We start from the raw sequence: 1,135,040 nt of genomic DNA, 5'->3' as shown, positions 1-1,135,040 counted from the left end.
TGCATAGATACTTGAACTTTCATTCTCCAGATCTGCATTTTCATATCTTTAGTGGTGGTAAGGCCACTCATTAGAGAATGTCCCTTCGCGGGTATTAAATACTTCCTATATGCTGAATATAGCTTCCACATTTATAGGGAATAGAATACTATTCCCAGCTCATGCCTGATGACACACATGGATAAGCTCTGAGGTAAATTAAGTACTGATCTCCAAAAGAGGCTTTCAAGTCTTAACCAGAAGATTTCAGGGCGTCATGCGTGTGCTTCAGTCACTTTTTATTTATAGAATGTGATAGTGGCTATGACTGAACATTTACCATATTTCCCCTGAAGAATTCTTGCCTGAGCTATGTCAGTTCTAAGTTATCTTTGCAGATCTTGGAGATCGGGGATATCGGAATCATGGTTATTAATATTCAGTCCTGGGTATTTATACTCTTCAACGATTTGAATCTGTTTCCCTTGAATAATCCACTTCAATATCGGGCAGTTTTTCTGTCATTTACCTTGATTAATCATGATCTCAGATTTTGATTGATTGATAGTAAGAATATTATTTTTGACATAAACACCTAATTGATTTAGGAGCGCCTGCAGACCCCTAGGAGTTTTTGCCAAGAGCACCAAGTCATCGGCATAAAACAACCAGGGAACAGCAGAGCCATCAAACTTCGGCGAATCAGACACTACTTCTACAAAACAATATCTTATGTCAGCAATGAAGAAGTTAAAAAGCGTAGACGCCAGGATGCACCCTTGTGTCAGTCCCCTGTAGGTGGCTATCTGGGATGATAGAGTCCCGTCGGAAGAAAGACAAATCTGTATGGTAGTATCCGAATGAAGTTCTATCAATATCGTAGTGAGTTAGGACAGGCGTCGCTGAATAAGTTTGTCAAATAATAACTCCCTAGAGACCGAGTAAAAAGCAACCCAAGTCTATAAAGATCGTTTAAAATGGTTGTTTTCTCTGTTGTTCATGTAATTTAACAGCGTGTAGGGTGTGAAGATTTATAGACGTGCCCAAGTCTGAAACAAAACCTGTTTGATGTGGGTCTTGGAGATTTGTGGTTGCAATCCAGGAGTTAAATGTCTTTAGGATGACTCTAACGCATCAGAAATGAAAGGACACAATGAAGGGCATTCTTTGACTTCACCTTACTTTTCGTGCAAAGACCACACATACAAAACAAACAAAAAATGACGGCTTTCAAACAAAGCTATACAGTAAAGCTTTTTTGTAACGAAACATGTTTTTTTAAAAAGTTTTAGATAAGTCTAAAATGTATGGAAATAGGGATGTTCGGGTACCAATGTTTGTCATTACCTAAAATCACTTTATTAAAGTCAAACTAGCTCTCAAATGTTCTGCCAATACATACTTGTAACTCACACTGAATGATTACTGACCATCTCAGGCGTGGTTGTGTGTGTACATGTGAATGAAAGCAAAGCAAGCCTAGGTGTCTTCAGCTGCGATCATGCAGGCACTCGGCTGCATGCATCCCATGTGCCTGCTTAGTCGCAGGGAAAATATGTCGTCCAACAATACTTTCCACTCTCATTGCTTGGGTCACAATATTTTATTAGGAGAAAACCAACGTTTAACCGCTACAGTAGCTTAGTCATGGTTTGTGCATGGTTAAACATAGAAACAAGACTAACTTTTATAGGATTACAACATTAAAGCCAGCATACTCCATTATACCGTGGGTATCTCGGAGCTAGCACTGGACTGGCTGACCTCCTTCCTAACCAACCATTCGTCCCAGCTTATTCTGGGCACCTTCTCCTCACCTACCTCTTTCTCCACCTGTGGGATCCTCCAGGGATCAAACCTCTCCCCCTGGCTCTTTAACACTTAGCTTGCTCAGCTGGCACTCCTCATGTCCTCCTCTGCCAACTTCCAGTGCTACGCAGATGACACACAACTCTTTTTCAAACTTCCTGCTGACCTGACCCTCTTGCATCTTCCATCATCCCGGACTGCCTATCTGCCATCCAGTCCTGGCGCACTTCCAGCGATTTCTTCCCCAATGTCAGCAAGACTGATATGCTTCCAGTTGGGACCCCTGCTCCCTCTTTCTTCCCCTCACTCTAGCCATCCTCTATGAGCTCTCTCCCTTCTCCTTCATCTGAAACCAGAAACCTTGGAGTCATCTTCGACTCTTTCCTTCCTCCCTCACATTCAGGACATTGCCAAGAAGTCCAACTTTCAACTCTTCCTTCTCAAAGGAATTCTCCCTTTTCTCACTTTCCCCCAGAAGCTCAATGTTACCAGAGTTCTGGTTCTCGCTAGGCTAGACTACTGCAATAGCCTTCTCTTGTATCTACCCTCTTCCTCTCTACAACCCAGCCAGCTAATCCAGAATAGGGAAGCAAAACATATCCCCTGACAAAGAAGGGAAAATACTTTATGCCCTGGGTAAAAGGGTTACCACATCGGCAGCATACTCCATGCGCATCACCAATAACACTACTCTATCGGCCTGCAAGAGGCTCCAGAACCTCTACGGAACCGCCTACTTACTACAGTCTCTGAAGGTAGGCAAGTCAACCAAAGTATTTTAAAGAACACTTCGGATTCTGCCGAGACAGCCAGCCGAGCTCTTGCTCAGGGCATTCTCATCAAGAGACACGTGTGGCTTCGAAATTCAGGGTTTAAACCTGAAACGCAAGCGTCTCTTATAAACAAACCTGTGGAGGAATCCAACTTGTTTGGAAAGGCGGTTGCTGAGGCCTTAGACACCGCGAAAAAAGAACACGAAACCTTAAAGAGTTTGGACCAAATTACTCAGTGACCTTCCACAAGGCGAGGATTTGGAAACAGAAGGTTTTTTCATGGCCAAAGCTCCACTCACCAACAATACCCTTCAGGAAAAAACTGGAACTCTCCACAGGGAACCAATACTTACAATACCCCGTACCCCCAAAGGGGACAGCGGCTGGCAAGGGAAGAGGCAGGAACCCGACCCCCAGAGGTTCCCCTGCCTCAGGCTCCAAATGACTCAAAGATTCGGGTCCCCTCCCAAGCCAGTCGGGGGCTGGCTGACATTGTTCCTGAAAGCATGGGAGGGAATAACCACAGACCAGTGGGTGCTAAAAACCATAGCTCACGGGTACTGTGTAGAGTTCAACCAATCCCCAAAATACAGACCTCCACGTCAACGAAGACTAACACCCGAACATCTTTGCATTCTTTTTCAAGAAGTCGAGATACTGGAACAAAAAGGAGCCATAGAGATGGTACCTCTATCACAGGTAAAGGAGGGTATTCAGTGTACTTCCTTGTACCCAAAAAGGATCTAACCATGCGTCCTGTTCTAGATCTGCGCCCAGCGAACAAGTTTGTAAAACCACAGAAATTTTGCATGGTCACCCTGCAGAAAGCCATTCCTCTGCTCACACAGGGGGATTACATGGTAACTCTGGATATGAAAGATGCATACTATCATATTTCAATGTTGCCAGCGCACAGAAAGTACCTCAGGTTTATGATAGAAAACAAACATTATCAGTTCAAGGTACTACCCTTCAGCATAGCATCTTCATCAAGGGTATTTACAAAGGTACTAGCAGTAGCGGCAGCACACCTGTGCAGGCAATCCATTCCAGTATATCCTTACCTCGACGACTGGCTCATAACAGGAGACTCCTACGAAACATGTCTGTCAAACACCCAAAAACAATAGGTCTTTTATTCAGTCTAGGATTCTCTATCAACGAGAAGAAATCCAGCTTAGACTCCAGCCAAGTCAAACAATTCCTAGGGGCTCTAATTCGAACAAAGGATGGCTTTATCTTCTCCAACGAGAGGGTTCAAAACATGTTGTTTCAAATCCCTCACTATGTAGCCAGTTGAGAGGTAACAGTACGCAAGGCTATGCGTCTGCTAGGAATGATGGTGTCATGTATCTACTTAGTTCTTTACGTGCGCCTGCGTCCAATGCAAGAGTGGCTAAGCAACCAGTGGTGTCAGGCCAACGGACAGTGGGACGATTTAGTAGTGGTCTCGCCGGCCCTAATTCTCTCGCTGCAGTGGTCGAGGGAGAACCTCTTGAAAGGGAAATCCTTCACCACCCCCGCAGTAGAAGCCACTCTACCACTCTAACTACGGATGCCTCCCTTACAGGGTGGGGAGCCCACCTGCTCCAGCAGACAGCAAGCAGAGTTTGGTCGCCAGACATAGCGTTCAACCACATAAACCTGCTGGAACTGCTAGCAGTGTTCAAAGCACTGAAAGCTTTTGAAACACAACTGCAGGGAAAGATGATCCTAATCCTCACAGACCGCACCACGTCCATGTACTATCTGAACAAGCAGCGAGGCACTCATTCTCCAGGGCTGTCCAAACTGTCTCAGAACATTTGGAAGTGGGCTCTCGAACGCAGCATGTTCCTGTTATCAAAACATGTTCCAGGGGAACTCAATCTTCTGGCAGACGTACTCGGCAGAGACTTTCCGTTGCCCAGGGAGTATGAATGGTGATTACACTGAGACATTGTCGCCAACGTTATTTTCGCACAATGCGGTTTTCCAGAGATCGATCTGTTTGCGACCCTGGAAAACGCCCAATGCCAAGATTACGCCTCCAGGTACCCCCAAAACCGATCCAGGGGGAATGGACTATGGATAACATGGTCAGGGAAATTTGTCTACGCTTAACCCCCTGCGCCCCCCGACTCCCCTTCTCAACAAGACCATGCACAAGATGCACCGGGAACCAGTAACGGTGATATTGGTGGCCCCCATGTGGGCCTGCCAACCTGTCATGATGCCTACCCCCGGGCATCAGGACCAAGCCCATCAGCTCTGGGAGCAGGTATCCAGATACTTATTAAAACCCCAACAGGCGCCAGACTCATCATGGAAATCAGTCCTGGCGCCAGGCTCATAGACTTTACTTACCTGATGCAGACCATGCTGCTAGTGAGTCCAAGCCAACGTGAGGCCTGGATGGGACTATTTTTCTACAGGGACTATTTTTTTACTCGGGCGTTGTTCTAGGGAGCTTCTTACCTGGAACTACTTTGGAGGCTATTTAAACCACGCCCGAACAACAGTACACGCTTCGCGTTATTCTGCATACAGCAGCGTAACACTCACCGTGCCTGCAGTCTGCATCCAGTCTTCTGCCACGCCCGCCTCGAATCTGGAGCTCCTAAAACCAAGAGGAAAGAAAAGGACAAGATTAGAAAACGAACTATTTCGAATTCCTCACCTGATTTCGGATCCATCTCGCCTCCCGACCTGGAAATAACATCATTTCTGTACAAGTCGCATCTCCAGCTGCAGCGCCGCGCCATACTCACCAGTCCTCGCAGCATCTTTCGATTCGGCGCTGCCTCCATCATTTCTTCGCCGAACTCCGGCACCTGAGGGACAAAAGAAAACAAGGTGAGCTGAGAAAACCAACAAATAAAACACTTATCATAGACTTACCTGATTACCACCAGAGGCATTAGTCTATAACTCTCCACATCTTCATGTGCCGCACCTGCAAAGGGAGAGAAAACAACACGTTAAACACCGGCAACATTTACCGGACGGCGTCGGGTAATACAGACTCTTACCCCTCGTGGCAGTTGGTGGCGCTCAGGTATCTTCTCACAATCTTAGTTGCAAGACAAGGAAGGAAGGGGGGGGGGCAAGAGTGAATCATCGGACATATTGAACTCTATGAACTTGATACTTACCGAACCTTGCCAGGAACCTCGGAGTCCATACTCTCTGGAACTCTCCCACGCCTTCAAACCAGTGAAGTAACTGGCATCAACGCGCCCCTGCAATCCACGCAGGATGGAGAGTTCATCATTTAAATACATAAGGTGAGGTTCCTTAAAGGGGATATCGGAGGTGACAAGAAGGTAGAACGAGAACAGTGGGAGGGAGCTATCACTCATATCCACGGGTGGCTAAATCCCTTTCTCCACTTGCAGGAGGATACTTCTATGGATCAAGCAGATGAGATTAGGCGGGCCAGTCCAGACAGTGGTGAGCGTAACATAACCCTGGTTCGCACATCTGATGGAGATGTCCCTATCCCCTACAGTCAAACTGCCTTGCCCGTACAACATGTTGTGGCAAGACAAAGGGGAGACACTTCACCCATGCCCGCAGGCATTGAACTTAGCGGCCTGGCTCCTGAGGTCATGGAATTTGGAAACCTGCAGCTCCCTCAAAGAGGTATGGGCATCCTCAGGGAGGCAAGGAAACCTAACACTAGATGTTGCTATTCTAGTAAATGGAAATGTTTGTCATCTGGTGTAACTCAAAGAGCATCAACCCAGTCTACTGCTCTCACACTCACATTTTCCTATACCTAACTCATCTACTTGACTCGGGCCTAGTATTCAACTCAATAAAGGTGCACCTAGCAGCACTTTCAGCATATACAACATCTCAACAAAAGGTGTTGTGGTGGAAGATATCAGTGATTAAGGCTTTCATGGAAGGGGTAAAAAGAATTCACCCTCCCATTTCTAACACAGCTCCCGGATGTGACCTAAATGTGGTGTTAACTAGGCTTATGGGAGCTCCTTTCGAGCCCATGCACAAAGAAAGCGTTAAGAACCTAACCCTCAAGACTGCTTTTTTAATAGCAATCACCTCCATTTGGAGGGTAAGTGAACTGCAAGCACTCTCTATTCTAGATCCCTTTGTAACAGTTCACAAAGACAAGATGGTTTTGCGCACTCAGCCTAGATTTGCGCCTAAATTAATTTCTAAGTTCCATGTGAACCAGTCAATAGAGCTACCAACGTTCTTTGAAAATCCCTCAAGCCTGGGGGAAAGAACCCTGCACACACTGGATGTATGCAGAGCTGTCATGTTCTACATGGAAAGAACTCGTCCACTAAGGAAGACTAATCTGTTTTTCGTGTCTGGCCACAGGAAAAGGAGATGCAGTCTCTAAATCCACTATTTCTAGATGGCTTGTCAATTGCATTACACTCTGCTACTATCTTGCTATGAGAGAACTGCCCTTCAAGCCTAGAGCACATTCCACTCGAGGCACTGGGGAGTCCATAGCATTCATTGCAAATGTTCCCCTTGAGTCCTTTTGCAAAGCGGCAACCTGGAGTTCTGTACACACCTTTACAAAACACTATTGCCTAGACACTCATTCTAGGTCTGATTCTCAGGTGGGACAGGCAGTACTAAGACATCTTTTCACTACTGTTCCTACTCACAACCCACCTCCAACTCCGGGAACTGCTTGCTAGTCTATGCACACCATGTGATTCTAAGCAGATTGACAAACATTAGAAGACATGCATTACTTACCGTAAAAGCTTTTCTGATGGTTGTATCTGCTTAGATTCACATGTGCCCTTTCTCCCCGCTCGGATGGAAGGAACATAGATGTCTTACTACTTTCTCTCTTTTCTGTACTCACTCACAATAGTCATAAGGCACTCTCTTGGCAGTAAAAATACAATCTGAGGGACCTCCATGCATGAGGGATCTTGGGTACACTACATGTCACGTAGGGATAGTGTTACAGGCACGCCCATGACGACATCCCCTTTCGATTCTTGAAATACAAGATGCAATACTCTGCGCTTACCACTGGATGTCTGACTATGCACAGCATGTGAATCTAAGCAGATACAACCATCAGAAATGCTTTTACGGTAAGTAATGCATGTCATACTCTGGGCTTATATAGTTCATTCTAGTCTGTGTTGCATAGCATGCTGAATCTGCTGATCAGTTGTGCAGGCTGCTTTGAGGCACGCCAGCTCTCTGCTGTCTCTCTTCCAGTCAGGTTGCACGTTCATTCTTCAACTGCGAGGCATGCTGGATGTTGATGTCCTACGGGACAAAATAGACTGGCCAGCCTTGTGCACTACAGGCATGGGCATGAAAAGGTGGTTCTCAATTCATGCAAGCAGACATATGTAGAAGGGACAGGGACTGCGGCTAGACTGGCTCTGGTGAACACATTCTTAGGCCTCCCATCCCAGGTTGAGAGGGGTTCCTTACCCTGTCATACTTACTAACCTGGGCCTTGGCCAGGAACATCCCCTAAACACCAAGGATGTCTCCAATCCCAGAATGTTCATCAATGGTTTTCAGAAGACCGAAAGAACCTTAGCGCCAAAGTGGGATCTGTGGAAATAAGTTGGAGAAAAGGACCAGAAGGCTTTTTGCAGAGAATCCTTGCAGCTCTGTAAGGGATAGAAATTGACCGTCCTGAGCATTAAAAGAGCGTTCAATAATAAGCAGATGAAGATTGCTGATAATGCCACAAACACCTTCTTTAATATTTTGAAATGACTCAGTCACCCTGCTGCGAGTAGAATAGGTGCCACTTGAATGGAGGAATGGTGTAGTAAACGGTGTAGTAAATTGCAATTATTCTTTTTGGATAAGAATAATAATATTTGAACATCTATAACATCCAAGTCTAATGTGAACGAAGTCACCCTAAGCAACAAACTGCTGAACTAGAGAACATCTGCCTGCACAGCCGTTTTCATTTTTTGTATGCACAGGATTACGAATCCAAATTGATACAAAAAAGCCCGACATGTATATGTAGTAGCAGATGGGTCCACCATGATTGAAGCTTAGCACAAACTTGAGTAAGCAACACATGAATACAGCTGATCATAACCTATGCCCACTATTCATGATTAATGCATTGACAGAATTTCCTGGCAATGAGTAAGCCTTAAAATCGGCCCATGCTTCTTTTGGTCTAGAGACCTTTGGTAAAAACGTTACCGACACTTCCTCATTGTAATTCATTCAGATGAGGTCTCCCATCCACATCTGTCGGGTGCTATGTTGTGACCGTTTATGAAGAATGCACCTTTTAGCTAATAAGAACACAGAAGAAGAAATACACGTTTAAGGGTAGGTAGTTTACCACCTTCTCCAAACAACCACCTGAATGTGCTGTTGTGGATGGGGGCGGCAATTCCATTTCCAGGCACAAGGCACCTACATACCTCACTCCAGAATTTCTGCTGGTGTGGGCAAACACCACGACCAACAGAACAAATGTCATGAGGAGAAAAATCCCTATATCGAACACTAACTTGCAATTGTCTCCACACAGCAAGACCGCAATGCCACCAGCAGTTCTACGCAGACAAAAAACCTATTGGAACCTCACAGGAAAAGAAGAGAAGGTCTGAGAAGAGAAACGTACAAAATCATTGCCATCACTCCCTAGATCACAAAAATACAAAGGCAGTGTCAACAACTAAATCAAAACATGAGAAGATGAAGAAGTAGAAGATGCTATCAATCTAACGGAACGATTCAGAGCCCACGGAGCTCCAATCAATTTGTGTAAGCAAAACGGAAGCAACCCAACAGAGCTACTGCAAGACAAAAAGAACAAAAAATAAACCTAACACAGTTGAAAAGATCCATTGTAACCTAATCAACGCAAGATCAATGTCCACACATGCCACAGAGATTTTGGACCTCCTGTGCGACAGTTGTATCGACATCTTATTCATAACCGAAACTTGGCTAGACGAAAACTACAAAATCACACCACAACTGCCACCCTGAGAACTTCAAGTGCTCACAAGCAAACGGAAAAAACAAAAGAGTAGGAGGACTGGCAGTAGCTTACAAGGAACACCTGAACATTAAAACAGATGTACCACTAAGCACTGAGAACCGCAAATCCCTAATCATTCACCTAAAAGCAAACCCCAAAACAAACCTCAAATGTGTTCTAGTTTACAGACCACCGACATGATGCAACCTTCGTGGACGCCTTCACAGAAGCCATTACCAACATAGCCATCGAGCCGGAACACCTGATAATCCTGGGAGACTTCATCTGGTTTAAAGAAGAAACCGCTAACTCACAAAAATCACTGGCAAAACAATTGAAGACAATGAAACTACATCAGCTAGTCAAAGGAGCAACTCACACGCCTGGTCATACAATAGGCGCAATCTTCGCCAACAAAAACCTCATCACCACGGCACCACCAATACAGATCCTCTGGAGTGACCATCATCCCTCTCGTAATCACACTACCCATGGCAACAGCCAAACAGACAAATTGACCACCATCATTTGTATTTGTTTATTTATAAAGCGCCTTATGCCAAAGCGCTGTACATGGAACAACAATACATAAAACATGAACGAAATAAGTGAAGCAATTACAATATGAATCGATCAAGCAATAAAACAGTGAGAAGAGCAATTAACTGAGAGGGATAGGGAGGAAGGGGAGAGGGACAGGGAAGGGGGGGGAGTAGAAGAAGAGGGAAGGAGGAGGGTGAAGGAGGGAAGGTAGGAGAAAGTTGGGGAAAAGAGTGAGGAGGGGGGAGAAGTAGAAGGGGGAAGGGTTTTCAAGGCGGAGAATGGAGAAGGAGAGATTTAAGGGAAGTGCGGAATGAAGTGAAGGTGGGAGAAGAACGGATATCAAGAGGAAGGGAGTTCCAGTGTAGAGGTGCTAAGAGTTGGAAGGAGCGAAAACGGGAGGAGGCACGGGGGTTGGGGTGAAGTGAGGAGGAAATGGTCAGCGGAACAAAGGGAACGGGAGGGGGAGTAGGAGGAGAGATAGGGGGGGCAAGACCACGGAGAGATTTGAAGACAAGGCAGAGAAATTGGAATTTAAGTTGGGAGTGGAAGGGAAGCCAGCCAAGGTAGGAGAGAGAGGTAGAGATGGAGTCACGGGAGGTGAGGAGACAGAGGGTGCGAACAGCAGAGTGGTAGATGGATTTAAGAGGGGTGAGGTGAGAAGTAGGAAGTCCGAAGAGCAAGGAAGAGCAGTAGAAGAGGCGGGAGAAGATAATGGAGGAGATTAAGAGTTTAGTGGTGTGGAAAGTGAGAGAGGGACGGATTTTGCGAATGTTGAAGAGGTGGAAACGGGAGGTGAGAGAGATGTGCTGGGAAAAGGAGAGAGAGGAGTCTAAGAGGACGCCTAAGTTACGAGCTTGAAGAGAGATAGGAAGGTTGGAGGGAGGGAAGTGAATGAAAGGGGGAGGAGAGGGAGGTTGAAGAGAGTTAGAGGGAAAGAATAGCACTTCTGTCTTGTCTGTATTGAGAGAGAGAAAGCGAGAAGCCATCCAGTTCTTAATGGCAGTAAGGAAGGAAGAGAGTTGTAGGTCAGTAGAGAAGGAGGAGAAAGAGAGGAAGAGTTGAGTGTCGTCAGCGTAGAAGGGGTGGGAGATGTCAAACGAGGAGATAATAGGAGCAATGAGGGTGGTGTTTAGAGATAAGAGGAAAGGGCCTAGTACAGAGCCTTGGGGCATGCCATATTCAAGAGGATAGTTGGGAGAGGACCGGCCACCCCAGGAGACAGTGAAGGAGTGGGATGAGAGGTAGGAGGATAACCAGTTGAGTATGGTGCCTTTGAAGCCAAAAGAGGAGAGAGTATGAAGGAGAAGGGGGTGATCGACGGTGTCAAAGGTTGCAGAGAGATCAAGGAGAATAAGGATAGAGGATTGTTTGGCATTGCGAGCAGTAAGAAGAGAGTTAAGAATAGAAGTGAGAGCAGTTTCAGTTGAGTGTTTAGGATGAAAGCCTGATTGGAAGGGTGGTAGGAGAGAGGAATTAGTGACAAAAGAGGAAAGTTGAGAGTAGGCAAGGCGTTCGGAGAGGAATGGGAGAAGAGAGATAGGTCTGAAATTAGAGGTGAGACGAGGGTCAGCAGAAGGTTTCTTAAGAATGGGGATGATGGTGGCATGTTTAAAGGCAGTGGGAAAGGTAGCTGAAGAGAGACAGATGTTGAAGAAGGAGGTGAGGTAGGGGATAAGAAGAGATAAATCTTAGGGATGAGAACGGAAAGGAGAGGGTCAGTAGGGGCAGATGTTGGGTGGGCTTTGGATAAGAGGGTGGAAACCTCAGATGGGGAAACGGGAGAGAAGATGGACAAGCAGGAAGGGGGGATGGGGGAGGAGAAGAAGGGAGATCAGAGGGAGGGGTGTGTATTTTTTGCTGAAGGGAAACAATATTAGAGGACAAGAAGTTAGCAAAGTCAGAGGGAGGGAGCGAGAGAAGAATTGGAGGAGGGATTAGGAGTAGGGGGAGCGAGGAGTCGAGAGAGAGTTTGGAAGATACGGCGGGGATGAGTGGCTTGAGACTGAAGTAGATTAGAGTAGTAGGAGGATTTAGCTGAGGTTAGACAAGAGTCGTAGATGGTGTGATAAGAGAAGTAGGAGGTTTTGTTAGAAAGCGAGGGAGTTTTGAGCCATAGTCTCTCGAGACGTCCGAGTAGGCGCCTCATAGAAAGGAGTTGAGGAATGAGCCAAGGTTGAGAGGGTTTCCAGATTGGGCGGATGAAAGTAAGGGGATAGAGTTGATCAAGGGAGGATGAAATAGCAGAGGAAAGGGAGGAAAGAGCATCATTCGCCGATAATGAGGAAAAGTCATGGAGAGATGAAAGAAGAGAAGAGCAGGTGTCAATAAAGACGAGGGGGTCAAAGTTGTGTAAGTCTCGCTGTGAGTAAATTGGAGGGGAGAGGTTAGAAGGGGAGGAGTGCGGGAGAGGAGAAAGAGAAAATGAGAGTAATGCATGATCAGAGAGATAGACAGGAAGGGTAGAGACAGGGGAAGGGGAGTAGGAAGAGTTGAAGATGAGGTCAAGGGTGGAGCCAGAGGAGTGTGTGGGAGAGGAGAGGAGAGGGGAAAGGAGGTAGGAATCAAGGATAGAGAAAAGGGGAGAGGATTGAGGGGATGAAGGAAGATGAAGATTAAAATCGCCAAGCACAGATAGAGGAGAGGGGGAAGGAGAGATTAGCGAGAGGAGGTGATCCAGGTCTTCGTAGAAGGAGGAGAGAGGGCCAGGGGGTCGGTAGATAATCAGGAGAGAGATAGGGTAGGGAGAGGAGAAAGATTTGTAGAGGAATTCAAAGGAAAAGAAAGAAGGGAGAGGAGGAGATGAACATGGGGTGGAAGAGGAGACCAACTCCGCCACCACGGGCGGTAGTGCGGGGGGTATGAGAAAAGGAGGAGGAGGGTGTGGTTAAGGAAGCAGGGACAGAAGTGTTGTGGGGAGGGATCCAGGTTTCAGTTAGGCATAGAATGTGGAGGTTAAGGCGAAAGAATAAGTCAAGAACTGCTGCGGTTTTGTTGCAGATGGATCTGGCGTTTCAGAGTGCCATGTTCATGTGATTGGAATGATGGGCGGTAGGGGGGTAAAGAAGATTAGGGCGGTGAGAGAGTGCGGGAATGCGGCAAGAGGAGTGGTGGGGGATAAGAGAGAGGACTGGGCATTAGGAGGGAAAGGAGAAGGTAGAAATCATGAAAAGAAACTGGAGGACTGTCAAAGCTAGCAACCTAATAAAACAACTGGAAATCAACAAACCACCGACAATGGCTCTGGACGAAGCTGACCTCGACAAAAAAAAACAGAACTACTACACAAGTGGATCGCTGAAAACAATCAATGACATCTCCAAGGAAAAACCTTTCACCCCATCACGCAAAAGAGCAACAACAAAATGGTTTAACCCGCTTCTCAGTGACATGAAAAGACAAAATAAGACGCTTGAACTAGAGTGAAGGAAAAAATACGACCAGGCAAAGTAATTACAATTCCCACAACAAATCCGCTCATACAAAAAGGAAATCCGCAAGGCCAATAATAAATTCTACGACAACCGAATCTCCAAAGCTGCCAACACTCAAAAAGAACTGTTAAAACATCATAAACGAAATGAGAAACGCCCTGGCTGCACCAACACGCTCATGCCCTCACTGAAACTATGCAACAACCTCGCAGATCACTTCAAGAACAAAATCGGCACCATCCACCAAACCATACAAAGCAGACCAATCGACCACAACACGTAACCGACCTTGCCAGCCGAGGACTGTTGGAACAAACTACAAAACATTCCCCAAATATCATCTGAGACATTTGTCCAGCTGGTAATAAACGACAACAAAGCCAGCTCCCCCATGGATGCCTTCCCCCAAGACGTACACAAATCAAGCCTCACAAAAGGACCACCCATGGAACACTACAGAAACCTTTTCACCCAATCACAATTAACAAGGAAAGAATTGCGATCATTCACATTGGCATACGTCAAGCCGCTCCTCAAAGACACAGCAGGCAGTGTGGAAGACCTCGACAACTACAGACTCATCTCAAACATCCCCTGTCCAGCAAAACTGCTTGAAGCCTTCGAATATAGAACCATAAAAGATTACATAGCAGAACACATTCTTCTGGACAAGGCACAAGTAGGCGTCAGAACGATGGGAGGAACAAAAACAGCACTACTGTCAATCTGGGATGACCTAAAGGCTAATGCAGACTTGGACAAAAGCACAGCTCTAATACTTCTAGATTTCTCAGCAGCATTCAACACAGTCAACCATGACAACCTCATCAGGAGATTGGAAGAAATAGGAATCACTGACCTAGCCTTATGCTGGATTAAATCTTTCCTAACAGATAGAACAGAATCCATCTGGATCAAACCCTTCAAACCCAGGAATCCACCTGTAGAGTACCACAAGGGTCCTCCCCATCTCTTGCTCTTCAAAATATACCTGTCTCCACTAATCAAGCTCATTAAAAGACATGGCTTCACATGCTACAACTACACTGATGACACACAGATTGTCTACAAAGTACAAAACACGTGAAGAAAACACAAACCTGCACGAATGCCTACAAGAACTCTATAGCTGGATGAACACAAACAAACTAAAACTCAACCCTGGCAAAAATATCCATAAACAGCCACTACATACCATGGCCAACAGAACTAGGAACAGCACCAACACCATCAATAACAGTAAAGAACCTCAGAGTCCTGATGGACAACGAAATAACACTTGTGCCACAAGTAAAATGCTATAATGAAGAAATGCTTCACCCACAAAACACTCACCATCATCGCACGCTTTTCCAGAGTAGACTACGCCAACAGCCTATACCTAGGAATGCCGCAACGCCTATTAAAGAAACTTCAGCGTATCCAAAACACAGTGGACAGACTCCTGCTCAAACTACCACAAAGAGAACACATTAGCCCAGCACTGAAAATACTACACTGGCTACCGATAAAACAGCGAATAAGGTTCAAAACAATGTGCATCACGCACAGAGCAACCAAAAAAACAAATAGAGACATGGTGAAGCTTAATGGCAATTGGATTCGTCCCCAAAACAAGCTAGTGTGCATGCATCTATACTAAGGAACCCCACTGCCTTTGTTTCATCTCTTCTTATTATGACCAAGAACACCTCCTTGACACAGTCGCGAAACAAATAGACTGTGCAGTTAAAACCTACAAATTTAGAATATAATCGATTTTTAATTAATAAACATACATCATAAAATCTAGTAAACATTACACATTATTAGAACAAAGTGACAAGTGCAAATCCCAATGTGGAAAGCTACACAGAGATTATTTTTTTTTCTTTATAATCATAGACTCAAATGAGCCCATTAAAGTGCATTACTATCAAACTGCATTGGATCTTTAACAGAGAACACATAATATTGGTAGTTGCTCTCTTTATTCTTGTTCAACAATAGATGGGCGAATCCTTCTCACATACAGAAAAAAGGTTCTAGCAAAATTAATGTCTTATTCGCAGGCGCTGTTCATCAGTACAGCGTCATGTAAACCCATCATGTCTCGTTCTTTTATCGTTCACTCAAACACTACAAGAACTTCTTCAGGGGAACCCAACGTCTAAGTGCAAATGTACGCACTCTTCTTCATCAATACTTAAAATGTATATCCAGTAATACTAAAGACTCCTTGTCCACTAGTCGATTGATTACTTAATCTACTAGAACATTACATGCCTAGGATCATAACCCATTTAAACTCTTCAAAGCCACTTAGCCTTAGTGCCTCCTACACGTTCATACTCATGTCTTATCACTTAAAACTGCCAGTTTATTTGGTAAGAGCAGTCGTGCAGTGATAGTCAGAACACTGAGACTTTAGTACTTCTCACGTACTATAAAACGACACTAACCATTCTGAACGCATGGATAGTCAGGACTCGTTAACACACGACTCTCTTTTTTGCCTTCAAACTCGCTAACACAAACCGTTAATAATTCATGTCATGTTGTGTTCTAAAAGTCTGCTACTGACGTTCTAACTTGTAGTAATACTCGCGGGCATGCACTGAAAAGCAGAGCGTACTGCGTCAATGTCTTGTCTACTCAAGTGTTGCCCTCTAATGCTTAAAAATCTAATACTGTCAATCAGTTATTCGAGAGAGGGCTACAATTTTTAAATTCAAGAATTTGTATGAAACTAGTAGTACCTTGTTGTATGTCAATCCAGGTTGACGATAACTTGTTTTTTGAATCTTCGTTTACACCTGTGATGACCTGCTCTACAGCCTTGACTCCAACACCTGTTGTGTCCTCATCTTACTTGATCTCTCTTCTGCCTTTGATATGGTCAACCATGCCATCCTGCTCAATCGTCTCCGTGATAACCTGGGCATCACCGGTCAGGCCCTGGCGTGGCTGACTTCTTTCCTCTCTGACCGACCCTCCCAGGTTCAACTCGGATCCTTCCTCTCCTCTATCTCTACCTGTGGTGTTCCCCAGGGGTCTAACCTCTCTCCCTGGCTGTTTAACCAATACCAGACAATTCTTGGCCACTGCATTGCAGCGCTTGCCTCAACTTCCAGTGCTATGCGGATGACACTCAGCTCATTTTCAGGCTACCCTCAGCCACCTCTCCTCCTTCTCTCATCTTACTGTCCTCCATCCAGGAGTGGTGTGCTGCCAATGATCTCTGCCTTAATGCCAGTAAGACTGAGATTCTCCTCCTTGGCACACCTGCTCCCTCCTTTCCTTTAACTCTTTGGCCGGCCTCTCTTGTCCCTCTTCCTGCGCCCACCTGTGAGGCCAAGAACCTTGGGGTCATCTTCGACTCCACACTCTTCTTCTCTCCTCACATCTCTGATGTCTCAAAGAAGTGACACTACCAGCTACACCTCCTCAGAGGTATTCTTCCTTTCCTCCCCTTCCCCCAGAAGCTCACTGTCTCCAGAGCCCTGGTTCTCTTTAGGCTGGACTACTGCAACATCCTCTTTATAAATCTGCCTGCCTCTACTCTCCGCCCTCTGCAACTTATTCAGAACAGGACTGCGAGACTTGTTCTTGGCCTCAAGCCTAGGGATTGTATCTTTCCAGGACTGAAATCCCTGCACTGGCTTCAAGTGGCTGCGAAGATTTAGTTCAAAACCCTCTGCATTGTCCACAAGGCCTTCTGGGGCCTCGATACCTTCAACTCTCTCTTCCTAAATATCTTCATTCTCAAGCCCTTTGCTCGTCCACCTCCAACTCTCTCAGGGTCAGTCGCTTCTCCAAGCAAAGAGTTGGCCATAGATCCCTCTCTTTGGCTGGCACTGCCCTCTGGAACTTTAGGATAACCATTTCCGGATGCGGGAGCACCTCAAAACCTTTCTCTTTGCTTTTCGTTCACAGAGAAGTCTTTTGTTCCTCTCTGTCTCGCACAGAGTGCGTTGGAATCCTAACACACAAAGCACAAGCATTAGTGCTATTAACTCTGCCTTTGCTTTCTGCGCGTTCAAATAAACTCGAGCATAACATTCTTAATACGTCTACCGCTAGCACCTCCAGCTATTAAGGACTTACTTTGTTCCAAGTTTGCTGGCTCTTCCTTCCTCGGACATCTCAGTAACGTGCTGGAGATAACCTCATCGATGTTAAACTCTGATGTTACACGTATACTCTTAAAGGCCACTTGCTATTTACCCTAATTAGAGTTGCAATTACAACCAGTTGTGATATACTGAGATCAAACTGGGAATACACCTCACAATAATCTAGGGCTACATTGTTCTTCTATTACTCAAAGAATTGTAAACCTATTCTGCGTTTAGAGCAATTTCAAAATAAGCTTCATAATTCTGTAGCATTACACAGTGTTGTGGAACCGACGTGCCCGAACTTGAGCCTTACTAAAAAGGCTAGTTTTCAGAATAAATGTACGTCAACAACAGTGTGTGAGCAGTGTATGATACAGACTGTCTTTAAATGGAATGGTAGCCTATCGTTACAAATTCTGCCATTCTACTGCTCATTCAACCCTATAACAGATGAGTTGCATAAAGAAATCAACCATTGCTCTTTCGCATACAGCCTCTTGACCATCGGTTCACCATTCTGCAATGGTGTCATATGTAAAAGAACTGTCCACTTAAGTTCATCACTCTTGTGATCCATTATCTGTGTTCTGAAATCCTTGTTTGAATTTTACGTTCGGTCATGCCGATATAGATCTTCGAACAAGAACACCAGATTGCATGCACCACGTTCCATGTGTTGCAATTAGTGAATTGCTGTTGGATCCAAGGTTTATCTAGACCTAAGTCAACTTCAGTGGTCCTGCTTGTGAAACTACAATTGACGCAGAGTCCATAGGGGGAGTGCCCAGACAAACGTGAGATACCCCACATTTCTCTTACTCTTCTCTGTGACTGATTTGATCTGGAAACATTTTTCGTCAAGAGGTCTTTAAGATTGGCACCTCTCAAATGCAAAACAGATTCAATTTCTTTATAAAATCCTGTTGGATTCTTCCTAATATCTGAAATTGTTTGTCTGATAGTATTCACTTCCTGTCTAGAAAATGAGACATGAACAAACTGTGAGACATAATGTGCTTCAATAGTAGTGGCAGATGTTCCTGCCGCAGCATTAGCTGGAATTTCTACTTTCGGAACAAAGGTCGGAGGAACTTCCCTCATCGGCAATTGTAAAGTAGGAAAATCTGAGCGTCTATTAAGCAATAAGGCTAAATCAAGTGACAAAGTAGTCAAAGCAGTATCAGGCGAAAATGCTCTCTTATAAATGACCATTAAATCTGCGGGACAACAAACCTTTCTCTTCATAAATTCATCTTGTAGATACTCCACCATCACCCATAACACTTTCCTTTGCATTGCCGGAGCATACTGACTAAACGTGTCATGCACTTCAATGGGAGAAATTGCAACATCCGAAATCCATCTAAGAGCGTCTCTTGTGCAAATGCGCGTTTCTTCACTCATTGGTTTCAATGGAGGAAGAAATTGTTTCTGTACATATGAAGCTTACCATCCATTTCTTCTTTCTGTAACTGATCTAGCTCCCTCTTAAACTCAAATACCTTCTCTACATGCTCATGTACTTTCCCCGAAGTGTCCCTTGAGCGGGCAAGGACATTCAAATCCCTCAACCACTGTTGGACATTCATGTTCGTCAAATCACTCCATATATCAGATAAATGATTTCCCATCCGTTCTATCAAAATAGTCTGTTCAGGAATATTCTCTTGGACAGAAATCACAACTAAAACAGCCGGTTCATCACCCTTTTCTATGTACTTTTTAGCCCATGTATATAATTCTCTTTTTCTAGCTTTAGATACTGTACCACGAGTCACTATTCTTGAATCAGTTCCCGCCCCTTCAACCACTACAGGTGGAGCAGAACTACTCGGTAAAGAGAGTTCAGAAAAATCTTGTTCAATGGGTAGCAGAAACAATACTGCTGGCGGTGCAGACAGAATCAAGGGGACGCCAACTGTCTGTAAGGGTGGAGGTGCAGGAGGAGGAACGACAACAGGAAGAGGAACAACAACGGGAAGAGGAGGAACTACAACGGGAGGTGTCACACCAACGGAAGGAGGCACATAAGGAGGTGGGGCAGTGGAAACAGTTCTACTTTCATTCAAAAATGTATTAATTAACTCATCTGATGTATGAAAATCCTGAGACGGATATATTTTTTTGCACATCAAGTTGGAAAGCCCTATCCATACCTCTAATAGATTCTGACTGTTTCTGCTAGTCATACAATAGTGCTTTCTCAGCATTTATCATGTGTCTACGTGCATGCTTTTTTTTACTTTTAAGTTGCTGCATAGCTTCCTTTCTCCAATCTTTAAGTGCATCAAATGCTGCAGGCCTAGCCTTTTTCTCAACAATATGGATTCTAAATGCTCTAGGCGGGCAATTTCACAACTACCATAAACTGGGCACTGAAGTTCAGAAACCTGTCTAGTCTGTGCCAAATATCATTAAATACAATAACTCCTAGGCCGTACTTACAATTACATTAAATAAGCCGGCGACCCATCGGGTGGCGCCGGTTGGCCTTGTCTCAAAGATTGTCTATCTCTGCAGAATAATACCCTGAAACAGGATGACACTTTCCCAGGCATATCAGATCACTGGTGTTACCTGCCGCCGTTTGTATTTGCAAATCCAAAGCTGCAACCAATATCAGGATTCTTAGGAATCGGGGCACGACTCACCTGATTTAAAAAAAAAAGGGGTCTGATCGGATTTAAAAGGATCGTCGTGGCTGGCAATTTTGATAAACAGGCCTCTATATGGGGACCCGTGTCGTGATGTCTCGCTAAACGCTGCTCACCGCCCAGGGATCGGGTGTGCAGTACTGCGGAGGAATCGCTTCTCACTTTGCAGGGGCCCCTTCACTCTCCGGTCCCGGTCCGGCAGCCTCCTCCTTGTCTTAGCGATGTGACATCAATCCTGAGGGTCCCTATTCGGGCGCCATCTGACAGATTAAAGAAATAGAGGCTTAATACCACCAAAGATGAAATACGCCCGTCACGAGTTCAAAAGTACATGTACAGTTTATTGGTCAGATAGCTATCTGGCTCTCAACGTCTCACAGTGTGTACCAGCAGACACTGTGAGGGGAGGGGGTAGTGCTGGACATTACAAAGACACAGGCTTACATACATTTTCCTCAGTCCCGGTTACATCGTCCAGCCCATCTTCGAGTTACATATTAATTTAGGGTTTGTAGCCAGTTCACATAACTAATACAAGTTTAAACATTATTAATAGCTAGTTGTTTTCTATTAAACACTTCACATGTTTTTCAAACATTGAACACAACGGCAACAGTCCTTGTTTCGTTTACTCATATTTGTCTACCATTTGTTCTGAAGTTTAATGTCCGCTTAGTTTCAAGGAGCGAAAACACAGATTTCTGCAAAAACACTGATTCAGTTCTCCAGCATGGGGTCTGGCATGGATTCACATGCTCATGAATATTCCCCGTCGTCAGGCTAGGAATCCTCGGTAAAGAAAAAATCAGTATCAGTTTCGTTTCTGATCCGTCTTTCATAGTAGTAACCAATCACTGATCTCTGCGTCATACTGACCACAGCCAATGACTGCTATCTCCCTAAGCCCCGCCTCTGGCAGCCATCTTCAGATTTTTACCGCACGTTCAAGTGTTGGGATCCTCGTGCTATTGCTCACGAGCGTTAGTGCTATTTTTTCACGTTTTTTCTCAAAAAACTTCTATTTTTCGGTCAAAAGAGCCTCAAGCTCCACCGTTTCTTCATCCGATCAACGGGGACCCGTGTCGGATTCGTCTACGCCCCACAAGTGTGAAGATTTCGTCGAGCCACGCTTTTGGAGGACTCCAGAAGTTTCTCAGGCCCATCTCGGACATGGCCCAGGAGAAGGGAAGCTCGACGCCCGGAAAGCTGTTCAGGGTCTGCCCTGGATGCCAGCTTCAGAATGTCTTTAAGGAGGACGAACACTCCCTTTGTCTTTACTGCCTACATGAGGACAAGACGCACGTGGAGAAGGACTGTGTGTTTTGCGGCAATATGTCGGAGCAGACCATGAAGGACCGCCATCAATGTCTCGCCAACTGGCTGGAAGGGAAGAGCCCGTCAGGCAAGAAGAAGAAGAAGAAGTCAGAGCGGTCTTCTAAGACCTTTGAGGACGCCCCGGCGACGGGGGTCCAACACAAGGCCAAGCACCGCGAGTCCCCTGGCACCGGGAGCGCCGAACGGTCGGGCTCTACGGGCGCCAGGCAGGGCGCATCCTCCCCGGCGCCATCAACCACGAGCCAACGCTCTGGTTCGGGTAAGAGGAAGGCCGAGCACCCGGCGAAGCTCCTGGAGAGACCCCGGTCGAGATCGAAGGCCCCATCGGAGGGGGAGCGAGGCAGTGACCCTCCCCCCAAGGAGAAGGTGGTGAGCGCACCTAGGGTGGTGAAAGCCTTAATCCATCCTGCCAAGGCCTCTATCGAGACAGTTGCGGCGGCCCTGGCTCAGCCTGTGGAGGCTACACCAGTGGTGGTGACCTCGGGGCTCAGAGTCTCCCTGCCACCGCAGAGGGAGTCCTCTTTTATGCCCATCGACAGGACCCCCGTGAAACCTCCGACGGAGAAGAAAAAGGGGGGGCAGGAGGTCGTCGTGGATTCGGCCTCAACCTCTGAGGAAGAGCTGATCGAAGCCTTAAGCCACAGCGTTGGCGTGGAAGAAGACCAGCCCGTCGGGAGGGACCCCGACATAGGAGACGACGATAACGTCGAGGGTGCCGACGGGGCCCCTGACCGCCCGTCGGACTCCCCTCAACCAGTGCCGCAAGACAACTCGGCGGCCATTTTGTTGGCTATACAGTCCTTATGCTCGGAGATAAGGACGAGACTGCCGTTACCACCAGCGGAGGAACCGCTCCCGACGGGAGACCCGGAGCCAGGCCCTTCTGGGAGCCCTCCCCCTAAGAGAAGAAGGATTCATCCTCCACCTCCTTTTCAGCCATCGCGCCCTGTTCAGCCCTCCTCCCCGTCCACGACTCATGGGGATGATACGGGGACTGACACGGCCGCGACGGGTACGGACGACGAGGTTTACGACGAGGATCTGCCGTCGTCACCTCCCACCCGGGCTTCCCCGCCCGACGAGATTGGATCGTTTCACTCCATGATCGCCAGGGCATCCGAGCTTTTCCAGCTCTGCCCGGAAGAGAAGAAGGAAGGTTTCCTTTATCAACGGCGCGAGGCCAAGAGGAAGACGGTCCTCTCTGTACCTCTACAGGACGATATTTGGGATGAGGGCCTCGCCCTCCTCAAGAACCCATCCACGACGCCGGCTAGAAGGGATCGGTACGAGAAGAAGTACCGGGTCCCGGACGCGGCCCCCTTGTGCCTTTGGGCACAGCCGACCCCGGACTCGGTCGTCTCCGCGGCGGCCAGGAAGAAAGTGGGGGGGGGCGCGGCCTCTACGTCGACCTCCCCGCCGGACGGCTAGGGAAAGAAATTAGATACGATGGGACGCAGAGTCATCTCATCTGCAGCAACGACGATTAAGGCGGCCAACGCCTTGGCTATCGTAGCCCGCTACGAAAGGGAGTTGTGGTACAAACTGGCACCCCTGCTGGACTTCCTACCGGACGACAAGAGGGCTGAAGCCCTAGAGATCTTGCAGGAAGGAGAGGTGGCGTCGGACCACGCCATTACGATTGCGACGGACATCGCTGACACTGGATTTCGCCAGTTGGGCAACGGCGTGTGCCTTAGGCGGCGTGGATGGCTCAAGGCTACTGACTTCCGTCAGGACGTGCAGACCAGAGTCTTGGACATGCCGTTTGACGGAAACAACCTGTTTGGGAAAACAGTGGACGATTCCCTTCAAGCCATCAAGGCAGACACAGAGACGGCCCGGGCTCTTGGGGTTCTCCAGCAACGGCGGCCGCCCTTTCGGAGCGGCGGAGGCAAACAGGGTGCTTCAAAGGTTCCGGCGGCGGATTTTCCACCTACCGTCAAGCGGCCCGTTCGTCGTCGCAGGAAGCTTACAGGGGACGAGGCAAGTCAGGCGGACCCCGCCGTCGTCGCCAAGGAGGACAAGGCGGCAAAGCCTCGTCGAAGCAGGACTGAACCGGCCGTGGGGTCGGGCCCCCACCGAAGCACCCCAGTGGGAGGCCAGCTGGCGAGCTTCGTCAGCGTGTGGGAGTCCATTTCCACCGACCGTTGGGTGCTGGACGCCCTAGCTCAGGGTCACGCGCTCGAGTTTCTAAAGAGGTGCCCACGCGTCCCCCCTGTGGCCAGGAAAGAACATCACGTCCCTCAACTTCTCTTGGAGGTAAAGGCGATGCTCAAGAAGGGCGCCATCAAGCTCGTCCCAAAGAGGCTTCGGGGCTCCGGAGTTACTCAAGATACTTCCCCGTGAAGAAGAAGACGGGAGGTTGGCGTCCCATCCTGGACCTACGACGACTGAACAAATTCATCAAGGCAGAGAAGTTCCGGATGGTCACCCTCCAACACGTCCTGGGTCAGCTGGAGGAGGGCGATTTCCTGTCGTCGTTGGATTTGGAGGATGCCTACTTCCATATTCCCATCCTAAAGGGACACCGAAAGTTTCTCAGATTCGTGGTCCAAGGACGTCACTACCAGTTCAGAGCCCTTCCCTTCGGACTGAGGTAGGCACCCAGGGTGTTCACCAAGTGCCTCGCACCGGTGGCGGCGCAGCTGCGCCGAGAGGGGATCCACATCTACCCCTACCTGGACGACTGGCTCATCCGAGCGAAGATGAAGGAGCTCGCCGTGGAGCACACGGCAAGGACCGTCCAACTTCTCACGGACCTGGGATTCTCCATAAACTACGCCAAGTCCCACCTGGTGCCCGCGCAAGACGCACTGTTTCTGGGAGCGAAGCTCGACACAGTGTCGCTTCTGGCCTCTCCGTCGGAGGAAAGGACGAGGGCCATCTTGGGCAAGGTGCAGCGGATGCTGGTTGCGGACGCGGCCAGAGTGAGGTCCATCAAGTCCCTCCTCGGAATTATGTCTTCTTGCATTTACCTCATCCGCCTGTGCAGACTCCGGATGCGCCCGTTGCAGGAGTTCCTGGACGCGCGCTGGATCCAGACGACAGGCAGCTTCGAGGAGAGGATCACACTCGATGAGAGTTTCCGACGAGCGATCCGGTGGTGGGGCACCCGCGCGCATCTGACGGCTGGCATGGACTTCCAGACCCCCGGCCACCAGGAGACAGTGACCACGGATGCCTCCCTGGAAGGGTGGGGAGCGCACACCGAAAATCTGCACGCGAGAGGCCTTTGGCTCCCGACGGAGAAGTCCCTCCATATCAACATCCTGGAGCTCCGTGCAGTGTTTTGGGCCCTCAGGTCCTTTCTTCCGTCCCACAAGGGCAAGGTGGTGAGGATCTTCACCGACAACACCACCACCATGTTCTACATCAGGAAACAGGGCGGAACCAGGTCCCCAGCCCTGTCCATGGAGGCGCAGGATCTGTGGCATTGGGCCGTCGCCCAAGGGATGTTTCTGGTGCCGTTTCATCTGGCAGGGATAAAAAACACCATCGCTGACTCACTCAGCAGGGAGCTGCGCTCGTGCCACGAGTGGGAACTACGACAGGATCTAGTGGACCGCCTTTTCTCCGACGGTGGGGCACACCCCAGATCGATCTGTTCGCGACGGCGACGAACTCCAAGTGCCGGAGGTTCGCCAGCAGGTTTCCCCAGCCGAGGAGCATGGGCAATGCTTTCTCGTTCCCCTGGGAGGGCATGGCTCTATACGCGTTCCCTCCATTGCCATTGCTGATCCGGCTCATCAACCAGCTCAAGAGGTCACGGTGCAGGATGATCCTCGTCGCACCTGCGTGGCCGAGGCAGATATGGTTCCCGGACCTTCTGGACTTGTCAGCGTCCCCGTCAATCAAGCTGCCAGTGGACGCGGATCTTCTCTCCAGGGAAGGAGGCGCCATCCTCCATCACGACCCGAAGTCGCTGAGCTTGCAGGCCTGGCTCCTGCAGCGTTAGAGTTTGGAGGATACGACATACCGGCCGACTGCAGAGAGGTTCTTGCAAAGGCCAGGGCGTCCTCAACTCTTAAATGCTACGGACACAAATGGAAGAGGTTCTCTGTCTGGTGCCACGCAAAGAAGATTAACCCTCTACGGATTACGGCACCCCAAATACTGCCGTACCTACTGACGCTGGCCAAAGCTGGACTGGCGCAGGCGTCCATCAAGATTCATCTTGCTGCAATCTCCCGATACACCAGAACCACGGGGCGGACGTCTTTGTGGTCTCATCGTCTGGTGAAAGAGTTCATGAAGGGACTGTTCAGATCGTTCCCGCCGGTGAAGGCTCCGGCCCCGGCGTGGGAGCTTACATCAAACTCAACATTAAGCAATTCTTACCTCCTCACCAGGCTCACCTTAGGTGACCAAGCTGGTGAGGTGCTGACCAAGCTCATGGGACCTCCGTTCGAGCCTCTGCACTCGGCTCCGTTGAAGTTCTTGTCGTGGAAAACAGCGTTTCTTGTGGCCATCACCTCCGCACGACAGGTGGGAGAGATCCAGGCCCTTTCCTGCAAGGCCCCGTACTTGACTTTTCACGACACGAGGGTAGTGCTCAGGACGCACCCCTCCTTCATGCCCAAGGTGCTGTCGGACTTCCACCTCAACGAACCCTTGGTGTTGCCTGTTTTCTTCCCGCCGCCTTCGTCGCCGGCTGAAAGGACTTTGCACTCGCTGGATGTGGCTAGAGCGCTGAAGTTCTACGTGGACCGCACGAAGTGTTTTCGGAAGACGTCACAACTCTTTGTGAACTTTGGACCTGTCAATCAGGGGAAGGCTCTCTCGAAGGCTTCCATTTCCAGATGGCTCTCCGGCTGTATCATGTACTGTCATCGGTTGGCAAACCGACCGCTGCCTGGCCGTCCGAGAGCCCATTCCACCAGAGCGATCGCAGCTACCACAGCGTTCCTATCTGGTGTGCCCTTGCTGGACATCTGCAGGGCTGCTACGTGGAGGTCGACGCACACCTTCACGAAATTCTACTGCGTCGATCGGGATTCCAGGGAGGAGTCCAGGGTCGGCCAAGCAGTGCTGCGCAACCTCTTCGCCTAAGGTGAGCCTTGTGAGGAGGTAAGAATTGCTTAATGTTGAGTTTGATGTAATGCTTAATGTTGAGCCTTTGCCACCTCCTGTGGTTGTGCATGTGTGTACTGCTATGTATTCTTTATTCATGAGCATGTGAATCCATGCCAGACCCCATGCTGGAGAAGGAACAAGTTACTTACCTGTAACTGTTGTTCTCCAGCATGGGTCTGGCATGGATTCACATGCGAACACTCCCGCCTACCCCTCTGCGGCTCTTGACTTGGTCATACTGCCACTTCACGTGCTACCAAATCTGAAGATGGCTGCCAGAGGCGGGGCTTAGGGAGATGGCAGTCATTGGCTGTGGTCAGTATGACGCAGAGATCAGTGATTGGTTACTACTATGAAAGACAGATCAGAAACAAAACTGATACTGATTTTTTCTTTACCGAGGATTCCCAGCCTGACGACGGGGAATATTCATGAGCATGTGAATCCATGCCAGACCCATGCTGGAGAACAACAGTTACAGGTAAGTAACGTGTTCCCTATTCAACATTCTGTTTTGCTGTTTGAACGGAGAAGACACTATTGATAAGATGGTCTGTAGATTACTGTTTAAATACGGCTCTTGTTTAGCTTCAAGGTTTCTTAGTGCAGGACAAACAATTGTACAAAGTTCATTTTTCTCTGCTGGAGCCAAAAACACAAAGTTTAACATGAGACAGAAAGCAGGAGTTAATCAAAATGGCAGATTACTTTAAAATGGTGGCGTAGTCAGCCTTATTCAGGTTCATTCAAATGTGTTTTTCAATGCGATGCGAATGTGCTTAGGCCATTGTTCGTTTCTAGGCAGTATTATGTGAAATATACTTTAACAATGGGCTGCGGAGTCTCCACCATAACGTGGGGCAGGGAGAGGCATCAGACTTTGTCACAATTTACAGTTTGTCCAAACTCAGTGCTTTCCCAGTTGAAAAGTTCCAGTACATTCCCATTTTCACAATCTCAGTTTAACAGTTTCATTCAGCTCCCAGATTTACAAACCCGATCTACCTATAAATTGACAACCTCAGCATGTACTCGGGTTAAACAATAACTATGTATTAACACTTTGGCAATCTAGTATCGTGGCAAGTCAGACATAGGAGGCAGACAGAAAGACATGGTTCAAAAAGGTGTATTTAAGCAATAAGCCCTGAGTCGCGGGGGCATTACAGAGTCAGTAATTCTCCTGCAGTGACAGGCTTATTTCTATTAGTACCCCGGGCCGCAAGACTGGGGTACTAATAGTATTGTTTTTGTGTTCCGAAATGCTGCGAAATGACAGAAGTGTTCTCAGCGCGTTTGCTCTAGGAAAAGGATGAAAAAGAAGGTAAGTGGGGTTGGGAGCGGATTGTTTGGAGGGTGGGGTGGGGGAGAGGGACAAAACACTTACCTGAATCCCCGGCGGTGGAGGATGGCAGCCTCCAGCCGTGTGGAGGCTCAGAGCAGGGATTGCCCCGTTTCAAGCCTCATCATTGGCTGAGGGGCTGCCACGCCCTCCGCCGGGAACAAAGGAAAGGAATCCCGGGCGAGATTGTTTGTTACATTCTGATTGACCCTCAGCGGGTACTAATAAAGAATAAGGAGACCTCAACGAACCCTACAGCTACGATGATGGCTCCCTAACGTCAGAGAAAACACAAGTGGTGCTCGTCAGGAGTTCTCGCATATATTCTGTCCTCTGTCCAAAACCTGATCTATGCTATGCTCCCCCTACCACTAAAACTATACAATATGAGTTGGCCTAAGTTGGTTTTCCTCCCACTATACTTGGGATTTTGGTGGCTGGTTTCTGAACCCCACCCAAAAGAGTTCTCAATGTATTTTCTTGTGTCAAAAGGGTCTCTTTAGTAAGTTCAAACCGTTTGTGACCTGTCCTGTCCCTCAGGATGTATTCCGCTTGGTGTAAATGATATATCCTCATGGCCCATGTTGGTCGATATTCAGAATATGTGCTAATGTTCCCACATCCTTTGGCAATATTTTCTGTCATGGCGTAACTTACTTGCAAACTCTTACTCGAGTTGTGGAATGTGAATTGTTATTGCCCGCTCTGGGCCCGTCAGCTCTTCCGTGTCACTCAGTAAAGTGCTTTTCCCCATCCCCTCATGGGGTATTTGGACTGTCAACCAGGCCGAAAAGCGTATCTGGGGTTGCTGTTGGTACTCTTGTTCAGAAGAGAATTGCCATGCATTTCGGTGCTCGACTGCCCTTGGGCAGGACAAAGACTGATGTGTAGTGGAAATTTCTCTTCTGTGAAAGGATGGTGAGCTAAATACTCTGGTTGAGACTCTAACCCGGGATATAGGCCGGTAGTAGAGAAACTCCCAGAACCCCCCTTGTTTTTGCATATTAAGTAGCTTTTGGTTTTCTCCCCAAGTTACTAGGGTAATCCAGACGTGGAACCCTTGCTCACTGTTCTTAGAGAGGCACAGCTCCACCTCACTGACGAGGCCCAACCATGCCGAAACACTTGTACGGAGTGGCTATTGCTACTCTTGTTCAGAAGAGAATTGCCAGGCATTTCAGTGCTGGACTGCCCTCTGGCAGGACAAAGACTGATGTGTAGTGGAAATATCTCTTCTGTGAAAGGATGGTGAGCTAAAGACTCTGGTTGAGACTCTAACCCGGGATATAGGCTGTTATTAGAGAAACTCCCAGAACCCCCCTTGTTTTTGGCTTTCTTAGCCTTCCTTTTATCAGTTTCTTCACCCCCTAGTGGGGGACATTTTGGAAGGATTGCCAAACTGAGAAACGGGTCTGATTGTACACACTGGATATATACTGGAGCTGTCCAATTTGGAGTATAATTCTATCAAACTGGGATCATACTGGGTTTGTCCAAAGGGAAATAGCATGCTGAGTTTTGTGGTCCGGAAGACAATCTAAGAACCAATACATCAATTAGCCAATATCAGGCAGCACCACCCACACCTGCCTGATATTGGCTTGCAGGCTGGATGATGAGGGATGGGCCTGGGAGAGCATCCGAACGCCAGCCAGTGTGAACTTATGGCAGGCACTGCACTGTCAGTTGTAGACTATAGCAGCGTGAAGAGAGCTTCATGATTCATGGCCAGTCATTCCTGGTGAATATCTTGAGTCAAGGGTCCTAAATATTTCCTCAAATTAACAGGAGCCAATGAGCAAAGCAGGGGGCATGGGGGTGGGGGGGGCGGAAGTAATGGTGCTGCGAGAATAGTTAAGTGTGGAACCATTTTTTAAATAATGTGCTGAAATTATGCATTTTGCAGCACAATATTTTATCAAAAATGAGGTAAAAAGCTGTAACATTTACAGATGGTTCTCTAGGGTGACACATGAACAAATCTAGTAAATGCCATGTCATCAATAGGACTACATAGGAGCACTTTACACCATTTTCATGAGGCTGCAGCCACAACTAATCTATGTCAGTAATGGTCAGTGCAAATGGCTTGCATGAGGTAGCTGCTACAACCTATCTATGCCAGTAATAGTCACCTTAAATCACATGCATGAAACACTTCATGCATGTGATTTCAAGTAACCATTACTGGCACATAGGATAACCTATCTATTCCAGTAATGGTTACTTAAAATCACATGCATGAAGGCTGACACACTTCATGCAAAATGTAACCATTACTGGTATAGAGAGGACAATCGATCTATGCCAGTAATGGTCATTTTACATCACATGGATGAAGTTGTTGCCACAACATATCTATGCTAGTAATGGTCCCTTTAAATAATTTCCATGAAGCACTTCAGCCTTAAAGTGTCTGGTACTGTGCACACATGAAGGCTGAAGCTTCATACATGCAAATGTTTTAAAGTGACCATTAATGGCATAGATAGGCTGTGGCCCACAATCTATCTATGCCAGTAATGGGCACTGTAAATCACATGCATGTGGCTACTGACACACAACCTATCTATTCCAGCAGCATCTGCAAAGAATTTACAGTGCCCAACAATAATAATTGTATTGAAAACACATGCACACACACACCCATGACCAGAAAAATGTGCAGACACATTCTGATCCCAACACATTCATGCACGTCTACACACTCACTCAACTAGTTTTGCACACGCACGCAGAATGCATTACATTCAAAGGGCCTCATCACGAGTTGGGTGGTAGCCCTTAGATGCGGCGGCAACGGGGTTACCGTCGCATTTACTGCTCCGCCCAATCTCGAGTCCGGCGTGTTTACCCCCAGCTCAGAGCCAGGGATAAACTAAAGGTTAAAGGTTAGCGCCCAACACATGATCTAGCTGTAAGAGAGCCGATGGGTGGGCGTTAATGCAAATAAAGTTGGGCAGTATCCCAGTCAGGATACCGCCAAACTTGTGATGAGGCCCAAAACACATGCAAGAATACATACACATTACACAATCACAAAACACACACCCACTTACTTAACGTCCCATCTTCAGGGGGGCAGGGGCATTGCCAGGCAGCACACTAGACCAAATTCAGACACGCGGCACTGGCGTGCCCTGGAAGGACTTGAATCCCCAGGGTAGATTCAACTCGGCATGGTGCAAGCTGAAAACAACGGCTAAACGGGCATGATGGAATTTATACACTGGTCATACTGTAAACTGGTAATGATGTGGTAAGTGGGAAGACTAAAAACTAACAATGACGTGCCAAATAAGTGTAACGTGAACTGGCGATTATGTGCGATTTCAGAAATAATAATATGTATTCATCAATGTATTTGGTGCATTAAAGTGGCATTATTACTTTAATTTAAGCTTTATTTTCCAGGCAACGTTTGGTGTGAAATCGGAATTATTTAAAATATATTCGATTTGAGATGAGAAATCGGGATGGTATAAAGCTACATTAATTTGAACAAATATGTACTGCACTTGACCACACGGTGGCGCCCTGAGATTGAAATGGCAAAAAGCGATAATTTCATTGTAGGCAGACCCAATGGGGGTTCCTCTTCGAAAACACAGCGGACACTGACATTTTATGTGAATGGAAACAAAAAGCATTTGAACTATACACAAGGAACTCTATTGCTTGTATTGACGGGGTTTCCACTTTATTACAAGATAGCAAACATGTGAATGGAAACTTAAAAGTTCCTGAGTTATGTACAAGGAACTCTATTGCCTTCTTGATTTTGTTTTTTTCACTTTATTATAAGACTGAAAAAGTGGTGTTAAATACTCACATTGCAAAATGGAAATTCACAATCCTTTCTGCTTATGACAAAATCTACAAGAGTATAACTTTGTGATTACAATTGTTGAATTGATTCATTTTGGATTTAGTTGTAGATAATTGTTTGATAAAATAAGGTTTATGCTACCTGTTTTCTATGCCTTTTTTCTTCTCTATATTCTATGTGACCAACTTGGAATTATTAATTTTATCTCCACACTGGGTTTTGTCTGTTTTTGAACCTACACTACTCTTCTGTTTAATTGTATCTTTTTCACTTTTGTCTATAGAGATTCTAAATCTGGTAAACGTGATAAATGGTCAATAGTGCTTCTACTTTTTTCCTTTATTTGAAATTGAGAATGATCAAGCTTTTGTTTTTTTGCTTTTTCTGTATGGACCTCTTAGAAAAAATAATTTCTATTTTTTTAAGCTGTGTTGGGGTGGTTTATTGGCGCAGAAGATAGATTCAGATTGGGATTTGGTGCTCTCCAAACCCACAGGTTGATACTTCGCAAACATTGTACTACAAAAGTATTCGAGGTATCAAAAAGAAGCAGCACGTTCTCTTTATTGTCACAACTTGAAGATTCGAGTCATCTTTCTTGCAGATGACATTGGGTGTCACTGTTTCCCATTTTATTAGGTGGCCACGCATGAGACTTAAAATGAAGACTCGGCTGTCTTTGTTTCATTGATCACATAAATAAGTTCCATCTAAAAGAATGAGACTCACTGCTGCCACACCCTTCTCGTGATTGGTAATAATAATATCACGTTTTCATACTGCACTTCATTATGGACCCCTCCTGCTTCTCAACGTTTTTATAATAGTTCTTTTCAGTTGCACGCAATCTTTTGAATTTGGTATAAGTCACTCCGTGCCGGCATTTGAATCTGCATTCCACAGGTTGAACACAGGTGTCCGGGGGAAGCGCTTTTTAACTCATTGAGTTATCTTGCTGACCTGCAAACCACCCTCTTGAGCCAGGGGAGATGGTAATGTAGCCTGTGGCCCAAAACAGGGCCCGGCTAGTAGGGGCAGTATGCTTTCACCCTAAGGGACAACCTAGAAAGAAAGACGCAGACAACAGGGAGAAGTCAATATTTTATTTAATGTTTTGTGTGTGTTTTTGGGGCTGGATGGAATGTTGAGAAAAAGAAAAGAACAAAGGAGCAGAACTCCCCTGTCCAAGAACGTGCTGGGCAGGGGAGAAAAGAATCGCTTTGAGCGCTTTGAAACGTGCGTTCTTGATGTGCAAGCGCCTTACAAATGCACAATAAATAAAGGAGATTTGAAAGAAGAGTGACGGTTGAAAAAGGTTATTTGATGAAAAGGAGAGACGGAAAAAGGAGAAAGGGGAGAAGAAAAAGAAAACTTTCTGAGGGGAGCCGCAGCCTTGAGCCCCCCAACAAGATATCTGTGGTGCCGGGCTGTGTGGCAGGTGCAGCCATGATGACCACAGGCCCATGGTGGCTGTTGGTCGGCCACCTGGGGGCCAGACTGGACGGGCTCAGACCACTAAAGGGCCCGGGCAGCGTGTGCGGGGCTTCCCGGGCCAAAAATGAGCTGCCCAGTCTGGGCTGTATGAGGGGGCGGCCAGAAGCAGGCTGCCCGGCAGTGCCCTCAGTTAGCCCGCCTTGTGGCCAGCGAGGCAGGCCTTTCTGAAAGCCCTACTGTGCTGCGCAAGCCAGGAGGCAGCCTGGGAGGTGAAGAGAGCAGAATTCTGCTCTGCACTCCTGGGCAAAAGGTATGAAAGTAAAGTCCCGGGTAAAGCGCTTGATAAGTCAGAACTCTTGCGCTCTTATGCAGAGGAGAAGGCCAGAAAGGGTCTCTTGCAATGCAGTCTTGGGACTTACATGATATATGGCGTGAATTTAACCCTGATAAGAGACAGTATAGTTTTTGTTTGATTCCGCATTGTCCCTCGTTCAGGATTGATTCTTTTTTAGTTAGCAGAGATCTCTATAGTGCCGTAAAGGTATCTGATATCGGAGATATTCTGATTTCCAATCATGCTTGTGTGTTCCTGGAGCTGGATCAGTCCTTGGGAGGGGAAAGCGGCAATAGGCAATGGAGACTAAATACTCGCTTATTGTTGGATGGGGATTTAGTTAAACAAATCAGTATTGACATTTCACATTTCCTCAGAGATAATATGGGCTTGGTTAATAGTTTGTCATCTGGGATGTGCTGAAGGCTTACCTGCGTGGTCAAATAATTTGTTATGCATCTTACAAGAAAAAGACGGCTGAAGCAGATTTTGTGTATCTAGAATATAATTACAAGCTTTGTTTGGACGACCTTACTACTTCCCCTTTTGATGTTACCTTATCAGCTATGCTAAGGGCTAGATACTTGTTTGATAACATAGTTCATGCAAAGGCAGAGAGAGATATTTTTTACACCATGCAGGTGTTCTGGGAACGCAGGGAAAAATCTGGTAATTTGCTAGCCAATACACTAAGAGACAGAGAGCAAGGTAGGCAGGTTCTGTCCTTATCAGAAGGTAACGTGTCTTTTCTTTGGAAAAATAAGGATATATGTGGTTATCAGGATATTCACCCCAATCAGACAGGAATTCACGTTCCTCACCTGGTTCGTCCTGACTTGGTGAGGATTCCTTTCTTCGTCCTTTCTTCTTCTTTTGAGAAGGCTTCTTTTTCTTGAAGAGATACGGCCTGCTTCGAAGGGAAGCCACTATGTCTGCCGAGGGGTACCAGCGTGCTAGGGGCCCCTTCTCCGAGACAACCGATCAGGGGGAAAGCCTGTGTGGCAGAAAAACCCCTGATAGTCTTTGGCGTGGTATGAGTCCAAACCGGGAGTCCAGATAAGATATGCTTGATCCGGAGTGAAGGATCTGTGAGTCCAGGTAAGATATGAGTGGTCCTAAGGTGAGGGATGGCTTGCCCTAGGGTTATTGAGTGAGGAGAGCTCTGTAATGATATAGGATGAGATACCAGAAGAGAACACAGGGGCACAAGGAGACCGAGGATGCAGGCACAAGATAGGCGCAGAATGCGCAAAGCCCAGGAGAAGGCAAGGTAGACCCTGGAAAGGGGGAACAGCAAGAGACCAGGAGAAGCCCAGGGCACCGGCAGAGGAGCCAGCGATCACAGGAGAAACCAGCGGGGGCGGGCACAGCACGAGAAGCGTAGAGCCTGAGAGCCCCGAGAAGTATGTGGCAGCAAGCGAAAGGGAAAGAGCAGGGAGGTAAATTCAGGAGCAGGGAGCACCTAAACTAGCGCGTAACCCGTACAGAATCCAAGTGGGTTGTTGCATCCGCTTTATTGGATGCGGCGGCCATGATGAAAAACTACTAAACCGCTACTGCATGTTACGCTGGAACGTAACGGGCAGTTCAATGGCAGAACCTCCATCTCTCCCAGATTTGCCATGATTGACCGCACGTGACAGTGGTGCAGTCAAGAAATTGAATGCGTCGCTATACTGTGAGGATGGTTATATAGGGATGATGAGGTGACGGAATATCTGGACCAATTCCTTATCCATAAGTTAAATGATGGTGATAAACTTTGTCTGGAAAACGAAATTACAGCGCAGGAAATTATAGACGTTATGGGGCTATTAGCACCTGGTAAATGTCCAGTCCCAGATGTGTTTCCAGTTGAATTTTATGTAACGTTCAGTTGCTTACTTGCAACCTTCCTAGTTGAACTTTTTTAAAGAGATCATTGAATCTGAAGGTGTAAGTTGATTCCATGAAAAATGCAGTCAAATTGGTGATCCTGAAACCTGAATCATTCAATTTGCAGTAATTATAGACCCATTTCACAGTTAAATGCTGATGTTAAACTATTAGCCACAATCTATGCGGTGAGGATTAACCACCTGCTTCCAAAATGGATCCACCAAAATCAAACCGACTTCATCATTGGTAGGAATAGTTATGATAATTTGAGGGCACTATTGAATGTTATACATTTAAAGAGAGCTCAATGGTGCCCTACGCTGCGGTCAGTATCGATGCAGAAAAAGTGTTCATCAGGGTTAGCTGGGTTTTTCTCTGACTGGTTTTAATAAGTGTGAATTGTGTCCCTCGTTTCTTGAAGCTCTTTTCTGCCCTCTATAATGATGCAGAGGCTAGAGTCCTAGTAAATGGTTGTCTATCGGATTGTTTCCCAATCCATCGGGGTACAAGGCAGGAATGTCCCTTATCTTCTCTATTATTTGCTCTTTTTATAGATCCTCTGGCTATCTCGATTAGGGAAAATGTTGGTATAAAGGGTATTTTGATGGGTAACTGCATCTCTAAAGTCCTACTTTACACGAACAACCTTTTGGTTCTACTTTCTAATCCTGAAGCTTCGTTTAAGGAATTAATTTTGGCACAGACTAGATTTGGTCAAGTGTCGGGTTATAAAATCAGTCTATCTAAAACATCGATCTTCCCAATTTCAGTCTCGTGTCATCGAGGTATATTTGGGGTTTAGCGGAAAAGTTGGGCTGAGAATAATTTTGTATATATGGGAATACACAATTCTAGGTGTGTCAATTTCTTATTAGCCTCCAATATTTGAATCAAGCTTACAAAGATAGCGATGCTATGTTTAAAATGGAAAAGGTTAAACCTAACGTTGTGGTTATAATCAATGTGATAAAGATGACCTTGCTTTCAAAACTACTTTATGTGTTTAGTATGCTTCCTCTTCCCCTGACGGGAGACTTGCTTCATGACATTAATTGAGTTTTATGAAACTTTTTATGAGGGAAGGGAGGTAGATCCAGAATCCCAATTGATGTACTTATGAAATCAGTATGTTTGGGTGGTTTTTGTTTTTCCCGGATATAGTCTCACATCATAGGGCCTTTACCCTTCGAACTTTGCTTTTCTGGTTAAGAGAAGATGCAGCCAATTGTCCGAACTGGGTTAATATAGAGAAGAACGTTGTGCACCTAGTCCCTTTTGGACTGCCTTCTTAGTATGGAAAAAAAGATGGCTGTGGACAAATCCACGCCGTTTATTAAACATATCCAAAACGATTGGAAGAAATGTTGTGAAAGCTCAAGGGCTAAATAGCTTCTAAGTTCAGAATCTTCCATCTGGAGGAAAGCTGCAATATGTTCTAATAATCGCACCCTCTCGTGGCCCTCATGGCAGTCTGCAGGTATCTGGTGTTTGGGACAGATACACAATGGAGATTTGATGCTCTCTTTTGAATTCCTCAGGTTTAAATATAAGTTACATATGTCAGAGGATTGCCAATATCGTGTACTCATCGATGTTAATGAGAATTTACTTGCAGCTGGGTAGCAGGTGTAAGTGGATCTAGGTCACCTGGCTTAAGTCCCGTCCACCTGGTGCCTTCCTGGTTGCTGCTCTTTTTCACCACTTAGCAAGCCCCGCCCACTTGGTGCCTTCCTGCTTGCCGCTCTTTTCCCTACGTAAGGATTCCTCCAGCCTCTTTTCCTTTGCAGCTGGGGAGCAGGTGTAAGTGGATCTGGGTCCCCTGGCCTAAGCCCCACCCACCTGGTGCCTTCCTGGTTGCCGCTCTTTTTCACCACTTAGCAAGCCCCGCCCACCTGGCGCCTCCTGCTTGCCGCTCTTTTCCCTACTTAAGGAGCCCTCCAGCCTCTTTTCCTTTGCAGCTGGGGAGCAGGTGTAAGTGGATCTAGGTCACCTGGCCTAAGCCCCGCCCCACCTGGTGCCTTCCTGGTTGCTGTTCTTTTTCACCACTTAGCAAGCCCCGCCCACCTGGTGCCTTCCTGCTTGCCGCTCTTTTCCCTACTTAAGGAGCCTTCCAGCCGCTTTTCCTTTGCAGCTGGGGAGCAGGTGTAACTGGATCTAGGTCACCTGGCCTAAGACCACCCACCTTCTTAGCTCTGCCTCTTCCTTCCTGCTCTTAACTCTTAGATCAAGGGCGTCTCTCGCCCGGGCTTCCAAAGAGAAGGGCAATTCCTGTTTGGACCTGTTCGGACCAGGAGGATCCAGGGTCCGACCCCCTGCTAAGACCGCAGGTAAGCATGCACCAACATGGGTTTACACCCTCTGTCCCCACAGGCCATCCCCACCCTCTCTGGTCCCCCCGTGTTGTTCTCTTGTGCCCCCCACACCCTTCCTGCACACAGGAGTCTGTCCTGATACATTCTGGTTTCACCATCACCGTCTTGTAGCCAATGCTGGATTTTACTTTTATGGACTTCATTGATTCACGGTGCGTCACCCTTTCTCAACTCTCATGCTGGACTTCCTTTGCATATTTGCACTCATGGTGGCCCTGAATCATGCTGTTCCCATCTTCATCTTGTATCCTGGCTTGCAACATTATGTGTTACTACTGACGTCTGCAATTGTATTCGCTCTCCCATCTTGCTTCTCCACTCTTTTTGAATGCTTACTCTCTGTTCTCTCCCCCCCCCCTTTTCCTATCTCCTCCCTTCCTCCCCTTACTTTCTTCTATGCACTTACTCTATCAGAATTGTCCCTGGACCTAGTATGATAGCAACCTCGTCTGTCGCTCCTCCATCACCTTAGTGCCCCCCCCCCTCCAGCACTATCTGAAACATTGTCACACCTAGTACGATAATCGCTTGTTTTGTTCCTCCCCTCCCTTTCTGCACCCCTCTCCCGCACCTCTCGTTTTTCTCCGGCTCTACCAGAAATGTCGTCAGGCCTAGTATGGTATTCGCCCGTCTGTTTCCATTTCCTTCCCACTCTCCCCCTCCCTTCCTTATCTATGTCTTAGCACTTGCCCTATCTGAAATGTCATCAGGCCGAGTACGATAGTTAATTTCACGTCCTTACTGTTCACGGCCTGTAAGAATGTTGTTGTATTTTCCCTTGTTTCCTCCCTTGCCTTGAAGCGCTTTGAAACACATGGTGTATAGGTGCTATATAAATAAACATTGCATAGTGTCCCTCCTATGTTGCATTTATCCAAATGTACGGCTCTGTCAGCTTCAACTCTGTATACGTTTCTTATTCAGGTGGGTAATGATGTTCCTTCTGAGCATGGTAGGGCTATCTGAACCGTGGAATTGGGTTTTGACCTATCTGAGGGAGTTTGGAATTGTATTTGTACAGGAACTTGCAGATACAAAGTTGATTTGGATTTGAGATTTACCCAGCAACGGGTTGTACATTGCATTTACTGGACACCTTAAAAAATGAAGCGTTGTAAGCTTGTGCAAGATGATACATGTTGCAACTGTAAATCTGATATTGGTACTGTTTCGCACACGTTCTGGTCTTGTGTGAAAATCACCAGCTTTTGGGACGATGTCCTGCAACGTATGGAACTTTCCTTAGGTTTGTCACTCCCCCACACTCCTTTGCTATGTGTGCTGGGTTTGTTCCTGGCAGGTATCCGGCTTTCTGTTGGCCAGCTCTTTTGGCCTTTTAGAGCTCTATTGGTAGCTAAGAAACAGAGCTTGAAATGCTGGAAGAGTGATGCAGAGCCTTCGGTTGATGGCTGGTTACAGGATTTAGCCATTCTTTCAAGTAGAGAGAAGGTTTTTTATCAGAGATTGAAAAAAACGGATAAATATGTGTCGATATGGAATCTCTTAAAAGAATTATATATCGGAAAAGAAATTCCCTTTAGTTGATCTCCTTATTATATTTATATTTGTTTTTTTGTTTTATTTTCTACTCTTTTTCTCTTTAATTCTCTCTGTCCTTTCTTTTCTCTCCTTTTTCTCTGACTCTAACTTCTCTTTTCTTGCTCTTTATATTTACTGTAATAGTTGTGTAAATATACGGTTACGTTTCTAAAGGTTGTTTAGTTATTATAATATGATGTCGTTTTTTATCTATTATTTGTTATGAAAATGTCAAAGCGATTAAAAAAAAAAGTAAATTCCCAGGCTGCCTTGCAGGGCATCCCAGGTGAAAAGCGGGATGGTGTAAGCCCCGGGCTGCCTCGTCGTGGTGTCCCAGGTGACCCAGGTGAAGAGAAGCCCCAGAGCTACTGCTGCAAGGCAGCCTGGGTGAAGCCCCTGTAACCCACCCTCTGCCTCTGATGCAATGGAGAGGGGGTACGCCAGGAAGACAGGAAGCCACCAGGCACGGCAGTGATCAGTGGAGGCATCCATGTTACCATGGGGGGACTGCCTGAACTTAAAATGGCGGCCAGGGCACAGCGGTGAGTGCAGCAGGGTTCTCAGGTCAACAGGACGATGCCTGTAGTAGAAATGGCAGCCGCGGCACAGTGGAGAAGCGGGCTGCAACTATGCTAACAGGGTGGTTCTAAGGACAATTGGCCACATGGTGCGGCAGTGATTGTGGGTGGGCACACCAGCCTATGAGGCCCACCCAGATTATCAATGGCAGTGGGGTGCGGCAGTGATTACGGGTGTGCTCACACTCAGGGCGGGGGGACACCCGAGGACTGCAAAAGGCGTGGGCCGTGTGGTGGGCGTGGGCCACCCAGAAGGAAAAAAAAGCAGTGGGGCCAGGGCCCAGGACATTAGGGCCAGGTCCCCACCAGAGTTACTGGTAAGGGGTGGCTGACTGCAAGCAGTCACCCCCATTGTGATATAAAATACTATGGGCCTCATCAGGGGTTGGGCGGAGTGGTAACAATGCAGCGGTAACGCTGTTACTGCCACATTACCACTCTGCTCGGGCCTGGGCGGAAAGTGGGAGATTTACCTCCAGCTTTTTGCTGGAGGTAAAAACCTCCCCTTTCCGCCCATTTTTGGCACTATTAGCGTGGCGTCTTATGGACTCTACAAGAAATGGGGAGTAACAGCCTTACCGCTACTCGGGATCTGACGCTAAAAGCACTGCGTTGGCAGTATCCCAGGGCAATTATAGTCGGGATACCGCCAAGGCTGTGATGAGGCCCTATGTGTTTATATGCTGTATGTCATTGTTAGTGTTTATGTATGATTATGCGTTATGTGATGAATCCTGAGGTATCATCACTACTTTGGATGGATAAGCCCCTTCCCATGAGGCTGTGTTGATGAGACCGCTACCCAATAGTGCCCTTGGGGGTGGAACTCAGCAGGTGGATTTCATGGGAGGAAGGACCCTATTGAGAGCAGTGATCCCATAGGGAGAACGCAGTATCCCTTTGACTCTCTCACCTTCCCTCAAACCCCTTTTCCTACACATCTACCACTTGCTACAGTGTACTATTGTGATACATCTCTACTAGAGAACACTGAGGAGAAAGACACTCACAGGGTATCCAATGGCAGTACTGGGACTACGAAGTGACCAAGAGCAATGAGAATCAGTACCAAGAAGCAAGACGTGTAGCCTAGTCCTTCACATCAGTGGATATGACACCTGTCATAAAACAGGAGAGGGAACAGAGAAATGGCATTCTCTACCTCTCGGCACGGACCGAGAATTTGGCACGCTCTGCAAGGGAGGTCCATGCAGGGAAGCAGACGGAGATAGCGAAAGGTGCACACCCGCATGTGTCCCAGGAAGCTGAAGGCTTCCTGCAGACAGAGACATTCTCTCGGCAAGAGCGTAGACTGCCGGCGTGAAACAAAAGCACCATCAGGTTGTTCGGGAGTCTCGCGAGAGACCGGACGAAGCACTGAGTAGCTGGAGGAGCCAGAGAAAAGACTAGGAGACCCAAACGTAACTCGAGAGCGGTCACTCTCGCCCTGCAGGTACTAGTGTGGCTGAGACCGGGGTTGAGGAGACACAGAGAGCGCCAAAGATACTGAGTCAAGTCAAAATTAATGCAGATGAATACATGCCAAAACATAGCAGCAAGGTGAAGGGGGTCTGGAACCCGTGTCGGGGATACATATCCCAATATATGAAAGAAACAAATACGAACTTTGCATTTACAAATTATCTGCATAGACCTTGGCAGGGGAGTAAACCAAGGTTGTGGGAGAAGGTAAAGTCAGGTACAAAGAACTGTGGAAGTGATCAACTAGTACAGAGGAGTACAAAGTTGATGTGCACAAGTGACACTCAGAGACCTTGGCAAAAGAGTAATCCAAGGCTGTGGGTGGGAGTGAAGTCAATTGGTGAGAACTAGATTGTGGAATACCCTAATTGGCAGGACAGTGGACCAAGGAGGGTGTACTAGGAAAAGGGGTCAAGGACCCTGAGCATGGCTTGGCAAGAGGAACCAAACCATTCTTCCTCGTCTCAGTACCAGGGAGCTGGGCCTGCTCACAAGGGATCCGGGACCGTCAGCACGGCTTGGGAAAAAAGTGTCCAGGCCATTCTTCTCTTTCATGAGGCGCCTGGTAGTCTGGCAAACCAACTGAAGATAAGGAGATATTCCCGACCATTGAAGCTACTGAAATCACGTTGTGTAACACTGGAGGGGCTCTGGGGAAAGGGAATCAACCCCTAAGCCTTTTGGAACCTTTGTTTGCTTTTCTACACTGCGTTTGAACTTTCATTTGGAAGTGCAAAGCTGGGCTACATGGCAGCCAAAAGACATTTCCCTTTTCACCGTGGCTGGGGTGCTCTGTGCCTCTGTCCCAACCATATAGAGTGCAGAAGTACAGATAACCCCCTCTAATCTTTACAACTACCCAAGTAAATGGGGTGGTCAGGCATGGTACTGTGGTGTACCCGAGGAAGAGGGGTCATTGGGAGGGGGTGCTACCACATGCCATGGTCTCCCGAGACGTCTGCCCTTCCCCCAGAGGGGGCGTGTCTCCCCATGAGATCCTTCTACTGTGTACCACCCGCAGCGGAACTATCGGGTAGCGGCCTCACCTCCCTGGCCTCATGGGAAGGGGCACCCCCTTCTGGAGAAGTGACGACATCTATGGATTTGTCACAGTACTCTCTGTGAGAATCAGGAGAAGGGATGTGGCCACTACTCCCTCCAGAGGTGAGAGTGGGGTGCAAGTTGGGTTGGGCATCTCATTGGGAACTCAGGCATGATGTAAGATAAGCTGGTGATATTATACTCTCTTTTTCCGAAGGTTTCTCGTCAAGAACAGTTCTCCCTTCATCCTTTTTTTGTGATTTCCCCGCCTTCCTCCAGGGTTCTGGTTTTTCCAGGGTCCGGGACAGTGGGACTTGGCAAAGGGGCATTTGAGAAGAAGGTGAGGTTTGGTGTCTGGTGCTCATTGCAGCTAGTGTCACAACACAACCTTGTGGCTCAACTTGACACTTTGATGTTTGTCCCAGACCATTGCGGTACCCTCTGCGTCTGTCATTTTCTCCCATGCTATTCACTGCTTATGCATGAAGTTACATCTCTGTTGCCTCTTAGTTTCAGTTCTGTAGTGTCCAGCACCCGTTTTGACTGAGACACATGGTTGTGATGATTGCCTTTACTGCCAGGGACGTCATTTAGGGGTCGCCAGAGGTCGCACTTGCCTCCGATGTCTCCCTTGCGCCCTCTAAAAAAAAAAGGGGGGGGTGGAGGGGTTTGTAATGCAAGCTCCTGGGCTGTGGCCAGCACCATTGTGGCTCTTTACTTCTGGAGTGGCTGGCTTTCTTGTTCAGGCCCTTAAAAAAAAGAAGAAACATAAGAACAGGAGTGCCACAAGTCTAACACTTTCAGCACTGACCATAAATAAGAAAGAATAAGAATACCAAATAATGTGTCTTTCTGGAATTCTATGCAACACAGGTTGGGTGATATTGGGTGTATATTTTTTCTATATAAAGCACTTAAGCATAAGTGCTATATAATAACACATAATTACCATTTGGTCATGGACGTCTGCTTGCATTCACAGTAATTTGGTAATATGGGCCTATACACACTGATCTTAACGATACATATGGCGATCCATTCTTATATGAAATGTACATCACATTATAGTAATATCGTTACCATATTTTTCGTAGTGTACAATGCTATGTGACGCCACTTCCTGTTTTGTCAACGGGTGAAAGGTTGTGTTGCATCGCTTCCAGAGATATCACTTCGGGGTGGGGTCAAATTACATCACTTCCTGTTATGTCATCAGGGGGTCAAGGGTCGTATGATGTCACTTCCACTACCCCTGGCATTTTGGGGAAATGACGTCCCTATTTATTGCTCAGCCAAAGTGTGCTGGCCCACTGCCCACAAGAAGTATGTTGTAGTATCTATAGTATCTATCTGCACCGGGTGCATGCTCTGCAGATAGAATGTATTGATGTAATCTGGAATTATAGGGGACATCAGTGTTCCAATTGTTACAGTTGGGATTACAGGATGGGAGAGCCTAACTGAGAGGATGTTATCTGTTTAGCTCCTGCCTCTCCTAACTAGCTTGCCCTGTAACTTGGAATAAACTTAAATTAAATATGTATTACTCTGTTGAGTGTTTAACACATTTTGCAGGATTTCCAGGGTGAATATATGGACTGCAACTATGGACATATAATGCTATGATTCCGCATAATAATATGATTTTGTTTCATGAATTGTTATTTTGCTTTGTATTGTTTAGTATTTGAAGAGCAATGATGATGATGATGTTATGACATGATATAGTAATGGCATGGGCATGGTCATAAGTTCAATTTTACTGACACTGAATCGTGCAGTTGTCATGTCACTGCATCGTTCAGTTGTCATGTTCATAAGATCAATTTTACTAACACTGCATTGTTCGGTTGTCATGTTCATAAGTTCAATTTTACTGACGCTGCATTGTTCAGTTGTCAAGTGGTATGAGTCTGTGTGTGAGCAGATGTGAAGTATGACTGGAATATTTATTATGAGTAGTGACACTGCATGCTTGGTATAAAGTGTGGTAGTGTCATGAAGTGTTTTAATGAGCCCCATGCGAATGTGTTATCTATGATGAATAATTGCCCATATGTGTTGACCGTATGCAAGAGATGTTATTGCATGGGAGTAGGGCATATATGTGAGCAAAACAGGTGGGGGGGAGATCTGGGAAACTCTCTACCAGCACAAACGCAGCCCATTGACTTGTTCTTGGGTGGATGGCCCCTGGGAGAGTCTCAACCAAGTCTTTAGCTCACTGTTCTTTTCACAGAGAAGAAATGTCCCCACATATCAGTCTTTGTCCTGCCAAGGGTCAGTCCAGCACTGAAATGCTAGGCAATTCTCCTCCGAACAAGAGCACCACAGCAACCCCATACACGTGTTTCAGCCTAGTTGGGCATCATCAGTGAGGTGAAGCTGTGTCTCTCTAAGAGCAGTGAGCAAGGGGTCCATGTCTGGAGTCCCCTGGTAACTTAGGGTGAGACCCAAAGTTACTTGGTATGCAAAACAGGGGGGGTCTGGAAAACTCTCTACCAGCACGAACACAGCCGATTGACTTGTCCTTGGGTGGATGGTCCCCGTATATGTGAGCATGCTATGAACGCAGGATGTTGCGTATTACTATTATGATCTTTTTATTACCTGTACATGTAGGCCATTACTGTCTTGTAAGTTTGAATGCATTCAGTTGTTTGTTTGAGACCTGTTTGCACTTGGACGTGTGAAAACAAAATCAAAATATCGAGGCCGAGTACCCCAAACGGAAATACACCGAACAAGGGTTACAAAGGAACATACAAAGAACTTTATTTTATACTGAACAGTTTTCCAAGAAAAGTAACAGATAGCTATCGGCCCTCAGTACAACACAACGAACTCCAGCGTGGTTCAGTGTGTTCAGTGAGAGACGCTCTACATTAGAATGTGTCGCTCTTTTATACCATTTGCAAACATGATGTCCAACCCTACTTATTCCTCCAATATATTACTAATCTAGGGTTCATGCTGATTTCGCATATCCACATGCAACTAGTTTGCCTTTAATACATACGTCAACAAGCCTACACGGCAACTGTGTATTCTGGGTTTTCTCATACAGGTCTTCTCAAACATTAATACAATGTAGTTAAACAAGTGTTCTCAGTTCAGTATTTGAATACATTGTTCTTAACATATGCTTGCGGATTAGTTTCATTGACGCGAGTAATCCTTTACACACAGGTCAACGAAGGACAAGGTCTCAGTTCACGACCTCAACAAGTGGCCTGCAGGCAAGTTACATATTAATTACACACAGAGGTCAAGACGGCCATGTTGTATTTCAGAATGACATCGTCCACCATTTTAACTCACAGGGTGACTTTACAGAACGACACTAAAATGGCGGATTGACCTAAAATGGCGGCTTACATTGATTTTAAGGTCAGGACCTTGCAACACGGATTTCTTCGCAAGGGGCTTACAAGCAGATTGACGTAGGCCAATATACATATGTTCATTGCAATAGGAGGTACGATATAATTTCCCGTTTGACAGACGGACCTCCTGATCAGTTGTCTGTCGCAGTGTTCCTTTTCACGCACTGTTTTCCTTTCCAGTTGCATCGATTACATGTGATCTTTGTCTTGTTAGTACCTTTTCTATTTTTCCCACTTTTATATGTTTTTCTTCGAGGCAGAGGGAGACGGTACAAATGGAAGATGTAAATGATGGGTGTTTCTTTGGAGAGAATGGTGGTGTGATTGGTTATGATTGTGATGTGGTTGGATGTGTTGATGTATAGTTGATGGTTTATCTGGATGTTAGTCAGTTTTTTCTCATGGGTGCGTGAGCACGCGGATGTGCTGAGGGTGTGGCGGACCCCAGTCTTCATGTGGCAGATGAGGAGGAAGGTGATACATGATGGACAGAGTGTAGTAATGAGTGGTTGCATTTGCAGGTGGGAGCTGTAAGGCCCGGGAGTGGCAGTCCCAGGCAGGTAGTGTTTAGTGTATTTGGTGGTTTTGGATGTTAGATACGGGAATGTGGTATACGCTATTAGGGTTGTTATTGTGGTATGGTTCTGGCAGATGTGTATGAGTGTTGTACGTCAGGTGGTTTGCTGATTCTTTTTGGTGCGTTTCATTCTGAAGAAAGGGAGATGTGTAGTATCTGAGGTATCTATCTGCACTGGGTGCACACTGTGTAGATAGTAGAATGTATTGATGTAATCTGGAATTATAGGGGACATCAGTGTTCCAATTGTTACAGTTGGGATTACAGGATGGGAGAGCCTAACTGAGGGGATGTTATCTGTTTAGCTCCTGCCTCTCCTAACTAACTTGCCCTGTAACTTGGAATAAACATGCTCACTTTTATATATGAAAGTCTCCAGCGTCTTACCTACTTCCTGATGACTCTCCAGTGTTCCCCAATACTACATATGTGTGTTTCAGCCAGGTGAGGCGGTATATCGTTGGTTCCCCATCATGCTTCTAATGTTGGATCATTCTTAGTACTTTATTCAATGTCCACCTTAAGTGTTCAGCTTTCAACGACCTGGGGTGAGCAGCAAAATATAGCAAGGTGCTGCAGATACATAGAGTGTGAGAGTGAGCATGAGAAAGAGGGCGACGAGAGAGAAGGTGCTCTAGATCGTTTTATGATACACCGGGTAAACCGAGAAGATGCATATTTTGATACCAAATGACAAGTTGTGAAGCAGTGATTGGCCATCAACTTCTATTTCTCATATTCAGCCTGGAACGTAAAGGCGATCTGTGCTGTAATCACTGCCTCCTAACTTTAGACAATAGACCTCAGTACGTCCCCTTTGTACAGTTTTTCGTTGCTTTCCAACTAGGTTTGCGCTTTATAAATCCAATACATATATAGGTACTTGCCAATACCATACAGATAGCGACAAACTACATTTGGTGTTCACAACTAAGGATGAGCCTGTTCTCTTTCTTGGGTAATCTGGAGCGGTTATGCCCTTTGGTGAAGTCTCCTCTGCAGAGGAAACAAAGTGGTGAATTTAAAAGTCTGTTCATAATCCCTTTATGAGCTCTGTTGTGCACATAAAAAGGGGCAGAGACGAAATCACAGAAAAACGTTGAGCTGAGGATGCCGTGGAAGACCACTGTGTTGCCTCCTGTCTTGAGGGAAGTAGATGTCCTGCTAGAACCTTGCTCTGAAGCCAAGTCTCTATTATTTGTTACAAAATTAGCAACACTCTGGGAGCCCCTCTATGAAGAATGAACACAGTTCAAATAACTGGTTCTATGGAATATCTTCCACCAAGGAGGGTCTACAACCATGTTTTAGCTCACTGACCCTTCACAGAGGGGAAATATCCATTTGCATATCAGTCTGGTCATACCACCCATATCGGTCGAGTTACACTTATCCTTTGACACGTGTTGCACAGATTTTCAGTTTAAATTTAATTTAAAAATCTTAATGATGACACTGAAAAATCAGTGAAACAAGTTTCGAGGCATCACAGCAACAAATGTAATAAAGAAAACAAAGATTGCACTTGATTGGACATAAAAAACAATATAAATAAATCTGAATTTCATCATTTCAACTGGCAAAACTATGAACTAAATACAATATCATCAATAACTTTATTCGGCCATAAGGCCATCAAAGCACATCTTAACATATACATTTACTAAACATACAAAATAAAGTCACATCATGGCAAAACGTAAACAAAGGGAGCAAAAGAGTGGCAGGCATTAGCAGTTTGAAGATATTGAGAAGGAGCCTACCCTATTCAGTATTGCCCCAGTCAAACAACTTCACTACAGTGAGCCCCCCAGTTCTCTTTATCCCAAAGGAATTAAGTTCCCCCTAACTGTGAAATGCACAAAACAGCCAACTGCAGCTTGTTGGGGGTACTGGCTGGATGAGATCCCACCCTGTGTCAACCCACCATCCCACCCAGTGCTTTCCAAAATCCTGTTGGCCACTCTGCCATCCCAAAGAACCATCTTCACAGTGTCTTGGGGGTTCAGGCCCTTGCCTCGAATTCTAGAGCATTCCACCATAGAGTCTCTTGAAACAAACGTGCAACCTCTTACGGACCGCAGCCAGTGCAAGCACTTATTCAATAAAGCGTCTCTTGGTTCGGACTTGGATTCTAACTGTTTTGGCACCCCATGTAGATAAACTGTGGTAGGGCCGGGCCCATCCTTGATAGATTTATTCCCTCTATGGTGTCGGATGTATGGTCCCAGGACGTTTGGCCTGTGGCCTGGTGCCGGTCGTGGAGCTTGTTTTGCAACTGGGGCGAGCAGTGGCTTGGCGAGAGGCGCAATTATACGGTTCTGGGGCCTGATTCTGACTTCCATAGAGCCAGGGCTGGAGGACAGTCTCTTGTGTGCCCTACAATGAGGTGCAGCCTGATCTTTAGTGGAAACTGGGTTTGTGAGGGTCTGAGCCTTAGTACTCTCCAGGAATGGGTCGGTCGAACCCTTAACCACATAGGAAGTAGTGACAATATCCTCCTGTGCCCTTTTGCCTGCATTCCCTGATCATTTACTAGAACCAGGAGTACATTCCTAATGGCTGTCAACTCGCCCAACACCTCGACGAGCACCCGGTTGCACCTACACATACAACAGGCGTCCTCAGCTGACAAGTTGGGACTGTGCCCCACAGCAGGACATGTGTGGTTCTGGGCTCTGAGCAAAGATAGGCAGAGAAAAGAGTTTCCCCCAGCACTAATAGAGGGGAATAGCTCACTCCAAGCTCGACTTGATGAGCCGAAGGCCCCTGATGGGCTAGAAGCAGAATCAGCAGCATCCGTGGCACAAACCAAAGGGTCCATAGGGGGTGGAGGATCAGTGCACATAGGATGGTCGACCAGTGTGCCAGTAGCCGATGCAATGTCCGGGGCCAGGGAATGGGGCTCAGAGGTGGAGTCAGATGGTTGGGAACACCCCACAAGCCTTTCCAGAGGCAAATTCCCCAACACTGAGGCTAGCGATTGTGCAAGACCGCGGCAGACTGAGGCAAAAGGCGAGTTCAGGGTGGGCACTATCAGAGGCTTCAGGGGGGCAGGGTCGGAGTGGCATATGGCAGCAGATGAGGTTAAAGGCTAGGGGAATACAGCAGTTCCCTTGTCCTTGCCAACGACAAGCCCAGTGAATATATTTGCAGCGGCGTCTTTTTTGGCCTCCTTCAAAAGGCCAGCCTGGAGGGCAGGGCAAAAAAAGGAATGGAGGAAAGGAGAGACGAGGGGGAACTCCATGAGCTCCTAGAATAGGGACAGAGTGAGTTCCTATGAGTTTCACAGATGGTCCTGGGAAAACAAAACTGCAAGGAGCACTGATGAACCACAAAACAGGCTTCAGGGGATAGTCTCTATGCTTGCAAGCATACTCTCACCTCTCTCCTCAGGCAGGTTTCTATGTCGTCCAAAGGGTCCTCTCACCACTGCACTGAACACCTGCGGTGCCAAACACTGCGCCCTTGCCCCGCCGTGGGATTCACCGCTGCGGGGTCGGTGCTAAGAGTTCCAGGGGGCGTGGCCACAGCAAACTGCAAGGGAGGTCTGTATACCGCCAAACACTGCACCCTTGCCCCGCCGCAATCATTGTTCATAGATTGCAAGCCACCAGAGTCTGGCTATTAAGGCTACTACCAGCAAGCACCATCTTATTACCTGTGCAATACACTACAGCGCAGGTGATGGGCATTAATCAGCAACTAAAAGAAAAGGTTTCCCGAAAGTTGTATTTCTGGCGGTGAAGTGTGTGGACCTGGGAAGGAGCAAGAGTTGCAGGCTGATCAATTCCCAATGCATTGCAAGAGGTGCTGAGATACAGAGAGCAAGAGACGATTGTATTGAAAGTTGTGGTTCTGGCAGCAAAGCTTGTGATACTCGGAGACTTCACGAGAACCAAAGTGAACTGTATCCTGGGAGTTGAAGCCTGGTCACTCCCCAGTGTGGCGAAAGAGGCACACACAGAGAGAAAACCAATGTGAGTGGTTTATTGGCAGGTGTGGTTCTTACACTTGAATGTAAAGTGTGTGAGGCGCACAAGCATAAAGAGAACCAAAGTCTTAAGATAGCTTGAGCCCATCAGCCCAGTCACTCCACAACGTGGTGAAACAGGTGCAAAGAAAGAGAAGGGTAAGAGCTGCAGGAAGTTGTGGATCTAGCACTGCACAAGGGAGAGGCCGTGACATTGAGAAAGCGGAAGCAAACCAAAGTGAAAGCTCCTCTGGAAGTAGAAGTCCTGTCACTCTAATGTGACGCCAGAGGCACAGAACAAGAGTGAGAGAGGAGAGCAGGTTAGCCTAGTTATTCCAAGATGGGGACTCGGGGTATATTCAGAGCAATGTGAACAATGAGACATGGTGATCGCTAGTCCCAGTGAGGGCCAGCTGAAGGAAAGACGCAAGAGGAAAAACACAACTGTTGTCTTACACATAGTGACTATCCCCCATCGCGTGTGGCTGGATAAGAGTAGGTTGCACCACCATGTGTTTTACAATCCATACCAAAGGAGTTCAAGCTTAACATTACTCAAATAAATATGCAGAGTGTGCAGCTGAATCTGTCCCAGAAAAGGACCCGAGGCTAAAACACTGAAATGACATCAGGGCCGTCACGAGGGAGGTGCAGGGGGGGCAAACTGCCCCGGGCCTCGCACTTGCAGGGGGCCTCGCAGCCCCCTCTCCTTAGTGGAAGGCAGCACAGTCTCCGGTTCCATTATTTACACGGGGGACTGTGCTGTCTGCTCTCTGCCCCTGCAATGATTCTGCTTTTTTGTTGCAAAGCCGTTTGGCTCCGCAACAAACAGCAAAATAAGGGGAGACAGCAGGGCTCAGAAGTGAGCTCAGCTGCCTCCCGTTATTCAGCTGACAACGTGGACATGCTGAATGACAAGAGAGGGCTCCTCTTCTGTCCGTCAGCGTGACCACGCTGACTGATGGGAGAGGAGTTCTCTCTTGTCAGTCAGTTTGTTCACGTTGCTCAGCATTACCACGCTGACTGATAGGAGAGGACTCCTCTCCTGTCAGTCAGTGTGTTCACGTTGCTCAGCGTGACCACGCTGACTGATGGGAGAGGACTCCTCTCCTGTCAGTCAGTGTGTTCATGTTGTCAGTGTGATCACGCTAACTGATGGGAAATGAGTTCTCTCTCGTCAGTCAGTGTGTTCACGTTGCTCAGCATGACCAGGCTGACTGTCAGTGTGTTCCCGTTGCTCAGCGTGACCACGCTGACTGATGGGAGAGGAGCTCTCTCTTGTCAGTCCGTGTGTTCATGTTGCTCAGCGTGACCACGCTAACTGATGGGAGAGGAGTTCTCTCTTGTCAGTCAGTGTGTTCACGTTGCTCAGCATGATCACGCTGACTGACAGGAGAGGGGTCATCTCCTGTCAGTCAGTGTGTTCATGTTGTCAGCGTGATCACGCTGACAGGAGAGGAGTTCTCTCTTGTCAATCATTGTGTTCATGTTGTCAGTGTGATCACGCTAACTGATGGGAGAGGAGTTCTCTCTTGTCAGTGTGTTCATGTTGCTCAGCATGACCACGCTGACTGATGTGAGAGGAGTTCTCTCTTGTCAGGCAGTGTGTTCACGTTGCTCAGCATGACCATGCTGACTGACAGGAGAGGGCTCCTCCCCTGTCAGTCAGTGTGTTCATGTTGTCAGCGTGATCATGCTGACTGATGGGAGAGGAGTTCTCTCTTGTCAGTCAGTGTGTTCATGTTGCTCAGCGTGACCACACTGACTGATGAGAGAGGAGTTCTCTCTTGTCAGGCAGTGTGTTCACGTTGCTCAGCATGACCACGCTGACTGACAGGAGAGGAGTTCTCTCTTGTCAGTCAGTGTGTTCATGTTGTCAGCGTGATCATGCTGACTGATGGGAGAGAAGTTCTCTTGTCAATCAGTGTGTTCACGTTGCTCAGCGTGACCACGCTGACTGATGGGAGAGGAGTTCTCTCTTGTCAGTTCGTGTGTTCACGTTGCTCAGCATGACCACGCTGATTGATAGGAGAGAAGTCCTCTCCTGTCAGCCAGTGTGTTCATGTTGTCAGCGTGATCACGCTGACTGATGGGAGAGGAGTTCTCTCTTGTCAGGCAGCATGTCTACGTGTCGGCTGCGTGGTTGCTTTTTAAGGGTGCATGGAGGTAAGGTAAGTTTTTTTATTTTAAACTAAAAGTGTATATGTGTATTTAAATTAAATTAGTATGTATATGTGTATGTATGAATGCATGCATGCATGTTGGTGTTTGTGTCAATGCTGTGTCTGGTTTTATGTATGCATGCATGCATGCATGCATGTATGGAGTTGTGTAACTGATGGATGAAGGCATGGGTGAAAGTGTTTTTGTGAGTGAGTGTTCAGCACCACGCCTAAATGTAGCCGCCCTGGGGGCCACTTCATTAAGTGGTGGGTTCATGGCATCAGAGGTGCACCTAGGCTAAAATGTCAGGGGGGAGAGGGGACTAAAACTTCAAATGTTGGGAGAGGCGCTAACGTCAGAGGCTGTGAGGAAGGGGCAAATTTCCTTGTGTGGGGGCACCTAACATCTTTCCACATTTCGAATGAGACTATTCTGGTGAAGCTTCAATGTTACAAGCAGCTACCTCTTGCCTTCATTTCTGAAAGGACTGCTATGAGAATGAGATGTCTCATGTCACCACTTCCCTTCTAATCACTCCCCTAGCATGCAAGTGCTAACCCCACATAACGATTTCAATTACCTGAAAATGTATGGATATGAATGCAGGTGCTAACAGTGAAATGACTTCTCATGGCCATGCTAATCCATATGGCAATTCTCATCCAGTTCCTGCCCTCCCCACTCAAAACACCTCCTTACTAGAACTCTTTGAGCTAGCTTTAAACATGCCTTGCCATCAAACTTTGCCCTCAATGTGCCTGCAAGTGTTTCCTCAAAGGAGTCTTCTGAGAGTTCATGACTTCATTGGAGTTGTAAACACGCAAAAATGTCTTAATCAGGTCTGCCTGTGGCCACTCAATTTAAAAACACCCTGCGTGTGTTTCGCTGAAGTTTTAAAAAAAATACGTTTTGGGCTGTTGTATACGTTTTAGGCATTTACCATGCACTGCTATTAGATGCTCAGGTACTGAAACCAGTTTGCACTGGCACTATCAATGGCCAGTTAATACCACTACACAGGACTATGCATCAAGGTTAAAGCAAACATACTACTTGGCTAAATTGGCCCACACTGAATGTAGGCCAATATAGCCAGTAATAACACTTATGGTACACAGTCAGCCTGGATATACTTTCTGTGGCATGGCATTTTTACTGGGTGGGAGTCCGTACATGGTAATAATGGCATATATTGATGCAGCCTGCATCGACATAATTAGAACAACCAGCATGAATATATTTTTATACTAGCATATCTCGCGTGGAAAGGCGGCATGAAATGTATTGGAAAATGTTCCTATGCACAATGTGTGATTTGCAACTATTGGGAATTTCCATGTGCTTCCATAAAAAAACAATTGCAAATTGTATGGATTTCTACCCAATTTTTCAAAGAAAGTGCTCTAAAATGCATACTTTTAACCCAATGTTTCAAACATTTTCTTGGGAGTGAGAACCCCCCTCAAGCAACCCGTGTTTGGCTTGGGCTCCCTCATTGTGCTCTGTTGATCCTGCCTAATTGGCACAAATATTTAAGCCTCTTAAGTTTAGAAATGTACCAGCCTCCACTGTACATCATTTGTCACTGTGTATGACGTGTGTTTTAATGTGCACACAGGGGCAGATTGCTCCTTAATGATATGATATGGCATTTAAAACGTGCCTGTCTACAAGTGTTTCTAGGCACGATAAGGCAAGGAGCGAGAAACAAAAGAGTAGGACAAAACACAGATCTTACTAGGCCTTGTGTCATTCAGATCGCGCAAGAGCAGGGAAGGGGTGAGGGGAGAAGTGCCGAGGGTGTGGCAGGATGCAGAAGTGCAGTAATAAAGGAGAAACAAGAGTGCAGCCAACAGGTGGCAAGTGTGGGTACTCATAAGTGCAGCCAACTGGTGGAGAATAAGAGCAAGAGCGGGGACAGTAGGGTTACAGATACAGACCACAAGTGCAGGGGAGCCAAGAGGCAGTGCGTGATTGCAACAGGTCAGGCAGGGACCTGGGCCCGAATTCAGAGCTTGACCAGGTGACCAGTGCATGGATCAGACAAGTGATCAGCAAGGGAGAGAAAGAGAGAAGGCAGAAGCAAAGAGACAGGTCTTGGGGTGCTTCCAGAACCAGAGATGGTTCTCCTCAAGTTTCAGCGAGGCCGGGAGGCTGTTTCCAGGGGGAGGCCCCAGCCGAAGAAAGAGATCTGCCTTCAACTCTTTGCTTGGAAAAGTGACTGACTCTCAGAGAATTGGAGGTGGTGCAGTGGAGAGCTCATGCCATCTTATATATATTTATTCATATGATAAAAAAAGTTAGTCTTGCATGAACCTTTCTTCAGTAGAGAAATCTAACTTTGCTGTAGTTGATTTGGAGTTGTAGTAATAAACCATATTTGGGATCCTGCACACAAACTCAAGGGTAGATTTCTCAAGTCTCCTGTTTGCGGATGTGCCACCGCTGGCCGAGTGCAAAAAATTGTAAGGGGGCCTCACCAAATGTTTTGTCCCGGGCCTCACCACAGCTTCTGACAGCCCAAGGTTTCTCAACGTTCAGTTGGGGAAAGGTTTTACTTAACCTTGATCAAGATATTAAAGGGGCACCGTGCAGTGAAGACGATTACAATTTGTTGGACTAAATTTGCTGTTTCATTACCGCCTTCATGCTGCCACTTCTATGCGCTTTAAAGCTGCTCTTACTATCCAATGTATTGACTCTCAGGAGGATGAAGTGCTGTGTCAGCCCTGCTGGGATTCAAACTTGCAAGTCAGAGGCAAGCATTTGACTAATGAGATAAATGCGCGCATAGTTTCTAGAAATGGATATTCTACATGCACCCTCCAATTTTGAAGTTACCCATCTACATCACATCAGTTAGCCTCTTTCTTCTCACACACAACCACATGCCTTGCTCTAGCCAGAAAGGGCCTTGAAAGTCAGACCTTCAACCTGATCACCTGTGGATCAGCTCACCCCAGGCAGTTCCTGCTCACAGCATCTACTCTGCATGCGGGCCTATCCTATATTTATTTTATAGCACTGCTTTGCATTCGGACCATGAAATGGTGGGGGTCATTCGCAAACTCTTAACCATTTCCTCGAATGTGGCTCACTTAAAGAAGGAGCCACAGAGAAGATAAACAGAGTTTCCTCCAGCTTTATTTATGAACAAGGAACCTTATAGGTTGTCTCAGGAATCTTGTTTACAAAAGGTGTAGTGGTTTGAGTCACCTGGGGCCCAGCATTGATTGTGGGTTCTCTTAGATCCAACCCGAAGAAGTAGCTCCTTGCCCACAATACCCAGGCATCCACCAGGTTGTCCACCCCGGTTCTTTATGACGCTCCAATTAATCTAGTTCTCCGGCCACACACAACTCTGGTGCAAAGCAGCGAGTGGTCAGGCTTCTGTCATGCTCCGAGACAATCTAGCAGCCAGAAGACTTCTTCCAGCTCTTCTGGGCACTCTTGGTGGAAGTGTTGCCAGTATGGTCAAGCCCTCAGATGACCTTCCCTCCTGGATGGTTGTGAACTCATAGATGGGTCCGGAGGTACCATAAGTGCCAGCAGTTACCAATTCATAGTGCTTTCCGAAATACCATCATGGCGTATCCAAAGTGGAAATCCTAGAACCTGGAGCTGGTCTTAGTGGACCAGCGTGGGAAATCGCTAATCTTGTTTAGACCTGCTGAGGAAGGCGGTACAGTACTGCTTTGCGCCTTTTCCACAAACTTTGTACCCGACAGATGTTATCGAGATAACACTATTTAACTTTATACTCACAGACATCAGTTTAGCAATAACCAGACATCTACTGAATATGAATGATAGGGTGAGCTCACACTTGTTAGGGCGCGCAGGATTCTCATAAAAAGAGAGAAGTCTTGAAAAGTGTTTGAGATTACTTTATTTGAAAATGTCTGTAGCCTTTAGTGGATGACACGTGTTTCGGCAAACATGACTTGCCTGACCTGCATTATGCTTCTATTCACGGAAGTGAGCAAGGCCTGGATTTGAGAAAGGCAAGTCATGTTTGCCGAAACACGCGTCATCCACTTAAGGCTACAGACATTTTCAAATTAAGTAATCTCAAATACTTTTCAAGACTTCTCTCTTTTTATGAGAATCCTGCGGCGCCCTAACAAGTGTGAGCTCACCCTATCATTGATAATTTGAACAACGGAGTTGAGGGTCTCTTTGTCTCCGTAGACGCTTATATTGGTGCGACCAAGAGTTAATTACGCAGCTCCCATAATCAAGATCTCTTAAGTTCCAAGTACCAAACACATAACAAGGTCGCGAGGTATTACCACAAAAGGTGTCAAACAAAAGGTCCCTCATCATTAGTTAAATCCACTGAATATGACTACTTTATTTCTACACTGCAAAACTGCCTTGGAGTCCCTAATGCGTATAATAATTCTGTGCATACCATTCTGGTCGCCTTTCTCTCGCACCCATACTAATAAAAACATCCTGTCCTGCCCAAGTCCCTCACTGCTTCTGCAAACCCCTTTCCTGCTTTCCCTCCCTCTTACTTCAACCTTGCTCCTGCGTTTCTTCCCTGCAGAATGAGGTCTGGTTACTGAAGGCAGGGGGGCAGGAGTCAATACGCTCCACACAAGGCTTCAGCGCTTTGAAACTACTATGGTGGTGATTCAGCACTTTACAAAAGCATAGTAACATAACATAAGTTATATTCTTACGGCCTATGATCAACAGCAAACTCTTCAATGACAGCTGGAGATTTTCAAGAGATCTCCCCGGAACGGTAAAGCAATCTGCTACTTCCTTTAGAGAGCAGGTAATAGTGTTGCTTACATTGAGCAACTTCAGGAAATTCTCACAGAGAATGTAAGTCCTTCTGTGTAGCACTTTGGACATTTGCCAGAGGATCTTTTCGTACAGCTGAGTTATTATTATGAAGATGTTTATATTGCAATGGAGTGGAGGAGTCTGGTACGCCAGTATATAAAGCAAATGAGAAGTACTATGTTGAATGCATTACAGAGGGCTGCTTTCATCAAGCTAACAAGATGTATGTAACCTTTCCCTGTTCGTGTCCATACATGCTCTGATTACTTACTGGCAATCTTCATTACTCCTAGTCCTACTCTTCCTCTTCACAACACTTACCTCTGAGGCCTTGCCTCCACTTCGGAACCCGTCTTCACTTTCTTTTCTTCTGACGTATAATACCCCCCACTTACCAATAAGCCCAAGTTAACAATATCCAAGCCAGAGCATTGGACTCTCCCTGCAGTGAGGGACAGGAGGGTCATCAGTACGGTGACGAAGAAGAACATGACTAGGAGTAATGATGATTATCGGTAAGTAATAAGTAATCAGAGCATTACTTCCACGTCTCTCTTCCTCATCCCAGTACTTACCTCTGAGATATACCAAAGCATAGACAATGGGGAGAAGTCCAAATGAGACACAGAGAGACCAAAGAGCTGCAACACCATAAACACCACTTTATTCCCCCAGAACAATCCACCCGTGCATACAGACAAAACCCCAACTCCAAAGCACCCATCTCTGGGGTGACACACGTTAAGCCTGTAATTGTTGATAAACGTGCTCTGATCAGCCCAAGTAGCAGCCCTGCAAATATCCTGCAGAGACACCCTTGGGTGTCCGCCCAGGAAGCCGCCATCCCCCTAGTGGAACGACCCTGGACATGTTCCGGGACAGGCAACCCAGTAGACACATAAACCATGGAAATGACAGTCCTGATCCAATGGCTGATGGACATCACCAAGGCCTTCCAACCCGCCCCAGAAGTTCCAAACCTAACCAAAACACAGTCAATCCGACAGAACTGCTCCTTCCGATAAAGGTATTCCAGAACAGACCGTCAGACATTAATGGCGTGCCAGGCTACTTCTTCAGGACTCTGGGTATTCTGAAAGAAAGCCTGGAGAACCAGGTCATAGGACATGTGAAACACCACCACCTTTGGAAGAAACTTGGGGTCATGGCGCAAAATAATGGAATCTGAGAGCACCCGCAGAAGCGGACGGTAACACAAAAAAGCCCACACTTCCCCCAATCAATGAGCCAAAGTGATAGCAATGAGGAACGTCATCTTGAGCGTGAGGTGCCAGATGTTGATTGTATTGAATTGTATTGTTTATTTATACAGCGCCTATACAAAGGCAAGTGTTTAAAAGCACTGATGTCCACAATAGGTTCAAAAGGAGGGTCCTGGAAAAACGTCAAGACCAGGGGCAGATTCCAAGGAGGAATACGCTTATAGGTACAGGGACGAAAAGAAGCCAGAACCTTAAGGGACTGCCCTACCAAGGCCTCCCCTTCCATAGGGCACTCATAGGCCCCTTTCAGAATTTTAATGGAGGCCCATTGGGAGTGAAGCGTGGACACCGCCAGCCCTTTGTCGAAACGCTCCTGGAGAAACTGAAGTACAGAAGGAAGCCCCCGCTGAAGGGGGTACCCCAGACCGCCCACACCATTCTAGAAAAGGTTCCCATTGCCGCTCATAGGCCTTCAAGGTAGAAGGGCACGTGGCCCTGAGAACAGAATCAACCACTGGACCAGAAACACCCAGAGAAATCAACTTGAGGCTGCGCAAGATCCAGACTGCCCATTGAAACTTCCGGACCCCTCACCCCAGACCGGCCTGCAGAGTGCAAGGCCACCTCAGTATCAACCATGGCTCCCAACACTGGAGCTCGAGAAAAGTAGGGAACAAATCCGATCTGTGCCAGAAAGGGGTCAGTAAAAGAACTATGGCCCTGCACACCTTGATCCGTTGCACCCCCCGGGGGAGAAGAGGGAGAGGATGGAAGGTATAGAGAAGAACTTGCGGTTACTCCAGATTCAGGGCGTCCACCCACCAGGCTCCCACTGTGGGAAACTGGGAGCAGAAGAGGGGGACCTTCACCGATGATGGGGAGGCAGAGAGATCCAGAAACGGACACCCAAACCTGCAGAAGATCTTTGCAAAAACCCTGTCTGAAAGGACAAGATTCTGCGAGGATGGAAACACCTACTGAGGTGATCCACCCAAACGTTGTCCACCGCCCTGATATGCGCGGCCTCCAGAGAGCCCAGATGCTTCTCGCCCCAGGCAGCTATCTACGAGGCACCGAGTCCCCTAGTCCCCCTGTCGATTCACATAAACTAAGACAATCATGTTGTCCGTCCTGACCACCAAAGCCCAGCACTCCAGGGACATGCTGAAGACTAACATGGCCCAATAAATGGCACACAACTCGTTCCAGTTGGGATGAGGAGCGAAGACGCTCCTCTGGTGCCCACAACCCTTGCGTCGACCGGGTGCCCAGGGTGGCCCCCGACCGCTGGCATCAGTGTTAAAAGTGGTCTTCATGTGTCAAAACACGTCCACCGTCCCCCTAGGTTTCCCCTGGAGATAGCAGACCTGCAACCACCACTGCAGCTCCTTCTTCATATCCCCAGAGACCAGGACCCAAGCCTTGTAGGCCTGAGAAGCAGGGAGCCAGTGGTCCAGAAGATAGGAGGCCAGGGGGCACAGATGAAGGCGGGCCCACAGGACTAGAAACACAGGAAGCCATGTGCCCCTGCAGAGTAAGCAGCAGATGTGTCAGGACCCATGGCCACCGGAGAACCCTGCCAAGAACAGATTGAAGCCGTTGGACCATCTCGAGAGGCAATAAGACTCTCCCCACCCGGGTGCAAAACTGGGCTCCAATAACTACCAGATCCTAGGAGGGCTGCAAGTGGGACTTTTGCCAGTTTATCAGAAACCCCCAGTCCTGAAGGGCTTACCAGGCCAGCCGCAGATGAGCGAGAACCATCCCCCGAAGATCCACCTTGCCAGCCAGTCATCTAGATAGGGGGAAAGCTGCACCCCCCCGCAGGTACCACCTGGGGAGCCACCAACTTGGTGAAAACCCAGGCGGCTGAGCACAACACAAAAGGAAGGACCTGGAATTGGAAAAGCTATTTCCCCACATCAAATCGGAAGACTTTTCTCTGGGAAGGGAGCAGTATCGCATGGTAATACGTATTCTGGAGATCCATAGACTAACCAATCCCATTTCCGAATCAGAAGGAGTATGTTTTGCAGAGTCTCCATCTTGAACCTCTCCTTCTTCACGAAATAGTCCAGGGATTTGAGATAGAGGATGAGGTGGTGCTTACCAGAGGGCTTTGGAACCAGAAAGACCCTGGAGTAAAACTGCAGACCCTGTTAGGCCTGATGAACCAGTACAATAGCGTTCCTCATCAACAACTCCGCCGGGTCTGTAGACATCGATGATGTCTTAGGTTAAGTGCGTGGAGTAGGAGTCCTGAACAACACAGACTGAACTGGGCAAGACAGAAAGTCCACTTGATAACTATCCCTGACTGTGCAGAGAGCCCATGAATTCGAACGCCACTGGGCCCACATGGGAAAATACTTCTGAGGACGACAGCCCACCAGTCCGCTGGAACCGTCAGGGTTTCTGCACCGGTTCCAAGGGGCGAGCAGTATGAGGAGGAGCATGCAACCCTTGTGGTGTCTGATAGGAGCAGGTTCTAACCTTTGAAAAGGACTTGGTAGAGGATTTTTTGGTCGCAGAGGAGAAGGGTTTCCGCCTCAACTTGTCTGCATCTTGGTCAGCACGGAAAACATTGTAAACATTGTCCTCTAAGGAATCCCCAAACAGTTTATCCCCCTCAAAAGGAAGCTTAAGAGCTGCCACCTTCTGGGAATCCTCAGTCCTCGAATTCCGAAGAAGGGCCTGCCTCTGAGCCAAAACACTGGCACCCATGGCCATGGTAGAGCCCTGCACACAATCATAGGCCAAGTCAAAGTGTAACTCCACTTGTTTCTGCATATCAGAGAGAAGAGGAGCACAATCGGAGGCTCCGCCAGAGCCCGACGTAACTTCTTAAAGCCCCCTAGCCCATTCTCTGCTGTGTAGGACTCGTAGATATTAGCTCTGAGGGCCAGATGAGCACCACAGTGCACTTTTTTCAGTCCCGAGTTCACCTTGTGATCCACCTGGTCTCAGACTGATACCTCTTCTGCCGATATGCCCACTAGGCTGGTGAGGATATCATCCACCTCCACAGAGTCCAAGAGAAAACCATTCAATGGATAGAGTTTTGCCATAAACCAGGGCATGGCAATCCTCTCTGGGTCTTTCCACTCTTTGAGTATCTTCTTCCGAATGTCCGCTATCATGCTTGAGCAAGTTCGTATTCTCTTTTTGGGATAAAGAGAACTGCAGAGCCTTTTTCTTAAAAAACACGTTTCTGCCTAGGCCGATCCGCGGACTCGGAGGAAGAAGCCGAGGACTCCAGGTGCTTACGCTTAGTGGCATGTTTCCCTATAGTGACAAGAACCACAAGGAGTAGAAGACCAGCTGGGGAGAGAAAACAGAACAACTGAGAACCCCGCCAGCGGCCCTTAATATGGAGTGTGAAAGCCTGCTCTACCAATCCTAGCCCTAGCAGCCGGCGCGTTGCCCCTAGTAATGGCAACAGCAATCAAAGCGGTCCCTCCCTGAGGGGCTGCACCCCCGACAGCCGCCAGTGCACCTAACGGGGTCGCCGGTAGTCATGAAGACGGCAACATGCAGACTGGCGCCCAACCAAGCTATCCCCAATGGTATAGTACAAATAGTGGGACTAAAAAATGTTGCCTATCCCGAAAAAGGCACCTGTGCGCTGTACTAAAATCCTGATCACCATTACTCCGACAAATGAGAGCACGGGTTGCAGGGGGGGGTCCCATGCTCACCTTAGTTGGAGTAATGGGGGTTTACAGTTGCGGGGGTGTCCCCCCGCTTCCACTAGATGGTAGTGGGGGACAAGAAAGACAAAAAAGAAGAAAAAAAAGGAAAAAAGAACCCTATGGTGCCAGTTCAGACCGAGTGGGAGTGGACTGACGCTGCAGGGATGTAAGAAAGAAGGCGGCATGCAGAGAAGTGTGCCGCTGAAAAGGTAAGTCACTAGGGGGGAGACGGGTAGGGGGATGCAGGGCACAGTGATCTATGGGAACATTGCGCCGCGCCATAGCGGAAGTCTGCTTTTTGAAAGTCGACATTATAGGCGGCGCAGTGATCACATAGATCCTCCCCAATGAGGGCTGGCACTCAGCGCCTGGACAATGATGTTGGCATGCCAACCATACTGTTCCCAAACTGATGGGCAGCCCGAACTGGGACCGCCACCACCCGCACATGGTGCAGCGATCCACAGCACTCACTTAGGAGCCCTGGCCCGAAAGACCAGGGGTCAGCGGTCCCCACCGCCACCTTCAAGCCTGTACCCCACAGGGACCCCGAGAAGAGCAGAAATCCCTCGCTGCTTAACCGGAGCCTGGGAGGAGGTGACCCGTTGCCCTGCCAAGAGACCCTCAAGTGGGCCAGCAGACGGTGCTCCCCGGTGCCCCGAAAGATGAATTCTGGCCATAGGACAGGGAATTTTTTTACTTGGGATTATGGGTAAGCAGGACGTATTATACCTCAGAAGAAAAGAAAGTGAAGAGGGGTTCCTGGGGTGGAGGCGGGGACTCAGAGGTAAGTACTGGGGCGAGGAAGAGGGACATGGAGCTACGTCCTTTAGCAGTAAGTGACCATTCAAAATCATGGGTCATAAGGTGATTATTACGCATAGTTTCTTATTATTCTATAAGGGCATAGTTCTATTTTAGCACTCGGGTGCTTATTCGACATATATGGACACGTGGAGCAGTCGGCTATGACTACAGTGGATAAGACGTGCCGGGGAAGTATTTACACCAGTCTGGCCTCCTTAGTGAAACCGAGGGTGCGTAGCACGACAGGAAATCCCGCTTCTTCCACCTGCTTTTCATCAAGCTCGAGTTTCAAACAAAGATATCGCCGAGGCCTGCGCCGCTTTCTTGCAGTTTGCAATAGTTCATCTGCTTTTTCTCATTTCTGCCTTCCGTCATGGATTATTTTTCACATTATTCCGCCGATTTAGAAAGAGGTGGATCTCTTCACAGCAGTTGAGAAATCCTTTGGGATTCTCCAAACGTGTATTTTGTACTAAATGGAAGAAAATATAAGCGTATGTTAAACGGTTTGTGGCCATGACAATAATTTGTCATAAGTGAAAAAACGGACACAGAATTATTATATTTCAAATGTGCCTGGTTGTATATTAAATGTGAAAGCAGACCAAACGACGATACTTTAACAAGTGTGAGTGTGTGAAGATACTCTTCCAAATTGCACTCATGAACGCAGCAGCAAAGCTATCTTGCTCTTTCCCTATATCTCCACCAACCTTACCCATCCCCCTCTCTTTCAGATCCAAGTAAATAGCAGCGGTGTGCAGTGCAAATCCCAGTAGCAAAACATACCAGTATCTTTCATCATGTGTTGCCCTTTGAGGACAATGGGCCTCATTCTGAGTCGGCCGGTCGGATAAAAAAGTACTGTTATCCACGAATACTGACACTTTTTTTACCAGACCGGATGACTCAGATATCCCCATTTTATGGATTGCATAGGACTCCTTTGGGTATGTTTGCCAGTATTACATCTGTTGGTATTACCGGACGGTAATATCGGCAATATTTAGAGGTCAAAGTGGAGGAGTTACCTCCAGCTTCAGTAAGAGGTAATGCCGGTAAAAATCCCCAATGGAGTCCTATGAAATCCATAAAATGGGGATTTAAACAGCCAAACCACAATTTCTAATCTGGTGGTATTGCTGCAGTAGGTATTACTTCCAGTGGTAATACTACCTGACCAAGTGGCGATATCAGTAATTCTGTTTGCGGGTATTGCGGGGGATTTACTGCAGAAATACCGGTAAACTCGTAATGAGACCCATGTGTGCATGCTTGCATCAGTTATCGATACTACAGCACTTTCGCCCCACAAATAAGTGCCCGTTTCTGGCTTTGGGGAGCGGGGGGCATTCAGGATAGGCACTCAGCTTGGCGCTCAGCTTGTTTAATCTGCCATCCGGGTATGTATTGTATTGTACTGTATTCTATTTGTTATTTATATAGTGCTCTTACCCCATTTGTATAGCCTCAATGTGCTTTGTAGTTGGAACGCCCTCGGTGACCGCAGTCAATGTGTAGGAGGATCTAAGAGTTTAGATTACGAGATGCTTGTGGCCGTTTTCACCAGTTTAGGACTTGGGTGGCTGGCTAGGCTCCAGTAAGCAGCCCAGAGGTTTGGCACGTGGGTGGGCGCTGTTGGCGCTTTAGGATAGAGAGCTATTGCTGAAGATTCGATGTGTGCCCAGCTAGACCCAATTATATTTCTTTTGGTTGTCACTGTATACAAGTAGCAGAGATGTTGAGGTCCATCAGGAGTTTCAGTGTGGACGGCTATGTGTGCTGCTGGACCAGAATGGCATAGCCATAACTGCATTCTATGGTGCATGGATGGCCGTGCCTGCGGCCTGTGTCCACAGAGGTGGTGTAAGGTATACGTACCGTATGCTTTGATGTAGTTGGGCTGCAGTTTTCATTTTCTTTGTCCAATGTAGATGGCATGGTCTTGTTATTCATGATCTCTTCGTGAGGGCGAAAGTTTGTTGTGGAGTGCCTTTGCGAAAGCTGCCAGCATTCGTGAGATATTTAGTGGGTAGAAGTATTGTTTTTCTATAGAGGAGTAAGGTTTATTGTGGTGAGCCTCAACGAAGGCTGCCGGCTTCCCTGCGGTATCGATAGATAGGAGTGTTGTTGTGCATGGGGGGGATATTTTATCATGGTGAGCTGCTGCAAACAATGCCGGCATCTGTGCTGTTATAGGTGGATAGGAATATTGTTGTGTTTGGGTTCAGCGATATAGTTTTGAGAGGGGGAGGGGTTCAAGAGGATGTTGGGGATAAGCCAGGTTTTGAGGGCCTTTCTGAATTTCAGGTGATTTTCAGTATTGCAAATGTGTAGGGGTAGGGAGTGCCAGATCAGTGCTTGGACAGAGAACAAGGATCTGCCCACTGTGGAGGAGGTGTAAAGTGGGACCACTAGGCGATATGCTGTGCGAGATATGAGTCTCCTTGGGGGCTGGTAGCGCAGGATTTTCTCCAGAAGGAATTCCGGGCCAGTGTGGTGGATGGCCCGGTGGGTGAGGCACATGGCTTTAAAGATAGTGTGGTAGCTCAATGGTGTTGTTGTACTTGGGTATGGAAGGAGCTAGGCAAAGCTCATGTTTGTTTCCCTCTGCTTCACCAATGGTTTGCAATCAGTCCATAATTTGACATTTCTGGCCCACAAGTTTGTCCTGAAGTGAGACACTGCCCAAGTGCAAGTGAGCATCTCTTTTTCGATGAGAGAACAGTGTTGGTTAGGCTTCAGGGAGAGCCTTCAAGGCAAACGCGACTTTGCACAACTCATGTTTTGAATAAGTGTAGCTCCGGGCCTAAACCGTAAGCGCTTGCATTGCATCTAACACCCGCGTGCTTATGTTGCATGTTGAAAGGGCATAGACTGGGTGATGTCACCACGTCATGACGTCAGTCTTGATTTTGGAAAAGGCATTCTTCATCCCACGTGACAGAGAATAGGTTTCTTCAGTCATGTCCTCAAGTACCTTAAGGTCACACATTAATCGCACATTGGGCCTCATTACAACCCTGGCGTTAAGGGGTTAACGGCGCCGTAAAAGGCTGCGGCGCCGTTAAACCCTTAACACCAGATTCACACTTTAACGCCTGCTTTTTGCAGGCGTTAAAGTCCAACCCGCTAAGGGACCTTGGTGCTAATTACGGCACCGTAATTCGGCGAGCGAAGCTGGAAGGACAGCTGCAGGCTGGCCTGCACAGCGGTTCAGGGTTGTTGTTGCAGTGCTGGTCAGCAGTTCTGTATGTGAGGGGTGAGTAATGCGAGGTGAGCAACTACTTGTAGTTTTCTCAAAGTAAGACAATTTATTAAAGTAAATGTTTGCAAATAAAGCCTTGCTTGCCCTACTCTATCGAGGAATTTCCTACCTATTCTAAATGCTAAGGGAACCATCTCTAGGATGGGTAAGCTGTCACTTCACTCTAAACAACAAACATTTAAAGTAAATGATAAAGCAACACAATATAATAAACAATAATGAAACAATATTTGGATGACCTTCACCTGTCCTAAGTAAAATCCTTTCACCAGGTTTTAAAAGTCAGCTTCAAAAATGTTCCAAGGAAAAGGAAAGTCTTGAACTAGTTCTCAACAGTTCCAAGTCAAAACAAAAGTTTATCAAAACAATAATCTACTGGTAACAATTCTCTAGTTTGATTTAAAAGACCCCCTTACAATCTCCATCAAAGAAAATAGCACCAATGGTAATCCTGGTTATCTTCTCTTCAAGATTATTTGCCACAGTTCAAAAGAATAGGTATATGACTTCTCCAACTACACCTTTACAATGGGTTAAGACATCTGCAGTACATGTGGTATATTTGTCAGGATGCTTCTTCTTTGGGTTTCTACTTCCTTTTAACTACCACTCTTCTACTGTTGTTACTATGAATACAGTTACTTTTGTTTTACAATATGCCACCACTTCAAAACCACTCCAATGTGACATCCACTGACGACTTTGTATACCACCACAGTTCAAGTATTTCTGCCTCTCGTTTATACATCAGAATTATCAACAGAGTCCCGACACAACACTTCAACCTCTTCAGGTAGGCAAGGCACTCTTCTTCTCTTTAATTACTTTCTTAAAGGGGCAGCCTCTTCACATCTTCCGTCTGTCTAACTGCTGCAAGGATAACCTGCCTCTTCCCACAAGACTTACTTCCTTTCAACTCCAGCAGTCTTTTAGCATTACAGGTTATCTTCTGGAAATTCTTTACAAGCACCCGGCACCCCTTCGCCAGCTTTCTCACACCTCTTCTGCCCTAATAATTACCCAGAACCTGTAATGCCACTCTTTTGGCTTCAGGTAACAATGCCACACCTTGAGCTTAGGCCTCTGGAAGGTTGACAACTTCACAGATTAGGTGGAGGGGTTTAAACAGGTTTTGTTTCACTATGCAAAGGGATCGCCTCTTGACTTGGGTATTGCTTGTTCTCTTCAGTATAATAACTTCTTGAAATAAAGAATGTACATTTTGTATTACACAAGATTCAGTCCTCAAAGTGAAAGCATAATTAGGCACATGCCACCACTCTTTAAGGTAGATTTGTAAACTTAAAGTATTTACTGAAATTGTATTCCCATGTAGGATCAAGGAGGCACCTTCTAACTTCCCTCGGAAACACTATTGGTCACACACGACCGTTCCTTGATGTAGTTTCACTTGTAACTCTTTGAAAATGTTAATGTCAGGTGTTCGGCTGGAGTCGGTAAGTGTTCCTACTATACAATTAAGGACATGCCACCATTCTGTTAATGTGAAAGAGGTCAACAATTGATGTAATGGATTTTACTTTCACGCCAACACTGCAGCCTTCAGAATAACCACGCGTGTTACATTTCCATTGTTAATAGTCAGTTTAGAGTTAACAAACAACTTCTATTCGCTTTCAACTCTACGCGTGCCATTTAGGAGCTGGTTACAGTTACCGGTAAGGCTTGTTGAGTGAATCTGAACGCTGTGCTTCACTCACCGGCTTCTGGGACACTGCAGTTGTGGGTTGCTCTGCTTCTCGGACTTCCTCGACCTCTGCTACTACTTCTTCAGCACAGGTGTCTCCGGTCCGGTCACCTTAATCGGGGGTCTCATTCACTCCCTAAACCCTCGGCTTGCTATCTACCTCTGGCCTTGGGTTGCTGCACGTTCACGGGTCTGTAATCACAGCGACTCGGTTCACATGGGGAAAACTTTACTTCCAGCATGTCTTCCTTTGCAGCCTCTACAATACAGGTTTTGAGAACACAGGACCCTCTCAAAACTTTCAGATGAAAGCTGCTGTCTCCACGTTCCGGCGTTTCTTCTGTGCTCCCACTTCCTCGTGAATTGCCAGCCTTGTGCTTCTCCCCTTCTACTACTACTGCCATCCTTCCAACTCCTGCTTCTTCCCTCTCTCCTTTCCTGCTGGGGCCTTTTATGCCCCACTTGTTTGACAATTGGCTTTAGGTGTGAGCCATCAGTCTCAATTGCCTGACTCCTACAATGGCTATTAGGCTTAATTGCCTGACTATTACATATACATGCCTCGTCAGCCCTCTTCCTCGTCTCAGTCCCTCTAGGATTCCGGGACATGTAGTTTGTTTCATCAAAGTTAGTTTTTTCCTGCTTTCTGATTACTTGTAAAGGTAGATGTAATTCCTATTTTTAACACAGTGGCTGTGGGTTTTAACTTTTATAGAGGATGATGGTTTAAATAAAACATTTCCACAATCCTTTGTAGTTCCCCTTTGGAATTGAGGAGAGCATTTAGTTTTAACAACCAAAAAGTGTCTTTCTTTTGGCATAGTATGCTTTGATGTTACAACCTAAGGGTTCAGAACTTTAGATAAAAGGATGAGAAACATTAAAATGACAATAAGCCATAACCTCTTTTGGCACAGGGGTAATAATCTCCCTGCCAGAGGCAAAATACTGTGCCTCATCCCACAGAATCTCCTCACTACCCTCAGCCCTGTCTCCAGCCAGGTGACCCTCCCACAGTACACCATCCCTAGGTTTGGGATCAGGGAGCGTTTGCCTTCCCCTGGCCACCTGGTAGGAGAATTTAGGCAGGTTTTCAGTGAGGGATCTGCAGGATTTTTCACATGAAGCACTGGTTGAGGCATCTCGGATGGCTTTAGCGACTGTGACGTAACAATAGTCAGCGAGGCTCGACTGGCTCGAAAATGCCCTTTAAGGTGGACGTCTGTAGATGCTTGTTGATGCACTCCTCCTAGCTTCTTCACTGGACTCGTGTCATCCTTTAAGGCAGCAGCCCAGCAAAGAGTGTTGCAGGCAGCTGCCTTGTCCTTGGTTTGGACTCTCTGGCTGCTGCAGATCCTAGCAGGGCATTCTGTGTGCTGGCTGGGTACTGGTTCTGGAGCTGCTGGAGGGTTCTCTGGATTCAGTATCTCCCTCTGTTCCCTGGGAGATGTTTAGGGGAGGGGTCTTGCTTCCCTCCTGGAGGTCCTGGCCTTCCTTCAGTGGTGGAAGATGGAAGGCAGACTGTACCTTCTGCCCGGGTCCAATGATGAGTTCTTCCTTCTGCTTCTGGTGAAGCCTTCAGATGATCTGCCAAAAGAGGGGCTTGGACCACAGGGATTGGTGGAGGCTAAGCCTACCTTGATGAACCAATCCTGGGTCCCCACCAACAATCTCCTCTATATGTCAGATCATAACCAAAGTGCTTTGAAATAGAAAAGATAAAGGGGTGAATACATGTAACACTAAGTCCCACCCATCTTCCTATCTGTGATGGATCAAAGGGTCCCTCTTGTTATTAGAGCTCTCTCTGGTTCCTTATTAAAGCAGCAGGTCTCCCTTGAACCTGCCGGCGAGACCAGAGTTTCTAGCTCCGTCAAACCACATATTCGCACCTTCTGAATGGGGAGGACTACTGTAAACATGCAGTCCCAGACATGAAATTTCACTGTGAATCGATACTGAGGGCGGGAGCTGCCATCAGGTTGACTCAGTGCATATGATAGTGTGTTGGGGTTTCCTGTCTCCTTTGTTAGTCTATGCAGCCAGGCTGCATGTGGGCCTGTTTGAATTAAACTCTGATTAGTATGTGAATGTTGCCAGCAGCTACAGGGCTCAACAAATGGACAAGGCAGATTCATGGAGCAGGTTAGTTAATTAGGCTGGCCATGGCATGGGGAAGGTTTGGCCCTCCCCCTTCTGGCAATGTATTGTGTACTCCACCTGTCAGATCTCAACTAAATATGGCATGGGGACTGTGCCTGTATGCTGTGTCCACCCAGAGTACACTGGTCTATGTGTATGTCGTGCGGTGGGTATAGGAAAATGCATGCAGATTATCTCCACACATTTTCCAGAGGTTGATCTACCATCATTCAATTTAATTTCAAAATTTTTAAAAAAGTCCAGGCATGGTTGAATTCATCACTGTCCCACGTGGTTGTTTTGAGGGTCGAAGAATACAGATTTGGTGAACCAGCAGCTGATAAAACACTGGCATTCTGTGTAAGGGAAACCCAGCCTTTATTTCATATTCTTTCTTTAATCATCATCTTCAACTCATAAATTGATATATTCGTATTTGAATTTCAAATTGTTCCATAGACTTACTCAGACCGGGGAACTACTGACTGTTAGCTATGCTAGACGCAGCGAGAGAACTATATGCAAATTTACTGCTTAAAGACATAAGAATCTGGGAATTCAGTAAACAAATATTATATAAATTCCAAACCGGATTTAGACCTGGCTATGAAACACTTCACAATATTAACATATTACAACAATTGATTGAAAGCGCCAGGAGAAATAGTGACTTCAATCTACACACAGCCCTGGTGGACTTTAATGCAGCATTTGATACTACTATACACCGAAACAAACTGTGGATGAAGCTCACTAAATGGGAAATGCCCAATGGATTGCTTAAGATGATTAAAGATGTATATACGGACACTGCTGTGCAGGTCAGGTTGGATATAGAAGGCACACTTACAAAACCTGTTAGCACAAATCGTAGCCTTAAACAAGTCAGTGTGCTTGCACCTGTACTTAGCTGATCTAAATGATGTATTAAGCAAGACCCTGATTTTCCATTTAAACTAGGATCAGAACATATTATTTGGCTTAGCTATGACAAATGACTTGGTGACACTTGATCGGACACCTATCGGGCTGCAAAACACTTTAAAGGTGTTGGCAAACTATTCTAGAGACAACAACCTATTCATTAACCAGACAAAACCGAAAAATATTGACCTTTGGTAAGCAAAGATGAAAAGGACCTATTCCTGGTTTATAGAAAATAGGAAAGTTGAGCAAGTCTCATGTTTTAAATAGTTGGGGAAAACCAATGCCTAGTATAAAAAAAGAACTTAATGAAGTGCTGTGTGTACATTTCCAGCCATAAAGCATTTAACACCCAAGGAGTCAACTCCATAGAAGGGCTGTTAAAAATATATAAGGAGCGTATCACTCAAGGACTATTGTATGGTTTAGCATAATATATGAATTTTACAGACAGGATGGTTGAGCATGCTCGAAGGCAAACTGTGCTGCCCTGTTTCTTGGGTTCCCGTACAAGAAATTAGATTGGAATTAGGTATTCCTTCCCTAAATATACTGCTGGAAATCAGGGAAAGTAGTTTATATTTTAAAATGTTATACTGTGAAGGAGACCCCATTATGCTATTGTTCCATAAGTCAATTAAGACACAAACCACACTGTGTAGCTGAGTGCATTTGTGAAGGAACAGGAAAAATTCCATGCAACGATAGTGTGACTCCATACTCGAGTCTACGTAGATTTATTACTCATCTGCGCCTGAACCAGCAACCGGCATTGAAGTCACAAGGCTCAAGACTTGATATTTCCAAAGATAAGCAGAATTCTAGATTATGCCATTCAGTGCCCGAAGCCACCAGGCACTTGCTCACTTTATTTATTTATTTTACTATGTATAAAGCGGCTCAGGCTCACAGGAAAACGGGCACTATTGCAAACCGAAAAAACAACTCAACTGACAAAACACAAACAAAAAACAAACATAAACAAACAACATGCAACAATAAAGGTAAGGCCATAAAATATAAAATACAGAATATAAAAGGTCCAAAATAAAATAAGTTACCTAACAAATGAATGAAACAACACCCCTATTAAATACATCAAGCCAACAGAGGATCATCCACCACAATTTTCAGTTTAGAATCAACAGACCCCATTAGCCAAAATCACACAGATGCTAAGACTGCTAGGAAGGTTGCTTTTCCCACAACCAAGGACAATGCAGTATTTGACACTATCAAGGATCCACTCATCAATTCGAGCTCTAAGAACAAGTTTCAAGTCTTGCAGTCTTACACACCCGCGCCCAACTTTGCGATGTTACCATGATAGTACTTTATTCCTAATGGCATCCCTGGGTTCTTGCCTCACAGGTTTCTTAACGTTGATTATGACATTTCTCCTGTCCTGGATCGGATCACATGTTTCCTTGCTGGTAACCAGTGGCATTTGGCTTTTTTTCAGACGAATGTCAATGGGCATGTCAGATGACATAAAGGTACTCTGTTTTAAAACGGCCATTTTGGTACCATCTTGCAAAGACTGCTGACACCTGCCCAACGGACCTGAAGAATCTGCTATTCTTGCCTGTGTTTCTGACGAACAGGCCTGAAATTAGGCCCGATTAATAACTGGGATTGAGGCAACGTGTTTTCCTAGCCCATCCCTTCCAAATTTACCAGCTTCGCCATCCAACTCAGGACCAGTTCTCAAAGATATTGACGTGGTCTGGCTGTGTTTATCTGCTGACGTCTTGAATGGCACATTCACACCATCTCCAAACCTGTCGTGCCATTGCTTAAACTCTTTTAGATTGCCATTTAATTGAGTATAGTAATAATTCGATTTTTAACAATATGCCGGTCTGTGAAAACAGATACCCGCCCCAGATTTTCCCCTTGACACAAGTGGTGCGGATGAGGATACTGAGACTGGGATAAGTCATTTCAACATAAGGTTGTGCTCGATTCTATTTGGCTGCTATTTTAAAGGCTACAAAAAGTTTGTGTCTGATATGGAGAATATGGGGGCCAAAGCCTTTTGGGCCTATTGGATGCATGCCGCGCCTGAAACACTTGTGTATAGGCGTGTTATAAATTACATATCATATCATGTCACTCCAAGATATTATCCACAACTTTAAGAGATATTTGGAAGGAGGCAGTGAAACTGATTAATGCTTTAAATAATAAATCAGTATCCATACGTGGATGGGATAGGGAAAATCAGATTAACAGACTGAGCAAATTATGAGTGCTTTTTCAGAGTTAGTTGATATTGTATAGAGAGGTAATACTAATGCAGATTATGGATTCTAATGAATTTAAGTCTTTGTAAATGTATTGGGGTAATAGTTTTATTATCGCTCTAAATATAAAGCAGAAAATCTGTTAGTTTGTTCCTTATGCAATTCCGCATGGTTCCACCAATCTGCACTGGGATTTGCATAGTTATATTTATTACTGGCTACATGACATTTGGACACCCCACCCCTTTCCTCAGATTTTGGCCCCTTCACATATGAAACGGTTGCCTCAAATCAGTGAAACATCAATGTGGTCACAGAAGGACTAGACAAACCTATTTTTAAGCATCTCGACACAAGGAACACAACTCAGGTCCCTATATGACCTTGAAAACCACGTTTGAAGGCTCTAGGATGCACTGTTTCCGAGAAATTAGCACTGCAACACACTGCACCGGGCCAGGGTAAGGCAACAGGGGGGGGGGGAGCGCACAGAAAGTCCCACTATGCTGCCGCGTGCCAACACTTGCCACCCCTCCGCGTCTGCTCCGAGTATGTAAGCCAGCCACACGCGCCCATTCTCAGTGCAGTTAACTTCAGAATACAAAGCACATCAAGTGATAAGTGACTCAGAACAGCAACCTACTGGATCATTGATTTTCAACAATTGTTATCATATCTGTCTACAGAACCTGTGCGCAGAACGGGTACTTTTAGCAAGTAATGGGTAAACAGTAATGTGACATGATTGTTTTTTTAAAAGCTTTTAAGATTCAAATGAATTGTGTTAATCGTGCTAAATGTTTTATGCTGAAACACACTAAATAAATAAACATATTCTCAATAGGAGGAGAACCAGTTGTTCCTCAATTTGTTTTGATCCAACAAGAGATCATGACCAGGAGGCCATTGGGCTTTTGCTTTCCTCGCTGCAAGCACCAGATTCCTGGCACGGGCGTCCCTTTAGTTTAGTTTAGTTTAATGTTTATAACGTGCTAAATCGCCAAGAGCCTCATAGCGCACAATGAACAATACATATAATACAAACAAAGAGAGATCCAGAATCTGAGGTAGACGGGAGGAGATTAAAGTTTAATCGGGGTCGAAACTGAAGAGATGAACTCGACGATGGAATTAGCCTGCCTTAGATGAATGGGGAGCTTATTTCAGGCCAAAGCAGCTAGAGTCAGTACACTCACCTGCCAAGCTCGTCCATGGAGCTCTCACGGGTAGTAACAAAATCCTCTTTTTTTACCCAGCTTTACAACTCAAAAGTTCAATTGTCATGTGATTAATCTTGTGAGAACTGAGAAGGAAAAGCGTATTTTAAAAAAAAACAATTATTAAATGTTTACGTTTTCAAAAAACCTTTACATAGAATACAGAAAAAAAATCATATTAATACATATTCTTAAAAGATACAAAAGAAGTCTACACATCAGTCCTTATTACATATTTCAGTAAAAACAAACGTTATATATTTAAAAAATACTAAACAAGCTAGTATTAAATTAGTACATGCATTAATAAATACATTGCAATTCATCAACCAGACCATTTACAGGAATTCACGTAAGCCGGAACTGCTAACCTATCATAGTTCATTGCTCCACCAAGACAAAATCTTCATACATTTTTATCATTTAACCATTTTATATTAGTAAACATTGGGGCCAAATACTTCATTCTTATACTTTCCAATGCTCGACAATACAAAAGTAGATGTTTTGTTGTTTGGATACAATCGTCAATATTACCAAATCTACATCATGCAGCCTCTCTTGTAATCATTCCCATTCTTAGTAGGACACTTCTAGTCAGTGTAAGAGCCCATCGAAAGCGTAAGTACATGGAGCGGTAGTATCAATTGGGAAACAGAATTAGATAAGGTGTTACAACTCCTCTTTTCTCATGTTCGTGGACCAAATGTCAAAGAGAGGATTAACTATGGAAGTTTTCCACCATGATTATCCAATCAGCGTCATACAGTTATGCCTTTACTTTAGATCAGAGGTATTCAAACTGTGGGGGGGTGGCGCACCCAGAGGGGGGTGCGGTCGCATCCAAGGAGGTTGGAGGGGGGCAAGAGCCCAGCATAAAATGTAAAAAAAAAGATTTTATTTTTTATTGGAGGCAATGGGTAGGGGCGGTTCACATGGTCAGACTGGAGCATAAAACTGTCTCAGGCAACAATGAAAAAGTGGCCCGCAGATGCAAATGGATATTCATTCCTTTAGTCACTGACAGTTTGAATAGTAGCCAAAGGGGTGTTTTTTGTTTAAATGTAAGCAGATTGTGATATTTAAAGAACATTTATTCAGCAACAGTGGTCAAAACTACTAGCTGCATAGTGAAGTGATTCATCAAACTGGCCCATATTCGCCAAAAAAGTGGCCCATTTTGTCTGGCCCACACTAGCATTTTGCATTTTTGGTATGGGCATTGCCCTATAGGCCAGTCTGAGCCTGGCGCTCATCCCTAATGGGCAAGGGGGCCGCCGCCCAGTGGCCCCTTCAGCCATTATGGGAGGAGCGGAGGAGCCAGCCCAGTGAAACACTGGAGCACATCCTCAGCTGCTTTTTCCAGCGTAGGGAGTGCTTGTGGGCTGGCTAAACTTTCAAAGGGAAATACTGTTTTCCTTTGACAGTTTAGTTCAGTTCCCCAGCCGCACATGCTCACTGAGCCATGCAAGGATGGGGGCGTTTTGATTTGCCAGCCTTGCATAGCTCATTGGGAATGTTGGTTGGGGCACTGCATGTCTGTATGTGCGTGGGGGAGCTCCTGCGCCTCCTCACACATACGGGCAGAGCAGTCTGGAGCAGGACATTTCAGCACCCACATGCAGGCCCCTGCAGAAGGTATATTTATGTTCATTTATTTTTTATATAAATATGTGTATGGATGCCTGTATGCTTGTGTTATGAGTGAGTGTATGGTGATGGGTGCTCGTGTGAATGATATAGTGATTTCTGTGTGAGGGTGTGTGTGTTTCTTTTGGTCCATTGAGCTGATTTTGACGAGTGGGGGGTAGACAGGGGAAGGAGGGTTGTACAACAAAGGCATTTTAAAAATGCCTTTATTGCACAATCCCCCTACCCACCTGCCCAAATTAGCTCTCCTTCTGAGGCGCTGTGGAGCTCAGGGGACAGGGGTGGTATTATTTTACTGGCTATCTATCATAGATGTCCAGTCAAAAATACCATGCTTTCTCCCTTGTCCCCCCAGCGCCTTGCATACACACATAATCATGTTGATTGTGTTAGGCACTGTGGGGCCCAGAGGACAGGAATGGTATCTTTTTACTGGACATCTATCATAGATGTCCATTAAAAAATATCATGCCTGCCCCTCTGCAACCTGCCAACGCCAATTGCAAACTGTTTGGCTTTTTACCCATTTTTTTAAAGTATGCTCTAAAATGCAACATTGTAACCCATTATTTTAAAAAGATTCACGGGTTGAAACCCCCCGAACCACACTTTATTGGTTCGGGCTATCTCACAGCGCTTGGTCGCTATCACATATCTGGTGGAAAAATGTAAGCCCACCCACTTAAAAAGTTCACCAGCCACCACTGGCTTTTGGACTGTGCTGGGAGCAGGGCGGGGGAAGCAGGATGGACAGGAGCCATGGGATAGTGGTTTGGAGAGCCCAGGGTCTGTGGTGGGATGGGGTGGGGAGAGCACAAGGACTGGGCTAGGAGTGGGATGAGGGAGTCCAGAGACTGTGATGGGCGCAGGTGGGGGAGCCCAACGACTATACTGGGAGTAGGGTGCGGTGACGGCACGCGATAGTCCAAGCCATTTGGACTTACTGTCCATTTGGCATTTTTGGGGGGCCGTCCTGCCCACATTTTGATGGGGGGGCGGGCCTAAATGGTTTGAAGACCACTGCTTTAGATGGTCTGTTAACCAAGTCTTCAATGTCATAATTAAACTCATTCAGAATTGCTATACACTTCTCCTTAAGTAGGGTCACACACTTTCTGGGCCCTACTAGGGGAAGGCTATCCATATTTTTGCACAATTCTGAATATAGTGTATCCTTTATTGGAGAAACAATACTTCTGAACAAGGAAAGCAATCTCCATAGTATTATCACACGTAATGACAGTAGTCCCAATTCAAACCGTATGGCTGCCAACGGCACTCGGGCCCTCTAGAGTATGTCTCCATATCATGGCTTCAATACAATCTAAATTGAATAGATCATCATCAAACCATAATTCCATGTCATATATAATCTTCGGCACAACCTTTCCTTCATAGAAAGCAATGGCAGACTTAAGTGAGAACCTTCAAAATTTACGATCGCCATTTAGAAGTTGGTTATTAAGGCTATTAGCCTTCTGCCATAGGGCTGTACGAATATCAGTGACCGAAGGCCGAGCTGAAATATGGAATCCTAAATACACCATGTTCGAGCTACATTTTACCACTGTCTTCTCAAACAACCATGAGTAATTTACTGGTTCTCTACCTTTGGAAAACATGAAGAATCTCGTCTTTGTTCGATTTATTTTTAGGCCATTCTCCAACGCATAGCATGAAAAGGATGTGAAAAGCCTCTGCAGCCCAATGTTGGAATTATCCAACAGTTCAAAAAAATGTTGGCATAAGCTATCATCAGGATAAAAAACTGGCCTACTTTTGGGGGCACACAAGAACTGGGAGATAGGTAGTCTAAGATATCTGATACATACACGGGCAAGCACACACCCTGTTTCAAACCAGAACTTGTTTCAACACGTTCTGACATATCCCCTTCCTTATTAGGTCTAATTCTTATTCCAGAATCTTCATAAAGACCCCTAATTAGTAGCAGCAGACCTTTAGGCACGCCCCATGATTCTAGTTTGGACAAAAGTCTCTTGCGATCTACCAGATCAAAAGCAGTAGTTAAATCAATGGATGCCACGTATGTACATCTAGTGGAGTCAGACCAAACATACTCCTGAATAATCCTAATAATCAAACCGTTCAGATTCGTAGAATGTCCACATCTAAATCCTGTTTGTAATTTGGAAATCCTTCCTGTAGATTATGGCCAATTTTCCAAATGCATCAATAAAAGAGATGCAAACACCCTACTATCAGCATCAGTTAATGATATTGGACGGTAGCTAATTGCTTCAATCCTGGAACCCTTCTTATAAATTGGAACGACATAGGCCTTACGCCAAGCAGATGGAAATTGGAGATTTCGAGCAATGCTATCATACAGAATTGACAATACAGTTGCCCAATGTTTTGCATCCCCTTTTAAAGTATTATTAGTGAGGACATTAGGTCCTGCAGCTCTGGAGGCATTATATTTCATAATGATCTCATAAAATTCCCCCACAACAATATTAAACCTCCAATTTTCACACACAAATATTGGAAAGGCGGAATTAGTTACCAATCGAATACTTTTGTTTGGAGAGTTGACATTTTTAAAGTGTTTAATCCATAGGTGCTCCGGGACCCGGTTTAACTGGACTTTAGCACTGCAGACATCTTGTCTATTAACTAAAACCCAAAAGGAAGAAACACCCCTTTTAATAAGAGTATATAGCATATTTTCTGCGTCCAGCTGCATCAAGCATTACGTAATTTACAGCAATTGGTATAATTTTGCTTAACCTTTTTGCTTATTTTCATTTTAATTTCGAGATCTTCATTTGTAAACTTTCTGTCTGATCGGTTTCCTTGTTGTTTTTTTCCGAGATGCCAAGGATTCATCAAAAATATGCCTATATGCTTTCCCCAATTTCCTAATGCGCATAGCACCATTACCAAGCATTTTACTCATTAGATCATGGATTGCAGACTCATACGGAACTACATTAAATTGTTCCATTTTCCAATCTAGACTGGAGGTATTCATCATATGGCCTAGGCCAGCATTAAATAACGCAATTGTATAAGGGCTCCCGCAAACATGATTTCTTCCGCCATTAACTTGCATTCCGGTAGGACCACCCGTATTCTGAGCACACAATTCCATTTTGAAAAACACTTTTAAAATACAGTGATCACTTCATTTATTATCTAAAATGGTAAATTCAGAGCGAAATGCATAGTTCACAAAAAAATAATCCAGTGTGGACTTACTCTGTCCTCGATGCCAGGTACTCTATCCCTTTGGTGCCCCAATAACTTGTCCATTATGCGTATTTAAGCCAACAGAGGCTAAAGAAGTCCCCCACTTATGACCACCCAACATTTTTGAATCAGAAGTACTTATATCTGCGAGAGGGTGCAACATTTTCCCCCTCCAGATCCCAAAATCGTGCAAGTCGCATTCAAATCTCCTACCAAAAGTATTAGGCCATTGGGAGCCTTTGTACGCCAAGACATAATACAATCAGTAATGCTGTGCAAGAAATCATTTAGATTCCCCACTTCTTTATGCCAGTATACACATTAATGATTAACACATTAATGTCAAGTGACAGCCTAGATATGGCCACGGCTAACAGACCATATGGAAGTGCTGGTATCATATCGAAGACCAAGCATGAACCAGAGCGAATAGTTGTAACCAGACCTCCCACTGGCCGTCCCTGTCCACTAAACTTTGCTGCTTGACAAAAAAAACTGAAAACCATCCAAAATAGGGGCAAAGCACAGCCAGGTCTCCTGTAATAGAATGCACATACAGTCCCTAATTTTAACCATAACCTCTGGGCTAGTTTGAAGCTTACGATTACCCAGTGAGTTCCATGATATTATTGAAAAGAATTGGTTCTCTTTTACACTCATTCCATTGTTGATAATAACTTTAATCTCTTGGTTGAACAATGCCCCTCTATTCTCAGTGTCACCAATTTGCTGTTTTCCACAAGGTGACAGCGGACCAGTCAACTTTCTTTGTATCAGATCTAGGCAAGTAATGACCTGCCTCACCCCCACAAGCCCTAGCCGGGGCATGCAAATACTTTTCCCCATTACCACTCTCGCTCCTCAGATCTTTCACCATTGCTGGATCGATCAAGTCGCATTAAAGGTTGCATAGTTTTTGCCTTTCAGAGTAGAGTAATTCAAACGCCAATTTTGAGTTAAAATGGAGTATACAACAATGTGTGTCTTTCCTATAAGGAAATGGAACTCTATATCCACTGTAGAGAGAGCCCTAAAATATTTCAGCAAACATCAAAGGAACATTGCTTCTGTTCAGACACAAATTGTATCAGTTTCCCAACATGTTTGTAAACATAAGTTGATACCCTTTCATTTTGTTTTGAGTGGTGACCTACTTCCTGCCAGGTTGATATCCAGGAATTGTACACATCATTTTTACCCCATCCATTCAGTCAGAACTGTTTGCATTTCTTAATATACTAAAAGGGCATATTGTTTCCAATCCACTTTGATTTCTCGCTTCAAATTGAGTTGTTCTCTCTATCTGAAGTACTAGGATGTTGCACATCGAATTGCCCAGTTAGGTATTGGGTATTATGAACCACCACAGGTGGTTTATACATACGTTGTAAAAAATAGTTAGAATGTACACTTACATTGGTGCCTTGCACATAGTTCTGACCATTCTGTGGGGAGAAGTTCTCTCTAAAACTATCAGTTACAGTAATTAATTTAGCATCCACTTCTAACTGTGGAGGACAATTAATGCAACCCTCCTTCCTACTAAGATGGGATGATACCAGAAAAGGGTCCTGCAAGGCATAAAATAAGCAGTGTCGCATAGCAATTTGCTATGCAATTCTATAGGTTTGCTAATCAAATTGACACGTGTGTAGCAAAGCTAGCTATTTATTTTGCCTTGTTCAATGAAGTACAGCTTGCCCTGCATTCCTCTCTTGCCGTCTGTGCCCCCTTTACCCTCTTTTCTCTGTTTACTTCAAGTGCAGATGAAGGGAAAGTGCAGCAGTAATCATCTCCCCCAATCTTAAGTGCCAAGGGCCTGTGTGGAATTGCTAGGCAAAATGTATTTTTCTTCAAATAATTGCAAATCAGAAGAAATATGGATGATACTTTTAGTTCTACTTTTATTACGCTTTCTATATCCTTTTCTGGCAAAGACATGTGTTAACTTTATATCTTTTTTTTAAAAGACAGTCATGGAATTCCATTCCCAAAATGTAAGTTACTACATATTGCATAATGACAGTATTGATACTGTAAAACACTGCATCATCTCCATGATTTACAGTAAAGATAATGATGTTGTATCTAAATCTCATAGCATCACACTGACGAGTGAACATGTGAAAATGTACGTGATAACACGTTCAAATGCTTTTGATGGCAAACCTAGTTCTGTAACTTGCTGATTGCATACATTTGTGCAACAGGTGCTCAACCCATGAGCGATCCCATACTCCCTAGCATAATATATTATCACCCTGTTGGTTTATACCAGCTACCCTGAAAGCGAGATGACCACAAACTACAATATTCCACCTAGTTTGCCAAGTTCTCTGCTTCGTCTCTTTCTTTCCTCTAGCATAATGAATACACAAAGCTAACAAGATGTTTATAGTGATCAATAGTTCCATCCAGTGTGTACATCTACAGATCTACTGCATTACCATACACTGCAGTTAGCCCCCAGAGCTCACTTTGCTTTAGAATTACAATTGAATTATATATTAGCACCTGCAGGAGACAGTTGGCCAAACTGTTTCCAGAGCCTTTTTATCATATCTATTTATTTGTGTCCATTCATGCAGCTATCCTTTTACCTTTTACATTTTACAAACACTCATCCAGGGCTCACAAAGTCTTTGCGCCCACTCGCATAGTCGACTTGATTTTATGAAGGAGATTACCATTTGCAAGGGATGTATGAAACTTTTATTTAACATTTACTTTTTTGCAGTGTCAAATAAAAATGTCACTGGGCATGGCTGGCCTCTTGGTGGCAGCAGTGTGCCAAACATAAAGAGTGTTTTAGTGACATGCAGCATTTTACAGAAATCGCATTTAAATTTGTTGTCATCCGTTGCTATGGGTCGAGTGCATTTCTCTCGAATAGATAAACTAGGTTACCTACCTGCAGTTCTAGCTGAATTTTAAGGAATTTGCAAGGCCTGACACCTCTCACTAATGCCTTAATTCGGCGGTATACAAAACTGCTGTATCGTTGCTCTTTTCATGTCTTAAATAACTTCTGGTGACATTAACAATATTAGTACAACATTACTAATCAAATGGGTATGTTTGCTAATAAAGAATATTTTAATTAGCAAACTCTGGTAATCAATTTTTGAAAACTAATTTATGCCTTGTACTGTATTGGATTATCTCTTTGCCTTATTTCTTCCATCCTTAGCTCACCATAGCAAATGTTTGATTTGCAACCCATATTGTATTGTAGTGAAGGGGAATTTTTACCATCCTCCTGACAATCAGTAGCCATAATTCCTTTAGTCATCCTAATACAACATTCAGAGTCTACAGCTAATTCTTTAACCTCCTGACAACCGAGTTGTTAGCGGGATCTCCTATATCAGCAGTCTGTAAACACTAAAAGGTCTTGATATCAGAAGTAATTGTCTGTGTTTATGAACATTTTGAACCTGGCAACTCTAAACCTGCCTGAGTTGCCATACACAGAGGATTGATTTGTCCCATCCTTCTGTATTTCAGAAGTAATATCAATGTCATTTATATAGGGGTGATTATTGGATTCCACAGTTACCTACCAGATCAGTTTGAACTGCACATGAGGCACCGCCTGTGCTGTTATTAAGTGGGATCTGATGAACACAACGGCTGAGGCCCAGATAACCAACAGGCGCACCCACTTTCCCCTCAATCAACTGTGATAACTGTCCAACCACAAGCATATTATGAGGATCCTGTTTTCTATCCTTTAATGACTGCATTATGGTTAAATGTACGAGAAGAGGATTTTTTTCTTTTTTATTGATGACATAGTTTATTACAAACTTTTATCAAGCCTCTGAAAACTGTACAAAATAGACCCCTCACAATTTCATCCAAACTGCATTAGTCCCCACGACTCCCTCCCAACACACAGAAGAAAAAAAACAAGTAGAAAGAGGAAAACATACAGCTATCTTGATCCACCCCAATTTTACATATGAAACACTTCCTTCAGAAACTGTATCGAAGCAAGGATCATAGGAAAGTCTTCACCACCCAAAAGGCTCGACCAGAAGCGTTCAACATTGTCGCATTGCCTTTTTTTTAATGCAATCTCCCAAGTACTTTGCTCTAATTTCTGTCAGCCCCCTACAGCAAATCAGAACATGCTGCAGTGTTTCAACTTGGCCCCCACATCTACAAAACCTACAATTCTTCACGTTCGATTTGCCATAGATCATCAGGACTTCGTTAGTGGGGAACAGGTTAAATCTTAATCTCATGAACTGGGACCTATACCACGGGGACAAGAAGAGCTTTAGATATCGCTGCTGTGTGCCATAGGCCTTGGTGTCTTTGCCCAGGGCTGTTTGCAGCCGATGGGTGTTTCTATCCTGTAGGGGGTTTAATCCAGTCTTGTGCCCAGATTTTCCCTTTTATTTTGTTGGGATTGGTCAATAAGACCTCGATGTTAGAGTCTAGCGATTCCATCAAAGCTCTACAGCGGCCCTCCCATTGTCCTAGAATGACTGGCTCCGTCCTACCCACCTCTTTGCTAGGAATGGGGAAGCTGGGAGCTCCAGTAAACATTTGTGAAATAAAGATAACTTCCAGGCTGTTTCTGCATACAGTAAAATGCGGCCTAGCTTGTATCTAATAACTGAAGTCGTTATCAAGTTCAGCAATTTTAGTAGCTTTCTCCAAAAGGTTCCTTCTAGCATTGCCCATACCTTATAGAATGTAAAGAGAAACACCTCAGCCCCTAAAATCAAGACCTTAGTCACCTTAGCCTCAAAAAAAGTAATTGCTGGTTCTAGTGAACATTTTCCAAATCTCCTGTGAAGCAATATTGCTTGGGATGTCAGCATAGAGAGCTGCTTTTTTAGGGCCAAGAGCCTACGGCCATCATCCTTCCTGTTGTTAACATGGGCCCGTAAATATGTCAACGACTGGGTTCCTATTAAGGGGGTCCCTTCCAAAAACCATTTATGTCCGGACCAGCCTTTCTTGTTTCTAATGCCGAATGCCATAATTTTGGTTTTCTTTGGATTGATTTCTACGCCATTTGCCCCCATGTATGCCAGTAATGAACTCAAGCTTCGCTGGATTCCGATAGGGGTCTGGTCCAAAGGGATTAGGTGATCAGAAAATAACCTGCCAATTTTCTGTGGGAAGGCATTCACCCATCCAGAGTAACTGGTAGATCCGACAAACACAGATTAAAAAGAGTCAGGGCAAGCAGACAACCTTGTTTCATCCCCCTTTGCATAGTAATGGAATCAGATAGGAGACCTTGCGCATTGAGCCTAATTTTGACATTTGTGTCTGTCTATACTAATCTAGTGGCGGCTAACAGGGGCTCTGAACACCTCCACTTCTCCATTTTTCTCAAGAACAATTCCCTGTTTACACTGTCAAACGCCTTTTTAAGGTCTATAAAGACCATGTAAATGTGCGTCTCTTTTTCCGATTGATTGTCCCTTAAGGATTTTTAACAGAAACAAGTTCAGGTCTGTCCCCACACCTTTTGTAAATCCTGTTTGTCTAGGGTCGGATCTACCCAAAACCACTATCAATTTTTTCTGGTGGGTTAGCAGGACTCCCCCAAAGATCTTCCCCATAACATGTAGAAGGGCGCTCGGGCGATGTTTTCAGTATCAACCCTATCGCCTCCTTCATGGATTGCGACAATCACTGCTGTCTGCCTGTCAGAATGTACCAAAGTATTAACTGAAAAGGATACAATACTCAAAAGGATACAGGAGGTAGGGTCTTCCGGATCCCTGTTCACACGATTTGATAGTTGTAAAGTCAAATGAAGACCTTCCAAATGATACAACCCTCTGGCTGATAAAACAGGCAGAGCGATGGATCACTGGAAAGGGCGTGGGTAAGGTATAGAAAGCCAGCCTAGGACAAATTAAAGTATCATGAATAACTGCTCCAACCTGAGTATGATGAATTAGATAATGACAGGAATGTTCACACTGACCTTTAGTTTAGGGTAGAAGAATCCAGAAGTCTCTTGATGGATTTGAATGAAGAACAAACGACAAGGAAGGGAAAATTAGTAAGGGAGACTTATCCCGAACGGAACGAGGCTCACGCTAGATACGGGTTGAATTCACCACAGGATAGCGTCCAAAAGTTCAGTTCAATGTCACCTTCCAATAATCCTTGAAAAGCTTCCTTCCCACTATAGGGATCAATCCTTCTGTTAATTCCACAGATGCAGGAGTTAGAAATAGCGCTCTTTTTAAGGAAAAACAAAGTACACGCGGTTATAAACAGCCGCGAAGAAAATAACGTTTGAAGACAACGTGCGCGTGTGGATTTTACACGCGGGCAGGATTTGCGCAGTCTGGTCCAGCCGCGTGTGAAGACAACGTGCGCGTGTGGATTTTACACGCGGGCAGGATTTACGCAGTCTTGGCCAGCCGCACTTGAAGACAGAGAGCGCGTGTGATATTACACGCGGGCAGGATTCACGCAGTCTGGGCCAGCCGCGAGTGAAGACAACGTGCGCGTGTGGATTTTACACGCGGGCAGGATTTACGCAGCCATGGCCAGCCGCACTTGAAGACAGAGAGCGCGTGTGGATTTTACACGCGGGCAGGATTTACGCAGCCTTGGCCAGCCGCACTTGAAGACAGAGAGCGCGTGTGGATTTTACACGCGGGCAGGATTTACGCAGCCTTGGCCAGGCGCGCTTGAAGACAGAGAGCGCGTGTGGAATTACACGCGGGCGGTGTTCCCGCAGTCCGGAACAGCCGCGTTTAGAGACAACGTGCGCGTGTGGAATTACACGCGGGCAGGATTTACGCAGTCCGGGCCAGCCGCGTATGAAGACAGAGTGTACGTGTGGATGTACACGCGGGCAGGATTCCCGCAGTCCGGACCAGCCACGCTTGAAGACAGAGAACGCGTGTGAATTATCACGCGAAGGAATAGCTCCAGGAATCAGCGTGTGGCGGAACACACGCTATTGAAGGCCCAAAAGTAGCTGTAGAAATATGCAGGATGCAGATCAGAGGTTCAGCTACACAACGCCAATAGATTCGATCAGAAGCAGCGAGTGAAGTTTCTACGCTGCTTAAATACGTAATACCGTAGTTCACGTGACGAAGCAAAAGTCACGTGAAGTTAGCGACGTGAAAAGTGCAAACGTCGTTTTCCCGGTAACGTATCGAATAACCTCCATTTGGAATAGAACGGTCTAGCTGTTCTACGAGCGTAGCGTCCAGCATGCATGACACTGCCGCGATTTCAGAGTTGTCTCAGTACTAATGATCTTTTTAAAAAGGGAGCACATAAGGGGTGCCCATTTTTTCGAGCGCTTCTTTCAGCATCATGTTTGTGATGCCGCCTGGGCTTGGGGCTATGAATCTACTTGCCTTCTTGATTAATGTCACAAGTCGTCCTCGTAAAAGGTTAGGACCCATCCCCCCCCTTGCTCTGGGTTGGTCCTGCTGTACCCTATCTTTTTTAGCTAATAATTTCTCATAACGGGCTAGCCATTTGCTCTCTGACATCATGTTTGACACTGGTATGATTTTCCCATTGCCCTGTTGATTAAGCAGTTCCCATATGGCTCGAGTGTCTCTTCTCATTATCGTTACAAGCATAGCCTCTGCGTCTGACTGCAGCATTTTGGCCCTACCTGTTGCTGCCCAGTTTCTACATTTTTGTTTTCTCTTAGCTATTGAATTGCTTATGGTCTCTCCCTTTTTACATTTCAGATGTCCTATGTCTCTTCTCAACTTATTGTTTTCTCTGGCCATTTCAGAGTCGTAGCTATGGGCGTGGCGCATACCCAAAAGTTTCGAGGTGGTGTTTGTAACTCTAAATTCTACTAAAAGTGGTACATAATCCACCCCCACCCCCTTTGCTCCAGTCCCTGGACATACATGGTTGGAATTTAGAGCTCTAACATCTTCCCTCTTGAGTCTCAGCCGGTTGGCCCATTAGAGGCTTCCAGAGGGAACTGCCATAGCTCATTTTCGCAAAAAGGTCTCTCTCTTTCGTATTGACAACCTCAAAAAGGAGTGGTCACTATATTTTTTGGGATAGATTCTTAAAGAGATGACATGTTTATTTAATTTAGGGGAGATGAGCACATAGTCCAAAATAGAGGAATACACCCCGTTTGACCAGGTTACTGCCGGGGGAGCAGTCAACCTCGCCGTAACTATTTACCATGTGCAAGTCGTTGGCTTCCATTAACTCTAACCAAGCCAAGGTCCTCTTATTTCTAGATCCCTTTTGTCCCACCATCTCATTGGTCCTCCCCCCCCCCCTCTGGACAAACAAGGCGCATTAAGGTCACCAACCACATAGATTAAGTCGACTTGCTATGGAATGTATCTATAACGTCAGTGAATCCATGCAGGAACTGGCTCAATTCAATACCCTTGGGGTTCCAGTAGATGTTTATGATAAGTAGCCAGGTATGGCTGCCCAATGATAACCCTCCTGTTCTTACACAAATGGCCTCGATGAATCGGTTGGGGCATATGGAATTGTTTTTTAAATGTACGAGAAGAGGCATTTTTCTTTTTCATCATTCTCTGTTTTTTTGCTTTCTTTAAAGTCATACCTGCAGAATCTTTGCCAGTCGTCTTTCTCCCCTTCTTAGGTTCTGTGTTATGTGCATCTGCACTATTCGCAACAGTACATAAGTCCTTATCATTGCCAGATGTTTTTAGTCTTTTGCTTACCCAAATCTTTGGCAGTGGTTCTTCTGTGATGAAGATATGGTCTCTCCTCACCCGATGCCAGGGCTGTCTTGATGGAAAAGACAGGCCTGGCAAATGGAAAGGAAAAAACCCAAGGAAAAACTCCAATTGAGTAATAAAACCTTGGTGCAGAGTTGTTGTCCGGACATGGTGTAGAATCCAGTACTGGTAAGAATTCAGTTGTACCAATCTAGGCTAAAGACCTAGGAGCCCACAAATTATGGTAGGTAAACAAAGGCTGGTGAACAGCACATGAGCAGAAGCAAGGCACAGGAACAGAACCAAGGGGCAGGAAGGAGATAGCAGACTGGGAACTGCTAAGGAAGGAAGTCACAGAGAGGATGAAAGGTGCTGGAGCAGGAGCAAGGAGTAGAGCGGAGCGGCACAGGAAGAGAAAGGAGTGTTGCCGGCAATAGAAAAGTTGCAACACAATGCATTGTTTTCCTTCAATTGTTTTCATAGTCGGGTGTGAGAGAGCTCCTCCCCCGAGCGTGATGCTGAGTGAGGTACGCTGCTTTCTGTCTTGGTTGGCAAAAACAAGTTGCTTGGCCTGATGCGGGAGGCGCCATGTCTTAGTTGGCAAGAGTGCGTGATGTATGGAGTGCGATGTTGTGGTAGGCGCAATGATCGCCATCGGTCATACAGAGACCAGGAGCGGTATTGTGCTCCGACATCATGCCCACTGGCAAGCCAAGTCATGCCTGGTTTCCACGGTGAAAGCGATAGATCAAAGTAGGAGCATGGACGTGATGAGCAGGTTCCCAGGTACGTTCTGAAGGGAGATTCCCCTTCCAGTGAATCAGGTATTGTAGGGTACAACGATGGAAACGGGAGTTACAGATCTGTTCCACTTCAAATTCCTGGTTAAGGATAATGGGAGGTGAAGGAAGAACTTTGTGATAGGGTGAAGTATCTGGGGAAACTGGTTTGAGCAAGGATGAGTGGAATACTGAATGGATGCGATGCCAAATCTGAGGTAATTGAAATCTGAAGGCCACAGGATTTATTCTCTTCTTTACTTTGAGAGGACCAAGATACCTGGGTGCAAACTTGCCTTTATGGAGATGAGCTGGTAAGTACTTACTGGATAACCAGACTTGGTCACCAACCTGGTACGGAGGGTTAGAATTGCGATGAAGATCAGCGTAGCGGTTGGCATCTTTTTGAGCAGCAGTAAGGTTGGATAGAGCTTGTTTCTGAGTTTCAAGCAAAAGAGATAAGGCTTTTTTTACTGTGGGTACCTAAGTGCTATGATTGGGCAAGATTTAATCCATGTAGGGTGATACCCATGATTGCAAGAAAACAGTCATACCAATCGAAGAATGAAGAGAATTATTGCATGAAAACTCAGCAGCGGGTAACAATTCTACCCAGTCGTCTTGCGCTGCGGAGATGAAGCCCTGAAGGTATTGTTCGAGAGTCTGAGTTGTGCGTTCTGTAATCCCATTACATTGGGGTGGTAACCAGAAGACATACATGTTTGGATATCCAAGTACTTGCAAAGAGACATGCAAAAAGCAGAGGTGTATTGGGTTCCGTGATCTGAAATGATTGCTTTGGGTAAACCGTGGAGTTTGAAGATTTCCTTAAAAAAGAGAGTGCTCATTTTGGCTGCAAAAGGGATTTTGGAACACAGAGTGAAATGGGCCATCTTGGAGAAGGTATCCACTGTTACCATAATCACTGTGCAATATTTTGAAGGAGGCAGGTCCACAATAAAATCCGTGGCGATCTTTTCCCACCCTCTTGAGGACATCGTCGGCTGAAGAAGTTTACCTGATGATTTCTGTCGAGGTGTCTTAACCTGTGCACATACCAGACAGGATCGATAGAACTGCTCTAGTTGGTTATGCATATGTGGCCACCAGAAATGTCTTCTGTCTAGATGTAAGGTAGAATTAATTCCTCTATGTCCTGCTATTCTGGAACTATGGGCCTGATCACGAGTTGGGCAGTATCCCGGCTGGGATACCACCCAACTTTATTTGCGTTAACGCCCACCCATATGGCGGTATTACCGCCGGAACACAGGTTGTGGGCTGTTACTCCCAATTCCCCATTGGACCCAATTGGGAATTTTCAGTGCAATTATTGCACAGTAATACCACCGGCGGTGATTGCGTCGACAATTGGCATTTTTCTGGCGTGTTTACCCCCAGATTTAGTTGGGGTAAACACGCCACACTCCAGAAACACCATTATCGTCCACATTTAAGGGCTACTGCCCAACTCGATGAGGGTCTATGACACATTTGCATGACCCTTCTTCTTAATTCTTCCATAGGTACATATGGTTTAGAACCTGAAAACCAAAATCCATCTTGGGTTTCCAGAGTAGACAAGGATGGATCGGTAGTAGAATAAGCTTGGCAGACTTCGCCTAAGGACGTCTGCACTAGACATATGTATGTGGATTCTGGAAACAACTTTTCACAGGGCGCCTGTCCCTTATCAAAAGGGTACCTCCATTCAGGATAGTGCGTCCACTATGACGTTATCTGAACCAGGAATGAAAATAAGATGAAACTGGAATTGAGAAAAAAATAGGCCCAGCGGGCTTGGCGGCTAATTCTGCATTCAAAATATTGCAAAAGAACCAGATCGTGGTGGTCATTCCTCAACTCTGTTTCTTGTTCGGCTCCTAAAAGGTGAAATCACCATTCTTTACAAGCCATTTTAAGGGCTAATAGTTCCTTCTCCAGAACTGAATAGTTTCTCTCTGAGGTATTTACGGTCTTAGAAAACTAAGCCAAAGGATGTTCTTATTTGTCTGATGTTTCTTGTTTCAGTACTGCCCCCATTGCTCGCTCTGTCAGAGCGGCGGCTTCTACTATGAACATCTTGTGGGGATCTGGAGGTATTAAGACAGGCGCTGAAGTGAATTTGTGTTTGAGTAGTTGAAAGGCATTCTCGGCTTCTTGGTTCCAAAGGAAAATGGTCTTCTTTTTTAGGAGGGATGTTATTGGGAGGACCTTGTGAGAAAAGGAAGGGACGAATTTCCTGTAAAAATGTGCTAGTCCCAGGAATCTTTGGATGTCTTTCACGTTATGGGGACTTTTCCAATGCAGAATTGCAGATACTTTATGTGGATCCATAGAAATGCCGTCCTGAGATAATATGTGCCCTGAATAGGGTACGGTAGAAGAATCAAAAATAAATGTCTCTGGTTTCACCTGTAGTTGATTGTATTGGAGACTTTGTAGGACTGTTCTTACATGGGAGATGTGTTCTTTCAGTGTCTCTGAAAAAAATCAAACTATCGTCTAAATAAACAATAACAGTATGGAAAAGAATATCAGCAAAGAGATGGTCCATGTAGCGCTGAAAAACAGCTGGTGCGCTTGCCAGACCAAATGGTAACACAGCATACTCAAAGTGTCCATAGAGACCTAAAGGCGGTCTTCCACTCGACTGCGCTCTTTATGCAGATTAAATGATACACTCCTCTGGGATCAGGTTTAGTGACAATTTAGCGGACTGTATCACGTCTATTATACAAGGGATTAAGGGAAGCGGGTACTTGTCCATCAATGTTACTGCGTTAAAACCCTTGTAATCCAAGCATGATCGTACTTTTCATCGGGTTTCTTTTTGGGATAAAAACAGTGAGGCATCTGCAGGTGAAACTGGTTCTCTGATGAGACCATTAGCCAGATTGTGGCATAAATAGTCCTTCAAGGCTTCTTTTTCCAATGGGGTTAAACGAAACATCTGATTAAAAGGCACTGAGATGTTGGGAAGGAGAGAGTTAGCACAATCCTGGGGTCTATGTGGAGGTAAGCACTGAACAAGGTCTTTAAGAACGACTTTATCAAAGTCCTGGGTAATGCGTTGGTATGGTGGTGAGTACCGCCTGGGTGACATTCTCCAGTAGCATGGTAGGTCCTGCAATAATGGAGATTGTTTTGTTATCTTTGGTACAAAGTGTCATACAGTGTTCGGACCCAAGGAATACGGTGTGTGCCCTCCAGTCTATATACGGGTTGTGTAGAGTAAGCCAAGGTATTCCCAGTATGAGAAGAAAGTGTGCAGGTTGTATCATGTCACAAATAAGGGTCTCAGAATGATGATTTACCCACATGATAATGGGACCAGTTTTGTGGATGATGGGACCACTTGCCAATTCTCTGCCACCGACACCTTCTACAGGTACAGGCGTTGGTTTGGTAGACAAAGGTAGTCGATTCTGTGAAGCCCAAGTAGCGTCCATAAAGAGACCTGATGTGCCTGGATCTATAAGAGCCGGAACCTGGATGAAACAGTTTTTCGACAGTTGTAAAGACATTGTAAAAACCAACAATGGGTTTAGGTCAGTTTTAGTTGTATAGAAGTGAAGTCTGGGTGTTTGGGACTGGTCGATTTCTCCCGGCTCCGAGTCCCACCTAGGGCCGGGAAGTGAAGTTTTACTTCTTTCTAGGAGGAGCAATATGACAGTTTCTCAGAAGTTGTGATGGCGAACCACAGTACATAAATAAACCTTGTGTACATCAACAAGTTCTTTCCTCGGGACTCAAAGGACCCCTGGCAGCACCTATTTGCATGGGTTGTGTGGACTCGCGGATAGGTTCATGGGTTGATGGTGGTGGTAGAGTAGGCTGGGAGCTTCCTGTTCGAGCTTTCCTCCTTTTGGCCTTGCGTTCTTGCAGGCGGAAGTCGATTTGAATGACCCTCGGAATCAGAGCTTCTAGGGTGGGGGGTCTTGGAACCCTTGACACCTCAACTTTCAATTCATCCGAAAGGCCACGAGGATAGAGCGTCATACAGGCTTCGTTAGACCAGGTAGCCTGATGAGGCAGATGGCGTCATTTGGTAGTGTAAGCCAGGATGTCCATACTTCCTTGGTGGAAATCCAAAAGGTCTTCCTGTACAGTATAAACAAGATCAGGTCTGTCAAACATTTGTCTTGAAAGCTTGTATAAAAGCATCCAGAGTTAAGGACTGGTTCGTCATTGACCACGAGATTAGTGGTCCAGGCTAATGCGCTTCCGGAGTGGTGTGTTACCACGAAGCCCATTCTGGCCCTATCCGTTTGAAATGAATCCGGACAGAAAGTGAACTGAATGGTAAAGGCGTCCAAAAATGCCTTCAACCTTTCAGGGTCGCCATAAAATGTGTCCACCATAGGAGCAATACCCGAGATGGAAGGAACAGCATCCCGTAACTGCTTCAACACAAGACTCATCTTTTAATGTCTGCACATCGACAGAGAGGTCTGGACTGCTGCCACTAATCGCTGGAGTTGTGCCATATTAGGCTCAGTAGGTGGGCGTTGCAAGCTATTAGTCTTTTGCTTACCCAAATCTTTGGCAGCAGTTCTTCTCTGATGAAGATAAGGTCTTTCCTCACCCGATGCCAGGGCTGTCTTGATGGAAAAGTCTGGCAAAAGGGAAGGAATAACCCAAGGAAAAACTCCAATTGGGGTAAAAAAATCCTTGGTGCAGAGTTGCTATCCGGACAAGGTGAAGAATCCAGTACTGGTAGCAATTCAGTTGTACCAACGTAGGCTCAAGACCTAGGAGCCCACAAATTATGGTAGGTAAACAAAGGCTGGTGAACGTCACACAAGCAGAAGCAAGGGACAGGAACAGAACCAAGGGTCAGGAAGGAGATGGCAGACTGGGAACGGAACTGAGAGGAAGAAAGTTGCTGGAGCAGGAACAAGGAGTAGCGCAGAGCGGCACAGGAAGAGAAAGGAGCATTAGTGGCAACTGAAAAGTTGCAACGTGATGCATTGTTTTCCTCCGGTTGTTTTCATGGCCAGGTGTGAGAGAGCTCCTCCCCCAGAGCGTAACGATGCATGTGGTACGCCACTTCCTGTCTTGGTTGGCAAAAACAAGTTGGTTGGCCTCATGCATGAGACTCCATGTCTTGGTTGGCAAGAGTGCGCGATGTATGGAGCGTCATGTTGTGGTTGGCGGGATGTATGCCATCGGTCATACAGAGACCAGGAGCGGTATCGTGGTCTGACAGATGTATGAGGATCTTTATTCACGACTATATTGTTAACTTCATTTTTAGCAATAGTCGGTTCGACTTCTTTGTGAGAGCCAATTGAAAGTAAAATCGGCAAATGATTTAAGCTTTGCATGTTAGACCTCATAGGTGATTCTTCTACATGAGCATGACAGTTAGAAACTAAAGGACGATGAATAATTGAGAGTTCTTCTATCTTGACATTAATATTGGCGAGCATGATCGAATACACTCTTACCTCATCCCATATGTTGTTGTAGACGGTAACAAAGGAACTTAAGACCATATTAAGTGCAGAGAGAGTTGGTGAAGTAAGGCTTATACGATAGTCTACCTCTTTAATGGTATGGTGAATATTGTTTTCCCAATAAAAACCATCATACTTCATGGAATTAGTTGTTAAATCATCCTCAACCGCATTTTGTATCAAATGTGTGAGCTCCGTTGGGGAACCTTGATGGGATGGGTCGCAGGTATGGTGTACCACGCTATAACCAATGCGCCTTACATCTTCCAAAATTATGGAATCTACATGATTGATTAAACTGAGATAATTCAGATCATTCATGTGAGTGCAGTCCATAGTGGCAGTTGCTTTAACGCAAGCAGACTTGTTCACTGTATTTGCATCTGATACTCAGTAATGGGCTGCCCTGCTATTGGATGCATAAATGAATGCAGTGACTAGCTATATCCATGAAACCTTTTCAAAGACTTCGTTATTATTATTATTATTATTTCTTTCTCCTTATGCGTCACATGCGTGTAGGCCTCAGGGCGCACACAAAACAGACAACACATACAAACAAACAAATCAGGACCGGGAGGGGCAACCAGGAGTTCTAGACAGGATTAACCTGGCTTGAGGTTAAATAGATAGGTTTGAACTGCCTCCTTAAATAATGACAGGGAGTTGGACATCCTCATTGCCAGTGAGAGGGCATTCCATTCTCTAGGAACCAGCACAGAAAAGCTGGCACCTCCAAATTTAGCTAATCTGAACTGTGGCTGTTTAAATTTGTGTTTGTCACTGGAGCGAAGATGTCTGGAGGGGTGATCAACAACCAGTCGCTCTCTGAGATACACAGGGGCAATAAGGTTCAACAGTTGTAGGAAAAGGCTAGACGTTTGTGAATAATCCTTTGCCTGACAGGCAGCCAGTGCAATGTCCTACAAGAGTCTGAGATGTGCTCCTGTTGATGAAGTCCAAACACTTCTCTCACAGCGCTATTCTGGGTGATCGGCAATGACTGAAGATTCCCCTGTGTTGTCCCAATTAAAAGACTGTTATAGTAGTCAAATCTCGAGTTCCCTAGAGCCGAAGCCAGGATGGATCTGTTAGTGACTGAGATAAACAGCCTAATTTGGTTGAGAAGTCTGATTACTTAACCACATGATGATCGAGTGTGTGACATATGGTAGGTACTCCCTACTCAGTTCAGCGTCCAGATGGACGCCCAGAGTTTTCACACAGTCCATAGCCATGATTTAGTTTATTTGCGATGTCAAAGCCTTTGTATGCAATGTCCAGTTTCTTCAGCCCTCGTCCATTGGCCACAATGAGGAGCTCGGTCTTGTCAGTAAGCGTCAAAGAGTTTGCGGCAATCCAGGACTGGATTGCAGCATACACACGATTAATGGTTAGAGTCATGTGCATAGTTTCCTGATAGCTCAATGACCACCTGGGTTTCATCTGCATAATTGGTGTACCGGACACCCAGGCGGTCAAGTATATCCAGTAATGGTCTAATATAGACATTGATGGGGGAAGGTGATATACAAGAACCCTGGGTGTGAGGGAGAGACTGGGCTTCTTCAAATGCTACTCTAGAGACCAGAGGGCCAAGAAAAGAGGCAATCCAGTCAGAGGCCAAATGGAGCAGCCCACTAAGTCCTTCAACCTGTTGACAAGAATGACAAGGTCAACCAGGTCGAAAGCAGCAGAAAGATCAAGTAGCATCAGCAATGCTGGATGTCCTCTTTCTACTATATCCATCAGGGAGGTTTTTAGATACAATAAGGCTTTTTCTGTCCTGTGTCGTGCTCTAAATCCGGATTGATGAGTGCCTAAGATGTTATTCTTCTCCAGGAAATCCTGGAACTGAAGATAGGATACTTTATCCAGGATATTGAGCAGGAACGGGAAGTTAGTTATTGGATGATAGTTTCTGGATAGAGAAGGATCAAGGGAGCTTTTCTTCACACCCTCGCTAAAGCACAAATTCACCATTCTAGTTATCCATGGTAGCAGTAAACCAAGAGATTCTTGAATGATATTTGCAGTGCAAATATCCGCTTTAGATGATGTAGGTTTGAGACTTGTAATTATCTTCAAGATCTCTGCTTCGGTGTTGGTTTAAAATTGAATTCAGGTGTCAAAAGATCAGAGTCAGTAGCAATAGGCGTGGGCTTTTTTCCAGCAGGCCAATTACTGCCCCTCCTCATTTTGGACAGGCACCAGTGCGCACAGCCTACCCATTTTGTACTTCAGTATAATTTAAAGCGATCATCCCCCAAATTGTTGATCGATACTGCAACTATTTCTGCTTCCTTATGGGGTGGACCAGCTGAAGTAAGACGATGTTCAATAAAGTTAGAAACTTCACTTATCTGTACCTGGTTATCTTCAATATTTACCAGGGTAATAGCAGAGCCAGGCACAGAGGCCCCAATCTGGCTTCTCAGCCCTGATCGCAAGGCCATAATTCACTACACAGGAGATTTCCTACGTAATCGATTCCCACGCTCAAAGGGTAAAAAAAGACAGTCTGTGGTTAAAATATCTCACAGTTCACAATAGTTCACAATAGTCTATCCTGGTTACGAGATTTACAGTAGTTCAATAGTTTGCTTCCACTACTCAAAGAACAAATAAGCCTAGCAGTCACTGTGGTTAAAATATCTCAGAGTTCACAATGATTCACAATAGTCTTTACTAGTTATGAGATTTACAGTAGTTCAATAGTTCAAAGGTTTACTTCACGGCTCAAAAAGTAAATATGCCCAACAGTCACCGTGGCGCAAAAGTCACCCAGGTCAAAAAGTCTTTCCAGGCGAATGTGCAGGAACACAAGTACAGATTTACCGCGGCTCAAAGAGGGGAAACTCTGCTGTCACTGCGATAAATAAATATCTGTGTTTAAACAGTTTTAGCACAGAGCGTTCTCCAAATACAATAAAATTCACATTTAATGTACTCAGTCAAAGAAGGCAAAATATTTACCAACAGTGAAGTCTTAAACTTTAGACGAGTGCCGCTACTCCTCATGGCCCCCACGGTTCTGCGCGGACCACCACAGACAACTTGCACACACTTACGTGTGTACTTCGTGTTGGGACAGGTTTTTATGTTGGTGAGCGTCCTCTTCCTGGTCACGTCGTCAGGCCGGCCCAACATTTTAAGTAACACCACCACAAAACGAGTGCAGTCAATAACATAACGTATTTCCTCTCAAGCAAAATATCCTTATCAGGGAGCGCATGGAGCCTCCACAGACCCCTTGCACACACTTCCGCAAATGCGTATTGATCCTGTGCACTTCCGTCAATTGGGAAAGATCACAGAGTTCTAATAAAAAAGGAGAGGGTCAACATTCCATGCTTCAAGAGAGCAAAAAGTGAGGCAGACGTTTGCCGTTCAGTTGACAGCCCTGGCCGCCGCGCTGGTGGTATAGGAACCACAGGACGCAATAGAAAGTGATGTGTTTTTTCCACCCACCAGGCGTCCAGTTTCTGGTGGAATGTTGGCCCTCCAGTTCTTGATTAGTATTTTTTGGGAAAGACCAATTGAGTGAAATTTGCATATTTCAGTGTAATATCTGTTCACTTCCTGTGACGTTGCTGTCATTACATATGTTAGTCAACCCAAATTTGTTGGTTTTTTTTGGACTTGCGCTCTGTTCTCAAAGTAACTGGTCGCCTCATTCCTATCTCCACTATTACTTTTGTCCTTACTATTACTCTTTTCCGTAAACTAGTTTGAGTATTGTGAGCTTCTTTTTGATGGCGGCAAGAGCATGACCGTGCCACAATCTATCCCTCCAGGGGGGAGCATTTTTTTTTTCACATCTCGGCAGCGCTGATCCCTCTCCCCCAGGCAGAAGAAACGTTGTTTTTTCCCTATAGCGGCTACAGTTGAGTATGCGCTCTCTCGCAGGCAGATTTATCTGTCGCTGCGGTGGCGGTCCTCCACTCACTGCTTCTCTCCTGTGAGGCAGGAGTAGCTTTCACTGTGCGGCTGCTGTGTTCGCCACACCTTTTCTCCCCTGGGCGGAGACTTTTTTATCCTTAGCAGAGGCAGTCCCGCCAGTCAGCATGCATGCCAACCCTCCCGATTTGGGCGGGAGACTCCCGATTTTTTCATTAAAAATGTTGCTCATTTTTACTTTCTCCCTCTTAACATATTTGTAACCTCAATTCAATCCAATGAGAAAATTCCCTTCTCCCGATTTCTGTCACAAAATCTGCCTCCCATCTGTGGCAAAATGTTGGCATGTATGATGAGTCCGCCACTCTCTTCCAGGAGAGTATTTTTAATATCTGCTGCATCCAGCTGGCGGCAAGCTGCTTCTTCGCAACCCCCAGAAGGAGCCTTGCCTCCAGACCAGCAATGCCGCAGAATCCCGGGGCAGATCACTGCGCTCTGGCAGCAGTTCTCGGGCCGCGCTGGCCAACGTGACATGTTTTTTTTTTCTCTCTGCAACGTTTGGGACAAGAGACCTTGTTGACATTTGTTACAGGCGACTGGGGTCTCTGGTCCCCGCCACTGTGGTAATGCCCCTCTTGGTGGGGCGGCAAAATGGGCCCATGCTGGGTTCAGCACGGCAAGGAGGACACTGGCACAGCTTCTGTGGATAACTAATTGCCCTCTTTTATTACAGCGGGTCACGTGTCTACACACGTGGCCCCAACATGTGACTTGACATTAGCCACATGGTGCTCGTGCTGACGTCACAACAGGTATCACTGGTCAAGTCTTGGAGCAGTTGGCCCAGTACAGACTAGTGGTGATTTGCGCGATATAGAAGTCTCTATAACATTCCATTTGTATTATACTTTATTGCTGCGGGACACGCCACTGTTGCTCAATGCTTTTATAGCATACGCTGGCCCAAAATGTGCTCATGTCCAATATGATTTGTGTTTTCTTTTTAAGGAATAATAATGCATGTATACTCACACGTGTTACATCGGGGAACTGTCCGTTTTCAGTCAGTCGTGCGTTTCCGTCGTCCTAACGGCAGCACCTCGTTCGCGCGCTTTCGTCCCGCCTTTGCTTCTATGCCCTGCGCTCCTTCCAATGGTCTGCAGGTGGCACTGTGCTTCCGCCGCTGTGAAGGAAGGGGCGGGGTCGAGGGCCGGAAGGCGGAAGAAAGAGAAGAAAGGAGGCGGGTCTACGTGCGAGGCGAGGGTTGCTACTGGGTTTCACCATTACCCGCCAAAAGAGATGTAACCGAGTCTTGACTCACTAGCTGACGTCACGGACACTTAAAGTCTACAGGACTGTCGTTCGTTGGCACCCATGATGTGCCTACCCTGGTGCTAGTGTGCTAGCAAGCACGCCTCTCAGGGATGACACTATTGCCACAAATTATTTCCATTCAGTCACGGCTAAACCCACCAGCATTCCCGTCACCAAGCACCTTGAAGCAAAGTCACCACATTACCTCCCCACAAGGCACTGATACGCCATCGGTTCCCACAGCACTTGTAACCCCCTCCCAGTAGCACACATGTTAGCAGCACGGCCACTGAACCTGCGCCAGCAGAGCTGCTACCTGACATCATGCTGAAAGTACCCTAATGTCACATACCCCGGCTCAAAGCAGCAATGTTCCACCCTCTCCCTCATCATTGTCACTGCAACTCTCTGCCAACAGTACTGATACCAAACAATGAAATGCAGGCCCGGCTGACGATGCTTGCTGGCCCATTTTAACATTATGGTTGGTCCGCGCCCCCCATGCCCTGCGGAGGAGGGGGGCATACATCCTAATGGAGATAAAGATAAGGTTAATAGCTGCCAGTTATCACAAGGCAGCCAGCAGGGAGCAGAAACACTGAATGCCCGCTGAATAAGAATGAATCCTTCTTTGTAAGCAAGTGGAGGAACAAGTGTTTAAAGGCAACGAGGTGAAAACACTTCTGGTTTCCCCAATGGAAGTGACGGTCTGACGGGCTCCAGCTAACACAGCTTGTGAGGCGAGCGCTGCAAAGCATACACTGTAAGGCCCAGAACGTAAGTGATAAATAAATTAATATAGTTATGTGTTATTAGACTGGCAATGTGGGGATAGTTGCTGGAGGCCGCCCTGAGGCTCGTGGCCCCCTTTTTTTGAAAGAGTTGAAAGGCCCTGATACCGTAGCATTCCCACATCAGGTCAGCTTCCAAGAGAATTGCCAGTTGCCACCATCACATCTCCATCGAACTGCCATCAAACAACCCGAAGCAGATACACTGTCACCATAGGCTTCTGCCCACAGCTCCCCTCCAATAACCTAAACTCTGAAGCAAACCAACTGCCACCAAATATAGCTTCCCACAGGTTAGCCACTCTCCCACAGTGGTCATCACACCCCTGCTTCCATTGCGTCAAACTACTGCTGTGTCAGCAGCAACAGCACTGGACTCCTGCCCAAGGGACTGCCATCACCTACTCTGCATACAGCACAACCCCGCTACCACCACCTCTTCTGCTTATAGCCACCTATCCACAGAGCATTGTTTCCATCACGCACACCTTTACCTACATCAACTGCCACAACCCGCCTTCCCTGTAAATCGCCGCAGCGCAAACCCTCTACCCACAATAATGTGTCTCCACAATCACACAACGCCCACTACTAAAAATACTGCTGCCTTACCCCCTCTGCAAAGCACACCAATCACATTCCATCACCACATGGCTATGTTTTCCAAACCTCTGCCAATAGCTCTGTTACTACCTCCTCTGGCTATTGCATGCCACTGCTTCATGTTCCCATGCAATTCCCACTATTACCGCACACCCAACCACCAACATTGCCACAACACCCCTTGCCATAGCAGCACAACCACATGTCCTTAAAATACACTGGCACCTCACCTTGTTTATGGCAGTGCCATTACGCCACCCACATCGCTGACACCAAATAGCACTGTACCACAATCTTTCTGGCATAGTGGTGCCCTAAACTGCTGCTGTACAACACCACTGCACACAATTCTGTTCCCTACAATCGCCACCCTTCTCTAGATGTCCGATGATGTATTGTTGGGAAGCTGGTAGTGCTTTGAGCCAAGTAACAGAAGCCTAAGGTAGATGATGATTCCTCTATTGAAGGGATAATAGGCAGAAGGGTAGCGAGGACCAGGAGTCTTCTGTACAGCACACGAGGTAATGGAAGTAGATGGGATCAGTCTGCCTGTTCCTTGTTTTACCACTTCTATCTTGCCCAGGGAGATAGAAAAAACATGCCAGTCTTGATTGACAGAACAACACTGAGTTTTTAATAACTGTAGAGAGGATTGAGGCAGAGCTACAGTGGACTGTATAACATGCCTCTAGTGCTGGAAATGGAAATCACTTACACTGGGAACCCCGCGTTGGTGTTCGTGCACAGGAGTGTACTGGCCTATTGGGAACTCTGGAGATTTCCCAGTAGGCCTCTACACCCTGGGCCACTTTTGTGTTTTATTTCCAAATGTTCTCATCGGAAAAGGGTTGGATTTGCTGTAAATGGGTAATATGGGGCCACTTTGACAATTATTTCCAGGGCCTCTAGTGGTTCCCAGTCCACCCCTGTTCGTGCAGGGGTTATGTGGGGGCGGGTGACGGGCAGAGCTCTAGTCCAAGCCGAGCAGTATCTGGTCTCTTCAAGGAACCCAATCCTGGCTATTTGCCTAAAAGCAAAGAACATTTTTCATTATGAAACCCTTCTGATTAAGATGCAAATTGGGCTCTCTACGCTTTTCATTTCTCTCACTACTCACCCTAACAGAACCATGTCTTTAAATTACAAGACATATATATCCATTTGGAGAGCTTGTCGACAGAATGTGAGGCTTGAGCTGCTTCTGCACAAACCTCGTATGGTAAACATTCTCATGAGCGCTCGTCTCTTGAAGCCTGTTTGTGGGCGAGAGCTCTCGACCTCCAGGCTCAGGAGCAGATATTGGGGACAGCTGAGCTAGATGGGGGTTTGGGCCTAGGGACAGAACCACCCTCCCCCAAGACAAATGTTGCCAGAGCGCAGCTCCGTCTTGTTCCAGCCCATACCCCAGCAATTGAAAATTGCTGTTAGGGTTGGCTGTGTCCATATTAAGGAAACAAGGAGGTGGCTTCCTACCACATATATTTGGTAACTTTACATATACATTTACTGTAAAGATTTAGTCATATGACATGCTTAGTATATGTAGAGCTGTATTATGAAGTTAACTCTCATATATTAAGGGTGAGCAAAGACACTTGCAAAGTCCACATTAGCTTTTTATTTAGCTGATGATCAAAGAAGCAGACTTTTTTTGGATTTCTTTACACAAAGATAAAAAATATTTTATGCATTGCATTTGTTTTCAATTTATATTGACACAAGGAGGAAACGTGCATAACATCAACAAATGCATAGGTAAATCATCACATAAAATATAGTCCAACATATGTACACACACGTACAGAACAATTTCAGAGCCGTCTAGACAATTGATGGTTAGCCTCAGTATACAACACATAAACGAAGAGTTTTAAAACATTTCAGAGGGCAACCAACATAACATATGTGAAGGAATTCAGTCAGAATCTTCTTGGTATTAAATGTTTGAAGTTGACTGATGAGGGAAAGACCTAGTAGTTGGTCAACGTCTGGGTGTGGATCAAATGATGGTGCAGGATGTGGGGCAGTTAGTCCTCTAGATGGAGTATTCCTGTGACGTTTCGGCAAAAAAAGCCATCTTCATGGGCCTCGACCTGGTATCCCTGCAACAGGGAACAGAACGGGGAATTAGTGTTGAGCTCACCTAAAATGGGGCCTTGTGACTCCCATACTACCACATATTCAAATTAAATAAATAAAGACCGTAGGGCTAGACAGTGTGGTAGCACTGTCCAGGAGCATATGCACACTAGTAACTGACCTGGATTCCTATGGGGGAGAAGCGAGGGAGTAGGACCCCGTGTTGTTGAGGAGACAACTCTTGATAACCCACTTGTCCAGTCAAGTTCTTGAAGGGCTGGAGAGTTGGGAGAAAAAAGGAAAATAAAACGGTATTAAGGGATGGTGACAGCGGAAATGGCTGTTCCTCGGAGGTCAAGTAGCTGTGCATAAGCTGAAAGAAGTTACCTGTGCTGTTGTTTGTTGGAGCCAGTAGAGAGGCTGATCTGGTCTGGGCTAGCTGTTGTCTAGAGGCTGGTGTCTGTTTAAGAAGGAAGGTAACATGAGGGGAATGCAGGCTTATCATGACTTGTGCAAATGGGTCAATGCATAAAGAACAGAGTGCTATAAGGCAATTAAGGAGGAGGGGGGGAAGCAAAAGCCATACCTGGGAGATGGAGGTTATGGGAGGCTTCCCTGATGTGCAGGCAACGCAGTGTGTGGCAAGGGTGGCTGGCCGGGTGCAGACATTGCGGCCAGTAATCCCAGTGGCAAGAATCCTGTGAAGTGATTAGATCGAGATTAGAGCGGGTTTGAACACTGTCACCGTGCGCGCTCTGGAACGGGCTGTCCAGGCGGCAGTCTAGCTGTGTAAAGGAGCTCACACTGGGGCTGGCCCTAGTTGGAGACCCCCTTAATGGGGGTGAGACAGAGAGGCTCACCTGAGGTGTGTAGACTGGTGCGTGTAAATCACATCGCGGTGATCGCGAAGACCTCTGTGGGAGCAGCTCTCGAGTCAGGCGGCATCTGGTGAGCTGTGCCTTGGGGACTGTCTGCGCATGCGTGAAAGATTGAGTTTGGAGCGCATGCATGTGAAGTTGTGTGGGTATGTCGTTATGGCAACCCAGACTGTCTGGTTGCAGGCGAGAGGCAGTGTACCCATACAACATGAAGCATCCTACTGGATGGGAGAATGGCGTCAGCAACGGTGGTGCTTACCGTAGGTGATTGCTTAGAGTGGTACTGGGATCTGTGTGTTAAGCGCCCGTATGTTCACAGAAAAGAAAATAAATAAGTAAGTGGGCCCTGTTGGTGGGGGCCGATGCTGGGTGAAAATGCTGTATGTTAGGGATCTATTGGTTAGACGCCCCTGTGGCCACAGGGTGAAGAGAAATGAGCGAGCGGTCCCTGTCAGTGGGGGCCGGGGCTGAGTGGTAATCCTGTGTGTTACAGGCTGGAACCTGGTGGGGCCCAAGTTCTAATGTGGGCAGGCGGCCAATTGGTACCAGAGGGCCGGAGGTCCAATGGTCCTGTTGCCTGGGTACTGAATGTACATGAGGTGCAGAGTGGCTGGGTGCTGAGAGGCTTGTCGTGGGACATCGTATCCCTTAAATATGTCAGTGTATCCTGGCTGAGCGGTTTGAGAAAGTGATCCACAAACTTGCAGATGGGTTCAAGTATAGATCCACAGCCAGATACTATGGGTCTCCCTGGGGGGTGGAATAGGTTTTTGTGAACCTTGGGGAGGGCGTAGAATGCAGGGGTTCTTCCTTCCGAGGTGGTCAGGAAGGCCTCTTCCTTGTCAGATATCCAACCATGTTCGAAAGCAAATTTGGTTGTTTCCTGGATTCTTGTTTTGATTTCCATAGTGGGTCTTTTTGCAGCTTTTTGTAGTTAGTTGTTTCATTGAGAAGACATCGAACCATGTCTTTGTATTGGTTTAAGCTTTGTACAACTATACCTCCACCTTTGTCCGCCATCTTAATGACTATCTGTTTGTTGGTGATGAGATTTTTAAGTGCTTTATGTTCTTCAGAGGACAGGTTAGACCTTGGTTTTTCTGGTGTTTCTTGAAGTTTGGACATTTCCTTCTTACAACATTTTTCGAAGGTTATGATGGCGGAGCGGACCTCGTTTTCTCTTGGGTTAAAACTCGAGGGTACCCTTAGGCCCGTATCCTCCTCTTGTTCTGTTGGTTCTTTGTCCTTAAAGAATACTTTTCAGCGTATTGTTCTGAAAAAGGTTGATAACTCTTGGTCCAATTTGAACCAGTTGGTCGTATTTGAAGGAAGAAAGGAAAGTCCTTTTGTGAGGACCGATAATTCGGCTTTGGTGAGTTCAATCCCGGATAGATTGAAAATTGCGATTTCTTCTACTGTCTCCACTGGTTGCGGCGTCCTCTTGATGGTTGCCTCCACTGTTGGTAATTGTATGGGTACATTGGCATAGGCATTGGTGGTGGCGGGCCCCAGTAACATTCTCTGGGGCCCACTCTTTCTAAAAAAGGTACATGGGGAGGTGGTGGTTGAAAATAACCCACATGTTGTTGTCTTCCTTGAGTCTGTGATTGGTCATCTGAGGATCCTGAGCTGGAAGTATCAGAAAAGGTGACCCACTTTCTTCGGCCTCTGTTGGGTCCAGTCTGGTTGGCTGCTCTTTCTTTTTCCTTTCTTATGCCTGATCTGAAGAGGTCCACATGTATCTTTTTAATGTGCATGAATAACTTGGTGCAAAGAAATATTTATTACAGCACGGCCATTTTACTGTTAAAACATATTTTTGCTCGCTTATAAAAATACTCCCGTTCTCGAAGGGAAATTGCTTATCTACTCCCTAAAAATCATTTAAAACCCAAGTAGCGAGTAAAATACTCTCACCTCAAAAACGTATCTGGTGCACTGGCTAAGGACATAGCAGTGGAGAGGGGCTCTTGCAATTGGGCTCTGGCGATAACAGTGGCACCTAGAGTGGAGTTTGGCTATGCCTCAGCTTTGTGGAGAACAGGAGGGATATATGCCACATCTTCTGCGATAGAGAAGGCTGTTGGTGTGTTGTGTTAGGGAGATACTAGTTGTTCCTCTGCTCCAACAAAAAGAACACAGGTAGAAGGGTCTCGAGGATGACTAGAAATGGATGGGCCTAATTGTTATGAAGACATCCCTACAGATAAAAGGTGCACCATCCACGTGTAGTCCCTCAAAAACGGGCAACTCCACTCAACCAAAAAAACTGCAAGTAATAATACTCAAAGGAAACCATGCGTGCATTCCACCCATGCAGCACTAGGGAGATATGCAGATAAGTGGTACCAGTAGAGCAGTGCCACAGGAAGGAGCTATAATGATACTGTCTGATCTGCAGGGGAACTTTCATGGGTTTAACACACTCAGTCTAACAATGTTGTTGAAGGCTTATACACCTGACTGCCTCTAAACCAAATACATACACCATCATTTCCCAGGAACGGATGCCAGGCTGTCACTGCATACGGGGGCACAGGCATCTGACCTTTCTCTCCCTTCCTAAGCTGTTTATTGTATACCCACATCTGCCTTTCATATAGTCTAAAGAACACAGTCTGCATGGGGGAACATAGAGCAGAGGCATGCATATTACTGTGCTTTGATAGCCCACCCCCAAGACACCAGTCTTCACTGTGTGCTAAAATAAAGTCAAGCATAATATGGCTCTGAACAAACTCTTAATAGTAACCTTTTTGACATCAAGGTGAGAGGCATTTTCAACTGTACTGCATTAGTTTGAACACTCCACCCCTTACCTTCTGTTAGTAACCACATTCTGGACTACACCACTCTTGGCTCAGACTTGACAGTCCCTAAAAGTAACATTCAGGAGTCTGACCTCAGGTACAACATATAGCCCCGCCAAACTTGCAGGATTGTCTGAGCGCACACAAGCCCCTCATGCACCCAACAGTAAATTGCTTACTAACTGGCAATTTTCCAAATCTCCCTTGAAGACACAATTCAATTACGACATCACTTGGCAGAAGGATGGTCCGCCTAACAGGACTTCCTTGCACACATGCTACCACAAAACATTTCCCCTGCTGCATCCCTCAGTCTCATTGTAGCATCTATTTTCTGCTTTCCCATCCTATGGCATTCCCCCTTTACATTTGCTTCCCTTTCGGCAGGCTTCCGTCTATATAGCAGTGGCGGGGGCACAGTACCACAACCCACGGACAATTCTAGGTGTTCTGAAACAAATAACATGGTGGTTTGGTGCAGTATAAAAGCCTTTACCATAGTATAACAATGCATCTATTGATTTACATGGATTTCTAGGTAGGCAGAAGTATGGATTATAAAAATAAATGTTTTACATGCCTAAGGATGACCCCAGTTGGGAATGGAAGCACTGTTTTACTCAATACAAAATTGTTTTGCCTAAAACTTAAAAAGAATAGTGAGTACAATACTAGTACTACAAAATCTTATCTGGAGCCTTGTATAAAGCAGTTATTTCTGCTGATTTGGCCTCAGAATGAGTTATGCTGCTAGAGTTGCCTACTGATATGGATTAGCCCGGTCAGTCCATGCTTCCAGGTCTCCGTCCCTGGTAATTACCAGAGTGTTCTGATCTTGATGGTCGTGCCGATTATTGAATACCTCCGTCCCCAAGTACCACACAGACAGAATGACCAAATACTGTCTGTGCAATCTTTGAGGCCACAGGTGTGGTGAGCCGTCAACTGGAATCAGGAAACGCCGGAAGAACCCCTTTGACCGCTGTAAGGCAATAGACGGTTATCAACTAATGCAATATGGACACAGCAATACGGAACTGATTGTAGCAAGGCTTACCTAGATGAGCTGTGGGTCAGGTCGTAATGCACTAGGGGCAACCAGCAGGGACAGTGGGCCGGGTTTCAGAGAGGCTTGGGTAGTAGTTCCACACCTGGGCAAGTTGGCACAAGAGGAGTCCAAAGAGGAGTCCAAAAACACGTAATGGGGTCAAAAACCAGTTCAAAGCATAAGGTCCAAGCAAAGGGATATTCCGTTTAAGCAATCCGTGGAGGAGGTGCAGGGTCGGATATCTTTAGAAGTAAGCAAGAAGAGTTCCAGGGCAAAGGTAACGGATGAGGCCAAGAAGAAGTACAATATCCAAAAAACAGTCCGTGGTCGTAGAGCCAATGAATCCTTGATGAAAACGATGACGCCAAACATTCCTTACGAGAAGCAGCTGAGAAGCGCTGCCACCGTGGTTTCCGGCGCTTTTGACTGTTAGTTGTAGTCACATGATGCAAAAACGCGGCAGCGTGAGAAAATCACGTGATGGCAGAGGATGAACGTGATTGGCAGCAGTTCACCTCACGTGACGCGTGAATCGCCGTGTTCCTCGGCGGTGCTGCAAAGCATACAAGAGTTTCCACGGGAGTTGCCAGGACAATGAAGGTCGGAAAACACCTGGAAAACCAGTCATCTTTCTCCAGTGTCGAGCAGAAGGTCGTGTTCTTGTGCCCCGATGTGCAGCGAAAGATGTGCCAGGTAAATGCGGGCTGATCGTGGGTTGCCTAGTGGGTTGTCTAGTAGTGGGCACACTGGGAGACGTGACACAGAGGCAGGTTGATGTGTCCCGGTTTGCCTCCTGTTCTGACACCTTTTATATGGCTCCTGCCTCTTACACTGCCACCCCTGGCCCATCTCCCCAGCTCTCGCACACCAGAATAGAGGATGTCAGAGCATGGGACAGTAGATGAATGGCTGTGATGAAAGGACTTCTGCCCTGCAGGAGTACAACGATGAGAAGAGGCTAAAACGCTCACTATGCACTCTCACTTCTACAAACCAAGAGCCAACACAATCATATAGGTATAACATGCACAGTCAAGAGTTAAACCTCCTTCGTCTTTTGTGTTAATGAGGCCTGAGGGAAGGCTAAAGTCTTAAGAGGGTTGTAAATGTGTTTCAGTAGCAACCCAAACAACGAAGTATTACAGTCCAAAATAAAGGAATGTCCAATCAAGGTTCTACAAAAAATATATACACTTTAATTAAACACACCATGTACAATAATAACTAACTAGAAAAACACTACACAAAACCCACCACCGAGGAAAGAATACAGAATATGCAAAATTACTACATACACAACTATGGGTAATGAATCAGGGGTGAAAGGCAAGCAAAAGCCTATGGGTAATGAATCAGGCAAGCAAAAGCCACAGTGTTCTAGAAAAAACTATATTTACTTGTAAGCAAAAAGGGTTCAAAGTGACCTAACCCGCCTATAGCACCCAGAAATGGACTAAGGGGGCAGTTAGCAGTCAATAGTAACTTCTTTGCCGTTCTTGGTGGTTTGGCACGCCGAATCAGACTGCTTGGCGCTGTGCCAAGATCAGGGCAGAGCAAAAGGCAGCAATGGAGGGTCCTGCTGGTTCAAATGTGTTGAACAGTTCTTGAAACATGCTCCATGCAGTTCAATGGTGAAACACTAGGATCCCGGCTGTCTTGGCTGCCAGGAGGCTGTGAGCCCCAATTCAGAGGCTCAGGGACAAGATGATTCAATTTCCATGCTTCCAAACCTGGAGGAGGGTTGCACACAACTGCAGGGGTCCTCCAACATGGTGAGGCCCTGAGTACCTCTGTGGCTTCAGACAGCAGTCTTGCTCCAGCAGCAGGTCATTTTGTAGGTTGCTGTGAATTCCACTCCAGGGACTTTGGGACAAGACGGGTCCTTGTTCTCTAGCTCCGAAACACTGGGGAGGCTGGCACACAACTGCAGAGGTCCTCCAACACGGTGAGGTCTTGGGTACAGCTGTGGCTGGCGGACAGGCAGGTCCTGTTCAATCAGATCATCACCCCCCAGTGGCCCCTGGGGAGCACCTGCCTTCACCTCTGTCATGCCCTTGAGGCAGTGGCAAGTATGGGATAGATGGAAACGGGTCCGCCATTGTTAGTCCCTCCACGCTTCTCACGCTTTGCTTCACGCAGTCTAGTTGTTTTGTGTTGCGCAGCCGCCGCCGGAACTGTATCATCCAGGCAGTTCCGGCAGCGAATGCGTTGCAACGTTCCTGGAATTCTCCTGTGTTGTTACACTCCTCTTTGTGTTCCCTTAGCGGTGCTCCGCTCGCTCTTCTGCCTTCTGTGCTTATCTGTTCTCTGTTAGCTTTTTCTTTTCCTTTCGTCCTCCTCCGGCTTTCTTTTTTCCCTCGCGTGCATCCGCACCGCATCTGATTGCTTCCAGCCATTTCTCCCTTGTTCGCTCCGGCTTCTCGTAGCCTGCCTCTCCTGCTCTTACCTTCTGTCTCCTCTTTCCTGTTTTTTGCCTTCTAGGTCCTCTACAGCCTGCTCCTTTGCGTTTCTGCTTGTTGCTTACCTGCCTCTGTGTCCGGCTCCCTCCTTGGTCTTGTTACTGGCCTCCCAGCCGAGTACTTTCCTCCAAGATTTTGTTACTTCCGCTCATACCCTCGTATCCTCGAGGGTCCGCCTCATTCTGGTCCCGCTCCTCACTTCGACCACCATATTCCTGCTGGGTTTATTTTATGCCAAGCGGCTGTTTCCCCATTCACAGGCGGTCTCGGGAGAGGGGTCACCAATCCACTTATTATAGTGATCACAGTGGCTTCCTTCTGCGACAGGCCATTTCTTTGTAAAAAAAAAAAAAGGAACTACCAGTGCGGAAAAGGACAAAGAAGCCGGTCTCACGCGTGATAAAACCTCAGGTGAGGAGGAAGGGGTGGAAGGGAAGACGGATACCTCAGAAGTAGAGGAAGATATTTCCGACCCTACTGACAACCTCACAACTGGAGGTCTTTAGAAAGGACTACTCCCTCAGCAGGTTCCAGTGAAATCTTCTCAAGTGATGATCCAAAGATGCTTCAAGGTAATTCCCAAGACGATTCAAAGAAGTGGTGGGAGACCCCTTTTTTCATAGGCAACATTTCAAAGGTGATTGCACTAAAGCTAGCCTGCTTTACGGGTCCAATCTCTGCTCTTAAAAATGTTTGAACTTTGCCTTTATGATATCACACCCAAAGTGCTTTGTTCCAGAGGAAGGTGAGGGGACAAGAAAGAGAGGCAGAGAGAATTAAGATGGCATAACCCTTGCAGAACTGTACCGATCCCTCACTACACCAACCCTCCCCTATACTTCTCAATAAAATCATAGGCCTTTAGAAATGCAGCACTGTGATTTGAGGCCTGGCTCTCTGCGAATCTCCCAAGGTTACAGTCCTATCAGTAGACAGGGGTGGGCCTTATCTGAGAGGACTGCACAGAATCCTTGTACAGTTGAACGGGGCTCACGTGGCTGGCACATGTGCACAAGCAATATAATGTGGCTGGGATAACAAAGATTTTGGCCACCATAATCAGGCACGGATTATGCTTACAGGTTTGTTTTGCCACCAGGACAGGATCTCTAGAGTTATGGAGTTTTTGGAACGGGGTGCATATTTTCAATGCAGACTGTGCGCTGCAGGGACTTGTGGGCACATGTAACCTCCGAAACATTCTCTGTGCCACTGGCAGAGAAGGCACTGCATTCAGGATACTGGTGCAGCAGGACACGTGAGATGCGCGTCTGCTGCTGAGTTTTTTGGTTATCCTCTAAGTTGGCCCATCCAGCCCGAATTTTATTTGATATTGAGACTTGCCTAAGTTATCCGACCATGGTGAATTCTACATATAATGGTAATGTAGGGGGTTTATCTCTGCAGCCTTCACGGGCACTGGCCGCTGCCCGAATGATGCCTGGTAACTGTTGCATAATTAATATTATGGCAATAAGTTCTCAAAGAAGACAACGCATACAAGACGAAGACAGGGAACTGCAGAGGCATGTATCTCCGGTATCACCTAATATTATCCCCACCAATAATATTGCCATTTATGTAGTCATCAGGAAACGGCATAGGAAATATTATTGATGGTGTTAATATTAGGTTTAAATGGGAGCGGGGGCTAAGGGGTTGTTCCCCGCTCCCTTTAAAAAAATATGAGGATCGGAGGGTGTCCCCCGCAGGTTCCATGGGTTAATATCGTTGCAGAGAATTGCGCCATTCTTGTATGCCGATATTTTTGTGTGGATATTAACACATGGAACCGTCTCTCATCAATTATCAGACTTGTTGATTTTTAGCCAAGTTGTTATGAAAGACTGTATGGCAGCTATAAGACAAGGTAGTGACAACATAGGTGTCTACCGGGACCCGTCAACTGGATCTTCCCAGCCAGAGTGCAGAGGGTATATCTGAACAGCAAATGAGAAAACCTGACAGTCTATTCTCAGCATTAAGAACTGCACTGTAATCCAAATTGTATGGGTAGTGTTATTACTGAAGCTGCCGGTATTTCCAATCTGTCAATGAATGATATTTGCAGTTGGCAGATTGTTAAAGAGAGAAAATTATGTGACTTAGTCAAAAGTGAGAATGTTGCTGATTTTAATGCATGGGGTGACTCCTTTGATAAGTTAATTCCTCATTTAGTTAGCGGTAACAGAGAATGCCAGACAGATCCCTGTACAGCGCAGGAAGTTGTCAGGAAAATGGAGGCAAGTAGCCAAACTGACTTGAAGTTGGCCACTAGTTCAGTTGTGGCAAATAATGTATCCCCAGTGGGCAAAATCGAGTCGCAGTGCCTAATCAATGACCTGGGGGTTATTCCAGATGGCCATACTCCGTTAACGCGTAATGAAACCTTACACCCTTCAAAACTGCTGACTTCTGAACTTTCTTTGACTAACCCATTATGCCCTTTACTGAGGAGAGATTTACTTGTTAGAAAGAACTCAATGCCAGAGATTCTGGATTCCCATTTAAAAGGACTGGTCAATGACAAAAGAAATGTGGTTATTGTGAACGTTGGAAAATCTAAAAGACCAGAGCCGAGAGATGCACTCCAGAATAAAGTACTTGCCTGGTTATGGTCCAAAGCCGGAGAGAGCTGTATTAGGACTCAGGACTTTAGACCTTTGCGGAGGATCCAAATTTAGGAATGGTCCTCCAAGAATGATTTGGACTGTATCGTGAGTGGTTGTGGTCGTAGTAATCTTCCCTCTTTATTGAGCTGTTGCAATAATCTAGAAAAACTGGCTTCCACTAAGAGTATGAGAATTGTCACTGACTGAATTGTTTTGTATTTCTGATGTTTCATTATAAGTGATTTGTTCATTGTTTGTTGTGCATGTTGTAGTGGTCTGAGGCCTATGGGTGAGTTGGCGCTTAATACAAATGTATCTAAACTAAACTAAATTTTATGTATATTGTTTGAATACTATTATCTATGCCCTATCAATACTGTACTATTGTCTTTTACCTGTAACCTGATGTTCAAAGCGCATATATACCCCCGGGTCAAGAGCGCTATATAAATAAATAAACAAACAAACAAATAAACACAGATACACAGTATGCATTTGGCATGGAGATTTTCAAAGGGGAATCTGATCAGCAGTTTGCCCTTTCAGAGATGGAATTCTGCATTTTTTTATTATTTAGTAAAAGTCAAAAAGCCAGGGCATTCACATGTTACATTCAGTTGGAGACACATACGCACCCCTACTCTGCCCCGACTTTAACAACAATATTCATTTGAACACTTCAATGTATAATTAATGAAATGATGTGGCCCAGGAAAGGCTGTCTAATGTTCAGTGTCATATTAAGAAAGAAAACATTTTAGTTGAAAACTGTATGTAATCAGTTATATAGAAGACCAAATTATCCTTGAATCGGGAACACTCCAGAACTATTGCTAGAAGCAGAAATATCTTCCTTTGTCATCGCTCAGTGAAATTGATGCGGCAATTGAAGTCTTTTGGGGGTAATAATTTCCATTGCCATCTCTCATTAAAAGTAATGCTGCCATTGAAAACTATTTGATGGAATTTTGTTCTGGTTGATGGAGATTTTAGGGAGCTATGTATGACACGTGAAGGGCTAAACATGGCAGTCTGGTAGAAGTCCTTTGATGCCAAGACTGCTCAAAATCAATAAATTAGACAGGATTTGGGAAGGAATTAAGAGGTGCTGCAGACCACTTAGTGTGCCTCGGGAGCAGGGCTGGAATGGATGGGGCCCTCAGACCAGCTGAGCAGATGAGCCAGCAAGATGCATTTCATCCTCACCCTGGCTTTATAGTTTAGTGATTTTTCAAGTTTTTTATTTCAATCCTTGCTCCTAGAATTTGGGAATTTGAATTTCTGCATACAGACTTTTAAACGATCTTTTTTCTGTTTCACATGGTCTTGTATAGAGTGACCATGGGCCTCATTACAAGTCAACCGGTATGGAAAGAACGGTGGCGGTAAACCCGCAGCCACCGTTGTTTCCATACCGGGTGATCACGAGTCCTGCAGGCAGAGGTGTCATTCCCGCCAGGTCTGACCTGGTAGGGTTTAACATCGCCCGCCTGCAGGCGAACGTTGAAACACCGGCACCATCACGAGATGGTGCCGGTGTTTCCATGGTCCCCATTCCCATTGAGTCCTATGACTCAATAGGAATGGGGATTTACCGAATTCCGCCTCCGGAATTCCCGGGTCCCCTGGGTTGTAATGCCCCGGTAATTCCGGGAATCACGGAGGCGGAGTGGTAATACGAGTCTGGCGGTAATCGAGCCGGAAAAACCGGCAGGTTACCGCCGGACTCGTAATGAGGCCCCATGTTTGTGTTAGGCTAGACCTTTAACTGTTCACTGTTATTTGGGATACACTGATGCAAATCGTGATACAGGTTTAGGCAAAGCACACAGTAAAACTTTTGCTCTCCCTTGTATTTCTTCCAGACATACAGGGATCTCGTATTTATCTGGAGAGCGGGAGAGAGGAGTTCAGCTGGTGTCATTTTTCACCATGACCTTAGATTGCTTTTTCAATTTTATTCTATGGTAGTCATGTGTTTATTATAGGTTTGCAGTTGTTGGAACAGCATCGGGTGACTACTGGCCCGCCTTTCCAAACAGCACTAATGTGAGCCTATAATTTAGTTGGACCATGTTACAATATAGATTGCTAGCATATTGATGATTGCTTGGGAGGCTTTAGAATTTAGGAGAGGCTATGATTTGGTCAAACATACGTTTGTATATATTGGGAATGGCTAATTATTTGGCTTTAATATGTTTAAAAGTCATATTATCTCTGTATACTGATAACTATATTTAAATGCTAAGTAGAAGAGTTAGAGCATTTTTATATGTTCTTATATTTTCTTAGTATTAGAGGCACTTTAGTGCAGGTAGGTGTAAATGCCTGCTTTTATGTGAGTATATTGTGTAGGGCATCTATTATTCATTTACACAGAGGTAGCAAGATTGGGTTCTCACAAATTCTCGTGGTAGGCCCAAGGCATTTTTTCTGACTGATAGCAAGCCTGTCCAGTGCTCCAGAATATAGGGTTTGCTTGTAATAGGTGCAGAGACTCTAACTCTCTGAACCCCTTCACCAGATATAGCACTATTCTCTGCCACAAAACCTGCCACACTCCCGGGGCGCAACCTGGTAAACTGCCTCTGAGGCAGAGGTTAGACTCTAGTTCATCGTTGCAAACCTACATCAGAGTCTGGGATCGGAGAGGTGGCGGAGCACTCGGACACCAATGGTGTCCTGTTAGTGATTGGAGCAGGTATATTGCTTGGACATGCTCAAATGTGGATTTTCCCTGGGCCGAGGAGTACACTAAGAATTCCATGATTTTTCCACCTGTACTCTGTTCTGGGAAGCAGTTGCCATTGTATCTTGACTGCTTTGTAGCCTCCTTTATTGTATTATATGGATCGATTACCCCATTTCCGAATAAGGGCAACCAGATTGTTTTTGGAATTACGGTCGCAAAGAGCTGCTAAATCGCTTATCAAGAGATGGCAGGCTGTAATTTATTCTATTTGAAATAACCAAAGGTTTTTGAATCTATCAGAAACAGTGGGGAATTCCTTTGGGTAGCTTTCAGTTTTATCCTGTTTATGACATCACAGAAGGGGAAGCAAATACATTGAAATGAGGCTTGACCCATCCACAAAAGGGACAGTCCATCCCTTAGAGTCTGCTTGTTACCTCATGTAGCCACAGCTCTTAGTGTTGGTAATTAATAGCATGTATTGTACCCTGTACACCAGACGTCTGCAACCTTTGGCTCTTTAGATGTTTTGGACTACAACCCTGATCAGCCCTAGCCAGCATAGTCAAGAGTGGGGGACATAGGTCATTGAAGTGCAAAACATATGGAGAGCCACAGGTTGCAGACCCCTGCTCTTCACCCTCTCCCTTGACCTTTGCGATTAAATGCACCCCATCACAGAGTTCCAGTTAAACGTGTAAAGTGGGAGCCTTTTATCAGTAGTTTCTGATGTTGGGAGTAAAAGCGTAACTCCCATTCCACTTGGGGTATTTTGAGGCAATGAAAAATATATTTGAAACGTAAAATAATGACCTTTTTGTATTTCATGCTTCTTTTCATCTAGAAATTCATGCACATTGAAAGAAGTATTGTTACTATAAAGTTACCTTTGATATGTATTCCATTCATACATGATTCTATTTTTCTCGAATTCAAAGGTATACATCACTTTTGATTCATTCTGGTAGTTGCTTGAATATGTATTCCATTCATACATTTTCAATTTTTTCTCAAACAAAATTTTACAGTATTTCCTTTTCGCCCCCTTTTCTCCCTCTATATGTGTTTCCCCATCCTTTCAGGTGGTTCCTCAGGATCAATATTTCAGTTATATTCCATTAGAGCCGCCTGTTTAAATTCAAATATTTCTTTTGATGTTCAGACTGTTGCTGAAAATATTAACAATAATACCATGCGGTATGACTCAAATGGTTCCCGTGGTGTTGATCATCTATTCTGGAGAAAAAGGTAAAGTATTTTAGTCCTTTCCTCATGCTTGACTGACTTAGCCTATCATTTCCATCTATTTAGATGCATTATTTACCTTTTCTCACCTCATTGTAGTCTGTATCTTGGTATTTCTTTATAGCTCTCGAACCACATGGAGAATCTGATCGTGTTTCCTGATTCCGATTCTGAAAATGGCCGTCTTTTTATATACGTCATTACGCAAAAAGCTTAATGATGTCATAGCGTACTAGACATAATTACCGCACTGCGCATCATAGCGTACTGGACGTCGGTAAACGTCGTGGTTGCCCTTTTTGATTAGGAAATGTATCCACGGGCCCAGTTTTAAATATATTGTGCTAATATGGAGAATTCTTGTTGTCGGTTAATGTGTTATTAACACATTGTATGTGAGGCATATTTGTGAATTGGTTTTTACAATATATGTATGGCAAAATCATGTATTTTGCAGATATGGTGTAAATTATTGATGTTTTATATTATCAATTTTGAATTTGCAATAAAAGTGATGCCTATTTTTCATGCAGCTTACCTTATAATATTGAAAACGATGCACATGTATTTCCTTCATGCTTCTTACCTTTGCCTGTTACTATGCATTTCTACTATGCATCTGATCTGTTTATTAACATGTGTCTCTTTTCAAATATCCTTCTATTATAGATATCACTCATGTAGTTAAGATACCCTCTATCTAAGAATGTTTGACATTATCATAAACATTCAACATAGTTCGTAACATGAATTTCATTTCACATTTTATAAAAAGTGGCCCATTTCCCTATCAAAGTTCAAACCATTATTACAACAATCTAAATTGCAGATCCAAATTGCGTCCCTTTGACGTAGTACTTTTTCTCTGCTGCCTCCCCTGGGTGGGCTTTTGACTAGTTGCAGTCCATAATATCTTATGCCTTCTATGTTGGCTTTCGCGTGTGCAGATTCAAAATGTTTTCCTAAAGGATAGCTCATGTCTTTATTTTTGATTGTTCTTAAGTGTTCTGAGAGCCTTGTTTTCAATGTTCTGATTGTGTTGCCCACATACAACTTGTTGCAGATACGTTCTATCACATATACAACATAATTATAATTGTAGTTGATGAAGTCTTGTATTTCATATTTCTTGCCATTTGGTAGTGTTATTTCTTTTTTCCCATTTTCTGCGTATTTACATTAGTTACACATTCCACATTTGTAGTTGCCTTTTAACTTTTCTGCTGACCATAATTTGCTTTAGTCTTTATTCCCCTTTTCATGTACAAAATGTGAGGGACATAGTATCTGCTTCAGATTCTTAGCTTTTCTGTATGTAATACTTGGATTATCTTCAATATGGTCTGTTAGGTCGTTGTCGAGTTTTAGTAAAAACCAATGTTTTTTTAAGAATTTTTCTCAAAATCATCTGCTCTGTGCTCTATGATGTAATGAATCTTGTTACATTACTCGAGTGTTTCCTTGTATCTCCAGATTTATTTTGTAATAGTTCATTTCTAGTCAATACCTTTGTTTTCTTGTATGCTTTGATTAATTGTGATTTGCCATATCCTCTTGCTTGAAATTTGTGAAAGGCTGTTTCTACATGTTTCATCATTTCTTCTTGCTGACTGCAATTTCTTTTGATTCTCAAGAATTCTCCATATGGTATGTTTTGAATGATGTGTTGTGGATGATTACTTCTGGCATGCAGAATACTGTTTCCTGATGTTGGTTTTTGATTTCCTCTCCAGATTAAAACATGCATGGACATATCAGGCATTCACTAAAGATAACAATATTGTATTTTGGGGGAGAGATATAGATGACATTTTGGTAATCTGGAGAAGAAATCAACAATCTTTAAAAGAATATCATAGCTTTCTGAATACCAATGAATACAACTTAAAACTAACAAAGGAGGAAAGCACTGACAAAATCCACTTTCTAGATCTGGAACTCTATATAGATAACAATAAAATACAATCCACACTATATACCAAACCTACATCAGGAAACAGTATTCTGTATGCCAGAAGTAATCATCCACAACACATCATTCAAAACATACCATATGGAGAATTCTTGAGAATCAAAAGAAATTGCACTCAGCAAGAAGAAATGATGAAACATGTAGAAACAGCCTTTCACAAATTTCAAACAAGAGGATATGGCAAATCACAATTAATCAAAGCATACAGGGAAACAAAGGCATTGACTAGAAATGAACTATTACAAAATAAATCTGGAGATACAAGGAAACACTCGAGTAACGTAACAAGATTAATTACATCATACAGCACAGATCACATGATTTTGAGAAAAATTCTTTAAAAACATTGGTTTTTACTAAAACTCGACAACGACCTAATAGACCATATTGAAGATAATCCAAGTATTACATACAGAAAAGCTAAGAATCTGAAGCAGATACTATGTCCCTCACACTTTGTACATGAAAAGGTGATTAATGGCAAACGCAAATTATGGTCAGCAGAAAAGTTAAAAGGCAACTACAAATGTGGAATGTGTAACTAATGTAAATACGCAGAAAATGGGAAAAAAGAAATAACACTACCAAATGGCAAGAAATATGAAATACAAGACTTTATCAACTGCAATTCAAATTATGCTGTATATGTGATGGAATGTATCTGCAACAAGTTGTATGTGGGCAACACAATCAGAACATTGAAAACAAGGTTCTCAGAACATTTAAGAACAATCAAAAATAAAGACATCAGATATCCTTTAGGAAAACAGTTTGAATCTGCACACGCGAAAGCCAACATAGAAGGCATAAGATATTATGGACTGCAACTAGTCAAAACCCCGCCCAGGGGAGGCAGCAGAGAAAAAGTACTACGTCAAAGGGACGCAATTTGGATCTGCAATTTAGATTGTTGTAATAATGGTTTGAACTTTGATAGGGAAATGGGCCACTTTTTATGAAATGTGAAATGAAATTCATGTTACGAACTATGTTGAATGTTTATGATAATGTCAATCATTCTTAGATAGAAGGTATCTTATCTACATGAGTGATATCTATAATAGAAGGATATTTGAAAAGAGACACATGCAAATAAACAGATCAGATGCATAGTAGACATGCATAGTAACAGGCAAAGGTAAGAAGCATGAAGGAAATAAATGTGCATCGTTTTCAATATTCTAAGGTAAGCTGCATGAAAAATAGGCATCACTTTTATTGCAAATTCAAAATTGATAATATAAAACATCAATAATTTACACCATATCTGCAAAATACATGATTTTGCCATACATATAATAACACATTAACCGACAACAAGAATTCTCCATATTAGCACAATATATTTCAAACTGGGCCCGTGGATAAATGTCCTAATCAAAAAGGGCGACCACGACGTTTACCGACGTCCAGTACGCCATGACGCGCACTGCGGAAATTATGTCTAGTACGCTATGACGTCATTACGCTTTTTGCGTAATGACGTATATAAAAAGACGGCCATTTTCAGAATCGGAATCGGGAAACACGATCAGATTCACCATGCGGTTCGGGAGCTAAAAAGAAATACCAAGATACAGACTACAATGAGGTGAGAAAAAGGTAAATAATGCATCTAAATAGATGGAAATGATAGGCTAAGTCAGTCAAGCATGAGGAAAGGACTAAAATACTTTACCGTTTTCTCCAGAATAGATGATCAACACCATCGGAACCATTTGGGTCATACCGCATGGTATTATTGTGAATATTTTCAGCAACAGTCTGAACATCAAAAGAAATATTTGAATTTAAACAGGCGGCTCTAATGGAATATAGTTGAAATATTGAACCATCATGTAAAGTAAGTACATATGACCAATTAGAATTGTACGCTTAGTGTAAATTACAAACTACTATATAAACACGGACCCAATTTGTTTTTTAGCCACTTACATGTCAACTCTTGTTCCCACGCCTAGCAGAAAAACAATTTCAAGGCAAAATTACCTAAAAGGCATAATAATATCCCTCCTGGGGAACCACCTGAAAGGATGGGGAAACACGTGTAGAGGGAGAAAAGGGGGAGAAAAAGAAATACTGGATAATTCAGTTTCAGAAAAAAATTGAAAATTTATTAATGGAATACATATTCAAGGCAACTACCAGAATGAATCAAAAGCGATGTATACCTTTTGAATTCGAGAAAAAATAGAATCATGCATGAATGGAATACATATCAAAGGCAACAACCAGAATGCATCAAAAGTAATGTATAACTTTGAATATAACTTCAAGAAAATAAACTTTAATTTTGGAGCGCACCAAAAAGGAGTCCTTGTGGTTATTCATATCAATTAAGTTCTAGCACTGGGCAGTCGCAGTGTTTCAAGGCCTAGGTGCTGCAGACAAAAACTCTTACTTTAGTCAAACCATCTAGGAAACTCGCCATGGTTGTAACAGGCTGAATTGAACCCATACCGCATTTACTATAAAGTTACTTTTTAGATCAGACAGTAATAATACTAAAGCTCCTTCTTGTGGCACTGCTCTGCTGGTAATACTTATCCAAACATACCTATGTGGGCGGAAGCAGTGGGCAGGCTTCTATATTATATTATGTCAGTCTGCGTATACTGTGCCAATCATCAGTTAATGACCCTGCAGCACTGAGCTCTATCCAAAGTGTGCCTTATTGTGCCACTTCCAGAGGTGACCAGACCATGATTGGAGGGGTGAATGAAAAAGGAAAGAGGACAAGTGAAGCAGACGTAGGTTGAAACAACTTGGTAAAGTAGGAAGGGTTTCACGCGGAGACTTAGTCATGTTATGTTAAAAGCATGGTCTATTCTGCCAAATCACGCTCATTGTCGCCTATTTTTTTATGGTGTATACTTACTCTCTACTTGTTGGTCAGAGCATTTGCCCACATTTAGAGATTGTATGTTGGTGGCCGGGTACTTATGTGTAGGGCTTCTACAGTTCAGGAAGTAGCTCAAGATCCTTCTCTTCAAGGAATTGCTCCTCCTTCACACATACATCCAAGCACCCTCAACTCCCTACCCTACCTGAGACTGGTTGATCTGATCCCCACTATTTCCTCCCCTGGTACGTGTAGATCCCTTGCCGCTCTTTGTAAATCAATAAATACAAAATGGCTGTAAAGGTCACTGTGAGGAATTCGACCATTCGCACAGTGGTTGTGGGCTCGCCTAGGCTTTTTGGACACTTGATGATGGTAGAATCACCTCAGGAAAATTTGTGGTGCTAATCCACACACATTTTCCTATGCTCACACCACATCAAAGGCATAGACCTGCATACTCTGCCATGGACAGAGCCTACAGCCACAGCCCATCCTGTTACCTTTAGTTGGAATGTGACAGCAGAGGAGGGCACAATGTTATCTCAAGGAGGGGAGGAAAATCTTCCCCTTGCCAAGGATAGCCTGTTTAACATACACAGGCTCCATAGAACCACCCTGCTCTTTTGTTAGGCACTGCAGCTGGTGGCAGCGATTAACATACCAATAGAGGGTACTTTGCTGCAGAGAATGACAAAGGAGGCAGGAAACCCAAAGGCCTTTCATATGTAACTGTGTCAAATTGAAGACAGCTTCCGCCCTCAGTATCAATGACTATTGTTGCAGTAGGCCACGCGCACTAGGGACCTCATTCATAAGATAGAAGAATGTGGTTTGCAGAAGCCAGAGAGTCTGGTCTCTTAGCATCTTTATGGGTGACCTGTCGCTTCAAAGGGGACCGCACAGAGAGCACCAGTAACCAGAGGGACTATTTGATCCTGGCAGACAAAAAAATGTGTGGCACCTAGTATCATAAGGGAGTGAGCCCAGAGCTCTTTCTTTTAAGAGGAGGGTTCCAGCATATTGGTTCCGTCACCCCATGTTCCTATTTCACCCCTTTACCTTTTCCTGTTACAAGGCACTTTGGTTATGGCCTCACACATACAGAATATTGTTGGTAGGGGCCCTGGGATTGGTTCACCAAGGTAGGCTCAGCCTACACCAATCACTTTGCCCCGCTTGGCTTTAAAAGAGGGCTGGAGCCCCTCTTTAGGTAGATCATCTTAAGACTTCACAGTAAGCAGTAGGAATAACTCATCCTTGGACCCTGGCTAAAAGTACAGTCTGCCTTAAAGCTTCCACCAGTGAAGGAAGGCCAGGAACATCCAAAAAGGGAAGCAAGATCCTCCCTGTTAACTTCTCCCAGGGAACCGAGGGAGAAATGAACACATAAGACCATCCAGCCGCTTCAGAACCAGTCCCCAGCCAGCACACAGCATGCCCTGCTAGGCTCTGTAGCAAGCTCCCTGGACAGGGAGTGCCAGGAGGTCTCTGAACCAGAAACTGATATTCACCCCTGGACCACTGGTACTCCGGAGTTTGATTCATCACATTGGTGGCAGACAGTCAGATCTAATTGGAGACTTGTGCACAGCTTAGTCACCCAGTTATAAAGGTATTTGTGCAGTCAATGTTTAGACACTGTCAGGTATATAATCATGGTTCTTGACATACAGACTGTGAAAGGCATGAGGAAAGATGTCCTGCGCATCCTATGCCAAGAGAGGGGACTTCCCCAAATCACCAGGATTAATAAACCTGAGCTGCTGATCAGCCATCAAATATGGGTAGACGATAGGGCAGCTGGGGAAGAGACCCCAGTGGGCATGCCAGGCCTGTGTACCCGAATGGAGAACACCTTCCAGAAGGGGTGGTGGAAGATGGCGATAAAGACAACCTGAGTAGTGTTTCTCACCAACTACCCCTCAGGGAGGCGAGTCTGGTTTCTCAACACTCCAGAGAGTCAGCAAGGTCAGGTGCTAGTGCGGCATCCCGTCGATCCCAGGTCTTGGCACAACCTCTAAGTGGCCCAGTAATTGTTCCTAGTATAAGCGATGTAGCGGCTAGAAAGCTCCTGATGGAGTAGAGGAGACTAGCGCTAGCGAAACAACAAGAGAGGGAAATGATCTCCATAGAGTTGCCCAACCTGGCACTCAAAGAGAACAAGGAGGCCAACAGATCCACCTCTAGCGAGGGCAGCAGTAGTGGTTCAAATCAAGCTGCTCGGGACAAGCCCAGGCACTACATGCCCCCAAAGATTTAGTACAGTAGGGAAGGACATTTTTGATTGGTTTGAAGCACTCAAGCATGCTTTCCAGCTACAGGAGGTGGAGGAGGTACTGTGGGAGTGCAGCCCTGTTGAGTCACTTACTGACAAAGGGGACTGATGCAATTCTTCTGTTAGCTCCTGAAGAAAGGTACATTTATGGGAGCATGAAGGTGGCCCTTCTCAGGACGTTCTGTAAAACCCCAGAACAGTATCATAAGAGCTTTAGAGAGCTCGGAAAGAAACATGGGCAGACATTTGAGGTTTTCACACACTTGTCATTGAAATATCTGAGCGGGTGGGTGTCTGGTAACAAAGTTGACACATTTAAAGGGATGTACAATTTGATTGCGTGTGAGCATGCCTTGAAGAACTGTGAGGTCGACCTACACCAGAATCTTGTTGCCAAGACCATTACAGACCCTAGGGAGCTTGCCAAAGCCGCCGACAGGTTTGTGAGTACTCGAGTTTAGAAAAAGGCTCATGTGAGCACACCCAAACCAGAAGAGACATCCTCTGACAATAAAGGTAAATAGGACGAAAGGAGGAGAAGGACAAAGGTCCCCAAAAGCATGAAGGGAAACCTCACAACTTTAGTTCAGCCGGGCACCCAGAAAAGAGCGGAGGCACACCTAGCACTGACACACATGCATTCTCACAGCCCAAAGGTTGTTTCATGTCTAAGGAGCTGGGCCATAGGAAAGGGGATCCTGCTTGCAAGGGCTTACCCAAGCAAGCCATAGTGAATGTTGGACTCGTGGAGGAGGCCATCATTAGTGTGGGCTTCCTAGAGGAGGGCATTCAACTAGGCCAAGGAGTGGCTGATTGTGGACTGATTGTCAGACAGGTACTGCATCTCCATTAGAGGTCCCAGTTCCCAACAATACTCAACTGTTCTTAGAACAAGTGTATATCAATGGACACAGAACTCCTGCGTTCAGAGACACCAATGGCTAGTATCGCTGCTGTCACCAGGCAGTGGGTTCAGCCAGAACAGCATGTTGCTGGGCCTCATTGTATTGTCAATGGGTTTAGTGCCGCATGGCAATAGTAGAGTTTAGTTGACAGAGTGAAACTACCCAGCGCTGTGTACCAGTGAAATACTCACTCCCTGTCCCATGTCTGTTGGGTAATGATCTTCCTGACCCCGAGATAGTCGCAGAAGTCACCAGATCGAAGGCCAAAGAGGCCACCTGATTGAACACTCTCAGAGCCTTAGGGCCTAGAATGCTTCCAGAGGGCTTGTGTGAGGGATCGGCGTGGCCGATATCTCCTGGTCCAGTTCCACAGACTGCTGGGTCACCTACCCCTGCGGGAGACGGGCCACTAGCCAATGACAACTGTACTTTGGTAGCAGAGGACTCTGTGACTTCAGCGTTGCTTGGTGCAGCACAGGAACCTGAGGTGGAGGACCAGGTAATTTCAGACCTGAAGGGCCTTGCCAAGCTGGATAAGGTTACATCAGCTGGGGGCCAAGATCAGACAGACTTCTTTAAAGCACAGAAAGAGTGTCCCACTCTGGCAGGCCTGTGGAAGCAGGCAGAGGATCAGGCGAATGGTGAGGCCCCTGGACTGTTCAAAGTGTACTGGGAGGCCAGTGAGCAAAAACACAAGGGTGTGGGCATCAGAAGGTTGGTGATTACCCAATGCCACAGAAGTTTCCTTTTGGATTTGGCTCACCACATTCCTTTAGCGGGTCACTTAGGAGTGACTAAGAAATCAGACCAGTTGTCTGCGCAATTTTACTGGCCACAGTTTTTTCGTAAAAGTTAAGGAATTTGTCCAGTTCTGCTCGACTTGTCAAGCTTCTGGCAAGTCAGGCGGTGCCACGAAGTCCCCTTTAATTCCACTACCCATGGTTGGGCGGCCTTTCAAGAGAATAGGCATGGACACTGTGGGTCCTTTGGATCCCTAAACCAGCACAGGGAAGAGATACATATTGGTGGTGCTAGACCACGCCACTAGGAACCCTGAGGCTGTCCCATTGAGGAGCATCAAGGCCCCCATGGGTGTGAAGGCTCCAATTGGGATATTCTCCTGTGTTGGTTTCCCCAAGGAAGTCGTTTCTGACAGGGGAACAAACTTCATATCAGCGTATATAGAATATATTCCGAACCGGCCCTCAGCCTGCTCACAGCGTGCCCTGCTAGGCTCTGCAGCAAGCTCCCTGGACAGGGAGTGCCTGAAGGTCTCTGAACCCGAAACCGATTTTCACCCCTGCTACCCCGGAATTTGATTTGTCACAGTCACAACACCATGGGTGAAGCAATGGAAATGTCAGGGTACAGGAGGATGAGGGTAACACCTGCTGAAAAGGGGAGGTGGCGCTACCGCCACAAGCATCATTAGCAAATTACATCTGCTGATGTACGTTTCCCATAAACACCTCATTTAGTTGACAGTCTCGGTGGAGCCTCCGTCTGCACGCTCTGGCTCTCCATATGTTTTGTACTAAAGATACCACCAATCCTAGCCAACATAGTCAATGGTGAGGGATCATAGGTGTCATAGTCCAAAGCATATGTAGAGCCGCGGGTTGCATATGCCTGCTGTGGAGAGAACATTTCTTTGCAAAGGGAATTCTGGTCTAAGCTGCAGCCTACCACCTGATCTCCCTCCGGAGCAGGTTTGAGGCGCAGAAAAGTCCTGCAAGGGAGTTTGCACCGCAGCACATTGGCATTCGTGTCCAGCACCTTTCCCAAGCACCAAATCAATATCCGAAAATAATCCTCCCACCTAGAGGCAATTAAGTGTCATCTATGGGCCCTACAACGAAAATGAGTGCGGGGATAGAGGCGGCTACGAGGCTGGGTGGTGGGGTTTAATTTTAAGAAGGGGAGCATGGTTCGTGCAATTTCAGGTAATCGAGTGGGTGGGGCTTGATGTGTCGATTGCAAGGATATCGACAAGATCCTGGAATACCCCATTTGGGGTGCAAGTTCTTCATATGATTATGGGGGGCTGCATCTCTCGTTTGATGGGATGGACGGTGTGGAAAAGCGGGCATGACAGCTTGGGTTGCAGGGAGGCCTGTGTCTCAGCTGACAGGAATTAGAAGAGAGGAGCAGGAGGCATCTCCTGTTAGATAGATGTAAGGGCGAGGGGATCACCCTGAGGTTGGTAACAGCACCCGTAGCCGTTCACTCTTGTTTTCAGAGGCAGCGGCCTATCCTATTCTCCAGGCATGGGGTTCTCCATTGTTCACAGGCAGCAGCATTTCCTCTGCTCGTGATACAAGAGCTGCGGCCCTTTCCCTGTCCTTCAGAAACAGCAGCTGGCCTGTCCTTTGTTCTTCACAAACAGTGTCAGGTATGCGCTGTGTTCTTCGTGGGTGCTGCACTTTCCCTGCTCTTCACAGACAGCAACATCTCTTACCTCTTCCGGATACAGAATCTGCCTTTTCCCTGCGCTTCACAGACAGCAGCATCTCTTACCTCTTCCGGATGCAGAATCTGCCTTTTCCCTGCGCTTCACAGACAGCAGCATCTCTTGCCTCATCCGGATACAGAATCTGCCCTTTCCCTGCTCTTCACTGACAGCAGCATCTCTTACCTCTTCCGGATACAGAATCTGCCCTTTCACTGCGCTTCACAGACAGCAGCATCTCTTACCTCTTCCGGATACAGAATCTGCCCTTTCCCTGCTCTTCACTGACAGCAGCATCTCTTACCTCTTCCGGATACAGAATCTGCCCTTTCCCTGCGCTTCACAGACAGCAGCATCTCTTACCTGTTTTGGATACAGAATCTGCCCTTTCCCTGCACTTCACAGACGGCAGCATCTCTTGTTCAGATGCAGAATCTACCCTTTGCATGCTCTTCACAGACAGCAGCATCTCTTACCTGTTCCGGATGCAGAATCTGCCCTTTCCCTGCGCTTCACAGACAGCAGCATCTCTTAACTGTTCCGGATGCAGAATCTACCCTTTCCCTGCTCTTCACAGACAGCAGCATCTCGTACCTGTTCCGGATGCAGAATCTGCCCTTCCCTGCTCTTCACAGACAGCAGCATCTCTTAGCTCTTCCGGATACAGAATCTGCCCTTTCCCTGCTCTTCACTGACAGCAGCATCTCTTACCTCTTCTGGATACAGAATCTGCCCTTACACTGCGCTTCACAGACAGCAGCATCTCTTACCTTTTCCGGATACAGAATCTGCCCTTTCACTGCGCTTCACAGACAGCAGCATCTCTTAACTCTTCCGGATACCGAATCTGCCCTTTCACTGTTCTTCATGGACAGCAGCATCTCTTACCTGTTCTGGATACAAAATCTGCCCTTTCCCTGCACTTCACAGACAGCAGCATCTCTTACCTGTTCCGGATGCAGAATCTGCCTTTTCCCTGCTCTTCACAGACAGCAGCATCTCTTACCTGTTCCGGGTGCAGAATCTGCCCTTTCCCTGCTCTTCACAGACAGCAATATCTCTTACCTGTTCCGGATGCAGAATCTGCCCTTTCCCTGCGCTTCACAGACAGCAGCATCTCTTACCTCTTCCGGATACAGAATCTGCCCTTTCACTGCGCTTCACAGACAGCAGCATCTCTTACCTCTTCCGGATACAGAATCTGCCCTTTCACTGCTCTTCATGGACAGCAGCATCTCTTACCTGTTCCGGATACCGAATCTGCCCTTTGCCTGCTCTTCACAAACAGCAGCATATCTTACCTCTTTCGGATGAAGAATCTGCCCTTTCCCTGCGCTTCACAGACAGCAGCATCTCTTACCTGTTCCGGATACAGAATCTGCACTTTCACTGCTCTTCAATGACAGCAGCATCTCTTACCTGTTCCGGATACAGAATCTGCCCTTTCCCTGCGCTTCACAGACAGCAGCATCTCTTAACTGTTCCGGATGCAGAATCTACCCTTTCCCTGCTCTTCACAGACAGCAGCATCTTGTACCTGTTCCGGATACAGAATCTGCCTTCCCCTGCGCTTCACCGACAGCAGCATCTCCTACCTCTTCCGGAGGCAGAATCTGCCCTTTCCCTGCTCTTCACAGAAATCTGCATCATCTCTTACCTCTTCCGGATAAAGAATCTGCCCTTTCCCTGCGCTTCACAGACAGCAGCATCTCTTACCTCTTCCGGATACAGAATCTGCCCTTTCCCTTTGCTTCACAGACAGCAGCATCTCTTACCTCTTCCGGATACAGAATCTGCCCTTTCCCTGTGCTTCACAGACAGCAGCATCTCTTACCTCTTCCGGATAAAGAATCTGCCCTTTCCCTGCGCTTCACAGACAGCAGCATCTCTTAACTGTTCCGGATGCAGAATCTACCCTTTCCCTGCTCTTCACAGACAGCAGCATCTCGTACCTGTTCCGGATACAGAATCTGCCTTCCCCTGCGCTTCACAGACAGCAGCATCTCTTACCTCTTCCGGAGGCAGAATCTGCCCTTTCCCTGCTCTTCACAGAAATCTGCATCATCTCTTACCTCTTCCGGATAGAGAATCTGCCCTTTCCCTGCGCTTCACAGACAGCAGCATCTCTTACCTCTTCTGGATACAGAATCTGCCCTTTCCCTGTGCTTCACAGACAGCAGCATCTCTTACCTCTTCCGGATACAGAATCTGCCCTTTCCCTGCGCTTCACAGACAGCATCATCTCTTACCTCTTCCGGATAAAAAATCTGCCCTTTCCCTGCGCTTCACAGACAGCAGCATCTGTTACCTCTTCCGGATACAGAATCTGCCCTTTCCCTGCGCTTCACAGACAGCAGCATCTGATACCTCTTCTGGATAAAGAATCTGCCCTTCCCCTGCGCTTCACAGATAGCAGCATCTCTAACGTCATCCGGATACAGAATCTGCCCTTTCCCTGCTCTTCACTGACAGCAGCATCTCTTACCTTTTCCGGATACAAAATCTGCACTTTCCCTGTGCATCACTGACAGCAGCATCTCTTACCTGTCCCCGATAGATACAGAATCTGCCCTTTCCCTGCTCTTCACTGACAGCAGCATCTCTTACCTGTTCCTTATACAGAATCTGAACTTTCCCTGCCCTTTACAGACAGCAGCATCTCTTACCTGTTCCAGATACAGAATCTGCCAGTTTCCTGCGCTTCACAGACAGCAGCATCTCTTAACTGTCCCGGATGCAGAATCTGCCCTTTCCCTGCGCTTCACAGACAGCAGCATCTCTTACCTGTTCCGGATACAGAATCTGCCCTTTCCCTGCGCTTCACAGACAGCAGCATCTCTTACCTGTTCCGGATGCAGAATCTGCCCTTTCCCTGCGCTTCACAGACAGCAGCATCTCTTACCTGTTCCGGATGCAGAATCTGCCCTTTCACTGCTCTTCATAGACAGCAGCATCTCTTACCTCTTCTGGATACAGAATCTGCCCTTTGCCTGCGCTTCACAGACAGCAGCATCTCTTACCTGTTCGGATGCAGAATCTACCCTTTCCCTGCGCTTCACAGACAGCAGCATCTCTTAACTGTTCCAGATGCAGAATCTACCCTTTCCCCGCTCTTCACAGACAGCAGCATCTCTTGTTCAGATGCAGAATCTACCCTTTCCCTGCTCTTCACAGACAGCAGCATCTCTTACCTGTTCCGGATACAGAATCTGCACTTTCACTGCTCTTCACTGACAGCAGCATCTCTTACCTGTTCCGGATACAGAATCTGCCCTTTCCCTGCGCTTCACAGACAGCAGCATCTCTTAACTGATCCGGATGCAGAATCTACCCTTTCCCTGCTTTTCACAGACAGCAGCATCTCGTACCTGTTCCGGATACAGAATCTGCCTTCCCCTGCGCTTCACAGACAGCAGCATCTCTTACCTCTTCCGGAGGCAGAATCTGCCCTTTCCCTGCTCTTCACAGAAATCTGCATCATCTCTTACCTCTTCCGGATACAGAATCTGCCCTTTCCCTGCGCTTCACAGACAGCAGCATCTCTTACCTCTTCCGGATACAGAATCTGCCCTTTCCCTTTGCTTCACAGACAGCAGCATCTCTTACATCTTCCGGATACAGAATCTGCCCTTTCCCTGCGCTTCACAGACAGCAGCATCTCTTACCTCTTCCGGATAAAGAATCTGCCCTTTCCCTGCGCTTCACAGACAGCAGCATCTCTTAACTGTTCCGGATGCAGAATCTACCCTTTCCCTGCTCTTCACAGACAGCAGCATCTCGTACCTGTTCCGGATACAGAATCTGCCTTCCCCTGCGCTTCACAGACAGCAGCATCTCTTACTTCTTCCGGGGGAAGAATCTGCCCTTTCCCTGCTCTTCACAGAAATCTGCATCATCTCTCACCTCTTCCGCATACAGAATCTGCCCTTTCCCTGCGCTTCACAGACAGCAGCATCTCTTACCTCTTCTGGATACAGAATCTGCCCTTTCCCTGTGCTTCACAGACAGCAGCATCTCTTACCTCTTCCGGATACAGAATCTGCCCTTTCCCTGCGCTTCACAGACAGCAGCATCTCTTACCTCTTCCGGATAAAAAATCTGCCCTTTCCCTGTGCTTCATAGACAGCAGCATCTGTTACCTCTTCCGGATACAGAATCTGCCCTTTCCCTGTGCTTCACAGACAGCAGCATCTCTTACCTCTTCCGGATACAGAATCTGCCCTTTCCCTGCGCTTCACAGACAGCATCATCTCTTACCTCTTCCGGATACAAAATCTGCACTTTCCCTGTGCATCACTGACAGCAGCATCTCTTACCTGTCCCCGATAGATACAGAATCTGCCCTTTCCCTGCTCTTCACTGACAGCAGCATCTCTTACCTGTTCCTTATACAGAATCTGCCCTTTCCCTGCGCTTTACAGACAGCAGCATCTCTTACCTGTTCCAGATACAGAATCTGCCCTTTTCCTGCGCTTCACAGACAGCAGCATCTCTTAACTGTCCCGGATGCAGAATCTGCCCTTTCCCTGCGCTTCACAGACAGCAGCATCTCTTACCTGTTCCGGATACAGAATCTGCCCTTTCCCTGCACTTCACAGACAGCAGCATCTCTTACCTGTTCCGGATGCAGAATCTGCCCTTTCCCTGCGCTTCACAGACAGCAGCATCTCTTACCTGTTCCGGATGCAGAATCTGCCCTTTCACTGCTCTTAATAGACAGCAGCATCTCTTACCTCTTCTGGATACAGAATCTGCCCTTTGCCTGCGCTTCACAGACAGCAGCATCTCTTACCTGTTCGGATGCAGAATCTACCCTTTCCCTGCTCTTCACAGACAGCAGCATCTCTTAACTGTTCCAGATGCAGAATCTACCCTTTCCCCGCTCTTCACAGACAGCAGCATCTCTTGTTCAGATGCAGAATCTACCCTTTCCCTGCTCTTCACAGACAGCAGCATCTCTTACCTGTTCCGGATACAGAATCTGCCCTTTCCCTGCGCTTCACAGACAGCAGCATCTCTTAACTGTTCCGGATGCAGAATCTACCCTTTCCCTGCTCTTCACAGACAGCAGCATCTCGTACCTGTTCCGGATACAGAATCTGCCTTCCCCTGCGCTTCACAGACAGCAGCATCTCTTACCTCTTCCGGAGGCAGAATCTGCCCTTTCCCTGCTCTTCACAGAAATCTGCATCATCTCTTACCTCTTCCGGATACAGAATCTGCCCTTTCCCTGCGCTTCACAGACAGCAGCATCTCTTACCTCTTCCGGATACAGAATCTGCCCTTTCCCTTTGCTTCACAGACAGCAGCATCTCTTACATCTTCCGGATACACAATCTGCCCTTTCCCTGCGCTTCACAGACAGCAGCATCTCTTACCTCTTCTGGATAAAGAATCTGCCCTTTCCCTGCTCTTCACAGACAGCAGCATCTCGTACCTGTTCTGGATACAGAATCTGCCTTCCCCTGCGCTTCACAGACAGCAGCATCTCTTACTTCTTCCGGAGGCCGAATCTGCCCTTTCCCTGCTCTTCACAGAAATCTGCATCATCTCTCACCTCTTCCGCATACAGAAACTGCCCTTTCCCTGCGCTTCACAGACAGCAGCATCCTTACCTCTTCCGGATACAGAATCTGCCCTTTCCCTGCGCTTCACAGACAGCAGCATCTCTTACCTCTTCCGGATAAAGAATCAACCCTTCCCCTGCGCTTCACAGATAGCAGCATCTCTAACGTCATCCGGATACACAATCTGCCCTTTCCCTGCTCTTCAATGACAGCAGCATCTCTTACCTCTTCCGGATACAAAATCTGCACTTTACCTGTGCATCACTGACAGCAGCATCTCTTACCTGTCCCCGATAGATACAGAATCTGCCCTTTCCCTGCTCTTCACTGACAGCAGCATCTCTTACCTGTTCCTTATACAGAATCTGCCCTTTCCCTGCGCTTTACAGACAGCAGCATCTCTTACCTGTTCCAGATACAGAATCTGCCCTTTCCCTGTGCTTCACAAACAGCAGCATCTCTTACCTGTTCCGGATACAGAATCTGCCCTTTCACTGCTCTATACAGACAGCAGCATCTCTTACCTCTTCCGGATGCAGAATCTGCCCTTTCCCTGCTCTTCACAGACAGCAGCATCTCTTACCTGTTCTGGATGCAGAATCTGCCCTTTCGCTGCACTTCACAGACAGCAGCATCTCTTAACTGTCCCGGATGCAGAATCTGCCCTTTCCCTGCGCTTCACAGACAGCAGCATCTCTTACCTGTTCCGGATACAGAATCTGCCCTTTCCCTGCGCTTCACAGACAGCAGCATCTCTTACCTGTTCCGGATGCAGAATCTGCCCTTTCCCTGCGTTTCACAGACAGCAGCATCTCTTACCTGTTCCGGATGCAGAATCTGCCCTTTCACTGCTCTTCATAGACAGCAGCATCTCTTACCTCTTCTGGATACAGAATCTGCCCTTTGCCTGCGCTTCACAGACAGCAGCATCTCTTACCTGTTTGGATGCAGAATCTACCCTTTCCCTGCGCTTCACAGACAGCAGCATCTCTTAACTGTTCCAGATGCAGAATCTACCCTTTCCCCGCTCTTCACAGACAGCAGCATCTCTTGTTCAGATGCAGAATCTACCCTTTCCCTGCTCTTCACAGACAGCAGCATCTCTTACCTGTTCCGGATACAGAATCTGCACTTTCACTGCTCTTCACTGACAGCAGCATCTTTTACCTGTTCCGGATACAGAATCTGCCCTTTCCCTGCGCTTCACAGACAGCAGCATCTCTTAACTGATCCGGATGCAGAATCTACCCTTTCCCTGCTCTTCACAGACAGCAGCATCTCGTACCTGTTCCGGATACAGAATCTGCCTTCCCCTGCGCTTCACAGACAGCAGCATCTCTTACATCTTCCGGATACAGAATCTGCCCTTTCCCTGCGCTTCACAGACAGCAGCATCTCTTACCTCTTCCGGATACAGAATCTGCCCTTTCCCTTTGCTTCACAGACAGCAGCATCTCTTACATCTTCCGGATACAGAATCTGCCCTTTCCCTGCTCTTCACAGAAATCTGCATCATCTCTTACCTCTTCCGGATACAGAATCTGCCCTTTCCCTGCGCTTCACAGACAGAAGCATCTCTTACCTCTTCCGGATACAGAATCTGCCCTTTCCCTTTGCTTCACAGACAGCAGCATCTCTTACATCTTCCGGATACAGAATCTGCCCTTTCCCTGCGCTTCACAGACAGCAGCATCTCTTACCTCTTCCGGATAAAGAATCTGCCCTTTCCCTGCGCTTCACAGACAGCAGCATCTCTTAACTGTTCCGGATGCAGAATCTACCCTTTCCCTGCTCTTCACAGACAGCAGCATCTCGTACCTGTTCCGGATACAGAATCTGCCTTCCCCTGCGCTTCACAGACAGCAGCATCTCTTACTTCTTCCGGGGGCAGAATCTGCCCTTTCCCTGCTCTTCACAGAAATCTGCATCATCTCTCACCTCTTCCGCATACAGAATCTGCCCTTTCCCTGCGCTTCACAGACAGCAGCATCTCTTACCTCTTCTGGATACAGAATCTGCCCTTTCCCTGTGCTTCACAGACAGCAGCATCTCTTACCTCTTCCGGATACAGAATCTGCCCTTTCCCTGCGCTTCACAGACAGCAGCATCTCTTACCTCTTCCGGATAAAAAATCTGCCCTTTCCCTGCGCTTCATAGACAGCAGCATCTGTTACCTCTTCCGGATACAGAATCTGCCCTTTCCCTGTGCTTCACAGACAGCAGCATCTCTTACCTCTTCCGGATACAGAATCTGCCCTTTCCCTGCGCTTCACAGACAGCATCATCTCTTACCTCTTCCGGATACAAAATCTGCACTTTCCCTGTGCATCACTGACAGCAGCATCTCTTACCTGTCCCCGATAGATACAGAATCTGCCCTTTCCCTGCTCTTCACTGACAGCAGCATCTCTTACCTGTTCCTTATACAGAATCTGCCCTTTCCCTGCGCTTTACAGACAGCAGCATCTCTTACCTGTTCCAGATACAGAATCTGCCCTTTTCCTGCGCTTCACAGACAGCAGCATCTCTTAACTGTCCCGGATGCAGAATCTGCCCTTTCCCTGCGCTTCACAGACAGCAGCATCTCTTACCTGTTCCGGATACAGAATCTGCCCTTTCCCTGCACTTCACAGACAGCAGCATCTCTTACCTGTTCCGGATGCAGAATCTGCCCTTTCCCTGCGCTTCACAGACAGCAGCATCTCTTACCTGTTCCGGATGCAGAATCTGCCCTTTCACTGCTCTTAATATACAGCAGCATCTCTTACCTCTTCTGGATACAGAATCTGCCCTTTGCCTGCGCTTCACAGACAGCAGCATCTCTTACCTGTTCGGATGCAGAATCTACCCTTTCCCTGCTCTTCACAGACAGCAGCATCTCTTAACTGTTCCAGATGCAGAATCTACCCTTTCCCCGCTCTTCACAGACAGCAGCATCTCTTGTTCAGATGCAGAATCTACCCTTTCCCTGCTCTTCACAGACAGCAGCATCTCTTACCTGTTCCGGATACAGAATCTGCCCTTTCCCTGCGCTTCACAGACAGCAGCATCTCTTAACTGTTCCGGATGCAGAATCTACCCTTTCCCTGCTCTTCACAGACAGCAGCATCTCGTACCTGTTCCGGATACAGAATCTGCCTTCCCCTGCGCTTCACAGACAGCAGCATCTCTTACCTCTTCCGGAGGCAGAATCTGCCCTTTCCCTGCTCTTCACAGAAATCTGCATCATCTCTTACCTCTTCCGGATACAGAATCTGCCCTTTCCCTGCGCTTCACAGACAGCAGCATCTCTTACCTCTTCCGGATACAGAATCTGCCCTTTCCCTTTGCTTCACAGACAGCAGCATCTCTTACATCTTCCGGATACACAATCTGCCCTTTCCCTGCGCTTCACAGACAGCAGCATCTCTTACCTCTTCTGGATAAAGAATCTGCCCTTTCCCTGCGCTTCACAGACAGCAGCATCTCTTAACTGTTCCGGATGCAGAATCTACCCTTTCCCTGCTCTTCACAGACAGCAGCATCTCGTACCTGTTCTGGATACAGAATCTGCCTTCCCCTGCGCTTCACAGACAGCAGCATCTCTTACTTCTTCCGGAGGCAGAATCTGCCCTTTCCCTGCTCTTCACAGAAATCTGCATCATCTCTCACCTCTTCCGCATACAGAATCTGCCCTTTCCCTGCGCTTCACAGACAGCAGCATCCTTACCTCTTCCGGATACAGAATCTGCCCTTTCCCTGCGCTTCACAGACAGCAGCATCTCTTACCTCTTCCGGATAAAGAATCAACCCTTCCCCTGCGCTTCACAGATAGCAGCATCTCTAACGTCATCCGGATACAGAATCTGCCCTTTCCCTGCTCTTCAATGACAGCAGCATCTCTTACCTCTTCCGGATACAAAATCTGCACTTTACCTGTGCATCACTGACAGCAGCATCTCTTACCTGTCCCCGATAGATAGAGAATCTGCCCTTTCCCTGCTCTTCACTGACAGCAGCATCTCTTACCTGTTCCTTATACAGAATCTGCCCTTTCCCTGCGCTTTACAGACAGCAGCATCTCTTACCTGTTCCAGATACAGAATCTGCCCTTTCCCTGTGCTTCACAAACAGCAGCATCTCTTACCTGTTCCGGATACAGAATCTGCCCTTTCACTGCTCTATACAGACAGCAGCATCTCTTACCTCTTCCGGATGCAGAATCTGCCCTTTCCCTGCTCTTCACAGACAGCAGCATCTCTTACCTGTTCTGGATGCAGAATCTGCCCTTTCGCTGCACTTCACAGACAGCAGCATCTCTTACCTGTTCCGGATACAGAATCTGCCCTTTCCCTGCGCTTCACAGACAGCAGCATCTCTTTCCTGTTCCGGATACAGAATCTGCCCTTTCACTGCGTTTCACAGACAGCAGCATCTCTTACCTCTTCCGGATGCAGAATCTGACCTTTCCCTGCTCTTCACAGAAATCCGCATCATCTCTTACCTCTTCCGGATACAGAATCTGCCCTTTTCCTGCGCTTCACAGACAGCAGCATCTCTTAACTGTTCCGGATGCAGAATCTGCCCTTTCTCTGCGCTTCACAGACAGCAGCATCTCTTACCTGTTCCGGATACAGAATCTGCCCTTTCCCTGCGCTTCACAGACAGCAGCATCTCTTACCTGTTCCGGATGCAGAATCTGCCCTTTCACTGCTCTTCATAGACAGCAGCATCTCTTACCTGTTCTGGATACAGAATCTGCCCTTTCACTGCTCTTCACAGAAAGCAGCATCTCTTACCTCTTCTGGATACAGAATCTGTCCTTTGCCTGCGCTTCACAGACAGCAGCATCTCTTACCTGTTCGGATGCAGAATCTACCCTTTCCCTGCCCTTCACAGACAGCAGCATCTCTTACCTGTTCCCGATGCAGAATCTGCCCTTTCCCTGCGCTTCACTGACAGCAGCATCTCATACCTCTTCCGGATGCAGAATCTGCCCTCTCGCTGCTCTTCACATAAATCCACATCTGTTACCTTTTCCGGATACAGAATCTGTCCTTTCCCTGCGCTTCACAGACTGCAGCATCTCTTACCTCTTCTGGATACAGAATCTGCCCTTTCCCTGCGCTTCACAGACAGCAGCATCTCTTACCTCTTCCGGATACAGAATCTGCCCTTTCCCTGCGCTTCACAGACAGCAGCATCTCTTACCTCTTCCGGATACAGAATCTGCCCTTTCCCTGCGCTTCACAGACAGCAGACTCTCTTACCTGTTCCGGATACAGAATCTTCCCTTTCACTGCGCTTCACAGACAGCAGCATCTCTTACTAGTTCCAGATGCAGAATCTACCCTTTCCCTGCGCTTCACAGACAGCAGCATCTCTTACCACTTCCGGATACAGAATCTGCCCTTTCACTGCTCTATACAGACAGCAGCATCTCTTACCTCTTCCGGATGCAGAATCTGCCCTTTCACTGCTCTTCACAGACAGCAGCATCTCTTACCTGTTCTGGATGCAGAATCTGCCCTTTCCCTGCGCTTCACAGACAGCAGCATCTCTTTCCTGTTCTGGATGCAGAATCTGCCCTTTCCCTGCGCTTCGCAGACAGCAGCATCTCTTACCTGTTCCGGATACAGAATCTGCCCTTTCCCTGCGCTTCGCAGACAGCAGCATCTCTTACCTGTTCTGGATGCATAATCTGCCCTTTCCCTGCGCTTCGCAGACAGCAGCATCTCTTACTTGTTCCGGATGCAGAATCTACCCTTTCCCTGCGCTTCACAGACAGCAGCATCTCTTACCACTTCCGGATACAGAATCTGCCCTTTCACTGCTCTATACAGACAGCAGCATCTCTTACCTGTTCCGGATGCATAATCTGCCCTTTCCCTGCTCTTCACAGAAATCTGCATCATCTCTTACCTCTTCTGGATACAGAATCTGCCCTTTCCCTGCGCTTCACAGACAGCAGCATCTCTTACCTCTTCGGGATACAGAATCTGCCCTTTCCCTGTGCTTCACAGACAGCAGCATCTCTTACCTCTTCCGGATAAAGAATCTGCCCTTCTCCTGCGCTTCACAGATAGCAGCATCTCTAACGTCATCCGGATACAGAATCTGCCCTTTCCCTGCTCTTCACTGACAGCAGCATCTCTTACCTCTTCCGGATACAAAATCTGCACTTTCCCTGTGCATCACTGACAGCAGCATCTCTTACCTGTCCCCGATAGATACAGAATCTGCCCTTTCCCTGCACTTCACTGACAGCAACATCTCTTACCTGTTCCTTATACAGAATCTGCCCTTTCCCTGCGCTTTACAGACAGCAGCATCTCTTACCTGTTCCAGATACAGAATCTGCCCTTTCCCTGTGCTTCACAAACAGCAGCATCTCTTACCTGTTCCGGATACAGAATCTGCCCTTTCACTGCTCTATACAGACAGCAGCATCTCTTACCTCTTCCGGATGCAGAATCTGCCCTTTCCCTGCTCTTCACAGACAGCAGCATCTCTTACCTGTTCTGGATGCAGAATCTGCCCTTTCCCTGCACTTCACAGACAGCAGCATCTCTTACCTGTTCCGGATACAGAATCTGCCCTTTCCCTGCGCTTCACAGACAGCAGCATCTCTTTCCTGTTCCGGATACAGAATCTGCCCTTTCACTGCGTTTCACAGACAGCAGCATCTCTTACCTCTTCCGGATGCAGAATCTGGCCTTTCCCTGCTCTTCACAGAAATCTGCATCATCTCTTACCTCTTCCGGATACAGAATCTGCCCTTTTCCTGCGCTTCACAGACAGCACCATCTCTTAACTGTTCCGGATGCAGAATCTGCCCTTTCCCTGCGCTTCACAGACAGCAGCATCTCTTACCTGTTCCGGATACAGAATCTGCCCTTTCCCTGCGCTTCACAGACAGCAGCATCTCTTACCTGTTCCGGATGCAGAATCTGCCCTTTCACTGCTCTTCATAGACAGCAGCATCTCTTACCTGTTCCGGATGCAGAATCTGCCCTTTCACTGCTCTTCACAGAAAGCAGCATCTCTTACCTCTTCTGGATACAGAATCTGTCCTTTGCCTCCGCTTCACAGACAGCAGCATCTCTTACCTGTTCGGATGCAGAATCTACCCTTTCCCTGCGCTTCACAGACAGCAGCATCTCTTAATTGTTCCGGATGCAGAATCTACCCTTTCCCCGCTCTTCACAGACAGCAGCATCTCTTACCTGTTCCGGATACAGAATCTGCCCTTTCCCTGCGCTTCACAGACAGCAGCATCTCTTACCTCTTCCCGATGCAGAATCTGCCCTTTCCCTGCGCTTCACAGACAGCAGCATCTCATACCTCTTCCAGATACAGAATCTGCCCTTTCGCTGCTCTTCACAGAAATCCATATCTGTTACCTTTTCTGGATACAGAATCTGTCCTTTCCCTGCGCTTCACAGACTGCAGCATCTCTTACCTCTTCTGGATACAGAATCTGCCCTTTCCCTGCGCTTCACAGACAGCAGCATCTCTTACCTCTTCCGGATACAGAATCTGCCCTTTCCCTGTGCTTCACAGACAGCAGCATCTCTTACCTCTTCCGGATACAGAATCTGCCCTTTCCCTGTGCTTCACAGACAGCAGCATCTCTTACCTCTTCCGGATACAGAATCTGCCCTTTCCCTGTGCTTCACAGACAGCAGCATCTCTTACCTGTTCCGGATACAGAATCTGCCCTTTCCCTGCGCTTCACAGACAGCAGTATCTCTTACCTGTTCCGGATACAGAATCTGCCCTTTCCCTGCGCTTCACAGACAGCAGCATCTCTTACCTGTTCTGGATACAGAATCTGCCCTTTCCATGCGCTTCACAGACAGCAGCATCTCTTAGCTGTTCCGGATACAGAATCTTCCCTTTCACTGCGCTTCACAGACAGCAGCATCTCTTACTTGTTCCGGATGCATAATCTACCCTTTCCCTGCGCTTCACAGACAGCAGCTTCTCTTACCTGTTCTGGATGCAGAATCTGCCCTTTCCCTGCGCTTCACAGACAGCAGCATCTCTTTCCTGTTCTGGATGCAGAATCTGCCCTTTCCCTGCGCTTCACAGACAGCAGCATCTCTTACCTGTTCTGGATACAGAATCTTCCCTTTCACTGCTCTATAAAGACAGCAGCATCTCTTACCTGTTCCGGATACAGAATCTGCCCTTTCCCTGCGCTTCGCAGACAGCAGCATCTCTTACCTATTCCGGATACAGAATCTGCCCTTTCCCTGCGCTTCACAGACAGCAGCATCTCTTACCTGTTCCGGATACAGAATCTTCCCTTTCACTGCGCTTCACAGACAGCAGCATCTCTTACTTGTTCCGGATGCAGAATCTACCCTTTCCCTGCGCTTCACAGACAGCAGCATCTCTTACTTGTTCCGGATGCAGAATCTACCCTTTCCCTGCGCTTCACAGACAGCAGCATCTCTTACCTGTTCTGGATGCAGAATCTGCCCTTTCCCTGCACTTCACAGACAGCAGCATCTCTTACCTGTTCCCGATGCAGAATCTGCCCTTTCCCTGCGCTTCACAGACAGCAGCATCTCATACCTCTTCCGGATGCAGAATCTGCCCTTTCGCTGCTCTTCACAGAAATCCACATCTGTTACCTTTTCTGGATACAGAATCTGTCCTTTCCCTGCGCTTCACAGACTGCAGCATCTCTTACCTCTTCTGGATACAGAATCTGCCCTTTCGCTGCGCTTCACAGACAGCAGCATCTCTTACCTCTTCCGGATAATGAATCTGCCCTTTCCCTGTGCTTCACAGACAGCAGCATCTCTTACCTCTTCCGGATACGAAATCTGCCCTTTCCCTGTGCTTCACAGACAGCAGCATCTCTTACCTGTTCTGGATACAGAATCTGCCCTTTCCCTGCACTTCACAGACAGCAGTATCTCTTACCTGTTCCGGATACAGAATCTGCCCTTTCCCTGCGCTTCACAGACAGCAGCATCTCTTACCTGTTCTGGATACGAAATCTGCCCTTTCCCTGTGCTTCACAGACAGCAGCATCTCTTACCTGTTCCGGATACAGAATCTGCCCTTTCCCTGCACTTCACAGACAGCAGTATCTCTTACCTGTTCCGGATACAGAATCTGCCCTTTCCCTGCGCTTCACAGACAGCAGCATCTCTTAGCTGTTCCGGATACAGAATCTTCCCTTTCACTGCGCTTCACAGACAGCAGCATCTCTTACTTGTTCCGGATGCATAATCTACCCTTTCCCTGCGCTTCACAGACAGCAGCATCTCTTACCTGTTCTGGATGCAGAATCTGCCCTTTCCCTGCGCTTCACAGACAGCAGCATCTCTTTCCTGTTCTGGATGCAGAATCTGCCCTTTCCCTGCGCTTCACAGACAGCAGCATCTCTTACCTGTTCTGTATACAGAATCTTCCCTTTCAATGCTCTATAAAGACAGCAGCATCTCTTACCTTTTTTCCGGATACAGAATCTGCCCTTTCCCTGCGCTTCGCAGACAGCAGCATCTCTTACCTGTTCCGGATACAGAATCTGCCCTTTCCCTGCGCTTCACAGACAGCAGCATCTCTTACCTGTTCCGGATACAGAATCTTCCCTTTCACTGCGCTTCACAGACAGCAGCATCTCTTACTTGTTCCGGATGCAGAATCTACCCTTTCCCTGCGCTTCACAGACAGCAGCATCTCTTACCTGTTCTGGATGCAGAATCTGCCCTTTCCCTGCGCTTCACAGACAGCAGCATCTCTTTCCTGTTCTGGATGCAGAATCTACCCTTTCCCTGCGCTTCACAGACAGCAGCATCTCTTACCTGTTCTGGATGCAGAATCTGCCCTTTCCCTGCGCTTCACAGACAGCAGCATCTCTTTCCTGTTCCGGATACAGAATCTGCCCTATCACTGCTCTATACAGACAGCAGCATCTCTTACCTCTTCCGGATGCAGAATCTGCCCTTTCCCTGCTCTTCACAGACAGCAGCATCTCTTACCTGTTCCGGATGCAGAATCTGCCCTTTCCCTGCGCTTCACAGACAGCAGCATCTCTTTCCTGTTCTGGATGCAGAATCTGCCCTTTCCCTGCGCTTCACAGACAGCAGCATCTCTTACCTGTTCCGGATACAGAATCTTCCCTTTCACTGCTCTATAAAGACAGCAGCATCTCTTACCTGTTCCGGATACAGAATCTGCCCTTTCCCTGCGCTTCACAGACAGCAACATCTCTTTCCTGTTCCGGATACAGAATCTGCCCTTTCACTGCTCTATACAGAAAGCAGCATCTCTTACCTCTTCCGGATGCAGAATCTGCCCTTTCCCTGCTCTTCACAGACAGCAGCATCTCTTACCTGTTCTGGATGCAGAATCTGCCCTTTCCCTGCGCTTCACAGACAGCAGCATCTCTTTCCTGTTCTGGATGCAGAATCTGCCCTTTCCCTGCGCTTCACAGACAGCAGCATCTCTTACCTGTTCCGGATACAGAATCTTCCCTTTCACTGCTCTATAAAGACAGCAGCATCTCTTACCTGTTCCGGATACAGAATCTGCCCTTTCCCTGCGCTTCGCAGACAGCAGCATCTCTTACCTGTTCTGGATGCATAATCTGCCCTTTCCCTGCGCTTCGCAGACAGCAGCATCTCTTACTTGTTCCAGATGCAGAATCTACCCTTTCCCTGCGCTTCACCGACAGCAGCATCTCTTACCACTTCCAGATACAGAATCTGCCCTTTCACTGCTCTATACAGACAGCAGCATCTCTTACCTCTTCCGGATGCAGAATCTGCCCTTTCACTACTCTTCACAGACAGCAGCATCTCTTACCTGTTCCGGATGCATAATCTGCCCTTTCCCTGCTCTTCACAGAAATCTGCATCATCTCTTACCTCTTCCGCATACAGAATCTGCCCTTTCCCTGCGCTTCACAGACAGCAGCATCTCTTTCCTGTTCCGGATACAGAATCTGCCCTTTCACTGCGTTTCACCGACAGCAGCATCTCTTACCTCTTCCAGATACAGAATCTGGCCTTTCCCTGCGCTTCACAGACAGCAGCATCTCTTACCTCATCCGGATAGAGAATCTGCCCTTTCCCTGCTCTTCACTAACAGCAGCATCTCTTACCTCTTCCGGATACAGAATCTGGCCTTTCCCTGCGCTTCACAGACAGCAGCATCTCTTACCTCATCCGGATACAGAATCTGTCCTTTCCCTGCTCTTCACAGACAGAAGCATCTCTTACCTGTTCCGGATGCAGAATCTGCCCTTTCCCTGCTCTATACAGACAGCAGCATCTCTTACCTCTTCCGGATACAGAATCTGCCCTTTTCCTGCTCTTCACAGACAGAAGCATCTCTTACCTGTTCCGGATGCAGAATCTGCCCTTTCCCTGCACTTCACAGACAGCAGCATCTCTTACCTGCAGAATCTTCCCTTTCACTGCTCTTCATGGACAGCAGCATCTCTTACTTTTTCCGGATACAGAATCTGCCCTTTCCCTGCGCTTCACAGACAGCAACATCTCTTACCTGTTCCGGATGCAGAATCTTCCCTTTCACTGCTCTTCATAGACAGCAGCATCTCTTACCTGTTCCGGATACAGAATCTGCCCTTTCACTGCTCTTCACAGACAGCAGCATCTCTTACCTCTTCCGGATACAGAATCTGCCCTTTTCCTGCTCTTCACAGACAGACGCATCTCTTACCTGTTCCGGATGCAGAATCTGCCCTTTCCCTGCACTTCACAGACAGCAGCATCTCTTACCTGCAGAATCTTCCCTTTCACTGCTCTTCATGGACAGCAGCATCTCTTACTTTTTCCGGATACAGAATCTGCCCTTTCCCTGCGCTTCACAGACAGCAACATCTCTTACCTGTTCCGGATGCAGAATCTGCCCTTTCCCTGCACTTCACAGACAGCAGTATCTCTTACCTGTTCCGGATACAGAATCTGCCCTTTCCCAGCGCTTCACAGACAGCAGCATCTCTTACCTGTTCTGGATACAGAATCTGCCCTTTCCCTGCGCTTCACAGACAGCAACATCTCTTACCTGTTCCGGATGCAGAATCTGCCCTTTCCCTGCACTTCACAGACAGCAGTATCTCTTACCTGTTCCGGATACAGAATCTGCCCTTTCCCTGCGCTTCACAGACAGCAGCATCTCTTACCTGTTCTGGATACAGAATTTGCTCTTTCCCTGCGCTTCACAGACAGCAGCATCTCTTACCTGTCCCCGATAGATACAGAATCTGCCCTTTCCCTGCTCTTCACTGACAGCAGCATCTCTTACCTGTTCCTTATACAGAATCTGCCCTTTCCCTGCGCTTTACAGACAGCAGCATCTCTTACCTGTTCCAGATACAGAATCTGCCCTTTCCCTGTGCTTCACAAACAGCAGCATCTCTTACCTGTTCCGGATACAGAATCTGCCCTTTCACTGCTCTATACAGACAGCAGCATCTCTTACCTCTTCCGGATGCAGAATCTGCCCTTTCCCTGCTCTTCACAGACAGCAGCATCTCTTACCTGTTCTGGATGCAGAATCTGCCCTTTCGCTGCACTTCACAGACAGCAGCATCTCTTACCTGTTCCGGATACAGAATCTGCCCTTTCCCTGCGCTTCACAGACAGCAGCATCTCTTTCCTGTTCCGGATACAGAATCTGCCCTTTCACTGCGTTTCACTGCGTTTTACATCTCTTACCTCTTCCGGATGCAGAATCTGGCCTTTCCCTGCTCTTCACAGAAATCCGCATCATCTCTTACCTCTTCCGGATACAGAATCTGCCCTTTTCCTGCGCTTCACAGACAGCAGCATCTCTTAACTGTTCCGGATGCAGAATCTGCCCTTTCTCTGCGCTTCACAGACAGCAGCATCTCTTACCTGTTCCGGATACAGAATCTGCCCTTTCCCTGCGCTTCACAGACAGCAGCATCTCTTACCTGTTCCGGATGCAGAATCTGCCCTTTCACTGCTCTTCATAGACAGCAGCATCTCTTACCTGTTCCGGATACAGAATCTGCCCTTTCACTGCTCTTCACAGAAAGCAGCATCTCTTACCTCTTCTGGATACAGAATCTGTCCTTTGCCTGCGCTTCACAGACAGCAGCATCTCTTACCTGTTCGGATGCAGAATCTACCCTTTCCCTGCCCTTCACAGACAGCAGCATCTCTTACCTGTTCCCGATGCAGAATCTGCCCTTTCCCTGCGCTTCACAGACAGCAGCATCTCATACCTCTTCCGGATGCAGAATCTGCCCTCTCGCTGCTCTTCACATAAATCCACATCTGTTACCTTTTCCGGATACAGAATCTGTCCTTTCCCTGCGCTTCACAGACTGCAGCATCTCTTACCTCTTCTGGATACAGAATCTGCCCTTTCCCTGCGCTTCACAGACAGCAGCATCTCTTACCTCTTCCGGATACAGAATCTGCCCTTTCCCTGTGCTTCACAGACAGCAGCATCTCTTACCTGTTCTGGATACAGAATCTGCCCTTTCCCTGCGCTTCACAGACAGCAGACTCTCTTACCTGTTCCGGATACAGAATCTTCCCTTTCACTGCGCTTCACAGACAGCAGCATCTCTTACTAGTTCCAGATGCAGAATCTACCCTTTCCCTGCGCTTCACAGACAGCAGCATCTCTTACCACTTCCGGATACAGAATCTGCCCTTTCACTGCTCTATACAGACAGCAGCATCTCTTACCTCTTCCGGATGCAGAATCTGCCCTTTCACTGCTCTTCACAGACAGCAGCATCTCTTACCTGTTCTGGATGCAGAATCTGCCCTTTCCCTGCGCTTCACAGACAGCAGCATCTCTTTCCTGTTCTGGATGCAGAATCTGCCCTTTCCCTGCGTTTCGCAGACAGCAGCATCTCTTACCTGTTCCGGATACAGAATCTTCCCTTTCACTGCTCTATAAAGACAGCAGCATCTCTTACCTGTTCCGGATACAGAATCTGCCCTTTCCCTGCGCTTCGCAGACAGCAGCATCTCTTACCTGTTCTGGATGCATAATCTGCCCTTTCCCTGCGCTTCGCAGACAGCAGCATCTCTTACTTGTTCCGGATGCAGAATCTACCCTTTCCCTGCGCTTCACAGACAGCAGCATCTCTTACCACTTCCGGATACAGAATCTGCCCTTTCACTGCTCTATACAGACAGCAGCATCTCTTACCTGTTCCGGATGCATAATCTGCCCTTTCCCTGCTCTTCACAGAAATCTGCATCATCTCTTACCTCTTCTGGATACAGAATCTGCCCTTTCCCTGCGCTTCACAGACAGCAGCATCTCTTACCTCTTCCGGATACAGAATCTGCCCTTTCCCTGTGCTTCACAGACAGCAGCATCTCTTAACTCTTCCGGATAAAAAATCTGCCCTTTCCCTGCGCTTCACAGACAGCAGCATCTCTTACCTCTTCGGGATACAGAATCTGCCCTTTCCCTGCGCTTCACAGACAGCAGCATCTCTTACCTCTTCCGGATAAAGAATCTGCCCTTCTCCTGCGCTTCACAGATAGCAGCATCTCTAACGTCATCCGGATACAGAATCTGCCCTTTCCCTGCTCTTCACTGACAGCAGCATCTCTTACCTCTTCCGGATACAAAATCTGCACTTTCCCTGTGCATCACTGACAGCAGCATCTCTTACCTGTCCCCGATAGATACAGAATCTGCCCTTTCCCTGCACTTCACTGACAGCAACATCTCTTACCTGTTCCTTATACAGAATCTGCCCTTTCCCTGCGCTTTACAGACAGCAGCATCTCTTACCTGTTCCAGATACAGAATCTGCCCTTTCCCTGTGCTTCACAAACAGCAGCATCTCTTACCTGTTCCGGATACAGAATCCGCCCTTTCACTGCTCTATACAGACAGCAGCATCTCTTACCTCTTCCGGATGCAGAATCTGCCCTTTCCCTGCTCTTCACAGACAGCAGCATCTCTTACCTGTTCTGGATGCAGAATCTGCCCTTTCCCTGCACTTCACAGACAGCAGCATCTCTTACCTGTTCCGGATACAGAATCTGCCCTTTCCCTGCGCTTCACAGACAGCAGCATCTCTTTCCTGTTCCGGATACAGAATCTGCCCTTTCACTGCGTTTCACAGACAGCAGCATCTCTTACCTCTTCCGGATGCAGAATCTGGCCTTTCCCTGCTCTTCACAGAAATCTGCATCATCTCTTACCTCTTCCGGATACAGAATCTGCCCTTTTCCTGCGCTTCACAGACAGCACCATCTCTTAACTGTTCCGGATGCAGAATCTGCCCTTTCCCTGCGCTTCACAGACAGCAGCATCTCTTACCTGTTCCGGATACAGAATCTGCCCTTTCCCTGCGCTTCACAGACAGCAGCATCTCTTACCTGTTCCGGATGCAGAATCTGCCCTTTCACTGCTCTTCATAGACAGCAGCATCTCTTACCTGTTCCGGATACAGAATCTGCCCTTTCACTGCTCTTCACAGAAAGCAGCATCTCTTACCTCTTCTGGATACAGAATCTGTCCTTTGCCTGCGCTTCACAGACAGCAGCATCTCTTACCTGTTCGGATGCAGAATCTACCCTTTCCCTGCGCTTCACAGACAGCAGCATCTCTTAACTGTTCCGGATGCAGAATCTACCCTTTCCCCGCTCTTCACAGACAGCAGCATCTCTTACCTGTTCCGGATACAGAATCTGCCCTTTCCCTGCGTTTCACAGACAGCAGCATCTCTTACCTGTTCCCGATGCAGAATCTGCCCTTTCCCTGCGCTTCACAGACAGCAGCATCTCATACCTCTTTCAGATACAGAATCTGCCCTTTCGCTGCTCTTCACAGAAATCCACATCTGTTACCTTTTCTGGATACAGAATCTGTCCTTTCCCTGCGCTTCACAGACTGCAGCATCTCTTACCTCTTCTGGATACAGAATCTGCCCTTTCCCTGCGCTTCACAGACAGCAGCATCTCTTACCTCTTCCGGATACAGAATCTGCCCTTTCCCTGTGCTTCACAGACAGCAGCATCTCTTACCTGTTCTGGATACAGAATCTGCCCTTTCCATGCGCTTCACAGACAGCAGCATCTCTTAGCTGTTCCGGATACAGAATCTTCCCTTTCACTGCGCTTCACAGACAGCAGCATCTCTTACTTGTTCCGGATGCATAATCTACCCTTTCCCTGCGCTTCACAGACAGCAGCTTCTCTTACCTGTTCTGGATGCAGAATCTGCCCTTTCCCTGCGCTTCACAGACAGCAGCATCTCTTTCCTGTTCTGGATGCAGAATCTGCCCTTTCCCTGCGCTTCACAGACAGCAGCATCTCTTACCTGTTCTGGATACAGAATCTTCCCTTTCACTGCTCTATAAAGACAGCAGCATCTCTTACCTGTTCCGGATACAGAATCTGCCCTTTCCCTGCGCTTCGCAGACAGCAGCATCTCTTACCTGTTCCGGATACAGAATCTGCCCTTTCCCTGCGCTTCACAGACAGCAGCATCTCTTACCTGTTCCGGATACAGAATCTTCCCTTTCACTGCGCTTCACAGACAGCAGCATCTCTTACTTGTTCCGGATGCAGAATCTACCCTTTCCCTGCGCTTCACAGACAGCAGCATCTCTTACTTGTTCCGGATGCAGAATCTACCCTTTCCCTGCGCTTCACAGACAGCAGCATCTCTTACCTGTTCTGGATGCAGAATCTGCCCTTTCCCTGCGCTTCACAGACAGCAGCATCTCTTACCTGTTCCCGATGCAGAATCTGCCCTTTCCCTGCGCTTCACAGACAGCAGCATCTCATACCTCTTCCGGATGCAGAATCTGCCCTTTCGCTGCTCTTCACAGAAATCCACATCTGTTACCTTTTCTGTATACAGAATCTGTCCTTTCCCTGCGCTTCACAGACTGCAGCATCTCTTACCTCTTCTGGATACAGAATCTGCCCTTTCCCTGCGCTTCACAGACAGCAGCATCTCTTACCTCTTCCGGATAATGAATCTGCCCTTTCCCTGTGCTTCACAGACAGCAGCATCTCTTACCTCTTCCGGATACGAAATCTGCCCTTTCCCTGTGCTTCACAGACAGCAGCATCTCTTACCTGTTCTGGATACAGAATCTGCCCTTTCCCTGCACTTCACAGACAGCAGTATCTCTTACCTGTTCCGGATACAGAATCTGCCCTTTCCCTGCGCTTCACAGACAGCAGCATCTCTTACCTGTTCCGGATACGAAATCTGCCCTTTCCCTGTGCTTCACAGACAGCAGCATCTCTTACCTGTTTCGGATACAGAATCTGCCCTTTCCCTGCACTTCACAGACAGCAGTATCTCTTACCTGTTCCGGATACAGAATCTGCCCTTTCCCTGCGCTTCACAGACAGCAGCATCTCTTAGCTGTTCCGGATACAGAATCTTCCCTTTCACTGCGCTTCACAGACAGCAGCATCTCTTACTTGTTCCGGATGCATAATCTACCCTTTCCCTGCGCTTCACAGACAGCAGCATCTCTTACCTGTTCTGGATGCAGAATCTGCCCTTTCCCTGCGCTTCACAGACAGCAGCATCTCTTTCCTGTTCTGGATGCAGAATCTGCCCTTTCCCTGCGCTTCACAGACAGCAGCATCTCTTATCTGTTCTGGATACAGAATCTTCCCTTTCACTGCTCTATAAAGACAGCAGCATCTCTTACCTTTTTTCCGGATACAGAATCTGCCCTTTCCCTGCGCTTCGCAGACAGCAGCATCTCTTACCTGTTCCGGATACAGAATCTGCCCTTTCCCTGCGCTTCACAGACAGCAGCATCTCTTACCTGTTCCGGATACAGAATCTTCCCTTTCACTGCGCTTCACAGACAGCAGCATCTCTTGTTCCGGATGCAGAATCTACCCTTTCCCTGCGCTTCACAGACAGCAGCATCTCTTACCTGTTCTGGATGCAGAATCTGCCCTTTCCCTGCGCTTCACAGACAGCAGCATCTCTTTCCTGTTCTGGATGCAGAATCTACCCTTTCCCTGCGCTTCACAGACAGCAGCATCTCTTACCTGTTCTGGATGCAGAATCTGCCCTTTCCCTGCGCTTCACAGACAGCAGCATCTCTTTCCTGTTCCGGATACAGAATCTGCCCTATCACTGCTCTATACAGACAGCAGCATCTCTTATCTCTTCCGGATGCAGAATCTGCCCTTTCCCTGCTCTTCACAGACAGCAGCATCTCTTACCTGTTCTGGATGCAGAATCTGCCCTTTCCCTGCGCTTCACAGACAGCAGCATCTCTTACCTGTTCCGGATACAGAATCTTCCCTTTCACTGCTCTATAAAGACAGCAGCATCTCTTACCTGTTCCGGATACAGAATCTGCCCTTTCCCTGCGCTTCACAGACAGCAAAATCTCTTTCCTGTTCCGGATACAGAATCTGCCCTTTCACTGCTCTATACAGAAAGCAGCATCTCTTACCTCTTCCGGATGCAGAATCTGCCCTTTCCCTGATCTTCACAGACAGCAGCATCTCTTACCTGTTCTGGATGCAGAATCTGCCCTTTCCCTGCGCTTCACAGACAGCAGCATCTCTTTCCTGTTCTGGATGCAGAATCTGCCCTTTCCCTGCGCTTCACAGACAGCAGCATCTCTTACCTGTTCCGGATACAGAATCTTCCCTTTCACTGCTCTATAAAGACAGCAGCATCTCTTACCTGTTCCGGATACAGAATCTGCCCTTTCCCTGCGCTTCGCAGACAGCAGCATCTCTTACCTGTTCTGGATGCATAATCTGCCCTTTCCCTGCGCTTCGCAGACAGCAGCATCTCTTGTTCCAGATGCAGAATCTACCCTTTCCCTGCGCTTCACCGACAGCAGCATCTCTTACCTCTTCCGGATGCAGAATCTGCCCTTTCACTACTCTTCACAGACAGCAGCATCTCTTACCTGTTCCGGATGCATAATCTGCCCTTTCCCTGCTCTTCACAGAAATCTGCATCATCTCTTACCTCTTCCGCATACAGAATCTGCCCTTTCCCTGCGCTTCACAGACAGCAGCATCTCTTTCCTGTTCCGGATACAGAATCTGCCCTTTCACTGCGTTTCACCGACAGCAGCATCTCTTACCTCTTCCAGATACAGAATCTGGCCTTTCCCTGCGCTTCACAGACAGCAGCATCTCTTACCTCATCCGGATAGAGAATCTGCCCTTTCCCTGCTCTTCACTGACAGCAGCATCTCTTACCTCTTCCGGATACAGAATCTGGCCTTTCCCTGCGCTTCACAGACAGCAGCATCTCTTACCTCATCCGGATACAGAATCTGTCCTTTCCCTGCTCTTCACTGACAGCAGCATCTCTTACCACTTCCGGATACAGAATCTGCCCTTTCACTGCTCTATACAGACAGCAGCATCTCTTACCTCTTCCGGATACAGAATCTGCCCTTTTCCTGCTCTTCACAGACAGAAGCATCTCTTACCTGTTCCGGATGCAGAATCTGCCCTTTCCCTGCACTTCACAGACAGCAGCATCTCTTACCTGCAGAATCTTCCCTTTCACTGCTCTTCATGGACAGCAGCATCTCTTACTTTTTCCGGATACAGAATCTGCCCTTTCCCTGCGCTTCACAGACAGCAACATCTCTTACCTGTTCCGGATGCAGAATCTTCCCTTTTACTGCTCTTCATAGACAGCAGCATCTCTTACCTGTTCCGGATACAGAATCTGCCCTTTCACTGCTCTTCACAGACAGCAGCATCTCTTACCTCTTCCGGATACAGAATCTGCCCTTTTCCTGCTCTTCACAGACAGACGCATCTCTTACCTGTTCCGGATGCAGAATCTGCCCTTTCCCTGCACTTTACAGACAGCAGCATCTCTTACCTGCAGAATCTTCCCTTTCACTGCTCTTCATGGACAGCAGCATCTCTTACTTTTTCCGGATACAGAATCTGCCCTTTCCCTGCGCTTCACAGACAGCAACATCTCTTACCTGTTCCGGATGCAGAATCTGCCCTTTCCCTGCACTTCACAGACAGCAGTATCTCTTACCTGTTCCGGATACAGAATCTGCCCTTTCCCAGCGCTTCACAGACAGCAGCATCTCTTACCTGTTCTGGATACAGAATCTGCCCTTTCCCTGCACTTCACAGACAGCAACATCTCTTACCTGTTCCGGATGCAGAATCTGCCCTTTCCCTGCACTTCACAGACAGCAGTATCTCTTACCTGTTCCGGATACAGAATCTGCCCTTTCCCTGCGCTTCACAGACAGCAGCATCTCTTACCTGTTCTGGATACAGAATTTGCTCTTTCCCTGCGCTTCACAGACAGCAGCATCTCTTACCTGTCCCCGATAGATACAGAATCTGCCCTTTCCCTGCTCTTCACTGACAGCAGCATCTCTTACCTGTTCCTTATACAGAATCTGCCCTTTCCCTGCGCTTTACAGACAGCAGCATCTCTTACCTGTTCCAGATACAGAATCTGCCCTTTCCCTGTGCTTCACAAACAGCAGCATCTCTTACCTGTTCCGGATACAGAATCTGCCCTTTCACTGCTCTATACAGACAGCAGCATCTCTTACCTCTTCCGGATGCAGAATCTGCCCTTTCCCTGCTCTTCTCAGACAGCAGCATCTCTTACCTGTTCTGGATGCAGAATCTGCCCTTTCGCTGCACTTCACAGACAGCAGCATCTCTTACCTGTTCCGGATACAGAATCTGCCCTTTCCCTGCGCTTCACAGACAGCAGCATCTCTTTCCTGTTCCGGATACAGAATCTGCCCTTTCACTGCGTTTCACAGACAGCAGCATCTCTTACCTCTTCCGGATGCAGAATCTGGCCTTTCCCTGCTCTTCACAGAAATCCGCATCATCTCTTACCTCTTCCGGATACAGAATCTGCCCTTTTCCTGCGCTTCACAGACAGCAGCATCTCTTAACTGTTCCGGATGCAGAATCTGCCCTTTCTCTGCGCTTCACAGACAGCAGCATCTCTTACCTGTTCCGGATACAGAATCTGCCCTTTCCCTGCGCTTCACAGACAGCAGCATCTCTTACCTGTTCCGGATGCAGAATCTGCCCTTTCACTGCTCTTCATAGACAGCAGCATCTCTTACCTGTTCCGGATACAGAATCTGCCCTTTCACTGCTCTTCACAGAAAGCAGCATCTCTTACCTCTTCTGGATACAGAATCTGTCCTTTGCCTGCGCTTCACAGACAGCAGCATCTCTTACCTGTTCGGATGCAGAATCTACCCTTTCCCTGCCCTTCACAGACAGCAGCATCTCTTACCTGTTCCCGATGCAGAATCTGCCCTTTCCCTGCGCTTCACAGACAGCAGCATCTCATACCTCTTCCGGATGCAGAATCTGCCCTCTCGCTGCTCTTCACATAAATCCACATCTGTTACCTTTTCCGGATACAGAATCTGTCCTTTCCCTGCGCTTCACAGACTGCAGCATCTCTTACCTCTTCTGGATACAGAATCTGCCCTTTCCCTGCGCTTCACAGACAGCAGCATCTCTTACCTCTTCCGGATACAGAATCTGCCCTTTCCCTGTGCTTCACAGACAGCAGCATCTCTTACCTGTTCTGGATACAGAATCTGCCCTTTCCCTGCGCTTCACAGACAGCAGACTCTCTTACCTGTTCCGGATACAGAATCTTCCCTTTCACTGCGCTTCACAGACAGCAGCATCTCTTACTAGTTCCAGATGCAGAATCTACCCTTTCCCTGCGCTTCACAGACAGCAGCATCTCTTACCACTTCCGGATACAGAATCTGCCCTTTCACTGCTCTATACAGACAGCAGCATCTCTTACCTCTTCCGGATGCAGAATCTGCCCTTTCACTGCTCTTCACAGACAGCAGCATCTCTTACCTGTTCTGGATGCAGAATCTGCCCTTTCCCTGCGCTTCACAGACAGCAGCATCTCTTTCCTGTTCTGGATGCAGAATCTGCCCTTTCCCTGCGCTTCGCAGACAGCAGCATCTCTTACCTGTTCCGGATACAGAATCTTCCCTTTCACTGCTCTATAAAGACAGCATTATCTCTTACCTGTTCCGGATACAGAATCTGCCCTTTCCCTGCGCTTCGCAGACAGCAGCATCTCTTACCTGTTCTGGATGCATAATCTGCCCTTTCCCTGCGCTTCGCAGACAGCAGCATCTCTTACTTGTTCCGGATGCAGAATCTACCCTTTCCCTGCGCTTCACAGACAGCAGCATCTCTTACCACTTCCGGATACAGAATCTGCCCTTTCACTGCTCTATACAGACAGCAGCATCTCTTACCTGTTCCGGATGCATAATCTGCCCTTTCCCTGCTCTTCACAGAAATCTGCATCATCTCTTACCTCTTCTGGATACAGAATCTGCCCTTTCCCTGCGCTTCACAGACAGCAGCATCTCTTACCTCTTCCGGATACAGAATCTGCCCTTTCCCTGTGCTTCACAGACAGCAGCATCTCTTAACTCTTCCGGATAAAAAATCTGCCCTTTCCCTGCGCTTCACAGACAGCAGCATCTCTTACCTCTTCGGGATACAGAATCTGCCCTTTCCCTGCGCTTCACAGACAGCAGCATCTCTTACCTCTTCCGGATAAAGAATCTGCCCTTCTCCTGCGCTTCACAGATAGCAGCATCTCTAACGTCATCCGGATACAGAATCTGCCCTTTCCCTGCTCTTCACTGACAGCAGCATCTCTTACCTCTTCCGGATACAAAATCTGCACTTTCCCTGTGCATCACTGACAGCAGCATCTCTTACCTGTCCCCGATAGATACAGAATCTGCCCTTTCCCTGCACTTCACTGACAGCAACATCTCTTACCTGTTCCTTATACAGAATCTGCCCTTTCCCTGCGCTTTACAGACAGCAGCATCTCTTACCTGTTCCAGATACAGAATCTGCCCTTTCCCTGTGCTTCACAAACAGCAGCATCTCTTACCTGTTCCGGATACAGAATCTGCCCTTTCACTGCTCTATACAGACAGCAGCATCTCTTACCTCTTCCGGATGCAGAATCTGCCCTTTCCCTGCTCTTCACAGACAGCAGCATCTCTTACCTGTTCTGGATGCAGAATCTGCCCTTTCCCTGCACTTCACAGACAGCAGCATCTCTTACCTGTTCCGGATACAGAATCTGCCCTTTCCCTGCGCTTCACAGACAGCAGCATCTCTTTCCTGTTCCGGATACAGAATCTGCCCTTTCACTGCGTTTCACAGACAGCAGCATCTCTTACCTCTTCCGGATGCAGAATCTGGCCTTTCCCTGCTCTTCACAGAAATCTGCATCATCTCTTACCTCTTCCGGATACAGAATCTGCCCTTTTCCTGCGCTTCACAGACAGCACCATCTCTTAACTGTTCCGGATGCAGAATCTGCCCTTTCCCTGCGCTTCACAGACAGCAGCATCTCTTACCTGTTCCGGATACAGAATCTGCCCTTTCCCTGCGCTTCACAGACAGCAGCATCTCTTACCTGTTCCGGATGCAGAATCTGCCCTTTCACTGCTCTTCATAGACAGCAGCATCTCTTACCTGTTCCGGATACAGAATCTGCCCTTTCACTGCTCTTCACAGAAAGCAGCATCTCTTACCTCTTCTGGATACAGAATCTGTCCTTTGCCTGCGCTTCACAGACAGCAGCATCTCTTACCTGTTCGGATGCAGAATCTACCCTTTCCCTGCGCTTCACAGACAGCAGCATCTCTTAACTGTTCTGGATGCAGAATCTACCCTTTCCCCGCTCTTCACAGACAGCAGCATCTCTTACCTGTTCCGGATACAGAATCTGCCCTTTCCCTGCGCTTCACAGACAGCAGCATCTCTTACCTGTTCCCGATGCAGAATCTGCCCTTTCCCTGCGCTTCACAGTGTCAAATATCAATAATTGAGACAAATTATATGCATTATCCAATCAAACAATTGGCAGGTTATCCCAAGGACTCACCGTTACCTCTTCCTCTGACAGACCCCCTTTCGGTAGTGGAAAGCTCTTCTTGTTCCAAATGGAGAGAAGATAATGAAAGCCTCCCAAGTACCTCTTCCCCCTCCCGGATAAACCAGGTAGAAGAAGAAGTCCCAGGGAAACCCTCTGGGGAAGAAAACCCTGTACCGAAGGTAGCGGTGTGTTGTCCTCTGTTGCAGTCGGGGATTCCGGCGAAGTCAGGAGGGCGTTCGTCTTTGAGAAGAAGAAAGAGACTGGTAAGTATCAGAGTGAAACTGAGGTATAGAATGTAAGGTAAAGAGGAATGTGGATTACCCTTAAACCGGAACAATGGGGGGAAGAAGGTGGTAGTCAGAATCTTCAGAAAACCTCTGAGAGGCAATAGAGGCGGAGCTAAGATCTGTTTTGATGGTGCAGAGTCTTGCCAGTGTGTTCGAAATGCCATTGTGTGATGTGCCTGTAACTATACGAAGGAGAGGAAAATAGTAAGTTGTGAGTGTTAGAAAAAACGGGATGGGAGGTTATTGGATATACGGAATTTGGATGAAGCTTACCACGGTCCGGAATGAGACCGGAAGGCAAACTTGGTTGATGAGGAGGGGGAGTTCGTGAAATCGGAAGACAAAGAGGTAGTTGGAGAGACACTAGAATTGAAAACAGGAAGCTTAGAATGCTGAAGACAGTATTTCGCAAGTCAGATTCTAAGACCTAGGAACGAACTTACGTAGCGTTGTTAATGAGGAGTAGCAACGCAACTCTGTGCTGATCTCCGGGACTGATATACCCACACTCGGGTAGGGAGGCAGTACTTCCGGGAAATCAAGGTGTGCTGAGGCTAGACCCGCAACTCCAGTTACGGCGGCCATCTTGGTAGTAGAAATGGCTGACACCCGCCGTCCTATGGTCCATCGATGCCACAAAGCCCAGCGTCCCCGAAGGGGCGTGACAGTATGCCCCCTCAAAGGTCCCGGGCCTCCCGGTTTGGACGGATGGGACAAAAAGAATCGGCGGACCAAAGTAGGAGCATGAACAGCCGATGCCGGTTCCCAAGAGCGTTCTGCCGGAGAATAACCCTTCCAGTCAATCAAGAACTGTAGACGACCCCGGAAAAGGCGTGAATCACAAATACCCGCCACTTCATACTCGGGACCTGTCGGGGTGATGACAGGAGGGGGTACTCCTTTCCGTGCACGGGAGAAACGATCCGCCACGTCTTTCTTCAACTGCGAGACATGAAAAACAGGATGAATCCTGGACCAGGATGAAGGGAGTTTGAGCTTGAAAGCTGACGACCCTATACGCTTCAAAACGTGAAAAGGGCCGAAATATTTCGGGGACAATTTGGACGGTACCAGATGACGAGGTAGAAATCGAGATGCCAACCAAACCAAGTCTCCTGGTACCAACCGCGGAGCTGGAGTGCGATGTCTGTCAGCAGAGCGTTTGACCCGGATCTGGGCCTCCCGAAGAGAGGTCTTGGCTGTTCGATGTCCCATCTGGATGGCATCAATGAGAAGATCCACATCAGGAAATTTTGAAGTGGAGACCGGACCGCTGGGAAAACACTGAGGATGGTATCCGTAGGAGCAAAAAAAAGGGCTGAACCCCAAGGCTGAATGTCGAGAGTTATTATAAGCGAATTCAGCCAAAGGCAACAAGGAACACCAGTTATCTTGTGAGGAGGAGATGTAACAACGCAAATATCCCTCAAGGGTCTGATTTAGGCGTTCCGTCTGACCATTTGTCTGCGGATGGAAACCTGAACTCAATGCCCAGGAGATATGCAAACTCTTGCAGACTTGCTGCCAATACCGAGATGTATATTGTGAACCCCGATCAGAAACAATGGTCTCAGGTAATCCGTGAAGGGGAAAAAATCCGTGAAAGAAAAACTCTTGCCATCTGAGCTGCGGTGGGAATCCGCGGAAGTGGAACGAAATGTGCCAATTTTGTGAAGTAATCGATTGTGACAATGATTACTGTACAACCGTCTGATGGTGGCAAATCGACTATGAAATCTGTGGAAATCATTTGCCAAGGACGGTCAGGGATTGGCATTACTGAGAGGAGTCCCGAAGGGGCGTTTCGAGGGCATTTTGACTGCAAACAGATGACACAAGCGGACACGTAGTCTATGATGTCTCAAGTCATTTCCGGCCACCAGAAGTTACGTTGGATCAACTCTTTAGTATTAGCCACACCTCTGTGACCCGCTAGATATGAGTCGTGACAAAGATTTAGAACTGTTTTTTGTAGTTCACTCGAAGGGAGGAAGAGCTTCTTGTCCTTATAAGCACATCCTTGGACCATGTTGAGTTTCCAGGTCGCCAGAAACTGTGGATTCAACTGGATAAATTGCAAAGTGGAGTAAGCCACGTTCTGTAAAAACGTGGTAACTACCTGCACGAATGTGGCTCTGGGAAACAGAGGTTCCGAACGAAAAGGCGTAGAAGAGGTATAATCCTTTCTGGACAATGCATCAGCCTTGAGATTGACTCTCCCAGGAATGAAGGTGAAAACAATCTCATACGGTGAAAAGAAGTGTGCCCAACGTGCCTGCCTGCTATTTCGGGTCTGAGCATACTGTAGGACGCGTAAATTACTGTGATCAGTCCTGACCTCAACTGGGTGTCTTGCCCCCAGGAGAAGATGTCTCCACTCTTCGAATGCCTTTTTTTATAGCTAACAGTTCTTTTTCTAGCACTGAATAATTTATTTCAGAGGGAGACAGTGTCTTAGAAAGATAGGCTATAGGACATTCTATTCCTTGATCATTTTCTTGAAGCAGAACGGCCCCAAGGGCCTGATGAGACGCATCCGATTCCACAATGAACTTCTTGGTTTGATCTGGAGTAATCAGTATGGGTCCTGTGAGAAAATGTTTCTTCAGGTTTGCAAAGGCAATTTGTGCCTCCCCGGACCAAAGGAATTTTACATTCTTCTTAAGAAGTGTCGTCAGCGGAAGTATCTCTTGCGAATAGTGTGGGATGAAACGTCTGTAGAAATTGGAAAATCCCAGAAATCTCTGCAGATCCTTAATGCAGGATGGTATAGGCCAATCTGTAATAGCTGAAACTTTTTTAGGGTCCATGGATACCCCATTTGCAGAGATTATGTACCCTAGGTAGGCAACCTGGTTTCTGTGAAACTCACATTTCTCTAGTTTGCAATAAAGGTGGTTGTTTAATAGTCTCCGTAATACCTCTTTCACGTGCTGACAGTGTTCTGATGGTGATGAAGAAAATACCAGAATATCATCTAAATAGACAATAACTGTGTGAAGAAGAATGTCTGAAAAGAGGTGGTCCATAAAGCGTTGGAAGACTGCGGGGGCGTTGGATAGGCCGAAAGGCATTACTTTATATTCATAGTGTCCCAAAGGAGTACGGAAAGCTGTCTTCCATTCATCGCCAGCTCGTATACGAATGAGATGATAAGCCCCGCGGAGGTCCAGTTTTGTAAAGATGGTAGCTCCTTTAACGGCTTCTAGTATGTCTGGGATGAGAGGCATAGGATAGCGATCCGGGATGGTGATCTTATTTAAGCCTCGGTAATCTATACACGGTCTGAGTTCCGTAGAGTCTTTCTTCGGGATGAAGAACAAAGAAGCCCCAGCTGGTGAGGTGGATTCTTGAATAAGTCCATTGCAAAGATTCTTTTGAAGATATTCTTTAAGAACCTCCCGTTCCCGTCCTGATAGGACATACATGCGACCGAAAGGAATCGGTGCATCTGGAACCAGTTCCAGGGCACAGTCATCTCTCCGATGTGGGGGTAGTTCAGCATATTGAGATTCGGAGAACACTGTCTGATACTGTCTGTATTCAAAGGGCAATTCCTGGATATGGTTCAATACAGAGATGGAACCCGGATTTTCCGACATGGAGATAGTGGGACGAAACCCAACTGCTCCGTCCGAAAGACAGTGCGTCAAACAATGTTCAGATCCCAGAAAAACAGTGCCCGCCTTCCAATTGATATATGGATTATGAGCACGAAGCCAGGGTAGTCCTAGAATAACTGGATAGTGGGCTGTACGGATTACATCAAAGATAATGGATTCTTGATGGGAGGAGATATTCATCCGCAAAGGTATAGTTTGTTCCTTTATGGGACCTGATGTTAACGGACTACCATCCACAGACTCAACTGGGATTGCCAAGGTCTTAACTGAACATGGTATATTGTGAGTGGTCTTCCAGAGGGTATCAACAAAGTTCCCTGCGGCCCCACAATCTATTAAGGCCGTGACCGGAATGGGGTCTGTATCTCCCCATTTGATCTGGACATGTAAGGCCAACATAGTAAGATCGGGAATCTCCGTAACTTGGGATGGTATCATATAAGATGAGGAACCGTTTACTGACTCCCTAGCCGCGGTTCCCCTGGCGGTTGGGAGATGGCGTTTCCCTGTCTTTTGGCTGGGATCAGAGGACAATCTTGAATTGCGTGTTCTTTGGAACCACAATACATACACAGGCCCTTGACTCGACGTTTATGACGCTCCTCTGGAGTAAGGCGACCTCTGGTAGTCCCTATCTGCATAGGTTCTTCTGTTTGTGATCTTCCTAAACTAGGAGGGTATGTCATAGGTGGTCTCACGGAGCGGCCACGACGACGTTCCTTCACTCTTTCTTGCAGTCGGTAATCTATCTGCATAACTATGGTGATCATCTCTGCCAAATTTGGAGGTCTGGGTAGTCGGGAGATCTCATCTTTTAGCTCTTCGTTTAATCCTCTGCGGAATATTGTGATTAGAGCATCGTCCGCCCATGACGTACCAGCTGCTAACTGCTTGAAATTGGTGATATAAGACAATAGATCTTGAGATCCTTGTTTGAAATCTAATAACTGCTCTTGGGCTGAAATCGTGATTTCCTGACGGCTGAACATGGCTCGAAGACTATTCAAAAAGGCAGGGTAAGAATCTAATAAGACATTATTGGTAGTAACAAGAGGCGTGGCCCATGCTAAAGCGGGACCTGTCAAGTTTGCAATCATGTGTCCTACCTTATCACGGTCGCTTTGAAAAAAGGCTGTCTTGAAAGAGAACTGAACGGTACAAGCCTCGATAAAAGCCTTGAGTTTATGAGGATTACCATCGTATAAACCTCCTGGGATAGGGCCAGGAGGCACTTCGGACCAGCTAGGGACTCTACCTGCCTGTTGTCGGAGGTAAGCATTCTCTTGTTTTAAAGACTGCACTTCAGCTGTCAGAGCCTGTACTGCAGTGACTAATTGCTGTTGTTGTGAGGCGTCCATTTTCTTAGTAACCCTGAATCCCTGAGACAACCTGCACAGATATTATTTATCTTTTTTGGGCGTTGCTAACTGTCAAATATCAATAATTGAGACAAATTATATGCATTATCCAATCAAACAATTGGCAGGTTATCCCAAGGACTCACCGTTACCTCTTCCTCTGACAGACCCCCTTTCGGTAGTGGAAAGCTCTTCTTGTTCCAAATGGAGAGAAGATAATGAAAGCCTCCCAAGTACCTCTTCCCCCTCCCGGATAAACCAGGTAGAAGAAGAAGTCCCAGGGAAACCCTCTGGGGAAGAAAACCCTGTACCGAAGGTAGCGGTGTGTTGTCCTCTGTTGCAGTCGGGGATTCCGGCGAAGTCAGGAGGGCGTTCGTCTTTGAGAAGAAGAAAGAGACTGGTAAGTATCAGAGTGAAACTGAGGTATAGAATGTAAGGTAAAGAGGAATGTGGATTACCCTTAAACCGGAACAACGGGGGGAAGAAGGTGGTAGTCAGAATCTTCAGAAAACCTCTGAGAGGCAATAGAGGCGGAGCTAAGATCTGTTTTGATGGTGCAGAGTCTTGCCAGTGTGTTCGAAATGCCGTTGTGTGATGTGCCTGTAACTATACGAAGGAGAGGAAAATAGTAAGTTGTGAGTGTTAGAAAAAACGGGATTGGAGGTTATTGGATATACGGAATTTGGATGAAGCTTACCACGGTCCGGAATGAGACCGGAAGGCAAACTTGGTTGATGAGGAGGGGGAGTCCGTGAAATCGGAAGACAAAGAGGTAGTTGGAGAGACACTAGAATTGAAAACAGGAAGCTTAGAATGCTGAAGACAGTATTTCGCAAGTCAGATTCTAAGACCTAGGAACGAACTTACGTAGCGTTGTTAATGAGGAGTAGCAACGCAACTCCGTGCTGATCTCCGGGACTGATATACCCACACTCGGGTAGGGAGGCAGTACTTCCGGGAAATCAAGGTGTGCTGAGGCTAGACCCGCAACTCCAGTTACGGCGGCCATCTTGGTAGTAGAAATGGCTGACACCCGCCGTCCTATGGTCCATCGATGCCACAAAGCCCAACGTCTCCGAAGGGGCGTGACACACAGACGGCAGCATCTCATACCTCTTCCAGATACAGAATCTGCCCTTTCGCTGCTCTTCACAGAAATCCACATCTGTTACCTTTTCTGGATACAGAATCTGTCCTTTCCCTGCGCTTCACAGACTACAGCATCTCTTACCTCTTCTGGATACAGAATCTGCCCTTTCCCTGCGCTTCACAGACAGCAGCATCTCTTACCTCTTCCGGATACAGAATCTGCCCTTTCCCTGTGCTTCACAGACAGCAGCATCTCTTACCTGTTCCGGATACAGAATCTGCCCTTTCCCTGCGCTTCACAGACAGCAGTATCTCTTACCTGTTCCGGATACAGAATCTGCCCTTTCCCTGCGCTTCACAGACAGCAGCATCTCTTACCTGTTCTGGATACAGAATCTGCCCTTTTCATGCGCTTCACAGACAGCAGCATCTCTTAGCTGTTCCGGATACAGAATCTTCCCTTTCACTGCGCTTCACAGACAGCAGCATCTCTTACTTGTTCCGGATGCATAATCTACCCTTTCCCTGCGCTTCACAGACAGCAGCTTCTCTTACCTGTTCTGGATGCAGAATCTGCCCTTTCCCTGCGCTTCACAGACAGCAGCATCTCTTTCCTGTTCTGGATGCAGAATCTGCCCTTTCCCTGCGCTTCACAGACAGCAGCATCTCTTACCTGTTCTGGATACAGAATCTTCCCTTTCACTGCTCTATAAAGACAGCAGCATCTCTTACCTGTTCCGGATACAGAATCTGCCCTTTCCCTGTGCTTCGCAGACAGCAGCATCTCTTACCTGTTCCGGATACAGAATCTGCCCTTTCCCTGCGCTTCACAGACAGCAGCATCTCTTACCTGTTCCGGATACAGAATCTTCCCTTTCACTGCGCTTCACAGACAGCAGCATCTCTTACTTGTTCCGGATGCAGAATCTACCCTTTCCCTGCGCTTCACAGACAGCAGCATCTCTTACTTGTTCCGGATGCAGAATCTACCCTTTCCCTGCGCTTCACAGACAGCAGCATCTCTTACCTGTTCTGGATGCAGAATCTGCCCTTTCCCTGCGCTTCACAGACAGCAGCATCTCTTACCTGTTCCCGATGCAGAATCTGCCCTTTCCCTGCGCTTCACAGACAGCAGCATCTCATACCTCTTCCGGATGCAGAATCTGCCCTTTCGCTGCTCTTCACAGAAATCCACATCTGTTACCTTTTCTGGATACAGAATCTGTCCTTTCCCTGCGCTTCACAGACTGCAGCATCTCTTACCTCTTCTGGATACAGAATATGCCCTTTCCCTGCGCTTCACAGACAGCAGCATCTCTTACCTCTTCCGGATAATGAATCTGCCCTTTCCCTGTGCTTCACAGACAGCAGCATCTCTTACCTCTTCCGGATACGAAATCTGCCCTTTCCCTGTGCTTCACAGACAGCAGCATCTCTTACCTGTTCTGGATACAGAATCTGCCCTTTCCCTGCACTTCACAGACAGCAGTATCTCTTACCTGTTCCGGATACAGAATCTGCCCTTTCCCTGCGCTTCACAGACAGCAGCATCTCTTACCTGTTCTGGATACGAAATCTGCCCTTTCCCTGTGCTTCACAGACAGCAGCATCTCTTACCTGTTCCGGATACAGAATCTGCCCTTTCCATGCACTTCACAGACAGCAGTATCTCTTACCTGTTCCGGATACAGAATCTGCCCTTTCCCTGCGCTTCACAGACAGCAGCATCTCTTAGCTGTTCCGGATACAGAATCTTCCCTTTCACTGCGCTTCACAGACAGCAGCATCTCTTACTTGTTCCGGATGCATAATCTACCCTTTCCCTGCGCTTCACAGACAGCAGCATCTCATACCTGTTCTGGATGCAGAATCTGCCCTTTCCCTGCGCTTCACAGACAGCAGCATCTCTTTCCTGTTCTGGATGCAGAATCTGCCCTTTCCCTGCGCTTCACAGACAGCAGCATCTCTTACCTCTTCTGGATACAGAATCTTCCCTTTCACTGCTCTATAAAGACAGCAGCATCTCTTACCTTTTTTCCGGATACAGAATCTGCCCTTTCCCTGCGCTTCGCAGACAGCAGCATCTCTTACCTGTTCCGGATACAGAATCTGCCCTTTCCCTGCGCTTCACAGACAGCAGCATCTCTTACCTGTTCCGGATACAGAATCTTCCCTTTCACTGCGCTTCACAGACAGCAGCATCTCTTACTTGTTCCGGATGCAGAATCTACCCTTTCCCTGCGCTTCACAGACAGCAGCATCTCTTACCTGTTCTGGATGCAGAATCTGCCCTTTCCCTGCGCTTCACAGACAGCAGCATCTCTTTCCTGTTCTGGATGCAGAATCTACCCTTTCCCTGCGCTTCACAGACAGCAGCATCTCTTACCTGTTCTGGATGCAGAATCTGCCCTTTCCCTGCGCTTCACAGACAGCAGCATCTCTTTCCTGTTCCGGATACAGAATCTGCCCTATCACTGCTCTATACAGACAGCAGCATCTCTTACCTCTTCCGGATGCAGAATCTGCCCTTTCCCTGCTCTATAAAGACAGCAGCATCTCTTACCTGTTCCGGATACAGAATCTGCCCTTTCCCTGCGCTTCGCAGACAGCAACATCTCTTTCCTGTTCCGGATACAGAATCTGCCCTTTCACTGCTCTATACAGACAGCAGCATCTCTTACCTCTTCCGGATGCAGAATCTGCCCTTTCCCTGCTCTTCACAGACAGCAGCATCTCTTACCTGTTCTGGATGCAGAATCTGCCCTTTCCCTGCGCTTCACAGACAGCAGCATCTCTTTCCTGTTCTGGATGCAGAATCTGCCCTTTCCCTGCGCTTCACAGACAGCAGCATCTCTTACCTGTTCCGGATACAGAATCTTCCCTTTCACTGCTCTATAAAGACAGCAGCATCTCTTACCTGTTCCAGATACAGAATCTGCCCTTTCCCTGCGCTTCGCAGACAGCAGCATCTCTTACCTGTTCTGGATGCATAATCTGCCCTTTCCCTGCGCTTCGCAGACAGCAGCATCTCTTACTTGTTCCAGATGCAGAATCTACCCTTTCCCTGCGCTTCACCGACAGCAGCATCTCTTACCACTTCCGGATACAGAATCTGCCCTTTCACTGCTCTATACAGACAGCAGCATCTCTTACCTCTTCTGGATGCAGAATCTGCCCTTTCACTACTCTTCACAGACAGCAGCATCTCTTACCTGTTCCGGATGCATAATCTGCCCTTTCCCTGCTCTTCACAGAAATCTGCATCATCTCTTACCTCTTCCGCATACAGAATCTGCCCTTTCCCTGCGCTTCACAGACAGCAGCATCTCTTTCCTGTTCCGGATACAGAATCTGCCCTTTCACTGCGTTTCACCGACAGCAGCATCTCTTACCTCTTCCAGATACAGAATCTGGCCTTTCCCTGCGCTTCACAGACAGCAGCATCTCTTACCTCATCCGGATAGAGAATCTGCCCTTTCCCTGCTCTTCACTGACAGCAGCATCTCTTACCTCTTCCGGATACAGAATCTGGCCTTTCCCTGCGCTTCACAGACAGCAGCATCTCTTACCTCATCCGGATACAGAATCTGTCCTTTCCCTGCTCTTCACTGACAGCAGCATCTCTTACCACTTCCGGATACAGAATCTGCCCTTTCACTGCTCTATACAGACAGCAGCATCTCTTACCTCTTCCGGATACAGAATCTGCCCTTTTCCTGCTCTTCACAGACAGAAGCATCTCTTACCTGTTCCGGATGCCGAATCTGCCCTTTCCCTGCACTTCACAGACAGCAACATCTCTTACCTGCAGAATCTTCCCTTTCACTGCTCTTCATGGACAGCAGCATCTCTTACTTTTTCCGGATACAGAATCTGCCCTTTCCCTGCGCTTCACAGACAGCAACATCTCTTACCTGTTCCGGATGCAGAATCTTCCCTTTCACTGCTCTTCATAGACAGCAGCATCTCTTACCTGTTCCGGATACAGAATCTGCCCTTTCACTGCTCTTCAATGACAGCAGCATCTCTTACCTCTTCCGGATACAGAATCTGCCCTTTCCCTGCGCTTCACAGACAGCAGCATCTCTTACCTGTTTTGGATACAGAATCTCCCCTTTCCCTGCACTTCACAGACGGCAGCATCTCTTGTTCAGATGCAGAATCTACCCTTTGCATGCTCTTCACAGACAGCAGCATCTCTTACCTGTTCCGGATGCAGAATCTGCCCTTTCCCTGCGCTTCACAGACAGCAGCATCTCTTAACTGTTCCGGATGCAGAATCTACCCTTTCCCTGCTCTTCACAGACAGCAGCATCTCGTACCTGTTCCGGATGCAGAATCTGCCCTTCCCTGCTCTTCACAGACAGCAGCATCTCTTACCTCTTCCGGATACAGAATCTGCCCTTTCCCTGCTCTTCACTGACAGCAGCATCTCTTACCTCTTCTGGATACAGAATCTGCCCTTACACTGCGCTTCACAGACAGCAGCATCTCTTACCTTTTCCGGATACAGAATCTGCCCTTTCACTGCGCTTCACAGACAGCAGCATCTCTTAACTCTTCCGGATACCGAATCTGCCCTTTCACTGTTCTTCATGGACAGCAGCATCTCTTACCTGTTCTGGATACAAAATCTGCCCTTTCCCTGCACTTCACAGACAGCAGCATCTCTTACCTGTTCCGGATGCAGAATCTGCCTTTTCCCTGCTCTTCACAGACAGCAGCATCTCTTACCTGTTCCGGGTGCAGAATCTGCCCTTTCCCTGCTCTTCACAGACAGCAATATCTCTTACCTGTTCCGAATGCAGAATCTGCCCTTTCCCTGCGCTTCACAGACAGCAGCATCTCTTACCTCTTCCGGATACAGAATCTGCCCTTTCACTGCGCTTCACAGACAGCAGCATCTCTTACCTCTTCCGGATACAGAATCTGCCCTTTCACTGCTCTTCATGGACAGCAGCATCTCTTACCTGTTCCGGATACCGAATCTGCCCTTTCCCTGCTCTTCACAAACAGCAGCATATCTTACCTCTTTCGGATGAAGAATCTGCCCTTTCCCTGCTCTTCACAGACAGCAGCATCTCTTACCTCTTCCGGATACAGAATCTGCCCTTTCACTGCTCTTCACAGACAACAGCATCTCTTACCTCTTCTGGATACAGAATCTGCCCTTTCCCTGCGCTTCACAGACAGCAGCATCTCTTACCTGTTCCGGATACAGAATCTGCACTTTCACTGCTCTTCACTGACAGCAGCATCTCTTACCTGTTCCGGATACAGAATCTGCCCTTTCCCTGCGCTTCACAGACAGCAGCATCTCTTAACTGTTCCGGATGCAGAATCTACCCTTTCCCTGCTCTTCACAGACAGCAGCATCTCGTACCTGTTCCGGATACAGAATCTGCCTTCCCCTGCGCTTCACCGACAGCAGCATCTCCTACCTCTTCCGGAGGCAGAATCTGCCCTTTCCCTGCTCTTCACAGAAATCTGCATCATCTCTTACCTCTTCCGGATAAAGAATCTGCCCTTTCCCTGCGCTTCACAGACAGCAGCATCTCTTACCTCTTCCGGATACAGAATCTGCCCTTTCCCTTTGCTTCACAGACAGCAGCATCTCTTACCTCTTCCGGATACAGAATCTGCCCTTTCCCTGTGCTTCACAGACAGCAGCATCTCTTACCTCTTCCGGATAAAGAATCTGCCCTTTCCCTGCGCTTCACAGACAGCAGCATCTCTTAACTGTTCCGGATGCAGAATCTACCCTTTCCCTGCTCTTCACAGACAGCAGCATCTCGTACCTGTTCCGGATACAGAATCTGCCTTCCCCTGCGCTTCACAGACAGCAGCATCTCTTACCTCTTCCGGAGGCAGAATCTGCCCTTTCCCTGCTCTTCACAGAAATCTGCATCATCTCTTACCTCTTCCGGATAGAGAATCTGCCCTTTCCCTGCGCTTCACAGACAGCAGCATCTCTTACCTCTTCTGGATACAGAATCTGCCCTTTCCCTGTGCTTCACAGACAGCAGCATCTCTTACCTCTTCCGGATACAGAATCTGCCCTTTCCCTGCGCTTCACAGACAGCATCATCTCTTACCTCTTCCGGATAAAAAATCTGCCCTTTCCCTGCGCTTCACAGACAGCAGCATCTGTTACCTCTTCCGGATACAGAATCTGCCCTTTCCCTGCCCTTCACAGACAGCAGCATCTGATACCTCTTCTGGATAAAGAATCTGCCCTTCCCCTGCGCTTCACAGATAGCAGCATCTCTAACGTCATCCGGATACAGAATCTGCCCTTTCCCTGCTCTTCACTGACGGCAGCATCTCTTACCTCTTCCGGATACAAAATCTGCACTTTCCCTGTGCATCGCTGACAGCAGCATCTCTTACCTGTCCCCGATAGATACAGAATCTGCCCTTTCCCTGCTCTTCACTGACAGCAGCATCTCTTACCTGTTCGGATGCAGAATCTACCCTTTCCCTGCGCTTCACAGACAGCAGCATCTCTTAACTGTTCCAGATGCAGAATCTACCCTTTCCCCGCTCTTCACAGACAGCAGCATCTCTTGTTCAGATGCAGAATCTACCCTTTCCCTGCTCTTCACAGACAGCAGCATCTCTTACCTGTTCCGGATACAGAATCTGCACTTTCACTGCTCTTCACTGACAGCAGCATCTCTTACCTGTTCCGGATACAGAATCTGCCCTTTCCCTGCGCTTCACAGACAGCAGCATCTCTTAACTGATCCGGATGCAGAATCTACCCTTTCCCTGCTCTTCACAGACAGCAGCATCTCGTACCTGTTCCGGATACAGAATCTGCCTTCCCCTGCGCTTCACAGACAGCAGCATCTCTTACCTCTTCCGGAGGCAGAATCTGCCCTTTCCCTGCTCTTCACAGAAATCTGCATCATCTCTTACCTCTTCCGGATACAGAATCTGCCCTTTCCCTGCGCTTCACAGACAGCAGCATCTCTTACCTCTTCCGGATACAGAATCTGCCCTTTCCCTTTGCTTCACAGACAGCAGCATCTCTTACATCTTCCGGATACAGAATCTGCCCTTTCCCTGCGCTTCACAGACAGCAGCATCTCTTACCTCTTCCGGATAAAGAATCTGCCCTTTCCCTGCGCTTCACAGACAGCAGCATCTCTTAACTGTTCCGGATGCAGAATCTACCCTTTCCCTGCTCTTCACAGACAGCAGCATCTCGTACCTGTTCCGGATACAGAATCTGCCTTCCCCTGCGCTTCACAGACAGCAGCATCTCTTACTTCTTCCGGGGGCAGAATCTGCCCTTTCCCTGCTCTTCACAGAAATCTGCATCATCTCTCACCTCTTCCGCATACAGAATCTGCCCTTTCCCTGCACTTCACAGACAGCAGCATCTCTTACCTCTTCTGGATACAGAATCTGCCCTTTCCCTGTGCTTCACAGACAGCAGCATCTCTTACCTCTTCCGGATACAGAATCTGCCCTTTCCCTGTGCTTCACAGACAGCAGCATCTCTTACCTCTTCCGGATAAAAAATCTGCCCTTTCCCTGCGCTTCATAGACAGCAGCATCTGTTACCTCTTCCGGATACAGAATCTGCCCTTTCCCTGTGCTTCACAGACAGCAGCATCTCTTACCTCTTCCGGATACAGAATCTGCCCTTTCCCTGCGCTTCACAGACAGCATCATCTCTTACCTCTTCCGGATACAAAATCTGCACTTTCCCTGTGCATCACTGACAGCAGCATCTCTTACCTGTCCCCGATAGATACAGAATCTGCCCTTTCCCTGCTCTTCACTGACAGCAGCATCTCTTACCTGTTCCTTATACAGAATCTGCCCTTTCCCTGCGCTTTACAGACAGCAGCATCTCTTACCTGTTCCAGATACAGAATCTGCCCTTTTCCTGCGCTTCACAGACAGCAGCATCTCTTAACTGTCCCGGATGCAGAATCTGCCCTTTCCCTGCGCTTCACAGACAGCAGCATCTCTTACCTGTTCCGGATACAGAATCTGCCCTTTCCCTGCACTTCACAGACAGCAGCATCTCTTACCTGTTCCGGATGCAGAATCTGCCCTTTCCCTGCGCTTCACAGACAGCAGCATCTCTTACCTGTTCCGGATGCAGAATCTGCCCTTTCACTGCTCTTAATAGACAGCAGCATCTCTTACCTCTTCTGGATACAGAATCTGCCCTTTGCCTGCGCTTCACAGACAGCAGCATCTCTTACCTGTTCGGATGCAGAATCTACCCTTTCCCTGCTCTTCACAGACAGCAGCATCTCTTAACTGTTCCAGATGCAGAATCTACCCTTTCCCCGCTCTTCACAGACAGCAGCATCTCTTGTTCAGATGCAGAATCTACCCTTTCCCCGCTCTTCACAGACAGCAGCATCTCTTACCTGTTCCGGATACAGAATCTGCCCTTTCCCTGCGCTTCACAGACAGCAGCATCTCTTAACTGTTCCGGATGCAGAATCTACCCTTTCGCTGCTCTTCACAGACAGCAGCATCTCGTACCTGTTCTGGATACAGAATCTGCCTTCCCCTGCACTTCACAGACAGCAGCATCTCTTACCTCTTCCGGAGGCAGAATCTGCCCTTTCCCTGCTCTTCACAGAAATCTGCATCATCTCTTACCTCTTCCGGATACAGAATCTGCCCTTTCCCTGCGCTTCACAGACAGCAGCATCTCTTACCTCTTCCGGATACAGAATCTGCCCTTTCCCTTTGCTTCACAGACAGCAGCATCTCTTACATCTTCCGGATACACAATCTGCCCTTTCCCTGCTCTTCACAGACAGCAGCATCTCTTACCTCTTCTGGATAAAGAATCTGCCCTTTCCCTGCGCTTCACAGACAGCAGCATCACTTAACTGTTCCGGATGCAGAATCTACCCTTTCCCTGCTCTTCACAGACAGCAGCATCTCGTACCTGTTCTGGATACAGAATCTGCCTTCCCCTGCGCTTCACAGACAGCAGCATCTCTTACTTCTTCCGGAGGCAGAATCTGCCCTTTCCCTGCTCTTCACAGAAATCTGCATCATCTCTCACCTCTTCCGCATACAGAAACTGCCCTTTCCCTGCGCTTCACAGACAGCAGCATCCTTACCTCTTCCGGATACAGAATCTGCCCTTTCCCTGCGCTTCACAGACAGCAGCATCTCTTACCTCTTCCGGATAAAGAATCAACCCTTCCCCTGCGCTTCACAGATAGCAGCATCTCTAACGTCATCCGGATACAGAATCTGCCCTTTCCCTGCTCTTCAATGACAGCAGCATCTCTTACCTCTTCCGGATACAAAATCTGCACTTTACCTGTGCATCACTGACAGCAGCATCTCTTACCTGTCCCCGATAGATACAGAATCTGCCCTTTCCCTGCTCTTCACTGACAGCAGCATCTCTTACCTGTTCCTTATACAGAATCTGCCCTTTCCCTGCGCTTTACAGACAGCAGCATCTCTTACCTGTTCCAGATACAGAATCTGCCCTTTCCCTGTGCTTCACAAACAGCAGCATCTCTTACCTGTTCCGGATACAGAATCTGCCCTTTCACTGCTCTATACAGACAGCAGCATCTCTTACCTCTTCCGGATGCAGAATCTGCCCTTTCCCTGCTCTTCACAGACAGCAGCATCTCTTACCTGTTCTGGATGCAGAATCTGCCCTTTCGCTGCACTTCACAGACAGCAGCATCTCTTAACTGTCCCGGATGCAGAATCTGCCCTTTCCCTGCGCTTCACAGACAGCAGCATCTCTTACCTGTTCCGGATACAGAATCTGCCCTTTCCCTGCGCTTCACAGACAGCAGCATCTCTTACCTGTTCCGGATGCAGAATCTGCCCTTTCCCTGCGCTTCACAGACAGCAGCATCTCTTACCTGTTCCGGATGCAGAATCTGCCCTTTCACTGCTCTTCATAGACAGCAGCATCTCTTACCTCTTCTGGATACAGAATCTGCCCTTTGCCTGCGCTTCACAGACAGCAGCATCTCTTACCTGTTCGGATGCAGAATCTACCCTTTCCCTGCGCTTCACAGACAGCAGCATCTCTTAACTGTTCCAGATGCAGAATCTACCCTTTCCCCGCTCTTCACAGACAGCAGCATCTCTTGTTCAGATGCAGAATCTACCCTTTCCCTGCTCTTCACAGACAGCAGCATCTCTTACCTGTTCCGGATACAGAATCTGCACTTTCACTGCTCTTCACTGACAGCAGCATCTCTTACCTGTTCCGGATACAGAATCTGCCCTTTCCCTGCGCTTCACAGACAGCAGCATCTCTTAACTGATCCGGATGCAGAATCTACCCTTTCCCTGCTCTTCACAGACAGCAGCATCTCGTACCTGTTCCGGATACAGAATCTGCCTTCCCCTGCGCTTCACAGACAGCAGCATCTCTTACCTCTTCCGGAGGCAGAATCTGCCCTTTCCCTGCTCTTCACAGAAATCTGCATCATCTCTTACCTCTTCCGGATACAGAATCTGCCCTTTCCCTGTGCTTCACAGACAGCAGCATCTCTTACCTCTTCCGGATACAGAATCTGCCCTTTCCCTTTGCTTCACAGACAGCAGCATCTCTTACATCTTCCGGATACAGAATCTGCCCTTTCCCTGCGCTTCACAGACAGCAGCATCTCTTACCTCTTCCGGATAAAGAATCTGCCCTTTCCCTGCGCTTCACAGACAGCAGCATCTCTTAACTGTTCCGGATGCAGAATCTACCCTTTCCCTGCTCTTCACAGACAGCAGCATCTCGTACCTGTTCCGGATACAGAATCTGCCTTCCCCTGCGCTTCACAGACAGCAGCATCTCTTACTTCTTCCGGGGGCAGAATCTGCCCTTTCCCTGCTCTTCACAGAAATCTGCATCATCTCTCACCTCTTCCGCATACAGAATCTGCCCTTTCCCTGCGCTTCACAGACAGCAGCATCTCTTACCTCTTCTGGATACAGAATCTGCCCTTTCCCTGTGCTTCACAGACAGCAGCATCTCTTACCTCTTCCGGATACAGAATCTGCCCTTTCCCTGCGCTTCACAGACAGCAGCATCCCTTACCTCTTCCGGATAAAAAATCTGCCCTTTCCCTGCGCTTCATAGACAGCAGCATCTGTTACCTCTTCCGGATACAGAATCTGCCCTTTCCCTGCGCTTCACAGACAGCATCATCTCTTACCTCTTCCGGATACAAAATCTGCACTTTCCCTGTGCATCACTGACAGCAGCATCTCTTACCTGTCCCCGATAGATACAGAATCTGCCCTTTCCCTGCTCTTCACTGACAGCAGCATCTCTTACCTGTTCCTTATACAGAATCTGCCCTTTCCCTGCGCTTTACAGACAGCAGCATCTCTTACCTGTTCCAGATACAGAATCTGCCCTTTTCCTGCGCTTCACAGACAGCAGCATCTCGTACCTGTTCCGGATACAGAATCTGCCTTCCCCTGCGCTTCACAGACAGCAGCATCTCTTACTTCTTCCGGGGGCAGAATCTGCCCTTTCCCTGCTCTTCACAGAAATCTGCATCATCTCTCACCTCTTCCGCATACAGAATCTGCCCTTTCCCTGCGCTTCACAGACAGCAGCATCTCTTACCTCTTCTGGATACAGAATCTGCCCTTTCCCTGTGCTTCACAGACAGCAGCATCTCTTACCTCTTCCGGATACAGAATCTGCCCTTTCCCTTTGCTTCACAGACAGCAGCATCTCTTACATCTTCCGGATACAGAATCTGCCCTTTCCCTGCGCTTCACAGACAGCAGCATCTCTTACCTCTTCCGGATAAAGAATCTGCCCTTTCCCTGCGCTTCACAGACAGCAGCATCTCTTAACTGTTCCGGATGCAGAATCTACCCTTTCCCTGCTCTTCACAGACAGCAGCATCTCGTACCTGTTCCGGATACAGAATCTGCCTTCCCCTGCGCTTCACAGACAGCAGCATCTCTTACTTCTTCCGGGGGCAGAATCTGCCCTTTCCCTGCTCTTCACAGAAATCTGCATCATCTCTCACCTCTTCCGCATACAGAATCTGCCCTTTCCCTGCGCTTCACAGACAGCAGCATCTCTTACCTCTTCTGGATACAGAATCTGCCCTTTGCCTGCGCTTCACAGACAGCAGCATCTCTTACCTGTTCGGATGCAGAATCTACCCTTTCCCTGCTCTTCACAGACAGCAGCATCTCTTAACTGTTCCAGATGCAGAATCTACCCTTTCCCCGCTCTTCACAGACAGCAGCATCTCTTGTTCAGATGCAGAATCTACCCTTTCCCTGCTCTTCACAGACAGCAGCATCTCTTACCTGTTCCGGATACAGAATCTGCCCTTTCCCTGCGCTTCACAGACAGCAGCATCTCTTAACTGTTCCGGATGCAGAATCTACCCTTTCCCTGCTCTTCACAGACAGCAGCATCTCGTACCTGTTCCGGATACAGAATCTGCCTTCCCCTGCGCTTCACAGACAGCAGCATCTCTTACCTCTTCCGGAGGCAGAATCTGCCCTTTCCCTGCTCTTCACAGAAATCTGCATCATCTCTTACCTCTTCCGGATACAGAATCTGCCCTTTCCCTGTGCTTCACAGACAGCAGCATCTCTTACCTCTTCCGGATACAGAATCTGCCCTTTCCCTTTGCTTCACAGACAGCAGCATCTCTTACATCTTCCGGATACAGAATCTGCCCTTTCCCTGCGCTTCACAGACAGCAGCATCTCTTACCTCTTCCGGATAAAGAATCTGCCCTTTCCCTGCGCTTCACAGACAGCAGCATCTCTTAACTGTTCCGGATGCAGAATCTACCCTTTCCCTGCTCTTCACAGACAGCAGCATCTCTTAACTGTTCCGGATGCAGAATCTACCCTTTCCCTGCTCTTCACAGACAGCAGCATCTCGTACCTGTTCCGGATACAGAATCTGCCTTCCCCTGCGCTTCACAGACAGCAGCATCTCTTACTTCTTCCGGGGGCAGAATCTGCCCTTTCCCTGCTCTTCACAGAAATCTGCATCATCTCTCACCTCTTCCGCATACAGAATCTGTCCTTTCACTGCTCTTAATAGACAGCAGCATCTCTTACCTCTTCTGGATACAGAATCTGCCCTTTGCCTGCGCTTCACAGACAGCAGCATCTCTTACCTGTTCGGATGCAGAATCTACCCTTTCCCTGCTCTTCACAGACAGCAGCATCTCTTAACTGTTCCAGATGCAGAATCTACCCTTTCCCCGCTCTTCACAGACAGCAGCATCTCTTGTTCAGATGCAGAATCTACCCTTTCCCTGCTCTTCACAGACAGCAGCATCTCTTACCTGTTCCGGATACAGAATCTGCCCTTTCCCTGCGCTTCACAGACAGCAGCATCTCTTAACTGTTCCGGATGCAGAATCTACCCTTTCCCTGCTCTTCACAGACAGCAGCATCTCGTACCTGTTCCGGATACAGAATCTGCCTTCCCCTGCGCTTCACAGACAGCAGCATCTCTTACCTCTTCCGGAGGCAGAATCTGCCCTTTCCCTGCTCTTCACAGAAATCTGCATCATCTCTTACCTCTTCCGGATACAGAATCTGCCCTTTCCCTGTGCTTCACAGACAGCAGCATCTCTTACCTCTTCCGGATACAGAATCTGCCCTTTCCCTTTGCTTCACAGACAGCAGCATCTCTTACATCTTCCGGATACAGAATCTGCCCTTTCCCTGCGCTTCACAGACAGCAGCATCTCTTACCTCTTCCGGATAAAGAATCTGCCCTTTCCCTGCGCTTCACAGACAGCAGCATCTCTTAACTGTTCCGGATGCAGAATCTACCCTTTCCCTGCTCTTCACAGACAGCAGCATCTCGTACCTGTTCCGGATACAGAATCTGCCTTCCCCTGCGCTTCACAGACAGCAGCATCTCTTACTTCTTCCGGGGGCAGAATCTGCCCTTTCCCTGCTCTTCACAGAAATCTGCATCATCTCTCACCTCTTCCGCATACAGAATCTGCCCTTTCCCTGCGCTTCACAGACAGCAGCATCTCTTACCTCTTCTGGATACAGAATCTGCCCTTTCCCTGTGCTTCACAGAAAGCAGCATCTCTTACCTCTTCCGGATACAGAATCTGCCCTTTCCCTGCGCTTCACAGACAGCAGCATCTCTTACCTCTTCCGGATAAAAAATCTGCCCTTTCCCTGCGCTTCATAGACAGCAGCATCTGTTACCTCTTCCGGATACAGAATCTGCCCTTTCCCTGTGCTTCACAGACAGCAGCATCTCTTACCTCTTCCGGATACAGAATCTGCCCTTTCCCTGCGCTTCACAGACAGCATCATCTCTTACCTCTTCCGGATACAAAATCTGCACTTTCCCTGTGCATCACTGACAGCAGCATCTCTTACCTGTCCCCGATAGATACAGAATCTGCCCTTTCCCTGCTCTTCACTGACAGCAGCATCTCTTACCTGTTCCTTATACAGAATCTGCCCTTTCCCTGCGCTTTACAGACAGCAGCATCTCTTACCTGTTCCAGATACAGAATCTGCCCTTTTCCTGCGCTTCACAGACAGCAGCATCTCTTAACTGTCCCGGATGCAGAATCTGCCCTTTCCCTGCGCTTCACAGACAGCAGCATCTCTTACCTGTTCCGGATACAGAATCTGCCCTTTCCCTGCACTTCACAGACAGCAGCATCTCTTACCTGTTCCGGATGCAGAATCTGCCCTTTCCCTGCGCTTCACAGACAGCAGCATCTCTTACCTGTTCCGGATGCAGAATCTGCCCTTTCACTGCTCTTAATAGACAGCAGCATCTCTTACCTCTTCTGGATACAGAATCTGCCCTTTGCCTGCGCTTCACAGACAGCAGCATCTCTTACCTGTTCGGATGCAGAATCTACCCTTTCCCTGCTCTTCACAGACAGCAGCATCTCTTAACTGTTCCAGATGCAGAATCTACCCTTTCCCCGCTCTTCACAGACAGCAGCATCTCTTGTTCAGATGCAGAATCTACCCTTTCCCTGCTCTTCACAGACAGCAGCATCTCTTACCTGTTCCGGATACAGAATCTGCCCTTTCCCTGCGCTTCACAGACAGCAGCATCTCTTAACTGTTCCGGATGCAGAATCTACCCTTTCCCTGCTCTTCACAGAAATCTCTATCATCTCTTACCTCTTCCGGATACAGAATCTGCCCTTTCCCTGCGCTTCACAGACAGCAGCATCTCTTACCTCTTCCGGATACAGAATCTGCCCTTTCCCTTTGCTTCACAGACAGCAGCATCTCTTACATCTTCCGGATACACAATCTGCCCTTTCCCTGCGCTTCACAGACAGCAGCATCTCTTACCTCTTCTGGATAAAGAATCTGCCCTTTCCCTGCGCTTCACAGACAGCAGCATCTCTTAACTGTTCCGGATGCAGAATCTACCCTTTCCCTGCTCTTCACAGACAGCAGCATCTCGTACCTGTTCTGGATACAGAATCTGCCTTCCCCTGCGCTTCACAGACAGCAGCATCTCTTACTTCTTCCGGAGGCAGAATCTGCCCTTTCCCTGCTCTTCACAGAAATCTGCATCATCTCTCACCTCTTCCGCATACAGAAACTGCCCTTTCCCTGCGCTTCACAGACAGCAGCATCCTTACCTCTTCCGGATACAGAATCTGCCCTTTCCCTGCGCTTCATAGACAGCAGCATCTGTTACCTCTTCCGGATACAGAATCTGCCCTTTCCCTGTGCTTCACAGACAGCAGCATCTCTTACCTCTTCCGGATACAGAATCTGCCCTTTCCCTGCACTTCACAGACAGCATCATCTCTTACCTCTTCCGGATACAAAATCTGCACTTTCCCTGTGCATCACTGACAGCAGCATCTCTTACCTGTCCCCGATAGATACAGAATCTGCCCTTTCCCTGCTCTTCACTGACAGCAGCATCTCTTACCTGTTCCTTATACAGAATCTGCCCTTTCCCTGCGCTTTACAGACAGCAGCATCTCTTACCTGTTCCAGATACAGAATCTGCCCTTTTCCTGCGCTTCACAGAAAGCAGCATCTCTTACCTCTTCCGGATACAGAATCTGCCCTTTCCCTGCGCTTCACAGACAGCAGCATCTCTTACCTCTTCCGGATAAAAAATCTGCCCTTTCCCTGCGCTTCATAGACAGCAGCATCTGTTACCTCTTCCGGATACAGAATCTGCCCTTTCCCTGTGCTTCACAGACAGCAGCATCTCTTACCTCTTCCGGATACAGAATCTGCCCTTTCCCTGCGCTTCACAGACAGCATCATCTCTTACCTCTTCCGGATACAAAATCTGCACTTTCCCTGTGCATCACTGACAGCAGCATCTCTTACCTGTCCCCGATAGATACAGAATCTGCCCTTTCCCTGCTCTTCACTGACAGCAGCATCTCTTACCTGTTCCTTATACAGAATCTGCCCTTTCCCTGCGCTTTACAGACAGCAGCATCTCTTACCTGTTCCAGATACAGAATCTGCCCTTTTCCTGCGCTTCACAGACAGCAGCATCTCTTAACTGTCCCGGATGCAGAATCTGCCCTTTCCCTGCGCTTCACAGACAGCAGCATCTCTTACCTGTTCCGGATACAGAATCTGCCCTTTCCCTGCACTTCACAGACAGCAGCATCTCTTACCTGTTCCGGATGCAGAATCTGCCCTTTCCCTGCGCTTCACAGACAGCAGCATCTCTTACCTGTTCCGGATGCAGAATCTGCCCTTTCACTGCTCTTAATAGACAGCAGCATCTCTTACCTCTTCTGGATACAGAATCTGCCCTTTGCCTGCGCTTCACAGACAGCAGCATCTCTTACCTGTTCGGATGCAGAATCTACCCTTTCCCTGCTCTTCACAGACAGCAGCATCTCTTAACTGTTCCAGATGCAGAATCTACCCTTTCCCCGCTCTTCACAGACAGCAGCATCTCTTGTTCAGATGCAGAATCTACCCTTTCCCTGCTCTTCACAGACAGCAGCATCTCTTACCTGTTCCGGATACAGAATCTGCCCTTTCCCTGCGCTTCACAGACAGCAGCATCTCTTAACTGTTCCGGATGCAGAATCTACCCTTTCCCTGCTCTTCACAGACAGCAGCATCTCGTACCTGTTCCGGATACAGAATCTGCCTTCCCCTGCGCTTCACAGACAGCAGCATCTCTTACCTCTTCCGGAGGCAGAATCTGCCCTTTCCCTGCTCTTCACAGAAATCTCTATCATCTCTTACCTCTTCCGGATACAGAATCTGCCCTTTCCCTGCGCTTCACAGACAGCAGCATCTCTTACCTCTTCCGGATACAGAATCTGCCCTTTCCCTTTGCTTCACAGACAGCAGCATCTCTTACATCTTCCGGATACACAATCTGCCCTTTCCCTGCGCTTCACAGACAGCAGCATCTCTTACCTCTTCTGGATAAAGAATCTGCCCTTTCCCTGCGCTTCACAGACAGCAGCATCTCTTAACTGTTCCGGATGCAGAATCTACCCTTTCCCTGCTCTTCACAGACAGCAGCATCTCGTACCTGTTCTGGATACAGAATCTGCCTTCCCCTGCGCTTCACAGACAGCAGCATCTCTTACTTCTTCCGGAGGCAGAATCTGGCCTTTCCCTGCTCTTCACAGAAATCTGCATCATCTCTCACCTCTTCCGCATACAGAAACTGCCCTTTCCCTGCGCTTCACAGACAGCAGCATCCTTACCTCTTCCGGATACAGAATCTGCCCTTTCCCTGCGCTTCATAGACAGCAGCATCTGTTACCTCTTCCGGATACAGAATCTGCCCTTTCCCTGTGCTTCACAGACAGCAGCATCTCTTACCTCTTCCGGATACAGAATCTGCCCTTTCCCTGCACTTCACAGACAGCATCATCTCTTACCTCTTCCGGATACAAAATCTGCACTTTCCCTGTGCATCACTGACAGCAGCATCTCTTACCTGTCCCCGATAGATACAGAATCTGCCCTTTCCCTGCTCTTCACTGACAGCAGCATCTCTTACCTGTTCCTTATACAGAATCTGCCCTTTCCCTGCGCTTTACAGACAGCAGCATCTCTTACCTGTTCCAGATACAGAATCTGCCCTTTTCCTGCGCTTCACAGACAGCAGCATCTCTTAACTGTCCCGGATGCAGAATCTGCCCTTTCCCTGCGCTTCACAGACAGCAGCATCTCTTACCTGTTCCGGATACAGAATCTGCCCTTTCCCTGCACTTCACAGACAGCAGCATCTCTTACCTGTTCCGGATGCAGAATCTGCCCTTTCCCTGCGCTTCACAGACAGCAGCATCTCTTACCTGTTCCGGATGCAGAATCTGCCCTTTCACTGCTCTTAATAGACAGCAGCATCTCTTACCTCTTCTGGATACAGAATCTGCCCTTTGCCTGCGCTTCACAGACAGCAGCATCTCTTACCTGTTCGGATGCAGAATCTACCCTTTCCCTGCTCTTCACAGACAGCAGCATCTCTTAACTGTTCCAGATGCAGAATCTACCCTTTCCCCGCTCTTCACAGACAGCAGCATCTCTTGTTCAGATGCAGAATCTACCCTTTCCCTGCTCTTCACAGACAGCAGCATCTCTTACCTGTTCCGGATACAGAATCTGCCCTTTCCCTGCGCTTCACAGACAGCAGCATCTCTTAACTGTTCCGGATGCAGAATCTACCCTTTCCCTGCTCTTCACAGACAGCAGCATCTCGTACCTGTTCCGGATACAGAATCTGCCTTCCCCTGCGCTTCACAGACAGCAGCATCTCTTACCTCTTCCGGAGGCAGAATCTGCCCTTTCCCTGCTCTTCACAGAAATCTGCATCATCTCTTACCTCTTCCGGATACAGAATCTGCCCTTTCCCTGCGCTTCACAGACAGCAGCATCTCTTACCTCTTCCGGATACAGAATCTGCCCTTTCCCTTTGCTTCACAGACAGCAGCATCTCTTACATCTTCCAGATACACAATCTGCCCTTTCCCTGCGCTTCACAGACAGCAGCATCTCTTACCTCTTCTGGATAAAGAATCTGCCCTTTCCCTGCGCTTCACAGACAGCAGCATCTCTTAACTGTTCCGGATGCAGAATCTACCCTTTCCCTGCTCTTCCCAGACAGCAGCATCTCGTACCTGTTCTGGATACAGAATCTGCCTTCCCCTGCGCTTCACAGACAGCAGCATCTCTTACTTCTTCCGGAGGCAGAATCTGCCCTTTCCCTGCTCTTCACAGAAATCTGCATCATCTCTCACCTCTTCCGCATACAGAATCTGCCCTTTCCCTGCGCTTCACAGACAGCAGCATCCTTACCTCTTCCGGATACAGAATCTGCCCTTTCCCTGCGCTTCACAGACAGCAGCATCTCTTACCTCTTCCGGATAAAGAATCAACCCTTCCCCTGCGCTTCACAGATAGCAGCATCTCTAACGTCATCCGGATACAGAATCTGCCCTTTCCCTGCTCTTCAATGACAGCAGCATCTCTTACCTCTTCCGGATACAAAATCTGCACTTTACCTGTGCATCACTGACAGCAGCATCTCTTACCTGTCCCCGATAGATACAGAATCTGCCCTTTCCCTGCTCTTCACTGACAGCAGCATCTCTTACCTGTTCCTTATACAGAATCTGCCCTTTCCCTGCGCTTTACAGACAGCAGCATCTCTTACCTGTTCCAGATACAGAATCTGCCCTTTCCCTGTGCTTCACAAACAGCAGCATCTCTTACCTGTTCCGGATACAGAATCTGCCCTTTCACTGCCCTATACAGACAGCAGCATCTCTTACCTCTTCCGGATGCAGAATCTGCCCTTTCCCTGCTCTTCACAGACAGCAGCATCTCTTACCTGTTCTGGATGCAGAATCTGCCCTTTCGCTGCACTTCACAGACAGCAGCATCTCTTACCTGTTCCGGATACAGAATCTGCCCTTTCCCTGCGCTTCACAGACAGCAGCATCTCTTTCCTGTTCCGGATACAGAATCTGCCCTTTCACTGCGTTTCACAGACAGCAGCATCTCTTACCTCTTCCGGATGCAGAATCTGACCTTTCCCTGCTCTTCACAGAAATCCGCATCATCTCTTACCTCTTCCGGATACAGAATCTGCCCTTTTCCTGCGCTTCACAGACAGCAGCATCTCTTAACTGTTCCGGATGCAGAATCTGCCCTTTCTCTGCGCTTCACAGACAGCAGCATCTCTTACCTGTTCCGGATACAGAATCTGCCCTTTCCCTGCGCTTCACAGACAGCAGCATCTCTTACCTGTTCTGGATGCAGAATCTGCCCTTTCACTGCTCTTCATAGACAGCAGCATCTCTTACCTGTTCCGGATACAGAATCTGCCCTTTCACTGCTCTTCACAGAAAGCAGCATCTCTTACCTCTTCTGGATACAGAATCTGTCCTTTGCCTGCGCTTCACAGACAGCAGCATCTCTTACCTGTTCGGATGCAGAATCTACCCTTTCCCTGCCCTTCACAGACAGCAGCATCTCTTACCTGTTCCCGATGCAGAATCTGCCCTTTCCCTGCGCTTCACTGACAGCAGCATCTCATACCTCTTCCGGATGCAGAATCTGCCCTCTCGCTGCTCTTCACATAAATCCACATCTGTTACCTTTTCCGGATACAGAATCTGTCCTTTCCCTGCGCTTCACAGACTGCAGCATCTCTTACCTCTTCTGGATACAGAATCTGCCCTTTCCCTGCGCTTCACAGACAGCAGCATCTCTTACCTCTTCCAGATACAGAATCTGCCCTTTCCCTGTGCTTCACAGACAGCAGCATCTCTTACCTGTTCTGGATACAGAATCTGCCCTTTCCCTGCGCTTCACAGACAGCAGACTCTCTTACCTGTTCCGGATACAGAATCTTCCCTTTCACTGCGCTTCACAGACAGCAGCATCTCTTACTAGTTCCAGATGCAGAATCTACCCTTTCCCTGCGCTTCACAGGCAGCAGCATCTCTTACCACTTCCGGATACAGAATCTGCCCTTTCACTGCTCTATACAGACAGCAGCATCTCTTACCTCTTCCGGATGCAGAATCTGCCCTTTCACTGCTCTTCACAGACAGCAGCATCTCTTACCTGTTCTGGATGCAGAATCTGCCCTTTCCCTGCGCTTCACAGACAGCAGCATCTCTTTCCTGTTCTGGATGCAGAATCTGCCCTTTCCCTGCGCTTCGCAGACAGCAGCATCTCTTACCTGTTCCGGATACAGAATCTGCCCTTTCCCTGCGCTTCGCAGACAGCAGCATCTCTTACCTGTTCTGGATGCATAATCTGCCCTTTCCCTGCGCTTCGCAGACAGCAGCATCTCTTACTTGTTCCGGATGCAGAATCTACCCTTTCCCTGCGCTTCACAGACAGCAGCATCTCTTACCACTTCCGGATACAGAATCTGCCCTTTCACTGCTCTATACAGACAGCAGCATCTCTTACCTGTTCCGGATGCATAATCTGCCCTTTCCCTGCTCTTCACAGAAATCTGCATCATCTCTTACCTCTTCTGGATACAGAATCTGCCCTTTCCCTGCGCTTCACAGACAGCAGCATCTCTTACCTCTTCGGGATACAGAATCTGCCCTTTCCCTGTGCTTCACAGACAGCAGCATCTCTTACCTCTTCCGGATAAAGAATCTGCCCTTCTCCTGCGCTTCACAGATAGCAGCATCTCTAACGTCATCCGGATACAGAATCTGCCCTTTCCCTGCTCTTCACTGACAGCAGCATCTCTTACCTCTTCCGGATACAAAATCTGCACTTTCCCTGTGCATCACTGACAGCAGCATCTCTTACCTGTCCCCGATAGATACAGAATCTGCCCTTTCCCTGCACTTCACTGACAGCAACATCTCTTACCTGTTCCTTATACAGAATCTGCCCTTTCCCTGCGCTTTACAGACAGCAGCATCTCTTACCTGTTCCAGATACAGAATCTGCCCTTTCCCTGTGCTTCACAAACAGCAGCATCTCTTACCTGTTCCGGATACAGAATCTGCCCTTTCACTGCTCTATACAGACAGCAGCATCTCTTACCTCTTCCGGATGCAGAATCTGCCCTTTCCCTGCTCTTCACAGACAGCAGCATCTCTTACCTGTTCTGGATGCAGAATCTGCCCTTTCCCTGCACTTCACAGACAGCAGCATCTCTTACCTGTTCCGGATACAGAATCTGCCCTTTCCCTGCGCTTCACAGACAGCAGCATCTCTTTCCTGTTCCGGATACAGAATCTGCCCTTTCACTGCGTTTCACAGACAGCAGCATCTCTTACCTCTTCCGGATGCAGAATCTGGCCTTTCCCTGCTCTTCACAGAAATCTGCATCATCTCTTACCTCTTCCGGATACAGAATCTGCCCTTTTCCTGCGCTTCACAGACAGCACCATCTCTTAACTGTTCCGGATGCAGAATCTGCCCTTTCCCTGCGCTTCACAGACAGCAGCATCTCTTACCTGTTCCGGATACAGAATCTGCCCTTTCCCTGCGCTTCACAGACAGCAGCATCTCTTACCTGTTCCGGATGCAGAATCTGCCCTTTCACTGCTCTTCATAGACAGCAGCATCTCTTACCTGTTCCGGATGCAGAATCTGCCCTTTCACTGCTCTTCACAGAAAGCGGCATCTCTTACCTCTTCTGGATACAGAATCTGTCCTTTGCCTGCGCTTCACAGACAGCAGCATCTCTTACCTGTTCGGATGCAGAATCTACCCTTTCCCTGCGCTTCACAGACAGCAGCATCTCTTAATTGTTCCGGATGCAAAATCTACCCTTTCCCCGCTCTTCACAGACAGCAGCATCTCTTACCTGTTCCGGATACAGAATCTGCCCTTTCCCTGCGCTTCACAGACAGCAGCATCTCTTACCTCTTCCCGATGCAGAATCTGCCCTTTCCCTGCGCTTCACAGACAGCAGCATCTCATACCTCTTCCAGATACAGAATCTGCCCTTTCGCTGCTCTTCACAGAAATCCATATCTGTTACCTTTTCTGGATACAGAATCTGTCCTTTCCCTGCGCTTCACAGACTGCAGCATCTCTTACCTCTTCTGGATACAGAATCTGCCCTTTCCCTGCGCTTCACAGACAGCAGCATCTCTTACCTCTTCCGGATACAGAATCTGCCCTTTCCCTGTGCTTCACAGACAGCAGCATCTCTTACCTCTTCCGGATACAGAATCTGCCCTTTCCCTGTGCTTCACAGACAGCAGCATCTCTTACCTGTTCCGGATACAGAATCTGCCCTTTCCCTGCGCTTCACAGACAGCAGTATCTCTTACCTGTTCCGGATACAGAATCTGCCCTTTCCCTGCGCTTCACAGACAGCAGCATCTCTTACCTGTTCTGGATACAGAATCTGCCCTTTCCATGCGCTTCACAGACAGCAGCATCTCTTAGCTGTTCCGGATACAGAATCTTCCCTTTCACTGCGCTTCACAGACAGCAGCATCTCTTACTTGTTCCGGATGCATAATCTACCCTTTCCCTGCGCTTCACAGACAGCAGCTTCTCTTACCTGTTCTGGATGCAGAATCTGCCCTTTCCCTGCGCTTCACAGACAGCAGCATCTCTTTCCTGTTCTGGATGCAGAATCTGCCCTTTCCCTGCGCTTCACAGACAGCAGCATCTCTTACCTGTTCTGGATACAGAATCTTCCCTTTCACTGCTCTATAAAGACAGCAGCATCTCTTACCTGTTCCGGATACAGAATCTGCCCTTTCCCTGCGCTTCGCAGACAGCAGCATCTCTTACCTATTCCGGATACAGAATCTGCCCTTTCCCTGCGCTTCACAGACAGCAGCATCTCTTACCTGTTCCGGATACAGAATCTTCCCTTTCACTGCGCTTCACAGACAGCAGCATCTCTTACTTGTTCCGGATGCAGAATCTACCCTTTCCCTGCGCTTCACAGACAGCAGCATCTCTTACTTGTTCCGGATGCAGAATCTACCCTTTCCCTGCGCTTCACAGACAGCAGCATCTCTTACCTGTTCTGGATGCAGAATCTGCCCTTTCCCTGCACTTCACAGACAGCAGCATCTCTTACCTGTTCCCGATGCAGAATCTGCCCTTTCCCTGCGCTTCACAGACAGCAGCATCTCATACCTCTTCCGGATGCAGAATCTGCCCTTTCGCTGCTCTTCACAGAAATCCACATCTGTTACCTTTTCTGGATACAGAATCTGTCCTTTCCCTGCGCTTCACAGACTGCAGCATCTCTTACCTCTTCTGGATACAGAATCTGCCCTTTCCCTGCGCTTCACAGACAGCAGCATCTCTTACCTCTTCCGGATAATGAATCTGCCCTTTCCCTGTGCTTCACAGACAGCAGCATCTCTTACCTCTTCCGGATACGAAATCTGCCCTTTCCCTGTGCTTCACAGACAGCAGCATCTCTTACCTGTTCTGGATACAGAATCTGCCCTTTCCCTGCACTTCACAGACAGCAGTATCTCTTACCTGTTCCGGATACAGAATCTGCCCTTTCCCTGCGCTTCACAGACAGCAGCATCTCTTACCTGTTCTGGATACGAAATCTGCCCTTTCCCTGTGCTTCACAGACAGCAGCATCTCTTACCTGTTCCGGATACAGAATCTGCCCTTTCCCTGCACTTCACAGACAGCAGTATCTCTTACCTGTTCCGGATACAGAATCTGCCCTTTCCCTGCGCTTCACAGACAGCAGCATCTCTTAGCTGTTCCGGATACAGAATCTTCCCTTTCACTGCGCTTCACAGACAGCAGCATCTCTTACTTGTTCCGGATGCATAATCTACCCTTTCCCTGCGCTTCACAGACAGCAGCATCTCTTACCTGTTCTGGATGCAGAATCTGCCCTTTCCCTGCGCTTCACAGACAGCAGCATCTCTTACCTGTTCTGTATACAGAATCTTCCCTTTCAATGCTCTATAAAGACAGCAGCATCTCTTACCTTTTTTCCGGATACAGAATCTGCCCTTTCCCTGCGCTTCGCAGACAGCAGCATCTCTTACCTGTTCCGGATACAGAATCTGCCCTTTCCCTGCGCTTCACAGACAGCAGCATCTCTTACCTGTTCCGGATACAGAATCTTCCCTTTCACTGCGCTTCACAGACAGCAGCATCTCTTACTTGTTCCGGATGCAGAATCTACCCTTTCCCTGCGCTTCACAGACAGCAGCATCTCTTACCTGTTCTGGATGCAGAATCTGCCCTTTCCCTGCGCTTCACAGACAGCAGCATCTCTTTCCTGTTCTGGATGCAGAATCTACCCTTTCCCTGCGCTTCACAGACAGCAGCATCTCTTACCTGTTCTGGATGCAGAATCTGCCCTTTCCCTGCGCTTCACAGACAGCAGCATCTCTTTCCTGTTCCGGATACAGAATCTGCCCTATCACTGCTCTATACAGACAGCAGCATCTCTTACCTCTTCCGGATGCAGAATCTGCCCTTTCCCTGCTCTTCACAGACAGCAGCATCTCTTACCTGTTCCGGATGCAGAATCTGCCCTTTCCCTGCGCTTCACAGACAGCAGCATCTCTTTCCTGTTCTGGATGCAGAATCTGCCCTTTCCCTGCGCTTCACAGACAGCAGCATCTCTTACCTGTTCCGGATACAGAATCTTCCCTTTCACTGCTCTATAAAGACAGCAGCATCTCTTACCTGTTCCGGATACAGAATCTGCCCTTTCCCTGCGCTTCACAGACAGCAACATCTCTTTCCTGTTCCGGATACAGAATCTGCCCTTTCACTGCTCTATACAGAAAGCAGCATCTCTTACCTCTTCCGGATGCAGAATCTGCCCTTTCCCTGCTCTTCACAGACAGCAGCATCTCTTACCTGTTCTGGATGCAGAATCTGCCCTTTCCCTGCGCTTCACAGACAGCAGCATCTCTTTCCTGTTCTGGATGCAGAATCTGCCCTTTCCCTGCGCTTCACAGACAGCAGCATCTCTTACCTGTTCCGGATACAGAATCTTCCCTTTCACTGCTCTATAAAGACAGCAGCATCTCTTACCTGTTCCGGATACAGAATCTGCCCTTTCCCTGCGCTTCGCAGACAGCAGCATCTCTTACCTGTTCTGGATGCATAATCTGCCCTTTCCCTGCGCTTCGCAGACAGCAGCATCTCCTACTTGTTCCAGATGCAGAATCTACCCTTTCCCTGCGCTTCACCGACAGCAGCATCTCTTACCACTTCCAGATACAGAATCTGCCCTTTCACTGCTCTATACAGACAGCAGCATCTCTTACCTCTTCCGGATGCAGAATCTGCCCTTTCACTACTCTTCACAGACAGCAGCATCTCTTACCTGTTCCGGATGCATAATCTGCCCTTTCCCTGCTCTTCACAGAAATCTGCATCATCTCTTACCTCTTCCGCATACAGAATCTGCCCTTTCCCTGCGCTTCACAGACAGCAGCATCTCTTTCCTGTTCCGGATACAGAATCTGCCCTTTCACTGCGTTTCACCGACAGCAGCATCTCTTACCTCTTCCAGATACAGAATCTGGCCTTTCCCTGCGCTTCACAGACAGCAGCATCTCTTACCTCATCCGGATAGAGAATCTGCCCTTTCCCTGCTCTTCACTGACAGCAGCATCTCTTACCTCTTCCGGATACAGAATCTGGCCTTTCCCTGCGCTTCACAGACAGCAGCATCTCTTACCTCATCCGGATACAGAATCTGTCCTTTCCCTGCTCTTCACAGACAGAAGCATTTCTTACCTGTTCCGGATGCAGAATCTGCCCTTTCCCTGCTCTATACAGACAGCAGCATCTCTTACCTCTTCCGGATACAGAATCTGCCCTTTTCCTGCTCTTCACAGACAGAAGCATCTCTTACCTGTTCCGGATGCAGAATCTGCCCTTTCCCTGCACTTCACAGACAGCAGCATCTCTTACCTGCAGAATCTTCCCTTTCACTGCTCTTCATGGACAGCAGCATCTCTTACTTTTTCCGGATACAGAATCTGCCCTTTCCCTGCGCTTCACAGACAGCAACATCTCTTACCTGTTCCGGATGCAGAATCTTCCCTTTCACTGCTCTTCATAGACAGCAGCATCTCTTACCTGTTCCGGATACAGAATCTGCCCTTTCACTGCTCTTCACAGACAGCAGCATCTCTTACCTCTTCCGGATACAGAATCTGCCCTTTTCCTGCTCTTCACAGACAGACGCATCTCTTACCTGTTCCGGATGCAGAATCTGCCCTTTCCCTGCACTTCACAGACAGCAGCATCTCTTACCTGCAGAATCTTCCCTTTCACTGCTCTTCATGGACAGCAGCATCTCTTACTTTTTCCGGATACAGAATCTGCCATTTCCCTGCGCTTCACAGACAGCAACATCTCTTACCTGTTCCGGATGCAGAATCTGCCCTTTCCCTGCACTTCACAGACAGCAGTATCTCTTACCTGTTCCGGATACAGAATCTGCCCTTTCCCAGCGCTTCACAGACAGCAGCATCTCTTACCTGTTCTGGATACAGAATCTGCCCTTTCCCTGCGCTTCACAGACAGCAACATCTCTTACCTGTTCCGGATGCAGAATCTGCCCTTTCCCTGCACTTCACAGACAGCAGTATCTCTTACCTGTTCCGGATACAGAATCTGCCCTTTCCCTGCGCTTCACAGACAGCAGCATCTCTTACCTGTTCTGGATACAGAATTTGCTCTTTCCCTGCGCTTCACAGACAGCAGCATCTCTTACCTGTCCCCGATAGATACAGAATCTGCCCTTTCCCTGCTCTTCACTGACAGCAGCATCTCTTACCTGTTCCTTATACAGAATCTGCCCTTCCCCTGCGCTTTACAGACAGCAGCATCTCTTACCTGTTCCAGATACAGAATCTGCCCTTTCCCTGTGCTTCACAAACAGCAGCATCTCTTACCTGTTCCGGATACAGAATCTGCCCTTTCACTGCTCTATACAGACAGCAGCATCTCTTACCTCTTCCGGATGCAGAATCTGCCCTTTCCCTGCTCTTCACAGACAGCAGCATCTCTTACCTGTTCTGGATGCAGAATCTGCCCTTTCGCTGCACTTCACAGACAGCAGCATCTCTTACCTGTTCCGGATACAGAATCTGCCCTTTCCCTGCGCTTCACAGACAGCAGCATCTCTTTCCTGTTCCGGATACAGAATCTGCCCTTTCACTGCGTTTCACAGACAGCAGCATCTCTTACCTCTTCCGGATGCAGAATCTGGCCTTTCCCTGCTCTTCACAGAAATCCGCATCATCTCTTACCTCTTCCGGATACAGAATCTGCCCTTTTCCTGCGCTTCACAGACAGCAGCATCTCTTAACTGTTCCGGATGCAGAATCTGCCCTTTCTCTGCGCTTCACAGACAGTAGCATCTCTTACCTGTTCCGGATACAGAATCTGCCCTTTCCCTGCGCTTCACAGACAGCAGCATCTCTTACCTGTTCCGGATGCAGAATCTGCCCTTTCACTGCTCTTCATAGACAGCAGCATCTCTTACCTGTTCCGGATACAGAATCTGCCCTTTCACTGCGCTTCACAGACAGCAGCATCTCTTACCTGTTCCGGATGCAGAATCTGCCCTTTCACTGCTCTTCATAGACAGCAGCATCTCTTACCTGTTCCGGATACAGAATCTGCCCTTTCACTGCTCTTCACAGACAGCAGCATCTCTTACCTCTTCCGGATGCAGAATCTGCCCTTTCCCTGCTCTTCACAGACAGCAGCATCTCTTACCTGTTCTGGATGCAGAATCTGCCCTTTCGCTGCACTTCACAGACAGCAGCATCTCTTACCTGTTCCGGATACAGAATCTGCCCTTTCCCTGCGCTTCACAGACAGCAGCATCTCTTTCCTGTTCCGGATACAGAACCTGCCCTTTCACTGCGTTTCACAGACAGCAGCATCTCTTACCTCTTCCGGATGCAGAATCTGGCCTTTCCCTGCTCTTCACAGAAATCCGCATCATCTCTTACCTCTTCCGGATACAGAATCTGCCCTTTTCCTGCGCTTCACAGACAGCAGCATCTCTTAACTGTTCCGGATGCAGAATCTGCCCTTTCTCTGCGCTTCACAGACAGCAGCATCTCTTACCTGTTCCGGATACAGAATCTGCCCTTTCCCTGCGCTTCACAGACAGCAGCATCTCTTACCTGTTCCGGATGCAGAATCTGCCCTTTCCCTGCACTTCACAGACAGCAGTATCTCTTACCTGTTCCGGATACAGAATCTGCCCTTTCCCAGCGCTTCACAGACAGCAGCATCTCTTACCTGTTCTGGATACAGAATCTGCCCTTTCCCTGCGCTTCACAGACAGCAACATCTCTTACCTGTTCCGGATGCAGAATCTGCCCTTTCCCTGCACTTCACAGACAGCAGTATCTCTTACCTGTTCCGGATACAGAATCTGCCCTTTCCCTGCGCTTCACAGACAGCAGCATCTCTTACCTGTTCTGGATACAGAATTTGCTCTTTCCCTGCGCTTCACAGACAGCAGCATCTCTTACCTGTCCCCGATAGATACAGAATCTGCCCTTTCCCTGCTCTTCACTGACAGCAGCATCTCTTACCTGTTCCTTATACAGAATCTGCCCTTCCCCTGCGCTTTACAGACAGCAGCATCTCTTACCTGTTCCAGATACAGAATCTGCCCTTTCCCTGTGCTTCACAAACAGCAGCATCTCTTACCTGTTCCGGATACAGAATCTGCCCTTTCACTGCTCTATACAGACAGCAGCATCTCTTACCTCTTCCGGATGCAGAATCTGCCCTTTCCCTGCTCTTCACAGACAGCAGCATCTCTTACCTGTTCTGGATGCAGAATCTGCCCTTTCGCTGCACTTCACAGACAGCAGCATCTCTTACCTGTTCCGGATACAGAATCTGCCCTTTCCCTGCGCTTCACAGACAGCAGCATCTCTTTCCTGTTCCGGATACAGAATCTGCCCTTTCACTGCGTTTCACAGACAGCAGCATCTCTTACCTCTTCCGGATGCAGAATCTGGCCTTTCCCTGCTCTTCACAGAAATCCGCATCATCTCTTACCTCTTCCGGATACAGAATCTGCCCTTTTCCTGCGCTTCACAGACAGCAGCATCTCTTAACTGTTCCGGATGCAGAATCTGCCCTTTCTCTGCGCTTCACAGACAGCAGCATCTCTTACCTGTTCCGGATACAGAATCTGCCCTTTCCCTGCGCTTCACAGACAGCAGCATCTCTTACCTGTTCCGGATGCAGAATCTGCCCTTTCACTGCTCTTCATAGACAGCAGCATCTCTTACCTGTTCCGGATACAGAATCTGCCCTTTCACTGCTCTTCACAGACAGCAGCATCTCTTACCTGTTCGGATGCAGAATCTACCCTTTCCCTGCCCTTCACAGACAGCAGCATCTCTTACCTGTTCCCGATGCAGAATCTGCCCTTTCCCTGCGCTTCACAGACAGCAGCATCTCATACCTCTTCCGGATGCAGAATCTGCCCTCTCGCTGCTCTTCACATAAATCCACATCTGTTACCTTTTCCGGATACAGAATCTGTCCTTTCCCTGCGCTTCACAGACTGCAGCATCTCTTACCTCTTCTGGATACAGAATCTGCCCTTTCCCTGCGCTTCACAGACAGCAGCATCTCTTACCTCTTCCGGATACAGAATCTGCCCTTTCCCTGTGCTTCACAGACAGCAGCATCTCTTACCTGTTCTGGATACAGAATCTGCCCTTTCCCTGCGCTTCACAGACAGCAGACTCTCTTACCTGTTCCGGATACAGAATCTTCCCTTTCACTGCGCTTCACAGACAGCAGCATCTCTTACTAGTTCCAGATGCAGAATCTACCCTTTCCCTGCGCTTCACAGACAGCAGCATCTCTTACCACTTCCGGATACAGAATCTGCCCTTTCACTGCTTGTTAGGGAGAATTCTCTGTTTAGGCTGAATTTCCCTACCTAGTGAGTCCCCCAGCGGCTTTGCTGGATTTCTGGGGTTTCTTTTTTTTCTCTCCTGCCAAGAGTGAGACTCTTTTACCCTCACTCTTGGACATGTTGAAGTGTGTTTTCTTGGTTAAACCTTGTGTTGAATGGGCTATGGGGTCTTTTACTCCATAGGGCCTCATGTATTTTTGTGATGTGGGTTACACAGCACCCTCTGTCCCGTGACCCAGGGGTGTCCTAGGGACTCCCCAACATAGACTCCATACCCTGGGACTGACTACTGTCTCCCAGGGCATGTAAAGTCACCAAAGACTTTGCTAGTCTTGAATCCTGAACAGAACCAGTACAAACCATCATATTGTGGACGTACTGGCTGGGGCAATTCGATTGCCCCAGGGTCTGTTAGTCGAGGGGGCACGTCTCCGTCCCCCCTGATCGAGTTTTGGCTGGTGGCAGTGGAAACTACTTTTTATATTCGACCGCGAATATTTCCCTATGGGATTTCCCATTGTTTTAGGCTAACACATTTAATTATTTATTTACGGTAGCCTTAAACATACCGCCGGTTTATATATTTATTTTTATAACTCCGGTTGGGACTTTTTGCCAAAACTTGATTCAAAAATGGCGTTGGTGTTCGCCTCTGTAACTCTGACCCAAAGTGGAGCCCTTTGTTCCACTTTTGGCGGGCTTCTCCACAGAAGCCCTCCAAAGTGGTGCCACTCTGTCTGGGGTACTTAGGAGGGGTGGAGGGGGATTTAGGCACCCTGGACTGAGTTACCTTGGTAACTCAAGTCGCACTCCGTCCTGATTGGCCCAAGTGGTGAGCCGGCCGGCTCACCACTTAGCATGTTTGAGTGACAGCTAGGCTGGGTGAATGGGGGTTTGCTGCATAAAAGCAGGGCTTTGGGGACTGGGACTTCAGAAGTCGCCACAGGACCAAGAATCCGACGAGGGAAGAGCTGAGCCGACCTGCTTCGACGACACCACCCGGTGGAGCCCTGCTGAACCGTCTCACCACTTTTCCCGACGACCGAGGAGAACTCTTAACGGAGTGGCTCCTTCCCTTGACTGGTGGGGACAACCAGTTTTTTGCCTTCTTTTCGCTTCTCGAGGTATCTCGTGGCCGCCTTGCCAGTGCCAAGCACCCCGGCAACCGGAACCCCACCACTTTTTACCCCAACCACGAAAGTCGGTACAACCCTTTGACCGGAGGACTCCGCGGCTGGTTTCTTCCCGGTCAGTGCAACGACCTCCTTCTTCTGCTCTTCTGCGAGAACTTCTTCTCCCCTGACCGACGTCGAGCCTTGCTGCCACTGCCTGGAACAACTGCCACCGCTGGAGGATCCTTTCCGCTTAAGGTACCGTGTTCCGCCTGGCCTCCCTTGCCACCGACTGTACGGGGTAGATTTAGCCCCCGGCTTTCGAACCTGGGAGTGCCTGGAATACCCTGGCTAAACTTCTAAGCCACTCTAAACTCTTTCTAACTCCTTGCAAGACTTTGAATCCCTAATAACAGTGTGATCTTGGGCACATTTTCGCTCCGGCTACTCTAAGAGTGGGCCCTGCCTAGTGACTTTTGCTCACCTGTGACTTTGTGCGTCTTTGAGTCTATTGCAAGTGTTCTGAACCTTAGAGTGGTGTGTTTAACCCATTTCTGTTTCTTTTTACCCCTTCCTTAAACCTACTAGAGTGTCATCTAACGTTAAGAGCTCACCTCTGTTTTAATTATGTGGAGTTAACTAAGAGTTGTCTAGATAGGAGTAAGGGTTGAAACTGCTTTCATTATAACTGTGTTTTAAGTGTTTTTACTATACTTTGCTGGAGTGTTTTCAACTTATGTGTTCTTAAAATAAATAACTATATATACTTTTGAAACCAAGCTCTGGTCAGTGTTTGCTTGTGCTAGTGTGTCTGAGTACATACTGTGTATACTTTGCATACTGCCTAACTCTTCTTGAGGGAAGTCTGACTGCTCAGCCACAGCTACCAGGTAAATCTGGGTGGTGCAGACTGCTACCAAGTGGGTTTACTGCTATACCTGTAGTCTTAAATCTTTTGCAGTGTTCCCCAAGGGAACTGCACAGGTTTCTGCCTAACACTGGTGTACAGCGGTGGGATTTGTATTGAGTATACATTTTATTGTGCTTTAGATACCTTAGTGCAACTAACCACAAAGCTTAGCACTGTAAAAGTAATCCTCTAACATGTCAGTTATAGAAAGCTATAGTCAAGAGTCCCTTGCAGCCAAAACTGCTGATTGCTTAAGAGTGCTCTGTAAACATAAGGATCTCCTGACTAAGGGCAAGAAAATGGAGCTGATTGAAAGATTGTTAGCTAACCAAAGTCTGGGTGATGGTTCAGAGGAACCTACCACTCCAGCAACTGTAAATGACAGTATTGAAGTTAACATGGAGCAAAATGTTGATGATTCTGAGGAAGAGTCAGAAGAGGAGGGTGAGGCTGTTGTGACTGTCCCCCCTAGGCCTCTGCCTGCTCTACCTGCTGTACCTACTGGACCTTTACCAGGTCCCACATTTAGTCCTCAGTACTTTGAACTGGAGAAAATGAAACTAGAATTGGAGTATAAGAAACTTAATGCTCAAACTGACAAAGAACTAAGGCTAAGGGAAATGGAGCTCAAGTATGACTTAGAAATGAAGAAATTATCTGTTGAGAATGCTTCTCTCTCTGGCTCCTCTAGAAGTTCCAGTCCTAAAAGACCCCGGATGCCTAAAGAATTGGTTGGTATGTATGAGCCTAAGTTGGATGTGTTGGATTGGTTGTCTCTGTTTGAATATAATCATGGGCTCCAGAACATCACAGGAAATGACTTACTCACCTGGTTGTTCTCTAGGCTTCCCCCTGTTGCAACTGATGTGGTAATGGAGATGGGGGAGGAGGATAGGAAGGACTATGAATGTGTGAAACTAGCTTTGATAGCTAGGTTTGGGAAAACCCCTTCCCAGTATCTTAAGAGGTTTAGGAGCCTCAAAAAGCATGATGGTACCCCTTGGGCTACCTGGGTGAATGAATGTTTGAAAAACCTAGAGGGATGGATTAAGGGTTACAAGGTGAACACTTATGAAGGTATGAAGAATTTGTTTATGTTGGAGACTATTTATGATGCCTGCTCTCCTGAGCTCAGACAACACTTGGCTGATTCCAGGGAATTGGATTCCCGGAAACTAGCTAAGGCTGCTGACTTGTGGGTTGCCAACAGGGCCACTCACAAGGATTCTGGGGCCACTCAGAAGAAGGATGGGGAGAAACAGTCTAAAAAGGACTCTAAAGAGAATTCTAATACTACAAATTCCAAAGAGGGCCCCAAACAAAACTATAAGGGTAAGCCACCAGGGAAACCAAATCAGGCTAGTGTACCTCCTGGTCCCAGACCAGAAGGAGGTCAGAACAAGCCTCCATTCCAGCGAGCCTTTGGCTCATGCTTTGTTTGTAAGGCTACTGACCATGTGAAAGGAGATCCCAGATGTAAGGGTAAACCTTCAGGGGTCCAGCTTGCCTCCTTAGCCTTCGCTCCAGAAGAGGAAGTACATATGGCAAGTGGAAACTTTCTATTACTAGCTGATGAACCCACTGGAGTCTCAGCTAGTGTTTCTTTAGTCTCTCTGGGGTTGTGGGAACAACAGAATTTAGATGTCTATAACTCTATCCCAGATAATACTAAAGAGTATTATAAGGACAGTGTCCAGGTGAATGGTCAGGAGACTCCTGCCATTAGGGACACTGGAGCCAGCATAACTGTGGTGGATGAATCATTTTTCAAGGCAGAGGATGTTGCTAAGGCACCCAAATGCCTCACCAAGTTAGCTGGTGGGCCTGTGCAGATGTGTCCCCAGTTACCAGTTCTCATCCAATGTAATGATATGGCTGTAAAAATACCTGTCAGTGTACAATGTGAAGTGCCAGGTAGGGTTCTGTTGGGTAATGACCTCAAAGCTCTTGGAGTTGTATCTCATACCCCCAGACCCCCTAGCAAAAGGTTACAGGAACTCACAAAACCTGCAAGAGAGAAAACCCTGAGAGGGTTATCTCAGGAGATGATGACAGAAATCACTCCTCTCCCACTGGAGCAACTTACTGCAGTAACTACCAGAGCAGGAGCAAAGGGGCAACCCAAGACTCCTAGGAAAAAGCCAGCAGCAAGCACCCCAGTGCTTCCAACAAGGACTTCCCCTAGGTTGTCCAAAGTTACACCTGTAACTCCACCTCCAGCTGAGGCTGAGAGGGAGGTACCACCCTGTGTGGTTGAGCTAGACTCTGAGGAAGAGCTAGAAGGAGGCCCCAACCTTATTGGAGATTTGGAACCTGAGGACCATCCTGAGCTGCAGTCTTTACTGGCAGAAGGTGGGCCTAGCAGGGCAGCTTTTCGTAAGGGGCAAAGAGAATGTCCAACTCTGGAGGGTCTCCGCCACCAGGCAGCTTCTCAAGCTGATGGGCAAGAGCCTGGGAAGTATAGGTTACACTGGGAAGATGGCCTCTTCTACAGTGAACCCACTGAGTCTGAACCGGGAGACTACAAACGCCTTGTAGTCCCCCAAGAGAACAGACAACAGTTCTTACAACTAGCCCATGAGATACCTTTGGCTGGTCACTTGAGTTTCAAGAAGACCAAGGAAAGGCTCTCACTCTACTTTTATTGGCCAAAGATGGGGGCTGAAGTAGATAGATATTGTAAGAGCTGCCATACCTGCCAGACTTCTGGTAAGGTTGGTTCCAAGAATGTGGCACCTTTAGTGCCTCTCCCAGTTGTGGGAGTCCCATTTGAGAGGGTAGGGATTGATATTGTTGGTCCCCTTGATCCTCCAACCTCCTCAGGCAACAGGTTTATCCTTGTTGTAGTAGACCATGCTACTAGGTACCCTGAGGCAATTCCTATGAGGACTGTTACAGCTCCGGCTGTGGCTAAGGCCCTCCTCGGTATTTTTACCAGGGTTGGGTTTCCTAAGGAGGTAATCTCTGACAGAGGGTCAAACTTTATGTCCCACTACATGAAAGCCATGTGGAAAACCTGCGGAGTTACCTACAAGTTCTCAACCGCTTACCACCCTCAGACAAACGGGTTGGTTGAAAGGTTTAACAGAACCATGAAGAGCATGATAGGTGCTTTAGAAGAACCCCTTAAGAAAAAGTGGGACCTTCTACTGCCATGCCTTCTCTTTGCTTATAGAGAAGTCCCTCAGGAGGGAGTAGGTTATTCTCCCTTTGAGCTTCTCTATGGCCATCCAGTCAGAGGTCCATTGGCCCTGATTAAGGAGGGATTGGAAGGTGCTCCTCCCCTCAAGCCAGTCAGAGTGACTGACTATGTGATAGGTCTCCGGAGGAGAATGTCACACATGATGGCAGAAGCAAGTGACAACTTGAAAGCTGGTCAAGCTCTGGTCAAACATTGGCACGACCAGAAGGCTAACATGGTTGAGTTTACTCAAGACCAGCTAGTTCTAGTTATGCTCCCAACAAGGCAGAGGGCCTTGCAAGACAAATGGATGGGACCCTTCAAGATTGTGGGAAAACTTGGAGAGGTCAACTATCTGGTGGATCTGGGCAGACCCAGGGAAGCTCCTAGAGTCTTCCACACCAACCGACTAAAAGCATACATCTCCAGACCTGATGTAGGAGCCTTGCTTCTAGCTTCAGCTGCAGAGGAAGAAGAGAGTGAATCTCTCCCTGATCTCCTCAGAGGTGTGCCTTTAGACGAAAAAGTTGAAGGAGTCAATCTCTCTTCAGACCTGACACCTGAGCAACAAGAGGAGTGCAAATCTATGTTAAATCAGTTTGCCTCCCTGTTCTCACTGTCACCAGGCTTGACCCCTTGGGGTCAGCATGAGATACTCACTGGTGACTGTCTGCCAGTCAAAAGCAGAGGATACAGAATGTCAGAACATGTCAGAACCCACATCAAAGGAGAGGTCAAGAAGATGCTTGATCTCGGGGTAATAGAGCCCTCTACTAGTCCATGGTCTAGCCCAGTTGTGTTAGTACCAAAGGCAGGATCCAAAGACTTGAGATTCTGTGTGGACTATAGAGCTCTAAATGCAGTCACCAAGACTGATGCCCACCCTTTGCCCAGGACAGATGAGCTGGTGGATAAACTTGGTGCAGCCACGTACCTCAGCACATTTGACCTGACGTCAGGCTATTGGCAAATAGCCCTGACAGACCATGCCAAGGAGAAAACTGCATTTTCAACCCCAGTTGGCTTGTACCAGTTTAAGGTCATGCCTTTTGGACTAAAAAATGCACCTGCCACATTCCAAAGGATGGTGAACCAGGTTCTGGCTGGGATGGAAGACTTCTGCATGGCATACTTGGATGACATTGCAGTCTTCAGCCACTCCTGGGAAGAACATGTGACCCACCTAGGACATGTGTTGCAGGCTCTAGAACAGGCCCATTTGACAATCAAAGCCAGTAAGTGCCAGATTGGTCAAAGTAAAGTGGTCTACCTTGGACATGATGTAGGAGGTGGAGAAATAAGGCCTTTGCCCAGCAAGATTGAAGCTGTGCAAAATTGGACAACACCAACTACTCAAACCCAAGTGAGAGCTTTTCTAGGCCTCACTGGATATTACAGGAATTTCATTGAGAACTATGGGACCATAGCTTCTCCACTGAATGTAATCTCCTCTCCCAAATTCCCTAAAAAGGTAAAATGGAATGAGGAGTGCAATCAGGCCTTTGAAAAACTGAAGAGAGCTCTTTGCCAAGCTCCAGTCTTGAGAGCTCCTGACTACCACCAACCTTTCATTGTACAAACTGATGCTTCCAATGTAGGTATAGGTGCAGTTCTAAGCCAACTGGATGAGAAGGGTAGGGAGCACCCCATTTGCTTCATCAGTAGAAAACTGAAGGATCCTGAGACAAGGTGGGCAACTATCGAAAGAGAATGCTTTGCTATTGTGTGGGCACTGAAGAAGTTTAGGCCATACTTGTATGGTTCTACTTTTGTTATTCAGACTGACCACCAACCCTTGAGATGGTTAATGCAAATGAAAGGGGAAAATCCAAAACTATTGAGATGTTCAATCTGCCTGCAAGGGTTTGATTTCACCATTGAGCACAGGTCAGGGTGTCACCATCAAAATGCTGATGGACTCTCTAGGATGTATATCATCGACTAGAGGTATGAGGTTCATCCAGGAGTGGATTAAATCCTCCTGTCCCTTAGTCTGGGGGGGGCGAGTGTTAGGGAGAATTCTCTGTTTAGGCTGAATTTCCCTACCTAGTGAGTCCCCCAGCGGCTTTGCTGGATTTCTGGGGTTTCTTTTTTTTCTCTCCTGCCAAGAGTGAGACTCTTTTACCCTCACTCTTGGACATGTTGAAGTGTGTTTTCTTGGTTAAACCTTGTGTTGAATGGGCTATGGGGTCTTTTACTCCATAGGGCCTCATGTATTTTTGTGATGTGGGTTACACAGCACCCTCTGTGCCGTGTCCCAGGGGTGTCCTAGGGACTCCCCAACATAGACTCCATACCCTGGGACTGACTACTGTCTCCCAGGGCATGTAAAGTCACCAAAGACTTTGCTAGTCTTGAATCCTGAACAGAACCAGTACAAACCATCATATTGTGGACGTACTGGCTGGGGCAATTCGATTGCCCCAGGGTCTGTTAGTCGAGGGGGCACGTCTCCGTCCCCCCTGATCGAGTTTTGGCTGGTGGCAGTGGAAACTACTTTTTATATTCGACCGCGAATATTTCCCTATGGGATTTCCCATTGTTTTAGGCTAACACATTTAATTATTTATTTACGGTAGCCTTAAACATACCGCCGGTTTATATATTTATTTTTATAACTCCGGTTGGGACTTTTTGCCAAAACTTGATTCAAAAATGGCGTTGGTGTTCGCCTCTGTAACTCTGACCCAAAGTGGAGCCCTTTGTTCCACTTTTGGCGGGCTTCTCCACAGAAGCCCTCCAAAGTGGTGCCACTCTGTCTGGGGTACTTAGGAGGGGTGGAGGGGGATTTAGGCACCCTGGACTGAGTTACCTTGGTAACTCAAGTCGCACTCCGTCCTGATTGGCCCAAGTGGTGAGCCGGCCGGCTCACCACTTAGCATGTTTGAGTGACAGCTAGGCTGGGTGAATGGGGGTTTGCTGCATAAAAGCAGGGCTTTGGGGACTGGGACTTCAGAAGTCGCCACAGGACCAAGAATCCGACGAGGGAAGAGCTGAGCCGACCTGCTTCGACGACACCACCCGGTGGAGCCCTGCTGAACCGTCTCACCACTTTTCCCGACGACCGAGGAGAACTCTTAACGGAGTGGCTCCTTCCCTTGACTGGTGGGGACAACCAGTTTTTCGCCTTCTTTTCGCTTCTCGAGGTATCTCGTGGCCGCCTTGCCAGTGCCAAGCACCCCGGCAACCGGAACCCCACCACTTTTTACCCCAACCACGAAAGTCGGTACAACCCTTTGACCGGAGGACTCCGCGGCTGGTTTCTTCCCGGGCAGTGCAACGACCTCCTTCTTCTGCTCTTCTGCGAGAACTTCTTCTCCCCTGACCGACGTCGAGCCTTGCTGCCACTGCCTGGAACAACTGCCACCGCTGGAGGATCCTTTCCGCTTAAGGTACCGTGTTCCGCCTGGCCTCCCTTGCCACCGACTGTACGGGGTAGATTTAGCCCCCGGCTTTCGAACCTGGGAGTGCCTGGAATACCCTGGCTAAACTTCTAAGCCACTCTAAACTCTTTCTAACTCCTTGCAAGACTTTGAATCCCTAATAACAGTGTGATCTTGGGCACATTTTCGCTCCGGCTACTCTAAGAGTGGGCCCTGCCTAGTGACTTTTGCTCACCTGTGACTTTGTGCTTCTTTGAGTCTATTGCAAGTGTTCTGAACCTTAGAGTGGTGTGTTTAACCCATTTCTGTTTCTTTTTACCCCTTCCTTAAACCTACTAGAGTGTCATCTAACGTTAAGAGCTCACCTCTGTTTTAATTATGTGGAGTTAACTTAGAGTTGTCTAGATAGGAGTAAGGGTTGAAACTGCTTTCATTATAACTGTGTTTTAAGTGTTTTTACTATACTTTGCTGGAGTGTTTTCAACTTATGTGTTCTTAAAATAAACAACTATATATACTTTTGAAACCAAGCTCTGGTCAGTGTTTGCTTGTGCTAGTGTGTCTGAGTACATACTGTGTATACTTTGCATACTGCCTAACTCTTCTTGAGGGAAGTCTGACTGCTCAGCCACAGCTACCAGGTAAATCTGGGTGGTGCAGACTGCTACCAAGTGGGTTTACTGCTATACCTGTAGTCTTAAATCTTTTGCAGTGTTCCCCAAGGGAACTGCACAGGTTTCTGCCTAACACTGCTCTATACAGACAGCAGCATCTCTTACCTCTTCCGGATGCAGAATCTGCCCTTTCACTGCTCTTCACAGACAGCAGCATCTCTTACCTGTTCTGGATGCAGAATCTGCCCTTTCCCTGCGCTTCACAGACAGCAGCATCTCTTTCCTGTTCTGGATGCAGAATCTGCCCTTTCCCTGCGCTTCGCAGACAGCAGCATCTCTTACCTGTTCCGGATACAGAATCTTCCCTTTCACTGCTCTATAAAGACAGCAGCATCTCTTACCTGTTCCGGATACAGAATCTGCCCTTTCCCTGCGCTTCGCAGACAGCAGCATCTCTTACCTGTTCTGGATGCATAATCTGCCCTTTCCCTGCGCTTCGCAGACAGCAGCATCTCTTACTTGTTCCGGATGCAGAATCTACCCTTTCCCTGCGCTTCACAGACAGCAGCATCTCTTACCACTTCCGGATACAGAATCTGCCCTTTCACTGCTCTATACAGACAGCAGCATCTCTTACCTGTTCCGGATGCATAATCTGCCCTTTCCCTGCTCTTCACAGAAATCTGCATCATCTCTTACCTCTTCTGGATACAGAATCTGCCCTTTCCCTGCGCTTCACAGACAGCAGCATCTCTTACCTCTTCCGGATACAGAATCTGCCCTTTCCCTGTGCTTCACAGACAGCAGCATCTCTTAACTCTTCCGGATAAAAAATCTGCCCTTTCCCTGCGCTTCACAGACAGCAGCATCTCTTACCTCTTCGGGATACAGAATCTGCCCTTTCCCTGTGCTTCACAGACAGCAGCATCTCTTACCTCTTCCGGATAAAGAATCTGCCCTTCTCCTGCGCTTCACAGATAGCAGCATCTCTAACGTCATCCGGATACAGAATCTGCCCTTTGCCTGCTCTTCACTGACAGCAGCATCTCTTACCTCTTCCGGATACAAAATCTGCACTTTCCCTGTGCATCACTGACAGCAGCATCTCTTACCTGTCCCCGATAGATACAGAATCTGCCCTTTCCCTGCACTTCACTGACAGCAACATCTCTTACCTGTTCCTTATACAGAATCTGCCCTTTCCCTGCGCTTTACAGACAGCAGCATCTCTTACCTGTTCCAGATACAGAATCTGCCCTTTCCCTGTGCTTCACAAACAGCAGCATCTCTTACCTGTTCCGGATACAGAATCCGCCCTTTCACTGCTCTATACAGACAGCAGCATCTCTTACCTCTTCCGGATGCAGAATCTGCCCTTTCCCTGCTCTTCACAGACAGCAGCATCTCTTACCTGTTCTGGATGCAGAATCTGCCCTTTCCCTGCACTTCACAGACAGCAGCATCTCTTACCTGTTCCGGATACAGAATCTGCCCTTTCCCTGCGCTTCACAGACAGCAGCATCTCTTTCCTGTTCCGGATACAGAATCTGCCCTTTCACTGCGTTTCACAGACAGCAGCATCTCTTACCTCTTCCGGATGCAGAATCTGGCCTTTCCCTGCTCTTCACAGAAATCTGCATCATCTCTTACCTCTTCCGGATACAGAATCTGCCCTTTTCCTGCGCTTCACAGACAGCACCATCTCTTAACTGTTCCGGATGCAGAATCTGCCCTTTCCCTGCGCTTCACAGACAGCAGCATCTCTTACCTGTTCCGGATACAGAATCTGCCCTTTCCCTGCGCTTCACAGACAGCAGCATCTCTTACCTGTTCCGGATGCAGAATCTGCCCTTTCACTGCTCTTCATAGACAGCAGCATCTCTTACCTGTTCCGGATACAGAATCTGCCCTTTCACTGCTCTTCACAGAAAGCAGCATCTCTTACCTCTTCTGGATACAGAATCTGTCCTTTGCCTGCGCTTCACAGACAGCAGCATCTCTTACCTGTTCGGATGCAGAATCTACCCTTTCCCTGCGCTTCACAGACAGCAGCATCTCTTAACTGTTCCAGATGCAGAATCTACCCTTTCCCCGCTCTTCACAGACAGCAGCATCTCTTACCTGTTCCGGATACAGAATCTGCCCTTTCGCTGCGCTTCACAGACAGCAGCATCTCTTACCTGTTCCCGATGCAGAATCTGCCCTTTCCCTGCGCTTCACAGACAGCAGCATCTCATACCTCTTTCAGATACAGAATCTGCCCTTTCGCTGCTCTTCACAGAAATCCACATCTGTTACCTTTTCTGGATACAGAATCTGTCCTTTCCCTGCGCTTCACAGACTGCAGCATCTCTTACCTCTTCTGGATACAGAATCTGCCCTTTCCCTGCGCTTCACAGACAGCAGCATCTCTTACCTCTTCCGGATACAGAATCTGCCCTTTCCCTGTGCTTCACAGACAGCAGCATCTCTTACCTGTTCTGGATACAGAATCTGCCCTTTCCATGCGCTTCACAGACAGCAGCATCTCTTAGCTGTTCCGGATACAGAATCTTCCCTTTCACTGCGCTTCACAGACAGCAGCATCTCTTACTTGTTCCGGATGCATAATCTACCCTTTCCCTGCGCTTCACAGACAGCGGCTTCTCTTACCTGTTCTGGATGCAGAATCTGCCCTTTCCCTGCGCTTCACAGACAGCAGCATCTCTTTCCTGTTCTGGATGCAGAATCTGCCCTTTCCCTGCGCTTCACAGACAGCAGCATCTCTTACCTGTTCTGGATACAGAATCTTCCCTTTCACTGCTCTATAAAGACAGCAGCATCTCTTACCTGTTCCGGATACAGAATCTGCCCTTTCCCTGCGCTTCGCAGACAGCAGCATCTCTTACCTGTTCCGGATACAGAATCTGCCCTTTCCCTGCGCTTCACAGACAGCAGCATCTCTTACCTGTTCCGGATACAGAATCTTCCCTTTCACTGCGCTTCACAGACAGCAGCATCTCTTACTTGTTCTGGATGCAGAATCTACCCTTTCCCTGCGCTTCACAGACAGCAGCATCTCTTACTTGTTCCGGGTGCAGAATCTACCCTTTCCCTGCGCTTCACAGACAGCAGCATCTCTTACCTGTTCTGGATGCAGAATCTGCCCTTTCCCTGCGCTTCACAGACAGCAGCATCTCTTACCTGTTCCCGATGCAGAATCTGCCCTTTCCCTGCGCTTCACAGACAGCAGCATCTCATACCTCTTCCGGATGCAGAATCTGCCCTTTCGCTGCTCTTCACAGAAATCCACATCTGTTACCTTTTCTGTATACAGAAGCTGTCCTTTCCCTGCGCTTCACAGACTGCAGCATCTCTTACCTCTTCTGGATACAGAATCTGCCCTTTCCCTGCGCTTCACAGACAGCAGCATCTCTTACCTCTTCCGGATAATGAATCTGCCCTTTCCCTGTGCTTCACAGACAGCAGCATCTCTTACCTCTTCCGGATACGAAATCTGCCCTTTCCCTGTGCTTCACAGACAGCAGCATCTCTTACCTGTTCCGGATACAGAATCTGCCCTTTCCCTGCACTTCACAGACAGCAGTATCTCTTACCTGTTCCGGATACAGAATCTGCCCTTTCCCTGCGCTTCACAGACAGCAGCATCTCTTAACTGTTCCGGATACGAAATCTGCCCTTTCCCTGTGCTTCACAGACAGCAGCATCTCTTACCTGTTCCGGATACAGAATCTGCCCTTTCCCTGCACTTCACAGACAGCAGTATCTCTTACCTGTTCCGGATACAGAATCTGCCCTTTCCCTGCGCTTCACAGACAGCAGCATCTCTTAGCTGTTCCGGATACAGAATCTTCCCTTTCACTGCGCTTCACAGACAGCAGCATCTCTTACTTGTTCCGGATGCATAATCTACCCTTTCCCTGCGCTTCACAGACAGCAGCATCTCTTACCTGTTCTGGATGCAGAATCTGCCCTTTCCCTGCGCTTCACAGACAGCAGCATCTCTTTCTTGTTCCGGATACAGAATCTGCCCTTTCCCTGTGCTTCACAGACAGCAGCATCTCTTACCTGTTCTGGATACAGAATCTGCCCTTTCCATGCGCTTCACAGACAGCAGCATCTCTTAGCTGTTCCGGATACAGAATCTTCCCTTTCACTGCGCTTCACAGACAGCAGCATCTCTTACTTGTTCCGGATGCATAATCTACCCTTTCCCTGCGCTTCACAGACAGCGGCTTCTCTTACCTGTTCTGGATGCAGAATCTGCCCTTTCCCTGCGCTTCACAGACAGCAGCATCTCTTTCCTGTTCTGGATGCAGAATCTGCCCTTTCCCTGCGCTTCACAGACAGCAGCATCTCTTACCTGTTCTGGATACAGAATCTTCCCTTTCACTGCTCTATAAAGACAGCAGCATCTCTTACCTGTTCCGGATACAGAATCTGCCCTTTCCCTGCGCTTCGCAGACAGCAGCATCTCTTACCTGTTCCGGATACAGAATCTGCCCTTTCCCTGCGCTTCACAGACAGCAGCATCTCTTACCTGTTCCGGATACAGAATCTTCCCTTTCACTGCGCTTCACAGACAGCAGCATCTCTTACTTGTTCTGGATGCAGAATCTACCCTTTCCCTGCGCTTCACAGACAGCAGCATCTCTTACTTGTTCCGGATGCAGAATCTACCCTTTCCCTGCGCTTCACAGACAGCAGCATCTCTTACCTGTTCTGGATGCAGAATCTGCCCTTTCCCTGCGCTTCACAGACAGCAGCATCTCTTACCTGTTCCCGATGCAGAATCTGCCCTTTCCCTGCGCTTCACAGACAGCAGCATCTCATACCTCTTCCGGATGCAGAATCTGCCCTTTCGCTGCTCTTCACAGAAATCCACATCTGTTACCTTTTCTGTATACAGAAGCTGTCCTTTCCCTGCGCTTCACAGACTGCAGCATCTCTTACCTCTTCTGGATACAGAATCTGCCCTTTCCCTGCGCTTCACAGACAGCAGCATCTCTTACCTCTTCCGGATAATGAATCTGCCCTTTCCCTGTGCTTCACAGACAGCAGCATCTCTTACCTCTTCCGGATACGAAATCTGCCCTTTCCCTGTGCTTCACAGACAGCAGCATCTCTTACCTGTTCCGGATACAGAATCTGCCCTTTCCCTGCACTTCACAGACAGCAGTATCTCTTACCTGTTCCGGATACAGAATCTGCCCTTTCCCTGCGCTTCACAGACAGCAGCATCTCTTACCTGTTCCGGATACGAAATCTGCCCTTTCCCTGTGCTTCACAGACAGCAGCATCTCTTACCTGTTCCGGATACAGAATCTGCCCTTTCCCTGCGCTTCACAGACAGCAGCATCTCTTAGCTGTTCCGGATACAGAATCTTCCCTTTCACTGCGCTTCACAGACAGCAGCATCTCTTACTTGTTCCGGATGCATAATCTACCCTTTCCCTGCGCTTCACAGACAGCAGCATCTCTTACCTGTTCTGGATGCAGAATCTGCCCTTTCCCTGCGCTTCACAGACAACAGCATCTCTTTCCTGTTCTGGATGCAGAATCTGCCCTTTCCCTGCGCTTCACAGACAGCAGCATCTCTTACCTGTTCTGGATACAGAATCTTCCCTTTCACTGCTCTATAAAGACAGCAGCATCTCTTACCTTTTTTCCGGATACAGAATCTGCCCTTTCCCTGCGCTTCGCAGACAGCAGCATCTCTTACCTGTTCCGGATACAGAGTCTGCCCTTTCCCTGCGCTTCACAGACAGCAGCATCTCTTACCTGTTCCGGATACAGAATCTTCCCTTTCACTGCGCTTCACAGACAGCAGCATCTCTTGTTCCGGATGCAGAATCTACCCTTTCCCTGCGCTTCACAGACAGCAGCATCTCTTACCTGTTCTGGATGCAGAATCTGCCCTTTCCCTGCGCTTCACAGACAGCAGCATCTCTTTCCTGTTCTGGATGCAGAATCTACCCTTTCCCTGCGCTTCACAGACAGCAGCATCTCTTACCTGTTCTGGATGCAGAATCTGCCCTTTCCCTGCGCTTCACAGACAGCAGCATCTCTTTCCTGTTCCGGATACAGAATCTGCCCTATCACTGCTCTATACAGACAGCAGCATCTCTTATCTCTTCCGGATGCAGAATCTGCCCTTTCCCTGCTCTTCACAGACAGCAGCATCTCTTACCTGTTCTGGATGCAGAATCTGCCCTTTCCCTGCGCTTCACAGACAGCAGCATCTCTTTCCTGTTCTGGATGCAGAATCTGCCCTTTCCCTGCGCTTCACAGACAGCAGCATCTCTTACCTGTTCCGGATACAGAATCTTCCCTTTCACTGCTCTATAAAGACAGCAGCATCTCTTACCTGTTCCGGATACAGAATCTGCCCTTTCCCTGCGCTTCACAGACAGCAACATCTCTTTCCTGTTCCGGATACAGAATCTGCCCTTTCACTGCTCTATACAGAAAGCAGCATCTCTTACCTCTTCCGGATGCAGAATCTGCCCTTTCCCTGCTCTTCACAGACAGCAGCATCTCTTACCTGTTCTGGATGCAGAATCTGCCCTTTCCCTGCGCTTCACAGACAGCAGCATCTCTTTCCTGTTCTGGATGCAGAATCTGCCCTTTCCCTGCGCTTCACAGACAGCAGCATCTCTTACCTGTTCCGGATACAGAATCTTCCCTTTCACTGCTCTATAAAGACAGCAGCATCTCTTACCTGTTCCGGATACAGAATCTGCCCTTTCCCTGCGCTTCGCAGACAGCAGCATCTCTTACCTGTTCTGGATGCATAATCTGCCCTTTCCCTGCGCTTCGCAGACAGCAGCATCTCTTACTTGTTCCAGATGCAGAATCTACCCTTTCCCTGCGCTTCACCGACAGCAGCATCTCTTACCTCTTCCGGATGCAGAATCTGCCCTTTCCCTGCTCTTCACAGAAATCTGCATCATCTCTTACCTCTTCCGCATACAGAATCTGCCCTTTCCCTGCTCTTCACAGAAATCTGCATCATCTCTTACCTCTTCCGCATACAGAATCTGCCCTTTCCCTGCGCTTCACAGACAGCAGCATCTCTTTCCTGTTCCGGATACAGAATTTGCCCTTTCACTGCGTTTCACCGACAGCAGCATCTCTTACCTCTTCCAGATACAGAATCTGGCCTTTCCCTGCGCTTCACAGACAGCAGCATCTCTTACCTCATCCGGATAGAGAATCTGCCCTTTCCCTGCTCTTCACTGACAGCAGCATCTCTTACCTCTTCCGGATACAGAATCTGGCCTTTCCCTGCGCTTCACAGACAGCAGCATCTCTTACCTCATCCGGATACAGAATCTGTCCTTTCCCTGCTCTTCACTGACAGCAGCATCTCTTACCACTTCCGGATACAGAATCTGCCCTTTCACTGCTCTATACAGACAGCAGCATCTCTTACCTCTTCCGGATACAGAATCTGCCCTTTTCCTGCTCTTCACAGACAGAAGCATCTCTTACCTGTTCCGGATGCAGAATCTGCCCTTTCCCTGCACTTCACAGACAGCAGCATCTCTTACCTGCAGAATCTTCCCTTTCACTGCTCTTCATGGACAGCAGCATCTCTTACTTTTTCCGGATACAGAATCTGCCCTTTCCCTGCGCTTCACAGACAGCAACATCTCTTACCTGTTCCGGATGCAGAATCTTCCCTTTCACTGCTCTTCATAGACAGCAGCATCTCTTACCTGTTCCGGATACAGAATCTGCCCTTTCACTGCTCTTCACAGACAGCAGCATCTCTTACCTCTTCCGGATACAGAATCTGCCCTTTTCCTGCTCTTCACAGACAGCAACATCTCTTACCTGTTCCGGATGCAGAATCTGCCCTTTCCCTGCACTTCACAGACAGCAGTATCTCTTACCTGTTCCGGATACAGAATCTGCCCTTTCCCAGCGCTTCACAGACAGCAGCATCTCTTACCTGTTCTGGATACAGAATCTGCCCTTTGCCTGCGCTTCACAGACAGCAACATCTCTTACCTGTTCCGGATGCAGAATCTGCCCTTTCCCTGCACTTCACAGACAGCAGTATCTCTTACCTGTTCCGGATACAGAATCTGCCCTTTCCCTGCGCTTCACAGACAGCAGCATCTCTTACCTGTTCTGGATACAGAATTTGCTCTTTCCCTGCGCTTCACAGACAGCAGCATCTCTTACCTGTCCCCGATAGATACAGAATCTGCCCTTTCCCTGCTCTTCACTGACAGCAGCATCTCTTACCTGTTCCTTATACAGAATCTGCCCTTTCCCTGCGCTTTACAGACAGCAGCATCTCTTACCTGTTCCAGATACAGAATCTGCCCTTTCCCTGTGCTTCACAAACAGCAGCATCTCTTACCTGTTCCGGATACAGAATCTGCCCTTTCACTGCTCTATACAGACAGCAGCATCTCTTACCTCTTCCGGATGCAGAATCTGCCCTTTCCCTGCTCTTCACAGACAGCAGCATCTCTTACCTGTTCTGGATGCAGAATCTGCCCTTTCGCTGCACTTCACAGACAGCAGCATCTCTTACCTGTTCCGGATACAGAATCTGCCCTTTCCCTGCGCTTCACAGACAGCAGCATCTCTTTCCTGTTCCGGATACAGAATCTGCCCTTTCACTGCGTTTCACAGACAGCAGCATCTCTTACCTCTTCCGGATGCAGAATCTGGCCTTTCCCTGCTCTTCACAGAAATCCGCATCATCTCTTACCTCTTCCGGATACAGAATCTGCCCTTTTCCTGCGCTTCACAGACAGCAGCATCTCTTAACTGTTCCGGATGCAGAATCTGCCCTTTCTCTGCGCTTCACAGACAGCAGCATCTCTTACCTGTTCCGGATACAGAATCTGCCCTTTCCCTGCGCTTCACAGACAGCAGCATCTCTTACCTGTTCCGGATGCAGAATCTGCCCTTTCACTGCTCTTCATAGACAGCAGCATCTCTTACCTGTTCCGGATACAGAATCTGCCCTTTCACTGCTCTTCACAGAAAGCAGCATCTCTTACCTCTTCTGGATACAGAATCTGTCCTTTGCCTGCGCTTCACAGACAGCAGCATCTCTTACCTGTTCGGATGCAGAATCTACCCTTTCCCTGCCCTTCACAGACAGCAGCATCTCTTACCTGTTCCCGATGCAGAATCTGCCCTTTCCCTGCGCTTCACAGACAGCAGCATCTCATACCTCTTCCGGATGCAGAATCTGCCCTCTCGCTGCTCTTCACATAAATCCACATCTGTTACCTTTTCCGGATACAGAATCTGTCCTTTCCCTGCGCTTCACAGACTGCAGCATCTCTTACCTCTTCTGGATACAGAATCTGCCCTTTCCCTGCGCTTCACAGACAGCAGCATCTCTTACCTCTTCCGGATACAGAATCTGCCCTTTCCCTGTGCTTCACAGACAGCAGCATCTCTTACCTGTTCTGGATACAGAATCTGCCCTTTCCCTGCGCTTCACAGACAGCAGACTCTCTTACCTGTTCCGGATACAGAATCTTCCCTTTCACTGCGCTTCACAGACAGCAGCATCTCTTACTAGTTCCAGATGCAGAATCTACCCTTTCCCTGCGCTTCACAGACAGCAGCATCTCTTACCACTTCCGGATACAGAATCTGCCCTTTCACTGCTCTATACAGACAGCAGCATCTCTTACCTCTTCCGGATGCAGAATCTGCCCTTTCCCTGCGCTTCACAGACAGCAGCATCTCTTTCCTGTTCTGGATGCAGAATCTGCCCTTTCCCTGCGCTTCGCAGACAGCAGCATCTCTTACCTGTTCCGGATACAGAATCTTCCCTTTCACTGCTCTATAAAGACAGCATTATCTCTTACCTGTTCCGGATACAGAATCTGCCCTTTCCCTGCGCTTCGCAGACAGCAGCATCTCTTACCTGTTCTGGATGCATAATCTGCCCTTTCCCTGCGCTTCGCAGACAGCAGCATCTCTTACTTGTTCCGGATGCAGAATCTACCCTTTCCCTGCGCTTCACAGACAGCAGCATCTCTTACCACTTCCGGATACAGAATCTGCCCTTTCACTGCTCTATACAGACAGCAGCATCTCTTACCTGTTCCGGATGCATAATCTGCCCTTTCCCTGCTCTTCACAGAAATCTGCATCATCTCTTACCTCTTCTGGATACAGAATCTGCCCTTTCCCTGCGCTTCACAGACAGCAGCATCTCTTACCTCTTCCGGATACAGAATCTGCCCTTTCCCTGTTCTTCACAGACAGCAGCATCTCTTAACTCTTCCGGATAAAAAATCTGCCCTTTCCCTGCGCTTCACAGACAGCAGCATCTCTTACCTCTTCGGGATACAGAATCTGCCCTTTCCCTGCGCTTCACAGATAGCAGCATCTCTTACCTCTTCCGGATAAAGAATCTGCCCTTCTCCTGCGCTTCACAGATAGCAGCATCTCTAACGTCATCCGGATACAGAATCTGCCCTTTCCCTGCTCTTCACTGACAGCAGCATCTCTTACCTCTTCCGGATACAAAATCTGCACTTTCCCTGTGCATCACTGACAGCAGCATCTCTTACCTGTCCCCGATAGATACAGAATCTGCCCTTTCCCTGCACTTCACTGACAGCAACATCTCTTACCTGTTCCTTATACAGAATCTGCCCTTTCCCTGCGCTTTACAGACAGCAGCATCTCTTACCTGTTCCAGATACAGAATCTGCCCTTTCCCTGTGCTTCACAAACAGCAGCATCTCTTACCTGTTCCGGATACAGAATCTGCCCTTTCACTGCTCTATACAGACAGCAGCATCTCTTACCTCTTCCGGATGCAGAATCTGCCCTTTCCCTGCTCTTCACAGACAGCAGCATCTCTTACCTGTTCTGGATGCAGAATCTGCCCTTTCCCTGCACTTCACAGACAGCAGCATCTCTTACCTGTTCCGGATACAGAATCTGCCCTTTCCCTGCGCTTCACAGACAGCAGCATCTCTTTCCTGTTCCGGATACAGAATCTGCCCTTTCACTGCGTTTCACAGACAGCAGCATCTCTTACCTCTTCCGGATGCAGAATCTGGCCTTTCCCTGCTCTTCACAGAAATCTGCATCATCTCTTACCTCTTCCGGATACAGAATCTGCCCTTTTCCTGCGCTTCACAGACAGCACCATCTCTTAACTGTTCCGGATGCAGAATCTGCCCTTTCCCTGCGCTTCACAGACAGCAGCATCTCTTACCTGTTCCGGATACAGAATCTGCCCTTTCCCTGCGCTTCACAGACAGCAGCATCTCTTAACTGTTCCGGATGCAGAATCTGCCCTTTCACTGCTCTTCATAGACAGCAGCATCTCTTACCTGTTCCGGATACAGAATCTGCCCTTTCACTGCTCTTCACAGAAAGCAGCATCTCTTACCTCTTCTGGATACAGAATCTGTCCTTTGCCTGCGCTTCACAGACAGCAGCATCTCTTACCTGTTCGGATGCAGAATCTACCCTTTCCCTGCCCTTCACAGACAGCAGCATCTCTTACCTGTTCCCGATGCAGAATCTGCCCTTTCCCTGCGCTTCACAGACAGCAGCATCTCATACCTCTTCCGGATGCAGAATCTGCCCTCTCGCTGCTCTTCACATAAATCCACATCTGTTACCTTTTCCGGATACAGAATCTGTCCTTTCCCTGCGCTTCACAGACTGCAGCATCTCTTACCTCTTCTGGATACAGAATCTGCCCTTTCCCTGCGCTTCACAGACAGCAGCATCTCTTACCTCTTCCGGATACAGAATCTGCCCTTTCCCTGTGCTTCACAGACAGCAGCATCTCTTACCTGTTCTGGATACAGAATCTGCCCTTTCCCTGCGCTTCACAGACAGCAGACTCTCTTACCTGTTCCGGATACAGAATCTTCCCTTTCACTGCGCTTCACAGACAGCAGCATCTCTTACTAGTTCCAGATGCAGAATCTACCCTTTCCCTGCGCTTCACAGACAGCAGCATCTCTTACTAGTTCCAGATGCAGAATCTACCCTTTCCCTGCGCTTCACAGACAGCAGCATCTCTTACTAGTTCCAGATGCAGAATCTTCCCTTTCACTGCGCTTCACAGACAGCAGCATCTCTTACTAGTTCCAGATGCAGAATCTACCCTTTCCCTGCGCTTCACAGACAGCAGCATCTCTTACCACTTCCGGATACAGAATCTGCCCTTTCACTGCTCTATACAGACAGCAGCATCTCTTACCTCTTCCGGATGCAGAATCTGCCCTTTCCCTGCGCTTCACAGACAGCAGCATCTCTTTCCTGTTCTGGATGCAGAATCTGCCCTTTCCCTGCGCTTCGCAGACAGCAGCATCTCTTACCTGTTCCGGATACAGAATCTTCCCTTTCACTGCTCTATAAAGACAGCATTATCTCTTACCTGTTCCGGATACAGAATCTGCCCTTTCCCTGCGCTTCGCAGACAGCAGCATCTCTTACCTGTTCTGGATGCATAATCTGCCCTTTCCCTGCGCTTCGCAGACAGCAGCATCTCTTACTTGTTCCGGATGCAGAATCTACCCTTTCCCTGCGCTTCACAGACAGCAGCATCTCTTACCACTTCCGGATACAGAATCTGCCCTTTCACTGCTCTATACAGACAGCAGCATCTCTTACCTGTTCCGGATGCATAATCTGCCCTTTCCCTGCTCTTCACAGAAATCTGCATCATCTCTTACCTCTTCTGGATACAGAATCTGCCCTTTCCCTGCGCTTCACAGACAGCAGCATCTCTTACCTCTTCCGGATACAGAATCTGCCCTTTCCCTGTTCTTCACAGACAGCAGCATCTCTTAACTCTTCCGGATAAAAAATCTGCCCTTTCCCTGCGCTTCACAGACAGCAGCATCTCTTACCTCTTCGGGATACAGAATCTGCCCTTTCCCTGCGCTTCACAGATAGCAGCATCTCTTACCTCTTCCGGATAAAGAATCTGCCCTTCTCCTGCGCTTCACAGATAGCAGCATCTCTAACGTCATCCGGATACAGAATCTGCCCTTTCCCTGCTCTTCACTGACAGCAGCATCTCTTACCTCTTCCGGATACAAAATCTGCACTTTCCCTGTGCATCACTGACAGCAGCATCTCTTACCTGTCCCCGATAGATACAGAATCTGCCCTTTCCCTGCACTTCACTGACAGCAACATCTCTTACCTGTTCCTTATACAGAATCTGCCCTTTCCCTGCGCTTTACAGACAGCAGCATCTCTTACCTGTTCCAGATACAGAATCTGCCCTTTCCCTGTGCTTCACAAACAGCAGCATCTCTTACCTGTTCCGGATACAGAATCTGCCCTTTCACTGCTCTATACAGACAGCAGCATCTCTTACCTCTTCCGGATGCAGAATCTGCCCTTTCCCTGCTCTTCACAGACAGCAGCATCTCTTACCTGTTCTGGATGCAGAATCTGCCCTTTCCCTGCACTTCACAGACAGCAGCATCTCTTACCTGTTCCGGATACAGAATCTGCCCTTTCCCTGCGCTTCACAGACAGCAGCATCTCTTTCCTGTTCCGGATACAGAATCTGCCCTTTCACTGCGTTTCACAGACAGCAGCATCTCTTACCTCTTCCGGATGCAGAATCTGGCCTTTCCCTGCTCTTCACAGAAATCTGCATCATCTCTTACCTCTTCCGGATACAGAATCTGCCCTTTTCCTGCGCTTCACAGACAGCACCATCTCTTAACTGTTCCGGATGCAGAATCTGCCCTTTCCCTGCGCTTCACAGACAGCAGCATCTCTTACCTGTTCCGGATACAGAATCTGCCCTTTCCCTGCGCTTCACAGACAGCAGCATCTCTTACCTGTTCCGGATGCAGAATCTGCCCTTTCACTGCTCTTCATAGACAGCAGCATCTCTTACCTGTTCCGGATACAGAATCTGCCCTTTCACTGCTCTTCACAGAAAGCAGCATCTCTTACCTCTTCTGGATACAGAATCTGTCCTTTGCCTGCGCTTCACAGACAGCAGCATCTCTTACCTGTTCGGATGCAGAATCTACCCTTTCCCTGCGCTTCACAGACAGCAGCATCTCTTAACTGTTCCGGATGCAGAATCTACCCTTTCCCCGCTCTTCACAGACAGCAGCATCTCTTACCTGTTCCGGATACAGAATCTGCCCTTTCCCTGCGCTTCACAGACAGCAGCATCTCTTACCTGTTCCCGATGCAGAATCTGCCCTTTCCCTGCGCTTCACAGTGTCAAATATCAATAATTGAGACAATTTATATGCATTATCCAATCAAACAATTGGCAGGTTATCCCAAGGACTCACCGTTACCTCTTCCTCTGACAGACCCCCTTTCGGTAGTGGAAAGCTCTTCTTGTTCCAAATGGAGAGAAGATAATGAAACCCTCCCAAGTACCTCTTCCCCCTCCCGGATAAACCAGGTAGAAGAAGAAGTCCCAGGGAAACCCTCTGGGGAAGAAAACCCTGTACCGAAGGTAGCGGTGTGTTGTCCTCTGTTGCAGTCGGGGATTCCGGCGAAGTCAGGAGGGCGTTCGTCTTTGAGAAGAAGAAAGAGACTGGTAAGTATCAGAGTGAAACTGAGGTATAGAATGTAAGGTAAAGAGGAATGTGGATTACCCTTAAACCGGAACAATGGGGGGAAGAAGGTGGTAGTCAGAATCTTCAGAAAACCTCTGAGAGGCAATAGAGGCAGAGCTAAGATCTGTTTTGATGGTGCAGAGTCTTGCCAGTGTGTTCGAAATGCCGTTGTGTGATGTGCCTGTAACTATACGAAGGAGAGGAAAATAGTAAGTTGTGAGCGTTAGAAAAAACGGGATGGGAGGTTATTGGATATACGGAATTTGGATGAAGCTTACCACGGTCCGGAATGAGACCGGAAGGCAAACTTGGTTGATGAGGAGGGGGAGTCCGTGAAATCGGAAGACAAAGAGGTAGTTGGAGAGACACTAGAATTGAAAACAGGAAGCTTAGAATGCTGAAGACAGTATTTCGCAAGTCAGATTCTAAGACCTAGGAACGAACTTACGTAGCGTTGTTCATGAGGAGTAGCAACGCAACTCCGTGCTGATCTCCGGGACTGATATACCCACACTCGGGTAGGGAGGCAGTACTTCCGGGAAATCAAGGTGTGCTGAGGCTAGACCCGCAACTCCAGTTACGGCGGCCATCTTGGTAGTAGAAATGGCTGACACCCGCCGTCCTATGGTCCATCGATGCCACAAAGCCCAGCGTCTCCGAAGGGGCGTGACAGTATGCCCCCTCAAAGGTCCCGGGCCTCCCGGTTTGGACGGATGGGACAAAAAGAATCGGCGGACCAAAGTAGGAGCATGAACAGCCGATGCCGGTTCCCAAGAGCGTTCTGCCGGAGAATAACCCTTCCAGTCAATCAAGAACTGTAGACGACCCCGGAAAAGGCGTGAATCACAAATACCCGCCACTTCATACTCGGGACCTGTCGGGGTGATGACAGGAGGGGGTACTCCTTTCCGTGCACGGGAGAAACGATCCGCCACGTCTTTCTTCAACTGCGAGACATGAAAAACAGGATGAATCCTGGACCAGGATGAAGGGAGTTTGAGCTTGAAAGCTGACGACCCTATACGCTTCAAAACGTGAAAAGGGCCGAAATATTTCGGGGACAATTTGGACGGTACCAGATGACGAGGTAGAAATCGAGATGCCAACCAAACCAAGTCTCCTGGTACCAACCGCGGAGTTGGAGTGCGATGTCTGTCAGCAGAGCGTTTGACCCGGATCTGGGCCTCCCGAAGAGAGGTCTTGGCTGTTCGATGTCCCATCTGGATGGCATCAATGAGAAGATCCACATCAGGAAATTTTGAAGTGGAGACCGGACCGCTGGGAAAACACTGAGGATGGTATCCGTAGGAGCAAAAAAAAGGGCTGAACCCCAAGGCTGAATGTCGAGAGTTATTATAAGCGAATTCAGCCAAAGGCAACAAGGAACACCAGTTATCTTGTGAGGAGGAGATGTAATAACGCAAATATCCCTCAAGGGTCTGATTTAGGCGTTCCGTCTGACCATTTGTCTGCGGATGGAAACCTGAACTCAATGCCCAGGAGATATGCAAACTCTTGCAGACTTGCTGCCAATACCGAGATGTATATTGTGAACCCCGATCAGAAACAATGGTCTCAGGTAATCCGTGAAGGGGAAAAAATCCGTGAAAGAAAAACTCTTGCCATCTGAGCTGCGGTGGGAATCCGCGGAAGTGGAACGAAATGTGCCAATTTTGTGAAGTAATCGATTGTGACAATGATTACTGTACAACCGTCTGATGGTGGCAAATCGACTATGAAATCTGTGGAAATCATTTGCCAAGGACGGTCAGGGATTGGCATTACTGAGAGGAGTCCCGAAGGGGCGTTTCGAGGGCATTTTGACTGCAAACAGATGACACAAGCGGACACGTAGTCTATGATGTCTCGAGTCATTTCCGGCCACCAGAAGTTACGTTGGATCAACTCTTTAGTATTAGCCACACCTCTGTGACCCGCTAGATATGAGTCGTGACAAAGATTTAGAACTGTTTTTTGTAGTTCACTCGAAGGGAGGAAGAGCTTCTTGTCCTTATAAGCACATCCTTGGACCATGTTGAGTTTCCAGGTCGCCAGAAACTGTGGATTCAACTGGATAAATTGCAAAGTGGAGTAAGCCACGTTCTGTAAAAACGTGGTAACTACCTGCACGAATGTGGCTCTGGGAAACAGAGGTTCCGAACGAAAAGGCGTAGAAGAGGTATAATCCTTTCTGGACAATGCATCAGCCTTGAGATTGACTCTCCCAGGAATGAAGGTGAAAACAATCTCATACGGTGAAAAGAAGTGTGCCCAACGTGCCTGCCTGCTATTTCGGGTCTGAGCATACTGTAGGACGCGTAAATTACTGTGATCAGTCCTGACCTCAACTGGGTGTCTTGCCCCCAGGAGAAGATGTCTCCACTCTTCGAATGCCTTTTTTTTATAGCTAACAGTTCTTTTTCTAGCACTGAATAATTTATTTCAGAGGGAGACAGTGTCTTAGAAAGATAGGCTATAGGACATTCTATTCCTTGATCATTTTCTTGAAGCAGAACGGCCCCAAGGGCCTGATGAGACGCATCCGATTCCACAATGAACTTCTTGGTTTGATCTGGAGTAATCAGTATGGGTCCTGTGAGAAAATGTTTCTTCAGGTTTGCAAAGGCAATTTGTGCCTCCCCGGACCAAAGGAATTTTACATTCTTCTTAAGAAGTGTCGTCAGCGGAAGTATCTCTTGCGAATAGTGTGGGATGAAACGTCTGTAGAAATTGGAAAATCCCAGAAATCTCTGCAGATCCTTAATGCAGGATGGTATAGGCCAATCTGTAATAGCTGAAACTTTTTTAGGGTCCATGGATACCCCATTTGCAGAGATTATGTACCCTAGGTAGGCAACCTGGTTTCTGTGAAACTCACATTTCTCTAGTTTGCAATAAAGGTGGTTGTTTAATAGTCTCCGTAATACCTCTTTCACGTGCTGACAGTGTTCTGATGGTGATGAAGAAAATACCAGAATATCATCTAAATACACAATAACTGTGTGAAGAAGAATGTCTGAAAAGAGGTGGTCCATAAAGCGTTGGAAGACTGCTGGGGCGTTGGATAGGCCGAAAGGCATTACTTTATATTCATAGTGTCCCAAAGGAGTACGGAAAGCTGTCTTCCATTCATCGCCAGCTCGTATACGAATGAGATGATAAGCCCCGCGGAGGTCCAGTTTTGTAAAGATGGTAGCTCCTTTAACGGCTTCTAGTATGTCTGGGATGAGAGGCATAGGATAGCGATCCGGGTTGGTGATCTTATTTAAGCCTCGGTAATCTATACACGGTCTGAGTTCCGTAGAGTCTTTCTTCGGGATGAAGAACAAAGAAGCCCCAGCTGGTGAGGTGGATTCTTGAATAAGTCCATTGCAAAGATTCTTTTGAAGATATTCTTTAAGAACCTCCCGTTCCCGTCCTGATAGGACATACATGCGACCGAAAGGAATCGGTGCATCTGGAACCAGTTCCAGGGCACAGTCATCTCTCCGATGTGGGGGTAGTTCAGCATATTGAGATTCGGAGAACACTCTCTGATACTGTCTGTATTCAAAGGGCAATTCCTGGATATGGTTCAATACAGAGATGGAACCCGGATTTTCCGACATGGAGATAGTGGGACGAAACCCAACTGCTCCGTCCGAAAGACAGTGCGTCAAACAATGTTCAGATCCCAGAAAAACAGTGCCCGCCTTCCAATTGATATATGGATTATGAGCACGAAGCCAGGGTAGTCCTAGAATAACTGGATAGTGGGCTGTACGGATTACATCAAAGATAATGGATTCTTGATGGGAGGAGATATTCATCCGCAAAGGTATAGTTTGTTCCTTTATGGGACCTGATGTTAACGGACTACCATCCACGGACTCAACTGGGATTGCCAAGGTCTTAACTGAACATGGTATATTGTGAGTGGTCTTCCAGAGGGTATCAACAAAGTTCCCTGCGGCCCCACAATCTATTAAGGCCGTGACCGGAATGGGGTCTGTATCTCCCCATTTGATCTGGACATGTAAGGCCAACATAGTAAGATCGGGAATCTCCGTAACTTGGGATGGTATCATATAAGATGAGGAACCGTTTACTGACTCCCTAGCCGCGGTTCCCCTGGCGGTTGGGAGATGGCGTTTCCCTGTCTTTTGGCTGGGATCAGAGGACAATCTTGAATTGCGTGTTCTTTGGAACCACAATACATACACAGGCCCTTGACTCGACGTTTATGACGCTCCTCTGGAGTAAGGCGACCTCTGGTAGTCCCTATCTGCATAGGTTCTTCTGTTTGTGATCTTCCTAAACTAGGAGGGTATGTCATAGGTGGTCTCACGGAGCGGCCACGACGACGTTCCTTCACTCTTTCTTGCAGTCGGTAATCTATCTGCATAACTATGGTGATCATCTCTGCCAAATTTGGAGGTCTGGGTAGTCGGGAGATCTCATCTTTTAGCTCTTCGTTTAATCCTCTGCGGAATATTGTGATTAGAGCATCGTCCGCCCATGACGTACCAGCTGCTAACTGCTTGAAATTGGTGATATAAGACAATAGATCTTGAGATCCTTGTTTGAAATCTAATAACTGCTCTTGGGCTGAAATCGTGATTTCCTGACGGCTGAACATGGCTCGAAGACTATTCAAAAAGGCAGGGTAAGAATCTAATAAGACATTATTGGTAGTAACAAGAGGCGTGGCCCATGCTAAAGCGGGACCTGTCAAGTTTGCAATCATGTGTCCTACCTTATCACGGTCGCTTTGAAAAAAGGCTGTCTTGAAAGAGAACTGAACGGTACAAGCCTCGATAAAAGCCTTGAGTTTATGAGGATTACCATCGTATAAACCTCCTGGGATAGGGCCAGGAGGCACTTCGGACCAGCTAGGGACTCTACCTGCCTGTTGTCGGAGGTAAGCATTCTCTTGTTTTAAAGACTGCACTTCAGCTGTCAGAGCCTGTACTGCAGTGACTAATTGCTGTTGTTGTGAGGCGTCCATTTTCTTAGTAACCCTGAATCCCTGAGACAACCTGCACAGATATTATTTATCTTTTTTGGGCGTTGCTAACTGTCAAATATCAATAATTGAGACAAATTATATGCATTATCCAATCAAACAATTGGCAGGTTATCCCAAGGACTCACCGTTACCTCTTCCTCTGACAGACCCCCTTTCGGTAGTGGAAAGCTCTTCTTGTTCCAAATGGAGAGAAGATAATGAAAGCCTCCCAAGTACCTCTTCCCCCTCCCGGATAAACCAGGTAGAAGAAGAAGTCCCAGGGAAACCCTCTGGGGAAGAAAACCCTGTACCGAAGGTAGCGGTGTGTTGTCCTCTGTTGCAGTCGGGGATTCCGGCGAAGTCAGGAGGGCGTTCGTCTTTGAGAAGAAGAAAGAGACTGGTAAGTATCAGAGTGAAACTGAGGTATAGAATGTAAGGTAAAGAGGAATGTGGATTACCCTTAAACCGGAACAACGGGGGGAAGAAGGTGGTAGTCAGAATCTTCAGAAAACCTCTGAGAGGCAATAGAGGCGGAGCTAAGATCTGTTTTGATGGTGCAGAGTCTTGCCAGTGTGTTCGAAATGCCGTTGTGTGATGTGCCTGTAACTATACGAAGGAGAGGAAAATAGTAAGTTGTGAGTGTTAGAAAAAACGGGATTGGAGGTTATTGGATATACGGAATTTGGATGAAGCTTACCACGGTCCGGAATGAGACCGGAAGGCAAACTTGGTTGATGAGGAGGGGGAGTCCGTGAAATCGGAAGACAAAGAGGTAGTTGGAGAGATACTAGAATTGAAAACAGGAAGCTTAGAATGCTGAAGACAGTATTTCGCAAGTCAGATTCTAAGACCTAGGAACGAACTTACGTAGCGTTGTTAATGAGGAGTAGCAACGCAACTCCGTGCTGATCTCCGGGACTGATATACCCACACTCGGGTAGGGAGGCAGTACTTCCGGGAAATCAAGGTGTGCTGAGGCTAGACCCGCAACTCCAGTTACGGCGGCCATCTTGGTAGTAGAAATGGCTGACACCCGCCGTCCTATGGTCCATCGATGCCACAAAGCCCAGCGTCTCCGAAGGGGCGTGACACACAGACGGCAGCATCTCATACCTCTTCCAGATACAGAATCTGCCCTTTCGCTGCTCTTCACAGAAATCCACATCTGTTACCTTTTCTGGATACAGAATCTGTCCTTTCCCTGCGCTTCACAGACTACAGCATCTCTTACCTCTTCTGGATACAGAATCTGCCCTTTCCCTGCGCTTCACAGACAGCAGCATCTCTTACCTCTTCCGGATACAGAATCTGCCCTTTCCCTGTGCTTCACAGACAGCAGCATCTCTTACCTCTTCCGGATACAGAATCTGCCCTTTCCCTGTGCTTCACAGACAGCAGCATCTCTTACCTGTTCCGGATACAGAATCTGCCCTTTCCCTGCGCTTCACAGACAGCAGTATCTCTTACCTGTTCCGGATACAGAATCTGCCCTTTCCCTGCGCTTCACAGACAGCAGCATCTCTTACCTGTTCTGGATACAGAATCTGCCCTTTTCATGCGCTTCACAGACAGCAGCATCTCTTAGCTGTTCCGGATACAGAATCTTCCCTTTCACTGCGCTTCACAGACAGCAGCATCTCTTACTTGTTCCGGATGCATAATCTACCCTTTCCCTGCGCTTCACAGACAGCAGCTTCTCTTACCTGTTCTGGATGCAGAATCTGCCCTTTCCCTGCGCTTCACAGACAGCAGCATCTCTTTCCTGTTCTGGATGCAGAATCTGCCCTTTCCCTGCGCTTCACAGACAGCAGCATCTCTTACCTGTTCTGGATACAGAATCTTCCCTTTCACTGCTCTATAAAGACAGCAGCATCTCTTACCTGTTCCGGATACAGAATCTGCCCTTTCCCTGTGCTTCGCAGACAGCAGCATCTCTTACCTGTTCCGGATACAGAATCTGCCCTTTCCCTGCGCTTCACAGACAGCAGCATCTCTTACCTGTTCCGGATACAGAATCTTCCCTTTCACTGCGCTTCACAGACAGCAGCATCTCTTACTTGTTCCGGATGCAGAATCTACCCTTTCCCTGCGCTTCACAGACAGCAGCATCTCTTACTTGTTCCGGATGCAGAATCTACCCTTTCCCTGCGCTTCACAGACAGCAGCATCTCTTACCTGTTCTGGATGCAGAATCTGCCCTTTCCCTGCGCTTCACAGACAGCAGCATCTCTTACCTGTTCCCGATGCAGAATCTGCCCTTTCCCTGCGCTTCACAGACAGCAGCATCTCATACCTCTTCCGGATGCAGAATCTGCCCTTTCGCTGCTCTTCACAGAAATCCACATCTGTTACCTTTTCTGGATACAGAATCTGTCCTTTCCCTGCGCTTCACAGACTGCAGCATCTCTTACCTCTTCTGGATACAGAATATGCCCTTTCCCTGCGCTTCACAGACAGCAGCATCTCTTACCTCTTCCGGATAATGAATCTGCCCTTTCCCTGTGCTTCACAGACAGCAGCATCTCTTACCTCTTCCGGATACGAAATCTGCCCTTTCCCTGTGCTTCACAGACAGCAGCATCTCTTACCTGTTCTGGATACAGAATCTGCCCTTTCCCTGCACTTCACAGACAGCAGTATCTCTTACCTGTTCCGGATACAGAATCTGCCCTTTCCCTGCGCTTCACAGACAGCAGCATCTCTTACCTGTTCTGGATACGAAATCTGCCCTTTCCCTGTGCTTCACAGACAGCAGCATCTCTTACCTGTTCCGGATACAGAATCTGCCCTTTCCATGCACTTCACAGACAGCAGTATCTCTTACCTGTTCCGGATACAGAATCTGCCCTTTCCCTGCGCTTCACAGACAGCAGCATCTCTTAGCTGTTCCGGATACAGAATCTTCCCTTTCACTGCGCTTCACAGACAGCAGCATCTCTTACTTGTTCCGGATGCATAATCTACCCTTTCCCTGCGCTTCACAGACAGCAGCATCTCTTACCTGTTCTGGATGCAGAATCTGCCCTTTCCCTGCGCTTCACAGACAGCAGCATCTCTTTCCTGTTCTGGATGCAGAATCTGCCCTTTCCCTGCGCTTCACAGACAGCAGCATCTCTTACCTCTTCTGGATACAGAATCTTCCCTTTCACTGCTCTATAAAGACAGCAGCATCTCTTACCTTTTTTCCGGATACAGAATCTGCCCTTTCCCTGCGCTTCGCAGACAGCAGCATCTCTTACCTGTTCCGGATACAGAATCTTCCCTTTCACTGCGCTTCACAGACAGCAGCATCTCTTACTTGTTCCGGATGCAGAATCTACCCTTTCCCTGCGCTTCACAGACAGCAGCATCTCTTACTTGTTCCGGATGCAGAATCTACCCTTTCCCTGCGCTTCACAGACAGCAGCATCTCTTACCTGTTCTGGATGCAGAATCTGCCCTTTCCCTGCGCTTCACAGACAGCAGCATCTCTTACCTGTTCCCGATGCAGAATCTGCCCTTTCCCTGCGCTTCACAGACAGCAGCATCTCATACCTCTTCCGGATGCAGAATCTGCCCTTTCGCTGCTCTTCACAGAAATCCACATCTGTTACCTTTTCTGGATACAGAATCTGTCCTTTCCCTGCGCTTCACAGACTGCAGCATCTCTTACCTCTTCTGGATACAGAATATGCCCTTTCCCTGCGCTTCACAGACAGCAGCATCTCTTACCTCTTCCGGATAATGAATCTGCCCTTTCCCTGTGCTTCACAGACAGCAGCATCTCTTACCTCTTCCGGATACGAAATCTGCCCTTTCCCTGTGCTTCACAGACAGCAGCATCTCTTACCTGTTCTGGATACAGAATCTGCCCTTTCCCTGCACTTCACAGACAGCAGTATCTCTTACCTGTTCCGGATACAGAATCTGCCCTTTCCCTGCGCTTCACAGACAGCAGCATCTCTTACCTGTTCTGGATACGAAATCTGCCCTTTCCCTGTGCTTCACAGACAGCAGCATCTCTTACCTGTTCCGGATACAGAATCTGCCCTTTCCATGCACTTCACAGACAGCAGTATCTCTTACCTGTTCCGGATACAGAATCTGCCCTTTCCCTGCGCTTCACAGACAGCAGCATCTCTTAGCTGTTCCGGATACAGAATCTTCCCTTTCACTGCGCTTCACAGACAGCAGCATCTCTTACTTGTTCCGGATGCATAATCTACCCTTTCCCTGCGCTTCACAGACAGCAGCATCTCTTACCTGTTCTGGATGCAGAATCTGCCCTTTCCCTGCGCTTCACAGACAGCAGCATCTCTTTCCTGTTCTGGATGCAGAATCTGCCCTTTCCCTGCGCTTCACAGACAGCAGCATCTCTTACCTCTTCTGGATACAGAATCTTCCCTTTCACTGCTCTATAAAGACAGCAGCATCTCTTACCTTTTTTCCGGATACAGAATCTGCCCTTTCCCTGCTCTTCGCAGACAGCAGCATCTCTTACCTGTTCCGGATACAGAATCTGCCCTTTCCCTGCGCTTCACAGACAGCAGCATCTCTTACCTGTTCCGGATACAGAATCTTCCCTTTCACTGCGCTTCACAGACAGCAGCATCTCTTACTTGTTCCGGATGCAGAATCTACCCTTTCCCTGCGCTTCACAGACAGCAGCATCTCTTACCTGTTCTGGATGCAGAATCTGCCCTTTCCCTGCGCTTCACAGACAGCAGCATCTCTTTCCTGTTCTGGATGCAGAATCTACCCTTTCCCTGCGCTTCACAGACAGCAGCATCTCTTACCTGTTCTGGATGCAGAATCTGCCCTTTCCCTGCGCTTCACAGACAGCAGCATCTCTTTCCTGTTCCGGATACAGAATCTGCCCTATCACTGCTCTATACAGACAGCAGCATCTCTTACCTCTTCCGGATGCAGAATCTGCCCTTTCCCTGCTCTTCACAGACAGCAGCATCTCTTACCTGTTCTGGATGCAGAATCTGCCCTTTCCCTGCGCTTCACAGACAGCAGCATCTCTTTCCTGTTCTGGATGCAGAATCTGCCCTTTCCCTGCGCTTCACAGACAGCAGCATCTCTTACCTGTTCCGGATACAGAATCTTCCCTTTCACTGCTCTATAAAGACAGCAGCATCTCTTACCTGTTCCGGATACAGAATCTGCCCTTTCCCTGCGCTTCGCAGACAGCAACATCTCTTTCCTGTTCCGGATACAGAATCTGCCCTTTCACTGCTCTATACAGACAGCAGCATCTCTTACCTCTTCCGGAGGCAGAATCTGCCCTTTCCCTGCTCTTCACAGACAGCAGCATCTCTTACCTGTTCTGGATGCAGAATCTGCCCTTTCCCTGCGCTTCACAGACAGCAGCATCTCTTTCCTGTTCTGGATGCAGAATCTGCCCTTTCCCTGCGCTTCGCAGACAGCAGCATCTCTTACCTGTTCTGGATGCATAATCTGCCCTTTCCCTGCGCTTCGCAGACAGCAGCATCTCTTACTTGTTCCAGATGCAGAATCTACCCTTTCCCTGCGCTTCACCGACAGCAGCATCTCTTACCACTTCCGGATACAGAATCTGCCCTTTCACTGCTCTATACAGACAGCAGCATCTCTTACCTCTTCCGGATGCAGAATCTGCCCTTTCACTACTCTTCACAGACAGCAGCATCTCTTACCTGTTCCGGATGCATAATCTGCCCTTTCCCTGCTCTTCACAGAAATCTGCATCATCTCTTACCTCTTCCGCATACAGAATCTGCCCTTTCCCTGCGCTTCACAGACAGCAGCATCTCTTTCCTGTTCCGGATACAGAATCTGCCCTTTCACTGCGTTTCACCGACAGCAGCATCTCTTACCTCTTCCAGATACAGAATCTGGCCTTTCCCTGCGCTTCACAGACAGCAGCATCTCTTACCTCATCCGGATAGAGAATCTGCCCTTTCCCTGCTCTTCACTGACAGCAGCATCTCTTACCTCTTCCGGATACAGAATCTGGCCTTTCCCTGCGCTTCACAGACAGCAGCATCTCTTACCTCATCCGGATACAGAATCTGTCATTTCCCTGCTCTTCACTGACAGCAGCATCTCTTACCACTTCCGGATACAGAATCTGCCCTTTCACTGCTCTATACAGACAGCAGCATCTCTTACCTCTTCCGGATACAGAATCTGCCCTTTTCCTGCTCTTCACAGACAGAAGCATCTCTTACCTGTTCCGGATGCAGAATCTGCCCTTTCCCTGCACTTCACAGACAGCAACATCTCTTACCTGCAGAATCTTCCCTTTCACTGCTCTTCATGGACAGCAGCATCTCTTACTTTTTCCGGATACAGAATCTGCCCTTTCCCTGCGCTTCACAGACAGCAACATCTCTTACCTGTTCCGGATGCAGAATCTTCCCTTTCACTGCTCTTCATAGACAGCAGCATCTCTTACCTGTTCCGGATACAGAATCTGCCCTTTCACTGCTCTTCAATGACAGCAGCATCTCTTACCTCTTCCGGATACAGAATCTGCCCTTTCCCTGCGCTTCACAGACAGCAGCATCTCTTACCTGTTTTGGATACAGAATCTGCCCTTTCCCTGCACTTCACAGACGGCAGCATCTCTTGTTCAGATGCAGAATCTACCCTTTGCATGCTCTTCACAGACAGCAGCATCTCTTACCTGTTCCGGATGCAGAATCTGCCCTTTCCCTGCGCTTCACAGACAGCAGCATCTCTTAACTGTTCCGGATGCAGAATCTACCCTTTCCCTGCTCTTCACAGACAGCAGCATCTCGTACCTGTTCCGGATGCAGAATCTGCCCTTCCCTGCTCTTCACAGACAGCAGCATCTCTTACCTCTTCCGGATACAGAATCTGCCCTTTCCCTGCTCTTCACTGACAGCAGCATCTCTTACCTCTTCTGGATACAGAATCTGCCCTTACACTGCGCTTCACAGACAGCAGCATCTCTTACCTTTTCCGGATACAGAATCTGCCCTTTCACTGCGCTTCACAGACAGCAGCATCTCTTAACTCTTCCGGATACCGAATCTGCCCTTTCACTGTTCTTCATGGACAGCAGCATCTCTTACCTGTTCTGGATACAAAATCTGCCCTTTCCCTGCACTTCACAGACAGCAGCATCTCTTACCTGTTCCGGATGCAGAATCTGCCTTTTCCCTGCTCTTCACAGACAGCAGCATCTCTTACCTGTTCCGGGTGCAGCATCTGCCCTTTCCCTGCTCTTCACAGACAGCAATATCTCTTACCTGTTCCGGATGCAGAATCTGCCCTTTCCCTGCGCTTCACAGACAGCAGCATCTCTTACCTCTTCCGGATACAGAATCTGCCCTTTCACTGCGCTTCACAGACACCAGCATCTCTTACCTCTTCCGGATACAGAATCTGCCCTTTCACTGCTCTTCATGGACAGCAGCATCTCTTACCTGTTCCGGATACCGAATCTGCCCTTTCCCTGCTCTTCACAAACAGCAGCATATCTTACCTCTTTCGGATGAAGAATCTGCCCTTTCCCTGCTCTTCACAGACAGCAGCATCTCTTACCTCTTCCGGATACAGAATCTGCCCTTTCACTGCTCTTCACAGACAACAGCATCTCTTACCTCTTCTGGATACAGAATCTGCCCTTTCCCTGCGCTTCACAGACAGCAGCATCTCTTACCTGTTCCGGATACAGAATCTGCACTTTCACTGCTCTTCACTGACAGCAGCATCTCTTACCTGTTCCGGATACAGAATCTGCCCTTTCCCTGCGCTTCACAGACAGCAGCATCTCTTAACTGTTCCGGATGCAGAATCTACCCTTTCCCTGCTCTTCACAGACAGCAGCATCTCGTACCTGTTCCGGATACAGAATCTGCCTTCCCCTGCGCTTCACCGACAGCAGCATCTCCTACCTCTTCCGGAGGCAGAATCTGCCCTTTCCCTGCTCTTCACAGAAATCTGCATCATCTCTTACCTCTTCCGGATAAAGAATCTGCCCTTTCCCTGCGCTTCACAGACAGCAGCATCTCTTACCTCTTCCGGATACAGAATCTGCCCTTTCCCTTTGCTTCACAGACAGCAGCATCTCTTACCTCTTCCGGATACAGAATCTGCCCTTTCCCTGTGCTTCACAGACAGCAGCATCTCTTACCTCTTCCGGATAAAGAATCTGCCCTTTCCCTGCGCTTCACAGACAGCAGCATCTCTTAACTGTTCCGGATGCAGAATCTACCCTTTCCCTGCTCTTCACAGACAGCAGCATCTCGTACCTGTTCCGGATACAGAATCTGCCTTCCCCTGCGCTTCACAGACAGCAGCATCTCTTACCTCTTCCGGAGGCAGAATCTGCCCTTTCCCTGCTCTTCACAGAAATCTGCATCATCTCTTACCTCTTCCGGATAGAGAATCTGCCCTTTCCCTGCGCTTCACAGACAGCAGCATCTCTTACCTCTTCTGGATACAGAATCTGCCCTTTCCCTGTGCTTCACAGACAGCATCATCTCTTACCTCTTCCGGATACAGAATCTGCCCTTTCCCTGCGCTTCACAGACAGCATCATCTCTTACCTCTTCCGGATAAAAAATCTGCCCTTTCCCTGCGCTTCACAGACAGCAGCATCTGTTACCTCTTCCGGATACAGAATCTGCCCTTTCCCTGCCCTTCACAGACAGCAGCATCTGATACCTCTTCTGGATAAAGAATCTGCCCTTCCCCTGCGCTTCACAGATAGCAGCATCTCTAACGTCATCCGGATACAGAATCTGCCCTTTCCATGCTCTTCACTGACAGCAGCATCTCTTACCTCTTCCGGATACAAAATCTGCACTTTCCCTGTGCATCACTGACAGCAGCATCTCTTACCTGTCCCCGATAGATACAGAATCTGCCCTTTCCCTGCTCTTCACTGACAGCAGCATCTCTTACCTGTTCGGATGCAGAATCTACCCTTTCCCTGCGCTTCACAGACAGCAGCATCTCTTAACTGTTCCAGATGCAGAATCTACCCTTTCCCCGCTCTTCACAGACAGCAGCATCTCTTGTTCAGATGCAGAATCTACCCTTTCCCTGCTCTTCACAGACAGCAGCATCTCTTACCTGTTCCGGATACAGAATCTGCACTTTCACTGCTCTTCACTGACAGCAGCATCTCTTACCTGTTCCGGATACAGAATCTGCCCTTTCCCTGCGCTTCACAGACAGCAGCATCTCTTAACTGATCTGGATGCAGAATCCACCCTTTCCCTGCTCTTCACAGACAGCAGCATCTCGTACCTGTTCCGGATACATAATCTGCCTTCCCCTGCGCTTCACAGACAGCAGCATCTCTTACCTCTTCCGGAGGCAGAATCTGCCCTTTCCCTGCTCTTCACAGAAATCTGCATCATCTCTTACCTCTTCCGGATACAGAATCTGCCCTTTCCCTGCGCTTCACAGACAGCAGCATCTCTTACCTCTTCCGGATACAGAATCTGCCCTTTCCCTTTGCTTCACAGACAGCAGCATCTCTTACATCTTCCGGATACAGAATCTGCCCTTTCCCTGCGCTTCACAGACAGCAGCATCTCTTACCTCTTCCGGATAAAGAATCTGCCCTTTCCCTGCGCTTCACAGACAGCAGCATCTCTTAACTGTTCCGGATGCAGAATCTACCCTTTCCCTGCTCTTCACAGACAGCAGCATCTCGTACCTGTTCCGGATACAGAATCTGCCTTCCCCTGCGCTTCACAGACAGCAGCATCTCTTACTTCTTCCGGGGGCAGAATCTGCCCTTTCCCTGCTCTTCACAGAAATCTGCATCATCTCTCACCTCTTCCGCATACAGAATCTGCCCTTTCCCTGCACTTCACAGACAGCAGCATCTCTTACCTCTTCTGGATACAGAATCTGCCCTTTCCCTGTGCTTCACAGACAGCAGCATCTCTTACCTCTTCCGGATACAGAATCTGCCCTTTCCCTGCGCTTCACAGACAGCAGCATCTCTTACCTCTTCCGGATAAAAAATCTGCCCTTTCCCTGCGCTTCATAGACAGCAGCATCTGTTACCTCTTCCGGATACAGAATCTGCCCTTTCCCTGTGCTTCACAGACAGCAGCATCTCTTACCTCTTCCGGATACAGAATCTGCCCTTTCCCTGCGCTTCACAGACAGCATCATCTCTTACCTCTTCCGGATACAAAATCTGCACTTTCCCTGTGCATCACTGACAGCAGCATCTTTTACCTGTCCCCGATAGATACAGAATCTGCCCTTTCCCTGCTCTTCACTGACAGCAGCATCTCTTACCTGTTCCTTATACAGAATCTGCCCTTTCCCTGCGCTTTACAGACAGCAGCATCTCTTACCTGTTCCAGATACAGAATCTGCCCTTTTCCTGCGCTTCACAGACAGCAGCATCTCTTAACTGTCCCGGATGCAGAATCTGCCCTTTCCCTGCGCTTCACAGACAGCAGCATCTCTTACCTGTTCCGGATACAGAATCTGCCCTTTCCCTGCACTTCACAGACAGCAGCATCTCTTACCTGTTCCGGATGCAGAATCTGCCCTTTCCCTGCGCTTCACAGACAGCAGCATCTCTTACCTGTTCCGGATGCAGAATCTGCCCTTTCACTGCTCTTAATAGACAGCAGCATCTCTTACCTCTTCTGGATACAGAATCTGCCCTTTGCCTGCGCTTCACAGACAGCAGCATCTCTTACCTGTTCGGATGCAGAATCTACCCTTTCCCTGCTCTTCACAGACAGCAGCATCTCTTAACTGTTCCAGATGCAGAATCTACCCTTTCCCCGCTCTTCACAGACAGCAGCATCTCTTGTTCAGATGCAGAATCTACCCTTTCCCCGCTCTTCACAGACAGCAGCATCTCTTACCTGTTCCGGATACAGAATCTGCCCTTTCCCTGCGCTTCACAGACAGCAGCATCTCTTAACTGTTCCGGATGCAGAATCTACCCTTTCGCTGCTCTTCACAGACAGCAGCATCTCGTACCTGTTCCGGATACAGAATCTGCCTTCCCCTGCGCTTCACAGACAGCAGCATCTCTTACCTCTTCCGGAGGCAGAATCTGCCCTTTCCCTGCTCTTCACAGAAATCTGCATCATCTCTTACCTCTTCCGGATACAGAATCTGCCCTTTCCCTGCGCTTCACAGACAGCAGCATCTCTTACCTCTTCCGGATACAGAATCTGCCCTTTCCCTTTGCTTCACAGACAGCAGCATCTCTTACATCTTCCGGTTACACAATCTGCCCTTTCCCTGCGCTTCACAGACAGCAGCATCTCTTACCTCTTCTGGATAAAGAATCTGCCCTTTCCCTGCGCTTCACAGACAGCAGCATCTCTTAACTGTTCCGGATGCAGAATCTACCCTTTCCCTGCTCTTCACAGACAGCAGCATCTCGTACCTGTTCTGGATACAGAATCTGCCTTCCCCTGCGCTTCACAGACAGCAGCATCTCTTACTTCTTCCGGAGGCAGAATCTGCCCTTTCCCTGCTCTTCACAGAAATCTGCATCATCTCTCACCTCTTCCGCATACAGAAACTGCCCTTTCCCTGCGCTTCACAGACAGCAGCATCCTTACCTCTTCCGGATACAGAATCTGCCCTTTCCCTGCGCTTCACAGACAGCAGCATCTCTTACCTCTTCCGGATAAAGAATCAACCCTTCCCCTGCGCTTCACAGATAGCAGCATCTCTAACGTCATCCGGATACAGAATCTGCCCTTTCCCTGCTCTTCAATGACAGCAGCATCTCTTACCTCTTCCGGATACAAAATCTGCACTTTACCTGTGCATCACTGACAGCAGCATCTCTTACCTGTCCCCGATAGATACAGAATCTGCCCTTTCCCTGCTCTTCACTGACAGCAGCATCTCTTACCTGTTCCTTATACAGAATCTGCCCTTTCCCTGCGCTTTACAGACAGCAGCATCTCTTACCTGTTCCAGATACAGAATCTGCCCTTTCCCTGTGCTTCACAAACAGCAGCATCTCTTACCTGTTCCGGATACAGAATCTGCCCTTTCACTGCTCTATACAGACAGCAGCATCTCTTACCTCTTCCGGATGCAGAATCTGCCCTTTCCCTGCTCTTCACAGACAGCAGCATCTCTTACCTGTTCTGGATGCAGAATCTGCCCTTTCGCTGCACTTCACAGACAGCAGCATCTCTTAACTGTCCCGGATGCAGAATCTGCCCTTTCCCTGCGCTTCACAGACAGCAGCATCTCTTACCTGTTCCGGATACAGAATCTGCCCTTTCCCTGCGCTTCACAGACAGCAGCATCTCTTACCTGTTCCGGATGCAGAATCTGCCCTTTCCCTGCGCTTCACAGACAGCAGCATCTCTTACCTGTTCCGGATGCAGAATCTGCCCTTTCACTGCTCTTCATAGACAGCAGCATCTCTTACCTCTTCTGGATACAGAATCTGCCCTTTGCCTGCGCTTCACAGACAGCAGCATCTCTTACCTGTTCGGATGCAGAATCTACCCTTTCCCTGCGCTTCACAGACAGCAGCATCTCTTAACTGTTCCAGATGCAGAATCTACCCTTTCCCCGCTCTTCACAGACAGCAGCATCTCTTGTTCAGATGCAGAATCTACCCTTTCCCTGCTCTTCACAGACAGCAGCATCTCTTACCTGTTCCGGATACAGAATCTGCACTTTCACTGCTCTTCACTGACAGCAGCATCTCTTACCTGTTCCGGATACAGAATCTGCCCTTTCCCTGCGCTTCACAGACAGCAGCATCTCTTAACTGATCCGGATGCAGAATCTACCCTTTCCCTGCTCTTCACAGACAGCAGCATCTCGTACCTGTTCCGGATACAGAATCTGCCTTCCCCTGCGCTTCACAGACAGCAGCATCTCTTACCTCTTCCGGAGGCAGAATCTGCCCTTTCCCTGCTCTTCACAGAAATCTGCATCATCTCTTACCTCTTCCGGATACAGAATCTGCCCTTTCCCTGCGCTTCACAGACAGCAGCATCTCTTACCTCTTCCGGATACAGAATCTGCCCTTTCCCTTTGCTTCACAGACAGCAGCATCTCTTACATCTTCCGGATACAGAATCTGCCCTTTCCCTGCGCTTCACAGACAGCAGCATCTCTTACCTCTTCCGGATAAAGAATCTGCCCTTTCCCTGCGCTTCACAGACAGCAGCATCTCTTAACTGTTCCAGATGCAGAATCTACCCTTTCCCTGCTCTTCACAGACAGCAGCATCTCGTACCTGTTCCGGATACAGAATCTGCCTTCCCCTGCGCTTCACAGACAGCAGCATCTCTTACTTCTTCCGGGGGCAGAATCTGCCCTTTCCCTGCTCTTCACAGAAATCTGCATCATCTCTCACCTCTTCCGCATACAGAATCTGCCCTTTCCCTGCGCTTCACAGACAGCAGCATCTCTTACCTCTTCTGGATACAGAATCTGCCCTTTCCCTGTGCTTCACAGACAGCAGCATCTCTTACCTCTTCCGGATACAGAATCTGCCCTTTCCCTGCGCTTCACAGACAGCAGCATCTCTTACCTCTTCCGGATAAAAAATCTGCCCTTTCCCTGCGCTTCATAGACAGCAGCATCTGTTACCTCTTCCGGATACAGAATCTGCCCTTTCCCTGTGCTTCACAGACAGCAGCATCTCTTACCTCTTCCGGATACAGAATCTGCCCTTTCCCTGCGCTTCACAGACAGCATCATCTCTTACCTCTTCCGGATACAAAATCTGCACTTTCCCTGTGCATCACTGACAGCAGCATCTCTTACCTGTCCCCGATAGATACAGAATCTGCCCTTTCCCTGCTCTTCACTGACAGCAGCATCTCTTACCTGTTCCTTATACAGAATCTGCCCTTTCCCTGCGCTTTACAGACAGCAGCATCTCTTACCTGTTCCAGATACAGAATCTGCCCTTTTCCTGCGCTTCACAGACAGCAGCATCTCTTAACTGTCCCGGATGCAGAATCTGCCCTTTCCCTGCGCTTCACAGACAGCAGCATCTCTTACCTGTTCCGGATACAGAATCTGCCCTTTCCCTGCACTTCACAGACAGCAGCATCTCTTACCTGTTCCGGATGCAGAATCTGCCCTTTCCCTGCGCTTCACAGACAGCAGCATCTCTTACCTGTTCCGGATGCAGAATCTGCCCTTTCACTGCTCTTAATAGACAGCAGCATCTCTTACCTCTTCTGGATACAGAATCTGCCCTTTGCCTGCGCTTCACAGACAGCAGCATCTCTTACCTGTTCGGATGCAGAATCTACCCTTTCCCTGCTCTTCACAGACAGCAGCATCTCTTAACTGTTCCAGATGCAGAATCTACCCTTTCCCCGCTCTTCACAGACAGCAGCATCTCTTGTTCAGATGCAGAATCTACCCTTTCCCTGCTCTTCACAGACAGCAGCATCTCTTACCTGTTCCGGATACAGAATCTGCCCTTTCCCTGCGCTTCACAGACAGCAGCATCTCTTAACTGTTCCGGATGCAGAATCTACCCTTTCCCTGCTCTTCACAGACAGCAGCATCTCGTACCTGTTCCGGATACAGAATCTGCCTTCCCCTGCGCTTCACAGACAGCAGCATCTCTTACCTCTTCCGGAGGCAGAATCTGCCCTTTCCCTGCTCTTCACAGAAATCTGCATCATCTCTTACCTCTTCCGGATACAGAATCTGCCTTCCCCTGCGCTTCACAGACAGCAGCATCTCTTACCTCTTCCGGATGCAGAATCTGCCCTTTCCCTTTGCTTCACAGACAGCAGCATCTCTTACATCTTCCGGATACACAATCTGCCCTTTCCCTGCGCTTCACAGACAGCAGCATCTCTTACCTCTTCTGGATAAAGAATCTGCCCTTTCCCTGCGCTTCACAGACAGCAGCATCTCTTAACTGTTCCGGATGCAGAATCTACCCTTTCCCTGCTCTTCACAGACAGCAGCATCTCGTACCTGTTCTGGATACAGAATCTGCCTTCCCCTGCGCTTCACAGACAGCAGCATCTCTTACTTCTTCCGGAGGCAGAATCTGCCCTTTCCCTGCTCTTCACAGAAATCTGCATCATCTCTCACCTCTTCCGCATACAGAATCTGCCCTTTCCCTGCGCTTCACAGACAGCAGCATCCTTACCTCTTCCGGATACAGAATCTGCCCTTTCCCTGCGCTTCACAGACAGCAGCATCTCTTACCTCTTCCGGATAAAGAATCAACCCTTCCCCTGCGCTTCACAGATAGCAGCATCTCTAACGTCATCCGGATACAGAATCTGCCCTTTCCCTGCTCTTCAATGACAGCAGCATCTCTTACCTCTTCCGGATACAAAATCTGCACTTTACCTGTGCATCACTGACAGCAGCATCTCTTACCTGTCCCCGATAGATACAGAATCTGCCCTTTCCCTGCTCTTCACTGACAGCAGCATCTCTTACCTGTTCCTTATACAGAATCTGCCCTTTCCCTGCGCTTTACAGACAGCAGCATCTCTTACCTGTTCCAGATACAGAATCTGCCCTTTCCCTGTGCTTCACAAACAGCAGCATCTCTTACCTGTTCCGGATACAGAATCTGCCCTTTCACTGCTCTATACAGACAGCAGCATCTCTTACCTCTTCCGGATGCAGAATCTGCCCTTTCCCTGCTCTTCACAGACAGCAGCATCTCTTACCTGTTCTGGATGCAGAATCTGCCCTTTCGCTGCACTTCACAGACAGCAGCATCTCTTACCTGTTCCGGATACAGAATCTGCCCTTTCCCTGCGCTTCACAGACAGCAGCATCTCTTTCCTGTTCCGGATACAGAATCTGCCCTTTCACTGCGTTTCACAGACAGCAGCATCTCTTACCTCTTCCGGATGCAGAATCTGACCTTTCCCTGCTCTTCACAGAAATCCGCATCATCTCTTACCTCTTCCGGATACAGAATCTGCCCTTTTCCTGCGCTTCACAGACAGCAGCATCTCTTAACTGTTCCGGATGCAGAATCTGCCCTTTCTCTGCGCTTCACAGACAGCAGCATCTCTTACCTGTTCCGGATACAGAATCTGCCCTTTCCCTGCGCTTCACAGACAGCAGCATCTCTTACCTGTTCCGGATGCAGAATCTGCCCTTTCACTGCTCTTCATAGACAGCAGCATCTCTTAACTGTTCCGGATACAGAATCTGCCCTTTCACTGCTCTTCACAGAAAGCAGCATCTCTTACCTCTTCTGGATACAGAATCTGTCCTTTGCCTGCGCTTCACAGACAGCAGCATCTCTTACCTGTTCGGATGCAGAATCTACCCTTTCCCTGCCCTTCACAGACATCAGCATCTCTTACCTGTTCCCGATGCAGAATCTGCCCTTTCCCTGCGCTTCACTGACAGCAGCATCTCATACCTCTTCCGGATGCAGAATCTGCCCTCTCGCTGCTCTTCACATAAATCCACATCTGTTACCTTTTCCGGATACAGAATCTGTCCTTTCCCTGCGCTTCACAGACTGCAGCATCTCTTACCTCTTCTGGATACAGAATCTGCCCTTTCCCTGCGCTTCACAGACAGCAGCATCTCTTACCTCTTCCGGATACAGAATCTGCCCTTTCCCTGTGCTTCACAGACAGCAGCATCTCTTACCTGTTCTGGATACAGAATCTGCCCTTTCCCTGCGCTTCACAGACAGCAGACTCTCTTACCTGTTCCGGATACAGAATCTTCCCTTTCACTGCGCTTCACAGACAGCAGCATCTCTTACTAGTTCCAGATGCAGAATCTACCCTTTCCCTGCGCTTCACAGACAGCAGCATCTCTTACCACTTCCGGATACAGAATCTGCCCTTTCACTGCTCTATACAGACAGCAGCATCTCTTACCTCTTCCGGATGCAGAATCTGCCCTTTCACTGCTCTTCACAGACAGCAGCATCTCTTACCTGTTCTGGATGCAGAATCTGCCCTTTCCCTGCGCTTCACAGACAGCAGCATCTCTTTCCTGTTCTGGATGCAGAATCTGCCCTTTCCCTGCGCTTCGCAGACAGCAGCATCTCTTACCTGTTCCGGATACAGAATCTTCCCTTTCACTGCTCTATAAAGACAGCAGCATCTCTTACCTGTTCCGGATACAGAATCTGCCCTTTCCCTGCGCTTCGCAGACAGCAGCATCTCTTACCTGTTCTGGATGCATAATCTGCCCTTTCCCTGCGCTTCGCAGACAGCAGCATCTCTTACTTGTTCCGGATGCAGAATCTACCCTTTCCCTGCGCTTCACAGACAGCAGCATCTCTTACCACTTCCGGATACAGAATCTGCCCTTTCACTGCTCTATACAGACAGCAGCATCTCTTACCTGTTCCGGATGCATAATCTGCCCTTTCCCTGCTCTTCACAGAAATCTGCATCATCTCTTACCTCTTCTGGATACAGAATCTGCCCTTTCCCTGCGCTTCACAGACAGCAGCATCTCTTACCTCTTCGGGATACAGAATCTGCCCTTTCCCTGTGCTTCACAGACAGCAGCATCTCTTACCTCTTCCGGATAAAGAATCTGCCCTTCTCCTGCGCTTCACAGATAGCAGCATCTCTAACGTCATCCGGATACAGAATCTGCCCTTTCCCTGCTCTTCACTGACAGCAGCATCTCTTACCTCTTCCGGATACAAAATCTGCACTTTCCCTGTGCATCACTGACAGCAGCATCTCTTACCTGTCCCCGATAGATACAGAATCTGCCCTTTCCCTGCACTTCACTGACAGCAACATCTCTTACCTGTTCCTTATACAGAATCTGCCCTTTCCCTGCGCTTTACAGACAGCAGCATCTCTTACCTGTTCCAGATACAGAATCTGCCCTTTCCCTGTGCTTCACAAACAGCAGCATCTCTTACCTGTTCCGGATACAGAATCTGCCCTTTCACTGCTCTATACAGACAGCAGCATCTCTTACCTCTTCCGGATGCAGAATCTGCCCTTTCCCTGCTCTTCACAGACAGCAGCATCTCTTACCTGTTCTGGATGCAGAATCTGCCCTTTCCCTGCACTTCACAGACAGCAGCATCTCTTACCTGTTCCGGATACAGAATCTGCCCTTTCCCTGCGCTTCACAGACAGCAGCATCTCTTTCCTGTTCCGGATACAGAATCTGCCCTTTCACTGCGTTTCACAGACAGCAGCATCTCTTACCTCTTCCGGATGCAGAATCTGGCCTTTCCCTGCTCTTCACAGAAATCTGCATCATCTCTTATCTCTTCCGGATACAGAATCTGCCCTTTTCCTGCGCTTCACAGACAGCACCATCTCTTAACTGTTCCGGATGCAGAATCTGCCCTTTCCCTGCGCTTCACAGACAGCAGCATCTCTTACCTGTTCCGGATACAGAATCTGCCCTTTCCCTGCGCTTCACAGACAGCAGCATCTCTTACCTGTTCCGGATGCAGAATCTGCCCTTTCACTGCTCTTCATAGACAGCAGCATCTCTTACCTGTTCCGGATGCAGAATCTGCCCTTTCACTGCTCTTCACAGAAAGCAGCATCTCTTACCTCTTCTGGATACAGAATCTGTCCTTTGCCTGCGCTTCACAGACAGCAGCATCTCTTACCTGTTCGGATGCAGAATCTACCCTTTCCCTGCGCTTCACAGACAGCAGCATCTCTTAACTGTTCCGGATGCAGAATCTACCCTTTCCCCGCTCTTCACAGACAGCAGCATCTCTTACCTGTTCCGGATACAGAATCTGCCCTTTCCCTGCGCTTCACAGACAGCAGCATCTCTTACCTCTTCCCGATGCAGAATCTGCCCTTTCCCTGCGCTTCACAGACAGCAGCATCTCATACCTCTTCCAGATACAGAATCTGCCCTTTCGCTGCTCTTCACAGAAATCCATATCTGTTACCTTTTCTGGATACAGAATCTGTCCTTTCCCTGCGCTTCACAGACTGCAGCATCTCTTACCTCTTCTGGATACAGAATCTGCCCTTTCCCTGCGCTTCACAGACAGCAGCATCTCTTACCTCTTCCGGATACAGAATCTGCCCTTTCCCTGTGCTTCACAGACAGCAGCATCTCTTACCTCTTCCGGATACAGAATCTGCCCTTTCCCTGTGCTTCACAGACAGCAGCATCTCTTACCTGTTCCGGATACAGAATCTGCCCTTTCCCTGCGCTTCACAGACAGCAGTATCTCTTACCTGTTCCGGATACAGAATCTGCCCTTTCCCTGCGCTTCACAGACAGCAGCATCTCTTACCTGTTCTGGATACAGAATCTGCCCTTTCCATGCGCTTCACAGACAGCAGCATCTCTTAGCTGTTCCGGATACAGAATCTTCCCTTTCACTGCGCTTCACAGACAGCAGCATCTCTTACTTGTTCCGGATGCATAATCTACCCTTTCCCTGCGCTTCACAGACAGCAGCTTCTCTTACCTGCTCTGGATGCAGAATCTGCCCTTTCCCTGCGCTTCACAGACAGCAGCATCTCTTTCCTGTTCTGGATGCAGAATCTGCCCTTTCCCTGCGCTTCACAGACAGCAGCATCTCTTACCTGTTCTGGATACAGAATCTTCCCTTTCACTGCTCTATAAAGACAGCAGCATCTCTTACCTGTTCCGGATACAGAATCTGCCCTTTCCCTGCGCTTCGCAGACAGCAGCATCTCTTACCTATTCCGGATACAGAATCTGCCCTTTCCCTGCGCTTCACAGACAGCAGCATCTCTTACCTGTTCCGGATACAGAATCTTCCCTTTCACTGCGCTTCACAGACAGCAGCATCTCTTACTTGTTCCGGATGCAGAATCTACCCTTTCCCTGCGCTTCACAGACAGCAGCATCTCTTACTTGTTCCGGATGCAGAATCTACCCTTTCCCTGCGCTTCACAGACAGAAGCATCTCTTACCTGTTCTGGATGCAGAATCTGCCCTTTCCCTGCACTTCACAGACAGCAGCATCTCTTACCTGTTCCCGATGCAGAATCTGCCCTTTCCCTGCGCTTCACAGACAGCAGCATCTCATACCTCTTCCGGATGCAGAATCTGCCCTTTCGCTGCTCTTCACAGAAATCCACATCTGTTACCTTTTCTGGATACAGAATCTGTCCTTTCCCTGCGCTTCACAGACTGCAGCATCTCTTACCTCTTCTGGATACAGAATCTGCCCTTTCCCTGCGCTTCACAGACAGCAGCATCTCTTACCTCTTCCGGATAATGAATCTGCCCGTTCCCTGTGCTTCACAGACAGCAGCATCTCTTACCTCTTCCGGATACGAAATCTGCCCTTTCCCTGTGCTTCACAGACAGCAGCATCTCTTACCTGTTCTGGATACAGAATCTGCCCTTTCCCTGCACTTCACAGACAGCAGTATCTCTTACCTGTTCCGGATACAGAATCTGCCCTTTCCCTGCGCTTCACAGACAGCAGCATCTCTTACCTGTTCTGGATACGAAATCTGCCCTTTCCCTGTGCTTCACAGACAGCAGCATCTCTTACCTGTTCCGGATACAGAATCTGCCCTTTCCCTGCACTTCACAGACAGCAGTATCTCTTACCTGTTCCGGATACAGAATCTGCCCTTTCCCTGCGCTTCACAGACAGCAGCATCTCTTAGCTGTTCCGGATACAGAATCTTCCCTTTCACTGCGCTTCACAGACAGCAGCATCTCTTACTTGTTCCGGATGCATAATCTAGCCTTTCCCTGCGCTTCACAGACAGCAGCATCTCTTACCTGTTCTGGATGCAGAATCTGCCCTTTCCCTGCGCTTCACAGACAGCAGCATCTCTTTCCTGTTCTGGATGCAGAATCTGCCCTTTCCCTGCGCTTCACAGACAGCAGCATCTCTTACCTGTTCTGGATACAGAATCTTCCCTTTCACTGCTCTATAAAGACAGCAGCATCTCTTACCTTTTTTCCGGATACAGAATCTGCCCTTTCCCTGCGCTTCGCAGACAGCAGCATCTCTTACCTGTTCCGGATACAGAATCTGCCCTTTCCCTGCGCTTCACAGACAGCAGCATCTCTTACCTGTTCCGGATACAGAATCTTCCCTTTCACTGCGCTTCACAGACAGCAGCATCTCTTACTTGTTCCGGATGCAGAATCTACCCTTTCCCTGCGCTTCACAGGCAGCAGCATCTCTTACCTGTTCTGGATGCAGAATCTGCCCTTTCCCTGCGCTTCACAGACAGCAGCATCTCTTTCCTGTTCTGGATGCAGAATCTACCCTTTCCCTGCGCTTCACAGACAGCAGCATCTCTTACCTGTTCTGGATGCAGAATCTGCCCTTTCCCTGCGCTTCACAGACAGCAGCATCTCTTTCCTGTTCCGGATACAGAATCTGCCCTATCACTGCTCTATACAGACAGCAGCATCTCTTACCTCTTCCGGATGCAGAATCTGCCCTTTCCCTGCTCTTCACAGACAGCAGCATCTCTTACCTGTTCTGGATGCAGAATCTGCCCTTTCCCTGCGCTTCACAGACAGCAGCATCTCTTTCCTGTTCTGGATGCAGAATCTGCCCTTTCCCTGCGCTTCACAGACAGCAGCATCTCTTACCTGTTCCGGATACAGAATCTTCCCTTTCACTGCTCTATAAAGACAGCAGCATCTCTTACCTGTTCCGGATACAGAATCTGCCCTTTCCCTGCGCTTCACAGACAGCAACATCTCTTTCCTGTTCCGGATACAGAATCTGCCCTTTCACTGCTCTATACAGAAAGCAGCATCTCTTACCTCTTCCGGATGCAGAATCTGCCCTTTCCCTGCTCTTCACAGACAGCAGCATCTCTTACCTGTTCTGGATGCAGAATCTGCTCTTTCCCTGCGCTTCACAGACAGCAGCATCTCTTTCCTGTTCTGGATGCAGAATCTGCCCTTTCCCTGCGCTTCACAGACAGCAGCATCTCTTACCTGTTCCGGATACAGAATCTTCCCTTTCACTGCTCTATAAAGACAGCAGCATCTCTTACCTGTTCCGGATACAGAATCTGCCCTTTCCCTGCGCTTCGCAGACAGCAGCATCTCTTACCTGTTCTGGATGCATAATCTGCCCTTTCCCTGCGCTTCGCAGACAGCAGCATCTCTTACTTGTTCCAGATGCAGAATCTACCCTTTCCCTGCGCTTCACCGACAGCAGCATCTCTTACCACTTCCAGATACAGAATCTGCCCTTTCGCTGCTCTATACAGACAGCAGCATCTCTTACCTCTTCCGGATGCAGAATCTGCCCTTTCACTACTCTTCACAGACAGCAGCATCTCTTACCTGTTCCGGATGCATAATCTGCCCTTTCCCTGCTCTTCACAGAAATCTGCATCATCTCTTACCTCTTCCGCATACAGAATCTGCCCTTTCCCTGCGCTTCACAGACAGCAGCATCTCTTTCCTGTTCCGGATACAGAATCTGCCCTTTCACTGCGTTTCACCGACAGCAGCATCTCTTACCTCTTCCAGATACAGAATCTGGCCTTTCCCTGCGCTTCACAGACAGCAGCATCTCTTACCTCATCCGGATAGAGAATCTGCCCTTTCCCTGCTCTTCACTGACAGCAGCATCTCTTACCTCTTCCGGATACAGAATCTGGCCTTTCCCTGCGCTTCACAGACAGCAGCATCTCTTACCTCATCCGGATACAGAATCTGTCCTTTCCCTGCTCTTCACTGACAGCAGCATCTCTTACCTGTTCCGGATGCAGAATCTGCCCTTTCCCTGCTCTATACAGACAGCAGCATCTCTTACCTCTTCCGGATACAGAATCTGCCCTTTTCCTGCTCTTCACAGACAGAAGCATCTCTTACCTGTTCCGGATGCAGAATCTGCCCTTTCCCTGCACTTCACAGACAGCAGCATCTCTTACCTGCAGATTCTTCCCTTTCACTGCTCTTCATGGACAGCAGCATCTCTTACTTTTTCCGGATACAGAATCTGCCCTTTCCCTGCGCTTCACAGACAGCAACATCTCTTACCTGTTCCGGATGCAGAATCTTCCCTTTCACTGCTCTTCATAGACAGCAGCATCTCTTACCTGTTCCGGATACAGAATCTGCCCTTTCACTGCTCTTCACAGACAGCAGCATCTCTTACCTCTTCAGGATACAGAATCTGCCCTTTTCCTGCTCTTCACAGACAGACGCATCTCTTACCTGTTCCGGATGCAGAATCTGCCCTTTCCCTGCACTTCACAGACAGCAGCATCTCTTACCTGCAGAATCTTCCCTTTCACTGCTCTTCATGGACAGCAGCATCTCTTACTTTTTCCGGATACAGAATCTGCCCTTTCCCTGCGCTTCACAGACAGCAACATCTCTTACCTGTTCCGGATGCAGAATCTGCCCTTTCCCTGCACTTCACAGACAGCAGTATCTCTTACCTGTTCCGGATACAGAATCTGCCCTTTCCCAGCGCTTCACAGACAGCAGCATCGCTTACCTGTTCTGGATACAGAATCTGCCCTTTCCCTGCGCTTCACAGACAGCAACATCTCTTACCTGTTCCGGATGCAGAATCTGCCCTTTCCCTGCACTTCACAGACAGCAGTATCTCTTACCTGTTCCGGATACAGAATCTGCCCTTTCCCTGCGCTTCACAGACAGCAGCATCTCTTACCTGTTCCGGATGCAGAATCTGCCCTTTCACTGCTCTTCATAGACAGCAGCATCTCTTACCTCTTCTGGATACAGAATCTGCCCTTTGCCTGCGCTTCACAGACAGCAGCATCTCTTACCTGTTCGGATGCAGAATCTACCCTTTCCCTGCGCTTCACAGACAGCAGCATCTCTTAACTGTTCCAGATGCAGAATCTACCCTTTCCCCGCTCTTCACAGACAGCAGCATCTCTTGTTCAGATGCAGAATCTACCCTTTCCCTGCTCTTCACAGACAGCAGCATCTCTTACCTGTTCCGGATACAGAATCTGCACTTTCACTGCTCTTCACTGACAGCAGCATCTCTTACCTGTTCCGGATACAGAATCTGCCCTTTCCCTGCGCTTCACAGACAGCAGCATCTCTTAACTGATCCGGATGCAGAATCTACCCTTTCCCTGCTCTTCACAGACAGCAGCATCTCGTACCTGTTCCGGATACAGAATCTGCCTTCCCCTGCGCTTCACAGACAGCAGCATCTCTTACCTCTTCCGGAGGCAGAATCTGCCCTTTCCCTGCTCTTCACAGAAATCTGCATCATCTCTTACCTCTTCCGGATACAGAATCTGCCCTTTCCCTGCGCTTCACAGACAGCAGCATCTCTTACCTCTTCCGGATACAGAATCTGCCCTTTCCCTTTGCTTCACAGACAGCAGCATCTCTTACATCTTCCGGATACAGAATCTGCCCTTTCCCTGCGCTTCACAGACAGCAGCATCTCTTACCTCTTCCGGATAAAGAATCTGCCCTTTCCCTGCGCTTCACAGACAGCAGCATCTCTTAACTGTTCCAGATGCAGAATCTACCCTTTCCCTGCTCTTCACAGACAGCAGCATCTCGTACCTGTTCCGGATACAGAATCTGCCTTCCCCTGCGCTTCACAGACAGCAGCATCTCTTACTTCTTCCGGGGGCAGAATCTGCCCTTTCCCTGCTCTTCACAGAAATCTGCATCATCTCTCACCTCTTCCGCATACAGAATCTGCCCTTTCCCTGCGCTTCACAGACAGCAGCATCTCTTACCTCTTCTGGATACAGAATCTGCCCTTTCCCTGTGCTTCACAGACAGCAGCATCTCTTACCTCTTCCGGATACAGAATCTGCCCTTTCCCTGCGCTTCACAGACAGCAGCATCTCTTACCTCTTCCGGATAAAAAATCTGCCCTTTCCCTGCGCTTCATAGACAGCAGCATCTGTTACCTCTTCCGGATACAGAATCTGCCCTTTCCCTGTGCTTCACAGACAGCAGCATCTCTTACCTCTTCCGGATACAGAATCTGCCCTTTCCCTGCGCTTCACAGACAGCATCATCTCTTACCTCTTCCGGATACAAAATCTGCACTTTCCCTGTGCATCACTGACAGCAGCATCTCTTACCTGTCCCCGATAGATACAGAATCTGCCCTTTCCCTGCTCTTCACTGACAGCAGCATCTCTTACCTGTTCCTTATACAGAATCTGCCCTTTCCCTGCGCTTTACAGACAGCAGCATCTCTTACCTGTTCCAGATACAGAATCTGCCCTTTTCCTGCGCTTCACAGACAGCAGCATCTCTTAACTGTCCCGGATGCAGAATCTGCCCTTTCCCTGCGCTTCACAGACAGCAGCATCTCTTACCTGTTCCGGATACAGAATCTGCCCTTTCCCTGCACTTCACAGACAGCAGCATCTCTTACCTGTTCCGGATGCAGAATCTGCCCTTTCCCTGCGCTTCACAGACAGCAGCATCTCTTACCTGTTCCGGATGCAGAATCTGCCCTTTCACTGCTCTTAATAGACAGCAGCATCTCTTACCTCTTCTGGATACAGAATCTGCCCTTTGCCTGCGCTTCACAGACAGCAGCATCTCTTACCTGTTCGGATGCAGAATCTACCCTTTCCCTGCTCTTCACAGACAGCAGCATCTCTTAACTGTTCCAGATGCAGAATCTACCCTTTCCCCGCTCTTCACAGACAGCAGCATCTCTTGTTCAGATGCAGAATCTACCCTTTCCCTGCTCTTCACAGACAGCAGCATCTCTTACCTGTTCCGGATACAGAATCTGCCCTTTCCCTGCGCTTCACAGACAGCAGCATCTCTTAACTGTTCCGGATGCAGAATCTACCCTTTCCCTGCTCTTCACAGACAGCAGCATCTCGTACCTGTTCCGGATACAGAATCTGCCTTCCCCTGCGCTTCACAGACAGCAGCATCTCTTACCTCTTCCGGAGGCAGAATCTGCCCTTTCCCTGCTCTTCACAGAAATCTGCATCATCTCTTACCTCTTCCGGATACAGAATCTGCCTTCCCCTGCGCTTCACAGACAGCAGCATCTCTTACCTCTTCCGGATGCAGAATCTGCCCTTTCCCTTTGCTTCACAGACAGCAGCATCTCTTACATCTTCCGGATACACAATCTGCCCTTTCCCTGCGCTTCACAGACAGCAGCATCTCTTACCTCTTCTGGATAAAGAATCTGCCCTTTCCCTGCGCTTCACAGACAGCAGCATCTCTTAACTGTTCCGGATGCAGAATCTACCCTTTCCCTGCTCTTCACAGACAGCAGCATCTCGTACCTGTTCTGGATACAGAATCTGCCTTCCCCTGCGCTTCACAGACAGCAGCATCTCTTACTTCTTCCGGAGGCAGAATCTGCCCTTTCCCTGCTCTTCACAGAAATCTGCATCATCTCTCACCTCTTCCGCATACAGAATCTGCCCTTTCCCTGCGCTTCACAGACAGCAGCATCCTTACCACTTCCGGATACAGAATCTGCCCTTTCCCTGCGCTTCACAGACAGCAGCATCTCTTACCTCTTCCGGATAAAGAATCAACCCTTCCCCTGCGCTTCACAGATAGCAGCATCTCTAACGTCATCCGGATACAGAATCTGCCCTTTCCCTGCTCTTCAATGACAGCAGCATCTCTTACCTCTTCCGGATACAAAATCTGCACTTTACCTGTGCATCACTGACAGCAGCATCTCTTACCTGTCCCCGATAGATACAGAATCTGCCCTTTCCCTGCTCTTCACTGACAGCAGCATCTCTTACCTGTTCCTTATACAGAATCTGCCCTTTCCCTGCGCTTTACAGACAGCAGCATCTCTTACCTGTTCCAGATACAGAATCTGCCCTTTCCCTGTGCTTCACAAACAGCAGCATCTCTTACCTGTTCCGGATACAGAATCTGCCCTTTCACTGCTCTATACAGACAGCAGCATCTCTTACCTCTTCCGGATGCAGAATCTGCCCTTTCCCTGCTCTTCACAGACAGCAGCATCTCTTACCTGTTCTGGATGCAGAATCTGCCCTTTCGCTGCACTTCACAGACAGCAGCATCTCTTACCTGTTCCGGATACAGAATCTGCCCTTTCCCTGCGCTTCACAGACAGCAGCATCTCTTTCCTGTTCCGGATACAGAATCTGCCCTTTCACTGCGTTTCACAGACAGCAGCATCTCTTACCTCTTCCGGATGCAGAATCTGACCTTTCCCTGCTCTTCACAGAAATCCGCATCATCTCTTACCTCTTCCGGATACAGAATCTGCCCTTTTCCTGCGCTTCACAGACAGCAGCATCTCTTAACTGTTCCGGATGCAGAATCTGCCCTTTCTCTGCGCTTCACAGACAGCAGCATCTCTTACCTGTTCCGGATACAGAATCTGCCCTTTCCCTGCGCTTCACAGACAGCAGCATCTCTTACCTGTTCCGGATGCAGAATCTGCCCTTTCACTGCTCTTCATAGACAGCAGCATCTCTTAACTGTTCCGGATACAGAATCTGCCCTTTCACTGCTCTTCACAGAAAGCAGCATCTCTTACCTCTTCTGGATACAGAATCTGTCCTTTGCCTGCGCTTCACAGACAGCAGCATCTCTTACCTGTTCGGATGCAGAATCTACCCTTTCCCTGCCCTTCACAGACATCAGCATCTCTTACCTGTTCCCGATGCAGAATCTGCCCTTTCCCTGCGCTTCACTGACAGCAGCATCTCATACCTCTTCCGGATGCAGAATCTGCCCTCTCGCTGCTCTTCACATAAATCCACATCTGTTACCTTTTCCGGATACAGAATCTGTCCTTTCCCTGCGCTTCACAGACTGCAGCATCTCTTACCTCTTCTGGATACAGAATCTGCCCTTTCCCTGCGCTTCACAGACAGCAGCATCTCTTACCTCTTCCGGATACAGAATCTGCCCTTTCCCTGTGCTTCACAGACAGCAGCATCTCTTACCTGTTCTGGATACAGAATCTGCCCTTTCCCTGCGCTTCACAGACAGCAGACTCTCTTACCTGTTCCGGATACAGAATCTTCCCTTTCACTGCGCTTCACAGACAGCAGCATCTCTTACTAGTTCCAGATGCAGAATCTACCCTTTCCCTGCGCTTCACAGACAGCAGCATCTCTTACCACTTCCGGATACAGAATCTGCCCTTTCACTGCTCTATACAGACAGCAGCATCTCTTACCTCTTCCGGATGCAGAATCTGCCCTTTCACTGCTCTTCACAGACAGCAGCATCTCTTACCTGTTCTGGATGCAGAATCTGCCCTTTCCCTGCGCTTCACAGACAGCAGCATCTCTTTCCTGTTCTGGATGCAGAATCTGCCCTTTCCCTGCGCTTCGCAGACAGCAGCATCTCTTACCTGTTCCGGATACAGAATCTTCCCTTTCACTGCTCTATAAAGACAGCAGCATCTCTTACCTGTTCCGGATACAGAATCTGCCCTTTCCCTGCGCTTCGCAGACAGCAGCATCTCTTACCTGTTCTGGATGCATAATCTGCCCTTTCCCTGCGCTTCGCAGACAGCAGCATCTCTTACTTGTTCCGGATGCAGAATCTACCCTTTCCCTGCGCTTCACAGACAGCAGCATCTCTTACCACTTCCGGATACAGAATCTGCCCTTTCACTGCTCTATACAGACAGCAGCATCTCTTACCTGTTCCGGATGCATAATCTGCCCTTTCCCTGCTCTTCACAGAAATCTGCATCATCTCTTACCTCTTCTGGATACAGAATCTGCCCTTTCCCTGCGCTTCACAGACAGCAGCATCTCTTACCTCTTCGGGATACAGAATCTGCCCTTTCCCTGTGCTTCACAGACAGCAGCATCTCTTACCTCTTCCGGATAAAGAATCTGCCCTTCTCCTGCGCTTCACAGATAGCAGCATCTCTAACGTCATCCGGATACAGAATCTGCCCTTTCCCTGCTCTTCACTGACAGCAGCATCTCTTACCTCTTCCGGATACAAAATCTGCACTTTCCCTGTGCATCACTGACAGCAGCATCTCTTACCTGTCCCCGATAGATACAGAATCTGCCCTTTCCCTGCACTTCACTGACAGCAACATCTCTTACCTGTTCCTTATACAGAATCTGCCCTTTCCCTGCGCTTTACAGACAGCAGCATCTCTTACCTGTTCCAGATACAGAATCTGCCCTTTCCCTGTGCTTCACAAACAGCAGCATCTCTTACCTGTTCCGGATACAGAATCTGCCCTTTCACTGCTCTATACAGACAGCAGCATCTCTTACCTCTTCCGGATGCAGAATCTGCCCTTTCCCTGCTCTTCACAGACAGCAGCATCTCTTACCTGTTCTGGATGCAGAATCTGCCCTTTCCCTGCACTTCACAGACAGCAGCATCTCTTACCTGTTCCGGATACAGAATCTGCCCTTTCCCTGCGCTTCACAGACAGCAGCATCTCTTTCCTGTTCCGGATACAGAATCTGCCCTTTCACTGCGTTTCACAGACAGCAGCATCTCTTACCTCTTCCGGATGCAGAATCTGGCCTTTCCCTGCTCTTCACAGAAATCTGCATCATCTCTTATCTCTTCCGGATACAGAATCTGCCCTTTTCCTGCGCTTCACAGACAGCACCATCTCTTAACTGTTCCGGATGCAGAATCTGCCCTTTCCCTGCGCTTCACAGACAGCAGCATCTCTTACCTGTTCCGGATACAGAATCTGCCCTTTCCCTGCGCTTCACAGACAGCAGCATCTCTTACCTGTTCCGGATGCAGAATCTGCCCTTTCACTGCTCTTCATAGACAGCAGCATCTCTTACCTGTTCCGGATGCAGAATCTGCCCTTTCACTGCTCTTCACAGAAAGCAGCATCTCTTACCTCTTCTGGATACAGAATCTGTCCTTTGCCTGCGCTTCACAGACAGCAGCATCTCTTACCTGTTCGGATGCAGAATCTACCCTTTCCCTGCGCTTCACAGACAGCAGCATCTCTTAACTGTTCCGGATGCAGAATCTACCCTTTCCCCGCTCTTCACAGACAGCAGCATCTCTTACCTGTTCCGGATACAGAATCTGCCCTTTCCCTGCGCTTCACAGACAGCAGCATCTCTTACCTCTTCCCGATGCAGAATCTGCCCTTTCCCTGCGCTTCACAGACAGCAGCATCTCATACCTCTTCCAGATACAGAATCTGCCCTTTCGCTGCTCTTCACAGAAATCCATATCTGTTACCTTTTCTGGATACAGAATCTGTCCTTTCCCTGCGCTTCACAGACTGCAGCATCTCTTACCTCTTCTGGATACAGAATCTGCCCTTTCCCTGCGCTTCACAGACAGCAGCATCTCTTACCTCTTCCGGATACAGAATCTGCCCTTTCCCTGTGCTTCACAGACAGCAGCATCTCTTACCTCTTCCGGATACAGAATCTGCCCTTTCCCTGTGCTTCACAGACAGCAGCATCTCTTACCTGTTCCGGATACAGAATCTGCCCTTTCCCTGCGCTTCACAGACAGCAGTATCTCTTACCTGTTCCGGATACAGAATCTGCCCTTTCCCTGCGCTTCACAGACAGCAGCATCTCTTACCTGTTCTGGATACAGAATCTGCCCTTTCCATGCGCTTCACAGACAGCAGCATCTCTTAGCTGTTCCGGATACAGAATCTTCCCTTTCACTGCGCTTCACAGACAGCAGCATCTCTTACTTGTTCCGGATGCATAATCTACCCTTTCCCTGCGCTTCACAGACAGCAGCTTCTCTTACCTGCTCTGGATGCAGAATCTGCCCTTTCCCTGCGCTTCACAGACAGCAGCATCTCTTTCCTGTTCTGGATGCAGAATCTGCCCTTTCCCTGCGCTTCACAGACAGCAGCATCTCTTACCTGTTCTGGATACAGAATCTTCCCTTTCACTGCTCTATAAAGACAGCAGCATCTCTTACCTGTTCCGGATACAGAATCTGCCCCTTCCCTGCGCTTCGCAGACAGCAGCATCTCTTACCTATTCCGGATACAGAATCTGCCCTTTCCCTGCGCTTCACAGACAGCAGCATCTCTTACCTGTTCCGGATACAGAATCTTCCCTTTCACTGCGCTTCACAGACAGCAGCATCTCTTACTTGTTCCGGATGCAGAATCTACCCTTTCCCTGCGCTTCACAGACAGCAGCATCTCTTACTTGTTCCGGATGCAGAATCTACCCTTTCCCTGCGCTTCACAGACAGAAGCATCTCTTACCTGTTCTGGATGCAGAATCTGCCCTTTCCCTGCACTTCACAGACAGCAGCATCTCTTACCTGTTCCCGATGCAGAATCTGCCCTTTCCCTGCGCTTCACAGACAGCAGCATCTCATACCTCTTCCGGATGCAGAATCTGCCCTTTCGCTGCTCTTCACAGAAATCCACATCTGTTACCTTTTCTGGATACAGAATCTGTCCTTTCCCTGCGCTTCACAGACTGCAGCATCTCTTACCTCTTCTGGATACAGAATCTGCCCTTTCCCTGCGCTTCACAGACAGCAGCATCTCTTACCTCTTCCGGATAATGAATCTGCCCGTTCCCTGTGCTTCACAGACAGCAGCATCTCTTACCTCTTCCGGATACGAAATCTGCCCTTTCCCTGTGCTTCACAGACAGCAGCATCTCTTACCTGTTCTGGATACAGAATCTGCCCTTTCCCTGCACTTCACAGACAGCAGTATCTCTTACCTGTTCCGGATACAGAATCTGCCCTTTCCCTGCGCTTCACAGACAGCAGCATCTCTTACCTGTTCTGGATACGAAATCTGCCCTTTCCCTGTGCTTCACAGACAGCAGCATCTCTTACCTGTTCCGGATACAGAATCTGCCCTTTCCCTGCACTTCACAGACAGCAGTATCTCTTACCTGTTCCGGATACAGAATCTGCCCTTTCCCTGCGCTTCACAGACAGCAGCATCTCTTAGCTGTTCCGGATACAGAATCTTCCCTTTCACTGCGCTTCACAGACAGCAGCATCTCTTACTTGTTCCGGATGCATAATCTAGCCTTTCCCTGCGCTTCACAGACAGCAGCATCTCTTACCTGTTCTGGATGCAGAATCTGCCCTTTCCCTGCGCTTCACAGACAGCAGCATCTCTTTCCTGTTCTGGATGCAGAATCTGCCCTTTCCCTGCGCTTCACAGACAGCAGCATCTCTTACCTGTTCTGGATACAGAATCTTCCCTTTCACTGCTCTATAAAGACAGCAGCATCTCTTACCTTTTTTCCGGATACAGAATCTGCCCTTTCCCTGCGCTTCGCAGACAGCAGCATCTCTTACCTGTTCCGGATACAGAATCTGCCCTTTCCCTGCGCTTCACAGACAGCAGCATCTCTTACCTGTTCCGGATACAGAATCTTCCCTTTCACTGCGCTTCACAGACAGCAGCATCTCTTACTTGTTCCGGATGCAGAATCTACCCTTTCCCTGCGCTTCACAGGCAGCAGCATCTCTTACCTGTTCTGGATGCAGAATCTGCCCTTTCCCTGCGCTTCACAGACAGCAGCATCTCTTTCCTGTTCTGGATGCAGAATCTACCCTTTCCCTGCGCTTCACAGACAGCAGCATCTCTTACCTGTTCTGGATGCAGAATCTGCCCTTTCCCTGCGCTTCACAGACAGCAGCATCTCTTTCCTGTTCCGGATACAGAATCTGCCCTATCACTGCTCTATACAGACAGCAGCATCTCTTACCTCTTCCGGATGCAGAATCTGCCCTTTCCCTGCTCTTCACAGACAGCAGCATCTCTTACCTGTTCTGGATGCAGAATCTGCCCTTTCCCTGCGCTTCACAGACAGCAGCATCTCTTTCCTGTTCTGGATGCAGAATCTGCCCTTTCCCTGCGCTTCACAGACAGCAGCATCTCTTACCTGTTCCGGATACAGAATCTTCCCTTTCACTGCTCTATAAAGACAGCAGCATCTCTTACCTGTTCCGGATACAGAATCTGCCCTTTCCCTGCGCTTCACAGACAGCAACATCTCTTTCCTGTTCCGGATACAGAATCTGCCCTTTCACTGCTCTATACAGAAAGCAGCATCTCTTACCTCTTCCGGATGCAGAATCTGCCCTTTCCCTGCTCTTCACAGACAGCAGCATCTCTTACCTGTTCTGGATGCAGAATCTGCTCTTTCCCTGCGCTTCACAGACAGCAGCATCTCTTTCCTGTTCTGGATGCAGAATCTGCCCTTTCCCTGCGCTTCACAGACAGCAGCATCTCTTACCTGTTCCGGATACAGAATCTTCCCTTTCACTGCTCTATAAAGACAGCAGCATCTCTTACCTGTTCCGGATACAGAATCTGCCCTTTCCCTGCGCTTCGCAGACAGCAGCATCTCTTACCTGTTCTGGATGCATAATCTGCCCTTTCCCTGCGCTTCGCAGACAGCAGCATCTCTTACTTGTTCCAGATGCAGAATCTACCCTTTCCCTGCGCTTCACCGACAGCAGCATCTCTTACCACTTCCAGATACAGAATCTGCCCTTTCACTGCTCTATACAGACAGCAGCATCTCTTACCTCTTCCGGATGCAGAATCTGCCCTTTCACTACTCTTCACAGACAGCAGCATCTCTTACCTGTTCCGGATGCATAATCTGCCCTTTCCCTGCTCTTCACAGAAATCTGCATCATCTCTTACCTCTTCCGCATACAGAATCTGCCCTTTCCCTGCGCTTCACAGACAGCAGCATCTCTTTCCTGTTCCGGATACAGAATCTGCCCTTTCACTGCGTTTCACCGACAGCAGCATCTCTTACCTCTTCCAGATACAGAATCTGGCCTTTCCCTGCGCTTCACAGACAGCAGCATCTCTTACCTCATCCGGATAGAGAATCTGCCCTTTCCCTGCTCTTCACTGACAGCAGCATCTCTTACCTCTTCCGGATACAGAATCTGGCCTTTCCCTGCGCTTCACAGACAGCAGCATCTCTTACCTCATCCGGATACAGAATCTGTCCTTTCCCTGCTCTTCACTGACAGCAGCATCTCTTACCTGTTCCGGATGCAGAATCTGCCCTTTCCCTGCTCTATACAGACAGCAGCATCTCTTACCTCTTCCGGATACAGAATCTGCCCTTTTCCTGCTCTTCACAGACAGAAGCATCTCTTACCTGTTCCGGATGCAGAATCTGCCCTTTCCCTGCACTTCACAGACAGCAGCATCTCTTACCTGCAGATTCTTCCCTTTCACTGCTCTTCATGGACAGCAGCATCTCTTACTTTTTCCGGATACAGAATCTGCCCTTTCCCTGCGCTTCACAGACAGCAACATCTCTTACCTGTTCCGGATGCAGAATCTTCCCTTTCACTGCTCTTCATAGACAGCAGCATCTCTTACCTGTTCCGGATACAGAATCTGCCCTTTCACTGCTCTTCACAGACAGCAGCATCTCTTACCTCTTCAGGATACAGAATCTGCCCTTTTCCTGCTCTTCACAGACAGACGCATCTCTTACCTGTTCCGGATGCAGAATCTGCCCTTTCCCTGCACTTCACAGACAGCAGCATCTCTTACCTGCAGAATCTTCCCTTTCACTGCTCTTCATGGACAGCAGCATCTCTTACTTTTTCCGGATACAGAATCTGCCCTTTCCCTGCGCTTCACAGACAGCAACATCTCTTACCTGTTCCGGATGCAGAATCTGCCCTTTCCCTGCACTTCACAGACAGCAGTATCTCTTACCTGTTCCGGATACAGAATCTGCCCTTTCCCAGCGCTTCACAGACAGCAGCATCTCTTACCTGTTCTGGATACAGAATCTGCCCTTTCCCTGCGCTTCACAGACAGCAACATCTCTTACCTGTTCCGGATGCAGAATCTGCCCTTTCCCTGCACTTCACAGACAGCAGTATCTCTTACCTGTTCCGGATACAGAATCTGCCCTTTCCCTGCGCTTCACAGACAGCAGCATCTCTTACCTGTTCTGGATACAGAATTTGCTCTTTCCCTGCGCTTCACAGACAGCAGCATCTCTTACCTGTCCCCGATAGATACAGAATCTGCCCTTTCCCTGCTCTTCACTGACAGAAGCATCTCTTACCTGTTCCTTATACAGAATCTGCCCTTTCCCTGCGCTTTACAGACAGCAGCATCTCTTACCTGTTCCAGATACAGAATCTGCCCTTTCCCTGTGCTTCACAAACAGCAGCATCTCTTACCTGTTCCGGATACAGAATCTGCCTTTTCACTGCTCTATACAGACAGCAGCATCTCTTACCTCTTCCGGATGCAGAATCTGCCCTTTCCCTGCTCTTCACAGACAGCAGCATCTCTTACCTGTTCTGGATGCAGAATCTGCCCTTTCGCTGCACTTCACAGACAGCAGCATCTCTTACCTGTTCCGGATACAGAATCTGCCCTTTCCCTGCGCTTCACAGACAGCAGCATCTCTTTCCTGTTCCGGATACAGAATCTGCCCTTTCACTGCGTTTCACAGACAGCAGCATCTCTTACCTCTTCCGGATGCAGAATCTGGCCTTTCCCTGCTCTTCACAGAAATCCGCATCATCTCTTACCTCTTCCGGATACAGAATCTGCCCTTTTCCTGCGCTTCACAGACAGCAGCATCTCTTAACTGTTCCGGATGCAGAATCTGCCCTTTCTCTGCGCTTCACAGACAGCAGCATCTCTTACCTGTTCCGGATACAGAATCTGCCCTTTCCCTGCGCTTCACAGACAGCAGCATCTCTTACCTGTTCCGGATGCAGAATCTGCCCTTTCACTGCTCTTCATAGACAGCAGCATCTCTTACCTGTTCCGGATACAGAATCTGCCCTTTCACTGCTCTTCACAGAAAGCAGCATCTCTTACCTCTTCTGGATACAGAATCTGTCCTTTGCCTGCGCTTCACAGACAGCAGCATCTCTTACCTGTTCGGATGCAGAATCTACCCTTTCCCTGCCCTTCACAGACAGCAGCATCTCTTACCTGTTCCCGATGCAGAATCTGCCCTTTCCCTGCGCTTCACAGACAGCAGCATCTCATACCTCTTCCGGATGCAGAATCTGCCCTCTCGCTGCTCTTCACATAAATCCACATTTGTTACCTTTTCCGGATACAGAATCTGTCCTTTCCCTGCGCTTCACAGACTGCAGCATCTCTTACCTCTTCTGGATACAGAATCTGCCCATTCCCTGCGCTTCACAGACAGCAGCATCTCTTACCTCTTCCGGATACAGAATCTGCCCTTTCCCTGTGCTTCACAGACAGCAGCATCTCTTACCTGTTCTGGATACAGAATCTGCCCTTTCCCTGCACTTCACAGACAGCAGCATCTCTTACCACTTCCGGATACAGAATCTGCCCTTTCACTGCTCTATACAGACAGCAGCATCTCTTACCTCTTCCGGATGCAGAATCTGCCCTTTCACTGCTCTTCACAGACAGCAGCATCTCTTACCTGTTCTGGATGCAGAATCTGCCCTTTCCCTGCGCTTCACAGACAGCAGCATCTCTTTCCTGTTCTGGATGCAGAATCTGCCCTTTCCCTGCGCTTCGCAGACAGCAGCATCTCTTACCTGTTCCGGATACAGAATCTTCCCTTTCACTGCTCTATAAAGACAGCAGCATCTCTTACCTGTTCCGGATACAGAATCTGCCCTTTCCCTGCGCTTCGCAGACAGCAGCATCTCTTACCTGTTCTGGATGCATAATCTGCCCTTTCCCTGCGCTTCGCAGACAGCAGCATCTCTTACTTGTTCCGGATGCAGAATCTACCCTTTCCCTGCGCTTCACAGACAGCAGCATCTCTTACCACTTCTGGATACAGAATCTGCCCTTTCACTGCTCTATACAGACAGCAGCATCTCTTACCTGTTCCGGATGCATAATCTGCCCTTTCCCTGCTCATCACAGAAATCTGCATCATCTCTTACCTCTTCTGGATACAGAATCTGCCCTTTCCCTGCGCTTCACAGACAGCAGCATCTCTTACCTCTTCCGGATACAGAATCTGCCCTTTCCCTGTGCTTCACAGACAGCAGCATCTCTTAACTCTTCCGGATAAAAAATCTGCCCTTTCCCTGCGCTTCACAGACAGCAGCATCTCTTACCTCTTCGGGATACAGAATCTGCCCTTTCCCTGCGCTTCACAGACAGCAGCATCTCTTACCTCTTCCGGATAAAGAATCTGCCCTTCTCCTGCGCTTCACAGATAGCAGCATCTCTAACGTCATCCGGATACAGAATCTGCCCTTTCCCTGCTCTTCACTGACAGCAGCATCTCTTACCTCTTCCGGATACAAAATCTGCACTTTCCCTGTGCATCACTGACAGCAGCATCTCTTACCTGTCCCCGATAGATACAGAATCTGCCCTTTCCCTGCACTTCACTGACAGCAACATCTCTTACCTGTTCCTTATACAGAATCTGCCCTTTCCCTGCGCTTTACAGACAGCAGCATCTCTTACCTGTTCCAGATACAGAATCTGCCCTTTCCCTGTGCTTCACAAACAGCAGCATCTCTTACCTGTTCCGGATACAGAATCTGCCCTTTCACTGCTCTATACAGACAGCAGCATCTCTTACCTCTTCCGGATGCAGAATCTGCCCTTTCCCTGCTCTTCACAGACAGCAGCATCTCTTACCTGTTCTGGATGCAGAATCTGCCCTTTCCCTGCACTTCACAGACAGCAGCATCTCTTACCTGTTCCGGATACAGAATCTGCCCTTTCCCTGCGCTTCACAGACAGCAGCATCTCTTTCCTGTTCCGGATACAGAATCTGCCCTTTCACTGCGTTTCACAGACAGCAGCATCTCTTACCTCTTCCGGATGCAGAATCTGGCCTTTCCCTGCTCTTCACAGAAATCTGCATCATCTCTTACCTCTTCCGGATACAGAATCTGCCCTTTTCCTGCGCGTCACAGACAGCACCATCTCTTAACTGTTCCGGATGCAGAATCTGCCCTTTCCCTGCGCTTCACAGACAGCAGCATCTCTTACCTGTTCCGGATACAGAATCTGCCCTTTCCCTGCGCTTCACAGACAGCAGCATCTCTTACCTGTTCCGGATGCAGAATCTGCCCTTTCACTGCTCTTCATAGACAGCAGCATCTCTTACCTGTTCCGGATACAGAATCTGCCCTTTCACTGCTCTTCACAGAAAGCAGCATCTCTTATCTCTTCTGGATACAGAATCTGTCCTTTGCCTGCGCTTCACAGACAGCAGCATCTCTTACCTGTTCGGATGCAGAATCTACCCTTTCCCTGCGCTTCACAGACAGCAGCATCTCTTACCTGTTCCAGATACAGAATCTGCCCTTTCCCTGTGCTTCACAAACAGCAGCATCTCTTACCTGTTCCGGATACAGAATCTGCCCTTTCACTGCTCTATACAGACAGCAGCATCTCTTACCTCTTCCGGATGCAGAATCTGCCCTTTCCCTGCTCTTCACAGACAGCAGCATCTCTTACCTGTTCTGGATGCAGAATCTGCCCTTTCCCTGCGCTTCACAGACAGCAGCATCTCTTTCCTGTTCTGGATGCAGAATCTGCCCTTTCCCTGCGCTTCACAGACAGCAGCATCTCTTACCTGTTCCGGATACAGAATCTTCCCTTTCACTGCTCTATAAAGACAGCAGCATCTCTTACCTGTTCCGGATACAGAATCTGCCCTTTCCCTGCGCTTCGCAGACAGCAGCATCTCTTACCTGTTCTGGATGCATAATCTGCCCTTTCCCTGCGCTTCGCAGACAGCAGCATCTCTTACTTGTTCCAGATGCAGAATCTACCCTTTCCCTGCGCTTCACCGACAGCAGCATCTCTTACCACTTCCAGATACAGAATCTGCCCTTTCACTGCTCTATACAGACAGCAGCATCTCTTACCTCTTCCGGATGCAGAATCTGCCCTTTCACTACTCTTCACAGACAGCAGCATCTCTTACCTGTTCCGGATGCATAATCTGCCCTTTCCCTGCTCTTCACAGAAATCTGCATCATCTCTTACCTCTTCCGCATACAGAATCTGCCCTTTCCCTGCGCTTCACAGACAGCAGCATCTCTTTCCTGTTCCGGATACAGAATCTGCCCTTTCACTGCGTTTCACCGACAGCAGCATCTCTTACCTCTTCCAGATACAGAATCTGGCCTTTCCCTGCGCTTCACAGACAGCAGCATCTCTTACCTCATCCGGATACAGAATCTGTCCTTTCCCTGCTCTTCACTGACAGCAGCATCTCTTACCTGTTCCGGATGCAGAATCTGCCCTTTCCCTGCTCTATACAGACAGCAGCATCTCTTACCTCTTCCGGATACAGAATCTGCCCTTTTCCTGCTCTTCACAGACAGAAGCATCTCTTACCTGTTCCGGATGCAGAATCTGCCCTTTCCCTGCACTTCACAGACAGCAGCATCTCTTACCTGCAGATTCTTCCCTTTCACTGCTCTTCATGGACAGCAGCATCTCTTACTTTTTCCGGATACAGAATCTGCCCTTTCCCTGCGCTTCACAGACAGCAACATCTCTTACCTGTTCCGGATGCAGAATCTTCACTTTCACTGCTCTTCATAGACAGCAGCATCTCTTACCTGTTCCGGATACAGAATCTGCCCTTTCACTGCTCTTCACAGACAGCAGCATCTCTTACCTCTTCAGGATACAGAATCTGCCCTTTTCCTGCTCTTCACAGACAGACGCATCTCTTACCTGTTCCGGATGCAGAATCTGCCCTTTCCCTGCACTTCACAGACAGCAGCATCTCTTACCTGCAGAATCTTCCCTTTCACTGCTCTTCATGGACAGCAGCATCTCTTACTTTTTCCGGATACAGAATCTGCCCTTTCCCTGCGCTTCACAGACAGCAACATCTCTTACCTGTTCCGGATGCAGAATCTGCCCTTTCCCTGCACTTCACAGACAGCAGTATCTCTTACCTGTTCCGGATACAGAATCTGCCCTTTCCCAGCGCTTCACAGACAGCAGCATCTCTTACCTGTTCTGGATACAGAATCTGCCCTTTCCCTGCGCTTCACAGACAGCAACATCTCTTACCTGTTCCGGATGCAGAATCTGCCCTTTCCCTGCACTTCACAGACAGCAGTATCTCTTACCTGTTCCGGATACAGAATCTGCCCTTTCCCTGCGCTTCACAGACAGCAGCATCTCTTACCTGTTCTGGATACAGAATTTGCTCTTTCCCTGCGCTTCACAGACAGCAGCATCTCTTACCTGTCCCCGATAGATACAGAATCTGCCCTTTCCCTGCTCTTCACTGACAGAAGCATCTCTTACCTGTTCCTTATACAGAATCTGCCCTTTCCCTGCGCTTTACAGACAGCAGCATCTCTTACCTGTTCCAGATACAGAATCTGCCCTTTCCCTGTGCTTCACAAACAGCAGCATCTCTTACCTGTTCCGGATACAGAATCTGCCCTTTCACTGCTCTATACAGACAGCAGCATCTCTTACCTCTTCCGGATGCAGAATCTGCCCTTTCCCTGCTCTTCACAGACAGCAGCATCTCTTACCTGTTCTGGATGCAGAATCTGCCCTTTCGCTGCACTTCACAGACAGCAGCATCTCTTACCTGTTCCGGATACAGAATCTGCCCTTTCCCTGCGCTTCACAGACAGCAGCATCTCTTTCCTGTTCCGGATACAGAATCTGCCCTTTCACTGCGTTTCACAGACAGCAGCATCTCTTACCTCTTCCGGATGCAGAATCTGGCCTTTCCCTGCTCTTCACAGAAATCCGCATCATCTCTTACCTCTTCCGGATACAGAATCTGCCCTTTTCCTGCGCTTCACAGACAGCAGCATCTCTTAACTGTTCCGGATGCAGAATCTGCCCTTTCTCTGCGCTTCACAGACAGCAGCATCTCTTACCTGTTCCGGATACAGAATCTGCCCTTTCCCTGCGCTTCACAGACAGCAGCATCTCTTACCTGTTCCGGATGCAGAATCTGCCCTTTCACTGCTCTTCATAGACAGCAGCATCTCTTACCTGTTCCGGATACAGAATCTGCCCTTTCACTGCTCTTCACAGAAAGCAGCATCTCTTACCTCTTCTGGATACAGAATCTGTCCTTTGCCTGCGCTTCACAGACAGCAGCATCTCTTACCTGTTCGGATGCAGAATCTACCCTTTCCCTGCCCTTCACAGACAGCAGCATCTCTTACCTGTTCCCGATGCAGAATCTGCCCTTTCCCTGCGCTTCACAGACAGCAGCATCTCATACCTCTTCCGGATGCAGAATCTGCCCTCTCGCTGCTCTTCACATAAATCCACATCTGTTACCTTTTCCGGATACAGAATCTGTCCTTTCCCTGCGCTTCACAGACTGCAGCATCTCTTACCTCTTCTGGATACAGAATCTGCCCTTTCCCTGCGCTTCACAGACAGCAGCATCTCTTACCTCTTCCGGATACAGAATCTGCCCTTTCCCTGTGCTTCACAGACAGCAGCATCTCTTACCTGTTCTGGATACAGAATCTGCCCTTTCCCTGCACTTCACAGACAGCAGCATCTCTTACCACTTCCGGATACAGAATCTGCCCTTTCACTGCTCTATACAGACAGCAGCATCTCTTACCTCTTCCGGATGCAGAATCTGCCCTTTCACTGCTCTTCACAGACAGCAGCATCTCTTACCTGTTCTGGATGCAGAATCTGCCCTTTCCCTGCGCTTCACAGACAGCAGCATCTCTTTCCTGTTCTGGATGCAGAATCTGCCCTTTCCCTGCGCTTCGCAGACAGCAGCATCTCTTACCTGTTCCGGATACAGAATCTTCCCTTTCACTGCTCTATAAAGACAGCAGCATCTCTTACCTGTTCCGGATACAGAATCTGCCCTTTCCCTGCGCTTCGCAGACAGCAGCATCTCTTACCTGTTCTGGATGCATAATCTGCCCTTTCCCTGCGCTTCGCAGACAGCAGCATCTCTTACTTGTTCCGGATGCAGAATCTACCCTTTCCCTGCGCTTCACAGACAGCAGCATCTCTTACCACTTCTGGATACAGAATCTGCCCTTTCACTGCTCTATACAGACAGCAGCATCTCTTACCTGTTCCGGATGCATAATCTGCCCTTTCCCTGCTCTTCACAGAAATCTGCATCATCTCTTACCTCTTCTGGATACAGAATCTGCCCTTTCCCTGCGCTTCACAGACAGCAGCATCTCTTACCTCTTCCGGATACAGAATCTGCCCTTTCCCTGTGCTTCACAGACAGCAGCATCTCTTAACTCTTCCGGATAAAAAATCTGCCCTTTCCCTGCGCTTCACAGACAGCAGCATCTCTTACCTCTTCGGGATACAGAATCTGCCCTTTCCCTGCGCTTCACAGACAGCAGCATCTCTTACCTCTTCCGGATAAAGAATCTGCCCTTCTCCTGCGCTTCACAGATAGCAGCATCTCTAACGTCATCCGGATACAGAATCTGCCCTTTCCCTGCTCTTCACTGACAGCAGCATCTCTTACCTCTTCCGGATACAAAATCTGCACTTTCCCTGTGCATCACTGACAGCAGCATCTCTTACCTGTCCCCGATAGATACAGAATCTGCCCTTTCCCTGCACTTCACTGACAGCAACATCTCTTACCTGTTCCTTATACAGAATCTGCCCTTTCCCTGCGCTTTACAGACAGCAGCATCTCTTACCTGTTCCAGATACAGAATCTGCCCTTTCCCTGTGCTTCACAAACAGCAGCATCTCTTACCTGTTCCGGATACAGAATCTGCCCTTTCACTGCTCTATACAGACAGCAGCATCTCTTACCTCTTCCGGATGCAGAATCTGCCCTTTCCCTGCTCTTCACAGACAGCAGCATCTCTTACCTGTTCTGGATGCAGAATCTGCCCTTTCCCTGCACTTCACAGACAGCAGCATCTCTTACCTGTTCCGGATACAGAATCTGCCCTTTCCCTGCGCTTCACAGACAGCAGCATCTCTTTCCTGTTCCGGATACAGAATCTGCCCTTTCACTGCGTTTCACAGACAGCAGCATCTCTTACCTCTTCCGGATGCAGAATCTGGCCTTTCCCTGCTCTTCACAGAAATCTGCATCATCTCTTACCTCTTCCGGATACAGAATCTGCCCTTTTCCTGCGCTTCACAGACAGCACCATCTCTTAACTGTTCCGGATGCAGAATCTGCCCTTTCCCTGCGCTTCACAGACAGCAGCATCTCTTACCTGTTCCGGATACAGAATCTGCCCTTTCCCTGCGCTTCACAGACAGCAGCATCTCTTACCTGTTCCGGATGCAGAATCTGCCCTTTCACTGCTCTTCATAGACAGCAGCATCTCTTACCTGTTCCGGATACAGAATCTGCCCTTTCACTGCTCTTCACAGAAAGCAGCATCTCTTATCTCTTCTGGATACAGAATCTGTCCTTTGCCTGCGCTTCACAGACAGCAGCATCTCTTACCTGTTCGGATGCAGAATCTACCCTTTCCCTGCGCTTCACAGACAGCAGCATCTCTTAACTGTTCCGGATGCAGAATCTACCCTTTCCCCGCTCTTCACAGACAGCAGCATCTCTTACCTGTTCCGGATACAGAATCTGCCCTTTCCCTGCGCTTCACAGACAGCAGCATCTCTTACCTGTTCCCGATGCAGAATCTGCCCTTTCCCTGCGCTTCACAGACAGCAGCATCTCATACCTCTTCCAGATACAGAATCTGCCCTTTCGCTGCTCTTCACAGAAATCCACATCTGTTACCTTTTCTGGATACAGAATCTGTCCTTTCCCTGCGCTTCACAGACTGCAGCATCTCTTACCTCTTCTGGATACAGAATCTGCCCTTTCCCTGCGCTTCACAGACAGCAGCATCTCTTACCTCTTCCGGATACAGAATCTGCCCTTTCCCTGTGCTTCACAGACAGCAGCATCTCTTACCTCTTCCGGATACAGAATCTGCCCTTTCCCTGTGCTTCACAGACAGCAGCATCTCTTACCTGTTCCGGATACAGAATCTGCCCTTTCCCTGCGCTTCACAGACAGCAGTATCTCTTACCTGTTCCGGATACAGAATCTGCCCTTTCCCTGCGCTTCACAGACAGCAGCATCTCTTACCTGTTCTGGATACAGAATCTGCCCTTTCCATGCGCTTCACAGACAGCAGCATCTCTTAGCTGTTCCGGATACAGAATCTTCCCTTTCACTGCGCTTCACAGACAGCAGCATCTCTTACTTGTTCCGGATGCATAATCTACCCTTTCCCTGCGCTTCACAGACAGCAGCTTCTCTTACCTGTTCTGGATGCAGAATCTGCCCTTTCCCTGCGCTTCACAGACAGCAGCATCTCTTTCCTGTTCTGGATGCAGAATCTGCCCTTTCCCTGCGCTTCACAGACAGCAGCATCTCTTACCTGTTCTGGATACAGAATCTTCCCTTTCACTGCTCTATAAAGACAGCAGCATCTCTTACCTGTTCCGGATACAGAATCTGCCCTTTCCCTGCGCTTCGCAGACAGCAGCATCTCTTACCTGTTCCGGATACAGAATCTGCCCTTTCCCTGCGCTTCACAGACAGCAGCATCTCTTACCTGTTCCGGATACAGAATCTTCCCTTTCACTGCGCTTCACAGACAGCAGCATCTCTTACTTGTTCCGGATGCAGAATCTACCCTTTCCCTGCGCTTCACAGACAGCAGCATCTCTTACTTGTTCCGGATGCAGAATCTACCCTTTCCCTGCGCTTCACAGACAGCAGCATCTCTTACCTGTTCTGGATGCAGAATCTGCCCTTTCCCTGCGCTTCACAGACAGCAGCATCTCTTACCTGTTCCCGATGCAGAATCTGCCCTTTCCCTGCGCTTCACAGACAGCAGCATCTCATACCTCTTCCGGATGCAGAATCTGCCCTTTCGCTGCTCTTCACAGAAATCCACATCTGTTACCTTTTCTGGATATAGAATCTGTCCTTTCCCTGCGCTTCACAGACTGCAGCATCTCTTACCTCTTCTGGATACAGAATCTGCCCTTTCCCTGCGCTTCACAGACAGCAGCATCTCTTACCTCTTCCGGATAATGAATCTGCCCTTTCCCTGTGCTTCACAGACAGCAGCATCTCTTACCTCTTCTGGATACGAAATCTGCCCTTTCCCTGTGCTTCACAGACAGCAGTATCTCTTACCTGTTCCGGATACAGAATCTGCCCTTTCCCTGCGCTTCACAGACAGCAGCATCTCTTACCTGTTCCGGATACGAAATCTGCCCTTTCCCTGTGCTTCACAGACAGCAGCATCTCTTACCTGTTCCGGATACAGAATCTGCCCTTTCCCTGCACTTCACAGACAGCAGTATCTCTTACCTGTTCCGGATACAGAATCTGCCCTTTCCCTGCGCTTCACAGACAGCAGCATCTCTTAGCTGTTCCGGATACAGAATCTTCCCTTTCACTGCGCTTCACAGACAGCAGCATCTCTTACTTGTTCCGGATGCATAATCTACCCTTTCCCTGCGCTTCACAGACAGCAGCATCTCTTACCTGTTCTGGATGCAGAATCTGCCCTTTCCCTGCGCTTCACAGACAGCAGCATCTCTTTCCTGTTCTGGATGCAGAATCTGCCCTTTCCCTGCGCTTCACAGACAGCAGCATCTCTTACCTGTTCTGGATACAGAATCTTCCCTTTCACTGCTCTATAAAGACAGCAGCATCTCTTACCTTTTTTCCGGATACAGAATCTGCCCTTTCCCTGCGCTTCGCAGACAGCAGCATCTCTTACCTGTTCCGGATACAGAATCTGCCCTTTCCCTGCGCTTCACAGACAGCAGCATCTCTTACCTGTTCCGGATACAGAATCTTCCCTTTCACTGCGCTTCACAGACAGCAGCATCTCTTACTTGTTCCGGATGCAGAATCTACCCTTTCCCTGCGCTTCACAGACAGCAGCATCTCTTACCTGTTCTGGATGCAGAATCTGCCCTTTCCCTGCGCTTCACAGACAGCAGCATCTCTTTCCTGTTCTGGATGCAGAATCTACCCTTTCCCTGCGCTTCACAGACAGCAGCATCTCTTACCTGTTCTGGATGCAGAATCTGCCCTTTCCCTGCGCTTCACAGACAGCAACATCTCTTTCCTGTTCCGGATACAGAATCTGCCCTATCACTGCTCTATACAGACAGCAGCATCTCTTACCTCTTCCGGATGCAGAATCTGCCCTTTCCCTGCTCTTCACAGACAGCAGCATCTCTTACCTGTTCTGGATGCAGAATCTGCCCTTTCCCTGCGCTTCACAGACAGCAGCATCTCTTTCCTGTTCTGGATGCAGAATCTGCCCTTTCCCTGCGCTTCACAGACAGCAGCATCTCTTACCTGTTCCGGATACAGAATCTTCCCTTTCACTGCTCTATAAAGACAGCAGCATCTCTTACCTGTTCCGGATACAGAATCTGCCCTTTCCCTGCGCTTCACAGACAGCAACATCTCTTTCCTGTTCCGGATACAGAATCTGCCCTTTCACTGCTCTATACAGAAAGCAGCATCTCTTACCTCTTCCGGATGCAGAATCTGCCCTTTCCCTGCTCTTCACAGACAGCAGCATCTCTTACCTGTTCTGGATGCAGAATCTGCCCTTTCCCTGCGCTTCACAGACAGCAGCATCTCTTTCCTGTTCTGGATGCAGAATCTGCCCTTTCCCTGCGCTTCACAGACAGCAGCATCTCTTACCTGTTCCGGATACAGAATCTTCCCTTTCACTGCTCTATAAAGACAGCAGCATCTCTTACCTGTTCCGGATACAGAATCTGCCCTTTCCCTGCACTTCGCAGACAGCAGCATCTCTTACCTGTTCTGGATGCATAATCTGCCCTTTCCCTGCGCTTCGCAGACAGCAGCATCTCTTACTTGTTCCAGATGCAGAATCTACCCTTTCCCTGCGCTTCACCGACAGCAGCATCTCTTACCACTTCCAGATACAGAATCTGCCCTTTCACTGCTCTATACAGACAGCAGCATCTCTTACCTCTTCCGGATGCAGAATCTGCCCTTTCACTACTCTTCACAGACAGCAGCATCTCTTACCTGTTCCGGATGCATAATCTGCCCTTTCCCTGCTCTTCACAGAAATCTGCATCATCTCTTACCTCTTCCGCATACAGAATCTGCCCTTTCCCTGCGCTTCACAGACAGCAGCATCTCTTTCCTGTTCCGGATACAGAATCTGCCCTTTCACTGCGTTTCACCGACAGCAGCATCTCTTACCTCTTCCAGATACAGAATCTGGCCTTTCCCTGCGCTTCACAGACAGCAGCATCTCTTACCTCATCCGGATAGAGAATCTGCCCTTTCCCTGCTCTTCACTGACAGCAGCATCTCTTACCTCTTCCGGATACAGAATCTGGCCTTTCCCTGCGCTTCACAGACAGCAGCATCTCTTACCTCATCCGGATACAGAATCTGTCCTCTCCCTGCTCTTCACTGACAGCAGCATCTCTTACCACTTCCGGATACAGAATCTGCCCTTTCACTGCTCTATACAGACAGCAGCATCTCTTACCTCTTCCGGATACAGAATCTGCCCTTTTCCTGCTCTTCACAGACAGAAGCATCTCTTACCTGTTCCGGATGCAGAATCTGCCCTTTCCCTGCACTTCACAGACAGCAGCATCTCTTACCTGCAGAATCTTCCCTTTCACTGCTCTTCATGGACAGCAGCATCTCTTACTTTTTCCGGATACAGAATCTGCCCTTTCCCTGCGCTTCACAGACAGCAACATCTCTTACCTGTTCCGGATGCAGAATCTTCCCTTTCACTGCTCTTCATAGACAGCATCATCTCTTACCTGTTCCGGATACAGAATCTGCCCTTTCACTGCTCTTCACAGACAGCAGCATCTCTTACCTCTTCCGGATACAGAATCTGCCCTTTTCCTGCTCTTCACAGACAGACGCATCTCTTACCTGTTCCGGATGCAGAATCTGCCCTTTCCCTGCACTTCACAGACAGCAGCATCTCTTACCTGCAGAATCTTCCCTTTCACTGCTCTTCATGGACAGCAGCATCTCTTACTTTTTCCGGATACAGAATCTGCCCTTTCCCTGCGCTTCACAGACAGCAACATCTCTTACCTGTTCCGGATGCAGAATCTGCCCTTTCCCTGCACTTCACAGACAGCAGTATCTCTTACCTGTTCCGGATACAGAATCTGCCCTTTCCCAGCGCTTCACAGACAGCAGCATCTCTTACCTGTTCTGGATACAGAATCTGCCCTTTCCCTGCGCTTCACAGACAGCAACATCTCTTACCTGTTCCGGATACAGAATCTGCCCTTTCCCTGCGCTTCACAGACAGCAGCATCTCTTACCTGTTCTGGATACAGAATTTGCTCTTTCCCTGCGCTTCACAGACAGCAGCATCTCTTACCTGTCCCCGATAGATACAGAATCTGCCCTTTCCCTGCTCTTCACTGACAGCAGCATCTCTTACCTGTTCCTTATACAGAATCTGCCCTTTCCCTGCGCTTTACAGACAGCAGCATCTCTTACCTGTTCCAGATACAGAATCTGCCCTTTCCCTGTGCTTCACAAACAGCAGCATCTCTTACCTGTTCCGGATACAGAATCTGCCCTTTCACTGCTCTATACAGACAGCAGCATCTCTTACCTCTTCCGGATGCAGAATCTGCCCTTTCCCTGCTCTTCACAGACAGCAGCATCTCTTACCTGTTCTGGATGCAGAATCTGCCCTTTCGCTGCACTTCACAGACAGCAGCATCTCTTACCTGTTCCGGATACAGAATCTGCCCTTTCCCTGCGCTTCACAGACAGCAGCATCTCTTTCCTGTTCCGGATACAGAATCTGCCCTTTCACTGCGTTTCACAGACAGCAGCATCTCTTACCTCTTCCGGATGCAGAATCTGGCCTTTCCCTGCTCTTCACAGAAATCCGCATCATCTCTTACCTCTTCCAGATACAGAATCTGCCCTTTTCCTGCGCTTCACAGACAGCAGCATCTCTTAACTGTTCCGGATGCAGAATCTGCCCTTTCTCTGCGCTTCACAGACAGCAGCATCTCTTACCTGTTCCGGATACAGAATCTGCCCTTTCCCTGCGCTTCACAGACAGCAGCATCTCTTACCTGTTCCGGATGCAGAATCTGCCCTTTCACTGCTCTTCATAGACAGCAGCATCTCTTACCTGTTCCGGATACAGAATCTGCCCTTTCACTGCTCTTCACAGAAAGCAGCATCTCTTACCTCTTCTGGATACAGAATCTGTCCTTTGCCTGCGCTTCACAGACAGCAGCATCTCTTACCTGTTCGGATGCAGAATCTACCCTTTCCCTGCCCTTCACAGACAGCAGCATCTCTTACCTGTTCCCGATGCAGAATCTGCCCTTTCCCTGCGCTTCACAGACAGCAGCATCTCATACCTCTTCCGGATGCAGAATCTGCCCTCTCGCTGCTCTTCACATAAATCCACATCTGTTACCTTTTCCGGATACAGAATCTGTCCTTTCCCTGCGCTTCACAGACTGCAGCATCTCTTACCTCGTCTGAATACAGAATCTGCCCTTTCCCTGCGCTTCACAGACAGCAGCATCTCTTACCTCTTCCGGATACAGAATCTGCCCTTTCCCTGTGCTTCACAGACAGCAGCATCTCTTACCTGTTCTGGATACAGAATCTGCCCTTTCCCTGCGCTTCACAGACAGCAGACTCTCTTACCTGTTCCGGATACAGAATCTTCCCTTTCACTGCGCTTCACAGACAGCAGCATCTCTTACTAGTTCCAGATGCAGAATCTACCCTTTCCCTGCGCTTCACAGACAGCAGCATCTCTTACCACTTCCGGATACAGAATCTGCCCTTTCACTGCTCTATACAGACAGCAGCATCTCTTACCTCTTCCGGATGCAGAATCTGCCCTTTCACTGCTCTTCACAGACAGCAGCATCTCTTACCTGTTCTGGATGCAGAATCTGCCCTTTCCCTGCGCTTCACAGACAGCAGCATTTCTTTCCTGTTCTGGATGCAGAATCTGCCCTTTCCCTGCGCTTCGCAGACAGCAGCATCTCTTACCTGTTCCGGATACAGAATCTTCCCTTTCACTGCTCTATAAAGACAGCATTATCTCTTACCTGTTCCGGATACAGAATCTGCCCTTTCCCTGCGCTTCGCAGACAGCAGCATCTCTTACCTGTTCTGGATGCATAATCTGCCCTTTCCCTGCGCTTCGCAGACAGCAGCATCTCTTACTTGTTCCGGATGCAGAATCTACCCTTTCCCTGCGCTTCACAGACAGCAGCATCTCTTACCACTTCCGGATACAGAATCTGCCCTTTCACTGCTCTATACAGACAGCAGCATCTCTTACCTGTTCTGGATGCATAATCTGCCCTTTCCCTGCTCTTCACAGAAATCTGCATCATCTCTTACCTCTTCTGGATACAGAATCTGCCCTTTCCCTGCGCTTCACAGACAGCAGCATCTCTTACCTCTTCCGGATACAGAATCTGCCCTTTCCCTGTGCTTCACAGACAGCAGCATCTCTTAACTCTTCCGGATAAAAAATCTGCCCTTTCCCTGTGCTTCACAGACAGCAGCATCTCTTACCTCTTCGGGATACAGAATCTGCCCTTTCCCTGCGCTTCACAGACAGCAGCATCTCTTACCTCTTCCGGATAAAGAATCTGCCCTTCTCCTGCGCTTCACAGATAGCAGCATCTCTAACGTCATCCGGATACAGAATCTGCCCTTTCCCTGCTCTTCACTGACAGCAGCATCTCTTACCTCTTCCGGATACAAAATCTGCACTTTCCCTGTGCATCACTGACAGCAGCATCTCTTACCTGTCCCCGATAGATACAGAATCTGCCCTTTCCCTGCACTTCACTGACAGCAACATCTCTTACCTGTTCCTTATACAGAATCTGCCCTTTCCCTGCGCTTTACAGACAGCAGCATCTCTTACCTGTTCCAGATACAGAATCTGCCCTTTCCCTGTGCTTCACAAACAGCAGCATCTCTTACCTGTTCCGGATACAGAATCTGCCCTTTCACTGCTCTATACAGACAGCAGCATCTCTTACCTCTTCCGGATGCAGAATCTGCCCTTTCCCTGCTCTTCACAGACAGCAGCATCTCTTACCTGTTCTGGATGCAGAATCTGCCCTTTCCCTGCACTTCACAGACAGCAGCATCTCTTACCTGTTCCGGATACAGAATCTGCCCTTTCCCTGCGCTTCACAGACAGCAGCATCTCTTTCCTGTTCCGGATACAGAATCTGCCCTTTCACTGCGTTTCACAGACAGCAGCATCTCTTACCTCTTCCGGATGCAGAATCTGGCCTTTCCCTGCTCTTCACAGAAATCTGCATCATCTCTTACCTCTTCCGGATACAGAATCTGCCCTTTTCCTGCGCTTCACAGACAGCACCATCTCTTAACTGTTCCGGATGCAGAATCTGCCCTTTCCCTGCGCTTCACAGACAGCAGCATCTCTTACCTGTTCCGGATGCAGAATCTGCCCTTTCACTGCTCTTCATAGACAGCAGCATCTCTTACCTGTTCCGGATACAGAATCTGCCCTTTCACTGCTCTTCACAGAAAGCAGCATCTCTTACCTCTTCTGGATACAGAATCTGTCCTTTGCCTGCGCTTCACAGACAGCAGCATCTCTTACCTGTTCGGATGCAGAATCTACCCTTTCCCTGCGCTTCACAGACAGCAGCATCTCTTAACTGTTCCGGATGCAGAATCTACCCTTTCCCCGCTCTTCACAGACAGCAGCATCTCTTACCTGTTCCGGATACAGAATCTGCCCTTTCCCTGCGCTTCACAGACAGCAGCATCTCTTACCTGTTCCCGATGCAGAATCTGCCCTTTCCCTGCGCTTCACAGTGTCAAATATCAATAATTGAGACAAATTATATGCATTATCCAATCAAACAATTGGCAGGTTATCCCAAGGACTCACCGTTACCTCTTCCTCTGACAGACCCCCTTTCGGTAGTGGAAAGCTCTTCTTGTTCCAAATGGAGAGAAGATAATGAAAGCCTCCCAAGTACCTCTTCCCCCTCCCGGATAAACCAGGTAGAAGAAGAAGTCCCAGGGAAACCCTCTGGGGAAGAAAACCCTGTACCGAAGGTAGCGGTGTGTTGTCCTCTGTTGCAGTCGGGGATTCCGGCGAAGTCAGGAGGGCGTTCGTCTTTGAGAAGAAGAAAGAGACTGGTAAGTATCAGAGTGAAACTGAGGTATAGAATGTAAGGTAAAGAGCAATGTGGATTACCCTTAAACCGGAACAATGGGGGGAAGAAGGTGGTAGTCAGAATCTTCAGAAAACCTCTGAGAGGCAATAGAGGCGGAGCTAAGATCTGTTTTGATGGTGCAGAGTCTTGCCAGTGTGTTCGAAATGCCGTTGTGTGATGTGCCTGTAACTATACGAAGGAGAGGAAAATAGTAAGTTGTGAGTGTTAGAAAAAACGGGATTGGAGGTTATTGGATATACGGAATTTGGATGAAGCTTACCACGGTCCGGAATGAGACCGGAAGGCAAACTTGGTTGATGAGGAGGGGGAGTCCGTGAAATCGGAAGACAAAGAGGTAGTTGGAGAGACACTAGAATTGAAAACAGGAAGCTTAGAATGCTGAAGACAGTATTTCGCAAGTCAGATTCTAAGACCTAGGAACGAACTTACGTAGCGTTGTTAATGAGGAGTAGCAACGCAACTCCGTGCTGATCTCCGGGACTGATATACCCACACTCGGGTAGGGAGGCAGTACTTCCGGGAAATCAAGGTGTGCTGAGGCTAGACCCGCAACTCCAGTTACGGCGGCCATCTTGATAGTAGAAATGGCTGACACCCGCCGTCCTATGGTCCATCGATGCCACAAAGCCCAGCGTCTCCGAAGGGGCGTGACAGTATGCCCCCTCAAAGGTCCCGGGCCTCCCGGTTTGGACGGATGGGACAAAAAGAATCGGCGGACCAAAGTAGGAGCATGAACAGCCGATGCCGGTTCCCAAGAGCATTCTGCCGGAGAATAACCCTTCCAGTCAATCAAGAACTGTAGACGACCCCGGAAAAGGCGTGAATCACAAATACCCGCCACTTCATACTCGGGACCTGTCGGGGTGATGACAGGAGGGGGTACTCCTTTCCGTGCACGGGAGAAACGATCCGCCACGTCTTTCTTCAACTGCGAGACATGAAAAACAGGATGAATCCTGGACCAGGATGAAGGGAGTTTGAGCTTGAAAGCTGACGACCCTATACGCTTCAAAACGTGAAAAGGGCCGAAATATTTCGGGGACAATTTGGACGGTACCAGATGACGAGGTAGAAATCGAGATGCCAACCAAACCAAGTCTCCTGGTACCAACCGCGGAGCTGGAGTGCGATGTCTGTCAGCAGAGCGTTTGACCCGGATCTGGGCCTCCCGAAGAGAGGTCTTGGCTGTTCGATGTCCCATCTGGATGGCATCAATGAGAAGATCCACATCGGGAAATTTTGAAGTGGAGACCGGACCGCTGGGAAAACACTGAGGATGGTATCCGTAGGAGCAAAAAAAAGGGCTGAACCCCAAGGCTGAATGTCGAGAGTTATTATAAGCGAATTCAGCCAAAGGCAACAAGGAACACCAGTTATCTTGTGAGGAGGAGATGTAACAACGCAAATATCCCTCAAGGGTCTGATTTAGGCGTTCCGTCTGACCATTTGTCTGCGGATGGAAACCTGAACTCAATGCCCGGGAGATATGCAAACTCTTGCAGACTTGCTGCCAATACCGAGATGTATATTGTGAACTCCGATCAGAAACAATGGTCTCAGGTAATCCGTGAAGGGGAAAAAATCCGTGAAAGAAAAACTCTTGCCATCTGAGCTGCGGTGGGAATCCGCGGAAGTGGAACGAAATGTGCCAATTTTGTGAAGTAATCGATTGTGACCATGATTACTGTACAACCGTCTGATGGTGGCAAATCGACTATGAAATCTGTGGAAATCATTTGCCAAGGACGGTCAGGGATTGGCATTACTGAGAGGAGTCCCGAAGGGGCGTTTCGAGGGCATTTTGACTGCAAACAGATGACACAAGCGGACACGTAGTCTATGATGTCTCGAGTCATTTCCGGCCACCAGAAGTTACGTTGGATCAACTCTTTAGTATTAGCCACACCTCTGTGACCCGCTAGATATGAGTCGTGACAAAGATTTAGAACTGTTTTTTGTAGTTCACTCGAAGGGAGGAAGAGCTTCTTGTCCTTATAAGCACATCCTTGGACCATGTTGAGTTTCCAGGTCGCCAGAAACTGTGGATTCAACTGGATAAATTGCAAAGTGGAGTAAGCCACGTTCTGTAAAAACGTGGTAACTACCTGCACGAATGTGGCTCTGGGAAACAGAGGTTCCGAACGAAAAGGCGTAGAAGAGGTATAATCCTTTCTGGACAATGCATCAGCCTTGAGATTGACTCTCCCAGGAATGAAGGTGAAAACAATCTCATACGGTGAAAAGAAGTGTGCCCAACGTGCCTGCCTGCTATTTCGGGTCTGAGCATACTGTAGGACGCGTAAATTACTGTGATCAGTCCTGACCTCAACTGGGTGTCTTGCCCCCAGGAGAAGATGTCTCCACTCTTCGAATGCCTTTTTTATAGCTAACAGTTCTTTTTCTAGCACTGAATAATTTATTTCAGAGGGAGACACTGTCTTAGAAAGATAGGCTATAGGACATTCTATTCCTTGATCATTTTCTTGAAGCAGAACGGCCCCAAGGGCCTGATGAGACGCATCCGATTCCACAATGAACTTCTTGGTTTGATCTGGAGTAATCAGTATGGGTCCTGTGAGAAAATGTTTCTTCAGGTTCGCAAAGGCAATTTGTGCCTCCCCGGACCAAAGGAATTTTACATTCTTCTTAAGAAGTGTCGTCAGCGGAAGTATCTCTTGCGAATAGTGTGGGATGAAACGTCTGTAGAAATTGGAAAATCCCGGAAATCTCTGCAGATCCTTAATGCAGGATGGTATAGGCCAATCTGTAATAGCTGAAACTTTTTTAGGGTCCATGGATACCCCATTTGCAGAGATTATGTACCCTAGGTAGGCAACCTGGTTTCTGTGAAACTCACATTTCTCTAGTTTGCAATAAAGGTGGTTGTTTAATAGTCTCCGTAATACCTCTTTCACGTGCTGACAGTGTTCTGATGGTGATGAAGAAAATACCAGAATATCATCTAAATAGACAATAACTGTGTGAAGAAGAATGTCTGAAAAGAGGTGGTCCATAAAGCGTTGGAAGACTGCGGGGGCGTTGGATAGGCCGAAAGGCATTACTTTATATTCATAGTGTCCCAAAGGAGTACGGAAAGCTGTCTTCCATTCATCGCCAGCTCGTATACGAATGAGATGATAAGCCCCGCGGAGGTCCAGTTTTGTAAAGATGGTAGCTCCTTTAACGGCTTCTAGTATGTCTGGGATGAGAGGCATAGGATAGCGATCCGGGATGGTGATCTTATTTAAGCCTCGGTAATCTATACACGGTCTGAGTTCCGTAGAGTCTTTCTTCGGGATGAAGAACAAAGAAGCCCCAGCTGGTGAGGTGGATTCTTGAATAAGTCCATTGCAAAGATTCTTTTGAAGATATTCTTTAAGAACCTCCCGTTCCCGTCCTGATAGGACATACATGCGACCGAAAGGAATCGGTGCATCTGGAACCAGTTCCAGGGCACAGTCATCTCTCCGATGTGGGGGTAGTTCAGCATATTGAGATTCGGAGAACACTGTCTGATACTGTCTGTATTCAAAGGGCAATTCCTGGATATGGTTCAATACAGAGATGGAACCCGGATTTTCCGACATGGAGATAGTGGGACGAAACCCAACTGCTCCGTCCGAAAGACAGTGCGTCAAACAATGTTCAGATCCCAGAAAAACAGTGCCCGCCTTCCAATTGATATATGGATTATGAGCACGAAGCCAGGGTAGTCCTAGAATAACTGGATAGTGGGCTGTACGGATTACATCAAAGATAATGGATTCTTGATGGGAGGAGATATTCATCCGCAAAGGTATAGTTTGTTCCTTTATGGGACCTGATGTTAACGGACTACCATCCACGGACTCAACTGGGATTGCCAAGGTCTTAACTGAACATGGTATATTGTGAGTGGTCTTCCAGAGGGTATCAACAAAGTTCCCTGCGGCCCCACAATCTATTAAGGCCGTGACCGGAATGGGGTCTGTATCTCCCCATTTGATCTGGACATGTAAGGCCAACATAGTAAGATCGGGAATCTCCGTAACTTGGGATGGTATCATATAAGATGAGGAACCGTTTACTGACTCCCTAGCCGCGGTTCCCCTGGCGGTTGGGAGATGGCGTTTCCCTGTCTTTTGGCTGGGATCAGAGGACAATCTTGAATTGCGTGTTCTTTGGAACCACAATACATACACAGGCCCTTGACTCGACGTTTATGACGCTCCTCTGGAGTAAGGCGACCTCTGGTAGTCCCTATCTGCATAGGTTCTTCTGTTTGTGATCTTCCTAAACTAGGAGGGTATGTCATAGGTGGTCTCACGGAGCGGCCACGACGACGTTCCTTCACTCTTTCTTGCAGTCGGTAATCTATCTGCATAACTATGGTGATCATCTCTGCCAAATTTGGAGGTCTGGGTAGTCGGGAGATCTCATCTTTTAGCTCTTCGTTTAATCCTCTGCGGAATATTGTGATTAGAGCATCGTCCGCCCATGACGTACCAGCTGCTAACTGCTTGAAATTGGTGATATAAGACAATAGATCTTGAGATCCTTGTTTGAAATCTAATAACTGCTCTTGGGCTGAAATCGTGATTTCCTGACGGCTGAACATGGCTCGAAGACTATTCAAAAAGGCAGGGTAAGAATCTAATAAGACATTATTGGTAGTAACAAGAGGCGTGGCCCATGCTAAAGCGGGACCTGTCAAGTTTGCAATCATGTGTCCTACCTTATCACGGTCGCTTTGAAAAAAGGCTGTCTTGAAAGAGAACTGAACGGTACAAGCCTCGATAAAAGCCTTGAGTTTATGAGGATTACCATCGTATAAACCTCCTGGGATAGGGCCAGGAGGCACTTCGGACCAGCTAGGGACTCTACCTGCCTGTTGTCGGAGGTAAGCATTCTCTTGTTTTAAAGACTGCACTTCAGCTGTCAGAGCCTGTACTGCAGTGACTAATTGCTGTTGTTGTGAGGCGTCCATTTTCTTAGTAACCCTAAATCCCTGAGACAACCTGCACAGATATTATTTATCTTTTTTGGGCGTTGCTAACTGTCAAATATCAATAATTGAGACAAATTATATGCATTATCCAATCAAACAATTGGCAGGTTATCCCAAGGACTCACCGTTACCTCTTCCTCTGACAGACCCCCTTTCGGTAGTGGAAAGCTCTTCTTGTTCCAAATGGAGAGAAGATAATGAAAGCCTCCCAAGTACCTCTTCCCCCTCCCGGATAAACCAGGTAGAAGAAGAAGTCCCAGGGAAACCCTCTGGGGAAGAAAACCCTGTACCGAAGGTAGCGGTGTGTTGTCCTCTGTTGCAGTCGGGGATTCCGGCGAAGTCAGGAGGGCGTTCGTCTTTGAGAAGAAGAAAGAGACTGGTAAGTATCAGAGTGAAACTGAGGTATAGAATGTAAGGTAAAGAGGAATGTGGATTACCCTTAAACCGGAACAACGGGGGGAAGAAGGTGGTAGTCAGAATCTTCAGAAAACCTCTGAGAGGCAATAGAGGCGGAGCTAAGATCTGTTTTGATGGTGCAGAGTCTTGCCAGTGTGTTCGAAATGCCGTTGTGTGATGTGCCTGTAACTATACGAAGGAGAGGAAAATAGTAAGTTGTGAGTGTTAGAAAAAACGGGATTGGAGGTTATTGGATATACGGAATTTGGATGAAGCTTACCACGGTCCGGAATGAGACCGGAAGGCAAACTTGGTTGATGAGGAGGGGGAGTCCGTGAAATCGGAAGACAAAGAGGTAGTTGGAGAGACACTAGAATTGAAAACAGGAAGCTTAGAATGCTGAAGACAGTATTTCGCAAGTCAGATTCTAAGACCTAGGAACGAACTTACGTAGCGTTGTTAATGAGGAGTAGCAACGCAACTCCGTGCTGATCTCCGGGACTGATATACCCACACTCGGGTAGGGAGGCAGTACTTCCGGGAAATCAAGGTGTGCTGAGGCTAGACCCGCAACTCCAGTTACGGCGGCCATCTTGGTAGTAGAAATGGCTGACACCCGCCGTCCTATGGTCCATCGATGCCACAAAGCCCAGCGTCTCCGAAGGGGCGTGACACACAGACAGCAGCATCTCATACCTCTTCCAGATACAGAATCTGCCCTTTCGCTGCTCTTCACAGAAATCCACATCTGTTACCTTTTCTGGATACAGAATCTGTCCTTTCCCTGCGCTTCACAGACTACAGCATCTCTTACCTCTTCTGGATACAGAATCTGCCCTTTCCCTGCGCTTCACAGACAGCAGCATCTCTTACCTCTTCCGGATACAGAATCTGCCCTTTCCCTGTGCTTCACAGACAGCAGCATCTCTTACCTCTTCCGGATACAGAATCTGCCCTTTCCCTGTGCTTCACAGACAGCAGCATCTCTTACCTGTTCCGGATACAGAATCTGCCCTTTCCCTGCGCTTCACAGACAGCAGTATCTCTTACCTGTTCCGGATACAGAATCTGCCCTTTCCCTGCGCTTCACAGACAGCAGCATCTCTTACCTGTTCTGGATACAGAATCTGCCCTTTTCATGCGCTTCACAGACAGCAGCATCTCTTAGCTGTTCCGGATACAGAATCTTCCCTTTCACTGCGCTTCACAGACAGCAGCATCTCTTACTTGTTCCGGATGCATAATCTACCCTTTCCCTGCGCTTCACAGACAGCAGCTTCTCTTACCTGTTCTGGATGCAGAATCTGCCCTTTCCCTGCGCTTCACAGACAGCAGCATCTCTTTCCTGTTCTGGATGCAGAATCTGCCCTTTCCCTGCGCTTCACAGACAGCAGCATCTCTTACCTGTTCTGGATACAGAATCTTCCCTTTCACTGCTCTATAAAGACAGCAGCATCTCTTACCTGTTTCGGATACAGAATCTGCCCTTTCCCTGTGCTTCGCAGAGAGCAGCATCTCTTACCTGTTCCGGATACAGAATCTGCCCTTTCCCTGCGCTTCACAGACAGCAGCATCTCTTACCTGTTCCGGATACAGAATCTTCCCTTTCAATGCGCTTCACAGACAGCAGCATCTCTTACTTGTTCCGGATGCAGAATCTACCCTTTCCCTGCGCTTCACAGACAGCAGCATCTCTTACTTGTTCCGGATGCAGAATCTACCCTTTCCCTGCGCTTCACAGACAGCAGCATCTCTTACCTGTTCTGGATGCAGAATCTGCCCTTTCCCTGCGCTTCACAGACAGCAGCATCTCTTACCTGTTCCCGATGCAGAATCTGCCCTTTCCCTGCGCTTCACAGACAGCAGCATCTCATACCTCTTCCGGATGCAGAATCTGCCCTTTCGCTGCTCTTCACAGAAATCCACATCTGTTACCTTTTCTGGATACAGAATCTGTCCTTTCCCTGCGCTTCACAGACTGCAGCATCTCTTACCTCTTCTGGATACAGAATATGCCCTTTCCCTGCGCTTCACAGACAGCAGCATCTCTTACCTCTTCCGGATAATGAATCTGCCCTTTCCCTGTGCTTCACAGACAGCAGCATCTCTTACCTCTTCCGGATACGAAATCTGCCCTTTCCCTGTGCTTCACAGACAGCAGCATCTCTTACCTGTTTTGGATACAGAATCTGCCCTTTCCCTGCACTTCACAGACAGCAGTATCTCTTACCTGTTCCGGATACAGAATCTGCCCTTTCCCTGCGCTTCACAGACAGCAGCATCTCTTACCTGTTCTGGATACGAAATCTGCCCTTTCCCTGTGCTTCACAGACAGCAGCATCTCTTACCTGTTCCGGATACAGAATCTGCCCTTTCCATGCACTTCACAGACAGCAGTATCTCTTACCTGTTCCGGATACAGAATCTGCCCTTTCCCTGCGCTTCACAGACAGCAGCATCTCTTAGCTGTTCCGGATACAGAATCTTCCCTTTCACTGCGCTTCACAGACAGCAGCATCTCTTACTTGTTCCGGATGCATAATCTACCCTTTCCCTGCGCTTCACAGACAGCAGCATCTCTTACCTGTTCTGGATGCAGAATCTGCCCTTTCCCTGCGCTTCACAGACAGCAGCATCTCTTTCCTGTTCTGGATGCAGAATCTGCCCTTTCCCTGCGCTTCACAGACAGCAGCATCTCTTACCTCTTCTGGATACAGAATCTTCCCTTTCACTGCTCTATAAAGACAGCAGCATCTCTTACCTTTTTTCCGGATACAGAATCTGCCCTTTCCCTGCGCTTCGCAGACAGCAGCATCTCTTACCTGTTCCGGATACAGAATCTGCCCTTTCCCTGCGCTTCACAGACAGCAGCATCTCTTACCTGTTCCGGATACAGAATCTTCCCTTTCACTGCGCTTCACAGACAGCAGCATCTCTTACTTGTTCCGGATGCAGAATCTACCCTTTCCCTGCGCTTCACAGACAGCAGCATCTCTTACCTGTTCTGGATGCAGAATCTGCCCTTTCCCTGCGCTTCACAGACAGCAGCATCTCTTTCCTGTTCTGGATGCAGAATCTACCCTTTCCCTGCGCTTCACAGACAGCAGCATCTCTTACCTCTTCCGGATGCAGAATCTGCCCTTTCCCTGCTCTTCACAGACAGCAGCATCTCTTACCTGTTCTGGATGCAGAATCTGCCCTTTCCCTGCGCTTCACAGACAGCAGCATCTCTTTCCTGTTCTGGATGCAGAATCTGCCCTTTCCCTGCGCTTCGCAGACAGCAGCATCTCTTACCTGTTCCGGATACAGAATCTTCCCTTTCACTGCTCTATAAAGACAGCAGCATCTCTTACCTGTTCCGGATACAGAATCTGCCCTTTCCCTGCGCTTCGCAGACAGCAACATCTCTTTCCTGTTCCGGATACAGAATCTGCCCTTTCACTGCTCTATACAGACAGCAGCATCTCTTACCTCTTCCGGATGCAGAATCTGCCCTTTCCCTGCTCTTCACAGACAGCAGCATCTCTTACCTGTTCTGGATGCAGAATCTGCCCTTTCCCTGCGCTTCACAGACAGCAGCATCTCTTTCCTGTTCTGGATGCAGAATCTGCCCTTTCCCTGCGCTTCACAGACAGCAGCATCTCTTACCTGTTCCGGATACAGAATCTTCCCTTTCACTGCTCTATAAAGACAGCAGCATCTCTTACCTGTTCCAGATACAGAATCTGCCCTTTCCCTGCGCTTCGCAGACAGCAGCATCTCTTACCTGTTCTGGATGCATAATCTGCCCTTTCCCTGCGCTTCGCAGACAGCAGCATCTCTTACTTGTTCCAGATGCAGAATCTACCCTTTCCCTGCGCTTCACCGACAGCAGCATCTCTTACCACTTCCGGATACAGAATCTGCCCTTTCACTGCTCTATACAGACAGCAGCATCTCTTACCTCTTCCGGATGCAGAATCTGCCCTTTCACTACTCTTCACAGACAGCAGCATCTCTTACCTGTTCCGGATGCATAATCTGCCCTTTCCCTGCTCTTCACAGAAATCTGCATCATCTCTTACCTCTTCCGCATACAGAATCTGCCCTTTCCCTGCGCTTCACAGACAGCAGCATCTCTTTCCTGTTCCGGATACAGAATCTGCCCTTTCACTGCGTTTCACCGACTGCAGCATCTCTTACCTCTTCCAGATACAGAATCTGGCCTTTCCCTGCGCTTCACAGACAGCAGCATCTCTTACCTCATCCGGATAGAGAATCTGCCCTTTCCCTGCTCTTCACTGACAACAGCATCTCTTACCTCTTCCGGATACAGAATCTGGCCTTTCCCTGCGCTTCACAGACAGCAGCATCTCTTACCTCATCCGGATACAGAATCTGTCCTTTCCCTGCTCTTCACTGACAGCAGCATCTCTTACCACTTCCGGATACAGAATCTGCCCTTTCACTGCTCTATACAGACAGCAGCATCTCTTACCTCTTCCGGATACAGAATCTGCCCTTTTCCTGCTCTTCACAGACAGAAGCATCTCTTACCTGTTCCGGATGCAGAATCTGCCCTTTCCCTGCACTTCACAGACAGCAACATCTCTTACCTGCAGAATCTTCCCTTTCACTGCTCTTCATGGACAGCAGCATCTCTTACTTTTTCCGGATACAGAATCTGCCCTTTCCCTGCGCTTCACAGACAGCAACATCTCTTACCTGTTCCGGATGCAGAATCTTCCCTTTCACTGCTCTTCATAGACAGCAGCATCTCTTACCTGTTCCGGATACAGAATCTGCCCTTTCACTGCTCTTCACAGACAGCAGCATCTCTTACCTCTTCCGGATACAGAATCTGCCCTTTTCCTGCTCTTCACAGACAGACGCATCTCTTACCTGTTCCGGATGCAGAATCTGCCCTTTCCCTGCACTTCACAGACAGCAGCATCTCTTACCTGCAGAATCTTCCCTTTCACTGCTCTTCATGGACAGCAGCATCTCTTACTTTTTCCGGATACAGAATCTGCCCTTTCCCTGCGCTTCACAGACAGCAACATCTCTTACCTGTTCCGGATGCAGAATCTGCCCTTTCCCTGCACTTCACAGACAGCAGTATCTCTTACCTGTTCCGGATACAGAATCTGCCCTTTCCCTGCGCTTCACAGACAGCAGCATCTCTTACCTGTTCCGGATACAGAATTTGCTCTTTCCCTGTGTTAGGCAGAAACCTGTGCAGTTCCCTTGGGGAACACTGCAAAAGATTTAAGACTACAGGTATAGCAGTAAACCCACTTGGTAGCAGTCCGCACCACCCAGATTTACCTGGTAGCTGTGGCTGAGCAGTCAGACTTCCCTCAAGAAGAGTTAGGCAGTATGTAAAGTATACACAATATGTACCCAGACACAATAGCACAAGCAAACATTGACCAGAGCTTGGTTTCAAAAGTATATAGTTATTTATTTTTAAGAACACACATAAGTTGAAATCACTCTAGCAAAATATAGTACAAACACTTCAAACACAGTTATAATGAAAGCAGTTTCAACCCTCACTCCTATCTAGACAACTCTAAGTTAACACCACATAATTAAAACAGAGGTGAGCGCTTAACGTTAGATGACACTCTAGTAGGTTCAAGAAAGGGGTAAAAAGAAACAGAAATGGGTTAAACACACCACTCTAAGGTCCAGAACACTTGCAATAGGCTCAGAGAAGCACAAAGTCACAGGTGAGCAAAAGTCACTAGGCAGGGCCCACTCTTAGAGTAGCCGGAGCGAAAATGTGCCCAAGATCACACTGTTATTAGGGATTCAAAGTCTTGCAAAGAGTTAGAAAGAGTTTAGAGTGGCTTAGAAAGTTTAGCCAGGGTGTCCCAGGTGTTAGGGAGAATTCTCTGTTTAGGCTGAATTTCCCTACCTAGTGAGTCCCCCAGCAGCTTTGCTGGATTTCTGGGGTTTCTTTTTTTCTCCTGCCAAGAGTGGGACTCTTTTACCCTCACTCTTGGACATGTTGAAGTGTGTTTTCTTGGTTAAACCTTGTGTTGAATGGGCTATGGGGTCTTTTACTCCATAGGGCCTCATGTATTTTTGTGATGTGGGTTACACAGCACCCTCTGTGCCGTGACCCAGGGGTGTCCTAGGGACTCCCCAACATAGACTCCATACCCTGGGACTGACTACTGTCTCCCAGGGCATGTAAAGTCACCAAAGACTTTGCTAGTCTTGAATCCTGAACAGAACCAGTACAAACCATCATATTGTGGACGTACTGGCTGGGGCAATTCGATTGCCCCAGGGTCTGTTAGTCGAGGGGGCACGTCTCCGTCCCCCCTGATCGAGTTTTGGCTGGTGGCAGTGGAAACTACGTTTTATATTCAACCGCGAATATTTTCCTATGGGATTTCCCATTGTTTTAGGCTAACACATTTAATTATTTATTTACGGTAGCCTTAAACATACCGCCGGTTTATATATTTATTTTTATAACTCCGGTTGGGACTTTTTGCCAAAACTTGATTCAAAAATGGCGTTGGTGTTCGCCTCTGTAACTCTGACCCAAAGTGGAGCCCTTTGTTCCACTTTTGGCGGGCTTCTCCACAGAAGCCCTCCAAAGTGGTCCACTCTGTCTGGGGTACTTAGGAGGGGTGGAGGGGGATTTAGGCACCCTGGACTGAGTTACCTTGGTAACTCAAGTCGCACTCCGTCCTGATTGGCCCAAGTGGTGAGCCGGCCGGCTCACCACTTAGCATGTTTGAGTGACAGCTAGGCTGGGTGAATGGGGGTTTGCTGCATAAAAGCAGGGCTTTGGGGACTGGGACTTCAGAAGTCGCCACAGGACCAAGAATCCGACGAGGGAAGAGCTGAGCCGACCTGCTTCGACGACACCACCCGGTGGAGCCCTGCTGAACCGTCTCACCACTTTTCCCGACGACCGAGGAGAACTCTTAACGGAGTGGCTCCTTCCCTTGACTGGTGGGGACAACCAGTTTTTCGCCTTCTTTTCGCTTCTCGAGGTATCTCGTGGCCGCCTTGCCAGTGCCAAGCACCCCGGCAACCGGAACCCCACCACTTTTTACCCCAACCACGAAAGTCGGTACAACCCTTTGACCGGAGGACTCCGCGGCTGGTTTCTTCCCGGGCAGTGCAACGACCTCCTTCTTCTGCTCTTCTGCGAGAACTTCTTCTCCCCTGACCGACGTCGAGCCTTGCTGCCACTGCCTGGAACAACTGCCACCGCTGGAGGATCCTTTCCGCTTAAGGTACCGTGTTCCGCCTGGCCTCCCTTGCCACCGACTGTACGGGGTAGATTTAGCCCCCGGCTTTCGAACCTGGGAGTGCCTGGAATACCCTGGCTAAACTTCTAAGCCACTCTAAACTCTTTCTAACTCTTTGCAAGACTTTGAATCCCTAATAACAGTGTGATCTTGGGCACATTTTCGCTCCGGCTACTCTAAGAGTGGGCCCTGCCTAGTGACTTTTGCTCACCTGTGACTTTGTGCTTCTTTGAGTCTATTGCAAGTGTTCTGAACCTTAGAGTGGTGTGTTTAACCCATTTCTGTTTCTTTTTACCCCTTCCTTAAACCTACTAGAGTGTCATCTAACGTTAAGAGCTCACCTCTGTTTTAATTATGTGGAGTTAACTTAGAGTTGTCTAGATAGGAGTAAGGGTTGAAACTGCTTTCATTATAACTGTGTTTTAAGTGTTTTTACTATACTTTGCTGGAGTGTTTTCAACTTATGTGTTCTTAAAATAAATAACTATATACTTTTGAAACCAAGCTCTGGTCAGTGTTTGCTTGTGCTATTGTGTCTGAGTACATACTGTGTATACTTTGCATACTGCCTAACTCTTCTTGAGGGAAGTCTGACTGCTCAGCCACAGCTACCAGGTAAATCTGGGTGGTGCAGACTGCTACCAAGTGGGTTTACTGCTATACCTGTGGTCTTAAATCTTTTGCAGTGTTCCCCAAGGGAACTGCACAGGTTTCTGCCTAACACTGGTGTACAGCGGTGGGATTTGTATTGAGTATACATTTTATTGTGCTTTAGATACCTTAGTGCAACTAACCACAAAGCTTAGCACTGTAAAAGTAATCCTCTAACATGTCAGTTATAGAAAGCTATAGTCAAGAGTCCCTTGCAGCCAAAACTGCTGATTGCTTAAGAGTGCTCTGTAAACATAAGGATCTCCTGACTAAGGGCAAGAAAATGGAGCTGATTGAAAGATTGTTAGCTAACCAAAGCCTGGGTGATGGTTCAGAGGAACCTACCACTCCAGTAACTGTAGATGACAGTATTGAAATTAACATGGAGCAAAATGTTGATGATTCTGAGGAAGAGTCAGAAGAGGAGGGTGAGGCTGTTGTGACTGTCCCCCCTAGGCCTCTGCCTGCTCTACCTGCTGTACCTACTGGACCTTTACCAGGTCCCACATTTAGTCCTCAATACTTTGAACTGGAGAAAATGAAACTAGAATTGGAGTATAAGAAACTTAATGCTCAAACTGACAAAGAACTAAGGCTAAGGGAAATGGAGCTCAAGTATGACTTAGAAATGAAGAAATTATCTGTTGAGAATGCTTCTCTCTCTGGCTCCTCTAGAAGTTCCAGTCCTAAAAGACCCCGGATGCCTAAAGAATTGGTTGGTATGTATGAGCCTAAGTTGGATGTGTTGGATTGGTTGTCTCTGTTTGAATATAATCATGGGCTCCAGAACATCACAGGAAATGACTTACTCACCTGGTTGTTCTCTAGGCTTCCCCCTGTTGCAACTGATGTGGTAATGGAGATGGGGGAGGAGGATAGGAAGGACTATGAATGTGTGAAACTAGCTTTGATAGCTAGGTTTGGGAAAACCCCTTCCCAGTATCTTAAGAGGTTTAGGAGCCTCAAAAAGCATGATGGTACCCCTTGGGCTACCTGGGTGAATGAATGTTTGAAAAACTTAGAGGGATGGATTAAGGGTTACAAGGTGAACACTTATGAAGGTATGAAGAATTTGTTTATGTTGGAGACTATTTATGATGCCTGCTCTCCTGAGCTCAGACAACACTTGGCTGATTCCAGGGAATTGGATTCCCGGAAACTAGCTAAGGCTGCTGACTTGTGGGTTGCCAACAGGGCCACTCACAAGGATTCTGGGGCCACTCAGAAGAAGGATGGGGAGAAACAGTCTAAAAAGGACTCTAAAGAGAATTCTAATACTACAAATTCCAAAGAGGGCCCCAAACAAAACTATAAGGGTAAGCCACCAGGGAAACCAAATCAGGCTAGTGTACCTCCTGGTCCCAGACCAGAAGGAGGTCAGAACAAGCCTCCATTCCAGCGAGCCTTTGGCTCATGCTTTGTTTGTAAGGCTACTGACCATGTGAAAGGAGATCCCAGATGTAAGGGTAAACCTTCAGGGGTCCAGCTTGCCTCCTTAGCCTTCGCTCCAGAAGAGGAAGTACATATGGCAAGTGGAAACTTTCTATTACTAGCTGATGAACCCACTGGAGTCTCAGCTAGTGTTTCTTTAGTCTCTCTGGGGTTGTGGGAACAACAGAATTTAGATGTCTATAACTCTATCCCAGATAATACTAAAGAGTATTATAAGGACAGTGTCCAGGTGAATGGTCAGGAGACTCCTGCCATTAGGGACACTGGAGCCAGCATAACTGTGGTGGATGAATCATTTTTCCAGGCAGAGGATGTTGCTAAGGCACCCAAATGCCTCACCAAGTTAGCTGGTGGGCCTGTGCAGATGTGTCCCCAGTTACCAGTTCTCATCCAATGTAATGATATGGCTGTAAAAATACCTGTCAGTGTACAATGTGAAGTGCCAGGTAGGGTTCTGTTGGGTAATGACCTCAAAGCTCTTGGAGTTGTATCTCATACCCCCAGACCCCCTAGCAAAAGGTTACAGGAACTCACAAAACCTGCAAGAGAGAAAACCCTGAGAGGGTTATCTCAGGAGATGATGACAGAAATCACTCCTCTCCCACTGGAGCAACTTACTGCAGTAACTACCAGAGCATGAGCAAAGGGGCAACCCAAGACTCCTAGGAAAAAGCCAGCAGCAAGCACCCCAGTGCTTCCAACAAGGACTTCCCCTAGGTTGTCCAAAGTTACACCTGTAACTCCACCTCCAGCTGAGGCTGAGAGGGAGGTACCACCCTGTGTGGTTGAGCTAGACTCTGAGGAAGAGCTAGAAGGAGGCCCCAACCTTATTGGAGATTTGGACCCTGAGGACCATCCTGAGCTGCAGTCTTTACTGGCAGAAGGTGGGCCTAGCAGGGCAGCTTTTCGTAAGGGGCAAAGGGAATGTCCAACTCTGGAGGGTCTCCGCCACCAGGCAGCTTCTCAAGCTGATGGGCAAGAGCCTGGGAAGTATAGGTTACACTGGGAAGATGGCCTCTTCTACAGTGAACCCACTGAGTCTGAACCTGGAGACTACAAACGCCTTGTAGTCCCACAAGAGAACAGACAACAGTTCTTACAACTAGCCCATGAGATACCTTTGGCTGGTCACTTGAGTTTCAAGAAGACCAAGGAAAGGCTCTCACTCTACTTTTATTGGCCAAAGATGGGGGCTGAAGTAGATAGATATTGTAAGACCTGCCATACCTGCCAGACTTCTGGTAAGGTTGGTTCCAAGAATGTGGCACCTTTAGTGCCTCTCCCAGTTGTGGAAGTCCCATTTGAGAGGGTAGGGATTGATATTGTTGGTCCCCTTGATCCTCCAACCTCCTCAGGCAACAGGTTTATCCTTGTTGTAGTAGACCATGCTACTAGGTACCCTGAGGCAATTCCTATGAGGACTGTTACAGCTCCGGCTGTGGCTAAGGCCCTCCTCGGTATTTTTACCAGGGTTGGGTTTCCTAAGGAGGTAATCTCTGACAGAGGGTCAAACTTTATGTCCCACTACATGAAAGCCATGTGGAAAACCTGTGGAGTTACCTACAAGTTCTCAACCGCTTACCACCCTCAGACAAACGGGTTGGTTGAAAGGTTTAACAGAACCATGAAGAGCATGATAGGTGCTTTAGAAGAACCCCTTAAGAAAAAGTGGGACCTTCTACTGCCATGCCTTCTCTTTGCTTATAGAGAAGTCCCTCAGGAGGGAGTAGGTTATTCTCCCTTTGAGCTTCTCTATGGCCATCCAGTCAGAGGTCCATTGGCCCTGATTAAGGAGGGATTGGAAGGTGCTCCTCCCCTCAAGCCAGTCAGAGTGACTGACTATGTGATAGGTCTCCGGAGGAGAATGTCACACATGATGGCAGAAGCAAGTGACAACTTGAAAGCTGGTCAAGCTCTGGTCAAACATTGGCACGACCAGAAGGCTAACATGGTTGAGTTTACTCAAGACCAGCTAGTTCTCGTTATGCTCCCAACAAGGCAGAGGGCCTTGCAAGACAAATGGATGGGACCCTTCAAGATTGTGGGAAAACTTGGAGAGGTCAACTATCTGGTGGATCTGGGCAGACCCAGGGAAGCTCCTAGAGTCTTCCACACCAACCGACTAAAAGCATACATCTCCAGACCTGATGTAGGAGCCTTGCTTCTAGCTTCAGCTGCAGAGGAAGAAGAGAGTGAATCTCTCCCTGATCTCCTCAGAGGTGTGCCTTTAGACGAAAAAGTTGAAGGAGTCAATCTCTCTTCAGACCTGACACCTGAGCAACAAGAGGAGTGCAAATCTATGTTAAATCAGTTTGCCTCCCTGTTCTCACTGTCACCAGGCTTGACCCCTTGGGGTCAGCATGAGATACTCACTGGTGACTGTCTGCCAGTCAAAAGCAGAGGATACAGAATGTCAGAACATGTCAGAACCCACATCAAAGGAGAGGTCAAGAAGATGCTTGATCTCGGGGTAATAGAGCCCTCTACTAGTCCATGGTCTAGCCCAGTTGTGTTAGTACCAAAGGCAGGATCCAAAGACTTGAGATTCTGTGTGGACTATAGAGCTCTAAATGCAGTCACCAAGACTGATGCCCACCCTTTGCCCAGGACAGATGAGTTGGTGGATAAACTTGGTGCAGCCAAGTACCTCAGCACATTTGACCTGACGTCAGGCTATTGGCAAATAGCCCTGACAGACCATGCCAAGGAGAAAACTGCATTTTCAACCCCAGTTGGCTTGTACCAGTTTAAGGTCATGCCTTTTGGACTAAAAAATGCACCTGCCACATTCCAAAGGATGGTGAACCAGGTTCTGGCTGGGATGGAAGACTTCTGCATGGCATACTTGGATGACATTGCAGTCTTCAGCCACTCCTGGGAAGAACATGTGACCCACCTAGGACATGTGTTGCAGGCTCTGGAACAGGCCCATTTGACAATCAAAGCCAGTAAGTGCCAGATTGGTCAAAGTAAAGTGGTCTACCTTGGACATGAGGTAGGAGGTGGAGAAATAAGGCCTTTGCCCAGCAAGATTGAAGCTGTGCAAAATTGGACAACACCAACTACTCAAACCCAAGTGAGAGCTTTTCTAGGCCTCACTGGATATTACAGGAATTTCCTTGAGAACTATGGGACCATAGCTTCTCCACTGAATGTAATCTCCTCTCCCAAATTCCCTAAAAAGGTAAAATGGAATGAGGAGTGCAATCAGGCCTTTGAAAAACTGAAGAGAGCTCTTTGCCAAGCTCCAGTCTTGAGAGCTCCTGACTACCACCAACCTTTCATTGTACAAACTGATGCTTCCAATGTAGGTATAGGTGCAGTTCTAAGCCAACTGGATGAGAAGGGTAGGGAGCACCCCATTTGCTTCATCAGTAGAAAACTGAAGGATCCTGAGACAAGGTGGGCAACTATCGAAAGAGAATGCTTTGCTATTGTGTGGGCACTGAAGAAGTTTAGGCCATACTTGTATGGTTCTACTTTTGTTATTCAGACTGACCACCAACCCTTGAGATGGTTAATGCAAATGAAAGGGGAAAATCCAAAACTATTGAGATGGTCAATCTGCCTGCAAGGGTTTGATTTCACCATTGAGCACAGGTCAGGGTGTCACCATCAAAATGCTGATGGACTCTCTAGGATGTATATCATCGACTAGAGGTATGAGGTTCATCCAGGAGTGGATTAAATCCTCCTGTCCCTTAGTCTGGGGGGGGCGAGTGTTAGGGAGAATTCTCTGTTTAGGCTGAATTTCCCTACCTAGTGAGTCCCCCAGCAGCTTTGCTGGATTTCTGGGGTTTCTTTTTTTCTCCTGCCAAGAGTGGGACTCTTTTACCCTCACTCTTGGACATGTTGAAGTGTGTTTTCTTGGTTAAACCTTGTGTTGAATGGGCTATGGGGTCTTTTACTCCATAGGGCCTCATGTATTTTTGTGATGTGGGTTACACAGCACCCTCTGTGCCGTGACCCAGGGGTGTCCTAGGGACTCCCCAACATAGACTCCATACCCTGGGACTGACTACTGTCTCCCAGGGCATGTAAAGTCACCAAAGACTTTGCTAGTCTTGAATCCTGAACAGAACCAGTACAAACCATCATATTGTGGACGTACTGGCTGGGGCAATTCGATTGCCCCAGGGTCTGTTAGTCGAGGGGGCACGTCTCCGTCCCCCCTGATCGAGTTTTGGCTGGTGGCAGTGGAAACTACATTTTATATTCAACCGCGAATATTTTCCTATGGGATTTCCCATTGTTTTAGGCTAACACATTTAATTATTTATTTACGGTAGCCTTAAACATACCGCCGGTTTATATATTTATTTTTATAACTCCGGTTGGGACTTTTTGCCAAAACTTGATTCAAAAATGGCGTTGGTGTTCGCCTCTGTAACTCTGACCCAAAGTGGAGCCCTTTGTTCCACTTTTGGCGGGCTTCTCCACAGAAGCCCTCCAAAGTGGTGCCACTCTGTCTGGGGTACTTAGGAGGGGTGGAGGGGGATTTAGGCACCCTGGACTGAGTTACCTTGGTAACTCAAGTCGCACTCCGTCCTGATTGGCCCAAGTGGTGAGCCGGCCGGCTCACCACTTAGCATGTTTGAGTGACAGCTAGGCTGGGTGAATGGGGGTTTGCTGCATAAAAGCAGGGCTTTGGGGACTGGGACTTCAGAAGTCGCCTCAGGACCAAGAATCCGACGAGGGAAGAGCTGAGCCGACCTGCTTCGACGACACCACCCGGTGGAGCCCTGCTGAACCGTCTCACCACTTTTCCCGACGACCGAGGAGAACTCTTAACGGAGTGGCTCCTTCCCTTGACTGGTGGGGACAACCAGTTTTTCGCCTTCTTTTCGCTTCTCGAGGTATCTCGTGGCCGCCTTGCCAGTGCCAAGCACCCCGGCAACCGGAACCCCACCACTTTTTACCCCAACCACGAAAGTCGGTACAACCCTTTGACCGGAGGACTCCGCGGCTGGTTTCTTCCCGGGCAGTGCAACGACCTCCTTCTTCTGCTCTTCTGCGAGAACTTCTTCTCCCCTGACCGACGTCGAGCCTTGCTGCCACTGCCTGGAACAACTGCCACCGCTGGAGGATCCTTTCCGCTTAAGGTACCGTGTTCCGCCTGGCCTCCCTTGCCACCGACTGTACGGGGTAGATTTAGCCCCCGGCTTTCGAACCTGGGAGTGCCTGGAATACCCTGGCTAAACTTCTAAGCCACTCTAAACTCTTTCTAACTCTTTGCAAGACTTTGAATCCCTAATAACAGTGTGATCTTGGGCACATTTTCGCTCCGGCTACTCTAAGAGTGGGCCCTGCCTAGTGACTTTTGCTCACCTGTGACTTTGTGCTTCTTTGAGTCTATTGCAAGTGTTCTGAACCTTAGAGTGGTGTGTTTAACCCATTTCTGTTTCTTTTTACCCCTTCCTTAAACCTACTAGAGTGTCATCTAACGTTAAGAGCTCACCTCTGTTTTAATTATGTGGAGTTAACTTAGAGTTGTCTAGATAGGAGTAAGGGTTGAAACTGCTTTCATTATAACTGTGTTTTAAGTGTTTTTACTATACTTTGCTGGAGTGTTTTCAACTTATGTGTTCTTAAAATAAATAACTATATACTTTTGAAACCAAGCTCTGGTCAGTGTTTGCTTGTGCTATTGTGTCTGAGTACATACTGTGTATACTTTGCATACTGCCTAACTCTTCTTGAGGGAAGTCTGACTGCTCAGCCACAGCTACCAGGTAAATCTGGGTGGTGCAGACTGCTACCAAGTGGGTTTACTGCTATACCTGTGGTCTTAAATCTTTTGCAGTGTTCCCCAAGGGAACTGCACAGGTTTCTGCCTAACACCAGGCACTCCCAGGGTCGAAAGCCGGGGGCTAAATCTACCCCGTACAGTCGGTAGCAAGGGAAGCCAGGCGGAACACGGTACCTTAAGCGGAAAGGATCCTCCAGCGGTGGCAGTTGTTCCAGGCAGTGACAGCAAGGCTCGACGTCGGTCAGGGGAGAAGAAGTTCTCGCTGAAGAGCAGAAGAAGAAGGTCGTTGCACTGCCCGGGAAGAAACCAGCCGCGGAGTCCTCCGGTTAAAGGGTTGTACCGACTTTCGTGGTTGGGGTAAAAGTGGTGGGGTTACGGTTGCCGGGGTGCTTGGCACTGGCAAGGCGGCCACGAGATACCTCGAGAAGCGAAAAGAAGGCGAAAACTGGTTGTCCCCACCAGTCAAGGGAAGGAGCCACTCCGTTAAGAGTTCTCCTCGGTCGTCGGGAAAAGTGGTGAGACGGTTCAGCAGGGCTCCACCGGGTGGTGTCGTCGAAGCAGGTCGGCTCAGCTCTTCCCTCGTCGGATTCTTGGTCCTGTGGCGACTTCTGAAGTTCCAGTCCCCAAAGCCCTGCTTTTATGCAGCAAACCCCCATTCACCCAGCCTAGCTGTCACTCAAACATGCTAAGTGGTGAGCCGGCCGGCTCACCACTTGGGCCAATCAGGACGGAGTGCGACTTGAGTTACCAAGGTAACTCAGTCCAGGGTGCCTAAATCCCCCTCCACCCCTCCTAAGTACCCCAGACAGAGTGGCACCACTTTGGAGGGCTTCTGTGGAGAAGCCCGCCAAAAGTGGAACAAAGGGCTCCACTTTGGGTCAGAGTTACAGAGGCGAACGCCAACGCCATTTTAGAATCAAGTTTTGGCAAAAAGTCCCAACCGGAGTTATAATAATAAATATATAAACCGGCGGTATGTTTAAGGCTACCGTAAATAAATAATTAAATGTGTTAGCCTAAAACAATGGGAAATCCCATAGGGAAATATTCGCGGTCGAATATAAAAAGTAGTTTCCACTGCCACCAGCCAAAACTCGATCAGGGGGGACGGAGACGTGCCCCCTCGACTAACAGACCCTGGGGCAATCGAATTGCCCCAGCCAGTACGTCCACAATATGATGGTTTGTACTGGTTCTGTTCAGGATCCAAGACTAGCAAAGTCTTTGGTGACTTTACATGCCCTGGGAGACAGTAGTCAGTCCCAGGGTATGGAGTCTATGTTGGGGAGTCCCTAGGACACCCCTGGGTCACGGCACAGAGGGTGCTGTGTAACCCACATCACAAAAATACATGAGGCCCTATGGAGTAAAAGACCCCATAGCCCATTCAACACAAGGTTTAACCAAGAAAACACACTTCAACATGTCCAAGAGTGAGGGTAAAAGAGTCCCACTCTTGGCAGGAGAAAAAAAGAAACCCCAGAAATCCAGCAAAGCTGCTGGGGGACTCACTAGGTAGGGAAATTCAGCCTAAACAGAGAATTCTCCCTAACACCCTGCGCTTCACAGACAGCAGCATCTCTTAGCTGTTCCGGATACAGAATCTTCCCTTTCACTGCGCTTCACAGACAGCAGCATCTCTTACTTGTTCCGGATGCGTAATCTACCCTTTCCCTGCGCTTCACAGACAGCAGCATCTCTTACCTGTTCTGGATGCAGAATCTGCCCTTTCCCTGCGCTTCACAGACAGCAGCATCTCTTTCCTGTTCTGGATGCAGAATCTGCCCTTTCCCTGCGCTTCACAGACAGCAGCATCTCTTACCTGTTCCGGATACAGAATCTGCCCTTTCCCTGCGCTTCGCAGATAGCAGCATCTCTTACCTGTTCCGGATACAGAATCTGCCCTTTCCCTGCGCTTCACAGACAGCAGCATCTCTTTCCTGTTCCGGATACAGAATCTTCCCTTTCACTGCGCTTCACAGACAGCAGCATCTCTTACTTGTTCCGGATGCAGAATCTACCCTTTCCCTGCGCTTCACAGACAGCAGCATCTCTTACCTGTTCTGGATGCAGAATCTGCCCTTTCCCTGCGCTTCACAGACAGCAGCATCTCTTTCCTGTTCTGGATGCAGAATCTACCCTTTCCCTGCGCTTCACAGACAGCAGCATCTCTTACCTGTTCTGGATGCAGAATCTGCCCTTTCCCTGCGCTTCACAGACAGCAGCATCTCTTTCCTGTTCCGGATACAGAATCTGCCCTATCACTGCTCTATACAGACAGCAGCATCTCTTACCTCTTCCGGATGCAGAATCTGCCCTTTCCCTGCTCTTCACAGACAGCAGCATCTCTTACCTGTTCTGGCAGCAGAATCTGCCCTTTCCCTGCGCTTCACAGACAGCAGCATCTCTTTCCTATTCTGGATGCACAATCTGCCCTTTCCCTGCGCTTCACAGACAGCAGCATCTCTTACCTGTTCCGGATACAGAATCTTCCCTTTCACTGCTCTATAAAGACAGCAGCATCTCTTACCTGTTCCGGATACAGAATCTGCCCTTTCCCCGCGCTTCGCAGACAGCAACATCTGTTTCCTGTTCCGGATACAGAATCTGCCCTTTCACTGCTCTATACAGACAGCAGCATCTCTTACCTCTTCCGGATGCAGAATCTGCCCTTTCCCTGCTCTTCACAGACAGCAGCATCTCTTACCTGTTCTGGATGCAGAATCTGCCCTTTCCCTGCGCTTCACAGACAGCAGCATCTCTTTCCTGTTCTGGATGCAGAATCTGCCCTTTCCCTGCGCTTCACAGACAGCAGCATCTCTTACCTGTTCCGGATACAGAATCTTCCCTTTCACTGCTCTAGAAAGACAGCAGCATCTCTTACCTGTTCCGGATACAGAATCTGCCCTTTCCCTGCGCTTCGCAGACAGCAGCATCTCTTACCTGTTCTGGATGCATAATCTGCCCTTTCCCTGCGCTTCGCAGACAGCAGCATCTCTTACTTGTTCCGGATGCAGAATCTACCCTTTCCCTGTGCTTCACCGACAGCAGCATCTCTTACCACTTCCGGATACAGAATCTGCCCTTTCACTGCTCTATACAGACAGCAGCATCTCTTACCTCTTCCGGATGCAGAATCTGCCCTTTACCTACTCTTCACAGACAGCAGCATCTCTTACCTGTTCCGGATGCATAATCTGCCCTTTCCCTGCTCTTCACAGAAATCTGCATCATATCTTACCTCTTCCGGATACAGAATCTGCCCTTTCCCTGCGCTTCACAGACAGCAGCATCTCTTTCCTGTTCCGGATACAGAATCTGCCCTTTCACTGCGTTTCACAGACAGCAGCATCTCTTACCTCTTCCAGATACAGAATCTGGCCTTTCCCTGCGCTTCTCTTACCTCATCCGGATACAGAATCTGCCCTTCCCCTGCTCTTCACTGACAGCAGCATCTCTTACCTCTTCCGGATACAGAATCTGGCCTTTCCCTGCGCTTCACAGACAGCAGCATCTCTTACCTCATCCGGATACAGAATCTGCCCTTTCCCTGCTCTTGACTGACAGCAGCATTTCTTACCTCTTCCAGATACAGAATCTGCCCTTTCACTGCTCTTCACAGACAGCAGCATCTCTTACCTCTTCCGGATACAGAATCTGCCCTTTTCCTGCTCTTCACAGACAGAAGCATCTCTTACCTGTTCCGGATGCAGAATCTGCCCTTTCCCTGCACTTCACAGACAGCAGCATCTCTTACCTGCAGAATCTTCCCTTTCACTGCCCTTCATGGACAGCAGCATCTCTTACTTTTTCCGGATACAGAATCTGCCCTTTCCCTGCGCTTCACAGACAGCAACATCTCTTACCTGTTCCGGATGCAGAATCTGCCCTTTCACTGCTCTTCATAGACAGCAGCATCTCTTACCTGTTCCGGATACAGAATCTGCCCTTTCACTGCTCTTCACAGATAGCAGCATCTCTTACCTCTTCCGGATACAGAATCTGCCCTTTTCCTGCTCTTCACAGAAAGACGCATCTCTTACCTGTTCCGGATGCAGAATCTGCCCTTTCCCTGCACTTCACAGACAGCAGCATCTCTTACCTGCAGAATCTTCCCTTTCACTGCTCTTCATGGACAGCAGCATCTCTTACTTTTTCCGGATGCAGAATCTGCCCTTTCCCTGCGCTTCACAGACAGCAACATCTCTTATCTGTTCCGGATGCAGAATCTGCCCTTTCACTGCTCTTCATAGACAGCAGCATCTCTTACCTCTTCCGGATACAGAATCTGCCCTTTCACTGCTCTTCACAGACAGCAGCATCTCTTACCTCTTCTGGATACAGAATCTGCCATTTGCCTGCGCTTCACAGACAGCAGCATCTCTTACCTGTTCGGATGCAGAATCTACCCTTTCCCTGCGCTTCACAGACAGCAGCATCTCTTACCTGTTCCGGATAAAGAATCTGCCCTTTCCCTGCTCTTCACAGACAGCAGCATCTCTTACCTGTTCCGGATACAGAATCTGCCCTTTCCCTGCGCTTCACAGACAGCAGCATCTCTTACCTGTTCCCGATGCAGAATCTGCCCTTTCCCTGCGCTTCACACACAGCAGCATCTCATACCTCTTCCGGATGCAGAATCTGCCCTTTCGCTGCTCTTCACAGAAATCCACATCTGTTACCTTTTCCGGATACAGAATCTGTCCTTTCCCTGCGCTTCACAGACTGCAGCATCTCTTACCTCTTCCGGATACAGAATCTGCCCTTTCCCTGTGCTTCACAGACAGCAGCATCTCTTACCTGTTCCGGATACAGAATCTGCCCTTTCCCTGCGCTTCACAGACAGCAGCATCTCTTACCTCTTCCGGATACAGAATCTGCCCTTTCCCTGCGCTTCACAGACAGCAGCATCTCTTACCTGTTCCGGCTGCAGAATCTGCCCTTTCGCTGCTCTTCACAGAAATCCACATCTGTTACCTTTTCCGGATACAGAATCTGTCATTTCCCTGCGCTTCACAAACTGCAGCATCTCTTACCTCTTCCGGATACAGAATCTGCCCTTTCCCTGCGCTTCACAGACAGCAGCATCTCTTACCTCTTCCGGATACAGAATCTGCCTTTTCCCTGCGCTTCACAGATAGCAGCATCTCTTACCTGTTCCGGATGCAGAATCTACCCTTTCCCTGCTCTTCACAGACAGCAGCATCTCTTACCTGTTCCGGATACAGAATCTGCCCTTTCCCTGCGCTTCACAGACAGCAGCATCTCTTACCTGTTCCGGATGCAGAATCTACCCTTTCCCTGCTCTTCACAGACAGCAGCATCTCTTAACTGTTCCGGATGCAGAATCTACCCTTTCCCTGCTCTTCACAGACAGCAGCATCTCTTAACTGTTCCGGATGCAGAATCTACCCTTTCCCTGCTCTTCACAGACAGCAGCATCTCTTACCTGTTCTGGATGCAGAATCTACCCTTTCACTGCTCTATAAAGACAGCAGCATCTCTTACCTGTTCCAGATGCAGAATCTGCCCTTTCACTGCTCTATAAAGACAGCAGCATCTCTTACCTGTTCCAGATGCAGAATCTGCCCTTTCGCTGCGCTTCACAGACAGCAGCATCTCTTACCTGTTCCGGATACAGAATCTTCCCTTTCACTGCTCTTCATAGACAGCAGCATCTCTTACCTCTTCCGGATGCAGAATCTGCCCTTTCCCTGCTCTTCACAGACAGCAGCATCTCTTACCTCTTCCGGATACAGAATCTGCCCTTTCCCTGCGCTTCACAGACAGCGGCATCTCTTACCTCTTCCGGATGCAGAATCTGCCCTTTCCCTGTGCTTCACAGACAGCAGCATCTCTTACCTGTTCCGGATACAGAATCTGCCCTTTCCCTGCTCTTCACAGACAGCAGCATCTCTTAACTGTTCCGGATGCAGAATCTACCCTTTCACTGCTCTATAAAGACAGCAGCATCTCTTACCTGTTCCAGATGCAGAATCTGCCCTTTCACTGCTCTATAAAGACAGCAGCATCTCTTACCTGTTCCAGATGCAGAATCTGCCCTTTCGCTGCGCTTCACAGACAGCAGCATCTCTTACCTGTTCCGGATACAGAATCTTCCCTTTCACTGCTCTTCATAGACAGCAGCATCTCTTACCTCTTCCGGATGCAGAATCTGCCCTTTCCCTGCTCTTCACAGACAGCAGCATCTCTTACCTCTTCCGGATACAGAATCTGCCCTTTCCCTGCTCTTCACAGACAGCAGCATCTCTTACCTCTTCCGGATGCAGTATCTGCCCTTTCCCTGCTCTTCACAGACAGCAGCATCTTTTACCTCTTCCGGTTGCAGAATCTGCCCTTTCCCTGCTCTTCACAGAAATCCGCATCATCTCTCGCCTCTTCCGGAATCTGCCATTTCCCTGCGCTTCACAGACAGCGGCATCTCTTACCTCTTCCGGATGCAGAATCTGCCCTTTCCCTGTGCTTCACAGAGAGCAGCATCTCTTACCTGTTCCGGATACAGAATCTGCCCTTTCCCTGCTCTTCACAGACAGCAGCATCTTTTACCTCTTCCGGATGCAGTATCTGCCCTTTCCCTGCTCTTCACAGACAGCAGCATCTCTTACCTCTTCCGGTTGCAGAATCTGCCCTTTCCCTGCTCTTCACAGACAGCAGCATCTTTTACCTCTTCCGGATGCAGAATCTGCCCTTTCCCTGCTCTTCACAGACAGCAGCATCTTTTACCTCTTCCGGATGCAGTATCTGCTCTTTCCCTGCTCTTCACAGACAGCAGCATCTCTTACCTCTTCCGGATACAGAATCTGCCCTTTCCCTGCTCTTCACAGACAGCAGCATCTCTTACCTTTTCCGGTTGCAGAATCTGCCCTTTCCCTGCTCTTCACAGACAGCAGCATCTTTTACCTCTTCCGGATGCAGAATCTGCCCTTTCCCTGCTCTTCACAGACAGCAGCATCTCTTACCTCTTCCGGATGCAGAATCTGCCCTTTCCCTGCTCTTCACAGACAGCAGCATCTCTTACCTCTTCCGGATGCAGAATCTGCCCTTTCCCTGCTCTTCACAGACAGCAGCATCTCTTGACTGTTCCGGATGCAGAATCTACCCTTTCCCTGCTCCTCACAGACAGCAGCATCTCTTACCTGTTCCGGATGCAGAATCTACCCTTTCACTGCTCTATAAAGACAGCAGCATCTCTTACCTGTTCCAGATGCAGAATCTGCCCTTTCACTGCTCTATAAAGACAGCAGCATCTCTTACCTGTTCCAGATGCAGAATCTGCCCTTTCGCTGCGATTCACAGACAGCAGCATCTCTTACCTGTTCCGGATACAGAATCTTCCCTTTCACTGCTCTTCATAGACAGCAGCATCTCTTACCTCTTCCGGATGCAGAATCTGCCCTTTCCCTGCTCTTCACAGACAGCAGCATCTCTTACCTCTTCCGGATACAGAATCTGCCCTTTCCCTGCTCTTCACAGACAGCAGCATCTCTTACCTCTTCCGGATGCAGTATCTGCCCTTTCCCTGCTCTTCACAGACAGCAGCATCTTTTACCTCTTCCGGTTGCAGAATCTGCCCTTTGCCTGCTCTTCACAGAAATCCGCATCATCTCTCCCCTCTTCCGGAATCTGCCATTTCCCTGCGCTTCACAGACAGCGGCATCTCTTACCTCTTCCGGATGCAGAATCTGCCCTTTCCCTGCGCTTCACAGACAGCAGCATCTCTTACCTCTTCCGGATACAGAATCTGCCCTTTCCCTGCTCTTCACGGACAGCAGCATCTCTTACCTCTTCCGGATACAGAATCTGCCATTTCCCTGCGCTTCACAGACAGCAGCATCTCTTACCTCTTCCGGATACAGAATCTGCCCTTTCCCTGCTCTTCACAGACAGCAGCATCTCTTACCTCTTCCGGATACAGAATCTGCCCTTTCCCTGTGCTTCACAGACAGCAGCATCTCTTACCTGTTCCGGATACAGAATCTGCCCTTTCCCTGCTCTTCACAGACAGCAGCATCTCTTTCCTGTTCTGGATGCAGAATCTGCCCTTTCCCTGCGCTTCACAGACAGCAGCATCTCTTTCCTGTTCTGGATACAGAATCTTCCCTTTCACTGCTCTATAAAGACAGCAGCATCTCTTACCTGTTCCGGATACAGAATCTGCCCTTTCCCTGCGCTTCGCAGATAGCAGCATCTCTTACCTGTTCCGGATACAGAATCTGCCCTTTCCCTGCGCTTCACAGACAGCAGCATCTCTTTCCTGTTCCGGATACAGAATCTTCCCTTTCACTGCGCTTCACAGACAGCAGCATCTCTTACTTGTTCCGGATGCAGAATCTACCCTTTCCCTGCGCTTCACAGACAGCAGCATCTCTTACCTGTTCTGGATGCAGAATCTGCCCTTTCCCTGCGCTTCACAGACAGCAGCATCTCTTTCCTGTTCTGGATGCAGAATCTACCCTTTCCCTGCGCTTCACAGACAGCAGCATCTCTTACCTGTTCTGGATGCAGAATCTGCCCTTTCCCTGCGCTTCACAGACAGCAGCATCTCTTTCCTGTTCCGGATACAGAATCTGCCCTATCACTGCTCTATACAGACAGCAGCATCTCTTACCTCTTCCGGATGCAGAATCTGCCCTTTCCCTGCTCTTCACAGACAGCAGCATCTCTTACCTGTTCTGGAAGCAGAATCTGCCCTTTCCCTGCGCTTCACAGACAGCAGCATCTCTTTCCTATTCTGGATGCACAATCTGCCCTTTCCCTGCGCTTCACAGACAGCAGCATCTCTTACCTGTTCCGGATACAGAATCTTCCCTTTCACTGCTCTATAAAGACAGCAGCATCTCTTACCTGTTCCGGATACAGAATCTGCCCTTTCCCCGCGCTTCGCAGACAGCAACATCTCTTTCCTGTTCCGGATACAGAATCTGCCCTTTCACTGCTCTATACAGACAGCAGCATCTCTTACCTCTTCCGGATGCAGAATCTGCCCTTTCCCTGCTCTTCATAGACAGCAGCATCTCTTACCTGTTCTGGATGCAGAATCTGCCCTTTCCCTGCGCTTCACAGACAGCAGCATCTCTTTCCTGTTCTGGATGCAGAATCTGCCCTTTCCCTGCGCTTCACAGACAGCAGCATCTCTTACCTGTTCCGGATACAGAATCTTCCCTTTCACTGCTCTAGAAAGACAGCAGCATCTCTTACCTGTTCCGGATACAGAATCTGCCCTTTCCCTGCGCTTCGCAGACAGCAGCATCTCTTACCTGTTCTGGATGCATAATCTGCCCTTTCCCTGCGCTTCGCAGACAGCAGCATCTCTTACTTGTTCCGGATGCAGAATCTACCCTTTCCCTGCGCTTCACCGACAGCAGCATCTCTTACCACTTCCGGATACAGAATCTGCCCTTTCACTGCTCTATACAGACAGCAGCATCTCTTACCTCTTCCGGATGCAGAATCTGCCCTTTCCCTACTCTTCACAGACAGCAGCATCTCTTACCTGTTCCGGATGCATAATCTGCCCTTTCCCTGCTCTTCACAGAAATCTGCATCATATCTTACCTCTTCCGGATACAGAATCTGCCCTTTCCCTGCGCTTCACAGACAGCAGCATCTCTTTCCTGTTCCGGATACAGAATCTGCCCTTTCACTGCGTTTCACAGACAGCAGCATCTCTTACCTCTTCCAGATACAGAATCTGGCCTTTCCCTGCGCTTCTCTTACCTCATCCGGATACAGAATCTGCCCTTCCCCTGCTCTTCACTGACAGCAGCATCTCTTACCTCTTCCGGATACAGAATCTGGCCTTTCCCTGCGCTTCACAGACAGCAGCATCTCTTACCTCATCCGGATACAGAATCTGCCCTTTCGCTGCTCTTGACTGACAGCAGCATTTCTTACCTCTTCCAGATACAGAATCTGCCCTTTCACTGCTCTTCACAGACAGCAGCATCTCTTACCTCTTCCGGATACAGAATCTGCCCTTTTCCTGCTCTTCACAGACAGAAGCATCTCTTACCTGTTCCGGATGCAGAATCTGCCCTTTCCCTGCACTTCACAGACAGCAGCATCTCTTACCTGCAGAATCTTCCCTTTCACTGCCCTTCATGGACAGCAGCATCTCTTACTTTTTCCGGATACAGAATCTGCCCTTTCCCTGCGCTTCACAGACAGCAACATCTCTTACCTGTTCCGGATGCAGAATCTGCCCTTTCACTGCTCTTCATAGACAGCAGCATCTCTTACCTGTTCCGGATACAGAATCTGCCCTTTCACTGCTCTTCACAGATAGCAGCATCTCTTACCTCTTCCGGATACAGAATCTGCCCTTTTCCTGCTCTTCACAGAAAGACGCATCTCTTACCTGTTCCGGATGCAGAATCTGCCCTTTCCCTGCACTTCACAGACAGCAGCATCTCTTACCTGCAGAATCTTCCCTTTCACTGCTCTTCATGGACAGCAGCATCTCTTACTTTTTCCGGATGCAGAATCTGCCCTTTCCCTGCGCTTCACAGACAGCAACATCTCTTATCTGTTCCGGATGCAGAATCTGCCCTTTCACTGCTCTTCATAGACAGCAGCATCTCTTACCTCTTCCGGATACAGAATCTGCCCTTTCACTGCTCTTCACAGACAGCAGCATCTCTTACCTCTTCTGGATACAGAATCTGCCATTTGCCTGCGCTTCACAGACAGCAGCATCTCTTACCTGTTCGGATGCAGAATCTACCCTTTCCCTGCGCTTCACAGACAGCAGCATCTCTTACCTGTTCCGGATAAAGAATCTGCCCTTTCCCTGCTCTTCACAGACAGCAGCATCTCTTACCTGTTCCGGATACAGAATCTGCCCTTTCCCTGCGCTTCACAGACAGCAGCATCTCTTACCTGTTCCCGATGCAGAATCTGCCCTTTCCCTGCGCTTCACACACAGCAGCATCTCATACCTCTTCCGGATGCAGAATCTGCCCTTTCGCTGCTCTTCACAGAAATCCACATCTGTTACCTTTTCCGGATACAGAATCTGTCCTTTCCCTGCGCTTCACAGACTGCAGCATCTCTTACCTCTTCCGGATACAGAATCTGCCCTTTCCCTGTGCTTCACAGACAGCAGCATCTCTTACCTGTTCCGGATACAGAATCTGCCCTTTCCCTGCGCTTCACAGACAGCAGCATCTCTTACCTCTTCCGGATACAGAATCTGCCCTTTCCCTGCGCTTCACAGACAGCAGCATCTCTTACCTCTTCCGGATACAGAATCTGCCCTTTCCCTGCGCTTCACAGACAGCAGCATCTCTTACCTGTTCCGGCTGCAGAATCTGCCCTTTCGCTGCTCTTCACAGAAATCCGCATCTGTTACCTTTTCCGGATACAGAATCTGTCATTTCCCTGCGCTTCACAAACTGCAGCATCTCTTACCTCTTCCGGATACAGAATCTGCCCTTTCCCTGCGCTTCACAGACAGCAGCATCTCTTACCTCTTCCGGATACAGAATCTGCCCTTTCCCTGCGCTTCACAGACAGCAGCATCTCTTACCTGTTCCGGATGCAGAATCTACCCTTTCCCTGCTCTTCACAGACAGCAGCATCTCTTACCTGTTCCGGATACAGAATCTGCCCTTTCCCTGCGCTTCACAGACAGCAGCATCTCTTACCTGTTCCGGATGCAGAATCTACCCTTTCCCTGCTCTTCACAGACAGCAGCATCTCTTAACTGTTCCGGATGCAGAATCTACCCTTTCCCTGCTCTTCACAGACAGCAGCATCTCTTAACTGTTCCGGATGCAGAATCTACCCTTTCCCTGCTCTTCACAGACAGCAGCATCTCTTACCTGTTCTGGATGCAGAATCTACCCTTTCACTGCTCTATAAAGACAGCAGCATCTCTTACCTGTTCCAGATGCAGAATCTGCCCTTTCACTGCTCTATAAAGACAGCAGCATCTCTTACCTGTTCCAGATGCAGAATCTGCCCTTTCGCTGCGCTTCACAGACAGCAGCATCTCTTACCTGTTCCGGATACAGAATCTTCCCTTTCACTGCTCTTCATAGACAGCAGCATCTCTTACCTCTTCCGGATGCAGAATCTGCCCTTTCCCTGCTCTTCACAGACAGCAGCATCTCTTACCTCTTCCGGATACAGAATCTGCCCTTTCCCTGTGCTTCACAGACAGCAGCATCTCTTACCTGTTCCGGATACAGAATCTGCCCTTTCCCTGCTCTTCACAGACAGCAGCATCTCTTAACTGTTCCGGATGCAGAATCTACCCTTTCACTGCTCTATAAAGACAGCAGCATCTCTTACCTGTTCCAGATGCAGAATCTGCCCTTTCACTGCTCTATAAAGACAGCAGCATCTCTTACCTGTTCCAGATGCAGAATCTGCCCTTTCGCTGCGCTTCACAGACAGCAGCATCTCTTACCTGTTCCGGATACAGAATCTTCCCTTTCACTGCTCTTCATAGACAGCAGCATCTCTTACCTCTTCCGGATGCAGAATCTGCCCTTTCCCTGCTCTTCACAGACAGCAGCATCTCTTACCTGTTCCGGATACAGAATCTGCCCTTTCCCTGCTCTTCACAGACAGCAGCATCTCTTACCTCTTCCGGATGCAGTATCTGCCCTTTCCCTGCTCTTCACAGACAGCAGCATCTTTTACCTCTTCCGGTTGCAGAATCTGCCCTTTCCCTGCTCTTCACAGAAATCCGCATCATCTCTCGCCTCTTCCGGAATCTGCCATTTCCCTGCGCTTCACAGACAGCGGCATCTCTTACCTCTTCCGGATGCAGAATCTGCCCTTTCCCTGTGCTTCACAGAGAGCAGCATCTCTTACCTGTTCCGGATACAGAATCTGCCCTTTTCCTGCTCTTCACAGACAGCAGCATCTTTTACCTCTTCCGGATGCAGTATCTGCCCTTTCCCTGCTCTTCACAGACAGCAGCATCTCTTACCTCTTCCGGTTGCAGAATCTGCCCTTTCCCTGCTCTTCACAGACAGCAGCATCTTTTACCTCTTCCGGATGCAGAATCTGCCCTTTCCCTGCTCTTCACAGACAGCAGCATCTTTTACCTCTTCCGTATGCAGTATCTGCCCTTTCCCTGCTCTTCACAGACAGCAGCATCTCTTACCTCTTCCGGATACAGAATCTGCCCTTTCCCTGCTCTTCACAGACAGCAGCATCTCTTACCTTTTCCGGTTGCAGAATCTGCCCTTTCCCTGCTCTTCACAGACAGCAGCATCTTTTACCTCTTCCGGATGCAGAATCTGCCCTTTCCCTGCTCTTCACAGACAGCAGCATCTCTTACCTCTTCCGGATGCAGAATCTGCCCTTTCCCTGCTCTTCACAGACAGCAGCATCTCTTACCTCTTCCGGATGCAGAATCTGCCCTTTCCCTGCTCTTCACAGACAGCAGCATCTCTTGACTGTTCCGGATGCAGAATCTACCCTTTCCCTGCTCCTCACAGACAGCAGCATCTCTTACCTGTTCCGGATGCAGAATCTACCCTTTCACTGCTCTATAAAGACAGCAGCATCTCTTACCTCTTCCGGATGCAGAATCTGCCCTTTCCCTGCTCTTCACAGACAGCAGCATCTCTTACCTCTTCCGGATGCAGAATCTGCCCTTTCCCTGCTCTTCACAGACAGCAGCATCTCTTACCTCTTCCGGATGCAGAATCTGCCCTTTCCCTGCTCTTCACAGACAGCAGCATCCCTTGACTGTTCCGGATGCAGAATCTACCCTTTCCCTGCTCCTCACAGACAGCAGCATCTCTTACCTGTTCCGGATGCAGAATCTACCCTTTCACTGCTCTATAAAGACAGCAGCATCTCTTACCTGTTCCGGATACAGAATCTTCCCTTTCACTGCTCTTCATAGACAGCAGCATCTCTTACCTCTTCCGGATGCAGAATCTGCCCTTTCCCTGCTCTTCACAGACAGCAGCATCTCTTACCTCTTCCGGATACAGAATCTGCCCTTTCCCTGCTCTTCACAGACAGCAGCATCTCTTACCTCTTCCGGATGCAGTATCTGCCCTTTCCCTGCTCTTCACAGACAGCAGCATCTTTTACCTCTTCCGGTTGCAGAATCTGCCCTTTCCCTGCTCTTCACAGAAATCCGCATCATCTCTCCCCTCTTCCGGAATCTGCCATTTCCCTGCGCTTCACAGACAGCGGCATCTCTTACCTCTTCCGGATGCAGAATCTGCCCTTTCCCTGCGCTTCACAGACAGCAGCATCTCTTACCTCTTCCGGATACAGAATCTGCCCTTTCCCTGCTCTTCACGGACAGCAGCATCTCTTACCTCTTCCGGATACAGAATCTGCCATTTCCCTGCGCTTCACAGACAGCAGCATCTCTTACCTCTTCCGGATACAGAATCTGCCCTTTCCCTGCTCTTCACAGACAGCAGCATCTCTTACCTCTTCCGGATACAGAATCTGCCCTTTCCCTGTGCTTCACAGACAGCAGCATCTCTTACCTGTTCCGGATACAGAATCTGCCCTTTCCCTGCTCTTCACAGACAGCAGCATCTTTTACCTCTTCCGGATGCAGTATCTGCCCTTTCCCTGCTCTTCACAGACAGCAGCATCTCTTACCTCTTCTGGTTGCAGAATCTGCCCTTTCCCTGCTCTTCACAGACAGCAGCATCTTTTACCTCTTCCGGATGCAGTATCTGCCCTTTCCCTGCTCTTCACAGACAGCAGCATCTCTTACCTCTTCCGGTTGCAGAATCTGCCCTTTCCCTGCTCTTCACAGACAGCAGCATCTCTTACCTCTTCCGGATACAGAATCTGCCCTTTCCCTGCTCTTCACAGACAGCAGCATCTTTTACCTCTTCCGGATGCAGAATCTGCCCTTTCCCTGCTCCTCACAGACAGCAGCATCTTTTACCTCTTCCGGATGCAGAATCTGCCCTTTCCCTGCTCTTCATGGACAGCAGCATCTCTTACCTGTTCCGGATACAGAATCATCCCTTTCACTGCTCTATAAAGACAGCAGCATCTCTTACCTGTTACGGATACAGAATCTTCCCTTTCACTGCTCTATAAAGACAGCAGCATCTCTTACCTGTTCCAGATGCAGAATCTGCCCTTTCGCTGCGCTTCACAGACAGCAGCATCTCTTACCTGTTCCGGATACAGAATCTTCCCTTTCACTGCTCTATAAAGACAGCAGCATCTCTTACCTGTTCCAGATGCAGAATCTACCCTTTCCCTGCGCTTCACAGACAGCAGCATCTCTTACCTCTACCGGATGCAGTATCTGCCCTTTCCCTGCTCTTCACAGACAGCAGCATCTCTTACCTCTTCCGGATGCAGTATCTGCCCTTTCCCTGCTCTTCACAGACAGCAGCATCTCTTACCTCTTCCGGTTGCAGAATCTGCCCTTTCCCTGCTCTTCACAGACAGCAGCATCTTTTACCTCTTCCGGATGCAGTATCTGCCCTTTCCCTGCTCTTCACAGACAGCAGCATCTCTTACCTGTTCCGGATGCAGAATCTACCCTTTCCCTGCTCTTCACAGACAGCAGCATCTCTTACCTCTTCCGGATGCAGAATCTACCCTTTCACTGCTCTATAAAGACAGCAGCATCTCTTACCTGTTCCAGATGCTGAATCTGCCCTTTCACTGCTCTATAAAGACAGCAGCATCTCTTACCTGTTCCAGATGCAGAATCTACCCTTTCCCTGCGCTTCACAGACAGCAGCATCTCTTACCTCTTCTGGATGCAGAATCTGCCCTTTCCCTGCTCGTCACAGACAGCAGCATCTCTTACCTCTACCGGATGCAGTATCTGCCCTTTCCCTGCTCTTCACAGACAGCAGCATCTCTTACCTCTTCCGGATGCAGTATCTGCCCTTTCCCTGCTCTTCACAGACAGCAGCATCTCTTACCTCTTCCGGTTGCAGAATCTGCCCTTTCCCTGCTCTTCACAGACAGCAGCATCTTTTACCTCTTCCGGATGCAGTATCTGCCCTTTCCCTGCTCTTCACAGACAGCAGCATCTCTTACCTGTTCCGGATGCAGAATCTACCCTTTCCCTGCTCTTCACAGACAGCAGCATCTCTTACCTGTTCCGGATGCAGAATCTACCCTTTCACTGCTCTATAAAGACAGCAGCATCTCTTACCTGTTCCAGATGCAGAATCTGCCCTTTCACTGCTCTATAAAGACAGCAGCATCTCTTACCTGTTCCAGATGCAGAATCTACCCTTTCCCTGCGCTTCACAGACAGCAGCATCTCTTACCTCTTCTGGATGCAGAATCTGCCCTTTCCCTGCTCGTCACAGACAGCAGCATCTCTTACCTCTTCCGGATACAGAATCTGCCCTTTCCCTGCTCTTCACAGACAGCAGCATCTCTTACCTCTTCCGGATGCAGAATCTGCCCTTTTACCTGCTCTTCAAAGACAGCAGCATCTCTTACCTCTTCCGGATGCAGAATCTGCCCTTTCCCTGCTCTTCACAGACAGCAGCATCTCTTACCTCTTCCGGATACAGAATCTGCCCTTTCCCTGCGCTTCACAGACAGCAGCATCTCTTACCTCTTCCGGATACAGAATCTGCCCTTTCCCTGCGCTTCACAGACAGCAGCATCTCTTACCTGTTCCGGATGCAGAATCTACCCTTTCCCTGCTCTTCACAGACAGCAGCATCTCTTACCTGTTCCGGATACAGAATCTGCCCTTTCCCTGCGCTTCACAGACAGCAGCATCTCTTACCTGTTCCGGATGCAGAATCTACCCTTTCCCTGCTCTTCACAGACAGCAGCATCTCTTAACTGTTCCGGATGCAGAATCTACCCTTTCCCTGCTCTTCACAGACAGCAGCATCTCTTAACTGTTCCGGATGCAGAATCTACCCTTTCCCTGCTCTTCACAGACAGCAGCATCTCTTACCTGTTCTGGATGCAGAATCTACCCTTTCACTGCTCTATAAAGACAGCAGCATCTCTTACCTGTTCCAGATGCAGAATCTGCCCTTTCACTGCTCTATAAAGACAGCAGCATCTCTTACCTGTTCCAGATGCAGAATCTGCCCTTTCGCTGCGCTTCACAGACAGCAGCATCTCTTACCTGTTCCGGATACAGAATCTTCCCTTTCACTGCTCTTCATAGACAGCAGCATCTCTTACCTCTTCCGGATGCAGAATCTGCCCTTTCCCTGCTCTTCACAGACAGCAGCATCTCTTACCTCTTCCGGATACAGAATCTGCCCTTTCCCTGCGCTTCACAGACAGCGGCATCTCTTACCTCTTCCGGATGCAGAATCTGCCCTTTCCCTGTGCTTCACAGACAGCAGCATCTCTTACCTGTTCCGGATACAGAATCTGCCCTTTCCCTGCTCTTCACAGACAGCAGCATCTCTTAACTGTTCCGGATGCAGAATCTACCCTTTCACTGCTCTATAAAGACAGCAGCATCTCTTACCTGTTCCAGATGCAGAATCTGCCCTTTCACTGCTCTATAAAGACAGCAGCATCTCTTACCTGTTCCAGATGCAGAATCTGCCCTTTCGCTGCGCTTCACAGACAGCAGCATCTCTTACCTGTTCCGGATACAGAATCTTCCCTTTCACTGCTCTTCATAGACAGCAGCATCTCTTACCTCTTCCGGATGCAGATTCTGCCCTTTCCCTGCTCTTCACAGACAGCAGCATCTCTTACCTGTTCCGGATACAGAATCTGCCCTTTCCCTGCTCTTCACAGACAGCAGCATCTCTTACCTCTTCCGGATGCAGTATCTGCCCTTTCCCTGCTCTTCACAGACAGCAGCATCTTTTACCTCTTCCGGTTGCAGAATCTGCCCTTTCCCTGCTCTTCACAGAAATCCGCATCATCTCTCGCCTGTTCCGGAATCTGCCATTTCCCTGCGCTTCACAGACAGCGGCATCTCTTACCTCTTCCGGATGCAGAATCTGCCCTTTCCCTGTGCTTCACAGAGAGCAGCATCTCTTACCTGTTCCGGATACAGAATCTGCCCTTTTCCTGCTCTTCACAGACAGCAGCATCTTTTACCTCTTCCGGATGCAGTATCTGCCCTTTCCCTGCTCTTCACAGACAGCAGCATCTCTTACCTCTTCCGGTTGCAGAATCTGCCCTTTCCCTGCTCTTCACAGACAGCAGCATCTTTTACCTCTTCCGGATGCAGAATCTGCCCTTTCCCTGCTCTTCACAGACAGCAGCATCTTTTACCTCTTCCGTATGCAGTATCTGCCCTTTCCCTGCTCTTCACAGACAGCAGCATCTCTTACCTCTTCCGGATACAGAATCTGCCCTTTCCCTGCTCTTCACAGACAGCAGCATCTCTTACCTTTTCCGGTTGCAGAATCTGCCCTTTCCCTGCTCTTCACAGACAGCAGCATCTTTTACCTCTTCCGGATGCAGAATCTGCCCTTTCCCTGCTCTTCACAGACAGCAGCATCTCTTACCTCTTCCGGATGCAGAATCTGCCCTTTCCCTGCTCTTCACAGACAGCAGCATCTCTTACCTCTTCCGGATGCAGAATCTGCCCTTTCCCTGCTCTTCACAGACAGCAGCATCTCTTGACTGTTCCGGATGCAGAATCTACCCTTTCCCTGCTCCTCACAGACAGCAGCATCTCTTACCTGTTCCGGATGCAGAATCTACCCTTTCACTGCTCTATAAAGACAGCAGCATCTCTTACCTCTTCCGGATGCAGAATCTGCCCTTTCCCTGCTCTTCACAGACAGCAGCATCTCTTACCTCTTCCGGATGCAGAATCTGCCCTTTCCCTGCTCTTCACAGACAGCAGCATCTCTTACCTCTTCCGGATGCAGAATCTGCCCTTTCCCTGCTCTTCACAGACAGCAGCATCCCTTGACTGTTCCGGATGCAGAATCTACCCTTTCCCTGCTCCTCACAGACAGCAGCATCTCTTACCTGTTCCGGATGCAGAATCTACCCTTTCACTGCTCTATAAAGACAGCAGCATCTCTTACCTGTTCCGGATACAGAATCTTCCCTTTCACTGCTCTTCATAGACAGCAGCATCTCTTACCTCTTCCGGATGCAGAATCTGCCCTTTCCCTGCTCTTCACAGACAGCAGCATCTCTTACCTCTTCCGGATACAGAATCTGCCCTTTCCCTGCTCTTCACAGACAGCAGCATCTCTTACCTCTTCCGGATGCAGTATCTGCCCTTTCCCTGCTCTTCACAGACAGCAGCATCTTTTACCTCTTCCGGTTGCAGAATCTGCCCTTTCCCTGCTCTTCACAGAAATCCGCATCATCTCTCCCCTCTTCCGGAATCTGCCATTTCCCTGCGCTTCACAGACAGCGGCATCTCTTACCTCTTCCGGATGCAGAATCTGCCCTTTCCCTGCGCTTCACAGACAGCAGCATCTCTTACCTCTTCCGGATACAGAATCTGCCCTTTCCCTGCTCTTCACGGACAGCAGCATCTCTTACCTCTTCCGGATACAGAATCTGCCATTTCCCTGCGCTTCACAGACAGCAGCATCTCTTACCTCTTCCGGATACAGAATCTGCCCTTTCCCTGCTCTTCACAGACAGCAGCATCTCTTACCTCTTCCGGATACAGAATCTGCCCTTTCCCTGTGCTTCACAGACAGCAGCATCTCTTACCTGTTCCGGATACAGAATCTGCCCTTTCCCTGCTCTTCACAGACAGCAGCATCTTTTACCTCTTCCGGATGCAGTATCTGCCCTTTCCCTGCTCTTCACAGACAGCAGCATCTCTTACCTCTTCTGGTTGCAGAATCTGCCCTTTCCCTGCTCTTCACAGACAGCAGCATCTTTTACCTCTTCCGGATGCAGTATCTGCCCTTTCCCTGCTCTTCACAGACAGCAGCATCTCTTACCTCTTCCGGTTGCAGAATCTGCCCTTTCCCTGCTCTTCACAGACAGCAGCATCTCTTACCTCTTCCGGATACAGAATCTGCCCTTTCCCTGCTCTTCACAGACAGCAGCATCTTTTACCTCTTCCGGATGCAGAATCTGCCCTTTCCCTGCTCCTCACAGACAGCAGCATCTTTTACCTCTTCCGGATGCAGAATCTGCCCTTTCCCTGCTCTTCATGGACAGCAGCATCTCTTACCTGTTCCGGATACAGAATCATCCCTTTCACTGCTCTATAAAGACAGCAGCATCTCTTACCTGTTACGGATACAGAATCTTCCCTTTCACTGCTCTATAAAGACAGCAGCATCTCTTACCTGTTCCAGATGCAGAATCTGCCCTTTCGCTGCGCTTCACAGACAGCAGCATCTCTTACCTGTTCCGGATACAGAATCTTCCCTTTCACTGCTCTATAAAGACAGCAGCATCTCTTACCTGTTCCAGATGCAGAATCTACCCTTTCCCTGCGCTTCACAGACAGCAGCATCTCTTACCTCTACCGGATGCAGTATCTGCCCTTTCCCTGCTCTTCACAGACAGCAGCATCTCTTACCTCTTCCGGATGCAGTATCTGCCCTTTCCCTGCTCTTCACAGACAGCAGCATCTCTTACCTCTTCCGGTTGCAGAATCTGCCCTTTCCCTGCTCTTCACAGACAGCAGCATCTTTTACCTCTTCCGGATGCAGTATCTGCCCTTTCCCTGCTCTTCACAGACAGCAGCATCTCTTACCTGTTCCGGATGCAGAATCTACCCTTTCCCTGCTCTTCACAGACAGCAGCATCTCTTACCTGTTCCGGATGCAGAATCTACCCTTTCACTGCTCTATAAAGACAGCAGCATCTCTTACCTGTTCCAGATGCTGAATCTGCCCTTTCACTGCTCTATAAAGACAGCAGCATCTCTTACCTGTTCCAGATGCAGAATCTACCCTTTCCCTGCGCTTCACAGACAGCAGCATCTCTTACCTCTTCTGGATGCAGAATCTGCCCTTTCCCTGCTCGTCACAGACAGCAGCATCTCTTACCTCTACCGGATGCAGTATCTGCCCTTTCCCTGCTCTTCACAGACAGCAGCATCTCTTACCTCTTCCGGATGCAGTATCTGCCCTTTCCCTGCTCTTCACAGACAGCAGCATCTCTTACCTCTTCCGGTTGCAGAATCTGCCCTTTCCCTGCTCTTCACAGACAGCAGCATCTTTTACCTCTTCCGGATGCAGTATCTGCCCTTTCCCTGCTCTTCACAGACAGCAGCATCTCTTACCTGTTCCGGATGCAGAATCTACCCTTTCCCTGCTCTTCACAGACAGCAGCATCTCTTACCTGTTCCGGATGCAGAATCTACCCTTTCACTGCTCTATAAAGACAGCAGCATCTCTTACCTGTTCCAGATGCAGAATCTGCCCTTTCACTGCTCTATAAAGACAGCAGCATCTCTTACCTGTTCCAGATGCAGAATCTACCCTTTCCCTGCGCTTCACAGACAGCAGCATCTCTTACCTCTTCTGGATGCAGAATCTGCCCTTTCCCTGCTCGTCACAGACAGCAGCATCTCTTACCTCTTCCGGATACAGAATCTGCCCTTTCCCTGCTCTTCACAGACAGCAGCATCTCTTACCTCTTCCGGATGCAGAATCTGCCCTTTTACCTGCTCTTCAAAGACAGCAGCATCTCTTACCTCTTCCGGATGCAGAATCTGCCCTTTCCCTGCTCTTCACAGACAGCAGCATCTCATACCTCTTCCGGTTGCAGAATCTGCCCTTTCGCTGCTCTTCACAGAAATCCACATCTCTTACCTGTTCCGGATGCAGAATCTGCCCTTTCCCTGCTCTTCACAGACAGCAGCATCTCTTACCTCTTCTGGATACAGAATCTGCCCTTTCCCTGCTCTTCACAGACAGCAGCATCTCTTACCTCTTCCGGATGCAGAATCTGCCCTTTCCCTGCTCTTCACAGACAGCAGCATCTCTTACCTCTTCCGGATGCAGAATCTGCCCTTTCGCTGCTCTTCACAGAAATCCACATCTCTTACCTGTTCCGGATGCAGAATCTGCCCTTTCCCTGCTCTTCACAGACAGCAGCATCTCTTACCTCTTCTGGATACAGAATCTGCCCTTTCCCTGCTCTTCACAGACAGCAGCATCTCTTACCTCTTCCGGATGCAGTATCTGCCCTTTCCCTGCTCTTCACAGACAGCAGCATCTCTTACCTCTTCCGGTTGCAGAATCTGCCCTTTCCCTGCTCTTCACAGACAGCAGCATCTTTTACCTCTTCCGGATGCAGTATCTGCCCTTTCCCTGCTCTTCACAGACAGCATCATCTCTTACCTGTTCCGGATGCAGAATCTACCCTTTCCCTGCTCTTCACAGACAGCAGCATCTCTTACCTGTTCCGGATGCAGAATCTACCCTTTCACTGCTCTATAAAGACAGCAGCATCTCTTACCTGTTCCAGATGCAGAATCTGCCCTTTCACTGCTCTATAAAGACAGCAGCATCTCTTACCTGTTCCAGATGCAGAATCTACCCTTTCCCTGCGCTTCACAGACAGCAGCATCTCTTGCCTCTTCCGGATGCAGAATCTGCCCTTTCCCTGCTCGTCACAGACAGCAGCATCTCTTACCTCTTCCGGATACAGAATCTGCCCTTTCCCTGCTCTTCACAGACAGCAGCATCTCTTACCTCTTCCGGATGCAGAATCTGCCCTTTCCCTGCTCTTCACAGACAGCAGCATCTCTTACCTCTTCCGGATGCAGAATCTGCCCTTTCCCTGCTCTTCACAGACAGCAGCATCTCATACCTCTTCCGGTTGCAGAATCTGCCCTTTCGCTGCTCTTCACAGAAATCCACATCTCTTACCTGTTCTGGATGCAGAATCTGCCCTTTCCCTGCTCTTCACAGACAGCAGCATCTCTTACCTCTTCTGGATACAGAATCTGCCCTTTCCCTGCTCTTCACAGACAGCAGCATCTCTTACCTCTTCCGGATGCAGAATCTGCCCTTTCCCTGCTCTTCACAGACAGCAGCATCTCTTACCTCTTCCGGATGCAGAATCTGCCCTTTCGCTGCTCTTCACAGAAATCCACATCTCTTACCTGTTCCGGATGCAGAATCTGCCCTTTCCCTGCTCTTCACAGACAGCAGCATCTCTTACCTCTTCTGGATACAGAATCTGCCCTTTCCCTGCTCTTCACAGACAGCAGCATCTCTTACCTCTTCCGGATGCAGTATCTGCCCTTTCCCTGCTCTTCACAGACAGCAGCATCTCTTACCTCTTCCGGTTGTAGAATCTGCCCTTTCCCTGCTCTTCACAGACAGCAGCATCTTTTACCTCTTCCGGATGCAGTATCTGCCCTTTCCCTGCTCTTCACAGACAGCAGCATCTCTTACCTGTTCCGGATGCAGAATCTACCCTTTCCCTGCTCTTCACAGACAGCAGCATCTCTTACCTGTTCCGGATGCAGAATCTACCCTTTCACTGCTCTATAAAGACAGCAGCATCTCTTACCTGTTCCAGATGCAGAATCTGCCCTTTCACTGCTCTATAAAGACAGCAGCATCTCTTACCTGTTCCAGATGCAGAATCTACCCTTTCCCTGCGCTTCACAGACAGCAGCATCTCTTACCTCTTCCGGATGCAGAATCTGCCCTTTCCCTGCTCGTCACAGACAGCAGCATCTCTTACCTCTTCCGGATAAAGAATCTGCCCTTTCCCTGCTCTTCACAGACAGCAGCATCTCTTACCTCTTCCGGATGCAGAATCTGCCCTTTCCCTGCTCTTCACAGACAGCAGCATCTCTTACCTCTTCCGGATGCAGAATCTGCCCTTTCCCTGCTCTTCACAGACAGCAGCATCTCATACCTCTTCCGGTTGCAGAATCTGCCCTTTCGCTGCTCTTCACAGAAATCCACATCTCTTACCTGTTCCGGATGCAGAATCTGCCCTTTCCCTGCTCTTCACAGACAGCAGCATCTCTTACCTCTTCTGGATACAGAATCTGCCCTTTCCCTGCTCTTCACAGACAGCAGCATCTCTTACCTCTTCCGGATGCAGAATCTGCCCTTTCACTGCTCTTCACAGACAGCAGCATCTCTTACCTCTTCCGGATGCAGAATCTACACTTTCCCTGCGCTTCACAGACAGCAGCATCTCTTACCTCTTCCGGATACAGAATCTGCCCTTTCCCTGCTCGTCACAGACAGCAGCATCTCTTACCTCTTCCGGATACAGAATCTGCCCTTTCCCTGCTCTTCACAGACAGCAGCATCTCTTACCTCTTCCGGTTGCAGAATCTGCCCTTTCCCTGCTCTTCACAGACAGCAGCATCTCTTACCTCTTCCGGATGCAGAATCTGCCCTTTCGCTGCTCTTCACAGACAGCAGCATCTTATACCTCTTCAGGTTGCAGAATCTGCCCTTTCGCTGCTCTTCACAGAAATCCACATCTCTTACCTGTTCCGGATGCAGAATCTGCCCTTTCCCTGCTCTTCACAGACAGCAGCATCTCTTACCTCTTCTGGATACAGAATCTGCCCTTTCCCTGCTCTTCACAGACAGCAGCATCTCTTACCTCTTCCGGATGCAGAATCTGCCCTTTCCCTGCTCTTCACAGACAGCAGCATCTCTTACCTCTTCCGGATGCAGAATCTGCCCTTTCGCTGCTCTTCACAGAAATCCACATCTCTTACGTGTTCCGGATGCAGAATCTGCCCTTTCCCTGCTCTTCACAGACAGCAGCATCTCTTACCTCTTCTGGATACAGAATCTGCCCTTTCCCTGCTCTTCACAGACAGCAGCATCTCTTACCTCTTCCGGATGCAGAATCTGCCCTTTCACTGCTCTTCACAGACAGCAGCATCTCTTACCTCTTCCGGATGCAGAATCTGCCCTTTCACTGCTCTTCACAGACAGCAGCATCTCTTACCTCTTCCGGATACAGAATCTGCCCTTTCCCTGCTCTTCACAGACAGCAGCATCTCTTACCTCTTCCGGATACAGAATCTGCCCTTTCCCTGCTCTTCACAGACAGCAGCATCTCTTACCTCTTCCGGTTGCAGAATCTGCCCTTTCCCTGCGCTTCACAGACAGCAGCATCTCTTACCTGTTCCGGATACAGAATCTGCCCTTTCCCTGCGCTTCACAGACAGCAGCATCTCTTCCCTCTTCCGGATACAGAATCTGCCCTTTCCCTGCTCTTCACAGACAGCAGCATCTCTTACCTCTTCCGGTTGCAGAATCTACCCTTTCCCTGCGCTTCACAGACAGCAGCATCTCTTACCTGTTCCGGATACAGAATCGGCCCTTTCCCTGCGCTTCACAGACAGCAGCATCTCTTACCTGTTCCGGATACAGAATCTGCCCTTTCCCTGCGCTTCACAGACAGCAGCATCTCTTACCTCTTCCGGTTGCAGAATCTGCCCTTTCCCTGCTCTTCACAGACAGCAGCATCTTTTACCTCTTCCGGATGCAGTATCTGCCCTTTCCCTGCTCTTCACAGACAGCAGCATCTCTTACCTGTTCCGGATGCAGAATCTACCCTTTCCCTGCTCTTCACAGACAGCAGCATCTCTTACCTGTTCCGGATGCAGAATCTACCCTTTCACTGCTCTATAAAGACAGCAGCATCTCTTACCTGTTCCAGATGCAGAATCTGCCCTTTCACTGCTCTATAAAGACAGCAGCATCTCTTACCTGTTCCAGATGCAGAATCTACCCTTTCCCTGCGCTTCACAGACAGCAGCATCTCTTGCCTCTTCCGGATGCAGAATCTGCCCTTTCCCTGCTCGTCACAGACAGCAGCATCTCTTACCTCTTCCGGATACAGAATCTGCCCTTTCCCTGCTCTTCACAGACAGCAGCATCTCTTACCTCTTCCGGATGCAGAATCTGCCCTTTCCCTGCTCTTCACAGACAGCAGCATCTCTTACCTCTTCCGGATGCCGAATCTGCCCTTTCCCTGCTCTTCACAGACAGCAGCATCTCATACCTCTTCCGGTTGCAGAATCTGCCCTTTCGCTGCTCTTCACAGAAATCCACATCTCTTACCTGTTCTGGATGCAGAATCTGCCCTTTCCCTGCTCTTCACAGACAGCAGCATCTCTTACCTCTTCTGGATACAGAATCTGCCCTTTCCCTGCTCTTCACAGACAGCAGCATCTCTTACCTCTTCCGGATGCAGAATCTGCCCTTTCCCTGCTCTTCACAGACAGCAGCATCTCTTACCTCTTCCGGATGCAGAATCTGCCCTTTCGCTGCTCTTCACAGAAATCCACATCTCTTACCTGTTCCGGATGCAGAATCTGCCCTTTCCCTGCTCTTCACAGACAGCAGCATCTCTTACCTCTTCTGGATACAGAATCTGCCCTTTCCCTGCTCTTCACAGACAGCAGCATCTCTTACCTCTTCCGGATGCAGTATCTGCCCTTTCCCTGCTCTTCACAGACAGCAGCATCTCTTACCTCTTCCGGTTGTAGAATCTGCCCTTTCCCTGCTCTTCACAGACAGCAGCATCTTTTACCTCTTCCGGATGCAGTATCTGCCCTTTCCCTGCTCTTCACAGACAGCAGCATCTCTTACCTGTTCCGGATGCAGAATCTACCCTTTCCCTGCTCTTCACAGACAGCAGCATCTCTTACCTGTTCCGGATGCAGAATCTACCCTTTCACTGCTCTATAAAGACAGCAGCATCTCTTACCTGTTCCAGATGCAGAATCTGCCCTTTCACTGCTCTATAAAGACAGCAGCATCTCTTACCTGTTCCAGATGCAGAATCTACCCTTTCCCTGCGCTTCACAGACAGCAGCATCTCTTACCTCTTCCGGATGCAGAATCTGCCCTTTCCCTGCTCGTCACAGACAGCAGCATCTCTTACCTCTTCCGGATAAAGAATCTGCCCTTTCCCTGCTCTTCACAGACAGCAGCATCTCTTACCTCTTCCGGATGCAGAATCTGCCCTTTCCCTGCTCTTCACAGACAGCAGCATCTCTTACCTCTTCCGGATGCAGAATCTGCCCTTTCCCTGCTCTTCACAGTCAGCAGCATCTCATACCTCTTCCGGTTGCAGAATCTGCCCTTTCGCTGCTCTTCACAGAAATCCACATCTCTTACCTGTTCCGGATGCAGAATCTGCCCTTTCCCTGCTCTTCACAGACAGCAGCATCTCTTACCTCTTATGGATACAGAATCTGCCCTTTCCCTGCTCTTCACAGACAGCAGCATCTCTTACCTCTTCCGGATGCAGAATCTGCCCTTTCCCTGCTCTTCACAGACAGCAGCATCTCTTACCTCTTCCGGATGCAGAATCTGCCCTTTCGCTGCTCTTCACAGAAATCCACATCTCTTACCTGTTCCGGATGCAGAATCTGCCCTTTCCCTGCTCTTCACAGACAGCAGCATCTCTTACCTCTTCTGGATACAGAATCTGCCCTTTCCCTGCTCTTCACAGACAGCAGCATCTCTTACCTCTTCCGGATGCAGAATCTGCCCTTTCACTGCTCTTCACAGACAGCAGCATCTCTTACCTCTTCCGGATGCAGAATCTACCCTTTCCCTGCGCTTCACAGACAGCAGCATCTCTTACCTCTTCCAGATACAGAATCTGCCCTTTCCCTGCTCGTCACAGACAGCAGCATCTCTTACCTCTTCCGGATACAGAATCTGCCCTTTCCCTGCTCTTCACAGACAGCAGCATCTCTTACCTCTTCCGGTTGCAGAATCTGCCCTTTCCCTGCTCTTCACAGACAGCAGCATCTCTTACCTCTTCCGGATGCAGAATCTGCCCTTTTGCTGCTCTTCACAGACAGCAGCATCTCATACCTCTTCAGGTTGCAGAATCTGCCCTTTCGCTGCTCTTCACAGAAATCCACATCTCTTACCTGTTCCGGATGCAGAATCTGCCCTTTCCCTGCTCTTCACAGACAGCAGCATCTCTTACCTCTTCTGGATACAGAATCTGCCCTTTCCCTGCTCTTCACAGACAGCAGCATCTCTTACCTCTTCCGGATGCAGAATCTGCCCTTTCCCTGCTCTTCACAGACAGCAGCATCTCTTACCTCTTCCGGATGCAGAATCTGCCCTTTCGCTGCTCTTCACAGAAATCCACATCTCTTACGTGTTCCGGATGCAGAATCTGCCCTTTCCCTGCTCTTCACAGACAGCAGCATCTCTTACCTCTTCTGGATACAGAATCTGCCCTTTCCCTGCTCTTCACAGACAGCAGCATCTCTTACCTCTTCCGGATGCAGAATCTGCCCTTTCACTGCTCTTCACAGACAGCAGCATCTCTTACCTCTTCCGGATGCAGAATCTGCCCTTTCACTGCTCTATACAGACAGCAGCATCTCTTACCTCTTCCGGATACAGAATCTGCCCTTTTCCTGCTCTTCACAGACAGAAGCATCTCTTACCTGTTCCGGATGCAGAATCTGCCCTTTCCCTGCACTTCACAGACAGCAACATCTCTTACCTGCAGAATCTTCCCTTTCACTGCTCTTCATGGACAGCAGCATCTCTTACTTTTTCCGGATACAGAATCTGCCCTTTCCCTGCGCTTCGCAGACAGCAACATCTCTTACCTGTTCCGGATGCAGAATCTTCCCTTTCACTGCTCTTCATAGACAGCAGCATCTCTTACCTGTTCCGGATGCAGAATCTACCCTTTCACTGCTCTATAAAGACAGCAGCATCTCTTACCTGTTCCAGATGCAGAATCTGCCCTTTCACTGCTCTATAAAGACAGCAGCATCTCTTACCTGTTCCAGATGCAGAATCTACCCTTTCCCTGCGCTTCACAGAAAGCAGCATCTCTTGCCTCTTCCGGATGCAGAATCTGCCCTTTCCCTGCTCGTCACAGACAGCAGCATCTCTTACCTCTTCCGGATACAGAATCTGCCCTTTCCCTGCTCTTCACAGACAGCAGCATCTCTTACCTCTTCCGGATGCAGAATCTGCCCTTTCCCTGCTCTTCACAGACAGCAGCATCTCTTACCTCTTCCGGATGCAGAATCTGCCCTTTCCCTGCTCTTCACAGACAGCAGCATCTCATACCTCTTCCGGTTGCAGAATCTGCCCTTTCGCTGCTCTTCACAGAAATCCACATCTCTTACCTGTTCTGGATGCAGAATCTGCCCTTTCCCTGCTCTTCACAGACAGCAGCATCTCTTACCTCTTCTGGATACAGAATCTGCCCTTTCCCTGCTCTTCACAGACAGCAGCATCTCTTACCTCTTCCGGATGCAGAATCTGCCCTTTCCCTGCTCTTCACAGACAGCAGCATCTCTTACCTCTTCCGGATGCAGAATCTGCCCTTTCGCTGCTCTTCACAGAAATCCACATCTCTTACCTGTTCCGGATGCAGAATCTGCCCTTTCCCTGCTCTTCACAGACAGCAGCATCTCTTACCTCTTCTGGATACAGAATCTGCCCTTTCCCTGCTCTTCACAGACAGCAGCATCTCTTACCTCTTCCGGATGCAGTATCTGCCCTTTCCCTGCTCTTCACAGACAGCAGCATCTCTTACCTCTTCCGGTTGTAGAATCTGCCCTTTCCCTGCTCTTCACAGACAGCAGCATCTTTTACCTCTTCCGGATGCAGTATCTGCCCTTTCCCTGCTCTTCACAGACAGCAGCATCTCTTACCTGTTCCGGATGCAGAATCTACCCTTTCCCTGCTCTTCACAGACAGCAGCATCTCTTACCTGTTCCGGATGCAGAATCTACCCTTTCACTGCTCTATAAAGACAGCAGCATCTCTTACCTGTTCCAGATGCAGAATCTGCCCTTTCACTGCTCTATAAAGACAGCAGCATCTCTTACCTGTTCCAGATGCAGAATCTACCCTTTCCCTGCGCTTCACAGACAGCAGCATCTCTTACCTCTTCCGGATGCAGAATCTGCCCTTTCCCTGCTCGTCACAGACAGCAGCATCTCTTACCTCTTCCGGATAAAGAATCTGCCCTTTCCCTGCTCTTCACAGACAGCAGCATCTCTTACCTCTTCCGGATGCAGAATCTGCCCTTTCCCTGCTCTTCACAGACAGCAGCATCTCTTACCTCTTCCGGATGCAGAATCTGCCCTTTCCCTGCTCTTCACAGACAGCAGCATCTCATACCTCTTCCGGTTGCAGAATCTGCCCTTTCGCTGCTCTTCACAGAAACCCACATCTCTTACCTGTTCCGGATGCAGAATCTGCCCTTTCCCTGCTCTTCACAGACAGCAGCATCTCTTACCTCTTCTGGATACAGAATCTGCCCTTTCCCTGCTCTTCACAGACAGCAGCATCTCTTACCTCTTCCGGATGCAGAATCTGCCCTTTCCCTGCTCTTCACAGACAGCAGCATCTCTTACCTCTTCCGGATGCAGAATCTGCCCTTTCGCTGCTCTTCACAGAAATCCACATCTCTTACCTGTTCCGGATGCAGAATCTGCCCTTTCCCTGCTCTTCACAGACAGCAGCATCTCTTACCTCTTCTGGATACAGAATCTGCCCTTTCCCTGCTCTTCACAGACAGCAGCATCTCTTACCTCTTCCGGATGCAGAATCTGCCCTTTCACTGCTCTTCACAGACAGCAGCATCTCTTACCTCTTCCGGATGCAGAATCTACCCTTTCCCTGCGCTTCACAGACAGCAGCATCTCTTACCTCTTCCGGATACAGAATCTGCCCTTTCCCTGCTCGTCACAGACAGCAGCATCTCTTACCTCTTCCGGATACAGAATCTGCCCTTTCCCTGCTCTTCACAGACAGCAGAATCTCTTACCTCTTCCGGTTGCAGAATCTGCCCTTTCCCTGCTCTTCACAGACAGCAGCATCTCTTACCTCTTCCGGATGCAGAATCTGCCCTTTCGCTGCTCTTCACAGACAGCAGCATCTCATACCTCTTCAGGTTGCAGAATCTGCCCTTTCGCTGCTCTTCACAGAAATCCACATCTCTTACCTGTTCCGGATGCAGAATCTGCCCTTTCCCTGCTCTTCACAGACAGCAGCATCTCTTACCTCTTCCGGATGCAGAATCTGCCCTTTCCCTGCTCTTCACAGTCAGCAGCATCTCATACCTCTTCCGGTTGCAGAATCTGCCCTTTCGCTGCTCTTCACAGAAATCCACATCTCTTACCTGTTCCGGATGCAGAATCTGCCCTTTCCCTGCTCTTCACAGACAGCAGCATCTCTTACCTCTTATGGATACAGAATCTGCCCTTTCCCTGCTCTTCACAGACAGCAGCATCTCTTACCTCTTCCGGATGCAGAATCTGCCCTTTCCCTGCTCTTCACAGACAGCAGCATCTCTTACCTCTTCCGGATGCAGAATCTGCCCTTTCGCTGCTCTTCACAGAAATCCACATCTCTTACCTGTTCCGGATGCAGAATCTGCCCTTTCCCTGCTCTTCACAGACAGCAGCATCTCTTACCTCTTCTGGATACAGAATCTGCCCTTTCCCTGCTCTTCACAGACAGCAGCATCTCTTACCTCTTCCGGATGCAGAATCTGCCCTTTCACTGCTCTTCACAGACAGCAGCATCTCTTACCTCTTCCGGATGCAGAATCTACCCTTTCCCTGCGCTTCACAGACAGCAGCATCTCTTACCTCTTCCAGATACAGAATCTGCCCTTTCCCTGCTCGTCACAGACAGCAGCATCTCTTACCTCTTCCGGATACAGAATCTGCCCTTTCCCTGCTCTTCACAGACAGCAGCATCTCTTACCTCTTCCGGTTGCAGAATCTGCCCTTTCCCTGCTCTTCACAGACAGCAGCATCTCTTACCTCTTCCGGATGCAGAATCTGCCCTTTTGCTGCTCTTCACAGACAGCAGCATCTCATACCTCTTCAGGTTGCAGAATCTGCCCTTTCGCTGCTCTTCACAGAAATCCACATCTCTTACCTGTTCCGGATGCAGAATCTGCCCTTTCCCTGCTCTTCACAGACAGCAGCATCTCTTACCTCTTCTGGATACAGAATCTGCCCTTTCCCTGCTCTTCACAGACAGCAGCATCTCTTACCTCTTCCGGATGCAGAATCTGCCCTTTCCCTGCTCTTCACAGACAGCAGCATCTCTTACCTCTTCCGGATGCAGAATCTGCCCTTTCGCTGCTCTTCACAGAAATCCACATCTCTTACGTGTTCCGGATGCAGAATCTGCCCTTTCCCTGCTCTTCACAGACAGCAGCATCTCTTACCTCTTCTGGATACAGAATCTGCCCTTTCCCTGCTCTTCACAGACAGCAGCATCTCTTACCTCTTCCGGATGCAGAATCTGCCCTTTCACTGCTCTTCACAGACAGCAGCATCTCTTACCTCTTCCGGATGCAGAATCTGCCCTTTCACTGCTCTATACAGACAGCAGCATCTCTTACCTCTTCCGGATACAGAATCTGCCCTTTTCCTGCTCTTCACAGACAGAAGCATCTCTTACCTGTTCCGGATGCAGAATCTGCCCTTTCCCTGCACTTCACAGACAGCAACATCTCTTACCTGCAGAATCTTCCCTTTCACTGCTCTTCATGGACAGCAGCATCTCTTACTTTTTCCGGATACAGAATCTGCCCTTTCCCTGCGCTTCGCAGACAGCAACATCTCTTACCTGTTCCGGATGCAGAATCTTCCCTTTCACTGCTCTTCATAGACAGCAGCATCTCTTACCTGTTCCGGATGCAGAATCTACCCTTTCACTGCTCTATAAAGACAGCAGCATCTCTTACCTGTTCCAGATGCAGAATCTGCCCTTTCACTGCTCTATAAAGACAGCAGCATCTCTTACCTGTTCCAGATGCAGAATCTACCCTTTCCCTGCGCTTCACAGAAAGCAGCATCTCTTGCCTCTTCCGGATGCAGAATCTGCCCTTTCCCTGCTCGTCACAGACAGCAGCATCTCTTACCTCTTCCGGATACAGAATCTGCCCTTTCCCTGCTCTTCACAGACAGCAGCATCTCTTACCTCTTCCGGATGCAGAATCTGCCCTTTCCCTGCTCTTCACAGACAGCAGCATCTCTTACCTCTTCCGGATGCAGAATCTGCCCTTTCCCTGCTCTTCACAGACAGCAGCATCTCATACCTCTTCCGGTTGCAGAATCTGCCCTTTCGCTGCTCTTCACAGAAATCCACATCTCTTACCTGTTCTGGATGCAGAATCTGCCCTTTCCCTGCTCTTCACAGACAGCAGCATCTCTTACCTCTTCTGGATACAGAATCTGCCCTTTCCCTGCTCTTCACAGACAGCAGCATCTCTTACCTCTTCCGGATGCAGAATCTGCCCTTTCCCTGCTCTTCACAGACAGCAGCATCTCTTACCTCTTCCGGATGCAGAATCTGCCCTTTCGCTGCTCTTCACAGAAATCCACATCTCTTACCTGTTCCGGATGCAGAATCTGCCCTTTCCCTGCTCTTCACAGACAGCAGCATCTCTTACCTCTTCTGGATACAGAATCTGCCCTTTCCCTGCTCTTCACAGACAGCAGCATCTCTTACCTCTTCCGGATGCAGTATCTGCCCTTTCCCTGCTCTTCACAGACAGCAGCATCTCTTACCTCTTCCGGTTGTAGAATCTGCCCTTTCCCTGCTCTTCACAGACAGCAGCATCTTTTACCTCTTCCGGATGCAGTATCTGCCCTTTCCCTGCTCTTCACAGACAGCAGCATCTCTTACCTGTTCCGGATGCAGAATCTACCCTTTCCCTGCTCTTCACAGACAGCAGCATCTCTTACCTGTTCCGGATGCAGAATCTACCCTTTCACTGCTCTATAAAGACAGCAGCATCTCTTACCTGTTCCAGATGCAGAATCTGCCCTTTCACTGCTCTATAAAGACAGCAGCATCTCTTACCTGTTCCAGATGCAGAATCTACCCTTTCCCTGCGCTTCACAGACAGCAGCATCTCTTACCTCTTCCGGATGCAGAATCTGCCCTTTCCCTGCTCGTCACAGACAGCAGCATCTCTTACCTCTTCCGGATAAAGAATCTGCCCTTTCCCTGCTCTTCACAGACAGCAGCATCTCTTACCTCTTCCGGATGCAGAATCTGCCCTTTCCCTGCTCTTCACAGACAGCAGCATCTCTTACCTCTTCCGGATGCAGAATCTGCCCTTTCCCTGCTCTTCACAGACAGCAGCATCTCATACCTCTTCCGGTTGCAGAATCTGCCCTTTCGCTGCTCTTCACAGAAACCCACATCTCTTACCTGTTCCGGATGCAGAATCTGCCCTTTCCCTGCTCTTCACAGACAGCAGCATCTCTTACCTCTTCTGGATACAGAATCTGCCCTTTCCCTGCTCTTCACAGACAGCAGCATCTCTTACCTCTTCCGGATGCAGAATCTGCCCTTTCCCTGCTCTTCACAGACAGCAGCATCTCTTACCTCTTCCGGATGCAGAATCTGCCCTTTCGCTGCTCTTCACAGAAATCCACATCTCTTACCTGTTCCGGATGCAGAATCTGCCCTTTCCCTGCTCTTCACAGACAGCAGCATCTCTTACCTCTTCTGGATACAGAATCTGCCCTTTCCCTGCTCTTCACAGACAGCAGCATCTCTTACCTCTTCCGGATGCAGAATCTGCCCTTTCACTGCTCTTCACAGACAGCAGCATCTCTTACCTCTTCCGGATGCAGAATCTACCCTTTCCCTGCGCTTCACAGACAGCAGCATCTCTTACCTCTTCCGGATACAGAATCTGCCCTTTCCCTGCTCGTCACAGACAGCAGCATCTCTTACCTCTTCCGGATACAGAATCTGCCCTTTCCCTGCTCTTCACAGACAGCAGAATCTCTTACCTCTTCCGGTTGCAGAATCTGCCCTTTCCCTGCTCTTCACAGACAGCAGCATCTCTTACCTCTTCCGGATGCAGAATCTGCCCTTTCGCTGCTCTTCACAGACAGCAGCATCTCATACCTCTTCAGGTTGCAGAATCTGCCCTTTCGCTGCTCTTCACAGAAATCCACATCTCTTACCTGTTCCGGATGCAGAATCTGCCCTTTCCCTGCTCTTCACAGACAGCAGCATCTCTTAACTCTTCTGGATACAGAATCTGCCCTTTCCCTGCTCTTCACAGACAGCAGCATCTCTTACCTCTTCCGGATGCAGAATCTGCCCTTTCCCTGCTCTTCACAGACAGCAGCATCTCTTACCTCTTCCGGATGCAGAATCTGCCCTTTCGCTGCTCTTCACAGAAATCCACATCTCTTACGTGTTTCGGATGCAGAATCTGCCCTTTCCCTGCTCTTCACAGACAGCAGCATCTCTTACCTCTTCTGGATACAGAATCTGCCCTTTCCCTGCTCTTCACAGACAGCAGCATCTCTTACCTCTTCCGGATGCAGAATCTGCCCTTTCACTGCTCTTCACAGACAGCAGCATCTCTTACCTCTTCCGGATGCAGAATCTGCCCTTTCACTGCTCTTCACAGACAGCAGCATCTCTTACCTCTTCCGGATACAGAATCTGCCCTTTCCCTGCTCTTCACAGACAGCAGCATCTCTTACCTCTTCCGGAAACAGAATCTGCCCTTTCCCTGCTCTTCACAGACAGCAGCATCTCTTACCTCTTCCGGTTGCAGAATCTGCCCTTTCCCTGCGCTTCACAGACAGCAGCATCTCTTACCTGTTCTGGATACAGAATCTGCCCTTTCCCTGCGCTTCACAGACAGCAGCATCTCTTCCCTCTTCCGGATACAGAATCTGCCCTTTCCCTGCTCTTCACAGACAGCAGCATCTCTTACCTCTTCCGGTTGCAGAATCTACCCTTTCCCTGCGCTTCACAGACAGCAGCATCTCTTACCTGTTCCGGATACAGAATCGGCCCTTTCCCTGCGCTTCACAGACAGCAGCATCTCTTACCTGTTCCGGATACAGAATCTGCCCTTTCCCTGCGCTTCACAGACAGCAGCATCTCTTACCTCTTCCGGATACAGAATCTACCCTTTCCCTGCTCTTCACAGACAGCAGCATCTCTTACCTCTTCCGGTTGCAGAATCTACCCTTTCCCTGCGCTTCACAGACAGCAGCATCTCTTACCTGTTCCGGATACAGAATCTGCCCTTTCCCTGCGCTTCACAGACAGCAGCATCTCTTACCTGTTCCGGATACAGAATCTGCCCTTTCGATGCGCTTCACAGACAGCAGCATCTCTTACCTCTTCCGGATACAGAATCTGCCATTTCCCTACCTGTTCCGGATACAGAATCTGCCCTTTCCCTGCGCTTCACAGACAGCAGCATCTCTTACCTCTTCCGGATACAGAATCTGCCCTTTCCCTGCTCTTCACAGACAGCAGCATCTCTTACCTCTTCCGGTTGCAGAATCTACCCTTTCCCTGCGCTTCACAGACAGCAGCATCTCTTACCTCTTCCGGATAAAAAATCTGCCCTTTCCCTGCTCTTCACAGACAGCAGCATCTCTTACCTGTTCCGGATACAGAATCTGCCCTTTCCCTGCGCTTCACAGACAGCAGCATCTCTTACCTCTTCCGGATACAGAATCTGCCCATTCCCTGCTCTTCACAGACAGCAGCATCTCTTACCTCTTCCGGTTGCAGAATCTACCCTTTCCCTGCGCTTCACAGACAGCAGCATCTCTTACCTTTTCCGGATACAGAATCTGCCCTTTCCCTGCGCTTCACAGACAGCAGCATCTCTTACCTCTTCCGGATGCAGAATCTATCCTTTCCCTGCGCTTCACAGACAGCAGCATCTCTTACCTCTTCCGGATAAAAAATCTGCCCTTTCCCTGCGCTTCACAGACAGCAGCATCTCTTACCTGTTCCGGATACAGAATCTGCCCTTTCCCTGCGCTTCACAGACAGCAGCATCTCTTACCTCTTCCGGATAAAAAATCTGCCCTTTCCCTGCTCTTCACAGACAGCAGCATCTCTTACCTGTTCCGGATACAGAATCTGCCCTTTCCCTGCGCTTCACAGACAGCAGCATCTCTTACCTCTTCCGGATACAGAATCTGCCCTTTCCATGCTCTTCACAGACAGCAGCATCTCTTACCTCTTCCGGTTGCAGAATCTACCCTTTCCCTGCGCTTCACAGACAGCAGCATCTCTTACCTGTTCCGGATACAGAATCTGCCCTTTCCCTGCGCTTCACAGACAGCAGCATCTCTTACCTCTTCCGGATGCAGAATCTGCCCTTTCCCTGCGCTTCACAGACAGCAGCATCTCTTACCTCTTCCGGATAAAAAATCTGCCCTTTCCCTGCGCTTCACAGACAGCAGCATCTCTTACCTGTTCCGGATACAGAATCTGCCCTTTCCCTGCGCTTCACAGACAGCAGCATCTCTTACCTGTTCCGGATACAGAATCTGCCCTTTCCCTGCGCTTCACAGACAGCAGCATCTCTTACCTCTTCCGGATACAGAATCTGCCCTTTCCCTGCTCTTCACAGACAGCAGCATCTCTTACCTCTTCCGGTTGCAGAATCTGCCCTTTCCCTGCGCTTCACAGACAGCGGCATCTCTTACCTCTTCCGGATGCAGAATCTGCCCTTTCCCTGCGCTTCACAGACAGCAGCATCTCTTACCTCTTCCGGTTGCAGAATCTGCCCTTTCCCTGCGCTTCACAGACAGCAGCATCTCTTACCTCTTCCGGATACAGAATCTGCCCTTTCCATGCTCTTCACAGACAGCAGCATCTCTTACCTCTTCCGGTTGCAGAATCTACCCTTTCCCTGCGCTTCACAGACAGCAGCATCTCTTACCTGTTCCGGATACAGAATCTGCCCTTTCCCTGCGCTTCACAGACAGCAGCATCTCTTACCTCTTCCGGATGCAGAATCTGCCCTTTCCCTGCGCTTCACAGACAGCAGCATCTCTTACCTCTTCCGGATAAAAAATCTGCCCTTTCCCTGCGCTTCACAGACAGCAGCATCTCTTACCTGTTCCGGATACAGAATCTGCCCTTTCCCTGCGCTTCACAGACAGCAGCATCTCTTACCTGTTCCGGATACAGAATCTGCCCTTTCCCTGCGCTTCACAGACAGCAGCATCTCTTACCTCTTCCGGATACAGAATCTGCCCTTTCCCTGCTCTTCACAGACAGCAGCATCTCTTACCTCTTCCGGTTGCAGAATCTGCCCTTTCCCTGCGCTTCACAGACAGCAGCATCTCTTACCTCTTCCGGATGCAGTATCTGCCCTTTCCCTGCTCTTCACAGAAATCTGCATCATCTCTCGCCTCTTCCGGAATCTGCCCTTTCCCTGCTCTTCACAGACAGCGGCATCTCTTACCTCTTCCGGATGCAGAATCTGCCCTTTCCCTGCGCTTCGCAGACAGCGGCATCTCTTACCTGTTCCGGATACAGAATCTGCCCTTTCCCTGCGCTTCGCAGACAGCGGCATCTCTTACCTGTTCCGGATACAGAATCTGCCCTTTCCCTGCGCTTCGCAGACAGCGGCATCTCTTACCTGTTCCGGATACAGAATCTGCCCTTTCCCTGCGCTTCACAGACAGCGGCATCTCTTACCTCTTCCGGATGCAGAATCTGCCCTTTCCCTGCGCTTCACAGACAGCAGCATCTCTTACCTCTTCCGGATGCAGAATCTGCCCTTTCCCTGCGCTTCACAGACAGCAGCATCTCTTACCTGTTCCGGATACAGAATCTGCCCTTTCCCTGCGCATCACAGACAGCAGCATCTCTTACCTGTTCCGGATGCAGAATCTGCCCTTTCCCTGCGCTTCACAGACAGCAGCATCTCTTACCTCTTCCGGATGCAGAATGTACCCTTTCCCTGCTCTTCACAGACAGCAGCATCTCTTACCTCTTCCGGATGCAGAATGTACCCTTTCCCTGCTCTTCACAGACAGCAGCATCTCTTACCTCTTCCGGATGCAGAATGTACCCTTTCCCTGCTCTTCACAGACAGCAGCATCTCTTACCTCTTCCGGATGCAGAATGTACCCTTTCCCTGCTCTTCACAGACAGCAGAATCTCTTACCTCTTTCGGATGCAGAATCTGCCCTTTCCCTGCGCATCACAGACAGCAGCATCTCTTACCTCTTCCGGATAAAAAATCTGCCCTTTCCCTGCGCTTCACAGACAGCAGCATCTCTTACCTGTTCCGGATGCAGAATCTGCCCTTTCCCTGCGCTTCACAGACAGCAGCATCTCTTACCTGTTCCGGATGCAGAATCTGCCCTTTCCCTGCTCTTCACAGACAGCAGCATCTCTTACCTCTTCCGGATGCAGTATCTGCCCTTTCCCTGCTCTTCACAGAAATCTGCATCATCTCTCGCCTCTTCCGGAATCTGCCCTTTCCCTGCTCTTCACAGACAGCAGCATCTCTTACCTCTTCCGGATACAGAATCTGCCCTTTCCCTGCGCTTCACAGACAGCAGCATCTCTTACCTCTTCCGGATACAGAATCTGCCCTTTCCCTGTGCTTCACAGACAGCAGCATCTCTTACCTCTTCCGGATGCAGAATCTACCCTTTCCCTGCGCTTCACAGACAGCAGCATCTCTTACCTCTTCCGGATGCAGAATCTGCCCTTTCACTGCTCTTTTTCCTTTCTTGCTAAACAGAAGATCACATTTCCCTCGTTTTCACAGACAGCATCGGACTTTTTAACTCATAGACGGGGGTTTCACGTTTCCATCTTACAGACAGCTGAAACCCCTCCATTCTAATTACATGGAACATTAGCAGGCAACTCAGTTGCAGAAAGGAAGCTGTTACTGGAGCAAATAGAAGTGTCAGCCTCTCTTGTTGCATTATGGCCTCAGGGAGTAGCAGGTAGCTTTGGTACTCCCTATATGAACTGGTAGCTCAGTTGCTCTGAGCATTTTGCACCCCACTACACCGACTGGCAACAGATTTCAGCTCAGCTGTTTGTGGGAGCCCAGCTCTGCCACCCTGTACAGCTGTACCACCACTCTGTATCCTAGCCCCGCTGTATATCTGCCCTGTTATCCATCGGTACTGTTCTATACCTTTGTAAATAACTCTGTCTCTTCTCGGCGCTATGTACGCGCTCAATAAATACCGTAATATTCAATGTTCAGAAATCTCTAATTATGCGAAATAGTAGGCTTAAAAATCCCAGCCCTTATAGATGGTTTTTGAACAAAGTAAAATTAGAAGTGAGAAATTGTATGCTTTATTTGGGATTTCCCGTGTTTGATAATGCCAATATTGGTCAGCTGCGTAACCATTTTCTCCAAAAATCTAGGATCTTAATAGCTCACATGAGGAAGGTGGAACGCACATTTGTGCATTCTCCTGGGTACCTCTTCTTCGCTTCTATAAACTTAAAGTTATACCAAAGCTTTGTTATGGTTTGGAATTGTATTTTATCTCCGGTAGTCTCGACCTTGCAAAATTAGAAGCTTGAATTGGGCGACCAGTTATTATCTGTCTTCCAAAATGCATTCCTCTCGCCGCCTTAAGGTATGAGCTGGGACTGCAATCCATCCTAAGTGTAGTCGAATGGAAGTGCCTCTCCCTTTATAGAAAGCTTATATTACGAATAAGGGCAATAACCTTTGTCATGTCTTAGGCCAGCACTTGAGACAGGGTCGGTCACAGTCCTCATTTTTGGGTAAGCTAGCTGTATTGTCCCTAAACCTCTTGGAGAAAGTTATGTGTAATAGGGAAATCCTTCTAGCTAATCCAATATGCCGATTGGGCCACTGCCATGCAGGATGCATCTAAGTCCACTCTCTATCATCATTTGGTATCACACTATACATATTTGGGGTTTCCTGAGCCTTATTTGTCTCGTTTCCCTAGCAGGAAGTGGAGCAACTCTTTTATGAGATTCCGGTTTAACGTGTTAAAAACCATTGAGATTAGGGGCAGTTTGTCTACAGCATCGATTCCCTGCAGGCATTGTAAAAAATGCGGGCATTCTTGAAAATGTAAGATATCTATTTTGGAATGCCCAGTATTAATCCCCTGGAGAATCCAATATTTTGGAAAATGTGTCCCGAATCATGAGAGAGTTGACTTGGATACACTTTGGAAATACATGATGTTTGAAAATAAGGTGGGCCTTCAGCTTGCTATTGTGAGACTCTTATGGTATTTCCACCAAATTTGTATGTAGCACTTAAACTATGAAAACTGGGAGATGAAGGAAAGCATCCAGTTAGTTGTAACCTGTTGTGTTGCTATCTTTTTCTCTGGAGGTTGAGACTAAAGACCTATATTAGGAGATATCTGTAATATAAGTCTATAGACAGTATTTTAAATGTTCTTCAAAAACTTGTTATTTTAGTAAATATGATTTGTTTTTTTAGGTCATTGTATGAGTAAGTTTTAAAAATTCGTTTATATACTGGAAAGTTTGCATATTGCTACTGCATAGATGTAAATCAAATGTGTATGCGATGATTTTTCTTTCTGTTTTCTATGTACTGTAACTTTTTTAAAAGTTTTTTTTAAAACCTTAAATAAATAAATAATATATATTTTTTAAAAATACCATAATAAAGAAAATACAAGCTAGATGCGGCAGCAGTCAGCTCAGATCATGCAGCCATGGCTTTTGGTCCTACTCTCAGAGACAGGAGGTAAGTCAGTTGTTATTGGACAATAAATAAAGACAAGTTGATAAGAACCTGTAGCCCTCTTCTTTTGATGGGTACAGGCAGTGGAAAGTGGCACAGCTGCTAGGAAGAAGTTGTATCCCTTTGCTTCTCGTGAGATTACTCTCATGGACTTGAGGCAAGACTCCCCATATGTGAAGGTAGCTCGGTTGATGAGAGGAGGTTGGACCTCTGTGCTCTTGCTGGAGACAGAAAGCAGCTCAGTTGTTCGTGGAGGCTGCCTGCAGGATCAAGTAGATCAGAAGTCACAGCCCTGGCAGCTGGTAACTCAGATGCTGCAGCACTGCACGTCACCCTAATCGCACACAGGTGACAGTAGAGAGGCCAGTTGTTGGAGGACGATGAAGGCACCTATGAGGAAGTTGTATACCTTTGCTTCTGGGATTATTCTTAGTCTGGTAGCAACACACCACAATTAGGCAACCACTAACTACAATCAGTATCATGCTTTGTCAGAGTGCCATCACAATAAAACTCTGCTCTTAACAGGCATGAACTCTCCTGAGTTCTTCACTCATGCTTACCAATACCTTATCACATTTAAGAAACATGCATGCCAACTTCGACAACCCTATCTACTCCTACTCATCCCAGTTGTTTTTCCCTCTGATTTTGGTCATTCTATTGTCTCCTTTCTATTTCCTGTCCCCTTCCTTTCCACAGGTTAAGGTCTGGCAAAAACCTGCCAGAGTCACAATATGCCACCTTTCAGAAAAGGCCAGGCACAATAAGACCACTTTTATGGGGATGGGTGCAGTATAACTATTGGATAGCATAGACCGATAGCTCAGTGCAGGGAGGAAGTTGCACCCCGCTGCTCCGGCTGGCAGCAGAAGGCAACTCTTTTGTTCACGGAAGCTGTGGTTGCAGGACCATGTCGCACAGAAGCCACAGCCATGGCTCTTTCCCCAGTTCCAACCACAGGCAGGGTCAGGTAGCTTAGTTCCTGAGGTAACCTGCATCCTGCTACTCTTTATGAGTAACCTGTAGTGCTGCAGATATAAGGAAGTTGTATCCTTTTGCTGTTCCTGGCATTAGTCTTAAAGTGTGATAGGAATACACCACGTACGTACAGGTAGCTCAGTTGCTAGCAGAAGAAGACAGCACTCTGTTTTTGTTGGTGGAAGCTGTTTCTAGGATCAGGTAGGTCAGAAGCTGCAGCGGCGGCTCTTCCCCCAGTCCCAGTTACAGTCTGCAGGTAGCTTAGATGGTGACTGGGAGTTGTTTGTATTCTCTTGTATCGGCTAGTGCTTTCAGGAGTTGAAATGAGTACTCCCCTTCTGTACAGCCAGCAGCAGGTAGCTCAGTTGGGGAGTGGCAGTTCGTATTCACTTGCATCTGCTGGGCACTCCCTTCTGTTTAGTGTTCAGGAGGTAGCACAGGTGGAAAATAGAAGTTGTTTGTGTACTGGCTACAGCAGAGGTGGCTCAGTTGGTAAATGGAAGTTGTGCACATGCCGCAGCATTTAGCTCTGTTGTTGACTGGAAGTTGTTTGTATTCTCTTGAATCTACTAGTGTTTTCGGGGACCTGAAAGGAGTACTCCTCTCCTGTACAGCAAGCAGCAGGCAGCTCAGTTGGTGACTGACAGTTGTTTGTATTCTCTTGCATGTGCTAGTGTTTTTGGGAGCGGAAAGGAGTACTTTTATGTAGCTCAGTTGGTGACTGGAAGTTGTTTGTAGTCTCTTGCATGTGCTAGTGTTTTCGGGAGCAGAAAGGAGTATTTTTCTGTAGCTCAGTTGGTGACTGGAAGTTGTTTGTATTCTCTTGCATCTATTGGTTTCGGATTGTGTACAGCTCCCAGCATGTAGCTCATTTGGTGACTCAAAGTTATTTGTATTCTCTTGCTTTCAGGAGACAAGTACTCCACTTCTGTACAGGCCACATCAGGTAGCTCAGATGCTGACTGTAAGTTGCTTGTATTCTCCTGTATCTGCTGGGTACTCCTTTCTGTACATTCTGCAGTAGGTAGAGTTAGCTCAGTTGGTGACTGGAAGTTGTTTGTATTCGTTTGCATCTGCTAGTGTTTTTGGGAGCTGAGTGCTCCCCTTCTGTACAGTCCGCAGCAGGTAGCTCAGTTGGTGGCTGTAAGTTGCTTGTATTATCTTGTATCTGCTGGGTACAACCTTCTGTACTGTCCTCAGAAGTTAGCTCAGTTGGTAAATGGAAGTTGTTTGTATTCTCTTGCATCTGCTAGTGTTTTCGGGAGCTGAGTACTCCCCTTATGTTCAGGCAGCAGCTGGTAGCAAAGTTGATTAATGGAAGTTGTGTATAGGCTGAAGCGGGTAGCTCAGTTGGTGCCTGGAAGTTGCTTGCATTCCCTTGCATCTGCTAGGTACTCCCCTTCTGTACGGTGCACAGGTAGCTAAGTTGGTGAATGGAAGCTGTTTGTATTCTCTTGCATCTGCTAATGTTTTCAGGAGCTGGGTGCTCCCCTTTTGTTCAAGTTGTTTATGTGCAGGCCACAGCGGGTAGCTCAGTTGGTGACTGGAAGCTGTTTGTATTCTCTTGCATCTGCTAATGTTTTCAGGAGCTGGGTTCTTCCCTTTTGTTCAAGATGTTTGTAAGCAGGCCACAGCAGGTAGCTCAGTGGGTGACTGTAAATTGCTTGTATTCTCTTGCATTTGATGGGTACTCTCTTTCTGCACAGCCCACAGCAGGTTCCTCAGTTGGTAAATGGAAGTAGTTTTTATTCTCCCACCTGCTAGTATTTTTGGCAGCCGAGTACTCCCCTTATGTTCAGGCTGCAGCAAGTAGCAAAGTTGGTAAATGGAAGTTTGTGTATAGGGCAAAGCAGGCAACTCAGTTGGTGACTGAAGGTTGTTTGTATTCTTTTGTATATATTGGTTTCAGATCAGTGTACACCCCGCAGCAGGTAGCTCAGTTGGTGACTCAAAGCTGTTTGGGTTCTCTTGATTTCGGGAGACGAGTACTCCCCTTCTGTAGAGCCCGCAGCTGGTAGCTCTGTTGGCAAATGTAAGTTGTTTGTGTACAGGCCACGGCAGCTCAAATGATGACTTGAAGTTGCTTGTATTCTCTTGCATTTGCTGGCTTCTCTCCTTCTTTATAGCCTGCAGCAGGTAGCTCAGTTGGTAAATGGAAGTTGTTTGTATTCTCTTGCATCTCCTACTGTTTTCAGGAGCTGAGTGCTCCCCGTCAGTATGGTCTGCAGCAGGTAGCTGAGTTGGTGGCTGTAAGTTGCTTGAATTCTCTTGTGTCTGCTGGGTACAAACTTCTGTACAGCCCGCAGAAGTTACCTCAGTTGGTAAATGAAAGTGGTTTGTATTCTTTTGCATCTGCTAGTTTTCAGGAGCTGAGTACTCCCCTAATGTTCAGGCTGCAGCAGGTAGCAAAGTTGGTAAATGGAGTTGTTTGTGCATAGACTAAAGCAAGTAGCTCAGTTGGTGACTGGAAGTTGTTTGTATTCTCTTGCCTCTGCTAGTTTTTTCGGGAGCTGGGTGATCCCCCGTCTCTACAGTCCGCAGCAGGTAGCTCAGTTGGTGGCTGGAAGTTGCTTGTATTCTCCTGTATTTGCTGGGTACTCCTTTCTGTAGAGTGTGCAGCAGGTAGCTCAGTTGGTGGCTGGAAGTTGCTTGTATTCTCCTTTATTTGCTGGGTACTCCTTTCTGTAGAGTGTGCAGCAGGTAGCTCAGTTGGTGGCTGGAAGTTGCTTGTATTCTCCTGTATTTGCTGGGTACTCCTTTCTGTAGAGTGTGCAGCAGATAGCTCAGTTGGTTACTGGAGGTTGCTTGTATTCTCTTGCATGTGCTGGAGTTTTCGGGGGCTGCGCATTATGTTCACGCTGCAGCCAGTAACAAAGTTTGTAAATGGAAGTTTGTGTTGTAGGGAAGGCATGGTATCACAAGTATGACACTGACACAATGGATACAATGTGTGAAAACTGTATTGAACATTTTTAGGGTTGGAGAAACTCCCATTCTGCTATAGAACTAAGATGGGAGAAGTCTTGATCATCAAAAGATAAAGAAAACAGTCCTAGTGGACTCTGTCAAATCAAAATGGCCTATGCTAAGAAAACCTAATGCCTGCCCTATCTCTTGTACAAAAAGTGTAAAAAGGAGAACTGTATACAAAGGAAAAATCAGTGTTCAAGAGGATAATGGTAGTTGAATCAGCTATCCTCCTCATGTTAAACCTCACGGAGTAAGGCTGTCCTTGTAGGCAGGATGACACACACTGGCTCGGTTTCTAAAACTCTAAGCCATTCCAAACCATGGATCAAGCCCGCATGGCCTTCCACGTTAAAGTCTCGTTCATGGCTCAAAATTGTGTTCCAACGTTATGTCCACAAAGGTCCCCCTCTGCCAGGCTCAGACCTTCCTTGTCACAATTCAACACAAACTTGCCAGGGATCCCTTCCCAAAGCTGATCGTATTTCGCTTTATAGCTTCAAACAAAGTACCTTTCACAGAGACTTTCAAATGGGCTACTTTCCCTCACCGGACAACTCTGTTACTTAGTATCGCTGATCTTGCCAATGCCTTTTACTTCAAAGTTCATTCACAAGTCTTCCTTTCTTCACGTCTCAAGCACACGCATGCAGCCTTCACTTGTGACATGATGTTGCTACTTCATTCGCTTTGACACACACCAGTCTCTCTGGTCGCTTGCAAGCTCGCTGACTGTGTGCACTTCTTTCTTATTTTGCTATTTTCAATCCCTATTCAAGGTTAGTACCAGGCTTGGCCTCACCTCCCCAACTCTGCCGTTCACCTGGGTGGGACACTAGCATCCTTGAAACACAATGCAATCTTCACTTGTGGCATCTGGCTTTCTCCACGTGTCTTTCGTGGTCTAGAGAAAAGGACCTCCACTAGGGAACCCTTGGGGTTTTCTGCCCGTTGCTCTGTTGCTCCGCTCCAGTAGGTGTGCATTTATCCGGGAAGCTCTGCTCGTACTCGTGTTCCGCCTTGCTCAGAGTGTGTCTTGAGATGTTACATTTTATGCGTGTGACGAAAGCTAACTGGTATTAAGTGTATGCACATAGGGTAAAGTGTCTGACTTTGCCTGACCCGATTAACAGAACATGTCCAGTACGATGTGAGAGAGTTACTCTGGTTACTCTGTCACCCTCTTCCTTGGCCCACAGTTTGTGTAAAAAAGGGGGGAGGGATTTGGGATTCTGGAACATCCTACAAAATAGGATGGGTTAGATGAACGAAAAAGTAGGGGATACCACATCTCACCTTCTGCTGTCTCAGCCCCACCCCCGAAGACCCCTAATCCAAGTAATCTTCCTGCACTAGTCCACCCCCAGGGTCTGGATCCAAAGGCAATGGCCATGCCCTTGCCACCTTAGAGAGAGATCCCCGGGGACTAGCGGGTGAGATACCCTTTGGTTTCTCACAGTGTATACCCCATACTGGTAGCTCTGTTAGTGACTGGAAGTTGCTTGTATTCTCTTGCATCTGCCGAGTACTCCACTTCTCTTCAGCCCACAGCAGGTAGCTCACTTGGTAAATGGAAGTTGTTTGTGTACAGGCCACAGCAGGTAGCTCAGTTGGTGGCTATAAATTGCTTGTATACTCCTATATCTGCTGCATGCTCCTTTCTGTACAGTCTGCAGCAGGTAGCTCAGTTGGCAAATGGATGTTGTTTTTATACTTTCGCATCTGCTAGTGTTTTCGGGAGCTGAGTACTCCCATTATGTTCAGGCTGCAGCAAGTAGCAATGTTGGTAAATTGAAGTTTGTGTATAGGCCAAAGCTGGTGGCTCAGTTGGTGACTGGAAGTTACTTGTATTAGCTTGCATCTGCTGGGTACTTCCCATCTGTACTTCTGTACATGGTTCAGTTGGTGACTGGAAGTTGCTAGTATTCTCTTGCATCTGCTGGGTACTTCCCTTCTGTACAGTCTGCTGGTAGCTCAGTTGGTGACTGGAAGTTGTTTGTATTGTCTTGTATCTGCTATTGTTTTTTGGAGCGGGGTACTCCCCTAATGTTCAGGCTGCTGCAGTTAGCTCAGTTGGTAAGTGAAAGTTGGTCGTATTCCCTTGCATCTGCTAGTGTTTTCGGTAACTGGTTACTCCTTTTGTTCAGACCACAACAGGTAGTTTATCTGGTAAATGGAAGTTGTTTGTGTAAAACCCGTTTTGTGTGTAGGCCAAAGTAGGTAGATCAGTTAGTGGCTGTAAGTTGCTTGTATATGCTGGGTTTGCCCTTCTGTACAGTCCCCATCAGGTAACTCAGTTGATGTCTGGAAGTTCCTTTTAATCTCTTGCATCTGCTAGTGTTTTCGGGAGCTGGGGACTCCCATTCTGCTCAGGCCGCCGCAGGTAGCTCACTTGGTGACTGGAAGTTGTTTGTAATATCCTGCATCTGCTAGTGTTTTCAGGAACTAGGTACTCCCCTTCTGTTCAGGCTGCAGCAGGTAGCTCAGTTGGTGAGTGGAAGTTCCTTGTATTCTCTTGGGTCTTCTGGTGAGTGGAAGCTCCTTGTATTCTCTTGCAACTTCTAATGTTTTCAGGATCTGGGTACCCCCCTTCTGTTCAGGCTGCAGCAGGTAGCTCAGTTGGTGACTGATAGCTGTTTGTATTCTCTTGCATCTGCTAGTGTTTTCGGGGAGTTGGTTGTCCCCTCTTCTGTGCAGTCTGCAGCAGGTAGCTCAGTTGCTGACTGGAAGCTGTTTGTATTCTCTTGCATCTGCAAGTGTTTTCGGGGAGTTGGTTGCCCCCTTCTGTTCAGGCTGCAGCAGGTAGCTCAGTTGGTGGCTGGAAGCTGCTTGTACTCTAAAAACTCACACAACCATCTCTCGCTCAACAAGCCACACACACTTCACAACACTGCAACAACACATAAGCCGCACCAACAGCACACGCAGACTGACACCGATCCAATACTCGCACCAAAGCTCAGCACCCGGTGTATACCGAGTTGAAGCTGCCAACAGAACACCATTCCTCTCACTATCCTACTCCCTCTTCACCTTACTAACCCATCACATCTTATCGTTTACAGATCCACCAGAGCGCCTGGGGACCAACTCCGTTGGTGACGGTGTGCGGTACAAATACCTTTAGCATTTCTCTTGCACCTGCTAGTGTTTTCAGGAGCCGAGTACTCCCCTTATGTTCAGGCAGCAGCCGGTAGCAAAGTTGATAAATGGAAGTTGTGTATAGGCTAAAGCGGGTAGCTCAGTTGGTGCCCGGAAGTTGCTTGTATTCTCTTGCATCTGCTGGGTACTCCCCTTCTGTACGGTCTGCAGGTAGCTCAGTTGGTGACTGGAAGTTGTTTGTATTCTCTTGCCTCTGCTAGTGTTTTCGGGAGCTGGATGATCCCCTTCTGTACAGTCCACAGCAGGTAGCTCAGTTGGTGGCTGGAAGTTGCTTGTATTATCTTGTATCTGCTGGGTACAACCTTCTGTACAGTCCTCAGAGGTTAGCTCAGTTGGTAAATGGAAATTGATTGTATTCTCTTGCACCTGCTAGTGTTTTCAGGAGCTGAGTACTCCCCTAATGTTCAGGCAGCAGCCGGTAGAAAAGTTGATAAATGGAAGTTATGTATAGGCTAAAGCGGGTAGTTCAGTGGGTGCCTGGAAGTTGCTTGTATTCTCTTGCATCTGCTGGGTGTACAAGCTTCTGTACAGTCCTCAGAAGTTAGCTCAGTTGGTGCCTGGAAGTTGATTGTATTCTCTTGCATCTGCTAGGTACTCCCCTTCTGTATGGTTCACAGGTCGCTCAGTTGGTGACTGGAAGCTGTTTGTATTCTCTTGCATCTGTTGGGTACTCTCCTTCTGCACAACCCACAGCAGGTACCTCAGTTGGTAAATGGAAGTTGTTTTTATTCTCGTATCTGCTAGTGTTTTTGGGAGCCGAGTACTCCCTTTATGTTCAGGCTGCAGCAAGTAGCAAAGCTGGTAAATGGAAGTTTGTGTATAGTGCAAAGCAGGTAACTCAGTTGGTGACTGGAATTTGTTTGTATTCTCTTGTATCCATTGGTTTCAGATCAGTGTACACCCCGCAGCAGGTTGCTCAGTTGGTGACTCGAAGTTCTTTTCATTCTCTTGCTTTCGGGAGACGAGTACTCCACTTCTGTACAGCCCGCAGCTGTTAGCTCCATTGGCAAATGGAAGTTGTTTGTGTACAGGCCACAGTTGTTTGTGTACAGGCCACAGCAGGTAGCTCAAGTGATGACTGGAAGTTGCTTGTATTCTCTTGCATCTGCTGGCTTCTCTCCTTTACAGTCCGCAACAGGTAGCTCAGTTGGTAAATGGAAGTTGTTTGTATTCTCTTGCCTCTGTTAGTTTTTTCGGGAGTTGGGTGATCCCCTTCTGTACAGTCTGCAGCAGGTAGCTCAGTTGGTGGCTGGAAGTTGCTTGTATTCTCCTGTATCTGCTGGGTACTCCTTTCTGTACAGTCTGCAGCAGGTAGCTCAGTTGGTGATTGAAGGTTGATTGTATTTTCTTCCATCTACTGGAGTTTTCGCGGGCTGTGTACTCCCCTTATGTTCATGCTGCAGCCAGTAGCAAAGTTGGTAAATGGAAGTTTGTGTTGTAGGGAAGGCATGGTATCACAAGTATGACACTGACACAATGGATACAATGTGTGAAACCTTTATTGAAATTTTTAGGGTTGGAGAAACTCCTATTCTGCTATAAAACTAAGATGGGAGAAGTCTTGACCATCAAAAGATAAACAAAGCCGTCCTAGTGCACTCCGCCAAATCAAAATGGCCTATGCTAACAAAACCTAATGCCTGACCTATCTCTTGTACAAAAAGTGTAAAAAGGAGAAATGTATGTAAAAGGAAAAATCAGTGTTCAAAGGATAATGGTAGTTGAACCAGCTCTCCTCCTCATATTAAACCTCACGGAGTAAGGCTGTCCTTGTAGGCAGGATGACACACTCTGGCTCGGTTTCTAACACTCTAAGCCGTTCCAAACCATGGATCAAGGCCCGCCTGGCCTTCCACGTTAAAGTCTTGTTCATGGCTCAAAATTGTGTTCCAACGTCATGTCCCATCGCCCTCTGCCGGGCTCAGACCTTACAGCACACAGTTCAGAGGTCCCCCTCTGCCGGGCTCAGACCTTCCTGTCACAATTCAACACAAACTTGCCAGGGATCCCTTACCAAAGCTTATCGTATTGCGCTTTATAGCTTCAAACAAAGTACCTTTCACATAGACTTTCGAATGGGCTACTTTCGCTCACCGGAAAACTCTGTTACTTAGTATCGTTGATCTCGCCAATGCTTTTTACTTCAAAGTTCATTCACAAGTCTGCCTTTCTTCACGTCTCAAGCAGCCTTCACTTGTGACATGATGTTGCTACTTCATTCACTTTGACACACGCCAATCTCTCTGGTTGCTTGCCAACTCACTGACTGTGTGCACTTCTTTCTTGTTCTGCTATTTCTAATCCCTGAGTCAAGGTTAGTACCACAGGCTTGGCCTCACCTCCCCAACTCTGTCGTTCAACTGGGAGGGACACTAGTGTCCTTGAAACACAATGCAATCTTCACTTGTGGCATCTGGCTTTCTCCACATGTCTTTCGTGGTCTAGAGGCAATGACCTCCACTAGGGAACCCTTGGGGTTTTCTTGCTCTCGTCCCTTGGTCCGTTGTTCTGCTCCAGTGGGTGTGCATTCATCCTGGAAGCTCTGCTCGTACTCGTGTTCCGCCTTGCTCAGAGTGTGTCTTGAGATGTTGCATTTTATGCGTGTGAGGAAAGCTAACTGGTATTAAGTGTATGCACATAGGGTAAAGTGTCTGACTTTGCCTGACCCGATTAACAGAACATGTCCAGTACGATGTGAGAGAGTTACTCTGGTTACTCTCAGTCACCCTCTTCCTTGGCCCACTGTTTGTGTAAAAAAGGGGGGAGGGATTTGGGATTTTGGAACATCCTACAAAATAGGATGGATTAGATGAACGAAAAGGAGGGAATACCACATCTCACCTTCTGCTGTCTCAGCCCCACCCCCGAAGACCCCTCACCCAGGTAATCCTCCTGCACTGGTCCACCCCCAGGGTTTGGATCCAAAGGCGATGGCCGTGCCCTGGCCACCTTAGAGAGAGATCCCCGGGGACTAGCAGGTGAGACACCTTTTGGTTTCTCACAATGTATACCCCATACTGGTAGCTCTGTTAGTGACTGGATGTTGCTTGTATTCTCTTGCATCTGCTGAGCACTCCACTTCTGTTCAGCCCGCAGCAGGTAGCTCACTTGGTAAATGGAAGTTGTTTGTGTACAGGCCACAGCAGGTAGCTCAGTTGGTGGCTATAGGTTGCTTGTATACTCCTATATCTACTGCCTGCTCCTTTCTGTTCAGTCTGCAGCAGGTAGCTCAGTTGGTAAATGGACGTTGTTTTTATACTTTTGCATCTGCTAGTGTTTTCAGGAGCCGAGTACTCCCCTTATGTTCAGGCTGCAGCAAATAGCAATGTTGGTAAATTGAAGTTTTTGTATAGGCCAAATCTGGTGGCTCAGTTGGTGACTGGAAGTTGCTGGTATTCTCTTGCATCTGCTGGGTACTTATCTTCTGTACAGTCCGCTGGTAGCTCAGTTGGTGACTGGAAGTTGTTTGTATTGTCTTGTATCTGCTATTGTTTTCTGGAGCTGGGTACTCCCCTAATGTTCAGGCTGCTGCAGGTAGTTCAGTTGGTAAGCGAAAGTTGTTTGTATTCCCTTGCATCTGCTAGTGTTTTCGGTAACTGGGTACTCCTTTTGTTCAGGCGACAACAGGTATCTTAGCTGGTAAATGGAAGTTGTTTGTGTAAAACCTGTTTTGTGTGTAGGCCAAAGCAGGTAGCTCAGTTAGTGGCTGTAAGTTGCTGGTATATGCTGGGTTCGCCCTTCTGTACAGTCCCCATCAGGTAACTCAGTTGGTGTCTGGAAGTTCCCTTTTATCTTTTGCATCTGCTAGTGTTTTCGGGAGCTGGGTACTCCCATTCTACTCAGGCCGCCGCAGGTAGCTCACTTGGTGACTGGAAGTTGTTTGTAATCTCCTGCATCTGCTAGTGTTTTCAGGAACTAGGTACTCCCCCCCTCTGTTCAGGCTGCAGCAGGTAGTTCAGTTGGTAAATGAAAGTTGTGTACAGTCCGCAGCAGGTAGTTCAGTTGGTGACTGGAAGCTGTTTGTATTCTCTTGCATCTGCGAGTGTTTTCGGGGAGTTGGATGCGCCCTTCTGTTCAGGCTGTAGCAGGTAGCTCAGTTACTGACTGGAAGCTGTTTGTATTCTCTTGCATCTGCGAGTGTTATTGGGCAGTTGGATGCCCCCCTTCTGTTCAGGCTGCAGCAGGTACCTCAGTTGTTGATTGGAAGTTCCTTGTATTCTCTTGCATCTTCTGGTGAGTGGAAGTTCCTTGTATTCTCTTGCATCTTCTAATGTTTTCGGGATCTGGGTACTCCCCTTCTGTTCAGGCTGCAGCAGGTAGCTCAGTTGGTAAATGAAAGTTGTGTACTGCTCGCAGCAGGTAGATCAGTTGGTGACTGAAAGCTGTTTGTATTCTCTTGCATCTGCTAGTGTTTTCGGGGAGTTGGATGACCCCCCTTCTGTTCAGGCTGCAGCAGGTAGCTCAGTTGGTGACTGGAAGTTGCTTGTACTCAAACAACTCACACAACCATCTCTCGCACAAAAAGCCACACATACTTCACAACACTGCAACAACACATAAGCCACACCAACAGCACACGCAGACTGACACCGATCCAGTACTCGCACCAAAGCTCAGCACCCAGTGTATATCGAGTCGAAGCTGTCAACAGAACACCATTCCTCTCACTATCCTACTCCCTCTTCACCTTACTAACCCATCCCACCTTCTTGTTTACAGATCCGCCAGAGTGCCTGGGGACCAACTCCGTTGGTGACAGTGTGCGGTACAAATACCTTTAACATTTCTCTTGTATCTGCTAGTGTTTTCGGGAGCTGAGTACTTCCCTTATGTTCAGGCAGCAGCCGGTAGCAAAGTTGATAAATGGAAGTTGTGTATAGGCTAAAGCGGGTAGCTCAGTTGTTCACTGGAAGTTGCTTGTATTCTCTTGCATCTGCTAGAGTTTTCGGGAGCTGGGTGATCCCCTTCAGTACAGTCCACAGCAGGTAGCCCAGTTGGTGGCCAGAAGTTGCTTGTATTATCTTGTATCTGCTGGGTACAACCTTCTGTACAGTCCTCAGAAGTTAGCTCAGTTGGAAAATGGAAGTTGTTTGTATTCTCTTGCATCTGCTAGTGTTTTTTCGGGAGCTGAGTACTCCCCTTATGTTCAGGCAGCAGCCAGTAGCAAAGTTGATAAATGGAAGTTATGTATAGGCTAAAGTGGGTAGCTCAGTTGGTGCCTGGAAGTTGCTTGTATTCTCTTGCATCTACTGGGTACTCCCCTTCTGTACGGTCCACAGGTAGCTCAGTTGGTGACTGGAAGCTATTTGTATTCTCTTGCATCTGCTAATGTTTTCAGGAGCTGGGTGCTCCCCTTTTGTTCAAGTTGTTTGTGTGCAGGCCACAGCAGGTAGCTCAGTTGGTGACTGTAAGTTACTTGTATTCTCTTGCATCTGCTGGATACTCTCCTTATGCACAGCCCGCAGCAGGTACCTAAGTTGGTAAATGGAAGTTGTTTTTATTCTCGTATCTGCTAGTGTTTTTGGGAGCCGAGTACTCCCCTTATGTTCAGGCTGCAGCAAGTAGCAAAGTTGGTAAATGGAAGTTTGTGTATAGGGCAAAGCAGGTAAGTCAGTAGGTGACTGGAAGTTGTTTGTATTCTCTTGTATCTATTGTTTTCAGATCAGTGTACACCCCGCAGCAGGTAGCTCAGTTGGTGACTCAAAGTTGTTTGTATTCTCTTGCTTTTGGGAGACGAGTACTCCACTTCTGTACAGCCCGCAGCTGGTAGCTCCGTTGGCAAATGGAAGTTGTTTGTGTACAGGCCACAGCCGGTAGCTCAAATGATGACTGGAAGTTGCTTGTATTCTCTTGCATCTGCTGGCCTCTCTCCTTCTTTACAGCCCGCAGTAGGTAGCTCAGTTGGGAAATGGAAGTTGTTTGTATTCCCTTGCCTCTGCTAGTGTTTTCGGGAGCTGTGTGATCCCCTTCTGTACAGTGCGCAGCAGGTAGCTCAGTTGGTGGCTGGAAGTTGCTTGTATTCTCCTGTATCTGCTGGGTACTCCTTTCTGTAGAGTGTGCAGCAGGTAGCTCAGTTGGTTACTGGAGGTTGCTTGTATTCTCTTGCATCTGCTGGAGTTTTTGGGGGCTGTTTACTCCCCTTATGTTAAGGCTGCAGCCAGTAGCAAATTTGGTAAATGGAAGTTTGTGGTGTAGGGAAGGCATGGTATCACAAGTATGACACTGACACAATGGATACAATCTGTGAAACCTTTATTGAAAATTTTGGGGGTGGAGAAACTCCTATTCCGCTATATAACTAAGGTGGGAGAAGTTTTGCCCATCAAAAGATAAAGAAAACAGTCCTAGTGGACTCGGTCAAATCAAAATGGCCTATGCTAAGAAAACCTAATGCCTGACCTATCTCTTGTACAAAAAGTGTAAAAAGGAGAAATGTATACAAAGGAAAAATCAGTGTTCAAAGGATAATGGTAGTTGATTCAGCTCTCCTCCTCATATTAAACCTCACGGAGTAAGGCTGTCCTTGTAGGCAGGATGACACACTCTGGCTCGGTTTCTAACACTCTAAGCCGTTCCAAACCATGGATCAAGGCCCGCCTGGCCTTCCACGTTAAAGTCTCGTTCATGGCTCAAAATTGTGTTCCAACGTCATGTCCCATCGCCCTCTGCCGGGCTCAGACCTTACAGCACACAGTTCAGAGGTCCCCCTCTGCCGGGCTCAGACCGCCCTAGTCACAATTCAACACAAACTTGCCAGGGATCCTTTCCCAAAGCTTATTGTATTTCACTTTATAGCTTCAAACAAAGTACCTTTCACAGAGACTTTTGAATGGGCTACTTTCCCTCACCGGACAACTCTGTTACTTAGTATCGCTGATCTCGCCAATGCTTTTTATTTCAAAGTTCATTCACAAGTCTGCCTTTCTTCACGTCTCAAGCACACGCATGCAGCCTTCACTTGTGACATGATGTTGCTACTTCATTCACTTTGACACACACCAGTCTCTCTGGTCGCTTGCAAGCTCACTGACTGTGTGCACTTCTTTCTTGTTTTGCTATTTCCAATCCCTGAGTCAAGGTTAGTACCACAGGCTTGGCCTCACCTCCCCAACTCTGCCGTTCACCTGGGTGGGACACTAGCGTCCTTGAAACACAATGCAATCTTCATTTCTGGGATCTGGCTTTCTCCATGTGTCTTTCGTGGTCTAGAGCCAATGACCTCCACTAGGGAACCCTTGGGGTTTTCTGCCCGTTGTTCTCGTCCTTTGGCCCGTTGCTCTGCTCCAGTAGGTGTGCATTCATCCGGGGAGCTCTGCTCGTACTCGTGTTCCGCCTTGCTCAGAGTGTGTCTTGAGATGTTGCATTTTATACGTGTGAGGAAAGCTAACTGGTATGAGGTGTATGCACTTAGGGTAAAGTGTCTGACTTTGCCTGACCCAATTAACAGACCATGTCCAGTACGATGTGAGAGAGTTAGTCTCAGTCACCCTCTTCCTCGGCCCACTGTTTGTGTAAAAAAGGGGGGGAGGGATTTGGGAACATCCTACAAAATAGGATGGGTTAGATGGATGAAAAAGGAGGGAATACCACATCTCACCTTCTGCTGTCTCAGCCCCAACCCCCGAAGACACCTCATCCAGGTAATCGTCCTGCACTGGTCCACCCCCAGGGTCTGGATCCAAATGCGATGGCAGTGCCCTGGCCACCTTAGAGAGAGATCCCCGGGGGCTAGCGGGTGAGACACCCTTTGGTTTTTCACAGTGTATACCCCATACTGGTACCTCTGTTAGTGACTGGAAGTTGCTTGTATTCTCTTGCATCTGCTGAGTACTCCACTTCTGTTCAGCCCGCAGCAGGTAGCTCACTTGGTAAATGGAAGTTGTTTGAGTACAGGCCACTGCAGGTAGCTCAGTTGGGGGCTATAATTTGCTTGTATACTCCTGTATCTGCTTGGTGCTCCTTTCCGTACAGTCTCCAGCAGGTAGCTCAGTTGGTAAAAGGATGTTGTTTTTATACTTTTGCATCTCCTGGTGTTTTCAGGAGCTCAGTACTCCCCTTATGTTCAGGCTGCAGCAAGTAGCAACATTGGTAAAAGTTTGTGTATAGGTCAAAGCTAGTGGCTCAGTTGGTGACTGGAAGTTGCTTGTATTAGCTTGCATCTGCTGGATACTTCCCATATGTACTTCTGTACATAGCTCAGTTGGTGACTGGAAGTTGCTGGTATTCTCTTGCATCTGCTGGGTACTTCCCTTCTGTACAGTCCGCTGATAGCTCAGTTGGTGACTGGAAGTTGTTTGTATTGTCTTGTATCTATCGTTTTCTGGAGCTGGGTACTCCCCTAATGTTCAGGCTACTGCAGGTACCTCCGTTGGTAAGCGAAAGTTGTTTGTATTCCCTTGCATCTGCTAGTGTTTTCGGTAACTGGGTACTGCTTTTGTTCAGGCCACAACAGGTAGCTTAGTTGGTAAATGGAAGTTGTTTGTGTAAAACCTGTTTTGTGTGTAGGCCAAATCAGGTAGCTCAGTTAGTGGATGTAAGTTTGTATATGCTGGGTTCGCCCTTCTGTACAGTCCCCATCAGGTAACTCAGTTGGTGTCTGGAAGTTGATTGTAGTCTCCTGCATCTGCTAGTGTTTTCGTGAGCTGGGTACTCCCCTTCTGTTCAGGTTCCAGCAGGTAGCTCAGTTGGTAAATGAAAGTTGTGTACAGTCCGCAGCAGGTAGCTCAGTTGGTGACTGGAAGCTGTTTGTATTCTCTTGCATCTGCGAATATTTTTGGGCAGTTGGATGCCCCCCCTTCTTTTCAGGCTGCAGCAGCAGGTAGCTCAGTTGGTGAATGGAAGTTCCTTGTATTCTCTTGCATCTTCTGGTGAGTGGAAGTTCCTTGTATGTTCTTGCATCTGCTAGTGTTTTCGGGGAGTTGGGTGCCCCCTTCTGTTCAGGCTGCAGCAGGTAGCTCAGTTGGTGTCTGTAAGCTGCTTGTACTCAAAAAATTCACAACCATCTCTCGCTCAACAAGCCGCACGCACTTCACAACACTGACATCGATCCAATACTCGCACCAAAGCTCAGCACCCGGTGTATACCGAGTTGAAGCTGCCAACAGAAAACCATTCCTCTCACTATCCTACTCCCTCTTCACGTTACTAACCCATCCTACCTTATCGTTTACAGATCCGCCAGAGGGCCTGGGGACCAACTCCGTTGGATATGGTGTGCAGTACAAATACCTTTAACATTTCTCTTGCATCTGCTAGTGTTTTTGGGGAATTGGATGCCTCCCCCCCTTCTGTGCAGTCCGCAGCAGGTAGCTCATTTGGTGACTGGAAGCTGTTTTTATTCTCTTCCATCTGGGAGTGTTTTCGGGGAGTTGGATGCCCCCTTTTCTTCAGGTAGCTCAGTTGGTGATCTGAAGCTGCGCCCATTTGCCTCGCTGTGTTGCACTGCCCTGAGCCGGTCCCCCGAGTGAAGTAGCAGGGGGCCGGGTGGCATTCAGTTGCGGGAGTCGCAGCCCCTGCCTGCGCTCTGGCAGCCGGAATCCTCGGCCCTGCCCCGCGTTTGCACCGGAACCAGCCCTGGCTGGGGAGCTGCAGTCCGCCCTGCATGCCTCCCTCCCTCCCCCCGCCCTCATTTCCATACACAGCCGCGGCTCCGCTTCCCCTGGCCTGGATGCCGTGGAGTAGGTGCTCCATTCACAAGCTGCGCCCCCTTCCTCGTGTGCCTGCCTGCAGCCCTCCCCCCGCCCCTGCACCGGCAGCAGCGGCTGAGAAGGAGCCGCAGCCCCTTTCTTCCCTGGAGCGGGGCAGGCAGAGGCGGCTCCTTTCCTCCCCGAGACAGGCTCTGCTGCCGCCCCTCTGCCCCCTCTCACTGGACCCGGGGGCACCCTGCACTCCTCCCTTTCCTGGACTGGCGCCGAAGCAGGGGCTGTGCAGTGCACCCCTTTCCTCTGGACTGGAGCAGAGGGGGTCCTCATCCCGCTTCTTGCCTTGGTGAGAGAGAGGGGGGGCTCCCTCTTGTCCTTTCCCCGTGAGCGGAGTCTGCGCCCCCTTCCGTGTTGCCCTCCCTGTAGAGGGGTAGCCACTACTGGGCCTGAAGCCCCACCCCCCTTCCCCTGAAGTTGGGAGGCAGCCCCCACTTGTCTGCCCTGGACTGGCAGGAAGGAGCAGTAGCAGCTCTGAGCCATGGTGTGTGAAAGGACGTGGGACCACCGAGCCTAGGACTGGCACCTGGAACCGGGACACTTGGGATTTTCTTATTTCTGTGCTCTGCGGCCAGGATGGAGCCCTGCCGCCTCTGAGCACAAAGCCACAAAGACCCCCGACCCCACCCAAGGATCGGCCCTGCGGTTTTTAAATCCTGGAACCATGTCGACACCCAGCAGGTTCAAGAAGGACAAAGAAATCATCGCCGAATACGAGACGCAAGTGAAAGGTAAGCTGCGGCCAGTCTCTGGTGCCCGGGGCTGCCTGCCTGCCAGCCTGTCCCTTTAACGGCGAGCAGTCTGCGCGCCAGCTGAAAGGACACCCCACGCACTGTGTGATCAGCAGATGCTGAGCAGTGGCCATTCCGCCGGGGGGGGGGGGGGTTGGTGGTGGGGGGTAATGTCACACGGGCGCTACCTTGGCATAGCCGCCCCGTCCATCAGGGGCTGGGGGTTTCACGTGTCAGGCTTGCGGACAGCTACGGGTATCTTATCGGATGCCCCCACCCCTCTCGGTGAAGGCTATCGATCGCCTCTGCTTGGAGGAAATGGGGTGGGCAAGGAGTGTAATTCTGTGAATGAGGCTCGGCCTCTTAAGTGTATGGTTATTGAACACTACACATTTCACTACCCAATTAGGTCGAGGGCCATTTAGGTGGAATTGATGAGCTGGGAGAAAAGTGTGGGGGTGAGGGTGGCTATGACCTGGAAGCTTTCTGAGTGCTCCCCAGGCCCCATAGGCGCGACTCCCATGGAATGAAGCGTGGGTCCGGGCCCCAGGAGCTGCGCTTTTCCGATGCGGCTCAATCCTTGTTTTGCGACTGGGAGCGGCGATGGGATGAGTATTGCTGCGGGTGGAAGGATGGGAAGTGGCGCGTGAAGTCAGGCCCGGGCCACGCTCGTGTTTATGTGTCACTTTTTCTGCGGATGGTAATTGAAGATGTCAGGGCTCGGATGAGCAGAGCTTGGGGGTGCTGTGTTCCCATTAATGACCGCCTGGGCATTGTCTGTGCTGTGGGGCGGGGGCTGCTGCAGGGACGAGGCTGGCTGAACAATAGGGCAATGCTTGGGCTAAAATGACAGCTTGCTGGGCTTTTTAGGTGACTGTCAGGGGATAATGTAGCACGAGGGGATATGCAGAATGATTCGACCCACGTATATGTGTCCCTATTATAATGATTACCCGTGCTTTATGTTGTGTGTTTGACGCCTAGTATCTTTTGCCTTACACTTTGTGGGGAACACAAAATAACATACACACACACACTCACTTGTGTGACATATTTCCTCTTTAGGAAACACAAACTGAACACGTAGTTGCCCGGTGGCCTCATGTCACAAGAATCGCAAACAGAGCTTGTTAGACACCAACATTGCGTTGCATTCTGGGACATGTAGTTTCACGTTTCCCAGCATGCATATGGACCAGAAATTCATCATTCAGGGGGCTGGTGTCTTTAAACCAAGGCTGGCTGAAGTTGCCCAAAGGACCTGGGGCCCTGTGGCAGCTTATGTAAAACACGCCCACCTGATGATAAAGTGTGCCATGGAAATCAGGCGCCCTGCATTCATATCTCAGAAGTTACACACCGAGCATTTATATTTTGAGTTGTTCCTTTTGTTTCCTATGTTTAGCTTAAGTTATCTGTCAAAAGAGTCAGTGTTTGTGTTTTAAATATATCTATTTTCAAAGGGCTCATTAGTGTAATCACATCTCCCCTCTGCACCCCCTCTGTGTGTGTCGCCTCACAGGACCCTGTCTGAACCTGCTGCCTGTGTCTGCGTTTCACATGGAAGGCCCAAAGGCCCAGGCACTGCCTGGCAGCCAGGGCCTCTGAGATATAGTCGCGGACATTATTACTCACTCTAGCCCCCCAGCCACCCCACCCCACCCCACCGGGGCCCTGAACCCTACCACTGCAAGTGAGAAACGGGCTGAGCCAATTGCCAGCCTGGGAGTAAATCTCACAGTGGCCAGCGTGGGGCTGGCGGTAATGAATACAGCAGCCTGCGCTGACGGCCAGTGTCTCCTTTCCAACCTAAATATTTCATCGCTGTGCTGCCGTGCAGCCAGACCTGGTGGCCTGCAGTGGGAGAGCCTTGCCCGATCTGTGTGCACTGTGCGCCCTTCGTCGCTTCCTGGCTTTAATCGTTGCATTTTTATTTCTGGTTGGTGTTGTTTTTTTTTTGTTAACCTCAGCAATTAAAAATTCTTATCTTAGTGCAGTATGTGCCCGAGACCACCCGTTTGCCCGCTTTTCAGTGCAGCCCATTCTCTTCCTGGAATTCATTTTTGCTGTCCTGTTCTCTCGTAGTGCCACGATGCATTTGTTTGTTATAGGAGTGCTTAACGACATGTGTTACATACATAGAGTGGGACATATACCACGTTGGCTAATAGTGTAAGATACTGTTTCTAATGGGTCATTCGAGTGCCATGTGGACCTTCTGACTAGTGACCAAGCGGTTCAAGTCGACCATGAATGGCTGCCTACCTCTGATGGTGCCATAATGGGACTTTGCCTGGCAGCCGCCCCCACAAGCAGGGGTTTCAAATAGTGCCAACTTAACTGTGAAGCACTGTCGGAGAATGGGGTTCAGTTTATAGGGATAGTCTATTATGGGTACACCTGGAAGGTCTTAGAGGGAGCGGATGCAGGCGGTTAGAGTCAGGAGAGATACAGGTTAGAAGGATGGACTATTATGGGTACACTTGGAAGGTCTTAGAGGGAGCGGATGCATGGGGTTACAGTCAGGGGATACAGGTTAGAAGGATGGACTATTATGGGTACACTTGGAAGGTCTAAGAGGGAGTGGATGCAGGCGGTTAGAGTCAGGAGATACAGGTTAGAAGGATGGACTATTATGGGTACACTTGGAAGGTCTTAGAGGGAGTGGATGCAGAGGGTTACAGTCAGGGGATACAGGTTAGAATGATGGACCATTATGGGTACACCTGGAAGGTCTTAGAGGGAGTGGATGCAGGGGGTTACAGTCAGGGGATACAGGTTAGAAGGATGGACTATTATGGGTACACTTGGAAGGTCTTATAGGGAGTGGATTCAGGGGGTTACAGTCAGGGGATACAGGTTAGAAGGATGGACTATTATGGGTACACTTGGAAGGTCTTAGAGGGAGTGGATGGAGGGGGTTACAGTCAGGGGATACAGATTAGAAGGATGACTATTATGGGTACACTTGGAAGGTCTTAGAGGGAGTGGATGCAGGGGGTTACAGTCAGGGGATACAGGTTAGAAGGATGGACTATTATGGGTACACCTGGAAGGTCCTGAAAGGAATGGATGAAGACTGTTACAGTCAGGGGGATACAGGTTAGAAGGATGGACTATTATGGGTACACCTGGAAGGTCTTAGAGGGAGTGGATGCAGGGGGTTACAGTCAGGGGATACAGGTTAGAAGGATGGACTGTTATGGGTACACATGGAAGGTCATAGAGGGAGTGGATGCAGAGGGTTACAGTTAGTGGCTACAGGTTAGAAGGATGGACTATTATGGTTACACCTGGAAGGTCCTGAAGGGAGTGGATCCAGAGGGTTACAGTCTGGGGATACAGGTTAGAAGGATGGACTATTATGGGTACACTTGGAAGGTCTTAGAGGGAGCGGATGCAGAGGGTTACAGTCAGGGGATACAGGTTAGAAGGATGGACTATTATGGGTACACTTGGAAGGTCCTGAAGGGAGTGGATGAAGACGGTTACAGTCAGGGGATACAGGTTAGAAGGATGGACTATTATGGGTACACTTGGAAGGTCCTGAAGGGAGTGGATGAAGATGGTTACAGTCTGGGGATAGAGGTTAGAAGGATGGACTGTTATGGGTACACATGGAAGGTCTTAGAGGGAGTGGATGCGGAGGGTTACAGTCAGGGTATACAGGTTAGAAGGATGGACTATTATGGGTACACCTGGAAGGTCCTGAAGGAAGTGGATGAAAACGGTTACAGTCAGAGGATACAGGTTAGATGGATGTACTATTATGGGTACACTTGGAAGGTCCTGAAGGGAGTGGATGAAGACGGTTACAGTCAGGGGATACAGGTTAGAAGGATGGACTATTATGGTTGCACCTGGAAGGTTCTGAAGGGAGTGGATGCCGAGGGTTACAGTCAGGGGATAAAGGTTAGAAGGATGGACTGTTATGGGTACACATGGAAGGTCTTAGAGGGAGTGGATGCAGAGGGTTACAGTCAGGGTATACAGGTTAGAAGGGTGGACTATTATGGGTACACTTGGAAGGTCCCGAAGGCAGTGGATGCAGAGGGTTACAGTCCGGGTATACAGGTTAGACGGATGGACTATTATGGGTACACTTGGAAGGTCCCGAAGGAAGTCTATGCAGGGGGTTACAGTCACGGGATACAGGTTAGACGGATGGACTATTATGGGTACACTTGGACGTTCTTAGAGGGAGTGGATGAAGACGGTTACAGTCAGGGGATACAGGTTAGAAGGATGGACTGTTATGGGTACACATGGAAGGTCTTAGAGGGAGTGGATGCAGAGGGTTACAGTTAATGGCTACAGGTTAGAAGGATGGACTATTATGGTTACACCTGGAAGGTTCTGAAGGGAGTGGATGCCGAGGGTTACAGTCGGGGGATACAGGTTAGAAGGATGGACTGTTATGGGTACACATGGAAGGTCTTAGAGGGAGTGGATACAGAGGGTTACAGTCAGAGGATAAGGGTTAGAAGGATGGACCATTATGGGTACACCTGGAAGGTCCTGAAGGAAGTGGATGAAGATGGTTACAGTCAGAGGATACAGGTTAGAGGGATGGACTATTATGGGTACACTTGGAAGGTCCTGAAGGGAGTGGATGAAGACGGTTACAGTCAGGGGATACAGGTTAGAAGGATGGACTGTTATGGGTACACTTGGAAGGTCCCGACGGCAGTGGATGCCGAGGGTTACAGTCAGGGGATACAAGTTAGAAGGATGGACTGTTATGGGTACACATGGAAGGTCTTATAGGGAGTGGATGCAGAGGGTTACAGTCAGGGGATACAGGTTAGAAGGATGGACTGTTATGGGTACACATGGAAGGTCCTAGAGGGAGTGGATGCAGGGGGTTACAGTCAGGGGATACAGGTTAGAAGGGTGGACTATTATGGGTACGCTTGGAAGGTCATAGAGGGAGTGGATGCAGGGGGTTACAGTCAGGGGATACAGGTTAGAAGGATGGACTATTATGGGTACACATGGAAGGTCTTAGAGGGAGTGGATGCAGGGGGTTACAGTCAGGGGATACAGGTTTGAAGGATAGACTAAGGGTACCTTTGGAAGGCCCTGGGGAAGGAGATACCGTCTGAAGGAAAGACTATTGAGGGTACATTTGGAAGGCCCTGGACAGCGGGAAAGGGGGATTACAGTCAGGGGATACCATCCGAAGGATAGACCATTGAGGGTCCACTTGTTTTGTCATGAGAGAGGCAAGAGGGGATGCAGTTAGAGGGATAGGCCATGTAGGCCACACTTTGAAGGTCCTAGAGAGTGGCGAGAGGGGATACAGAGGGTTACAGGCAGGGTATACAGTAAGAATGATGCACTATTGTGGGTACACTTGGAAGGTCCTGGGGGCGGGGTGAGGGGTGCAGAGAGTAACTCCTTCATGTATGTTAGGTTGCTGGATAGCGGTTTACGCTGACCAAGGGCTGTGTTACCCCTTCATGTATGTTAGTTTGCTGATATAGAGGTTTACACTGCCCAGGGACTGTGTAACCTGTCATGTATGTTAGGTTGATGATATAGTTGTTTATGCTGCCCAAGGGCTGTTTAATCCCCCGTCATGTATGTTAGGTTGCGGTTTACGCTGCCCTGGGGCTGTGTAAAACCAGTGGTTTATGCTGCCCAGGGGCTGTTTAACCCCATCACGTATGTTAGGTTGCTGATATAAAGTGGTTTACGCTACCCAGGGGCTGTGTAACACCAGTGGTTTATACTGCACAGGGGCTGTGTAACTCCTTCACGTATGTTAGTTTGCTGACATAGCGGTTTATGCTGCCCTGGTGCCGTGTAACCCCTTCAAGTATATTAGTTTGCTGATATAGTGGTTTATGCTGCCCTGGTGCTGTGTAACCCCTTCACCTATGTTATGTTGCTGGATAGCGGTTTACGCTTTCCAGGGGCTGTGTAACCCCTTCATGTATGTTAGGTTGGTGGATAGCGATTTACGCTGCCCATGGACTGTGTAACCCCTTCATGTATGTTAGGTTGCTGGATAGTTGTTTACACTGCCCAGGGGCTTTGTAACCCCTTCATGTATGTTAGGTTGCTGGATAGCGGTTTACGCTGCCATGGGGCTGTGTAAACCCCTTCATGTATGTTAGGTTGCTGGATAGCGGTTTACGCTTTCCAGGGGCTGTGTAACCCCTTCATGTATGTTAGGTTGGTGGATAGTTGTTTACACTGCCCAGGGGCTTTGTAACCCCTTCATGTATGTTGGGTTGCTGGATAGCGGTTTACGCTGCCCAGAGGCTGCGTAACCCCTTCTAATATATTGGGTTGCTGGATAGTGGTTTACACTGCCAATAACACTGAGGAGGAAAAGAGGGAAGAAAAGCCTGTGCTGGACCACCCTCAAACAAAGGTTAACAACCTTTAGAACTAAACCTACAGGTCCGACAGGTATCTTGTTTCAATTCGACGTAGGTAACCTCGGATCAACAAAAGGGTTAAGAGAAGAAGGCCTGCCCTTATTCCATTAAATCAATAGGCAATATTTTTAGAAAAAACTACAATTTTATTAATATTCATAACACATGATCATAAAAATCTATACAAAGATCACACACTCACTGAAGAATATAGCAGTACATTTGGAAAGATTGTACTGACATTGAATAGTTCAGGAGGGAGATCAATATGATTTGCTGATTGTCAAATTCACCCTCCTTGTTTCTTCAGTGTTAGCAGTGATGGATGAGAAAAGGGAAAACATCAGTGCAATGACATAGATAAAACCTCAGTCTAGGGTGTATAGGACAGAGCAAAATGGCTCTCCTGCAAGTTTGAGGTATTAAGCACATAAAGTGTCACGTGCAAGTGCAATTACGCAAAAGTTTAAACAAAGTAACACCAGGTTTTCTGAAACATATATAGCATTCTCTCATTCAACACCTCTCATACACACCCTTCTCAACATACTATTATCCAACATGTTTCTTTCCGCCAACCACTCAACAACAAAAGAAAAGAGGGAGTATAAACAAAAAATGAAAGGAAATTTGTCAGGGAACTGTCATGTCTATGTCGGTCATTTGTGCACTAAGTAAAACACGAGAACACACACATTAATTGATTCTCTCGTAGTGATACAATCCTATCAATGCCTATAAAGAAATACATTTGATGGCAATCGAACAATGGGCCACTTTGGTATTCCTATAGGGTGTATATCCACAGCCACACCCCCTTGTTGAAATGATTAGTCACCTACGGAAAAAGAGAAACAAGAAGGGCAATTAGAACATAGTCCACATGCCCTACCAAACATACCAGTATATAATTTACCAGTTGCAAGCTTTTTTTCTATTTCTATCGAAAATAACTCAATTTGGCTAAAAGAAAAAGTGTTCACCAATCAACACCACCAGCCGACATCAGTACAACACAGAGGTCCGAGTCTACAATGGGTGCCCATCACTACCGTTACCACCCCGGGTAACTATTCCCACACACATGCCTCTATTCCTGTGCCCCTACTAGTACATCACTTTGCAAATGTGTGGGGCTGCATAGCCCCTTCTTGTATGTTGGGTTGCTGGATAGCTGTTTACGCTGCCCGGGGGCTGTGTAACCTCTTCTTGTATGTTGGGTTGCTGGATAGCGGTTTACACTGTCCGGGGGCTGTGTAACCTCTTCTTGTATGTTGGGTTGCTGGATAGCGGTTTACGCTGCCCAGGGGCTGTGTAACCTCTTCTTGTATGTTGGGTTGCTGGATAGCGGTTTACGCTGCCCAGGGGCTGCGTAACCTCTTCTTGTATGTTGGGTTGCTGGATAGCAGTTTATGCAGCGCAGGGGCTGAGTAACCCCTGATAGTTTACGTTTTCTCGCCCCGGTTCAGCAGAACCCAAATCCCTCTTATTTTGTACTGTCCTCTAAGATTGTCAGTGCTTGACAGCAGCTACTTAACTTTTATTGGTTGCCTCCCCCTGAACACAGTTCCAGCTTATTTTACATTACTTCTCTTTTTTCCACTGCTTCCGGGTTATTTTTTGTCTGCGTACAGTCACCAATTCGAAAATTCTATTGAGAATCCACGATTTCGACCCTACCATTGAGAAATATATTGTTGGTGAAGGGAATATATGTGGAAGTCCAGACGGGGCTTAACTAAGTTAAAAAGGGCAATGGGGTGTACAAGAAGGAGGCAGGGGTATGGTGGGTGAAACTTCCCGACAATCAAAAGGCGGGCGGGCATATGAATGGTAAATATAGACCATCCTTGTTTAACAGCATTTCCAATTTATGACATAACTGTCTTTTTTTATTTACAATTATGTTTGGTATATGGTTTGGTTTTAAAAGTCAAACATGAGCCATGCCAGCAAAAGGCCCCCACCTGGTCTTCTGGCACCCCACCACAGAGAACCCATATCTGGCCTCTGGCCTCTCCAAAGCTCCCCTCCCCGTACCCGAAATCTGTACCTGGTGTCTCCCACCCTCCGACCCTACACATAGAACAAAACTGCAGACATTCCAATTTCAGCAGATAATGGAAAGTGTGCCCAGGATCACATCATTTCGTTTAGAGGTGAAGCTGGCGTTTGAGTCAGACTGCACTTTAGGCACTTGACGCATATCTTCTCAGCTCCAGCTATGTTAATATATGACTTTAATGGTCTAAAATAATATGCTATTGTATAGATGGATGACATGAAAAGTACAGTAATTGTCTTATAAACCAACATGACCTCTTTGTTGTGCAAACAGAGTATGTTTATAACTTTATTTTCACCATCGGAATGGAACACTACAACTATCATAATGCAAAGACATGTTAGCCTAAGAATTCTCCTCTGTGTATTGCAACGATTCTCTCAAGACTTGGCCACACAGCAAAATACTGCAAAGCTTTGCGACAAGATTGCCTGCTTGTGGGCAATGCTTGAAAAAGGCATGCAGCTTGTTGTTATGTATGATGTGAATAAGAACCCTCAGGAAAAGCATATCTCACCAGGAGGGCCGAAACACGACGTGTCGACCAAGATCTGACTAAACACCGTTGGTTGATGAGTCCCATTTTCCATAAAGGACCATAAATGCTCCTTCCCACAACAATTCACACCTGTACATTATAGATTAATTGAAAGCCTATGCTGAAGGGTCTGAGTAGGTTGTAAGATCTTTTAACATCCTCTGCCTTATGTACTAGGTGTGTCATGCACGGATTTGGCTATTATAAAATGTATGAAATTGTTTCTCGATAGTTGGTGGTTTTCAGCAATTTAAAAACCCATCACATTGTACTAACACCTGGGCACAAACATTGTTTCAGTCTTAATTTATAAAAATGTTATCTATATTTATATAGGAACAATGTATGTTACATTTGCTAAAGATTTTGTATGAAAAAGAATAAATATATTTTTGATAATGCAAAACACTCTGATGTGAATGCTGATGACTTGTGAAGCATCTCGCTAGTACTATGTGCAATTTTGAACTATGCCGCTGCGAAAAGGAGGGGTATCCTGTTTCCTCTTATATATTGTGATTGAATAAAGCAAGTGTGAAGTTCTGGCAAAAATTGTGTGTGACAAAACTCTAGCAATCATGGAACTAAACTAGATAGTTTTAAAAGGAGGACCCATGTTCAAGGCCTTGGAAGATTGCACAGTGTAGCTTTGTGGGGCTTTCAGGTAAACGTGTGCCCATGCTCGCACAGAGGCAGCGCGCCTGCCATTGGCCAGGCACATGTTTGTAACTTTTTTGCAAGCGTGCGCGGGCTCGGCTCGGGCTTCCATCCAATGGCTTGAAACTAGAGCTGGGGCCTGACACTTGCTATGAGCTGGCAGGAGCCCCAGCACGCCGCTCCACCTCCACCGTGGCTCAATAGCTAACTTACCAGCTCCTTTCCAACACAGCCTGTCTTATTATTGCCTTTGGCTGTCGAGCTCCCCCCCTCCCGCTTCATCTGCGATTTGAGACAGGCTTCCTCAAATGTCCATAGCTGTGTGAAGATTCTTATTTCTCTCTTGGTATATGGGGCAGGACCCCTCTTTGACAGTAACGCCCTCAAGAATGCTTTAAACACAGCGGATACCCCAGGCACTTCAAGGACTTCTTTTGAATGTAGGCTGGGGTCTCTGATCGGTCCTTTCCTGCGTTAAACCCACTACCCGCACTAAGAGTCGACCACACAATTGGGCGCTGTGCTGTATAAAACCATATGGTCGAAACCCATTTTTTTTGGAAGCCTGTTCCTGTGGCACCCCACTTAGCTCATTGTTCCCATCAGAAGGTACCCCCCCACACTGCCCTCTTTGAAGCCTTTTTTTCGGTCTGTTCTCGGCCGGCCTCCCACACCATCTCTCTTCCTAACACCCTTTGTGCTGCCTGTAAGCTCTTTGGAATTGAAGGGTTAGCCTTTTAAGCTCGCAGAACAATACAATCCACAAAACATGTATTCTATGTTCGCGGGTCCAACTGTTCCACAATCTCTTTATTTGCATGCAGAAAGACCTTTTATTGCAACCCTTCTCCTGCGTCAATTGCACAGGATCAGTTTATGGCATAAAAGTTGTGAGGAGGCTCAGGGGCAAGGTGCTCGCCATGGGAACAGGAGAATGAGGTGCAACGCGGCTTGGATCCCCGGTCGAGCGCTTCGAAGATGAAGGAATCCGGCATGAAGTGTTCTACAAATCACCAGTAATGATGCAATAAGTTTAGCATTAACGTTTCGAATGGGTCTTAAATATATGCAGGCGATGTGTGGCTAACTGCAGCTGCAGCGACGAAACTAAGAAACTAGCCAAGATTCACAGGTATGTATCACTCTCCATGCTGATGGAAGGTAGCCAAAGGCACGCCCACCCACCCGCACGCATCTGCTATCATGCACTACTCTAAGACACATCGCAGAACACCCCTGCAATAAGAATGCAGCTGTCCCTTCACTACCAACGTTCAGTCTAACTGCCCACATATTGCATCTCCTGCTCTCGCATACTCTACAGGCTGCCTCTCAGCACCCATACACATGCCAGCTCGACATGGGCAGCTAGCTGGGTGGGACTGCAGGCTATGTGTGGCTAACTGCAGCTGCAGTGTCGAAACCAAGACTCTAGCCAAGAGTCATGGGTACGTATCACACTCCATGCTGATGGAAGGTAGCCAAAGGCACGCACACCCACCCACTCACCCACACATACGCATCTGCTATCATGCACTACTCTAAGACACATCACAGAACACCCCTGCCATAAGAATGCAGCTGTCCCTTCACTACCAACGTTCAGTCTAACTGCCCACATATTGCATCTCCTGCTCTTGCAAACTCTCCAGGCTGCCTCTCAGCACCCATACACATGCCAGCTCGACATGGGCTGCTTGCTGGGTGGGACTGCAGGCGATGTGTGGCTAACTTCAGCTGCAGTGTCGAAACCAAGAAACTATCCAAGACTCACGGGTACGTATCGCACTCCATGCTCATGGAAGATAGCAGAAGGCACGGCCTCCCACCCGCACGCATCTGCTATCATGCACTACTCTAAGACACATCACGGAAGACCCCTGCAATAAGAATTAAGAATGCAGCTGTCCCTTCACTACCAACATTCAGTCTAGCTGCCCACATATTGCATCTCCTGCTCTCTCATACTCTCCAGGCTGCCTCTCAGCAGCACCCATACACATGCCAGCTCGACATGGGCTGCTAGCTGGGTGGACCGGCCACCCCTCCCTAACTTCGCTTGGGCTAAAATGCACACACGCATTCTAAACTCCTCTGAACTCCCCATACCTGGACTTCGGTCCCCCGAGGGTGTTCAACCAACAGCGCCTTGAGACCATACCAATGGTGAAAGGTGCTATACATATAACACGAATAATATGCTTTAATTTACATTTACGGGGTATTCACCAAGATAGTAATATGGTGCGTGTTAGGGTTTCAACATCTGAAGCTCCAGGACAGAAGGCGCCACAGCAAGGTTTGCATGATCCAGGATGGACCTTGGCGTGTTAACCTGTGGCATGCGGTGCATTGGCCCTTTGCAGACCATGGCCGCCGCTATCACCTGGGCAGGATCCTTCTTCTTGGGAGAAAGTACCTCCAAATCCCAAATGGGGAAAGGCCAGATTAAAGGAGTTCCCCAGGAGTTCTTCTAGTGTCTTTCTTCCCCTCTACTTTTTAACGTATGGATGCATGCAGCCGTGGACTCCCATCAGCCTCTCTGAGTTATGCAGATGAAACCCAGATCAATCTCTGGATTAGGAATGTCCCGTGTGCAGCGATGGGTGCACGACCATTTCTCATGAATAAGTGGAGTGAAAACTGTGATGTCTCTTTATGCCCTAGTGGAGAGGTCACGCGGTATGCGACGGCCTCGGGCTTGTGGGCCAGCCTGTGCGCTCCAGGCTCCAATTCCAGCGGGACCCGCAGCCCTTTATCCTTCTGACGAGCCCCAATAACATCTGTTATTTATTACAGCGCTTAGAAGCAGGTGGAATGTGCCCTCAGCACTATATTATCCCCCACTAGCAAAGGTGCAACCCCCGGGCCCTAACCAAATTTGGTTCTCATGACCCACTTCTCTTTGCTAGTAGGCAGCAGCCCTCAACCCTTCTGATGGCCAGCAACATGGGAGTGGCATTGTGTTGGCACATCTTTTGATCTGCAGGTACTATAGTCGCGCAGAGGGCCCAGTTCCAAGCTCGCAGTTCTCAGCACACAGCTCTAGGGTACGTGCTATATTCTGTCGGGCCGATTCCCTCTGGCAAACAGACCGGTGCCTTGGCCATCCGTGACACCTGTCTCCCTAAAGCGTCTCCTACTTTACTAATCCTTTTCTGTAAATGGGATTGGCTGCATTTTTTTGAATTATGTTAATGTATTTTCCTATGCATTGATAGTATCCCAAAGCGCTCCGAAGAGGAATACAATGCAGCATATTGGCCACACCACCAAACAAGCAAGCAAACTTCTAAAATCATATAAACCAGATATGTTCAAAGGCCGGCGTTGGGTATGTGTGTGCGACCCGTCCCCAGGTGCGCCTGAGCTTTCTTTAAGACTGTCCTTTTATCATCGAGTGGGGCACCTGAGCCTGTGGATTCTGTTTGCAGAATTCCAATAGGGCTTCCGGCACGGTCTAGCGACCCACCTATTGAGCCTGTAGACCCCGGCTTGATTGCAATAAACCTTATAGTGTCCAGGCCACTGTGGAAAGGCATTTTTCCTGAGTATTGTGAAGGGTGCCCGGCAGCTAGAATAATTAATTGCCTCTGAGCAATGCCGCCACTGTCGGGGGTTATGGTTTCTGCGATGCCTTGGCTCATCAGAAACATCACCTATTCATGTTAGACCTATCAAAAAGATTGATCTAATCATTTTTTTCACTTTTTATTAACTATTAAATGATCAATACAAATCATTAAACGCAAAGAAACGTAGGCCGTATGTTTGACGGCCTATTTATGGTTCCGGGGGTTGGGTGTTGGCAACGCTGCTCGACTGTTGTCAGGATGCAAATCCTTTTTTCACTGAGATGAGTGCAGAAAGTACTAAGAGAGTACTCGCCATTAGTGAGCATTTGGGAATCAATGCAAGGTGGACTCGATCACTGCATGGTTTCTATGGCATACCTTCAGGATCGGTCATCTTTCCGTAGACCTGCCAGTTTGCCTGAAGACCATGCGAAATGGTATGGTACAGATCCCAGTAACCATAGTGACATAACGTCCAACATAATGGCTATTTCTAGGTGGTCGTGTGGATGCCATGAGTATGTAGGAGGCGGGATACCGAGGCCCCGAAAGGTAGATGCCAATCAAATGGTGAAAAGGCACTTTAATGTAGACCATTGATTGTCCATAAGTAGGTGATGTAATAGATGGAATTCTGCAGAAAGGGGGCGTGCCTTAGGGCATTAGCAACGAGCACTGCCCTAACCCAGGGCTCTCCAACCTGCACCTCTCCAGATGTTTTGGACTACGACTCCCACGATCCCGCCATTGACTATGCTGGCTAATGATGAAAGAGAGCCAATCGTTGCAGACTTCTGTCCTAACCAGCGACCCTGCAACAGCTTCACCATAATGCAGCCAGTGATGACAACCACAAAGCGGGTGGGGGATGTGGGGGTGCAACGGTCGGTGAGGGTGATAAAAGTGAAGGCAGATTAGCATCAGTCCTAGGAGGGTGGGGATCTGGACCAGAATAGGAGGAGATTGACAGGTGGCAGGGCAACATCAGCATGAATGGCACCATTCTCTGAGCCTTCCTGGAATACCTGTCATGGGGCAGGTTTTAGAGTAAGCCGGCCGGTGCCGGGGCGGCTGGGGGCATTTCTTTGCCGTTAGTTTACTTGAATGCGGACAGCTCGCTCCGACAGCGCCTCCATTGTTTAGTTTACTTGAATGCGGACAGCTCGCTTCAACAGCGCCTCCATTGTCGCAACAGTCCGCGTCCTGCTGTGGCAATGGGAAATCCTTAGTCCCTACCACCGCGACATGGAGTTTTCAGTTGTTGCCCAGTAAGCCAGTCCATGCGGGCGATCTAAGCCTGGCAGGGAGGTCTGATGTATCTGCACACATACCTCTGGCCGAGTTGCATCATAGTGTTCAGCCTCACTGAACCTCGGGGTGATTCTTAGAATTGCGCTGAGAGTTCTTTAGGCCGCGGATCACAAAACTGCATGGATAGTCGCTACTCATTGCCTTTCAGTTGTGATTGGTAAATGATGGACATTTTAATTTTGGTATCGCAATCCCATATTGGGAGTATATCGTGGTATTGAGTGAAAATGGGGCACCCAATCTGGGGGAAGTGTGTTTTCAGGGTAGTTCACAAGAAGGTCACGGGCCAGGCCGAGGTAGCATTGAATGTGCCCAGAGGTTTGGAGTCTTGAACTGGAAGGAATTGAAACCGAGCGGCCATCGTGGGAATTGACCAAGTGAAGTGAGGTTGGTAATGGAGATGATGCAGAAGAGGCCCCAGGGAAGGCCGTGGAGTCGCGGAGGATACGCTAAGGATATTGTAAAGGTGCTCTATGAATATTATGGGGCCCGCTGCTTCATAACAGGGACTAAGAAATTGGACCACAACCCCACCTACCCATTCTAACAGAATTATACTGCTTACCCGCCCCAGCCACAGCTTCCATCGCATATAAGGCAACTACTGCCCAAACGCCAGCCTGCGTAGCCACAAAATCCTGTGGGCTCAGGTGGGACATGTTCCTCTAGGAGCCAAACCATTGCAAGCCTCCTAGAGCAGGGTTGTCCAACTCCGGGCCTTGAGGACTGGAATCCCAATGGGGTTTCAGGTTATCCCTCATTAATATTCATCAGCAACATTGTGCATACATTAAGCTTCATTGTATGCAAATCTATTTCATGGATATTAATGAGGGGTATCCTGAAAACCCAGCATGGATCCGCCCCTCAAGACCTGGAATTAGACAACCCTGCTCTAGACTGAACTGGCACACAAAGAAAGACAGAAGCAGGGAACTGGCCCCAAAGCTCCTGCAGCTCAGGAAGGAACTCAAGATCCTGCTCTCCAGGGAACGCATAGGTGTCACTTAGGACCTTCTAAACCTAGGCGTATACCCCCCATGTGGTATGTCATAGCCCTACTACTATGACCTGTACACTCTCCTTCCACTGACCCGGTAAGCCCACATTACATGTGCATTGTTCTGTGCTCCCTAGCTAGGATCATGCTATATACCATAGACATTTCACTGGGTTCCAGTGGCTCATGGAGAAGCAGGTGAAAATCAACTCCCTGCCTTGGCTAGTCTGGAAAGGCCAGCATGGCGGAGCAGCACTGTTTGTGCCCAACGAATGCCGCCGTTCTTGTTTTTTAGATGGGGCATTTGAGGTGCCATGGGAATTTCATGGCGGTGAAAGTGGAAAATACATATGAGGTGCCATGGGAATTTCATGGCTGTGAAAGAGGAAAATACATACAAATGGGTTGCTGAATGTCGCTGGCTGATGGGGAAGAAATGGTGGCATTCTGGGAAGTGATTAGAGATGCACCTTGAGCGAAAAACATCTTTGAAGGAATTATCCGAGAGTCTGTGTTCAGCAGAAGTAGTTGTATTAGGTTAAGAAGTTTTTCACCATTAAAACATGGATCTTACAGTTCTGCTTGGGATAGAGTCTAGTGATTGAGAGAAGTCATCTGGGTGCAATCCTCACATTTCACCCAAATGTCCGCCTTCTTCCCTAGGCCTGTCATTTCCCCAAGTGTTTGCTTTGGTTTGGCGCATTTAGAAAGTTTTATAACTCGGATCCACAAAATTTGTGAATTCGGTCCTTTGTTCGACCAAGATCACCCTTTGCTTCTCTCTCAAGCCAGGCTGCTGCCTCCTAGTTTTTGTGACTGGGCAGCACGTGCATGGGCCTCGAGCTCGCCTTTGGGTTTGTCTGCTGGCCCCTTTTGGTGCAGCTGTTGGATTTGGAATTTCACCCTGCTGAAGGACTCCGAAAACCTTCATAAACACAGCTGCGAAGTATATGTTTGTACTGAAATGTCTTCCATTCCTCTGTGGGATCCCCTCTGCCCCTCCCTTTGTGAATAGGTATGTTGCTGACCTCGGACATCTGCCCCTGGTCTGATCTGCTTGGAGTCCGGCTGGAGACCCGGCACAGGTTACCAGGTTGGCCAGCTCCCTTTGTGTTCTGGCAGGTGGTGCAAACAGTGGAGTAACTTTTCAGAAAAAGTTGGGGGGGGGGGGCTGACATCTGTTTAAAAGGTGCCCCAGCCAAATGAATGGGGACAAAATGGTGTGCCATGAAAGTTCGGGGGGGACAAACACCCCCGTCCCCCCCTAAAATTACGCCCATGGGTGCAAATCATTTTATTTGGGATAAAATGCTGAGTCTGATCAAGGAATTCAGGACCTGGTGGAAACTGGCATAGTAGATTCATGGGAATAAGCGAGTGGCGACGTGTGGGTGCCTACGCGCGGAACACCGTGACATACCTTCTGCCAGGCGAGTTATTTCGAGGTTTCGCTCTCTGTAAATTATGCTGTCTGTAAACCTATGCCCAGGTTTACTTGCCTGGGCATAGATTATCATGTATGGGCCATGTGGAAGTCTGATTGAATCGAAGCGAAGTCCTGTATTTTTGCAATGTGGCGCACGCGTCGAGTGCGATATGTAAATGCAGGGCGGGGCAGCGTTTACCAATGTTTTGTAGAACCTGTGTGAACATGTATTGGGCAAATATTTTGCTTGAGAGCATGGGTCCTGGCTCCATCAATAACTTCCTCAAGGCAATCGCTGGACATGTTGGCTCGTTCCTCTGGGAATAGCGCACCTGGGCCAGGTGTATGTCCTGGATGCTGTAAGAGAGCTTGCTAGTGGTGGCCCGTGCTCTTACCACAGTGTTTCTCAGCATCATTTATTTATTTTTGCATTTGTATAGCGCCCAACAGCCCGCGGGCATCGCGGTTACAGAGGTAGATAAGTTACAGTGGTACATACATACATATAAGGTGTACATAGTTCGTTTGGTTACAGAGAACTTGAGTACGCTTGACTAAAGCGAAAACATGTGAGCAGAGGTTATTCAAACCTGGTTACAGTGGTACATACACACCTATATAAGGAAGGCAGCGTCGTAGAGTAATGAGGCGACACTCATCTTCATGGTGGGTCCTTGTGCATTCATTGCACCTCTGCATTTGGAGGGGTTCTGTTGGATGAACATAGCCAGTTGTCGCACGTCATTCTTAAACAGTCTGGCAATGGGGAGAATCCCACTTGACGCCTTTATCTGGGATAACCGTAGGGCTTGTATCCTCGGAGTACCTAATGTTTGTTATTCGTGTCCATTATTTTCATCTGGGATGAGAGGATAACTCGGTGCAATGCGTTTGTCTTGGAAGCAAGACAACGCAGAGCAACACCGGTTAGAATCCCAGGCCGACGCTTATAGACTGGTCTCCAGTGTTAAGCGTGTTATGAAAAGATTGACTTAATCCAAAAAAGCGCTGAATGAGTACTATGTTCTTCACAATTGATTGAAAAAGTACTATTTATTGCATTCTCATCATTATCAAAAGGTTACGTTTAAGATGATTGGATGTCAAACCCAACTACATAGGGGGTGGTGGTCTCTGCTCTGCACAGCCTACAAACTAGGGGAAAGAGTACACCGATGGAACTGGTTGGAAATAGGAGGACAGCATTTTGGGGCTTATTGGAAGAGGTCTTTCTGAGTAGTGTGGTGTGCTGGAGGAAGGAGTCAGACAAAGGGGCGGCATGTTAACGTATGTTTTATTCAAAGTAATGAATAAAATACCTACCTCTCCATATCTCTTAAGAGTTTTCCCTAACTAAAAATAACTGGGCTGCTAGTCATCAGGGTGGATGTCCAACTGAATATGCCTGTCCTCTGACCGAACTAGCCTCCTCAACGTCTGCCACTAAACCAACAACATACATGTAATACAGCATCAGGAGAATGACTCCCGTCTCCTGGTTCAATGGGAATCAGCCCTTGGTAGGGTGACCAGATTTTTTTTTTTAAAGGGGGGCCAAGCCATTGACAGAAGTAGTACTAAAGTACTCTGATAAATCTGTAGTCCTACTTCTATTTCACCAGCCTGCTGCAGGGGTGTGTGTTCCAGGCACACTCCTCTCATTGAAGGAGAGTGACCAGGGAGGCGACTGGGGAGGAGTTGGGGCGTGAAAATCCTTCACGCAAAGTTAGTCATGCCAGCCCCCCAATATCGGGATTTCTGAATCGGTTCCGGCAAAAAAAAGCGGGACCACAGCCACCCGCCCATCCAATCCCGGGATGGGGTTCATGTAATTTAAAAAACTCTCTGGGCCTCGGGATAGAGGGCGATTTCCCCAGCCTGTCCCGAGAAAACCGGTATGTCTGGTCACCCTAGCCCTTGGGGCAGTCTTTCTCAATAGTTCACCTTCTCCTGGTTTAACAAGTTCAGTATGTTGGCTTCTGGCTGATAGTTCTTTTATTAAAAGTTCTGTTTCAGCACAACAATCTCTGGTATAAGAGAATTACCTTTTCTCCTCTTTGGTTGGGTTAGACTCCAGGCTGTGACTTAACCTTTTACTTTAACTTCTGATTCAACAACCCTGGTAAGAACCTGGTGCATGGCTCCCTTCTCCAGTTTCTCGGTTCCCTTCCTGAAAGTTATTATAAGTCCTTGAGACTCCTTCCAAGCTTCTCTCTGGGCTTGTATGAATATTGCACAATCCTGCCAAAGGATACTACTTCCAACTTGTTCTAGGTTCTTTTTAACATTTGAGTAAGGGAGATGCTTTCCCTCACACACTTGCAGTTCAATGCCTCTTTGGTGGATTCCAAGATCTTCTTTATCTTTAGTCTCTTTGGCCCAACAACTGAGAGGAGCATGATCACTCTTGATGTGGTCTTCCCACTTCACGTTCTTGGTACACTTGATACAGTTACTGAAATTAAGGATATCACTGGCAATGTCTTGTTCACTCGTGTTGCTCTTGATGCAGTTACTGAGACGAGGGAGATTACTCCCAAGGCCTTGTTTTCTGTGGTTACTCAGTATACAACTACAGCGACGAGGGAGATTACTCCCGAGGCTAGTTCACTTCTGTTGCTCATGATGCAATTACTGAGATGATGGAGATTACTCTTAAGGCCTTGTTCACCTTCCCCCAATTCCCTACTGGGTCTCCCGTAGCTCCTGTTACCTGTGTGTTGGTCGGGGCACATCACTGGTTCTTCCTGGGGTCTTGTGTCTTGGCGTTCCCAGTGAATGCTTCCCTGGCTTCTCGCTCCACTCTCCATGACTCCTCTCTGGCTCTCCGGATCTCCCGGTGAGGCAGTTCCAGCACAGTTAAGGGACCACATGGTCCACCTCCTCGATGTCACGCCACCGTCGCCTGGTTTCCAGCTTCCACTCTGGCTTTCCTGGCTTCAGCCTGTGGAGAACTCTTGCATTCTACAGACACCGGCCTCAAGAATGCAAGACTGCTTCCTTGAGCGTGCAGTCTTCTACCCTGGTATGAACTGCCTGGATCTGCCAGGTTTCACACCTGCTTCCTCTTAGGCCTGTCCTCCGTCAGCCTCCTGAGGACAGCTGCGGTCTGCTACCAGCATCCTCCCACAGGCAGTCTTCCTCTTGCTTCCTAATCCTCTTGCTGCCAGTGGTCTCCTCTCCCAGTTTGAAACACCCACGGTTGGCAGACCTATCCCTTGCTGCTCTTCTTATTATAAGGTCCATCTTTACTTTTAATGCTGTATTGCTGAGTCATCTTCAGCAGAACACTGAAGTGCATCTTCTGCTTCAATTATGCAATCTTCTTGCCTCCTCGGGGCCACCTCTTCTCAGTACCTTCTATATGTGTTAAGGAAGAGTTTTGCATAACTCCCTGGAGCTGCTTCTTCTTCTCAGTACTTTTATGATAAGTTCCATGATGAGTGGATGTTCATCTTAAGAAAATCTTGTTTTACAGGAAGAAGAGAGGGAGTACTACAATAACACATAGTAATAGTGTCAGCTTCAGTTTCAACAGATGTTAAAGGTTTCATGGTTTCAAAGGCAAGAGGGAGTTCCATCATGGAACTGGAGTCTTTGTCCACAGGAGGGGAGTCTCTCCCTGTGAGGTCCCATTTTCCACCACCCCTAGGGGGAATATTGTGTAGTGGCCTCACCTCCCTAGACTCACATGGAAGGGCTCCCCCCCTGAGGAGAAGTAACGTGATCACATGAAACGCTACAGTAGGCATATCGTCTGTTGGAGACAGAGGGTGGTGATAACATCTTCGATGATGGGAGAGGATTCTTAATTAAAAACATTTTAGTTCCACTGGAACTAAAATGTTAATTCCTGTGGAGTCTCGTAGGACTCCACGGGAATGGGTTAACGGAAGCATTGGAACCATTACTAACGGTGCCTATGCTTCCGTGATGAGTCTGTCTACTGGGGCCGCTGCGCCCGGTAGGGTCAGACCTGCTGACACAGCGGCCCCAGCAGGCAAACTCGTAGTGTGGCGGTCTGAAAACAAGGGTGCCGGTGACGTTACTGGCACCCTTGTTTCCAGACCGCCACACTCCTAATGAGGCCCCATGATTCCTAACCAACGACTATGTTGGGTAGGGTTGATGGGAATTATAGATGAAAACGTCTGGATCCACAGGTTGGAAACTACTAATTCTGCTGTCTCACTCTTCGTCACTGTCATCCAGGGCAGTCAGATTAGGGGCAAGCAGGTTGGGTTACAGGCTACATTTCGAGCATGGGGAAGGAAGGTGTGTGATTGGCAATGGGGTGGAGAAGGAGTCCAGAGTAAAAATGCATACAACATACAATTAGAAAGGGGATTTAGCTTGCAAGAATGTGCTGCGTTTCGCCTTGAAAATCCAGTTTGAATCTCAGCCTGCGCTGTCGCACTAAACTCTAACGCGTCCCATTCAATCTTTCAAAGGAAGGGATCAATAATGCATGAGCCACCAGATTTACCGCAGGCGTGTTCTGGGGATCGATGGATACCACTTGCAATCTAAACGAAGAGCAGAGTGAATAGGAAGGAGGAAGGATTCTGACTGACCGAGTCACAGGGTGTAAGGGGGAAGCGGCTGCAGAATGGGGGTCACCTGTCGGTGTGTAGCATGGAATGACGCGGTGTGCGTTCCTGAGGCCGGGACAGTTGGTAGCCATCTGATTTATCAAGTGCCAACCTACCTGGGAAGCAACGCAGCATTGTACGTAAGAGATGCATCCAGGGGGGCCATAGGTAGGCTGCTGGTAGGGTAAGGGGGTAAATTAGGGCTGAAGTCAAGAGTATATGCAGGTGGACGCAGGCCCCCCACTTTTTCAGAGGGAACCTAGATATGCTAATTTCTGGTGTGCCACATTCAATTGGTATGTTAATGAGTTTTATTTAGGACTTGACCCCTGGGAGAAATAGTGTGGTGGGGAGCGAGTGGTGAGATGTTCTTTGAAAAGTAGGGTGGTCTTGTTATGAAAATGTGGAATTGAGGGGTCCAGTTCCATCCATTCTACCTGCGTTGGTTACGTGTTCAAGAGACTGGTGGCCTAGCAGGAAAAGGCACATTTGCTCCTGCAATGTCATGGCATTTCATGTTGAACTGTGGCACTAAGGTCGCCATTCTGGATTGGTGTGTCTAAAGGGTAGGGAGGCGGACGGGTCGCTATAAGAGTGCAGTAGACGGGTAACACATGAGTAGTTTTCGGAGGGTAAGAACATGTGATGGAATATTATCTGGCAATGGGGGCGTGAGCATACATCTGTGCAACAGGCGCTCAACCCAGGAGCTAATCCCTACACCTTTTAACATTCTATCTTATCATCCTGTTGCTTTAAACCAGATACCCTGAAAATGAGAGGGCAGTAAACCTGTATAATTCAGGTTGTTTGCCCAATACTCTGCCTACTACGGCATCTACTCTGCTTAGTCTCTTACTTTGGTTCCTCTTGCACAATGAATACACAAAGGTAGCAAGATGTTTACGCAAAGTAGTTATCAACGGTTCACTCTAGTCTGTAAATCTACAGATCTACTGCCTTGCTATACACTTCGCCTCATGAGCTCGCTTTGCTCTATGATTGCATTATATATTAGCACCTGCGGGAGAGAGATGGCGTAACTGGTTTCAGAGCCTTTTTATGGTACCTATTCATTGTGCCCATTCATGCAGCTAGCCTTTTACATTTTACAGCCACTCACCCAGGGCTCACAAAGTCTACTCGCCTAGTCGAGTAGATTTAATAAAGCGCGAGTATCATTTGGCGGCGATGTTCAGGTTCTGATTGGCCCCTCAGCCTTTCGGCCTGTGGGCGGGCTGAAATCATCCCTAGGGAGTGGGGCCGGTTTCTGGCCACTCCTGGGCCGGTTTTGAAAAAACAAAAATGTACCAATTAAAAAAAATACAAAAAAAAATCTGCAACGTGCAATATGGATCTATACACACAGATATTAATGATACATATGGTGATACATTCTTGTATGAAATGTAGATCACGTTAGTGAAATCATAGCCATATTTTTCATAGTGTACTTAGGGGCAATGCTATTTGATGCCACTTCCTGTTTTGTCAAGGGGTGAAAGGTTGTTTTTCATTGCTTCCCGGAATTTCACTTTGGGTTGGGGGTCAAATGGCATCACTTCCGGTGATGTCATTAGAGGTCCAGGGTCGTGAGGCGAGGGGTGGGCCACCTTTTTTGGGTGTCCGGGCCTATTTCCTGTCCCAGTCTGACCCTGGTGATGTTTGAAACTTGTATGTAACATTTACTTTGCAGTAAATGTCAAATAAAACTGCACTGTGCATCGCTGGCCGCTGGATGGCAGCAGTGTGCCAACCATGAAGGGGGCTTGGTGTGACATGCACCATTATGCAGAAAGTATGTTTACATGTGTTGTCATCCGTTGCCATGGCTCGAGTGCATTGCTCTTGGGCCGATATGCTAAACTAAATTACTCGACCCGCAGGACAAGCAGAATGTTTTTTAAAGTGCAAGGCCTGACTCCTCTTACTTCAGCGGTAGACACGAATGCTGTATTGATGCTTATTTTATGTATTGGGTACAAATAACTTCTTGTGACATTAAAAATATTAGTACAATATCACTAATCAAATGGGTTACTTTGCTGATCAAGAATATTTAAATAAGAACATTCTGCTAATCAGTTTGTGAAAACTAATGTATGCCTTGATCTGCCAGGCGCGGCTATTAGATGCCCAGGTTACGAACCATTTTGCCCCTGCTGCCATCAATGGCCAGTTAATACTACTATGGCAGTGCCTGGAAACTGTCCTTCCCATGCCTACACAAAAGCGTGGGATCGTTGCGCGTTGGGCACCGACACTCACGTAGCTGGAGGCTGGATTTGGCACCCCACCCCCACGTGGGTGAGGAGTGAGCATGGCAAGAAATTGAATCTTAAAGACCCCATCATTTGCAATGCATGGTTTACATTTCCGGCCCTATCAAAGGGGCCGAAATCAATAATGGAAATGCTTGTGCTTTGCATGGTTGCTGCTCTTTTGGGAGATAAAATGCATGCAAGTGCCTGCGAAAGGGCAAGCCAGAGGTAAGAGTTGGTGGGGATTTGCACCCCAGAGCTCACCCCTTTTGGATCAGAGATGTGGTTACCACTCCCCAGAACGCCCCACGCTTTGATGTAGTGCAAACGGCCAGTGCAGAGGCACTGGTGTACACAACTTTCTGTCTGCGGATTGGCCCTTGTTCAAACTGCACTTTTTCCATTTAATTCCAGACTTGGGTTCATAATCTCTCTTTATTCTGCTATGGGTATCCCTCTAATCAGCCGTCTCCAGGTGCATTGAGCTCGTTTGGATCCGGAAATAAACTCCAATCCCATCTGATATTTCCCGGTGGTGGCTGTGTGTGCTCTGGAGACGGGATGAGCCGAGGCGCCTCAGTGCGGCTTGGCTGTACTTTGCTGGTTGTAACATTGTGGGCCCCTTGGGTTTCCGTGGCCTCCCCCAGCCGACATTATCCTTTCTAGGCCAATCCTAGCGTGAGGATGTGACATGACATTACAACTTCCGAAAGTCAACAGGCGCTGATGTGTTAGGAATAGCGACTCGGTGCAGGACGGGGAAAGATGGCCCTCCCAGCTCACTATGGTTTGCCGGGAGTTTTATTGGGATACCTCGACTGTGGTGAAAACCTTCAGGGCACTGTGCTCTCATCGCAACCGCTTTGTGGTCACGTGTTGCTTCAGGTGGAGCAAGTTAAGGCTGCTGTCCCGAAACCTATTTTTACCTATATGTTTTTAACTTGATTCTGACAATACTTTTTGATCTTTTGTTAATATACTGCCATTAATTCGCCAAGGTAATTTTATAAAATCTTTCCTGGTCATTTTTAAAATCTTTCCTGGATAGCCAAAGCTCACATCCCAGCCGAAAAACGTGTAATTCCTTGGGGTAGTACTATGTTGCTTGACGCGAAATGTGGCATTTCTATAGCGCCTGTTCCCATTGGTATGGACCCAAAGCCCTGTAGGTGAACAGCGTCGTGCGTCTCATATGGTTGCCAGACATTTGGTCGAAAAAAATTGGTCGACCAGACAAATGGTCGAACCAATTTGGTCGAAAACCAAATGGTCGAATTTTTTTTTTTTTTTTCACTTTTTTTTTTTTTTTTTTGTTGGGGGGGCCCCCCCCCCAACCCCATTTTTTTTCTAAAAAAACCCTTTTTTTTAAAAACGAAAACCCGAAAAATAAATATATAATAAAAAAAAAAAAATTCGACCATTTGGTTTTCGACCAAATTGCGTCGACCAAATGTCATTCGACCAGTTTTTCCACGACCAAATGACTGGACACCGTCTCATATGGCCTCAAGAAAATCGCAACTCCGATTGAAGGTTCATGGGTTGTTGTTAGTTGTGGCATTGACTGTCGGGTAAACTCAGGGTTTCTTCTAGCTTGTCTCCCTGCACCCTCTACCCTAGCTCAGACCTCCCTAACACCCAGAGTTGGCTTGAACACTAGTGATCGGTAACTCCTACTGTCTAGAGTAGCCACTCCATCGTGGGAGGACCCAAAAGGCCAAGGCCTTCCCTATCCTAATCGCTCCAGGACTTCCTCTGGAGTGCCCTACCCTCGCGTTCTACAAATGATTACTTTCCAAATGAGTAGTGCCTGTATTTTCCTGGGATCTGGTAATAATGTCCCTATGCATATAGTCATCGTACATAATGTCGCTGGGAAACGTTTTTGGCGACAATATATAAGTGACCATATATATAGGGACAGGGGCAGTGGGGGTGTCCCCTGCCCCCCTTGAAGGAAAAAAAGGGTGTTGTGGGGGTGTCCCCCGCATGGTCCATGTAATAATGTCTCTGCATAAAAAAGCAATTTTTCGGCTAATTATTTGCATGCCGACATTTTTGCGAGGACAATATCACATGGAACCATTTTCGTCAGACTCATTGACTCTTTCTCTCTCTGTTGCTCAGTGCTGGAAATGGGACTTACCAACTGTGAGATACCACCAGTGACAGAGAGGGGTGATGAGAGAGGACAGTGGGACGGGACAGCCGGTGGCTGATGAGAAGTAGCCTATTACTCAGGAGATGGATCTCATCTGGGAGAAATAAAAAATAATAATAATTAGGCTTTTATATAGCGCTACAAACCCTCAGGTATCCGAGCGCTGCTTATTATTACCCACGGTGTGTGGTGCTCATTTATCGACCTCGGAAGGATGAAAGGCTGAGTTTGGCCCCGCCGGGATTCGAACCTGCGTTAACAGGCTCTGCACGGGTGTCAAAGCAAGCGCTCTACTCGCTGTGCCACTTGACCGGCTAATGTATTATTAATACATTATTACGAACAAACGAGGAGCGTTTCCTATAATTTTGCAAGGAAGTTATAAAACGTGCACATCTTTTATACGTACAAAGTTGTACTTAAATATTTTCAGCTGAGTGCAATATTAACAGGCATATTCACAAGGATTCTTATCAGACGTTTCAGTGGTCTAGCGGGTCCTCGGTTTGATTCCTGGTTTTGGTAGCAAAACCAGATCAATTACATGAGAGGGTTCTGTAAAGGCATCATGAAGCAAGACACAGGCAAAAGATTCAAAGTTCAAACAAAAATGGTTTATTCACTCAAATGTCAGGATGTCCTCACAACTAAAGCTAAACAATGTGCAGGGATGTTGGTAACAAATGAAATGGTGTTCCAAACAAAGTCCTGAGCTTCTGCCAGCTCCTGGCATACTTTCAGCTCCCCTGCCCCAAGTTCAAGACAGTTCCACAACGTCTCGGGGTTCCCTTCTCCAAGACTTTAACTTGTACTGAGTCTCAATCTCTCAATATTCAAAAACTGTTGCAGGTCAACTTCACCCTCATTTTTGTATCATGACAGTTCATTCAGATTGCTTTCCTCTGCTTCACTCCAGCAATCTCTTTTGGCTTTCACAAATAGGGTACCCCACGCGGTTCACCCATTTCAGGTCACGCAACCTGGAACCGTAGGCTTTCTAGCCCACACAGGTTATTCTGTACCTGTGTTATAATTCACACTCGCTTGGCATTTCCTTGCAGCCTTTTGGCTTTACCACAATGTGTTATTTCCTTTGCCAGTGTCTTGACTTTGCCGCACTGTGTTTTTGCATACAGTTCACTTTGTGGTGCCCTTGTTCCTTCCCCATATTGCTTTCATAGCTTTCATACTTTGCATCAATATTCCAAACTTGCTTTCCACTGTATTTCATACCATTCGTGCTTTGCTTTCCATATATATTCCATATATAGTGCACTGCAACACTCTTCCGTCCACTATTAGATCTGAGCCCTCATTCAATGCTTCAAACAGAAAACAAAATCATGGCTCCTCGCTCAAATCTGATTCAGCCTTCTGCCTGTAGCAATCATTTAGAGTTATCTGCCCCTAATTAAATTTTGCCTGCTCAACTTATGTTCCTTTGACAAACTGCCTAGTCTGATTGACTGTGTAACACTACTATCCAATCCACTCACTAATGTATGTATCTGACGCAACGCTCAGCTTGAGCAAGTCTACTTTCTGCTGTATATTTCTGTGCTTCTCTGTAAGTTTACGCTTGGTTTTATATTCTGTTTATTTCTGTAGTTAAGTCTATTATAATATACTTTATATATACAATCCTGTACTCTACCGTAAATTTACGCTCTGTTGTATATCTTGTATATGTTGTATATTTCTGCAACTATGTCTATTAAGTTTTCACGCCCGGATGCCTATGGGCCTGGTGCACGCTACAAATAAATATAATACAATTGCAAATATATACGCTAAGTGCATTTCACACAAACATATCATCTGTTCATAGCTTTGCCAAAAGCCTTCCTTTAATTCGGTATTCACTTGTTTGGATCTTTTACTTTTCTGCTCACACTTTGTCTCGTCCTTACAACCCGTTGCCTTGGGTTTATTGCATCTTGCACATACTTCATTTATTCTGCATCTATTTTGGCTTCCCAAGAGCACCCCGGTTTGAGTGCTCTTCTCTTTTCACTCACCAGTTCCTGGCATCTCCTCTGGGTGGCTGTTCTCTCTCTTTCTGCTCCGCCGACATGTTTTCCTCTGACCGGGGGAGGGGTGTCTCCCTCCCTCCTTCCTTCCCTCCCTCCCTCCCTCCCTCCCTCCCTCCCTTCCTTCCTTCCTTCCTTCCTTCCTTCCTTCCTTCCTTCCTTCCTTCCTTCCTTCCTTCCTTCCTTCCTTCCTTCCTTCCTTCCTTCCTTCCTTCCTTCCTTCCTTCCTTCCTTCCTTCCTTCCTTCCTTCCTTCCTTCCTTCCTTCCTTCCTTCCTTCCTTCCTTCCTTTTTCTTTCTCTCTTTTCTTTCTCTATGCTGTTCTCCCTCTCTCATCTTCTAATACTTCCCTCCCACCTACCTCTAGCACTTACTCCCTCAAAATATCCCCATTTCCTGCTATTCTCACTCGCACTATCCCGCTCCGCTCTCTTCCAAACCCCCTCTCATTCCACTACCATTCACTCTCACAGGTCCTCAAACCATTGCAGCTACGCTCTTTCCACTATACCCCACTCGCTATCACACATGACCTCACCAGCATCCAGCTGCTCCACAGACTCCTTGGTGCCCCCCTCCACCTCCCCTCCACCCTCCTCTTGGTCTCGCTGTCCACCTTCATGCCTCCTGGCCTCACCCAAGCACCCCACACACTCTGCATCCCCCACACGCCTTTTATACCAGTGTCTTCTGAGTATTTCTCGCCCTCCCCCATTGGTTGTGTGTTCCACCTGACTCTGAGGCCCAACCTGTTGCCTTCTTTTCCCCTGGTGATGAGTTCCCGCCCCCTTCTGATCCACAACCTTTTCTACAGACTTTCACAGGGTCCCTGCTGCATGTGGGGCCGGCGTGCCACTGGCTTCTAAATACGGGTACTGCCCCTCTTCTTTATTAGACAGTGTGGACTGTTACAGCTCACCTGGTGGGAGGTGTTTTTCTTTTTTGGCGGCCCGCTGGAGTTGTTCAATTGGGCCTTGCATTTTGGTCCTGGGACTTCTGAAAAGAAACAGAATGCGGGACCGGACTGAGGCTGATCAGAACTGGAATTCGTGAACATATTCAAGGCACGTTTAGGTGGGGAACGGGGTTCTGGGACTGGATCCCTCAACTTCCTCCCCCCACGTCTAGGTGTAGGACAGGCTCTGGCATTTGCTGTTGTAGGTCTCTTACCCCAGGCTCTGAGGGGCCTCCTGCCCCCTTCCTGACCCTGTCACAACTGTGAGTAACAAAAGAAAGCTACATCCCCGTTGATAATTTACAAGCAAGTGGCACCTTAATTGAGAGATTTCATGGGACGAATCAAGTTCCGGGACACCAGTGGTCCAGGGATTAATATCTGTTTCTAAACATTCAATCGACCCCACGTCTCTAGGTTACCAGAAGGGATCCAAAATATTGGAATACAAGTGAATTATAAGTCCTCCATTTTGGTAACGTGGAGGAACCGTAGGCTTATCTCTGCAAGGTCATGTATTGTTGGTTGGTTGCAACACAGCGAAAATACAATTATTACCCAATGATAAAAGGGACTGTACAGTTAAGGTTGTATAAAAAATATCTACTTTATTATTACTACAACAGACAGTTCTAGCACACTACAATTACAACTCACAATGTAAAGGAACACTGAGGACAGACAGTTTCACAAAGTAACGGGATACACTCTGGATACTGGCAGGAGGGTAGTTGGTAAAGTAATCAGTCTTATGGATGATGCTTGTGTGGCACTCCTAGCTTCTTCTCAGGGCTTGTGTCCTTTCAAGGCGGACGGCCCAAAGCTCAGGAGGGTGTTAGCAGGCAACGGCCTTGTCCAGAGACTCTCCCGCACTTCCCACCTAGGAATCTTGCTGTCGGAACCTAGCGGGGCACGCTGTGTGCTGGCTGGGTACCGTTCTGGATCTGCTGGACGGGTCCGTCTGGGTCTGGTATCTACCATCTTTTCCTGGGATATGTTGAGGGGAGGGGGCTTGCTTCCCTCTTGGAACTCCTGCCTTCCTTAACTGGCGGAAGATGTAAGGTAGCCTGTACCTTCAGCTCGGGTCCAAATGAGTCCTTATTACTCCTTGCAAAGTCTTCAGATGATCTGCTAAGTGAGGGGTTCAGCCCTCTTTTAAAGCCAAATGGGCCCCAGTGATTGGTGTAGGCTAAGCCTGCCTTAATGAACCAATCCCGGGTCCCCACCAACAATCTTCTGTTATGCATGAGGTCAGGGCCAGAGTGCTCTGCAACAGGACAGACAAGGGGGTGACAACATATCCCTATCTTCCTTTCTGTTGTAGATCAAAGTGTCTCTCTGGTTAACTGAGCCCTCTTTGACTCTTGATTAAAGCGCAGGTTTTCCCTTGAAGTATGTTGTCTACCCCAAACCACATGCTTCTCCCCTCTGAAAGGGGTCAGCTCTAAAGGGGTTTGCCTGTGCTAAATAGTGGACCCAGACATGCATTTCACTGCCTTTCATACAGAGAGGGGGGGAACAGTTGACACATTGCACACCAAAGGGGTGTTAGTCCAGCCTTCCTGTTGTCTCTCCGGCAACCAAGCCCACTCGGCAAGCTTGCCTCAATTATCTCTCATTAGTATGCACTGCCACCAGCCAAACAACAAAGGAATGCAGATCCATGGAGCCTTTCATATTTTAATTAGAGCAAAACAAAGTGGTGCACACCTAAACTGCGCCACCAGTTGTCCTGTTGTTTCCGTAAATAAATGACTTGTAGTCACTGTCGTTGAAGTAAGCAGAGACATTTTATTTATTTTATTTTGTTTGTTTGTTTAACAAACAAAATAATACAATTAAAGGGACAATGGAGTAAATGATAAAAATGTCTCTGCTTACTTCAATGACAGTGACTACAAGTCATTTATTTACGGAAACAACAGGACAACTGGTGGCACAGTTTAGGTGTGCACCACTTTGTTTTGCACTGAAACTAAGGGAAGGAGGGTACTGGGCCTTCCCTAAACCAATACACCAACGCGACATCATACCAACAGGTGGTATATTGGGGTCGCTGGCATAAGAAGCTTTACTCAGAACAAAACCCCAAATCAAATAACATATTTTAATTAGGCTGCTCATGGCTGGAGGAAGGTGTGCCCTCCTCCTTCTTGGAATGCTTTGTTGTACCCAGGGCTGTCACATTCCATGTGAATATGACAGGGGAAGATGGCGCCTGTATGCTGTGTCTTCCCAGAGTACAGGTTACTGTGTTTGGTGCGGGAAGCAGATGAAATGGTTACGGAATGGCGGCACTCGTTTCTCAGAGGTTGGTCTCCCATCATTAATTTTTATATGTATATATATTTTTTTATAATATAGTTTGTTACAAACTTTTTATTATACAGCAGTCTCATTAGAATGTATAGCTTAGTGCTAATTGAGTCTCCTAATCCATAGCGGTTGAATATCCAGGGCCTGGTGTCACATTTCTTTGGGGCTTGTTCCGATGATCATTCTCCAGATTTGGATAATTCTGAATGTTAGTGGGTTGTCATCTCCGCTTAGGATTCGTGACCAATCTTCCTTAGACCCCAGTTCTATTTTCACAGCTGGTAGCATATCTCTAAATAGTGATCGTTTTCCAATGAGGGCTAGGCAGGTCATGATGATGCGCTCAATCGACTCCAATGTGTCTTTGTCTAGGCAGAATCTGCAAAATGCCATTGATTCCGGTAGTTGTTTAGTTTTTGTCAGTACTTCATGGGTTGGTAACAAGTTGAGTCGTAGTCGCAGAAAAGTATCTCTTATCCATTTGTCAGGACATTTTTGTACATATTGTGGTAGTTGGTTTAAATGGCGTACATCTGTTGCACAGTGTATGTCAAGTTGGAAATTTGCCTTTTTTTCCATGGTTTGGATCCAGTCGTTGTTTTGGAATCTGTTGCGGACGATACGATATCATCACTTCAGATATTTCTTTATTCGCCATGATTTGAAGGCATGTTTTTTTCCATATGTTCAGTACAAGATCTTTTGAGGAGATTTCTTTTGTGCGCAAGATGTTGATTGCCGGAATGTCCTCTTCAGTTAAGGTCTTTCTGTAGAGCATTAGGAATTTCCAGTTCTTAATGGACTCGAGGGATTGTAAAGCAAGTTCGTATCTTATTCTCGGCATTTGGTACGTTGGAGGGAAAGGTCAAATCTTCCGCTATATCAGTCCTTCTAAATGGAGCCATAGATCAGTTGGAGCATTGAACATTGCCTCGCAACCGTAGGTTAGAATTGGGACAGTTTTCTGCCTATTGAAGGAAATAATAGGTTTCAATGAGTCGGCTCCATATGTATTGTGTAGAATTCGCCCCTGGCGAGCTAGAGATAAGGCTTACATTTTTGTTTGTTCTAGCCATTCATTTTCATCTGGTGACTGGTTCAGTAACACGGCCAGACATTTGACTTTCGTTGTTATTTCCTGTTTTTTTCCTTCTTATTTACCGTTTTTATTAGTGACATAACTTGTGTCTTTTATATAAGATTTATTTTCATATATCAAAAAAGTCCAGGCCAGCGTACTCTCCCTGTGCGGATGGTTGAATTCCTCAGAGTTAGTCTGTCAATTAGTGCTAGATATTATTTCATGTACTTCACCAGACGCAGACCCCAATAGGAGCCCCAGGCATCCCACAGGAGAGGCTGTCGAAATAGGTCTCTTGACTGCTATGAATTGACATCTACCACTAATTGACAGACCAACACAGCCTGTCTACGGAAGTCCCTACATAGGCTGACATGTGTCCCTGAGGATGGTCGCTAGGACTGAAATGCATTGTTTGAAATGCAGAGATTGGGTCACTCGGTCCAGACAACATTCCGAAATTTAAATACCAGTCCAATCAAAACAGGCCAACCCAGGATCCAATTTTTAGATCTTCTGAAGAAAATTCATGGCTCGTTTGTACTTTATAATCATGCTAATGAGAAGACTTACCTGTAACATGTTGCAAAAATCAAAGCATGTGTTCTCCATATTCTATTTTCCGTCAGAGCAAAACGATGGCTTGACTGTCACCCGTGCTTAGATTAGAGCGACCCCTGCTGGGGAATAGCAGCATTGGGACTCGCCTTGCTTCCATTGACCTTTAATGCAGAGTAATCAAGTTGAGGAGCCCTGGCCTGGGAGCAATTTCTAAACCCTTCTGGAGATGATCCACTTAAAGCCCTGCTCCAAACATCAACAAACACACGGCTAAATAGTTCCAGACATTGACTCCAAGCCAGAGTGACCCGCCTGTGACCTCCACTCTGCCTGTCTGCATAAAGTGATAGGATTAATATTGTGTGTGTTTTATTTTTAAATAAAGTGTTTCATGTTGGAACGTCAGCCCTCTGCTTCTGTTTAACAAATGCATTCTGGGAATTGAATCTTTGGCACCCTAAGTTGAGTAGCGCAACAGATGTTGACATTTGACGAAAGCAAAGGCGTGGACTGTGAAGCTGTTGTCCAAAGACGTGGAGCGCTTGGTCATCATGCGCCTAGAGGACACTGTCCTCTAGCGCTTAGCTAGTGCGGAGTAGCCGACAGATCCATTTCAAGTGGCTCACATGAAGACTACTTTAGTTTCGCCTCTTCTTCCCTAGCAGCAGAGGTGTAGCCAGGATTTTCTAAAGAGTGAGGCCTGAAGCTAATGTAGTTGGGCCCACCGCAGTGACATTAAATTCTGTAAATGCCCACACAGCGCTGCTGAGTGGGCCTTTTGGCATTTTGGGTGGGCCTTAGCGGCTCATGCCCTACCCTGTCTACGCCTCTGCCTAACAGCATGGCTTGGGCCTACCCACGCCCGCCCCGGTCTTTGCTTGGCTGTGTTATGTTACATGCAGCATTCGTGCATGGCCGCTGTGTTCGCAGAGCTACGTTAGGTCACATAGAGGCTTCTCCCGGGGGACAGGTCTGCAAGTGGTGGACAGGGAAATAGCTCAGTGAGGTAAGTGCTCAACAGACATCTGTGTTCAGCTTGTCGTACACCGTTTCAAATCCCGGCAGGGCTGACTCAGCCCTTCACTCTTTCAAGGGCTTTAAGTGGAGTGCTGTTATATTGCGTATTCTCACTTCACTACAGCGCTTAGAAGTGGTAGGAATCCGGCACGAAGATGATCTTACTCTTTTTCTTGTGGGAGCGTAATTCGTCTGTGTAGCCCTGTGCAACTCTCGATGGCTCGTGGGTTTTTGAAACCTTCCACGATGCCTGCCTGTGGTTTGACTGTGTGGGCATCCATGCGCTTTAACCAGACATGCCAATTTAAAACTCCATGTGCATCTTGAGTAGTGAGACTCATGATGGCAAAAGGGCCAGGACCATGCTTCATAAGAATTTGATTGTGCTCTCTGCTACTGGTCATCTTCAGATGGAAAGAGTGAAGGTTATTTGTTTATTTATATAGCGCACCAAACCCTGGGGTATCTGGGCGCATTGCAAAGTTAGATAATAGAAGCATAGGCAGAGAGAAGGATGCATCAACAATAGGAAATAGTTAACATTACTATACAGTTACTCACCAGCAGGGCATATGAACATCATTACATTATTGTGGTACATTGCATATATCTACATGGAAGGCAAGCTAAGGCATAGCTTATATATCGTGAAATAAGAGCCGCATGTGGGTCTCTTTTCTGAAGCCGTAATAGGATCATTCTGATCTTAGTTCGACTGGTAAGGAATTCCAAGGCTTAGCTGCGAGCACTGGAAAGCTGCTTTTTGTAACTTGTATCCCGGAACTTTGAGGCAGTGTGAGTGTTGTGTTCTACTGGGTCAGACAGATGTTTTTTTTGTTCAGAATTTGTCTGCTAAGTATTTAGGTGCTGAGTTTGAGAGGCATTTGTGAGTAAGGGTTAACGTTTTGAAGTTGATACTGTTTGTAACTGAGAGCCATTTGGTGTTGCAGCTGACAGCTGAAATGTGCTGCATTCTGGGGATGTTTAACGCTGTTCTTATTGCGTTCTTTTGCAAAGTTTGTAATTTTCTTTACATTATATTTACTTGTCCCTAGGTATAGAGTGTTGCAATAGTCTAGTTTGGACAAGATGAATGCTCTAGCCATCGTGGCACAGCTTGCTGTTGAAAGAAATGGTTTGCAAGCATTGATTAGTTTACAAGTGTATGCCGTGGAAGTGCTGGGGATATGCTGATCCCTTTATTTTCTTTATCTTGGTCTTGCTATGTCTGGGTGTTTGGTGGTGTTGGTGAGGAGTAGGAATTCGGTCTTGGAGGGATTGAGCTTCAGATATGCACTGGTCATACAAGACTGGATCAGTGAGAGGCAGGTTTTGAACCTATGGATGTCCTTGATGGAGTCGATCTTGAGGTATAGCTGTGTCGTTGGCGTATTGGTGGATGTGGATGATGTGTGTGGCTAGGAGGGCTCCCAGCGGCTCCATGTATAGATTGAAGATCACTGGGGAGCGGATAGAACCCTGCAGGACTCCACAGGTGACGGCTAGCATTGGCGATCTAGAGGAGTGCATCTGAACAAACTTCTGGCGGTTGGTGAGGTAGGACTTCAACCAGCATAGGACAAGGTCGCTGAACCCCGTGCGCTGATGTAGGGTGTCTGTGAGTACCTGGTGGTCTCCTGTGTTGAAAGCGGCTGAGAGGTCGAGTAGAACCAGGATGGGTATGCCCAGATGTTGAAAATTCATGGAACGAGCCGATTAGCGTTCGGCTTCTACACCCACCACACCACAACACAACACAACACCCAAAACTTTGTTGCTTCCTTTCTAAAACCCATACCTGCCATCCAGCCCTTCTCAACACACCACCCTTACTTGGCATCCTACGGCCCCAGCCCCCACAAAGCAAAACCCATACCTGGCTTCCTGCATCCCCATCCATCGAAAAACAAGACCTGTCATCCCAGTGTTGGCAGATCAGGTACAGTCATTGAACGTGCGTTGCCCAGATCTGCACACTTTGGTCAAGCAGTGATTGGAGTCCTGTCTTTACTTTAGACACCTTGTAGCATATCTTCTCAGCTGTAGCTGATACAAATATGTGTTCATATGTTATGTTATGTTATGTTATTTTGCACTTATGTAGCGCCTTATATACCATTGGTATGGTCTGAAGGCGCTTGTAGGTTGAACGCCCTTGGGAACCGAAGTTCAGATCAGTAGAGGGAGTAGGGAGAGTCAAAAGGTGCGTGTGAGCACCGGGTATGTGTGCAGCTCGTGCGGTACTCGTGTAATAGCTGCTTCTTAGCGGTAGGTGTGGTGGTTGAGAGATCAGGAAAATGTGTTCGTTCTGGCAGGATTTATCCGGAACGGATGTGGCTGCGTTATGCCTGAGGAAAACGCCTGGCTGGGGGTGTGGAACCAGCAGTGATTACATAGAATGATGTGGAGTAAGCGGCGGAATGTTGGTATGAGAACAGTTATACCGAATGGTGTTATAGTATCTCTGTGTTCTAGTTGAGTGGTGATGTAAGGAGAGAGTAAGCATGGTGGTGTGGTATGATCGGTTATATGCTCTTTCACTGAGCACACTTCTAATTGCAACTTTCCCAGAGAGGGTACTGGGCGCACTTTTAAATACAGTTTTCCACAGAGAGGCTATTGGGCACACTTCTAGATTCAGTTTACTAGAGGCTATTGGGCACACTTATAAATGAAACTTTCCAGAGTGTCTATAGGATACAATTCTATAGTCAACTTTCACAGATGCTATTAGGAACACTTCTAAATTCAACTTCACAGAGCGACTATTGGGAGCACTTCTAAATTCAACTTCACAGAGCGACTATTGGGAACACTTCTAAATTCAACTTTACAGAGCGTCTATTGGATACACTTCTATAATCAACTTTCACAGAGGGTATTGGTTACACTTCTAAATGCAACCTTCACAGCGATGCTATTGGGCGCAATTCTAAGTTCCATTTTCTACGTAGTGGATTCTGGGCGCACTATTAAGTCAATTTTCAGAGAGGCTTTTCCAGAGAGGGTGTTGGGAACACTTCTAAATTCAATTTACTAGAGAGACTATTGGGCACACTTCTAAATGCAACTTTCCAGAGTGTCTATAGGATACATTTCTATAGTCAACTTTCACAGATGCAATTGGGAACACTTCTAAATTCAACTTTACAGAGCGTCTATTGGATACGCTTCTATAATCAACTTTCACAGAGGGTATTGGTTACACTTCTAAAATGCAACCTTCACAGCGATGCTATTGGGCGCATTTCTAAGTTCCATTTTCTACGGAGAGGCTACTGGGCGCACTATTAAGTCAATTTTTCAGAGAGGCTTTTCCAGAGAGGGTGTTGGGAACACTTCTAAATTCAATTTACTAGAGAGACTATTGGGCACACTTCTAAATGCAACTCTCAGGGAGGCTATGGGTACACTTCTAAATTTCACTGAGGGGATAATGGACATACTTCTAAATGCAACTTTCATAGAGTGTCTATTGGGAACCCTACTAAATTCACAGCGAGGTTATTGGGCACACTTCTAGATGCAACTTTCCAGAGTGTCTATTGGGCACACTTCTAAATGCAACTGTCAGAGGATCTTGGGTACACTTCTAAATTCAGTTTACCAGACAGGCTATTGGGCACATTCTAAATTCATGGAGAGGCTATAGGGCACGCTTTCTTAATGCATCTTTCACATGTTAACATTTACAATTCCATCTAGATGCGACGCAGGCCGATATTCACAACTCCATCTAAGTGTGGATATGCTAACATTCACAATTCTATCCAAGTGTGGACATGCTAACATTCACAATTCTATCCAAGTGTGGACATGCTAACATTCACAATTCCATCCAAATGTGGACATGCTAACATTCACAACTCCATCTAAGAGTGGACATGCCAACATTCACAATTCTGTCTAAGTGTGGACATGCTAACATTCACAATTCTATCCAAGAGTGGACATGCTAACATTCACAATTCTATCCAAGTGTGGACATGCTAACATTCACAATTCTATCCAAGTGTGGACATGCTAACATTCACAATTCTATCCAAGTGTGGACATGCTAACATTCACAATTCTATCCAAGTGTGGACATGCTAACATTCACAACTCCATCTAAGAGTGGACATGCCAACATTCACAATTCTGTCTAAGTGTGGACATGCTAACATTCACAATTCTATCCAAATGTGGACATGCTAACATTCACAACTCCATCCAAGAGTGGACATGCCAACATTCACAATTCTGTCTAAGTGTGGACATGCTAACATTCACAATTCTATCCAAGTGTGGACATGCTAACATTCACAATTCTATCCAAATGTGGACATGCTAACATTCACAATTCTATCTAGGTGTGGACATGTCAGTATTCACAATTCCATCTGAGAGTGGGCATGCTAACATTCACAATTCTATCCAAATGTGGACATGCTAACATTCACAATTCTATCTAGGTGTGGACATGCCAGTATTCACAACTCCATCAAGAGTGGACATGCCAACATTCACAATTCTATCTAGGTGTGGACATGCCAGTATTCACAGTTCCATCTGAGAGTGGGCATGCTAACATTCACAATTCTATCCAAATGTGGACATGCTAACAATTCTATCTAGGTGTGGACATGCCAGTATTCACAACTCCATCTGAGAGTGGGCATGCTAACAATCACAATTCTATCCAAATGTGGACATGCTAGGATTCATAAAACTTGAGAATCCATGCTAACAATCATATTTCTGTCTAGATTTGGCGCAGGCTAGTCTTTGTGGTTCACTCGTGGTATGGTTAGCATTATACTGCAGGCAGTGTTTGATGTCCCGTCATTAATAGGTTTGGGCTGGTGGTCACATCTTTCTAATAATGCATGGTGCAGGTCTGTAGCGGTCTAGGCCATTGATAGGAAAGTTAGAGTGGCAGGAACTTTCTGGAGTAGAGTGATTGCTCTACTCCCCACCCATGCCACACTCACGGTTTTTGTTGGTGTCTGTTGGTTGCTGGCTTCCTTGGCGTCCCCTGCGGACACCTGCAGACACTTTCTGGAGCCGCCTCTGTTGGAGCCGCCCTTGGCCTCGGGGCCCTTAGCCGCTGGGGCTGCCGGGCAGAGGGCTGCCCTGGGAGGACCAGTGATGAAGGTAGGGGATGGGCCGGTCGGGAGGCGGGAGCGGGACCTTGATGGGCGTGGGGCGAGCGAGGGAGAAACCAGGAAGGGGAGGCCGGGAAAGCACGGGGCAACGCGGGGCCCGGGGGCAGTAAATCAACCCCAAAATCACTCAAATGGGGTCGCTCATGGGGGGGAACACTCACCTGCTCCTCAGAAGTGAAAGAGGAGTGGGTGCACTGAACGGGTCGCTAGACCCAGGCGGCCCCGCTGGGGCTGCCGGGCAGAGGGCTGCCCTGGGAGGACAAGTGATGAAGGGCTCACGGCCCAATCAGAGCGGGGATGGGCGGGTTGGGAGGCGGGAGGGGAGCGGGAATCAGGAAGAGGGTGCGGGGTGGGAGAGGGACGCTCGGAGGGCCTGGGGGCCCAGTTGGCTCCCGAAAAATAGGCGGCGTGCCCGGATGGGCTTCCTCACCTCGCGCCGGCTGTCTGCAGTGAAATGCAGGGGCCGGTGCGAGGAGGGTCGCTAGACCCTTTCATCCTGGGCTCACGGCCCAATCAGAGCGGGGATGGGCGGGTTGGGAGGCGGGAGGGGAGCGGGAATCAGGAAGAGGGTGCGGGGTGGGAGAGGGACGCTCGGAGGGCCTGGGGGCCCAGTTGGCTCCCGAAAAATAGGCGGCGTGCCCGGATGGGCTTCCTCACCTCGCGCCGGCTGCCTGCAGTGAATGCAGGGGCTGGTGCGAGGAGGGTCGCTAGACCCTTTCAACCTGGGCTCACGGCCCAGTCAGAGCGGGGATGGGCGGGTTGGGAGGCGGGAGGGGAGCGGGAATCAGGAAGAGGGTGCGGGGTGGGAGAGGGACGCTCGGAGGGCCTGGGGGCCCAGTTGGCTCCCGAAAAATAGGCGGCGTGCCCGGATGGGCTTCCTCACCTCGCGCCGGCTGCCTACCTCGAATGCAGGGGCCGGTGCAAGGAGGGTCGCTAGACCCTTTCAACCTGGGCTCACGGCCCAATCAGAGCGGGGATGGGCGGGTTGGGAGGCGGGAGGGGAGCGGGAATCAGGAAGAGGGTGCGGGGTGGGAGAGGGACGCTCGGAGGGCCTGGGGGCCCAGTTGGCTCCCGAAAAATAGGCGGCGTGCCCGGATGGGCTTCCTCACCTCGCGCCGGCTGCCTGCAGTGAATGCAGGGGCCGGTGCGAGGAGGGTCGCTAGACCCTTTCAACCTGGGCTCACGGCCCAATCAGAGCGGGGATGGGCGGGTTGGGAGGCGGGAGGGGAGCGGGAATCAGGAAGAGGGTGCGGGGTGGGAGAGGGACGCTCGGAGGGCCTGGGGGCCCAGTTGGCTCCCGAGAAATAGGCGGCGTGCCCGGATGGGCTTCCTCACCTCGTGCCGGCTGCCTGCAGTGAATGCAGGGGCCGGTGCGAGGAGGGTCGCTAGACCCTTTCAACCTGGGCTCACGGCCCAATCAGAGTGGGGATGGGCGGGTTGGGAGGCGGGAGGGGAGCAGGAATCAGGAAGAGGGTGCGGGGTGGGAGAGGGACGCTCGGAGGGCCTGGGGGCCCAGTTGGCTCCCGAAAAATAGGCGGCGTGCCCGGATGGGCTTCCTCACCTCGCGCCGGCTGCCTGCAGTGAATGCAGGGGCCGGTGCGAGGAGGGTCGCTAGACCCTTTCAACCTGGGCTCACGGCCCAATCAGAGCGGGGATGGGCGGGTTGGGAGGCGGGAGGGGAGCGGGAATCAGGAAGAGGGTGCGGGGTGGGAGAGGGACGCTCGGAGGGCCTGGGGGCCCAGTTGGCTCCCGAGAAATAGGCGGCGTGCCCGGATGGGCTTCCTCACCTCGCGCCGGCTGCCTGCAGTGAATGTGACTCCAAGCAGTTCCAGGCCGCAGTAATTCTCATTGCAGTGGACGGCCACTTGAAAGTTAATGCCGCAAGGACCTGGGTATTCCCCACCCATGCCCATGGGAGTAGAGCAGCCTGGCCCATAATGTGGAAGGTCATCTCTTGGGCATTTAAGCTGTTAATTTAACCTTTTCATAGAGATTACTTGAAAAGTGCACAAAACCACTTCACAAATATACCTATATATCCTCATGTTTAGCAAAATAAGTATTATTTTCTCCTTCCCCGCTCTCCTCTATATATACTGTCAGCCTAAAAATTCTCTACATTTTACACCTGTACTTTAAAGTTTTAGACATGCCACATCAAAACTGTGCTTGTGGTTATTGCTCGACACAAACCTGCAGCTTGTTATTGTGCTTGAAGTGAAGAAAATGTGAAGTTCACCAATTCTCCTCTTTTTGTGTGCATGGCGAGCTAGCAGATGGCACGGAAATTAACTAGATATGAGTTATTTTGCCCTTTCGTTTATTTGGCTTAGAAGAATACACAGATTTGGTAGTTAACTGGAGCTTTAGGAAGGGGTGGGCTTTCATGTGCAAATGCTCCTATCCAGTTCTTATCAGCCAACGTTCATACCTGGCCTGCTGCGCGGTGCTCCTAAATATCTTGCCGTTCAAATGCTCAGCATTTGACAAGGAGCCGTGTTAAATGGATATCTGCAAAACCCAATGCCAGGTCCTGCTCTGGATTACGTCTTCCAGGCATTCTTCAATGAGGATGCTGGAGGCGAGCCAGGATTGCAAGATGCCAGGAGCGAGTCTCCGTGCTAGAGACGTAGCCCACCTTCAGGCAAGATAGAGCCGGTGGGGATCGGCTTGTGTTTTCGCCGGTCATTGGCTTGAAACTCAAGCCAGGATCGAGCCAGCCACTTGGCCCGAGCCCTACAGCCCCCCCCTCTTGACTCCCCCACCTCCTCTAGACATGGGTCCCAAGTTTGCAGCACCTACAGTCCCAAACGACACCTTACTGAGGACAACCAATGAAGCCAAAATGTGTCTGGATAGCTTGTGTTCTTATGTGGAGCAAATCTGATCTAGCAGTTCGGGTTGGATTGCTCCTTTTGGGGTGGTGTCTGAGTTGCATATGTTTTTTGCATTCTGAAATAGCAAATCAGACTGAAACAGGTGGTTTGGAGGTTGCCCAGAGCAATGCCAGTGGTTATGATTAATTCAATGTTTCTATTCATCACTCTTCAATGTTGCATAAGTTGCCCACAACCACAGACTGTTTATCTAGGTGTCGAAATGGGGTTACTCCAGAAAGTCTCCAGTTCTCAGGCTCAGGCATTTAGCCCTTTAGACCAATCTCTTCTCTTGTGTGGTGAACTTATAGATGTTCCTTCTGTGTCTGAATCTGAAATGCTTTCTGTGGAAAAATCGCTCCGCTCTGTTTTCCAGCTTCGGGAGGGAGGGACAGTGTCACTCTTGTTTCAGCGAGATGGGAGGGAGGGACAGTGTCACTCTTGTTTCAGCGAGATGGGTATGCCTTCTTCGGCCAGAAGCAAACAACAAAAAGCTGCTGCCCAGACAGGCTTGGAGGATGGGGAGGTGGGAGCATGAATCCTTGGCATTGTTGAGGGCGCACAATTCGGCCAGTGCGGAGCAAGTGTGGGAACAAATGAAACTTTTGGGGCTGTGCTCACCCACTGGGTTTATTCTAGGGCAGAAGCACGGTGCAGATCCTTCAGAGAATTTCCCCTATTCTAGAGCAGGGGCGCGGTGCAGATCCTTCAGAGATTTGCTGTATTCTACAGCACAAGCACGGTGCAGATCCTTCGAGATTTGCCCTATTCTAGAGCAGAAGCACAGTGCAGATCCATCAGCGATTTCCCCTATTCTAGAGCAGAAGCGCGGTGCAGATCTTTCAGAGATTTGCCCTATTCTAGAGCAGAAGCGCGGTGCAGATCCTTCAGAGATTTGCTGTATTCTACAGCACAAGCACGGTGCAGATCCTTCGAGATTTGCCCTATTCTAGAGCAGAAGCACAGTGCAGATCCATCAGCGATTTCCCCTATTCTAGGGCAGAAGCACGGTGCAGATCCTTCAGAGAATTTCCCTATTCTAGAGCAGAAGCACGGTGCAGATCCTTCAGAGATTTCCCCTATTCTAGAGCAGAAGCGCGGTGCAGATCCTTCAGAGATTTGCTGTATTCTACAGCACAAGCACGGTGCAGATCCTTCGAGATTTGCCCTATTCTAGAGCAGAAGCACAGTGCAGATCCATCAGCGATTTCCCCTATTCTAGAGCAGAAGCGCGGTGCAGATCTTTCAGAGATTTGCCCTATTCTAGATCAGAAGCGCGGTGCAGATCCTTCAGAGATTTGCCGTATTCTACAGCACAAGCACGGTGCAGATCCTTCGAGATTTGCCCTATTCTAGAGCAGAAGCACGGTGCAGATCCTTCAGAGATTTCCCCTATTCTAGAGCAGAAGCACAGTGCAGATCCTTCAGAGATTTTCCCTATTCTAGAGCAGAAGAACGGTGCAGATCCTTCAGATATTTCCCCTATTCTAGATCAGAAGCGCGGTGCAGATCCTTCAGAGATTTTCCCTATTCTAGAGCAGAAGCGCGGTGCAGATCTTTCAGAGATTTGCCCTATTCTAGATCAGAAGCGCGGTGCAGATCCTTCAGAGATTTGCCGTATTCTACAGCACAAGCACGGTGCAGATCCCTCGAGATTTGCCCTATTCTAGAGCAGAAGCACAGTGCAGATCCATCAGCGATTTCCCCTATTCTAGAGCAGAAGCGCGGTGCAGATCTTTCAGAGATTTGCCCTATTCTAGAGCAGAGCGCGGTGCAGATCCCAATTATGGGAAAGAATAATGCTTTTGGAGGGGAGTTGGTTCCTGGTCACTTGAATTGAAAAAAATGGTGCTAACACTACAGCTACCAGAATTCCTTGAGACTGAATTTGAAACTAATCAGTAACACCTGAAAAGAAAGACTGCCTCCCTAGGAGGGTCCCTCAGCAGGGTCAGATTGGGGCATAAACTAAACGGGTCCACAGTAGCATTTTACGGTGTTGGTTCGGGCCTTGCCCGATTGGCCAGTTCAAGTGCCCATCAGTCACTGATACAGATTGGAGTCTGAACTGAGAGGCCCTGATTGGACGCGCGCAGGGTTGACCCTTTGGGCTTGCCTGCAGCTCTCGCACACGGGCGGAAGTCCCCTTTCTCTTTCGTGATCCGTGGCTGGTAGTCTTTCTGCCGCTGGGGGCCATGCTGCTGAATGCACCCTTTTGAAACCAGGGCAGCCGCGCCATTGATTTTAAGATTTATGGACTCGCCCGCACGCCCTTGGGGGACAAAGGTCAAAGTATTTAAAAAGTGAGAGCAGTTCTCTCAATGAAGGAAGTGTCCGGCGCTGCTCTTACTGCAGGAAAATGGAATGCTTGGGCCTGGTGCATGTACGAATTCTCGACAGATGTGTCAGGTGTGAGGTTTAATGTGAGAACAGTATTAGGAGTAAAGTTCAAGCTGTGCACCAGACCTCTCCCTCCGCCTCCCTCTCCATGACATGCCCAGTTCGTCTGCTGCTCCCTCTTCTCTCCCCTCCCCCCCCTTGATGCCCTAACCATATGCTAATGTTTTCATTAGCGGGAGCGCTGGGGGAGTGATTAGGGTTGGGGGCGGTGGGAAGGGGGAGAGGTTAGGCAATGCTTCATACAGTATTGGGGCTGCCCAGTGAAAGGCGTTTAAAGGCTTCGGCCGGTTTTATTGTTTCCCCGAGTTATGCACTCTTTTCTGCTGTGCCTCCCCTTGAGGGGAAACAATGCTGACAGAGTTCCAGCAGATGCTAGAACGCCCTATAGCTAGATATCTCTTTAAAAGGACCGTGCACGCCCCCCCCCCCCATGCCCCCCATATGGATGTCATCTGGGCTCCAAGTGGGTGCCAGTCCCACAGTTTGAATGTTTTATGTACAATGTATGACTGCTAAATCTATTAACCTGCCACGATACAGACTGCCCCCCTCCTCCAAAGAGGCACCCGCTGGTCTACTTCACCTGTTCCAAACAGCTGTTGGATGATGGTCATCTTAACCCGCTCCCCCTTCGACACACGCCTTCCTCACACTGCAGAAACCATATCCCAGAGAAAGATTTGGTGAGGGCATGGCACACGAGGCCCTGCTTTAATCCCTCCAGTAAATGCCCTGGGGTCTGCACACATTGGATCCCGTCCACAATGTCCACATGCATTGACTGCAGGTGTAGCGCATTAGGCCCGCGCGCGGGCTCCAGAGCCCCACTCTCCGCCTGCCTCTCTGTTGGAGGTACCAGGTGACTCCAGTCCTCCGATCTCTGCTTGCCTCTCTGTAGGAGGGAGGTACTAGGTGACTCCAGTCCTCCGAAGCACCACTCTCCGCCTGCCTCTCTGTAGGAGGTACTAGGTAACTCCAGTCCTCAGGAGCACCAATCTCTGCTTGCCTCTATGTAGGAGGGAGGTACTAGGTGACTCCAGTCCTCCGGAGCACCAATCTCTGCTTGCCTCTCTGTAGGAGGGAGGTACTAGGTGACTCCAGTCCTCCGGAGCACCAATCTCTGCTTGCCTCTCTGTAGGAGGGAGGTACTAGGTGACTCCAGTCCTCCGGAGCACCACTCTCCGCCTGCCTCTCTGTAGGAGGTACTGGGTGACTCCAGTTCGCGAGGGCCCTTTTCAAACCTTCACACAGCGGCTGCAGGAGCTAAAAGCAGGTTTGGGGTATTCAGCATCAACCGGTACATAGGAGCTACCTCTAGGGAATGAGGAGTTGGTAGGTTATGAGTTGCAACTAAGTCTAACTTCCACGTGAGAGGCAAACTATAACCCTTTGCCCAAATTATCTACAAGCCATTAAGGCTTACGGGCCTTCTAGATGCTCCTTTACACACATTCACAAACGCTGATGGTTAATGTCGCAAGTTGGCCTGGGGGAGTACAAAAGTAGCTGTTGGTGTCAAGCTAACCAGGCACTTCTAGGCCACAAGCAGGAGCTAAATGGCTCCCATTAAGGGCAGTCATTGATAACACATGTAATTGCAGTAGTTGGATTGTGGAGGAATCTGGCACGAGGCGCTATAAATGTTAGCCGGAAAGCAAACCTCCACATTTCATGTGTTGGCGTGAGCGCACCTCGAAGCATTCCCACAACCATGCGCGGAGCACCATGCACGGGCTAATTACAGTACACCCTCCAAGTACTAAAAGCTGTCCATACTGGAAATGCTACTTACCCCTAGAAGCTTTATTTCCCCTCTTTCTGGTGAGCATTCCATCTGATGCACTGCCCAGGGCTGCGCATGTCCCGCTACTTCCACCGTGACCTACCCTCTCCCTCAACCCCCCCCCATAGTTTTCCAATTCTTAGTGTGTATGTCCCTATTTTACTTGTGCTTCTTCCTGTCCTCTCAACTTGTTCCCCTCTTCGATTTCACTGGAGACCATGGATGCACATGGGGTAGTGGACCAGGTTAAAAAAAAAAAATTCGACAAGCCATAGACATAGAAGTAGGCCTACAATAAAACTGTTGTCCTACTTCTATGTTGCTGGCCTGTTGCGGGGGTGTGGAGCGGGGTGTGCTCACCGGAGCACTCCTCTCATTGGAGGAGAGCTCCTGGGTTGGGAAGAGGGAGGAAATGGGGGCATGAAAAACATTCACGCCTCCATTTACGCGCAGGAAAAGTCGCACCCGGACCCGATTTTGGGATTTCGAAATCAGGACATGGCAAAACCGAGACCGTAGCCAGCCAGCCAGCCAGCTCTCCAATCCGTGGATGGGGTTTGGAAAATGAAAGAACTTCTGGGACAGGCAGTGATTTCCCCGGACTGTCGTGGGAAAACCAGAAGGTCTGGTCACCCTAACAATGTGCCACTTTCTGGACTGTGAAACCACCACAGTGGTGCTTGTTGCAGTATAAAAGACTTGTAATAGGACCTGTAAAATATGTAAGATGATATGATGGCCACACTCCCGAACATTCCGAGGCTGCCCAGAAAACTACTGGCAGCGTCACCACCTCCTTTGAGTTCCACCCCATGCTATGATGCTATAAGGCAGTCGTGCCCTGGCCCGGTGGCACTACTCTGCGTGGCAGACCACGAGCAACAGCCCCAGGCCTGAAAGATCTCGCTTCGTTTATTGGTTGTGAATCAAAGTGGCGCCTTTGAGAATGCATAGCAATTGGTGGAAGGGAGGGACTACACACCTCCTCGCCCCCCTGGCAAGACCATTAACCAGTGACCCACAAGCCAAGGTAGAGCATCATTAACCCACCGATCATGGTCAGGCGGCACAGCTGCCATTGATTTCTAGAGCAAAGACCATGTTGGGCATTTTGATATATGCACCTGGTTCACTGGCACGCCCCTAGACCATTATTTTCAGGATCTGCTGGAAATGCATTTTCATAAGTTAAAGAATGATTTACAAGTGGCAATAATTCTGCAGGGATATTTTTTGTTTTCTTGCAAAGAAACCCATCCATGCGATCTCTTCTACACACTGAAAATATTTTCTGCTGCACATGCTTTGTAGTTTTTGCAGGATTGAATGCACAGCCTGTTTCTGTTAGGATGCACGACCAGGGCGCCTTAGATGACGCAGGAGGCGGGCTTAGAAAGGGATCCAGGCTTTATTCTTGCGTCTCATTAACAGTCTTCAAGTTATGTTCAGGAAAGAAGATGCCCACCGTCCTTGGCACACCTGCTGGCTCTGCCCCAAGCTGACATACACCTGGAACATGCATTGAGAGCCCTCACTCAACAGTTGCTGAGCTCTCGGTACTACCCAACATTCTGCCTCTCTCTTTCATTGGCCAGCAGGACAGGACACAGCCATTCCAGAGTTTCCAGTTTGAGCTCCTGTGATTCTCCGGGAAGCCAGGAAACCATGTGCCAACCAGCTCCTACTAAGTACGTTGACAAGGAATAGGGCCATCAGGCGACTCTTTGCCAGGCCTGGGCTTTCTTTATGTTGATTTTTACCTTGCACCGCTACCACTGAGGGGTGGTCTCCAAGTACTCACGGGGCTCTGCAACAAAAGAGGGGGCGGGGTATGTTAGTGAGGATAGGATAGTTTTAGAACCAGGAGAAACTGACGTATGTGTGTGTTGTCTTGCGTGTGAGTTGGTTGTGTGACCTGGCTTGTGGTAACTGTAAGGGTAAGACTCAGTTCCTTGGTTGTGTACTAGGGTTTATGTTGGTGTGCGAATCATGTGCGGTTAGGGTATAATCGTGTGCACTAGTTTGTTTTATCCATAAGGGGAGCCCGGTGTTGTGGTTATTTGTTGTATGCATGAGGAAGTTGTGTTGGTGCGTATTGCAGTGCGTTTGTGTGTGGTTTGACTGGTGTTTTATGGATTGTGTGCACTGGTATGTTCCGTCTAATGGTAGGTCCAGTGTCTGTGAAGTTTGTGGTGGAGTGCAAATTTTAGTTAATGCTTGGTATGTGTATTTTGGTCAGCCCATAGTCGTGTGTTGTGGTTGTGAAATTATGTTGGAGGAGCCGGAGTAGGATGGATTAGTTAGTGCATTGGTTACTCTCGGCTGTACCTCCCAAGTTCTGTCCTCAGTGCTCATCCGGTTGCTGCTCAGTGGTACCCTCCAATACTTCCGGCTGAGGTTCTCTGGCAGTCCCCGCCATCTCTCCAAGGGCTACCTTCCCACACTGGTTGCTCTGGGTGCAACAGATTGTCTGTTCCCAATTGGTCTCTAGATGTCGAGCAAGAATTATTCGGTATAATTATGCTTCAGCGCGTTGTAAGATTGGCAGCTAAAGTGACACATGGCTGGTTTCCACAAACCTTCTGAAAGTGATGTGTGACTGATCTACCCTAACTGTCTGGAGTGACTCATGGTTAGTCGACGTAGTTGACTTTAATGCGCTGCATGGCCGGTCGTTCCAGATTGTCTAGATGTTGCGCGTGGGGTGTCTTTCACAGATCTGTCTAATGTGAGGCATGGCTACTCTCCGCTGATCTCTCTAGGTGTGGCGAATGACTGGGAGGGGGGTAGAGAGGGGTGGGACATTTCTGGTCCCTTTTCTCTGCTATTGTCCCTTTGTGCATTTCTTTCTGTCCTCTTTGCTTTCGCTGCTATTGTCCCTTTGTGCTGGTTATTGGCAGTTGAAGAGCCAAGTTTGTAGTTGTTTCCTGAAGGTGAGGTGGTCTTCTTTGGTTCTAATTTCCTCAGGCATTGTGTTGGTTAGCAATTTGATGTGAGCATGCAGTTCCTCCTAATTTCCTTTTATTGTTTCGTCTCTATTTGGAGGTTGTTGCTTGATCTTGGGTCTCTTCTTGGTTGATAGCGGCTGATGTGGGCCTGGAGAAAGCTGGCTCCTTGTCTGTGCAAGGATTTGTGGGCAATGCAGAGGGACTTGAATGTAATGCTTTTTTTACTAGTAGCCAATGTAGGCTTCTCAGAGCTGGTGTGATGTGGTCTCTTCTGATTAATGTCGGGCAAATCCTGGCTGCACTGATCTGTACGTGTTGAGGTTTTTTGGTAAGCCCTTCAGGCATTCCTACGTGGACACTACCTGCATAGTCGATTCCTGATAATATCAGGGGCATGATTGTAAGGGTTCTATGTGGAAAAGAGCGGTAGGAGGGAAGCATCCCCATAAGGAGTCTTGGGAGATAGAAGCACTTCTATGTGATAGTGTTGACTTGTGGTTCCAGGGATAGTCAGTTTTCCATGAGCATTTTTAGGTTATTTATCGCACTTGAGGTTTCCGGTTGGGATCCCATGCCTTGCGGCCATTCCAGTTGTGGGATAGTTCAGTTGCCCTCTGGGGGTGAGACCATTATTTTTTTTGTTCCGGGTTCAATTTGAGATTGTTCGTTGTCACAATTGTTGAGGGTATTGTTTGGTTCTTTTGTCGTGGTTGCCTTCATGATCAGTTGTGTGTCATCTGCGTAGTTGTAGGTAGTCAGTCCATGGGGTCGAATGATTTCATCAAGGGGGCAATGTAGAGGTTAGATCTTTGTGGTATTCCGCAGGAGAGGATTTTGGTGTTTTGAGGTGAAAGGTGGTAGGTAAGTTATTTCAGTTTGATTTGTGAGGAAGGAGGAAAGCCACCTTAGTGCAGATTCTTTAATGCCGCATTCCAATAAACTTTTTATCAGCGTTGTGTGGCTAATTGTGTCGCATGCCTCTGAGGTGCCCACTAGTATGAGGGCAGATTGAGTGCTGTTGTTTAAGTTCGTCCCATATGGAAAGAGTGCCGATTCCATTCCTCTAATTGGCTTGAAGCCAGCATGCAAGTGGTCTAGTATTCCATTTGCTTCAACGTAGTTACAGAGGATTTTGTATAGATGGTTCTCCAGGATCTTTGGCGGGTAAGGCAGGTTGGATATAGGTCTATAGTTGCTGGGAACTTCCTCACTTTCCATTTCCTTTATTATCAGTGGTTTGATGTATGCCGATTTGATGAAGTTTGGTACTATTCCTGTGATTAGGGACTAGGGACAGGTTCATTAAGTGCTGGAAGTGTGATGCTGGGGTCTTGTGGTTAAGGATTTCTTTGTAGATGTCTACAGGGCACGGGTCGCTTGGAGATCCTGGAAGGTTGGTGTCCTTTATAAGTGTGGAGAAGGTTTTTTCGTTTATTGGTTCAAAGCTGGTAGGGCTTACTGTGATCAGTGTTTCACCAGTTATCCGTGCTTCAGTGGTTGGGTTTGTGTCGATTATCTGTTCAATTGTTTCTATTTTTGATCTGAGGTGGTTGGTGATGTTGTCACATAGTGCTTGTGTTGGGATGACGTCTTTCTCACAGGATGACATGTTTTTAGCTCTTTGATTTTGAGGAGTTCTTTTTGTGGGTTGGCTTTCGATTCTTGGAGCGTAGTGTTTTTTTCATCACTATCCAGCGCTGCATCCAATTGTTTACCAACATTACTACTCCCAGAATGCATTCGTTTGTTAAATGAAAGCCCAGCACTGAAAGTGTTGTGTTGTTCTGGTGACGTCGACTCCTCTGGTTACATGTTCAGAACCAGCCTAGAGGGGTATCGGGTAATAATGTCCCCATACATAATGTCGCCGGAAAAACCATTGGCAACATTATATATGGTGACATTATGTATGGGAACGCGAAAAACAGCAACTTTTCTGTCGGGAGACATTTTTGCAGAGACTTTAGAGGATGCCGGAGTGAGTGGAAGGCCGTGCTCCTAAGTCCAGATGTGTTTTGGTGCGCTTTCGTAAAGAAACCAGTCATTCCCGTTTTCTGCGATTTGTTCGCTAGCTTAATTCCGGCCGCGCTGTTGACGGATATCCTTGCAGTCCTTGATCCTTTTAATACGCTCTAAACAAACATTGGTAAACATATTTACAAAAGCCTGCTGCACCCGTGTTTGCAAAGAATAGGGCGTATCCAGCAGCAACACATTCTCCAATAAGGTAGCAGTGCCCTCATTTTCAGAGTATGGCCATTCACTTTGGCTGTGGGATTTTTACAAAGTGGTGCCTTTAATCAGTGGTGACATTTCCTGTTCTGGAACTTGAGCGCCATAGGCACAGCCAGAATTGTCTAACAAGTGCGGCCTGAAGCTAAGGTAGTTGGGCCCGCCGCAGTGTCATTAACATCTGTACCCTTTCTGCGCCTCTGTTGAGTGCTCACCCTGTCTTTCTCCCATTCATTTATGCTGACCCAGCACATTTTGGATCTGAAATTGTCATCTGGCCTATTTTCTGTCCTCCATTGGCATCGGCAGATATATACGCAGGGCATGTTGAGGTGTCCTGCATGCTAATAATGGCCCGGTTCTCCGTACGCGGCGTTGTTGTGCACCGCTGCCCGGTACTCAATGGTGGCATTGGCTGGTAGAATCGGGGGAAGAGGTATTGCCGTGCCAAGTGGAAATGGTGAAACTGCGGTTAAGGGACAGCACAATTGCTCCCTGCCTTTGCCCTTTGCCCTGCGCTCATGCTTGTGCAGCAGAGACTGATGGGGGTGTGGTGCATAGACCCTCCACAAGCTCTGATGACGACGCTGCTGCCGTCCTTAATTCTTGCTAAATGCACAACTGTTTTTCAGGCAATTTACCTAACCTCACTTTGGCTAAAATGCACACCTGTATTCTAAACTTCTCTGGTGAATGTTCCCATACCTGGACTCCGGTCCCTTGAGGACGTTCAACCTACAGCGCGTTGGGACCATACCAATGGTGAAAGGCACTATACAAACAACTGATGATGATGAGAGTTGCATTGTAAACTCAACTCATGGTTTGTGTTTTAGAGTTGAGGGCGCCCATAATGCCAGGGTACGTAGCCCGCTGTGAGCATATCCCTCTCCTAGGTTATGAAGGTGTGAAAAAGATCCGCAATGGAGGCAGGGCCTGAAATATTCTATGTTTCCCTGGTGTCATCCCTGGTGATGCTCCCGCTTCTGTAGGGTGTTACTAAAAGCTCAGGATTCTTAATGTGCCCAGAACCGGCCTTGGCATTTTGCTTAAGTAAAAGCTGATGATTGTGCAGCTGGCCAGAAAGGGCTTTGCTGGAAACCGTAAGAAGAATTAAGATGAGCCGCCGGGTATCCTAAAAGCGCTAACCATCTGCTGAGCGAAGTGTTGTTCTATCGTCAGATGTCGACTACAGCGTGAAAAATAATTACAAGTGCGGGGTGTATTGAAATGTTTGTTGCCGAGCAGAAGGATGCGCGTGAACATCCAAGCAGTGGAAACGAGCAAGGACTGGCACGCGGGTAGGTTGCGTGCTGCCCGCCAGATCCTTTGGCCTACACCTCCCATCAGCCCCAGCTAGAGTAGCCAATGGAAGGAAGGATAGTTCAGGGGCAACGCGTTTGTCTTGGAAGCTAGACTATGCGGTGCCACACAGGTTCAAATCCTGATCCCGCGCTTAGAAACCACTCGCTGGTATTAAGCGCATTATAAATGAACAATACAAATGATTGTGAGGGGGTTATGTGGGTCGTAGTGCACAGCATCTAGAGAGTCTCAGGTTGCAGACCCCTGGACTCGAAGGGGCTTCATCTTACTCTTCCCATTTGCCACGAGGTAACATTTTAGTGACGTGAGACCATCTCTTCTGGGAGGGCTACATTTTGATCTGATCTGTTCATGGGTTCATCAAACGGCTTGAGTCGCGAACCACGCGGGATGGAATGAGCAAATTGGAATGTTTCCCGGTAAAGTTCACCCTGCTTGTTCTGGGCTCTGTTTCTTTTCCAGCTGCTTTTCTGCTCTTTAGTCCTCTCCGTGGCGCTAGCTTGATGATGCTTTCATGGAAGCAAGCATGAGGTCCACCACTTTGAGTGAGAATTTGTTGGCTCCCTTTCTGGACATTTAAACCAACATAGTTTTCTGCTGTCGTTATCTGTTTGCTTCTAATCTGTAGTCCCCATTATTAAATCCGTGTATAACTTGCCAGATGAAGCTGTTGCAATTCACCCTCAATGCTGCCTTTCCTACTTTAAACCTTTGACTATCTGGCAAAAGAGGGAACCAAGTAAAAATGTTGTCCTATCGGCGGTCCCTCTGTGCTCTTAACGCAAGCAGTAGCCTTTAAGCCTGCCCCAGTCTCCGCAGTGATGAGTTGCCACTCTTTGGCATGACATGGCGAAGGCAGCAGGTTGGCCGTTCAGCCTGCTTTAAAGGCCTGTCTGAAGGGCTAATGTTCTATCACCTCTGCCCTGTCAATCAATAGGAAGCCCCTGCCCCGTGTCATTTTTGGGATACCCTGGAATGAGTTCTAATAAACTTTAAAGAATATTCTTTTTCTGAAGACTCACAAAAGGTCCCTGGCAGAAAAAAATGTATCTTATCTTTTTTTAAATCAGATATTTAATCCATATAAAATAGTTTATATTTGTTTTACTGATCTGTCGTTTTGTCTTTTCACAGTGTAGAGTATGCAATGCTTATTGTTCTTTGAAAATCGTTTTTTGGTTCCCAGTTTGATGTCTTTAGTTTTGCGTTGATGTGGTTGGTGTGTGATACTGCAGGTCTGTCAAGAGACGGCAGAGAGAACTTGGGGAGGGGACGTTGGGGGCAATCATTGGACAACAGTAATATTAATATATATTTCTTATATAGCGCTACACACCCTTGGGTCTCACTCAGATCCCTGAAATAACAGATGACATTACTATCCCACAGAGTGGTACTCCATTTATCGACCCCGGAAAGATGAAGGGCTGAGTTGAACATGCCGGGATTCGGACCTGCCACAGCAGGCTGTGCACAGATATTGGGGTGGGCGAGCGTTCAACTCACTGTGCTATTGACCGGCTAATTTAATGTAGGCCCAAGAGGCCCATTTTACCACAGCAGTTTGTGGCTGCCCAGAACCAAGCAATGGCCACATTGTCCCTCTCCCACAGATGGTTTCTTCCACTTGACATGCGCATGGTATACCCGCATGTTGCCCATGGAAGGCTCACATGTGGCACTGCTCTGGCTAGAACACCATTTGGTGGTGGATGACCAAAGTGGCAGGGCATGGCTAATCTGCAGGGGCCGCACCCTTTGCTATTGAGTCGTGTGGCAAGGTCCAAACCTTAAGCAAGTTCCTTGTGTATGTCTGCACTACAGCTCATTCCACAATGGCCCCCTGAACCTTTAGGAACAGTGATAGTGCGTGCTCCAGCCAGGCATTCTTTATAGGTTCGCGTTTAACGGTTAATCTTACATGCCATTATAGGTATTAAACGGCCCGCAAAAGAAGACCGGCAAGCTTGCGTCTTTGCCACTTGATGGATGGCGCAAGAAATCCAAGTAACGGTTCCAGTTGAGTGCTTGCTGCAAGCCATTCCGCTCCGATATTTTAGCTATTTGTACTCTGAGGTGTAGTGATAAGAGCGGTGCATGCATGCACCCGAGCACTGTATCCATGTATTAATAAACATGATACAACCCAAATGACTGTCCTATTTTTCCAATGGAGGCTTTGAGCCATTAAGACTCTTGTTCAGCCAGTTTGCTTTACAGATACGTGTGTGGTGGTGTTTTTTGCCATGTCTATAAATGTTGCGCAAGGGGATAACCAAAGAATGGAAAAGGCCAACAGCCTTTTGAAATATCCTGGCCGCTTATGGAAAACGGCTTTCAGCAAATCCTGCTCAGCGGCCGCAGCACTTTCCAACACTATCACCACATAATCTGAATATTTGTGATCTGACATCTGTGTGCTCGATTCCTCCTTCATAGGATTGTGTACTTCCTAGTGCAGCTTATTGCGGGCTGTCGCAGATTGCCTCAAGAACACACCAACTCTCAAAGATAGTTCAAGGGTTTTTATTGAAATACATGAGATGGGGCTCCCTATGGGAGCCCTCCCAAGGTATCCCTAAACCCTGGGATGGACACTAGAGCTAGGTAACCCCTTCTGTCTAATAACTGTCTGACTGGTTGTGGGGGCCTAAGGACAAAACCCCTTCCTCTCTCACTCCATCTCGGAACAAACTAGGTGAATCCTACCCCAGGCTCCCCAGTAAGAATGTTACAAGAAGAGGTGCTTTCTGTGTGAAACCCGAGTGTTTCACTCCTGTTCCTCAGGGTTCCCCTGCGCAGGTGGCTGGGGAAAGGCCATCGATTTTTGATCCCGAACCTGGGGGTGGACAAGCAAGGGAGGATCACCTCGGTGGAGGGTCTAGGGGGATTAGGAGTGGGATACCATTGGGAGAGACATGTTATCCACCTTTTCCTACTAATGACCAACTCAACCCTTCCCCCATCTTCATGGGGTATTATAAACCAACTCCCCTGACTTCCTCATAAAGGACTACAAAAAGTACTGAGACGAGGAAGAGGCAACTTGGAGTTGCTTTCAGCACTTCGGTACTGGGACGAGGAAGAAGCCTGGTGAGAGCAGTAGAGGTCAGGCATGTTCCCTTAATCATGGTAAGGCAGGGCTAATTGGGGGGATGCAGCCTGTTAACTTAAGTGCCAGGCTATTATGCAAGTCTATGCAAAAAGTAGAAGCACTTAAGGGGCTGCAGGTGTATAAGAAGCCCCACAAAATGAGAAGGAGATGGGAAGTGGTGACCGGAGCAGTGGCAGCGAAATTACAGCAGTAGCAGTAGCATAGAGGCCAAGAAGAACAGCGAGGAGCTGTTTGTGTGCAGCACGCTTATAGTTCAGAGAAGAACGGTCTGGGAGCTGGGACTCTGTGGAACCAAGAGAGGTGTGAAAGGGGATCCGTGCTGGAAGGCTCCCCTGTTTTCTATTGCTCGAGGTGCTTGTTCTCCTGGGGCCAGACGCCTACCCAGGAGTGCCTGAGGGGCAGGAGGTGGAGCCCTGAAGCAAAGACCAGAAGGCCGGAAGATCTGCGCTGCAGAAACTCGCATCGAAGCAATCAGTGAGTTTCTCCGATATGCAAGTGTTTGATCCTACGCGCAAAGATACTTGGTATCAGAGTGGTCGCGTGAATGGTGAGACATGTTTTTGAAGGTCTCGGATTTGAATCCTGGCAAACCAGTGAACAATAAGACTTGCTAACTCTGTAATAAGAGTGAATACTTGGTTATGGAGGGGTCGTGTGCAGGTGAAAGCTTGTTTTTCGAAAGTCTCTGCATGCTTAAAAGCAAACTACAACGATATATTCCAACAAAGCTTATTGAAAATAACAACAGTGTTATTACGAACCCTTAAGAATTAGTGAATGCCTAACGAAAAACCCAATGTTTAAAATCTTCTCATTTTTTAATACTGCACTTTAAAAAAAAACATTAGTCCCACCTGGACTCATGGGCAGAAAACAATACAGAACACAAATGAAAAAGGACTACAGGACAAGGACAGGGAGGCCCTGTCCCTCCAATGCTTTTCCAGCATCACAATGAGGAGCAGCAGTACCTTTTTTCTCATCATTTAGGTTTAGTCCGTGTTGTGCCATCCATGCCTGGGTGGTTTGGTATGAGTCGCCAGAGATATATAGGAGGATCTGGGTGTCATCCGCATAATTTGTGTAGGTGACACCCAAGTCGTCTAGAAATGTTGAGTAAAGATATTGTATAGTGTCAGTGAGACACATGAGCCTTGTGGCACCCCACAGGTGACTGGAGTTTGGGGGGCTACCGCAGAAGTAGAGAATGCTCTCATTGTGTGCTTAGATAGCAAGGACTCTATCCAGGCTATGGCTTTGGCTGAGAAACTGGCAGCTGAGGAGAGGTGTTGACAGAGGACTTTGTGATTGACCAAGTCAAAAGCTGCTGAGAGATCAAGTAAGAGGAGGATGGCCAGGTTGCCCTTGTCTTTAATTTCGTCCATTTGGATTTTTAGATCCAAAAGGGCGGGTTCTGTTTCATGATTCCGTTTTGTCTCACAAAGTAAAAATGTGAATCTAGGAAAAAACGAGTCCCCAGGCCCAAGGAGCTGCAGTATGATCATTGGGTGGGCACGTGTTTGTAGAATTTGATAGTGTACCCCCTCCTTCTGAGGTTCCTAAATGAGTAGTAACCTTGGTTCGATAATCATAATGTTCTGTGTGCAGCATTTTGGCAAAGGTGCTACACAAATGACAAATTATCCCTCGCCTACTTGCTAAGCAGGTATAGCTTTGGGAGGATTGAGAATTAGCCTTGCACCCTACCCCCCTACTTCCCCTTTTGTGTTCTCTGCATTCACCTTTACACTGCCAACTCTTGGTTCGGGTGCTTTTGTCAGGCAGCTTGGCACCCCCAAATGATACTCCTAGTGTAGCGGGAGGAGCGTTTACAACATTTCTGGTGAAGAAGCCTTCAGACTTCAAGGGTACTGAGCACTTCTCGAGTCTATCGCACAACCACGCACTGACTAATTCTAGTACCACGCAATCGCTGCACTACAAACTGCCTTCACATAAAATTGCTCGGCATCACGGACGGGGTTTCATGCCCTTTTATTAACTATCAACATGCATTTGAACCACTGCCAATGATTACACACGCACTTTTACTACAACACCCTTTCCGAGTCAGCTTCGCTGGCTTCCGATTGACAAGAGGATTCCATTTAAATCCTTATGTCTGGTGTATCGGCATTTCCATGGGATGGGAGTCAAATACCTTAGTGATAGGTTTTGCTCTTATGTACCCGGTTGGCTGCTTCATTCGCAGGCAACTTATAATATCCAAGTGCCTCGTATTCGAAGGACTCGTACGGGTGGCTGGGCCTTTTCTGTAGCCGCGGCAATGTTGTGGAACTATCTTCCGGTGACTCTTCGTGCCATTGGAAACTATCTCTTGTTCCATTGCTCTCTGTAGACTTTTCTTTTTTAGCCTTTGGCTTTACTGGTTGACTGCTTCCTGTACGTTTAGCGCCAAGATACCGCGCGGTGGAGGTCGCGCTTCATAAATACCATTAACATAACATAACGCGCATGCACCCCCAAACCCATTGTGCCGTTCAACACTCTCATTTCTATCCCACTTCTGCTTCTCTTAGCCTCTCATCCCTTTGACTCCATTTCCTTTCCACCATGCTCTGGTTCACGCCAGTTAGGGACCCAACACCCCACTATCATGACAAACCTTGGCGCTGTAAGGCCACTAGGCTGGTGATGGGCGCGGTATAGCAGGCCGGTATCATGTTAGCTCCGCTAAGAACTTGATGCTTTTAAAGTCAAATGCCCCAAGGGACTCGCTGGTGCTAACGCAAGTCCTGTTAATTAAAGCATTAACGGTGAACTGGATTCACATCCAACCCAGGTCTTAAAACCAAAACCCGACCCCTTTGACCCCTCTCCTTTGAAAGGGGGCGCCTGCTCCCCTCGAGTTACCCAGGTTGTCAGGCCACAGCCGTTCGAGGCCGGGACAAAAGCGGTCCGGGCCCTGCATCTGTCATGCCGCCACAATACAGCTCTACAAAGCGCGCCCAGGGTTCAGAGCGGGGGGTCAGGGCTGTCAGACCCTTCCCCCCCACTCGGCCCTCCCCGTAGCAGCTCTATCTATATACGTGGATGTTTGCAGGGCCTTCTGAAAGGCGCAGCGGGGCCGCGCCTGTTATTGCTGAAGAATTGCTCTGAAAAGCAGCGTGGCCGGCAGTGCCACGTGGGTCCTGCTATGCCCCCTCCCCCGCCACCAGTTCCCCGCCAAAACTGCAGGGAGAATGGAAATAAATAATGACTGGAAAATGAAGGGGCCGAATCAAAGAGTGAGACACACTTCTTGTCGTGTCCATCAGGGGTCCATGAAACCTACATTTGGGGGAGGGGGGCTACTGTTGATGGTAGTGGCCACTTCTGAAAGTGGGTGGGGCAAACTTGAAGGTTCCACCACTCCTCTCTGTTCTACCCCAAGGGTTGTCTGGTTTGGGGCTCAAGTATTGAATGGTAGTGGCTTAGCATTACACCGAAGCGCACATACACACAATTACACACCCACTCACTCATTTAAACATCCCATTCACCATACACTCGCTCATTTACATGCGCACCCAGCCCCCCCCATACATCATACACTCAGTCATTCACACATATGTTACATGCACACTCCTTGCACACACATGCATGCATACGATCACTCAGGTCAACTGAAGAGGTTCTGCTTTGTCAGCCTCGCTTTCGCCTGGCCAAATTTGGTAAGGCAAATTTCAGTGCCATCGCTCCAGTCCTGTGGAACTCTCTACCCCTTTACCTTAAGACCTCCACCTCCCCGGCTGACTTTAAGAAGAATCTGAGGACCTACCTCTTTACTGCTCCCTAGTTTTCGCTCAGCTCTTTCCCTGATCTAGCTCCTTTGAGTGTACCTGATTGTTTTGTCTTGTTTTATGTGCGCTGTGAGGCCTGCGGGCGATTTGGCACTCTTATCAAGAATTAAAATAAATAAATACATAATGTGCACTCATGCAGGCATACATAGTGAGCTAGTCAATACACGTTGAACTCAGAAGAACCTTACATTACGGAACCGGTTCTGGCATTGGGGGGGTGGTGGGGGAGCGAGGAGGTGGGATTGCTGCTTCTAATTGATTTAAAATAAAAGTAACCTGTCAATGGCTACTTCTAAGAAAAGCGCCTGCTTCATCCCGCGGAACTTCTACCCGACAAACAGCAAGAGGTGAGCTTTTCACGGTTCAGGATAAAACTAATAGCATGCCCGCCTGAATGACCCTCCAGCTCTCTGGGTGATCTGATCCCCACTGTTTCCTCCGCTGGTTACCTGTAGATCCATTGCTGACTGTTGCCCTCCCTCCCCTGTTACATCCCCACTCCCTTATTTCTCTGCCCCCGAACCTTGTTCTTCCGCCTATGATTGTACAGCGCTCGGTAAGTTAGGTCCGTGCCCCATTAATAACTTGATAATCATAACATTAAAAGCTAAATAGCATGGCGCAGGTGCCCCCCGTTTGGGTATTGCACGGATGCCCAGACTTTGCTTAGATGAATGATTGCTTTCTCCTGGCGTGGGCTTTCTTCTGTCTGGACCTGCAGCCCTGTTGCTCCTCCATAATACACGGATCCATCCCTTCTGCACTTGCTTAGCTCTTGCTCGCACTTGCACCTTGCCCTGCTTCTCCTTGCTCTTAGGCACAGGCAGGGTAGGGCCTGAGCGGGCAAGGTCCACCCAAAATCTGTAAATACCCACTTTACACTTGGCACTTAATGACACTGCGGTGGGCACAACTACTTCAGCTTCAGGCCCCACTTGTTAGACAATCCTGGTTATGCCTCAGCGTGACTGATCTGAATGTATTAAGACCTGCATTTGATCCGCTTACTGCAGTGGTCTTCAAACTGGGGGGCTGGCACCCCTGGGGGGTCCAAAGGAGGCCTAGGCGGGTCCAGAATCTTTAAAAAGGGTTTAAGATGACTTTTTTTAACATAACAAAAAGGGTTACGGTGACTGCTTTTAATAGAAAATATAAGTAATAAAAAGTCGGCTTATATTTTGAAGAGCCTGGAGCCCCCTGGCATCCTGTGGACCCCTTATGGGGGGCCAACCCTAGGTGGGAGGCCCAGAAACAATATTTCTACCCCAGGGGTGGGCTCAGTATGAAAATGTTTGAAGACCTCTGTCTTATGGTGTCCCTCCTTCTCTTGTCTCCCTCCCCGCTTCCCACTTGGGGCACCACGACACTAAGTAACTCTGATTTGCTGTTGGTGCTGTATAAATCAAGACTAAATAAACGAAAAGGAGCAAAATCTCCCTCACACCGCAATTGCATTACCACTTCCTGTGTCAAAATGGGGAAAAGAAGCCGGGGGTCTGAGAAAGGGTTTGTTGATGGGGATTGGAGGATGGGTGTCCATGTGTGGATAAGCGAGGGGTTGGGAGGTAGCACACGGGCGAAGAATTGAAAATGGAAAATAGACAAAACCCTAGTTTGAGGAAAGGAAAAAGATCCTTGGAGCATATGCACAGAATGACACTTGCACACTTAGCAATGTAGAAGATACCGCGTGTCTCTGGCTGCTGCCTTTGCGTCATCTCTGTGCTTTCTCTCTGCCCAAGTCATCCAACCTGCACAGCCTCTGTGTGCTTTTCACCATGCTGCCATCTAGTGGAAAAAAAGGGCAGGATTGCAAATGGTTTCCACTGACATCCTTAAACTTTTATATGTAAAATATATATATATTATATAAATGGTGGTTTAACAGCAGGTATTTTGCAGAGATGTTTCTTGGATTTCTTTATAGTTAGTCACATTCCTTGCCCCCCAACCCCTTCCCTTGCCTCGCACCCCCATCCCTGTCCTTGTACATCACTTAGAAATGGCCTGAAGGTAGCGTTAAACACTATACAAGAAATCTACATACATGCACACACCAGCAATCTCCCCTGTCTGAGGGTCAAGCACAACTGTTTGAAATTCAGGAATGGTGTCCCAACAATGATCTGTGTCTTAATCCCAGTAAGACTGAGATACTCCTCATTGGGACACACGCTCCCTCCTTTACTCTCTCTCTCACTGGCCGCCCACACTAGGCCCTCTTCCAGCTCTTTCCTGTGAGGCTAAGAACCTTTGTGTCATCTTTGACTCCACCCTCTCCTTATCTCCTCACATCTCTGATGTCTATAAGAAGTCAAACTATCAGCTGCACCTCCTCAGAGGTATCCCTCCTTTTCTCACTTTCCCCCAGAAGCTTACTTTCTCCAGAGCCCTGGTCTTTGCTAGGCTGACTATTGCAACAGCCTCTTTCTAAATCTTCCTGCCTCTACTCCTCGACCTTTACAACTTATCCAGAACAGGACCGCAAGACTTGTCCTTGGCCTCAAGCCCAGGGATCGTATCTCTCTAGCTCTGAAATCTCTTCACTGGCTCCCGTGGCTGCAAGGATCAAGTTCAAAACACTCTGCATCGTCCACAAGGCTTTCTGGGGCCTGGGACCACTCTACCTCCAACTTTCTCTTCCAAAACATCTTCCTTCAGGAGCTATCCACTCATCCACCTCCAACTCTCTGAGGGTCAGACACTTCTCCAAGTAGGCTGGGGCCTCCCTCTGGAACAGCCTCCCTGCCTCCCTCAAACTTGAGCAGAACCACCTCTGCTTCCAATAGCAACTAAAGACCTTCCTTTTCGCTTCCGCTTTCTCTTTTCCTCTCACCTGCTGATGCACCTGACTGCTCTGCACACTGGTCACCCTCTGAACTCGGGCCCTTAAGGGTCTGTATCTGCAACCCTACAGTCCCTTCTCTCTGCACTTATGAGGTACCCGCTGGCTGCACTTGTGAGTTAACTGCACTTCCCTCTTCCACTCCCCAGGCACTTCTCCCCTTTCGTCTTTCCCGCACTTGCCCAATCTGAATGACAAAGGTGTAGTAAGATTGTTATTTTGTCCTCTCTTTGTTCCCACTGCTTGTCTTGTCGCACCTTGAAACACTTGTTTACAGGCACGTTATAAATGCCACATCATATCATATCTCTCCAAAGGAAGACAAAAACACAAAATACAACATCTAATGAACAGTAAAAGTATGATTTTCTTGTACGTCGACTGCCTCTGATAGTGGCTGGTGTTACCAGAGATCTCGCCAATATTGTGATGGTAAGAGGCATAGCCTATCCCTGTAAAGGTCAGCCTGCCACCTGTCAAAAAAGCAGATACCCGAAAGCCCCCCACCCAATGCTCTTGGGTCCAGTTTGAGGGAAACCCTCAGAGGAAGAAAAATCCCCAATGATTCTGGCAGCTTTTTGAAATCCGAAAAGGTGTAGGGTACTTCGTGGCAACACCTCCCAGATAGTAAGGAGTCAGGCAAACAAAAAACAGGGGAACCTGGAATCAAGAGTAGACTGGTAATGTGAGGAGACTTACTGCGAGCAGAAGCAAAGAACACACACTAAATGGGTAACATCTAGCTGCAGGTACGCCTGAAGTGTTGCGACACAGGGCAGCATCACCCCTGCTTAACGTATACATCACCATCTTGGATGGTGCCATGGAGGCCGCCATGCTTGAATAAACTAGAGCGCTCAGTGTTGCTTCCTTAGTAGAGCATAGTGGAACCCTAATGCGCTCCGGTATCTGGGTACAATGACAGCGATAAGAAACCTAAATAGATGAACTATAAACATATTTTAACATAACATCATTCCAGGAATCGATTCCTGGTATCGAGCACTGGATGGATGTTGATGGAATCCAGCGCTGGATTCAACTTTGGTTAATAGTTTGCAGACGCCGTGGCTTGGCAGCATCCAGAAAATTCTGGTAAAATTTGAGAACAGACCAATTCATCAATAGTTTTGGTTTAACCTATAATCGATTGGCATGATCAGTTCAATTGAGGCCTATAACAGTTGGCCTCTGTGGGCATAGAGTACCTTCTGTGCACCTGGATATTTAATGCCTGTCCTTGTTCCTACATTATTCTAACTGCATCTCTTTCATGTTGTGTGATTTTGGGGTGTACAGTTTGTGCATGAGAGCGCAAGGAGACTTGTACAGTACAATACTCAAGGTGCGTCCAGGTTGAGCTCTGTTGTCATGTATTCTTTTTTACATAGCACCCAATTAATAAAAACACATTATTTAAGTATTTGATCAAGCACAGAGCTAGCCGTAATGAGCAGAGGAGAGCTTTAACAAGAAAATGTATCATAGCTGGAGAAACTTGTTTAATTGTCATACATAGTGTAAGGGTGCAGAAGGAGGAGACTTGGTGATTGCTGTAGACTTTTATTCAACAAGAAGATAAAGAGAACACCTAACTCTCCCCATCTCTGAGGGGTTTCCCTGCCTCAACTAAGGTTATAATAGGTCTATCAGAATGTCCTTGTAACTTAGTGAGTCCACTGTCCTGTGTCAAAACTCTAACTCTGCCCCTTACACTTATAACTAAACTAGAAGGTTGCGTCAATGTTCCTGGTCCAGGAGAATGACTCCCTTCTCCTGGACAAGGCAGCACAGTTCTGGTTGCAAGTTCTTAACCATGAGGAATTAATCCTTTTCCCTGGCCAAGAAGCACTATCAAGTTCCAATGGTTTTCTCCAGGTAGAATGCCTCCCATCTCCTGGTTAAAATGCCCTCAAAATTATGATCCGATGTTCTAACACTTGGTATCTGAAAGTTCACCACACGTGCCAGGCGGAATGACTCCCTTTCCCTGGTTGAAGATTTCATGATTTGTTTGCCTTTTAGCCAACAGAATGTCTCTCTTCTCTTGGCTTTGGCTTTTCCCTAGCCTGGTGGATTGACTCCCTTCCTCAGGCTATTTGGTCCTTCTCTCAAGTGCAACATTACCAGGAGAATGGCTCCCTTCTTCTGGTATCTTGGATTTCACAGTCCACTGTGCCCAGGGGGAATGCCTTCCTTACCCTGGTCTCTTAGATCCACCTGTAGGATTTACAGCAACACAGTGCAATTAGAACCATTTTCCCCAGACTCGGGCTTCTCCACTTCTTGAGTTTGGCCCACTTGGTTCACTCTCCTGCTGAGTCCGGCCACAAGGAAGATGACTTCTAGCTTACTCCTGGTTTGGGTGTGGGTCCCAGACACACATTTCTCTGCTCTGATGATTTGGCAGACTTGTTTCACTCTCCTGCCAAGTACTGCCAAGAGGAAGATGGCTTGCCTCTGTGTCACTGTTAAGGATCTCAGACCCATCTTCTCTGCTTATTGGGGATTCCCCTACCCTTGTTATATGTCTTGTGTGCCACCTTAGCACCTTTCTGCTTCTCGTATGAGCCTGTATGTGACTGTTTACTATTAGCCTGTGAGGGATATGCATCCGCCTGCCTGGTAATTGTCTCTTTGCCCCCTTCGGCATCCCCAACCCTCCTTGACCTTGCTTCGGGGCTCAGTAGTTTGCTGGGGCTGGACTCTGCCTCTTTGCTTCATTAGTCTCCTCTCTGCGGCATTTGTGGTTGTCTGGCGTCTCCTGTGCTCGAGCTGCTCAGCTTCCCTTCTTCTGAGCAGTTGATGCAGCTCTGCTCCTGCGAAGCCCTCCAGGAAGTCTTGCGGCTCCCCACCAGCATCCTCCGTTCTGTGTCGGTTCCCGGGCAGAATTCAGAACTCCCGCACTGGAGATCATTTGCATCTGATGCTTCCTTTGGCTGGATTCAACCACTTCTGCCGTCCTTCTTTGTTTTTTATTTCCAGATCCTCAATTGCTGTTTGTTAACCACTAGAATGCTCACTCATAGTTCTTGTTGTGATCTTCATGGCTCTGAATCTCCTCCTCGCCACAGTACTAGTACTACCAGTTTACAGTGGGTGGTATGGTACTGGGGTGTGCATTACGTATAGGGTAAGGAGGGGTGTTTGGGAGGTGGATATACTGTGTTCTCCCTAGATGTCATCGGGGGATGTGGCTAGGTCTGGAAAAGATCTGGGGATATGCTCATTTTGGGACTGTCGGGACTCGGGGCTAGCTAACCTTTTTGGTATTAACCCCTGAGCTTCTATCCGGGGCTACAACCAAAAGTCATTTTCCCCAGACTCAGGCTTCTCCACTTCTTGAGTTTGGCCCACTTGGTTCACTCTCCTGCCGAGTACGGCCACAAGGAAGATGACTTCAACCACTGTCACTGTGGCCACACCCACGCTATAGCCATGTTTGTCATTGTCCCCAGAGGAGGAGTTTCTCTCCATGAGATCCTCCCATTGTGTACCACCCCTACAGGCACTATCGGGTAGCGGCCTCACCTCCCTGGCCTCCTAGAAGGAGCTCCCCCTCAGGGAGAAGTGATGACGTCTAGTGATTTGTCACAATAGCAAGTACTGTGTTTCCAAAACCAAATTGTGATGGTGTGTGAAGGGGTTCCGGATCCTGCTACCAGCACAGCACTAAGCGGCACATACAGTTATGTAATATGAATGTTTTTTGTGCATATTTGTATTACAAATATTTGCCATTGAGTCCCAGGGAGATACAGTGGTTTGCCCAGAATCACACAATTGTTGGTCTAAGGCTGAAGGCAGGATTAGGAGCCAGGTGGCTATGGCGTGGCGAGTGGGTCGGGATCACATGCATCAAGTAGCCGGTGAGTGAAACTGCTTTGCAGCCGTTCATCGTGACGAGACTTCACTTTTGCCATCTTGTTGTGGGTGTGGTTGGAGTAAAGAGCAGCACAGCGTTGTGGACATTGATTCCCAATGGAACCAACAAGTTGTTGGGCACAAATCGGACATTGCATTGGGTGGTTTGAATAGTACCAACTGCTTTTCTCATCCCTGTTGGGAGCTTCGTTAGTGGGATGGTTACTAAGAACGTATGAATTCAGTTTTGTGTCCTGATGAAGATGTGTTTCTAATTAATCGTTTCATTGACGCGAAACTTAGGATCTTACGCAGACGCATACCAAAAAAAGTATAGGCAAACATTTCAATGATTTAGTTCAGAACCATTTTGTATGATGTGTGTATTTTCTTTGAATATTTTTTGTAAATACGTGATATGTTTTTGCACTTGATCCCAACATACTGCCCTGCTGGACCAAGTTGGGGGTTGTGTTTTGTATTTTGAACCTCAAATGCAATTTATGGGTTTGTCACAAATTGTAAATGTCACTGTGTGGCAGTCTTTATGCACTTTTCTTGCACTAGTCTGTGGGGTATGTAAGCACTTTTTTCTAAATTCTTATAAATCTGTGATCCATCCTTCGACCGTAGGATTTGTTTAGATGCATTGTATGTATAATACTTCGTTTATGTTTACATTTGAATTTGGAAATGTACTTTTTTATGTGTAGAAACATTTAAAAATACATGATAATTAAGTTCAAAGTTCTGTTATTTTTCTGCCACCCTTTCATGGGTTGTCTTCAGCCTGAAGGGGTTGCCTTTTTTGTAATGTGATCACATCATCACCACAGTATTTAGCACCACACCGGACAATTCATGTGTGCGTATTCATTTTACAGGTATTTGCAGTTTCATCCCAGCGAGAAAAAGTGGTTTGCCCAGAGTCACACAAGTTCTGGTCGTGGGCTGGCTGCAGGCGGGATTAGGAGCCAGGTCTCTTGTTTTAAAATCAGCAATTTAGCCACTAGACCACCCCTCCTCTCCCGCTTTAGAACTGGCCTTGGCCATGTTTCCAATCCCTTGCAATGCTGATACATGGGGGGGGACTAAGGTATGGGAGGATGAAGGGATTTGCCAAGGATCTCCCAGTCTTTTGCTAAAGTGGGCGAGCCATGATTTAGAAGTCTGGTCCCCCGGGTTCAGAGTAGACTAACCTTCCACAGAGACACATCTCCTTGCTAAGCATGTGGTGGCTCACGGCTAAAGTTCGAGTTCCTTCTGCACATGACTAACCAACCCCTCATGACTAATTGGAAGGCATGACGGGGACATTTCTGGCACCCAGACGGTGGTCGCCCACTCGGAATCCCGTCATCTGGGCACAGTATTTCCATGAATGGGATATAAACATGTCTAAACAATGCCGTGTTGCAATCTCAATGCCTCTGCTCACATTATGAAGCCAGGCTTGGTACCAGTAAAAAGAACTCCCCAAAAATCAAGAATACTGCAGATAACGAGGCAAACAGGACTAGGAATAACTAGACTGGACGTAGGACAGCGACATTATTTTGAAAAAGAACCCGCCTTCAATGTTTAATGAAATCGGGGATGAAAACGGAAAGAAAACCACTTCTGACCCGGAAGTGGTAACGTTTTTCAGAAGGCAAGTAGTGCAAGAGAGGGAGGAAGGGGGTGCAAGATGATTCATGGTTTTTTCAGGTATATCTTAACAAATGGAATTGGCTAAGTGCAAAAGAGGGTTGCTGAGTTCACTAGGGTTTACTCCCGTTCCCCTATTATGCCAGTACCACATTTAAAAACAAATGTATTTGGTTAGAATTTTGTTGATTTGGAAAAGTGAGTACTGTGGTGCTGTACAATTAAACATTTAGTTATTATTTTGTATTGTTTTCGTTTATATTTTGTGCGTACTGTTTCCAGTAATTTGTACTTGCCGGTATTGTGTGTAAACCAACATTTCAGAAGTCTCCCCAGCGGGGTGTCGCAGAAGGGAGGAATCTACAGTATTCACTAATCTGGCTGCAGCTGACTGACCCTGGTCCACGCGGGGTCGGGTAGGACAGTGAAGTAAAATGCGGGGAGTGGTGGAGGGCCTTCAGAACGGGGGTATGTGGGCTGGGCCCCGTGGGAATACTGCAGTGGAATTTCCCAGGTGGTCAGAAGGACGCAACCCGGGTATAGTAGGCTTTAGGCCTTCATTGCCGCGTGAGACATTTAGGAGTCGCGAAGTAGGGAAAACGAGAGATGATCAAGATTTGTGGCCAAAACCAGTGAGAATATTTTCCTATAGAGGAGCGACGGCTCGTCTGTGAGGGTATCGGAGGAGTACGCGAAGCCAGTGGCCTTGAGTAATTCTTTCCTGACTCTTACCTAAATCCCACAACAGGCACGGGCGGCAGATCCGATCACATTTTGTTATTATATGTGTCAAAATGTCACACCGGGATTCATGCCAACCCAGGCAAGTGTCGCTTTGGCTCCCCATGCCCTGGGTGCAGATTTGATGGGTTTTTTTGGGTCCAACTCGGCCATTTTGTGGTTGCGCCATTGTCTAGAATTGCCTTCTTGTGGCACTGCCTCTGAGCTGGCAGTTTAATTGCTGTGTGCGTATCCACGCCACGACTCCATTCCTAAGCCAACCACAGGCCCACGTCGCTCGGTTCTGCATTTTGTGCCACAGCGCTTTTAAGTGAGTCACACAGCAGCCACTTCACACTACAGTGCTTAATTTGTAAGAAAATAAGTGCCAGGTTATATATTTTCTAGCACGCTTGTGATACTGCGGGCGGGCAGTTCCCCACCATTGCTGCCACCACGTACAACTGCTCCCCACGGTGTCCACACATTTGGGGTTAAAATACAGCTGGGCCCTCATTGGGGTTGATGGGTGCTCTGGCTATCATTACTTGATCATCGATCTCAGTCTGAGACAATAAGTGCAGGGGCTCAGAAATGAGTGCCAGGGTAGAGCCCTGGCAAACACTCGCACACGTTTTCCACAAGCACAGGCGCTTTGCTTCCCTAATACATTCCTTCTCTGGCAGAAACGTTCGCTTGCTGCAATCGTGCACGTTATTTGCCATTCCACGCTAAGCGTGTTTGAGTCTGGTGGCCAAGGCCTTGCGTAGAAGACCCCCCCCAATAATCCATCCTTCAGAAGTTGGTGCACATTCCAGCATCTGTGAAACTGGGCGCCCCGGCCAGGGAATGCCGCAATCCCTTTTGTGTGCCAGGGAGGCGCCCCAGAAGGTTTTTAGCTTTGTTGATGTGGAGAGAGACACCCCCTTTGTGGAAGGGGGTAGATGTAGTGTGGACGAGGAGCTTTAGAAACGGCGCGCCATTGCTGGCGTCTCCAGGGCCGGCTTCCCATGGCAACGGCCGGCTCCCTGTGAGCTATGCCCCAGCCCCGGCCCTGAATGAGTGCCGGACAATGGGCTTGACAGAGGGCACTGGGGCGGGCAGAGGCAATCAAAAGCCCAGAGCGCTGTGTGCTTAGGCCCAGCTAAGAGGGGTCGATATTTGAAGGGCAACAGCCGGCTCGCTCTTCCAGTGGGATGGGTGGCTGGGAACTTGTCGAGTGCTGACGTATTTTTACTTCCCAAGCTTTGCTCAAGGGTAGAATTGGAATCCGTCAAACTGAACAGGTTGTTAGTGCCCGACGTGTGGGCAAGAGCGAGTCGCTCTATGCACTGTGGATTGAAACACTTTTGGGATTTAGGGCGTGCATTTGCGATTTCCGAAAGCTCCTATAGTGACCAAAGGGCCCCCATACTAGTGCCTGACCGTGTACATCAAATTGCAATCATACACACCTGCATACCCCATTCCATGCAGGATACCCTGGGCCAGTCTCGTTTTTAACTTTGTATTCTGGGACTTGGTTGTCCTGGATTTCCCCATTACAAAGCCAGGAACTACAAGTCCCAGGATGCAAAGTTAAAACCAGGCCTGGACTACTATCTCCCGAATGGAACATGCGGGCATCCCCATCTGCAAAGGGAGGGACAGTTCTGCACTGGTTCAGACTTTGGCCTCTGTGTGGATACCGCCAACACGAGTGCCACAATGCCACCTGGGATTATGCTTGTGTGGGCAGTTGGACGAGTGGGTACTGCAAAAATGAACAGCTGAGAAATGAGAGGTGCTTGGATGGGGTGGGAGCTCGGGACCCAGCAGCACTCGGGCCAAGCAGGGAGACTAGAGATGTGTCGCAAATTCCTAGAGGGGCTCTTTAGGGAAAATTAGACGCAGTGTGTGTGCGGCTTTATAAAGCAATGGGAACATACAGTCTCTCCCTCTCTGAGTAACATGTAACATCTCAGACCAGCGCCTTGATGCCCCTGGCTTTAGTGCGCTGCTATAAATGTAAAAATAAATAAGACTACCGCCTATCCTCGAGGCTCTCTTTGCACCTTGGCACCCAACTTGACGCACTGGCCTCTTAACTAGAGATGTGGTTGGTTGCCTCCTGTGCCGGTGCCATTGTCTGGCAGTTCGCCTTTATTTGGTCTTCTCTGTGATGCCCGCTCATTGGTGCGGCATAAATTCGATGTTCGTGATTGGTTCCGCGCTCATGATCCTGATCTTTTCGGTCTTACGGAACCATGGCTATCTGAGAGCTCGGCTCCTGCCGGCATCCGATTCTATTTTACATGCAGATCGTGATGCCACACACCCGGCAGGCGGGGGTTGCGCACGACGTTTTTAAACAGCATCTGAAATGCACAGTCATGCCCAGCTGGGCATAGTTTAAAAATGTAGGTTTTATTAGTGGAGCTTCCTTTTTCACCTACCATGTCAGTTTATTTTAATTGTCTACCGCCCACCATCTTATGACGCCCTTTTTCCGGTAGCCTGCGTAGACTTTGTAGCTGCTTTGTGGTTGAGGCGCCCTTGCTTACGCGTATTAGGTTATTATAATCTCTGGACTGATGATTCCGCGGACACACATTTGGCTAATTTGCTGACTCCTATGGCTGATCTTCATTTAGATCATCACGTTTCTGGGCCTACACATTCTCGAAGCCATACTTTAGATCTCATTTCTTTCTGGAGAGGCTAGGGTGGTGCGGAGGGCAGCGTGGCGCGGAGGGTAGCGTGGTTGTACACACTGTCTTTCCGGTTTAATGATCTGACCACTACATCATCCCATTTACCTTTCTGGTACCTATGGGGTCTGTTGGTATCAACCAACACGCTTGTCTCTGTGAGCCTCACATCAGGTTAAGGCTACTACGTTGCTTACTTCGATTCACCATCATCATGCCCGCGGCATGTCTGTGCATTCCGTGGACCCCTTCCTGCTTTACAGACCGCTTTTGGCATGGCAGCGGATGATTTAGCGCCTATGATCATTCGAAAGACGCCAATTAGATCTTCAGGTCTGTGGTTTACCTCGCACCGCTGTGCTCTTAAACTGCAGTATAAACTGGCAGAGCGCCAATGGAGTCGAGCCTACTAAGAGCACAATAGAGTTTTTTTCAAGGTAGTTCATCTCAACTATCACAAAGCCATTAGGGAGGCCAAGGAACCTATTTCTCAAGTTGTATTCTGCATGTAAATAAACAATCTAAAGACCTTTTGGCAGTGGTGACCGGAGCTTTTTTATCCGGTATCTGCAGCCGTAACTATTCCAGCATCCCAAGCTTTGCGTGACTTTCTTTCAGACTTTTTTGGGTCAAATTTCAAGAGAATATTTCTGCTTCCTCCCAGAACCAATTCATTTCCTGCTACACTCGGGAAGATAACCACTGGTAGGGTGGAAACGTCTTTTTTGACCTTCCACCCTGCTACTGAGGATCAGGTCCTTAAAATTGTTATGCAACTTAGATCGTCATCTCTATTGGACCTAGTTCCTCTCAAAATGATGAAAAAGCTTGGTGCAGACTTAGTGCCAGCTCTTACTACAGCACTGAACTATTCTTTGAATTGTGGCTCTATTCCATCAATTCTGAGATGTGCTGTAGTATACCCCTTTTGAAGAAATCTACCTTGGACCCGGCGTTCCCAGCAAACTTTCGGCCTATTTCTCTTTTGCGGTTTTTGATGAAGGCACTGGAAGCAATTGTTATCCCTCAGCTCAGGGATTTCCAGAGCACTCTAATGTCCTTGATGTATTTCAGTCTGGGTTTCGACCTGCAATGGGAACAGAGTCAGTGCTTGTCTCTGTTATTGATGATCTGACTCTGATCCTGGACCTGGGGGGAGTGGGCCTGCTTATTATGCTGGACCTCTCCGCAGCATTCGACGCGATTAATTCATATGTGTCAACAGCAAATGTAGCCATTCTGGCCACGGTCCTCATAAATTCAAGACTTGATTATTAAAATAGCCTTCTGAGTGGTTGCACGCAGTCTGCCCTGTCTTCTCTTCAAGTCAGTCAGAATGGTGCTGTGCGCACCATTACAGGTTTGGCTAAACGCGCACGTATCACACAAGCAAGGCGAAAACTGCACTGGCTGCCGGTAAAACACTGAGTGACTCATAAGATCCGTACGTTGACACACAAGTGTGATAGATACTGCACCCAAATATATCTCAGCCCGCCTCATGCGTTCTACCCCAACCCGCTCCCTAGCCAAGGTTTAGACTGGTTACGGCGGGTGGACTGAGCTTTGATGTGCTTGGCCCGACTGCTTGGAATTCTCTACCATTGACCCTTCGGTCTGTTGCTTCTGCCCTTGATTTAAAAAAGGGATTAAAAACAATGCTCTTCAATCAATTCCCTGATTAGTTTGTCTGTGCTATTGCGGCTGACACCACCCTGACAACATGACCTTTCTTAACCTGTGCCATATTACTTTGTATTTTGTGTGTACGCCTTGAGGCCTGTGGGCATGCTGCACACTAAACAAAGAAGAATTCCAATAAATAAATAAAATAAATTCCATTCTGTGTCACAGCCTAGACGAGATTGGTATTTGTGGGCCTGTTCTTTGCTGGTTTAGATCTTCTTGTTTTTTCAGAAGGGACACAGGTACTTTCTTCCCTCCTTTTCTCTCTGCTCCATCTTCTCTTACATGTGGCGTTCCACAGGGGTCTACCATATCGCCTTTGCTCTTTAATATCCCACTTGCTAAAAGTATACATTCTCACAGGTGCAATTTCTATGCCTATGCAGATGACACACAGTTGATCCTTCGAATCGACCGCAAGCAGGATTTGGTGGCTTCGCACCTTAGAAATTGTCTGGATGATATTGGCAGCTCGATGAATCCCAACTAGCTGAAGCCAAATTCAGAGAAGACCGAGGATATGGTCCTTGGTCAGTCCCCAGCTGCCTAATCAATATGGACAAAGGAGAATTGGCCCTCATTGTTGCCGCCCACTACCCACACCGGTCCTCCTCACAAAGAACCAAGGGGTGAAGATCGCTTCTTCTCTTTCTGCTCTACCACAGGTCAGTGCTGGATGTAGTTCAGGCCCTTTTAAGCTGACAACTTTGAGGAAAGTCTGTCCCTACATTCCAGTCAATTTACGGAGCCTTGTAGTTTCTGCTACTATTTCAGGGACATTAGACTATTGCAATTCTACGTTGCTTTTCCAACCAACATTTTTGATTCAACGTCTCCACGTACTACAAAACGCAGCAGCCCGTTTGGTTGTGGGTCTTCCTAAATGTGTCCGTTCATCTGCTGTGCTACGGAGCCTTCATTGGCTCCTACTTGAGGCCAGAATTAAGATTGTCTCTTTGTTTAGTTCATTGGGCCTGCTGTGGATCAGGTGCACTCTACCTTCATGATGCATTTGTGAAACAGGTTCCTTCCAGGACCCATCGCTCTGCTAACCTACTGCTACTCTGTGTACCTCGGGTTTCAAGAGTTACAGTCGGTGGCAGGGCTTTCTCGGTTGCAGCTTCAGTATTCTGGAATTCACTTCCATTTTCCTTGAGTGCAACTGTTGATGATCTCGCTTTTAGGAAAGCGTTGTAAACGTTCCTCTTCACGAAGAGGTAGAATTTCTTGTGTGCCTCCTGTTTAGCTGTGATTGCTTCGCCTTCAGGGACTGTATTCTTTAGCACCAAGATACCTCTGGCTGTAAGCCGCGCTCCACAAGCGTTTTTAACATAACACAACATGGACATCTTCCCCATGCCCACAGAGGCCTCACTGCCTTCCCGAGGCCTCGTGCCTCACAGTAGCCCCTTTCCAGTCTGCTGGGCTGCTGTGACCTGTTATATGACGACAAACATTTGTCTGCATTATCAACCCTCCTCACTTACCGTACCTTTTGAGTCATGCTGCCTTTAGCTCAGACCATTATTTTACATTTGTGCTTAAACACATTCAGGCTAAAAACTCTGCACCTTTGCGGTTCATTTTACACCGTCCATGCTAGTGGTTGTTATCGTGACAGTCTTCTGTAGGGGTGGACTATATTTTATTTCTGATGCAGGGGTGCGAAGTGCTGCTACCCCAGCGGAATATTGCCTAGTCCAGACTTGCACTTAAAAATGTCCAGTGTTCGTTGTCCTTAACCTATATATGTCCACTTATGTATTGTCCAGAGAGTTTGTTGCATTTTCTCCCTTCTACAACCTGGCCAGCATGTCCTTCAAACTCACCCTACTGTAAGAAGTTCACTGCTTCCCGTCAAATCTGATTTATCTATTGTACATTCTTTTGTGATCAAAAGAGCACTGTTCCACCTGCCCATAAATAAATATAATGTTTGTGTCGGGGAGGCTGGTTCGGGTCATGCTTTTAAAAAATATTTCTAAATTGGGAGCTGTGCAATTTGCTTTTGTGATCTTTCTTCTGTGTCTAGTGTCAGGTTCTGCTTTTCATGGCTTGGTTGGTGTCTTGCAAGTCGTAGTTGTTGGAGTGCTATTCCTGTTGGGAATGGTCTGGGCATGCGTTGGTTCTGTTGTCGTTCTAGGCCTTCTATTTGTACGCCCTTGGGTCATTTCTGCAAGTTTACCATGTGACTGTTTCTATGGCAAGGGTCCGGCTGCTGGCACAAACATCTGCTTATTCTAGGGCTGACGTTTACTGTATAAGAGACTGTATTTCTATCAATCGTAGCTGCGCTATTCTCATATTTTAGCCCTCGCCCCACTGATCCGAAACCTTTTGGCTCTTCAATTCCTATTGCTTTGATTGGCACAAAAAATGTATATTTGCAGACGTAGTCGCGGACCATTGCTTCCTCAACCTACGTGCCTTTTACGCTAGAGCCTGTAGGTAAAAGGAAGGAACAGAAAGTTGTGCCTTTTGGGGTTTGGTCCTCAAGGCCTTGCATGCTTCTCTTGGCTTCTGTAGAGATGCCTTCTAGCACCTCCCAGAAACCTGGCTCTATCCTAAGGCAGGAAACAGTTTATTTGGATGCGAGACATAGTCTCTGCCGTCTGTTGCTCCATGTTGGGCTGTATAAGGAATGTTGCATAGCATAAGAAGGCCGAGGTGGAGCGAGTTGCTGGGGTCGAGTGTGCAACTTGTGGAATTGATGTGGATCAGGCGCTCAGGCAGAATTACACAGATTGATTCTGGCATTAAGGATGATGGCCAGAGCCTAGAGACGCCCCTGGAGCTTTCACTTTGACGCCTGCCCCCCAACCCTCCACATCACCTGGAATGGGATGTGGAGTGGGAATGGTCCATTGGCTGTTGTTTATATTTTGGAGTGGATTGCTTTGGGAAATCAAGCATTCTCCATGTTTTGATGGAGGGTAGGTGCTATGCAGCGCTTGTTATTGATCGCCTTTGTTGGTGAGAGAAATGTTGGCAGATGAAACTAATTTTGCTTACCAGAGTTAAATGATCAGCTATTAAGCGGTTCATTTTTTTAATTTCGGGATAGGTTATAGATCTTATATCTCACATCTATCAGATCATGAGTCACCTTTTTACCCGCTTGTCCTACCCTGCAATATTCATCCCTACTTTTGTTCTGTCCTCCCTGAGCCCTGCAAAATGAGTTCCACTTGAGTGTCCATCTTGGGTGGGGAGGCGGGCTCTGGAAATCCACATGTCCCACATTGGCAATTAACCTCCCTCTGGGCCCCCTGACCAGGGAATCGCACAGAATAAAGTTGCCCCTATTGACACCCGCCGCGAGAAGAGTTTGTCCATTTACCAGACGACCAGGTACCCTGGTACAGGAACATACGGATGTGTCCACCTGCCTGCCTAGCAGCCCGCACTGGCCATGCCGACACCTGCGGCTCGGATCAGCTAGACTAAAAACCACACGTCGTTAGAGATGCCATGACGACCTAGACAACGGGAAGCACATCTGTACAAGTATACACACTTAACATTTCCACACCAATCTACACGAAGAACATACTCAGTGCTCTGACGTAGGCGACAGGCATATTCACGGACGTGCATCTTTATTATTTTTACATAGGCTTTCAGAATGCAGAAACGCAAGATGCATCATGAACTCATCTATAACGCTTGCTCACGCTTCTCTTGAAACCCGTTACCACCATGAGAGGTATAATGGAAACACGATACTGGTCATGGAAATATATGCTACTATAATCTAAAGCACCTATGCACCAAACAGACTACTTAAGCACCAGGCCCGAGTAGGCCTCAAACAAGAGCTCCCGTGGACATTAACAAAGCAAGAGTCAGGTTGCTGATCCTGCAGAAAGAACCCGATGGAGCAACCAGCCAAGGTCGCAATGTTGCAAGCCCACATCCAAGAACAAATCATCAAAGGCACGATGTTGCAACCTCGCACTCCGCGTACCAACGTTAAAGTCATATCTACAAATTAAACCAGACACACAGTGGAAAAGCAATATTAATTGTGCAGAATTCTGCCTCAAACACGGTCCCGCCTCACGTGACCAAGCCGAACCTGACGAGATGCCAAAACCCAGGAGAGAAAAGGCGTCTGGGTCCCTCACTACGAGACACAGGCCGAGACACTTGAAAGGCTCAATGGACACCTGCTACAGTGGGAGCGGTCAGCCTTCCACCTATGAATAAATCCTCACATTGTCTGCACGTACCCATATTGAAACATTGTTGCAAACACAGGTACACCGAGAGCTGGGAACAACAGTGGTCCCAGGCTGGGGAGCTCACGGATGCACCAATCAGAACATGGGGCTCTTATCTCAGACGTCAGTAACATTAGCCAATCCTCAGGAGTCTTCATGTAACAATTCTTATGTATCCAATTATAGGGACAACCCAGATATACCACCTGACTACACCTTGTCCACTAATATCATTCTCTATATGTGTACTATACTAACCCTACCACTCGAGCAACCAATTAAGAGTGGCGATAGGTTTTTTGTTAACTTTCTGAAGTGACGCAAGTAGCGCGTCATAATGCAGTAAAAAGGGCCTGCGAGCCCCACGATTATGTGTGTGTCAGGACGGACGCGTACGCTCCTTGACCCATCCCTGCCGTTTTGTATAAATAAACAGCAGAGTCGCCTTGCTCCTTGTGTGTGTCTCATACTCTATCTCATCTGGGATATACGGGAGGAGTTGGGGCCTCCCTGCCCGGAGGTCTGCGGACGGCCCGGCCGACCCCGGCAGAATTTCCCCCCGACAAGTTGGAGGCACTGCTGAGATCTGTTTAAGATCAACTTTTATTTTTAGTTTTTCCAGGCACTCCCGTTGCGAGGAGGCCCGGCGGCGCGGCCCCCTCTGCCGTTGCCCCCTTCTGAGGACTACAGGACCATCGCGGAGCCGCGAGAAGACCGGACAGCGCAATCCGGATATTGGCCCTCGGGAGCCGGTTGAGAAGTATCCCGCCCGCGGTCGGCGAGTGTCCAGACGTGGTCCAGACGAGGGGAGGTGGTGAGCCGCTTGGAGGGTGCACGCAGTCGAGCGGCCCTGCATCAAGAGAACTTGGTGAGCATGACACGCACAACAAGCAATGCGAAATTGTGAGGGAGGGGGAGGAAGTAAATAAGGGAGGGGGGAGGTATTGTAGAGATGTGCGGCGAAGGTTTAACTGAGTGTTGCTAATGGAATGAATGGTAGCAAAACGAGTGCGAGAACAGTCGGCTAACGTTACGCGAAAGAGGGGGGCGGGGCACGAAAACATCACGTGCAGCCACTCGTAACAGTCAGCTAACGTTACGCGAAAGAGGGGGGCGGGGCACGAAAACATCACGTGCAGCCGCTCGTAAGACACTGATGGTCTAAATTGCGACTAAGTGTGAGGGTGGGTGTGTGTGGTTTCCTACGACTTGACATTTATTGATCAATGAGTAGATGAGGTTCTCTATTGTTCGAGCAAGAAACTCGATAGGTAGATGACGTTTCCCTGTGGGCGGTAGCTAGTTACATAGTTGCCCAAAACGGAAGATAATTGGCTGGTTAAGCCCTCCTGTTAAGGGGCGTATCACACGCGAGGCGACGCAGCGTGCGCAGTCCGGTTATATTATTGATGAGATTACCTTGTTCCAGGAGAGACAGGAAGACAGCTGTAGGGTTAGCGGGGTAGATTGCAAGTGTATTTTGAACTTAAAAAACATAACAAGAATATACCAGTAGCTCGAAGAAATCGGTGACGTCACCAGTAGGGATTTAATAGGATATCGCGAGCACAAGGAATTTTGGGTTTGAGAGTGGTGGGGAAGAGAAGCATGATAAAGGAGCTGGTACGGAGATAAACTATAAACCAGTGGATCGAAAAAAGGGGAAAGGGGCGTGGCTGCGCACGGAGAACGCCGGCCACGGCAAGTGTAAACGGGGGAGGAGAACGGAGAAACAGGACGACTGTATAAGATCATCGTAAGGGGTACGCAGCCGCAGGGGGCTGCGTGCGCTTCGGCCGCAGGGGGCCGTAGGGGAAGGAATATAATATAACATCATATTTATTATTATTGCATAATTTGTCAAAAGGATTGTCGAAAGTCCCCACACTTGCGGGGCGAGGTAAGCAATACAAGGTTGTATATCGTAAACTGCTAGTAAGGGGAAGGGTAACAAGGGGAGTGAATATATGTCATACGGGAGAGGGTCGGGAGGGTGGGGGAACACCCTCACTACCCCACTACAGCACATATGCACCACACTGCCACCACATAGGGAGAAGTTAATTAAGTACAGCATAGAGTGGACCCAGGGTACAGATAACAAAATGTTAACACCATGGCCGCCTAATGGTAGTTTCGATCCATATGCCCAACATTCACTACTGAACCATCTGCACAATACATACAAGGGGAAGAAGTTGGCAAACCATGTGGAGGTGTTTAACTTATGGAGGATGTTCCAGGGGTCTCGACCAGGACCAAATGGAATGTTCACTATGGGGGAAACACCGGAAGAAAAGGAGATTAAGAAAGAAGGAACGGGTGGGGAAAAGGAGTGCGAAAGCACAAAGAATACGGGGAACGAAAGACAGGGAGGAGAAAAGATTGATAAATCAGACGACATAAAAAAGGAACCGAGCAATGGGATACCCATAACACCGGGAGTGAAAACAGAGGGAGGAGGGTTGTACCCTTTAAGAGAATTAGGAGAAATAGCAGGACAGTTAAGGGCGGCTGAAGGATACTCAAACCCGGCATACAGCCCTCCACCATATGTGGCTCATGGGAAGATACCAATGGGGGACAGGAGGATTAGAGAAGAGCAGACTGTAGAGATAGGAAACGATGAGTGGATAGCTGCACAGATATTGTTGAAATTACGAGGCTCACTAACTGGAGAAGAAAGGGAGGCGGTAAGGAGAACAAACGAGGATAGTGCCAGAGAGAGTGAAATGAGGGGAGAGGAGCTACTACGGCAGAAGGAAGAGATTTTGGAGGAAAGATTAGCAGAACTAAGGGATGAGCAGAATGAACTGATCAAACAACTTGAGCGGGAGGAAAGAGAGAGAGTGAGGAAAAGGAAAGAAGGTAAGGACGAATTGGAAAAATTAAGGGAACGAAGTGAGGAACAAAAGAGAGAAGCTGAAAGGGTAAAAGGAGCAGCAGATAGGGTATCAAGAGTAGTGCTGAGAGAGAAGAAGAAGGAAGAAGAAGAAAAGGAAAAAGAAATGGAAATATGGAGGAGGAGGATAATATCAGAGGCAACTAAGAAATATGAAGAGGGGAAGGTAATAGAGAGTATAGTAGAAAGAGAAAGGGTGAAATGGGAAAGGAAGAAAGAGGATGAAAGGATATTGGAACAGATGAGCAACGAAGTAATGGAGGAATTGAAAAGGAAAAGGGAGGAAAATAGTAGGGAAATGGAGGAGAGGAGTGAAGGAGGAAGAGAAGAGAGGGGTTGGGAGAGTGAAAGATGGGGAGATGTATATAAAAGTAGAGAGGTAGCAACAACATCAGCACTAAGGGGAACAGTTGGTAACAACGGAAAGGGAGAAAGAGACCTAATAGACTTAAAAACAGTAACAATAAAAGGAAAAAAGGCAGAGTGGGGGGTGCCATTTATGAATGATTTTTGCAGTGAGGAGGAAGGAGGAGTGGAGAAGGATGGAAGGAAGAGTGAAAGGGAAAGCTTAGATAAACTATACCTTACTAGAACAAACATAGATTCGCCCTGGATGAGTAGAAGATGGGAGGAGCTGGAGAGAAGTAAGGAGGAAGTGAAAAGAATAGGGGAAACACAAACCAATGAAACCACGCCACCCACATCACCATCGCACCCTCCCACGTCACGCCCTACATGTTCAACTACCGCGCGCTCTCTGCACAGAATAAAGCTCGCGCCCTTCATGAATGAACTTACACCTTATGCATGTCGGCTTAGGGACCTCCCTAGTCGCAGGCAAGACAGACAAATAAACATACCCATATTGAACACAGGAAATGATGAAAAAAGGGGAAAGGAAGAAGAGGGAGGTAGGAGCAGAGGTAGTAAGGAAGAATTTGAAGTAGTAAAAGAAATGGGGGAGGAGGAGGGGTGTGAAGACTCAACATTATGGAGCGTAAAGGGTGACACAAGACAGAATTTAATGCCACTGCTGGAGAGAGGAGGGGTTAGACCACAGTATGTACCTTGGAAACATACGGATAAGGAAAATATAAAATGTAGGCTCCCATCACTAAGTGGAGGTGCGGGTAAGTGGATATATGAAATGGAAAAACACACCGCAGGACAGAAACTAGCAGTAGGAGATGTGAAGGGCCTGTTAATATCAATATTAGGGGATAGAGCGGATGACATTTGGAAAAGAGCGGGATTCCATGGGGTAACAATAACTAACACATCGCATGATGGGGCACCATTTGCAAACTGCAGACATGCGCTATGGCAGGCACTGAGAGTGCAGTACCCAGACACATCAGACATAGGAGCCATTACTTCCCGTAAGATGGGTGAAAATGAGGATCCTGTTGATTATATCCAGGATGTTCAAGAGAAGTGGCGCATGGAAACTAGAGAACAATGGGACAAAACACCAGCCATATTTTATCATATACTAGTACAAGGGCTCCCAGAAGGAGTTCAAAAACAACTAAAGAAAGTAGTGGGGATGGAAGCAAAACCATGGCCAGAAATACAACTGACTATAGTACATCACTGCAGAACATGGCAAGGAAAAATGAAACAAAAGGAAGAGGATAGGAAAACAGAAGAGGCCAAATTAGTACAGAAAAAACTTACTAAATACACAATGGAAGGGGCACTAATAACTACGCCCACACCAATGGCCCAAAGCCCAACGCAAGTAGTGGCTGCACAAGATCCCGCACAAATAACGCCTCCACAAGGTGTAATACAGCAAGTGCCGCCTCTGCAATTACACGCACCAAACATGGGAGGAGGATACCCAATGCAAGGAACTGGGTACTATAGTTATAACAGAGGGAGAGGAGGGTTTATGAGGGGGAGAGGATATGGATATAATACCCAACAACAGGCTGGGGGACTAAGAAATAACTACCCCACAGGGCAACCCGTATACCAGGACAACACAGGGAGCTTCCCATGGCAAAACAGGGAACCACCCGTGTGTTGGAGCTGCGGACTATTAGGACACATGTCACGTACATGTAGGGTCAGGCCAGGAACACCAGCATGGAATGAACAAGCACAACCTAGGACATTACAAGAACAGCAGGGCATACAACAACAGCAGACGTCACAAAAAGGGAGTGACCCACAACAACAAACAACACAACAGCCACAAACCTATTCACTGCCACAACAACAAATAACACAGTACCTGCCACCGCCACAACAACAAGTAGCGTTAATACAACCACCACCCCAAAATGAACGAACACAATTGGGTGGGGTGACGGTGTTGGGGCACAACCCTTACACAGGGAATGGCCAATCATTGTACCCCCAATAGGCCAGCCCACAGACGGCCTTGGTGTGTCCCATCCTGTCAGTAACACCTAATAGTGCGGAGGAACCACGCATAGAGGTAACGATAGGTGACAAAAAATTATCATTTCTTGTTGACACCGGGGCAACCCGGTCTTGCATAAGGGAAGGTAAATTTAAGATGTCAGGCGAAGCCATGAACACCCAAGGATTTTCTGGGGCTAAAGGGTTGGTTCCATTTACTGATAATGTTCCCTTATCTATTGGAGATTATGATCTGTCAGTTCCACTCTTGTATTATAGTGCCTCACCAGTAAATATACTGGGGAGGGACATAATGAACAGGTTGAACATGACGATCTCCTTTACAGAGGATGGCATAATTTGCTCTACTCCAGGGATTAACATGCTCGCAGCACGACAGATTTTGCAAGCATACTGTGGACAGACAGCGATTAGGGCGGAGCCAGTAGATGGCGAGATATTCCAATATGGCACTGACATGGCATTTGCATGGATGCCAGGGATAGAAGGGAAAATATGGAGGAGACCAGCAGCCTATCTATTCCGACCAGAAACACCAGTTAATGAACTAGAAGGGAAGGTGTTTGTAGTGGACATTGAGAGCATTATTGCAACAGCTGATTATGTTGCTGTGCACGCCCAAGATAAAGAAGGGAGAGCATGGAGGGCGGTGATAGCACTAGCAGAAGGATGTAGGCTGACCCAGGTGTCAGATGAAGAGCTGTTCTCAGAAGAAAAGGAAGAAAATGAAATGGTGTTCATGATGAGTGTAGAAATATGGCTAAGAGTGGCTCACAAACAAGTAGCACAGAAAATTGCAATGGCACTTGAGGCACCCGCAGGCACCCCAGTCCCATTTTTTAAGGAGGATATGTCAAAGGTGCCCAAATCATTATGGACTATTAGCCCTTATGACGTGGGATGCATAAAAAGCATAGGGGGTGTAAGGATAAAATTGAAAAAAGGTGCCATACTACCAAGAGTTAAACAGTACCCATTGTCAAAAGAGGCAGATGAGGGCATATATGAAACCATAACGGCCCTTATAAACAATGGCATATTGGTCCCCTCAGAATCACCATGTAACACAGCTGTGTACCCGGTGCGCAAGGCTAAAGGGGGGTCTTGGCGCTTCATACAGGACCTCAGACCCTTGAACAACATAGTAGAAGCAGAGTATCCAGTAACAGCAAACCCGGCCACAATATTGTGTGGCATTCCAGCAGAAGCATCACGATTTACAGTGATTGACCTTAAAAATGCTTTTTTCTCAATACCATTACACCCAGACTCACAAGATTTGACAAGCTTCACTTACCGAAATACAAAGTGGAAACATACCAGATTACCACAGGGGTATTGTGAATCACCCTCAATTTTCAATAGAGTAATACAGATGGATTTGGGTAACGTTGAGGTGGAAAGCACAGTGTTACAGTATGTGGATGACATAATAATTTGCAGTACAAACGAAAGTAAATGTAGAGAGGACTCCTTAAAAATGTTGACGATACTGGCAGAAAAATGGTACAAGGTAGACATGGAAAAGATACAATACTGTCAGGAACAGGTACTTTACATTGGTCAACTGATATCCCAACATGGAAGAAGGATTGCACCACAAAGAGCACAGGCCATCTCAAGCACTCCCGTGCCACAGACTGTGAGAGAACTGCAGCAATTTCTGGGGCTGTGCAACTACTGTAGAGCATGGGTATTTGATTACAGCTCATACATAGGACCCCTGCTTGAGGGTTTGAAGGAAGCAAATAAAGGGGAGAAAAAGTTGGGATGGACTATGGAAATGAGGGAGGCATTTGACGAATTAAAAGACGCGATATCAACTGCTCCAGTACTTGCATCCCCAGACTATGAGCGGCGCTTCTTTATATTTTCACATTGCGACTCAGCAGTGATGAAAGCAGTATTGGCCCAAAAAACTAGCATGGGCTATAAACCAGTAGCATTTTACAGCGGTCACTTAGACCCTATAATGTTAGGCCACTTCTCTTGTGAACAAGGTCTTGCTGCAGCTGCTTTTGCAGTAGAAAAAGCATCAGCAATAACTATGGGGTGTCCAACTACACTATTTGTGGAACATGCACTATTTGCGATATTGAATAAACCTAAGTCCACATTAACGACACAGAGGGCATCAGGTTATGAGATTATTTTGTCTAAAGCTGAACTGGCAATTGTTAGATGTAGCACGGTTAACCCTGCAAGGTTCCTAGCAGAAGTAATTGAAGAGGGAGATTACGCCCACGACTGCACCCAAGTAACTGAAATATACTCATGTACTAGGAAAGTTGAAGAAAACGCACTAGAGGGAGGTGAGCTTTTGTTTATTGATGGGTCATCAACTATTGATCAAGGAGATGGGATACGAAGGACTGGGGCAGCAGTAGTAAAAATGATGGAGGCGCCGGTGTGTGTGGCTATGAAGTGTGTACAATTACCACAGCACTACTGTGCTCAAGCGGCGGAACTCGTTGCACTAATATTGGCATTAAAGGAAAGTTTTAATAAAAGAGTAACTATATATTCCGACAGTGCATATGTTACATCCACTGTCCACTCAGGGCTATCAAAATGGAGAAGGAGAGGGTTTAGGAGAGCTGATGGCACTCCAGTACAACATGCCCTCTTGTTGGCTGAACTAATTGAAGTAATAAACGACCCCCAAGAACTAGCCCTAGTAAAATGCACCGCACACACCAATGGAGAAGACTACGTTTCAAAAGGAAATGCAGCAGCAGACGCACATGCGAAATATGCTGCATATTTTGGTGAGATATGGAACCCCACAGACTCACAGAGAGGGAGAGGGAGGGGAATAGCGAGGGAGATGTTAATAAGAGAAGGGTACACCCATCTCCCAGCCACACAGATTATGGAGCTACAAGCGGCTGCACCAATGGCCGAAAAAGAAGTATGGGTGAAAAGAGGATGCACAATGTCACCAACCGACGCACTATGGCGCCAGGGTCGCACTGGGAAAGTTGTAATACCGTTGGCACTGTTAAATACCGCCTTGAGCCAATTACATCACCCTGCCCATACAGGCAAGGAAATAATTGCAGCACGAATTAGAGAAGATTGGTTTTGTCCCGAGTTAACCTCCCATGTGTCAAATTTTATCAGCAATTGCCTCACATGTCAACAGTTTACGGCCGGTCATACTCTAAAAGTGATAAGAGGTACAATACCCCGGCCAGAAGGACCTTTTCGGCACCTTCACATTGACTATGTTGATATGATCAACATCTGTCAAGGCAATAGGTATATGATTGTAGTAGGATGTCCATTTTCTAGGTGGATTGAAGCAGGGCCCTGTTCACACCCTGATGCGTTTAGAGCAGCCAAATTCATAGTAAGGGAGGTCTTCCCCAGGTGGGGAGTGTGCGAGGTGTTAAGATCAGACAACGGCCCCCATTTCGCAAATGAAATGTTCCAGCATATCACATCCCTGCTGAACATTAAACACAAATTTGCATGTGCATACCACCCACAGGCTAATGGTGTATGTGAACGCCTGAATGGCCTATTGAAGGAGGCAATTGCTAAAATACAACAAACAACAAAGAAAAGTTGGTTGTATTGCCTTCCGTTAGCATTGTTTGAACTTAGAAACAGGCCAGGGTCCGACCACCACCTCACCCCTCACGAAGTGGTTACTGGACGTCAAATGCGCCTTCCCCTAACACCAACGTCAAGGGCATTCACCGACAACGAAAGTTCAGCGAATGTGTTAGGAGATGAAATGTATCAATATGTGTCTTCTTTGATTACTAGTGTCGTGTTTGTGTCTCAACAGCTCGAGCGCACACGGGGCGGGTCTACCAGCAATCAAGAAAAAGACGAAAGTACGGAATTGGGAAAGGAGAACTCGTGCAAACTTGCCAAAGGTGACCACGTACTACTTCGCAATTTCAATAGAAAGTGGAACGAGAAGAGGTTCACTGGCCCCCATCTGGTAGAGGACGTATCAACAAGAGCAGTAAAACTAAAGGATAAGCGTGCCTGGAACCACCTACATGACGTAAAGATCTACAAACTGCAGACCCGCCCCAGCGCCAACGACAGGTCCATTGGAAGAACAGCAACAACATCGCCGACAGCGGAAGAAAGTTCCACCACAGACAACGACCCAATTGTTCCCTCGGAGACAATAACTGACGAAGAAGGGGGTGACCCCCATACTGCCCACCCCATGATCACTCGCTCAAAGAGTAAAAATACTTCCGCCATCTGAGCGCAAACCCCCCCCATTGACTGCTAAGTACAGTTGTAACTAAAATTGAAGGACATTGCTTGCACCAATACACATGTAAACACGTGAATGTTCTCTTTTTCTCTCGCACATACAGGAACTGCGTAATATTGTATTGTTAAGAAAAGCTAATTAACAAGTTCAGTGTGCAGGTGTAGATGGTGCTGCCAGACGATAACTACCCAGAAGAATTGTCACACCAATTTGTATACGAAATAAAGAGGCCAACATACTTAAAAAGGAGAAGGGTACGTGTATACTACACAGCCTTCCTCCTGGCCATAGAATATTACATGCCCCACCTCCGCCCATACTTGCCGGTCCTAAGAGACCCATCACTTAGAGTAGCGTGGGAGCAGCTCTTCGCCTGGGAACTGAATGACTACTTGATAGGGAGAGCTTAAAGGAAACAAAACTAACATTTAATAACGAGCACTTTTGAGAATTTTTAGGCGGGCAACTGTAACGTCGCAAGAATAAGCTGCCAGGACCGCAGCAAGGTAAGAGCAAAATGCCGGTGAAATTAGCATATGTAATAAAAATAATAGGGATTTTTATGATCACCGGGTTCTTGGCTGCCTCTGTCTGGCAGTACAGCTATGCTATTGATTTTATTGCTGCACCCAAACTTAATATACCCCCGTCCCCTGCTGCAACAGGTGTTACGTCAGGTGGTAATAGTAATTTTGCACCCAAGCAAAATAGAGTTAAACGCAGCACGTACTCAGACAATAAAGGTATTGATAATTATGTACAAGATTCAGCACACGTCACAAACAACATATGGTACCAGCACATGACCCGCATTGGTAAGCAGACAACTGAGGATAGCTGTTAAGTTTGCTCATTAATACCATACGCCATGAGCGCTTCACGAACATTTGTTGCCACAGAAATAGATGAAAAAACAGCACAGTGCATAATATATTTGGCCCTGTTCCAAACGAAAGGAAGATTTCAAGGAACAGTAGTGCACATGACATGGAAAACACGAGACTCATACCCATATGAAAACAACTTCCTCAAGACCTATCTGAGTTATCACAAGACCAGTTTACATGCTGAAGCATTCAGGTACATAACAAGTGGCCCTGCAAAAGGAGAAACAAAGAAGGTAACACTGCAGTATCTACCATGTGATTGGTACGCCACTGAAGTTCCGGGTAAACAAGGATGCTGGGAGAGGCCGCTACTGACGATAACAGGAAAGGTGTTCCTGGGCAACAGCTGGGAGATAGGAGTGATTGGCAGCAACATGGTAACAAAAGAAACTATCTCAACTATCGAGACACACAATCATCGATGTTGGACGACGTGGATCAAGTATGTACCAATGCTCACGTGGGTAGAAGAAGATGAAGACCCGATAACTATACTACCATTGACTGCGCCTAAAGTATGCTACCAGCATAAAGGAGAGGTGGACGTAGGATATAACACCAATTGTGCAAGCGTGATGGAGTTACCTGAGGGGGGAGCGGGAACAGCAGTAATAATGGACCATTATTGGGCCTGTGGAGAAAAGGCATATCATACACTGCCTCCCCTGTGGAATGGTGTGTGCACAATGGTACACGTCAATGTACCATCACTAGTGGTACCTAAGAAGCATGTCGATGTGGCGAAATTTCCTAAAATGGATGAAGAGGATAAGAGAAGAAAGAGATCTGCACCACTTCAGAAGGAGCAAGGAAACAGGACCAACAGCAATGATACTGTCCTAAATAGGAGAAAAAGACAAGGAGAGCCATTGACAGGAAATTACCTGTGGGGAAGGTCGGAAACGGAACTAACATCAATACCGCCAGAACACAGACTATTCAGCAGAGCAGCAATGTTCTTCTCCTCAATAATACATCCGGGACTGCAGGCATACGCAAACGCAAAATGGCTCCAAATAACCAGGTGGGAACTAATGATGACCATCAATTCAACAGTAAATGGGTTCAACGCAATTAAAGAGGAGCTGCGAGCTGTAAGGATGGTAGCCCTCCAGAACAGATATGTATTGGACCTTCTCACAGCAATGGAAGGAGGAGTTTGTGCAAAAATAGGACAATCTTGCTGCACGTTCATACCTGCCAACGATGTGACAATGGTACACTGACAGAAGCAGTTTCACAATTGGCCCAGATGCACTCCAAAATGATGGACGAAAGTAACGGTGTAAACAAGGATAAGAGCTGGTTTTCACTATTATGGTCATGGATGCCATCTTGGCTGTCAGATGGACTGAAAATAATAGTGGGATGTGCTATTTTGGCTGGAGCTACCCTGATCATAATTAGATTTTGGAAGGCCCGGAAGGCACGCACGACTGACGAGTTGCTGGAAATGGTGGGAATGCACCCCTTAATGCCAGCAGATGACGGCCAGCATACAGGTGTGATAATACAAGAAAAGGAGAAGTTGCGCACCCAAATCATCACCAATCATCTAGACCCACCATCAGTGAAGATTGAGAACCCAAGGAACCCCAGGAGCTACATAGGAAGATGGGTATACTGTACTCCTGGAGGAACATGTGAATACATGTATTGGTCATTTGAAGATCATGTAAACCATTATGGACATCTCGGAGGGATAACTAAGATATGGAGGGTAAGAGGAGATAACGAGAAGGATATGTTTGTGGTCGACAGGTCGACCAGAGGGGGGACTGAAGTGGGAGAATGGAAGAACAGGCTCCCGTCCTTCACCTCTCGCGCTTGGCCTAGAGGGTCACGGCCCAGACACCCGCCGCGAGAAGAGTTTGTCCATTTACCAGACGACCAGGTACCCTGGTACAGGAACATACGGATGTGTCCACCTGCCTGCCCAGCAGCCCGCACTGGCCATGCCGACACCTGCGGCTCGGATCAGCTAGACTAAAAACCACACGTCGTTAGAGATGCCATGACGACCTAGACAACGGGAAGCACATCTGTACAAGTATACACACTTAACATTTCCACACCAATCTACACGAAGAACATACTCAGTGCTCTGACGTAGGCGACAGGCATATTCACGGACGTGCATCTTTATTATTTTTACATAGGCTTTCAGAATGCAGAAACGCAAGATGCATCATGAACTCATCTATAACGCTTGCTCACGCTTCTCTTGAAACCCGTTACCACCATGAGAGGTATAATGGAAACACGATACTGGTCATGGAAATATATGCTACTATAATCTAAAGCACCTATGCACCAAACAGACTACTTAAGCACCAGGCCCGAGTAGGCCTCAAACAAGAGCTCCCGTGGACATTAACAAAGCAAGAGTCAGGTTGCTGATCCTGCAGAAAGAACCCGATGGAGCAACCAGCCAAGGTCGCAATGTTGCAAGCCCACATCCAAGAACAAATCATCAAAGGCACGATGTTGCAACCTCGCACTCCGCGTACCAACGTTAAAGTCATATCTACAAATTAAACCAGACACACAGTGGAAAAGCAATATTAATTGTGCAGAATTCTGCCTCAAACACGGTCCCGCCTCACGTGACCAAGCCGAACCTGACGAGATGCCAAAACCCAGGAGAGAAAAGGCGTCTGGGTCCCTCACTACGAGACACAGGCCGAGACACTTGAAAGGCTCAATTGACACCTGCTACAGTGGGAGCGGTCAGCCTTCCACCTATGAATAAATCCTCACATTGTCTGCACGTACCCATATTGAAACATTGTTGCAAACACAGGTACACCGAGAGCTGGGAACAACGGTGGTCCCAGGCTGGGGAGCTCACGGATGCACCAATCAGAACATGGGGCTCTTATCTCAGACGTCAGTAACATTAGCCAATCCTCAGGAGTCTTCATGTAACAATTCTTATGTATCCAATTATAGGGACAACCCAGATATACCACCTGACTACACCTTGTCCACTAATATCATTCTCTATATGTGTACTATACTAACCCTACCACTCGAGCAACCAATTAAGAGTGGCGATAGGTTTTTTGTTAACTTTCTGAAGTGACGCAAGTAGCGCGTCATAATGCAGTAAAAAGGGCCTGCGAGCCCCACGATTATGTGTGTGTCAGGACGGACGCGTACGCTCCTTGACCCATCCCTGCCGTTTTGTATAAATAAACAGCAGAGTCGCCTTGCTCCTTGTGTGTGTCTCATACTCTATCTCATCTGGGATATACGGGAGGAGTTGGGGCCTCCCTGCCCGGAGGTCTGCGGACGGCCCGGCCGACCCCGGCAGAATTTCCCCCCGACAAGCCTGTGGAGAGCAGACTGGGTTATCCTTTTTGGTTGCTGGCGGGGTTGTATGCTAACTGTTTGGGTTGGGGGCATAGGCCCCTCTAGCAGGTACCCTTCCCTCCGTCTGGCCTTATGATCCCCCCCGTGTTCCTTTCCTCCCCAATCTGCTCTATTTTTCCACCAGTGGGTCTCCTGGCCTCTCTGCCTCTGCTCCCCCCTGTGTCTCTGTGTTTGTCTCCCTCTCCCTGTGTCTCTCTCACCCTGTGTGTCTCTCTGTGCTTCTCTGCTCTGTCCATTTCTTCCTCTTTCTCCCTCTCCCTTTCTTTCTCTCTTCCTTTCTCTTTTTGCCCTGTCTCTTGCAGCTCCCTCTCCAACCCTTCCCCTTCTCCCTTAGTGTCCTCCCCTCCCCCTGCATCCAAGGGTATGCCCCAGGCCCCGGATTCCATGCCTCTCGGTGTGCCTAGCTAGCCCAGTGTGTCTAATTTATCCTGCGGGTAACGAGTTTACTCCTCTTTCTGTAATGAATCTGTTACTGGTTTCTACAAAGACTTTGGTGCCTTCATTGTGTTCCCACTATTCCATGTAGCCTGCTTGTTATTGCCAGATAGGGGACCCAGACTGTCTTCTTCGTACACAACACACCACCACCAGGTCTGTTGACTCCCTGGTCCAAAACTGAGGCTCTGATTGGGGTCTCCCACACAGACTCCCCCATTTTGGCCTGCCTCCCACTTCCACAGACAAACACACCTATTTGGAAGTGACATCACAGGAAGTGAACATTTCCATAAGCTAAATATGCACATTTCATTCAGCTTGTCTTTTATAGTTGAAGAAAAGTGCACAGGACAAATAAGCATTTGCCAATAGAATCTATTTTCCTATTGCATTGCTGGTGGTTAATTATGAATTGTACGCACTTTTTTTTAGATCTAAGAAACACTAACAAAATGTCCTGTATAACAAGATGTCAATGTGAACCATTTCACTGCTTCACAATAGACTATTTGTGTGGTCTTATGTTAATGTGCCTCTTACACGACTGGGGTTCGAATCCCGGCCGCAGCACAACACACATCAAATTGATGCATCAGATTGTGAAAAAAAAATGTATTCCATGAACACAGTGGGGGGAGGGGCAGTGTTCGCCCTCTCCAAAAAATGGCCAGATACCATCCACCCACATGGTCCCACGGCTTGTGCCCTCCACATCTTTGAAGCACTTTGATAGTGACATCCAATTGGAAGCCTACAGACATGGCAGATCAAACAAGCCAAGATCGTTGGTGTACTAAGTTAGAATAAAAGGAAGCTGTGCAGTTTGCTGCACCTTGGAACAGCAGTCGATTAATGTGGCATTCCTCTAAAAAGTGCATTATCCATCACTGGTGCACGAGATGAAATGAGCGCTTGGAGACCATGAAAATGGCAGCGGAGCGTGGTATGAATCCCAATAGCAAACTAAGGAGAAACAAAAAGAACAAAGGAGATGCCTCATTCCCAGGTAAACCCTGGAATAGTTGGGTTATGCACAAGTAGGTGCAGGGCTCGAGTCCTAAAAAAGAAAAAGTGTGAGGACTCTGACGACTACTGGGAATGAGGTCATGGGATGTGTGAGATGGGCATGGTATCAAGAGAGACACAGGCTCAAAGGTAACAGTTTCAAAACCTTTATTTAATAAAGTTCCAGGGTTGGTGTAATACCTAACTGGCCCTAACTCTAAAGGGATTGTTCCCTCAAGCGATGTTTATAAGCGCCGTAGACGTCTGTCCCTCCTGTGCCCTTTCCACTCTGGTTTTTCTTCTATTTCACCTTTCTTTCCTGTTGCTGTGCACACCTGCATCCTCTTCCCACTTTATTGTGCCTCTTGCACCCTCCTTTCTCTTTGTCGTGCCCCCCTGCACTTTGCCTTTTTAGCCTTTGGGGCGCTCGTACCCTCTTTTCCTGCTTTCAGGTTGCTTGCACCCTCTTTCCTGCTTTTGGGTCGCACACACACTGTCTTTGCTTTCTCTCGCTTTTACTTTCACTTTTCAAGTCTGTCGGGTCACTCGCACCCTCGTTTCTGTTTCGGGTAGCTTGCACCGTCTCTTGGCTTTCTCTCGGTTTATCACTTTCAGTCTGTTGGGTCGCTCGCACCCTTTTACCTTATATCCTTTAAAGTTAATTTTCCTCTTCTCTCTCTTTACTTCCGTGCTGCTAGCGCATCTTTCTTTATGCTCTGTTTTCTTTTGCTTTCCGCTTTCATTACTTTCTCTCTTTCTTTTTGCTTTCCTTACCTTCATGCCGCTTACCAGTCTTGTCTGTTTCCACTCCCTCTCCAGCCACCCAAATACTCCCGAGTTTCTGTCTTCACTTTCACAAAACTCACCGGCACTGGCGAGCAGTCTCTTCGAGATACACTGGGTTTAGGTCAGGGTCCTACCACCTGCCCCTCAGGCACCCTTGGGACCGGCACACAGTCTGCCTCACTCCGTCTCTCTGGAGAGACGGCTCCCTAGCCACGCTGCAGCCCCTTAAACACACACCGGGCGATCATCTCAGTACGTCGCTCTACTCCGGACTCTCCAGGCATCCCCCAATGCAGCGCTCTGCTCCTTGGCTCTCCTGGTCCCGGCAGCAGCTCCAGCTTGCACATACTCTTTGGCGAACCACACCTTTTATACGGTATTGTACCAAAATAACGAGAAAAAATAAACAAATGCACGTTTACTGCGCATTAAGCAGTAAACGAAAATGATAATTCCCATTATACAAAGGGAGCGAGGGTTGCAGGGGTGTTTCCCTGTTCCCTTTGAACAGTATAATGGGTTCTGGGGTTTGGGGGGTTGTCCCCCAAATACATTAATTGTAAAGCAGGGGACAAATGAAGAAAATCCCACAAACTCGAGTTTCAAAATACGAACAAGTCGGCTTTGCAATTTTGTAACTCAAGCTTTTAGGATTTGTTTTTTTAATGTAGATCCCTTTTATACTGGTGTAGAGTCAAGTGGAGTCGGGTGTGAATAGTCAGAATAAAGTACCTGGCCTTGCCTGACTCTATAAGTGGGACAAGGTGTTGGATGGTAAGCCTAACTTTGTATCCCTATGTTGTTTCTATGGGTAATTCCCATTGCTCCCGATCGCCTCTTCTTCCCAGTACTTATTGGAAATGGGGAGGGGAGATGGGGTGTGATTGGAAATACCCCATTAAGACTGAGTGAGAGTGGGTTGGTGTATAATTGGGAAAGGGGGAATACCATGTCTCGCCCTTGGGTATTCTCCTCCCAATCCCGTGTGACCATCCGCTCGGGTGTTCCTCCCTCACTTGTACACCCCCAGGGTTGGTATCCAAAAGCGATGGCGCTTCCCATGTCACCTGAATGGAAGATCCTGGTGGAGTACGTGGGAAAATACTGTCGGGTTTCTCACAGATGTCAAGGTGAAATATGCAAATTTCATTCAGGTTTTTCTTTCACGATTGAAGAAAACCACACACGACAAAAAAGCATTTGCCAAGGGAACAGACTTTCATATTCCCTTGCTGTTTAACTATAAAATACACACACCTTTTAAATCTGATAACCTGTAACAAAAGCATGTCCGTATAGAAAGATGTCAATCAATAGGCGACATTTTGCAAGTTTACATCCAACGATTGCCATGTTCTTTTGGTTAAGTGTCTCGATTCAGAGGCGCGAGGCCAGGGTTCGATTCCGGGCCAGGGTTTGAAAACTGTCCGCAGCACTGCAGCCTTTGGTTTTTTTTTTTATTCATTTTTTTAATTTCTCAGACTGGGTGGATGGTGTCCACGCTTTCAATAAAATGGCCCGATGCCATCCACCCGCGTGGTCCCACGATTTGAGCCCCGAGTAGGTGTCAATTACTCATATGAGAAATCTCGTTAACCCGGCGGTTCATCCCAACCTGGAATTACGGACGATTATCTAAGTGCATGTCGTCGACGATTCTGTCGTGCGGGCTGAGCGGGAGGGAGATCCCACCCGATCCCACCCACATCATAACAGCAGCATTACTAGTGGCTGAGAGAATAGGAGCACCAAATAAATACCGCGCTTAAGTATTTATAGTTCATTGTATAGTGTTTATTTTTTCACACAATCTACTTCTGGTCCGTTTGCGAGGGCGGTAAACAGGAAACGTGACTGCGTAGTAATGACACACTGAAACCGATGACTCAGCAAAGAAAAAAAACCTGGACCAGGAAGGAAGAAGCTATTCTATAGCATGAATAAGAAACTTGGTATCGTGCTCTTCAGAGATTATCTAGGGATCACGTGGGACCTGCGACTCCTGGGTACATAGCACCCGCGTATTAGGGGCTAACCAAGCAACTAAAGGCAGTAGCTTTACACCAACCTGTGCCAGTGGCGTATCCAGACTCTTGACTGGGGTGGCCCAAGTGGGGCACTGACTTATGCAGGGGAGGCATGAAGTACGAGCGCGCACACACCTAATTATTATAGTTTATGATAATGGGGTGGCACCTGGGGTGGCCAATCAGATTCCAAGGTTAGCACGTGCCACCTCAGGCCACTCCCTGGACACGCCACTGACCTTTTAAAAACTCTGATTACTTGTACAGCTCTGTTAGTTCCTCCAAGCTAGCTTCACGCTGTACAAACCCAAACACGTGCTTTGACCTTTGCCACTTATAAGATTTGTGCGACTGTAGAATTGTATTTTATTTTTCAATCTGAACACTTTGTCCTGGTGATTTTCTGCATACTGCGGTAGTGGGCGTCCATAAATCGCATTGGATGCAGGTCACATTCCAGCACCCTTGGGCCTGGGCTGCGAGGAGGACCCTGTGCAGCGCTGTATGAACTGCATGCAGGCAGGGTGCCTGCCACTGTGTTTCATTGCTGCAAAACCTCAATCGTATAACAGATTTCAGATCACGTTTAGCTTACCCATTGAGATAACGTTTTAAGGAATGCATGTACATTTATCATGAAGAAACACCTTGGGTAGCAAAATACACATTTCTTTAACCGGAAAAATACAATTGGACAATGTGACATGCCCTCAAAAGTCCACAAAGGAAAAACAAAACAATGCATTCATCATTCTGCAACCACAGGGAATGGGAAGCTATTCTTTTCATATTGAAAACTAGTGTACAGGCCCGTGTACACAGGCCCAAGTGCAGGTTTGCATTGACACCGTAGGACCACTATATATCCTAAGGCAATAGCTCCCTCTAGCTGTGACAACAGGCGAAGCTGTGCGAATTGGATCCCTATATATCCTAAGCCTACGGCTCCCTCGAGCAGTGGCAACAGGCGAAGCTGTGCGAATTGGATCCCTATATATCCTAAGCCTACAGCTCCCTCGAGCAGTGACAACAGGCGAAGCTGTGCGAATTGGATCCCTATATATCCTAAGCCTACGGCTCCCTCGAGCAGTGGCAACAGGCGAAGCTGTGCGAATTGGATCCCTATATATCCTAAGCCTACAGCTCCCTCGAGCAGTGACAACAGGCGGAACTGTGCAAATTGGACCACCTGTATATCCTAAGGCAACAGGTCCCTCTAGCGGTGATAACAGGCGGACCTATGATGGCATCAGACAAACCTACAGGGACAAGCGTACATCTGGCCTTTCATTATATTGTTAGATATTGTACGATGTATGGTTTAACTAGGGCAGCACCAATCATTGGTGCCAAAATTATTGCACTTTGCCTTTTATATCGATTGTGAAATAGCATAATTAAATAATCAGATTTTCATTTCTGTCACCCTGCATGGCCTCATTAACTGCGGTTACAGCCTGTAGTGGACGCTGGTGGGATTTGTGGATAGCCTGTAGTCCAGATGTTGAAAGCCACGCAGGGCCGAGTCTGCCTTCCCAGGTTGGTAAATTGTGTAGCATTAACTTTGTGTGTGTGTGTTTAAACCCTAGGAATCTGCACACAGTGTTGTAGCAGATTCTGGTCTCGCGAGAGGGACCTGATCGCTTAAGAAGAGCTTGCATTTATTACACAGGGAATTCTGGGACCAACAAAATAGTTCTCGCGGTCAAAACCTATGTGGTGAACTGATAGTGCCACAGAGACCAGTTGGTAAATGAATGGACACAAGGCGTGTAACATGTGTCGAAGCAAAAGCTCATTTTATTATTACTAAGCTTCTCTCCACAGTTGAAAAGAGCGCAACTTAAAGGAGCGGGAGCAGTGCAGGAAATACTGTGGGATGGACGGCGGGACAGGGGTGCAAGGGGAGCGGTTTGAGAGTTGGACGATGGGCTGTGAGGGGGTAGTCCTTCTTTTATGTTGTTGGCCATTGCGTTTTTTCGTCTTGAAAATCTAGTCACCCTACCGTAACCCCCAGGTACTTTAGTTAGTATAAGATCCACAAGGCACGAGGGCTAGGACAGTTGGCAGGAGCATTGCACATGCAATCGTCCCCCGATAACATGCCTCTTTGTGTGTAGTCAGTGGCTCCCCTAGAAAAGTGTGTTTTATTGTGCCAGCTTTGATAGAGAATACAAGTAAATCAAGCATTGGCAAAGCCAACGGTTTTGGGTTTTGTGTGGTGTGGGGAATGTTTTGTCTTATGCTTGCCGAGTGAGTATCGCGCTTGCTTGCACGTTTAGCGTGCCCTCCTATATGCACCATTAGCCTGTATATTTCAGCGCTGTACGTGGAGCCCGCGGGAAGTGATCCTGTTGTTTATAGACACAGTTTCCGTGTTTCCTTTCTCCTGTGATGTATCCTAATTATGTGATTGCAACACGGAAGTTCTGTGTTCGAGCCTTGCGCCAGTGGCGCTTCTGGGATCACGTGATGTGGAGAGGATGGCATCCAGGAAACTGACGAGCATGCGCAGAAAGGAAAGCTAACAATGTCGGTCATCATTCAGTGGGAGTTTTCTCGAAATACCTGGTCAGGTGATTGTGTAACAGACATCCGAGTGGGCGACAGATCACTCTACCCATTGTTGGGGACTGGACATTGGAGGGAGGCCGCCTCTATCATAATAATAGCAGAGTTTCGGTTCTAGAAGTCAGTCAGTCAATATACTTTATTCCAAAAGGACACATTTCCAGAAAAGATTAAAACAATATAAAACACATTATGTACATAATCAATAATGCATGCTTAGATAAGTAAAAATGATCAAAGGGACTCCATGCTCGGCTGAATCACATCCATGCGTAGCAGTTGACTCCTTAATAGCAAAGCTCGTTCAATGTGAAGATGGACACACTGTGTGGAAAATAAATGGGGGTTGCTAGTAGCAACTTGAAAGCTGTTTGCACCCGTCTCACTCCTCAAACCCTCAGTGTTGGGAAGAGGAATGTCTTCCTTCTAGCCATGTAGACCGGGCACAATAACATAAACGCCTGTAAGTCATCTGCCTTGTGCCTCTTACAGATGCATTTGCTGTCATAGGAAGAATCCTTCGAAGACGAAAGAAGATGACACATTTCCTCAGGTTTTTGAGCCATTGGACGAAATTTGGATTACTCACGAAGGATATATTTTTATGATCAAATTGTACACTCTCCGTGTTTAGTTCTAATTTTATTTCTAGAATTTGCTTTGAGGGAGAGAAAACTTGACACCAATATTTTCTGCTGTTCCATTACGTACCGTTTGCTTCTTGGTAAAAAGATCTATAAAGCCAAGAGTCTTTAAAGAAGATCTTATATGCTTTAGCCGGAGGGGAGCAGAGGGGATGTTGCCAATGTCCGAGTCCATGCAATCTTCTACCAGCTGTCTGGTTAATGTCAGATGTGGGTTGTCGCATAGACACATCCAATAAAGTAGTGGTTGCAATGATATATGGTCCTTGATATATGTCATATCACATTCTTTGTGTAGAAGATATCCCGGGAAAACCCTGAGATACGCTCATTATTTTCCATAGGAGTAGATTCTCGTTCACTTGTTCTTCCTTTGTGCTGTGATGGTCCCAAAAGCCCTCTCTGTATGCCATAAAGTGTACTGGTTTAGCTCTGTAGATCCGAGCAATGTGATCGAAGAGTAACCCTCCTATCTCCTTGTCATATCTCAGGATTGAACTGGTGATCCGCGATGCTTTGGTTACTTGGTTTTTAACGTGTGAGCCCCATCTCATGTCACGGGACATCGTAACACCAAGATAGCAGAAAGAACTCCTCAAATCCGTTATCCTGCCTTCAATCGATACTGCGCTCCCAGCTGCTTTACTGCTACCAATGCACATTACTTTCTATGTCTCTATGTAGACTTTTCAATCCTTTTGCATTAAACCCATTAACCAATGTTTGCAGAGCATTTTGTGTTCTTGCCAGCAGGACCGTGTCGTCTGCACACATGAGCTATCTTCTGTCCTGCCATCTTGGGGCCATCACTTGTCAATTTGGACAAAGGGCACAATAATGAATGTATATAAAGATTGAGGAGAAATGGGGCCTAAGACGCACCCTAGTCTCACTCCTCTAGTTGTTCTAAATGTCTGGGTTACTTTCCCTGTGTTGCCCACTCTCACGGATAGGTTTGTATGCATCGCCTCTGGCATTCCTGGTGTACGCAAAACAGTCCAGAGCTTGTCACGGTTAATACAGTCAAAAGCCATTGAGCGGTCCATGAATCCTAGACATACTGTGCTTTTATACCCTCACACTAGTGTGGGGGCTGGGGGGAATCTAGTTATTGTTCTCCCAGCAGCATTATAAACATGTGCTTCCTTGACTCTGGTTTCAAATGCGTTCTCATTCTAGTGCCTTTTACTATAATTGTGGTACAGCTGGGAACGAGCATATATGAATTGTGCAGTACATTCACTGGCTTAGTTGCATTGACCCCATTCTTCACTTTAGACAGCATACATTGCCCATGCTCTTCAATTATACTGGCATAAGACAAAGCTAGTCACGTTGCCCCCATTCTGCAGTTATGAGAGCATACTGGCATAAGACTGAGTCACATTGAAGAATGGGTGCAATTCTCAGATTCAGTCTGATACTTGTTATCTCCACCAACCCCCTCCTCACCTGAAGTCTTTATGGCTGAGGTACCGTCTGAATCAGAGTCCCAGGATTCATCCGTTGGTATCTCCTTTCTTCTCTGTCTCCAAAAGTCGCTGGGCTTCTTGTGCGTCCTTACCCCTGGTTTGGTGCGATTGGTATGGGCTCCACTAGAGGCCACTTTGCCTGAGATGCAATTTGCCTGGCAGTGGGGACCCCAGGGAGCCCACCCCAGACCAGGGAAAAAGCCTTGCCGAAAAAAACCCTGGTAGGTTGTGATATCTTGCTGGGACTACTGATCCCAGAATGCACTGAGAAACTGAAGGAGTAGGCAAAGTACACAATAGCTCCAAATAAATACTCAAGAGAGCAGCAGCAGGATGCAGGGAGTCCAGAGGGGCTAGGTTGCAGAAGAGTAGCAGGTACCTCGCAAGAACTGCGAGCAAGGAAAGAGGGAGCTTCCAAGAAGGTAAGCAGTAGACAGCATACAGAGGAACAGCCGTCCGAGAACGGCAGAAAAGGAAAGGGGAAGCCGTTCGGAAAGCGGCCAGGAGGAAAAAAGGAAAATTACACGCGAGCACTGGGAAACACTTTCCAAAGTACTGGAAGTTGCAACGCGAGTGCGTTAGCAACTTCCGGGAATATAAAGTCAAAAGACTAGAATGCGCACAGCGAGTCCAGGGAAGGAGTCCTTCTTCTACCTCCTTTTCAGTCTCCATCTTAGGTATAGTCTCCACGGCAGGCGAGTTGTGACAGCAATGTGACTCCGTTTTATGCCAGTACGCTCTCATAACTGAAGAATGGGTGCAGTTATGAAGACATACATTGCCCATGTTCTTCAGTTATGACAGCATTCTGGCATAAGTCTGAGCGAGTCACCCTGCTCACATTCTTCAGTCATGAGAGCATAGTGGCATAAGACTGAGTGGGTTACATTGCTCCCATTCTTCAGTCATGACAGCATACTGGCATAAGACTGAGCAAGTCACATTGCCCCCGTTCTTCAGTCATAGCTGCGTACTGGCATAAAACTGAGCGAGTCACATTGTCCCAGTTCTGCAGTTGTGACCGCGTACTGGCATAAGACTGAGCGGGTTACATTGCCTCCAATCCTCAGTCATGACTGCGTAATGGCAGAAGACTGAGCGAGTCACGTTGCCCCTGTTCTTCAGTCATGACTGCGTACTGGCATAAGATTGAGCAGGTTACATTGACCCGTTCTTCAGTCATGACTGTGTAATGGCATAAGACTGAGCGGGTTACATTGCCCCCGTTCTTCAGTCATGACTGTGTAATGGCATGAGACTGAGTGAGTCACATTGCCTCCATTCTTCAGTCATGACTGTGTACTGGCATAAGACTGAGCAAGTCGCATTGCTCCAGTTCGAGTCGCATTGCCCCCATTCCTTGGGCATGACTGTGTAATGGCATAAGACTGAGTGAGTCACATTGCCCCGTTCTTCAGTCATGACTGCGTACTGGCATAAGACTGAGTGAGTCACATTGCCCTGTTCTTCAGTCATGACTGCATAATGGCATAAGACTGAGTGAGTCGCATTGCCCCCGTTCCTCGGTCATGACTGCGTACTGGCATAAAACTGAGCGATTCACATTGTCCCAGTTCTGCAGTTGTGACCACGTACTGGCATAAGACTGAGCGGGTTACATTGCCTCCAAATTCAGTCATGGCTGTGTATTGGCATAAGACTGAGTGAGTCGCATTGCCCCGTTCTTCGGTCATGACTGCGTACTGGCATAAAACTGAGTGAGTCGCATTGCCCCCGTTCCTCGGTCATGACTCCGTACTGGCATAAGACTGAGCGAGTCGCATTGCCCCCATTCCTTGGGCATGACTGTGTACTGGCATAAGACTGAGCGAGTCACATTGCCCCCAATCTTCAGTCATGGCTGTGTAATAGCATAAGACTGAGCGAGTCACATTGCCCCCGTTCCTCGGTCATGACTGCATACTGGCATAAGACTGAGCGAGTCACATTGCCCCCATTCTACAGTCATGACTGTGTAATAGCATAAGACTGAGCGAGTCACATTGCCCCGTTCTTCAGTCATGACTGCATACTGGCATAAGACTGAGCGAGTCACATTGCCCCCATTCTACAGTCATGACTCTGTAATAGCATAAGACTGAGTGAGTCACATTGCCCCGTTCTTCAGTCATGACTGCGTGCTGGTATAAGACTGAGTGAGTCGCATTGCCCCCGTTCCTCGGTCATGACTGCGTACTGGCATAAAACTGAGCGATTCCATTGTCCCAGTTCTGCAGTTGTGACCACGTACTGGCATAAGACTGAGCGGGTTACATTGCCTCCAAATTCAGTCATGGCTGTGTATTGGCATAAGACTGAGTGAGTCGCATTGCCCCCGTTCCTCGGTCATGACTCCGTACTGGCATAAGACTGAGCGAGTCGCATTGCCCCCATTCCTTGGGCATGACTGTGTACTGGCATAAGACTGAGCGAGTCACATTGCCCCCAATCTTCAGTCATGGCTGTGTAATAGCATAAGACTGAGTGAGTCACATTGCCCCCATTCTACAGTCATGACTGTGTAATAGCATAAGACTGAGCGAGTCACATTGCCCCCATTCTACAGTCATGACTGCATACTGGCATAAGACTGAGCGAGTCACATTGCCCCCATTCTACAGTCATGACTCTGTAATAGCATAAGACTGAGTGAGTCACATTGCCCCGTTCTTCAGTCATGACTGCGTACTGGCAAATCTACTATTATGAAGTCAGTAGGTGTCACGAACCTATAAAATCAATCATAAGGTGTTCTTTTATGCAGCAAATTCCACACAGTGGCTGCTATTGTAAATCGATTGGTGTTACTCCTGTCCACCTCAATGGTACTTCATTTGTCAGAAAGATGAAATGCTGAGTCGGGCCCTGGCGTGATGGCAGCCTGTGAGCCCCAGTGAACGCGGAGCTCTATGCAAGCGGCTGCATTAACCCCCTGAGCTGCATTACTGGCGTAAGTACAGGCCCTTCTGAGGTTTCAAGCTGTGACGTCAGCGTTCCCGCAGGAAGCGGCCTAGCAACAGCGTGTTTGTATCTATGTACCGACCAGTGGGAAAGGCAAATGTTTGCCGGGCGCATCTCAAGGCCAATGCTCTAGTGACGCCCTGTCTGTTGCAGTCAGCAAGTGTGCGCACGGAAACCGGCCTAGAGTGGGGCGTCTCTTTCTATATGTGGGGACCCCATGCAGTGTTGCTTTGAACCGAGTAATATGCACCTTTATTCCAACTGCTCCCCGTTTGTTCAAAGACTTCACCCCTGGTTGCTGTTTAGATCTTAGTTTGTGTTTCTACGTGGATTGTGTCAGATTGAGAAATGCAATTTTTTAAACAAATCATTCCCGACAGCCTTTTTCTTTAAGATCTCTAATAGTGGGATTGGGTTGGCATGAGGGAGGCCCTTCCACAAACGTAATCTTGACGTGATATAATGTATAATTGGTTATTTATAACGCACTTTAGGAATCATACAAAAATGTCGACCTGTGAATTGCGAGGGCGAAAAATGCTGATTTATTTTTTTTTGTTGGTTTTTTTTAACCCCCCCCTTACACCACATATATATGTGGTGTAAAGGGTTAACAAAAGAAGTGGGGGGGGGGTTTAGAGTATAATATTAATATGGGGGAGCTGCGGGGGAGGGGGGGTCTAGTCGGTGTTTTCGGCCATCGCAATAATCACATAGATCCCGCGGTTAATACCGAAGCGGGATTCGAACCAGTGTTGCTCTGCGATCAGCACGTTGCCACTGTGCTATACTACCCGTACTGTATACAGCAGAGAGATGATGTGGGGGAAGTGTATGTAAAATGTTCGGTTTGGTCAGCTGTTGATTGGGTGAAGAACGGGTTTTGTAGAATCTGCCTGCTCAACCGGCTCAAACCAAAGCCGGCCTGATGAGACCAGAGAGGGGATGTTCGGAAACTCAGGTGGTGGACAGCACTTCCCCCCCCCAATATTCCTCCCATCACGAGCCTTGGTGACCACCAGAATAGATGCAGGAACCAAGCGTGCTTGCATGCACTCAGACCACGCAGAAAGGCCCCCTTTGCCCCCAATTTCTATCCATCCACCCCATTGGCAATTGCACGCTGCCTAATGCCAAGGCACTTGGTGCCAGAGTTCCAAGTAGACTAGCATCAGAAGGTGGGAAACATGCACTCCATGCCGGCAACGGGCCTTAAGAAAAGACTCTCCATCTGCTTGGACCCCGCCAAGCAGCGCTGCCCAGAGGAATTACCAATGGCTATGATTCATTCAATTCGAGAGCACCGAGCGCTGCACAGGGTGTGCGTAGCTGGCGTACGGGCTGCCATCTTTTAACAGAAGCGCAGTGCTGAGAGTTACGGTCTGTACATCCATCGGGAGTCCTGAGTTAGGGAGCCCTATGGTCCCAAGCCGCACTTCACTGATGAGACCCAACGAGGTTGAAACACGGCTGGCGATTCTCTGGGTTCTGGGCAAGTGGAATGAGCCCAAGCCGTTCCCACTGGACTACCCTGACTTTTCATGGGTCTTTCCCTTTTGTAAGCGCACAGTCCGGCTAAACAATCATGGATGTGGAGCTGCCCAGAAAGGGGGTTTGATTTGCTTCGTAGCCATCGCTTGTTTGGTGCTGTTGGTCCTTTGGTACATTTGTTCAACAGAAACGAATGTAAAACCAAGTGCGAGATTCCCTCAACTACCCATGCATACAATTATAATTGCTCTTTTATAACGCACTTAATACTGGAGACCAATTTCTATGCTCGAGACTGGGATGCGTACCTGTGTTGCTATGCATTGTCTTGCTTCCAAGCCAAACGCGTTTCCATTGAGCTATGCTCCCGACCATTCACCTATTGGTGGGCTGTTCCAAAGACCAGTATCTATGAGCTGGTCGATAGAGTGACCAGATTTTCTAATAAAAAAAACAGGTGGGCCATCAAGATAAAAGTAGGACTGCAAATTAACAGACACTGTCCACAAAACCAGGGAAGGGCCTTATTCAAAGATAGTCCCGGCCAAATCGGGACGTCTGGTCTCCCTACTGGTTGAGACCAGCATTGATTGAGGGCGATCTTGAAATACATCCCGCAGGCTATCATTCGTGGGACTGTAGCACCGCATGGATGGCGGGCATGGTAGCCTCAAGTAGGGCGGCACGCTACGTAAGGTATAGCCCGCTAGATTCCCCCCGCAATGCCTCAGAGCCGCATTGTGAATCATCCGGCCCCATGGGGATCGCTCCTTGATGAGAACCTTGGCGTTGTCATTGGAAAGGTTAGAGCGTGGTCGGCATTACCATATCATTAAAAGTCAGGCAGCAGGCAACATTGCAAAGTTGAGAAAGGTTAACTTGTTAACTGAAGTCATTGCCACGAACACGGCGGATCTGCTCCAGAACTCATCTTTATTTCATATGAGAAAAAGGCGTCAGATCACGAAGTGTGCATGCAGAGGGTGGCACCTGTCCTTGATTCGTGGTCTGCCCTTTCCACACACACATGCCCACTGCTCAAATGAGAGGTCGCCAGGGGACCCCATTGGTGCTGGGCTGAAGACTGGTGCTAGGAGAACAAAAAGAAGAACGCGCAGCTTATGTGTTTGAAGGTCAACCCATACTTTGTCCTTTGTTTATTTTTAATTTTAGTTTATTGCAGAACTCTTTACAAAAGGAGGCTTCCAAAAGTCAGCTTGGCATTTTATACAATAGCTGCGTACTGATGGCGGACGGGGGATGGGATTTTTTATTTGTCCAGCAGGTTTTGTTGAAAAAGACACGTTTTTAGAGTCTTGCAGAACTGGAGAATAGTTGGGAGCCTTTCAAACCTCTACCAGGATTGAGTACCAGATGGTCGGGGCGTGGCAGGAGAACGCCTGCTTCCGAGTCTTACCTTTGCGGGCTAGCTTTGACTCCATCCTTTCAATGGTTTTGCTATGTGAGGTATGAACGCCTCCAGAGGCATGGAGTTCAGCCTCCAAGTATGTTGGTGTTCAGTTTGAGACGGCTTTGTAGGTGATACATGACGTTTTTAATATGATCCTGGCGGGGAGGAGGAGCAGTGAATGTAATGAGGTGGGCTGTTTTGAGGGGGGCAGATGTGCGGCTGGAATCCAGTAAGGAGGGCATTCCCCCATCAATATATGGGATAACGAGGGCTTGGACCACCTTACAGAATTCTTTCAGGCGAATTAAGGGTTTGATTTTGCAGAGTGTGTGGATACGTAGCCATGTGGTTTGTGCCTTTTTGACTATGTGCTTATGCAAGCAAAGGCTACTGCCAACAATGGCACTTAGGGGTTTGGCTGAGTTTGGCAGCTGACGGGTGAATTCTTCCAGGCACATCTCATCCAGCCATTATTGCACGAGTTGTTGTTTGGTGGCTGGTCCAATGAGGACGCATTTGGTCTTGGTCTAGTTCAGTTTAAGGTGAGCATTTGACATCCATGTTTAGAGAGTAGCCAGGCCTTCGCTGAGGCAACCAATGCTCTGGGGACCACTGACCTTAAGGTACAGATGTGTCTCCTCGGCATACTGATGGATGGCTATGTTGGGATCATTTAGGGGAGATCCCAAGGTTTCCATATATAGAGTAAGATGATTGGGGAGAGAATGGAACCTTGAGGGACACCACACATGACTAGGAGTTGCATAGATCTGAATGTGCCCATCTGTACAATCTGGTGCCTATTGGATAAGTAAGATGCCAACCATTTTAGAACAGTTTCAGAGAAGCCCATCCTATCGGCGAGGAGGGGGAGGAATATTTGGTTATCAGCTGTTTCCGTAGGCAGCAGAGAGTTCTAAGAGACTAGGAGACACGAGTCACCAGTGTCATTGATCCTGAGCGCATCATCCACCGCTTGGATGGTTGCTGTCCCGGTGTTGCATTTGGTGCGTAAGCCAGACTGGTAATTGTAAAGGGTAGTTAAGCTGGTCGATTGTTTAGTATTTTTTTGTATTTATTTTAGTCTTTTTTGCCAGTAGTTGGGTCACCATTACTTTCTCAATAAGCTTCCCGGTAGACGTGTGATGGGTCTGTAGTTGGCCAAATCCTCTGGTCAAGACAGTGAGTTGTTTGATGGGGGAGGCTGGGAGAAAGTCATCTGTGTACATAGTGGGTTTGACCGAAGCAAGTGTGTCTGAGAGATCCTTAGGAGAGAGGAGCGTGAGGTCGGTCCAAGAGGGCAGTGCCGGTCTGGTTTTGAGGCACCAATGTGACCTCTGATTTGTTGTGTATTCTTCTATTGTTTTGTATCATTGATTACCTTCTCTTTCGGGTCTAATGTTTTACGCAAGGTGTAGGTAGTGTCAGAATATGCACTATACACTACAAGCATTGGCAAAGCCAATAGGCATGGATTTGTAAATATAGAATTTCTGTGTCCTGTAGAGAGGGGTAGGCTTGGAAACAAAATAAACATAACCATGTAATACAGCACAATGGGGAAAAACCTATCCATGTACCAAGCAGTGGAGGGGCAGGGGGACAAAACGTGCACCTAAACGCATCATTTACAAATGTCTCCACACCTTCAACAACTCTGTTCACTGCTACAAAATGGCTGCTGCTATAATAGAGCTCTCAATAGGATTCAGTCATTCTGCATCATGGAGCAGCTGACTTGCACCAGAGCCCCTCTCTTAATATGTGTCTTCAAGCACCCTGGCAGGGAGCTAAAGCGGTCCATAGACGGACCTAAAAATTGTGTCTTGTATGTATGCCCAAAGTCCTAACCATGTGGCTTGTTCACAACCCACATAATGAAAAGTGTATGTGGCTATTACCAGGACAACAGCAAGCGCACCAGGCCCATGGGCAACCGGGCGCATAATCTTAGATACAGGTTACAACAAAAGTATACACAGAATACCAATTTACAAGTTATACACAAATACACATTTACAAGTTATGATATAGGTACAGTGAGGCATACATACACAGATAAAATATATTACAAGTAGGGAACCGAGCTGACGTGAGGAACCTCATGATTTCTGGGTGAACAGCCAAGCTTTGGCGTTGTTCTTGAACGTTAGGAACAAAGGTTCAATTCTTATGTGGGTTGGCAGAGTGTTCCACAGTTTGGAAGCTAGGACAGGGAAGCTCACACCATCCGCTTTTTGGAGTTTAAATCTGGGCAGGGTTAGGCTGTGAATTTGGGCTGATCTGGTGGGACGGGAAGAGGAGTGGAGTGTAAGACGCAAGGAGAGGTAAGGTGGGGCATTGTTGTTCAGGCATTTATGAGTCAAGGCTAGTGTTTTCAAGGCAATTCCTTGTTTTACCGGGAGCCAGCGTAAGTCAGATCTAATGATAGAGTTATGGGACTGTCTATGGATATTGAGAGCTGCCCTTATGGCATTATTTGGAATAGTTTGCAGTTGAGGTTAGACTGACTAGTCCCTAGTTAGAAGGCACTACAGTCGTCTACTGTGGACATGATGAGTGTTCTAGCCAAAGTAGTACAGTTGTGAAGGTTCAGAAATGGTCTGCAGGCGGTGATGAGTTTGCATGTATAGGGCGAAGCCGACCTTACTGCGTTTGTTTGTCTGTTCAGGGTGAGGGTAGAGTCCAGATAAACGCCTACAATTTTGGTGTCTTTAGAGACCTTGATGACGTTACCGTCAATGATGAAGGACTTGTAGGCTTGGTCTAATTTGTTGTGACGATAAGTGGATCCTAGTAGTAAGAGCTCCGTCTTATCGTCGTTGAGGCAGAGTTCATGTTGCGCCATCCAGGCCCGGATGACCAAGTAGACATCATTCAAGGATTTGGTATCAGCTGTGTAGACACCAGTAATGGGAATGAGTATCTGTAATGAGAATGCGTTTCATTGGTGAGGTACATTCACAATAGGAATCTAACCACCACGCGACACCCGGCAGCACGGGCACTAGCAAATGTTGTAAGGAGGACACTTCTCAGTGGATCATGCTGACCTTTTGGCACCCAGCCAGTCCAAGAAAAAGCTGGGAATTCTGTTGCAATCCGTGGGTATGGCCAGACGGAAGCCTGCTGGTATTGATAGACCTGTTACGTCCAGGTATATGCACATTGCCCTGGTGTAGATAGAGGGGCACTTGGCAGGCAGAGAAGCTCGGTATGGATGTGTATAATATATAGTCAGTAAAATCAGGGTTCGAAATTGAGGGGCGCTGGCAGCTATTTAGCTTCTTCTTGTAGCGTAGAAGAGCCTGGTTGGCTTGATACAAGCAGCTACCAGGAGCTACTCGGGCACACACCTTTGTGACATTAACTCTGTGCATTTTGGACAGTCTATAAATATACATTAGGACACATCTATACAACAAATAAAACATATGGATTCATAAATAATGGAGAAGATCTTTTAGTTTGTATTTTATGTGGAATTTAGATTTGCGGCACCCTCTATAGTAGCTCCTCGGAACTTGGCCTTCGCTCCTGCTCACTGGTAAATGCCAGATACCCAGGAGCTGCTTTTAGCTCCTGCTTATCCACCCAGCAGTAGCTCCTGGCCACTGGTAAATGCCAGATACCCAGGAGTCGGCTTTAGCTGCTGCTTTCCAGCAGTAGCTCCTGGCCACTGGTATATGCCAGATACCCAAGAGCTGCTTTTAGCTCCTGCTTATCCACTCAGCAGTAGCTCTTGCTCACTGGTAAATGCCAGATACCCAAGAGCTGCTTTTAGCTCCTGCTTCTCCATCCAGGAGTAGCTCCTGCTCACTGGTACATGCCAGATACCCATGAGCTGCTTTTAGCTCCTGCTTATCCACCCAGCAGTAGCTCCTGCTCACTGGCACATGCCAGATACCCAGGAGCTGCGTTTAGCTCCTGCTTATCCACCCAGCAGTAGCTCCTGGCCACTGGTAAATGCCAGATACCCAGGAGCTGCTTTTAGCTCCTGCTTATCCACCCAGCAGTAGCTCCTGGCCACTGGTAAATGCCAGATACCAGGAGCCGCTTGTAGCTCCTGCTTATCCACCCAGCAGTAGCTCCTGGTCACTGGTTAATGCTGGATACCCAGGAGCCGCTTGTAGCTCCTGCTTATCCACCCAGCAGTAGCTCCTGGCCAGTGGTAAATGCCAGATACCCAGGAGCTGCTTTTAGTTCCTGCTTATCCACCCAGCAGTAGCTCCTGGCCACTGGTAAACGCCAGATACCCTGGAGCCGCTTTTAGCTGCTGCTTATCCACCCAGTAGTAGCTCCTGGCTACTGGTAAATGCCAGATACCCAGGAGCTGCTTTTAGCTCCTGCTTATCCACCCAGCAGTACCTCCTGCTCGCTGGTAAATGCCAGATACCCAGGAGCTGCTTTTAGCTCCTGCTTATCCACCCAGCAGTACCTCCTGCTCACTGGCACATGCCAGATACCCAGGAGCTGCTTTTAGCTCCTGCTTATCCACTCAGCAGTAGCTCCTGGCCACTGGTAAACGCCAGATACCCAGGAGCTGCTTTTAGCTCCTGCTTATCCACCCAGCAGTAGCTCCTGGCCACTGGTAAATGCCAGATACCCAGGAGCCGCTTGTAGCTCCTGCTTATCCACCCAGCAGTAGCTCCTGGTCACTGGTTAATGCTGGATACCCAGGAGCCGCTTGTAGCTCCTGCTTATCCACCCAGCTAGCTCCTGGTCACTGGTTAATGCTGGATACCCAGGAGCTGCTTTTAGCTCCTTCTTATCCACCCAGCAGTAGCTCCTGGCCACTGGTAAACGCCAGATACCCAGGAGCTGATTTTAGCTCCTGCTTATCCAATCTTTATTTCGAACCCTGAAAATAGAGGTGGTGGGTCTATTGACCAATGCACAAAGACTGCGTTACTACGGTGAAACTGAAGTGTGTACTGTGTGAAAATGATGCAATCCCCCCCGCAAGCATTTGAAACACCTATGCTGTTTGATTTGAAGGTCCGGACCACCATGAGCCGGGTAGGAGTCCAGGTCCCTCGGAGGAGTGCACTGACTGGCTCTAGTGACTCTGTGATTGTGGGAGGAGCATTTTCCAGTTTTGTGTGTAGTGTGTTGATGCAACTTAACTTCTGCAAAGCAAAGATTTCCTCTCGGCGGTGCAGTGCACCCTCACCACCGGTTGCTTGCCTCTTTCAATCACTCTTCTTGTAGGGGGGGGGGCGCTACCTGTCCCCAAGTGAAGGGAACATGTGAGGGAAGAGGATCATGGCATGCACAGCAGTTGCTGGGTTGCTTGGCTGCACCAGAGGCATGCATGTATGCCACTGCAGGGGCTCGCTCCAGAGTAGGCAGCGGAAGGGAAGGGAGATCTTCAGGCCTGAGTTATTTCCAGGCCCACTCCAGCCCTGGTGGGGGAAACACTTCAGGAGAGGATATCACTCCAGCCCTGGTGGGGGACACACTTCAGGAGAGGATATCACTCCAGCCCTGGTGGGGGAAACACTTCAGGAGAGGATATCACTCAAGCCCTGGTGGGGGACATACTTCAGGAGAGAATATCACTCCAGCCCTGGTGGAGGAAACACTTCAGAAGAGGATATCACTCAAGCCCTGGTGGGGGACATACTTCAGGAGAGGATATCACTCCAGCCCCAGTGGGGGAAACACTTCAGGAGAGGATATCACTCAAGCCCTGGTGGGGGACATACTTCAGGAGAGGATATCACTCCAGCCCCAGTGGGGGAAACACTTCAGGAGAGGATATCACTCAAGCCCTGGTGGGGGACATACTTCAGTAGAGGATATCACTCAAGCCCTGGTGGGGGAAACACTTCAGGAGAGGATATCACTCAAGCCCTGGTGGGGGACATACTTCAGGAGAGGATATCACTCAAGCCCTGGTGGGGGACATACTTCAGGAGAGGATATCACTCCAGCCCTGGTGGGGGACATACTTCAGGAGAGGATATCACTCAAGCCCTGGTGGGGGACATACTTCAGGAGAGGATATCGCAGTGTTTGATATCAGTGATAACTTGTGAACAGAAAATCTGGCCCTCTGGTTATCTTGGCCCTCGAAATGCACACGCACTCCACCACCCGGAATCCTCTTCACTAAGAGGTAAGCTTAAGATAACCACCTTGCAGCGCGGTAGCGCCGTAGTTAGGCTTCCACACGGGTTCACACCATGCACCGGCAGCTCCTACAAATAACTGCTTCACATGTGTGCATGCAAACTTATTTCTATTCTGAGCCCTGGCAAAACGTAATTCCTTCACTGCCATCCTGTTCCAAAGGTAAAGTCCCCAGTAGACAAAGTGTACCATAATGACGCGGATCTACGCAGCCCCCCCTTTCACTTCGTTAGCCACCCCTGTTCGCCCAGCCCCCTGCTTGCAATGTGGGACAGTCGCAAACTGGTGGTATGCCTATGCCTCCCCATTTCTCCAATCCCCCCCACTCATATTCTCCTCTGCTCCACAACCCCCAACAACTCGCATTCTCCTTTGCTCCACCCATCCTCCCCCAACAAAACTCCTGCCTGATGGCCTGCCTCTCCCTCGCCTCTCCCTCGCCTTTGCTCCATCCCTTAACAAAAGCCCTGCCTGGTGGCCTGCCTCTTCCTTGCCTTTGCTCCATCCCTCAACAAAAGCCCTGCCTGGTGGCCTGCCTCTCCCTCGCCTTTGCTCCATCCCTCAACAAAAGCCCTGCCTGGTGGCCTGCCTCTCCCTCGCCTTTGCTCCATCCCTTAACAAAAGCCATTCCTGGTGGCCTGCCTCTCCCTCTCCTTTGCTCCACCCCCCAACAAAAGCCCTGCCTGGGCTCCTTACTCTGCCTCTCCTTTGGTCCATCCACCCCAACCCCCCAATAAAACGACTCTGTCTGGTGTCCTGAATCTCCCTCTCCGTTGCTCCATTCCCCCAACAGCATCCATATGCCTGGTGACCTGCAGGGCTTAAACAGATCCGCCTTTTACACTTGTACTAGCAAAACGGAAAGAAACAGTGAAAGAAAAGTCAGTGTCCAATCACCTGCTGGTAGTCACTGTTCGTCACAGCCTTCAGCTTAATGCAACCCTCCGTTTTCTATTCACCCATCATTCACATGTCTTAAGCGACAGGCCGAAGACTATGGCCACCCCATTACCCCCACACCGAGCTGTGCCTGACGTTCTTTGTGCTGACATGCAAAAGAGACACTGGAGCAGAGCTCCTCGGAGCTGGGAAGTAAGTCTTCAGTGCGGCCTGAGAACAGCTGATCACTGCAGCTGCAGTTTTGGGGGGTGGCTTGCTGATGGGCTTCATGTCCCAAGCAGGTCATTGAAATAAATTGAAGCAAAACTGTGTCTGCAAGATGGCTCAGAGGGCCATGACCCCCGTGCATTACTTGCAGGATCCCCTTGGGGCGGTCTAGAGGAAAACCAAGAAGGGAATGGTGCCGTGATTTTTGAAGAAGTAGACTCGTAGAGGAACGTCATACTCTGTAGTTCCCTCCTACTTCGACCACTGCAGGGTACCTTCCTTGTCTTCACTTCGGCCTGGGACTTACCGGCATTTGTGGCAGAGCACGCCTGAAAGATTTCAAAAGGGATCGGATTCTTAGGTCAGTGGTGTTTCCAATGCATTTTTTCAACAAGATTGGAATTATATGCAGCAATATTTTGAATGTCAACGGACACGTGTTTTGGAAATAACGTTTCGAAATAATTCCACTCTCCGCAGATATGTGTTTACACTCAATGTACCTTTGCATGGATGATTGTGGTGTGTCATTACACTTGCAGTGCTTGATTTACCTGCTCACCCGAGTAGTGTGCCATTGTAGTGTGGGCTCTGACTTGTACAGAATTGCCACTGACCCGCACGAAATGTGGGCTTCTTCACTGCAGTCTGCAAAAATTGATGGATACGATTGGGGGTGCTGTGCTGGAGGGGTAGTGGCAGGTAGGAATGAGTGCTGTCCTGGAGAGGTAGTGGCAGGTGGAAAGGACAAGGGTGCTCGGCTGGAGAGTGGACTGGCAGGTGGAATCGACTGAGGGTGCCAGGTTGGAGGGGGCAGTGGCAGGTGGAAAGGACTGAGGGTGCTGGGCTGTGTGATTTGAAGAGGTCGTGGTTGCTACCAATATTCTATCTTGTCGACACTACCAAGCTGTAGACACTGTGAGAATCCTTATTGGAATATTAGTTGCAGTGAGTTAATGACTAGTCCCGCTGATCACACAGTTCAAATACGTCTTAGATTCATCCATCTCCTCAGTCTTACAAACAAGGGTAACTTGCTTACTCAGCAAGGTCTGTGGATTACGGTCATTTCTTTCTTTAGAATTTTCGAAATCTCCACAAGGTCACCTTCTGGTTACCCATGACCACCCGTTGTTCAAGTAGAATAATTGGTGCACAGTCTACGTGAGCAACTGGAGCCCAGTTGGATGCGAGGGGAGGGTGCTCAGTCCAACCCAGTCTTCACAGGGTGCTTCGGCCGGGTGATTCTTGTTTGAGAGCATGTTATGTACCCTAGATCGTCTGGTGGTTCTCTCAACACGGGTTTAGCATATTTCAGAGCATAGGGTTCTGAACTGCCATGACAGTGTATTTTACAACTATAAAGTGCACGCTGGCATCAAACGGAGTATCGACCCTTCAAAGGTCTTTGGGGAAATGTCTTTTTGTATTTTTGTATTTCGATTTTATTCAGCATTTATAGGTGAACAATTTAAAATTGCATCACATTTTGCATATTGTATAACACATATTAACTCCCCATTGTGGTATATACAAGCGCACACTAGTTACTTACTCCTTTTATATCATTGTGCTGTACAACAGATTAAGGTAATCATGACAGTCAACAAATCCAAAAATCTTTCCCAAATGTGTCCATATAGATCCCTTTTCTTATTCCTATACAAAATCACCCTCTCTCATTTGGACGTTTGCTGTAAACCTATCAACCATGCTGAACCTGATGGCATTTGCTCCCTCTTCCAGTTCCGAAGAACGCCCTGAATAACCAACACCTTTGCAGAAATTACAAATCCTCTATCAGTTCCTCCTCCCCCAGAATAATGCTTGTGAAATCATATTCTACATGGACCATCAATACTTGTATGCTTGAGTCTGTTTTGAAATGCTATCACAGTATGTAGTCGCCTGGCCCTTTTGCATACTCTTCATTGACTATGACCTTCTCCTTGTAGACCCTTCTGGGTCAGGATTGTGCCTGGGCTCTGTTACGGCCATGTGGGAAGACTGCTGCACTTGACTGGCATGGCCTTTTCCCAGGACACTCATTTCCGTATCCCCTTTTTTCCTGCGCTAGGAATTCTAGCAGCCATACTTTCTCAAATAATTGATTGCAATTCGGATCTGCGCTTCTTAACACCTTCTGCAGTAGTTTTACAGCCGCAGATTATCATCACGTTAATGTTAAAGGATATTTGTACCATGCACCATCACCACCAAAGTGGTCCCCTGGTGCTTTGGCGGCTCTGAAAGGGGAAGGGGGGTGAGTTAGTGGGAATAAGCGGGGAAAAGTGCAAGAGAGCAGTGATGTGCCACTGCAGCCTCAACACGGTTAACACAGTTCGCTGGGCTTGGGGTGTTTTCCGGTCGGTAGACGTTGTGTGCTGTTGTGCAAGTCTATGTGCGGTTTGTTTTGTTGTTGCGGTGTAGTGAAGTTTGTGCGTTTTTGTTGTGGTATAGGGTTGTGGTTGTGTTTGGTTAGAATTTGAGAGGTGTAGGCAGAGTGTGAACTTGTTATTGGATTGGTTATTGGCATCGCTGTCTAGTTTGAGAGGTGTCTAACAGTCATGGTTCCAGCTAAGCGTGGCACATGCTAGCATTCATAGTTCTATGTAAGTGTGGTCTGTTCTAACAATCATGGTTCCAGCTAAGTGTGGCACATGCTATCATTTACAATCCTTTCTAGATGCCACGCAGTCTAATGTTCACAATTCCGTCGAGGTGTGGCCTGTTCTAACAATCCTGGTTCCAGCTAAGTATGGCACCTGCTACCACGTATCATTTACAAGCCTACAACACAGAAAGGACCTCATATCATTTTTGAAGCAGGCTGTGACAAGAATGTATGATGCTGGAACACCAAAGACCAGCCAGAAGATTAATGTGATCTCCACGGACCACAACATGAACGCTGCCAACCCACAGGCATAGATTTAGTTCGTTATGAGACGGTCTTGGAAAAGGTGCCTTGGGGTGCGAAACGTGTTTCGGCATTGCACTCTCTATGATAAAGCTTTAAAAATATAAAAATGAAATCCTTTCTGATGATGAAATAAATTCAGGAGCGACACCTCTTTTTTGACAGGCGTCTTTATGCTCCAGTGTGCTTGCTTTCTGTATGCCGCAGAGGTAGCGTGGCTTAACTGCTTTTGAGTGGTCAGGAGCTAGAAAAACTAGTAATCAATGTCTTCAGCCTTCGTTGTATGGACTGGCCGAGCAGGAAGCAGTCGCTACACGTACCCACCCTCACTTGACTTGGTGGCTTTCCTTGGATCAAGATGTATTCTAGATTATCCACTTTTGCACTGTTGCAGACTAGAAAAACCAACATAAACTCACAACCATTGCAATCCAAAGAACTTGCTGGCAAAACAATTCTCATTCGTCATAAAGAAAAAAAGTGGCTGGTTTTCTGCAAGGAATAATGCGAAGGAATTTGTCTAAGTATCATAAAGTCTATGATTAACTTTGGGCACATCTGCCACAATAGTTCCTGATCTTGGCTTTGTAATAGCAGGGCTGTTGAATTGAGTGGCCAATTCCGGGCTCAGGTCTACGGTCACGTTCTGGGATCAAATGGGGTTTTGCCTTTACGCTTCTGTGAATGAGGCCCTTAGTCTTCTCAGGGACTGGAGCTCGTCCCGCCTGTTAACCAGCTGGAATGGGATGATCTGAATGGTTAAACCTTAGGTTCACCCTAAGACCCTGTCCCTGGGAGAGTGATGTCCATCCCACATCTGTTTGCCAGAAAAATGTATTCTTTAATTCATAGCTCACTAACCACAGGGCATGTTGTATTTGCATGAACACGTGCTTGGTTCTTCATTGCCTAACAAGGCACATTTGCATCTCCTGTCGATAGAAAAAATGGTTTGTAATTCGTTGTGGCACAGCAGTTGCAATGCCAGATTAAATCCAATCTTCAACTTGATCCCGAGCAAGCAGGGTTTCACCCTAGTACCATTCCTGTATCGGCTCGGATCTCTGGATTGGGCGTTATTAGATGGATTGTTGTTGATTTCGGCAATGCCAGACTGGTAGTCCTATTGGAACTTGCTGCCGCTTTTCACACAGTCGCTCGCTCCATCCTCCTGGGTTGCCTACTCGGATTAGGCATCTCTGGTCGTGCTCTGCACTAGATTCGTAATTAAATGGGCGGCTCATGTCAGCGATGCTAGATTGCAGTTCCATTTGGATATTTCTGCCACTTTCGACACTGTTGATCATTACAACCTTCACTGGATTGGAGCCTCCCTCTCCAATCGTTCTCGTATGCTGGCATTCAGAACACCTGGATTCGCATGTCAAGTGTCATGTGGAGTCCCCCAGGGAGACCTGTTACCACCTTTACTATTCAGCTGTGTTGTTGTATTGTGTATGCATTTCAGAAGGAACCGTTTACTGTGTGTGGATCTGCGTCCAAGTGTTTTTTGTCGAGGGCATAGATGCATTTGCATCCAGATGGGAGCCACGTGTGCCCTTAGGGCCAGGATGCTTTGTGGTTCATGAATCGATTATAATGTGATGTAGCCAAAAAAGAGATTGTCTTATGGCCAATCCTCTGTTTCTTTGGTCCTCCCAAGAATATGTTCATCAGGCCTGAAATCTTGGTGTGTAACAGCCGATAGCATTCAGACATTAATACCGCAAGTCAACACAATTGTTGGCATTTGCTTGGCTCAACTGCTGCCTTGTTTCTCTCATCGGTCTACTGTGGCTAATGCGCTTGCGTCACCCAGATTGGATTTTTTTAAATTAGTACACCTAGCACTCGATCTGCAACCATTGGCTGCAACCAGATGTTTTGGACTAAAGCTCCCACCAGCACTAGGCAGCAAATCCAAAGGTAAAGAATCATGGGAGTTGTAGTCCAAAACACCTGGAGAGCCACAGGTTGCCGGCCCCTGACATAGAACTTCCCGATTTATGCGGTCTTCGACATGTTCAAAATGCAACCATTGGAAATGGACTGAAACTCCTAATTTTCTGATGCTCTTAAGCAGCTTTGTTGGTTGCTAGTGGTGTTCCGTATTCATGTCAAGGCCCTGTGCATGGCGCATAACGCCTTCTAGCAAAGGACACCTGCTTTCTTATGGAACATATTGGAACATTGTGCATCAAGACGCGTCCGGAAATGGCAGACTTGAAACTGTTCGAGATTCCGAAATCGTGTAATGCAGTAAACCTTTGTTCGTTGCCTGAAGTATTCTAGCCACCTGTTTCTTTAAGAAATGGATACGTACGTCATCTTTCATAAACGTCTCAAAGCTTCATATCCCCTTTATAAGCCACAGATTGTCCTAGTTTTATTTTATATAGCAGTAGCTTGCTCAGTCCATTAGCACCATAGTGCCCCGCCCCTTCGGAGGTAGAGAGTGCGTTTTATAAATATACCTCTACATCCATGGAAAGGAAGTAGATGGGAAAGATGTTGGACATACACAACATATCTCAGCGGGGCCCCCATCAGAATTGATCAACATTTGTGTATTCCAGCACTATGGAGATAAAGATCCCCTATCGCCCTGGAAAGGTTTAAACCATTAAAAAGAAACCGTCGCAGTAACCTTCAGATGAGCCCCGATAGAGTTGAAAGAGAGCCCCAATATCTCTGGAATGGATATAACTTTGATGTACGTGTGCTTGGGCGAAGCCTTTGAAGTCCTTCTTCTATGTCTATTGTGGCTTTCCAACTTTGTCTTGGTTGTGGAAAATCGGAGCATACTACCCTAATTTCCAGAGACATCGCATCCCTGGAATACCAACAATGAGTGCTATGCCCCGCCTCGTCAACCAAACGCCCCTGGTGACCACCAAAGCCTCAAGCCACAATGCTGACAGAAGGAAGTGTTCTGCTATTTGTCTAACTTCTCAAAGGGGAATACCCCTTACGTGCCCATATTAAATCATGTGGGACCCGAAGCGATGTAGTTTCGCCCCACCGCAGTGACATTAACATCTGTAAATGCCCACACAGTGCTGCTGAGTTGGCATTTACAGGTTTTGGGTGGGCCTTCCCCGCTCAGGCCCTGCCCTGTCTAAGCCTCTGGCGTCCTGCAGTTTTCCCGTTCGTAGAGCTGACAGTTTTTCTAACAATATTTCTGCCATGAATGGATTGGGCACTGTTCAGACTAACTTGCACACGTCGGAAGAGCTGCTGGGGAATACGTCTGCACTAATCTGGTGCCCTTGAGGGCTGGGCAGCCTCTGTGTTGGGTTTGTTGTGGTTCTTGACTTGCGCATAGCTCGCCCGCAGTTGCCTGCGTTTGTCGAGCTTGAGGGGCGGCCATGTTTTCAGTCTTTCATTCCTCCGCCCCACCCACCCACATGATGTTCATACAGATTTACTTTCTGCATCGCCTGGCATGACGGGAAGAGGCAGTAGACTGCTTCATAGCCTTCTGGGTGTGTGCCTTTTCATCCAGGTTTGCAGCCAGAGTACAAGAACTACCTGGATAAGCGCTTGTTCCCTGCTGTGCCTAAATTGTATCTTGCTGCTCACCAAAGGGTAACGCGCTGCAAGGAAGCTCCGCGTACACCCAACCGCAGTGGAGGCCCCGCCTCTCAGCCGCTTTGGGGACAGAAACTTGTCATTCACATTGGTTTGACCGATGTACTCTGGTGTGAAATCTGGCTTTGTTCTTTCGAGAGATTCAATGTGCCCCTTTCCACTCGCCCCATTTGCTTTAAGTTATGGGGGGTGGGGCGCATTCTTAATTTGGCTGTTTATTCCCTAAAAGATCTAATGAGCACCTTAGTGCAAAGGTCAACAAAATCCACTCCTCCCCTCATCGGTGCACCCTGTACCCATTGCTTCAGGTTTCGGTTGTCAACTCCCAGTTACATCCCCACAGTCGCCTCTGCTCTGGGCTCCCCCAAAATATCCCTCCAAGATAGGTTCCCCCTACAAAACGATGCGACTTCCTCATGCCATGAATCTGCAACCTGTGGCTCTCCAGATATTTTGGCCTATGACTCCCATGATCCCTCACCACTGGCTGTGATGGCCAGGGCTGATGGGAGTTGTAGTCCAAAACATCCGGAGAGCCAAAGGTTGCAGACGCCTGCGGGCCTATGCTACAGCACAGTAGCCATGGCCTCCCTTCACTCCCAACTGGGTTTCGGGGAGGAGAATGTTGCAAGTGGCTGTGCTTATTCTCTCCCTGCTGGATCAATTAGTGTGATCTGGGGTAAATCGCTTAATCTGGAGTAAGCTTTAAGGTGATCCATTGAACAGGCGCAGGGCTTCTTTGGGGGTAGGATTAACAAACCTAATCTCTGGCTCCAACACGGAAAGGCTCCCAGTGCAAACTGTTTTAGTAAATCACAAATAATGAAATCTTTGTATGCAGTGAAGAAATCAATTTTAAAATTGCGGGAAAAAGGTGGATTTAGAAAGACCGCTAGGAGACCGCTCTGAACTACCAGTCACGCCACTCGCCTCGCACAAGTGCGCGCAGGGGCTGACCGGTGCGGCCGGGCTGGAAGACGGAAGTCGCGCGCCTCTAAGGTAAGTGTGTGCATTTGTATGATGGAAGGGAGGGGGTTAGGGGAAATGTTTGTAAAGTGGAAAGGAGGGGTACGGGGGAGCGTAGGGGTGTGCGGAACACGCAAGTGTGTTTGTGGGGCTGTTAGAGGGTAAATGTTTCTGCGGGAGGGAAAGGGCTGAGGGAGCAAAGGAGGGCTTGGGGTTGAACCCCCGCCCCCGTTTTATAGGGCTGAGGATTGGGGGCTAGGGGATCGCCTGGCAGGGGACTTCAAGGGGGGTGCAACTCCCCAAAAATGGGTTCCACTCCCCAAAAATGGTACAATCCCACACAAAATAGACTGAAAAAAATCTGTCTTTTTTTGTGTGTGGCCTTCAATATGTGGAACTGACCTTGGGGTTGTCGGTTGGGGTTGTCGCACACTACCTTATCAAAAAATGAGATTTTACATTGAGTATGTGTTTTATACATGTGTGGTGTGTTTTTTGCGGACCTTTCTCAGGCATTCTGTTTTTAAATGTCCTTTTACGGCAAAAAGCTGCCCCTTTCCTCCTTCCTTTTATTTCCTGCTGTTGTTCTCACATCCATCTCTTTGTATCTTTCTGCCTGCTCTCCCTTCTCTACCCCTACCCCCCTTCACGCCCATTCATTCGCCCCACTTCCCTCATTTTCAGATAAATATCGTTCTGATTGTACATGCATGGGGTGCTTGAATTTCTCCCTTTGTAACACCCCCTTATTTTCAGTTCGTGCCATCCCATTTCCTTTCCCAAGCTTATTCATGCCTTTACACAGACTTTTCGCCTTTTCGTTAGGTTTACCGCTCCTCTTTCGTCGGCTGGGTGCTTTGTTTTGGTCGAGTTGATTTTTGGCACGGGTTGTTTTGTGGTTGTTGCTATCAGACTATCACGCCGTCATATTATCTATGCAGGTCTTACCAGCACGTCTGGGTCTTCCGCATAGATGCTATTTACCTACGAGGAAGCGACAGCAGCTGGATCCAACATCACCCCCAACGCATGTTCACTGGGTTTGTCCTTAAAAATGCCATTCAAGAAGGCTATATTTTTGGTTTGTGTGTCTGCTGCAGTCTCTTCTGGGGCATCTTCCATTTATTGAGGCTTTCCTTAAAGTCTTGTTCCGAAGACCGGTGGCTTTGTCATAACAGCCTGCGTGGAGTTATTGGGGTTGATTATGCCCTCCCTCCCCCCTCTCCGAGTGCTGATATCATCTTGGCCAAGTCTCCAGTTATGTGCCGTTCATCGCTGCTTGTATAGCCATTGAGGGCTTATCCGACGTCTATAAATGTCTTCGTTCTTCATCTGCCATCTAAACAAAGCCCCCGGTTCTTCAAAGGCTGAAAAGCAACCCCCATAATGTGCAGAGACCGGGATGAAGGTTATGGGATGTGTGCCAGTCCAGGAAAGAACAGATTATAGCTGCCAGAAGGCGGCTGAAATGTACAGGTAGAGGAAATGAATGCTCAGGTGCTTTAATAACAGGGTAACCAGTGAGCATGAAAACAGATCATGAGCGCTGCTGAAGTCGCAGGTGACCTGAAGGAAACACCAAATGTCGCAGACAGTTCAAGGGGTTTTACTTGTTTACCAGTGGGCCTAATGGCCACCCGATCTGTCTAGCCAAGGAAGGCCTGGTCCCACCTAACCCAGGCATCCCTGGACCCCAGGCTGTCACTAGACACCGGTCTTACCTGCTATCTGAAGAGCTATCTTACTGTCCGTGATGGCCTAAAGTCAAGAGAGTTCTATCTGACCTTCCTCAGGGCACAATCTATGTTTTGCTTTCCATTGGTTTCCCCAAAGGAATGACTTACGGGTTGTCCTTTCAGACACTCAGATCTTCACCCTCTTAGGTTCTTCTGTGATCTGATATTCCTCTCCCTAAATCTCTCTACCACTCGACCTTCTCTCCTTCTACTCCTCTCGCTCCAACTCCACCCACCACCTCTCTTCTCTTTCCCTCATGCGCACTTTGCTCTCCCACCACTGGTTTTCTCTCCCCCTCTCTCCTTACTGCCTACCTCCACCCTTTGACCCTCCTCACGGCTACTCTTTGCACTCCACACTACTACTCCCCTCTCCTCAATGCTGGTATTCCCTTCTCCTCACTACTACTACTACTCACCACTCTCCACAGACCTACTCTCTCCTTTACACACCACTACTACTCTCCCCTTTCCATACGACTATTGCTCTCCCCTCTCAAAACCGCTACGACTGTACCTTCTCCACACCACCACTACTACTCTTCCCTCTTCAAATGGTGACCACTCTACCCTCTCCACACCACTACTGCTCACCCCTCTCAACACCACTACTGCTCACCCCTCTTCACACCACTAATAATATCCCCTCTCCACACCACTAATACTATCCCCTCTCCACACCACTGCTCACCTCTCCCCACACCACTGTTCACCCCTCCCCACACCACTACTGCTCACCCCTCTCCACACCACTACTACTCGTCCCTCTTGAAACTGTGACCTCTCTCCCCTCTCCACACAACTACTCCTCAACCCTCTCCACACCACTACTACTCTGCACTCTCCACACCACTACTGTTCACCCCTCTCCATACCACTACTACTCTGCCCTATCCATACCACTACTACTCTGCCTTCTCCACACCACTACTCTGCCCTCTCCACAACACTACTACTCTGCCCTCTCCATACCACTACTACTCTGCCCTATCCATACCACTACTCTCCCCTTTCCATACCACAACTACTCTGCCCTCTCCACACCACTACTCTCCCCTTTCCACACCACTACTACTCTTCCCTCTCCATACCACTACTACTCGGCCTTCTCCACACCACTACTACTCTGTCCTCTCCATACCACTACTACTCTGCCCTCTGTGCACCACTACTCTCCCCTTTGCACACCACTACTACTCTGCCCTCTCCATACCTCTACTACTCTGCCCTTTCCGCACCACTACTCTCCCCTTTCCACACCACTACTACTCTGCCCTCTCCATACCACTACTACTCTGCCCTCTCTGCACCACTACTCTCCCCTTTCCACACCACTACTACTCTGCCCTATCCATACCACTACTACTCTACCTTCTCCACACCACTACTCTCCCCTTTCCACAACACTACTATTTTGCCCTCTCCATACCACTACTACTCTGCCCTCTCCGCACCACTACTCTCCCCTTTCCACAACACTACTATTCTGCCCTCTCCATACCACTACTACTCTGCCCTCTCCACACCACTACTCTCCCCTTTCCACACCACTACTGTTCACCCCTCTCCACACCACTACTACTCTCCCCTTTCCACACCACTACTTCCCCTCCAACACCTTCTCGCACAATCACCTGCTTTCACTCTTCACCTTCCCAGTCACTCCCTACTCTCTCCTACGTTCACATACACACATTCACTTCCACTACCACTTCCTCACACTAGCCAATACCTCACCTTGGACACTGCCTGTGTAATCCTTCTCCACGCTCCTCTGCACCATCCTTCCTCCACCTCATCTCTTGGTCCACTTCTGCCTCCTCTGATCTTACCTGAACCAACTCACTTCCCTCTTTCTCCCCATTGTTTCCATGGGTCAATCTTCCCCTGTTCTCCTGGCCGGGAGGTGGTACAAACACCGGAAGATACAATAGGGGGGGATGGGTGTTAAGTGATTCTAAGCCACGTCTCTTTCTCTTGTGTGCTTCTGCAGTGTTTCGGCAATGGCAGTCCGCATTGACGATTCATGGCGTCAAGGTCCTGTCCGTTTTGGGGGGCCTTGTCGGCCTGTCGGTCCACTCAGGAGCCTTTCCATGCGTAGCAGTGGGTAGCAGTGTTTGGTGAGTCCAAGTTCTTTTCCCGGCCTGGTCAGCCTCTTTGTTTGTTTGTTTAAAAGGGGTACCAAGCCCCAGTTCTCTTCCAGTCATGCACATTGTTCTTGGGGCGGTTGATGTGAGAATGGCCTGCTGCTGCTTCTGTCTTGTAGAGTCTTTCTCTTACCATGCTTCCATTCGCCAGTTCCCTGGCAGCGGAGCGATTCCTGTTCCCCATACCATTTGTAGCTGAACATGGGCTCTCCCATGGGCTCCCTGATGGGCAGGAGGTGAGACCCTACCCGTAGACCCCGTATCCTGGGGAGCTGTTCGTCGGCACCACACTGCCTGTGAGAGTCTCTATGTGAATGAGAAGAACCCAGCAGTGTGATGATGGCTAGAGCGGGAGCGGCGGCTTGAAGGGGAAAGCAGAAAGTAAAGCATTAAGCAGAAAGAAAGAGAAAGCAAGGAAAAGCAGAGTGAGCAAGGGGCGCAAAGTGAAAGACAGTAAAGTGAGGGTGCAAGCGACCCGACAGATTGAAAAGCAGAGTGACAGAAAGCAAAGAGAGGGTGCTAGCAACTCAAAACAGGAAAGCAGGGTGCGAGCGACCCGACCGATAGAAAAAGTTAAAGATAAAGTGAAAGAAAGTAAATAAAGGCTGAGAGCAACCCAAAAGCTGGAAAGGAGGGTAATGAACATGCAGGTTGAAAAGAGAAAGTGCAAGAAGCACAGTATAAGGAAAAGGAGGTGCCAGGGGCACGATAAAGTCACGAAGAGAAGGAAATCAAGAAGCACTGTGAAGAAGAGAGGAGGGTACATGTGTGCACCATAGAAGGAAATCAAGAAGCACTGTGAAGAAGAGAGGAGGGTACATGTGTGCACCATAGAAGGAAATCAAGAAGCACTGTGAAGAAGAGAGGAGGGTACATGTGTGCACCATAGAAGGAAATCAAGAAGCACTGTGAAGAAGAGAGGAGGGTACATGTGTGCACCATAGAAGGAAATCAAGAAGCACTGTGAAGAAGAGAGGAGGGTACATGTGTGCACCATAGAAGGAAATAAAGGTGGAAGAGAAATGAAGGCAGGGTGCAAAAGAGCACAGGAAGGACACAGAGGACAAAGAGAGGGGTCCGGAGTCAGAGTGGTCGCGCAGGGGAGGAGCGAAAGCCTCTGACACCACCCCGTGGAAAGAACTGTGTGTTAAAACGGTGCATCTTGACCCAGTGAACGTTTGTTTGAAACCAGAGTGGCCTAGTCTTGGGAAAGGGAACCCTGAGAGGCCCACAAAAGACATTGTTGAACATTTTGAAGAGGGGCCTAAACCTTGGGGAAGGGAACCCTAACAGGAACAGTGTCTTTTTTTAGTTTTTTGTTTTGAACTGGAAGGATCAAAACTTGGGGAAGGGAATCCCAAGAGACCCAGAGACATTGAGAACTCAATTGACTTACGGCAAAAGCCCTACATGGAAGGTTCCAAGGGCCACTCTTTTGAGTTAAACTATTTTGAACTGGCAGAACTACACCTATTGGTAAGACTACCTGAAACTAGCTGTGGTTTACATTTCCTTTTTAGCCACCATTTTCTTCTTTATGGAGATCCCTGAACCCATTTTGTCTAAGACTGAGAGCAAGCATAGGTTTAGACACAGACAGACTTTGGTTTTGGACTTACGGAAATCGACAGCCCTTAGAAGCATCAGTTGAGGGAACCACCCCTTTAGATTTGGGGCCAGTTCGGCATTCCACAAACCCAACAAAATGTATAAATAAAGGTTTTCAAATTGTTACTTTTGAGTCTGTATCTCTCTTGATAACATGCCTGTCTCACATAGCCCCATCTCGTTCTCGGTGGCCCTGTCTCGTTCTTGGTGGCCCTGTCTCCTTCTTGGTGGCCTTATCTCCTTCTTGGTTGCCCTGTCTCCTGCTAGGTTACCCCGTCTCCTGCCGGGTGGCCCTGTCACCTGCCAGCTTGCCCCGTCTCTCCTGCCGGGTTGCCCTGTCTCTCCTGCCGGGTTGCCCTGTCTCTCCTGCCGGGATGCCCTGTTTCTCCTGCCGGGATGCCCTGTTTCTCCTGCCGGGTTGCCCTATATCTTCTGCCAGGTAGCCCTGCCTCTCCTGCTGGGTAGGCCTGTCCCTCCTGCCGGGTAGGCTTGCCTCTCCTGTTGGGTTGCCCTGCCTCTCCTGCCGGGTTACCCGGCCGGGTTGCCCTGCCTCTCCTACCGGGTAGGCCTGTCCCTCCTGCCGGATAGGCCTGTCCCTCCTGCCAGGTAGGCCTGCCTCTCCTGTTGGGTTGCCCTGCCTCTCCTGCCGGGTTGCCCTGCCTCTCCTGCCGGGTTGCCCTGCCTCTCCTGCCGGGTGGCCCTGTCTCTCCTGCCGGGTGGCCCTGTCTCTTCTGCCGGGTGGCCCTGTCTCTTCTGCCTGGTAGCCCTGTCTCTCCTGCCGGGCTGCCCTGTGTTTCCTGCTGGGGAGCACTGTAACCCCTGCTTCTCCCGCCTAAATTTGGATTAGCCGATTGACCTACTTTTGATTGGCCTGGGGTTCATTCTGAGGCAATATGCCCCGAGGTGGCGGTCCCACCCTCTGGATAACAGCCAGTCACCCAAGTTAAGGGCCCGAGCAAAGGGAGGGTCCTTTAACGAGGGTGGCGGGAGATACCCCACAGGGTGGGCCCAGCCACTGAGGGGCATATCGCCATAAGCACCCGTGTAGCATGCTGCGCAGGTGTTAATGTTTGTTTTTTTAATGGAAAGAATGTTCACAGAGAGAAAATACTGTACCAACATGGCTGCCATGGAGTTGGAAGGCAGAGCTCCGTATGGAGCCCCTCTAACATTTCCATGGCTGCCAGAGTGGGGACGGGAGCAGCCACAGCTAACAGCTAAGTGAAATTGGGGGGGAGGGAAAACAAAAAAAGCGGGGTTAGTGGGGGAGGATCACGGGTGGGGGAGCTGGACGTCAGGTGGCATAAAACGCAGGCTTTTCACAGGTTGCCTCAGACCACGTTCCTGGCCATTTGATGGGCTAGCTCCTCCGCCCCGGGTGCTAATGGGTGTGTAATGGGGGCTATGATGGTAGTTGGGTCCTTTGCCTCTTAGGCTTTATATGTACGGCGAATCTAGCTTTCAAGTTGATGCCTTGATCCCAAGGGGTTTCTAGTTTTCATGGGAGCCAAAGTGCAATCTGCCTCTTTCAGATTCTGGTCTTTTATGTAGACGGTGTTGTGTGAGTCCAGCTGTGAGAGAAAAGGTGCAGAGGTAGTGCTTTTGACCTGGTGGCTGGGCAAGAAGCCAGGTGGGGGCAGGGGCTTTTTTTAAACTGGAAATTGATGCTTTTCACCATGGCTGGAAAGGCCAGCAGTAATAAGCCTCCGGAATTATTTACTTTCTCTGAAGGCGTATTTGCAGCTCTCCGAACTCACAACCCAGGTATTAATATTAAACAGCCTTTCCAAATCATCCCTATTCCTTACTCTGTGTCCCCCCAAATTGCAGTCTCCATAGTTTTCCCTTGGGCAGAAGCCTCCCAAGTATTTTTTTTTTCTTTTCATGCCTTGCCAAAGCACAGCAAGTGGAATGATGTTTACCAATCGCCATGGCTACTTAATGAAACCCCTCTATCACAGCTTGAGCTCTCCGCACTGCCATCAGCCTGGGATTAGAGCGGTTTGCCAGGCAGCGATAACGGTTCCCGCTAATTCAAAAACGAGACACCGAAGGGGTAATAGCAACAGAAATTGGAAGCTTGAGTAGAGCGTTGTTCTTCAAAATAAAGAACGGGCGCCTAGAGAACATTATTAGTGCAGGGATAATGCCGTTGATTCGCTGCGTGCACGTTGGACCGCGCATTCAATTTGCAGCATGGCGTGGTTGGCTATTAAACCTCATTTCAATTACAGGAGTGCCTTATTTGCCGCCCTTGTTGCGAGCCGGTTGTCTAGAAGCAAAATTGTCAACTTTCGAATTGAGAGATGGCGTATACAGTTCCCGTGCCAGCACGTGCCTAGAATTGCGCAAATAGCAGCCAGTCCATGAGTAGCGGAGTGAGTTACCTTGATCGAGTGTGCTTGCTGAACTAAATCTAGCTCTCACAGCACTCCTCTGCCTCAATCGAGAGTGCTGGTAAACTAGGCATGCTCACTTAAGTGCTGCCTTCAAACCTGGACATTTGGATCGCTGGATAGGTTTTTAGAATAAATCAAAGCAAACACTTGATAGTGGAGATATTTCCCTTGGTTACCATCATTGCAGTTTCTTCCGATGCCGCCATGTTTTCAGTTGTTAAAACCGCAGTGATTGGGTGAAGCGCTTCAATCCTATTTTTGTACTTGATCCAAATTTGCAGAACGGTCCGTATTAGCCACTAGTTATTGGGGAAGTTACCCGAAAAAAAACAAGATGTGCCCATAAGGACCAGCAGAAGTAACGAGGAAGATGATGCCGTGTCGGAGACGGTGGTGGAGATGATGGCCATGAACGTGCCAGCTACCACCGAGGATCAAGCATCATCCTTGGTTTTCACGCAGAAGCTGTAGGTGATCTTGTGGCCGTGGGCAGCTAAGAAAGGGAAAAGTTTACGAAACAGTCGATGCCTTGACAGTTCCCTGCATCTTTCATTCAGTTTCTGATCACAACCAGGTCTGACGTCCTAGAAATGGCGGCAGGTACAACCGATATCGCAATTGGCAAACCCAATTATTCACTCTTAGTCCCTCAAAGAGAGCAGTCTCCTCGGGGGTTCACACAGAGTCACTATATACTGTTTCCAATATTGAGCAGCATGGTGCGCAGGTGCGAGTTCACCCTGAGCTAACCCAGCTTGAGAGCCAAGTTCCCTTATTATATTTATTAGGGACTTGATAAAGGAGCAAGGAAGCGCTTTATAGAATACATTTATGGATGCGATATTACCGTGAAAATGCCAAAATAACGTTTGAACTCTTTGAGAAAATACACAAACTGGAGTGAGATGGTAATTGGGGCAGTATCGGGCCTTACCCAGCACAGGTAATACTTACATTACAGTACACATATGTACTTGCAGTGCAAATATGTACAGTGTAAGGCAGAGGGAGGCAATGTGCAGAAGCAGAGGTAATACCCCCAGGCTGCGATGTCCAGGCGGATGAACTGGGCAACTAGAGTGCTTGTTATCTTTTGAGCAGAAAGTATTGAGTAGCTTTTGGGTTGGCATGAGTTGTTGAGAGCTGGAGGGTATTCTTGGTGATATCCGATAACTTTACTGGTAGTATTTGGATAGCGCGGGATTGGCCATGGTCCCAATGGATCACTTCACAAAGAGCAAGGCAGAGTTGCGCCCCAAGACATGCAGGGTTGCAGATGCCCACCGCCATGATGGCACAGCTTGGTAGGCGGGTCTGGAAAGCTCTTTTGTTATTGGTGGGGGTAGGAGGTGTATTGTTAGATGTGAGAGGGTTGGTGAAGAGAAGACCTTCAGTTCTTTTCTTAAAGCCCTCAGCAGGGGTCTGCAACCTTCTGGCTCTCCAAATGCTGTGGACTGAAACTACCATCAGCCGTAGCCAGCACGGTCCATTGTGGGGGATCATGGGAGTCGTTGTCCAGAAAATATCCAGAGCTGCACATGCAGACTCCTGGTCTGTAGACAGTGAGATTTACTTAAGTGAATTTCCAGAGAGTCAGGGTGTTGAAGCAGATGGCCCGTCTCCTTTTCTTCTCCTGGCTTACTGGGTGGTCTGTGCCGTTGTGTTAGTGTTGTGGGTAGTGCGTTTGTGTTCGTTTCTGAATCAGGTAGAATGGGTTGTGGGCAGTGCAGTGCGCTTGTGTATGTTTCTGAATTGGGTAGTCTGAGATGTGGGCAGTGCGCTTGTCAGTTTCTGAATCGGGTAGAATGGGTTGTGCGCTTGTGTACGTTTCTGAATCGGGTAGTCTGGCTTGTGGGTAGTGCGCTTGAATCTGTTTCTGAATCGGGTAGTCTTGCTTGTGGGTAGTGGGCTTGAATCAGTTTCTGAATCAAGCAGTCTGGGTTGTGGCTAGTGCACTTGTTATTTTCGGAATCGGGTAGTCTGGCTTGTGGGTAGTGCGCTTGAATCCGTTTCTGAATCGGGTAGTCTGGTTTGTGGGTTGTGTGCTTGTCAGTTTCTGAATCGGGTAGAATGGGTTGTGGGTAGTGCGCTTGTGTAAGTTTCTGAATTGGGTAGTCTGGTTTGTGGGTAGTGCACTTGTTAGTTTCTGAATCGGGTAGTCTGGTTTGTGGGTAGTGCGCTTGTCAGTCGCTGAATCGGGTAGCCTGGTTTGCCAGAAGGGAGGACTCTATATACATGGGGCCCAGTGACTCTACTCGTTGCAGTCCTGGAGAGTTAGCCAATAGAGGTCCTTGGTCGTGGGCATTATCTGGTCATGTTGGCGTTGACCAGGCATCAGGTACAATGCGGCATGGAAGATGGCCTGGATTTGCTGAACTGATGTATTATCAATTACCTTGACTGCCAGTAGTCAAGTTGCAAATATCGATATGCATTGTACCCATGAAGGGGGAAGAAAGCGTAAAGGCGGGAAAGGGAAAAGATGACCCCCGACCCCTGCTTGCTGGATCAGGGATGCTTCTGTTGTTTTTTGTCTTCCCCTCCCTCTGTGAGGCGGTAGAAGTGTTTTAAAAGTGCCCCAGACCAGGCTTCCTGTCTCTGATGCCATGTGGGCAGTCTCAACACATAGCCAGGTCACTGGACGCAGCCTAACAGGAAGTGACATCAGCAGCACCGATGCACTATTTAAGTGCATTTTAAATCCATCCAGTATCACAAAAAGAAAAGTGTTGATGAGGGCGTGGAATTAGGAACTTTGTTTATGATAAAAACAATTGCACCGGGATTGATGTTTTTTTTAAATGTTCCTTTTAATTGCCTAATTATTTGGCGATCCTTTGAAAACACACTGTACCTGATCAAGGGAAGGGTGTCCTGGGCTTTGTGCCCTCCCCCATACGAGTTCCATTCCATTGACGTGGCTTGTGCTTTGTTCAGCAATTCGTGTAAACCCCACCGCTAAAGGGACGATGAAAAGTCCATTGTCAATACACTCTGGAAATTAAATGGGTTCGTGTCGGGTGTGCAGCCAAAAATGCGCGGCCCATATCCAGAGGTCAACCCACGCAGAAGAAGAACCGGTTCCTGCCCCGCAGGCCTACACATCTGGGTTACTGGAGCCCGTTAGCTTTGTACCGGGAGGAATGCAAACTGTGGGAGCTTTCTACAGAAGCATCGCAATCCATGCGTGTAAACGAGACGGTGCCCGCCCGCCCACCGCATCGCAAATGTTTACCCGCCTTTGCTGAACTGCTGTTTCACCACATGTGTTAGGGGAGGGGCGGATTAGAGTACATATCATACTGATTTTTAGAGTTGTAGGGTATAGGACTGGAAGCGCACGTGTAGGGTGCCCCCGCCCCATACATATTGAATTTAGTTCAATTCTGAGTATAGCCACTGAATTGAATTTAGCTGAATGAATTTTTGAGTATAGCTAATTTATTGAATCCAGCGGAATCCTGAGTACAGCCGCTGTTTGTGAATTAGCTGAATATTTGAGTATAGCCAATGTATTGAATGTATCTGAATTCTGATGCATCTGTTCACTAACCCTACTAAGTTCTCTCCAATATCCTGCGTGCTCACCCTCAAACACAGAACAAAACACACTCGTACCTCTACCACTCCACGAGTCTCAAACCACCACAAACTTCACACACTACTCAACACCGAGCAAGAAAGAACTAAACCAATTACACGCACATTACCCCAAACTCACTCCTAGACCAAACACCACATAACGGCTACCAACTAAAAACACACTGGCACACAGTGACCAGTTTTTTTCAGACTGAAGCTACCAACAGCACAAGCTGTCTTGTGCTTTTCTCTCTCAATCCACCTAGCTAAGCCCTCCTTCCTTTTCAGCTCCGCCAGAGCGCCTGGAGACGATGAAAATGGCAGCGGTGCCTGGTATATATCACAATAACATAACATAAAATGTAAAAAATGCAGTCATACGGCCACTGTGACTAACTGTTCCAGTTCCAAATAAACCAGGCAGCCAATCAACTTGCCCTTATAGATTGCTTTTGCATCCAATCGTATCTGACCTGAAAAATGCTCTGTCGGATGCTCAACCCTTTCATTGGTTCAGATGTTCCATTAACAAGCTCATGATGCCCTGTAGTGGCAACTAGCGGTACCACCCAGCATTGCCCGGGTATGCTATAGCCTTGTGTATGTATCATTGTGTCATAACTTCTTATTTTCGGAATAGTCGCAAAACTGCAGGTTGAATGAGTGGGGTTAATCAGATTTCATCCCAGAATGGGTATGCCGACCTTGGGCCACCAACATTTCAGCCCTTCAACTGTTATGGGGCTGGAGCCAACCCTGAAAATACAAACGCACTTTCACAAATACATATATAGAATTCCTTTGTGGAGTTGCCTGATTGTCTTCGGATGTCTGGCTTTGTGACAGTGAGATGTATAACTGCCACCATGACCTGCTCAACGGCAGCTGCACCCAGGTGCCTACGGATGAATTCATAAGAACGAGGCAATGCAATCTGTAGTTGTGGTTTTATATAGCGGAAACCTCGCTAGGAAGAAACCGAGCTCTGTACATGCCGATAACGAGGGTCAGGGTTACAAGACGTGGCACAGGAGGTTCTGGCAATGGGGATGCAGGACTGCTTCAAGGAGCTTTTAATTTTGCGTCAGTTTGCATTGTTTTAAGGTCTGACAGGGCATGTTTTACAGGGTTGGGATGGGGTGTAATACAGACCTAACATGGGGGATGTGCAATGTGAGAAACTGTCCCCCAATGAAGGCAGAGCTGAAATGAGGACAGCAATCAATTGGCATGATGGCCACCACAAATATAAAACAATCGATTTTCCTTGGGATCTACCAGGCAAGTGCTGGAGGCAGGGGGGTTGCACCATTGTCTCCGGCACCATCGGTCTCTGGTTCATCATCATTAGTATTCAAGTGACGTTCCCTGCCATTTCTTCTTTTTTCCATTGGCTCAATTAATTTGGAGAAATGTCTAGCTATGTTAACACAGATGATCCCTTCAGTGTTGCAAACACAACGTGTTTATCTCATGCCCTCTCCCTGGACCCCTCTGTCCTACGTCTCCAATAGCATATCCGCCATCTTGAGGTCAGGCACTCGCGTCGTGAAGGGCAGGGCGATTGAGCGTTCCCGCCGAGAACGCTGAAAGTGACTTCATTTCATGGCTCCCAACCTTATTCATGGCCCTAGTCTTAAAATGTAATTCTTACTGGTTCTCTTCAGCTGAACCAATTCATAACTCCCAGGATAAAAGCCAATACTGGAAAATTAGTGGAACAAGCTTTCAATAGAGCCAATATTCCCTTTAATCGTTGGATTCGTCATGGTTACACAGTGACATTCTAAAAATGTAATGGGCAAAGTGTACTCTTTAATTGAGTGCCTTGTAAAAGCAGTCCTTAACCATGTTATGGGTCAAGGGAAATGTGTAACATGCGTGTTGCGTTGGCATTTGTGCTGTTTATATTAATACAACGTTTGCTGCTCCAACGGTTATTCAGACAGGCATCTTTTTGGGGCGAAATCCAGATCCCCCACTAGATATTAATGATGCTTCTTTCTTCTGGCCCATCCTTGCTCAAAGCCCAAGTAATGTAAGACCCCTGTGGTGGTCATTGGTGCAGTGTCACCGCTTCTTAACACAACATATGGTGTGAACACTCTCCTGCCTGAAAATTGTGGGGTCTTCCTTTCCTGAATGAATGTAGCGCGTATGAAGTATCAATGTTCCTCCAGCAGCATTTCTACCTCCAACTGCAACTGCTGGAACATGCATACCTCACACATTCCATGCATGCATTGCTCGCACAACATGCCACAGTCGGAATGTGTGAGATATGAATGTTCTACCACCAGCATTTCTGCCTCCAACTGCAACTGCTGGAACATGCATACCTCACACATTCCATGCATGCATTGCTCGCACAACATGCCACAGTCGGAATGTGTGAGATATGAATGTTCTACCACCAGCATTTCTGCCTCCAACTGCAACTGCTGGAACATGCATACCTCACACATTCCATGCATGCATCGCTCGCACAACATGCCACAGTCGGAATGTGTGAGATATGAATGTTCTACCACCAGCATTTCTGCCTCCAACTGCAACTGCTGGAACATGCATACCTCACACATTCCATGCATGCATCGCTCGCACAACATGCCACAGTCGGAATGTGTGAGATATGAATGTTCTACCACCACTAGCACCCTCCCTCCAGCATCGCTGCCTCCAACTGCAGCTTATGGGACATGTATACCTCACACATTCCATGCATGCATCAGACACACTTAACATTCCACATTTGGAATGTGTGAGGTATGAATGTTCTACCACCAGCATCTCTGCCTCCAACTGCAACTGATGGAACATGCATGCCTCACACATTCCATGCATGCATCGCTCGCACAACATGCCACATTTGGAATGTGTGAGGTATTAAAGTTCCACTACCAGCATCCATGCCGCCAGCTGCCACTGGTGGAGCCTTCATAGCGTACACATGCATGCATGCATGCATCACTCACTCATTCCACATTCATTCAGGAACTGAAAACACACGAACATCCACCAAACTAAGCCTGTGGGCGTGCCCAGGAAATGTCATTGCACTAATTTAGGGATGACATTCTTAAAAAAAAGTTCCTAAGTGATAGCAGAACAGTTCCTCTGCTGGGTTTTTCTCCCTCGGATGCTTGCACCCAGTAGACCCCCCTCCTATGAATGCCTGTGTTAGATATACTTGTCTTATCCGTCCACCCTCTTCCCATGTTGCCATGCCACCCTGGACCAGCGGTTTCATATGAAACACTTGTGAGTAGTGAATTGCACCCCAGTATGACTCGCCCTCCTTTTCGGTGGCTGTTTATTCTGCAGCAGTGGAGGGGTTTTACAAGAGTACATCTAGGGGTCAATTCCTAAAAAGAAATGAAAAAGTGGGGCGACTCGTTGACATACCAACTGAATGTGGCATCGCCAGAAATGAGCATATCACGGTGCCCTCTGAGACACCGGGTCTGATAGGTAAACGCCTCTCTAGATGTGGGAGGGAGAGATGCAGTTCGCCCTCTCTCACTTCTACAGTCAATGGCCCTTTACTAGCTTTGGATGTTGGGTGGTGCTAAGCACCACTTATAGGCCCAAACTATTGCAGTGGAGTAGAGCGATGGGAGAGATGTGTTGTGAGGAGGGATGCACAGGTTATTGGTGTTTGTTTGGCTTTTTACCCAGCCATTGACAAGCTCTGGCCCTGCCAATCTCTATGGCCCTTCCCACCCACTACCTGACCCTTAGCACTTGAAGCGGCATCAAACGTTGTGCTGTAAAGGGCTTGCCAGTGTTATTTCTAATCAGTCTTCTGAGAGTCAACCTAAGTGCTATGGGGCATCTATGTTCGTCCTGAATTCCCTTAAGGAATCCTTGTAGGCTCCGCCCACCGCATCACTTTATAAAAAGGCTGGGTTGCTTTGCGGCTGTACTTTTTGACTTTTGACCTTTATCTGTGCTCTTGGATTAACCATCCAGCCAAATGGTGAAGACGGACCATGGGTTTGCAAACTAATTACAGAAGGCTGGGTAACAACTCAATTCAGTATTCAGATTTTTGGGGTACTCCCTTATCACTTTGTGCTGAAGTGACACAAACTGCAATTGGTTTGCGCGGAGAAAGTAGTTGCACAAAGACAACACTGTTAAAAAGGCTTCACTATTTCGGCACAATGGGCCTCATCATGAGTGTGACGGTGCAGTAAAAATACAGCAGTAATAGCGTTACCGCCGCATTACCGCTCCGCTCAACTACGAGCTTGGGGTAAAATTGGAGGATTCACCTCCAGCTATGAGCTGGAGGTAAATCCGCAGACTTTCCACCCATTTTCAGCACAATTATCACAGCACACTTACTGCTGCAGTAATTCTGCCAAAAATGCCCCTTTGAGTCGTATGGACTCAAAATAAATGGAGATTTACACCCCAAGTTGTAATGCGGTGGTAATACCGCCGGACCAAGTGGCCATAACGGTAACTGTACTGGGCAGGTTTCCGGGGGCTTCACTGCCAGAAGACCGCTCAACTGGTGATGGGGCCCAATATCTTCCAGTTTATAGTATGGAAGATGTGCTTTAGTGTCCCTACACATGGCCATACTGGTAAGATAGCTCAGTGGGTTAAGCTCTGACAACATACATCCCAAGCTACCCGCAGACACAGCCCGAGCCATCCCTTTATCCTCCAGAGGTCATTAAACTGAGTTCCATTCAATTGGGTAATGACATTGGCTATCGTTACAGCTCCCATAGCGAGAGGCATGATATATGATATAAGTCATTTATAACGCGCCTGTACACAAGTGTTTGTATGCGCGACAAGACGAGGTGGAAAGACAGGAGGAGGACAAAACGAGGATCTTACTAGGCCTTGTGTCCAGGAATGTCATTTGGGGGTCTTCAGGAGTTGCACCTGTGGCCCCCTGAGGTCTCCCTTGCTAACCCTGTGGTCTCCCTATATATATATTTTTTAAGTTTTTTTAAATTGAAGCTCCTGGGCTGCAGCCAGTGCCATGTGGGTCTTTGTTTCTGGAGTGGCTGGCTTTCTTGTTCAGGCCTCTAAAAAAAAAAAAAAAAAAAACAGGGGGTTCCACAAGTGTGACACTTTGAGCAGTGACCCTAGATAAGAAAGAATCGGAATAACATATGATTTGTCTTTCTGGAATCCTATACAATAATTGCTAGACTCATTAAAGGTTTATTTCAGGCACACTTAAAAGCATTTAGAGTAGAATAAGCATCCATTTCAGACTATTTTGCTTTTCGCAAGTCGCAGTTACAGCATGTTTTTCTCTGCTGTTGTCTCTGTTACCATCATCCTTGTGCCTAAAAGCTTGTGTACGGTGTAGAAATGTTTTACCATAGCACATAAAGTGGCCCTTGATTTCAGTGTGCCACAATTAGTGCTTTGTTGTAATGTCTTTCCTATCTCCATGGCATGCTGTTCAGGATCTTTGTATGGCCTGCTGTTACATCTCAGTTACCGGTTTGATGGTATCCACTACAAAGTGTAATTCGCTTTCTGACATTGAGAACATTCAGACATTTAATTGCTCATTTTACTACAGCCGGTCAAATTGCTGTAGCCGGTAAAATAGCTCAGTTGCGATGCATGTGTGAACTGCAGGTTCGAAAACATGGCAAGGCCAACTCAGCCTTTCATCCTTCTGAGGTTGATAAATGAGTACCAACACAGGTTGGCTGAAATTGTATGTATATCTGTTCTATATAAAGTGCTTAAGCGTAAGTGCTATATAATAACACATCCTTATCATTGGCTGTGGACGTCTGCTTGCATTCACAGTAATTTGGTAATATGGTCCTATACGCACTGATATTAACGATACATATGGCGATCCATTCTTGTATGAAATCTGTAGCACTGAACTGTAACCATATTTTTCATAATGTACTTGGGAACAATGCTATTTGATGCCATTTCCTGTTTTGTCAAGGGGTTAAAGGTTGCGTTCAATCTCTTCCTGTGATGTCACTTCGGGGTGGGGTCAAATGGCATAACTTCCTGGGATGTCATTGGGGTGGGAGGCGTCAAGGGTCGTGTGATGTCACTTCCGCTAGCCCAGGCATTTTGGTGAAATGACATGCCTGGTTGTGTCATTCAGATTGCGCAATTGCGGGGGGTTGGGTGAGGGAGGGGAATGGGGCACCCGGCATGCAGCGCTCTTTGAAAGAGGGATTTGATTATTATGCTTTGCAGATAGTTTCCCCTACTAAGAGAGGGGGGGGGCAGGGCAGTGTAGTGTCGCTTGTTCTCTCTCTACAAATGAGCAGCTGTGTTATTCTGCACACAGTCAGTCCACGTCACCATGGGGGCCATTCTTAATTGTACAGTGAAGTGTGCAAGAATGGAAGCGCTGGTGTGTGTTGCATGTCCCAGCAGTGTAGCGTTTCCCTGCACACATCTGCAGCCTGGCAGTGATTAGGGAGCCAGGCTGGGAGGGGGGTCCCCTCCCCCCCTGCAGGGCACTGGACACCCCGTGGGGGCCGCCGGTAGGAAGCATGGATTCCCGCCGCATGACACACGGCCTGTGTCTGCCCACACAGGATTTCCTGTGCCGGATGGGAAGGTTGGGAAACAGACACGATTGTTTCTTTCCTCCCTGACTTTCATTCGGAATTCCTGCTGACACTGCTGCCGGCTGATATTTGCTGTTTTTTGGGCGCTAACAGAGTCTTTTGGTTCCCTTTACAAATCTTTCTTTTCCTTGTTTTGAGGTATTTTATATACCGCCAACCTGGTTCCGAGGAGCAGCGGAGTGCTTTACAGGCACATTTAGTACTGCATGGAGACCACAAACATAGGGTGCTGCGCCAACAGAGGTTGCAACCAGACTATAAAATCTGGGGTGCGAGGACACCCGGGTACCTCTGATCCTGTCGCCCTAGGCAAGGCGCGCGAACCTGGCATCATGGCAGTACTAGTCGGCACACTTCTGTTTTGTTCTTGCCATCATATGACTCTCATTTACAATATCTGGAACAGGCCGAACAATTGTTTCTTTCTCAATCGCGCACATGTGTGGGTCAGCTGTCAAGGCTGGGGCTGCACCTCAGGGCTCTAGGTTCCAAGGTCTGAAAAGTAGGCACTAGGACTAGGCGGTGGCCGTGGTTTGACCCGGTAAAGGTGTACCCCATTATACCATTTAAGGGGAGCGGGGGCTGCAGGGGTGTCCCCCGCTCCTCTTAAATGGTATAATGGGTCCGGGGGTTGCAGGGGTGTCCCCGCATCCTTTACATAGATTGCAGCTGCAAAACCACAGCATTTTTGCAGCAATATTTTGTAACGACTGCAATTTTTGCTGCGGTTTTAACACATGGAACTGACTAGGCGTGGGCAACACAGACTAAACTCACTCAGTGGAGAGCTTGGGCAACTCTGGGCAAAAGCTACCTGCTTCACCAATGTCATCATGGGCGTTATTTTATAGGGGGGTGGGGCAGGGTGTTTGTCCCCCCCCCAACTTTTGTGGCACACCATTTTGTCCTCATTCATTTGGCTGTCATGTCCCCCCCCAACATTTTCAGCAAAGTTACTGCACTGACTGTCACCCACGGAGCGAAACTGGCCGCTTCTGTCATTTTCCCACCAGAAATGTCATTTTCTGCCGAAGTGTCAGATTTTGCCCACTCACTCAGATTATTAACTGAAATTTCAGCCAATAAAGGTGCTGCCAAATATTTTGCCCCTCCTCGTTGGTCAAACTTTCAAGCAAAAACCCAAAATTTCAGCCTAAAAACAAAAACAAAATATGCCTAAAAGTGACAAATTGTGAAAGTAAACCGGTCTGCAATCAAAGCCAAATTGGGGGTGCATTTGGTCGCTTTTGCTGTGTTATCAGTAACTTGGCTCCCCTTTAGGAGATGGCCCATACCTATATTTAAACAAAATGGCTAAACAGTTGAGCACGTAGGAGTGCGTTCCTGTAGCAGATACACCCATTTCTAGCTGTCCCACAACTCATCAAGTCCTAATGGTTCACCTGCATCCTGGGACTTTTAGTAGTAGTTGTGTGCCATTTATATAGCGACTTTACCCCATTAGTATGGCCTCAATGCGCTTTTTGGGGGAACGCCCTCTGGGTTCCGAAGGTATGGGAAAAGTTGTCAGAGAGGATTAAAATGCGTGTTTGCATTTGGCCACGGTAAGGAGTTTGGTGGCCTGGCCTGGTCCCAGTAAGCTACCCGTGATGGTCAGGGATGTAGGCGGGCGCTAAGCGGTCAGGAGAGTGCGTGAGTGCAAGAGACTGTCCAGCTACACCACATGTTTGGCGTGGACCATAGCTGCACTCTGATGGCAGAGATGTTGTGCTTAGTGTGTTAGTCTGGCGTTTGGATGCAAGTGTGTGCGTGTTGGTGGCTGTGCCTGTGCTGAAATAGTCTTTTTTTAGTTTGGTCTTTTCAGTGGCGTTTGTGCCACCTATGAGCTGAAACTATTGCATTAGAGTACAGATATGGAGAAATGGCACATGAAGAGGGACACAAAGCATGTCGGTGTAGTTTGGTTATTTGCCCACCGATTGACTGCCCATGGCCATGTTAATCTCTATGGCCAATCCCACCCAGTTCCTGCACCTCTCCACCCAAAACACCTCCTCATGGGAACTCTTTGAGATCACTTTCATTTGCACTCAAAGTGCCTAATAGTGTTTTTCAAAGCAATCTGCTGAGAGCTAATGACTTAATTGGAGCTGTAAACCCGCTACTGGTGTAATAAAAATGTCTTAACCAGGTCTGCCTTCAATCACTTGAATTATTAGCACTATGTGTGTCATTTACTGAAGTCCTGTTAAAAACAAGCATTGGCGAAGCCAACAGTTTTGGCTTGTGTATAAGTATTCGGCATTTGCCAGACACCGCTATAATGGGGCGATACACCAGGGCACGTTGACCAACCTTGTTTGTAATGGGGTGCTGTTCAATTTAAGTGTCTAAATGTACAGATTATGCTTCCCACAGGCAGTTGCAGTGCCTTTACCAACAGTGGCACACCTGCCTAGTTGTTATTGCCATTGGCACCTGTGATTCGAAGGCACAGGTACGAAAACCTTTAAAAAAAAAGAAAACTCCCCTCACATCTGCATCATTGCGTCGTCTTTAGTATAGTCCATCTTCAGTGTTGATTATGCAGTTGTAACCAACACAGAAAACTGATTCAAGTTGCAAGGCCACAGCAACACATGTAGAGTCTTTACCTCTGCTGTCTTCCATTTGTAGGTGATAAGAGGGGGTGTGCGACAAAAGGACTCCCTTGCCATGGGAGTACATGGATGAGCAGTGATTAAAACACTTACTTAGCCTTGTACTATTACTAAGCCAGCAGTGATCCCAATCATACAGGTAATCGAGGGCCAACATAGTAGTACACCTCCTTTGCCTCTTTTGGTAATGTGGGTCGATAGCAAGCTATACTCTTAGAAGGTGTGCAGAGGCGCGCCAGCACAGTAGCGATCCAAACAGCAATAGTACAATGACCCAAAATAGCAAAATGTCCAATCAAAGTTCTAGAAAAATAGTAACCTTAAATTAAACTAAAAATGCACCCAACTAATAAAACACTAACACTCCATCTATGTAGGAGAGAAAATGCAGAATGCAGACTTTATTGTGTAGGCATGGGAAAGGCACTTGCTAGGCACTGCTGTAGTGTTATTAACTGGCCTATCGATCGTAGGAAGTGCATAATGGTGAAGGTACATGGGTATCTAATAGCAGTGCCTGGTAAATGCCTAGTGCATTGACACAAAGCAAAACTGTTGGCTTTGCCAATCCTTGTTTTTAACAGGACTTCACTGAAGGACATGCAGAGTGCTTGTAAATAGAGTGGCTGAAACCAGACCTGGTTAAGATATTTTTAGTACACCAGTAGCGCGTTACAACTCCAATGAACTCATTAACTCTCAGAAGTCTGCTGGCAGGCACTTTGAGTGGAAAGTTTGATGATAGGCTTGATTAAAGCAAGCACAAAAAGAGATCAAGAGTTCCCACAATGAGGTGTTTTGGATGGGGAGGGGCAGGATGTTCATGGGAATGGCCATAAGTATCAGCAAGACAATGGGCAGTCAATGGGTGGGCAAATAAATAAACACCTACAAGCTTTGTGTCCATCCTCATATGCCATTTGTCCCTATCTGTACTGCAATGCAATAGTTTCAGCTTATAGGTGGCGCTAAAGTGCCACTGAATAGCCCAAACTAAAAAAAAGCCACTCTGGGTCTTGAAGACAGGGGTACACTAAGCAATATTCATCAACCACGGCCAGTTCAAGGATATGCCTTTTGCAAAAAGGGAGAGAAAAGGGGTCTTATAAGGCAGGACCCGGGGACAGGACGACTACAAATATTTTTAAAATATTGTCTTCGGGGCCCAACAGCATTGAACCAGGCTTCTACGCGCTATGCAGCAGTTCATTATGGTCTTCCCAATTTGCGAGGTGGTGTCATGACGGGGCCCCGCCAATGGATTGAAGCGGCAGTAGTGACGTGTCAAGTCACCGGCCACAGTCTGCATTGAAAAGAGTTGAGACGATGGCTTCTGCTGGATTGAGTCAAAGGTCGAGACATGGTGATTCAACTGCTTCCACGAATTCAAGCCTTCAGGTTCCTGGGTATCGGTGGTCTATGTTGCAGAGGCCCTTGGCCAGCCATCAGGTCATCCAAAATGGGCCCTTGGGATGGGTAGGGAGAAGAGCTTGTCTCTTCCTTGAAAGTCTCTGGTCTTCAGCTTCTTTGGCAGAGGACTTTGGAATATACTATATTCCCAATCAACTTCCAATGGAGCCTTCTTCATGGTTTAAAAACCAATCGGGGTTGCTGTGGCAAAATTACTTTGCCCTGTAATGCCAGACCCAGCGAACTGTCTGCAGGAAGTTTGGGGAGCTCAGCAAGATCCAAGATGGTAGAACCCCCACTGTTGTTGGTAGTCCTCTCCTGTGGTGCTCTAATTCTGCCCCTTCCTCTGTTTGCCTACTTGAAAGAGTCTCTGGTAATTGGCACCCTGGTGAGAACCAGCCATTGTACCTTGAGGTATGGCTTTGAAGCTCCAGCTGAGTCCAATGGAGACTTCCTGCTCTTGAGAGGAGAGGCCACCTAGCTCCAGGTGCTGCCAAGCAGAAGGCTTCCTGGGCAACACCCAGATGGTGCCTGGGAGAGACTCAGCCGAGACAAACTGAATACACACTCAGCCCACTCAGTAAAGTGCCACTCCCCACCAGGCAGTCAATTAAATGCCAACAAAGGCTTGTGTCAATAAACTGTGTAATCTCAGGAGCCACCATGTCAAACAGGACACATCTCGTTTTTAGATATTACCCTGCCACCAGCCCCACAGGACACACTTCCTACTTTGGGAAAGGTTGCCTGTGATTACAAAGGCAACGCCCGCCTAATGGAACTTTGTGGTCCAGCAGGACTGCATTTAGGAATGTACATGTGGCTTTGGGCCTACCCTGCTGCCACGGTAAAGCAGTTGCTGGGGGTTGTTAGGAGTATATTCCTAGCAGAGTCACAATGGTTTTTGGCATGGAGCATTTATGAAGGTGAGGCTGGAGATGGCCTTGAGGATCAGAATTACCTGCATAGGTCTATTCATTAAAGACAAAGTCCAGACTCTTACCGCCCTCACAGGTGGCATCTCACAGATGGCTTTCTGTCTCCGCTCCCCATCCAGTGTGCTGATGAGGGGTGAGTAGGTGGGGGGGGAGCCAGACTAAATGTTACAGAATGTAAATATTTAACTAGTCCTGGATGAAGCACTCCCACCGGACATGTGAAAACTCGAGTTCTCTGCCATTAGCAATGGCTGGTTCTGTTTGTAATTACTAGCGCCTCAATATACAGCCAATGAGCGTTTGTTTCATTCATTCTATTGAATACAACGAGCCACAGGTGAGCCTTTTATTTATTTATTTCATTTGTATAGTGCGCATGCAACCCGTAGGCATTGAGGCCCTGTTACAGTTAGAGTGTGATCAAGCTTTCGTAAAAAACAATATCGAGGGTAAAACAGGTAAATATTAACACTGGTACATATTAGCCAATTGACATTACCATAAAGTGAGGTGAAGTAGTGTAACAGGGTTAGTTTGCTGGCGGGTAAGATTAGGGGAACGTGGGAGGGGGTTGTGGGTTAGGAGAAGAGTTGAGTTTTGAGCGCTTTGGAGAAGACCCATTAGGAGGGGGTGCTGTTCCAGGGTTTAGCAGCGAGGTAGGGGACGCTTGAGCCGCCTGCTTTGCATCTCTTTACTTTGGGCCTGATTAATCGGTCGGTGCAGGGGTTTCTGGTGGGTGTTGAAGAGTGGGTTTTTGGTATTATTTTGAGAGAGGTATGGGGGCTGCATACAGACTTACCACTCATAAATCTGTGCTCTACTTTAACACACATCATTAATGATTTGTGATATCACCCACATCTTTCTATGGCTATATTTAAAGTGTTCACGTTTCCCTAAAAAAGAGGAGGTTAGCAGGGGAGGAAAGTGGGGTGAGAGCGTGACAGGTGAAGACGTTTTTTCATTAACCAAATTCGATATTAAAGGACATGGGTTTGTCTCCATATTCCAACAACTTGGCTGGCGCCCAGAACTAGCGTCAAACTGGGACATTAGTTAGGGTTGGCCACTACAGGAAGTGGAATGCCTTCGGGACATTAGTTAGGGTTGGCCACTACAGGAAGTGGCCTGCCTTCGGGACATTGGTTGGCCACTACAAGAAGTGGCCTGCCTTCGGGACATTGGTTAGGGTTGGCCACTACAGGAAGTGGCCTGCCTTCGGTACATTGGTTAGGGTTGGCCACTACAAGAAGTGGCCTGCCTTCGGGACATTGGTTAGGGTTGGCCACTACAGGAAGTGGCCTGCCTTCGCTACATTGGTTAGGGTTGGCCACTACGCAAGTGGCAATTCTTCACAGACAAATCGAGTACTAACTAAGGGGTGTTTGTGATCAACTGTGTTGCAAATTGTGAATTTTAAAGCCCCCCGGGGCTGTATTATTGGTCAAGCTACACAGTGCAGTAACCCATAATAATGGCCTACACATGGATGTTGGGCCAGCCTTCCCGGCCCTGCCCTATTGACCAGTCAGAGCCTGTGCAGCCCCGGTCCCAGATGAAGATGGACCTTCTTAAACAGACGACTCCATGGTCTTGGAATGTCTGGGAAGCCTATCTTCTGATGCCATGGGAGCGGAGTAGGTGTGGTTAATCGCCATGCCACTGGTCTTTGCGCCTCACTGCAGGGGTGAGTAATGCTTGGTTCCCGGTAGGTAGAAGGATCCGACATTGGGCTCTAGGACCAAATGTTGCATACTGAAGAGCGGCATTGTGTGGGGCTGCGGGTTCTCTGCACTTTTCCCTTCCCGCTGTCCTGTTTGATTGGGGACCACTCCTGTACCCCTCGTCTCCACCCGCTCGCCCCTGATCACCATACCTCCTCGTTCCCCTTTCCCCCCCGACTTCCTGTCTGTAATAGCATGCCATGGTTGCGCTCAGAGCTTTAAGTGGGGTAAGAAATTGAGGGGCGGGGGGGCCTCATTTAGGGGTGTTGCTTGCATGATGACCGTGGCCTAAGACTTGATGGGTGTGGCCTAAAGACGAACGTGTAAAAATGGTCTGGCCTGTGCAACTAAGTGCATATCGCAACACAGTCTGCTTGCGATAAACTAAATATGTAAATCAGCCTCTGCACCCGGCACTCAATGCATAAATAAATAAATAAACGGGGTCCTCTATGCAGGTGAGCCGTGTGGCCCAAGAACTCGGCGCACAACCAGGTTTATTTATTTATGCATTGTTTGTCGGATTCACCTGCAAACACCTCCAGGAATTCTTTGAAGTAGTTGTGTACGGTAGCCCAGCGAGAGCAACCATGTAGAACATTGGAAGTGGGCCTCACATACCGTATCAAATGACCACAGTGGAGGTAAAGTTGAGCCGGAGGCCTTGGGGGTGGCAGCATGGGCTTGATGACTGAGGATGGCTCTGCTGTGCAACACAACTCTCAATGTGTTGCTAGCAATCCCCCTGCCTGGGTGTTGCTCTGTGTCATGAATGCTGTGCACATCGGAAGAGGAATGAACAGGTGGCACTTTTTGAGATGATTGGCTGCAGAGAAAATCTGCGGCATTTAGACTCCAGCCTATCAAAATACTAACATGATTGCAGGGACAATCAAGATTGGAGGAAAACCAAACAGAAACCGGCATGTAGTTATTGAGTGCCTGTGCGATGAGCCTGTCTATGCCTGTATGAGGTCAGACTGCTGTTAGGTCATTTTACATTATTTCAAGAAGTGTCTTACGATGAGCGTTTTGTCAGTTAACTCTTCTGCAGGCTCCCTGTCATCCCTTTATTCTTGCCTTTCCCTTTTCCTTGCTCTCATTGCTTCACTCCTCTACTTCATTCTCATGTCTTTCCTCTATTTTCAATCCTTTGCACCTCTTCAAAAGTCTCACCCCTGTCTTTCATCTCCTTCATCTTCTCTGTTTTTCTTAAGCTCTTCTGGATCTCCTCCGTACATCCCCCTCCTCCTTTTTCTCTGCTTTTCCCTATTTACCTCTCTTTTTCATAAATGTGCAGTTTCCTTTCCTCTTTTATCTCCCTCTCTCTGTTGTTCTCCTCTTTGCATCGCTTCTTTTCATTAGGTTCCTTTCTCACTCTTGTCCTCTCATACTTTTCCCTCTGTTCCTCTCATACTTTCCCTCTGTTCTTCAGTCTCACTTGTTAGTCTACTTCTTTTTCCACCTACTTCATCGCTATCTCCTTGTTCCTTTCTCTGTTCTTGCACCTTTGTTTTCGTTCCTTGAACAGACCTGGTTTATTTATTTATTTATGCATTGTCTGTCGGATATGTGTATCCAACAAACAATGCATGATTAAATAAATTAACCACATCGTGCGCAGAGTGGGAGCAGACTACGACCGGGTTTATTTATATATTTATGCATTGTTTTTCGGATACACGTATCTGATAAACAATGCATAAATAAATCGGGTCCGTTCAGTTGTGGGCTTGGTGATCGAATCTGCAGTACTCAGCCCCCAGTTTCGCCGAGGGTCAAAGACGCCTCAGTGACCTGGGGAGGGGGTGTAGGCATGATTCTGCCCACAGGCATCAAAGGGACTGTAAGTCTGTAACTTCCTCTCCTGATCCCTTGTTAAGGAGAGGAAGTTACAGTTTGGAGATGCCGCTGTGTGTTTCATGCAGGCAGCTGTGACTGACAGAAGTGCCAGCCACAGCGTTGCTCAAGCTGTGGCCGGCTGGCACTTCCGTCAGTCACAGCTGCCTGACTCAATCATGGTGGCGGGCTCATTTCCTGTCACGGCTTCGGCCGTGTCGAGATAATGACCCGCCGTGGTGCGCTGGGACCAGAGGGCCCCAGCAGGGTCCTGGCTCAGCCTCACTTTTTGGAGACTGCCAGGGCTCAGCCCCGGCTGGCCAAGGCCCACTTAAAGCGCTGGCTGTGCTCTGTTATGCCTTGCGCTTATCTGCGGCTTTCTATAGCCCGCAATCAGAGATATTGTCAAACGTGATAAGACAAGAGGCCAAAAAGTGCACAAGGCACACATGCTGCTCTGTGACTCACCACTAGGCTTGGAAAGGGGAAGTGGCACTGCACAGTGGTCTGAATATTAACAGTCGATGGGTTGTGTCTGTTTTCCTGCCCCGATTATGAGGGAAAGCAGTGGAAGCGGTTTGAGGGGACCCACAGTTTTGGAGAAGACACTACAACAGGCAGAATAGAAGGGCCCGCAATACTTTATTTCTCATGAAATCTTATATTCATAAGTCCATTTCTTGAGATTGTCTCATACCACCGGAGTCCCCACAACAGTCCTTAACTGGATTTGATAGTGCTGGTCAAATTGCGGTGCAGAACACTACAAAACCCAGACTACGGTGCATTAGGCAGTCACGTAGTTCAGAACGAGTGTGATATCTGTGGATGCAAGTCCACAGTGTGAAGTGGTGAGCTGCTGCCTCCCGCTAACACCCAGATCACCTAGCGTGTTCTTTCATTTTTAAGGAAAGAATAGAATACTTTTGTATTTTGGTATTTTTCCTTTGGTAGCCACTGCTCCTGGGCTGCACCTCTTCCCCTGCACCATGGAAATAGAAAGGGGACCCTCTCCTTGTTGAAAGATCTCCCTTTTCCTTTTCCATGGTGGCCATCTTTTTTTATGTTGTTGTTTTTCTGTGTGCAAACCTGTTCACCAGGTAGAAACAGCACAGGATCTGGGCGGTAATGAGGCGATATCTACATATAGTTGTCTACACGGATGCAAATGCTGTTTATTTAAAATAAAAAATAAACTTACCTTAGGAGGGCCGCCTGACACTGTGCAGTCCTGTTGGAGAGGACGTCCATTTTTTATGTTGATGACGTTTGATGTCATCAACCTTGAAAACAGGCCTGCGCTCCGAAGATAGGTTTCTTTTTTAATAGGAAACTACGCGGGGGCTAAAAGGTGAGGTGGGAGGGGGACTGAGGATGGGAAGGGAGCGCCAGCTGACCATGCAACTCGGAACGTGTGTTTGTACCATAAAGTACAGCCCGCATTCAGAGCCTCCAGATTGGCTGGCGCCCCCCATGCAGGGTGCTAATGGAACTAATACCACTGGAGGTGAGCTGTTACTACCTCACCTCACCTGGTTTCATTGCGCAGTGTTCACTTGCGGTGACGATCCGTCTTGCTGCTAGAAAATACTTGTGGCAATAATAGTGACCGCTGACCTCAGCCGAGGAACTATACGTAAATGCGTACATGTGAACCCTCCCAATTTAGCTGTTAGATTACCAATTTTCCAATTAAAAATCCTGCTATTTTTTACTGTCTGCCAATGAACTCCTATGGGAGAATTACATTCTCCCAATTTCTGTGGTGAAATCTCCCTCTCGGGGGCTCCCGAATGTTGGCATGGCTGGTAAATGTAATCGTTAATCCGGGTTTTCAAATTTAATATATGCCTTCCTTGATTGGAGGCCCACATCCCGTACCAAATACGGGTAAGCCTCAAGCACCCGTAGTACGTTAATGTGAAACGGAGTCGACACGTATTTCGCGCCATTACGGTGCTTCTTCAGGGCTCATTAATATTTCATTCCAGCACTATTTCATACAGGAGCTTTCATCCATTACAGAGGCTGCACAACAGAACTGCTTATGCATGCATGCATGTCTGGCTGCGGATTGCAAATGCGGGCTTGGTCGCAATGCCCAACAACAGGGGGCTATTTTTGGACTTTTTCACGATCGAAGATATGGATCCCATCCCCTGGGCCCTATTCATCACTCACGTGAGGTCACTGCTGCGCCCTGGAAGTGCAGATCCTAGTCTAGGGAAGAGTTATTTGTTGAGTTTGTGAAATATAACATCATAATTGTATGCCATTGCACGCCAGGCTTCGCCTTTTGCACTCATAGACACACATTGCCAACATCAGAAAAGGGCCAACAGTGAGTTTTTCTCCAAACGGCATTCAGTGGCTGCTGTTTCACACAAAGACGACCTCAAGAAGGTTGCAAATGGAGCGTCTTTAAGCGAGCGCCGTTTTCCCCCCATCAATTTGCTTTAATCGGTGGTGGCAGACAGCGCGTGATGGCGAAAAGCGGAATGAATTCCCCAGCGCTGCCTGCAGCCGCAGGAGGCGTCCACAAGACTGCGCTGGATGCTGTTCACCCGCGCTGTGTCGCCCGAGGTCCTTTTACAGACGCCCGGGTTGAAGGTCACCGAGAGATTGAGACACAGCATCCACCCCCCGCCCTTCCCCCTGTTATTGATTGGTATTGGCAGCCAGTGCCGTTCATGGCGCACACGCCCTTGACACCCTTATCGCCCTGGGAAGCAAGGGCCACGCGCTGTGTTTGCATAGGTTCCTTGTAATGAGTACCTGCTGTGGTTGTTTTGCTCTGCCAGGAAGCATTATTCGCTAGATCGGATCCTGCAGGAGTCATGCTCGCCCTCCCTGGCACGGCGCCCAATGCATGCCCAGCGTGCCGCATGCCCAGCATGCCGCATGCCGCTCGCTAACACAAGAGGCCGCCTAGCAAAATATGGAGCGCAGAGCAATAGGAAACGAGAAGAAACCCAGCTTTCATTTAAAAAGGTAATGCTTATTAATATAATGGTGGCGGGGGGAGGGGTCAGTGTCAACACGGATACCACGACTGACATATTATTTTGGAGATGCCATAAATGTTTGACTTCTGCTTATAAAATGTCACTATAAAGCACATATATGTAATACTGTTTTATTAAGTGGATCTTAAATTAGGGAGTTGAGCACTGTTACAGTAATTAGCTGCTGCGAGTCACATATAACCGTAGCCACTAGCCAGAGCAATGGCAATAGCAAAGGATTTGAAAGCAAAGAAAGTTGGCCCCATCTTTTTCTAATAATACTACATGGAGGTCAAGCCAGCGGAAAGACCAAAAAATTAATTCAAAGGACATCATTCAACCATGCAGACAAGGAAAGAGGCTCCCCCAGCTGCCCAACAGATCATCATACATAAAACAAACAATTAATTTGCAATATTATATTTATTTAATACAAATAGTCTTAACAAAGTATTAAATTGTCTAAAGCTCTAGTACAATATACAAAATTATTATATCTTACAGTTGACTAAAAAGGTGCATACTGTTTGAAATATTAATGTCAAATGATGACTGCTGCGAAAGGTCGCAAGCCAGTTGATCACATGAAACCTAAGAATTAATCTGGGCATGCCGTGGGTGGTGCCCCAAGCGAGTGAAGGGAATCACTCAAGTGGGGGACCCCCAGTCGCTCTGACCAGACTAATTATATGAACAATCAAATAAATATCAAAAACGCAGTCAAAATAATATTAAGTCCAGAAAACCAAACAAAGAAGGTTTCATTTCAATAATCAAATCAGGAACACAAAAGACCAAACTATGGAAAGAAATTGTATTAAATTCCAAACAAAAAACAGTGAAGCACACACACTAAAATCTAACTATGGGATGCTATGCGTCGACTACTAAGGTGTCAGGAAGAAGGAAAAAACAAATAATAAATATGAATGACATGGCACCATTGAAAAATAGTAGTTTCGATGGAAATAACACATCTAGCAAGACATGCAGGTGATGTCCATCTTCGTCAGGACATAGCATTCCCTTGAATTTCATAGATTCTGGATTGTTCATCTGGGTTTTTTTCTGAACGTACCCAGATGTAGTTAAGACTTTTTTGCCTTCTATATGTTTACACATTTTTAAAAGTAAACACATTTTTCACCATAATCTCGACCCTGTATGGGGGCTGATTTCGCAATCCTGTCAATAAGTCCAGGAGGTAACTGTGCAGCCGCACCAAAAAGAGATCTCAAACAAATTGGATCTGGATGACCCAATGTGTATGTTCAGAACTTTGAGAGCGTAGCATACAAGAAGACAACGCAGGTAGAATTCAAAATTCCAGTATGTTAAACGAATCTTCACGGGATCGTGGTTTACCGCTTTTTCCTGTAGACCGTGGAGTAGAGGTTGCCAGTCTGTCGAAGTCTTGATAGCCGATGAAAGAGTAACGCGAGGAATTAGCCCAATCCCCTCCTGACGGTATATGACAGGATGGCACTGAACCAACTCCCAACGCCACGGGTGGCACTTCTCAGGATTAGCGTGACGTCGGGACAGTGTTTCCACTGGCTGAGAAGGCTTGATGAAATCACCGATGAAAACGGAGAGGAACTCAGGAACTTCCAAGGCAGTAAGGCACAGGTACCGGCAGGGCACAAGACAGGCAAAGGAAAGCAAACTGCAAGAAGAAGCAGTACTGACAGGGGTCCCCACTACTACTAGGAACCCAGACGAAACCTCCTCCACCCTGAACCAGGGACTGGCTAGTAACGAAAATAAGGGAAGAAAGGGTAGGAGGACCAGTAAGTAAGAAGGAGTAAAGAGAAGAGGCAGGACTGAGCAGGAAAGGTGGACCTGGAAACTGGAGGACTGAAAACCTAGCACCAGGGCTCCAGCAGCGCATACACAGTAACAACCGCGTTGAGACGCGTTGTCCCTGTGTATGCGATGCCTATTTATGGTCCGGGGTCAAAACGAGGCTTGGAACGCATGTTCCGATGCTGCGCATGCGCGGGACGTCGAATACTGACGATCCGCGCATGCGCAGATCCTCGCAAGATGGCGGCGTCCACGGCGCCCATCCAAACCGCGGGTCGGCGTGAAGAGAGTCGCCACCGCGGGTACAGCCTCCATGAAGGAGGAGACTGTTGCGGCCGTGGACCAGGGACCCGTGGACCAGGGACCCAGGTAAGTGGCGCCGACGCCCGCGAGCGAGCGCGCGGCGTGACACAGTATAGTAGTAGTCTTAGTAAGAACACTGGATCCCACGGTCCACAGGGCTTGTAAGTTCCCCAGTTGGACAAAAGCGAACTTGACAAAACAAATCTGTCATTCGATCTGCGGCAATCGTGGATTGTGCTCAAGCTACGCAAAAACAGGAATGTCACCGTAAAGCGCATATTTGTAATAATGTTTTATTAAGTGGATCTTAAATTAGGGAGTTGAGCACTGTTACAGTAATTAGCTGCTGCGAGTCACATATAACCGTAGCCACTAGCCAGAGCAATGGCAATAGCAAAGGATTTGAAAGCAAAGAAAGTTGGCCCCATCTTTTTCTAAGGCATGTATTCGCCCGAATCTCAGCTGATCTATTCTGATCAATTAGAGGGATTATTGAATGCCCTGGAGAGAGTTGGAGGGGCGGGGTGTAGTTGGGTGAACAGAAGCTTGCACCTGGAAAAGGAAGACCTTACCTAGAGGGTGCGAGTCTTGGTGTATCTGTGGTTGCATCAGGCCGGTCATTGGTCGACCTCAAACCACAAACAGCACAGTCTCTTGGCACTTCATATGGGAGAGGGGTGGGCCCCAGGATTTGAACGCTCCCGCGCTTTGCTCTGAGTTATGTCGATTAGATTTAATGCTGCAAGGTCACAGGTGGTTGGGTGTGTTGCCCGCACCTCCTTGGTAGAGTAAAAGAGAAGGTTCCTGGCTGCCTCGCACTTGATATATCGAAAAAGGCTGAATCTCTGCACAGTATTGTGGTGTGTACAATAGTGTGTATTCAAGCAGAGACCTTTAGTCTTTGCAGTGGTCAGCCGACACGTGTTTCGACCTCTAGGGTCTTTATCAAGGCTAATTATTAGGTAAGGGGGCTCTGATGTCCAGTGTTGAGATGTCCAGAGTTGTTGGTCATGCCTAGGCTGAACGAGGTCACATGCTCCCAGTCTTGGGTCCTCGGTGGGTCTCTTGGCTCTCGGGTCCGTGGTAATATGTTGTCCTGGTTAGGGCTCAACCTTTACTGAATGTTTCACTCGGCACTCACCTGCACTTATCGCGTCCCCATGAGCACTTGAGCAGAGCATTGAACAGGTTAGGTCATACCGTTGCGGTTTGCGCTGCACCAAAACGTGTTGTGCAACTGATCCGTTGGAAGCTTCCCATACTGCAGCGGTCTGCAACCTTTGGCTCTCCAGATGTTTTGGACTGCAACTCCCATGACCAGTCACCACTGACTATGCTGGGTAGGGCTGACGCGATTTGTAGTGCAAAGCCATCTGCCAAAGGTTGCAGATGCCTGCACATAAGCGAGTTCTCCATACTTACTGCACCTTTGCAGTCCATCTTCTCGTATGTTCTGGCCTAATCAGGTCCTGTTGTTTTCCATAAAAGCTTGTGGAACATCTCGGGCAAAGTTGTATGTGAATTACCGGATCCCAAATCAATCTTGCTTCAGGCAATTTTGGAAAACTGGGCTTTTTTTCAGAATTTGGAAGGGAGCTGGTTCCATGCTCTTTCCCCAGAGGCGGAATCTTGTATCTCCCCTTTGCATGAATTTGGCCACCGTTGCGCTCCGTAGTTGCAGCGGTCCTGATAGTAAGGGTCTTTCTGAAGTATGCCTTTTGATGGACTGGTGGGGGGGGGGTTCCAGATTCTTGTGATGGATACAGATGTTCAGGTCCCCAGCCTCAGGAGCACACATCCTTTTACATGGAACACCTACTTTAGAACGCCTGGAATTCACAAAGGTACAATCAATAAGCAGTTCGAGAGGATAGAGATGCTGGTCTACTACCCCCCTCATAAAGTGGCCCCTCTCTGTTGGACACAAGCTACGCCTGCCAGAATATTCATTAATTTGACTACGCTATCTGGCACCTTTTGACTTTGCAGATGCCTGGGAAACACGCCCACACATGCCAGCTTCCAGAAGTTTGCCCGCTGCTGGTGGTGGCTGCTTTGCCTTAGCCATTGTTTGATGCCACCCTCAGTGCCCTAGATAAGGTGGTAGAGCACCCTGCGTGTCACTACTTCTGTACTGTACCAAATCACCACCGCAATAGTCTCAAAGCGCTGCGATGGCGCAGCAGGTTGATCTATGTTAGGGGAGTATGGTGAGCGGGGCGAATTAACAGCCAGGCTTGCATTACAGGGAATACATTAGGCCGGAACAAGACAGAGCTGTGCTCCGGCAAAAAAATGTTCCTGTCGGAGTGCAGAGTTGTGTAGAGCCGAGGCCCAAATACTAGCAAATGTTATGGCAAGGTTCTGCGTCTTAACTAAATGCCCTTATTGCAACTTACGCTGTATTTATTATTTATAATGAGGTTGGCGTGCAACCTGGGAAGGAATATTTAGTTAGTGGGATCCACTGGATTACTCTTAACACGCCAGTTTGAGAAGCTGTACATTCGTTTGGAAACGATATGATATGATAGGTTATTTATTACACGCTTAATACCCAGAGGTTTCTAAGAGCGGACCCAGGGATCGAACCTGTGTTGCTCCGTGCCGTCTTGCTTCCAAGGTGAGCACGCTACCCCGGAGCCATCCTTGCGAGACATCCCCATCATTTTGAACAAGCCCATAGTTATTGTGCTACATTTTTCCACAAGTACAGAACTATCAAGTGGGCAGTGATGACGAACACAGTTGCATATTGAATTACAGAAGGCAATACTCCCCTATTAGTTGACGACACAGGACTCTGTATAATTTATGCCTTACAAAAGACCCAGTGTTGTAACACGTGTTGGCAAATTCTACAAACTATTTCTTGGCAAATTTAATAACCTATTATTTTCTTCACACAATGAACGATTTATCAGTAATGTAGACATGCTTCCACGGTTCTTGATAGAGTTTAGATTGCATATGTATCATTGATTGAACTGAATGCTTTGATGAAATTGACAGCAGTCAGTTTGGAATGACACATAACTGTATCAGGTAATATTATCCCCAACAGTAATATCGCCATATATATATGGTCGTGGGTAAGGCAATAGGTAATATTATTAATGGGGATAATTTATGGGGTTATTGTGACCGGGGGTGCCCCTAGTTCATTAAAAAGGGGGGTGTCCCCCGCAGGTTCCATGGCTTAATATCGCCGTAAAAATATGGCTATATTTTTGTATGGCGATATTTTTGCTGGGGTATTAACACATGGAAGCACATAAGTTATGTTTGTGGTGAAAGCGATATGGGATATACCATTTCACGCTTTCCTTGATTCAGCAGACGCAAGGCAGAGTGTGAAGTATACCCAAGCAGCATTCAAAACAGCTAGACTTTCCTACATACGCGAATTCACAATGATCCCAAGCGCACGTTTCTCTGCGGTTCTGCCAATTGCTTAACTCGGTGCAGATTGTTTGTTCCTTGCAACCTCCATTGCAGGATTAGATGTGCTGGATGTGTCTTGTCATGAGTTCATTATGTGTGTAGTACAAAAATGCGAAGAACAAAACATTTGCTAGTGTTCACTAAGTGTACTAGTGTTTATAATGCAGCATCCGTGGTCATCTGCACACTCACTGGGATTTCTAAACTGACCTGTTTTGCCCTCGGAAACCAAGGTCTTGCACAACCTCACCCTTGCCTGTCGGTTATAGGAGTCTGAGTGTGTAGCCATTTTGGAGTTTGGGGGTCACTTCATCGGTGCAATGCGGCTCTGTGTCTAGGGAGCCCACATTATATCCCCTGGCTCCGGAAACTCCAATGTGACACTCATCTGCCAGTCATTGGATGATTGACACCTGTGCGAGCGAATTGATCCACCAAATCTTCTCGCCCCCTTGAAATGTCCACCTACTTAGAAACATGTGCAGCTTTCTGGTGTGCTCCTAAATTTACACAGAGATTTACCAGGAATCCCATTGAAATGTTTGACGCATCTGAAAAGTGGAGCGCACAGCTGAACTGCAGTACATATCATGCATGGTTGGGAAGTGTGGGTAGCTCTGAGGAAATGGCCGCTGAGCCCGAGAGCAGGCCCAGACCATGAGCGCTTCCGGATATGCTGAAGATTGCCTGGATCGCTTCCTTATCCCATGGCAGAACCTGGCAAAAGATACATGAAGGTGGGCAGATCTGCATGTCTTTCCTCCACAAACGCATTCCATCGCCTTTTCCCCACAGAGAGGAGTTCTACCTGTTTAAGAAAACCGCAGGCGCACGCTTCTTCCTTTGATAACCAAAAGGCAAAAAGTGATGGATGATAATGCCTCCTGCACACTGGCAATTCCCGGGGGTATCATTCAATACTTTAATTTTGTAGCCTGTCTGCGCCATTACGACAGGGCACCAACCATGTGCGGATTAGTTTTGGCCTCGCCCCCAAGTGGAGCGGTCCAGTCCTTCATGCATTCATGCAACCCTGGGCATATTGGTGAAGTGCACCTTGAGTCTGAGGCATCGGGAGCAAAGGGTCCGTGACTGGGAGACTCATTTAAAAACTACATTTACTGGAAGTGTTTGAGGCAAGGTTTCTTGACCACTTGGCAGTCCCCCGGGCAGGATATACGATATAGTAACCAGCAAATCACAGCAAAGAGAAGACACTAGTCAGAGATTCAGGGCTCAAGTCGAGGGTAGACGCAGGTGGACAGAGTTCCCAACCACTTTTTTCAGGAGTCACCCCCCCCCTTTTTACAGGAGTCCCCCCTACCCCACTTGTTTCAGAGGGCACCTTGATATGCTAATTTCTGGTGATGCTACATTCAATTGGTATGTTAATGGGTCCCCCCCTTTTTTACTTAGTACTTGACTCCTGCAGCCGTTCAATAGAAACCGAACACAAACCAAAGCATCCTCAGCAGTCTTTGACCAGCCATGGTCATCCATCACTAGAGAAACCTTTGCCGTCCCACAAATTGCTAACGCCCCGCGTGAATCGACAGAGAAAAGGGCGCTCGTTGCAATGTTTGGAAGCATCACCCTTGCCACGGGGATAAGCAGAACGAGGGATGGGTGCGCCCTACAGTGCTGGACTCGGAGGCGGATTTGAACCATTGAAGAAAGTAGAGATGGCTTGTGACTCGAATCCAGCCAAGCCAGTAAATGTCTGATTCAGCTTGTTCGGTTCGACCCATTTTTTCAAACTGAGGAAAAAAAATGTGCACCCTATTCTCAAAGGGCGTCTGAGTGTGTGCTTCACTTGGGCTCATGTGCCCTTTTTCACACCCTTTGCACAATTTCGCCAGTAGGAGGGTGTTTCTGCACATTTCAAAGCACATCTCAAATCCACAAATTGAATGCTCTTGCAATGAGCAGAATGAGCAGGAAGCAGTCACACTGCCTTGCACCTTCCCCGGAACAGGTGCAGGGGAATGTGTAGCGCATGACTGCATCGGCAATGACACTCTTGTGCATTTTTCTTAGTCCAAGCCTGCAACGTGAGAGGCCAAGACAGGCCCATGGTCCAGGGTTGGCCAACTCCAGGCCTCGAGGCTGGATTCAAGTCGGATTTTCAGGATTACCCTCCTTAATATTCATGAGATAAATGTGCATACAATGATTCTAAATGTAGGTAAAATGTGTCTCATGAATACTAATGAGGGCTATCCTGAAAACCCGCCAGGTTTCTGGCTATTGAGGCCTGTAGTTGGGCAACTCTGGATGTAACCCATGTCAAGGGCCACTTGGTAGCTGTGAAATACACTCCGACCACATAAACCACACAAGCCTCATAGAGCAAGTACTGTGACGAGGAAGGGTAGGGCCAGGAGTAATGAAGATTACCAGTAAATAATCCATGCCTTGAATTTGTTCAATTTCATAAACCCCACTTGTGTTAGACCGCAACTAGGGTCTGTATAATGACAGGAAATGGTCAATTCCTTAACTGTTTCTGTGCATTTAAACATTCACTACGTATAATTCTCCAACAGAGCATATTAAAATATAATCCGGCTGTCGATAGCGCCCCTGGGTTAACTGCATTGCGATAATATTGATTTCGTCTTTCATAATAACTTCATTCTGCTTCAACAGCTCCAAAAGAAGTTGCCCTGTGGAGATCTGAACTGTCTTCTTAAATGAATATCAGTCTTTTTTCTATTTTTAAAATCTAGAAGCATTGTTGCCCGGGACCCGGGCTGGGGTGTGCACGCTGCTGCCAACTGCTCTTATGTGAAGTGGGATTCCTCCAACCAGCTCTGGATTTTTAGGCAGGGGCGTATAAACACCTGATTTCAATTCATAGAATGTACACACAAATCTACACGGACTCCCCGAATGTGAAGTGATGCTGGCTGGAAAGGGTTAGATTTAAAGCAATGGCCTGCCGGAAACATGCCAGAGACTAAAAGAGCTATTTTTCCTAATTGGAAAAATTGTTTTCGGCACCACTTGGCAGCATTCACAGTATGAACTGACTTCCTGCATTGCCTCTGGGGGACTTCCTGTTGGTTCTGGCCAATGAAGCTGGAGGGAGAAAAGGAAGTGACCTAACTTAGTGTGCAGGAATGGGAGGGACTGAAGAGCAGCCATTCAAAAATAACATGATGCAGACATGGTCAAATATCACGGCGGGAAACGGAAGCACAGCGCCGAATAAACTGAACCTCAGATCTTGCTTTGAGGACAGTGCGGGCCTTTTTAGTCCCAGTTGGAGTGCCACGCTCAGTCTGCAGATAATCACTCTCCTTCCAGTCAGTCTCATCAGTGTCTAACTCTCCAGATGGATATTTCCTCCTGACTCCAAACATGCACTTGCACTCCAATTCCCAGGACGTCCACAGCCAACCTTGACATATTTCCAACCCGTCCCAGGATTCCCCTGTTCAGCCAAAGCCCTTGAAACAGTAATCACCAGAACACACCGTGCAGCAAATAAGCTACTGTCGGCCACTAGGTCAGCTCCTGGCCAGGGCAGAAAGTGCAGTTATTCCCAGGGACCTATAGGTATAAGTACTGATCACCAGGGATACAGATCTCGCCTGCACCCCTATCCTTTCTGTCTCGCCATGGCCTACCACGCAGTCCGTATCGCACCCCATTAAGCGCTCTACAGAGGGGGGACACGTTGGAATTGATGGGTTTGTGCTAACATGGTGCCTTCTTGTACCTGTGTAAACAACCCCACCAGGTCATGTTGGCGGATCCCTACCTCTACATTGGTGCCGTCCCAGACAGCCGGTGATCCTTGCATTGGTCACATCCGTAATCCCACGTTTTTCTCCAGATCCTGGATCTGTGTAACGCAAAAGCCACGCCTGAGTCCGAGGACACACACCACAGTACCGCAAGGGACGCTTGGAGCCTTAACGTCCGAACTCTTAACTATGCTCCCGTCGCATTTTTTGTTTTTGTTTTGTATTTAAGCACATTAAAATGTGATCATTAATGAAAGGTGCAAATTACAAAATGAAGGTAAAAGCGCAGATCCAGGATTTGCGCGTTGGACTTACCTTCATTTTGTAATTTGCATGTCATGTGTCCTGGTACCTTCTAGGGGGCACCAGTGGAAGCGTACTGATGCAGCAGATCCAATGTTTCTAAATATTTTTGTCAATAGCCGTTGGCGGTATTAACGAGCGCACTGTCTCCTGACGACCCCTAGGTTTTTTCTTACAGTATTAATGAAAGGTGGGTGCTGCTTCTCTGTGGTGAGTGGCTAACAGCAGTGTAACAAAACCTGCATTTCAGGGGTGTGTGTGTGTGTCGGGCGGGTTAACTGGTGATGGGTGGGGCCACTTCAGAAACTGGGCAGGGCAAATTTAGAGGCTCTGCCCCCTCTGTTCTACCCCAAGAGTTGTCTGGCGGGAGCCCATATATCTCCTCCTTTCCCCACCGTCCCACTCCGACTAACCACCACCCCCCACCTACCACCCAATACCCACCAGATTCAGCTCCTCGGCCCAGCATTACACATAAGCACACACACATGTATGTACACACACACGTATGTACACACACACACACACACAAATTCACTCATTTAAACATCCCATTGACCATGGACTCGCTCATTTACATGCGCACCCAGCACCCCCCCATACATCATACACTCAGTCATTCACACATATGTCACATACACACTCCTTGCACATATACATAATGAGATAACATGCAACGCCCTTTCACACTGCTAGTTTCAGAAAAGGCTTCCCTCGCCTCTCTGCGTAAGAAAAAGCAAATGCACACATCAGCCCCCTCCCCTCGGATGTGAAATAGCACAATATGTTCACTTGCATCCGTGGGGAGGAGGGGACTGATGTGTGCATTTCATTTTTGTAAAGTAGTGCAGCGATGGAAGCCTTTGCTGAAACTAGCAGCTTTTAAGTTTTGCTGCGTTTGTGCAAATAAATGTTTCTGCACGAACATAGTAACACCTTAAAAGCCGCGGGTTTTAGGAAAGGCTTCTCTCCCCTCTCTGAGTAACAAACCCCCCTCCCACCCCAAATTTTATGGGGGGGGGCTGAAGCCCGGCCCACTCAATGGTGCAGTGTGCCTGGTGGTTAATGGGAAGTGGGTATGGTATGTCCTTTAAGCAGTGCAAAAGGTGGATTAGAAAGAGGGGGTGTAACAGCGACCACGCGCAGGTGATCTTATTTCCCGTTTCTTTCTCTGGTTTTCTTTCAGTCTTGATAGTACAGTTGTAAAGCGCAGAGGCCCCTTTATTTATTTTAGGCTTGCTTTTCGTGCTGATAATTGTAGTCCTCCATTCCGAATGGGAGAAAATAAAGCCGTTCATGATCCTTTTGCTCAACATGTAATAGTAACTTCTTACATATTGTCAGGTTAGTTTACCATGTGACTTATGCACATTTCAAGTCATCACTTTCCAAAAATAATGGTGTACCTGTGACATTGTTCAAGTAGGAATGTATAAGGTCTATGGGACTTGTCTAGGAAGGAGAGTATACAGCCTCCTAGCAGTTACAAAAGGAGCCCGCAATTTCCGAATCTTTCATGATTAGAACGTTTGCCTTATATTGTTAAAGCTCTCAATTTTGGATTTAAGGTAGTTGGACGAGAGTTTTCCTGCTTTATTGCGCTATTTGAAAATGTTATTTGTGCCTCCACACTGCTAGGGTTTTCGGTTCCATGTGATAATGTCGTCAGGGGAAAAAGTCGCCTTATTTCGGGTCACAGGCTGCAGTTTTTTTTAGGGTAATTACAAAAGAGCGAGGATCTGGAAATGGTCATTTCACAAGAATTAATTTGAAATGTTATTTCAAGCCTTGAAAATAAAGAACAAAGGAAGAACCAGGTTTCAGCTGTGCTTGGGTGCCGATACATTAGAAATATCAATGGCAAATCAAGAGACTAGGTGGAATTGATGCTATAATGTATTATAATGTACGTGTGCATCGTGGGAGATAATGTGGTGTTATGCACCCGTTACACGAGCAACACAGCACGGTTAACGGGGGCCCCAGGCGGTTATCCCCTCACCCCCCAGTATTGCCCGTGGAAAGGGTGCATAACACCATTAGCACCCCAGGTTACCAAAGCGGTAATCCCGGGGGTGCTAAAAAAAGGGATTTCACCGTTAAACGGGATGGCGCGCTTGTCCTGTTCAAGGACTGAAAATCCTTTGCTAAGATGGCCACCATGGTTGTGAAAGGCGGAGCTCCATACGGAGCCCCTCTTCCATTTCCATTGCGGAAAAGTGAAAAGTAGGGAAGCAGCCGCGGCAGGCACCGTCGCAGCGACAGTCAGGTTAGTGGGGCATTGGAGGGTTCGGGAATATAAAAAAAAAAACAGGAGGGTGGGGGGGACATGGTGCTGCGCAGCGGGGGAAACAGCTGGCGGGTTCTGTGGAATGCGGGCTCAGATTGGAGGTTACAGCCCGCAATCCGTGGAACCTGATTGGCTGTGCCACCTGCCACGGGTGCTAATGTCAGTGATGGGGCGGTTAGGTATTGGAATTCCTGATTGCGTGAATGTCTAGGAGTCAGAAACCAGTTGGATTGATTGTTTTCTATGAGCAAGGGCAGACGTCCACTTTGACCTCAGAACCCACGCAGCTTGGCCTGAGAAAATTGATGGCCATTGGCCACCATGTTAAGATCTCAGCAATAGCATCGCCTTTTGCTTTTCAAAACGAATTGCCCCAAGAATGCGCTGCTCTTTCTATTGATAAGTTATTAATAGGAAGTCCCAAAGGGTGCGTTTACCTTCTTTTTATGGCACGTGACAGACCTCTGTGGTTTGGTGCAAGACACTAGCGCGATCATATGACGGCTGGGGCGGGCATCCCTAAACCCAGGGCGGCTCTAATTCAGAAGCACCAGCCATGAATTAAAATGGAGAGATGATTTAAGACCCACTGGGCTATTAGGACTTAGTGGTGGCCAGTCCAGGCACTATGACCACTATGAATTAGGGCTCTGCACCCACCTGGTCTGGCTTTGGTGCCTCAAGTACTCTGATCTCGGTAGGCTATCCAGAATTGATATTAGGGCAGGGGTCTGCACTCTGCAGGACCTTAGAGGTTTTAGCCTATAATTCCCAAGAGCCTTTGCCTTTGGCCATGAAGGAAAGTGCTAATGGGAGTTGTAGTGCACAACATTCAGCACGTCCAAGGTTTCAAACCCCTGTTCTAGGATGCAATCCAGCCTTCCCATTGGCTTGAGTGTGAATATACTTTCAAATTCTCTCTCTGAAACCTCTGTCCCTTTGCAGAGAGCCTGACATGGGGGAGGGGGGGATTAATGGGGCTCCCCCAGTGAGCAATGAGCAGCGAGGGGCACTTGCAGAGATCCTGGGAGGCCTCACTGGCGTAACGGGAGCCCCTGCGGTCCCCACTGTGCAGGGGGGGCCACATGATGGCCCTGCACAGCAGGGGGGCAGTGGGCCGCCCCTCAGCAGGGCTTGCAGGGGGGGGCCCACATTTTGTTTTACGCCACTGGGTGGCCTTGTTATATCTCATAGGTAGCTTCTCTAACACGAAGGCCGGTCGCTGCTGGCCTCTTCTTGACTTCGGCCACATGTTATGAGGTTTTGGGATAAAATATTCTCTGTGACCTGGCTATGGGCCAAGAGGTCCACTTGTCTGTTGACCGGTGCGTTCTGGGGATAGGAAGCATTCGAGGCAAGGCTGCAGCCTGGCTTGTAGGACTGATCATGGTTCTAGCAAAGAGGCATGCAGCTCTGCGATGGGGGCGGGGCGGCTAAAGCACCGTCCAGTAAGAACTGGTTTAATGACCATCTACAGAAAATAGATTTGTTTTGTTTGTCCTGTGGCTCCTTGAAACACCATTTGCTGTAAAGGCACTTTATAAATACTAAATAAAAAAAAATTAAATTTGAGCCCTACTCATGGGTTCCAGATGCCCTGGACATGGGAAGACTTTTTCCTTAATGCAAATTTCTTCTAATTTTAATACTGCAGTAGCAGGCACATCCCTGGCCTGCATGCAAGTGATAGAACGTCTCGTCGCTGTAAGGTGTTGACTTACTGCCATATACCCGACTAATTCGTATTTTGAATTCGTCGCCTCAAAACTCATTGGGAGTCCACTTGTCTTGTTTATTTATGTTTGTTCTTAGTGTGTAAGTGTTGCGCCCCGATGCCTGTGAGCTTTCGCCACAGTATACAAATAAATAAATAACATCAATCTGCTGCAAAATTCAAGTATAACATCCGAGGCGGATACCCCCCGTGCAATTTATAAAGGGTATACACGCCTGCAAACTGAACGACAATGCCTTTCCAGGCCTGGCCTTTGAAAACGACATGGAAGGCCAGCCTTGGTTGCAGCCTGTCACTTTAAAATGCATAACAAGGGGTATCGGGCAGGGCACTCCCACTGAAGTTTTATTAGGAAAGAGTGCTTGTTCCAGCTGCACGCGCTGCAGGTGGGGGTATCAACCAGAATGTGCATTTCCGAGGTTAAAAACACCTGGAGAGCCAAAACTTGAGGACTTCTTCAATAAAACATCCCAGTGATGTCTTTCTTTCTAGTGAGGAAAGAGTGCGAGTTCCTTTCTACTTTTTTCTATGAATTCTATTTTTTAGCGTTTTCCCAATTTTTGGCAGATAAGGCAATGAAGACTTTGGTGCTCCCAGATATTTTGTACTACAATTCCCATGATATCGGGCTGTTGACTATACTGGTTAGGGATGATGGGAGTTGTAGTCCAATACATAAGGAGAGGCAAAGGTTGCAGACCCCTGCACTAGGGGATATTGATGCACCCAGGATCAAACAATTTGGTTAAGAGGAAGTCCAGATCGTTCAAATAGTTCAATTTCTAGTTGCAAAACCATTCCTTTCAAATCTTACTATCGGCTTTTGGAAAAGTTCAGCATCCGAAGGTATATGAACTGGCTTTGAACCTTCTTTGTGGTCCGAGACAAGGGAGGTATTGTGTTTTGCTGGCAATGGTACAGCTCCTCTCCGACACGTCCAGCGTCCCCGCAGTTGGCCTTAGCAACAAGGCTGTGATCTTCCGCCGGCGTTGGAGTCTGCAGTAGACCTGGGCATGCGCAGTCCCTGGACACCGGTGTCTATTTCCCGGCTCCTTCCTGGGAGGCTCTCTTGGTTTCTGGCCTGGTTCGTGGTAGGGTTGGTAATCAATAGAGCCGCAGTGCGACCCCTGGCCATGTTTCAGCCGCATCGAGGCCTGCCTAGCCGCAGTGTGAACATGTAACTTTAGCAGGCAACGTTTCCTAATACATTATTTCATGGGTTTTGCTACACCTTGATGTCTCCTCGCAAGGGTATCTGGTCATTGCATTGAAAGCAATACCATTGATTGCCTTTCCATCCAAAAAAAATTCCATTAAAAAAAAGGATTGAATGCATGTTTTTTAAAGGTAAAGGGTTTAGTTTAATTTTAATGGGTTTTAAGGGGTAAAAAACAGGGTTTGGGGGGCAAACCCCCACATTAAAAAAATGCATTCGATGCAATTTATTTTAATGCTTTTTTTTTTTAGATGGAATGGTCTGTCGATGGTAATAATTAGATGCAATAACCATAAACCCCTCGTGAGACCCTAATCTTGGAACTTTCAGGCAGACAGTGACCAACCTCTTCTTGCCATATCTGATTCCAGCGAGCTAAGTAATTTTCACCCATTCCTGGGGGTGCCCACCAGGACAGCCAGGGGGGCAACAATGAACAGCCTTGCTGCGGGCATGAGAACTTTAAGGTAGACAGCTGCTGCTTGCCCCCCACTTCTGAACTAAGTTTCTCCTTCCCGGTTCGCAACGTTGTGAACAAACGCTCCCGAGTAGTGAGTGCAGGCCTGGGGCAGAGTGAGTAACTTTTTGTCCTTGGAAGACCTACACATCATCTGATTGTCAGGCCACAAGTGAAACCTTGCCAAAGGCTTCTTTCTGACATACAATATGTAAATGTCGAGATTATGCTGTTGGGTCAAACTTGAAAGCAAAGCAAGAGGGTCCCTGTGAAGTGAGCGTGTGTTCTCCTGTTTGGATAGCCTCTAGAATTTCTCTCAGCTGTGTGCCCAGTGTGGTCTCCGGCTCTACCTGTTTTCAGCTGTTGACTGGAATTTGGCAGACCCACATTGCCCGCCAGAGACTATTCCGACCCGGCTTTCCCGATATTCTGACCACTCTTGAGCAGGACAGGTACAAGAATTTTACCATCCCTACCCAAACTGAACATTTGACGTTGCCCTTGTAGCCAAAACTCACCTACTCACTATTCTTTCTCCCCCCCTCCTCTCCTCTTCTTTCTCATATGTAAATTGCTCTACATGCTGATTTTCTGTTTTGACTCATGTTTACTGTTATTGCTTCTACTGTTCCATGTTTATTGTATATTTTGTTGTTCATTGTAAAGCGCCTTGGATTAAGACGCCAAATAAAACAATAAATACAAATACAAAACTCTAATAAAAATAAAAGCTCTCTGCTTGGGGGAGCCCATGTTTGCATTTCCCAAGGGGAGAGGGGGAGGGCACTGCCAAGATTTTAGGGCAGTGGCATTATAACATTTGTTAGACACTGGTTTTCCCGGGGGTTGCCTGACCCAGGAGCACCCGCCTCCCCGGCACCCCTGTCCCTGCATTTTCTCGCTGCTGCTCTAGTCCTGGAGAATTGAGAATGAGGAGAAGAAATGAATGTTGCAGCCTGGTGTGAGGGCCCACCATCCACAAAATTGGCAGTAGGAGATGGGGGGGTGCCCCATGGTCAAACGGGTCTTAAGCAATTACCCGTTTGCCCATATCTCAGAGGGCACAGGCAATGTTCAGTCGACCAGATCTGAAGGGAGTGTGGTACCCCGTGGTCAAACCTCACAGGATGAAGGACATCATTCAGTCGCCTAGATCTGAAGGGAATGGGGTACCCCGTGATCAAACCTCACGGGATGAAGGACATCATCCAGTCGGCTAGATCTGAAGGGAGTGGGGTACCCCGTGGTCAAACCTCACGGGATGAAGGACATCATCCAGTCGGCTAGATCTGAATGGAGTGGGGTACCCCGTGGTCACACCTCACGGGATGAAGGACATCATCCAGTCGCCTACATCTGAAGGGAGTGGGGTACCCCGTGGTCAAACCTCACGGGATGAAGGACGTCATCCAGTCGCCTAGATCTGAAGGGAGTGGGGTACCCCGTGGTCAAACCTCACAGGATGAAAGACTTCATTCAGTTGGCTAGATCTGAAGGGAGTGGGGTACCCCGTGGTCAAACCTCACAAGATGAAAGACCTCATTCTGTCGGCTAGATCTGAAGGGAGTGGAGAACCTCATGGTTTAACCTCACAGGATGAAAGCCCTCATTCAGTCGGCTAGATCTGAAGGGAGTGGGGTACCCCGTGGTCAAACCTCACAGGATGAAAGACCTCATTCAGTTGGCTAGATCTGAAGGGAGTGGGGTACCCCATGGTCAAACCTCACAGGATGAAAGACCTCATTCAGTCGGCTAGATCTGAAGGGAGTGGGGTACCCCGTGGTCAAACCTCACAGGAGGAAAGACCTCATTCAGTCGGCCAGATCTGCAGGGAGTGGGGTACCCCGTGGTCAAACCTCACAGGATGAAGGACATCATTCAGTCGGCCAGATCTGAAGGGAGTGGGGTACCCCGTGGTCAAACCTCACAGGATGAAAGACCTCATTCAGTCGGCTAGATCTGAAGGGAGTGGGGTACCCCGTGGTCAAACCTCACGGGATGAAGGACGTCATTCAGTCGGCTAGATCTGAAGGGAGTGGGGTACCCCGTGGTCAAACCTCACGGGATGAAGGACGTCATCTAGTCGCCTAGATCTGAAGGGAGTGGGGTACCCCGTGGTCAAACCTCACAGGATGAAAGACCTCATTCAGTCGGCTAGATCTGAAGGGAGTGGAGTACCCCGTGGTCAAACCTCACAGGAGGAAGGACCTCATTCAGTCGGCTAGATCTGAAGGGAGGGGGGTACCCCGTGGTCAAACCTTACAGGATGAAAGACCTCATTCAGTCGGCTAGATCTGAAGGGAGTGGGGTACCCCGTGGTCAAACCTCACAGGAGGAAGGACATTATTCAGTCGGCTAAATCTGAAGGGAGTGGGGTACCCCGTGGTCAAACCTCACAGGATGAAGGACATCATTCAGTCGGCTAGATCTGAAGGGAGTGGGGTCCCCCGTGGTCAAACCTCAAAGGAGGGAGGACATCATTCAGTCGGCCAGATCTGAAGGGAGTGGGGTACCCCGTGGTCAAACCTCACAGGATGAAGGACATCATTCAGTCGGCTACATCTGAAGGGAGTGGGGTACCCAGTGGTCAAACCTCACAGGATGAAAGACCTCATTCAGTCGGCCAGATCTGAAGGGAGTGAGGTACCCTGTGGTCAAACCTCACAGGATGAAAGACCTCATTCTGTCGGCTAGATATGAAGGGAGTGAGGTTCCCCGTGGTCAAACCTCACAGGATGAAAGACCTCATTCAGTTGGCTAGATATGAAGGGACTGGGGTACCCCGTGGTCAAACCTCACAGAATGAAAGACCTCATTCAGTTGGCTAGATATGAAGGGAGTGGGGTACCCCGTGGTCATACCTCACAGGATGAAAGACCTCATTCAGTTGGCTAGATATGAAGGGAGTGGGGTACCCCGTGGTCAAACCTCACAGGATGAAAGACCTCATTCAGTTGGCTAGATATGAAGGGAGTGGGGTACCCCGTGGTCAAACCTCACAGGATGAAGGACATCATTCAGTTGGCTAGATCTGAAGGGAGCGGGGTACCCCGTGGTCAAACCTCACAGGATGAAAGACCTCATTCAGTTGGCTAGATCTGAAGGGAGTGGGGTACCCCGTGGTCATTCAGTTGGCTAGATCTGAAGGGAGTGGGGTACCCCGTGGTCAAACCCGACAGGATGAAAGACCTCATTCAGTTGGCTAGATCTGATGGGAGTGGGGTACCCCGTGGTCAAACCTCACAGAATGAAAGACCTCATTCAGTTGGCTAGATCTGAAGGGAGTGCGGTACCCCGTGGTCAAACCTCACAGGTTAAAAGACCTCATTCAGTTGGCTAGATCTGAAGGGAGTGTGGTACCCCGTGGTCAAACCTCACAGGATGAAGGACATCATTCAGTCGGCTAGATCTGAAGGGAGTGGGGTACCCCGTGGTCAAACCTCACAGGATGAAAGACCTCATTCAGTTGGCTAGATATGAAGGGAGTGGGGTACCCCGTGGTCAAACCTCACAGGATGAAAGACCTAATTCAGTCGGCTAGATATGAAGGGAGTGGGGTACCCCGTGGTCAAACCTCACAGGATGAAGGGCATCATTTAGTTGGCTAGATCTGAAGGGAGTGGGGTACCCCGTGGTCAAACCTCACAGGATGAAAGACCTCATTCAGTTGGCTAGATCTGAAGGGAGTGGGGTACCCCGTGGTCAAACCTGACAGGATGAAAGACCTCATTCAGTTGGCTAGATCTGATGGGAGTGGGGTACCCCGTGGTCAAACCTCACAGGATGAAAGACCTCATTCAGTTGGCTAGAACTGAAGGGAGTGCGGTACCCCGTGGTCAAACCTCACAGGATGAAAGACCTCATTCAGTTGGCTAGATCTGAAGGGAGTGTGGTACCCCGTGGTCAAACCTCACAGGATGAAGGACATCATTCAGTCGGCTAGATCTGAAGGGAGTGAGGTTCCCCGTGGTCAAATCTCACAGGATGAAGGACATCATTCAGTCGGCTAGATCTGAAGGGAGTGAGGTTCCCCGTGGTCAAACTTCACAGGATGAAAGACCTCATTCAGTTGGCTAGATCTGAAGGGAGTGGGGTACCCCGTGGTCAAACCTCACAGGATGAAAGACCTCATTCTGTCGGCTAGATCTGAAGGGAGCGGGGAACCTCATGGTGTAACCTCACAGGATGAAAGACCTCATTCTGTCTCTGTCAAATGGGTCTTAAGCAGTTAACCAGCAGTAAACAATTCTCGAATGAGGACAGCAACATTCATCCAGCTAGATATGGGGGTTTGGCAGCCCCAGAACTGCTGTCCTAGAACGAATGGAAGAGGCTGATCTTGAAACCTCTGAGGGCTTCACAGAAGTCAACCTTGGATCAAAAATCGACTGCAAGAGAATTTCAGAATTTGGAGCCGAGTCGTGCCGAGATGCACCTCTCCCCTCCCACAATGGCTTAACTTGGCAATGTTCCTAAGTGAATCTTCAATCACTTCCCCCTACATGCCAAAGGGGATCCCACTCGCACCCCTAAAGGGCCAACTGCCCTTTAAAATATGTTTCATCAAATTTTCAACTAGTCTGCAATCACATTCAATTTTGTTGTATGTTCAGAATTATCCATTTTATTTACAAAATGAACTCTGGCATTTATAGGCAAGAGTGAGCGTCTTACATACATCTTATGTTGTACATAGAGCCAATGTAGCCCTTGATGAGCTTCAGTGACGTGTTGCTGTTTCTGTAATCCACAGACTTCCCGCACAGCTGGTCAGATAGCACAGTGAGCTAAGCCCTCGCCCCTGATATCTGTGTGCAGCCTGCTGTGGCAGGTTCAAATCCCGGCAGGGACAACTCAGCCATTCACCCTTCCGAGGTCGATAAAATTTGAATAGCACTCTGTATGGATAATAATGTCTTCTGTTATTTCAGAGCTCTTAGACCTATGGGTGTGCAGCACTATATAAGAAATACATTATTATTGTTTTGCATAGACGGAAGTTTTGTAAGATTGGATGATGATGTGCCCATAAGAAGAATATTACAGTAGTCCAGTTTCACATTTATAGTGTCAGAGGCAATCAAAGCCCTGTTCTTTTCCTCTAAGTACGGACAGATTTGCCACAGAAGCCTGGTCATGCAAGAACAGGATGAGTGCAAGGAAGGGACCTGTTTATTAAACGACGTATTAGAGTCTAAGTAGGCTCCCAAGGTCTTTACATGCTGCTCCACCGGAATACAGCCGCCTCCAATAGAGAACTATAGTAACACAGATCCAATCTCTTAAGTCTGAAAGGCGATCCTATAATAAGCAACTATCATTGAATGCTCGGGAAGTCAAAGCCATCCAAGATTGAATGGCTGAAAATGTATTATTGATGACATTGGAATCCAGACCATAATCGCCCGAAAGTTCGTAGAGGACCTGGGTATCATCAGCATAATTCATGTATGACACCCCAAGACGTCCAACAAATCGCACAAGGATTTAGTATAGATGGTAAATGGGAGGGGTGATGGGCAGGATCCTTGCGGGACACCACATGTAAGTGACATGGGTGTAGCTTGATGGCCATCACGAGCCGCCCTTGCACGCCTTCTTCCAAGGAAGGATTCGATCCATGCAGCAGCCTCGTTAGAACACTTCCCTGCTGTGCATATTTTTTCGCCCAATTGGTCATGATTGACCAGGTCGAATGCTGCAGAGAGGTCTTATAACATCAACGGGACAATGTGTCCTTTAACAACGATTTAGCATATACCTGATTTTAAATCTAGGAGAGCGGGTTCAGTCCCATGATTGGAAGGGAAACCGGGTAGTCTAATTACCAGCAATTTGTGCGATTTCAATATAATCGTATAGTTAGCAGTACGCAACCCGATCCAAGATCTTTAAGTTAAATGGGACGATAGTAATAATGGGCCTGAAATGTCCAGGAATAGCAGGGTCCAGATTATCCTTCTTTAAAAGTGGGGTAATCCACACTTCCTTAAAACAGATAGGAACCCCAGATTCACCAAAAGAGGTATTCATGAATCTAGCGATGAATGGCAATAAAGACACCAGGGAGTGTTTGATGAGAAATGCAGAGTGTGTCTCCCTGACATGAGCTTGCTTTCATCCTCATAACTGTGCCATGAACATCCTTTTCATACACTTCCCTATAGGGAAATCCAGGCTGATCAGGCAGCCATGCCTTTTGGGCAGGTAGGGCCTCTAGTATGAAAGGAGAGGAGATGTCTCTAGGAGCCAAGACCTGACTCTTTATCAAATGTTGATGACACTGAGTTTTTTTGGCAAACTCATCCTGGATAGATTGACAAAAATGTCTGTCTACCGGGATATCAACGTTCTGAGCGGGGGTTTCCTTCAAGCTCATGTAGGATTGTAGAAAGTTCTCTGGAATTTGATTTAGGTGCCATGAGTCTCTCCAAATGATTTGCCTGCTTAGCCGCGAAGATAATCTTTTAATGTAGCATGACTGCTCGTCTATACGACGCTCAGGTGTCCAGACAAGGAGTCTTTCTCCATGCGTGTTCTTGAGCCCGTTCGAATGTCCTACAAGCAATCATTTCCTCATTGAACCATGTCAGTTTCTTGAAGAGTTATATTGTGCAATGGAGCAAGAGAGTCTGAGTTAGTAACCTTCAAACGGCATCCCTGCCTGTGGTGCTCGGAGCCGTTTGATTAGGAAACAATAGGAGAAGCAGTGCACCGAAAAGAGGAATGATGGCAGCGTGTCCCGCCTCTCCTGCTTGGCCCCCACTGTTGGAATTGGGAGCCAAGCAGTTTCTGACCTCATGGAGTTGGGTTAGGACCCTCGGTTACAATGGTGCTGGGTATGGCTGTTGCCAAGAGGTATATAGTGCATAAGTAAGAGTTTCCAAAAACTGCCGGACACAGTTGGATGTTGAGGTTGGTCGAATTTAATGTTGCGCTGGTCAGGTCACAGAAACTGCCCAAGTTGGGCAGACATACTTGTGTACAGTTGCATATTAGTTATATGCCATTTACATGTCAAGAATTGCCAGCACGTGTTTCGACCTAAGGTCTTTCTCAAGGCTGTGCATAGTTGCGATGGTGACAGTGTGTGCAATTAAGGTGAGTGCGTACAGTGAGAGACATGGTTTATCATGAAATGTATACATATTTTTATAATTAATTGTTTGACATGCATACAGTCGCAAGGGTTAGTACCAGTTGTAGGTCGGATTGTTGAAGACCCATAAGATGTCAAAAATTCCAGGGATACAGTTTTTGTTTCATGGTGGAACGTGAATTGACCATGAGTCATGAGTAGTGTCGGTGAAGTGACTAAAATGAAAGAAAAACAACAATAACAATTCTTACGAAGAAGGCACAAGGATGGGGAGAAAGGAGAGAGGGGTTAGTAATGGGGCAGGTATATGGGCAACATTGTGCTGGGTAGTTACAATGGGTTCTCACCGTGAGTGGGCAGGCGTGGTGGGTCCTGGTGTGGGTAGCTGAGTAGCTTCTGTTTAGAATGAAGTAAGATGGGTTAGCCGTTGAGAGCCAGGTGCTTAAGGGGCTGTGGCACACATGTAACATGGTGTGTCCGGCTGAATAAGGATTCCGAGGGTGGGGAGGGTGCGCTAGCTGTATGGAGCCTAGTGACTCGGGGGCTGAGATGCTACTGTAATGCAGTGTGGTGGGCTGCATAGGCTTCCTGAGGAATGGGTGAGGAGCGGGGCGGGGTCTGCCCTGCCCAATGTCAGCAAGGTAAGGTACCGGGGTGCATGCTGGCACGCTTAGTGGGGTCAGTAGCGTGTCCCCTGAGTGGCGGGCCTGCCAGGCCATGGGTGAGTCCGGGTCTAGGCAGCAAGTGCGGTGGGCCAATGGACATGAGCGGCCTGCTTAGTGTGTTAGTTCATATTGTCGAACTGAGGGCCCCCTAGGGGTCATGTATATTGTCGAACTGAGGGCCCCGTAGGGGTCATGTGGCATGGGAGGCCGGTTTGGAGTGGCCCCGCAGGGGGTGCACGCAATGCTCGCATAAGTGCATGTTTCTGTGGGTTAACATGAAGATGGTCCACATTATAAGATAGGAGCAGCTGCTTTAGTGGTGTGTCCGCCCGGTAGGGGGTGGACACTTGTACGTGTGGGCAATGCAGAGTTTAAGTTTAGGACCAGTCGCCCTTAGGACAGGGGTCTGTCCCAAGTCTTGGGCTTCCCCAAAAAAAGAGGTTGTGGTGTGGTATTCCAGAGTGCGGTGTGTGCTGGGTAGCGTGCCTTTGGCACCGGTCGTGTGCGAGCAGGCCGGGTGGGAGCGGGAGGTGGGTTCAGACACCTGTGTGAATGCAAAGGATCCTGGGTGTTAGTGTGACGTTAATGGTGTTGCTGGCCAGCGAGCAGGGAGCTGCCGTGGGCAAGGTGCGGCGTTAGTAGGCCGGTGCACGCGATAATGGCGTGCCACGGCGGCTAGGCCGGGGAATTTAATGTACAATAAACATATGTGTATGCCCTTAGGGAGCGCAATGAGCTGTGGAGGAGGTGCCCATAGCTGGCGTCGGATCGGCTAATAGTGTTCGTGTTCCCTGCTCATCGGGCAATATTGCTGTTTCCAGTCACGCGGCTAGTTAAAATGGCACAAAATATGCTAGAAACGTACCTAAAGCCCGGTGGCAGAGCCAGCCTTAGGGGGGGCGCAAGCCGGGTGACCGCCCGGGGCACCACGCCCCCCCATGGCTCCATTAGCCCCCCCATCACACCAGCTCGGGGGAGTCTTTGAAGGGCTGCCCTGAGCTGGCGTATGGGCAGAAGGCGTGGCAGGCGCCTAATTGTCAATAAATGCACCCGCAGCGGAGGGCTCATTTAATGACAATAGGGTGCTGACGCGCCCTATTAATATCATTACCTCCTTGCCGGAGCAAGGAGGTTAAAAAAAATATATATAAAATATAAAGGCACATTCTGTTAGCGCCCGCCCCACCCCCAGGGACGGGAGGGGGGTGCCAATTCTCCCAGGGTGCTGCTGCCCCTAAGGCCGGCCCTGCCCTGCGGGGCTGGGTGAAGATGTGCCGCTCACGGCGATCGTCAATTATGAGATCCCGCGCGGCAATAGCTATATGAGGGGGTGTTGTGATTGGTTGGATGTCTGGCCAATGTCAGGTGAATGCTGATTGGCCTAGTTTCTGACCTCCACAGCATTTAGGCCACACGGGGGTGGGGGGGTAGAGCCCCCATCCCCCAAATGTTTGTCCCACTTCAAGCACTGCCACTAGGCAACTTGGCAGGGTGTATAATTTAGTGGGGTGCAGCTTTACGTGACCTAGGCCCCTAGCTGGAGCTACAGCCTGTTTCCACACGAGCAGCAAGAAGTGCATGTTTTTGTGGGGGGTTTTAAGCGCCGGCACCAAAGGAGAGTTCAATTACCCACACCCTACGGCTAGAATGTTTAGTGTGAAGACAGCCGCTTCCCTTGGTACTACGTTTCCCAGCTGTTTGTGTGTGAAGCAACGCCGAGTGGGTCGCGAGACGAGGCCTATTCTTGAGAACCAATGCTCACACCTTTGTGCTGCACGCTGCCGCCGTCGCCGCCACGTGGGGAGCCCAGATTGCGCAGGGCGCAGAGGTGCAGAGGCCTAGGCGGAGAACAATGGCGGCGCCCAGAATGCGCAGGAAGCAGAGGCATAGGCCGGCGCCCAGATTGCGCAGGGTGCAGAGGCCCAGGCGGAGAACAATGGCGCGCCCAGATTACGCAGGATGCAGAGGCATAGGCGGGGAACAAAGGCGCGCCCAGATTGCGCAGGACGCAGAGGCATAGGCGGAGAACAATGGCGGCGCCCAGAATGCGCAGGACGCAGAGGCATAGGCGGAGAACAATGGCGGTGCCCAGAATGCACAGGACGCAGAGGCATAGGCCGGCGCCCAGATTGCGCAGGATGCAGAGGCATAGGCGGGGAACAATGGCGCGCCCAGATTGCGCAGGACGCAGATGCCCAGGCGGAGAACAATGGCGCGCCCAGATTGCGCAGGACGCAGAGGCATAGGCGGGGAACAATGGCGGCGCCCAGATTGCGCAGGACGCAGAGCCATAGGTGGGGAACAATGGCGCGCCCAGATTGCGCAGGACGCAGAGGCATAGGCGGAGAACAATGGCGGCGCCCAGAATGCGCAGGACGCAGAGGCATAGGCGGAGAACAATGGCGGTGCCCAGAATGCGCAGGACGCAGAGGCATAGGCCGGCGCCCAGATTGCGCAGGATGCAGAGGCATAGGCGGGGAACAATGGCGGCGCCAAGATTGCGCAGGATGCAGAGGCATAGGCGGGGAACAATGGCGGCGCCCAGATTGTGCAGGATGCAGAGGCATAGGCGGGGCACAATGGCGGCGCCCAGATTGTGCAGGATGCAGAGGCCCACGCGGAGAACAATGGCGGCGCCCAGGTGCAGCGCATTGAAGCCCGCCGGCGAATCCACACACGGCTCTGTAGCCGATGCAATGAATGTCACTCTGTGCAGCCGGACTCTGGGGTTTCATCGCTCTTATTTATTGCTCCAAGACCAAGCTTTTTACCATTGTTAGGACTAAAGCCCACGCTGTTGATATTTTTTCCTTTTCATAGTCTGATTTATACCAGAAGCATAAAAAATGCGTTGGTAAAACTGTCACATAAAACGTGTTTTATGTCTTTACCCATGTGCGATTAGGTTTTCAGTTTTTTTTTATTTTAAAAAAACGTTTTTTATTGAAGGCAGGGGGAGAAAAAAAACGTTTGCGCCCAAATGACATTTCACTTGCAAGGCTCACTTTGTATTGTTAACTACAGCCTCACAATAATAAGGCCTAGCAGGCCGATCGTTTCCGTTGCTAGGCAACATGTGCATTGACCACTTCCTGGTCCTGCCGTGTTGTAAGTCTGCTGCCTCCTGGCCCTGCCATGCCGGGGAAAATATATATATATATCTATATATGAGAGAGAGAGAGAGAGAGAGAGACGGACGCACGCGCCTTGGGTGGAGTACGCTCGAGTGTGTGCGCTTGCAATAGCTGCACGTGCTTTGTTTGGCTGGAGAGGAGGGCCTCACTAGCATTATGAATGGCAAACACTATGACCCTGCTTGCATGTATTACGGGAGTGATGTCATCAAAGTGATGCATGGCATGATTGCGCGCATATATTGTGGGCACGGCTTCATGCAAGTAATTTAGCCTAGCTTTGCTACCATTATATATCGTGGGCACAGCCTCATGAAAATGATTTACACTGAAATGCTGGCATATATGCTGGCCCAGCATCATTGAAGTGATTTACAGTGGAAACACTGGCATATAATGTGGCCGCAGGCATCGATGAAATAGTAAAGTGCTCCTACTCCGTATTGGTAACCTGACATCAATCATTTTTGGTGTGTGTCAACTAGAGAACAAATGGTAAATTCTGTGGCTTTTTACCCCATTTTCTCAAAATTGTCTTATGAAATGCACCATTTCAACCCATTACTTGATCAAATTCCTCGGGAGGGGGGGAGAAGAGAGAACCCCCTGAACCTTCTTGCATGATTTTGGTCCTGCTATGCTCAGTTGCTCGTGCTTATACGGGGAGATGTTTGTTCCTTCACTGAAAATATCGAGCCATGAATAACCTTTCATCTCTTGGAGTGCCAGATATCCGGTGCCCCCTCAGGACTTGTGTCCCGACCACAGGTCAGCCCCAGGAAGCCCCCTGAATTCCCTATTCATATCCGGCTCTGTTTGAATGAGTAAAACCGGGTATTTCATTGAAAGGGGTTTACAATGCAAATGCAGCTTGTCATAGCATGATTTGTTGTTTTCACATCCGTTTGTGACGTGAGCATAAACAATGCAGGCATTTCATTAAATTGCATTATTTCAAATGCTCAAAATATCAATAAAACACCAAAATGCTCTGTCTATATTTGTTCATCAAAAAATACATACACATTTGGGGTACCGCCTTGTGACCTCCTGCAGGGGACCCCCATCATTTTGCAATGCTCCACTGCACTTCACACACCCTGCAGCACACACCGCAGAGGGGTCACACCTGCTCTCCGTTCTTGTAGTAATGGGCTGTCGTGGCATTTGGAAGGCATTTAAGCGACGCAGAGGGCAATTGTATGTCCCTTGTACATCAGCAGTGTTTCTAGAGCCATCATTTGAGAGTGTTATTGAAGGCCAACTCCCATGGGGGCAGGAGGGTGGGGGGAATGACCACCCAGCCAACCACCCTAGCATCCATTGTGGCATCTTTCGAGATCCCGGAGATGAGAAACTGAACTTTGAAAACATTCACTTTCTTAATCATGTTCTGACACGGGATAGCGAGTTTGCTGCTCAGGTGAATTTGTCGAATACACGTTCATCAAATATTTTTAGTTGAATTTTGCCACCAAAATATGCGGATGGGGTGGGTAAGGGTAATCGAACATGTAAGGGGTGGAAGGGGGAGTGGTGGGGAGGTCAGCCACCACATATATAGGCCAGGAAATGGATTAAAAGATTACAAAAATTGACAAATTGGTATTCGACGAATTCTACTCTCTGAAATCACATGGAGCCGCCGGACATCCTACTGACCATGTCGCCAGGCAGGGGTTCCGTGTTTAAGCCCAAGCTTGTCATCCTAGCTAAGCAGCATCTCTGAATAGATTATGATCGTGATAACGATGTCTTACTTATATAGGGCTTTCGCCAAAGCGGTGTACCCAAACATGTTTACACACAATTATCACCCGACCGAAGTTGGTGCTCATTTATCGACCTCGGAAGGAAAAAGGGCCGAGTTGGCCTTTACGGGATTCAAACCTGCGATTTGCAAATCACGTTCAGATTTCAGCAGCAACTGCTAAAACTGCTGAGCTATCTTACCTACATCGTTACCCAAAAGATTATTCATGGGTAGAGCCGAGCCTGGGGATCTACTGGTCTCCATGAGCCTAGCCGTCAAGACTCTAGCCTCGCCCCTAAAATAAAGAACCTATACCTAGCCTCTTGCTCCCCAGCAACACAAAACTTATGCCTGCCATCTTGCCTTCTCAAGTTCAATAGCACAGACCCTATACCTGCCCTCCCCCCTCTCCACTTCGATAACACAGAGCCTATGCTGGTCATCCTGCCACCCCTCTCTCCTTTAACACAACACGTATTCTCTGGTATCCCAATTATGGTAATTGCAACACAGTGAGGTCAAATGTGTTTCCCAGGATCACACATCTTAGTTAAGAGGAGAAGCTGGCGTTTGGGCCCAGTCAGCACTTTCCACTCCTGACTACTCATCTTGTCCGCTCTAGCTGGTGTAGATATGCATTAATGTGTGAATGCATGGATTTAAAGATCTAAAATGATACTCCTCTTCATAGTGGGAAGACTGAAAAAGTTCACATGTCAGTCTGACGAAATGGTGTCTGTATGCAACACAACAAGAAAGTGTTTGTAGCTTTGTGACCCACTCTGACTGGACGAGGGTAGGTCTTAACTAATGCCTGACGCTATGGTGTCATCTGGTGGGTGATGTCTTCTAGCACAAATCTAAAAACGGACAAACCTTGTATCACGTATTGCTCCATTCTCTGTTCAGTAGACACAGATTACTTGTCCTCAAAGCTCCTGGGATATGATAGACTCCACCAGTTGACACCACTCCCATAAAAAATAATTGGCGGTGCGTGCCATCTTGTATAACCACAAATAGTTTTACACACACATGTAATCTGTGTCTACTGAAATAAGAGATTGGAGCAATACATGATACAAGGTTTGGTTTTAGATTTGTGCTAGAAGACATCACCCACCAGATGACACCATAGGGTCAGGCATTAGTTAAGACCTACCCTCATCCTGAAGAAGGTCAACAAAGACTAGGCTAACTGACAAGCCATCTTTAGATGACCGAAACACAATTAGATGTTGTTAAATAAGCTGAATCCTATTTGATTCCAATACATACTTGGAGTGGCTATAGGTGTGAGGCAATTATTTTATCTCTTATGTTTGTTTAGGGGGTTTTCAATAAACCCATGTTGTGTATATAAGTGTGCATTGAATGAGTTTGTTTGAAAGTTTGTATGGATGGTGGAATGAATAAGTAGATGTACAGTTTATGAATTTATATTCTCGATGAGAAAACATTTTTAAAAAATGCTTGAAATATAATAGTCTCTTCCAGGATCAAGCAACGTACAACTCGCTATGTAAGTTGTTTCTCCAATCCTCCTCACCGAGGTCCATTGTATTTGTTCTCGATATTACTCACCTGGAGGACCTTTGGGAGTACAGGCACCCTTATAACAGCACCCATTCTGACGGGCACACTGCAAGTAGCCGAATACAAAGTAACGTCAGTTAAAAAAAAAAAGAACTCTGGGTTTTTGCAAGTCTACTTTCAAGAGTTGGACCCACACAACAGAACACAAAACTGTGTGACACGGTCACCTGCTTAGAGTTCTTCTTGGACACAGAGCTGTAGCTCGTTGTTGTGCCGGGTGTGAAGAAAGTGCGATTCCACGTAAAGCGAGCCCTTCATTATCGAAATAAACTGGACCGTTTAAAAAGATCTTTATTTTGTGACCCAATTTCATTGTCTTGGAGTAGGCACAGTGTAGCTGCTTTGGGGATAGAAATGGGCCCATCCAGTTCTTAGCAGCTAATATTCCCAATCGTCCTTTTACTATATAAAGGATCCAATCCTTGCTCGCCTGCAGCCCTTCCCAATGAAACGCCGGCAGATACGAGATATGTAAAAAGGATATCTTTTGTGTTATTGCTTATAGTGCTAACCTAGCTCAAGCACAGCGGAGCGCTTTACAACAGGATTGTGCCAGAACTGGGCTTGGCATTTTATACAGTAATTGCTCTGCATGATTCCGGAGACATCCTGCGAGATTGCATGCCTCTCTTCCCCCGACCCTAGCAGAAGCGAGGGTCTGTGCCGGCGGTAGAGCAGGTCTTCAGATGGATACTGGTGCAAGCAGTCAGGGCTCGGCTCATGTTCTCTGGCCAGTGGCTTGAATCTGGAGTCAAGCTCCCGCCGGCCACGTTGTCGAGCTGGCCTAGCCCTCCATGGTGCTCCGCCCTCTCGGGGCGCCATCGCATCACCTGCCTCCTGCAGCTGTACTTGACGTCACTCGGTGTGGCTCCTTAGCCGGAGTGACATCCTCATTACTCGAGGTAGCCAGCACTCCTTGCTAGGAGGACATGGCTGCTGGGTTCTTTCTACTTCTAAGCGCTGTAACTATATCTTCTTTTATTTATCCATTTATTTAGAAGTATTTTTTTAATTGGTTATTTATAACGCGCTTAATACCCAGGGGTTTCTAAGCGCGGACCCGGGGATCGAACCTGTGGTGCTCCGCGCCATCTTGCTTCCAAGGCGAGCGCATTGCATTGCCCCTGAGCTATCGTATGTATGCGGAATAAGCCTTGCCGGGGTTCAGACTGGCAAATGGCAGGGGTGCCCAGCGTGGACCCATGTAAAAACGAGGGACAGGTTGTGCTTTTGAAGCTCCTCTGTATCCTACTTTTGTTTGAAACAAAAAGTGGACCGCAGCAACATTCTCGAATCTTCTAGGGGCAGTATTTTTAAAAACAAAACGAAGTAGCCATTTGTCCCTAATTTCCTCGTGCTTTCGTTTTGTTTTCTAGCCGTACGTTGTGATTTTTAGTTTCGGTGACTGGAAAGAGATGTGTGTGGCTGGTGACATCAGGTTTCAGGGCTGCCAGCTGGAAGGCTTAGCTGCGTGTGCTGAGGGGACGGCGGTGCTCGACGCTGCTGCAGGGCCTGCAAACATACATGCAGATTTCTGTCTGAAACCGGGCCAATCAAGCAACACCGCGAGAGGAAATGAAGGCGATGCAGTCATGAGTGCATGGTGTATGTGTGGCGGTTAGACATTGTGCATGTGTGCCAGGCAGTGCTGAAATGGACAACATGTACTGAGTGAATCCCCCCCCCTCCCCCTCGCGTGCAGGGTAGAAGGCGGGACCAAAGGGCAGAGCTAAGTGTCAAATGATGTGCGCGCCCTGAATATAGGCTGCTGGCTGCTTTGCATAAAAACCAAGTGCATTTTGGGAACATAACGATGGCCACCAATTTATCAAACATGTCTGTGTTAGTAAATCGAACATTCGTTCCGTCTGAGCATGCAATGCACAGTCGGTATGGTGCTCATGTCCTCTATCAGAAAAGTCAGCCCGACAGTAAAAAAAATAAATAAAAGCCAGAGACATTTTTTAACTGTTCCATTGTAAGTTTGGTGTGTGTGTGTGTGTGTGTCTCTGTCTCTACGTGGAATGACAGGTGCTACCTCTAAACAAATCAATGTGTTTTGTTAATGTAAGCCCCTGGGCTGGCTGTGACAGGCTCTTAGTTTCTGGAGTAGCTATCTTTCTTGTTCAGGCCTCCTTAAAAAAAACAGGGGGTTCCACAAGTTTGAGCAGTGACCCTAAGTAAGACAGAATAGGAATAACACATAATGTGTCTTTCTGGAATTATATACAATAATTGCTGGACTCATTAAAGGTTTATTTCAGGCACACTTCACAGGGGGTGAGTCCCTGATTTAGTCTGTTCTTAAACACCTCAACTCAGCCTTTCACCCATCTGAGGTCGCTAAATGAGTACCAACACAGGTTGGGTGATATTGTATGTATATTTGTTCTCTATAAAGTGCTTTATAATAACACACCATTATCATTTGGCCCTGGATGTCTGCTTGCATTCACAGTAATTTGGTAATATTGGCCTATATTAACAATACATATAGTGATCCATTCTTGTATGAAATGTATATCACAGTGTAGTGATATCGTAACCCTGTTTTTCGTTGTGTACTTAGGAACAGTGCTATGTGATGCCCCTTCCTGTTTTGTCAAGGGGTGAAAGGTTGTGTTCCTTCGCTTCCCGTGATGTCACTTTGCAGTTGGGTCAAATGACATAACTTCGTGTGATGTCACTTCCGCTACTCCTAGCATTTTGGTGAATGATGTCCCTGATTCCTCCCGGGTTGCGGGTGAAGGTCACTCAGTGCCCCCATCAGCTTGCACCAAAAACGTTTACCCATGTCAGAGCCACCTAGTATCTTCATTTGAGGTTTTGTGGTGCATCAACTCCTAGGGCTACTGCTTCAAAGTGTAATTTTAAGAGGGGAGCAGTGCAAACTAGCGAGGATAGGACATCGAAAACACACCAAATATGTGGCGGGGTCTGTATCCATTCTTTAATAAATTGGGGGTTTGGGGAGTGGTACATGCTTTGCATTCTCTGTCGTTGGTACATGATTTGTATACTCTCGCGCTGCCCGGGGGGGGGGCCTTTAATGAGGGAATTCCCTATTACTCCCATCCATCATTAAGTATTAATTACCGCACATTGCACAAGTCTACTGGCAGCTGGGCAGGCCTGTGGTTCGAGACAGTGTTTTTTTTCTTGTGCTGGTAAAGAGTGCTTAATAAATATCTGTCCCCTCTTTCATTGAAAAGCCCTCTTAATCTTTAAAATTATAAGAAACATAACTTTTAAAAAATGCATGCCGCCGCCAGCACGACAGAGCCATTTGGTTCCGCAGGATTTAAGTCGAGGAGGAGAGCCCAAGTTGCCAGCCCAACACATCTTTCCATTGGTCATGTTGTTTGGTCTTTCAGGTGTGTCAAGCTTGAGGGCTGGATCCATGTCGGGTTTTCAGGATACCCCTCAGTAATATTCAAGAGACACATTTGCATACAACGATTCTAAATGTATGCCAATATTTCCACATGAATATTAATGAGGGATATCCTGAAAACCCATCAGGATCCCGCCCCTCGCGGCCTGGAGTTGGACAACCGCAACACCAGACCAAGCATTTCTGGCCCATAACGGGTTCTTCCACACCCCTTCTGTCGCCCCCAGTAGTTAGAGACAAACCAGGGCTCCAGATAAGATTTTTGACAGAGTATTTTCTTTTGAAGTTGGGAATAAAATGTTTTTCTTTGGTGTAAGAATAAGTATTTTACAGGGGCAGTTTTAGTCAACTAAAGAAATGCAGTGCTTTACAAGAAGACATACGAGGAAAGACACAGTGAGGGATCCAGAGATACAAGGTAGCTGGGAGCTCAAGAACGAATACTGTTTTGTAATCCATACTTCGTTTCAATTAGTAATTCATGGAAATGAAAAGATGCATTTGTACCTTAAAAGGGCCTCTTCACATCCGGCACTAATGATGATATTATACCTTCTTCCTGCGGCACTGCGCGGTTGGCATCAGTGGTCCAAACATATCCATGAAGCTGCATGGGAGAAAGCAAGGCACATGCTCTAATGGTCCATGGTTTCCCGTTGGGGGTATTTTTAATTCCTATGTTTTCTTTTTTTTGTGGGAATGTTGTCCTTTTAAGGAAGTAATAGTGTCCACTTAGCTGGAGGACTGAGAAGATCACTGGTAGCAGAAGTATGATAGGGTTTATTTATGTGCAAGGTGTTAGTTGTTTAAAAATAGCTGGTGCACCTGGTTTAATTCTGCTTACAGAGAGATCGCCCAACCACACATAGTCAATCAGTTTGGAAATAAATTCTACAAGAGAACCAAGAATGATGATTGGAGGGTTGAGCTAATGGTCCTCAACCATTTGGAATTCCTCTTGATAGCATTAATTCAATAGTTTTCTTGCTCAACTGCTCTATGTAAGGAGGGCACTGACCATATACAGACCAGCGTTGAGCATGCCCCTCAAAGAGATCAGTCCAGCCCAAACTGCTAGACTACATCCCTTCTGCACAAGATCACAAACAACTCCAGGTATGTTTAGACCTTGTTTGGACTCCTTAGTGATGTGGCTCACAGATGAAGTACAGGTGAAGTAGAAAACAATAAAGTGCAAAAAAGTGAAGCATCTTAGGTAGCTTCCTAAGGACATTCTAGCGCTCTTCCAGATGTCCACTGATAGGTTGGCAATGTTAAGTAGTTCGATATGGACTGGAATCATTGTAATTGAATTTTTTCCAATGACAAACATTTATTGAATTATTGTGTCCGTATTTAGATCCTGAAGATGTTATATGATTATGGATACCTTTTCTGATTTAGCTAAGTTGTAGCTTCATTATCGACCATAATGTGATGACATTTTATCTAAATGATTGTTGTATGACTTGTTTTAAATTGTATGATCGCTTTTTTCTTTTTTTACTTCTTATGATTGTAAAATGTTTTGTATTGTACCTGAAATTTGAAAGGAACGTGTAAAAAGTTTATCTTGTTAAACAAAATTGCACAATTTTAATTTAAAAAAAGATAGGTTGGCAAATCGGGGTGATCTTGTAACATCAAGAACAGCAGAGTGGCTCCTAGCGTTTCTCTCTGTATACGTGGCCTGCTACCAACAGCAGTGGCCATCTGCAGCACTATCCAAGTCAGGCTGCAGACGTGAGGAGGATGTCTTACCCAGTTGCGGCTATCGTTAAGAGGATGAGGACGTGGCAAATGGGGGCTGGAAAATCTGCCTGACCATGAGATAACAGTGGGCAATCCTATGGGATCTGTCAATCAGGAAAGTCCTTCTCTACTTTGGACTAATAGGACTTCCTTTAAGATATGTATCAACATCATACCTATGAGTCCCTCCTGCAGACATTTCAAAATCTACTTGATCACTCACATAGTTGAGTCATTTTTATGTAGGTCGAGTACTATTACTAGGAAATTCTGGAATGTTTGAAACTTTTATTTGACATTTACTGCAAGCTAACAATGTATGCAGTAAATGTCAAATAACAGTTTCGCTGTGCGTGGTTCTCTGGGTGGCAGCAGTGCACAATTTGATGGATAGTGCTGGTAGGTATTTTCAACCATCGCCATGGGTCGAGTACATTTCTTTTAGGTTGAGCTGGTAAGCTAAGTTTTTTTAACTACATGTCTAGACGGATTTTATAGACTTTGCAAGGCCTGCCCATGGAATTTGGGGTTCAAGTTACTTGTTTTGGCCTTCCAGGGTGTCCCTTCCCATAATGCTCTTCAATGCACACCAGAGCTCTTAACCCTTTCATTGTCTGTTGTGCAGTTGAGCACCTGTCTCTTGATTACACAGGATGCTACAGTGTCTTGACCTGGAACAGCTTGCTTCGCCTTATCAACCTTGGTCCCAGTAGGGCATAATCACTTTTGTGTGGAGGGGCGCGTGAAGCTTCTGGGCCGGGTTGACACCCAGTTCTTCTCGTCCTGTTGAAGAACTCCCAGGGATTTGGAAATTGTCCTCTCCCCTTCCTCTGAACTTGCCAGTCCCCCAAACTGACCTGTACCCACATTTCCTGCGAATTTTTGATTCGTGAACTGGGGCTAAAATGTCAATTTGCCACCTACTAGCCAGACAAAGATTACTCGCCCCCTAGCATGGAAGTCAATTCTGCACATTCACACAGCACACAATTTCTTGCTTGCCAAGATGGAATCATTGCTTGCTGATGACTAAGGGACTAGTGAAAGATTGTGTGGCATGTAAATAACACATTTTTAATGCGTTGTCTGGTTAAAAAATGCACAATGGAAGTAGAGATATATGCACCAATCACTGCATTTCGTTAGGACACTGCCAAGTGTTTTCAAGCAACTTGGCGCATTATGAAACAGCAAAGAATACTAGATTGATCATAGACAAATTCCCAACTGTTCATATATTCAGGTCATCATTGAATTCACGCAACATTTAGCCGGTCCTGAGCTGGAGATTTTTAAATGGCACCTTGAAAATCAATGATTCATAAAATGAGCGTTTCCATCTTTAAAAAAAAAAACACCTCGATTTCAACTCCAGTTAATTTAATTGGAGTTTGCGGATCAGGACTACATACAATGAAGACTCGAATCCCTGCGACCATTGAGCACCAGTGCCTGGGCTGTGATCTTGCGTTGCAAACAGCAGAGCTGTGTGATGTTACTCTCAATGCCATGTGTGTAAAGTCTTTTGCTGAGGGTTGCTCACCTGGCCCTTGGGTTGAGAAGTAAAGCGGAGCCGCTACTGAGTTACTAAGCAGGGGAGACACAACGTGCGGGTACCCTTCACAGCCTGGATGTAAGTTATGTTATTAACTTTTTGGTAGCGCTTACTCTGAACACACTTCAAATGCAGCCTAAAGGTATTCACACAGGCAATACGGCATACTTGCCAGCATAACCCATTCCAATTTATAGGTGCTTATCCGGTCCTGTTTTTTTCTTTGCTTTCTGGGACTTGGAGTCCAAGTTTTATAATGGGAAAGTGTCCCAGAATGCAAAGAAAAAAAAGGGACTTTGTCTTCCCTCCCCGCAGTGTGGGATTTGGAGCATGGCTGGGCGAATGTGGTTGGATGAGAATAGGGGCCTGTTGCCGGGTGTGGTGTGTAGATCTAGGGTGCAGATGCCAACAGGCGCTTGCACGTGAGTTGTAGGGTGAGAGCACCGAAAGGGTGGAAACATTGAAGTTACACATTATAGGGGTGCCTGCTTGGGAATGGGTGGTATATCTGTAAAGCATTGGCTGGCAAGCGCATTTTGGGACCTCACAGGAGATGCCGCTTTCAACAGGGCACCAGGCGTTTTAACATCCCCATTAAAGTAAGGTAACCGATTACTCAAGGGCTCCAGGGACACCCTACGCCAGTCCTTGTCTATGGTTTTACTTTATTTAGCTTTATTCGATGAAAGTGTTTTAAGACTACAACTCCCAGAATGCAATTGATGGAGAAATTAATCTTAGAGATAGTGCCTGGTGTTATCTGATAACCTTATTTTAGAGTTACCATGTGTATAGTTCTGGCTGTTTAGTCAACAACTCTTTGCAACCTGGGAATTGCATTTTCAATGTATCTATTGCAAGTATCTGCTCACATGTCCCAGCACTGAACTTGGGGGGGGGGGGAGGGGGGTTCGGCAACTGCCGCGTTGGTGTGCTCGTCGCCGCCCCCCCTCAGTAAAGAGGAATGTTCCTATGCCACGTCACTGGGCTGGGCATGCTTGGCATTTCTCCTCGGGGAGGAACCTGCTTCCATCCGTCATGCAGTGAAGTCTGTTGTCCGCCACGAGGGACAGCTGTGACATCAAACCCGGCGGGACCCCTCTGAGGCCTCCCTCGCGTGCTCTTGCACCCGGATGACGTGAGCTCAAGGCCGCAGCACATGCTTCAAACGTGGGGCCTCATTTCGCCATCAAAACAGTTTCCTCTTCCGGTCCAGATGCACAAGTCAGCGCGGTGGAGGTCAAAGGGCAAAGCAACACCTGGCACGAAATGCTGAGTATTCGTCTGGCTGCCCCTGCTTTACTCTCCAGACATCACTGGTATTTGTTCTTGCAAACCACTTTCCAGCCACCGCAGGTCCGAAACGCCCTCTTCTAAATAATGACGTGCTACAGTTCGTCGGTTCCAGTGGATGACTCCAGTTTAAATAGCACGCGTCGCCGAGGTCGGTTTTCACGCGCCATAAATATCTCTTGCAGCTGGGAAAACAGCCGTCTCGGGATACGTCTACCACAAACCTTCATCTCCGAAGCAAGGCCAGTGTACAGCTTACACAAGGAACTTCAAAGCTTGCTGACTTAGTGCGCAATACCTGGCAACCAAGCATGGGCGTAATTTTAGGGGGGGACGGGGGTGTTTGTCCCCCCCAACTTTCATGGAACAATATTTTGTCCCTATTCATTTGAATGGGGCACCTTTTCTTTAGAGGTCATGTCCCCCCCAACATTTTCAGCAAAGTTTCTCCACTGCAACCAAGGCTCTAGTGAAAACCAAGGCGCACACCAGTGAAAACCAAGGCACTAGTGAAGACCAAGGCACGCACTAGTGAAGACCAAGGCGCGCACTAGTGAAAACCAAGGCACTAGTGAAATCCAAGGCGCGCACTAGTGAAAACCAAGGCGCGCACTAGTGAAGACCAAGGCACTAATAAAAAAAAACAAGGATTGTTATTGATTCATTTGAAGGATCTAATTTTCGTTTGGTGCAAAAAAGAAATTATGAATTATAGACCTTAAGGTTCATTTGTTTTCTTTCAATTCAACCCACAATAAGGAAAAAATCAGCCAAGTCGTGCCAGGGATGTCATTTTACCAAAATGCCTGGGGTAGCGGAAGTGACATCACATGACCCTTGACCTCCGATGACATCACATGATGTGATGTCATTTGACCCACCCCAAAGTGACATCACGGGAAACGATGGAACACGACCTTTCACCCTTTGACAAAACAGGAAGTGGCATCACATAGCATTGTTTCTAAGTACACTACGAAAAATATGGTTACGATATCACTGTAATGTGATATACATTTATACAAGAATGGATCACCACATGTATTATTAATATCAGTGCGTATAGGCCCATATTACCAAATTACTGTGAATGCAAGCAAACGTCCAAGGCCAAACGATAATGATGTGTTATTATATAGTACTTTCACTTTAGCGCTTTATATCGAACAAATATACATACAATATCACCCAACCAATGTGGGTACTCATAGATCAACCTTTGCAGGATGAAAGGCTGTGTTGATCTTGCCGGGAGTCGAACCTTCAGATCACACACACATTGCAGCAGCAAGCGCTCAACCCTCTGGGCTATCTTAACGGCTATAGCTATCACAAAACCAGCCACTCCAGAAACAAAGAGCCACAAGCTGCTGGCCACAAGCCAGGAGCCTTTTTGTTTTTTTTTAGGTGTAGCAAGGGAGACCACAGGGGTCGCAGGTGCAACCCCTAAATGACGTCCCTGAGTCGGGTTTGGTAACAGAAGGTTTGGGTGCAGAAGAATTGGATGAATCCGATTTCATCGTTTAAAGCCAAATTAAAATGATTTTTGCCACAAATATATGTGGGGTTGGTTTAGGTGAATTTCCTTGCAACTCCTTTCCCCTCTCTTTGTCACCTCTTTTATATTATCGTCTCTCCTTTCTGATGTAATGACTGAATTGTCTTTTTTCCCTCTGTTTCTTCCTCCTCTTCGACTCTAAACATTTTTCACCTACTTTTCTCTCTCTTTGTGATGAATCAACTTCCAGGGGACCAGTGGTCCAGGGGTGAATATCTGTTTCTAAACCATCAATCGGTCCCACACCTCTAGTACACCAGAAAGAATCTGAACAGATTGGAAACACAAGTAAATTATAAACCTCCTTGTCCAATTTTGGTAATGTGGACGGAACGGAAGGCTTATCCACAAGGTCATGGATCATTGATTAGTTGCAACGCAGCGAAAAAATACGATTATTACCCAATGATAAAAGAGACTGTCCAGTCAAGGTTGTATAAAAATGTATACTTTATTATTACTACGACGGACAGTTCTAGCACACTTCAAAATACAACCCACCCTGGAAAGGAACACAGAGGACAGGCAGTTTCACGAAGCAAAGAGATGCACTCTAGCTACTGCTACTGATAGGAGGGTAGTTGGTAAAGCAATCAGTCTTACTGTTCAAGGTTATTTGGTTTCAGCACCAAGGGGGCAAAGGGTGGTAACTGTCTCTAGGTGCCTTCGGAGAAGGACCGGGGGCAGAACTACAATGGACCTGGTGCTTAAGTTCTTGATGCTAGACAGCGTCGAGGCGGTTCGAGGGTGCTTGGCAGCTCCTAAGAGTTTGAGACGTGAGACAGCTGCGGGTATCAGGCAGCAGGCAGTTCGGCAAGCGAGGCTGGATGGACGGCTGCAGGCTGGCCTACACAGGAGCTTGGGGTCAAGAATCGTCTCTGTGCTGGTTGGCGGATCTGTAACGCTGGTTGAGGCGTCACTGACAGCTCTGGTAACTGCAGCATAACAGTCAGCAGTCCAGCCGGTTGCGGTTCGAGGACTCGACTGTCTTGAAAATGTCCTTAAAACATGGATGCTGGTCGATGCTTGGGTAGCACTTCTCCTAGCTTCTTCGCAGGGCTTGTGTTGTCCTTTCAAGGCAGAGGGCCCAAAGCTCTGGAGAGTGTTTGCAGGCAACAGCCTTGTCCTTAGGTCAGATACTCTCTGGCACTTCCCACCTAGAAAGCTTGCTGGCAGAACCTAGCAGGGCATGCTGTGTGCTGGCTGGGAACTGGTTCTGGAGCTGCTGGATGGGTCCTCGGAGTGCAGTATCTCCCTCTGTTCCCTGGGAGATGTTTAGGGGAGGGATCTTATTTCCTTCTTGGAACTCCTGGCCTTCCTTCACTGGCAGAAGATGTAAGGTAGACTGTACCTTCAGCCTGTGTCCAAATTAATCCTTCTTACTCCTTTCGAAGTCGTCGGATGATCTCCTAAGTGAGGGGTCAGCCCTCATTTAAAGCCAAATGGGCCCCAGGAATTGGTGCAGGCTAAGATTGAACCAATCCTGGGACCCCAAAAACAATCTTTTGTTATGCATGAGGTCAGCTCCAGAGCGCTCTACAACAGGAAAGGTAAGGGGTGACAACATATTCCTGAATCACACCCATCTGCCTATCTGTTGTAGATCAAAGTGTCTCTCTGGTTAACTGAGCTCTCTGTGACTCTTGATTAAAGTGCAGGTCTCCCTAGAAGTTTGTGATGAGATCAGACTTACTGTCTCCCTGTCTGCCTCTGAAAGTGTTCCATTCTGCAGGGGTACCTATGGTAAATAGTGCACGCAAACATACATTTCACTGCCTTTCATACAGAGAGTTGGGAACTAGCTTCAAGTTGACACATTGCATACCAAAGGGGTGTTAGCCCTGCTTTCCTGTTGTCCTGTTCGGCAACCAAGCCCCTTCCAGGCTTGCCTCGATTATCTCTGATTAGTTCGGCTGCTGGCAGTGCATACTAAACAATGGGAAAGCAGATCCATGGAGCCTTTGATATTTTAATTAGGCTGCCCATGGCTGGAGGAAGGTGTGCCTTCCTCCTTCTTGAGTTGCTTTGATGTACCCGTGGCTGTCACATGCCATCTGAACATGACCTGGGAGGACGGCACCTGTAGGCTTTGTCCTCCTGGAGTACACGTGACTATGCGTTTCGTGCTGTGAGCAGAGAAAATGTGTGCAGAATGGCCTCACACATTTTCGTAGGTTAATCTCCATTCATTTTCATTATCAAAAAAATCTAAAAAGCCCAGGCGAGCACACACTCCCCGTGTGGATGGTCAAATTCCTCACACTCTTCCCTATCTGTATCTTGTCAACTCTTTTTGTGTACTTGAACATGCTCACTCTTCTTGCTCCTACTCTTCCTTACCTCTGTTCTCCCCAATTCCAGTGTTCCACACCTGCCAAATTCACTCCAACTCTCCCCACCATTTCTGTGTTTACTCTTGCTCACTCCACTTTCCCCACCTCATCTGTTCTCTCCTGCCCACTTTCCTTCTCTCCACCTGTCACTGTTAACTACCTTGCAGCACCCATCGCCACCATCCCTTCACACTGGTTCTGGTGCTATGCTCCTCACCCTCACTCTGGGCACGAAGGCAACAAACTCCAGTCAGAGGTGGTGCACAGTCCACTTTGCGCCGGGATTGGTTTGCCAAATTCAAGCTCTGGTTGCCAGCTGAAGCTTGATGGCTTACTAGGACAATGTGCTCCTCATGGTGAACCATTAAGAACCGCAAGGTGTCCTCCATCTTGTACTTCACAAGGCCATGGGAGCCGCTGCAGCACACCGCATTGTCAGTGCACCCCGTGTACATCTCTGCATACTGTCTTCCAGACCCCCACGTTCGCCATTATAGGTAAGTCACCTGATGTATTTTTCTCAAATTAAACGAAATGCACAATAATTATCGGCTGTGCAGAGCCGGCCGCCGCCTGGCGCGCACTCCTCTGTGATACCAGTCCATTCCCTGCTATAGGCCAGAGGCGTTGCTAGGGGGCCATAAAGCCCAGGTCTTTTGGTTGTAGCCCCAGATAGAAGCTCAGCTAGCCACATCCCCGGATCTTTTCCAGACCTAGCAACACCCCTGCTATAGATGGGCGCTCGCTGATTTCCAGGTCAATGCAAGCAGCGCACTAATGCATTCCTTTGTCTTTCTGACCCTGGCCATGGGGGACTTAGTATCTGGCGTTTCCCGCTGGGAGATTTTTGGGGCTCGCTTTGGTACAGTTCATAGGTGATAGTTTCCCAGAGAGTAATAGGACATGCAGCATCACTTGGGCTCTGTTGGCTAATCCAGGGAGCAGAACGTCTGCTTCTTACCTGGGAGTCCCTGTGTTTTATTCCTGTTTGGTGAGAAAAGGGGGAGGGGAGTCCGGAGTAGTTGTCACCCGCTCCCTGAGATCTCTTCTCCAATTTTTGAGCCAAGATGGGTCCCCTTCAACGAGCCCTGAAATCTCTAGGTCATAGTCGGGGTCCTTTCTGCCCAGAACTCCATCCTTATCAGGGAACCTCACTATCAGGGCTCCTCCCTCAATATTGGGGGAACCTCCCTCACTATCGGGCCTCCTCCCTCACTATTGTGGCACATCCCTCATTATCATGGGCACCTCCCTCACTATCTGGCCTCTTCTCTCACTATCGGGGCTTCTCCCTTACTTTTGTGGCATCTCTCACTATTGGGGGAACCTCCCTCACTATTGTGTTACCTCCCTCCCTGTTGGGGGTATCTACCTCACTATTGGGGCTTCTCCCTAACATTTGTGGCATCTCTCACGACCAGGGGAACCTCCCTCACGATCGGGTCACCTCCCTCACTATTGGGGGCTCCTCCCTCACTATTCAGGGTATCTTCCTCACTATCAGGGGCACCTCCCTCACTATTGGGCCTCCTCCCTCACTTTTGTGGCACCTCCCTCACTATTGTGGCACCACCTTCACTATCAGGGTACCTCCCTCGATATTGGTGCGCCTCCCTCACTATTTGGGGTATCTTCCTCACTATCAGGGGCACCTCCCTCACTATCGGGCCTCCTCCCTCACTTTTGTGGCACCTCCCTCACTATCGGGGCACCTCCCTCACTATAGGGGGATCCTCTCTCACTATCAGGTTCACCTTCCTCACTATCGAGATCCTCTTTCACTATCTGGGCACCGCCCTCACTATCAGGCGTCCTCCATCACTATTGTCACCTCCCTCACTATCAGGATCACCTCCCTACCCATCGGGGCACCTCCCTCACTATTGGGGGCACATCCTACACAATCGGGGCACCACCCTCACTATCTGGCTCCTCTTGCACTATCGGAGCACCACCCTCACTATCTGGTTACTCTTGCACTATCGGAGCACCACCCTCACTATCTGGTTACTCTTGCACTATCGGGGCACCACCCTCACTATCTCTCTCCTTTTGCACTATCGGGGCACCTCCGTCACTTTGGGGGTAACCCTGCTTTTGGCTGATGCTACTTGCAGCTGGGGGTCTCTGTACACACATTGCTTTATGCATAGGTGGGCATACATCACTATTGCGTCTAGTATCTATGTTGACTTCTTTCTATTTCCTAAGCTGGTGAAAGACACTGCAAAGCTCTGCTTCAGGTGTTTTCTAGATTGCATTCTTTTGCGATTGATTTAGTAAGAAGCCCATTCAAAGCCCTTTGCTTTAAAATCTCTATCAATACTGTCTACCAGTTGCTAGTTAATTGTATTAATTGTATTCTTGAATATCACAATTAGCAAGTAAGAAACTGTCAGTTGTGGAGATTTGCTCAGAGGCAATTCGGTCTTCTCGCTACACTTTCGGCAACAATATTGTCTTGACACCAATTCCATGCCTTAACGTAAGTGCCAAGGACGAGTATGTTTGTCCTGAATTCCCAGAAGTAATCATTGTAGGCTCCGCCCACTCCCGCAGCTGATTAAGCTCTGTTTATGCAGCATTCAAATCTTGACTTGCCAAATGGATTGATATTATCTAGACAGTATTCTGTTTGATTAGGGGGTCCATGGGAAAATCAAAATGGCAGAGCTAAACAATTAGCTTACCCAGTCAGAACAATTCTCCCAGCAGCCACTTGCATGGATTGTCCAAAACCCTCCCACCGCTGCAGCCGCCCCGCACCCGTCCTCCTCAGACTGTGAACGGAAATAGCCCATTTTTAGTTTGGGCTATTAGGTGGCATTGCAAAACTATTGCATTAGAGTACAGATGGGGAGAAATTGCATACGTGGCACCGAGGTAGATACAGCTTTTAGATGTTTGGTTGTTTACCAACCCACTGACTGCCTGTGTCCATGATAATCCCCGTGGCCATTCCCACCCGCTTCCTGCCCCTCCCTGCCCAAAACTCATCCTCCTGGGATCTCTTTGAGCTAGCTTCCTCAAACCTTGCCATCAAATCTTTTGCCTGAAGTGCCTGTCAGACTTCTTAGAGGTAATGACTTAATTGGAGCTGTAAACACAATACTGGTGTAATTAAAATGTCTTAACCAGGTCTGTCTTCAGCCACTCAATTTATAAGCACTCTGCATATCTTTCACTGAAGTCTTGTTAAAAACAAGGATTGGCAAACCCTACGTTTTTGGCTTGTGTGTAAGTATTAGGCATTTGCCAGGCACTGCTAATAGATGCCCAGGTACTCACACCATGTTCTCACCTGCCACCAACAATGGCCAGTTAATACCACAAAGGCACTGCCTGGCAAGTGCTTTTCCATTGCCCACACAAAACCCCCAAACTGTTGGCATTGCCAATGCTTGTTTTCTAGACAGACAATTTCGGAAGTCAGCTGGGAGGGTATTTGGCATGAAGGAAGAACCCGTTCTAAACTATTCAGTCACTTTATTGATACAGCAAAGACGGAAATACATTAGATCGAATACAACAATTAGGGGAAAACATTAAAATGCAAAAACCCTGTAGCCACGGGTATAGATAGCATGAATAATAAGGTAGTTACAGAGGCAGCATGATTGGAGAAGAATTATTGGCTAAAAAGAGTGAGGGTGAGAAAACGGCCATGGGCAAGAGAAAGCGAAAGGGCAATGGGGAGGACACAGAACCATAGGCAAACCATGGAATGGGCATATATCAGATATTCTAGAGAAGGCACAGGGACACAGAAACACACAAGGGATTGGGCGTGTGAGATGGTGGTCTCAGAAATAGAATTGTGTTATGTTAAAGGAATTTTATACCGCACACTATCACCACCTGCGTGGTCTTTTGGCGCTCTGGCAGATAAAGCAAGAGGGTAAGATTTGGGGGTATGTTAGTTAGGAATGGGCGAGAAGAGCGAGCAAGAGAGCTGGGATGTGCTTTTGGCAGCTTCAGTTCGGTATACATGGTTCGCTGAGAGTAGTTGTGAATTTTCGTTCGGTAGCCATCATCTGCTGTTGTGCGAGGCTATGCATGGTTTGTTTCATTGTTATGATGACAACAAGCCATTACAAACTTATTGGTTGGATGTCCTCTTGAAAAGAGGTTAAATACCGTGCCTCAGCCCACTGGTATCCCTCACTCTCCTGCCCCCTTTCTCCCCCCTGGTAATCCCCCCACAGTACACCACCCGCAAAGTCAGGATCAGGAAGGTCCCCCGGGAGGAGACTTTAGGTAGGGTTTTAGTGAGGGACCATAGGATTACTCACAGGAGCCATAGCAGTGGGAGGTGTAGGTGAGAGGCCGTGCATAGTGGTGTGTTCAGAGGAAGGCACAGGCGGGATTGGTGAAGGTTTTGCTGTCCCGCTTGATTTCCCTTCCAAACAGGTTTGGGCGAGTGGGAGAAGGTAGCAGTGTTGGTTTGGGGAGCCGCTAGTGCAGCGGAGTCATGAACTGGGGTGGTCCATGTTTCTTTGACAGCAAGGAGTGATGAGAGCTGAAGTGGTGAGTGAAGCAGGAGGACTTGTTGGAGATGGATTGTGATTTCCCGCGCTAAAGCGGTAGGAGCTGGGGTCGAGGAGCAGATGTTCTGTAGTAAGCGAGGGCGACACATGATGTTTGAGATCTTAGGAGAATGGGAGTGCTGAGTTTGAGGTGTGTGGATGCATGGGGAGAGGAGGGAGGTGGGAAAGTAGGAGGGTGAGGTAGAAATTAGACTGAGTTTTGGCTGAAGGCTATGAGAGAAGGGAGCAAAGTCACGATGCATGATAGAGGGGTCATAGACCAAGGCAAGTGAAGGCAGTGGAGGAAGGTTGCAGCTCAAGAGGGAGAGGGTAGGCCAATGAGCGACAGTGGGAAGTTGACAAAAGAAAATGGCTGGCTAGGAGCTAGTATAAGTCCTGAGTCGGGCTATAATCGGGATATAGGGATCCCAAAATCTGTTACCGCACCTGAAACAGGGTTGTCTCTTAGTTCTTCAAGTTAAAAACTGCTCTGCAGTGAATGGAGAGTCACTGGGTCGAAGGATCCCTATGTGTGTAAGCAGGAGTCCGGCTCAGGGCAAGCATGCCAAGGTCCTGGCTTGGGCAGAGACTCTGAACCTAGGTTCTGTCTGGCCTTCCTTACCAGGCCCAACATGGAGTTACCATCCACTGCTTGTGGCTCTTAGCTCCAGACACCCTGGTGGGACGCAATGGGTAAGGGAGGCAGTGTGTCACATGACCCTCTAGGAGCCAATCCGAGTGATCAAGATGGCCTCCTGGCTGTGTGGAGCCAGCGTTCTTGGAATAGTGGGCTGCGCGAGCTCAATTTATTTAAGGCAGCACCCTCAGATGTTTCACAGGAACATTTGGAATGGAAGAATGTGTCAAAGAAGGGACTTTAAAAGGAAACTCCAGTCACTTGATCATGTTTTCCGGATTGTGGCTAAGCATGACTTTGCAAATCCGGCCTGAGCAGGTGCACGCAGCACATGCACGCACACAGCCTTGTACACGCATCACACATAGTGAGTCCCCGTGCATCCAAAGCGCCCCTGTTACAAACAGGCCAGCTGGGGCCACTACCTCAAGCTCCTAAATGGCAGCCTCACGGCGGAGGTGCTGCACAGGGTTGGTCAACGTAGGAGAGGAGAGCGGGGTGTAGCTGCACTGGTAGCATGGCCCCAGGGCCAGCCAGAGGCAGAGATGACAATGGCGCGTGCGGCTCACGGGGATAGCCAGTGGAAGGGATGGAGCTCCGGGCTAAAGGGGTGTAAGCCAATAACAGCAAAAGCATCCTCCGAGGGATAGTACAGCAAGTGAGGTTTATTATACACTAGCACTACTAGTTATTGTTAGTATTCAGTGCTGGGAATGGACACAAGTCTCTGGGGGGCACGGGGAGTACCCCTCCCCTTTTTGCTCATGCGTACAGGAGGGGGTGGGTATCAAGTGGGGGGGAGGAAGGCGGGTTGTCAGTGGCGTGAGCAGGACTGAGGGGCAGAGCTAGCTGTCAAATAATGTGGGTGCCCTGAAATAGGATGCTGGCTGCTTTGCATAAAAAAGTGCATTTTGGGAACATAGAATGACCACCAATTTAACATACATGTCTGTGATAGAAATTCAAATGTGCATTCCTTCTCTGAGCATGCAATGCACACTTTGTATGGTGCTCAATTCCTCTGTCACAATAGTCACCCTGACAGTAAAGTGTGTGCAAAGCATGAGACATAAATACAGCATTGGGCTGTTTCATTAGCTAAGTACTGATTGGTGGGTCTGGTGCACATCATCCTTTAGGATGGGGAAGCGCCTGCATGGGTCCGCAGAAGAAGGGCTGTTTCATTGTTTGAGATTGGGCTGTTGAGCAAAGGATGACTTTCAGATGCAGTTTGTGAAGTTTGTATTTTGCGACAGTCAGGGGCAGAAAGCTTCCTCAATTTGGGTGGGCTTTGCGCCTAGGGTCTTCACAGAACAGTGCTCCGGCAAGAAATAGTTTGCAGGAGCACGGCTCTGTCTTGCTCCAGCCCAATTCCTTCCCCGATTGTATTGATGAACAAGGATGTCATTTTGAAAAGAAATGACTCACAAAGTACTGAAGAACAGAGCGCGGAGGAAGTCCTTGGGTAAGGCGCCTTTGTTAAAACGCCTCCTTGGATGGAATGAGGTAACCGGGTGGTGAGGGTGTATGAGTGGGGACATGTAAGAGGGACATGCGGCCATAACAACATTTATATGAGAAGCTTTGAGATCAGTTTGCGTAGCTGACTATCAAATCAACATAATCATAACACTTCTGTACAGACGCCCTATAAATAACATACATCATATATCAAAATCAAATTTTGGGGTCCGGTCCTTGGGTCACAGGGCAACTTTCATAGCACCTTGGAGAAAATAGTTGAATGCCCAAACATAGCACACACATCTCTCCAATATTTACCACTATTGCAGTAGGAGCAAGAGCTGAGTTTATTCACTTGCAACTAAAGTATATATAAGTAATGAACAAAATAAAGTGCAGAATAATATTGCAAACAACAATTCACCTTTAGTATCTACTTTACATGTTCATTGTCTAAAATGCACTCTCCTAGATTTTCCTGCTGGAAAGCTTTTATTGGTGCTGTGTAGTCTATTTTTTAAAAATAAAGTTGCTCTCATTTAAGACTAGATCCAAAAGCCTTTTTGCAGTCTTTAAATATGTAAGCCTGCTTTTACCAGTATAATTTACTATACCGGGGCTCAAAAATCAGCAGGACTTGCATGGAAGATCTACACTTTTGCATAATGACGACGTTGCTGCAAAGGAACATGTCTACTATCCACAGAAAGTCATTGTTGGCTTTGTAAATTGCTACGCTATAGATACACAATAGATAACCATGAGTGAGGCCTTTTTAATAGTGTATACTGCAAGCTGAATAATTTCTATGGGCTTCCAATTTTGACAGATCAGGGGCAGTAAGATTACATGATTTACCCAGGATCACATACTTAAGGGATTTGAGCCTAGTCTGCAATTCAGGCACTTGACCTGAAAAGGTCACCTGCTCATAGTCATTGTGTCATATAGAATGAAGCTTGTTATGTACCCCGGCCATTTCTGATCACCCAATGTTTGCATTTCTGAAGGGGCATCCCACTAACTAGTCACTCCCAGTTCCCCAGCAACTGCAGTGTCCCTCTCACCCCTTCCTATTCAAAATGCTCTGCTGAAGCAAAGATGTGTTTAAAAATACATTGACAGACCACGTGAAGCCCTGTTTCTTTCTTTGTTTTTGAAAATTAAAAGTAAAAAAAACAGAAAGTCTGAACTGGAAGTTAGTCGGAAAGCTGATCTTGTGCCCTTACAAAGCACCTGCGCCCCTGGCACCCGCTTCGCCTACCCTAGGATACAGCCCTCGGTGCTAATGACACCTATTTGTTAAGGTGCGTTGACGGGGGAGGCATTCGGCATCAAGCTCTAAATAAAAGAAACAGGACTTGTACCCTTTGACTCACTGCTTAGCCTTGAAGCAGGTACTCCTGCTGGAGTGATGATGAACATTTTAGGCAAGTCTATTAGTTGTCCTTGGTTACCTCATTCAGGGTCACAGATGTTCAGTGTACATTTTGTCTTAAGACTGCATTATTAAAAGCACGGGTGGCGGCGCACGGATGGAGGATTGTAGTGAGCAGCTTTCGTGAGCCATTTCACGCCAGTGCCCAGAATGTGTGCTCTGTGGTATTGTACAATAAATAGCGCCACGTTATGTAATGTTTCTGCAATGAGTCATCAGTCATTAGGAAGAGCTGAGAGGAGTTGGAACAATTTGCTGGGTTGTGCATATGTTCATTCAAATTACTGCCAAACTGTTTTGTAAACTATATGAGCACAGCACCACAAGCCAGGACACGTGCAGACTTGAAATCCGCTGCTTCAAAAAGGAAAGGACCAGAAAACGAGTCTTCTCTGCCTATGAACCACAAGACTGTAGAACCTCCTCTGCGTCCGCATCAGACTCGCTCCCACGCTGCTGCTATTCAGAAAATAACTCAAGACCCACCTCTTCAAGGAATCTCTCTGCCTCAACGCCTAGGCCATCACGTCGCCCCCCTTGCCTCCTGACTTTCTGGATGCCATCCGCCCTCTCCTCCATGTCACCTTGTACAGCTGTACCCCTCCTCTGTGCCCCTCTGTATCGTACCCCAGCTGTATATCTGTTCTGTTACCTCTGAAAAGCGCTCTGTTGTGCATCTGTACTGTTGTACACTTTTGTAAAGCCTTCCGTTGCTTCTCGGACTTGGGTCCGTGCTCAAAAAATACCATAATAATAATAACAATGAGAAATAACGTTCAGCTTTTTATGTTGCTTCCTCGTTGACACTATTTTGCTTCTGTTCTTGCTGCCTCCCCATGGTGAGTTGACTCTGTATGTCTATGTCCTGGGACTCGTGCTTCTTTGTGATCGGTGTTCATAGAGCAGCTTGTCTCTGTAGTTGCGTACTATCCTCATAGTTCTTTCAACAAGGTCTCTCCTCGAAATAGGGAAGGCCCCCTATGGGATGCATTGCACGCCCGACTAGCGCAAGGAAGCCGCCTAAAACAGCCGAACGTCACTATCCATGGCATCGATTATGGAGGACGCAACCTCAACTACCCATTAACCCCTGTATGTGCGACCAGGTGTGAAACACTCATTGGTTTGCCACAGCAATTCATATTTGATTGAATTTTTATGACTAGAAATGTAAGGGGTGAAAAAGGCTGTGCAGGTATTCTGTGGGTTGTGAGAAACCAGAAGGTGTCTCACCCGCTAGTCCCCGGGGATCTCATCCAGGTGGCCAGGATATGGCCATCGCTGTTGGATCCAGTTTCTAGTGGTGGACCAGTGCAGGAGGATCATCTGGGTGAGGGATCTTGTGGGAGTGGGACACTGGATGGTGAGGCGCTGGATCCCCTTCCCTGTAACACCTTTACCCCTTCCTGCCAGGTAGAATACTTAGCCCCCCCCCTTTCACAACACGAACACTTTCTCACGGATAGCCCACTATGAGAGAAAATGCAGTAACACCGAACCGCATACCTGACGTGACCCAATACAATGGTCACACAGGGTCAGGCATTAAAGACCATTACGCACGCTTTACTTCCATTACACTTCCCACACAAATAAAAGGCGGAGCACGAGAGCACACTCTGAGTGAGGCAAAGTATGTGAGGGAACAGCGGTTCCAAGATGGCAGTTTAACATGAGGAGGAAGACAGCGAAACCGAAGGGGAAGGAGGGAAGTTCCCCTGACCTTTTTTACCAGGAACTGTTACTTTCACGAAACCTCAAGAATAGAAAGCGTAAGACCAGGAAACTAGGCTGAGGAACCCTGAATTGTGTGTCGGAGGTACACGGGGGCCCTACCGCGTCGATAATCAAGTCGGGGAGAATCGCCAGCTGCTGTGGTACTGTCCTTAGTTCCAACAAGAAACCAGTGCCCCTGAAATCAACACAGCCGGTGAGTTGGGGAGACCAATACACGACCGGTCTGTGTTGAAGGTAAGGTTGCAAGCTGTAACATTGTATGTCGAGCACTGGATCTGAGAACATTGAGTGAAATGTGTGTGATAACCAACGTGAGTAAAGTTGAACTGCAGATGAGTGATTGAACTTTGAAGCCAAAATATATGATACCTTTGACAGTCATCCGGTATCTGCGTGCATGCTCAGTCGAAGGTCTCTGTAAGGTGTCCAGCTAAGAGTTGACAAAATGAAAGAGTGGCAAAGGTTTGTGAATCAAAGTGGTCCTGCAATGTGTCAAGCAAATCCTGTGCACAATCGAAAGTCTTCGATATTGATACAGTAAAGAAAGTTGATGGCAAAATAGATAAATTGGTCCAAGCCCGGCAGAGGGAGACTGATTGAGGATTTTGTGTTAGAACTGATCAGAGCCCGGCAGAGGGAGACTGATTGAGGATTTTGTGTTAGAACTGATCAGAGCCCGGCAGAGGGGAGTCCGTGGTGAACCGTGAGTCACCCGAGAAATTGGATAAGTGGAAATCCTAAGAAAATTGTTTATATGTGAAAAACGAACTTTGTGTTAAAGTGGCTCTGAGCCCGGTATAGGGGGATCCAAGGTGAACAGTAAATCACCTGAGAAAAGTGTGCGTAGGAGAATCGTGAAAGTAAAGGAGCTTTGTTATTTGTTTGTTGCATCAGGCCCTCTCAAAGAAGAGACTTTTGAACGGCAAAGAGACTTTGGTACAGAAGGCTGTGATGTTGGATTTTTCAACTGCACCCTCGGGCTAGAGAGGCCAGATACTGTGCTAAGCTTCAGTGTGCTGACTTATCCTGTGCCAAAAACGTCTGGAGTAGCCTGACGTATCATTTCTTGAACACTTTTCCTTTGCATAACATTGTTTCCCACACTATTTGTATTTAGAAGCAAGGATTGGCAATAGGTGTATTAGTATAGGCCCTTTTAATTTGACAAGACACCACTAGGACTGCTTTATTATTTTTTGATGGTCGTAGCATGCTCCCATCTTTAGATTTAGGATTAGATAGGCGTTTTTCAAACCCAATTGAAGCTCAATAAACACCATGAACTGTGCTCACTTGTGTCTGCCTTACTGTTGATACCATGCATTCCTTACAGGGTACACTGTAGACTCCTAAAGAATATATGTGTGTGGGTATCCCACCATTGGCACCCATCAATGCCAACAGTAATGGGGTAACATACTCTGATTAGTGTCAGTACATAGAGTGTGCTTCTGTGAAAGAGCTGCCTGCGCTGTCTAGGGGTCTACGAGATAAACAGGACCACGTTTCTGAAACAGGGACCAGAACAAACGACAACAGTAAACCCGGGAGAAGACCTGCTCCATGATTAAGCTCAAGGCCAGTAGCCAACCTTGCTGTGATACCTAAGGGTCTGGGCCGGTAACAAATGTAATAAATAAATAAATAAACCTGTTTTCTATTTTCACTACACTGGGGGCATCATTGCAAGTTTCACAGTATGAACTTTGCTAATACCGTCAAACTCAATTAGCCTTATCATTTTGAAGTCTAGATGTGGTAATAGCAGCAGATTGCCACTTGTTTTGTGATGGCAATACCTCTATTCAAAGGCAGGTGATTTTACCGGTTTTGGATTCCCATAATCAGGTGGAGTGGTAAAACCGGCGGTGTTTCGAACTAATATCTGTTTTACCACTTACGCTAAAACTTGTAATAAGACCCACTGCCTCCCACTAGTTGCTTAATCCCACTGGAATTTGTGCACCACTTTATATAACTCCCCACCCCCCCCCCGTGCTTTGCATTTTCTACTCAGAATTTGAATAATTTTCTGGTCAAAACGGTTTCAGGCGATTTCTCAAATGCTAGGTCAGTTGACCCTACTCAATAGTGTCCACTGCATTATTTTATTTTGTTTCGGGTAGTCGAAACGTAGGCCAACCCTTCTTCCCTCCCAATCACTGTACTAAGCAGAGGCTCCTCACGGTGACTGGCGCATTCTTTGCGGGTGGCGTGTAGGGGAGGGAGTGTCGGCTCAGGTGACACCCGAACGTGACGGATGACACAGCTGTCCTAGCTTCAGACTCCAAAGGGCGCCCACACTTCATTCTTCTGACACATGCAGTCCCTGGTAAATGTATCGGACGGCCACCGAGGTTCTGTCGGCGACGGCGCCCCCTCTTTTTCACCACCTGTCCCCAGCGATGCAACCCTCGATTCTACTCAGGCTTTCTATACGTGTACAGCTCCCAAACTGCACTGGTGAAACACAGCCCTCTGTAAGCGTGGCCCTTCGGATTGGGCCTGGATGTTGCAGAAGGAATGCAGGCTCTCGATATTTTTTGGGGGGGGGGGGGTTTGGGGCGTTGGCTTTCTTGCAGATGTCTTGTTCCTGGTGCCTATGGCCATGGAATGGAATGGAATTTGTCATTTGTATAGCGCCTTTTCCCATTGGTATGGCCTCAAAGCACTGTGTTATATGTGCTGAAAGTAGGCATCAGACACCGTTGCAGAGGATTTGGAAAAGTGAGCTATGTGAAGAAGGGCCTTGTTGTTGCCTCTTTTGTTGATGTTGGAGGGCGGGAGTTTGTGTTCAGATATTGAGGGACCTCTCCGTAGGTGGCACTTTGTGTGACGCTGGAGAGTCAGAAGGGGAATTTTGTCTCAAATGGAAGTCGATGTATTCATCTCAAAATACCATACACGCCAACATGCTCCATTCTATTTGGTGGTGCTTACCCTGTTCTGTTTTTACTTTGGATTCCGCCACTTCTAGTGAAGCACTTATAATACAAAAGCAGGTCTTGATATGCACTTCACAAATGGCATAGTTGCCATCATAGCCCATTCCAATCTGTAGGTGTTTATTCAGTCCTGTTTTTTTTTCTTTGCATTCTGGGGATTATAGTTTCACTTTTCCCATTATAAAACTCAGACTACAAGTCCCAGAATGCAAAATAAAAACCAGAACTGGATACACACCTACAGATTGGAATGGGTCATGTTGGCAACTATCAAGTGGAAAAGAGCCTAGTGCCATGCATTGGCGCAGTCAGAGGGTCGGACCTTCTCCCTCACGGTGCACATTACCCTGTGCGTGCGGCATAGTTCTAGGCAATGCCCCACAGTGGATATCCAGTGATTCCCTCGAATATAAAGCATCGAATCCAAAAGCCTGGAAAAAAAATGCATCGAAATAATGAATTTCTTTTGTAGGTAAAGTTTTTAAAAACATTTTTAATGGATTTTAAGGGGTAAAAAAAACTTCGATGCTTTGGATGTCGAGGCTATCGCTAGGAACCCCCACAGTGTGATGCGTCCCACGTGTTGCTGCTTCCGCTTTCTGCAGCGTGCTGGCGAGAGTCCTATTGCCCTGCCCTGTGCCCCGATGCACGCTCGTAGCCAGGATTGTGTAAGACAGGGGGGGGCCTGAAGCTAATCTAGTTGGGCACACAGAGTTGTTGAGTGGGCATGAACACTCACGCCCTGCCTATGCCTCTGCCCAGATCACTCCTGCAAGTTTAGAAATGTTTGTATGCATGCGTGTGTGATTTCGAATGGTAGTTATTTATTGATTTTTTTTTATAACGCTCCTTATACCAATGCCTGAGTTCACTTTCTAGTCGCAGATCCGGGATTCAAACCTCTGTTGTGCTGCGTGGTCTTGCTTCCAAGACCAGCGTGTTGCCCCTTTGCTATCCTCCGTTCACAATGCAATCCGTATGCAGTATGTGTGGCAGAGTTTGAACACGCACGCAGGCGTGCCGGAATTATATATATAAATTCTCTCTCTCTGTGTCTCCCTCTCTCTCTCTAGGTCTCTCTCTCTAGGTCTGTCGCTCTCTCTAGGTCTCTCTCCCTCTCTAGGTCTCTGTCTCTCTCTCTCTCTCTCTCCGTCTCTCTCTCTCTATCTAGGTAGGTCTCTCTCTCTGTCTCTCTCTAGGTCTCTCTCTCTCTCTCTCTAGGCCTCTGTCTCTCTCTAGGCCCCTCTCTCTCTCTCTCTCTCTCTAGGTAGGTCTCTCTCTCTGTCTCTCTCTAGGTCTCTCTCTCTGTCTCTCTCTCTAGGCCTCTCTCTCTCTCTCTCTCTCTCTGTCTCTCTATCTAGGCCCCTCTCTCTCTCTCTCTCTAGGTAGGTCTCTCTCTCTCTCTCTCTCCCTCCCCCTAGATCTCTCTCTCTCTCTCTGTCTCTCTATCTAGGCCCCTCTCTCTCTCTCTCTAGGTAGGTCTCTCTCTCTCTCTCTCCCCCTAGATCTCTCTCTCTCTCTCTCTCTCTCTCTGTCTCTCTATCTAGGCCCCTCTCTCTCTCTCTCTAGGTAGGTCTCTCTCTCTCTCTCTCTCTCTCTCCCCCTAGATCTCTCTCTCTCTCTCTAGGTCTCTACAGCATCATGAAAGTAAATAGAGTGGTAATGCTGGCATATATTCTGGGTGAAAGAGCTTTAGGGTCATTTACATCGTGACTGCTGTGCACTGTTGGTGTGACGGCATCTGGTGCAGCTTATGTCCTGTGTTCCCTAGAGAACGAAATGTCAATGATATGCCTTTTTACCCTACATTGTTTCCTCGGGAAATGTGTTATAAAGTGCCCTTTTTCAACCAAGGGTGGGGGATCCTCCCGCAACGCCCTACTTCCATGTTGGGCTCCCTTGCTATGCTTGGTTGCTCATGCTAATTCGGGGAGATGTTTTTGCGTTCAACTGAAAACATTTAACAGCTACAATTCACCTTGACTCATTTCCAATGTGGGTTCCGACCCCAGATTCAGCCTACCCGCAGCGAGCACCAGAAGCCGCCTCCCCTGCTGGTGCCATGCCTGGATTATAAGTGATATGGACGCCAGCCTTTACTTGAAAAGAGACCGGGTCTATCCTGCTGTGAATGTGTTAATCTGTTTCTTCAGTAATCCTGCCACTGGTGCAGGCTGTCTGCTCAATTTTCATCTCTGCGGCGGGTCGGGGTTGGGGGGCATTGTTGCCAAGTTGTTATCCTAGGAGATGATTGGGTGGGGGGTGGAGGGGGCGCCCACCTATCTGAAGAAGCTTCTTTCTGATCATCTTTGTGCAGTTTTCATTTTCTTATCTATCTTGTTTAGTAAATGTGTGGCACCTAAGTCACTCATCTTAAAAACTCCTGCAGGTCTATGGACACTTAAGGGTTTAAATGTGGGTTTTTTCATCAGCAATAGCACGATGTAATTTAATTACAAATTATTAAAACGCCGTCAGCAAATGTTCATATACTCTAAATTACAACAATTATACACTAAACTCTAAATTACATCAAACTTTAAACAATTAAATAAAAAACTGCTGCATTAATAAGAAACAGATTAGAGTAATGCTTTTATGTAGGGATTTGGACAATAGGGTGGCAGTCTCCTCTAATGTTGCTACATAGCTATGCTAAGGAAACAGCGTATTAGCGGCACTGCAAAGGGTGCCGGGGGCATGGGGTTATCACCCAATATGTTATGTTGCTCCATTTCTGATTACAATCCACTGTTTATTTTTTAATGTTGTGGTTTTGCTATTTTGCATTAATGTATTCATATTTTTTATTTTTACTTTGCCAATTTTAATTATTTTTCAAATGTCAATTCGGTCATTATTTCTGGTTATATAGAAAAGGTCAGCAGTGGGTGGCCTAGATTACCCTTAATATTTCCTACAGTTTTTTGATTTTTTTGTTTTTCCAATACAAGTTGCCAGCGCTGCAGTGGCTGTACTTCATGTATCCCATACAGTCCCTGTGAATGGTGGCACGCAGTCCCTGTTAATGGCGGCGCGCAGTCCCTGTGAATGGCGGTGTGCGCAGGTCTGTTTAAAGGTGTACATAGTCCCCGTCCTAGCCTCGCAGTTGGTTTAGTTGACACACTCCTTTTGTTGTTTTGTTATCCTAGTTGCCGTAGTGCGCCGGAATATGCGGTGGGACCGGGGCATGCGGAACATTAGTAAATGAGACTATTAAGCTGATCCCTGTGGACACTCCCAAGGGGCATTTTGCAATCAATATGAATGCCCCTTTTAGGTTACATTCTAAGACCCCCAAATAATGTGTGGCTGGCTCTGCCCCTGCCCCATAGACTGGATCCAAGGAGGGGGGAATGGGCCTCAGACTGGATCAAGGGAGCAGAGAAAGGATCCAGAGAAACTGTATCCCATGAGCGGTGGAAGGATACAGGGCAACTGTATCCCAGCAGTGGAGGAAGTATCCTGGGAGACTGTATCCCAGCAGTGGAGGAAGGATCCTGGGAGACTGTATCCCAGCAGTGAAGGAAGGATCCTGGGAGACTGTATCCCAGCAGTGGAGGAAGGATCCAGAGAGGCTGTATCCCGGGAGTGGAGGAAGGATCCAGAGAGACTGTATCCCAGCAGTGGAGGAAGGATCCTGGGAGACTGTATCCCAGCAGTGGAGGAAGGATCCTGGGAGACTGTATCCCAGCAGTGGAGGAAGGATCCTGGGAGACTGTATCCCAGCAGTGGAGGAAGGATCCAGAGAGGCTGTATCCCGGGAGTGGAGGAAGGATCCAGAGAGACTGTATCCCAGCAGTGGAGGAAGGATCCTGGGAGACTGTATCCCAGCAGTGGAGGAAGGATCCTGGGAGACTGTATCCCAGCAGTGGAGGAAGGATCCAGAGAGACTGTATCCCAGCAGTGGAGGAAGTATCCAGGGAGGCTGTATCCCAGGAGTGGAGGAAGGATCCAGGGAGGCTGTCCAGAGAGACCGTATCCTGGGTGCAGGGGAAGGATCCAGAGAGACCGTATCCTGGGCACAGGGGAAGGATCCAGGCAGACTGTATCCTGGCAGTGAAGGAAGGATCCAGGGAGACTGTATCCCAGGCGCAGAGGAAGGACTCAGAGAGACTGTATCCCAGCGGTGGAGGAAGTATCCTGGGAGACTGTATCCCAGCAGTGGAGGAAGGATCCTGGGAGGCTGTATCCCAGCGGTGGAGGAAGTATCCAGAGAGGCTGTATCCCGGGAGCAGAGGAAGGATCCAGAGAGACTGTATCCTGGGAGCAGAGGAATGGTCCAGGGAGACTGTATCCCATGAGTGAAGGAAGGATCTAGGGAGACTGTATCCCGGGAGCAGAGGAATGGTCCAGGGAGACTGTATCCCATGAGTGAAGGAATGATCCAGAGAGACTGTATCCCGTGAGCGGTGGAAGGATATAGGGCGACTGTATCCTAGCAGTGGAGAAAGGATCCTAGGAGACTATCTCAGCAGTGGAGGAAGTATCCAGGGAGACTGTATCCTGGGAGCAGAGGAATGGTCCAGGGAGACTGCATCCCATGAGTGAAGGAAGGATCCAGAGAGACCGTATCCTGGGCACAGGGGAAGGATCCAGGCAGACTGTATCCTGGCAGTGAAGGAAGGATCCAGGGAGACTGTATCCCAGGCGCAGAGGAAGGACTCAGAGAGACTGTATCCCAGCGGTGGAGGAAGTATCCTGGGAGACTGTATCCCAGCTGTGGAGGAAGGATCCTGGGAGGCTGTATCCCAGCGGTGGAGGAAGTATCCAGAGAGGCTGTATCCCGGGAGTGGAGGAAGGATCCAGAGAGACTGTATCCCAGGAGCAGAGGAATGGTCCAGGGAGGCTGTATCCCAGGAGCAGAGGAATGGTCCAGGGAGGCTGTATCCCGGGAGTGGAGGAAGGATCCAGAGAGGCTGTATCCCGGGAGCAGAGGAATGGTCCAGGGAAACTATCCCAGGAGTGGAGGAAGGATCCAGAGAGACTGTATCCCGGGAGCAGAGGAATGGTCCAGAGAGACTGTATCCCATGAGTGACGGAAGGATCCAGAGAGACTGTATCCCATGAGCGAAGGAAGGATACAGGGCGACTGTATCCCGGGAGTGGAGGAAGGATCCAGGGAGGCTGTCCAGAGAGACCGTATCCTGGGAGCAGAGGAAGGATCCAGGCAGACTGTATCCTGGCAATGGAGGAAGGTTCCAGAGAGACTGTGTCCCGGGCGCAGAGGAAGGGTCCAGGGAGACTGTATCCCAGGAGCAGAGGAAGGATCCAGAGAGACTGTATCCCGTGAGCGGTGGAAGGATACAGGGCGACTGTATCCCAGCAGTGGAGGAAGGATCCAGGGAGATTGTATCCCAGCAGTGGAGAAAGGATCCAGGGAGATTGTATCCCAGCAGTGGAGGAAGGATCCTGGGAGACTGTATCCCAGCAGTGGAGGAAGGATCCAAGGAGACTGTATCCCAGCAGTGGAGGAAGGATCCAGGGAGGCTGTATCCCAGCAGTGGAGGAAGTATCCAGGGAGGCTGTATCCGAAAGTCGAAGAAGGATCCAGAGAGACTGCATCCCGGGAGCAGAGGAAGGATCCAGACAGACTATATACTGGCAGTGAAGGAAGGATCCAGGGAGACTGTATCCTTTGAGTGGAGGAAGGTTCCAGAGAGACTGTAACCCAGGAGTGGAGGAAGGATCCTGGGAGACTGTATCCCAGGAGCAGAGGAATGATCCAGGGAGACTGTATCCTGGGAGCAGAGGAAGGATCCAGGGCGACTGTATCCCAGCAGTGGAGGAAGGATCCTGGAAGACTGTATCCTGGTAGTGGAGGAAGGAACCAGAGAGTCTGTATCCCGGGAGCTGAGGAAGGGTCTAGGGAGACTATATACTGGCAGTGAAGGAAGGATCCAGGGAGACTGTATCCCAGCAGTGGAGGAAGGATCCTGTGCGACTGTATCCCAGCAGTGGAGGAAGGATCCTGTGAGACTGTATCCCAGCAGTGGAGGAAGGATCCTGTGAGACTGTATCCCAGCAGTGGAGGAAGTATCCAGGGAGGCTGTATCCCAGCAGTGGAGGAAGGATACAGGGAGGCTGTATCCCAGCAGTGGAGGAAGGATCCAGGGAGGCTGTATCCCGGGAGTGGAGGAAGGATCCAGAGAGACTGTATCTCGGGAGTGGAGGAAGGATCCAGAGAGACTATCCCGGGAGCAGAGGAAGGGTCCAGGGAGACTGTATCCTGGGACTGGAGGAAGGATCCAGAGAGGCTGTATCCCAGGAGTGGAGGAAGGGTCCAGGGAGACTGTATCCTGGGAGTGGAGGAAGGATCCATAGATGCTGTATCCCGGAAGTGGAGGAAGGATCCAGAGAGACTGTATCCTGGGAGCAGAGGAATGGTCCAGGGAGACTGTATCCCATGAGTGAAGGAAGGATCTAGGGAGACTGTATCCCGGGAGCAGAGGAATGGTCCAGGGAGACTGTATCCCATGAGTGAAGGAAGGATCCAGAGAGACTGTATCCCGTGAGCGGTGGAAGGATATAGGGCGACTGTATCCTAGCAGTGGAGAAAGGATCCTAGGAGACTATCTCAGCAGTGGAGGAAGTATCCAGGGAGACTGTATCCTGGGAGCAGAGGAATGGTCCAGGGAGACTGCATCCCATGAGTGAAGGAAGGATCCAGGTAGACTGTATCCTGGGATTGGAGGATGGGTCCAGGGAGACTGTATCCCATGAGTGAAGGAAGGATCCAGAGAGACTGTATCCTGTGAGCAGAGGAAGGATCCAGGCAGACTGTATCCTGGCAGTGAAGGAAGGATACAGGGAGACTATCCTGCGAGTGGAGGAAGGTTCCAGAGACTGTATCCCAGGCGCAGAGGAAGGGTCCAGGGAGACTGTATCCCAGGAGCAGAGGAAGGATCCAAGGAGACTGTATCCCAGCAGTGGAGGAAGGATCCAGGGAGACTGTATCCCAGCAGTGGAGGAATGATCCTGTGAGACTGTACCCTGGGAGCAGAGGAAGGATACAGGCAGACTGTATCCCAGCAGTGGAGGAAGTATCCAGGGAGACTGTATCCTGGCAGTGAAGGAAGGATCCAGGTAGACCGTATCCTGGGAGTGGAGGATGAGTCCAGGCGGACTGTATCCCAGCAGTGAAGGAAGGATCCAGAGAGACCGTATCCTGGGAGCAGAGGAAGGATCCAGGCAGACTGTATCCTAGCAGTGAAAGAAGGATACAGGGTGACTGTATCCCAGCAGTGGAGGAAGGATCCAGGGAGACTGTATCCCAGCAGTGGAGGAAGGATCAGAGAGACTGTATCCTGTGAGCGGTGGAAGGATACAGGATGACTGTATCCCAGCAGTGGAGGAAGTATCCAGGGAGGCTGTATCCCGGGAGTGGAGGAAGGATCCAGGGAGACTGTATCCCAGGAGCAGTGGAAGGGTCCTGGGAAACTGTATCCCGGGAGTGGAGGAAGGATCCAGGGAGACTGTATCCCAGGAGCAGTGGAATGGTCCAGGGAGACTGTATCCCAGTAGTGCCAGAAGGATCCTGGAAGACTGTATCCCAGTAGTGCAGGAAGGATCCAGAGAGACTGTATCCCGTGAGCGGTGGAAGGATACAGGGCGACTGTATCCTAGCAGACTATCTCAGCAGTGGAGGAAGTATCCAGGGAGACTGTATCCCGGGAGCAGAGGAATGGTCCAAGGAGACTGTATCCCAGGAGTGGTGGAAGGATCTTGGGAGACTGTATCCCCGCAGTGGAGAAAGGATCCAGGGAGGCTGTATACCGGGAGCAGAGGAATGGTCCAGGGAGACTGTATCCCATGAGTGAAGGAAGGATCCAGAGAGACCGTATCCTGGGAGCAGAGGAAGGATCCAGGCAGACTGTATCCTGGCAGTGAAGGAAGGATACAGGGAGACTGTATCCTGCGAGTGGAGGAAGGTTCCAGAGAGACTGTATCCCGTGAGCGGTGGAAGAGTACAGGGCGACTGTATCCTAGCAGTGGAGGAAGGATCCTAGGAGACTATCTCAGCAGTGGAGGAAGGATCCTAGGAGACTATATCAGCAGTGGAGGAAGTATCCAGGGAGACTGTATCCCGGGAGCAGAGGAATGGTCCAGGGAGACTGTATCCCATGAGTGAAGGAAGGATCCAGGCAGACTGTATCCCGGGAGCAGAGGAATGGTCCAGGGAGACTGTATCCCATGAGTGAAGGAAGGATACAGAGAGACTGTATCCCGTGAGCGGTGGAAGGATACAGGGCGACTGTATCCTAGCAGTGGAGGAAGGATCCTAGGAGACTATCTCAGCAGTGGAGGAAGTATCCAGGGAGACTGTATCCCGGGAGCAGAGTAATGGTCCAGGGAGACTGTATCCCATGAGTGAAGGAAGGATCCAGAGAGACCGTATCCTGGGAGCAGAGGAAGGATCCAGGCAGACTGTATCCTGGCAGTGAAGGAAGGGTACAGGGAGACTGTATCCTGCGAGTGGAGGAAGGTTCCAGAGAGACTGTATCACGGGCACAGAGGAATGGTCCAGGGAGACTGTATCCCAGGAGTGGAGGAAGGATCCATAGAGACTGTATCCCGGGAGTGAAGGAAGGATCCAGAGAGACAGTATCCTGGCAGTGAAGGAAGGGTCCAGGGAGGCTATCCTGGGGGTGGAAGAAGGATCCAGGGAGTCTGTATCCCAGGATTGGCGGGAGGAGCCAGGGAGGCTCTATCCGGGCAGTCAAGAATCTATCCAGGGAGATTGCATCCAGAGATTGGTGGATAGGCTACAGAGACTGGATCCAGGGAGCAGAGGAAGAACCTAGGTCCTGGATCCAGGGAATGGTACGTGAACCTCGGAGACTGGATCCAGGGAATAGCAAATGGGCCTCAGAGACTGGATCTGGGGATTGGAGGAAGGGTCTCGAAGACTCGATCCAGAGGGCAGATGATTGGCCTCAGAGGGGGGATCCACGAGGCAGAGAAAGGGCTTCACACTCTGGATCTGACATGTGTGTTATGTTAATTTGCATAATGCCTACTGCCATTTGAATGGCCTCGAAGCGCTGTGAGGAGGAACGCCCTTTGGAAGACTAGTCAAAGGAGAGAGTAGTAAAGTGCCTGCGTGCATTTGTATCCATAGCAATGGTTGGTAGGGAGTGGCCGGGTCCCTGACACCAGCTCGTAATTTAAAGGAGACATTTAGGACTGCAACGCTGGGAGTGGAATTGTAGGCATACTGCAGTGTATGCGACTCTGTCATATTCTTTTTTCGGGATTAAGTGCTTGGCGTGAAGCAGTGCTCCTGCGGGAACATCCTCCAGTCCTTTCGAGTTATTTCCTAGTTCTGGTTTTCAGGAGCTGTCTCGAGTCCTAAACGTGTTATCGCATTGATTTTTCATGTTTTTCCTGCGCACTGTTCTTGAAGTCCATTACTGGCAGAAGATCGCTCCCTCAAACCTAAACCACTTTGCAGGCAAGTTGAAGTCCATCTTCTTGGCACATGGAGCGCCCCCTGCATCTGCAGGGCTTATTGCAAAAGGGGGCGCTGCCCATCTCTGCCTGTGATAAGCAAATAAGATATGCAGGAAAGGTCTTTGTTTAGGCAGTGGAGTATGCTTCTCCCCCAAAACACGGGCTCAGGCCACCGGAAAGGTACAATGTCTCAGGAGGATAGCTCGGGGGCAACGCGCTCGCCTTGGAAGCAAGACGGCACGGAGCAACACGGGTTCGATCCCCGGTCCGCGCTTAGAAACCTCTGAGTATTAAACACGTTATAACTAACCAATTATAAATTATATAAAAAATTATGTCTTAAAGAAAGCTAGTGATATTAAAATATTGAAGATTGAAAACGTGCTATAGAGAGCAGAGCTTGTTTTTGTAAAAAAATCTAAAATCAAACAGCACACAATCTCACAGACACGCCTATTTTTTGCTGCTAGCTTTGAAGACCACCAAAGTCCCTTCATCGTGCATGCCAGGTGGTCTTGAAAGCTTGCCACCAAAAATATCAATTAGCCTAATGTATAGGTGTCATTCCTGCAAGAACTGCTGTTGTATTGTTTTTATTTAAACAAACCAGGGGGCAAAAATTCAAATTGACAGTTACTTTAAGCACCTTGAAGCACTTCACCTGTATATACGCGCTATATAAGTATACAATAAATAAATTAACTAGCGAATCGTACAAAAGTCACTTTCCACTTCCATCTTATAGACACACACAGAACGCAATGTCGTACTCTCCAAGATTCACATATCACAAGCCAGTGCCCAAATTATGACTGAACTGTCGAGCAGTAAAACGCCCCCAAATAAGATTGTGTTCATGGTTTGCGGGTGGGAGGGGCGCGTCTTTATAGGGCACGTGGCTGCTGCATTTTCTTGGTTTGTGATTCTGGAAGGGCCGGGGGTTGCTACTCGGGTAACTGCCCCTGTGCTCCACACGGATTCTGTTTGCTCTGTACAGTGTCAGAAATACTGTACTCAGTAACAAAGCACGTTCAGATGTTTACTGTTTTCTTTTCACATTTTTTTTAGTCCATCAAATACTGCTTTTTGTGGCTTTCTCGGCACCTTAATGCGCTAATTCAAATTGTCTTGTTGATTAAAATATCACCCGGTATGAAAAGAGGTGTCATTGTTATGATGTTGATTCATACAAGGTAGGATTTATTGTGCAATTATTAAAAATAAACTTGTTTTTGTTGCCTATAATTGTTTTGCTTTTTATAAGCGAGTGCTCTGCGTTAGTGCATAAAATAGGAACTTGGTCACAATTAGAATCGCACAAAATCGAAGCTTTGTTTCCTTTTCCTGGACTGTTTGAAAATATGCAGCAGTGGTCAAATGCATTCGCTTTCGAAAGTCCCGTAGACTTCTTAATCAAATGGTGGCCACAGAGCGAATGAGTAACAAAAATAATCAGACTTAACATTCCTTTCTCATGGAAAAAGAAATCCAAGTCACAGTGTGGGTTTTTTGTTACTCGTTAGCTTTGTGACCAGAATCTGATGAAGAAGTCCATGAGACCTCGAAAGCTAATGCATGTTATCATCTCGGCATAAGCTTTCAGTTAATCCAATAAAAAAAGGTATTAAAACTTGGATCTTGTACGACTTTTGTAAGTGGACTAACGCAGCTTCAGACCTTTACTTGAATGGGCGTTCAACCTACCAGCGCTTTGAGATCATACCAATGATACATAAGGCGCTAGAAAAATGCCAAATAACATAACATAACATTTAGAGAAGGCATTACTCCAAACAATGATCTGCGCCAGAGTTAAATGTTATCGGTGCATCAATTCGTTAAAATGGTAGAATATACAATGATGAAACAGAATTAGTTGTGTTTATTTATTGGTCCTTGTGTCCATCGCGAGCATAGCATTGAAGATCATTAGAGTGTGGAGGGAACAGCAGGGCTTAATAGAGATGGAAAGTCTACCCATGGAGTGCAGTATGAACGACGGGGTGTTAATGGTAAACAACATATCAATTAATCAGAGAGATTTGGTTCATCATGTGACATTAGCTCCTGGGCTGGGAGGCGCAGCCAATCGGGTTCTGCGAATCGTGGGCTGAAACCTATAATTTCAGCACATGTTCCACGGAACCTGTAGGCTGCCTCCCTGCTGCAGATTACCATCTTCCATCCTCCCGCCGTATCAAAGTATTTTTTTGAACCATCCCCAACCCCCCTCCCAATACCCACTTACCTGATTGCGGCGGCAGCTATCCCTTTACCGGCCGCCATGGTAATAGAAGAAGGGCTCTGTACTGAGCCCCGCCTTCTATGACCATGGCAGCCATTTCGGATCAGTATTTTTAAGTAAGGGGGAGCAAGGCCGTTCAGGCGATTTAGGTGAGGTATAGGATGAGTAGAATATGGTACAAAATGGACGGAAAGAGCAGATTACTGTAGGGTTGGAGACGTAGCAAGAAGAACAGTAACACAGATGGAGAACGTGATAATGACTGTAAAAAGTTTCATGGAGGAAGGTGGGGGTGAAGGACCTTGTTCTTTGATAGTTTAGAGTTGGGTGTGTAATCTCCACAATTGGTCTTTGGAAAATGAGTCTCTGGTTCCATTGGAGACCAATGTTGTGAGCAACAACAATAAAGTAGGTTGGTAGTATTGCAATTCCTTAGCAAGGTTAGGGAGCATTTGGACAAGAAAATGTTGGTCATAAGGAGTCTTTCTCTGGCTTTCTTTGTCTGTCTTCCACCCCCTCTCTCTTTCCCCTTGTATGGCTCTCCCCGCTCCCTTTCTCCTGCTCTACCTCCCTCCTCCTTTCTACAATTCCCAGCAATGTCTACTGTTGTGGACTTCTCAGTGATTCTTCAGTCCTAGTCGTCCCTCTCGGATCCATCCAAGTCTAGAACATTCTGTTCACCTTGAGTCAGAGAACACACAAGCAATTATCCACGTTTCGCCCATCCCTAGTTTGTTTGTGCAGTGTGCTGTGCAGAAGGTATTTTATGGCCCTGGTGGCTTCCCTCTCTCTGATCGTGGGTTTCTGAAAGGAGGAGAGGGAAGGTGAAGGTTCCCCAGGCTGTCTACATGGCCATTTTGAGCAGTTGGTTTCGCCCGGGACCAACCAAGCCGATACTGTGGTAAGGATACCCTAGGCAGATGTCCCAGACACCCCCAATAGGAAATGCTTTGAGTTGCAGGATTCTCCCTGAGATGTGAGTTCCCCCTACAATTGAGGGCATTTTCGCCCTGAAAGAATATGGATTTACTGTGCGGGAGACTTCGGGTTCACATGGCAAAACTACAGTCCTACCTTTACGCAAGTCTCACGTCTGCTAAGCGAAGTGGGATTCTGGCTAGAAAAGAGCAGCAGCCCTCTCCCTCTTTCAGCAGACCAAGAGAGAGCAGGGGGCACACATCCTATTCTTCCCAGCCAAGAGAGTGTAGTGGAGGCCACTCTACGCTTCCCCTGCCCAGCAGCGTGAGAAACCGGAAGGTGTTTCACCCACTAGTCCCCGGGGATCCGTCATCCAGATGGCCAGGACACGACCATTGCTTTTGTATCCAGTTCCTGGGGGTGCACCAGCGTGGGAGGATCACCTGGGTGAGGGGTCTTCGGTAAGTGGGACACTGGATGGTGAGAAGTGATATCCCCTTCCCTGTAATACCTTTACCCCATCCTACCGGGTAGGATATTTAGGAACTCAACCCCCACCCACTTTTACAACACAAACACTTTCTCACAGACCGCACACTATGAGAGAAAACGGACTAACACCTGAGCCGTATACATGACATGTCCCAATACAATGGTCAGGCAAGGTCAGGCAATTACTGACCATCACACACACCTGACTTCCATTACACTTCACCACATGGATAAAAGGCAGAGCACAAAAGCACACTCTGGGCAAAGCATACAAGGAAACAGCAGTTTAACAAGAGGAGAAAGACGTCGAAACAGAAGGGGATTGCAAGGAGGGAAGTACCCTTGACGTTTTTGACAAGGAACCGTTACTTTCATGAAGCCTTGAGATTAGAAAGCGTAAAACCAGGAAGGAAACCAGGATGAGGAATCCTACATTGTGTGTCAGAGATACCAAGGGTCCTCCTGCGTCAATAATTAAGGCAGGGAGAATCTCCACCCACCGTGGTACCATCCTTGACTCCAACAACAAAGCAGCCTCCGTGAAATGAACACAGCCGGTGAGTTGGGGAGAGCAATACAAGATCAGTCTGTGTTGAAGTCAAGGTTGCAAGTGGCAACATTGTATGGCAAGCGCTGGAATGAACATTGTATGAAAAGCGTGTGCTAACCAATACGAGTACATTTGAACTGCAGATGAGTGATTGAACTTTGAAACAAAGATACAATACCTTTGACAGAGTGGTATGACACTGTGTGTGTGCTCAATCGAAGGTCTCTGTAAGGTACCCAGCTGAGAGTTCACAAAAGTGAAAGAGTGCCAAAGGATTGTGAATCGAAGTGGTCCTGAGACGGGTCGAGCAAAATCCTGTTTACAATCGAAAGTCTTCGATGTTGATACAGTAAAGAAAGTTTTGTGTCGCAATAGATAAATTGGTCCGAGCTCAGCGGAGGGAAACTGATTAAAGATTTTGTGTCAAAGTGGATCTGAGGTCAGGGAAGGGGGTTCTGGGGCGAACCGTGAATCACCCGAGAAAATAGTCAAGGAACTTTGTTTGTTGCATCATGTCCTTGGAAATAAGAGACTTCCAATGGCAAAGAGACTTTGTCACAGAAGACAATGATGTTGACGTTTTGAATTGCACCCTTGTGCTAGAGAAGCCAGAGGCAGTGCTAAGCTTGAGTGTGTCGCCTTGTCCCGTGCTGAAAATGTGGGGAAGGGAAGCCAACAGCTTGAATATCCTGACATATCATTTCTTGAACACTTTTATTTTGCATAACATTGTTTCCCACACTATTGGTATTTAGAGGTGAGGATTGGCAATAGGTTTATTAGTATAGGCCCTTTTATTTTGACAAAACACCACTAGTACTGCGTTATTATTTGATGGTTGTAGCTTGCTCCTGTCTTTAGATTTATGATTAGATAAAGCCAATTGAAGTTCAATAAACACCCTTGAACTGTGGTCACTTGTGTCTGTCGTACTGTTGGTACCATGCCTTCCTTGCAGCAGAGACCAGTAGTAGCCATCATACCCAACCTCCCTCATCATAAATCAGTAGCAGCAATCGTACCCCCCCACCTCTAGCAGTGAGCCTCTACTCCATCCAGTGAAGATCAGTAGCAACCATCATACTCTACTCACTCTTAGTAGAGATCATAACAGCCAGCATACTCTACTCACTCCTAGTAGAGATTAGTAGCAGCTATCGTACTCTATCGCTCCTAGTGGTGATTGTTATGAGACATTATGTGTACTCTCTCCTTCCTCCAGAGGATATTGATAGCATTCATCATACTCTACCCCTCTCAGTGGAGAACAGTAACAGCTACCATACTTACTCTACTCCACCCCCAAAACAGATCAGATGGGGCCATCATACTCTGCTTACTCCCAGTATAGATCACTATCTGCCATCATACTCTACTCACTACCTGCAGAGATTCGTAGCAGCCATCATATTCCACTCACTACCAGCAGGGATTTGTAGCAGCCATCATACTTTACTCGCTCCCAGCAGAGATCAGTAGCAGCCAGCATACTCTACCCACTCCCAACAGAGATCTGTAGCAGTCCTCATACTCTACTCACTTCTAGTGGAGATCAGTTGTAAATTAATTATCTTCCTACTTCTGTGCAGCATTCTAACCTCTGATGAGGGATGCCTCAAGCTAATCCTCGTAGGAGATGCGTACCCTGTCCACCTTCATTCTCCACCCACTTTTGTGCAGCATTGTATCTTCTGACGAGGGAGGCCTCAGGCTGATCCTCGTGGGAGATGCTTGCCCTGTCCACCTTCATTCTCCACCCACTTTTGTGCAGCATTGTATCTTCTAATGAGGGAGGCCTAGGCTGATCCTCGTGGGAGATGCGTGCCCTCTCCACCTTCATTCTCCACCACCTTATGTGCAGCATTGTATCTTTTGGTGAGGAAGGCCTCAGGCTGATCCTCGTGGGAGATGCTTGCTCTGTCCACCTTCATTCTCCACCCACTTCTGTGCAGCATTGTATCTTCTGATGAGGGCTACCTCAGACTAATCCTCGTAGGAGATGCGTACCCTGTCCACCTTCATTCTCCACCCACTTCTGTGCAGCATTGTATCTTCTAATGAGTGATGCCTCAGGCTGATCCTAGTGGAAGTTGCTTACACTGTCCACCTTCACTCTCCACTGAAATTAACTATTGAGTCATTACAGCAAGGAAGTTCCAGCGTGCTTTCATCGCCCGTTTCCTCTCAGCATTCTTCAAGGCTCATCTGTATCACCCAGGGTGTAAACATTTCCTTTAACCCTGCATCCCACACCTGCAAGAATATAAAAACAACCCCAGCGTATCACTTCCTGTCGTGCCGCTGGACCCGCTGCTCAGCCCAGATCAGGATATAGCTTCTCTCAGCACCTATGGACGCGCCAGGCTCAGGCTCAAACCCCGGTCATTGGGCTACGCAAAGGAAATTAAACTGTATGAGTGGTGGTCATTGATGGCTAGATGTGGACCCCACTGATTAGCCAATCTATTTATAATTATTTTGATGTTTTAGTTTGGTGTCAAACTTTTCCATCATTGTGGGTCAGATGTGAGATAGTTTGAAGAAGAAAAAAAGATTAAAAAAAAAAAAAAAGGAGAAAAAAGTCTGTTGTCTATTATCATGGATCAAGCCTTTCTTCCATTGAGATCAAGGATGCTGGAGATGAAGAGGGAAATTGTGTATATGTATTTTCTATTGATCTTCCTTTAGCTTTTGATTCGCTTTGGCATCTTGATAGGCTACCTGTTCCAAACCCTCCAATCAATCAAACAGGTTTGCTTGGAAAACGTAATTTTCTTGTCTCTCACTATGCACAGTAAAGAACAAAAATTAGCCTCAGTAAAAATACAGTGAAAAAACTCAATTCCTTAAGTGCTTCAGAAGAAACTATCCATAGGAATCGAAGCTCATTTCCATGTTTAGGGCACTCACAAACCAAATGTATTTCCTGGATGGAAACAGTATTAAAGTATGACAAAATTATAACATTAAGATTTTCTCTACAGGTTTAAATCGCTCGCGAATAACTGGCAATTACTATGTACAAGAAGGCTTGGATACAAGTGGACCCACCAGCCATCTGCTCTAACTGGAGTCGCAAATGAATCCAGAAAATTGAATGCATGCAGTAAAAACATTCATAGAACGCTTCTAAGACAAAGCTGTATTTTCCATAAATAGTTTCCAAAAGCAAACAAAATACTAGCTAGGGGTCTTTCAAGGGCAAACTCTGTATGTGGACTGGTCCTGCCTTTCCGAATCCAGATGTGTGTGGTGCTAGCCACAATACCCAGTCACAATTCTGAATAAGGACAAGGGGGCAATCGTTTCATTTGGCACTACATAGCTGGCACACAGCCCCCACCCACTGTACTTGACTTGGTTCCAAGGGGAAGTACTTCAGTCTTAACCTCTTAAGAGCTGAGGACGAGTATGCCCTCACTTTTTGCATAGACATGCATAATAGCCTGGCAGTTAAAACCATCCATGGGTAGTCCCTACCCGGAAGCCGATCTGGTGTGTGCAGTACAGCCCTACCCCCCTGCCGGGGGATTGGCCCACAGCTCTGAAGTTGGCACCAGTGCCCAGCTCACGCAAGTCCCTATTTATACAGTACTGCATTCATTTATTTATGGGTGGTTTATAAAAAATGTTGTGCACGACGTAAAAAGTTTCTTAAGAGTGCATAAGACAAGGTGGGGGGAGGAGGGCAAGTGAGTGGTTTGTGGAGCAATGATGGTACATAGGCAAACAGGTGAAAGGATCACGTCGCAGGCCGGATGACGAGACGGAGGCGGGGCGTCTTCCGGTTGGCCCTGAAGGCAGTGTAGGTTTCTTCGTGACCGAGTTGGAAGGGCAGAGAGTTCCAGAGTAGTGGACCCTGCATATCAATCTCCCAGCTACTGTTTTGTCATAGAAAATATCAGTAGAGTATCAAAGTTCTGGAAGGTTAGCGGATCTTGTTGTGGGATTTGCGATCCGAGGGACTGGGTTGGTCTGCAACCCTCTAGATGAGGAAGTGAATCTTAAATGTGGCACGTAAAGAAGCACGTGGAGTTTCTTCATTGGATGGGTGATGTGGCATATATTATCTATCATGGAGTACCCATTGTACCCATTAAAAGGGCCAAGTTTAAAGTCTGTGTCTAATTACAGCACACAATTATCAAAAACACATCAAGGGTTTAACCTTATTTGTCCAGCTTCATTCTTGCACTCAAGTTCTGTGGCCTCCTCCTTGGATGTCTCCTCACCTGATGTGTGCCTGAGGGTTCCTTGGATGCTTCTTCTTTCTTCTTGAGTCTGCCTTCTTTCCCTTCTTCTTGTGGAAGAGATGAGGGCCAGCTCCCCCGGAGGCCACTGTGCCTTATGTGGAAGATGCCAGGCGGTGGGGGCTCTGGAGAGCATGCCCCAGCCCAGGGAAAAGCCATAAGGCAGAAAAACCCTGGAAGTCCCAGTGAGCAGGTTTGTTCTGTGCAGGTCTTCGAGAATGGCAGGAATGCTTAGCACGGCTTCTCCAATAAAGTAGCGAAAAAGGACCGGCACTGAGAACAGGTAGTACGGTGTCCGTTCAAGCTACTGGAGAACCCAAACCACAAGGAGAAGCGTGAGACCACTTGGAAGCGGATGACAGAAAGCTGGAGACCGTGAAGGGAATCCTCACAGAGCAATGACCGGAAACGTGGGAAACCTCCTCCTTAGCAAGCAGTCGTAGGAAAATCAAATAAGCGTGCCACAGGGATTGGGACGCCGTGGCACGCAATGCAGCAAAGGTAGGAAAGCAATCCGGCTGCAGCAGGTAGAAATGACAACAAAACCTGACTAGAGGAGAGAGTGGGCTGTCTGAGCACAGCGGAGGGAAACACAGGAGACTAGGCAGAGAAGCCGCGAGGCGGCGAAGGAATGAAAACTGGCTGCGCAAAGGTGAGAGCCAGGAAGGGGGAGCCAGACAAGACTGGAGGCAAGCACGACAGCAAAATAACGTACTACGGAGCGTTTTACCCAGAAAGAGAATGGCAAGGGTCGCAACGCAAACAACCCGGTATATGCTTGCGGCAGCCATGTTGTGTGAAGACTAGACCGCTAAGGCACGTTCTGTGGAAAACGTGACGGGGAAGTCAATGGAGTCTCCAATGACTCAAGAACTTCCAGGGTTGCCGCATGACAGTTCTAACATATAGATGGGTGTGGCCGGAGAGGTGCCAAGCAATTGGTTGAAAATCAGACTCCCGAATAATCAAACTCAAATTCTACAGTTATAAATCACTATTGTTGAAGGAGCTGCAGCTTTGAGTTTTCAATACCCTGTGTTCAAGCAGTAAAAGAGCATCTGATGTGCTCTGGTATGGATAGAAGACTTGAGTGTAAACAACCACCTTTAAAAAGCATCCTGGCGGGGAACAAGATCCTATGATGCCATTGAGGGGAGATACCTGGCGTTGAGGGAGGTCTTTGGGCTGCATCAGTAGTTATACAAAGTCACTTCCTGCGATGTCCTTGGGGGGCTTAGGGGGCAAAGCTATCATTGGTTGTGTGAGGTCCCTTACTGTGATGTCTTTGGGAGAAGCTGTCAGTGGTTGTCTGAGGTCACTTCCTGTGATGTCTTTGGGAGAAGCTGTCATTGGTTGTGTGAGGTCACTTCCTGTGATGTCTTTGGGAGAAGCTGTCATTGGTTGTTTGAGGTCACTTCATGTGATGTCTTTGGGGGAAGCTGCCAGTGGTTGTGTGAGGTCACTTCATGTGATGTCTTTGGGGGAAGCTGTCAGTGGTTGTGTGAGGTCACTTCCTGTGATGTCTTTGGGGGGAAACTATAAGTGGTTGTGTGATGTCACTTCCTGTGATGTCTTTGGGGGAAGCTATCAGTGCTTGTGTGAGGTCACTTCGTGTGATGTCTTTGATCAGTGGTTGTGTGAGGTCACTTCCTGTGATGTCTTTGGGAGATGTTGTCAGTGGTTGTGTGAGGTCACTTCCTGTGATGTCCTTGCGAGAGGCTGTCCGTGGTTGTGTGAAGTCACTTCCTGGGGGAAGCTATCAGTGGTTGTGTGAGGTCACTTCCTGTGATGTCTTTGGGAGAAGCTGTCATTGGTTGTGTGAGGTCGCTTCCTGTGATGTCTTTAGGGAAGCTATCAGTGGTTGTGTGAGGTCACTTCCTGTGATGTCTTTGGGGGAAGCTATCGGTGCTTGTGTGAGGTCACTTCCTGTGATGTCTTTGCGAGAGGCTGTCTGTGGTTGTGTGAGGTCACTTCCTGGGGGAAGCTATCAGTGGTTGTGTGAGGTCACTTCCTGTGATGTCTTTGGGGGAAGCTATCGGTGGTTGTGTGAGGTCACTTCCTGTGATGTCTTTGGGGGAAGCTATCGGTGCTTGTGTGAGGTCACTTCCTGTGATGTCTTTGGGGGAAGCTATCGGTGCTTGTGTGAGGTCACTTCCTGTGATGTCTTTGGGAGACGCTATCAGTGGTTGTGTGAGGTCACTTCCTGTGATGTCTTTGGGAGAAGCTGTTATTGGTTGTGTGAGGTCACTTCCGGTGATGTCTTTAGGGAAGCTGTCATTGGTTGTGTGAGGTCACTTCCTGTGATGTCTTTAGGGAAGCTATCATTGGTTGTGTGAGGTCACTTCCTGTGATGTCTTTGGGGGAAGCTATCGGTGCTTGTGTGAGGTCACTTACTGGGATGTCTTTAGGAGATGCTGTGTGAGGTCACCTGAGCCACCCTCGTGGGGACCGGCTGCTTCAGATGCCAATGGCGCATTCATTTCAGCTTCTTCTTGCCTTGTAATTTTGTTCCAAAGTATCACATGCAGGATAAACGTGTGAGATTCGGTCAAAAAAATGTGGGGTACGGGTTTAGGACAGAAGGCAGGAGAAAGCATGTTGGACACACCAGTGTCCTCGTCTAATGCCAGGTAATTATCTGGGACTGAACGATTTCCCTTCAAAGATGGCTCACGTCTCATGCTTAACCCTAGATGAGAGAAGGGCTGTCATCGGCCATTAATCACCCCTGAGTGAAGTGTGTAAAGGAGAGCAGTCTTGGTGACTGCGTCTGGAACACAGTGATTGATGGCTGATCGGTACGAAAAGCTGCATGCCAGATAAAACCCAGCACGCTGGTTCTATAAAGGCAGATTGGATTATGGTGATTAGAAACGTGAGGAAAATAACAGCAGCGGCCTTGAGAAGAGCAGAAGTCTGGCTCTTTAGCGCCTATGGCCAAGGCATGCGCAGAAGATGTGGGGCTGCAGCTGCTTAACAACACAGGCACTTTGCTGTCTCCATAAAGCAAAGGATCTCACGTTTTCCCATGTTCACTGAGAGCATCTCAGCGTCTCCTGGCCCCTGCTTTGCATTCCTGTTCTTGTCGTTTTTTGTTTTGGCTATTAGATGGCGCTTGTGAAACCTATCAGCCAAAACTATTGCATTAGAGTACAGATATGGAGGAATGTCATTTGAGGAGGTACACAGAGGAATGGCATATGAGGAGGGACACACAGCTTGTTGGTGTTGTTTGGTTATTTGCCCATCGGTTGCCTGCCTGTGGCCATGCAAATCCCTATGGCCATTCCTACCCTTTCAGCTTGCTTTAATTGAGAATTAATGACTTAGTTGAAGCTGTAAATGTGCTACTGGTGTAATAAAAAATGTCTTCACCAGGTCTGCTTTCAATCACTCCATTTATAATCACATTGCTTGTCCTTTACTGAAGTCATGTTAAAAAAACTGAATTGGCAAAACCAACAGTTTTGGCTTGTGTATAAGTATCCATTTTACAGGCACTGCTCTTAGATGCCAAGGTAGTTAAACCATTGTTTACCCACTACCATTAATACCACTAAAGCAGTGCCTGCCAAGTGCCTTTCCCATGTCTATACAAACTGTTGACATTGTCGCTGCTTGTCTTCTAAAACAACTTTCATTGTGTTCCCTCCTTCAATCTCCTGCTCTCTCCACCTACTGAAATGGGGGCAGAAGTCAGCCCTAAAAGGCTGAAGTGATTAAACAGGTCCCGGCTCTTCAAAAGGTCCTTTGCGGAGTAACTGGAACTTGCTTGGCGAGAGATCAAGGTGGGCCTGCTTGGTTCTCCTGTTCCGCATCTGTGAATTGTACTGGAACCAGTGCATGTCTTTCCTAATGGTGGAGATATGAGCTCTCCCGGGAACAGCTTTTGCTATAGGAATAGCCTTCTTTGTATGGCTTGAAGTCTATGAATACAGCCTTTACCTTTACCCACTGGGAGTCCATTAGAGTAGTCAACCCTGGGCAGGATAGTGGCACGGGCTAAGGTTACACATATTTCCTCCGTGACAAAAGGTTTAACTTGCCTAAGAGCTCTGAGATGGTATTGACAACTTTTTGCCACATAGTGTGAGCATCAGCGCTCAGTGAGGATTCTAGGTAAACGCCGAGAATTGTTACTTACTCGAGTGTTTGGATAACACATCCCTTAATGGTAAAGCTGGAGTATGAGGGGTCTAATTTAGTTCTGGCCTGGACTGAACCAAAAATTAAGATTTCCGTCTTGGAGCTGTTAATGCATACCTAGTGGGTAGGCATCCAATTTGTAATGGTCTTGTAAATGTGCATGACGTTGGTGGCATCCATCTCGTATGGTCCATCAAGTTCAAGTAGCAGTCATGTGTCGTCGGCATAATTGGTAAATAGCACGGCCATCTCAGTTAAGAGATCACAATGTGGCTTTATGTAGATATTAAATAATGCCGGCGACACACATGCACCCTGAGGTACTCAGCACAGGATAGGGGCCCAGTCTGAGGCAGCGTCGCCCCACCGAGCCGTAGAGCTCCGGTTACTCAAGAAGGAGTAAATCCAGCACGCCACATTCTGTGAGCAATTACCTACAGACGCAAGAGCGCTCTAAAGACGCTCATGGTCTAATAGGTCGAAGGCTGCCGACGAGTCTAGCAATATCAGCAGCCCGGTTCTGCCCTAGTCTATGATGTCAAGCCTGTGCGTCTGTAGGTCTAGCGGGGCGCTCTCAGTGCTGCGGCCTGAGCGAAAACCCCCATTGTCTGATATGCATTCCAGACGCGCAGTCTTACTGCCCTTGCAATGAAGCAGTTGCTATTTTGTCTAGTGATAGGCCTAAGGTTTGCTGCTTCTTTGGGAGTAAATCCTGCCTTCTTTAGTAATGGGGTGACTATGACTGCTTTCATAGAGTCTGGGACGCAGTCGTGATTGAAAGATGCATTTACAAACCTTACAAGGAAGGGTGAGAAGAAGTTTTTGTGTTCCAGGGTCATTTTGGAGGGGATAGCGTCTCCAAAACAGGCGGTGGGATGCGTTCGGTCCAAGGCTCTGTCCATTTCGAGCAACGTAAAAGGCCTAAATGTGAACACCAAGGCGTTTACAGTGCATCTTGGCTAAGCCATTGTAAGTCGGTAGGAACGTCACCCACGTTAGTGCACGGGCCCGCCTCTAGATCGTTTTACATTTTTCCCCGGGATGTAGTCATTTTGTCAGCAAAAGCTCGTTGGGTCCGAGCGCAGTCTAGACCTTTTGGCTTAAAGAGATGTACCATTGCCTTAGGTTTTTCTCGGTGCTGTCATGTATTGTTCACCCAAAGGCCACTTGGATCCATGTGTCCAGTGAGATGATGTCTGCCAGTGAGTAGGGTATTTTTTGTTTCGATGGTAGTTGTGCTGTCTGCAAGCCAGTGATGGGTGGCACACTGGTGGGGCGATGTCACATTGCAGTGTTGGGGTTTTTGGAGGTCAGTGGTGGTCAGTTGATCTTTGGGGCTGTGGGGCTGTCTCTGCACATCTGGCTGTTCCCTAGAAGCTGATAGATTGAGGCCTTGTCCCTGGTTCAGTAGAAACGTGAATTGGCAAAGTCAATAGGTTTTGCGTATCCTAAGCCAAGTGCAGCCTTCGAACGCCCCAATACATTTCTTGGCCATCTCTAAAGGCTAGCATTACATAATAACGTTCATACCTTTACACTTGAAGTACTAAACGCACAACAGTCAGGTACTTCAAACAAAACAAGTAGAGTAAAAGCACAGTTCTAGCAACACGTGGACATCTGGGGGGCGAGGGAGTCTCCACATTTACATGATTGCACAAGCAGCCAGTTGCAATTTGGGCACACAGACAATTTTCATCTATCAGCAAACCAAAATGCTGAAATAAGGAAACGGGGGTATTTGTTGAATGTGGCAGGACTATGCCACATGGTGACAGTGTACATCAGCAATGCGTGTTAGCAAAGCAACGCTTGATTAAAGAACACACCCGTCATCGTTTCCCAGGTGTGCAAGGTTCACCCCTGCTGTTCCTTGGCTATAGGATGATCCCTCCCACACTACCTGGGGGGTACCGAGCTGGCTATTTCTCATTGTCTCAGCAACCTGTTATGTATTGGAAGCTGGGTAATTTCTAGAGTGGTTCAGTTATGTCTGAAAGGGCTTAAACCCCACCCAAGCACTCTACATAACATGCCATTGTATATTCAGGAGTGTGAGTACTGAAAATGCATCTGGAGTTGGTTGAGCGCCTCGCACCTGGTATGGGCCACCTTGTGATCAGTGCCATGTGGGCCCAGTAGGTGGGTGCCTAGAGCACCCCCAGCAGTGGGCGCCAGGGGGCTACAGATTGACTCTAAATAATAATAATCATTTTTGGTGTTTTGTATAGCGCAGCCTATGGCAGCATTGCAAGAGATGTACGGCGCTATAGGGGCATCCTTACACCGACCCTGCTGCGATACCCTCTATGGGTTCCATGCCCACACCTTCTGGGGTAGAAACCTCCAATTAAGGAGCCCTGAAGTGAAGTGGGGAGCACTGGGGATGAGAATTTTGTGTTTTTACTGCACAGTTCATGAAATGAAAATCTTGCTGCAATCTCAGAGGCGTTGCTGAGGCGGGGGAGGGCTGAGGGGGCTATAGCCCCTGGTCTTTTGGTTGTAGTCCAGATAGAAGCTCCGGGGCTACAACCAGAAGGCTAGCTAGCCCCGAATCCCGACAGCTCCGACATTAGTGTAGCCCCAGATCTTTTCCAGACCTAGCAACACCTCTGAAATTGAGTCGGATGCTATGACCGGGATGCGGAACCCAAATGAACAGTCAACGTTAGAAAGTCTTCTTTTATGGAGCAGCCGCCATTCAATCGACGTCATGAATTTGCATTTCCGCGCGGGCTCGCCCTCCCTCAATGCTTGATGACTGGCGGCTTCTCTACAGTGTGCTGCCGGAACACCCGCTCACCGGTGTGTGCGACGCACCGAGGCTTTTATAGAAAATCATTTGTATGAATAAATAGGGCTCTACCAGTTTAGGAGGGTGTCATTTGGTACTGGTTGCAGCATTTCCTTATGCAGGTAGACCTCATGCGGAAGCTGAGCCCTGTACATTAAGGGCGATCAAAAGTAGAAAAGGGGGTGCATGGAGTATGAGACAGGTGGGAATAAGGGGCCAATCAGGCATTGTTTGACGTTCCAGGTCTTTATTTCTTATTAGTTTGGGCCATTAGGTGGCTCTTGCGTCACCTGCCACATATAAGCCGAAACTATTGCATTAGAGTACAGATATGGAGCAATGGCACATCAGGAGGGACACAAAGCTAGTAGGTGTTGTGTGGATATTGCACAACCATTGACTGCCCAGGGCCATGCTAATCCCTATGGCCATTCCCACCCAGTTCCTGCACCTCCCCGACCAAAGCACCTTCTCATGGGAACTTTTTGTGCTTACTTCAATCAAGCCTTACCATCAAACGTCCACTCACAGTGCTTTCCAGTATTTTTTCAAAGCAGTTGCCTGAGAGTTAATGACTTAATTGGAGCTGTAAACTGGCTGCTGGTGTAATAAAAAGGTCTTAACCAGGTCTGCCTTCAGACACTTGATTGATGAGCACTCTGCATGTCCTTCACTGAAGTCCTGTTAAAAACAAGCATCGGCAAGGCCAACAGTTTTGCTTGTGCGTAAGTATTAGGCATTTGCCGGGCAGTGCTATTAGACGCCCAGTTACCTGCACCATTTTACACTGGCTACCATCAGTGGCCTGTTGATACCTATAGGGCTGTGCCTGTTTAGTGCCTGTCCCATGCCTCCATAAAAGCCCAAACTGTTGGCATTGCCAATGGTTGTTTGAAGTGGAGGAGTGGTTAAATCTGTGGAAGTGTCTATGCTGTTCTGGGAGTGTAACAGCAGAATGCTTATTTTCTCCGGTCTGCAACTCTTTCTTTATCGTCTTGGAATAGCCTGGCTCCTCGCCGGGGGTGGATTGAGTGCAATCCCTCCAAGTAGGGTTTGGGGGCTCGCTGTCAAAGACAATATGGACATATGGCTCTAAATAGTGAATTGTAAAACACATTTTTCCGGAAATAGGGATCAAAAAGTAATTAAAGAAAACAAAAACTGACATGCAACTTATTTTAGAGTGAGGAATGAGATCATTAAAGCTTTATAAGACATTCTTGACTTCAGAGAGATGAAGGGGGGTGAAGAGCAGTGGCAGCAAACTGTTAGGTGTCCATGGGAGAGATGGCAAAAGAAGCAGAAAACCAAGGAACCCACACACAAGTGGGCCCTGGTGCAGAGGCCCCCCAGGCAGTCTCCCGATTTCCCTCTATGTCCGTCCACCTCTGCACCTTGGGATGTGTTGGCCCTGAAGAGCGTGCGCTTTTTCAGCTGTGTAAGAAACTGGAATGGTTGTAGTGACTTCTGTGTGAGGCAGACTGCATTGAAGCAGGTAGCCAGTGAAGTACCCGAAGGAAATGGGCTGCTGTGTGCTTATGTAACCTATAGGTTACATATGAGCACAGCAGCCCATTGTGAGACGGGTTGTACCAGGCTGGACTATTTTCAGGGGCAGAGAAGGCAACATTACTAAAGTTTGGCCCAGAGAGGCAGGATTTTGTTTTTCCGAGCAGAGAGAGTAGGTGCCAGACTGCCTGGGGGTCCGGTGAGACGGGCCAGTGGAACAGAAGGCTTTGGGCCACACTCTGCTGACACAGTTTTCGAATGGGTGGGAAAATCGTGGCGCCCAGGAAGGACTAGTTGCAGCCGAGGTTTCATGTGGCTACGTGCAGGTTGATGTATCGACGTCACAAACGTGTGCAGACGGAGTACAAACTACATGGTGTGCCAACTGAGCAGCCAACACGCTGTCGGGGTTGGAGGCATAGAGCCAGAAAACCATGAGTGTAGTCCCAATGCAGCTTCTAAAGCTGGGTGTATCCTGCTCTGAAAGTGGCCTTGAAATGAGGCCTAGAAAGGTCATTTCCCCACTCCCGAGTGTCACAGTCCGGGCACCTTCAATGCACTGGGTTACATTTTGGGCATCTGGGCCCTGATCACAGAAACTTGGCACCGTGCAAGTGCAATTTGCCCGGTATTAGCACCCTATTGCAAAAAACATGTGGGCCATATTAGAAAACCTTTTACATGTGGAACTTTGCACGGTATAAGCAATAGGGCAACGTTTGCCCATGGGCAAAACCTCTGCTTTTAATGCATTTTTTCAGCAGGGCACATTTTGCCCTTATTTACTTATTTGTAATTCTTGGTTACGCGCCAGATCGCCCGAAGGCCTCAAGGTAATACAGAATGGAATTAGCACTAGGGCAAAGGTTCCCCTGGTGCAAAAATGCATTGAAAGCACATGTTTGCACTTGTGCAGTTATTGCGCGAGTACTAATTCCAAGAAAAAAAAGAACTTGCCATGTTGCAAACCTTTTCTTTTGGAGCCACAATGTTTTGTTTGCCTGTTAATGCCATTCAAAATGGCACTCTCACCGGTGCAACCTTTCTGTAATCCGGCCCCTAATGTGTACAAGGACCAAAGATGGCGATGCAGTGCACGGGCTGCGGTGCCTGGCTTAGTCGGTTGGGGATCTTTACCCTTAAATTAAAGGGTGGCCTTTGAAGCCTTTTGATTGCCCTGTAACCGCATTTGAATTTGCAATCCCTCTCCCGATTGCCGGGTTCTTGTCTCCGATTCCTACTTGCAGTCTGCAAGCACCACAGCCGTCCCAAGTGGATTCCAAGAGTTTTGACCATGGGCATCAATTCACCAAAATGCTGGGGTTAGCGGAAGTGACATCAGGTTCCTGATGACATCACACAAAGCGATATCACATTACCCGGGGCAAGGACAACATCATAGGAAGGGATGCCATGTGACGTTTGACTCTGATGATATAACAAGAATTGGCATCACTTATTTAAAGGGCTATTTCAGTTACCAGCAGTGTATGCTGACTTGGGTGCGCCCTTAATATCCCAGGTCCAGCAAAATTTCCTTTGGTAAACAAAGCCGAGTCGGAATGTTTTACTTTGCTTGTTTTTCACACACCGATGTAGGCCATACTGAGAGATATAAATGCAGCTGGGAATATGGTGGTTATAATGATTATTAGTAGTATTATGCAGCTAGTGATGTTATGCACACAGGGACTGACTTTTACTTACACAGTCCTGCATAAGTCCATGCACAACATGAATCGCAAGTCCCTGCTGAAAGAAGAAATGGTGCAGAGCAGAATTAATAATGAACTTAAAGTTATCCACGCTCTGCACAGCTTCAACCATGAAGCCTCATTTTCCCGGTGCAGTGCAGGGTTTGAAATTGCTGGGAGCTGTTCAGCTCCTTTCTTTCGACTAGAAGAGCACGATTAGCTTGACACCAACAGCTACCAGGAGCTACTTTTGACTCCCCCGGCCAGCAGGCTGCAACCTTTGGCTCTGCAGATGGTTTGGACTTCAAATCCCATCAGCCCTAGTCATCAGAGTCAATGGTGAGGGATCATGGGAGCCGTAGTCCAAAACATTTGTGTGCAGCTACAGGTTGCATATCCCTGCCCCAGGCCAGCTGGTGCCACACAAACCTACCTATGTGGCGTTATCTGTGTATTTGGAAATGTGCTTGAAGTATTGGAACACATCTGGAAAACCTCAGCAGCAGAATGATTCATAAATAATGCTCTAAAAGTAACCTTTGGCATCTCATTTGGAAACTCCTGGTTCCCCAGAGTTAGCTGCTGTCGACCGGGTGATTCCGGATTCCCGGGTGCTGGTTCAACTCCTGCTCATCTTATCTTTATTTCAAACACTGCATATTGTGCGCCTTGAGGCCTATGGGCGTTTGGCGCGTTGGAAGAATTGAATAAATAAATAAATGTGGACAAGCTGTCTTTAGGAACGGTTTGTTCGCAGGTCCCACGCCCGTGCTGCCCTCGTGCTGAGTCTCTGGGTACTATGGAGCATTTCTTTTCGTTTTAAAGGGGAACAGTGGCACAGCCTGGTGCCCAAGACAATGGTATGCCCCAGTCCGACCCCGAACACATTTCTCCAGAAATTAAAATCATTTCCACTGTCCAAGTCTTTGAAATTGCCCTTAAACAGCATCTACCACCTCTAGCAGAAGCCCCCGAAACCTACAGGGGCACCCTGAGATCATCCCCCGCTTCCACACTGTAAACCAACGTTAGCAACTGTATCTAACTGATGCCCTACACATCAAGGTTTAATCAGGATCTCATTGTCAAGATGTGTTGCCCCTCTTCATGTCCCCGCTGCCCCCTACACCAATTGCTTGACTTTCATCTGTGTTTCCACCCCCTGCTATTGGCAGTGGGATGTCCCCACCTGCTGGGACTTGTCTTGTAAAGCGTTTCTGCTGGAAGCACTAGTTTACCTGAAACAACTGCAAATCCATATAAAATGCAAGTACAGAACATGTTGGCTTATGCCACGTCCTGGACCGGGGTGTTGCTAGGTCTGGAAAAAATCTGGGGCTACGCTAATGTCGGGACTTCGGGCTAGCCTTTTTGTTGTAACCCCTGAGCGTCTCTCCTGGTTGTAGCCCCTGAGGTTCTATCCTAGGCTGCAACCAAAAGACCCGGGGCAGTAGCCCCTTTACCACCCACACCCCCTAGCGATGCCTCTGGTCCTGCTGATTGATTGTGGTCGGTTCAGCGCTGATTGGGATGAATACAGTGTTTGATGAGACGCTCTGGCTAGGCCATGACTGTTCAGTTTGTGCATCGTTGGTGTATCCTGCATGTCTGCGGACCACTTCTTTCTTAATATCGAGCCCCCCCATTGTCTCGTAAAGATGATGTCCCCACAGGGCACATCTAATAAGTCACTGATTCATGGATTTTCTAAACCCTACCGCGTCGCTGCCATCAGCCGGTACGATAATTTCACGAAATCGCACACACAGCCAAGTGTTGGTCCATTCCAGTCCACCACAACATCCCCCAACCCCACCCAAGGCATACGTCACGCCGCAGCCAGACTGATCACCAGCATCGAAAAATACCAACCTGTATCTCCTATCCTGGGGGGCTACGTTGGCTACCAATACCAGTAGGAATAATGTAAAATAATGCCTGTATCGCACACCAGGCTGTGACCAGGGCAGCCGAGTGCGGCCCATGGCTGTGGCTAGTGAAGGGTCAGTCTATGTAGCCGAAAAGCTGGTCATCCCTGGTTGGCAGCACAATCCCAAAATCCCCAAGACCGCCGGACTCAAAAAGGAAATACCAAGAGACCAGGCCTCCTACAGTTATACACCAGCACTCTGAGACACCTTCCCAACCCAGGTCGCCATCTTTCCTGGGCCTCAGGAAAGTAGTAGTGAATAGTAGCTAGTAGTCATTTATTTATGGAGCACAAAAACGTAGCGCTAGAACATAGAACCAGTTGCAAGGCGCTAACATACCACGAATGGAGCAATTTCAATAAATAAGACGGACATAGGTTATCAAAACAAAAGCTATTTATGGTTAACTCTAAGTGCAGAACTCCCCCGGCAAATACTACTCAGAAGAAAGAACTAAGCATGTGCCTCAGGTAACACCGTTCCAGGGGCTCTGCCCTCGCCCACCTGGCAGCCTGCCTCACCTGGAGCACCCTTGTCTTGCACTTAACCTATGGCAGGGGTCTGCAACTTGGGGCTCTCAAGGTGTTTTGGACTACGGCTCCCATGATCCCTCACCGTTGACTATGCTGGTTAGGTGTGATGGGAGTTGCAGTCTCAAACATCTGGTGAGCCAATGTTTGCAGACGGCTGTACTATGGAAAGCTTTCTGTTGCTTGCTCGCTTGGTTTTCCCTGTGTATATACCTTACATACATTACATGCGGGGTGTAACAGAGGCAAATGTTGAAGTCCTTTCCTTTCCTTTCCTTTCCTGTCCAGAAACGTGCACTAGATCATGAGTTACCAGCATTGCCAAAGCCAATAGCTCTAGCTTAGTTGTGAAACACATATACTTTGTTGTGTCCCTCCAGTATTAGGGTTGTGTATGTAGTTGTTCCGGGATGCCTGCTGAACAAAGAAAGAATAGGACCAGTGGCTACAACAGCAGGGACTCGTGCAGGTGTTCTTTTCTGTATCTATATGATATGGTTACCTCATGTTCCACCCAGTACAGCTTCACCCCACCTCTGTGCCCCTCTGTATCCCAACCCCTGCTGTATATTTGTTCTGTTGTTACCTCTGTAAAGCGCTCCGTCGTGCATCTGTACTGTTGTATACCTCTGTAAAGCGCTCCGATATGTCTCTGTAGTGTTGTATACCTCTGTAAAGTGCTCTGTTTTTTATCTGTATTATTGTATACCTCTGTAAAGCACTCTGTTGTGCATCTGTACTTGTGTATACCTCTATAAAGTGCTCCGTTATGTATCTTTACTGTTATATACCTCTGTAAAGCGCTCCGTTATGTATCTGTACTATTGTATACCTCTGTAAAGCGCTCCAATATGTCTCTGTAGTGTTGTATACCTCTGTAAAGAGCTCTATTGTTTATCTGTATTATTGTATACCTCTGTAAAGCACTCCGCCATGCATCTGTACTGTTGTATACCCCTGTAAAGTGCTCCAATATGTCTCTGTAATATTGTATACCTCTGTAAAGCGCTCTGTTGTTTATCTGTAATATTGTATACCTCTGTAAAGCGCTCTGAGTGCATCTTTTTTGTTGTATACATTTGTAAGGCGCTCAGTTGTGCATCTGTATTGGTGTATAGCTTTCTAAAGAGATCCGTTATGTATCTGTATTGGTGTATAGCTCTCTAAAGTGCTCCGTTATGTATCTGTATTGGTGTATAGCTCTCAAAAGCGCTCCAATAGGTCTCTGTAGTGTTGTATACCTCTGTAAAGCGCTCTGTTGTGCATCTTTGTTGCTGTATACATTTGTAAAGCACTCCGTCGTGCATCTGTACTGTTGTATACCTCTGTAAAGCACTCCGTTATATAAAGCGCTCTGTTATGTATCTGTACTGTTGTATACCTCTGTAAAGCGCTCCGATATGCCTCTGTAGTGTTGTAGACCTCTGTAAAGCGCTCCGATATGCCTCTGTAGTGTTGTATACCTCTGTAAAGCGCTCTGTTGTGCATCTTTGTTGTTGTATACATTTGTAAAGCGCTCGGTTGTGCATCTGTATTGGTGTATAGCTTTCTAAAGAGATCCGTTATGTATCTGTGTATACCTCTGTAAAGCGCTTTGTTGCTTCTCGGCGCTAGGGCAGCGCTCAATAAATACCATAATAATAATGTGCAATCCCTTGTCCGCTTCCTTGGATCTCTTCAGGTGCAGGTGAAACTAGAGCCCTTCTAAATGAGGCACATTGAGGTGGTACCCACGCGCGATCACGTGGGGCTTCCAGAAGCCACCTGAGGCTTGTGGCTGCAGAATAATCATGTTGATGCCCACTAATGCCCGGGGAGACGCTGCTGGTTAACAAATGCATTTCCGTATGGATGGCCTTGGCGGTGATGGTAGACTAATTCCTGGCGAGACGAGGACTACCCCCCCCCCCAACCTACCGAATCACTGCCTTAGCGCGTTATCAAGTTCCTGAAATAGGGCTGTGCTCGCCTCCAATGAAAGGACAGCCTGGTTTTCAAGGTGGCCACACGCTCTGCAAACCCTCCATTCTTTGTAAATAGTTCTCCTGCGAGTTCATCTTGGATACCCTGAAAGCCCGACTGGACTGTACTATTGGGCAGGTTGAGGAATGTGCTCTTTGTGGGGGGCCGGGGGTAATACGGATTTCTTGGCGCGGGTCCATGAGAGCAGATGTCTCAGTTCTCCTGGGATAGGCTGTGCAGCAATTGGTTATTGAATTGTGCAAACTTTAATGCATTCCTGTGACTGTGGTTTGTCTCATGCAGCCTATTTCATCCAGACATATATAGGCGCTAAAAGATGGCATTGCCCGTGTGCAAGTGCCTTGTAAAAACCCAATTAAATACATGTATAAATTAATCTTGGCTCACCAATCCCAGCGTCCCAATTTTAAAAGAAAATCTACTCAAGGCGTGTAAAACCATGTGCGGGAGGGTGCCACTTAAGTCTCGTTTTTAATTCTCGCACGTAAGTGCACTGCACCAATGTGATGTGACCACCATTAAAATGAAGGGGTGGTCTCTTTCTTCTTCCTGCTGACTGATTGTATCCATCAGCGGTGGATATTGGATCCTGAGGCGTGACCCTCATTACTCCATCCCCTCGGGTTGAGTGTGTAGTGGTGGGTTGGCTTTCTTCATGGTCTGTGTGGACTTGTCACAGTATAGCTGGTTTCACAGGGTCTTCGCCGTGATGGGTTGCGGGGAGGAGGGAGAGCCTCTTCCGTCTTCTTCTTGCTGACAGATTCTATCCATCAGCAGTGATTATTGGATACAGAGGCTCGAGTCGCATTACTCCATCCGCTCGGGTTGAGTATGTAGTCGTGGGTTGGATTTCCTCTCATGGTCAGTGTGGACTTGTCACAGTAAGGCTGGCTTCACAGGGTCCGAGTTGCTTTTTCTACACCTTGAATCTGAATGGTAGACTGGGTGCCCAATCCACCCTCTGTGGCATTCAGGTGGGAGCCTCACCTGCCTCATTAATTCGGCAGAGATGCACCCAATCAGAGAGCCCTAAAACTGTGGCGAGCAAGGATGCGTGCCAATCAGAGGGCCAACATGTTTCAAACAATGTGTGGCTGGAGATTAGAGGATTACAGCCACTCCTGGGCCACCTCCACCGACCACCAGTGAAAAGAAAATGGAGCTCCCAGGATTCAACTGACAGAATCTGCTTATTCTGACCCGCCTACCCAAATTCCGTTACCTCCTCGTCACAGTGCTTACTGTGTGTCAATGACTGTGACGAGTAAGACCTGGGCTTGGAGTAATGAAGATTACCGGTAAGTCATCGGGCCAGCCGCACCTACTCACCACGGCTGCGTAGTTGGTTTAATTCCTTTAAAGTGAATCTTGGAATTAATGTTGAAAATCTGTTGGTGTTGGTTCTGGACACGCTATGACACTGTAAGACATAGCTTGGTGCTTGATGCTTAAAACCCACTAATGTGGGAGCTCTGCGCGCCATGACACAGCCTGTGGGATGTAACTTCTCTCATCCCCCGAATTCCAGCTATGTGGTATGGCCTTCATCCTGAAAATCCACTATTGCGGCATCTAGGCGCATCAGAAAACCCCCCCTATGTCCAACGGTAATTGTCTTGGCGGCCCCACCCCTCCAAAGTTAATTTTAACCCTCACAGCATTGAAACATATAGCGGTTGATGGGAGAAAGGACATAAATAGGGTGACCAAACGTCCCGTTTTTGCCCAGACTGTCCCAGTATTTACCCCTTGGTTCCGTCGTCCTGAGAATTTTTTGAGTTTTAAAACCCTGTCCCAGTTTTTGCCGGGGACTGATTTAGAAATTATGAAATCAGGCCCGGCATCGCTCTTCCAGATGGCGTGAATGCTTTTCCCCACCCTGTTTCCTCCTCCCCTCCCGCTCTCCTCCAAAGAGAGTTGTGTGCCTGTGAACACAACCCGTAACAGGCCACCGACATAGAAGTAGGGCTACAGTTTTATCAGAGTCCTGTTTGTGTTTACTGTAGTCCTGCTTCTATGTCTATTACCTGACCCATTTTTTTTTATTTTTTTATCTGGTAACCCTAACATAAATGTACAAATATTTATCACACACAACAGCTAGTGCAGGACAGTAAGGCCCTACTCGGGTCTAAATGTATATTCACTGCTGCTTGGCATGAACCGTGGGCTTAAGGTGGGGCGACAGTCTGCTAACGCAGTTATCTTTTTCTGGTAGGCACTTGTGGGCATACAATGAAAGAGATCCCTGGCTTCAAAGCTCTCCCTTCAGGCAAATTGCTTTGTTATTGATGTAATCTGTTACGTTCTCTCTAAATAAGTCGTTTTGAGAAGTAATTTATTGCACTTTGCAGGAAATGCAGTGGGCTGCAGTGCTGCCTGCATGTAGGGCACTAAGTGGCTGGGCTAGGAGTGAGGTGACACAGGGCGACCCCAGAAGCAGTCAGAGACTAAGCCTTATCAGATTACAAGACCTGACCGCTGCGAACTTTGACCTCTCCACAACCCTCCTATTCTCAAATTCCCCTGTTCCTACTTCTCTGTCTGTTTTACATGCCTGGGGTTATCTGGTTCCCTAGCTCCTTCTGCCGTTTTGCAATTCTGAGTTGATGCTCACGCCTGTTTTGGGTAACATGATGCGGCTGCTGGCGGCTTCATCAGGGCAGTGTCTCGGTTTGTATGCATGCTAATCATGCTTCTACAGAGGTCGCACGAAACAATTCTTTACTATGGACAACACCTTATCCCAATGCTTTAATTTGGGTGGTAAATTGACGGTGGGCTCTCGTTAGGGGGCGTGACCTAACTAAGTAGGAGTGCTTAGGCCCCACACCCCGCCCAACAAGAGCCCCTCCAGCCCTTGCATTCAAGGAGCTGTGGTTAAAGGAATGCCTGCTGGGATCGCTGACGTTCCCAGGCAACCCTTTAACAACACAGCTCCTGACCTCAATGGGCAGCCTGTTGCGTGATTTCTCTTTATTCCGAAATAGGAGGAGGGCTTCTTTTGTTCTGAGTAAAGAGCTAACATGCAGTGTAAGCCCTTTAACCAAGCACGGTTAATGGGCTTCCTGCTGCATGTTACCTCTTTACTCAGAAACAAAATGAGAGGTTGTCCAAACCAGCCCTCTTCCTGTTTCTGAATAAAGAGATATCACGCAGAACGTTTAGCCAAAGCCCTGCTCGGTTACACGACTGGCTCCAGGTGTCAGCATTTCGATTAGAAAAAAGAAAAGGCGATGCCAGACTCAATTGTTTCATATTGAACTTACAAGCATAACTCCCATGCCTTTGCAGAGTTTCACCCACTGTGGGGTCATTTAACGCACACGGCAAGCCCGATACCTGTACACTGGCTTCCTTTCCCAACCATCAAAACCAGATTTCACCCTTCCTGGGGCTATGTAAGTTAAGAGGTATGAGAAAAGGCTGGCCCGGCCCTCCGTGGATTTGAACCTCTCACCTGTAGCTTGGACCCAGATCCCTGAAGCAAGCGTTTAACTCACTGGGCTTTCTGACCAGCTAATAAACGGCTGCATTTTAAATCATGTTCAATTGCTCTTGCCCCCTGTAAAAACTGAAGTGCTTCTCCCCCTACTACAACTCCCCAAAAAGAAAAACTGTGTAACTTCACTGAGGGCAGAGCCAACAAGAAAACAGAATCCATTCTCATAAAATGAAAAATAAACAATGAGTAAAGGGCAACAACACGCATGTTCAGGCGAACTCTTCCTTAACGTTCTGTAAAGCAGACATTGTCACTGGTGTGTATGAAGCAGCCATCTTGGATTTCTTGAATTCCCCTTGTATATGCTGTACACAGGAGACATCTTGGATTCCCCTTGTATATGCTGTACACAGCAGACATCTTGGATTCCCCTTGTATATGTTGTACACAGCAGACATCTTTGTTTCCTCTTCAAGAGTATCCATAAAGCTATAAAGCAGCCATGGTGGCTGACAGCAGTCTGTAAAGCAGCCATCTTGGATTGTGAAAGCCGTGGTGGCAGAGTGGGTTGAAATATTTTGGTTTGTTTACCCGCAGCCTTTTTGTCAGAGTTGCAATGTAAACGGGGAATTCCTGCTGGCGCTCCTTTGCTCATAATATCTAGCAGTTTCTCATTTTAGGATTTCCTTTGTGTACAAACCTAGAATTTAAGTTTACTGAGTCAGTACATCATTAAAATGAGTGTCATATCTGAAAATCGAGGCGAGGACAACAGCATTGCCTATGGAGACAGTGGATTGGATATTGACTGATCCATCTCAAAGCACCTCATTTAGTGAAGGGTATTTTTTTACAGTTACTTGAATCACCTGTGCCTATTTGAGATTTCACTGGGACACATGCCGCACCTAACAGCTGACCCAGCCGCCAAGCCACCTGCACACCCATTCACATCAATAGGCTCTCACCCGCTAATTACAAAATCAGGTGTTTTCACCCGCCTTGGCAACAGAAAAGGCAGGGGGCTCCCTTGAGTCTCAGAAAAGTGGTGTGAAAAAGAGACTAAGATACTATCACTGTCAGTGCTGGAAATGGGAAGAATCTACTGGGGGAACCCTTGCATCCTTGGAGGGGCGGGCCGTGGGGAGGAGTGTGCGGGCTGAGGGCCGTGGTCCGAGGCCAGATAACGCAGGACCGTATCTCTTCACAGAACCCAATCCTTGTGATTTGCATAAAAGAAAAGAGCATTATAGGAACATAAGTATGTCTAGAATTCTAAATTTGAAACCTGTTTTATTGTGATTCAGTAAGAAACCCTTATGAACCCCTCTGAGCGAATAATAGAAGTTGGGCTCTGCAGTTTTAATTGGTCACACTACTCACCCTAAGAAAAAAATGTCTCTATATTGCAGGACATATATACCAGTCTGGACAGCTAAAACAAACATTTGAGGCTTTGGCTGTTTGTATTCAGTTGCTTATGTGATAACTCAGCTTCAGGACAGATGTTCTGAAGCCGAGCGCCAGCAGACAGACCGCCTTCAGAAGACGCAGCAGTGTGGGTGCGAGCGCTTCATCGGGCAGACCGCCTTCAGAAGACGCGGCAGTGTGGGTGCGAGCGCTTCATCGGGCAGACCGCCTTCAGAAGACGCGGCAGTGTGGGTGCGAGCGCTTCATCGGGCAGACCGCCTTCAGAAGACGCGGCAGTGTGGGTGCGAGCGCTTCTTCGGGCAGACCGCCATCAGAAGACGCGGCAGTGTGGGTGTGAGTACTTCATCGAGCAGACCGCCTTCAGAAGATGTGGCAGTGTGGGTGCGAGTGTCGTGGGCAAGCTCCTGGGACTGGGGACAAGATGTGTTCTGTTGGACCTCCGTTCGGCAAGACATTTTTTTGCCAGAGCCCTGCTCTGTCGTGTTCCGGCCCATTCCCTGCTCTGATCACTATAGATAAAGATTTAAGGTGGACTGGCGTTCATGTGTCCGTACGTGTGGTGGTTACTTGAACGCTTTTCTTCCCCTCACATGTTGCTTAAAATGCAGTACAGTGTTCTGCTGCTGGGGATAAAGCATGGGCCGGCTGAAGGCATGGACTATCTGTGCAGTGGTGCAGAGCCTCGCAGCTTTCGCCTGACCAGACTGCACATGGCCACAGCCATTCATTAGGGGGACACTGCTCACCAGCTGCCTAAGCAGGGTTATCCTTTGCCCGGTTAATACTTTACACATCTGCATGATGCTTGTCTGTTACAATTCCTCTGATGAGTGCTATTGTTTTCAACACAACTGCGATGACATACGTGCCAACCCTCCCGATTTAGGCGGGAGACTCACGATTTTTTTGATGAAAAAAAAAAAATATATATATATAGATGTATATATATATATATTTTTTTATTTTTTTTACTTACAACTGCCTAAAATATTAAAATCCTCAATGCAATCCTATGGGGACATTCCTGTCCGATTTCCGTTGCAAAATCTCCCTCCCAGGTGCTCAAGAATGTTGGCATGTATGCACTACGTCCATCTACATGTGAAAACTGCAGCACAGCTCCCATTTAGGTATACAAACGGTGTATTCCTTCCGGACAATAATGCAACTGAATCACACGTCCCTAACCCCAAATGTAAAGCCATTTCGTTTTTTTCTCTGATACATGCTTGTTTGAAACACAAAATAGACTTCCGGCATTTCGAATAACAAGCTTCTTATCTGTGTCAAAAAGTGACTATGAAAATGTGACCTTATTACACAGTTCATTTTGTCGTATGTCTGTTGGTCTTTAACAGGAATACTAGGATCTTTTAAGATCACATGATATTGCATTGTGGTACTTGTAGTCTTCCATTTATGTGGTAAGAGTAGTACTATGTGTTTTTGTATATATGGATTGTCTGGTTGGGGGGGGGGTTCTTTCGCAGTCAGCTTATTACTAGACCACCATGACTCTCATTCTAGCCCCGCCCCATTACTTGCATCAATTCCCCATCTGCGCCGAATGCCCAGAGTAACTTTTTCTTTTTTCCAGCACTGAATTGAGAATCTGTTATGCATATGTAACTGCCAGGACAAATACGGTGTGCCCACGTGTGGCTGCAGCCAGATGTGTGGGTATCTGCTCCAATGTTCTCTGTGCATGTGTTTGGTGTACTGGCTGCTGGGGCTGGGGCTGGGCGTGGGTGTCACACATAGGCACTTGCATAAGGGGTAAGGGGCTCTGAAGGTAAGGTAAGTCTTCTTGGAACAGAAAAGATGTTTTGCCCACTGTGCATACCTGGGGCGGTGGGGGGTGTCATGGTAATCTAGAATCGGGGGAGGAGGGGAATATGCACACTATGGAGGAAGTACGCAAACTACCAAGAGGGAGCGAGAACACTGTGAAAAGGCAGGTCAGCATAGTAGTGGGAATAGGTTTGTCTCAAGGGGATCATAGAATGTTCAGGCCATAAAATGTGCACTCTGGCTAGTGATAATTGACTCTTGGTGAGTAAGAAAAATAATGCAAGCGTGGCAGTGACCTTTTATACAGGGGGGCGTGCAGTCACACTCACTGAAATTGGAGTCAACTCACCGGCGCCTAAGAGGGGCTGGGCATATTTGACCATGGGACCCGAGAGTGGGGTTCTGCATCTTGCTTATGGCTGCTAAATAAGGATTGCATGTACTCACTTATGGACCCAACATGGAGGGGTTCTGGATCCAGGGATCCAAGGTTTGCCAGCTGAGACTTGAGCCTCCTTGGACTGTCATCTGCTGGGTTGATGCGAGGCACTTGGCGGCTGCACTGGTTGTAATTGGTTCATAGTGGCAGGTTTTCCGTCTCCCGCAAGGTGTAAAACCCACCTCCATGTGGAGAGGAGAATAGAAAATGCATCCTCAAAATCCAAGAGGAGGTACCTTTACTGGAGACAGAATAACATAGGTGTGGCTAAAGGAAGGGTATCGTACATCATGTTTTCTAAACATTGACGTAATCATCCGTGGCACCTTGAAGAATATCAAAAGACCAGGTACAAATGCACTCCTTTGGGGGGCCATTTTAGAATGAATCTTTGCCACATTGTTGCAAGAATAAAACAGTAACAGGCATGGGCTATTTACAGGAAGCCTGGCCCTTATTCACCCATCTGAAAGGAAGCACAGCAGGGCCACATTGCATCAATGTGCTGCACTGTAGAGAAAATAATTGAACATTCAGTGTCCATCTTGGTCCAGAGAGAGGGAGAGAGACAGTGAAACATTGTGATCCAGGGCTGAAAAAGTCAGGCTTGGTGACTAATCCTTGCTCGTTACTTAGTAACAGTTGCTACAGTGTGGCAATGATTCATTCGGAAAGGTCTCCCCACAAAAGGGAATTGGGGGGATAGTTTGGGGGCACATTTACATATAGTCTTTTGCTGTTTTTCAATGGCGCCCGCAGATGCTTTCTTAAATGTTGTACCAGTGATGCATATCACTCCTTTTAGCCGCTTCCTCGTGCAATTCATCCATTTAACATGTAGCCCACATCACTGAGTGGCCCTGATGGCCATCCATGTTGCTCACTTCTTTACAGTAGGCCAGCAGGGCTGGTGGTGCACTGTGATGGTGAACTAGCCCAGCCTGTTGCACGCCTGCACTGCCTCCCTGACGGCCCCTGCACCTGGGGACTGTTTTCTGTATCCCTACAGTCCCCTACCAGCACTTACTTCAGCACTCACCCTGCACTTGCCACCTGCTGGCTGCTCTTTATTTATCTGGTTTATTTATTATCCCATATACAGCACTTTCCGTTATTTTATTGATCTTGTTTATTATTATCCCATGTACTGCACTTTCCGTTCTTTTATTTATCTTGTTTATTATTATCCCATGTACTGCACTTTCCGTTCTTTTATTTATCTTGTTTATTATTATCCCATGTACTGCACTTTCCGTTCTTTTATTGATCTTGTTTATTATTATCCCATGTACTGCACTTTCCGTTCTTTTATTGATCTTGTTTATTATTATCCCATGTACTGCACTTTCCGTTCTTTTATTGATCTTGTTTATTATTATCCCATGTACTGCACTTTCCGTTCTTTTATTGATCTTGTTTATTATTATCCCATGTACTGCACTTTCCGTTCTTTTATTGATCTTGTTTATTATTATCCCATGTACTGCACTTTCCGTTCTTTTATTGATCTTGTTTTTTATTATCCCATGTACTGCACTTTCCGTTCTTTTATTTGTCTTGTTTATTATTATCCCATGTACTGCACTTTCCGTTCTTTTATTGGTCTTGTTTATTATTATCCCATGTACTGCACTTTCCGTTCTTTTATTGATCTTGTTTATTATTATCCCATGTACTGCACTTTCCGTTCTTTTATTGATCTTGTTTATTATTATCCCATGTACTGCACTTTCCGTTCTTTTATTGATCTTGTTTTTTATTATCCCATGTACTGCACTTTCCGTTCTTTTATTTATCTTGTTTATTATTATCCCATGTACTGCACTTTCCGTTCTTTTATTGATCTTGTTTTTTATTATCCCATGTACTGCACTTTCCGTTCTTTTATTGATCTTGTTTATTATTATCCCATGTACTGCACTTTCCGTTCTTTTATTTATCTTGTTTATTATCCCATGTACTGCACTTTCCGTTCTTTTATTTATCTTGTTTATTATTATCCCATGTACTGCACTTTCCGTTCTTTTATTGATCTTGTTTATTATTATCCCATGTACTGCACTTTCCGTTCTTTTATTGATCTTGTTTATTATTATCCCATGTACTGCACTTTCCGTTCTTTTATTGATCTTGTTTATTATCCCATGTACTGCACTTTCCGTTCTTTTATTTATCTTGTTTATTATTATCCCATGTACTGCACTTTCCGTTCTTTTATTTATCTTGTTTATTATTATCCCATGTACTGCACTTTCCGTTCTTTTATTGATCTTGTTTATTATTATCCCATGTACTGCACTTTCCGTTCTTTTATTGATCTTGTTTATTATTATCCCATGTACTGCACTTTCCGTTCTTTTATTGATCTTGTTTATTATTATCCCATGTACTGCACTTTCCGTTCTTTTATTGATCTTGTTTTTTATTATCCCATGTACTGCACTTTCCGTTCTTTTATTTATCTTGTTTATTATTATCCCATGTACTGCACTTTCCGTTCTTTTATTGATCTTGTTTATTATTATCCCATGTACTGCACTTTCCGTTCTTTTATTGATCTTGTTTATTATTATCCCATGTACTGCACTTTCCGTTCTTTTATTGATCTTGTTTATTATTATCCCATGTACTGCACTTTCCGTTCTTTTATTGATCTTGTTTTTTATTATCCCATGTACTGCACTTTCCGTTCTTTTATTTATCTTGTTTATTATTATCCCATGTACTGCACTTTCCGTTCTTTTATTGATCTTGTTTTTTATTATCCCATGTACTGCACTTTCCGTTCTTTTATTTATCTTGTTTATTATTATCCCATGTACTGCACTTCACCCTCCACCTGCACTTTTCTTTCCCCTCCCTTGCGCGATCTGAATGACACCTGGCCTAGTAAGATTGTTGTCTGTCTTCCCTCTGTTCCCCCCTTGCGTCGTCGCGCCTTGAAACACCTGTGTATAGGCGCGTTATAAATGCCATATCATATCGTATCGTGGCCCTACACGCTGCAGGAAGGACAGAGACAGTGACTGGTGCAAATGTGCTCCAAAATACCTGTTGGCTTTTAGGTGTACAGTCCTTTCTGAGAGTCACGTGCACCTTGTTTTGGTAATGATTTGTTACGTATATAGTGCTTCCGCCTAAGCGCTGTACATCAAACCTATTTACATACATTAATCATCCCAACTAAATTTGGTATTCATTTATCGTCCTCGGAAGGATGAATGGCCTTGCAGGGATTTGAACCTGCGACCTGCAGTTCCATAGATCGCAGCAGTGAGCGCTCAACCTGCTGAGCTATATTACCAGCTTGCTGTATGTTGTACCATACACTGTGCTCATTTATTGGGAATAATGTTGTAGCTGCCAAAGAGATATCATTTCCAGTAGTTTGTGCAGCTTCGGCACAGCTGAGCTTGTGAATACGAGCTACTTGGCAGCAGAGCCTACTAAGCAAAGGAGTGATTGCAGAAATCAGCCAAGGCTGGAGCAAGGGTGTCAATGTGGCATTTGATGGTTCTGTATGAGCGGGGGAGAACCTGCTTTGATGAGACTTTCATAGATCAAACTTGTCTAGAAACATCGTCCGGGATGAACAGGAGAAAGGAGGAGAAAGGAGGAGGAGAGACGGCTTCAGATGGGCCAGGAGTGGTGGAGGAGGAGGAAGAGGAGGTAGAAGAAGAGAGGATGTACAGGATGTCCTGAGTTTCAGTAGTGAAATGAGAGATCAAGACCGTGCAGAGGGCCTGAGAGGGAATCGGAGAGGTAGAGACTGCAGCAGGATTGGCCAGCTCCTTGCAGATTTAGAAAGGTTCGGCCAAGTTGTAGATGCTGCAGAGATACGGGATTGCATGTAGGCTCTATTCTTAGAGAGGACAGAGAGTCTGTTCTGCCTTTGGAGCAGGCGGCAGGCCAGTTTGTCCGAGGGGGTGCCCGAGGCATACCATGAACACATTTGCATAATGTTTGTAAGGAACTCGTTCTGTGTATTGCAACACGCCGCTAAAATAGGCACGTATTGTGGATTAGGGCGGACGAAGCCTCTCTAGTCTCCCGGCCCGCTATGTGTGCTTGTTGCATTGCTGTATACTCGGTCTCCAGCTCAGCCTTTGCTCTCATACTGACCCTTATCCCACGTGGTGCTAACATGCAAGCTTTTCGGTTCATTTGCATACCCATAATGCATTGCTGTGTGGCGCTGGAGGTGAAATTCTGGGAATTCCTGTTAAGCGCGCTGTAGCAAGTGTCAGCCTTTTAACTGAACGGGCCTTTTCTGCTCTTGGACTGTGAGTGCAGGAGCCGCCTTTGAAAACCACATGGACGCAGTCAGAATTTGCACCAAAAGTAATCGAACACAATCGCAAACTGGCAAAAACAAAATACACGGCAGTGCTCGAGACAAATATAGACTTTTAGCAACAGGTTGTGTACGTTGTTTCTACGGTGAGCTCTTGTAATAATCGTACTGACACAATCATGGTGTGTTTTGTATTGTTCATGTAATATTTTGTAATAAATTCTTTTGTAATTTCTGATAAATGACACAAGCAGGTTCATCCCAACTACTTGCTGTGTTCAAATCAGTTGCAAACTCTAGGGGTAGTATTTACCTTTGTTTGCTACTCATTCATTACAACATTCAGTTTGTATCGCCTCTCAGACCACGAATAGTTCCTGTCCGCTGATTCAGATAACACCGATCAATAGGCAATCGTGTAGTTGATCTGTTAAAAGTTTTTGTCTTTTTCTGCTATTGTCGAGCCGGTGTAATTTTCACACATGCCCCATGTGAATTCTTATTTTTCTCTGTTTTTGGGGTCTTTTTTAATTGTGTCCTTAAAGTGAACATTCGTGTCTTTTTTGCCATTACCTGGCATGGTTGCTTGGGACTATGAAATGAACATCAGTCCTAATTGCTGGGTCTGCGCTACCTTCTAGAGCAGTGCGCCTCCAAAGTATGTATTGAAAATATGCCGTGTGGTGACTCTTGTTTTCACACTAGCATGCGGCCTCCTATCTGTTTATATTTTGCTTCCCATGATATAGCGCCCAGTCCTGGGCTTGACCTTCACAAAGGTCATGTAGCATCAAGATGTATGCAGGCAACGAGGAGACTGCTTTGAGAAAGCGACAGTTCTGGGTAGTGTTCAGTTTCCATGATGACGGGTATTGCCATCGTATGCCCAGCTCCTTGCATCCCATGCCAGGCATTGGCAGCGCATGCCCGGGTATTGGGTATTATGTATTATAACTTATCCAGGTACTGTTATCATTTGCCAGCTGGTTGCATCATCTGCACAGATAATGCAAACCTTTGTCAGTTGCTGCCATGATTGGCTCAGGTGTTTTTTTATTTATTTTATTTTGGTCCCACTACAATGCCATGGTGCCTCAGGGCAAACGTTTGCCCGCTCTATAAAACACCAAAAAATAATAATACTTGCGTTGTGTGGCTTGTACACAGTTTACCAAGTGCTGGTAAAAAGTGCCGGGGTGGGCGGAGCCTACAATGCTTCCTTGTTTGAATTCAGGACAGATATAGACGCCTGATAGCACTTAAGGGGACTCTGGGGTGTATCCCATTTGTAAGTTATTGTGGTGCAATGCACGGGCACTGTGATGAATCAACATCCGGGGCACCAGTGGTTCAGGGGTGAATATTGGTTTCTAAACCATCAATCAGCCCCACACCTCTAGTAGACCAGAAGGGGTCCGAACAGATTGGAAATATAAGAAAATTATAAACCTCCTTGTCCAAATTTGGTAGCGTGGACGGAACGGCAGGCTTATCTCTGCAAGGTCGTGGATCATTGGTTAGTTATAACACAATTGTTACCCAGTGATAAAAGGGAGTGTCCAGTCAAAGTTGTATACAAATATCTACTTCATGATTATCACAACAGACAGTTTTAGTTACACTACAAAATGCACCCCACCCTGTAAAGGACTGCAGTTGACAGTCAGTTTCAAAGAAGGAAAAGGGATGCACTCTGAATACTGACAGGAGGCTAGTCGGTATGGTAAATAACAGCAACAGTTTAAGGTTAATTGGCTTCAGCACAAAGGGAGCAATGAGTCCTACAGTGTCTCTAGGGGCCTTGTAAGAAGGGCCGGGGGGCAGAACCACAATGCACCTTGTACTGTAGGTGTTCTTGGTGCTCGACAGGGTTGAGTCGGCTTCAGTGTGCTTTGCAGGATTCCGTGACAGAGTTCAAGATGGGAGTCAGCTGCGGGTATCAGGCGGCAAGACAGTTTGCGGTTCAAAGCTGGATAAACGGCTGCAAGCTGGCCTACATGGCGGCTTGGGGTCAGGAATCATTCTCTCAGTGCAGAACAGCGATTCTGAAGGACTGGTCGAGATGTCTCGGATGTCTTTAAGCAACTGCAGCTTGACAACGGTCAGCATTGCAGTCGGGTGCAGCTCGAGGAACTCGACTGGCCCGAGAATGTCTTTTAAGGCGGACATCGGTAGATGCTCATCAAGGAACTTCTCACAGCTTCTTCGGGGGTTGGGGTCATCCTTTAAGGAGGACGGCCCATAGCTGTGGAGAGTGTTGCAGGCAGCTGCCTTGTCCCTGGTTGTAGGTTCAGCGATCTTCTGGCACTTCCTACCTAGGAAGCTTGCTGCAGAGCCTAGCAGGGCACACTGTGTGCTGGCTGGGTACCGGTTCTGGAGTGGCTAGAGGGTCCTCTAGATTCTGTATCTCCCTCTGTTTCCTAGGAAATGTGTAGGGGAGGGATCTTGCTTCCCTCTTGGAAATCCTGGCCTTCCTTTACTGGCGGAAGGTGTAAGTCAGACTGCACCTTCAGCCAGGTTCCAATGATGAGTTATTCTTGCTACTCCTTGCAAAGTCTTCAAATGATCTGCCAAAAGAGGGACTCTGCCCTCTTTTAAAGCCAAATGATCCACATTGATTGGTGTAGGCTAAGCCTACCTTAATGCACCAATCCTGGTGTCCCAACCAACAATCTCATGTATGCCTGAGTTCCTAACCATAGTGCTTTGCAATAGGAAAGGTTAGGGGGTGAAAACATGGGATACTAAATCCCACCCATCTTCCTGTCATGGATCAAATAGTATCTCAGGAGGATAGCTCAGTGGCAACGTGCTACCTTCGAAGCAAGACAACATGGAGCAACACAGGTTTGATCCCTGAGTCTGCGCTTAGAAACCTCTGGGTATTAAGCGTGTCATAAATAACCTATCATAACCTAACAAATCTCTGGTTAATGGATCTCTCTGTGGTCCCTGATTAAAGTGGCAAGTCTCCCTTGAAGCTCTGTCGAGACCAGACTCTCGGGCTCCTGCAAACCACATTCTCATGCCTTATGAAGGGATTCCCCCTGCGGGATGGACAACTGTAAACACGCAGTCCGAGACATGACCGGTCACTGTCATTGATACGGAGGACGGCACCTGGCTTTAGGTTGACACAGTTGCATATGAAACGTTGTTGGGGTTTACTGTCTCCTTTGTCATCCTCTGCAGCCAGGCCCCATGTGGGTGTTGGCCTGTTTGATTTACCCTCTACTTCATATGCGAATCGCTGCCACCACCTGCAGGGCCCAACAAAAGACCAGGACTCATCCATGGAGCCTTTGCTAGTTAATCAGGCTGGCCATAGCAAGGGGAGGGTTTGGTCCTCCCCCTTCTGGAGATGCATTATGTACCCTGGCTGTCATAGCACAACGAAATATAATGGGGGCGTGGGGGACTGTATCTGTAGGCTGTGTCCACCAAGAGTACATGGGTGTATGCGTTTGTTGTGCTGTGAACATAGGAAATTGTGTGTGGATTAGCCCCACACATTTTCTTGAGGTTGGTCTGCCATCCTTCCATTTTATTAAAAAGTTCAAAAAAGCTCATGCGAGCACACACCCACTGTGCGGTTGGTCGAATTCCTCATAGGTGCACCGTTTGCCAGACATTGTCATCAATTGTCCAGGTACTTGCATCATTAGCTGGGGATTTACTTGACATTTCCAGGTTCTCGCACCGTTTACTGGGTATTAGCACTCAGGAGAGAGGGGCCAGCAACACGGCGACCGGGAACACAGGCTCTACTACATGGCAAACCCTGCATTCCATCCAGCCCACTGGCACATCTCTTCAAGACCACTTTGTATGTCTTGCTCTGCCCCTGAGCCCCCACACATGCTCGGGTCCCCCCACCAAGCAACTCTTCAACACACGACCCCTCCCAACCCAGTCCTGCTTCACTTCCTATCCTTCTTTCAACCGTGTGGTTAGTGCTGACAGCATGGACATAGAAAATGGACTATTGTTTCCAAGTCCATGGTAGCCATCTTTGTAATTTGTGAAGGTAAGTTGGTGTGTGCCCTCGACATCAAGCCGAATTCAAAGGAGAAGGTATGATATGATATGATATGGCATTTATAACGCGCCTATACACAAGTGTTTCAAGGCGCGACGAGACAAGGGGGGGAACAAAGGGAGGACAGACAACAATCCTACTAGGCCAGGTGTCATTCAGATCACGCAAGTGCATGGGAAGGGGGGGAAAGGAAAAGTGCGTGGGGGAAGGGAGAGAGGAACGTGCAGTACATGAGAAGTGGAATAAATAAGATAAATAAAACACATGAAACAGCCAGCTGGTGGCAAGTGCAAGGAAGAGCAGACATAAGTGCTAGAAGGGGGACTGAAGGGATACAGAAAAAACTGTCCCCAAGTGCAGGGGTTGCCAGGGAGGCAGCGCAGGTGGGCGGTTGATGGACCTGGGCCAGAGTTCAGAAAAGGGTAGCCAGGTAACCAGTGCAATTTCAGTCAGGAATTCAGCAAGGGAGGGGAGGAGAGAAAGCAGAAGCAAAGAGGAAGGTTTTGAGGTTTTCCGGAACCAGAGATGGTTCTCCTCGAGTTTCAGGGCGGCAGGAAGGCTGTTCCAGAGAGAGGCCTCTGCCGAAGAGAGAGATCTACCATCAACTCGTTGCTTGGAGAAGCGACTGACCCTGAGGGAGTAGGAGGCGGATGAGCGAAGAGCTTGAGTTGGAAGGTATTTAGGAAGAGAGAGTTGAAGGTATTTCAGACCCAGACCCCAGAAGGCCTTGTGGACAATGCAGAGGGTTTTGAACTTAATCCTCTCAGCCACTGGGAGCCACTGCAGAGATTTCAGAGAGATACGATCCCTGGGCTTGAGGCCAAGGACAAGTCTCGCAGTCCTGTTCTGGATAAGTTGCAGAGGGCGGAGAGAAGAAGCAGGCAGATTTAGAAAGAGACTGTTGCAATATTCCAGCCTAGAGAGAACCAGGGCTCTGGAGACAGTGAGCTTCTGGGGGAAGGAGAGGAAAGGAAGAATATCCCTGAGGAGGTACAGCTGGTAGTGTGACTTCTTAGAGATGTCAGAGATGTGAGGGGAGAAGGAGAGTGCAGAGTCGAAGATGACCCTGAGGTTTTTAGATTTGAAGTGTTGACATCCCAGTGACCTTACTCCTGTGTTCTCATTTCACAGGGTGCTCTTGCACACCTCTAGTCCAGCATGCTCGACCCATCCTTTTTTGGCCTTGCTCTGCTGCCAGCACTTTTCTGCCCAGCCATTGTGTCTGGTGCCCTATGTGGCGATGGGGTTGCATACATATGTGGATTTCGATATCATGCTTTTATTGCATATGAAATCTTCTCCTTCCCGTTTCTGCGACACAAGATCCTTTTAATGCAAATCCCTTCACAGCAATTGGCTATGAGCCAATCCTTGTGACTTGACGATTCTTGTCACGATGACCTTTACATAGTTGCAAACGTGATCCATTTCAACATGTAGGTCCTTATCCAGCCCTGTTTTTTCTCTTTGCATTCTCCGACTTGTAGTTCTGCCCCCATTATAAAACTCGGACTACAGGTCCCATAATGCAACACAAAACCCGAACTGGGAAAGCACCTACAAATTGGACTGGATCACGTTGGTAACAATGGCTTTATAGTCGCAGTTCTCATATAATCCAGAGTGTAAACATAATGCATAGCCGATTGATAGGATATAATGTGTGCCAGATTATGTCAGAATCCTCTTGTGGTGGCATTGCATACACTATTGTAAATTCAGGGAACACATACTCCTTGGAAGTGATGCTCCTGGTGGCCCCTGGGGGGGGGGGGGGAGTATCCTCCCCACTGAGGAAAAGTAGGTGCATTATCTTGCACTGCAACATTTTCCTAACTTCAAGGCGTCCACTGCTCCTTCAAAACATGACTCATTTTTAAAGTTTGGTGTTTTGTGCTCCCAGTTCTGGAAATTGAACCCTTTACTATTTGGGGGGGGGGGCTGGCTGGGGAGAGGGATGGGGCATAGGGGCTTGGCTCCAGGCCAGGTCACTCAACACAATATCTCTTCATGGCACCTAAACCTGGCGATTTGCATAAAAGCAAAGTGCATTTTGGGAACATAAGAATGCCCACAAAAGGACATTCGAAACATGTCTGTGATCGTGATTCAGCAAGAACCCCCTTTGAGAGAGTAATGGGAGTTGGGCTTTGCATTGGTCACAATACACACCCTAAAAAGAACATGTCTGTAAATTGCAAGACATATAGAACAGTTTGCACAGCTTCAGAACAGGATGGAGGCATTGGCTGTTTCTGCAATCGGGCTGGTGTGTGCCTCCAGCAAGACAAACTCTGTGCCCTCTTGTTCCGCTCCATTTCCACATGCCTGTGGCATGCGTTTTGTGGTAACTGCTCTGTGACTTGCCCCTGTACTGTATGAAGTACTGAGCTGGGTGTTGTTATTCAGCCCAAGCTTAATAAGTGTCAAGGACGAGTATGCTCGTCTTTTTTGCATAGATTTGGATAATAGCCTGGCAGTTGACCGTTTGAATACATTTGATTAATGCCACATGGCAGCGCAAGCTTCAGACTCTGTGACTGACCTTCCGCCGCAAAAAGGTTGCAGCTCCCCGTGCCCCGCCTCCCCTCTCTGGGCTCATATCAATGATTTCTTCCGAGCCATGGTTCATGGTCAATGGTTAATGTTCAACCAACCGCGTGCGCCCTGCGGAATCTAGCGCAGGGCATCCCTTATGAATGGTTGCCTTGGAAACCAAGTCTGTAACGTGACGGATCTGTGAACTTATTAACATCATTATTGCTGGTCCGGCAGAGCTCCTACAGTTTTTTTTTGTTGTGTTGTGCCTATGGTTTTGTGTCAATGCATAATCTTTGTCCGGAATGCCTTTTAACCTCCATAAACCTTAGCCACCAGCCCAACAAAGGGGTCCATTAAGAACTCCAAGGTTGGCAGCCAACCAAAGTGTGGACAGTGAAAGCAGACGCGTGGTTCATTGGGCATGCCCACCTGTCAAGATTGGCTGTGCAAGGATGTTTTCCATGTCAACTGAACTGCAATTGGTCCATCTGCACTCCCTGGTGCCCCCTGCTGCCCCCTGCTGGTGGCACCCTCGGGGACGACTTAGACTGATGCACACGCTTTCAGTTCTGTCTGATTATGTGTACTCCCAGTTAAGACATTGGTGTTGCCTGGCCTGCGGGGTGGGGGAGGGGAGGGTTGATTGTTTTCACTACATGAGACTCATCTTGCCCAAAGGTATTCGGTTCTGGGACCCACCGGGAGAATCCTCAACATCTGCCCCTGAGGCGGACATGAAAAGAAGATGCTGTGTGGTCGCGGGACCAAAAGAGGTTGAACGCATGGTCTGACTGCGAACGAGGCGGTAATTGCATAAGTGTTCAGAGTGGTCATCTGGGGCGGAGAAGATTGTAATTTTAATTGGTTATTTATAACGCATTTAATACCCAGACGTGTCTAGGCGCGGATCCGGGGATCGAGCTGCGTTGCTCCGTGTCGTTTTGCTTCCAAGGCGAGCACGTTGCCCCTGAGCTATCCTCTCGAAATCCGAAAGTGAGGGTTTCAGTGTAGAAGCAGAATCCAGTGCCTGGATATGAAGGGATTATGTTATGTTAGCAGTAAAAATGTCACACTGCAAGCTACCAGCCGTGCATAAACTCGCCAAGAGAGAATTATTACTCGCCAATGGCTCGTGGCGTGTGCACATTTTGATGCCTGGTTATCAGTCCTTTACACGCCACACATCCCCACCACAGTGGTCTTAAAGTGCCAAGCCTTGCCTGTGTAAAAGGGGATTGTGACCCGCAAAGGGTGGCAGCCAGACTTTGCTTTGTGGGCGGAAACTGGGCCAAGGAGAGCAGGAATGGTTTAGAAGGGGGAGTCAAGGAGGCCCACAACATCCAGACTTAACTCACAACATATAGGAAAATGAAATCATGAGGGTGAGTGATGATGATGATGGTTGGGATGCATCTGTAGCGTGGAACCAATGAGAGTTTAATGGGATGATTAATAGGGCAGCAGCGGTGCGCTGCACAAATCGCTAATGGGGGCAAACGGAGCAGTGGCGTTCTGGCACGAGAGCGTGGCGAGGCACTCATCGGCGTGTCCCCGAGCATTGGGCATGTCCTCTAAATGCAGTGATGGGAGAGGAGGCACGGCAGGGAAACCGATTGGCTCTTTAGGCTCAGTGGGAGGAGTCGAGCAGTAGAGAGTGGGGGGCGGGGTGGGGAGAAGGCGCGAGGGGGATCAGACTGGGGCACGAAATGGTGGTCTAATCAGTTTCTTTTTCGAATGGCTCAGCTTACAATGATAATACGTGATATAGAGGGGAACTGCCAAGAGTGGTGCAGGTTTATTAATGTGCCCTTCTTTTTAACCAGAAATGAGGTTTCTTATTTGCTTCTGGCCAAGTGAAGATTGCAGAAGAGTAATGGCTCAAGTATTTAATGCGACTGTTGGGTTATCTTACCAATACCAGCCAACCTCAAACATAGTGGGATTTAATAAAGAAAATCTCCCCTTTAATAAACTGCAGAAGATATAAATCCCCTGTCATAAGCCACGCATCCCACAAGCCCCAACAGCCCTTTATTGAGGGATTAAGACCCCATTGTCGAGGCAATAGCAGGTGCTGTGGGTATGCAAATCCTTAGGGAGGCACGCCCCCTCTTTAGCATCAGAGATTATCCACAGAAAAAACTCTTGGTTCCCACCCATAATTGCCTTAATTATATCGCTGGCAGACGTGGAAGGTTAATTTGTTGTATAAGCGGGGTTCTGAGAAAGATTTGCGTATATTCCAAGGAAAGTCGTTTTGTCGGAGCGTCGCCTATTCTGTTTTCCCCAGTTCCTTTTGTTTAGCTGCACACTGTGCTCTTCTGTTTCAAGTCCATAAACCTTCGGTGGCTGAGGCTCTTCAATGGAAGGAAATCCAAGGATCTGAAGATTGTCTAGAGTGGCGTCTTGCTGTTGTAATTTGTTCTGGGTGTGCGCATCTCCTCACCGTAATTAGCCGCGCTCCTCAAGAACAGGAAGATGGTCCTTCCTCTGCTAGTGGCAACGCTCTGAATGGAGAAAAATGTAATTCCCTCCACCTGAACACTAGACCATGCCCGGCCATATGTACCAATCGTACGATTGCCCCCTAGCATTGAGGAGGTCCTAATAATACCAATCGGACCTAGCGTGCAGGTGGCCCTATCATAGCAATAGGCCCTATAGTACAGGTGGTCCCAATCGTACCAATAGACCCTAACGTGCAGGAGGTCCCAAACGTACCAATAGGCCGTAGCATGGAAGAGGTCCCATTGTTACCAATTGGCTTTAAGGTGCATGAGGTATCAATTGTACCAATAGGCCGTAGCGTGAAGAAAGTCAAAATTGTACCAATAGGCCCAAGCGTGATGGAGGTCCCAATCGTATCAATAGGCCATAGCATGGAAGAGGTCCCATTCTTACCAATTGGCTCTAACGTGTAGGAGGTATCAATTGTACCAATAGGCCTTAGCATGAAGGAAGTCCCAATCGTATCAATAGGCTGTAGTGTGGAAGAGGTCCCATTCTTACCAATTGGCTCTAACGTGCAAGAGGTATCAATCGTACCAATAGGCCTTAGCATGAAGGAAGTCCCAATCGTACCAAGCGTGAAGGAGGTCCCAATCGTAGGCCAAAGCATGTATTAGGCCCCAATCGTCCCTCGCGTTAAGGAAGTCAAAGGTGACAGATGGCGCGGCAGCCTCAGAGGATTCTCCTGTATTACAGCAGTGCTCGAGAGGGGCTAAGGCAGGTCTCCAGTATTAGACCTACAGCAATAGACCGACCAGTTGACCCGGGACTCCTCACCTGCCACAGATATCATACTATCTGTATATGGATTGCAGATATTCAGTCCTAGCTGTACCCCCGAAGGAAGCTTCCCCAACTGCTCACTTGTTAGGACTCTAATATTCAACACCAGAACGAGAATGTCTAGATATTTTGTTGTATTACACATTTTTCGCTAGGAGGGCCTTTTGCAAGGGAGTAGTTTATAGAAATGATTCACACAATGCCAATCACTGGTTAAAAAGAGGACACAGGGTCTTCCCAACGCCTGAAAGACGCCAAAACGATGCTGGAAGGGTGAAGAGGGCTTTAATGATGACTTGAAGATTCTATTTAATCATAACCACATGCTCTGGCAACCCATCAGGACATTGTTTTCCATCTGTTGTAAGGGTCTACTCCTTTGTCAGTAATGTCTACACCTATCCATGTTCCTGTAAGTGTCTACATGTGACTGACTGTAAATACCTACAAGAGTAACCGGAGTAATGTACATAATGTACATATGTGGAAATAAAGCCTACATGGAACTAATCTAGACTACAGCTGGTCTGTGCTTCACTGATGCATCGTGAATGTCTAGTATAAGCCTTTACAAAAGCATCCTGCCAAGCTTTTACAGAAAAGGAAGGGCCATATGCAAATCAGGCAGCGTCCCACCCCAAAAGAGGCAGGCCAGCCCAATCTACGAGGCCACATCCCTTCTGCATGAGACCACCAACACTCCAGGCACGTTTCAGGCTCATTGGCCATCATCCATGAGGAGTAGATTATGTCTCAAGGCCAAACTGGGTGTGTTATCATGTCTGGGCATACCCGCCCCACACTGGCAGACTTCACACAAAACTGAAAGCTGATGGCTGGAAGGTCTTGAATTAATGATAGCCATGAGCATAGCTCTGAGCTGCTGGAAGGGACTCAATTGAGAACTTTCAGATTGCATCCTGGCCCTGCTTTACAGCCTACGCCTTCCCCCATAGGTCACCCATAAACTCTAGCCATAGAATAAATCATTTAAGGGTGGAGGGATTCTCAGGGTCCTTTCAGGGGGTTAGGGCACCAGACCCCAGGCCAGTCCCTGTGCTATCAGTCGGCCATCAGAACTATGCTTCCTTTTGGCTTTGCAGCACCATGCAGTGTCTCCAAGCACCTGGAAGCAGCCGTAAGACACCATGTTGGCGCTATGCAAATCACTAAAACAAGCTTCGACTAGCTAACATTTGTCATAAATGTCTTCAAGTTTTAAAAAAAAAAAATGTCCATTTTATTGACACAACTAAGACTGTATTTTATCAGAGCAAAGGGTGGTCTTGCATGTGTCCAGCCGGAAAAGCTCAGAGCCTTGCCTTGCATCCTTTAGTGCAAGGCTTGTTGGGCAGGAGGCGAGAGGCTTTCAGGGAAACTCATTGAAGGTAAATGTTCGCTTTTGAATAGTGAATTTAGAGTTCTGGGCCTATTGGGACGAGGCTTACACAGCAATGGTTGATCTCACCCAATGAAGGAGAAGAACGTTCAGGGCTGGGCAGTACTGACATACTGGATGCACCCGAAACGGATTGCACATCATCACGGTCTCTCCATGGGCCATGCGATGGGATGCGAGGTGCTTCCTCAGAGAGCTGCACAGGTGAATCCTCCATGCACCACCGTCAAGACATCCTACATCACAACATGCAGAGAGCTGCAACGGTGAAGCCTCCACATGCGCAACATATTCAAGACATCCTGCATCACAACATGCAGAGAGCTGCACAGGTGAAGCCTCCATGCACCATCTTCAAGACATCCTGCATCACAACATGCAGAGAGCTGCACCCGTGAAGCCTCCATGCACCATCTTCAAGACATCCTGCATCACAACATGCAGAGAGCTGCACAGGTGAAGCCTCCATGCACCATCTTAGACATCCTGCATCACAACATGCAGAGAGCTGCACAGGTGAATCCTCCATGCACCACCGTCAAGACATCCTGCATCACAACATGCAGAGAGCTGCACCGGTGAAGCCTCCACATGCGCAACATATTCAAGACATCCTGCATCACAACATGCAGAGAGCTGCACAGGTGAAGCCTCCATGCACCATCTTAAAGACATCCTGCATCACAACATGCAGAGAGCTGCACCGGTGAAGCCTCCATGCACCATCTTCAAGACATCCTGCATCACAACATGCAGAGAGCTGCACAGGTGAAGCCTCCATGCACCATCTTAGACATCCTGCATCACAACATGCAGAGAGCTGCACAGGTGAATCCTCCATGCACCACCGTCAAGACATCCTGCATCACAACATGCAGAGAGCTGCACAGGTGAATCCTCCATGCACCACCGTCAAGACATCCTGCATCACAACATGCAGAGAGCTGCACCGGTGAAGCCTCCACATACACAACATATTCAAGACATCCTGCATCACAACATGCAGAGAGCTGCACAGGTGAAGCCTCCATGCACCATCTTAGACATCCTGCATCACAACATGCAGAGAGCTGCACAGGTGAAGCCTCCATGCACCATCTTCAAGACATCCTGCATCACAACATGCAGAGATCTGCACAGGTGAAGCCTCCATGCACCACCGTCAAGACATCCTGCATCACAACATGCAGAGAGCTGCACAGGTGAAGCCTCCATGCACCATCTTAAAGACATCCTGCATCACAACATGCAGAGAGCTGCACCGGTGAAGCCTCCATGCACCATCTTCAAGACATCCTGCATCACAACATGCAGAGAGCTGCACAGGTGAAGCCTCCATGCACCATCTTAGACATCCTGCATCACAACATGCAGAGAGCTGCACAGGTGAATCCTCCATGCACCACCGTCAAGACATCCTGCATCACAACATGCAGAGAGCTGCACAGGTGAATCCTCCATGCACCACCGTCAAGACATCCTGCATCACAACATGCAGAGAGCTGCACCGGTGAAGCCTCCACATGCACAACATATTCAAGACATCCTGCATCACAACATGCAGAGAGCTGCACAGGTGAAGCCTCCGTGCACCATCTTAGACATCCTGCATCAAAACATGCAGAGAGCTGCACAGGTGAAGCCTCCATGCACCATCTTCAAGACATCCTGCATCACAACATGCAGAGAGCTGCACAGGTGAAGCCTCCATGCACCATTTTAAAGACATCCTGCATCACAACATGCAGAGAGCTGCACCCGTGAAGCCTCCATGCACCATCTTCAAGACATCCTGCATCACAACATGCAGAGAGCTGCACAGGTGAAGCCTCCATGCACCATCTTAGACATCCTGCATCACAACATGCAGAGAGCTGCACAGGTGAATCCTCCATGCACCACCGTCAAGACATCCTGCATCACAACATGCAGAGAGCTGCACCGGTGAAGCCTCCACATGCGCAACATATTCAAGACATCCTGCATCACAACATGCAGAGAGCTGCACAGGTGAAGCCTCCATGCACCATCTTAAAGACATCCTGCATCACAACATGCAGAGAGCTGCACCGGTGAAGCCTCCATGCACCATCTTCAAGACATCCTGCATCACAACATGCAGAGAGCTGCACAGGTGAAGCCTCCATGCACCATCTTAGACATCCTGCATCACAACATGCAGAGAGCTGCACAGGTGAATCCTCCATGCACCACCGTCAAGACATCCTGCATCACAACATGCAGAGAGCTGCACAGGTGAATCCTCCATGCACCACCGTCAAGACATCCTGCATCACAACATGCAGAGAGCTGCACCGGTGAAGCCTCCACATGCACAACATATTCAAGACATCCTGCATCACAACATGCAGAGAGCTGCACAGGTGAAGCCTCCATGCACCATCTTAGACATCCTGCATCACAACATGCAGAGAGCTGCACAGGTGAAGCCTCCATGCACCATCTTCAAGACATCCTGCATCACAACATGCAGAGAGCTGCACAGGTGAAGCCTCCATGCACCACCGTCAAGACATCCTGCATCACAACATGCAGAGAGCTGCACAGGTGAAGCCTCCATGCACCATCTTAAAGACATCCTGCATCACAACATGCAGAGAGCTGCACCGGTGAAGCCTCCATGCACCATCTTCAAGACATCCTGCATCACAACATGCAGAGAGCTGCACAGGTGAAGCCTCCATGCATCATCTTAGACATCCTGCATCACAACATGCAGAGAGCTGCACAGGTGAATCCTCCATGCACCACCGTCAAGACATCCTGCATCACAACATGCAGAGAGCTGCACAGGTGAATCCTCCATGCACCACCGTCAAGACATCCTGCATCACAACATGCAGAGAGCTGCACCGGTGAAGCCTCCACATGCACAACATATTCAAGACATCCTGCATCACAACATGCAGAGAGCTGCACAGGTGAAGCCTCCGTGCACCATCTTAGACATCCTGCATCACAACATGCAGAGAGCTGCACAGGTGAAGCCTCCATGCACCATCTTCAAGACATCCTGCATCACAACATGCAGAGAGCTGCACAGGTGAAGCCTCCATGCACCATTTTAAAGACATCCTGCATCACAACATGCAGAGTGCTGCACAGGTGAATCCTCCATGCACCACCGTCAAGACATCCTGCATCACAACATGCAGAGAGCTGCACCGGTGAATCCTCCACATGCACAACATATTCAAGACATCCTGCATCACAACATGCTCTCACACGCACATTCTCGAAGACATCCTGCATCACACATCACAACCTGCAGAGAGCTGCATTGGTGAAGCCACCGCATCTGCATCACAGAGGCGTAGCCAGGATTGTCGAGCCAATGGGACCTGAAGCTAATGTAGTTGGGCCCAGTGCACTGACAAAAAAATCTGTAAATGCCCACAGAGTGCTGCTGAGTGGGCATTTACAAATTTCGGGTGGGCATTGCACCTCAGGCCCTAATCAGAAGGAATAATGGATGGATGGATACATGAATAGACAGATATCTATGGATGGGGGAATGGAAGGATACATGAATGGCCGAACAAATACATAGAGGGTCAGGTGGATACATGGATGGTCACAAACATGTTTGGAAGCATACATGAATGGGCAGATGGATACATGGATGGAGGGAAGGATAAATGGATGGGCTGGTACATGAATGGACGGATGGACGGATGGATGTATGGATGGACGGACGGACGGACAGGTCCCTTCTATAATAAATATCTCCAGAAAAATCCTCGAGGTGAATCCTCCCACTCACTGCCAAAAATCAGCAGAATCAGCGGAATTACCACAGCGGTAATTCTGCAGCGGTAATTCCACCAGAAAAGCCCATTGAATCCAATGGACTCAAAATAAATGGGGACTTACACTGCCACTTGTAATCCGGCGGTAATTCTGCCGGACCAAGTGGCAGTAACAGTCATTTAGGTGGGCCGTATTCCGGCGTATTTACCGCCGGGTTACCGCCCAACTCGTAATGAGGCCCTACGTGCCTAAACCCCAAACAGTGCTGCCTACTCGAGCAAAAGCTGCAGAAAGAGACCCAGCGTGCACTGTATGAAGACGCTCCTAATTACAGGCGGCTAATTAAGAGGAATGGGTAGATGAGCTAATTACAAGTTAAGAGCAGGAAATCGGGACAAAGGGAGAAGAGAGGCGTTTAATGCTGAAAAACAAGCCCTCAGCTCTTCCGTGTTCACGAGCCAGATCATTTGTCATTTTAAATTAAGGCACTCTGCCCTCCGGTGGACGCCTAGTGGGTGGCATTACACGTGACAGACATGCCACGGTGGCTTTCTGCTGGCCCCCAATAAGCAAACCATCCACTCCCCCCACATGTGAAGTGGCTTTCCTGTCTCTGTCCCAGGGCCTGCGCCTAAATCCATTCCACATGGTATTTTTCTTGTGCTTTGGTAAACTACAATTCTTATTTATTTATTTACATTTTTGTAACGCGCCACTCGCCCGTAGTCTTCAGAGTTCACCACTCAATGGTAACAGGGAATACATGGTGGGTACAGCATGGTGGTCGGGCAGACTTGGGAAAAATTCGTCCACTGAATTAAAAAGAAGAGTTTTGATAGCTTTCTTGAATACTGCTAGGGAGGAAAGAGATTGTGTTGCCAGTTAAATGGTATTGCATTCTTGTGGGGCATGGGGTTCAAAGCAGGTTCCACCTAACATCTTCAATCGAAAACGAGGTTGGTGCAAGGTGTGGTTGTCATTAGAATGCAGAACTCTTGTTGGCTGTTTAACTCGGAGTATTTTAGTCCGTCTTGGCACCTCCAGCCTGCCTTTCTGTTACTTGTGCCCCGTGAACTAATATTCTGTCATTCGGTTAGTCGCCCCACCCCACCGATCGCAGTTCCCCAAATTCATTCCTCGAGTCAAATCCACTCAGTGTTTTAAGGATATCCACAGAAAACACAGTGCATTTAAATAAAATTAGGCACCGAGTAAGCAGTTATTTTGAAAACCTGGTGTGATGGGCGTTCTCGCGGAACAGACGGGGAAATGCTGAGCCCACTTTGAGAGGCCACATTTAATACTTCAGACCCCCTCCTCGAGGGAGTTCAGTAGAAAGAAACAGGGTGACGCTGGGGTAGGTGACGTCCACCTGGGCTACACCCACTGTTGATCTTTTCACAAAGATGCCTAGGCAATGACTGATTTATAATCAATTATATCAGTAGTAGAGTCCGTGATCGGACCCAAAGGAACCAGAAAAAAACAATGACCTCATGGCATGGGCAGACTGGGAGGCCACCAGTGCTCTGGGCACTATAGGACTCCAGCACACCATTAAAATAGTCCTCTAGAACAGCCCGTGGACATCATTGCGCTGTTAGAGGTAGGTAAGCTCCTTAGTTACAGTGGTACATACATTGAATAACAAAGCCATTACAGCGGTAGGTCACTTAGTTACAGTGGTAACGGACATTACATATCAAGTGTACACAGTTTGTTTGGTGACAGGGAACCAGAGTACGCAAGACTAGGTGCAAGGAGGGAGTACAGCAGTTAGTGGAACAGTCAGGTTTTGAGGGCTTTGCGGAATGCAATGTGGGAGGGTTCATTTTCTGAGCGGATGTGGCAGGGCATTCCATTGTCTGGCAGCATTGGAGGGGAAGCGGGCACCACCTGCTTCGGCAGGTTGGACTCTGGGGATAATGAGTCGGTGGGAATAAGGTGTTCCAGTGGGTCTGGAAGAGCCTGCACTACTTTCAAGGAAGGTTAGAGGAGGGAGCTGTGTGAGTGATGATGGCGATTCTCTCGCAAACACATTGCTGTGAATCATCAAATCTGATAAGTGTGTTCCATATAATGCTTCCTACCATGGCTCACAGCACCGGTGGCAGTGCAAATGCGCACCATTATCAAGCCCAGAAAGAAGACCGCGAACAGGAAGAGCGGAAACAGGTTCTCTATAATGTGCGTAGAAACCTCAGCCACAAGCACCTTACACACTGAGCTGCCTGTCCTGCAGGAGAGCACGAGCTGTGTAGATGTGGCCCAGTTGTGACTCAGTGATTTCATGAGGTTGGTGCTGCCGAAAGAGTCAGGGGCCCTATGGTTCTGCTAAGCTGCAATTTTGTAATTGTTTTGTCTCTGGGGCAGCCCTTGGTTTGAGAGGGAAGGTGGGGTGATAATTGCATGCAGCGGGGAAGCAACCCCAAACCATCAAGGGACAATCCATGGAGTCTCTGATGCTGCTGGCCCACCGGGCGAGCGCCCGACCTGTTTAATGACAAGTCCACCCCTGCTTTAGGGTGCGTGCGTGTGGTAATACACAAGGTATTCCCTCCCTCTCTTTTGCCCTAGGGATGTGTGCCAAGAATCCTTTCCTCTTGCCTACCAGCGGTCTACACTCCCTGCCTCTGCATGGACTTCCCTTCTGGAGTGTGCCTCTCCTTGCACCACAGCCCCACTTTCCTCTGCGCCCAACAAGTGGACATAGAGGAAAGACTGAACTGTACAATCAGCAAAACTCCACTGCACTCTTTTGACTTTTTCTTTTCTAAATCAGCCTTTAAAATATGTTTTGGTCAGACAAGGCCAGGCGACTCTCAGTGGCGGTCAACAGTCACGGGTGCATACATTATTAACAGGGTACTTACCTGTCCTTAGGAAGAACTGACCGTCTTGAACAGTTCCATATCAGAAAAATCAAATGAACAGTCTATTAATTCCACAGCCCGAACATCCCATACTCAAACTTCTCTTCCCAGACTTTTTGTTGGAATTGGGCACCTTGGATATCCGTCCCCAAGAGGCGGTCCGCTCTCGGTGCTTTGTCTTATGGAAAATATGTAAATCTGCCTTTGGCGCCATTTTCATGAAACTGTGTCACTGTGCGTTTCTAAGTGATCCGACCGCAGCTAATTTTGCCGCGGCCGGAATGTTTGCATGAGAAAGGTGCGAACCACCAAAGGTTCGCACCTTTCTCATGTGAACACACGTACGTAATATGGGGGCTGCAGAGGTTTCCTGTGAAGTATAGTGAGCGGCGTGTTGCGGGGGACACCCTCGCAATTTTTTTTTTTTTAACCTACCTGCAATGCTACCACCAAAGGTTCGAACTTTTGGTGTTCGAACCTTTGGTGGCAGCATTTTTAGAACTTTTGGCCCTTGCAACCATTTATAGTCGGTCAAAAAGTACAAATCCTACTATACAAACACAGAACCTATTATGGCTCAGAGGACTGGCATTGCGTAGCATTTGGCCCCCGATGACTTCACAGGAAGTGACGTCATAGGCCCAATTTACTCACGAGAGACATACACATTGTTAAACTGCAGCCTATTTGACACATTGATTAATGATCAACACACATAACAAGTCAACAAAACTAATGACAGCCACAGGCCCTTTCACTTTCAATGGACAGAAGAAAGGATTCTGTGTTCTTTCATCGGCAGACATTTTTTCGATGGTTTTTTTTACGAAAATGTTTCGCTGAAAAAACTAATCTAAAAATCTATTTTTCATTGGGGGGGGTCCTCCCATAAACTCCCCTATCGTTTTTTTCTATTCCCAACCCTTTATATGCCCTGCCCCCCCCCTATATTTATGTTTTTCTATGGGCTTTTTTGGTGAAACATTTTCATTTTTTTAAAAAATGTGGAAAAAATAGCTGTCGATGAAGGAACGGTATACAAAATCAAGGTGGCCTGCTTCACTGGGGATGCAAACACCAACACTGGGGTAGGAATGGACACCCCTCTCTGCCCCCAAATAACACCCTTGTCTGTGCGTGCGCTGCAATACCATCGGCACGCTTCGAATGACGCAATCAGGGGTGGACCCAGAACCACAAGAGACCCTGGAAAAAATGATCAAGGTGGCCCCATATTACACATTTCCAGCTTGCCGAACCCTTTTCCTATGAGAACATTTGAAAATAAAATAGCTTACCACTGAAAAGAGGCCTAAGGTGCGGAGGCCCACTGGTAAATCTCCAGAGTCCCCTGTAGGCCAGTCCACCCCTGCCCAGGGTGCAGAGGCCTACCGGGAAATCTCCAGAGTTCCGTAAAGGCCTGTCCACCCCTGCCCAGGGAGCAGAGGCCTACCGGAAACCTACCGGAAAATCTCCAGAGTTCCGTAAAGGCCAGTCCACCCCTGTCCAGGGAGCAGAGGCCTACCGGGAAATCTCCAGAGTTCCGTAAAGGCCAGTCCACCCCTGCCCAGGGAGCAGAGGCCTACCGGAAACCTACCGGAAAATCTCCAGAGTTCCGTAAAGGCCAGTCCACCCCTGTCCAGGGAGCAGAGGCCTACCGGGAAATCTCCAGAGTTCCGTAAAGGCCAGTCCACCCCTGCCCAGGGAGCAGAGGCCTAGTGGGAAATCTCCAGAGTTCCCTATAGGCCAGTCCACCCCTGCCCAGGGAGCAGAGGCCTTCCGGAAACCTACCGGAAAATCTCCAGAGTTCCGTAAAGGCCAGTCCACCCCTGCCCAGGGAGCAGAGGCCTACCGGGAAATCTCCAGAGTTCCGTAAAGGCCAGTCCACCCCTGCTGAGAGTACAGAGGCTTACCGGGAAATCTCCAAAGTTCCCTAAAGGCCAGTCCACACTTGCCCAGGGAGCAGAGGCCTACCAGGAAATCCCCAGAGTTCCCTAAAGGCCAGTCCACCCCTGCCCAGGGAGCAAAGGCCTACCAGGAAATCTCCAGAGTTCCCTAAAGGCCAGTCCACCCCTTAACGCAATATTGCAAGAGCGATGTGAAACAGCACATTCTTTTTGAGGGGTGAGGGAGCACAGCTTTGGACCCTTGCCCGTTCCCACACGTGCTGGGATGCAGGCATCCTTAAGATGCCACAATTTGGCCCTGGAGGGGTGTTGTCAAATAAATACTTCCTAGGATGTTCCCTGTGTTTGAAGCCTGCAAGCAAGTTAACACATATTATTAATGTGCGTGTTTTTAAATTTTTTGGGAGGAAAAATCCTATTTAAAAGCCGTGTCTGCAATTAACAAGGCCCCGGCTGACTTCCCTCAGGAGTTCCTGTGAACCAGTCAGCTGTTAGGCTGCCACTCTCAATTCTGGGAAATTAATGCTCTCTCCGCCTGCTTAATCCGCAGCGAAATGAGGGCGATGCGCTGTGCCCTCGGTCCAGGCCGCGCGCAAGGTGGCGCGCAGCGGGAAATGAGTGTGCGCTGGGCCAGCTGCTCGCAGTTGTTCATGGGTGATGGGAGCTCAATTAAGGGAAATGTGGCGCAAATAAATGGGTACACACGTGTTTTGTTAAAATTGTTAAAATCTTAAGGGTAATTACAGGAAGGTTTTAGGCGGCCAAATTGGGGACACCTTAACAACCCACAAAAATGCCCTTCAATGTTTGTAATACTCTTTACTAGTGGCACATAGCAGCGTTTCATGATAGATTCCTCGTACTTCTAAGCACTGCAATACAACACGTTACTGTTTCCCAGTGCTCAATGGATTGACTTTGGGAGTGTGAAGGGCTCTGCCGTGCTGGTATTTGAACCTGTGACTTCAAGTTGCACACGGATCTCTGAAGCAGGTACCTTACCCACTGAGCTATTTTGCCATCTCCTAATCGAAGAATAATGCTCTTTATGTCCCATGGCTTGAGGCCCTGCTGTTCAGCATGTGCCTGGCTGAGAAAGGCCATTTTTTTGTCCTTTTAAATAATAGTGTATGTTTTTCATTTCTGGTAAATGTTATCAGTCTGTGCGCTCTACCTACAGTTGATCTGTTTATGTTGCTTTGTTCTTGTATTCACTTAATACCTGACTGGCTTACATAGGAAACCCCCTTTCTTCTCTTTTAAATATCCTTTTTTTCTGAAAAGTTGTACATAAGGAGATCTTTTTAGAAGGGCCACCTGAGGCTTGCGAGATCTTCCAAGCGCAGTATTGAGTTGCCAGTGTCCTGCTGAGTCTTCATTACATTCACAGTGTGTGCCCTGCTTTTGCTGCCTCTGTGAATACTGGCGTTTCAACAGGCCGCAGTCATTTCACACAATGGCTGTCGGGGAAAGATCCGCGAACGCTTCGCCGAATAGGGCCCAGGTGCAGGAAGCACCGACTCCCATGCACATTTAGAAAGCATTTCCTTAGGCATCACAAACTTGCTATTTATTTTTTTTACTTTAATCTGTGTCTGTGCTTGTGCACATTGGGGGCTAAAACGAGCATTGGCAGAGCCAGTAGGTCTGACTTCGTAAACGTAGATTTTCTCTGTCCTGCCACAGAAATAACACTGGAAGGTAGCAAGTAAGGGGAAAAGAACGCATCAATGCATGGAGCAGCAGAGAAAGCACACATGCTTTTAAAAGCGCTGTTATCAAATCTCTCCCAGACTTGGGCAGCTCCACTCGCTTCTACATGTGGCCGACGCTATAGCAGGCGTTTCGCCAGGGTGCACTGCGCTCGTGCTGCATCACAGAGCAGGCCCCTTCTATAATGCATATCCCAGAGAGCTGGGGCTGTCTCTAGACAGACCTAAAAATGGCTTGCACCAGACCGGAAACACACCATTGATGAAAAAGTAATCCAAAGAGTGGCCAGTGTTTCCTCCTCTCTGCACACTATTACGGTTGGGTCTTTTTATGTAGTTCCGGGAACAGCCCCACGGGTTTTAGAAACGGGAAGTTAGTGCCGCCTTATTTGTTGTAAGAGAGGTGTATGTCGTCTACTGAAGTGCACCACTGTGGAAACGGGACGGTTTGGAAGTGGTCAACAATAGTCCTCCTCGCATCCTTAATTGCTGTTTGTGAGTTACGTGGATTTACTACATCACAACAGCAACAGAAGACGCTGGACTTGTGCTTCTAGAGGTCTCAGTATTGACAAATCTTTCTACTCATTGCCACGCCCACCGCATTTCTTAAGGTAGTCCTGTCCAGTTGTATCCTGAAAGATGGTTGATTGAAATTGAGGCATTACCTTGAAGGTTGCAGGTGTGTACCCAGGCCTAGAACGGCTCCTGCAGCCAAGAAGAGGGTTTTCCGGAATCTTTACCAAGATTATCCAATCAGCGGGTCTGACATATGCACATTTAAAGCAGCTGTACTAGCCCCGTTTCCAAACTCAAGAGTTCACTTGAAATACATGAATCAAAAGGGGCTACACTGCTTTTCGGGAAATGATCTGGTTGGTTTAATTTAGCAGCTTTGCCAAAAGTGTGGGGGCCCTTCTCCTGGGGCCGAACAAGGCCTATGGACCGGTTTGCTGGGCTGGTGGCTACTCGGTAGGGTTACAGCAACCCACACACTGAAAAACCACAATTCTCCTTTCCAACTTCAATATTAAGTGTTATTCACACGTTGAGCTGCACTCATTGTGTGATGGTCATCGGCTGTTGCGGAATGGCTGAACTGAACATGGCAACCACTGAAAGCTTCCATTTTCATGGAAGGATGGAACATTTTATTGTGAACAAATTGGGAGACGTTTGCCATTCAAGCTTGACACACTGGGAAGGTTCGGAAATCTGAACGTGTGTCTGGAAGATCAGACCTTTGCCTGTGTTCCTTGGTCTCCTTTGGCGGGTTGGGGGGCATAGAATAATAGCTGCCAACCGACCCCATGCCAAGCGGGTTGCCTTCATGGGACTTGGAGCTCAGATGTCCCAGCATGCAATGCCATGATCCCGAAAAAGCTGTGACTTAATAACTAGGCTCGTGATAGGATGGGGCTGGCACAATCGTGCCCACTAATGGCAAAGGCTCAGCTGGGGAATGAGGTCGTATTAATAGATAATTCCTGCTAGATGGTTGAGGGACACGCCCGCCCTAGCCTTGCAAATCACCCCCACACACACAGCCCACATTAGCTTGGACAATTGGTGATCACTTGAAATCACCTGCATGCACAGATCCCGCTTCAGCCTTGATAACTGGCAATCTCCAGAAATCACCTGCATGCACACAGCCCCCCTCAGCCTTGATAACTGGCAATCTCCAGAAATCACCTGCATGCACACAGCCCCCTTCAGCCTTTATAACTGGCAATCTAGGAATCTCTGCCATGCACACAGCCCCCTTCAGCCTTGATAACTGGCAATCTCCAGAAATCACCTGCATGCACACAGCCCCCTTCAGCCTTGATAACTGGCAATCTCCAGAAATCACCTGCATGCTCACAGCCCCCCTCAGCCTTGATAACTGGCAATCTAGGAATCTCTGCCATGCACACAGCCCCCTTCAGCTTTGATAACTGGCAATCTAGGAATCTCTGCCATGCACACAGCCCCCTTCAGCCTTGATAACTGGCAATCTCCAGAAATCACCCGCATGCACACAGCCCCCCTCAGCCTTGATAACTGGCAATCTCCAGAAATCACCTGCTTGAACACAGCCCCCTTCAGCCTTGATAACTGGCAATCTCCAGAAATCACCTGCTTGAACACAGCCCCCATAGCCTTGATACCTGCAATCTCCAGAAATCACCTGCATGCACACAGCCCCCTTCAGCCTTGATAACTGGCAATCTAGGAATCTCTGCCATGCACACAGCCCCCTTCAGCCTTGACAACTGGCAATCTCCAGAAGTCACCTGCATGCACAGAGCCCACTTCAGCCTTGATAACTGGCAATCTCCAAAAATCACCTGCTTGAACACAGCCCCCTTCAGCCTTGATAACTGGCAATCTCCAGAAATCACCTGCATGCACAGAGCCCACTTCAGCCTTGATAACTGGCAATCTCCAGAAATCACCTGCTTGAACACAGCCCCCTTAGCCTTGATAACTGCAATCTCCAGAAATCACCTGCATGCACACAGCCCCCCTCAGCCTTGATAACTGGCAATCTCCAGAAATCACCTGCTTGAACACAGCCCCCTTCAGCCTTGATAACTGGCAATCTCCAGAAATCACCTGCATGCACACAGCCCCCTTCAGCCTTGATAACTGGCAATCTCCAGAAATCACCTGCTTGAACACAGCCCCCTTCAGCCTTGATAACTGGCAATCTCCAGAAATCACCTGCTTGAACACAGCCCCCTTCAGCCTTGATAACTGGCAATCTCTAGAAATCACCTGCATGCACACAGCCCCCTTCAGCCTTGATAACTGGCAATCTCCAGAAATCACCTGCATGCACAGAGCCCACTTCAGCCTTGATAACTGGCAATCTCCAGAAATCACCTGCATGCACACAGCCCCCTTCAGCCTTGATAACTGGCAATCTAGGAATCTCTGCCATGCACACAGCCCCCTTCAGCCTTGATAACTGGCAATCTCCAGAAATCACCTGCATGCACACAGCCCCCTTCAGCTTTGATAACTGGCAATCTAGGAATCTCTGTCATGCACACAGCCCCCTTCAGCCTTGATAACTGGCAATCTCCAGAAATCACCTGCATGCACACAGCCCCCTTCAGCCTTGATAAATGGCAATCTAGGAATCTCTGCCATGCACGCAGCCCCCTTCAGCCTTGATAACTGGCAATCTCCAGAAATCACCTGCATGCACACAGCCCCCTTCAGCCTTGATAACTGGCAATCTAGGAATCTCTGCCATGCACACAGCCCCCTTCAGCTTTGATAACTGGCAATCTAGGAATCTCTGCCATGCACACAGCCCCCTTCAGCCTTGATAACTGTCAATCTCCAGAAATCACCTGCATGCACACAGCCCCCTTCAGCCTTGATAACTGTCAATCTCCAGAAATCACCTGCATGCACACAGCCCCCTTCAGCTTTGATAACTGGCAATCTCTAGAAGTCAACTGCAGCACACAGCCCCCTTCAGCCTTGATAACTGGCAATCTCCAGAAATCACCTGCATGCACACAGCCCCCTTCAGCTTTGATAACTGGCAATCTAGGAATCTCTGCCATGCACACAGCCCCCTTCAGCCTTGATAACTGGCAATCTCCAGAAATCACCTGCATGCACACAGCCCCCTTCAGCCTTGATAACTGGCAATCTCCAGAAATCACCTGCATGCACACAGCCCCCCTCAGCCTTGATAACTGGCAATCTAGGAATCTGCCATGCACACAGCCCCCTTCAGCTTTGGTAACTGGCAATCTAGGAATCTCTGCCATGCACACAGCCCCCTTCAGCCTTGATAACTGGCAATCTCCAGAAATCACCTGCATGCCCACAGCCCCCTTCAGCCTTGATAACTGGCAATCTCCAGAAATCACCTGCATGCACACAGCCCCCTTCAGCCTTGATAACTGGCAATCTCCAGAAATCACCTGCATGCACACAGTCCCCTTCAGCCTTGATAACTGGCAATCTCCAGAAGTCAACTGCAGCACACAGCCCCCTTCAGCCTTGATAACTGGCAATCTCCAGAAATCACCTGCTTGAACACAGCCCCCTTCAGCCTTGATAACTGGCAATCTCCAGAAATCACCTGCATGCACAGAGCCCACTTCAGCCTTGATAACTGGCAATCTCCAGAAATCACCTGCTTGAACACAGCCCCCTTCAGCCTTGATAACTGGCAATCTCCAGAAATCACCTGCATGCACAGAGCCCACTTCAGCCTTGATAACTGGCAATCTCCAGAAATCACCTGCTTGAACACAGCCCCCTTCAGCCTTGATAACTGGCAATCTCCAGAAATCACCTGCATGCACAGAGCCCACTTCAGCCTTGATAACTGGCAATCTCCAGAAATCACCTGCTTGAACACAGCCCCCTTCAGCCTTGATAACTGGCAATCTCCAGAAATCACCTGCATGCACAGAGCCCACTTCAGCCTTGATAACTGGCAATCTCCAGAAATCACCTGCTTGAACACAGCCCCCTTAGCCTTGATAACTGGCAATCTCCAGAAATCACCTGCTTGAACACAGCCCCCTTCAGCCTTGATAACTGGCAATCTAGGAATCTCTGCCATGCACACAGCCCCCTTCAGCCTTGATAACTGGCAATCTCCACAAATCACCTGCATGCACACAGCCCCCTTCAGCTTTGATAACTGGCAATCTAGGAATCTCTGTCATGCACACAGCCCCCTTCAGCATTGATAACTGGCAATCTCCAGAAATCACCTGCATGCACACAGCCCCCTTTAGCCTTGATAACTGGCAATCTAGGAATCTCTGCCATGCACACAGCCCCCTTCAGCCTTGATAACTGGCAATCTCCAGAAATCACCTGCATGCACACAGCCCCCTTCAGCCTTGATAACTGGCAATCTAGGAATCTCTGCCATGCACACACCCCCCTTCAGCTTTGATAACTGGCAATCTAGGAATCTCTGCCATGCACACAGCCCCCTTCAGCCTTGATAACTGTCAATCTCCAGAAATCACCTGCATGCACACAGCCCCCTTCAGCCTTGATAACTGGCAATCTCCGGAAATCACCTGCTTGAACACAGCCCCCTTCAGCCTTGATAACTGGCAATCTCTAGAAATCACCTGCATGCACACAGCCCCCTTCAGCCTTGATAACTGGCAATCTCCAGAAATCACCTGCATGCACACAGCCCCCTTCAGCCTTGATAACTGGCAATCTAGGAATCTCTGCCATGCACACAGCCCCCTTCAGCCTTGATAACTGGCAATCTCCAGAAATCACCTGCATGCACACAGCCCCCTTCAGCTTTGATAACTGGCAATCTCTAGAAGTCAACTGCAGCACACAGCCCCCTTCAGCCTTGATAACTGGCAATCTCCAGAAATCACCTGCATGCACACAGCCCCCTTCAGCTTTGATAACTGGCAATCTAGGAATCTCTGCCATGCACACAGCCCCCTTCAGCCTTGATAACTGGCAATCTCCAGAAATCACCTGCATGCACACAGCCCCCTTCAGCCTTGATAACTGGCAATCTCCAGAAATCACCTGCATGCACACAGCCCCCCTCAGCCTTGATAACTGGCAATCTAGGAATCTCTGCCATGCACACAGCCCCCTTCAGCTTTGATAACTGGCAATCTAGGAATCTCTGCCATGCACACAGCCCCTTCAGCCTTGATAACTGGCAATCTCCAGAAATCACCTGCATGCCCACAGCCCCCTTCAGCCTTGATAACTGGCAATCTCCAGAAATCACCTGCATGCACACAGCCCCCTTCAGCCTTGATAACTGGCAATCTAGGAATCTCTGCCATGCACACAGCCCCCTTCAGCTTTGATAACTGGCAATCTAGGAATCTATGCCAAGCATGCACACAGCCCCCTTCAGCCTTGATAACTGGCAATCTCTAGAATTCACCCCATGCACACAGGTATCAGGGCGACTGCACACTGTTGTTGTTGATGTTGTAAGTGTGTGTAATAAGGTTTTGTTGACTGCACCAACATCATGATTAATTATATCACTTCTGACTTTGGAGTGCCTTCTGCAGCGAATGGCACCGGGCCAGCTGGCAGCCTGGCATGTTATGAATGCGCAGCCATGGCTACCGTTTGGACTGGTGCCCGGCGCAGTCATTCGGGCACAATATGTTACACGGGAAGAAATGGGAGATATTTTTGGACTGGGCATTCCTGAAATTCCAGAAGCGTGGGCACGCAGGAGACGTGCCAGTTGGCATGGGTGTCGCGGGTTGGGCGGGTGCATGGCCCAGGTCCATGGGCCCCCGGCTCACTGTGGGACCCCCGGAAGATGCCACACCTTGTCTTTGGGGTTTCTCTTCGGGTTGTGCTCGTGCCCCTTCTGGAAATGCAGCCCAGCTGTCACCTTTACGCACAGACTATTCCTAATGATGCGCGCCGGGGAGGCTCCAATAGTCTAGATGAAAAATATTTTTCCGAAAATAAATCCCCAATGTCGACTAAGTTCCAATTCTATTTATAACATGATATGAAAGGTGCGTTTATAGAGCGCATGTTCACCCTCCACAGGAGTATCTTGGCGCTATAGGCAAATAACACAGTGGTATCCATGTAGCGTTATGGTAATCATATTTAGGACAAATATACTAAAGTTTCAACGTGTTTTTTTCCTCCTTCTTTCTGAAGCATGGCGGTCTTCACAATGGGAGAAAGTTTTTCTGGTGTATATAGAAGGTGGCCTGAAATGAAACCCCGCTCACTTGCCTCTGGTACCGGGCCCAATACCAAATGTGCTCTTCTAGAACACACACAGGATGGGAATATGTCCCCTCATTTCTGCTTGCTTGTTTATATAGAACACAGCTGTAGAATTGTGTGACAAAATTGCACCACCATTCCCCGTGGACCGGCTGCTGAGAACTGTTTCCTACACCGGAGACATCGCTTGAAGTCTGTAGTGTACGGCAAATGCGTCAGATGCCGTTACTTGCTGCAAGGAACGGTTGATAGCAAAGCCCAAAAAAGGACACGGTCTCCGAGTGCAAATCCAGCACATGCTGGCCTAACCAGGGCACAGCCATAGACAAAGAAGAAAGTGGGGGACCCTTTATGAGACGCAATGGGAAGTGACGGATATATTTTAACGTAAAATCGAGAGGAAAACATACACAGGTGTTGCTATCACTTCAAGTGCACACTTGTGTTTTTGTTACGAGTTGGGGAGATGCACCAAACTCATGATGCTGGTCAGCTGAATTAAACGTGCAATGAGCCCGTTAGTGACTCTGGAAATTAACTTATTATAAGAGCGGAGGATGAGTATGCCCGCCCTATTTGCGTAGACATGCATAATAGCCCAGCAGTTACGGGGTTAAAATAAATGGAAACCTTATTTTACCTGGGAACTACTTTTTTGATGCTATTTTGTACAGCTGTACTGACCCGAAGGTTGAAATTACTCATTCACCTGCCTCCTGAAGATCTGGCAAAGTCAGTTTAAAAGTCAAAGTACATTTTACAAAAGAGGTCCCAACTACCGTGTTCCTGGAGGAATTCCCCATGTATTTATATTATTTTATATGTATATGTTGACATTTGGTGGCTTTAACATTGTACCTTTCTGGCGCATGCAAGCAAATATGTATCAATTTCTAGAGCAACAGAAACACTAAATTAACTTATCCCATCCATAAATAACTACACATTGATACCTATGAAATTGCAACATGGCGCCCAGGTCACCGCCACCACCAGTTTAGTCTTACGGTGCACACAACATGAACTCATAATCATGGGTACCTTTCCTGACCACTCTAATAGATGCACTGACAATTGAATTCAGTTAAAGGGCACACTACCTTTTCACTCCTAGCCTCAAAAACACTCATGGGTCATGCGTCAACACACTGAAAAAAGTGCATGGAAACTGTCCATGGATAACCCTGACTTTTGCCCTCAACAGCTGCTTATGCCCTGCACTGACGAGAGGTGAAACTCCACTAGATGGCACCCCTGTCCGTTAACCACTTTGAGACCATTGCTCATGGTGTAAGCATTCAAAAATGTCATGGTGTCAATATCCTTTCTCGTCAATCACCATCTACAGCACGATGCACGCCTTCTGATTGCATCCTACAACAGTGTGCATACCTTCACTTCATCTAATTTAACACTATGCATGCCTTCCCATCACCACCTGCAACAGTGTGCATACCTTTACTTCACCATGTCACTATGCATACCTCCTCATCACCACCTACAACAGCATGCATACCTTCACTTCACCACACACAACACTTTACATGACTGCCCATCACCCCTATAATAATGTGCATACCTTTAATTTACCACATAGAACACTATGCATGCTTACTCATCACCAGGTACAACATTGCCTATTCCTTCCTATCACCGCATACAACATTTGCATGCATTCTCTACACCACCTACAACACTGTGCATGCCTTCTTATGATCCTGTACGACACTATGCATGCCTTCTCATCACCACCTACAACAATGTGAATACTTACACGTCACCACAAACACTCTGAATGCTTTATCACCGCGAGCAACACTGCACACGCCTTCTCATCACAACCATCTGCATACCTTCACTTTATCTCATTTAACACAATGCATGCCTTCCCATCACCACCGGCAACAACTCTCTACAGACCTCAAAGATGCTCCAGGCAGCTCCACATTTTCTCCAGTTTTAGGCTTTTTGAATCCGGTTTGTAAGGGAGCAGGTGAAAGTCAGAGACCCCCTTGTGCAGCCACTGATTTGCTCCAGTGCAAACCTTTGTGAATTGTGGTCTCTGTATTTTTCCAAACAGGCGGTGATCCTACGGAAATGTTGCACAAGGGTTATTTACCTGTGCCCTTGTTTTCTAAACATCCAGACACCTCCTATAATGTAACTGGCGCAGTCACTGTTTCAAATGATGGCAGAACCAACATTAAACATGTGGCCCCGAAATCCCAGTGCACGTTGATGATTCTGCCAAAATGCTCACATGACATGGCTCTTGAAATTACTTTTCCTATCTCTGTTCCAGTCGCGACAGATAGCTGCAGAACACATGCTTATTCTGACATCAGGATGATTTTCAGAATTGTGCATCGCTAAAAGCACACTTGGAGAGGGTTATTTAGTGTTTGTGGTGAAGTGCCTCTGCTGGCCTGACAAGAACATGGAATTACTGCATTTTACCGCTCCGTGTTCTAGCTTCGCTGTCTATGAGTTTGATTACGGAACAAGGGAAGACGTGGAATTCTGAGCACGGCAGATTTCTGTGAGCTGCTGGAGGGCCACGGTGGAGGCAAAGAGTGGTCATGGAACGCTGGCCCATGTCTTTGACAGAAGCAGTGGGCATTAGCGTACACAGGGTAGGCCTAAGTGGGCAAGGCCCACCCACAACCTGTAAATGGCAACTCAGCAGCACTCTGTGGGCATTTACAGATGTTAATGTCACTGCGGTGGGCCCAACTACATTAGCTTCAGGCCCCCCTTGTTGGAAAATCCTGACTACGCCTGATTGGCGAGGACCCAGAGAGCAGAGCTGCCTAGCTGCTTCCAGAGGACCCAGAGAGGCAATGCCGTCCGACTATTACCAAGATGCAGAGCTGCCTAGCTGCTTCCAGAGGACCCAGAGAGGCAATGCCGTCCGAGTATTACCAAGATGCAGAGCTGCCTAGCTGCTTCCAGAGGACCCAGAGAGGCAATGCTGTCCGACTATTACCAAGATGCAGAGCTGCCTAGCTGCTTCAGAGGACCCAGAGAGGCAATGCCGTCCGACTATTACCAAGATGCAGAGCTGCCTAGCTGCTTCCAGAGGACCCAGAGAGGCAATGCCGTCCGAGTATTACCAAGATGCAGAGCTGCCTAGCTGCTTCCAGAGGACCCAGAGAGGCAATGCTGTCCGACTATTACCAAGATGCAGAGCTGCCTAGCTGCTTCAGAGGACCCAGAGAGGCAATGCCGTCCGAGTATTACAAGATGCAGAGCTGCCTAGCTGCTTCCAGAGGACCCAGAGAGGCAATGCCGTCCGAATATTACCAAGATGCAGAGCTGCCTAGCTGCTTCCAGAGGACCCAGAGAGGCAATGCCGTCCGACTATTACCAAGATGCAGAGCTGCCTAGCTGCTTCCAGAGGACCCAGAGAGGCAATGCCGTCCGAGTATTACCAAGATGCAGAGCTGCCTAGCTGCTTCCAGAGGACCCAGAGAGGCAATGCCGTCCGACTATTACCAAGATGCAGAGCTGCCTAGCTGCTTCAGAGGACCCAGAGAGGCAATGCCGTCCGAGTATTACCAAGATGCAGAGCTGCCTAGCTGCTTCCAGAGGACCCAGAGAGGCAATGCTGTCTGACTATTACCAAGATGCAGAGCTGCCTAGCTGCTTCCATGGGGAGAGAGATGTTGGCACAGATAGCAAAGTGGCACAGAAGGGTCCACGAGAAAGCCAGTGCAGCGAGGAGTGGGCACACCAAGTCCTTCCACTGGAAAAAGTGGAAAGGACTCAGAGACCCGTGAGTGAACACCAAAAAATAGAGCAATTGGCGAAACAAACCGATAGGAGATTCCGAGACTGGGAGAAGATGCGGAGGAGCAGGGGCAGTCAACCCAGGGCTGAATTTCAGTGCTGGGTAGCTTCACATGAGACGCACTGCACTGTGGGAATTGTGGTCTGAACTTTCACATACCTCGTGAGAAATCATTGATTGGGGCAATCTGGCATGCAGGGAATTGAAGTCCAAGTTCCCAGGAAACGTTGACAAAGAGACTGAAAGAACTTTGGCCAGTGAACAGGCACAGTTGCAAGACTCAAAGCACCAGACAAAACCTTGAAATAAAATCAGTAAACATTAAGTGCGATCTAATGTAATCTGGTTTTTGAGAAACCCCACACAATAGAACGCTACATGATTTAGGATCTTTGTTTTTCTGGCAGCCATATTCATGTTTGGAAAGGTTACTTAAAGTCTCTATATACATACATTTTGAGTAAACATCTAGCTTGTTAAATGAAGACATGACCATTAGAAGGCAAGCGCAGTTCCTTTAACGCGTCCTTACGCACCTGCACAATTACTTAAGTTAGCAGTGTGTGTCTATTGGGCTCACTACTAGAGTGCCGGTATAGAAAAATGCTGGTAATTCCAGCTCTGGCCTTTTTTCTGCCCCGCCACACTGAAGTTTACGGTGATGGCCACGGATCTCCCGGCAGGCCTGAGCTGCCGGTGTTCAGGCCCCTACCGGCATATACATGCCTGAATCACCGGCACCAGTACTAACGGTGGGATGGGAACTTACTGTCCCTCTGCCGCCCGTAATATCTCGGGAATACCAAGAGTGTCAGGCGGCAGCGACGGTAAAGGTAGTTTCCCGCTGGAATTACCGGCGGGATCCCGGGAAACTCTCAATGAGGCCCATCTTTTAGGAATACCCCGCTGTTGATTGGAGTGTCCACGGTGGAGTTGGCGTGAGGCACTCACCCATCACACCTTTTATATCATGTTATGAAGAGGACTGGAACTTGGTCAAAACTGGGGATTTTTTCAGTGAAAATATTCTTCATATGGACTATTGGGTGGTGATCATTTTGAACAAAACCAAAATATATGTTGCAAAAAGTATATGGCGATGACAATGTATCCACAACTTCTAAATGGAAACAGGTGACACAGACAGGTCTGTATGAAGTGATGCAACTGCACATGGTTGGTAACAATAATTATAGCGCTTCATGTCAGATTCCTCCAGCTTTCAAGCTCTGGAACTTCGGGTAGTATTGCTATCCTATTTTAAAAGGTACTTGATTTCCATACCTCGGGGAGGAGAAAAGGCTAAAATGGCCCTTTTGCAGCTGGGTCCCCACTGAAGTGCAGGCTGCCCTCATATCGGAGACCAACGCTTTACCGGTGTAGCTATCCACCCGGTCCATAATAAGGGAACCGACAGAGGAATTTAAAATTCACGGAATAAGCGAACCACCCACGGGAATTAACCTTTGTGGGTCGTGTAGAGCCAAGATTTCAGCTCCCCAGATCATTTGCACCCTACATATCAGCCTTGCTTTCCCTAAGCAACTTCAGTGGTGAGAGAGCACCACTTCAGTGTCGATGAACTAAAGGTGAACGTTCGCTGACTATGAGCTATCCTCTGCAAAACAAATGTCTCGCAACTGACTGGCTCCCTAATCCGTGCGCATGTGCCCTTGGCCAGCTTCCCTCTGGGTGGCGCTCCGAGTGGCCTTAGCAGCAAACGGACCATTTCCACCTCCTCAAGCATTCATAAGGTGCAAGCCACATTAGTAACCTGCATTTGCCTTTTCTCTTTCTAAGGCTAACTCACACTAACTAGTCTTGATATTCTGGTGCTACTCTAGTAACCTCATCTCCACTATGAGTGGGTAACTGTCGGTGCCAGAAATGGAAAATATTTACTGGGGTATCCCCCCCCCCTTTGCACACGGGGGGGGGAAAAGTGGGCTCTGAGGTGTAGGCGTGGTGTGGGCATGACTGGGGGGTGGTGCTAAATGTCAAATGATGTGCATGCCCTGAATATAGGATTCTGACTGCTTTGCATAAAAAGAAGTGCATTTTGGGAACATAAGAATGATCACATTTTGGCAACATAAGGACAACCAATTTATCAAACATGTCTGTGCTAGTAATTCAAACATTCGTTTCTTCTGAGCATGCAATGCACACTGGGTATGGTGCTCATGTCCTCTGTCAGAAAAGTCACCCCGACAGTAAAATGTGTGCAAAGCATGAGACATGTATACAGCTTTGGACATATTTTATTGTTTAAGTTTGGGCTGTTAAACAAAAGGCGACTTTATTTTGGATGCATTCTGTGAAAACGAGCACTGACTCCTATCTACACGGCAAGACAGTTTTTGCTGGAGCGCAGCTCAGTCTCGTTCTGCCCCAATTGATCCCCTGCTAGGATTTTTATCTGAGGATACAGGCAAAGGGCCACGTCAGCCATTTAGCTCGTTTCTGAGGCTTAACAGAAGAATGGGAATCCTACTTTGCTTTACTCTGGAAAAGTTGCACTGGGGCTTATGTTTCTTTTCTCTTGCAAAGGATTCTGGGATTGCATTGCGTTAATTTCGCAATGCAATATGCCCTTTTGTAAATCGCTTGTTTCAAGGAATTTAGCATGAGTTTGGGCTGTTGAGCAAAGGAAGACTTTAAGATGCAGTCTGTAAAGTCATGGCACATCACAGACTCAGGGCACCAGGGCTCAAGTCCTAAAAAATAAAGTGGGGGGACTCAGACAGATGTCATGATTGAAATATTCCAATTGTATTCAATTTGTCTATCCCAAATTAAAAAAGTGCACAGGCAAATAAGCATTTGTCTAAAATATGTTTTAATAGCATTGCTGGCCAAGTATAAAAGGGATGCACCGTTTATATTTAAATATCTGTAACAAAACATGTTTTTTGGTAGAATGTAAATATGAAACATTTCCTTAGCTGCTGCTAAATGTTTGCTGTAGCCTCGTGGCTAAGTCAGCCTAACAGCCGAACGACCAGTGTCCAAAGCCCGGCTGCAGCACTGCCAGCACATTTTTCTTAAATTCCTTTAAAAAACACAGGGGGATGGCATCCGGCCTCTAAAAGAAATGGGTGGATGCTGTCCACCAGGGTGTACCGTGAGGGGCCAGAAATCTGTGGCGGACAACTTTGTGAAGGTTTTTCAAAAGATGGCATTTTATTAACTCAAAAGGTTGGATAAAAGCCTCACTATCCCTACCCTGAAGAGGATTTCCCTGCCTAAAATAAACTAAAGAAAACACTCTTCACAAAAGGTATATGTCCCTCACACTTATACATATGGTAGATCAAAAAGGTAATGCATGGCAGTTCAAAGGCAACAAACATGTAACATTTAAGTCCACATGATAATAGTCTCTCCTTATAATCTGGGTGAATTTCCCTTCCCCAGATTCAAACAGGATTCTGTTCCACAGTTCGAAAAGCAAAAAGGAAATCCTGTTCTGTAACAAAAGTTCCAACACCGTTCTTGTGGATCCAATTTGACAACACAAAGTTCCAACACTTTGGAATTGTTCAACTAAATTTCTTTCTTTTCCACTTGTAATAATAAAACTCAAAAACAATCTTCTTCACATAAACCAAGAATATTTTCTTAGGTCAACAGTATTAACATGAATTGTCTTTGTCAGGATGCTTCTGCAACAACATTTTAGTTTTGAGGATATAGAACACTTCTGCAGCAGTTTTATGTACAGTTCTTGCTTCAGCAATGAAAGTGTGTCAATATAATTGGTCAACACCACTTCTCAGCACTTGATCTACTTCCACCTGTTTTATTCCCATGCGAGGCCTACTACTTCAAAGTTCGCTGTTCGGGTATACTCTCCTGCCCGAACAGTAGTTCAAAAACAATAAGTGCCTCTGTGGTTAAGGTCAGTTTATAAGAACTTCATAGTGCTTCTTACTTTACAACATCAAGCTTTTAGCAATTTCTAATGCAAGGCAAGATTCACATTGGTTCTCTTTAGTACACTTTCGTGATTTTCAAACCTCTGTTCACACAGACATACGCAACTGCTTTCCAATATAAAAGCACCTGCATCGAGCACGCAACCGGTCACAGAGCGCTCTGGTATTTCAATCACTTGTTGAACTCCCCGGGTAAGGCTTGCACGTCCATTTCCCTCGCTGCTCACATGTCCTTCTCTTCAGCGGCTCCTCACGATCCGGCAATCTGCTTGTTTCAGCCTGCCGCTGCCCACACTACTTACACACTGAGCTTCCTTTGCTCTGTAGGCTCTCTGGTGCTCACCTGCCACCATAGTTAGCTTTGGGGAAAGAAAATCTTTCAAACTTTCGCTTCCCTGTGCTCAGCCTCTGCAAAACTGTTCTCCAGGGGGCAAGCTTCCCTCTCTCACGCTTCCCGCTGCATGACCTCTTCAATTAGGGCTTCTGGAGGCAAACACCCTCTGCAGGACCGGCTACTGCTTGCTACTCGATAGTAGTCCCAGCCTCTTCTTCCTCCTTCAGTATCTGCTTCTGCTGCAACGTGGATAGAGTTCACAAATCCTCCAACTGGGACTGCTGCTCTGCTTCTTCTCGCTAATGGCTTGCACCGGAGGGGGCCTTTTAATCCTCCCAGTCTCCCTCAAGTGTGTGTCATATCCAAATAAGCTGCAGTTTGCAGTTGTGTTCCTCTTCAGCCCTCTTCTTCATCCCAGCACTTCGGGAATTATGGGATTTGAAGTTCCTGATGCAAAAATCTGTTTTTCCGATTTCTTCTATTTTGCAATAGGCCATTCGAAGTTTGGTGTCTCGGGTAAAGTTGTACAAGGTGGTTTCCCATTCCTCCTGTCCCCCTCCAATCTCATGTGATCCTCCCGCAGAACACCACCCCCAGCGTCATGGTCTGCCTTTCCCATGCCACATGAGAAGGGTCCCAGGCCAGGATTTCTGAGGGAATCATCTCTGATACATCACAGTACCCTCCACTTGAGCCCTGCATGGCAGTCAGGGGCAGAGAGCTTCCTCAACTTGGGGGGCGTTCATGCCTCGTGTCTACATGGAACAGCGCTCCGACAAGACAGTTTTTGCCGGAGCACAGCTGTCTTGTTCCGACCCAATTCCCCTGGTGACTGTACAAACCTAATAATTTGCCCTTTAAAGATTTTGGGGAGACCTGCTGGTTTTGCACCTATTAGGCAGCCAGCGTATTGCACCTGGCTTTGCCACTGTGTGTGCCCAAATCTAGGTTGGGTTTGAAAGGGTGTTTTGCAATTACTCGTGGCAACGGGACCGCTTGTTGTTTTGCACAGTATTGTTTAAGGTAATAAGTTGTTTTGCAATTCATAGTGTGATGAGGTGTGTTCCCAGTGACACTAAAATGTTACCCCTTTGCCCCCTTCAGAGATCAGAGCCCAGGTGGTGGAGCAGCAGAAATGCCTGGAGCAACAGACCGAGATGCGCGTGCAGCTCCTGCAGGACCTCCAGGATTTCTTCCGGAAAAAGGCTGAAATTGAGACTGAATATTCGCGGAACCTCGAAAAACTGGCGGAGAGATTCATGGCAAAAACACGAAGCACAAAGGACCACCAGCAATACAAGTAAGCAGTTCTCAGCCACAAACATGTTTGTTCATGGGTGTGTACTGCTTCACCGGTCGAGAGCTGCAATAATGTGATCAGGTGGAGACAGAGCTTAGCAGGTAAATATTTGCTTGCAATGCTGCTTTACTCTAGGGAGGCGAATGATGGCAGCACCACGCAAGATATTGAAAGCAGGTGAGGTCTTTGAACTTGTCAACACATTCCGGTTGCCTGGCAAGTTCATTAACCAGCGCCCTCAGGTTTCCCAGTTCCAATGCGTGAGAAAGCCATCCAGTCCCATTTTCTCCCCTTCGAATTCTGGGATTTGTAGTGCTACATTTAAAATGAAAGCGACACAACTACAAGTCACAGACATCTAAGGAAAACATGGGACTGGATTGCTTTCTCAAGGGTGGCACTGGGAAATGTGAGCTGTATGTAATCGTTTGCAGTGGCACCTGGCAAAGACGACACACACTTTTCTCACTGTGATTTTTCTTGTCTTGGTTCTAGTATCTAACAAGTAATTTGTGAACTTGCTGCTGCTACTCACTCTCCATCCATCATTGCTTTCTAGTATGCATCAGGGACGTCATTTGGAGGACCCCAGGGGTCGCAAGTGCGACCCGTGGGGGTCACAGTTGCAACCCCTGGGATTCCCTTGCAAACCCAACTTTAAATTTTAAAAAAAGTTAATACTTTACATTTTTTTTGCCCCCAAAAAACGGGTGCTCCTGGTATGACAGACCAGCCTGTGGGGCAGGGAGACCCACTACACCAGATCTGGTGGGTCCCTGGCCCAGCCCTCACCCATAAGGGTGAAGGCTGAGCCGGGGAGGCAGTCAGTAGGGATTGGAGCTGACCGTGACATGTGGCACATGGCACATGTCACATGCCATGTTCAGCTCCAACCCCTTCTCCCTTGGCTTCCTAGCAGCTCCCTGGTTCTTGTTTGTGAGCATCACAGAGGAGCCAAGGGGGCCTGGAAGGACCGAAGCTGCAAGAAAAAGGTAATTTTGTAATATAATGGGTGTTTTGCATGTGTGAAGTGCATCCCAGATGTGTGTATGTGAATAGTGGGTGAATGAGAACTGATGTGATGTGTGTTTTTGAATGTTCTGAGTGGGTGGGTGCCTTTGTAGAGAATGCAATGAGTGGATGTAAGAGGTGTGAGTTACTGGTGGGTGAATGAGAAGTGATATGATATGTGTTTTTGAATGTTCTGGGTGTGTGGCCTTTGTCTGTGTGCGCTACCTGTGTAGAAAATACAAGGGGTGGGGTAGGAAAAGGTGTATGATTGAGTGACTGGTGGGTGAATGGGTATGAATGTGATGGCGTGTTTTTTAATGTTCTGGGTCGGTGGGTGGATGTGTGCCTGTTTAGAGAATGCAATGAGTCCATGTAAGAGAAGGTGTGAGTGAGTGACTGGTGGGTGAATGAGCATACATGTGGTAGCGTGCATTTGAAGGTTCAGGGTGGGGTTTGGTGTGTGCCTGTGTGGTGAATCCAGTGTGAGCGAGTGCAAGAGGAGATGTATGGGTGAGTGACTGGTGGGTGAAAGGGGATGCATGTGTGTGTAAGGCCCTGCGAGACTGGGGATCAATGGAGCATTTTTGCCACATTCTTTATTGACTTTGCATGTTTTACTGGTATTTTTAGGCAAAGGCAAGTTCATGTGTGCCATTCCCTGGCAAGAGTGGCATTTTGGTGCAGTCTGTCTAGCCACTGCTTACTGTGGCATGACATTCATTACTCGGCATCTTTAAAAAAGCAAGCATGATAAGTAGTGTTACCTGGCTAGAGTGATGTTTTGGCGTAGCGCCCTGTATGTTCTTCACTGTAGCATGACATTTTATTAACTGAGCATCTATGATGAATAAAGCAAGATAAGTGTTCTTATGGGTCTGGACTGGCTTACATTGGAACCAGTTGACAGGTTTTCCTATTGTGCCATGTCACTTTTAACGGGAGTATGTACTTGCATAGGAGTACTGGAATATATTGGCAGAGCCATTTCTGTGCCCATTGCCAGTAATGATACTATAGAAAAACGCCTTAAAGCGAACATGAGTATGTGCTTATATGGGAATGCTAGCATATGTTGGTGGAGCCAGCATGGAAATGTACTGGGTCTGACAAAGGGGTAGTGTGCAGTGCACACATGAGTGAGAAGCAACTCATGGGTGTTTTCAATTTTAAATAACTGTGATGTGAATTTATTTGCAGCAATGATATTACATTAAATGGTGTTTTTTTTAATAAAGTCCTCTGACACTCAATATTATGCTAAAATAAAAAACACTATGCGGGGGTCATGGGTAGGTATTATACTCCTGCAAAGATAACATTATCAGCTGCACTCCCCTGTATGCACGCAGACCAGTCTAATAGGTTTCTTCTATCGTAGTGGTAGCTGAATCATATATACATTTGTTGGTACTAAATCCTGGTCAATGATTTAATTTTCAGGCCTTGCTCAGGCAGCATTTTTCTCCTGGTTAAACAGCAGCGCACGCCTCCACCGGTCAGTGCTTTTTTGGCTTGTTTAACACAGCAACGCCACAGATAACACATACTGCTGTGTCCATTGATCTATCGATGTTTCATACACTAGCTGTAGCCTGCGTTACAGATTTCGGTTACCCTGTTAGAAATACTGCATTATGTATGTTTTACATATAGACCGCACGTCGAATCTTGAAAATGGCATTCCCCAAATGTGTAATCGTGGACAAATCATGTTCCCTCTGTGCCTCGGTTCTTATATCTGGGTGAAATGAGAGCACCTAGAAACACGGGTGCTAGATACAATCTAAAAAATCTGAAGGTCATTTGCCATCACTTCCTGTGATGTCATTTGGGGGTGGGTCAAATTACATCACTTCCTGTGATGTCATCAGGGGGCAAGGGTCGTATGATGTCACTTCTGCTACACCTGGCATTTTGGTGAAATGACGTCTCTGGTATGCGTGTAGTTTGCATTCGTTCCTCACTGTGCTCCTAAGATAATCGTAAAGTTATCATGACCGATTCCTCCAGCTTCTAACTACTGTGCCAGTAGGTGCATTTATTGCCCAAGTTAATCATTCTCAATGTATCGAGCTCTGAAGTATGAAGGGCTGAGTCAGCCCCGATGGGATTTGAACCTCTGTCTTGCAGGCTGACTACCGATGTTTACTTCTAACTTGCCAGACTTTCTTGCTTAGCTGATCGACAAAACGTCAAGCTCTAAAGGTTATTGGAGTGGGAGATTGTTGGGTTGAATGCCTGTGCCATCTAAAGGTCTACATATTAACTTCCCAAAATGCTCTTTATTATGCAAAACAGCAAAAAAATCTCATTGCTTATATTGGTGCCACTTCACGTTATCTTTGGAGTTCTCCTAATCAAAACGCACATGCACTGTGTTAAGCAATCACTTTTATATTCCAATACACAACATGCATTGTTTAAACAGCTGCAGAAATTGGGGTTTTCCCCTTCAGCAAAGTAAAGTTTATAAATGATGCATCATTTTACGATATTAAACGTGTGCCTATGCTTAAGTCAAGCAGAGAGTTCTGTATTGACGCTAAAATGATATTCAGAAGCAAGCACTAATTTCCCTCCCCACATTTCAGAGGTTTGTGGCAGCCCAAAAGGTGCAAGCATGAAATAGATCACAGAGAAGTAAAAATGGCAAAGAGTAAATCTGAATGCGCAAGTACATCAAAAAACCTGTGAAAGGAAACCCAGAGCCATAGAAGAGTGAGAACAAAAACTGTGTGCCAAAGGTACACACTGTTTCACAGCTGTAAAGGTGGCCCGTAAAGATATCCATTCAGCCATCTTTACAGAAGCTGCTCCGTGCTAAGCAGGCACATGGCATTGCTGGGTTTATCATGTGTCTTTGATGACATTCTGCTACACGCAGGAGAACCAACTGCCAAGTATGTCACACAATGCATAACTGTGATGCTTTTAAGTAATCTTTACATTAATTACATTTTAAATACAAGGTAGGACTTTTACTGTGAAACAGTACTTCGAATGACAGCAAGACATCTATATCTATACCCACACATCTCAAAATGTTCCTATGTATTGTACAGTCCAACCAACTCTACAAACATTTTAAATGATCTGTAACACAAGCTGGAAAACCCATACCCTAAATTGCACCCACAAAGGTCATATTGTGCTGGAACACCCGATCCATTACTCAATTTTACTCTTGGAATGTTGAGTATTTTGAACAATTGCACAAACAGCAATGATGTAAACAGTGTGTACCACTTCATTGTTCTGAAAGATGCCTGCATTGTGCAGCTACGAGTAATGCTGTTGCTTCCCACACATGAATGTTCAGGGTCACCCTTATCCATTACTCCACCATGAGAATGCACAGCCACAGATTCCAAGAACCTTCTCCACCTGCCTTTACTCTACTGAGATGTTTATGCCCGGGCAGAGTTTACAAATTTCACTTGTGATTTTGATATATTTTAATGGCGTTCCAGCCCAAGGGATTGGAGGTACATTGGCTGCAGCAGGTAACTTGCCTTATTTCCATGTTGCCCCCTAACACCCCAGGTGTAACCATGAGAAGGGGTTGAGTTATTTTTATTCAACATGTTTATACGATGTGCTTGTACCACTTGCACATATTTTACATGTTACTTCACCATTTGACAGGACCGGATGTAGAAATGTAGTGGCATTAACATTACAGACCAGTCTAGGTGCTTCTCATAGAGTGACAGCAGGCAATTTGTAAGAGAAACCAGATATTCGCATTGAAACCAAAATTCCTCATTCCAACCTTCTCTCACTTGTGTCCAGTTGGCAGACCGCTTAAGATTGTTTTTGGACTTAACCAAAAGTAGACAATTAGCCGTAACAATTACCTCTAGTGCACTCAACTGTAGAACACACTGCCTTCTCCAAATCGTGGGCCGCAGGTATCGAAAAACAATCTTTGTACTAACATAACATAGAAGATGACAGGCTTCAATTAATAAAGAGGAAGCAACAACTTTCTAATGCCTGCAACCTTAATAATGTCCTTGTAATGTTATGGAGCAAAAATGGTGGAAAAAATAGTGGCCTGCGTTTATAGCCTGGACAGCGCGGACAGAGTTTGTAGAAGGGGCTGAATCTGGTGATGGTGCAGCGTCTGGCAGAGGTGGAATAAAGTGGGGGGAATAAAGTGGGATGCATGTACTTAGGTGGACCATGTGCCGTAGAAAGCCTAAATACACCACTGTGTGCAGGTGATAATAAGGTCAGTGCTTTGCGGTGTGCAGTCATAATGTCGACTGCAAAAATTCGAAAACAATAATATGGATCTCCACTCCCACTCACTTCGACCACTGCTGCTAGCATTCTAGAGCTGATGGCTCGGATTTGAGATTTTCACAAGAAACAAAAATGAAATGGCGACAAACTCCCTTAAAATCAATTACCCCATTTGGTTTTCAAAATCACAGTTACCTACAAAAAAGAGGATCTAACGTTGTTAGTGTAGATGGGAGGGCAACGGAAGTGAATTGTATGGAGGCGTTATGGGTTGTGCCCACTCCCCATTGAAAGAAGAAGTAATGTGCTGATGTTAAGCTTACAGAACAAGGGAGCATTAGCTTCTTGTGTTTTATTTTACTTTCTTCCTGCTTGTTCGTACGCATGTAACTGTTCTGAAATCTGTTTGCCTGTGAAACTGTGGGTTGCATTTAAAGGCCCCAAACAGAAGTCCCTTCAACAGGAAAAGCATGATTTTAAACACTGAAACAAAAACGGCCTGGCCTTTGTTTTTGTTTATCAAGTAAAATTAAAGAGCCATGTGGAAATGGCCCTACCTGTCATTATCAATGGATAAGCAGCATTTTAATTTACAAAAGAAAGAGGAATCAAAGATCCCCGTCACATAGAAAACAGGATTTTTAAACATTGACAAAAAACTGCTTGCACAGGTGTGTGGAAATAAAAGCAGTATTGAAAAGTGAACAAGTATCACTGCTCTCAGAAAAATGTCAGGAAAACAATACATGATGTGCGGGTTGACAAAAAGCAATGTATATTATGTTTCACCCACAAACCTCCAGTGACAGTTGAAGAGCCGCTTTGTCTTCATGAAAACAAGTCCGCCCTAGGCAGACCCTTTTGCTGGCTGTGGGCAAACTCTCACAAGGACATCTCCCACTCCCAGCCTGGAAGTCACATCGCCCATTTCATTACCAATTGCAATAAAAAGCCCTTCTAAAGGTGTCAACATTCAGTGTTCTCCAGACCTGCTTGCTCTCAAAGCACTGGCTTCAAGAAAAGTTACTCTTCGCTGGAGCATGACTAACGTGTGAAAATGGGGCACCAACTTCAAAGAGCAAGTTTCCAACACAAAGGACACTGATAAAAAAAAAATCTGGGTACAGGCTGACCCAGTGAAAACAAATGGCCGGACGGCAGGAGAAGGGCCATTTGTTTCACATGAAGATTCACAATTAATTAAAAGGACTATTATCATTTAGGCCTTTTTCTCAGCCATCATAAGGCGGATGGATTTCATTTGTGTACCATTTTCTTATGTTATTTCCAGGCGATTTTTGGGATATCAAATTCATCTACCTGTGACTCGGGGAACTGTAACGGCCAATGAAACTAGGTTTCTGGCTGATCTGAACATGTTCTAAATGTGAGAGTTGGTGAGCGGGTGGAAAATGAAATTAGGGATATGCTTAATAATTTACATATTCAAAACTGTTGTGCTTTTTATGGAAATGGCAGATAGGTGCCACATGGCCGTGTTACATGGTACGGATTTGGTGGGTGGCTTATCTAATTCTCCATGAGTAGCTGAATCAGAAAATATGTTTAGTATGGCAGTTTCTAGTAAAATTATGATGTTGTGATACATGACTAGTTTTTGCCAAAAAGTTGAAAGGAGAACAAAGGACGATTAAAAATGGGAATTGCCATATGTTGCTCCAGACCCCTATCCCAATCCTGACTTGGAGGCTGGGTTTGGGAGGAGAAATCAGGGTAACTGTCCAATCCTAGTGGCAAGGATTATTGCAGGGTACTTCCCCAAGATTGTAAAATTGGTGGTATCATCGCTGCTATATAAGGGGGACTGCACTAGGACAGACGAAAAAAGCTTGACAGACCGGAAACAGACCATCAGGAAGGCTGCTGAAACTGACCATCTGACAGCTGTAAGGAGACAACAGAGGAGCTTGCTGAGAGTGCATCTGGATGGAGCTGTCTATCTCTAGGAAGGCCTCAAAGCTGACTGGGTCCTATTGTGGAGAGCGGAAGGCCATCTTTGAGAGTGGAGTGACCAGACCCCTGCCCTATCTTTCCATAGTGTTCTGAATGCAGCTTGCTTTCCTGAACCTTAAATAGAGGCTTGCTATGTAAGTAGAACTGAGCCCTGGGATACCAAAATGCAGGGGAGTCTGGTTGCCTTGAATCCTTTCCCTTTATAGTGGGTGGGGAGGGGGGCAAAACTGAGTCGATCCTTAGCCTATTTAAACAAAAATATTAATTTAATTAATTCCCCATTTGACAGAACACTACGCAGTGAATTTTGTTAACAAAGCTCACTTCCCAGTGTCTGCTGAAAATGATAACTTATAATTTAATTAGGTAATCCTTGTTATCCTGCTGGTCCCGACTTTGTTAAGGGAGAGGGGCGTCTTTGTTCTCAAATCAGTTCAACCTTTCTATCCAGCTTTCCCAACACAGGCCTTTCAGTAAGGGGGGTCTGAAATCCCAAATTCCCCAAAGCATTCCAATTTTTCTGTCTGAATTCCCAACATAGACCAAAGCATTTGAAAAACGAACCACTAAAACACCCTGTGTTTATTTTAAATCAAAAGTGTGGGCGAAATCATAATTGCCATAGGTATCATTACCAATCCTGAAATCCTACTGCCGGGATAGGACTTAGGGGGCTGGCTGGGCCCTAGTACGCAACCCGGAGGTCAGGCATGTGGGCTGTTTAAGATAGTGCTAGTACAGGAATCTCGAGGAGGTCAGGCATGTGGGCTGTTTAAGATAGTGCTAGTACAGGAATCTCGAGGAGGTCAGGCATGTGGGCTGTTTAAGATAGTGCTAGTACAGGAATCTCGAGGAGGTCAGGCATGTGGGCTGTTTAAGATAGTGCTAGTACAGGAATCTCGAGGAGGTCAGGCATGTGGGCTGTTTAAGATAGTGCTAGTACAGGAATCTCGAGGAGGTCAGGCATGTGGGCTGTTTAAGATGGTGCTAGTACAGGAATCTCGAGGAGGTCAGGCATGTGGGCTGTTTAAGATGGTGCTAGTACAGGAATCTCGAGGAGGTCAGGCATGTGGGCTGTTTAAGATGGTGCTAGTACAGGAATCTCGAGGAGGTCAGGCATGTGGGCTGTTTAAGATGGTGCTAGTACAGGAATCTCGAGGAGGTCAGGCATGTGGGCTGTTTAAGATGGTGCTAGTACAGGAATCTCGAGGAGGTCAGGCATGTGGGCTGTTTAAGATAGTGCTAGTACAGGAATCTCGAGGAGGTCAGGCATGTGGGCTGTTTAAGATAGTGCTAGTACAGGAATCTCGAGGAGGTCAGGCATGTGGGCTGTTTAAGATAGTGCTAGTACAGGAATCTCGAGGAGGTCAGGCATGTGGGCTGTTTAAGATAGTGCTAGTACAGGAATCTCGAGGAGGTCAGGCATGTGGGCTGTTTAAGATAGTGCTAGTACAGGAATCTCGAGGAGGTCAGGCATGTGGGCTGTTTAAGATAGTGCTAGTACAGGAATCTCGAGGAGGTCAGGCATGTGGGCTGTTTAAGATAGTGCTAGTACAGGAATCTCGATGTGTGTCCAGCTAGACCAAATGTTTACGTAGGTTGTCGCTGTATACTAAAGCCTGGGGTGTTGAGGCACGTAAGGAGTTTCAGTGCAGATGGCTATGCGAGCTGCTAGATGGCAATTGTCGTAGCCATTGCTGCATTCTAGAGTGCAGGGATGGAGGCCGTGCCTGCGGCATGTGCCCACAGATGTGGTGCAGATTATACATACCTTCGACTCGGAAGGATTTTGTCTGCGGTGTCGATTTTCTTAGGTGTCTCATTGCTGTGGCGGCAGACTGGTCGTTGGGGTGCACCTTCTGGTGGGCTTAGTATAGGACAGCATTCTACCTTTGGGCGGGCCTGGCTGATGGAATTCTCGAGTACAATAGGTAAATGCATTAAATAGATCTTGCCACCTTTGGCCTGAGATCAATGGTGTGGTTTCCCGTCCTCCAAAGAAAGAACCAGAGGGCGCATTTCCTTTCTACCCCTAGTGAAGCCTATGAGTAGAGCGCTGTGGGTGCCTGGGAAGGTGTAGGTGGGCCATCCAGCTGAATGTGTGACCACACCTGTCCCCCATTCAACTGGTCCCATTATGGTTGTAGCCTTTAGCGCTCTGTCTGGACAAGGTCTTAAGTGTCTCAACAATGTATATTAGCATACCTGCTTAGTAGAGAGTGTGTTGGGCAAGTACCACATTTCTGTGAGGGGCTGTGCTACAATCGTATAAGATGCATTGGCAAAGCATTTGGCTTTTCTGTATCCATGGGAAATACATTTTCCAGGCACAGCCCTAATGACAGCACCTGGACATAAGTTGGCATCAGCTGGCACATGGTGTGTGTATACGTGGGCATATTGTGTGAGTGCCTTTCTAATTTCTATTCAATAGACTGAATCATTGGCTTCGACAATGATTGGTTTTAACAGGAATTCAGTGCAAGGAACAAAGGCAAAGGCATTCATAGTTGCTGAAGGCATACTTGGCTAATACATTTCTATTGCAGCAGGCGCTGGTCTCAAGCGGCTGCTGAGCCATTACCTTTTATAAGACTGCTTAGAAGTAACACTGCATCTGCATAAAGGCAGAGAGCTAGCGCAAGGAGTTACCCAATGGGAGAAGTGCTTTAGGCTGGGTGGGGCAGTTAGTGGGTGGGAACAGCCGCAGGGACTGCCATGGCCATGGGCAATCAATAAGTGTGTATAAAGCCAAACACCCCCATGGGCAGTGTGACCCCTCCTGGCATATCATCTCGCACATATCTAAGCTTCAAAATATTTGTGTTATATGGGCAGCACTTAAATCACCACCTAATCGCCAAAACAAAAAATTAATTCAAATATGCATTTGGAACAGGGGGACCCGACATCTCGGCTTTGCAGGGACTGTCTCGGAATTGTGCCTTTTCTTCCCCCTGTACCGAGTTTTAAAATGTCTTTTTTTAGAAACCCTGTCCCACTTTTGGGCAAAGGGAGGGGGACAACTTAATCTGCCAACAATTATAAACTATATAAACATCATAACGCCAAAATGTTGCCATCTCGGGATGGGCTCGAACCACAACCTTCCATGTCCCAGCGCCAGTGCTGGAAATAATGTGGGATGGGGGCACAGGGGCGAGGAGGGGGCCGGGGTTTGCTTTGAGGGAGACGTGCCTTTGAGGTGTTAGTGGCGTTAGGCCCTCTTATCGCACAGCGGTTTTGGCACCGGCCATTTTGGCGCAACACTTTGGCCGCAGGTCCGTATTAGGCGTGACTTGTTGGGCGCAGCCAGCATGGCACAGCGGCCTATCCACGCCTAATAAACTATTACGCACTAAGTAAACCATGTGTGCATGGAGCGTTCACTTTCAGGACAGCTAAATTCAAAACACAAGGAAATAAGAAATAAATAATGAAAAATCAGCACTTTAAAATCCTTCTGTTGTCGCATTGAGGACAGCCATCTGGTTGAGGCAAGACACTTCAGGTGTGATATTCATCAGCCACAACGGGAGATGTGACAGTTGAGCCGATATTGGAACAGGATCTCAAAAAAACACCTTCTGGGGGCCTCCCTTTAGAAATAAGGCCACCCATACACAGCACGACAGATTTTAAAAAAAGTCTCTCACCTCAGACGAGACCTTCAAATCCCTGTTAACTGAACACTGCGCTACGGCGTGGCAAGTGGGGTGGGGAACAGAAATGTCCCCTTGAGGTCTATGAAACTGACTTCCCCCAATATGGCTGCTCTGGTTGCCATCAGAGCTTCGCCCGGCGTGTTCAGTTCCTTCAGTCATTGCAAACTTCAGAGCGCACGCGCTTCCCGTTACCAGACATAGGGCCTCATCACGACTTCGGCGGTAACCCTTAAATCCGGCGGTAGCGCTATTACCGCCGGATTTAAGGGTCAGGGCTTCGGCGGGAAATCCGCCGGCGGTATTAGCGCGAAGATTCCCCATTGAGCCCAATGGGGGATGGGGCATTCCCGAATGGGCTCAGTGGGGAATGGGGAGTTACATTACCGCCGAACTCGTGATCCGGCGCTATTAGCGCCGGGGAGTTTGGCGGTAGGGCTAATACCACCCGCTCTAATACCGTTACCGCCCAAGTCGTGATGAAGCCCATAGGGTTACAATGATCCTTTCCCAAATCGTACCTGCCATTTTCTTTATCAATTATAATGGAATCTGGCAAGCCACAGATTGTTTAATAATGAAAACGTCTAACACAACTGGGATGGCTTGTGAAATTTCCACCGATTTTAAAATTCCATATTTGTAAGACCCATTCAAACCTTTCACTCTGAATGTAGCAAGTTTCCTAAAACTTAATTATTGACGCCCCCAAATGCCATTCCTTGAAATGTAAAACCTTCCTGTCAAACCACGAATCCTGTCATTAATAACTCGGATAAAACATACACATTATCGGAAAGGTTTCTTTGACAGGCAGCAGAGGCAAGAGAATTGGCGACATTTTAATTGTTTACATTCACCGAACACAAAATGGCGGAACTCTTCCTCAGATGTGCATTTTATTCAGCGCATTTAAATGACCCCGTCTGCCACAGACGAAAATAGTTTTCACCTAGATCGGCTGTCTCACTGTGTGTAATTAATTATCACATCACTTTTAGCTTAAAAACCTTAATGAAAACATTGTTGAAATCATTCAATTAATTAGCACTTCCATTTCCACAGTAGCGAGCATTTAAAATTAGTAAAGCTCAATGTATTTATTTATTTCATTTGTATAGCGCGCAGACAAACCCTTAGGCATCAGGGCACTGTGAGTCCGGTTACATGTAGCCCGAAGGCGAAGAAAAACATCAAGGCAACACTGTTGCAGACATATCCAGTGTTAATTGAACAGCCATGTTTTGAGGGCTTTGTGGAAGACCCAGAAAGAATCTGCTGCTCTAAGAGCATGTGGGAGGGAGTTCCATTGTTTCGCTGCGATGACTGTAAAACTGGCGCCACCTGCTTTGGCGCGTTTGAAATTGGGTTGCACCAGCCTATTGGTGTAAGGGGATCTGGTGGGCCTGGTCTTTTGGGGCTTGGTGATTGTTTGCGATAGGTAAGGGGGCGGATTTGGAGATGCATTTGGGGGTAATCAGCGTTTTGAATGAGATTCTTTCACTGATAAGGAGCCAGTGAACTGCTCTGCGGGCCATTGAGATGTGTTCTGAGCTAGAAATATTGAGTGCTGCACGTGAGGCGTTGTTCTGGACCGTTTGGAGTTTCTTTAGATTGCAATATGAGGTGCTGGCAAATAGTACACGGCCGTAATCTAGCCTAGCACCCACCACTGCGCGGGTGATAGTTACACAGTTGTACGTGCGTGGTGAGGTAGGATCTGGTAACATTAATACGTTTAGTAGGGTAAGCTGCCGCAGAACAGATGGCGCTGACTTGGCGGGTCGTGGATAGAGTGTCATTGAGATAGACTGCCAACGTTTTCATGAATGAGGAGACTGGGATCACAGAGCCATCAATGTTGAAGGTTGAGTACTTGAGGTCTCATTTTTTTAGTACGCAGGAGGGGCCAGTGATGAGAAGTTCTGTTTTCTCGTTGTTGAGACAGTCCATGGGTGGCCATCCAGGCTTGGATGGTGGCGTACGTGGAGCTCAGAGTAGCAGCATCATTGAGGTAGGAGCTGGTGAGAGGAAGGAGAATCTGCGTGTCATCCGCATAATTGGTGTAGGTGATGCCGAGGGAGTGTAGGTGGTCAAAAAGGGGCTTTGTGAATATGTTATAGAACGTGGATGAGACACACAAGCCTTGGGGGACTCCGCAGTTGATAGAGGAAGGCGACACGCACGCATTCTCTGAGAAGACTTTCATTACTCTTCCTTCAAGGAAGGAGGCGATCCAGGAGGCTGCTTCCTTGGAGAAGGAGGCTGAGGATGTTAGATGGTAACATAGTATGTTATGATCGACTAGGTCGAAGGCCGCGGATAGGTTTAAGAGAAGAAGCATGGGAAGCTTCCCTTTGTCTCTGATCTTATCCTTCTGAATTTTCAGGTCTAGGAGCGCCGATTCTGTACCGTGCCCTGGACGGAAGCCTGATTGTCGCATTCCAAGGATTTGGTAAGACTCGAGATGGCGTTGTATTTGAATATATGCCGCTCTATTGAGAATCTTGAGGAGGAAGGGTACTGTGGTAATGAGGCGGTAGTTGGCAGAGATGGTATTTTTATTTTTTTTATTTTTTTTAGAAGTGGGAGGACCCAAGCTTCCCTGAGGTATGGGGGATCCAATCCGGTGGAGAAAGAGGCATTAATGAAGGCTGTGATATTGTTTGGACCCAAAGAGATCCTATAAATGCCCTTTGCTGGTTCATTTAATCGTAAACCTCATGTCTACATATCTCTCCGCTGCCTTTCACTTACAACATGTTGAGTCATGTTCCATTTTTGGGCCCTTAACTGTTTAACAGCATCCTCGAAAATTGACTGGATGGCTTTCTCACACATGAAATTGGGAAACCTGAACACTATACATACACAGAATAACACATATTTCTGCCTCTTATAGAGACACAATATTTATTTTTCTCAATTGCTTTTGTATTGCACCCCCTAAAATGTTAAAACCAACCAATCACTGCTCCTCAAATTCATTGCAATTGAATGTGTTGTGCACCGCAGTCACATGTGTACGAATGTTCCTCATAACATGTGAAAACATGGTACCTATTTAACATCGCCGTGAGATCGTTGTATCGTTGTTTCCAACTATCCGCCACTTTCTCCACATATTTTAGGTCTTGAATTTCTTTGTGAGACGGATCGTACACACTATCTACACCCCTCACCATGCACGCATACCTGCCTAGTCTCCAGGTTTATCCTGAATACTCCAGGCTTTTACTCTCTTCTCCAGGTCTTTCGGGGGAGAGCATGGAGTCTCTGGTATTTCCAGCCCTTCCAGTAACTCTTCCCACACCTCGATGTGATTGGCTGCAAACAGACTGTTAATAGCCAATCGCATCGAGGTATGGGCACATGAGCGTAAATCTCGCTCAGATTGGAGTCATTTGACGTTGATTTTTGTTTTAAAAGAATGTGGGTGGTGATTGTGGCGAAATCTCAGTGAAAAGGGGGCAGGGTGTCCAATGACGACATCCTCTGGGTTGTTCTTTAGCAAATGTAGGCAGGCATGCATGTATGACATACTGCATACATCTTTATTCAAAATCAGAGATTATGAATTTTTGAGTGCTCACCGAATTGGTGAGTTCTTTGCACCATTTAATTTACAATAGCTGTAAATATTACATTTGGTGTTTTAATAAAACACCCCATTGGATGCTGGCCAATCGTAGAACTTTGGATTAACTCTACAAAATGTATTGCAACAGGCATGGAAATTGCAATAATTGTGTTTCATGAGTACTCTTGTGTCTCTGTCTTTGGAAGCTGAATTGCCTCTATCCAACAATATACCAAGTCCATGGTATTGGTTACATGTACCTTGGAAGGATGAGAGGCTAAATAGAGTTGCTGGGATATGAAATGTGGCCTTATTTTATACAGATGTCCGCAGTGGATGGATTAAACCACTGAGTTACTTGACAGATATACAAGAATGTCCGACAACAGTGGTCTTCCAACTTTGTCTCTCCAAATGGTATGGACTACAAATCCCATCCAACTGTGCAAGCAAATTCAATGGTGAGGGATCATGGGAGGCGTAGTTTAAAACAATTGGAGATGCAGACTGCAAACCCTTGTTCTACAATATACAAGACTTTGGTAATGATATCGATCATATTGTTTACCTTATGCGATCAAAGTTAGAGCATGCTCCCCCGTATTGGGTGTCAAACATATTTTCACTGGTTTAGTGTGAAGACATTTTGAATTTGACTCGTCCTATTTTTGCATGCATTTTTGACAACTAGCCTATCATTTCAAGAATTGCTTTCATCTTATTGAACGTGGCGGGGTAATTGGTATTCATGGCTCGTTTGTCCTTCACAGGAAAGACCAGAATCTCTTGTCGCCGGTGAACTGCTGGTACCTGCTTTTGAACCAGGTCAGAAGGGAAAGCAAGGACCACGCGACTCTGAGCGACATCTACTTGAACAACGTCATCATGCGCTTCATGCAGATCAGCGAGGACTCCACCAGAATGTTCAAGAAGGTAAGGCGTCTGATTAAACAGCGAAAGAGGACTTGAACTAATGTGCCTTAAAGGAACATGTATCCTCCTGTGCTCAAGAGGAGATGGGTTCCTTTCTGCCGTGAACTAAGATGGTTGGATTGGTGTCACAAAGTCACTATATATAGAAAAAGATTCAAATGGCTTATTGCTTTTAAAGGGTAGTAGGCATGCATTAGTAGTTAGTGTGGATTATGTTCACAGTCTGCCAGTGCAAGTCAGGAGGTTATTGGCACCAAGAGGGTGTGTGAATGGCAGATGTTCTGCTATACACATTGTATATTATGTAGCATACCTTGTGCATGTGTTAATGCTATCCTTCTCCTTCTAAAGTGTAATGGTAAAAGGTCATTGCATGCTGTCAATCATTGTACGCTAGCCACAGTGCACCAGACCCGTTTTATTGGTTTTAATTATCATGAGACAAGTAGTGAACCAGATGCCACTGAGTGCCAGGTTCAGAGTGCTCTTGAAGGTTGGGGGACGGATAGAGTCAAGGTCATGAATGAGGAGTCCTCATGGACGTACCGCAGGCCAATCGCCAAAGCCTGGCTGTAACAGGTAAGTCTTCACCTGTGATCTGATCTTGAGACTATGTGGTTCAAGGCGTAGGGGATGGGGCAGAAGAGCCCTAGTAGCAAAGCAATCTACCATGAGAATCCACTGCGTTGCTGGGTAGCAATCAAGTTGTGGGTCCTGGGTCTCATACATCTCAATGGTGGAGTGCCATAGCCCAATACCGCTCTCTAAGGCTTTATGAAGCAGGCAGAGTGCTTTGAACTCTAATATTGCTTTTTGTGAGTGAGCATTTTACACCTTCTAATGATCCACCTTTACCCCTTTCCAACTTGCACTTCATCACAGGCTCAAGAATCCTATTGATCTAATCCCAATATATCAGTGCTATTGACCAGGTGTTCTGCAATCCTACAATACCATAAGCAAGCTAAATTATAATGCATGTGACTGCTTGTATTAGTGAGGGATGGCCCTTTGCTGCGGTTTTAGGAGGAGTTTTGCCTGTAGATTATCAGGCCTTGCCTAGGCTCTGGTGAGCGGAGAGGATGTTGTATTTGGACTGCAGATACTCAGGTTGCACACTTCCCTCCCACTGAGTGTTGTATTTCCTTGATGGTCTGCCTGAAAGCACTGTCCTATAAACCTATTTACTTTCATGTTCTATTGTGCTAGTTAGCCTTCTAATGCATATGGTCAGAGCTTTCTGCTGTTCACTTGTTGGTGAGATCCGTACACAATCATAATAAAAGGTGCATAATGTTTAAAAGTGTGATAACAAATTTATAATGTCACAATTTAGAAGTTTGACCAAATTAACTTATTTTTATTACGCATGGTTGAATGATTGAGGTATAGCATATACGCTATAGGACTACGATTTAGTGAAAAAGATGATTTGTAAATATCCTACCAATAATCCATTTTTTTATTAACAATTTTTCATCATAACACAAACAAGTACATCAACACTCACATAAGCAACGCCAGTAGAAAGAAGGAAACAGAAACCAATAATCGTTTGGGTTACGTTAATATTCTGTGCATCATCTTTCGCATGTAACTCACACGTTCTTCAACAGCCGGTGGTGTTAGAATTGGCTGCTTCTAATATTGGTAATCGTGAAACAGTTTCCAACCTAGTTGGCTCAATAGAACATAATTTCTGGCCACCAGATAAGGTGCGTGCTAGACCTTTTTACGCATGAAAATCTTGTAAATACGACAGCTTTATTATTTTCCTGTGTACATTTACACACAAGTTTAGAGCAGAGGGAAGGGAAAAGGTCAGGTTACTTGACAGAAACCGGAACACTTCTTTTGATTTTTATCTACATGGATATAATTGCATTCCATGGACAAAAGCATCTGAAACAGAAGTATGTCTCTGATGCCTTTCAAATAAAGAAGCTGCACACTGTGATAAAGGGAATGGTTTCTTTCCATTCAGCTTCTGCTGTGTTGATAATCACGGACCAAACTGAAGCACTGTGCATATTTATTTTCCTAACATTTTAGGATTGTATAATTAATAAGATGGAAAACTAAGTTGCAATTGGGAATCAATCTTTTGTAACAAATTATGCTTTCCCCCCAGTGAAAGCAAACCAGTATTGCACAATTGTATTTGTCAGAGTTCCTGTGCTGAGTGAATAATCATGCGGAGGCAGATCATTTTTACACTGATAATCTGATTTACACTCTAATTATAAAAACAGTGTGTAGTATGATGAGTATGCACGGTCCAGTTTACATCCATTCAACCTTGCAGTCAATGGAGTACATTACTATAAATGGTCAGTGGCAGCAGAGTCTTTGCTCAAGGGTGTGCGATTCATTACACCAATCACAGGTGTTCTAGCCTCTCTAATCTTCAAGACTACAATTAAAACATCCAAAACCTGACACTGCAGGAAGCACAAGCACTGTTCAAAAACAAACAAATGAAAGTTACATTTGTAAATGAAATAGAAACTCTGCAAAACCTGTCCCTGTGATAATCCAGATAGGTATTTAACTTTATGTAGCGCTTCATACATGGTTCGTCCAACATCTAGGTACTGTGAGTATTATACTTCAGTCGATACTCAGTTTACCGACCTACGAAAGTCGTTGGCTAATAAGATAGCTCAGCCAGTTGAGCGCTCGTTGCTGCAATCTGTGTGATCTGTAGGTTGCAGGTTCGAATCCCAGCAAGGCCAAGTCAGCCATTCATCCTTTCGAGGTCGATACAGAAGAATCGACTTAGGTTTGGTGATAATTGTGATCAATATGTTCTATGTACAGCGCTTTGCCAAAAGCCCTATATAAATAACCATTTGACCATGAGCTTAGGTATAGAATTTAGCATGGAGTCCTTGTCTCTCTGCACTGTTGTAACATAACATTGGCATACCATTAGAGAGTAATAGCCCCAGGAAATGAGGACTTTCATTAAACATCAAAAGACAATTCTGTTATTGAACCTCAAAACACACAATACAATTCATGTTTGCTTTACTATGTAATTGGCTAGGTTTGTGTGTTTTCAACATTTAAATATATACAGGAGAGAGCAAATGGCCAGACCTTAGAGAAATAATAAAAGGTGCAATGTCACAATGAAGAAAGCTGCCGCATGTTAATGATTTCCATACAGTTTTTGCACACAGATAGGACTTCGAACGTTAGCATGCCCCCACCAATGCGAAACCCGAAGACTAGCACAGGCCACACCTAGAATTGTGGACATTGGCCTGCGTCGCATCTAGATGGGACTGATTGAAGGGTAGCAAGCCCGCGCCTAGATGAAACTTGAATGTTGGCGTGTGCCACACTTGGAATTGTGAACACCAGCCTGCGTAGCATCCAGATAGGGTTGCGAATGATAGCATGCCCACACCTGGACAGATTCCTGGACGCTAGCTTGCGCCGCATCTGGACGGGACTGTGAATGCTGGCTTGCCCACACCCAGATAGAATTCTAAACATTGGCCCGCACCGCATCCAGATAGAGTTGTGGGGGTCAACTGGTGCCACACTGGGACAGAACTGCAAATGCCAACATGCCAAAAGTCAGGTAACCCACTAACCAATATAAGCTCAAAGTCTGCATACTTATCTCACTCAAAAAACTCACACAACCATCTCTCGCACAACAAGCCGCACGCACTTCACAACACTGCAACAACACGTAAGCTGGACGAACAGCACACGCGGCCGGTCTCCGATCCAATACCCGCACCAAAGCTCAGCATCTGGTGTATACCGAGTTGAAGCTGCCAACAGAACACCACTCCTCTCACTATCGTACTCCCTCTTCACCTTACTAACCCACCCCATCCTACCTTATCATTTTCAGATCCGCCAGAGCGCCTGGGGACCAATTCCGTTGGTGACGGTGCGCGGTACAAATACCTTTAACATTTAACACATCAGCTCAATGTCACATACATTTTACTCTCTTGCAACGGAGAAATGTCATTTTTACTCTCTTGAAATCACATTTACTCTCAAAGTTTAAAAAAAGGGAGTAAAATACTCCCACCTCAAAATCTTATCTGGAGCACTGCTCGTGCCTTATTCACTAAATGTTGATCTAAGGTGTCATCAACCGCATTATTTGAAACCACTCCATTTTGGGTGTTGCTCACACATCCCTCTAATGGATGTGGTGGAGAGGACCTTCTTTTTTCCACTGCCTGCTCTATGTCGCTTGCTTTTTCTTAAAGCTGTTGGCTGCAGTCAAACCAAGCTGATCCTCATTAGCTATGACACGATTAACATCATCTGTCCCTGCTGCCCTGAAATGGGTACAATGGGTGCATTTAGCGGTAGTTATTGTCCCTGTGTTTTTCGCCTATAAAATTACTAATTTGTTAAAACTATGTATATGTATTTGGGAATGGGAATAGTCGTTTTTGGGGTGGGGAAAAGTATTAATAAAAAAAATGGGGGGCCCCCCAAGACGAAGAAAAATAATGATTATTTTTTGTTTGTTGTATTTTGGGTTTGTTAAAAATTGGTTGTTTTGTAATTCGTTAAAGTCGCATGTAACCGTGACGGACGTGTGTGCAGACCAATCAGTTTTCTCACAACACGGCTCCTTCCATAGTTCAAGCCTGCGCTCCAGGCAAGCTCCCAGAGCCCCTTCTCCTGTTTCCAACTGCACCAAATTGAAAAAAGAAAGTGTGTTCTGAGAAAGGAACGATCACCCCAGTGCCATGGAACCACTACCCCATGTACCCACTGCTGGCTGAATGAGATGCTAACCGCGATGCGCCCTGCATTAAGTGCCCTTGTTACGCCCCGGCCTAGTAAATTGATCTGACGGCCATTGCTTACGGCACAGCCGCAGCCCCTGGGATTATTGTCTAATTAATATACAAGCCATAACGTAATATGTATTCATAGAAAACTCACTCCCTCAGAGGGAGGGCACTGATAACAGATGTTCATTGGTGCCCAACTGAACGTTACTCCTTTGTGTGATGGGTGGAGTGGTCCAGCCGCGATTCGAACCGGTAACCATGAGGCCAAACACAGATCACAGTAATTAGTGCATTAGTCCACTGAGCTACATCTTCTCATGTGGTATCAGAAATGGTACCATTTTTTTTTAGTTTTTTGCTTGTAAGTAACGTGCTAGATTGCTGATGAAACAAGTAATCAGGGGCTGCTCCTCCATATTGGGCACTGAGGGGCTGACCGGCCCGTCGCCTGTTATGGACGAGCCGAAGCTAGCCCAGGGTGCTCCTGGGCTGGCTTCAACTGTCATAGGCAAACATGGTTTGGCAGTTTAAGTTCACCAGCGCGTATGCCCAATGGGCGGTGCAAGGCCGAGGGTGTTTTGCTTCCCCAGCCTTGCATGTTCCATTGGGGATTCAGTGGGAGGAACTGCAGGCCTAAATGTGTGTGGGGGCGTGTCCATGCTTCCCCACTCATTTATGCTTTACAGGGCGGTGCCTATGCCACACACCGACTCTCCCGCGCATGCCCTCAGGATCCAGGAAGCTGTCACTGCTTCCTGGTTCCTGTTCATGCTGTGCGGGCGCTGGAGGGTCTGTGTGGAAGACCGATTTGGGGTCGGGCTGCAGGTAAAGTGTATGTTTTCTTAATTATTTGTATGTGTGTGTGTGCGTGCATGCAAGTGTTCGTAGCTGCATGTATGCACGAGTTAATGAGAGAGTGTCGGTTGAGTGCCTGCGGGAGTGATTGGAGAAATTAATGGATGTATGAATGAGTATTTGAATGGGAGAAATGGATGGATGGATGAATGAATGAACGTGTATGAGTACATCTGTGTGTGCTGGGGACAAGGCCTACCTCTGATTGTGCACAGGGAAGGGAAGAAATTGCAGGGGGGAGTGAAGCTGCAATGTCATGTCCTGGCATTCCCCCCCTCACCCTCACAGTGGACACGACCTTGCATGTTTTTATCGCCATGGTGAGGAAAGCAAACATACATGTTATGTGGCAAGACTGGCCTACGTTGGTGGGTCAGTCGGGATATATGTTTTACCATGGCACAGTAAAATGGGCATCAGGAGTAAAGCAAACACTTATCATGTTTGCTGCACTATTGATGCCCATCAAAAGATGCCATGCCACAGTATCAAAATATACAGATTGCCCATTGCCCTCCAACACAGGCCAGTTTTGCCACGTAATACCACTTATCATGTTTGCTTTACTCTCGACTAAATAACACTTAACTTCCTATGTTCCTACGCATGTTTGCTCTACTCCGAAGAGCCCCTGTGCACGGTTGGTGACTGGCATCTTTGGTATTTTTCATGCGTTACTCAACGAAAGCAATTGCAAACGGTGTGGCTTTTTGCCCAATTCTCCCTCCCCCAAAAAATATGCTATAAAATGCACCATTTGAACCCATTATTTCAAAAAAGTCTCACGAGCAGAATAAAGCCCCTCCCCTCTCCCCATACCCCCTTGGTTGGCTAAGGCCCTATTTCTCTGCTCGGTCACTCCCGCATATTTAAGGGAAACATTTGCGCAAGTAGCATAGTCTCTTGCTCAGCTCTTTAAGCCCTGACTCATTCTGGACATTATAGAAAAAGCTGGACATTATATGCCCGCTGTCAGGATAGGCAGTACCAATGCCAAGACCACCGCCACCTCCTCTGTGCATCAGCGACCCACTCCAATGCCTTCTTAAGAGCAAGCAAAAGGTATGCAAGTGATGCCCGGGGTGAGACACCCCGGATTGGGGGAAACAAACACCAGTTTGCTAAAGTCCTTGAGACCATGGTCAGGGGTCTGAACCAGCACAGTTCAGGGAAGAAGCAATAACACGGAATTAGGGAGGCGGGAGAAGCAGAAGAGCTGTGACGCAACTTCCTTTCTGCGCGCCTTAGTTAAATACAGTCAGATTGCCACGTCAAGGGCTTTAACCATAATCGAGGAAGTGGCCTATAAAGCGGCAGCCATCTTGGAAGGGTGATGGCACCTGCAACATAACGGACTGGATTCTGGCTGCCATTGGAAAAGGGGCCTCGCCACTACACAATAGGGGCATCCAGATGCAACATCAAGAGGAGGCTGCTTCAAAAGATCTGCTCCCTGAGTTAAGTCCTTGCCCTTAGGAAAATGTCTTGTGCTAAGCAGAATCAGTGGGTGTCTCCCATAGGGAGGGTCTAATCAGAGTGTCATCATTGACAACTTCTAACTCGACTATGAATTCATCAAATGGGCTTACTTTAGGGAAGCTGTTCCAGAGGCGTTGGGGGTGACGGGTACCTCAGTTCCGGAGGACCCATCCTCAAACAATGTAGTGATAAACATGTTTATCAGTTTGGCCTTAAAAGTACTTAATTGTTTCTCCTATGTGTGGTGGAATGTACTAAGATTCAGTCATGTGGTTTTTCCAGCGACCATCTCTTTTTTGAAAATGACAGATGAAATTAGAAGATCCACTGTACTAAATGTTACCCGAGAATTACAAGATCCACTGTACAAAGTGTTACCTGAGAATCAGAAGATCCACTGTACTAAATGTTCCCCTAGAATTAGAATTTCCACTGTACTAAATGTTACCCGAGAATGAGATGATTGCCTGTACTAAATATGTTACCCGAGAATTAGAAGACCCACTGTACTAAGTATGTTACCTTAGAATCAGAAGATCCACTCTACTAAATATTACCCGAGAATGAGATGATTGCCTGTAGTAAATGTTACCCGAGAATCAGAAGACCCACTGTACTAAATGTTAACTGAGAATGAGATGATTGCCCGTACTAAATATGTTACCCTAGAATTAGAAGATCCACTGTACTAAATGTTACCCGAGAATTAGAAGACCCACTGTACTAAGTATGTTACCCGAGAATCAGAAGATCCACTGTACTAAATATTACCAGAGAATGAGATGATTGTACTAAATATGTTACCCTAGAATTAGAAGATCCACTGTACTAAGTATGTTACCTTAGAATTAGAAGACCCACTGTACTAAGTATGTTACCCGAGAATCAGAAGATCCACTGTACTAAATATTACCAGAGAATGAGATGATTGTACTAAATATGTTACCCTAGAATTAGAAGACCCACTGTACTAAGTATGTTACCCGAGAATTAGAAGACCCACTGTACTAAATATTACCAGAGAATGAGATGATTGTACTAAATATGTTACCCGAGAATCAGAAGATCCACTGTACTAAGTATGTTACCCGAGAATCAGAAGATCCACTGTACTAAATATTACCAGAGAATGAGATGATTGTACTAAATATGTTACCCGAGAATTAGAAGACCCACTGTACTAAATATGTTACCCTAGAATTAGAAGACCCACTGTACTAAGTATGTTACCCGAGAATCAGAAGATCCACTGTACTAAATATTACCAGAGAATGAGATGATTGTACTAAATATGTTACCCTAGAATTAGAAGACCCACTGTACTAAGTATGTTACCCGAGAATCAGAAGATCCACTGTACTAAATATGTTACCCTAGAATTAGAAGACCCACTGTACTAAATATGTTACCCTAGAATTAGAAGACCCACTGTTTGCTTATCCACTAGTTTGCTTATCCACTATTTTTCTCACCTGCTATTTTGCTCATCCACTAATTTGCTCATCCGCTAATGTGCTCATCCCCTACTTTTCTCATCTACTAGTTTGCCCATCCACTAGTTTGCCCATCCACTAGTTTGCCCATCCACTAGTTTGCCCATCCACTAGTTTGCCCATCCACTAGTTTGCTCACCCACTAGTTTGCTCACCCACTAGTTTGCTCACCCACTCATTCAGCTAGACGTGGTCTTTCTCCTTATATTGCAACAGTCTTTTCTTTGAAACCATTTTTTTCCCTTTCCTTGATGATTTTTTGAGTTCATGATATTTAAGTCTTTAATCTGTTTACTGTTTAGGTCATAGTTTTGTGGGTTATTGGAATAGAGACAGGTGGACCGCTTCTTGTTCTTTTTTGTCTTTTTTTTTTTATTCTTGTGTTTAATCATTAAGATGTTTACAAGTACAGTAAAAGGAGAAACAAAAATCTTTAGTACTTAGTTCTTTTTGTCTTACCTTTCAGAGCCCTGATGATCGCTGCGCTGTGAAACACCTGTTGGCTCAGTTTGCTTTGTGAATTTGGATTTACATTGTCAACCAGTTAAAAAAACAAAGCCTACATGTTCCTAGTAGTGCCACTTCCCTCCTAATTTAACATTCACGCCTTGTTTGTTGATGGACAGTTAGCTGTTGTTTGGTAAGGTTTAAGCTTCAGTATCCTTGTTCTCGTCATTCAAATTTCCCGTCGCTATGAACTCGATGGTCCCGGATATCAAGGAATCGCGCGGGATGCACACAAATAAGGGCATAGGAGGCACTTCTTTTACCTGCATGACTCGAAGAAACGTGCAGGTCACCTTATACATCAAGTTGACCTATGCATTTTCAGGGGGCTGTGCCTTGGAGTTAATGATGTTCTTACTAGCCCCACTGCATGCATTAAGCAGGGTTGTCCAACTCTGGCCATCGAGGGCCGGAATCCTGGCTGGTTTTCAGGATATCCCTCATTAATTTTCATGGGTAAGAATGTGCATTCATTTAGAATCAGTGTATACACACTTATCTTATGAATTTCAATGAGGGCTATCCTGAAAACCCGGCATGGATCAGGCCCTCGAGGCCTGGAGTTAGACAATGCTGCATTAGTGTCTAGAGACCACCCCAGACACTAATGCATGATGCGCACCCATGTGAGAAAGAAACATTTGTTTTCCTTTTATAGGAAGCTCGAAACTAGGTCAGCGCTCAAATACAATAATAGCAGATCATAGCACTCCCGTTCCTCTACATTGACAATAAGACGTGAGGCTCAAATTGGCCTTTGCATGCATTGCACTCCCCGTGCACCCATTGCAAACATGCTCCAAGAGGATGCTGTGAATTTTGGGCGTGCTTTGAAATTCTACAAACCATCCGTTCCTGCCCCTCGTTTGCAGGACTGCGCACAAAGAGCGGGAAGAGGCCATCTAGATGGGCTCATCGTTGATTCGCACATTCTGCGGCCTTTTGTGAACAAGGCGCAACTCGTGTCATGCAAATGGAGGGAGCTGGCCCTTTATTTGCGCCTGAATATGTTTAAGGAATTGGATTCGGTTTGATATAAGGGGGTTTCTTTGACCCTCTTCACTCGTGTTTCACTTGCAAACAATCGTGACTCTTCCTCCTGCACCAAAATGCAGCCTGGAGGTTAATGTGACACTCCCTCGGCAGCTTTTTCTAGCAGTTTGTGCACTGTGTCGAATCCTGTGATGTCCCGTCCCATGAGGCCAGGGAGGTCAGGCCGCTACCCGATAGTCCCCCTGGTGGTGGTAGTCAGCGGGAGGATCTTGCGAGGATCGCCCCGGGATACCGGGAGGACATTATGGGCCAACGCGGTATAGTCAACCCTCACCCACCATTCTCTCCTTACCTTCCTCTTGCTCCATAAGTTCCCCCATGTGCTTATGCCACGCCAGTAGTACTGGGACGAGGAAGAATAGGGTTGGCTCCACTGACCTGTTATCTCGAGGTACTGAGACGAGTATGAAACTGGGAGCCATGAAGTGCCATCAAGATAATTTCACTGAACAGTCCAGTTCTCATATGAGCTGGGACCTAAAAGTGGAAGAAGGATGAACCCTGGTGTCAGTCTCTCCCTGGAGGCACGTACCATACCGCAGAGGGAGAAGCTGATCCTGCCCAGGACATAAGAAGTTGCGGCGTCCCTACCTCCTCCCGAGAAGACCGAAAGGCTGAAGCCAGAAGAGGCCGAGGCCCGTGGCGCAGAAGAGCATTGCTCGAGATGGTCAAGCAGGTACGTGCAGCAGTGCGGATGCCACGCACTCCCAGGCAGTGCGTGGCATCAGGTCTGCCCAACTGAGTCACTGGAGAAGCTCATCAAGGGCCCGAGAGAGGCCAGGGGGAAGGAGGCAGTCCCCCGACTTTGTGAACTATACCCGTCCAGAAGTCTTTCTCCTGGACCTAGAAGAGAGGAATCCAGTTTACTTTGGTTATATGTGTAAGGGACAGAGGAGGGTTGTGACACAGCAGGATGGGGACTGTTTAGTTACAGACATTGTGACCATTCCTTATTATTTTATTATTTATTTTATTGTTATTATTTTGTTGAACCCCTCTTAGAGTCAGCGATGAGTAGGTTTTCTCTTTATTTTATTACAAAATCATGCCACCTCTGTGCCAGTCTCCTCCTTTCACACCCTTACAGCACCCCCAAAAAAGAAAGAGAAAATGTTTAAAATGTATTTCCGAAAAGGAGTATACACAGACTTGCGTACAAATGCACATGTGCACGCCCTCTTTCCTTCACAGGGGACATGGCGGAGGATTGCAGTGTTTCAAAGCTTTAATTAACAGCTTTGTTTCTGTTGCTTTTTATGCTAAGTCTGACGAAACCTCATTCTTTCACTTGGAGCGTATTTTATAATTAATTCACTGGGAGAACAAAATGTCAGCCTGACCTGGAAATGCCAAACGCGAATGCCGACATGTTCCGGAGTCGGATATAATTTGCCGAGTTTATGCTTACACAAGTTTCTTCCAGAAAGTGCGTCCAAAGACTGTCTCGTGCCCCGACGATTTCACTCATCTGGCGAGATATCTCCCACATCACTCTTTTCTCATCTGGCCAGATCATGTCCACGTCACTCTTTTCTCATCTGACCAGATCATGTCCACGTCACTCTTTTAATCTCTGGCCAGATCTTACCTGCGTCAGTCTTTTCTCACCTGGCCAGATCTTTCCGGCATGACTCTTTACTCATCTGGCGAGATCTTTCTTGCATGACTCTTTTCTCATCTGGCCATATCATGTCCACGTCACTCTTTTCATCTCTGGCCAGATCTTACCTGTGTCAGTCTTTTCTCACCTGGCCAGATCTTTCCTGCATGACTCTTTACTCATCTGGCGAGATCTTTCCTGCATGACTCTTTTCTCACCTGGCCAGATCTTACCCGCGTCAGTCTTTTCTCACCTGGCCAGATCTTTCCTGCATTACTTTTTTCTCACCTGGCCAGATCTTTCCTGCATGACTCTTAACTCACCTGGCCAGATCTTTCCTGCATGACTCTTTTCTCACCTGGCCAGATCTTTCCTGCATGACTCTTTTCTCACCTGGCCAGATCTTACCCGCGTCAGTCTTTTCTCACCTGGCCAGATCTTTCCTGCATTACTTTTTTCTCACCTGGCCAGATCTTTCCTGCATGACTCTTAACTCATCTGGCGAGATCTTCCTGCATGACTCTTTTCTCACCTGGCCAGATCTTTCCTGCATGACTCTTTTCTCACCTGGCGAGATCTTCCTGCATGACTCTTTTCTCACCTAGCCAGATCTTTCCTGCATGACTCTTTACTCATATGGCAAGATCTTTCCTGCATGACTCTTTACTCATCTGGCAAGATCTTTCCTTCATGACTCTTTACTCATCTGTCGAGATCACTCCCACGTCACTCTTTTTTCATCTGACCAGATCATGTCCACGTCACTCTTTTCATCTCTGGCCAGATCTTACCTGCGTCAGTCTTTTCTCACCTAGCCAGATCTTTCCTGCATGACTCTTTTCTCATTTGGCCATATCATGTCCATGTCACTCTTTTCATCTCTGGCCAGATCTTACCCTCGTCAGTCTTTTCTCACCTGGCCAGATCTTTCCTGCATTACTTTTTTCTCACCTGGCCAGATCTTTCCTGCATTAGTTTTTTCTCACCTGGCCAGATCTTACCCGCATCAGTCTTTTCTCACCTGGCCAGATCTTTCCTGCATTACTTTTTTCTCACCTGGCCAGATCTTTCCTGCATTACTTTTTTCTCACCTGGCCAGATCTTACCCGCGTCAGTCTTTTCTCACCTGGCCAGATCTTTCCTGCATGACTCTTTCCTCACCTGGCCAGATCTTTCCTGCATGACTTTTTTCTCATCTGGCCAGATCTTTCACTTGTCACTCTTTTTTCATCTGGCCAGATCTTTCCCTCATCACTCTTTCTTCATCTGGCCAGATCTTTCCCTCATCACTCTTTTTTCATTGGGCCGATCTTTCCCTCATCACTCATTTTACATCTGGCCAGATCTTGCCCTTGTCACTCTTTTCTCACCTGGCCAGATCTTTCCTGCATGACTCTTTTCTCACCTGGCCAGATCTTTCCTGCATGACTTTTTTTCTCACCTGGCCAGATCTCACCTGTGTCAGTCTTTTCTCACCTGGCCAGATCTTTCCTGCATTACTTTTTTCTCACCTGGCCAGATCTTACCCGCGTCAGTCTTTTCTCACCTGGCCAGATATTTCCTGCATTACTTTTTTCTGACCTGGCCAGATCTTTCACTCGTCACACTTTTTTTTCATCTGGCCAGTTCTTGCCTGTGTCACGTTTTTCTCATCTGGCCAGACCTTTCCTGCGTCAGTCTTTTCTCACCTGGCCAAATATTTCCTGCATTACTTTTTTCTCACCTGGCCAGATCTTTCCTGCATGACTTTTTTCTCACCTGGCCAGATCTTGCCCTTGTCACTCTTTTCTCACCTGGCCAGATCTTGCCCTCGTCACTCTTTTTTCATCTGGCCAGATCTTGCCCACAAAACTATTTTCTGACCTGGCCAGATCTTACACTCGTCACACATTTTTTTCATCTGGCCAGTTCTTGCCTGTGTCACGCTTTTCTCATCTGGCCAGACCTTTCCTGCATCACTCTCTTTTCTCTTTCTTTTTTTTTGATTTGCATATATCTTGGACATCAGTTTAAAAATCTGCCCCCTAAAGTCTAGCTGCTTCGCCTGTTAAAATGAAAGGAATTTCTCAAGCATTGACTAAGCAAGCAAACTGCTTCCAAAATGTATTATGTAAGCATTTAATTAAGACCCACCCAGGCATGGATAGGGCACGAAAACTGTTAATTAGCTATATGTTCTAAGCAGTTTACTAAACGCTTAGAGAATAAGTGAACTGCTTATATAGAAGAGAAATGCTTATCACTGCCAACTGTTATTTGAACTTTCAACTGCTTAATAAGTGCTTAAGAAATGTTAAGACCGTATTTCTCTTTGTCTAGGGTGGTGTTAGATTGGGGGCGCCTCTGAGTGTGGCAACGTAGAGCTATAGACCTGTTACATTGACCAAGGACTGCTGTTGAGGTTAACGAAAGAGTGATCATTAAAGATATGCCGGATGGAGAACAGTTATTTTATTTCGGGTGTGGCTGGAGAAAGTGTTCTCTGCTTTCAGAGGCCAGGGTCTTATTGGGAGCTTATGCTTATCTAGACTGGGGCTGGTAATAAACAATGTTGATCATAGACACATTTGACCCAGAACTCCACTGCTCGTTGGTTATTCAGTGCATCGCCTAGATAGAGGGGTATCTGGTAGTGTTGAGCCACTTGAGCCCCCACCCCTCCCCCACACACAGTTTCCACTCCACCCTGTCGCCCCTGGCCTAAATTCTCTACTGATCAGGCGGGCACTGAGAGATTGCTGGTGCCTTGCAGAAGGGACCAATATCACCCTTGGTCTCGCTTCACGTTCTCCAGAGGTTTCCCGTTGGATGTTGAAGGTCCCCGGGAGGAGCAAAGAGTGGAACCTCTTCTTCCAGCTGCTGAATATGCGCAGCGGGAGGAAGTCTCTGGAGGGAGCATGTGCTACTCCTCTGGTTCTGGAGGGAGCATGTGCTACTCCTCTGGTTCTGGAGGGAGCATGTGCTACTCCTCTGGTTCTGGAGGGAGCATGTGCTACTCCTCTAGTTCTGCAGGGAGCATGTGCTACTCCTCTGGTTCCGGTGGGAGGAAGTGTTACTCCTCTGGTTCCAGCGGGAGGAAGTGTTACTCCTCTGGTTCCAGCGGGAGGAAGTCTCCAGAGGGAGCATGTGCTACTCCTCTGGTTCTGGAGGGAGCATGTGCTACTCCTCTGGTTCCAGTGGGAGGAAGTGTTACTCCTCTGGTTCCAGCGGGAGGAAGTCTCCAGAGGGAGCATGTGCTACTCCTCTGGTTCTGGAGGGAGCATGTGCTACTCCTCTGGTTCTGGAGGGAGCATGTGCTACTCCTCTGGTTCTGGAGGGAGCATGTGCTACTCCTCTGGTTCTGGAGGGAGCATGTGCTACTCCTCTAGTTCTGGAGGGAGCATGTGCTACTCCTCTGGTTCTGGAGGGAGCATGTGCTACTCCTCTGGTTCCAGTGGGAGGAAGTGTTACTCCTCTGGTTCCAGCGGGAGGAAGTCTCCGGAGGGAGCATGTGCTATTCCTCTGGTTCTGGAGGGAGCATGTGCTACTCCTCTGGTTCTGGAGGGAGCATGTGCTACTCCTCTGGTTCTGGAGGGAGCATGTGCTACTCCTCCAGTTCTGGAGGGAGCATGTGCTACTCCTCTGGTTCCAGTGGGAGGAAGTGTTACTCCTCTGGTTCCAGCGAGAGGAAGTGTTACTCCTCTGGTTCCAGCGGGAGGAAGTCTCCGGAGGGAGCATGTGCTACTCCTCTGGTTCTGGAGGGAGCATGTGCTACTCCTCTGGTTCTGGAGGGAACATGTGCTACTCCTCTAGTTCTGGAGGGAGCATGTGCTACTCCTCTAGTTCTGGAGGGAGCATGTGCTACTCCTCTGGTTCTGGAGGGAGCATGTGCTACTCCTCTGGTTCCAGTGGGAGGAAGTGTTACTCCTCTGGTTCCAGCGGGAGGAAGTCTCCGGAGGGAGCATGTGCTATTCCTCTGGTTCTGGAGGGAGCATGTGCTACTCCTCTGGTTCTGGAGGGAGCATGTGCTACTCCTCTGGTTCTGGAGGGAGCATGTGCTACTCCTCTGGTTCTGGAGGGAGCATGTGCTACTCCTCCAGTTCTGGAGGGAGCATGTGCTACTCCTCTGGTTCCAGTGGGAGGAAGTGTTACTCCTCTGGTTCCAGCGGGAGGAAGTGTTACTCCTCTGGTTCCAGCGGGAGGAAGTCTCCGGAGGGAGCATGTGCTACTCCTCTGGTTCTGGAGGGAGCATGTGCTACTCCTCTGGTTCTGGAGGGAACATGTGCTACTCCTCTAGTTCTGGAGGGAGCATGTGCTACTCCTCTGGTTCCAGTGGGAGGAAGTGTTACTCCTCTGGTTCCAGCGGGAGGAAGTCTCCGGAGGGAGCATGCGCTACTCCTTTGGTTCTGCAGGGAGCATGTGCGACTCCTCTGGTTCCAGTGGGAGGAAGTGTTACTCCTCTGGTTCCAGTGGGAGGAAGTGTTACTCCTCTGGTTCCAGTGGGAGGAAGTGTTACTCCTCTGGTTCCAGTGGGAGGAAGTGTTACTCCTCTGGTTCCAGCGGGAGGAAGTCTCCAGAGGGAGCATGTGCTACTCCTCTGGTTCCAGCAGGAGGAAGTCTCCAGAGGGAGCATCTGCTACTCCTCTGCTTCCATCTCCTGGAGGGTGAGGGGCATGGCCACAGTTCCTAATTTCCTGATGGGCCCCTGCCTTCCTGGTGCCTCCTGCCTGGAGCCAGTGCTGAGTCCTGGACTCTGCTAGCAGCCAACATGGCAGGTACTCTTAAATGTAGGAGGCTGCACATGCCATAGGGTGGCAGTACTTGGCATACATGACTGTATCTGGGCATATGGGCTCAGTATGGCTGTCGCTGATGATAGCATTACTCGAGCTGTGGCAACAATGACACTGCCTCCAGATGTTATGCATTGTCAATTAACACACTTAATACTAGCCTCTAAGCGCGGGGCCGGGATTCGAACCTGTGTTGCTCTGCGTTGTCTTGCTTCTAAGCCAAACGCATTGCCTATGAGTGTTCTGCTCCGTCCCATTGTTCGTTCATGTTTCTGTGGCAGAACCCAGTGGTACTTAACCAATGCTCTACCAGCTGGCGGTATGATGGCTGTGTCTGGACATATGCGGGTGCATCTGAACGCATTAGGCTGTACTTGGCATGTATGATGGTGGTAAGTGAGCATGTGAGGCTATTCTGTTGTGTTTCTGGAAGTGTAGCATACGGTCATTTACTTGGGGGATATGGCCGCAGCTATGTATCTGAGGTTTTAACTGGAAAATGTCAGTCCCTGGGCACATGTAGGCTTTAGCTAGGCATCTAAGGCATTAGCTGGAAAATGTCAGTCCCCGGGCACAAGATGCCTGTAGCTAGGCATCTGAGGCATTAGCTGTAAAATATCAGTCCGCTGGCACATGTAGGCTGTAGCTAGGCATCTGAGGAATTAACTGGAAAATGTCAGTCCCCGGGCACATGTAGGCTGCAGCTAGGCATCTGAGGCATTAACTGGAAAATGTCAGTACCCGAGGCACAAGATGGCTGTAGCTAGGCATCTGAGGCATTAACTGGAAAATGTCAGTCCCAGGGCACATGTAGGCTGTAGCTAGGCATCTGAGGCATTAACTGGAAAATGTCAGTCCCCGAGGCACAAGATGGCTGTAGCTAGGCATCTGAAGCATTAAATGGAAAACGTCAGTCCCCGAGGCACAAGATGGCTGTAGCTAGGCATCTGAGGCATTAAATGGAAAACGTCAGTCCCCGAGGCATAAGATGGCTGTAGATAGGCATCTGAGGAATTAGCTGGAAAATGTCAGTCCCCGGGCACATGATGGCTGTAGCTAGGCATCTGAGGCATTCCCTGGAAAAAATCAGTTCCCGGGCACATGATGGCTCTAGCTAGCAACCTGAGGAATTAACTGGAACATTTAAATTCCCTGGGCACACGATGGCTGTAGCTAGGCATCTGAGGCATTAAATGGAAAACGTCAGTCCCCGAGGCACAAGATGGCTGTAGATAGGCATCTGAGGAATTAGCTGGAAAATGTCAGTCCCCGGGCACATGTAAGCTGTAGCTAGGCATATCAGGCATTAACTGGCAAATGTCAGTCCCCAGGCACACGATGGCTGTAGCTAGGCATCTGAGGAATTAACTGGAAAATGTCAGTCCCCGGGCTCCTGTAGGCTGTAGCTAGGCATCTGAGGAATTAACTGGAAAATGTCAGTCCCCGGGCACATGATGGCTGTAGCTAGGCATCTGAGACATTAACTGGAAAATGTCAGTCCCCGGGCACATGATGGCTGTAGCTAGGCATCTGAGGGATAAACTGGAAAATGTTAGTCCCTGGGCATATGAAGGCTGTAGCTAGGCATCTGAGGCATTCCCTGGAAAAAAACAGTTCCCGGGCACATGATGGCTCTAGCTAGCAACCTGAGGAATTAACTGGAACATTTAAATTCCCTGGGCACACGATGGCTGTAGCTAGGCATCTGAGGCATTAACTGGAAAATGAGTCCCTGGGCACATGATGGCTGTAGCTAGGCATCTGAGGCATAACTGGAAAATGTCTGTTCCTGGGCATTTGATCACTGCAGCTAGGCATCTGAGGCATTAACTGGAAAATATCAGTTCCTGTGCATATGGTGTCTGTATAGCAAGTTACCAGAGGTATTAGATGGATAATTTCAGTTCCTGTGCATATGAAGGCTGTAGCTAGGCATTTGAGGCAATAACTGGAAAAGTTCAGTTTCTAGGCACATGATGGCTGTAGCTAGTAACCTGAGGCATTAACTAGAACATTTAAATTCCCTCTAGCTATGATAGTTTTAGCTAGACATCTGAGGGGACAACTGGAAAATGTCAATTCTGTGGGTATATGATAGCTTTAGTTGGGCATCTGAGGCATTAACTGGAAACTGTCAGTCCCAGGACATATGTTCACTGCAGCTAGGCATCTGGGGCATTAACTTGAAAATGTCAGTCCCCGGGTATTTGAGCGCTGCAGCTAGGCATCTGAGGAAGTAACTGGAAAATATCAGTTCCTGTGCATATGAAGGATGTAGCTTGGTGTCTGAGGTATTAACTGGAAAATATCAGTTCCTGGGCCTATGGTCACTGCAGCTATGCATCTGAGGCATTAACTTGAGAATGTCAGTTCTTGGGCACATGGTGGCTGTAGCTAGGCACCTCAGGCATTAACTGGAAAATGCCAGTGCCTAGGCATATGATGGGTGTAGCTAGGCATCTGAGGCATTAACTTGAGAATGTCAGTTCTTGGGCACATGGTGGCTGTAGCTAGGCACCTCAGCCATTAACTGGAAAATGTCATTCCAGAGGCCCATGATGGCTGTAGCTAGGCACCTCAGGCATTAACTGGAAAATGCCAGTGCCTAGGCATATGATGGGTGTAGCTAGGCATCTGAGGCATTAACTTGAGAATGTCAGTTCTTGGGCACATGGTGGCTGTAGCTAGGCACCTCAGCCATTAACTGGAAAATGTCATTCCAGAGGCCCATGATGGCTGTAGCTAGGCACCTCAGGCATTAACTGGGAAATGCCAGTGCCTAGGCATATGATGGGTGTAGCTAGGCATCTGAGGCATTAACTTGAGAATGTCAGTTCTTGGGCACATGGTGGCTGTAGCTAGGCACCTCAGCCATTAACTGGAAAATGTCATTCCAGAGGCCCATGATGGCTGTAGCTAGGCACCTCAGGCATTAACTGGAAAATGCCAGTGCCTAGGCATATGATGGGTGTAGCTAGGCATCTGAGGCATTAACTTGAGAATGTCAGTTCTTGGGCACATGGTGGCTGTAGCTAGGCACCTCAGACATTAACTGGAAAATGTCATTCCAGAGGCCCATGATGGCTGTAGCTAGGCACCTCCGGCATTAACTGGAAAATGCCAGTGCCTAGGCATATGATGGGTGTAGCTAGGTATCTGAGGTATTAAATGGAAAATGTAGTTTGTGGGTATATGATGGGTGTAGCTAGGCATCTGAGGCATTAACTGGAAAATGTAGTTTGTGGGTATATGAAGGCTGTAGCTAGGCATCTGAGGGATAAACTGGAAAATATCAGTCCTTGGCCACATGATGGCTGTAGCTAGTAACCTGAGGCCTTAACTGGAACATTTAATTTCCCTGTACCTATGATACCCATGAAAGTTTTAGCTAGGCATCTGAGGCATTAACTGGAAAATGTCAGTCCTTGGGCACATGTAGGCTGTAGCTAGGCATCTGAGGCATTAACTGGAAAATGTCAGTCCTTGGGCACATGAAGGCTGTAGCTAGTAACCTGAGGCCTTAACTGGAACATTTAATTTCCCTGTACCTATGATACCCATGAAAGTTTTAGCTAGGCATCTGAGGGATAAACTGGAAAATGTCAGTCCCCGGGCAGAAGATGGCTGCACTGGGCCTGCGAGGCTGTTCCTTTGTATGTGAAGTTACACACGATACTGTGATACCTGCATCTGGCACAGGAGGCTGCCTTGGCGCGCAATAACAATGATCTATTGACGTTTTCAGTTGGACTCAGCTGTCTGCTTTGTCACATAGTGAGTGGCACGATGCTTGCACTACTTCCATTGCATGCACGCATGTATGTGATTGTAAAGTGAACGCCTCAATGGAAGCAATGGAGCCCTGTACACAGGGAACACGCCGAGGGTCACAGGTGGGCACAGAGATAGCACAGGAGTTGCCATGGGCAGGGGAGTCAAGGGGGGACTCCAGAGGGGGAGAAGCTTGGATAAGGTGAGCGATCAGGGATTGGCGTGATTTTCTATGAAGCGCAGGGTCTTCCGGTCTCACCAGAATTGCAGAATCGGGGAGGTGCAGGGGGGGGGGGTATTCATGACTGATTTGTTTTTTTACTTCAGGAATACCATGTGCATAAGCTGCTGACCTGGCAGCCCCTGCAAAAATCACTTTCTACTGCCCACGTATTTACCCCTTCCCTCCGTTGCATCGCGCTTCCCAACTAGCACCCACATGCATACTTGCGTGTGTACCCTGGTTGCAGGGTTTTAGTCGGTACTGGCATTTGGCTTCGCTCAGAGGGCATCCGAGCTTCATGAGTGTAAACCAGCAATGACGCACAAAGAAAGGAAGACATGTGCTGATTTTGCAGATCCTGAATGTGGCGCCAGGTCCACAGCCTCCTCCATCTTGACTTCCTGGAAAAGCCGCTCTTGAATGTGACAAAATTAAAAACAAAACGGGACAGGCCATAGACATAGAAGCAGGACTACAGTAAACAAAAACAGGACTCCGATAAAATGTAGTCCTGCTTCTATGTCCCTGGTCTGTTGCGGGGGTTCACAGGCACACTCATCTCATAGGAGGAGAGCGGTCCGGGAGGGACAGGGGAGGAAATGGGGGCGTGAGAAAAGCATTCACGTGCAGGAAGAGTCGCGTCATGGCCAATTTCGCAATTTCTGAATTGGTTCCCGGCAAAACCCGGGACCGTAACCACCCAACCATCCACTCCTGGGATGGGGTCTCGGGACCCCAGGACGGGGGGCGATTAGGACTGTCCTGGGAAAACCGGAACGTCTGGTCACCCTACCTTTATTTGGTGGCATTCCGCGCCGGCACTATGTGCCTTGTCCTCTTTGGGCTTTCCTAGGATGCAGTGCTCGGAATGGTCAAAATGTACTGGGGGAACTCCTCCCCCCCACCCGTTTCTGTGCGCAGGGAGTGTGGATTGCCAGTGGTGTGGGAGGGACTGCGGTGTGAACCAAAGTGTTGAATGATGTGCGTGCCCTGAATATAGGCTGCTGGCTGCTTTGCATAACAACCAAGTGCATTTTGGGAACATTAGAATGACCACCTATTTATCAGACATGTCTGTGCTAGTAATTCAAACATTCATTCCTTCTGAGCAAGCAATGCACACTTGGTATGGTGCTCATGTCCTCTGTCAAAGTAGTCACCCTGACAGAACAATGTGTGCAAAGCATTAGACATTTATAAGGCTTTGGACAGCTTCGTTCTTTAAGTTTGGGCTTTTAAAGGAAATACGACTTTCGGATGCAGTCTGTGAAAACGTGCACTGACTCGTGTCTACACGGAAAGACAGTTTTTTGCTGGAGCGCAGCTCCGTCTCGTTCTGCCCCAATTCCTCCCCGGCTAGGATTTTTATCTGAGGATACAGGCGAAGGGCCACGTCGGCCATTTCATTCGTGTCTGAGGCTTAACAGAATGAATGGGAATCCTGCTTTGCTTTACTCTGGAAAAGCTGCACTGGTGCCTCTGTTTCCTTTCTCTGGAAAAGGATTCTGGGATTGTACTGCCTTAATTTCGCAATGCAATATCCCCTTTTGTAAATCGCTTGTTTCAAGGAATTTAGCATGCAGGTCCTTGTATTTTGTTGCATGTTTATTTAAAATCTGTCTTAAACATTGTGCGTTTACCTGCTGTGTTAGTTTTGTATTCCACATTGGATGCTTACCTGGGTTGTTGTAGCGTGCACTGCACACCCTTCACCTGTTGGATAGATGTTGTTAACGCATGGGTTATTACAACACGCGGCTCCACACATACAATTCTATATAGGTGGACTATTCTAAAGTGACCTAGTGGCAATTCCTACCCTAATATACACACTCCCTGGGATATAGCGACTAGCACGCTCCTTAGCTCACTCAAAGTGTCAGGGATATAGCGACCAGCACACGTCTTGCCTCACTCACACTCCCTGTGATATAACCACCAACGGGCAACTTGGCTCACTCACACTCCCTGGGATATAGCCACCAACGGGCAACTTGGCTCACTCACACTCCCTGGGATATAGCGACCAGCGTACATCTAGGCTCACTCACAAACACTCCAGCAACCAGCGTGCATCTTGGCTCACTTGCACTCCCTGGGATATAGCGACCAGCACGCTCCTTAGCTCACTCGCAGTGTCAGGGATATAGCGACCAGTACACTTCTTAGCTCACTCACATTCCCTGGTATAGAGTGACCAGCGTGCTTCTTGCTTCCCTCACACTGCCTCGGAAATACACGACCAGCGTGCTTCTTGGTTCCCTCACACTCCCAGGTGTATAGCGACTAGCATGCTCCTTAGCTCACTCACAGTGTCAGGGATATAGAGACCAACACACGTCTTGCCTCACTCACATTCCCTGGGATAGAGCAACCAGGGCACATCTTGGCTCACTCACTCTCCCTGGGATATAGCAACCAGCGCACATCTTGGCTCACTCACACTCCCTGGGATATAGCAACCAGCGCACATCTTGGCTCACTCACACTCCCTGGGATATAGCAACCAGCGCACATCTTGGCTCACTCACACTCCCTGGGATATAGCGACCAGCGTACTTCTTGGTTCACTCACACTCCCTAGGATATAGCAACCCACTTGTTTCTTGGCTCACTCACACTTCCTGGGATATAGAGACCAGCAGGCCTCTTTGGCTCACTCACACTCCCTGGGATAAATCAACCAGTGTGCTTCTTGGCTCACTCACACTTGCTGAGATATAGTGATCAGAGTGCTTATTGGCTGACTCACAATCCCTGGGATATATCGACCAGTGTGCTTTTTGGCTCACTCACACTACTTGGGATATAGCGACCAGTGGGCTTGTTGGCTCACTCACACTACCTGGGATATAGCGACCAGTGGGCTTGTTGGCTCACACACACTCCCTGGGATATAGCGGCCACCAGGCTTCTTGGCTCACTCCCAATCTCTGGGATATAGCGACCAGCTCGCTTCTTGGCTCTCTCACACTCCCTAGCATATAGCAACCAGCATGCTTCTTGGCTCACTCGCACTTCCTGGGATATAGCGACCAGAGTGCTTCTTGGCTCACTCACACTCTCTGGATTATAGCAACCAGCGTGCTTCTTGGTTCACTCACACTTCCTGGGATACAGCGACCAGCGTGCTTCTTGGTTCACTCACACTTCCTCGGATATAGAGACCAGCATGCCTCTTTGGCTCACTCAGACTCTCTGGGATATAGCAACCAGCACGCTTATTGGCTCACTCACACTCCCTGCAATATAGAGACCTGCATGCTTCTTGGCTCACTCATACTCCCTGCGATATAGCGACCGCCAGGCTTCTTGACTCACTTACACTGCCTGGGATATAGCAACCAGCGGGCAACTTGGCTCGCTCACACTCCCTCGGATGTATTGACCAGCATGCATCTTGGCTCACTCACACTCCCTGGGATATAGCGGCCAGCGTGCTTCTTGGTTCACTCACACTTCCTCGGATATAGAGACCAGCATGTCTCTTTGGCTCACTCACGCTCCCTTGGATATAGCGACCAGCACGCATCTTGGCTCACTCGCACTGTCTGGGATATAGCGGCTACCAGGCTTCTTGGCTGACTCACACTCCCTGGGATATAGCGACCAGTGTGCTTTTTTGGCTCACTCACACTTTCTGTGATATAGTGTCCAGCGTGCTTCTTGGCTCGCTCACATTTCCTGGGATATAGCGACCAGTGTGCTTCTTGGCACACTCACACTTCCTGGGATATAGAGAACAGCATGCCTCGTTGGCTCACTCACACTCCCTGGGATATAGCGCCCAGCACCCTTCTTGGCCCACTCACACTTCCTGGGATATAGACACCAGTGTGCTTCTTGGCTCACTCACACTCCCTGGGATATAGCGACCCGCGTGCTTCTTGGCTCACTCACACTTCCTGGGATATAGATACCAGCGTGCTTCTTGGCTCTTTCACACTCCCTGGGATATAGCGACCCGCGTGCTTCTTGGCTCGCACACTCCCTGGGATGTAGAAACCAGCGTGCTTCTTGGCTCACTCACACTCCCTGGGTTATCGCAACCAGCATGCCTCTTTGGCTCACTCACACTCTCTGTGATATAGCCACCAGCGTGCTTCTTGGCTCACTCACACTTCCTGGGATGTAGAGACCAGTGTGCTTCTTGGCTCACTCACACTCCCTGGAATATAGCGACCCGCGTGCTTCTTGGCTCACTCACACTCCCTGGGATATCGCAACCAGCATGCCTCTTTGGCTCACTCACACTCTCTGTGATATAGCCACCAGCGTGCTTCTTGGCTCACTCACACTTCCTGGGATGTAGAAACCAGCGTGCTTCTTGGCTCACTCACACTCCCTGGGTTATCGCAACCAGCATGCCTCTTTGGCTCACTCACACTCTCTGTGATATAGCCACCAGCGTGCTTCTTGGCTCACTCACACTTCCTGGGATGTAGAGACCAGTGTGTTTCTTAGCTCACTCGCACTCCCTGGGATATCGCAACCAGCGTGCTTCTTGGCTCACTCACACTCCCTGGGATGTAGAAACCAGCGTGCTTCTTGGCTCACTCACACTCCCTGGGTTATCGCAACCAGCATGCCTCTTTGGCTCACTCACACTCTCTGTGATATAGCCACCAGCGTGCTTCTTGGCTCACTCACACTTCCTGGGATGTAGAGACCAGTGTGCTTCTTGGCTCACTCACACTCCCTGGAATATAGCGACCCGCGTGCTTCTTGGCTCACTCACACTCCCTGGGATATCGCAACCAGCATGCCTCTTTGGCTCACTCACACTCTCTGTGATATAGCCACCAGCGTGCTTCTTGGCTCACTCACACTTCCTGGGATGTAGAAACCAGCGTGCTTCTTGGCTCACTCACACTCCCTGGGTTATCGCAACCAGCATGCCTCTTTGGCTCACTCACACTCTCTGTGATATAGCCACCAGCGTGCTTCTTGGCTCACTCACACTTCCTGGGATGTAGAGACCAGTGTGCTTCTTGGCTCACTCACACTCCCTGGAATATAGCGACCCGCGTGCTTCTTGGCTCACTCACACTCCCTGGGATATCGCAACCAGCATGCCTCTTTGGCTCACTCACACTCTCTGTGATATAGCCACCAGCGTGCTTCTTGGCTCACTCACACTTCCTGGGATGTAGAAACCAGCGTGCTTCTTGGCTCACTCACACTCCCTGGGTTATCGCAACCAGCATGCCTCTTTGGCTCACTCACACTCTCTGTGATATAGCCACCAGCGTGCTTCTTGGCTCACTCACACTTCCTGGGATGTAGAGACCAGTGTGTTTCTTAGCTCACTCGCACTCCCTGGGATATCGCAACCAGCGTGCTTCTTGGCTCACTCACACTCCCTGGGATGTAGAAACCAGCGTGCTTCTTGGCTCACTCACACTCCCTGGGTTATCGCAACCAGCATGCCTCTTTGGCTCACTCACACTCTCTGTGATATAGCCACCAGCGTGCTTCTTGGCTCACTCACACTCCCTGGGTTATCGCAACCAGCATGCCTCTTTGGCTCACTCACACTCTCTGTGATATAGCCACCAGCGTGCTTCTTGGCTCACTCACTCTCCCTGGGATGTAGAGACCAGCGTGCTTCTTGGCTCACTCACACTCCCTGGGTTATCGCAACCAGCATGCCTCTTTGGCTCACTCACACTCTCTGTGATATAGCCACCAGCGTGCTTCTTGGCTCACTCACTCTCCCTGGGATGTAGAGACCAGCGTGCTTCTTGGCTCACTCACACTCCCTGGGTTATCGCAACCAGCATGCCTCTTTGGCTCACTCACACTCTCTGTGATATAGCCACCAGCGTGCTTCTTGGCTCACTCACACTTCCTGGGATGTAGAGACCAGTGTGTTTCTTAGCTCACTCGCACTCCCTGGGATATCACAACCAGCACTCTTTGTGGATTCCCCCCAGCTACTTCCTGGCTTAGATCTTATCCCCATCTGGCCCTAGTTCGCCTTCCTAGTTTCTTCTGAGATGCAGTGCACACAGCAAGTACTTATTACTCCTCCTTCCCCTGGCCTTAGGGAGTACCTTGCCAGCTGGAATTAAATTGGCTGGCGCTGACAAGGTATTACAATGGCTTTGTCCAGCAAGCCTTTCTCCTCCCTACACCGTTGCCGCGGCTGAGGCTATCTCACCCCCTCATCCAGGGGCGGCCATTAAGGCCCATGTCTTCGCCCTAGCTCTTGCTCGTGCTTGGGATGTATTGCAGCCGGCTCGCTGTTCTCTGGGGGCCTCCACCAGTCACTAGGGGATGTCTCCAGCAGATTCTTAGCACTTACACTCTGACCTCAGAGGAGGCACCTTTCCCTGGGTTGCCGGCCCATTCCCTTTTACCTCGTGTAAAGCTCAGGACCGTCTGAATAAGCCAATAGTGAGGTGGGCGAGGGGGAGTGATTGAACCCTCTCCTCATTTTCAGCCGCAATGTGATTGGTCAGGATTCCTGTTTACCACACTCCCCCCAGGTGTTTCCCATGCCTTAATCAGTATTCTGAGGTGTTTGGACTTTTCTTCCGGTCAGTTCCCAGTTATTACCTGAGTGTTTGTTAAAACGAGATGCATAACACCTAAATGGACTGCCGGGCGTGAGAAGCGCGTCGCACATAGACGGATTGCCCGGGGCCGAACCTGGGCCGAACTTGGATGGAATGTTGAGGACAGGGAATGTGTCTCACTTGGATGGATTGCGGTGGTGGGAAAGGCATTGCATTTGTATGAACTGTGGAGGGTGGGAATTGTATCACGTGTGGGGCGGGACTGTGGAGTATAAGACATGTATTGCCACTAAGGAACCGTGCTAAAAACTCACCTTTCTGTCTACGTAGCCTCAACCTCTGAACTAAACACAACCACTCCTCTACTGCACCACAAACCGCACACACTTTACAACCCCCGACATGTAAACAAACCATACAAAATCACTTACCACATGACGGCCACCGCCCGAAAATGCACCAACGCTCGGTGACCAGTTTCTCCAAACTGACGCTGCCAACAGCACATCAAAGCTCTCTTGCTCTCCTCCGTCTCAATTCCACTAACAAACTCTGCAATCCTCTTTCCTTTGGACACCCGCCAAAGTGCCACGGGACCACCGCAGTGGCAACCGTGCACTGTACAAGACCCATTAACATTAACAAAAGCTGAGGGCTTTCAGACCCGTTCTACCATTTTGGGGTCAGGCAGAAACTATCATGGCTACTGCGCGGCTCCTCGGTCTGGCTCTACTCTATGGCTGTGATTGAACGCTGTCCCATACTGGTGGGGAGACTTCATTCACAGGCCCCTGAGCTCTTCTGCTGCCCCGTTACATTGGTGAACTCCTCTTTCAGTATGAGTGGTGAGGGCTGGCTCACACACCGCTTTGCACGCTTTTCTGTATTCGAAACAGTGTACCTACCTTCCTAGACACTGCTCCGGCCCATGGCTTCTCGGCAGAGCGGTGCACTGCTTTGACTTGGTTCTGGCTGACCAATGGGGACCAGTGTGGTCAAGTCGTTTGTGAAAAGCAACTACCAATTTGATCTACCCTTTGCAGGGATCAAAGCAGTCTGCTGGTTCAGGGAGTGTGGTGAGGAGTGTAGCGACCCTAAGATCTGCCTCTAATATTCATTGGGTCTTTCTGACAGAGGAGGGTGGGCCTGGGGTTATATACCGGAAGGTACCACCCTTACCACTTTGCGCTGCTTACCTGCATCCACGAGCAGGACGGTCTCCCTGGCCTCCCCAACTCTCTGGCCCCATGGAACTTTGTCACAGTACCTATGTTGGTTGTTTAGAACTGTGGCATGGTGATATTTCCGATCAACCAGCTGGCGCTCTGTTTATTTTCCGTTTGGGCTCCATACTAAGTGCTTAAGTCTCTCCCTTACATAGGTTTACAATCAAGTGTTTGTGGCACAGGCACACTTTGTAGGCCCCCCTAAAATAGGGGGCTGCACAGAGGCGTAGACATGGTAGCGCCTGAGCTGACAAGGGCCTCCCAAAATCCGTCAATGCCCACTCGGCAGCGCTGTGTGGGCATGCCTCTGGGTCTATAACCTACAGCTCTGCAGAGGTTTTGGACTACACCTCCCATGACCTGCACCATTGACAATGCAGTGTGAGGCTGTAGGGGGCTGTAGTCCAAAACATCTGGTTACAGCCCCCTGCCATAACACATACATTCCTCTGACTTGTGGTGTTGTGCGTCCATGTATGTTTTAGCAGCTTGGTGGACTTGTCACTAATTGCAAACTGTGGGCCATGTCCATAGTAGAGACCCGAGGCAATCAACTGGAGAGAGATGCCTCGCCTTCTCGTCTTCATGGACATCTTGTTGCCAATAGCTAAAGGGGGTTCTTATGATCCAAGTTGGGTTCCATTGCTTTGAGAGGCACACGGTAAGGATCCAATATTGGAACCCCTAAAGAGTGATATATGGGAGATTTTGAATTCATCATAACCACTGGCAATGCGTTGTGTCTCGTCTTTCCCTGCACCTTGCCCTACATGCATGGAATGCTGTGAGTGACTGGCAAGGAATGCTGTGTGTGAGAATGTTCTGCTCTGAATGTCAGTTGAGAAGGTGGGCTGACTGAGAGACGATGCCGGTGGATGTTCTGTCCGTGTAACTTACCTGATGTGACCTAAATGTCTTCCTGTGCCTTATACATGGAACTAAGTAAAGATGTTTCCTGTTCCTTAAGCAGTCTCAGTGTCATGCTTGGCCAGGACCCCAGATTAACACATTGCTCTGGCAATTCTCTTTCAGCCTGCCATACAAGAAAGGGAAAACCATCGGAAAATCTGGCTCGGCCCGCTCCAAACTTCTTCCACATCCTTTCTGCACAAGACCACATCCAACCCTAGACATGAATTAACAATATTTTCTCTGCGTGGGCAACTTTTTTTAAATCAAAAGGATCGCAAATTTAGGACAAAAACTAATAGCATGACATGTGTATGTACTTCTTCAAGGCAAATTCCTCCCACTGTTAAAAACGGTGATAATAGGCGTCGGAAGGAGAAAAGGTTGAGTTGCCTGCCAAAATGTGGGCCCGTGTCCTGCAGGCTGAGCACATGTGTCTGCGGGCAGCACTCAAATGACGGGTCAGGCCAGACACAGGACTCACTTTCTCACTTTAATTCATTGCCAAGAGCCGCCCCCCGGAACTTGCCAAACATTGCCACAGTGGCACTTAACAAGTGCCACCTCTTTGGCGACCGACAAGGACCATTGCCACTGGTTCCCACTAAACAGGGCATGGACCATTGGCCCAGACAAGCACCAAGCACTACTGGCCCCGAGAAGCACCACTGCCCCTGTCAACCGCAAAGCACCATTGTAATGGCATGCACCATTTCCCCTGGCACACACAAATCAGGTGTGTTTATGCAAACTGCAGCCCCCGGATTGAATAGGAGCAGGGCAGGCACAGCCGGTCATCCTTCTGAGGTTTATAAATTAAGTACCATTACATTGGGAAATCATAACAGCAATTCTTTCTAAGCTTAGAAGAGGGAGAGTCTGGCATAAAGCACCACATGAAAACCCAATGTTATTAGGGTATGTCTGTGAACTTGAGCTGAAGATGTTGGGGGCTCACTGTCACTGCTACCTTCGACCTCAGTCAGTGTCATGCCCTGAGTGACCACTGGGTGTGCCTGTGTCACTGCGGTTCACTTGGCAACGTGTGATCTGTGGCATTAGATAGCCTCTGCATCAAGTAGTACTCAAAGAGTGCAGCTCATGAAGCTGGGGCTACCTTCGGCCACTTCTCTATTTCGCAACACCCGTCAGCCACCGCTTCTTTTTTTGTTGTTTTTGCTACAGCAGATTTGGACGTTGGTCAAGGTCATAGGCTTGACACCAACCAACCTCAACACATTCCCTTTTCTTGTAACTGGGAGTTACAATTCTTCACTGTAGTGACCTTGTTGCAAAACCACTTAGAGGTTCTGCGTGGGCTGCCCCCGGCATATCTCAAAAATCCATAGCATCGAACTCTCCATGGCAACAGGACTTCCCCTCCTTAGCCAAGAAAGTAGTAAACCAAACCTGTGCATTCAAATAGAAATGAGACGCATTCAAATCCCAGCGCACCCCCTGTCACCACCTGTAGCCTGGTCGATCCGGCCCAACCCCCGCTCAATGCTTTCCCTTGATACCTGCAGTTCCTGCCTCCAGCATGGAACATTAATGCACAAAGCAGCCAGCCTCAATTAGGTGGAACAGATGTACAACGGAGCGCTTTACAAAGGTATACAACAGTACAGATGCATAACAGAGCGCTTTAGAGAGGTATACAACTGTACAGATTCTCAACGGGGCGCTTTAGAGAGGTATACAACCGTACAGATTCTCAACAGAGCCTTTAGAGAGGTATACAACAGTACAGATGCATAACAGAGCGCTTTAGAGAGGTATACAACAGTACAGGTGCTCAACGGAGCACTTTAAAGGTATACAACAGTACAGATTCTCAACAGAGCGCTTTAGAGAGGTATACAACAGTACAGATGCATAACAGAGCCTTTAGAGAGGTATACAACAGTACAGATGCATAACGTAGCGCTTTAGAGAGGTATACAACAGTACAGGTGCTCAACGGAGCACTTTAAAGGTATACAACAGTACAGATTCTCAACAGAGCGCTTTAGAGAGGTATACAACAGTACAGATGCATAACAGAGCCTTTAGAGAGGTATACAACAGTACAGATGCATAACGTAGCGCTTTAGAGAGGTATACAACAGTACAGATTCTCAACGGGGCGCTTTAGAGAGGTATACAACCGTACAGATTCTCAACAGAGCGCTTAAGAGAGGTATACAACAGTACAGATGCATAACAGAGCGCTTTAGAGAGGTATACAACAGTACAGATGCTCAACGGAGCACTTTAAAGGTATACAACAGTACAGATTCTCAACAGAGCGCTTTAGAGAGGTATACAACAGTACAGATGCATAACAGAGCCTTTAGAGAGGTATACAACAGTACAGATGCACGACGGAGCGCTTTAGAGAGGTATACAACAGTACAGATGCATAACGGAGCGCTTTAGAGAGGTATACAACAGTACAGATTCTCAACAGAGCGCTTTAGAGAGGAATACAACAGTACAGATGCATAACGTAGCGCTTTAGAGAGGTATACAACAGTACAGATTCTCAACAGAGCGCTTTAGAGAGGTATACAACAGTACAGATGTATAACAGAGCCTTTAGAGAGGTATACAAGAGTACAGATGCACGACGGAGCGCTTTACAGAGGAATACAACAGTACAGATGCATAACAGAGCCTTTAGAGAGGTATACAACTGTACAGATTCTCAACGGAGCGCTTTAGAGAGGTATACAGCAGTACAGATGCATAACAGAGCGCTTTAGAGAGGTATACAACCGTACAGATTCTCAACAGAGCGCTTTAGAGAGGTATACAACAGTACAGATGCATAACAGAGCGCTTTAGAGGTATACAACAGTACAGAAGCACGACAGAGCTCTTTACAGAGGAATAAAACAGTACAGATGCATAACGGAGCGCTTTAGAGAAGTATACAACAGTACAGATGCACAACGGAGCGCTTTAGAGAGGTAGCACGACGCCCTTCCTTCTCTCTTTCCCTTGATACCTGCAGTTCCTGCCTCCAGCATGGAACATTAATGCACAAAGCAGCCAGCCTCAATTAGGTGGAACAGATGTACAACGGAGCGCTTTACAAAGGTATACAACAGTACAGATGCATAACAGAGCGCTTTAGAGAGGTATACAACTGTACAGATTCTCAACGGGGCGCTTTAGAGAGGTATACAACCGTACAGATTCTCAACAGAGCCTTTAGAGAGGTATACAACAGTACAGATGCATAACAGAGCGCTTTAGAGAGGTATACAACAGTACAGGTGCTCAACGGAGCACTTTAAAGGTATACAACAGTACAGATTCTCAACAGAGCGCTTTAGAGAGGTATACAACAGTACAGATGCATAACAGAGCCTTTAGAGAGGTATACAACAGTACAGATGCACGACGGAGCGCTTTAGAGAGGAATACAACAGTACAGATGCATAACGGAGCGCTTTAGAGAGGTATACAACAGTACAGATTCTCAACAGAGCGCTTTAGAGAGGTATACAACAGTACAGATGCATAACAGAGCCTTTAGAGAGGTATACAACAGTACAGATGCACGACGGAGCGCTTTACAGAGGAATACAACAGTACAGATGCATAACAGAGCCTTTAGAGAGGTATACAACTGTACAGATTCTCAACGGAGCGCTTTAGAGAGGTATACAGCAGTACAGATGCATAACAGAGCGCTTTAGAGAGGTATACAACTGTACAGATTCTCAACGGAGCGCTTTAGAGAGGTATACAGCAGTACAGATGCATAACAGAGCGCTTTAGAGAGGTATACAACCGTACAGATTCTCAACAGAGCGCTTTAGAGAGGTATACAACAGTACAGATGCATAAAAGAGCGCTTTAGAGGCATACAACAGTACAGATGCACGACGGAGCTCTTTACAGAGGAATAAAACAGTACAGATGCATAACGGAGCGCTTTAGAGAGGTATACAACAGTACAGATGCACAACGGAGCGCTTTAGAGAGGTAGCACGACGCCCTTCCTTCTCTCTTTGCCTCAGGTCTGCCCTCCTTCTACTAGGGCCTTGTTTCTGCAGGAAAAGACTAGGGGACTTGGCCTTCTCAGCGCTAGCCCCTTCGCTGCGGAACTCGGTCACCGTTGCATTCGATTCGCGATCACCGTGCCTTAAGCAAAGGTGTGAAGGATTGGCTCTCATGATGCTTCTCCATACCACAGATAATTTCAGCGCTTAGAAAACCCAAGTTGTGCGAGCGCTCTAAACAGAACGACATGAACATAAGCATGCATGTGCCAGTGATGGTGACATCAAGGCACTTGGGTGAAGTACTCGACCCATGCACTATGTTAGCCATTATTAGCCATTTTTCCTATTGTCTCCAATGGATTCTTTATCCCAGTAGGTGCCGGTAAATGGAATTCAAGGCACTATAATCACTAAATAAACCTCCACAAATATATATAACTTTCAGTCATATATGGAAAGTTATCATACTAGAAATCCTTTATCCAAAATGCTTTTCAGTGTTTTCTGTTTTGTGGAGTGTTGTTGTTGGCCAAAGGGGCCAGGTAGACGGATGCATCAGGAGCTAAGCCAGCAGGGATGAGTGCTTTAAAGAAATGGAGTGATGGCTCACTGCGATGGAGATTTCTTGCAGTTTTGCATGTTGAGTTGGGCTGCCATGTTCTCCCACTGGAGGAGTTATTCTGGTGGGACGAGTTCTAGATGCTGGTATAAAGTGATACAATAGAAACCTCTGCTTGCACATTGAAGGAGTACTAGTGCTCATCTGGACTAAAGCTGATGTGCTACTAAGGACTTGCCAAGTTGTATAACACAGTGACACTATCGAGCAAACCTGTGGTCATGTAGATGAGTCTTTCTGCAAAGGAGAGATAGCAGGTTAGAATTTAAATTGCTCATTTATGTCTATTCACGCCGGATTCCGGCCTCTAAGCGCGGACCGGGTATTGAACCCGGGCTCTGCAGCGAGCACGCTTCCCCTGAGCTATCCTCCCGGCTTATGTTATGGCATGTCACTTTTTTTTATTACTATTCTTGGTGTTTGGATATATTCCCACCAAATTGACCCAAGGCTGTGCTAGCCCCTCCCACTAACTGTGCAAATTCCCCCCTTCCGGGATCTCTTTGTTCTAGCACTGTGCTTTTAAGGGGGTGCTGATGTTATTTCTAAGCAGTCTTCTGAAAGGTAATGGCTTTGTTGTAGCTGTAAAGGTCCTAACCAACTGCGCAATCGGCGCTGTGTATTCTTGCATCAAGTGCATGCACTGAATTCCTGTTAAAAACAAGCATTGCAAAGGCAATAGTTTTGGCTCTTGCTTAGGCATTAAATAAGCATTTGCCAGGCACTAGCATAATACGGCCAGGCACTAAGACCCTTGACAAGTGTTGAATGGCAAGTGTCTGGGAAATGCGTACCCCACCCGTAGCAGCCAAAGCTGTTGGCTTTTATAGCGCTTTTTTATTTTTGCATCTTTCGGTGTTTGATAGGGTGCGGCCAGTGGGGTAACTTTGCTGAAAATGTTGGGGGGGACATGACATCTGAAGAAAAGGTGCCCCAGCCAAATGAATGGGGACAGAATGGTGTGCCATGAAAGTTGGGGGGGACAAACACCCCTGTCCCCCCCTAAAATTACGCCCATGGGTGCGGCCTATCTAGACCGAGCAGAAATAGTCTTGAATATGACGTCGAGAACACGGAATGGCGTGGTGTACGAGTCAGGCTCCGACCGAATTGCAGACATACCAATGGGAGAGTACTACATAGCTCCTTGAAGAGCCATTTGTCGATATTAACACTACGCTAATGTATGAGGAGCAGGAAGAGTGAGTGATTTCATCAGACCCTGTTATTTATTTATTCAGGTGCCAAAGCTATGATTAGCGCCTAGACCTCCCAACTGCAAAGGCTAGGATAAGTACTGTGTTGAGAGCGGGTTGAGAGCGGGGAAAGGTTGCGTAGCTTACCACCCCCTCTTCCATGTAGCTGTTCTCCAAAGTGTGCTGCACCTACAAGTATTCCCCAAAGTCCGAAAGTGATATTTTGGTTGCTAAAGTGCGGGTGGATAGCTCACGAGTAAAGCGCTGATCTGACAGAAACGCAATTAGCACTTGGCAACTTCGAATCCTGCAGCCGGGGTGACTCCGCTGTTTATCCTCCGAGGTCGGTAAATCGAGTACCATTAGAACCGGGTAGTAATAAAAACCAACAACGTTTGCTGGAGCTGCAGGAATCCAGCATGAAGCGCTATTTAAAAGCACAATTTAGTATTGCGGCTGCAGATTGAAATGTGGGTTGTTCGAGTGCGCATGCGCCCTTGTGGCCTCAGGCTGTCGCTCCCTCCCCAAGCCCCATAAGGTCACTGTGATCTTAGAAAGGTACTCCTTACAGGAAGTATTTGTGTGTTTTGTGGGTGTGCGGATGTGCCTGTCTTAGAGTTGTTGATAGCGTTGTGTTCCCACCGGGTGTGGAGCGTCTCACGGGGATTCATTTCAGCTTCCTGTTCGCGCGCCTGCTCGTGGGCCTGTGAATGAGGCGCACTTTACGGAACTCAATACGCGCGAATATTACTTTCTGTATGCAGGTATGCGGCGCACAATGCGCCCTTTCAGCCGCGCTCCTGCAGTCAGGCGTGCAGCTGATAACCGCCCGCAGTTTCGGCAAAACGAGCACAATTCGGAAAGGTAGCGTTACTTTTCTGGAATGTGTTGTGAAAAGGGAAGAGCGCAAGGGTACTGCCCCTGATCTTTTCCGCAGTGTGTGAGACGATATTTTGAATCATTTATATTGTGTACCCCATCAGCATTATTTCACCTTGGTTTGGGCATTGCCACCTGTCGGTAATGTTTCCTAAAAAAGATAAGTGATTTTCTTTAATTGCTGCCAAACTGTGTCCTGCAGTGTTCTGTGTCCCACTGTGTTCTCTTACAGGTCACAGAATGCATCTTAGCATTCTTGACACGCCCACAAAGAGTTAGCTATGTTGGAAGGGCTGTTCCCATGTATGGCTGTAACCCCCGCCTATGTACCATGCTCTGTTGCACCCCGTAGCTAAGTTGGCACTCAATAATTACCCAAAATAAGTGTCCAAGCATATATCAGCTTGAAGTGTGAACTCATCTAGTGGCCGCAAATCCAGCCACGGTACTCCTAAAATCAAAGGAATGGATGTCCTTCGGCAGGCCGGGGTGAGCGGTTCAGCATAACATACCTGTTGTGTCGAAACACGTGCTAGTAGACTTTTACACCCAAAATCAAAAGAACGGATGTCCTGTGGAAGGCTGGGGTGAACGATTGAGCATACCTGTTGTGTCGAAACACATGCTAGTAGTCCTTTACACCCAAACTCAAAAGAATGACTGTCCTGTGGAAGGCTGGGATGAACGATGGAGCATACCATACCTGTTGTGCCAAAACACGTGTTAGTAGACTTTTACACCCATAATCAAAAGAATGGGTGTCCTGTGGAAGGTTGGGGTGTACGATTGAGCATAACATACCTGTAGGGCCGTGGGGTGAAGGATTAAGCATAACATACTTGTTGAACCGAAACACATACTAGTAGACTTTTACACCCAAAATCAAAAGACTGGATGTCCTATGGAAGGCTGGGATGAACTATGGAGCATACCATACCTGTTGTGCCGAAACACGTGCTAGTAGACTTTTACACCCAAAATCAAAAGAACGGATGTCCTGTGGAAGGCTGGGGTGAACGATTGAGCATACCTGTTGTGTCGAAACACATGCTAGTAGTCCTTTACACCCAAACTCAAAAGAATGACTGTCCTGTGGAAGGCTGGGATGAACGATGGAGCATACCATACCTGTTGTGCCAAAACACGTGTTAGTAGACTTTTACACCCATAATCAAAAGAATGGGTGTCCTGTGGAAGGTTGGGGTGTACGATTGAGCATAACATACCTGTAGGGCCGTGGGGTGAAGGATTAAGCATAACATACTTGTTGAAGCGAAACACATACTAGTAGACTTTTACACCCAAAATCAAAAGACTGGATGTCCTATGGAAGGCTGGGATGAACTATGGAGCATACCATACCTGTTGTGCCGAAACACGTGTTAGTAGACTTTTACACCCATAATCAAAAGAATGGTTCTCCTGTGGAAGGCAGGGGTGAACGTTTGAACATAACATACTTGTTGAACCGAAACACATACTAGTAGACTTTTACACCCAAAATCTAAAGACTGGATGTCCTATGGAAGGCTGGGATGAACTATGGAGCATACCATACCTGTTGTGCCGAAACACGTGTTAGTAGACTTTTACACCCATAATCAAAAGAATGGTTCTCCTGTGGAAGGCAGGGGTGAACGTTTGAACATAACATACTTGTTGAACCGAAACACATACTAGTAGACTTTTACACCCAAAATCAAAAGACTGGATGTCCTATGGAAGGCTGGGATGAACTATGGAGCATACCATACCTGTTGTGCCGAAACACGTGTTAGTAGACTTTTACACCCATAATCAAAAGAATGGTTCTCCTGTGGAAGGCAGGGGTGAACGTTTGAACATAACATACTTGTTGAACCGAAACACATACTAGTAGACTTTTACACCCAAAATCTAAAGAATTGATGTCCTGGGGAAGGCTGTGGTGAATTATGAGGCACATCATTACCATGTTCTGATACATGTGCTAGTGGAATCCTTTTGCTATTGTTTGTTGCTGTATTGTGTTGTGAAATAGCAAATATGGAAGGTCTCTATAAAAGGGTGCATGGAAGAACTTTGAAAGGTTTAAGTGAATCTGTGCATTTTATGGCAGTAATGCAATTCACCACTAACCGTGACGTGTGAGGAGAACATGGTTTACGTTATTGGACACTATGTCAAATTCCCTAAAAAGATTATAGTCTGATTGGAGGTGTGTTTATTTAGAGGGAGTGTGTGTTGATTTGAGTATATAGGGATGTTTGTATACATTTTATCAATTTTGAATGTTTTTGGTGGCGCATTTCCTTTGTATATAGGTATTGGGACTTTGGGTTTGTGACAAATCAACTTCTGGGGCACCAGTGGTCCAGGGATGAAATATTGGTTTCTAAACCATCAATGAACCCCACACCTCTAGTACATCAGAAGGGATCTGAACAGATTGGAATACAAGTGAATTATAAGACCTTCTTGTCCAAATTTTGGTAACATGGATGGAACGGCAGGCTTATCTCTGCAAGGTTGTGAATCGTTGGTTAGTTGCAACACAGCGAAAATACAATTATTACCCAATGATAAAAGTGACTGTCCAGTCAAGGTTGTATACAAATATCAACTTTATTGTTACTACAACAGACAGTTCTAGCACACTACAATTATAACCCACACTGTAGAGGAATCCAGAGGACAGAGTTTCACGAAGGAAAGGGATGCACTGTGGATACTGACAGGAGGGTAGTTGGTAAAGTAATCAGTCTTATAGTTCAAGACTATTTGATTCCAGCACCAAAGGGGCAAAGGGTCGTAAATGTCTCTAGGGCCCTTCAGAGAAGGACCAGGGGGGGCAGAACCACAATGTATCTGGTGCCGAAGAAGTTCTTGGTGCTCGACAGTGTTGAGGCGGTTCCAGGGAGCTTTGCAGCCTGTGAGACAGTGTTAGTGGAGGGAGACAGCTGCGGGTACCAGGCGGCAGGCAGTTCGGCAAGCGAGGCTGGACGGACGTCTGCAGGCTGTCTGGCACGGCAGCTCAGGACAATAATTGTTGTCTCTGTGCTGGTTGGCAGATCGGGAAAGCTGGTCGAGTCCTTTCGGATGGCTCTGGTGACTGCGGGAAAGCTGGTCGAGTCCTTTTGGATGGCTCTGGTGACTGTGACGTGACAACCTTCAGCGGTGCAGCCGGATGCAGTTCGAGGACTCAACTGTTGTGTGGCACTCCTCCTAGCTTCGTCACAGGGCTCGTGTCCATTAAAGGTGGACGGTCCAAAGCTCAGGAGGGCGTTAGCAGGCAATGGCCTTGTCCTTTGTCCAGAGACTCTCCGGCACTTCCCACCTAGGAAGCTTGCTGTCGGAACATAGCAGGGCACGCTGTGTGCTGGCTGGGTACCGGTTCTGGAGCTGCTAGACAGTCCTCCTAGTCTGGTATCACCCTCTGTTCCCTGGGAGATGTTTAGGGGAGGGATCTTGCTTCCCTCTTGGAACTCCTGGCCTTCTTTCACTGGCCGAAGATGTAGGGTAGACTGTACCTTCAGCCCCGGTCCAAATGAGACCTTCTTCTTACTCCTTGCAAAGTCTTCTGTTGATCTGATCAGTGAGGGCCCAGCCCTCTTTTAAAGCCAAATGGGGCCCAGGGATTGGTGTAGGCCAAGTCTAACTTAAGTGAGCAAATCCTGGGTCTCCACCAACAATCTTCAGTGATGCTTCAGGTCAGAACCAGAGCGCTTGGGAACAGACATGGGAAGGATTACAACATATACTTCTAAATCCCACCCATCTTCCTGTCTGCTGTACATGAAAGTGTCTCCCTAATTAACTGAGCCCTATGCTGTGCTTGAATACAACATGAGCCTCATTTGAAGTAAGGGGTTAATGGGTGGACGGGCCTATAGGGAACTGTGGAGATTTCCCGGTAGGCCTCTGCACCCTGGGCCTCTTTTGTGTGGTATTTCCAGGTTTTCCCATAGGATAAGGGTTGTGCTTGCAGAAAATGTGTAATATGGAGTCACTTTGAAAGTTATTTCCAGGGCCTCTTTTGGTTCCCAGTCCGACTCTGAGGGAGTTGCAGGCAGACTTTTGTCTCCTACAATTCACATACTTCGCTGCTCTGTAAGGAGTGGTTCCAGACAGGACATTCACTGCCCTTTCATACCAAGGAGGGGTGTAAGTACCAAGTTGACACATTGCATTACAAAGAGGTGTTGGCGTCTGATCTCCATTGTCACTTCCTGCACCCAGGCCTTACCTGACGCCTGCTAATTAACATTCTCCAGTATTTGCCTCCACCAGGAAGGTTTGACAGTGGAGATGGAAGTCCATGGGGCCTTGAAATTCTAATCCGGGCGCCCACGGCCAAAGGCCCTTGATGTACCCACAGTTGTCTGGTGTCATTTACACATGACATGGGAGGGCCTCGCTGGTAAGATTTATCCTGCCAGAGTACATGACTATTTTTCTTCTGTGCAGTGAGTGAAGAAAATATGTGCGGGAATGGCCCCACATATTTTCGGAGGTTGATCTCCCATCATTCATTCTTTTAAACAAACAAAAAAAGCCCATGCGAGCGCACTCTTCCCGTGCGGATGATCGAATCCCTCACAACGAGGCACACATTTATATGCCTTAGACAAGTGGTGAGATAATGGTCGAGAAGTAAAAGGAAGTCCTGGGGAGAGGTGAGGGGGATGTGGGAGATGAAATTAGACTGGAGTGGAGAAACATCATTAAATGGAGTCTGAGAAGGTGGGTGGAGCAGTAGTCCATAAGAAAAAATATCTGAATGAAAATAAGAGTCGTCGTGTCTTGGGAATTTAGAAACTGCGGGGATTGTACGTATGGTCTATAGTTGGTAATAACATGTCTGGGCAAGAGCGGAAATGTGCACGGAAAATGTGAATGAGGTGTCAAAGAGGATGCCATGGTTGTGAGCCAGTAGAAGAGGAAGAGGTGTGGGCGAAAGAGAATGGAGGAGACAGGGAGGAAGAGGAGATAGTGGAGGGAAGTTGGGCTTTGGAGGAGGAGGAGGAGAAAGGAAAACAAGATGCGTGTTTGTAGCAGCGTAGATGCCTCGCCTCAAAAAAAAAAGATGAAATAATGTAAGATCAGGGAATCATGTAAAGAGCAAACCGATAGGGGCTAAGTGCATAACACTGAGGGACACGAAGTCTAGTGGAAGAATGCAGAATGTAGGGTGGCCATGAGTGAGCCAAGCCAGGGGGGCAAAAAGAGGAGAGTGATGTCCGTAGGCAAGAGCTGTCAACAATATCGAGTTTAGAGTGAAGATCGAGGAGTATCGAGACGGAAGACGGTTTCCAGTGATGGGCCGGAATGGCGGATATTGTGACGTGAAGGACAATAGTTCCAGTGCAGTGACCGGGACGGAAGCCAGATTGAAAAGGGGTGACAGAGAGTTTGCTGGGATAATGATAGAGTTGAGTGTTGACCGCGCGCTGGAGAAATTTAGAAAGGAATGGGAGAAGTGGAATAAGTTGATAATTCGTGGAAAGAGATGAGTAGAGAGACATTTGTTATGAACTTGAGGGATAGCTTCATGCTTAAAAGTGGGGAAAGATGCCACTGGAGAGCGTAGAGTTGGAAATAGAGAAGAAATAAAGAAGTGGGCACAATAATACCAGGGTGAAAAGGGAGAATGCAAGAAGGTCTACACCATGTAGACTGAGGATTCCTGCATCTTTCCAGAGACTTTCTGGAAAGCTCTCGGGTTATTGGCTAGAGTAAAGGTCTTCATTGTTTGCATTAGTTCAGTATCCTCAAGTTAGTCAGCAGGTGTTGCATACACAATGGCGTCCAATGACAAGGCGAGATGTAGGAACGCACTAAGTCATTCTGGGAGTGCGCCACTGCCACACCACGTACTCAGCTCAGTGCACCTACACACGCAGACTTCCACCTACCGATGTCACCCTAATAATGTCAGTGTTGTATTAATCTACCACCTATTATGAATAAAAGAGGAGAGATACTTATCTGCCAAGGAGCTGCAAAGAGAGAGGAAGGACTCTAGGAGAACAGGAACCTGTAAAGTGTCAGAAGGGGTGAGGCTTCATGGAAGCTCATATGGGTCATTTATGTCCCCAAGGTTACGTTTTGCCTGCTGGCAATGTAGCCCAATATTTATCACAAGGTTTCATGAAACGCAGAGCAACTGAATCCACTCGGAAAAGGCAAGTGTACAAGGTTCACGTGCCTAGAAGCAACGGGGGGGGGACAGGACGAGGGCACGGGGGATGTATGTATGTCCTGTTCTCAAGATACAGCAAAGGCATCGGCGTCCAGTAGGCCGAGTAGGACACCCACTAGGAAAGTCAGGGAGCCTTGGCTGGATATAGTGCTCTGCTTGCCATTGCAGCACTACCCCAGCACTGGGATTTGCCCCCCATTGCGCCCCTATGCCCCCACTGAGATTTCCAAAACGAAAAACCGGGGCGACCAACAACATAAAAGAGGGACTACCGCATTGCAGCCCACCAATTACCGGCCCTCCACCAGCACACATCACTACCCAACCATATTTCCAGCACTTCTCCTTTCTATACACTGTATATGATCTCATTTGTGCAGTTTTGTCTGTGAATCTTGGCATGTTAATTCAAAACAAGCGTTTGCTCTAATTGGTATAACATGGCTTTCTGTACAGTCATTTCCAGGCCAGTCTCTGTGGCACAGGAAAGTTTGGGGGTTCGAGCCAAACCTCCAGCTTCAAAATTCTGCACCGTTGTGAAAAATAATCATGGTTTTCATTACCGTAGCCACCCAGCCATGCAAACCCCGGACGGGGTTTCCAAAATGAAAAAATATCCGGTGACGGTGACGGACGAAAGGTGATTTTCCCGCACTGACTGGGACAACGTCGAGGGGGAAGTAGGCAGGCAAAGCGGGAGCAGCGGCTTGCGATTGTAATCGCTTGCTCTCTCGAGTCACTAATTATACGTACAACTGAGAAAAGCTGCTGGCGAGGCGGCGACTAAAGCTTGTTGTGCTATTAATTCTCTGCGTCAATAATAACATTGTAATTCAATTAAAAAAAGGCAACGCGTCGGAAAATAGACCCCCGCCTTCTGACTGAGTTCTCGACCCGCAAACCGCAGCATAGATGCGCGCCATTTCTCATGTAGTGCGCTGCTAAATGCACCCTCCCCGCGAGAATCGCATCTTTCTATCGCTCAAACGTTGCTTCTTCCGCTGCACTTGCGCTCATTCCTACACTCTGATGAAGGTGTCTTGCCACATGCCCACCTGTGACAGCGCCCAATCCCTCCATGGCAGCACCGCTCGGAAACGGCGGCCATGTCAAGACGCTCTTATGATGTTAAGTTGGTGTAACAGAGGAAGAAAACACAAAGTGTACAGGACTAACCTACTGTTCTGACCGATGGAGCTCAGTTTCGTGTGTTTGCTTCGGGCTTTGGCTTCATCGGCCCCCTTTCAATGTTTTTATTTTTTTATTTAGCAATTTAAAAAAGCGCACCCAACCCAGAGGCCTCTATGCGCTATTCTTACAGAATTGGGCATACATAGGTACAAGGTTGCATCGTTACAGAATAGGTCACAAATAGGTGCATTCTGGTCTATGGGAAAGGTGTCTAAACCACAGGAGGGACCAATTAGGGCTAACTATGTCTATACACTACACACAATGTCTATACACCAAGGGAGGCTAATGCCATAGCGGGGCTAACCCCTACTCTTTGGCCCCTTACATCATATCAGTAACATGCATAACATTACCAGCCTGCTTACCCCCAATGATAGAGTCAGAGACATTCTGAAAGTTGGAAACATATATAACATTTTATTGGAAAACATATGGTCGCATAATTGGAGTCATTTTATAAGGGTGGCTCCCCCAGCCCCTGCTCAGGTCTTATGACTGCCTGGCACCAACCATGGTCCTTACCCGGGTGGCTCAGCCAATCCCGCCTTACAAAGTCCCATGTCCAAAAGCCTGTGAGCCATCGCACACCATTCCGTTCTTGCGAGAACGGCCCGCCCTGGATTCCACTGCCAGTTCAGTCATTCCTCCAGAGCGTATGGAGCGAATAAGGCCACTGCATCGGTTGTTGAGGAGTCCCAACCGTCCCTAGTGGAATCAGCGCCCGTGTCACCCCATCCTGCCTGAAGCAGCCAGTGGTTGTAGCTCACGGACCAGACCGCAGCGTGCCTCCTTCTCCGGGACCGCCCTCGTAACTCCGCCACGCTTTGGGGTGGTGGACCCAAATGCCCCCACCCCAAATTCCTCGTCCTGCTAATACTCACCAACCACTATTTACATCCGGTTCTTGCCTTCAGTCCCCATAGCCCTAAGTTGAAATGGCCCATCCCGTGCTCTGATAGATGCACTCCATCTGCTGCAAAATCTATTGGGTTACCTTTCCATAACTCCGGGTGTCTGACAAAAACAAGCCCTTCCTGCTTCAAGGAGCTCTCCATGCTCCTGTTCACCCTCCTCCTAGACCTTTCCATCGCAACCCCTAGTTGTCCTTGCCATCCTGGTGAAACACTGACCGTAGCGAGATCTAATGGATCGTCCTTGCCCAATTCCCTATTCCCGAAGCAAACCAACGCTACAAGCAGGTCATCCTCTCCTTCCCCCCACCAGGGACCTGTTTCTCCATGTTATCCCCATTCCCAGGTGGCCCATTGCTATTTGCTACTCTCAAACCCTGTGTGGAGCCTAGCCCAGAGTTCTCGGCCGGTACTCAAATATTCTCCCTACTTACTTGCGGGTGCCCCCACCCCTAGTTGACATGGTCATCCTGTCAAGGCACCAACCTTAACGAGATCTAGTGGGTCTCCCTTGCCCAATCTCCTATTTCTGAGGCAAACCAACAATCCAAGTGCGTCATCCTCTCTGTCCTGGCGCCAGGGACCTGGTGCACCATTTTATTCCCACATCGGGAGCCCCGTTGATATATCCAAGAAGCACCTTCAAATTCTGCATTGCACCGTCTTAACCTTCGGGTGAGCGGCCCACCGGTATGTAGATATTTACCCTTACCTACTTCGGGGTGACCCATGGCCTTCCCAGGGCACCCCGGTGTTCTGACTTGAGTGTCGTGTAGACCGATGAGACCTCCGTCCCCAAGTGACGCACAGGGGGACTAAAAAGAAACCCGCTGTGCGACCTTTGAGGCCACAGGTGGGAGATGTCTTCCCAGATCCACGGAACCTCTGGAACACCGATGCTGCTGTCAAAGAGGAACGAGGTTAAGTACCAGGCAATCACAATACAATTAAGTAAACCAAAGGATCTAAAAGGTCTTACCTATCGGGTGTTAGGAAAACCCAGGAAACCTAGTAGAGGTTCGAGACTCAGATGATGCGGCGGTCCCTGAATAGTAGAACCGTAGGTCAGCGTGGATGTAGGATCAGCCACCTGTAGGAGAGAAGGCGTGACTTGAATTCCCAGAAGGGAAATGGCGTAAGAGTTCAGTGAGGTACCAAGGGATGATCCAAAGACAGGTCGGGATGAATTCCAAAATCCGGCAACAGGTAAACAGTTCCAAGCAAAGGTACAAAGGGGTATCCGAAGGAGTCCAAAGTAGAGTTCCGTGATCAAAGGGTAACAGTGGAGCAATACGTAACGCCAAACAGAGTCTGAAGACAGCTGAGAAGCAATGAGTGTTCTGTCTCTCAGACCTTTATACTGTGCGTCTCTGGGTCATGTGACGTCTCTGGGTCATGTGACGTCCACCAAGGTCACGTGAGGAACGGCACTCTTGATCACGTGATCGACGTGGAGACGTAACACCGCCCCTTCTGCTGTATGCTCTCCAAGGCAATTGCCAATGCAGAAAGGGTTGCAATCGAGCCCGTACACCATAGCTGGTACGGAGTTTTCGGTCCTTTGGGTTCACCGAATCAGTTGAGCCTCGAACCGTGGAGGGAGATGTTGGGGAAATGTGAGCAGTGTTCTGGTGTGTAGTGGACTGGTGTGTAGTGGACTGGTGTGCAGAGGATCGCCTAACACCCGGGTATCCATAGCCCTTGCCGCTCATCCGCACAAGCCGCACATTGGCGGTTGTTACCTGCCGTTTTCCTTTCGGCATCTCCTCCTGAAACATCATGAAACTCCGTCCGCCACCTGGACCCGCTCCTGGCACCGGCCAGAGCGTTGGGTCCAAGCACCCATCCCTGTCACCATGGCTCGCCTTTCAGGGAGTTCCCCTCGCAAACCGTGTTCCCTACCTGGCCTGCATGAGCCCACTTTACCAGTGCTGCTCCACCAACCACTCTGAGCTGTTGCCACACTGTATCACTTTCCTGGCAACCTTCTGCCTGGTCCTTCGATCCTGTGACACAAAATCGCAAAATTAGTAGTTTAGACATCCCTGCCCCCACAAACTGCAGGCTGCTTGGTGCTCGGGAGGCAGTAAAGCATCAGTGAATGCTGCAACCTTGCTACTTATTTCATCTACAGCGCCCTCCTGCTGTATGTAGTCCGTGTTCACATATCATTATCCAAATCCAATTTCCACCTGTGACGCCAACACCCCCACTTTGTCCACCCTTGATAACCTCTTGCCTTCTACAATAGTGTAGATCTATGCATATCGTTAACTGTATTACCTTGCCTGCGCCCTTCCAACCGTGCTGACGTCCCTTGCGTTCCTCACATCAAATGTGCACCAACCTTGGAGCTTCATACCTCAAGCTAGTTTAATTTCACCTACCAGCCCTCCAGTGACAAGGGGGCCCACCGAGGGACTTTGCGCTAGTACATAGCGTTCCATACATTCAAAGTTCATCTAGGATGCAAACCCATCCCTGCGTCCACCATTCCTTACAATTTCCCCTGTACCCATTGTATAGCTCTGTCCCCTCCTTCAGTTTGCCCCCCACCCTTGGTGCGTGGAGACCAAAGCGGCTCATGGTCGCCACTGTTATGTCAAAGAACATCCATGTACCTCAGTTAACCACCCGAGAGAACACTGCCCTCCCAACTAGGAGAAATTAACCCATGCCATCCTTAATCAATTAGTACCATGAAACCCAGTGTAAGACTGCAAACAATGTCCTGTTCAGTCTTTCATCCACATTCCCTGGGACACAACATCCTCGTTTCAGGGAGTGGTATATGACCGTTCACAGACAAGCAACTGAACAGGAGTAACCCCAGTACTGGGTAGAGGTAACCCACTTACACACCCTTAACTTTCGTGCTGCAGTGCAGCATATTACCTTGCCCTTAACGGCCTAAAATTAACTGCTACCGTGGCAGCGTGCCCTTCACGTCAATCTCCTGTACAACACCCAAGCGAGTTGCAACAGGCCCTATGAAAAACAAAAACAACCATATTCTTATGCTAATGGAGTAAACCCAAATCCGAGCGTCCACCCACTACCCCTGAAAATCTTATGCCGTTAAGTGCCCCAATGTGCCCAGTGGTCTCCAATCTCCCTCCATTAACATACGTGTAGCTCTGTTCAAAACATCCTGAAATTTGGGGGGGGGTTGGGGATTGTGCCTGTATCTTACATATGCCAGCATACACTTCATACACCTTGCATGTTCATCCCTTCCTAACCCACTTTATACAGTTTGGAACCTTGATATGATAGGATGGGTTATTTATAGCGCGCTCAATACCCAGAGTTTTCTAAGCGAGGACCAGGGATAGAACCTGTGTTGCTCTGTGTCGCCTTGCTTCCAATGCGAGCATGTTGCCCCTGAGCTAACCTCCCTTTGTACCTTCACTGTTAAACCTATTCCCTAGCTACTTTCACTCTTAAGTCCTCCTCTCTCTTTAGAGCCTCCTTGAACCTACGTTCTGCACATAGAACATTTCACAACACCCACCCTTGCCCCCTCATTTTCGAATTCCTCTTTCAATCCCCTCGCTGTTTACCACTATTACAGCAGTGTCCTGGCTGTTAGCCCGGGCTTAAACCGTGTGTGTTCATTAGAGTGCATGCCGGAGCATCATGCACACCTCAGCATATTACGTTTGGACCTACCTTCCCCCAGGCCTGTGCATGTGCGCCACGCAATGTTAATGCCCTAGGCTGGTTACGACTCTCGCCTGTAATACCTGCGCATTTCTCACGAAAACGGTATGCTATGCTCAATCAGTGGAGCGTCAGCACTGTGAAGACCCCGCCGTGCGGGGGGGGGGGCAACAGTTGCCTTATTACACATGGGGCTCCAATATGTTTCGGGCAAAGCCTTTCAACTGAAACAGATTGCGGTCCGTGTCCCCCACCCAGGACTCCGCCTTGCTCATCCCGCACACCTTGTGTATGTGGTTTAAAATGAAGTCACAAATAAATCCTCCCCATGCTACTTTCCCAGCAACACGGGGTTGGGTAGACCCCAGGACCGAGCCAGTGTTGTTCTAGTGTCATCTTACTTCCAAGGCGAGCATGTTGCCACTGAGCTATCCTCCCGAGACAAGTGAATGCGAATGGTACTAACCTGTAAGCACGGCACAGGCTGCCCTGCGTGTACTCAAACCCCAACTACCCTATGTTGTACCCGGTAACAATTTGGTCTTAGACCACCGTTCACCTGTTACAGGCTGCGCACAAAAGCAAAGTACAGATCAACACCAACGTGCTGCGCACATCCTTTCACCACCTGAACCAACCCAGCTCCACAAATGCAGCAAGGAGGCAATGCAGGGAAGCAAACCCTGTACATGTTTTTAGAGGTGCTGGCTTTGATGGGCATCCAGCTACTTTACATATTCAATGATGCTATCCCGGTGACGCTTCCCTGTTAAAGGAGCACACTTTCCTGTTCACTTCCCAAACGACCGAGCCGAGTCCTGCCCACACCCTCTCAATCACTCCCTGGGCTGCCATCCTGCCCCTCATGATTTAAATTTCCTAAAAATGTATGTAAACCCATACAGCTGCTATGAAACCTTCCCGGGATGTTGTCCGATCCAACCCAACTTCGTCATCCCCTTTCCTGGTCACACAGTCAGAAGTCAGGCATCTTAACCCCACGACCACGCCGATGGCATATGGCCAAGTAAATGGTGCTACTGCCTCAACGGACGTGCGAGCGTCCCACCTCGAAGCCCCCATCACTCCAATACCCAGGGTACTTCACCCACTGTAGCAAATAACTGTGCTACCTGTCCATCCTTTGAATGAGCGAACACTGTAAAACAATCCTCATGTAAAAGCTATGGAGCGTGATCATGGTCTCGCAGCCACGCAACGCCCACGTAACGCCCGGTCCGACCCTGCTTAGCTCCCGACCTCGGAAGTGATGCAACACTCGTTGGCTGTCGTTTACGTTACTTTCCTTACTTAATTCTAGTAAAAACCTGTGTTGCTAATGAAAATTGTCATGCGTTTCCTGGAGACCGAAAAACACCGGACCTATCGGCTTGCCTTCTGAGGCAAGGAAGGCCATGCAATCCGCCTTCTCACCAAGGGCCCTCTTCTGTAGGTCTCATATGCGATGCCAATCTTTCGCTGGGAAAACAATAGGCAACAGTTTCAAAGAGGCAAAAGGGAAATAGCATGACTCCACGGAAAACTGTAAAACCCAATTAAGTTAACAAATGCCTTTTACAAGGGACATATATATGGGGGTTTCTGTGTTTCTACCCTTCCCAACCAGTTTTTTGTGGTAATAGAATCGAAGAGATCTTTAAAAGCGCTCATTCGGCCCAAATACTGGTTGCACCCTTCGTGCCGCCAACGTTGTTAGAGCCCATTATACACCAAAATAAAACGAGGTCCGCTTTACTAGGCGAATCCTCACAGGAGAACCCCCACCTCTCTCTCCGCCCGTACCGGAACTCCTCGGCAGTAGCAGGCAACCGTATGCACAATCGAATTCTGAAGCAGCAACCACAATCCCACCTGGCAGACCACTATAGCGGCCGGTAAGTCTTGCTACCAATCTATCCGGCGCATTTCGGGCAACATTCCCCAAACTGTCATAAAACAGGCCACTCGCCTTGCTTATATGTATAGTGTGCGCCTTGAGATGGCACTGTATTTTCCCAGGACGTATCCCTGCTTTACAACAGCGTCCTCTTTAGCCCTGAATTCGCATTTCCTGCCCGCTCAGCGTCATTCTGGTTCCCAGACAAGCGCATTGCCATCTTGCAATAATATACAAAGACCGGAAAAACATTCGGCCTGGAGAGCCCCGGCGCTGCGTGCCCCTGCCACTCACCTGCACTGGGAAAGCCCGCAAACAAACTGATGCCCGCGGGCCTGTAGTGGTCATTTCTATTTTGCAGAAAACTGCAGTCCATCCAGCATGCACCTCTGCCAGAATGTTTTAATACTCCAGATTCTAGCACATGCTACCCATTAACTGGCCAGCAGTATTAACTGGCCTTAAACCATATAAGCCCTCGGGTGCATGCGAATCTCGCGCCCTCTTGCGCACTTCCAGGCCCAGACGTTGTGGCCTCCGACCCGTGCGAGAAGGCCCAGGGACACCCAGCGGCGAAACATCGCCCCCCTTTCTACATAGACAGGAGCCACTACGTGTTTAAAGGCTCTGTCTATGATCGTTGAGCCCCCCGCAAAGTACCCGTCCTTCAAGTTCAAAGATTCCAACTAGCACTTGCAGCACACGTAATAGCCCGCACCTTTCCTCGGCCCTCACCACAGCCAATGGTGCTAAACTGAAAAACAATAACCTGTACTTGCGCTACACCCCACCTCCATTTCATTTCTGTTTGCTGACTTGCAGGCGCGGTAACCTTTTCCTCCCTGCCTGTTTCATTCATACCCCTGACATAATATGAAGTTAAACTGCATCCTACATAGGTCGTGCCTCGCGACAGAGGTTATTTTCCCAAACCTACGACATACATTGTGCCCCCCCTCATCATGCCGAGACCCGTGCAGCCGTGTGCAGTTCCTCTGATGTAAACGTTTTTAGCCACACACCCCTTGGCCGCTTCAGTAAAAGCTTTTCATAATCAAACAATCGAACAATTTCGGGCCTCCGTCAGTCCATAATCCCAAACCTGTCCCCAGCCCCCAGGCCGTGTCCCTTAAGGCAACACGCGATATGCCGACGCCTCGTGGGCGCATCCGACTGCAGCACAAGCAGTGTTTAAAAACGTCATAATTAGGAACATCCTGCTAAATGGCGACATCGCCCAAACACCTGATCGCACTAAGATAAAAACAGACGCGGTTTAGCAGATGCATATGGTGAGGTGACACCGGTAACCGTCTCCCCCGCCCAGCCTGCTTAATCATGACAAAATGACCGCCTTTTTCAGTCCACCACTGCGGCTACCTTCCCAAGAAGATACATACGTGGCCCGGCGACAGCAGCCTCACTTATTAGCCAAGCCTGATAGCTGTCAGTCTTTACCAATGCTATCCTTCCCTTAAACAACCCTCCGTGGGGGATATGCCGAGGACCAAAGTAGCACGGCAAAGGCAAGCCAGGCGCTGGATGCGCCGACCCCTCAAATCCCCTCCTACCTCCTATAAGGACCCCCACCCTCTTGTCGAGAAAGGGAGGGTGAACCCCAAACCTTCGGACCTCTATCCTCACACTCGTCCCCCTAGCCCTAGGCAGTCCCAAAAGCAACACGCGGTGTGCAGAACCCTGTCTGCCCCAACTGAAACCCAAGCAGTTTTGAAAATGTTTGTTTCCCCTTAGTCGGGAACATGGGCTGGCCCGCGCCAGGTGGAGGAAATGCCCTCGGCCCCCAGACCTCGCGGCAAGGGCCGGCGCCACTGCGCCAACCCATCAACTCCACACCACCATACCTTTTGCTCCTCTAACGACCTTGCGACCCCGACCGCGACCCGCTTATTGCTGCTGCCAGGGCTGGAGGAGAGGTCTTGCTCTCTCCGCCCTGGCTATTTAAGCCCCCCAAGGTGCTGGCCGTTTCCGGCTGGACCCCCGAGGGCACCCTGACTGCGTCGTCCTCCCTAGAGGAGGCGAGTCCACGCAGGGGGCGGCCAGAGGGGCGGCCCGCTATGTGAGCTGCACCTCTAGCGCCCCCTGCGTGGGCTGGCGCATCTGCTAAGTCTGCGTCCCTATTCCCACTAACAGGAGCTCAGGGTTGATGCACCCCCTCAGTCCACCCGTAGACTTAACGGCATGGGGGGGTAAAAGCGCCCCAGCTGGCTTCGTTCCTGGCTTTGCCCATTCAAGGCGTAGACAGGCTAGGGCCTGAGCCCGAGTTTCACCCCTTAGCTGGTGGCGTCCCTGGACCTCAGCACCCCCTCTCCTTTCCCACAGCCCCCCTACCTGTTACATCATTTCAGTAGAAAGAAGCATGATTTTGTGGACTCTACTGTAGCTGCGTCTGCCAATAGGTGCCCAGGGACCGAGGCCAAAAGAGGGTGTTAACTGATGCCTTCCCTGCCTCAATGAGTGACCTGTCAGACAGCCTATGACCGGGCTGCCTGAAGCCTGGAAGAATTAGGGGGACAACCATGGGCCGGAAGACAGAGGAGAGTGCTGGCTCAGGGCCACTAGAGAGAACATGGGCAGGCACAGCAGAAACCAGAGCATATGGTGGGTGCATGCCCACGGGGCGACCATTGGCTCGCAGGCCAAAAAAACCTATTTCTGAGAAGCACCCAAGCGGCAGTGGGGAGACATTTCTGCTGGTAATTGTTTTGGTATCCCCCACATTCCAGGGGATTCATACATTCTGTCTGGTGACACACAGGGTGGAAATAGGAGTATAGGGTATCCATTAGCACTCGGGCTGGGGGGTGCAGCCAATCAAGTTCCTTGGTTCGTGGGCCGATACTTCCGAGCTCAGCCTGCGTTCCATGTAACTCGTTGGCTTCCTCCCCGCTCTGCCATCTTCTAGACACCCACATTTCCCTTTTTTTATTAATCCCAACACCACTTACCTGATTGTGGTAGCGGAGGCACCCGCAACAGCAGCTTCCCTGGATTTTGGTTTTCCAGTTGCCATAGTAATGGAATAGGGGCTCTGTACGGGGACCCGCCTTCTACAACCATGGTGGCCATCTTGGCAAAGTATTTTCATTAATTGAACGGGGCTCATGCAACGTCGCATTCAATGAATGAAAACAATTTTATTTTTTTTAGTTTTTATTTTTTTTTAGTTACCGCTTCGGAAATACAGGGTACTAATGGCATTAGTAACCTGTTCCACGGGCTACACCGGGAGATAACTTCTGGAGCCCTCGTTAACCACCCTTGCGTCACTCCCCCCGTTAACTTCGGCTGCCGAGCCATTATCCCCCCAGTGTAGCCATGGAATGGGTTACTAAAGGGTCCACGTAGAAACGTTGAGTGTCGCAACATAAAAAGCTGAAAATCTAGAATGAAAAATGATCTTGTACTTTAGCAGTGAAAGAAAATCTAAAATGAACGTATTCGAAAAAAGTAATATATTTGTTTTTTCCTTATTTTTGCACATTGTGGTTCGCCTAACCTCGGCTCTACTCGCCTTTACCATTTCCGAGCTACTTTTTAAACGACCTTCTTAGAAAGGGTCATCTCGACGGGTTCCTCTTAACCCTCACCAATCCCCTACTCCTCAATACTGTCCCTGGCTGCCTCGCCACTCTTCCCCTCCCCCATCTATGCCCCAGTCACACCCATAAAGCAAGCAGCCCCTGGTTCTTTATTCTAAAATTCGACTTTCAGGTTCATTCGACGTTTTGAGCTTTGTAGATATTTTTTATTGCAACCTTTGGAGTATTCAATCTTTTTCTGTCTGTTTTGAGTAGTAGGTGCACTGATGAGACGTATTGTTTGCAACTGCAAGCGGTTTCAAATGTGAGTAGGCACACCCATGGGGCCAGATGTGAAACAAAACAAGTTGCAAATTCTAAGATCTGACAGTACCAGAGTTCAGAAGGTTGGAAGTGTCTAGAACCATCACCCGACCTCCCCCCGCCAATACGTTGGAGGAAGCCCCCTTATTTTATTTGACTTTATTGTTTAAAGTGCAGATCTAGATCGAGAGCAGCAGACCACTGTACAAAGTGGTGGTAGCCAGCAGTTGGAATGCAATCTTTTATCAGCTCAATGCTGTGAGGTCTGTGCATCGGTATGGCGCCCAATGGAATTAGTCCTTTGTCAGGTGCTGTTGAGGTTCTACGTCATTATTTCGATTTTTGTAGGTCACCTAACCAAAAGACAGTTTTTTTCCAGGCGATTTTAGGCAGTCTGTAAGTATTTAAATAATAACATTTTACAGAGCGGTCTTTCTAAACAATTTTTTTCCCGCTTTTTTTAAAAAAGGTCTCTTGACCTAATACCGTTGAAAGAGCCATTTTTAAATTTTTTTTTAGAGTTTTGCGAAATTTGAGAAAGGTGGGGGCATTCTGAGCTGACATAGGCTCGAGTTCCAGAGGGTGGGTGCATGACAAGAGAAGGCCTGTTTGCGGGTTCTCTCTTTGTGGACGGCTGGTCAATAAGGTGTGTGAGGAGCGTGTGCCACCAGATAAATGGAGCTTGGCCGCCAGGTACGCTAGTGTGCTCCTCGTGGCTGCTTTGCAGATGATCCATGGAGTCTTAAACAGTATGCTGCCTTGGTGTAGAAGCCAATGTTGTTCGCGTAGGATGGGGTTGATTCTGTCAAGTTTCTGTGCTGCAGCATGCTGTAGCGTGGTATACCGCTTTTAGGGAAGCTAAGTGAACAGCTGAGATCCCTATCAGGAGAGCATATTCCCCATTGATGTGCTAGACCACCATGGCCTGCACTACTGTCCAGAGGTCTTGCAGCGGGATCAAGGGTTTGATTTTTCAAAGGGTAGAGATTCTGAGCCAAGCTATGTGGGCCTTCTTGGCTATGTGTTTCTGGAAAGACACGCTGCTGTCAATAGCAAAGCCTAAAGATTGTGCTGAGTCTGATAGATGTGGATCAAATCCTTCTAGGCGCTTATCATTGAGCCATTATTGGACACATTGGCCCTTATTCAGAGAGCGTTTTCCAATGGGGCATTGCCATTTTAAAACACTCCTGTGAATTAGGCCCATTGTTTTTTTTTTATAGAAGGCAGACTGATGAGGACAAATTCAGTCTTGTGTGAGTTTAGTTTGAGGCAAGCGGTCAACATCCAGATCTGGATAATGGCTAGGTAATTGCAGAGAATAATTATGTCCTCACGCTATTTACTCTCATGTACAACTGAGTAATGTCTGCGTATTGGTGGATGACTATATTGGGATCTTTGAGGAGAGCACCTGGAGGCTCCATGTAAAGGTTAAAAAGGATTGGTGAGAGGCTGGAGCCTTGGGGAACTCCACAGCCCTGCAGCTCTGGAGCCATTGCTCATGGGCAGGTAGCACAGTCCCCCATGCAAATAAATCACAAAGGGGATCTGTTCAGCCTGACACTCAAGCTGGCAGTCGCCCCTCCCATATTGACCAGCCGCCACTGGTCTGTTTTCTCTTTACTATGAGAAATAGTGTTTTGGCAAGTACCTTTTAGATGTGATTTTAAGCAAATGTATGAAAAGTACATGCTAACTCTATTGCACTTTGGACGAATTTTCCTAGATATGGGATCAGGCAAAAAGTCTCCCAAGATCACAGAAAAACCTATTTTCAGCCTTCAATTGGTTTGGACTCTAAATGGGCCGAAACCGGGATTTGAAACCATATCTTTAGAACCAGGGGAAGCCACTTGGACGCAAGACCACTTGAATGTCGGTTCCGGGGGCTTCTGAAATTGCTCATTAGGGTTGTGCTCTGTAGAAATATTTAAATCAAGCTTTTTAGGTATAAAAGGACTCCTGTGAAGCCTTCGTGATGCAAGACACAGACCACAGATTCAAAGTTCAAAAGTAAATGAGGATGGTCGAAGGCCTAACTTGCCCTATACCAAGGTGGGATTGCCCTCCCTAAAGAAACTAAGGAAAGTCTGAATCAGAATGTTCAACTTAAAAGAATGTGTCCAAAACCTATCCTTGCCCTCACAACTAAAGCTAAACAATGTGTAGGGATGTCAGCAATAAACGAAATAGTGTTCCACGTAAAGTTCTGAGCTGCTTCCAGCTCATGGCTTACTTTTCAGCTCCCCTTCCCCAAGTTCCAGACATTTCAACAAAGCCTCGAGGTTCCCTTTCCCAAGTTCAAGACAATTCCACAAAGCCTCAGGGTTCCCTTCCCCAAGTTCAGCTTGTCAACTTGTACTTCTTCTTAATCTTTCAATTTTCAAACACAATTTCAAACCAACTTTATACTCCTTCTGGTTTCCTAACAGTTCAATCAAATTGCTTTCTCCTGTTTCACTTCAGAAACCTCTTTGGCTTTCACAGTTGGGTTTCCACGGTCTAGGTGCAGTTCTCAGACCATGCGATCCTCCCATCACAGCTCACGCAACCAGGAGCCCTAGGCTCCTTATCCCACACAAGTTCTTCTGCATTTGTTCCTGGCCACAATGTATTCCTTCCTTTGCCATTCTCTGTGCTATGCACAACGTGTTATTGCATAGAGTTCACTTCGTGGTGTTTTTGTTCCTTCCCCACCTTGCTTTCATACTTTCTAGCAATCTTTCTTACTTGTTTTCCATTGCATTTCATATGGCTTTTGCTTTGCTTTCAGTAGGCGGTACTTCAATTTCACACAGACTTATCATCGGGTCATAATTTTGGCAAAAGCCTTAATTTAGTTGGCTAGTCAATAACTGTGATCTTTTAATCTGCTGCTTGCATTTTATATTGTTGTTGTTATTCCTCTCAACACGTTGCTTTGGGTTCATTTTATCTTGTGCATGATTTTTCATTCATTCGACATCTATTTTAGCTTCCCCACAGCCCCCAGGAGCGCCCCGGTTCGAGTGCTCTTCCCTTCTCACTTACCGGTCCCTGGCGTCTCCTCCGGGCAGCTGCGCTTTCGGCTTCTGCTCTGATGACACTTCATCTTCTCTTTGCATCTCGCCGCCAGCTCTGCTTTCTCCCTGCGCACGCTGTTGGTAAATCTGCTTCAACCAGTGAGGCTCCACAGCTTCTTGGGATTGTCTGCCAGCGTCCTGCCCCTCCTGCAGGACCCACCATGGCTGCCTTCTGGTACGCACAAATCGCCCTCCAGGCCTGCAACGATCGGCCTCGGCTCTCTCCTGCTGCTCCCCTTTCTGCTGGACTCTCTCCTTTGTATACACCTGCAACCACTTGACACGTTGCAGGTGTGAGTCCACAATTGTAATTGCCTGGTCGGGATTAGTGGAGCGCTTGGGTCATGCCTGACCTTTACAACAGTCTACAGGCCTCTTCCTTGTCTCAGTAGTAGAGAGGTGAAATGACTTACTATTAATATAATGGGTTGAATTAGGGGAAATGAGGGGAGATGGTTTGCAACAGCCCATTAATTCAAGAGGAGGGTGAGGTTGGTTCTCGTATACCTACATTTCACCGAATGAGAAATCTTAACATTTTAATTTCTTCGAATTTTGTTGGGTAAGTGGTTACATTTTAAAACACAGATGGGTGGGGTAAGGGTATAGGATAATGTAGGGGAAAATGGGGGGGCTAGGGGTCTCCCCCATATAATTAAAAAACAAAATTGAAAGAAAAAAATGCAAAGATTTCCCCTTTTGGTGAAGTGGATTTATTGAAATCACCTACATCTGTTTGTTCTCATAACGAAAAGGGGGTACCCTGTCTTGCCTGCAGATGTCCTCTTCTTCACCCTCCTCTTAGTGTTCCTGTTTTTATGGTGGCTTTTAGTGTTTATCCGTGCAGATGGCAACGGGAAGCAATACCCCAAAAATTAATATGGGACCAAGGATTCATCATGGAATGTAAAGGGGGATTACTGTGTCTCACCTAAGGACATTCCCCCCACCATTCCCCAAGTCTCCTCTACCCGGGTGATCCTCCCTCACATCTCCACCCCCAGGGTCTGGACCCAAGAGCGATGGCCCTTCCCTGGCCACCTGAGCAGGGGAGAAAGAAGTGAGGATGCCCCCAGATTCCTCACAGCGCATATTTCATACGTTCCCAGCGACCTTCTAGTAAGTCCCCCTTCCTTGGGTTATTGGGCGACCGGGAGGGTGATGACAAACGCCCTCCCTCCATCCCAAAGCTTGTTGGATCCCACAGGAACGAATTTTCATTTCTCACACTAGGTAACTCCATTCTGTGGAAACTCTGCCACAGTGGGAATGCCACCAACATCAGTGCTTAAAGTGGGCTGGGGCCTGCCGGGGCCGGGCCCCGGCAGTCTCCAAAAAGTGGGACTGAGCCGGGGGTCTGCCGGGGCCCCCTTCCTACCGCAACATTGGCGGGATGCATTATCCCGTCGCGGCCACAGCCGCGACGGGAGATGCGCCTTCAATGAAGTCAGGCGAGCTGACAGAAGTGGCAGCCAGCCACAGCGATGCTGTGACTGGCTGCCACTTCCGTCAGTCATAGTAACTGCCTTTGTTTCCCCAGGTCGCCGAGGCTTCTTTAACCCTCGGCGAACCTGGGGATTCCTCAACATATTTCGAGGTTTATAAAAGATGGCTTTGAAAGTACACATTTCAAGACATCTTTTATAAAGCTTTGGCGACGGACAATTTTGTCCGTAGTCAAAGCTTTATAAAAGATGGCTTGAAATGTGCACTTTCAAAGCCATCTTTTATAAACCTGAAATGTTTAAAAAAGATGACCTGAAAATTAGGCAAATCGTAGGGTATACACACAAATATATATAAATGTTATATATTTGTGTCCCACCTTCCTATGGTTTCTGTACTATGCAAGCCATCTTTTCTAAACATGGAAATATGTAACATATTTCTACGTTTATAAAAGATGGCTTGCATAGTACAGAAACCATAGGAAGGTGGGCACACAATTATATATAACATTTATATATATTTGTGTGTATACCCTACGATTTGCGTACTTTTTAGGCCACTGCCATAAGCCATGCCCCCAAATGAGTCCCCCCCCTCGATTTATTACCCCACTTAAAGCCCTGACCAACATGGAAGCGCCACTAGCTTGTGGACATTACCTGGCTGGCCGCAACGCTGCAGTGAGATAGCCAGCACAATGGGGTGACCTGACAAAAAACACCCTCCCAGCCGAAATGCATTCAGAGCCCTCCGGCAGTGTTATAAGACCATTTGCTGAAAGAATGAAGCTTGATTGCATGAAATCGAAAATGCTGCACAGCGGTGACCAAAATAGCTGCGGTTAAAGGGGTGTGTTATCCTGGAGCTCTATTGGCAGAAATGGGAACATTGTTTTTTGATTAATATATTTTGCCATCCCTTCATCCAGTGTGATGATTAGGGAGACCAGATTTTCAAAATAAAAAACCAGCCAGGCCACCGACATTAAAGTAGGACTACAATTTTAGAGTGGCTGCACTTCAGTGGGTGGGGGCGGTTGTAAGGGTGAATTCTGGCTATACATTGTGCCGAGTTAGCTCTGGTCCTGAAAATTCTAGCACAAATGTTCCCTAGGAAGCTTGTTTTCTCAGCAACGTCTGCGGCGCAGCCTGTTGCTGCATGAAAGGTTGCTGGTTCGAGGCCTCCTATGGACCATTCCTATAAAATCCGCCAACTATTGATCATCAGTGTAAGCTGGTTTGGTTGGTAAACGAGCTTTTGGAGACACTACCACCCGCCTGTGAGTGGGTTCCCTGAAGGCCAGATTAGGGGTCTCCTCCTGTGGGAATGTGTGTGGCTGTACTCTACCAAGCAGAGGATTTGCAAGGGGGGCTTGAGAGGGCTGTAGCCCCGGATAGACGCTCAGGGGCTACAACCAAACGGCTAGCTAGCCCCGAGTCCTGACAGTCCCGGCCTTAGCGCAGACCCGGATCTTTTCCAGACCTAGCAGCACCCCTGCTACCAAGTACTAGAGCAACATCTTCTGTAGATGCTCAGAGCAGCCCCCGACCCTCTCCCCAAAACGGGGACGGGCTTTTAAAATGAAGAAAACTCTTGCTGCTCCCCTGTTTGGACCAGGCCCTTTTAACTACCGCAGCGGGCGGAAACGCACTTGGTTGTTTCCTGGCTACTTTGGGCCTGGATTTCTTCCACTCTTCTAACCTTCTCTCCTTCCCCAATCCTGCACTTTATTTTCTTCCACTCTTCTAACCTTCTCTCCTTCCCCAATCCTGCACTTTATTTTCTTCCACTCTTCTAACCTTCTCTCCTTCCCCAATCCTGCACTTTATTTTCTTCCACTCTTCTAACCTTCTCTTCTTCCCCAATCCTGCACTTTTTCTTCCACTCTTCTAATCTTCTCTCCTTCCCCAATCCTGCACTTTTTCTTCCACTCTTCTAACCTTCTCTCCTTCCCCAATCCTGCACTTTATTATCTTCCACTCTTCTAACCTTCTCTCCTTCCCCAATCCTGCACTTTTTCTTCCACACTTCTAACCTTCTCTCCTTCCCCAATCCTGCACTTTATTATCTTCCACTCTTCTAACCTTCTCTCCTTCCCCAATCCTGCACTTTATTTTCTTCCACTCTTCTAACCTTCTCTCCTTCCCCAATCCTGCACTTTATTTTCTTCCACTCTTCTAACCTTCTCTCCTTCCCCAATCCTGCACTTTATTTTCTTCCACTCTTCTAACCTTCTCTCCTTCCCCAATCCTGCACTTTATTTTCTTCCACTCTTCTAACCTTCTCTCCTTCCCCAATCCTGCACTTTATTTTCTTCCACTCTTCTAACCTTCTCTTCTTCCCCAATCCTGCACTTTATTTTCTTCCAATCTTCTAACCTTCTCTCCTTCCCCAATCCTGCACTTTATTTTCTTCCACTCTTCTAACCTTCTCTCCTCCCAAATCCTGCACTTTATTTTCTTCCACTCTTCTAACCTTCTCTCCTCCCAAATCCTGCACTTTATTTTCTTCCACTCTTCTAACCTTCTCTTCTTCCCCAATCCTGCACTTTATTTTCTTCCACTCTTCTAACCTTCTCTCCTTCCCCAATCCTGCACTTTATTTTCTTCCACTCTTCTAACCTTCTCTCCTCCCAAATCCTGCACTTTATTTTCTTCCACTCTTCTAACCTTCTCTCCTTCCCCAATCCTGCACTTTATTTTCTTCCACTCTTCTAACCTTCTCTCCTTCCCCAATCCTGCACTTTTTCTTCCACTCTTCTAACCTCTCTCCTTCCCCAATCCTGCACTTTATTTTCTTCCACTCTTCTAACCTTCTCTCCTTCCCCAATCCTGCACTTTATTATCTTCCACTCTTCTAACCTTCTCTCCTTCCCCAATCCTGCACTTTATTTTCTTCCACTCTTCTAACCTTCTCTCCTTCCCCAAACCTGCACTTTATTTAAAGTGGCCTTGCAAACACTCTAAAAGCACAGTACTACAAATTCCATGTCTACTTAAAGTAATGGCACTAGCATCTACCTTCAGAACAGGGGGCGGGGGGGTTTCCAAGCTACAGAGGGAAACATTGACGACTGTCACCCCCCATTGCTACCCTGCGGTCACATGACCTTCAGCCTGACGCCCTTGGTGTTGCAGGACTCATTGGCCTACGGATCCTCAGTTCCCAAAAGAAAGATAGATTCTCAAGCAGGAAAGCAGCATCTCTAATTTTAGGATACAGTCCTTCCAGAGGTTGGGGTGGGGGGCCCCCTGTCCATGCAGGAGGTCTCCTGGAGTCTGAAAGGAACATCCACGCCCACCAGCCGCTATTTGCTTATTCCTTTCTGGAATAAGTGTGTGTCCTTACTGTAATTTGTACCTAAATATGTAAACATTTGCACAGTTTATACGATTTCTAGCAGGGGTGTTGGAAATGTATTTGCATAGATTACATGTTTTGGCCATGTGAGCTTTATTGATTTCCTGGTCATTTTTCAAATAATCCTAAAAATGCTTAAACCGTGAATATGTCTTTAAAAATCGTCGATACTTCAACCATGTCTCACTGCACTCGGCTTGAATTAGCATATGCAAAAATGTGCCGAACATTGAGATTTGGGCCTTTAGTTTGGATGTATGCGAGCTGCCCGCGAATGTTTGGTTCGTGGGCAGTCTACCCGCATTAAAACTGCTTGTGCCCCCGTTTTGAGCGTTCATTGAAAACGGGGTCCGAGCAAGTTTTGTCCCCGTCCTCCATTGTTAAGGATGCAGGGGACAACCCTGCAACCCCCTTTTGACCTACTCACATGAATATGAGGAGAGGGAGACTTCCCTGCACCCCCACACCTCATGTTCAGGTAAGTAGGTCAAAAGGGAAAAAGGTGAAAACGCACACATATAAGTATGTCAAAAAGACCTAACGAACAAATAGAAACGATCAAATTGGGTAATTCCTTTAGTTTGCGTCTTGGACCACACCCGCCATGCCAGATGAGCGCTGTCTATGCGGTTTTACCACTGCTCCCGACATGTGAGGTGGATATGATTCGACTCTGCATTGAATTCTCTATAAGTTTATAGTTTGTCTGATCTGTTTGGAGGAAGTTGATATTTTAATAACCCCACATTCATTAATTAGGCAGATTTTTGACTTCTTCCATTCACACAAGACGCCACCATAACACATCGTATGGATGCTCTGGGTTGCCACTGGCCCTCCATGAAACCCCCTGCACTAACATTCTCAACCTCAACGTACACATCCCCCTACGTCACTCGCACACACTTCTATAATATTTATTTGGTTATGGAAAATGCATAAGGCGCCACCTGTGAAGCGCCCACTTCTTTGATGTGCTAGGATTAACCCCCCACAACCTCCCACAGACCTCATCAGAATGCTACAGCTCTACACTCCACATGTCCATCACACTCCGGCCGTTGTATCCCAGCTCCACGGCCCGCAAGGCTCCCCTCTGGGCACAGGCGCCTCTCTGCTCTTGTCACATGACGCTTAGATCTGCACCGCGCAGGGTACTTCTGGCCTGCACGCATCAACAAGGCTACCTTGAATGTTCCCTCTCTCCCCACTAACCTAACACACTCCCTTCTCTTTCCTATCCTCCAGAGCGCCTCAAGGCCATGCAAATGGCAGGGTTGCACGGTAACACTCCCAGTAACATAACAATTCCCTTTGCTTATCCAGTTAGAACTATGATCCTACAGGTTACAGTATGCAAAGTAATGCTGGTTAAAAAAGAATGGAATGCTTGACAATGCCCACATAACAGGAGTCTGAGTGGCATCTGTGGGCCAGCCCAATGCCTCCACCAAAGTGTCAACTGAGGCGAAGGCATCTCCCAACTTCCACTTTTTGTGGGGATGGGGGAGGGTGAACTTGAGCAATGTACTTTTATTGTCTTTTTCCAGAAGATCCATTTGTCTCGATGTATTTAAATAGAAACTGGCAGCCTATATTGGGGGTCTGTGACCAGAGACTCTTCAGATGATTAGGACTACTACTCCCATGATCCCTCACCAATGGCTTGCCTGACTAGAGCTGATGGAAGGTGTAGTCCAAATGTTGCAGACCCCTGCTCTCTGTCCATGTGTTCTCCATCCCAATATTGGATTCTATCGGAGGAGGATCACCAAATTAATCTGTTTTCAATTTCTGTGATCTCCCCTAGGAATACTGCCAAACCAGAGGTCTACAACCTGTGGCTCTTTGGATGTTTTGGACTAGGACTCCCATGAACCCTCACCATTGATTGATCGAGCTAGAGCTGATGGGAGTTGTAGTCTGCAACATCTGGAGAGCTAAATGTTTCAGACCTTTGCCTCAATGCAAGCTTGTGTGGTATTCGGCTTTTCAGAGGATCCGTGATCATGGGAACCTGGTAGACTCTCATCCAGTGCAATAGTGTTTGAAATGGTGTAGTGGGTTCCCTTATGGATGCCAAGGAAGCATGCAATACTATCAGAATCCTACAAGGTACCGAAAGAGGGCATAGTCCTGCACTGGTCTGTGTTTGAGTGGAATGGTAGGGTTGGTGGTTGCTTTCTGCCTTCAGGTTCTTAAATGATGGTCTTAGTGAGATGGCGGGCACCATAACAACTGCAACACGTCACATATGCAACATTAGCCATTCCAGTTCTAGTTTAACGTTGCATTCTGGGACTTGCAGTCCTATATTTCCCCATTATAAACCCCAGGCTACAAGGGCCAAAATGCAAACTTTAAAATAGGACTGGCCTTGTTCCTCCAAAGTGCAATGGATAATGTTGTCATGTATGCCAGATGAAGTTGAGAACAGTTTCTCCTTCTAAGCATTAGAATTTCTTTTGTATCCCGGTGGCAATTTTCAGAAGCATGCATAAACCTTTTACCTGTCACAACCCTAGAACCGATGTGAAAGTTGGAAGGTAGAATTTGCAATCAGCAAGATAAAAAAATTGGCAAATGTGTCCATATTAGGTTTTGGAAACTTCTTCCCAAAGAGAGCAGGATTCTGCTCAAACTTTCTTTTCTTTGGTGCAGGAAGGAGTTGTTTAGAGATTGCAAGGACACCGTCTGGAAGGGAAAATTGCAATATATCAATAATCCCGAGTTCTGCTGTGTGCACGGGCCGTTAATGACCCAGGTCCCAAGTTACAGGGGCGAGCGAAGCGAGAGCTGTAAGACCGGGCCCCGGTGCCATTACAGGGCTGGTGTAGCCCGCAGAATGCGGGGTTGTTGCTGTTAGAAACCCATAGGCAAACCCTGAAGGCGCTAAAAGCAATTTTTAAAAACCTGGCTGCGCTGCTCCATTCACAGCAGCAGCCGATGAGAGTCAGGCAGGGTTGCCATGGAAATGGAGGGCAGAGCTCCGCTCGGAGCCCCTCTTCCATTTCCATGTTTTCATCAGGAAGCCATATGCCACGGGCAGAGGAACCTTGAAGACGATGGTAATGAGGTTTTGGGGGAAGTGAGAAGGGGAGTACAATGGGTGGAGTGTCTGGAATAGGGTGCGGGCCGCAGGGCAGTAGGGAGCACAGCGGCACCGGGTGCGGTGACCCCTCGGGTTGCTCCAAACCCGGGCTTGCATCAGTAGATTCAGCCCAGGTTTGGAGCAACCTGATTGGCTGCTTCACCCACCGAGGGTGCTAATAAGACATTATGCCTGCTGATTCCACCTCAAAGCAGTTCAGGCAGAATGATACCAGAAAGCTGCAAGTGGCAAGCTTAAAACCGCTTTATATTGGAAATGTTAATTGTCGGTGTGCTGAACAGCGCCCGGTCGCTTGTCTGTATGTGTGAGATTTGAAAAAGGGAAAGCCTAGCTGAGAAAAAGAGCGCTGTTCAAAGGGGACAGACCCAGAGGGTTACAAGTAGGCTGCAGGGGCAGCAGAGGAGCTGGGATGGGTGGGAGAGCAGGGGAGGAGGGAGGGGATTCCAGAGGGGGAGAAATGGGGTTGTGTGGAGGTATCGGGCTGGTTGAGACGTTCTTTGAAGAAAGAGGGTCTTCAGGTCTTTCCTGAAGTGTAGGATCGAGGGGGGCCAGTCTTCTCTGTGTTAGTAACTTGTGTAATGCATTTGGTTATTAACCAACTACACTCTCTCCTGAGATGAAGATGCGGTCGTTAGAAGTTTGCTTCCTCATAAGGTGACTTTAAGGTTTCTTTAGGGCACGGAGCCCAGCAAAGAATTGGGAAAACCATGAGGGAGGCCACAAGTGAAGAACCGTGCCCCAACATGGCCGAACCATCCATCCATCCATCCTCGGTGCGCATCTTTGAAGATGCCTCACGGTCTGGTGGGTGTAAGAGGCCTGCATACGCCAGGGTGGCGTTTCCCACGGACTATATCGCACCGTGTTTTATCCTCGGAGCTGGCTCTAGAATATTTGTTAGAGTCCCAGTTCCTCTTCTTTTTTTTTTTTTTTTTTACACATTTCACCTAAAAAAAAGCAGGGGGTGGCTCTCGCAGCCCCATCACATCCCCCAACCAAATATATACTTAAACCTACACCCCTTCCATCTATTTTGTGGCAGAATAATGTAAAAAAGAGAACAGCAAATGGGCCTGCGAGCAAATGGGCCAGTAACGTTTTATCTGATAAGACCATTTGGTAAAATAGTATAAAAATAAAAGATTTCAACGTACACCGCACACATATGGCCTTTTTTCCGAGCTGTGCTTGATTGGCGACACAGCCGCCATTTGCCAACCGTGATCATGGTCATGCAAGTGGCCGGGAAGGCGGATTGGGCTAAATTCTGCTTTCCAAACATCCTGTGCTTTCTGTAACCTTTAGCATGCAAAGCAGCACAGTGCAAAAGCATGCACACGGCACAAAATGCTATGGCGCCTGTGCTCTGCGAGGTGAGGGACAGCCTGGTGTGTCTTTACTGCACAAAAGGTGTGGTCCAGGTGGGCAGCCGCATGCTGTTTCCTGCATTAATTCCCACCCCACTTCACACAACCTTAGCAGTGACGCAAATGATTATGCAAAATCCCAAGCTATTGGCTTTGTCAATGCTTGTGTCGCATAGACGGGGCTGAACACCAACCCTAGCATTTGCCTAGGGGCTGAATGAGGGTAACCTGAGAGCCTGTGAGTGCCGCCCAGAGTCCCCACGGCCTGGACATGTCAGACCTGTTTAGTCTACTCTAGGCACGAGGTCGGAAAGGAGCACGTTTTGCCTGCATTGATTTCTTGCCTGGAACCAGATGTGTTGCTGTGTTCCACACAGTGACACACTTTATAAACTCTCCTGCCACACCACAAGCCCAGTAGCCCTCTTAATTTTTAACAGATGGCAGGTAGGTGGGTCTTGTGCTGGTTAGTTTGACATTGTGTAGGCATGACTTCTGAAACTTGGCAGCCAAAAGAGTATGGCCCTCCAAAGTTCTGGATATAGGACTCCCATCGGCCCATGCCAGCATAATCTATTGGGAGTGGTCATAGGAGTCGTAGTGCAAAGCGACTGGAGATCCGCGGGCTGCAGACCCCTGCCATAGAAGCAGCCTGCAGACCCCTGCCATAGAGACAAGCTGCAGAACCCTGCCATAGAGACAGGCTGCAGACCGCTGCCATAGAAGCAGCCTGCAGACCCCTGCCATAGAAGCAGCCTGCAGACCCCTGCCATAGAAGCAGGCTGCAGAATCCTGCCATAGAGAAAGGCTGCAGACCCCTGCCATAGAAGGAGCCTGCAGACTGCTGCCATAGAAGCAGGCTGTAGAACCCGGCTACAGAGACAGCTTGCGGACCCTTGCCATATAAGCAGCCTGCAGACCCCTGACATAGAAGCAGCCTGTAGACCCTGCCATAGAAGCAGGCTGCAGAACCCTGCCATAGAAGCAGGCTGCAGAACCCTGCCATAGAAGCAGGCTGCAGAACCCGGCCATAGAAGCAGCCTGCAGACCCCTGCCATAGAAGCAGCCTGCAGACCCCTGCCATAGAATCAGCCTGCAGACCCCTGCCATAGAAGCAGGCTGCGGAACCCTGCCATAGAGACAGGCTACAGACCCCTGCCATAGAAGGAGCCTGCAGACAGCTGCCATAGAAGCAGACTGTAGAACCCGGCTACAGAGACAGCTTGTGGACCCTTGCCATATAAGCAGCCTGCAGACCCCTGCCATAGAAGCAGCCTGTAGACCCTGCCATAGAAGCAGCCTGTAGACCCTGCCATAGAAGCAGCCTGCAGACCCCTGCCATAGAAGCAGCCTGCAGACCCCTGCCATAGAAGCAGCCTGCAGACCCCTGCCATAGAAGCAGACTGTGTAGAACCCTGCCATAGAGACAAGCTGCAGACCCCTGCCATAGAGACAGGCTGCAGACCGCTGCCATAGAAGCAGCCTGCAGACCCCTGCAATAGAAGCAGGCTGCAGAATCCTGCCATAGAGACAGGCTGCAGACCCCTGCCATAGAAGGAGCCTGCAGACTGCTGCCATAGAAGCAGGCTGTAGAACCCGGCTACAGAGACAGCTTGCGGACCCTTGCCATATAAGCAGCCTGCAGACCCCTGACATAGAAGCAGCCTGCAGACCCCTGACATAGAAGCAGCCTGCAGACCCCTGTCATAGAAGCAGCCTGCAGAACCCTGCCATAGAAGCAGGCTGCATAACCCTGCCATAGAAGCAGGCTGCAGAACCCTGCCATAGAAGCAGGCTGTAGAACCCTGCCATAGAAGCAGCCTGCAGACCCTGCCATAGAAGCAGCCTGCAGACCCCTTCCATAGAAGCAGGCTGTGGAACCCTGCCATAGAGACAGGCTACAGACCCCTGCCATAGAAGGAGCCTGCAGACGGCTGCCATAGAAGCAGACTGTAGAACCTGGCTACAGAGACAGCTTGTGGACCCTTGCCATATAAGCAGCCTGCAGACCCCTGCCATAGAAGCAGCCTGCAGACCCCTGCCATAGAAGCAGCCTGTAAACCCTGCCATAGAAGCAGGCTGTAGAACCCTGCCATAGAAGCAGCCTGTAGAACCCTGCCATAGAAGCAGCCTGTAGAACCCTGCCATAGAAGCAGGCTGTAGAACCTGGCCATAGAGACAGCCTGCAGACCCCGGCCATAGAAGCAGGCTGTAAACCCCTGCCATAGAAGCAGGCTGTAGAACCCTGCCATGGAAGCAGCCTGCAGACCCCTGCCAAGGAGGCCTCTCTACTCTCAGCCAACGATGGAGCTGTTTCCATGCGTTGAGGCCTTCCTCCCCCACACAGCCCTTCGCCAGTAACTTTCCTAGCATCTGTTACTGGGCCAGAAAGTTCATTTTTCATAGTGTGTTCTAAAGACGGGATTGGGGTGGACTTGTCAACCGATTGACGAGTCTCCTTTACCCGGCAGATGGGCAGGCTGGCTAATGTGGTCTTCTGCCTCCACTTCCAGGCACTGAAGGAGGCCGGCAGTGTGGCTCAGATCGCTCCAGCCTTTCTTTAAATACACTGTCGTGAGGGAAGCATCGTTTGCAATGCCAGCCTGTAGTGGTAGCCCCAATTATTTCCCACACCGCATTGTTCCCTCAGTCCCCCCCCCCCCCTCCCCCACCTCATTAGCCTGCATCGCCCTGACAGCAGGAGGACTGGACTGAAGGGGGCCGGCCTTCCTTGGCACCCCCGGAAATGAGCGCTCTTCGTAGTCTCAGCGGGGTGCTTTCCATCAGGCTGTCTTAATCTGTTGGCAAATCATGATGATTTAAAGAACGCGCTAGAAGTTTTATATTAAAATCCTCATGATTTCTTAAAGAAGGGGCTCACTAGAGCTGCAGGTTAATCCTGCCATTACTACCTGGGTGGTGCCTGTATGCCATCAGTTGGCTCGGAATAGGCTCGCCCTAGAAGCGCATTGACGGGCTCCTTTATCCTAGTTCTTTCTTGCCACTTATTAGCTGGTGGTGCTCCGGGCGGCATCCGCTTTCTCTGTGGCTGCCTCCCTCCCCGCCTTCCTTCTTACCCACCATGGAAATGGAAAGGCGTTCCTTCATTAGAGAAAGTGCCCCGGTTGCCATTTTCATGGCGGCCATCTTGCTTTGGGCTAAAAGCTGGCTGTGCTTGTTCATGTGGAGCTTTATCTCGCACAGGTTTCACGTTTTTGAAAAATAAAAAACATAAAAGCATCCTGCCCTCCTGCACAGAGCCCTATTGATCTCTGTTGTGGGCTATATTTAAGCAATACCGCCACAATCCTAAGGTATTACCAGGTGATAGAGGCCCTCAGCTCAAGTCCAAGATAAAAGAGGGAAGCAAGGGCGTTTAGCGAGGCCGAGGAGGAAGCCATTTTTGCTATTATAAAATTACACCCAATAAGGGTTGAATGTTCTGTTTAAAACGAGGAGCGACGAAGGAGAAACCTTGGAATATTGGGAAAAAGTACCTTTACCAGCCATTAGCACCCTGGCAGGGGGAGCCAGCCAATCAGGTGTCTATGAATGCGGTACTTGATGCACCAGCGTTCCAAAGTTCTAGGAAAGCTATATAGACCCCAGCTGACGTCCCACAAGGTGTTATGGGCCATGAAAACCGAGTTTAAGGCCTAAGCGCAGAAATTGTTTGCGATTGCCTAACACCCAGTAGGGTACAAGGGTGGGTTCTATAAACCTATTATAACCCACAATGCTCTTTAAGCAAAAGGTGATAAAGGGGGAATGCGAGTGATGGCCTAATAGGTCTGTATAAGGGGCAGAATAGCATTCCCTACTTCCTGGGAGTAATTCCCACTCCTCTTTTAGAATCAGCATTAATACGGGCAGGCAGGGCTCTATTGCCAAATGTAAAATCTGCTTGAAACGGTGTGGGCAAATGGCTGCCGGCACGTTGGCAGGTTGACAGTACACAAATCTGCCTGGGCGGTTGCAGGCAATTGGCTTCAGATTCACGCTGCCCCGGCAGCGCTGGAATGTTGCATTCTGAACAGTGTGCAGGCCCTACCCGTTCATAGAGCCCGCAGAATGTGCAGGCATCACGCCAAATGGACTTTCCAAAGATCACACTGGTGGTTTAAGGTGGCACACACCATGGCCTTTAACTAGACTCCAGGTGGCTTACGGCCAGTGTATAGTCAATCATGGCCGGCTACATGGAAGGCCCCGCACGCTCATCCCAGTGAGCCACGTATGGGCCAGTGTGTAGTCCAGCGTGGCCGGCAACATGGAAGGCCTAAACGCTCATCCACGTATGGGCCAGTGTGTAGTCCAGCGTGGCCGGCTACATGGAAGGCCTACACGCTCATCCCAGTGAGCCATGTATGGGCCAGTGTGTAGTCCAGCATGGCCGGCTACATGGAAGGCCCACATGCTCATCCCAGTGAGCCACGTATGGGCCAGTATGTAGTCCAGCGTGGCCGGCTACATGGAAGGCCTAAACGCTCATCCACGTATGGGCCAGTGTGTAGTCCAGCGTGGCCGGCTACATGGAAGGCCTACACGCTCATCCCAGTGAGCCGCGTATTGGCCAGTGTGTAGTCCAGCGTGGCCGGCTACATGGAAGGCCCAGCACTCTCATCCCAGTGAGCCGCGTATGGGCCAGTGTGGAGTCCAGCGTGGCCGGCTACATGGAAGCCCTGTACGCTCATCCCAGTGAGCCGCGTATGGGCCAGTGTGGAGTCCAGCATGGTCGGCTACATGGTAGGCCCAGTGAGCCACGTATGGGCCAGTGTGTAGTCCAGCGTGGCCGGCTACATGGAAGGCCCACACGCTCATCCCAGTGAGCCACGTATGAGCCATTGGATCCACATGAAGATGTAGGTTTTTCTCTAGGTACAGGTAGCGTTGTATATTTTCAATAAAAACATACAAATAAAATACAAGTAGATTGGCAGAGGCAGCCACTGAGTCACCCATCCATTAGCCGGCTAACTCCCAACCCGGCAACCATGGGACACTCACCCCAGCATTCATTCAGCAATCCACTCCCACACCATGAGTGGCATACATGCATACATGCATTCATTCATTCAAGTCACACCACCACCCAAAGCGAGGGCTGAGGAAATTGAACACGCTGTGGGCTATAAGATGGCACCTTGCCTGGCCACAAATGAAGCGGGTGCTAAGTTTGCTGACCCTGAAAAATGTCTTGCTTTCCGGATACATTTCCTTTCCGACTTCCGGTCTAGCCGAGATTAAACATGTCTGGCATGTCGATGCACCTAGGTTGCCGGGGTGCCAGGCCCTGAATTTTAGATTCTGTCTCAGTTGCTGCTGGTCGCTATGTATCATAAGAGGTCTTCCGGGTTCTGTGTGTTCGTGCTGATCCCCCCCCCTCTCTCGAATCCCCACCCGCCAAACACCTCTCTCGCAGTCTGTCTCGCTGAATGCTATTTCCTTGAATCTCCCCTAGACCTGGCCGACCCTTCTCTGCTCTCCAATGGAGGGGTTTGAAACCCTTCACCCACACACAGCCTTCCTCCTCAAATCCCCATCGTTCCACTCCCCCACATTCCACTCTAATCTTCGCCCTCAATGTGGGAGTTAAGACACCATGCTCTGACCAAGCCTCGCCCATGCCCCATAACCCACTCTCTGACCCACCATCCCATGTCCTCCTTACCTGTTAAACCGTGCTCCACTCCCTGCCTCTGTGCGGCGTCCTTTGGACATAGAAAAGGGACTCGGCTTTTGGTGTCCCTCTGTTCGCCATGCAGAGTTGTTGGCAGGCTCTCCGGTAATTGGCATGTGGCGAACATGGATTCTCAGAAGGCTAGCGGGTTAGATTGCTTAGGGGAGTTAGTTCTTTGAGCAGTCTGTCCTGGTTGGCTAAGGTCAGATGCTGGAAAGATTGCCACTTGCAAAAGGATTTGGAGAATCAAGGTGCGTTTTGGGTGTTAGACTCAAGTTTATTTTGAAAGTAGGAAAGTTGATTATGGTCTTGAGGGTCTTCAGGCCCTCTCTTTTGATGGTTATTTTTGTGACATTAAATATTAAGGCTAATGCCACTAACATTGTCAACCAGGGCAGCCATTTTAGGATTACGATGGCATGGACTCATAGTTTCTCTGCTTGCTTTGGAAGAGGAACTTCAATGGGCTATTTTCAATATGTCGCTGTCGTATTATCAGTTTATTCCTTGGCCCCTTCATTAGCATGTTTCTCTTGTTTCACTTGAGTTATTGCCTGGCCCATTGCAGCCCGGCAGTCTTTGCCCACCAATGACTGAGCACGTTCTCGAAAATGTAGTGCACTAATGGATTTCAGCCATGATGATGTTTCAGAAGATGCTGGTGAGCTGTACTTTTGATTGGCTAATTGCAAACCCCTCAGACCTATGACGGATGTTTCCTAAATTAACCCCCACTAGTGTCCAAATGTACACCCACCCAGTATTTGAGATGGTCGATGTAATCGATGGCATTGGGGAGATGTTCAAAATACACCCATCTTGTTTTGACTTGAGTTATTTATGGTTAATGTCTGATTTATCTGGTGGCTTGTCTAAGATATTCTCGCCCTGGGCGGCGGGCTTCTCAAGCTGGGTTAGCACCAAAAACGACATTTTATAGGGGCAAATGGGTTTTAAAATCCAACATTTAGACCCATTTCTTTCCAACTTTTCTTTGGAGGGTGACCCTCCTCAAACCCTACTTACAGGGGTAGGCCTCGCTTCCTACATTTGCTTGCACAGTGTAATGGGCGGGCACTTTGAAAAATATTTTCAGGGCCACTTTCGGTTCGACACTTGGCTTAATCCCTCCTCAAAACTGAGGAGACAGGTAGGTAGGCCTTTGAGAATGGCCCAGATGTGGCTCTGGAGGTTAACTAGAGTTGTTTGCTAACTATAGTTGTTTGGTAACTAGAGTTGTTCTTCTTTAACTGTTTGCTAGCAAGAGTTGCTTTTCCTAAATGTCTTCTAAGCATGCAGACATTTTGGAAGAAATAGAGGCTCATAGAGTTAGTGTTTTCCTCACTGGATGAAACATCTGAACTGGTGGCCACCGCACTCAGATCTCAGAAAAGGCCCGCCAAACTTTCACGGTTCATCTACCAAAACGGGGCCGGTTGGTTTGTCACGGCTGCATCCTTTGATTGAGAGCTGCTCTAATCTCTGCTGGAGTTTGCTCGTTTTACCTTTTGCCTGATTCCAAACTGTAGCCTCTCCTTCCATTGAAAGCCCAGGGGGCACCTTCTGTCCCAGAGCTGACAAATGTGTCTTGTCTATTTTGCTCGCCCACCTTCTCCATCACCTCCAAACAAATTCTCCCTTCAATAATCACACCAAAGCTCTTGTCCCTCCATGCTCTCTTAGCTTTTTATTTTATTTTAGTGTGTATTCTGTTGCAATCTCCCATTTTATGTGGGGGTGGGGACGGGGGACGTTGTTTTCTGAATGCACTCTGGGAACCATCTGGGGGTAGTGATGATTTTGAATATTTCAAAAGTCTGAATTAGTAGACCAGCATGTTGACAGTCTGCGGAAAGGCCACGGCTCATCCGGTGAAGCAGGAGACAGCAATGTCTGCCTGGGATGGACTCGGAATACAAAATGGGCTGTTTTGCCTAGTCTTCAAATTTCACACTGCTTTGCAGGAGGGTGATTTTTTTGTTAAGCCATGTTTTCACCGGGGTGATTAACATTAAGGTTTTTATCGGAATCTAATCCACGATTTAGTTATGTTTTAAGGCAAGGGATGATTGTAAAGCAGAAGTGGCTTTTAGGTGGGCACCTAAGCTTTGCCGCCTCCCACCCCCACGTCTACAGGAGCAGCAGATATAACGTATGAGGAAGCGGAGTGAGCAACATTCCGTTAATGTCAAGAGGGAGCCTAGTGGCCTTGCGTGCCAAGCGTGGAGACCTCCCACCCGTCTGCACGCTGTCGTCCTGGCTAGTGCACGCCACCGGATGCCATCAAGGCAGATGGGCCAGGTGGTGAAGCGCGGTCATTGTAGGACATTGCTCCGCATCGGGCAGTCTTGTGTCACCCGGGAGGGCGTACCCTCGTCAGAGGAAGTCCCATTTCCAAGAGATCATGTTTGCTAGTTGGTCTTGTTTGATGGGGTCTTTCAGCTCTCGGTTCCCAGACCACTGGTGTTGTAGAAAGTGTAGCAAGTTCATTGGATGGTTGTGGGCAGGAGTCTTCTTTAAGAAGGGTTCCAACCAGGAAAACTGCAATAGTATCTATTTTCACCTGCGTTCTGGAGGCTCCGGATTTGGTCAATATTCATGGGAACTGGCATTGCCTGGATTTTTGGCTTCATTCCCATATTCCAATAGGTGCAAGTGGATGTGTGTGCAGCGTGTCAATATGTTCCCGGCAACACCGCAATCCGTCACATTCATGATGATCCTGGTGCCAGCGGTACCGCCATGTATGGGCTGTGAATTTGTGAAAGATCTGTATCGGACCCGACGCAATCCCAGGCAATAAATCATGTTGAGGGCATCATTGAATGGAATCGGGATGTGAGCTGGTGCAGATGCGCCTTGGAGTGGCTTATTTGGCTTCTCAATGCCAGTAGCCAATTCCCCCCTCCCATCCCCAATCTGCACGCACCTCGCTTTGCACACTGCACAAGGATTGCAGATGGTTGCCACATGCACGCAGCGGCCCTCATGAACGTGCTCTTTTCCTGGTCCTTGGCATTTCCATGTCTGGGGTACTCAATGGTTCATATCAGTGTGGTTCCAATCCAGAGTAGAATGCCCTCAATTTAGCCGAACTGTTGCAGGCGGTATTGGCTGTGCTAAAATAATGGATAATGCCTAATTCGCCTAGCTGTGTGGGCCAATTCCAGACATGGTTTGCCTCATTAGCTGAGTTCCGTTCCCCTCAAATGCTCCTTGTGCAACATTTCCATTGGACCCATCGTAGGCAATAACCAGCCAATCCTACTGCATCATGGCAAGGCTGGAGACGCGCGTTTGCTTCCTAACGTGGCGCAACGTTGTCCTTGAGCGGTCAATAAATTAATGTTGTATATCATGCATGCTGGAACCTACTGCCTTTACTAAGCCTTTTTGCTGCAATATTTCTGTTGAACCAGCTCTTGGTTTTAGGAATTTGCTTCTGGGAGACCCACCTAGAAAATTCCTTGATCACACCGGGTTCAGCTTTTAATATCACCTGTGCCTTGTAAATTCTCCATGTCCGTTCGCTCTTCCACACATCCATGGTATGAAAGAGCCATGTTAGTTTGAGATGTCGGTGTACACATATGACTTGCGCCCCTATGCACAACACGGAATCCCACCCATTGCACCATCTGCAGGCCCGGTTCCGAGGCACTCATCCAAAGATAGTTAATATTTGCTGCTATGGGGCAGCAAAATGTAATTAGCTGTGTCTCGTCAAGCGGAGAAATATTTATTAACGCTGCCTCCAGATGAATCACAGCAACTGCAATCAAATATATGCTTCAATTTTTTTTAATCCAAATCTTAGCCTTTGTATTCTCAACTTTTTTGTATCGGCAGGCATATAGACTTGCCCATCTCCGGGCCTCCAGGGCCGGAATCCTGATGGGTTTTCAGGATATCGTTCAATATTCATGAGGAAAATGTGCATACATTTAGAATCATTGTATGCAAATTAATCAAATGAATATCAATGAGGGGTTTCCTGAAAACCCGGCATGGATCCAGCCCTCTAGCCCCAGATCAAAGATTGTAGGAGTAGGACACCATACACTCATTTAAAATCAATGAATCGTGTCTATGCTGCAGAGACTTCTCTAAATGATTTTTAGAATATGTGGTCTACCTCTGTGATCTATCTGGGGTTTGTTAGCCCATTTGAGGGCATTTAACTTTAAGTTTTAGGGAAAAGGTCTATTGTTTTGAGGATAAACACATTTGTAATGAAATTGAAGACTGGGGACAAAATTATTAAAATGGGTATGGGCACCTTTAGGAGGGCATGATTCTGCACCCAGCCCTTGGGCTGGCATTTCTTAACTGGCCATGCCCCATCTGATGCTGGAGTTGGGTATTAATCTCATAGATCAGGGTTCTGCAGCCTCTACCCACAGATGCCGTGCCATAATTCTGCATCATTGACTATGCTCGCTAGGACCACTGATCGAAGTGAGCTACTTTGATGTTTTTCTGTTTATCATTCCTCTACTGTTTATGACCATATTCACCAGTCTATACAGAGGATTTGTCCAGTCATGTTCCTGTGCAAGTACAAAGTTGTAATAGGAGCCTTAGTTACCAGTTACTTAGACAATTGCAATGCCCGCCCGCAACACCTTGTCAAATGTTGCACTAGGCTTCCGCCTACCGTCCCCCTGCCCAGACCATAGTTCCACTACTTTTTTCGGTACACTGCTACCACTGGCTAGGACTGATGGGGGTTGTAAGACAAAACCTCTCGGGAACAAAAGTTTGCACAGCCCTGCCCTTAGATACTTGCTTGAAATGAAAGGATTTTGTCTCCAATCAGGGGTCCCTCAGAGGTGTGCGGCCAAGCAGAGGGAACCCCTTCAGCATGTCCAATGCCTAGAACAAGGGGTCGGTGACTCTCCAGATGTTTTGGATTACAACTCCCATGATCCATCAGCATTGAGTCGACGGGCTAGGGCGGATGGGATTTGCAGTCCAAAACGTCCAGGTAGCCAATGGTTTCATACTCCAGGCCTAGAAGGACAGTGTATTTGTATTTTATTTATTTGTACCGCGCGCCAGGCCCTGGGGCATCCGGGCGCAAGAACTTGGTAAGCATGATTACAATGTTACATAAGTACCAACACATATACATTTAACTTGTTCATCCTGTTTACAAATTTACATAATAGCATTTTTACAAATATTTACATCAAGTACAAAAGAAGCATTATAATTTGTGATTTACCGTAGAGATAGTCAGATCATGTGAGTGCCATAGGCAAGGCACACTCAGATTTGGGAGTGAAGCCACGATTTGGTTTTTAATTTGAAGGAGTCGAAGGAAGGCACAGTCCTGATATCTGGAGGAAGTGAATTCCAAAGCTTGGTGGCCTAAACAGGGAAGCTTGAGCCTCCACCTTTTTGGAGTTTGAATCTTGGCAGGGATAGGCAGTGTAGCTGGGTAGTTCTTTGGGGACGAGATGAAGTATGCAGAGGGAGGCGGTTAGAGAGTTAAGTAGGGGCCTTGTTAGTCAGGCATTTGTGAGTAAGGGCAAGTGTTTTTAGAGAAATTCTTTGTTTGACAGGGAGCCAGTGCAGGTTGGTCCTTGCCTCAGAAATGTGTTGGTTTCTTGGGATGTTTAACGCCGCTCTAATGGCGTTATTCTGAGTAATTTGCAATTTGTTTAGGTTAGACTGGCTGGTGCCCAGGTAGAGGGCGCTGCAGTAGTCTATCTTGGCCATGACAAGCGTTCTAGCTAGAGTGATGCTATTAGGGGTGGTCAGAAAAGGTCTGCAAGCCGCAATAAGTTTGCAGGTGTATGCCGACGCTGATCTAACGGCGTTGGTTTGTCTTGACAGAGATGAGGTGGATTCCAGATAGAAACCCAAGGTTTTAGTATCCTTGGATACTTTAATGACATTGCCATCAATGGTGAAGGATTGGTACAGGTGGTCCAGTTTATTAAGCCGTTGGGCGGAGCCTAGGATGAGGAGCTCCGTCTTATCATCGTTAAGACAAAGTTCATGTTGGGCCATCCAAGTCTGGATTACCAAGTATATTTCATTCAGGCCTTGGTGTCTGTAATGTGGTCACCTATAATGGGGATGAGTATCTGGGTGTCATCCGCATAGTTAGTGTAAGAGACACCCAGATAATCAAGAACATCAAAGAGTGGTTTAGTGAACACATTATAGAGTGTGGGAGACACGCACGAACCTTGTGGGACCCCACAGTGGATGGGGGCTGGGTCAGCAGCCGCTGAAGGGGAGAAGACCCTCATATGTCTGTTGCTAAGAAAGGAGCTGATCCAAGTAGTGGCTGAGTCCGAAAAGTGGGCAGCGGAGTGGAGGTGCTGACACAGGATTTTGTGATTGACCAAATCGAAGGCCGCAGAAAGGTCAAGGAGTAGAAGCAAGGCCAGTTTCCCATCATCTTTCAGGACTTCGATTTGAGTTTTCAAGTCTAACAGGGCTGTTTCTGTCCCGTGCCTGGGACGGAAGCCGGATTGTCTTAGACACAGGAGGTTGTTGAGTTCTAGGTATTCTTGAATCTGCAGGTAGGCCGTGCGATCCAGGATTTTGAGCATAAAAGGGAAAGTTGTAATAGGCCTGTAGTTAGTAGGTATACTCGGGTCTAATGAAGGTTTTTTTTTAGCAAGGGGATCACCCAAGCGTCCTTAAGATTGTCTGGAACAATACCAGTTTTGAAGGATGAGTTTATAAATGCTGTTATGAAAGGAGCAAGGTCATGGGCCGAGTCCTTAATAATGGAGGCAGGGCAGGAGTCTCCTTGACAGTTTGATGGTTTAATTCTGTTGATAATGCTTTCAACTTCTACAATGGTAAGTGGAGAGAATTCAAATGGTTTGATATTAGGTGCTGCTGGTGGAAGTGACGTGGTGGGAGAAGGCTGGCGGTTATCCAGCTTCAGTCCATTCTGTTTGTCTTTGATTTTGGATTGGAGTGAGGCAATTTTATTCAGAAGGGCTGACTGAGTATTAATGCACCAGGTGCTGTCTTTGATACACGTGTCAGGTGGAGTGGCCGGAGATTCAAGTTCCTTTAGGATCTTGAATAGTTCTCTGGTATTCGAATCTGCTTGCATAATGCGAGTATTGAAGGACTCTTTTTTTGGCAAGGTAGATGGCTTCTTTATAGTTAAGGGTGGCTAGGATCAATCGATCCTTATGGGCATCTGATTTATAGCTTCTCCAACGGTTTTCCGCGCGACGTTTCGCTTTGCGGAGCTCTCTTAGGCGCAGTGTAAACCAGGAGTTAAGGTGCACGCGTTGTTTAGGCTTTCTCAGTTTAATGGGCGCAATAGAGATTAGGGCAGAGTGCATAGCTTGATTATAGGTGTCAGCAAGGATAGTAGGATCGGAGCATGAGTATGTGACCTTGTTTAGGCCAGGGAGTAGGAGAGGGAGTAGTTTCTCCTTCGTTGTGTCTTTTTTATTTCTAGTGGAGATGGCCGGCGCCAACGTGGAGGTGGGGCGTGAGGCAGATTTAATGGTAAAGGTGATTATATGGTAGTCAGACCAAAGGCACGCTGAGTTAGATATAACATTGATGTTGCAATTAGAAACTGCAAGCCAATCAAGTGTCCTGCCTTTGATGTGGGTGGGTTCGAGGATATGCTGAGTAAGTCCAAGGTCGGTTAAAGTATTGGCCAAATCCGAGGCAATAGGGTCACTTGGGTCACGAAATCCTAGATTGAGTTCACCTAGGAGAATGATTTGCGAGTTGGTTTTGGTTTGGTCGAGTAATAAGGTGGAGATGTCATCAACAAAGGAAGTTGCTGGGACAGGTGGCCTATAGACAAGGCGGATGGTGGCCGTATGGTTGGGTGTAAGGGATAGTTTTACTGAGATTAGCTCTGCCGATTTCAAGATGACATTGGGTATCACTCTACTACCAAGCAAGTGTTTGTGAATGAAGGCAACTCCACCCCCTCTAGATTGGGAACTCTTGTGATCGCAACACGTAATGCTGAAGTCTGGAGTAATGGCAAGCGATAGTGTGGGGCCAGAGGCAGCATGTAACCAAGTCTCCGAAATGGCAATGAAATCAAGCTCTTGCGTTGTGATCAGATCAGCAATGTCTAGCGCATGGGCTGTGATCGATCTGGCGTTAATGAGTGCGCCTTTGATTTGAGTTTGTTTGGCTGCGGTGGTTACAGTAGTAAGGTTATTACTAGTGGGGATAGTACCTATGGTATGGGGGCTTAGACAAGATGGGGATCGTTTGGGCTGAGGGGTGTGGGCATGAACGTGTTTCTTCAGAGTCTGGATCCTAGTCTCTTATTTCTCAAGGTGGTGTCACAAGGTTGATTAGGTGTGGGTTTCTTAGCGAAGTGTTCTAGCCAGAGAGCAGGGGCATTTAGGTACATGTTGGGGGGGGGGATCATTCTGATTGTGCACATTGTCTACTGGCAGGAGACAACCCATGGTGAATTTGGGTAGGTGCAGTGGTGGGTAGTGAGCAAGTTAAACTGGTGTGACGATGGGTGTAGTAGTGCCGGTGAAGTGGATGGGTAATAAGAAGGTGGGCAATCTAATTGTGAGGGATAGGTGTAAGAAAAATACTAGGCCAAGATTCAATAGCATGCGGGGCACAAGGTAGGTGTAATGAAATATGTGCAACGGGCGATCCATGGAGCAGGACATACTTCTGGGGAGGTGGAAAGGCCAAGAGGGGCTCAATCTAGTCCAAGTGCAATGTTCATACTAAGTATAATATTAGCCCTCGAGCGGCTGGAGCAAATCCGGCACAGGTTACAGTAACACAGGCGCTATGGTAACGCGCAGTACCAATGACCAGAATGATAACTCAGCCCCAAAGTAGGAGGCAAAAACTGATACTGGTAACAGTAAGGGGAGAAAGTAGTGGGCTAAATGCAGTATCACGTACTCATGTCAGTAGTCGACTAAATGCGAAATCTAGATGGTAGCAATATGACATTCAGAATTCAGCAACAATCTAGATGCAGTAATCCGCCCTCATAATAATCCTAGGCTGGAAGCAAAGTCAAATTCGTAACATTATGGCATAGCGGTGTCGGGAACAGGCTAGATGCAATGACACATTACGAGCAGACTGAATGCGAGGTCCCAGTGGGAGGACAAAGCGGACAGAAGAGGAAGCTTTCCATCCAATACTCACCAGCTCCCTCAGCGATGCGCTAAATCGCGCAACCGTTTCAGCTGATAGGTTTAGCAGAGTTGGAACGGAGGTGGGGCAGACGCGGAGCTATCTCTGCCTGCAAATTGGGTGGTGCTGTGACAATGGTGGCAGAAAGCGACTGAAGCCTTCGTCCGCCACCCACTAAAATGAGGGTTTTTAGTTTGGGCTATTAGGTGTTGCCAAAACGATTGCATTGGGGTCCAGCTAGGGAGGAATGACAGATGAGGAGGGACACAGAGTCTGTAGGTGTTTGGTTATTTGCCCACCCATTGCCTGCCCATGGACATGTTAATCCCTATGGCCATTCCCACCCACTTCCTGCCTCTGGCCGCCCAAAACGCCTCCCCATGAGAACTCTTTGAGCTTGCTTTAATCAAGCCTTATCATCAGGCTGTGCGTTCAAAGTGCCTGCCACTGTTTGTTCAAAGCAGTCTTCTGAGTTCATGACTTAATTGGAGCTGTAAACCCGCTACTGGTGTAATAAAATGTCTTACCAGGTCTGCCTTCACCCACTCGATTTATAAGCACGCTGCTTGTCCTTCACTGAAGTCCTGTTAAAAACAAGCATTGGCAAAGCCACTGTAGCCTTGTTTAAAACAAGTACTGGCAAAGCCAACCTGTTTGGCTTGTGCATACGTTTTAAGCTTTTGCCAGGCACAGCTATTAGAGGCCCAGGTACTCGCACCACTTTACACCTGCTACCAACAATGGGTAATTGTTACCAGTTTGGCAGTGCCTGGCAAGTGTGTGTTCCCATGCGTAGACAAAAGTCAAAACGGTTGGCATTGGCAATGCTTGTTTGCATCCGTTGTCACGTCATCGCTCAGTTTGTGAAAGCGGCAGCCCTAGTGTACCCCCATCTTAGAATTACTTTGCCTCAGAAAAGGGCGGTGGGGCTTTTTCGCATCCAGACGTCTATTGTCACAGCCCCTCCCAAGAAGGGGTTTATATTGTTTAATTATTAATGTTGCGTGTGTGAAAGACGTGTTTGGTTCAGTAAAATATGCGCGATTCGCATTCGGCTTTGCTTTCAATGTATTGCACAACATATAGTGAACACACACACACACAGTGCAAAATGCAAAATGACGCCCTTGTTGCCCTTGAAAATGAAATGCTTGTTAACGCTTCAATAATGGAACATGTGCGGAGCGCATTGCAGAGGCCGCCTCGCCGCCCCCAAATGGCCGCCTGTGATATAAGCCGACGAATGCAGCCGTCCAGTGCCCAATACTCATTGCCGTGTATTTCTTTTTTAATTTCAGAGCAAGGAGATTGCCTTCCAGCTTCACGAGGACTTAATGAAAGTTCTTAACGAGCTTTACACGGTAAGCCCAATATGTAGTGTCGAATGTTATGCGCTCTTGCTTCAGAATTCTGTGCGCCCCGCCTGACGCACCAGAAGAAGGCCCCATTTGTTTGTGAAGCTTGGGATTCAACCTCGTTTTGTTTTTGTCCGCTTTCTTCACCTCTTCATGAACTGGCTCACCCCTTGTTCTCGTCTCTGTACTACTGTACTGGCACCCTTCCTGGGAAGGCCACTGCCATTGGCCCGGGAGGATAGCTCAGGGGCAACGTGCTGGCCTTGGAAGCAAGACGGCACGGAACACCACAGGTTCGATCCCCGGGTCCGCGCTTAGAAATCTCTGGGTATTTAGTACTTTATAAATAAACAATTACAATTACAAGTCAAAATTAACATCCCTGTTCTTCGAATGAATGAAAGCACAAAACCGCTATAATGGCATCTGACTGGCTTTATCAAACAGCCTGTTTTAAACATGCAGTGATGTAGATGGACAGCTGGCACACGCGTGTGTGGTTCTTTAGTGCAATATTTGGTATCCAGTCAATATATCTAAAACATTACAGCGTAGTACCTTTCAGAGTGGATCATAATACCGAAAAACACAGCAAACATGAATTAAATAAGTAAAGGGTAGTGGGGTTAAAATTGGTCGGGATGAGGTTGGGGTGGAGTTAAAAGGATAAAAAAACAGGGGACTTGGTAGGGACCCTCAAATTAAAAATAAATAAAAATTCAATGTTTTTCGGTATTTTGTCCACAATGAAATTGACCACTCTGTAATTGTGGTCGGTAAGATCACATACAACCCAATATTTGCACAAAAAGGACATGTTGGCATGCCACACTGTTTGTGCCAGGGAATACCATTCTCTATTGGATGTAGGTTCCTAAAATGTAAAGTGGCAATTGTAACCCTGTGACCAATTGCTCTACAAGCAAATGATGGGGGCTAAAGTGAGCAGTTGACTCGATTGTGGATTTGCAGCCGGGCCACACTGTCCTAGATTCCTGCACACACTCCTGTTACAGATATTGTGTAATATGACAAAATGTTACAGATGTAAAATGCAAAGCTCTGTACAGTGTGTGGGGCATCTTTTGTGCACAGGACTTGAGGAAGATGGGTTTGAGGTGTTGCTATGCAAATGGTGTTATTTTCATTCTGCACATGTCTGGTGGTGTTTTCAAGAATGTTTCCGTAAAATAAAATAACCTTTCTATATATAGAGCCAAGCTCTTAGAAACCAAGATTCAATACAAAAATCTCATTGCTATTAAAGACAGTTTTGGTTAAGAGCCGGTACGTTTACAGCCAAGAGTGGGACTTGTGACAACGTCCTTCTTTCCACCCTGCAGCCACACCCCACAAGCAAGAGCCAGGCCAGGCTTACACTGTTCTGCTCATACATGATCAAAGCTGTTCTCACCAACAACCTTAGCAACTACGACCTCCTCGAGGACCCAATCCAGGCTTACACTGTTCTGCTCACACAGGATCAAACCCGTTCTCACGAATAACATTAGCAACTACGACCACTTCGAGGACCCACCCCAGCTCACCCTTTTCGGCCCACACATGACCCAAACCCATTCTCAACAATAGCCTTAGCAACTACGACGTCCTCGAGGACCCAGTCCAGGCTAACCCTGTTTTGCTCACACATGATCAAAGCCATTTTCACCGACACCCATAGCAAATACGACCTTCTCGACAACCCAACTGAGACTCACACTGTTCTGCTCACACATGATCAAACCTGTTCTCACCAACAATGTTAGCAACTACGACCTCCCTCGTGGGCCTAATCCAGGCTCACACTGTTCTGCTCACACAGGATCAAACCCATTCTCACCAAAAACGTTAGCAACTAGGACCACTTCAAGGACCCAACCCAGGCTCATCCTTTTCAGCACACACATGACCCAAACCCATTCTCACCAATAACCTTAGACCCAATCCAGGCTCACACTGTTCTGCTCACACATGATCAAAGCCATTCTCACCAACAACCTTAGCAACTACGACCTTCTCGAGGACCCAACCCAGGCTCACCATGTTTTGCTCACACATGATCAAACCCATTCTCACCAACCTAAGCAACTATGACCTCCTGTAGGACCCCATCCTGGCTCATGCTATTCCGGTCACACATGATCAAACCCATGCCCACCAACAACCTAAGCAACTACAACCACCGCTTGTACACAACCCAGGCTCACCCATTATCAAGCCTTTGCTCAATAACAACCTTAGCAACAGAGACCCCCCTCAAGGACCTGTTCTGCATAATTTATGTTTAGTTCAAAATGGCGCAGGAGCACTATGCATTCTGGGAGTGCTCGGAGCCATGTTGGATATTTACTTCACTCCGCAGTGAAAGGCTGCACACATTTTGCTGAAGTGTTAGATTCACAGTGCTAAGACAAACATGTTTTTTTCAAACTTTTTATGCAGTCAAGGCCATTTCTGCTGGGAAACTGTTCTCCGTGGAGCATGTTTTTAGAGCAGGGAGGCCCTGCATTCCTTGGGGGGGAGCTCTCGATTGACCCTGCTGGCCACCGACGGCTGTCCCTCAACTGCGCAGGTGCAATTCCAGAAGGTTCGAGAATTAACTCCTTTTTTTTGGAGTGCCTATATAGGCGGAAACCTGGAGGGGTCAGGTGAGACTTCAGCCAGAGAAGGACGCTCCGTCTGGCCTTCCTGTGAGCTGTGGCTCTCTCGTCCTGGCTGTCCTCAGGGTCTTACAGCCGTAAATGGGCGAGATGAAGAATGATAATACGCTCACGGTGATGTATTCTTTCTTTGACTTCTTTACGTTTTCTGTGATCTATGTCCATGTTAGTTTTATGAGTTATTTCTATGTACTTGTAATCTTTGAATAAATAGCCGTAAAGAGCTGATTATCTTCTAAAGCGTGCGTAGCTGTGAGTTATTGTTTGTCTGTTTTTGGGTTGAAGTATTTGCTCTATAATTGCATTGGTGATTTATGGTAGTTCCGTGCACTTTTCAGGTGAGAGCAATACAGGACCCAACCCAGGATCACACTATTCTGCCCACAAATGTTAAAACCCATGCTCACCAACCTCATTAGCAACTATGGCTTCATCGAGGACCCAGCCCAGCCTCACGCCATTCCACTCACCAATGATCAAATCCATGCATACCAACAGCCTTAGCAATGCTGAACTCTTTAAGGACCCAACTCAAGCTCGCCATATTCTGCCCACACATATTCAAGTCAGAGCTCTTCAACAGCCTTAGCAAGTGTGACCTTCACAAGGACCCAACCCAGGCTCATCCTCTTCTGTCACACGTATTCAATCCCAACCTCAGCAACAACTGTAGCAGCTCTGACCTCCACACTGTCCCCAACTCCGTGCTAAGTGCCTGGTCTAACAGCATTGCCTAAATAGTAAACACCTGCACCTCTACCTCTTCAAAATGGCAAAAACAGGCCAATATACAACCACTGTTATCCTACTCAAGCAAAGATGGCACACATCTCAAACCACACGTGGCCCAGCTACAATATCATTCTACTCGTAGAACAAGAACACCTCTCGGGGAAAACCAGCTATACCATCATAATAGCCCTCGACAACTATTTAAGTTGGTCCAAAGATTTGTGACTCTGATCCTCACCGGTGCCTCTTGCATCCCTGAAACCCAAACACCCTTGCTACCCTTTTCCCATTTGAGGTCCAAAGATTATGGGCTGCTTTAGCCCTGGACTTGACTAGTCCATACGCTTCTACGTGATTTCATCGCCGCACTTTTCATCGTGGGGTTTTTTGCCGCGATTTATTTTTTCGAAAAAAACATTTTTTTTTGGGCGGGGGTAAACCCTCCAAACCCCCCTTTCTTTTTTTTACACCCCGAACACCCAAACCCATTTTTTCCAAAATGTACCCCCCCAAAAAATTCGATGTTTTTTTTTCCCAAAAAAAATCGCGGCAAAAAACCCCGCGATGAAAAGTGCGTCAATGAAATGACGGTATACCCGCTTTTACATGGGCCCGTTGGCATAAGAAAGCAGAAGATTCCAAAAAGCTCTGACCCCCGCAGGGAAACCCATTTTTGAGGCTCTGTAGGACCAGCAGGGATCCTCCCATCTTAGAGGAATCATTCAGCGACCCCTATAGTCCAGATTTACCTTCAGCATCCATTGCCTGGCATGAAACCCTCTACCAAGCAAACAGAATTCAACAATACCCCCCACCCACCCACCATTTGCATTGCCAGCCTGCTTCCAGTTCCCAGAAGGTAATGCAAAGGCTTAGAGGACTGATGCATCTCATCACCTCCAGTCCCCAGATTTTAGATGTCCTGCCCACTGGACATCACGATGCTACCAGCCCCATGAACCTTGGATTAAAACTACAAGTGAGCGCCCCTCTGCCCTCCCCTCCTGTGCACGGAACTGTGTATCCATGGGTCCTTTTGTTGTGCCTGTATGGAAGGAAGACGGCAAGCCCCTGGGATTGTGTTCCACGCAGCCTGGAAGCTAAAAGGTTGTTACATGACAGAACGATTACTTCCATGGGATACAAACTTTCCATGGAAAATCCTAGCATGGAAAACGCCTCAGCCTTGAAGCTCTGGGGTGCTTTGGATGTGAGAAATGGCTGCTTACCCTGCATCTGCCCTGATGCTAAAGACCCCTGTTGTCTTCGCGGAAATGAATTGAACAAAATATCACAAGCAATATTTGTGTCTCGTTGTCACATCCACCTGCAGCTTCCCAGCCATTTCTGGTGTTGTTTTGGGTGTTATCGTTCCCGCGGTCCTTGGTTAAGTGAAAATGTAGCACCCTTTGACGTCATGCGGAGTGCCACGCTGGTTTAACACTAGCGCTATCAACAGAACATGTGGGATGGTTCACCTGCTTGGCGGGTGCTCTGGTGGCTTGGCATGGCGCTGTGCCGCAAACCTTTCACCCTGAAGCCCAGCCTCAGCCAATGATTGTTGTGATTTTTTTTGTTCAATAATTTTCTTGATCATTTAATAGTAATAACAGTGAAACAAATGATTAGATCAATCTGTTTGATAGGTTTAACTTGAGTAGGTGAAATTACCAATAACAAAGGTATTGCAACAATGTAACACAAGTACAGTGGTAAACTAGAAGGGTGATCTAATCAGCGTGCAATGATTATGAATGGACGAACAAGGGGAGCACATACAAGGAAGGGAAGGGGGCGATGTTCAGAGCATACACAATTGGGTATAGGAAATAGGAGTATACATGTAATCACATATTTGGAGCATTAAAGCAAAAGATATTCACGAACCGTGCGTTGACAGATTATGAAAGGAGAGATATTCAGTAAAAAGGGGCCATTTAACATCATGTTCGATTTAGTTTTGAGATGTGTTTGGTGGGACTGCTCGGCTCCTGGTTCATCTGTCATTTCTTTCAGCACTTTAGTAAAAACCCTCTCTCAAAGGGCCAATGGACCCTATTTTCAATGGAAAGCCTTGGTCTTGTTCTTCAATAGAGTGGAGAGCAATACTGGGGTAAACAGGGCTGTGTCGTTAGCCTCATCCATCTGTGAAGCGCAAGTAGAGCAGGTGTCTGCAACCTGTGGCCTTCCAGATATTTTGGACTTTGGCTCACTTATCCGCCATCTTTAACTATGCCGGCTGGGTGGATGGTAGTTGTAGTCTAAAGCCATTGTTAGGCCAATGGTTGCAGACTCTGAAGTAGAGGGATAACTTGGTAGGCATTCGTTATTTATGGAGATAATATGCCCGCTGCCGGTTGAGGTCAATACATCAGATGACGGTCCTACCTGACTGGCTCATCTCTACTCCAAGCAAGAACAGCTCACTCAAAACCCCTCAAAAGATCTGTGTTCGCAGACGTCATTAGCGTTTCGTATTCGCTATAACGCTAGCAAGATCTACTTGAATAGAAATTTACCAAAGCCCACCTGACACTCTGGGGAGGGTTCTGAGCGCCCCTAATCCGGACTCGACACCTGGGCAGCCATCTTGAGCCCTGAATGGCTGGATGCTGGTTTGCCGCTTAACTCTGGAACTCAACTCTCATTTTACAATTCCCCACAAACCATTGCAGCCACCCCCTCCAGAGGTAAAGTCCCAAGCCCCATCTTTCACCCGAGGAAATGTATCTGTGCTGCCGCTGGCCTGATGTGAGTATTTGTTTCGAGGGTTTGTATAGAGCAGAGTGTCCATCACACTCTGGCGGAAGGGGTCGATTGTGTCAAACCGGTTCTTTCTGGTAGCTGCCGACCACCCATCTTGTCATCTGGCTGATGGTCAATTTAGGCGGGGAGGGGGTTGCTGCCTTGATAATAGAGTGGTAGCTTGCAGGAGCAGCATGGCAAGCAGACACTCAATGAAAGGGTGGCAGCGGTGTCCTCTCATTTCCCCACTAGTTGTTGATTGATTGATTGATTTATTTATTTATAAAGCGCTTTACACCAAACGGCTGTCTGAAAAGGAAAGGTATTTAGAAGCTTCCTGAACTTTTTGGGGCTCAATTGAGACCTCAAAAAGCCCCCCCGGGTTATTCGTAGCATTGCCTTCCATGCTAGATTCTGTCTTTTATACATCTGCAAACTCATGACCTTGGTCTGGCTGGACCAGAGACTCAGGAAGGGACTTTGGCAACTTTCACCAAGGTCCTTATGAGATGCTCAAAGCATCTTCAATCAGCCTCGGACTGGCCTATCCGGTGACCTGAAGGGCCAGCCTAGTAGGCCAGTGCGGGCCAGTTTTTTGGACAGATGCCGTCAAGTTTGATGGCTTTGCGCACTATACGTTTGGACGTTTCAACCATTGTTACTCAACCATTGGTTACAATTTGTACCCAAATGTGCCTCTAGGTGTGATTCTAACAGTTTATTGAAAACAGTTCCTAGTTGCTCCTTACATATACGTATCACCTTTTTTAGTGCACCGGCCTTTTTTCTCCCTTAGTTGGGCTGTGCCTTGAAATGTATTCTTTGGGCCATTAGGAGCTATCTGAGCCTTTTCAAAGCTGTTGTTGTGTGGTAGATGGGTCTGAGTATAAGGCGTGCTTATGCAGCCTTGTTCTGTAGTCTTTGTGCTGTCTGAAAGTGGGTTTTGTGGAGGCCGATGTTCAAGCTGTTACAGTCACCGAGCCTTATCATGATGAGGGATCGCACACAATGGGTAGAGTAGAGCAGTGTTGTCATAGCTGCCCATCGATGCCAGCTGATCTCACCCCCTTCAAACAAACTAAGTTGAGGTTTGCCTTTTTGCTTTTCTTGTAGTCATAAAATCATCCACTGTAACTGGTCTACAAGGGGATCGTCTGCGGATGTTTGCAATACAACTCCCATGATCCACCACCATTGGCTATGCTGGCTAGGGCTGATGGGAGCTGTAGTCCAAAGCATCTGGAGAGCCAAAGGTTGCAGTCCCCTGCCCTATAACAAGAGGCCACCTCACTCAATCAGGGACTGCTCACACAACTGAGTGTATTCATTGACTCTGTTAATGGGGGAGAACTTGACCAGTTACAGCCTGTCTTCAAAGAGTGGCGTTCAGCAGAGGGAGACCGGGAGATGCGATTGCGGTAAGGAGGGCTTAATCAAAATGGGAAGGAGGCAAAGACATTGAAAATCATTGGAATCATGCCCACATTAATGCTATCCTATCCTACAGAAGGCTGATGCATTATGAACAGAGGGGAATGTCTTTGGGGAAAGCGTAAAGAACTCTTAGGGTAGAGACATCATTAACTGGCATGGAAAAGAAAGGATTGGTGTCAGAAGACAACATAACTCACTGTGAATAGCGACTAGCAAGAGGCTTCTGGGAGCGGCAGGGAAGAATGCCCACAGCTAGGGCTCCAGATAAGATTTTGAAGTGGGAGTGTGTTACTCCCTATTTTTTTGTGAGTAAAATTATTTTTTAGGGAGTAAAAATGGAATTCCAATTCCGAATGGGAGCATTTTACAAACAAGTACAAATGCTTTAACTGGAAAACAGAAATGTTTTTGTAATAATTATTCCTTTGCACGTAGTTAGTCATACACATTAAAAGATATATGTTTACCTCTTCTGATCAGTCAGTGTTAGTCGTTTTTCCTCTGGTACTACGTGCACTACTCGTCCATACATATCCATGGAGCTGTTTGGGTGAAAGCAGGAGCATAAGGTCCTACATGTCTGTTTCTTATTTTTTGTTGGGAGTATTCTTACTTCCTATTTTTATTTTTTGGGAGTTCTTGCCTCTTTTAGTGACTAAAATTGCCCGATACACCTCTGGTCTGTAGGACTGCCCACATCCACAGACATCAGCAAGAGATAAATGAAATTGCCACATTTTTTTACGCTAGAGACCGCTGGTACACTATAATGAGTTCACTGGTGGTCAAAAGACAAAGAGGACAATTGACACAAAAAAAAACACAACATTAAACATGTTGTGACTTTGAGGCAGTGCAGGCGTTTGGAAGGCAGTCTGTGACAGAAGAAACAAGGCTTTGTTTTCTATGTTTTTTATGTTTACTCTGGCTCGGACTGGCCTATACGGCAATAGGGCAATGCCCGAACCAAGAACACAAAATGCTAGTGTGAGCCAGTTTTTGTTGGTCAAAGTGGGCCACTTTTTTGGCTGTCTGGACATTTTTAATTGGTTACTTTACCATGAGGCTTGTAGTTTTGACCAGTTCTACTGAATATATATTCTGTAAATGGAATAATTTGCATTACATTTTATTAACCCCCTTCCCCCCCCCGCTTGGGTACTACTCAAACATTCTGTCGCAAAAGGAAGGAATTGCCATTTGCAACTGTGGGCCACTTTTTCATTGGTGCCCGAGACAATTTCACCCCCCCCCCCCCATCTGACCCCGTGTATAATAGGTATATTACCTACTCGATCCCGGTGTTGACTCGAAATGCCCCCACAATTCTCCAGTTACGCAAATCTCTCAAAACATGGCTCTTTCAACAACACCTGACCAAGGACTAATTCCAAGATGCAAGCCCAAATGCCAGCTACGCAGACTCTGTACAGCGCTCTGCTTCTCTAGAGCTCGGTCTGCCCTTTAAACAATAAAAGAAAAAATACCAAAATAATGATTAGTCTACCAAAACACGGTTTCCATGCATGGCAAGCACTAAATAAGATGGAAAAGGCAGGATGGTTCTAGTTAGTCGCGCTAGCCTAAAAAATCATGAGGTCATTAATCATATATATAGTCAACATAAAGGAGGTTTTAATCTCGTCTATTAGATAGAACGCTTCAGCCAACACGTGTTTCAGCACTTTGTCTTTGTCAAGACTGATCAGTAGACATAGATCATGTAGAATCATGATAAGAAACAACGAAATTGAGTAGGCAGAAATGATCAATACATACCATTGTCTGGGTTTGGGGAGGGTGAGGACATGAACGGCAAGAAAGGGACATGGGGAGTAAAATGAGTTAACAAAATACAGAGGTTCAACATAGAATAAATTCCATACTTTTCGGAAAGGACTATAATACACATGAGTTATTGTGCTCCAGTGCCATGAGAGGTCACATGTCATTCTATGTGCAGTGACCGGAACTGTGGTGGAAGAAGCACCCAAGAAATCCCAGAGCTGAAGGTGCCAGCGGTTAGTGGTGTTGAACACTCGTGTGACGGGGGAACAAAGCTTTCCTGGTGATAATCGAGCGCATGAGTGACTGTCATAATGACCAAAGGAGGGGACTGCGCATGTGAGGGGGGAATAACTATAGTGTGTGAAGAAGGGCTGGGGTAATGCGGCTGGAACTCACCAATGCCGACTTCTTCAGTTGACCTGTAGAATACGCGCAGAGATGGAGCAAACGGTGAGCAGCCCGAACGGGTGGTAATTTATCATTAACACGAAGAGTCTTGTGGTAACCGAGCATTTATCCTAATGGTCTCATGTAAAGCTCAGCTTTTACCAGTAGTCGGCCGTGCAGAAACGGTGCAGTTCTGATCAGAGTGCTAAGTATCCTGATTATATGTAAGAGGAGTGGGCGCTCTTTAATAAATATGATAGTACGGTACACTTACCACTCAGTCTTGTGAATTTAAAGGAGTGGCAGTGTTTCCTGGCAACATTGGCTGGCTATACCTTGATTCCCCGTAAAGAAGTGGGAAAGTCTGATTATATAGGGTAAAGGGTGCAGGCACTAGGGGAACCTCATCCTCCCACTTTCCCTTGACAACCTTCCCCTACCATGTGATCAAATCTACGGGTACCACCCCGAGGGTTAGGATCAAGCAGCGGCTGCCTTTGCCTGGTCACATGGGAGGGGATTTTAGGCTAGGATTTCTTGATGACTGATTAATCACAGTACGTACCCCTGGCCCTCCTCTTAAAATGACCTTTACATCATATCAGGTGCTAGCACATTGTTATATGGGATGCAACTACATTATGTAAAATGATTACATTCAAATTGGCACATGTTCGCAGCCACTGCAATGCTGAAATAGATGCATACATGTATATATTCAAAGCTGTTTGTTGATGTTCAGACCGGCCTCCTGCCCGGGCCATTGCATTTTGACATCTTAGAATGTCAGAGATGTATACAATGAAGCAGAGGCAGTTGCTGCAGCCTAATCGTGGAACAGGGATTTGAAGGAACCTGAATAAAGAAGACGGAAAATGACACTGTGTGGACTCGGCTTATTCTGGGATGCTGCACAAATGTACTCCATCAATTATGCTTTCACATTCAAATTCTTCAAGAGGAAACTTCCCAGGTGACAATCACATAGATACAATTAGAAGGACTGAATATTTGTGATTCAGTTGTAAGGATGTGGAGAAATGGGGTACAGAGGGCAACAGGTAGGGGGTTTCAGTTATGCAGGGAATGAGAAAGGCGAACCCACTCTGAATCCGGGTGGTTCCGCAGGGAACAGTCCATCAGATGTCCCTTGAAGAGATATGTCTTAAGCGTGTGACCAACCCAGGGAATTCGTCCCCTCTCCCCAAGGGATAGCCACCCTGTTTGGGACTAGGGAGGTCAGCCTACTAAGCTTAACGCCCCATAGGGGACAGGACGAGCATGATCCCACTGGGGGGTGACCCCTCCTCCTTGGAGGACAGGCCATCCCTTGACAGGGATGTGTGATCCTCCCTTGTCCCAGGCAGCTACGGGAATGTTCATAAAGAAGTAGCTGATATGGTTTCCGACCCGTTACTGTTGCCCTCATTGTTTGAAATGCAGGACCAATGGACTGTTCTGTCTTCTCTCAGGTGGGATTATAAGGGCCCTGTGAGACCGACTAGGAGAGGGAGAGCAGGAGAGAGGTACGCAAGCCTTTGGAGCTGAGGTGCAGAAGGGGCCTGTCCCCCTTAGAGTTGGAGTCAGGAAGCGTTTCCACGTGGGCAGCATGGAGCGTGGAGACGCGAGAAAGACAGCGGAATGCTGCTACCCGGAGCCATGCCTAGAGCTGGAGAAGCTCGGCCGCGCCGACAAGAGAAGTAATAAGACCTCATGAAACGTGGTTAACTGGTGCCAGCTGGAACCAACACTAATGTCCTGTCAAGAAGTGACGGCAAGCACCAAGGCCCGCTCACCAATGCAGAAGACAGAAGAGAAGCCAGCGTCGTGCTGCCACCTTTCCCAAGGAACGTCACAGTAGCAATCCAGGTATGTGGTGCGTTAAGGGAACTGAGAAAGGGAGGACAGGCACAGAAATAGCACAAGCCAGGGCGAGAAGCTAAAGAGCCCAAGAGGGGCTGAGGCACCAGACAGCCCGAAACAGGGCAAGAATAAATATACCCTAAGCCTGGGTTAGAAGCTGAAGAACCCAAAATACTCCACGGGCGTGAAGTCCGTGCCCCAGGGTGGGGAGATTAGCCATTGGGTCCAGGGTGTACCGCTATCAGATCAACCCCAACGGGGGGCTCATGCAACCCCAGATTCCAGGGAGCGGTAGGAGCTAAAAGGCTTCTGAATCAAGCCAGACCAGGCAGCTATCTAAGGACATTTGAGAGGACTTTGCTGGTTACAGGACTAGAACTGAATAGCAGGCCCGGAGGCCTAGGGTCATTTACTACTCCATTCTATGCCAGCCGAGAAGCCCCAGGAAGACTTGTTGAACATTTGGGCCGGTAAGGAATCCGGCCAACCGCATGGGCTTTTTTTTAAAGTAATGAAAATGAATGATGGGAGATCAGCCTCCGAAAAATGTGTGCGGCCGTTCCGCACCCATTTCATCTGCTTCCCGCACAAAACACATAGTCACGTGTACTCCGGGAAGACACAGCCTACAGGTGCCGTATTCCCCTGTCATATTAAGCATGCTGGGATGTGACAGCCATGGGTACATCAAAGCATTCCAAGAAGGGGGAAGGCACACCTTCCTCCAGCCGTGAGCAGCTTAATTTAACTATCAAAGGCTCCATGGATCTGAATTCCTTTTGTCTACTCCGGCTGGTCGCAGTGCATGCTAACGAGATAATTGAAGCAAGCCTGCTGAGGGGGCTTGGTTGCTGGATACACAACAGGAAGGTGGGACTAACAACCTTTTGGTATGCAATGTGTCAACTTGAAGCTAGTTCCCACCTCTCTGTATGAAAGGCATTGAATGGCCTGTCTGGGTCCAGCAGCTACCGCAGGTGTCCCTGCAGAGCAGACCCCTTTCAGAGGGACGAGGGATGTGATTTAGGGGCAACAGGAAGTCTGCTCCCAGCACACACTTCAAGGGAGACCTGCACTTTATTCAAGGGTCACAGAGGATTCAGTGAACCAGAGAGACTCTTTGATCTACAGCAGACAGGAAGATGGGTGGGACTTGGGTATATGTTTTCACCCCTTGTCTGTCCTGTTGCAGAGCACTCTGGTCAAGACCAGAGGTCAAAATGGGCGGGTGTGGTCGGGAGCAGTGCTCCTATACTTTATATTTTTAAGTTTCACTGTTGCTATACTTTTAATTTAAAAAGAAACCGTTCTGGAATGGTTTAGCTTTAAAATAAAAGTCTAGGAAGAAGTTGAAGCTTGCACTTCAGTGCACTGCACTGCACATTCCCATAAACCCAGGGAATTCGTCCCCTCTCCCCAAGGGATAGCCACCCTGTTTGGGACTAGGGAGGTGGGTTTGGATTGTGGTCGCAGTGATGATGTTTGTGGAGAGCGGGGGTAGTCCAGCAGGGAACATAGTTCCACTACTTCTTTTTGTTCACTTCGACCACTGGTCAAGACCTCATGCCTAGCAGAAGATTGTTGGTGGGGACCCAGGATTGGTTCATTAAGGTAGGCTTAGCCTGCACCAATCAGTGGGGCCCATTTCACTTTAAAAGAGGGCTGAACCCCTCACTTAGCAAATCATCCGACGACTTTCGAAAGGAGTAAGAAGGACTCATTTGTGCCCGGTCTGAAGGTACAATCTACCTTACATCTTCCACCAGTGAAGGAAGGCCAGGGGTTCTAAGAGGGAACCAAGACCCCTCTCCTAAACATTTCCCAGGGAACAGAGGGAGATACCGGACTAAGAGGACCCGTCCATCAGCTCCACAACTGGTATCCAGCCAGCACACCGCGTGCCCTGCTAGGTTCTGCCAGCAAGCTTCCAAGGTGGGAAGTGCCGGAGAGAAACTCTGGACAAAGGACAAGGCTGTTGCCTGCAAACACTTTCCTGAGCTTTGGGCCGTCCGCCTTGAAAGGACATTAGCCCTGCAAAGAAGCTAGGAGGAGTGCTACACAAGCATCATCCAGCATCCATCTTTTAAGGACATTTTTCGAGACAGTTGAGTCCTCTAACTGCTTCCGGCTGCACCGCTGACTGTTGTCACGCCGCAGTCACCAGAGACATCCGAGCTGCCTCAACCAGCATTCCAGATCCACCAACCAGCACAGAGACGATGATTCTTGGCCCTGAGTTACTGTGCCAGACTGCCTGCAGACGTCTGTCGAGCCTCACTTGCTGAACTGCCTGCCGCCTGGTACCCGCAGCTGTCTCCCGGCAGTAACTCTGTCTCAAGGGCTGCGAAGCGCCCTGGAGCCGCCTCGACACTGTCGAGCACCAAGAACTTCTTCAGCACCAGATAAATTGTGGTTCTGCCCCCCAGGTCCTTCTCTGAAGACCCCTAGAGGCAGTTACGACCCTTTGCCCCCTTGGTGATGAAACCAAATAACCTTGAACAGTAAAACTGACTACTTTACCAACTACCCTCCTTTCAGGATCCAGAGTGCATCCCTTACCTTCGTAAAACTGTCTGTCCTCTGTGTTCCTTTACAGGGTGGGTCGTATTTGTACTGTCCTAGAACTTTCGTAGTTATTGTTGTTTTTATTGTTATTTTGCATTTATATAGCGCCTTATATACCATTGGTATGGTCTGAACATGCTGGTAGGCTGAACGCCCTTGGGAACCGAAGTTCAGATCAGTAGAGAGAGTAGAGAGAGACAAAAGGTGCGTGTGAGCACCGGGTATGTGTGCAGCTCGTGCGGTATCCATGTAATAGCTGCTTCTTAGCGGTAGGTGTGGTGGTTGAGAGATCAGGAGTATGTGTTCGTTCTGGCAGGATTTATCCAGACCGGATGCGGCTGCGTTAGGCCTGAGGAGAACGCCTGGCTGGGGGGCGAGTAACCAGCAGTGTTTACTTAGAATGATGTGGAGTGAGCGGCGGATTTTGGTATGAGAACAGTTATAACGAATGGTGTCATAGTATCTCTGTGTTCTGTTGAGTGGTGATGTAAAGGAGAGAGTAAGCGTGGTGGTGAGATATGATGGGTTATGTGCTCTTTCAGACGTTCTCTGCATTCCAAACCCTACTATATACGTCACGTAATTCTATGCGCTCCAGTCCGTTCCATGCACTCTTATCCACTCCATGCATCCCAGTCAGCTCCATACACTCCGGTCCGCTCCACGCATTCATGCATTCCAGCTCGCCCCGCGCGTTCGTGTCCGCTCTGCGCGCTACAGTCCACCAAGCGTGCTCCAGTCAGCCCTACACATGCACTCTTGTCTGTCTCACGCATGCACTCTTGTCTGGCTCATGCATGCACGCTTGTCTGCCTCATGCATGGACACCTGTCTGTAGTAATAATAAAGTAGATATTGTTATACAATCTTGACTGGACAGTCCCTTTTATCATTGGGTAATAATTGTATTTTTGCTGTGTTGCAAGTAACCAACGATCCACAACCTTGCAGAGATAAGCCTGCTGTTCTGTCCACGTTACCAAAATTGGATAAGGAGGTCTTATAATTTACTTGTATTCCAATCTGTTCAGACCCCTTCTGGTGTTCTAGAAGTGTGGGGCTGATTAACTGTTTAGAAACCGATATTCATCCCTGGACCATTGGTGCCCCGGAAGTTGATTAGTCACATCGCAGGAACTGTGGGTCGGGTAAGAGGCCCAGAAACTTTTGTTGGTGCTAATATTAGAATCCTGCTTAAGGCAAGAAGCCCTGGCCTAATTCTGAATACATTTAGAGGGGTTTAGAAACCAGCCAAGATTATACCATTTTGGCAAAAGGCCTGTAGGTGACTTTCTGTTCTCGTTAGATTCTTTTCCTCCTGTAGTGGTAGGGCCAGGGATCGAGTTAGTTTAGGTGTCTAGACAGAGGACCGTCTTTATTTTGTACGGCATTGTGCCCTGCATATCTTTTTTTTATTATTATTTTTTTATTTATTGTTGTTTTGATCAGTAAAACCTGACCTTTCAACAAAAGAAGATAATCATGACATTACAAACTTTTAAAATAAAATTATACATCCATATTTCTAAATATACAATTGTTAAAACTCATTATTAACATGTTACATATTGATTATTACTCAGTCAGATCAAGGCTCAGATACATGTAATCATCACAATTACGCTGTGTTAATAGCATCTATTTCTGGTAACTTAATTTCCAAAGCATTTAGAAAATTTACAAGGGCGTACCTCAGTTGTTTTGAATGGCCTTGAAATAATATTGACCATAATTCATCGTGCATCACTATTGGCTTGTTGATCAAATGCTTAAAGTACATTATTCTAGATGGTAAAAGGGTGACGCATTCAATCACTAGATGTTTCAATGTTTCCACTCCTTGATGGCAAAATCGACAAGATTGAACTGATATCTTCTGGCATCTAAACAAAATTTCTGTAGTAGGCCAGATATTCAATCTAAACGCAAAAAGTCAGTGCGATGTTGAGGGTGTGGTGATTGGTTAAGATATTTTTCAATATGTCTCTGGTGTTTTAAAGCAAAAGGGTTTGACTCAAATTTGATTATTTTCAAGCACCCTTCACGGGTTTTAATCCAATCAGATTCCCATAATTTCTTTTTCGCTTTATTGGGATTTTCAATGAGTAGGACTTTGGAGATGTCAGCACCCGTCAATATTTTTGAGACATTAGCCCGCCATTTCGTTGGAAAGTGCTCCTCTGCTGCTAATAGGTAATTAGATATAATATCGAGTAGTCCATTAGTGCTCTCTTTCATGATGCACTTTCTATACAAAAGACATCATTTCCATTTAAATGCAGCATAGAGTGATATAAGACCTAATTCATATCTAATGATCGTAATAGACTCAGATTTAGGGAGCTTAAGCGCTCTTTTCCAATACTTGCTTTCAAAGTTATCCCAGTATTTATATGTTAGACATATCTCCACTTCAGATCCATATAAGATGGAGGGCACAAATGTTTGCTTGTAATATATAACCAATGGTTTAATAGTAAATTTGCAATATTTAGCCCGAATTAGTTGGAGTTGAGATAAAGCATTCTGAAGCTTTGATTGTAAAAGATGATCTTGTGTTTTATCCAAAAATCTACTGAAGACACAAATTCCCAAGTAGATATAGGAGTTTACAAGCTGCAGATTAGTGCCCTGTAGTTGCCAGCGACAACGGCTCCGACCCTTATTACAGCCGAATTGCATTACCTGAGTTTTATTGGTGTTGATACTAATGCAATTTCGTTCCGCATATATATCCAAGGCACTTAGCATATTACATAGGCCAGAGGGTGTCTTGGATACTAATACCATGTTGTCGGCGTATAAGAGCCAAGGAATTGCTACACCTTGTAGTTTGGGAGAATCAACAATCAAACCTTCAATACATAAACCGAAATCTAATAGAAAAAAATTAAACAAGGCTGACGCCAATAAACATCCTTGTTTCAATCCCCTCGTAGTGAGTATGGGCTCAGACAACAGGCCCTCGTTATTCAGGCGAATTGAAATGGATGTATTGGAATGTAGCTGATGATCCATTTAAGTATATTCCATGGGCACCCTGCATCCATTAGTTTCTTGAATAATAGTTCCCTCGGGACTAAATCAAAAGCTGCCTTGAAATCAACGAAGGCCATGTAAATTGCTTGATTGCGTTGCATATTCAAATGGATAATGGCCTTCAAAGTTATCAAATTAACAGCAGTACCCAATCCACGGACAAATCCTGTTTGAAAGGAATCTCGCAGGCACAGTTGATCTAACCAGCGGTTAAATTCACCCAGGATTAATCGGGCAAAAATTTTTCCAGGGCAGTCCAGCAACGCAATTGGTCTATACGAGGCAGGATCCCTTCGATCACCTTTCTTAAAAATTGGGAGAATAATCGATGTTTGCCAGTTCGGCGGCACCAGGCCAGTAAGCATAATGTGATTAAACATGTCAAACAAAATATCTGCCCATAGATGTTTATGCTGTTTGATCATTACATTGTGTAATCCATCCGGTCCAGCTGCTCTAGACTCGCTCAATTTGGATATAAGGAACAATATATCCTCACGATCAAAGTTGACAATATGATTGGCCACACTGCCGTCCCATGTTAAACCAAGATCAGTAAAGGGTGAAGTGTATATAGTGCCATAAAAATAATTCCAAGATTCATGTGAGATGGAGTTAACTTGTAGTGAATGTTGAGTTTTCAACCCAGTATTATTTAATAATGCCCAAATACCTGCTGTTGACTTAAGAATAGTTTGCTTTAACATGACCTCCCCATCATATTAATATTGGGTCGCACGCCGATTTCTAATCCAGTTTTTATACGTCCTTTTTAATTGTTTAATCTGATCTTGGTTAGCTCCTAGGACGTAAGCGTGCCTCTTTAACAGATCTTTAATATCCCTTCTTAGTTCACATTTCTTACGTTTTACTTCTAGATCAAAGGCATGTTGATGTAACTGAGTGGAACCTTTATATCGAGACCTCTGAGTTGCAAAGCGTTGGATGGCATGAACGTAGCAACCGCTAAGACAATCAGCTTCATCAGCATATTGTGCCGACAAGGTGTCTCTAAGCTGATGCAGTTTCCACTCGGACCAATGTACACGATTACCAACATTATTGAGCCGTAAATTTGCCGCATTCATATTTAAAGGAAGTGATTTTGTTTTGGGCCATTCAAATGTTAGTTGTAACCAACTATGATCACTCAAGTGGGTCTGCTTAATAGAAAATTTGGATATGTTGTTCAGAAATTTGGCATTAACAAAGATATAATCCAACGTTGCGAAACAGTGAGAATTGTGCCATGTAGATTTGGGGGGAACATCTCCAGATATTGATCCATTGACCATTAGAAAATTACAGTCAGCCATTAAGGTTAGCCAACGGCATTCATCAGATAAGGGGCACCATTGTTTTGGAGTAAAAAGATGCAAATTTAAATCCCCCATTATGAGTGTGTTAGTGATGGTCACGTCCAATGAAAGTTGGTCAAGGATCTTTCTGATAGTATCGAAGAAATCATTCGAAGAAATATGTTTTTTCCCCCAATAGATATTTATCAAGGCACAAAAACTGTCGGCAACGCGAATTTTTACATATTGAAAACATGGTGGAAACGTCTTGTGCCGATAACTTCGATATTCTTATCCTTGCGGAAGGCCATAAAAAGCCCTGCCATCGGACGACCTTTAACTGCCTCCACCGCTGGAACCATCAAGATGTTATATATGTCCCAGGTTGGAACATTACGAAGCCATGTTTCCTGAAACACCAGGATATCAAATTGTGAGAGATCCTTATTTTCATTATTAAGAAAATGTTTATACCCTCTTGTGTTCCAGGAAAGTAGACTAACTGAATCGAGCTTCTGAACTAATTACGAGCCCACATAATCCCTACTGCGGGACCAAGCATTATGCATAGGTCCCATCTCTGATGTATTAGAGGCCATCTTTTCACCCTATATGCGATTTTTAGAATGATCATCAATGAATTGTGTCTGATCCCCATGGGATACATCTTGTGTCACTATAAAGCCTAAGTTGTAAAAGGCAGTACGAGCCAGCCATAATGTGTTTAGTACCACTCTTGACTGCACAAATATACGTGCTTCTGTAAGGTCGCGATCGTTGGTAAACTCGACCAAACTAATGTCAGCTGATGTAATGTCTTCAAGAGCAGTAATATCGGCACAGATATTCAATATGCTGGCTCGATTGAGATCATATGTAGAAAAGGGGTGGCCACGACATCTTATCAAAAGACGGTAATGATTTTTAAAATGGGCATTACCAGTGTGCCTGGATGATCTAGAACTGAGCTTGTTCTGTTGTTTCGTGCTGGGGGCTATAGAGCGCCTAGCACCTTCCTCCATGGGTTTGCGCAAGGGTATGTTCTGTGCTTTCATCGGACCCTTTATTAAAGGATCAATGTTAGGTAGACCCTTTTGAGAGTTCTGAGGGTTAGGATCAGATATGTATAGTGAACCCTGTTTTGATAACTTACTAGATTCATTTTCACTAGTATACCTTTCAAAGGATGCACGAATCTCCTCTCGTAGATCCTGTAAAAGGTCAGCAGGGTGCTGTATCTGAGTTTTCCCCCTCCCCTCTTGTGGGTCAATGGAATTAGTTTGTTCAGTCTTGCTCTTGTTAGCTGAGGCACTAAAACGCTGTACAAGAGCCTCACTAGCTTTAATCTGCTTGTCAAAGGAGGCTCTTAATTCTGCTCGCACTTCTTGAATAATATCAATGGGTGTTCTTGACAAGTTTGCAGCCACTGTAGAGTCAAGCATACAAGCAGTACCTGAGTCTAAGGCCTGTATCCCTTGTGTGATAGCTAGTGGATGGAAACTTTCATTGGAAACAGATTGCATCAAGGACTCCACTCTTGAGACCGAGTGCTATGATATGTTTGGTTAGTAGTTGAAGAATCTACTACTTCCACCAAATCATCTAATGGTTGATATATTAAAGTTTCCTGTCTAGGGGAATGAATTTCCATATCATCATGTAATTTTTGCTTTTTTCTGGTCGATACAGCCAACTTAGTAACTTTCTTCGCTTTTGTCTTTGTGTTTATGGTATAAGGAGATTGAAACTTTTTAGTTGCTGGTTCACCTAGGGTGCAACCCAGGGTTGCTACAGGTGGATTTTTAGAGTTACCAAACAAGGGGACGAATGAGACACCCAAAACTTTTGGGGTTATCCAATTTTTCATTACGGAAATTGGAAGCGAAGAAGGTTCTTGTACAATGGGCAATGTGATTTGGCCCTCCAATATGGACACGGACGAAATGCCCGCGGGAAGGCGTGATCTAACATCAGAAGTGGTATTAGAGAATGGTTGTTCAGATGTCAAATTTGATGACAACACACCAGATTCTATGCATGGATTTGTCTGTATAGATTGGTTAATCATTTTATCAATACTAGGCCTGGGTAACAAACTACGTGCCTTTTGTTCTTCCTTCAAGAGCATGTGTAACATATGCAGTTCACTATTTTGCGAACGCATCTTTTCATCAAGGGATTCATATAATTTAGCCAAGGATAAGAGAGCAGTATTCATGGCACTCAATGTATTATTTAGTGCCGGAGCCTCAGGAAAAGAGAATCGGTTTTCTTTGTATGGCATCTGGCTATCGCGAATAAAGTAAGGATGACTATGGTCGGGTTCTGAAAATCTGGTGCGCGTAGGTGTAGGAGCTACAAAGGAAGTATTAGATATTTGAGATGGCGACTTATCAAATAACACCGGTGATTTATATAGATCAGGGTTTTTAGACTCTTTTGGTGGAAGAGAGTTTGGCTTATAGGCCGGATCGTTACACCCGCTTGTTTGAGACTGTGAGTTTTCAGTGAGTCGGATCAAATCACCCGTATTTGAACAAATGTAAAGAACATCATGGGACTTGAATTCTTGAGGGCTAGACGCCAGGATGGAGGCCAATGTATCATTACCAAACTCCCCAACCGTTGTTAATTTGGCGGACTCGGCACGTAATATGCGCTGTGCTTCGACAGAGCATAAAGGCACCTGAGGGGGAACAATTAAAGATTGAACATTCGGATTAACCGCAGCGGGCATAGTTTGTGTAATACCAATTTCACCTGTTGAATAAGCCATAGAGATTGTGGCGTCGGCCACCTCGAATCTTAAGTGAGGTTGCTGCCCAATTGCGGGACTAGCAAGATGGTCCGGCACATCCTGCTTGGAGCAAATTGTAAGTAAGTTGCTCTCAGGATTTTTTAAAGCCACATCTGCGGGTAGATAAACTTCAGCCACGGTTATAGAGACAGCTGTCGCCTCCCCCATGTTGGCACAATTAACGTGAGGATCCGGGACCAGATTAGGCTCCGGGACAGAAAGAGTCGGCGGCTGAATGTCACGCTGGATGCTTAGCGTTTGCTTCCCTGGACCAACTCTTGTTGTATAAAATGATCGAATGTCCACATTAAGTGAGCTCGCTCGGAGTCTCTCTTTTTGTTCTTTAGCCCGTGTACTTAAGAGGACCTTGTCTGGACGAGAAGGCAATGGATTATAAATATTAACAAACGATTCCGGCATGCCAGATGTCAATAAATTAGTCTGGCTTGCCATAAATATAATAATGGAAACTAAATTAAGTAAAAAAGAAAAAAAAGAAAAAGACGGAGACCTACAGCGAATAAAATTAAATAAATGAAGAAAGGAAACTTACAAAGCCACCCACACCCGCTTTCCCGCTAGACAGCGAGACAGCAATTCACTTTAGCAATTCACTTTGCTATTCGCGCGCGCATTAGCGCATGCGCGAGCTTTTTAAGCAAAACTTGTGGGATAGGTGGGATCAGTGAGCTAGACAGGAAACAACAAAAAAGGAAAAAACCACAAAAGAATAATATCACTAACAGTCCACCAATCAGGGCGTCAGAATGTAGCCCAAAGTCCAAAATCCAGTGTTGCTCCTACCCAATGGGAGCAATCCGACGGCACCAACAGGGCGGGGTCAGCGCAGTACAACGGGACAGAGGATTTGTCCGGCGAAAACGTCTGGCAACCCGGCAAGCTCCAGCTCCAGCGAGACAGCAATTCACTTTAGCAATTCACTTTGCTATTTGCGCGCGCATTCGCGCATGCGCAAGCTTTTTAAGCAAAACTTGTGGGATAGGTGGGATCGGTGAGCTAGACAGGAAACAACAAAAAAGGAAAAAACCACAAAAGAAATAATATCACTAACAGTCCACCAATCAGGGCGTCAGAATGTAGCCCAAAGTCCAAAATCCAGTGTTGCTCCTACCCAATGGGAGCAATCCGACGGCACCAACAGGGCGGGGTCAGCGCAGTACAACGGGATAGAGGATTCGTCCGGCGAAAACGTCTGGCAACCCGGCAAGCTCCAGCTCCAGCGAGACAGCTATTCATTTTAGCAATTCACTTTGCTATTCGCGCATATCTTTTAACTCGTAGCATAGGGACCAGAGTCATAAGGCTAGTACAGGGTTTTGTGCCCGAGTTAAATCTATTGAGTTTAAACCACAATGAGTTGCCCGTCTGCTGATTCTGATTTACCAAAGCCCTTTCTAGGGAGAACAGTCTGAGGCGAAGCAGAACTCTAACAACCGGTGCTTACTTGAGTTAACACTTTATGTAATGTTCTGCTAATTTGAAAAGAAATCGAATAGAGAAGGCACCCATTTTTGAAACCCAAGCCCACAAATGTGTTCATTTTCACAGGCCCATGAGTATTTGAAAGAAAATATGAAAACGATCGGCTGGAAAGGGAGGCTCCCTGGGTCCCCTCTGGGCCTTCGCATCTTTAGATTAATGTTTTGAATTTGAATGCGTGCCTTTCCTGTGAAATCCAAGCCTCCCTCCCTTTGATAACGAATACAAAGGACCTCTCCCGGCAGATACGAGACGGCGGAGGCTCGGACACCTGCTGGAATTGTGCCGGAATACATGTGTTTTTTTTTTGGCCAAGCTTTGCTTTCATGACACGACCGTGTTATTGAAAGGCTGTAATGGCTTCTAAAAAAAAATGAATTGAAAGGCGTTTGCAGCAGAAGGCGCTTGAATAGCGTCGCCTGACACGGCGTAGCGTGTTCACGTGTTTCCGGGCCAATGGCTGCGTTAACGCCCTTTGTTTGCAAGTCGCCCTCCTTGCTTCTGCTTTCATTTATTGTTCAGGCAGTGTGTATACATGTGCTCGACCACTTTCCGAGAATGTTTTAATTAAAAAAAAACATAAATATACATAAAGGACAAGTTCGGCGCTGGGGTGGGCAGAGCCTACAGTGATTCCTTAGGGGAATTAAGGGCGCACATAGACGCCCTTAGCATTAAGCACGGTTTAGGTATTATTTTTATTTTTGGTAGTTGTTACAGTGTTGCCACAACTGCCAGGAGCAAGGGGTCCCTGTACAGAGAGCATGGCCAGTAGCACCCCAAAAGGCTGTGCATAGAACAGAAAAGTGTGGGAGACCGGATGAGACGGGAGGTGCGAAATGGGGGGGGGCGTATGGTTAGTGGTGGGAGTGGCTGGTAAGGACCGTACACAGTTGGAATACCACATTAAAAATACCCTGCAGTAAAATAAATATATAAATAATGTTCACTAAAAAAAGAAGACAATCAAAACAGAGTCCAGCTTTAAAGTGGCTTTATATTTTTAGAAATAACGCAATCGTAATGCATTTAAAAGACCCATTTACAAGGTCAATATTCACAATACATACAATTTGAGATTGGTGAAATAGTAAGGAACATAACTCTGAGGGTAGAGGCCTCTATTCACAGACCTGAAAAAGAGCACAGTTTAAAAAAAAATGCACCCAGTGTAGCATCAAAAAGTGGGAAACTGTTGGTAATGCAGACATGATAGTAGAAAAGAGCAGCAAAGGTGTGCTGTGTTCCATGTGCTCCTTATCACACTTATTAACAACAATGGCCCAGTATTGTAGTCATTACTCAATAATGTTTGGTTTACAGTTCTTAACAGTTGGATTCCTATTTACTACACATAAGTCTCCAGTATGTCTCAGGATTTTAATGTTGGTTTATCACAAAAATCAGACACATGTTTCGACCTCCACAAGGTCCTCATCAGGGCTTAACACATATTCCAGTTTTGGCAAACTCTCTGTAAACTCATCATTCGAGCATATTGTCACTGAAGTATACATTCCTCCTATGGTCTGCTTTTGTCTGTTCAAGTCCCAAATCTTTAGAGAATTCCCAATCTTGAATAATCCTTTCGTCTTGCGCGGTACTACCTCTATTTAGTCAAATCATCTGCATTTTAACGTTTAATCTCCAATTAATGATTTCCAGCAACTGAAAATGATGTGCAACGAAGAGGTCCCCGCTTTGAAAATCGCTTGTATCTTATATCTACTATTTGCAGTGTGTGTATTCTTCACACAGCGTCCGTGTTACGCATTTGCGGTCTATTCCTGCGGCACGTCTTGGTACTATAAAGTCCCTACATAATCGATGTACAGTTCATACTGTCAAACTACGAGCCAGATGATCATGATGGTATCTTTATGTTGCAGAAGTGTGTTTACCGGACTGGATCCAACTGAACGGGCACTGCGGCATATCTTGCCAGTGCTGGCTTGCCTGCAATAAACAGAAGGCTTACAGGGCTCTCTTTGGAGTTACTTGTTAGTGGGGAGTCGCCTTCTTACCTGAACCAGAAACTCCTATGTCTTCCAGAGAATGAGTTAGGTTTTCCCCACCCGTGCGCGACTATGTGTCAACATGGAATCTTGTTGAGAGAGAGGGAGCTGATCCTCAGATTGGAAAAATCAGAAATTTTGTGGACAAGCACTCACAGTACGGAATTATCTTTCGAATGTCACTATTGATTTCGCAAAACAATTAAAATAAGTATTTTCAGTCTCTTTGCTTTGGTTCCTGATCTTTTGCTTTTTGTTTCATAGTGGAAAATATAGCCATACAAAAAGAGGTGCCTTTTCTTTTATTATTTTTATTATGTATGCCAACATTTCACGTTGTGTTTTCTTTGTTTTTATGAAACTGTTGTACAACACTCTGATACGCTTTAGTGCCTCGATCGTGCTCTGTATGTACATGGATAAATGGAGTCGGACGAAATAGAACTTTTTTGGATCTGCACTTTCTTGACCTACCCTCTCCTTTCTAGGTTGTCTGCTTGCTTTGCATTTTCCTTTTCAATGACAAATTCAATGTGCTGTCCTCTCCCCTCTTCAATTTCATTGAATTGAGTAAATCAAATACACGTTTGCGTAGAAACTGATTACAGGAACGTGTTCACTAGCTCCATATACAGGCCCTGTTGATTGGACTGCATCTGCATTGCAGTGACCATTTCTGCCGCTTATTACCACCAGGCATGCATGTCACCGCTCCTGCCCAGGATCATTCCTTCCTTGTTTCTCATGTAGTTAATCATAAATTCACCAAATTACTTTTTGGCCATATCTTTGGAAATAATGAAACACATTTATTTTAATGATTTATCTGGAGTCCCACTAAGGCGGAGATTAACCTATGGTTATCGGGTTCCTCTCCAAACACTGACATAGTTGCTCAGATATTTTTGTTTCAAATCGTTTTATTGAAAGTTTTGCACATTCAGTATTCCTGGACGCTTTTTATGTCCCAAGAGATCAGACTTGTAGAGTAGGTTGCAGAGCCAGTGCCCTGGGGTACTCCTCAATCACAAGGACACTTTAAGTCAATCAACATTTCATTATTCACATCTTTATTAATCCAAATATTTCTGGTAAAAAAGTTTTAAAAAAACAGCGTGTGACAGATACTGCTGCAGAAGGTGGCTTTCAAACACACATGTGGGAAGGAAATGTTAAAGATGGCAGCAGCAAAACATGAAAACATGTCCTCCGTTACTGTGAAGAGCACCAGACCTGCCAGAGCAAGTAGGAATAACCTCACGAAAGGGAAACAAAAAACCTTTCAGCTCCCTTCATGTATTTCCAGTTACATGGTGCTTAAAAGAGCAGAGCAAGGGCCAAGGAGCTGCAGTGTTCCCGCTGAAATGGGGTGAGGTGGCCAGGCTCTGACTGGCCTATAGGGCAACAGGGCAATGCCCGAACCAAAAACACAAAATGCTAGTGTGGGCCAGTTTTTTTGGGTGAAAGTGGGCCACTTTTTTGGCCTTTGTGGGCCAGTTTGATAAGTTACTTCACCATGCGAGCTAGTAGTTTTGACCAGTGTTACTGAATAAGTATTCTTAAAAATGCACAATTTTCATTACATTTTATCAAAAACCTCCCCCATGGGCACTACTCAAACAGTCTGTCACAGAAGGAATGAAGTACCATATGCAACTATGGGTCCATTTTTCATTGGTGTCCGAGAAAATGGTATGCCCCAGTCTGACCCTGAAAGTGACGCGGTCGACCCAGCTAGAAGCCGGATGCTGCTAGGCTCCTTACACTGTACGCACTGGAAGCAGGAGCCCGACCCCTGTCGCAGCGTCAATCTAGCACCCGCAAACGCTGACCTGGCTGTAGGTCCCACCTAATCACCTCATGGCGGTTCAGTAGCCACTTTGGCTGCTAAATGGAAGCAGTGCAGTACAGGAGAGAGGTACAGTTCATTAGTGTTGCATGCAGCGCGCCATTACCCCTTTCCCTGAATACATGTGTTAAGAATTTCAGATGTACGACCATGCACAACTTATTGTTAAAATGTGTGTGAAGTGCCTAGTGCAAATATATTTATAACCAATACCACTACAATTCCCAAGTTATTACAGCTCTACCGCCTGATTTCCTTCCAAACCTCTACCATATACACATAAAAAAGTGATGTGTACATTTCTGCTGCTCTTGGTGGAAAACAACATGCAGACCACTGCACTTTGCACAAGCGAATAAAAAGAGAGCCCCTTCAAACTGGAATGTTTTTCTTATTTCAAGGCTATTAATGCTTTTAAAGTATTATCCTGTTGGCACTATACAGAATAATATACCCTCATCAAGTACATTTTAAGTCTAGAGTAAATTGTGCTGGAGTTCCATGACTGTATAAAGCACTTGGCAGCCTCCTTGCGCTTTCTAAAGCTGGAGATAATATTCCTACAAACAGCAGTTGGGGTGCATTATTCTGTATCATTTTTTTTTGTCTTTGTTGTTTTTTTTGTTTTTTTTATTGGTTGTATATTTTGTATACAAATTGTACATTTTACACAAAAATGAAAAAACATTTTAAAAATTCTTCTGTACATTCTTTATATAGCCAAACCTGATTTATATTCCCTGCATTCAATCCTTTGTTAAGGAGCTGCACGGATGTTTTGGAGTATTGATTGTGTTCCACTCAACAGTGCACGGCATGGTCTTCCATCACTCTAATGAAGCTCTGTTGCCCTGTTCCGCAGACCTTAACGGCTGCTATGGACCTAAACACAAAGTTAAAAGCCCAAGCACAATGAGAGCCTTTAACAAGGTTTATGGGCCATAGACCCTGGTTCGGCCCCAGGGTGGTGTCTATAAAGCTATTCTAACCCACGTCACTCTTGACACCATATACTATTGATAAGTTGTTGGTACATAAATCTGCCTTGACGGTCTCGGGGAATTGGCTGTGGTCCTCTTCTACGCTGCTGGTAGCTTGGTAACAGCCTGCAGTCTATATGAACCAATAGGTGGCTTATACTGTATTGTGTAGCCCGCAGACCGGCCAATGAGATCGCTCCTTGAACATTGCAAGGATTTGTAGCTGTATTACTTTGTGGTTATTTGATGCATAGCCTTAAAGCGTCTTTGTGCTCATATCATGTTATCATGTCATGTTATAAGCAAGAGCCATGATCGTACCTAGAATGCTATTTTTAGTTTTGGCCATAAGGTGGCACTAAGTGCCAGCTAGAATGCCAAAACGAATACATTGGAGTACAGCTAGGGAGAGATGGCATATGAGGAGAGGCACAATGCCTGTAGGTGTCTGGTTATTTACCCACCCCTTGACTTCCCATGGCCATGCTAATCTCTATGGCCATTCCCACCCATTTCCTGCCCCTCCCTGCCCTATACACATCCTCGTATTTCCCTGAGCTCGCTTTAGCAAGCCTTACCATCAAACACTACAGTAGTCTGTGCGTTCATGGCTTAATTGCAGTTGTAAACTTGCTATGGGTGTAATATAAAAGTCTTACCAGGTCTGCCTTCAGCCACTTGATTTATAGGTATGCATGTCCTTCACTGAAGACCTGTTAGAGGTGAGCATTGGCTAAGCTAACAGTGTTGGCTTGTATATAAGCATTGGGCATTTGCCAGGCACTTCTATTGCTTGCCCAGGTGCTCGCACCATTTCCCACCATTTTGAAGCTGCTACCATTAAGGGCCAGTTAGTACCATTGCGGCAATGCTTAGCAAATACCTTTCCCATATCTACTCAAAAACAAAAACTGTTGTCATGCAGTGTGTGTGGATTGATGTATGGACTAATCCATCCAGCCCACCATGAGGTTGGATGGAATGTTGACAAAAGAGAAAATAAAATAAAAAGGACAGAACTTCCCTGCCCAAGAATGGGCTGCACATGGAAGAATTCTAGAAAAAAACTGTTGGAGAAAAGCAAAAAAATGTTAGAGAGAAGGGAGAGGGAAGGAAGAAAAGAGACAGACCAAAGAGCTCCCTGGGGGAGTGGCGCGGACTCGAGTAGCCCCATAGGGGCTAAAGACTTTTTCATATGCTGGGCTGTGGGTGCTGGGTGATCTGGCTACCTCACCATGGGCCGGCCTACGTGCCGGTGAAACCTGTGCAGACACTCACAGGGACGTGGTGGATGTTGGTCTGCCTGGGAGCCAGACCGGACAGGTCCATGTGGAGTAAAGAGCCCGGGCAGAGTGTGTGGTGCTGCCCGGGCTGAAGATCTAAAGAGCTGTCCAGTCTAAGTGGTGTAGGGGAGGTGGCCTGTACCGGGCAAGGCAGCTGAGCCCTGTGTCGGCCCACCTTGCACACAGCAAAGCGAGCCCTTCATAGAAATCCTCCCTGCGTGCCTGCCAGGCAGCCCGGGAGTTGAAGAGCGGACAAGTCCACTCTGCCCCGGAGGGTGGAACGGTGAAGAGAAGTCCAGGGCTGCCCCCTTAGGCAGACAGGCTAAACAGCGGGGAGCGGCAAAGTACCATGGCGGAGCAGCCTGGGTCAAGCAGGAAAGCCTTGGCAAGCCGGCTGGAGCGCCAGGAAGAAGCCCCGCTCGCCCCCTGTGTTTCTATGAAGCAATGCAGAAGGGGCAGCCTGGGAGGCCTGAGGCATTGTTGCGGATGTGGTGGTGAGCAGGGCGGCGTGAGAAAGTGGCCACGGGTCGTGCCATTGATGGCAGACGGCCCGCCCAGGCCATGCTGGCTGCCAAGAAGATCATTTGTGCTGCGGGGAAGTCCCCACTTGGAGTGGGGGGTGAGGGGAGGGCCCGCATAGAGACAAGTAGAGGCAGGGGCCGCGCGAGGTGGGGTTGGGTGGCTACATGTGGAAGATGGGCAGAGGTTACTCAGTGTGTTTCCCTAAAAAAAGTAAAGGTCGCAGAACAGTGACGTGGCATTTCATTGAAATCCACCTCGCTTCATGCCCAATTTATTGCCATCATTTCAATCAAAGGTGTTCTCTTGGCCATTTCATTTTACACTCTCACTGAACTTTGGTGTTTGTTGTTTTTGAGTTGCATTCATCCAAGGATGGCTCTTTCCTCAGCCTAAGCAGCCCTCTTCTGTGGAGGAAAGGGTGGTGGGCGCAGGGCTCAGGAAGGCATGGCTCTTCTCTGGCGTGTGTGGCCCTAATTTCCTCTCCGGATCGAAGGTTAGTGGGCAAGGCACACGTCCATGGATGGGCAAGGGTGCCACCACCCACAGATTATCGAAATAGGTGGGTTTTAAGCCGAAGCCTCCATTGCATTCGATCAATAGAGGATCTGAGATCTGGGAGGTTGGGTGGGTTTAGTTGAATCTTCAGGGACCCCAAATGCAGACATGGCATGGTATTCACCTCTGGATGGGAAGAAACATGTGTGTCTGGGGGTCAAGGGGTAGTGTGTCCAGCGGAGACAGTGTTGGGCAAGCAGGTTGATCGATCGCTTGAAGCTGGACAATATCATGTTCTTGATAGTTTGGACCATTGGGATCCAAGCAGGGGACCTCAACCAATGGCATCCGATGCCCCCTGGCAATGGGCAGCCACCCTCACCCCTGCCGCAAGCCTCACGGCCACCTTCCAAAACGACCAATCTGGACATAAATGTGTTTTTCAAACGCGCAATTATTTTTGTGATACTTAGGGAAAAATCTTCCAAACTGCTGTGAGGCCAGTGACAGCCTGCCATCCCACTTCAAAATCCAGGCAGTCGGCTGCTTTAATTAATAGCCCAGCATGTGAATTATTGAATAGCGCTGGCAATGCATAATTCATGGCTGCGATGTTTTGCTTGTTTACGCTCATCCTTGATAAACAACCTTGTCTTAGAATGGCTTGTAATATTGTGAGCAGCTTTGCCCTCATGGAAACTCTTTCCCCCAAGTTAAGCCATATATCTGTATATCTTTTATTACCCTTCAGGTAGTTTGATGTATATTTCCTTGTAGTGCAGCCCATGCTAGCCTACGTTTGCTTGGGCTTTGTTAATATTATACGGTTTTTGTATAGCTCCTCTTGCCAGATTCCTCCCACTTCCAAGCACTATAATTATAGCCTGAGTAACCTTGGTAGGGACGTCATTTATTAACCACAGTATGTTCAAGGGCTGAGTGGCTCTTGCTCGGATTAGAACTTGAGACATGCAGGCTGGCCCCATGCCTGAGAAGAGGGCTTAACCCATGAGCTATCCACCTGCACAGGTCAGAAGCATCTCCATGGCTGTGTTCAATGCTATCCAAAAAGGTTGTAACCTTACATTGAAAGAATTCTGTTGCAAAACGCCCATCCACGTGTAAGTCCCAAGGTCCGTGTGGGCTGCGTTTAAAGGCCCCAAGCAGAAGTCCCTTTCACATGTATAGCAAGATTTTAATCACTGAAACAAAAAACGGCCTGGCATTCGTTTTTGTTTTTCAAGTAAAGTTAAAGAGCCATGTGGAAAGGGGCCTACTTGTCATTACCAATGGACAAGAAGCATTTAAATATACAAAAGGAGAAATCAAAGATCCCTGTCACATGGAAAACAGGATTTTTACACATTGAAAACAAAAACGGCCTGCAAATGTGTGTGCAAATAAAAAAGGCTTTAACAAGCAAAAGTGGAAAAAATATCACTGCTCACCGAAAAATGTCATGAAAACAAAACATGATATGTGGGTTGACAAAAGCAATATATATATGTTATGTTTCACCTACAAAACTTCAGTGGCATTTGAAGAGCCACTTTGTCTTCATGGAAAATGTCAGCCCAAGGCAGACCCTGATTCTGGCTGTGGGCAAAACTTCACAAAGGAAAACTCTCACTTCCAGCCTGGATGTCGCATCTCCCATCTAATGACTACCCGCAATAAAAATGTCCTGCTAAAGGTGTCGAAATTCAGTGTTCTCGAAAACCTGCTGGTTCTGAAAGCAGGCACTTAAAGAAATGTCACCCTTGGCTGGAGCATGACTAATATGTGTGAAAATGGGGGGCACCCACTTCAAATAGCAAGCTACCAACACAAAGGAGACTGATGAAGGTACAGGCTGACCCCGTGAAAACAAATGGCCGGAAGCAGAAATTGCCATTTGTCCCACAGGAAGATTCACAATTTAGTTAAAAAGACTATTATCATTTAGGCCTTTTTCTCAGCAACCATAATGTGGATTGATTTAATTTTTGTACCATTTTTTTTTAATGTAATTTCCAGGCTATTTTGGGGATATAAAATGCATCTACCTGTGACTCTGGGAACTGTATTGGCCAGGTAAACTAATTTTCTGGCTGATCTGAACATGTTCCAAATGTGAGAGTCGGTGAGCGGGTTAAAAATGAAATTAGGGATATGCTTAATTACTTACATATTCATGACTGTTGTACTTTTAAAGGAAATGGCAGAAATGTGCCACATGGTCGTGCTACAGCGTAAGGAATTGGTGGTCGGCTGATCTAATTCTCCATGATTAGCGGAATCAGAAAAAAAATGTGTGTGGCAGTTGCTGGTAAAATTATGAAGTTGTGATACATAACTTGTTTTTAGCAAACAGTTGAAAGGAGACTAAAGGTGGTGATGAATGGGAATAGACAGATGTTGCTCCAGACCCCTAAACCAATCCTGACTTGGAGGCTGGGCTTGGAGAAGAGAGGAGGGTAATTGTCCAATCCTAGTGGCAGAAATTATTGCAGGGTACCTCCCCAAGATTGTAATATTGGTGGTATCATCACAGCTATGCTATGTAAGGGGGCTGCACTAGGACAGGGACAGAGAGAAAAAAGAGAAAGTCAGGGGGACAGAGAGAAGAGACAGAGCATCAGGAAGGCTGCTGAAACTTACCATCTGACAGCTGTAAGGAGACACCAGAGGGGGAATGCTGAGAGTGCATCTGGGTGGAGCTGTCAATCTCTAGGAAGGCCTCACAGCTGACTGGGTCCTGTGGTGGAGAGCGAGAGGCCCTCTTTGAGAGTGGAGTGACCAGGCCCATGCCATATCTTTCCAAAGTGTCCTGAGATGCAGCTGTATTTCCTCAACCTTAAAGAGAGGCTTGCTATGTAAGTAGAACTAAGCCCTGGAAAACCAAAGGGTGGGGGAGTCTGCTTGCCTTGAATCCTTTCCCTTTATAGTGGGTGGGTGGGGGGGGCTGTGTAGATTCTTAGCCTATGTAACCAAACATATTAATTTTATTAATTACCCATTTTGCAGAACACTACAGGTGAATTTTGTTAAGATTCGAACTTAACAAAGCTCACTTCCCAGTGTGCACTGAAAACTATAGCCTACAATTTAATTGGGTAATCCTTGTTGTCCATCTGACACCAACTTCTTTAAGGAAGAGGGGTGTATTTGTTCTTAAATCATCCAACCTTTTTATCCAGTTTCCCCAACAGGTCTTTCAGTAAGGGGGGCTCGGAAATCCAAAATTCCCCAAACCATTCTGCAGCGGAGGAGCCAAGTTCCTCTACCGGAGGTTCCGCCCCCATATTGCCTATATGCTGGAAACAGGAAATTGCGACACACGCAACACCAGTGATGGTACCTATACCACGAAGAGTCCTTGAAACAAGGTATCCATTGAGAAAAACCTACATGATGTATACGCGAAGAGTGGACGGTCTTCTGAAGGACGTTCCGGAAGAAGTGTTAAGATGAATGAAAGAGAAGACTGGTGAAGTCACATGAAGCAGACATTATGCACCCAGAAGAGATAGCTATGAAGAGAGTACATAGACCGTATATAATTTGATGGCAAAGTAAAGAATTGAGCAACATTTCATGTGCGGAATGAAGATTGCACATGCAGAGAGCACTGAAGAAAATGCAAAAACGTTTTATAATTGTACAGATGCTGAAACACAAGTAGACTATGTAATCATGAAGGCTGGCTATACGTAGTGAATAGATTGCATCCAAAAAACTGGTCATCTATACGAGAAGATACAATGAACGTGAGAAGAGAGATGAGCTTCTGTTGAGGTGTATTGGAAAAACACTAGAAGAACAGGTTTTTATTCATTTAATAGTGTTAAAGGAGAAAAAGGAGCACAAAACAAGTCTCCTGTCACATGGTCAAGTTGGAAATAGACTTTGAGCGAGCTGCACCGAAACCAGACGATAAAACCATGCTCACACTTCCTTCTATTCTCAGGTGCAATGATACTTGCAAGGCCGAGTTCAAAGGACTAATTAAATGGAAGACAGTAGAAGTGATGATGGATGTTGGGCTAATTGGGTGGGGAGGTATGGTCAGGTACAACCCTCCAGCACCTGGGGTACCAGCTTGCATGCTGCTAGTGAGTGGAATATTCCAGAACGGTACAAGCGTGCCATCCAATTGTAGAGAGCCACTTAGCAGAGAGCCCTATAGTTTGAAAGCCAATGACACATTGTGTAGTTCTATGACACGTAAGATGACTTGCACTGGGGTGGGAATAACTGTCCACCTGACTGGAGAGACCCAATCACGACCCTATAGCCCATAGAAAGTATACCTAGATGCTCCCCTCAAGCCAACCACAATCTCACATAGGTTTTTGCTTAATTTGCCACGTAGTATGACGTCACGTATGACGAGTTTTCATTATAAAAGTGTGTTTTTTATTAAATGCGTTCAGTTGAGCGGAGAGAAAATGTTTGTACAGCGTCCGTTGATGCCCGTTGTACTCCCTGTTTTAGATACTTGTTAATAAAACAGCTAAAGATTTGCCAACTTTCTGAGTCGGTCTGATTACTGATCCGAGAGTAAGATCTACATCCCATCCATCCCATAGAGTCCCACCGCTCTTAAAGGACCTACGGGTTCAATTCCAATTTTTCTGTCTGACATCCCAATATGGACCAAAGCAAGGGGGGGGGTCTGAAAAACAAAGTGATAAATCACCAAAAGTATGCGCAAAATCATAACTGCCATCTGTATTTGAACCAATTTTGAAATCCTACTGCTAGCCTCTTAAGCCTACAGGAAAATCTAAATTGCACAACAGTACATAAGAGCCGTTGTCATTGATCGGTGTAATTATTTTGTGAAGTGAAATATGCAGAAAGTGAATAATTGCGGTCTTTTTTACTCAGTTTTGTGATTTATTTATGCTGAGAGAAGTTGATTGTTTTCTGCCACGGATAAAGTGGTATTTGACATTTTCGTGCTAATTTCTATTACTTTAAATTTAAATAAATACAAATATATTTACCGTCCACCGGCTTGTTTCTTGGCTCATTGTTAGCTCAGGGGTGAGTTTGAGTAAACCCCATCCATGATTTAGTCACAGGCAGTGTAGTACAGGAGCTGTGAAGCAGCCTCTAAGCAGACCTAGTGGAACGCAAGAATCCTCCCTAGTTCCCAGAAAAGCCACTAATCCCCAAAAGTCTTACTGTACGGATGTTTGTAAAGCACAAAATCATCTGCGGCGTCCCGGTGTAGGAAGGAAAATCTTTTACCAAGATGGCCACCATGGAAAGGGAAGGCGGGGTGTATAAAGAACACAGCAGGGCATGAGCGGGGGGTGGGGCGGTACAGGGGAGACACATGGGCATGAGCGGGTGTGAGAGGGAACAGGGTACAAACGGGGCATGAGCAGGGGGTGGGGGGAAAAGGAAGGAAACACGGGGCATGAGCGGCGGTGGGGGGAACACGAGAGAGACACGGGGAATGAGCAGCGGGTGGGGAGGAACACGAGGGAGACGCGGGGCATGAGCGGGGGGGTACAGGGCACACACGGGACATGAGCGGGGGTGGGGGAGAAAGGAGAGAGACAAGGGGCATGAGCGGGGGCTGGGGGAAACACGATGGTGACATGGGGCATGAGCGGGGGGGTGGGGGGTAACACGAGGGAAACACGGGACATGAGCGGGGGGTGGGGGGAAGACGAGGGAGACACGGGGCATGAGCGGGGGGATGGGGGCAACAGGAGACGGACGCGGGGCATGAGCGGGGGGTGGGGCCAACAGGAGAGAGACACAGGGCATGAGCGGGGGTGGGGAGAACAGGAGACAGACACGGGGCATGAGCGGGGGATGGGGGGACAGGAGACAGATACGGGGCATGAGCGGGGGTGGGGAGAACAGGAGACAGACACGGGGCATGAGCGGGGGGTGGGGGGCAACAGAAGACAGACACGGGGCATGAGCGGGGGGGGTGGGGGGCAACAGGAGAGAGACACGGGGCATGAGTACGGAGTGGGGGGGTACAGGAGACAGACACGGGGCATGGGTGTGGGCAACAGGAGACAGACACGGGGCATGAGCGGGGGGTGGGGGGGAACAGGAGACACACGGGGCATCAGCGGGGGTGGGGGGAACAGAAGACAGACACGGGGCATGAGCAGGGGGTGGGGGGGCAACAGGAGAGAGACACGGGGCATGAGCGGGGGGTGGGGGGGTACAGGAGACAGACATGGGGCATGAGTGGGGGGTGGGGGGCAACAGGAGAGAGACACGGGGCATGAGCGGGTGGGGGGAACATGAGACAGACACGGGGCATGAGCGGGGGGGCAACAGGAGACAGACACGGGGCATGAGCGGGGGGTGGGGGGGTACGGGAAACAGACCTGGGGAATGAGCGGGGGGTGGGAGGCAACAGGAGAGAGACACGGGGCATGAGAGGGGGGTGGGGGAACGGGAGACAGACACGGGGCATGAGCGGGGGTGGGGGGCAACAGGAGACAGACACAGGGCATGAGCAGGGGGGTGGGGGGCAACAGGAGAGAGACACGGGGCATGAGTCTGGAGTGGGGGGGTACAGGAGACAGACACGGGGCATGGGTGGGGGCAACAGGAGACCGACACGGGGCATGAGCGGGGGGTGGGGGGAACAGGAGACAGACATGGGGCATCAGCGGGGGTGGGGGGAACAGAAGACAGACACGGGGCATGAGCAGGGGGTAGGGGGCAACAGGAGACAGACACGGGGCATGAGCGGGGGTGGGGAGCAACAGGAGAGACACGGGGCATGAGTGGGGGTGGGGGGCAACAGGAGAAACACGGGGCATGAGCGGGGGTGGGGGAACAGGAGACAGACCCGGGGCATGAGCGAGGGGTGGGGGGAACAGGAGACAGACACGGGGCATGAGCGGGGGGTGGGGGGAACAACAGACACTGGGCATGAGCGGGGGTGGGGAGAACAGACACGGGGCATGAGCGAGGGGTGGGGGGGGCAACAGGAGACAGACACGGCACATGAGGGGAACAGGAGACAGATACGGGGCATGAGCGGGGAGTGGGGAGAACAGGAGACAGACAAGGGGCATGAGCGGGGGGTGGGGGAAGGGGAGAGACACACGGGGCATGAGCGGGGGTGGAGGGAGGGAGAGAGACACACGGGGCATGAGTGGGGGGTGGGCGGGAGGGAGGAAGACACATGGGGCATGAGCGGGGGTGGGCGGGAGGGAGAGAGACGCACGGGGCATGAGCGGGGGGTGGGGGGAAGGGGAGAGAGCACACGGGGCATGCGCGGGGGGTGGGGGAGAGGGAGAGAGACACACGGGGCATGAGCGGGAGGGGGAGAGACACACGGGGCATGAGCGGGGGTGGACGGGAGGGGGAAAGACACGGGGCAAGAGCGGGGGTGGGCGCGAGGGGGAAAGAGACACGCAAGAGCGGGGGTGGGGGGAAGGGGAGAGAGACACACGGGGCATGAGAGGGGAGTGGGCGGGAGGGGGAGAGACACACGGGGCATGAGAGGGGGGTGGGCAGGAGGGGGAGAGACACATGGGGCATGAGCGGGGGTGGGGGGAGGGAGACACACACGGCATGAGAGGGGGGTGGGCGGGAGGGTGTGACACACACGGGGCATAAGCGGGGGTGGGGGGAGGGAGAGAGACACGGGGCATGAGTGGGGGATGGGGGAAGGGGAGAGAGACACACGGGCATGAGCGGGGGTGAAGGGGAGGGAGAGAGACACACGGGGCATGAGCGGGGCTGGGGGGGGAGAGAGACACAGGGCATGAGCGGGGGGTGGGGGGAAGGGGAGAGAGACACTCGGGGCATGAGCGGGGGGTGGGGGGGAGGGAGAGAGACACACGGGGCATGAGCGGGCGGCACATCCTGCCCCTCGCCCCTCCGCTGGACACCATGTGCCGATGGCGTGAGCGGGGGGCTGGAGGAACAGGGGAGACATGGAGCATGAGTGGGGGTGGGGGGACAGAAAGGACACACGGGGCATGAGCGGGGGTGGAAGGAACAGGAGACAGACACAAGACTTACTGTGCAGGCGGAGGAACAAAGATGGCGGGCGTCTCTGAAGCCAGACGCAATGCACGCTTTCACCGCATCGAATGAGAGAGCATGTCCGATGTCCGCGGACAGCACGCAAGCTGCTTGCCCAATCACTGTCCTGTACGCGGAGCAAACAGGGAAGTGTGTCCGCGAAGCGAACACAGATATCACTAATTTTTTTCACTTACATTTTTTAAAAAACTACTGGACGGATTTACACCAAATAAAGCAAAGCACGCTTTCGGGACCAAGCCGCCGCTCCTGCCGCAAATTTGGTGTAAATCCGTCCAGCGGTTTAGGCTGTAGGCGTGAGCAAAGTTTTTTCCCATTATGTCTATGGGAAAAAAAAAGTTTTGGGACCCCCCTATAACTTTGCCCCCCCTGGACGAATCCTCACTAAACTTTGCAATTCAGAGTGACCCAAATACTTTTTTTGCAGAGTTTGGTGAGGATTCGTCCAGGGAGAGCGAAGTTATAAGCTGCCCAGAAAGTGCTCTTCCTATGGAAACAGCAACTTAACCATAACTACATGGCCACTACCTTGGCCATGTAATATGTATATTTTATTAAATGAGTTTAGTTTGTTACAAACTTTTTCATTAATTAATTAATTTCCGGTGAACTTGCTTGAGGGACATGACAAAGGGCCTCATTACACGGAAGGCGGTGAGCCATGGCGCTATTAGCGCCATGGCTCATGCCGGTAAAATACCGGCACCGCCTTGGCGGAAAGGGGATTTACCGCCCCATTCCAAGGTTGGTGGGGCGGTAAATCCCCTTTCCGCCATTGCCCTTCCCCATTCCCATTTCTGCCCCATAAGGCTCTATGGGAATGGGGAAGGCGCTAATTACGGCACCGCAATTTTGCGGTGCCGTAATTAGCTCCGAGGTCCCTTAGCGGGTTGGTTTTTAACGCCTGCAAAAAGCAGGCGTTAAATCACCAACCCGCAAAGGGACCTCGTAGTACGACGGTAAGGGTTAACGGTCACCGTTGCCATTAACGGTGACCGTTAACCCTTACCGCCGTCCGTGTAATGAGGCCCAAAGTCTATTTCGATCTCAGGACGAGCCATCCTAGGCTCTGAGTAGTTCCTTCCAAAATAAAATAAAAGGACTGAAAATATAGTATATTTGTGTTTGCCTAACAATATATTGGTCTATCTTTCTTCTTGCGTTAAAGTAATTGGAGGGTGTTGGATCCGTTCTCTGTATTTATATCGCATCTCCGTCAGTGCTTCGCATTCCATCGGGTTTTTTTACACATGCGGCAGATGTTGGAAGATTCCCCAAGGTGATTTCTCGAGCCCAAGACTAAAATTAGATATTCATGAAGTTTTAGAATATAAAGGGCAGGAAAGAAGTCGGTGTGGTAACCACTAACTTGTTCAATCTGCATACTGATGTTCTCCGGCCTTCATAGGTAATGTAAAGTTCTTGACGCCCCACGAAATATGAGTTTAAGGTACCAATATAGGGATTTTTGCTCCTTCTAAGACCGGATTCCAACGCTCTATGGATGCCATATTTACCTGTAGGAAAGTAAATAAAAAATATATACATTATAAATATCATACATCACCCATTAACACGGATCAAGACCAGAATCCTAGCAACGAGGCATCACCTGGTTTGCTCGTCTAGTTGATGGTCGAAAGGCATTAAACTCAATAAGGTGGATGATGACATCTTTTCCCAGCTATTATCTAACAGTCCAGGCTGTTCGTCACTCCCTCATAATTCAGTTCAGCGCCGAGCAGGGGCAAGTGCAAGTGTCCTGCGCATATTTCAGGGGGAAGTAGGAACTTCTCATATGTGAATAATGTTCTAAATAGTTATAATTTGAAAATTGGCCCAGGCTGTTATATTCTGCTGAAATGGGATTCTCTGTAGATGCATATTTTTGAGAAAATTAGTGCATTCTTTCAGGAAAATACAATTGAAGCTAAAGGTCACTTATTCTATCAGTCTGATAAAACCAGAGTTGACTGCCTCTTCCATCACCAGTCAGATAAAACCAGAGTTGACGGCCTCTACAACCACCAGTCTGATAAAACCAGAGTTGACGGCCTCTGATATGATATGATATGATATGGTATTTGTAACGCGCCTATACACAGGTGTTTCAAGGCGCGACGAGGCAGGGAGGGGAGGAACAAGGGGAGACAGACAACGATCCTACTAGGCCAGGTGTCATTCAGATCGTGCAAGTGCAGGGGTGGGGGAGAGGGAAAAGTGCATGGGGAAGGGGAGGGGGGGAAGTGCAGTACAAGGTAAGTGGCGTAAAGTAATAATTAAATAGGGCCAGCTGGTGGCAAGTGCAAGGTAAGTGCAGAACAAGTGCTGGGGAAGGAGGGGGCTGTAGGGATACAGAGACAGTCCCGCAGTGCAGAGGGGTTCCAGGGCATCAGTGCAAGTGGAGAGTGGCTGGGCCCAGGGCCGAGGCTGTTTAGAGAGGTCCAGTTGCAGGATCAGTGCAGTTTCAGTGAAGAATATTAGCTGTTCAGCAGGGGAGAGGGAGAGAGAAAGCAGAAGCAAAGAGGAAGGTTTTGAGGTGCTTCCGGAACGGTAGATGGTTCTCCTCGAGTTTCAGGGAGGCAGGAAGGCTGTTCCAGAGGGAGGCCCCTGCCGCGGAGAGAGATCTACCCCCAGCTCGTTGCTTCGAGAAGCGGCTGACCCTGAGGGAGTTGGAGGCGGATGAGCGAAGGGCTCGGGAAGGAAGATATTTGGGAAGAGAGAGTTGAAGGTATTTAGGACCCAGGCCCCAGAAGGCCTTGTGGACAATGCAGAGGGTTTTGAACTTTATCCTCGCAGCCACTGGGAGCCAGTGTAGAGATTTCAGTCCTGGAGAGATACGATCCCTGGGCTTGAGGCCAAGGACAAGTCTCGCAGTTCTGTTCTGGATGAGTTGCAGAGGGCGGAGAGTGGAGGCAGGCAGATTAAGATACAGGCTGTTACAGTAATCCAGCTTCGAGAGAACCAGGGCTCGGGAGACAGTGAGCTTCTGGGGGAAGGAGAGGAAGGGAAGAATACCTCTATGGAGGTGCAGCTGGTAGTGTGACCTCTTGGCGACGTCGGAAATATGAGGAGAGAAGGAGAGTGTGGAGTCGAAGATGACCCCAAGGTTTTTTGCCTTGCAGGTAGGAGCAGGGAGGGGGCCAAGGGAGGCAGGCCAGAGAGCTGCAGGGAAGGAGGGAGTGGGAGTACCGATGAGTAGAATCTCAGTCTTACTGGCATTAAGGCAGAGGTCATTGGCGGCACACCATTCTTGGATAGCAGACAGACAGTCAGAGATGAGGGAAGGAGAGGGGGGAGGCTGAGGGTAGCCTGAAAATGAGCTGGGTATCGTCCGCATAGCACTGGAAATTAGGGCAGAGAGCGGCGATGCGGTGGGCAAGGAGTGCCAGATACTGGTTGAACAGCCAGGGAGAGAGATTAGATCCCTGGGGGACACCACAGGTGGAGAAAAAGATGTCGGAGAGGAAGGACCCCAGTTGGACCTGGGAGGGTCGATTTGAAAGGAAAGAGGTCAGCCATGCCAGAGCCTGACCAGTGATACCCAGGTTTTCCCGGAGACGGTTGAGCAAGATGGCATGGTTGACAGTGTCAAAGGCAGAGGAGAGATCGAGCAGAATGAGAACACACGGAGTGTTGGAGTCGAGGTTCAAGAGCAGGTCTTCACGGATGTTCAGGAGAGCAGTTTCCGTGCTTCTGGCAGCTCTGAAGCCAGATTGATGGTCATGAAGACTACCAACAGATTCAGCATGGAGGTTAAGCTGGGAGATGGCCAGTTTCTCCAGGAGCTTGCCCAGGAAGGGAGTGATGGAGATAGGGCGATAGTTAGCCGGGCAGGAGGGGTCGGAAGAGGGTTTCTTGAGAAGAGGGTGCACAAGGGAGTGCTTGAGGGGGGAAGGGAAGACTCCAGAGGCGAAGGAGTGGTTGCAAAAGTCAGCCAGGGCAGGAGCCAGGGAGTCGATGTGGTCCTTGATAGTTTTGGAGGAACAGGGGTGAACCTGTTTAGACGAGACTTTCATTGATCGGACTTGTCTGGAAACCTCGTCAGCAGAGAAAGGTGGAAAGGCAGAGAAAGAGGGAGGAGGGGTGACTGCAGAAGGGCCAGAGGAAGAGCCGGGAAGGGAGGGAGGGAGGTGAAAGGAGGAGAGCGAGGACAGGATGTCCTGAGTTTTTGAGATGAAGTGAGAGGCCAGTGCAGTGCAGACCACCAGTCTGATAAAACCAGAGTTGACGGCCTCTTCAATCAATCACCAGTCTGATAAAACAATAGTTGAGAGCCTCTTCATCTATCACTCTGATAAAATCACAGTAAGGGCTTCTACTTCCACCAGTCTGATAAAACTAGATTTGAGGGCCTCTTCATCCATCAGTCTGATAAAACCAGAGTTGAGGGCCTCTTCATCTATCACTCTGATAAAACCAGAGTAAGGGCCTCTACTTCCACCAGTCTGATAAAACCAGATTTGAGGGCCTCTTCATCCACCAGTCTGATAAAACCAGAGTCGAGGGCCTCTTCATCCACCAGTCTGATGAGACCAGAGTTGAGGGTCTCACCAGTCTGATAAAACCAGAGTCGAGGGCCTCTTCATCCATCAGTCTGATGAGACCAGAGTTGTGGGCCTCTTCATCCACCAGTCTGATGAGACTAGAGTTGAGGGCCACTTCATCCACCAGTCTAATGAGACCAGAGTTGAGGGCCTCTTCATCCACCAGTCTAATGAGACCAGAGTTGAGGGCCTCTTCATCCACCAGTCTGATGAGACCAGAGTTGTAGGCCGCTTCATCCACCAGTCTGATTAGAGCAGAGATGGCCCTCGCTTCCTCTGGGCCATGATTATGGCTGCCTGCTCTCCTCTTTGAGACGTGCATAGACCCTTGTTCTTGGGGATGACCATTTATAACAGAGAGTTCTGCTAATTTGTGTAAAATCACTGAATTGGATATTGTGGCCATAAATATGGTTTTGTCTAAATCTTTCGGTTTGGTACACTCAGTTCATTGTTTGTTATCCTGGTTAGCACTATATATATCCCATACAGATATAGAATAATGGGATATATATATTACCCTGCTGTTGGTGCCACAGGCTGGCAGCTTCAGACCACTTTGAATCACAAGTGCCGGCATAATCCCATTGGTACTCATTGTGTCAACCCAGGAAGGGTGAAAGGTTGCAAATTGCAGCTTTTGATTTACAGATTGCATAAACAGCTCAGCAGCGGGCAAGCAACCCACACGCTATCTTACCGGCAAGATATGACTTGATACTGGGAGACATCACTTATGGGCAGAAGAAGGCCAGAAGCCTCAGAAAAATCTGTGTCTTGCAGCTTTTCACTCCAGAGAACCCGAGTGTCAGGTTGGTGGAATGTTGAGGTCCTCCTAGGAGTCACGGAGGAACGTCTACCAATCACAGAGAAGAAACCAGCCCCTTCCTAATTATTATCTCACAGGAAGAAGAAAGTTGCGACTGGGCAGGGGTGACTTATTGGCTGTAGCCCCTCTTGATGGCTATTTGAGGTTAGAGGCTCAGGAGCTACAAAGGATGAGAAAAGACTAGACCTCTGCATAGTGACACACAGGACATGTTCAAGGTAGACGCCCTACTGGGCCCCTGGTTAGCCTTGTCTAACACCTGGACAGCGATCTTCCTGTTTCCCCGCAGAGAAGAACAGGGAGTCAATCTTGCCACTTGAATAAAGGATTTCCCTTGGCAATCTGAGGCCTTTGAACGGCAGCCAAGGAATTGTCTCAATGCTCAAGAATAGTACTGGACCCACCCAATGAAGGACAGAAGCGTCTTTGCGTTACTACCATCTCGGACTATGGGCTTTCACAGAATTCGGATTGGCAAAAAGGTTGTACCCCCTGAAAGGAACAGACGTGCACACCCAGACTTACCTTGCTAAGTACCTAAATTGAGAACAGAGTCAATCTGAGACACCGTCGGGTCAATGGTGCAGTTGTGAGACACAGAAGTTGCAGGCCACTGGCCACTGGCCAATGAAAGTCTCTCAGGGGGCTATGTGCATGGTGGAGGGCCAGGGGCATAGCTGAAGGGAATACAGCAGAGAAACCAGGGCCAGAGAACATGCTATTGGAGGTGCTCGGGGCAGGGTCTATTGGCATGCCTTGGGCAAAGTGGCCACTGGGCATGGCTGCGGTGGGAGGCTTGGTGGTGCCCAGAGCAGGGCCAAACACACTGCCCCGGGCCAAGTGACCACTGGGAGTGACTGCAGTCCTATCCAGGGCAAACAAGCCACATAACATGGCCAAAGACTATGCTAAGTGGTCCCATTTGGTGACTGAGAAGGGATGTTCATGCAAAGTATCCACTGGGCATAGCCTGGACCACAGGGTGGCTCGTAGGCGACCTGGGAAGGGCCTTTTGCCCTGCCCCCGGCAGTGAGAGCACTGGTCCATGGCCACATGCCATGTCGAGTGGACCCATCAAGTGACTAGGAGGTGCCTCGGCATGGCCATAGAACATGTCTACTCCCTGCTACCTTGTACTGTGTGCCCAGAGTCCGTTTTGATCTCTGAGCTGAATATAAGACTTCCTGGCACAGGGGTCCACTGGCATCTTCGGTGGCATAAAGGATATCGTGCTGTGTTTTGGAGGGCCTCTGAATCCCAGGGGCTCTTCATGCACGTTCTTTGTGCCACAAATGAAGAGCCCATTTTCATAAAGACCTTCTCTCGAGAACATCGGCACGGAAGGGATTGCAAGTTGGCAAAATGGGCACATTGATTTTCTTGTTTTGCCATGTTGGGTTACAGTTATGTTCTTTGCTGGTTACTCTGTATATCTGCACGCACACGCTGGATTCCAATAGGTTCTTGAAGAGCCTTCTTAAGGTTCCGAACATTAAGGCGAAAGAGCCCCCATACCTAGAACTTTGGGTGTCTGTTACTCGGAACGTTAGCTTTGCAACAATGAGCCTGTGCATAAAGCTGGAGCTACACTTCTGTGGAGGATTCCAGTTGGTCTGTTGAGGTCAATGTAGATAAGGAAATCTGTTGACTAATCCTGGTCAGCCATCCTCCTGCATCTGTGGGTTGTGGTCACTTCTTTGATGATCGACGGGGTTCCTGCGAATGCCGAGATCCTACTGTAAAAAACATAGGATTTTATAAGAATGATGTCCTATTAAATGCTACGAATCAATCAACGATAAATGCATGCCGACCTGTAAACTAAATCCAGGCCCAGAGCCATGAAATGATCGGGAGGCCAAGAGCCTTGTAACGGAGGCAATGATGTAATCTATTACCGGTCAGTCTTTAGAAGGTCCATGGTTAGTGTCCCACTAGAACACAAAATTCATCTATACCTCAAGCCTAGTCTCCTTCTTAAAAGAACGAAATCGATCGCGTTTCACCGGTATCCTGAGGTCACTTATTTCCACACCCCATTCACTTCTGGCGTGTAACACTTGACGTTTAGCACCTCTTCAGTTAGTTCCTACGTGTACTCCATACCTAGTGCTTTTATACCTCTGGGTTTTAACGCATAAGCTAATAATAATAATTTGTAGATGTCACGATCTTTCTGTTGACACCTCTATACGTTCCATGTTGTTCTTCCGCCTGTGTAGTGGCCCCCGGTAAAAGTATTTAGCGTCCCCTGTAGAAATATTGCTCTGTATGCTGCCAAGGGACCTCCTTTGCATACTAGAACTCAAGATCAGCAATTGACTAGAGCCTTGGGGTATTTTCCAAAGTAGCTTTTAAAAATTATCTGAAAAAAAGGTAACGGAGCATTATGGAACAATATTGTGTTTAAAGGTCTGAAATTCTAATGGTGGAAAACGCAAAAGCACTTTAGGTTAACTTCTGCACTTAGTATACGGGGAGCGTACACCACTTTTGAGAAAGCTCTTTTTTGAGAAAAAGAGAGAGAGAGAGAGAGAGAGAGAGAGAGCACGAGAGAGTATGAGAGAGCATTGCAGGGTAATTTAATACAGATGCTTTGTATTAGTCAGGGGGTACTCTGGAATAAAGGGCCAACATTGCATGTCCTCATTTTTACCATCGAGAAGGTATGTGGAGGAATTTAATTTAAATAAAGAATGCAGGCCATTCCTGTATGTACACGGTCTGTCAGCCACCTGTTAACACTTGAAGTCTGTATCTAATTTTAAATCCCTTTGACTGTGCTTTTTGTACTGTATTCATTACCTCTATTTCCGTCAACATATCCACAAAAAAGCCCAAACCCGCTGGTATCAATTTTCACTCCCACGAGGGATAAAACCCTCCATCTGCTCACTCTGGAGGATTTCCAAAGCACGGTTCAGGTCCTGATAATATGTCACCTCAACGTAGGGACGCGTTACTCATCAGAGCCTTGGCCACAAAATCTGCCACCCTTTGGGCCGTTCACCACATTGCTGCATGGCTCCTACTGAGAGCTAAGAAATGTGAGCACATCTCCCTGAGCCTGCAAAAATTACACTGGCTCCCCATGCCAGAAACGATACTCTCTAAAACGGGCCACATCACATATAAGGAAACTACTGCCCAAACACCAGCCTTTGTAGCCACAAAACACGTGGGTTCAGGTGGGACATGTTCCTCTAGGGGGCAGGCCATTACAGGCTAGAGACTAAACTGCAGCCAAAGGGAATCCCAGGAAACGGGCCTTCTCTTGCCATGGCCCTACCTACTTGAAGACCATTCCGCTAGCAATCAGTCCAGTACAAAACTGAAGACCCGGCCCTCAATGGAATACCAAGGGTCACTTGTTTTACGCATCCACCACCCCTAAAGTATTGGATATCCAACAAGCTACCACTTACTGCTGGTCATCCCAAATTACTTGTAGAGCAATCGGTTTCATTATAGGTTGGGTTGTGCTACATATACCTAAATCAAAATGTAAATACAAAAATACAAATACTATTGCAATTATTTCATGGGAAATTCACCAATAAGCAAAATATTGATTAATTGAACCCAGATATAACCCGAGGATGTTGTCGAGATTGAGCTCTGCCTGAGAGAGAGAATGGTGACATTTGTATCTTGAGCATGCAATGAGATCTAGAGATCGCTGAATCAGCAAGAAAATATGCCTCTTGCTTTCCCTGCTGAACTAAAAGGAACACAAAGTATCGCTGAGTACACAATTCTAGAAGCGCTCTTTAACCACAATACATCTCAATTAAATTGCTAATGACAAAACTCCCACCACTGGGTTTCCGATATTAATAAGCGACCTTAACACAATAATACAAAATTCTCCATGCAAGCATATTTAGAATTGCATTATAATATGACAAATCGATCCTGTTTTTCTTTCAATAGCTAATAAAAATAGGCAGATCAGAATAAATCTCAATACATCAATTCATACAAGGTGTAATTGTTCTGAATGTTATTTACCATAATGACTACAGTGGGATCAAGGTTTGCCTGTGGACAGCATTGGACTATTCAAAGCTCATACCACAGAGAAAGATGAAGCAGCCCCTATGCTATTGGCTGGGTGCACTCTGCAACAGACCTACGTGTTTCAGTCAAGCAAATACAGTGACTTTCATCAGGCGAAATTGTTACCAGAGTTAAACCTGTGAATGTCTACAGAGTAGCGATGAAAGCAGGCTTCAAGATTCAGTGGTCCTGTCTGGCACAAAACTAGAGAAAGAAGATACAATCCTGGCTAAACTAGAAGACAGAGAAGGTTCACATGTCTGAATTACTTCATTGTGGAACTACAAGAAAATGGGGAAAATACACGGGCAGCTTCCTTAATAAATCCTTGGGCACAGAAATGTTACTCCTTGTGAGTTGGTTGTCAGCGAATCTGGGGAAACCTGTGTGTTTTTATTGACTAGTAGCATCTATAGCAGTGGAATTTGGAGGTATTGCACAAGTAAGATGCGGAAAGCTTATGCCCCTCCCGATAGCACACCTGTGCCACCACAGATCACTGCATCACCTATGTTGTGTTTTAGGGGATTGATGGAGTTCAAAGGGCACACCTTTTCCTGCTCTTTCTTTTGTACACCTCATGGGAACACTCTATAAACATTGCACATCCATGCCTACGTACCTTCGTGAGATGATAACCGGTGACAGACCTCCTATATACCCAGCCCAGTGCGATCTACTTCCCCCCTCCCAATACATCTTTAGCTGACTTCACTGTTGCTTTTCTACTACTTAACATTCTACTTAAGTTATGCTCAATGCCCATGCAGCCTCTAGAGAGCAAAGATGTACCTGCCTGGTAGTGCCGGGACTTCTGGCTTATTCGTCTTCTCCCATCTCGCCCGCAGGTCATGAAAACATACCACATGTACCACGCAGAGAGCATCAGCGCCGAGAGCAAGCTCAAGGAGGCCGAGAAGCAAGAGGAGAAGCAGATTGGACGATCGGGGGACCCTGTGTTCCATATCCGCCTGGAGGAGAAACATCAGAGGAGAAGTTCTGTGAAGAAGATTGAGAAGATGAAGGAAAAGGTAATCCTGGCCTTTATGAGTTATGCTGGCATGGTGCAGGTGTGTGGCAGCCAGAAATGTATGCAGGTGGTAATCACTGACTGCTCTTAGAGAGTAGATATGTCACGTAAAGGGCTTCTTTTGCTATTAAGATATATGCGTCCAAGATCAAGTGGTTTGTAAATGTCACCCAAATCGCCATATTATGTGACTGTAATGCACCTCACCATTGATGTATTTTGTATATCACATGTCTAATAGGGCTTCATTACAGTACAGGAAAAATGGTGGTATATTGCCGGTAATTTATACTGGGAAAACACGAGTTTGTCAGTGGTGGCCACGGATCAACCTCCTGGCTGACCTGGTGATAAATCGGGCCCCCACCACCAACAAAAATGCAGCAGTTACCTCCATGGAATGGGGATTTACCGGCTTTTCTGCCGCCTGGAATATCCCAGTATTACCACGGTATCAGGCAGTGGAAACAGTAGGGGCAGTTTGCTGATATCCCGACTGAATTATCGGCGGGATACAGGCACACTTGTAATGAGCCCCTAGCACTCAGAATGGTTGGAATAATTAATTCATGAGAATAGTCTGCAAATATGTATCGTACCATGTCATTTTAGTATCTATATATGATATATGTGTCTGCAACTGGATTGTCATTCACAAGAGATGGCATTTACGTTTTTTAGTACATAGTAAAGTGGCACTTTTGATAAATGGAGAAATACCTTTAGAAAGCGGGAGTCTGAACCCTGCTGTATCGTATTGGCAGGCTGCAGTATATCAATGGGTGCTATGTTTCATTTGTGTTATTCAGTAGTTGGGGTTTACTTTCTGTGTTTTTCACTTTTCAAAACCACTGATTCAAAAAAGAATTTGTTCTGGTGAAGTACTGGGTTTTCGCAGCTGCTGTCTGCATTGTGCAGCGACAAATTAAACGCTGAAATGTTCCTGCTTAGCTGTTTGTTTGCATTTGCTGTGAAGGCAGGCTGCGGATTAAGCAAATGGGACTTATTAAATTGGTTCACAGGTGCTCCCTGCATTGCCCAGATCAGAGTGTGCACCGAAAAACAAATGCATAATGAGAAGTAACGCCAGGCTGTGTTTCGATTGTTTCAAGGGATTGCCATACTAAGAGAACAACAGATCTAATGATCCAGGTTGATACTCTAGGTTTCCCATTGGGTGAAATCCATACTTCACTGGAACTCTGTCATTTCCCATATTGTATGATGGGAGTCAGCGATACCGACTTTGTAGTTTTGGGTAGGTTGAACTGCTCATTGGAAGACCACTTTTTGAGATGCTAAGAACTTAGCTCTGGGTTCACTAAATTCCCAAACCTTTTCAAAAGAAATGTGCATCCATCACCCAATGTTTTTTTTCAAAGTTTCATAAAGTTCCGTCCGGAGGTGTCAACATTATAGTGGGGGGTCGTAAAAGTTGCATTTCCTATTCAAATTTTCATAGGTAACTTTTGCTGGATGGATTTACACAAAGAAGATGGCGGCCTCACCTCTAAGGAGGCTCAGAGCAAGGGCTATACCCTGTGGTGTTGAGAAGGAGAGACAATCTTCCCGCACCCCTAAGCCGTTTAGAATAAAACAAAGATCGCAAGATATAATATAAGGGACCAGGGGGGTGGGGTGGTGCCTTTAAAGGCCTCCGCACGATCACATCATTGCATGCGACGTAGATGTAGTGCACATACAGGAACAAACGCCATCTTAGATATTAGCGGCTATTTTGGAACATAAGGCCTAAACACAGTGCATCAGCCAGCATCCCAGGTCTAGGCTGCAAACATGAGGAGAGGAATATGTTCTATCCTGGGCACTGATGAGAAAGGGCAGTGCCACAGAGATCCATGAACCCTTCACTGTCCTAAAATGTTGCCAACCTTCATGCTCTGGGAAGAATGTGCCCTGCAAGGCCACAGGAAGAGGGCACGGGCCTCCAACCCCCACCAGTACCAATTCTAGGCTATAGCTCCCAAATGTCCTAGCCTTAGGACCCCTGAATGCAAAGGTACCAGCCAGCCCCAGACCACTGATCATAAACCTGTTAGACCCCCGATCGATCAAAAGGATCAGAGAGCAGGGCTTTCTTGCCTTCACTCCTGGGTCACGTGATTTGTGCTGCGAGGTGCAGGGAGGGATGAAATTATAGCCTAGAACGAGGGTGGAAGACCTTGGAGGGGTGCCGGCCTGTCTAGGAGTGAGTGAGTTAGTATGACCTCGGCGTGTCCCCTGAGTCCCTGTCTGCTTTTCCCAGGTGCGCTGTTACGTAGATAGAGACGTATTGTTTTTCTTTGCACATAGTTGCTAATTAGCCGCCTCGCGACCGATGACGAAGGCATCACCACCCACATGGAAGAAGATGGACAGACGGGGCTGGGACCAATGGCCTGGCATCCCCTATGGAGCAGGTGACCTATGTATAGGGCCTCACCAACCAGCCGCGCTGGTTTCTACTGTGTGTAATGATGTCACTGACACTGTGTATCTTCTTAATGTGCTGCTCGTGCACATTTTGCCAGAATGTTCTGCAGCAGCAGAGTTCTTTGTTGGCGCTTCCATTTTTGTGTGGAAATAAACCTTGTTATCCTTGCAAGAGGTGTATTGGGGCTTTTACCCTAGTGGGTTTTCCAGGGGCTTCCCTACATTGGTAAAGCCCCCGTTCTGAGCCTCCTCATTGGCTGGGAGGCCTAAGCCATGCCCCCCCTGGTACTACTTATGTTGGGGAAAATATTGAAAAGGCGGATATTGCAGATCCCCCCACCCCCCAGTGGGTCACGTCCTGACTATGGGCAGGGCAAAGTCATGTGCCCAAGGGGTAGAATATGCCCCTTTGTAGCATTAAAACTGGTGATTGGTTTGTTGTGCACACTGCTGCACACAAGCTAAAGATTTTTAAACTAGGACGTTTGTTTTACAAATCCAATGTTAATTTAGAAACCGTTTGTTTGGCCCGATGGCCAGATATTGATTGAGTCCACAGGTGTTTCGCCCAATAAGCACTCATCGGGGTTCTCAAATGATTTCCATTGTGTTCCTGAGTGGCATTTGGGCCATGTCTGTGATCCAGAAAAGGCTTCTTGATACATCAGGGCATCCATGTTTGTCTCATGTGTGTGCAAGTGATAGGCTATTCCCAGAGTGATTTGCAGGGAGAGGGCTAATGCCCGCTGAGCCTGGCCATAGGTTATGCCCCACTGACACTCCAGGGAGGATATCCTTGCCCACGATATGGCAGATTGCGATGGCCATGACACACGCACAGTGATCGCTGGGCATGGCCACAAGCAGACCTGAGTAGGGGGGGGAATGTACAGGCTGTGTCTGAGGCATCGTCCAAGGCCAGGAGTAGGCCTGGTGCCTACTGTGTCTGGCTGCAGTCCAGTGGTGAAAGGCCATGCTTCAGGCACGTTGTACGCTGGGCATTCGCGGTATAGTGGGCGCGCATACAGGCCATGCCCAGTGGCTATTCAGGAAGGGCAACACATTGCCCTGGGCATAGCTGCTGACCCCCCACTTCTATTTAAGATTATGGGAATCTAGCACGGCCCAAATGCAACCTCAATCTAACGCGCATATGCCATTCACGCCAGGCCCCATACCTCCATTACGCGAGCCGGCCAGCAGCACGTCACTTCCTTCTGTTCTGCTCAGCCTGTACATTCCCCCGCTCATCAGGCTCACCCACTGCCTGGCCTGCACTTGTGCTCTTATGCTGGCAAGTGGAAGGATGTGTTTATTACCGGCCAAATCTCCTGTCCAAAGAAGGGGAGGCACTGCTTTGGTAACTCCTTATCCTATTTGAAATATTTTCACACGCAATCTGAACTCTTTTATTTTTTATATTCGTCAATTTATTTGCTGCTCACATGTCAGGCCTTCCACTTTGACCTATAATCCATTTATACTATTTTAAGAGCTTGCCCTGAAATCCATGCTTAATCTTTTGGGAGCTGGGTTAGATGAGAGGTGCAGGTGAATTGAGGATGTAGGGGAGGACTCCACAAGAGACAAATGCACCCCCTGTTCTGAGGATAACTCCACAAAACCTGTGTAGACACCAGCGCAAACTATTTAGCCAGCGGCTAGTCTGAAAGCTGCCCTTATTGCCGCTCTCGCAGACGGAAGACCTTTGGTTCGGAGACCGGAAGTTGAAGAAAAGGTGTCTAGGCAGTAGTCAGTTGACGTTTCTTCTCTTAGACTCCTGGGAGGTCTTTCTTCCTCTTCTTGGTGCTGGAGCTCTTTGTAGAGATACAGGCCTTCCCTTCCTGAGGCCACAGTGCCCTCCTGATTGAACAGGCAGGACACTGGCACCACTGCAAGGTTGGTTCAAGTGTGGGGAAAAGATCCAAGCTAAAAAGAAACACTGAATGTTGTCTGATAACAGAGAAAACAGGATGCCTTGACAACGATGGCACCCAGATCCGGCCAATGGAATAGCTGGTAAAGGATATTCCAAAGGCATAGGAAAAATGAACGAGAGCAAGAAAGGGTATCTAGGAAGGCAGGGAAGACAGGAACCGAGGCAGGACTCAGGAAACACAAGAAACATTCCAGAAAACTAGCGTCTTACCCCAAAGAGCAGCGATGAGGGTTGCAACGCGCCACGCACTGCGGAACGCTGGACTAGTAGAACTGGTGGCCGCCATCTTTGAAAAGACTAGACCGCTGATGGAACGTAGCTGTGTAAGCGTGATGGCATGATGGAACGTGTTCAGTTTCCATAGCCACCATAACGATTACGGCTGTAATGTGACAAGTAGACATTGCGTGGGTCGGGAAGTTGTTCAACACTGGGTGGACCAACATACCGGAGATGGAGTCCATAGCTCCTAGAAGTCTTCACAAGGAGGGGCAGTTGAAGTGTATGAGGGAGTGTGGCATGCATGGATGGAATGTTGAACGGCACTATCACTATGTGTTCCTTTCACTTTTTGGGGCACGAATGAGGATTTCGAGTCTGTGGATGTCAGTCACATTCTAGCTTGAACCTACAGGTGCCTCCACTAAATCGGCCAAACTAAATCCAGTTCCTGGCCATTTCAGAAACATATGGGCTCCTAAATTGGATAATAAGCAATTAGGGGGTTAATTAAGGGGAATTGCTTTGGATTGCTCGGTTCCGTCATTTAGTCCTTTCAATTGAAATAAATAAGTCTTGTTTCAGGCTGAAAAGTGCTAAGGGTGGGTCGGGGAGGGGTGCTAAGTCTTTTTTAGTAGGATGCAGAGGGTTGTCCCTGGAATAAGTCCCCATGGTAACAGTAACACACCTACCAAGCAGTCTCAAACAGAACACCAACATACTTGGCAGCTAAACTCTACACCCATTTAGACTTTCGCACCTCAAGTAGCAAAACTATCAAAAGGTTGGAGTCGAAGCTAGCCTGAAAAGAGAAGACCCGCAATCCGTCCTTCTCCTGCCACGCCCCGACCATCTGGAACTCAATCCCGGTAGAGGCTTGAAATGCCCTTACCATCCTCCAGGTCCACAAAACACTAACAACGTGGCTCTTTCAACAATGCCTGCCAGAGGAATAAACATCCCTCTCCCAACAGTACCGTGTTGCTGTACAATATGCCACGCCAAATTCTGCCACTATCCTGTTGTAAAGCACGCCGCTGATCTTGACCTAGGTTCACACTATAAGCCATAAAAATGAAAAATAAAGTTGGTGTAAGAAGGTCTGGTGCAAAGCGATGCCTTGTGATCTTCTGTCTCGCTGTGATCAGGTAGACGACCTGCAGTTGGGGGTGGCGCTGCAAGTTACTAGTTCTGAACTCTATCTCGTCAAGTCAGTGTCGCCACCAGTTATATGGGTTGCAGTGTGTGGTTGGTGCTTATATGGGTTGCTGTGTGCAGTTGGTGCTTATATGGGTTGCAGTGTGCGGTTGGTGCTTATATGGGTTGCAGTGTGCGGTTGGTGCTTATATGGGTTGCAGTGTGCGGTTGGTGCTTATATGGGTTGCTGTGTGCAGTTGGTGCTTATATGGGTTGCTGTGTGCAGTTGGTGCTTATATGGGTTGCATTGTGTGGCTGGTGCTTATATGGGTTGCAGTGTGCGGTTGGTGCTTATATGGGTTGCTGTGTGCAGTTGGTGCTTATATGGGTTGCAGTGTGCGGTTGGTGCTTATATGGGTTGCTGTGTGCAGTTGGTGCTTATATGGGTTGCTGTGTGCAGTTGGTGCTTATAAGGGTTGCTATGTGCAGTTGGTGCTTATATGGGTTGCAGTGTGCGGTTGGTGCTTATATGGGTTGTCTGAGCAGTTTGTGGGGCCAAGCCTCATCTTGGAAGGGTGGTGGCCCCAGTGGTATTTGGGGGCATGTTGAAAGCCTCTTTAGCAAAGGCCTGTCTTGTCATTCTTGAAGTCAGACAGGCTGGCAAGGTCTCCTAAATGTGGATTCAGGGCATTCCAGAGATGTTGCCAAATAGTTTGGTTGATGCTCCTCCATCGTTCTTACTGTTCCGGTTGTATTTGGGTGACTATGTTAACAGTGCCTGATCTCAATCTGCTACCAGGGGCTGTAAGGAGAGGGTGTCATATTTTGGATTCCATTCCTTGCTCCTGTGGTTGTAGAGCAGACCCTTTGGTGCCGTGGTTATGGTGGCAGACTTCTTTGCATGCCTTTGGCATAGTCTGGCATGTGAATGTTGCTTTCTCTGACGCTTCACGACCTGTTCACCTGCATTGCACACATTATAGAAGGCCAGTACTCGTGTTTTACATCTGCTGCTTGTTGGGAGTAGTACGAGGTACAAGGGCCCTTCACAACATCCCAGGGTTGTCCATAGGTGAGATCTTTTGTCTTTCCACCTTTTGTCCTGGGGGGGGGTGGATGTGCCCTACTCCCGAGACCACGAGAATAGGAGAGTATTCTTAATTGGGGTGCCAGACCCCATGATCTCAGTTTTGAGGACATAAATGGCTCTTCCTTAACCAGTGTGGAGGCTGGTGGTTGATGTAGACTGCACCCGGATGGCCGTACCCCACCTTCAAACTTTACTTCAAGCATCCAGGAAAGACAGCAAAGGTGAAATCGGAATTCTCGAAGGGCTTACCAACCATGACCGCGTTCGCAGCAGAGGCGCTGGAGGATCCCAGACTACTTCCTTAAGAATTTGCACTGTGAGTCTACTGGGGCTCAATTTACGATCCCCGCCTACCGGTATTTAAACCTTGTAACAAGCTTAGATTTGCATAATTGCCTTTGGCTCTGCTCAGCTGCCATGTTACATTGGATCATTGCCCACTTCAAGCAAGCTCCTTGGAGACCAGGCCCAGTAACGCGCTGCCGGATTGTCTTCACGCAGCTGAACCGGTGCTAAGAGACAAGGTCTGCAAGTCTGGTTCACAATCAATCCAACAAATCGGCTTAATGACTCCGAAATCCTATTCAGAGCCGGCAAGACCCCATCCTGGTATTCCCGGACTATAAAATAATAGCAAATCTTGGTACAGCCAAGACGCCAAATTCATTTTTTATTTAATTGTATTGGTCAGAGTGACATTTCTGGGAAATGTCTCACATGTAACAAAGGGGCATTACTAGTATGCAGTGCAATATTATTGGAAAGCGTCGTAGCCACTGGCAACGGTGGAATCGGGCAAGACTTTCCCTTGCTCGGTCTTTTGAATGGAAATGAAGAGTAAGGCAGCCGATGCCAATAAAAAGAAATTAGGGAGTAGTAGAAATAAACAAGAAAACTGCTTCTGTTCCTCTGCTATGTATCGCTGACCTACGATTACACGTTCACCAGAACCAAATGGCGGCTGTTAAGAAAGCTATGTTACCAGCGACGCAGGATGAGAATTTCAAATAAAATGTCATTTCACACACCATCTGGTAAACCCAGTATTTATTAAGATTATTTGAACACATTATTTCACCTTATTCTGCTAATTCGGTGGGAACCCATTGTAGGTTAGAAGGCGACAGGAAGTTGCTGGTCAGTCGGCTTGAGCGGAAGCCTTTTGGACTACAGAATCCCTTCCTTTTGTCAGTTCAGTGGTCAGAGATTGGGCTGTAAACTAGCACAGAGGCCTACTGCTATGGTTTTAGCCTGCTGACAGTCCAAGCTTTGGTAGTGAGTACCTCGTAGATGGCCGTGCCTTCTTGCTGAACTTTTGCAAGCAGTACGCTGCCCATGAGTGTACCATTGCTTTGGGAAGGGGGTTGTGCAAGAGTTTGTTATAGTGCCTCTTCTGCACTCATGGATTCCCTTAAGTTGACACACATTTTTGTATTTATTGTTAATATTTATACCACACACACTATCAACCAAAGCCTAATTCTAAGCAAGCGTAGATTGGATCCATGGACACCGTCCTACTGGCAAGAATCACCATCAGAGATTGGATCCATGGAAGCCTTCCTACTGGTGAGAAACACAGGCGGAGATTGGATCCATGGACAGCATCCTACTTGCGAGAATCACCATCAGAGATTGGATCCATGGAAGCCTTCCTACTGGTGAGAAACACAGGTGGAGATTGGATCCATGGACAGCGTCCTACTTGCGAGAATCACCATCAGAGAATGGATCCATGGAAGCATTTTTACTGGTATTGCATTGTATCATTTTTATAACATCGTTCACCATTGGTATTTATTGTCCCAACACTTTGTGGGTTGAATGCCCTCGGGAACAGAAGTCCAGGTATGGGAACATTCGAGAAGTGCTAGTATTTGTGTGTGCATAACAGACAGTATGAACCTATGAAGGGGCGGCCAAGTTCCTGCTAGCCACCCATGTCGAGCCGGCATGTGGATGGGTGGTGAGAGGCAGTCCAAAGTGGGTATGCGAGAGCAGGATAGTTATTATGTGTGTATCCATATATCACGTTTTTGTTGTGAACAATAGCTGCATTGTTATGGCAGAGGTGTTGTGTGAAGTGTTTTTGAGTGGTGTATGATGGCAGATGTGTGCGGGTCTGCGGCTGTGCCTTAACCAGTGCCCCAGTGCTCTAGCTACATTCAACAGTCACCTAGAATATTTGCACCAGCTACATTCAACCCCCTCCACTGGATAGATTGTATATTCTTCAAAATACATCTAAGTGCAACACAATGCCTGCTCCCAAAATACATCTAAGTGCAACACATTGCCCCCCCCATATACATCTAAGTGCAACACACACATATCCCTCCAAAGAGCACCAACCAGCAAATGAAAAGGATAGGACATCAAAGTAAAACACACACAGATCCTCCAAAGAGCACCAAGCAAGCACTAGAACTCGTTAACAAGTGGTTGTTGTGCAGGATGGCTGCAGATCACAATCAGGAGAGGCAGAGGGAAGTAGTCGGAGAAGGTTGGCCAGGACATAAGGAAATCCACAATTGACTGCCTTAGCCAAACTGCTAAGGGGCTCGGGGAGTAGACGGGGGGACGGACAAAAGCCAGAAATAAACAAAGGACTACTACACAAAGACAGTGAACTCTAGCTGCAGGCCAGCTCAGAAGTCAAAGTAAAAACACACACAGATTCCTCCAAAAAGCACCAAGCAAGCCCTAGAACTCCTTACCAAGTGGTTGTTGTGCAGGATGGCTACAGATGATGAGAATGGCCTTTAGAGATTGGATCCAGGGAAGCCTTCCTGCTGGGGAGAATGGCCATTGGAGAGTGGATCCATGGAAGCCTTCATGCTGGTGAAAATGACCATTGGATATTAGATCCATGGAAGCCTTCCTGCTTGAAAGAATGGCAATTGGAGATTGGGTCCATAGAAGCCTTCCTGCTGGAAAGAATGGCCATTGGAGATTGGATCCATGGAAGCCTTCCTGCTGGTGAGAATGGCCATTGGAGATTGGATCCATAGAACCCATCCTGTTGGAGAGAATGGTCAGTGGGGATTGGATCCATGGAGGTCATCCTGCTGGTGAGAATGGCCATTGGAGATTGGATGCATGGAAGCCTTCCTGCTGGGGAGAATGGCCATTGGAGATTGGATCCATGGAAGCCTTCCTGCTGGTGAGAATGGCCATTGGAGATTGGATCCATAGAACCCATCTTGTTGGAGAGAATGGTCAGTGGGGATTGGATCCATGGAGTTCATCCTGCTGGTGAGAATGGCCATTGGAGATTGGATCCATGGAAGCCTTCCTGCTGGTGAGAATGGCCATTGGAGATTGGATCCATGGAAGCCTTCCTGCTGGTGAGAATGGTCATTGGAGATTGGATCCATAGAACCCACCCTGTTGGTGAGAATGGCCATTGGAGATTGGATCCATAGAACCCATCCTGTTGGAGAGAATGGCCATTGGAGATTGGATCCATGGAAGCCTTCCTGCTGGTGAGAAGGCCATTGGGGACTGGATCCATGGAAGCCTTCCTGCTACCCTCAGCCGCTTCCTCCTCCTCACTCATACCTGACTGTCTATCTGCTATTCAATCATGGTGTGCTGTAAACAACCTCTGCCTCAACGCCAGTAAAACTGATATTGTTCGCATTGGAACCCCTGCTCCCGCTTTCTCACTTTAACTCTGTCTGGCCTCTCTTGGCTCCGCGCACACCCCCACCTGCGAGGCCAAAAACATTGGGGTCATCTTCGACTCCACTCTCTCCTTCTCCTCTCACATTTCTGACATCTCAAAAAAGTCTATCAACTACACCTCCTCAGAGGTAGTCTGCCTTTTTCCACTTTCCCCCAGGGTCTCACCCTCTCCGGAGCCCTGGTTCTCTCTAGGTTGGACTACTGCAATAGCCTCGTCCTCAACCTCCCTGCTTCTTCCCTGCGCCCTCTGTAACCTATCCAGAACAGAACCACAAGAGTTATCCGTCGGCCTCAAGCCCAGGGACCGCATCTCTCCAGTGCTGAAATCCCTTCACTGGCTCCCCGTGGCTGCATGGATCAAATTCAAGACCCTCTAGATTGTCCACAAGGCTTTCTGGGGCCTGAGACCTATTTACCTGCAACGTTGCCTACCTAAATACTGTCCCTCTCGAGCCCTCCGCTCATCTATCTCCAACCTTCTGCGAGTGAGCCAGTTCTACAAGCAGAGATTTGGAGGGAGATCCTTATCCTCAGTAGGTCCCTGCCTCTGGAATAGCCTCCCTCCCACCCGCCATCTTGTGCAACATCCCCTTAAATTCCAGAAATTCCTCAAGACCTTCCTCTTCTCCTCCTCCTTCTCTCTCCCCCTACCCTGCTAACCTAGCGCTCTGCTCTATCCACCTCTCCCTCCTCTTCCATGCTACTTGCTGACTGGCTGCCCGGTGTACCCCAGAGTCTCTCAGGTCAATGGCACCCCTGCCAGTCCTCTCTGCACTTTCCTCGGGGCCCTGCACCCCATGCCCCTCACTGCACTTGTAAATAAATCCAAGAGAGCTTCTCTCTCTGCACTTACCCCATTATTTTCCGACTGGGTGCACCTTAAGTCCCGTCCCTCTCTCGCCCATCTTGCACTTTCACGATCTGTATGCATCTCTGCCTGACGATCGTTTGTGTTCTCCCTGGTCTTCATCCCTTAATGTGCACTTGAAAAAACTTGCAGAATCGCCATCAGGCCTATTTGCTGTATCTCAGCTGTTAAATGTATCGTGCTCACCTACCCTGCCTGTGCAGATCGTTATCGTCTCAGAACTTCAAGGGCTCTGAGCGACAATTTTCTTTCCCTGTGTTCCCACCCTCCTTGAGCGCTTTAAAACACTGCCTGTGTATAGGCGCTTTATAAATAAACATTACATTTAACATCTGGTGAGAATGGCCATTGGAGACTGGAACCATGGAGGCCTTCCTGCTGGTGAGAATGGCCATTGGAGACTGGATCCATGGAAGCCTTCCTGCTGGTGAGAATGGCCATTGGAGACTGGATCCATGGAAGCCTTCCTGCTAGAGAGAATGACCAGCAGAGAAGGAGTACATAGAAGCCTTCATACTGAAGGGAATGGCGCTGGAGATTGGATCCATGAAGCCTTCCTGCTGGTGAGAATTATTGTGAGAGATTATGGCGCCATGAATGGCCGCCTTCCTCCTAGTAAAAAGGATTATCCAAGAGTATGGCTCCCTGCATAGACACCCGTCTATGATCATTGGAGATTATAGTTCCAAACGTGGATGCCTTCCTCTAATAGAAGGGTTTGGCCCCTCATAGTAATCCAGAATTGGTCAAACTTGATCTTAACGATCCTACCAGCTTAATAGTCATACTGGTTTTTCATTTACCTCTACACTAAGCTCACTTTCTCCTCATTCTTTCTTTCCCGCTCCTCTGCCTCCCAACCTCTGCACTACTCTTTCCCTGTAGAGCTTTGCATTAGTTTCAAATTGCTATTTGGCTCCCTTCAGGTACTTTTTGCCTTGCCTTATGCATTTTGCCTCGGCTCCTTTCCCTATGCTAACTCCTTCACTGTCTTCCGTACCACCCTGCTCTTCTTCCCCCTACAGATCTCTGAAATGCCCTCTAGGCAGTGTTAAGCTCTCCATAGGCAACCTAGCACGTATGCTTTCTCCAATTGGTCCTTTCCCAGTCATTTCATCCAGATGCTTCCTGCAGTCACACGTTTGTGTGTAGCTAATTTGGTCAGACCTATGCTTCCTCCATGTTCTGTGAAAATGATGGCCTCCAGGTAGAGAGGTGTTGAAGGTGGCCAGATCACAGGACTCTGGCTCCATCTTTCAATGTGATACTACAAGAGGGAGCTTTCCCCACTCAGTCTGACCTCAGCTAGCTGTGGCCTATCAGGTTCCTAGTGGCCTCCAGGAATATGCTGTCCGACCAGTAGAAAATACCTATTTTAAGTATGTCCTATTCTCATACTGACGCACAATCTTATTTCCGTCAGATGTACATTCTGCAGGATGACCCCCACCCAGAGGGGATGTTTTTAGCTATGAAAACAGTCCAAATAACACCATCTCTGCCTTACTCAAGTCTCCAGACTGATAAGGCGATACCCCATTCAGAGCTCACAATTTGCCCTCACCCCTAAGCTAGCCATTGGCAAGTGATAATTGACTCCTGGCGAGTCGGAAATAGTGTGCTGTGTGCACGTAGAGAACTGAGGGGTGAGTGGATGTTTATGCCTGGCTAGTAACTTGCAACCTGACATTTTTACCAATGTGGCATTTCCACATATTCTTCCAATACAGTACATCATTTCATATTATTATATATGCCATTGAACTTATTTTCTTGTATTATTTTGTGGGCCACTTGATTCTTCTATGGCCAAGGAAACATTGTTCCTTTTTTGTGTGTTTTGTTTGTTTATTAAAAAAAAACCTTTACAAAATAAGTTAACAAAGAGAAAAACAAATCAAATAAATGGAAAAATAAAAAGGGCAATCGAATACAGAGGCGTACAATATTAAATAGCATATCAATTTCATGACTTACTATCACTGACATAAATCTAAACAATTCATAACAATTAGATGTTCCTATAAATCATCCCTATCACTTAAAATGTCTTTTATACACTGTTTCACATTGTAGAAGCTAATCTGCCTCAATATATGAATTAAAAGGGAATGCATGTTTCGAAGGCTTCTACTTCATCAGGCTACGGCTTATAATTCCTGATTTCTCATCACCATCACATACACAGGGGTCTCTTTCTGACAAAAATGTGATTGTCTAACTTTACATTCACTAAAACCTTTGTTGCAAAATGAGATTCTCTCTTCTGTATCCTAGCTACTCACACTAGGTCAGGGGTCTGCAACCTGGAGCTCTCCAGATGTTTTGGACTGTGAGTCCCATGATCCCATTCCATTGGCTAGGCTGACTAGGGCTGACAGGAGTTGCAGTCCAGATCCCTGCTCTCAGTGTTTGGTGTGCAAATATCTCCTCCATTGCCAACAACAGCACTGCGAAACCAATATCGATATAGCAACACTATCCCCAAAGCAAAATATCCCAATTAGGCATGTTGTTAATCACACCGTTTGCCACATATTCTAGGGCTGGATTACTTTAGTGCTGAAATTACCATCTCTCGGGAGTCCACGTTATCCCTTTGCCCCCAGAGGCATTAGACGCCTCTGAACGGATGTCCCAAATTTGCACCCTACTTATTCTCAACCATTCACATTGTGTCTCCTTGTGGACTCGCTGATTGGATAGCCCCAAAATGAAGCTGAGAAATGATTGGGAGGCAACGCAGTCATAAAGTACGTATGACTCGAGCATCTGCCGCGCCACCAGGCTTGGGCTCGCGCCATGCGCTTCAAGATACCTCCAGCATCTGCCACTTGCCTGCACCGCCAGTTTCCACACTGTTTGCTCCCTGTCATGACCAACAGGGCATAGCCAACAGCTGTGCTACGTGCCTGGATGCAGAGCCCCCAGATGACCGAGAGCATAGCGTATGCATCGGCCTCCAGCCAATGTCTATCGCTGCAGCTCTGTCTCGTCCACGTGCAACCTTCCATAAACCTCCATCACCCAGACCAAATTCCACTCCTGCTCCGCCTGCAAATCTAGAAAGCAGAACATGTCACCACAAGAAAGGGATGGACCCCTGGATGGCGCTTTGCAGTTTGTCAGCGCCATCTTGGCTTCATCCATATCTTCTGTTCCTTGTAAAATGCCTTTGTTTATTGTAACAACAAATTCGGGTCTGATGTTGGAAACCTTAAGATGAAACATGGGTTTGCCTACGGAAGTGCTTTTCTTGCTACCTGAAACTGTAAACTTGTGGGGTAGAGCTTTTCCACATATGGGCTTCAGCGTGTGCAGACAATCTAAAAACAGCTGCAAACAAATCTATTGGATTCTTTTAGACTTTCTGCATAAATATGCTCGTATTCGACCCATTCACCACCTGATTGCCAACTACAAGATGGCGACCTAGCAGGGAGGAGATGTGGTCTAGTGCCAAAGATGCTGACTGAAGATCCCACGGCCCCTGGATACAAGCATAACAACCTCGCCTTCATCGTGCATTGGATGATCAGAGGCACGTGACTTCCTGTCCACGTGATTGAGTTCCCTTTTCTGTCAAAATTAGGAGTGTTATTTTTCAGGTTATGTCTTCCCTATTAGTGGAAATTATAGAAAGACATACCAGCATTAAATATTACTCTGGGGGATATTGTTCACATTTATAACCCAGGAGGTACATTTTGCTATTTGACTATCTTTTGATTATTGATTTTCTTGTTAATTGTTGTCTATTCCCTTTATACCTATGAAATATAGTCTATGTTAAACATGTTTTGGCAGACAGCAAAACCTCTGTGAGAGAGTTGTGTGTGACTTTAAGCGATCTTTGAGTGAGTGACACCATGAGGAGCGTCGTCTAGTGACTGCCCGCCATTTTGATTTGTTTTATGTTCTCACTCCACAGCGCCAAGCCAAATACTCAGAGAACAAGCTGAAGTCTATCAAGGCTAGAAACGAGTATCTCCTTACCCTGGAAGCAAGCAACGCCTCAGTCTTCAAGTATTACATTCACGACCTTTCGGATCTGATCGATGTGAGTAGTTGGCTATTACTTTAAGCTCTTGGGCCTTCAAGTCACTGTGTGCCTTGGGTCTTCCAGCCACAGGGCCTCATCACAGGTTTGCCAGTAGCCCTTAAATGCAGCAGTAAGAGGGTTACTGCCGCATTTACTGCTCCACCCAAACTCTAGCCTGATGAGTTTAACCCCAGCTCACAGCTGTAAACTCGCCAGGAAAAAGTCAATTTTCAGTGCAATTACTGCCAGCGGTATTACCGCGCAGTAATTGCACCACAAATTCCCTATTGGGTCCAATGGAGTGTAAAGTTTAGCACCCAACCCGTGATCGATGGGTGGGCACTAACGTAAATAAAGTTGGGCGGTATCCCATTACGGATACCGCCAAAATCGTGATGAGGCTCACAGTGTGGCTGTCTGTCTACTCTTAAAGTATAATAGCATTGCTTTATTTCTTTCCTTTTTTTGCATGGCCTTTAAGAGTTTAATCCCATTTCTCTATTCTGCTCATTCAAGAAAAAGCGGAAAGAGTTATTATTCGCTACCTGGTTTCCCGCCTTTAAGTTGCCAGTTGAAAATGAGAAATGTATACTTTTACACATTAATGCAATGGAAACCCCACTGAAGGGGAGTTTAGAAAACATATGCTTTTTATTTTGTAAGTGATTTACACACAGGAATGTATATTGTCATTTCAATTGAGTTTTCTAGAACGCTGTTAGTCCATTGAGTTTTGGGAGGTAGATATTTTCAAAAAAGGGGAAGTAGGACGATTTATATAGGTAGGGATGTTCTGATTTAATTTGATTTTTAACAAATGAAAACCTTATTCTGCACCCTCATGCATTTTTTAATCTATGGTGCATGTGCGCTCCGGGTAAATACAATGTATACACGCTGATGTGTGTGTGTGTGTTACAAAAGTCCACATTCATGTAGAAGTAGCGTAGAAAAGTGATGTGACCATTGCATTGATTGTTCGTCATAAACGTCCCTATCGACGTTGGAATTTCATAGATATATAATCCTCTACATCCTCCCCTAGATTTTGATCTAATCTTGATTGCCATTCTCTCCATCGTGTGTTCTGGGTACCTCACTTCCCCATTCTGTGCTTCTTGACACCCACTTTCAGAGGCCTGTACTGCAGAGTGTTGAACGGCAGGTGATGGATTGGCCATTCTTACCTGCCAGCTCTGCCGTGTCTTCCAGAGAAAGTAGCCAGTGTAAAGACCCATTTTGTCTCTGATCCAACAATTGGGATGGAGTTCTTTGAATGGGCCGCCCCTTGTCATACAACTTTGCCAGGTCCGGGCCACAGAATCCAGGTTTTGTCTACACGGAAGACTCGTACATCTCAAGGAGGCTGCTAATTAAAGCTAGTTTTGTCCTCATCATTTTTGCCTAGCCACATCCCTTAATATTGAGCTCTTCTCTAGATGCCGTCATGCTGAGTAGCTCCCTCTGGTGGCATTATGCAAAGAGGGTATTTTAGGCTTTATTCACAACTCTCCTGCAATCACAGTCATCGTCTAAAGGACATGACCGAGTAGTGCGGGAAATTAAGAAAAAGCCACTCTCCACATTCTTTCTTTACAAGCAAATAGGCTTTGATCAGGGAGCTTTGCCAACCCCCTACCTACAACAACCCCCTAAATTCCACATCCTCCCTACCTACCACAATACCCATACTAACCACTACCCGCCCCCACCTATACACAGAAACACTACTCTTTATAAATTGCAAACATGAGCACTGTCAAGGCTGGACTCGAACAGGGCAGTATTGCCCATGTGTTGAAACTTCAACATCAGCTCTCAAGCTCAGGCCCAGGCCAACCCTAGGATAGCAATAGCAAGCCCATGCATCTTTCATCACTGGCACATGGCATCACCACCACCTCCAAAGCACAGGCCCAGGCCAGCCCTAGGATAGCAATAGCAAGCCCATGCATCCTTCATCACAGGCACATGGCATCACCACCACCACGTCCAAAGCACAGGCACAGGCCAACCCTAGGATAACCCTAGCAGTCCATGCGCCCTCCCTCACAGGCGCATAGCATCACCACCACCACCACCACCTCCAAAGCACAGGCCCAGGCCAACCCTAGGATAGCAATAGCAAGCCCATGCATCCTTCATCAGAGGCACATGGCATCACCACCACCACCACCTCCAAAGCACAGGCCCAGGCCAACCCTAGGATAGCAATAGCAAGCCCATGCATCCTTCATCACAGGCACATGGCATCACCACCACCACCACCTCCAAAGCACAGGCACAAGCCAACCCTAGGATAGCAATAGCAAGCCCATGCATCCTTCATCACAGGCACATGGCATCACCACCACCACCACCTCCAAAGCACAGGTCCAGGCCAACCCTAGGATAACCCTAGCAGTCCATGCGTCCTCCATCACAGGCGCAAAGCATCACCACCACCTCCACCTCCAAAGCACAGGCCCAGGCCAACCCTAGGATAACAATAGCAAGCCCATGCATCCTTCATCACAGGCACATGGCATCACCACCACCACCACCTCCAAAGCACAGGCCAACCCTAGGATAACCCTAGCAGTCCATGCGTCCTCCATCACAGGCGCATAGCATCACCACCACCACCACCTCCAAAGCACAGGCCCAGGCCAACCCTAGGATAACCCTAGCAGTCCATGCGTCCTCCATCACAGGCGCATAGCATCACCACCACCACCACCACCTCCAAAGCACAGGCCCAGGCCAACCCTAGGATAACAATAGCAAGCCCATGCATCCTTCATCACAGGCACATGGCATCACCACCACCACCACCTCCAAAGCACAGGCCCATGCCAACCCTAGGATAACCCTAGCAGTCCATGCGTCCTCCATCAAAGGCGCATAGCATCACCACCACCACCACCTCCAAAGCACAGGCCCAGGCCAACCCTAGGATAACAATAGCAAGCCCATGCATCCCTCATCACAGGCACATGGCATCACCACCACCACCTCCAAAGCACAGGCCCAGGCCAGCCCTAGGATAGCCATAGCAAGCCCATGCATCCTTCATCACAGGCACATGGCATCACCACCACCACCACCTCCAAAGCACAGGCCCAGGCCAGCCCTAGGATAGCAATAGCAAGCCCATGCATACTTCATCACAGGCACATGGCATCACCACCACCACCACCACCTCCAAAGCACAGGCCCAGGCCAACCCTAGGATAACCCTAGCAGTCCATGCGTCCTCCATCACAGGCGCATAGCATCACCACCACCACCACCTCCAAAGCACAGGCCCAGGCCAACCCTAGGATAACAATAGCAAGCCCATGCATCCTTCATCACAGGCACATGGCATCACCACCACCACCTCCAAAGCACAGGCCCAGGCCAACCCTAGGATAACCCTAGCAGTCCATGCGTCCTCCATCACAGGCGCATAGCATCATCACCACCACCACCACCTCCAAAGCACAGGCCGAGGCCAACCCTAGGATAACCCTAGCAGTTCATGCGTCCTCCATCACAGGCGCATAGCATCACCACCACCACCACCTCCAAAGCACAGGCCCAGGCCAACCCTAGGATAACAATAGCAAGCCCATGCATCCTCCATCACAGGCACATGGCATCACCACCACCACCACCACCTCCAAAGCACAGGCCCAGGCCAACCCTAGGATAGCAATAGCAAGCCCATCATCCTTCATCACAGGCACATGGCATCACCACCACCACCACCTCCAAAGCACAGGCCCAGGCCAACCCTAGGATACCAATAGCAAGCCCATGCATCCTTCATCACAGGCACATGGCATCACCACCACCACCACCACCTCCAAAGCACAGGCACAGGCCAACCCTAGGATAGCAATAGCAAGCCCATGCATCCTTCATCACAGGCACATGGCATCACCACCACCACCACCTCCAAAGCACAGGCCCAGGCCAACCCTAGGATAACCCTAGCAGTCCATGGGTCCTCCATCACAGGCGCATAGCATCACCACCACCACCACCACCACCTCCAAAGCACAGGCCCAGGCCAACCCTAGGATAACAATAGCAAGCCCATGCATCCTCCATCACAGGCACATGGCATCACCACCACCACCACCTCCAAAGCACAGGCCCAGGCCAACCCTAGGATAGCAATAGCAAGCCCATGCATCCTTCATCACAGGCACATGGCATCACCACCACCTCCAAAGCACAGACACAGGCCAACCCTAGGATAGCAATAGCAAGCCCATGCATCCTTCATCACAGGCACATGGCATCACCACCACCACCACCTCCAAAGCACAGGCACAGGCCAACCCTAGGATAACCCTAGCAGTCCATGCGTCCTCCATCACAGGCGCATAGCATCACCACCACCACCACCTCCAAAGCACAGGCCCAGGCCAGCCCTAGGATAGCAATAGCAAGCCCATGCATCCTCCATCACAGGCACATGACATCATCACCCAGGACTTACTTTCAACACCTTCTGCAGCACCCGCCAAGCTGGGATAGGGATACTGGAACACCCCCAAACTACCACTGGCCAAGAACCATCATTACATTGAAACATAGGCCAACGAGGAGCCCCCTCGTTCTGATCAGTTCCATCAATCCAGGACAACCCTGCACCCCCGTTAACCTACTCACCATGTCAGGCTCTTCTTACCTCACACTATGTACACAACTCCCCAAACACACTACATCTGTACACCTGCAGTCCCTCCACCACCCACAGAGAGCTCCCTCTGCATGGCCCCGTACCTCCTACCCCTTTACCCACACCCCTTCCTCCAGTCCATGGCACTCTTGGTTTTCCAGGGCTGGTACCTAATCGGTTTGGGTTACTCCTGTCTGGATTGACAAATGTCCAGGTGGTACCACCATAAACCCCAACAACCTGGACTGCCAGCCTGCACCCCTCAACATCTGGGGTTTTGCAACTCCCTCCTCCCCATTCTCTCCCAGACCCTTCTGTGCACCAAGAGGCCCCCAAAGTGACAGGTGCTGTGCTATGTAATACATTTTGCATTTCATTGAATTAATCAAACAATATTTTCTCAGGTCTGTGGCCTCCGACTCCGGTCCTTGATAGACACAACCGCACCAGGTTTTCAGGATAACCGCTGATATGTAACAGACCCCACTTCAGACTCAATGCATTGAAATGTATTTGGGGTGGAAATCCTGAATACATAGAATGGATTTATGTCTTGACGAGTTGACTGAGAGAAGCATGTTCTCAGTGTTGTGGTTGATGGGAAAATGAAAGGTTATTCTTATGATCCTATCATTATGAACGCTTCTGCCGCGTCCTTCCCAGCTAGTTTGGCTTTCATACTGCAGTGTTATGTACAAATAGCTCGCAGCTTTCCAGGAGGCCCCGAAAATAGCTTGCATCCCCCATCTCTCCTTAAATAAGCTGTAATTTCAAATGGCTACCTCCCAAGCAACGTGCAGGTCTGTGCCACGGGACCAGCTTCCAATTCGCAAGTTCAAATCCTGCGGCAGGGCCAGTTTACCCTTTCATTCTTCCAAGGTTTGTACATGGAGTACCATTAAATTGGCGTAATTAAAACAGCTATAATTACAGCGCTTAGAAGCTGGAGGGATCCATCATGAGGCACTATATTCGAGCACAAATTAATGTTATTTTACCAACGGTGGGGCCTGCCGCCACTGCTTCCTTATCCAAATTGTAGTCCCTACGGTGGCACGCATCAGTGCCAGGATGCCAATGGGTTTTGTGCGCTCTATAAATGTAAAAAATAAATGAATACGTACAAACGCTGTTGGCTGCATTTTAAAAGAACTAGCCATTTTTGGGAAAGGGAAAATATAACGTTCGACGCGGCGCATATTTGCGGTGAACTACCCGTCTGTCGTCTTTTAAGAAAACAATGTGGATCCAGATTATCCCAAAATGACTGTTCTCATTTTATTGAAAGATTTGCCTGCCACAGTGAACACGATTATCATTGAAGCTACTTAGGAAATGATAGTAATCAGCGCTGCAAAGGCGATCCCGGGACACGGTTCTAATGCCAACGTTTGCCACATGCTCCAGTTGTGGTGGCGGTGTGTGCGCGCCACAGAGTCAGCATGCATTGCAAATGTGTGATGTGTGACCACACAAATACAAGGGCACTGTAAGTCTTGAGAGGGCGTTCCTGAGCCCTGAATATGGGGTACTAGCTGTCTAGAGAAGTGTGAAAAGTGGGATTTTGCACTTTGAGGCATGAGGGGTAGCTCGGCCTTGTTGCACTCTGCATCTGATTTCCGTGTCCCCTCCAACCCTCTTGGTTGGTCCGGAGCATGTAAATAAATGTGCCTTACTTTTTGGCCTCGCGGTTGAACAGTGTCAAATTTTTGTTTGGCGACGTTAACATTTAATTGTACATGCTTTGGCATAAAAAGAGGCTGGATGATGAAAGAAGACGGGGTGGCGCTTGGAGGGACCATAATGCACAAGGGATGAGGGGTGGGGAGTTGTGCTTGTTTTGACCATTTACAATCCACGGCTGTCGTCCATCTTGGGTTCCCAAATCGCCTCATGTGTATTGGGACCGACAGGCACGTGCGCTGAATAATCAGTGCTCGCTTGCCATAATGTAGTGAGCGGCACACGCCTGAAACGTGTCGTAGCCTTCTATTTCGGCGGATTTCCCGGAAACGCCTACTTCTTTGATCAGCAGCATCCGGATGGGGTTGCGAATGATAGCACGCCCACACCTGGACAGATTTTAGAACGCTAGTTTACGCCGCATCTGGACAGGACTGTGAATTGTTGGCTTGCCCACACCCAGAAAGAATTCTGGACATTGGCCCGCGCCGCATCCAGATAGAGCTGTGGGGACCAGCTGGTGCCACACTGGGACAGAACTGCAATGCTAACATGCCAAAGGTCAGGTAACCCACTAACCAATATAAACTCAGACTCTGCATACTTATCTCACTCAAACTCACACAACCATCTCTCGCACAACAAGCCGCACGCACTTCACAACACTGCAACAACACATAAACCGGACCAACAGCACACGCGGCCGATACCAGCACCAAAGCTCAGCATCTGGTGTATACGGAGTTGAAGCTGCCAACAGAATACCACTCCTCTCACTATCCTACTCCCTCTTCACCTTACTAACCCACCCCACCCCACCTTATCATTTACAGATCCGCCAGAGCGCCTGGGGACCAATTCCGTTGGTGACGTTGCGCGGTACAAATACCTTTAACATTTAACATCTGCAGACTCATTGATGGCTAAAACAGGGTTTGAAGATACTGGGAATAACGTCAGAGAGGAGGCGCCCATATCCTGTTTCCCCCACCATCATTACAAGTTTGGTGGTTAATTGGCAGTAATTTATCAGCCGTTTTTTTTTTTAACCTTTGTGGCCACTCAGTCCCGTCCCTTTAAGAGTTTAGTGGTATGGTCCTGCAAATCCATCATTTTTTAGTCCAGAGGACTCCATGGGGATTTTTGGTGGATTTACATCAAGTGGTAATGCCGCATGGTAAGTCTCGGCCTGTTTGGCCTGAAAGTGTAGGATTTATCCCATGATGGGGGTGAATGCTCCACTTCAAAGTTGACCTTCGCGAGGCAGTAAAAGCGGGGTTATTCCGTTACCAGTGAAATGAGGGTTGGTAACTGAATTACTGCCCCATTTCACCTGCACTGCTAAACTCATAATGAGGCCTACTGGCTTGAGTCCACCATTTCTGTGTAGTCCCAGTTAGAGGCAACAAAATCGCTGACTATTTCAAAATTAGAGGGCCAAAACATTATGCAAAACCCCAATTGCCCGTAATTCCAGGCAGCAAAATGCTCGAAATGTCCAACTGCGCTCTATAGGTGAAATTTGTTAATCGGGTTGATATCGGGCAGAATTCACCAGTGTCCCCGCTACGCTGCGTGAATTATGGCCATTCTGCTCACTCGTGGCTTTGATCATGCGGCTCTTTCTGCCACACACAGTATATTGCGGTAATGTAGCGGGGATCCGTTTCATCAACCGTGGCAAGGAGTCCACTGTGTCGATGATTACGGATTCTTGGCATCCTATTGTAGTTTCATGCCCCAATGCAGAGCTGAGTATTTTTCATCAGTGGGGCAGTGGGGGGGTTACGATGACACCCTGATATCCCACCCCACCCCCAATCCTACACATCAGAGTGAGATGTTCGCCCCCTTGGCATGTGTCTTGATGGTGTGATCTTTCTGTGGTGCCAGGAGTTGGTTTCAAGACCATTCTGCTTGTGAACTACTCGGAGTGGGGGTTGAATGGATTGTGTAATTCTTTTCAAGACCTAACCAACGCTGGCTGACTTTGCAGATTGTGAAATCTGCCAAGAGACAAGGTTTGAAACAAGGAGTGGCTCTGCTGACACTCTTGGAGAAACTACGAGTGCTTCATATAGTTGCTCCATAAGGATCAGCAAAGAGTTAGGTTTATGGGAGGGGCGCAGGTAATTGACAGGGTGCAAGTGGCAGGCGTGGTCTCTGGTAGGTGTAGTGTCTCCGGCTGCAGCTTGACTTCGTCTCTGTGCCTTCTGAAGGAGTCTGCAGTGTAACTGGAGTTCACGTTCAAGTCTTGGGTGAGCCAGAAGACAAAAGGTATCGCCATTTAACCCACCTCATAAAATACCTGCGTTCGGTTTCTAAGCACGGATCTGCGATTCGAACCTCTGTTGTTCTACGGATCCTGGATTTGAACCTGTGCTCTACAGAACCGAGATTTGAACCTCTTTTACTCTGCGTGATCTTGCTTCCAAGACCAGCGCGTTGCCCCTGTGCTCTCCTCCATTCACAATGCTATTTTCTCCCATCTTCCCACTTCTCGGTTGGCTTTGGCGCGCCTCCAACCGGCCATCCTTTCTCCATGCACAGACTTCGTAACCTGCAACAAGGTTGTGAAAAGGGCAGGGGTCTGCTATACAAGACCCTGCCCCTTACCTTTCACAAGGAAATAAGGAAGTGGAACAAAAAGTGGTGAGGTTGTGCGCTGGCAAGAGCTGAAGAGGGTTGGGGGGGATTATGGTGCCATGTCTGAAGGGACAGGGGGCTGGAGTGGGTAGAAGGACAAGTGAGTGGGATGGGTAAAAGAATCGGTGATCTAAATTTTAACTTTTTTCTCTTTAGTTTATTACTTTGTTCTCTTTTGTTTTTTACTTTGTTCTCTTTAGGTGAAACCGGTTTCAGTTTAGACGACATTGTACCTTTTCTCTTGAAAATTCTAGATATTTGGGAAAACTCGAGAGCGTATATATTTTTTGTGGCGAGGAACTTCTCTTTATGAAAAGCTCTACATTCTTTCGGTCCAGAGCAGTTCACGTGTAACGAAAACTAGTGGCACAGTGATCACAATGCTTTATAAAAAACTAAACTCTGAGAGAGGAGTTAAAGTCGTGACTTTTTAATACAGCGCAACCATTTTTTCTGAAATCTGCTCCACACCCCTCCTTTCACTGTACAGCCTACGGGATCCCAACAATGATGAACCCGGAAACGGGCCACATACAGGGAAACTTTACCCATTCCATTCGGGAGGCGCTAGTCCAGTCCTGATTTTACCTTTTAATTCTGGAACTTGCAGTCCTGGATTTATAATGGGGAAATTCAGGTGTACAAGTCCCACAAAGTAAAGGAAACACCAGGACTGGACTACCACCCCCGAATGGAATGAGTAATGTTGCCATAAACTGGGCTAGGAGTAGTTGTCTTTATGGGAACAGTCCGCGTAGGCACATTTGAGTCATCAAAGCAATCGAAAAGCAGTCTAATATTAATTCCAAATAGATGCAAAGATTCAAGAAATAAGCAATTTCTTTTGGCTGTTAAGGATCTGCCAGAGCTTTTGAGGAGTAGATGGTAGATGCATAATATGAGGATAGGTGCTCGTCTAATGTGTTGCGTTCTCCAGCATGGGTCTGGCATGGATTCACATGCTCATGAATATTCCCCGTCGTCAGGCTGGGAATCCTCGGTATAGAAAAAATCAGTATCAGTTTCGTTTCTGATCTGTCTTTCTTAGTAGCAACCAATCACTGGTCTCTGGGTCATACTGCCCCCAGCCAATGACTGCCCTCTCCCTAAGCCCCACCCCTGGCAGCCATCCTCCGATTTTTACCGCACGTTCAAGTGTTCGGAGTCCTCATGTTATAGCTGTTACGCTCACCTGGCTCCCACAGGGGCGTCGATCTGAACTGGACAGCTGCGGTCTCCACCAATGTGACGCGTAGTGCCGAGATGACGGACTGGACTGGCCCACCTAGCTTCGTTTGCTTGACCCGTAGGAATATTCTTCTGCAAATGGAGAAAGGGAATTAACCACCCGTGGAGTTGAGCGTTAACCCCCCCCCCACTCCCGCTGTTCTCCCCACTGATCACCTTTGATGTCCCCTTTTATAGTCTCACCTGATGGTTTGGAAAGATGAGCTCTCCATCCTGCATAGAGCGCAGGGGCGCGTAGATAACCAGTTGCTTCACTGGCTCGATGGAATTGGTGAGTTCCAGAACAATATTGACTCCGAGATTCCCGGCAAGACGCCGTAAGTATGTAGTTCGTAAGAGTTCAAATGTCTGACTTTCACTCTTGTCCAATTCCTTGCAGGTTGCAGCTTGACCCTGGGGAAGAGTTCCTCGTGGCATCCGGTAATATTCAGGTAAGGATTTGTATTATCCAACAAACTTCGATAAAATAATGTCAATATGTAACCTGTTGCTTTCTCCCTTATTCAGGCGCTGAGAGAAAATATGAAGTCTCGGGGAATAATGCCTCCGGCGGTAAAATCAGGTAAGTCTATTGTGGTGAGGAGGTTTCCCCTTGTTTCACCCTTTGTTTCACCTTGCTGTCCTTTTGTTTCCCCTTAGGAGCCGGGGTTAGGCGAAGATGCAGTGGAAGCTGCGGCGACCCGTGAAGAGGAATAGTACCCCCGGTGGTAAAATCAGGTAAGTCTATGGGGAGGTAACTAATATTACCTCTGTGTATTCCCTTGGCCCCCCTTGCTGTTCTTGTCTTCCCCTTAGGTGCCGGAGTGCGGCGGGAACATGCAGGTGGATGCGGTGGAATGTGAAGATGCTGCGAAGGCCGGTGAGTTTAGCGCGGCGCTGCAGCAGGCGAGGCGATGCGCGTAAAATAACTTCTTTCTTCCAGCTCGGAGGCGCGATGAATCGGGAATTCAGGTAAGGATTAAAGGTATTGCTCTTGTTCTAACCTTTTCTCCTTCTTTCTCCCTTTTTCTAGGAGCTCCAGACACGAGGCGGGCGTGGCAGAAGACTGGATGCAGACTTGCAGGCACGGTGAGCGTTACGCTGCTGGATGCAGAATAACGCGAAGCGTGTGCTGCTCTTCGGGCGTGGTTTAAATAGCCTCCAAAGTAGTCCCAGGTAAGTATTCCTCCACAACCCCACCCGAGTAAAAAATAGTCCCTAGGTAAAGTAGTCCCTTCCAAGCCTCTTTTGGCTTGAAGCTCTTGCAGCATGGTCTGCATCAGGTAAGTTTGCAGCATGGTCTGCATCAGGTAAGTTTTAATTTATGAGCCTGGCGCCTATGGCGCCAGGACTGACTCTCCATATGAGCCTGGCACCATAGACGCCAGGACTGCACCCAAATAGCCCCTAGCAGGGGTTGTTGGGCTTGCTTGGGATAACTTGATGTCTGCTTCCGGGGTTGCTGGACTTGGTCTGGGTCCCCGGGGGTAGGCATCATGACAATAGCTCTCAAGCTTTTACTGCTTTTTGCGTTTTTTCAAAGAGTTTTATCTCATTTTTTTGGTCAATCGAGCCTCAAGCTCCACCATTTCTACTTCCGATCAACGGGTACCCGTTTCGGAATTTTCTACACCCCTCAAGGGTGAAGGTTTTGTCGAGTTACGCTTCTTGGAGGATTCCAGAAGTTTCTGAGGCCTACCTCATGGACATGGCCCAGGAAAAGGGAAGCTCAACACCCGGATCCAAGCTGTTTAGGGACTGCCCTGGATGTGGGTTACAGAATGTGTTCAAGGAGGGCGAGCATTCGAGATGCCTCTACTGCCGTCACAAAGACAAAACGCACGTGGAAAAGGACTGTGCGTTTTGCATGAACATGACGGACCGGACTATGAGGGATCGTCGGACCCGTCTCGCCAACTGGCTGGAAGGAAAGAGCCCAGCAGGTGAGAAGAAGTCGTCCGAGCGGTCTTCTAAGTCCTGCGAGGGCGCTCCGGTGACGGGGGCCCAACAAAAGGCAAAGCACCGCCAGTCCGCGGGCACCAGAAGCGCCGAATGATAGGGCTCCTCGGCTGCCAGGCAGGGTACACCTTCACCGGCGCCATCAACCATGAGCCAACGCTCTGGCTCGGGGAAGAGAAAGTCTGAGAACCCGGGTAAGCTTCTGGAGAAGCCCCGGTCGATCTCAAAGGAACCAGCCAAGGTGAAGGCCTCAAGCGTCCACAAGGTAGTGAAGGCCTTGACTCACCCGGCTAAGGCCTCTATCGAGGTAGTCGCGACGGCCCTGGCGAATCCTGTGGAGGCTACCCCAGTGGAGGCGACCTCGGGGCCCAGAGTTTCCCTGCCGCCGCAGAGGGAATCCTCTTTTCAGCCCATCGAGAAGACCCCTGTGAAGACCCCGGTGGAAAAAGAGGGGGGGCGTGGCCGTTACGGACACAGATACAGCCTCCGAGGAGGATCTGGTCGAATCCGTGGAGGGCCTCAACGAGAAGTTAGAAGAGGTCCGGTCCCACAGGAGGAATCCTGTCGAGGAGGACGAAGAGAGCGATGGTGGCGCCGATGAGGCTCCCGTGGAGGAGGAGTAACCGTCGCGCCCATCGCAACCCGAGCCACAGGACAACTCGGTGGCCATTTTGATGGCAATCCAAACCTTATGCACGGTGATAAGGATGAGATTGCCCCTACCCTCAACGGATGACCCAGTAGAACCGGGCCCATCGGGAAGCCCTCCAAACAAGAGGAGGAGAGTTCATCCACCCCTGCCCTTCCAGCCCTCACGGCCCTCTCCGCCGTTATCTCCTTCTCCTGTCCCGGAGGATGACACAGGAGCAGATAAAGCCACAACGGGGACGGGTAACGATGGTGGTGATGACAGGATGGGCCTCCCATCATCACCTCCTCGGGCCTCCCCGCCCGATAAAATTGGCTCCTTCCATGCCATGATTGCCAGGCCATCCGAGCTTTTTCAGCTCTGCCCAAAGAACAAAACAAGGAAGGCTTCCTCTACCAACGGCGCGAGGACAAGAGGAAGACGGTTCTCGCGGTGCCGTTGCTGGATGACAACTGGGACGAGGGACTTGCTCTTCTGAAGAACCCGTCCACGGCACCTGCCAAGAGGGACCGGTACGAGAAGAATACCGGGACCCCGAACCCGCCCCTTTGTGCCTTAGGGCAGGCCGACCCCGGATTCAATCGTCTCGGCAGCGGCCAAGAAGAAAGCGGCGGGGGCATCGGCTTCAACTTCAACTTCCCCACCGGGCGGCGAGGGAAAGAAACTGGACGCCATGGGACGACGAGTCATCTCGTCTGCCGCAACGACAATTAAGGCGGCCAACGCCCTGGCGATCGTGGCCCACTACGACAGGGAGTTGTGGTACAAGATTGCCCCCCTGTTGGATTGACTTCCGGACGACAAGTGGGCAGAGGCCCTGGCGATCCTACAGGAAGGTGAGGTGGAGTTGGACCACGCCATAACGGTAGCCACGGACATTGCCGACACCGGTTTCTGCCAGTTGGGCAACAGCGTTTGCCTTCGGTGGCGGGGATGGCTCAAGGCAACAGATTTCCGCCAGGACGTGTAAACCAGAGTATTGGACATGCCCTTCGACGGGAACAACCTGTTTGGAAAAACAGTGGATGAGTTACTTCAGGCCATCAAGACCGACACAGAGACGGCTCGGGCCTTGGGAGTTCTGCGCAACGACGGCTGCCCTTTCGGAACTCAGGAGGCAAGCAAGGTACCTCCAAAGGATTCGGCGGCGGCTCCTCAACAGACCATCAGGCGGCCCGCTCCTCGTCGCAAGAAGCCTACAGGGGACGAGGCAAGTCAGGTGGATCTCGTCATAGTCGCCAGGGGTGCCAAGGCGGCAAGGCCACCTCCAAGCAAACTGAACCGGCCGTTGTGTCGGGCCCCCACCGGAGGACCCCGGTGGGAGGCCGGCTGACAAAGTTCATCAGCGTGTGGGAGTCCATCTCCACCGACCGTTGGGTGCTGGATGCCATGGCCCTCGGGCACACACTCAAATTTCTAAAGAAGTTCCCCCGCATTCCTCCCGTGGCCAGGAAGGAAAACCACGTCCCTCAACTGCTGTTAGAGGTAAGGGCGATGCTCAAGAAAGGAGCCATCGAGCTCGCCCCAAAGAGGCTCCGAGGCTCCGAGTATACTCAAGATACTTCCTCGTCAGAAAGAAGACAGGGGGATGGTGTCCCATCCTGGACCTGCGTTGACTAAACAAATACATCAAGGCACAAAAGTTCTGGATGGTCACCCTCCAGCACGTACTGGGCCAGCTGGAGGAAGGCGACTTCCTATCGTCGTTGGATTTGGAGGATGCGTACTTTTACATTCCCATTCTAAAAGGACACCGAAAGTTTCTCCAGTTTGTTGTCCAAGGACGGCACTACCAGTTCAAGGCCCTCCCATTCGGATTGAAGTTGGCACCCAGGGTATTCACCAAGTGCCTGGCACCAGTGGTGGTGCGCCTGCGCCTGCAGGGGGTCCACGTCTACCCCTACCTGGACGATTGGCTCATCCGGGCAAGAACAAGGGAACTCGCCGGCGAACACACAGCGAAGACCGTCCGGCTGCTTACAGACCTGGGATTCTCCATCAACTTCCCCAAATCCCACCTGGTTCCGTCGCAGGTCGCACTGTTTCTGGGAGCCAAGCTCGATACAGTTGCGCGATTGGCCTCGCCGTCGGAGGAAAGGACGAAGGCTATCCTGGGCAAGGTGCAGCGTCCAGGGTGAGGTCCAACAAGTCCTTTCTCGGGATCATGTCCTCATGCATCTATCTGGTGCACCTGTGCAGGCTTCGGATGCGCCCGCTACAGGGGTTCCTCGATGCCCGCTGGAGGCAAGCGGCGGGCAGTTTCGAGGACAAGTTCTCGCTCAACGAGGTCTTCCGCCAAGCAATTCGGTGGTGGGGCATCCACGCGTATCTCGCGGCAGGCACAGACTTTCAGACCTCAGCACACCAAGTGACGGTGACGACGGATGCCTCCCTGGAGGCGTAGGGAGCACACACCAGAGATCTTCACGCGAGAGGCCTTTGACTCCCAGAGGAGGGGCCGCTCCACATCAACATACTGGAGCTCCGAGCAGTTTTCTGGGCCATCAGGTCATTCCTCCCGTCCCTCAAGGGAAGGTGGTGAGGATCTTCACTGACAACACCACCACAATGTTCTACATCTGGAAGCAGGGAGGAACCAGATCCCAGGCCCTATCCAAGGAAGCCCAAGATCTGAGGCACTGGGTCGTTACCCAGGGGATGTTTCTGGTACCCTTTCATCTAGCAGGGATAAAAAACACCATCACCAACTCACTCAGCAGGGAGCTGCGCTCGTGCCACGAGTGGGAACTACGCCAGGATTAAGTGGATCGACTCTTCCAGTGATGGGGCAAACCCCAGATCGACCTGTTTGTGACGGCGACGAACTCCAAGTGCCAGAGGTTCGCCAGCAGGTTTCCCCAGCCGACGAGCATGGGCGATACTTTCTCGTTCCCCTGGGACGGCCTGTTCCTGTATGCATTCCCTCCGTTGCCGTTGCTGCTCCGACTCATCAACCAACTCAAGAGGTCCCGGTGCAGGATGATCCTCGTCGCACAGGCGTGGCCGAGACAGATCTGGTTCCCGGACCTTCTGGACTTTTCAGCGTCCCCACCAGTCAAACTGTCGACGGATGCAGATCTTCCCTCCAGAGAAGGAGGAGCCATCCTTCATCACGACCCGGAGTCGCTGAACTTGCAGGCCTGGCTCCTGCAGCACTAGAGTTTGGAGAGTACGATACCCCAGCGGACTGCAAGGAGGTTCTTGCGAAGGCCAGGGCGTCCTCAACTCTCAAGTGCTACGGACACAAGTGGAAGAGTGTCATGATCTCTGCTTCCAAAAGATCAGGACTTGCCCGACTCCCTTGGAAGCAGACCCATAACCCCGGTTCCGAGTGCCAGCCAGTCCCAATTGGGACCTTTTGGACCCTGTCCTGGCGCCAGTGGCACCAGGCTCATAAAGATGCCCAGTCCCAGCGCTGGAAGCGCCGGGCTCATAATGCTTGGGTGGACTTACCTGCAGCAGACCATGCTGCTTACTTACCTGCCAGTTGAACCCCTGATCCTCTTCTGTTTGGGACTACTTTTCCTGTTGGGTGGGGCAGGAGCCACTCCCTAGGTTCAGAACACTGGAACTCTTCTGGAAAGCAGGAACTCTTTTCTTACCTAGGCGTGGCTGTGGAAGGAGACACCTAAGCACTACAGGAGGCTATTTAAACCACACCCGATGGATGAATCTTGCTTTGCGTTATTCTGCATTCTCTGCAGCAGAACGCTCATCGTGTCTTCTGCTTCTGATCCTGGGCCTAAGGGAACAAAGGGTTACCATCCTGGAATCCAGTCTTCAGCAGCACCTGTAAAGACAAAGAAAGAACAGGTTAGCACTACGGTCTTCAGTGGCAGCGCATCTCTTACCTGGTCCATCGGCTGTCACCAACGCCTCGCGCTGCATTCCGGCATCTGAAAGACAAAGGCTTACCTACTCTTCGCATGCTCCGGAGGTCTTCGCACTGCATTCCGGCATCTGAAAGACAAAAGCTTACCAGCTCTTCGCACCCTCCGGAGGCCTTCGGCGCTGCATCCCGCATCTGAAAGACAGAAGAAGGTGCGTTTAAAGACATTGGGCAACTTTATTACTCACGTGCCATTACTCCTTCCCACGCCGAATCCAGTGGGTATTCCAGCACCCTTCAGCTTCTCTAAAGCTCCGAACTTGTACCTGCAAGATAAAAGGGACAGTTAGTGCGCATCGTGAAGCAGGCTACAAGCGCTTACTTACGTGCTTCCAGGCGCTTCTATTCCTCACGCGGGTTCGATCCTCAACTCTCATCAGCCCGCCATCCGCCATCGCCGGAACCCTGCAAAACAAGAGATATCATTACAAAAGACTTTTAAGACATTTGAAGTGCCCAGAACTTACCGTTCGTGCAGTTAACGACGGACAGCAGTCCTCTGAGGTCAAGAGGCCTGCACCCTTATCCAGTGAAGGAACTGGTTACGGCACCCTGCCCCGAGGCAGATGGAGAGCTCGGCGTTCACTTACCTAAGGTGAGGGTGTTAACCTTTGGGGTTCTACAGGAGAAGAGAAAGGGAAGAGGAGAGAGGCACCCAATAACCCCAGTTCATTAATCCCATATTTTCTATCTGCAGACATCTTACTCTTCGAGTCAGACATACAGTGCACAGAGGTCCAGCCCAAAGAGCCAACCGTGTGTTACACATCACCTTTGAAGATACGGCATTCACCCAGTCAAGACCGGCGCCTCTGCGGGAATCAGGTGAGCGTTACAGAACGCAAAGCCTATCGCAAAACTCCCACCCAGGCGCTATGGAAACCTCGGATACCGACCAGCTAGCCCAGTTACTTGGGGAACTAAGAGCAGAAGTGCATGCAGCCCGTCAGGAAACGAATGCTCTAAGAAGGGAACTGATTATTTCCAAGGAGCGAACAGACGATCTCGCTAGACAATTGCTACAGTCACAAGCCGGACAAACTCAGTTACCCGCATCAGGGGAAAATCTTCCTTCAACATCCTCTACGAACCCAGTGCAGATCAACCTACCTGGGAATGTACATCTGGCTCCGCCCGAACGATTTTCTGGTGACCCAAAGAGGTTTGCAGTATTTATTAATCAGTGCCGGTTGCACTTCTTATGCCGGCCAGCAGCCTTTCCAACTGATCAAGCTAAGGTAGCTTTCGTGCTTTCGTACCTTAGTGGCAATGCGGCAGACTGGTCGATCCCTCTAGTTAATCAAGATGATCCGGTTCTCCATGATGTTCAAGCTTTTCAGCTCAGTATGGAAAAACTGTTTGCAAAACATTCACAGGGGCAGGCCTTGGACAATGAGCTCCTTTCATTGCGACAGGGTAATCAAGACCTTTTGGCTTATATTGCGTCTTTCAACAGACTGATAGTGGAAACTCGATGGCCTGAGGACAAAAGGATTACGCTGTTTTATAGAGGTTTACGTGGAGAGCTCAAAGATGTGTTAGCCCAAGTAGTGAATCCCCCGCAAGACTGTTCGGACTATATTGACTTAGTCGTTCAAATTGACCACAGACTGCAGAACAGGAAGGCTGATCGTTCCAAGTTTGATGCTCGAGTATTTTCCAAACCACCAACTCCTACCAAAGGAGTAGACTCCGGGGAACCCATGCAAATAGGGGGCCTGAAAGGACCACTAACACAAAAGGAGCGGGAAAGGAGAAAACAGCTGCAATTATGCCTCTATTGCGGAAACTCGGGGCACTTTCTTCGAGACTGTCGGGTGAAACCAGCCAAGAAGGCAGTAGGAGCTGCAGTTACCAGGGTCACAAACTCTGAGCAGGGAAACAACCTCGCCCGACAAGAATAGAGGTCCTATTGCCGAGCGTTAAAACCAGTTCCGTGACCTCGCATTTCGTGATACCTATGGTCCTCATTAGCCCTGAACATCCGGATCGATTACATGCGATTGAAGCTTACGTCGACAGCGGTGCCATCGGCAATTATGTGGATCATGAAATGGTTTTGAGGATGAATCTGACTCTTTGTCCAAAGGCTGTAAAGGACGTCATTACTACGGTGGATGGTACGGAGATAGCCTCCGGACCAGTAACGCATACCACCCAAGAAGTGACGCTAGTAAGTCAAGATGGACACCATGGGCCTCATTACAACCTGCCAGTCCGGGACCGTGCAAAATCCGTGATGGCGGTAAAAACGTTTCCATGTCCGCAAGGGTGCGGAAAAACCGCACGATTACACGCTGTCGGTCGCGCGCACCACACGGACTCGGAAACGTTGTTACCGCCGTCACGGAATACCCCACGGAAATGGAAATAACGAAGCCACAAGTGGCGCAAAACCCGTTTCCGCCTCCGCCGCCACGGACACGGAACCGGAAATACCATGATCGCCAAAACAGGAAACAGAGAGGCGGCCATCATATAAAAGCACAATCCATTGCCATCCAGAGCCAGCACAAGCACAATCCTGACTCTGAGAAGCCAAAAGGGACCACCAGCATGTCTGCCAGGATTCCTGCTCAGAGGCAGCGCAAACAGCGCTTCAGCGAGGCGGAGCTAACCGTCTTGGTGGAGCACATTGTGGACAATGCTGAGATGCTGTTCAGCGCCGACCAACGGCGTGCCACACAGCAGCGGAGGAAGGAGGTGTGGGCCGAAGCTGCACGCAAGTGCACCGCTGTGGGCGTGGCAGTGAGGAGCGTGAAGGACTGCCACAAGCGTTGGGACGACCTGAGGCTGAGGGTACGCAACCTCATTTCCACGCACCGCCAACGCAGCAGTGGGACAGGCGGAGGACCCCCTTCCCCACTGAGGCTGCAAGCATGGGAGGAGCGTTGCAGCAGCGTCCTCCACCTAGAGGGAATCCATGGGATTGGGCAGGCTGAGGCAGGAGTGAGCCCACCTGCAGATGCCGGTAAGTGCCCAAACATGAATGCCACATGTAAATATGCAGTTGTGAGTACTGGGCCAAAGGACCCATTAACAACCCCCCCCCCAGACAGTGCATGTGTGGGCCAAAGGACCCATTAACAACCCCCCCCCCCAGGCAGTGCATGTGTGGGCCAAAGGACCCATTAACAACCCCCCCCCCCAGGCAGTGCATGTGTGGGCCTAGGACCCATTAACAACCCCCCCCCCCCAGGCAGTGCATGTGTGGGCCAAAGGACCCATTATGATCCGTATGGCAACCAATATCACTGAATGCAGACACCAGCAATCAGATGCATGTGACTAACACTATTCAATGTACAATCTTAATGACGCATGTGATGCACCCATCTGCCACCACAACAACACTAATTGCATGCCCTTTGTGTCCCCACAGCCGTTTCAAGTGACAGTGATACTGCACAACAGGCCAGCCAATCAGCATCGGCAAGTACACTAGCCACCGCCACCACACAGGAGGATGCTGCCGGCAGTTCTGCACCTCTGGCCACATTACCAGCCACCACAGATGTGCATCACACCACCACCACCACCAACATCCCCACCATCTCCACACTGGCTGAGTCCAGACAGGTGCCACAGGAACCTATCATGGCCACCCAACAAAACACCGAAGGCAGCAGCACTGCAGAGGGGGCGGCCTGCAGTGATAACAGTGCCCCGCAAGAGCACTCGGAAACAGGGCCACAGGGGGAGATGCCCACATTGGAAGACCTGGGCTCCTTCCATGAGCTGGGGTTCAGCCCCACTTCACTGGGGAGTCCCATGAGGTCGCCCACCCCATCCATGGCCGAACTGAATGCCCGCATGCAGCGGATGGAGGACCAGCAGGCTACCCTCACCCAGCTGGTGGAGAGGCAGCTAGAGGAATCCAGGCTGCAGAGGGAGAGCTACAGCGCCTCAGTGCGTCGCCTGTCGAGGTCCATTGGACGCTTTGCGAGCACCATAGTGACCCTTGCACGCCATGTGCGGGAGGGCAATGACCACACCTCCAGGCTTGTGGAGGCCATGTTGGTTGGCCAACAGGCAAATCTGGCACGGATGCCCTCAATCCCTGATTCTGGCCAATCAAACACTACCACCCCATCCAGCTCCACTACTGCCAGTCCAAGGAGGCGCTCGAGTAGGCTAACGGGTCCCTTGGGCAAGGTTGCACAGAAGCGCACACGGAAGTGATGGCATGTGTGTAGGGCAGTGCAGGACACATGTGGACTACAAGGGTGTGAGAGGGGTGGTCACGTTTGGGTGGTGGGGTAGGTAGTTTTGGGGGTTTGGACAATGGGCTCTGGGTGGGGGTGGGCACGTTTGGGTGGTGGGTGGCCCCGGGTGTACAGCTTCCCTAACCAATGCACCTTCTTCCCTGTTGTTATTACATCAATACATCACCATTTCAAATCAAGACATACATGTGTGGACATTGATCATTTATTTTGCAGTGCAACTATTAATTCATTGTCGTCACCATGTTTGTGCATTACTGTGAATGTGCTGTGACTCAAAAGTAAATGCGAATCAGGGCATCCCGTGCTCTCTGGCCATCATGTGCACCCCCAGGGGGAGGCGGTGCCATCCAATCCCCATCTCCATCTCCATCTCCATCCCCATCTCCATCCCCATCTCCATCCCCATCTCCATCCCCATCCCCATCCCCATCCCCATCTTCCTCATCTGCGTCTGGTGGCATTGGGATGTTCCTGCGCAGGCATATATTGTGCAGCATGGCACATACCAGCGTGATTTTGCCCGTCTTCACTGGGCTGTACAGCAGTGATCCGCCAGATCTGCTCAGACAGCGGAAACGGGCCTTCAGCAGTCCAAATGTCCTCTCAATCATTCCACGTGTGCGGATATGTGCCCTATTGTATGCCTCTTCATGCCTGTTCCTTGGTCTCCGTACAGGTGTCATCAACCATGGCGTGAGTGCATATCCCGCATCACCTACATGGGATGTAGATGGGGGAACATGTCAGGTTTTGTGGCATCATGTCCTCATCTGCTGCTGTGCATTCTTGTATCATCATTCATTCATGCATATGAACCATGCAGTGTCTGGAGGTATGTTTTGGCCATCACGAGGAATGTCGCTGACTGCATATGGGCCTACACATTAACTTGCATGTTTGCTGTGCCCTGCGGGTGACATTTGATTGTGTGCATTTCATGGTGCAGTGCTGTCCACACATGGCAGAGTGACTTCACTGTACGGAAGTAGTAAATACTCGTATCATTTACACGCCTCTCGTGCTTTTTGGGGCAGTGTTTCAATTGAGGGTGGGTGTCTGCAGTGGCACAGGGTTCATGGGACAGTGACGGGATTGGCTGTGGCAGTGTGTGCACGGGCACATTGTGGTGCCCTGTCATGTCTTCCTTCATGATGTTTGGCATCCGCTGTGTATTTGGTAGATGGAAGGGGGGTGATGCATGTGCGGTCACAGCGGCACACTCACAATGCTCATTGCCTGGACACACACACACCACTCCGACAGGGTTGTAGCATCGTCAGCTGTACTCACCCAATAGCCACGTGCTTTGTCCGGCATAGCGTTCCATGTACCGTGGCAACGTGGAATTCCGCAGTACCATTGAGTCATGTGATGAGCCTGGGAAACGTGCGCAGCAGTGTGTAATCAGTTGCATGGCATCACAAACCATCTGGACATTCAAGGAGTGATACTGTTTCCTATTGCGGAACACCGCCTCAATTGCATGTGGTACTGTCAGCTCGACGTGGGTGCAGTCAACTGCGCCTATGCAATTTGGCATGCCTGCTATGGCATGGAAGGCCAACTTGGTGGCAATGACCCCGGGGAGGGTGCGGGGTAGGGCTATGTGTTCCGACACATGGCGCAACATGGCATCCAGTACCTGTACCAGGACTTTTGAGAAACACGGTTGTGATATGCCGTGCAGCTCACCAACCGTGTGTTGATAGGTGCCAGTGCCAAGGAAATGCAGAACTGAGACAACCTTCAAGAGGGGGGGGATGGCAGTGGGGGTGTCAATTAGGCTGCTGATGTTGTCCTCAATCATGGCGGTGATGTGCAGGATTGTTGCACGGTCCAGCCGGTATAGGGTGTGGATCTGTCCTGGGGTGAGGTTCCAGGGTGAGGCCCTGATGCGTGGTATTGGTGGCTGGCGGCGGGGTCGGGCTGGCTGGGCAATGGGGTTTGCCATAGCTGCAGGGTTGGCTGGTTGCCGCCTGCGCCTCCTCCGCCTACGCCTCCTCCTCTGCGCCATTGCTGCCACCATGTGCAGTACTGCCTGTTGGTTGAGTAGGCCCAGTCCCAGTGCTACTAGCCCTGCTGCCTGCATGGTTCTGTGTTGTGTTGGGCTGGGTGTGGCCCTTTTGTAGGCTCCCAGTGGCCTGCTAGGTCCAGCTGGGCTGATTTGGTGCACCTGTGCCCTGATTCAGTTCAGCCGGCAGTGTATAACGCCATGTTCGCGGTGGCGGCGGTTCCGCCACCGTGATCACGGTATTTCCGCCATTTTTTTCCCGGTATTTCCGTGTCCGCGCTAGTTGTGATGCTCACGGTGTTTCGTGTTGCCGGTAACGGAGGGGTTTCCGTGCAGGCGGAATTAAGGGGAACCCTATTTCCGCGGTGGCGGTTTAGGGTGGTGCTATTACCGGGGCCGCGGGTCATGATTGCGCGGACATGCAAACGGTGCCGGTATGGTTTTACCGGCAGTGTTAATTCCGGACCGGAGTACTTGTAATGAGGCCCCATGAGAAGATCGTGTTCGATGTGATCAAGGCCCCTCAGTTCCAGATTATTCTAGGAATTCCTTGGTTAGAGAAGCACAATCCTCAGATCGATTGGCGAGCAAGAACGGTTCAGTTTCCAGAATGTGTCTCTACTTGTCACCCTCGACCTGGTGTTGCACTGGCAGCAATTTCCTCGGAGGCTCCTCAGTTACCTACTGAATACCTAGAATTCCAAGATGTTTTCCGGAAGGATCAGGCTAACTCTCTACCTCCTCATAGGTCTTATGACTGCCAGATAGATCTGATACCTGGATCTACTCCTCCTTGTAGTAGAATTTATGCCCTCACCGAGCCTGAGAATCTTCACCTCCGACAATACCTGGATCAATACCTAGCGAATGGGTTTATTCGTCCTTCCAAGTCCCCTGCTTCCTCAGCTTTGTTCTTCGTTCCAAAAAAAGAAGGGGACCTTAGAACTTGTATAGATTATCGCGCCCTGAACCAGATCACCGTTAAGAATAGATATCCATTACCTTTGATCCCTGAACTCCTGGACCAAGTCAGAAAAGTATGCATATATACAAAGCTGGATCTTAGAGGAGCCTACCACTTGGTACGAGTAAAAGAGGGCGATGAATGGAAGACTGCCTTCCGCACCAAGTATGGGCTATTTGAATATCAGGTCATGCCCTTCGGACTTTGCAATGCCCCGGCCGCCTTTCAATATTTTATGAACGATGTCCTCAGAGAGCTCATAGATGTGTGTGTTGTTGTTTACATTGACGACATCCTCGTTTATTCTTCATCGGAAACTGAACATCGGAAACACGTGAAAATGGTCCTCGAGAGATTGCGTCAACACAAACTTTTCGCTAAGTTGGAAAAATGTGTTTTCAACGTGACTGAAGTTGAATTCTTGGGATTCATATTATCACCTAGCGGAGTGCGTATGGATTCAAAGAAGGTCGATGCAATTCTCAAATGGCCATCGCCATCCTCCGTAAAAGGTGTTCAAAGCATGTTAGGCTTCGCTAACTTTTACCGCAGGTTTATCCCCGAATTCTCTCGAATAGTCCAGCCCATCACCGCCTTGTTAAAGAAAAACAAACGTTTTGAATGGTCTACCGAGGCGGAGCAAGCTTTCCAGAATTTGAAGACTAGATTTATCTCTGCACCGATCTTAAAACACCCTCGCCCAGAACTCCCCTACATCGTTGAAACTGATGCTTCGAGCCTTGCCATGGGGGCAGTTCTATCACAAAAGGACCCAGTAACCAATCAGTTGCATCCCGTGGCATTTTGGTCCCGCAAATTCTCGCCTCCTGAAATCAATTACACTATTACTGATAAGGAACTTCTAGCTATCAAGTCCGCCTTTAAGGCTTGGCGGCATTATCTTCTGGGGGCCCGACACACCGTTACTGTGATTACAGATCACCGAAACCTGCAATATTTGAAAACCACAAAAGCTCAATCCTCTAGGCAACTCCGTTGGGCACTATTCTTTGCCGAGTTTGACTTCATAATTACCTATCGACCTGGTACAAAAAACGGTAAAGCTGATGCCCTTTCTCGGATGGGAGTGGAAGAACATTTGATCAATCCTAAACCTGTACCTATCATTCCCGAACAAAGAATTCTAGGTGTAATCGCCACATAATCCATAGAGGAAGTTAAGGATAAAGCCAGGCTACTGGTAACTCCAGCAGACATACAGAATTGGCATCTGCAGGGAAAGGACTTTACGGTGAAGGACAACCTATTATATTTCCAAGAACGGTTATACCTGCCCGGCACAGATTTACAGAAAAAGGTAATCTCTTGTTATCACGATTCTTTAAGGGAAGGACATCCCGGTATGACCAAGACCTCGGAAAAGATCAAGCGCTACTTCTGGTGGCCGTCTTGGAAAAAAGATATCAGAGACTTTATAATGTCCTGTGGAGTATGCGCCCAAAACAAGAGTCAAAAGGAAAAACCAGCCGGCCTCTTACGCCCTATTGACATCCCGCCTCGCCCTTGGCATACGCTTTCTATGGACTTCATCACCGATCTACCTCCATGCTCCGGATACAATACGATCCTAGTAATCGTGGACCTATTCTCCAAGATGGCGCATTTCATTCCACTCAAAGGCTTACCAACAGCAGCAACTCTGGCCCGAGAATTTCTCGAAAACATCGTCCGACTGCACGGTTTTCCTTCAGTTCTAATTTCGGATCGAGGTAGTCAATTTATTTCTCATTTTTGGCGAAGTTGCTGTCGGTCCGCTCAAATTAATGTGAGACTTTCGACCAGCCACCACCCTCAAACCGACGGACAAACCGAGAGGACCAATCAAACTCTGGAACAGTATTTGCGCTGCATGCTACAACAAACTGAAAAAACTTGGAAAGATATCCTTTGATAGCCAAATATGCCTACAATAACTCTGTCCACTCTGGAACTGGGAAGACCCCGTTTTTTCTTTTATACGGTAGTCACCCTCGAACCTCGGAGTTGGATCCACTCCAAGATCTTGGAACACCAGCAGTAGACCACCTGCATTCTACAATCACCCAAGCCTTTAAGGAAGCCGTTTCTCACCTTCAAAGGGCTAAAGAACAATACAAGAAAGGAGCAGACCAACATCGGAAGGAAGCCCCCCAATATCAAGTAGGAGATCAAGTCTGGTTATCCACCAAATATCTACCTCTAAAAGGACCACGCACATTCAACCCAAGATACCTTGGTCCCTATTCCATCACTACCATAGTAAATCCAGTAGCGGTCAAGTTGGACTTGCCCCCTCACATGAAGATACATCCGGTCTTCCACGTCTCTCTATTAAAACCCGTGCAACCTCAAACCCGACTAACTACATCTCCAAAACCTATTCTAGTTGATGGAGAACTCGAGTTTGAAGTCAAAAGCATCCTGGATTCCAAGATCTCCAAATCTAAACTATTTTACCTGAGGCTACGGTCCCCAAGAAAGATCCTGGGAACCTGCAGAATATGTCCACGCGCCTCGTCTAATCAAAAGATTTCATCGAACATTTCCTAACAAGCCCAAACCCCCGGAGAAGCCCGGTTTGGGAGGGGCCTTGAGGGGGGGTGCTGTCATGATCTCTGCTTCCAAAAGATCAGGACTTGCCCTACTCCCTTGGAAGCAGACCCATAACCCCGGTTCCGAGTGCCAGCCAGTCCCAATTGGGACCTTTTGGACCCTGTCCTGGCGCCAGTGGCACCAGGCTCATAAAGATGCCCAGTCCCAGTGCTGGAAGCGCCGGGCTCATAATGCTTGGGTGGACTTACCTACAGCAGACCATGCTGCTTACTTACCTGCCAGTTGAACCCCTGATCCTCTTCTGTTTGGGACTACTTTTCCTGTTGGGTGGGGCAGGAGCCACTCCCTAGGTTCAGAACACTGGAACTCTTCTGGAAAGCAGGAACTCTTTTCTTACCTAGGCGTGGCTGTGGAAGGAGACACCTAAGCACTACAGGAGGCTATTTAAACCACACCCGATGGATGAATCTTGCTTTGCGTTATTCTGCATTCTCTGCAGCAGAACGCTCATCGTGTCTTCTGCTTCTGATCCTGGGCCTAAGGGAACAAAGGCTTACCATCCTGGAATCCAGTCTTCAGCAGCACCTGTAAAGACAAAGAAAGAACAGGTTAGCACTACGGTCTTCAGTGGCAGCGCATCTCTTACCTGGTCCATCGGCTGTCACCAACGCCTCGCGCTGCATTCTGGCATCTGAAAGACAAAGGCTTACCTACTCTTCGCATGCTCCGGAGGTCTTCGCACTGCATTCCGGCATCTGAAAGACAAAAGCTTACCAGCTCTTCGCACGCTCCGGAGGCCTTCGGCGCTGCATCCCGCATCTGAAAGACAAAAGAAGGTGCGTTTAAAGACATTGGGCAACTTTATTACTCACGTGCCATTACTCCTTCCCACGCCGAATCCAGTGGGTATTCCAGCACCCTTCAGCTTCTCTAAAGCTCCGAACTTGTACCTGCAAGATAAAAGGGACAGTTAGTGCGCATCGTGAAGCAGGCTACAAGCGCTTACTTATGTGCTTCCAGGCGCTTCTATTCCTCATGCGGGTTCGATCCTCAACTCTCATCAGCCCGCCATCCGCCATCGCCGGAACCCTGCAAAACAAGAGATATCATTACAAAAGACTTTTAAGACATTTGAAGTGCCCAGAACTTACCGTTCGTGCAGTTAACGACGGACAGCAGTCCTCTGAGGTCAAGAGGCCTGCACCCTTATCCAGTGAAGAAACTGGTTACGGCACCCTGCCCCGAGGCAGATGGAGAGCTCGGCGTTCACTTACCTAAGGTGAGGGTGTTAACCTTTGGGGTTCTACAGGAGAAGAGAAAGGGAAGAGGAGAGAGGCACCCAATAACCCCAGTTCATTAATCCCATATTTTCTATCTGCAGACATCTTACTCTTCGAGTCAGACATACAGTGCACAGAGGTCCAGCCCAAAGAGCCAACCGTGTGTTACACATCACCTTTGAAGATACGGCATTCACCCAGTCAAGACCGGCGCCTCTGCGGGAATCAGGTGAGCGTTACAAAGAGGTTCTCTCTCTGGTGCCGTGCACAGAAGATTAACCCTCTATGGATTACGGCCCCTCAAGTGCTACCGTACCTACTGTCGCTGGCCAAGGCGGGACTAGCGCATGCTTCCATCAAGATACACCTGGCAGCGATTTCCCGATACACCAGAACTACAGGGCGGCCATCCCTCGGGTCTCATCGCCTGGTGAAGGAATTTATGAAAGGACTGTTCCGATCGTTCCCGCTGGTGAAGACTCCGGCCCCGGTGTGGAAGCACAACATGGTGCTGACCAGGCTCATGGAGTCGCCATTCGAGCCTCTGCATTCGGCACCGTTGAAGTTTCTGTCGTGGAAGACAGCATTTCTTGTGGCCATCACCTCCGCACGGCGAGTGGGAGAGATCCAGGCCCTATCCTGCAAGCCCCCATACTTGACTTTTCATGAGACGAGGGTGGTGCTGAGGATGCACCCCTCCTTTATGCCCAAGGTGCCGTCGGACTTCCATCACAACGAGCCCTTGGTGTTGCCAGTTTTCTTCCCGTCGCCTTCGTCTCCGGCCGAGAGGACTTTGCACCTACTGGATATAGCTAGAGCGCTGAAGTTCTACATGGACTGCACAGAGAGTTTTCGGAAGACTTCACAGCTTTTTGTGAACTTTGGACCTGTGAACCAAGGGAAGGCCCTCTCGAAGGCTTCAATTTCCAGATGGCTCTTCGGCTGCATCATGCACTGTCACCGGTTGGCAAACCGACCGTTGCCCACCCATCCGAGAGCCCATTCCACCAGCGCGATCGCTGCTACCACGGCGTGGTGTGCCCCTGCTAGATATCTGCAGGGCTGCTACGTGGAGGTCGACGCACACCTTTATGAGATTCTACTGCATCGACCGGGATTCCAGGGAGGAGTCCAGGGTCGGCTAAGCAGTGGTGCGCAACCTGTTCGCCTGAAGGTGGGCCTGGTGAGGAGGTAAGAGTTGCTTAATGTTGAGTTTATGTAATGCTTAATGTTGAGCCTTTTGCCACCTCCCGTGGTTGTGCATGTGTGTACTGCTATGTATTCTTATATTCATGAGCATGTGAATCCATGCCAGACCCCATGCTGGAGAAGGAACAAGTTACTTACCTGTAACTGTTGTTCTCCAGCATGGGTCTGGCATGGATTCACATGCGAACCCTCCCTCCTACCCCCCTGCGGCTCTTCACTTGGTCATACTGCCACTTTACGTGCTACCAAATCTGAGGATGGGTGCTAGGGGCAGGGCTTAGGGAGAGGGCAGTCATTGGCTGGGGGCAGTATGACCCAGAGACCAGTGATTGGTTACTACTAAGAAAGACAGATCAGAAACGAAACTGATACTGATTTTGTCTTTACCGAGGATTCCCAGCCTGACGACGGGGAATATTCATGAGCATGTGAATCCATGCCAGACCCATGCTGGAGAACAACAGTTATAGGTAAGTAACTTGTTCCTTCTCACCAAAAGGTGCCTCTTAACCTGAACACCCGGCACACCCGCATCCAGGGGCACTTAACAAAGTCGCCCTGGTTGTTTTACTGATTGCTAAGACAGCATGAGCACAGGTGCAGTGATCAACTCCAGCAAGCTGTGCAAGTAAATGCAAGTGGCATGCTCCATCTGCATTCTGGAATGATGACATTGCTTGCAAGAAGTAGTGTAACTAGCAGCAATGCCTGCTGACTGGATGAGTCCTTTGGGCTGTGAGCCATACGAACTCCTTGTGTGCCCTTCTGCATTTTCGCGTATCAACTTGTGTGGTGGAATGTACTGCTGACACGAGCCCTGCTTGCATTGCATGATGGGTATACACAACTGACCGTGCTCGATTGCAGGTGGTGGTTTGGGGATCATTTCTCTTTTTATCTCTATGGACCACAGATATTGGGTCGCTGTCTTGTGAGAGTGCTGTTTGAGATCACACCACCTTAACCCCCAAAAAATTGGGTGATCTTTTATGGTCTTTGCCCCCGCAAATAATCTGGCGTCAGCATTGTAGAAGCCTTGAAGCGGAGCGAGAACGGTTTCAGGCAGACCAATGAGGCGGCAATATAGTCCAGTCTTGACACGGTAGTCGTCTCTTGGTACCTGGGTTTATTTTGCTGTCTTTTATGTCGGAGAAATTGGAAATTGATGGGTTCTTTTCAGTTTATGTGGCAGTCAATCTTATCTAAAAGGGCTGTTAATTTGACTTGGAGGTCGACTGGGTTCAGGAGATCCCGCCAATGTTGTAGCATTTCTTTCTCAGCCAGTTATTTGGTTTTATGAGGTTTCAGTTTAAGGAATTGTGACGAATCATATGATGTCGTCCCTTCTCCCTGAGGGGGAGACCCTTTCCATGAAGTCAGAGAAGTGAGGCAGCTACCCGATAGTCCCATTGAGGGTGGTACTCAGCGGGTGGATCTCATGAGAAGGGATGCCCCCTCTTGGCTACAGGGAGAACTTCATGGTTTAGCACAGTATAGTACACCCTCACTCACCTTTCTTCCCTCATCTTCTTTTTCTTCCTCTGATCACCTAAGTTCCCCCACATGTATTTATGCAATAGCAATAGTACCACTAGTACTGGGACGAGGAAGATTAGGGCTGACTCCACTCAACTATTCTCTCAATATACTGGGACGAGGAAGTTCAGAACTGACTCTACAGAACTATCACATCAATATTCTGAGACGGGGAAGAAGTGCTGCATCAGAGGGGACTCACAAGACCATGCCTTTGAGCAGTCTAGCTTTTGTGTTCCATGGAAATTAAAAAGGGAAGAAGGACTAACAACATTGTCAGTCCCTCTGCAGAGGCACCGCAAGCAAGGCAACCACCGCGTAGACTGAAGAGCTGAACCTGCAGCTACTGACTGGGACATGGCGGAATGCGAGATGGCATCCCTACCTGCTTGTAAGAGGACCGGAGACAAAAGGCCAGAAGAGGTTGAGGCTCTTGGCACGGAAGAGCACTGAGGACGACGGTCTAGCAGGTATGCGCCGCCTGGCTCCCAAGAAGTGCTGGGGAGCCGCGTACAGCAATGTGCAAACAGGAAACAAGGCAGAAGAACCATCGGAAGATGCAAGGAGGCCCGAGACTGAGGGGACAGACGGGGAGCCCATACAGAAGGTATAGGGTTGACACAGAGACCTCACAGGCACTCGAGAAGCCAATGTAAAGGGGTCTGGGACCTGAGACAGAGAAACACAGAGACAGGGGTCTCGGACCTGAGACGCCAGTGTGAAGGGGTAAAGGATCTGAGAAAGAGAGATCATATTTTTGGCTGGGGGGAGTGTACCAGGAATACTGTAAAGAACCAGTCAAGCTTACCCAGGGGTCAAGGGCCCAACTGTGCATGATGATGAAGTCCTCCAACAAGGCCTCTTGTTCATTGCAGTACCTGCTAAGGTCGTATGCCAGGTCTGTCGAAGTGAGTCACTGGAGGGGCTCATCACTAGCCTGAGAGAGGCCAGGGGAAGGGAGACATTCCCCCTACTTTGTGGGAATGTGAAAACCAGCCTGAGAAAAGCCAGGGAAGGAAGGCATTCTTCTGGACCAAAACGACAGTAAACCACTTTAGTTTGTTTTCAATTGTAAGGGATAGAAGTAGGATTTTGACACTGTATGGTGGACTCTTTATTTCCGCAAATTCTGTCATTTTCCTTAGCGTTTTATTTGAGGCAGGGAAACTCCTCTTAGAGTTAGAGAAAGATAGGGTTTTCTCTTTACTTTCTTTAAAGAATAAAAGTCTTTGACCAAAACCATGTCACCTGTATGTCGGTCTCCTCCTTCAGAATGGCCATCCACTCCCAGATGCCTTGGAGTTTAGGGTTAGTGCTTGCTTCTTGTTGAAAATGGAGCGCTGTGCGTCATCGGCAGAGCCATGCATGCGGTAGCCACCTTAGGTTTCCTATTCTCTCAATGCAAAGCAGAACGGTGGAACTTTATCTTCTGCCCCGTTTTTCAGCTTAGAAAAACCGTTTCCATCCAACTTATTTTCAACCCTTTTTCTTTCTGTGGTTGTCCTCCATTTTGAGAGCTGCTTTCAAGAGGCTCAAAGAGGAAGCGACACCACAATCACCATAGTAAGGTATTCCCAGCAGCTATGTGTATTCTAGGTGTTGACGTACTGTGTCTCCGCCAGCCGTTCTCCAGACCCTGGTTCTTATAGAAAAAGGATAATGGGGATGGAGGGGAAATGTTGGTAGAGGTGAGCAAAGTTTGAGGCAAAACGTTCTAATTTTCCTGAGGCCGTAAATTGGGCATTTCAAATGGGTCCTACCAGAAATTTTGCTTTGGTTCTGAAATGTTGTTTTGCACTATGACATTTTGGCCAAAAAACGCAGTTTCAGGAAAAAGAGAATTTTTCCTAAAAAGTTGCGAATCAGGAAAGAATCCTCATCACTGGCAAAGTGAAATTGGAGACGAATTTCACCAATTTAATTTCACTGGCGGTAATTTCACCCACCCCGCTGAAGTAGGAACAGAATTAGGCAGAGTTGCGGCGGGCGACTGCAGGTATGAAATCGATGGTAGTGCTCAAAGGCATTTTGGATGCAAGCTGATCCAACATATGGTTGAAACAGATCGCGCAAAGTTGTGAGTGGTGTTGGGTCTGTACTATTGAGGAGGTGTTATGGCAGGCAGTTTTCGAGTGATACTTTCGTAGAAGCAATGTGTGGTTGTGCGATGTGCTCAAGCAGGCCCTTGTAGCATGGAGACAAACCTGTTGGGGCTTATTATTACTGACTCCGAAACAAAACTAGAATACTCATTAGGGCGCTGCCTAGAGTAAACTGTGTGAAAGGAGACTGCGGAGACACACTGCGGATACGTGGAGAAGGGAGTGGGTTGGAGGATTCTGTCCATCTGTGTGCTGGGACTGCTTGGTTTATATCATCTTGGGGTGTTTAATCAATGAAGGTATGTTAATGTTTGGCCTATGCCACACAGTAGTTATTTTATTGTTTTATTATAACGCGCTTAATACCCGAGTTCGGTTTCTAAGCACGGGTCCAGGATTCAAACTCTGTTACTCTTCCAAGACCAGCACGTTGCCCCTGAGTGATCCTCCGTTGAGGCCTGGCATAACGGGGTGAAGTCAAATATAATGACCTATGTTAGTATTGGGAGAGTGCAAACATAGAAATGTAGCTATATAATGGGGTACATTCAGAAATGTGCTGACTAGACCCCCTTACGCTAGAATGTGAGAGAAAGAGAAAAGGCAAGCCAGACCCCCTTCATTGCAGATGCAGCGCCTGCATGGAATGCGTGGTGGCGCCGTATTTTCAGCCTCACTCCAGTGGAGCAGGAGCTCCCACGACCCTGCAGGAGCAGTGGTCCAGCACAGGGAAGCTACCTGGATATTCTACATCATTTTCGGTAAGCGCACCTCGCTTTGCTTTTCATTTGTAAGCGGCGTTCTTCAAATCTCCAGACACGCTGCCCAGATGCCTGTGCTACCCCTGCACCCTGATGTAGTCATTACGCTGTGTTTTGTGCTACCACCGGCACCGTGTGCTTGATTCCACCATTGCAGCCCACAAGGAGCCTAATACACCTAAAGATGGCCGCCAGCATAACGTCGGAGGCTTCCAGAGCCTAACCTTCCCAGCAGACCCTGCTGAGTCCTGATTGGCTGGTTCGCCTTTACAGGTAGCCTATCCTGAGCCGGAAGGCGATGCCTGCCCACCAGCACTAAGGCCCAGTGCAACAAGTCCTACCCCTGTCCTGGCCTGTCCTCAGCCTTACTCACTGTTCGCCTGGTCACTATGCCCGTCTACACCACGCTCTAATCCCTGGCCTTGGACATACAGTTGCCTCTTCTTGCGAACTCTGACTAACATCATCATCATCCAGAAAAAGTAAGACGACGGTTGCTATTATCCTCTCTTTCGTCTTCAAAAATGCCCCTTTGGATTTCGGCCCTATGAGTCTGCTATCTAGCATAGCTGCACACGGTGCACCATTTGTGTACATTGCCTGCGAATCCATTTTCTTGACTGTCGCGCTAGCCTGTACAACATTCACCCAGACGCTACACTTGCCGCCGTTCGGACGTTTGCATATTGGATAGTCACTGTCATTAGCTGTTGCTACATGCTTCCCGCCCATGCGCGTACTAATTCTATGCATTTATCAGTGGCCCGATCGTAGTTATGTCTGTTAGTATGACCGTATTTTAATGCCACAGCGATACTTCAGTTGTTGTTCTTTATAAAATGATCACTCCTTTCCTGCCATAAAGTAATGCTCGCATGTGTTATGACGGCGTTCCTCCTCTGAATTGCAATGAACCTCCTGTCAGGCCATGATATACGTTCTTTGCCCGATTTAGCCAATGCGCACCGTCTAACCAGTTGCGCCACACGTTTTGATCTATGCCTATTTATACTGTACTGATCTGCTTTTGCCATGTCCACACGCTGTCGCTAACCTCAGGGCACCTGCCTTACACTGCTATACGCATGCTAAACCCATGCATTCAGCTTTACTGCCCGACTTTCTAATGTATGTGCGCATTGCTATAGTCATGCATCCAGCCTTATGATCTGACCCTCGAACCTAGCCAAATACTGCTATATATAGGTATTAAGCATCTCTGTTGGATTCCACAATCTAGATGTTCACTGCCTATAACTGTACTGAGTCTTAGTGTTTGATTTTCCAACATAGCATAGCGTCTACGTGCCTGTTGTGCTTACAATGTTTAAGTGGTACCCCTAGAGTGACTTATCTTGCCTCTAGGTACCATATATTTCCAGTCACAGTAACAACGAGATGATAAATATGCCACTGGACCCTTTGGGTTGTATCCATTGAATCACCCTTTAACTGCTCCACTGCCTTAAATAATCACATGCATCCCTATATACTGCTGTCACCAGACCATACTGACCAGCATAGAAGTGCCCTGCGCTTTATTACTACATCTAGCCCATCTGTGTTTAGTTTTGTGCTAATTTGCAAACGCTTGCTATTCTACCCACACACCAGATGCACACACTGCATCTTACCTACCATACACAATGTTCCTCCCGGGCCTTTACTCTATACTACTGAGAATCATTCTCCACCTTATCAATTCCACATGCCCGCCCAGCTCACCCCTCAACTTGATCAGCCTAGGCACTACATCACCCACCCTCACAGAGCCTAGCACCACTATCATGCTTACCCTACTCTCTCCCCCCTGCCTTACAGACAGGCTGACCAGATTATGATCCAGACTTCCCAAAATACATGAGCCCAGAGCTAGGGACTCCAAAATATCCAAACTCACAAACCGAATCTCCATTAGCACCTGCGATAACCTTACGCTGAAAAAAACCAAACTCAAACCCCTCAACACCAGTACAACCAACAACAAAGCGCTCATCACAGCAACCACCAGCACCCCTGCCAAAACCACTACCCCACCTATAAAAGGTGCCCTCATTAACGCTCGCTCCATAATTGCCCAAGCCACGGACATCGCTGATCTCATCTTAGCTGAAGATCTAGACTTCTTAGCCATAACAGAGTCCTGGCTCCATGCAGCCGCAGGCCCAGCCCTTTCGCTAGCCATCCCTATTGATTACACCATCATCCGAGCGGATAGAACTGAAGCTAGAGGCAGAGGTTTGGCCATCATTGCCAAGACTCACCTTAACATCAGACTTAACTCCGCTACACACCTCCCATCATGCGAATCACTTACAGCCAAGCTACCCACGGCCAACTCCCAAACAATATCCATTCACCTACTATACAGACCGCCTGGACCCCTGGGATATTTCGAGGAAGACCTCAGTGCCATCCTTACCGACAACCTAAAAAACTCCTCACAATGCCTCCTCTTAGGAGACTTCAACTTAGGTTACAAAGACCCCAAAGACAACCAAGCCTCCCTCATCAGTAACACCATGTCTGAACTAGGCTTCACACAAAAAGTATCCAGCCCCACCCATAACAAAGGGAGAACCCTTGACTGGATAGCAGACTACAACTGTGCCGTGTCAATCACTAATGACACTCCCCAATCCTGGACTGACCACCATCTCCTTTCCTTCTCACTCGAGGCCTCAAGCCCCAAAACCAACTTGGCACTAGCTGCAGCCATCCCCACGAGAAGCAAAAAAAACATTACAGTGGAAAAATGGATCCCGCTCATTCTTCCTACGCTCAGCCAACTCCAAGACTCTAATCCCTATGACCTCGTAGAAGGCTATAACAACACCATGCGCAGAGCCTTAGACGCCATTGCACCACTAAAACTCAGAAAATGCAAACCTAAAAAGCACCTCAACCAATGGTTCTCCAGCCATCTTAAAACCCTTAGATTGGAAAAGCGCAAACTGGAACAAGTCTGGAGACAATCTCCAACAGACCACAACAAACTACTGCTCAACAAAATAACGGCCAACTATCAAAAAGAAATCATAGCGGCCAAACAAGATTCCTATAACCAGAGAATCTCACAATCCAATTCCAGCACCAAAGAATTATTTACTATCCTGAAAGAATTGGAAACACCGGTGATAATTCCAGATACTTGCGATAAGAACAAACAATGGTGCACCAGCGTCCAAAATGCACTAAAGAACAAAGTCACCGGCCTTCAAACCAAAATTAAAAACAAGCAAGACTCCCTCACCAAACTCACCAACCCCTTCAAGGCCCACGCCAGCCCTCCACCCTCACACCATACACCCATCACTGCTCGCTTCAGCTTTTCCAAAGTCTCTACTCCCGAAGTAGAAAAAATCATTCTCGGCCTTAAACCCTCCAACTGCAAAGGCGACCTCTGCCCCCCACAAATCATTAAAGATGCGGCAAGAGACCTCTCGCCATTCATCACCAGGCTCATCAATGCCTCATTCTCCTCAGGAACAGTCCCCAGTAACCTCAAAGAGTCTTGGGTCCTCCCTCTCCTCAAAAAACCCTCCCTCGACCCGTCCATCCCGACCAACTACAGACCGATTACCACCGTCCCATTCCTGCTCAAAATACTAGACAAGACAGCATACCAACAAATCCAAAAATATCTTGAAACTAACCACCTCCTAGGCATAAGACAATCAGGCTTCAGACCCCAACATGGGACTGAAACCGCCCTGATAGACCTGAAAGCCCAAATAGACGCCCTTAGAGACAACGGGAAAACTGCATTACTACTCTTGCTAGACCTCTCCGCGGCGTTTGACCTAGTTGACCATAACATCCTATGCAATCATTTAGACTCAGCTGCCCACTTCTCCCAAGAAGCCATCAGCTGGATTGAGTCATTCCTCAAAAACAGATCTATGCGTGTCTTCTCCTCCTCTGCCGCCGCCGAACCCATCCCCATCACGTGTGGAGTCCCACAGGGGTCTTGCGTCTCCCCCACTCTGTACAACGTGTTCACGAAGCCCCTGTTTGACGATCTAGATGGCCTGGGTATCACCTACACCAACTACGCCGATGATACACAGATCCTCATCCCGTTGACGGGAGATTACAACCAGGATTTGGCCTTGGTGAACAAGGTGTATCTCATCATCCAGGCATGGATGGCTTCGCACAGTCTATGCCTGAATGATGACAAAACTGAACTCATCATCCTTGGTTCCACCTCCAATCTAACCAAACTCGACCACAACTACGCTAACTTCATCATAGATGGGAACCTAATCAAGGTTTCCAAAGAAGTGAAAACTCTAGGAATATACCTCGACTCCTCCCTAACCTTCCACAAACAGGTTAGCTCGATGGCATTCTCCACGGCCTACATATGTAAGCTTATAAGAGCAGCCAAACCCTTCCTTTCCACCCAGAGTTGCATTACACTAGCCAGAGCCCTGGTATTATCCAAACTGGACTATTGTAATGCCCTCCACATAGGAGCCAGCAAGCAAATCACCAACAAAATTCAGACGCTTCAGAACAACGCTCTTAGGGCAGCGCTCAACATTCCCAGGAGGGAACACATTTCCAATATCAGGAAATCCCATAACTGGCTCAGCACAACAGACAAAATCCTGCTTAAAGTAGCATCGCTCACCCACAAATGCCTGAACAACGATGCCCCACGCTACCTGGCAGACAGAATACGCAAACACACCCCCACCAGACCCACCAGAACCTCCAACGCCAACCTGCTCACTGTCCCCAGGTTCAAACGCACCAAAATGGGCGGCAACAGCTTCCAGGTGAAAGCACCTCAACACTGGAACTCCTTACCGCCATCTCTCAGAACACCCCAACCTTACTCACATTTTAGACGCAACTACATTCATTGGATAAAGAACACAAACCATTAACACCTCTAACACCACACGGCTGCTTTCCGCTTTGTATGCTTATATGTAAATTTGTAAAATATATGTAATATATGTAACTCTTTAAATATATGTACTGCATTATCTCCTTCCTGCCAAACTGTATTCATGTCCTCATTGTCTCACTATAATTATGTAATGCAATGTATAAGCAACCAGTAACCAAGCTTTGAATAACCATGCTGCTCATGCGCCCTCATACCCTCGGGTCTGGTGCGCAATACAAATGAATAAACTAAACTAAACTAAACAAGGTATACGTACCCATGTTCCACAGCTCTGAAGATTTCTTTATTGGTCCTCAATGGAACAAGAATGTACTTTGATAATTCTCTGATTGGCATACAAATGCTGCAGAATGGATCTGGAAGTGGTAATGCTACTTGTAATGGCATAACAGTACTATGACCAACAGTAGTGCCACTACTACTACCGGTATCAATAATACTGCTAATGCTACAAGTAGTGGCACATTTTATGAACAATATTGTTACTACCGGCAGTAGTACTATTAGTAGTGCTACTACTTGTGCTAATGCTACAAGTAGTCAGTTCAATAGTACTACCAGTAGTAATGCTACTACTGATGCTGTTAGTAGTACTAATACTGCTTCTACTAATGCTGGTAGTAGCAATGGCGTTTTTGTTAAGCGATTTCAACACTACTGCTACCAACAGTAGCGGTACTACTATCAGCAGTAGTGGTAGCACTATTGCGATTAGTAGTAGAAGTAGGGTTACTATCAGTAGTAGCACGATCACAACTAACATTATTATTAATATGAGCAGTACCAGAAGTAGCATTCGATACCCAGTGATGTTAAGAGAAAAGTAATGACGAATACAATTTTTAACTAACACAGAATACTGAAAAACACCACATTTTTGGTAAAAATGTATATGGGGTGGGGTAAGGGATTAAAATGGGTAGGGAGTGGGATGGGGTGGGATTGTAAACCTAGAAAAACAGGGAGCTTGGGGGAACCCCAACCCCCAATTAAAGAAAATCAGTATTTTTTCATTATTTTAAGTTTTCGTTTATCCTTTTTTTGTTAAAATCACATGGAACCGTAGCATTGACACTACAAGTAGTAATAGTACTAGGACTAGTACTATGGCTACTACTAACAGTAAGCAGTCATAGTAATGCTGGCACTTATGCTGCTACTAATAGTGGTAATAGTACTACTAACAGCATTAGTGCTAATACTGTTGGTAGTGTTACTAATGGTAGTAGTGCTACTGTTGCTGCTGGTAATAGTGCTGCTGCTACTGCCAGCAGTAGTTGTAATTCTTTTGTTACATACAGTGCCACTGCTAGTAGTAGCAGCACTGTTACCAGTGGAAGCAGTAGAAGCACTATTACCCACAGCAGTAGTAGTAATTATATTGTTGCTTAAAGTGCCACTGCTAGTAGTAGCAGCACTGTTACCAGTGGAAGCAGTAGGAGCACTATTACCCACAGCAGTAGTAGTAATTCTATTGTTGCTTAAAGTGCCACTGCTAGTAGTAGCAGCACTGTTACCAGTGGAAGCAGTAGAAGCACTATTACCCACAGCAGTAGTAGTACTTCTATTGTTGCTTACAGTGCCACTGCTAGTAGTAGCAGCACTGTTACCAGTGGAAGCAGTAGAAGCACTATTACCCACAGCAGTAGTAGTACTTCTATTGTTCCTTACAGTGCCACTGCTAGTAGTAGCAGCACTGTTACCAGTGGAAGCAGTAGAAGCACTATTACCAGCAGCAGTAGTAGTAATTCTATTGTTGCTTAAAGTGCCACTGCTAGTAGTAGCAGCACTGTTACCAGTGGAAGCAGTAGAAGCACTATTACCCACAGCAGTAGTAGTAATTCTATTGTTGCTTAAAGTGCCACTACTAGTAGTAGCAGCACTGTTACCAGTGGAAGCAGTAGAAGCACTATTATCCACAGCAGTAGTAGTAATTCTATTGTTCCTTAAAGTGCCACTACTAGTAGTAGCAGCACTGTTACCAGTGGAAGCAGTAGAAGCACTATTACCCACAGCAGTAGTAGTAATTCTATTGTTGCTTAAAGTGCCACTGCTTGTAGTAGCAGCACTGTTACCAGTGGAAGCAGTAGAAGCACTATTACCCACAGCAGTAGTAGTAATTCTATTGTTCCTTACAGTGCCACTACTAGTAGTAGCAGCACTGTTACCAGTGGAAGTCGTAGTAGCAGTAGCACTATTACCCACTGCCACCAGTAGCAGCAATTCTAGTGTTACCTAAAGGGCTAATACCAGTAGTAGCAATGATATCACTGCAGCTGGCACTGCTACTAGTGTTAGCAATAATAGCCCAGCTGCTTCTGCTACTACCGTCGCTGGGGAGATTAGTCATTTGATGGTCTAAAATAATTCAAAATGCAACCTTTTAACTTCCCACCTGCTGCTGTAATGGTTCTGCAGGTTGCGCTTCCTCTCCTCCTTTTGATGTCACTCCCTCTTAAAACAACACCTAGATTAGAAGATAGTCAGAGCTTGAACAAGACTTGCAAACAATTTCCAAATTAAGAGAGACTGGAATGTGTTTTTATCCTGCTGGAGAATGGGGAGAAGAGATAATAGCAGTCAGGAGCAATGCATTTTAATTTTGTAAAAACTGTATGTCCCTTTTAAGGAAGAAGGCAATCCAGTTTAGTTATTAACCAGGGAGGTCTATTTGTGATTCCAGCAAAAGAGGTGAGTGTATTGGCACCAGTAAGGCTGCCTCGCCAGTGCCGAGAACCCCGAAGACGTAGTCTACAGCCGACCACACCTCTCAGGACTACGCAACTTACTAAGAGACAAATTTGTCACAATCAGGTTGACTGTACACTTGTTGGTCTCTTTTAATTGCCACCCTCCCAAAGTTCTTGGAGGTGGATGAAAAGCGGTATGCGTCCCTTTACAGAAACCCTCAACAAATAAGTACACATAGGCGTTCACCTATCAGTAACCCCCATGAGACGAGTCCTTTTTAAATCGAAGATCACCGTCTCGCCATCCAAACTACTCTGTTCTTTTGTTGTTGTTTCAGGGAGCTGATGTAGGGTGACCACTGCCTACAGGAACAGAGGAAGGCCTTACAGAGAGCAGTTATGGTGGCAGGAGGGGTGTGCAAGCACAGGAATGGACAACAATGTCATGTTTGGCATCAGATAAGCGATTGATTCACAGAAAGCAGCCTGGGGTTGAGGGCTTCTGAGGGAGGAGTGTACTAATCAGGTCGGTACTAGGCAGCACACTGTACACGGGTGATCTATAGGTGACCTTATGCATGTGTACTCTTGAAGCAAAATGCTAGAAATCGGGGTGAGGGATCCGTGGACAGCGGTCTAGTTTTGAAGCTATTTTATTTTGCCTCCAAAACGATTTTGCACGGATGAATATATTTAGACATTTACAAGACTTTCGATAAGCACGAACGTTTTTGGCCAGACGTTTATTTTACAAGGGAAATACAGGTGAGTATCGTCCTCTTCTATTGTCGAGGAACAGTTTCCACGGTGATGCACAAGTATGCAGTACAGCTGAGTAGTGACATAGAATTTTTACAGGGTGCAGCCCAGGACTGTGGTAGGTCCAGGGGTACTAAACACAATAGTGTACACAACACTATCTATAAACACATATACACAGGAGTTGTGCCACAAAACATCGATACGGAAGTGTTTCGGCCAAACGAGGCTGGGTGAGAGCCCGAGGTGGTGTGGCCTTCCTCAGGATAATCACTGGTAGTGGTGCTGTCCGTAAGGGTAATCTGTGGGGGAAGGGATAGCTGTCAGGATCCCTGGCAGTTGCGACCTCTGGCGACCCCTAAATGACGTCCCTGCCACACCGGACACCTGCACGTGTTACTGCCTCTCCCACTACGCTTGCTTTGCGAGCGTTTTTAACCACCTTTTAAAACACCGTTCTTAACACTTTGAACTATAGTAAGCGGCACCTCCCAGTCTATAGTTCACCTCAGCGTTCACACTTGATCCCTGCAGTCGACAGGGTAGTCTGACGGATAGCCTGAATAATAGTAGGCTATGACCATTTCAGCACACTTAGTAGACACGTACACCACTGGTGTCCCTAGTTTTTGGTCTAACACGTACCACACCCACACAATCCCATGCTGGATGTATTTTGGACCATGGTTTTTACAGACACGGTCCCCCCCGAGTGTGAAGATAACGGTTTGTTAACCTTTTTCTCTCACAGCTCCTAGAGACTCTAGGCTGTATTTATTTGCCTTTGTGACCCGATTTTTACAAGTCCCTCCATGTCACGTGCTGACATGCATCTCAGAGTCCGGTACCCATAACAGGACTCCCAGCACAGCATCTCACTACTCACCTGTACTGCATACTCGTGCATCACTGTGGAAACTTTTCCTCGACAATAGAAGAGGACGATACTCACCTGTATTTCCCTTGTAAAATAAACGTCTGTCCAAAAACTTCGTGCTTATCGAAAGTCTTGTAAATGTTTAAATATATTCATCTGTGCAAAATCGTTTTGGTGGCAAAATAAAATAGCTTCAAAACTAGACAGCTGTCCACAAATCTCTCACCCTGATTTCTAGCATTTTGCAACAGGTACCCTCCTGAGCATATCAGGACTCTGCCATGTGCCCTTTATATATTCTTGACTTAGCACAGCCCGTGGTTGTAGGGCTATTGAGAATCTTACTGTGTGTTAGAAAAACTCCACACAGTCACATCGCATAGTATGGAAAAAGTAAACGTTGTGTCCTACACAGACGAATATTTTAGAAAACTACTGGGTACCACTTTAGCTTTAGGAGCCGAAGTTGGTGCTATCGCACAAGCTGCAAACAAAGATGATCTTGACATCATCCAACAGAAGAAAAAAAAAAACTAGTCCGCACAGAGATGCACGCCACCTTCATGCTTGAGTATTTAAAAGCGGGTATTATACTAGAAGGGCTACAAGTTAATAACATTCCTAGGGTATTCACGGATAACCCCAAGTTCAAAATCAACTTCAGTGGGGTTGGGAACAAGTGTAGTCATGACTGGATTATTCTTACCATGGACACGGCCCAAGAGGAATGCAAAAAACAAGGGGAAGAACTTGCTACCCTTGAAGACAAATTCAACAACGACAAAACCATAATAGAAGCAAAAAAGAAACTGGAGAAACTTGAAGAGGAGATCGCCAAATTCAAACAAATAACTGTAGACAGAAAAGTACAGAAATTTAGATAAAACTAACTACGCAGAGGAGAAGACATACTCATACCTCAAGGATACTTTCTACAGCGACTTACCGCAACAACAACAGCAGAATTTCAATAGACAGAACCGTATTGTCAACTTCTCTGGCAGTTCCGGATCATCCAGTGGAAGCATCCCGAGCCCACCTGGGAGTAGTAGGACCACCGGCCCTCCACAAAGGGGAGGACAACGGGGCCGACCGAAGAGGCACCCACAGCAATCAGGCCAGTACATGAGGACGAGGCAATGGTACTCCAACCAACCATGACAACGATACCCATCTTTAACCTTTCGTCTAGATCATTGACCAACTCAGAACAGACACTGCTACAAAGAGGACTATCTTTCGTCCCGGCCACCAAAGCAGATCCTTTCAAATCCGAGGCAGAACTCAGAATTTTTTTTCGCACCCTCAGACTCAAATATTTTTTCGAAGTATACCTCCCGAATAAACAGAACTCAGAAGACACTGGTGCCGAAAACATCGAAAGGAGCCAAGAAAACACGACAGGACTTAAACCAAAGTCTAGTTTTGTACCTCCCCCACACACTATTCCTAGCGAATTCGACACATTTGAAAAGCTGGTTACCACCACTATCAACACAGGCCTAACTAAAAAGAACTTTTACCAAGAAAATCTAAGCAAAGAAGAAAGGAAATCCCTGGGTGACCTGAACCTAGATAGATCTATCACAATCAAACCGGCAGATAAAGGTGGTGGGATTGTCTGCATGAACACCACAGACTACAACAAGGAATGCTTGCGCCTATTGGCTGATACCACATCTTACGAGAAGTTAAATAGAGATCCCACCAAAAGACTACAAGAAGAGATCCTTAGCCTCACCAAACACGCAGAAGACCAAAGTTGGATATGCGAGGACGAACGCCACTTCCTCAATAAAACCCACCCAAGGATACCAGCATTCTATATCCTCCCTAAGATCCATAAACGCGCTACTCAACTGCCCGGGCGCCCCATTGTCTCAGCCTGTGATTCTCTTTTGGAGCCCTTGTCCTTGTATACACACTTTTTTATGAAACCATTCATCAGTAAAATGAAGTCTTACATCAAAGACAGCACCGACACCATTAAAGTCCTACAGAATTTAAACCTTTCCTCCCACATTATCCTGGCTACCATGGACATAGAGGCACTCTATACCTCGATCCCCCAACAGGAAGGACTGGAAGCATTGACCATCTGTCTCAACAGAAGAACCAATATCACGTCTACTCCCACTAACTTCATCTTGGAGTGTATTAGACTAGCTATGACCGAGAATCTTTTCCTCTTCGAACACCAGATTTACCAGCAGATTAAAGGCGTCAGCATGGGGGTGACTTTTGCCCCTGACGTAGCTAATTTATATATGGCTAGTATGAGGACGACCATATATACAACGAGGACAACCCCTACAAAGTCCACCTTTTGCTATGGCGACGATACATCGATGATGTTCTCCTAGTGTGGGAAGGCAGCAAAGAGCTTTTGCTCGAGTTCCACGGATGGCTCAACCACAGAAACCCACACATAAAGTTCACCATTGAATGGGATTGTCAAGCCGTGAATTTCCTGGACCTCTACATCTACCGCTCTGGGAATTCATTAAAAACAGAATTGTTCAGGAAACCCACAGATTGAAACAGCCTGCTTCACTTCTCCAGTTTCCATCCCCAAAGATTGAAATACAACCTACCATATGGACGATTTCTCTGCATAGGCAGGAACTGCACAGAAAAAGAAAAGTTCGAACATCATGCTAAACAACTCCAGACATGCCTAAGTGAAAGAGGTTACCCCAATAAATACATCAGAATGGCTCGGAAAAGGGCAGCCAACACTCATCGTACGATTTGCTTGACTGTGAGCACCAAGGACCCCATAGACCGGATGGTCTGTGTCACCACATTCAATCCCATCAATAACCTGGTTAAGACTGCAATAAACAAACATTGGCACCTGATAAAAAATAAAGGTACTCTGGACAAAAAACCTCTGTTCGCTTTTAAAAAGAATAGGAACCATAGAGACACCCTGGTACATACGTTTCTGGAACCAGAAAAACAACAACCTACTTTGTGGGGTTTACCGCCCAAAGTAGGACACTACTCTTGTGGTAAGTGCATCGCATGTCGCTACACCAAGAACAGCAAGACTTCCACCCACAAAAACTTTGTCTGGACAATGCAAAATCACACTAACTGCGAGAGCAAAAACGTTGTCTATGTGATAAAATGCCCTTGCGACCTCATCTACATTGGGAAAACCATTAGACCCATAAAGCAAAGGATAAGCGAACATAGATCTTGTATTAAAAACTCAATACAAGACAAACCTTTTGTGCAACATTTCAGCAAAAAAGGCCACACCCACGAGCAACTGACGTGGACTATCTTGCAACAACTCCAACAGCAAAAAAGAGGAGGCAATATCAATCTAGCTCTCACCAGGCTCGAACAAAAATGGGTCCACAGACTGGACACAGTGAGAACCGGCCTAAATATCACCGTAGAGTGGAAACATTTCTAGGACTGATCCACTCCTGACCTAGTGCTCTACAGTTGCATTAGACTCCCAATAGGGTCACCGAGCACACGTGAAACTCTAGTTATAACATGCACCATCAAGGCTGCCTGCTTGTGATATATTCATGCTGATCTGTGGCACTTATGTGCCTGGTAAAGACAAACTGCAACATTTATATGTCACTGATCGACTATACGTTAAATGCGTTTTAGTCATTGTCTTTTGTCACCTATATTTATCACAGAACAATGACGTGATTACCACCCAGTGACATCATGTTGTTCCTTAATATTTATTGGTTTATTGTTTGCAAGATGTATATTTGAAAACGTCTACATTCTGGTTTATCACCATAGGGTGAGTAGAGCCTTATCTGTAACCTTGCCACCATCAATCGGGTTTGATGTCCCCCCCTCAGCGCCCACCTGGGGTCGCCGCCAACTTTGTCCACTCACATGCTTCTGTTATCCATCATTGAAGCTATGTTGGCACTCGCAGGGGCCACACACATACGGGTTGTATTCACTCTTGATGTGTCCATTTGCTATTGGTCGAACACTCCCAACCAATAGCCATGGGTGTCACTCACCCTTGAGCTACACACTTACCCCAGCACCCAGCCGGCACCCCATTGCTGGTTGGCTCACTGGGTTAGTGCTTTTAACAAATGGCAGTGACACTCCTCGGCAGAACCCATTGCCGCTAGGAGTGCAGTCGCCATTGATGGGCACCGGTAAGTCACGCTTCTATTCTTGCCTTTTTTTGGGTGTTTCTCTCAACAAAGCAGATGGTTCAAGTACCTTCAGCTCTCCCTACTTGCCTCACCGGCATTTTCTTAAACGACTCGAGGGGCTCTTGACGCACTTTAGATGTATTTATGCATTTCCGCCACGATAGTGTGGCCGCGCACCGCTGCAGCACTTCTTTAGGTAAAAACTGTAGTTTTGAGACCACGTTGTGGGCAGCATGCAACACTTCCATACTCACCTCGCTTAGATGGTTTAGATACTATGTCATGAGTAGACATCCTCTGCATGGGCCAACTCCACAGCCACACGGGACACCCGCACGTGTTACTGCCTCTCCCACTATGCCTGCGTTGCAAGCGTTGCAAGCGTTTTTAACCACCTTTTAAAACCCCGTTCTTAACACTTTGGACTATAGTAGGCGGCACCTCCCAGCCTTTATATAGTCTTGTGTACTCTTAAAAGCAGTTGGAGATAGTACTGCAGCCAGGATTGGAACCCAAGGGAACTAGTCCTAAAGGCAACAGCTTGGCCAGTAGCCAACGTTGCCTTCAGACTATTGCCGTATTCCTGATCCTCCCTGCCGCTGTTGTTTTGATCACATGTTGTAAATCCATTGGAAGACGAACCGCTGGATACCCGGGACCTCATTTCACCAAAATGCCTGGGGTAGCAGAGGTGACATCACATGCCCCTTGACCTCTCATGACATCACAGGATGTGATGTCATTTGACCCCACCTAGAAGTGACATTATGGGAAGCGATGGAACATTACCTTTTTTAGGAGTAGCAAGGAGGACCACGGGGGTAGCAAGGAAAACCTCAGCGGTTGCAGTTGTGACCCCTGGCAACCACCAAATGGCGGATACAACAACCAGTACATTGTCAATTTCTTTCTAATAATAGAGGGCAATGCGCCTGAATTCCTATAATGTCATTGATGGGTCACGAGCAGAGGTCAATTGGCTGTTTTCCACCTGATTGTCTATGCAAGGTGATACTGCTTACTTGACGTGTTTTGTTGTCCCTTTCTGTCGCACTAGTGTTGTGATCTTGGCTATCATGCGAGTCTGAACCGCGCCCTACGAACGTATCTCTCTGCAGAGTACAACCTCGAGACCTCCAGGCACGAGGGGCTGGACATCATCGAAAATGCCGTCGACAACCTAGAGCCAAGAAACGACAAGCAGCGCTTCATGGAGATGTACCCCACGGCCTTCTGCCCGCCAATGAAATTTGAGTTTCAGTCGCATCTCGGTGACGAGGTCTGTCCCTCTTTTTTCTTCACCAAGTTAGTTCCAAATGTGCTTAAGGATTTCAAAAATACATTCTGGGGCGGCGCCAAACACAGCTCATCTGAATTGTCTAGCTGTCTGCATTCGTTTTCTGTTAATTGTCTTAATTGTGAGCCAGTTGTATTGAGATGGGTCGCATGTGAGCAGAGAATAGAACCTTTTGTGGAGCTGCAGAAGCGCGATCGTCACAAGGGGGTGGTCACAAAATGCACCAGCTGTGCAGGGATACAAACCATTCTGTAGAAGAGAAAACCTGCTCACGCTTTTGTTCTTTCTAGAAGTGTTCTCCAGGGAGTTGTAAATGGAAATAATACATATTCAGTTATACAGGTGCCTCTGATTGAGAGCGCGTACAATTAAAGGGAGGAGCAGGTGACAGGTGCCGCTGTGTTCATGCGTTGTGCCATTTTGGGTTGGCAGGTTTGCCAGGTCAGTGCCCAGCAGCCATTGCAAGCAGAGCTCGTCCTTCGGTACCAGCAGCTGCAGTCGCGACTGACGACGCTGAAAATTGAGAACGAGGAGGTAAGGTCGTCATGTTTTCTCTTGGTTTGTATCATACACTACATTTCAATAAAAGGTAGATATGGTGTCAATTGCATTATTAAACGAAGGTGTCTCTCACTGGAAACAGTGGCATAGTTATCACGCACCGTTCTGTAGCAATAGCTGCAGTAGCAACTGATGACTCAAAATCGAGAATGAGGAGGTAAGGTTGTCATGTTTTCTCTTGGTTTGTATCATGCACTGCATTTCTATAAAATAGTGATATTGGTGTGCATTCCATGGAGAAAATGAAAGCTATCTCGCACTGGAAACAGTGGCATAATTCTCGCTCATCGTTCTGTAGCAACAGCTGCAGTCGTAACTGATGACTCAAAATCGAGAATGAGGTTAGTTAGGTTTTCATGTTTTCTCTTGGTTTGTACCATGCACTGCATTTCTATCAAAGAGTGATATTAGCGTGCATTGCATGAAGAAAATGAAAGCTGTCTCATACTGGAAACAGTGGCATAGTTCTCGCTCATCGTTCTATAGCAACAGCTTCAGTCGAGTCTCACCTTAACTTATGACTTTCAAAATTGAGAATGAGAAGGTATTGCGATCATGTTTTTTCTTGCTTTGGATTACACACTATATCACAGTAAAAGAGCGCTATTGGTGTAAAATGCCTGTATGAAATGGAAGATGTTTTGTACCGGAACCACTGGTATAGTTCTTGCTCATCTTTCGGTGCAAGTAGCTGCAGTCTTCTCTGGCATCGCTCAAAATGTCTTGCACTGGTAACCACTTACATACTTCTGTGGAACGTACGCCAACAGTTGGATAGTGCAGCCAGCTGTGTATGGTGACGAGCGTCAATTTCCACCTCCATCCAGGATATAGCGCCCACTAAGATAGAGCGATAATAATACAGAAGAACGTGGCACAAAGCAGCTTTCCCACAGTAAGGTCTTTACAAATTACCAAGAACATAAATGAAAAGTACATTGAAATATTGATGTGCAGAAATGTTGTGTTAAAGAAAAATATCGCTGGCATATGTTATTGCGTGTGAGAGGGGACGCTGGTATGTGGGTGGGGGAAGCCATAGGATTGTCCTCTGCTCCCAAACCAATGGCAGAAAGTGGTGGGCAGAGCACATGGTAGCTGGATTTTTATGGGGTGTTCTTTTCTTGGAAGAGGCAATGGCATAGTGCATGCTACGTGCTTGTGGGGTAGGGATAAGTTGTGTAAGGGCATATTGGGCAGAAGCCATTTGGTACTGTTGATTTTGAGGATACACACCTCAGAGGTGACCAATGACACCTCCCAGCCAATTAGGGAGCTCAGTCATCCAAGATCCCGAGGTAAGGTTGTAAAAATGCATGCCAGTCTATCTAGATGAAAGGAGACCGTCGCGTAAAGGGCACCTCTCTAGGAAAACAGCTATCCATTACAAGGCCCATATGCAGAGGCTGTATGGCACTTTAAGTACAGCTTCTGGAGGCTTCCTGCACCCCCTTGGTGTGTTTAAGCAATGCCCAACGGAGCAGGAGGGCATGCAGACTTCTTATTACTGAGGCCAAGAACAACCCGGTTCTATAGACCTGGAAACTGGGAGTAACTAGGAGCAAAGTCCTGGAGATAGGCCACCTGGGCTCTACCGGGAGTTAATCTGCATGATCCAGCCTGGCCTGCCCTCCACATCCTGTGCTGCTGTTATCGTGTCGTGGTATAGGCTGACATCGGGAGGAGGAGTGCACTCGCTCTTGCTTAAGCACATCATCATCATCATTTATTGAATTGCTGCGCAGACCTTGTTTTTCGTTCAATCGCAGTGACGCACGCTGATGGGGCATCGCATTAAGCATAGACTGCGGCATCGCGGAAGCTCAAATATTGACTGACTCGCTTAATGCTTCTTAGCCGGGACATTGATTTGGTTTTCATATTTATTGACAGATGAAATACACAGTCAATATGTTCTAGACATTAAAAATATTCCTAATTAATAAGAGACACCAGTTGTCTAATATCCTGTCTGCATACCTCCCTCAAGCGTAGCCTCTGTGATGTTGCCAATACTTTCTATGTCACTAAAAACACCAATTGAGGTTCCAAAGATTTGATAGGATGATTCTTGCCCTTTGAATTTTAATTATAAAAGATCACTATTGTCAGCCACTTTACTCTAAATTCAATTTCTTTATCTCTGATGAATATATTAAGATACATTGGCAAAGCTGTCTTATGCTGTTATAAGCATACATGTTTTGTTTCAAGTGCCTAATTTGGGGAGTTCTTGAAACTCTGTATCGGAGAGCAGAAATCGGCCCGCTTTGTTATGCAATTGAATGTCCTATTTCGATGTGCGTCCACGGCAGAGATTTCAAAATATCTTCGGTCTACCTTTGCACCATGAAATGATCCATCGCAGGAATGGAAAAGGGAATGATGTGTCCCCCAATCCAATATGACGTCATTGCTTTGGGTATCGAATTACAGTGCCCCGATTTTGGCTTTCAAAATATCTCTTATGTTAAAGAAACCTTTATATAGATGCAGTATATACAATTCATACCTCCGTGTACGGAAGAGTAAAATCACTTTGCGTAGAAGGAAACGAAAGTAAATGCGGACATCGCCGCCATCTACAACAACTACCCCCCCACACCGCCCAACACAAAAAAAACAAAGGAAAACGGAACAAGGATGAGATGCCACTTGTGTAGACCCATACACAACACTTTGAGGGGGCCTTTGTTTTTACAGTGAAACAACAGGAAATAAGAATGTCATGTACATACCTCAACACATTTCCCTCATATTGGTGCACATTGGTGCACTGTGCTTTTTCTCTTATTCTGGAAATTCCTGAGTTCTATGAATGAATATTGACTCTTGTGCCTTTGCTTACATGTCAAACAATTTCCCTGCAAACAAGTCGTTTCATTGTCTACACATATTAGGTCCCTCTTCAATGTGTCTTCTGTGCTCATTTGTGCTTAGTGGAGTAAGTGTTTACTGTATCATGCTCCAGGTCAAGAAAACTACGGAAGCCACTCTGCAGACGATTCAAGATATGGTCACGATAGAGGACTACGACGTGTCGGAATGTTTCCAGCACAGCCGGTCCACCGAGTCCGTCAAATCCACCGTCTCCGAAACCTACCTGAGCAAGCCTAGCATCGCCAAGAGACGAGCCAACCAGCAAGAGACGGAACAGTTCTACTTCATGGTACGTAGGACGCTGCGTCAACTGAATGAATGATAGGTTCCATCGTACGTACGATCGATCGTAGGCAGTAGGGACATTGTAAATTCTATGAACAAGAAAAGTATTTAAAAGGACGAATTGTGCTTCTTCCCGCAGAAATTCAGAGAGTACTTCGAAGGGAGCAACCTCATCACCAAGCTGCAAGCCAAACACGACCTTCTTCAGCGCACACTGGGAGAGGGCAAAGGTAATGGGTGCACCAATATTCCAGAGCGAACAGGAAATTTACTTCACGGAGCAACAAAGTTTCACATGAGTAGACTCTGTGTCTGCTTCAGGAAGCCTGCGCAACTGACCAAGCGTTCCTTTCTCGAAGGCTATACTCGCTGTGTTACACTCACAGGATGCCGAAAGCAGAGCTGGTTTGGCAACGCTAGTGGTTTCACACTTGCTCTCTTTTTCTGTCTTTCTCAGTTTCTTTTTCCCTTTTTTTTCATTTCCACCTTTCTTTTTCTTTTCCTCCTTTCTTGTTTTAATGTATTCCCATCCTTCCATTCTTTCTTTAGATATTTTTTCTTTAGATCTGACATTTGTGTTCTTTCTAGTGCTCTTTCTGTCGTCTCTTCTTCTCCTTCCTCTTCTCGCTCACCACTCCCTTTCCCACTCTTTCCCTCCACTTTTCCCGCTCTCCGTGCCCCCATCCTCCTCAACCTCTCTTCCCCATCTCCCATCTTCCCCCTAACAACGTCCCTAAGCCTATTCCACCTACACGCCCAGTCCTCCCGCTATCCTCCCTTGCATAAATGCCTGGCCCGATCAGATGCCCCACAGGGGTGACATTATCGAAGGTCGGTGGGTGGGTAGGAGGCATCTCAAGCACTTCTGAAATCTGGGTTCTGAGCAGAGAGTTCGTGTCACCAGTAGGTGTTCTGAGAATTGTACTGATGTCACCGGAGTAGTTCAGCCATTGTGGGCCTGTGCCTTTTGATCACGAGAATCCTGTGTCTCTTTAAACTGCTGTCATGATCTATACATTTCTCGTGTGATGTGCGTCGGCCATTACAGGTAGACTTTTTGCAAATACGCAAAGGCCCTATTGCAGGCATCGGCAAGCAATGACTGACCAGATGTTTTGGACTTTGACTCTCATCATGTCCAAAACATCTAGAGGGCCACATGTTGTAGCAATGAAGAACCCAGGCAGCAAAGCTGGTGGTTTCCTGCCCAGACTAATGGAAACATTGTATATATAATATCAAAAGGGTACCTGGAGTGATTCTATGGTCCTCCAGGTGAGTATACGCATTAAAGAAAAACAGTGGACCCATAGATAAATGATGACAAGATACCATATGTATGTAATCACAATTTTTACCAATACAAAATATTTATTACATTTTTGAGTCACCGACAGTTCATATTACGGATCCACCACTCAAACTCCATTCTTAACTCATAAATACCATATTCATACCAAACAACTAAACTTCACAATGGTGCCTATTGTCACCATAACAAAATACAAACTATATTGAAAATCAAGACTCGTTTGTTTTTCAGATGTGTCCTTCTATATAAATATAGGCGACATGTGTCTGTCTGTCGACACGTGTTTCGGTTGCAGTTCACTGAAGGTGCAGAATCTCTTGCCCCAGTCGTTTATAGCCAACCTTCTTCAGGACAGAGGACAACTGATAAATACACGTTGCCTCTATGATGGATGGAATGAACTTCGTGACCTCCACACGAGATACAGTTGGTGACGCTGTTGTAGTCGAGTCAATCTACATGTAGGTTCTCTCTCTCAAGAAAAGGTGCGGTGTGCCCTAGCTAGATCAGGGCTTGCCACATAATTAGCCAACAAGCTGATGAATGGAAGAATTGGCAAAATCTTCAGTTTCTTATTGCGGCACTGAGGTGTTGTAATCCCTCTCACACGATAAACATTCCCGTCGTGTGCAATTCTTGTAGCTCTTCTGTGTTATTCCAAGCTTCTCGCGTTCGTGCACCGGTGCGGCTGCCCACTACGGAGAAGCTTGCATACATATAGTATCTTGTCATCATGTATCTATTGGTCCACTGTTTTTCTTTAATGCATAATGGAAACATTGGCCTGGCTCTATGAACGCTATTGCTGCCTCGCTGCTGCAGGCTTGTGTGGCTCATGGCATGACATGGCATGTTATTGCACATGCCTATTTCCAAGATTATTTTATGAGGCGGGACCTTTGAGCACTATCCCATTCTCCCACGCCTTCTCCACTTTTCTGATCTGAATGTACCAGGACCTGGGAATGAGGCCCCAAATGTGTCCCTCATTGTTTTGTTTTTTCCCTCACTCCCTGCTCCTTCTTGGGGTGCCTCAAAGCGACGTGTTTTGCAGTTGGCGGTATATATAGAAATCAACAATAAATACAATATATGAAATAAAGGTGACTACGATAGATACCACTTTAATTTTAATTCCCCTTCAACCAAGCTAATTCTCCCTGTAATGATTTGTTAGAAATGTGAAATGATACGCTATTTTTTACATAGCTTTAACTCTCCTTATTGAATTTTTGTTGTTGTTAGGGCCTCAACTATGCTGACTACTGTGTTCATAAAATTGGATTGAAAACAGGTGTCATAGCTGCTGGACACCCACCTGGGTGCTGTTTTGGACTCAGCCAAACAACGTGTGGCTCCAATTGTGCTTAATCAACTGGTCACTGAAAACATGAGGCTAGGAATAACATTTATAATTAAATCAACGAGAGGTTTCCTGATTCTGGGAAGTTAGCTCAGTGTGTTAATGCGCCTACACTTGCGGATGGCGGTCTTGTATTCGTCATTTTGCATGAAAGGCACGACTCCCAAAAATGCTCAATAAACCAAGCGAGTCTTAAATCCCATCTCGCCCCTCCCACCTTATCTGCTTCATGGTTGATGGGGCTCATTACAAGTATGGCGGTGCGGGAAAGAATTGGTGGTAACGAAATTACCGCCACTTTTCCCAGTCCGCCATACTACGTGTTTGGCCCTGGAGTGGGGGATTTATCTCCACCATCATGCTGGAGGTAAATACTCCCACTTTCTGGTCAAAAGTAGCAAAAGCAGTGGAATTATTACGGTGGTAATTCCGCCAGTGGTAATTCCACTAAAAATTCCCCATCGAGTCCAATGAAGTCTCAGAAAATGGGGATTAACTCTGCCACCGCCACTTGAAATCCACTGGTAATTCTGCAGGACCAAGTGGCGGTAACGGTAATACAGTTTGGTGGTATTCCAGCGGATGTACTGCCCCACTCAAAATGAGGCCCATAGTCCTTTTGATAGTCTTCATAAGAGTACTTGTTGTTCGGGTGTCAAGAGGCAAGTGTTCCCGATACCCGCGTGCATCTTCTGTATTTTATTTTATGATTCCTCACCCTATTTATTTTTCTCTCTTTGAACATATTAAGGGCCTCATTATGAGTTTGGCGGTGCGGTAAAAACGTGGCAGTGATTTCGTTATCGTCACTTTTTTGCCAGCAACCGAATTAGCGCCACTTGTAATGCACCACCGAATTCTGAGGGTTCATTGCCAGCACAATGCTGACTTTACTTCCAATAGCCGCACCATATGACCTCCAACAGTAACTCCGCCATGGAAAAGTGTGGATTCACACCTCCATCCACCACTCGTTATTCCAGTAGTAATACCACGGGACAGAGTGTCAGTAACGGTAAACGAGTGTGAGGGTAAATTGAGGGATTTACTGACGACGTACAGCCAACCTCGTAATGAAGGCCTAAGTGTTTTCTAAAGTGTGGAGCCAGAAATCAAATCTTTAACATGGCCTTGCGTGCATGAGTCCATGGCCTCCGCGGCACGAGCAGGCATGATCTGCTCTCTTTCCCACTGCTTTGCTGCCCTCAGTCATTTCTGAGTAAACATGCATGCCACCGCAGTGATCACGTCCTCAACCGAGGATGTGGATACTGGATATCTCATCTCCGCTTAAATATCATTAAAAAAATCTCATTGCTCACCGAGGAGATGAAACGCGATATGACAATAAAAGTTGAAAGATCTGTTCTGCCAAGAGAGGAGCAGCGGCATTGATCGAATGCGCCTGCCGCTTGCGCAAAGCGACTCTGTGATTGCCAGCGTTGGATTCCCAAGGAGGGACATTCTACCCCATGACAGTTATTGAGACCAAGATATTAATATTTTAATAAAACGTGCATTTTGTCCTCTAAAGCTCTTTGGTGGATAGAGCGATACTGTATTTTTCTAGGACAAAAGCAGACCCCTATTGAGGTAATTCTATTAATATTGGCCCCGCAAAGCTTTCATGTGGAGCGCTAGAGTGTCCGTTAGCTTTTAGGATCACACCGTAGTACCCTTTTTAAATAACCAGAGTGTTCACGACGATACAGTCACAAACATTTTATTTTTCAGGCTGTGTACCGCAGGCGTTCACCCCCTCCATTGGCTCCATGCAAGCTACACGAAACTCAATTTCTCGACCGATTAAGTAGAGAACAGAAAATGGCAAGCAACACCTCACTTAGGAGGTCCAACCCATTAGGCAACCAAGACCTCCAATGCCCATACCCTCTTTGAGCAAGCAATGGGCAAGACCCATTGCCCACTTGCACAGCCCCTTAGTGGCCAGACGAGGCATGCACAACCACCTGCACTCCCGGCAACACCTGAGTCCCGGTTCAGGAAAACGGCCCAGCCGTCGCAGAGAAAGCACCATTGTCACCATCCTATGCTCAAATGGTTAAGGTTTAGTCACCCACGTTTCTTCTGTAAGCCTGGAGTCTTCTCCCCTCTCTATCATCCTCTACCCATCCTCAAAGATGAGACTACCCAGTAGAGATTGGCATCCAAGCTCATCTGCCGAACCAGAGTCCATGCATCACCCGCCTCCAGCAGCTTTTAAAGGTGCATCAGCAAGACCTTGCCCCCAATTGCTTTCATGCTCATTGCGTGCCCATTCCTGCCTTAAATAAGATGAGCATACTCGTCCTCAGCACTTAAGGGGTTAAATAACTAAATGTTATCAACAGACAATTCCACATGCTCACACCTTGGCGTGTTGGATTAATTGCATTCTCGCCCTGCCCGCCCAGGGATAGTCATGTTCAACATGCCAGACATGTGGGAGAAACCCTTGATGCCATGCATGCGTAAGTGAAACTTGACTTGGGTGTTCACCCTCCCTCCTTGTACGACACTCCGATGCCCCTAGGGTTGTGATTGTATTTTATAAATCCGCATAAATAAAGACCATTTTAGGTGGGAACACCTTGAGGACCGCTGACTTTGATAAGCACTCAGGATAGCTCAGCGAGATGAGTGTTCCTCACAGACATGGAGTCGGCCTGCGATTCTCAAGTACGAATCCCAGTCGGCCCGAGTCAGCCCTTCAGTCTTCCAAGGTTGGTGACTAGAGCAGTGTTCAATTTGGTGTTAATAGCGCCTGTTATTACAGTGCCTAGAAGGAGGAACCAAGCATGAGATTCACAGGGCCAAAGGCTTCATTTTAATAGATCATTTTTCTGCATTCGAAGGCTTTATCTGAGGAACCCAATTTTCTCCACCAACTGTGTGTAGGCCATAGAGCGTGTGAAACAGTGTGGGCTGATTTGGTGATCAGGGAGCCCTCTTCAAAATATAATATCAATGAGTATTGATGCTTCAACATCAACGCTAAGGTGAGTTTACATTTTGCAAAAGGTCCCTTGTTTAAGTTTGGCTAGATCTGCTTTTGAAGTCATATATGCCCTGGACAAGACTAGAGTTTCAACGCCACTAGAAAACCCAGACAAATCTGGCAAATATGCGGGTCCATGGAAAGTCCAGAGCCAACCACACGTTATTTGGTACCAATAAAAGAGGTCCGACATCTTTTCCCAGAATTGATCTGATCTCGCAGGCAGCCAGGAATATTTGGTATCAACATGGAACCGAAAGTAGTAAAAAGCCACCTGGTCCTAGGAGTCCTATAAGAGTTTCCCCGTTTTGTGAGAGAAGGTGCTGGGACTGGTACATCGGACTCTAGAAATCTAAAAATTGAGGATCCATTTTGCTTTGCTGGGCTCTAATCATGGTGGTGCAGCTGCCTGGGATTAGTCTGAAGCCTACCCTTCAAGGTGTTAAATAATGGCGGCTATTTGTGATACGGGCTTCACTCATTGCAAGTGTTTCTCGAAACACCTTCTCGTCACAAAAATGGCCTTGGCTAAGCACGTGCGTGTGAAACACATTTATGCCTGGATGCTTAACTCAATGCACTCTCCTACGCGTGTCTGTTGGGTCTTGGCTATTTACTGGAATGTGGCAAAACAATGAAAGAGAACTTTGATCTAGGTATGCGTCTGTCGGTCCGAGTTCCATTTGGCTACTTTTATTTCCAGTCTAGTAATGTGAAACTCAGCCCACTATAAAATACCTTAAGCCGTCAATGATTTCCCATAGTAGAATGAGTAGTCACAAAAAACTTTAACTACTGACATTAGCTGAAGTTCAGCATGTCCAACTGAGTGTATGGTTTCTTCTAAACCTGCACTGAAGCATTGCCTACAATGTGGAGCACTAATCACCGACCTATCACAGAGCCACCCGTCAAAAGAGTTCTTAAAAGAAAATCCCACTGAATTATAGTGCCAGCAGGCATATCTTCTCTTCCGCTTGTTAGAGGCCATGGCCATCAGCTTGGGACCACTAACGTGTGCAGCGGTCACCTATCACAAATAAGAGCCCTCTGCATTAGTCCAAAACCTAAGTCCGAGGACACCTTGTTCAGGAGGTATCAATACGGGAACACCTTTTGTGAGAAGACTCAGTGCTTAGGGCATCTTGGTCAAGATTCCTCAATGGTAAATCACCTTGCTCAAGAAGGATCAATGCTAAGATGTATTGTTTGGTTAGTCTCAATCCTAGGACAGCTTGGTCGAGAGGTGCGGTACAAAAATATCTTGAACAAGAAGTGTCCGTACTAGGTTACTGTGGCATGGAAGAATCCATACTAGGACAACTTGATCAGGAAGAATCAAAGCTTTGACACCCTGGTCAAGAATAGTCAATACTGGGATTCCTTTGTTGAGAAGAATTGATAATAGGACATCTTGGTCGAGATGAATCAATAGTAAGACGCCTTGGCTAGAAAAAAATCAATATAAGGAAACACTTTTTGCATAGCCTCAATACTAGGAAACTGTGGTCAAGAAGAATCCTTACTGGAACACCTTTATCAAGAAGGGGCGATACTAGAACACCTTGGTCAAGAAGAGTTCATACTGGGACACCTTTGTCAAGATGAATCGATACTATGACATCTTAATTGAGACGCCTAAGTACTAAGACACCTTGGTCGAGATGAATCAGTACTAGAACAAATTGTTTTCAGACCGTCAGTACTAGAAAACCTTGGTCAAGCCTCAATAGCAGGTCTCCTTGGTCATAAAGAATCATTACTAAGACACCTTAACGAAGGCAAATCACTACTAGGGGACTTTGTTCGAGAAGCCTCAGTAGGATACATTTTCTGCAAAGCCCCTCTACTAGAGCACCTTGGTCTAAAAGCCACAATACTTGGACACTTTTGTCAATAAGATGTAATACTAGGTCACATAGGTCAAGTAGCTTCAATATTAGGCCTCATTAGTGACTAAGTTAGGTTTAAATCTAGGACACCTAGGTCTAGTGGCTTCAATACTAAGACACCTTAGCCAAGAAGCCTCAATGCTAGAACACCTTGGTCGAGAAGCCAGAATATTAGGCCAATAATGTACCTTGCCCACAAAGCATCAATGCTGGGACACTTTGGTGATGAAGCTGCAATACTAGGACACGTTGTCGCGAATGATCTATACTAGGAGTCATTGTTTGTGTAGCCCCCAATACTACGATAGCTTAGGGCAAAAGCTTCAAAACAAGGAGACCTTCGTTGTAAAGCCTCTATACTAGTAGACCATAGTGGCGATGCCTCAATACTGGAACACTGTGGTCAAGCAGAATCAATACTGATTATCTACCTTGGGTGAGCTATTTATATGTAGATAACTGATTTAGGTTTTTCCCCGGATATATGTACCTATTAAATTGCTATTAATTGCAATAGAAATATCTCCTTGGGATTACCTTTGCATGGAGGTCCGGTATATTGGAAGTGGTGTTTGTGGAAGTTGTAACTTCCGTTGAAAAACAACAACTACATCTATTCATCCGGAAGTGTTCGCAAAAGGCCCCCATGGGCATAAACAATGCTCTCCCCCCCCCGCACCGCCTCCCCCCGCCATTATGAATGTTTTGCTTCTTCACGTGAGCACCTCCCCCTCCGGCCACATGCAAAAAACCATGGTAGGTCCTATGCCTAACCTGCCGTCCTCCATGACTGGCCACTGAGAAGACGTAGCCATTTGAGATTTACAGTGATCATAATGCACAGAACCCTTCCTGCCCAGAACGCACCCCATATTGATAGAATTCCATTAGTCGAAATACCAATCAGTGGCCGAGAGATAGCAAAGGGGGAGGGATGAGAATTCTATATCACTTTGATACATTTGTTCTGGTCTTCGTGTCGCGTCAGAGATTTGCTGGGTGTCCGCCATTTATTCATGATCCATCAAATAATCTTATATTAAAGAGCTGGTGGTCGGACATCCATTCTCTTCATAAATGCACTCAGTGAAGCCCGCATTCACTTTATGTAACATTTCACCCAATATTGTGAAACAATTTCGATAAGAGATGTTATGTTGACTTCTACCACGCACCGCTAGCTCCCAGGGGCTCACACGGCTATGCAAGAAAGTGGACGGGTTGCTTAGTGAGGGTAGAGGGATAGGATAGGTCCAGAACCAGGAGAAACTGGTGTATGTGTGTGTTGGATTGCAGATGGGGTGATCGCGTGCACTGGCTTGTTGTATCCATAAGGGTGAGGCCCAATACTCGGGCTGTTTGTTGTATGTGAATGTCTGTTATTTTAGGTGTGTGTTTGTGTATTTTATGTGCAAATTGGCTGGTATTTAAGGTTGTGGTGGATCTCACTGGCTTGTTTATCTGTAAGGGTGAGGCCCAATTCCTGGGTTGTTTGTTGTATGTGAAACTGTTATGTTGGGTGTGTGCTTGATATGTAAATTGGTTTAAGGTTATGGTTGTGCGCACTAGCTTGTTGTGTCCATAGGGAGCTCCAGTACCTGGGTTGTTTGTTGTATGTGAGTGTTGGTTATGTTGGGTGTGTGCTTGTGTGTAGTTTGGCTAGCCCATGGGTGTGTATAGTACAAGGGATGTGTGGAGGAGAGGAGCAGGAGCAGGGTGGTTAGTACATTAGTTAGTACACTCAAAGTTCTTCTTGTGGCTAACCTTCACGATTCTATTTAAATGTGACGCACGGATAATCTTCACGATTCTATCTAAATGCGACGCACAGCTAATCGTCACGATTCTACCTAAATGTGACGCATGGCTAATCGTCACGATTCTACCTAAATGTGACGCATGGCTAATCGTCACGATTCTACCTAAATGTGACGCATGGCTAATCTTCACGATTCTATCTAAATGTGACGCACAGCTAATCTTCACGATTCTACCTAAATGTGACGCACGGCTAATCTTCACAATTCTACCTAAATGTGACGCACGGATAATCTTCACGATTCTATCTAAATGCGACTCACAGCTAATCGTCACGATCTACCTAAATGTGACGCATGGCTAATCTTCACGATTCTACCTAAATGTGACGCATGGCTAATCTTCACGATTCTACCTAAATTGACGCATGGCTAATCTTCACGATTCTACCTAAATGTGACACACGGCTAATCTTCACCTGACAAGACTGTGAATTGAATGCAAGAGCTGTGGCTGCTATTATTGGGTATAAAAGGAGATCTTCAGTTCTTACTATGCTGGATGTGTGAGCGCACACATTTTGTTTGTGTTATTTCACATTGTTTTTCTTTCCCCCCCCCCTAGGGCATCGACCCGAATACATGACCACAAGGTAGGAAGTGAAGACTAAATCTGTAGATTCATGGCGAGAGCTTGAGCGCTGTCTTGCAACCAGTGTGTAGCTGTTTCATTGCCTGCATTGTTTTTGTCTCTGCATGCACACTTGCACACACACACCTACTGATCTCCTCACTGCACCACAGACGGGCACACACGCACCTGCACGCAACTGAGCTTGGCTGACAAACTACCCCCACGCCACTTTACATATAGCTATGTTCAGGCATGCACACTCATACATCTGACTGCTAGACCACCAGTGGGTGCAAACCCACATACGTACTTGCAGACATACCCCCACGTGTGCATGGCGCTCTAGAACTGCTGTGTAAATGATATCTCGTGGTGTGAAGCACTCACCCCAGAGCTGCCAGCTGTGCCAATTCCATCAGGAGCAGTGCTGGCTTTTCAAACAATAGTGCTTTACATGGACTTTACTTTACAGGCTTGGTAGTTTCACCTTTTTACATTATAGGTTTGTCCTACAAACCCCATCATGCAAAGTGTTGTTGGCTAAATATCTAGGCCTGGATGAAAGTGCTCTTGAGTTCCACGGCGGCGTAGCCAAGTCTGCCTTCATGCTTTCATGGGACTCCTTGCACATGTGCATTTTCATTTAAATTCATCTTTAGTTTCTGTTATGCAGTTGCCTTTCCTCTGTTGTCTTTCTTTATTGACCAGGATTTACCTTTGTCCACAATCATTGCACTCTTGCGGGCGGGGGTCTGCATCCTTTGGCTCTCTGCGTGTTTAGGACTACAAATCCCACCAGCCTTAGCCAGGATAGTGAATGGTGAGAGATCATGGGAGTGGTAGTTGACAGCGTCTGGAGAACCACAGGTTGCAGACACCTGATAGATGTGTTCCTCCTTCTGTGCCAGTTCCCCATCTCTCTATTTCACAACAAGATGTCTCCGGGCAGCAGAAGAACTAGAACATTCCATCCCTATGCGGATCTATGCATCCTCCTACACCTGGCTAGATGTGATGGGGAAGCTTGGATAGATTGCTAAATTACAATCACGCAAACCTATGATTCTCGCTGCTGTCCCCACCCCCTCCACACCGCTATTTTCTTTTTTACTGGTCTCCTCTCAATCATGTGCTTAAATGCACCGCTTTCTCACAATTCCCACTAAACTCTTTATCAGAAATACATATTCTATTCCCTTCCTTCTTTTGGGTGTCCTTCCTCTAAATATCCACTCGGTTGCCTTCACCCTGCACCCCTCTTTATTTGCACTAGTGTGTATGGTAGAGGAGAGATGGCACCGCCTTTCATTGGGGGAGGAAAGTACACACAGTCATAGTGGGGGGGGGGGCTGTGTTACAGAATCAAAGGAGAGGTCTCCAGTTGTCATTTGTGAGGAGCTCATGATATGTTGGCCCGTGAATGAATGGCCCCAATCAGTCATGTGATCAGTTGGGGACTCTGTGGAGGTTCCCTGTGTTGTTGCACAGGTACCCTAATTCACAAGCTGCTCCATATTTGCTCATGAGATGACTGGCGTTAAAGGTTTGTGCTTAGCTCAGTAATTATTTCCATTTCCTATAGGCTGCCAAATGTTCCCTCGAAACCTCAGAAACACAGGAAGCCCAGACCCCGGTCCCAGTTTAATGTTAAATTGTTCCAGGGGGATTTGGAGTCCTTCCTCCAGGTATTCAGATCTTTGCAATGCTGATCTCGCCCTAGCGGGGACCGGGCAGCCTATTCTGCCCCGGTCCATGCTTTACTCCCGCTGGCCAATGTAACAATTTCTGAGGTCAAAGGGGAAGAAGCTCCGGCGTCGGCCATTGTAGTCCACCTGCCGGTATGGTGTAGGTAGAAAGTAGTGCTCAGCGGCCAGTTAAGGCCACACCCCCCCCCGAACAATGCCTTTATGGGTATCGTCACCATTGCGTAACATTTCTAGCCGCACAGGCAGGAAGATGACTGGGGCCTGAAATCTCTATGCTAGGTTGCAGGGTCAGTTTCCAATCCAATGCCCACTACATGACACTTTGATGACGTCACTGAAGGAACCCGCCGATCTCTCCTTTTCCCTCATGTAAGCGCAACTGGTTGCTGTCCCCTGAATAGCTTTAAAAGCCTGTTTTTATAATTCCTCTACTTTCAAATCACCTGTTATTCAAACTACATAGACAGTACTGGTTATATGTGATTTTACTGACCACAATTACAGCGTAGTACATTTCATGGCGGTCAAAACACTTATTTTTTATTTTAAAAGCCCCCCCTGCTTTCCACCCTTACAACGCCACCACAATCCCATCCGGACCCATTTTAACCCCTTACCCCTCGACCCTTTATATATTTATTTAATCTTTTCAGTGTTCTTGTCCGCTCTGTTATGTACCAGTCTGTAATGTTTGCGATGAAATGCCTGGATACCGAGAGTACTCACCTTGGATCCATCCCCTTGCATTGATATGAGACGGGTAATGTGTCCCTTCATTGGCTTCAGGCACATTATGTGAGGGATGTGTAAGACCTTGGGCAGTCCCCTTGGCTCTCATATTAAAAGAAGGCGTGCTTCAAATTTAAAATTACCTGAACAATTTAAAACTAATTTGTATAAGTGCTGACATCCCCACCTTTCAACATCGTTCTGCACGTGTGGCTAAAAAAATGTATTTCAAGGGGGAAGAGGCCTCTTTCATCTAAACCTCAACTGGTGGCATTTGGTAAAATATGCACCAGGACTCAAACCAACTAGATCAAGGGACTGGACCATCTCCAAATAGTGCATGGAAGATGAATGCTGACTCCCCCCTGACTGGAGGGAACTGTTATATTGTGTTGTGGTGACTTGGTTGTAGTGCGCATCTGTGCTGTATTCACTCTCTGCTTTCTTTTCTCGACCCTGTTCTAAAACGCGCTTGCAGCCGGGGACGAAGGAACTCCCACGCCAGACACCAGGTATAGTGCTTGTGGGGAGCGGACTTTCGGTCTTGGCGCTGTTCGGCTGTTCTTGGCTCTCATTCCCCTGCCCTCCTTGGGAAGGAATGCCTGCGTTCAGATATGAAGTGTGTGTAGACCGTAGACATCTACTCGCTCAGCCTCCCTGTTTCACACCGTCCTTTTTCAGAGCCGCCAGAGTGCCAGGGGACCACTCCGGTGGTGATAGTGCGCGGTACAAGTAACCTTTAAGATTAACATTAACTCCTGCATTCAATTGATGGTTTGTTGCCCGAGGTATTAACACAGAGTGGTTCAACCCTGTGAAAATCCATGCTCTTAAGCAATTCACATTTTCTTTAAAAGAAATTCTAGGTACAAAATCCCAGCTAGGTCAGAATAACACATTTAGTCATTGTCTCAAAATGTGTACTCTTAACAAAAATTAAACTATCCCTCACAGGCTATAACTCCCTGAAACCCTTATCCGCTATAATTGTCTTGTTTGTATTTTTTTTACAATTTAAAAATGTTGGCGCTATTCTTAATAGCAATTAAAACATAATCTGGTGGCCAGTAACATTAGCATTTGCATACATTTCAACCACATACATCATAAAATCTGGTAAAAAATGTGTTTCCTTATATCTTTTTTTACAATTTAAAAATGTCGCTGGTTGTCTTAGTAGCAATTGAGCACAATACATGGATGGCGCAATGAAAGGTGGCTGCATGCGTTTCAACCAAATGGATCCCGAATATTCTTAGGGGGTAAAAAGCATCAAGATCATATTTCTGTCATAAAAATATGATCTTAGTGTATCATCACATGAGATTTTTTAATAAGGGTCCAAAGCGATCAGACCTACCCTGTCTGCTGCCTTAAACCTAGCACTTGCAAATTGCTGGCTGCACTACCACTGTTTGTTGCCTTTATTATTTATTTATTTATTGTTATTTATCTGTTTCTCCTCTGCTTTGCACTTTCCACTTCTCCCCCCTTCCATGCACTTTTCCCCTCCCCCTCTCCCATGAACTTGTGCGTTCTCAATGTCACTGGGCCTAGTAAGATCGCTGTTTTGTTCTCCCCTGTTCCCCTCCCTTGCCTTGTCGCGCTCTGAAACACTTGTGTACGAGCGCGATAGAAATAAAATATCAATATCAATATCTCTATCAATCAATAACTATCTCAAAACTCTGGTGTCATTTTATTTTTTTAAGCATTTTGGTGGTTGTCTTAATAGCAGTTCAGAGAAAAAAAAGTGACCAATGAGAGGGCTATTTGCATAAATGTCAACCATACTCCTAAATAAAACATTTACAGACTATTGAAAAGCGGGACAACAAAAAGAATCAAGTCTTAAGATCTTTGAATGAAGGCCCAAAGCAGGTAGGAAATTAACTTGGGGTTGGACCCCATTCTAATCCTCTTTCGTGAAAGCTTCATGGTTTGCCCCCCCCAAACCTCCCAAGCATGCTGTCCAGTACTCTTGGCCGCCTCCTGCCGCCGGCGGTTCAGGGGTCCAGGGACACATGAAGCCTGGCAGCTAAGAAGCATACCAGACACTTTTACCCCCTGGAAATAATTAAATAATAAAGAGCAAATGGGGAGGAAATACTCTTAACAAAAAAAAACAAATACATTGGAGCGCCACCTGCTTCCACCCACACATCTCCCTTACTCAGCCTTGCAGCAGTGGACCAGCCTTGGGGTTCCACAGCTCCCTTACTCAGAGCTCCAGCAGTGCACCAGCCTTGGGGTCCCACAGCTCCCTTACTCAGCGTTGAAGCAGTGGACCAGCCTTGCGGTCCCACAGCTCCCTTACTCAGAGCTCCAGCAGTGCACCAGCCTTGGGGTCCCACAGCTCCCTTACTCAGCGTTAAAGCAGTGGACAAGCCTTGCGGTCCCACAGCTCCCTTACTCAGCCTTGTAGCAGTGGACCAGCCTTGGGGTCCTACAGCTCCCTTGCTTTGCGTTGCAGCAGTGGACCAGCCTTGGGGTCCGACAGCTCCCTTACTCAGTGTTGCAGCAGTGGACCAGCCTTGGGGTCCCACAACCCCCTTACTCAGCGTTGCAGCAGTGGACCAGCCTTGGGGTCCGACAGCCCCCTTACTCAGTGTTGCAGCAGTGGACAGCCTTGGGGTCCCATATCTCCCTCTGCAGACCAGCCCTGGGGTCCCACAGCTCCCTGGCTCTGCGTTGCAGCAGTGGACCAGCCTTGGGGTCCCACAGCTCCCTTGCTCAGCGTTGCAGCAGTAGACCCGCCTTGGGGTCCCACAGCTCCCTTGCTCAGCGTTGCAGCAGTGGACCAGCCTTGGGGCCCCACAGCGCCCACCCTTACTCAGTGCTGCAGTAGTGGACCCGCCTTGGGGCCCCACATCTCCCCCTGCAGACCAGCCTCGGGGCCCACAGCTCCCTTACTCAGCGTTGCTGCAGTGGACCCGCCTTGGGGTCCCACAGCTCCCTTACTCAGCGTTGCTGCAGTGGACCAGATTGGGGTCCCACAGCTCCATTGCTCAGCGTTGCAGCAGTGGACCAGCCTTGGGGTCCGACAGCTCCCTTGCTCAGCGTTGCAGCAGTGCACCCGCCTTGGGGTCCCACAGCTCCCTTACTCAGCGTTGCTGCAGTGGACCAGATTGGGGTCCCACAGCTCCATTGCTCAGCGTTGCAGCAGTGGACCCGCCTTGGGGTCCCACAGCTCCCTTGCTCAGCGTTGCAGCAGTGGACCCGCCTTGGGGTCCCACAGCTCCCTTGCTCAGCGTTGCAGCAGTGGACCAGCCTTGGGGTCCCACAGCTCCCTTGCTCAGCGTTGCAGCAGTGGACCAGCCTTGGGGTCCCACAGCTCCCTTTCTCAGCTTTGTAGTAGTGGACCAGCCTTGGGGTCCTTCTTGTTGAATTGAAGTTACTGCCAAAATGAGCACTCCCCGCCCCCCCCCCTCGCTTTCAAGGTGCAGAAACCTATACACTTAAGAAAAAAGAAAGGGACTCTGTTGCCCACTTTCTGTACCACCCACTCACATGTATCTGTAACTAGCTCCTGGATGCCATTGGACTCACTGCGCTATATAAATGCATAACAAATACAAGTGGACTGCAAATAATAGAGGTCACTATTTACGGAGTCCTTGGGGCATATTACGTGCCCGTGTAAGTTCCGATTTCAGGTCTGCATGAAGTGATACCAGCCCCTGTGCTGGACCAACAGCTGTGATTGCGTTTTAGAGCCCGGCTGTGCCATGCAGACATAGCTGTGCCGTGTGAGGCCTCGCTCCCGTAGCATTCAAAGCCAGCGAAGCGACGGGCATTCGCCATTCTCGTCGTGTGAGGCTGATGCCAAGCAGTGGTGCTGGCACAAGCTGCCTAAGAATGCCCCATTGCTGATGCCACAACAGACTAAAAAGAAGAGTCCGTTCTCATCTCCCTGAAATGTATCGCCCTGCATAGACATGCCTTTCAAAGTGGGCCTCACATTGGGTGATGTAACGTAAACATGTGACGTAATCATCAACTGTGCGGTGGTGTGTCATGAAAGTAAATGAGTTTACTCAGTTGAAATGACATTGTGCCATTCTTCAACTAGTTTTTGTATTTTAAAATGTGCCGTTACCCCATAATATGCTAGGTTATTTATAACGTGCTTAATACCCAGAGGTTTCTAAGCGCGACCCGGGGATCGAACCTGTGGTGCTCAGTGTCCTCTTGCTTCCAAGGCGAGGACATTGCCCCTGAGCTATCGTCCCTTACTCCCTGGCCACCACCTGCACCCAACACTTCTCTCCTCCCATTACCCCTCAACATAAATTTTGCCACAATGTAATTTCAGCAATGGAAATGACCACGAGGTAATTTACTTCAATAAAACAACAATGTTGGCATTGAGTAGTGTAGCTGGGTCCCACTTTCTGTGCAGGCAGCATGATGACTGCGATTCCCCACAAGCCCTGGCCCTGTGCACTGATGAGGCTGTGTGGAGAGGTATTTTATCAATCTGAAGCACCCACTGTCACTGCCAGCCCTGGGTGTATTCCAGAAGCCTTTGGCCAGAGTAGGGACTCCACGCTCTATTAATGCGAGGCCTTTGGCAGTCCCCCTAGACGCGCCCGCCCCACACGGCCACTTGGCACTGTGCGCCGAAGAGCTCGCTTCCTTTCCCCCAAATTGTAAACCATATTGTCCTCCCTTCATTTCTGAACCCAGGCATTTCCGTCCGGCCGGCTTTCGATTCTTGGCGCATTTTGCGCGCGAACAATGTGCGCCCCGCGCGCTTTGCAATTAACATTCCGTCCCACCCACGCGCGTTCTCTTGCAATTGCGCGACTCCGATGAAAGATACAGAGTCCTCATTAGTTCTGTCGGAAGCCTTGTGGCCCCCGCCGCTGCATTTCCACCAATGCACGAGTCTCCGGTAAACTGCGAAACGCCATTATGCGGCTGGCTTAATTGACGGCAGCTGTGTGGTGTGGAGCATGTTTGTGCCAAGCCCCATCCTTGCCATGGCCTGCCTTCTGTTGGCTTCTCGTCCGTGGTGTTATGTGGTGCACGGATAAGGTCTTGCGGTACGCGCTGGTGGACGGAGTACCCCCCACTTTTTTCAGAGGGCACCTTGATATGCTAATTTCTGGTGACACCACATGCAATTGGTATGTTAACGAGACCCCCGTCAATTTTTAGGGCTTAGTTGTGTGATGTCATGATGCATGTTTTTCCAGTCTCCACCCACGCTTAGAGACTGGCAGGGGTTCACGTTGGCACACCTCAGACTGCTTCTGAGCCACTGTATCTTGATTCGCTGGCATAATCGATGTTACCCTCTTTCCTGCCCACCATATGCATTGTGCTTCCTTTCCCAGGATTCGGGGCAAATCATTCCTCGGATAGTGGAGAGCTGTATTCGCTTCATCAACCTGTACGGTAAGTGGATTTTCTCCTAGTTTTGGGGCGCCTGTCTGGCATTTCTAGCATTTGCGCTTATTTATCGAAGGCAACATCATTTAGCCATCATTTTAACAAGAGTTAAGTTCTCGGACCTCTGCTTCACTTTAAAAATGGATCACTGCAGCACTGTCGCAGGCCGGAAATTTTAACCACAAAATACTGAAACACAGCATACAATCTGCCCTCTGGGAGCGCCGACTCTTCGCCCCTTTTATGATATCAGTAATTCTGTGCCCGTTGCAATGTGTGTACAAGCAGCTAACAAAAACATGTAGCTAACAGGTTGCCGTCTTGGAAGCCACAAGTACATATTTTTCCAAACCTATCTTTTTTAATTTAATTTATTTATTTAGTTGGTTTTTTATAACCCGCCTAATACCGTACCTGAGATTGGTTTCTAAGCGTGGATCCGGGATTCAAACCTCTGTTGCCCTCCATGGGTTGCCCCTGTGCTATCCTCCGTTTGCTCGTTTTACAGTTCACAGGGACTCTCCCTCTGGGCTGTATGTACCATGGCTGGAGAGGTGTCTCTGGGACTCTCCCTCTGGGCTGTACCATGGCTGGAGGGGTGTCTCTGGGACTCTCCCTCTGGGCTGTACCATGGCTGGAGAGGTGTCTCTGGGACTCTCCCTCTGGGCTGTACCATGGCTGGAGGGTTGTCTCTGGGACTCTCCCTCTGGGCTGTACCATGGCTGGAGGGGTGTCCCGACCCCACACTGTTATCATAATAGTGCAGATGAGTTAGCATTAGAAAGGGAATTTTTGTAGGCTGCATTTTCAGCCAGTTTGTGGTGGTTTGTTTTGGCAAACGGTACAGAGGGAACGGCAGTCTCATGTATTCTTGTCTTGCACCCTCAGGTCTCCAGCATCAAGGAATATTCCGGGTGTCGGGCTCCCAGGTGGAAGTCAACGACATCAAGAATTCTTTTGAGAGAGGTAATTTTGTTTTATTTTTCAAAATAGTTCTTTGGGATCCTAAACTTTGATTTATTTTAATTTTATTTGAGGATTTATTTCGCACCACTGGTATATGAAATGTTTGAAAAAAATTAACAAATTGCATTCTTATATCCTGCTTCATGCCTGAGTTTGGCCTCGAAGTACGGACCGGGGTTCGAACCCGTGCTGTTTAGCATTATCTTACTTCCGAGACAAGTGCGCTCTGAGCTATCCTCCCAGCTGACTGCCGACAATGAAAAGTGGAGGAGGGAGAGGGGACATGGGTGACTTGTCACAGTATTTAAAAATGCAGCACACTCTAGATTAAGACTCTTTCTACTGGCCAGGGATGCAGCACACAATAAAAACGATTTCAAGTTTTTTACATTCGGATTCAGTTTTTGAGAAAGCAGCCAACCCATCTCACACACCCCTTTAATGTACACCCTATGTCGCAATGGACCATGAACCAGGCCGGTGTGTAATAATGAAATATTTATTCATTTTTAATTTTGAATAAAAATCAAACACATTCAATATAGGGCAGCAATAACCAGTGTTGTGATAATTTCACAGTAAAATGATAGGATACACTTTGTTTAACCTTCGAACATCAGATACACAATGCACAAATGAATGAAAGTAAGATTACTTTTTGGGTAGTATTTTCGAATGGCACCACAGTTAGGCATTCCCCCTGCAACACTCCCTCAAACCCCTGTTAACCAGGTTTTGTGTGGGTGGAGGGGAGGAGCAGGGAGTCCGGTATACTAGGCAAAATTCAGAATAAAAATCCGGCCTACCACCCCTGAATGGGAGGCCAAAATCGGATAGAAACCCTTGAAAAATGTACAAAAGGGCACTCGGATTACTGAATGGTTATTTCACATGTGCGGTTAAATGAATAAGACAAGAAAGGGTGTGACTGTACTCAAAAGCCAGAAACCTTACAAGCTACCAGGCAAGGTACTAAACAGCAGGCATACAGTTTAGAAAGTCGACTTTGGGAAGGGAAAACGGTGCAGCAAGAATCACGTGGCAAAATTGCAATTTCTTTGGTTTCACAGGTTTAAAATAGGCAAACAACTTCAGAAATGAGCTAAACAGAATCGGAAATCGGTTTTGTTGATGAGGTACAAAGGCGCCTAACAGGCAGGATTCTAAAGTGAAAGGGGGACTCTGGATGGGTGACAGTGTGGGATTCTTAGTGGAAAAGAAAAATCTGATTTTTAAAAGGAAACACTTTCACGGGCAACTCGGTTTTGTTAGCAAAATGATTGGTCCTACTCCAACTATATTTTAGGGGCTGAGTATTTTTAAAGAAAGACACGGTACACAAGGAGGTTAATTTGCAAGGTTAACCTTTCCACGCCATATTCATCTCTGTGGGAAGATAATTAATTTATTTAAAAACGGTACTATGGACTTGCACAACGGACTGAAATGATTTGGAAAGAATTGCGCTAACACATGGAGAGTAACACAGATTCTTTTAAGGACAGGACACACTAGGTATACTGACAATTTAAGAAGTTACTAGGGTACTTACAGGGTTTCTTATAGGGTTGCTAATAGGGTTGGACAAATTGCAAGGTAACATAATGGTGTATGAAGCTTTTAGATATTGGTGAGGGGTGATACTTACAAGAAGCACTTGAATTGGGTAGTTTGGACCGCTAACTGGGTATCTGGACAGTGGGACAAGGGTCTGGTCACTGCGCAGCGGCGGCGGCTCTCCTCTAGGGACACAGCTAGGCAACCAGTGTCTGGTCTCAGTGGACAGCGGGTGCATCAGCTGGGCAAAGACCGGTCTGGTCACAGGATTCTCCCAAAGGAATCTGCAGCCTTTCCTCCTTTCTCCCTGAATTATTGGGATTGTTGTAGGGTTGAATTCTGGATAAATGGTTCTGCCTGGATAGGAGGTTCTGCTTGAATAAGATCAGCTACCTCTGGCCTGGCTCTGCAGTCTTGCTGGGTGAATGTAGAATGTCTGGATTCCTGGATGTTGATTTTTGAATGTCTGATTCTTGAATGTCCTGACTTTTCCTAAGCTTCCTCCTTTTATAAACCGGATGACATCAGAGGATTTTTACTATGTGGGCAGAACTAAGCTGGACATACCTCTAAGGTGGGATAGGTCAGACTGTGGATATTGCCGCCTCCCTGAAAGCAGATTTAACCCAGGGAAGTGACATCTGTTTTAGTGTGGGTGTTTTTATGATGTGCTTTGTTCTACCACAGTTACTTTTGCCAAAATCAGTTATTAAACAAAATGCTTATATTTACAATTGTAAGCCTCCTGAAAATCAAATGGGCATACCCCATATTTTACAAGGAATATGTTGTTCCAACTCCCAAGTTTGTGCAATGTGTTTCGTCCTTCTGTCAATCTTTTGCCATTTCTATTAAAAATATTTGATCAAAAATCCCACAAATGGATACACACAAGCCTATCAATGTTGGGCATATTTCCCACCAACTTTCATAACTGTGTCATGTACGCTTTCTCCAGAAATGTCTTTTTACTGTCGCTCGCGCACACCACATGTCAAGAAGACCCACATGGTCTTATTTCAATGGTACACAAATTACATTAAAACGGTCATAATTTCACATTATTGCTTCTTTGGGTTACTGAAATAAATGCTTTACTATAAAAAGTCTTTTAAATCCAATGGATGGCATCTGTCACTGGAGGGTGGTCCTTAAAATTTCCACATCTTTCTCCCGTCTGTGTCAGTTCTGGGCAGCAGCGTTACCATAGCACCCTTTGATTCTGGCAGATGCAGCTGAGGAGAGGTGTCACAAGGAATTCACACTTTTCATTTAGTGCTGATTCCCCTTGTTCCATTGTCGCTTGCTGGAGAAATGCCAGTCAGTCTGACGACGTCACGAATTCTCACACCTTGGCCCTTTCATAGTTTGTGGAGGAGATTCCTTTCCCAGGAAGGTTAAGTGCCTTTGAATTTCCAACCCAGGCTCCTTTATTCTGCTGTTTTCAAACACACATTTATTTCTTCCTTACTTTCTTTCACAGAAACCAAGTCTTTAATAAATAAATATAATATACACTTAAACCTGGACTGAGAGCTCTCCCCTCGTTTAGGACGGTGCACGATCAGTGTGGCAAAAGATCCCTGGAGCTGTAACAAGTCTGGGCCGCACTGGTGAGCAATTGTGAAGGGATGTAACGAGCAGCGATAGTCATTTAGGGCAGTGATTCAACACTGATCATTACTGCTGGGAGCTGCGATAGAGTGGTGGCACCCATGGCAACAATGGAGTCAACTATGAGTTGCCGGCATTGGAAGGAGACAGTCCTAAGACACCTGAGAGTGTCAGCGGGTGGTCTGCAGGGAGAGCTTTGTCTAGTGTGGTAGGGGGCAGTGATTAGTTATCCCCTACACTATTGAAGCCGAGGATGGATGGATGAAAAGAGGAAGACATCCAAGGGACAGACTGAAAAGGCAGCAGGTACAAGACAAGAAAGATGGTGCCGGATTGCAGCAGGCAAGACACAACTGGATTTATCTGAGGAGGAAAGGAGACTCATGGACTCACTAGATTAGTGGCCTGCAACCTTTGGTTCTCCTGATGTTTTGGGCTAGAATTTCCATCAGTCCTAGACAACAGATAATGGTGAGGATCAAGGGAGTCCTACTCCTAAGCACCTTGAAATCTGCAGGTTGCACCGCCCTGCCCTAGATAAACCCCACACAAACATCGAACGTCATAGATGCCTGGATGGCATCCATGGAAGTCAAAATGGAGGCGGTTGCATCTTGAATGGTTTACAGAGAGAAAAAGGTTTAAGGTTTGGAGGCAGAAGTGGGGGCCATTGAGACTGCATAGCTAAGTAAGGATCCAGCGACAAAAAACCTGGAACTTTCAGCATTGTGCTGCCAGCCCGTTCTCCAACTGGAAAGCAGTGTTCAACTGAGAGAACGAGGCAAATCACTGGATGTACAAGAGGTCAGATTGATTTACTATAGAACATCCTCTGGGACACAGACAGACGAGTGGAATTGGTCCAGACCTACAGATTACTCGCTAAAAGGCCTTGAAGGAACTGCGAGAGAAGGGTTCACGGCAGGGGTGTTGCTAGGTCTGGAAAAGACCTGTGGCTATGCTAATGTCGGAACTGTCGGGACAGGGGGCTAGCTAGCCTTTTGGTTGTAGCTCCTGAGATTCTATCCGGGGCTACAACCAAAAGACCAGGGGCTCTAGCCTCCTTAGCCCCCCCCTAGCAACGCCTCTGGGTCACGGTCATTGCAGTTTTAGGAGATTGTGAAAAGAGGAACCTGGTGCTGGTCACTTCATTCGTACATGACAACTAGAGCATCTTCATTTCTTCGGCCATCCATTACACCAGGGAAGGCAGGATCTGGTGGTTCGAAGACGACCACTCCAGCCAGGGATGCAGACGTGAGTGGTGCGGACAGCCTGACTGAGAGCCGCGCATAATAAAAAAGACCTTGGGGCTCATTACAAATTCCCCAGTATCCAGCCGGTAGTTCAGGTGCGATGCCTGGGAACTACAATGCTGCCTCCACTGCCAGATATCCGGCTGTTACTGGGATATTACAGGTGGCGCAGTACAGGTGGCAAAGACGCTGGTAAATCCCCATTCCCACGGAGGCCCAGATGCAGCATAATCAACCTGTAAAAAAAAAGAAAATCAACCAATTCTCCTACGACCAAATAGATCCGACGTAATCACCCTAAACCGGCAACATATACTTTCCCCCTGGATGACAACTTTTTGGTCACATGTGGAGTGACAACACACATGTCTCCCGCTCACCATTTGACCTCCTCATCTTGGCTTCCACAGAAGTCTTTGTGGAAAAGGACTTCTGCTGTGCCTCCTCTTGAGAAGTTTGTTGATCAGTGGTCTTAAAACTGCGGGACCGGCCCCCCTACAGGGCCCCAAAGGATGTACAGGGGGCCCAGACTATTTAAAAAAGGATTAGGATGACTGTTTAATATGAAAAAGGATTAAGGGGAATGCGTTTAATAGAAAATATAAGCATTAGAGAATCTGCTTATATTTTAAAGAGCCTGGGCCCCCCTGCACATCTGTTAGTTCCCTTGGGGGAGAGGGGCAACCCCTAGATGTGGGCCGGGGGGGGGCGGCAGAAACTATAGTTGTACTCAAGGGGATTCTGTATAAAAAGTTTGAATGCCACTGATCTAGATTTTAAAAGCAGAAAGCTTCCCTCTCTGGTTAGGCTATGCTGCCACTACTCAGAAATAAGCATTAACTGGATAAGACTAGAGACCGCGGCGGATAGTCCCAATTACATATGTCCAATTACAGTTTTATTAGCGAAAATATGGGGATCTGGAAAAAGGAAACTGAAATCGAGGGGCAGACAGTGCTGTCCCTGCAGAACTACGGCACCAGAGGAAAGGAAAAACCAAGGGTTGATCACATCCCGTTGAGGCACAGTGCGCTTGGAGGGGGTGGGATTGTACCTGTTTATTGTATACCTTTATCCTCAAGAGTTCAATGCCCCTGCCACTGGGGGGCAGTCATTCTAGTCTGCCTTTCAATGTTTAGAAGACGGTTTATAGTCATAATGTCGAAAAAAAAAATGTCAAACAATAATGTCGATATCCTATACATATAATGTAAAAAGTCATTTTTTAGAAAAAAAAATGTCGACAAAAAAATGTCAATTAGAACTATCAACACCTCACCCAACACCCCCCTGCCACCCCTCCCACCACCCTCTCACCCCTCATACTCAACACATTCTAATTATATATTTATTTATTTATTTATTTTTTCAATAAATAATTAAACAAAAAGAGTATAATTTACTATGGGGGGTCCCCCCAACCCCCCCTCACCCAACACCCCCCTGCCACCCCCCCACACCCCCCACCACCCTCTCACCCCTCATTCTCAACACATAGTAATTATATATTTATTTATTTATTTATTTATTCAATAAATAAACAAAAAGAGTATCATTTACTATGGGGGGTCCCCCCCAACCCCCCCTCACCGAACATCCCCCTGCCACCCCCCCACCACCCTCTCACCCCTCATTCTCAACACATAGTAATTATATATTTATTTATTTATTTATTCAATAATTAAATAAATAAAAAGAGTATCATTTACTATGGGGGTGTCCCCCCCAACCCCCCTCACCCAACACCCCCTGCCACCCCCCACCACCCTCTCACCCCTCATACTCAACACATTTTAGTTATATATATATTTATTTATTTATACAATAAATAGAACATTTCGAAAAAATATCGAAAAAATGTCGACATTATTGTTTGTCGACATTATTTTTTTCGACATTTATTTTTCGAAATTATGACTGTCGACATTTTTACTGTCGAAATTATGACTGCCCACCTTAGAAGACCACTGGCGAGAACAAGGACTACGGAATTTAGGTAATTTTTACTCAGTGGGTTTGTCTTGATGTTTACAGCATGGTCCTAAAATGCCATGTGCTAAAATGTGATCATGATGAATGTGCAACGTGGCAGTACATTTTTTCCATTTAATTTTCTTTTTGTCACAGGGGGTTCTCTCCCTCTACAGCAGTGGTCTTGAAACTTTTTTGGTCTTGGCCTCCTCACCCCACCTGAGCAAAATGTTGGCCGGTCCGGCTCCCCCAAAAATGCCAAAGGGACAGTAAGGCCATATGACTATGAACCATTGTGCACCGTCACCGCACCCTACTGCAAGAGCAAGAGCTTCCTGCACATGCACATGCACACAGAGGCCTGAGCGTGGGTGCTTTAATGCTTCACTCCAGTCTGCTGTCTTCGTATGTGCGAGGAGGCACAGGAGCTCCCCCTTGCACATATAGACATGCAGTGCCCCAGCCAGCATTTCCTATGAGTTAAGCAAGGCTTGGATGCAAAACACCCCCAGCTGTGCATGGCTCATTGGGCTTGCGCAGCTGGGGAACTGAACTGTCAATGGGAAGCATTGTTTCCCTTTGACAGTTCAGCCCGCCGAGGAGCACTCCTTCAGCTGGAAAAGGCAGCTGAGGGGAGCGCTCAGTGTTTCCCTGGGATGGCTCCTCCATAATGCGTGAGGGGGCAGCTGGTTTGATGGCCGCTCCCCCCTTATGGACGAGCCGCTCCCCCATTATGGACAAGCCGCTCCTGCCCAGGCCTCCCCCTAACTCCACTTCCTGCATAGTCCCTGGACTGGATTCCCACCCGCTCGTAAAACAACCACAGGGCTCCCCACCCGCTCCAAAAACAGTCCTAGGACCTCACACCTCCTCCAAAAACAACCCCAGGACTCCCCCACCTGCTTTACAAACAATCCAAAAGACCCCCCCCCACCCTTTCCACAAACAACTCCAGTGACCCTCTCCTTAACTCATATAATCCCGGTCTCGTTTCGTTCCTGAAACTTGATTCAAACACCCTGAAGATGCGCTCTCTGGAAAGGGATAGAGAGCACGCTACTAGGGTGTCTATTCCCTGAGTCAGCTACTTCCACTGACCCTATGCCTGGTCCCGTCAAACTGAGCATATGGGGCGGAGGCCATGGTAGGGAGGGATATCCACAAACATGCATGTTCCATCCCACGGCAGTTTCTTCTCTTTTCCTTTTTTCGTTTTTTTTTTTTCATTTCAGGTTGGGGTCCCCCCCACAGTTTAAATACCTCTGCTCAACAGCCATTTCCACTCCCCCCACTGTGGAAACGTTCTCCCTCCCTCTCTCCCCCCATGCATTTTGGCGACAGTGTTTTTGCCTCCGGCATTGGCACAGTGGCGCTCTAACCTTCTCCGATGCCACATTTTCGGCTACTTCGGAGTACTCTGAGGCAACGCAAACCAGATTAAAAGTCAAAATATGCAGAAATCAGGTGGGCGAAGAAGGTGCGCAGTGATTATATCAAATAGAAAACAACGAATGAAATTTCAATGAATGAAAAAACAACAAATACCAAAATAACTCATTTTGGAAAAAAACTAAAAATGGGGTTGGAAGTGGTTTTGGGGTTGGGGGAACTGTATTACTAAAAAAAAAGGAGGCAGGTTTATGGGGGAACCCCCCAATAACAATGAAAAAGAAATGTGTTATTTTGGTATTAGTTGTTTTTTATTTGTTTAAATTTCATTAGTTGTTTTTTTAATCGATGAAATCATATGTCACCACGAAGAATAATATACAGTAAGCTAAAGTTCAGCAAAGGGTCTATGCTGGGGGGGTCCCACCCCTGTGCCACGTCCTGGGGTTCCCACCCCTGTGCCACGTCCTGGGGGGGTGCCGGGGGGTCCCACCCCTGTGCCACGTCCTGGGTGGCACCCCTGTGCCACGTCCTGTACTACATGTAGAGCAGCTTGGGGTTCGGCCGGGGACACTGACAATGCATTCTGATGAGGGTGGGCTTGACTTTAGAGGTGTCACTGCTGGGTTCAAGGTGCTGATCCTGCTCCCTGCCACCCACTTCAGTGAGCTTAACATTCAGGTGTTGCTACTGCGCTGTATTTCTTGCCCCAGAGCGTGTAAGTAAGCCTGTTGTAGCCTTGACCCATCATGATGGCCTCTACCGTTTACCCTGCTTCTTCTCCACCCACACACTAAGGTCCAGATGGCAGGGGCACAACAATACTCGAACTCCAGGACTCAGAGACTACTATGGCAGTGGTTTGGCACAGTATACATTTTTTTTTAACATAAAATGTCTTTCATTTTTGTTTTTTTAATAACGCGCCTAATAGTAATTGGTTATTTATAGCGCGCTTAATACCCAGAGGTGTCTAAGCACGGGCCCGGGGATGGAGGTGTCTAAGCACGGGCCCGGGGATGGAGGTGTCTAAGCAAGGGCCCGGGGATGGAGGTGTCTAAGCACGGGCCCGGGGATTGAACCTGTGTTCCGCGTCGTCTTGCTTCCAAGGCGAGCGCGTTGCCCCTGAGCTATCCTCCCGAGACAATACCGTACCTGAGTTTGGTTTCTAAGTGCGGATACGGGATTCGAACTTCTGTTGCTCTGCATGGTCTTGCTTTGAAGACATGTGTTGCCCCTGTGCTATCCTCCGTTTACAAAATGAGTGATTCAGTTTCGTTGTCATAGAGGCCACCAAGTAATACATTAGATAACCCCCCCCCCTCTCCCAACGCAGCTCATTCAAGTGAAGTAAGAGTCTTTGGGTAACAAGCGTTGGCAAAGCCAGCAGTTTTTGCTTTTGTGTAGGCATGGGATGGGCATTTGCCAGGCACTGCGTTAATGGCACGACATGGGCATAAGATGGCAACAGCTGGAAAATGTTAGGAGTACTTGGACATTGGATAGTAGTGCCTGGCACTGGCCCATCTGGGCTCTAGTGCAAGGAACAGAAAAGGCACACTTGGTTCAGACATTTTTCATCACACCAGTATCACATTTACCGCTGCAATTACCTCTCAGCTGACTGCTTAGAAAGAACACCGACAGGTCCAAGTTTCATGATACTGCTCGATAGAGCTATCTCAAAGAGATCCTAGTGGGCTGTGTTTTGGACAGGGGGGGTTGGCATGTAAGTGGTGGGAATGGCCAAATGAATTAGCCTGGCAGTGGGCGGGCACATAACCAGACACCCACAAGCTGTATTCCAATGCAATAGTTGTGTCCTAAAGAGTCAAAACTAAAATGTCTGCCATTTCACCTGCAGTCCCCCACCCCCAAATCCTTGTGTGGCATTCTTGCCCTTTGCCAGTGGTATCCGCTGTTTCTTTTAATGGGGCGCCCCAGGGAAGACTCTAAATGCATTGCACACGCGTAATGGAGGCCTGTAACCATTTGTGGCTTGCGGTCACAGGCCCAGCGAGCGACTTGTCCCATCCAGCGCAGGATCTGGGATGTAATTTGTCGACCACATTTAACGTTTCTCTATTTTCAGATTTCAAGCACAGGCTCTGCTGTTCGCTTGACTTATTTCACGCCTCGAGACGCCCCCGCACGCCGCAAAGAAGCTCTTTCTCATTTGAGCCATCGATTGATTTTTTTTTTTTTTTTTTTTTTTTTTTTTTTGCAGGTGAGGATCCGTTGACCGACGACCAAAACAACCACGATATGAATTCGGTGGCCGGCGTGCTGAAGCTGTATTTCCGAGGCCTGGAAAACCCGCTCTTTCCCAAGGAAAGGTTTAACGATATAATATCCTGCATCAGTAAGTAGTGCTCGCCTGCCCTCCTCGGCCCGGCTCGGTGTTTTTTTTATATTATTTCTGGTTTCCTGAAATCTGACGAGAGAAAGACTGTCCGTATTGTTTTCACATCTGTGCGGGCCCTTGTGCAGTGTTAGTCATCGTGCAGCTGTGGCCGCGCCCTGCGCTTTGTGCTGCCTCAGCACTCTGGCATGCCCTCTGCTGCAGGCAGGAATAGGGCCCATTCAGACTTGCCTTTTAGTAGTTTTTTGTTGTTGTAACCTCTTTATTTTTATTGCCTGTGTTTTTTTTTGTTGTATTTTGTCTTTTATGTGGCAAGCACATTTGGCCGACAACTCAACACTGAGAAAGGGCACAATAAGACACTTTTTAGTTTTAGAAACTTGTTGGTGGTTTTGCAGGACTTGTAACAGTATGCTTCACTTTTGTTTATAAATGCGCTGCCGAACTACCCACTGTCGCCCAATAAATTCCCAGTAAATAATTGCAAAAAACCTAGCTTTTGTATTTGGGACGTTATACAAATATGCTCTGAAAAAATGGCCTCTGGACTAAATTTTTTGACTAATAGCTCTCAGTATGACGTCAGTAGCGATGCTTTAGTCTGTTGGCCATTCCCAAAAGTCCCCCAGCCGAGTGTACATTTTCTGGGTAAGCAACTTTGCCTTATTGTGTTTTTGGCTTCTCTGTGGATCCCTGACCCTCTTTCCGCATACCTCCTTCGTCTGCCACAGCTCCCTCCCAATCCCGCCTCCTGCCCGCCCAGTGAGCGTGGGTTGGTTCATGTTGCTGCCACATGTGACCGGAAGGGTCCCTTTCAACGGCCCATCCTCTACCAGCCAAACAGGAACCTGCGTGGAGGCACAGCTCTCCTCCTGGTGATCCCCTCTTTCAAATCAATCCGAATTGGAGGCTCCACACTCTCCATCCAAGCCCCCACTATCTGGAATTCTATCCCGCTTAGCACCCGACACATAGAGGACCGCCTGGCCTTCCGGGGGGCCCTCAAGACATTCCTCCGGTGCCCTGACTAACCCTGTCCTCTTGAGCTAGCTATTCAACCCAGGATGACTGGGGCAGGAGCGAACTTCATACTTACAAGGGCGGTAAGAATTTCAAGGACTAACCTGACTAGCAATATCCAGTACAAAATAGGAGGGAGTCGACGCTGCGGGTATGAATCCAAGAAGCCAGCAGTCAGCAGATGGGTAAGGCAAGGCTACTCACCCCCACACATCTGCAACCATACGCCTTTTCCCAATGGTATATTGCACAACACCTCAGCCATTAGAATGTAGCTATCTCTCACAACACAAATTTGCAGGGTAATTCATGGAAATTCGCACAAAAGTGTCGCACGCGGCTGGCGCAGAGCGTGCCCGTGCGAATGTCTGCGCCAGCCGCGTGCCATAAAATCAATTTCCGCGCACAGCGTATTCATGGATTCTCGCCTCCAAAAGCAGACGTGGCGCAGAGTGGCGCAGTGACCCTGCAGCAGCGCCAGTTACGCCCCCAAGAACGCCCTCGGGCAAGGAAAAGCCATCAAGATCGCAAAACCATCGCAAAGGGCTGTGCCAACCCTGGACCAGTTTACCGGACTGGCAAACAGCAAACGCAAAGCGGGGAACGTGTATTACGGGTTTCGGGAACACGCGTGCATGAGAAGTTTCACACGCGATCGGGCCTGGGGGAGCGTGTGCGTGTATTTCAGGGGTGCGTGAGAAGTTTTACACGCGATTGGGCTGGGTGCGTGTATTTCAGGGGTGCGCGGGAAGTTTTACACGCGATTGGGCTGGGTGCGGGTATTTCAGGGGTGCGCGGGAAGTTTTACACGCGATTGGGCTGGGTGCGTGTATTTCAGGGGTGCGCGAGAAGTTTCACACGCGATTGGGCCTGGGGAGCGTGTGCGTGTATTTCAAGGGTGCGCGAGAAGTTTTACATGCGATTGGGCTGGGTGCGTGTATTTCAGGGGTGCGTGGGAAGTTTTACACGCGATTGGGCTGGGTGCGTGTATTTCAGGGGTGCGCAGGAAGTTTTACGCGCAATTGGGCTGGGTACGTGTATTCCAGGGGTGCCGGGGAGTCCTACATGTGATTTGGCAGTGTGGGTCCTCCCAGGTGTTCCCTGTACACCCTCCACGGCCCCTGCAGGCAGCCCACACCACAGGGGACTACCCTGCATCCCTGGTCATGTCCCGCAGGCAGCCCACCCAACATGGGCATGCCCCCCAGCAAAGGCACATGTCCCCTTGCACTACTGATCACCAACTCATGTCCCCTTGCACCCCCACCCCCCAGCATTGCGGGGCACCTGCCAGCAGGCCCCCACTCATGTCCCACTCATGTCCCCCTGCACCCCCACCCCCCAGCATTGCGGGGCACCTGCCAGCAAGCCCCTACTCATGTCCCCCTGCACCCCCAACCCCCAGCAATGCGGGGCACCTGCCAGCTGGCCCCCACTCATGTCCCACTCATGTCCCCCTGCACCCCCACCCCCCAGCATTGCGGGGCACCTGCCAGCAGGCCCCCACTCATGTCCCACTCATGTCCCCCTGCACCCCCACCCCCCAGCATTGCGGGGCACCTGCCAGCAGGCCCCCACTCCTGTCCCACTCATGTCCCCCTGCACCCCCACCCCCCAGCATTGCGGGGCACCCTCCACCAGGCCCCCACACATGTCCCCCAGCCAACATGTCATCACAATCTAGATCCCTGGCCCTTATGGTCAGCCACCAAATGCCAAACACCCACCCGAGTATTGCATCCACCCACTTAGAAATGGCAATAACATGATAGAACCACAATTGCAAGTTTGGAAATGAACACATGTCCCTCCCATACACCCAATGGGTGTCAGTGAATCTCAAAACCCATATCATGATATGCATGAAACCAATGAGATGATACTACACATTGAAGTTTGATGAAAAAAATGTATTAAAAGCAGCATAAATGGAATAAAAAATAAACAAATGACAATGGGAATCAAAAACCAAAAGCAGCATGTCCATAAAATAATGAAAAACCACAAATCATAATCCAAAGGAAAGGTGTCCAAAGTCACAGTTCAAGAAAGTAAATCCAAGGTAAAAACAAAACCGAAAACCATTGCTCCATGGGTAAATCCAACAAAAAAAACTAAAATCCAACAGTCAACTATATACAGATAAACAATCCAGGGTCCATGATCCCAACTGAAGAAATTAAACCTATATAAAAATACTACCTAATAAAAGAACTATAAACAAAAATGTGGTCCATTGTCCAAAAGGTCCAAAATAAATAAAAAAGCAAAGGAAACCTAACACTAACTACATAACTATTTACAAGGGCAGCGGGCTAGTCCGACGGCTCACTGGTTATTGTCATGGGCCAGGGCATCATCGAACTCCTGTACAATGGCTTGGAGGCGGGCATGTTCCCTGGCCCCGAGGTCCCGCAGGGATAATGCAGTGTCCAGCTCCAACTCCCTGCGAAGACCCTCGAGGCACTCAGCCCGCCTCAGCACCCTCCGCATGGAGTTCTCCGTCCTGACCATTGTGAGCCGTTCCTCCTCTGCCCGCTGCCGCTCCGCACCTATCTGCTGGCCCAACCGCTCCCACACGGAAGCCACTCCCATTCCAGGGTTCTCCTGCCCTCCGGCCGATGCCTGCACCCCTGATGTTGATGGCCCCGAGCCATGATGCCTCCCACGTCGAGCCTGCCGCTGCCTCCGACGCAACTGCCTGTGCCAGCACGACGACATCCAGGCTGATGGAATCCACCGACGCCGTCGTGCACGTGCCCTGCCCGATGATGCCGTCACATCCTCCATCTGCTGGGGTCCAGTTGCTGGTGTGTCCACCCCTGCTGGACCTCCGACTCCCGACTGTGGCAGGGATGGGATCCCCACCGAGGTGGCTGCATTGGTCGGGGCAGGTCCACAGGGGGCCCTGGTGGCATCTGGGCCGGAAGACGGCATGGAGTACGACTGGCGCATAGCCTCCACAGAGTAGGAGAGGATCGCCAGAGTGCCCGACACATGTATGAGACCCCCGACCATGACCGCTCCCAACTGGGCCACATTGGCACGGTGCTCTTCGTGATGACGTGCGTGCTCCCCCCGGGAAGCACACACCTCATCACGAATGACAGCCGTGCGCAACGCAACACCAATCAGGACCTTCTCCATACGGCCACGGGTCCCCTCGTCCGCAGGTGGAGGGGAGTCAGATGACATGGACATCCCCCTACCTGCGGACGGGCCTGGGATGGGGCATCCCTGCTGGTGCATGGTGGTGCAGTCACAGTGTCAGGGACAGTGACATGCACAGGCACCTCCACGGCGACCTGTGCTGCCTCCTGCCCCTGCCCCTGGACTGCACCACTTGCACCAGCAGGGATGCCCCCACCAGGCCCCATGTGCGGCTCAGTAGCGGCCTCCTCCTCCTCTGTGGAAACCACCAACCTGGATGGCTCCACACCGTCTTCCGCCGTTGCAAGCCCCTGTGGGGGCTCACCCACCCCTTCCGCTGCAGCCGTGGGGGCATCCCCGCCGCTTAGCTCCACAGTGCCATCTCCGCCCTCTTCTTCACTTTGCGCTGTGTAGAGGGAGACATAGAACACAAGCATCAGGGTACTGTACAATGGTCCCCTAGACAGGAAGCAATAGCAGATGAGTGGCACTGTCAAAGATCACTTCCATCATATCCCTCCACAACACATGGGTCAGTGCAGGCAAAACACATGCAGTAACAGGCATGGCGCATGCTATGGACATAAGCAAACATGTCCAAGGGACTCTTGAAGCATACAATGTTGTTTTTGGACTCACATGCATCATGGGTCATGCCTATCACATGCACACACTTCAACGTACTTTCATCCATCTGGACTCGTACACCCCAGACACAGTGGATGCAAGGATAACTAGGCTGCATCAGTGATTCTGAACATTGTCACAGACATGTGTCATGCATCCATGGCATTCACAAGTCACAGACACGCAGGTCAGAGAAACAGACATGGACACCATACATGTACATGGCATCAGCACCCATCCCTCACCCCCACCCATGTCCAGGAACAGAGACTGGCATGCTCTCATGTGTCCATTCCGCATAGGGCTCCCCATGTTGCATTTAAACACATACACCAACCGTGTGCTTCACACATTACTGGTCTCACATGCATGACCATGATGTCCCTGCACACACACACACGTGTACATGGCCTATGTCACACATACAGGCAAGTATCAGACAACCAGCACACTGCAACATGCCCTGTCTCACACAGCAATGCTTGGCCACTTACCGCTCGACTCCAGACGGGTCTGCCTCTCAAAGATCTGGGCATGGAGCGCTGGGCGTACGCGTTCCAGGACCCTCAGCTGGATGGTACTCATGCTGCCCCCGTCCCACTCCACGAGGCGCCGGGCCTTTATGAGGGTCCTGGACCTAAAGTCCTCCCAGCGCTTCTTGACTTGCTTGATGTTGCGGGTTGCCACCCCCTCGGCATTGATGGCAACCACAAAGTCGTCCCAGATCCTGTCCCGTCTTCCTTGTCGGCGCGTGGTGATCCGAAGAGGGCATCATAATGCCCAAGGACAAGCTCCACCAGGACACCAACTTCCTTCTGACTGAAGCTGGTGGCCCTCTGCCCCTCTGGCTGGGGGTCGCCAGTGGTCTCGGATGGTGTTTGCCCCGACATGGTGACCCCCGAGGCAGGCGTGGGTGGGCAACTGGGTCCTGGGGCTGGGCTGTGAAGCGATGGTATCCCAGTCGGGAGTGTTCTGTTCCAGCAGGGGTGGACACAGCAACTGGACCCCTGCAGATGGCTGATGTGCAGGCACCAAATGGCAGGGCACGGTGGCAGCAGGCAGGCAGCAGCAGATGGCTCGTGGGAGGCTGCTCGGGGCTCTGGGGGGCAGTAATTCGGCCTTTTGGGCAGGAGCATGGTCTTCCGTGTGCTTACGCGTGGCCAGCTTGATACGGAATGATTTGGCACATGAAAATTCTGCACGTCAGCGTGTAATTCGAGGAAAGGTCCTTAGCGCGTAAGCGCGTCAGCACGCATACGCGATTCCATTGGACCAAAGGCCCTTAAGCGCGTATGCGCGTCTGTGACGTATCGCGCACGGGCGTTGCTTTTCGTGGGGTGCGGTGCGTGTGTTTTGCAGGCGTTGGGGTTCACACGCTATTACTTCACAGCGGGTGGGTGTTGGCTACGCTTTCTTCTACACGCAAGACAGACGGTGAGTGGTACCCTGCTCCCCCAGGCCCGATCGCGTGTAAAACCACCCGCGAGCCCCTGAAATACACATACCACGCTCCCCCAGGCCTGATCGCGTGTAAAACCACCCACGAGCCCCTGAAATACACATACCCCGTTCCCCCAGGCCCGGTCGCGTGTAAAACCACCCGCGAGCCCCTGAAATACACGCACACGCTCCCCCAGGCCCGATCGCGTGTGGAACTTCTCGCGCACCTCTGAAATACACGCACACGCTCCCCCAGGCCCGATCGCGTGTGAAACTTCTCGCGCACCTCTGAAATACACGCGCCCAGGCCAATCGCGTGTGGAACTTCTCGCGCACCCCTGAAATACACGCACCCAGGCCATTCGCGTGTAAATCTTCTCGCGCACCCCTGAAATACACGCACACGCTCCCCAGGCCCGATCACGTGTGGAACTTCTCGCGCACCTCTGAAATACACGCACACGCTCCCCCAGGCCTGATCGCGTGTGGAACTTCTTGCGCACCTCTGAAATACACGCGCACAGGCCAATCGCGTGTGAAACTTCTCGCGCACCCCTGAAATACACGCGCACAGGCCAATCGCGTGTGTAACTTCTCGCACACCCCTGAAATACACGCACCCAGGCCATTCGCGTGTAAAAAATTCTCGCGCACCCCTGAAATACACGCACACGCTCCCCCAGGCCCGATCGCGTGTGGAACTTCACGCACCTCTGAAATTCACGCACCCAGCACAATCGCGTGTAGAACTTCTCGCGCACCCCCGAAATACACGCACACGCTATTATTCACACAGCGGGTGTCCGTGTTTGTCGTGTACCCCTTTGCACGTCATTTGTCCAATAGGGCCCAGTATGGGACATTCATCAGAGCTGTATATAGGTGCTTTATGTTAGCGCACAATTTGGCGCACATTTTTTTCCTGCGCAGGGACGCTACCGCCTGCTTTCGTGTGGCGGACATGTATGGGCCTGTGCGCGTCTTTGGCCGTGCGCTGTTTTTCCCTATTCGATTCCATGAATACGTGTTGTAGGCGAGCGTGTGGGCGTTCCGCGCACTTGCCTCCTGTACTTCCCCCGTGACGCCCACATTTTCACGAGTTGTTCCCCATTCTGCGTGTAACGCCCTGTGTTACGCCTACTTTTGTTATGTGCGCCGCGCTATGTGCGAATTCGCTGTGGCCTTATCGCACGGCGTTCGATGACCTGTGCGCCAGCGTGTGCCGCACACTTTTTCAGCGCTCATCCCACATTTTGCACGTGCACGGACTTCCATGAATAGATGTGCGCTGTTTTCTATGCGATAATCGCACTTGCACTGCGATTTTCACTATTTCACTGCGAATCGCACGTTTTCGCACGCGTGCGCCGTTTTTTCAGCGCACATTCATTCCATGAATCGGCCTGTTGGTCTAGCCGTACACATATGCACTTTCGACTATTCTCACATGCCCTCGTATCATTTGCAAAGCACCCGTCCATTTGACGGCCTGACATGGGTAGCTAGTCGGGACCTGGATGCCCCTACCCAACTTAAAATGCACACACGCATTCTAGACACCTGTGCCGAATTTTCCCATACCTGGACTGCGGTCCCCCAAGGGCGTTCAACCTGCAGCACGTTGGCACCATTCCAATGGTGAAAGGCACTATACAAGAACTATACAAATAACGATGGTGAAGATGAAAAAATAGCTTCTCAAGCAAACCTTTGGACTAATAGCTCTTTTTAGTCCCTGTTGGCCAAGAAATATCTACTGAGCGAGTTTGCTAGGAATGCAGCTAAAAATATCCATCTTTGTGACAATTTCTGGCCATCTTTAAAAAGACAGTTATGAGTATTGATAGGTGGTGTGAACAACAAAGATTAGTGAGGTAGCGCTTCCATTGAAGTTGACAGGAGGTCGCGCCTCTGTGTTGAAGCATGAGTATTGAAGGGTGGTGAGAACTACAAAGATTAGTGAGGTAGTGCCTCCATTGAAGTTGACAGGAGGTAGCGCCTCCGTGTTGAAGCATGAGTATTGATAGGTGGTGTGAACTACAAAGATTAGTGAGGTAGCGCTTCCATTGAAGTTGACAGGAGGTCGCGCCTCTGTGTTGAAGCATGAGTATTGAAGGGTGGTGAGAACTACAAAGATTAGTGAGGTAGTGCCTCCATTGAAGTTGACAGGAGGTAGCGCCTCCGTGTTGAAGCATGAGTATTGATAGGTGGTGTGAACTACAAAGATTAGTGAGGTAGTGCCTCCATTGAAGTTGACAGGAAGTAGCGTCTCTGTGTTGAAGTATGAGTATTGATGGGTGGTAGCGCCTCCTATAGCGGTTTCCTCTTTTATTAGTTTAAGTTTTAGTGTGTTTTGCACTATTGGGTTATGAGGTAGCGTGTTGTGTAAGTAACTATTGTGAGGTCGTTTTATTTAGGTGTGATTCCTGTGTGCTACTGTGGGGTAGCATTTTTGTCAGGATTATGACATAGTGGAATTGAGACGTGCACTGAGGAGAATGGAAGTAGTATGTTTAGTGATTGTAGGAGTAGTAGTGGTGCATTGCAGTACAGGTCGACTCTCATCTTGTTGCAAGGGACAGATAACCAATTTAGATGTAGTGGTACTTGTAAGGAACGCCTTCTAGTAAACTTTGGTGGATGGTAAGTGGCTGTCTAAGATGAAGAGTCATCTGATGATTTTATTGCTTTATGTGTTGTTTGTAAATCCTGGCCATCGTGTTTTGAGGTCAGGGTTCGACCATAGGACTGGTTAGTGCTGCCATTGAGATGAGTATTAGGTCAACCCCAGGTTTAGTTGCTGGTCTTGAAGATGGCTGGCCAGCATTTTCAAGCTGTTGGAGGATCTGTATATCATGGCGTGGTTGGGTTTTGCTCGATTGGCTTAGTCCATTTATGTATTTGTGTATTTGTGGCATGCATATTGATGCTTATTTTCTAGTGGTGGGTGTAGTGTTTTACTGAGTTTTCTGTCTGATTATGGTGATTCTGTTGTCATCCTGGATGTCTAGTAATGTGTCAGGATGGCAAATGGTTCTTCAGGGTGGCAGCCTGAAGGATCGCCTGTGGCGGGGGCGGGCTGAAGGACAAACGTTTTTTTTGCAGTTTATTGGGTTGTTGGGTAGTTGTAGCCTTGGATCTGGGCTGGTATGTGTCTAGTGTGTGAGTCTAGAGTTTGTCCGTGGCAGGGACAGATGGAAGGAGATTAGTGTTTATAATGAGTGTGTTTGGAGAAGTATAGGGGAAGCTTTGGAATTGCATAGCTGTGGGAGTATCTTGTAGAATATGCACGGTAGTCTGCACTGGGTGGGATGCGTTTAGGTGTTTATGTAATTACATGCTTTGTGAAGTATTTGTCTGTGCATATGTTCGGTAAGGAGGGAGATGTGTTGTGAAGTACTTGTTGCGAGTATGTTCGGTAAGGAGGGAGATGTGTTGTGAAGTACTTGTTTGAGTCTGCTGTGGCTTGTCATGTGATTGATAATGTCATGTGAGTGCCTGGTGGAATGTTGAGGTGTGAGTGGGAGAATACTGTGGTGAGTGTTCTATGTTAAGTCAGTTGGTCCCTCCCTGGGTGATGGGTGCCAGTTTTAATGTCTTATACCTGATATCTAGATCTTGTAACCATTAACTTAAGAACTGAAGTGAACTTATTAAGAAGCAACTAAGACAAGCGTGGATTGTGCTTTATTACAGTTAGCTTACCCCAGTACTATAATTAAAGTGAGACTCGTGAAGTTGTAGAGTAGTGTGGGTAAAAGGTTACATTTGTAGTGTGATGGCCTGATGTATTTCTGGTGACCTTAATGTTACCATTCTCTACGTATGTAGACTGCATTCTTTTGTTGTTTTGGAGTGTTGGTAATAACCTGTTTGCCTGTTTCAGTGCTGTTTCCTCAATTATTGTGCAAATACCCAAACGTGTAGAGTTTGTCTTTGAAATTAAGAAGGAGACATTTGATCAGGGACGTCATTTGGGGGTCGCCAGTGGTCACAATTGCGACCCGCTGAGCCTCCCTTGCTACCCCTAGAAAAAATGTTCAAAATATTTGTTCTCATTTCTTTTTTTTTAATGGAAGCTCCATTTATATGGCCAGCAACATGTGGCTCTTTGTTTCTGAAGTGGCTGGCTTACTTGTTTGGGCCTCTTAAAAATAAAACAAGGGGTTCCACAAGTGTAACACGTTCAGCAGTGACCCTAAATAAGAAAGAATAGGAATAATAAATAGTGTTTCTGGAATTCTATAAATAATTGCTAGACTCAGTAAAGGTTTATTTTAGGCACACTTCAGGGGATGAGTCATTGATTTAGTCTGATTTAGTCTGTTCGTAAACACATCAAATTCAATATGCAGACAAAAACTATACGCTTAAGATCATCACAAGACATTCCATCTCAGTGTCCTCAATCAGTTGATAAAATCCTTGTGCCTAAAAGCTTGTGTACAGTGTAGAAATGTTAGACCATATAACATAAAGTGGCCCTTTATTCCATGGTGCCACAATTAATGTTTGTTGTAATGTGTCTATCTTTCCCATCTCCCTGGCATGCTGTTCCCGATGTTTGTTTGCATGTATGAGGTAACGAGTGCCCAGAGTACGGGATGCCATGCAAGTGCGCTGCTTTCCCTGCGCTACTCTAAATTCTTTAATGCACAGTTATGAACCCTCCCAATCGTATGTATTTTGCCAACCTCCGAAGCCTGAAAAGTAGATCCAAGCAGGCTTGACATGTGGCCAACTTTGCACCAGACCTGCAGATGAGCTGACCTCCTGTTAAATCTCAGTTACCACTTTATTGGTAGACACTACAGAGTTTAATTAGCTTTCTTACTTTGAGAACATAGCTCAGTAGGTTGAGCGCTTGCTGCTGCGATGTGTATGTGTCATCTGCAGGTTCTAACCCGGCATGGCCAAGTCAGCCTCTCTTCCTTCTGAGGTCTAAAAAAAGAGTACCAACACAGATTGGGTGATATTGCATGTATATTTGTTCTATATAAAGCACTTAAACATAAGTGCTTTATAATAACACACCATTATCCTTTGGCCTTGGATGTCTGCTTGCATTCACAGTAAATTGGTAATATGGGCCTATACACACTGATATGATTGATACATATGGTGGTTCATTCTTGTATGAAATGTATATCACATTACAGTGATATCGTAACCATATTTTTATCGTAGTGTACCTGGGAGCAAAGGTATGTGATGCCACTTTCTGTTTGGTTAAGAGGTGAAAGGTTGTGTTCCATAGCTTCCCATGATGCCACTTCGGGGTGGAGTCAAATGACATCACTTCCTGTGATGTCATCAGAGGACAAGGGTCGTGTGATGTCACTTCCGCCACCCGAGCCATTTTGGTGAAATGACGTCCCTGCATTTGATAGGCTAGAGTTGGGTCGGAAGGCTAGCCGGGGGGCAATGCGTTTGTCTTGGAATCAAAGCAACGCAGAGCAGCACAGTTTTGAATCCCGGTAACTTCTTAGAGACTGATTAAGCGCATTATAAAAGATGAATTAATTAATTGGACAGGATGTGTTGACGTGCATTATAGCAAACATGTTTTTTCAGAGCCCCGAGCAGCCGCTGAGGCTTCATTGCAGCAGCCGCCACCTGGCAGGAGTCCTGAGGCCAGGGAGCATAGCGTTGTAAAGCTGCACACACACGAGGCCCCAGGTGCCCAAGTTCCCCTCTGTGGATTCCAGGAGGTGAAGTGCAGCGCCGAGGATGTCTGTGCATCGTCAGTTGCTGGATTTCTAGGTCTCCAACCTTTTACACGTAGGAAGTGCCAGACTTCCAGGATCAGTGGCTGTGCTCTGGCCCTTGAGCAACCTCTGAAAATGAAATGCTTCCAAAAACATTCCTGAATTAATGTGTTGCTCGGCTGGCTGCAGTACAGGAGGCCTTGTTAAAGATTCAGACTGGAGTGTAAAATAGCTGCAAACTGACATCTGAAAGGAAACTAGCTGGGATTATGGGTTATGACGAGGGCGCCGAGCTTCCCGGTACAGCTCTTCTGTACGAAGGCATAAATAAGAAATCCTTCCTAAAGCATTCGGGAAGACCGCTCTCTTTATCCCCGTGAAGGTTGCCAGCGGATCACCTCAGATCCCGAAGTGCTGGTAAGTAATGTACGGCCGGGGGGCGGCGGGTGGGGGGAAGTGTCAGTGGCAAGTGTAAAGCAAAAGCCTTGTAGATGAAAGTGGCAGAGAGGGCCCGATGTGTGCGGGTTGAGTGTCGAAGGTGTTAGCGTGTGGCCCAGGTGGTGAAGAGAAGGCAGCGGATGTTCCGGGCTTCCGCGTTCTTGCAGCCTGGGTGAAGTGAAGAGAAGGCAGCGGATGTCCCGGGCTTCCGCGTTGTTGCAGCATGGGTGAAGTGAAGAGAAGGCAGCGGATGTCCCGGGTTTCCGCGTCCTTGCAGCCTGGGAGAGGTGAAGAGAAGACAGCGGATGTCCCGGGCTTCCGCATTCTTGCAGCCTGGGTGAAGTGAAGAGAAGTCAGCGGATGTCCCGGGCTTCCGCGTCCTTGCAGCCTGGGTGAAGTGAAGAGAAGGAAGCGGATGTCCCGGGCTTCCGCGTTCTTGCAGCATGGGTGAAGTGAAGAGAAGGCAGCGGATGTCCCGGGTTTCCGCGTCCTTGCAGCCTGGGAGAGGTGAAGAGAAGACAGCGGATGTCCCGGGCTTCCGCATTCTTGCAGCCTGGGTGAAGTGAAGAGAAGGCAGCGGATGTCCCGGGCTTCCGCGTCCTTGCAGCCTGGGTGAAGTGAAGAGAAGGAAGCGGATGTCCCGGGCTTCCGCGTTCTTGCAGCCTGGGTGAAGTGAAGAGAAGGCAGCGGATGTCCCGGGCTCCCGCGTTCTTGCAGCCTGGGTGAAGTGAAGAGAAGACAGCGGATGTCCCGGGCTTCCGCGTTCTTGCAGCCTGGGTGAAGTGAAGAGAAGGCAGCGGATGTCCCGGGCTCCCGCGTTCTTGCAGCCTGGGTGAAGTGAAGAGAAGGCAGCGGATGTCCCGGGCTTCCGCGTTCTTGCAGCCTGGGTGAAGTGAAGAGAAGGCAGCGGATGTCCCGGGCTTCCGCGTCCTTGCAGCCTGGGAGAGGTGAAGAGAAGGCAATGGATGTCCCGGGCATCCGCGTCCTTGCAGCCTGGGTGAAGTGAAGAGAAGGCAGCAGATGTCCCGGGCTCCTGCGCCCTAGCAGCCAGGGTGAAGTGAAGAGAAGGCAACGGATGTCCCGGGCTCCCGCGCCCTTGCAGACTGGTTGAAGAGTGGAGTCCCAGCACATCAGCTGTGCTCCAAGAAGCCAGGTGGACCAGCCTACTGGCGCTGCACAGGAGCAGAGAAGAAGGGGGTGGGCAACGCCAGTTGTGTGCCATAGGGCGACAATGGCGGGGGTGTCCCCATGGCAACGGGAACACCGCCGGGAGAAAGTAAGTGCTGCATGCACAGGAATGATGCTGGCAGTACCCCTGGGTCACAGAGGCATGCCTAAGAAGATCTGTGTGCCATGATGGTGGACAGGGCCACCCAAGAGGAAAGGCTTACCACAGGACATGTAGAGGTAAAGATGGTGTGCCCCCTCTGGGCATTGCGGCCACCACACGACAAATATATAGTGTGTGCCATGCATCATAGTGAGCTGGCGGCCCCGCGTGGAATACTGTGTCCCCATGGATTCAAAAAGAGCCACGGCTCGCGTGTGGTGTGGTGTGGTGTCCCATGTAATGGAGGGGACACCAGCAACAGACAAACAGAGCTTGGGTGGGAAGCCCAATTTACCAGCCGGGGCAGACTCCCCCTGACACATCACCAGAGAGGTACTCTAAGTGTATGGCTGACTGCAGCAGTCAGACCCAAACAATGGTTGATTCTGATGGGCACTCCATTTGTAACTGCTCTCAATTTATATGGGGCAACTTGACAAAGTTGGAGGATATGATTTACCAAAGTCAGCAACACTGGGGTACATCAACAGTAATGACCATGGCAACTGCTTGTTGGGTCTTTATAGCCTCATGGCCTCCTGTGTCTCGGTAGAGCCACACTCTCCTGTTCGTAGGATTGCTGGATTCCCCTTGGTCTCGGGCATCTGTGCCATGGGGCAAGCCACGATAGTGTCACAGAAGACTTTCCTAGTCCTTGGGTGGTGGACCTACCACAGCAAACTGATAGCAGATGCTCCCCTTTGTCACTTCTCCACTAGCGTGAGCGATGATCATCAGGCGACTTCTGGGTTGAGGGGAAGAGGCTACTCCGGGCCCATCTTTGGAATGTCCTCAGACAGCGAATGCACGTCCACTCACTCGAGTTGAGGGCTATTGTTCAAACTCATCAAGTGGTGCTTGCTTTCTCGCTGGGGGAGTAGGTCCGGATCAGAAGGATAACGCCCCGGGATCAGTTATACAAACAGGTAAGGCAGCCACCTGGTGCAGTGATATGAACAACGCCCTGATTACTTTCAAAGCTTTATTTTTCATACATGCTTTTGATCCTCCATGTTTCTTCTGAATTCCCAGTCTCTGTCTGCATTAAGGACCTTCACGTCTTCAGGTTTATCTCTGTTTTTCTTCTTTCAGGCTCTTTCTAGGGGAATTTCAAACCCAAAAGGTCTCCTCTCTCTAGGCTTCCTGCTTGTGCACCAGTTCGTTAGAGTGTTTTGCACTTCTGAGCAATATTGTTAATGTTCACTGTGACCAAGAGTTGCTAGCACACAGGTTCTGAACTTTACTTCTTCTCACCTCCTTCAAAGACAACTCTCTCGACCTCTAGGAGCTTGAATCCCACTTGCACCCTTGTTTCCTCTTCCTTTAGCTCCGTATTCCCATGTCTCTTATGCATCTTTACTGAATCCCAGCGCTTTGCATGCGTCTTTGTAACTCACCAACTTAATTCCCCTCAATGGTTGCAGCTCCGCTAAGATTTGAATGCTCTTACGGGTTATCGGCCCCTTTTAAAGCCAAGTGCTTCTCCAGATTCTAAGCCCCTCTTCGAATCAATCACCTCTGTGGGTTCTCAATGCCTATTTGGGTCAGGGGCCCCTCTTGGTTTTTGTTCCCTTTATGGTTTAAGTGCCGCTCTGGGATTTCAGGGTTACGTGACTCTCCCTGTTCTCAACACCTCTTCAGTTCGAATGCCTCTCAGGTTCTCAGAACCTCACAGCATTCTAAACCTCATCAGACTCGGGTGCATATCAGGGTCCTCAGCACCTGTTGGGATCAAATGCCTCCCGGTTCTTGGCCCCTTTCAGTATTCTCAACCCCTATTCAGGTTCTTGTGCTGCCTCCTCGGGACCTGCCAGTATTGTCGGCACCTGCTCAAGTACTCTTGTAACCTTCACAGCACCTCTTAGAGTTTTCTCAACACAGCTCCAGTACTCTGGTAGCCTTCTCAGTGCCTCTCAGTATTCTCCACACATCATGTTCTCATGTTGCCTTTTCAGAACCCCTCAGTAATCTCAAAACCTAAGGTTCTCCTGTTCCCTTCTCAGTGCCTAAGTAATCTCAAAACCGAAAGGTTCTCCTGTTGCCTTCTCAGCGCCGCTCAGTAATCTCAGCACCTCAGGTTCTCTTGCTGCCTTCTTAGCGCCTCTCAGTAATCTCAACACCTCAGGTTCTGTTGCTGCCTTCTCATCGTCTCTCTGTAATCTCAACACCTTAGCTTCTCCTGTTGCCTTCTCAGTGTCTCTCTCTGTAATCTCAGCACCTCAGGTTGTCCTGTTGCCTTCCGAGCGCCTCTCTGGAATCTCAACAACTCTTCAGATGCACGTGTCTCTCTGGGTTCTATGCACCTCTTGGGTTCGAGTGTATCGTCGTATTTTCAACAACGTTCAGTCTTCCCAACACCACCTTAGGGTCTTCTCAGAATCTCGTCAGGTTCTCGTAATGTCTCTTTACCTCTCAATATTCTCAACTCATTCTTAAATTCTTCTCAGCCACCTTCTGAGCACCTCTTTAGGTTTTCTTGCTGCATTCTCAGCAGCTCTCGGTATTCTCAAGAGCTCTTAAATTCTCTGGCCACCTTCTCATCACCTCTTAGTAATTTCAACACCTCTTCAGGCTTGCATACCTCTCCGCGTTCTCAGCAGCTCATCAGGTCAAGTGTCTCCTGGATCATGATTTAATTTCTGATTTCCTTTCCACAGATTACCTGGATTCTGATTTCTTTTCCACAGATTCCCTGGATCCTGATTTCTTTTCCGCCGATTCCATGGCTCCTGATTTCTTTTCCATGGATTCCCTATCAAAGTCTGATCTTTTTCAAGGGGGAATGTTTAACTAACAGAGCCATAGACTCATGGATAGAAGAAATTCACTATTGCAGAGGCGGGCTGGGACTACAATTGGGAACACTGAAAGAGCTTCAACTTCCCATGCCCAGTGTTCCTAAAATTCTGGAATTCCATTCCGATCAATCGATGCCTAGGCCCTGACCTTGCCGAATCCCAGAAACACCTCAATCTCTTTTTAAATTAATTGATTTTTTTTTAAATGCTTTATTTTATTCAACAAATTATTAGTATGTTGAAAAAAGGCCTTTTCCCCAATAAATAAAATAAATGTTTTTTAAAATAAAATGAAAAATGCAGATGTTTTCATTAATCGATATATTGTGAAAAACACTTTTTTTACAGATAGTTTGGTTTTGTGTCAGTGAAAATGTAAGGCGGTTAGACATTTTTCAGTGAGGAGACTTTCAAACCAATAACCTTCAAATGCCCTTTTATTCTGGAGCCTCCACACTAGGACTGACATTTGTACCGCACAACTATTAAACACGTTGTCAGGAACTATGGGAAACCAGGGTTTAACCCCTTGAATGCCAAGATTAAACATGTAAGGGCTTTGTCTTAGAGTGTAAACCTGGGTTTGTGAGCGCAAACATTTTTGCAGCACCCCTAATACTGGCAGATGAGTTGCCGATCGGCTGACCCCCGATCTGACAGAATCAACCGCTAAGGTGATGTGAGGCCACCATCTTCTCCCACCATGGTTGAAATCAGGCTCGTGCCTCATGGTCAGTCATGAAATGGGGGGACTGGGATTCACCTTCCGGTCCTTATCCACAGCCAGAATCTTCGCTTCCATGTACCCTCCTGAGATGGTCGCGACTCTTTGACGGTGAAGGCAAACCAACCATGTTCAATATTTCATTCTAAGAATAGTTCCTATTGGGTTAAACCCAACAGGTGAACTTTCTGTGTTATTGCTGGAAACCCCAATGCTGCCACATGCCACTGACTACAACAAGCAACGCTGACCTTGCAAAGGCAACGGCTACGGCGTGGGTTTCCTGCTGCACGTTTAAGGTACATGCTCCCACCCGCATAGTTTACCCCGGGAAACTCTGCTTTACTTTGCTTTCTGCTCTTGGGAGCTATTTTTGAGTCCGTCAACCGAAGGCTTTTGCTGAAAACCCTCCCTTTGGGGACGCCTTGTTGCAGGTTTTGGGGCTTTCGTTTAAAAATGGATGCATTTTGTAACCTTGAAACCCTACCCCCGACCCCCATGCATGCACCTACCTCAACACAACAGAGAGAAGACACATGTGGCAATGTTTTGCAAAAGGATAAGAAGCCCAGGGCTTGGAAAGTGTCATCTGCAGTGACAGGTCCATCTGGGAAGCCTACTCTCCCGCCTTTAGGGTCCTTGTACTATCATAAAGCTTTTTGTTTTTTAAATTCCCAAAACAAACTCCTTTTCTTTCTTAGTGTGGGCCATGCTGCCTGCACCCGTGAATGGGGGCCTGCTATTGTCGGGCCTGGCTCTTTCATCCCGCCACATGGCTCCTGTCTTCCGCGGACGCTTTGCCCCAGGCATGCTATGGAACACATATGTTGTTTGCTGTTCTTTATTTCATATGGTGCCTGCCAGAAAATGTCACTTGGGAGCCATGTTGTAGCCATTTGCGGGATGCACGTTCTTCCACAGCACTGAACACATTGGGCCACCGCCGAAGCCTGGTGAGAAAAGGGCATTTGGCGGTAGTTCTCTTCACGAATCAACCACTTTTGCGTTCAATGTTCACCCGGACATGAAAGTAAATTCCATTGGGACCATCTGGGTGTCACCTACACCAACTAAGCAGATGACACCCAGATACCCCCTACCCTATCCGGCAATTACAACACTGACGCCACCAGGATCAATGAAATCTTCGCCATCATTCAGGCATGGATGGCCACACACGGCCTCTGCGTGAATGATGAGAAGACCGAGCTCCTCCTGTTCGGGTCCCCCAATAACCTACAGAAACTCAGCCCCGACTACTCCAAATTCATCATAGATGGCAGCATCATTCCAGTTGTGAATAACGTGAAAACCTTAGGCTTCTACCTTGACGCCAATACCAACCTCTCCAAACAAGTTAATATGACCGCCTCAGCTACCGGCTACACGGGAAAATTAATCAGGGCTTGTAGACCTTTTCTATCTGCAAACAGCTGCCTCATTCTGCCGAGGGCCCTCATACAATCGAAGCTTGATTATTGCAACAGCCTCTACCTTGGTGCCAACCAAGCTATAATCAAGAAACTTCAGATCCTCCAGAATAATGCGCTGAGAGCAGCACTAAATATTCCCAGGAGAGAGCACATCTCCCACATAAGAATATCCTGTAAATGGTTATCTATTCAACAAAAAATCGACCTGAAAACCCTCTGTCTCACCTTTAAAGCCTTAAATCACCTAGCCCCCCAGTACCTCACCAACAAACTCTCCCTCAAGCCTAACACAAGATTCACCAGATCATCCAATACTCTCTGCCTCACCGTGCCCAGATTCTCTGCCAAAAGAGCGGGGGGCTCGAGCTTTACTGTCCTCGCCCCTCAACTCTGGAACACCCTGCCATTGAGTATTAAATTGACCAAATCCTTCCAATTGTTCAGAAGATTAGTCATTAGTTATGATATGATATGATATGAAATGATATGGCATTTGTAACGCGCCTATACACAAGTGTTTCAAGGCGCGAAACACGCTGGCTTCTGGAGAAGGCAATCCTCAGATAAACTAAGCTCAGTCCCAACTGCATATATGGTACATACTTTGCAATGCTTCCTACTACCTGCCTGTACATACTATATTTGGCTTCTTAACGCCACAATTGTATAACTGCTTATTTACTGTAACTATGTAACCTGTCCTTAAGCGCCCATTTACCCCTGGGTCTGGAGCGCTATACTAAATAAAACAAACAAACAAACAAACAAAACATTGTTCACAATAATGTATGGATTGATTAAAATGGAAACTGCATTTTTCGTTTTCTTTTTACAAAAAATTATGTTTTTTTAATTGGAGAAATACTTTTTTAGAACTAATAATTTCTTAAAGAATAGAGCGTTTTTCTCAAAAAACAAATCAATTCATACATGAAAATATGCTCGAACCTTTGGCTCTCCAGATGTTTTGGCCTATAAGTCCCACCAGTCCCAGCCAGCATAATCAATGGGAAGGGATCATGGGAGTCGTAGTCCAATATAATCCGTAGGCATATCCTAGCCCACAGTGCTTTGATCCCGGGCCAGTACCATCAAAGAAGGCCTTCTGTATTCAAATAAATAATACATTTCCTAAAACACTTCCTCAGTTGGGGATTCTACCAGTTTGCCAAATGAAAGTCTTTCGAAAGATGAATCTTGCAACCTGTTCTCTTAAAAACATGGGTGACTGCTTACTAATCTGGGGCACAGTGATTTGCCCGGATCTGCAGAGGGTGGAGCGGTTTCGGGTTTTGGGGGATCCCTGCAGAGACTTTCCAGTTTTTGATGGCATGCACCCACATTTAGAGGACAAAGAAGACACATATCCCAGTTTCCTTTGTGCATCAAGTTTCTAAAGCTAGCTTCAAAGGTCAAGGCCTTCACAAAAGAGTCCCAGGAGGATAAATACATAGATCACACATTCTAGGCCAAAGCACCAAGACCGGGAGTCCCTACCGATCGACATTAGACTCACTCAAATTATGCAATTCAGAAAGAAAATGAAGCCCCGCCTTCATTACACCCCACAGCCCAGTATCCTTTCGGCTGACCCCCTTTATAGGCGGCCAATCCCATGTTCCTCCAACACGCACCTTTAAGCACTTTTAGGCCTTTTCCAGTAATTGCGAATGTTAACCGTGCCCTGCTACCTTAAATGGATTTGTTGGACTAAGACTCCCATTGTCCCTCAGCAGTGACTCTGCTGACTAGAGCTGATGGGAGTTGTAGTCCAAAGCTTCTGGCGAGCCAAAGGTTGCAGTCCCCTGATCAAAAAGGTGTCTGTAAATCCTGCATACAGCTCTCAGTTGCTTCAATGCAATTTCTTTCTGCCTCCTTTTCAAGTCATGATTCTGCCCCTGTGTGCTTCCCTGGCTCTCCCCCATTTCTCTTCTATGGCCAGCAACCGGTTTAGATCTCCCTTTTCTCTTGACCACAGCCTTGTTCGTCCATGCCAGGTGCAGAAAGTCAAGCAAGGATCAAAGCAGAATTTTCCGTCTGCTGGCAATTCTAAATAGCAATTTAAGCTACAAGACTCTGACTGTTGTACCAAAACCGTGAGGGTCAGGGGCCATGGCACTTTGCTTTTCCCTCTGCAGAGGACCAAGATTGGCCAGTGCTGGACTCCTCCTCTTTCCTCTGTGCCGCATTTGACTTTCTTTTCCTCCAATAACTCTGGTGTTAATGCAATAAAGTGCCACAAAGATCTCAGATATTGATGGCTGCGGCCTATGGCGCTTTACAAATAAACAAATAAATACAAATTTCCATAGCTGCAGACTGCACTCTAGATTGTAAGTGTGAGTACATTCTTACTTTAGTTCTACCGTTGCCAATATATGATCCTTTCAAGTACCACGCGTGCCATTACATGGCCTGTTCCATACCCCTACGCTCCTTCCTCTTTCCTCCATACTTCTGGAACATTCCATACTGTAGGGATGGGACTGGAGTGTTCTTTTGATGTGTCTGCCCAAGCCGGGCCCATGGGCAGCCAGTTCTACTACTAGTTCTGTGCGATTTTGCACCCCTGCCCCATGTTCACTGTGATGCAACTTTGCTAGCATAGAAGAGAGATTGGACGCTTTCCGCAATGGTAGTACGATCCCCTTTGATGCATAGCATACTTTACTCAGGGCTGACCCTAATGCTAATGAGCTCATCTGCAATGGAAGTATGCAAAATTGTAGGAAATAGTTATGGGGCAACAGTTAATGAAGGAAATTCTTTCCCTCCCCAATCCAAAGCACCGCACGGATATACCTGCTGTAGAATTCACTCTAGCCTTGTCTAAGAAATATATACCACCACTATCAGCCCTTGACCCTGTACCATAGGTAAGCCAAGAATCCGGCCGGTGTGTAGAAAGAATATATATTTATTAATGAATAGAAAAATAATATTTCTACAAAATCACAAATCTCGCCTCCTCAGTACGTGGCCCAAATGCTTTTCTATCATAACAATTAACTTCTCACACACATTGAAAACACCAGTTGATTTAGGATAACAGAGATCACAGACTCTTTAACCCCACAACATGTACAGTTTTCCTTCTTTAGTTATTTCAACCCTGGTTACATAGAAACACATGTCTATAGAATACTTCAGATTCCTGAGTCACTCAAAAAATACTCTTAATGTACAGAATTGTGCAGCACCCTGGACAAGACACAACAATGTAACTTATAATTTACTTTGCATGAGGTTCATTTTTAATAACCTGTAGTACCTTGAAACCTGGCCGGCTCATACGCTTCGCACTATACTTTACATAAAGTTTGTTGTAAATAATATGCAATACTTTTCTATTTGCAAAAGCAATTTCACACATGTAGCGTCTGTATTTTGATCTCTCTCTGCACTCTTGGCAATGCTTTACAGTATTGGGGCACCATAGACCTTTAATAGCAAACACTTATATATCTCATCTGCCTTCGCCCCCATGCAATAAACAATCTCTCTTCTACCAGGAGTCACTTTCTCACTCTCTGCAGAAACGTGCTTTCAAATCAGTGATTTCACCCTGTTTAACTTTGGGAAGACAATTTTCCTATGCCACAAACCCAGATATTCAGTTATGATTTGGAGCCCCTCTGCTTTAAGACAGGGTCTGGGAAATAAAGAGCAGTTGGGAATGTCGTTCTTGTGCACCCCCCTACTTTGGTGAAATGTCGGAGTTGGCAAAAGAAATGGGAGTACCCAATTACTTTAACAGATTATATTTTTATCCACACTGGAAGCGATGTTGTTGATTTTGAATTTCAATAAAATCACCCTGTGTTAGTTGGTTATAGAAGAATTAAAGTATTATTTAGTAAAAAAAATACTAAGGATCTACTTAGTCTACCCACCCAATCAATAAGGGAAGATATTTAATCAAACAGATCCCCACAAGACTTGGTTTGGTTGGACAGGTTTACTTACATAAGATATCTTTGGGTTTCGTGCTCAGGAAAATGAGATCTGGTCAGATGGCCTCTCTAGGTTCAGTTATGGATACCTCCAGCATCAATCCCCTTTTGATTTGCCTCTCCATGTATGGGTCCCAACTTCTGTCTGCCCCTGGTTTTCTACCTCCCAGGCAATCTTGGTTCTCCCCTATTTTCATTGTGTGTCTCCTTATGAATCTTTTAGCACTCTCACAAAAATATCTAAATTATGGGATGCCATCCCATTGACTCTAATTGGGATTGAACAACTATTTTCCATCCCCTTAATCCAGTCATAGCCCCTTTTCTTGGATTGGTCCCTTCAGTTACTGAGCTCAAACTACAACGTGGCAAATGTCTCAGATTTCTAACCAAACCTAACAATATATATATTTTTGAAATAGTCTTATCATGCCAGACTTAATGAAATGAGTCCCGTGTTGGCACAAGGTTGTAGGTTTGAATGACATTTTTTCGTAGAGTATTCAAAAATGATAAGAGTCAGTGTAAAAACATTTTTACATTTAAATAATTCACTTAGCTGCTATCTCCTAAAATCTCTGCTTCATGACATTTTCTGGGGCGCTAGAAACACATTATAAGTTGTAGCTTGGGTTCTCAAGGTCGAATATTTAGGAGAGTGGTGTCAACTGTCTTCTCATAGGCTTTCCCATGAAACGAGTAATTATCGTACGACTTATGGTTCTGAAGAAAATGTACAAAGTATGGTCCTCCATGTAAACCTTTGGCAATTTCTAGGCATACCTGCATATTTTTACTTCAATTGCACATTACATTTGTTATCTTTTTTTGTTTATCTCAGACTTAACATGTGGGCCGGATCATCTGTTTCGTTGTTTATTTTGCCTGCAATTAATCCATTAACATTCTTTCTCTCAGGGCTAATGCCCATTTGGGTCCTTATTTTTGAGAGCAGAGAGGCAAGCTCCACCTCCTGTCATCGTGTGGTAGTCTTCTGTTGTATACCATCTGTTTGATAGTCCAGGGAGGGACCACAAATTTACTTGCATTTTGGGCAATTATTCAGAGTTCACCTCCATTAACTTGGCCTTTTGTTTTAACAGGGCCATCTGTGCACCTCATAAAACCTTAGGATGGCCCAAACCCACCCCTTTTCTTAGCTCTGTAAGCTTCAAAGACATTCCCTGATTCTGATGAGGATAGGGCAGAGGTGTGTAGTGCCTGGGTAAAGATATGCTGTTACCAAGTCCAGCTGTCAGCTAAATTCCTAGGAGCAGAAAAATACATAGTGTTTTAACATTCTGCATTTTTATACATTAAATCTGCTTGACATCTCGCAGTAAATATAAGACATTTCTTCGTTTTTCCTTGTACTGCTTGGGTCCGTATTTTTCTATAGGTTGAAAGAAAAATCACCACCTTCATTAAAGTGGTCCCATTTAATGTTCATATTTCTCTTTCTCTGAAAACAGCATTCCGATGTTTGGCAGTTGTGGGTGAAATGCTGGCCTTTTCCCTGCCAGTCCACACTGTGTTCTCTAATTACCAGAACGCATTGCTGCACATTTATGCCCATTGTGGCCAGATGCTAGATTTGCCCCACAGATTGTAATCCTGTAGAAATTCGTGTAGCGTGCTAGCAGTATAATGCAACCCATACAGGGAACGCTGAAAGAGACGGGTTGAACGACAACCTCATCTAAGCAGAGTGGTCACACCCGCGGTGCTCCTCCTGATCAGTCAAATAGTAAATAAAGAGAGAGAGACTGAAGTTTGTGTGTGTGTCTGTCTGTCTGTCTGTCTGTCTGTCTGTCTGTCTGTGTCTGTCATGTGTCACCTGTTACAAGGCCATAACACATAGTGTGCCCACACTTGTGGTTACCACACCCTGGTCATTGGAGATGAAAGCAAAATGGGAAAGGAGAAAAGAGATGGGGAGATTGTAGAAGGAGACTAGAGGGAGGGAATTTAGCAAGGTAGGGAGGAAGGGGGAATGCTTGTTTCTGCATGGATCGGTGCAGGATCATGATGAAGAGGTTAACTGTTTTTTTCATTTTTAAACTTTTCTTTAAGCTGTGTCTGTCCTCTGTGTTAACTAGAGATGTTTTGTATATATGTTTCATAGATGCTTATGGATGTGTACATTGCGTTCTGGAGAGCGTTTTTCTTTATGAGTGTGTAAAAATAAATTCCTCAATTACCCACTTGTAATCTTCATTACTCCGAGTCCAGGTCTTCCTCGTCAAAGTCATTACTTAAGTGAGGTTGGTCTGTGATGAGGAAGACGGACAGAGAGGTTCCTGCCCAGTTACTTACAATTATCCTTCATTACTCCGAGTCCAGGTCTTCCTCATCACCGTTCTAGCTCATGTAAGAAAGGACTGTGACAAGACAGATTGACCAGGAGGTAATGTGGCTGTCAATTCGGGCTCGCCATCCTAGATGCAGAGTGGGATCAGTAGGTTGCTGCTCTGTGCTTGTATGATGCTCAACAGTGTGGATGGTGTGCTGCCCCCAGCGCGCCCCTGTGGTAGTTTGATACGCCACATAAGTCTTTGTGCAGTGCTTTATGCATTGGTCCCTTATGTCAATTGCACCGTTCACCGGCAACTTGTTGGGACAAACAAGTGTGTGAACAAATTGGCTACCGTGGTGGTAAATCTCAATTTAGCAAACACTAACCAGTGCTATTTATAATTAAGACCGCAAACCAGCAGTTCAAAAAGGAGGAAACACGTCTATAGGCCTAAATGAAAACATTACATGGACTTAAGAAAAGACATCAATTGTTTAAGTTGACCAGACCCTTATACTGTTGTTTGATTTTGATTTTGATTTTGATTCATTTCTAACGCGCACAAAGCAGCAATTGCATTCAGGCGCAGATGTTCACTATATGTTATAAATGTAGCTGTGGAGGCTTAGGGTCACCATAATTACTTGGGTTCATTTAAATAGGAATGTTTTTCATTCTTTTCTAAACTTTGTCAGTGTGGTGCATGAACGAATGCCGACCGGTAGTTGATTCCATATCTTAGGGCCGAACACCGAGAATATCCTGTCTCCTTTAGAAGTGAATTTTGTCCGAGGGACACATAACAGGAGTTTGTCTCCTGAACGGAGGTCTCTGGTGGAGTGATACTGGTGAATTCTCATATTCAGGTATCTGGGTGCGAGTTTGTGGTAACATTTATTAACCAGACACGCCACCTTGAATTTAATACGGTCCTCTACCATCAGCCAATGGAATGTTTTCCAAGATGTGGAAACGTGGTCTCTTTTGCCCAGGTGGGTGGTTAACCTCACTGCCACATTCTGGGCCTTTTGTAGTCTTGACATTTGTTTCTTAGGGATCCCTGTCATGAGACTGTTAAAATAGTCAAGATGAGCATTTACCAAGGCTCCCACCGCCACTGGCTGATCTTGGAGTGTTAAAGGAAGTACATTCCTAAGCAGGCGCAGGGCATAATATACTGCTTTTATTTTTTCCCCAACTTGTGCTTCACAAGCCAGGTTTTCTTGCCAGATACAACCAAGATTTTTTACCTTCCTCGAAAATGATATGTTTTCACCCAGGATCTGTGGAGTTATGTGGGTTCTTTCTTCTCCTCTCTATTTTTCTTTTCTGATCTGAACAGGATTACCTCTGTTTTGGCTGCATTAAGCTGTAACTGGTTGCAAGCCATCCATTTTTTGACATCCCGCATACACCGGTTTATCCTTTCAAATGTCTCCGGCAGATTATCTGTCTCCACATAGATCTGCGTATCGTCAGCATAAGAGTGGAAACGCAGACCGTGTTTCCTCAGGATGTCAAACGATGGTCGAATGTATAGGTTGAAAATCAGAGGCGACAGCGCTGAGCCTTGGGGGACTCCACATCTCAGTTGTATTAACTCTGAGAGGAATGCTCTCAGGGCCACCTGCTGGGTTCTATCTTGTAGGAAGGAATCGAACCAATCAACCACAACTTTAGCTGCTCTGCCTATACTTCTAATCCGTTGGAGGTTTTGTGGTTGATTGTGTCGAATGCTGCCGACAAATCGAGCATCAACAATATTGTGTTGCTTCCTCTGTCCGCAGCTTCTAACAAGTCATCCTGGACTGCCAATAAGGCAGTCTCTGTCCCATGATTAGGGCGAAATCCTGATTGATGTTCGTCCAGGATGTCTTTATTGTCGACGAACTGCTGAAATTGATTACAAACCATTTTTTCAAGGATCTTAGTAGGTCAACATAAATTGGCCACAGGGCGGTAATTGTTTTGTATCATGGGGTCCAATTTGGGCTTTTTCAATAGCGGTTTTACCACTGCTCGCTTAAGTGAGCAAGGAACATAGCCCTCTGATAGGGATTTATTTACAAAGATTGTTAAAAAAGGGGTATGGTTGGTTGCTAGGCGAATGGCAGTGCATGCTGGTATAGGAAAAGCCAAGTCCTTAGTAGGTTTTAGTTTAAGTATTAAAGCTTCTATATCTTCTTTCTCAATAGGTTGGAATTGAAAGTTCTCCTCATTTTCCTCGCTTTCTACCACTTCTCCCTCTTCTACAACTTCTCCCCATCCTTCCTCAGTTATCAATTCAGTGATACTTTCCTGAATATCCATGATTTTTTTTCAAAAAAATCATTGAACCTATTTGCCTGTTACTTTGAGTCAGCAGTCGGTACTGCCATACAATCTGGGTTCCTAAACCTTGTCACTACATTAAACAGGGTTGGTCATGGTTCCCACCGGAAACTATCCTTTTAAAAATGTCATATCCTCCTGCTGCTTGGACATCAGAGCAGAGGATCATTGAATTCATAATCCGCTGCTTTGATGTCACAGTGAGGAAAGTGGCATTTTCTCTGACAGGTATTTTTTACAATCCTTATTGAGTTGCTTTGGGAGAATGAACCTGCTACTTTTTATGTTGTACCTAATTGCCTCATTACTCCCCTCTTACACCCTTTGCAACGGTGGTCCAGGCAGAAATGGTGCAGAAAGGGACGCGGGCGCCATGCACAACATAAATATACAGTTGTGTAGCTGTGCGCTCTGAGGCGTTCCACCTCAGCGTTCCGAGATCCATCATAGACAACTCGAGCTTGTCATTGTCGATCAGACATGATCGGAACCCCTGGGTGGGGTTTATGCCCGTAGGCGATAGCTACACATCTCTAATTCTATATGTTAAACAGCGTTGCTTATTGGTAGCTCACGCGCGTCACGTGCACTTTCTTTCACCCGCAGAACTCTGATACGGGTACCATGTCATTGCATCGACAGTAATTACTTTATGGTAATTTACTACAAAGTCATTACTTAGAAATGTTACTTTGTAGGTTTCTTTTTTTATTTTGGGCCGGTCCCCCCATCCTCCCCTTCCGTTCATTACTTCCCGTCCCGACCCACTTTTTACCCCTTAACTCTTAAATTCCCATATTTGTCGAAGTAATTTCGAAGTAAGTACTTTGTAGAAAATTACCAGGAAGTAATTACTGTGGATGAATGAACAGGAAACCCTGAGATGGACCTTGTGCAACTAGTTTCGCCTAACTCTTTCTCTTCCAAGTAGTGCGTTTGCCGGGGTTACAAAACCCCTCGAGTTAAATGCAGCACGGCATACAATATATGGCTGGGCTCCTCAGTTTGGAAGAGAAAATGCACTTAGCTTTTCGGGATAACATTATAATATGTTTTTACACTGAGGGTCCTGACCAATTCCTTCCGCTGCAAAATGCGGTAATGTTGTGTGCCATTACTACCAAATGGAATGGACCCAATGTATCAACCTGAGAGGGATGAAAGGCCCTGTCGCCCCAGCATAGATTAAAACCTGTGACTGCAGGTCCCCACACCCCTCTGAAGCAAGTGCTTGACTCACTCAGCTATTTTACCAGACTAATCCACGAGAAGGTTACATGTGATGAATTTCAGTGTATGATGTGTGCCCACTTGTATGCGATTCTGAAAATCCCAACTACATATTATGGTTCGGGGAGTCCACATAAATTAAATACTTCTCAAAATAGTGTTCAATACACAACTGTGATACCTAAGCTGCTGGGTTATGGGCCCTACCAATTGCAAAGCCTCACTTTAAGACCTGTTGAATGAGCCCCGGTAAGCAGTCCAGGATAGCGCAAAGCGCCCCAAACTGTTGGTGTTGTGCCTGCGACTCCTTGTACGGATGTGTTGTATTGTGCTGTATTCGTTTTTGCTCTCTAAGGCAAGTCAACCCTAAAAAAGCTCTTTTACCCTTCTGCAGGAATAGAGAACCTCCATGAGAGGGCGCTGCACATACGCAAAATCCTGCTGACCATTCCTAGGTCCGTCCTTATCGTGATGCGATATCTCTTCGCCTTTCTCAACCAGTAAGTAACCACAACAGCTTTAACTTTATTTACATATTGGAGGATTTGTGGAGCCATCCATAGCGCCAAGGTGTGGCCTCCTGGCACTTGGACAAGAAGGCGGGGTGTGATGTGTAACACCATTGCTGCAGACTCCTTAGTCTGGCTCTGCATAGTAGTTCTGCAACTTGTGGCTCTCCAGATCTTTTGGACTATGCTTCCCATGATCCCTTGCCATTGACTATGCTGGCTAGGGTTGCTGGGAGTTTCAGTCCAACACATCTGGAGAGCCCAAGGTTGCAGAGCCCAGGTCTGGTGGGAAGGTCTGGTCTACTTGTGCGTCCTGCTTGGGGGGCAGAGTTTCAGCTGGATGTATAGCCTCCACATCTGGACTAGTGAGGAGGAGTGCGGGCGGCGCTAAGAGGCTTAATTTAACATCTAAAGAAATAGAAGCCAAGCCAGAAATTCCATTTTCCTAGTTATCAATTCCATGTTAATTCATCTGCAGCACCGTTTCTCGCTGCAAAAACAGCCTTTGTTCTGCAGCTGGGCCTAACCCACAACTAAACTCCAACCTTTGTGAATTCACATGTCATTAGCAACAGATTCGCACAGGTGGAAAGCTTGGTAGATTATTTATTTATTTCGGTTCTTTTAAGGCGCTACACGCCCGTAGGCCTCAGAGCGCAGCAGGTAAGAAGAGAGGAAAAAACCTGAGGTGGTGGGTATCTAATCGGGAAGATTAAAAAGATACGTCTTCACGTGTTTCTTAAAGGTCACGAGCGATTATTGTAATATAGGACATTCAAAGCATCATTCATCTGAAATCTTACTTGTTATAAGGTCATTGCACCGGGGACTGGTAGTTGGTTGTATAGTTCAGGAGTCTGGGACTAAATAAGACCTTCCCCCATGACTTTGAAAGTGGGGTGTCCCTGAGAATCGTCAGTTACCTTTGGTTTAACACAATCTCTTCACTAACAATATCCGGTGAACAGCAAGATGACCAGTGACCTTTTTATTCTGATTATGTGGGAAATAGAGGAGGGAGAAATTCCCAGTCCACCCCAGCGCTATCCTGGGGGGGGCACGGGGGGTGTTAGTTTGGGTGTGAATACAGAAAATACGCAAATATGCAGCCACCCTTCAGCCAGCGCTCACAGTTTCAACACCTATAAGTGGAAAGAATTGACGACCTGATGTCAGTCACAGCCATAGTTCACTTCTGCCATGGGCACGTCACTTGATGTACTATCGCCCCGAACACTCTGGCCAACTTTTTAAACACAAATTGACCAAAAAAAGTTGGTCAAAAGCTTGGGCATGCCCCTAAATCAGTGGTCTTTAAACTGGGGGGGCAGGCCAGCCTGTGGGGGGTGAGAGCGGGGGGGGGCGGGTCCGGGCCGTGGGGGACAGACTCTTTAAAAAGGGATAAAGATTACTGTTTTTATTGTTAAAAAAAAGGATTACATTTACTGGTTTTAATAGAAAATATAAGCAGTAGACACTGCATATATCTTAAAGAGCCTGGGGCTTCCCTGGACATTCTTTGGCCCCCGTATGGGGGCCAAACCCTAGGTAGGAAGGGCCCAGAAACTATATTATAAGCGGGGGGGAGGCGGTATAACAAATTCTGAAAACCACTGCCCGGCCTAGACGATAACCACACTCTGCCCTGATGCCCAGGTTAAAGACTGTCCTCAGTGGCTCCTAGAACAGGTTGGGGATCGTCTGCTAAATACAAGCACCTGGGCACCCGCTCTGCCACCGATACAAGAAAAGGCGGGCATGGTTAAGAAACCGGACTGCTGTAACTAGATGCTGCCTGTCTGTTAATATGTGTTTTTCTTTTTCTTTTTTCTTCTGTTTTTTTGTTTTTGTTTTTTTTATTGTAAGACTTACTCTCTATTTGAAAGTCATATTTGTCACTGATTTAATTTTGATTGGTATTAAGAGGGGATAGGAAGGATCTCGAGGCTGTCTAATGCTAAGAGCGAATATTTTATAGTATGTTAAATCTCTGTATTATGCAGCTGTAATGTATTAGCCTATATTTATATCCCAAACATTGTGTAGCCAACAAACATATTGTTTATGTAATACTTGATGAAATAATAAATATGTTTTAAAAAGAAATCGGACTGCCGGCCTTGCCGGGCACCCGTGTTACGAAGTACCTTGTGGACCCATGTTCAATCTGAAGGATTTGATAGGAACCAAAGTTGTGCTGTTTATCTTGTTCACACATCACCATTATAACATTGGAATGTTGGCGGGCCATTGTGATCAGTGGGTCAGCAGAGGGCCTTAACCAGAATGACAACGCTTGAGCTGAAAACCTCCTTACCGATCACGCCACTCGCCGCTTCCCTTATTCCCTCACCTGCGGCTCTTTCAGATGTCTGCGCAGTGTAACTGGCGGTGGGTGTATTTTGAAGATCTCTTTCATGCCAGCTAGGAGACCCAAATCCATTACAAGAGGGGACTGACTTTGTTGCTACATGCCCTTCGCGGCCTCTTAGGATGGCAGCTCCGAAGTGGGTCTCGCAGGCGCACATAATGGCGTCACATGATGTGCTTTGTCGCCACAGGACGACATGGGGCAATTGCATGCAAACATTGTTGTGCAATGATGTACGTATAAGTTTGAACCTAGCTGGGACGCAACGGAGCACTGTGCAAAGGGTCCGCACCTGGGGGTTACAAATAGGATGCAGGGGTGGATTTATTTATTTTATTTATTTTTTGCAATTTATATAGCACATCCAACCCGGAGGCATCTGTGCGCTCTTCTTGCAGCAGAGGTTTATGCATAGGTACACATTGCATCATTACAGAGTTGGTCATGGTTACAGTTAGAGTTACAGTTACAGAGTAACAGGGTTACGCAGTTATACAAGTGTCAGTCATCCAAGACAATGCGAGATAGTACCACTGTGGTTACATGGTGATGTCCGCTAAGGAGGGAATAATATGCGCCGCGAGACAGGTAAAGTAGTCTTCGGGGTGTTACTTGTGTTGCTAGGTAATGGGTGGTTCAGGGAGGCTTAGTTTTGTGTTGCCAGTGAGAAAAGCCTTGTTTTCTACTGTTTTCGGAAGGTCCAGAACGAGTTTTCTGACCTGAGGATGAGGAGCTGGGATGGGTACGGGATTCCGGGGAGGGAGACTCGAAGGCAGGACAGGGTTGAGTGAAGCGTTCAGTGATTGGTGAAACGTGCTTTGAAGAGTACTGTCTCCAGGCCCTTCCTGAAGGGTAGGATGGGGAGGACCAGTGGTAGCTTAATATTGACATAATGTACCCCAAACGTCTCCAAGGAGGGTAGACATTGTATTTATTTGGTAAAAAAAAATTGAGTGCTGGTGTCAGAGTTTGGAGGATGTTAAAGGCTTCAGAATGTTTTTGCTGGAAATATGCATTTTCCTTGGCAGTGATATTTCAATGAGTGTGTCCCCCTAGATGGGGTAACTTTCAGGTACCTCACTAGATGTCTCCCTTTGGCAGTAAGTACTATGATTTAAAGAAGGGGTCTGCAACCTTTGGCTCGCCAGGTGGTTTGGGCAATACATCCCACCAGTCCTAGTCATTCTAGTCAATGGTGAGGGATCATGGGAGTCGTAGCCCAAAACATCTGGAGAGCTACATGCTACCTTCAACCTCCATCACCACAGCAACCATTTTCTTTCCACCTCCAACCCTATATGGAGGAGGGACTCCATTTGTTTTACGTCGTAGTCATCTTTGTAATACATTAGTTAAGCATCTCAGGTGCCCTTTAAAACAAATCACCAAGGGCCCAATTCAGAGAGCGTTTTCCTATGGGATTGCCCCATTATAAAACGCTTCTCTGAATCAGGCCCTAACTGTTTTCAGGCTCTGTTTACCAAAACAATTGCACTTCCTGGGTGCAAACACAGGCTGGCCCACTCTGGTCCCACCTACATCTCTACCCTTCCTCTGATGTCACTGGTTGAACAAGCCCCTATGCCGCCTTTCCTGCCCATGTGCATGCAACAGGCTGCTGCTAACATTGGTTTTCCTTTGCATTTTTTAATGCATCTATTTGTCAATCACTTTGAATACGGTTCCCAAACATAGGGCCTCTTAACGAGTGAGCCAGTCCGGAATTAAGGTGCCGGTAACAACATTACCAGCACCTTTTCTGGACCGGCTCACTCCGAGTCTGCCGGTAGGGGCCGTAAACAACCGGCAGGCCTGACCTGCCGTGAGTTCAGGCCTCTACCGGTAGATAAATATGGAATTCAGGATGAATATACGGGAACCATGTTTGTGAGGGTAAAGTAGCATGTCTGCTTTCTGCCTAAACCCAGGTACCATGTTTGTGAGATTACAGTAGCATATCTGCTTTCTGCCTAAACCCGGGTACCATGTTTGTGAGGGTAAAGTAGCATATCTGCTTTCTGCCTGAACCTGGGTACCATGTTTGTGAGGGAAAATTAGCAAATTTGCTTTCTGCCTAAACCCGGGTACCATGTTTGTGAGGGTAACGTAGCATATCTGATTTCTGCCTATAACCGGGTACCATTTTTGTGCAGGCAAAGTAGCAAATCTACTCTTTGCCTCACCCAGGTTCCATGTCTATGAGGGTAAAGTATCATATCTACTCTTTCCCTAAACCCGGGTGCCATGATTGTGAGGGTAAAGTAGCATATCTGCTTTCTGCCTAAACTCGGGTACCATGTTTGTGAGGATAAAGTAGCATATCTGCTTTCTGCCTAAACCCGGGTACCATGTTTGTGAGGGTAAAGTAGCATATCTGCTTTCTGCCTAAACCCGGGTACCATGTTTGTGAGGGTAACGTAGCATATCTGCTTTCTGCCTATAAGCGGGTACCATGTCTGTGAGGGTAACATAGCAAATCTGCTTTCTGCATATAACCGGGTACCATGTTTGTGAGGGTAAAGTAGCATATCTACTCTTTGCCTAACCCAGGTTCCATGTCAATGAGGGTAAAGTAGCATGTCTACTTTTTCCCTAACCCAAGTTCCATGTCTATGAGGATAAAGTAGCATATCTACTTTTCCCTAAACCCGGTGCCATGTTTGTGAGGGAAAAGTAGCAAATGTGCTTTCTGCCTAAACCCGGGTACCATGTTTGTGAGGGTAAAGTAGCATATCTGCTTTCTGCCTAAACCCGGGTACCGTGTTTGTGAGGGAAAAGTAGCAAATTTGCTTTCTGCCTAAACCCGGGTACCATGTTTGTGAAGGAAAAGTAGCAAATTTGCTTTCTGCCTAAACCCGGGTACCATGTTTGTGAGGGTAAAGTAGCATATCTGCTTTCTGCCTAAACCCGGGTACCGTGTTTGTGAGGGTAAAGTAGCATATCTGCTTTCTGCCTAAACCCGGGTACCATGTTTGTGATGGAAACGTAGCGTATCTGCTTTCTGCCTATAAGCGGGTACCATGTCTGTGAGGGTAACATAGCAAATCTGCTTTCTGCATATAACCGGGTACCATGTTTGTGAGGGTAAAGTAGCATATCTACTCTTTGCCTAACCCAGGTTCCATGTCAACGAGGGTAAAGTAGCATGTCTACTTTTTCCCTAACCCAAGTTCAATGTCTATGAGGATAAAGTAGCATATCTACTTTTCCCTAAACCCGGGTACCATGTTTGTGAGGGTAAAGTAGCATATCTGCTTTCTGCCTAAACCCGGGTACCATGTTTGTGAGGGTAAAGTAGCATATCTGCTTTCTGCCTGAACCTGGGTACCATGTTTGTGAGGGAAAATTAGCAAATTTGCTTTCTGCCTAAACCCAGGTACCATGTTTGTGAGGGTAACGTAGCATATCTGATTTCTGCCTATAACCGGGTACCATTTTTGTGCAGGCAAAGTAGCAAATCTACTCTTTGCCTCACCCAGGTTCCATGTCTATGAGGGTAAAGTATCATATCTACTCTTTCCCTAAACCCGGGTGCCATGATTGTGAGGGTAAAGTAGCATATCTGCTTTCTGCCTAAACTCGGGTACCATGTTTGTGAGGATAAAGTAGCATATCTGCTTTCTGCCTAAACCCGGGTACCATGTTTGTGAGGGTAAAGTAGCATATCTGCTTTCTGCCTAAACCCGGGTACCAAGTTTGTGAGGGTAACGTAGCATATCTGCTTTCTGCCTATAAGCGGGTACCATGTCTGTGAGGGTAACATAGCAAATCTGCTTTCTGCATATAACCGGGTACCATGTTTGTGAGGGTAAAGTAGCATATCTACTCTTTGCCTAACCCAGGTTCCATGTCAATGAGGGTAAAGTAGCATGTCTACTTTTTCCCTAACCCAAGTTCCATGTCTATGAGGATAAAGTAGCATATCTACTTTTCCCTAAACCCGGTGCCATGTTTGTGAGGGAAAAGTAGCAAATTTGCTTTCTGCCTAAACCCGGGTACCATGTTTGTGAGGGTAAAGTAGCATATCTGCTTTCTGCCTAAACCCGGGTACCGTGTTTGTGAGGGAAAAGTAGCAAATTTGCTTTCTGCCTAAACCCGGGTACCATGTTTGTGAGGGAAAAGTAGCAAATTTGCTTTCTGCCTAAACCCGGGTACCATGTTTGTGAGGGTAAAGTAGCATATCTGCTTTCTGCCTAAACCCGGGTACCGTGTTTGTGAGGGTAAAGTAGCATATCTGCTTTCTGCCTAAACCCGGGTACCATGTTTGTGATGGAAACGTAGCGTATCTGCTTTCTGCCTATAAGCGGGTACCATGTCTGTGAGGGTAACATAGCAAATCTGCTTTCTGCATATAACCGGGTACCATGTTTGTGAGGGTAAAGTAGCATATCTACTCTTTGCCTAACCCAGGTTCCATGTCAACGAGGGTAAAGTAGCATGTCTACTTTTTCCCTAACCCAAGTTCAATGTCTATGAGGATAAAGTAGCATATCTACTTTTCCCTAAACCCGGTGCCATGTTTGTGAGGGTAACATAGCATATCTGCTTTCTGCCTATAAGCGGGACCCATGTCTGTGAGGGTAACATAGCAAATCTGCTTTCTGCATATAACCGGGTACCATGTTTGTGAGGGTAAAGTAGCATATCTACTCTTTGCCTAACCCAGGTTCCATGTCAACGAGGGTAAAGTAGCATGTCTACTTTTTCCCTAAACCCGGTGCCATGTTTGTGAGGGAAAAGTAGCAAATTTGCTTTCTGCCTAAACCCGGGTACCATGTTTGTGAGGGTAAAGTAGCATATCTGCTTTCTGCCTAAACCTGGGTACCATGTTTGTGAGGGTGTAGTAGCATATCTACTTTCTGCCTAAAACCGGGTACCATGTTTGTGAGGGTAAAGTAGCATATCTACTCTTTGCCTAACCCAAGTTCCATGTCTATGAGGGTAAAGTAGCATATCTACTTTTTCCCTAAACCCGGGTGCCATGTTTGTGAGGGTAAAGTAGCATATCTACTTTTTCCCTAAACCCGGGTGCCATGTTTGTGAGGGTAAAGTAGCATATCTACTCTTTGCCTAACGCAGGTTCCATGTCTATGAGGGTAAAGTAGCATATCTACTTTTTCCCTAAACCGGGGTGCCATGTTTGTGAGTGAAAAGTAGCAAATTTGCTTTCTGCCTAAACCCGGTGCCATGTTTGTGAGGGTAAAGTAGCATATCTACTCTTTGCCTAACCTAGGTTCCATGTCCGAGGGTAAAGTAGCATAAAGTAGCGGTTCCGGAAGCACCTCAAAACCTTCCTCTTTGCTTCTGCCTTCGCCCCCCTTCTCCCCTGCTGATATGCTCTCTTGGCACTGTGCACCTGGCCACCCTCTGTCCCCTGGGCCCAGGTACCTGCTCACCCTGACACCTTCCTGCACTGCCTCCTGGCCACCCCTTGCACTGGGGACTGTATCTGTACCCATACAGCCCCCCCCCATTTTTGGTAATGAAGCAGGCCCGATCATCGATGCCTAATCCTGGGTGCATTGTTTGTGACGGCAAAGTAGCATTTCTGCTTTTTCTCTAATCCTGGGGGCCATATTTGTGGGGTAAAGTAGTTTATCTGCTTTTTGTCTAAACCTGGGTACCATATTTGTGGGGTAAACAGCGCCTTGAAGCACTGGAGCAAGCACCACTCAGCCTCGCGAGGGGCATTATCACGGGCAGAGTACCAATGCTGAGGGCCGCTTCTGTATTTCCTAGTCTCAATTAAAGCCATGGCGCTCTCATAATAATCTTGAAAGGGGAAACCATGGATGGTGCGGGATTTTGTTTTTACTTTTAAAAGCTGTGCCACGCTATTACCATTGCAACCAAACAGAAGCGTCGGTGTTTTTCAGAGCTTCAACCTACCTACGGCTAATAGGTGGGTAGCTGTGCCAGTCTGTTGTTCACTAAAAGCTTCCGGCGGAACAGCGGCCATTTTCTCGCCAGGATTTTTGCAAGAATGCCCATTTAGCGTCCAGAGAAGCCGTGGCTGCTGCATGTCGCGTGCCTTCCCATACATGAATCGATTGCATTTCATGTCTGCCTCCCTAGCCGTGAATGACCCGGGATATCTCCCAGGTGGTCGCGTCCTGTAAAAGCTCTATTGTTGCGGCGAGGGTGGGGAACGGAAGCTTGCTGCATCTCGTCCTGCTGGACGGCACGGATTAAGACAATGGTCTCGTTGTGGTCCAGACTCCATCATACAGCGAGTCTGCCCTTGGTGTCTGTGCTTGGCAAGCCCTCGGCTCTGTTCTCACACTATGGCCCGGTCTGTAATAAATCCATTATGAAGCTGTTGGTGGAGGCGCCGGTCCATGATAGGAACATTTATAGACGCCCGGGTCCCACTGAAAACTCATGGTTGTGAGAGCATAGCAACACTCCAACTCGAATGTACATCCCCACGAGGAGATGTTTTAATGAAGTTCTTGGACCCCAGAAATCAAGGCTTGACTCATAGATCTCACAGGTGCCCAATGAAGAGGAGACTCGACGAGTGTTTGGCTGGGTTAGGCGACTGGGCTAGTGTTTGGCTGGGTTAGGAGACTGGGCGAGTGTTTGATTGGCTGGGTTAGGAGACTGGGCGAGTGTTTGGCTGGGTTAGGAGACTGGGCGAGTGTTTGGCTGGGATAGGAGACTGGGTGAGTGTTTGGCTGGGTTAGGAGACTGGGCGAGTGTTTGATTGGCTGGGTTAGGAGACTGGACGAGTGTTTGGCTGGGTTAGGAGACTGGGCGAGTGTTTGATTGGCTGGGTTAGGAGACTGGGCGAGTGTTTGATTGGCTGGGTTAGGAGACTGGACGAGTGTTTGGCTGGGTTAGGAGACTGGGCGAGAGTTTGGCTGGGTTAGGAGACTGGACGAGTGTTTGGCATGGTTAGGAGACTGGGCGAGTGTTTGATTGGCTGGGTTAGGAGACTGGGCGAGTGTTTGATTGGCTGGGTTAGGAGACTGGGCGAGTGTTTGATTGGCTGGGTTAGGAGACTGGGCTAGTGTTTGATTGGCTGGGTTAGGAGACTGGACGAGTGTTTGGCTGGGTTAGGAGACTGGGCGAGTGTTTGATTGGCTGGGTTAGGAGACTGGGCGAGTGTTTGATTGGCTGGGATAGGAGACTGGACGAGCATTTGATTGGCTGGGTAAGGAGACTGGGCGAGTGTTTGATTGGCTGGGTTAGGAGACTGGACGAGTGTTTGGCTGGGATAGGAGAATGGTCGAGCGTTTGATTGGCTGGGTTTGCGAAGAGCATCAACTCGGTGTTGGGGTGCTCGGGCAGGTGATTGACATCATGACTGGGTAAGAGGGAGGCAGCATTTCAGCCCTGAGATATCTTTGGTGCCACTGACCTTTACCTATAATTGTGAGTCATCTGCATATTGATGGACTAAGGTCTCTTGGTGGTTGAGGAAAGCTCTAAAGGACCCCATATATAGATTAATGATGACTATTTTTAATTTAATTTAAATTGTTTTTTATAACGTGTCTAATACCGTACCTGAGTTCGGTTTCTAAACGCAGATCTGGGATTCGAACCTCTGTTTCTCTGCGTGGTCCCGCTTTCAAGACCAGCGTGTTGTCTCTGTGCTCTCCTCTGTTCACTAGTGATTGGATAGAAACTTGGGGACCCCACGTGTGACTGTGCGGCACTTCAATCTGAATTGACCCAGCTATTGTCTGCCCTGTAGGAAACCCATTAGAGCAAGGGGCCTGAGAACCCAGCCATGCGGCAAGTAGCGTGTTGAGCATTTTGTCATTGACTGTATCAACTCAACTGTTGAGTACGGGAAGTTGACATGGAACTTCCATGTCCATGCTGTGCCTCTTCAGTATCCAGTACGGTCGCTATTTCGGTGCCGCATCTGGGTCTTAACACAGATTGACAGTACTGTACAGTACAGTACAGTAAGAGTTGCTCTGTTTTTTTCATACAATTGTATGGCTGCGGTTGTCTCAATGACCTTGAGTGGAATGATGCTGGTTGCTTGGTCACCTAGATTCAGATTGGGTTTTTCTTGGCTAGTGGGTATATCCAGCCTCGTTTGATCTGGATCAAATGATCTCTGGTGATGATGAAATCTAGAACAGGGACCAAAGGAGACCCTAATCAAACACATTTCAATGATTTCCCGCACAGGATACCGGGCTGGATTAGGGTGGTCTAGCAACTAAACTCGCACTTGTGCCACCAGGATACCCGCATTCTCATCCCTGCTTCACCACTTCTGTAAATTTTGAGATGGCGGTCAGAGCACGTTACCTCCCAGTACCTCACTTTGATATATTCCAAAATTGGGAGTGCCCTGAAGTAGACTTAATGCCAGTGTATACATTAGAACCTGTACGTGATGAAAGATACCTTTTAATTTTGAAGGCAATGTTCTTTGGCGACCTGCTGTTCTACCTTGGGAATATATATTTCTTTAAAGCCCTGCTTGCTTTGTACTCTTTGCCTCTTCACAGCCTATCGCAGTACAGTGACGAGAACATGATGGACCCGTACAACTTGGCTATATGCTTCGGGCCAACGCTGATGCCCGTCCCGGACATACAGGACCAGGTCTCGTGCCAGGCTCACGTGAACGAGATCGTCAAGACCATCATCATCCACAACGAGAACATCTTCCCGGATGCCAAGGAGCTGGAGGGCCCCGTGTATGAGAAGTGTATGGCCGGGGACGACTACTGGTAAGCTTGCGGGAAATCTGTCCAGTGCTCCTGCTTTGCATGAATAACACACTGGAGTAAAGTCTTGCCACCCAGCGGAATGATAAGACCTGTCATTGTTCTGTGGTTTTTCCTGCTTTTTTTCATCCCCAAATGTTTCCTTTGTGAATTTTCACCATTTTTAAATACAGAGCCGCAAAATGATCTGGGAGGGGGAACACCCTGCACCCCACCCAACAACCCCCAGTCCCACCCCTATCCCCCCAGAAAAAGATCCTCTTTCCCAAAATTACCATCAGTACCTTTTTTAAATTATATATTGGAGGTGGATTTCTTGGTGGTGAAAATTCTGCACCGAAAAGTGTGTGTGGTGACTATTCTGCAATAAAATAACTGGGTACCCCTGTAATGCCATTTACTACCCTAAAACTGGCAAGCAGCTGGCACAAGATCAGGTGTGCGATGCTTTGCCCCTCAAGGGAATGAATAGTACTTGAAAAGGCATTTGATGTCCTAAAACTGTTAGTAGGGGTAGGGGTGGGGCGACGGGTGTGTACAGGATGTGCTGCCCCTGCAAAGGAAACTTACATTGAACAGCCCCCTTCACGGCCCTCCCTAGCATGTTCGCAACCATGGATGATTTTAGGGGCAGTCTGGTGCCCTAGACGGCGGCCTGCTTTGCCTGCCTGTTGAACCGGTGCTGCCTGGAGCTGTACGAAGGCAAGCGCTCTCTTTAAAAGCCGGGCTGTGCGTAGAATGGAATTCCTATCACCCGAATTATTCCAGGTGAGGTGACAATCAAGACCCGTAAATAAAACAGGCTTTGAGTCAGATCCTTATTTTTAGAACCGCAGAACGTGTGATGCTTAAAAAAACACCATCTGTTCTGCGCGTTGTTAAATGATTGATGAGTAAGCATTGAGTCCTCTGTGCTTGCTCCGCATAAGTACTCGGATGTAGAAATGGGAGTGCGCATCTAAATGGTACTCCGGAAGTGAAGACGATGGAACGCGAAGAGCAAAGCTCTCATATAGGATTTTCTCACGTAGCGGACATAGTTGTCAAGCCAAGAGTGCACGAGCAACCATGCTCACGTCATCCATGCAAGCCCCAAGCAATCAGACCATATTTGTGGGGGTAAAGAATATCCCCCCCCCCCGGGTGAGCGCGTCCAAGGGCACGCTGCTGCAACATCTCCAACCTACGCCAAGACGCTGGAAACCGATTAGAGGGGGCTTGTTGCTAGCCCTGCCCACTGCAGTTCCCTGATGAGCTTTAAAACAGATGAAGCTATAGTCTGGTTGGGACGGATGGACCCAACCAGTCTGATCACCGCCTCCTCAGGCTTGGCTTGCAGACCATGTCTACGGCGTGACCCTTGCTTGCCCATCTTCGGTCCTAGAAGCTGAATCCGTTGACTCTTTTTAACTCTACCATGTCCGTTCCATGCATTCGCCCCCTTTCTGGTACTACTCCTGGCCCTTGTAATCCCATAGTGAGATCTCCCCTCCGTAGAGGTTGCTCATTATAGTGACGGCTGTGCTTGCGCTCTTTGGGTCTCCCTTCCTTCTATGATCTGGAATGTCCATCACTGGTGAGGAGGGATACGTGGGTGCTTTGACAAAGCTCTTGCCAAGCCTGAACCCCGACCCCCATGTCCCATGTGCACGGCTTCCCTTGCAGTTCCTTCTCTCTGGCTGCCAGACAAATGGCGACCTTAGGCCAGAGAAGCGGTAAGGTAGTGGGCCATATTTAAAAGTTGGTTTAGGAGTAAACGAACTAAGCGTCCAAGAGTCCCTGCAGGTAGTGTCTTCTTAACCCTTTAACTGCTGGGCTATTATGCATTTCTATGCAAATAGGACGAACATACTCGTCCTCAGTTTAACATTCTCCTTCCGAACCCCTTCCTTTCTAAGTATCGTAAGATGCCCACGCAGTAAAAACGGTACATGTACCTGGCTGTTTACAATAAGCTCCAGCAAAGTCAAAGAAATAGGATTTGTGCGTTGTGTGGTTGAACTCCACTTAGGCTCTAAATAGCACCTGTGGCTAATAGAACTTGCCACAAGGGTGGGATGTAGCCCACGGGGTTGTCTTGCAGATCGTGTCAATCAGAACATGTCACGGGAAAGGTTCTTACACCGCCTCCGCCTGACACACGCGCAGAATCCTCTAGTAAATGCCTGCGCTCTTAGTCACCTGCACCTACGTCCCCCGGTTGTCAACCATTTCTTTCTCCTTTTTGGTAGCTGCCCAAGGCCTGTACTCCCCCCCCCCCCCACTCTCTCTTCTCCCCGCCCCACACCAGAGTACTGCACCACTAATACCACTCCAACCCATACCGGAGTCCTGCAGCCCCCAACACAACTGCGCGCCCCAATGTCCAGCTTGTGCTCCTTCCTCTTGCTCGTCATGGAAATAGTAAAGGTACTTACTCCTGTTACTGTTTCCCGTGTCAGCCATCATTGTTTATAGGTTTTCTTTTAAGGAAATTGGGCATGCACATTCATCTCCCCTCAATTCCCCTGAAAAAAATGCCTGTTAGCACCCCAGATAAAAGCCCCGGGATGCTAATATCAATTACCCCAGCTTTCAGTGGAGGAATGTGCCAGTAACGACCCTGTCTGCCCCCGAACACTGTGGTTATCTGTAAAACAAGTCACATATTGGTAAATTACTATATTTTGTGAATTTGTAGCACCATTTCACGGCACATCTAACAATTGCATATTTTGCACTCGTTTTGTTGCAAGCGCAAAATTGCTATATGATGGACGGTCTAATTAGAGGTGTTTGAAATTCCTAAAGCAGGTTCCGCCTGCCTCTGGTCCAGTGAAATCCTTGCTGCTCAGTGTGAATGCCCTGCCCATGCGCTCCTGGTCCAGTGAAATCCTTGCTGCTCAGTGTGAATCGCCTGCCCATGCGCTCCTGGTCCAGTGAAATCCTTGCTGCTCAGTGTGAATCGCCTGCCCATGCGCTCCTGGTCCAGTGAAATCCTTGCTGCTCAGTGTGAATCGCCTGCCCATGCGCTCCTGGTCCAGTGAAATCCTTGCTGCTCAGTGTGAATCGCCTGCCCATGCGCTCCTGGTCTAGTGAAAGCCTTGCTCAGTGTGAATGCCCTGCCCATGCGCTCCTGGTCCAGTGAAAGCCTTGCTGCTCAGTGTGAATCGCCTGCCCATGCGCTCCTGGTGCAGTGAAATCCTTGCTGCTCAGTGTGAATCGCCTGCCCATGCGCTCCTGGTCCAGTGAAATCCTTGCTGCTCAGTGTGAATCGCCTGCCCATGCGCTCCTGGTCCAGTGAAAGCCTTGCTCAGTGTGAATGCCCTGCCCATGCGCTCCTCGTCCAGTGAAAGCCTTGCTCCGTGTGAATGCCCTGCCCATGCGCTCCTCATTAAGTGAAAGCCTTGCTGCTCAGTGTGAATCGCCTGCCCATGCGCTCCTGGTCCAGTGAAAGCCTTGCTCAGTGTGAATGCCCTGCCCATGCGCTCCTCGTCCAGTGAAAGCCTTGCTCCGTGTGAATGCCCTGCCCATGCGCTCCTCATTCAGTGAAAGCCTTGCTGCTCAGTGTGAATCGCCTGCCCATGCGCTCCTGGTCCAGTGAAATCCTTGCTGCTCAGTGTGAATCGCCTGCCCATGTGCTCCTGGTTCAGTGAAAGCCTTGCTGCTCAGTGTGAATCGCCTGCCCATGCGCTCCTGGTGCAGTGAAATCTTTGCTGCTCAGTGTGAATCGCCTGCCCATGCGCTCCTGGTCCAGTGAAAGCCTTGCTCAGTGTGAATGCCCTGCCCATGCGCTCCTGATCCAGTGAAAGCCTTGCTGCTCAGTGTGAATGCCCTGCCCATGCGCTCCTCGTCCAGTGAAAGCCTTGCTCCGTGTGAATGCCCTGCCCATGCGCTCCTGGTCCAGTGAAATCCTTGCTGCTCAGTGTGAATCGCCTGCCCATGCGCTCCTGGTCCAGTGAAATCCTTGCTGCTCAGTGTGAATCGCCTGCCCATGCGCTCCTGGTCTAGTGAAAGCCTTGCTCAGTGTGAATTCCCTGCCCATGCGCTCCTGGTCCAGTGAAAGCCTTGCTGCTCAGTGTGAATCGCCTGCCCATGCGCTCCTGGTGCAGTGAAATCCTTGATGCTCAGTGTGAATCGCCTGCCCATGCGCTCCTGGTCCAGTGAAAGCCTTGCTCAGTGTGAATGCCCTGCCCATGCGCTCCTGGTCCAGTGAAAGCCTTGCTGCTCAGTGTGAATCGCCTGCCCATGCGCTCCTGGTCCAGTGAAAGCCTTGCTGCTCAGTGTGAATCGTCTGCCCATGCGCTCCTGGTCCAGTGAAATCCTTGCTGCTCAGTGTGAATCGCCTGCCCATGCGCTCCTGGTCTAGTGAAAGCCTTGCTCAGTGTGAATGCCCTGCCCATGCGCTCCTGGTCCAGTGAAAGCCTTGCTGCTCAGTGTGAATCGCCTGCCCATGCGCTCCTGGTGCAGTGAAATCCTTGCTGCTCAGTGTGAATCGCCTGCCCATGCGCTCCTGGTCCAGTGAAAGCCTTGCTCAGTGTGAATGCCCTGCCCATGCGTTCCTGGTCCAGTGAAAGCCTTGCTGCTCAGTGTGAATGCCCTGCCCATGCGCTCCTGGTCCAGTGAAAGCCTTGCTGCTCAGTGTGAATGCCCTGCCCATGCGCTCCTGGTCTAGTGAAAGCCTTGCTCAGTGTGAATGCCCTGCCCATGCGCTCCTGGTCCAGTGAAAGCCTTGCTGCTCAGTGTGAATCGCCTGCCCATGCGCTCCTGGTGCAGTGAAATCCTTGCTGCTCAGTGTGAATCGCCTGCCCATGCGCTCCTGGTCCAGTGAAAGCCTTGCTCAGTGTGAATGCCCTGCCCATGCGCTCCTCGTCCAGTGAAAGCCTTGCTCCGTGTGAATGCCCTGCCCATGCGCTCCTCATTCAGTGAAAGCCTTGCTGCTCAGTGTGAATCGCCTGCCCATGCGCTCCTGGTCCAGTGAAATCCTTGCTGCTCAGTGTGAATCGCCTGCCCATGTGCTCCTGGTCCAGTGAAAGCCTTGCTGCTCAGTGTGAATCGCCTGCCCATGCGCTCCTGGTGCAGTGAAATCCTTGCTGCTCAGTGTGAATCGCCTGCCCATGCGCTCCTGGTCCAGTGAAAGCCTTGCTGCTCAGTGTGAATGCCCTGCCCATGCGCTCCTCGTCCAGTGAAAGCCTTGCTCCGTGTGAATGCCCTGCCCATGCGCTCCTCATTCAGTGAAAGCCTTGCTGCTCAGTGTGAATCGCCTGCCCATGCGCTCCTGGTCCAGTGAAAGCCTTGCTCAGTGTGAATGCCCTGCCCATGCGCTCCTCGTCCAGTGAAAGCCTTGCTCCGTGTGAATGCCCTGCCCATGCGCTCCTCATTCAGTGAAAGCCTTGCTGCTCAGTGTGAATCGCCTGCCCATGCGCTCCTGGTCCAGTGAAATCCTTGCTGCTCAGTGTGAATCGCCTGCCCATGTGCTCCTGGTCCAGTGAAAGCCTTGCTCAGTGTGAATGCCCTGCCCATGCGCTCCTCGTCCAGTGAAAGCCTTGCTCAGTGTGAATCGCCTGCCCATGCGCTCCTGGTCCAGTGAAAGCTTTGCTGCTCAGTGTGAATCGCCTGCCCATGCGCTCCTGGTGCAGTGAAATCCTTGCTGCTCAGTGTGAATCGCCTGCCCATGCGCTCCTGGTCCAGTGAAAGCCTTGCTCCGTGTGAATGCCCTGCCCATGCGCTCATGGTGCAGTGAAAGCCTTGCTCAGTGTGAATCGATTGCCCATGCGCCCCTGGTCCAGTGAAAGCCTTGCTCAGTGTGAATCGCTTGCCCCTGCGCTCCTGGTCCAGTGAAAGCCTTGCTGCTCAGTGTGAATCGCCTGCCCATGCGCTCTCCTGGTCCAGTGAAAGCCTTGCTCAGTGTGAATGTCCTGCCCATGCGCTCCTCGTCCAGTGATAGCCTTGCTCAGTGTGAATGACCTGCCCATGCGCTCCTGGCCCAGTGAATGCCTTGCTGCTCAGTGTGAATGCCCTGCCCATGCGCTCCTGGCCAAGTGAAATCCTTGCTGCTCAGTGTGAATCGCCTGCCCATGGGCTCCTGGTCCAGTGAAAGCCTTGCTACTCAGTGTAAATGCCCTGCCCATGCGCTCCTGGCCCAGTGAATGCCTTGCTACTCAGTGTAAATGCCCTGCCCATGCGCTCCTGGTCCAGTGAAAGCCTTGCTGCTCAGTGTGAGTCGCCTGCCCATGCGCTCCTGGTCCAGTGAAAGCCTTGCTCAGTGTGAATGCCCTGCCCATGGGCTCCTGGTCCAGTGATGCCTTGCTCCTCAGTGTGAATCGCCTGCCCATGTGCTCCTGGTCCAGTGAAAGCCTTGCTGCTCAGTGTGAATCGCCTGCCCATGTGCTCCTGGTCCAGTGAAAGCCTTGCTCAGTGTGAATGCCCTGCCCAGGCGCTCCTGGTCCAGTGAAAGCCTTGCTGCTCAGTGTGAATGCCCTGCCCATGCGCTCCCCATTCAGTGAAAGCCTTGCTGCTCAGTGTGAATCGCCTGCCCGTGCGCTCCTGGTCCAGTGAAAGCCTTGCTGCTCAGTGTGAATAGCCTGCCCGTGCGCTCCTGGTCCAGTGAAAGCCTTGCTCCGTGTGAATCGCCTGCCCATGCGCTCCTGGTCCAGTGATGCCTTGCTCCTCAGTGTGAATCGCCTGCCCATGCGCTCCTGGTCCAGTGAAAGCCTTGCTCAGTGTGAATGCCCTGCCCATGTGCTCCTGGTCCAGTGAAAGCCTTGCTGCTCAGTGTGAATCGCCTGCCCATGTGCTCCTGGTCCAGTGAAATCCTTGCTGCTCAGTGTGAATGCCCTCCCCATGCGCTCCTGGTCCAGTGAAAGTCTTGCTCATGGCCGATGTTCAAACGCCTTTCTTGGCAGTGCTGTCTTGTCCTCATCTGAAACCAAGCTCTTAATGTGCTCCGACACTTCCATTTGCTCATCTCACGGGTCCTCTGATGGTTTGTGCGGGACACTTGCGCTCTGTTTTGTTGAAGACATGGTACCGGCAGGACGAAAGGTAGTTAATAAATGCGGCAGGCTAGTCTCGGGCGCCACAGCTGGTTCTCTGCAAATAATTAATTGCCCGGGAAAAGCATTTTGGCATCCGGAGGGATAACGCTGTCTCGCACCTCTCTTGAAAAGTCCCTGTTTTGCTTTTTATCAGCTTCATATTCTGCCTGTGTGTGATTGTTTTTTTGTGAGTGCTCTTGCTGGGGGTTTTCTCCATATGTTGTACCCTGGAGTACAGACTCATTAACGCCTTCTCGTTCACAGTGATAGCCCCTACAGCGAGCATGGCACCTTGGAGGAGGTGGACCAGGACGCCGGCACGGAGACCCACACCAGTGAAGATGGTATGTTCTTTTTAAATCCATTTCCATGTGTTACTGATGCAAGTGGGTATTGCAATCTCAAATGTGTGGGCAAATAGAGCATAGAAGAGCAAGGATTAAAATGCATATTTGATGAGCAGCAGCCAAAAGTAGCCCCTGCGGTCAAGACATCACCCAGGTAGCGGAAGCTGGAGAAGTGTGTTTGTGTGGGGGAGGACGCTGACATTCACAATGGGAAGTGACGTCACAGGAAGTGAACCATTCCCAAAGCGAAATATGCACATTTCATTCAATGTGTCTTTCCTAGTTAAAGTACACAGAACAAATGAGCATTTATCAAGAGAGCAGACTTTCCTATAACATTGCTGGCTGAGTTTAAAAGATGCACCCCTTTTCTGTGTCCAAAAATAGGTAACCCACCATGTCCTGTATTGTACAATGTCAATGAATGATCGATTGATTGAATGTCAGTGTCAGAAACTCTACCACTGCAGGCCAAGAGATTCGTGTGGTCTTATGGCTAAGTGTCTGCTCTCAGATACACGCTTCCTGGGAGCCCATCCTGCCGCAGCACTTTTTCTGTGCAACTATTTCTTTATTTATTTTAGTTTTTCAGTAAGGCGCTACATGCCCTCGGGCCTCAGAGCGCAGCATGTCAGAGGATAGCAGAGCAACGAAGTGAATCGATCAACAGGATTATAAATGAGTCAATCCTATACTATGGGCCTCATTACACAGTAGGCGGTAAGGGATTACCGGCACCGGTAAGGGCACCGGTGCCGGTAATCCCTTATCGCCCTACTACGAGGTCCCTTAGCGGGTCCCTTCCTTAATGCCAGGTCTGACCTGGTGCTAAGGACGGGACCCGTTAAGGGACTTCAGAGCTAATAACGGTACCGCAAATTGCGGTACCGTTATTAGCTACTTCCCCATTCCCATTGAGCCCTATGGGGACTCAAATGGGATTGGGGAATGGTTCCCGGAATGGGGATTTACCAGGTCCTCCAAGGTCGGAATGACCCGGTAAGTCCCTATTCCGGGAACACGGACCCGGAATGCGGTAAGGGGGTAGCCATGGCTCTAATAGCGCCATGGCTACCACCTACTGTGTAATGAGGCCCTGTGTATTTATATATATATATAAATATATTTCTTTTTTTCTATTTTCTTTATTAATTCCTTGAAAACACATAGGGGAGGCGGCATCCGCCCTCTGAAATAAGTGTGCTTACACCACTCTCCCGCGTGTCCCCCCGACTTGTTTCATGCAGGTACTTTTAATTAAAAATAAATAGAAAAAGAAAAAGCCTTTAGCACCCGCTTCTTGGGTTCACGAGCACTAACAGGAAGCCTTTCTCACCCACTTCTTAAAGCTATGCACAGTAAAAGCAGAGTGAGGGAATGGGTGTCTGCTCAGAATTAGGGCTATGACCAACACCAACCTTGGGGGTATTGTGAATTCCAAACAGCATCTGGGATGACGTGTTAATCGCAGAGCTTAATTCTGCGTAATTTAAATAAAATCGGACACGTGATTTGTGTGAATCCAAAATGGCCGACACAAGTGGAATATCGCATGCGTATATATTTGGCAGCTATCTTGGTTTTAGCCTAAGCAGGCCGTGTGCAACTACAAGAAGGAGACAACTAGTTCTCTGTTCTTCTGATTCCTGCATCTGAGCTGAGTTGTGCTTATATGATGCTAGTGGGTTTTATACTGTGCACCGCTGCCATTTGCATGGCCTCCATGCGCTCTGGCAGATCAGAAAATAAGAGCGGGTCTGTTTGTTGGTGGCAGGAGAGGTAGAGCGCATAGTGCTTTTGATATGGTGTTGGTGGATTCAGTTTGGAAATGACGGTCACTGTATGTGGGTTTGCTTCTAGGTGGTCTAGAATGTGGGCACGCAAAGCCATTTGCATCCATTAGGAGGCCTGTGGCATAAGGATGTGTTAGCTGTGTCGAGATTGTGCGAGTTACTGGAGGTGTGGAGTTCTGCTGTTTGGTGTTGGTGTGGGGGGTGTTATAGGTGTCGCGTGTTTGTAGCATAGTTACTTGGCGTCTGGTATGTTTGCAGCTGTATGGGGGGTGTAGTATGGATTAGTGGAGGAAGGACAGCGTGGTCCTCATGGCACCAGATAAATCGTGGTTGCGTGGGTAGCTTGTTAGGTAAGTGAAACCTGGTGTGGTCAGCTTTGTTTGGTGCCTCTTTGACAATGACGTGTGACTTCTCGGGTAGATAAGCATATTTACCAGCTATGTTTTTACTGCTTTCCTGAAGGTGTTCCTCTGTTGTGCCTATTCCTTTGGGGAGGGAGTTCCTGAGATTTTTTTGAGATGTTTGAAAATGCTGATGCACTGTATTTCCTTTTAGAACAACCTTTAGATTCATGACGTATGTCCCTGCTAGACCTCTGGTCTGTAGATGGAGAGCTTTTCTTGAGGGAACTCTGCTCCTTACCCTGTGAACAAGGTACTGCCCAATTTGATCGAATTGTATTGATTGAATGGTACAGCTGACCGAATTCGGCCAGTACCATTCAATCTATTTGATTCGATCAAATTAGGTAATAAATACTAAATATGGGGAGCAGGGGAGATTCCTTCAGCATAGTGCATTTTCTTTGAGTTTAGGATTTCTGCTTTAAAGAGCCACATCTTTGTTTGGGCCACGATTTTGTCCGGTTGGTGTTGTGTCCTCTATGCTGGTTCTAACTGTTGGTTTCTTTTCTTCAAAGCCCTGAGGTGGAGGTTGGGGGGGAGATAAACCATCTTCCGGCCAATTTCTTTTGGGAGGGGATAAAGCGTTTCTTGGGTGCTACCGAATCGGGGCCTCTGTGATCCTTTTTTGGAGCGTCTCCATTATTTAGTCTGATGGGACTGTGTCCAGGAGAAAGTTGTGTGGTTTTGCGGATTGTAATATGGTGTTGAGTTCCACTGTCTTTATGGATTTCCAGTTCCTTTTTTCTGAGCTAGATTTTGTGGCTGCTCCAGAGAATGTGTGCTGGGGAGCAGTTGTAGTTAGACATTTTTTGCAGAAGCGTGTGTTTATCAGAGTGGGTTTCCCCCTTCACCATTGGGTTACGTGCAGGCTGGCTGGGAGGTTAATGATTTGGTGTCGTTATTATCCTCCTCTTCGAATCAGATGTTAAATTCTCCTAGTATGATCAGGTGTTTGTGTCGCACTGAGATGCTGGTTATGGCATCTGCAAGTTTCTCTGGGAAGGGCGGGTTATATATGGGTGGTCTGTAAATGAGTGGGAAGGATGGGTTGGTTTGAAGACCCAGTGCTAGGTGCAGGAAGAGTGATTCACAGTCCAAGATTTTCAGCGATGGTTCTGGTGTGATTCTTAGACGTTCTTTGTAAGCTACGGCTAGGTCTCCTTCTCTTTTTCCTTCGCAGTTATCTAGTCTGATTTTGAAGTTGATGGGGAGGAATGTCTTTGTAACTTCCTTAAAGTTAGCCAGGTTTCTGCGGGGATAAGCATGTCTGTTCCCCCTTTTCTGAGTAGCTCGTGCATCTCTGTGCTATGTTTCATTGATCGGTCATTGATCAAGTTCAAGACAATCTTCTTGCTTTTTGGTTTTTCTTTATCCATTGGTGGTTGTATCTGTAGGGTGATTGCCCCTTAGTTCCTCTCCTCCTTTGATCCATTGAGTGACTTTGGTTTGAGGGTTGAGTGGGGAAACTTTGTTGTTTCTGGTTCTTCATTAAGGAGGTTGAGTAGGTTGCGTGCAGGGTCGATGTCGCTTTCGCTCGTGCATGTGAATTTGTGGGTTATAATTCTGTTGTGTGGCCACTACTTGGTGATAAACGTGTGTTCAGGTGGCTATCTTCTCTTCTTGTCCTTTGGGCATTTCTTAGTCAGTTGCTGGAGGTTGCATCTTCTCTCCTGCTTTGGTTGTGTCTTCTAGGTGGGTTGTGAGGCTTTGTAGGTAATTAAGCATCGCAAGGCATAACACGATTTTCATCAAGGTGTCCTGAAAGTGCCAGGGCCGTCACGAGGGGGGTGCAGGGGGGGCAAACTGCCCCGGGCCCGCACTTGCAGGGGGCCTCGCGGCCCCCTCTCCTAAGTGGAAGCCAGCACAGTCTCCCGTGTCCATTATTTACACGGGGGACTGTGCTGTCTGCTCTCTGCCCCTGCAATGATTCTGCTTTTTTGTTGCGAAGCCGTTTGGCTCCGCAACAAACAGCAAAATAAGGGGAGATAGCAGGGCTCAGAAGTGAGCTCAGCTGCCTCCCGTTATTCAGCTGACAACGTGGACATGCTGAATGACAAGAGAGGGCTCCTCTTCTGTCCGTCAGTGTGTTCATGTTGTCAGCGTGACCACGCTGACTGATAGGAGAGGACTCCTCTCCTGTCAGTCAGTGTGTTCACGTTGCTCAGCGTGACCACGCTGACTGATGGGAGAGGACTCCTCTCCTGTCAGTCAGTGTGTTCATGTTGTCAGCGTGACCACGCTGACTGATGGGTGAGGAGTTCTCTCTTGTCAGTCAGTGTGTTCACGTTGCTCAGCATGACCACGCTGACTGTCAGTGTGTTCACGTTGCTCAGCATGACCACGCTGACTGATGGGAGAGGACTCCTCTCCTGTCAGTCAGTGTGTTCACGTTGCTCAGCATGACCACGCTGACTGATGGGAGAGGACTCCTCTCTTGTCAGTCAGTGTGTTCATGTTGTCAGCGTGACCACGCTGACTGATGGGAGAGGAGTTCTCTCTTGTCAGTCAGTGTGTTCACGTTGCTCAGCATGACCACGCTGACTGATAGGAGAGGACTCCTCTCCTGTCAGTCAGTGTGTTCGCGTTGCTCAGCGTGACCACGCTGACTGATGGGAGAGGACTCCTCTCCTGTCAGTGTGTTTATGTTGTCAGTGTGATCACGCTAACTGATGGGAAATGAGTTCTCTCTCGTCAGTCAGTGTGTTCACGTTGCTCAGCATGACCACGCTGACTGTCAGTGTGTTCACGTTGCTCAGCATGACCACGCTGACTGATGGGAGAGGACTCCTCTCTTGTCAATCATTGTGTTCATGTTGCTCAGCGTGACCACGCTAACTGATGGGAGAGGAGTTCTCTCTTGTCAATCATTGTGTTCATGTTGTCAGTGTGATCACGCTGACTGATGGGAGAGGAGTTCTCTCTTGTCAGTCTGTGTTCACGTTGCTCAGCATGACCACGCTGACTGACAGGAGAGGAGTTCTCTCTTGTCAGTCAGTGTGTTCATGTTGTCAGTGTGATCACGCTGACTGATGGGAGATGAGTTCTCTCTTGTCAGTGTGTTCATGTTGCTCAGCATGACCATGCTGACTGACAGGAGAGGGCTCCTCCCCTGTCAGTCAGTGTGTTCATGTTGTCAGCGTGATCACGCTGACTGATGGGAGAGGAGTTCTCTCTTGTCAGTCAGTGTGTTCATGTTGCTCAGCGTGACCACACTGACTGATGGGAGAGGAGTTCTCTCTTGTCAGGCAGTGTGTTCACGTTGCTCAGCATGACCACGCTGACTGACAGGAGAGGAGTTCTCTCTTGTCAGTCAGTGTGTTCATGTTGTCAGCGTGATCATGCTGACTGATGGGAGAGAAGTTCTCTTGTCAATCAGTGTGTTCACGTTGCTCAGCGTGACCACGCTGACTGATGGGAGAGGAGTTCTCTCTTGTCAGTTCGTGTGTTCACGTTGCTCGGCATGACCACGCTGACTGATAGGAGAGGACTCCTCTCCTGTCAGCCAGTGTGTTCATGTTGTCAGCGTGATCACGCTGACTGATGGGAGAGGAGTTCTCTCTTGTCAGGCAGCATGTCTACGTGTCGGCTGCGTGGTTGCTTTTTAAGGGTGCATGGAGGTAAGGTAAGTGTTTTTATTTTAAACTAAAAGTGTATATGTGTATTTAAATTAAATTAGTATGTATATGTGTATGTATGAATGCATGCATGCATGTTGGTGTTTGTGTCAATGCTGTGTCTGGTTTTATGTATGCATGCATGCATGTATGGAGTTGTGTAACTGGTGGATGAATGCATGGGTGAAAGTGTTTTTGTGAGTGAGTGTTCAGCACCACGCCTAAATGTAGCCGCCCTGGGGGCCACTTCATTAAGTGGTGGGTTCATGGCATCAGAGGTGCACCTAGGCTAAAATGTCAGGGGGGAGAGGGGACTAACACTTCAAATGTTGGGAGAGGCGCTAACGTCAGAGGCTGTGAGGAAGGGGCAAATTTCCTTGTGTGGGGGCACCTAACATCTTTCCACATTTCGAATGAGACTATTCTGGTGAAGCTTCAATGTTACAAGCAGCTACCTCTTGCCTTCATTTCTGAAACGTCACACTTAAGGACTGCTGTAAGAATGAGATGTCTCATGTCACCACTTCCCTTCTAATCACTCCCCTAGCATGCAAGTGCTAACCCGACATAACGATTTCAATTACCTGAAAATGTATGGATATGAATGCAGGTGCTAACAGTGAAATGACTTCTCATGGCCATGCTAATCCATATGGCATTCTCATCCAGTTCCTGCCCTCCCCACTCAAAACACCTCCTCACTAGAACTCTTTGAGCTAGCTTTAAACATGCCTTGCCATCAAACTTTGCCCTCAATGTGCCTGCAAGTGTTTCCTCAAAGGAGTCTTCTGAGAGTTCATGACTTCATTGGAGTTGTAAACACGCAACTGGTGTAATAAAAATGTCTTAATCAGGTCTGCCTGTGGCCACTCAATTTAAAAACACCCTGCGTGTGTTTCGCTGAAGTTTTAAAAAAAATAAGTTTTGGGCTGTTGTATACGTTTTAGGCATTTACCAGGCACTGCTATTAGATGCTCAGGTACTGAAACCAGTTTGCACTGGCACTATCAATGGCCAGTTAATACCACTACACAGGACTATGCATCAAGGTTAAAGCAAACATACTACTTGGCTAAATTGGCCCACACTGAATGTAGGCCAATATAGCCAGTAATAACACTTATGGTACACAGTCAGCCTGGATATACTTTCTGTGGCATGGCATTTTTACTGGCTGGGAGTCCGTACATGGTAATAATGGCATATATTGATGCAGCCTGCATCGACATAATTAGAACAACCAGCATGAATATATTTTTATACTAGCATATCTCGCGTGGAAAGGCGGCATGAAATGTATTGGAAAATGTTCCTATGCACAATGTGTGATTTGCAACTATTGGGAATTTCTATGTGCTTCCATAAAAAACCAATTGCAAATTGTATGGATTTCTACCCAATTTTTAAAAGAAAGTGCTCTAAAATGCATACTTTTAACCCAATGTTTCAAACATTTTCTTTGGAGTGAGAACCCCCCTCAAGCAACCCGTGTTTGGCTTGGGCTCCCTCATTGTGCTCTGTTGATCCTGCCTAATTGGCACAAATATTTAAGCCTCTTAAGTTTAGAAATGTACCAGCCTCCACTGTACATCATTTTTCACTGTGTATGACGTGTGTTTTAATGTGCACACAGGGGCAGAGTGCTCCTTAATGATATGATATGGCATTTAAAACGTGCCTGTCTACAAGTGTTTCTAGGCACGATAAGGCAAGGAGCGAGAAACAAAAGAGTAGGACAAAACACAGATCTTACTAGGCCTTGTGTCATTCAGATCGCGCAAGAGCAGGGAAGGGGTGAGGGGAGAAGTGCCGAGGGTGGGTTAGGATGCAGAAGTGCAGTAATAAAGGAGAAACAAGAGTGCAGCCAACAGGTGCCAAGTGTGGGTACTCATAAGTGCAGCCAACTGGTGGAGAATAAGAGCAAGAGCAGGGACTGTAGGGTTACAGATACAGACCACAAGTGCAGGGGAGCCAAGAGGCAGTGCGTGATTGCAACAGGTCAGGCAGGGACCTGGGCCCGAATTCAGAGCTTGACCAGGTGACCAGTGCATGGATCAGACAAGTGATCAGCAAGGGAGAGGAAGAGAGAAGGCAAAAGCAAAGAGACAGGTCTTGGGGTGCTTCCAGAACCAGAGATGGTTCTCCTCAAGTTTCAGCGAGGCCGGGAGGCTGTTTCCAGGGGGAGGCCTCAGCCAAAGAAAGAGATCTGCCTTCAACTCTTTGCTTGGAAAAGTGACTGACCCTCAGAGAATTGGAGATGGTGCAGTGGAGAGCTCATGCCATCTTATATATATTTATTCATATGATAAAAAAGTTAGTCTTGCATGAACCTTTCTTCAGTAGAGAAATCTAACTTTGCTGTAGTTGATTTGGAGTTGTAGTAATAAACCATATTTGGGATCCTGCACACAAACTCAAGGGTAGATTTCTCGAGTCTCCTGTTTGCGGATGTGCCACCGCTGGCCGAGTGCAAAAAATTGTAAGGGGGCCTCACCAAATGTTTTGCCCCGGGCCTCACCACAGCTTCTGACAGCCCTGGAAAGTGCTATGCATCCATGAAGTAGTTGGTTGCTCTTTTTCACTTTCTTTGCTGGCACTTGCGCCTTTATGTGTATGTCATGTCTGGTGGTTTTTCCGTGAGCCAGGCATTTTGATTGGCTCATGAGGAGATATGACCCGAGCGGACTGCCTGTGTGTAGTAGGGCATAGGATGCCCATCTTCCTTACTTCTGAGCACCTCGTGGTTAAGTTTGTTACTGGGAACTCATTATACCACATCAGTGTTTGTGGTGAGGTTTAGTTCGCCAGTTGTAGAAATTCCTGTGGCATTTTGGCTTGTCAACGGTGGGTTAATATCCCAGTTAAAGTGTCAAAGAGTGGTTCTAGCTCAATAGGGAAGTCCAGGGAGTGTGAGTATGGGAGTTTGGGGGTACGTGAACCAAACAGTTATCAAAGTGGCGAATTATCAGAGTGGGCCAAATATCAAATGGTAGATTATCTTAGTTGCACAATATCTGAGTGGCTAAATATCCCAGTGGTAAACTGTCCAAGTGGGAAATAGTATCCGAGTTGCCTAATGTCCGGTGTGAGTAGCTCGTTTAGAGCTGTGTTTTCTTCGCTTTACACATTGACTCAGCACTACAAGTACCAGAATGCAAACAAAAAAAAAACCAGCACTGCTTTTACATTTCCCATCACGCACCTTCTTGCCGCTTGGGTTTGTTACTTCTTGCTGCAGCATAGAACCGGATTGTCGAATAAGCACGCGTTACATGTGCATAGCTGCCCCGAAGGTTAGGGGGCTGCCGCAGGTTCCAGCCCATGAAACCACTTCATATGCATTGTTGCAACACTGTCTGCAGCCTAGACTGGCTGCAATTCTGCCGCATGAATATAAATAGCAAATGACTACAGAAATTCCCCTTCCTTGAAATTGGTGCTTAACAGCTTTACACTGGTACTGATCACCCCTTTCCTCAAAAAGACCTAGGGACCGATCTCATGATCCATTGACTTCCAGGCACATTCCTAACATGCAATGATGATGGAGAGTGCAGTGACGGTCACCTTAACGCCATCAGAGCTGGGGGATGTAGGACTGCAGGTTGACTCCGGTGGTGTTGCCGGGTGCCCTGTTCCCGCTGGCCTTATCAGTGACATTTGATGCCATCAGCCACTGCGTTCTTCTGACTCAACCCCATAATCTAGGTGTCTGGGTCTTCGCTACTGGATTTGCATTTTCATATTTGATCAATGACAAAATAAAATCTTGCAACCTTTTGCGTCTCTGCCTCTAATCCCCACAGGGTTCGTCGCAGTTGCAGCATTGTGTAACAAAGGCATGGTATCCAACAGTAAGACGGACACAAGTGACAACAGTTCAATGGTGTTTATTGAACTTCAATTGGGATTGAAAAACACCTATCTAATCCTAAATCTAAAAATGGGAGCAAGCTATGACCATCAAATAATAATAATGCAGTCCTAGTCGTGGCTGTCAAAATAAAAGGGCCTATATTAATAAACCTATTGCCAATCCTTACTTCTAAATACAAATACTGTGGGAAACAATGTTGTGCAAAAGAAAACGGTTCACAAAATGATATGTCAGGATGTTCGAGCTGTTGGCTTCCCTTCCCCACGTTTTTAGCACGGGACAAGGCGGCACACTCAAGCTTAGCACACTCTCTGGCTTCTCTAGCACAAGGATGCACTTCAAGACTTCAACGCCAGGGCCTTCTGTGCCAACGTCTCTTTGCCATGCAAAGTATTTTACTTCAGAGGGCTGGATGCAACGCAACAAAAGAATACGTTCCTTTCCTCTCAGGATTTTCACTTATGCAACTTCTCTGGTGATTTACTGTTCAGCCCGGGTTGCCCTCCGCCAGGCTCAGACCCACTTTAACACAAAACCTTCAATTGGTCTCGCTCTGCCGGGCTCAGACCAAATGTATCTACTTTCCTCACTTCTTATCTGGATACCTTACACAAACCTTCGATTGAGCACCCACGCGGTGCTGGACCACTCTGTCATAGGTATTTTAGCTCGCTTTAAAATTCAATCACTCATCGGCAGTTCAACTTCACTTGTGTCTCTAATCACATGCGTTTTAATAATGTTCATTCCAGCGCTCGCCATACAATGTTGCTGCTTGCAACCCTGGCTTCAACACAGACCGGTCTTGTATCAGTCTCCCCAACTCACCAGCTGTGTTGATTTCACTGAAGCGTCTTTGTTCTTGGAGCCAAGGACGGTACCACGTTGGCTGGTGATTCTCACCACCTTGATTATTGACGTGGGAGTGCCCCGGGTATCTCTGACACACAATTCAGGATTCTTCTGCATGGTTTCCTGGTTTTACGCTTTCTATTCTTGAGGTCTCTGGAAAGTAACGGTTCCTTGTCGAAAAGGTCAAGGGAATTTCCCTCCGTGCGATCCCTTTGTTGTTTTTGCTGTCTTTCCTCTCTAGCTCAGTTGCCGTCCCGAAACTGCTGTTTCCGCGTGTACTTTGCCTCGCTCACAGTGTGCTCTTGTGCTCCGCCTTGTACGTGTGGAGAAGTGTAATGGAAATCAGGTGTTTGTTATGATCAGTAATTGCCTGACCTCACCTGACCATTGTATTGGGACACGTCAGTTATACTGCTCTGGTGTTCGTCTGTTTTTTCTCATAGCGGTCTGTTCGTGAGAAAATGTTTGTGTTGGAATGGGGGCGGGGGGTAGAGTTCCTAAATATCCTACCTGGTAGGATGGGGTAAAGGTGTTACAAGGAAGGGGATACCACGTCTCACCATCCGGTGTGCCACTCCCCGAAGACCCCTCACCCAGGTGATCCTCCGCACGGGTCCACCTGGAAGACAGATCCCCGTGGACTAGTGGGTTAGACTCCTTCTGGTTTCTCACAATTGAGTGGGACTTTTTAAATTGCAGACAACTGAAAATAATCTTCCCTTTTCTTATGGGGTTGCACTGTTGCTATCTCACCCAGACCGTGCGCTGCGTGTTTCTGGCTTTCCTTTGTATCGGTTACATTGCATTCAGAGGGTCCAGAATTCAGCAGCTTGTTTGCTTACCTGTGTCACCCGCTTTGAGCATAGAAAGCCTGCCCTGAGGTGACGCCACTGCTATTTACCTGGCAGTGAATAGACTTCTCAGTCATATCATGGCTTCTAGAGCGGTTGGTGTCCTAAAGGGCAGTAACAAAAGACACAGCTTCTCAGTTGGAGCTCTGAAGTACTGGAACACACTCCCTTAAGGACTAAGGCCAATTTCACGCTACATTCTGTTTAGGAAGCGGCTGCCGACCTTTCTCTCCATACGATATTATTAACCATTAGCTCAGACACACTACTTTTCTAATGGGAATGCTTCCAAAATGCACAGCAGGTCTACTTTCTGGGAGTATGTGAAAGTTGAAGAAAAGAAACACAACCGTATAGGAAATAAAATATCAAAAAAAATATTTTTTCCATAAACAGGTGTCTTAATATTTAAAAAGAAATAACACTATACTTTTATGAAACACTGCAAACTACAGTCTTAAGCCTAAGAGCCATTGTTATGGCTTTGAAGCACTGCGTGGCGAATGCCCTTTGGCAGACCATGGTCTGCACAGACATGAACTAAGCAGCATTACGTTACATTGCATGCAAACTGTATCATTTCAAGCTACTGTTCAATTATTAGCACTGATGCTAGAACAGTGACATTGCAGTAGCCATAGTATAGAGCGTGCATTTGCCATCTCTAGGCCATGCTCCCAAAGGCCTGCCTACGAAGGGCTTCTTGCATTTATAAGGCCGCCGCCCGTACATAGTTCTGTAGGGGGCACAGCACACAGAGAAGCAAGCAAGAGTGTGCCGGAGGGCAGCAGGTAAGTGGGGGGTAGCGGGGAGGCCAGGGAATGGGAGGGGTTGGGGGCGTGCAGCAGCGGAGTGTAGGGGGCTTGAGACAAAAGGCTGTCCTTGCAATTGCGGTCTCCTCGGCCTGGAATCCGTAAGGACGGCATTTCGTTACGCCCCTTTCGACCCTGAACCGAAGAGTGGTCAGGCGCAGTGTGGATTGCTGTGTCAGTGACTATTTGACAGCTGGACTGATGTGTTCTATGGGGTGCAGTGCTAAAGGTGGAATGAGGGTTAGTATACAGAAGTGTATCAACCACAAGGACAACTGTCTACAGTTGAGGGCTCTGCTTTACTTTACATGCAGAACACATGCACAATGAAGAAAATGCAACCGCATGCAAAGTAGGTGCTTACGTCAAATAAGTCACAGATGCAGTCAATCCATGTCCACTTGTCGGGCCATATTAGACGCGACCTGTGTGGCAATGGAAGGCCTGAGAACTGATGTTAGCCATGCGTGTATACAATTTGGCATATGCAAAACAATACAATTAAACCATGTTTTTGTGTGGTGTTTCATACTAGGGGTTGTCTTGCTTCTAAGTGCTGTGAAAGTGAGTATTCAATGTACCGTTCACTAAAGAAATTATCACCTACAGTGAGAGCTGTAAACATTGACCGAGTTCCCTTATTGACTGACAGACCTTTCATGGAGGCCATTTCTAGTGTGGCGGGGACAGAATTACATTAAGTCATGTGGATGCAAGATGGCCTTGAGGTGTACTCAAGAGTTCCTAGTATTTGTGGAAGCTACTAACCCTGTGAACAGATTGGATTCTCTCCTGCTGATAGTCTGAAGGGTTTCAGGTAAAGCCGAGCCATCTGACGGACGTGCCAGACTAGGAATGGGCTGTGCCCCCCACACAAAGCCATACCAGATTGGCCTCATGTGGAGAAGAGAGAATTGGTATTGACGTTCTATGTACTGAATTGGTAAATAAGGCACTGGAATGCAACATGAGAATTCAATTGGAGCTGTAAGATAAGGCATGGCAGGATCCCTAGGTAAAAGGAGCCATTCAGCATTAAGGACAACGCGCCAGGAGGGCAGCGGCCCATTATAAGGCCCATATCAAAGGCAGCCTGGCATCGTAAGCACAGGCTGGAGGTCCTCCTGCACTGCCTAGGTGGGATCAAGGAGTGCCCAAAGGAACAGGGGCACATACCCTATTCCACCTTTTCACTAGGCCACAAGCAGCCAGGCCCTATAGACTGGAAAGATGGGAGGAAATATTGGTTCTCTTAAATGAATGGGGCTTTTCATCTGTGGCTCCACTGGCAGTGAGGCCCTGGACCAGGATGACTGAAAGCTCTTGTGGCCTCTTAGGAGCTTTATGGGGATGGTGAGGGTGGCGGGGGAGGTTGGATTCCTCTTGGCCCGAGGCTGGGCTCTACTGGGAGTTAATCTGCATAATCCAGCCTTGTCTACCCTTCCGAACCTAAGCTGCAGTTTCTTTGACCTGTTACTAGGGGGCGGCAGGGTAATCTCAGTTTCGAAAGGGCTGTAGACTCTGCTTTTGCAGGTCTTCAGTGGTCCTTTTCCTGAACTGAGTGCTGCTAATATGTCTTAATTAATTATGCCGCTGTGGCGTGCTATATCACTTTCCCGATGCGTCACTGCCCTTGAAGTCCTTCTTCAAATTCCATAATATGGCATGACGTCACATGATATATCCTAACAATGCTTGTATAACTAAATCATTATGTGCATAAATTAAATGGGGTAAGGTGATAGATAAATATACATGGAGACAAAACAACAAAGAAAGAAATCGTTCCTTAAAAATGAAAATTGCCCTTTGGCATTAGTTTCGAAATATGGAGGACATAATTAAACTAAAGCACTAGGATGGAAAGAAGTGATGCCCAACAGGGGTGAGGGAATGAATGAATGAGTGAGCGAGCGAAGGACATTTTCTGTTGGCAACCCGAAAGGATTGCATTAAAAAACAAATACCTTTCCTCCAAAGCGGACTCTGATCTGGGTACTTTTCCGGCAGCATATATATATATATATATATATATATATAGTGAATTGGGCAGCACCCAGGCAAGTAAATCCTTCACAAACCCTTTCAAAACCCAGGCAGGATTACATTAAACCCTGTGGAAGCCCAAATTCACTTTCACCAACACAAACCCCCAGAAGAGAGATTTTTCAAGCAGCCTGAAACGCATTTTAGTTCATTCAGTTCATATATTTCCAAATACTTCTTTGCTTCCAAGGCTTTCCAGAGGCCACCAGGGCGAGCATGCAGCCTTCTGTGTGACACCAGACTATGAGCAGTCGTCTGCAGTAGAAGATGTGCAGAACAAGTCAGCATCTGTACAGATGAAGCCGGGCAATGTGGCATGCACGAGTAAGAGCAATATCGGCTTGCATATTGCACTGCAGGTAATAAGATAATATCCTAAACTGAGCCTGGCGCTGTCAAAGGGTTGCCCTATCAAACTCCTGGCTCTTGCATTTCAGCATGAAACTAGAGCAGCTTGCCTGGGATCTGAGCAGGCCCACCGGCACACTGCGCGTCCGCGTGAGAGTAGTGCCGCGTCATCTCGGCGCTCGCATTGATCCGCTCTGCTTTTCACCACTGCACGCGTATGAAAATGGATCCATGGATTGGCGAGAGTGGCTCCCAGCAGAGCAGGAGGAATGAAGAGAGATTACATTAGCCGAGGTGGAAGAGCCTTCTTCATGACATTTTTTCCCGGGTACATTTGAAAAGATTCCAGTTTTTGGGTTGTCACATTTGGTCAATTGTGAAAGAGCCTAAGATACCAGAGGTTTATATTTTGGCTGCAAGTGCTACTGCCAGCACACGTGTCCCTTCCATGTTTGCTATCTTGGCACTCAGGATGGCTTGTCTTTTTGGATTTGTGGACATTAAAAGATTGTGGGGCTGAATAGGAGTTCAGCAATAAATATTAAAAGAGGAGGTAACAGAATTACTGCCACTTTTAGCACACCGCTGAATAAGAAATTGCCCGCTAATTCTGCCGGCGGAATAAGCAAAGTAGTAATACGGCAGTAATTCCAACGGATACCACAGCAGTATTGGTAATACCTCTGTATACCGACAAAGATATATTTGTTTAGTAACAGCCTCCACTGGCCAAAGTACAGCCTTTGTGTAGGCTTTGTGAATCCATTCTGAAAGTAATGGCGAGCAGTGACCAGCACAGAGGGCATTTATTTGTTCCCAATCTTTAGCTGGTGCGCACATACAAGCGTGCATAAACACTCATGTAGATGTATACCACGCAAAACACACACACACACACACACACACACACACCAGTTCACCCTCAACCTACAGGCACACATACTACAAAGCTCCAAACTCCCTAGCTCCCCCCACACACACACACCCCGCCACACCATGGAATGGAGGCCTGGTCCCATGGAATCGCTGGTGCTTCACTCACACGTGGCATTAGCGTGGCAAGAGATATATCGAGATTTGGTATTGTTTTTTTATTTTGTTAAAGTGTTGTACAGTTCATCAAATCTTTCAACACTTACGGCCTCATTATAAGTGTGCTGGTCCAGAATAACTTCGGGAACAAATGCTGGTAATGTCGGCTTTGGCATTTGTTCCAGACTGGCACACATCATGTTTGCCGGTGGGGGCCACGGATCTCCTGGCAAACCTGAACTGCTGGGATTTCAGGCCCCTACCGGCGAATACCTGCCTGAATCACCGTCACCGTTACTAACACCGACAGTGATTCAGGCAATCCCATCCCATGCAGTCCTATGGGACTCCATCGGAATGGGAACTTACCGGATCTCTGTCTGTAATGCCGCGGTAATACCAGGATATTGGGCGGTGCAGGCGGGAAGGCAGGTTTGCCGGTATCACGCTGGAATTACCAGCGGGATGCCAGCAAACAGATAAAGAGGGCCTACATCTTTACAATTAATAAGACGACAAACGAAAGAGTGAAAAAAGAACATAACATTGCAATATCATTCAGGCTAAACTTGTTTAAAGTAATTATACAATCACAGTATAGCAAAAGTGAGAAAATCACCATGCCAACATCAAGAATGACTAAAAATCTTCGTTTTTTTATGCCCCCTGTGCTCTGGACACATTTCCCCAAAAGCTCCTCTCAAGTCCCCTATTGGTACACAGCCAGATGCTTCAAAGATTAAATTTGGTTAATTTGAAAGAATCTACGTAGCCGCTGGTCGGCACTGCGAAGAACCATTTCTGTACAAGTATTTCATTAGTTTCCAACTTCTTGCATATAAATTGCAAATACTTTTGCTATTTAGAACAACACAGGAATCTCTGAGAAATGGGCGCTAAACGGTTCTAATGCAGGCAATTATTTGCACATTCTTTTACTCTTGCCCTTTCTTTAGTCCTTGTTGGCTCCTTTTCCAAAACCCACATTCTCATTGCCCCCTTCAATGCCAATTTGGGCATGGCAGGGTCTTTTCACTGCAATTAATTATTGCAAACCAAGTTACAGTGTCTGGGACCTAGATTCTGGACTATGAAAGATGGGCGAGTCTGGACATCATTCGTTCAAGAGTATTCACGTTTTCTGCTTCATTTGTCAAACCTTTCACAAAAAAGCCCACAGCTGCGCCCTCTACCAAATACTGCCAAGAGGGCTCCCCTGAGTCGACATTCATTAGCACCACTGGCATAGATTGGGGCAGGTGTAAACCTCTTCTGCAGCTATGCCCTCATTTTATTAACCATTAATCAATCGTCTCATATTATGTAGGTGTATGCTATCAATCCCTTCCTTCTCCGCCACTCTCAAAGCACTGTCACTACATTACAGATGGTTTTGGGGCTGAAAAGAGCACATTTACAAGGAAAATGCGATTTCTTTTAACATTAGTGTGAACTTTTGCTTGGAAACTCTGAAGCAAAAAATCATCTGATGTTTAACAAACACAAGGGCTCTCAAAAGCCAATACTCTGAAACTTTACAAACACAAGGGCTCCTAAAGCCCAATAATCTGATACTTTACACTTTACAAACACACGAGCTCCCAAAGCCCAATAATCTGATACTTTACACTTTGCAAACACAAGGGCTCCAAAAAACCAATAATCTGATACTTTACAAACACAAGGGCTCCCAAAACCCAATAATCTGATACTTTACACTTTACAAACACAAGGGCTCCCAAAACCCAATAATCTGATACTTTTCAAACACAAGGGCTCCCAAAACCCAATAATCTGAAACTTTACAAACACAAGGGCTCCCAAAACCCAATAATCTGATACTTTACACTTTACAAACACAAGGACTCCCAAAACCCAATATTCTGATAATTTAAAAACACAAGGGCTCCCAAAACCCAATAATCTAATACTTTACACTTTACAAACACAAGGGCTCCCAAAGCCCAATAATCTGATACTTTTTCAAATGATTATTTATTTATATATTTACACTAAATGAATGAACAAAAATGGGTAGAATACCTGTTAGAAAACTTCATACCAAAAGGGTCCACAGATTTGATCATGCCTACAGACCCCCCCGGTTCCTTACGTTTGATGAACATGACATTCTGGAATTAATTTCTAATTCTTCTTCATCAAAAGCTGCAGGCCCAAACGGCCTAATTTATCAGGTCTTGAAAAACAACCCAAACCTTTTGGCCACGATTCTAAATCGTCTCTTCCAAGAAATCATAAAGACCAGGGTTTTTCCTCCATCATGGAAGAACGCATTAGTTATCCCATTCTTCAAGGGGGGTGATCGGCTAAGCCCGGCAAACTATCTCTCAATCGCCCTCTTTGATATAGATAGTAAACTTTTCATGCAGCTTCTATTAAGAGAACTTTCACACTGGGTGGAGTCAAGGCAGATACACTCACATCATCAAACAGGCTTTAGAAAAGGGCTCTCCACTAGTCTTAATGGGCTTATCTTAACTTTACTTAGCGAAAAGTCAAATGAGAAAGAGGGCACTCCCCTTTATGGGTCATGGGTAGACCTATCTAAGGCATTTGATTGCGTGGATAGATCCTTACTCTGGCGCAAACTCCATAGTTGGGGGATTCCAGTCTCCCTGTTAGCAATTCTAATTGACCTTCATAAGAACACCACCATAAGACTGAGGCTTGACGACCAGGGACATCTGTCAGATTTAATACAGGTCTTCAAAGGGGTGAGGCAAGGATGTCTAGGAGCCCCTTTGTTTTTCAACCTGTTTTTGTCAGATCTAGGAGACTTCCTGTTTTCATCGTCATTGGCTAGTCCAGTGATCAACGGGAGGAGAATACATTGGCTCGCCTGTGCGGATGATTTAGTCCTGCTGGATAGATCGGCGATTGGTCTTCAGCGCCTCCTAAATAAACTTGGGGATTGTGCCACCCAAATGGCCTCTCAATCAACCCTCTGAAATCCAAGATACTCATATTTAAGCATCCAAAGAAGAAACCAGGCTATGGAAACTGGGTTTTGGATGGTAAAACAGTCCCCCGCGTCGAAGAACTTACTTATCTGGGCTACGAAGTTTTCGCTTCTCCCGCTAACAACAAGGTGAACATAGCAATTATGGAAAAAGCTACAATGATCATTCCTCAAATGAAGAAACTGAATGCAAAATGTTGTCAATTTTCTGTTCTACCACTTATTAAGTTCTAGATGGCCAAAGCAGTTCCAGTCCTTCTCTATGGCCTGGAAGCGAAACTTCTGCTATGGCACATTAACTGGAACAAACTAGAGGGTCTTCTGTGGAAAAAATCCTTGGCTCTACCAATGTGTACTTCTCTGGTGAGCCTACACTTCGAACTAGGTCTAGCTTCTCTTGGATGGTGAGCAGACTGGAAAATTATATCATTATTCCCTGAAATAATGATAGCAGGAAAGACCTGCCTTTACTCTGACGTGAATGAACACCTCAAAAATTCAAGATCCCAGCTACTCCTTGGTCTGGAGAAGAAAGTCAGAGGTATCCTGCTTTGGCTCGACTTGACACTAGAAACTTTCATTTCCAATCCCTTGAAAGTGAAAAAGACACTAGAAATAAGTGATTGGATCGACACCATCGACAGAGTAAGGAACCTTAATTCCCCTAACCGTTTTCTAAAGGTGGATAAAAAGCTTGATTCTCTTTCTCGCTACCGTCAAAAGTTTCCAGAGAAGGGAATAAGAAATATTTCTTGAGACTTAGGCTAAACTTAGCCCACACCAGGGAAATTTTGGCTAGAATAAATCTGGGTGACCAAGCAAAAAAACTCTGTAGACAATGTGACTCTCCAAGCCAACAATCCCTAAGACACTTATTATTGGAGTGTGAAGGAACCTGGGAAACAAGACTGTTGCTACATAGGAGATTTGAGGCTAAAGAAGAGAGTCTAACATCAGAGTTTTTTTGGGACAGGCTGATCGCTGGCCAAGAGATCATGCTGACGGCAACAATAGTAGAAGTCATGAAAAAAAGCTCTATACTATCATAAAAGGAAGTCTCTCGCCACCCGGAACGGCGCAGCCGAGCTGCGATTGGACCCTTTGGTAGCCCCTGGGTTTTTCTTGTATTCCTTTGATTCGGCATTCTTTTTCTTCCTGCCTGCTTTGGTTTGACTTTTTTAGCTTAATGCGCTCAACTGTGAAAAAAGTTTTTCTTTTATTTGTAAAGGTTTTTCTTTTTTAAAACCCAAATAAATAATAAAAATATATATATATTTATAATGCAACCGCAGGCATCAGAGTACAAACATGGACACAAGTTCACTAAACATTTAGAACGATACAGGCAGAGAAATAATTTTTAGGACAATGTAGAGATCAGTTATTTGAAGAGGAGGATTTTCAAAGTGTTCCTGAAAGTTTTAAGGTCTGGTTCAAGTCTGAGAGCAGGCGGCAGAGCATTCCATAGACCGGCCACCTTTGTGGGAAAGGGTCTACCAAGACCCTTGGTATGGTTAGTCATCGGGCCCTGAATCAGCCGTAAACTGGAGGATCGAAGGGACCTCGTGGGTTGGTATAAGGTGGCCAGAGGGTTTAAATATTCAGGTGTTATGCCATAGAGGCACCTATGAACCAAGGTGCCTACTTTGAAATTGATATGTTACTGGATTGGCAACCAGTGTAATTTCCTTCTGTAGTTCGAGATGTGTGTTCTTCTGTTGGTGTTGGTCACTATTCGAACTGCATCCTTTTGAATCACCTGGCATCTCTTGAGATTGAATAGAGATGCTCCACTGAGAAGGGCGTTACAATAATCTAATCTTCTTAAAATAGTAGCTTGTGCGATGGTGGCACAATTTCTCTTCGCAATATAGCGGTGGATGTTCTTGAGAAGGCATAGGTAATAGTTGCAGGTCTGCTTCACGTATGTAATGTGTACATCTAGGTTCAAAGAGGCCTCCAACTGAACCCCTAGGGTTTTCACCTTCAGTTGTATTGGTAATATCTGGTCTTTTAGAGAGAAGCTACTATAATCTTTATTCCGTTTTTTATGGCCTGATTAGATCCATAGATCATCAGCTCGGTTTTACTACCGTTTAGGCACAGCCAGTTCTCCGACATCCAGCTGTCAATGTGTTCATGGATATTAGATAGGATTCCAGAATCTGTGGCGTAACTCCCAGTGAGTTCTAGGATGATCTGGATGTCGTCAGTGTAGTTGGTGAAAGGGATCCCCAACTTGTCCAGAAGTGCACAGAGGGATCTTTAAAAACACAAGGGCTCCCAAAGCCAATGTGATACTTTACAAACACAATGGCTCCCAAAGCCCAATAATGTGATACATTACAAACACAAGGGCTCCCAAAGCCCAACAATCTGGTACTTTACAAACACAAGGGCTCCCAAAGGCCAATAATGTGATACTTTACAAACACAAGGGCTCCCAAAGCCCAACAATCTGGTACTTTACAAAAATAAGGGCTCCCAAAACCCAATAAGTTGATACTTTACAAACACAAGGGCTCCCATAGCCTGATCATCTACTATTTAATAAGTGCAAGGTCTCTCAATTGCAGATAATCTGATACCTAACAAACACAAGGGATCCTCCTAGCGCCTGATCGTTTGATACTTTAAACACTTAAGGGCTCCCAGACCCAGGTCATCTGATTCTTAACAAACACAAGGCCTCCCATACCTAAATCTTCCAATACTTTGCAAACACAAGGGGGCTTCCATAGCCAGATCATCTGATACTTTACAAGCACAATGGCTGGGAGGATAACTCGGGGACCATGTGTTTATCTTGGAAGCAACACAAATCAATTAATTAATTAAGGACTCGCAGTGCCGGATCATCTGATACTTTACAAGCACAAAGGCTTCCGGCTCCAGATAATCTTGTACCTAACAAACATAAGGTCCCCCAGAACCAGATTTTATCCTTTACAAGCACAAGGGCTCCCAGCACCAGATGATCCGATACTTTGCAAGCACAATGGCTGGGAGGATAGCTCAGAGGAATGTGTTTATCTTGGAAGCAAGACAACGCAGAGCAACACAGGTTCGAATCTCGGTCCCACGCTTAGAGACGCTAAAGAATAATTAATGAAGGACTCCCAGCGGCAGATCTGATACCTAACAAACACAAGGGTTCCCAGCACCAGATAACCGATACAAGCGACACATCACAAATGAGGTGGTCTATGTGGTGAACACTCTTGCAGAATACAAGAGTCCAGATTTTGGATTTGTTTTCTCTCCAGTTCATGCCATGTATCTTGAATTTGTATCAGGAAATAATTTACACATTTAAGGATATGATATGATATGATAGGTTATTTATAACGCGGTTAATTCCCAGAGGTTTCTAAGCGCGGACCCAGGGATCGAACATGTGTTGCTCCGTGTCGTCTTATTTCCAAGGCGAGCACGTTGCCGCTGAGCTATCGTCCCGGGACAAGGAACTGTGAACATTCGAAACACATGTTCGTTTTATGTACCTCTTGTGTTTATTTTACTTCTATACTACATTTCATTAGAATATGAACCATTCTGTACAGTCAAGAAAACCTACACATGCAAAGAGGATAAATGATGTGGTCCTGCACCCCCCCTAAACATCTGTCATACATGTGTGCCTAGTCGCTATAGACTGGTCAACAGGTTTCCCTGGTCATTTAGCAAATCGGAGCCCCCTGCACCACATGCCTCCTGACCAAGCAGTTTTTAGAGAGTTGGTGCACATGACAGGAAAGTTCTTCTTTAGGGAGGGGAAACTGCGTGACCTATGGTGTCAAGCTTGCAGCATCAGGGGGCGCACAGTAGCTTTAGGAGCCAGACTCATGGGCGTGCCCAAGTCAGCTACCCCTCGTCGCTTGATGACGCCGGCAGGGACTAGGCTGTGCAAAGGCGCCTGCGGAGGCAGAGTGTTAGAATGGTGGGTCTGGGGGTGGATCCGGGTGTGAGATGGAGTGGTGCAATGTTCATGGGGGTGTAGACCCCCGATGAATAAAAAAGTGGGGGGTGGGGACAGGTTTCGAGAATAGAAATAATTATCCAGAGGGATGCGGTGGGGGTGGGGGGCATCCCAGCTCAGAAATGTTGGGCGGGAGCACTCGGAGGGGTTGCGGATAAGTAGCCAGAGCAGAGTAGGGGTACCTACAGAGCAAAATGAAAAGGGGAAAGAGACCAAAAGACTGGGAGCGTGGTCGAACCCTTTGCTGTTGATGAGCAGTAAGGGTCGAGCAGACAGATCTGTGCTGCGTTGATGGCCATCGCCTACCAGTCTGCTGTGGGAAGCCGCTCATGCCCACTAGTCCGTAGGGTGGACGAGAAAATGATGACTAAATAGACCTCCATCCAGAAGGAACACACAAATTCTGAAGCAGTCTCCCCCAAAGGACATATAATCATTACCCTACCCAAAAATACAATATTACAATCCCTGGGAACCCCAAGACCGACGTCCAGTACAAAGTAATTACTTGCGTACGGCTTATGGTTTTATACAGTGGCGACGGCGGCTCTATCCAATAAATACAAGTCTTGACCCCCTTTACCTTCCCCCACCTGTCCCCGTCCTGCCTGTTTCCATTTGCTGCTTCCACTGTCTGATCTGTATCCTGCATGTACTGTACAAACGCTGTGACACCCCAGGGTCTGCGGGCGTTACAACAATGTAATAAATAAATAAATAAATAAAATACTGGGGCATGGGTATCATTTCCTATACATACAGTGGAAATAATAATTCGGTAAAGAGGCCCTTTCCCTGTGCCTCCTTTAATCTAATCTACATATGCAAAGCTCATCAATACGAAAATAAAGATACTTTATCCCTACATCACCAATATTCAAATGAATGAGATTTTGAGCCAGTATCCAATTCTTTGCGTTCAGATCCCAAATCTGACGTCACACTTCATGGGCGAGTTTTGAAGACCTGATCCCCTTTTACAGGAATGGCCTCTGATTCCAAAAGCTTCTCAGCCTGTATCAGTGAACTCGGGGTGAGGGAGCCAGCGGAGAGAGATCCCCAAATGGCAAACAGGTGATTAAGTCTTTTCGCCCCCTCCCTACCTCTACCCCCCAGGAGATCTAATTCCTCGCCTATGCAGCAGCAGATACACGTTTGGCCCAACCTTTGGACATGGTCGTAGGTTGGCCTAAAACGTTGACACTCTTTTTGATTGTCCCGAGCCTTTGTAATTTATTTTGCTGTGTTGCTTCTTAATGGATACAGGTTCTTTTCTTCCACCAATTCATTGGAGCTCCTTTTTCTTCATTTTTCTTCTCTCTTAGCCAGCTTGCTGTCCAAAGATTACAAGATGTCCTTTCCGGACATCTACAAAATAACCAAACTAGGCCTACAGAGCTCATTTGCATGTTTCTACTTCTCAGTGCTGAGAAAGAAACTCTGGGATTCCAGTTTAGGTAGGTGGGGCTAGAGTGGGAGTCATGCCAGTCAAGGGTTCAATATAGTTCTTTCCCCAAAGCGCTGTACATGTTTTTAAACAGTTATTATTACCCGCCTCAATGCCCCTGGGCTGCTTGCGCGCTATACAAATTTAAATAAAATAGTGCTTAATTAATGACCCCTGAAAGCCGAGTTGGCATTGCCAGGATTCAAAGCTGCAGATCACACACAATTCTCCGTAGCAAGCAGTCAACCCACTGAGCTATCTTACCAGCGCAGAGACAAAACAATATAAACCAACATTTCATAGAGATGTCTTGAAGCGTACACAGATCCCATAATGAACCCACCTGCCAGGATGTGAATGATTATAGTAACATGTGCAGCAAAAAGAGTATGAAAGCTTTGTTCTCATGTCCTGCATGGAACCCTACAATTTACCAGCATGCAAAGTAATTGTAGCCTCAAAAATCTAATCTAGGATTACGTTTACTTACAAGAGTGAAAGAAACGCGATGACAGAAAATGGATTATGATCACCTTAATGAAGTCATGATGTCACACCGCATACAGCTTTAGGCACTACTCCTGTTTTCTAACCACCCACCTTTAAACGAAGAATAACCAGTACATGCCTAACACACTGTAACCCACAACTGCATTGGGTGGACCGCCCTCACACTGCAATAGTTCACTGCATTTTCTTAGGGGGGGTCAGGCAAAGGGTACATTTTGTATTGATTTTTAGGGAAGTGCGGGTGAGGCGAGTGTGTGGGATGTGGGAGAAGAGTATGGGGGCTTTGTGACCCATAAAAAGCCCTTAAAAATGCAATGAAACGGCTAATGACTGTGGTAATTAATGCAATTAATCTTTTATAACACGCTTAATACCGGAGTCCAGTCTCTAAGCGCGAGACTGGGATTCAAACCTTTTCTGCTCTGTGTTGTCTTGCTTCCAAGACAATTGCGTTTCCCCTGAGCTATCCTCCCGGTGGTACATGTGCCAGTAATCTCGCACGTGCTGCTGTGCCTGCAGCATTGCACGTTAATTGCACTTTCAACATTACACTTCAAACTCTAGAGAACATGTCTGAGCTGGGAAGTGTCTCTAAGCGCTGGGATCAGCTGATCACTGCGGGTCTAGCGTCGTGCAGCCACTCAGACATGTGCCTTTAGTTTCCCAGCGGTTCACAATCCGCGGGAGACCATTTCTGCTGGTGTCCGGATCCAGGGAATTCCGTCCCAATTCCTGCACTGGTTGCTCTGTAACCTTGACTAGATTTTACCCTTTGGGTGGGTTGACGATCCCACCCAACTGAATGGGGGCATGTTGGTGTGGTACAGTTTAGTAGCAAATTTAATTTGCTAGTGTGAGCAATGATTCGTTCACTGGCCTCTACTTTTCCAGCCCTGGGATTTCAATTAACAAACAAATGGATTCTTGAAAGTTTACTCTTTATTAACTTCAATTGTACAAGTTGTACTTGGTCACACATGCAAATTAATTTGATCACGGGGATCCGGGACTGGGGTAGTGCTGTCACATTGATAGTAGCAAAACAAAGAACTTATGGCCGGAAAGTTTAAAATTAATCTTAACCTCTGGCATTGCTCTGGGCAACTCTCCAGACCATCGTTCTTTGCCACATCCTGTCGGGGGGGATTCTGCCGGGGTCGGCCGGGCCGTCCGCAGACCTCCGGGCAGGGAGGCCCCAACTCCTCCCGTGTATATCTCGGATCGAGACAGAGTATGAGGCACACACAAGGAGCAAGGCAACTTCTGTCGTTTATTATGCAAACGGCAGGGATGGGTCAAGGAGCGTACGCGTTCGTCCTGACACACACACAATAGTGGGGCTCGCAGGCCCTTTTTACTACATTATGACGCGCTACTTGCGTCATTCCAAAAAGTTACCAAAAGAACCTATCGCCACTCTTGATTGGTTGCTCGAGTGGTGGGGTTAGTATAGTACGCATATAGAGAATGATATTAGTGGTTAAGATGTAGTCAGGTGGTATATCTGGGTTGTCCCTACAATTAGATACATAAGAATTGTTACATGAAGACCCCTGAGGATTGGCTAACGTTACTGACGTCTGAGATAAGAACCTCATGTTCTGATTGGTGCATCCGTGAGCTCCCCAGCCTGGGACCACCGTTGTTCCCAGCACACGGTGCACCTGTGGTTGCAACAGTGTTTCAGTATGGGTACGTGCAGGCAATGTGAGGATTTATTCATAGGTGGGAGACTGACCGTTCCCACTGTAGCAGGTGTCCATTGAGCCTTTCAAGTGTGTCGGCCTGCGTCTCGTAGCGAGGTACCCAGACGCCTTTTCTCTCCTGGGTTTTGGCATCTCGTCAGGTTCGGCTTGGTCACGTGGGGAGGGACCGTGTTTGAGGCATAATTCTGCACAATTAATATTGTTTTTCCACTGTATGTCTGGTTTAATTTGCAGATATGATTTTAACATTGGTACGTGGAGTGCGAGGTTGCAACATCGTGCCTTTGAAGATTTGTTTCTTGACTGTGGGTTTGCAACATTACGACCTTGGCTGGTTGCTCCACTGGGTTCTTTCTGCAGGCTCAGCAACCTGACTTTTGCTTTGTTAATGTCCACGGGAACTCTTGCTTGGGGCCTACTTGGGCCTGGTGCACGAGTAATCCATTTAGTGCATGGATGCTTTAGGTTATAGTGGCATACAGTTTCATGGCCAGTATCGTGTTTCCATTATATCTCTCATGATGGTAACGGGTTTCAAGAGAAGCGTGAGCAAGCGTTATAAATGAGCTCATGGTGCGTCTTGCGTTTCTGCATTCTGAAAGCCTATGTAAAAATAATAAAGATGCACGTCCGTGAATAAGCCTGTCGCCTACGTCAGAGCACTGAGTATGTTCTTCGTGTAGATTGGTGTGGAAATGTTCAGTGTGTATAATAGTTCAGCGGTGCTTCCCGTTATCTAGGTCGTCATGGCATCTCTAACGATGTGTAGATTTCAGTCTAGTTGGTCCGTGCCGCAGGTGTCGGCATGGCCAGTGCGGGCTGTTGGGCAGGCAGATGGACACATCCGTATGTTTCTGTACCAGGGTATTTGGTCATCTGGTAAATGGGCAAACTCTTCTCGTGGCGGGTGTCTGGGCCGCGACCCTCTAGGCCAAGCGCGAGAGGTGAAGGACGGGAGTCTGGTTTTCCATTCTCCCACTTCAGTCCCCCCTCTGGTCGACTTGTCGACCACAAACATATCCTTCTCGTTATCTCCTCTTACTCTCCATATCTTGGTTATCCCTCCGAGATGTCCATAATGGTTTACGTGATCTTCAAATGACCAATACATGTATTCGCATGTTCCTCCAGGAGTACAGTACACCCATCTTCCTATGTAGCTCCTAGGGTTCCTTGGGTTCTCGATCTTCACTGATGGTGGGTCTAGATGATTGGCGATGATTTGGGTGCGCAACTTCTCCCTTTCGTGTATTATCACACCTGTGTGCTGGCCGTCATCCGCTGGCATCAAGGGGTGCATTCCCACCATTTCCAGCAACTCATCAGTTGAGCGCGCCTTCCGGGCTTTCCAAAATCTAATTATTATCAGTGCAGCTCCAGCCAAAATAGCACATCCCACTATTATTTTCAGTCCATCTGACAGCCAAGATGGCATCCATGACCATAATAGTGAAAACCAGCTTTTATCCTTGTTTACGCCGTTACTTTCGTCCATCATTTTGGAGTGCATCTGGGCCAATTGTGAAACTGCTTCTGTTAGTGTACCATTGTCGGCATCGTTGGCAGGTATGAACGTGCAGCATGATTGTCCTATCTTTGCACAAACTCCTCCTTCCATTGCTGTGAGAAGGTCCAATACATATCTGTTCTGTAGTGCTACCATCCTTACAGCTCGCAGCTCCTCTTTAATTGCGTTAAACCCATTTACTGTCGAATTTATGGTCATCATTAGTTCCCATCTGGTTATTTGCAGCCATTTTGCGTTTGCGTATGCCTGCAGTCCCGGATGTATTATTGAGGAGAAGAACATTGCTGCTCTGCTGAATAGTCTGTGTTCTGGCGGTATTGATGTTAGTTCCGTTTCCGACCTTCCCCACAGATAATTTCCTGTTAATGGCTCTCCTTGTCTTTTTCTCCTGTTTAGGACAGTATCATTGCTGTTGGTCCTGTTTTCTTGCTCCTTCTGGAGTGGTGCAGATCTCTTTCTTCTCCTGTCTCCTTCATCCATTTTCGGAAATTTCGCCACATCGACATGCTTCTTAGGTACCACTAGTGATGGTACATTGACGTGTACCATTGTGCACACACCACTCCACAGGGGAGGCAGTGTATGATATGCCTTTTCTCCGCAGGCCCAATAATGGTCCATTATTACTGCTGTTCCCGCTCCCCCCTCAGGTAACTCCATCACACTTGCACAATTGGTGTTATATCCCACGTCCACCTCTCCTTTATGCTGGTAACATACTTTGGGCGCAGTCAATGGTAATATAGTTATCGGGTCTTCATCTTCTTCTACCCACGTGAGCATTGGTACATACTTGATCCATGTCGTCCAACATCGATGATTGTGTGTCTCGATGGTTGAGATAGTTTCTTTTGTTACCATGTTGCTGCCAACCACTCCTATCTCCCAGCTGGTACCCAGGAACACCTTTCCTGTTATCGTCAGTAATGGCCTCTCCCAGCATCCTTGTTTACCCGGAACTTCCGTGGCGTACCAATCACATGGTAGATACTGCAGTGTTACCTTCTTTGTTTCTCCTTTTTCAGGGCCACTTGTTATGTATCTGAATGCTTCAGCATGTAAACTGGTCTTGTGATAACTCAGATAGGTCTTGAGGAAGTTGTTTTCATATGGGTATGAGTCTCGTGTTTTCCATGTCATGTGCACTACTGTTCCTTGGAATCTTCCTTTCGTTTGGAACAGGGCCAAATATATTATGCACTGTGCTGTTTTTTCATCTATTTCTGTGGCAACAAATGTTCGTGAAGCGCTCATGGCGTATGGTATTAATGAGCAAACGTAACAGCTATCCTCAGTTGTCTGTTTACCAATGCGGGTCATGTGCTGGTACCATATGTTGTTTGTGACGTGTGCTGAATCTTGTACATAATTATCAATACCTTTATTGTCTGAGTATGTGCTGCGTTTAACTTTATTTCGCTTTTGTTCATTGTTACTGTTACCACCTGACGTAACACCTGTTGCAGCAGGGAGGTGGGGTACATTAGGTTTGGGTGCAGCAAAAAAACTCATAGCATAGCTGTACTGCCATACAGAGGCAGCCAAAACTCCGGTGATCATAAAAATCCCTATTATTTTTATTACATATGCTAACCTCACCGACATTTTTGCTCTTACCTTGCTGCAGTCCTGGCAGCGTATTCTTGCGACGTTAAAGTTGCCCGCCTAAAAATTCTCAAAAAGTGCTTGTTATTAAATGTTAGTTTTGTTTCATTAAGCTCTCCCTATCAAATAGTCATTCAGTGCCCAGGTGAAGAGTTGCTCCCACGCTACTCTAAGTGATCGGTCTCTCAAGACCGGCAAGTATGGGCGGAGGTGGGGCATGTAATTTTCTATGGCCAGGAGGAAGGCCGTGTAGTATACACGTACCCTTTTCTTTTTTAAGTATGTTGGCCTTTTTATTTCGTATACAAATTGGTGTGACAATTCTTCTGGGTAACTATCGTCTGGCAGCACCATCTACGCCTGCACACTGAATTTGTTAGATAACTTTTCTTAACAATACAATATTACGCAGCTCCTGTATGTGCGAGAGAAAAAGAGAACATTCACGTGTTTACATGTGTATTGGTGCAAGCGAAGTCCTTAGTTTTTATTACAATTGTATTTAGTAGTCAATGGGGGGGGGGTTTGCTCAGATGGCGGGAGCAGTTTTACTCTTTGAACGTGTGACCATGGGGTGGGCAGTGTGGGGATCGCCCCCTTCTTCGTCCGTTATTCTCTCCGAGGGAACAATTGGGTCGTTGTCTGTGGTTGTGTTTTCTTCCGCTGCCGGGGATGTTGTTGGCGTTTTTCCAATGGACCTGTCGTTGGCGCTGGGGCGGGTCTGCAGTTTGTAGATTTTTACATCATGCAGGTGGTTCCACGCACGCTTATCCTTTAGTTTTACTGCTCTTGTTGATACGTCCTCTACTAAATGGGGGCCAGTGAACCTCTGCTGGTTCCACCTTCTATTAAAATTTCGAAGTAGTACGTGGTCACCTTTGGCAAGTTGGCACAAGTTCTCCTTTTCCAATTCTGTATTTTCGTCTATTTCTTGGTTGCTGGTGGACCCGCCCCGTGTGCGCTCGAGCTGTTGAGACACAAACACAACGCTAGTAATCAAAGAAGACACATATTGATACATTTCATCACCTAACACATTCGCAGAACTTTCTTGGTCGGTGAATGCCCTTGACGTTGGTGTTAGGGGAAGGCGCATTTGGCGTCCAGTAACCACCTCGTGTGGGGTGAGGTGGTGGTCGGACCCTGGCCTGTTTCTAAGTTCGAACAGTGCTAACGGAAGGCAATACAACCAACTTTTCTTTGTTGTTTGCTGTATTTTAGCAATTGCCTCCTTCAATAGGCCATTCAGGCGTTCACATACACCATTGGCCTGTGGGTGGTACGCACATGCAAATTTGTGTTTAATGTTCAGTAGGGATGTGATATGCTGGAACATTTCATTTGCGAAATGGGGTCCGTTGTCTGATCTTAACACCTCGCACACTCCCCACCTGGGGAATACCTCCCTTACTATAAATTTGGCTGCTCTAAACGCATCAGGGTGTGAACAGGGCCCTGCTTCGATCCACCTAGAAAATGGGCATACTACTACTATCATGTATCTATTGCCTTGACAAATGTTGATCATATCAACATAGTCAATGTGGAGGTGCCGAAAAGGTCCTTCTGGTCGGGGTATGGTACCTCTTATCACCTTTAAAGTGTGACCGGCCGTGAACTGTTGACATGTAAGGCAATTGCTGATAAAATTTGACACATGGGATGTTAACTCGGGACAGAACCAATCTTCTCTAATTCGTGCTGCTATTATTTCTTTGCCTGTATGGGCAGGGTGATGTAATTGGTTCAAGGCGGTATTTAACAATGCCAATGGTATTACAACTTTCCCAGTGCCACCCTGGCGCCATAGTGCGTCGGTTGGTGACATTGTGCATCCTCTTTTCACCCATACTTCTTTTTCGGCCATTGGTGCAGCCGCTTGTAACTCCATAATCTGGGTGGCTGGGAGATGGGTGTACCCTTCTTTTATTAACATCTCCCTCGCTATTCCCCTCCCTCTCCCTCTCTGTGAGTCTGTGGGGTTCCATATCTCACCAAAATATGCAGCATATTTTGCATGTGCGTCTGCTGCTGCATTTCCTTTTGATATATAGTCTTCTCCATTGGTGTGTGCTGTGCATTTTACTAGGGCTAGTTCTTGGGGATCGTTTATTACTTCAATTAGTTCAGCCAACAAGAGGGCATGTTGTACTGGAGTGCCGTCAGCTCTCCTAAACCCTCTTCTTCTCCACTTTGATAGCCCTGAGTGGACAGTGGATGTAACATATGCACTGTCGGAATATATAGTAACTTTTTTATCAAAACTTTCCTTTAGTGCCAATATGAGTGCAACCAGTTCCGCCGCTTGAGCAGAGTAATGCTGTGGTAATTGTACACACTTAATAGCCACACACACTGGCGCTTCCATCATTTGTACTACTGCTGCCCCAGTCCTCCTTATCCCGTCTCCTTGATCAATAGTTGATGACCCATCAATAAACAAAAGCTCACCTCCCTCTAGTGCGTTTTCTTCAACTTTCCTAGTACATGAGTACATCTCAGTTACTTGGGTGCAGTCGTGGGCGTAATCTCCCTCTTCAATTACTTCTGCTAGGAACCTTGCAGGGTTAACCGTGCTACATCTAACAATTGCCAGTTCAGCTTTGGACAAAATAATCTCATAACCTGTTGCCCTCTGTGTCGTCAGTGTGGACTTAGGTTTATTCAATATCGCAAATAGTGCATGTTCTACAAATAGTGTAGTTGGACACCCCATAGTTATTGATGATGCTTTTTCTACTGCAAATGCAGCTGCAGCAAGACCTTGTTCGCAAGAGAATTGTCCTAACATTATTGGATCTAAGTGACCGCTGTAAAATGCTACTGGTTTATAGCCCATGCTAGTCTTTTGGGCCAATACTGCTTTCATTACTGCTGAGTCGCAATGTGAAAATATAAAAAATCGTCGCTCATAGTCTGGGGATGCTAGTACTGGAGCAGTTGATATTGCTTCTTTTAATTCATCAAATGCCTCCTTCATTTCCATAGTCCATCCCAACTTTTTCTCCCCTTTATTTGCTTCCTTCAAACCCTCAAGCAGGGGTCCTATGTAAGAGCTGTAATCAAATACCCATGCTCTACAGTAGTTGCACAGTCCCAGAAATTGCTGCAGTTCTCTTACAGTCTGTGGCACGGGAGTGCCTGATATTGCCTGTGCTCTTTGTGGTGCAATCCTTCTTCCATATTGTGATATCAGTTGGCCAATGTAAAGTACCTGTTCCTGACAGTATTGTATCTTTTCCATGTCTACCTTGTACCCCTTTTCAGCCAATATCGTCAACATTTTTAATGAGTCCTCTCTACATTTATCTTCATTTGTACTGCAAATTATTATGTCATCCACATACTGTAACACTGTGCTTTCCAACTCAACGTTACCCAAATCCATCTGTATTACCCTATTGAAAATTGAAGGTGATTCACAATATCCCTGTGGTAATCTGGTATGTTTCCACTTCCTATTTCGGTAAGTGAAGCTTGTCAAGTCTTGTGAGTCTGGGTGTAATGGTATTGAGAAAAAAGCATTTTTAAGGTCAATCACTGTAAACCGTGATGCTTCTGCTGGAATGCCACACAAAATTGTGGCCGGGTTTGCTGTTACTGGATACTCTGCTTCTACTATGTTGTTCAACGGTCTGAGGTCCTGTATGAACCGCCAAGACCCTCCTTTAGCCTTGCGCACCGGGTACACAGCTGTGTTGCATGGGGATTCTGAGGGGACCAATATGCCATTGTTTATAAGGGCTGTTATGGTTTCGTATATGCCCTCATCTGCCTCTCTTGACAATGGGTATTGTTTCACTCTTGGTAGTATGGCACCCTTTTTTAATTTTATCTTTACACCCCCTATGCTTTTAATGCATCCTACATCATAAGGGCTAATAGTCCATAATGATTTTGGCACCTTTGACATATCTTCTTTAAAAAATGGGACTGGTGTGCCAGCGGGTGCCTCAAGTGCCATTGCAATTTTCTGTGCCACTTGTTTGTGAGCCACTGTTAGCCACATTTCTACACTCATCATGAACACCATTTCATTTTCCTCCTTTTCTTCTGAAAACAACTCTTCATCTGACACCTGGGTCAGCCTACATCCTTCTGCTAGTGCTATCACCGCCCTCCATGCTCTCCCTTCTTTATCTTGGGCGTGCACAGCAACATAATCAGCTGTTGCAATAATGCTCTCAATGTCCACTGCAATGACCTTCCCTTCCAGTTCATTAGCTGGTGTTTCTGGTCGGAATAGATAGGCTGCTGGTCTCCTCCATATTTTCCCTCCTATCCCTGGCATCCATGCAAATGCCATGTCTGTTCCGTACTGGAATAGCTCGCCGTCTACCGGCTCCGCCCTGATCGCTATCTGTCCACAGTATGCTTGCAAAATCTGTCGTGCTGCAAGCATGTTAATCCCTGGAGTAGAGCAAATTATGCCATCCTCTGTAAAGGAGATCGTCATATTTAATCTGTTCATTATGTCCCTCCCCAGTATGTTTACTGGTGAGGCACTATAATACAAAAGTGGTACTGACAGATCGTAATCTCCAATAGATAGCGGAACGTTATCAGTAAATGGAACCAACCCTTTAGCCCCAGAAAACCCTTGTGTGTTCATGGCTTCGCCTGACATCTTAAACTTACCTTCCCTTATGCAAGACCGGGTTGCCCCGGTGTCAACAAGGAATGATAATTTTTTGTCACCTATCGTTACCTCTATGCGTGGCTCCTCCGCACTATTAGGTGTTACTGACAGGATGGGACACACCAAGGCCGTCTGTGGGCTGTCCTATTGGGGGTACAATGACTGGCCATTCCCTGTGTAAGGGTTGTGCCCCAACACCGTCACCCCACCCAATTGCGTTCGTTCAGGTTGTGGTGGTGGTTGTATTAACGCTGCACCAGTTACTTGTGGCAGGTATTGTTTTATTTGTTGTTGTGGTAGGGAATAGTGTTGGTCACTCCCTTGTGGTGACATCTGCTGTGGTTGTATGCCCTGCTGTTCTTGTGATGTCCTATGTTGTGCTTGTTCGTTCCATGCTGGTGTTCCTGGCCTGACCCTGCATGTACGTGACATGTGTCCTAATAGTCCGCAGCTCCAACACACGGGTGGTTCCCTGTTTTGCCATGGGAAGTTCCCTGTGTTGTCCTGGTATACTGGTTGCCCTGTCTGGTAGTTATTTCTGAGTCCCCCAGCCTGTTGTTGGGTATTATATCCGTATCCTCTTCCCCTCATAAACCCTCCTCTCCCTCTATTATAATTATAATACCCAGCTCCTTGCATTGGGTACCCTCCTCCCACGTTCTGTGCGTGTGATTGCAGAGGCAGCACTTGCTCTATTACCTCTTGTGGGGGCGCTATTTGAGCTGGATTTTGTGCAGCCACTACTTGTGTTGGGCTTTGGGCCATTGGTGTTGGCGCAGTTATTAGTGCCCCTTCCATGGTATATTTAGTAAGTTTTTTCTGTACTAATTTGGCCTCTTCTGTTTTCCTGTCCTCTTCCTTTTGTTTCATTTTTCCTTGCCATGTTCTACAGTGATGTACTATAGTCAGTTGTATTTCCGGCCATGGTTTTGCTTCCATCCCCACTACTTTCTTTAATTGTCTCTGAACTCCTTCTGGGAGCCCTTGTACTAGTATATGATAAAATATGGCTGGTGTTTTGTCCCATTGTTCTCTAGTTTCCATGCGCCACTTCTCTTGAATATCCTGGATATAATCAACAGGATCCTCGTTCTCACCCATCTTACGGGAAGTAATGGCTCCTATGTCTGATGTGTCTGGGTACTGCACTCTTAGTGCCTGCCATAGCGCATGTCTGCAGTTTGCAAATGGTGCCCCATCATGCGATGTGTTTGTTATTGTTACCCCATGGAATCCCGCTCTTTTCCAAATGTCATCCGCTCTATCCCCTAATATTGATATTAACAGGCCCTTAACATCTCCCACTGCTAGTTTCTGTCCTGCGGTGTGTTTTTCCATTTCATATATCCATTTACCCGCACCTCCACTTAATGATGGGAGCCTACATTTTATGTTTTCCTTATCCGTATGTTTCCAAGGTACATATTGTGGTCTAACCCCTCCTCTCTCCAGCAGTGGCATTACATTCTGTCTTGTGTCATCCTTTATGCTCCATGATGTTAACTCTTCACACCCCTCCTCTTCCCCCATTCCTTTTACTACTTCACATCCTTCCTTACTACCTCTTCTCCTACCTCCCTCTTCTTCCTTTCCCCTTTTTTCATCCTTTCCTGTGTTCAATATTGTCACGTCTGTTTGCCTGTCTTGCCTGCGACTAGGGAGGTCCCTAAGCCGACATGCATAAGGTGTAACTTCGTCCATGAAGGGTGCGAGCTTTATTCTGTGCAGAGAGCGTGCAGTTGTTGAACATGTGGGGTGTGGCGTTAGAGAGCGTGATGGTGATGTGGGCGGCGTGTGTTGGTTGGTGAGCGTCGGTGGCGTGTGTTCGTTAGTTTGTGTTTCTCCCATTCTTTTCACTTCCTCCTTACTTCTCTCCATCTCCTCCCATCTTCTACTCACCCATGGCGAATCTATGTTTGTTCTAGTGAGGTATAGCTTATCTAAGCTTTCCCTTTCACTCTTCCTTCCATCCTCACTACAAAAATCATTCATAAATTGCGCCCCCCACTCTGCCTTTTTTCCTTTTATTGTTACAGTTTTTAAGTCTATTAGGTCTCCCTCTTCCTTTCCGTTGTTACCACCTGTTCCCCTTAGTGCTGACGTTGTTGCTACCTCTCTATTTTTATATACTTCTCCCCATCTTTCACTCTCCCTCTTACTCTCCTCTCTCTCCCCTTCACTCCTCTCCTCCATCTCCCTACTATTTTCCTCTCTTTTCCTTTTTAATTCCTCCATTACTTCGTTGCTCATCTCTTCCAATATCCTTTCATCCTCTCTCCTCCTTTCCCATTTCACCCTTTCTCTTTCTACTATACTCTCTATTACCTTCCCCTCTTCATATTTTTTAGCTGTCTCTGATATTATCCTCCTCCTCCATATTTCCATTTCTTTTTCATTTTCTTCTTCTTCCTTCTTCTTCTCCCTCATCACTACTCTTGATACCCTTTCTGCTGCTGCTTTTACCCTTACAGCTTCCCTCTTTCTCTCCTCACTTTGCTCCCTTAATTTTTCCAATTCGTCCTTACCTTCTTTCCTTTTCCTCACTCTCTCTCTTTCCTCCCCCTCAAGTTGTTTTATCAGTTCATTCTGCTCATCCCTTAGTTTAGCTAATCTTTCCTCCAAAATCTCTTCCTTCTGCCGTAACAGCTCCTCTCCCCTCATTTCACTCTCTCTTTCACTATCCTCGTTTGTTCTCTTTACCGCCTCCCTTTCCTCTCCAGTTAGTGATCCTCGTAATTTCAACAATATCTGTGCAGCTACCCACTCATCGTTTCCTATCTCTACAGTCTGCTCTTCTCTCCTCCCGTCCCCCATTGGTATCTTTCCATGAGCCACATATGGTGGAGGGCTGTATGCCGGGTTTGAGTATCCTTCAGCCGCCCTTAACTGTCCTTTTATTTCTCCTAATTCTCTTAAAGGGTACAACCCTCCTCCCTCTGTTTTCACTCCCGGTGTTAAGGGTATCTCATTGCTCGGTTCCTGTTTTATGTCAGCTAATTTATCAACCTTTCCTCCACCCAGTTTTTCATTCCCCATATTCTTTGTTCCTTCACTCTCCTTTTCCCCATCCGTTCCTTCTTTCTTAATCTCCTTTTCTTCCGGTGTTTCCCCCATAGTGAACATTCCATTTGGTCCTGGTCTAGACCCCTGGAACATCCTCCATAAGTTAAACACCTCCACATGGTTTGCCAACTTCTTCCCCTTGTATGTATTGTGCAGATGGTTTAATAGTGAATGTTGGGCATATGGGTCAAAGCTACCATTAGGCGGCCATGGTGTCAACATTTTGTTGTCCGTCCCCTGGGTCCACTCTATGCTGTACTTAATTAACTTCTCCCTATGTGGTGGCAGTGTGGTGCATATATGTTGTAGTGGGGTAGTGAGGGTATTCCCCCACCCTCCCAACCCTCTCCCGTATGACATACTAGCGCACCCTTTCTTACCCTTCCCCTTGCTACCAGTTTGCAACATACAACCTTTTATTGCTTACCTTGCCCCGCAAGTGTGGGGACTTACGACAATCCTTTGACAAATTATGCAATGATAATAATCACAAAAAAAAAAAAAAAAAATTATAAAACAAATATATTTATGATGTTATATTATATTCCTTCCCCTACGGCCCCCTGCGGCCGAAGCGCACGCAGCCCCCTGCAGCTGCGTACCCCTTACGACGATCTTACACAGTCGTCCTTTTTCCCCGTTCTCCTCCCACCTTTACACTTGCCGTGGCCGGCGTTCTCCGTGCGCAGCCACGCCCCCTTCCCCTTCTCCTCTTTGATCCACTCGTTTATCGTTTATCTCCGTGTCCGCTCCTTTATCATGTTTCTCTTCCCCACCAATGTCAAACCCAAAGCTTCTTGTGTTCACGATATCTTACTAAATCCCTACTGGTGACGTCACCTATTTCTTCGAACTACTGGTATATTCGTGTTATGTTCTTTAAATTCAAATTACACTTGCAATCTACCCCGCTAACCCTACAGCTGTCTTCCTGTCTCTCCTGGAACAAGGTAATCTCATCAATACTATAACCGGACTGCGCACGCTGCGTCGCCTCGCGTGTGATACGCCCCTCAACAGGAGGGCTTAACCAGCCAATTATCTTCCGTTTTGGGCAACTACGTAACTAGCCACCGCCCACAGGGAAACGTCATCTACCTATCGAGTTTCTTGCTCGAACAATAGGGAACCTCATCTACCTATCGAGTTTCTTGCTCGAACAATAGGGAACCTCATCTACTCATTGAATAATAAATGTCAAATCGTAGGAAACCACACACACCCACCCTCACACGTAGTCGCGATTTAGGCCAATCAGTGTCTTTCGAGCGGCTGCACGTGATGTTTTCGTGCCCCGCCCCCCTCTTTCGCGTAACGTTAGCCGCCTTCTCTCGCACTCAATTCACTACCATTCATTCCATTATCATCACTCAATTAAACCTTCACCCCACCTTTTTACAATACCTCCCTCCTCCCTTATTTACTTCCGCCCCCTCCCTCACAATTTCGCATTGCTTGTTGTGCGTGTCATGCTCACCAAGTTCCCTCGATGCAGGGCCGCTCGACTGCGTGCACCCCTCCAAGCGGCTCGCCACCTCCCCTCGTCTGGACCACGTCTGGACACTCGCCGACCGCGGGCGGGATACTTCTCAACCGGCTCCCGAGGGCCAATATCCGGATTGCGCTGTCCGGTCCTCTCGCAGCTCCGCGATGGTCCTGTAGTCCTCAGAAGGGGGCAACGGCAGAGGGGGCCGCGCCGCCGGGCCTCCCCGCAACGGGAGTGCCTGGAAAAATAAAAAATAAAAGTCGATCTTAAACAGATCTCAGCAGTGCCTCCAACTTGTCGGGGGGGATTCTGCCGGGGTCGGCCGGGCCGTCCGCAGACCTCCGGGCAGGGAGGCCCCAACTCCTCCCGTGTATATCTCGGATCGAGACAGAGTATGAGGCACACACAAGGAGCAAGGCAACTTCTGTCGTTTATTATGCAAACGGCAGGGATGGGTCAAGGAGCGTACGCGTTCGTCCTGACACACACACAATAGTGGGGCTCGCAGGCCCTTTTTACTACATTATGACGCGCTACTTGCGTCATTCCAAAAAGTTACCAAAAGAACCTATCGCCACTCTTGATTGGTTGCTCGAGTGGTGGGGTTAGTATAGTACGCATATAGAGAATGATATTAGTGGTTAAGATGTAGTCAGGTGGTATATCTGGGTTGTCCCTACAATTAGATACATAAGAATTGTTACATGAAGACCCCTGAGGATTGGCTAACGTTACTGACGTCTGAGATAAGAACCTCATGTTCTGATTGGTGCATCCGTGAGCTCCCCAGCCTGGGACCACCGTTGTTCCCAGCACACGGTGCACCTGTGGTTGCAACAGTGTTTCAGTATGGGTACGTGCAGGCAATGTGAGGATTTATTCATAGGTGGGAGACTGACCGTTCCCACTGTAGCAGGTGTCCATTGAGCCTTTCAAGTGTGTCGGCCTGCGTCTCGTAGCGAGGTACCCAGACGCCTTTTCTCTCCTGGGTTTTGGCATCTCGTCAGGTTCGGCTTGGTCACGTGGGGAGGGACCGTGTTTGAGGCATAATTCTGCACAATTAATATTGTTTTTCCACTGTATGTCTGGTTTAATTTGCAGATATGATTTTAACATTGGTACGTGGAGTGCGAGGTTGCAACATCGTGCCTTTGAAGATTTGTTTCTTGACTGTGGGTTTGCAACATTACGACCTTGGCTGGTTGCTCCACTGGGTTCTTTCTGCAGGCTCAGCAACCTGACTTTTGCTTTGTTAATGTCCACGGGAACTCTTGCTTGGGGCCTACTTGGGCCTGGTGCACGAGTAATCCATTTAGTGCATGGATGCTTTAGGTTATAGTGGCATACAGTTTCATGGCCAGTATCGTGTTTCCATTATATCTCTCATGATGGTAACGGGTTTCAAGAGAAGCGTGAGCAAGCGTTATAAATGAGCTCATGGTGCGTCTTGCGTTTCTGCATTCTGAAAGCCTATGTAAAAATAATAAAGATGCACGTCCGTGAATAAGCCTGTCGCCTACGTCAGAGCACTGAGTATGTTCTTCGTGTAGATTGGTGTGGAAATGTTCAGTGTGTATAATAGTTCAGCGGTGCTTCCCGTTATCTAGGTCGTCATGGCATCTCTAACGATGTGTAGATTTCAGTCTAGTTGGTCCGTGCCGCAGGTGTCGGCATGGCCAGTGCGGGCTGTTGGGCAGGCAGATGGACACATCCGTATGTTTCTGTACCAGGGTATTTGGTCATCTGGTAAATGGGCAAACTCTTCTCGTGGCGGGTGTCTGGGCCGCGACCCTCTAGGCCAAGCGCGAGAGGTGAAGGACGGGAGTCTGGTTTTCCATTCTCCCACTTCAATCCCGTCTGCACGAGACCACAAGCATCCTCAGACATGTTTTGGCCTCATCAGTGAGGAGTAGCTTCAGTCTGAAGGCCCAGCAGGCACAAGACCCACGTCTGGGAATACCCGTCCCACTCTGGGTGACAAGGCAAAAACAAAGAGGTGATGGCTGGAAAGTTTAAAATTAATCTTAACCTCTGGCATTGCTCTGGGCAACCCTCCAGACCATCGTTCTTCGCCACATCCCTTCTACGCAGGACCACAAGCATCCTCAGACATGTTTCAGTCTCATTGGGCCTCACCAGTAAGGAGTAGCTTGGGTCTGAAGGCCCAGCAGGCACAAGACCCATTTCTGTGCATACCGTCCCACTTGGAGTGACTTCTGCAAAACAAAAGAGGCAATGGCTGGAAGGTCTAACATTAATTGTAGCCTCTAGCAAAACCTTCCACCCATCACTTTTTTGGGTATAGTTTGTCTCCCTATGTGAAAGAGAGTATACCAAGACGTGGGTCCCTTACTCACTGCGCCATAGGGAACCAAGCTGCACCTCACTGATGAGGCCCAACAAGGCCGAAACATGTTTGGGGTTGCTTGTATTTCCGTGCACAGAGGACCTGGCCTAGCAGTTTGGGCTGGGCTGCTACCATTGGTGGCAGTACCTGACTGATTTGCATATGGCTGTACCCCTTTTGCAATGGCTCAGGCGGGCTACAAAACGGTGGTGTCGAAGGTTGCCCAGAGCATTGCCAGTGGTTCAGATTAATTCAAAACCTTCCACCTATCACTTTGTTGTTCATAGTGTGTCTCCCTACGTGAGAGAGGGTATGCCCAGATGTGGGTCCCTTGCTCACAGCATCATCATCCTATTGGATGTGGACGCGCCTGCGTGGGTCCGCCCATGCATTCTGTAATTTAGAAGAAGAAGAACCATAGGGAATCAAGCTGCATCTCACTGATGAGGCCCAACAAGGCCGAACATGTTTGGGGTTGCTTGTATTTCCGTGCACAGAGGACCTGGCCTAGCAGTTTGGGTTGGGCTGCTGCCATTGGCGGCAGTACCTTATTTATTTGCATATGGCTGAACCACTTTGGGAATGGCGTAACAGGCTAACAAATTGTGGTATGGAAGGTTGCCCAGAGCAATGCCAGTCGTTCGACTTTATCTGAGACCTTTCACCCATCACTTTTTTGATAATAGTCATATTGACACGTAAGATTGCACGGTGAGTTGAGCGCTCACTGCTGTGATCTGTGTGAAATCTGTGTTCGAATCCCGGCAAAGCCAACTCTGCCTTTTATCCTTCTGTGGTCGATAAAGGAGACCCAACTGCGGGTGGGTGATAATTGGATGATCAGCGCTGCAGTGCAAGAGTCATATAAATAACAAGTCATCATCATGGAGTCATTTGGTCTTTCTCACCACAATGGTAAAAGAGTGTGAGGTCATTATGACGAACACACGTGTCCACCAGTGGTCACGTGGCAACGGGCCAATGGCTCGCGTCTAACCGATGAGTCAGAGAATCGGCCCGGCAAACCAGCTGCATTTCTGTGGAATAATCACCTTTCTTGCTTCTTATCTATATTTACAACTGAAATACCGAAATGGCTGTACCCAAGCTGCATGTAAAATAGCTGATATTATGCTACTTAACCTTCTTGGCCTCCACCGGCAAAAGTGACTATTGTTCTACGGTCTGCATCTGTCTCTGTGACAAAACCGCAGCGATGGGTGCCAGGGGGGCAACTGGGGGGGGGGCATCTTCTGACTCGGCCCCCTTATCTTACAACTGGTCTTTATGTTGAAGGAAGTGTAGGTAGGTACATTTCACTATATTCCCTCAGCTCAGGGGCCGAGTACCAAGGGCCCAGTTCAGGTCACGTTGTAAGTGTTTCCTGAGGTCTCTTATCATAGACACTCAGTGCTTTCAGTGAGATGCGAAATCAAGGGGGGCAGTAACAAGGAGGGGCGGTCTAATGATGGGCATAGCATGAAGGGTGCGGCGTGTGACCTAAAGGGGGACATGTACATCGTGAGAACCTGCATACATGTATTTTGGTCACCCAGTATGGTTGCACGTGTGCTTGTTTGCATCGAGTCTGCATCTGGTAAATAAATCCTGCTCTGGCACGCTGTGTAAATAACTCGCTGTCTGTAAATAAATCACACTAGCGCAGCAGGGACGCAATTCATTCAGGGAGTAAAACGCCCCAATTCTATAAATACATCTCTTTTGAGATAAGCTAGGGGGACACATTGATCAATGTGAACCCCTCTCTCCTTTGCATAAATCCAAAGAGAATTCTGGGAACATAAACATGAGCACACATTTTCAGATTTGACAAATATTCGTGTGGAAGAAATCGAAGCATGAAACCCTTCTGAGCGCAAACTGCACACTGGGCTCAGAGCTGATTTCATTTCTCACAACTCGCCCCAGGAGTCAGATGTTTGCAAACCATGAGCCATATACACTCATCTGGTCAGCTTCAGCGTTCCTAGCTGAGGCGTGGGTTGCGGGTTGAGAAAAAGGTTACTTCTAGTTTCCTTAAGTGCTTTCCTTTGACTACATGTAAATGATTGCTTTTTTAACGCTTTCACATTTGGTAGGACCCTAAATGTGTTCCTTTCACTTCGACCCCTCGCTGCAATAAATGACGCCTTACCGCTTTTAAATGTCTACCAGCCCTAAATACGGGTTCTTTCCCCGCTTGTAAATCTCTCGTTCACTGCTGTAAATGACCCATTCCTGCTTTCAAATCCGTAACTCTGTGTTCATTTCACTGCTTGTAAATAGTCTGCTGTAAATCTCTCGTTCAATGCTGTAAATGGCCCATTCCTGCTTTCAAATCCGTAACTCTGTGTTCATTTCACTGCTTGTAAATAGTCTGCTGTAAATCTCTCGTTCAATGCTGTAAATGACTCATTCCTACTTTCAAATCCGTAACTCTGTGTTCATTTCACTGCTTGTAAATAGTCTGCTGTAAATCTCTCGTTCAATGCTGTAAATGACTCATTCCTACTTTCAAACGCGTATCTCCCTGTGTTCATTTGTTTCTATGTCATTTCATCACCTGCAATTTCATCCCTGGCATTTTAACGTGTACATTCTAACGAAAACGCTCATCAATGTGTTTTTTTTAGTTTTTTTGTTTGTTTTTTTGGGGTGGGGGGTTTATCCCCTCCTAATCTGACCTCCCTCACTTTTTTTTAACTATTCCCTACCCCCGAACCCTTATCTGCTCTTTCCCACCCCACATATAAACTTTGATGAGAATATTTGTTGTAATATACACGTTAAAATGTCAGGGAATGAAATTGCAGGCGATGAAAGGACTTTGTACCGTTAATTTCACTGCTTGTAAATAGTCTGCTGTAAATCGCTCGTTCGCACTTAGATTCCCTCAAGGGCATAGGTGAAATTGCTTTGGATGGTTATCAACTAGGAGACTAAGGGACTTTCTGCTCGGGACGAGCTTTTGGAGCTCCACGCCGGTAAGTCCCAGACCAGTTAAAGTCCTACAGACTCTCCTACGCCAAGCACTGCCAGGCAATGCCATGGATCCCCACTTGGCGTGAAACGCTTAAATCATCGCACATTTGTTTGAATAGTTCAAGGATCTGTTCTGCTCCTGTATGTTGTAAAATATGTATCGGAGGCATGTTTGCACGCCTTGCCAATTGCTAATGCCCATTTCACTCCCAAACTATAGAATGTGAACCCATCGAGGCCATAGCCAAATTTGACTACGTTGGAAGATCTGCTCGCGAGCTCTCTTTTAAGAAGGGGGCGTCGCTGCTTCTCTACCATCGAGCGTCGGAGGACTGGTGGGAAGGCAGGCACAACGGAATCGACGGGCTCGTGCCGCACCAGTACATAGTGGTGCAGGACATGTAAGTATGGCGTATTGCGGTGCAGAACTATATATTTCTCAGCAGGACCCGGACTCATTAGAGCACACATACGATGTAGTGATTTATTCACACTTTAAACTAATCCTGTGAAGGTGGTCAAAGATTGGCTAAATTGGGCTGGCATGGTCTTTCTCCCTCATATATAAATAAAAAACACAGACCCATTTAGTTCGAGGCTGGATTTGCCCCATAGTCCCCTCCAGTCTGCCCATGTTCCCCTCTAGACATGAAGCTCACCTGTCCCCGTCCCAGACATTGGGAACATTCATCGACGTGTTGTGTTTGCAGCACAGCTGCGTGGAGGTTGCTGCATGTGCATAGCAATTCTCTCTCTCCTCCTTCCAAGCTTCTTCCTACCCCCTGCTTTCCATCTGTCCTTCCCCTTTGTTCTTCCATCCAGCGTTGAAAGATGCTCATCGGTTGTATTGAGAGTTTTCCATCCAAGACTTTGACCATCTCCTTCATAGCTCCCGCCTCTACCTTCTCCTAGACTTGTGTGTTCTGATTCATGAGCACCTCTTCTGCAGACATGTAGGTTAATCCACTCAAGATTTGGGGTATCCTTCTCTTGAGCTGCCACCAAGCTTCTACTGCAGATGTACTCCACCTCAGGCCTCCCCGCAGATGTGCACAGTGGTAGCTTCTGTCTGTACCTCTCTCTAGAAACTCCGGCATGTTCCCTAACACCCCCTTGAATATCTCTGAAGTCTCCTGGATTGTCCCTGAGGTGACACCTCCAGGACCACTCACACAGTTGTTTAAGGCCCCTCTCAGTTTTCACTCTGTCGCCTAGATGTGCAAGGCCCTTCTCAGCTTTCACTGCCCCCAACCCTTTAGTCCTAGGGCAGGTCCTTATGTCCTTGACAAATAACCACCTTCCCTTCCAGCCTCACTGTAATGTCCCTTCCGGATCCATCGAGGAGCACCTAGGACCTCTCTAAGAAGCCCCAAACTTTCAACCTCATCTACCTTCGAAGCGATTATGCACCCCAGAATTTAGGAAAGGCCCACTCCAGTTAACCCAAGGCTTCTCAGCGTGAGGACATGTCTTGTTTGTTGAGCAGGATGTTCTGTTACACTGGCGACAAAGAAGACCCCGTTAGTCACTTGACTTTGATCGAAATACGTCATGCTGTATTCGTGTATTTATTTTACATTAGCACCTGGGAAAGGATCTGTGTGACCACTTCGAAAACAAAAATACAGGGCCCCAAAAGGCCGAATTTTATTTTCTTTAAAACCATTTTTCCACATAAATATGCAGGGGGGGACCCCCCACAGCCCACCCCCATACCTCCCCACATTTATTATCACCCTTGCCCCCCACATACATATCCGGCGAAATGCAGCATTTCAAAAATCAGCATTTTGGGCTCCAATGTTTTCAGCCGTGCAGTAATGTGCTGATACCCCAGGGAACGTGGCGCTAGGTAATCAGGATGCCGGGAATGTGGGTTTGCACCTACGGAATAATACTGTGTTCCTTGGCAACCTCTTGGCCGTTCCCAACATGCCCCCATTTATTTTTGGTTGTGGAGCCCCGCCAATCCCTTCCCCCTCCCTGCCTCCACCCACCACAAATCCCTCTCCCCCTCCTACTTACCTCCTCCATTCCACTCTGATCCCTCACCATCACTTCTCACCAACCTTATGGTGACAAGCAACATAGAAAAGGGGCTTATGCACCTTTCTACATTGTGTGGCGGCCATCTTGGTTTTTCCTTTTTTTCACAGGAAATCGTGTTTGCGTTCTGATCACACGGCCAATTCCCTGAGGAACAACACAATTAGCAGCAACCGCAGGGAGCCCCTATTAGCATTAAATTCCCAGAAGAGGGGCAGGTTTGGCAGGTAATGGCTCTAATCCCTCGCATGGACCCTCGCTCAGATCAGGCCCACCATGCATTGGGTGCGTAATGTTACATTAATAAAGAGTATATATATACATATAGGTAGCAGAATACAAGAAGGTAAGTTGAGAGAAGGGTTTGGGAACAGACTCTGCATTTCGGGGTGCGTCCCTTAATTCTGCTTATTGTGTGGGAGAGGTTGTTAGCCTCTCCTTGTGCTGTTGTCTACCAAAGTTTAACCGTGTGCCACCTTATACCACTCGAACCTTTTACAAGCCATGTTATCTTTACAGGGATGATACGTTCTCCGATACACTAAGCCAAAAAGCTGACAGTGAAGCAAGCAGCGGGCCAATAGTGGAAGATAAGTCTTCATCCAAGGACATGAACTCTCCGACTGATCGCCATTCGGATTCCTACATCCCTCGGTAAGAGACCATCTGGCCCGCACCGATAATCAATCGTCTTTTAGTACTGAATGTATTAGCATCCCGGGCATGAAACGTAGAGCCTTCCTGTCAGGGGGTTTAACCCTGCGGCTTGCAGATCTGTGCCTCTCGTGCTCGACCCATTGGACCTTTTCCTGCTATGCACCCTGTCTCTGGAACAAGTTACCAACGCAAATAAGACTGGCCATCTCCACCCTACACCTCAGGAAGGACCTGAAGACCCTACTCTTCAAAGAACAGCTGGCCAAACGCTGATCACTCAACCCTATTTCTCCTCCTTGGAGTCCCTCCCTTTCTCTGACCCCCCTACATATGCCAGCTCCTTTGGTACCCCTTCTCTATACCTTTATCCCCTGGGTGTGTCACTTTTTTACTTTTAAATCCCATGTATTGCTGGCAATCGATAGAATACTTACACTGTCAATGTGACTCGACTGTGTCCCATTGTGTTGATGTTTTAGGAGGTGGCCTTTGCTCACGGTACACCCTAAGTCAGATATTAAATTGTTTTTGGCCAATTCGTTTACTGGCAATGGCGATGTGGGATCTGACTGTTATTTTCACAAATCAAAGAGAAAACCTGTATTCAATGTGACCCTTTTTCAGTGTCCAGAGTTCTGAGATTGTCAGTCAGGTGTGAGACGTAGGTGATGTTATGCTGGAAGGCATCAGGGGAAGAGGTTTTCTTACAGAGGACTTGCAACCGCTGGTGGAACAGCCCCCAAGATCTATTCAGTGGGAGGGAGAACTATAAGGAAATGCACTAAGGCGTGTGGCTAGGCCAATATAGAAAGGTATACAGTGACCGCCTCAAGGCAGCGGAGATTGTGATGTGGGGTTAAAGATCACACAAGACTGCTTTACTATTGAGCTTAACTGTGGTGGTAGTCCTTAATGTGTCATCATTCAACACCCTTAGTTATTCAGTTCGGCACCTACGTTATGGCAGGTATCATATTGCGATAATGACTTCCAGTAAGGTTGATACCACTATTAGCAGGTAGCGCAGAAACTCAAGCATTTCAACACAAAGGAATAATTACCCGAAGGACGTGCAGCGTGGGGCATGCATCGTAAATGGGTGCATTTTGGTTGAGTGAACTTGGCTGGACAGTAGGTCAGCAGCAGGAATGTGGTTCAAACAATATACTATAATTATTTAATAGAACCTTGTGAGTGGTGGTCATGGTGTTGGACTGTTATTGCATGGAATGCAGCATTAAGCAAAAGGTTTGCGGGATAGCACAGGGGCAACGCGCTGGTCTTGGAAGCAAGACCACACATAGCAACAGAGGTTTGAATCCCGGATTGGCGCTTAGAAACCAAACTCGGGTATGGTATTGGGCGTGTCATAAAAAAACAATTCCATAAATTGAATGTCTGAGGGTGCAGGGCTATGGTGGGAACAGTGGCTGCCCGAATAACAAACCAGTTGCAGCGTTTGCCGTTTGGGGCGGGGCCAGTAACGTTCAAGCAACACCTTAGGCTTCAGACCCCACTTTTGAAGCACCCTGATTGGATGGCCATTTTGGGAATATCCCCACACTTTGCTAATTACCAAAAGCTGACTGTGATCTTGATTGTGTCAGCCCGGTGATTAGTTCGATTTAATTGTAGACAGAATCTCAGTAGGCGTGAAAGGAAAGAGTACTAATGATAAACCAGCTGCACAGATCAGATGAAGCAGCAAGGCAAGTTGGACAGTGAAGGAGGACAGGAAGGGATCCACGCATCCAGCAAAATGTGCATCCCGGATGGTTTATTACTGACCGTCCCCAGACCGAAGACCGACATGGATTTGACCTTCTCCGAAAATCTTGTTACTTCCAAGTAAGGTTCGCTGGCAGTTTGGAGCGATGTAATCCTATGGAATTAGAATTTTGGGGTTGTGCTCGATGCATTATCATTAAACCCCCATCTAAAAGGGTGTGTCGTAACGCCATTCCATTCACATTCATAATTAATGGAATGTCTTTCAATGGTTAGAAGCTGTCCGCCAATCGGGAATCTCGTCCAAGCCGGTGGAAGACATTTAATTATCCTGGCAACCCATATATTGATCTCTGGAACATAGTTGGAAAGTTAGTTAAAAAAAAATAATTCTGAAAATTAAAATTAGAAAAACGTAAGATTTGAACTGTTAAAGTTGGAAGATGCAATAGAATGTTTTAAAAATACTGTAATGGTACACACCTCCAGTACGGGAAACGGCGAATGGCTTGACAGGATGGAAACGAGATTTCCCCTCTTAAAATGGGAGAAAAAAAATATGAATGGAGAAAATGGCACTGGGCACTTTAGGGAAATTAAATGAATAAGGCCACTGGTGTAGCTATAGGGTGAAAGGGTGGGATCCTATTAAAATGTGCCGAAACAGACACGCAGTTTGGAGAATATTTATTTCAGTGAAAAAGGGCAAAGGAAGTGCTGGAGGAATGTGGTCAGCAGAACTGAAAGGAATTCAAAGAAAGCTCAATTTCCAATAAAAAGCAAAAAGCACTGAGCAACATTTTCAATTGTACCGCTACAGTCATTCAAAGTGTGTGGCAGTCCTGATTTCCAATTTTACGATTCGAGATAAATGTTTTCAAACTTTGGTACATTCAAATACCATTTTCTCTCGAAAGACCTGTAGCCTAAATATCACCAGCGTTCTTGGTGGAAAGGCTAATCAGGAGTGAAGTTTCTTCTCTGTAGGGTTTTCTTGGTTGGTGATATCCATGGTTCTTGACTTTGACTTCGAGGCTACTTGGTACTGGTGGATTGCCATTTTGATGGCTGCCCAGTTGAGTGGATGTAGAGGGGCTGTAGTGGCTGGGTGAGTAGAAGTGTTTTCAGATCTATCTGTGAGGCTGTGGGCGAAAGGTGCCCACAGAGGTAGGTGGGTGGGAGGGTGTGGCACGAGGAAGGGTCAGAACTATGAGAGAAGACCAGTGTCCACTTGTAGATGAGGATCAGAGGCGTAGCCAGGATTGTCTAACAAGTTGGGTCTGAATCTAATGTAGTTGCACACACTGCAGTGACATTAACATCTGTAAGTGAACACACAGTGCTGCTGGGTGGGCATTTACAGCTTTTGCGTGGGCTTTGCCCGCTCATGCCTACGCTGTCTATGCCTCTGATGAGGGTGGGAGTAGGATTGCGAGTGGCTGAACTTGGAGGCATAGTTGGTGTTGAGCAGAATTCGGCACGAGGCATGTTTGGGGCAAAGGAGAGAAAGGGGTGAGGCCTAATGTGTGTCTAGAGGAAGACCGGCCAGCAAGCAAAGGTGGAAAGATCAACGCAACAAAGGTGAGAACGGGCCCAGTGAGAAGAGCAAGAAAGCGGATGAGGGCAAGGTGCTCAACACTAGTGGGATCGTACAGAGGAAGGTTGGGGGAATGGAAATCGTGGATTGATGGTGATGCAAAGACGAGTAGCCCAGGGGTCGGCAGCCTGCGACTCTCCAGATGTTTGACTGTTGACTATGCTGTCATGGGCTGATGGAGCTAAGAGTTGTAACCCAAAACAACTGGAGAGGCAAAGGCTGCTGAACTCCGCCCCCCACCCCATCTAATCGGAGAGGCGCCCAAAGAAGGGTGAGCGACAGAATGCCCATTGAATATTTAATGACCGATTTGTAGGGTTACTGGATAGAAGATTGAATAATTGAAGGCAAAACAAGATCAAGAAATAAGATCAGGAAAGAAAGGAAGGACTGAAACCCATGTTACACAGAGGTAAGAGATGATTTAGAAATGGGATTCCATGTTTGTTACATTAATACGTAGAGCCAGATTGGGTCATCTAGGTGTGACATTGGTCAATGCCCTTGACTTGTATCTTGCACAGCCATCAGTTCGCATCACATTTTCGGGACTGTTATTTTATCACTGTATTTATGCCCTTTCTCTTGCTTTTTCAAATGCCTCAAGAGCTTCCAGGTTCTTACTGTCCCCTGTTTCTGCAGGCAGAGGAAACGAGCCGAGCCGCCGCCACCTGCCAGACGCCCCGGCAGGATCAGCGAAGGACATTGTCCGGTGCACCCACCGCATTCTATGAACAACACGGCCAAGGAAATGGGCTCTCCAAACATGGCCAGTCATTGCAGCCCCCGAGCTCTCCTGCAGAACCGCAATCTCAATGTGGACAGCCCCGAGCGGAGACGGCGGCCTGGGCACGGGAGCCTCACCAACATCAGCCGGCACGATTCACTGAAGAAGATGGACAGCCCTCCGATCCGAAGGTCTACGTCCTCTGGCCAATACCCGAGCTTCAATGACCATAAGCCGCTGGATGCAGAGTCCATTGCTCAGGTTGGTATAAACCCATCACTTATAATAAACAAAGAGATCTAAGGCCAGTTCAGTTGTATGCAAGTTTCTTATGCTTATTCCTAGTGAGATAAATACTATTTACTTAGTGAGTGAAATATTCTACTCATAGCAAGAATGGTACAGAATACCTGGGCTTCTGATTGGCCAAAGCATTCTATCCCGTGTGATCTGCCAAAAAATAGGGGGTTGTGGCCAATCCACTATCGAAGAGCTGAACCACGCATGGGACCCCTGAAAGTTGACCTTCTAGAATGCCCCAATAGGCCCCAGTTTAGAGCTCGGGGAGTGCTTCCATTATACATAGAGTTCCCTGCTTTCCATTTTTACTGATGTTTACATACAAATACAGATGGAAATCACTCTGTTTCCTTTCAGTTTTTGTTTGTAAAAATCAGAACAATAATAATGTTTTTTTTTATTTTTCTTCAATTCAATTATTTTATTCTGCATTTGGTTAAAATGTAAAGCCTTTCACACAGTCAAAAACATATATACATCAATTTACACATCAGAATTTGAACATAATTTAAACATTATTTCATTTACAAAAAACACCTTTGAATACATTTAGCTGCAAGATAAACATTTCATAGTAATTGATATTCAGAAGACGAGATTTTTTTTCTAAAAATTCAAAGATTGCTATTTGAAGGCTTTTTTCATTCAAATTTAGGAGGCAGATCCATAAATGATCCGCTGTTATAGCCCCGAGGTTGCGGACGTGTCTACCCAACTTCTCGTAGCGGAGCTAGGTAATCTTGGGGCGTTCCACACATAAGTCTTTTAGCATCTCCTGCACTTGGTTACAATAACGACATCATCTCAAGCTGGGGGACCGACCTTCTCGTGAACGTTGAACCTCCTTTGTCAGGTTTAAATTAAATCTCACTCTCATGGCCTTCATTCGGAAGTCCCTGGACGGGTGCTTTCTCAGGTAAAGAGATAAGGTGTTAGAGCTTTTTATATTGTGTTCGAAATGGTCGTTGAAACATCGATAATTCATCAGAATCGACCTGTTCTTCAGCAGCCATTCACTAGTGTATAGCTTACATTTCACCTTAGTGGGGTTACTGACAAGTTGCACAGCAGAAGTCAATCCTTGTTAGTATCATCTCACAGTTTACCTTCCACTAACTAACTAACTAAAGAGGTTCTTATATAGCGCGCACCCTCCCCCCCCGAAAGTCTGGGGGTGCTCGTTCCAGGCCACTAATGGGTTACAGATAGCTTTGGAGAGTTCTTGACCCAATGTAATGTACAGAGATGCATATGGGGAGCCAGTATTGGCACATGTTTGTAACCTTTGTCCATTCGACCAAAGAGCCAACGGGTATCAAGCCCAGTTTGTGCCTCAGTGCTGCCATCTGGACAATAAGAAAGTGATGTGTTCCTTGGCTCTTCAGGCAGTCAATTGTGCCTCGTAGGTCCATTGACTGGGCAAAGTAACACAATGGAGAGGCTACACAAAAAAAGACGATGCATTTCCTTTAGAAACTTTTTAGAGAGCCACAGAGATGTCCATCACTTCAGCATAAGGAGTAGTTGCTTGTCTATAAGGTGAAAATGGGACCTGACCTCAAGTGCAAGAACCCTTTACTCTGGGCCTCCCAATAGAGACTTCAAAGCACTACACTTTTAATTTGAATCCACTCGGAAAGTACTAGTTACAACTTATTTGTTTAAAGAGCAAATAGGAATGTGTATAAGTAGAGATGAAATTACTAAAAAATGAGGGAAATATTGGAAAAATAAAAAGCATAAAACCAGGAACCTTAATTGTAAACCGTGCAGAATATTTTTGCTTTTTGTGTGTTTGACGTGAACAGTGAAGACAGAAACCCAAAGTGGTGAAGTGTTTCCAAAATCATTATCTTGGCTGGGCCAATAACCATATGCATGTGTTTATAGAAGAACTAAACTTCTTGCGAACTTTCTTTGCCAATGCCAATATGTCATCAAAGTTCCACAATCGTTGGTTCTCCAGATGCTATGAACTACAACTCTCATCAGCCCCAGCCAGCATATTCAATGTCGAGTGCTCATGGGAGGCGTAGTGCAAAACAGCAGGTTACAGACCCCTGTTGTATAGGGACGGAAGACCTTTGACTTTGCCGTTCCAGCAGAACATGACAAAGGTTTATGGTCGTAGATGGCCTTCCATCAATTGGAGCGAATTACGTTGTCAAGCACTTTTAGTCTAGGAGGGGGAAGAGTGTCACTGTTGAGAATGCAAGCATTTGTGTATAGGCGCGTTATAAATGCCATATCATGCCTTGCTCTTGTCAGACCGTTGGAGCTCTGCCCAGGGGCTACTTGCGGGTTCCAGCGACCCTCAGGGCTCACGGCCTTGCAGCATTTAGACCACACTGTAAGTTCTTCTGAGTAAGAAGACACTGGGGACGGCCAACCACTTGCATCTCCCATCTGGTGGGACAGAGGACAGACTTAGCTGGCTTCCCAAGAAGCAACGGGAGTGGTATAAGTCTCACTTGATATGTGCCCTTTTTTGCCCATACGGCACCTGGGTGGGCAGTTATGCACATTACTGTGCCTTTTCGTAAACAAATTGTGCTACTTCCCTTCCAACATCTTGTATGCCTTGGAGAGTAGCTCTGGGGCAATGTGTTTGTCTTGGAAGCAAGACAACGCAGAGCAACATAAGTTTGAATCCTGGTGCCGCGCTTAAAGACGGATCTCCGGTATTAAGCGCGTTCTAAAACATTAATTAATGGATCCCTATTACAAGAAGACCGTTGCTGCATGGGAGCATAACACGAGTTCAGGAGTTACCTCAGTGAATAGTTTCAGTACAGACCTCAGGGACTCGGTCAACCTTCACACCAAAGAGGCGGGCTAGGGGCCTATGAGGTTGTCATTGCCTGCAAACTGGTGCACCCCAGAAAACCACTTTCAACAAAGGATGAAGTTGCCTCTAAGCGAGATGATGTCTCCCAAAGTGCATGGTCTATGGAAAACAGGCATTGTGCATCTCCCTGCTTGCCTTATAAGTGGCTGAGCCTGCACCAGGCCTATTAGTGCTTGTGGGAAAGGGAATCATTTTAGTCCACCCTTGAGCTTGCGATTTTCTTATTCAAGGAAAAATTCATCTTGTGTTTAGGGACGTCATTTCACCAAAATGCCTGGGGTAGCAGAAGTGACATCACACGACCCTTGACCTCTGATGACATCACAGGAAATGATGTCATTTGACCCCACCCCAAAGTGATATTCTGGGGACCCCAAAGTGATATTCTGGGGAGCGATGGAACACGACCTTTCACCCCTTGACAAAACAGGAAGTGGCATCAAATAGCATTGTTCCTAAGTACACTACGAAAAATGTGGTTACGATATCACTATAATGAGATGTACATTTCATACAAGAATGGATCACAATATGTATCGTTAAGATCAGTGTGTATAGGCCCATATTACCAAATTACTGTGAATGCAAGCAGACGTCCATGGCCAAATGATAATGATGTGTTATTCTATAGCACTTACGCTTAAGCACTTTATATTGTTGTTATTGTTATTGTTATTTTGCATTTATATAGCGCCTTATATACCATTGGTATGGTCTGAAGGCGCTGGTAGGTTGAACGCCCTTGGGGAACCGAAGTTCAGATCAGTAGAGGGAGTAGAGAGTCAAAGGTGCGTGTGGGCACCATGTATGTGTGCAGCTTGTGCGGTATTCGTGTAATAGCTGCTTCTTAGCGGTAGGTGTGGTGGTTGAGGGGTCAGGGGTATGTGTTAGTTCTGGCAGGATTAATCCAGACCGGATGTGGCTGCGTTAGGCCTGAGGAGAACGCCTGGCTGGGGGTGTGTAACCAGCAGTGTTTACATAGAGTGATGTGGAGTATGAGACGGAATGTTGGTATGAGAACAGTTATACCGAATGGTGTCATAGTATCTCTGTGTTCTAGTTGAGTGGTGGTGTAAAGGAGAGAGTAAGCATATGGTGGGTTATATGGTCATTCAAGTGTTTTCTAAAATGTTCTAAGGAGGCTATTGGGAACACTTCTAAATTCAACTTTCACTATGAGGCTATTGGGCACACTTCTATAGTCAGTTTTCACAAAAGGCTATTGGGGACACTTCTAGGTTCAACTTTCCACAGAGGCTATTGGGCACATTTCTAAATTCTACTTTCACAGAGAAGCTATTGGGGACACTTCTAAAATCGACTTTTCACAGCGGCTATTGAGGACACTTCTAAATTCAACTTTCACAGAGGCTATTGGGCACACTTCAAATTCAACTTTCACAGAGGCTATTGGGCACACTTCTAAATTCTACTTTCACAGGGGGTATTGGGCACACTTCTAAATTCAACTTTCTCAGAGAGGCTATTGGGCGCACTTCTAAATTCTACTTTTCACAGACGCTATTGGGCACACTTCTAAATTCAACTTTTCACAAAGGCTATTGGGCACACTTCTAACTTCAACTTTAACAAAGAGGCTATTGGGGACACTTCTAAATTCTACTTTCACAGAGGCTATTGGGGACACTTCTAAATTCAGCTTTAACAATATACATACAATATACATACAATATCACCCAACCTGTGTTGGTACTCATTTATCATCCTCGGAAGGATGAAAGGCTGAGTTGAGGTGTTTAAGAACAGACTAAATCAGTGACTCACACCCTGAAGTGTGCCTGAAATAAACCTTTAATGAGTCTAGCAATTATTGTATAGAATTTCAGAAAGACACATTATTTGGTATTCCTGTTCTTTCTTGTATAGGGTCACTGCTGAAAGTGTTAGACTTGTGGGAGCCCTGTTCTTTTTTTTTTTTTTTTAAAAAGAGGCCTGAACAAGAAAGCCAGACACTCAGAAGCAGAGCAACATGGTGCTAGCCACAGCCCAGCAATTGGCATTCCAAATTTTTTTTTATTTTTTTTAACTTTGTTTTTTAGGGGCAGCAAGGGAGAGCTCAGGGGCCGCAGTTGCAACCCCTAAATTATGTCCCTGATTGCTTTTCCCTGTGTTAATTTGCCAAATATAGTCTTTATAGCTAAAATAAATCTTTCACTTCACAAATGCTTATGCACTCTACACAGACCACTTGGAAACAGACCTGCACACAGGAGCAAAGCTATCCCGCACTGTCATTCTCTCCCCTAGCCCACCCCCTTTCAGATCTGACGGAGCAGCTGGCGACCGTGCAAGTGGCAGTAGTGCCCGTTATAAATAACACTAACGTAGTCTAACTTCTAACCACCCCCTGCACTACCCGCCCCCTTCCCCGGGACATATGAGTCACAGGGTTATGACACTGCAGCTTGTCTCCTGGTAACTGAGCTGCCTCTGACTCCGGCAATGATGTCATCAGAAGTGAGACAGTTGCTCCTGGGGCGCAGGCCTTGCTGTAATGAGAACCGTTCAATATTTTCCGCATGAGGACACAGATTGACAACAGCTTGAAATGGAGCAGGCGGAGGTTTCCACTTACCGACTTCAAAAATAAAATGTCTTGCTTCCAGGAGGGGGCCCCATGACGCTGTGCATTTTGTACAGTAGGCCAGAGTAAGTCTTGGCGAGCACGCTGAAGTGCTGGGATGTCAGGGCGCAGTATTGTGTCGTAGAACCCGCTGAATGAGCTCGAATCAAGATGGCCGCCCCTCTGAAGCTCCTTAGAGAGTGCAAATGTGTGGCTTTAACTGTCTTTGGTCCTGCTTTTTCCCCTCCCCTTGCATACGGCTCCCAAGCCGCACTGACACTTTGACCTTTCGTTCTATCTTTAAAAATAAACAAATAATATACTTTAGTCTTAGTCAACGAACCAGCAGCATCATAGGATTGGCTTCTGGAATAGACCTTGTGGTAGCTGCAGTTTCTGCCTGGGTGCTACATGGGTCCAGATAAATAATGTCAACCATTTTCAATGTTAAGAAACAAGAGAACAAGTATTTGCAAAGCCACAGGTTTTGGCTTTTGAGTCTGAATGGGATAGACATTTGCCAGGTACTAGCATATTTGGTACTACCCGGCCACAAAGGCATACCTGCCAACATTTGAAAATAAAAATTCCTGTGATTTATGCCCCGCCCACAGCCACACGAGACTCCGCCCATTTTCACATGGCTCCGCCCACACGCCCCGGCCACCTTTCAAAAAGGTAAACTCGGTTGTTGTAGCGGTCATTAGAAACATTTTCTCCGCCTTCATTTTGCTTACTATAGCACTGAAAAGTATTCATTCATTCAATGGTATGGTAAGCCAAATAAGGCTGCGCCGCAGCCGAAATAATGCTGCTTTCAATCCAATGACATGGATTGTAAGCAGCATTATTACGGCAGTCACATTGAGGCAAAGTGGGCATGAACATTTCGCGCCGTTTCCGGGTCCCGCCTACTTCTCCACCCGATTGGCTACCGGCGGCAGCCAATCAGGTGGAGAATATGAAGGACCCGGCAAGACCGACAAAATTCCTGAGGTTGCAGGGTCTTTTCTGGAGACCTGGAGAAATGCCTAAAATTCCGGAGTCTCTGGAAAAATTCCGGAGGTTAGGCAGGTATGCACAAAGGGGTAGGTACCTAGACGAGTAAAAGCATTGGTCTCTGACTCAGCTTTTCACGGTTGATAAATCAAGTACCATTCAAAATTGGGTTATAATAACACTGGTTATTGCAGCATTTAGAGGTTGGAGGATCCTGCTGTGAAGCGCTATGTAAGAATACAATGTTATTATTATAAGATGGCACTGGCTGGAAAAGGGTGCGAGTACTTGAGCATTTAATGACAGTGTTTGGCACTGCCTATCCCATGCCTAAACAAAAGGCAATACTGTTGCCAATACTTGTTTTTAACAGTACTTTAGTGCTAGGAACATATGCAAGGACACATACACGTTGCTTTTAAAACAAGTGGCTGAAGGCACATTTTGTCAAAACATTTGTATTACCTCGAAGCTTGTTTACAGCTGCAATTAAGTCTTTAAATCTCAGAAGACTGCTTAGAAGTGTCACTGGCAGGCCATACACTCCAAAAACTGTGATATTACTGCATGATAGCGATAGCACAGCGAGATCACAGGAAGGTGTGCTGTGGGTGGAGTTGGGCATGTAGGGCGTGGGAACAACCATTAATTCTGCCAAACACCCACAAGCTTTGCTTCTCCACTCACATCCCATCACCCTCCTTTCTGTACTCCAATGCAATAGTTTGGGCTTATAAGCAGCGCTCAAGTGCCACCTAATACCCAAAACTAAAAATAGGAAAATAATCCCTATTCGTGTGGAAAATAAAAATGACCCAGGAATCACATGAGCCACCAATTCACCAGTGAAATCGTTCTCATTATTTGTTGAAGCTGTTGTTACTGTTCAGTATTTACTGACAGGAATTCTCACACTTCTGCCCCCCACAGGACATTGAAGACACAATGAACACTGCGTTGAATGAACTGCGGGAGCTGGAACGCCAGAGCTCGGCTAAGCATGCGCCCGATGTGGTGCTAGATACCTTGGAGCAAATGAAGAACTCGCCAACACCCGCAACCTCCACAGAGTCGCTAAGCCCCATGCACGACCATGCCACGCTGAGGAGTAACGAACCGCCAATCCGGCGGAGCACCAGCACCTCTTCCAGCGACACAATGAGCACCTTCAAGCCCATGGTGGCGCCCCGGATGGGTGTCCAGCTGAAGCCACCTGCCTTGCGGCCGAAACCCATCGTTCTTCCAAAAACAAACCCGGGCATTGGACCGTCCTCTCCTTCACAGGGTCCCACAGACAAATCATGCACAATGTGAGAGACACGCCCCCATGATCACCCCTGAGGGGGGTACTTGGGATCACTAGGAACGGAGCAGCACGGTTGCAGAATAGTGGGTCATGTGATATGAGTAGCGTGTGTTTGTAACTGGAGTTGTTTTGCTTTACTGTGTGATGGATGTAATGTTGGGAATTAGTTACCAGGGCATTTCAGAGGTTTTTCAGAAGAACGTTTCATTGGTCTGTGTTATCAAAAACAATAGAAACCCATTGCTATACTTGAAGACGTTAATGCTGCACCATTTGCATTGCAGACAACGCAGTTGACAAATGGCTTCCCACACTGTAAGATATGTCACAGACCGGATACGGATGGCCCAATATAGAATTCTGTGCAGCGGAGTGGTGAAGAAAATGTTAGTCATTTCTTAGTTTACAACTCATAGAGAGTACGGAATCTGTGGCCATAGGTCTTCGTACATTTTCTGTTCCGCTTGGCATGAGGCTTGAGCTGAACATTGCTAAACATTCCTTGCACCTAATTAGCAGGTGTTGGGGAAGAAAGGAGAGCTGTGTGGCAAATGGTTGTCTCCGGTTGTCAAGTGTCCGTCTCTACTCACCTGTTGGGATCCATAGAGACCCTGTGTTACAGCGAGGGCGTGATAATGGCTCAAGACCTTCCCGACTATCCCAGCAATATTGAACTCCAAATGGATTCGGACCAACACTTGGAACTCTATCGGAACTTGGCACTAACCCGGAGAAGAGATTGCCGTTAATAGGATGATAAGAATCTTTAATGTTCTGTTTTGTTGTCACTGCAGGGTCTTCTCTCCTTCCACCTTTCGTCATTTTCTCCTGTTTCTCCTTCATAGGCTCTTCATCTCTTCTGGGCCCGTCTCTCCCTTTCTCTGATGTGGTCGCCATAATATTGATACTAAATGTATCCCAAAAATGTTATCGCAACAAAGCGTCGTAGCAACTCTGACCACTACGTTTTTCCCGGTTTGCAACAACATGACTTAAAATAGAGATGAGGGCATCGACAGGAGAATTTATTTGGCTGCTGTGTAAGTACAAGGGGGTCAATAACTTAATCTTATCCATGGCACTGGTGAGCCCCTTGCTTATCATTGAAATAAGGATCATATTGTACATACGCATGTCCACTAGGTCCAAGTAATCGATGTATTCCTGAGTGTTCGGAGTTGTTATGAGGCAAAACTAGGGGGTCATCATGAGGTCGGATGCAAATACCTTGAAGAGTTAAATGAATATTTTGAATATCATGTAACATCTTGAAAAAGAAGCATCGATAAGCCACACAATAGAAGTTCCCATCTATCATAACATCTCATGGATCCCAGTCCCTATTCCAGACGGGGTTCTACTTAGAATGAAGAAATGTAATGGAAGGGAAACCCTGGCTTGGCCGATTAAGTTGTCTAGCCTAGCCTAACCATGGCTCTCCACTCACTCCCCTAGGATTGCGTCACTCACTTGCCTTCCCTATCACCTTCCAGGTTTTCTCTTAAATCGTATTGACCCTCTCCACAGAGGTTTTCTCTTAGATCTTATTGACCATCTCCACAGACATTTTCTCTTAGATCTTACTAACCCTCTCCACAGAGGTTTTCTCTTAGATCTAATTGACCCTCTCCACAGAGGTTTTCTCTTAGATCTTACTAACCCTCTCCACAGAGGTTTTCTCTTGGATCTTACTGACCCTCTCCACAGCGGTTTTCTCTTATATCTAATTGACCCTCTCCACAGAGGTTTTCTCTTAGATCTTACTAACCCTCTCCACAGAGGTTTTCTCTTGGATCTTACTGACCCTCTCCACAGATGTTTTCTCTTAGATCTAATTGACCCTCTCCACAGAGGTTTTCTCTTAGATCTTATTGACTGTCTCCACAGACATTTTCTCTTAGATCTCACTAACCCTCTCCACAGATTTTTTCTCTTAGATCTTGTTGACCCTCTCCACGGAGGTTTTCTCTTAGATCTTATTGACTGTCTCCACAGACATTTTCTCTTAGATCTTGCTAACCCTCTCCACAGAGGTTTTCTCTTAGATCTTGTTGACCCTCTCCACGGAGGTGTTTTCTTAGATCTTACTGAACCTCTCCAGAGGGGTTTTCTCTTGGATCTAATTGACCCTCTCCAGAGGTTTTCTCTTAGATCTTATTGACTGTCTCCACAGAGGTTTTCTCGTGGATCTTATTGACCATCTCCACAGACATTTTCTCTTAGATCTTACTAACCCTCTCCACAGAGGTTTTCTCTTAGATCTTGTTGACCCTCTCCACAGAGGTTTTCTCTTAGATCTAATTGACCCTCCCCACAGAGGTTTTCTCTCAGATCTTACTAACCCTCTCCACAGAGGTTTTCTCTTGGATCTTACTGACCCTCTCCACAGAGGTTTTCTCTTAGATCTAATTGACCCTCTCCACAGAGGTTTTCTCTTAGATCTTATTGACTGTCTCCACAGACATTTTCTCTTAGATCGTACTTACCCTCTCCACAGAGGTTTTCTCTTAGATCTAATTGACCCTCTCCACAGAGGTTTTCTCTTAGATCTTATTGACTGTCTCCACAGACATTTTCTCTTAGATCTTACTAACCCTCTCCACAGAGGTTTTCTCCTAGATCTTGTTGACCCTCTCCACAGAGGTGTTCTCTTAGATCTTACTGACCCTCTCCACAGGGGTTTTCTCTTGGATCTAATTGACCCTCTCCACAGAGGTTTTCTCTTAGATCTTATTGACTGTCTCCACAGAGGTTTTCTCGTGGATCTTATTGACCATCTCCACAGACATTTTCTCTTAGATCTTACTAACCCTCTCCACACAGGTTTTCTCTTAGATCTTGTTGACCCTCTCCACAGAGGTGTTCTCTTAGATCTTACTGACCCTCTCCACAGAGGTTTTCTCTTAGAACTAATTGACCCTCTCCACAGAGGTTTTCTCTTAGATCTTATTGACTGTCTCCACAGACATTTTCTCTTAGATCTTACTAACCCTCTCCACAGAGGTTTTCTTTTAGATCTTGTTGACCCTCTCCACAGAGGTGTTCTCTTAGATCTTACTGACCCTCTCCACAGAGGTTTTCTCTTAGATCTTACTTACCCTCTCCACAGAGGTTTTCTAATGGATCTTATTGACCGTCTTCACAGAGGTTTTCTCTTAGATCTTACTGACACTCTCCACAGAGGTTTCACTCGGCTATTATTGGCTCTCCCTCTTGGCCCCCTGTGGGCGGCCAAATCACTGCATGCAATCAACCGGCATTCAGGTTTGATGCAAGGGCTGGCGTTGCCTCCGGCGTCACACGTGTTGGGTAGGAAATGGGGGTTGCGCCCCTCCCCCTCCAATTCAAGTTTTGATTGTGTTCTAGAACATGTGTGGCTTATATTGCTTGTTGCGTACAGACCGCAGTTTGGATGTCACTACCTTTTGGCTTTATCCGCTAAACGACGGGCAGGTACACAACCTGTAATATTAGCTGAAGACCTATAGTTCACAAGTACACTACGCACCTGATGGTGAACAGAGTATCTGATATAGCCAACGCCTTACCTCATCGGAAGAGAAATCTGCATCACCATATTGGGGGTTCACTGGAAAAAAAGTTGCCTTTTTTGTTCATGGTTACTTTATTATTGTTTGTTTCCATAATTACTAAAGAGAAATGTTGGTTCCGTGTTTAACCTGGATTAAAGCACCACTTAATTCGCTCAAACTGTTTGAGATGAAATATAGATGTTCTCGTGGGCGAGAACGAGACGTGTGTACATACGGGTTATGCTGCTAAGCCTTCTAGTTGATGTTTGGACAACCTACAGAGAAATATATATATATGTACAAAATGTGTTTTGCTCTTGCAAAGCAAACTGAAAAATAAGACTGTATTAGCTTGTTTGCCCTTCGTTTTGAGCAAAAGTCTGTTTCACTTGTTCATTAAAGTCACAGCTCTTTTCACAGGTTGACCCGAAGCAATAGCCTTGCGCGTTGCCTTTTGTCCATCTAGCCCAGGGGTCTGCAACCTGTGGCTCTGCAGATGTTTTGGACTAGAACTTCCATGATCTGTCACCATTGACTATGCTAGTTGGGGGCTGATGGGAGATGTAGTCCAAAAGATCTGGAGAGCCAAAGGTTGCCAACCTCTGGGACTCTAGCCTATGGTAAATGTAAATAATATTCTTGTCCATGTGTAGCTGTTTGAGTTTAATGCAACTGTTTCAATGGTGCCACCTTGAACAGGTAAGGGGTGGGGTGGGAGGATCAGTCTTAACATATTTGCTTCAATTATTGGGAAACTGATTTACAATGCATACCGTTGATTGTCAAGAAACAACCAAAAGTCTCTGAGTGGAAAAAGCCGGTGTCTTGTGGGAAAGGCTTGACTTTGCCATTGGAGTACACAGACCATTTCCTGATGGCAGCTGCGGGTTAATATTTCAAGGCCTGCGCATACCACCCAACACTGTATACCATGTCAACGGCGTATGACCAGCAGCTGGGAGTTCGGGGAAACCGGACAACTGCCACTGCCAGGCCTTCCTACAAAGAAAAATATGCTTGCCCCTTGAATTATTCACTGCAGTAGTTCTATCTTAAATCTAAAAGACTTTGATGTGCTTGGGAATACCCAAATCCGATGACATTAAACTGAGCCACCACCGATCGACCCGGGTTCTGTCCTATTCTGTAAAGTTTGGTCCCCCTCATTATTTTCGGGAGCCACCTTTCAGCCACCTTTCCGTCGCCCACCCTGGGATCAAATTCATGAAACTGACTTGAAACTGAGCCGATACCACTAATTCGAGCCTGGATTTGAAAACCCACTGTCGCACCTGTCATAGACTTGAACTTAAGCTCCTGACTTGCGGGAGATCCTTGGAGCAAACTGGATTTTTATTTTTATTTTTTACGCTTTGATTTGTATGCCGTTCTGGCCTAGTACTTCATATTTTAAGATCGCCTGCGTGCTACAGTTGATATGACGATATCCACGGATTGTTTAGGTTGGTTTTCAAAAAAATATTTAAATAAACTGTACTGGACTGCTTATATACTAGATCATGTTTAGTAAAAGCAACACAAATATTAGAAACGTTGCATTTAGTGGGTGTCTAATGGTGCATTCACACAATGTGTAGGTGGAGGGTTCCAGGCCTTTTAAAGTACATTAACTGGACATGCCACAGGGAGGCCATAGAAACACTGAAGACATGTTTTGGGGTCAGGCCTACTGAAATTAGTATTGTCCTTCACTATCCAATGGATACATTGCAGAACTGGTAGTTTCCCGCTCCTTGACGGTTACCTACATCTGTAGAATGTACACGTGAAAAGTGCCTTTACACCATTACAGGACCTGCCTCCTTACTACCTTGTACTGTTGTAACTCGATTTCATCACCCCACGCGCACCTCCCATCCCCACTCTCAAAGAACAAAAATAGTAATACAAAAAGAAATTAAATTATTGCCGTTCTTGGAAAAAAAATGTACTGTTAATCTGTTGTGACAATGCACTTTTTATGTATAGTACTGTACATTTTGTCATGTACCATTGCAGGCGTCCGTATACATGCAGGTTGGTTCCTCATAGTGTATCTTTATAATAAACGAGATAGTTCCGTCTACTCTTTGCTGGTTTTAATGCCGCGTCGCCGGCCGATTGCCGATCTCTCCTTGTGGGCATGTTTCAATGTCGTGTGGCGGCTGCAAGGGGCAGGAGTTCTGGCATTAGAGCAAGCCTGTGATCAGCTGGTGGCAGAAAATGGCCGCCCCGTCAAATACAAAGGCTTCTGGGAATTGCTCTACCTCAAAGCCATATGATGTGTGGTTCATGGAAGAGGGGCTGGTGGGGAGCAACCGCAGATTACGCTGGTTTGTTGAAGGTCAGAAAAATTAGTGTCTGTTTTCCCCAGAGAAAATAATTAGCATTCGATTGACGGCACTAGCTCCATCCAATACTATATCACCAACCAAATCCCTGCCTTCCTTACAGTTAGAGGCAACCAAACACAATGCCCCTTCAAGAACACTAGCAAGTAACACTGACCCACTCACACCACTCCAATGCTGGCTCCATGCCGCCGCAAGATCAGCACTCTCACTAGCTATACCAGAGAATTACACCATCCTCAGACTGGATAGAGAATCCACCAGAGGAGGCGGTGTTGCTGTGATTGCCAAGACTCAACGTGGCCTAAGGACCTTACCCAATCAACAATTCCCTTCAGGAGAACTCCTGTCCTTTAAATGACCACTTACTGCTTCACAAACAATAACGGTGCACCTCATGTATAGACCCCCAGGCCCACTCTCCACCTTTGAGGAAGATATTACTCAACTCCTCACCACAAATACCAAACCAGGATCCCAAATCATGCTGCTTGGAGACCTTAATTTAGGCCTCCATGACATAAACGATGACATTGCCTTAGACCTAGCCAACGCTATTTCCAAAACAGGTTTCCCACATTGTATCACCACGCCTACCCACATTAAAGGGAGAACCCTAGACTGGATTGCACACCTGAATTGCACCACTAACATGTACCTTGCGCATGGTCTGACCACCACATCATCTCATGACAGCACTAACCGAATCATTGCGATTCAGCTGCACCTCCGGCACTCACCAGAAATAACCGTAATATTACAATAGAGAGATTACTACCCTTACTACAACCCACCATCAACCACCCTATCCTCAATACAGACCCCTCAACTCTAGCTGAGTTTTAAAACCAAACTCTACACCAAGCCAAGGACACAATTGTGCCACTGAAAATGCGCAAAGCTAAGCCACGTGCTCACCTTAACTCATAGTTCACTCCCAACCTCAAAACCCTTCGCAACAATAAAAGAAGTGCCAAAACCCTATGGTAAAATCACCCATCAGTACCTAACAAAGAAACATATCAGAAAGCCTCTAACAGCTACAAAACCGCTATTCACCAGACCAAGACCAACACCTACAATGACAGAATCAACAAAGCGAAATCTGGGACTAAAGAACTATTCAACGATCTTAGAGAACTTGAATCCCATATACCACCACCAGAAACATGCACCAAAGGCGTAACCTGGTGCACGAAGATACAAAAAGCACTGCTCAATAAAATATTGAATCAAAAAAACTCAGTCTCACCTTTGACTCACAGCTATTCAAGTCCTAGTCTACTCCCTCTAATCCTTGCAACCCATTCAATTCCTCCCCTCTCACAAACAATGATGTAGAGGCCGTGATAACCAGCCTCAAACCATCCAGATATCAGGGCGACATCTGTCCTGCAAATATTATCAAAGAGGCAGAGAGAGATCTCGCCCTTTCAGCACAACCTTAATGAACGCCTCCTTTGAAACCTGCATGGTCCCAACCAATTTGAAAGATGCGTGGGTCCTCCCACTTCTGAAAAAACCTAGTCTTGATCCCAACATTCCCACTATTTATAGACCTATAACCACAGGACCGTTCCTACTGACGATCCTAAGACAGGGAAGCATGTTTACAGATACAGGAACACCTTGAAACCAATAACCTCCTGGACCTGCGACAATCAGGCTTCAGACCAAGACACAGTACCAAAACAGCCATGATGGACCTAAAAACACAGATGGACGACATCAAAGATGAAGGCAATTTAGGCCTTTCCTGCTCCTAGCCCTATCGGCTGCCTTTGATTTAGTCAACCATAAAGTCTTGTGGAATCACCTATCATCGGCAGCCCATTTCTCAGCCAAAGCCACCGCCTGGATACAATCCTTCCTGGGCAACAGAACCATGAGGGTCTTCACTCTGGTGTCCAGTCATCATTTCGAATACAAAAGGGTTGAATACAATACGTTTGAATCAAAGGGATTGAAAAAAAATGACTGCTTTTTTTCAATGTATTTTTTTGTGTGCGTTTGGTATAGGAAAAATTTGTGATTTTCCCTCAAAGAACGGGGGTTTGGAGGGGGACTCCCCCAACAAAAAAACAAAAAAGTGCATTTGGTTATTTTTTTTCTCGATCCTTTTGATTCGAACGTATTGTATTTGACCCTTTTATATTAGAAACTTTAACTATTAACCGTTCGCTCCATCTCCGTCAGCCGAACCTGTACTGGTCATATGCGGAGTACCTCAGGGCTCTTGCGTATCCCGAACGCTATATAATATTTTTACTAAGCCCCTTCTTGACAACCATGACCATTTGGGTGTCACCTACACTAATTATGCAGATGACACCCAAATCCTGATCCCTATCACTGGTGACTATGACACTGCCACCAAACTGCTCAACAATATCGACTTAATCATTCAAGCATGGGTGGCGACACACAGCCTCAGTCTTAATGATGATAAGACGGAGATTCTCTTCATTGGATCTCAGACTAGACTAAATAAACGTGGCAGGAAGTTCAAATCATTCAACATAGATGGCACTAACATAAATGTCTCGAAGGAAGTGAACACACTTGGAATCTACCTTGACTCCTTACTGACTCTGACAAAACAAGTCAATGCTACAGCCTCGGCCACCGCCTATACCTGCAAAGTTATTCATGCTTGTAGACCCTTCCTGTCGACAGCTAGTTGCATCCCCCTGGCCAGAGCGCTTATATTATCTAAATTAGATTATTGCAACGCTCTGTACTTGTGAACCAATAAACAAAACTTAAACAAATTTCAAATACTCCCAAATAATGCGCTTAGAACCGCCTCAACATCCCAAGAACTCACCACATATCGGCGACAAGACGTAATGCTCATTGGTTATCAGTCAAAGACCGAATCGCCTTCAAAACTTTATCACTCACTCATAAATGTCTCTCGAATTCAGCTTGCAAATATTTGGCCTGCAAATTCACAATAAACTCATCAGACCGACCCACCAGGTCCCTACATCTATATTGCCTTAAGGACCCCAGATTTAAGCTCCAAAAAGCAGGCGACAGTAGCTTCCCTGTACTTGCGGCTAAACTGTGGAACTCTCTGCCTGTAGCCCTAAGAGCTGAACCATCAGTCTTTTGCTTCAGAAAAATGCAAAAACCTGGCTCCTCAAACAGGAGGCTCCATAAGACCCCATTCTGCATGTTAATCTGTATATAACTGCATGTGTCTATGATGCATTTGCAGCAAATTCTATGTACTGTCTTTTACCTGTCTGTAATGCGACTCAATGTGTAACCTCATGCAATGCGCCCAGATACCTAAGGGTTAGGTGAGCTCTATAAATAAATAAACAAATAAATTATTGGTCTCGCAATGACGGCCAAGGGATCAAAGTTTAGATGTGGTCAAATCTGCTTAAATAATCGCTGGTGTTACTAGCAGTTGTTTTCTAATCAGAGAAATCCATGACCAAATCAACATGAAAGCCCACCCATGCTTAATATCATTGAATTTGGTTTGTTTATTTGTGTTAGTTTATTTATTTATAGCGCGCGCCAGACCCGAGGGTATCCAGGCACGTGTTCAAGGATACTTTAAGCTTACATGTTACAGTTACACATTTCAGGAAGGTTACAGGGTGCATTAACAGTAAATGATGACAGTATACGTGTTACAGTTACACATTTCAGGAAGGTTACAGGGTGTATCAACAGCGAGTGATGTTAGTATGCGTGGTTACATGCGCAGGTGAGTGTGCACAGGGGTGTGTGCACAGTATGCATTGAGTGTCGGGTGCAAGGTGGATTAAACGGGTGATGAGCGAGGTATGCGTTCGGCTGCAGATTATCAGGTGGGTCAGACGTGAGTAATCCTAGTCTAGTCGGTTATAGGTCATTTTCCTTGAGCTATTTAATGCAATTAAGTCTGAAGCGTGGATAAGATTGGTCAGACCTTAAGGATGATGGGAGGGAGTTCCATAGCTGGGCCGCTTTGACGGGGAAGCTGGTGCCTCCGGCTGTGCTCAGCTTAAATGGGGGCACGGCTAGTTGGTTGGTGTATACTTCTCTGGTAGGTCTGTTAGAAGTTCTCCTTTTGAATCTTTCTGTTAGGTATTTGGGGGCTAGGTCATTAATACTTTTGAAAGTCAGTGATGCTGTTTTGAGTTTAATTTGTCAGCTGTGGATAGCCAGTTAGATTGTCTTCTGACGTCTGAGATGTGCTCTCTTCTTGGGATTCCTAGGGCGGCTCGAAGGGCGTTGTTCTGCAGGGTTTGGATTTTTTGCAGTGTGTGTTTATTGGACCCTATGTATAGTGCATTGCAGTAGTCCAATTTGGATAATACTAGGGCTCTTGATAGGGTGAGACAGCTGGCAGTGGATAGATATGGTTTAGCTGCTCTAATCAGCTTACAGGTGTAAGCGGTGCTACAGGCCATCGCATTCACTTGCTTTGTTAGGGAGAGGCAAGAGTCGAGGTAAAAACCTAGTGTTTTTACTTCTTTCGCTACTTTAATGGTGTTGCCATCTATGACAAATGATGAGTAGTCATCGTTCAGTCTTTTGATATTTTGTGTGTTCCCCAGTATGATGAGTTCCGTTTTGTCATCATTCAGGCATAGACAATGACGGGCCATCCATGCCTGGATGATGAGGTATATCTTATTCACCAAGGCCAAATCCTGTTCATAATCCCCCGAAAGTGGGATGAGGATCTGAGTGTCATCTGCATAGTTTGTGTAGGTGACACCCAGAAGGTCCAGATCATCGAACAAGGGCTTCGTGAAGATGTTATACATGGTCGGAGAGACACAGGATCCCTGGGGAACGCCACATGTGATAGGTACTGGGTCAGCCGCTGCGGAGGTGGAGAAAACCCTCATGGTTCTGCCGCTTAGGAACGATCTGATCCATGCAATGGCATGTGTGGAGAAGTGGGCCGCGGTTTCCAAGTGGGTACAGAGCACATCATGATCCACCAGGTCAAATGCCGCTGAGAGGTCCAGCAGGAGGAGTAAGGCAGTTTTTCCAAGATCTCTAAGCTCATCGACCTGGGTTTTGAGATCGATAAGTGCAGTTTCGGTGCCATGTCGAGGCCCGAAGCCTGACTGTCTGGTACCTAATAGTTGGTGCAACTCCAGATATATTTGGATCTGTAGGTAGGCCACTCTGTCTAGGATTTTTAGTAGAAATGGTACCGTGGTGATTGGCCTGTAGTTAGTCGGGATGGCGGGGTCCAGGGTTTGCTTTTTAAGGAGCGGGAGGACCCATGATTGTTTAAGATTGTCTGGTATAGTGCCTGATGCAAAGGAAGCATTAATAAGTTTGGAGATAAATGGGGAAAGGTCTCTGGCCGCATCTTTTATCAGTTGGGCTGGGCATATGTCGCCTCGACAGTTAGTTGGTTTGAGCGAGAGTATTATTTTTTCAATCTCCAGGATTGTTACTTTGGTGAAGTTGAATGTATGTTCTGGCTTGGTAGAGGTAGGTGGTTTACCACTTGGGTTGGTTGAGGTGGGTATATTTTGTTTCTTTTCCTCAATTTTGGTTTGGAGTGTGGCAATTTTGTTGTTTAGAGCTTTTTGGATGTTAGAGAACCATGTTTTATTTTTATCGCAGTTGTCTGGAGTAGGGATGGGGTTTTCCAGTTCCTTTAGTATAAGAAATAGTTCTTTGGTTCTGGATTTAGCCTGTAGTATTCTGTTGTTAAAGTTTTCTTTTTTGGCCCTCCTTATTTCATTTTTGTAGATCTTGGAGGCACTGATGAGAGCTATTTTATTAGTCTCTGACGGAGTTAGTTGCCAGGCGGATTCGCATTTGCGTTTTTCAATTCTCAGGGATTTGAGGTGAGGGGTGAACCAAGTGTTTAAGTGTGCTCTGGGCTTGCTTTTTCTCATTTTCAACAGGGCGATAGTGTCCAAGGCTGTGGCCATGGTTGAGTGGAATTCGTTCACTAGGGCTGTTGGGTTTAGCGATTCAGATAAGGAATTTAGAGTTGGGAGGATAAGTGGTAGCAGTTTGTCTGCAGTTATGTTTTTTTTTGTTTCTGGTCGGTAGGGGGGGGGGCTAATACAATTTCCTTGGGTTGGGTGGTGTTTTCATTTATGAGGAAGGTTATTAGTGCATGGTCTGTCCAGATTTGTGGGCAGACATCGGTGATTGTTACATTACAGTTGTGGTTGGCTACCCAGTCGAGTGTTCGACCTTTTTCGTGGGTAGGTTGTGAGATTCTTTGGGTAAATCCCAGTTCTGTGATGACATTGGCGATGTTAGTCGCTTGCAAGTCTTTGTGGTCGTTGAAGCCTAAGTTCGTGTCTCCCAGGAGATGGCTTGTGAAGAGTTTTTTAGATTGTTTGAGAGGATCATAGAGATGTCCTCCTCAAAGGTTCCAATGGGACCTGGTGGCCTATAGATGAGGTGTATATTGATAGATTGGGAGGGTGATGTTGAGAGTTTGGCGGTTAAGGATTCACAAGATTTGGTGATTGAGGGCATTTCTATTGTTATGGCGAGGTTGTTTTTAGCGATGATGGCTAGGCCGCCTCCTCGAGAGTTGGTTCTGTCCTCTCTGAGAATGTTGTAGTTAGGGGGCAGGGCGAGCATCAAAGCGGGTCGTGCTGCTTGGTGAAGCCAGGTTTCCGTTATGGCTAGAAGGTCATAATCGCCTATTTGGATGAGATCGGCAATTTCGGTGGCATGTGCTATCAATGATCCAGCATTAATGAGGGCACCCTTCAGCGGTATGTTTGGTTTGGGTGTCGCAGGGGTGACATGGCTTTTCTTTTTGGTGGGTCTGTTGCTTGATTTGCGGTGGTTGTTAATGGGACTGTTAGCGTGGGAATCTCTTTTGGTGGGGGAGGTGTCTAGTTTGGGGGCATTGCGTTGGTGGTTTCTTGTATTGCTAGGTTTGGTGGCTAGTCTGGCTAGGGGTTCATAGATTTTGGGTAGTCTTGATCGTAGTTTTGCATTTCTACTTAAGGTATCGCATGGGATATTTGTTATGGGGTGGTGGGTGGTAGGTATCTTTATAGTTTCTGAGTTAGTGTCTGGGATGCTGGTCGGTCGGGGCTCGTCATCGGAGTTTGATGTTGCAGTAGGCATAGACTGCGGTGGGTGGTTTGCTGCTGTCATTGTATAGCAAAGGGTGATCAGGAGGAAGAGGATGGGGATCATTCTATAGAGCATAGAGTGGCTGTCAACACGATGGCTAAGTATGGGCAGTGGTAACACAATGGCTAGGTATGGGCGGCACACTGGCTAGGTGTGGGCAACACGGTGGCTAGATGTGGGCTGCACAATGGCTGGGAAAGGCAACACGGCGGCTGCGCGATTGAATCTAGGTACGCAGGGTTCACCCAGATTCAGAAATCAGGGTAAGGCTAAAGTGCGTGTGCAGACAGGGTTCATCTAAATTCAGGGGTTCAAAAGTGGGGCTAAGATGCATGTGCAAGCAGGGTTTACTTAAATTCGGGAATCGGAGGTAGGGCCTGGGTGGCAGATACCTATGCGGCACCTAGATTAGCAGTACAGTGGGCTAAAGCACAGGCAGCAGTATAGTAGGCTAAAGCACAGGGCAGGGCATCACCTAGATTTGAGACAGCGCAGTGGGCTAAAATGCAGCACTTAGATTAGCAGTACAGTGGGCTAAAACACAAGGCAGCAGTACAGTAGGCTAGAACACAGGCAGCAGTATAGTAGGCTAAAGCACAGGGCAGGGCATCACCTAGATTTGAGACAGCACAGTGGGCTAAAATGCAGCACCTAGATTAGCAGTACAGTGGGATAAAACAGTAGGCTAAAGCACAAGGCAGCAGTACAGTGGGCTAAAGCACAAGGCAGCAGTACATTGGGCTAAAGCACAAGGCAGCAGTACAGTAGGCTAAAGCACAAGGCAGTAGTACAGTGGGCTAAAGCGCAAGGCAGGGCAACACCTAGATTTGAGACAGCGCAGTGGGTTGAGATGCAGCACCTAGATTAGCAGTGCAGTAGGTTAAAAAGACCAGGTGACTAGGCGTGGCAGGACTCGGGTCAGAATAGTTCCAAGGGTCTGATGTCCCGCCTGACCGTGGGAGGTATTGGCAATATCTTTCATGTGGAGAAGTATGCAGTGGAAGGCAGTAGTGAATTAGCATTAGACGTTATAGTTGCTAGCAGGCCAGAGAGCAATGGTGGCAGTGGGATATAGAGTGGGGCAAACAAGAGACGCTGATTGCTATAGCAGGGACAAGGTAGTAACTGGCAATCTATGACAGACAATCATGGAGAGCTTGGCAGATGTATGGCTCTGTAGAAGGGCTCAACAGTGCAGTAGTCATAGGCGCATGTGAGCAGGTTAAGTCAGACAGTGTAGCCGGGCTCTGTGAGAGGGCCTAGCAATGCAATAGGCATAAATACACGTGGAGCGGTTGCGAACAGGATGAATCAAGCAATACGGCAGGGCGTGAAACGCATGAGGAGGCTTATACAAGAGCCATATGACCAGATGTGTGGGCTTAGAGACAGATGGCTAGCAGTGCGCGCAGTGCGCAGGCAAGGCTAATCCGTGAGAGGACATGACATTTGCAGCGCAGGGTGGGATAATTGCAGTTCGTGGCGTGAGGCAATGTTTTGCAGGAGTGCAGTTTAGGATACAGTGATTGCGCTCTCACAATAGGGCTAAGTAAAGTCGTGCAGTGCAAGCTACTGACAAATGCAACGTTAAGCACTGATATACATATAGCTGGTGCTGTGTTCCGAAATCGAGGAGCGTTTGAACATGGTAAACAGATACGTAGGTGTAATGCAATGCGCAAGAAGTTCAACGAACATGCAAAGTCTTACAGTTTTGAGGGCAGCAGGTCGTTGTGGGCCGGTCCATACCTCAGATGCATAGGGCTTGGCAGTAGAACAGTAAGAGAGACAGGGTGGCTGGCAGACAGCAACCCCGGCAAAACAGGCTCAAAACAGGAGCTAGCCTTGCCTCCCGTGGGCCTTGGAGGGAATGGGCCGGGTTTGCCTGCCGGCGGCCAATCGGGAGCAATATGGACCTGGTAGCCAATCAGCTGGCATCCAGGGGGCCTGGTTAGGAGGAAAAGGTTGTAGGCAGCAGGCGGGCGGCCATCTTAGAAGAACTAGGTACCTCGTGTACCACAATGGCGGTGGCGGCTCGAAATGGCTTTTTAGGAAAATAAAAGCGTTTATTTCCTTTTCTATGATCCGGATTCAGGACGATTCAGAGCGTGCTCAGCTCGGGTAAAAAAGGAGCGCTGTGCACCCAGTTTTCATAAGGTTGTGCTAAGGGCATCAACGCTTACCATAATTTGTGGAAAGCAGGGCTGGGCAACTGGTGTCCTCCGTGGGTCCACTGCTCCTGCAGGGACATGACCTGGAGCTGCTGCTCCTCAGGTGGGTGGTAGGAACTGCTGGTGAACATGTCATCCAAGCTACAAGATCCCATCGCTGGATTTTCCATCATGGGGGAATTCGTTGCATTTTTTCTATCGCATTTTGCTACAAATGTATGTGGGGGGATGGGTTAGGGCAATAATGAAGGTAGGGGGCCTTGGGAGGGGGGGAGCGGGGCTGCAGGGCTCTCCCCCTCATACATTTGCACTAATATGTTCTATAAAAAAAATAATTGGATGAATTCTCCCACGATGAAAAATTCTCGATGGAATCACAAGCTATTGCAATAACGACAATTTTAGAGAAAAGAAGTGAACCAACGCAATGCAGATTTCAATACCATGGGCACGAATATTAATCTAAAGGGGAGAACTTGGTGATCGAGGGTATCTAACGCAGCAGTTACATCAAGCAATATCAGTAGTGAGGCATCATAATTATCCATTTATTTATTGTTCATTTGTATAGCGCTTATACACAGGTTAAGTACTTCAAAGCACTACAAGGCAGGAAGGTAACAAGGGAATACAGTAATCATTCTTAGGCCTTGAAGATTCCGAATGATCTTAACAGAAACACTATCATACTAGGCCTGATGACATTTCTTCTAGTGCAAGTGCATGAAGTGGTAGAGTTGAGACCAAGCTTGGGACGGGGGGGAAAGGGGGAAACGGTGGGCGGGGAGGGGGAAATGGTGGGCGGGGAGGGGGGGCAGGGCAGATGACTAAATGGACCTAGTATATTTAGGTCATGCATGCATACAGACAGAGGTGGGGAGTCGAGGGGGGGGACACAGAGGCCGGTCCAGCAGGGCCCTGGTCTAAGTGCAGAGAGGTTGCCCCGCTCAAGGAACATCAGCTGAAAGTGCAGTAATGTTGAACAAAGTGCAGCGGCCCGGAGGCAAATGCAAAAGACTGCGGGAGAGGCTGGGACCTGTAGGCTCTGGAGGTGAACCAGGCAACCAGTCAGCAAAACTGAACAGAGTAAGGGAGGAGAAGGAGGGTGGAGAGATATGAAAGGAGGTTAGCAGGGAGAGGGGGAGAGGAAGAGAAAAGGAAGGTCTTGAGGAGTTTCTGGAACTTAAGGTGTTCCGGCTCAAGACAGAGAGAGGCAGGGAGGCTGTTCCAGAGGGAAGCCAGAGAGAATCCAAGTTCCTGAGTAGGTCACCCCTAACTCCAGCGATGCATTCTCAGTACCCAAATGTGGCAGAAAACCAGACTGATGGACACCGAAAAGTTTATGCATCTACAAAATCTTGCTATTGAGACCCCACGATCTTTTGAATAATTTTCATAAGAAATGGGGAGATGGCGAAAGGTTGATCGTTACATGGCAGGACAGGGTCTAGAGTAGATCCTTTCAGAATAGGCGTGATCCAGGACATCTTAAAAGGTGGGGTACCCATTTACAAAATGCACCAAAAGTGGTTTGAAAGTCTGACCTTCACAAGTCTGTCTTGTGAACTCGTGGAAGGTCTGACAGGTCCCCCAGGTGCGATGAACCGGGGGAATTGGTTTGGATGCTAATTTAGGAGATGTTTCTACAACAACTATGACCCTGTCTTCAAGTCAATTCTTTCACTTCTTCGGAAGCGGCATTGGGTCGTTTGGATTCTGTCGGTTTTCCCAGAATCCTACCTCGTGTCCGTGACAAGAGCTGCATGTGCTGTCCACTGTAGCTTGAAGGCCCGCGTCACTTATGCATCTGCATATTTTGAGTCTTACGTCAAGATGGAACACTGTGATCCATAGGTTCTGTCTTGTGGACTTAGCCCATCTCTGAGCAGGAGTCGCACAACACTGATGCACCTCCCCCTATCCCTGCACGGTGAATCCCCCACATCTTCCTCTTTCACAGTGTGCATCCCCCCCTCCTGTCTGTGCAGATCCTCCCCTCTTCGTAGTAGTGAACTTCCTGCCACCATGTCAGTGCAGTGTGTAGCCTCCATCGCTTCCATTTGCACATGTCCACCCTCGTACACCCATTCCTGCTATACACTGGCACGCTCCCTCCTTCCTGCATTGTTGGTCTTCTCCTGCTCCAGTTACTTGTTCTCATTCACAGAGTGGCATGTCTTTCACGCAAAGCAAATGTAGTGTGAGGGTCTTTACTGTGCTAACAGGGAGGGGGCATGATCAGGTAATGGTGAGCATTTTTATCAAAGATTTAACGCATGTACTGGGGATTTAGACAAGATATTGTTATTGTTATTTTGGATTTATATAGCGCCTTATATACCATTGGTATGGTCTGAAGGCGCTGGTAGGTTGAACGCCCTTGGGAACTGAAGTTCGAGTCAGTAGAGAGATTAGAGAGAGTCCAATGGTGCGTGTGCGCACCCGGTATGTGTGCTGCTGGTGCGGAGTTCGTGTGGTAGCTGCTTCTTAGCGTTAGGCGTGGTGGTGGAGAGATCAGGAGTATGTGTTTGCTCTGACAGGAATTATCCTGACCGAGTGTGGTTGCTTTAGGCCTGAGGAGAACGCCTAGCTGGGGGTGTGGAGCCAGCAGTGTTTACTTAGAGTGATGGGGGGTGAGCGGGAGATGTTGATATGAGAACAGTTATACCGAATGGTGTCATAGTATCCCTGTGTTCTATTTGAGTGGTGGTGTAAAGAAGAGAGTAAGCGTGGGGTGTGGTATGATATATGCTCATTCAAATGTTCCCTGCATTCCACACATCTGTCTGCTTGACATACTTACACTCTCAAGTGCGCCTTGCGTGTACTGGTCAATCACTCATTCTCCAGTGTGCCGCTGCGTGTGCTCTCATGGATTCCACATGCATGCGCTATGCACTCTTGTCCTCCCCGCGCGTGCACCCCAGTCTACCACGCGCATGTACTCCCGTCTGCCTATGCACTCATCCGCACTGTATACTCGTCCGATCTATATACTCTTCTGTTCTGTACGCTCATCCGCTCTGTATCCTCATCCGGTCTACACACTCATCTGGTATACATATTCATCCTATCCACACACTCATCCGCTCAACATACTCATCCGCTCCATGTGCTGTTCATCCGTTCAACATACTCATCCGTTCAATGTACTCATCCGCTCTACATACCCATCTGCTCCAAACACTCGTTCGTTCCATGTGGAAGTCCACTCCACACACTTATCTGCTCTGTACGCTCGTCCGCTCCACACACTCATCTGCTTCACACACCCATCTACATCACATACACTCATCTGCTCCATATACACTCATCCGTTCCACACCCTCGTCCGCTCCACATATATTCATCCGCTCCCCACACTCAGCCGCTCCCCCACACTCAGCCGCTCCCCCATACTCAGCCGCTCCCCCATACTCAGCCGCTCCCCCACACTCAGCCGCTCCCCCACACTCAGCCGCTCCCCCACACTCAGCCGCTCCCTCACACTCAGCCGCTCCCCACAATCGTCCGCTCCCCACCCTCGTCCGCTCCCCACACTCGTCTGCTCCCCGCACTCGTCTGCTCCCCGCACTCGTCCGCTCTCCGCACTCGTCCGCTCTCCACACTCGTCCGCACTCCACACTCATATGCACTCCACACTCGTACGCACTCCACACTCGTACGCACTCCACACTCGTACGCACTCCACACTCGTACGCACTCCACACTCGTACGCACTTCACACTCGTACGCACTTCACACTCGTACGCACTTCACACTCGTACGCACTCCACACTCGTACGCACTCCACACTCGTACGCACTCCACACTCGTACGCACTCCATACTCACACGCACTGCACACTCATCTGGTCCCCACACTCACCCGCTCTCTGCCTTCGTCCACACTCGTCCGCACTCCACACTTGTACGCACTCCACACTCGTACGCACTCCATACTCGTACGCACTGCACACTCGTCTGGGGCCCACCTTCGTCCGCACTCCACACTCGTCCGCACTCCACACTCGTCCGCACTTCACACTCGTCTGCACTCCACATTCATACGCACTGCACACTGGTACGCACTGCACACTCGTACGCACTGCATACTCGTCTGCTCTCCACATTCATCCGCTCTCCACGCTCATCCTTTCTGCATGCTTGTTTGCTCTTACACGTTCTTCTGGTCAAGACGTTCATACAGTTGATACGTTCGTGCGTTCAGTGTAGTCATCAGTTCGACGCCCTTCTGCGTTGTATTTTTCTTCTCTGTGTTTACGTATTCATCAACTCTGCACATACTCAACAACTCCACACGCTGGTCCGCTCTACACACACCAACCACGCTACACACTTATTGGCTTTAGTATGTTCATCTATTCCATCCGATCTCCATACTCATTTGGTCTTTCTAGTCGTCGGTTCTTCCATTCATGCGCACTTACACTTAGTGCATTCATCTGTTCTATACACTTCATCCATTCTAACTATTTCATCTTCCTACTACGTCCCTCCTCAATTATTGTGTCCATTTCATCAGTTTAGATCTCCTATTTTCACACAGATTTATTCCTATTATCGACTTCATTGTTTTGATCTACATTACTCGTTTAGATTTGTTCGTCTTTCTTAGTTTACATTCGAGTTTATTAGCTGTCAATTTCTCGCTTCAGGTAGTTTGTTGGGTTGGTGATTATTGTGATGATGCTAGTTTGGAAACCGGTTGGTTTTAGGGGAAGAGCCAGGTTTTCAGTAGTTTGCGGAAGGACGTTAAATCCTCACTAAGGCGGTTGTGGGGTGGGAGGGAGTTCCATAGGGTTGGGGCTAAGGCTGTGAATGAAGATCCGCCTAACCTAACTGAGTTTGCCTTAGGAATTACTAGGAGGCCAGCTGAGCTTGATCTTAGGGTGCGAGTGGGATGATAAGGTATTAGTTTTTCTTGAAGACATTGAGGTCCAGTTTTATGCAGTGCCCGATGGGAGAGGCATAAGGTTTTGAAAGCCACCCTACGGGCTACTGGAAGCCAGTGCAGTGTTTTAAGGGCTGGGGATACGTGGTCTTTTGGACCGAGCGCAAGTAGCATTTTGGCCGCCGCGTTTTGTGCCCTTTGGAGTTTATTCAGTTGGTAGGCATGTATTCCGAGGTATAAGGGGTTTGAGTAGTCCAGTCTTGATATAACGATTGATTGGACCGTGGAGAGTCTGTTGGGAAATGAGAGATATGGAAAGATGCGCCTAAGGTTTTTGAGGTGGTAGTGGCAGGACTATGAGACATTGTTGACTTGGCGCGAGAGTGTTAGGTCAGAGTCCAGGGTGCAACCAAGATTTTTCACTGTGTTGGAGGGTGTCGGTGAGTTGCCCATGGCGGGTGGCCAGGGTAGTGGGTGCGGAAGAAGATCGGAGTTGCCGCAAACCATGATTTCTGTTTTGGAGGGGTTTAACAAGCGGTGGCTTTGGGTCATCCAGCGTTCTATGTTGAGGTGGCAGGATGCTAGGTCAGGTCGGGAATTAGGTTTCGCGTTCAAGAATTTTAGAATTAGTTGAGTGTCGTCGGCGTAGTTGTAGCACAGGATGTTGTGTGAGCGAATTATTGGTGGGAGGGTGATCAGGTAGAGATTGAACAGGAGGGTGGATAGACCTGCTCCTTGTGGGACTCCTGTGTCGACTGGTCGGGCTTGGGAGGTAAAGTTGGAGAGTGTCGTTATTTGGTGCCTGTCTTTGAGGAATGAAGCTATCCATTTAAGGGCGGTTCCACGTATTCCTAGGGAGTGGAGGCGGCCAAGGAGGATTGAGTGATTGATCGTGTCAAAGGCGGCCGATGGGTCAAGAAGGATTAGTGCGGCGCATCCCGCGGAGTCAGCTGTCACTTTAAGGTCATCCCAGATCGAGGTTAGGGTGGTTTCAGTTCCGTGAAGAGTTCTGAACCCTGATTGGGCGGGATCTAGGAGATTGTTGGCTTCAACAAAGGCATTTAGTTGGGAGTAGGCGGTTCGGTCAATAAGTTTGGCAAGCAACCTGGTGTTTGAGATGGGGCGGTAGTTTTTGGGCTCGAGAGGGTCGAGCGAAGGTTTTTTAATTAGAGGTTTGACGTGCACCATTTTGAATGCGTCTGGAAAGATGCCGGAAGAAAGGGAGGTATTTATGATAGATCTTGCGTGTTCTCCTGCGCAGGTGGAAGCAAACATTTCTTTAAGGGTTGTGGCTGGGCAAGGGTCCAATGGTGATCCAGATGGTTTGCGGGCAGATAGAAGTTTGAGAAATTGTTCTGGTGATATTGGGCTAAAGGATTCGAATGTCGGTTGCGTAGAGGTCGCCGCTGATGGGCTGGCCGGTACGGGTGGAGGATTGCCTGGTGGCTGTAAGAGAGCCAGTTTGGTGGTTAGAGTTTTTGTCCTTTCGATGGCTGTGGAGTAAAAGTGGAGGGAGAGTGGTCGCACAGTGATTGTGACGGAGTTGGGACGGATGTGTTACAGGCCGGATTGGTGAATTCGGAGAGAATTTTGTGAAGTTCTTTGCTTGGGTTTTTGCAGTTTAGGATTCGGGAGTTGTAGTGGGCTTTTTTTTGTTAAAGGTTGAATTGGCACAGGCTTAAAAATGTGTGCTACACCGACAAGACTTCAGCTATATGCAAGGCTTCAACCATGGGTGGAAGCGTCGCCTTGATGCTGCAGCCAACACAGCTTTAGTATGTGGCAATTCAACCTTCAAAATACATGATCAGTCTTTGGAGATGCCTAATTTTCAGAATTCTCCAGAGAAAATTGCCAACAGTAGGTGAATCTAAAGAGCAAATCTTATTTTATTTTAATTGTATTCATTAGTTGAGGAGTCTTTTTCTGGATGAATTCTGTCTCTAGATAAAACATGACCTAAATAACTAACCTAGTTGGCTTTTAATGTGTGTTTATTTGTCTAAACTATTAGCTATTTACACTCAAGTACCTCATCCAATCTCAGGCACTCCCATGGGAAGGGCCTGGCCACGAATCTCTGGACTACTGCCGTGCTGAGGCTGAATCAAAGGGAATTCTTCTATATCTAAAACCTCAAAAGTTATGTTATAATACATACTAGCACCCACGGGAGGGGGAGCAACCAATGAGGTTGCTTGGATCGCAGGCTGAATGTACCAATCCAAGCCAGCATTCCATGCAATTTGATGGCTGCTTCCTCTGCCCCGCCATCTTCACCCCACCCTGCCTTCCCTTCAAATTTTCCATGCCTCCCACCCCCAAGTACCTGATTAATTCATTGGCGGCCGCCACTGCGGCTGCTACAACCACTCCGTGTCCACAATGGAAATGGAAGAGGGGCTCCATATGGAACCCTGCCTTCCTGATCCATGGCGGCCATCTTAAGAAAGTATTTTGATTCAATGAATGGCACGCTTTGCTCTTAGCGCCGCAGGTTCATAGATTACAAAAAAAGATCCAGCCGATCGGGTGGTAACGGAACCAGGGCACATCGCTAGGGCCCTCGCTGCACTGGTGCCAGTACCTTGGGCCTGAGCCCTTACCACCGGATCCGCCCAACAGGATCGGGTATTATTGCTAAATTAGCAGGGTTCTACATTGGTTTATCAGAATGAATGTGGATTACTTCGCTTTGACAAAACACATTTTTGGTTCTTATTTTAAACAAAATCCAATAGCCCCCCCCCCCCCCTCAATGGGGATACCCCGTATCCCTCTTCCTCAATCCCACCCATGCCCCCGACCGTTCCTACCCCCAAATACACACATATATATATATATATATTTAAATCCTCTATATTATTTTGGCAAAGTAAATTACTGCAATTTACTTCAATAAAACAAGGGTACACCATTCGCAGTCTAGTTTAAGCTTGCCATTGTATGTGTGATGATTGTCAGAGCTGAGGAATCGTCAAACATTTTGACATGCGAGTGCGCTCTGACTTTTATTCTGTACGTGCAAAGCAGGGGTAAGATATTGACTAAGCTCACTGGATGGGTTTAGGGTTATTGCAATTACCTCTCTGGCTTTCTTTAAGACCGTGGGCCGAAGTCCTTCTTCTCCGTAGTCGAGGACCTTCCCCTCGGTGGGCAAATAGTCACTGGGATTTACATTGACTCGAGAATGCATTTCTGATCTGTGTGCCTTTCTCAGTTGCTGCCATTGCCATCTGGGTCACATATTGGCACTCACTCTTGGACCCTCCTACCTGGTAGCCCCCATCTGACACCTTAAGGCTTCTGCAGGAGTGAGCAACTCTTCAGCGGGCTGAAAAGTTGGGTACTATCAACACTCTACTCTGCACTCGTCTCTCCTGCAGTCCCCCTGGCAACACCCGCACCTCCCCGGGACTGCTTCTTCTTCTTGCTGATAGATTTTTATCCATCAGTGGTGATTATTGGATACCGAGCCTTGAGCCTCATTACTCCATCCTCTCGGGTTGAGTGTCTAGTGAGGGTTAGGATTCTTCTTGGTCTGTGTGGTCTTGTCACAGTAAAGCTGGTTTCACAGGGTCTTCGCCGTGATGGGCACCTCCCAAAGCTGTGCTCTGCTTAGCAGGGCTGGCACAGGGCAATGTGTCACGTCAGCTGTGTGAGGGGTGTTTCCCCAGCTGAACTGGGTATCCTAGAAAACTGCCCCACGGTTCTGCTCACCGAGACTTCGAGGCTGCTGTCTCCCATGTGGAATTGAGTATGACAGCGGTCCGTGTCCAGACAAGTCCTGTAGGCTGCCAGACCCACCCTTTGCCATCCCATAAGGGCATGATTCATTTCTTAGTTGTGACACGCCTGGTGCCCAGTGAACTCAGATAAGATGGCGCTCTCTGTGAGGTCTGCGAGCGGGTCACCTCTGGCCTACTCTTTGTGTAAAGCAAATCTCTGCATATAATCCTTGAGGTAAAACACGGTTCCGGGGGAGAGAGGGTTTTCCTGCAGATCAGGTGAGGGATGGGAGCCTGCGAGACTCTGTTATGTACCACCTTCGGGCCTGCATCACATAGCGAGCGGCAGCCACGCCACTCCCATCCCCTAACCTTTCACCTGTCACATTGTGACATATACAAAGAAATAAACACATTGCATATATGTGCAAATTTCAAAAGGGAAAAGTCTGCTGGAGTTTTTTTACCCGCATTTGCCTTTTGACATTTTCACGTTGCTCCGTCTCCCTCACTAATCCGCCCTGCCACCCCCCTACTTATTTTACAGCGGAACACTGTTGTGTGCCGCCGACTCCCCTGTCTCCCTGCAACGCCAGTTCCTTCCTCCTACGTGGACGTGAACCGGCGCCGCACGGTCAGTTTCTTTATTTTTTTTTATCACACGTCTTTTTTTTATCACAGAGCCGGGGACACCCCCGCAATCCGCCATCACATTACTGCGAAACAACGGTGCAGGGGACACTCCTGCAACCCCCACTACCTTGTTCACTGTAATGTGAACGTATGTTAGAATTGTTCGGTTATTTCGGCTGTACGTAATTTTCATACTGCTGAAATTCGAACAATTATGCCATCCGTTCATTTCTATTCGACATTTCCTACGGATTCCAAACATTGGCCTTGGTATTGACTATTTCCAAAATACTGTGTAAGGGAAACCTCCCCACCCAAATGTAATTATTCAAGTCTCTAATATTATCCTAACCTGAGGAACAATGGCAGCGTTCCCCCATTGGTCAATCTGCAGGTTATACGAGACGGTATAGGTTGCAAATTTCGTGTAACCGGAACATTGACAATTGGGGAACTGCTGCGGTTTCCTCAGCTCTCTCGCTCACAGCCATATCCCCACCCCTTTTGTTTGCCCCACCTTCCTTACTGTGACAGGTCCGGGACCATTTCTCCCTGCTTCATCGCTGACATACTTCTTCTGTATCTACCATGCTCCTCCTCCTCCTGCATTCGATATCCGCCATGCCTTTTGGGCTGAGCCGCAGACCGTTCCTTGCAGTGCTGCCCCCTCTCACCCCAAAACCCCCCAGCCCCCGAGAGGATCAAGTTTTACCAACAATCCTCTTTCCTTAGAAAATACCGCCTAGGGATGAGAGAAATTAAGGCCGCTTAATGAATATGTTTATTTCTGTTCCTGTGGAGTATTAGGGAAAATATCCACACCGTACCGCACCGTACCTGTGGCTATTTTGACTTTGACATATTTGGGTGCAAGCGCTTGGGTATCTTAGTGTCCTATGGCATAATGTTTACACTTAATCAATAACCATGCTATATATCATCAAGCATGAGGCAAGAAATAACAGCTTTATAGACCCCGCCTGAGGGCCGTACCAGGAGTTATGGGCCTGTACATTTCGGTAAATGCTATTGCAGGTGGCAGGTTTGAATCCCGGTATGGTCAACTCAGCCTTTCATCCTTCCGAGGTCGATAAATTGAGTACCATTCTGTGGGATAATAATGTCTTCTGTTATCTCCGCTCTCTGAGACTTACAGGTTTGTAGCGCTATATAAGCAACACATTATTATTAATCCTGGTACGGCCCACAGGTGTGGTCTATAGAACTTAACTATTATTCTTCAAGGCTCTACTCTTGCTATTTATCTCCCTGACAATTAACACTGTAGACAACCTCAATGTTACCGCCGCTGGTTCAATAGCATCCTCTGGTACTAGCCTGTCTAACTCTTTTTTCATTTTCCCCTCTAATAATCACAGTCTATACTTTGCCTTGTGAAGAGTAGGCACAGAGCACTATTCTTCAGTTTGAGTTTTGCATAAATAACCCTTGCTTGTCTTTTTGTTAAACACTCCCAGAAACTTGACATCTTCCACCGTCTCATCATCTGCTATTTTATTAATTTGTTCTGCACTGTTAGAGCAGGGAATTGTTTTCAGTGCCTGTCATTCTGGCCATCCCAGAACAGAGACGCCCCTATATGTTGTGTATAATTTGCCCACTAGCTTTCTGGTCTTTAAATTCGATCAAAGTCGCATTATACCCCCTCTGTATTACAGGCAAGCATGTCCAAGCTCCTGTTCTATGCCAGAGGGTCTTGGTTAATTATGGAGCTCTTTCTCACACAAATCTCTCTATATCTGTGTTGCACCTCCAGTGTAAGGTGTCCCCAAATCAGTAATTGCTTTGGATTCTAAGCCATCCCTTTTTATCAAACATCCCTTCCACCAGTTCATTGACTAGGACCTTTCAAAGATTTCTCAATTTTTAAACCTTTTTTTGTTAAGCTCTTGCAAAATGGTGCTTGTCCCACAGTTATTGGACTTGATTTCAGGGTGTGTTTTCAAATTCAATAAAGACTGTGTGATGAATCAAGGATATTCGTCCCTTCTCCTCAAGGGGAAGCCACCCCATTTGAGGCTAGGGAGTTGAGCACACTCCGTGACACCCTCCTTAGGGGTACGGGCAAGTGGGACCTCACAGGGAGGGACTCCCCCTTAGGGGTTGAGGACGCCTGTTCCTATGAGGAACTCCCTAGATTGCCCAACACAGCATATATAGGACTTCCTGCTGGGAGGAAGAATGTAACATCTTTCTGTTTGGCTGCAGACAATGCTGAAGTGAATTTATCAACAAAAGAAAAGGAAAAGAGGATGACTCTTTAAGATGAGACGTGTATTTAACTAAGACGAGTGGAGGAAGGAGGAAGAGAGTATGGTACGCATGGAGGAGCCCCCTGGCATGATCGCACTTTGGAGGAGCAGAGCAGAACCAAGACACGGAACGCGCAACTTTCGAATCGGTGAGGAATGCCACAGAGAGACGCGAGGAGGCCAGCGAGAATGGCAACGAGGAAACCACTGCCTGAGAAGAGAGAGGTATCTAGGAGCTGGTGGTGGCATGACCACGAACGCCTCATGGTGGGTGAGACATCCGCTGAAGGACATTGAGACATCACAGCTGGGAGCACAAGAAGCTCCCTGTCGCCCACATCCGCAACCTGAGGGGAAGCTGAGAACGAGATGCTGGAGAGAATCCGGGATGGGAAAACCGACAACGGAGAAGAAAACCTGAGTGCGAGCCGATTCTGCAACGTTCCCCTGTGCAGATGAAGATATCAAAGAGAAAGGGAAAAGCAGGAAGCTACCGCGGCAAAAGCGCATGAAGAAGCAACTCGTCCCTGTCATCAAGACGAGATACGAGGAATAAAGTTGTTTGATTGCCAATGTGAAAGGCTCCTGAAGCCAGTAACGAGTAACCCTGTGAAGAGAATAAGGAGGGGCTGGAGGCAATTGCCCTGGAAGAAGGGGGGAGGTCTTATGAACAAAAAGACAAAGAGTAGATAAAACAAAGCCCAAGCACAGCTTCTGAGCAATATGATATACGACTATCAAAAGAACCAGATAATAGAAGAAAGAGTGACAAAGAGAGAACCCTGTAGTGGGTTAATATAAAAGGGGATCAGGTCCCATGCAAAGTAGCCAAGGATGAATTGGGAGACTGTGAAAAGGTCACAAGTAAAGACAAGAGTGTGAGAGACTATCTCAAAACAAGTTGTAAGCAGCATAACCTTAAAGAGACCACCAAGCCCAGATGTGTTTTACAAGAGCTCATGGAGGAGATAGCCAGAGCTTACCCAAAACGATTGTATTAAGAAGCACAAATGTAAAAGAGACACATTCCCACACAGAGACAATCAGAAACTACAAGAAGTCCAAGAGTGGTAGGGCCAGGTAGAGTTAGGTTAGGACTGAGGAAAAGGTTACTTTGCTACATCCTGACAACAGACGATCACCCTTAGTTTCTTTGGATAGGTTGGGTGATCCCTTTAACAATGGGGAAATCTAGGCCTTTTCATATTATTTCATTAAATAGAATTCATAATATCCTCGATGTGTCGGACTGCTTTTTCTGACCCACCACAGCTGGCACTGCCACCTCTAGTGCCCTGTGCTGATGCGATCATTAACTGGTCCCAAGGTACTAAAATTCATGGAGGCAAATTCTCTGTGTGTTTTTCTGCCTCTAGACCATTTTAATTGGGACCACATTGAAAGAGAGAAACTTAGAGCCGAAGATTCACTCTTCATGTCTCCACTATGTGCAGGGAATCTGCCAGCGTCTCTGCCCACATCACCTATGTGAAAATGCTTGGATCCCAAAATATTCAGCCTGCCCTTTTGCATGTGCAGAGAGCAGGCAGAATCCATAGGTGTCCTTAGGAAGGTCTGCCATCTTGTTTGTACATGGTAGCCTCTATTACTGATCACAACCATAAAACCATGTGCAAGCGGCGGCTATTTTCAGTTTTACACTGTTAGTGGACAATGGCGTATGAACCCAGAATTCACCTGGATTCCCGTCCCATTATCCAGCCTTAGAGGAAAATACTATCCATCAGATCATGAAAACTTACATGGGGGAGCTGAGGTCTATTGTGCCGAATATTACCACCTCATCAAAATAAAGCAGCTCATTTCTCTTTCTCCTAGGGTCTTTGTTCATTAAATCTTTTCTTCTATGGCATTCTTTTCCATGTAACATTTGTTCCGTGGTGCCGTATGCATACTATTTTTTCGCCATCTTTTTTTTCCACGCATAGCAGCTTTTAGACATTTAATAGTATACCTATACTTACTGCCTCCTGCAAACCTGGGTCAATACTAGAGTGGTTCTTGCACAGTGGGGCTGTTTGTGTGCCTTAGCCTACTTAGCAGCTATTCTGGTCCCCCCAGTCCCTGCGGCAGAATTACGTCATAGAGCTTCATTGCATAATGCAACCACATAATCATCTATTGATTTTGTTTCTTTTTCATTGAATAAATGCATGCATGTTATTAGGCACATTCGTCTTAGGGGAATCAATGGGCCCGATAGCAGTATAATAATTTCATATTCATTCCACCCCGCCATGACCTACTCACCCTGCTAGTGCATGGCACCAGTAAAGACAGACACAAGTGATCACAGTTCAAACGTGTTTATTGAACTGTATAATGGGTGAGATAAACGCCTTGAAACACTTGTGTATAGGTGTGTTGTAAATGCCATATCATAATATAAACCTAAATCTAAGATGGGAGCAAGCTACGACCATCAAATAATAAGAAGGCAATCTTAGCAGCGTCTTGTCAAATAAAAAGGGCCTATACTAAAAATCTGTTTGCCATTCCTTACCGCTAAGTTACAAAATAGTGTGGGATAATGTTAACCAGAAAAGAAAGTATTATCCTCAAAATGATAAATCAGGATGGTATGGCTGGGGTCTCCCTCCCCCACTTTTTTAGCACGGGACAAGGCAGGACTCCTAAACACAGCACACTCCTGGGCCTCTCCCGCACAAGGTTTGCAGGACCTTCTGGGCGGCTGGGCCAAGTCTCTTTTACACAAATGTCTCTTGTCTTGGAAGGCTTGCTGGAACACAAACAACAAATAAACAAAAGTTCCTTCAGTAATCTTTCACATTGGGCGATTGATCTTCGCCCCTTGGATCTCCCTCCGCCGGCCTCTGATTCTTCTTGCAACGTAGGCCTCCCTCTGTCAGGTCCATACAGCCTTTCACTCACAATTTTAGCAACCTTGCAACATTCAAAAGTATTAAGGTGGGGGCCACAAGGGGCGCGTAGGTAATGGAAGCCTGAGCGCAGTTCTCCTGCCGAAGCTGGGCCATCGAAGGGGATTGAGCCCCCACGAACCCGCCCGGTGGCTACATAGTGCCGGATCGGCTGGCGGAACCCCCCGTGCCTCCTTTGCCCGAAAGAGCGGACTTCGGGGGCTGTGGAACGACGGAGCACAGGCTTCGCGGCCCGAGGAGACGAAGCGAGGGGAAGGCCTGGAGGGAGGATCCCTCGGCTGTGGGCTCGAAGGAGGAGGTGCTGCCCAGTGAGGCGGGGGACTCCCGCCGGAGTGTCGAGTCCCTGCTGCGGCCCACCGCCCATCCCCGCGGGGGGAACAAGTGAGAGGAACAACGGCCCCGGAGCGGACGCGGGCTCCGGCCGCCCCGCCCCCATCGGGGGTGTGTAGGAGGACGGGATCCTCGCGCTGCGTCCGGTCTGGGCTCACGGATCTAGGGGACGCAGGCGCTGGCTCCCCATACCCCCGGGGCCCGGAGGGGTGACTTGGTGGTGGCGGGGCAGACCAGGAGTGGAGCCCCTCCCTGCTTTTCTTCAGCAGCAAACCCAGGGCGGCAGCGGCCCCACGACCACAGTCCCCCCACCCTGAGCGGGCCCAGCACACGTCACGGAGAGCTCGCCCAGGGCCTTTGCAACACGGCCGGGCCCGCGACTTGAGAAAATGGACCACAGGGTGGATAGGGTGGAGGACAAGCTTCTGCAAGTGGAGACCAATCAGTCAACTTCAGCTACCCAGGAGGTGCAAATGGATATGCGGCTGGCGGCCCTGGAAAAGAGGGATGAGGAGAGGGCCAAGCAGATGGACGACTATGAAAATAGGGAGAGGAGGAACAATCTTAGATTTTTCAGGATTCCTGAAGCGGAGGGAGAAACGGAAAGAGACTTAATCAGTGTGGTGAGAGACATAATTACCCTCCTGTTCGCCAAAGAGATGACCACGGAGCTTACATTTGATCGGGTGGAAGGACGGGGGGCCCCCGGTCGGTCCTCGCCCGATTTCTCTATTACATGGAAAAGGCAAAGGTACTGGAGGAGGCAAGGAAAGCAGGAGTGATCACCTACAATAACGCAGAGATCTCAATCTTTCAAGACCTCTCCGCCTACACCTTGGTGAAACGGAGAATGTGCCGCACCCTGACGCAACTACTAAAAGACAAAGGCATGCGTTACAGATGGGGGTACCCATTCTCCTTGACTTTCTAATATATGGGCCAACGGGCAATGCTAATTACAGAAGAAGATATCAAGGGGGCCATTCAGGACTACGTGAGGGAGTCAACCCCCAGAAGAGGCCTGGTGGGCCCGACAGCGATCGGGCAGGGGTCTTAGGCCTGTCGGGGGCCAGGAGAAGGAAAACCAGTTCGAGGAAATACAGGAAGCTGAACACCCCACCGTCCGTGGGGGATTGACGATTGGGGAGACCTGACCACTTGTAGGTCGGGATCTGAAGCGATGAAGGTTTAGCCGAATAATGATTCCCCCTGCACAGCAAGTAAGGTGGGGGCGACTGAGGGGACGGAACGGGGGGGCTCACAATAATGAGCTTTGAAATGCGGGCATGGCCGAGGAGGGTAGTCTGGTGGTCCGGCCTAATGCCAGAACTAACTGGCTGGATGCCAGGTAGGGGGGGTAGGGGTTCTCGAGTTAGTTGGGGGTTTTCTGTTGGGGAGTGGGATTGTTGAAAAGTTGGGGAAAGGTCTAAAAAGTGTCCAACCGTTGAGACAGGGGGAGCGAGAAGGGAGCAGTGATGCGAAGCTGCTGACCAAAAGAGCGGGATACTTAGACTATGGCTGATGGCCAGCCTGCCCTGGGAGTGGGTACCCTGAACGTACAGGGCTTGAAAACCCCCACCAAGAGGTCCCTGGTTTGCAGAGAATTCAGGAGGGCAAAGCTGGATCTGCTTTATTGCAAGAGACACACTGGGCGCGGGGGAAGGAACCCAAAATGAGAGGGGGTGGAATTGGAGAGGTCTGCCATGCATCCCACAAAGTGAAGAAAAGAGGGGTGGCCATCCTGGTTGCAAGGGGCGTCAGCTTCACTAGTGAAGCCACTCTGCAAGACCCCGAGGGCCGCTACTTGTTGGTGAGGGGCTCCTTACAAGGTGCCCCCCTGACCCGGGCAGTGGTGTACGGCCCGAATGAAGGCCAAGCCCAATTCTGGGAAGAGGTGAGAGAGAGGCTCAAACTATTTGTACAAGGCACGGTGGTGGTGTGGGGAGATTTCAACATGGTACTGGACCCATCCGTAGACAGGAAGCGGGTAGGCCCCCAGAGCTCCAGACCCACGGATGAGGCCATGGTGCGAATCTTTCAGAGGGTGAACGATGAGCTGGGCCTGGTGGACACAATCCCGTCCCCCAGAGCGGGAGTCCCTCGTTCTCCTACTACTCGGACACCCACGCCTCATTCTCTAGGATAGATTACATCCTGGTGGACGAAACCCTCTGCCCGTACGTCTCAGGCTATAGGGTTGACCCTGTCCCCTGGTCGGACCATGATATGGTTGGGGTCACCATATCGTGGGGATGGCGTAAAGAACGCAGAGGCCGTTGGAAATGTAATGATGTCTTATTAAGAATTCTTTGAGCTCAACGACAATAGGGAAGTGGGCACAAACACACTCTGGGACGCCTTTAAGGCAACTTTACGGGGAGTCCTCATCCAAAAAGGAGCTCAGAAGAAAAGGGTGAGAGAGGCACAGGAGAAAACCCTGCGAGAAAAAATAGCCCGTACCAGCCAGGGGGCTCCCCGGATCAGGCCCTGTAGTGCGACTGGTTGACCACCCTGGAGGATTACAGGCTCCAGCTAAAAGACTTACTCCTCCACAAAACGGAGAGAAGTCTCCAGATGGTTAAGCAAAAATACTACGATAAAGGGGACAAAGCGGATAGGATCCTAGCCTGGAAGTTGAGGGAGGTCCAGAGGAGCAGAATGGTTAAGGAAGTGAGGAACGCCCAGGGGGCCCTTGGTTATGACTCTTCCCATATTGGGGAGGCTTTCCGCCAATACTACGAGACACTATATTCGTCCGAATATGATGGGGGAGTTGCCCCGATAGAAGATTTTCTGAACTCAATCCAACTCCCTGCCTTGTCAAGGGAGATGGCGGAGGGGTTGGAGGGCCCGGTGACCGAGGAGGTGGATAGGGTGATTAGCGGGATGAAGGTGGGAACGTCTCCCGGGGAAGACGGCTTTACCTTCTATTTTTATAAGAGATTCCGCTCCTCCCTAATCCCATACCTAGTGAGGGTTTTCAACTCCGTGCTGGATGGGGGCATTCTCCCCGAATCCATGATGGGGGCCATAATAGCAGTGCTACCCAAAAAGGGAAAGACCCCGCAGAATGCTCCTCCTACTGCCCCATATCGTTGCTAAACATCGATGTCAAGATCCTGGCCAAGGTGGTGGGGTGGCGGATGGAGGGAATAATGCCGAAGCTTGTCCACGGGGACCAGGTGGTCTTCATCAAGGGAAGGCAGGGGTCAGATAACATTCGCAAGACCATAGACCTGTTCCACTTCGCTCAACGCATGTGTCCTCTCCTTAGATTCAGAGAAAGCCTTCGACAGGGTCAAATGGAGATGCATGGAACTCCTCCTCAGCAAAATGGGCTTTGGGGCCCACATCATGAGCTGGGTAACTGCCCTCTATAGAGCACCTACGGCAAGGGTCCAAGTGAATGGGAAGCTGCCGATACATTCCCCCTCTCCCGAGGGACGAGGCAGGGGTGCCCACTCTCCCCTCTGATATACGTCCTCACGATAGAAGCATTAGCTATAGCGATCAGAGCACATCCAGAAATTAAGGGGATCCGAAGAGGGGAGGTGGAATGTAAGCTCTCCCTATTTGAGGACGACATCCTAGCCTACCTGGTAGACCCTGGCACCTCGCTCCCCCCCTTGTTGGGCCTGGTGGCCGCGTTTGGGCGCTTCTCGGGCCTGAAAGTCAACGCCTCGAAGTCAATCCTGCTCCCAATGAGGTCCCGGGACCCAGTGCTAGACCCCCGAGATAGATTTCACGGGATTGCAATGAGGAAGGCCGCAATACGTTACCTGGGTGTTCTCCTCCCAAGGGACTTAACAAAACTGGCCACCACCAACTATGGCCCCATAATGGCAGGGATCACATCTGACCTGAGGAGGTGGGGTAAGATGATCCCTTCATGGTATGGCAGGATGACAGCAGTAAAGATGAACATACTACCACGGCTTCTATACCTTTTCACAGCACTCCCAACCAGCGTCCCGGTGCAGACTTTTAGAGTTCTACGGAACGCAATTCGAGACTTTATATGGCAGGGGAAACCCCGAGGACCGGGAGGGCCACCCTGACGCTGCCAAGGGAGGAGGGAGGATTTGGGTTGCCGGATTTCCACTTGTATTTCCGCGCCGCCCAGCTGCATGTCCTCCTGGAACACATGAAAGAAGGGCTGGGGATGTATTGGTTATACTTGGAGGATATGGATACGCACCCTCTGAAGGTCTGCGACCTCTTGTGGGCTTGACGTGAAGCGATCCCGAGTCATCTGAAAACCCACCCGACTCTGGGGGTTCTTTGGGACATTTGGAAAGAAGGGCCCCAGACGGCGTACCTCACTACATGGCCGTCTCTGATGACCTCCCTCTGGGGCCACCCCCTCAATCTGGGTAGTAAAGGGTTTCGGCACTCCCAGACCTGGTCGGACAAGGGAATGAATGGGCAGGGCAGATGTTAAAGGAGGGCGAATTCCTGTCTTATGAGGAACTAAGGAACGCTCTCGGTCAGGGATCCCTATCCATTTTTGAATATCTCCGCCTTAAGGGTATCCTATGCGACCAGTCATGGGGTTCTAATCTGAGCAGACAGTTAACTCCCTTTGAGAAGTTCCTAGATACGGCGACCTCGAGGAAGGGAGCGGTATCTAGTATGTGCAAAATCCTAAACACGTATGACCTCCAGGGAAGGAGGAGCTTCCGCAAGTTCTGGAATGATCTGGCGGGAGAGGAGATTTCAGAGGACTCCTGGTCAAGAATATTCAAAATTGCCTTTCACGGGAACCTATTCGCCTCGGACATGGAGCACAACTTCAAGATTTTGCAGGGGTGGCATAGAGACCCGGTGAAACTATCAAGGATGTTCCCGGGGGTGAACCCAAGGTGCCCGAGGGGGTGCGGACAGGCTGGCTCCAGGAGCCACATGTGGTGGCATTGTCCGAAAGTCCAAGACTTCTGGGGGAAAGTGAGGGGCTGGATGGCAGAAGTGATAGACGAAGTCCTACCACTAAACCCTCTAACGATGCTGCTGGGCCTCCCCCCGGAGGAAACGGAAGTACACCGATACCCAAGGATGTGGGAGACAATGCTGCGAGTGGGCAGAGTAGCCCTCGCACAGAAATGGAAAAGCCCGGAGGCCCCTTCCAAGGAAGATTGGCTGAAAAAGGTGAAAAACATGTTTTTGATGGACAAACTGACTGCCATGGTAAACAATGACACTGGCTCGTTCCTCACGAACTGGTATGGAGTGCAACAATCCTGGGGATGGGAGGTTCATTGAATTCTAGGCATGGTCCCTGCCTTGAGCGGGGCGGGTCTGGCTACGGGATGTATGGCAATCGACTGGGGGGGCCCACGACCTGGGGCAAGGCGGCTCCAAGCCTACCGGAGTCATGGCCACTAGCCGCATCACGTCCTAAGCACAGGAGTTGGAGAGAACGTTAAAAGTCTCCCAAGACAACAGCTCTGGTCTGGACACAGGGTTGGGGGGGGTGGGTCTCAGTTGGGGCAGGGGGGTGGTGGGGGTTTGGGGTTGTCCAATTTTGTTTTCATTGTAAAATGTGAATAAAAATTAAAGTTTAAAAAAAAATAAGTATTAAGGTCTTTTTAAGCAATTATTCACTGTGGACATCCCTCAGCTGGGGTTCACTCTTGTCGACGCAATGTTCACGGGTGTATCATTGCTCACCATATTTCGTAGGCATCCGTCAGCCAGGTTCACACTTGCCTTAGTACACAGTTTCACAATCCTTTTAGAAAGCAAGTGTTTCACTTCCCTTAGCTTTCTCTTGGCAATGGGTCAGAGACTTTCGATTGTACAGGGGTTTGACGTGACCCTTATAGGACCACTCTGACCCCCCACAGCGGCCTCTCCTAGGGCCCCCTGGTACTTGTAGTTTCAACAAAAAAGGGGACCAGCCAGAATCCTTCAAATGAGTGCCCCCGCAGCACCTGACCCCTCTGCAGCTGGTCCTTCATTGGACGTTTCACAAAAGTTCAAACACACACAAGTTCTTTGTTCACAAGTTCCTTGCGTTCATCTAATTTTGCCAATCGCAACCTTCAACTCAACACAGTCCGACTTACTATCAGCTCCCTCCGACTCACCGGCTGTGTTGAACCCATTGCCTTGTCTTGCTTCTGGAGTCAAGGACGACCCCATGGTAGCAGGCACGTCTCCCCTCCTTGGCTATCAGTGCAGGAGGGCCTTGTGCACCGTTGACATCTATTATACCACACGCCAGCGGTCGTTCCCGGCCTTAAGATTCTTTCCACAGAGGTTTTGTGGGTCTGGTTTGAAAAGGACAAGGGCACATCCCTCCTTGTCATCCTTTCAGGTCTCGCCACCGTCCTTCTCCATTTGAACTGCCATCTTGGAATAGCTGTTTCTTCGTGCGTTTGGCCTTGCTCAAAGTGTGCTCTCGTGCTTCACCTTTTATCCCTGTGGGGAAGGGAAAGGGTCGTCAAATGTGTGTAGTTGTTGTCAATTACCTGACTCTGCCTGACGCTTGTGTTGGGACATGTCAGGTAAACAGCTCTGGTGTTAGTCGTTGTCTTTCACAGTGTGAGAAAGTGTTCGTGTCCGAAAAGGAGGGGTAGAACTACTAAATATCCTATGGGGTAGGATGGGGAAAAGATGTCTTAAAGAAGGGGATACCACGTCTCACCCCGTCAGTGTCCCACTTCCCTCCCCGAAGACCCCTCATCCAGGTGATCCTCCCACACTGGTCCACCCCCAGGAAATGAATCCAATAGCGATGGCCGTGTCCTGGCCACCTGGATGACAGATCTCCGGGGACTAGCCTTCTGGTTTCTCACATTGTCTATTAATTCCTTGATCTTCTATCAGGAAGGTCTTCAACCTTTGGGTCTCGAGCGTTTTTGGACTACAACTCCCAACAGTTCTAGCTAGCATATGCAAATCTGAAGGATTGTGGGAGTCATAGTCTGAAACAATTGGAGAGCAGCAGGTGGCAGGCCCCTTGAATGTCCAAATAATGCAATACGACTCTTTTCTTCTTTAGTTGGTAGGATCTTTAGTGGATGTGGCAAATGGGGATTTTCCCCAATGTTCCTTTTCACTTACACCAAGGAATCGCTGTCTCTCTTGGCACATCGAATAAACACTGAGGTGGCACAATGGGCATCTTTTGCCTTTTGTGCCAAAAGAGATCATTAAATGCAGCTTGGGCAATTTGTGCGATCAAGACTCCAGCCACTGTCGCATATAAAAAAAGAACATTTTCCAGCAATGGCCTCCTTGCCAAGTGTGGAACAGTGGCCAGAGCAACAAAGCCTTTCGAATGTTCGACATTCCTGCTGCCTCGTGGGCCCAATAATACAAGTAATGGCAACAGTTCTGTAATTGTAAACAGTCTTGCTTGCAATCGAGAATGGTGAACGGTACAAAGTGGACAAAGCCAGGTTATGGCAGGCCATCTAGACGGCCAGCATGAAAACCGGAGAAGGCCTACTCAGCCGCTTACTCTAGTCCTGTTACATCACAGTATTTCAGTTGTTTGCTCATTATCTGATAAGTAGCCTCCACAACTCCCAGGAACTCTTGAGCGCATCTCAAGGCCATCACACATCCACATGACTTAACGTAATACCACCACCACACTAGTAGCTTCTCCATGCAAATTCAGCTGGCCAATAAGAGAAGCTCTTGTCCCTTCTTTTGATTACATTTGCCTCTGGTCAAAAGACAAAAAAATGCCAACGATCGCTATCACTCCCCCCAATGTTTTAATTTCCCCACACGTTGTGAGTTACGTCTATGTGTATTTGTCGCCTTAACTTTTCCCATTCTTCTCCTTCCCTGCTCTCCTTAACCTGGTTCCCTTTTCATCCCACCGACCATGCTCCGGCTGCCACCAAAATAGTCCCTTGCAGATGAAAATAGCCCGGCTAGGCTTGAATGTTGTCAACGAGGTGGCAATGTTTCCTTGTGCTCCCTTGTTGCTAGTGGAAGTAACCGCAAGCAACTGTCTCTTGAAGACACGTTCTAGATAAAAATCCTATGTGGGGTCCTCCATCCCTGATACCAAACTACCTGAACCCTCTTTGTATAGTATCGTACCTTAACATTTAATGACAGCGACATCGCCATAACTGGAAATCCCAGACAAGACAGGAAGACCAGTGTTCGTCTCTTTAGATGTTTTGGACCACAACTCTCATGATGCCTCAGCATTGACTATTCTGAAAAAAGCTAATGAGAGTTGTAGTCCCAGTGGGCCTGGAGACCCAAAGGTTTCAGATCCCCCAAAATGAGGGGATCCTCGGTTCGTGACAATCGCTTCTTACTGGCATCCCAACTTAGACCTAGCTTTAAAGAAACGTAAGCTTAACTCAAACTGAACTATGGAGTGTGTGTATTTAGGTATCAAAACTGCACTTGGTTTTTGCATAAAGTCGTATTTAATTATGTGTGGTTCCTCCTTATGGTTTTATGTCAATTCGACATATTTTAAATCTACCTTCAATCAACGATGTAGAAGAGGGCTTGATGGGAATTGGAGCATTTGTCACTAGGTATTTTATTTACAATGGAAGTTGATGTCTCTAATCAAGATTTACTGACTCCGGCTTTATTGCATTTGGACAAGCGGAAAAACTCCCCCTTGCCGACATTGCGAGGTATGATGTACTCACCGGATTATCACCTATCCATGAACTGGCGGACCCAGTTGCAACAATTCCAATATTAAGGTGTCAAAAAATGGCTAACTAAATAAATGTGTGTGTGCATCTGAACATATTTGGCCCTGGGTGTTACCCACGCCCACCAAACTATTTCTTCGTTGGACCTTTCCAAGTCCCCCGAGCCCCTCTTGCAGAGGTTTTCAATGCTGGATATTTGATGGGCCAATGCACTCTTCCCTTGGGTCCTGCAAAGAAAAGGGTCAATTGCCATGGATATCGGTGACAAATGCAGCCAGTGGCCGTGCATTTGAGACTCTTCTTCTGACCCCGCGATGCGACACGGAGCCGTCCAGATTTACTGGTCTCGAGAGGGCTGCATCGCCACATTGAGTCACTGAGTATACTGTTGCGCGTGCTCTTTGGAGTGACTCAGTGCTGGTCATCAAACTGAAACAGAGTTTAGTGGTGAGACCAATGTCTTGATGTCTTACAAAAACTTCTATTTTCTGCTTTCAATTGGAAGATCATTCCAGTGTTCATGAATTTTAACTGAAAAGCCTTGACTTCTTCACAAAGAAAGATAACCTTTGGGCTGAGAGGGCAGGGTTTGCTCGTTGACCCGAAGTCTTTCAATGTGCACATTTTTTTCGTTCCTAAATCTCAGAGCCTTTTTAAGTACTGCTTTATGGATAGAGGGGGTGGCTTTGAAGCACATTTTCTCTTTAATGTCGAGTAAGAGCAAGAGAACATTAGCCTGAAGAACTCCTATCAAACTTTCTGGAACCCTGTGGTATACGTGTGCCGACCATGTTGATTTGTTGATTCTGGAGTGTGCATTGGCAAATTCTACATGATAGAGAATTGTGTGATCTGTTGTGGATTTTACAGTAACCACCTCCCATTTCTGCTTTATGTGGGGTGTGAATAAGTGGGAGGTTTTCATATTATATGCAACAGAAAAAATATGTTATGCTTCACAGACTTGATTTGTACTCATAGTTGCGTTCCTAGTCACAATGGCTCCTATGTCCCTGACGCTGCTGCGTCAAGAGCGGGGGTCGAATATGTGGGATGGAGCAGAAGCAGAGAGTAATTCCTTCTGTTTTCAGTGGATAACACCAACATTTCTTACTGGCAATCCTCATTACCTCATATCCCCATCAAGGTCCCTAAAAACAGTCCCTCTTTAAACATCTACGTCTTGTTTTCAAATTCCTTTCATGATCGAGCTCCCCCTATTAGCCAACACGATCTCCTGTTGCTCTCCTCCCTGCCACATTTGTTTCTGGTGCACCTCTCCCCCTCCCCCAGTGGCTTTGCTCTTCGACTAACCTGTGCTGCACAAATCTGGGATTTCTCACACGCACACAATCACACACAGACACTACAAGAGGCTTCCTTTCCAGGTTCATCTCACTTGCCCACTCCTGTCGCAGCCGCACCCTTCTCAGGACCTCTACCATGCCCACTTCAGAGCGAATGCCGCCTCCCAGAGCAGCAACTTTCAACTTTGAACCAGGTTTTCTGACCCTCATGAGTTCAAAAGGGGAACAATCCGTAACTACCGAACACATGTGCCTATAGGCTGACAATGCTTCCGATAATACCTCAGTCCAACACAAACCATTTGACACCGCCAATTGTATCGCACCCTTAATGAACTGATTCATTCTTTCCACTAAACCATTAGCGGCAGGATTATTTAGGGCAGTCTTGTGATGCCGTATTCCTAACTCCTTCATGAAATCTTGCATGCAACCCCCTACAAATTGTACACCATTATCCGTCACTATTCCGGCCGCTACTCCTTCCCTGTCAAATACTTTGCTAAGAAACAATACCACTTTCCTGGCCATCACCGTCTCCAATGCAGTGGCCTCCATCTAACGCAAGGTGTAATCAACCAACACGACAATGGATCTTAGACCACCACCCAGAACATCCATGGGTCCCATGATGTCCACCGCCACCTTGGACCACATATCCTCAGGAATCTCCACCGGTTACACAGGCTGTGCCCTAGGCACCTTGCTTTTGTCACTCATGGCACATCCAATGAACTCCTTCACCACCCTTTCCACTTCTTCGTTCATCCCAGGCCACCAGTACGACTCTCTTAACCTTCTCTTCGTCAACGACCTACCTAAGTGTCCCTCATGCGCCAAATTAACTAACCTGGACTTTAAACTGCATGTGGGAATTAACCTCTGTCCTCTTGCAATGCCTCTTGGCCCTTCCGATAACTCGTGCCATACATGCTCATAGCCCTTTCCTAGAACTTTGTCACCAAACTCTGACGCTCCGCCCTTACGACCCTCTCTGATCTTTGTCAAAACAGGATCAAGGGCACGCTCCCTGTCCCTCTTATCGTGTGGACCTACCTCCTATGAATAAGTCTGTACTCCCATCTCGGCAACCCTCTTCTAGCAGAGTTACCTGGCGAGATCACAACATCTTATGCCTGGCGGGGGAAGTATTCCATGTGATCCAGCACTTGGGTCACTGGTACCTTCTCCATTACCCTTGTCAGGGTAGCTTTTTATTTAAAAAAAAAAAAAATGGGCCTATGTGTACGGCTTGTTTGAAAATTGTCGCTATGAAAACCCTTATCAACTGGAGCTGCAAAATTTGGGTCAAAGAAAATAGGGTTCTCTAGTAATGGCTTCTCCGGGCCAAGCTCTGAGCATCTCCCAGTGGACTTTTGCAAAGTGAGGACAGCACTAATGTCATCAGCAAATTGTACGTTGTAAGGAAAGGGACCCGCATCAGTAAGGCGCAAAGCAGACGTCGAAATATCATTAGGTTGTGCAATCTCTCTTTTTGGATTCCATTTTTCCTTGAAGTATTTCATTATTTAAGGCCAGGGGCGTTGCTAGGGGGGGGGGCTAAGGGGGCTAAAGCCCCTGATCTTTTGGTTGTAGCCCCGGATAGAATCTCAGGAGCTACAGCCAAAAGACTAGCTAGCCCCCAGTCCCAACAGTTCCGACAGCAGCTTAGCCCCGGGTCTTTTCCAGACCTAGCAACTCCCCTGTTTAAGGCTCATGTTTTCTGCGGGTGGTGGATTGGAAACATTCAAAAGCGAGAGCCTGGAGTGCATTGCTGAAAAGCTCTTTAGTGGTAATTTTCTGGCTGCTAGACGAATAATGTTTGCCTAAAAGGGTTTAGTGAGAGGTACCGATAGGCCATTTTTGTTTTCTATTTCATCTTCAAATGTATTCGGTACTGAAAACCTCGCCACTACAATTGCTGCACATATATTCCTGAGCAGGACAGGTTCATAAAGACCAGAAACTACTGGAGGCCCATGGAAGGCGAGAGGCAGGTGTAGGGATTAGGAGATGTGAGTGCGACGCTTCCATCCCAACCCGTATTTCCAAAGGCAATCGAAAACAGGTATTGGTTGATACGTGGCTACAGAGACAGTAAACATCAGAACATGTAGTCCTACTAACTTACCCACCTCTCTCCTTGCTTTACAGATCCGCCAGAGTGCAAGAGACCACACAGGGGGCAACAGTGCGCGGTATAAGAACTTATACTGTTACATGTTTACAGCCATAAGACACTTGTACGTGTTTATCGAAACAATACACACCAATACAGATTTACAGAAATTACTGACACCCCTACTTTCTAACAGAGACAATGGACCCCACTACATGTTTGCAGAAACAAGAGTTGGCAGCACATGTTTACAGAGACAAGAGGGGCTAGAGCATGTTTATAGACAAGAGACACCTATGAATGTTTACAGCATAAGACACTTGTACATGTTTACCAAAGCAATATGCACCCGTACATATTTACATAAATAACGGATGCCCATACTTTTTAACAGAGACAATGGACCCCACTACATGTTCACAGAAATAATAGATGGAATCACATGTTTACCGAGACAAGATGGGCTAGTGCATGTTCATAGGCAAGAGACACCAGTGCATGTTTACAGCCATAAAACACTTGTACATGTTTACAGAAATAATAGATGGAAGCATATGTTTACAGAGACAAGAAGGGCTAGTACATGCTCATAGGCAAGAGGCACCAGTGCATGTTTACAGCCATAAAACACTTGTACCTGTTTACTGAAACAATATACACCCATACAGATGCACAGAAATAACTGACACCCATACGTTTTAACAGATATAATGGACCCCAGTACATGTTTACAAAAACAATAGATGGTAGCACATGTTTGCAGAGACAGTGGAGACCAAGTAAAAAGTAGGTGAAAATGCAGTGTAGAGCACACAGTAGGGACACGCAGAGAGAGGCATTGTCCTGGCTCTAGGATCAGCTCGGCTCATGTCTCGGGAGGATAGCTCAGGGGCAACGTGCTCGCCTTGGAAGCAAGATGACACAGAGCAACACAGGTTCGATCCCCGGGTCTTTGCTTAGAACCTCTGGGTATTAAGAGCGTTATAAATAACATATCATATCATAGCTCAGTCTTCAAGGACATTGTGTGATATCTAGGTGTGAATTACAGCAGGGCACACTGACTGCCGTGTGTGTGAGCCAGGATCTACATGTTTCCATGTTATATGGCATACCTTGGTAGGTTGATCTTTCTCAGACACTATGTTGTGTTGTAAAGCGCCACTATTCCACCTATAGAAATGTTTATAGTGGTACAATGTTTTGAAGCCATACAGTTAATGCAAGTGTTGAAGGAGTCCATGTTGGTATTGTCGACAGTAGGAACACACTGGGGGTTGGATAAAGCGTGCATACTTCATTATTTCATGGGGAAATGTCTACAGACTTGGGTGGGTGTTTCCTATTTGCGTGGAGGATTGGGAGCACGTATAAGAAGGTTATGGTCCACCAGCATTCAGTCAAGGACTGAACGACAGCTCACGTATTGAGTGCTATCCAGTGAGCTCCGGATAGATCATGTGCACACATGTTTGTTTGTTTGTTTTATTATTTGTAATGCGCACCTAACTCGGAGGTAGCAGGGTGGCAACATGGAGGTAACATGGTGTAGCAGGACTAAGCACACTTGGCTCTGAAGGTAAGTCGCCATTTACCTGAAGCCTCGCTGTGTCAGCTTCCAGCACTTAATAAAACCAAGACATTTAAATTGTGTCCCACTATGATGAAGACACAGGGGGGCTTCTACAATTTGCCTTGAATCCAGCATCCATAGATTTGTGGGTGCGGGGGCAGGGTATGGAGGCCCCCAGCATAGTTCAATGGTTTTGCTCAAACATTCCAAAATGTCGTCAGTGCTAATATTTGACAAATAAAAGATGTTAAATAAAACAAAATATGAGCTGTGTATATCTTAAATGAATATTGGATTAATGATATTTTTGAAATTATGGTTTTCTTGATTTAATTTATTTCTTTTACCAGTGAAGCCAATTCACGTGATATTTTAATATTCTCATGGCTGAAGGTTTCTTAGAAGCGCAGTCATGATTTTGAAGAACCACAATGGTGTGCATCTGGTTACGGTGTGGTCTACCCTTAATACCCAACGATTATTATTTAACTGGCGCAACGCGCTGAAAGGATGTTTTTCGGCAGGAGCTGGAAACGTGATGCTTCCAGAACATCCACTGCATTCACGCGGAATGAACCGTACCCTGTAGTAACCATACAACCTTCCCACCGACTACATCATAACCGTCTCTTCGTAATCTTCCGATCTTCGACTTTGACTTGTATCCAAGAGGAAGCAACAGATCTACCTTTGTATGCTTAAGGAGAAGACTTGACCTCATCTAGGGAAGAGGGTAGTGCCTTCCCCTTAAACTCCCCTGGTAATCGAAGGTGTTTAACACTGCAGATGATGGACTGGCCCTTTAAGAAGTGGGATATACTTGTTTCTCTTAAACCCAGAGTCCCACGTAGAACCCCCAAGTGCCAAATCCACTCCATGGTTTCAGGATAGACTTGCACATTACATTTGAATACACTGAATCCAAAATGAAGCCATTTAAATAGTGAATGGATATTCTGAAAATCTTGTGTGGGAGGGACGCTCTATACTGCAAGGAACTGACCAACCCTCCCAGGTCCAACTTGGGTCCTTCCTCTCCGCTATCTTTTTCGCTACCTGTGGTGTCCCCCAGGGGTCTAACCTCTCTCCCTGGCTGTTCAACCAATACCTGGCACTCCTTGCCCACCGCATCGCCGCTCTCTGCCCCGACTTTCAGTGCTATGAGAATGACACCCAGCTCATCTTCAGGCTACCCTCTGGCTCCTCCTCTACTTCCCTCATCTTGGACTGTGGGTCTGCTATCCAGGAGTGGTGCGCCACCAACGACCTCTGCCTTAATGCCAGTAAGACTGAGATTGTCCTCATCGGAACACCTGCTCCCTTCTTTCCTGTAGCTCTCTGACCAGCCTCTCTTGGCCCTCTTCCTGCTCCCACCTGCAAGGCTAAAAACCTCAGGGTCATCTTCGACTCCACACTCTCCTTCTCTCCTCACATCTCTGACTTCTCTAAGAAGTAAGAAGTCACACTACCAGTTGCACCTCCTCAGAGGTATTCTTCCTTTCCTCTCCTTCCCCCCAGAAACTCACCGTCTCCAGAGCCCTGGTTCTCTCTAGGCTGAACTATTGCAACAGCCTCTTTCTAAATCTGCCTGCTTCTACTCTCCGCCCTCTGCAATTTATCCAGAAAAGGACTGCGAGATTTGTCCTTAGCCTCAAGCCCAGGGATCGTATCTCTCCAGGACTCAATACCTTCAACTCTCTTTTCCTAAATACCTTCCTTCTCGAGCTCTTCGCTCATCTGCCTCCAACTCCCTGAGGGTCAGTCGCTTCTCCAAGCAACGAGTTGGTGGTAGATCTCTTTCTTCAGCTGGGGCCTCCATCTGGAACAGCCTGCCTGCCTCCCTGAAACCTGAGGAGAATCATATTCGGTTCCGGAAGCACCTCAAGACCTTTCTCTTTGCTTCTGCCTTTTCTCCTCCTCTCCCTTGCTGACTTCCTGGCTGACACTGAAACTGCACTGGTTACCTGGTCACCCTCTGATCTCAGGCCCAGGTCCCCTCCCCCACCAGTTGCACTCCTTCCTGGCAACCCCCGCACTTGGGGACTGTTTTCTGTATCCATACAGTCCCACTTCCAGCACTCAACACCTGATGTCTGCATTTATCCGTGCACTTGCCACCTGCTGGCTGTCCTTTTACTTATTGTTTATTTATTTTCTTATCCCATGTACTACACGGTCCTCTAACCCTTGCCCCCCGCATTTCTCCTCCTTCCCATGCACTTGCACGATCTGAATGACACCTGGCTTAGTAGGATCGTTGTCTGTCCTCCCTTTGTTCCCCCTCCCTTGCCTCGTCGCTCCTTGAAACACTTGTGTATAGGCGCGTTACAAATGCCATATCATATCATATACCAGAGTTGGGGTGACATTGTTGTTCTCTACTGTTAGTTAACCCAAGTAAACCGTGCCATGCCCAAGCGGTCCATTCTAGCTCTGATCCTAATTAAGGTTTACATGCCACTCCTAGTGACACTCATTGGTGGCGACAACGGCTCTCAAATGTACACTGATGTCCACAGGATCAATTTCGAGATGTCGGAAGAGTCGATAAGCTCTGTCTCAACTTAATCAATTTAGAGTTACCTGTTGAAAGCCAGACACCTGTCCATATTCCCATGACATTCCCCCGCGTCTATGTATCGAAAAAAAGTTCTTCTTTGTACTAGTTTCATGAAATGTTGGTTGTTCTAGCTAACGAATATCCATTTGGTACTCAAAACTGTGTCTGAGGTCATAGTCACACTAATATCATTGATCAAGGAAATTCCCTTTCTAAGGAAAAGTATTTGTTTCCTTGCCCTCCACCATTCCTCCCTTTCCAGCCAGCAAATTTATGAGGCGGTGCCGTGATCTTGGAATGAGGTGGCCCTGTCCTAACCGCCCCCTCATTCTGCCGTGAACGTGTGGGTTGCTCGCTCTCTTCCGAACTGCTACACAGGTGAGATCGCGATTACGGTTCAGGATGTGGACCGACCACTCTCACGATCATTGGCCTCTCCTCAATGCTCTTCCCTAGACTTGCGCTTGGAATTCACAGATCGCAACGGTGTTTGTCAGTGGATTCAAAGGCTGCGCGACAGGTGTTGGGGGGCTGTTCAGGGCTAAGGTGGAGTTGCTTCCAACACTTAGTACATTTCAAGGTATGTGTTGCATTAAATCATCACCTTAACGTCACTTCACTAACAAAACCAATGTCTTTTCTCTGAGTAGATATACATAATTAGATTAGTGGTCGAAGTGGGCGGGAGCGGTTGGGACCGGTGCTCCTCTACCATTTTAAATTAAGTGTTACTGTTCCTAAACTTTTATTTTGATAAGAAATTAATCTGTTTTAATATGTGTAGGAAGAAGCTGTAACTTGCACTTTCAGTGCACTGCACTGAACTTCCCGTTAAACAGCAGGCGCATGTGTTTGGGGGTTTGTATTGTGTGTGGGATGGAGCGTAGCGATGGGGTTTGTGAGGAGCAGGTCCACGACAATAGGGAACATAGTTTCACTACTTACTTCTTTTTGTACTCTTCGACCAATGCGTTAGATGTTTATAGCCGGTCAGATAGCACAGTGAGTAGAGCGCTCGCCCCTGATATCTGTGCTCAGCCAGCTGTGGCTTGTTCGAATTCCGGCAAAGTCAGCTTTTCATCCTTCCGAGGACGATAAATTGAGTACCAACCACTCTGTGGAATAATAATGTCTTCTGTTATTTCAGCGATCTGAGACCCATGGGCGTGTCGCGCTATATAAGAAACAGATACCATTATTGCTAAATAGAGTGCCTTATGTAGGGAAGGAAAATGCATAGAAACCCTTTGCCACTTATTAAGAGAATGTCCTGAGAAGTCTTCTATTTGGAAGAATTCTCGAGAATGCAGCTTGGCGCTCATGCCAAGAATTCCTGGTTGAGACCATCGAACGGAACTTAACCTATTCCGATTATGCCTATTTTAAGATTTTAGGCACACTTTAATTTTATTTGAATTAAATAACGTTGTGACTTGTTTTATATAAACTAATATTGTGTGTTTATAACATGTTTTTAAACGGACAGAAGTTAATGGTGTAGAGGGGAGTAATGGTATTCTTTTCTTTTTATGTGAACTGTTTTATAATTATCTTAACAAGAAACGTGTTTCTTTTTCTTTTTAGTAATTGTTTGATCTGATGTAGTGATGTGTAAGGTGCACTTGTTTAACTAGTTCACATAATAAAAGAATCGAACATATTGCTAAATATTACGTTTTCCTTGTACCCAATGTAATGGAACTTTATGAAACCTCGAAAGGATGAAGGGCTAAATCAGCAATCCAGGGTCCAGACATGTAAAATGCAGTTTGGCTCTAGGTCTGAGGCGAGTGCTTAACCCACTGAGCTATCTGTGGGCTTTCTCTCTATGAAATTAAGCATTCTAGTATTAGCTTATTTACCAATGGTTTGCACCCACCTCTGTTGCCACTAGTGAGCTAAAGACGATGGAATGGAATGGAATACCACCCACCATGGTTCCCGTTGAATACCTACATGAGAGACCACAGCACAATATTTAAGCAATATAGCCCGAGCAGGGGGCAGTACTTGTCAAGTAATACCCCAGGGCATAAGTTACAAGTCCAAGCTAATTGAAGGCCTTAATATTAGCTCCATGGCATTTCCTAGCAGGTAATGCTCCCTCTGTCAGGGTTATATTGCTATTAGTACCCTGGGACATTGTAATGGGGTGATAATAGTGTTTTGATCTCAGGTTGAGAACCAGTGTTTTTCCAGTTTTTCAGCTTGAGATAAAACTACAAATCAAAATGGCCGCCATAGATCAGGGCGAAGGGACATGTAGTCCCTTTTCCCTTTTCATGGAGGCCATTGCCGTGATGGGGATGCGCCAGGAACACTAGTGTTCCCGGTACAGGCGAGGTACAAGGCAGCGCAAGGTAAATGGGGTGGGGCGCGAGGGGGGATTGGATATGTGGAAAAGGGGGATAGGGAAAGTGGGGGAGCGCAGTTACCCGGTTCCTGATTCCCAGCAAGGGAGTATGGAAGCCTTCCGCTCTGAGGTGGCTCGGAGCAGGGTCTTTACCAAATGGTAAAGACCCTGGTATGATCCTCCTCTTTGGCAGGGAGGCTGCCACACCACCCTCGCCGGGTACTAATATCATAAACTGTTCAACGTCCCGCTAGTAAACAGACAAAGTGTCAAAAGCTTTTAAGACAGCTGGTGGTACAAATCCTATTAACAGTACATATTTTAGGGGAATTGTGTATACATTGTATTTATATTTGTTTAGGAAGAATCTGTTTTGTCATATTATGTGTTGATGAATGGTTTGTGAGGGTGTGAAATGTTTATTGTAATCTGTTGCACACAATAAAGAATTGAATTGAATAATCAGAAGGAGCCAACACGAGACCAAATAAGTTTTAACACGTATGTTGCGTCCCTTGTGGTCTCATGCAGCGAGAGAGATCCCACTATATTGGGATCTACTGCCACCAATAATCGATTGAGTCAAGATGGAATAACCCATGGTTGCCTTCCTCCTCTTATTGCAAAGACAAGATAATAATTGATGGGATTAAAAGCCACCCTGAGGACTTCCCTATGGTTGTGATGCATTCGCACAAACCTCTGTATCTCTTTTTCCTTATTCCAATTCCTTCTGCAAGTCTGCACGTTTTAAGCCTACAGTTTCCTTTTGCATGAAGATATAAAGGGATTGCATACTTTCACATTATTCTTAATTCTGCATAACCTGGCCCACTCCCGGCATTCAGGACTTGTCCTACAGGTTTCCAGGTGTTACCAGGACCGGCATCTTCCACTATTAAGCAAAGGCGCAGAAGGCAAACATGTTTTAAGTGCCTTTAGGGCAAGGGTCTGCTTCTTGTAGCTACTGTGATGTTTTAGACTACAATTCCCAACAGCCCTGGGTAGTACAAGAGTACAGGGAGCCACAGGTTGCAGTTCCCTTACATCGGTGGTCTGGAACCTTTGGATCTCCAGATGTTTTGCACTACAACTCCCATCAATCCTGACCAGCATTGTCAATGGTGCTGGATCATGGGAGTTGTAGTCAAAAACATCTGGAGAGCCAAAGGTTGCAGACTACTGCCTCAGGTTATGAGATTATTCTGAGTTTTCTATTTGAAACATTTATGGTAAAAAGTGTTTTCTTAGAAGGATAAATTGCATATTTGTTGCCCCTGTTTTTGATTTGATTATAGGGTGAGTCAAACCCATTCGGAAAAATTGACACTCAGCCTCATTCTGACTTTGCCGGTATCCTGGAGGTAGAGCTGCCAGGATATCGGCAAATGTAGATACCATTTCTGGCATTCGGTCCAGCGGCATTGCCGCCGGATTCTGAGCGGCGGAGTGACGGTATAAATCCCCATTCATGGAGTCCCATAGGGCTTTTTTGGCTGATGGGGCGCCTGTCTTAAATCCAGCATTTAGCTGGAGGTAAGGCAGGTGCCACACCGGCCAACCCACAGTTGGTCGGTCCGGTAAAGTGCTGGTATCCACGAATACCAGCACTTTTTTATCGGAACGGCCGACTTAGAATGAGGCCGACTGTCCTGTCAAACCTTTGGACATCTTGGTCTCGTCCAATTACACTGACCGCAGAGGTGACCAGTTGCAACTAAAGCAGCCACAGACTGTTCACCTTTCAGCAATTCACAATGAACAAAACATACAAAAGGATGGAATAGTGGCACATCTCTGAGGCATGTGTGTATTTACACACATCTTCTACCTCCCCAGTCAGTTTATACGCCACTAGATGTCGCTGACACATTTGACCTAAAAGCTAAACTAAAGTGACGGGCAGGCAGTGCATGTGTTTGGGAGCTGGGAGATCTACTGGCAGCCTGGAGCATCTCCAAGATGTGTGGGTCCAAGAGCAGAGTCAGTGCGAGAACGACACGTTCGCCAAGTGTCAGTTGCTGTTGGTCCGTCCTCTGGGGGCCTCACAATAAAGCTCACAAGACCTAACTTGTGTCTTGCCTATTTACTACATTTGGCGATGAGGGAACTTACCCTAAACGGCCCCCGGAGCGCACCGGACTGTGCTGCTTGTCGGCAACCCACGACTACCCACCGCGCACAGCACCCGATAAGAGGCGGCGCTGCGAACACTACTGCTGCGCCTCCCCTGGTCCCGGAGAGAAGCACAAAAGGACCTAAACACCCCCCCTTCCGATGGCGAAAGTGGGCATTCTGCGCTGCAACACAGGGATCTGCCACCTGCAGCGGCCCACTCAGCGCTATGCCCGCTCTCACATCCAACGCCAAAGAAGCGGAAGGAGAGCGAAGCGACACGTGGCTCCAGTGTCATGGCCGGCACAACCGGAGGCGGAAAGGTACCCAGTCTAATTTATTTGGGGGTTCCGCGCACAGCTACGCGCACAGCTACAGGACATTATACGAATCGCCGTCTAACGGCGATTCGAGGAAGGGACCTTAGAGCGTAACTTTACGTGCAGCCATTTTGGCCCTTTGTGGACAATAACCATGGCAACAACACCACCAAGATCGTCTCGATCACGTGGGAGATGAAAACTCACACACTAGAAGGGCTCTTAGTTGCGAAAAGAAGCATCTTTTGAAGTGAAGCACAACCTTAAAGAAGTAAATCACAATCTTAAGCGAGCACAATGTACAGCAGTTGTAGCTATTATGATTTTTGAACCAGACAGTACAGAATAATAAAAAAAAAAAAACCCTGAGATCTGACAAAAACTGGCCGCAGAAGCAAACGCTAATTCCTACTAGCCAAACTCAACCTACCTTTTGTACAGAGCAACCACCCCCACAAACCAAGACGCCTGAATCCTGAATTTTCCATGTATCACCAGCCATCCTCAACACCTGCTAGCTGTGCCCCACCATTACCACAACTCAGAGAACAACCACCCACTCCTGAACCTTCTCAACAGTCACCCCGCCACACATGAACACCATGCAGAATATTACTCATCCTACAAAGTGCCTTGCTTCCCCTGGGACCCCAACATGTTCGTGGGAACAATGGGTTGATGGGTTCCGTGTCTACCTTAGGGCCATTGGGGGCAGTAAGTTCAATGATGACCTTAAAAAAGCAACACTTTTGAACTACATAGGAGCTGAAGCTCTAAGACGTTTCAGGGCACTACCAGAACCAGAGGATGCCGGGGGTGATGGCAACCGCAAATTCGACACAGCCCTAACCAAACTCACCAGGCATTTTGGCAACAAAACCAACATAGTACTGGAGAGGTACAGATTCTTCACCAGGAAACAATTGAAAGGTGAGTCAATTGACTCATACATCGCATCCTTGAGAGTTTTAATGGCATCTTGCGAATTCACTGGGGTCGGTGATGAATATCTTAGAGACCAGCTTGTCCTTAATGTAGCCGACCCACGCATTCAACAAAAATTGTGGCAAACGAGAAACCCCTCCCTGGACCAAGCCACAGAAATTGCGAGGAGCATGGAGTTTGGTGAGCATTGCATGAAAGAATGACTTGCCCAAACCCAAAGAGAGTGCATTGAATTCAAGTCCGTTGAAACCAATTCTGAAATGGATCCCACTGATAATATATTATCCCTGGTGAGAAGAGCTCCAAATGCACGAGGCTCAAGATTCAACCCCAGAAGAGGGAGGATTTCGTCCAATGACAACAGAGACTCTGCTCACTGTCAAAAGTGTGGATGGTATAAGCATGGAGACGCTGACAAGACGTGTCCTGCAATCAATGCTTAGTGTTACAAGTGTGGCCAGTTTGGCCATTTCGCAAAAGTCTGCAGAAACATGCGAGGAAGACCTAGTAGGAGTAATCGATACAACAGAAGACCTTACAGTAGATCAAGCTCAGTGAGATTCATAAAAGATGATTCAGGTCACAATGACATTTTACTCGTTGACCAAGCTTGTCTGCCAATACAAATCCTCACCATCACCTCTTCACATGAACCCAAGGGCCCTTGGGTCAACATGCACATTGATGGAACCCTGTTGCAGGTAATGGTGGATACAGGTTCCCCTTACACGATGGTGGACATCCAGACATTTCTAGGGACACTATCCAGGAAGATGCAAGACCTACGACGCACCCGACTGAGAGCTACCGGCTATGGGAAAACTCCCATTGAAATTGTCGGGGGGAAATTCTGCCGGGGTCTGCTGGCCGTCCGTGGACCCCCGGGCAGGGAGGCCCAAACTCCTCCCGCGTATCCCAAAAATGAGTATGAGGCACACGCTAGAAGCAAAGTGGTTCTGCTGTTTATTAAAAAAAAACGGCAGGGATGGGTCAAGGATCGTACGCGTCCGTCCTGACTCTCTCTCTCTCTTCGTGGGGCTCGCAGGCCCTTTTTACCTCGGTATGACGCGCTACTCGCATCACCTGGGAAAGTTAGCAAAAAACCTATCGCCACTCTGGATTGGGTCCTCGAGTGGTAGGGTTAGTATAGCATACGTATAGAGAACGCTGTTAGTGGTTGAGGGTCAGTCAGGTGGTATACTTGGGTTGTCCCTTCAATTAGATACATGAAAATTGTTATCTCGCGAGCCCCCCAGTCTGGGACCATCGCTGTTCCCAGCTCGCGGTGCACCTGTCATTTGCAACAATGTATAACTATGGGTATGTGCAGACAATGTGAGGATTTGTTCATATGCTGGAGGGCAGACTACTCCCACCGCCGCAGATGTCCATTGAGACGCTTCATTGTTGCTGCCTGTGTCTCAAAACGTGGGATCCAGGCGCCTCCTTCCTCCTGGGTCTGGCACCCTGTCAGGTTCGGCTTGGTCACGTGAGGAGAGACCGTGGTTGAGGCAGAATTCTGCACATTTAATATTGCATTTTCCACTGTGTGTCTAGCTTAGTTTGCAGGTGTGACCTTGGCTTCGGCTTGTGGCATGCGAGTTTGCAACATTGTGCCCTTGATTGTCTGTTCTCGCCGGGCTCACTCTGCAGGGTCAGCAATTGTACTCTTGCTCGTTCAATGTTCATGGAGGCTCTTGCTTGCGGCCTACTTGGGCCTGGTGCATAGGTGGGGATGTTTGATGCACGGCGCTTTAAGTTACGGTGTCATGTTGCTTTATCCCTAGTATCATGTCTTTGTTATATTTCTCATTGCAATGCATGGGTTAGGAGAAGCGTCAGCAAGCATTTTAGATGTGTTCATTGTGCATCTTGCGTTTCTGCATTTTGAAAACCTATGTGAAAAATAATAACGATGCGCGTCAGTGGGTGTGTCCGTCACCTATGTCATAGCACTGAATATGTTCTTCGTGTGGATTGGTGTGGGAGTGACCAGTGTGTATGTTTGCACGGGTGTGCTGACCGTTGGCTAGGTCATCATGGCATCTCTAACGATGTGTTTATTTACTGTTGAATCGTTCAGTCGAGTTCATCCATGCCGCAGGTGTCGGCATGGGCAGAGCAGGCTGGTGGGCAGGCTGGTGGGCACATCCGTATGTTCCTGTACCAGGGTATTTGGTCATCTGGTAGATAGGCAAACTCCTCTCATGGCGGGTGTCTGGGCCGCGATCCTCTAGGCCAGGGGCGTGAGGGGATTGGTGGGAGCCTTTTGTTCCATTCTCCCACTTCAAAATAATCGGATATACATGGGTGAGGCTTAAATTTCATGACAGAGAGACATATTGCAAACTTTTCGTGGCCAAAAACGGCTCTTCAGTTGTAGGGTGGGAAGAACAAGCCGCTCTGCAAATAAAAATCCACCCCAGAGAAACTGTCCCTGTGTTGAGTGTGCTCAGTGATCCTACTGACATGGGGTCCACCGACATAAAGTCCACTTTGAGCAAAAAGTTTCCCAAAGTTTTCACTGATAAGGTGGGACTACTTTAAGGTTTTCAACACAGGATAGTCTTGAAGAAGGGCGCCGTTCCTGTGGCCCATCGTGTCAGAGGAATTCCTTTTGGCACCGAAGACGCGTTAAGAAGAGAGCTCACACGCCTATGTGAAGAAAATATCATCCAACCAATTGAAAGCTCTGAATGGCTCGCCCCGATCGTCCTGGTAGGCAAGCCTGACAACTCCATAAGAATGTGTGTTGACCTAAGAGACCTAAATAAGAACATATGTGTCGATAGACACCCCCTTCCCAACATATCTGAACTTCTATCAACCATGAAACAGGCTAAGTACTTCAGTACTCTGGACATCTCGTTAGCATACCACCAGATCGCGTTAGAAGAGTCCTCAAAGAATCTGACATCATTTGTCACACCCCTGGGGGCATTCATGTTCAACAGGATGCCTTTTGGCCTCGCCTCAGCTGCGGCAGTGTTCCAGAGGCTAATGTCACACCTGTTCGGAGGTCTCGACGGTGTACACTGTTTTCAAGACGACATCCTCATATTGGCCAGTACAGAAGACGAACACGACTCAAAACTCATGGGTGTTCTCCAAGTGATCCAGAAAAGTGGACTAACCCTCAAATTGGAAAAATGCAACATAAAATGTAGTCAAGTATCTTATCTTGGTCATTCCATCGACGCTAAAGGGATCAGCCCCAAGAAAACACTCATAGATAGCATAATGAGTATTGCTGAACCTGAAACAAGGACCAACTCGGAAGCTTCCTCGGCATGACCGAATACTATTCCAAATTTATAAATAATTATGCCAACAATACGAAACATATGAGGAATCTCATGAAAAAGGCAGTAAAATATGTCTGGTCCTCTGAATGTAAGAGTGAGTTTGAAAATATCAAATCCAACATCAATCAAGCTCCCGCCTTAGCTATGTTTGACTGTAAAGCTAAAACCATAATTTCTGTGGACGCAAGCAAGATCGGACTTGGTGGTGTCCTTGAACAACAACAGGAAGGAGGCATTGTGACTATTGCCTTCGCCTCAAGAGTACGGAGAGGTGCAGAACTTAATTATTCCACCATTGAGAGAGAAGCTCTGGGCGTAAAGTGGATTTTACAACACTTCAGAAACTTAATATGGGGCCTACCCATAATACTCAAAACAGATCACAAACCATTAGTAAACGTCCTTCAATCCAAGACACCTCACCTCATTTCACCTAGAATTAGGCGTTGGTTCCTCGACATCATGCAATACAATCTCCAAGTGTGCTATACCCCTGGTCCCTCAAATTAAGTGGCTGACTGTCTCTCCAGGTTATCCACCAACCGAGATGATGAGATCAAATACTCTGATGAGGACATTGTAGCTGCTATCTATCCTGCCATCCCCAAAGATGACTGGATAAACATCGCCAGCACCAATGTAGAGCAACAAGAAATAAGAAAAGCCATAGTCAATGACTGGGTTGAACCTAGTGGAGCCCTGGCAGACTACATACCCATCAGAGATGAGATAACTATGGATGAGAAACATGTCTTCAGAGGTGACAGACTGATTCCACCAGTGCCACTCAGAAAAAAACTGCTCGATTTGGCCCATAAAGGTCATCTAGGGAGAAGTCTGACAAAAAATAGATTGAGGAGCAGCTACTGGTGGCCGAACATGTGGAAAGAAGCCGACGAGGTGGTCACAAACTGCACCGCCTGTGCCATGAGTGACAAATCTAAGATCCTGAGAAAGACTCCCCTACAACCCATAGAGCCACCCGCAAATGTGTGGTCAAAAATTGCTATAGACATCATGGGTCCCTTCGAAAACATAGAAGCAGTGAAAATATACATAATAGTACTTGCAGATTATACCTCCAAGTGGACTGAGTGGGGTATTGCCGAAGTGAATGTTACCACCAGAAAAGTGACGGAGTTCCTCACAGAAATTTTCAACAGGGAAGGAGATCCCAAAGAAGTAGTCTCAGACTACGGGTCTCAGTTTATATATTCAGAATTTCAAGAATTTTTCAAAAACAGATCCATCAAACATGTGACTACGTACTTGTACCACCCAATGTCCAACGGACTAGTTGAGAGGATGAACAGACTCGTAAAAAGCATAATCCAACTAGCTGTCGCTAATACTCTCCCATGGAAAGAAACACTCAAGGTGGCACTGTGTGCGTACAGGACAACGCCACATACCACCACCAACATTGAGCCATTCACCTTGATGCGAGGTAGAGCTGCAACCAACCGTCTAAGACCAGCGTGGATCTTCACGAACAGCGGTGAAGCCAAATTAGACATGGAGCGAATTCAGGAAAGAATACGCGGGAAGCAAACCAAATACAAATCATACTATGACTCAAAAAATGCTGTAAGAGGAATGCAAATCCAGGAAGGAGACTGGGTTTGTGTCAGAGAAGCAAAAAAGAAGCTTAAGGGCGAAACCAACTTCAGATCTCCACAAAGAGTTATCCGTTGCCAAGGCAAATCCGCTATATTGGATGATGGGAAGAGGTGGTCGGGAGATGCCCTGGTAAAATTAACAACCGATATCCACAGACCCAGCACATCCGAATACATGACACACGGAGCCACATCAAAGTCTTCTCCCGAAAGAACACCTCATCATAGGCAAGTGGATGAAGATGGAAAACATGGAAACATAGACGGAACTTCAGTTGGGAGACTGTCGAAGAGAAACCGGAAGATCATTCGAAACTTCAACAATGATTACATATACTACTAACACCTTTCTGTGTATTGTGTTATATAGTTATTACACACTAATGCTTCTGTCACTCTTCTCCCTTCCCTCTTTTCCATCCCTTGCCCCACCCTCCTTCCCGTTTATTTTGTTTTCTCCCATTAAGGGAGATGTTATGTAATGAACATAGTGACGTGGTTCTTAGAACCCTGTTAACATCTTGATTCTGCGAGAACGACACGTTCGCCAAGTGTCAGTTGCTCTTGGTCCGTCCTCCGGGGGCCTCACAATAAAGCTCACAAGTCCTAACTTGTGTCTTGCCTATTTACTACAGTCAGCCACACGCCAGGCAGGCCGTTGTTGTGGAGCGACCTTAAGAGCCGGGCCCCATAAGAGGAGGACGACCTTAAGAGAATGAGGAGGACAAGGGATGCGGGGAGGAAGAGGTGGGGCGAGAAAGTGAAGAGTAATTTGGGAATGGAAAGAGAATAAAGAGAGTCGACACTCACAGATGCTCTGTGTCAGTATTAGTGTGGTGCATGTGGATGAAACCACTCAACCACTGCCTCTGTCACAGTCCCACAGTCCGTTTCAACAATCCTGGTCTGTCTGCATATATTTCATTGTCCCTATTAGCTCATTCCGCCAGTGCCTCGGGCTTCCATTTAACAACGCAATGCGTTCTGGGAGGTGTAGTTTTATTTTCTCTTGAAAGGCACTAAAGTATCAGATTACAATGGTTTGAAAAAGTAAATCGCAGCTTTACTTTGGGATCATGTGTCCCCTTCATGCCAACATTATCCATTCCATATGGGAAAGGCTAGTCAAGTCCTGGTTTTAACTTTGCATTCTGGGATGTGTAGTCCTGGGTTCATATTGGGGATCTGCAGGACTACAAGTCCCAGAGTGCAACAGTAAAAACAGGACTGGATAAGCATCTCCCGAAGGGAAGGATAATGTTGGCCTGTATGCCCTTTTCATGTATCTGCTGGTCTTGGCTGTTCCTTCGGAAGCATGTTAGGTGAACATACTGTGAAGGGTGAAGACTCGTGCAGGGTTTTTTTTGGCGCCAGATGGAGGAGTGGCGGGAAGCTCGAGATCTGGAGCTTCCTTTGTGCAGCACGTGTAGAGGCTTTGGCTCTGAGCAGAGGCCAGGAGGAATTTCCTAGGAAAGCGGAAGAGCGCCTATTCTCTCAAAAGAATGTGCTATTCTCGTCGTGGAGCTGTCGGAGACGTCTCTTGGGGGACTTTTCCTTAGAAAGCTTTTTACACGACATCACCCTCTCTTCAAAGGAGACTCTGAAAAACCAGCGCTCTCCACAAGGCCCTGGGAAGATTTTGGTGGACGGCACAAGGCTTCCCTTTCCAGCATACCTGCCTACATTTCCTAAAGAAAACCCGGGGGATGATGTCATCGGACTCCCCACCCCCTTTTCCTGAGAGCCTGCCCACCCAATTGACGCCAATCTGAGCGAGATTTATGCTCATCTGCCCATACCTAGATGTGATTAGCTACTATAGGCCCGTTTGTAGCCAATCACATCAGCCCATACCTCGTGATGATTGGCTGCTAGTGGCCTGTTTGCAGCCAATCACATCAAGGTGCGGGCAGAGATATTGAAAGGGCCAGAAATCCCAGAGACTTCACGTTCTTCACCGGAGAAGAGAATAAAAACCCAGAGTCTCGGGATCAACCCAGAGACTAGGCAGGTGAGTAAACTAGTCCTGTTTTTACTCTGGGACGAGTAGTTCTGAATTTAAAATGGGAAAAGTACTAGAATGTTAACAATAAACCTGAGATGCTCACGCTTGGAATGGTGAAAGATGAGAGCTCTGCAGGAGTTACAGTGCATACCTGTCAACTCAGCCGCTTTTAGCAGGTGACACCCAAGATTGAGTAAGTTCCCTCACCCGCAATAACCCTTGCCCGTCAATAGGTCCCACCAAAAAGCCTAAAACCCAAGAGAAACAAAAAGAGATGCAGGAGAGAAAGAGTGCAAAAGAGAGCGAGAGAGAGAGACAGTCGATGGGTGTCAATGGGGAGCACATCCGCAAAACGAAGAAAGTCTTCTCGTCTCACCCGCATTTTCATTTCTAAACGTTTCCAGTAATGCACTAGCTACAGAAACCTCATTACCACGGCCTTGCCATCGCTCTCTTGGTTTTCACGGGTATATTATATACAGTGCGGGAGGCTATTACCCATTTCAGCAAAGCCCCCACAAAACCCGCTATCTTTACTGCATTTATGGCCTAGTCCAGGAGCCTGAAGGAGATTCATACAACAGTTGGCAAGATCCCTAACCATTAGCTATGCTTCCAAGGCTGATGGGAGTTGTAGTGCAAAACATCTGTAGAGTCAACGTTTGCAGAGCCATGAACTAGGAGAAGACTAGGCCCTAAATCAGAGCTTTCCTGTGTCCAAGTGTGACTAGGCTACCCAGGCCTGGTTCTCCCAATGGATGCTGGGACTTGTCGTTTTTCTTTTCCTAGTTGAAATTTAGGAAAAGGACATTTCCCAGAATTCCAAGCAAGTGCAAGACTGGAGGGTCTTCTCATACATGGCCACGGGAAACTTAAGGACACTGCCTGTGGTAAGGGTTGCAGCTTTTGTAAGGACTGTTTCACTACTTTTAAAGTTATTTAATCTTAATTATATTAAAAGAGTATCCCTAACAAGTATTGTTTTTTTATCAGTTACTTTGTGTGTACCATTCTACAAACCTCAGATATGTTCATGCCTTGTCCATGAAACCTCAGCAAATGTAACAACATAATCATTTGCATATTGAAAATGTTTTTCAGCAAAAATAAAACAATATTTTCTGAACTCCTAAATTCTTCAGTTCCTCAAGTTCTGGTCTTGCGGTTGAATTCGGGCACTTGCAGGTTCTTTGTTCACCTTCCCGCACGGCAGGAAATAATGGGCCTTGACGAGGTACACACACCTGACATTGGCCAACTTGAGAGATCTGGAGTGTATTACAAATATAAAACTTTGAACCATATACCAACCGCTTCTTCCGCTCCATTGGACCCACGTTTCCTCCCACCACGAAGTGGCTACTTCCACCTGCTGCTCAGGTGTATCGCTCCAATCTCGTTAGCTACCATCACCCCTTTCTCCATGGAGGGAGTGGGTGTGCATAATAGTGTGGACGAAAACACAGTGAACCGTCTCAACCGTCGCTGAGCGTATAAGGAAGACCAGTGCTGGTGGAAGGTGCAAATAAAACTCACTTAAAGTGTTATTCGAACATGAGTGGCCTGCGAGAAATTCACTCTTTAGACCTTAAGAGCTAACTGGTTAGAGACCCTCCGGAATGGTGCCCGCAGTCCACTCATCAATGGTGGCCATGGGGACGTTTACAGGTGGATTCCTCAGGACCGCTCCCACTTCTCTAGCCTCGTGTTGTACCCAAAGTCAGGCTCACAAAGACCCCGTTCATGGATCCAGGGTGATAGCAGGTCATTAAACACCACAGACATGTGGGGACTCTGGTGGCATGGTTCATGAGCTGCAGACAAACTGATCATGGACCAATAAAGAACTAGGGTATGAATCTAGCTCGGAGAGAGCACTGTGGGTGTCTGCGTGCAAACTGGAGGAAGCTCTCTGTCATACCTGCAACAGGGAGAGGTATAGCAGAGTGGCAGCTGATGGTCAATGAGACACACAGGAGAAGGGACCCCTCAGCCGCACATGCCGATGGTGCCATCATGGAGTTGAGAAGCCATGGGGGAGGTCCGCCTGATTCTAATATGGTGGACTGGCTTTTTACGTTCTTGGTGCACAAGGCCGCAGCCTGCGCAGTGACCCAAGAGGAAACAACTGTTAAATGAATAGTTCAACGTGGTCTATACCAGTTAGAAGCCCCACTTCTGAATGCCCACAGCTGCAACCAGTCTACCAACCGCCCGCCAAGTCATGGTTCCAGGAGGTGCATAAAGGGAACATCTGACAAGAGGGGGAAATTGCATAATGGGGCAGGAGAAGACATAAGAGAGCGCTCTTCAGGATTTGGGCTAGAAGGTTGCTCCTGAGTGGTTGAAGACCAAGAAAAGTGGGGTGTGCCAGACATGCCTTTGTCCAACTGTTACTCAGGTGTCTGGTGCCTGATAGCCAACAGGTGACAAAAAAGTGCCGGACAGTGGTGTCTGGTAGGAGATTCCAGGAGGAAAAACTCCAGATCCTGTTGGAATAAATCCTGCCTAGAAATATCCAGAGAAAGAAAGGTTGTACTTCAGGAGCGGGGTAAAAAAAAACAAAAAAAAAAGACTGTGAGCAACTACTTGTTTCGTTCAGAGCAGAGTCCTGACTTAGAGAGAGAAGGACGGACGCAAGACAAAGGTCTTAAAGCAAGAAGAGGGGCAAAGAGAAACCCTGCTAGTGGTTTTGATCACTATTCAATTAACCGTACCAAGTAAACCAGAATAAACTAAACCAGAAAAGGCTACTAGGCCCCAAGCTGTTTGTTGATCCTCTGGTCATCACAACTCCTGCTACACAGAAGGTGCTTTCATTACAACACATTGCAAGTACATTAAATATAGAGTATTTGGGGTGCAATGAAGACGCTGCATATTTTTCATTATTTAAATTTAAACACCCAATGTGCAAAAAATTGACTTAAATTGAGTTATTTATTGGTTTTTACCTTCAATGATACCGGCATAAATAGTTAACGTGTTGCAATGTAACCTGATCCATACAGTTTAGTTTTCAAGAATGCACAAATACAGACTCATAACTGCTAATTAGATTTGAAAAACAGCTAGCTATCTTCAAAAACGAATTTTGAAAAGCAAACTATCCCAATATCCCTTGTGAAAGACACTGGCATGTAGCAATACAATTTAAAAAATGCTGATTGAGACACAAGAATGGCTGGCCAACATGTGTTTAACGTTCAGCATGTCTCTATTCTAATATAATCGTCATGCTTTCTCAACACCTTTTGAAACGAGTATAAAGAAAGAGAATAAAAATCAAAATTGTTTGTCTCGGAATCCTTCCGGTTAGAAGATATTATTAATTCAAACATTTTATTGTCACAATATAAGATATCAATTGCCCTTTTTGATAAATATTTTAGTGAGACCCTTATACTTTTCACCATAATACATTTCTTTCAATCTGTATTCTGTTAGGTATCGGTAATGGAATTAAGAGGTAGTAATGACACACCATTTCAAGGGTGTACCACACTTTAAAGCTGAGCGAGCAAATGTACCTTAAAGCTATCTATGAGCATTTTGTTTTACAAAATTTTGAATGAAATAGTTTGAAAAGTTAGAATTGAAGAAAAAATGTGTCCACAAACATTTAAAACAGTAGTTTCTTACTCGCTCTGTGGAGAGAAATTAAAGGATAGCCATTTCCACATCATTGGAAAGATGTTCACCAAGAATAACAAATAACACATGTTTGAGGGTCTTAAGCAACAGTGAAATACGGCATGGGATTTTGGGGCTATGCTAACCTAGCTTCTCTGCAAGTGAATGCGAACACATTTTTAAAACAGCTTTTGTGTCTGCCTGTCTCAGTTGCAAATTTTTCAATACATCAAGAACTCAGGTTTGCATACCTGGAGGATGAACTAACAGTAGAACCAAGGCTATTATGGGTCTGAATATGGTGCAATGAAAAAGCTGTTGGAACTCAGCAAATGTGAAACCATACAAGTTAATCCAAAGGAGATTTTCTATCTGTTCCGTGGCTAAGACACATTAAAAAAGTCTAAGATGTTAAACGCTGAAATATTTTTTGCTAACTCGAAACCCACAGCCTATTTTGCACTACAGGAAGAGGTGTTTGTAGACAATTGCTGTGGAGCGTGAAACCATGCAATTGCTTGCATCACATTTTAACCACTAATCCTCTTCCGACTTTTCTGAAATGGTCTACATCATTATATGAACGCTCACTCACAACAAGAGCTAGATTGAATGCCTTTTCTTTAGTGACAGTCACTGCAAAAGTGTTACCATGTAGTGCAAATAATACAAACTGTGAATTATGCAATGATGGCCCGGAAGATTCCTTACATTTTTTGTTTTTTTGCAATACATATGCAAGAGTTCAATCATACCCTGATTCCTTTATTGTGACATTGAAATTTTAGACAGTGCAGACCTGTGATGTGATATATTTTAATGGCAGAAACTCCAGTGATTGCATGGATTTTATTTTCTTATTTAAGAGTAGCAATAAATATTAGGAGAAGGATATTAACTTTGTAGCTGCTCAATGTTAGTTTTAACATTTATTTAATTGTGTGTATTTGTAATGTTTTTAAGGAATAGGTTTCAAAATAATCTATTTTTGACTGACTGATATCATTTATTAAAACATTACAATGTCACAATTTAAAATATCAATTGACCTTTTTGATGAATATTTTTTAAGTGCATTATGCATTCCACCATAACACATTTCTTTGATCTGTATTCTATTAGGTAATGGAATTATGAATCAGTAACGATTCACCATTTTACGGGTGTACTGAACTTTAAATCCGAGCAGTCAAATTTGCCTTTGAGATATTTAGAAATACTTTGTCATACAAAATTTGAGAAACATTTTTTTTAAAATTTTAAAACTAAAGAAAAATAATGTGTCCTCTAACATTCATTTAATCCAATAGTTTCTTACCATCTAACGGGTAGTATAGCTCAGTGGCCAGGTACTCGTCTTAGAAGCAACACGACGCAGAGCAACACAAGTTCGAATCCTAGTTCGGTGCTTAGAAACCTCTCCGTTATTAAGCACATTATAAATAACCAATTATAAGTATATCTGTGGAGACAAATGGACTAATAGCCAGTTCCACATCATCGATAAAATCTCCATAAAGAACAACAGATAACACATGTTTTTAAAAAATAGATATAAATGTAGAAGAAGGACTTCCTAAAGAATTCAATGGTCGCCATGCTGAACTGGGATTCTACCAAGGATCTCCTTTGTGTTTTTTAAATGATATGCATGTAAAATATCAAAGGGAAAAAAACAGGTTTTCCTAAAACTGTACTACTGCATTATGTGACAATGTAAGTATTTTAAAACCACCATTGGTAAACACATCCTAGATTCAGTTTAACCCCAGGGCATACTATCCCTCGTGAGCAGTAAATAAGAGGCACCAGCCTATCTCATGGAGAGCATGTGTCCCTCGTGTGATAAGGCGTATAATAGACAACAAAACAGGTCTGTGCAGTTACCGATTGCGGCCACTATTGAACAAAATGATACAAACGACGATAACATTTTCCACTCCTTAAAAAAGACTGACCAGATCTTTTCCCTATTCACTTGTTTTGCCAAAAGATTAGAAAATGTTGGGAATGCTGTAAATTATCAACATGTTGAAAGTAAACAAAAGGATATAAGTAAAGTGATAGTTCACAGTTTTCTTTTTTATATTATACTACCCTTTTCTTCCGGTTACTACAGACCTTCACAGGAAGTTATCATGTGATGTTGATAGTATTCAGACATAACTGTCCAAAACCTTAGAAAGGGAGAAGGACTTTTTCAGGACATTCTCATTCACCATTCTTTTAAACAGAAAGATTTCCATTACATTCAGTACAGCTTACTTTAAAGCAAAATAGTGACGAGCGTCAACTTGTAGCCTCTGCTTTATTTTAGTAGGTCTTTCACTGTATACAGTGTTGTGTGTGAGACAATCCATCAACTGTACTGTGCTATTTAATAAGGTTTTTAACTATATTTAGTGTAATGTGTGGAACAGTTCATCTACTACAGTGTGCTACTTAGTAAGTTCTTTCACTAAATATTGTTTCATTTGTGAGACAGTCCATCTACTACAGGGGGGCTGCTTTGTAAGGTATTCCATTATATTACATTGGACTCATATGACTTTAATAAAAGATGATTTAGTATAGATTAGCTTCTTCAATGTAATACTCAACTACGCTACAATTTCTTCTGACCCTTATAAACTTACCTAAGGGATTATTATGCATGACAGTTTGTTTGTGACAGCTTTTACCTTGTAAAATGCAGTTTGCTCCTGCCTCTTTAGGAAATCTCTGTATTTGTTATGTTATGTTATTTGAATTTGTATAGTGCACGTTCGCCCAAGGGCATCATGGTGCTGGAGAGGAAAGACTGCTTACCGAAGGGAGAGCCAATGAAGAAGGACGAGGAAGCTAGAATAGGATGGTTTTAAGAGCTCTTCTGAACTCAAAATGGTTAGGAGGGCTTGTATTTGCTGTACAAAAAACCATGTTACAAGCAGTATTTACTGCAGTAGCTACAAAACTGCCCATCATTGAAGGACAAAACACATTACCACAAGCTCCAAGTTTCTAATGTGCCATCACTGACCCTGCTACTGATAATCCATATTAACACATGCAGATCATTATGGACCTCCTCTCAGCCAATCAGAATGTTTAGAGTGCAGTCAATAAGTACAGGTATTGACTGCATTCTGAGAACATTTTGCATCAGAAGCAGATAGGGAAACAAAATACAATTTTCAGTCAAGATTTTTGTAAACAAGACACTACCTCTCTGCTTTGTTTTCTTGCTGTGGCATGCTATTTGACACACAAAAGAGAAAGCTAAAACATTGGCAAATGCTCTAACTTTCTGAAAGAGAAACAGTTCCCTTTTACATGACACCAAATACATGATAATGGTAAACCTGTTCCAGTTCAACAAAGCTGGAATTAAAATGCTTAACTTACGAAGACAACCATGTTATTTACATACTACAAAATAAAACCACATTTAATTTACGGATGTTTTAAACAAGGTCACTTTCCTCATTTGCACATTAATCATGCATTTTTCCCGATGATCATTTTGGTCGAATTTTATTTTTGATAGTGGGGGGTGAATTCCCACCCAGCCCCTCATCAAACCCACTCCCACCACCTCACCCTGCCACCCCAACCCTCTCTCCCAAACACACTATATATATGGGAAATGTGTGGATGTCTGCTCGAAATGTTCAGCATTCTTCCCAACATGCCACAAACCTGAAATGTGGCCTGTGGGTAGGTTCCATGATTTAGACAATGTAAACAGTATAAAATATACATTTTGATTTTTTCAGGGTTCTTTTTATCAGCAGTCTGCAATGTTTGGATATGTGTGTTTGCAAGTTGGAAATGTTCTGCATACTTCACAACATGTTACAAACCTGACATTTGGCATGTAGGTAGGTTGCATGGTGTAGAAGACAATGTAAAAAGTATAGACTATAAATATACCTTTGTCTAAATTGTTTCTTTTTTTAGTAGGAATTACTGTGCAGCATAGCTGCTAGTGTATATATATATATATATATATATATATATATATATATATATATATATATATATGTAAATGTGTCTGTACCAAGGTGCAGGGAAAGTGGATGGCACTCCAGGAAGCAGTCTTGCATACGAAAATCCTTGCAAAACACTGAGGCAGCAGACCATGGATTTGTCAGCAAAGAAATATACTTTAATAAATAAAAAGTCCAGGACAGACAAAATAGCACGAAAAACGACGCGTTTCGCGGTAACAAACCGCTTGCTCACGTTAGGAGTGACAAAAACAAAGGAGGGACTACTTATACTAACATTGTCTCTATGGTTGTAACATAGAGAGTTGCAAACAGTTCTTTGTGGTCTTGTGTTAAGGTCCACCATCTTTGAAAGGGTTTAGAAACTTTGAACAACCTAAACATCCAAGCAAGGACATGCTTGCAAATTAAGCTTGACAACAAAATAACTTAACCTAAAGTCTTTTTGCCGTATTTTAAACTTGTTGTAAGTATTTGCTTTGGAACATGTTGGTTTAAATAAACTGAACCATAAACACATCGCTGATCTATACATTAAGCATATGAAATATTACAAAATAAAAGGCTCTTAGCGTTCGATGTTTCTTATTATTAGCAAACTAGTGCTTAATTTAAAAAATCTGTGCATAATGCACACGGTCTTTGTTAGCTAAAATACATGTGTATTGAGAAAATGTCATAAGATTCAATTTCAAAATTTTTTCACGCATAGTGCACAAGATCTTTGTTGACTAACTCCATATATATGAAGAATGCCTATTCAAATACAGCTACTGGTCTCTTGCTCACTGTGCAAAACATGCAATTTACAGCAAAATACTGTTAACGTGCTAGGTGCAGTTAGCAGCCACAGGGTACAACTCACGGTTGTTAGAGTGCAACGTGCAGTTAACGACCTCCTAATATTTGTCCAATTTTGGAATAAATAAAGTTCTTAGTGCATAAGAATTCTCTACTTAAAAAAATACATGTCATTGATTACAGCAAAGGTTATACATTCTAAACATCCATAAAATGGGTTGCTTATTCATTTGAGAGCCTTAAATACAAAGTAAACTACCATTAATTGTTTCCAAATTTTGGATGAGAAAAGTGCTTAGTGCTAAAAAATTCTATACTAAACAAATACACATGAATTGGTAGTTACAACAAAGGTTATCAATTCTAAAGGTCCATAAGATTGGTTGCCTGTTCTTCTAAAAACCTTAAATACAGGGAAAACTGCAATTGACGTTACCAAACCAAAAATAATTAGGTGTGCATGCGACTATATATTTTCCTGTGTTAGTTAATATTACAACAAAACGTTTGTTTTTTAATCACCCCGATAAAAAGAAGAAATGTGAAAAATTATCAAAAAATAGCATAAGGGAACATTTTTTTTAATATACATATACTAGAGCCTATAGTGCATTCAATTCTCTATGCGACAACAAAATATTGAATTAATAGACCTGCTAACCTTAATGCTTTTGAAAAACAATTATCCTAAAAACGGTGCAAGCAAACTACCTATTGCAACAGAGAGCATTAACATTGATATGAAAATACAATTTGTGTTACAGAAAGAGGAAACAAATAAATAAAAATCAATAAAAACACTGATTACAGAAGAAATTGGAACTAGAAACAAACATGTTGGAAACGGGGGATCCTCTTAAAAGTCCCTATATAAAATCATTTAAGAAGCTATCAGGCCAAATTAAGTTCCTAAAAAGGTATATAGTTCTTCATCTAAGTTGTGGCCCTGAGGTTTTTTGGTTTCAAAGTCTAAGATGTATCTAGTTTCCATTTGCCTCAAAAGGAGTTCCCGATTGCCTCCCCTTGCTGTTTTAGGAATCATATGTACACCAAAATACCAAAAGTCCTCAAGTTTCCCCCCGTACTTTATATATATATATATATATATATATATATAAACAATGATCATGGGGAAAAATGCACAATTAATGTGCAAACGGGGAAAGTGACTTTGTTTAAAACATGGCATACATTCAATTAATAACTCATTTTGTCTATTTACTTTACTCACTATTAAAGTAACATTTAGTATTTAACCACCAAATCTCCAAAACATGTATTGCTACTTCCGCAATGTGATAATCACCTTATAGATCTTATGCGGGATCATTAGCAGTTGGGACAATGACCCTTCACCACTAGCTGACCCCCAGAAACTGGTGTATGTTATGTACTACTGGTGGGACACTTGTACCCCTGGGGACCTTCTAAAACATGAACTTTCTGAAAGTATGTGGTTCATGGTTATGCATTTACTGTCAGCGGGAACGCAATACTGCTGGCGGTAATATATAGTTGCATGACAGCCATGATTACCAAGAGCAACAAGTTTGGCATAGCTTTTTATTTAGGTTGCAGAACTAAATTAACATACAAATAAAATCACTCCCTTCCCTGCTTTTAATCTCTGGTTTCCCCAGAGCAGTGAAACAAGATGGGTTGTAATACTAAGTATAAATAAATAAACAAGTGAAGTAAATCGCTCCATTCCTTGTTTTTAAACTCTGGTTTCCCCAGCGCTGTAATACCTGATGCCACACCTGGCGCTATATAAAATAATTACGCTCTGCCCGTCTGCTTTGCTGATTTAGGTTATGCCATGTTGGGGAATAACTAGACCCAATCTTTGTAGGGCTAACACTTCAAATGATAGGGGAGGGGCCATATTCAGAGACTTGGGGAATATGGAGCACATGTATGTGTATTGCACCTGTGAAGGCATCATGAAGCAAGAAACAGACAACAGACTCAAAGTTCAAATAACAATGGTTTATTAACTTAAATGTCAGGATGGATGAAGGCCTAACTTGCCCTATGCTAAGGTGGGGTTTCCCTACTTGAATGAAACTAAGGAAAGTCTTAGTCAATGAGTTCAACTTAAACGTCTGTCTGTGTCCAAATCCTATACTTGCCCTCACAACTAAAGCTAAACAATGTGTAGGGATGTCAACAACAAAAGAAATAGTGTTCCAAATAGTGTTGTGAGCTTCTTCCAGCTCTGGGATTACTTTTCAGCTCCCCTTCCCCATGTCATGAACTACAGAACACATCCCTTTTGGACTTCCTCGTCCTTGTCACAACGGGGCTTGCACTCCATAATACTCCCAACATGGTCGTCCAGCGTGAAACCCCTTTCTCGCTCCACGCGCTGGACGTAACGTATTCTATTAATAGATCACGCCTTCCGCGGCACCGCGCATCTCAATGCTATTGCAAAGTAGTGATCCGACGTGTGTCCCGTAGCTCGCAGTATTGTTTCCTTGTACCTGTCTATCTACCCGTTCCTTGCCCCTTCCTTTCCTCCTAATTCCTGGACTTGTGTGCTAGTTGCACCTTTCCTAGTTCCCCGGATTCCTGGACCCGCGTCCCGGAAACTGAACGCACTCTGGAGTCGGAAGAGACTCAGGCAGCCTTGTTCAAGACCAGGTCCGTCCGCAAGAAGGCAGCGACCAGGGACTCCAGCAAAGAACGGACCCAGGTGAGAAGGGGGGAACTCCTTGACACCCCAAGTTCAAGACAGTTCCACAAAATCTCAGAATAAATCTTGGGGTTACCTTCTCAAGAAGACAACACAGTTCCAAAATGAATCTCACGATTCTCCTCACCCAAGACACGAGCTCGCTCAGCTTGCCAACTTGTATTTACGGCCAGTCTCTCAATATTCAAAACCAGTTCCAGGTCAACTTTACACTCCTTCTAGTTATTGATAATTTATACAGATTGCCTTCTTCTGCTTCACTTCAGTAATCTCTTTCAGGCACTGTAATTACTTTCTGTATGTTTCTTTGGTTTTCACAGACAGAGCATACATGGTCTATGCGCAGTTGTCGGACCTCACAGTCCACCCATTACAGGTCACGCAACCGATCACCCTAGGCTTGCTTGCCCGCACGTGTGTTCTGGTTCACATTCACATGGCTCTCTCTTTGCCTGCCTTTTGGCTTTGACACAACATGTTCACTGTGTGGTGCTTTTTTCGGTATCACCACATTGCTCTCACATTATTTATCAATGTTCCATTCTTTCTTTATATTGCCTTTCATCAGATATATATGTTACTCGCTTTTCACACCAACTTGGTGTTTGCACATTGGTCTCTTAAATGCTTTCATATGTTCACCAAAAGCATTCAATTTGGTGTTCCATAGTTACCAGTTTATGTTTGCTCGCACTTTGCACCTTGCAGTAATCCTCAAAAACCATTGACTTTGCTTCACTGTGTCTTGCACCTTAATTCGTGTTCATTCGGCATTCCCTTTTTGCCATGTGACAGCCCCAGGATCACCCTGCTTCAAGTGATCCCTTTTCCTCACCCACCAGTCTCCGGCGTCTCCTCGGGGTGGCTGTCACTGCCTGCTCCGCGTACACTTCCTCGGTGGATGGCGAGCCCTACTCGCAGTTTGCTTCTCTCTCTCTCACTGTGGATCACCGGCAGCACTGCTCGCGTACCACGGATGCTGCCAGTGACTTACAATGACTGGATCTGTTCTCTGGCCCACAGCTCCTGATGCAGACATTGACCAATGTTAAGGATTTCAATCAGGCGACACACACCTTGGTCTCGGCCTAGTATGCGGAGCACAACTGAAATGCTTGTCTTTTTATACTGATTCAATATTGAGATGGTACACCACTCATATCACACCCCCTTTTCAAATACCCCGGGTCACAATGGACCATGAACCAGGCTGGTTGGTAAAATACAATATTCACTTATTTATTTGAAATTTAAAAGAAATCATACACTTTTTAATATGGGGAAACCATCACCAATGGGGTGATAATAACAATGAGAAGGTGAACAATGCACTGGGTTTAACTCACTAGTGGAACATATGCACAGCACAGCAGAATAGGAGCACTTTTGGTTTAGGTAAGATAGCACTGAAGTTAGAATTTCCCCCTGCAATGTTGCCGCAACCCACAAATAATCAATTCTGAGTGGGTAAACAGAAGCAGCAGGTAATCAGGAATGACAAATAGGAACAGAATTCAAATCTGATCTTCCTCACCAAATAAGAGAGAATGGCGGATTTTAAACCCCTTGCAATGTTATGGAAGGACACTCGGGAATGGATAATCAAATAATGAATCTGTGTTAAAAACCTTGAAGCAAATATAATCCCTCACTAAAGCCACAATGCAAATGCACTAACAATAACAACTAATGGATTACAAAAAGCATACAGTTCGAAAATGAGTGGCAGGGTTAAAACAGATTGCAGCAAAATGACATGTTGGAAACTTTGCAAACTTTGCAATTCCCGCCTAAAATTACCCAAATGGTTTTTAATAAAAATGGGTGAAATACACTGATGTGGAGAGCGGTTTCTGGTTGGGGAGTAGCTATAGATCACAGGCACAATATGGAAGTGAAAGTAAGTCTCTAGCTAAATTGAGAGAGATATGGAAGGTAGAGCGAGGTTCGTTTTTAGGAAAATAGAGCAGTGAAAAGAGGAATAGGTTTTAAAATTGAAAGGCAAATCTTACATAAACTAGATTTAATGGCTAAGAAAAGAGGAACGCCACCCATGCATATCAAAAGTTACACTGCAGATGTAACCCTTCACGCAGTGTACCCCTTTTCTTAAGGGAAAATTAATTTATTTAAACACAATATCGCTAATGCCAGACAGAAATGAAGAGAAACGTGGCGCTAACACTAGAAATCAAGGGCAGGATTGCAAGAATGATTGTGACAGTTTGAACAATGTACCAGGATAAGGATAGGGTAACTTAGAGAGTGGGATAAGGACAAAGACAAGATACGCTATGGGTTTAGGTGGGGTGGCAATTGATACTCACAGTCCACTTTTTAGTTTGGGATTTTGAATCATCAAGGGTTCTGGTCACTACACAGCAGGGTGCCTGACAAACAGCTGGGCAGTTCTGGTCACCGGTTAGCACTTCTGGACTGGCAATTCTGGTCACTGGATACTACAGGTCAGCTGGATGGCACAGGTACCTCTGGATGCATGTAGTGGGATCAGGATGCTTCTTTCCCAAAAACACCACAGCTTTCCCCTTTGGTTATTTGGGGAATTTAGTGGGTTTTCAGAATTTAGGCCTTTCTGGAGCAGGCTCAGCAATGCTTGGGTTTTGCAGTTGGCCCTGGAGTAGGGTCAGCAATGCTTGGGCTTGTAGTTAGGATCTGGAGTCTGGATGGATCGAACAGGACCAGGACGCCGGCGCAGGAAAATCAGGAAAAGTGTGTGTATAGAGTCTTGTCAGGGACTCTTCTTTATAATGCCTAGGGACATCATCCAAGTATATGGCTAGGCTAAGCTTAACTAAACATGCCTCTAACAACAGGATTGAACAAGGATGATAGTCTCTGCATCGCTCTCAGTTGGTTGGATTTCAGGAAAATGATGTCAGATTTATGGTGTGAGTTTTACAATGTCCAAAAACCTCCCACAGTTCCTTTAACTAAAATCCAATTTTGTCACAAACATACATCTATACAATTGCAATCTGTTATCAAATTATATACACAGGTTACATATTTTGTGCAGCACATTGCAGTCCAATCCTCCAGTCCGTGAGACCTTGTTTCGCCCTTCTACCAGTTTTTTGCGCACTTTTCAATGGAATTTATATTACTCAAAAATTGTATAACTTTATACATGAATGTGGACGATCATCAGGAATGTATGTACAAAGATTCGCATTTGCAACATGGATGCTTTTCTTGTAATCCGCCATAATTTCCCATTTCTGTTCCCCAGGTGTCAGTGAATTCTACCAAGTGTTAAAAGAACAGCCAAAAATTCACTTTTACACTGCGAAAATTCTACATTTTTACAAAGACTTGCTGCTGAGATAAAAGTCTTTAAAGTTTATTTATGAAATAGTCTTTGGAAACAAATGGCAGTCCATTGTCACTAGATCATTTTTTTTTCTTCCTTCAACTTCAACCAACTGTCATTTCCTTCAAACCAAGGTGAGGGTTTCTCATCTTAATTGGAGGTTTTATTGCCCTTTCACACTTCCAACTTCCTTGCCCTGGGAGTCCCATTGTCAGTGGGTTTCTCTAGACTAGATTCTTTCCCACCCTATAATTATCAGTGGGTTGTTAGTCTCTACTGAGAGTTTATGGTGTGACTCCCTTCCTCAAGGGTAAGTTTCAGGGCTGACAAATGGAACAACTGGTTTTTGAGAGCTTGCAAATTCAGCCCATGTGTTTTAAAAACTTTATTTTCTTATTTTGGATCCTGAATTAAAACAAACCTGTGAAATAAAATAGCCAATGTGTGTATTGTCACCAATAACATAATCCTGTCACATTGCTAAGTAATGCAAGCTTTCATTCAACAATTTATTTTTAAATAGGCCATTTTTTTCCTTCAGTCAGCAAAGGCCCATTTCCACATTTGTGGTGAAAACTGCTAGCATTTCTTTCATTAAGTACGGTTTGGCAGCTCAATCAGATTCCCACACTGTCTTTGCAGCCAACGTCATTTTCTTGAATGCAGGAATTTTGTCTGAAGCACAGATATATTGAAACTGACCTGACTCAGAGAGTAAGATTCTCTTTGAACTGCTGAGTTGTGGATACTTTTGTAAAGAAACAAACGTGTTTTTCCCGTGCGAGTAAAAGTAAAGTTCCTGGTTGATTTCTCTCAGAGTTGGTTTGACTGGGCCTGTCATTCAGGAATTATGCATGGTTTTGCTGAGGCACAATGAAATATCCTGGGCATGGCAGGGCAGTAGTGTAAGACAGAACACATGGAATTAGCATCCAAGCAGCATTTTTAAAGGGTGGAAAAGTTTTATTTTGAAGGGGAATTTTGGTTTTCCGGCAAAGCAGTGCTGCCTTTTCACTTTATTCCATTTATATGTTTCAGAACACACTGGCACGCTCCTTCAGTGTGTCCCCTGTCCCCTTGTTCCATCCTGCCTGAAGTGTGCTTGGCAGGACGGTGCAACCAACTGTTTATTGCTTAAAAAATGCAGTTTAGAGGTCCTGGTGCGCACAAACAGCAGCACCACCGTATGGTGGGTTTGGGGTCGTCTAGCTCCGTTCATCATGACAACGGGAGACGCTGCGATGGGCGCATGCCCCGGCAGCACTTGCCAGTGGAGCACTGCTGGGCATGCGCACTACAATGCGAGTGACCCGATGCGGCGCATGCACACATGTAATAAATAGTAAATGATTTCAGGACACGGCGAGAACTCGCTCGTGGTAGACTCCGACTCCAGTAACATCTGCAGAGGAACACAGATGCTAGCTGTCACGAAGGTGAGCCACCCTCCAGCCATACTATAACTTTACCACATATATATAGGATTCCCAACTGAAAATCCATATGTCCTAGCAGACTGACTCACACGATCAGTGCCACAGCACAGTGTGAGTACACACAGCAGATCTGTTGTCACCGATCTCTTCAATGTATGTTGTTTGAACAATTAGAACCACGCTAGACGTGCCACTCTAATTTTAAATGATTAACACTGGTAAAATTATGAAAAAGTGTTGATGCAGACGCCCATGACATCCTAGTAACGAATTAATCACCATTATAGGTACCGTGGCATGCCACTAACTGGGGCATCCAGCAAGAAGACATTTTACTAAACACAGCACACCCTATATAAGGACGCCTTGTGCCTTGGGAGAATTTCATGCAAAGAGCAGGGTAAGCAGCTCTAACCCACATTTCCTCCCAGTTGCATGTGCCAGAGTTGTGTGGCCATCTAAGTGATGCATAGAGACCTTATTGAGACATGTATCTATGATCAATCCCCTTACCCCTTTTATTGTTCCATCACAGGTGGGGTACCTTCAATACAGCAGATATACACAGCTGAAAAGAATATAAGCAGCAACACGAACCAGTGCTGCCGAATAGCCCTGAAGAAGGTGGCGTAATTGTCTCAGTCCACTGAAACCAGTAGGCTCTGTCCGGCCTTTTTTTGAAAAATGTACCAATGAGTTGGGGAAAAAAACGTACACAGATGATTCCATCAAACTATGGAAAGCATCAAATTACACCATAGTCTGAGCACAAGAAAGTACAACCAGACTATGGATTTCACGGGGTTGTAGCAATATTGACAAATTACAATCCTGCCAGTAATAACCTGTCAGTGGACCAGCTCAGTCACATATCCCTTATTACATATAGGGATTTAAGCTGAGCAGTTTCAATGTTGTAAACTAAGAGAAAGAATACCCTGTGTGTTCACATGTAAAGAAGACCGCTTTGTGTAAATCAATCGGTGAGACATTTTAAAATATCTGCCAAACAAAGATAACTAATAAATCAAAATTTCTTTTCATATGCAAGGCAGATGACGCATGCATAGATGGTTTGGCATGTGCCTATTAAGCATTTGTTTTGAACAAATAGATTGTTCCTTTTTGAGTGTGTTGGAAGGTTAGCAATAGGGCAAGTTTCCTTCTTGACTATCCCTAACCCTAGATAAGCAGAGCAACATGCGCAACCTAGGGCTAGTAATTCATAAGGGTATAGTTTAGCATGGTTGAAGGGCAAGTTAGACTAGGGCTACATGTTGTGCTAATAGAAATTTTGACATTTAATAAAAACTGAAGATCTGTATGTGTTACAATCAATATATCCCACACCAAGAGGGTCCCAATACAGAGACCCTCGCACATCCCTTCTTAGTCATGGCACCACAGTTTCTTCCAATTGTTGCTGGTGTCCTGGTTTCCAACAGGGCTTGCCTAGGCTGCCTTGTACTCCCCAGGATTTCTCCGCCTGCAGGCCTCCCTGCAGGTTCCCCTCTGTTTTCTCTGACTTCACCTTTTATACGCTCTTTGTGCTTTACAAGCGCTTTGGATTCAGGCGCTATATAAATAACACATCATTATCATTACACAGCATTACACAACTGTAACCCTTTAACGGGTTGCAGGTGCGAGTCTTTAAGCTCAATTACCTGACCAGAATAAGTGAAGCATTCTGGACATGCCTGACCTTTACACCAGTCAATAGGCCTCTTCCTCGTCTCAGTACTAGAATGGTGAAAGCATCTGTTAGTATGCATTACTCTTAGTCTCATCTTCTTCGTCCCAGTACTTTAGTAGAATGAATGAGAGGAATTGAGGGGAGAGGGTTTACAACAGCCTATAAAGTCCAGGGAAATGGGGATACCATGTCTCACTTGTGGATGTCCTCTTCCCAATCCCCAAGGACCCTCTACGCAGGTGACCCTCCCTCGCATCACCACCCCCAGGGTCGGGATCCAAAAACGATGGCCTTTCCCTGGCCACCCGAGAACAGGATCCAAGGGAAGTAACTGTGAGGATACCCTCAGGTTTCTCACACCACCCTGACCCCCAAGTTATATTTTTAGACGCTCCTGACACAGTAGCATGAAAGCCCTGTGAGCGACAGGCCCAGAATTTCAAGGGGGGTGAGGTTCAAGCTGAAGTAGCCTAGTGATGTGGCGCTCCTAGTACCATGTCCAGGATGTTTTCATGTGCAGATTTGGAAGAAGGAATGCCTCCTTGTAGATGATAGAACACAAGGGGGGGTGCAATGTTTTTTTTAAAGTTTCCAGATATTGCACAAAAATTGCACTGGTGCAAAGTTTCCGTAATATGGCCACAGGCTGCTAGCACTCAATTTTTACAGTATATGTTGGTTCAGTGCAGTTGTGAATTTTTTCACTCTCCATTTGTGCAGGTACAACGCCAATGGGGCTTGGCAAAAAGGCGCAAACAACGTGGTTACAGATATCCACACTCTGCTAAATCAAATCCAGTAGGACTTCTGCATGGTGGTACAAGACCTCTGGATCTCACGCATTAATGGGGGGCTTACAGCCATGCACTTGACCCCCCACAAGGCAGCCCACCATGCCGCAGCTCTCATTAGAGGCACCCACAAAGTCAACTGCATCTCTCCTTCACTGTGCAAGCTTCACTAGCTCCCCCTTCCGGCCAGGATCATATCCAAAATGGCAAGTCAAAACTACAAAGCAGTCTTGAAAGGGACAACAACTTACCTGGTGGCTAAACTTGACACCTCTGGAGGCTCTCGAACCTCCAGGAGCAAAACTATCATAAGGTTGGATTCTATAAAGGGAAGACTAGCAAGCCACCCTCCTGCCATGCTGTGCCTATCTGGGTCTAGGTCCCTGCAGCTGCTGAAAATGCCCGACCAGCAGCTGAACTAGGTTTGCACTATAAGCAATAAAATTACAATAAAAGTAAAATTGCCTGCTTAAGCATCTACTGCCATGAGTACTTATTGTTAAAGCAGGGTGACCAGATTTTCAAAATAAAAAAAGGGAATGGCGACTGCCATAGAAGTAGGACAATAGACACCAAAGAAGGACTAAAATAAAAACTGCACAGAATTAAACTGAAGTCCCACCTCTATGTTGGTGACCTGTACAGGCACATGTTGGAGTAACAGAACAGTGATCGGAGGAGAGAGGACCTGGAACAAGGGGGAAGGTATAGGGGGTGAAAAGCGAGTGTAGAGTGTGGCATCCAGTCCGATGGCAGTGTTTTTTCCATTGGTTTAACAACAAAAAAAGAACTGTATGCACCCGGCCCCCAAATCCTGAGATGAGGTTTTTAAAATAAAAAAAGTGTTGGGACACGGGGACGTAGGCAGGGCCGTCACGAGGGGGGTGCAGGAGGGGCAAACTGCCCCGGGCCTCGCGCCTAGGTGGGGCCTCGCGGCTGCCAGAAGCACAGACACATCTTCAGCCTCATCAAGGTTGTTGTGTGAGGTTCTCACATTCCCAGCATTTCCAGCTGCAAAGTTTGGGAACAGTGATTGTTGACCATAAATCCTCCTTCCGCCCGACCAGTCTGATTGTGTTTATTCTGACAAAAAATAAAAGTGAGTATCCACTACAACCAGCAGCAAGTTTTGTTTTGATGAAATGAAAACACTGCAAGGGCAAAATAGGGCTAGCAATTAAGCCTGCCTTGAACATGTCCTGTCGCAACAGCCTATGCTCATGTGTGACATTTCCACGTAGCTGTACTTTTTAGCTAACACAACTGCATACATCTGACTTAAAATACCCACATGAACAGTACAAATTTAAGTTCAGACTGTAAAGTGCTTTTGACTTTAAGGCCAAGACACTTGTCTTTTTTCTTATAGGGCAGTGCTTTTTGATACACAGCATATTTGAATCCAAGGAAGGCAGCTCTCAAGAATGCAGACATAAACATCCTCAATATTAATCATCCAAGTGATAGACTGACATCCTTTTTAGTTTTAGCTATTAGGTGCGCCACCTATAAGTCAAAACTATTGCATTAGAGTACATATGGGGGAAATGGCACAAAGCTTGTAGGTGTTGTCTGGATACCTCCCTCTACCCCCCATTGACTTCCTATGGCCATGCTAATACATATGGCATTTCCCACCGAGTCCCTGACCCCCCCCCACAAAAAAACACTGCCTCATGGCAGCATGTTGAGCTAGCTTTAATCAAGCCTTACTGTCAAACATTGCACTTGAAGTGCCCGCCAGTGTTTTCTCAAGAGTCTTCTTAGAGTGAATGACTTAATGGGCACTGTAAACACACCATTGGTGTGATAAAAATGTCTTGACCAGGTCTGTCTTCAGCCACTTTATTTAAAAGTACCATGCATGTCCTTTACTGAAGTCCTGTTAAAAACAAGCATTGCAAAGCCAACAGTTTTGGCGTGTGCATAAGTATTAGGCATTTTCCAGGAACTGCTACTAGTTTGGAAGGTTCTCGAACCATTTTGCACCTGCTGCCATTGATGGTCAGTTAATTCCGATACAGCACTGCCTTTCCCATGCCTACACGTAAGCCCGAACTTTTGTCATCGCAAATGCTTGTTTTGCTTTACCCCTGATGCACAGGACCATGCATCAAGTGTAGAGCAAATTTAAACGTTAATACATGGCTAGTCTGGACCACATTGAATGTAGGCCAGTCTAGCCAGTAATAACACTGATGTGCAGCCAGCCTGGATATACATTGTGGGAGTCCTTATAGGGTAATGCTGGCATATATTGGTGCAGCCTGCATGGACATGCATGGGAACAGCCAGCATTAACATATTTTTATACTGGCATATGTTGTGGGCAAAGGCGGCATGAAATGCATTTGAAAATGTTCCTGTGCATGGTTGGTGACTTGCAACTATTGGCTTTTCCATGTGCTACCATACAACACCAAATGCAAACTGTAAGGCTTTCTACCCAATTCTTTAAAGAAAGTGATGTAAAATGCACGATTTTAACCCAATGTTTCAAACATTTTCTTGGGAGTGAGAACCCCTCTCAAGCACTCTTTATTTGGTTTAGGCTTCCCTCATCAGCTTCCACTGTACATGTCACTTTGTATCATGGGGGTTGTAATACAAATACAGGGACTGCACCATCCTTAATGCTTGCGCCTTGCACCACACGTCGGCATGCCAACCTATACATATTTATGCCTATGATACAAAGGTTAGTCTGACAAAAACCTTTCTTCAGTAGAGAAACCTAACTTTGCTGTAGTTGATTCGCAATTGTAGGAATAAACCATATTTCGGTTCCTCCAAACAAAAACTCAAGGGGATATTTCTCATTTCTCATTTCTCATGTCTCCTGTTTGCGGCGGTGCCACTGGTGGCCCAGTGCAAACAATCATAAGGGGGCATCGCCAGATTTTTTGCCCCGGGCCTCACCACACCTTGTGACAGCCCTGGACGTAGGGGTAGATCCCGGGACAGTCCAGGCAACACCGGGACAACTGGTCACCTTTTATTAAAGGCATGTGGCACGAAATATGCAGCTTCGCAGGACAATTTCGAAGAAAAAATGATATTTACATTTTATACGATTTATATAATGCAGTAATGTCACTTTAAAACTGGAAAATTAAAAAAGTAATCTATTGGAGTGTACACACATATTTCTTAATGTGTACTTTATTTTTAAGTAACAACTCTAAAGTTTAATTTTTGAGATAAAAATAGTATATTTAGTGTTTGGCATGTAAAGGGAAAGAGGAAAGCAGTAGCAGTGGGAAGATAGCCCTGCAAGTGAACGCATCTGCTGCAGAGGGCTGTTTGCAACGTACAAGCAAGCGGCAGGATCAAACCCCAGCAGCTTGACTCGACCTTTCATCTTTTCTGATGGCGCAAAAAGGAGCGCTGTTAAGTTTTGTCAATTGCAATGAGTATTTATGGTGACACGGAAATGCAAGGCTAGGCTGGAAAGGGCCATATAAAAGGTTAGCGCCTGCCAAGTTATACAAATGCCAAACCCCATCGACCAGAACAGTTCCAGTTGAAGAGTCTAGTTTCAGGAGCCCTTGATTGGATCGATGCAGATGTTGCTAATGTTACCTGGAAACGTGTCCCAAATTCAGTTTGGTACCAGGCAGATGTTATTATGAAGAATAACGGATGAAATGCGTTATAAATAATGCACGCAATTGGCAAGGCGGCTACCGCGTGTTTTTGTTGTTGTTTTCGGCCTCTCTAGTTCCTTGGCCACCAGTATTTCCGCACAGCTGTTCCGGTGCCTGTCTGGCTGGGCGCAGCGAGTCTCTTGGCTCGTCCGCGGGAAGATCCCCCTCTCGTCTCCATGGCAACCGCAGCATCCTTGCTGCAGCACCAAGTAGAACGCCATCAATTATGGAAGGCATATGGATGGAAGGAGAGGCATGATGGAGTGGGAAACACTCCTAAAGAGGCGCCTTAATTACTCAGCCCGAGCTCACCCTCCATCTTCAGGACCTGCTTGGGCCACCGCCGCCCTGCCACTACGTGCCCAAAGACCTGGGGCCAGATCACAGAAACCTTGCACCGGTGCAAGTGCAACCTTGCACAGTATTGGCACTAGGGCAAATGTTACCCTATATCTAAAAGCACTGGGACATATTAGAAAACCATTGCACCATGGCTAGTGCAGCCTGACATGGAATGAGCAACAGGGCGCACATTGTCCTAGTGCAAAAAAGATACATGTACGATGCTATTAGCACCACCTGGTGCAAAAATGTTTTTTTACCAAGGGCAAGAGGAAGGTAAACCCAGTGTATAGGACACTACCACGCTTGTGCCAAAATCACTCTCAATGCCTGCAAATAGTCCTTAAAATCTTCACAAAGGGGGTACAGCGAATATACTAACTGTATGTAGTCCTGCCAAGGGGGAGACAAGGAAAAGTAGAGGGGTTGTGCTTACTGCGTTGAAATTTCATTGGACGAAGCGGAAGCCAATGAGCAGGAGAGGCTGCAAGATCCCGAAATGCTCCCCTTCCTACTTTCAAAGGCCGACATTTGACAATAGTCTGTGGGGGTGCTGGCTAGGTTTTCGGGATTGAAATTTGATTGGCAAAGCTGTTCAAACCCTGTTCTCAACCGTGCCCCACACTTATGGTTTGTTTGTTAAAAAGCGGGTAAATTCACCAGGTGTGGGTTTTTAAGGGCCCTGTGAGCTCAAAATCCCAGATAAGTTCTCCTGCACTTTCGCAATCTCAATGACACCTGGCCTAGTAAGATCGTTGTCTCCGCCTTCCCTCTGTTCCCCCCTCCCTTGCCTCGTCGCGCCTTGAAACACTTGTTTATAGGCGCGCTATAAATGCCATATCATATATCATATCCCTGGGAAAGAAGAGGAAAATTGCACCACTCCCTAATATTCTATTTAAGGCATCATGTGGCAAGCTAGACTCCCACGACCCCTCGCCATTGACTCTGCTGACTAGGCATGACCCGCCTAGCCAGCAGAGCCCCTGGAACTTCCTTTGGGTATTGTAGTCCAAAACACCTGGAGAGCCAAAGGTTGCGGCCAACGGTGTAAGGAATAGGACCGTTTGCCCCCTCCTTATTATGAGGGAAGGAGTAACCTGATATACTCTGTTGCTACATCTGTTTGTTCCCTCTGGTATTTACTACGTGTCAGAACTAGAGCATCATCTTGTCGGATGTTACAGAAACCGCTGGCACGCAGCCGGACGCGGTCCACCCTAGAAATGACCATCTCAGATGGATTCGTTCACACACCCTTTTCCCCCTTTCCGGATTTGAGCAAACAATAGGGGTATTTAAAAGTGCATCCTGAATTCGCAAACAGTATGTGCTTTTCAATGCGCAGAATGCAGGGTTGTACCGCCACCCTTTGAAAACAGGCGCAAATTATGACCGGGATATTTCTGAAGTGGCCCTGTCAGGATTTTCTTGTCCTAAGTTTGACAGTCATGGGTTAAACCATGGCTGTCACAATTCCCTTTCCATCCCACCAATGGGAATGGAAATTCTATTTATTGACCTTTCAGGGCCCATCTCGTTGAAATGCGCTACCAGCAACCATGGCACTAAAGTGTGCAAGGGGGCTGGGCTGCGCAACTTAAGGCCACTGTGCAGCCCCTCCTGAAATACTCAGCAAGGTGACCTGAACATTTCAGAAAATAGCACAAATGAAACAAGCATATTGGCTGTGCTCCTTTTATTTGTGCCATTTTTTGAGAATCTGTCTATTCGTATACACAAAGCAATGTCGCACACCCTGGGGTGCCAACTCCTCTTGTCTCTGGTTGATGACCAGTCCTTTTAGGCTAACTAGATGTGGGCTTTCCCGGGTACCTTGCCCGCTGCGATATAACTGTCGTGCACTGAGTCTCCTCCACTGGTTCAGGCCCATATCTGCTTCTAGCCACTCCTCATTCATGTCCTGCAGAGTTGCCTCAAGCGGCTGTATGTAAAGCCTGAGTTGAAGTTGGTGCCAGGAGTTCCTGCTACCAGACTGTAGTCCCCAGGAACCCTTCTTCCGCTTTTTGCCTCTGACAGCCCCGTCTTGTCCACAGTCTTTGTAATGCAACCACCAGCAACACTCTGCCCAAACAACCCACACTCAGCAACCAGAGCAGTTTGAATGTATGCTGTGTCCCCTCCTCCCCCTGGGCGGGTCCTTCACTGAGGGTCTGCAGCTATGAGGGTTGATATAGCGAGATCTAGGATTGGCTAGTTTCACTGAGTGCACCGAGGTCTGCTTTGGACTCTGGGACTTGGACCAAGCCTATATCCAACCTGTTCTCCATCTTGGACTCTAGATTTGCTTCTCCATAAGGCTGCATGCATTGGGCTGTGTGCTGCAGTGTTTCCAGTGTGTGAACTATTGGTTGGAAACACGCTGCAAAGCTTTCTATATTGTTTAAATCATTGGTAGAATGGTGCCTGCTGGGATTGTGATACTTTGTTTCCCCGCCATAACATTCTATTGCTGGGGAACATTGAAGATGTAACTCTACTTGCTGTGTCAGTTTCTCCACGTTTGGGAAGCCACAGGCTGGAAACATTGCACCTGCTGGACCGCTGTGTTTGTCGCAGATTCTGCAGACCATTAAACAAAACTCTTTTGAGGTGTAATTGTAATTTGTCATTTATAACATGCTTAATACCCAGAGGTTTCTAAGTGCGGACCCGGGGATCAAACCTGCATTGCTCCGTCGTCTTGCTTCCAAGACGTGCGTGTTGCCCCTGAGCTATCCTCCCGAGACGCTGCATGAAATGTCAGTAGCACGCCACTCGCAATCTTCATCAATCAGACAGAAAGGTGCTCCTGGAAAGGCAAAGCCTTCCTTTCCAGTATTGGGGATTTTGGTCTGGCTAGGATGAGCTTTAGGCTCGCTTAGGGGAGGGGAGCCTTTTCACTACCCCGCAGATTATTGTAAGAGTTTACACCAGGGTTTAAGATTCTAGGACCGTTTATGCTGATGAGCCAATGGCGCGAGAAGGCCTGACCCTTATGCTTAGTCTATAGTAAGACAATGGGCCTCATTACGGGTCTGGTGGTAACCCTGCCAGTGCTACCAGCGGGTTGCTGCCGGACCCGTAATAATTTACCGCCACCTGACTTCCTGGTGGCACTGGGCTATTACAAGTCCGGCTGCCGGGAAGTCAGGTGCCGGTACATTTGTTAATCCCCATTTCCATAGAGTCCTATCGGACTGCATGGGAGTGGGGACACGGGAGCACCGGCACCGTTACAACGGTGCCGGTGCTCATGTGACAAGTCTGCCTACCGTGGCCACTGCACCCGCATGGTCAGACCTTTCGGGCACAGTGGCTCTGGCAGGCAGACTTGTAGTTTTCCAGTCCGGAAACAAGGGTGCCGGTGAGCTTACCGGCAAATTTATAATGAGCCCCAATGTGTCAGAGACCAGGGTAAGGTGTGATGTTGTTCAAGAAAGTGGCATGCTACTGGTGACCTTAAGTTCTTACATCTAATTGTGGATTTATGCTCCGTCCACCTGACTTTTACTGGTCTTGTTGTCTGTCCAATATAGAGTTTACCACAGGGGCATTTAATAGAATATATCACTCCTGCTGAAAGGCAGGTCACAAAGTCACATATTTTGATTTTCTTCCCTGTGTGGGTGTGAGAGATGGTATCGCCCTTTGTTATGTTGTTGCAATGTTTGCAATTAAGACAAGGGAAAGTTCATTTCTTCTTAGTTTTTAACAACAGCTGTTTGTCTTTTGAAGGCCTCTCAGCCCTGACCAGTCTATCTTTTAAATTGCGCCCTCGTATGAAGGCCATCATGGGGGCTTTTGGGAATAACTTGAACAGTGCTGAGTCGTTGTGTAGTATGTCCCAGTTTTTTCTGATGATTCTGCTTATTTGGAAGCTCTGACGAGAACATTTAGAGATGTAAAGGAGCGGTGTAGTTTTATTTTTCACCTTGGGTGTGAGGGGTTGTTCTTTACTCAGGATGGTGGTCCGTTCCGTTGCTGCTTCTAATGTCTCCTGCCTCGCATGTGATTAAAATTACTTGTTTGTTTTATACAGACCGTGTTCATAGAATATTCATTCAAAGCACTATTGGAAAGCAGCATCCTGTAAGATTATTTATGTAAATTTGTGATTCTTTATCTATGACCATTTACCACCTTTTTGGGGGACATTAGATAGTGTGCAAGAGACGGGAGGTTTCCTACTTTGGATCCTCTTTTCTTCTTCATGGGTATAACGGGGTCTTGTGCCAAGGCCTTATTTTCCTCCCTTGCACCTCTAGAACTTAAAACCAGCCTCTCTGGATTTCTGTACTAATTCGAAACATTTACTAAATCTACGGTGTGTATCTACCAATTTACCTGCTTGTCATTCAAAGAAGGACAGTCTGGTTCGCATTTATTGTAATCTATCGAAAGTCCCTTACGAGAGAGTGAAAGTCAGCCAATAACACCAGTGATGATTCCTGGTTGCTTTGCATGAAATCAAAGAGCATATTACCAACACAATAATGAATACTAATATAGAGCTATCAAGCTATTATAGCGGAATATTATGTTTATGTTTTTGGTTAGTAAGTCTGGCTTCTGTTGATCTTACTAACACTATTCCAGGTATAGCAGATCACAATACCAGGAAACAGTGTGTAGGTATGTCATATAATAAGTATGTCATACCATAGGGCTTATATCTATTAAATTGCGCGTGTGTGTGTTTTGATCTATCTTCTATCACCTCATCTACCTAACATACATCTACCTCTGAATTTGTTTTACATTATGTTAAGATGACGGGGAAGAGTTATAGGACCGCCCCCAAAACATGTGTTTCTCATTCTAACTTCTGTAGGGAATTACTGTTCTGATTTAGCATAATTGTTTCAGGATTGCAGGCGCGCTGGCGGCTGCTGGAGTTTCTAAAGGACTGTCTTTCCCATAAGGGCGGCAGTGATTGCTGGGCTGAGGTGTCTTTGAACTGCTCTGCACTCTCATTTAAACAGCTGCAGAGCGATGTAGCAGCGCTTACCTTCATATTGTTTCAGGATTGCAAGCGCGCTGCCGGCTGCTGGAGTTTCTAAAGGACTGTCTTTCCCATAAAGGCAGTAGTGACTGCGGGGCTGAGGTGCCTTTGAACTGCTCTGCACTCTCATTTAAACAGCTGCAGAGCGCTGTAGCAGCGCTTACCTTCATATTGTTTCAGGATTGCAAGCGTGCTGGTGGCTGTTGGAGTTTCAAAAGGACTGTCTTTCCCATAAGGGCAGCAGTGATTGCTGGGCTGAGGTGTCTTTGAACTGCTCTGCACTCTCATTTAAACAGCTGCAGAGCACTGTAGCAGCGCTTACCTTCATATTGTTTCAGGATTGCAAGCGTGCTGGCAGCTGCTGGAGTTTCTAAAGGACTGTCTTTCCCATAAGGGCAGCAGTGATTGCTGGGCTGAGGTGTCTTTGAACTGCTCTGCACTCTCATTTAAACAGCTGCAGAGCGCTGTAGCAGCGCTTACCTTCATATTGTTTCAGGATTGCAAGCGCGCTGGCGGCTGCTGGAGTTTCTAAAGGACTGTCTTTCCCATAAGGGCAGCAGTGACTGCTGCCCTGAGGTGTCTTTGAACTGCTCTGCACTCTCATTTAAACAGCTGCAGAGCGCTGTAGCAGCGCTTACCTTCATTTTGTTTCAGGATTGCAAGCGCGCTGGCGGCTGCTGGAGTTTCTAAAGGACTGTCTTTCCCATAAGGGTAGCAGTGACTGCTGGGCGGAAGTGTCTTTGAACTGCTCTGCACTCTCATTTAAACAGCTGCAGAGCGCAGTAGCAGCGCTTACCTTCATATTGTTTCAGGATTGCAAGCGTGCTGGTGGCTGTTGGAGTTTCAAAAGGACTGTCTTTCCCATAAGGGCAGCAGTGATTGCTGGGCTGAGGTGTCTTTGAACTGCTCTGCACTCTCATTTAAACAGCTGCAGAGCACTGTAGCAGCGCTTACCTTCATATTGTTTCAGGATTGCAAGCGTGCTGGCGGCTGCTGGAGTTTCTAAAGGACCGTCTTTCCCATAAGGGCAGCAGTGACTGCTGCCCTGAGGTGTCTTTGAACTGCTCTGCACTCTCATTTAAACAGCTGCAGAGCGCTGTAGCAGCGCTGACCTTCATTTTGTTTCAGGATTGCAAGCGCGCTGGCGGCTGCTGGAGTTTCTAAAGGACTGTCTTTCCCATAAGGGCAGCAGTGATTGCTGGGCTGAGGTGTCTTTGAACTGCTCTGCACTCTCATTTAAACAGCTGCAGAGCGCTGTAGCAGCGCTTACCTTCATTTTGTTTCAGGATTGCAAGCGCGCTGGTGGCTGCTGGAGTTTCTAAAGGACTGTCTTTCCCATAAGGGTAGCAGTGACTGCTGGGCGGAGGTGTCTTTGAACTGCTCTGCACTCTCATTAAAACAGCTGCAGAGCGCTGTAGCTGCGCTTACCTTCATATTGTTTCAGGATTGCAAGCGTGCTGGTGGCTGTTGGAGTTTCAAAAGGACTGTCTTTCCCATAAGGGCAGTAGTGACTGCTGGGCTGAGGTGTCTTTGAACTGCTCTGCACTCTCATTTAAACAGCTGCAGAGCGCTGTAGCAGCGCTTACCTTCATTTTGTTTCAGGATTGCAAGCGCGCTGGCGGCTGCTGGAGTTTCTAAAGGACTGTCTTTCCCATAAGGGCAGCAGTGATTGCTGGGCTGAGGTGTCTTTGAACTGCTCTGCACTCTCATTTAAACAGCTGCAGAGCGCTGTAGCAGCGCTTACCTTCTTATTGTTTCAGGATTGCAAGCGCGCTGCGGCTGCTGGAGTTTCTAAAGGACTGTCTTTCCCATAAGGGCAGCAGTGATTGCTGGGCTGAGGTGTCTTTGAACTGCTCTGCACTCTCACTTAAACAGCTGCAGAGCGCTGAAGAAGGGCTTCAGCGGCGCAACAGCGATGTGCGCAACATCGATGTGCGCAAAGCGCTTCGCCTCGCGCTATCTCGTTATGAACGGGTAGGAATGAACGGGCATAGTTCTACGATCTGCAGCATTGATAATGGTGCTGATATTGTGGCTTTTACCACAGAGACCACAGTAACTTTCATTTCCCCTTTGAATCCACAATTAACGTCTATAAATCTAACAAAAGGAACCATCGAGACATAATCTGGGGCGTTGCTTCGAACACTAAAGAAACTACCAGCGCAGTATTTAGAGATCCATCACAAAGAAGACTAATTTCACCCTAAGGAAACATCTTTTTTTTAAATATCTTGTTTGGGATTGAAATGAACAGAATCTATTATTGATGGCTTTGAGGCTAATCTTAACTCGATCAATAATCTTACTAACGCAGGAGTACCAATCAGTAACACCGCGCCAGAGGCCCAATTGGGTGTGCCATGTTCGGATAAGGACAAGCTAGAAGGACTTCACTCTCATGCCTCAATTAACCTTTTCAGGCCTGCAGGTATGGTGGTACACAATGCGAGGTGTGATCTATTGTATTAAAGCCTACTTTGCACGCCTGAGTTGCCACTATTGAAGTCTACCATGGCAGACTCTGAATCTATAGTAAATGTTGAAACCACCTTGAATCAAGAGGTCTCACAAGGACCATTTAGACATTTGAGCGGGGATTAGCAGGAAGAGGGTAAATCATATCTAATACCCAATCAGAGACCCCACATTAACCCCTCAAAGCGAGATACTGCAGGATTTGCTTTCATCTGCCATGAAACTGCAGGCCCTCAAATATCTTCTTACTTCTGTGGTTAATATAAGCGAAACGATCCATAAAACAACCAATGAGCCCACTGGCCTGCTCATGATTATATGCAAGTATGTGCGAATTAAATCGCCACTATCCAATGATGCCTGTTTTATTACTGAGGAAATTGACACAGTGGAGCACAATGTGGAGGCAGCCAATAGAGTCGGTGGAAGCCATCCTAGTAATTGAGGGGCCACCATCATGGGTAATGACACCCCCTATAGTGAGCTTAATGGTCATCATCAGGGTGGAACTACTCCTCTGCATGTGCCATGATACATTTGACTATCATAGAAAGGCGTCTAAAATACAATATGTGTCAAAAAGGTAAAGACCAAACCTCGACTTGATCAATCTCGTGATATACAAGAGGACTAAAGCTAGGGAATAGAATCATCTAATTGGATTAAAACTACTAAAAGGAAATAATTAACAAAGAATCATAAAGGCTATTTGATTAAGTCTGAATCTACTTCCATTACAATCGATACCTCTTTTGGGTGGTAGATACCATTAAGTAAAAACTAACAATACGAAAGTAAAAGAAAGAAGATCAAGAGGAAGAAACTTGGAAAAAAAAGCGTATATTCCCAAAACATCAGAAATTCCACAATGCGATTCTTTAATCGTCGAAAAAAAATCTTAATGCTATTTCTAGGGACCCATCAGGTAGACTAAAAAAATCTGTGACACTCGTGATCTTCTGATTATTTCCTGATGACCTAAAGAGGTGATCATTCCAATAGATGATTCAGACAATAGTTGTGACTCCACCAACAATGAAGGTGTCATCTATTATTCAAGGAGTCAGATTCATTCAATCAATCTTTGACCTCTGCACTGCCAAGAAAACCCGAACCCTCCAAGGCACATACTCTGTCCAAGAGAATTGCATTGGCCCTCATTACGACCCTGGCGTTGGACCATGGTGCTAATAGCACCATGGTCCATGCCGGTAACTTACCGACTCCGCCATGGCGGAATGGGGAATTACCGCCCCATTCCGAGGTTGGCGGGGCGGTAATTCCCCATGCCGCCATGGCCCTTCCCCATTCCCATTTTTGCCCCATAGGGCTCAATGGGAATGGGGAAGGCGCTAAGTACGGTGCCGCAAATTGCGGCACCGTACTTAGCACCAAGGTCTCTTTGCGGGTTGGTTTTTAACGCCTGCAAAAAGCAGGCGTTAAAATCTCCAACCCGCAAAGGGACCTCGTAATCAGGCGTTAAGGGGCTAACGGCACCACCACCTTTCTTTTACGGCGCCGTTAACCCCTTAACGCCAGGGTTGTAATGAGGGCCATTGTCACTGGATATCTCAAACACCCCAAAACAACAAGAGGTGGCTTGGATGGTGGACACAAGCTCATTCTTCGTGAATAATTTCTCACCTATGGAAGAAATAAAAAGCTTGGAAGGGGCCTTAAAAATACAACGTTTATTTTGCACATTTCAAGGGCGTACCCTAAATTGGAGGAGTATTCTGAATCTCCTGCACTCCATTTTCTCCTTACGACTGATTGATACTAATAATATCAGAATAGTCGAGCGATTGGTAAATGAGAAACTTGCCAAAGTAATTGTGCATTTCGTCTCTGACGAGATTAGGAATGGAGTCTTGTGACATCAAACGGAATTTATGAAGTAGGGTTATTACTGCATCTTGGTTCAAAGTCCCCTTAGAAAAGGTCTTCTTCTTCTGCAACACAAGCTGGGAATTACCAAATCACTTGATTTCACATCTTCTAAATACGAAAGGGAGATGCACATCTCAGTAAACGCGCAATTGTCATCTGCAATCGCCACCGCGGTTGGGGGCTCCTTCCACGTTGGAGACTGCGAACCGGCAGGTAGGGTTTGCAGTCCCTTCTTTGTTTCTGGTATAGGCCCATTGGCCGGCCGCAGGACTGGCGGGAGTTAAATTCTCCTTCCTCCCGGCAATCGCTGCGTTTCAACCTCGCTGGTTCTCGCTCCAGCTCCCCTGGTTCCTTCGCTCTGTTGCTTTGTTGGCTCCTGTCTTATCCGCTGCTCGCTTTTGCTCGACTGCGGATCTTGGTGCCGGCTGGTTTATTCGCTCTCCTAGCGAATCACTTTACCTACCTGTCTTCTCCCTTTCTGCCTTCCCCTCTGGCAGTGGTTTTTCTCTCTTCCTGTTTTTCCTCCAGCCGTCTTCTCGGCTCTCCCGGGGATCTTCCTCTCTCCTCTCAGTTGCTGCTTTGGCGGCGGGTCCTGTTTTATCTCTTCTACCCCTACCCACTCTGTTAGCGGTTCTCCAGTTTTCTCTTTTCTCTTCTTCTTTCTCTCTGGGCTGTGTTCTCGGGGCCTGGTGGGTCAGCCGTCCCGTTTCCTCCACGGCTGCTGGTACCCTACCTCGTAGGGTTTCCTCTATTCGACGGCAGTTAACTTCCCTGCTACTGGAGTGTGTTTTCCCATCATCTTTCCAGCGGATTTCAGCACTTCTTCAGCCCAGCAAGTTCTGCTTTGGACATTGAACTGCCTACGTTCTCCCGGCTAAGGGTTTTTTCCCCTGTGGGGTTTTTTTCCCTTATTTTCCGGCCTGCTCCCGGAATAGGAGTCCCGGGACGGCTGTCCAGCCAGCTGTCACTGTGGCTTCACTCAGAGACAGGCAAGTGCTACCAAAAAAAGGAAGAGACTACCTAAGTCGGCGGAATCTACTAAATACAGACAACTCAGGAAGTTCAGGTGAGGAGAGTGTGGAGGGACAAGAGGACCAGTCGGTTCAGAAGTCTAAACAGTCACAGCAATATAAATCTTCCATAGCTGTACTGCCTCCTGATTCTGCTGGCACGGATTGGTCCTGGTTGGCAAGAGCGCTACAACCGAAGGTGATTTCAAGACCATAACATCTAGCCATGCCTGATAAGTTGGAACACCCAGGGGTCACTCACGTTATTAACAAGATGAGGGAATCTGAAGTTTGCTTGAGGAATTCGTAGTGATTACCCTACAACTTTTGAAACGTCGCAACGCAGGACAACAAAGGGCGCCCGAAGGGAGGTCTTCTTATTAGTGTCACTAATTCCTATCGCTTACATCCCATTGATATTACATGCTGGCAGGATTCAACGCAGAAAATTGGCTCATTAATTGTTAGAAGACACTCATCATAAATATATATGATCCTCCTGAAGGCACCTACACCACAGAAATCATGAACTACATTGAGTGTTTGTTAAGAACGCATGGTATCACCTCAGACATTGCCACACTTACTGTGGGAGACTTTAAATCTTCCCTGGGTTGAGACAGACAAATCTGAAATTCAGCGGCATATCCCCATGGCCATCTTCAAACAAATCAGTAGCAATGCAAAGGGGATAAAGTGGCACCATTTGCTAAACTGTTATGGGTACATCATGTTAAACGGCATATCTAAGAACGTTATCGCAAGTGATTACACAAGGATTAGCGCAACCTGCTCTTCTTCTATTAACTACTAATTATATATGCATGTTATTACCACCTCATCTTGGGACTTGAAATTCAGCATAGAGAGGAGAGCGACCATTTCCCACTCATTGTTACTTGAGTAGCAGAGCCCTCAGAATTATCCCAAGACTTAGCAGGATGTATTGATTGTAATTTAACGGTCCAATCGAATAACATGGAAACCTGGCTAAGGAATATTTGAAAAACATCTGCGTTGCTCCCCAATCTTTAACCAAAAGACAATACTTCACAGATTTCAGCTGCGATAATGACACCGGCCATTCTTACTTAGATTAGTACAAAGCCTTCATTGATGACATTGTTTCTTACATTTTCCGGAAACCTCTTACCCATGGTAGAAAACGAACACAAGGAAAACCTAATTTTTTTCCATAAACATGAATTTGATAAGGAGATTCGGGACAGAAAAAGAGCGCCAAGGAAGGACCTCAGAAATACGATCTTGAATACTACTCCGTCTCACTCCATCGCTGCTCGTTGTAACAAACTGAAATCTGAGTATCGTCATTAGTTGCACAAATACAGACACACATTAAAACTGACTCGATGGAGAGAACTGATTCAGATCATAGAGGGACAAGATAGGCGCATGTTCTGGCAGTTTGTTAAAGTCAATAGGGGGAATCAAAGGTGGAGGGAGGCACCTTCCAAAGAAGATTGGGAGCAGCATATCCTTAACTATACACCTAGAGGACTCTTAGCTCTGCTTGCGCAATAATCGGCTTATGCTAACTCTTATAATTTAAAGATTAACATTTCAAAAACCAAAATCATGTATTTTATGCCAAGCAGGATCAGAATCTCAAGAATTAAGTATAAATGGCTCTTAGAGGGCCCTCATTTTGTTCAAGTAGGGGTGTATAAATATCTAGCAGTGAAGTGAAAAGCCCATGTGGCTTCCATAGAAGTGGAGATTCGTCAAACATACGGACCGATTAATCGGTTCTTGAATAAACATAGTGGTTTCTCACTCTCCTCCCTTGTCACACTATACAAGACAATGATTGTACAAAAATTGATGTATGGTATCGAGGTGTGGGTTGAAAAGAACAAATGTTTGTGAAATAGATTGTAGTCCCTTAGCTTAAAATCTTTGTTGCAACTTCCCAACAGAATGCTGGTAGAATACCTGAGAAGCAAATTGTCTGTGCTCGCTATCGTCTCTTAAATGTATGCAATGCGCTATGTTGCACCATAAAGTGCTCAATGCTGGTCCCAACACTCTCCCGTCAGCCGTTCCAAATGAAGCCTATAAGATTTCTATGATCCCTAATACATCTACTTACTCCAACCTCATAGAGGTTGGGTCTTTGTGGAAGCAAATATTGAATATTGATATAAATAACATTACAAGGCCCAATTACAAAATAATTCTCAAATCCAAAATAATGGAATTTGGCTGTGAGAAATATTTGATTCATCTGGCAGCGAAGAGAGGTAGTAGAGACTCTGTGGGCTTATGTGACCCACAGACTAGTCTCACGGACTACCTTTTTACCTTTTCCAACTCATTCCTACTTATATAAAAATAAAATTGAATTTGGTTGAAGCACTTGGGGTTTTGGGGGCTAGACATAGCATTTCAATAGAGGAACAGATATGTAGGTAATGCTTTTCCAGCAAAATAGAGACGGCCAATCATTTCCTCTGTGCTTGGCGTAAAACTCAAGATCTTAGAATTAATGCGATAAGTGGAACAGGAGACTCTAGGTGCCTCGCATGTATAGTGACTGCCCATGGTTGCAGTACAAGAAAGGCAACAACATAATACTAACCTACCAACTAACTAAGATATGGGGGCACATTAAATCGCGCCTCGATACGGGATAATAGTGTTTGGGAATGGAGGACTTTTTGGCTGCCACAGATTATAACATTTTAGCTTCATGTTAATTGCTTACATTTTTGAAATAGGAAGTTTGTTCACTCCTGTAGTCAAGAACTATTGAACATTTTATAAAAAGCCATATGTATGGCTGTACTACAATTAAAAAGGAATTGAAAATGTGCATACAAAACTCTGGCGCGGATGCCCCAAAACCTGCATTGTAAGCCCCAATGTCGAAGCACTGTGCCACAGCCAGGCCTTAATGTGGTCCACGATGCCTGGGGCATGACTGAAGGCCATGCCCTCAGTGCACTGCTCCTGGTGCATGGCAGGAGCCCAATTTCTGGGCACTATGCCTCCAGGGAACAGTACAGGTCATGCCTTGGACACACTGTGTAGCGGCCTGCGCCCGTGCATGGCTGCAGACCTTGCATGGAGTGTAGAACCTCCATTGCCATGGCCGCAGGGCATAACTTGCATACACTTCAGCTAGTGATGCCTGCAGGCCATTTCCTGTAGGCTTTGCGCAGAGGGTCATTGTGTATGGGGATGTGCCATGCAGGCACCTTAGATAAGGTCACAGTGTTATTGACATGGCCAAAGGCAATGCCCTATGGGCACTGCAGCTAGAGCACTGTGCCCGAGCATACCTGCAGGTCGTGTTGCAATACAATGCCCAAAGGGCACTGCCTCACCCTATGTCATTTTGGCAATGAGGTTGTAGAGAGGCAGATGTACACATCATCTCTAGTGCCCGCCTCCTCACCTCTGTCCTACTGGAAGAACAGTAAGCGAGCACTGTGTGTGACACCAGGTATCGTCCCAATACAGCTTCGTAGATGTGAGAGACGTTATGCACTCAGACAACCGTATCGAATGTAGCCTTGCAATGACGTGGTGGAAGGATGTCTGCATACACCACTGAACACAGAAGAACTATAAGTGAAATCAGACCAGAGTTAAGTGACATCATGAAGAGAGGACACTGGGACGCACTGAAACGATATGCGAATACTGCTGTAACTGAAGTAACAAGAGAAACATTTATGCAAATGCGAAGAAATCATATACACTAAGAAGAAAGGTAAGAAGAAAATTAGCAAATGTATATATGTAGATTTGAAAGGTAGATGAGACATATAGAAGCTTGCTGCAGCAGAAAATATAACGTGAGTAAAGCGGCCATGATGGAAAGATGGACGCCGACTCGGTATAAATAATAATAAGCAAGAAACCCTGATGAGAGACCATGACTGCAGAGCCGACAGGTGCTGGAAAACAGCTTTGTGTAAGCAACAAAGAATATTGGTTTGGCTTGGGCTCAAGGATGACTCATCAAGAGGCAAATACAATGCACAAGGGGAGTCAAAGATGATAAGCTACACACACAGGACATATTTCTCTCAGATTAAGTGAAGGAGAAAACATTTGCAGGAGCCAACTATTGGACAATTAAAGATGCAGAAAGTATAGGCAACCAAGTCTCCAGAGGCCAAGAGGAGTAATAGTACCCAGCTTAATTGAAATAAATACCACTGAATAAAAGGTCAAAATGGCCAAAATCATGGTCTCCTCACACGTGGTGCAAGACTCGAAAACAAAGCCTATCCATTAAGCTCCAACTCAAGATAGTGATGTACTTACACTCCCTTAAAAGTCCCAAGGAAGAGTACAGTCAGCAAGGTCAACTACAGAGACGAAGCCTTGGTTTAGGGCCTAACTGCAAAGGGGGCAGTGGTCTGATGTTCTGCCCTGCATGTGAGTTTAATTTTGCAAGGTTGGAAGAGAATGCCAACCATTCATGAGGGCCTATGAAGCAGTGTGCCATACAATGTTGCAGGGGCCAATGTGTTGCTTTTATTCCGCTATTATCTGTATTATACATAGTAAGAGGTAGCTCAAAGTGTGCCCCAAAGAGAAAAGGCAGCCAATTATCCCAATACTGTGTGTTACTAACACCTAAATAAAATATAGGTATATATGTTCCCTTAACCAATCCCTCCTTTCGATAGGTTTTTCACTGTTTGCCACGTAGGATGACATCACAGCTGACGTACTGTCTCCCAACCCTTGGTTCTCTCTAGGTTGGACCATTGTAACAGCCTCTTTCTAAATCTACCTACCTCTACTCTCCTCCCTTTGCAACTCATCCAGAACAGGACTGCAAGACTTGTCCTTGGCCTCAAGCCCTCGGATCGTATCTCTCCAGCTCTGAAATCTCTTCACTGGCTCCCCGTGGATGCAAGGATTAAATTCAAAACCCTTTGCATTGTCCACAAGGCTTTCTGGGGCCTGGGTCCAAAATACCTTCAGCTGCCCCTCTGTAAATACCTCCCCTCTGGAGCTCTTCACTCCTCTACCTCTACCTCCCTCAGGGTCAGTCGTTTTTCAAAGAAAGGGGCTGGGGTAGATCGCTGTCTTCGGCTGAGGCCTCCATCTGGCACATCCTCCCTGCCACTCTGAAACTCGAGAAGATCAATTTCTGGTTCCGGAAGCACCCCAAGACCTTCCTCTTTGCTTCTGCCTTTGCCCCTTCTCTCCCCTGCTGATCTGCTCTCTCTCGGCACTGTGCACCTGGTCTACCCTCTGACTTCCGGGCCCAGGTACCTGCTCACTCTGCCACCCACCCGCGCTGCCTCCTGGCAATACTTTGAAGTGGGGTCTGTATCTGTAACCATACAGTTTCCTCTCCCTCTACCCCCTGCACTTACCAGACACTCCCTGTTTGTAGCTTTATTCCCAGCACTAGCCACTTGCTGGCTGCACTACCATTGTTTGTTGCTTTTTATTATTTATTTATCTATTATCCCAATGTCACTGGGCCTAGTAAGATCGTTGTTTTGTTCTCCCTTGTTCCCCTCCCTTGACTTGTCGTGCTCTGAAACACTTGTGTATGTACGAGCACGATACAAATAAAATATCAATATCAATGTAAAGCTTTTGTGTAATCGAAATGTAGATGAGAGTGAGTTGCAATCTGTTTATTCACCAGGTTTCCCTCCTTTATTTGAGCTGATAATATAGTAGTATTTGGCCATATTCCTTGAGTCTGTCTGGTTATTTGGGTCTGAGATAATTTATTGGTAATTCTACCTGGCACTTGGAACGCTCCAGCTGCTGCTGCACAAGGTGAGGTGGGCAGCACCAAGGGATGGGCTGAAGTAATATCCTGTAAGCACTGTGCTGTGGGGGCCCCGCCAGTATGGGCACTGTAAGGCTGCAGATCATGGGTATGGCCTGCGGGCACTGCAGCCAGGGGTACTGGTCATCGGTTATGGCCTTCAATCATTCCCCAAGCACTGTGGCTACTGCCTGTGCCCTGAGGTCACTGCGGTCAGGAAGGCTCTTCCTGAAGGGTATACAGTGTTTATATCGAATATTAGCAAGCCCTCAGCCAATGAGGAGGTTCGAAGCGGGGCCATCCCCGCTCCGAGCCTCCCCACGGCTGAGAGGCTGCCTTCGCCCCCAGCCGGGGACTCGGGTAAGTCTTTTATTTCATTTTTTATTCCCTTCCCTTTCCATCCTCCCACACCCCCCCACTTACCTTATTGTTCCTGCAATCCCAGAGGGGGACGAGGGAAGCCTCCAGCAGTGTGCAGACCCGGAACAGGGCCAGCCCCACTTACCTTCTTTTTGATCCTTTTTCCCTTTCCATAGCGGCCATTTTCTTGGTCGTTTCTTTTTTTTTTTTTCCTGTCCCGAAACGCTGCAGCGTTTCGGGACAGAAAAAAATGCTTTTAGTGCCCCGGTCACACAGATATTGCGGGCCGGGGTACTAATAGCAATATGACCCTCGCAGCGGGGGCATTACCTGAGTCGGTAATGCCCCCGCCGCTTGGGTCATATTGATTAATTGTATATCGAATCCCACATATATCTAAACTTATATCTTGAAAACCTTTATATCGAATATATTTAGGGTGGGGTAAAGGGTTACATTTTTGGGGGAATGGGATGGGTTTTTCTGGGTGGGAAACGTGGGTTTGGGTGGGGGACACCCCCAACAAAAACAATGCATTCAATATTAAGGTTTTCAAGATATATGTTTCCATATATGGGCATTCGGTATACAATAAGGGTATACATGGCCTTTGTATTTGTCCATGGCCTCTGGGTAATGCATACAGGATATGGCCTGTGGGCACACATTGGTTGCAAGAACCCTAACTAGAGTATCCACAGTGCATAACATATGGCCATGCCCTGCGGGGTACTACCCACACAACGTTGGATACAGCTTTGACCCTTACACACTGCTCTACTCTGAATCTGCTAGGGGCATGGCCACCCATTCCCCAACTGGAGAACTCCAACTGGAGAAGCTTGCAACCAGGCGTCTGGTCCCTTCTCCATGTTGGTCCCTATCCCAGGCTATAGCCTGGGCATATGTTCTCTGAAAGCTACACTGGGCCATACTAGCAACATTCCTTTCGTGAAGCCTGTGATGATGTCATTTGTGCTCTCATGTATGATGTCATTGCCAATGTCGTCTATGATGCCATCTGTGATGTCACGGAGTAGCATTAGCCTCGATGCCCTTGGGCTGCTAGTGCACTTTAGAAATGTAAAACATAAATAAATAAATAAGGAGCAGTGCATTGTGAGGGCCAGCAAGGTATGGCTTTTTTTGATGAATGCAGGCCAGTATACTGCTATTCCAGATGACCAGAACTTATTTGAATTGTCAGTGCATTGTCTGTGTGTTGTAATAATAATAATAATTTAGCATTTATATAGCGCTACAAACCTTCATCTATCTGCGTGCTCCTTATTATTACCCATGGTATGTGGTGCTCATTTATCGACCTCGGAAGGATGAAAGGCTGAGTTTGGACCTCCCGGGATTCGAAACTGTGTCAGCAGGCTCTGTACAGATGCCAAAGCGAGCACTATACTCGCTGTGCTATCGGACCATAATGACATGCCTTGATAATCTGACCCGGGCCTCGTTGTCCTGCTGGTCAGCTAGGATTTCCAGTAGCAATGGACAGAGACAGCAAGTGCTCAGTGGAAGGAAGAAGTAAGAGCAGGGACGTCATTTAGGGGTCGCCAGAGGTCGCAACTGCGACCTCTGTGGTCACCCTTGCGACCTCTAGAAAAAAACATATTTTTTGTAGTGTACAATGCTATGTGATAGCACTTCCTGTTTTGTCAACGGGTGAAAGGTTGCGTTCCATCGCATCCCGCAATATCACTTCGGGGTGGGGTCAAATGACATCACTTCCTGTGATGTCACCAGGGGGGTCAAGGGTCGTGTGATGTCACTTCCGCTACCCCTGGCATTTTGGTGAAATGACATCCCTGAGTAAGAGGGCGGGCTTGATTCCCTGATTTCATGACATAGCAGATCCCATATGTGTGGTATTAATGCTGTAAAACACCTCTGCCAGTTTCTGTCTATTCCCCCTGGGGGCTTGAAACCGCTTACGTGCCCCGTAAACCACTGACCGCAATATTTGCTGCAAGTGGCTCGTTTCACAGCCTGCACGTAATGTGGCGGTCTTGTAAGCCCCAAATCTGACAACAGCACATCTTTTGGAGAAACACAATGTACTGTTATGTCTGAGCCAGCATTGCCTGGATGAGAATAATGATATTATCATGCGTGAAAGGTTTGTTTTGATGATAAAAGATGATAAACACAGGTCGCTGCCAGGATGGTATCTTTGCGGTCTGGGGTGGTGGCTCACCCACCTTTTCTCTGTGGTGGGTCGAACGCCTTGCACTGCAGTCTTCTCACCTGCTGAGGTATTCAAGGCGTTTTTGTAAGCCCTTCACTTTGCACTGCTACATGACTGACGTATGAGCACGCCATCTTGTACAATCAATAATACACTTGAATGCAACAGTAACAAAACCTTACAAAAGGGAGGCAAAACTGGACGGTACCACGTACATTCAGGGGGGGAAAAAAGCTGGTATTCCTGACCTGCCGGTAGATCAGGCCCCTCCCGGCAAATAAACACCAGAATCACTGGTACTACCAGTAATACCAGTACTACCGGCGGGATACCAGTGAAACTGTAATGAGTGCCTATATCTTTGTTTGCACCAAATGGGTGTAGGGCGTTATCCATAGCAGCCGTTTATCACCAGTATCCTCAAATGGCTCTAGTTCTTCACAGACTGGTAATGACCAGCCTAGTCCAATATAACCATACCTACCGTTAGCATTCTGCACCCAGGAGATTCTCCAGCGTCGGCCCGCGCACTGTCTGCCAAAAACATCCTGAGCAGCCCACTTCCTCTGCCTCAAGAATATTACGAGCATGAATTGATCATAGCATATGTTATGTTATATGGCATTTGTATAGTGCCTACTGCCATCGATGTGGCCTCAAAGCGCTGTGGGGTTAACGCCCTCATAGGACCGGGTCCGAGATGTGAGATATGGTGGAGGATTCTAGAATGCGTGTGTGTATTTCTAGCCAGCACAAAGGTCGGTAGGGGCGGCTAAGTCCTTGGTAGCGACCCATGAAGATCTGGCATGTGGGTGGGTGCTGTGATAGACTGTCAGGAGAGTAGGCGACCCATGGAGATCTGGCTGGTGGGTGGGTGCTGTGATAGACTGTCAGGAGAGTAGGCGACCCATGGAGATCTGGCTGGTGGGTGGGTGCTCTGATAGACTGTCAGGAGAGTAGGCGAGTCCAGATGACTTCAACATAAACATAATATTGGCTCGAAATTGTTCAACTTAATGTTATGATAGAAACCCCAAATGGCTAGGAAAAGCAATGGAAAGGCAATGATCTGTCAAGGTTTCGCGGTGTGACGTTGCTGGCCTATCCCTCTTCTCCCACAGATTTAGAAGGCCTGGAGTATAGATGCAACTCATTTCAGAGAGATGATGTTACAGTAATTCTATACAATATGAGGGTTCTGCTTATTTGTGCCCTTATCTTTGTTTATATTACCCATTACAAGTCTTCTGTTCATTCACATGCTTGTGCGTGTTTGTAATGTTACACATGACAAGCTTTCTGTGCATCTAAAAAATATTCACTCCTGCTTTTTTACAACTTAATATCTCGAGTTTGGAAAGTGGGATTTACACAATGTTGAAGGATAAACATCTTCATAGGAGAGTGTACATAGGTACCAAGAATCTCCCAAAATTGAGTCTTTGGCCCTCATTACAAGTCAGGCGGTGGACCATGGTGCTATTAGCACCATGGTCCATGCCGGATTCCGCCATGGTGGATGGCGGAATTACCGCCCCATTCCAAGGTGAGTGGGGCGGTAATTCCCCGTTCACCATTTGCCCTTCCCCATTCCCATTTTTGCTCCATAGGGCATAATGGGGATGGGGAAGGCGCTAATTACGGCACCGTAAATTACTGTGCCGTAATTAGCACCAAGGTCGCTTAGCGCCTTGGACTTTAACGCCTGCAAAAAGCAGGCGTTAAAGTGTGAATCAGGCGTTAAGGGTTAACGGTGCCGACGGTGCCGTTAAACCCTTAACGCCTGACTTGTAATGAGGGCCTTTGTGTGTAGCCATCTATCTGTGGGTTCCATGTCATTTTGCCAACCCCCTTTTTTCCGACGGGTGTTTTGCCGCAGGAGTTTTGCAGAAAAACCTCTTCTAAATGTGTTTTCAATTCTTTTTGGCTGGTTCCCCCCAGCACCGCTTAATCTTTTTTATTTACCTCCTCCCCAACCCTTTATTTACCCTTTCCCATCCCCCCGAAAAATGTCAATGGGAATTTTCAGCACAACACCAGTCGGAAAAACGGGTGTCAGCAAAAGGACGCGATACCCTATACATGAGTCTGTCTTTCTTTGGTCCGGAATGAGGATGCGTGAGGTAATGAGGGACGGGCAAGGTAATGTTAATGAGGCAGCGGGACGAGGATGCACGCAGTAATAGTAACAGGGGACCAATGCAAGAATGCACGTGGTAAGGAGAGGAGGAACCGACGTGAGGATGCGTGCATGAATGTAAATGAGGGATTTTGATGAGGATGTGAGATGCAAGGGTAATGAGTCACTGTGCCACAGGTGAGTGATGCAGGTGTAATAAGTGTGCTGGATGGACTTACCAATAACAATCTCAGACCCAAATAACCAGACAAACTGAAAGAATATGGCAAAGTACTACTTTTGCATCAGCATAAAATAAAGTAGGGCAATCTGGCGAACAACAAGCTGCAGTCCACACACTCACACCCAAACTTAATTATACAAAGGTGTTTCTTATATCTCATCTCCACTGTGATACTGTCTCAGTGATGTCACCGTGAGAATGTTGTGTGCATGCTGAGAATGTCTGAGTATGTTTTCTTGTTAAGCAATGTTCGACTCCCAGACAGTTAGAAATGTAAGCCTGGGTGGTGGAAGCCAGAGGGCTTCTGTTTTTCCCCTACCCTGTAACCCTATGAAAGTACCTACTATATTCCTGATCTGCTGTATCCCGATATAACCTAATAAAGGAACTTGCTGAGAAAATATAAGCTGCCTCCAGAAGTGCATGTTATTTCAGTTTTATACCTCAATGTACGTCAGCTATGATGTCATCCTACGAGGCAAACTGTAAAACCTATTAAAGGGAGGGATTGGTTAAGGGAACGTATATACTTATTGTGAGGAATTTCACCGTGCGCATGGTGGGTGTGCGCGCACCTGGGCTTTTTTGAAATTTTAAATGAAATTGAATGATGGTAGATCAACCTCTGGAAAATGTGTGTGGCCAATCCACACACATTTTCCTATGCTCACCACACAACATACACACAGACCTGTGAACTCTGGGTGGACACAGCCTACAAGTGCCCTCCTCCCTGCCATGTTTAGTTGGGATCTGCCAAGTGGAGTACACAATGCATCTCAGAAGGGGGAGGGACAAAACCTTCCACCATGGCCAGCCTAATTAACTATCAACTGCTCCAAGGATCCGCCCTGTCTGTTTGGTTAACGGGTTGTTGAGAGCTTGTAGGAACGGCAGACTCCTGTGCTCAATTTGTTTATCGTATGTGTCTAGTTTTGCCTGCTTTCAAGGGACACGCTCCCAGAGTCCCATTTGTAGAGGTAAGAATAAAGCCAAAAACCCCATGTGTATCGGTGCGGGATCTGTGAACACTATTCACATCTGGTTGGTTTCAATAAATCAATGGTAAGGACACTTGGTTGTGTACATAGTCTTGATTTAGTCAATCATTCCAAATTATTACAACCCTGTTTGTCTTGTAACTAACAACAATCTATAACTATTGTGCCATGAATTGCACTCATGTATATAATATGATTTGGTGCACTAAATGTCACATCAATCACATCACAATCACCACACCACTCACACATGATAGCATGAACATGTCTGGTTACATTACTACATTGGATTCCTTAACATGCTGTGATGCAACTTGTCATGGAAACTTAATATGTCACCACTACATACTGGCACATCACCACCAACTTGCACAGCCTTGATAAAGACCGCCGGTCGAAACACGTGCTGGCTTTTCTCATGTGATTCTTGATTAAAATCAAGACTATGTACACAACCAAGTGTCCTTACCATTCATTTATTGAAACCAACCAGATGTGAATAGTGTTCACAGATCCAGCGCCAATACACATAAGGTTTCTGACTCTATTCCGTTTGTTTACCCTCTGCAAATGGTGGCAGCAAGTCACATAATGAGCATACTAATAGAGTATAATTTAACCCGGCATAATGGGGCCTGGCTGCAGAGGCTAAAACAAAGGGGACAGGAAACCCCAATGCCCCTTTCATATGCACTGTGTCAACCTGAAGCCAGCTCTCACCCTAAAGTATCAATGACAGTGAGCTGTCATGTCTGGTAAATGTCTTTACAGTAGGCACCCCCTGCAGGGGGAACTCATTCAGAGAGTAGGAATATGTGATTTGATGGAGACAGAAAGTCTGTTCTCACCACAGCATCAAGGGAGACCTGCTGCTTTAATCTGGAACCACAGAGAGATCCATTAACCAGAGAGACCCTTTGTTCCACAACAGACAGGAAGATGGGTGGTACTTAGTATTACATGTTTTCACTCTTTACCTTTCCTGTTGCAAGGCACTCTGCTTATGACCTCATGCATACAGCAGATTGTTGGTGAGGACCCAGGATTGGTTCATTAAGGTAGGCTTTGCCTACACAAATCACTGGGGCCCGTTTGACTTTAAAAGAGGGTTGAGCCCCTCTTTTGTTTCATCATCTGAAGACTTTGCAAGGAGTAACAAGATTAACTCATTTGGACCCTGGCTGAAGGTGCAGTCTGCCTCACAGCTTCTGCCAGTGAAGGAAGGCCGGGATTTCCAAAAAGGGAAGCAAGATCCCTCCCCTAAACTTCTCCCAGTGAATAGAGGGAGATCCTGAATCCAGAGGACCCTCCAGCAGCTCCAGAACCGGTACCCAGCCAGCACACCGCATGCCCTGCTAGGCTCTGCAGCAAGCTTCCTAGGTGGGAAGTGCCAAAGAGTCTCTGAACCAAACCAAGGACAAGGCAATTGTCTGCAACACTCTCCTCAGCTTTGGGCTGTCCACCTTAAAGGATAACACAAGCCCAGTGAAGAAGCTCGAAGGAGTGCATCGACAAGCATACACTGACATCCGCCTTAAAGGACAGTTTCGAATCAGTCGAGCCCATCTAGGTGCATCCAACTACAATGCTGACTGTTGTTATGCCGCCGTCGCTCACGCCTTCCGAGATGCCTGGACCAGTGCTTCAGACCCACCAACCAGCAGTGAGACAACGATTACTGACCCCGAGCTGCCGTGTAGGCCATGCTGCAGCCGACCATCCATTCTAACTCTCTGAACTGCCTGCCGCCTAATACCTGCAGCTGTCTCCCACCTTGAACTCTGTCACAGGAGCTGCAAAGCACCCTGAAACTGACTCAACCCTGTCATGCACCAAGAACTTCAACAAGTGCAAGGTATATTGTGGTTCTGTCCCAGTGGTCCTTCTCCAAGGCCCCTAGTGACATTTTACAACCCATTGCTCCCTTTGTGCTGAAACCAAGTATCCTTGATCTATTGTGATTAATTACTTTACCAACTGCCCTCCTGTCGGTATCCAGAGTGCATCCCTTTTCCTTCTTGAAACTGTCTGTCCTCTGTATTCCTTTACAGGGTGGGTTGTATATTGTAGTGTGCTAGAGCTGTCTGTTGAATAATAATAAAGTAGATATTTGTATACAACCTTGACCAAACAGTCTCTTTTATCATTGGTTAATAATTGTATTTTCACCTTGTTGCGACTAACCAACGATCCACCACCTTGCCAAGATAAGCCTGCCGTGCCGTCCACGTATCCAAAATTGGACAAGGAGGTTTATAATTGACTTGTGTTTCCAATCTGTTTGAATCCCTTCTGGTGTACTAGCGGTGTGGGGCTGATTGATGGTTTAGGAACCGATATTCATCCCTGGACAACTAGTGCCCCGGAAGTTGATTCGTCACATGTATAGTATGTATAAATGTTAATAACATCATTGGCTGCCCCTTATCTGTTAGGCACACCTCAAACTACCTCTAAATATGTATAACACTGATTAGGGGCGGAAAAAATTGGCAGTGGGTGGGGCTTTGCAAAATTGTATAGCATGTTGCTACATAGACCCCCTGATTGGTTGGCATGCTTTCCCAACCTTGGACTTTCGGCTTGTTAGCAACACGTAAGCAAAACAAAACTCAGTTGCTGCAAGCAACGTCAGACTACTCCCCACTTTCTCAATTAGTCCATCATTTTTCATCAGTCCGGCCCTAAGCCAAGGCTTCTCCTTTGTTGTTGACCTTGCAGCCTGTTCTCTATTCTGGGATTTTTAAGGGAGTGTAGGTATACCATTATCTTTGTCTAGAGCTTAATGAATAGCCCTTGTTTATACTTCTGAATCACGTGTGAGGAGACCATGAATTTGTCCATTTCAACCTTCTATTTACTGCTATTTGATCCAATTGTGCTAGTGGCATTACCCTTCGCGGCCTCTAGAGATTTGCTCACTCCACCTTGCATAGGCCTTTCGCATCTTTAATTGTCTAATATTTGGCTCTTTCATATGTTTTCCTCTTTACTTAATCTAAGAGAGATATGCTTTACGTACATGGCTTATACTTTTGACATCCTTGATCCCAGGCCAGTAGACTCCTCTTTATTCCTCACACAAAGCTATTTTTCCAGCGTCTCCTGGCTCTACAGCCCTGGTCTGTCTCTGAGATAGTTTGATTGGTTTTAATACAAGTCAGGCATCCATCTTTCCATCATGGGCGCCCCTGCCCCGCTATGTGTTCCTCTACAGCAAGCTTCTATATGTCTCATCTACCTTGCGTTTCAGCATATATACACTTATTCGTCAACAGGTTACTTAATCTTCTTTACACATATTATTTCTTCATATTCAATTACATGTTTCTCTTGTTACTTCAGTTAAATCTTTTTTCTTAAGTATGTTCATCTCGTTTCAGTACATCTCAGTATCTTTCCTTCATGACGTCACTCTGCCCTCGTCAGCTTTCACTTATAGCTCTATGATGTCCAATGGTGTGTGCCGACATCCTTCCACGCTCTCAGTGCAAGGGTACATTTGATACTGTTGTCTGAGTGCATATCGTCTCTCATACACTTGATGTGGTATTGGAATGATACCTGGTGTCCCACATAGGGCTCTTCTCCTGCTATTCCAGTATGACGGAGGTGGGTCTGGGGGGCGGGAGCTAGGCATGACGTATCCACCTGCTCCTCTACATGAGGGACTTAAATGAGGATGATGGTTGTAGAGATAATGAAGGACGAAGATGAAGGCTGTGAGGCTAAACAGCAACTGTGATGAAGATGTGGGATGTGGGCGTAGTGAGGAACTGACTGTGATGAGGTTGATAGTTGTGGAGTAATGAGGGTTTGTGACAAGGATGAGGGATGTCGAAGTGTAATGAGGGCCTGTGATGTGGATGAGGTATCCTGAGCATAATGAGGGACTGTAACGAGGATGTGGAATGCCGTAGGTAATGAGGGACTGTGATGAAGATGAGGCATGCCAGGGTCAAAAAAAAGACTGTGACGAGTATGAGAGATGGCAGGACAAGGGCAATGTGGGACTGTGACAAGGATGGGGGATGCATTTGTATTTGTATTGAATTGAAACAGAGGGATGTCAATTTCTATTCAAAATACCATATTTACAGATGGTGATGGCATTCCCCGAAAGGCTGCCTGTGCGTTGACATAAGAATAAGAGCAAGTAGTGAGCTAGTTGATGATGGTGTGAACTAAGTGGGACACAGACCAGGGACAAAGCAAAACAACAGTGAGAATGCGGGGGCAAGGATTAGAAGGGACTGTGCTGTGGATACTAGGATAATGAGGGACTCTGACGAGGATGGGGATGCCAGGGTAATGAGAGACTGTGACGAGGATGAAGGATGCAATGGTAATGAGCGAGTATGATGAGGATAGGGGATGCAGAGGTAATGCGGGACTGTGACAATGATGAGAGAGGCAAGGGTAAAGATAATAAGGGACTGTGCTGTGGATTCTAGGATAATGAGGGACTTTGACGAGGATGAGGATGCCGGGGTAATGAGAGACTGTGACGAGGATGAGGGATGCAATGGTAATGAGCGACTATGATGAGGATAGGGGATGCAGGGGTAATGAGGGACTGTGACAAGGATGAGGGATGCAAGGGAAAGGGTAAGAAGCGACTGTGCTGTGGATACTAGAATAATGAGGGACTCTGACGAGGATGCCGGGGTAATGAGAGACTGTGATGAGGATGAGGGATGCAATGGTAATGAGCGACTATGATGAGGCTAGGGGATGCGGGCGTAATAAGGGACTGTGCTGAGGATACTAGGATAATGAGAGACTGTGACGAGGATGAGGGATGCAATGTTAATGAGGGGCTATGATGAGGATAGGGGATGCAGGGGTAATAAGGGACTGTGCTGTGGATACTAGGATAATGAGGGACTCTGATGAGGGATGAACAATGTTATTGAGGGGCTATGGTGATGCAGGGGTAATGAGGGACTGTGACAAGGATGAGGGATGCTAGGGTAAGGATAATAAGGGACTGTGCTGAGGATTCTAGGATAATGAGGGACTGTGACGAGGATGAGGATGCCAGGGTAAGGATAGTAAGAAATGACAATGAGGCTGGCGGATGCTGGGGTCAGAGTAATGAGGTACTGTGATGGGATGTAAAGGTGATAACTGACAGGTACAGGTATGAGGGATGCAATGGTAAAAAGGGTCTGTGACTCGTAGGGGGGACGCAGAGGTAATCAGACACTGGGCCTCATTATGAGTCCAGCGGAAGCAGTGCCGGTAAAAACGGCACGGTTGTCGCTTGAGTCCTTTTTTTTCCAGCACACGGCAATGTGGACTTACCGGGCATTACAGCCCCGGCGGTCCCTGTACTTGCCCATTGCCGGGCGTCGAAAATAATTAATCCCCATTCCCATTTGAGTCCATTGGACTCAATGGGAATGGGGAGGACGGATACATCGGCACCGTGTCCAACAGTGCCGGTGCATCCGTCACGGTCTGTGAGCGGGTGCCATTCTGCCCGCCAGGTCAGACCTGGAGGCCGCGAAGGCACCTGCTCGCAGACCTCGTAGTTTGCCGGTCCGGTAACAACGGTGCCGATAGCTTACTGGCACCGTTGTTACCGGACCCGCAACCTTGTAATGACCCCCACTGTAACGAGAATGGGGGATGCCGGGGCAATCAGTAATGTCACTGATGATGCCATGTGTGGGGTCACCTGTGTTGGCATGTGTCTGTGCAAGCATAGTTTGCTATAACTACAGAATGTCTATATTATTTAGAGTTTGCGTTGCAACAATAATGCTAAAGTTGTTTTCACTGAATTTGCATGATTTTTAAAGAACCGCATATCCGTAACATCCCTGTTAGACATGTGACTACATATAAGTGCACGCACAAAGGCACCGGTGTGTGCTTCACTATGTATGATATAGTAGTACTTCGTTAGGTGGCCCCTTACCTTTTCCCCAATCCTAATTCCTGGAGACGATGCTGGAGGGATGGCGTGTGCTGGCAGCTGGGCCAGGTCGGGTAAATATGTAAACACGCGCTCTGATCACTCCCTTAATCCCTTCAAGAAGGAATGTTATCTTTCTGTGTCTTGTCTTCACCTGGGAGGCATTTAACCGCGTGCACCTGCCCGGCTACCCTTTATTGCCTCACACGGGGAAAAGGTTCATGGCTGATGGCACCTCTCATTAAATCAGATCAAAGGGCCGAGTCCTGTCCACACAGGGCGCACATGAAAGGCGGCGCTGGGCCAACAAACCATTTAAACCAGGCTCGAATTCCTGCCTGTTAGAACCAGCAGTCAAGAGGAGCCTTTTAGCATTTTAATAATTTGCAGGGGACTACAAAGGAGACTTTTTTTATTGCTTCCCAACCTGTTCAAAAGCATGAGAATGGATACAGCCCACGGCGTATGGCGGAGCTTGGCAGGCACTGCCACCGAGCCCAATCGCTTCTTTTAAAAAGAACACTTCGCACTGTTTTTCAATTGTGCTTAGTAAAAGGGTTTCTTGCAAAAGCTTTCCAAGATTAAGCAAGTGTGATAGCTCCATAGGTTAATGTGCGGGCTGTCGAGTTAAGTATGAGATCACAGGTTAAATATAAGAGGGGCTCGGCCTTTCATCTTCAGGGACAGATGAAACAATAACTCAATGGCATCCTAGGGCAGTGGTCTTCCCCCCAGGGGGCCTCGAAGAATGTCGCGGGGAGCCAGACTCTTTGAAAGGGTATGAAGGGGACTATTTTTAATATAAAAAAAGGGATTTTGGTGACTGCTTTTAATAGAAAATGTAAGCAGTAGACAATCTGCTTATATTTTTAAGAGTCTGGGGGGGGAGGGGCAACCTCTACTGGGAGGGCCCAGAAACAATATCTTTACTGAAGAGGGAGGGAGTGTTAGGGAGAATTCTCATTCTATGGCTAATTTCCTTCACCTTGAGTCTCCCAGCAGCTTTGCTGGATTTTTTGAGTTTATTTTTCCACCTGGCAAGAGTGTGAGCTTTCCCCCCACTCTTACCTGTGTTTTGCCATGTGTATTTTGACTGTTTTTGTGATTGTGGACTCTGGAGTACACCACTTCAGTAGCCCCCCTTCTTTCGTGTGTTACACAGCACCTTCAGTGCAGTAACACAGGGTGGTCTCTTAGGCTTCCCACCACCTCCATTTTCTGGGGCTGACTACTGTCCCCCAAAAAAGGGTAAAGTTGCCATTCACTTTTAACCACGGATCAAGTACACCCCATCTTATATGGAGTATAAGAAAGGGTTAATTCTTAGCCCTTTTTATCTGTGCCTCTTGGAGCATTCTTTCGCTCCCTTAACATTAAGAATTGGCTGGTGGCAGTGGTACCTACCCTAAGTTTTCTACCGTGGTTATATTATATAACGTGGTAACGTTTTAGGCTATTTTAGTAGCCTCGAACTTTAAACCCGCTTGCCCAAATACTTTTTATTTCGGCTCAGGTTGGGTTTAATTGCCATTTCTTTTTGTTAACATCCTTCTTGGGTCTTTCTTTGCGCGGCAAACCAGGTTTGCCTCCTTTGTTCGCTGACCTTTTGGCGGGCTTCTGACCAGAAGACACCCTTTGGCGTCTGTGTGTTTAGGTGGGCTGAATGTGAGAGAGGGGTGTAGTCACCCCTGCACAGGGTCTCCTTGGAGACCCAAGTCACACTTTGTGTTGATTGGCTGAGGTGGTTGTCCGGGCTGGACAACCCCCCTGCTTAGTGATTGACAGCCAGGCTGTGTGAATGGGGGATTTTGGAATAAAAGGCAGGACTCTTGGGCTAGAAGGCAGAGTCGCCACTGGAACTGCAAGGAACCGAAGAGAAGCGGAGAAGAAGATGGCTGCTGCAACCCCGGATCCCGGTAAAGCCCTGCTGCAGTCCTGAGCTATCTACCCTTCAACGACAAGAGAAGATCCAGTCGGGAGTCTTCTTCCCTTGAGCATGGTGGGATCAACCAGCTCATCCTTTCTTCAGTCAGAGCACCCTCTCCTGGGTCGAAATCACTGCTGTGCTGTAGTGGTCCGGATAGCCATCAGAAGAGCCCTCTCCTGATTTAAAGGAGCGCACCTTTTATTCATCGTTGTCTTTTTCGCTGCTCCTGGCCACGTCCCTGGGTAGTGCAGATCGCTCCAGACGTCCTCCTTCTTGTCCCCATGACTGAAGCTGCAGGAACCGTGAGTCTGCAGGAACTACCAGGAACAACTGCCGTGGCACCAGCTTTTCTCCAATGGAATAAGGTACTGTGCACATTTGCTTGTTCTCTCCGACCGACCTTCCGGAATCGAGGTGAACCCTTTTCCTCCACGAAGATTTATACTATCTTCCCTCCCTCTTATAACTTTTCCTTCCATTTGACAATGCCTAAGTACTCTTAGCATCTCGAATCTCGAACTGTTCAACGTGTGATCCTCGGCAACTGAGTATCTGCTCCATTGACACTGGCGCAGGCCTATTGACTTTAATCTGTATCTTTGAACAAGTCCTCTGATTCCCTTGCCTAGACAAAAATATTGCCAGTGATTTTATCCCCTTTTCCCATGTTTGAAATTCTAAAGTACAAAGTGTGTTTTAACTTCGTGAGCATTTCTATCCGCGGGTACGCATTAGTATCGCAACACAGGTCTGTCAAATCCTACCGTACTTACCTTGAATTGCTGGAACAAGTGGAAGTGGTTGTGTGTGGTGTATTTTACATGTGGTTTTGAATTTATAGAAGTGAAGTGTTTTATGAACAGATGGTTTTAAATAAATGTACTGATATTTTTTACCTGAAACCTTGAGTCAGTGTTTGCTTGAGTCACAGTAATTGTGGTCCCTTTGTGTAATCTCTGCTACTGCTCATTTACTCTTGAGATAAGTCTGGCTGCTCCGCTCCTGCTACCACTTTAACAGTGTAGTACAGGCTTGTACCAAAGGTGAACTTGTATTACCACTTGTAGTCTTAATTGTGAGTAGTGGTCCCTAAGGGTACTGCACAGGATTCTGCCTAACACTGGTGGCAGCGGTGAGGATTTGGAAGCAGAGTGATTACACTTAGAGTGCTGCTATTGCTTGGGTTCAACTAACCACAAGGCTAACACCACTAATTCTATTTAACTGAGAAATCATGTCAAATATGGAAAACTACACTGGAGAGGGTCTCTTAAACTACACTGCTGAGGTTTTGAGAACCATGTGTAGGGAGAGGAGTCTCTCTGGTAAAGGAAAGAAATCTGAACTGGTTGCTAAGTTATTGGGAAAACAAAGTCTGGAGAGTGGGTCGGAAGGACTTACCCCTCCAGCAAATGTGGATACTGATGTTTCTGATTCTGGGAGTGTTGAAGAAGAAGTAGATTACCCTTTGTTAGGAGTTCCTACCAACCCCTTGCCTGCTCAGCAACCACAACTTCTGTCCACACGGACCCACACAGGTCCTACACTCACTCCTGAGTTCATTGCACTAGAGAAAATGAGACTTGAATTAGAAGTGAAACGTATTGAAGCACAAACTGCCATGAAACACCAAGAATTAAGGCTCAGAGAAATGGAGATGGCTCATGCTCTAGAAATGAAGAAATTGGGCCCCATTACACGGAAGGCGGTGAGCCATGGCGCTATTAGCGCCATGGCTCATGCCGGTAAAATACCGGCACCGCCTTGGCGGAAAGGGGATTTACCGCCCCATTCCAAGGTTGGAGGGGCGGTAAATCCCCCTTCCGCCATTGCCCTTCCCCATTCCCATTTCAGCCCCATAGGGCTCTATGGGAATGGGGAAGGCGCTAATTACGGCACCGCAATTTTGCGGTGCCATAACTAGCTTCGAGGTCCCTTAGCGGGTTGGTTTTTAATGCCTGCAAAAAGCAGGCGTTAAATCACCAACCCGCAAAGGGACCTCGTAGTACGGCGGTAAGGGTTAACGGTCACCGTTGCCATTAACGGTGACCGTTAACCCTTACCGCCGTCCGTGTAATGAGGCCCATTGTCTTTGGAAAATGTTTCTCTCCCTGAGTCTTCTAGGTCTTCCCGCCCTAAGAGACCCTGTATGCCAAAGGACATGATTGGTATGTATGAGACTAAACTTGATGTTTTGGATTGGTTAGCAATGTTTGAGTACAATCATGGGATTCAGGGTATCTCAGGGAATCAGTTGATTCCTTGGCTTTTTTCTAGGCTTCCCCCTGTTGCAAGTGATGCTGTAATGGAGTTGGGGGAGGAGGATAAGCAGGATTATGAGTGTGTGAAGCTAGCATTAATAGCTAGATTTGCGAAGACCCCTTCCAAGTACCTTAAGAGGTTTAGGACCCTCAAAAAGCATAATGGTACCTCTTGGGCTACCTGGGTGTGTGAATGTTTGAAAAACTTAGATGGTTGGGTTAAGGGTTACAAAGTAAATTCTTATGAAGGTTGGAGGAATCTTGTAATGTTGGAGTCTATTTTAGATGTCTGCTCTCCTGACCTTAGACAGCACTTGGCTGATTCAAAGGAGATAGATCCTAAGAAGTTAGCTAAGGCTGCTGACTTGTGGGTTGCCAACAGGGCTACTCACAAGGATTCTGGGGCAACTCAGAAGAAGGATGAGGGAAAGCAGCCAAAGAAAGACAACAAAGAGAATTCCAATAATTCCAATCCAAAAGAGGGCCACAAACATAACCAGGGTAAGCCACAAGGAAAAACAATCAGGCTAGTGTACCATCTGGTCCCAAACCAGATGGAGGTCAGAACAATCCCCCATTCCATAAAGCATTTGGTAAAATCTTTGTTTGTGGGTCAGCTGACCATGTGAAAGGAGATCCCAGATGTAAGGGTAAACCTTCAGGGGTCCACACTGTCTCCTTAGCCTTCTCCCAGGTGGATAAAGTACCTATAGCCAGTGGAAACTTTCAGTTACTAGCTGATGAGCCCATTGGAGTCTCAGCTAGTGTTTCTTTAGTGTCCTTGGGTCTTTGGGAAGAACAGAACTTAGATGTATATAACTCAATCCCAGATAATTCTAAAGAGTATTACAAAGATAGTGTTCTTGTGAATGGTCAGGAGACACCTGCCATCAGAGACACTGGAGCCAGCATTACTGTGGTTGATGAATGTTTTCAAGGTGGAGGATGTTGCTAAGGCACCCAAACACCTAACCAAGTTAGCTGGAGGCCCTGTGCAGATGCTTCCCCAATTACCAGCTCTCATCCAGTGTAATGACACGACTGTCAGAATACCTGTAAGTGTGCAAAATAACATGCCTGGGAGGGTCCTGTTGGGTAATGACCTTAAAACTCTTGGAGTTGTGTCCAGTACCCCAGGCCACCCAGCAAAAGGAAGCAGGAGCTCACAAGGTCTGCTAGGGAGAGAACCTTGAGAGGCTCTCCTGGGGATTTGATAGAAGAAACTATCACCCCAAGTCCACAGAACTTATTTACTGCTATTGCAAGACAGAACGAGACCAAGGGGAAACCCAAGTCTGCCAGCAAGAAACCAGCAAGCACTCCCGTGCCCTGAAGGACATCCCCAAGATTGTCCAAAGTCACCTCTGTGACTCCTCCACCAGCTGAGGCTGAGTGTGAGGTTCAACCCTGTATGGTTCAACTAGATACTGAGGAATCAGATCTAGAAGAAGATCTTACTCTGGTTGGAGATCTTGACCCTGTTGAACATCCTGAGCTGCAGTCTTTACTGGCAGAGGTGGACCCAACAGGGCAGACTTCAGCAGAGGACAAAGAGAGTGTCCTACTCTTGAAGGTCTTCACCTACACAGCTTCTCAGCTCAATGGGACTGAGCCTGGGAAGTATAGGTTGCACTGGGAAGATGGCCTCTTCTATAGTGAACTAACTGAGTCAACCCCTGGAGACTGCAAAAGACTTGTAGTACCTCTAGTGAAACGACTCCAGTTTCTGCAGTTAGCCCACAAGATACCTTTAGCTGGTCACTTAAGTTTTAAGAAAACTAAGGAAAGGCTCTCTCTTTACTTTTACTGGCCTACGATGGGTTCAGAAGTAGACAAATTCTGCAGGAGCTCCCACACTTGCCAAACATCTGGCAAGAGTGGAGCCAAGAATGTGGCAGCACTGGTACCTCTCCCAGTGGTGGAAGTCCCTTTTGAGAGGGATGGGATTGACATTGTTGGTCCTCTTGCCCCTCCCACATCTTCAGGCAACATGTTTATCCTGGTTGTAGTGGATCATGCCACTAGGTATCCTGAAGCAATACCTATGAGGACAGTTATGGCTCAAGCTGTTGCTAAGGCCCACTTGGTATTTTTACCAGAGTAGGTTTTCCTAAGGAGGTGATATCTGACAGGGGATTCAATTTTATGTCCCACTACATGCAAGCCATGTGGAAAACCTGTGGAGTCACCTACAAGTTCTCTACTGCCTACCACCCCCAAACCAATGGGTTGGTAGAGATGTTTAACAGAACTATTAAGAGCATGATAGGTGCTTTAGAAGATTAGAAGAACCCCTTAAAATAAAGTGGGACCTTCTACTGCCATGCTTTCTCTTTGCATATAGAGAAGTCCCTCAGGAGGGAATAGGTTACAGTCCCTTTGAACTTCTCTATGGCCATCCAGTCAGAGATCCATTGGCCCTGATCAAGGAGGGGTTGGAGAGTGCTCCTTCCCCCAAGCCAGTCAGAGTGACTGACTATGTGATAGGTCTCCGGAGGAGAATGTCACACATGATGGCAGAGGCAAGTGATAACTTGAAGGCTGGTCAAGCTGTGGTCAAGCATTGGCATGACCAGAAGGCTAACATGGTTGAGTTTACTCAAGACCAGCTTATTCTTGTTATGGTACCTACAAGGCAGAGGGCCTTATGGGACAAATGGATAGGGCCCTTCAAAGTTGTGGGTAAACTTGGAGAGGTAAATTATCTGGTGGACTTAAGCAATCCTAAGGAGGCTCCTAGAGTCTTTCACACCAACCGTTTAAAGGCTTATGTCTCTAGACCTGGCATAGGAGCATTGCTTCTAGCTTCAGCTCAGGAGGAGGAGGAGAGTGAACCTCTACCTGACCTCCACAGAGGTTTACCTTTATATGAACAAGTGGAAGGAGTTAATATCTCTTCCAGTCTCACATCTGACCAGCAGGATGAGTGCAAATTACTGCTATATCAGTTTTCCTCCCCGTTCTCACTTTCACCAGGCTTGACCCCTTGGGGCCAGCATGATATCCTCACTGGTGACTGTCTGCCTGTCAAAAGCAGGGGGTACAGAATGTCAGACAATGGGCCTCATTACACGGAAGGCGGTGAGCCATGGCGCTACTAGCGCCATGGCTCATGCCGGTAAAATACCGGCACCGCCTTGGCGGAAAGGGGATTTACCGCCCCATTCCAAGGTTGGAGGGGCGGTAAATCCCCCTTCCGCCATTGCCCTTTCCCATTCCCATTACTGCCCCATAGGGCTCTATGGGAATGGGGAAGGCGCTAATTACGGCACCGCAATTTTGCGGTGCCGTAATTAGCTCCGAGGTCCCTTAGCGGGTTGGTTTTTAACGCCTGCAAAAAGCAGGCGTTAAAGCACCAACCCGCTAAGGGACCTCGTAGTAAGGCGGTAATGGTTAACGGTCACCGTTACCATTAACGGTGGCCGTTAACCATTACCGCCTTCCGTGTAATGAGGCCCAATGTAAGGACCCACATAAGGAATGAGGTCAACAAGATGCTTGATCTCGGGGTTATAGAGCCCTCTACTAGCCCGTGGTCTAGCCCAGTTGTACTTGTACCAAAGGCAGGATCTATGGAATTGAGATTCTGCGTGGACTATAGAGCTCTAAATGCAGTCACTAAGACTGATGCCTATCCTTTACCAAGGACAGATGAGCTGGTGGACAAGCTTGGTGCAGCCAAGTACCTGAGCACATTTGACCTCACGTCAGGCTATTGGCAAATAACCCTGACAGATCATGCCAAGGAGAAAACTGCATTCTCCACCCCAGCTGGCCTCTACCAATTTAAGGCAATGTATTTTGGATTAAAGAATGCACCTGCTACATTTCAGAGGATGGTCAATCAAGTTCTGAATGGGATGGAGGGCTTCTGTATGGCATACTTGGATGACATTGCAATGTTCAGCCCTACATGGAAAGAACTTTATTGATCACTTAGGATATGTATTGCAGGCTCTGGAACAGGCCCATCCGACCATAAAGGCAAGTAAACGTCAAATTGGTCAGAGTACAGTGGTCTACCTTGGACATGAGATAGGAGGAGGTGAAATAAGGCCATAGCCTTCCTAGGTCTCACTGGGTATTACAGGAACTTCATTGAGAACTGTGGGACCATAGCTTCTCCTTTGAATGTCATCTCCTCTCCCAAATTTCCTAAAAAGGGCAGGTGGAATGAAGGGTGCAATCAAGCCTTTGAAGGTCTAAAGAAAGCCCTTTGTCAAGCTCCAGTCCTAAGAGCTCCTGACTACCACCAACCCTTCATTGTACAAACTGATGCTTCTAATGTAGGTATAGGTGCAGTCCTTAGTCAACTGGATGAGAAAGGTAGGGAACATCCCATTTGTTTAAACAGCAGGATGTTAAAGGATCCTGAGACAAGGTAGGCAACAATAGAACGTGAATGTTTTGCTATTGTGTGGTCACTGAAGAGGTTTAGGCCATACTTGTATGGTACTACCTTCACTATTCAGACTGACCACCAACCCTTGAGATGGCTGATGCAAATGAAAGGGTAAACCCCCAAACTACTCAGATGGGAAATCTGCCTGCAAGGATTTGATTTTACCATTGGGCACAGAGCAGGAAGTCACCACCAAAATGCTGATAGTCTCTCTAGGAAGTCTATAACCGACTAGAGGTATGAGATCCATCCAGGAGTGGATTAAATCCTCCTGTCCCTTAGTTTGGGGAGGGCGAGTGTTAGGGAGAATTCTCATTCTATGGCTAATTTCCCTCACCTAGTGAGTCCCCCAGCAGCTTTGCTCAATTTTTTTAGTTTATTTTTTCCACCTGGCAAGAGTGTGAGCTTTCCCCCCACTCTTACCTATGTTTTGCCATGTGTATTTTGACTGTTTTTGTGATTGTGGACTCTGGAGTACACCACTTCAGTAGCAACACTCTTTCGTGTGTTACACAGCACCTTCAGTCAGTAACACATGGTTGTCTCTTAGGCTTCCCACCACCTCCATTTTCTGGGGCTGACTACTGTCCCCCAGAAAAGGGTAAAGTTGCCATTAACTTTACATAGTCACTTTTAACCACGGATCCAGTACACTCCATTTTATATGGAGTATTGGAAAGGGTTAATTCTTAGCCCTTTTTATCTGTGCCTCTTGGGGCATTGTTTCGCTCCCTTAACATTAAGGTGGCAATGGTACCTACCGTAATTTTCCTACCGCGGTTATATTATTTAACGTGTTAACGTTTTAGGCTATTTTAGTAGCCTCGAACTTTAAACCCGCTTGCCAAATACTTTTTATTTTGGCTCTGGTTGGGTTTAATGGCCATTTCTTTTTGTTAACATCCTTCTTGGGTCTTTCTTTGCGCGGCAAACCAGGTTTGCCTCCTTTGTTCGCTGACCTTTTGGCGGGCTTCTGACCAGAAGCCTTCCTTTGGTGTCTAGGTGGGCTGAATGTGAGGGAGGGGTGAAGTCACCCCCTGCACAGGGTCTCCTTGGAGACCCCAGTTGCACTTTGTGTTGATTGGCTGAGGTGGTTGTCCAGGTTGGACAACCCCCATGCTGAGTGATTGACAGCCAGGCTGTGTGAATGGGGGATTTTGGCATAAAAGGCAGGACTCTTGGGCTAGAAGGCAGAGTGGCCACTGGAACTGCTGCAGTCCTGAGCTATCTACCCTTCAACGACAAGAGAAAATCCAGTCCGGAATCCTCTTCCCTTGACCCTGGTGGGATCAATCAGCTCACCCTTTCTTCAGTCGGAGCATCCTCTCCTGGGTCGAAATCACTGCTGTGCTGTAGTGGTCCGGATAGCCATCAGAAGAGCCCTCTCCTGATTTAAAGGAGCACACCTTTTATTCATCGTTGTCTTTTTCGCTGCTGCTTGCCTCGTCCCTGGGTAGTGCAGATCGCGCCAGACATCCTCCTTCTTGTCCCCACGACTGAAGCCGCAGGAACCGTGAGTCTGCAGGAACTACCAGGAACAACTACCGTGGCACCAGCTTTTCTACAACGGAATAAGGTACTGTGCACATTTGGTCGTTCTCTCCGACTGACCATCCGGAAGCAGGGTGAACCCTTTTCCTCCACGAAGATTTATACTTTCTTCCCTCCCTCTTGCAACTTTTCCTTCCATTTGACAATAGCTAGGTACTCTTAGCATCTCGAATGTTGAACTGTTCAACGTGTGATTCTCGACAACTGAGTATCTGCTGCATTGACACTGGCGCAGGCCTGTTGACTTTAATCTGTATCTTTGAACAAGTCCTCTGATTCCCTTGCCTAGACAAAAGTATTGCCTGTGATTTTATCCCCTTTTCCCTTGTTTGAAATTCTAAAGTACAAAGTGTGTTTTAACTTCGTGAGCATTTCTATCCGCGGGTACGGGTTAGTACCGCAACAACGCTCTGTCAAATCCTACCGTACTTACCTTGAATTGCTGGAACACGTGTAAGTGGTTGTGTATGGTGTATTTTACGTGTGGTTTTGAATTTATAGAAGTGAAGTGTTTTATGACCAGATGATTTTAAATAAATGTACTGATATTTTTTACCTGAAACCTTGAGTCAGTGTTTGCTTGAGTCACAGTAATTGTGTCCCTTTGTGTAATCTCTGCTACTGCTCATTTAATCTTGAGATAAGCCTGGCTGCTCCGCCACTGCTACCACTTTAACAGTGTAGTACAGGCTTGTGCCAAAGGTGAACTTCTATTACCACTTGTAGTCTTAATTGTGTTTAGTGGTCCCTAAGGGCACTGCACAGGATTCTGCCTAACAGGGGGTGCTCGGTATGGAAAAGTTTGCATGCCATTGTCCTAGAGGCAGCTTTTTAGCTCTGACATAGCACCTCTTAGCTGCTTGTCAGCGCTTTGATACCTTGTAAAACACAGAGAAAAGCATATCTGTCAATTGACTCAGGGTCATGGAGTGGCCTCTTTAGCACCTCCCTTGCTTTTTAGCCACAGTTGTCTTCATTCTGGGACTTGAGGCATACACTCAAACCTACAAGTCGCAGAATTCAACGTGCTGTTGCCTAAAAATCAAGGACCAGTCCGTCATGACATGGGCCGTTTGGCAATTAGAAAAAAAGTATAGTGACATTTAAATAAGGCAGCGAGTCACAGCAGGCATTGAGTCTAGGTGTAGCAAAAAAGGGTGGTAGTCAGCTGGGGTACATTTTATTTATTTATTTATTTGCATTTGGTTAAATACAAACCTTTGCAAAAATGAAAACCTAAAAATATTGTTAAAAACTTTGTTACATTACGATTCAATTCAAATCAATTCATATCAGTTCATATTAAATTATTAAGAGGGGGGCGCTGTTGCACACGAGAAGGAATGGCCGCTCTCGTATGAACTCCTGCGACGACCATAGCCATAATGCCGAGATAACAGCACTGCATACCCGGTTGCTTTAAACGTGCAGCAATATCCCTAGACTTGGCATATGAAGTTTCGAAATAAATGCCACAAGGATGCCTGAGCCACAGCGCGTAAACGATCCTACGCCTGAAGACTGAGGCGAGCTGAGGGCGCGCCACTAAGGGAGAGGAGGAGCCCGGCGCCAAACAACGCGAGTGGCGGAAGACACATACGTGGCCCAGCGGTGCGGGGTGAGAATCGCGGGCGCTCTGGGGGCCGTCGAGCGCCTGCAGACCTCCCCAGACAAGCAGCTGAAGATCCTGTGAGGAGCGAGCTGCGGGTGCAGAGGGAGCCGGTGCCCGAAAGGTAGGAGAGAGCCCACACACGGCCCTCCCCCTGGCACTGCGGCCTCCCTCCCACAGTCGCCAAGCTTCCCACCACGAACATTGAAAGAGGCTCGGAGGGGACCCCCATCAGCAGCGGCAAGCACTGGCGCGCTGGGGGGTGGCGCTGGAGGACGCTCCCCCCCTCCATCCAGTAATCATTTAGGGGACCCGCCGCTGCGGCGCGCGGGACTGGGAGGCAGCCCGCCTCCGCCCCGTCCACGGTCCCTCACCTACATAAAGCTGGGGCCCTCGCTCCCAAACCATTTCCGAGTGGTGGATTTTCCCCCCAGCGAAACACGCCGCAACGGGGCACCATTCCAACACAGGCTGGCCCAGCAGCGCGGAATCCAGTGGGCACTGTCTACTAATATCCCCCCAGGGGGAAAAAAAAGCGGCCCTCCGAAGCATTAGGACCAGAGTGCTTTAGGCACCACCAAGACCAAGTGTCACTAGACAAGCGCGGAGACATCAAGACCCCCCTCAGCAGGGAAGGGAGACCCACATCAAGGCAGTAGAGTGCTCTACAAACCATAATCAGCAATCGTGCTGCACGTGTACATGGGGTTAGCGGCCCAGTAGGCTTCACGGATTCAGAAGACACAGAAGCATCCCCCCCACTTCCCATAGTTGCAGACCACAACGCAACTAGTCAGGCAAATGAGCTGGCTCTAACGGGGAAGGAGTGCAGGGGGCATAACGCCAGGTAATAACAGACATGCGTACAAATCAAGATAGCTAACCTAAGGACGCACCTGGCAAATAGTGAATCATCCCAAGAAATCAAAGTAACCACAGAAGACCTATATAGAAGCACAAGGCTGTCAAAAAGAAGGGGCAACTAACAAAGAAACCAAATTCAAACGGAAGAATCATCAGTGGGCGCGTAAAATCAGCCCAGATAACGAGTTAAAAGAACCATCCATAAGTCCAGCATAAACCATCACTTAATGCCCACCAGGCATAGGAGGCACACAGAGGAAGATTGCGGGGCTACCGCCAGGTGCACCAACTCTGTAAAAACAATGCCCAAGAGCTTTGGCCCGAAGAAAGGAAAAGGAACTATTGAAAAATTCACAACAGCGATAAGCAAAGAAACGCAACCCGAGATGTCTGAAGAGGTACCCCCACAAGAGCAGGCGGCTGCCCCAGTATCAATGATGGAACCACAGGTGGTTTTCTTGGCCATGCAACAGGGCTTTTCTACACTTAACGAAAAACTGGATGGGATAACAGCTAGTGTCACCTCCATTAAAGCACAGTTAGACAAAACTACATCACGCATTACGGAGGCAGAGACGAGAATATCGGGTGCAGAGGACACACTAGAGGCCTTGAAGACCACAATGCCCACAATGGCAATTGAACTGGGGACGGTGAAATCCAAATGCAAAGACTTAGAATCTAGATCCCGGCGAAATAACATTCGCATAATCGGAGTTCCGGAGGAAGCATTGAAGGGTTCAATGGAAAAGGCAGTTGAAGATTTTCTGCGAAGTCTCCTGGGAGATCCAGGATGGTCGGCGATGTTTATCGTGGAGTGGGCACACAGGTCATTCGCCCCAAAACCAAAACCTGGAGCATACCCCAGACCTATTATAGCACGCATGATAAACTACAGGAACAGAGACCTGATACTGAAAACTGACAGAGAAAAACAGGAATTGAGATGGGAAGCTAACACAATATGCATTTTTCCGGATTTCACACTGGCGGTATAACAAGAAAGGAAAATCTTCTCTGGGGTCAAGAAATTACTGCATGAATGTCAGGTGCAATACGCCATGCTCTACTTAGCGAGATTAAAGATACAACATCAAAACAAAAGTTATTTTTTCACGTTCCCCGAAGAGGCGGCAAACTTTGACGAAACACATATCCCCGCTCCGGCTGAGCAGCCCAGAACTGAAAAATACCAAAGTAACACTATGCTAGCACGAAAATGATAAATAATAGATTTCCATAAGCGAAGGCCCCCTCCGGGTGGCCCACATGCGAGGTGATCATGACTGAATTTGCAGATCAAACTGTTGAGCCCAGCCCCGCATGTGTCAACACGAGTTAGAGTAACAACATAGAACGGGCCACATTGTAAATGACTATGAACGGCATGGGCACTGGAAGTCACTACAGTCCCCCCTGTAGCAGGTGCACGAAAAGTTGTTGGGTGGGGAATGGGGGGTCTAACATGCATAGTTGAATTTTGGGGAACTATGAGAGAAGGGGAGGGAGCAGGCTGAAGTTGTTGGGGTCTAGTTATAGAAAGGAAGAGGTTAAAATGAAAAGCGCACAGGCACTAAGCACTACTGTTATTGAGTACACAACTGAAATACACTTTCATATATACGGATACAACCAACTCATAGATAATGGCTAATCCAGGCATGGACAACATAAAAATACTGAGCTGGAATGTACTGAGCTGTAATTTGGGAACTCAAATTAAGAAAAGAAAGATAATAGCATACATAAACAGGCTGGGCCCCAAAATGATGTTCCTGCAAGAAACACACATAGGACCCCTGCAAGTGGGACAACTGGTCCGGAATTGGGGTCACACCAATACTATACAACATATTCAAGACGGGTAAGGGGGGCGGCGATCCTTGTTCATAAGTCTCTGTCATTTGCCTGCAGTAACTCTGAATGTGACCCTGAAGGTAGATATGTGTTGCTCCACGGCACCCTATGCGGTAGGGAAATAGTCCTTTTTAATTTATACAGGCCAAACATTGATGACCCAGAATTCTACTCTGCAAAATTCGAAAAGCTGGCGAACTACCCGACGGCCCATTTGATTTGTGGTGGGGATTTTAATACCATCCTTAATGTAAAATTAGATCGCACATCAACACAAACAAGAATACTCACCAAGGTGGCACAGAAAATACTCCTCCATATGTCCGACCTTAACCTAAAAGATGCATGCAGAACGCTAAACCTATCCAAAAGGGAATACACATATTACTCCTCAGTGCATGACATGCATTCAAGAAGAGATCTGTGGCTGGTGGATAATGAGGTGTTGGGCTGGGTTACAGATACCCATATCTATCCTAGAACGTACTCAGATCATTCCCCAATACAGCTAGCATTACGGATAATTAGGTGACTGTGGAGATTTAAACCCGCGGCCCTGCACGACTTGATCTATAAAACCGCAATGGCCCAGCAAATACAGGAGTATTTTGAAATCAACGAGGGCACCGTCACCAGTCAGGCAATATTATGTCAGGCATTTAAGGTCTGCATTAGAGGTAATTCCATATCCGCTGAATGTGGAGTCCTCAAGGATATCTGGGGTAGACTGGCACGCTTAGAGGCACAAATAGCCTCTTTACAAACCCAATATGCACACTCCCCTCTGTCTCAGGTAGGCGCCGAAATTTAAACTAAGCTAGATGAATATAAGGAAACGGCGGAACAGGAGATCCGCTACTTTGACAAACCAGCTGCAGCACGTAGATATGGGGAAAGTGAACGACCGGGGAGACTATTGGCCAGAATGGTAAGGGGTGAGAGAGGCACGACAACCATACCGTGCATAAGGCTGCCAGATGGTACAGTGACCATGGAGAACATGAGGGTGAAAGAAACGTTCTATGAATTCTATAAAAAATTGTACTCCCCTCAATGTGACACCACAGAGGAAGAGATCGATAATTATCTCTCCCAAATACCAACGACACTACTGGCTGATGCCAATAGAGAGTCCCTAGAGAGTCCGATCACTGAGGCAGAGATAGCGGAAGCAATAAAAGCACTTCCCAACGGGAAAGCCCCGGTACAGACGGCCTCGGGCAGAATTCTATAAAGAATTCAGCGATCTCCTAGTACCCAAACTGTACACAGTGTGGATGGAGGCTTTGCACAAAGGGGAACTACCCGAGACCACGAGAGAGGCGGTAATGACATTATTGCTTAAACAGGAGAAACCCCCAGACGAATGTGGATCGTATAGACCACTGTCACTTATAAACACAGACGCAGACATCTTTGCTAAAATGCTGGTAACCAGATTGACACCATTGATGCCATATATGGTCCATGAGGACCAGGCTGGGTTTATTTTGGGTAGATCCATGGCGACAAACATTAGACGATGCCATAAAATTCTGGCCGCAATACCCCCCGAGACTCAAGGAACAGCGGTCTCTCTTGATATGCAAAAAGCATTTGACACAGTCTTTTGGCCCTTTCTATTTGGTATAATACGCAATTACGGATTTGGCCCTAACATCATCAAATGGATCCAGATATTATATGCTCGCCCCTACGCCAAGATTAGAGTCCATGGCACCTTAACAGGCATACTGGAACTGCTGAGAGGCACACGTCAGGGCTGCCCCTTGTCGCCATTACTATTTGCCCTAGTAATAGAGCCATTAGCTGACATTCTCAGGGCACGCTACAGCGCACATGGGATATGGCTAGAGGGCAAGATGCAAATGATAACTTTATATGCTGATGATATTTTACTATATCTACGGAATCCCGAGCGCACATTGGGCAAGGTTCTGGCAGAAGTGAAAGAGTTTGGCGGATACTCCAGTTTAAGACTTAATCCCAACAATTCAGAGATATTCCCACTCACAAAAAATACAACAGAGCCCCAAGACTTGCATGGTCTCATATGGAGCCCAACACACATACTTTACCTTGGAGCACATATAGCCCGAACGGCCCAACTGTCCCGAGCTCTGAATTATAATGCTTTGGCTGACTCCCTGTGTGCGAAGATGAAACGCTGGAGCGCCCTTCCCATCTCACTAATGGGGAGGATAGCCCTAATTAAAATGATCATACTACCAAAGCTGTTCTATCTGTTCCATACAGTCCCGGTCTGGCCTGGATGTACACTGTTTACCAAAATGCAAAGCGCTTGCGTAACGTTCGTGTGGGGAGGGCACCCCAGTCTAAGCTGGAGGACATTAACTGACACATACCCACGGGGAGGGCTAGCGGCACCGGACCTGTAGCTTTACTACATTGCAGCGCAGGCATACTATGCCGCCCACTGGGCCACGAACTTCCTCAACCCAGGGGTCCCACCACCTGACTAGTGAGTGAGAGAATCAATAATGGCACTACATGAGATGACAAGACCAACCCCCAAACATCATAACTCGTTAGACCATACACGGGTGACAACTACAGCCTGGGCCAAAATTGCAGATATATTTGGTCAAGACAGGTTATATCAGCCGAGTATGCCGCTATGAGGTGACCCGCAAACACCATTTGCCCTTGATGGAGACGTGGCCATGCATTGGAGTTCCAGAGGTATCGCTCAATGGGGACAGTTATTTCGGGATGGGCTCTTTGTGACATGGGAAGACCTCAGGGATATAGTGGGGGATACAAATACACGTAAACTGCAATACATCCGTATAAAAGCCACCATACAAAATGCTTGTCCCTCCTTCCCAGAAGAAACAGAGATAAACACAGGGCTGGGTTTTATGTTCACAGGGTGGACACAGAAAATCACAGCCTCTGCACTATATAAAATTATAATCCAGACACGTCCAGCTGGGGACCACACGGCTAAAAGCAACTGGGAACAGGACCTGGGGCAACAAATAGAGGACCACGAATGGACACAAATATGCACACTGACCAAACAAATATCATGTAACACCAGATATAAGCTAATACATTATAAAATAGTGCACTGGACACATTATACCCCTGTAAGGCTTAAACAAATTTACCCCTCCACACCGGGAACCCACCCGAGATGTCACACTGAATATATATGAATATATATCATATGCTTTGGGCATGCATAAAACTGAGAGATTACTGGGGGGAGGTCTGTACAGCACTTGATGAAATGGCAGATCAACCTGTCGAGTGGACACCTCGGCTATGTCTGTTAGGAGCGGTGGGGAAAATGAACCTGACTTTGCGAAAATGATTGAATCTGAGCTTGTTGATAGCCAAAAGAGCCCTATTAATGAAGTGGAAAAGTGCGACACCCCCAACCAAGGCAGATTGGGACAAAGACATGTTATGGACAACTGACACGGAAGAGCTTTATATAGACTCAGTGCTGCCCACTTCCCGACCCAGAAATATATGGGCCAGGTAGAAACAGTATCTATTAGATAAAGCTGAAACTGAAAGACCAGACTCGGACCATGAATAACTGTGTACAACATATTGTATGTAACTTTTGAACATGTATAAGTATGTGCTTTGCCTTTGTTTGCTAATAAACAAAGTTTAAAAAAAAAATATTAAAACACACAAATCACCAAATATTACATTGCATTAAATATCAAAAGAATTTAAGAATATTAAAAAAAAACCTTCATCCCATTTCACACAATGCAAGTTCCAAAAATGGTACAATTAATGCATCCAATGATGTCTCACAGTTATTTAGGATCTTGGCCCAAAACCACTCAGTGTTTTGCGGGTCTCCATCTGGAACAAAGCGCTGACAAAGCTTAAAACGGGTTTCAACCAAAGCCAGTCTTTCTAGCAGAAGATGCCGACTTCTTTCAATATGTAAAGAGCAAGGCCTACATACCCTCAAAGGTCGCTCAATACCTTGTCTCGAACCTACGACTTCCCTAGTAGGAATTTCGTTCAATTTAAAACGTAGCATTTCACAGCAATGCTTCCTAGGTGGGTGTTGTTTCAAGTAAAAGGGCGTGTCGTTAAATGCTCTTATTTCGTATTTTAAATTGTACAATAAATGAAACTCCAATGCAGACTATCTAATCCTAATCCAATCAAGTCCAAACATAGTTTTCTTTTTATCAACATACACCGCTACCAGCTTATCAAGGTGCGGATCACAATCGGCCAATAGTTTTGTACATATTTGGAACCATTCTGTCAGAACTCTAGAGGAGTTACAAAATAACACTGCGCGCCGCTCCGCTAATATACAATTCGGAGGATCTTAACAGTTGCAACGGCTTCCATTCAACTCGTGCTTGCAATGAGACCAAACCTACCTTGTGTCTGATAACAGACATCGACGTCCCCTTTGGAAGTGGGAGTAGCCTTTTCCACACCAGTGACTCCACGCTGCCCCAGATAATCGGCAGTAAACCTGATTCCACTTCATATAACATGCGTGGAACCATTATTTGATGGTAATATTTAATCATAGGAATAGATGAGAACCTGCCAAACCTCCTATCGAACATTAAAGTTTCGGAGGTGTTCTATCTAGTTTTTTTAATCCTCCGATCACAATCGTTTTGGTTCGATCTCTTGGAACTAATGTCAATCACTAGATATTTAAAGGTTTGGACAACTTCCAATCGTTCCTTTGCTAAAGAGCATTTAAATTTAGGTTTATTGTTTTTGCCATAATTTAGCATTCCAATTTTTGATATTTTTAACATTCAGTTGCAAGTCCAGTCCTGCAAAGTATTTGTTGGTCGCTGTTAATGTCCTTTGAAAGCCAACAGGTGTCAGAACAAATAAAGCTATTATCATCGACATAATGCAGGTAATTTATTGGCTGGTTCCCTAGCCTTGAGGGAACATGTCTAATACGTTTAAAGGTTTTCCTTGGCGCAGCCCACAGCAACTATGCACCCACCTTGTATAGTTTCCTTTTTGTTCCAAATGCACCCTCACCTTGGTATCAGTGTGTAACGCTATCAGAATGTCTACCAAGGCCATCAGGCATTCCATCTCCTTACGTTTTTCACACAGGCGTCACCGATTTACTCGTTCAAAGGCCTGTGAGATGTACGAAAAAGCACAATAAAGCACCCTTTTTTCTTGTTTGACTTGCGTGTGCAAAAGATTGATTACAAAACAGTTGTATGCAGTGTTCAAACCCGGCCGAAAACCAGATTGAAATGTATCAATAATTATTCCTATTTGCCCACACCTGCAGTTGATCCCAAATAATGGCCCCGAAAATCCAGATGGGTTAAATGGATGTGTTTGCAATTTGCAAAGAACAAAATAAAGAGATGGCAGAAAAATGGCGTCGCTTCTGCCTCGACTAAGTGATCTAATGTAGCCATGTGGCTGGACGAGCACTATGTTATGTTGTAAAGTTTTATACTGTGCTAACCACCACTTTCGTGTTCTCATGGTTTCGGTAACTTGCCTGAGAAAATGGCGTATTGTGCCTTCGTCAGGGCTAACCAGACTGCGCCGATGGAGAAAGCAGGGCAAAAGTGGGGGAGCTGGACAGTAATAAAATAGGGACACAGAACTAACCAATCGTGAAGATATGGGACTGTGGTACAAAGAATAGGATTGTATAAGTAGGGTTGCGTGTGTAACAGTAATAATGCATGTCACATAGTGCAACACGTGTGCTACACAAGACAAGACATGCAGGGTGTGATTTAAGGGTTTTATTAAATTTAGAAGAAGGAATCATGTGCTTCGTGTCGGTGTAGAGGGAGAAAATAAGTACAAATACCAGGGTAACCAAAAGTTAGCTTTGATTCATGGCATTTTAAATGTCATGGGGCATTCCTTATTCGTCATCTAGTGGGGTGGGAGGTATATTTGAACAACTCAAAATCTTCAGCAAGACAAAAACTTTCAATCCACAAACTCCCAAAATGAAGTGGCATGTAGAACTCCAACAAAAATAGAATTAAGTCTCTTATAAGGTCCTTGCGTTGGGCCCGTCCTGGCCCCAGTCCAAGATCTGAGGAAGGAACCCTGTTCTTTGTCTTTAGGTTGTGATTTTCATGGTTCCTGACCTACCTCTTGTCGCTGTGGACCATAGGTGGGCCCTCCCAGGCCAGGGTATCGCAAGCTCTTATGTTCCTCCGGTTGTGGGGCAATGGCTGCATATGTCCACAGAGCCCAGTCTGTCGCACTGGGCTTAGATAGCGATAGGGTGGGGTGGAGCACTGGCACTTGACAACCTCCCTGTCCTAGCGTCCTGGTCCCTGGGCCACTCCCTTCCTCACTGGCACTGCTGTAGCTTTTCCTGATCCACCAGTAAGGAGGCACTGTCTGTGGCATACTCCACTAGAACCCTCATACTCTTTCTAACTGTAGGGCCCTTCAGTCCCCTCCCTTCCTTCTGCGGCCGGGTGGTTGTATCTCCCCCTCAAGCCAAGACCATGGGCCTCATTACGACCCTGGCGGTAAGGGGTTAACGCCAGCGTTAGCTGCGCCGACCCCTTACCGCCAACTACGAGGTCCCTTAGCGCCATGGCGCTTTTAACACCTGCTTTTAGCAGGTGTTAAAATCCATGGCGCTAAGGGACCATGGAGTTAATTACGCCACCGTAATTTACGGTGGCGTAATTAACGCCTTCCCCACTCCCATTATGCCCTATGGGGCAAAAATGGGAATGGGGAAGGGTAAATGGGGATTGGGGACTTACCGCCCCGCCGACCTCGGAATGGGGCGGTAAGTCCGCCAACCACCATGGCGTAAACGTAGTTTACGCCATGGTGGTAAAGTCACGGCCCAGGCGGTAACGTACCGCCTGGGTCGTAATGAGGCCCCATATCTTTCAGGCTCTGTGGATACAACCCCGTCCTCTCCGCCCAAATTCTCACTCTCTTTTCCATCTCCAAGACTCCTCGCTTCAGCTGACAACACTCCTCCTCCATCATAACTCTTTATAGATGCCAACTCTCTGCCTTCTCCACTACCTTTCCCTCCTGATGGTACCTCCCCTCCATAGTAGCTCTCTTGATGTTGTGCCTCATTCTTTGATATCCCTCTCTCTCTTTTGATGGCAACTATCTCCCTTCAACAACTACACATGCCAAGTCACCCATCCAATATCTCAATCTCTGGATAGTAACTCTCTTCCTCCAATATCTCTCTCTACCACTGACAACTCTCTGTCTAATATCTCTCTTTCCTGTTGGTACCTCACTCCCTCCAACATCTCTCTCCGCTGCTGGCAACACCTCTCTCTCCCATAGATACTTATCTCTCTGCAATATATGCCCCAAATGATAACTATAACTCTCCTCCTGCAAGATCTCTATTTCTCTCTCTCTCTTCTCTCTCTTCACTGTGTTCTCTCTCTCTCTCTCTCTCTCTCTCTCTCTCTCTCTCTCTCTATCCCAGCAATCTCCATCCACCTCTGTCCACTTCAAAACTCCTCTTACTCGCTACTCTCCTCCAAACTCCTTCCTCAACACTTGATTCTATCTAACTAAGCAGACTGCCTTATATAGCCAGGATTCTCCTCCCCTTTCGGCAGCTATTGAGGACAAAGCTTTCGCCTGTGTGGTGCGGGCAAGCCGGGCCTGTGTTTGGAACATGTGTCTGTGGTCATGTTTGTTTTAAGGGGTGACACCTGACATTAAATCAAGGCCTGCGCCATTTTGAAGGGAGTGTTGACGTTTGGTGAAGATGCAGGGTGGTCGTTTTTCTCCTCGTTTCATTCTGAAGAGCACCTGCCCTTAGGAGTTCATTTTTGCCAGTCTCCCCATCCAGCAGGTCAAGGTAAATGATGTACAATCCCTCTGGTCGGTAGGGAGGCTAAAATCCAATTGCTTCTAATTTATATATTCAGTTCTGTTTTTCACGTACATTTTGAAATATGGTGTAGGGGTAAAAGCCTCTTCCTCTTCTGTGGTTCCAGCTGTGGGGAAGCAATGAATTCTCCTTCCTTTCTGCTTGCTTTTAGTATGAGGTGCAAGGAAAGTCTCCTGTGTGTGTTGGGTCACTGCAGAAGGGACAGCTACGCTTCTCTCTTCCACTTCAGGCTGTAGAGGGAGGAAGGCAGATGTTCCCATTGACTGTCTGCATCGGATGCAGGAAGTGTCTTGGGGGTACTTCCTAGAGCCTTCCTTTGCTTTAATTTGCATCTGCATATCTGTGGATGAATTCCAGTTTTCTTTCTGCAACCAAGGGGAATTGTGGGAAATGTCGTGTTTCCCTGTATGATCTGTCAGCAGGGTTCTTTAGTGTTCTTCCTATGTTCAGGGACCGAACTAGGGTCTCCCTATAACTCTCCTCCTGTCTAATCCACAGATAACGCTCCTTAATTCGGTCCAGGTTTTCACTCTGACAAGGAGGGGAAGTCTAGAAGTTGCATTTCTGGTACATTGGGTTTCCTCAATTGATCCAGGTGTCTTGACTAGGGGAATGGACTAGCTCACCAACAGTTAACGATGTCCTCCAGGGAACTGTAGTTTTACCTCTGGCCCTCTTGGGCTGGTCCTCAGAGCAGGTGATTGTGTGAGTTTTTCTGTGACTTCCCCCTGGCTTAGTGTGGTAACCTAGTGGGGGTGTTCTGGGGATCCCCTGTGTATCTCCTCTAGGTCCAACTTCTACTAGCTTGAGGTAACCACGACCCTTTGACCACCTGATTACCGGTCACCAAGTTTAGGCAGGAGACTTTGTGATATACAGTGCATTCCATTTCCCAACCTACTGAAGCACCAAGAGACCCTCCGTAGTCTCTGACCTTTCCCCTAGTGACCTCCACCCAACTCTTACTATCCTTTGTGAATAGGAGACTTTTGAAATTCTGTTTCTGTCATGCGCATTACCTTTACAAACACTGCACTTGCACATCTGGATTTTGTCACTTGTCCTCGACAAAGAGAGCTCAGTACCAGGCAGTGTTGGCAGGAGTATATGGTGTTCGCCCCCTTCATGCCTCTCAAAACATTTTCTCCAAATATGGACAGGGGCCTGACTGGGTTCCACTCCCTGCTCTGTCTCTTTGGTCACCATATGTCTCCATGTCACTGGGGCATCCCATTTCCAGTCCTGGGCTTTCCGCTTACGAATCCTTTCCATCGGGTCTAATTAGTGCTAAAAAGACTACAACTCCCAGAATGTATCTCCTTGATACATCTAAAGGCCTGGATTGGAACATTTCAATTTCTCAAACTTATTTCCAGAGAATGGTATAGTCAAAAACGATTCTCTTTTGTACATGGACAAAATAGAAGCATGTGTTTATGTTAACTGTATGTAGAGTTATTTCCTGGCTGCCCAGATGACTGCATAAGTGGGATAACACTTTCCAAGTCCTGGCTTGACTAAATATGAACTTCTGCCTTTAAAAGCTACCTTACCATCTGTTACCAGGCTGATAATGCCCCAGTTACTCTCCTGTTATCTTCATGATGCCTAGTCCTGATCTTCCTCGTCCCAGTACTTACATTCATAAAGGCTGCCCTCTTGCCCCACCGTAATTACAAACCCTCCTCTTCTTTTTTAATATCTGATATAAAATAGGAACACATACCCACACTGCCCTGCTATTTCTTTCCAAGCATACTGAGTGCTCCCACTCCCATGGAGGTAGAGGTTGGTGAAAAGTGATAGGATGAGGAAGAGTGGGACTAGGTGTAATGAAGGGCTCCAGCTCATGCCCCCTCTTCCTCCTCCCAGTCGTTCCATTCATTAACTGTAACCAATACACAGAGCTCTCAGACCCACCCGCACAAAAGGAACAGAGCCATTGCCTGCCTCACACCTAGTAGAAACCTTTATTCCAAAAGCCCAGGTGACCTCAATAAACCGCAACTTGAAAAATCGCCAGAGCGAAGCCCTGGTCTGCCTGGCTGGCAGGTGAAGATGATAACGGTGGGCACACCTAAGCGGCATTGCCCAAGTTGCAGCCAGGGCTGGACTGGCCTATAGGGAACTCTGGATATTTCCCGGTTGGCCTTGCAACTCTGGGCCTCTTTTGTGTTGCATTTCCAAATGTTCCCATAAGAAAAGGGTTGGGCTTGGTATAATACGGGGCCACTTTGAACATTATTTCCAGGGCCTCTTTTGTTTCCCAGTCCACCCCTGGTTTCAGCATACACATGTCTTGAATTAAAGTTCCTCTGGCCTCGGCCCAAGTCACAGCCAACCCTGTCGTCAGAAGTCTTTGAACAGCCACTGGGCAATCCAACCCCCCAGTCCCTCACCCAGGGAATACGCCAACACAATGGTGCCCCACAGCCACCTGATGATCGTCATAGTGGAAACCTTGTGCCCCGGTCTTGTGTTACCGCTTCTAACACCCTTGAGGTCCTGTCTAGATTAGTGTAGTGTATACATTCCAGACAGGGAAGCAGGAAGTACTCTGGAAGCCGGTAAGTACAAATAGGAATAAACTTTATTATGTTACAGGGATTAAGTAAGAAGGGAGGGAAGAGCTATGGTAAATACATCCTCCTGTGATCCTCTCCCATCCAACCGTCACTCCTGGAACCTTGGGGTAACATAGGGTTCCAGCCCGGCTAACATTCTATGGCGTGCATTGTGTACATCAGTGCAAGCCCAATACCACAAATAGCCAGAAGAACCCCCCTGACCTCTGGGAACACTAGAGTATCCTTCTATTCCTGGGACAAGTCTGGAAGAATACACAGAATAATAATTTCCTACGATAGGTGGGAAGAAGACACCACCTTTGAGCAGGAGGTCGGGTTGTACCAAAGGGTGATCGCTTCATGGGAGACCAACAGTTAAGGAGGGGAACAAAGGAGAACCCCCCAACTTGAAAGTAAGGAGACACAAATCATCTGTTGTCATTAAGAGCTAGAAGGGAGCACCTTGCAGGATTCTTGGGACCCTAGGCCGATCCCAAGGAGGGTCCAGATGGGTGCGATATGGAGAAGTGCTTGAGGAGTCATTCCCATTCCCCATTCATGTGTTGTCCCGGTTTCCCGGCCCTGGTCCGTGCAAGCGTGTACCCTTCCATCCCCCAGAACAGCGATAGTTCCCATGGATACCACCAGCCTGCTGTGTAGGGAGGGGCGCTGCACCTGTTAAAATGTAAACTGCTGAGAACAGGAGATGGGTCACACACTGCGTTCTTAGATCACTGAGGGACACAGACACCAGAGTGGTTATAGAAATCCCAATGGGGACCCCGCTTTATTTAATAACAACACTTACACCTTCTATTCTCTTTCATTTCCCTAGGATTCCCCTGGCGTGAGCTCCAACTAGATGGGGTCCTGTCACGTCATCTCACCCTTCCTTGGAGGGGTTGAAGGGATCCTTAGGTGAGCTGATGCAACAGACCCCTTACCTAACTCAGGTACCACCCACGTGGAATATGAGGCCCGAGGATGGCCTCTGTGGGTGATTCCATCTTACTAGGTGGTCTCAGGCAGGCTGCCACACATTATCCCACTACTTCTCATGCCAGAGTACCTCCCTTCTACTCCCCTCTTTAAATAATGGCCATATCTATATAATGTCCTACTTAGCTATTAACCCTACTTAACATTCCTCCTAACACCCCAAAGTCTATGCATCCCCCCTACTTAATGTTTCACCTATTAAACAATTAATTATTAAATATATACAAATAACCACACATACATATATGCATTTACTAGACCCTCCAGTATATTGCGGCATGAAATAGCTAATTTTGCAGCACAAACATTTATTTTTTGCTGCATTGTTGTGACACATTTTCTATTGATTGGAAGGTGTAAGATTGGCATATTGCAGGAAAGAGGCAGTGTGCAAGGTTACAGGAGAGCCAGGGTGTCATTGATTGTACATTTTGTATCAATTTAATAGGAAGAGTACCAGCTGTCTCTGGCTTGGCAGAACAGTGTTGTTTTGGCCAAGTTTTTGGTTTAATGTGCATGCCTATTTACTATTCTTAACTATATCGATCAGTATTAGTTGTGATGCAGAAAATATTCCCCTTCTATGTTCTCCAATCCCCCAAACACCCACACGCCTCTCTCACCAACACACCTCAAACGTCTCACCAATTCCCCATCATAACTTGCATTCCCGTTCCTCACTCTCAGTCTTACACATACTCACATTCTCTGTCACACTGCCAAGTCACAATTTGCACTCCCTAGTCCCTGCCACACTCCAAATCAAACTCCCGCTTCACACTCCCCAATTCCTCCTGCTTGATGCAGTCCTTCATTCTTTTGTGCTACTTCTGTATCTTAAATACTTTCTCCCATTCTATCGCACTCTTCCCAATCTGCAGCTCACTGCTTCTTCCTGGCCAACTGCTCCCTCTCTGCTTTCAGGCTCACTGCTCCCCCTGAGATCACGCGTCCGATACTTTCTGTACCTCCGCCCTTCTATGATTTCTGGCCCGCTGCTACTTCTGTGATTTCTGGCCAACCACCCACCGCTTCCTCTCTGCTCCCTTGCTCACCGCTTCCCGCTCTGACCCAGTGCTCTTCCTCTGCTTTCGTGCCTACCACTCCACATCACTCCCCCTCTCTCTCTCCTTTCCCGCATGTTGTGACCTTTTTTTAATTTAACATTTAAAAAAAATGGGGCATCTAAAAATAGAGCAGAGGATATGCTAATTTTAGATAACCCATTTTTGGAAATGAGCAGGTTTCCTTATTCTCAAAGGTGGCACGTGCATTTCCACGGGGCTGAGCTGTAGAGCAAATGGTGTGTTAGCCAGTCGCCTTGAATTCATTAGTGACGTAACCACACTCCTGACAATGTTGTACAGGCTCCCAGCGCATTTCACTGTGACTGCCACTGTAAAATGTGACCCGAAAAAAATGCATTTCTATCGCATTTGAGGAACAGAAATGCAGTTGATGCAGCAGTGGTTCAAACCTCTGCACTCACACTTAAAAAAACAATTGCATGACAGGGTCAGGAAAGACCCTGACATGCAGTGGCACACCTGTGCACCTATTCAAAGCAGGTGCATAGGGTTGCCTACAATTTCTGCACATTTAAAAGCGTATCTTGTTTGTAAATTTGGGATGTGCTTTTAAATGTGCAGATACAGACCCTGATTTGAGGGATGAAAAAGGCCATCTGAATGGGCACATCTTATATGCGCCCATTCAGATGCCATAATGGCTTGAGCTGTTCTTTATGTGGCACAAGTGATGAAATGTGCTTGGGCATTCCATTTCTTGAATCCCAAAAAGTTTTCATAAACTGGCCCCTTGTGCCTTTTTATAAAAATGGTTGAATTTTCAAAAAACCTCTTTTCGCTGGTGTTTTTGCAAAAAAGGCTGTAATCACACTTTAGAAAAAACAGCCGTTTTGCAGCATTTGCGGGTTCACAAAATCTCTATAAACTGGAGGGTCTGATTGACTGACAACATATATAGAACATGAAACAATATATCACAATGGGGTGACTGCTGCAGTCAGTTACTCCTTCACAGTACCTTGACGTCTGTCTCTGGGCGCTGGCTCGGGGCTGGCTGAAGGTAATGCTGGCTGGATATTAGTTGCAGGCTGGGGCCAGTCACCTGGTGGTATATGATGGGGACCTATAGAACATAAAACACTTTATCCCAATGTGGTCACTGCTGCAGTCAGTCACTCCTTCACAGTACCTTGGCGTCTGTCTCTGGGCGCTGGCTCAGTGCTGGCTGAAGGTAATGCTGGCTGGATGTTAGTTGCAGGCAGTGGCCAATCACTTGGTGGTATATGATGGGGACCTATAGAACATAAAACACTATCTCACAATGGGGTGACTGCTGCAGTCAGTCACTCCTTCACAGTACCTTGACGTCTGTCTCTGGGCGCTGGCTCGGTGCTGGCTGAAGGTAATGCTGGCTGGATGTTAGTTGCAGGCTGGGGCCAGTCACTTGGTGGTATATGATGGGTACCTATAGAACATAAAACACTGTATCACAATGGGGTGACTGCTGCAGTCAGTCACTCCCTCACATTACCTTGACATCTGTCTCTGGGCATGGGCTCAGTGCTGGCTGAAGGTAATGCTAGCTGGATGTTAGTTGCAGGCTGAGGCCAGTCACTTTATGGTATATGATGGGTACCTATAGAACATGAAACAGTTTATCCCAATGGAGTGACTGCTGCAATCAGTCACCCCTTCACAGTACCTTGACGTCTGTCTCTGGGTGCTGCGTTGGTGCTGGCTGAAGGTAATACTAGCTGGATGTTAGTTGCAGGCTGGAGCCAGTCACCTTATGGTACATGATGGGTACCTATAGAACATAAAACACTGTATCACAATGGAGTGACTGCTGCAATCAGTCACCCCTTCACAGTACCTTGACGTCTGTCTCTGGGTGTCGGCACAGTGCTGGCTGAAGGTAATGCTGGCTGGATGCTAGTTGCAGGCTGGGGCCAGTCACCTGTTTGTATATGAGGGGGACCTATAGAACATAAAACACTATATCACAATGGGGTGACTGCTGCAGTCAGTCACTCCTTCACAGTACCTTGACCTCTGTCTCTGGGCGCTGGCTGAAGGTAATGCTGGCTTGATGCGAGTTGCAGGCTGGGGCCAGTCACCTGTTGGTATATAATGGGGCCCTATAGAACATAAAACACTATATCACAATGGGGTCACTGCTGCAGTCAGTCACTCCTTCACAGTACCTTGACCTCTGTCTCTGGGCGCTGGCTGAAGGTAATGCTGGCTGGATGCTAGTTGCAGGCTGGGGCCAGTCACCTGGTGGTATATGATGGGACCTATAGAACATAAAACACTATATCACAATGGGGTGACTGCTGAAGTCAGTCACTCCTTCACAGTACCTTGATGTCTGTCTCTGGGCGCTGGCTCAGTGCTGGCTGAAGGAAATGCTGGCTGGGTGCTAGTTGCAGGCTGGGGCCAGTCACCTGTTGGTATATAATGGGGCCCTATAGAACATAAAACACTATATCACAATGGGGTGACTGCTGCAGTCAGTCACCCCTTCACAGTACCTTGACCTCTGTCTCTGAGCGCTGGCTGAAGGTAATGCTGGCTGGATGCTAGTTGCAGGCTGGGGCCAGTCACCTGTTGGTATGTGATGGGGCCCCGGCAGCTCTTGTTTAGATGAGCATTGGAAGCCCATCACTTTTCCTCTATGGCGGTTTGAATCCTACAGGGCTTTGGAAGCTCTCCATTTTCCTCCGTGGTGGTGTATGTATGTCCCTGTTGGGCTCTCCCCAGGTCACTGTGCAGTCTGTGCTCTGTTTAAAGTCCTGGCCGGTCCCCTGCCCGAGTGGGGGTCTGCCCGATTTCACCGCCGCACCCACGGGCCTTTATTTATTTTCAGGATGGAGCCCGTTGGCTGGGGGGTCCCGCCATTGTCGCTGTGCCCTGGCGCATTGTGCATTTATTCTTGGTGGGCCCGATTAGCTTGGAGGCCCACCCGACATCAACGCTGCACCCGCGGCTACGTTTTGACATCAGGCAGTGTCCCCATCGCCATGGGTGTGCCGCCAATCTCACTGCTGCACTCTGAGGCCTTGCTTCGGCTTCGGGCCGGCCCCTCTGCAATGTGTTGCGGGATGTAGGGGGCGGGCCGCTGCTTTCACCCAGGCTGCTCCACTGGGCGGCCCGGGGCTTTCTTCACCCGGGTGCTCAATGGAGCAGGCCGGGAATTCCTCCTCCGCCTCTTCTTCAACCGGGTTGGCTGCCGAGTCCATCCCAGGACTTCATATTCGCGGCTCCCCCCTCTTGGGTGCAGGCGGCTTTCCGTTCACCCCCCACGCTTCGCCTGGCATATGCAGCCTAGGAGGAGGATGTCACTGAACGGCCCACCCCACTGGCCACGAGGCAGGCTTTTGGGGGCATAGCCATGGGCAGTCTGGTCTGGGCCGCCCCCCACATACAGCCTGGGCTGGGCAGCCTTTCATGGGCATAGGCAGCACCTGACACGCTGCCTGGACCCTGAATACTGCTGTGCCCATCTGGTCTGGCCCGGGATGAGCCCACATATGCCATAGCCCCGGGGTGGCCAAGCTGCCTCTGACATCAGCAACTCGCCCCCCCTCCCCTTTAGATCCCTCTTCTGGGGGACTCCTCATGCGCCGCACAGCGCAAGTGAATGGATGTAATCCCTGGGAGGGGGCGCACGAGGCTGCAACCCCGCCCCAGGTAAGTCTCTCCTTGCTTCTCTCTGTTTCTCTTACTCCCCAGCTGTCTTTCTTAGCAGTTTTTCTTTTTTCAAATCCTCTCTGGATGCCTTTCTCTCCCCTGCCCAGCCCGTTCCTGGCCCGAGGAGTCCTATTCTACTGTTCCTTTCTTCTATATCTTTTCCTTCAACATTCCATCCAGTCCCATGGTGGGGTGGATGGTTTATTGCAAAACACACATACACAGAACATATATATGCATAAACACCCACTACAATGTAAATAAAAACCTTCATTACCCTGGTGTCTGTGTCTTTATTACTAGGTATTCTCTCAGAGGCAAGCATTCAGCCACACTAGCCAGGCACCCGTGAGGCCATGGGTTAAGCATGGCTCACAACAGACCATAATGGCTGCCCACTGACCCCGTATAACAGATTGGACTATCCCTAATCAGAAACAATCGGGCACCGAACAGGACTCCATTGGAGGGCTGCTTTCCAGGGGCGTGCGGCCTCCTGTGTTGGGGGTGTGCACGGAGAGGCCTAAGCCGGCGCTGACTCTCCAAGACTGAAGAAGACACCAGGAGCTATTAGTGCAGCTAGAACCGACCTCGGGCTTCCTTCATCTCACAGACCTCCTGCACTTCCCTTCTAATGGTTTTAGTCCTGTCCGGGGGCAATTGAACCAGTCCTAATGAGGTAAGGAACTCAATCTTGACATTCTTTAATTTCTGTGTTGGCGTCAGACAAGATTTCCTCGAGTTCAGTAGCCAACCATGTCTGCTCAGCAGCTGGCACGTTGCAGTACCTCCTCCTGTTGCCTGAGAATAAGATACACCTGGTAGTAGCCAATCATCCGGGAAGGGGAATAATCCTGCTCCGCTCTCTTGCATTGCTGCCACCAGTGGTACTAACACCTGGGTAAACACCCATAGTACTGACCTCAGCCCAAACGGGAGGTCCTTGAACTGATAATGGATGGAGCTAACTGCAGACCGGAGGAAATGTCGGTCTGAGGCAGCCACTGAGACTGTGACATTAAAAAGAGGGAAGGGGCCATGGGTGCAGTCTCCCGTGCCACACGCTTCATTGTAGCTCGGTGAGTTAAGCCCGCACAGCAGAGGTCTGTGTTCACCTTCCAGGGCACAGGCAGCCCTTTGACCCCGTCAGTGGGGATACATGTCACACCAGTAGATTGGTTAGGGGCTATAGAGCGGCTAAAAATTAGGGAGTAGGCACGATCTACCAACACGCCATTACTACTAAATAAGTGCTCATTGTCTGTAGTGCAGAGGGTTGAGCGCCTACAACAGAGACTGTGTTAATTAATCGCAGAAGAAACGACTCAGCTTTTCAGCCCACCGAAGATTCGAGAGCAAGAGGCATTAAGAAAGGTAATCGCCCTTAATTCGTGACATGGCAGGTCGTGGGTGGCCTGATCCCCCAGCCAGAGCAGGCCTCGCGGTGACGTCTGTTTATAATATAGCGCCTGGAAATGTGTCTGACGCTTTCTCTGCACTGTTGAAATGCAAGGGATTCTGTTTTTCTTTCTTTGTTTCTTTGTTTGTCGTTTTCTCTCTTTCTTTCGTTCTTTTTTACTTTTTTCTTTCTTTGCCCCCCCCCTTTCAAAATGGAATGTTGTAAATACTGAAAGCGCCCTGAAGCAGCATTCGCAGCTACGCATGGAGATACTTGCATAATTATATAAGTTAATGCTGGGAAATCCCCCAGCCCATGTGGCGTGTTGGTGTCTAGGCGCTTTCCGTATACACTACAGTTCGCTACTGGTGAGTTCAGGAGGGCAGGCAATGCTTTCGGATGACATTCGTGACACTTTCCTTTCTCACTGGTTTTTCCTGTGACGGCAGAAAGGGCAAATAATGGCGGAAGGCGCTTGCCAGGCACTGCCGTAGTGGTATTAAATGGCCATTGATGGAAGCAGTTGCAAAATGGAGTGAGCACGTGGACATCCTAGCAGTGTCTGGCAGATGCCTAATACTCAAGCAAAAACTGTTGGGTTTGCCAATGATTGTTTAACATGACTTCAGTAAAGGACGCAGATAGTGCTTATAAATCGAATGGCTGAAGTCAGAACTGGTTAAGACATTATTGTTACACCAGTAGTGCATTTATATAATCAATTAAGTCATTAACTCTCAGAAGACTGCTTTGAAAAAACACTGGCAGGCCCTTTGAGTGAAATGTTTAACGGTTACCGCTTGCTTAAAGCGAGCTCAAAGAGTTCCCATGAGGCAGTGTTTAGGGTGGGGAGGAGCAAGAACTGGGTGGTAATGGCCATAGGGATTAGCGTGCCTATGGGCAGTCAGTCAATGGTTGGGTAAATACCCAAACGACATCTATATTCTTAGGACCCCATCCACCGCCCAAACGACTCAAAATATGCTTGTAGCACATACTGCCGCTATCGGACTCGCACTCACTCTGAATGCCGCTGGACCCGCCTCCCTCAAGCCCCCCAGTACATGCAGTCGACCACCCATCATCTTATCCCAAAATATCACTTGCCAGCACATCACACATGCAATTTACTACCCACATGCAACCAGAAGCTCTGCACACACAGCACGAGACCAGCCCCTCCCCACATGATCGTAAAGTCGTGAATTGACGCGATTCACGGATCATGGTTTGAGGGCCACTTTTTTGAGGCGAGGGGTGGCTCTCTTTTTTGAGGCAGGGTGGGCCACTTTTTTTTGGGTGCCAGCCCTATTTCTTGTCCCAGTCCGACCCTGAAGAATACCTCGACGTAGAGGAGCGTTTGTGTTAGTGGGGGCGGGGGGCGGGAGGGTAATGATACCTGCTGTATTGAGATGTTTCTGAGGTGATTTCTGCAAGTGACTTGTTTGGAGACTCTGCAGAAATGGTCCTTACTGTTTCAGTGTCTTGAAGAATCCAATTGTCCAGATGGTCAACATTCTTACATTTTTCCTCTAATTCGTTTTAATTGTTTTTAGCTCTTTTCCTCTTGGGTTTGGGATTGTCCACTAAAATGTAGCTGGGTGAGGTTTCTTTAAGGTCAGTTTCTTGTGGGCTAATATTTCTGACCTGTTTTTTCCCCTTTCTCCACTTCTCCTTTCTCAATAACATTTGTTTCTGCTGATTAGTCTTGTCATTTCCAGGTGGTTCTGTCTCCTTCTCTTAGATATCCTTGACACTAATGGCATCAACCAGTACTGAAATGGGGCTTCTATCCCTAAACAGTTCTCCTTCCACCAGGATAACACTCTCAGGGGTGGATTCTCAACTGGGTCTTCAGTACTGAAAAAGTCGTTAAAAGCGTTAACGGCCTTTTCGGGTACTTAAGACCTATTTTGAAGGTGGCGCATTCTTCTGAAGTCGGTATGAATGTGCCACTTTCGAATATATATGGCAGTTGCTAGGATGGGTGGGAAACCAACCTAGCAACCGCCACATTCGTAACCTGCCACTTAAGACAGATCTTCTTGTGGCACTCCTCCACTTTTAAATGTGAGCTAAAGTGGCACACATATACGGTACCATTTTGGTGCCGGTATTGTGGAGGAGTGACACAAGAAGCCTTGTTGCAGTGCAGAGTGTATATGAACACTTTCATATACACCAAAGTAAGCAGCTTCAACGTTTTATCCTGCGTTGTATCCTGTATATGGAAGTGTTTATATACCCCTGTGTTCTCGGAAGCAGTTTTGTCGTTATTTTACAAAAATGCTGCCAAGATTTCAGGATAGCGCCTGTTAAACCAAAAACAGGCGCAATACTGAAGGTGCACTGTCGTGCACTACGAGGACCCCCAGGCCCACTTGAGAATAGTGGTGGAGCCTGGGCGTCCTGATGTGGCACCGTGAATCGTGCTCTTTAGCATGTTCACTGCGCCAAGTTAAGAATCGTGCCCTCAGTACTATTTATGTTAAATGTTAAATGTTAAAGGTATTTGTACCGCGCACCCTCACCAACAGAATTGATCCCCAGGCGCTCTGGCGGATCTGTAAACGATAAGGTGGGATGGGTTAGTAAGGTGAAGAGGGAGTAGGATAGTGAGAGGAGTGGTGTTCTGTTGGCAGCTTCAGCTCGGTATAGACCAGATACTGAGCTTTGGTGCGGGTATTGGATCAGTGTCAGTCCGCGTGTGCTGTTTCTCCGGCTTATGTGTTGTTGCAGTGTTGTGAAGTGCGTGCGGCTTGTGGTGCGAGAGATGGTTGTGTGAGTTTTTGAGTGAGATGAGTATGCAGAGTTTGAGGTTATATTGGTTAGTGGACTACCTGACCTTTAGCATGCTAACATTCACAATCTTATCTAGATGCAACGCAGGCTAATGTTCAGAGTTCTATCTAGGTGTGGGCGTGCTAACATTCACAATCCTATCTAGAAGCGGCGCAGGCTGGTGTTCACACTTTTATCTAGGTGTGGGCATGCTAACTTTCACAGTCCTATCTAGAAGCAGTGCAGGCCAATGTTCACACTTCTATCTAGGTGTGGGCATGCTAACTTTCACAGTCCTATCTAGAAGCAGTGCAGGCCAATGTTCACACGTCTATCTAGGTGTGGGCATGCTAACATTCACAATCCTATCTAGGAGCGGCGCAGGCTGGTGTTCACACTTCTATCTAGGTGTGGGCATGCTAACTTTCACAGTCCTATCTAGAAGCAGTGCAGGCTAATGTTCACAGTTCTATCTAGGTGTGGGCGTGCTAACATTCACAATCCTATCCAGGAGCAGCGCAGGCTGGTGTTCACCGTTCTAAGTGTGGCACATGCTAACCTTCAAGTTTCATCCGGGCGCGGGCATGCTATCCTTCAATCAAAACCTATCTAGCTGCGACGCAGGCTAATGTTCCCATTCTATCCAATTATGAGGGAATCATTGCAATTACTGTTTAGCTGTGAGTTCGTTAGGCGATGAAGCTACCACAACTACTGGTGAGAATTCTCTGTGCCAAGGTAACCGAAGGAGAAGCAGAATCATGAGTTTATTTATTTGATGTTCACTTGTTAGGCGCTTATACAGGAAGCAAATACTGTTTCAAGTTTGTGACTTGCTCTGAATATGTCAACAAACGTGCTTTTCTTTCCATGGTGTATGTGACCAATCATGAGGGCTTCTATTTTTGGTTGGTAGCGTGGAGTGCTGGGTACTCTGGATCCTACAAATCTCTTTATGGGTTCTTATCAACATGGCTAGTGCCCCTTGTACATGCTGCTGTCTTGTGCCTTCACCCTCCAAAAAGGACCCTTGCGAGGTATCAGAGGAACTGATGTTGACAACTCTCCTTAAGGTTCTCCCACGCGTTTTTATTCATGCGGTCAGATTGGATTTTACTGCATAGGTAATATACTGTTGTGGAGGCCATACGAATAGAGCGTGCTCAGTTAAATGACACAACTTCCCTGGTGGGTGAACGAGAGACACTAGTCTCTTTACCTGAGTACTTGTGGAAGTTACGGTTAGGACGAGAATACTGCTTAACACTGCCTCACTTCCTGCAGAATGCCGACTGCGCCACGAAGAGCGGTGCACTTCATGCGGTACACTTAAAAACCCGCGCGTGCCTGGTTTTTAAAGGCAACGCTTGTAGTTGTTCCGGTAGCAGCCAATCAGCGGGATCATCCACGTTGCACACCAGGGTGCAGGAGTAGCAGCTCTCAGGAGAAAATACATCAGACTGCGGACTGCTTTGCACTTAGCAGTGCACTTTGCGCGCTTGGCATTTATTATCCACAAACATTAGCTACTGAGTGGGGCTGCAGCAAACTGAGCATGCTAAACCTCTCCATACTCCCTAAAACACACCACACACTGGCCAACTACGCCACCCAAACATGCCAACCACAACACCACACACCGACACTGACACCAAAAAGCAATAGTCCACACTCCCTAAAATAACTCACACAATAGCAATATGGTCAATGTAACCCTATGTAATGGGAACACAAAGCCTCCCATAAGGACTCAAGCACCAGCACGCCCATGGACCCATAACACCTGCAAGAAATCACACACGCCGTAATTGCTTTTTCTGAACTGAAACTACAAACACAACAATAAATGAACTTGTGCGCTTTCCTTCTCCTCACGCTAACAAACACAACCATCCTCTTTAAGATTCACCCGAGCACCTGGATACCATGCAAATGGCAGCGGTGCACTGTATAAATCCCATTAACATAACATAGCAGTTTGCTGAGTCCAGTGGGTTGCTATTGCTGGGCAACCAAGCTTCTATTCTCCACCTCTCTCGCTGCCCATCGGGTCCCACATGCACCACCAACATCCACAGATTATACGTCACACAGACCTTTAGTGGGAGGGGGAGAGAGTAATGCTGTTTCATGTTCTGGTTGCACTGCCTAATGCACGTGAGAGCACCCCATAATCCTTCACGGGAGAACTCAGGTGGCTTGAAAGGTCTAGAGGTACATGCAGCGCAATGTGCGCACTTGCATACAAACCCCTAAGGTAAAGGTTAGCACTCCATCCTGTAATTAAGTCCTATGCCCCCATTATCTGCTGGACTGGGGAGAAGTTACATTTAAACAATGTTTCTATGTGTGCCGGTGCAATGCAGTGTGTGTTTGGATGTAAGTGGCTGTGTTCATGCAAGAAATTGAATGAGCTTGTGAATATAAATAACCAATTACAATGCACATGAGTGAATGTATGTGTGCTGTGGTGGGTCGGAACAAGGAGTTGGACACATTGAGAACATTCTAGATTATCTTTAATCAAATTATAAGACTATGGCCTGCCTTTCCCTATTGCTAGAGGGAATACCCTACCTAGCCAAAGGTACAGAAGGTGCTCGTCAGAAGTCTAAAGTAAAAATGTCTACCGTCCAAACTATATCTGACCCTACCCCTATATCCTCATCAAGTGTCTGGAAGAAATAGGGATCATCAGCACAGCGCTGCTCTGGATTCCTATCTGAAAGAACAGAAACAGTACGGATAAAAAAATTCATATTCGTGCCACGGGTCACCACCTGTGGAGTACCACAAGGATCCTCCCTATCTTAACTCTGCTTCAACATCTACATGACTCCACTAATCAACCTCATCAAAAGTCACAGCCTCACCTGCTACAACTACGCAGATGACACCCAAATCATCTACAAAATCTAAAATGTGCAAGAGTAGAATACAACGCTA

The 1,135,040-nt window shown here is 47.5% G+C and overlaps 1 protein-coding gene across 3 annotated transcripts; it reads left to right on the top strand.

Moving 5' to 3' along the window:
- Positions 1–353,309: 353,309 nt before the first annotated feature.
- SRGAP1 (SLIT-ROBO Rho GTPase activating protein 1) lies at positions 353,310–993,753 on the top strand. Of its 3 annotated transcripts, XR_011281914.1 has the most exons (24): positions 353,310–354,089; positions 639,765–639,960; positions 653,245–653,310; positions 655,206–655,368; positions 737,423–737,485; positions 785,740–785,922; positions 801,226–801,354; positions 849,153–849,374; positions 849,825–849,926; positions 852,925–853,122; positions 853,258–853,348; positions 863,066–863,093; positions 865,988–866,021; positions 870,852–870,912; positions 871,795–871,872; positions 881,887–882,021; positions 910,894–910,999; positions 921,857–922,081; positions 929,359–929,438; positions 973,563–973,743; positions 975,908–976,042; positions 980,013–980,358; positions 987,759–989,987; positions 990,274–993,753. XR_011281914.1 is itself a non-coding variant. In XM_069629793.1 (23 exons), exons 1-23 carry the CDS (start codon positions 354,023–354,025, stop codon positions 988,140–988,142), a joined length of 3,273 nt encoding a protein of 1,090 aa, XP_069485894.1. In that variant the 5' UTR covers positions 353,310–354,022; the 3' UTR covers positions 988,143–993,753. The 3 variants fall into 3 exon arrangements, 2 of the variants coding, with proteins under 2 accessions (XP_069485894.1, XP_069485895.1); XM_069629793.1 differs by having other exon boundaries at positions 987,759–993,753; XM_069629794.1 differs by lacking the exon at positions 653,245–653,310 and having other exon boundaries at positions 353,311–354,089; positions 987,759–993,753.
- Positions 993,754–1,135,040: the final 141,287 nt, after the last annotated feature.

This window comes from Ambystoma mexicanum, chromosome 12 (genome assembly GCF_040938575.1).
Source record: "Ambystoma mexicanum isolate Mex_15411 chromosome 12, UKY_AmexF1_1, whole genome shotgun sequence".
In the NCBI taxonomy this organism is placed as follows: Eukaryota; Metazoa; Chordata; class Amphibia; order Caudata; family Ambystomatidae; genus Ambystoma; species Ambystoma mexicanum.
This window is presented reverse-complemented; position numbering and strand designations above follow the sequence as displayed.

Bases quoted from the DNA above. Each gene is read 5' to 3' on its own strand.
- SRGAP1 (XM_069629793.1), top strand. From the start codon at position 354,023: ATGTCGACACCCAGCAGGTTCAAGAAGGACAAAGAAATCATCGCCGAA. The intron at 922,082-929,358 runs GTAAGCTTGCGG...TCTCGTTCACAG, and splicing joins ATGGCCGGGGACGACTACTG to TGATAGCCCCTACAGCGAGC. The intron at 980,359-987,758 runs GTTGGTATAAAC...TGCCCCCCACAG, and splicing joins ATGCAGAGTCCATTGCTCAG to GACATTGAAGACACAATGAA.